The sequence below is a fragment of the Sus scrofa genome, chromosome 16 (assembly GCF_054392235.1).
Source record: "Sus scrofa isolate SSC_HxYL_T2T_F1_AM1 chromosome 16, Sscrofa_HxYL_maternal_Yorkshire_Landrace_v2.0, whole genome shotgun sequence".
NCBI lineage: Eukaryota > Metazoa > Chordata > Mammalia > Artiodactyla > Suidae > Sus > Sus scrofa.
In genome coordinates, this window is record NC_139398.1 from 30,840,111 (window position 1) to 31,993,543 (window position 1,153,433).

Below are 1,153,433 nucleotides of genomic sequence, written 5' to 3' on the forward strand. Positions count from 1 at the left end.
CCTTGGTCTTGATTTTTTTCCTTCCACATGTTTTATTTTGAAACTTTTCAAACCTACAGAAAAGTTGAACAAATAGTGAAAGGGACAGCCTTGTATCCTTCACCTATTAATTCTCAACATTCCGTCTCTCTTTTTAGCTGAACTGTTGTTTGGGTTGAAGTATGTGAAGAAAATCCAGCCTCCCAGAAATACATAGTTGGAAAAGGGAAGATTTTTTGTTTTTTGGTTGTTTTTGCTTTTTAGGGCCTCACCTGGAACATACGGAGGTTCCCAGGCTAGGGGTCTGATTGGAGGTACAGCTGCTGGCCTACACCACAGCCATAGCAATGTGGGATCTGAGCCGCGTCTGTAACCTACACCACAATGCTGTAGCTGAATCCCCAACCCACTGAGCAAGGCCAGGGATCGAACCCACAACCTCATGGTTCCTAGCTGTGTTTGTTAACCACTGAGGCACAATGGGAACTCCCAGGAAGAGTTTTTTTTAATAGTTCAGATAATTGTATATACTTTTTTGGTAATGACCACAAAACTTGACAAGTGGTGGTTTCTTTTTTGGGGGTGGGGGAGAAAACCTGTGGCATGAAGTTCCTGGGCCAGGGATGGAAATCGAGGCACAGCAGTGACCTGGGCTGCTGCAGTGACGACACTGAATCCTTAACCCACTGAGCCACAAGAGAACTCCAAGTGGTAGTTTCTTAAAGGTCTATGTAATTTTTGTTTGAAAGCTTGAATTACACCATTAGCCACAAATGCTGTTAGTTGTTTTCCTTGAAGTGGCAGGTTCGGTTTGTTCATTTTGAGAAATGTCTGCTAATTCCACGAGTCAGAGTAATCATAGTTTGCCATTCATTCTTGTAAGAAAAAATTGTGGGAGGAAACAGTAGTTCAGTTCACAAATCCAGACAGGGGTGCTTTTCCCTGGAGGCATCCATTGAACTCATTGTCCTCAGTGTCTTTTCCCAAGAATAAAGACATTCTTCTACCTAATCTTACTATGATCACAACTTAGAATAATTCAGTAATTTTATCTCATAACCAGTTAATATTTAAATTTCCCCAATTGTTCCCCCAAAAGTTCTTTGATTTTTTCCCTGATGAGGAATCTAATCAAGGTTCATGCCCTTCATTTGGTTAATAGTCTTATTTATTTATTTATTTTTGTCTTTTTGGGGCCATACCCGTGCATATGGAGGTTCCCAGACTAGGGGTCTGTCGCAAGACATGTTTTTCCAGTCTTCTTGATCATCTGTCGCGAGACATGTTTTTCCAGTCTTCTTGCTTGATCATCTACCCATAGCCCCTCCGCATGTGATCTCATCAAAAGAGTAATATAAAAGCGGTGTGGTTTCTTGAGGCGGGGCTCTTGGTTCTAGAGACTTTGAGTGCCCCAGTTCCCACCATTACTGTCTCTGTCTCTGTGTTTTGCTTTGTGTTGGCGTTTTGTTTTGGGTTGGTTTTTTTTCTTAAGAGCCACAGCACCCGTTCTTCAGCCCCATCCTGCTGAGCTGGTCTCGGTAGGGGTCGAATCAGAGCTACAGCTGCTAGCCTAGACCACAGCCACAGCATCACCAGATCCGAGCCACGTCTGCGACCTACACCACAGCTCACGGCATCTCCGGATCCTTAACCCACTGAGTGAGGCTAGGGATCAAACCCGCGTCCCCGTGGGTACCAGTCGGATTCATTACCGCTGAGCCACAACAGGAGCTCCAACACTGACTTTTTTAAAAGGAGTCCAAGCCAGGTGTTTTGAAGGATGTTCTGCGTTCTGGGTGTGTGTTTCCTCGTGGCTCATCCAGGTGAAATGTCTTTTGCTGGAATACTTTGTCGGTGAGCTTCTGTACTTCTTGCCTCACACCATAAGCCCTGCCAGTCCAGGTTGCTTCACTCTATTTGATCACTAGGCTAGTTAAGGTGGAGATTGCCAGATCTCTCCATTCTAAATCAAGATGCCTTTTTCCCTCACCCTTTTTATTCTCTTCTTTGAAAAAGCATGTACGCTTTGGGGACCTAGTGTGGAGAGGAGGAATTGTTCTGATGAATTGGCAGTGGAGATTCCTTGGCCATCTTGGGCTTCTCATGCCACTGGCAATAGGCAGAGAAGGGAGGTTTTTATGAGTTGAATTGACTGATCTTGATTGTCTCAGGGAGACTAGGCTGTGGAGACCGTGTTCAGAAACATGGAGATTTACTGATCTTTTGTATACTCCTTGACCAATTGTCTTCGTGAGTGAAAAACTGTAATGACCCACAGAGAAAAGACTTCCAAGGACTCAGACACTGTAGCAATGACGAGTTTGGACTCCCCATCTAGGAGAGAACCCTGATCCAGCCAAGATGCTGGGAGAGGTTAAAAGGCACAGGGAATGGGCAGTGGGGAAAGGCAGTTACAATGACCAACATAGGCTTCACAGAGGTCAAGAGTGTGGCAAGATGTTTTATGTAACTTAATTGCGTCTTGTCTTCCTCCTTTTTCTCTGAAATGTTGTATGGATAACACCAACATTGGCTAGGAGTTCCCTGGTGGCACAGTGGGTTAAGGATCTGGTGGTGTCACTGCAGTGGCTCAGGTGACTGCTGTGGTGAGGGTTTAATCCCTGGCCCAGGAAGTTTCACATGTTGCAGGTGTGGCCAAACAAACAACAAACAAACACCCCCCCACACACACATATATCAATGTTTTAGGTTTAGCTGGGAATATGAGAAAATTGATACAAACTTACTGTGACATGGTAGTTGATAGAACTTCATGCCCTCCCTGTAATGGCCCAATCTTTCCACCAGATAAAGGACCAGAAAGAAAGCTGAAGTCAAAAAGTCTTGGCTGGTATCTCTGTCTCATCTCTATCTCTATCTCTCTATCGATTGATTGATCTATCAATCTATCCATCTATCTATCTATCATCTACCTACCAGAGTACACACACACACACACACACACACAAACACACACACATGTGCTATTGTCTATCTCTCCAGATCCATCGTACTTGTACTCTGTCCTGCAAGGTTGATATGTATAGATTACATCAGTGGGCTGTGCTCTCTTATTTCTGGTTTGGTTTGGTCCATGGTGAAAGCATTGTGAGATGAGGTTGGGGACCCATCAGGCTGGCTGTGTTTCTTATTACTGCTCCTCCAATGTGAGTTTTTTCTCTTGGGCTCTAGTAACTGCTTCTGTCCCTCATGTTTTGGCTGTGGGTTGGTAACCACTCCTCTAATCCTAGTACAGGGTTACAGGATGGTTATCCTTAGGTTTTCCTAACCTTTACCCACACTTTTGTAAAGAATCTATTTTAATAAACATACTCCTTGAGTTAGCTTGCTTTGAGTATATCTTTTCAAATTGGGAAACTGATAATTGGCAAGTAGAATTACCAGAGAGAACTATTTTGGGGATGAAGAATCTTGTTGCCTGGTCCTCTAGGTTAAAGTCAAAGGAAGATCAAGTAGGTGTGTCTTCAAACCGATGTCTTTGGCTTTTGCAAAACACTTTGTTCATTATTTTTAGGGTGTATGTACCTCTTGTGCTATGTGGCTTCTAAAAACAGACCTTGCAATGACCAGAGAAACCTCCTAAAATCATCAACTAGAGATCATCAATTCAAGAAGGAGGAGTTTTCTAAGTTTGGCCCCCTCATATAATTAGGCAAACTCCTTTCTGCTCCAAGGCTACGTATTCTCTTTGTACCATCTCAATACCAAAGAGAATCACAGCCTACAGGAGGAATGCCAGGGCACTGACAATCCCTAGGGTTACTGCCTGCTGCTGTGCAGGCTAGATTACCAGTGGCCACTGTCCCACTGCACAAACTTTCCTTGACGGAGAAGAGGTTCCCAACACCTTCAGGCCCCCGAGTTGGTTGCCACATGACTCAAGCAAACATGGTCAGAGTAGCACAGGGAGGTGAGGAAGTTCCTGAGTGCTTGGAAGGTGGTGGCCTCGAAGAATGGCCAGAGTGAAGTCCCCAAGGCAGGCATCCAAATCAGATATCAGAATCCCAGTCACAAGTGGCAGACCTGGAAGCCTGGACGTTTATTATATGAGATAATGTCAACTTTTGGCCATAGACAGGTTTTCATTTTCCTTGCTGTCTGCCCCACAGGGGCATGTCTTTTTACAGGGAGTACTGAAAGCTGAGGGCCTTGGCAGTTTACAAAAATGTAGGTGATAAGCAGGAGCCTATAGATATAAAAACTATTTCTACATTTTTTTGGGGGAGTGGGCCTGTACCCATGTACACCACAGCTCATGGCAATGCCAGATCCTTAACCCACTGAGGAGGGCCAGGGATCAAAGCTGCATCCTCATGGATACGAGTCAGATTCATCTCCACTGAGTCAAGACGGGAACTCCCAGAAGCAAATTCTTACCTTGGAACCCAGAGAACTGCAATGATACATCCTGACTTTCCCAGACCTCAGCAACCTATGGATTTAAAGGGACCAAAATTAAAAAAAAATTTTTTTTAAAACTGTCCCTCCCAGATTTTCTGCTTATTTTTTTGCCACCATTTTGTTGTTTTATTGGCGCTGTTGAATATTGGGTTTTAAAGACATTAAAACTAATTCATTTCTGTTGGTATTGGAGAAGAAAGAGTCTGTGGTCTTGCTTTCCTCTGCATCTTTGTTTTTCAACAGCTCTTATTTTTAGCTGTGATAAATGTGGGTGAAATAAATGTACAACATGAAGGAAACAAAACTGGAAACGCATTCTAATCAACGATGAGCATAAGATGTTCATTATTTTGCCAGAAGGTGGTAGCAAAGTTACAATCAGACCTTGAGTGAAAACGTTCCAAGTGTCAACATTCAACAAAAACCAAACCAAATCAAATGAAAACAAAAAACCAAGAATAAGCTGGAAAACAATGAAATATCACTTACTTATTTAATATTTGATTTCTACCTTATAGAACTCAATATCATTAAAAAAACTGTAAAATAAATACAATTCTTAAATTTGATGAAATGAATGATTATTTAAAAATTCTTCAAAAGTCAAAGGCTTTTTTTTTTTTTTTGTCTTTTTTTAGTTGCACCTGAGGCATATGGAAATTCTCAGGCTAGGGGTGTAATCAGAGCTGTAGATGCCAGCCTACACCACAGCTACAGCAACACCAGATCTGAGCCGTACCACATCTGCACCCTACACCAGAGCTCACAGCAAGGCTGACTCCTTAACCTACTGAATTCGAACCCGAATTCTCATGGATACTAGTTGGGTTTGTTGCCATGGAAACTCCTTCAAAGGCTCTTTATCAAACTAAATTTCTACCTTGTCACCCATACGCGCTATGGAATTAAAGAGATTGGGTATGAAAATGAAATTAATGGTAAACCAATAAAATTCATTGCATTCTATACGCTTTCACAATGGTGTGCTATTTGGTGTCAAATTACAATACTGAACACATTCTGCAACAGGAAGATGTTGGGAATGAGATTAAGCTCTAAAATGTTCTCTGTGGAGACTCATAATTAATTTAAGAATAACAATACCTCAACAAATACTTTGTTTTCATGCTCCTATTGTTCTGTACTGTTCAGGCTACTTTTAGCATTCCCTTATCTCCTTTTCCATTGTTACACATCTGATGAAACTTCTAGTTCATTCAATCATTCATTCATTCATTCATTCATTCATTATTCTTTATTGAGTCTACTATGCACCAGGCACTGTTCTAGAGGCTAGAGAAGTCACAGTGACCAGGAAAATAAGGACCCTGCTTTGATGGCACTTACCTTCTAGTGCAGTGCTGCCCAATAGAGATCCTGGGGTAGGGGGGCAGGAAATGTTCTCTGCACCCAGTACAGCAGCTCTTGGCCACAGGAGCCCACTGAACACTTGAAATGTGACTGGTGGCCTCTGTATTGGACAGATGAGTTCTAGTGGGTCAAACAGGCAGCAAGCTAATAAACAAATATGCTGGAGGATTTTGGAAAAGGATAAGCAGTACAAAAAAATTAAACTGGATAATGGGATGGAGACATGGAGAGGAGGGTAACGTTAGTTCCAGGGGTTGAAGAAGGACTTTTATGCAGGACAGCGGAGCTGAGACCTCCTGGGGAAGCCAGCTGTGGGATGGAGCGGAGAGGAAAAAATATTCTACTGGGTGCAAAGGTGCTGGATGGAGGGATAATCTTGTACCCAATAGGAGTCATTACCCCTTCCTCCTCCTGGGCAAACTTTGTTGGCTGGTTGTCTCTAAGGGTTTGCTTACCTTGGATATTTCATATAAATGGAATCACAAAAAATGTAAACTTTTGTCTGGCGTTTTTTACTTAACAAAGTTGTTAAGGTTCCTTCATGTTGTAGTATTTACCAGTACTTTATTCCTTTTTATTGCCAACTAATATTCCATTGTATGGATGTATGCCACACCCTGTTTATTCATTTATAAGCTGATGGGCATTTGGTTCATTTCCACTTGTTGGCTATTATGAATAATGCTGTTAGGGACATTTGTGTGCAGGTTTTTGCATACATGTATTTTCAGTTCCTTGGGCAAATACCTAAGAGAGAAATTATTGGGTCATGTGATAACTCTATGTGTAACATTTTGAGGAAATGCCAAACTTTTCCAAAGTGGCCGAACTATCTTATGTTCATGTCAGCAATGAATGTGGATTCCAATGTTTCCACATGCTAACACTTACCATCTGTCCTTTTTTTTTTTGTCTTTTTTAGGACCACACTCTCGGCATATGGAGGTTCCCAGGCTAGGGGTCGAACTGGAGCTACAGCTGCCGGCCTGTGCCAGAGCCACAGCAACATAGGATCTGAGCCTCATCTGCGACCTACACCACAGCTCACAGCAACGCCGGATCCTTAACCCACTGAGCAAGGCCAGGGATTGAACCCGCTTGGTTCCCAGTTGGATTCGTTTCTGCTGCGCCACAACAAGAATTCCGTGTCTTTTTCATTAGAGTCATCCTAGTGTACTACTGGTTTTAAACAAGGACTAAAACAGAAAATATTGAAATCTAGTCTTTTCAGAGGATAAGTCTATCACCATATGTAACTAGACCTTTAGAATGTTGTGAAACCTAGTCTCTTTTGGCTGTCAATCAACAAACAAGCTCCTACTGAAAGCATGATTACATTCTTCTGTGCTCTAGACCTGGATGCAAGAATCAGTCCCACATGGGGTCTTTCTCTCCTTTTATTCTTTTTGCTGTTGTTGTTCTGACCTTTTAGGGCCACACCTGTGGCATATGGAGGTTCCCAGGCTTAGGGTTGCCCCGGAGCTGTAGCTGCCAGCCTACACTACAGCTCACGGCAACACCTGATCCTTAACCCACTAAGCAAGGCCGGGGATTGAACATTCATCTTCATGGTTACTAGTCAGATTCTTTTCCGCTGAGCCAGGATAGGAATTCCCTCCTTCTATTCTTTATGATTTTTCTTCAGGGCTCACTAATCAGTCATGGGGTTTGGTGAGCAGTTGGGATGAGAAATGCCTCTGACGCTGGTAACTCTTTAACAAAGAAGTCTAGTTGTTAAGAATAAAAATTGGACCAAAGTTTTAGAACATCTGTCTCAAAGGATTACTTTCTTTTTTCCCCCTCTGTCAGGAAAAGCCCTAAGACCAACCCATCCCCTGTTCATAGAAATGTCTCTTGTCCTTTTCTCTCAAGGGTTTGCTTTATTTTCTAAGCTGGTCCAGCTTAGAAATAACTGCGTGTATCAGCACAGTTTGGCCCAGCAAGTGAGAAGGGGCCAATATACCTGCCTGTGCTTCCTCCTCCGCAGTTCTCATCCTCCGAGCAATTCGAAGGCAGGATGGCAAGAAGGGAGGCTCTGAACAGTGGTCACTCTGCCCTGCTCTTAAATCTCCACCCGTAAATGACTTCCTAGTGACTTCCTGTGTGCTGACTCTTGGGAGTAGAAGAGAGAGGTTGAGAGCCTGGGGCCTTTGATCATTGGGCCCTATAACTTCTCTGCTCAGAGGAGGCGACGTCCTTGTGGTGGAGACGCACCTGCAATGTGCACCAGCAATGAAGGCGCCCGCTCTGATACTGAGGGAAACAATAATAGACCAACATTTGCACGTGGGTAACAAAATCTTTCAATCTTATAATCTCACTTGGTCCAGACCAGCATGGTCCAATATGCTATTATTTTAAACAGTCATTAAAAAATTCAAGTTAAAATCAATCTGTGGCCACATTAGCCATATCTCAAGTGCTCGGTGAAGCTACTGGCTGTGGTCCTGGACAGCGCTGGTTCAGACAAGCAGCCTGTGATTTTGGGGGAGGGCATTGTTGTGCTTGCTCGGTCTACTGATCGACATCAGGATGCAGAAAAGCGGCCACAGACTCAAAGGCCTTCAAGAACCAGAAAGGGGAAGAAAGTGAATGCAGAGGGCTGGCAGTGCTACGGAATTGCTGTGGACGGTCAAACTGAAGAATGGATGCCTGATCTAAAGAGCAGCTGCTACTCGGATTTGGCCAGGTGTTGCTAAGTTGAAAATGCAGGCCTGGAGGGCCAGATCTTCTGAGTTATTTTTAGGGGGGGCATTAATAATGAATTTTTAACAATTCAGCACTAGATGAGCCCACAAGTCTCCAGATTTGAAATTCTGCAAGTGGGACTTTTCTGGTGGCTCCATAAGTTAGGAATTGGCGTTGTCACTGCTGTGATGAGGATTACTGCTGTGTCGAAGGTCATTGCCATGACAAGGGTTTGCTCTCTGGCCTGGGAATTTCCACATGCTGTGGGTATGGCAAAAAAAAACAAACAAACTCAAATTCTGTTGGTGGACCATTGCACCTGAAACAGCTTCTGTGAAATCAGCTTCTGTGTAGGAATGTTGACTGTCAGAGGCAAGAACTTGGGTGTGAGCTTCCAGACATGGGCAGACTAAATAAAGGAGATTGTGGTAGGAGGAAAAACAAAAACAAAAACAAAAAACACCCAAGGAGTTCCCTGGTGGCTCAGTAGGTTAAGGATCCAGTGTTGTTAATGCTGTGGCATGGGTTTGATCCTTGGCCTGAGAACTTCTGCGTGCTGTGGGTGTGGCAAAACAAGAACAACACCCCCCTCCCCCGCCCCGCAACAAAAAACCAAGCTGCTCTTTTTTCCCTTTTTTTAAGGGTCGAATTCAGAGAGGTTTCCAGTGTTTGCATAGGCTGACAGAGAACCATGTGGGATCAGTGTCCAATACGAAGGAACCCGAATTAGAGGCAATGGTTTTCCACAATGATCCTAAGTTTTGTGTGTCAACATTTCATCCATAAGGAAAAGAAAAAGAGTTTCTATGCCCCAGGGCAGACAGTTTTAGTTGTCCCCGAAAATCTTCCTTGCAGGACCTCAAAATCATAGTACATGAAGGCATCTCTGTTTCCCTTAACCCACTGAGCCACAAAAGAACAATCAAACATTTCAACGAAAGGAATAGATGAGGGGAAAGTGACTTAGTTTAGTTGTAGAGACCTCACTCATCTTAATGAATGATCATCCTGCTGTTATGTGATAAAAGTTCTTGCAGAGCCAATTCTGCCCATTGTTCTGACTTATGAGGGTTAGAAATAGCTTTTAAACTGTGAAAAGGAGAGAGCAGCAGACAGAAAGTATGTTCTACGAATTCAAAACTGCAAAAAAAATGGCCGTATCTTAAAGTTCCAATCTTTTTAACCATCTGTATTACTAGATTGTATTTTCTATGTGTTTTTGATTCAGATACTTCAAGAAAAGAAATGGTTTATTTGCATTTCAAATTCCTGGGTTATGTCTTAGTTATGACTCAGATGTTCTGCTGATTGTCTTAAGACTGCTGTTTTATAATCTTTTTCTGACACAATGCCAGGAATGTTGAAAAAATAAAAAACACCCACACAGCAGATTGAGAAACTTGAGGCAAACTGAGGCAAACCTCAACCAAATGTGAAAACTAGCAGTTTTCATGAGATATTTCAAATGGCTGGCTGTTTCTCATAGTTCAATATGTAAGCCAACATTTATTGAGTGGCTATTGCAGAACCTCTATTAAGGGCCCTGGGTGTGGGCTGTAAGGATAAATTCAACACTCTCATTCCTGCCCTCAGCAAATCTGAAATTCAGAAATACCGTCATTGATATTTTCAGAAATCAACGAATAATGACTGAGGGTCTTGCATATTCCAGGCAACATGCTAAGCCTTTGATCATCTTTACACGCTGCAGACAGGAACACAGAGCTTACTGAGTCATACTGTAAAAAACCACTAGGGCGTTTACAGACATAAGAATTTGTGTATGGATACAAGAAATGCTGTTAAGCCATCTTTCGATCATGGAATGCCTTTCCCTGGGAAGCCCTGGTGAATGCACCGCCCTTGGTCCAAACCAACAGCAAGTTTGTTGATGCCTCTTTCCCCGGGTGGTCAGTCCTTGGAGAACCTACATTATCCTGTGAAGACATTAAGGTTTTTTTTGTTTTTTTTTTAAGGTTTTTAAGTGAAAATTTTTTTCTAGTATGTCTCTTGGCATCTTCTTTTCTTTCTTTTTTCTTTCTTTCTTTCTTTCTTTCTTTCTTTTCTTTTTTCTTTTTTTAAACTCTTATTTCTGTGAAGACATTAAGTTTTAACAGGTACCTCAGCAAAGAGCAAGACTTGTTCCAAGAGTCAGGGCCTTTGCCTTCTGGACTGGTCTGCTTGGGCTGCTACGGCAAAGTGCGCCACACCGGGGGACTTAAACCACAGAAATTGATTTTTCTTCACTGTTCTGGTTCAGTCCATAACAACTTCTTTTATTTTTCATATCAGATCATGTCATCTAGGAAACAATGGTGTCTGTAAGTAATTGGCCTATACTCCCGATTTTTCTTTTCTTCATTTTTCTTTTTGGCCTCACTTGCAGCATGCAGAAATTCCCGTGCCAGGGATCGGACCCACACCACAGCAGCCACCAAAGCCACTGCAGTAGCAATGCTGGATCCTTAACCCACTGAGCCACAAGAGAACCTCCCTCCCCACCCCCAACTTTGTAACAACAACAAAACTGCACACAATGACCAGATCCCTCAAGGTGAAATTTGGGAAGAGAAATTCCTGGAGAGGAGGAACAGCTGTGTCCTATGGCCCTAAATTCCACTGTCCTGTGTGTGTGTGTGTGTGTGGGGGGGGTCTCTCTTGTGTACTTTGCCAAGGCCTGTACCCTGGTGGGGTAGGAGTGAGAGTGGGGCATATCGTTTCCTCTTTAACAAAACTGGCCTAAACGGAGAAGCGTGACCCTTCCACTCACACCTGAGAGCAGCTGAGCCAAGGTTATGCCACTCGAGAGAGGATTTCCCAAGAGCTAGGACGTGACAAAAGGCAGAGAACAGGAAGCGCACTAGCCCTTTGGCCAGATTATCTCTGTTTAGGGTCCACTGGAGTGAGCTGCCTTGCTGCCTAGCTCCTGGGGGGGTTAAAGGCACCTAACTCTTCAAGTCCAATCCCAAGGGAGAATTCTAAGCTCCTTTATTCTAGCTCCCCTCCTTGCCCTCGGCCCCCACCAAGCTGGTTCCCCCAGCAGTGGTCACCCCTCTGCAGAGGAAGGACGTCTCGAGGCGGAATCCCAACGTGACCCCCACGTCAGGAGGCCCCTCAGCATTTCGTAACAGGGTGACCCTTTGCCGGGAGTTGTCACCCCTGCGTCTCTGTGGATGTGGCTCCGTGGCGAGTCAGCTTTATCTCCCCAGGGCTCCAGGCTAAGCACCACGATGTGCCAGGCACACTTTCCAGACTACATGGCTCAGAGTCAGTGCTCTATCTGGGTTCTAGATGGTCTCTGTTTCACTTCATCTCTTCACTCTTGCCTCATCCCTCCTTCCAAGTGACAGCCATCTCATGTGCCCCATACAGAAGTCAAGAGGGATGAGACCAAATAATTTTATCAGATCCTGCATGGAGAGTTTATTTTTCATAATTACTAAACAACCTTGGACAATATGGAAATTCACTCTAAAGTCCCTATAAGTGCCCCCAGAGTTGCACAGCAATCATGAAAGGACTAAACACAGACATAAGTAGATGTTATACGCATCTAATCTGTGCAACGCTGTTAAAAAAATGCTGTTAAAAAAATGCTGTTTTTCATACATGCATTTTAGCTACCGAGTGAGATTTGATAGGAAAGGTCTAGTAAAGGAGAATTTTAGCAGCAAACAACAAAGGTTTCCTTTGCTTTCCTGAATCAGTTGTTCTCAGCCTTCCGCTATCCCTCTTCAAAGCAGGTCCCTGGGCTGAGGTCTGGGAGATGGTGCTAATTTCCGACTCAGCTCCTGCCTCTTAGTGCACAAGAGTCTTCTTTGAGCATATCCTTGAAGAACTTAAACCCACTTACTCCCTTATGGAAACTTAGAGCACTGTATTGTGCTGTTAGTTGAGACAAATATCCAAAAAGAGTGTGTTTTTTCTGTTTGTTTTTTTATTGGTGGTGGTGGTTGGTTTGTTTAAACAGACAACCATAGAAAAGGTCAGGAAGACAGACTCAATTTTTTTTTTTTTTTGAAAAAGTTTAATTTCCGTGTTTCCAGTTTTGAGTATTTGGGCCTGGTGATAGCTATTAGTGAAACCTTTCCAATGCACTGATGTCCTTGAATTAAAACAAGCTTCTTGCAGTTCCAGCTGTGGCTCAGTTGGTTAAGAATTCGACTAGTACCCATGAGGGTGTGGTTTTGATCCCTGGCCTTGCTTGGTGGGTTAAGGACCTGGTGTTGCTGCGAGCTGTAGTGTAGGTCTCAGACGCGGCTCCAATCTGGCATTGCTGTGGCTGTGGCTGGGGTGTAGCTTGGAAGCTGCAGCTCGGATTGGATTCCTAGCCTGGGAACTTCCATATGCTGCAAGTTTGGCAGGTCATTTTTGTGGCTTGGGCTGCAGCTGTGGCTCAGGTTCGATCCCTGGCCCGGGAACTTTTAAATGCTACGGGCATGGCCAAAGAGCAAACAAACAAACCAGCAAAGAGAAACAAGCTTCTCAATCATTCATACATACAGTAACTATTTCCCAAGGGCAGTGTAGGTAGGTCCTGAGGGACCAGAGTGAGAAGAGGTGCCCTCCTACCCTCCTAGATGAAGAGTCAGACCTATAGTGGGATGAACTGTGCCCTCAAGGAGCCCGCTTCTCTAGTGTGGCCAGCTTTGGCCTTGGCAGGGAGAAGGGTGGAATCAGGTGCAGAGCAGTTTGGAACAATGTGGGTGTTTTAGGACTGGAGATTCTGGTTGATCTACAGCGATACGAAGGAGGATGTGGGGGCAGGGAGACTGCGGCTGCGTGGCTCCTGAGTGCAGCAGGAGATTTCAGAAAGTTATGTAGAAGACCCGATAAAAAGAAGAGATAGGAACTTTCTGATCAAATGTGGTTTTTTCGCAGGAGGATGGGGCAGGGAGAAGAGAAGGAGGGGAGAAAGTTATACATGTATGCATTGAAGCAAAGACAGAAAAGAATCGAATAGGCAAATGGAATTGACTGGAAGGGGAAACCTGGAAGTAAACGCCACTGGAATGAGCCGGTGAACACAGAAAGGCACTAGTCCAGGGCCCAGCAGATTACAACACCTCACCCAGAAGAGATTTAAGGCCTTTGTGATATTAAGAAATGAATTTTTAGTGTCTGTAACATGTAATGCTTTTTTGCTTTTTTGTTTGTTTGCTTTTTAGGGCTGCACTTGTGGCATATGGAGGTACCCAGGCTAGGGGTCAAATCGGAACTGTAGCCTCCAGCCTACACCAGAGCCACAGCAATGCAGGATCCGAGCTGCGTCTGTGACCTACACCACAGCTCACAGTAATGACGGATCCTTAACCCACTGAGCAAGGCCAGGGATCGAACCCTCAACCTCACGGTTCCTAGTCGGATTTGTTTCCACTGCGTAACAGAGGGAACTCCTCCTAATCCTTTTTAGTCTCTGTGATCTCCCTCTGCTGTTAGTTCCTCTCTAGACCACCTATGGGAAGTGCCCCCACTCCCGTAACTTGCCAGCGTCTTCAAAGCAGAGCTGATTGATTGTTTCCTCTATGAGGTGGCAGTGCCTAACTCAGTCAGCAGATGTCACTGTTGAGCAGTTACGGTGTCCACCCCGACGAAGCCTTGGGTCAGAAGCTTCAGGACGGACTCCTTACTTGGTTGGTTCTGTAAGGTCTAAAACCTGTGCATCATATTTGCTCGAGATGGTGGTGTGGCCACCTCTCCATTTCAGATATGACGCTTGAGATGTAATTTGCCCGGGGTCTGTGGATCCCCGCCCTTCCCCAGCCTCCAGCTGCTGCACATTGCCTCATGGCTCAAGAAGCCACCGTTGCCCTTCAAGGCAGATTCAATGGCATTTCAAGGTATCTGACCCTGGCCCATTGCCCTCTGGACTTAGATCTTCAAGTTGTGGCCAAAACCTTCGCTCCGAAGATGGAGATGGGATCAGGTACCGCAAGGTCCGGAGCTCAGGAGCCAGTCTGAATGTGTCCTGTCACTTGATAGCAGAGAGGCACTCTCCATCAGCGACTCAGGACTCCAGGCGCCAGGAAGTAAGTTGAGGTCAGGGAGTTTGTTTTATCTACTGATTTGGAAAAATATTTAGCCTCCCTGGAACAGGGATGTGCATTCCGTATGCCTGAAGCCATGAAATTTGGCAAGTCCCATATCAGATGCCTAAAACTGTTATACAACTCAGTCTAATTTAGATTGTAAAGCTTCCAGAAGGAACCAGGTCTCTCTCTTGGTGCAAAGTCGTCCCCCCACTCCCCGACAAATCTTAGGGCCCAAGATTATCAATTCATAACAATAAAAATGACAACAATAATATATCCCTTGCCCAGATTTGACTTATTGTTCAAGACACACAGCTTTGGATAATCAGAAGCTTGATTTGGCTTAGAGGGAGATGTGAGTACTTGTGCAATAATTTGACCATCATACAAATGGAGACAAAGATACTGACAATGTGAACTGTAGTGAAAACATCTCCTAAGCTAGAGTTTCTTCCACAATTGAATTTGGAACCAGAAATGAAAAGCCATCTTTCTTGCAATTTTTCAAAGAAGAGGTTGTTGTCTGTCTCAGATGATCTTTATTCAAAATTGCCTTGGAGTTCCCGTCGTGGCGCAGTGGTTAACGAATCCAACTAGGAACTATGAGGTTTCGGGTTCGATCCCTGGCCTTGCTCGGTGGGTTAAGAATCTGGCATTGCCGTGAACTGTGGTGTGAGTCGCAGATGCAGCTCGGATTCCGCGTTGCGTGGCTCTGGTGTAGGCTGGAGGCTACAGCTCCGATTAGACCCCTAGCCTGGGAACCTCCATGTGCCGCAGGAGCAGCCCTAGAAAAAGGCAAAAGACAAAAAGAAAAAAAAATTGTCTTAAGATTTAATCCTACGTAATTTTGCATGGTATATACAGATCTGCAAAAGCAAGCACTTACAACCTTGTTCGCTGGGAAAGTAACACTTAAAACAGAAAAGCAAGCTGAAAACCAGAATGTCTATCACTTATCTTCCATGTGCTTAATGGTACTTGTGTGTGTGTATATGTGCATGGAACTGTGGAAAGAACACACATTTTATTTATTTTTTTTATTTAAAAAATTAAAAAATTTTCAGCTTTCAGTATGTGGAAGTTCCTGGGCCAGAGATTGAACCCATGCCACAGCAGCAGCAATGCTGGATCCTTAACCTGCTGAGCCAACAGGGAATTCCAGAACATACGTTTTAGATTTAAATAGATGTGGGTTTAACTTGTCACTCAGCAGTTTTTTCATCTTTATGTTCTTTTCCCCAACACCAAAGTATATTCTGCTAATTTTGTAGAATAGGAAAAAAAAAGATCACGGGAAAGAAAGAAAAAAGGAACAGAAATTAAATGTTTGGGAAATGCTGGGTTAAATAAAGTTCAACTGGCTTTTGAATTGAACTCAGAGACTTTAATATGTGAAAATGTAATGCGACTATCAAAAAGGAGGAGCAATAGATAAATTAAAATGCAGTGATGGAGTCCCTGTCGTGGCTCAGCAGAAACAAATCTGACTAGCATCCATGAAGATGCAGGTTTGATCCCTGGCCTTGCTCAGTGGGTTAAGGATCCTGCATTGCTGTGAGCTGTAGTGTAGGTCACAGACTTGGCTTAGAACCTGCATGGCTGTGGCTGTGGCTGTGGCGTAGGCCAGCAGCTGCAGCTCTGATTTGACCCCTAGCCCAGGAACTTCCATATGCTGCAGGTGTGGCCCTAAAAAGACAAAACAAAACAACGCAAAAAAACCGCAATGACTATCTAAGAGTTGCCCAAGTTTATCTACGAAAACTTTTTTTTCCTAGAGCATTTCACAGAATTCAGGGAAATAATGACTACATTCCTTGGGACTGATTCGGTTGCAAACAGTAGAGACCAAACATCAGCTTAGAAACCCTTGGCTTGGGTAAGCAAATCAAAGGCAGGACAGGGAGGCAGCCTCACGGACAACTGGAGTAGCTTATAATAGTTAACACTTACTGCTCGGTGACCACGTGCCAGACATGGTTCAACATGCTTCACACAGGTCCATTTGTTCTACCTCACAACAGCCCCATGAGTTAAGGACTATTATTATCTCCTTTTTACAAAAGTAGAAACTCAGGTTCAGAGAGGTGGCTTCCCAAGGTTACCTAGGCAGTCTGACTCCACGTCTGCACTTGGGACCAGCCCTTGGACCCACTTTTCATCGTGTGTCTCCAGGGACTTCAGGGCTGTTAAAGTTAATTCTCTTGGTGGGACTCTTGCGTCCTTGAGTCTATTTAATTCCCTTCAGCTCTCAGCAGGAGACTAGCCCCAGCCTGCCTCTTAGCTTGGGCTCCTCCCCCTTCGTGTTCTATTAAAAACTTTCTGCAGAAGGGCTGTGAGTGGCCCCTGGCTTGAGGTTAAGCCTGGGATCTTGGTAGGCAGGTGGGTGGGGCATTCTAATGAGCTCAGCTCACGTGTTACCACTGTGGCCAGGAGAGTGGAGAGCTACAATTAACCGCATCCCCTATATTGATGTGGTCTCAGTAGAGTGATGGGAGAAGTTCTCTGAAAGAGAGAAGGTATGTTTTCTAGAAGAGGCCTGGGACACTGACATTCTGAGCTCTGATGCACCTGGGATCTTTTAGGATCACAAGAGATTCGTATGTAGAGTTGCCCACGTGGTTCCAGGCACCGGAGTAGGTCGTTAATCATTGTGGCTGCTCCTTCCTTGTGGTTGTAGAAGAGAAAGACCCTTCTTTGAATGGGGATGGTAAACTGAGCAGGTAGAAGAACTAGCTGGGAAGTGTGTATCCCGTGAAAGCCTCAGAGATAGAACAAGGTCAGGATCTTAGCGATCAGGCCAGCAGGGGGACAAACGAAGCCACGTCAGAAGTCCAGGCAGCAAGATCCAAATTTGTCACAAAACACAGACAAGCTCAGAGGGAATGGGCCAGGGGATGGCAGGCAACATTCACTCTGAAAGGCACAGGCAGCCCAAAGCAAGGTATGGATATGCCCCCTGGGGCTGCCGAGGTCAGGCAGGCGGAGGTCAGGTGGAGGTCAGGCAGGCAGAGGTCAGGTGTCCTCGGATGTAGAGCAGGGAGACAGAGAACAATGCCTCAGATTCCAAAATCTGGGACCGACCAGGGAGCCAAGTGATTCCAGCGAGAATTCCCTCCTGTTCCTAGAAGGGAAAGTTGGCACAAACAACACGTTGGCTCCCTTCAGCCAGCTATGCCCACCGATTCTGAAGGTCACCATGGACTGCTGGCAGGAATGATTTGTCACATCCCAGGGAGCATGTGGCAGGGGCTTTGTCCTGACCAGCAGTTTTTTTTTTTTTTTCTTTTTTTTTTCTTTTTAGCGCCGTACCTGTGGCACATGGAGGTTCCCAGGCTAGGGGTCGAATCAGAGTGTAGCCTCTGGTCTACACCACAGCCACAGCAATGCCTGGTCCTTAACGCACTGAACGAGGCCAGGGATCAAATCTGCATCCTTATGGATACTAGTTGGCTTCGTTACTGCTGACTCATGATGGGAACTCCACCAACAGTAATTCTAACTAAAACCCTCTCTAGTGTGGTAATTCCAGCATGGACTTGCTTTAGCAGGATAAACCACAATTCCAGAATCCCCCCATCCGCTCCACTGAGGACTTATGCAGCCGACGTTAATTTGCTGTATGGAATGAGATACAGACATATGCTGAGATAAAATTCTTATATCGATTATAGACTGATTTCTTCACTATGATAATATTAAATACAGAATATGAATTTATCCAAGTAATGATATGAGAATCCACCTGGACTAGTTCTACATTTCTGTCTTATACGAAATGCTTCAGGCAAGTTTAAAAGCAACTGCCATTTAGAAATTTAATCCAATCCTCCTGCCTGCTCTTCTCTAGTCACTTGGAACTTTGTACAGTCTTTACTCTGCAAGTATCATGTTGTACTATTTCTCCAGTCTTCCCAAATTACAAGGGTGAGGTTTCTGACACTGTGGGGAAGGAGAATTTATCGTCGAAGAACAAGATTTTAAGCGTTGAGGGAGTGTAGTCAAAAGTGAACATACAATGGTTTTTATGCAACCTTTTGTTTTGTTCCTTAGAGAAGTAAAGGGCTGCTGCCCAGTCATACAGCTCCTCTGTGCAGAATTTCAAATGCACCTCTTTCTCTGGGTGGACATAGCTGTGATTGGCCAGGTGCCCTTGTGCAGTGCACAACCTGCCTGACCATACGTGGCAGCTCTGAGAGGGATTATCCATTGTGTTTTACACATCTTAAAATAGTGGATATGCTACAAAAAATTTAAATGTGCAACCCCTTCCTTGAAAAAATTTTTAGGGTCTCTTTCCTCTGTACTTATAAAATATGCATGCAAATGTGTTTTTGCTGAGACAGCATGTAGAGTTAGAAGCTTTTTTCTTCCTCCACATCTGCATGTTCATTCAACTGGTCTTCCAGTCGGGACTGGTGAGTCATTTCTCCCACTCAACCATGGTTCCAACCATGATGCCCCAGCAGAGCCTGCAGACGGGTGGTGAGGAGCAGGCTCTGCTCAGGGCAGTAATCCATATGTGGCTCAAGCAGCAAAGGAACACAGTAGTGCAATGGTTAGTTTGTTCTGCACATAGAGAGCACCCTTGAGTAGAAATAAAATAATTTGGATGCTGAGCTGTGTCTCCTAAGTATTTTTGCAATTCCCACATGCAGGCTTATCCAGTCAGTTGAAAGGCAGCAGTCCCAGGCAGCTGGAATGTTGAAACTCAGTAAAGCATGGTGCCGGGAGCTTCCCGTGGGTAGAATTTGTAATGGATCTCTCTTTCTCTTTCTTTTTTTTTCTTTTTATGGCCACACCTGCAGCATATGGAGGTTCCCAGGCTAGGGGTTGAATCGGAGCTGCAGCTGCCAGCCTATGCCACAGCCACAGCAATGCAGGACCCGAGCCAAATTTGCAACCTATACCTCATCTCACAGCAACGCTGGATGGATCCTTAACCCACCAAGTGAGGCCAGGAATTGACCCACGTCCTCATGGGTACTGGGTGGATTTGTTACTGCTGAGCCACAATGGGAACTCCACATTGTCATTCCCTTCAAAGGGTTTACCTTAGGAGGGTACACATGTATACTGAGGATGATGGCATTACTATAAAAATCTGTTTCTCAGACTGGGGGTCATGATGTCTGGGATTCCAAGGATATAGTTTCAGATATCCATGAGCTTCCCATTATATAGTTTGTTTCTTTTTTTTTTTTTTGCTTTTTAGGGCTGCACCTGCAGCATATGAAGGTTCCCAGGCTAGAGTCTAATGGGAGCTACAATGCCAGATCTGAGCCGCATCTGCCACCTACACCACAGCTCATGGCAACGCTGGATCCTTAACCCACTGAGCGAGGCCAGGAATCAAATCTGCAGCCTCGTGGTTCCTAGTCGGATTTGTTTCTGCTATGTCATGACAGGAACCCCCGCCATTATATAGTTTAAAAGTTGCATTTATATCTCTAAGGTAATCTCAAAAAATTTCTTTTTTTTTTTTAGGGCTGCAGGTGTGGCGTATGGAAGTTCCCAGCCTAGGGGTCATATCAGAGCTGCAGCAAAGTGGGATCCGAAGTGCATCTGTGACCTACACCACAGCTCATGGCAATGCTGGATCCTTAGCCCACTGAGTGGGGTCAGGAATGGAACATGCATCCTCATGGATATTAGTTGGGTTTGTTTCTGCTGAGCCACAATGAGAACTCCCTCAAAAAATTTAATATCAGCTTGTTACAGACCATCTGAGTGACCAGCTCATAACTGAGGACTGCCAAGAATCTCTACACCTCTATTTGCATTTGTGTTTTCAATTCGTTAACACCAAGTAACCCCGCTCTGATTCTCATGGGTTAATAAGAGAAGAGCACAGATATTTTCACACCAAATGAACGTCAAGTAACGACCTGGCCTTGCTGTCTCAAGGTTTCCCAGTGGATTGAAGGGATAAAAGTATGGGGGAATTGAGTCATCACAAGGCATGCAGTAGCATAGCAATGCTGACCTCCAGAATGCCTGCTGTATAGCCGTCAGGACTATATTCACGTTGGGAGCCATAGCTCAGTTTCAGAAAAAAAAAATCACCTGTCACGCTAAACTTATGTAAGTCATTTGAATTATATTGGTTTGGTCATTTTGTTTGAATTGAAGGTTAAACCTTGTTATGGCTTTATAATTTTACACATGCTATAAATCTGAGGTGTTTTTTTTTTTTACTCCTACTTTTATGTTGGTACACATCTCAGCAACATTGCAGTAAAAAGTAACTTAGGACAATGCTAGATGATCCATGGGAGTGCCTCTTTTAGAATCTTTTATTTATTTATTTAATTAAAAGTGGTCCTTTGGAAAAACAGTGCTCTAAATATTTTGGACTCTGTCTTTAAGATTTGCCTCTCTTGTGCTTTTCTTGGAATCCTTTCAATAGTATAAAGCTTTCTCTCTGACCATGGATGCGTTAAAGTCATTGCAACAAACATTTTGCCTTTGCCTGCCTAGCATCCTCGAGGCCTTCTTTTGGTTACTGTCCCTTTGTTTCCCTCTCTGGAATGCAGTCTTGGTGGAGCTGTCAATCACAGTGCTCCATCCCTCCTCCACCCCCATCCCGAGGTCTAGGGTTGGACAGGGGATCCAACTGAGGTCAGTCAGACACTCCCTGGAATTTGAGGCTTGAAGCAGAGTGACACAAGGACTGAAAATAGTTGAAGCTGATTTATCCCAATGGTGGGGCCCAAAGAAGCTGTCTGTCCCCTGCTGCTACTTCATTCCTTGGTTTTGCCTGGATTCTGATTGTTCCAAGATTTGCTGGTCCACGGTTGCTTAAATGCTGTGGACTAACCTTGCCTTTCAACACATCCCTTTATTTTTGACAAATTTAGCCAGAGTTGGTTTCTGTTATAAGCAACCATTGTTGGAGTTGTAAGAGCGAAATCTAGTAAACAGGAAAATAATATGGCAATGCTATGTGCAGCATTTACTGGTGCTCCCCACCTGACTATTTCTTCCATAAATGCTATTGAAAAAAGCTGTGAGGCCTATTAGCTTTAGCATCAAATAGAGCTGGTTCTTTCCCTTACCAGTTGTGTCACCTTGAGCATGTTAAACTCTCTAAGCCTTGGTTTCCTCAAAGACAAATTGGGGATAATAGCTGTCTATACCACATGGTATTGTTGTGAAGATTAAATGAGACAAGATATATAAACCATATAGTAAACCTTCAAAATATAAGGCTTATTGTTATGATAATTTTGACATGTTTTGGGAGGCCGTCATTGAGCTACATGCTGGGATTGCAAAAATATAAGAAATGAAATCCACTCATTCTCCTTGGAAAAAACACTGACTTTGAAGCAGCACATTGATATTCTACTTCAGGCAGGAAGCAAGGAATTAACTGCCTGGAGGACATGTTTAATTAATAGTCAAATGAGGATGGAGCGAGAAGAGACATTAGCCAAGGAATGATGGGTTAGAGATTTTAGACTGAAAAGTGATATAATGTGATCCAGCCTATGTAAACTGAGGGGAGAGTTGCCATCTGTGTTTTATTTTTGGCATTCTTGCGGGGTTGTTGAACTAAAGGTCAACACACAGAACTTATATTTGTTCACTTTATATTTAGAAAATAGATCCTTGGGAGTTTCCATTGTGGCTCAGTGGTAATGAAACCAACTAACATCCTTGAGGACACAGGTTCAATCCCTGGCCTCCCTCAGTGGGTTAAGGATCTGGAGTTGTCTTGAGCTGGGGTGTAGGTCAGATGTGGCTCGGATCTGGGGTTGCCGTGTCTGTGGTGTAGGCTGGCAGCTGTAGCTCTGATTAGACCCCTTGCTTGGGAACTTCTATATGCCACAGGTGCCACCCTAAAAAGAAAAAAAAAAGAAAAAGAAGAAAGCAGATCCTTAAAGCAGGATTTGGGGGTTGGGTTGTTTATATGTTCAAGAAGCACAGAGATTATGTCCTTGACTGGGGCAAGGAGAGTGTGGGCCACAGGTGATTTGTGGCCTATGGTGGCATCATGACTACTCCCAGTGATCACTGCAAGGCATCAAGGAGTGAAGTGCAGGTTGAGGACAAGGCATGGGCAGATCAAGTTGTCGTGGATTTAATTTCTATAGTGATAGCAGTGTTTGTAAAGACTGTGGAGTCACCTGGCTTCTTCTGAGAACCCTAGATAATATGAGAGACATGAGAAGCTATGAATGTAGACTTACAAATACTCAGGTGTACCTCGGAAAACTAAATATAGAACTACCTTATTATCCAGCAATCCCACTCCTGGGCATGTATTCGGACCAAACTTTCATTCAAAAAGATACATGCACTCCTGTGTTCCTTGCAGCACTATTCACATGGAAACAACCTAAATGTCTGTGGTCAGATGAGTAGATTAAGAAGATATGGTACAAGCACACAATGGACTACAACTCAGCCATAAAAAGAACAAAATAATCCCATTTGCAGCAACATGGTTGGAACTAGAGACTCTCATACTAAGTGAAGTAAGTCAGAAAGAGAAAGACAAATACCATATGATATCACATATCTGGAATCTAATATATGGCACAAATGGATCTATTTACAGAAAAGAAACAAACTCATGGACATGGAGAACAGACTTGTGCTTGCCAAGGGGTAGGGGGAGGGAGTGGGATGGACTGAGAGTTTGGGATAAGTAGATGCAAACTATTGCATTTGAAGGGGATAAGCAATAAGATCCTGCTGTATAGCAGAGAACTATATTTAGGCACTTATGATGGAACATGACGGAAGATAATGTGAGAAAAAGAATGTGTGTGTGTGTGTGTGTGTGTGTGTATGGTTGGGTCACACATGGTTCGGTCACTTTGCTATACAGCAGAAATTGACAGAACATTGTAAATCAACTATGACAAAAAATTTTTTTAAATAATAATTTAAAAAACCTTGTAAAAAGAAAGAAAGAAAGAATACTCAGGGGAACCAGAAAGGCCTCCACACAGCTCTGAAGGACTTCTCCGTCTTTTTTAACTTCAGAGTGGATATAGCTGAGGGGTAAAGGGTGAAGCGTTAACAGCACCCTTAATACAGCACCCAGAAAATACTTAAACCTGCTAGGACACTTACCTTAGGGGACTGGAGTGGGACATGAGCCACGACTTGAAGACATCAGGACAAAGCTGAGAACTTTGAATCTGCAAATTCCCCTGAACTCCCCTGCCAGCAGAGGAAACCTCACCCCTCCTCAAGGGAACAAGCCTTCATCTGCTGAAAGTCCTTAAAATAGAAACATCTGGCGATTGCCTCCCAAACTGATGTCACCACTTATTGCCTGTAGGCCTGTAACAAGAGTTAAAATCCAACTGAGCCCTGGTGGAGAGGCACAAAGGCTGGTCTTGGAAGAGTTGATACATAGTTACAAGATGTCAGGATAGGGCTTGGCAAGAGTCTGTGAAGTGTACATGAGAGTGGATTCTAAAGATGTGAGACCAAACAGGACTGCATTTAAGGCTCTTTTGGCCTGAGTTTTATTTTATTTTATTTTTTGCTTTTGTTTCAGGGCTGCACCCTTGGCACATGGGAGTTCCCAGGCTAGGGGTCAAACTGGAGCTGTAGCTGCCGGCCTATGCCACAGCCACAGCAATGCCAGATCTGGGCCAAGCTTTGACCTCCACCACAGCTCATGGCAACACTGGATCCTTAACCCACTGAGCAAGGCCAGGGATCAAACCCGCATCCTCATGGATCCTAGTCTGGTTCGTTACTGCTGAGTCATGACGGGAACTCCATGGCCTGAGTTTATTAACACTAGAACATTCCTGCAGGATTCCAGATTTCATGTGTCGTCTAGACTCAGCCATGGTGTGGCAGCATGGTGTATGGTTCAATGTGTTTGGACTATATACCTGGTATAGTCCCATGGAATATATATATATGATTATATATAAGATTGATATATCCATGGAACATATATCAATCCCATATACATTTGTTCTCTTGCTGTGACGGTAGAATTTGGGAAATGGTCATTTTGACATCCTATTATAGATGGAATTATGCTAACGGGACTTTGCGGTCAGGAAGTAGAAAATTTCTCTGATGCTTTTCCAAGACACATGCGTATACCCCAGCATGAAGCATAAGCCCTGAGAAAGATTAGGGTTTTGCCATCTTGGTGAATTTCGAGAGTCCAGTGATCTGGGCATTTGGGGATATTCTTTCTACGGTGAGAGACATGTTGCTGCACTTGGCCTTGCTCACCACTATGAATGAGGTACAAAGCTTGGCGCGGCTCTGTGGATTTTGCAGGCACATCCCATTTGGGCAACCCATTGAATGGGGCCTGGAATAAGAAATGGCTCTACAACAGGCCTAGAATGTGACCACAGCTGCTCAGCCCCTGGAGACTTGTGGTCCAGCAGAACTGGCAGCAGGAGAACATGTCTTTGGGAGAGGAAACCCCGGAATAATAAAAACAAAGAATACTTTAATTTTCTCATGTTTATAAAATAATGCAACCTATAGAAGTTTAAAGAATATAAATATGGGAGAAAGAAGCAAATAAATCAACTATAAATTCATAATGCATATCTAAGGTGGGTCCTGTCTTGGTGCATATCCACTGTATCTCCCAGACTTTTTTTTTTTTTAAACATGTGAACACTTTCCTTTTTCTTCAGAAAAGCAGATCACATAAAACACAGAATTTTGTAACATTTTTCATGAAGTATATTGAATATACTCATTGTTCTTCAGCAACATTATTTTAAACACCTGTTTCATGGTTCATTGTATGGCTATCTCATGATTTACTTAGTTTCTTTGCTTTGGATTTTTATATTGTTTTCAACTTCTAGCTGCTCTGATAGGTTTTTCTGATAAACGCATTTTAATTTTTTTTTTTTTTTTTGCTTTTTAGGGCCATACCCGTGAGCATATGGAAGTTCCCAGGCTAGGGGTCTAATTGGAGCTATAGCTGCCAGCCTATGCCACAGCCATAGCAACACCAGATCAGAGCCATGTCGGTGACCTACACCACAGCTCACGGCAATGCCAGATCTCCAACCCACTGAGGGAGGCCAGGGATTGTACTCGCGTCCTTATGGATACTAGCTGAATTTGTTTCCACTGTACCATGATGGGAACTCCCAAACACATTTTAATTTTTATTCTATGAAACTAAACCACAACCCAGAAAAGAAAGAACACTGTCCTCAGGAAAGTAATATATATTTAAATGAAAAAATATTACTATCGAATGAAATATATGCATATACTTAAAAAAATTCTCTTGGAGCATAGTTGACTTACAAAGTTGTTCGTTTCAGGGTTACAGCAAAGTAAATCAGTTGTACATATACACATATTCATTCCTGTTCAGATTCTTTTCCCTTGTTGGTTATTATATAGTATTGAATAGGTTACCCTGTGCTATACAGTAGGTCCTTGTTATCTTTTCATCTGCTAATAGTAGGTTATACACATGTATTTTATTTATTTTTATTTTATTTTTATTTTATTTTTAAATTTAATTTTATTGGAGTATAGTTGATTTACAGTGCTGTATTTATTTCAGGTGTCCGGCAAAGTGAATCAGTCATTATATCCATTCTTTTTTCCCATGTAGGTTATTACAAAACTATTGAGTAGATTTTCCTCTTCTATACAGTAGGTTCCCATTAATCACCTATTTTATCCAGTAGTGTATACATGTTCCCATCTTTCCAAATCTTGCCTCCCCCCAGTGGCTTTATCTATGGTAACCGTAAGATTGGTTTTGAAATCTATGTGTTTGTTTCTATTTTTTAAATAAGTCCTGGAGTTCCTGTCGTGGCACAGTGATTAACTAATCCCACTAGGAACCATGAGGTTGTGGGTTCGATCCCTGGCCTCTCTGGTGTTGCTGTGAGCTGTGGTGTAGGTCATAGATGGGGCTCGGATCCCGCATTGCTGTGGCTGTGGTGCAGGCTGGCGGCTATAGCTCCGACTAGACCCCTCGCCTGGGAACCTCCATATGCCACAGGCATGGCCTTAGAAAAGACCAAAAAAAAAAAAAAAAAAATCCTTTTGTATCATTTTTTTCCCCTTAGATTCTACACATAAGTGATAGCAGAGATATTTGTCTTTCTTTCACTTACTTCACTCAGGCTGATAACTTATGTATTTTACACTGGGGAGGAGGAAGGTAAAACGTCCATCTGTCCTTACAAGAATGTAGCACTTCCTAAACTTCACAGTACTTCTGTGACCTGGCTCATTGGTTCCGTCATCTAGTCCATCAGCATTGATCAAGGTCTGGGACAGAACCACATGTAAAATACACAGATTGTATAAATGTCCTCTTATTTTTTTTTCTCCCACAAGACAATGAATGTCAAAAGGCAGTTCTACTGTGATATTTTGTTTTTTGTTAACTCTGCCCAGGAACAGCTTCCCAGTAGTTGCCTTCTGTATTAATTATGACCTTCATTTTCTGTATTTTATGATGCTTAGACACCTCGGGGAGGCCTTGCCAGATGAGGGGAGAGTGCCCCTCCCAGGGGAGGTGATTCCTAGAGACAGCAAGCAACACACCCGCAAGGCACCCCAACCTCTCCAAAGACCCTGTCCCCAGCCCTCTCCTTTATATGTCACACACAGCAAACCAGAATTTCCCTGCCCTGAAAATCAGGGACCACACAGCTGGAGACCACTCCTACAGCCCATAGTGCTACAAAATTATTCAGTTCTAAGCTTGTTCAAACTTGCCAGCCCTGCCTTGACCTCAGAAACCACAATAAAGGCTCTGGCCACACTCACTCCTTCTCTCCTGCTGCCTCCTGACTGACTGACCTCTGTGTGTCCCCACGTGGCCCTGTGTGGAATGTCATGCTCCCTTCTCTTCAGAAATGTCTCCTTTCAGAGGCAGTTGTCACCTCACCATGTCTGATTAAAACAAATCCTGGGCACATTTTATTTTATTTCATCATATATTTATGTATACATATGTAATACACACACACACATTTACTTCCATGGCATATGGAAGTTTCTGGGCCAGGGATTGAATCCAAGCCATAGCTGTGAGCTAAGGAAGTTTCCAGGCCAGGGACTGAATCCAAGCCACAACTGTGACCTGAGCCACAGCTGTGGCAACACCAGATCCTTTTTTTTTTTTTTTTCTTTTTAGGGCTGCACTCGAGGCATATGGAGTTTCCTAGGCTAGGGGTCAAATCGGAGCTACAGCTGCTGGCCTACACCACGGCCACAGCAATGCAGGATCTGAGCTGCGTCTTCGACCTACACCACAGCTCATGGCAACGCCAGATCCTTAACCCACTGAGCAAGGCCAGGGATTGAACCCACAACCTCGTGGTTCCTAGTCGGATTCGTTTCTTCTGTGCCACGATGGAAACTTCAACACCAGATCCTTTAACCCACTGTGCTGAGCCAGGGATCAAACCCACACCTCTGCAGCGAGCCAAGCCACAGGAGGATTCACTGCACCATGACAGGAACTCCTGAGTTTTTATTTTATTTTATTTTATTTTATTTTTTGCTTTTTAGGACTGTAACTGCAGCACATGGAATTTCCAAGGCTTGGGGTCAAATTGGAGCTGCAGCTGCTGGCCTACACCACAGCCACAGCAACTTGAGATCCGAGCCTCGTCTGTGACCTATATTGCAACAGGCAATGCTGGATCCTTAACCCACTGAGTGAGGCCAGGGATCCAACCTGCATCCTCATGGATACTAGCCAGGTTTGTTACCACTGGGCCACAACGGGAACTCCTCCCTGGGTACATTTTAGAACATCTTTCTCTCCTTAACCATAAGCATTCTAAAGCTGCCTGGGGTCCCAACACTATGCCTATCCTCAGCTCGCTTCCTCATTTATAGCAACGTCCATGCAAACCCTGAGTGTGTCTGAAATTTTAGGATCAACCAAGGCCTGAGGCACTGTACACTTTTGGGCAAAGTTTTTTCCAACATGCAGAATGCCTTTTGGGTATTGCAATTTGTTTTTTATTTTTCTTGTTTTTTAACTGGATCTTTAAGGTTTGTCCTTGTTGAAAAGAAAACAATCTATTGTTTTGCTTCATCATCTTTGAATAGCTGCATGAAACAAGAGGCCTCCTGGATTTTATATGATGAAAATACATCTACAGCTACCCAAATGCAAATTTTATACAATGTAAATTTTCCCCAAAGCCCAGTGACTGGACATGTAAAAGATGTGTCAGCCAAACCTCTGTTTGATCCCTGTAGCTCTGACAGCTTAGAAATAATTTCCTTTGATGGAGTTCCCGTCGTGGCGCAGTGGTTAACGAATCCGACTAGGAACCATGAGGTTGCGGGTTCAATCCCTGGCCTTGCTCAGTGGGTTGAGGATCCGGCGTTGCCGTGAGCTGTGGTGTAGGTCGCAGACATGGCTTGGATCCCAGTGTTGCTGTGGCTCTGGTGTGGGCTGGTGGCTGCGGCCTTGATTAGACCCCTAGCTGGGAACCTCCATATGCCGCTGGAGCGGCCCCAGAAAAGGCAAAAAGGACAAAAATAAAATAAAATAAAATAGAAATAACTTACTTTGAGAAATAGAAGGGCATCTACAATGACACTAGAAAATACAGGAACTTCTAAGAAAATGAGTGATTCCTTAGAAGAGGATAAAGCAAATAGTGATATAAGACAATTAAAAACATTTTTCCTGAAAAATATTTTGTAGATTAAAAAAAAATGACTGACTTGATAAAATGCTGAATTTAGAAAATTAAATACCAAACAATCAACAGCTTATCATCTCTATATACTTCAGGCTCAGAACAAAAAACCCCAAAGTTCTTTTTTGTTGTCGTTGTGGTTTTTTGTTTTGTTTGGTTTTGTTTGTTTTTAGGGCCACACCCATGGCATTTGGAAGTTCCCAGGCTAAGCGTTGAATCAGAGCTACACCACAGCCACAGCAACGCCAGATCCTTAACCCACTGAGGGAGGCCAGGGATCGAAATTGCATCCTTATGGGTCCTAGTCGGGTTCATTAACTGCTGAGCCACAATGGGAACTCCAAAAATCCCCAAAGTTCTTAATGACACAATGTATGATAACACAAAATGATGTGTCCTACTGAGGGGTGATGTGGTTGTGATGCTGTGGTTCTTGGCTTGGCTTCTCTGGTGGCACTGGGCATTCACTTCACTTTCCAGGCTCTGCTTTGTCTGTGAAATGAAAAATGGGGCTGGTTGAATTCTGAAAGTCCAGCATGTTAATAATTTAGTTGTGATTCATTCTATGACCAGTCCAGGTCCATCTTTAGGTGTTAAAATAAAAAACTCCCATTTAGAAAATTTAGAAAACCCTCTTTCCTCTTAATTTATTAGTAGCACCTAACAATTTTGATATATATTGAAAAGTAGATTCATGGACTTACACTTTATAATACATGAAAAAAAGATTAATGGCTAAAATGGAAAACTCTCTCTCTCTCTCTTTTTTTTTTTTTTTTGGTCTTTTGTCTTTTTAGGGCTGCACCCATGGCATATGGAGGTTCCCAGGCTAGGGTCGAATTGGAGCTGTAGTTGCCAGCCACAGTCAGAGCCACAGCAACTCCAGATCCAAGTCGCATCTGTGACCTACACCACAGCTCACAGCAACACCGGATCCTTTTTTTTTTTTTTTAAATTTTTTTATTTTCCCACTGTACAGCAAGGGGGTCAGGTTATCCTTACATATATACATTACAATTACATTTTTTTCCCCCACCCTTTCTTCTGTTGCAACATGAGTATCTAGACAAAGTTCTCAATGCTATTCAGCAGGATCTCCTTGTAAATCTATTCTAAGTTATGCCTGATAAGTCCAAGCTCCCGATCCCTCCCTCTCCCTCCCCCTCCCATCAGGCAGCCACAAGTCTCTTCTCCAAGTCCATGATTTTCTTTTCTGAGGAGATGTTCATTTGTGCTGGGTATTAGATTCCAGTTATAAGTGATATCATATGGTATTTGTTTTTGTCTTTCTGACTCATTTCACTCAGTATGAGATTCTCTAGTTCCATCCATGTTGCTGCAAATGGCATGATGTCATTCTTTTTTATGGCTGAGTAGTATTCCATTGTGTATATATACCACATCTTCCGAATCCAATCCTCTGTCGATGGACATTTGGGTTGTTTCCATGTCCTGGCTATTGTGAATAGTGCTGCAATGAACATGCGGGTGCATGTGTCTCTTTTAAGTAGAGCTTTGTCCGGATAGATGCCCAAGAGTGGGATTGTGGGGCCATATGGAAGTTCTATGTATAGATTTCTCAGGTATCTCCAGACTGTTCTCCATAGTGGCTGTACCAGTTTACATTCCCACCAACAGTGCAGGAGGGTTCCCTTTTCTCCACAGCCCCTCCAGCACTTGTTATTTGGCAACACTGGATCCTTAACCCACTGAGTGAGACCAAGGATCAAACCCAAATCCTGATGGATGCTAGTTGGGTTCGTTAACCACTGAGCCACAATGGAAACTCCTAAAATGGAAAACTCTTTGACAACGATTTTGCAAAGCAAGGAGAGCGGCTGGTGTTCAGCATAGTTGTGGAGTCAGGGAGGCCACCATCTGGGGAGGCAAATGGAGGCTCAGAATTGCTCTCCAGTATGGGAGTGACAGTTGACATGGGTAAATTCAACCCTAGCTCTGGTTGCATCCAATCCCCTTGTTTTGCTTATGGGACACTCCTTAGGAATAAGAACTTTAGACTTAAACAACTGCCCTGTCACATACTACCTGTGCAACCACAGATGAATTATTCCATTTTTTGAAGTTTCATCTTCTCTAAAGTGGAGCTGATGATAATGCTCAGTCTATGACATAATGCATGCAAAGCACTGAGTGCCTTGTTCTTAGTCTATATCTGCCAAGTTGACCCCAAATCTTTTCTCCACTGGAGTCTCTTTGGCTCTGATATGCTGCCTGTGTTCTGGGGGTTCTAGTAGTCACCCTGTCTTCTTCTCACTGGTCTTGTCATGTAAGGAGGCCTTTCAGGGGAGCCCTTAGATTCCATTCATATTTCTCCTGCTCCTGCTGTGTTTCAGCATATCTAGTTTCACTTGATAGTCAGGATCAACCCTTCTAGCCAACTTAGGACCAGTTTAGGACTCACCCCATTGTTTGCTGGCTTAGCCATCGGGTTTGAAGATCCCGAGTAGCCACTGCTAATTGTGAAATCACTACTTCCTGGGTTCAAAGGCAGCAGAAACCAGAGTCACAGGGATGGGAACACAAATTTTGCCAAATCCATGTGGTCAAGGCAAAGTCTAGTTTGCAGGGGCGACGCATAACCTCTGCTTCTGACAGCACAGGCGCTTGGTTTATGAGTCCTTTGAAGAGCAGTGGAGTGGCTGGGAAAGGAAGCTGCTAGACCAGACCATCCTTCCCATGGAATAACCAAGAACCTCCTGCAGGGTAGGAACCTTCTGCTGAGCATTGACGCAGAACACAAATATTCTCACACTCTAGGCCCATTCAAAACGTCTATCAGGAGTTCCCGTTGTGGCGCAGTGGTTAACGAATCCGACTAGGAACCATGAGGTTGCGGGTTCGGTCCCTGCCCTTGCTCAGTGGGTTAACAATCCGGCATTGCCGTGAGCTGTGGTGTAGGTTGCAGACGCGGCTCGGATCCCGAGTTGCTGTGGCTCTGGCGTAGGCCGGTGGCTACAGCTCCGATTCGACCCCTAGCCTGGGAACCTCCATATGCCGCGGGAGCGGCCCGAGAAATAGCAACAACAACAACAACAAGAAAAAAAAGACAAAAAACAAAAACAAAAACAAAACAAAACAAAACAAAAAACGTCTATCAACAACAGACCCTATCCCCAGATTGCTTTGTCTGCAATCTTCTAATCTTTTTCCGGCCAGAACCCTGACCATGGAGCCATTCCATTAGTGGTTTTTTCCCGCATCATGCGAGTTTGGATTAAGTTCAGCTGCATATAACAGAGAAACTCAATACAGTGGCTTAAGCAAGAAAGAAATTTACTGTTTATTACTTAGACTACTTAGAGAAGTCTTGAGCTGGATCATCCAGGGCTCTCACTGCCCATCTTTTTTTTTTTTTTTTTTTTTTTTTTTTTTTGCTTTTTAGGGCTGTACCTGGGGCATATGGAGGTTCCTGGGCTAGGGGTCCAATCGGAGCTGAAGCCGCTAGCCTATACCACAGCCACAGTAACTCAGGATCTGAGCCACGTCTTTGACCTAAACCACAGCTCACGGCAATGCCAGATCCTTAATCCACTGAGTGAGGCCAGGGATCGAACCCACATCCTCATGATATTAGTTGGGTTTGTTACTGCTGAGCTACAGCGAGAACTCCTGCCCATCTTCTTTAGACATGACTCCTCATCTCTTGACCCAAGATAGCTTCTAGAGCTCTAGACATCATGTTTACCTTCTGACTGGAGAAAGGAGGAAGACGAGGGGGAATAGCCAGCTTTGATTTCTTTCATAAAACATTTCTGGAAGTGACACATGATATTGCTGTTTACGCATCATCATTAATCACATGTCCACAGCAAGCAATGTGCCCAGGTAAAATCCCTAAGAATGAAGGGGACAGTGGATCATGGAAGGCAATTAGCAGTCTCTCTCCCTATACATAAATCAAATATTCTTACTCAGGCCATATATCCTTCAAGATAGAGTAGATAGGTAAAATATTTTCTATTGTCCTTCAAGGCCACTTGAGGTGGGAGTGGCAGTGGGGTGGGGGCTCTAACTTCAGAGACTGCTTCTAGCTAGTGCTTATATAATTTGCAGCATTATCTGCAAACCAGGTTTGTTTTTATTTTATTTATTTAGTTTTGTTTTTATTTTTTTACTTTTTAGGGCTGTACCCTTGGCATATGGAAGTTTCCAGCCTAGGGGTCGAATTGGAGCTACAGCTGCCGGCCTACAATACCGCAGCCATAGCCACAGCAATGCCAGATCCCCAACCCACTGGGATCAAACCCACATCCTCATGGATACTAGTTGGATTCGTTTCAGCTGTGCCACAACGAGAACTCCTGTTTTTATTTTTTTCCCTCTTCCTCAATGAACTGGCCAGCACACCGTTCATATGAGGCCAACAATGTAAATTAAGAAGAAGTGCCAGAGTTTCCGTCGTGGCGCAGTGGTTAACAAATCTGACTAGGAACCATGAGGTTGCTCAGTGGGTTAGGGATCCGGTGTTGCTGTGAGCCGTGGTGTGGGTTGCAGATGTGGCTCAGATCCCACGTTGCTGTGGCTCTGGTGAAGGCCGGTGACTACAGCTCCGATTGGACCCCTAGCCTGGGAACCTCCATATGCCGCAGGAGGGGCTTAAGAAAAGGCAAAAAGACAAAAAAAAAAAAAAAAAAAAATAGGAGTGTCAGTATGGAAAGAGCATTATTTATTCAAGGAGCATAAAATCATGCCTCATGAACCTTCAGTATCTATTGGGCCTGAGCTTATACACACCTCTTCTGTTTGATGTGGGAAACTGCCAGCCATAATTGGCTTTATGTTAAGGGGTTAGATACAACTCAGTCCAGGAGGGACAGCTCAGGTCACGTGGTTACTTGGTGGTCCATGGTCAGACACTCTCTCTCCATCAGGGTCCAGCAGGAAGCCAAGGGATGTTTCTCACAAGGAGAATGTTAACTTGCTCCAGCTACAGTGCCAGCGATTGCGCTTCTTCTAATGAAGCTTGTCAAAGGTTCTAAATAGCATCTCCATCTTCCACAGACAATTCAAGGATCTCCTACATCATAATGACAAATAGCAGACTCCTTGCACTTCAGCCTAGACTTATTGGAGAGCTTGCTTATACTTTGGGTCCCACTAGAAGCTAGCCATCTTTCAGACCTGAGTCACTTAGCAAACCCGAACACAGTATACACTGCCTCCAAATTCAAAGAGGCCCAGCAAGTGAAACATATTTTTCTTTCTTAAGGTAGGGAGTACAAGATGCGTAAATTTGTCCTTTATTTCAGAGTGGTGATGCGGTCCTTTATTGTAGAGTATGAATATATGTCTTTTTATGGGCTGTATCTTCACTCTTCACCTAAGCATATATTTAAAAAGGTCAGAATGGTATCTGTGGAGTTCTGGCTGTGGCACAGTGAGAATAGTGACATCTTGGGAGCTCTGGTACTCAGGTTCAATCCCTGGCCCGGCACAGAGGGTTAAGGACCCAGTGTCGCTGCAGCCGTGGTTTAGGTTGCAACTACAGATCAGATCTGACCCCTGGCCTGGGAACTCCATGTGCCAAGGGGTGCCCCACACGCCAAAAAAAAGAAAGAAAAAAAGAATGGTATTTGCCATTTTATATTTCCAGGTAGCCTTAATATGTTACAAAGTACTTGATTGGTGTAATGATCTATGAGCTATTAAGATGGTCAAGGTCACTTCAAAATGAATTGTATTTCACACTCGTGAGTTGAAATACACCTAAGATGCTGTCATAAAAGTATACTGCTTTCCCTGCCAGGTCAAAGAAACCCAGTCTGGGGTTTTTCATTTATTGGGTTAGTACAGGTGTCAACAAATTACATCTTTCTGACTGTTCTTGTAAATCAAATTTTATTGGAGCACAATGATATCCATTCATTTATGGATGGTCTATGGCTGCTTTCATGTTACTGTGGCACAGCTGAGTAGTTGAGACAGATACTCTATGGCCTGCAAAGTCTGAAACATTTACCATCTAGCCCTTTATAGAAAAATTTGTGGAGTTCCTGTTGTGGGTCAGCAGGTTAAGAACCCAACATAGTGCTTGTGGGAATGTGGGTTTGATCCCTGGCCTCTCTCAGTGGGTGAAGGATCCCACATTACTGTGGCTGTGGTGTAGGCCAGCAGCTGCAGTTCTGATTCAACCCCTAGCCTGGGAACTTTCATATGCTGCAGGTGTGGCTGTAAAAAGAAAAAAGAGAGGGAAAAAAACAGAGAAAGAGAAAGAAAGAAAGAAAGAAAGAAAGAAAGAAAGAAAGAAAGAAAGAGAGAAAGAAAGAAAGAAAGAAAGAAAGAGAGAAAGAAAGAAAGAAAGAAAGAAAGAAAGAAAGAAAGAAAGAAAGAAAGAAAGAAAGAAAGAAAGAAAGAAAGAAAGAAAGAAAGAAAGAAAGAAAGAAAGAATTTGTTAACTCCTGGGTTGGAGAAATAACTTGTCAAGTCATTAGTTGTTTCCAGGGGGGCTGTGTGGTTTTCCTGTCTGTTTGGATAACTGCAAATGCTATTGCCACCTGATTGGACATCAGATTTCCACTACCATTTCCCCAAGATTAATCTTTCATTCCAGCCAAACTTGGCATATAAATGAACAGGTGATAGGAATCATCCCCTTTCCTCACGTATGAGAAAATATCTCATGGGAGTTCCTGTCATGGTTCAGTGGGTTAGGAACCGGACTAGTATCCATGAGAATATGGGTTTGATCCCCGGCCTCGCTCAGTGGGTTAAGGATCTGGTGTTGTCGTGAGCTGTGGTGTAGGTCACAGATGCTGCTCGGATCCCACATTGCTGTGGCTGTGGTATAGGCCAGCAGCAGCTCTGATTCAACCCCTAGTCTGGGAACTTCCATATGCCTCAGGTGTGGCCCTAAAAAGAAAAAAAAAAAGAAAAAAAAATTTCCATGATGCCTTCGATCTTGATAATTTCCCAGAAATGTAGAATTGCTTTTGGCTTAAAATTTTGGAAAAGAGGGGAGACCCTAGAGGTTCCACTTGGTTTTGTTTCCTGAAATAGTCCTTATTCCATGAGTTAGGACGCCAAACAAGTATTCTTGAGTTGCTGAGGATATCTATATTTTTGGGAATCATGGACAGTAAGGCAGTCCCATTGGACCTCTGGTGAGGTAGATAAAGTTACTACGTCCTCTTATCCTCTTTTATCTCTACAGTGATTGGCAGATTGTCGTGATAATCTGAGAGCTCTGAAAGTTAAAATGACCCTAGAGTCAGTTTAACTAGAGTTTTTCACAGTCTGGGTATTTCCTTTTCTTCCTAGTGCCTGGCTGTGCTGCTGAAAAGCTAAAGGTCCTTTTGGAAAAGAGTCACCAGAAGAATCACAGTACCCACTTGTGGTGTTACTTCAGATTCCTTCTGAATGGAACCCAGACTTTTCTTATTATATAAAGATGTTTACTTCATATTGGAGTATAGTTGATTTACAATGTTTTTTAATTTCAGGTGGACAGCAAAGTGATTCAGTTATTCATATACATATATCCATCCTTTTTCAGATTCTTTTTTTTTTTTTTCCTATTTCTTGGGCCGCTCCCGCGGCATATGGAGGTTCCCAGGCTGGGGGTCGAATTGGAGCTGTAGTCACCGGCCTACGCCAGAGCCACAGCAATGCTGGGATCCGAGCCGCGTCTGCAACCTACACCACAGCTCACGGCAACGCCGGATTGTTAACCCACTGAGCAAGGGCAGGGACCAAACCTGCAACCTCATGGTTCCTAGTCGGATTTGTTAACCACTGCACTACGACGGGAACTCCCCTTTTTCAGATACTTTTCCCATATAAGTTATTACAGAATATTGACTAGAGTTCCCTGTGCTGTCCTGTAGGTCATTCTTGATTATTTTATATATATTAGTGTGTATGTATATGTCAATCCCAAACTCCTAATTTATCCTGCCCTACTCTTCCCCTTTGGTAACTATAAGTTTGGTTTTGAAATCTGTGAGTTTGTTTTGTAAATAAGTTCATTTGTATCATTTCTTTAGATTCTACATGCAAGTTACATCATGTGACATTCATCCTTCTCTGCCAAACCCAGAATTTTTTTCACAGATTCTATGAGTGGATTCAGAACTGAAAATTGGGCAAATTTTGCTACTCTTAGGACTTGTGTTTTTTTAATTGTTATTTCCCCAATACACTTTTTTTATTCTACTGTACAGCATGGTGACCCAGTTACACATACATGTACACATTCTTTTTTCTCACACTATCATGCTCCATCATAAGTGACTAGACATAGTTGCCAGTGCTGCACAGCAGGATCTCATTGCTAATCCATTCCAAAAGCAATAGTTTGCATCTATTAACACTAAGCTCCGGATCCATCCCACTCCCTCCCCCTCCCCCTTGGCAACCACAAATCTATTCTCCAAGGACTTGTGTTTTTAATTCAAATCATGTAGGAACTTAGCAGTTTAATTTTATCTTTTTACTCTAGGGACCAAATAATAAAAGTCACAAAGTGGATCAGACCTCTTTGATTACAATGATTGCTTTTCTGTCTATAATAGCAGGGATGGAGAAAGGTAAGGTAAGCAAGGTGCCTAGGATACAAATTTAAGGATACACTCACTCTCAGAGTAACACGAGTGCTAAGCCCCTCACTGGTGCAATCTTGGGAGTGAATGTCCCCTTAGATTTTGTGTCCTGTGTGCCTTGAGCCTCACCCTAGTCCTGGGCCTATAGAATAGCAATCATGTGTTTCTACTTACCTCTGATTGTTAAGTACTGCTTCTTGGTCTCCAACATCTCTAACACATGGGAAGAGACCAATTCACTTGCTATTCTTGTTCTGTACTGTGCTTCCCAGATCCCTGCTTTAGGGTCGAGACACTCATTCCACCAGTTGCTGAGAATGTTGGTAGCTGAGGGCTGCCAGATGAGTTGCTCTCCAGGAATTTTGCATTTAGTTGAAGAAAGCCACCTCATGCAAGGTCATGCCTGTCCTAGGGGGCAGTCTTCAAGGTGAAGCTGGACACCTTACTTCACACCAGGGCATTTCAGCTCCAGAACGCTTCATGGGATAGTGTCGCAGCTCAGCTCTTCCATCTGCCTAATTCTCCTGCTTCACCTGCCCCCCACCCCACAGATGTTCATCGTGAGAACATTTACCAATAAATTTCCTGCTTACAAATCTCCTCTGAGAGTGTGTTTCCTAGAGAACCACACCTATTACAGTTGGTGCCAGGAGTGGTCGGAGGAAATGGACCCAAGAGTGAGATTTGGGAGCAGGATCACCTGCTGGCTGACTGGCATTGAGGACAGCATCACTGGTGGCACATGGAACCGTGCTCACCCCTGGCCTAGCGATGCATTCGCTAAAACGTTCACTACTGGATGGCCAAAAGACGTATGAAAAGATGCTCACATCACGAATCTTCAGGGAAATGCAAAACAAAATCACAATGAGACATCACCTCACACTTTGTCAGACTGGCCATCATCAGCAATGACCAATGTTGGCAAGGATGTGGAGAAAAGGGAATTCTTGTGTACTGTCGGTGGGAATGTAAAATTGGTGCAGCCACTGTGGGAAAAAGTAAGGAGGATTCTCGGAAAACTAAAAATGGAACTGCCTTATGAGCCAGCAATTCTACTCCTGGGTATACATCCTCAAAAAAAATTTTTTTTTATGGTCACACCTACAGCACATGGAAATTCCTGGACTAGGGATTGAATCATAGCTGCAGGTACAACCTGCACCACAGCTGTGGCAATGCTGGGCCCTTTAACCCATTGCACTGGTGGGGGATCAAACCTATGCCTCTGCAGCAACATGACTGGCCCCAGTTGAATTTTTAATCCGCTGTGCCAGAGCAGGAATGCCTGTGGACCACTTTCATAGTGGCGGCAAATGGGAGACCAAGTAACAGATGGAGTCCTGACTAGGTCCATCTCACGGTCTCTAGATCCACCAATGAGGAAAGTCTTCAGAAAAACTTTTCTGTATAATAGGAAAGAGCAAAAGGAAAATAAATACCAAATTTCAAGAAGCCACAAACAGCCCAGTTAATGATACAAGCTACTCAACCTACCTTAATATACCAGTTAGGATTAGACTCATATATATTGACCAAAACCTCAAAGAATGGCATAAGAAACACGAATTCATTCACTTTTTTTTTTTTTTTTTTGCTTTTTAGGGCTGTACCTGAGGCATATGGAAGTTCCCTGGCTAGGGATTGAGTCAAATCTGCAGCTGCCAGCCACAGCCGCAGCCACAACAACGCAGGATCCGAGCCTCATTTGTCACATACACCACAGTTCATGGCAAAGCCAGATCCTTAACCGACTGAACAAGGCCAGGGATCAAACCCGCATCCTCATGGGTCCTAGTTGGGATCCATAATGGGTACTCCGAATCCATTCACGCTTGTAAAGAAGTATGCAGGCCTATCATCGAGGATTCAGTGGCTGATTTTTCTACTTTACCATCCTTAGCATGAGGGCTCAATCCTCAAGGTCATTTCATGGTCTAATATGATGGCTGGAACTCTAGTCATCATGCACATATTCTGGGAAGGAAGAAGAGAAAGGACCGAGGGCTTCAGTGGATGCCCTTCCTTCCTTTAAAAAAAGCCTTCCTGGAACTTTTACCCCACTTCCACTTACATTTGATTCACCAGACTTCATCTCACATGGCCATACTTAGTGTCCAGGGAGGCTGATCCATATAGATTTTTGGCAGAGAAGATTCTTGCCTTAAATAAATGGAGTTCTGTTAATAAGGACAAAGAGAAGAAGGAACATTGGAAGGACAGTAGCCCTGTCTGCCGTAGATTGTGTCCATGGCTCAGAAGCCCTATTCAGGAGCTGTCCTGCAGCTTCAAAGAGATGGCAAAAGCCTAAAGCCACATGGCCTGTATTTTGTCTGTACCTTGAGCTTCTCTCCAGAATCCATGGGGAGTGTTCATCTTAGAACCCATCACCTCAGTGCTTCCTCAGTCTCTTGGGCTGAAATTTTTCCCTAGATTTGTTCCTATATGGTTTCAGTTTTGGACCAGCGGTTCATACCTTTTCCCCAGGGGACTCTCAGTAAAACTCACCCTTTTAGGGTAGTAGGTTGTGGAATTGGCCTCTACCTTGGCAGACTCTTATTGTAGTGGCCACCGATGAATCATGCATCTAGTACTCACTCCCCTATGCATTACGCTGCCGCACTGACACTGGGCTTGGTCATACGACATGCGCTGGCCAATGAGACATCAGCAAGTGTCAAGCCAGAGACTTGATGTGTGCTCTTGCAGGGGCCTGCATTCTTGGATCACCTTGAAGAAACCCAGGCTGTCTTGTTGGAGAGGTTGCATGGATGAAAACTAAAACTTTTCTTCCAGCTGGCAGTCCCAGCTAATCTCCAGGCACATGAGTGAGGCCCTCTTGGATTTTCTACCCCCAATAAGCTACCAGGTGACTGTAGCCACTTGAGATAGCGTAGACGAAAAACATCCAGAAGAACCACCCAGCTGAGCTCACTTGCAGAATCAGGAGTAAATAAATGGGTGCTGTTTTAACCCATTACATTTTGAGGTGGTCTTCTATGTAGAAACAGGACATTTGAGACATCGTGGAAATTGCTCCAAGAAGTTACAGCTTGGGTTAGGGTTATGGGTAGGTTATATCCCCTAACCACAAGGATGTAGTTTTAAGAATATACTTTTCAGTAAGCACTTGCTGTTTTTGGCCACTCAGCATACATTTCCCCCTCTCTTGGTAACATTAGCATTTTACTCTGAGCAATCAATTATTCAATTCGTACATGTGATTCCTTTGCCCACAGTGTTTAGACAGGAGGAGGTAGGAGATTTAATTCAGACAATTAAAGGTCAGGTCCAGGACTTCTGTTCAAACTCTTTCTTCATCTAGAAGACAGAGCCTAAAGTTATGAAGGATCTGAGGAAACTGGTTCAGCCTTCCTCACTGGTAATGGAAACACACCAAACAGCCATTAGAAACATACTGAATTTTTACTGTAAAGAAGTTCCTAAAGGAGGAGTTCCTGTTGTGGCGCAGCTGAAACAAATCCAACTAGTATCCATGAGGATGTGGGTTCGATCCCTGGCATCGTTCGGGGTTGAGAATCTGGTGTTGCCAAGAACTCTGGTGTAGGTTGTGGACACAGCTTGGATCTGGTATTGCTGTGACTGTGGTATAGTCCAGCAGTAGCTGGAGCTCTGATTCAGCCTCTAGCCTGGGAACCTCCATATGTTGCAGATGCTGCAGGTGTGGCCCTAAGAACCAAAAAAAAAAAAAAACAAAAACAAAAAAAAACAAAGACATTCCTGAAGGAAACTTTTATGTAGAGCTGGTGCGAGTGTAAATCAATGCTGCCTTTCTGATGTAATCTGGCCATAATAAAAGCAAAACACATATACCTGTGATGCAGCAACACACTCCAGAGAAATGCTCATGTAAGTTCACAAGGGGACACAGAGGAAGATCTTCATTAGAGATCTTCACTGCAGCAGAGATCCAACACAAGTGTGTCAAAAGCTAGGAGAATGAACAAGTAGAAGTGGTGGAATGCTATGCAGCATTCACAAGTAATGAGGTAGGTCAGCAACATGGCAGGCAAGAGATCCCAGCACCTGTCTCTCCAACAAAAACAACAGAACAATAAATAAACAACTACAGGGAATTCCTGTTGTGGCTCAGTGGTAATGAACAAAATGAGTATCCACAAGGATGCAGGTTTTGATGAAACTGGGAGTTCCTGTCCTGGATCAGTGGTGATGAACCCCAACTAGGATCCATGAGGATGCAGGTTCGATCCCTGACCTCGCTCAGTGGGTTAAGGATCCAGTGTTGCTGTGGCTGTGGTGTGGGCTGGCAGCTACACCTCCAATTTGACCCCTAGCCTGGGAACTTCCATGTGCCTTGGCTGAGGCCCTAAAAAGGCAAAAAAAAAAAAAAAAAAAAAAAAAAAGACTGTGTGCTGATGGCATAACAATTAATGAAGAGATCAATGGAATACAATTAAGCCCAGAAATAGTACCACATTTATAATCAACTAATTTTCAGCAAAGCTCCAAAGCAACTTAAGGGAGAAAGAAAAGCCAACAAATGTTATTGGAAGACCAATATATTCATGTGGGGAAAAAAAAAAAAACAGCTGACCTTGACCTTACTTCAACTATACAAAAAAGTTAATTCAAAGTTGATTACAGACATAAACATAAAAGTAAAAAAAAAAAACACACCACAATGAGATAGCACTTCATGCCTGCTAGAATGACACTTACCAAGAAGACAAGCGATAACAGCAAGCATTTGGAGAAAGGAGAACTCATACACTTTTTGGTGGGAACTGGTACATCCATTATGGAAAACAGTGATGGTTCCCCCCAAACCACCCAATTTTGTTGGTCCCAAAATTATGATCCAGCAATGCCACTTCTGTGTGTACATGTGTATGTACAGTGTGTATGTATGTGTGTGTGTACATATATATGTATATAAAAGGAAAGGAAATAAAGTTAGTACCTCAAAGAGATACCTGCACTCCCACGGTCATCACAGCATTACCTGCAGTAGCAAAGATATGAAAACAACCTAAATGTCCTTCAACGGATGAATGAATTATGGAAGTGTGATGTATATGTGCATGTATATATGTATTACAATGAATACACAATGAAATATCATTTAGCCATAAAAAGAAGGAAATCCTACCACTTGTGACAATGTGCATGAAGCTGCAGGGCATTGTGTTATGAAATAAGCCAAACAAAGACAAATACTGTATGCTGTAAGGTAAGATATATAGTATTACTTACACATGGGAGAAAAAAAATCGATTCCATAGAAACAGAGAATAGAATAGTGGTTGTCAGTTTCTGGGGGGAGGCAGGTCGAGGAGATGCTGATCAAAGAGCATAAACTAGGTTATGAGAAGAATAAGTTCTGGAGGAGTTCCCGTCGTGGCGCAGTGGTTAATGAATCCAACTAGGAACCATGAGGTTGCGGGTTTGATCCCTGCCCTTGCTCAGTGGGTTAAGGATCTGGCGTTGCCATGAGTCATGGTGTAGGTCGCAGACATGGCTCAGATCCCGCGTTGCTGTGGCTCTGGCGTAGGCCGGTGGCTACGGCTCCGATTAGACCCCTAGCCTGGGAATCTCCATGTGCTGCAGGAGCGGCCCTAGAAAAGACAAAAGAGACAAAAGAAAAGAAAAAAAAAAAAACCCAATATGTCTATTTAACAATTATTCCTCTATAAAGTTGGAAAAAGAGATTACCAGTTCTAAAAATTAAGCATAATGAAAGGAATGATGTAGATTTTCCACCTAATAGTTAAGATCCATCCTTGATACTCTGTGAAAATTAGATATAGCATCACAAAATTTCTGTATTGGAATAACACATGCACAAGAAACACCCCTTTGCAAGAATATAGACTTAGGTAAGGCATGTATTACAAAGACAGAAAGAGGATCCTATAGATGAAAGGAATATGAAGGGAGAAGTAAAGGGGAGAAGTTGAAATAAGGTAAGAACCTTGCACAGTTTCCTGGTGTCCTAGTGGTTAAGGATAGGCATTGTCACTGCTGTGACTTGGGTTCATTCCCTGGCCTGGGAACTTCTACATGCTATTGGCAAAAACAAACAAACAAACAAAACCTGAGAGTTCCCTTTGTGGCGCAGTGGAAACAAATCCGACTGGGAACCATGAGGTTGCAGGTTCGATCCCTGGCCTCACTCAATGGGTTAAGGACCTGGCATTGCTGTGAGCTGTGGTATAGGTCGCAGATGTGGCTCGGATCCCGAGTTGCTGTGGCTCTGGTGTAGGCCGGCAGCTATAGCTCCGATTCGACCCCTAGCCCGGGAATCTCCATATGCTGCGGGAGCGGCCCAAGAAATGGCAAAACAGACAAAAATAAACAAGCAAACAAATAAATAAATAAATAAAATAATGTGATTCACTAGAACATGAATGACTTGCAATTTGAGACAATCTGTACACTTCCATACATTTGAATGTGAGAAATTGCCCAAGTGGAAAGCCATTTCCATATCCTACCTCCAGAATTCCAAGGGTCCGAAAAGCAACGGGATTCAGGTTAAAATAATTCTCAACTATTTTTCCCAGGCAGTTAGTAGAGAGAAGAACATAAAGGCTGAAAAGGGTATATTTCTGTAGGCTGGATGAAGAGAAAAGAAGAGCATTTCAAGTCAAAGGCGTTGCCAACAATTGAAAAGTAACAATGTTAGCTTGATGAAACAGGTTCCTCCACTAATGTCAGGGCGAAATTTGATGTCACAACATGATCACCAAAAATACGAGAGGGCAAATGTCAAGAATTTTCCTGATGTTTTCCTCGTGGCATTCTATTCTATTTTAGTCTCATGCATCAGCTATCCAAGATTTAATACCTTGTGGAATGTACTTGCTGGAAAGAAATAAAAAACTATATCTCACGACATTGCCCGTGGTAGTAACACAGTTTTTCCTCATGCCCTTTAACTCCTGTTCATAGCATTACAAAATAATTTATTGGGGTTTCTTTGGGGGAGGGGGTACTGCATTTTTCTCTTAGCAAGGAAATAATCAAAAATTAGGTATGAGTGATGAGGTGCTGGTATATCAATGTGTTAAGATCTCTTGAAGTTGGTATTTAGGAGTTTTGGCTTCTTATGTTGGCTGCCTAATCATAAATCCAACATGATGATATCTGAACGCTTAAAATTATTTTAAAAATTATGTATATATGAATACACTTATGAGCTAATTTCTCTTTGAATTATCTTTTTCGTTTCACTTCATTATTTCTCTTCTAAATTCTGCTTTATAGGAAATTTGCGTTCTTTGGATTTATCATTGACAAAATAAAATTTCAAGTGCCTCCTGTATCATTCTTGAAGGAGGGAATGCAGGAGGAAAGAAAACAAAACAAAACCCAGTGCACATGGAGTTTACATTCTAGTTGATTAATCTGAGGTATAAATAGTTCAATACTGTGATGTAATAACGTCAGGAAAACAATTTTTATAAGACGTTCTTGCAGTTTGATATGTTTTTGTCCTGATAATATTTCTCTTAAACATGGCACATTTGACGGTTATAACATGATTGACTATCTTATAGATTTAAATATGACTTGGGTCAAATCATACCCCAGAACAAAAGTGGCTATCTGATACAACAGGTTTAAGCTATGGAATACCACCGTCCTTGGCACACAGTAGGTGTTTTAAAAGATTTGTTGAATTGTACAAGAGCCGTAAGCCCTGGGCCTGACATTTTTATAACCTGGCTATTTAGCATATCAGGACATTCTACTCTTTTCTCATTATTTATGATAATATCCACGACCTATAAATTCAATTCATTCCTCCCAGTAGAGTCCTCCTTGTGCTTCCAAACTATCTGCATTTGCTCCCCTTCATCTTCAAAGTCTTGCTCCTTTGCACAGCCACGTCTATTTTTTCCACTTTTAAAGTCGCTATCTCTCCTTGCTCCCTTTATTTAGCTTGAGTTTCTGGAGGAGGCCTAAAGCTGTGGAGGGCAGCTGTGGGGCAGCAAACATGAGTTCTCATTCTCTTTGCTCCACTACGTAGAGGAAAGAACACCGAACCAGCTCCTGTCTCAAGCTTACCAGGAAATATCTGAATTTGAGAATCCAGGGCCAATATCAAAGTGATTCCAAAGAAGCCACTATTACAAAACATTATTAAAGTCTGTTGTGACCAGGCAATAGATGATTCCAAACGAGGTATGTATATGTCATCTGTGTTTTGAGTTTTGAGTTCATTCTATAATTAATTAATGGAACATTGATCAAACTCGTTACTTGGCATTGAAGGGAATGTAGTAACAAGAGCTTCCTTTTTTTTTCTGTTTTTTTTTGGCCTCGTCCACGGCATATAGAAGTTCCTGGGCCAGGGATCAAATCCTAGCCCCAGCCTTGACTTATGCCACAGGTGTGGCAACGCTGGATCCTTAACCCACTGCTTTGGGCTGGGGATTGAACCCATGCCTCAGCAGCCACCCGAGCCACTTCAGAGACAATGCTGGATCCTTAACCTGCTGCGCCACAGTGGGAACTCCAGAGCTGATGTTTATTAATTTCCTGGTGCATATGAAACAGAGTGTATCTATTTTTTTCTGACCCGGACTTCTACAACATCAGGACAAGGTCATTACTTCCACGTTAGAAAGAGAACCCCGAGGAAAGCAAGGAAGGTGAAGGGCAAAGAGTTGAGATAACCTCAGGGCATGTGGTGAGGCTTCTAAAAGTGTGCTGTTCCTGCTGGACACCACTCTGAGGACTGGGTCCCTACCCAGACAGCTTCTTCATGATCAGAAATATAATTGAGTATGATCATGACCTGAGTGAGGCTGTGGGAACTCAGATGAGAGAGGAGAAGGCTGCTGAGGCTTGGATCTGTTAGCAAAGCCTTAAGGAAAACAGTAGGATCCGAGAGAGTACGATGCAATGGCTGTGCATTTTGCCTTGAGGAAAATTCCCTAAAATTCCATTTTATATTTTTATATACCTCCTCCCTCCTTTTTTGGAATAGTGCAATATACAACTAAATAAACCAATTAAATGTAGAATTGGTATGGATGAAGTTGAGGCACATACACTTTTTTTTTTTTTTTTTTTTTTGTCTTTTTGCTATTTCTTTGGGCCGCTCCTGCGGCATATGGAGGTTCCCAGGCTAGGGGTCGAATTGGAGCTGTAACCACTGGCCTACACCAGAGCCACAGCAACGCGGGATCCGAGCCGCGTCTGCGACCTACACCACAGCTCACGGCAACGCCGGATCCTTAACCCACTGAGCAAGGGCAGGGACCGAACCCGCAATCTCCTGGTTCCTAGTCGGATTCGTTAACCACTGCGCCACGACGGGAACTCCACATACACTTATTTTTGTGAATCTAATGATTTATATTAAATAACTTGTCTGTGAATCAATGGTGAGAACTTTTTTTTTCAATTTTTTTTTATCAGGTCGCATCTGTGGCACTTGGAACTTCCCAGGCTAGGGGTCTATTTGGAACTGCAGCTGCAGGCCTACACCATGGCCACAGCAATGCAGGATCTACAACCTACACTGCAGCTTGTGTTAATGCTGGATCCTTAATCCACTGAGCAAGGCCGGGAATCAAATCCACCTTCTCACGGATAATAGTTGGGTTCCTAACCCACTGAGCTGCAATGGGAACTCTAATGGTGAGGATTCTTTTTTTTAAATTTTATTTTTAAAAATTTTTATACTTTATTTTTTAAGTCAATGGATTTTACATATTTTTAAAAAATATATATAGTTGTATAACCATCATCACAACACAACCTAATTTTATTTTTTTTGAATGTCTTTATAGGCCACCCCTGCGGCATATGGAGGTTCCCAGGCTAGGGGTTGAATTGGAGCTGTAGCTGCTGGCCTATGCCACAGCCACGGCCATGCCAGATCTGAGCCACATCTGTAAACTACACCACAGCTCATGGCAACACCAGATCCTTAACCCACTGAGTGAGGCCAGAGATTGAACCTGAGTCCTCATGGATGCTAGTCAGATTCGTTTCCACTGAGCCACGATGGGAACTCTGTGAGAATTCTTGATGTAGCTCGCAAATCCTAGAAAACCTCAGGCCAACGCTCAGGTTAAATCAGATGAGGTCCACATTTTTTGGGAAGAGTTTCTAATGTCATTTTATCTCAGAACATCTCTGAAGAAATGAAGAGAGACTGAAGTTGATGGAAACCCAAGAGGACAGTAACATGGAGATAAGAAGACCATGCGGAGATAAATCTTCTTGAGCTACATTTTCAAAAGAATCCTTCAAGGCCACATTTAACTGCATTTTCTGATGAAACTGAACTTAAGTTTAAATAGAAAAAAATGTGTAATTGCTATTATTTACAGTGCTGGCAAAAAATCGTAGAGTTGCGCAAAAGAAGAAAAAAGACATCAATGTACAGAGTCTCTGCTAAGGAAAGCTAAAACCTAGAGGCAAGGTTTTAATTTAATTGTTTTGCTGTTCATTGATTTTTCTCCCAAGTGTTGCATGGGTCCTTCTAAAAGATCAGCTCTATGTTAAAAATAAAATCTCAACACTCGTATTGCAGAAATATTCTTGAATTATGTGTAACATTCTTTCATCTTTTCTGCCTCTAGGGGGAAGTGTGTTTTCAACAATTCTGTCCCCAGAAGAGACTTTCTTTGTGGACAACAGGCTTCATAGGATTATTCTTCAATGTGACTTCAGGGCTGGCTTAACAAGGAAGAGGAGTTGAAAGGGTCTTACTTGAGAGATTGCTCCCCGGATTCTGATGGAGGTCATACAGACTATTGCAATTGGTGGAGAAAACTTCCTTCTAATTGCTTTTCTAACACATTTAAAAGAATCACCTGCCAAGGTTCCCTCTATATACAATGTTGTCTTCCCTATTAGCAGAGGAATCACATATAAATACGGTTTCATTTCACAGAACTGGAAAAAAAAACCAGTTGAATATATATTACAGAAAACCTGCTACTTCCTTTTAGTAACAAAGTTAAATATTGATGAAAAGAGTTCTAAATCTTATAAAAAGTCTCTGTAGTATCACATTTAAGGCTAACAGTGCCTTTCATTTGGCTAATTTTATTTTGCAGTATTTCCTTGTACTTTTGTTTTCATTGAGTAATCATAGTCAGAAAGAATGCACTCAGGCAAAAGACTAGCAATCTTTTGAATGTTAGAAAAAAGGAGTTCCCCTTGTGGCTCAGCAGTTAGCAAATCTGACTATCATCCATAAGGATTCAGGTTCGATCCCTGGCCTTGCTCAGTGGGTTAAGGATCCAGTGTTGCCCTGAGCTGTGGTGTAGGTCGAAGACACGGCTCGGATCCCCAGTTGCTATAGACCAGCAGCTACAGCTCTGATTCGACCCCTAGCCTGGGAATCTCCATATGCCGAGAGTGTGGCCCTAAAACACAAAAAGACCCCCCCCCCCAAAAAAAAGTACTTCAATTTCAATGTTTTACAGAATTGAAGGGAACAATATTTAAAAATTGAGTCCAGGGATGCATTTTTCTTTTTTCCTTCTTTCTTGGTTTGATTAATCTCTATGATTATGATGCTGCCAAAATTATGCTATTACCTATTAGTAAGTTTCATACTACCCTGCATATTTTCAAAATAGCTACATATAAAATAAAATCTTGATATAGAGAATGTTACTGTTTAATGAAATTTAGCTCTGTTTCCAGCCCTCTTTTACGTCGTGTAATAAATAGGTGGTACTGCTTTATTTCTAATTCATTTCCCACTTAAAAATATTCTCTGGGGTGAAGACGTATTTAAGTATGCCTTTTATATTCTTTAGCTTAGATTCTTCATGCAGAGTGAAGGGTCTCAGGCTAGGTGACTTCTAAAAAGCCCTAAGATTGGAGAATTCCATGATATTCATGATACTTACACACTTTCAGCTTTCTGGGGAAAATCTAATTTGATGGAAAGTGAACAAACTGGTAACATCCAATGCATGTACTTATATACTTGTCAGGTCTTCCTACACTCTTGTGCCTATTTTCATTTGAAAAACTTCCTTTAGGAGGTTTCTTGTGGTATGGCGAGTTGAGGATCCTGGGTTGTCACTGCAGCAGCTTGGGTGGCTGCTGTGGCATGGATTTGATCCCTGGCCCGGGAACTTTCACATATGTGAGGCCAAAATAAATAAGCAAATAAAAATGAAAGACCTTCTTTAAAGATCTGAATTTCTGTAAAATGAGTAGGTCATGGGGATTTAATGTACAACATAGCGAACATAGCTAATCACACCCTATTGCATATTTGAAAGTTGCTAAGAGCAGATCTTAATATTCTCATCACAAGAAAAATTTTATTTGTAACTATGTATGGTGACACATGTCAACCGGATTGGTTGTGGTGATCATTTCACAATATATACAAATAATGAATCATTGTGTTACATCCCTGAAACTAATATAATATGTCAATTAATACCTTAGTTAAAAAAAATCCTAGTTTCTGCTTAATGGAAAAATGTAAGGGGTGCATTGAACATCCGCAAGAGAGGTAACACTGGCTTTTCTGGTTCTGCTGCCTAGTTTGGGGGCTCTTCCCTTCCACATCTTAGTTTGTGCTCTTGAGTGACAAACTGGAGTGGAGAGCTCTGTTCCAAAGGCCACGGAGAGGCCGTGACACTCACTCAGACGTAAAGGCACTGCCCTGCCTGTGACCCTGGCTGGGCAGCGCTGGGACAGGGAGAGGCTTTCACACCCGATGCCACTGAAACCCCAGACTTTCCCACTAAGCCCGCGCTACACAGTGAGCGGAATCATATCGCTGTTGGCCAGTGTTCCCCAGACACAGGGCATAGCGAGCGGTAATAGTAAACCCTGGTTTCTTCACGTCTCCTGGCAACCAGTTTCGAAATCCATTAAGACCCTTGGAATTCGGGATTTAGCTTGTTGTTCTCTCTCTCTCCCCCTCCCTTCTTCCTAGGAATTCAGGGGGGATTTAGTCGCTGTGAAGCTCTAAATCTCAATTTCCAGTGTGTGGGGGGTACCCGTTTTGGGGGGGAAATAAAATTGTATACAGATGCCTCGTGTGCTACTGGCTAGCAGGTCTAGTAACATGAATGAAGGTTTTCGCTGGAATTATAAGGTCCTACTTGAAGATTCAGGGACCACAGAGCATTATCTGAAATCTAAATGCCCCGAGGATGAAACGTTACTCAGCTACATTTACAGTGTCAGAAAGAGCGATAAGGAGGGTGATGTTAAGAGTGGCGAGCACTGATGCCTGAAGTTGCTACATCTCCGGAAACCCCAATTTACCGTTTCACCGTCACAAATGAGAGCGATGGCTCTTTGAGATCCCGGCGTTAAATAAAGCAAAACAAAACAAAACCCAAAACAAACTCAGCGCCTGGGGAGGTGGCAACCGGGGTAGACGGCGGCTGCAAGTTTCTGCCGAAAGAGGGCGTTGGTCTAAGACTAAGAGAAGTTTATGGACAAGAACGCCCAGTCAAATGAAAGACCATTTTAAAATACTTTCAATTTATTTTAATTCGCGGGACCTAAGTGGTGGAATTCACCCTTCCAAAGTAGCAGGTTCACATTGCAAATGACCTCGGTGAAATGTTAACCAGGTTCAGAGGGTCAAGTTCCTCTAGGTCCTGCCCTGCAGCGCAGCGCACTCCGGCGAGGCTCTTCTGGTCACTGACTTCTTCAAGGCCGTTTCCATCCTCGTCTCCAACACTGCTGTGGCTGGGACCAGTGGCGTGACTGGGTCTCGGACGCAGGACCTTTCTCGGCCTTGGAGAACCTAGAGCACAGGTTCTCGCGAGCCGCGGAAGAAAAGCGGTGGGATTTCCCAGCGCAAGGACTGGAGCGGAGGACGCGACTCCACCCAGGGGCCTTCGGGAAAAAGCTTTCGGAAGAAGGTCTCTTTATGTAGTTACCTGGTTTAGCAAACAAAGCCCAAGGATGCCTTGGAGATGCTTTTCAAGCCTTCTGCCACCTCCAGGAGAAAAAGTGTTCTCTCGCCTTTGGGAGCAACAAGTTTCGCTTTTCTGCTCGAAGCGCGCCAGCGGAGGTGTTCGGTGCGCGGGGAACACTGGGTGCGTGGGGAACGCTGGATGCGCCGCAGCACTTCGGCTCCGGCGCGAACCCGGGCTGCCCAGGGGGAGGAGGCCGGCGGGGGGCGGGGGAGGACGCCGGGGCTAGCAAGGCGTTCCAGGTCCGCGACCTAGACGTCTGCATCGGTGCCTTGGTCCTTGTTCCCTGACCTTGAGCCAGGGGGGCTGGGAAGGTCGACTGCCCGCCCCGAGTCGCTTCGGGAGGGAGTGTGGCTGGAGTGAGAGAGAGGTGAGAGCTTTTTTTTTTTTTTTTTGCAACGAAACCACTAATTTCTAGGACCACCCCATTCCTCTTTTTTATTTTTTTTTTTTGCACGTTATGTGTGTGCCTGCGCGCGTTTCTTTACTTTCAAACACATTTCCATTTTTAAAGGCCGGAGCTGAAGAGAGGGCTGCCGCACGCGGGGCAAGGGAGTGGCGGGGACCCTGGTGGCAGTGTGGAGCGGTGGGGGCTCCTGCTGGTGCAGACGTGGGCGACTGCGGCTTTAAGGAAAAGGCCGAGGTCTGACGGGGAGTGGGAGTTAGGGACAGGGGAGGGGTGGGAAGAGTAGGGGTGCGGGGAGGAGCCCTGATGTAAGAATGTTAATGAGAGGCTCCCCCAGCCCAGCCCCCACCACTCCCCACTCCCACCCTCCCCACCGGTTGGAAATACAAGCCCAGCCTCGGCGCGCCTTGTGTGGTAACACGCTCCGCCGCTGCCACGCTATTTAAACTCGGGTTATGGATCCAGGAACCGGCGCGAATCAATGAGATCAAACGCGAGGGAGATGCACCGTCAATTACAAGCACCTGGACAAGTCTAACTTTTTCTTCTTTTACAAATACGCTTTCAAAAGAAACCTTAGCAACGCCCAAATAAGAAGCCACCTCTAAGCAAAATAGTATATATAAAGGGAGGGCGAATATATATATATATATTTATAAAAAGTATATTTATAAATATAGCTGTATAGGTTTACACCCGGTGAACTTTTTCTTTTCCTTTCTTCTTTTTTCTTTTTTTTAAACGAGTGGCATTGCAAAGGAGGACTCTTCCTCTCTATCTTTTGGCGAGTTAGTGAAGGGGGTATTCTATTTTCTTAGAGCGCCCAAGGGGGCGCAGGGACCTCGGAGAGTAGAGTGGGGAGGAAAGAGGAAGGGTGGGTGGGGGGCAGAGAGCGAGTCCGCAGCGAGGGCAGGCGCTTTCCTGCGGCACGATGCCTTCCCTGCTGGTGCTCACTTTCTCCGCGTGCGTACTGCTCGACTGGGCGTTGCTGGCCGGCTGCACGGGTGGCGGTGTTGGCGGGGGCCCGGGCGGCGGGCGCCGGGAGAGAGAGGCGCTGCCGCCGCAGAAGATCGAGGTGCTGGTGCTGTTGCCCCAGGACGACTCGTACCTGTTTTCCCTGGCCCGGGTGCGGCCGGCCATCGAATATGCACTGCGCAGCGTGGAGGGAAACGGGACCGGGCGGCGGCTTCTGCCACCAGGCACTCGCTTCCAGGTGGCCTACGAAGACTCGGACTGCGGCAACCGCGCACTCTTCAGCCTGGTGGACCGCGTGGCGGCGGCGCGGGGCGCCAAGCCCGACCTCATCCTGGGGCCGGTGTGCGAGTATGCGGCTGCACCGGTAGCCCGGCTTGCGTCCCACTGGGATCTGCCCATGCTGTCAGCCGGGGCACTCGCAGCCGGCTTCCAGCATAAGGACACCGAGTACTCGCACCTCACGCGCGTGGCGCCAGCGTACGCAAAGATGGGAGAGATGATGCTTGCCCTGTTCCGTCACCACCAGTGGAGCCGCGCCGTGCTGGTTTACAGCGACGACAAGCTGGAGCGGAACTGCTTCTTCACCCTCGAGGGGGTCCATGAGGTCTTCCAGGAGGAGGGCTTGCACACGTCCGTCTACAATTTCGATGAGACCAAAGGCTTGGATCTGGACGACATCGTGCGTTACATCCAGGCCAATGAGCGAGGTGAGCAGAAGTGCGCCCCGGGGCCCCCCAGCCCTAACTCAACCACTCTGCTCGGCTCTCCCTACATGCCCCTCCGCGCCTCTGGGACCCCACTACCCTCTACGGCACTGAACACCTGGAGAGGGCGCGTGCACGGAGACTCTCCCTAGTGTGAGCTGTCTGGCTGCAGCGACCTTTGACTATCGCTCAAGGCTGTGGTGGGGTGTACGTAGAGGGTCCTGGGGACATCAAGGAGCCTGGGGGAGGGGGTGTGTGAGCCTGCAGCTCACTAGTGTCTTGGTACGACAGGTGCTGTCAAACCTCTCTGGTTGTTTCTTTTGCGCCGGGCTTGCGGTTTAGGGGCCGGCTCACTACAGGTGCCTTGCTCCAACCAGGGTCTGAAAGCGTGACGAAGCAGAAAAACTTGTTACCCGCTCCTTTTCCGAGGTGCGTCCCCTCCTAGTGAGGAAGTGTAAGCCGATGCTCTACAACCGGCGCGCGGCCAAACGGTCAGCTCCTATCTCCGGGTTTCCCTGGCTGCTGCTTCCACAGATCCCCAGCTTTCTTTTAAAGAGTCATTGCATCTCCTTTCTCATTCCTTCCATGCCCCCCCATCCCCGCGCTAGCCTTTTATGAACGGGCTTCTGTGGTTTCCACCAAAAATACCTCGCAGTGTCTGGACTCAGGCGACCCTCACTTTCCTCCGGGAGGCAGCTAGGCTTGGAGAGCGCGCGCGCTGGAGAAGTGGGGCTGAACCTCTTTTCCACGTGACTCCCCAAGTTTTCTCCGCAGGTATGTGGGGGTTTGAATAAACACCAAACTGGCCAGAGTTCAAGGCTGAGGAGAGTGGCCATGGGTAAAGGGAATGGGAGGAAAAGCAGTGGTCACGGATACATAATCAGGGAAGCGCCAGTGCGGCTCATTTTACTGCGGAGTAGATCAGCGAGAATGCGGTCGTATTCCAACATAGCACAGTCCCCTCCTTACTAATATCAGGTTTGGAGTGCACAGCGCTCGGGGAATCTGGCCTGTGCAGTTGCTTTGCGCTCAAGCTCCTGAATTGCCGGTGATGCAGACCGGCTAAAGCGCTCCAAGACCCCACGCGGGGAGACGCAGGATGAGAGAGGCCGAGCCAGGTGTGGGGCTAGCCCACGACTTGGCACGGCTGGGCACCTGGGCGCTGGCCTTGGGAGACAGTGAAACCGGAGGATGGGGGCCCAGGAACAGGTGAGAGTGGGCAAAGGCGCCGTGGGGGATGGTGCTGCGGCCACCACCCCCCTCTTCCCGATCTGGCTACCTCAAACTTGGAGTGAAAGCACTCTTTAGAGCGAAGAGATGGGGAGTGTCGACAGTGGGGTTGCATGGCCAAGTTTTGAGCTTTCGAACTCCAGGCTGTCTGCGCCGAATTCCTGCCGGCCAAGCAGGCAGGGCGGCCCCCTTCTCCGATTATGAAAAAGGGCACTTGGCACCCAAAGGCTGAGGATTTGTCACGCTGGGCGGAGAAACCCACATCCACTTCTCTCCCATTCCCAGTACCCAGATTACTGCAGACATCGGGCTGCTCTAGTCCTCGGAACCTGATTCCTCAGCACTCTGCCCTCGAGGGCCTGAAGCTAGGAGTCGGAGACTTCCCAGCTCTGGCTGGGGCTGGGGCTGGGGGTGTGTCCCCCTATCGGTGAGATCCGCGGCCAAGGCTTTTGTGCTGCCACTGCCCTGAAGGTCCCAGTGCCTGCGGTGACCCCTGCCCATGCAGCCTGGGATTCAAGGTCTAGGTCAGCCCAGATGAGGGCAGATTGAGGCCACGGGGGTGGGGGTGGGGCTTCAGTCCCACAGGCGGAGCCGGGGGTGGTTTCATCAGAGTCCGGTGGTCCCCAGGGGTTTCAGAGAGCTTGGGCTACAGGCTGTTGCTGCTTCTGATTTTTTAATTCTAGAAGCCTCGTGGATGATCCAAGTCTCTTTTTTATTTCTTCCATGTTTGTATTTAGTGGCGAAAGTTTGCTCAGCTGACCTGTATGTTTTGCAGGTAATAAGGTTATGTTCTTACTCTATATTTCCAACAGTGAGTTGGCAGATGTTCAGAAATATAAAACAAAATAGTTTCTCCCCTAAGCCCTCCTCCCTCCCCGGGATTCCCTACTCTCAGGAGAGAAATTGCTTGAAAACAAAGTTCTTTCTGGGGGTCTTTTAGTTTTACTAATCACCATGATTTCACCATATGCAGCTAATAGGAGTTCAGTACAGGGATTTAGTGGAGTTTGAATTTTCGGAGCTCTTGGCTTGGCTCAGGCATAAACTAGTGAGGTGCTTGGACTGCTCTAAACCTACGTAACCTCAGGCTCCTCAGGTGAAGTGGGGGTAGACGGGGCACCCCATCTTGGGGATGCTGGGAGGATTAAATGAGCTAACTGTATGGGAATGCTCTGAAACACTGTTGAGGCCTACCGAGTGCCCAGCAAACCTGGGTTTTATGATAGTTGTTATAATTATTTTGTATGTGATGATAATCACCTTTACCAGAGGTGAGACCATGCCATGGGGAGAGAACCCAGGGATGAGAAGCAAATGCTCTGGATCTGGCGGCTGCACTCAGCTGCTGCTGGGCCTGCCCAAGCCACTTATCTACCTTCTTGGAGGCTGAATTTCCTCCTTGGTGAAACTGAGGGCAGATGAGAATCAGGCCTCTTCAGACAAGTGTTTGCTGGTTCCATTTTCTGATCACTCAAGTGTAAAAGGGAACTGAGTCTATTTTTGTCTCTGAAAATTCTATATTAAACATCATTGAACTAGAGAGTTTTCCTCCCTCTTTTGGAGATAATCATGTTTTTAGCCCCCCCCCCCCCCGCCACTTTGGACTTAAGTTCATCTTTAAAATCAGATCACAAATGTGTAAATTTTCTAAAGGGTAAACACTGATAATGCCACTAGTTCTAACAATAATATGACTTAAATTTTATTTGGCTGTGTATGTACTATAGAACGAAAGACTGGGGGATGTTCCTCATTCTTCTTAAGGATTTACCCTCAGAGTCAATAATTAAAAATTTTCTTGCTCATGTCTTTAGCCATTAAGATACACACACTTAGCATATATTATTTTTAAAAGTCAGCTACTGCCCTCAATATTCTACATGCAAAGATAAATTTATTTTTAAAAAGATGAGTTTAAAAATAATTTTTTTGAGTTCCCGCCATGGTGCAGTGACTCCAGCAGCTTGGGTTGATGTGGAGGTGCGGGTTTGATCCCTGGTACGGTGCAGTGGGTTAAAGGATTTGATGTTGTCACAGCTGTATTGTAGGTTGCAGCTGTGGCTCAGACTCAATCCCTGGCCCAGGAACTTCCATGTGCCCCTAGTGCGGCCATAAAGAAATAAATATACATACACACACACACACACACACACACACACACACACACACTCGTAGCAATAAAAGCTAGCAGTTATTTTATCTATACATCTCATAAGTTGCAGAACTAGGAATACTGTGCACACATTTTTGTGTGAACTGTAGTTAGCCTCTTGGTTATTAATATGTCAAGAATCTGGGTCCACATAACAACTGTAGAGATAACAGTATTTAATCACTACAAGGGTCATTTATTTTTAGAGTTAGGCTGGGGTAAATGACTGAGTGGTTGATCAGCAGTTTTTCAGAAAAGAACCCATGATAAGTCCAAAATAACTGATACACAGCAGGGAGGAAAAGAAGCATTGTAGGCTGCAGTGTAGAAATTCTGAATGCCTTTGGAGTAGAAGGAGCTTTGTGAACAACAAAAATAAAGGTGCAATCTATTTTGCAAGTGGAATCTGTTGCTATCTAGAGTGGAAACAGGCAGAGAGAAATATATATTTTTAAAAGTAGATTTTATTTTTATGAAAGTTATACAGCTATATAGTTTATCTATCTATCTAGTTTAAAAAGTCAGAAAATAACCCAAATCTTATTAAAAATAAGAGTTTCCAGTCTCTTATTTTCAACTCTGTAGGTATTTGACTTTCTACTTCTAAATAATATTACTTTTTATTTTTTTTTTCAATTTTAGGTCTTATTTCTTGCCATCCTGGGGGAAGATAATGATTGAGTTCTCTTCTACTGCCTCTTAACCACATACTTAAACTTCCTTCCAGTCATCCTTCCAATATGATTGTGTCAAATTTTTTGATTAGTTTAGTGTTCAGTGTCTGTATTATTAGCTACTTTTAAATACTATTTGTAACTGAGCCATGTAGGCTACTACAATGATATTTCTTTATTGTCCTACTTGTTTTGCTTGGGGTTAAAAATAGGTCTGTTTTTGTCTGCTTGCTTTTGTTTTCTATGAACTTATCACTGAATTACCTACCAATTCTCTATTTTAAGCCTCCTGAGTTGCTCCTCTCTGGTGATTTTCTAAACCTGCCGCATATTTGCACATCTGCCACTCGGGGTTCTTTCTTGAACATCCTCCTGCAACTCCATCTCTCTCTCAGGCTAGTTCCTTATGTGTTCCTCTTTCTTGGTTTATGACCTTGTTTTGATGGAGCACATCCTCCAGGAGCTTTCTGGGAAAGGATGGATGAGAGCTAAAGTTTGAGATCTTTTATGATTGAAAATTTCTTCATCCTACCCTTATACATAATTATAGAATTCTAGGTTGGAAATCATTTTTCCTCAAAATTTGAAGGAGTGTCATCTATAGTCCAATATTGCTATTACAAAGCTTGATTTGATTCAGATTCTTGACCTATTGTTTGTTATCTGCTTTTTTTCTTTCTGGAAATTTTTAGTATCTCCCTTTTGCTCCTAATGTCTTAACATTTCATTATGATTTATTTCTGTGCCATTATTTTGCCATGTACTTTAGGGTAATGAAGGGTAAATCTCTTCAGTTCACAAACTCATATCTTTTAGTTCTGGAAAGTTTTCTTAAATTCCATATATCCTCTCATTTTCTCTGTGCTCTCTTTCCAAAATTTGTTTATTTGGATGGTAGACTCCCTGGTTTGAGACTGTCTCTCTCTCTTTTTTTGGCTGCCCCGTGGCATATGGAGTTCCCTGGGCCAGGGATCGGATCTGAGATATAGTTTCGACCTATGCCTACTGCGGTCATGCAGGATCCTTAACCCACTGTGTGGGGGCCGGGGATTGAACCTGCATCCTAGTGCTCCAGAGATGTTGCCAGTTCCATTACACCACAGTGGGAACTCTGAGACTCTGCTCTTCTTATCCCTTTCTCCTATTTACCACCTGTCCTTTTAAAATAATTCCTCTTAGATATTCCTTTGACTACTCCCAAAGTTAAACTATTTTTTTTTTTTTTGACCCGGCCTGTGGCATGTGGAGCTTCCTGGGCCAGGGATTGAACCCATACCACAGCAGTGACCCAAGTCAAAGCAATGACAATGCTGGGTCCTTAACCTGCTGAGCCGCCAGGGAACTCCTCAAAGTTACTACTGAGGTTTAGTTTTAAATTTCTCTTGTCATATTTTCAATTTGCAGCACATGGCATATTTTGCTTTATTTCCAAAGAGTAACATCTCTTTCACTTTCTATGTTTATTTATTTATTTATTTTTGTCTTTTTAGGGCCACACCTGTGGCATATGGAGGTTCCCAGGCTAGGGGTCAAATCGGAGCTGTAGTTGCCAGCCTACACCACAGCCATAGCAATGCCAGATCTGAGCCATGTCTGCAACCTATACCACAGCTCACGGCAACGCTGGATCCTTAACCCACTGAGCAAGGCCAGGGATCGAACCTGCATTCTCATGGATCCTAATCAGGTTTGTTAACCACTGAGCCACAAAGGTAACTCCCATAGGTCCTCTTTTAGAAGCTTAACATTTTGACCAAAAAAGGTAATGTTTATATATTTAAATATACATAAAGAAAGCAGAAATTATCTTAATTGACCTCCACTTAAGCAGCTTGCAGGATTAGCTGATGCTCTCCTTTTCCCTATGAACTTTATTGGCTACTGGTGAACACTGGTGCCTAGTATATTTCTGAGTTTGCCAGCACACTACTCACACTGGTCTCCAAATCTGTTTATGCCAGTTGTCCTTATTATCATAAGTATGTAATTTAATTAGTGATTATGTAAACTGATGAAACATGAGTAAGAAGAGAAAGCTATTTTAGTGAAAACTATTTTAAACCTGCTAAGAGATTGCATAAAGGCAAGTTGCTAAAAATACTTGCTGTTGAATTAGGCATGAATGAAAAAGCCATAAGAGATTAGGGAATGCCCTACAAATTTAGAAGGACTCTACATTCTGACTGCTTGGCCAGTGTCTTTAAGTGCTTGCTCCAACTTAAACTGGTCGATAATGTGCATTGTGGGTTTCTTTATGGAAGAAAAACAATCCCTTGCCCATGACTTGCTCATGAGGTTGGAAGTTAGGATTTCCTTTTGAGAGTTGAACCATATTGTCAACACAAAATAAATGAGCTCTAAAATAATTAAAGTCTGCTCAGATAGGCACAGTGGCGTTTTAGATTACTCTTGGCTCAGTCCAAGCAGGTACTGATATTTAAAGAAAGAATGTGTCCAGGAGTTCCCGTCATGGTGCAGTGGAAACGAGTCCAACTAGGAACCATGAGGTTGTGGGTTTGATCCCTGGCCCCGCTTAGTGGTTTGAGGATCCAGTGTTGCCGTGAGCTGTGGTGTAGGTCACAGACTCGGCTTGGATCTGGCATTGCTGTGGCTCTGGCATAGGCTGGCAGCTACAGCTCCAATTAGACCCCTAGTCTGGGAACCTCCATATGCCACAAGTGTGGCCTTAAAAGGACAAGAGACCAAAAAAAAAAAAAAAAGAGTCCATCAGAAGGGGTTGGTTTTAGTGGTGATGGGGAAAGAGAAAAGGAGATGGGCCAGGACAATAAAAATAGAAAAGAAGTGACAGAGAGGCCAGTGTTGAACGCAACCCATCCAGAACTTGGGGAAGCTTGTGCTCCCGTGTGAGGACACAGCCTGTTCAGGCCTGGACCAGGGGCAGCTCTTAGATGGATGCCTAGGTTTATCAAGGCCTGATGCCTTTGGATGTGTGAATCCTCCAGCTGACCTCCCTGATTCTGATTTCATCCTCAGTAACATCCTACCGTTTATAATTTGGCTCCTCAATTAGCACGCCCAGGTATATGTGGACACAAACATGTTTGCGATCATTTTGGTCCTCAGTGAAATTAATCTTCATTTCCGATTATCTACAAATGTCTGAATTAGATCATTGTGACTTTGTCCACAAGCAGTGACCCTGCTCTTTACGTGCCAACAGAGTCGGGTGCTGTGTCTAGGGGTTTAGAGCCAGGCTCTGGATTATGATCGATTGATGGAAAAATGATGAAGGCTGCCGATGGACCGTCAGCCCACACTTCCTGGAGCCTTCCGAGGATGCCCACTTTTGGAATCCATGCTGTTCAAATTTGGCCAGCCTCAGCCCCTTCCTGGCTGTTTTGTGGGACCCTTTGGCTCTTTTATCACTTAAGGGACTAGAATCAGATTGGAGCTGAAACAAGCATGTAGGTCGTGGTGAGTAATGAGGAGTTTCTTTGAAAGCTTCCTTAGTGAGACATCTTGGAATTTGACTATTTATCTCAATTATATATTTCCAGGCAGAACGACCCCCTACTGCCACAGTTATAGATCTTTATGAGTTTTGCATTGTTTTACAAACTTGTTCTGCAGAGCTCTTGGCCAGTGCCCTGAGCCCTTTCTATCGTAAGAAATGTCAGAGTCATGATCTAACGCTCTGAATTAACCTGTGCAGTAAACGAAATGTCAACAAGCGCCTAGCCCGCCATGCAGGTTGCCAAGGCGGCTTTGGCACAGCCTGAAGTTTGTTCTACATCTTTCAGCACCCACGCTTTTATAAAGAACATACACATCATGCAGGGCTGGCACGCATGATGATAATGTGGTTATGGCACCCAGGCCTGTCCGGGCCTCTCCTTTCCTCTGTGTGGGCAGAAAGACACAACAGACCCTGCCATGGGGGCCAGGGTCTGTCAACAGTGATCAAAATAACTGGATAATGGCCAGTTCCCCACTTTCCTCTAGTCTCTTGTAGGTCTTACAGGACAGGCAGCAATATTCTTGAAGCTGCTTAGAGCCACTGTGACAGTGTGAATGTCAACTGAGAGCGTGTGCGGAGGGGCCTGAAATCTTGGTAACTGTTTCCTATGTGTCTTGAGAGGGCTTGGCAAGAAGGGTTCTACATTCATACAGTGGGAAACCTGTACCACTTGCCGCATCCTCTGATTTGCGAAATGAATGTTCTCCCTAAAGCCATTTGGATTGCTTTTTCAGGAAAATGTGTTTACTATGCTAGTATGAGAAGCAGTTGAGGAGTTCCCGTTGTGGCACAGCAGAAAGGAATCTGACTAGGAACCATGAGGTTGTGGGTTTGATCCCTGGCCTCGCTCAGTGGGTTAAGGATCTGGTGTTGCCGTGAGCCATGGTGTAGGTGACAGATGTGGCTCGGATCTGGTGTTGCTGTGGCTGTGGTGTAGACCAGCAGCTGTAGCTCTGATTAGACCCCTAGTCTAGGAACCTCCATATGCCGAAGGTGCGACCCTTAAAAAAAAAAAAAAAAAAGAGAAGTAGTTGACATGCCTCACTATCTTACGTTGGGCAACAAGTTTGGAAATTTATTTAAAGTATTTAACAAATTTATTTCAAAACTATTTTTGAAATAATTTTGTACTTTTGGGAAAGGTATAAAGTATACTCTTGGAATGTATAAAGCACCTCTGTATAGCCTTTGCCTAGATTTTCACCAGTGGTTAACATTCGACCACATAGGCTTTGTCATTCTAAATCTTTCCTTTATCCCTCCCCCCACCAAATATAGACACATGCGCATATAAACACACAAATGCCACTCTCTTTTAGTGAACTATTTGAGAATAAGTGCAGCCATCAGGCTCTCTTGCCCCTAAAAACTGGTGTGCTTCCTAGGAACAAGAATATTCACTCATAACCACAGTAGTATTATGAAAAGCAAGAACTTTTAACACAAACGCAATGCTATTATCCAATTTACAGACCTTATTCAAATTTCTCCAGTTGCTCAGTAATGCCTTTTTTTTCTTTTTCTTTTTTTTTTTTTTTTTGTCTTTTTGTCTTTTCTAGGGCCGCACCCACGGCATATGAAGGTTCCCAGGCTAGGGGTCTAAATCGGAGCTACAGCTGCCAGCCTACACCACAGCTCACGGCAATGCCGGATCCTAAACCCACTGAGCAAGGCCAGGGATCCACCCGACCCGCGTCCTCATGGTTCCTAGTCGGATTCGTTAACCACTGAGCCATGATGGGAACTCCTCAGTGATGCCTTTTATAGAAAAACTTTTATTATTCTTTTTTAAAAGGTCCAGGATCCAGTCTGGGATCACTCATTTGCATCCAGCTTTCTGTTTCCATTAGTCTAGAACATATCCTCAGGCTGCCTTCGTTTTTCATGCAAGTGACCATTTTAAAGGGCGCAAGCCCACTGTTCTATACACCGTCCCCCAAGCTGGCTTATGTGGTGGCTGCTTCCTTCTGGTTAGATTCAGGTCACCCACTTCGAGGTTTGGGGCTCTTTCTGGGTGTGTTACACCGGGGTGAGCCTGTTCTCGAGGTGGGTGATGTTGGCGTCCACTGCTTGGTTACGGGGAGATCACTAGCTTTCTCCACTGCAAAGTCACTGTTCTTCCCTGTGTGGTTCGTAAGTAATTTATGCGGGGATTCTCGGGGACTTCAGAGGTGCCCTGCTCCTTGCCCGCCGCCCCGTCTGGATTCAGCAGCGCTGTCCCCATGCACAGGGGCATCTCACGGTGCTGTTTGTTCCTCCCCGCAGTGGTGATCATGTGTGCGAGCAGCGACACCATCCGCAGCATCATGCTGGCGGCCCACAGGCACGGGATGACCAGCGGAGACTACGCCTTCTTCAACATTGAGCTCTTCAACAGCTCTTCTTACGGTAACTGCCTCGTTTCCCCCTCCCGCTGCCAGGGTGTCCAAAGGGGGCCGATGAGCTGGGTCCTCTCAAAGATGTGATTTCCATAGAGAGGATTTTAGAGATTTGTGATTCTGAACACTCTTCACTTCTCAGAAATTCTCAAGCTTTTCTTCTCTGAGAACTCAGAACAAAAGATACCGCCCCCCTGTGGTGCCAAGGGACTTGTTTGGGAGAGCGTGGCTCACTCCAGCCCTCCAAATTGCCATAAATCCTGGTCCTGAAGACCGCCCCCCAGTGTGTTTCCAACTGCAGGTTGCCCCCATGATGGACTGTTGGAATAATATTAGTGAGATATGGGCAGAAATTTTAGTAGCATGGAATAGACTTGAACCTGTCAGTGCAATAGAATAGAACATGTCAAGGTATGTTACACATAGCGGAAGTATGGTTTCAGAAAACTTTTTAGTAATATGATTGTATGTTTGCGTGTATATGTTTATGCATGTTATACTTACTTTTTTTTTTGGTCTTTTTTGTCCTTTTTAGGGCCGCACCTGAGGCATATGGAAGTTCCCAAACTAGGGGTCTAATCAGCTGTTGCTGCCGGCCTACACCACAGCCACAGCCACCCTGGATCTGAGCCGCATATGCAACCTACACTACAGCTCATGGCAATGCCGGATCCTTAACCCATTAAGCAAGGCCAGGGATCAAACCTGCAACCTCATGGTTCCTAGTTGGCTTCATTTCTGCTGCGCCACAATGGGAACTCCCTACACTTATGTTTGTGATAGGCCACAATGAAATAAATAAAATAACCATTACGGTAAATTGAGGTAAAAATGTGGGGAAGTTGCTGCTTCCAGCCCCTCCCCCTTCCAGGTTACTGCCTCTTAAGTTTCTCTTATAAAATGTTCAGGAGCCACCAACAGGTATGATTGAAAGCATTTAATTCCTTAAATGCTTATCTGGGGAAGTTCCCAGGGTTCCTGTGATGGAGGGTGTTAAGGAGGTCATCAAGATCACAGGTACAGAACATTTTCCTCCAAATGTGGTTAGGGCTCTCTCTGAAGTCATCAGTCAGGGCTATGGAACAGTTCTTCCGACCCTGCACATTGGCAGTTACGGGGCAGGGTTATTCTTAGCTCCACTCCTCAGTTATTGCAGGTGAGATATGGTTAGATGGGACTGACCCAAACCTTAAAGCATATGCTTCAATTTCCTGCTCTGATAGCCTGCCTTACTTAAGCAATTGATCATTGTGGATAAACGCAATAAAACATACATACTTCTCTTGGGGATAAAGAAATGTTGTTGAAGCAAAAGGAACCTCCACTTCCTGTAGTGGATGCAGTTGGAGATTTGAAGCTTGCAGGATAAATGCCCAATTTTTCCCTCCTTGCTGCCATCATTGTCTTTTCCCTTCTTTTTACACAAGCAGAGTGGCAATTTTGCTTCTTGATGCAAGGTCAGGGTAAAATTACATTATTGGTTACAGTATTGAAATCATTGAGATAATGGTAGAAACTGGTGAAAAATGAAAAACATTTATTTTGAGTTTTGCGAGTTGGCTACAGCAATGCATGTGTGTGCATGTTATAAATGGGCGAGTATAATTCAAATATTAGGTACTGGAATTCCTTTCATTCACAGATAAAGCTTGTATTACTTTTCCCTGCTTATAATTCATGAGTATTACAGAAAATTTGAGAAACATAGAAAATCACGGCGAAGAAAACATTACTGTAATTTCTGCCATCTAGATAAAAGTACGTTGATAATATTCAGATGTATAGCTTGTCTATTTTGTTTAAAATATATTTATGAAAAATATTTTTCTTCTAATATGGCTATATAGTATTTTACAATGCTTATATGTCATCTTTAATTTTTTATTTTTCACTACTTATGTTGTTTCCAGATTTTTGCTGTAAGAGCAATGCTGTATGCATGCATGCACACATACACACACAGTCACATATATATGTGTGTGTAATCTCTAAGACACACTTCTAGAAGTATAATTTCTGCGTCAAATGTTATATGCATTTAAGTTTTGATAGATATTGCCAAGTTGTTTTCTAAAGAGGTTAACTAATTTACACTTTTACAACAGTTTATGACATTGTTTTCCTGTGTTTCTGTCAATCCTGTGTCATATAACTTTTAAAATATTTGATCTTTTTGAGTTTATTTTTTTGTCTGTAAGCAGTGTTTTGCAGTTTTCTTTATGGAATTCTTCACCGTTCCTTTTTTTTTTTTTTTTTTGGCTCTGCATGCAGCACGCAGAAGTTCCTGGGCTAGGGAATGAACCCAAGCCACAGCAGTGACAAAGTGCCAAATCCTTAATCCTTAACCAGGGAACTCCACACTGTTCTTATTGAGTTCATTCTTAGATATGTTATGTTTTCTGGTCGCTGTTATGATCATTATCTTTTCCTATTACATTTTGTAGTTGTAGTTGTTATTCAGAAACAAGAATTCCACATATTAAGTCTTCTGTCCCAATAGTTTTTCTTTTTTTAATTTTTTCTTTTACTTTATAATGATTTTTTTCAATAATTTTAATTTAGAGAATAGTAATTAATTTAATTACTATTCTCAAATAGTAATACATATTGTTCCTCAATTTTGATAGTTAAACATTATATTTTTCTTTTCTTATTGCATTGGTAATAGCCTCCAGAATAGTATAACAGTGGTGATACTTTAATTTCTAATACATTCAGAAGTAGATGTTAAAATACTCTTTTGTTTATTAATTGTGGTTTCAAAAATTGGAAGTGAGTGATGAATGCTATCAAACAGTTTTCCTATACTTTTAATGTATTTCCTAGTATTGAGCCATTATAGTATTCTTGGAATTAAGCATAGTTTATCATGATGATTTTTTTAGATGTATTACTGATTTTAAGTTTTTGGTATTTTATTTAGGATTTTTGAATCTATGTTCAGGAGTAAGTTTGGACAGTTTCATTTAGGTGGTATTGCCAGATTTTAATATTAGATAATATTAGCTTTATACAGTTAATTGGGACATTTTCCATTGCTTTTATGCTCGAGAGCAGTTTATATAACAAAACAATATTCCTTGAGTGGTAGAAACAATTCAACTCTGTATCTGGACTGAACGTCTTTTTAAAGGTAATTTTGGAAAATTAAAAAAATTTTATTTTGAAATAATTTTAGACTTACAGAGAACTTACAAAAGTAACAGAAAGAGTTCATGTATACCTTTTGCTCAGATTCCTCTAATGTTAACAATTTAAATAACCATAGTACAATTATTAGTACAATTATCAAAATAAGAAAATTAACGCAGATATAATACTACTACCTAAACTACAGGCTTTATTTGAAATTTACCACCATTCCTCCTGATGTTCTTTTCTGTTGAAGGAGTCAGTCCATTTAGGTGTATGTCTTCTTAATCTTCTCCAATCTAAGATAGTTCTTCAATCTTTTCTTAGTTATGACCTGACACTTTGGATGAATCTGTTACATTATAGAACACTTTGCAGTTTGGGTTTATCTGGTATTTTCTCATGAGAAGCTCTCAGTTTATATGTTTCTAGCAAGAATGCTACAGAAGCAGGGCTCTGTCCTTCTCATTGCATAGTATCAGTCATATATATATATATATCATTGTTGGTGATTTGGGGACTTTTTAAAACTTATTTTTCTATTGGTTCAGTTTTTCTGCTTCTTGAAAACTTAATTGCATGGAGTTGTGCAGTGTGCTCTGGTGCTGCAAAGCATCCTTGGTGTTTCTGATTATATCCCCTTTCTTTCCCCTTTTACACCCTGGTTGCTTAGATTTTGATTTTGGCCATCAGTCTGCCTGAGAGGCGGTACCATGTACTAGCTCTTGGCAGGTTGACATAACCCTGCCCTCCCCTGCAAGCCTTAGTTTCTTCTAATGATAATAATAGTACTTATCTCATGGCATCAGGCTGAGTAATAAATGATGTGGTATATGTGAGATACATAGAAAACTTCTTGGAATAGGATGAGTGTTCAATAAATCTTAGCTATATTTACTATTACTTTTAGTTTACTTTGGTCATTACAGATGGTACTTTGAAAATCAGTTCCGTTTGTACATTTTTTCTGTGGGATAGTATTGTAGAGTGACTGAGGCCACACATTGTTTTGTTACCAAATTAACCAGCTTTTATCCAGTGTATCCTAAGAACCTGAGTGCATTAGGAATTACATCTGCATGCAAACAACCAAAACCCCCAACTATAGTAATTTAAATAAATAGGTTTATTCTCTCATCTGTAAGAAGTCCAGAGGTGGGTATTCCAGGGCAGGAATGATGGATCCATAACGTCATCAGGGAACAAAGCCTTTTCTCATTTTTTGTTCCCTCAATCCTAGTAAATAGCATCTATCCTCAGGGTTATGAGATAGTGGCTAGAATTCCAGGGGTTCTGTCTTGATTCTGGGCCAGATGGAGGGGGCGGAAGATGAGAGGCAAAAGTATATCCTTTCCGTTGACTTCTGTTTGAAGGGCTTACTGGAAGCCCTACTCATTGACTTTTTTTTTTTTTTTCTTTTTCTTTTTAGGGCTGCACCTGCGGCATATGGAAGTTCCCATGCTAGGGGTTGAATTGGAGCTGTAGCTGCCAGCCTACACCACAGCCACAGCCACACCAGATCTGAGCCGCATCTGCAGCCTACACTATAGCTTAAAGCAACGCCCGATCCTTAACCTACTAAGTGAGGCCAGGGATCGAACCTGCATCCACATAGATGCCAGTAGGTTTGGTAACCCACTGAGCCACAGTGGGAACTCCTCTCACTCACTGACTTTTGCTTCCATATCATTCTACCCCTATTTGGGAGAGGGCCAGGAAATGTGTGCTTTGGTTGGGCTCACTTCTACCCCGAGTCAATTCAGGAATCTGTCACTCAGGAAGATGGGACAATGGAAGTAGGGAGGTGACTGTCCATGTTTGCCACAGACCCTGAAGCACCTTTCCTTCTCAGAGTAGAAGCAGCAAACAGTCTTACAGCAGGCAGAGTGACCTAGACCGAGGCTCTGGTGTCCATCACTCATAAAGGACCTTCTCTGAGATTTTGTACCCTAAGAATCAAATAATCATGAAATGTTCTTCAGCATTCTTTTCTCCCTGTGCTTCCTCATAGCAAACTCTATAGCAGTTCTAAAAAAAGACTCTATTTTAAATCATAATTGAGATTGGATATTTATTTTATTTTATTTGTTTTTTCTAGAGGTGCATACTTTTTTTACTTAGTGTCTTCTGTCTTCTTTAATACCCAGCAGTAGATTATTAGATCACATAATAGTTCCATTTTTAATTTTTTGAGGAACCTCCATACTTTTTCCCATAGAAGTTGTATCAATTTACATTCTTACCAACAGTGTCTTAGGGTTTCCTTTTCTCCACATCCTCATCAACACTTGTTATTTATTATCTTTTTGATAATAGCCATTCTGACAGGTGTGAGGTGACACTGCACTGTGATTTTAATTTGTATTTCCCTGACAGTGATGCTGCACATCTTTTCATATGCCTGTGGGCCGTCTGTATGGCCATTTCTTTTTTTGAAAAAAGTGTCTATTTGGATCCTCTTCCTATTTTTTAATTGGGTTGTTTGTTTTTTGATGATGAATTTTATGAATTCTTTGTTTGTTTTTAATATGAACCCTGTATCAGATATAAATTTTGCAATTATTTTTTCTCCCTTTCAGGAGGTAGCCTTTTTGCTTTGTTGACAGTTTCCTTTGCTGTACAAAGGCTTTTTAGTGTGATGTAATTCCATGTGCTTATTTTGGCTTTTGTTTCCCCTAACAGAGGAGGCATAGCCAAAAAAACATTGCTAAGACAGGTTTTAAATTGTGTCATATGTTTTCTCCTTAGAGTTTTATAGTTTCAGGTCTTACATTTAAGTCTTTAATCCATTTTGAGTCTATGCTCTGTATATGCTATGAAAAAGTGGTCCAACATGATTCTTTTGCATGTGGCTGTACTGTTTTCCCAGCACCATTTATTGAAGATGCTGTGTTTTCCCCACTGGATATTCCTGCTTTCTTTGTCTTAGGTTAATTGACCATGTAAGTGTGTGTTTATTTCTGGGAACTCTATTCTGTTCCACTGACTTATGTATCCATTTTTTTTGTGCCAGTACCATACTGTTTTACTTACTGTAGTAGTATACTTTTTTGAAATTACTCAATAATTTTATTACATTTATAGTTGTACAGCAATCATCACAACCAAATTTTATAGCATTTCCATCCCAAACCCTCAGTGCATCCCCTTACCCCTCAACCTGTCTCATTTGGAAACCATAAGTTTTTCAAAGTCTGTGAGTCAGTATCTGTTCTGCAAAGAAGTTCATTGTGTCCTTTTTTCAGATTCCACATGTAGGTGATAGCATTTGATGCTGGTGTCTCATTGTCTGATGGACTTGACTTAGCATGATAATTTCTAGGTCCATCCATGTTGCTAAAAATGCCGGTATTTCATTCCTTTTAACATTCCATTGTGTATATGTACCACATCTTCTTGATCCACTCCTCTATCAATGGACATTTAGGTTGTTTCCATGTCTTGGCTATTGTATAGAGTGCTGCAATGAACATTGGGGTACATGTGTCTTTTCAAGTCATGGTTTTCTCTGGATAGATGCCCAGGAGTGGGATTACTGGATCAAATGGTAATTCTATGTTTAGTTTTCTGAGGAATCTCCATACTGTTTTCCACAGTGGTTGCACCAATTTACAAGGGTTCCTTTTTCTCTACACCCTCTCTAGCACTTCTTGTTTGTAGACTTTTGGATGATGGCCATTTTGGCTGGTGTAAGGTGGTACCTCAGAGTGGTTTTGATTTGCATTTCTCTAATCATGAGTGATGTTGAACATCTTTTCATGTGTTTTTTGGCCATTTTTATGCCTTCTTTGGAGAATTGTCTGTTTATATCTTCTGCCCATTTTTGGATGGGGTTGTTTGTTTTTTTGGTATGGAGCTACAGAAGGTGTTCATAAATTTTGGAGATTAATCCCTTGTCCGTTGATTCATTTGCAAAGATTTTCTCCCATTCTGTGGGTTGTCTTTTATTTTATTTAGGGTTTCCTTTGCTGTGCAGAAACTTTTCAGTTTAATTAAGTCCCATTAATTTATTTTTGTTTATTACCGTCATTACTCTCAGAGGTGGATCTGAGAAGATGTTGCTGTTGTTTATGTCGGAGAGGGTTTGGCCTATGTTTTCCTCTAAGAGTTTTATAGTATCTGGTCTTATAACTAGGTCTTTAATCCATTGTGAGTTTATTTTTGTGTATGGTGTTAGGGAGTGTTCTAATTTCATTCTTTTCCACGTGGCTGTCCAGTTTTCCCAGCACCATCTATTGAACAGGCTGTCTTTTCTCCATTGTATATTCTTGCCTCCTTTGTCATAGATTAGTCAGCTGTAGATGTGTGGGTTTAATTCCGGACTTTCTATCCTGTTCCACTGATGTATATTTCTGTCTTTGTGCCGGTACCATATGGTTTTGGTGACTCTTACTTTGTAGTATAGTCTGAAGTCTGGGAGCCTGATTCCTCCAGCTCCATTTTTCTTTTTTAGGATGTCTTTGGCTATTCTGGGTCTTTTTGTGCTTCCAAACAAATTTTAAAATATTTTGTTCGAGTTCTGTGAAAAATGTCCTTGGTACTTTGATAGGGACTGCATTGAATCTGTAGATTGCCTTGGGTAGTATAGTCTTTTTAAAATTTTATTTTATGTATTTTTTTAGGGCCACACCCAAGGCACATGGAGGTTCCCAGGCTAGGGTTCAAATCAGAGCTACAGCTACCGGCCTATGCCACAGCCACAGCAATGCCAGATCCGAGCTGCATCTGCGAGCTACACCACAGCTCACGGCAATGCTGGATCCTTAACCCACTGAGTGAGGCCAGGGATTGAACCTCCAACCTCATGGTTTATAGTCAGATTTCATTTCTGCTGCACCACGATGGGAACTCCATAGTATAAACATTTTGATAATATTGACTCTTCCAGTCCAAGAGCATGGTATATCTTTCCATCTGTTTGTGTCATCTTTGATTTCTTTCATCAGTGTCTTATAGTTTTCAGAGTACAGGTCTTTTGTCTCTTTAGGTAGGTTGACTTCTAGGTATTTGATTCTTTTAGATGTGATGATAAATGGGATTGCTTCCTTAATTTCCCTTTCTGATCTTTCATTGTTAGTATATAGAAATGCCATTTATTTCTGTGTATTAATTTTGTATCCTGCAACTTTGCCAAATTCATTGATGAGCTCTAAGTTTTCTGGTAGAGTCTTTAGGATTCTCTAAGTATAGTGTCATGTCATCTGCAAATGGTGATGGTTCTACTTCTTCCTTTCCAATTTGGATTCCTTTTATTTCTTTCTTTTCTTTTCTTTTTTTTTTTTTTGTCTTTTTGCCTTTTCTAGGGCTGCACCCACGGCATATGAAGGTTCCCAGTTCTAGGGGTCTAATTGGAGCTGTAGCCACCAGCCTACACCAGAGCCACAGCAACGCAGGATCCGAGCTGTGTCTGCGACCTATACCATAGCTCATGGCAACGCCGGATCCTTAACCCACTGAGCAAGGCTGGGGATCAAACCTGCAACCTCATGGTTCCTAGTTGGATTTGTTAACCACTGTGCCATGATAGGAACTCCCCTCCTTTTATTTCTTTGACTTCTCTGATTGCTGTGGCTAGGACTTCTAAAACCATGTTGAAGAGTAGTGGTGAGAGCGGACATCCTTGTCTTGTTCCTGATCTTAGTGGGAATTCTTTCAGCTTTTCACCATCGAAAATGATGTTAGCTCTGGGTTTGTCATATATGGCCTTTATTATGTTGAGATAGGTTCCCTCTGTTCCCACTTTCTGAAAGGTTTTTATCAGAAATGGATGTTGGATTTTGTCAAAGGCATTTTCCGCATCTATTGAGAGGATCATATGGTTTTTTCCTTCAGTTTGTTAATGTGGTGTATCACACTGATGGATTTGCAGATATTGAAGAATCCTTGAATCCTTGGGATAAATCCCACTTGATCATGATGTACAATCCTTTCAATGTATTGTTGGATTCGGTTTGCTAGTATTTTGTTGGGGATTTTTGCATCTATGTTCATCAGTGAGATTGGCCTATAATTTTCTTTTTTGTGTGTGGTATCTTTGTCTGTTTTGGTATCAGGGTGATGCTGGCCTCATAGAATGAGTTTAGGAGTGTCCCTTCCTCTGCAATTTTTTGAAATAGTTTCAGAAGGAGAGGTGTTAGCTCCTCTCTAAATGTTTGATAGAATTCACCTGTGAAGCCATCTGGTCCTGGACTTTTGTTTGTTGGAAGTTTTTTGTTTTTGTTGTTATTGTTTTTTATTGTCTTTTTGCCATTTCTTGGGCCGTTCCCACAGCATATAGAGGTTCCCAGGCTAGGGGTCTAATCGGAGCCATAGCTGCCGGCCTACACCACAGCCACAGCAATGCGGGATCCGAGCTGTTTCTAAACCTACACCACAGCTCACGGCAACACCAGATCCTTAACCCACTGAGCAAGGCCAGGGATTGAACCTGCAACCTCATGGTTCCTAGTCGGATTCATTAACCACTAAACCATGACGGGAACTCCCAGTAGTCTCTTAAGATACTTTGTATTTCTGTGATGTCCATTGTTACTTCTCCTTTTTCATTTCTAATTTTATTGATTTGAGTCCTCTCTCTTTTTTGCTTGATAAGGCTGGCTAAGGGTTTATCCATTTTGTTGATCTTTTCAAAGAAGCAGCTTTTCGTTTCTTCGATCCTTTCTGTGGTTTTCTTCATTTCTATTTCATTGATTTATGCTCTGATCTTTATGATTTCTTTCCTTCTACTAACTTTAGGTCTTGTCTGTTCTTCTCTCTCGAGCTGCTTTAGATGTAAAGTTAGCTTGTTTATTTGAGCTTTTTCTTGTTTCCTGAGGTGGGCTTGTATTGCCATAAACTTTCCTCTTAGAACGGCTTTTGCTGCATCCCATAGGTTTTGGAGTGTTGTACCTTTGTTGTCATTTGCTTCTAGGTATTTTTTAATTTCCTCTTTGATTTCTTCAGTGATCCATTGGTTGTTTAGTAGCATGTTGTTTAGTCTCCATATGTTTGTGTTTTTTGCAGTTTTTTTCTTGTCGATGTTCAGTCATACAGCGTTGTGGTCGGAAAAGATGCTTGATATGATTTCAATTTTCTTAATGTTACTGAGGCTTGATTTGTAGCCCAGGATGTGATCAATGTTAGAGAATATTCCATGTGCACTTGAGAAGAATGTGTATTCTGTTGCTTTGGATGGAATGTCCTATAAATATCTATTAAGTCCATCTGGTTTGGTGCTTCATTCAGGGCCTGTGTTTCCTTATTGATTTTCTGTCTGGATGATCTGTCCATTGCTGTAAGTGGGGTGTTAAAGTCCCCCCTATGATTGTGTTATTTTCAATTTCTCCTTTTAAGGTTGTTAGCAATTGCCTTATATATTGCGGTGATCCTATGTTGAGTGCATAGTTATTTAAAATAGTTATATCTTCTTCTTAGATTGATCCTTTGATCATTATGTAGTGTCCTTCCTTGTCTCTTAAAATATTCTTCACTTTAAGGTCTATTTTGTCTGATATGAGTATTGCTACTCCAGCTTTCTTTTGATTCCCATTTGCATGGAGTATTTTCTTCCATCCTCTCACTTTGTTTGTTTGTTTGTTTGTTTGTTTGTTTTGGTCTTTTGTCTTTTTCAGGCCGCACCTGCGGCATGTGGAGGTTCCTAGGCTAGGGATCTAATCAGAACTGTTGCTGCCGGCCACAGCCACAGCAATACTAGATCCAAGCCATGTCTGAGACCTATACCACAGCTCACGGCAATGCTGGATCCTCAACCCACTGAGCAAGGCCAGGGATCGATCCCCCAACCTCATGGTTCCTAGTTGGATTTGTTTCTGCTGCACCATGGCGGGAACTCCCATCCACTCACTTTCAATTTGTATGTGTCCCTAGAAGTGAAGTAGGTCTCTTGAAGACAGCATATGTATGAGTCTTGTTTTTGTATCCATTCAGCCAGTCTCTGTCTTTTGGTTGGGGCCTTTAGTCCATTAACATTTAAGGCAATTATTGATATATATGTTCTTACTGCCATTTTATTAACTGTTTTGGATTTGTTGTTGTTGCTCTTTTTTCTTCCATTCTTCTCTTGTTCTCTCCTCTTCTGGTTTGATGACTATCTTTAGTGTTGTATTTGAGTTGATATTTCTTATTGGTTTGTGTTTTAATTGTAGATTTTTGGTTTGCAGTTATTCTGAAGTTTTGATATAGGAGTCTATATACATATGAGATTGTTTTAAGTTGTTGGTCTCTTAATTGCAAGTGCATCTCCAGTGTCCTGCATCTGTACCCACCTCTTCTCATGATTTATGATTTTGGTGGTATAATTGTGCATGGATGATTTCGTATCTTTACTGTATATATACCTTTACTGGTGAGCCTTGTCATTTGTGGTATTTTTGTTTCTGGTTGTGACCTTTTCTTTTCTGCCTAGAGAAGTTCCTTTAGTATTTGTTGTAAGGCTGGTGTAGTGTTGCTGAATTCTCTCAGCTTTTGCTTATCTGTGAAGGTTTTGATTTCTCCTTCAAATCTGAATGAGAGCCTTGCTGGGTAAAGTAATCTTGGTTGGAGGTTTGTTCCTTTCATCACGTTAAGTATATCATGCCACTCCCTTCTGGCCTACAGAGTTTTTGCTGAAAAATCTGCTGATAACCTTTTTGGAGTTCCCTTGGATGTTATTTGTTTCTTTTCCCTAGCTGCTTTCAATATTTTCTCTTTGTCTTTAATTTTGGTCAGTTTGATTAATATGTGTCTTGGTGTATTCCTCCTTGGGTTTATTTTATATGGTACTCGTTGTGCTTCCTGGATTTGAGTGAGTGGTTCCTTTTCCATGTGAGGGAAGTTTTCAGCTATTATTTCTTGGAATATTTTTTCTGTCCCTTTCTCTCTCTCTTCTCCCTCTAGTACCCCTATAATATGAATGTTGGTGCATTTAACGTTGTCCCAGAGTTCTCTGAGACTCTCTTCATTTGTTTTCAATCTTTTTTCTCTTTTCTATTCTGCATTCGTAATTTCTAATCTGTCCTCCACCTCACTTATTCATTCTTCTTCTGCCTCCTGTATTCTGCTGTTAGCTGCTTCTAGTGAATTTTTTATTTCAGTTATTGTATTTTGCATCTCTTCTTGTTTAAGTTTTATATCCTGTATCTCTTTGCTCAGTGTTTCCTGTAAGTTATCCACCTTTGCCTCCCGTTTATTTCCAATGTCTTGTGTCATCTTCAGCATCAACAGTCTAAAGTCTTTTTCTTGGAGGCTGATAATAGCCTGATCACTTAGCTGATTTTCTGGGGTTTTTCCTTTCTCCCTCATCTGAGTTATAGTTGTCTGTCTTCATTTTTATAGGTTTTTGGTGTGGTGACCATTTTGTAGACAATAGAGTTGTAGCCTCTCTTACTTCTGGTGTCTGCCCCCCTTGTGGCTGAAGTCAGTATGGGGGTTTGCTGTAGGCTTCCTGATGGGAGGGACTGATGCCTGCCCACTGTTAGATCGAGCTGATTCCTATCCCTCTGGTGGGTGGGGTTTGTCTCTGGGTGAGATTAGAGGTGGCTGTGTGCCTGGGGGGTCTTTAGTCAGCCTGTTTATTGATGGGTGGGGCTGTGATCCCACCTGGATTATTGTTTGGCCTGGAGCTTCTCAGTGCTGGTGGGTGGGGCCAGATTTTCCCAAAATGGCCACCTCCAGAGAAACACAGGGTGATGAATATTTGGGAGCACTTTGCCTCCAATGTCCTTCCCCCACAGTGAGCCACAGTCACTCCCTGTTTTCCTAGGAGATCCTCCACGAAGTACAGTCAGATTCCTATGGAGCCTTTGCTTTGCCCTGGGACCCAGTGTACATGAAAGTCCATGTGCACCTTTCAAGAATGGGGTCTCTATTTCCCCAGGTTCCATGGAACTCCTGCACACAAGCCCCACTGGCCTTCGGTGCCAGATGCTCCAGGGGCTCTTTCTCCCAGTGCCAGATCCTCAGGTGTGGGGATTTGATGTGGGGCTCAGAACTCACTCCTGTAGGTGAGTCTCTGTGAACCAGTTAGTTTCCAGTCTGTGGGGCTTCCCACCCAGGAGGTATGGGGTTGTTTATATTGTGTAATCATCCCTCCTACTTCTTGATGTGGCCTCCTCTTTTTCTTCTGGAGTAGAATATCTTTTTGAAAGTTTCCAGTCCATTTGGTTGAAGGTTGCTCAGCATTTGGTTGTAATTTTGTTGTTTATATAAGAGAGGTTGAGCTCCAGTCCTTCTATTCTGCCATCTTAATCCTGCCTCTATTTTATTTTTATCATTATTATTTTTTATTTAATCTCACCTGTAGTGTGTTGAAGTTCCCAGACCAGGGTTTGAATCTGCACCACAGCATTGACCTGAGCCACTGTAGGGACAATGCCAGATCCTTACCCTGCTGTGCCACAGGGGTACTCTGAGATCTTTTTTTTTTTTTTTTCCATTTTTGACTGCTCTGTGGCATGTGGAGTTCCTGGGCCAGGGATCAGATCTGAGCCACACCCTTGACCTAACTGCAGCTGTGGGAACACTGGATCCTTAACCCACTGTGCTGGGCCAGGGAGTCTCAGTGCTCTGAAGACACCACTGATTCTGTTGCACCACAGTGGTAACTCCTGAGATTGGATTTTTAAAAAACTATATTACATATTTTGTTCATATATACTGAGTATTGTCACTATGAGCACTCAAAAAAATTCTCAGGAGTTCCCACTGTGGCTCAGTGGTAACAAACCAAACTAGTATCCATGAGGATTCGGGTTTGATTCCTGGCCCCACTCCATGTGTTAAGGATCCAGCTTTGCCATGAACTTTGGTGTAGGTCAGAAACATGGCTCGAATCTGGCATTGCTGTGGCTGTGACGTAGGCTGGCAGCTGCAGCTCTGATTTGACCCCTAGCCTGAGAACTTCCATATGCTGTGGGTGCCTCTACCCCCCAAAAAAAGAAGACAAAAAAAAGAAATCCTCAGATCTGCCCCATTATGTTGTTATAGGAGTTAAATATATTATGAAAGAATGCAAGTGATGGAAAATAAGATTGAAAGGATAGATTTAAAAAAATCCAGAGTGAAGATGATATATATTGCCCTGAAGAATATTGAATAGCACCTGTTGGCATTTTCATTCACTGGCATTATCTTCTTTCTTTGTATGTAAGTTAGGTGGAAAGTTATTTGAGTAATCGTGTCTGGGAGGTAAGGTTATTATAGCATTTCCCTGACTTCCTAAGAACTCAGAGGACGCTAAATAAGGTAAGGATGGAAGTACTCCAGGGCCATAAATTATTTGACTCTCTAAAAGAAGAAAAATGGCAGAAAAACTGGGGAGGGATTGGATTTATGTTTTGCTCTTAAAGTGATACATGCAGCTTGGGGTAATGAGAAAAGAGGAAGAATTCTCATGTAATATTAACGGTTGTTAAACCACATTTAGACACTTCTTTTTACGATCTTTCTTCCTCTGCTACTTTGTTTTTAACCATTTATTTTGTTTGCTGTTTTAAATTTTGGAACACCCTAAATTCTGATGAAACGAATGTGGAGCTGGCATGGCACCAGTGTTTGGAGGCTGGCTTGTTTATTAATGAAGTGACTCCAGGCCCATTCATCTCTTTGAGCCTCCATTTCCTCCTCTGTAAAATGGGGATTACACTTAAATCTTCCTCATAGAGTTTTTCTGAGGCCTGAAGAGTGAAATGCTACCGGCAGAGCCATTCATAATGGCATCACTCAGTATGTGGTGCTGTTATTACTGATGGGAGGGGCTGGGCCAGCCTAGCTCAAGGCTGGCATGTAACTCCAGGGGTGTTTGGAGAAGGTGGGTGAGGCAAAAGGACCAGTGCTTCTTTTTCACATAGATGGCTGTCAGAGGTCAGAAGCCACAGGACTCTGCTGCCAGAGCAGGTGAACTCTGGGCATCCATTTCTTGGATGTACTCTGTGATGTCTCAGCTCACATTTACCCAAGGCTTGCTGTGTGCTGGGTCCCTGGAAAATACTGAGAGCTACAGGATGACACATTACCCCAGGGCAGGTACCACTAGCTCCCTGGCCACAGGATTGCTGAGAACAGGGCTCCGTGCTGCCATGACATTATTTCCCTCTTTCGCAGATATTCCATACCCTTCTCACTCTACATGCAAGCCTGGGGCTCCATGATGTTTACAATGAAACAAAACAAAGAAAGCAGATTCACTTTTCCTGTTCCTGAAACAGCTGTAAGAATCACCTTCTCTGCCTTGCTTCTCACTAGCTGGCTTCTTTCTCTTCTTCATCCCTTGTTCAGGACCATTGCAAGATTACAAGAGTGGTACCCACCACTGCTGTGAGAGTGCTAGCCTTAAGGTCACCACTGACCTCATCACCCACATCGCCTGCCTTGCTGCACATGCTTCTAAAGCAGTGCTGTCCAGCGGAGCTTTCTGGGAGGCTGGCTGTGTTCTATTCTGTGTCACCCAGTTTGGGAGCCACTGGCCACGTGTGACAATTGTATATTTGAAATGTGGCAAGTGCAACTGAGGAATTGAACATATATTTAATTTTGATTAATTAATTAATTAATTTTTTATCTTTTTAGGTCTACACTCATGGCATGTGCTAGTTCCCAGGCTAGGGGTTGAATCAGAGCTGCAGCTGCCAGCCTATGCCACAGCCACAGCAACGCCAGATCGGAGCTGCATCTGCGACCTACACCACAGCTCACGGCAATGCCAGATCCTTAACCCACTGAGCGAGGCCAGGGATCGAACCTGCATCCTCATGGATACTAGTTGGCTTCATTACTGCTGAGCCACAATGGGAAACTCCTGATTAATTGAAGTTTAAATAGTCACACATGTGGCTAGTAGCTGCTATATGAGTACAAAGTCCTTGCCATGTTGTTTCTGTCCACTTCTTTCCGGAAACCCTGTTTTTCTTAGCTTTGGGGGCACAGCATTCTTCTGGTTTCCTCTTGGCTTCTGTCTCCTCCTACTCCTTCTGCCCACTGAAATCAGCATCCTCCAAGTGCATGCTCACCCTTTGCCCTCTCTTTCGGGGTTCTGGGTATGAGATATGTGACCGACATACAGCCCGCTCTCTAGCCCTCACTTCTCTTTCTGGCTTCAGACCACTCTTTCCAGCCCCCGCCTGGTGCTATCACTTGGATGTTCCGTAATCACACACCTTGAATTGACCGTGACCCTAACGGGAATCGTTGTCATTTCCATGTCCCCCCACCCCCTCCTCCTCCCTCTGACTCTGCTCTTCCCTCTGACAGCCGTTCTCCTTTCCTCTTCGGCATCATCGGTGATGCGCCTCCTCCCTCGTTCACTCCCTAAGTCCCGTGGAGTCTTAAGATGCTGCCTTCACAGACTTCTGCCTTCATGCTCAAGGGCTCGCCCTCTTTTTCTCCTCATAAAAGCAGCTGAAGATCTGCTCCCTTCAGAAAAACATGAAAAGAAAAGAAGACTTGCCTGTGGTTCTAACCCCCCAGAGCCGCGTGTTTAATTTCGGGTGGTGTGACTTCCCCCATTCAACCTCTTATAACCTCTTGCCTGGATTACTGTGGCCGTGAACCCTCCGTGTCTCCCCAGTCTAATCCGCTGCTATTTCCCAAGGCCGGAGTCTGATCATGTCATTCTCCTGTTCCGCTCGTAAATCTCCAGAGGCACCCAGTTGTCTACTGAATTAAATTTGTCCCCACTCAGGGGGCGTCCCGCCAAGCCGACCCAGCTTTCCCAGCGTTCAAGGGCCCCGTGTGGGAGGGGTACTGACCCACCGTGATACAAAAACCCACCAAAGCAGCAGGTCTTAGCATTGGTTATGGTTGTGCCGAGATGCCTATTTAGTTTGGCCTAAGTTTACTAAGCACCATTTAAGAAAAAAATTAAGTGCTTTTGTTTCCATTCTTTTTTTCTAGAAAACAGAACTCCAAAGTCATTGTCTTTTAGATCATGGTAGACAGATTTATTGTACTGGGTTTTACTTCTTTCAAAAAAAATTATTTTTTCCATTTTAGTAACTGAGAGAGATAGTTGCTGTTTGCAACTCAAGTTGTATTTTCTAATTACAGAGCATACCACACTATAGGGGTAAGTGTTGCCTTTCTTGTGCCCCTGGAGAGGACTCTTGCTCGGAGCTGAGAAGCTCTGACCCTCTTTGCCTCAGAAACATCAATCCTGCTGAATCTTGAGACCTCAAGTCAGTTAAAATCGAATCAGTGAAGGAGTTGCCGTTGTGTCTCAGCGGGTTAAGGACCCGACATTGTTTCTGTGAGTATGCGGGTTCGATTCCGGGCCTTGCTTCGTGGGTTAAGGATCTGGTGTTGCTGTGGTGGTGGTGTAGGTAGGCCACAGCTGTAGCTCTGATTTGACCCCTGGCCTGGGAACTTCTATATGCCCAACTTTTCTCACGCAGGTATGGGCATAAGAAAAAAAAAAAAGGAATCAATTTGTATTGATTGTGTGCCTAGAAGAAATGGGTTCCTCCAGGGGTTGAAGGTGTGCTAGATCTTAGAAGTCAGGGTCTTTCCTGACACATGGATTTGGGCCCTTCCCAAAGGCCACGTTGCCTGGGTCTTGAGCACCCGGTGGGGTCTGCCGTGGCCCATGACAGTGACACACAGCTCACTGGCTCTCTGGGCACCTGCATAGTTGTGGCCTCTTTGGTGTTCGGAGGTTTCATGTGGGAGGAGGAGGAAGACTTCATCAAGTTTTGTTGGTGGCCTGAAATTTAATCCTGTGCTCATTGAGAACATCTCTAGCCCTTAATGAATTCTGTCCTCAGCGCCGTCTTATTTATCTTTTAACAGCTCCCTGGCGCATAGTAAGCAATTAGTAAATGGCTGCTATTATTAGGATTATGATTAAACAGAAGCCTCCACAAACAAATTCTTTGTCTCTGCCCTTTCTGTGCTCCAGACCGAGGTTCCCAGCTGCCCGCTGGATGTCATACACATTTGCACCTTTGCCTGTGCCGTGGGCTCTGCCAGGCACGCCTCTCCAACCTCCTCTCCTCTTCTTAAAATCCTATTCACACATTTCGGGCCAGACTGAGGCCACCTCCTGGCATGGAGCATCGCTCGCCGGAGCTGGTTGCCTCGTCCTGTATTCCCTGCGTTATTTCCACCCACCACCGCCCGCCCACGTACTGAGCTAACCGTGACCCTGGACGAACTTCAGTTCTGCGCATCTCTCAATCCCTCTCTTGAAAGTGGTGAAGACTGTTCGAGACATTTGTGATGCCCACTCTGGTGACCGTCGTAGAACCTTGACGGTCCATGTTTGTCTGATTTAGGCTGTGGTAGAAATTCCAGAGCCACTCGCTCTTTACTGAGCCTTTTCTGGAAGAGTAGCACGTGTGCCGTGGCGCTCTGGCTGCACATTCCAGAAGCATCCTTCCTGTTTAACTGCGGGGCTCCTGGTGCCTGCTCGACTGGGGGCTCGGGGCGAACAAATGACCTTGGTGTTAGACTCCAGCCGGCTGAGCTCCTTGTTGTATTCGCAGCGATCTCCAGGAAACAATGATAATTTATAGAATTATTATTACTACGGTCAAATGTTAGAGGTCCCTCTTTCCTTTTGGGGTCCTGCAAGTCACATGTTTTCTCACAAGTGAAATGATAAAGAGAAGAGGAATGATTCCTACCTCTGTAAAAGTGGCTTTTGCTTTTGTGAAAGGCTGTGAAGTACCCAGCTTCACAAGACCTTGGTTTCCTCATCTGTAAAATAGTGAGGATAATTGTACCCACAGTCACGGGCTCTTGTGAGGATTAAATGGGTTTATACATATCAAGTGTTCAATAAATAGGCTTTTATTATTATTATTATATACATATGCCCAATAAATGTTGGCATTTTTTATTTTATTGCTATTGACGCACTGATGAGCTTGTCCAATAAATTTATCTTTATGATGTTGCCAGCACTAGAGGGATTCAGATCACCTAAGCTCCTTTCCAGGCTGAAGAGATCTAATAAGTATTTCAAGAAATGTCAGTAATCTCAAACCTTTTCCTTTTTTCTTTTTGTTTTTCGTCCTTTTAGGGCCGCACCGTGGCACATGGAGATTCCTAGGCTAGGGGTCTAATCGGAGATGTAGACACCAGCCTATGCCAGAGCCACAGCAATGCCAGATCCGAGCCGTGTCTGCAACCTACACCACAGCTCATAGCAACACCGGATCCTCAACCCACTGAGCAAGGCCAGGGATCGAACCTGCAACCTCATGGTTCCTAGTTGGATTTGTTTCCACTGCGCCACCATGGGAACTCTTCAAATCTTTTTCTTTTACCAGCACCAGCTTTATAATAGTTGTGTAAATCTGTTGTAGTCATTTCTGCCCTTAACATCTTACATAAAGTCACATTTATCATAGCACGGTAACATCTTGGTTGACCTGCACAGTTGACTGTAGGTGTTAAAAAATTAAAGTGTCCCTAGAAGGGAATAAAGCTGCTTCATACTCCTGCAGGGCTGTACTTCCTGGGGGCTGACAATTACAGTTACATGGTTTTGATAAGGAATGAACCCAAGAGTGCTTTTCTGTCTGTCTCACATTTCAAAGGAACACATGTCCAGAGGGCTCTCCTCTCCTTTGAGGACCTCGACATTGTCACTTTGTACCCAAGTGCAAAATCGTGACAATGCCTCCTGCCCTGGCTGCCAAAAGAAACATGTGGGGATACATCACAGTTGCAAAGGGAGAATGGCCCCTTTATGGTGACTGGCTTGGAATTATAAATATTTTTACTTCTCCCGTAGGAGATGGCTCATGGAGGAGAGGAGACAAGCACGACTTTGAAGCTAAGCAAGCGTACTCATCCCTCCAAACAATCACTCTACTGAGGACAGTGAAACCTGAGTTTGAGAAGTTTTCCATGGAGGTGAAAAATTCTGTTGAGAAGCAAGGGCTCAGTGAGGAGGATTACGTAAGTGCTTGCTGATGAGCCTAGACCCTCAGCATCCTGAAAACAGTCTTTGAATGAAATCAGACATGATAAAGCATCCTGTTCTGAACCATGCAAAGATTCCTAGGTTCAGGTCTGAATGCCGCGGTTGCTTTCTGTGCTTTTTTTTTTTTTTTTCCTCCTGGCCAGCTTTCCTCCTCCCCCAACCCATATCACCCCACCCTTCAGTTACACTTTTTCAACTGCTGTGGGAAGGGGAGTTGCTTTCCAGGGGTACTGGGGGCCATGCTGAGCAGAGGTCTGGAGAGGTGCATCATCTGTTCTGCCAGGAGCGTGTTGGGGGAGAAGATGGACGAAGAACTGTCAGTTTTGCATGCCCGATATTTCCAAAGCTTGGTGGTAGATGGTATTTTGGATTTTAGAAGGCTCTTCTTTCCTTCCTTTAGCTTTTTAGGGCTAAAGTGTGGCATATGGAAGTTCCAGGCTAGGGGTTGAACTGGAGCTGTAGCCACCGGCCTACACCACAGCCATAGCAACGTGAGATCTGAGCCTGTCTGCAAACCTATAGCACAGCTCACGGCACCACTGGATCCTTAACCCACTGAGCGAGGCCAGGGATTGAACCTGCACTCTCATGTATTACTAATTGGGCTCATAACCTGCTGAGCCGCAAGGGGAATTCTTTCTTTCCTTCCTTCCTTCCTTCCTTCCTTCCTTCCTTTCCTTTCCTTTTCCTTCCTTCCTTCCTTCCTTCTTTCTTTCTTGAAGTATAGTTGATTTACAGTGTTGTGTTAGTTTCAGGTGTATAATAAAGTGATTCACTTACATATTTATATATACATATATCTCTATCAATCTGTCTATTCTTTTTCAGATTCTTTTCTCATGTAGGTTATTACAAAATACTGAGTAGAGTTCCCTGTGCTATGCAGTGGGTCCTTGTTGGTTATCTCTTTTATATAGAGTAGTGTGTATGTGGTATTCCCAAACTCCTCATCTCGAAGGCCCTTTCTTCTGGCAATCTGTCTTGGCTTCATGGCCATTGTGCTTTGCACTCTTGTGGTTGTTTCATTGCCACCTTCTGCTGCAAGCTGTTTCCCATTGAGGTCTTTCAGGGTGTCCCACCCATTGTTACTTGTGCATCTTCCAAGAGCGGACTGGAGTCAGAAGCTTAGGCCAGGCTCAGGATTAAGCAAAGGGACTAACCTGAGAGGTGGCCCTGGAGACAGCTGACCACACCTCTCTTGGTGCCATTGTTTTGCTGCCTCTGGCCCCCTTTGCTGTGTGGCCCATCAAACTTCTGTGTCCCTCCTGCAAGGGCTTTCTCGGAACAGGAGGAGCAGGCTGGTTGGGTAGGCGGGCTGATTTTCCAAACTGTTCACTCCACTGTGTCCTCAACTGGAAAGGAATACCTTCTTTTTTTTTTTTTTTTTGTTGTTGTTGTTGTTGTTGTTGCTATTTCTTGGGCCGCTCCTGCGGCATATGGAGGTTCCCAGGCTAGGGGTCGAATCGGAGCTGTAGCCACCGGCCTACGCCAGAGCCACAGCAACGCTGGATCCGAGCTGTGTCTGCAACCTACACCACAGCTCACGGCAACGCCGGATCGTTAACCCACTGAGCAAGGGCAGGGATCGAACCCGCAACCTCATGGTTCCTAGTCGGATTCGTTAACCACTGCGCCACGACGGGAACTCCAGGAATACCTTCTTAATGACAGATATGTGCCTTGGAAGTCTCTGCCCAAGATAGACGATGACCACCTTCCTACGGGATGGTCACTTCCAAAGCATGTCACTTCCACCCGATTTCTTTAGTTGAAGTACCACAGAGCACAGCCATTGGCTTCAGACATACCGCATTCAGAGCCTGGACGTCGCGCTTTCTCGCTCTGTGATCTGGGGCAAATTACTCAGTCTCCCTCATCCAGATTACACCCCCTGCGGGGAGGATTACCGATGATCTAGCTGAAGTCTTTAGCACTCTCTGGTCAAAAAGTTGGAACTCGGAGTTCCCGTCGTGGCGCAGTGGTTAATGAATCCGACTAGGAACCATGAGGTTGCGGGTTCGGTCCCTGCCCTCGCTCAGTGCGTTAACGATCCGGCGTTGCCGTGAGCTGTGGTGTAGGTCGCAGACGCGGCTCGGATCCCGCGTTGCTGTGGCTCTGGTGTAGGCTGGTGGCTGCAGCTCCGATTCGACCCCTAGCCTGGGAACCTCCATATGCCGCGGGAGCGGCCCAAGAAATAGCAAAAAGACAAAAAAAAAAAAAAAAAAAAGTTGGAACTCAATGAATGGGCACCTCATTTGTACCATCGGTATAAGATTGTACCCGTCTTTATGGGAATTTGCTATCAAATGACATTCAATGGGTCTTATATATCAATGTTTTCAATGCTATATATAATATATACATTATTTAAAATACCTTTGGACTTTCTGAACCAGTGCTGTCTTCTAGATAGATGTGAGCCACCAGTGTAATTAAAAAATTTTTCTAGTAGCCACATTAAAACAAGTTTAAAAACTTCAGGTGAAATTAATTCTAATAATACCTTTTATTTCACTTCCATATAAAAATGTTATCTCCATATTTAATCAATGTAAAAATTACGATCGAGGTTTTACGTTTTTTTTTCCTCGTATGAAGTCTTTGAGGTCAAGTGTGTATTTTCCCCTTCCAGAACATCTCAATTCAGTTCAGGTGCTCAGGTGTGATCTGTGACTAGTGGCTGCCATGCGGGCCAGCATGTCTGAATTATGGAAGAAGTAAGAGTTTCTGCAACAGAGCCCAAGTTTATAGAAACCTATGATAGTAATGTTGTCATCCAAGTCTTTTGCCTCAGGAATATGAAAGGACACAAAGGGCATTGTGAGTCCTTCAGTGGTCCCACCAAAGGTGGCGTCTGTCAGTATTGGCATTCCAGCACACTACCCGGTCAGTCTTCTTGGTCATTGTTTATCCTGTGTTCATGATATTAAATCTTATTTTAATTGTAGTCTAAGCAAAATCTCCCTGGAAGGGATACCTACCACAAAGATCCATCATGCATTCCAAACCAAATATGGCTGCCTTAGAGATTCTTTGTAGTTGCAGACTATGATACAGCTTCTCTTTGATGGTAGGATCATTAAAACAGATATTATGAATAAAGTAAAATGATAATGTGAAGTAGAGATTGGAGTTCATCATAATGACTTAGTCCATCTTTCACTGTTATGTGTGTTTTTGTTGCGCTCTTTTAAGTGCCACTGCAAATGTTTATCGGGCTGATGGAGGCAGGGGAGGGTATCATGGAAGACAGGGGTGTGGGGGCTTGGTGTGGCTGGGCCTTGCAGAGGCCTGACCTTGATCTCCTGCCGCAGGAGATGCTCGAAGCGACTGAGAAGACTTGGTGGTCTTCCTCCTGGGGCTCAGCTCTTTCCTCGATCTTTCTGCTTCTCTTGTTTAGTACTCATGGGTTGTCTCACCTGCTTTCTTAGACCTTCCATTCATGACACCCATCATGAGCTCTTTTGGTCTTTGCTGTGATCTCAAATCTAGCAACTTGGGTGAACTCTCTTTATTACTTCTAAAGTTTTACCATACATTTTCTCAATAATTACAACATGACTCATGGAGAGTAACACGTTTGTTTCTTTTCAATTCTCCTCCTTTTAGGCATGCTGAATTAAGAGCATACCTAATTACATTAAGTCTATGAAATTAAAATCAAGTATAATTAATAAATTAAAAATTTTAATGATACTGGCTAGGATCCCAATATAGTATGAATATAAGTAGTAGTGGTGGGCATTCTTGCCTTGTTCTTAACTTTATTTATTTTTGTTCTTAACTTTAAAGTGAAGAGCGCATAACAGATTTCTTATCTGCTCATATCACCATTGAAGGATGATGTTTACTGTGGGGTTTGGGGTAGGGAGAGTCTTTATTAGATTGTGGAAAGTTCTCATTTATTTATTTTATTTTTTTTTTTTAAATTATTTTTATTTTCCATTATACTGGTTTACAGTGTTCTACTGTACAGCAAAGTGACCCAGTCACACATATATTCTTTTTCTCACATGCTCCATTGTAAGTGACTAGATATAGTTCCCAGTGTTATACAGCAGGATTCCACTGTTTATCTATTCCAAAGGCAATAGTTTGCATCTATTAACCCCAGACTCCCAGTCCATCCCACTCCCTCCCCCTCCCCCTTAGCAACTACAAGTCTGTTCTCCAAGTCCATGAGCTTCTTTTCTGTGGAAAGGTTCATTTGTACCATATATTAGATTCCAGATATAAGTGGTATCATATGGTATTTGTCTTTCTTTTTCTAACTTCATTTAGTATGAGAGTCTCTAGTTCCATCTGTGTTGCTGCAAATGGCATTATTTTGTTCCTTTTTTATGGCTGAGTAGTATTCCATTGTGTATATATGCCACATCTTCTTAATCCATTCATCCATCGCTGGACATGTAGGTTGTTTCCATGTCTTAGCTATTTGTGAATGGTGCTGCAATGAACATATGGGTGCCTGTGTATTTTTCAAGGAATGTTTTGTCTGGATATATGCCTGAGAGTGGGATTGCTGGGTAGTTCTATATTTAGTTTTCTGAGGTACTTCCATACCGTTTTCCATAGTGGTTGTACCAATGATTTATTTTTAATTGTTGGGGAAGTTCTGTTTTTGTAAAATGATACCTTTTATTAGGATAACTGAAAAATAGCATAGAAGACATCAAAATTCACATGATGTAGAATAAGGACAGGATTGGACACAAGTTTTTGTTGTAGGCATTATCAATTTTATGATATCCTTGACTCTATGTCATGTATATTAGTGTCGCATTTGTGATATTAGCATGTGGTTTGCATCCTTGGAAAGCTTGTGATCTTCCAAAAATGCAAACATTTGAAACAAAACATTTTAGTGTCGCATTTGTGATATTAGCATGTGGTTTGCATCCTTGGAAAGCTTGTGATCTTCCAAAAATGCAAACATTTGAAACAAAACATTTTATGAGGTTATACTGAAACATTGGCAGGTTGGAATGACAAAGGTGTCTTTTAATAAAATTATGATTATATATTTTAAACTTATCAAATTTGATATTAATGCGACCTTTTTTCTCCCTTCTTTCCTTCTCTCTCTCTCTCCCTCCTTCCCTCCATCTACAACTCTTGCCTTCTCTCTTTTTTAAAGTGACTTTTTAATTGAGATAAGTGCAGATTTACATGTAGTTTTAAGATGCAAAATGGAGACAGTCCTTGTGTAAATACACTTGCCTATTTTTCCCTTTGCTACATTTTGGAAAATTATTTGTCAGATCACAACCAGGATAATGACACTTATAAAGCGCACTGATTTTATTCAGATTTCATCAATTTCATTTGTACTTAGGTGTATGTGCATGTGTGTCTATTCAGTTCTGTCTAGTTTTATCACCTGTACAGGTTGGGGTGTTTGAATTTTATCAAATGCCTTTTCTACATCTATCAAAATAATCAGGTTTTTTCTTTATTCTCTTATGATGTGGTGAGTTGCATTACTAGGAGTCCCCCCTAAATCCTAGTTTCATTGAGATATAATTGACCTATAACATTGTATAAGTCCACGTACAACACAAGGACTTGATATTTGTATTTATTAAGAAATGATCACCACAATAAGTTTAGTTCACACTCATCATCTCACGTAGTTACAAAATTCTTTTCCCTCTGTGATCAGAACCATAAAAATCTGTTCTTGGAATTCCTGTCGTGGTTCAGCGGTAACGAACCCGACTAGGATCCATGAGAACTCGGGTCTGATCCCTGGCCTCGCTCAGTGGGTTAAGGGTCCGGCATTGCTGTGAGCTGTGGTGTAGGTGGCAGATACAGCTTGGATCTGGCATTGCTGTGGCTGTGGTGTAGGCTGGTAGCTGCAGCTCCGATTCGACCCCTAGCCTGGGAACCTCCATGTGCTGAGGGTGAGGCCCTAAAAAGCAATAAAATAATGTATCATTGTACAAGTATAAATGTCATAAATTCATTGAGTAATATAAAAATAAATAAAATTTCAAAAAAAGTGAAATAAAATAAATCTGTTCACTTAGCAACTTTCAAATATACAGTAAGTATTGTTGACTGTGGTCACTTTGCTGTACTTCGCATCCTCAGAACTTATCTGTCTGATGATTGGAAGTTTGTATCTTTGGACCACCTTCTTTAGGTTTCTAAGTTTAATAATCTCTGCACTCCTGGAATAACCCTGCTCTCTCTATACCAAGTCTTGAACTCCTCTGTCTCCCAGTTGATATCTTGGAGAATGTAATTGTGGTTGAACCTCTACGTGGTTGCCTCGGTGGAGCTTTCCAGGCTGAGTTGTCTTATAGGCTATTGGCAGCCTGTAGATTATTCTCTCTGGGTCAGAAGTTCACTCTTGGGTCACTAAATCTCTCTGATGGTTGGTTGTGGGGGGGGTACATGTGATAGAAAATAGGGTTGCTTAGGGCTGGACTGTCGTTGGTGTTGCAGGTACTGAAATTGTCTGGTTATTAGCATGTGTATCTTAGGAACAGCGTCTCCGCCATTCCTCTAGGTAACATAATAGTGTTTCTATAAACTATCTTTGTCCTTTTACTAGTGAACCTGTGGGAAACCTAATCTATTCTGATGCTTCATGTTTTAATAGAGCCCAGTATATTGGGAGACAGGATAGTCTAGTGGTTAAATGTGCAGGCTTGGGGTTGCACAGACCTGGATCTGCCTCTTACTGGCTTGGTTTGGGTTTTTGTTTTTGTCTTTTTAGGGCCATACCCACAGCATATGAAGGTTTCCAGGCTGGGGGTCGAATTGGAGCTACAGCTACTGGCCTACACCACAGCCACAGCCACAGCCACAGCCAGGAGTTCAGTTTCATTTATACTGTGGGAGGTGGTACTGGGGGGCAGGGTGCTCATGGATTTTTACAGTGGGGGTTTGGAGACCATCCGAGGGGCCATCAGAAATGTAAAGTTAGAAGTGAAGCCCCGCTGGAGAGGCCCTCAAGTATCAGTGGCTCAGACGAGTGCCTGCCAAGTGCCTGTCTAGCCTTCTCTGGTGGTTTTTATTGGGTCGCCCACATGTGCAGTGGCTCTCACTCAGGGTGTCTTAATGGAGCTGTTTGGCCTCTGCCACCCGAATGGTTCCCATTCTAGAGCACTGGCATTTGGTTTTAGAATGCGCTGTGTGGTGGCCAAGCCAAGATTAGTTGCATGCCCTGACTCCTGGTTCAGTGACTTTCTTTTTCCACTACATCAGTCTGACGTTTTTAACAACAATGTGCCCACTCCGGGGGCAAACCCATGACCCGAAGATTAAGTGTCTCAGGCCCTACAAGTGAGCCTGGCAGGCAGCACAGGCAGGAGCACTTCCTTCCTTTCGCTGCACCCTGCCTGCCCAAACACACACTTTTAAGCTATCAGTTTCTCTTTCCTCTTCCACACACTTGACAACGTTTGGCTAGGACTCCATCGCTTCTTCATCTGCAGGGACTTATTTTGCTTTCTTAAATTCTGAAGTGTAAACCATCATTTTCCTAAATCACCCGATGATGATTAAGCACCCCAGGGAGCCTGGCTGTGAGCTTGATCCTGGACCATGTAGCGGTCCCATCTTGGGTGGGATCTTTGTCACCGAAAAAATACTTGGGCAAATATATAAATATTCATGGCCATGGGCTCTGGGAGCCTCCAAGAACTGCATTCCTGTGCCAGCGTGGATATAAAACATTCACATCGGTGTAAAGCACTCTGACACACTGATGGCCCTCACATAAGTGTGGACAGTTTATCTTGTAGCAGACCCGATGTGGCACAAGTGTGCAAATATCTATGTCTCTAGAGAAATGAAATCAAACACAGTAGAGTGGGTTCACTTAGTTCCTTAGTAGGTGGCTCCTTCCAAATCGATCAAGTGTCCGTGACCTCTTTAAGTGGGTGAGGGTTTCTTGACTTAGGGTGCATGAACGCTTTATATTATGTACCAGATTTTGAATGTAACTGCACACGTGTCTATTTCTGGAGAGAGGGACCCACACCATTCATCTTATCTTCTCTGGTGTCAATATCACAAAAAGGTTAGAGTCATTTAGACCAGGATTCGTCAGCGTAGCAGTTGACCAGTTATTGTCGTAAGCCATGCTTGTTCACATGGATCAGGTACAGCATTGCACAAGCAAGGCTGCATTGAAAAATCACCCCTGCCCCCCACAATGGATAAGCAATGAGATCCTACTGTATAGCCCTGGGAACTATATCTAGTCATTTGTGATGGAGGATAATGTGAGAAAAAGAATGTACACATGGGAGTTCCCGTCATGGCGCAGTGGTTAATGAATCCGACCAGGAACCATGAGGTTGTAGGTTCGATCCCTGCCCTTGCTCAGTGGGTTAAGGATCTGGCGTTGCCGTGAGCTGTGGTGTAGTTCGCAGACATGGCTCGGATCCTGCGTTGCTGTGGCTCTGGCGTAGGCCAGCAGCTACAGCTCTGATTAGAGCCCTAGCCTGGGAACCTCCATGCTGCAGGAGGCAAAAATGGCAAAAAGACAAAAAAAAATGGCAAAAAGACAAAAAAAAAAATGGCAAAAAATGGCAAAAAGACAAAAAAAAAAAAAAAGAATGTACACATGTATGTGTGACTGGGTCATCTTGCTGTATGGTAGAAAATTGACAGAAGACTGTAAACCAGCTATAATGGAAAAAATAAAAATCATTATTAAAAAAAAAAAAACAAAAGAAAACCCCCTCCCCCCACCCCCCCACCCCTGCAATAGATAAGCAATGAGATCCTGCTGTATAGCACTGGGAACTCTATCTCATCACTTATGATGGAGCAGGATAAGGTGAGAAAAAAAATGTATACATGTATGTGTGACTGGGTCATCATGCTGTACAGTAGAAAATCGACAGAACACTGCAAACCAGCTCTAATGGAAAAAATAAAAATCATTATTAAAAAAAAGAAAAATCACCTGCCCTGGAAAAAAATGAAAAGACACCTAAATGCTCTAATGTTTATTAATCTTATGTTCTCAAACCATTAGTTTTATGTCTGAGTTGAAAAAGAGACTAATTCATTTACTCATTCCTTCCCTCTGGATGAGGGAATCAGTCCAGTCTTTCGACCTACCAGTGGTTTTAACATGATGTCTTTAAGAGGCGGACTTAAATTTGTCCCCACTACTGTTTCTCGGTTTATATTGAGCCAGTGTTGGAGACATCTTTCCCCTCTGGCAGCCGCTCTGACTTCTCAGGCCTGTAAATCCCACTCTTGGCTTTGCCTCATTCTCCTATTGTGTTTGGCACTTCTGAGACCCATTCACTGGCTGGCCCTTTAACAATTGGCTTTGCCCTTGGGTGAAGCTCACCCTCTTTCCCTGATGTTGTTGTTGTTGAAATCAAAATAAAACATGGCTTTCTAGATCGAATACAATGAAAAAAACCTCAAACTGAATTAATTCACTGTACTGTCAGAGTTAAGGTAAATAGGAGTCTCCCATTCCTGACTCCCATTCTTAGAGGCTATAATCCTTGATGTTTTTATTGGCCTCTCTGTTTTGTGTTATATTTTAAAATAGCTTATTTATATTGATGGTTTTGATATTAAATTTTTTGATATTATTTCTTTTCTTTTCTCTTCTTTTCTTTTTTAGGACTGCACTTGTGGTATATGGAAGTGCCCTGGCTAGGGGTTGAATTGGAGCTACAGCTGCAGGCCTACACCACAGCCATAGCAACACCAGATCCGAGTCATGTCTGTGACCTACACCACAACTTATGGCAATGCCGGATCCTTAACCCATTAAGTGAGGCCAGCGATTGAACCTGCATCCTTATGGATACTAGTTGGATTCTTAACCTGCTGAGTTACAACAGGAAATCCTTGATATTATTTTCTGATTTCCTAAAATGAAAAATGATTTAGCTCCTTTTACGCACTCTTCCTTTACTAATACTTCTTTTTCCTCCCATCTTAATATTTTATGACATAGGTTTTTGTTAAAGGTATAGTCAGAAAATAAAATTTGAAGAAAAGCTGAAAAGAACACAAAGCTTTTACTATTGTGACATACACACACACGTATATAAATATGTATGTATGTACCATTCTATGATTACATTTCCTTTCCTGTGTAGCTTTTTGTTTTTCCTGGAGTTAAGAATCCCCCCAGTTTTTAAATTTCGCTTCCATGTTATTCTCACTATTTCATCCTCCTTCTCTTGGCCAAAAAATTTAGTTAATGATGTTTCTTCTTTTTACCCTTTGTCTTACTCCTCTAGCTTAGAGTAATTGCTTCCTTCAGTATCAACTTTCAGTTCCTACCTGTATTAGGTCCTCTTTTTCTTGGATATCAGATCTCCTTCTTTGTTGAATTTCACTTTAGTTTTGAAGGACAAGGAAGGTATAAAGGGAAAATCTTTTGAGACTTTGCATGAAATCAAACCCATCTTATTTTATTACTCTATTTATTTGATTATTCAGCTGGGTATAAAATTTTAGTTTGAATGTTATTTTCTCTTAAAAGTTTGCTGTCATCTTTCTCTCTTTTTTTGGTGCAGTGTTTGGTGTTACTATTCTGATTATCTTCTTCATGCTATTTTCATTTTCCCTATCTCTAGGAGCCTTTAGTATCTTCTCTGTACTGTTGAATATATCAGTCAGGGTCTAGTCAAGAAAACAGAGTCTGTACCAGGTAATTCAACAGAAGGAATTTAATAGGAAAAAATATGAAATGCCAAATAGAAGAGTAAAGCAAGCCAGAGATTAGCAATAGCAAAAAGCCATTACTGCGTCTAGAACTAGAAGGACCAGAGAAAAGATAGTTTCATCAAGACCCAAGAGTTAGGGCTGCTCCTGTGAGCCAGAAGCATGGAAGAAGCTTAGCCTCTGCCAGAGATGCTACCTAAGGCAAAGAGACAAGGAGAACTGTCCTGGCTTTTCCCTTCTGCATGGCTCTTCCACTAGTGTTTCTTGTTGGCTGAATGAACCAAGAGTCAGCTGATGGAAATGCAGCCTAGAAGAATGATCCTTCTATGATACAGAGCAGAACAAACAGGTGTAGAGAAGGGAATGAATTGGAGGTCAAATAGGCAGACAGTTGGCTCACTGGCATTTGGAAATTTCACAGTGATGTGTTTTGGTGTGTGTCTTTTAAAATCTGTGCTAAACACTTGGCTTGTGGTGAAATTTTTTAAAGTTGATGTCATCTCTCTTCAGTTGAGTCTCTAATTTTCTCTCCTATTTTTCTCAACTCTGCTATTTTCTGAGTGATTGCCACAACTTTACCTTCCAACCTCTCTATTGAATTTTTAATTTTTGCTATCATATTTTAAATTTATAACACTGCTCTCATTCTTTGAGTAATGACTCCTTGGAAAAAAAAAAAGGAAAAAATCCTGATCTTCTGTCTTGGATGCAGTATCTTCTTTCCCTGAGGATACCCTTTCATCAGGACTAGAATATACTTCTTTCACATTTTAACTTATCTAAAATTGGGATTCACTTTATAATTGATGGGCCATCATAGTTTTTTTCTTTATAAAGGCACATAAAACAAACGTGCTTCTTATAATTGCAAGTAGTTCACATTTGTGGAGATTTTTTAAAGTTTTCTTTTACTTCCTGCATTGCTTATTTCTTCCCAGTTCCTTTTACAAATATTAATTTTGAATTCTTTCTCTTTCATATTACAAGCTTTTCTTAAGCTGTTGGTCATCCTTTTCTATTTATATTCAGGTATGATCCATTAAAGACGTCTCCAGAACTTCTGTGTGTGGGGGAACTTGTCTAGTGGTGGACTTTATTGTAGGGTAATAAGGAGTCAAGCTGGCTTTTGCAAAGGGTTGTCCCAAATATGGTTATGTGAGGGTGGTTTCTCTTAGGCTGGTCAGTTTCAGTAATGCTCCAGATACCTCCTCCAGAGTCATAAGGCTGCCTTATATTCTGGGAGCCTAGAGAGGGGAAATCTCACCTTTGGGATTGCAGACTTTTCACTTATACCTCAATTTTCAGTATTCTGCTTCACCCAGTCTCCAGGTGTGCCATGTACCCTCCTGTTTGAATCTTCTTTGTGTTAATATATTCAGACAATAAATCTCCTATCTTCTGCCTGGATGGGGAGGGGCAGTTTCTTCTCTGTGTAAGGTTTGGGGGTGGGGGATCTAACATTGAAATGCTCCTTATACAGATTTTCAACTATATAATCTGGGTATATGGTGTGGTTTTTAATAAGTAAACTAATCCCCACTTATTAAAAACCACACCACATACCCAGAGGTAACCAGTATCTCTAGTTCTAGAGCCTCTGGGCTGGACTTCTTTGCTTCTGGCTGGAGTTCCCTGTCATGGATACTTGGATTTAGATTTCTCAGGTCTATTGAGTCACTTATCTCTTTCCAACTTCCAAAATTGTGTTGACTTGGCTCATCTGCTGTTTCCTTCCTGTACTCTTTCAACTTGTAAATTTACACCTTAAACATTTTATTGTCATGTTAGTGGGTTTTGCAGGGAATGTGTATTTAAATGGCTGTGACATACCAGAGGTCTCTCTGGATTGTCAAATCTCAGTACCATGCAAGTATTCAGAGATGGTGGTGCCATCCTGTTTATTTTGGGGTGGTGGTTGTGGCAGTAGTAATCTTGTTATATTCAAAACTCAAAAGGAAGAGGGAAAGAGAGAGTGTGTGTTTGAGAGCAGGAGTCAGTGTATATTTTTGGTCTGGAATGACCTTGCTCCTTTAGAAATTCTCAGCTGGGGAGTGCCCGTCATGACTCAGAGGTTAACAAACCCAACTAGCATCCATGAGGATACAGGTTCGATCCCTGGCCTTACTCAGTGGGTTAAGGATCCAGTGTTGCTGTGAGCTCTGGTTTAGGCTGCAGATGTGGCTCCCGTGTTGCTGTGGCAGATGCAGCTCCGATCTGGCATTGCTGTGGCTGTGATGTAGGCCAGTGGCTACAGCTCTGATTGGACCTCTAGCCTGGGAACCTCTATATGCCATGGATGTGGCCTTAAAAAGACAAAAGGACAAAAAAAGAAATTCTCAGCCCCTTCTAGGGGCTCCTTATTCTTGACTTATTAACTCAGTGTTTACTCTCTTACCATCACAGATCTGCCTGCCCTCTGTGACTCTTCAAAAGCAATTATACAGAAGCAACATACATGAACAGTAATTCGCAATCACTAAGACAAGGGTTGTTCTTTTACAGATTTGTCATATTGAAGACTTTATGTCCAGAGCTAAACTGTTTCCTCTCATATAGCTCTTATGCCAGTTTCATTTGGAAAAGGACCATTTAGGAGTTCCCGTTGTGGCTCAGTGGTTAATGAATCCGACTAGGAACCATGAGGTTGCAGGTTCGATCCCTGGCCTCGCTCAATGGGTTAAGGATCTGGCGTTGCTGTAGCTGTGGTGTAGGTCGAAGACGAGGCTCGGATCCCATGTTGCTGTGGCTGTGGCGTAGACCAGCGGCTACAGCTCTGATTAGACCCCGAGCCTGGGAACCTCCATATGCTGTTGGAGCAGCCTAAGAAAAGGCAAAAAGACAAAAAAAAAAAAAAGAAAAAAAAAAAAAGAAAAAGAACCGTTTAGAGGAACATCATCCAGGAGTCCTGTTGGCAATATAAGTAGAAGTTTAGGTTTTAAAGTGGATTTTTAAAGAGCTAAGTTGACTCAGATTTAAGGTAAAAAAAAAGGGGGGGTATTTACATAAGAATAACTGGATCTGTTTGTGTCCTGATGAGTTATTTGTAATTTATCACAATGCTGTGTGGTAGCAATTTTATACCCTTTCTAGAATCTGTTAGCACTCTTTTTATTGTAAAACAAAATATCTCAGAAAAAAGTTGAAAATATTTCGCGTTCCCGCTGTGGCACAATGAGCTAGGCATTGTCTCTGGAGCATTGGGGCACAGGTTTGATCCCTGGCCTGGCACAGTGGGTTAAGGATCTGGCATTGCTGCAGCTGTGGCATTGGTCACAACTGCAGCTCAAATCTGATCCCTGGCCTGGGAACTTCCATGTGCCTCAGGGCAGCCAAAAAAGAAAAAAAAGTTGAAAATATTTGAAGACATAAACTTGTATAGAGGGTCCAACATGGGGCTCAGTCACCTTCTTCTTCTTCTTCTTCTTTTTTTTTTTTTTTTTGTCTTTTTAGGGCCGCAGCTGTGGCATATGGAGGGTCCCAGGCTAGGAGTCAAATCAGAGCTACAGCTGCTGGCCTACACCCACAGCCACAGCAATGCCAGATCCGAGCCGTGTGTGTGAACTGCACCACAGCTCACGGCAACGCCGGACCCTTAACCCACTGAGCAAGGCCAGGGATTGAACCCGCAACCTCATGGTTCCCAGTCGCATTCGTTTCCGCTGTGCCACGACAGGAACTCCTCAGTCACCTTCCAGTGCAAGCTTGGGTAGCAGAGACTCTCTCCTCTGACTAGGATCAGCTCCCTAGTAATCTCCTGTGTTGCAGACAGCATCATTCTAGAACCAAAGGCAATCCAGCTGGGCAAGGAACCGTGCAAGAGAAGGCAGAGCTCCTTACCCTGGATTTAGGGTGAGAAAGCCTTTAGGGTGAGAAAGCCTACTGAGGGCTTCCTCTGTTGTAAAACCAGAGATGGGGGGCCACCACTTCAAGGGGCTCTCCCGTTCTCAAGTTTCTGTTATTACATGTGGAAAGTGTTTTTCTGACTTAGTCTTAATTTAGAAGTTGTATTTCATTGTCACTCTCAGGAATGGCATTTACTTACCCTTTAGTGAAAAATCAGTGTTTAACAGTTATCACAAGCTACCCACCCCAGTTTTAGGGGACGTTTTATTACAATAAACTATTCTGCTGCTTGTAATATTACATTATAAAAGTCTCTCAGCAATTTTCATTGCTCCAACTTTAAAACACAGAGGATCAACTTTTCTTCAGCGCCAAACTGGACACAATTTTGCGCTCTGAAACTGTTGTTGTATGCAAAATTCATCTTTGTGTACACAAAGTAAGTAATTGCAATGTTCTGTGTCCAGTTTTCATTTGCAAGGATCCAAGCTGCAAGTGCAGTTCTGCTAACACAAAATTAGAGCCTGTTTTTTTTAGAGCGGATCAGAAGCATTTTTAAAAAAGGGTGTCTGCAATTAATCTCAGAGGTGGCTTTTTGATGTGTCAGAGGGAGGTGTCTTAGATACAGAGAGTGCACTTTTTTTATGAAGCCATGCTGCATCCTTGGTCCATGGGCTTTCAAATTCAGTTTTAGACTTCTTAATGCAACCTCTGTTCCTGACTTGGGGTAGAATTTGGTAAATGCTGTTTTTATTTCTAACCAGGTATTCTGAGCAGAGGGCAATTTTATAACCTTGGGTATTTGCTCGCTTGAGGTTAGCAGGCCACCCATTGCTTGTTTTTTCTCCTTATTTAAAAGTTGAAAATTTCACTAATTAAACAAATATTCTGGCCGTGTCCGATGCACAGCAGCATTGTTAGGGAGGCGGGCTGTGCGCTGGGCATTCTCTTCCGCCCAGGTCTCCCTCTGACACTCATAAAAGAAGTGGGAGCCTGGCGAGCCCGCAGCTTATCTAGCCAAAGTATTTGAACAGGGACAGGGCTTAAGAAAGCATTAGGCCAGGCATTGTATTAGGGCAAAGTCCAAAATGTTAAAAACCAACACTCATTTCCTTCAAGGAGGGGGAAGGTCCAGCAGGAAAGCTTGTCTAACCCAGCTTGTGTTCTGATAGTGGTTTTGCATCAATGCGGTGTGGAGAAGTGATCAGATCGTCAATAAAATCTTGGCAGGGCCCTTCACCCCCTCTTGTATAGTATCATTTAATTGGAACTGTATATTCTTACTGCAGATTTTCAGTTAGCGCTTCAGTAAAACCAATGAAAGAGAAAAAAAAAATGCAACCAATGCAAGCAGTATTTGCCCCACTCTGGCGACAGTGTACACAGGCAGGCTTTTGTGTCTGCAAGAGCTGCATCAGAATAAGAGGACACCCCCCCCCCCCTGCCGCCCTCCACCAACACCTCCTCCCCATGCCCTCACCCCCTTTCTTTAAAGTCAGCCAGGGAATAATTTGTCCAAATGAAAAGGCTCTTTCAGGCACTGGAGGGCTTTGCTAATTGTATTTGAAAGAATAAAAAGCAGACCACAAGTTGGCTTTTAACAACAGGAAAATAATGTGTTCACATGCCAACGTATTAAGAAGATTAGTTTTATTAGGAAAATGTAATCAGGCAGAATAAGGCCTGCAAGAGGAATGGCTTATTTAAAGCTATTCTTTTTTTTTTTTTTTTTTTTTTTTCTAGCTAAAGACGTAATCAGACGGCTTTCAAAACATATTTAAATAAAGATGTACAGAAATCTAAAAAACTACATCACTTTCCTTTTCTTGACATCAAAGGGAAAAGTGCTTTAAAATTGTTTATCCTTTTAGCTTCTAAATAGCTTTTGTTGTGCTAAATTAGAATATTTTAAAAACTTGGGAATCTCCTGAGTAAAGCATTTTTGTTTGATTGTAAATACGTTTCTATTTACTTGCGATTTCCACATGTTGGCAGGTGTGGATTTATTAATTGGAAAAACGTTGTTGGGCTGGTGTTGGAGAAAAGGGAGATCCATGGCACCCAGGAGAAAGGGTTTTTCCAAGCAATCGATTTCATTTTGACCTTTCAAAAGACAATCACTCTGTTTTTATTTTTTTTTTCCACTACGTGTGGTGATGTAATTTCAGTTAGACATTTTGCAATAATGGTGACAATATACTCAAATATGCACGACTAAAATAGCCACGCAATGTGGAAATACATTTCACAATCAAAAGGTCAAGCCCCTTTACTTGTTTTTCTTCCTGTATGGTCACTGAACGGAGTCAAAGGGCATTTATTACATTTGGCCAAACTCTTTATAATGGAAGCACAATCATTCTTTCGTTCTTTTTTTTTTTTTTTTTTTTTGTCTTTTTGCCATTTCTTGGGCTGCTCCCGTGGCACATGGAGGTTCCCAGGCTAGGGGTCGAATCGGATCTGTAGCCGCCAGCCTACGCTAGAGCCACAGCAACGCGGGATCCGAGCTGCATCTGTGACCTACACCCCAGCTCACAGCAACGCCGGATCCTTAACCCACTGAGCAAGGCCAGGGATTGAACCTGCAACCTCATGGTTCCTAGTCAGATTTGTTAACCACTGAGCCACGACGGGAACTCCAATGATCGTTCTTTCTAGGGGAGTCACGTCACTGGACTAGAGACACATTACCGGTTCAACTTGCAGAGAGAACATGATCGGCTCTAACGATCATACCCACTAGCGTAAGCGAAGAAGCATGGGGCAAAAATTATAGGGGGATGAAAGCTCAGATTTCTTTTTCTTCTCTCTCTCTCTCTTTTTTTTTTTTTTTTTTTTTTTTTTTATCTTTTGTCTTTTTAGGGCTGCACCCATGGCACATGGAGGTTCCCAGGCTAGGGGGCGAATCGGAACTGCAGCTGCCAGCCTATGCCACAGCCATGGCAGTGCCAGATAGGAACTGCATCCGTGACCTGCATCATAGCTCACGGCAACACCGGATCCTTAACCCATTGAGTGAGTCCAGGGATCGAACCTGCATTCTCATGGATTGTAGTTGGATTCGTTAATCACTGAGCCACAACAGGAACTCCATCTCAGATTTCTTTATTCTGCCATTCTTCTCCTTCCTTCCAGGGCCTCAGGGCCTCAGGGCCTCAGGGCCTTCAGCATCTTCCTTTCTCCACTTTAGGGGAGAAACGCATTTACACAGAGATGCTGGGAGTACAGCAGATGAGCTTTCCCAGGCTATTTCATTTTACGGAGGAACCTGGGAAAAGAAGGCTTCAGGTAAATCAATCTAAAGGTGGATTTTGCTGTTAGGTGGGGATGAGAGAGACTTCCAAATGCCAGGATTGTGTCTTTCTATAAGCAAGCGCTGCTCGGGAAACCTTTCTTTAGGCAGGCCACCCTGTGGCTGGAGCGGTGTGCTGCTTTCCCAACACGAGCTCCCTTACACGAAGCTTTGCATTTTACTAATAGAATGGCAGAATGAATGACTGCATGACACATCACTTGACAGGAACTGGAAAGGACTGCCAGTGTGTTTGGCCCTCCAGCTTGGAAGATAGGAGGCCGACAGGCCCCTGCCAGCGTCATTGGCTGAGGCACTAACAGAGGATGCTGGTGTTGGATGCTGACAGCAGCTGCAGGGTTTTAAAGTCTTTGGGCAGGGTTCTGATCCAGAAGCCCTGGCCGTTGGTGCTGCCCTCCGTGTGGGTGGAAGAGGCGGAAGAGCCCAAGGTAGTGGTTCAGTAAAGGTTAATTGATGGGCATTCAAACAATCGATGACCCCAGGGCATGCCACCTTGTGTGCCAAAGACTTGAATCTGTGCAGTGGGGAAAACCACACTGAGTTGCTCTTGGAAGTTAAGAAAAATGATTGTAAAGGGGGTTTTAGAAGCTTAAGCGCTGTGAGTGATGGTGTCCAAAGAAAACAGCCCAGCAGCTGAGGGCAGAGCATCTCCGTGGCCCTGCGAGCAGTGTGCAGTAGCAGCTTCCATTGGCATCCTTTTCTGGGGTCCAGCCCCTTGTTAAAAGAGAGGAACTAGAATAACACACTGCTGGGGACTCAACCCCCTTCCTGGTTATGAAATGCGAAAGTGGTTTAAGCTGTAGGACATTCTTTTGGCTTAGTCTTTCTCATCTGATTCTGCCCCGCCCCCCCACCCCACCCAAGTGAACTTGCTTTATTTTGTAAAGTTCTAAAAATCTTGCTCTCATGGCCGTGATTTGGAGGTAGGGAGAAGATGAGCAGAGAACTGGTGTGTGTGTGTGTGTGTGTGTGTGTGTGTGTAATGAACAATTTCATGACTGACCTAAAATTGGGGACCTGTATTATTTCTTTCCTTTTACCCAGTTATCTCCATGTGGGATAATCACTAAATCACTGAAGTCAGCCAGCTATGTTTTTACCCGATCCTAAAGATCTTACAGACACCTCATTTATTAGTAAACAGTCCACTGTCAGATTGGCACCCTAATTTGCCCATTCTTGCCTTACAAATTATATTTATTTCAGTTGGGGCCATTTTCTCTTTTTGGTACTTGGCAGTGACATATGTTTATGGTAACCATATGTCTAAGAACTTCTTGGGCAGAACAGCTCTCAGATATGCCCTCTAGATGCACATGCATTTTTGTTGATCACTTGACCCCATGCATAGAGTTAAGCCTGGGGATTTTTTTTTTTTTTTAAGGGCCGCACCTGAGGCATGTGGCAGGCATATGAATCGGAGCCACGGCTGCCGGGCTACGCCACAGCCACAGCAGTGTGGGATCTGAGCAGCATCTTCGACCTACACCACAGCTCACAGCAATGCTGGACACTTCACCCACTGAGCGAGGCCAGGGATCGAACCCACAACCTCACGGTTCCTAGTTGGATTCGTTTCTGCTGCACCACAACGGGAACTCCCTGCCGGTGGTTGTCGATTGTACCTAACTGAATGCATTACACACTTACCGAGCTCCTCCTTTGGGCAAGGCATTGCGTCCTGTGAGGACAGTTTAGCAGAGCGGCTCTTGAAAGATAGGGAAGAAGAGATGGGTCTAGAAGAGCCTCCTCAGAGAGGCCAACACAGGGCAACCCAGCTTAAAGCTAGGAATAGACTCCTTTAGGGAATATTGAGCAAAATAACCAGGCTTGGATGGGGGAATTCTGCAGAGGAGTAGTTTGGCAAGGTCTCTCTCTCTCTCTCTCTTTTTTTTTTTTGTCTTTTTGCCATTTCTTGGGCCACTCCTGCGGCACATGGAAGTTCCCAAGCGAGGGGTTGAATCGGAGCTGTAGCTGCCGGCCTACACCAGAGCCACAGCAACGTGGGATCCGAGCTGCATCTGTGACCTACACCACAGCTCACAGCAACGCTGGATCATTAACCCACTGAGCAAGGGCAGGGACCGAACCCGCAACCTCATGGTTCCTAGTCGGATTCATTAACCACTGAGCCACGACGGGAACTCCAGCAAGGCTCTCTCTTATGAAGTCTGCCCCTCCCTTGGCTCCCGGGACACCACCGTGTCTAAGTTCTTTCTCTGCCTACGTCGCAGCCCTTCCTGGTCTCCTTTCATGACTCCTCTTTTCCATTCACTCCACAAATATTAGTGTTTCCCAAGTTCTTCCCTTGGCTCCTTTTTCTCTAAACACTTTCTGGGCGGCACATCCACCCACCTGGGTGGGATGTTCAGCTCTTTGTGGATAACACCTAAATTTCTATCTCCAACTCCAGCCTCCGTCTGAGTGGCGGGCCCCCAGTTCCAACTGCCCACTGGTACCTCTGCCTGAATAACACTGTGTCTACCTGCCTCATCCTTTCATTCGGAACTGCCCCATTCCGAGCTCTGCTGGACCACACGTAGTGGGGAAGTCAGGGAGGAGGGATGTTTGACTTCAGTGAATTTGTTCTGTACACAGAAGGAAGGAGAAAGTGAGAGACTGTAGTCAAAGAGAGATTTTCAGGGCTTTTGAAAGTAGAGCAGTTGCAGGTGGTGATAAGATGTAGGGTTTTGCAGGAGTTCCCGTTGTGGCTCGGGGGTTACAAACCTGCCTAGTATCCATGAGGATGTGGGTTTGATCCCTGGCCTTGTTCAGGGGGTTAAGGATCTGGCATTGCTGTGGGCTGTGGTGTAGGTCACAGATGTGGCTCGGATGCCATGTGGCTGTGGCTAGCAGCTGCAGCTCTGATTCAAGTCCTACCCCAGGAACTTCTATAGACTGCAGGTGTGGCCCTAAAAAGATGGAAAAAAAAAATCTAGGGTTTTGCTACTGAAATTCAGGATGGTCCATGAACCAGTGGCATCAGCATCAGCTGAGAGACTGTACAAATGAGTCTTTTGTCCCATCCCTCAGACCGACCGAATCAGAATCCGCAGTTTGAACAAGATTCCCAAGTGAACTTTATGCACATTAAAGCTTTGGTCTAGGGCATGCGTATGAGTGTGAATTGATGAAATTCAGTGGAGATGAAATACATGAAAATAAGGAACCAGGAGGCTACAATGTGGAATGAATGGATAATGCACAGGGGCACTGAAATGATTCAGTACAATTGCAACAATGTGGGCGGAGGGGAAGAATGTGAGCCGACCGCCAACCTCCTCAATGTATTCATTATATCCCGGGAGTGAGGGAGGCTCCCAGCATCAGATTACAATGATATTTGACATAGGATTTTTGACATCTTAGTTCTTTGAGAACTGAGCCTCTGATTAGGAGTTTTTCTTTTAAGTTCAGTGCCTCAACTCTTGGAAAAAATACAGCAGGCTAAATAATGATGAATTGACTTTATGAGCAGTGAGCTTAAACAGATTAAGCCTTTTGTCAACTCACATTTTTTTAAAGCAAGCCTGGAGCTAACTTTAACGATCTGGTATCCAATATCACCCTTTCTCCCTCTCCTTTAATTCTCCTTTCCTGACAGTTAATTAAAAATGTGTTTGCGAGGGCAAACTTCTTCCTTCTTTTCCCTCCTGACATGCAGATAGCAACTTGGAAATCTCACCTATGTTAGAGAACTCATATAGGTGCTCTGTCGTTGGATGCAAGTTGAAAAACAAATCAACACTGATGATGAAGCTGCTGGTTTGGAGTCAGATAACTTGAGTTCCATTCGAAGCTCTGTTCTTACTTCTGTGTGACGTTGAGTGAATCAGGCAACTGTTAAGAGCTTCAGTTTCTCTTTTTAAGGCTGCACCCGCCGCATATAGAAGTTCCCAGGCGAAAGGTTGAATCAGAGCTGCAGCTGCTGGCCTGCACAACAGCCACAGCCACAGCAACATGGGATCTGAGCTACGTCTGAGACCTGTGTTGCAGCTTGAGGCAATGCGGGATCCTTAACCCACTGAGTGAGGCCAGGGATCAAACCTGTGCCCTCGTGGATACTAGTCGGATTCTGAACCTCCTGGGGCACAACAGGAACTCCAAGGACTTCAATTTCTCATTTACACAATATGCTGGACTATAAGAGCTTGAAATTCCCTTCAAGTTGTAAACTTTTGTGACTCTGTAATTTTTTTAGGGTGTAAAGAATGCCTGTGAGGTTAAAATAAGGCATCTCCCAAAGACATGTACCCAGGGATCTCTCCTGTGCTGTGCCCAATATATTTATTTATTAAGCTCAGTGTCATTCTGCCTTTCAGAATTTAGGGACTGCCTCCATGATTCAAAATCATGATACATCTGCATCTAGAACACTCTTCGTGGTTTTGGTAACTTTCTTAAGAGAAAGGAACCTTCCTCACATGAGTAGAGTCTGTTAGCCCTAAATGTTTTTAGAAAGAAATAGAGTATCTTTTCATTGCCCAAGGAAGTCAAACGGTTTTCTTATGAAATAGACTAAAGCGATCAGTCTCTTCAAAACGTTAGGTAGCACGATCCCGACTTGTGAAGAATATGGGGCATTTCTTGAAATTTGAAAACATAACTGAATTCGCAGACTGTAGACCTGCAGGGATGCTTTCGGGAGAGTTTCAAGGGATGACTGTTTTTCCCGGGAGTTAGTCAGCATGTGAAACTCATTACTTGCGTCGTTTCCAAAGGCCGTCTTACCATGGGTTCCAGAATGATTTAGAGCAGTTCATTATGATGGATCCTAAGTGGGATTCCGAGAGTGTTGACCTTCTGGTGTGCTGCCTTATTCTTGAACGTTGATGTTTGAGACCCACGAAAGTCTTTTGAAAATTATTGGTTTAAAAATTGGAAAAAAAAATTCATTCAATGATAGAAAACAAGTGGATTGGACAACACATGAAGGCTGACCTTATTATTATGGATTTTCATCTGTTCTTATAGCACTGACTGTGGAAAGTTTTCCACAATTTTCCAGGCTTGGGATATTCATTTAAGGAATTGATTAATACACTTTTTGTTATGGGAACTTTTAAATATAGACAAAAATAGAAGCTCAGTTTTGTGAAACTCCGTGTCCTTGACACCCATCTTCAATAATTAATCGACTCAGTCTAATTTCATCTATAACCTTTTTCCCCAGCCTTACTCCAAGCTCTGGTAATTTTGAAGAAAGTTTTAAGGCATCCTTATTTCATCTGCATTTTAATATATGTCTAAAAGATAAGTCCCTTGATTATTTTATTTTTTTATCTAATGTTTTTTATTTTTATTTTTTCATTATAGCTGGTTTACAGTGTTCTGTCAATTTCCTGCTGTACAGCATGGTGACCCAGTTACACATACATGTATAGACTCTTTTTTCTCACAAGTCCCTTGATTATTTTACTAAAATAAAATTTATATATAGTGAGATCATAGCTCTTAAGTGTATAACTTGTTCAGCTTTGATAAATGTATGTCCATGCAACTACTGCTTCAGATAAGATACAGGAAATTTGCAAGAGCACATACGGTTCTCTCATCTCCCTTTCTAATCAATGTCCACCCCGTAGGCAACCACTCTTCTTTTGTCCCTTCATCTTTATGGAGGTATACTTGACAAATGAAATTGCATATATTTAAGGTGTACAACATACTAATTTGATGTATGTGTATTGTGAAATGATCACAATAAAGTTAGTTGACACATCTATCACCTCATATAGTTATCTTTTTCATTTTTATTTTCTGGTGGAGAGAACATTTTAAGATTTACTCTCTTAGGAAATCACACATATACAATACGGTATTGTTTTGTTTTGTTTTGTTTTTGGTCTTTTTGCCTTTTCTGTGGCCGCTCTCATGGCATATGGAGGTTCCCAGGCTAGGGCTCAAATGGGAGCCATAGCCACGGGCCTACACCAGAGCCACAGCAACACGGCATCCAAGCCGAGTCTGCAACCTACACCACAGTTCACGGCAATGCCGGATCCTTAACCCATCGAGCAAGGCCAGGTATCTATCGAACCCGCAACTTCATGGTTCCTAGTTGGATTCGTTAACCACTGAGCCACGATGGGAACTCCACAATACAGTATTGTTAACTCTAGTCACCTTGCTGTACATCAGAGCCCCAGAACTTATTCATCTTATAACTGAGACTTTTTACCCTTTTACCAGCATCTTCCCATTTCTCCCACTCCAGTCCCTGGCAACCACCACTCAATTCTCTTTTCCTATGAATTTGACTCTTTTAGATTCCATACAAGTGACATCATATAGTATTTGTCTCTGTATGACTTGTTTTACTTAGCTTAACACCCTCCACATTCAGCCAAGTTGTTGCAAAGAGCAGAATTTCCTTATATTTTTTCATGACTCAAACCTATTTGTCTGTCTGTCTATCTATCTATCTATCATCTATCTATCTCATATTTTCTTTAATCATTCATCTGTCAGTGAATACAGGTTGTTTCTGTATATTAGCTGTTGTGGATAATGCTGCAGTGAACACAGAGTGAGGTTGTCTCTTCCAGGTACTGATTTCAGTTCCTTCAGATACATACCCAGAAGTGGCATTTGTGGATCATATAGTAATTCTATTTTTAGTTTTTTTGTGAAAATTCCATAGTGTTTTCTATAAAGGCTGTATCAATTTAAATGCCCACCAACTGTGCCCAGAGCGTCCCTTTTTCTCTACATCCTCACCAACATTTCTTTTCTCTTTCTCTCTCTCTTTTAATAATACCATCCTAACAAGTGTGAAGTGATATTCATTGCTGTTTTGATTTACCTCTCCCAGATGTTTAGTAATGTTGAGCATGTTTACATATACCCGTTGTCCATCTGCATGTCCTCTTTGGAAAAAATGTCTCTTTGGGTCCTCATTTTGTTAATCAGGTTATTTGTTTTTTTTGCTATTGAGTTAATGAGTTTTTAAAAATGTGTTTTTGATATTAATGCCTTATCAGATAGGAACTTTGCAATTATTTTTTACCATTCTATAGGCTGCCTTTTCATTTTGTTGATGTTCCTTCATTGTGTAGAAGCTATTAATTTATTCACATTTCATCAGACTGTAGTTTATTTACAATGTCCTGTTAGTTTCAGCAGAGTGAATCAGTCACAAGTTTTTTAGTTTGATGTAGTCCCACTTGTTTATTTTTGCTTTTGTGGCTTGTGCTTTCCATGTCATAGCTAAAAAATCATGGCCAAGACCAACATCAAAGAGCCTTCCCCCTGTGTGTTCTTATAATTGTTTTAAGGTTTCTGGTCTTACATTTAAGTTTTTCATCTGTTTTTAGTTAATTTGTATGAGTGGTATGAGATAGGGGTCTAATTTCGTTCTTTTGCTGGTGGATGTCTAGTTCTCCCGGACCATTTATTGAAGAGACTATTCTTTCTCCATTGTGTATTTTTGGCTCCTCATCAAAGATTAGTTGACTGTTTATGTGTGGGTTTATTTCTTTGCCTATGATTCTGTTCTATTAATCTATGTGTCTATTTTTATGCCAGTACCATACTGCTTTGATTACTATAGCTTTATAGTATAGTTTTAAATCAGAAGTGTGATGCCTCCACATTTGTTCTTTCTCAAGATTGCTTTGGTTGTTTGGGTTCTTTTATGGTTCCAAACAAAGTTTTGAATTGTTCTATTTCTGTGAAAAATGCCACTAGAAATTTTATAGGGATTGCATTGAATCTATAAATCACTTTGTGCACTATGGGATATTTTAACAATATTAATTCTTCTAATCTAAGAACATGTGATATCTTTTCCTCTTATTTGTATTTTCTTCAATTTATTTCCATTTATCTTTTACCTCTCTGCGTAAATTTATTCCTACATATTTTATTGTTTTTGCTATAACTGCTCTTATTTCTTTTACCATATATTCATTTTGCTCATTCTTGAATTCATATAGTACATACTAAAAGAGTGGAATCATGCAGTATATTCTCTTGTGTCTGATTTCTTTTACACCATATATTGCTTTTGAGATTTTTGCATGATGTTGCATGTGTTAATATTCATTCTTTTTCTTTTTTTACATTGCTAAATAATATTCTATTGTATAGATATACCACAGTTTGTTATTTGTTCTCCTGCTGATAGACATCTTTCCCCCCAGTTTGGGACTATCATGACTAAAGCTGTAAAGAACGTTCTGGTATAAGTCTTTGCGTGGACATAAGTTTTCATTTCTATTGTGTAAATACCTAGGAATGGAATTTCTGGGTCACAGCATATATGTATGTTCAACTGTATAAGAAACTGCCAAAATGGTATCGTTTTACATTCCCACTGGTAACGTATGGGAGTTAGCTGTCCTTACCTACTCTTGGTGGTGTAAAAATTTTTAATTTTAGCTATTGTGATGGATGTAAAATGATATCTCATTGTGGTTTTAAATTGTATTCCCTGGTGACTAGTGATTTTTGAGCCTCTTTTCCTGTGCTTATTGGCTACTTCATTTTTATGATCTGTCCACTGAGGTATTTTACCCTATTTAAAAATCGAGGTTTTATCTTTTTTAAAAATTGATTTAGTTTTTGTTTAATGCTCTAGATATAAGTTGACTACGTGTATAATGTAATTTTCTCTCTGACTTTCACTTGCTTTTTTCATAGTTTTAATGGTGCTTTTTTGATAAACAGAGTTTTTAATATTGAAGGTGTTTTTACATGTTTAGTGCATTTTAAAATATTCTTCCCTAAGAAAAATTTGCCAGCCCTGAAGACACAAAGATAGTCTCCTGTTTTCATTCAGAGCCTCGTAGTTTTAGCTTTTATATTTAGATTTGTGATATATCTGAAATGAATTTTTGTATATGCTGAGAGGTAGAAATAAATTTAAGGGAGTTCCCGTCATGGCTCAGCGGTTAATGAATCCGACTACATCCATGAGGATGAGGTTTGATCCCTGGCCTCGCTCAGTGGGTTAAGGATCTGGCATTGCCATGAGCTGTGGTATGGGTCTCAGAAGCAGCTCGGATCCTGCATTGCTGTGGCTGTGGTGTAGGTCAGCAGCTGTAGCTCCAATTCATTCCCTAGCCTGGGAACCTCCATATGCTGTGGGTGTGGCCCTAAAAAGCAAAAAAAAAAAAAAAAAAAATTAGTTTTTTCCTGTATTTTTATCAATTTGTCCTGTTACCATATGTTGAAAAAGACTGCTTTTCACATTGCATTGCTCAAATGCCTTGGTTAAAACTCAGGTGACTGTTATAAGTGTGGTTTTAGACTTTTTTCTGTTTTATGCCAGTTTCACATTGTCTTGAATGATTTGGCTTTATAGAAAATCCTGAAATTGGGAAATGTGAGTTCTCTAATTTGTTCCTCTCTGTTCTAGTTTTGCCTACTATATTTGTTTTGCTTATTCTAGTTCTTTCCTTTTTCAATGTAAATTTTAGAATCAGCTTATCAATTTCTACAAAAAAGTTCCTGGGATTTTTGATTTGGATTATATTGAACTGTAGACCAACGTGGAGAAAACTGACATCTTAAATATATTGAGTCTTCCAATCCATGAGCATGATATACCTCTCCAAATAACTAAGTCTTAATTTTTCTCAGTAATGTTTGTAGTTTTCTACATGGCAGTCCTACATATCTTTGATTAAATTTATTGCTAATAATTTTATGTCTTCTGATATAGCCATATAAGCAGAATAAAAAATTAATCTTCCAATTATTTTTTTGTAGTATATACATAAATATAATTGGTGTTTGTATATTGATTTTGTATGGTTTCTGTTCTTTAGATTGGGATATTTATTATTGATCTATCTTTGAAATCACAGACAATCTTTTAAGCCTATCCAGTGAATATTTGTTTTTTCAATATTGTGCTTATCAGTTCTAGAATATCCACTTGCTCTTTATTATAGCTTTCATTCGTTTCCTGAGATTCCCCATTTGATCACTTTTTTGGGCCATTTTCTCTTTGAGTCCTTAAACATACCTTTAAGGTTCTCATCTGCTAATTCCAACATCTGAATCATCTCAGGGAAACTTTCTAGTCACTATCTTTTTCTTGGCTATAAGTCACCTCCTCTGCCTCCGCATGTCTAGTGCTTTTTTGATTTTACCGTGGATATTGGGGATGATACGTTACAGAGATTGTGTTCAGTTATTTTCCTCTGAAGAGTAAATTTGGTTCTGGCAGGCAGTTTTACTGACTGATCACCCTGAACTTTTGGAAACGTTGTTTTATTTTTTTCTTAGGAAGGAGGAAACTGACGCTATTTTGGTTGTCTTTTAGTCTTAGGATGAATCCTTAGTCTCTGGACAGTCTTTACTCCCATGTAGGGTTTACTGGGAAGCCTAAGGTCTTGATAAAGTTCCTCTAACTTGCTGGGATTCAAGCTCCAGCCTTTTCCATGCAGAAGGCAAGAAGGCAGCAGTTCAGATATTCCTCAGCTTCTTTAGCCTTGTAGTTGTTGCTTTTTTTTTTTTTTTTTTTTGCTTTGTAGGGCTGTACCCACAGCATATGGAAGTTCCTAGGCTAGGAGGTGAATCGGAGCTGCAGCTGCTGGCCTACACCACAGCCACAGCAACTTAGCATCTGAGCCATGTCTGTGACCTACACCACAGCTCACGGCAATGTTGGATCCTCAACCCACTGAGTGAGGCCAGGGATCAAACCTGCTTCATCATGGGTACTAGTGGGGTTCATTACCACTGAGCCACAATGGGAACTCCCCCCATTTGTTGCTTTCTGCTGGACTCCTTGGCGTCTCCCCTGTGTCAATGAAGTTTGAGAATTAATTAGGGGCAGCTGAAAATTGTGGAAAAATTTGGGTGCTCCTTCCTCTGTGGGTCGTCGTCTCAGAATTTACTCTCTCATTGTATGTCCTCAGTCCCAGCTTTGAACCACATCCTCTGATCTCTCAAGCCAATAAGTCCGTGACTTTCTGCTTGAGTTCCAGGTGTTCCGTGCTCCTTGGACCAGGTGTACCCTCAGAGGAGAAGCCAGATACATTTAGTTCTTTCGCAGTGCGGTCCCTTCTTGAAAGGGTCAAATAGCCTCCCCCTACTGCTTGCTTTTTGGCACTTTCCAGTGCCTTCAATTCAATATTTAAAAATATATTCATTTAGCATTTTTAATATATTCTTTTAAAAATACTTTGTCCAGAGTGTATACTTTTTTTTTTTTTGAAGTTAAACTGACACAGACTACTCTGCCACCCCTAGGAAGAGTGCAGGCCCTGGCATTCCCATCTTTATCTCCTTCTGCTCTCCCATCTGCTGCAGAAGCCAGAGGACAAGGGGACCCAGCTGATATCTGTGTATGTCAGCCTTCCAGGGCAGAGCTGACTGGAGCAGGGTGGAAGGTGGATCTGGAGGGGGTAACTTGAGAACATCCAGCAAAGCTGAGTAGGAGCATGAGACAAGGCCCTTGGGGAGGGTACTCTAAGCCCAGGGGCTAATGTGTCAAGGTACCTCGTGGCACGCTCAGAGAATCCAAGAGATTTTGTAAGGAGGAGGGCACAGAGTTTTATTTAGGGATGTGGCTAATAATAGAGCGTGTTCTTCACCTCCTGAAGCATTTAGACTTAATGCTCTAGCTGTTGAGAACCCTGGAGGTCACCGGTAGGAAGGGCTGGATGAGGAAGATGCACAAGACTCAGCAGCCAGGGAAGGAGGCGTTTCAGGATGGGAGGAGGGTCCCGGCATAAAGAGGAAGGATGATCCAGAAACATGGAAGCCTGGGGTCAGCATTGTGTGAACAGCACCATATACACTCTGCAGTAGCCATGGAGCCCACTGGACTGTTCGTTGTCACAGCCTTCATACAGAGAAGCACAGTAGGTTAATCACATTTAGCAGATTTCTGTCAAGGCAGGAACATGTGTGGCTCCTTTCAGAAGGACTTCCGTCTAAGGTGTTTATTTTTATTTTTTATTTTTTTTGCCATTTCTTGGGCCGCTCCCGCGGCATATGGAGGTTCCCAGGCTAGGGGTCGAATCGGAGCTGTAGCCACCGGCCTACGCCAGAGCCACAGCAACGCGGGATCCGAGCCGCGTCTGCAACCTACACCACAGCTCACAGCAACGCTGGATCCTTAACCCACTGAGCGAGGCCAGGGATCAAACCCACAACCCCATGGTTCCTAGTCAGATTTGTCAACCACTGCGCCATGACGGGAACTAAAGTGTTTATATTATACAAAAAGTTTTGATACTTAGAGAAATAATATTTAAGAATCTGGAATATTTGCTTGTATGAAACATCTTCCCCCCCCCAACAAGTCTGGGTACATGAAGCTTTGTTACATTTATTAATAATTATTAAGGTTACTATTATTAGCAAGAATCAAGGTCATATAGAATAAAGACCCTCTTAAACCAAAGCCGTCATGTTTCATATTGAGCTCTGGTTAGAAAACATCAAATAGGTAGATCTTTTATTACCACCCTTGGTTGCTGGTGTGTTTGGAGCGCACGGGTCTCTGAGTAGGACCCTCAGCCTTCACGTCCAGCTTGTTTGGATGCTCATTTGGTTTAGTACGCCTTTTAACTCACAGCTGGGGCACGGTCAACTTTATTAATTAATTTATTTTGCTGTCGTGGGCATCATTCCACTTTAATATTTTTGAAACAGTCTCAAACTTAGAGAAATTTCAACACCAAAAAATTTTTTTCCTGAATTACTTCAGAGTTAAGTGACGATTTCAGAGTAAGTGACTAACTTGTTGACTCATCACCTCCCAATATTTTAGTATCTATTTCCTACAAACAAAGCTCTTCTCTCTTATCACCACGATCAGTCATCAAACCCAGGAAGTTAATACTGATATGTGACTATTGTCTACTGTATCCTTGGATTTCAGTTGTTTTGCCATTTGTCTAAGGTCCTTTCCAGCAAAAAGATCCACTTCAGAATCATGTCTTGCATTTAGTTGTCACGTCTTTAGTATCCTTCAGTCTAGAGCAGTTCCTCATCTTTTCCTTGATTTTCATGACCTTGACATATTCAGTTTCTGCCCAGTTGTTTAGTAGAATATCCCTCAATGTCAGTTTGTTGATGTTTCCTCATGCTTATCTTCAGACTACCCCTCTTTGGCAGGAATATCATGGAAATAAAGGTTCAAGGTCAACTTTGGCTGAGTCTGAAATCTGGATTCGCTTGATCTGAGTCATGCTGTGTTAGCTGCTGGTTTAAATATTTGCTTGAGAGATGAGGAGCAATTAGCATGTTGCTTCATGTTCCTTGTCCTCTTTTCTTCTTCCACCTTCTGCTCTCTCAGCCCATCTCCAGGTAGAGGTTCTGTCCTTCTCTGACCTTGAAGTACACTGTCAATCTTAGTCTTCTCTTTTATAGACCCTCGTTGGTTTTTCCAAACTATGTACTCCATTCGTAGAGCTACTCAAAGTACCAGCCAGTTGGAACAGAAACCAGAGCACAGAGCTGCCTTCCAGTATCAGCTGGCTGAACATATGCGCCAGTAGGATAGATGTTTTAACAAGGCAGGCCTGGTTTGGACCCCTACTTTAGAACCTGCCTACCCAACACTTTCTGGCATTTTGATGCCATCCGCTGACTAAGATCTTTCTGTTTAGGATGTTAATCAGAATCTCTTTCATAGGATAATAACAGTTCCCATCTATGCAAATTTGGGAAGGACTAAACACAGTAGAATGTAAATTCTGTTAAGTTCAGCTCTAGAATGTAGAAGATGTTCAATAGAATTTAGCTGCCAGTTGTTACCTGCAAGTAAAGAGAATTGCTTGACTTTGCTCAATCTAGCATTTTGTAAACTTGTTAAACCACAGCAGTACTATTTCTAGAGCCCTCTGTTAACATTTTAAGGAATGCTGCTGCTTATTTTAAGGAATCCAGCTGGGGAAGCTCTGAATTAAGACCTGAACAGAATTCAGCTGCTGACTGTTCACAGTGAGTGAATAAATCAGGGATGCTTGCACTAGGAGTTGGGGTTCTGGATCTTAGCTTAGTCCTTACCGCACCTTGAAACTGCTTGAATAAAAAGGGAGAGGTTTCATTTTAAGACACAAGACAGACGTGAAGAAAGTCATTTTTATACAAAGCCTGGAGTTTGCTCATCTCTTCCTTGCAATCACATCCCAGGTGACTCAGTTCAGGGGGAGCTACCTGAAGCTCAGGACCAGCTTTAAAGGATGTCACCCAGTTGGAGAAATTAGAATTTACATGCTCCTTCTGACTTTGGTCTTTTAGAAGTAATGCAGCCAGAAGTTGTCCTCCTGTGTTCCCTGGTCTCCGTCTCCCTCTGTCTTGGGGCTGCCTCACTGCCCAGCAGAGCGTACAGGGTGCCTGCTGCCTGCCTTTGCCCTTCCCCCTTTGGGCTTTGGTGTCTGTGTTTACTTGACACTGTGCCTGACGGGAACATAGACCCCTGGGATATGAGGTCAGCGAGTGTCCAGAACATTCTGTGGGGGTCAGGTCGCCAAGCTTTCCAGAGCCACATCCGGTCAGGCACTGGTGGGACATCAAGGTCAAGGGCAGATATTGCTCACTTGATCACCTGAAAGCCAGGGATGATTATGTCATTATGTATGAGCATTTCTCAACTAAGCCTTCAAGAGTGTTGGGTGATGAGAAGCATCCATATATGACGTGTGTGCGACACATTCAAATGTATCAGATGACTGAATTCCCTGCCTAAGCATCGGGAGAATTTTTAAAAGTCATTCTCATGTCCTTATGCTCCACACCCACTAATTCCAGGAGTCCCCGTCCACAGCGTTGTCTCCACCCCGCTTCTCCTCACAAGCAGGCTGGGTGGCACTTCTGGCTGAGGTTTGCTGTCTGCCAGCGCTCACACCTGCAGTGTTGTTCCCGTCCTTAAAAGAGCAGCCGGGGGCTGTAGTGGGAGATGCATGTGGGGTCAGAACTTGACTTCATGATCTTCCCAGGACTGCTTTTGTTTAATGATCCATGTTGTGGTAGGTAATGAGAGAGAGAAAAAAAAATATGCTTCTGTTTGCAGGCAGTGACACTTTAGGCTAGGAGATCTGAGTTCATTTAGCAGTCAAGGGCACTGCTATAGGCGCAGACCTGAGCCCAGGATGGAGACAGTCCTTTTGGCAACCTGTGGCCAAACCCCACCCCAAAGAAGTCTGCCAGACGATATGGTGACGATATGGCCATGCACGGGGCTGGACCCCGGCGCTCGCCCAGGCCTGCTGCCTGTTAGGAAGCCACTTGCCCTCTGCATCTCCTCGGAGTTCTCTAGGATAAGGATGAAGACGTTCCATTTCACTTTACACAAGGCTGAAATACGTCAGAAAGTGGCCAAGTGTGAACGGCATGAAGGCAGGCCCCGTACCGAAGAGCAGACGTTGGGGTGTCTGCCAGCTAGAGAACCTCTCTTTTGATGTTGAAAAATTTGTGCTAGCATGTGATTTATGGAAGTTCCTGCTGTTACCCTCAATGGTAGACTTTTAATTTTATGCTTCAAAAGGAAATTGAATGAAAACAGCATCTGTATTTTTAGTGTACAGGGGTCACGTGTAGTGTTCATCAGATGCATAATATCCTTTAGCCTTTGGCCTACCCGTGCAGCATGCCCAGCCTGCTTTCTTCTGCAGTCCGCTCTCTCCCATGGCCTTGGAGGGCAGGACCAAGGTTCCTTTTCAGGTTCTTATTACTAATCATTCAAGATGAAGCTGCCGCCGATTCTGCCCTGATAGGGAGAGGCCGGTCCTGGACCCATCTCTTTTCTTACCTGCCTGTCATCCAACGTTTCCTTTCCTCGGTCTCCCCTTTAACTGAAGTGGGGGTTAAAGGCCATGTCTTTTCAAAAGGCTCTTAAAAAATGCTGCCCAACACCCTCTGCTTTCCTCATTCGCACTGGAAACCACTGGTTTGCAGTAAGGAAGATGGAACGATCTTATGATAGGTTTGCATACACGTGACCACCACAGGCCAAGCCCTGGGACCACCTGGCCTTACGCTTAACTTTTTTTTCTTTCTCTTGCACTTGACTCTGATAACTTGCTCCCACTGGCCTCCATCTGAGGGCTTTCCAGGCGTTCTCAGATATCCAGACGCCCCTGGGAACTAGATGACTGCCGGGTTATTCGCTCTCACTTTACAGAACAGCTGAGGCATGTAGGATTCTCTGCTTACTTGTTTGGAACACAACCATTGAGGAATTCACTGATGCATGTGTCTCCCCAAAGAGAAATGAGAAAGACTCACTGTCACAGTGAAGGGCCATGTCAGGAATGGCAACTCTTTATGCTCAGTTAAAAAAGAACTAGATTTTTTTTTTTAAACTGAAGTATAGTTGATGTACAATATTATATGAGGTTATTGATGTACAGTATATTGGGTCATAATTTTTTTTTAGTGGGTCATGATTTTTAAAAGTTAGGCTTCATCTATGGTGATTATAAAATATGGCCTATATTCCCCACATTCTGCAATATATCTTTTAGTACCTAATACCTAGGTATGTTATTAGGTATGTTTTATACCTAAGAGTTTGGACTTCTTCCTTCCCAACACCTACTCCCCTCCCCTCCCCTCTCCCCACGGGTAACCACTAGTGTGTTCTCTATACGGGGGACTCCACTTTGGAAAAGAACTAGCTTTCTATTTAGCTTTCCCCATGATAGACAATTAAAACGAAACCACACAAACAAACAGACGTGGCTGTGAGGTGCTATTAGAGAGACAGGCCAAAGGCAAGATGGCTTTCTTTGACTTGGAATAGCTGCCCCTGGCCAGCTCCAGAGGCCAGAAGCAAGAGAACTGAGAGGAAATGATGGGAGAGCCTGCGTCCTCATTCTGGCGGGCTGCCCAGACTGAGTGGCAGATGGTGAATGATTTCCACCTTGTTTGAATGAGAGGCACCTGATTGGATACACAGCACAAACCATTACCACCTCGGGGCTCATCCCCCAGGGCGTCCACTTCTCTGCTGCCTTGTGTAGTGTCTGTCTCCGTGCCCGTGTGGAGCGGCCGTGCTCTTTCGTGGAGATTGTAAACTCCTAGGGCTCGTGAACCATATTGTTCTCTCTCTCTTTTTTTTTTTCCCCCATTTCTAGGGCTACTCCCATGGCATATGGAGGTTCCCAGGCTAGGGGTCGAATTGGAGCTGTAGCCAGCTGCATCTGCAACCTACACCACAGCTCACAGCAACGCCGGATCCTTAACCCACTGAGCAAGGGCAGGGACCGAACCTGCAACCTCATGGTTCCTAGTCGGATTCGTTAACCACTGTGCCACGACGGGAACACCAGTATTGTTCTCTTAACTGTGTTTGTTCAGCATGGAGCAGGTGAATGGCTACCTTTAGGAACTGAATAACGACTTAGGGCTAATGACAAAAAAGAGAGGCTTTCTGGCTAGCAATGAGGCTTCACACTAGAAAGAGCCCAGTCAGAAGAGGGAGTCCTGTTTTCTTCCATTAGTAACAACAGCATGATCTGCTGGTCAGGACTCTGAGGTCCAAGTGTTGTTCTGACCAGAAGTGGGGGACAGACCAGAGGACCTTGGTCCTTTCAGCCTGGAGGTCCAGTGGAACGTGTCCCAAAGGCAACTTAATAGTCGGGATTTATTTGTCTCCCTCGCTTTTTTTTTTTTTTAATTTGCACTTCCAATTTCCAGGGTCTGTAATGTGCTAACGGGCTTTCCTCCCATTAAAAAGCACGTGTGGATGTGAGAATGTTCTCCTCGAGAAACGACAGTCTCTGGGGTTTTGCTTCTGGGTTGAGGTCCTATGAGGTAGGTGTTGTGAAGCCTCCCCCGCAGCAGGCTGGGGTGCAAGTGAACGCCGGTGGGGGCCAGCAGCTCTCCTGCTAATTTTGGCAGGAGAGGGAGACACACTCAGCCACTCTGAGAGGAAAGAAGGTACATTTTGTGATTTGCTTGCAAGGGAAGATAAGGCGTGTTTTCAAACCTGAGCATGTGTTCAGAAGCTATCTATTCTCTTCCGCCTTTAAACCTGTTGGGACCAAAGCAATCTGAGTTTCTGTTTTTCAGCCAGATAATTGATCTTCCCATCCTGAATTGTAGAGGGGGAGGCTCAGAGGGCATATCAAGAAAGAAGGGAGGAGAGTTCCCGTCGTGGAGCAGTGGTTATTGAATCTGACTGGGAACCATGAGGTTGCGGGTTCGATCCCTGGCCTTGCTCAGTGGGTTAAGGATCCTGCGTTGCTGTGAGCCGTGGTGTGGGTCGCAGATGAGGCTCGGATCTGGCGTTGCTGTGGCTCTGGCGTAGGCCGGTGCCTATAGCTCTGATTAGACCCCTAGCCTGGGAAACTCCATGTGCCACAGGAGCGGCTCAAGAAAACGCAAAAAGACCAAAAAATAAAGAAAGAAAGAAAGAAAGAAAGAAAAAAAGAAAGGAGGGCAAGGGCCAGATAGGGGGTGGTGCTGGGCACCTGTCCATTACTTTGGGTGGCCAATGGCAGCACGGTGGCCCTGGGTTAGGATTCTGAGAAGGAGGCGGACAGGTGATGTCCAGCAGCTGGTAGCTGACAATCTAAGTAGGGGCTGTCCTTGGCTCCCTAGGAACTGGAAATATAGATGGAACAACCCTCATTACAGGATGCAGGGAGACTGAGGGAGGACGATGCTTTTTAGGTCCTCAAAGTAAGGAATGGATTAGGCCACAGCTTTTCAAAGGCATCTTATGCCTCCCATAATCCACCATTCTGTCTTTCTGCCCTCCGTAGCAGGGGGTGGGGTGGGGTGGGGGGGTTCATACAAATATCAAAGAGAAGATAGATCTTTTGAAAATACGTTTTTTAAAAATTTTTTTTGTTTTTTTGTTTTTTGTCTTTTTGCCTTTTCTGGGGCTGCTCCTGCGGCATATGGAGGTTCCCAGACTAGGGGTCTAATCGGAGCTGTAGCCGCTGGCCTACGCCAGAGCCACAGCAACATCTGCAACCTACACCACAGCTCACGGCAACGCTGGATCCTTAACCCACTGAGCAAGGCCAGGGATCGAACCCACAACCTCATGGTTTCTAGTCGGATTCGTTAACCACTGCGCCATGATGGGAACTCCTGAAAATGTATTTTTTAAATGATGGCCTAAGGACTAAGTTACACAGCTGAAGTCTACTCATTAAAACTCATGAACTCATCAGCATGCATACTTTCTCAGGCCATGATGACTTCATGGCCTAAGTGAAAATTTCATATTTCTTTGGAAAATTCAGTTAGCATGGGCAAATAAGCAGAAAATTATCTTTGACTAGTAGACATTATTTCTACCCCACTCTGCTTTGCCTAAAAAAATAAGGACTCTGAGACTTGAGACTGATGGCTGAGAGCAGGAGCCAGTGTCTACTCTTTGCCTTCACAGTCCTGAGGACCATTTTAGATGTTTTACATGCACTCGTTCATTTAATCCCCAGAACCGCTCTGTGAGATGAGCAGGTGCTAAACTCCCGTTTAGTCGATAAGGAAACTGAAGATTAGAGCGATTACATGACACATCAGGGATAGGGTTAGACTTCAGGTCTAGCAGCTGAGAACTCTCCTGAGAATGGTTCTCTTCCATCCTCTGCCTCGCCCAGTGGAATTGACCAGCTTGGGCTGCACCATCATAGTTGGGTGGAATTAGGGACATGGCGTTATGGAAGAGAACTTGGGATATGAAGGCATGGACAAAGGGCTTCCTTTCCACTAAAGGTAAAATGGGCCAATAAGCTGTTGCAGTAGTACGTAGGTCACTTATTTTCTGAGTACGGCTATTAGGAATTAGAAGCTAAGAAGGACCCCTAGGTTTATAATTCTCTATTTCTAGCAAGTAACAACAAAAGCTAACAGTGAGTGCTGACTTTTGCATGTTTTACATCTATTAATTCACTTAAGCATGACAGTAACCTCTTGAGATAAGGATCACCATTTTCCTGGGGAAAACTGAGACCCAAAAGTGGTGCAGAAACACAGCCAGGATGTGGCAGAGCCAGGGGGCGAGCCCAGGCTCTTTTTTTTTTTTTTTTTTTTTGTCTTTTTGCTGTTTCTTGGGCTGCTCCAGCAGCATATGGAGGTTCCCAGGCTAGGGGTCAAATCGGAGCTGTAGCCTCCAGCCTATACCAGAGCCACAGCAATGTGGGATCTGAGCCGCGTCTGCAACCTACATACACCACAGCTCACGGCAATGCCGGATCGTTAACCCACTGAGCAAAGGCAGGGACCGAACCTGCAACCTCATGGTTCCTAGTCGGATTTGTTAAGCACTGCGCCACGACGGGAACTCCCCCAGGCTCTTTAACCTTTGTTCTAGCCTGCGTCTCAGCACGGGGCTTTGGCAATTCTTAAATATTTGCTTCTGGGAGGCAGATAGGACTTCCTGCCCCTCAGGATGGGATGAGGCCATGAAGAACTGGACGTTGAGCCCTGTCCCCTGTGACTGTGTATTTGAACCAGGTGGCTCTCTTCCTCCAGGGTCTCTTTCTGGGGGGGAGGGGGCGCAGGCATGCCTCTCACCATGCTTCACCGTGGTTATCAGTTCATTCTGCTGCATGGAATTCCATATGTGACCCTTTCTTCTGAACTAAGAAGCCTGGAATTTGGGGGTCCTCATACACACAATTTGTAAGCTGCTAAGCGTTTCAAGGTTGTATCTGCTCGATTCACGTTCAGTGAGCATTACAGTGGATCAAAATGTGGTATCAGAACTTGCCAGATGATGCTTATAGAAGGAAACAAGGCTCAGAAAGATTAAGTGACTTCTCCAATTTCACACGAATCTGTACGTTTCTGCGTGCAAGGGCTATCTTACTGGAGCCAGGACCCCACTGAGATAAATCAACAGCCTGTTTCTGTTCTTGTCCTCGGAGCTTGGCAGGGACCAGAGGGAGGGAGTGGTCAGAGGCGCTGGAAGTAGTCAGAACACAGACTGCGAAGAGAACCTGAGAGATCAGTGCTGTAGACGGGAGGACATAAAGGCCGGGCAGGCAGAGATGGCAGTGCCTGCTCTTTCTGGCACTCAGTTCTCTCCTAGGCACTCAGGAGTATGTGAATGTGAATGAATGGACGCCTGCTGTTCTTCTGGTCATGTCCCACATGCTGAGCGTGGAGAGATCACAGGGGCTGGTGCAGGTGGAGAAGACCTCAGGGGGAGACCGGACTTGAGTGGGCTTGAGGTGAAGAAGATGTGGGGCAGAAGGAGGGCACCTGGGCAGAGGGAACTATGGGCAAGGGCTGATGCCCAGATTACTTAGCCTCGCCTGCACGTACAGTTTTCTAGACTTCTGTATTATCTTGTCTGCTCTCCAAACTCCCAAACGGGGGAAGGGTCTTTCTGACTAAGCCAGTGCCAGGAAAACTGCGGCGTGCTGCTTGTTAGCCATTCTTCGCCACACCTCGCCATGGCTTAGGGGCCTCAGGTCTAACTTGTTAACCATTCTGATTTGCTCCCAGTGTTCCTGAAGGTGAGTCATGTGGTGTTTGGGCTCATCCAAGTGGGCTTTCCTTTCCAGGTGAACATGTTTGTTGAAGGATTCCACGACGCCATCCTCCTCTACGTCCTGGCTTTACATGAAGTGCTCAGAGCTGGCTACAGTAAGAAGGATGGAGGGAAAATCATCCAGCAGACTTGGAACAGAACATTTGAAGGTGAGGTTTCGGTCTGCAAGGCAACAACACTGTGCCGCTGGTCAGAGGGGAAACTGCTTCTTTCCTGGTTCTGTTTTTCTCTCTCAGCACGGTGGGACCTTGTCCTTCTTAGCTGTAAATAAGGATAATAAGTCAAGATCCGCTCACTTCACAGCCTTGTTGTGAAAATTAAATGAGATAAAAGCTTGGGACAGTGCTTGGAAAGAGTCCCACTGAAATGGGAGTTCTTCTGGTGGTTAGAGGACAACTCGTCTTCTCAAAATTAAATGTATCACAAGCCTCCTTCACAGCAAAGAATCTGTTGGTTGAGAGTTCTGTGATCAGGTTTAAAAGAAATAATCTCGGATTACATTCTTCTGTTCACAACTGAGTTTTGAGATGATGAGCAGGTCCATTTGAGGGCTCTGCTTTTATTTTGTTTTTAGAGTGGTGAGTATTAGCTGTTGCTGTCTTAACAGAGAAGTATAAGAACGACGGCAAAAAAAATGGCCCATCATCTCATCACTCAAGCAGTCTCTGTTGACATTTAAAAACTGTACAAGAATGAGACTATTCTTGGCTGGAAAATTTAAACAGTACAAAAATGTGCAAAATGAAAAGTGAAAGTTTTCCTTCCCACCCTGGTCCCCTCTTCCCAATGTAATCGCTGTTAACAATTTCCTATGATTCAGGTGAAAAATATTTTGTGCCTTCTGCCAGCACATATGCATTTGTATATCTTATCTAAAAAATTTACACAAAAGGATCATACCATGAATCCATTCTTCATCCGGGCTTTTTTACTTGTATGTCAAGTAGAAGAATTTTCCATATGAGCACTCATAGATCCAGCACATTTTTAAGGGATAGTTCCATGTTTTTCCACTGTTTTGTTGTACAAGAATTTCTTTAACCAGTCTCCTATTGATGGACACTTTAGTTGTTTATAGTTTTTGCTATTAAGCAAAATGCTATCATGAGTATCCTACGTCTTGATGAATTTTTGTATGTCTAACAGCGAACATTCTTAGTCATGGGATATCTTCACCCAAAGGTATGTTGGTGCCTTTTAAAGTATGTTAAATATTGCCAAATGTCTTTCAGAAAAATCTATATCCATATTCTTGCTAACAGTGTATAGACTGCTGGTTTCCTCTCACCTCACCATCAGTCAAAAAAAAAAAAAAAAAAATGAACATGACACTCAATATGAGAATGACCCAGCTGCTGGAGCCCTGAAGATCAACTTCACAGTCGCTCATTCATTCGTTTATCAAATGATCTTGGGAACTTTCCCATGTGCCAGGCACTGGTCGAGGTGCTGAGGATGCAGCAGTAAACCAGAGACATTGCCTGCAGTCACCTGAGCTTCCATGGGAATGGGGGGACCTGGTGACAAAGGAGTAAACACACTACTTCAGAGGCTATAAACTAAAGGGGGTTAGGCCATAGGATATGACGGGAGCGTGTGGGTGGGACTGCTGATTTAAATAGTGTGGTCGGGGGAAGGTCTCTCTGATGAGTGGCAGTTGAGACCTCAGGGAAGTGGAAGAAATGCTGTAGATGTTTAGGAGAGACTAATCCAGAGGCAGCAGCAAATGCAGAGAGCCTGAGTGTACCCGGCAAGAGAGTGCTGAGCACTCCTGGAAGAGCAAGGGGGCCCGTGTGGCAGCTGTAGCACGTGGGGTGCCGTGGAGCAGAGCCAGAGTCAGAGCAGCAGTGGGCAGCGGGGGCCGGATCCTGTGGGCCTGAAAGCTGCACTGAGGACTTCAGGCTCTGTCCTGAGTGAGGGAAAGCCACCGGAGGGTTTCAAGGGACAGGATCGGTCTTGAGTCTCTAAAAGGAGGCCTTACGGGGGCTCTCTGGAAAAGAAACTGTACATGCTGATGAGTATCATCTGAGAACACTGACCGGGGGTCAGGAAACCTGCATCCTAGCCGGGCTGTGACCTCTGCCCTTTGGGCCTTTGGCCCCAGTGCTGAAGGGGATGGACTAGCTGATGACTGACAAGGGCCCTTTCTCCATCATGCCAGTGCATCCTTTGAGTCCTTTAATGCATTAGGGCCATGCCTATATGTATTTGCCACATCTGTTTGGGGCACATATATATATTTTTTCTTTTTTCACTTGGGACTTGTCCTTGGTTTTTAGAGAGGGTAGGCCAGGTCAGAGGGGTCAGGTTCCATCTAGAACTGTCTGTGTAGCAGCTATGGTGACAATGGCTGGATTTCATTTCTCCTTGATGGCTTTAGTGGATGCCACATCTTACTCAAAACTAGAGTGACAGCTGCTTTAACTTTAGACAGACTGGACAGACTGTAGGATGCAAACAAATAAACCTCCAGATTGTCTTGCTCGGCCTCTGACTGCTTCATCTGCTTCATCTGGAATCCCATGGGATATGTCAGGGGCATATTAGGACAGAGTCCGGTTTCCCAGAAGCTGTGCCCAATACACTGAGAAACAGGCATGTGTGGACACAACCTTGGTAGGCCACATCCCGTTCTTAGCTCTTCCTCACTACATGGTGTGGTCGTTTGTGCTTGGGCTTCTGAGGGAGGTTGCTAAGGGAAGGACAGGTGCCCACAATGGCTGGAACTCCGTTTCGTTTAGCGGCATGGGCGAAATTTTCCCAGAGGCCAACCTTGTGCTTCCATTCAAGGACCAGGTCTACACAGGCAATAGGAAGCGAGTCCAAAAACAATTAACTGTATAGTTCAATCTAAACGTGTAATTTCATTTGTCCAGATGTAAAGATAATTGAAGCCAAGGTGAGTTTTGACCTTGAATTGTTTGCTGAACAACGACCAGTCTGGGGATAGCCCCCTAAAGAACTATAAAAAACCCCCCTAACCTTTCTAAAATTAAAAACAATTTAAATTTCAATGGTCACTGTAAGTGACCATTACGTTGTCAGGGGAAAAATACGCTGGATGTTATTTGCCAGATTTGGATTTTAGTACCGAGAAACCTGTGACCGACGCTCGAGGCTTTCAATAAATGGCCTGGGAAGAAGGTGAGTTTCCTCTCTGTGTGAGAGGTCAGAGGGACAAGGTAAATAGGACTGTGGCTCAGACCTTGAACTCCACTATAGGACAAGAGAAATGAGGGTGGGAAGTCTCATTATTTATGTACAGGAAAATGCTGCTGTTCAGCCTGAAAATCTCACCTCACGTACTGTACTCTTAGGTGAAGTCTCACTTGCTAATCGGCCACCCTGAGGGTTCACACCCCATTTCTTGGCATCTTGGCAGAACTGTCATAGCTTAAAGTGTAATGAGGTCTTGGATTACTAGGGCCACCTTGTCTTATGAAATCCTCTGCGAAACACTGAGCAGAACACATCATCATAAACACCTCTGAAAGGAACAGATGGTTTTGGACAGTATATATGTTTGGATAGTTATATATATATAGTTTATTAAATGTATTAATGAACATTTATTAAATGACATAATAAATGACATTTATTAATTAAAGGTTGTATAGGCTGTCAAGGATAAGCTAGCTTGAGATGTAGACGTATCTTTTGTAACCAGTCCGTGTTAAGACAAAAAAAAAAAAAAAAAAGTCAAGATGAACAGCAGTTCCATTCTGTTTCCGGCAAAGCAGACCAAAGTCTGGAAAAGTCAGTGGGCCTTCAAACCACAACCCAAAGGATGGTGAACCCAAATACTTGCCCTCTCCAAGCCACACTAGAGGATGGAACTTTCCCTTGGGATCCCTTTTCCCAGACATTCGTTTTCCTTCCAGAGAGAACCAAATCAGCAGAAGTGCCAATTTCACTAAAAAGTGAAGCAAGCGAATAATGAGAATAGGGCTGACATATGCCTTCTCTTAGTTAATGAAAATTACCATATAGACAAATTTAACATCAACTAATTATATATGTGTGTATTTGCTTTTATTGATTGGCTGCTGTAAGCCACTGTTCCCAGCCAAAGCAAATTCTGGTCCTTCGCTTGGCACTCAAGTTTCTCTGGCTCTGGCCACCCTGTTCCAGCTGTTCCAACCTTACATCTCATTGCTCCCGTCCAGACACGTGGGCCGCCTCCCCAAAACTTCATTGCCCCTTTGGTTCCTTTCAGCTCACAAGGCTGCCTTTCTGCCCAGAGTCTTCCCACACCTTGTTGGTTGCCTGTCCATAGGCCTCACCCACATTCCTGTAAGAGACCTGCTCTTTTACCCAGTCCTCCTGAAGTCTCCAGCCTCCAAAGAGATGTGCCAGCTCCTTCTCTGAGCGGTGTGGGACTGGTCAGGTGTCCACTCTCAGATTCCAGGCGGAGCGACAGTAGTAAGAACAAAAGAAGAAAAGAACCCACTTCCCTTAAAACCCATGATGAAAGGACTTCACCTCTTTTAGCTCACTTCATCTTTTCCACAGCCTCCTGGCAGGGAACTGCTATGAGGCCTCTTTCACAGCCCTGGAGACTGAGGCGCAGGGGCAAGGTCACAGAGCTAGTAAATGCAAAAGCTGGGATTCAGATGCCAGCTGGCAGAGTCCAGTGCCAACGAGAAGAATCCCTAGTCCAGGCTGCCTCTCTCTCCCGGGCAGACCCTGGGTCCAGTTTCTCTTTGCCACAGCTGCTGCATTAAATTCAGCACTTAGTAATCACCCAGAAGACATCTGGATAAAAAAAAAAAGTGAATTGTTGTATCTATATGAGATGATGGGGGGTAACCATTTCAATACAAATATATGCAAGTCATACCTTTACACTTGAAACTCCTGCAGGGAGGCATGTCAGTTTTATCATGATAAAACTAGAATACAAAACAAACACCAACACCCCTCCCCCAACAATGAATGAATGCACACAGTGGATAAGACCAGCTGTCCTTTAGCTCCTGGCTCCAGGGACCCCTGAGGCAGGCCCTCTGTTCTCCTCTACATTTGGGGAGCCTCTAGGGAAGCACATTCACTCAGTCCTGGAGTGGGTTTTCCTTTGTAACATTGTTTTCATTTTTAATAACATTTTATTTTATTTATTTATTTTTAGGGCCACACTTGTGGCATATGGAAGTTTCCAGGCTAGGAGTCAAATTAGAGCTGCAGCTGCCAGCCTACACCACAGCCACAGCAACCCTGGATCCTGGCCGCATCCGTGACCTATGCTGCAGCTTATGGCAATGCGGGATCCTTCTCCTCACTGAACGAGGCCAGGGATCAAATCTGCATTCTCATGGACACTATGTCAGGTTCTTAACCAGCTGAGCCACAATGGGAACTCCTGTTGTTGTTTTTAAATTAACATAAAACTCTGGGATAAGCATACTGCTTTCAGGATTAGCCTTAATCTTTTTTTTTTTTTTTTTCCTTTAACATATTCCCCAAAGAAGGTCATTTGTTTCTTTTTCTTTTCATTTTCAAATGGAGAAATGTTAAGAATTTAGGAATGCAGACACAGATGAAATTACAATGTCTTTCCAAATGCCAACAAAAATGCTCTGAGTCTGATGAGATTCCCTGTGGCATGAGTTTGTTTAAAAAATCCTGTCAATTCATTTTCTTGTTTTTGTTGGCAGACAGAGGTATTTTAAGTAACTTACTGGCTGGCATTCTCCACATCTCTTCCTCTAGGTATTGCCGGGAAGGTGTCCATAGATGCCAATGGTGACCGGTATGGGGACTTCTCTGTGATTGCTATGACCGACACAGAGGCGGGCACTCAGGAGGTAGGCCTGCGTGACCCCTGTCCGAAGCCGCCCCTCTGCTTATTGAGAGTGCAAGGAATCTATCTGTCCTGGTGTCCAAAGAGCTATCCCCAAAGTGGCCTCCAAATAAAAATGAGCTGAACACTGGGGACTTTCCCAGGAGGGCTTCCTTCTAGTTGAGGGTATTGGGGAAAGGGTTCCATGTTTATCCAAAGTGGGGAAATCCTACCTTTCAAGTAGCCAAGAGTCACACCTTAGTCCTAAGATGTGGGTCAGCATCACTGGATAAGAGACGTAAAGTGAAATTATGTATTTATTCCCACCCTTAAAATTTGAAAAATAATTTTTTTTTTTTTTTTTTTTTTTTTTGGTCTTTTTGCCTTTTCTAGGGCCGCACCCGTGGCATATGGAGGTTCCCAGACTAGGGGTCTAATTGGAGCTGTAGCCGCCGGCCTACGCCAGAGCCACAGCAACGCGGGATCCGAGCCATGTCTGTGACCTACATCACAGCTCATGGTAATGCCAGATCCTCAACCCACTGAGCAAGGCCAGGGATCGAACCGCAACCTCATGGTTCCTAGTCGGATTCATTAACCACTGAGCCATGACAGGAACTCCTAAATTTTTTTTTTTTTTTTTTTTTTTTTTTTTTTGGTTGGAGGTGGTCACAGACTGGACATGCTTTTGATTTCAAAAATCTACTCAATATTCTGTAATAACCTATATGGGAAAAGTATCTGAAAAAGAATGGATATATGTATTTGTAAAACTGATTCATTTTGCTTTACACCTGAAACGAATACAACATTGTAAGTCCAATTAAAAAAAAAAAAGCCACAACATTGTACTCCAGTTGAGAAAAAAAATAGATGACAGAGTTGCAGAATAATATCATGAAGAGAAGAAGAGTGCCCTGGACACAAAGATGAGTCTGACACTGGGGTGCGTGCTTTCTGCTTCAGCTTCCTTGGTGCCAAGGAGGAAATCATGATGTCTTCCTTGCCGACCTCCCGTGATTGGAAGCACCAGATAAATGGAGCTTAAACAAGCATGAATTAACTTTACATGATAAATAGTCAAATGAAGATTATACAAATATGCAGCGTTCCGGGTCCAAGAATGCTCCTTCCTATTTGTTCTCTGATGGCTCTCACCCCCAGCTTGATGCTCCTGTAACACTTCATGTGACGCAGGGGCGTAAGGGATTTGCTGGTTTTCTCTCAGTCCACAGATACTTGGCTTTTGTGGGAACAGCCGAGCCGGGAGGACCTGGCACTTGCTACATTTACTGTGTGAATTTTTGCCTTTTGATGGGCTGGGTCTCACATGTGTTGGGGAAAGGTGGATGGCGGCAGCCTGTTACAGGGAGGGTCTTTGTGAGGCTTCAGGACTGAAAGTGTTAAGTGCTTAGTACATGCCAGTGATGGTTAGTTTGGTGATTACCTAGACTTCTTTTTACTCCAACGTGAAGTAGCCTGTGAGAGCTTGCTGGGCCTCCTTCAGGAGAAAGACGGGAGGGGAAAAGAGAGAGAAAGTGATCCCGAGAGCCTGGCTACGGAGGTCCTTCTAGATCAGGGCTCAGGTAGCTGATGAAAAAGTCGTTTAAACCAGAAACTATGGAGTTCCCGTCGTGGCGCAGTGGTTAACGAATCCGACTAGGAACCATGAGGTTGCGGGTTCAGTCCCTGCCCTTGCTCAGTGGGTTAAGGATCTGGTGTTGCCGTGAGCTGTGGTGTAGGTTGCAGATGCGGCTTGGATCCCGTGTTGCTGTGGCTCTGGCTAGGCTGGCAGCTACAGCTCCGATTAGACCCCTAGCCTGGGAACCTCCATATGCCGCGGGAGCGGCCCAAGAAATGGCAAAAAGACAAAAAAAATAAAATAAATAAACCAGAAACTATGGGTGCACCTTGAACTGAGCCATAAAAGAATACTGATTTATCAGGAGCCACAAGAACTAATGGCAAAGGAGTGCAGCTTAGAAATGGATGTCCAGATGGGACAAATTCATCAGAGAGGAGGGTGTAACCCTTGAAGTCAGGATGGGGAACAGCCTTCCAGCCAGAGGAGGGTGAAATGGGAAGTTGCTAATGATGCTCTTTAATGTTTGAATTATATGCTAAGATAATTGAGTGGTGTGAGGGGGCCCCTGTAACAGGCTTAGCTTGGGTGTGGGATGGATCCTAACCTCACGCTTCTTCAAAGTAACCTGGGCCTGACAAATGGTTGAGGCCGAGCTGCTCTGTGGCAGGTGGGTGGAGCAGCACCCGTTCCCAGAAGCAAGAGAAAAGCCAGGCCTTCTTCTTCTTTTTCTTCTTCTTCTTTTTTTTTTTTCCTTTTTTTGCCATTTCTTGGGCCACTCCCACAGCATATGGAGGTTTCCAGGCTAGGGGCCCAATCGGAGCTGTAGCCGCCAGCCTACACCAGAGCCACAGCAATGCGGGTTCCGAGCCGCATCTGCAACCTACACCACAGCTCATGACAACGCCAGATCCTTAACCCACTGAGCGAGGCCAGGGATCGAACCCACAACCTCATGGTTCCTAGTCGGATTCGTTAACCACTGTACCACGATGGGAACTCCAGGCCTTCTGAGACAACTGCTTTCTGCAAAACCCCATTCCCTGCCACTTGGAGCTGGTTCTCTCTAAATTATGCTCACCTTAAGAGCACCTTTGGTGACTATAATTTTTTTTTAGTCACCTTTCAGTTGGTATATTTGTTTTTGTTTGTTTGTTTGTTGGTGTTTTTTTCCCCTTTTATATAATTTATATATAAATTTATATAATTTATATATAATTTATTATATAAAAAAATTTATATAATTTTTTTTTAGTGACCTTTCAGTTGGTATATTTGTTTTTGTTTGTTTGTTGGTGTTTTTTTCCCCTTTTATATAGGTTATTGGTGACTACTTTGGAAAAGAAGGTCGTTTTGAAATGCGGCCGAATGTCAAATATCCTTGGGGACCTTTAAAGCTGAGAATAGATGAAACCAGAATTGTGGAGCACACAAACAGCTCTCCTTGCAAAGCATGTAAGTTTAGAGCCTTAATTTGCTGTGTGTTTTATCATCTGTAGCATCAGGATAATGCAGTGGTTATTTAGGAGCTGTTCTGAAAGTCTGAATTTCTATTGTCCCCATGGTGTGATGAAACCCATGGGGACAATACACAAACTGGCAACTGCCTTCATTAGAGGCTTCTGGGTCCTTTATTCCTTCCACACTTTTCCAAAACAGTAGAAGGCTTCTCCCTATTTTTACTAAAATCTTTTAGTATTTGAGGCTTACACTTTTAGGGGAAATTAAAACATCAAATACTAGTTAGTGTCACTCACTTACTCATCTCTTGTTTTAAAGTTTGTATTTATTCTCATACCCCTCAGAAGCAAACAATGTCCCTTAAACACCTAAAGATTTACAAATTGGCAAATAAGTATAAAATCTGTTATTTAGGAGCAGCTTGTCATAAATATAGAAGAAAGTGGACATTCTTTTAAGGAGTTTACAAGTGGAAAAATGGTTGGAAACCATTGCTTTAGAAAGGCCTTTTGATAAGCTATTGAGGGAGAGCAAAGTGAGTATTGACCTTTCAGGCCAGTTGGTCACTTGAGGCTGACAGATGTGTGCTCCTTATGTTTTAGGAATAGCCTTCGAACTGAGGCATTTATGTTTGTGCAATAACTGTGGGAAGGAATAAGTCAGAAACGTGTCAAGAACATAGTCTCCGGAGTTACAGGGCCTTGACGTGAAATCCCACTCTTGTCACTTACTAGTTTTGTGACCCGAGGAGTGTTCCTTTATTTCTTTAAGCCTCGGTTTTCCATATGTAAAATGGAAGAAAGGTACCCAATTCTTAGGACAGTTTTGAGGATTCAATATGCCTTCAAAATGCATTAAAGACTGTGGCCTAAACTCTTTCTCCACAAGTTGGCTATTTATCATTTTTATATAATAACTGGGACACTACTGAACTTGATTGTTTCAAATTGTTACTCACATTTTCACAAAGCTATATAAGACATTTGACTTGAAACTCTAACTTTGGTGAGAGAACATCTAAAAACAGAACATTAACCCAATGACTTTTTCACCAAATCTTCCAGCACTTGGAAGTGTCACCACCCATCTGTGAAAATGAGAAGTGCTGGGTCAGTCCCATAGTCTGTGCGGTTGACTCTCTGACTGTAAACTCAGAAGTGCCCGTGTATCCGGGAACTTGTTTCCAGTTTTCCCCGAATCCTTCTTGAATGTGCCTTATTTCCATTGTGCTCACTTTCTTGTAACAGTTTGTTCATCTAGGTCTTCCTTCCTTCCTTATTTTTTGGCCTCCCTGTGGCATATGGAGTTCCTGGGCCAGGGATCAGATCCTGTTTCACCACAGCGGGAACTCCCACCTAGTGCTTTTTTAAATGCTTTTTTTCTCCCCTGTAAAACATAGATGCTGTGACAGTGCAAACAGCGTTCATTTTACTGCTCAACTTTGGCATGGGCACATACATAGTTCATTTTTAAAAAACCATTTATACAGATGGTTTTGCACTTGGTAGAAAACCCCCAAACCAAAAACGGAACCACAACTGTAACCATCACCACCACCAGCTCCACAACAGACAGGATCCCCTAGGAAATATTTCTTAAAATGAAAGGAAAATTGGAAAATTTGCCTCAGGTGGGAAATTAAACACTTTCCAGTGAATGAAAGCTTTCAATGAGTGAAAAGTCAGAATGAGGCATTTCTAACTATTTCTCAAAATGAACTCAGATTATCTATGTTTCTTTTTCAAGCAGGTGGCCTAGAAGAATCAGCAGTGACAGGAATTGTTGTGGGGGCCTTACTAGGAGCTGGCTTGCTAATGGCCTTCTACTTTTTCAGGTTAGGACCACTTTATGAAGTTTTAAAATTCACTCTCCTTAATTGCCTTTGTCACTTCTGACTTGTCCCTATCTTGTTCTTACCCCAAAAAGCATGGCGGTTGAAAGAGCTAAGCCATTCCTTTGGTGTGGCCCTGGCTTGGGGGCCAGTGGGTTAGCGTATTAGGAAGTGGGGGTCAGGGGTTTCTAGTGCCTCCCCCTGTGGGCCACAGAGCCACCCCTATCCTCTGCTCACAAATATTCTGACCTGGATTCCTACCACCCACCACATGCCTAAGTGGAGAGGGAATCTGGACAAAGGGGAAATCAACTTCCCCGTTCTCAGGCTTCCTCCAATTCAGAAAGAGATGCTGGCTTCACCTTCCATAGAGGAGGGAGTGGCTCTGAGCAGCCCATGTTCTCAGGCTGGTCTGTGCTCAGTGGTTGAGAACACACATGCCTGGCTACCACTGTGGTTATGGCTCAAGTCTTGTAAAGTTGTAATATTTATGTGTTCCAGACACTGATAGTTTTGCATCTGGAGGGCTGTCCATTCCTTTGTAATCTTTGGTGGTTGAATTTGTGGCTTCTTCTTAAGTCATTAAGATTTTTCATTTCTGCATGGAAATGTAACTCCGGGTGTCTGTGACTCTTTGTGGGAACAACTGTATTCCTGTACACTGCTGCATCTGATCTTTATCTAGGGCATGTCGTGAGAGTTGGGGAGAGCTTCTGTGGCAAAGTAGACAAGGCTTAACCCACAAAGCGCCCAGGGAAGAAGGGGAAGGCTTGTTCTATGGCATCTGGGAAAGCGGGCCAATTGTCCTCCTTGAATAAGGGCATAATGCCTTGAGGCATACTACTTTAATCTTTGACCAGGGTTTCATATTCTGTCACTTCTCATTTATCAACTCCAGTCCAGATGTCCCTTGAGGGCATTCTTTGTAAGAGAAACCATAGTATTTTGGAGCCAAGTGAGGTTTTATTACTATGTTCACTTTCTCTTTACCCAGGAAGAAATACAGAATAACCATTGAGAGGCGAAACCAGCAAGAAGAGAGTAACATCGGAAAACATCGGGAGTTACGGGAAGATTCCATCAGATCCCATTTTTCGGTGGCTTAAAAGGAAGTCTGTTCTTTTGGCTTGAGATTCTTTAAGGAGATAGATGGGATGAAAGACATCAATGGAACAGAAGGGGCAATCCCGAAGAACTCATTCTTTTAAGCAGTTAGTCATTTCGTTGTTAAATTTCTTTAGCTCAGGAACTATTATTAATCACCATATGCCTCCCAGCCTTTCATCTCATGACAAACAAATATAAGAATATAATGTCACTCTGTTAAATGTTCATACTGTTTTCAAGGGCATATGATTAGACTTATGTTTTGAAAGTCTGATGTCTCCATATCTTGATGGCTTTGGGGGGCATTTCACACAAGGATATAACATGTGTTTTTCTTAAATGAAATGTTTTATAGCTAGAATAAAATAATTTTTGCAAGTAGAATATTCTTAGAAAGAATTTAACCCTAAGAAGAAGAAAATGTGATGAAAAATCTCAAGATTAGAAAGACAGCGTTCCTTTCTCTAGCGCTGGTGGACAGAGCTGAGGTTGAGAACTGCTCTGTCCAGTGTGTATATTCAGGTCCTGACCTCATATCTCAAAAAGGAATTTCCTTCCTGTCTCCTTCAGCATCTCATAAAAGCTACTCTGGAGAGCTGTAACTAATGAGATAAGAGGATTTATGCAAGAAAAGCAAATCTAAAATGTTTCATTTTTTTAAAAATATAAAAAGCCCTATTTCACACTAACGTTTTATTTTTAAGTATTTTAGTCTTATATTTTGCTATTAGAAAATGTGTCTATTTTTTCATTTCAAAGATTAAATTTCACTTATATTTTAAAAGCATAGGTAAAGTGTAAAACAAACCAATAATGATGAAAGATGCCTTTCTTTTTCTCTGTTTTCCTCTTCGCCTTGGCCATAGCCTAATACTAATTGCTGCTTTAACTACAGAGATCTAGAAATGTATTCATAGTATAGAATCTACAGGAGTACATCCATTTACGTGTTTTAAAGGTATTATCTTTGAGATAGATTCTTTCTAGTTCTGGCCAAATGATGAGTATCAAATGATCAAGGATGAAATTTATTAGGATTAAGTCGGGTTTTATAAAGAGACAGCCCTTTTTTTTTAAGAAGAACTTTATGAGTTAGAACTTGAATCACAGAAATGCTAAATTTAATAAATGCATACAAGACATTTTACCAAAATTCACAATGATAATTTTGGTTTAAATAAGGATTCCAAATAGCTATTATAGTCCCTTTCAGTAAACTCCACAGAGCTTTGCAACCGTCCACTAAAAACCCGTGTAATGGGGGCTTGGGTATGGCTATGAGGCGTTTGGACGAGGTTTAATAAGTACTTACTGAATCTCTACTTTGCACCCAGTGCTCTTCACATAGGTTTAAACTCAGGTTGCCGCTGTCATGTATAATTTGTGGAGAAAACAGACAGTGAGGGAAGATTGGGGAGATGCCAGATCAGTGTACCATCTTAAAATGATATTGTGAGGGTCTTTCATTAATAATGCCTGAGCATCTGGAAAATACTTTTAAAAATTATCTTAATGTCTAAAGGACATCTAGAGGAGGAAAATAGAGGAGTTTAAGAAAATAAGGAAATATAGGAATTTGAATGATTCCTTGGTAGTGATGGAGGCTGTGGGTCACACAGGTGGAGGCAGAGTAAGTGAAAGCTGCGTGTCCTGCAAGTTGGAGGAGCTTGCTTTCTGGAGGAGTCTGCCTCCATCACGCCAGTCAAAGTGAACGGATTATTTCTACGTGAGGCACATTCCCCCTCTATTGTTTAAAAATGGAATGTGGGCAGCTGGAGAACATGATAAAACAATGAACTCTGATCAACTGAAGGAGCTAGGCTGTCATTCTCCATGCTGGGTGCAAAGGAAAAAGTGCTAAATTCAAAACAGGACGGAAAAAGAAGGCAAGAAAGGCAAGCTCCAGCAATTCTAATGTAGGAAGAGAGTCTGGGAAGTAAAATCCAGGAAAGCAAACATTTAACATCTCAGGACTCAGAGTGAAAACATCAGTGTGAGGTTTGCCTCCCTCTTATTTTCGTGAGTTGAGAGCTTATTTCACTGTCATTTTAATTTTTCCATATATTTTAGAGATGTTCATTTTCTACTATCTTATGCTTGTAAAAAACATTAAAGTTTTGAACTTATGTGCTTATTACAGGGGAAAAACACTCTACCTGGTTGCATGCAGTCTTTGGGAAGAAACATTTCCAACCTTTTATATAGGGGCCCATTAATTCTTAATATTTTTAAAGCAAATATCTTTTATTTCTACTTTAGGTAGAGGAAGAGTTCTAAACTTAATATTAAATCCCCAGAAAAAAATCTTAAAAATTTAAATTTAGTCTTTTAAAAATGGTAGAGCAAATCCGGAGGTTTTTGATTTGTGGATGCCATTCTCTTCCAATCTTAAAGCGATTCTGAGGTTCTTAAGGTTGACTATTTACATGTCTGTTGTCTATCCTTTCTTCTTTGAAATCATCATATGAGTTACCAAAACTCTACTGAAATTTGAAAACTCCCTTAAGTTGGGAAACCTTTGCTAAAAGAGTAGGTGTTTGGCCCAAGGTTAAGACTTCTTGGGATTTAAGTTTCTAACTGCTGACATCTTCCACAATTAGTCATTCATACTTCACCAGTAGCCACATACCATATAGTAAAAGAAGTAGGACTTTGGCTTTTAAATCATTCTATAAATTATTACCCTGAAGTCCAGAGTGTTCAGATTTCAAAAGGGATTCTTCATCAGTACTTTCTCATCTCGCCAAACATAAGTTGACGCTGATACAGGTCAAAGTGAGTATATACTTTTGGTGTGGGAAATAAATATAGGTTTTATGGTCATCATCATCATCTTCTTAGGTTTTTTTTCTTTTCTGCACTCAGAAATGAAAGCTTTCACCAGGCGATCACTTCTACTGAGGAAGAACTTTGTGTATAGACTGTATGTCTTCCTCCAGGATGACCACAAGCTCTACAAGGAAGTCCCTGTAAACAGTACATTTCTCAGAAGGACCATCAGCTTGTCCTTTCCTGAACCTCAGACATGGTTCCACAGGCTTTAAAGTGGTTCTTTACATTTCAGAAGTTCTACTTAATGGAGGGAGGGGAGAAAGAGATAGAAAGACAATGCCTCTTTTTCTCCTCTTCCTTAAATTCAAAGACTTGGTGCTTTAGAATATCAATCACTTCTCCGTCTGGCTCCTGGAATCATTCACTTATTCAAGGCCCCTGTGCCCTTTGTGCCCCTAACCAACCGCTTTCCTTCTGGTTTTCCCTGATTTGGGGAATGTAAGATTCGCCACTAACCGTGACATTGAGGCCATTGTATAGACCTGATACAGACAAAGACAGGAATTCAGATTAGGTCCAGCACCTCCTTGTGAGGGAGCATAAAGTGGCTGTTTGTGGAAGTCTCTTTCGGAGACCAAATAGAATGTTATGTCACTGGAATTAGGGGAGGGTTTATAAACTGAAAGGAATGCATACCTATGTTTCTTGGGACGTGAAGCATTCAGATCCTGAGTGGATGCTGTCATAATGCCAAACACCAAGCAAAACTAGCAAAATGGTGTTTTGCTAAATTGGTCCCTCAATCTACATTTCCTAGGTTTTGTTTAGTTGTGCCTTGTGGTTCAGTGCTTCGTAAGGAAGCTGAAGATGAGCTGAACTTCTTCTTCAGTGGGAAAAACTAAAACTATCTACAAACATGGAATATGTTTTGGGTGCAGTGTGGAAGCATAGAGAACGAGATGGTGCTGTTGAGAGGGATCTGTTCCTTTTCTGGATCTTTAGAAAGACAGAATAACCCATAATTTCGTTCTTCTGCAAGAAGCACGGGCCACACTCAGCAAGAAGAATCAGGATCAACAACATTTCTCTAAAGAGATGATAAAATATACCCCTATAGTATAACTGCTTATATGTGTGAGGCCAGACTTTCTTCAGGTACTTCAACCAAAATAACATTTCACAATACACAATGCAGAAGCAGATATTAGAATCCAATTGTTTTCTATTAAGTGGGACATTAAAGATATTTGAAAAATTAAAAAAAAATCAAGATCAGGCCCTTCCAAAAGAAACAGAAGAGGGTAGTGTTGCCAGCTGCTGTCATCTTTACCACCCCTTCCTCCCCAGCCCCTGCCCAGTGTCCACTGCAGCTCCAAAGATGCATGAGCATCTTGCTCATGCAGGGCTCAGATGTTTGGGAGCGGATCCTCCATACCTCCTGACAGGGAAAGAAGACAGCATGCTGGCTGGAAGAATGTAGCTGGCTTCTGATCAGAACCTTTACCTAACTTGACCACATGCTGTCTGGGCAGTTCAAGCCTGTGATGTGCATATACTACAGCAAACCTGGCTCTGGTTTTCAGCTTGCCGGTCTCACGCATGTCTCTTGCAGGTATAACTCCCCATAGCTAGGCTCTAGGATTAAAAGGACTTTCAAAAGGTTGTGGATTGGAGTTTGTTTGAATTTCTCATTAACCACTAATATTAATTCATACCAAAGGCAAAGCAATTCTAAACCAGCTGATGCTATTAATGTTCATATTTTAAGCTACTTCAAATACAGGGAGAGGGTTTCAATGGGAGTTGAGTCTCAGAAGTGAAAATCCATATGCTGTAATAATGTATACATATCAGGTGTGGGATGATTCCTAGGCGACATATTTGAACAAGAAGAATTAAGAGCAAAAATGCTGCACTGCTTTGATTCACGTGTTTTAAGACCTCAGTTTCTAGGTGCAAGGAATAAAGGGCCCATTCACCAGTGCAAGTCACAACACAGGCTACCAAAGTAGTTTTTCTTTGCTAGGAGAACAAAGCTGTCATGGCACGTAATAACTGGGCAGAGAAGGTTGAGAAAGAGGAAAATTTGGATTTAGAGACAGGATGTCCTATTTATTATTCACTGCCAAAATCTTAAACTGTTGAGTGTGCTGTGTTTTACAAGGCAGCAATGAGGTACCCTTAACAGCGTGGGGATGCTGTGAGTTTGCAGACCTTTTTGCTGGGGCCCTGAATTCCCTGTGCATGGTGAATAACAATCCAAGAGGACACAGTGCAGACACTGTGGGGGATTTACTTCTGCAGCCCTCGTCTTCTGGGCCATATTACTCATTGATAATTTGCATATAGGTCTACCGAACAATACAGCTACCATGAGTCTGGTAGAAAAAAGTAAAAGCTGCACGAGCTACAGTACAGTTTATTATTCTAATGTAAGTAGAACTATCTGCATATAATGTGATTTAATTTATTGTTTTATGTAGAAAATGAGAATTAATAACTGTGGATATAACCCCTGTTTTGTATAATGTATTTTATTTCTGGTGCAAACTGGTCATTTAAGATATCTACTTTATTTGGTGTTTGGATAGAAATGTGTATGTATTCTTGTAAATGTTTCTGTTAAGCAAGAATGCCACATGCTCACAGTATAACAATGTGTTCTCATTAAAAAAATACATCCCACAGAAACCCTTTCCTGTTTATGATTCAACCAACATAAACTGCACATATCCATAGTCGCTGATGACTTTCTGTTCTTCTAGGATCAGCTGAAGTAAAAGATCAATTAGCAGGTGTGATGAATTGTGCTGTTTGATTGATACCCATGAAAGAACTCAAGAAATTTCTTCCCAGAAAAGGGAAATTTGCAGAAAGAAGGAAAGAATGTATTATTTAAAATGAGAAGTAAACCTTGGATTGTCAGGGGAGGGAAGAAAACTTCAGGAAGGATATTATCCTGAGTCTCTATATCCTGAGAAGCAGAGCTACATGGTGGCCTTGCTGACTGCCATTTGTGTCCCCTGCCCACTCTGCAGAGGTCAGCTTTGTCATCCTGAAGAGCTCCTCAGGTTCTAGTGGACTAAGCAAGGCTAGAGCCTCGAGGTGCTCTGGGTGCCTTTGATTTGTAAAAAGTTGCCTCCCTCTCCGGGAAGTTAGTGGTGATGTATTTTAAGCCCAAGAAATGCATAGTGATTCTCATGATTTTGTGATTGGATCAGGGTGCCCCAGGGCCTGCTGCTGCTGCTGCGGCCACTGCCAGTGAGGGCCCCTGACAATACTGCAATGCCACTCACACTGTGTTTGAGAGGATTCTGCAGCAGGGTGGGAATTGGGGTGGAAATGCGGGGGCGAGGGGATGTGGGTGGGCATGGCAGGAATGAAAGGTGGGGCCAGGAAACCTCCAGGGAACACAGGGTGTCTCAGTCCACTCAGGCTCAGTAACAAAATACTACAGACTGGGAGCTTACATGACAGAAATTTATTCCTCACGGTTCTGGAGGGTTTGGTTCCTGGTGACGGTTTTCCTCCTGGCTGATAGATGGCTGCCTTTTTCCTGTGTCCTCACATGGCCTTTTCTGTGTGTGTATGTGTGTGCATAGAGAGAAAGGGTGGGGGGGGGCTCTCCAGTGTCTCTTCTTACAAGGACACTAATCCTATGATGAGCCCCCTCTTTATAACCTCATTTAACCTTAATTACTTCCTAAGAGGTCCCATCTCAAAATACAGCCACACTAGGGGTTTGGATTTCAACACATGGACTTTAAGGGGCATGTAAACATTCAGTCCACAACCCAGGGTATTTGCAAGACTTTGCCACATCACTTTGGGGACCATGGCCTCCCTGAATCTCTCCGTTCCACATCCTACCCATTTTGAATTTCTTCACGCATGTCCAGCATCCCACAATAGGCCAAAGATCCTCATGACTGTGGCTAGTGTGGGGGGGGGTGTCCCTGGAAGAACCAAATGTCACTGATTTAGGGCCCCTCCCTAACCCTAAATCATGGGCTTCTGATTTGGACTTAAATAGCAGCTACTATTGGGAGAGGTACCAATGGCTGCATGCCTTAAAAAAAAATAGCAATTTAATAAACCATCTGTTAGCATCAAACTAGAATCAAGAGAAACAATTCCTTTTGCAGGCTTTGTGCAACCCTGACCATCATTAGCTGCAGAGGCCCTATCATTCCCATTTCATAGATAAGGCCACTGGAGCCAGGCTCCAGGGGTTAATCGCCCGGCTCTGATCCTTGTGGCTGTGCCACCTGTGTGGCAATGGGCATAGTCACAGGGCCACGCTCATCGGGCTACTGTGAGGACCTCAAAATTAGCACAGAGTGAAGCATTCAATAGAACAATTACCACACTTTCCTACTTCCTCGGACAAGGAGACAAAATCTTCAGTGGGCCATTTTTGAGGACTTTCAAGACAATTTGGCTTGATGACACCCAGTTGTGCCCTCTTAGAGGATGAAATGAGAGACTATGAGGAGAAAGAGGTCCTTTTTATATACACTGTCCTACCCCCACCCACCCACAGGGTCCAGATTAGGGCCAGGAGGGGACAGTAATGGCCACACTGCCTCTGAAGCTCTCAGAGGGTTTGAGCAGTTTCATTCAAATCTGGTTCCCCTCAGAGTGGAGGTGTCTCAGAGGCCACAGGTGTCCCACTTTCTAAGGCCCTAATCTGGACCTTAGGATTGCTCCCTGAGGATTGCTCCCTGACAGCGTCCTCCTGGCAATGCCCACTAGCAGCACCTGCTCCCGCTACGACATGAAGGACCCTCATCGCCTGCAACCCAGGTCTCCCCTGAGAAGGCTCGGATTTCGTCCCATATGCAATAGAGACATTGCATAAGTATGTTGGTGGGTGGGTGGGGATTTCCAGTGTAGACAAATGGGGTTCTTTTTTTTTTTTTTTTTTGTCTTTTGTCTTTTTTGTTGTTGTTGTTGCTATTTCTTGGGCCGCTCCCGCGGCATATGGAGGTTCCCAGGCTAGGGGTTAAATCGGAGCTGTAGCCACCGGCCTACGCCAGAGCCACAGCAACGCGGGATCCGAGCCGTGTCTGCAACCTACACCACAGCTCACGGCAACGCCGGATCGTTAACCCACTGAGCAAGGGCAGGACCGAACCCGCAACCTCATGGTTCCTAGTCGGATTCGTTAACCACTGCACCACGACGGGAACTCCACAAATGGGGTTCTTATTCCACTGCCACTCCAGTGTGCCAAGAGAGACCAGCCATTGCGCAGGCTGGTGCAAAATGACCTCATCAAAGCCATGAAGTTCCTGGTGCTCACAGGGGCTTCTCCTCCACCCCAGGGGCGCCTAGGGGTCCCAGAGACCATGTAAAGACAGAGCATGATTCCAGAAAGCCTGACAAGGCAGAGGGTTGGTGTGGCAGATTGGAGAGGCTGAATTCCAGGCTGGCCACCTCCTCCACATGCTTCTGTGTGGTGGCCAGCGATGGGCACCCTCTGGTGGTGGCGGGGGAACTGAGGGGGTGGGGATGTGGTGGACCGGCACCATAACATGCTTGAGAAGCACCAGCTGTGTGGGAGAGTCTGTGCTCCCCCAGAGGGGGTGTCCTGGGTGCTGCTAAAGGTATTTTGTGCTTTCAGGAAAAAATCCGGCAATAGAACCTGCCACCTGGTGTCTTAGCATATACCCTTGATGATGACTCTCAGCATTTTATTCAGAAGGAAAATGAGGAAGGAGCCAGAGAGCCGGCCCGTCTCAGGTCAATCACGTATGTATGGAGAGCTCGCCACTTGCCAAGACTGCGCTAAGCACCTTAGATGTGCTCATTTATGGAACTGGATATGGTGATCCGGATGTCACCCCTACGAAAATGGTCACCCTCCTTACTAGAGGTGTGTGAACTGAGGCACAGAGAGGCTACGTAACCTGCCCAAGGCCTCCCAGCTACTAAGCGGCAGGGCTGGGGTTTGAAATCAGACTGTGGGCTTTATCAACGACCACACTAAACCAGAATCCCGCAGCTTGTGGTCATGTTCAGTCTCTAATGGTAGATCTCGCGCACTTTTCATCACCTTCCCATCCAATGGGTTCCCATCCACCTCTCCTTCTCCATTTTCACGGTCGCGAAACAAAGCCCTTATCACCTTAAAATTAGCAGGGAGCAGCCTCCTAACTTATGTCTAAGCTCTCCTCTTTTAACTCATTTTTCTCACCACTGCCATGTCAGTCTCCCTGAAATGCTGCTGTGATAATGTTACTCTCTAGTGCAGTAACTTTTGACTCTCATTCCTCAGATTCCATATGCTGTGCCTAGTGTTCACAGCCCTACACTCAGTCTTGCTTTATTACCTTATTACTCACTACTTCTGTCAAATTGTGCTGAAATCGACTTATGCAAACTGATTTACCTGTCCCCACACTTTCCTGCCAGTGACATTTTATTTGTACTCTTCCTCCCACCTGGAAAACCCTTTGCTTTCTTTTTTATTTATTTTTTTCTTTTTAGAGCCATAGGTGTGGCATAGGCAGGTTCCCAGGCTAGGGATGGGATCAGAGCTACAGCTGCCGACCTGTGCCATAGCCACAGCAATGTGGGATCCAAGCCGTGTCTGTACCTACACCATAGCTCATGGCAGTGCCGGATCCTTAACCCACTGAGCGAGGCCAGGGATTGAACCCACGTACTAATGGATACTAGTCGGGTTTGTTACCACTGAGCCTGCAACGGGAATTAATTAATTAATGCATTTATTTATTTTCCCCTTGCTTTCTAATTGGGTGCCTCCTTTATCTATAGGTCACATCCCATCTCCTCTATAAGCTCCCCTCACCCTCACCTCATATGGGTTCTGCCTTATTTTGTGGCATTTATTGTCTCAGGGGTTATGAATGGGTGGTCTGCAGATGTGTTTTATTTGGCCGGCTGGTGTTTATAAAAGAAAAAAAAAAAGGGAATTTGAATGTTTTTGGATGGGCAAATGCTCTCTGGTTTGCCAGACTCTCACATTCCTGATGCTCTTACACCCAGTTTTCTTCACTGATTTACATCAGGCTTTGGGGCTTGCCAACTCTGTGAGTACAGCTACCTGGACAATCTCATGGAGCTTTGTACCATCTCTTCTTTCTTTTCTTCCTTCTCCTTCTCTCTCTCCCTCTCTCTCTCTCGGACTGAATCCTAGCCACATATGCGACCTATGCCACACCTACAGCAACTCTGGATCCTTTCACCCACTGCACTGGGTCTGGGGACAAACCTGTACCTCTGCAGTGACCTGAGCTGCTGCAGTCAGATTCTTAACCCACTGCACCACCGTGAGAACTCCTACGCGATCTCTTATATTGCCACCTTACTTATATTTTCAATGTCATCATTTCCAAGTTGCTGGTCTTCAAAGAATTCCTTGACACTTTAGATTTGTTTCTCTTCCTTTATCATTTCTGTCAAATATTAAATGATTCAAAATAAAGTATTTCCTGCACCAGAGGAATTACTTCTAAAAAGACTGGAGACTCCATGTAGTTTTGTCATGTTAACTTTCATTCCATAATGTGTCTGTTTTGTGAAATTTTCTTAAAATTGGCATTTTTTTTTTTTTTCCTTTTTAGGGCCACACTGCAGCATATGGAAGTTCCAAGCTAGGGGTCAAATTGGAGCTGCAGCTGCCACATACACCATAGCCACAGCAATGCCAGATCCAAGCCATGTCTGCAACCTACACCACAGCCCATTGCAACGCTGGATCCTTAACCCACTGAGCAAGGCCAGGGATCGAAATCACATCTTCATGGATACTAGTCAGGTTTGCCATTGCTGAGCCATAATGGGAACTCCAAAATTGGGATATTCTTAAATGGCCTATAATAAGGAGAACTCTAGAACTTAAATCCCTGCTTTTCTACTTAGTTGTTGTTGGGCCCAGCAAACCATAGGCCTTTCTGTGCCTCAGTTTCCTCCTTTGAACAATCAGGAGAATAATAACTACTTTGTAGGGTTCAGACGGCATCTGCAAAAGCTCAATAATTTATTTGGAGCACAATAAATCATTAGGCAGCCTTACTTAGTACTTCGAGTTCTTGGATGTCTGCTGCCAAGCCTGGCCCCGGAGTTCCCATCGTGGGGCAGTGGAAATGAATCTGACTAGCATCCATGAAGATGCAGGTTCGATCCCTCGCTGGGTGGGTTAATGATCCAGCGTTGCCATGAGCTGTGGTGTAGGTCGCAGATGCGGCTCAGTTCTGGCATTGCCGTGGCTGTGGCATAGGCTGGCAGCTACAGCTCTGATTCAACCCCTTGCCTGGGAACCTCTATGTGCCACAGGTGCGGCCCTAAAAAGACCAAAAAGAAAAATAAAAACAAAAAACTGGGGCCATGGGGTCTTTTTGGCATAGTCCTTGTGATAGATATGCACCCTTCTAATCTCCTCCTCATTTCATAGACGACGTTGAGGTGAAGATGAAGACTGTAAGTGTGAGACAGAGCATCTATGATAGCAGGTGTCTGCGGCACAGACCCTCTGCCCAAGTCTGTTGCCAGTCCTGTATCTCACGCAGTGCCCACCGCAGCCCGAGGAGGCTGGCACAGCGTCACCTCTGAGACAGAGTGCTTAAACATCTTGCCTGGTTCCTCAGCCAGGAAACGACAGAGCCACGGCCCAAAAGTCGGAAACATGGCTCCAGAACCCAAGCTCTCCTCCCTCTGAAATATGCCATAGGTGCACTCAGGGTTGTCCTCATTGGAAGTAGGCCTACGAGACCCTCAAAGACCCATCTTTAATCCTCTGTCACCTCCTACCCTATCACAATCATGATGATCAGAAAAAGACTGAACATTTATAGCAGAATGTAGGACTGGAGCTCAGAGGTTCCCAAGTACCTTCTATAGCCAGGTGTCAATTCAAGGAGTTTTACCAGTTTGTGCTGAAATAAGGAAAATTAGGACAAATGATGGGGAAATGTTCACAAACACAAGTTGATTCAATATTTAAAGCGCTGGCTCTGTTCCTGTGATTCTAACAGTGATTTTGTGTCTGAGTTGTGAAAATACCTTTTCTATTATAATATGGTAGTGATAATAGTAGTGGGTTTTTAATGTCTTTATTAGACAAAATAAAAATTGGCCAATAATGGCTGAAATTTGTGAAATCCACCAGTCTAGAATCATAGTCTGTTGTCTGATGGAACTACACAATGTCAGCTTATTTATTCACTGTAATGTGAGACTATAATTTGTCTTCTGGGCCAGGTTTCCCCCCTTTTTTTGTATCTGAGGAGCTCAGAGATAACTGCTGAGTAAATCCCTGCTGGCTGATTCTTTTAGGGGCCACGCAAAACCCGTATCACAGTCTTCTCTTTGTCCTCCTTTGAGAGATGGCTCATATTCTGACTAACTGAATGATTAACAAGCCATTTTCAAACCCAAACTTTTGGCAGAACAAACACCTCTGACTGAGATATTTCACAGTTTCCCTCCTTCAAAGCTTTCATAGCTGTTTCTCAAAAAGTCTCCAATGTTTAGCTTTTAGCTACTTTACAAGCAGCTTCTAACTGAGACAGATCACTACTCATTAGCTTATTATAATAACAACAATATGGATAGTGACAGTAATTCAACACGACTTTGGAGGCCTCCACGGACTGTGTTCTTCCAAACCATCACACTAGCCCCCCTTTTCCCTCTTACTTTAAGCCTTTTAAAACTTAGATGCTTTGACTTCAGAGAAGAAAGGACAGCCTGATGTCCAAGGCCTACATATCACTGCAGATGCTTCTTTGCATTTTATTCTCATTTCTCCAATCCAAGATCCTGTATCTTCTCATTCAAGTAAGCCATGGCTCAAAGCCGTTCTTAGATTTTATTTAAGAATTAACTGCCATTCTCTGGTTCATCTCTGTCATATAATAGGAACCCACAGGTGGTGTGCTGGAGCTGGCTCCTACTGGCTTGTGAGAACAATTTGTACATTTTCAGGAACTTTGTGAGCTGGTAAGCAAAGCCATCATTAAAAACTAAATCATACAAACATACAATTAATTTTATTAAGGACAAAGGTAATAAATACTCAAACTATCAATTTCTAATTACCACATTTTTCCTACTCTCTATGCATTTGAGGTCATTTACGTTACTTGATCTGTAAGGTATCTGTGCAGAAATACAAAATAAGGATGTGCTTGCTACAGTATTTCTCTTCCTAGCTGCACATTCTGCATCTTCACACCTGTAGCTTGATATGGGCCATGGTACCAGTATTTACACCATGGAAACCAACAAACACTACATGTCACAGCATGTTCCCTTAAGTGTTTACCAGCACACCACTGTCCGCCACACTCCTCTTCCTATTAACTGAACCCAGAACCCAACCCATCAATGCCAATTCTCCTTCACAGATAAGGGAATTGATGTTCTGAGAAGTTAAACGATCTGTTCAAGACCTCACCAGCTGATAAATAGTAAACTCAGATCTTGAGCCCAGGTCTTCAAAAACCTAGTGTTCTTTTTTAGACTAGCAGATGAGACACCTCAGACCCTAGAAGAATGCTGAGTGTGGATGAAACCCCAGCTTAATAACAGCCCTGGAGAGAGTTGTGCCCTAAGGGTTTGCCAACAGATCAAAGATTTTGATTCCTGTAACAGAAATCCTTCAAAGAGGAAAATGTTTTTGTGGCCTCAGCTAATATTCCCAAATTATTGTCTCACAAGAAATCTTCAGTATTTTAGTTAGGTTTGTGTATGCATTGTGAATTGGGGGATGGGAAGCGGAGAATGACACAAAAGGATGAGAATCACTAGGAATCTGTAATTGGGAGCTCTGCTGTTGAATCATTTAGACTCCAGCCCCCAACCCCCTCCTAAACGTACGCACACCATGTGGCACACATGATAAAGTTGGGAACATGATAGAAAATATAGAAAATAAAAATTCAATTCAAAGTAATTGCAATATGGTAGGCTGTCCAAGTAAGAGCTCAGGCCATATCATTTGCATAACACCCTCTTGTGACACTTTTAATATTGTATTTATAATGTAGAAACTATCTAAGCACGCTCATAGCAGAGCACAGAACTTTTTAACAGGTTTCCCCAAGAGTAATGAGTAGAATTTCCTAAACAGAATGAGAAGTCCACCATCAGCCTCCACCTTGGAAATCATTCATGTGAACTACATAAACTCTCAGAGACAGGCCACCATCTTTTTTAAATCTCTGATAGAGCAAGCTGTTTTTAATATGCTTAATTTTACTTCTATAAAATCAATACAACAAATGCATTAACTGATAACAAATTAATTTTCAGGTGATTACCTGCATGGCCCAGCTACTGCCTCAAAGGACTGTGCCCTCATTGCCACACATGCACAGTGCCTCCATGAACATCAGCTATGCTTCCATAATGGCATTTTTCTTTCTTTTGTCTTTTTGCCTTTTCTAGGGCCGCTCCAGCAGCATATAGAGGTTCCCAGGCTAGGGGTCTAATCGGAGCTGTAGCTGCTGGCCTACGCCAGAGCCACAGCAACATGGGATCCAAGCCGTGTCTGCAGCCTACACCACAACTCATGGCAACACCAGATCCTTAACCCACGGAGCAAGGCCAGGGATAGAACCCGCAACCTCATGGTTCCTAGTCGGATTTGTTAACCACTGAGCTGCGACAGGAACTCCCCATAATGGTATTTCTGACTCCATATCCAATTCTCAATATTCATTCTCGACCTCCCACCACCCAAACTTTATCTTCTTTTCTATCTTAGGAACTCGGGCACATTGTTAATGTTTCCGTTGACCAGCACAATATACAGTGTTAAAAGAGTGTTTATCTAGATGCGATGTTAAGCTAAATAAAAAAGAGCCATAGACTTGGGTCTATGGGTATTCAAATTACAATGACCCCCTGAACATTTAAAGTGTGAGTGATCCTTTCTGCCTCACAAATGAGGGACTGTGAATAGGCAAGAAAGACTACATCCAGTGGCCCTCTGGAGGGCTGGGGGCCATTTTGGTGTTCACGTGACTCTCCTCTTTACTATCATTATGTCCAACGGGGATACAGAGAAGCGTAGGAAGCTTACACTGTTAGCTGACCACAGACCTCGAAGAGAGAAGCTCTATCTGGGTAACCCTGACAGATTTTATAACGCTGTTCTCATGGACCACGTAGAAGACACAAAGTCCAAGCATGGCCTGTGTCAATGAAAATCACTAATTCTTTCATTCCATTTGGTAAGGAGGATTCCTGATGTGACCTGGACTTGAGAAGCCCATAGTAACTCGGTTATACTGGTAGGTCCCCCAGGGTGTCATTCTTTAAATCCCATTCGAACATGTACAGGAGACATTCCTGCAGCCTACTTAGGAAACTATTTCTTGAGGAACAGTCATCACATTTCTGAAAAATTATGGTGGCAGCTGATCCAAAATCTTGGCCTTGAACTCCAGCCAATGTTTTCTTGACTCCAAAGTGTCCTGCCAAAACAAAGTAATTGCACAGCTGACAGACCCTCTCTTGTTACCTCTTAGGAATGACCATAATTTACAGCCTGCAATGCCAATGGGGGTCTCCCAGTGAACACACAGCTACTCTGGGTGCATTTCAGTGAGTCATCTCAGGGCTAATAAACTTCTCATATTTACCTTCTCAGGAAAACACGGAATTCCTTGTTTGAGGAGAACGAACATCACCGATAAGGAGCTCTCTTTTCACTCTAACTGTGTGCTCCTTTTTTCCTTCCAAGGTGCCTAATGGTTTCCTGACCTAACGGTTTGGTGCCATTTCCTGAGACCTCCAATTTTTCTCCCAGATGCTGGTAGAAGTGGCCATGACCAAAGTTGTCACTATGGGGACTTGTTAAAGGAAACACATCATATTTGGTTTTAAAAACAGACACAGGCTCTCTCTTTCTAAAAGGGATAATTGTTTAATTTCGCAGAAAGAATATTTTAAACTTGACTGCTTTGTTTTAAGGCAAAGTACGTTCTGGGCTCAGGATCCTCCAGGCTGTAGATTCTAGACTCTAGGAGCCTTGGAGAAGGGCAGGCAGGAAGGATGGAAGACATACCTCTGAACTGCGTGACCCTGGGGGAGACGATGAGGAGCTAAAGCCTCATGTGACTAAATGCCCCAGAGCTGGAGGACTCTGACGGTCTCCACAGATTTTTTTAAAAAATGTACTTAAGAAGCTTCAATGTCCTCTGCTTTCTGATAGAGATAAACGTATCCAGATGAACTCCTGACAAAAGTTCATGTTCTTCCTCAGGATCGGTCAATGGGAAGAAAGGTATGGGCGTTGGTTCTGACTAGAAAGCTAGAAATCACCCAAGGTCACCCAAGAAAGACACCTCGTCATGACATGTCTTCTCTGAAACATTCATCCTCTGTTCCTTTACGGCTGAAACCCAAGTCCTGGTTTCTGTGAACCGGCAAGTTCCCCACTCCCTTTGTACCAGGGCAGTGGCTCTTTGGTGTATGCTTTTACTGCCCTGGTATTCATTTAGTTCCTTACGCATTCTGGGACCCTGGAGAGTTCCATTGAATTTTGTTTTTGTTTTTGTTTTTGTGAGCTCAGGTATGTATTTAAAGACATGAATGTTTATATTTATCCAGTTTTTCTAGCTGGTCTGCAGTGGGCAGTTTCAAGGTAAGTACATCCTTCATACTGCCAGAAATGAAGTCTTTGAAACCTGATGTAAAGGAATGGAAAGAGATCAAATGGATGTCCTTTCTTACCCTTAGTGGAAAGCCAGGCCTTGGTAAAGTCCCGCATCAGGGTCTTCGAGGCGAGTTGAGTTTCTCTACTGGGTGGTCTGTATTACTTCTGGGAGAGGCTTTCCGATAGGGGCTCCTGGGTCTGCTGCCTAGATCACCTGACTGAGTCCTTAAAGCTCTGTTGGTCATAGTTCCCACCTGGGAAAGGGAGGCTCCTCGTCACACCTACGGTCCAGACTGTTGGTCTCTGTTTCTTAGGCTTGGACCCACTGACTGGCCTTTTTTTCAGTTCTTTGTTATCCTGTGGTTTCCTGTGTTATCCTGTGGCCGAATGTTTTGAACTATTGCCTTGATCCAACCTAAAGAACATGCATATCCACCCTTAGATGGCTCACCCAAGCCCCAGGCTTCCCTCCAGGTCCAATCCACTCCTATGTTTTAGCTCGTAGGATGTAGTACTTTCTCTTAGTCTCCCCAGCACAGACTAAGGCAAATTATATGAAGATTCTGTTTTGAAAGTTCAGGAGGTATGGATTCTAAAGACAGAGTGGTATCTATCAAAAGATGTAGACCTATCAAGAGATTCAGAATTGAGGAGACTTAAAGTTAGCAGATGGGAAATCTTGCATAAGCCTCTTCAATCCCTTGGTATCCTGAGGTTATTATCTCAGCTCTATCTTCATTTATATTCTGCAGCCTCAATAGTTACTGGGAAGGACAGACAAGTCCAGACCCCTTAAGACTCTCTGTATTCTTCCCTCTGTTTATCTTTCTGTTATCTGTGAGGAAGCCTCTCAGCCAATCTTTCCTGAAGTTAATGGGCAGTGAAGGAATTGATAATGCCTTTTTTGCTGTGGTGGTGGTGGTAAAAAACACCTAACATAGAATTTACTATTTTAGCCATTTTTAAATAAGTTCAGTAGTCTTAAATATATTTATAGTGTTGTGAAACAGATCTCTAGAACTTTTTTTTTTCTTTTTTCTTTTAAGGGCTATACTTGTGGCATATGTAAATTCCTAGGCTAGGGGTCAAATCGGAGCTGCAGCTGCCGGCTTATGCCACAGCCACAGCAATGCCAGATCTGAGCTACATCTGCAATATACACTGCAGCTTATAGCAACAAGGGATCCTTAACCCATTGAGCAAGGCCAGGGATTGAAACTGCATCCTCATGGATGCTAGTCAGGTTCTTAACCCACTGAGCCACAACAGGAACTCCTCTAGAATTTTTTTTTTTTTTGGTCTTTTTCTGCTATTTCTTGGGCCACTTCCGCGGCATATGAAGGTTCCCAGGCTAGGGGTCGAATCGGAGCCGTAGCCATCAGCCTACGCCAGAGCCACAGCAACGTGGGATCCGAGCCATGTCTGCAACCTACACCACAGCTCACGGCAACGCCGGATCCTTAACCCACTGAGCAAGGGCAGGGACCGAACCCGCAACCTCATGGTTCCTAGTCAGATTCGTTAACCACTTCACCACGATGGGAACACCACTCTAGACCTTTTTTTATCTTACAAATTTGAAACTCTATACCCATGAAACAATTGCCCCTTCCTCATTCCCTTAGCCCCCTAGTAATCACCATTCTCTTTGAAATCCTGCTGTCAATTCTTTTGGAGATATATATATATATATATATATATATATATATATATACACACACACACAGAAAAGTGGAATTGCTGGATCATATGGTAGTTCTTTTTTAATTTTATGAGTAATCTCTGTACTATGTTCCATAGAAGCTGCTTATTTCACATTCTCAACAGTAGGAACAAAGCTTCCAATTTCTCTACATCCTTGCCAACACTTGGTATTTTCTGGTTTTGTGACAGTAGCCATCCTAATAGGTGTGAAATTTTTTATATTTCTTCATAAGATCCTTGGAATTATATATGTTTTGAAAACATCCCACCAGTCAACCTCTAGTTGTTTGGTTCTGCTTTCAATGGTGATGGGGGTCAAATGATCTTCAAAATTCAAAGAAGCTGTGACAAATGAAGAGTTTTCTGATCAAGAGTAGAAAACATCCAGAATGTCCATGTGTGTTTTCCATCCAAAATTATCACTCAGTGTTCACCACCAAATTTCACCTGGAATGTAAGTTTCTGGGCTAGGGGTCAAATTGGAGCTGCAGCTGCAGGCCTATGCATCACCAAATTCCACCTGGGTTCATTACATAAGCTTTATAGAGCTCTCCTTCCAAGCCTTTTGTGTGTTTTCCCAATGATGGAAAGGCCACCTCATCTTGGCTTCTTCTTTTCTTCTGTGAACTCATGCTAGGGTCATTGTGTTGTATCTTTTTATATGCTTGGATAAGACTAGAACTATAGGTATCCATTTCCTCTTAATTTTAAGTCTTGGTCTCTCCTCCAGCTGGTTGGCTCCTTTTGGAGGTCACAAATACTGCCTTGCTATCTTTAGGTAATGACGATAAGCAACAAAGCTTTATTTTTTTATTTTTTATTTTTTTTTTTGCTTTTTAGGGTCACACTCACGGCATACAGAGGTTCCTAGGCTAGGGGTCTAATTGGAGCTACAGCTGCTGACCTACACCACAGCCACAGCAATGCAGGATCTGAGCCATGTCTGCAATCTACACCATACACCACAGCTCACAGCAATGCTAGATCCTTAAACCACTGAGTGAGGCCAGGGATTGAACCTGCAACCTCATGGTTCCTAGTCGGATTCATTTCTGCTGTGCCACCATGGGAACTCCAGCAACAAAGCATTTTTCACTGCAAATGACTTTCTGTTTATCAAATTCTTTTTTGCAGTTGATGTTGGATCAGAACCTAGTGTGTTTAGGTTGGCAAACTGTGTTGCTGTCACCATTGTGCCATTCCAAGGAAGGTATCTCATGGTGCCTTTCTGCTTAGTGTGCTTCTCCCCACAATATGGCTCTAAAATAAGAAATTATACTTATATTCCTTTTTATTTCCTTATCCATCCCTTGAATTACAGTCCTGTACTCATTCACTATAGCAAAGTACAGGGCAAGGGGAGAATTTATGACTCACAATTGATGAATATTTTATCTTATTGGAAGGCAGCCATGCTTGACCGAACACTATTAAACATTTCAGTCCAATACAACTGAAGGCTTCTGACCTTGATACTCACTGTCTGCTGAGGCTTTATAGATAAGTTGGTAGGGGCCTATGACGGTTTTTGGTCATGTGACCAGGGTGGTAGTTCTCAAAAATGTGCACCTTGGTGAAATAACATATCCCATGGGACCTTATCTAATCATACTTGAAAGTTCCTTGTAAAAGTGCCCTCACCACAATTAAAGGACAAAATGAAAACACTTTAAATAACAATTCAAGGAGGGATTGACATGGAAAGAAAATTTTTCTTTCACGATTAACCCATGGTGAACATAAACCAGAAATCTTTAAAAAAATTCAATGGTAGAGAAGAAAGATGAAAGAAAATTGGGTCCTTAAAGATGCTGATGATCCATCTGGAGCCACTATTTTAAGGACCTTGTGTTAAGTGACAACATTATCATTTAGGCTAGTTGAGTGAGGGTTCTGTTATTTGCAGCCAACAGCATCCCAAATCATGAAGCCTTGTGTAGGGTTTGGTCTGTAAATCATAAGCAGTGGGGGGCTGTTGAAGGATCTTAAAGTGTGACATGGTTAGACATGAGTTGATAAAAGAAGATCTAATTTCTGTATGTGGGGATAGGGTTGTGGGGGCTTAAAGATGAATGCAGCAGGTAACTATAAAAGAGGACCAGGACTGAGGGGGAAGATTATGAGGTATCTCTTGGACATGTTGTGTTTTCCCAGTGGAGGTGTCAAGTAGGCAGTGAAATATATGGAACTTAGAGATGAGATCTTGACTAGAGAGATAAATTTAGGAATAACTGCTATTTTTAGCCATTGACATCATGGCTATGGATGAATGGGCCTGAGATAAACATTCGATGAACTTCAATATTTAATGACAGGATAGAAGAGGGTGAGATTTCAAAGGGAATAGAGAATAAGAGGCAATACAGGGGGGTCCAAATACCTTAAAGTCGGTCCACGGATTTCTACTTAAGAACCCATGGAATAGAGGATTGGATTCCATTTCTCAGAATTCTCTTATTTCTGAGATCCTTGACTCTAAGATAAATCTGATACTTATCTCCATATTGTGAAATCAATGACAAATACTGTTGAATATTTTAGAATCCTGTCAATCCCAAATAATCCTTCATTCCTCAAACTCACACTGTGTCCTGCCTGTACTTCTCTTACAGCGCATCTTACCTTGTATTGTGGTTGTGACCACATCTCATTTCTTGCACTAGGACTAGGTATTCTTAGAGGCCAGGAGATATGTCTTACTTCCTTCTCTCTCTCCCCAAACTGATCTCTCTAACTGGCAAGATGTTTTAAACATGGTTGGATACCAATACTTTTTTTTTTGGTGAATGAGTGTTCGGTATGTAATTAAATATACTGAAATTTCTAAAAATATTCTTTTATTGAATTCTTGAATGTGAACTAGCAAGTCTGACTGAACTCAAAGGTAAATAAAAAGGCCATCCTGAGGAGATCTAAGGGTCATGAAACATTTCCCTGAGGTTCTCCATCTGATGGGCATCGGGCTGTCTGTTTAAGGTGGTACGATGACTACTGATCACTGACTTCAAGATTTTTGACTTGGTCTAATTATTAAAATAATGCAGAAGATAAAATAATCCTTACTCTGACCAGGCATTCTTATGCCCCCAGAGTTGATTATTTTCCTATCTCCCATTCTTCCAAATTGGATTCTTCCTCAGTTGAGGAAGAAAGGAATGTTGAATTTGGCCGACACAGGCTTCACTAATGGATTGAGCAGCAGAGACTGGTATAATATATGCAAGACTGTCAATGTCCTTAGTCTTACTATAGTCCAGTTTCATGACTGTGTTTTTAACTGATGTCCATCCAAAATAACACACTGAATGTTCAGCTGAGTTTGTTACAAAATCTAAGAGTTGGCAAAGAATTATTCCATTATTATGGGTCATTTGAATAAAGCACAGAATAGAAGATGAAATGAAACCTACATTTATTTTTATTTTTAATTTTTTTGCATTTAAATTATAGTTGATTTTTATTTTTAATTTTTAATTAAATTTTTTAACCATTAAAAATTATAGTTAATTTACAGTGCTGTGTTTCAGGTATACAGCAAAGTGATTTAGTTATACATATATATGTAGATAGATATGTTTATATATCTATATGTCTATTCTTTTCAGATTCTTTTACATTATGGTTTATTACAAAATATTAAATAGAGTTTCTTGTACTGTAGTAGGTCCTTGGTGGGAACCTACATTTATCGATACCTTCTAATTGCCAGGCTCTTTCATATCGTTATTTTATTAGATACGAGGAATGAAGGTATATCTACATTTCTTTTCCAGTTTTACATATATGTTTCTAAGTAGTTAAGAATTTTGAATATGATTGGATGAATTATATGATCAGTTTAAGATAATAAATTAAATGATTTAAAATCCTAGGTTTTTAAGAAATCTAGATTGGCTCTTCTGCTTTAACACATCTAACAGTCGCTCAAAATTCCGTCTTTCTTAAGCCAGCAACCATTAAGCTACCCTTAAACCCACACTAAGGACTATTTAACACGGGGACAGAAAGCCAGATAGCTCTGATTTTGGTATCAGTAGTGTCTTTGTTGTGGACAGATGTCAGTTTCCAAATTCTTACTACACTGTACAGACTTGTGTACCTCAGGCAACTTTATAGCTCAAACCCCACTCCTTGGGGACTTACAGCAACTTGTAAATCCTTGAGGAATTTTTCAGCAAAGTTCTATTTCTTAGTTTATTCATGGATTAGACTTGTAAGAGTAGATTCATTCTAAGGTCTTAATGAGCAGGGCATTTTTTTTTTCTTCATACTGAAAAGAACACTTGCTTCTCTTTTTCCAGCATTCAGCTTATGATGGTTTTAGAATTTATGTTCTCAGTTATATCCATTGACTTGAAATCTTAGAAAATACTCTCCATGGTTCTTCCCAGAATCCAGTGCTATTCAAAGCCTTTCTTTATGTAGCATTAGAAAATGGAGACCCAAAAAACTATTTCACATGAGTTTGTTGGTCTGGTTTACTTCTAGGAACACTGGCTCTGCTCTTCCGACTAACCAGAAGCCAGGACAGTGGTCTAATAACGAGCAACGACTGTTATTAGGGGTGGAGGACATGAAGAGCATTTCTGCGCAAAGTTTCTCAGATTTGGGCTAAAGGTAAGTTCTTTTTTCTTTCACTGGAAATGATCTGAGCTAGATTAAACACCCCCATCCCCAGATGTCTTCAGAATGAAGTCCATAAAACCAAGATGGGAGGTACTAGTGGTTCCATTGCCCACTTGGCTGGATGTGCCAGCATCACTTCTGTAACTGCCTGGATCATTTCATTTCATTGACTTTTCTGGGGTCTATCAGTGTATGGGCTTCTTAAACTTTCTATTCTAAGCTGTATTTCCTTTTAGCCTTCAATATTTGCTCATTTTTGTTTCATTATTTCCAAACTTCATTATTTTCTGCTTCCCCTCAGTTCAAATTTATTTCAAGGGTATCTTCCTCTTTGTGGGCAGTAGGCATAAAATACTTGAGCTGAAAGTTTCCTTAGAGCTCATCCACTATGATGTTCTCATTTTACAGATGAGAAAAGGAAGCATAGAGAAGGAAAGGAAATTGTTGGTCATAGTTTAATGGGACTTATCTTAGATCCTACCTCTTCTGAGTTCTGAATCAGCCATCTGACTAAAGAGGCAATATAATCTGAAGCAGGGATCAGAACCAAGGCACATATCTAAATGGTTTGTTTACTCACTATAAAACCCTGCATTAGTTTTCTATGCTAACAAACTGCTACAATCATAGTGTCTTACAAAAAATATATATATACATTTACTACATCACTATATATTTACTATATACACTGTATGTTATATATATATACATACACACACATATATACACACACACACCCTATATTTAGTCTGTACTATATGTATCTTACTATTTCTGTGGGTCAAGAATATGGTCAAGGCTTAGCTGGAGTCTCTGGGTTCAGGCTGCAATAATCTAACTATCAGACAGGCTGTGTTTTCATCTGGAGGCCTGACTGTAGAAGTATCCTTTTCCAATTTCTCTCAGGTTGTTGGCAGAATTTACTTACTTATGGCTGTGAGACCAAGAGCCCTAGCTTCCTTCTGGCTGTTGGCTAGAGGCAATCCTCAGCTCCTAGAGGCCACCCTCACCCCCTTGGTAGGTGGGCCTTCTAACATGGCTACTTATCTCTTCAAAGCCAGCAAGAGAGAGTCTCTAGCAAGACAAGGTATAAACCTTAACAATCGAGGAGAGACACTGCATCACCATTGCCATGTTCTACTGGTTAGAAGCAACTCATAAGTAGCACCCAAACTCAAGGGGAGGAGATATACAAGGGCGTGAACACCAGAAGAGGAACACTAGGAGGGGGTCACTTTATGATCTGTCCACTACAACCCCAAACAAATGATCTGCTTGGGCTAACACAGGAATAAACTCCAGGTAAGCAATATTTTCACTGTGGATCACTATCAATTTACAAACATGTTTCTATAGTGTCTCCAAGCTATCCTTTACATCATGCAATAATTTTATCCTTTTTATCAATGACTACATGATCAGTTTTTCAAATTTATGGGTAAATAAGAGCAGAGTGTTAGCAAATAATTTAACACAACTTCATCAGGGGGCTGTGGGAAAGAGAAAGGAGATAGAGTAGGATATGGAGGTCAGATGTTAGGGCTGTTGAGGACCTTCTTCAAAGCCAAAAATTCAAGGGCTGCAGAAATATCCAGATAGATATTTGGAGACCCAGTCATATTGGGATCATATTGGGTCAGTTTCCTTACATGTAGTCTGAAGTAACTTGCAAAACTATGGAATTGATCTCTCAATGGGCTGGGCAGCCATCATGTCCAACATGGTGTATCCCTGAAAGAAAGGCAGCTTGACAGGAGGACCGAATGCACCACTTCTGGGTCCTATAATCTGCATCATTCTCAGAGCCCTGACATTCTCCCCTGCCCCAAGGAGGGCACACGGAGAAGCTGAGAGGGCTTGGACTGAAAACAAAAGTTCTCAGTGGCAATGTTAGACCTTATCTGAGCCCTGTGATCCTGGAAAACAAGCAAAGGATAAGAAATCCTCCATCCTTTGATGTTTTAGGAAAGGGATCAATGCAAAGGACCACCCTTCCTTATAGGACTTAGAAAAGATTTTCTGATGTAGGCTGGTTTACTTACAAGATCAGACACATACTCTCCAAATTCCCATTTTTGCCTCATAAACGATTAGCTGAACTGCTTGTGACAACTGATTAACTGGACCAAAATAACTTGCTGCTCAAACTTTAGTTAGAGTTAGGAATCTTTCCTTCTCTCTTGGCTCTGAACTCAAGCCAGCATACAACCCTTCCTAGGAAAGGGCAGGTCTCAGGGTGCCATATTCGCTGCTCTACTATCCCCTGGCACCACCCTTTCATTCCACTTCCCCACACCTCATTCTTTTTAGCCTTATTTAGTCCTCTTTATAAAAGAAGGACTCTTTCTGCTCAACTCCTGAGGGTCTTGCAGATCTGTGGTCAAGACATTCTCCCTATTACAATAGCCCCTCCTCCTTCTGCAGTAACCCTTCCCCCTTTTGAAACAATCCTTTTGAATAAAGTCTCACCTTACTAAGTCTGGATTTGTTTTTATTTAACAACAGCATATGGTGAGTTTGTGACCCGAGGCAAACAGCCAGGGCTACTGATCCAGCTGTGGGTGCCAGTATAACCCAAGGCTCAGTTGGGGCCGTCCATCTCTCAGGGATGAGACTGGACAAGCTGCTCACTGGTATAGACCATGAGGACCAGAGGATGCCACTTGGATGTGGGGATCCTTTTCTATCATCATGAGGTCTCATGATTCCCTCCTTCAGCCAGCAGATATCTTGGAAAAGAGTGGCTGAAGTGTCCCAAGGGACTGAAAATTTACTCAAAAGAACTGAGTCAGTTTCTTCTAGCTTAAAAGTCTTTTTGAATGAGACATCATTACTGGAAAATTTATTTATTTTTTCCTTGCTACCCGGCAGGGTCTTATGAGGGTGACTAGCTCTGTTACCAAAATTTCACAAAAGCCACATTTTCTTAGTAAAACTGAAAGTAGGTGTGTGCAAATTTGCAACTGGCTACACTAGAATTATGAATCAAATAAAACAAGATGATGTTCCACAGCAGTTAATGTTAAGATCCTGCCTTTGAGTTCAAAAATATGTAAGTACAGGATGGGAATATTTGGTTTAGGAACAACACGGCAGCACTCAGGAAGAAAAAATTAGGGGTTGTATTAGTCAGGAATTTTTTGGTTGCAACTTACAGAAATCCAACTGGAATTAGGCAAAAGGGCAGAAAGGGAATTTATTGGCTCTCAGAATCCAAGAACAACCAGACTGAGGGAAGGAAGGGAGGCTGCAGGGTTTCAGGAATAAGTGGAGCAAGGGACAAGAGAGTCCTAGGGCCCTCTCCATTCCAGTCTGGTCTTCTCTCCGGGTGGCTGGCGCTCTCTCTCGCTCTCGCTCTCTCTCTCTCTCTCTCTCGCTCTCTCTCTCTCTCTCTCTCTCTCTCTCTCTCTCTCTCTCTCTCGGGTTTTCATCTCTCGCTACAGACCATCCTTTTGCACTAGGCAGGGTTATGGGAGTTTCTGGATAAATAACCCTAAGCAGTCCAAGTATAAGCGTGTGGCCAACACTGTTAATATTAAGTCAGTGGCAGGAGGCTGGGTCTAGGAGTATTGGGGGAGGTCATGCTAGAGGAGGTTACAGGACAAACGGAGGACATTTTGAGGGAAGCAAGTAGACTGGTGGGGCAACTCAAACCATTCCAAGCTATTCTTGATGTAGTTATCCCAGGGGCCCCTAAAGACACTGTGCATATTTAGACTGGAGAGAAGAAGGCCCAGGGACATAGAAGTTGTCCTGTTCTTGTAGACTAATACACAGAAGTTTCAGGGTAACAGACGAGTCAAATCAAGACTTCCTCACAATTAAAGCTGTTCCAGATGGATGGGGGTGTATGATGAAGAAGTGAGACACCAATATAAGGCAGTATGGGGTTCATTTACTCACTTCTTCATCCTTTCATTTATTCTATAAATATTTATTCATTAACTTATAGACAACAAGTTCTACAAGGCAACTCATCACTGTGCTACCCACTGGCCCGGTGTAGTAGCACTATGTTAAAACCAGTGGGATGAATGAAGGAATGCATGAATGAGTGAAGGGGTGTGGTCACTGTGCTGGCTACCAGAGACGGCCATGGGATCCTCATGGAACTGACAGTCTAACAACCAAGGCAGCCGATCAAACAGTGATGCCCTGTGAGCAATGCTCTGATGACATATGCACAGTCTGCTTTGAAAGGGTAGAGGAGTGATACCAGCAGAAAGTGCTCCTGGGGCTCAGGGAAGTGCTGGCCCAGATGGAAATGTCATATTGGAGAAGGTGAGCAAGGTGGAGAAGAATGGGAAGAACATTCCCAGAGGGAGGAGGAGTGGTGCAAACGGCAGGAGGTGGGGCCAAATGGGGCCTCCTGCCCCTGGGCTGCTCCTCTGACTGATGGAAGCCCCACTGCAGGCCCCATGGTGCTCTGGTCCTGCCCTTCCCAAGCCACCCCACGGTACAGGCTGGAGAGAAAGTGGGTAGCCAGGGAACTCTGAGCATGCCGAGGAGGCCTTTAGCCTGGTTTCTCCCCACCTGCATATGGGGAGAGCGCAAAGGCTTAGGATCACCAAGGTGCCCTGCTGTCCTTTACCCCCTCCTTCCTTGGAGCATTTGTGTTCTCACTCCCACCTCCTCCCTTATCCAACCCAATCTCCTTTCTCTACTGTGTGATGTGATGAATGCGAGGTGAGTTAATGTAATTGACTCGGTATCATAAAGGTATCCATGATGGACCAGATTTAATCTCTTACCCACACAGTGGTCATTTACATTTTAATAAGAGAGAATACTTTTAGCCAAACAAATGACATCTTCAACAGAAGTGAGAGGGCTTAGAGGATTTGTGATAGGGATTAATTTCTTTATCCCTCACCCTAAGAGGCTTTGTTTTTTTTACATTGTGGATAGTGAATTGGGAAATTAATTTTGTGGGTCACAGCTAGCATTTTAAAAAGAATGAAATAGAATTGAATAGAATGCAATAAAAAAGATGAAAATATCACAGTTCATAGCATGTAGTAAGGGTAAGTTTTACATATATGCACAAAATAGATTTCAGGCAAATCATGTGTGAAAGTGATGTAAAACACATTTTTTTTTTTTTCCTGTGGATTGTATTAAAAAGAAAAGTTTGAAAAATGCTGTCTTAAATTTACCCCCTAGAAATGTACAATTTGATTTTTTCTGAATGAGTTGGCTTTTTTCTTAGAATTGGGACAATCTTGGCCAATGCAGCTTACTTTTGTTCTGGATTCTAAGCAGAGTATTTTGATTTTTTTCCCTATGTCTTATATCAGAGGAGCGGAAGTCTCTCAGTTTTTCCAAGTCCTCAGGAAATGAAACAAAATGAAATACTAACAAGTGTTTCCTGCCTACCTAAGCAAGTGATTTTTGCTTGAGATTTCCCCAGGGACCATCGTAAGAGATGAAAACTTGACTTCAGTGTTTTTAAGTGCCTTTGAGGATTAGAGTCATTAATAAGGCATATCTACCATCTGCAAGAGTAAACATGGATTTTCTGCTGGACTTTTCCATTTGCCAGAGGCCAAAGAGCCAATGGGGCTTGTTTAAATCAAATGAGGTCACTGTTTGAATAATCTTGAGGAAGAAAAGCTAGGCCCACCACTGGTATCACAGAGCATCCCCCTGCTCCCAAAGGCAAAGGCAAGCTGAGCCCTGAGTCTGCGGCTCCAGGCGATGGGAGCAGAAGGAGGCACGGAAGTGTTGTTGTTAATCACTGCTCCATTTTTGTGTAAAAGCACTTGAAAATGATAGTCTGTAGAAACTTTTTTTTTCCCTCAGAAAAGCCTCTTGAGCTCTGAAGAGATACATGGAGAATTCCATTTTACCAAGTCAAGAGGATGACTGAAAATGCCAAATCTATTAGGTTTAACGTGAAACAGACCCCACTGGAAATTCAGAAGGACACACTTTAGAGTTTCTGCTCCAGAGAAACCATTCAGAATTGTAAACTTGTTGTTTATGTGATGTAATTTGCCCAGAGTCTGTGCTACCCAGATGCAAAACAAACAAAACAAAACAAATCCCACAAAAAACCAAAACAAAACCCCCAAACCAAAAAAACCCAACTTGCTCACCCCCATTTCTTTGGCCGAACTGATAATGAGTGATGATCAACAGAATATTCTTTTCCTTGGCTAGACCCCCAGGAGAGAGACTGTGTCCTTCTAGGTGATTTCAAGAGGGTCTTACATTTTCCTGCCCTATGTGTTCCAGGTGGGGTAAAGGCAGAGCGAATGCCTCTGCTACGGTGGGGTTCCCTGTTTTTATGGGTCAGGCTGCCTCCTACCTACACCCTGATCATTAAAAAAGTCAAACTCCAGGAAGCAGTGGGCCAGTGAGCAATTCCTCTGACCTCTCAGGGCCCCCAAACCTATGGCAGTTAGTGGTTACCTTAATAATACAATGTTTCAGGAACTTTAGAACATAGCCTGGGTGCTCCCTCCCTCAAGTTCCACCCTACATTAGACCCAGTGAAATTCAATATACTGGAAGACGTTACCTCTAAGCCTCACCTGTCATCTAAATTCTAGTATAAAAGATTTTTTTGCTTAAAAGGGTGAGGTTGGGGAAGGCTGGGAATATTGAAAGTTACAGCCTGTAACTTGGCCCATGCAATTCAAACAGACGTGTTCTTAGTTTAGTAAATAAACAAGTGTTTATAAAGAAGTAATAAGAGAACAGACTTGTGGTTGCCGAGGGGGAGGGGGAGGGAGTGGGATGGACTGGGAGTTTGGGGTGAGTAGATGCAAACTATTGCATTTGGAGTGGCTAAGCAATGAGATCCTGCTGTAGAGCACAGAGAACTATATCTAGTCACTTGTGATGGAATGTTATGGAGGATAATGTGAGAAGAATATTATATCTACCTATATAATATTCGCATATATATATGAATGGGTCACTTTGCTGTACAGTAGAAACTGATAGAACACTGTCAATCAACTGTAATGGAAAAAATAAAAATCATATAAAAAAAGTTGCTATATGATAGTGAAAATATAGACAATTTCTCATTTTCTTTTCTCTTGTTCACCTGCATTTCCTAATATTCTGTTCATATTGCTTGTACAAAAGTTAACATGAGTGAGAAATAAATTCATGGAAGCACTGAAAAAACAAAGAAGCAGCAATGCGACGACAAGTGGCAAGCCGGGTCCCAGTAAGCACTCTTTCAGGGAGGCAGAAACCATGATGACCGTCAGGAGGGAGGACGGTGCTTCCGAAAGCACTGACTGAGAAACAGCAAACGTAATCCTTTACGTAGAGGGTTACTCTGCAATGGGTGGTCTGTCTCAGATTCTAAGAAAGTTACAGGAATTACATCAAATATGATCCAAGTTTCACTGGCAATGATTTATGGACCAGAGAAGTATGTCTGGATAGACAGTAGAAGAAAATTCAGCAGAAGCTACAAAATGTAAATGAAGTCTGAGAGGCTGGAGGCTTCCACGAATGCCTGTAAGGAATCTTTCCCGAGCAGAATTATTTGGGGAATGTCATTCTGGATTCCTGTTTCCATCATTTGGAGCCTAATGTGTGCATCTCCCCTCTGCAAGAGTTGGGCTTGTGTATATTGAGTGTTTCCCCTGCCTCCACAGCGCTTAGCAGAAAGCAAGTGTTCCATGGATAAAGGTTATAAGGAAGGAAGGAAGGGTGAAAGAGAAGGAAAAGGAAAGGATAAAAGGGAGAAAATGGAAAGAGGGAAAAGGGAGAAAGTAAAAGAAGCAAATCCTATTAGAACATAGACACGAGAATGCAGCCAGAAACAGAGGCAGGATTTGTTTGTCCTGCTTCACCTCAGGCGGCAGCAGGACGGATGTCCGCTTCCTTCTTTGGGGAGCAGGCGGATCTTGTCCATTTGGACTTGGGATATGACCAGGAGTGGGATTCTAGAGTGAGCAGTACCCTCAAGTCCCCAGAAGGGCTGGTCAGATGGAAAGAATTTAAGAGAGGTAAGAGAAAGCAAGAGATAGGTGTTATGTGGGAAAAGAGAGGCACAGCAACTGTTTTTGCTGATTGTGCAAACTGATAGTAGATACGTGAGGTTGGTCCTGCCACAGGGTAGGTGTTCAGTTAAGAGTCTATGGGCGAGGTCTGCTAATGGAAACTGAGGGTGGGCAGAGAAGTAGGTGCTGAAAGATGGAAGTCGTCCAAGTCTCTCCCTGAATCTTCTTTCTGGGGTCCCCATCTCACGGTTGGAGTTGTGCAGACTGTCATGGCTGGAACAGGAGAGAATGGAGTCCCAGCAACCACTTCCTGATGTTCTGAGTTGGAACTTGGAACTTCTATTTTAATTTCAAAAGCTGAGTTGAATGTGGTGATGAGATTTCATGGTACTCCTAGTGCACCGCTGTACTCCAGGCACAAAATGAGTTAAGGAAGCATTCTGGGGGTTGGCTTAGAATCTAACCACAATGTTTCTATGGCAAATTGACTACTAATTTGCCAATAGTCAACTTAGAAATGCCTTTTAGAATCAAAACATATTCACTGAGGGCTAGTTCACTGAACTAGCTATTTCAGATTTTGCACAAAACTCAAATGGCTCGAACTTTTCTGAATTAGGGCCTTCAAAGAAATTAGATTGAATACATCCTATTCCAACAGGCTTGCCCTCATTACAGGTTGGTTTGCCCATAGGGAACGAGGCAATAAAGTCTGATACTCTGGTGGTACTAACACCCTCTGGATGTTTGTAGAAGGAGCAACTGTGGGCCAAGTGAATAAGAAAAGAGGAAGTTCCCGAACCACTTGCAAAGGGTTGAGGCTGAGGAACAGATGTCTCTGGGCTGCCCAGAGTCTGCCACATGGCCCAGCAGTGCTACCGCTGCTGAAACCCCAAGTCTACAACTCAGGGTGGTCTGGAAGTGAAGGATTGCTTTCCTGAGAGTGGTTTCAAGAATGTAGCTCCTCACCTAATAAAAAGAATGTGCAATGATTAGCCCGGTCTAATATTAGCATCTGCAAAATAAAAAGCAATGGGGCCTGCCATGAAAGAGAACAAACTTTGCACGCACCCACTGCCAGGTAAAATCTGTTCTTTTTCAGCCATAAATCTTTCTTGGAAGCCTGAGGAGAATTTCACCTCTGTCAGAAACAGAAACCAAAGAGGAAAAACATGCTGTTTTGGAGAAGAAAGCACCTTGAGTTTAAAGCTCTTGTTCTTTTCTGTCTCTTTTGCTGGTTTCTTTCTAATGGTGCCCTTGACTTGGTTATACCTTGCATTGTTTTCCATAGGATGGGGCAGCAGCGGGAAAAGGTCAGGATGGGCCATTTGCTTCTGGCTTTAGCTTTAGTCAGAGAACTAGTATCTGACATGGAATCTCACTGTTATCCAAGGTATGCCCTTGGTTAAACTTTTTTGAACACCAAACCTTTGATAACTGTGGAGGCTATATTAATAGATTTTATGGTTTTCCTAAACTCAAGAAACCACTAAGTGAGAGGCAAAAGTTGAACTGACTTGTTCATCACACTAGGTTACCAGAGATTCAAATTAGTAGTAGCCACTTTATTTATATTATTTAATTCGTCTTCATAAGGTCCTTTGATGTAGGGCAGTGGTTCTCAAAGTATGGTGTTCACAATATCAGTGTCACCCGAGAACTTGCTAGAAATGCATGTCCTTGGGTCCCACTCCAGACTTACTGGGCCAGCAATCTGTGTTTTAGCAAGTCCTCTGAGTGTTTCAGATGAATACTAAGGTTTGGAAAACACTGATGTAGGAGGAATTATCACCACGGAATTTATTATATACTATCATATATTGGATCTTTGAAGTCCCTTCGAGCTAAAACCTTCAATGTTAAATTCTAGATTTCCCAGGACCTTCAGTACCATGATCACTGAATGTTCTCTATAGATGCTGCATCTCTGAGGAAGTAGTCATCCTGTACTTTCCTTCCTCCTTCTCTCCCTTCTTTCCTTCTCCTTCCTTTTTTTTTTTTTCCCTGTGCTGTGTCACTTTAGGCAATATTCTCTTCCCCTGTACCTATATTTTAGATAGAGCCAACAATCAAGTAGATCTTATCTCACCTATCCTTTGGTAGGCTACTTAACCCAGGCTGGCCAATCAAAGTACTCTGTTCCCTGGACATAGTGATTGGTCCAGAGGTCCTAGCAGAGCCATAGAATCTTTGGGGTGGAGGAGATCGACATGAAGTCTATGAAGAGAGACTCTCCCTATTCCTGACTTTGTGAGCACCAGGAAACCTGGTGCTCCTGGTGCTCACAGGTGAACTTGGAACTTCTGGGAGGTACTTTTGCTCCCATATGGAGACAGCCTGGGAGTGAAGCCAACTCCAAGAAGGCAAAGCCGTTTTGGAGGGAGAGAGGGCTGGGAGCTGATGTCATCTTTTGAATCTAGAGCTTCACCATGCCCTGAAGCCAGAGTCTGCTCTCTCCTTGGACTTCATATTCAATTTAACATTCTCTGTGAATACCTTACTCTTAGATCCTGGGGACACTTACATCAATGTTTTCTTCATTATTACAAAAATAAGAAATACAAATCTTACCTTAGTAGAGCTGTGTCACGTAGAAAGTCAAAGTGCCTGTGATGACCCTCACATGCTTGGAAATCACTATACTCTATGGTTTTATGCATATTCCTTTAGATTTTTCTCTCAATATACTATTGAAGTGGGATGTTGAGAGTTTTCTTGAAGTCTCAGTTTTTCTAGAGGTCCATAAATCGAGTGTAAGACAACAGGTGTGAATGCCTATATTCTAGAATGAGCTTATCAGACTTGCAAAGTGAGTGACCCAGATCTGCTATTATTAAGCTCATGTAAGACGTAATTTATTTATTTTCAAAAATGCTCTAAGTAATGAGGAGACTGACAAGGTTAATAGAGGCACATCTCTGGATAAGATTTTCAGCATGACGGCGATAACCCCCATCCTGTGGTGGGGGCAGAGAACACTCCCTTTCATCCTAAGCCAAGTGGGGGAGGGGCCGTCAAGAAATTTGTGGGATGTGGTACTTGGCACCTCATCATCTCTCATTCTTACTTTCAGGGCAGCAGAGGGAAGAGCAAGACTGAACTCATAATTTGATTTGATTTGACTTGATTTCCTCTCTGACTGTCTGCCAACTGTTTCTAATTTGGAACCGTTGCAAAATGTGAAGTCATTCAGCCGAATGCATCTATTTGGTTTGGGTGACACTTGAGAAACCTTCCTCTGTCACATCCAATCATGCATTTCCCCTTCAAACCCATGACCTTTCTTCTCTACTCTCCTGTCATTGCCCCCATTCTGGGTTATCTCTACTTAGCAGAGCACAAATGGGGTTATCATCGTGTGGAGTGATTTGGTGGGACCAGTTACATGTACAGTGACTTTAGTAACGAGTGCACAGACAGTGGAAGTCTTTGGAGTAATTTCCAGATCTACATTCCAGTTAATGTCAGAACTTTCGGGAACGATAATTATTTTTCTGGCCTCTATATATCTCCCTTTCCATCCTCAGCTTCTTCTCCCTGAATGCAAATGAACTGCACTGTATAAAGTTTTGAATTCTGCCTCTAATATCTCCCCTTACCGACTTCCCTCTTTCCTAAGCATGTATGCTTTAAGTTCTACTCCCTTTTAAGTATTGAAAGACCACTATTTATAACAACCATTTATCAACTTTGAATAAGTACATTTTTTTATTTCTGCCTCATAATATCCCTGTGAGGTATTACCGTCTCCATTTTGAAAAGAGGAAAATGGAGGCTCAGAGAGACTGAATGATTTGCCCTGCAACACACAGCAAGTTAGTAGTGGAAGGAGGACCAAAACACAGATTTTCTTTACAACACTATCACCTAGCTACCTACTCTCTGAAGCCACAGAATTATACTCTATCCACCAGCTTCTGCTCTTTCTCTCTTCTCTTTAATTCCATCATTTCCCTTTACGCTCCCTAGAGTTTCCGGAAACTCTTTCAGAAGTTTCTAGGAGAGGAAGTTATATTTCAAGTAGTCTAACCCTGGTCAGACTGAGGGCTGCTGGCCTACAAAGGAATTTGGTGGCGGGGGGGGGGAATTGCTTCTAGAGTGATCAATCCAACTTGAATATTTGAGACTTCTGTTCAATTAACTTTTCTTCAGAAGTGTTTTCTTTTTTTAAAGGAAAAATGTTTCCCTCTGAACAGAACAGAGTTGAAATTCCCATTTATGGGATGGAGGAGATTTCTTTGAAAAAATAAGAATTTTCTAAAAAACAAGAACTTGAGCAAAAATTAAAAATATGTTGGTAAATTAAGATATTCACTCAAAAAAATCACTGTTTCATTACCACCCTGTATATGTTTATAACATATTTACTTTCCTTTTCCCATATTACTCTTGGCACTAGCATCTTTAACGAAATCTCTGTCCTATGTAATTGTTTTTTCGGTAACCTTTCAGTTAAAAAGAGAAAAAAGGATGACTGAATTAACATTGCTCATTTGGGAGTTCCTGTCCTGGTGCAGCGGAAACGAATTCGACTAGGAACCATGAAGTTGCAGGTTCGATCCTTGGCCTCGCTCAGTGGGTTAAGGATTCGGTGTTGCTGTGAGCTGTGGTGTAGGTGGCAGACACGGCTTGGATCCTGCATTGCTGTGGCTGTGGTGTAGGCTGGCAGCTACACCTCCAATTAGGCCCCTAGCCTGGGAACCTCCATATGCCGTGGGTGCAGCCCTTAAAAAGACAAAAGGCAAAAAAAAAAAAAAAAAAAAAAAAAAAAAATTGCTTGTTTGATATTCTATCATTCAAAAATAGTTGACACTGCAAATAATAGAAATAGAGAATAAAAGATGCCATTTTTACTTGTACATAACTGACTGAAGATGCTAAATGATTTTTACAGCTGATTTCAGAATCTAACTCTTGTCTTTTTTTAAAAAAATACACTTTCAAGTATGTTAGTTTTTATCTTAATCTGTTTAAATATTAGGCTTCCTGGTTTATATGTTCACCAAAAGTGGCTTGGATTAACAATATTTATTCTTGGTTCTTGGGAAAAAAATGACATAACTTCTTAATTTCATATGCCTAAAAACACAAGTTTCAAAACAGCATTTACAGTAAATGTTTACATACATAGCCTCGCTTGACCTTCAAAACAACCCAGTAAAATATTATCATTATTTACAAGGTGAGAAGTCTGAAGGTCAGAAGGCCCTCAGTCTGTAAATATTGATTAAGGTTTACAGGGCCTAAGAGAGGAGGGGTTCAATGGGGCCATTTGGCTGAATCTGCAAGCTTAAGAGGGATGTTCATTTTGGCTACTATTAAGTGGAGATTTTGTCTATGAAAAAAGGGCCCATGCTTGTCTCCGAAGCCAACTTTAACCTACAATTACTCTTCTATCTTTCTCAAAAAGCCACACTGCTGTCATTTCAGAAATTGTGGTGGTCACTTAGGTCCTGGGAGATGGCAAGCTGGTAGAGTTGCCAGATAAAATATAGGATACCCAGTTAAATTTGAACTTTAAATAAACAATGACTCATTTTTAATGTAAGTATATCCCCTGCAATACTGGGACATACTTATAGTAAAAAAATATTCATTGCCTATCAGAAGTTCAATTTTAACTGACTCTCCTGTATTTTCAATTTGCTAAATTTGGCAACCGTATAAGTCAGGGTCCAAGGCAAGAAGCAGTTGGTGGCCTGGTCCAAGCCTTAAAGATGGCGAATCCACTAATAACATCACGCAGGCAGACAAATGAGGAAGTGAGAGTGGGACTTTGTTGCTTGGGTTACTATTCTTAGTTCACGTTCTTGAGTCTCAGTTGCCTCCTTTGCAAAACAGCACATAAAGTCTCTATATCCTTGGGATTGTTGTGAGAATTACATAAAGTAATCTAGCATATATTTCATGATAGGTACTCAGTAAACTTTGTTTTTTTGTTGGTATTTTCACATATTGCCTCCTTTCCCCAGAGAACACAGTGATGATAATCTTTTCAGTTATTCACAACATATCTATCTTTGTCTGTGTCTGTATCTCTATTTACATCTGTATTTATATTCAGAGTTTCTTACTAGCTGGGATACTTACATATAGTAACTGCATTGGTAACTCTCCTTAAAAATATTTTTCTCCATTTGTAGAGTGTTTTGTATTAAGTTGTCTATATTTGTTATTGATGATTTCAACTCTGTTTTATGAAAAGGGAAATATTCACTTTTAAAATATTTGAACATAGACATATTTAACCTCATTATTTTGCTCAGCTTCATCATAATATCTGTAAACTTTTGATGTATAATGTATTATAAACTGATTATATACATGGCTTATTTCCCAAGTTACAAACTATTTTTCATTACATATTAAAGTTTCTGAATTTAGATATTAATTAGGAAATAAATTAGGTAAAAATGCAACTATTGTATGCCCTGAATAGTGCAGGTATTTCAATTTCACAAAATGTCACTCTCTTGTGTGTCTGTGTATATATGTATGTATATGTTTCAGAATTTGTCTCTATCTTTTTTTTTGTCTTTTTTTTTGTTGTTGTTGTTACTGTTGCTATTTCTTGGGCCGCTCCCGCGGCATATGGAGGTTCCCAGGCTAGGGGTTGAATCAGAGCTGTAGCCACCGGCCTACGCCAGAGCCACAGCAACGCGGGATCTGAGCCGCGTCTGCAACCTACACCACAGCTCACGGCAACGCCGGATCGTTAACCCACTGAGCAAGGGCAGGGACTGAACCCGCAACCTCATGGTTCCTGGTTGGATTCGTTCACCACTGCGCCACGACGGGAACTCCTGTCTCTATCTTTTAATTCATGCTTCCTGTATAATTCTACCTGAAACGCATACATCTAGTAATAGCTACACATGAGGGTGAGAGGACAGGCTGAGGGATTCAAGTGTATAAGCTGTTTGAGTCTTCCTGATGCTTTCTGAAATTCTGCTAACGACTATGTACCTGATACTGTGCTAAGCATTGTGGGATCATGTAAAGCTGCATAAAAGCCAAGAGACTTATGATTTGTTTGAGGGTGAAAAGATGGGGAATAAAATATAGATAAAAATAACCACACTGAAAGGAGCAAGTGATAAAGGACTTAGGATGAATACTGATAACAAATGCTATGAGACTAGAGGTGCTTGTTCAATTATAGTAAGTGACAGATCCAACTACTACATTTGACAATGATACTTTGAGGTAAGATAATTTCTCACTGAGATTTAATTTTCCCTTTCCTTTTCTTTTTTCCTCTTTTCTCCTTTTATGCTAGATGCAGACTTGCCCACTAAGATCAAAAGGAAAGGTGACATTTTAAAACAGTGTCTGTTGCATGATATCACAAAATGGCATGCTTTAATTTTTAAAAATTGCAAAATATTTCAGACATACAAAGAGTACATAAAGATAATATTTAATCCAAATGAAAATAACATTAGGCTAACCTTTTTTTCCCCTCAAATTAAATGAACAAAACTGTGACCAGCACACAGTACTCCCCAATGCCAAAGAAGATAGGGTCTATCTGTCCTGTCAGGATTTGCCGGTGGCACTGGAAGTCACCAAACACTTCATCCAAGTAATCTGTCAATGTGCATCCAGAGCCCCAACAATGTTTATACCTTTGTCTAAGTAATCTTGCATCTAAGCAACTAGTTTAAGAGCGCCATACAGGGAAGGGCCAGTTCTACCTACGTAAATGCCTGTGTGCATGTTATCCTCTGTTTATCTAAATCTGTGTTTAGGGAAACTTGTAATTTTTAGCTTCATATCCTTATTTCCTGCATTAGAAGAAAACAGGGCTGGCTCTGTGAGTGGGTGACCAGTGCAGCTATACAGGGTCCCACATTCAGCCAAGGGTTCACGCTTGGGGTTTAATGCTCTGTGGTCACCATCTTGAAACTCTTAATATTATCTCTGAATCTGTGTTTTGTAAGTGAAAGCCAGTGGGACAATGGGGCATGCACAGGGGGCTTGGAGTCTTGATTTACTTGTGCTCCTGTCTCCTATCATTCTCGGCCACCCAATCCCCAGAGACTGCCTAGTTATTGCTGCTGTCTTCTACCTCTGATGAGGGTATAGATGTGGTGGAGAGAGGTGCAGGGTCAGGCATATGCACCCCGCATCATGGGGTGAGGACCCAGACACCTCTGAGGGTCTCCATTCACTCTGAAGTGCTCTGTTACACTCAAGGAAGTGCAACACTAAATAGCTAATAAAAACCACTTTGACAGGCTGACAGAGAGACCACAAAAGAAAGGAAACACCTTTTTTTCTCTGTATTTGTGGACGAGGGGCCCACATTTACATCTTGCTCAGGGCTCCATAAATTATGTAGCTGGCTCTGAAAGCTAGTAGGTGAAATTCAGAGGGCTTAGGGTTCCAGTACAGTTTTACCAAGAAGTTATTCCCAATAAAACCAGACAAAGGCAAACCCCCTCCTCTTAGCTTCAGATCCAGGCTGCAGGAATCCAGCCAGGAAGGGAGAGGATGGACGCACGGCCCACGGCACTCCGGTGGGCAGAGATTATGGCTTTTCCCACACTGGTAAGAAAGACTCTTCAACTTTTGGCCCTGAGAGTTATGCATGCCTGTGTGTGTGTGTGTGTGTGTGTGTGTGTGTGTGTGTGTGTGTTTAGGAGGGAGTGCTTCTTGAGTCACTTTTTGCAATATTTCTTGTGGTTTCCCTTTCTCTTCCATGCAAAGAAATCATCCCATTATTTGAGATGAGATTTGTTTCAGAGCTTTAGTTTTTGTGTGTGAAGATTTTTTTTTTTCAAAGAATTAAAAGAACTGCAGTAGATTCAGCACGCTGGGCAGACCCATTAATCTTGTCTGTAATTGAGTCTGCCATTGGTGAGTAGCCACTTGGGAGGAAATTGCTCACCCATGTGGAGTGAATGAACTCTTTCAGGGCTCTGGGCTCCACAGAGGGCCGTGCAGTGGCCTCCTGCCAGACGGTATCCTCGTGGTGCCTGGCTGGGCTGCAGACTCAGGTTCAGACCAGGGAGCAGTTTGTTCCTCTGGTCCTGCAGATAAGCATCTGTTTGCGCACCCTCTTCCTGGTTCAGAAGGGCTGAGGTCTCTTTTCAGAGGCATTGACATTTAATCAGGAGGGCTTTTGGTGACGGGAATAGGAATATGGGCCCACCAGGAGCTTTGAGTCCTTTTGTTTGACGGAGGGAAGAGCAAAAGCAACAGTAGTTTTATGACGTCAAAGTGAAAGCTGATGAAGCCATTTCTGCTTCCAGTCTATTAATCTCTGGACAATTTGAAGCCAACTGTTTATAAAGAAATGCCAACTCTATTGGCAGTTTCTCCATAATTGTTCTAAAGAATTGGCTTTGCTTTTTCTTTCCTCTAACATATTCCAGATAATGTCTTGTTGCAAGAGAGCTCAAGTAAAATAGTTACCCATCAAAATCAACATTGTGAGATTATCTCTTTTATCCGTCAGAGGCGTTAGAGATAAATAAATTGATAAGGAAGTGGAATTCCTGTGTTTATACTTCCAGATGATTTAACCAAAAGAACATTTAGCTGCCAGTCCTTCCTGTTTTGAAAGAACCGCCTGCTTAGGGGGCCAGTGACTGAATTCACATCTTCAATACTCCGCATAAAATCTTTCAAGAGGAAGGCCTCTCTTCCTTTTGAATGAATTCCATGGCACAAAGCCTTTGTGCTTCTTAGCTATTATTTGGAGTGGCATGGAACCTTGGAGAGGAGAGTCAAGCATTTCCCAATGATATTTTTGATATAGGGAGTATAATAGAACTATAATAAAAAGCTCTGTGTAAAACACACTTAGATTTTCTTGGCCCATCCGTTAGAAAGAACAGAGGATAATGCTCTCTTCTGGAAAGGACTGACCTAAAGGAGAGAGATTTATACTGGGGGCACATGGAAGAGTCCAAGAAGGCAAAATCACTGAGATGACCCCATCATTTAGTCGTGGACAGGACTGTGAAAAATGTTCCCCAAGCACATTGTTCGAAATCTCTCAGCAATAATCAACTTGGATTAGAGTTTTGTGTTGATTTGTTGACCTGTTCCACTTGCCGAAGTCATCTAAGCTTAGTATTTGGAGCAAGTATAATCCTTAAAGGCTTAGTGAGTGAAAGAACGAACAAGAAAGACTCGTTCCTATATGTTAAGAGGTATAGAATGAGGAGGAGCAGTCAGGGCGTGGTGATACCCAGAGCACAGTACTTGATGTGTCCTTAAGGCCTTTGCCTTAAACAAGCCAAGATGAAAACATTCAAGGAGAAAAGGGAAGGGAAGGATGTATTGGCAACATCCTGCATATCTGAAGCAACATTAAACAATGTACAGCTTTTGATAGATGAGCTAGGAATCTGGAGCATGTATGCCCCTGGGAAATCAGCCAAAAACACAGCATGGCTGTATGTTTTAAATCTATAGCAACAGCATGGACAAACTGAGGGTGTTCTCAACTCTGACCCTCACAGGGCTCCTCCCTGGTCAAGGCTGCTTTCCTTTCCCCTGGGTGTTTTCATTACACTCCCTGGAAGAGTGCAAAATGTTCTGCATGGAATTTTATCTTTAAATTTTTGTGGCCAAGGGATCAAACCCTGTGTCCCAGCACTCCCAAGACACTCCCAATCCCACTGTGCCACAGCAGGAAGTCCAAGAATGACTGGATTTTTAAAATATAATCATATAGATTTCACCCTTTAATCTTTAACATATGATATATTTTCTTTTCTTTTTTTCTTTCACTTTTTTTTTTGTTTTTGTTTTTTAGGGCTGCACCTGCGGAATGTGGAGGTTCCAGGACTAGAGGTTGAATTGGAGCTGCAGCTGCCGGCCTACATCACAGCCACAGCAGTGTGGGATCCGAGCTGTGTCTGCGACCTTCACCACAGCTCGGGGCAATGCCGGATCCCTGACCCACTGAGCAAGGCCAGGGGTTGAGCCCGTGTCCTCATGGATACTAGTCAGATTTGTTTCTGCTGTGCTACAAAGTGAACTCCAAGTTGATATATTTTCTGATATTGGACGTCCTTGAACATGGTCATAGGGCATCATTTGTCTAGTGTAACTGGATTCTAATGACCAATATTTTATCTAGATTTTGTCAATCTTGAACCATAAATTACTTTAGTTTCCTTTTGTAACACTATCTTCACTAGAATTTATTAAACATATGTTGGCCTCAAAAAAAAAAAAAAAAAAAGAAAAAAATTCTGTGGCCAGTGAAGAGAGCCTGAGGGAAAGTCTCAGGAAAGAAGGACCCAAGTGAATTGTGTAGTTTCTTCTGCTGCTTCTTCTGCTTCTGCTGCTTCTTTTTTGGCTGTGCCCATAGCATATGGAAGTTTCCAGGCCAGAGACTGAACCCATGCCACAGCAGCAACCCAAGGCACTGCAGGGACAACATGAGATCCTTAATACACTGCGCCACAAGAAAGTCCTGTGGTCTCTTCTTTTTCACAGTGACATACATTTCACACTTCAATGGTCTAAATCAAGCACACTGAACTTGAGGCCTTTTCTCTAACTTGGGGGAAAAAAAATCATGTTTTGACAAACTAACTCTATACAGTTGAGTTAAAATCAAGCCTGTTAACCAGAATTAAAGGCCATAGTCAACCGTGCTTAGTATCTCTGAACTGTCATCTAAATAGACTCTTGAGCAGACATGGTTGTCTAGTGTAATGCTCTTTTCACAGGTCAACCTGACATGACGAGAACATTTTTCAAGGAAAGAAATTCATGTCAGGCATGTCCGCTGTCTCCTTCGCTGCTGTGCTCGAATCTGCCACAGGGCAGGACTATACTTGCACACCTGGTTTACCCAGAAGACCCTTTTGTGTTTGACAGTTGCAACTGTAGAATCCTAAGATCCTTCTGATTCCTCAGAGGCAGATTAAATTGTCTGACTCAGTTTTGCATCACACAGAGAAGAGTGTAATTCGATGGGCTTGGCTAGTGTGGTGAAAGAGCAAAAGCCTGAGAATCAGGAATTCTTCCCTTCTGGGCATCTTAGGTGGGACTGATTTGTACCTATGACATTAAACAGAATGGAGTGGTGGTTTCTCCAGAATGATCAGTTCCTTCTGAGTTTCCACTAGCCTCATCCTGATCCTGCATCCACCCCCTAGGACTGAAGCTGGGTCTGTCTCTGGAGATGAGACACTGTTAAAAGGTAGAGGAGGAAATCAGGTTTACCGTCTGATAGCCTTGACTATGAGACAGGGTAAGCGGCCTGGACTTGGGGTTCACAGATCTGGGTGTAAGTCCTGCTCTTGCCCTTATTTATGAAGTGTGTGTATTGTTGGATTTGAGCAGAGAGCATGCTCAAATCAAGTGATTTGTGGAGAGTTTAATAAAAGGACTATCCAGAAAGCAAGAGCCAAGTTCAAGGAAAACATCGAACAGTGCAGTATTTGGGGCTATTGACATGTTATCACCTCTGGACCAGAAAGGGAGGGGGTGGGGAGCCATGTGTGGAAAGCAGAGGGGCAACTAGAAATGAACTGTGTTTGACTAGAGGGATATGGCTCATTCACTGAGATAAACGCCAAGGGCCTACTCTCTGTTGCCTTTCCCTCTCCTACCAGTGTCTCCCATTGGCTGAGCCCCATGAGAAGCCAGAAGCCCAGGGGAATCACTGCTGCAGGCTGACAGCTTTCCAGGCACAGAGGGCAGAGGAGGAGAGGGTAGAGAAGGGAGGAGAATGGGTCTGGAGTGGCAAACAAAAGATACACAGCACAAGACCCACGAAAAGACTCAAGAGTTCAGGTAATTTGCTCTCACCTGGGGAGTTGGAGCACCACCTAAGCCACTGAATGGGTAAAATACCTAACTTTGTAAACTGCAAATTGAAATATGGTTTAATTGAAAATATTTACTCTTTGTTTCCCAGGGTAGATTTTCATACAATTCAACCCGTTCCCAGATCTAGGAAGAGTGATTCAGTAGCAGGAAATCACTCCCCTGCCGGCTGGCTAATAGCGCATTTTGATTAATTGGGGGCTGGGGGTTGGAAAGGCCAGCTTTCAGACCTATGACCTTGTGGCCAGAAATTTCAGTTCTTCTTCAGGATATACAGAAGCATGTGGCTCATTTTCTTTTGTGAGGGGCCTCAGAATTAGAAGCCACTGGTTTAGCATTATTGGGAAGAAAGGTGCCACTTGATTTATTTGCTCAATATTCGTTAATACTCATCTATGTCATAGCTTTGCTAACGTCTACCATAGCTTTCATCTCCCTCCCAGTGGAAACTGGCAGGATTTCAAATCTTCTGGAGTAAAGAAAATGTTCCCAGACTCAGTATCATTTGTAGGAAAGGAATATATAAAAAGATGAATTTCATTTTAAAAATCAGTAATTTTCATTCAATTGATTTTTTTATTAAAGTTTTAATTCTATTATTTTGTTTGTCTATATGTGTGTGGATATATGACACCTGGAAAGCTGGAGCATTTCAATTTTCTGTGTCCCTTAGCATAGGGCCCTGAGGAACGTATGCTCCTAATGCAGCTTCATCATTTAATTTCCTTTTTTTTTCTTTCTCCTTCTCCCTACCCTTCCCTTGATCTTTCATTCTCTTCTCTCTCTCCCTCCCTCCTTATTTCTCCTACACTTCACACATGAGCTCATTCATTCAAAAGATATTTATTGAATACCTACCAAGTACCAGACACTTTTCTGGGCTTTAGAGATATAGCAGTGAACAAACCAAGAAAATCATCTGCTTATATGCTAGTGTGGGTGACAGACAATAAACAAGATATATAAGTACAACATGCTAGATGCTGGCGATTGCTTGGGAGAAAAATAAATGAAGAAAGGGAAATAAGGGAGCATTGAGCTGCACTTTTTCAAAGACTGATGAAGGAATGGTCCTATTTAACGGTATAGAGAGCACCAAACCAATGTAAAATGAAGTCATACTATGTATTACAGACAGAAACTATTTTGGTTCTCAATTCTTTAACCCACAGACTTCTGACAACTCAGTGAGATTCTCTGAGTTCTGCATTTCTCACCAGAAAGTAACAGAAGTGGAGTGGGTACAGGAAAGCAGAAGTGCTTTTACTATAGGGAAATGAATCCAGGGTGATAAGCAAACATAACACTCAAACTGGTTCTTGGCTCCTCCCTTTCTTTCACAGTCTGTCAGTATAGTCTCACAACTCTGCTGTTAGCATCTATCCAGAATCATCAGATTGCTGCTCCCACCTCCCCTGCTACCACCTTGGTCTGAGTCACCATTAGGTCTCGTTTGGATTATTGCAATAAACAACTAATGGCCTCTCAGCTCCTAACCCTACATGCACCAGCTAGAGTGAGCCTTTAAAAAGTCAGATCTTGGAGTTCTCATCGTGATTCAGAGGAAACTAACCCAGCTAACATCCATAAGGACACGGGTTCAATCCCTGGCCTTGCTCAGTGGGTTAAGCATCCAGTGTTGCTGTGAGCTGTGATGTAGGTCGCAGACCCGGCTGGGATCTGGTGTTGCTGTGGTTGTGGTGTAGGCCGGCAGCTATAGCTCTGATTCAACCTTAGTCTGGGAACTTCCATATGCCAGGAGTTTGGCCCTAAAAAGACAAAAAAAGAAAAAACAAAAATCAGATCTTGTCACTCTTTGGTTCAAATCCTGCACTGGCTCCTAAAGTCTTAGTGGCCTTTGGGGCCCACTCTGACTTTTCTCTCAGCCCCTGTCCTCATTCATTCCCCTCTGACCACAATGACATCTTCATTTCTTCTTCAATGTCAAGAATTTTCTGCTGCTTAGGCCTTTGCTTTATCCTTCCTCTGTCTGAAATGATTACCCCAACTTAGCCTCTTTACTAACTGCCTCAAGTCTTCACTTAGCTCTCTTCCTTCTAACAAGGCCTATGTTGATTCCCGTAATTCAGCCTCTCAACCTCTCCTCTCACCATGTCTACCCTTGACTCTCTTATTTCCATAGTACTCATCACTTTTACAAATCTGATAATACTGTTAAATAATTGACTTATTATGTTTATGTGTCTTGCCACCTCCTAGAAATAACTCCAAGTGGGCAGCCCATTAGCCAGGAACAGTGACTGGTCCTGAGCAGGTGCTCAATAAGTATTTGTTCAGAATCACACACACACTTTCCCTACCTTTTCATTTCTCTAATGCTGTCCTTGGCCTGAACTTCTTTCCCCCACACTCTTTGGTCATATCCTACTATTACACACAAAATATTTGTGTCCACCTGCCAGATGCATATGTTGAAGCCCTATAAGTGTGGCTGTATTTAGAGATGGGGCCTCTAAGGAAGTAGTTAAGGTTAAACAAGCTCATAAGCATCATAATTCCACAGGATTAGTCCTTATAAGAATTGGCAACAGGGAACTTGCTCTCTCTGTTTTTGCTCATGCATCCAGCAAAGGCCATGTGAGTGAGCACACAGTGAGGAAGTTACAAGCCAAGACGACTGCCTTCGCCAGGAACTAAATCAGCTGGCACCTTGAATGTCTAGCTTCCAGATCTGTGAGAAATAAATTCCTGGAGTTCCCGTCATGGCTCAGTGGTTAATGAATCTGACTAGGAACCATGAGGTTGAGGGTTCGATCCCTGGCCTAGCTCAGTGGGTTAAGGATCTGGCGTTGCTGTAGCTGTGGTGTAGGTTGCAGATGCGGCTCGGATCCCCAGTTGCTGTGCCTCTGGTGTAGGCCAGCGGCTACAGCTCCGATAAGACTCCTAGCCTGGGAACCTCCATATGCCACGGGAGTAGCCCTAGAAAAGGCAAAAAGACAAAAATAAATAAATAAATAAATAAATAAATAAATAAATAAATAAATAAATAAATTCCTGTTGTTCAAGCCACCCAGTACCTGGTGCTTTTTTTATGGCAGCCTGAGAAATTAATACATCTACCCATGTGCTTAGACTCACCTGTAATTTCTCCTCCCCAACTGTGCTGGTCCACACAAACACGTATTTTCTGACTTTCAATGGCATTTTTGGATACAGGACAACTTTTAGAGTTTGATTATACTTTACATTGACCTGTTCTCTATTTTTTTGTGTGCGCATATACTCTCCCAACATCAAGTATAAGCTGCTTAATGAGGGCAGAGGCTGAAACAAATAAAAGTGCCAAATTCTTTTTGAGGAAAGCAACTGTCTTATTTATAGAGAGGATTATAAACTTATTTTATTGCCCAAGATCACAAAAATGGTCCTAAAACAGAACTGAACTTAGTTTTTATAAATCCTAGGCTGGGACTCAATTTTTTTTTTTTTTTTTTTTGTCTTTTGCCACTTCTAGGGCCGCTCCCATGGCATATGGAAGTTCCCAGGCTAGGGGTTGAATCGGAACCATAGCCTCCGGCCTACGCCACAGCTACAGCAACACGGGATCCAAGCCTCATCTGTGACCTGCACCAGAGCTCACGGCAACGCCAGATCCTTAACCCACTGAGCGAGGCCAGGGATCGAACCCACAACCTCATGGTTCCTAGTCAGATTCATTAACCACTGTGCCATGACTGGGTACTCTGACAAAATGTAGTTTCTAAGGACACCAAAGCATGTCTTCCTGATACCAAACTAAGGAATAAGGGTCAGGGTGTAAAAATAAAATCCTGGATCTCATCTCATTGCTAAGTTATCTACAACATCATGCACCCACTTCATGCTGTGTGAACAAGTGACAGAATAGAAGTGAAATAATAAGGGAGAACAGGAAACTAAGGAGAGGAACATGAACTATGCATTCATTGATCAAGGGGGCAGGGAACTGAAAGGGATAAGAACATAAACACATTTGGATAATTCCCCTTGTGGAAAAAAATTAAGTGACAACCCGTTGGTAAATCAGATTATGGGAAAGGGGTGGCTACTGTCTCGATTTAACCAGGAACTTGCAGACTGACTAGAGACAGTATACAAATCCATTTCCATATTTTTCATTGCCACAAATATACAAACTATTACCAGCTAAAATAGGGTTTTGAAAATTTCTTTTCCTTTCTTTTCATATCATGTTTGGTGTTTGGGTTCCCAGGTCAGTCTGCAAAAGTCTCTTCAACCCAAATATTTCAATTTTATAGTAAAAACTAGATCAAACTGAAAATAATGCAGTTTACTGCTGGTGGTTATGGAAAAAAAAAGATTTCATTTGAGAAGGGAGAGAAAAGGGATGTGCATTCTTTTAGAAATTCTGAAGGAATTTTGGATATTTTGGATATCTCTCAATCTTTGAATAGTGCTGTTGTTTATTATGTCTATTTTTTACTTGTAGAGGCACAACTTTTGTTTTCTTTGACAGGCACTTGCCTAGGACTACTTTTTCACATATTGAACAAATCAAGCAAAAATGAAGGGAAAAAATAAGAGGAATTTTTATCAGGAAACTGATCAAGAGGAAGCAAAAAAAAAAAAAGTGGTAACAGAAAGCGTGGTTGAATGTTCAAAAGGGAGCATACTTGATGAGTGAGCTGGAGATGTGTGAAAGAAAGGAAAAAGCTACACGTGGATAAGCAGTGCAGGTTGATGGGAAGAGCGATGCTCTGGAATCCAAAGTGACTTGTATCTGCATTCTGAACAAACTGTAATTCTGGTCAAATTAGTCCCTTAATTTCTCAGCGTTAATTTTTTCATCTGTAAAGCAATGAAATATTTGCCTTATAAGGTTGATGTGAAGAAGGAACACTTCCAAACTCATTCTATGAGGCCAACACTACCCTAATGCCAAAACCAGACAAGGGCACTACAAACGAATAAACAAAAAAGAAAATTATAGGCTAGTGTCCTTGATAAACACAGGTGGAAAAATCCTTAACAAAATATTAACAAATGGAATTCAACAATACATCAAAAGCATCATACCCATGATCAAGTAGGATTTATTCCATGGATATAAATATGGTTCAACATCTGCAAATCAATCAAGGTGATAAACCACATTAACAAAACAAAGAATAAAAATGATGACTGTCTCAAAAGATGCAGAAAAAATCTGATAAAACCAACACTTTTGACAAAAATTCTTGATAAAGTAGGTATAGAGGAAACATACCTTGATATAATAAAGTATAGCTGGCAAACTCACATCTAAAATCATACTCAAAGGTGAAAAGCTGAAAACTTTTCATCTAAGATCAGGAGCAAGACAAGGATGTACACTCTGGCCACTTTATTCAGTGTAGCATTGGGAGTCCTAACCATGGCAATCAGACAAGAGAATGACATAAAATGCATACGAATTGGAAAGGGAGAAATAAAACTCACTATGTGCAGGTGACATGATACTATATATAGGAAAACATAAAGACTACACCAAAGAAACTCCTAGACCTAACAGTGCAGTAAAATTGCAGACACAAAATTAATATACAGAAATCTGTTAAATTTTTATACTCCAATAATGAACCTTCAGAAAGAGAAATTAAGAAAAGAATCCTATTAAAGTTGGATAGCTGTATGTAAATCAATGACGTTAGAACACACCTTCAAACCATGCACAAAAATAAACTCAAAATGGCTTAAATATTTAAACATAAGACATGACACCATAAAACTCTTAGAAGGAAGCATGGGCAAAACATTCTTTGACATAAACTGTACCAATGTTTTCTTAGGTTAGTCTCCAAAGGCAATACAAATAAAACCAAAAATAAACAAATGGAAGAGTTCCCTTTGTGGTGCAGCAGAAATGAATCTGACTAGTATCCATAAAGATGTGGGTTCAATCACTGGCTTGCTCAATAGGTTGGGGATTCAGCATTGCCCTGAACTGTGGTGTAGGTCACAGATGCGTCTCAGGTCCCATGTTGCTGTGGCTGTGGCCAGAAGCTGTAGCTCCAATATGACCCCTAGCCTGGAAAATTTCATTTGCCACGGGTGTGCCTCTAAAAAACAAGACAAACAAACCAAAAAAACAACCCCCTGAAAAAAAACGAACAAAAACAAATGGGACCTGATCAAACTTAAAAGTTTTTGCCCAGCAAAGGAAACCATAAAAAAACAAAAAGACAACCTATGGAATGTGAGAAAATATTTGCAAAGATGTGACTGACAAGGGCTTAATCTTCAAAATATACAAACAACTCACAGAACTCTATATAACAACAATGACAAGAAAACAACCCAATAGAAAAATGAATAGAAGACCTATATAGGTATCTCTCCAAAGAGACATACAGATAGCTAAAAAGCACATGAAAACATGTTAAACATCACTAATTATTTGAGAAATGTAAATCAAAACTACAATGAGGTACCACCTTACACTGGTCAGATTAGCTGTCTTTAAAAAGTCTACAAATAACAAATGCTGGAGAGGTATGTAGAAAAGAGAACCTTCCAACACTGTTGGTAGGAATGTAAGTTAGTGCAACCACCTTGGAAAACAGCATGGAGGTTCCTCAGAAAACCAAAATAGAGCCCATATGATCTAGCAGTCTCACACCTGGACATATACCCAGACAAAACAATGATTCAAAGGGATACACACACTCCAGTATTAACTGCAGCACAATTTACAGCAGCCAAGACATGGAAACAACCTAAATGTCCATCGACAGATGAATGGATTAGAAGTTGTGGTACATATATCAATGGGAGAATACTCAGTCATTAAAAAAAAAATGGAATAATGGCATTTGCGGGAACATGAATGCAACTAGAAATGATCACATTAAGTGAAATAAACGCCAAAAGAGAAACACAAATACCATATGATATCACTTTATGTGGAATCTAAAACACGGCACAAATGAACCTATCTACAAAACAGAAACAGACTCACAGACATAGAGAACAGACTTGTGGTTGCCAAGGGCGAGGAGGGGGGGAGAGGAATGGGCTGGAAGTTTAGGAGTAGTAGATGCAAACTATTACATTTAGAATAGATAGACAATGAGGTCATACTGTACAGCACAGGGAACTATATCCAGTGTCCTAGGATAAACAATAATGGAAAGGAATATAAAAAAAAAAGAAAAGAAAAGGAATTCCCATTGTAGCTCAGTGACTAATGAACCCAACTAGTACCCATGAGGATGCAGGTCTAATCCTTGGCCTTGCTCAGTGGGTTAGGATCTGGCATTGCCATGAGCTGTGATGTAGGTCACAGATGTGGCTCAGATCTGGCATTGCTGTGGCTGTGGTGTAGGCCAGCAGCCTCAGCTCTGATTCAACCCCTAGCCTGGGAACTTCCATATGCCATGGGTGTGGCCCTAAAAAGACAAAAAAAAAAAAAAAAAAAAAAAAAAAAAGACATAAAGAATGTATGTATTGTGATGTATTTTGTAACTGATTCACTTTGCTATATAGCAGAAATTGGCATACCATTGTAAATTAACTATGCTTTAATAAGAAATAAATAAGAACAATCCCATTTACTCTTAAAATTGTATCAAAAAGAATAAAATACTTAGGAATAAATTTAACCAAGGAAGCAAAACATGTACTCTGAAAACTATAAGATGTTGATGAAAGAAACTGAAGACAAGACAAATAAATGGTTGTGACTGGAAGACTCAATATTGTTAAAATGTCCATACTACCAAAGCAATCTATAGATTTAACACAATCCCTATCAAAATATCAATGGCATTTTCTACAAAACTAGAATAATCCTGAAATTTGCATATCACAAAAGACCCCAAATAGCTAAAACAATCTTAAGAAAGAAGGAAACAAAGTTAGTATATCATGATCTCTGATTTAAAACCATACCACAAAGCTACAGTAATCAAAACAGTATGGTACTGGCACAAAAAGACACATAGATCAATAGAACGGAATAGAGAGCCCAGTAATAAACCCATATACATATGACCAACTAATTTATGACAAAGGAGGCAAGAATATACAATAGGTAAAAGACAATCTCTTCAGTAAATTGTGCTGGAAGAACTGGATAGCTACATGCAAAGGAATGAATCTGTACTACTTTCTTATATCCAGTACAAAAATAAACTCAAAATGGACTAAATACTTAAATGTAACATCAAAACCATAAAACTCCTACAAGAAAACATAAAAAGTATACTTTTTTTTTTCTTTCTTTTTTTTTTTTTTTTTTGTCTTTTCTAGGCCTGCATACATGGCATATGGAGGTTCCCAGGCCAGGAGTCCAATCGGAGCTGTAGCCTCAGCCTACACCACAGCCATAGCAACTTGGAATCTGAGCCGCATCTGCAACCTACACCACAGCTCATGGCAACACCGGATCCTTAACCCACTGAGCGAGGCCACGGATCGAACCTGCAACCTCATGGTTCCTAGTTGGATTTGTTAACCACTGAGCCATGATGGGAGTTCCAGAAAGTATACCCTTTAGCATCAGTCTTAGCAATATTTTTTTTTGGATCTGTATCCTTAGACAAGGGCAACAAAAGAAAAAATAAATGAATGGGACTACATTGAACTAAAAAGCTTTTGACAGCAAAAGGAAACCATCAATAAAATGAAAAGGAAACCTACTAAGTGGGAGAAGATATTTGCAAATGATGTCTGATAAGGAGTTAATATCCAAAATATATAAAGAACTCATACAATTCGATATCAGAAAACCAAACAATCCAATTTAAAAATGGGCAGGGGACTTAAATTGACATTTTTCCAAAGAAGCTTTACAGATAGTCAACAGACCCATGAAAAGATATTCAACATCACTAATCATTAGGGAAATGCAAATCAAAACCAGAATGAGATGCCACTTCACAGCTGTCAGAATGGCTGTCATCAAAAAGACCATGAATAACATATATTAGGGAGTTCCCGTCGTGGCGCAGTGGTTAACGAATCCGACTAGGAACCATGAGGTTGCGGGTTCGGTCCCTGCCCTTGCTCAGTAGGTTAACGATCCAGCGTTGCCGTGAACTGTGGTGTAGGTTGCAGACGTGGCTCGGATCATGCGTTGCTGTGGCTCTGGTGTAGGCTGGCAGCTACAGCTTCGATTGGACCCCTAGCCTGGGAATCTCCATATGCCACGGGAGCGGCTCAAGAAATAGCAAAAAGACAAAAAAACAAAACAAAACAAAACAAAACAAAACAACATATATTAGTCAGGATATAAAGAAAAGGGAACTCTTATGCGCCAGTGATGGGGATGAGAACTGGTACAAGTATTATGGAAAACAGCATGGAGTTCCCTCAAAAACTTAAAAATACTACTACCATTGATCCAACAATTCTACTTCTGGATATTTATCCAAAGAAAATAACAACACTAATTCAAAAAGATATATGCACCCCAATGTTCACTGCAGTATTATTTACAATTGCCAAGATATGGAAGCAACCTAAGTGCCCATCAATAGATGAAAAGAAGATGTGGTATATATATGCAATGGAGTATTACTCAGACATAAAAAAGAATGAAATCTTGCCATTTGGGATAAGATGGATAGACCTAGAGGGTATTAGGTCAAGTGAAGTAAGTTAGAGAAAGACAAATATCTAATGATTTCACTTATATGTGGAATCTAAGACATCAAAACAAATGAATAAATAAAACAAAATAGAATTAAGCATAGATACAGAGAACAAACTGGTGGTTGCCATAGGGGAGGTAGGAAGGGGGATGGGTAAAATAGGTAAAGGGGATTAAAAGGTAATCTTAATCCAAATTTCCATAAAAAAAAAAAAACTAGCCGAGGGGATGTAGTGTACAGGGAAAACAGCCAATAATCTTTTTATATTACTTACATATTGGATGTTCTTATTATATGGACATATATTAAATATATTTAATAGCTTTGTACGGCAAAAGACGGTAACTAGACTTATTGCAGTGATAATTTTTTAATGTATAAAAATATTGAATCACTATGTTATATAAGTGAAACTAATAATAATATTATATGCCAATTATATTGAATAAAAAACAAACAGGAGTTCCCGTTGTGGCTCAGGGGAACTGCATCTGACTAGCATCCCTGAGGACTCAGTTTCAATCCCTGGCCATGCTCAGTGGGTTAAGGATCTGGCATTGCTGCCGTGGCTGTGGTGTAGGCAGGTTGCTACAGCTCTGATTCCATCCCTTGCCTGGGAACCTCCATAGGCTGTGGGTGTGGCCCTAAAAAGACCAAAACAAAGCAAAACAAACACCCCCCCCCAAAAGAAACAAACAAACAAGTCCCCTTAAAACACATAGTGGTTGAAACTAAGAACAACATGATTGGTGTGAGGATTGAATGAGAGAATGCAGCTGAGGCTGAGAGAAGGGGAATGCACAAAGAGTGTCATTAACAGGAAAGCTGCTGCTGCCCTGAGCCAGCGGGATGGGAGTATGCACAGAGGCAGTAGGGACAGAACATTGGTGGGTTATTGTCTGGAATGCACTGGAGTAGGAAGGTGGCATGGGGGGAGAAGAGTGGAGCAGAGGATGCACATGTTGGGGACTATTCCAATTGCCCACAGTCAAGGGAATAAATGTACAATGGAATGCATTAATGCTATGCTCTGTTCTGCAGCAGAATTTAGCATAGCCTCAATTTTTGTTTTCATTGAGAAAGTAGCACAAAATCTCTGGGGTCTTTATCTGCAAGCACTATTGTGTTGGTTGTGAATGTTAAAATGAATTAGGGTTATAGCTCCAGGGCACCATCTCTGAGAAGTCTTGTGCAGTAGGGGAACAATAGAAGCATTGCTCTGTAAATCACTTTATCTATTTATCATCTCCCCAGGGAACTATCAGAATGCAACCAAGTCGCAATGAGGTTGTAGGAAACTGTAAAGGACCTTTTCACATCTTTCCTGGGGGTAATTTCAATCTTGGCTTTGTGTTCAGTCTGGCCAATTCATAGCCTTGCTATCCCAGGATGACTTTTTCATCTCTCTTTCCCTTTGCCACAGGGATTCTCAGTTGGACTTTTTGTAGGGTGGTAGGCAGAGAGGATATTAGAAGTAGGAGAGAAGATTTTTCAAAACACGCATGCCAACAGCTCATCCAGGTAGGCTTTGATATGGTAACTGGTCCCCCAAAGAGAGAAGCAGCTGATCACATCTAGGCCCAATATTTCCTTTCATAATTTGCAGTCAAATCTCTGAATCAGGTGACTCTTTCTGATACCTGGATCTAAGGAAACCTTCTCTTTGCATTCCTCATCATCTCTCATCTGGTGTGTAATCCAACTCTCTAGAGTCTCAGGGAGCTAGCTACATTCAAGGAAAGATGGGCTTATTGACTAGTTACTTATATTTTCGAGAGATAATTGTAGGTAATTTTGCAAGTATTTTAAAACTTCATTGAAAAAGTGGAGATTCACTCTATGATAAGTTAACCTTCCGATTTTCTGTAGAAGCTAAAATTTGCGGAATGGAGAATTAGCTTGTGACTGGTGTTGTTCCCGAAGGTCAGGTGCTGGTCTGGTCACAGAAAGAATTCAGAAACGAGATGGAAATTGAGAAAGAAAATTGAGGATTTATTTAAATGAGAAATACATCTCTTAAGGAGAGGTGAGCAGAGAGGCGAGCAGCTGCCCCGAGTTTTTTGGCACACCAGTTATATGGGGTATCTAATTTTATGGGCGGGATCTTCACTGGGAAGGTAGGGTTTGAGGGTCATATTCCTTAATTTTTACTCCACCTTCACCTTCCCAAAAGGAAGAGGGGTTTTTGTCCTTATTTAGTTTATCAGAGGTGTCATGGCGTTGGTGTATGATGGGTACTTCTTATCTGCATAGCTAATTTTATTATAACTTTATGCCCCTCATTAGGGCATAATGAGCAACAGGTTACATCAGGACATGGGCGATTCACGCCCTTTTCCACCTGTCTTTGTCTGTGCCCAGGGCACTTATCACCCCAAAAGGCGTGGTTTCCTACCAGTCTGTAGGTTCTTTATCTACCCATGGACCCTTCTGTTTGCATGATGTGTGGTTTCCTGCCATCTGGCCCCAAGCACCCCTTCTCTGCTCGTGCCTAACTTTCTGCCTGCTGTAACAGTGTGACTGGCACTCTTCTGGGAAGGGACCTGAGGGAATGTGCCAGGCTCCGGGAAACTGCGTAGGGTCTAGAGTCATGACGGTCTTCCCACTCACTTTTATGGAGGTCTCACAGACAAGGCGCAGCCTAGATATAATGTTTCCAAGGCAAGAAAAACCCACTGGGGTACTGAATAGAATATTCTAAGAATCTTTTAAATCAACAGCTCTGCCACTTGACCATGAGGAATGTGCCCTCCCCGGGGATGCCTGGAGAAGATGGAATGTGCACCAACAGAGGAGCCTTACCTCATCCTCCTCTAGCCTCTGGGCCCTTGCTCTGCAACGTGAGAGCTGGACCTCCCTGCTTCCTGCGTCTGCACTCTGGGCAAAACTGCTAAGTGGGCTAAGCTTGCCTTCCATTCTATCCATTTCATCTTCCAATGACACTCTACACCCTCATGCTGCCCCCTGGCTGCTCAAAACTTATTCTGGGAAAGGCAGTTTTTTAAAGTTTGCAAACCAATAGATAACCTGTTCACAGATGTTTTATTACAAAAGTCTTTCTGCTTTTTAATTAAAACTAGTAACAAACATTTGCAATTCAGGAGGCAAAATTCCAGATCCCCAGCTTCTCTTAAAAATAAACCAGTAAAGTTCTAGTCTTAATAGACCACTTTTCCTCATGTCATAAAGTTACCCCCTGTACATGGGGTCTGGGTTCTTGAGTTTGCTACAGCCCTCACCCCTTCCCTCTTACTTACTTTTAGTTTTAGTTTTTGTAAGATATTTTAAAAATTATAGTTTATTTACAATGCTGTGCCAGTTTCTACAGTACAGCAAAGTGACCCAGTCATACATACATATAATCCCTTTTTTTATACTGTCTTCCATCTCGGTCTATCCCAAGAGACTGGATATAATTCCTTGTGCTATACAATAGGGACAAATTGCTTATCCATTCTAAATGTAGTTCTATGCATCTACTAACCCCAAACTCCCAGTCCATCCCACTACCTCTTCCCTCCTCCCTGGCAACCGCAAGTCTGTTCTCCATATCTGTGAGTTCGTTTCTGTTTTTTAGATAGGTTCATTTGTGCCATATTTTAGATTCCACATAAAAGTGATATCATGTGGTATCTGTCTTTCTCTTTCTGGCATACTTTACTTAGTATCTCTAAGACAATCTCTAGTTGCATCCATGTTGCTGAAAGTGGCATTATTTCATTCTTTTTTAATGGCTGAGTAGTGTTCCACTGTATAAATGCACCACATCTTCCTAATCTGTTCATATGTCAGTGGCCATTGAGGTTGTTTCCACGTCTTGGCTATTGTGAATAGTTCTGCAGTGAACATAGGGGTGCATGTATCTTTTTGAATTACAGCTTTATCCTCAGTTCTATAACTACAAGGAAATAAATTCTACCAACCTGGGTGAGAATGCAAACAGATTCTTCTTTAGTTAAGCCTCCAAATAAGAATGAAGCCTGCTGATACCTTGATTGCAGTTTTGTGAGACCTTCAGTGTTACTGTCCATCTAGAAACACCAAGATAAACATTAAACAGTTAGAACTAATAAGGGAATATAGTGAGTTACTAGGAGAACAAGTAAAACATAAAAAGCAATATGTACCAGTGATAATCAATTAGAAAATATAATAGAAAAATATCTCATTCATAATAGCAAAAACTCTAAAGTGCCTAGGAATAAGTTGAACAATAAGTGTGCAAGAAAAACTACACTGAAAAAACTGTAGCACTTTATTTAAGAACATGAAAGACGATCTGAAAAAAAGAGCTATATACCATGTTTATGGATGGAATGATTCAATACTGTGAAGTTGCCAGTTTTCTCCAATTAATCAATAAAATCAGTGGGATAATAAAAATCCTCTTAAAAAAGTGTTTATGCTATCCAATAATCTGAGCATCTTTTCAATCTTTTCATGTGCTTATTGATCTTCTATATAACTTCTTTGGAGAAAGGTCTATTCAAGTCCTTTGCCCATCTTTTTCCTTTGTAAGATACACATAACATAAAAATTACCATCTTAACCATTTTAAAGTGAATACTTCTGAGGTACTGAGTACATTGACATTGATGTCATCACCTTCCACTTTAGAACACTTTTCATCTTGAAAAACTGAAACTCTATACCCGTTAAATAATAACTTCCTATTCCTTACTTCCCTCAGCCATAGGCAACCACCATTCCACCTTTTTTTTTTTTTTTTTTTTTTTTTTTGGCTTTTTAGGGCCGCATCTGCAGCATTATGGAGGTTCCCAGGCTAGGGGTTAAATCAGAGCTGGAGCTGCTGGCCTACGCCACAGCCAAAGCAACACCAGATCTGAGCCATGTCTGCAACCTACACCACAGATCATGGCAATGCTGGATCCTTAACCCACTGAGAGAGGCCAGGGATCGAACCTGTATCCTCTTGGATCCTAGTCAGGTTCATTAACCACTGACCCACAGAGGGAACTCCCACATATCTTTAATTTTTTTGAGCAATGTTTTATAGTTTTCAGTATATGTCTTTCACCTCCTTGGTTACGCTTATATTCCCAAGTTTTTTATTCTTTTTGATGATATCGTTAGTGGAGTTGTTTTCTTAGTTTCCTTTTTGGATTATGAGCACTATATTGCAATGCAACAATTTTTTGCCTGTTAATTTTGTATCCTGAAACTTTGCTGTATTTATTGGTTAGTTTATTGTGTGTGTGTGGAATCTTTAGGGTTTTTTTGTGGAATCTTTGGGGTTTTCTACATATATGATCATGTAATCTATGAAGAGAGATAATTTTCCTTCTTCCTTTCCCATTTGGAGGCTTTTTATTTCTTTGTCTTGTCTTATTGCTCTGGCTAGGAATTCTAATACTATATTTAATAGAGGCATCTTTGCCTTGTTCTCTTATAGGAAAAGCTTTTGGTCTTTCTCAATTGAGTATTATACTAGGTGTAGTCATTTCATAAATGGCTCTTATTATGTTGAGCCACATTCCTTCTATTCCTAGTTCGTTATCAGTCTAAAACTTTTGATAATTATATGACATTTGGCATTTTTTTTTTTTTTTGTCTTTTTGCTATTTCTTTGGGCCGCTCCCGCGGCATATGGAGGTTCCCAGGCTAGGGGTCGAATCGGAGCTGTAGCCACCGGCCTATGCCAGAGCCACAGCAACGCAGGATCCGAGCCGCGTCTGCAACCTACACCACAGCTCACGGCAACACCGGATCGTTAACCCACTGAGCAAGGGCAGGGACCGAACCCGCAACCTCATGGTTCCTAGTCGGATTCGTTAACCACTGCGCCACGACGGGAACTCCAACATTTGGCATATTTTAAAGATGAGTTGAGATGCATTTTTGAAGAGACTTTCTGGAGAGCAGTCTTATATTACCTATTTTTTTTTTTTTTAAATAATGACTGCATCCACAGCATATGGAAGATGCTGGGCCAGGGGCTGAATACAAGCCGCAGCTGAGACTCATGCTGCATATGTATATGTAAGTGTATATAGTAAGTATAATGTGTATACTTTATGCCCCAGAAATCAGCATTTACCATAGTAAATGCTCACACAAACGTATACGGGACACTGTAATGTTGTTGTAATAGTCAAAATATTGGCAGCAACCTAAATGGCTATCTGCAGGGGAAGAATCAAAAATAAAAGCAAAAGCATAAACATAAATAAAACCAAATTGGAGCATTTATACTATGAAATATTATACAATTGTTTAAAAGGTAGGAGGCCAATCTCTTTATACCAAGATGTGCAGAGTTCCAAAACATGTTTGAGTGTAAAAACCAAAATGGTTAAAGCCAGTATACATATTGACTAAATTCATGCATAGATATATATATGGACCAAATTTTGCTCAGCTTGAACAGATGTAGCCCCTGCTATCTACGCATTTCCCCCATCTAACTCTCTTAATGGTTATATGGGATAAAGAGGATTACTCTCCCAATTTATCCACCTCATACAAAGTTTCCCTTTTCATAATGCTAAGTTTGGTTTTAAAATTTGTGAGTTTGTTCCATTTTTTTTTTGTTTTTGGTCTTTTGTCTTTTTAGGGCCACAATTGAGGCATATGGAGGTTCCCAGGCTAGGGGTCCATTCGGAGCTGTTGCTGCCAGCCTACACCACAGCCACAGCAACACCTTATCTAAGCTGCATCTGCAACCTACACCACAGCTCACAGCAATGCCGGATACTTTAACCCACTGAGCAAGGCCAGGGATCAAATCTGCAACCTCATGGTTCCCAGTTGGATTCGTTTCTGCTGTGCCATGACGGGAACTCCTGTTTCTGTTTAATAAATAACTTTTTTGTATCATTTTATTAGATTCTACATATATATAAATGACATCGTATGCTTTTTCTCTGTTTGACATTTTATTAGATTCTACATATATAAATGACATCGTATGCTTTGTTTTTCTCTGTTTGACTTCACTTAGTCTGATAATCTCTAGGTCCATCCATGTTGCTACAAATGGCATTATTTCATTCTTTCTTATGGCTAATATTCTATCATGTATACATACCACATCTTCTTTATCCATTCCTCTGTCAATGGACATTTAGGTTGCTTTCATGTCTTGACTATTGTAAACAGTGCTGCAACGAACACTGGGGTGCATATACCTTTCTGAATTACGGTTTTCTCTCGATAGATGCCCAGGAGTGGGATTGCTGCATCAAATGATAGCTCTATTTTCAGTTTTTAAAGGAACCTCCATGCTGTTCTCCATAGTAGTTGTACTAATTTACATTTCCATCAACAGTGTAGGAGGGTTCCCTTTTCTCCACACTCTCTCCAGGATTTATTTTTTGTAGACTTTTTGATGACGGCCATTCTATTACAAGGTGAAACCTTACTGCAGTTTTAATTTACATTTCTCTAATAATTAGTGATGTTGAGCATGATTTTGTATGCTTTTTTGGCCATCTGTATGTCTTTGGAGAAATGTGTATTTAGATCTTCTGCCCATTTTTTGATTGGGTTGTTTGCTTTTTTGGTAGTGAGTTGCATGTGTTGTTTGTATATTTTGGAGATTAATTCCTTGTCAGTTGCTTCACTTGCAAATATTTTCTCCCATTCTGTTTTGTTTATGGTTCCCTTTGCTGTGCCAAAGCTTTTAAGTTTAATTAGGTCCCATTTGTTTATTTTTGTTTTTATTTTCATTAGTCTAGGAGGTGAATCCAAAAAGATACTGCTGCAATTTATATCAAAGTATTCTGCCTATGTTTTCCTCTAAGAGTTTTATAGTGTTCATTCTTACATTTAAGTCTTTAATCCATTTTTAGTTTATTTTTGTATATGGTGTTAGTGTTCTAATTTCACTGTTCTACATGTAGCTGTCCAGTTTTCCCAGCACCACTTATTGAAGAGACTGTCCTTTCTTCACTGTATATTCTTGCCTCCTTTGTTGTAGATTAATTGACCATAGGTATGTGAATTTATTTCTGGGCCTTTTATCCTGTTCCATTGATCTATATTTCTGTTTGGATGCCAGTACCATACTGTTTTGATTGCTGTGGCTTTGTAGTACAGTCTGAAGTCAGGGAACCTGATTCCTCTAGCTCTGATTTTCTTTCTCAGGATTGCTTTGGCTATTCAGGGTCTTTTGCGCTTCTAGAAAAATTAAATTTTTTTTTGTTCTAGTTCTGTAGAAAAATTGGTAATTTGATAGGAATTGCATTGAATTGGTAGATTGCCTTGGGTAGTATAGTCGTTTTGACAATATTGAATCTTCTAATCTGAGAACATGGTATATCTTTCCATCTGCTTGTGTCATCTTTGATTTCTTTTATCAGCATCTTGCAGTTTTCATAGTAACAGTATTACTCTTACTTTATGATGAGAAAACAGCTCAGCAAGGTTAGGTAATTTGCTCAATTTCAAAGAAGTAATCAGAGCTAAATCAGAGCAATCCGTTTTAGGGCACCTAACCATTATAGCATGTTGTGTTTATAAATTACAGAACTGGACTGTAGTCAAATGAGATGATAGAAAAGCCCTATGTGCTTACAAGGCTGTAAGACACCAAGAAGGGTCAGTTAAAAAAAAAAAAAAAAAAAAAAGGTGAGTCTGCCAATGGAAATATCAGAAGTCATCTCATTGTTTGAAAAGATATTTTAACATAGCTTTTTTCCCACAACTTTGTTTTAAATCTGATTCTTTCTCAGTTAAATAAAAATATTTGAGCTTGTGAGCTGAATCGATATCCTTTAATTTGGCCACTAATATGTGAGATGCATGAAGATTTAGGGTTTTCCTGAAAGATACAGTTGATGTAGAAGAGAGCAGATTTTATGAGAACTAAGATCTAGAGTCTGAATCCTTCCCAAAGGAGGGCAATTCCATCTCTTAATAAGATTAAAGTCACCCTGAGAGGTATGGTGAATACTGAAAGAAAAAAATGGTTTTGAAAACATATATATACCCTAGAGATAAGTAATGCCTTTAATGTCAAAAACTAAAAGTATAAAGGGAGATAGCAGAAACATACTTTATGCAGAGATTCAAGAGTTTAACTGACACTTTAGGGTAATAACTGACAGTATTGATAGATGAATCTATCACAAAGTTGATCATTATAAGTAATAATCTTTCTTTGGTCTTTTTGATTTGCTAATCTGGAATTTTAAAATATTAAGTGATGGGAGTTCCCACTGTGGTGTAGTGGGTTAAGAATTCGATTGCAGTAGCTCAGGTATGCTATGGAGGCACAGATTCAACCCCTGGCCAGGTGCAGTGGGTTAAAGGATCAGGTGTTGCTGCAGCTTCGGCATAGGTTGCCCCTGTGGCTTGGATTCAATTTCTGGCCTGGGAACTTTCATATGCTGCAGGTGTGGCCATAAAAAAAAAAAAGAAATATTAAAGGATGGACAGATGATGTAAAAAAGCAACTTCCTTGTGATCTCTTTCAGCCATGAACTCAGACTTCCAAAGGGAACAAAAATGAAAACATGTTACTGGACATTCATAAAGCTCCTATATCCTTCCACTAACTAGTGCAACTCACTGGGAAAAGAAAATACAATTTCTATACTGACCATAAGAAAATATATTAAGAGGTCAGCTGTGAGAAAAATATAAAAATTCATAAAAACTGAAGGAAAAAAAATCCCTTATCTGTAGCAATTACTGCAATGATAACTAGGGTATATAATCCAAATAACAAATTCAATTACTATATCACTAATGAATGGTAATATTAATTTTGAGACAGCCCTTAGGAATAACATAGAAATTCATATCACTATTCATATGATTTCTCTACCTTTCTCTCATTCTTATTTAAAAAACTAAATTTTGAACTTTAAGGATGTATCACTATGGTAGGTATGTGTTCAATATATTCATTTAGTCACTTGTTCAATCTGTAACCCAAGAGATGAAGCTTTCATGCATCAGACACAGGAAGAGGATTTATACTGTTATTGGTCCTTCATATGAGGGCTACTTCTCCTGAAGGTAGGAGAATGTAGAAATGCACATTCTACTTCTTTTAGAAGAACGACATTTGCACCAATCCAGGTTGGCTTTTGATTTAAAGAAAGAGAACTGAGATGGCTTCAGACACTCGTCCAAACCTGTGACGCTAACTTAACAACAAGGAATTTAACATGCTAGATTTAAAATATCCCTGCCCAATACACGAAGGGTTATTAGTGTTTAATACCAGGCAATGGGTATTTAAAAATGCATTATAAAGAAAGCTGGAAAATCCTGTTAAAATTTAACTATCAGTTACATATCCTTTTTAAACCTTGTTATTTACAATTATATTTAACTTGGAACTAACAGATTCCTGACTTTCTCTTCTTAAAAGAAGATGAATGTCTTAACTCTGCTCTCTTTTGTTGGCCAAGTACAGTGACAAAATACCACATAAAGAATCATTGGCTGTCAAAAACCTAAGTGATACCAATTGCAAAGTACTAAGAAATAGAAATTGAGCAATGATGAAGAGTTCTATTGACTTTATCCCTCCAAAATAATTTTACATAAAATCTTTAAACTCAAAATTGGGAAAGAAAAATTGAGATGAGTTCTACCGTGCAAAACTAAAGACCATTACACAGTTTCCTTTAAACATGATCATTCTTTTCTTCAAATACAAGTGTTGAAAATAAATCTGTGTCATATCTAGGCAGGATAGCATCAGAAATTTCAGGACTTGTGTTCTTCATGTTTTTAACTCCTATAACAGCCATATTAATCTAAATTTCCAAGATGCCAATAGCTGGGTTTAAGAGACATCATCACACTGAAAAGGTGGACTCTGTTGTAACCGCTTATTAAAAACAAACCAGGCCAAACTTGTGGTTTAAAAATTGGGACCAGATGATGCTTAATAAGCATGAAATGGTTTCGGTGTTACAAATGAGAACCAGGTGTGGAGAAAAGCGGCTTGGAGCTGAGCACGGCCACCTACAAGCAGGGCTCATCTTCCCAAAGGGTGAGAGTTGGTCATCAATGATATACCTGGCCACTGTCTGGTCTGTCTTGTCGCCCCAACTCACTGTAAAGGAAAAGCCAAAAATTTGAAGAAGCCTGTCTCTAAAATTATGTATGTGTTCTGGAGTTCCCACTGTGGCTTAGCGGTAATGAACCTGACTAGTATTCATGAAGACATGGGTCTGATCCGTGGCCCTGCACAGTTGGCTAAAGGATCTGGCGTTGCCGTGAGTTGTGGTATAGGTCGCAGACGTGGCTCAGATCCTGTGTTGCTGTGGCTATGGTGTAGACCAGCAGCTGCAGCTCCAATTTGACCCCTAGCCTGGGAACTTCCATGCCTTGGATGTGGCCCTAAAAAATAAATAAATAAATGATTAAATTAAATTAAAAAATAAAAAATTATATATGTTCTGAAATCAAACTGCCTACAAGTAGACAGGAAATGAATGCACAGTGGCAGTGCCATTATTAGAGCTTCTGAATAGAATGGCTCCTTCCCTAAGTGCCCAGCCATGAAAGGAACCAAATGATCAGCAAGGTGATTCTGAATTTTCCTTTAACAAACCTTTCTCTTTTAGTGAATGCTGGGGCTGGGGGATGGCAGTGGGGTTGGGAATTGGGTGACCTCTGGCAAGTTCATCTCTCTGGGCCTTGACTGTCTCATCTGTAAAATTGGGGGTGGGGCCTTATGATCTAAGGTCTCTCAGGAACAGGACTCTATGGTGCTATCTTCAAAATATGTCTGTGCTCTTATTTTTTGGCTCAGACTTCAAAGGAGAAGAATAAACAAATCTGTTGCACAAGAAAAAAAAATCAGTTCTGCTGTTTTCCCCTCTATTCATACCAACTCATTAAAGCAGTTTTCTAAGCCAAATCTCTCTCAGTTGTCCTTCAATGGGGGGGGGGGGGGTGTCTATATGAAATAATCCTCACCTGGCTGAGAAAACAGTAGTAGGAGACAGACTGTACTCTCAAGGGGCCAACAATGCTACAACCCAGTGGTTGCCAGTTTTCATCATACACCAGAATCCTCTGAAGGGCTTGTTAAAACACAGATACCTGGGTCGCAGCTTTAGAATTCTGACTCAGTAAGTCTGGGGTGGGGCCCAAGAACTTGCATTTCTAAGGAGCTCCCAGGTCATGCTGATGCTGTTGGTCTGGGACCACACTTTAGGAACCACTGCCATATGAACCTAAAAATACCAGTAGTCTAGGTGAACAAACATGACATTATTATCTAAGAGCCATGGTTATTTCTATTGGATTTTGAAATAGAACACTGTGTTAGGCACCACAGAATGTAGATAACTTAAAATATGGAGATGTCTTTCAAACTAAACCCTGCTGTTTTTCTGTATTTGAGTAGAACTAAATACATACAGAAGAGGCGCCTTCTGGCAAACTCATGGTAATGACATTAAAGTTATATTGGCTGCCATCCCCAACTCTGTTCTCAGGGCAGGTTATATAACTGGTGGGGTTCCTTGTTAAAAATTTATTTAAAATTTCAAGATGGTAACAGCAGAGTAGTAAACCAAATACAGGGTCCTTCTGAGCTCAGGGCTCTGTGTAACTGCATGGATCACACAACCATGAAGCTGGTCCTGCCTATTCTTGTCCTTTGGATTAGGAACACTCGCTTTATAAGTATCAGCTTCTAGGAGTCAGGGTTTAGCAACCACCACTTCCACATAGGATAATTGAGGACATTTGTCAGCAATAACAAAGTTAAGTATCTACTGAATAATTCAGTACATTATGTCATTCAAAGAGAGTTAAGACTCAGATCCTGCCCTACAGAAATTTGTAATTTGATGAAAAAACAGAGTATATATTTAAGGCCCATGAAGGCAAGAAAATACTGGATTTATTTATCACTCCATGCTTAGGACCTAGCACAGTGCTTAAACAAATTAGATGTTGTAATGAATTGAGTGAAAGACAGAATTTCTCTCTAGTGACTGTCTCTGTGGGCTGGGTAACAAGTTAAAGAATGAGAATTCTCATTTCAGCAAGTGGTGCTGGGAAAACTGGGCAGCCGCATGTAAATCAATGAAATTGGGACACACCCTCATACCATGCACAAAAATAAACTCAAAATGGCTTATAGACTTAAATTAAACAAGACACCATCAAACTCCTAGAAGAGAACATAGGCAAAACATTCTCTGACATCAGCCTTACAAGTGTTTTCTCAGGTCAGTCTCCCAAGGCCACAGAAATAAAAGCAAAAATAAACCAATGGGACCCAATTAAACCGACAAGCTTTTTCACAGAAAAGGAAACCATTAAAAAACAAAAAGACAGCTTACAGAATGGGAGAGAATAGTTGCAAATGATGCAACTGAAAACGGCTTAATATCTAAAATATACAAACATGTATTTGTATATAGATATGGGGGAGGGAGAGAGAGAAACAGACAAACATGCTCTCTCATGTCTCTTATAAGGGCACTAACCCCATTATGAAAGCCCCAGCTCAGTGACCTCATCTAACCCTAACTGCCTCCCAAAGGCTCCATCTCCAAATACCATCACATGGGGGAGGATTAGGGCTCAATATATGAATTTTGGGGTATGCACTTTCAGTCTCTAATGATGAGTAAGATATGAACCCTACTTTAAAGGGGTGTTTAGTCTAGATAAGAAACAGATTTTTTCGTATGTTTGTATGTGTGTGTTTGAATCTCTGGTAGAACATATTATATGAAGCTACAGATAAATCACTGAGAATCTAGGTAAGTAATCTCTGTGTTGTGTTGTGCTGGGCTGGGGGAAGGAGATATTGGAAGAATAATCAAGGAGAAGATGTTTCTTACACCAAGTCTTAAAAAGCCTATAAATCTGAACACAAAGAGATTGGGGGAGGGATTCTAGATAGTGGGAACAACACAAACACAGACAGAAATGTTAAATGTTTCTAGTGAATACTGGAAAATTCCATTTGGCTGAATACAGAATGGCTAGTGGCCAGATCCTGGAGTGATCTTAATTTTAGGCTAAGGAGTTAGGATTTTATTGTATCAGCATTGGAGCCATTGACTTTGGGGGTGAGGAGTAATATAATAAAAACTGTGTTATGGGATGATTAATCTGAGTGTAATGCATGCTCTGGAATGGAACATAGAGAGAAGAGAGCCATGAAATTCTTAGAGAGCCTAGCAATACTCTTGGTGAGGATAATAAAATCTTGACCAGTGTAGTGGCAGAGGGAATGAAGGAAAAATCACACAAGGCTTTTGGGGGAGCAGATGGGTAGATTCACTAACTGTTCCATATGAAGGAGCAATGGGAGAGAGCCAAAGGTAATTCTGGAGTTTTAAGCTCAAGTGGTTAGACAGATGCTGGTAACCCAAATATAAGCAGGGCATGTAAGAGCAAGAGCTGGTCTGGAAGCTGGGCTTGTGGGTAAGTTAGGTGGTCATGTTGAATTCTATCATGCACAAGTTGAGTTTGAGGTACCAGAATTACACCCCGGTTGAGCTGAGAAAGATGATTTGAGAGCAGAGGCAGGGCCTCTTCCCTCTTGGGAACCATTCACAGAGTGGCAACATTTGCCGTCTTGGAAGGGAACAGATTTCCCCAAGAGAGACTAGAGAAAGCAGAGAAGACAGGTGAGGGCAGGACAGTCCCAAGCAGGGAGTTCTGTTGTTTAGTGAGGAAAGGAGGATGTGGACCAGGGAAAGACGAATCAGAGCCACCAGAAAGAACCACGATGACACAGATTTTCATTTGTTTTTGCCAAAAGGAGTTTCAAGGAAGATGGGGCAGGTGGTCAACGGTATCAGATGCTACCAAGACATCAAGGAGTCTAAGGATGGAGAAGTGGCCATTGAATTGGGCAATGAGGAAATCACTGGTGACTTTTGAGAGGATTATTAGCAGAGACTGAACTGTAACGCTTACCCGCAGTCCAGGGATATCCTGCTTTAACCACCCCCCCTGCCCTTTTGGGATGCATTCACACAGCAAATCCAGTGCAGACACATGTCCAGTGCATCCACTGATGCACGAGGTGGGCAGACATTTGTACACATTTTATACAACTTTTTTTCTCATCATAGGCAAAAAGGAGACCAGTACTCTTGAATTCAGAGTCTAAAGACTGAATGATGACATTTAAAATTTGAACCAGTAAACATTAAAAATTCTTTCAGTTCCATTCCAATTCAGAAGATCTATACATCTGAAAGAGAGACCTAACTATGAGGCAGAAGCTGCCCTCTAAGTAAGATCCTTGGTTTGAACAATCGCTCAGTGAGCAGCCTCTTTTCTGTGAGCTGTCCTGCAGCCAAACATGTTTTTGAGCTTTGAAAAAAGAAGTGCAAAGACATAAAGGCTGAGGACATACAGGAGGACGAGTGTTTGCCCTGCAAGCATCATCCCGGAGATCTCACTCGTGGACTGGGCAGCCCTGCTACAGGTTGAGAGAATCCTAACCAATGACAGTTGCAAACACAAACAATTGCTGGGCTTTTGGCACAAGGCTTTGTGTTCACACACTGCTGAAAGTGTTCATGGAGCCAAAGGCTGCCAACAGCAGCCTTCACTGGGTGAGATCTGTGCCAGGAGAAAGGGTTGGAGGGCCTTTTACTCATTTGGTAATTACACAGTAATGGGTACTTCGTGTATTTGTAGCAATGGAGAGTGGGAGTGAAAGGCAGGCACTTAGTGCAGTGACAGGTCTGGCGGTGTGGCTGGGCCTCACGGGCACCACCGCAGTCTCTTTGGGGGCAGCCTTTCCGGCCCTGGCCCTGGCTGGCATCAGGTATGAGAAGAAATGAGAGGGCAATCTGGCATTTTCATATTTGTTTATTTTAACCTCTCGGGCCTGCTGAAAACAACTGGAATCTTCTGAGTTGCTGAAAGCACATAGGCTTCTTTGATGGAGCTCTTGGCCCTTGCCACCCTACAGCCAAAGGGGCTCATTGATTGAGTTGTCGGGCGACCATGCCCTCTGTGAATTCAGGTCAGGCCAGAGGCAATGGTTAATAGCTGGCATGTAACTGTCCCTAATGCAATCTTTACTATAGCCTTCAAAGCTCAACATGAAAGCGTATTCCACTGAAATCCAGACTGTAAATTGGGAAATGTTTTGAGTCTGGGCATCTGCTTGTGTTCCTTAGCAAAGGAAATGCTGGGAAAGCAAAGATAAAAGGTAGAGAGGAATGATTCAACACAGCTGGAGAGAATCCAAGTAGATAGCCAAGAACAAGGGTCAAAGGGAAACTCAGGGCCTATTTTTTTAAGGTTTAGTTGTGGATCAGCCTGGGGGAATGGTGGACTGGGAGGACTGGTTCACATCAACTTCCGGCTATTCATGTTACCCTGGTGATGGCACCATGAAATGAGCTGTGGGTCAGCCAGTCTTCACTGGACTGCCTTTTCGCATCTGCTTTTCTTCTAGTGGGAAGGGGCCCTAGGGGCTGGGCTGTTAACTAGTAAGCTCAACATTTAATGTGGCTTTGAGTCCCAGGACCAAGAGAAAGGTTTGTGAGCAGGTCTGCATTCTTCAGTTTCCCAAGTTCTTTGAAACTGAAGAATTCCAGTTGAAGAGCTCATCAGGCTTTTAACAAGTTTATTCTAAATCATATCAGGTTTATCACTACTGGAAAAATTTACTGGCTTGAGCTTGGGGGAAATCCGAGAATTTCAGTTCTCAAAGCCTTGGAAATCCGTATTTATCAACAATTAGCAATGTGACCCAGATCAGACCAAAGTACTTGCCTTTTCTTAATGATAACAAGCTACTTTATACTGATCACCTGTTACCCACCAGGCACTGTGCTAAGTGCTCTACTGGCACTGCCCATGTTTTTCTTCACAATACCCCTATGACAAATCTACTCAGTTCTCTGTAATAACCTATATAAAGAAGCTGAAAAAGAATGGACACATGGGGAGTTCCCATCGTGGCTCAGTGTTAATGAACCTGAATAGCATCCATGAGGCTGTGGGTTTGATCCCTGGCCACGCTCAGTGGGTTAAGGATCTGCGGTGTAGGTCACAGACTTGGCTTGGATCCCACATTGCTGTGGCTGTGGTGTAGGCCAGCAGTTACAGCTCTGATTCGACTCCCAGCCTGGAAACTTCCATATGCTGCAGGTGTGGCCCTAAAAAGATTTAAAAAAAAAATCAAAGAATGGACACATATATAAGTAAAACTGATTCACTTTGCTGTATACCTGAAACTAACGCAATATTGTAAGTCAATTATACTCCAATAAAATTTTTTTTTAAAAAGGTACTTGGTTATCTTTCAGTGCTCTCTTGCCTAGAAATGGTGAGATGTGTGATTTGAGACTCATTTTCCATTCTATAAAATAAGGATTTGGAGTAAAATGATTAAAAAATACTTTTCAATTCTGATATTTCACTGGGTTTTAAGTTTCAGAAAAGTAGAAGCAAGTTATTTCCTGGAAATTGGAAAGAATCAGGCAAGGGAAAAAAAAAAGAGATTTAAATAACTTGAAGCCATTTTCCAAATATAAAATCTACCCTGCTTTCAAAAGCAATTTCTTATACTTCTTTAGTAACTAATAGAGGGCTTTGACATCGTATTACTTTGCTAGGGCTGCTATAACATAATACCACAGACAGGATGGCTTAAACAACAGGAATAAATCTCACAGTTTTAGAGGCTGGGAATCTAAGATCAAGGTGTTGGCAGGTTTGGTTTCTTCAGAGGCCTCTCTCCTTGGCTTGCAGATGGCTGTCTTCCTGTGGTGTCCTCAAGTGACCTTTCCTCTGTGTGTGTTTGCATCCCTGGTACCTTCCAAATGCTCAAATTCCCTCTTCTTATAAGGATAAATTGGATTAGGGACCACCCTAATATCCTTATTTAGACTTCATCGCCCTTTTAAAGGCTTATCTGCAAGTACAGTCACATTTTGAGGTAGCAGGGCTTCAATATATGAATTTTTGGAGGACACAATTCAATCCATAATAGACATAACCAATCACCAGAACAACAATGGGTATCAGCAAGTCAACGGTACTATTGGACTTATAGGTGAGAAAATGGGAACTCAACTAGGTTAACAAGTTGAAAATTATGTAGCCAATAAGTAGCAAGGCTGAGACTAGGATCAGGTTTTCAGACCCAATCCTAGTGGTCTTTGCATAAGACCATACTGCTTCTCCAATATCACTGAGGAGTCTCATTTGATTAAGGAGATGGTTAAAAAAATTTTCCTCCTGTGTATCAAGTGACAAACATCTGGTTATTAAGTGGTCACTTTAGCTTATACTCTAATGAAATTAAACAGTATTTGCTTCCCATAGATAGGAATCACTGTTGCTACAACATCACTACATAATGGCATCAAGAGAGTGATACAGTTCCCTATTTTTCTGAGGTTTATGTTTTTCAAATAGATTTTTAAATGTGTTCTTGAATTTTATGTGAGCATAGAGATACTTTCCCCAAACCATTTTAAGTCTGAATTTTGGATGTTTCATGTAGCCAAATATATAGCCACACTGGTTCTTGGAAGTTCCTATGATGGAAACTAAACTCAAGTAAAAATTTACACCAAAAGAAGTGGTAGGAGGAGAAGAGAAAAATCAACTACATACTGGCTCATTTTCCTCCATAATACAGGTTGTTTGCAGCATGTTATAGACTTTTGGAGTTATAGAACTCCCTTGAGATTTTTTTTTTTCAGAAAAATGCACATAAATATACAAAATTTTGCTGATAATTTCTGGAGGTTCATGGACTCCTAAATCTCACTCATACATACTTTTCTTGACTTGGAAATAACATAAAATCTGGGAGGAGAAAAATGCATACTAATGGAAAGGCAAAAAATCCAAGTTCCAGATCTAGTTCTGCTATTACATTGTGTGACTGTCAACATTTCAGTTTTCAGTTTTTCTCATTCATAAAGGGAATGACTTCTGAGACCATGACTATTAAAACTTGAGTGAAGGTAGATTAAATGTATTTCAAAGCTGAGCCTTGAAATCTCTCTAATAGATGAAGGAAGAAAAAAAACAAAACAAAAAAACCCTCTCAAGTTTTCCCTTAGTTCATGTTCCTAGCAGGAATCAACTATACTGCATCAGTAATATTTAAGCCTAATAGATGGTAACATCCATATAGCTACAAATTCTTAGTGGAAAGTTCTGAATGCCAAGTGTTAATTCTATCCCAACCCCTGCTTATACCATTTAGTTTTCCCTTTGCGAGATGGATAACCATCTCTGAAGTTGAAACTACTGAGGGTATTAAAGGATTTCCTAGAGCTTCTCTTCTTGAACCACAGAAAATTCCTCTTTCCAAATAACCCAGAAAACACCCTCTGAAGCCCATTAAGCACCAAGTGTTCTCTACTGAGTCTGGGCAAACTGACCCACTAAATTGATCCCTATTGCCTCTCTCAAGCTACAAAATAAGTCTTTCTGCCCCTGAGCTACAGAATGTACTTCTTTCACTGATGTGAAATTTGTCTTTGAGTCTCCCAAACCTGATCCTGTTGAATCCTCAGAATCCCTCAAAATAGTGCCAGCATCCACCCATGAATATTTCTCATGTTTTGGATGCTTTGAGTCATATTACATCAGTCTGCCATATCATATCAGTTTAAGCCACTATCTTAAATTGTGATTTGGAAGTATGTTTAATTTGTCAAAAAGTTATATAATTAGAAAGTTCTTAAATTATTCTTCATAAATTAAAAAATATGTGCTATGTTGTATGCTATAAACCAACTTCTATGTAGAGTCTCACTGCATTAGCCTCTGGTTCTTCCACTTCCTTGGGAATGCATATTGTCTGATGCCATAGTTCATGGCTGCTCAAGACTGGCAGGCTGCACGCAACTCCCCTCACCAGTGGAGCTGATGCACACCAAGGTGACACAATTAAATATTCTTTAAATTGATGAACAGGAGGGTGAAAAGACAATTATTAAATGGAATACTTTGAAAAACTTGATGAAAATGTGCTAGTAAGATAAATGCTTTTAATTCAGTATGGTAAAGACAACTTGCAAAACACTGGAAAAGACTATCAAAATACAGAAGAAATCTGTACTCATGTTTCCACCTTAAAGAAGCTAAACCTAAAGCTGAAAGCCTTCCTGCTAAAAATCTGGAACAAGACAAGGATGCCCACTCTCATCACTTTTATTCAACATAGTATTGGAAGCACTAGCCACAGCAATCAGATGAACAAAGGAAATAAAAGGTATCCAAACTGGAAGAGAAGAAGTAAAATGGTCACTGTATGCAGATGACATGATACTATATATAGAAAACCCTATGGACTAAACCCCAAAACTACTCGAACTAATCAACAAATTCAGCAAAGTAGCAGAATATATGATTAACATTCAGAAATGAGTTGCATTTCTGTATACTTACAATGAATGATTAGAAAAGGAATACAAAAATACAATACCTTTTAAAATTGCACCCCCAAAAATCAAATACCTGGGAATAGGTACCTGACCAAGGAAGTGAAAGACTTATATGCTGAGAACTATAAAACATTGATCAAGGAAATTAAAGAGAATTCAAAGAAATGGAAAGATATTCCATGCTCCTGGGTTAGAAAAATTACTATTGTAAAAGTGGCCATACTACCCAAAGAAATCTACAGATTCAATGAAATCCCTATCAAATTACCCATGAAAATTTTCACAGAACAAGAACAAACAATCCAAAAATTTATATGGAACCTCAAAAGACCCAGAATTGCCAAAGTAATCCTGAGGAACAAACACCAAGCAGGAAGCATAACTCTCCCAGACTTCAGGCAATACTACTAAGCCACAGTCATCAAGACAGTATGTTACTGGTACCAAAACCGACAGACAGACAGATGGAACAGAATAGAGAACCCAGAAATAAACCCAGACCCCTACGGTCATAATTAATCTTTGACAAAGGAGGCAAGAGCATAACATGGGAAAAAGACAGTCTTTTCAGCAAGTGTTGCTGGGAAAAGTGGACAGCTGCATGTAAATCAATTAAACTGGAACACGCATTCACACCATGCACAAAAATAAACTCAAAATGGCTTAAAGACTTGAATTAAGACAAGACACCATTAAACTCCTGGAAGAGAACATAAAGGCAAAATGTTCTCTGATATCAACCTTACAAATGTTTTCTCAGGTCAGTCTCTCAGAGCAACAGAAATAAAAGCAAAAATAAGCTGATGGGAATGAATTGAACTGACAAGGTTTTGCACAGCAAAGGAAATCATAAAAAAAAAAAAAAAACTTACAGAATGGAAGAAAATAATTTCAAACGATGTAACCGACAAGGGCTTAATCTCTAAAATATACAAACAACTTACACAATTTAACAGCAAAAAAGTCAACAACCCAATGGAAAAATGGGCAAAAGACCTGAACAGACATTTCTCCAAAGAAAATATACAGATGGCCAACAAGCATATGAAAAAATGCTCAACATCTCTGATTATTAGAGAAATGCAAATTAAAACCACTATGAGGTACCACTTCACACCAGTCAGAATGGCCATCATTAGAAGTCCACAAATAACAAATGCTGGAGGGGGTGGAGAAAAGGGAACTCTCCTGCACTGTAAATTGGTACAATCACTACAGAAAATAGTATGGAGGTACCTTAGAAAACTATACATAGAGCTACCATATGACCCAGCAATCCCACTCTTGGCATATATCCAGACAAAACTTCCCTTGAAAAAGACACATGTACCCACATGTTCACTGCAGCACTATTCACAATAGCTAAGACATGGAAATGACCTGAACATCCATCGACAGAAGAATGGATTAAGAAGATGTGGTACATACACACAATGGAATACTACTCAGCCATAAAAAATAACAAATAAATGCCATTTGCAGCAACATGGATGGAACTAGAGACTATCATACTAAGTGAAGTAAATCAGAAAGAGAAAGACAAATACAATATGGTATCACTTACATTTGGAATCTAATATATGGCACAAATGAACCTTTCCACAGAAAAGAAAATCATGGACTTGGAGAACAGACTTGTGGTTGCCAAGGGAGAGGAGGAGGGTGTGGGATAGACTGGGAATTTGGGGTTGATAGATGCAAACTATTGCCTTTGGAATGGCTAAGCAATGAGATCCTGCTGTATAGCACTGGGAATTACACCTGGTCACTTGTGATGGAGCATGATAATGTGAGAAAAAAGAATGTATATTTGTATGTGTGACTGGGTCACCTTGCTGTATAGTAGAAAATTGACAGAACACTATAAACCAGCTGTAATGGAAAAAAAATCATTAAAATAAAAAAAAGCAGCTAAACCTAGAAACCATAGATGATGTATTAGGAGGATGGTATATGCAGGAAAAATGCATAGGATTTAATTAGGGAATTCATACTTTATATATTCTGGATACTAGACCCTTATAAAAATATATGATATGCAATTTTTTTTTCATTCTGTGCATTGCATTTTTTGCTTTCTGGATAGTGTTCTTTGATGCACATTTCCTAATTTTGATGAAGTTCAACTTATTTTTTCTTTCTTTATACTTTTGGCGTCATATATAAGAAGCCATGGTCAAATCCAAGGTTACGAATATTTACCTCTGTTTTCTTCCAAGAATTTTATGGTTTTAGCTCTCATATTTAGATGTTTGATCCATTTTCAGGTAATGTTTGTATTATTCTGCTCAGACTTCCTTAAAAAATGCTGTAGACTAAGTGAATTAAACAGCAGAAATTTATTTCCTACATTTCTGGATGCTGGGAAGTTCAAGATCAAGATACTGCCATTATTGGTTTTTGGAGAGAAGTCTCCTCCTGGCTTGTAGATGGTTGACTTCTTATTGTGTCCTATTCTAGACCAGCCCTCACACTGCAGAGTGAGGAGTGAAAGCGCTATTTGGTATTTATTCTTATAGGGGCACTAATCTCGCGAGGAAGGTCCTTGACTGCATCTATCACCTTGGGGGTTAAATCGTCAACACATCAATTTTGTGGAGACACAAACATTCAATCTATAGCAATGTTTGTATATGGTTTGAGGGAAGGGGCCAACTACAGTTGCTCCAGTACAATTTATTGAAGAAACTCTTCTTTTTCCTTTGAGGAACCTTGGCATTCCTACTGAAAATCAATTGACTAGAGGGAGTTTTCTGGTGGTTCAGTGGGTTAAGGATGCAATGTTGTCACTGCTGTGGCTTGAGTCAGTGCTATGGAACAGGCATGGCAAAAAAAAAAAAAAAAGAAATCAATTGATTAGAGATATTATTTCTGGACTCTGATTTCTATCCCATTTATCTGTGTCTATTTTTATAACAGTACCACACTACTATATTTATTGTAGTTTTTTTTTTGTTTGTTTGTTTTTTGTATTTTCAGGGCTGCATCTGGGGTATATGTAAGTTCCCAGGCTAGGCGTCAAATTGGTGCTGCAGCTGCCGGCCTGCACCACAGCCACAGCAACATGGGATTCAAGCCACATCTCTGATCCACGCCACAGCTCATGGCAGTGCCGATCCTTAATCCACTGAGTAGGCCAGGGATTGAATCTGCATCCATATGGATACTACTCGGGTTTGTTACCACTGAGCCATGACGGGAACTCCTGTAGCTTTTTTGTATTAAGTTTTGAAATTGGGAAATGTGAGTACTCCAACTTTGTTCTTCTTTTTCAAGATTGTTTGGCTATTCAGAGGCCCTTGCAATTCCATAGGAATTTCAGGATCAGCTTTTTCATTTCTGCAAACAAAGCCAAATGAATTTTTATAGGGGTTGTGTTGCATCTGTAAATTGCCTTGGGGAGTATTGGCATCTTAGCAATGTTAAGTCTTCCAATCATGAACATGAAGTATTTTTCCATTTTTTAAATCTCCTTTAATTTCTTTCAGCAATGTTTTGTCATTTTTAGTGTACAATTCTTACATCTTCCTAAGTTTATTCCTAAATATCGAATTCTTTTTGATGCTATTGTAAATGGATTTTTCCCTTAATTTCCTGCTTTTTTTTGTTTTTCCAGCTTTACTATTAATTTCCTTTTTGGATTGTTCATTGCTAGTGTATAGCAACTCTTACATTAAAAAGGCTTTGGACATATATGAAAAGATTTGTTAATAAACACTTAGTATACTTTAGTTAAAATAAATGTTTAAGGTAAGTAAATACAGTGTTAAATGAGTATTTGCCCTCAATAGATTTTTCAATTAGCCAGTCAATCACCCTAGCTAATCACGTTGAAAAGAGAATTCTATTGCATATTTTAATAATTTACATTTTTATAATACATTTATATATTCCAAAAATATAACCAACACGTTGTTTAGATATATTATTTTGTTACTACTGAGATGAGTTGACAATCAAAATTTAACTAGACTAAATAACTACTCTGCTAAGAACTCACAAAGTGGAGTTCCCGTCGTGGCGCAGTGGTTAACGAATCTGACTAGGAACCATGAGGTTGTGGGTTCGATCCCTGCCCTTGCTCAGTGGGTTAACAATCTGGCGTTGCTGTGAGCTGTGGTGTAGGTTGCAGATCTGGCTCGGATCCCACGTTGCTGTGGCTCTGGCGTAGGCCGGTGGCTACAGCTCCGATTAGACCCCTAGCCTGGGAACCTCCATATGCAGCGAGAGCAGCCCAAGAAATGGCAAAAAGACAAAAAAAAAAAAAAAAAAAAAAGAACTCACAAAGTGAATTGCTGGGGAAGCAGCCTTTATACTGTATCTGTTGCCTTTGATATTCAAAGATACTTTTTAGGTAGTAACTGCAGCCTTCCTATCCTTCCCAGGCTGTGAGAAGTAGCAAATACAAAGGGAAGAAACTCAGGATTTGGGTTCGGGTTCTAACTCTAAACTACACGATCCTGACTAGGTCATTTCATGATTCTGAGCATCAGTTTTTCTCATCTGCCTAATAGGAAAAACAAAAACTGCTCTACAGAGATCTGAGGATTACACAGGCAATCTTTAATGAAAATGTCTCATACATAGAATGCCCTCAGTAAGAAAGGGGTGGTTTTGAGAGATTAACCCAGTTCTTATTATATATTTATTTCTCTTATTTATTCTCTCAAGTCTAACTTTGGGACCAAAAGCCAAGTGTATAAAATGCCTAAGCTGTACATAAAGTATGTGCTGAACAAATCTTGACTTTTACATGATTAAGGAAGGGCCAGGGTTCTTGTTTTTGGCCATGGGACCCAGGAATGTTAACTGGCTTGAACAGAGATGAGGACTCTAGTCTTGGCTCCATTATTACTGCTCTCACAAACTGAGATGACTGACCTTCTAACTATGGCAGAGGTGGAGACTTGATAGGGTTCTGAGACATTTTCCTGTAAGTACATGGCTAATCGGCTCCATCAAAAGCCCTTTGTGCGTTTGATACTTGTGAGGGATTCTTGGATGATTCTAGGTTGGCTCTGCCTGAAATATCTAATAACTGCCATGTTTCTTGTTTACCCACCATCCTCTCCATACTCTCTAGTCTTTTTTTTTAAGGTAGAATTTGTGTGTGTGTGTGGGGGGGGGGGCGGGCATACCTGTGGTGTGCAAAAGTTTCTGGGCCAGGGATTGAACCCTAGACAGGGATCAGACCTGGGCTACAGCAGTGACAACACTGCATCCTTAACTGCTAGGTCACCAGGGAACTCCCTACCCTCTAGTCTTAAGACATAAAACCCAAAAGGGAAGAAGAGGACAAAAAGAAGGCACACTTTATGTCTACTCCATGCATGCAGAACTTCTTGAACAGCTCTGCCACAACATGAGATTTGTTTTTTTGAGTTTTTAAAATAAGAAAAGGTCTTTGAAAAGATCATGTGTGACTGAGGCAAGCTGCTTCAATAAGATGTCTAGGACATGGTTCAGAGAGTGAAAATGTATACCATATGATGTGTGAGCCTTGTTAATAGAAGGAATCTAGGAGTTTTTAACAGATGGTTTGCTAAAGCAGATCTCTTAGATGGAGCCAACATCCCCAGGTAATATTAGCCTAGCCTGTTTGATGAGAGGAATTGGAAATAGCTTAAAGAATGCTATGCCTGGTTGAAGTGGTGTGAGCCAAGAAGGACATTTGAAAGAGATTAGGTCTTTCTAAGCTTATTTGTGTTGCTTGGAATTCCCACTTACAATATGCCTCTGGCAGAAGCATCAAACTGCCATGTAACATAGGTGGAGATTTTCTTTACTGATAGAAACTTTCTAAACAAGTACAATAAATGCGATGAACCTCAAGGGAGTTAGCAAAAATTAAATGCATGTCCTTATAGATAGCTTTGAGAGGAAAATGGGAAAGCTAAGTGCATTTCCCTCTTGGGTGCTGTGTACTTTCTTGAGTGTAAAAATTAAGTTGGAGTCTCCTGGCCTTACTTTTCCTTCTGAAATTCTTCCCAACATCTGGATGGCAGCAGCTTGTGAACAAGATAGCTCCCCTCCTCATCAAACTTAAATAATGAACTCCACTCCCTACTCTGAACAAGAAAACCTGGGCTTTATAAATGTTCATTTCATGATTTATTAACAAGTGGTGACAATACTTTGTGCCTCCTAAAGACTAAAGGTGGGAACAGAAATGGAGAGTAAAGGGAACTCTTTAAGAGAAACTGAAGATCAGAAAGAATGATGATTTAAATTATACTGAGGGAACAAACAGCAGCTGTAAAAAAATGATTTGGGTTGATTGGCAATAACTCACTTTAGAACTTGTTTTCCACTGAAGAATACTTTGGAGGCGTATTAATCTGACTAACCTAGCCTATGTTCTGCTAAATAAGAAACCTCAAATCTCTGTGGTTTACAATACACACGCATGCAATTTTTGTTTCTTGTGCCCAGTGTGTCAATGCAGGTCAGTGGGGGCTTTGCATTACATAGTCACTCAATGACCCAGTCTGAGGATAAGACAGACCCACCATCTTCCCATCTGGGTATCAGCTGGCGCCACCTTCTTGGTTGCTACAACAGGGGAGAGAGAGAATTGCAGGTCTTTCATTGACAAATAAAGGTATGACCAGTGGAATGCAGAAGAAGTGATGGTGTATGACTCCAAAAGCTAGGTCAGAAAAGGCACTGCAGCTTTAGCCTTGCTCTCTTGGACCATTTGCTCTGGAGGAGTGCCATGAAGATACTCAAGCAGCCCAGTGGAGACGTCCACATGGAGAGGAACTGAGGTCCCAGCCAGAGGCCAGCATGGACTTGCCAGAAAACTAAGTGAACTACCTTGAATGTGTTTTGCTGTCCTAGTCAAGCCCTCAAATGACTGCAACCTCATGAGTCCTTCAGCCAGAATCACTCAACCGAGCAGATTCTGAATTTCCTGGCTATAGAAATTGTGAGAAATAATAAAGGGTTATTATTGTTTTGTTTTGTTTTGTTTTTCTTTTTAGGGCCGCATCCACAGCATATGGAAGATCCCGGGCTAGGGGTCAAATCAGAGCTGCAGCTGCTGGCCTATGCCACAGACACAGCAATGCAGGATCCAAGCAAGTCATATCTGTGATCTACACCACAGCTCATGGCAACGCTGGATCCTTAACCCACTGAGCAAGGCCAGGGATCGAACCCACATCCTCATGGATACTGGTCAGGTTCTTAACCCGCTGAGCCACAACGGGAACTCCCATTCTCACCTTTGACTCTTTCCTCTCTGACCTGATATGCTTATCTTAGTGGATTACTGAACGGGTTTTTAGATGTCAGTATGAAGGAAGAGATTCTTTAGTCTCCAGTTTTCATTAGTAGAGTGTCATTCTTCCTGAACTTATTGTTTTTCCCTATGGCCTTGCACACAGCTTGCTATTGAGTGGCCCGGCCTTCTGACCCATTAGGCCACAGAATCAGAAAAAGGCCTTGCCTCTATGTGCGTTTTTCAAATTGTTCCTTATGTTCCTATAACATCTTAATGAAACGATTCTTTTTTTTTTTTTTTTGCACAGAAGCTCTTTTGACCTCTTTTGGGAACCTACTCTAACACTCTGTGGCTCTTGTTCATAAGAACATTCTTTCTCCTAATATCTAGTCTAAACTTTTCCTTCCTTAGCTGAAGGCTTTTTGTCTCCCATTTTTTGAAACTACAAGTGATTCCCTTTCCTCACTGAAGACTAAACTTTATACCTAATGGCTAGAATGTCAAACAAACATTAATCTTGTCTCCTGCCTCTTTACAGATGGAGGAATGCCCAAAAGCAATTTAGCTTTAGACAGCAGAAGTGTTTGTGTAGTGTTCTTTAACCTCTGATTCATCTTCTCAAATCATCTTGGATTAAGCTTTATTTCTCAAAGATGCCAACAGCATAAGAACCTACCTTGAAATTTCATAATCATTTCATATTTCTACATTTCATTTTAAATTATGTCTCTTCCTTACATAAGCTACCCACTGTAAAAAGGATACTTATACATTTGCAAAGGACCATTTATATGCTTCAGCAATACATGTATCAGGTTTGAAATTTTCTCTTCATAGATAGGGCCTACTCTAAGACCACTTAATATGCAAAAAATTCATACTTTCCAAAGAGCTATGTAAGAGGCAATTGTTCACATCCAGGCAAACCTCCCTACTTCCCCTGACTCCAAACACACACACACATGGGCCAGTCACACTGAAATTCCACCTCTGGGAATGTAGCCCTTAGGGAAAACTAGCTCAAAATTTTCATGCAGATCCCCTGAGAGGACACTGGCATTTCTTGAACTCTCTCTTCACATTTTTATTACCCAATGAAGGGGGAAGAAATTTCAATATAAAGAGCTGAAAACGTAAGTGGAACAGATAGAAAGCCCAGAATTAAACCCATGCACCTACAGTCAACTAATCAATGACAAAGAGGCAAGAATATACAATGGAGAAAAGACAGCTTGTTCAATAAGTGATGCTGGTAAAACTGGACAGCCACATGGAAAAGAATGAAATTAGAACACTCCCTAACACCATACATAAAAATAAACTCAAAATGGATTAAAGACCTAGTTATAAGACCAGACACTATAAAACTCTTAGAGGAAAAACAGGCCAAACACTCTGACAAATGACAGCAACATCTTCTCAGATCCACCTCCTAGAGTAATGATAATAAAAACAAAAATAAACAAATGGCACTTAATTAAACTTAAAAGTTTCTGCACAAGAAAGGAAACCCTAAACAAAATGAAAAGACAACCCACAGAATGACAGAAAATCTTTGCAAGTGAATTGACTGACAAGGGATTAATCTCCAAAACCTATAAACACCTCCTACCACTCAATACCAAAAGAAAAAAAAAACAACCCTATCAAAAAATGGGCAGAAGATCTAAACAAACAATTCTCCAAAGAAAACATACAGATGGCCAAAAAACACATGAAAAGATGTTCAACATCACTCATTAGTAGAGAAATGCAAATCAAAACCACTATGAGTTACCATCTTACACTAGCCAGAATGGCCATCATTAAAAAGTCTACAAACAGTAAGTTCTGGGGAGGGTGTGGAGAAAGGGAACCCTATTACACTGTTGGTGGGACTGTAAATTGGTGCAACCACTGTAGAAAACAGTATGGAGATTCCTCAGAAAACTAAAAATAGAACTACCGTTTGATCCAGCAATCCCACTGCTGGGCATCTATCCAGAGAAAACCATGACTCGAAAAGATACATGTACTCCAATGTTCATTGCAGCACTCTATACAATAGCCAAGACATGGAAACAACCTAAATGTTCATCGACAGAGGACTGGATAAAGATGTGGTACATACACACAATGGAGTATTACTCAGCCATTAAAAGGAATGAAATAACAGCATTTGCAGCAACATGAATGGACCTAGAAATTATCATGCTAAGTGAAGTTGGTCAGACAGTGAGACACCAACATCATATGCTATCACTTACATGTGGAATGAAGAAAAGGACAGACTGAACTTCTTTGCAGAACAGATACTGACTCACAGACTTTGAAAAACTTATGGTTTCCAAATGAGGCAGCTTGGGGGGTGGGGGGATGTGCTGGGGCTTTGGGATGGAAATGCTATTTCATTGTGATGACTGTTGTACAACTACAAATGTAATAAAATTCATTGACTAATAAAAATATATATATATAGTATCATGTCGTCTGCCTACAGTAACAATTTTACATATTCTCTTCCTATTTGGATGCCTTTTATTTCTTTCGTTTGTCTGACTGCTGTGGCTAGGTCTTCCAACACTATGCTGAATAGCAATGGTGAGAGTGGGCATCCCTGTCTTGTTTCAGATTTTAGTGGGAAGGCTTTCAATTTTTCTCCATTGAGTATTACATTTGCTGTGGGTTTGTCATAAATGGCTTTGATTATGTTAAGGAATGTTCCCTCTGTACCCACTTTGGTGAGAGTTTTGATCATGAATGGATGTTGACTTTTCAAATGCTTTTTCTGCATCTATTGAGATGATCATATGGTTTTTGAATTTTCTTTTGTTAATGAGGCGTATGACGATTGATTTGCGTTATGTTGAACCATCCTTGTGAACCTGGGATGAATCCCACCTGGTCATGGTGTACGGTCTTTTTGATATGTTGTTGGATTCGGTTGGCTAAAATTTTGTTGAGAATTTTTGCGTCTATATTCATCAAAAATATTGGCCTATAGTTTTCTTTTTTGGTGCTATCTTTTGTCTGGTTTTGGAATTAGGGTGACGGTAGCATCACAGAATGTCTTTGGGAGTGTTCCTTCTTCTTCAACCTTTTGAAAAAGTTTAAGGAGGTTGGGCACCAGTTCTTCTTTGTATGTTTGGTAGAATTCACCTGTGAAGCCATCTGGTCCTAGACTTTTATTTGTAGGGAGTGTTTTTATGGCCAACAAGCACAAGAAAAAATGCTCAACATCACTGATTATTAGAAAAATGCAAATCAAAACTACCATGAGATACCACCTCACACCAGTCAGAATGGCCATCATTAATTAGTCCACAAATAACAAATGCTGGAGGGGGTGTGGAGAAAAGGGAAATCTCCACTGTTGGTGGGAATGTAAGCTGGTACGGCCACTATGGGGAACAGTATCGGAGGTACCTTAGAAAACTATACATAGAACTACCATATGACCCAGCAATCCCACTCTTGGACATATATCCAGACAAAACTTCCCTTGAAAAAGACACATGCACCCACATGTTCACTGCAGCTCTATTCACAACAGCCAAGACATGGAAACGACCCAAATGTCCATTAACAGATGATTGGATTAGGCAGATGTGGTATATATACACAATGGAATACTACTCAGTCATAAAAAGAACAAAATAATGCCATTTGCAGCAACATGGATAGAACTAGAGACTCTCATACTGAGTGAAGTAAGTCAGAAAAAGAAAGGTAAATACCATATGATATTACTCATATCTGGTATCTAATATACAGCACAAATGAACCTTTCCACAGAAAAGAAAATCATGGACTTGGAGAATAGACTTGCAGTTGCCCAGGGAGAGGGGGCGGGACTGGGAGGGACTAGGAGCTTGGGTTTAATGATGCAAACTATTGCTTTTGGAATGGATTAACAATGAGATCCTGCTGTGTAGCACTGAGAACTATGTCTAGATACTTACAACGCAGCACGACAATGGGAGAAAAAATTATGTATACATGTATGTGTAACTGGGTCCCCATGCTGTAAAAAAAAGTGTTTTGGGGGAAATAATAATAAAAAAAATTTAAAAAATAAAATAAAATAAATAAATAAATAAAGAGCTGAAAACAGAATGAGCTAGTATATTGAGGAAGCAGTCATTCAGAGTGGACTAGTTTGCTCTAAAATAGTTAACTGAAATCCTGTTTCTTAGCTAATTGGAATTTAATAGGGGAGGGGATAATGGATCAGAGTGGCATCACCACAGGGGATAGTGATGATGAGCAAAAGAATTTTTGAGTGGGAGAACCGACTACTTTAATAAGAAGCTGTGGACAAAAGGCAGAGGAATTGCATGGAGAGGCATCTGCTCTCCATCCCAAGTTGAGTCTATTGTACCTCCCTTTAATTATATACTGCATGCACTTGAGAAATTTTAGAAACTGTGTTGCAGTTCCTGGTTTGCTTGTCCGTCATACCTAGTGAACTGGAGTAAGGATAGAAAACTGGAGGACATTGGAGGATGCAGGTACTGTGGGAGATGAAATATGGGATGGGGTAGCAGGAGCTTAGAGCCCTGGAGGAATAAAATGAAATAATTTTGTAACACCAGCTGTACAAAGTAAAGCCAAATAAAAATTGAAGACAACTACCTCAATTGGCTGAGAAGATTTTCAATGATGCTGCGGGTAGCCTATCAGAACATGGAGTGTACTGTATGAAGTTTTATGTGTTTAGAAGTAAAGGGATTTCTTCAGATCTTGGGATGAAAACCTCATACAGACAAAAAGGAGCAAAATGGTCTAGATAAGAAAAAGTAAGTTCAAATGTTCTACTGAAAGAAATGGTGCTGCTGCTGCTGCTGCTGGTGATGAGGGTGACAACCAACATGAAACATTTGCTGTCTGTCAGGCCCTGTGTTGACTCATAAATTACTCTTTAATCCTCATAACCATCTTGAGAGATTGGTATTATTATTATTATTCCCACTTTTCAGATTAAAAAAAACAAACAAACCTGAGGGAGTTCCTGTTGTGGCTCAGCAGATTAAAAACCTGGCATAGTGTCCGTGAGGATGTGGGTTCAATCCCTGGCCTTGCTCAGTGGGTTAAGCTGACCCAGCATTGCCACAAGCTGCAGCAAAGGTCACAGATGTGGCTCAGATCTGGTGTTGCTGTGGCTGTGGTATAGGCCTCTGATTCAACCCTTAGCCTGGGAACTTCCATATGCCACAAGTGTGGCCATAAAAAGATGAAAAAAAAAATTCCTGAGGCTTGGAGGATTGGAGTAAATTGTCTAAGGTCACTGAGCTAGGAAACAGAGGAAGCAGAAACTGAACCCTGGCATCCTAACTTGAGGAAAGGACTGAATCCCCATATTCTAGTTAAAATGAGCCTACACAGGTTGGAAAGTCCACCATCAGAACTTGGGGTTTTTTTTTGCTGTTGTTGTTATTGTTGCTGCTCTTAAAGCAATACCAGCAACACTTTTCTAGAAAATATCTTTTTGGACAACATCAAATCTTGTGAAATGGGTGCCCATCGTTACAAACGTATAGATTGCAAGTTATGAACGTTCTCAATGTCTGCTGGCAGCAGCAGGCTGCCACACTGGGACTTTATGTCACTGTCCCCAACTTATCACAATGATCCAAGCTAGTGAATTTCATAATTATGGTGTGTTGCCAGATATAACAATGATACCACTTATTAAAGTTATGGCAGGCAAACACAGATGATTTTGAGGAAGATTTTGAAAACACTGGATGTAGCAGAATATTAACAACTGATTCCTGAGGCCATATTGCCACATGAAACATTTAAGAAAAGCATAATAGCAGGAAATATAACATTCTTGGATCAGGTTTTCAACTGTCATTAAAACAGTTTGGCATTTTCTCATGGACATCTGTCAGAATATTCTCACATAAGATGTTCTTCTATAATGTTGAATAAAATTGAGGGAGGAGTCACAAAATAAGAATTTCAAACAGTTTGGTCATCTAAGTTATTTTATGAAATAATATTTTATATTTTATTTATTGTCTTGGCCAAGTCGGTAATATTAGTTTAAAAATGCTTTGTGTGGAAAATGTGACACCTGTCTTTTAAAACCAGAAGAGCTAGTATTACATTGTTTTTTAGAAAAACCTAGTTTGGTATACACAATTTTAAATTGTGGCATACTTTCCAGTAAGATAGCCTGTTATGAGATCAAGCACTATATACTTGCTACCAGGAATCAAACAATATTTGGCTTATGGCAAGAAAGTAATCTTATATATATATATGTATATATATATATATTTTTTGTCCTTTTGCCATTTCTTGGGCCGCTCCCATGGCATATGGAGGTTCCCAAGCTAGGGGTCAAATCAGAGCTGTAGCTGCCGGCCTACGCCAGAGCCACAGCAACGCGGGATCCAAGCCACATCTGCAACCTACACCACAGCTCACGGCAACGCCGGATCCTTAACCCACTGAGCAAGGGCAGGGATCGAATCCGCAACCTCATGGTTCCTAGTCGGATTCATTCACCACTGAGCCACAAAGGGACTCCAAAAAAGTAATCGTATTTTTAAGGATGGTGGTATAGCCTGGGTTTCTCTGAAAGCAGAGCCTAAGACTAAGGCTTGCAAGCAGGTAGTTTATTTGGGAAGTGGTTCTGGGGAAGGATGGGGAATGAAACAGAGAAGGAGGGAAAGTTCCTTTTGAGAACTTCTGATGAGACTTTTGAAATATATCTCAGACTCTTGCCTAGAACAGGAGTTGGAAAACTATGGCTTCTGCAGCAGATCTGGCTGGCCACCTAGTTTTGTAAATAAAGTTTTATTGGAACAAAGCCATACCATTCATTTATGTATTTTCCATGGCTGCCTTCAGGCTGTGATGGCAGAGTCTAGTAGTTTTGACAGGAACTGTATGGCCTAAAGAGCCTAAATTGTTTTATATCTGGCTCTTTACAGAAAAAGTTTTCCTACTTTTGCCCTAGAGGATGAAGAAGAAAGCATTTATCCATTAGCTTTCCTCCCCAGTGGTCAAAGCCTGCCTGAGTGGAATAAACACCCCCACCCTTCTGAGTAATGGTCACATAAGAAGCTGATTCCCATATGTTGGCATTAGAGAAGCCTCAGTGTGAGAAACAAAAGGTCCACCATATGGTTCAAGGTAAGTCACTATCATATTAAGGCCAGTGGCTGGAGGATGGTTGGAGTAAGAAGCTGGCTGAAAGAATATGAAGTGTGTACAAATGCTGCCTGATATTTAATAAATGGTGGGATAATGGTTTCCTCGTTCATTACAAATTATTTATTGAGCACCTATCATATGTCAGGCTCTCGGAGATGATGGTGAACAAAACTGACAAAATTTTCTGCCCTTATAAAGCTTGCAATCAGGTATAGGAGACTGACAATAAATAATAAGTAAAATGTGTGGTGTGCTAGATAGCAGTAAGGCAAAGAGCTTTCCAGGTAAGAGCAATGGCCCTGAGACAGAAGAATGCTTGGAGTATCTGAGAAACACTGAGGAATGCAGTGCGAGGCAGCTGGAGGAGATGGTGTAGGCCATGGTAAAGAGTAAAAGGACTTGGGCTTTCTCTAGCAGTGAGATGGGAGGCCAGCCATCAGAAGTTTAAATATAAGACAGTACGCTATAAAACTCCTAGAAGAAAACATAGGGAAAAATTCCCTCACATAAATCATAGCAATGTTTCTTAGGTCAGACTCCCAAGGCAACAGAAATAAAAGCAGAAATAAATGGGATGTAATCAAACTTATAAGCTTTTGCATAGCAAAGGAAACCCTAAACAAAAGGACAACCTAAAGAATGAGAGAAAATATTTGTAAATGATGTGACCAACAAAGGATTAATAACTAAAAAGCGCAATAAAAAAATGGGCAGTAGACCTAAGTGGAAATTTTTCCAAAGAAGACATAAAGAAGGCACATGAAAACATGATCAACATTGCTAATTATCAGAGAGGTGAAAATCAAAACTAAAATGAGGTATCACCTCACAACAGTCAGAATGGCCATCATTTAAATGTCTACAAATAATAAATGCTGGAGGGGGTGTGGAGAAAAGGGAACTCTCCTTCACTGTTGGTGGAAATGTAAACAGGTGCAGACATGGTGGAGAACAGCATGGGGATTCCTTAGAAAACTTAAAATAAGGGAGGTCCTGTTGTGGCGCAGTGGAAATGAATCCGACTAGTACCATGAGGATGCAGGTTTGATCCCTGGCCTCGCTCAATGGGTTGGGGATCTGGATTTGCCGTGAGCTGTGATGTAAGTCACAGACGCAGCTTGGATCTCACATTGCTGTGGCTGTGGTGGAGGCCGGCAACTCTGCTCTGATTCTACCCCTAGCCTGGGAACTTCCATATGCTGCAGGTACACACTAAAAAGCAAACAAAACAAAATGAAAAAAAACAAACAAACTTGAAACAGAGCTACCATATGATCCAACAATCCTACTCCTGGGCATAAATCCAGACAAAAGGCTAACTGAAAAGATACATGCACCCCAATGTTCATTGCAGCACTATTCACAATAGCCAAGATACAGAAGCAACCTAAATGTCCTTTGACAGATGAATGGATAAAGAAGATGTGGCTTTATATATACATATAAATACATAAGTATATATGTAAAATAAAATGCTGCTTAGCCATAAAAAAGAATGAAATAGTGCCATTTGCAGCAACATGGATAGATCTAGAGATTATCATACAAAGTGAAGTAAATCAGTCAATGACAAATATAACAATCATTTATATGTGGGATCTAAAATATGATACAAATGAACCTATTTACAAAACAGAAATAGACTCACAAACACAGAAAACAAACTTATGGTAATCAAACGGGAAAGAGGCAGTAGGGGGATAAACTAGGAGTTTGGGATTAACGATGGCTGATTCAGAGTGTTAGCAATGATATGGAGAGACGTGGTCAAATTCTGAGTATATTTTGAAGATAAAGCTGGCAGGATTATCTGATGGATCTGATGAATTGTGTGAGACAGAGAATGGGGTCCATGATGACACAAAGGATTTTAGCCTATGCTACTGGAAGGATAAAGTTCCCATTATTGAGATGGGAAGACTGAAGGAGTTGAAGGTTTGGGAGAAATACCAGAAGCTTGATTTGTGCCAACTAATTTGAGATGTATAGTCTCAAGTAAATGTAAGGTCAAACAAGTGGTTGTATACATGGTTTAGGAGTTTAGGAGAGAGGATGCACTAGCAACATAAATTTGGGAGTCATCAGCATATTTTTATATTTAAAGGCATGAGACTAAGTAGGATAACCAAGGAAATAAATGGAAATATAAAAAAAGACATTCAAGGATTAAGCCTTGAAACACTGATCAATAACTTAGTTATATGTTTATAAAGGCTAATTCAATTTGATGAAAGTCATCTTATGGGCAGCCTAATAGGGAATGCTGATTGGGAGAATACCTATTTCTTAAGAATCCATTAACTTTTATGTAGATTTAGATAGTACACACTAACCAGGTATTTGAACAAATTATTCTCTGGTTTTAGGCCTCTATACATGCATAAGGCTATGATCAGAATTTAGTTCTAACATTGCAAAATAATGAAAAGCTGGGATAAGTTATTAAATTTAGAAGACATTTCTTTGTAGAGGCTGCTTTGTGAATCACAAGGATACACATGTGAAAAAGACTATGTTTGGTGATGACACTGGGCGTATAAAGTGGCACAAATTCAGTAGGATTTAAGAGACTTCATGAAATTCCCTTCAGACCAATTTATGAAGAGTTGTCTTCCTATCATAGGCATTTTAATTTTGAAGATTAAGGCATTTTCTCATTTGGAAGGACATATTTTGGCTCAGCTCAACTACATTTTTAAAAGCAATACATAAGGTGATAAATGCTATTTTCATAATTTGAAATCTGAACTTTAGCATTTTAATTTAGTCCAGTTGTGTGACTTCTTCTATATTTCAGTGTGACTTCTTCCATTTTTGATTCTGTCTTCATCCTTTACAGTTTTTAAGGGACAATCCAGTAGTCCCTCCTTACTTGTGGTTTCAGCTACCCATGGTCAACCATAGTCAGAAAATATTAAATATAAAATTCCAAAAAATATACAACTCACAAGTTTTAAATTGCATGCCATTTGGAGTAGCATGTTAAAAAATCTCACCCTGTCCTCTGCCTTCCCACCTAGGATGTGACTCATCCCTTTGTCCAGTAAGTCCTGCCCATTAGCCATCTCAGTTATCAGATCCACTGTCATGGTGTCACAGTACTTGTGTTCAAGTAACCCTAGTTTTGCTTAATAATGACCCCAAAGTGCAAGAGTGATGCTGGCAATTCAGATATGCCAAAGAGAAGACATAAAGTGCTTCCTTTAAGTGAAAAAGTACAAGTTCTTGATTTAATAAGGAAAGAAAAAAATTGCATGCTAATGTTGCTAAGATCTACAGTAAGAACAAATCTTCTATCCCTGAAATTATGAAGAATAAAAAGGAAATCTGTGCTAGTTTTGTTGTCCCATCTCAAACTGTGAAAGTTATGGCCACAGTGCATGAGAAGTACTTAGTTAACATGGAAAAGACATTAAAAATTAGTACAATAAGAAATTTTAAGAGAGAGAGAAAGATTGGAGTTCCTGCTGTGACATAGTAGGTTAAGAATCTGACTACAGCAGCTCAGGTCACCGTGGAGGCGTCAGTTTGATCCCAGCCTCCATGCAATGGGGTAAAGGATCCAGCATTGCCACAGCTACAGCATAGGCTGCAGCTGTGGCTGGCTCAGATTCAATTCCTGGTCCAGGAACTTTCATATTCTGTGGGTGTGGCCATTGAAAGAAAAAAAAAGAGAGTGAGAGACCACATTTACACAACTTTGCTTATACTGTCACATTTCCTATTTTATTATTAGTTACTTGTTAATCTTTTTTTTTTTTTTTGAATATATATTTTTTTAAGGGCTGCAGTCTCCACGTAGAGGTTTCCAGGCTAGGGGTCCAATCGGAGCTACAGCTGCCAGCTTACGCCACAGCCACAGCAATGCCAAATCTGAGCCACATCTGTGATCTACACCACAGCTCACGGCAACGCCAGATCCTTAGCTCACTGAGCGAGGCCAGGGGTCGAACCTGCCACTTCATGGTTCCTAGTCAGATTCGTTTCTGCTGTGCCACGACGGAAATTCCAGTTACTTGTTAATCTTTTAATGTGCCTATTTATAAATTAAAGTTTGTCACGGATGTGTATGTACAGGAAAAAAACAAAAAAAAGAAGTACTGTACATAGGGTTTGGTACTATCTGTGGTTTCAGGCATCCCCTGGGGTCTTGGGGCATATCTCCCATGGATAGGGGGAGGGGACTATAATCTAAAACTGCAGCCAACTTGTAATCAAAATGGCTTGATATTTTTTCTCAAGTATATTATCTGATTTTTCTCTACGGGTAATGGATGGATTTCAGATCCCTGCATTATTAGCGGCGGTCTGGTAGAGGGGATGGTGGGAATGCAGCAGAGCCAAGAGCTTGGAGGAAAAACTTGGTGTGATGCTGAAGAGTTTTTTACTCACAACAGTAAATCACAGTGAAAAATGCTTAAGAGTCAGAACGTGAGTTCAACTCCAAAGATATTAATCAAGTAGGAAGTGGTCATCTTAAGGGCGGAACAATGCCAAGATAAACGCAGTCACATGAGAAATCAGGAAGTTTAAAGTTACAGCTGTGGTTATGTAAAAGAATGTTCATATTCTTAAAAACGCATACCAAGACATATAGGGGTAAAAGTGTGTGATGGACGCAACTTATTCTCAAATGGTTCAAAAAATACTTTAATATATATATATGCGAACATATATATATATATAGATAGGGAGAAAGGGAGAGAGGGAGAAAGAAGGGAGAGAAACACGCAAATGATAAAGTTAATGGGGCCATTTGTTAACAATAAAGTGACATTTCTTGCAGCTTTTCTGAATGTTTGAAATTATCTCCACATTCAAAGGTGAAAAAAGTATATGAACACATGCACATATACAAGTGCAACCAAAGAGGGAAATGAACTGTGAAGGTAGATGCCTGAGCTATATTCCCCAATTTCATTCTTCCCCATGCTCAACCACCTCAAGAATATCTTTGGCATCTTTCAAAATGACCAAGCTCCTCAAGCGTCCTCTGATGTATTAAAGGATACAGCCTTTCTTTGTCACTCCCTGTTCCTTTCTCTATAGGCCATGACGCCTATGATCTCAGAGAAGACACATCTGGATGACAGAGGTCACCCCTCTGAGGCCACAGAACTCAGCTGCGGAATGTGCTCTTTGTTAAAGTTTTGCTGGGGGACTAGGTCCTAAGTGCTCACACCACCAAACTCCCAGGGTTCTGCTGTGGACCTTTCTGGCCTCACCCTGTGGTGTCTCTGCTAATGGCCCAGAGGGTGGGAGTGGCCCTTCTGCCTCCTCTCTTTAAGTGGCTGCTTCGAATGCTATGTGATGAGTCATCCTGCAGTTTTCTGACAGAGAAAATGTGTGTCAGATTTTAACTTCTCAGGGATTGGTTTCCTAGTACACAGATATTCAAACTATATTTGTTAGTTGACTCATGAATTTGCTTTTAAAGAGGCTGATGAAGTGTAAATATGTTTACATGAAGTGTAATGTCTTGTTCGAAAATTAAAGAATTCAATTCAAGAAAGTAAGCGATGCCATGAAGGCAGTGTGGAACAGGTCGAGGGCACTCAGCAGGCAGACTGCAGGGCCTGTCACACTGCAACATGCCACAGCTCCTGAGGGTGTCTTGCTGAAACGCAGCTTCCAATTAGAAGTCTGAGTGGGCCTTATGACCCAGCAACCTTGGGCATATATCCGGACAAAACTTTCTTTGAAAAAGACACATGCACCTGCATGTTCATTGCAGCACTATTCACAATAGCCAAGACATGAAAACAACCAAAATGTTGATTGACAGACGAATGGATTAAGAAGATGTGAGATATATACACAGATACACACACACACACACACACACACACACACACACACACTATGGAATACTACTCAGCCATAAAAAAGAACAAAATAATGCCATTTGCAGCAACATGGATGGAACTAGAGACTCTCATACTGAGTGAAATATGTCAGAAAGAGAAAGACAAACATCATATGATTTCACTTATATCTGGAATCTAGTATATGGCACAAATGAACTTTTCCATAGAAAAGAAACTCATGGACTTGGAGAACAGTCTTGTGGTTGACAAGGGTGAGGAAGAAGGGGAGGGAGTAGGATAGACTGGGAATTTGGGGTTAATAGATGCAAACTACTGCCTTTGGAATGGATAAGCAATGAGATCCTGCTGTATAGCACCGGGAATTATATCTAGTCACTTGTGATGGAACATGATAGAGGATGATGTGAGGAAAAGAATATATATATATATATATGACTGGGCCACTTTGCTGTACAGTAGAAATGGACAGAACACTGTAAACCAACTATAACGGAAAAAATAAAAATCTTAAAAAAAAAAAAAAAGAAAAGAAGTCTTAGTGGAGCCTGAGCTTCTGTGTTGCTAGTTTGTGGACATTAAGTAGTGGGCTGACATGAGGACCCAGAGGATGGAGGGCTTATGGTGGCCTGGAAAGCTTTAGAGAGAAGAGAGCACTTCAGGTGCAGAGACTGAGCAAAGGCACTGGGGTGGAAATGAGCTTAACTTGTTAGAAGCTACAGAGAAATCATAACGGAGATCTCTCTCCTAAATAGTTTTTGGCTCCTTCTCTTTTTTTTTTTTTTCTCAGATCCCACTAGATAACAAATTGCTGGGGGGGGGGAGGGTTTAAATTCAGTATGTTCAAGGTAAATTAGAGAAGTGATCAATATTTGGTTTTGTGAAACTAAAATCAGAAAGATTGAATATCTATAGATTCAGGTAGGAAAAGAAAGGTCTGGGATCCTTCATGACTATACACTTAATAGGAATTGGCAATGCAGAGTTATGGTTGCTTATTTTAAAAATAAAGTTTGTCACTTATATATATAGCAAACAATTTGTAAAGTGTTCTCATAGCTCTTTAACTGCTATTGGCATCTGGGACCTTCAAGGAAACACAGTAGTAACTCCTTAGTTACAGCTGTAAAAAGATTTACCTTGTGGTTTTCTGTTTCCAATTTCCCCAACCTTATCTACTAATCAGAAAGTAGGGCAAAAGAGATTTTTAGGCAGTTTTCCTATGAGATGACAGGGGCTCTTCACTGGCTCTCCCCAAAGACATTTCTCTCATTCTTGCTCTCTCTTCTCTTTCTTGGCCTCTCACAGTTTTTCTCCCATAAGCTTGGTGCTCCCTTGGGCCTCTTGGGAACACAGGCACAACATGATCAGCCTTTTGCTGGGGTGGAAGGCCCTTTTAGGTACCTTCATATACGGAAGCCCTAGTTCCCAGTACCTCAGAATATGGCTTTATTTAGAGATGGGCTTCAAACTAGTGATTCATTGTTAAATGATGTTAGTAGGCTGGGCCCTATTATAACTGGTGTCCATATAAAAACAGAAAATTTGAACATAGCTACAGGGGGAAGATGATGTGAAGACATAGGGAGAAGATGGCTCTTTACAAGCCAAGGAAGGGGGCCTCCTAATTCTGCCTTTACCTTGATCTTGGACTTCTAGCCTCTAGAACTGTGAGAAAATAAACTTCTGTTCTTTAAGCCACCCATTCTATGGTAGTTTGTGATGAAAGCCCTAGCAAACTACTAAAGCATCATTTCCCCTTCTTTCCTCCCCTTAAGCTGTCAATGAAATCAAGATATAGAACATCTGCCATAAGCAAGATACTGTGCTGGACACAGAGGGAGACAGAAAGACATATAAGATAAAGAGAAATATCAGACATGGTTTTGTTCATAATCCATTCCAGTGAGGGACATAAGCCACACATACATTTTAATATGAATATCTTTCTAATAGCTAACAGTATATGGCCATATTTTCTCAATTCGTTTATTCACTCATCCATTTAACAAATATTTAATGAGTACCAACTTAATTCTAGAGAGGGGATATATAGCTATTTATCATTTGGTGTTTCTGATCACCCAGTAAAGGACTCCTACTCCAGACAACTTTATCACTGTCCAGCTACGTGGACAGGTTTTCTTGCCTAAGCCAGAAAACCGCTTGATGTTTTTTCCTCCCATCCATAAAATTAGGCACTGTACAGAGTAACAGAATGAAGTTAATTTAGGTTTTGGGTCTATACAAGTTTTTGAGAATGATAGAAACTGACCTATGTGTTTGTGGTGACAATCTGCATATGTAGGCTATACATTACCTAATCCTACCATCTTTAAGATGCCTTAAAAAACTGGAGTAGTTCTTAATTTCTGACTGCTCCATCCATAGGCCACATTCCATTATAGTTCCAATACCTTTCCTTTTTTCTTCCTATGCTCACAGATTGCCTTGTTAAGGCAATGCATTACCTTATGCATGCATTAGCAATGGCCCTTCAGGAAGCTGTTTCAACAGACTCAATAATGGGCAGCCAACTGTCCCTCATCTCTTCCTTTACTTCCTATTTTAGGGAGACAAGCTGAATGCTGCCCACAGGGTGAGGCAGAAAGAGCACCAGTGCCACCCCCTGGATACAGGGAGAATGAGGCACCACATAGAAAAGAAAGGTCACTACGCATCCAAGGATGAGCAAGCTCTCCTGCTTGCTTCTTTGCCATTTTGTTTTATTTCCTTTATAATTTGTCTATTTTTCTTCAGTTGCTTTCACCTATCCTACAGAGATGGTTAATGCTTCCCCTATTTCACCCATTACCCCTGGTTTAGGAAAAGATCTAGAGAATGAGGCCCACCTTAAACTAGATGAGGAAGAACACAATAAGGCTACTCTTTCTTTGGCAAACTCATTCAACAGGCTTTATGCCTATGTACAGGTTTATATGTTCTAAATAGAGAGGAAAAGCCTCCTTGTGAGGCTCTTCTTCATGCTGCCCGAGGTTTAATTAAACTCTATCAGATCATTAGCCCTGGAATGAAGCAGATAGATTCAGCAATTTCCTTATTCTGAGAGGAAAGACAACATGCAGCTCAGGTCTTGTCTGCCTTGTGACATGGGAGTTGGGCAGTTCTTCATCAGACAAGGTGCCATTCTGTGTGATGTGGTTCTATAGACTAACTGGGGATTTAGGGCATTCCTTAGAGTGCAAAATGGGAGAGAGACAAAACAAAACAAAACAACAACAACAACAACAACAACAAAAAACCACCTTTCTCAAGTAGACCTTTTTGGCTTTCCTAGAGACTTCTGCCAGATAGTTCAAGTGGTTATCCAGGTCATTACAGATCATCTACCAAGAGCCAGGCACTGTTTTCAGCAAGAGTTTAGAAGCAAAAGAGAAGGAACCAACTCACTTTTCTAAATCAAGGTTATTTTTAATTTTTGCAATTTAGATAATCATTTCTGATGCTGAATATCATTTTTAGTGACCTTTTTTAGGCATCCAGGGACCCCAAGGGTGGCCTGGAGATAACCCAGAGGTTAGAAGTTGTGACAGATGTAGGGTGGACAAGTTTGAGCATGGGGGTCTTACCTATCAATTAGAGGAGCTTTACTTCTATTGGCTTTCTACATTGATATTCTGAAACATATTTATTTTCAAGACAAATTTTCTAAGGGTTATTAAAAGACTAACTATAGAAAATTATGCCTGTTAGAATCAATACCAAGAATGATGGAGATAGTCATCAAAAGCTGTGTGATTGGGAGTCCTGCTGTGGTGCACTGGGTTAAGAATCTGACTGCAGAAGCCTGGGTCGCTGTAGAGGTGCAGGTTTAATCTTTGGCCTGCCCCAGTGGGTTAAAGGATCTGGCATTGCTGCAGCTGTGGCTTGAATTCAGCTGGCATTGCTGGCTGGTCCTGGGAACTTCCATGTGCTGTGGATGCAGCACCAAAGGAAAAAAAAGATTAAAAAAAAAAAAAGGTAAAAAGAAAGTTGTGTGATTGGTCTAATGCTTCAAGCTTTGACAAACCATAGTGATCCATTTTTACCACTGGTCAGTGGTTCATGTACTTGAGTCCTGAATGCCCTAAATATTTTGAGTTTTTATTGGGATGTTTTTGTTTTTATTTTATTTTCTATGCTTTTTTTTTTTTTTTTTTTTTTTAATTCCAGATTGGATTAAGGGTTAACTTCTGTTAGGTTTAAGGTACTTAGATGGAATTTAGTTGTCGCTTCTCTGGAGAAATTATAGCAACATTTGAAATTCAGTACTCTCTTTAACACTCATGTTTTGAAACTTAAAAATAAAAAAAATGAATAAGTGAGCTCTAACTATTTTGATTTTGTCTTAGACTCTCCCTTCTGAACCCCTCCTAACACCTACTACAAGGTTAGTACTGAGTAGATGGTTAGTAAATACTTACTCGGTTGAGCTAAAATTTTTAGACTCTAAAATTGAAGAACGCTGAACCGAAGACTTCTGAAATAATACTATATAAGCCAGAAATATCCACTTTCATAAACCTGTTTAAAGCCTTCCTGATTGTGGGAGGGAGATGGCAGAATTGTGGGGGATCTATGCCTGCCTCCCTCCCTTCCTTTCTCTCTTTTCTCTGTTATTCCATCATGCTTAGAAACCAACGAGCTTTTAGATAAAGACAATCAGGAAGGAAAGATGTGTTTTACCATATATAAAACTTTATTGTAAAAATCTAATACCTGTCAGTGTTGTACTGTCAGAAGAGAGAAATAGATCATTTGGACAGAAGAGAGCCACCAAAAAAGACCCACATAAAGGGACTTCATTTATTCAAAAGACTACACTGCAGAGCACCGAGGAAGGCATACTCTTCACTAACAGTGCTGAGACAAATGGAAGTTAATGTGGAAAAGAAAGAAAATTGATTCTATACTATACTATACACAAAACCCAATGCAGGTGAATTGTAGACATAAATGTGGAAAGCAAAACAATAAAAATTTTAGAAATTAATGTCAGAGAATATTTTCACTGCATTAGAGTAGGAAGAGATTTCTTAAAGAGGATGCAAAAAGCACTAATCATGAAGGGAAAAAGTGCTAAATGTGACTATGTTAAAATAAAAAACTTCTGCTTGCCAGAGAGCTTTAGTAAGGGCATGAAAAGAGTGGCAAAAATATTTTCATCATATATAATCAATGAATATTATTCCAGGGTATGCAACACCACAAACATTAAAAACAAAACAAACAAACAAAAAACAGTAGGCAAGAGATTTGAATATGAATAGGTGCATCACAAAAGGAAAGCCAAATAACTAATAAACATATGAAAAGTTGTTCCGTCTCACTAGTAACCAGGTAAATGCTAATCAAAATTATCATGAGATATACACAAATCAGACTGGTAACTTTTTTTTTTTTTTTTTTTGTCTTTTTAGGGCCATACCTATGGCAAACGGAGGTTCCCAGGCTAAGGGTCGAATCAGAGCTGTGGCCCTGGCCTATGCCACAGCCACAGCCACAGCAACCAAAGGATCCAAGAGGTGTCTGCAACCTACACCATGGCAACGCCTGATCCTTAACCCACTGAGCGAGGCCTGGGATCGAATCTGTGTCCTCATGGCTACTAGTCAAATTTGCTTCCACTGAGCCTCTATGGGAACTCCCAGACTGGCAAAATTTTAAAACTCCATCAATGCCACATTTGGTGAGGGTGTAGATCAATGGAAAATCTCATATACAACTGGTCAGAATGCAAACTGGTAAAACCAATTTGGAAGGCTCTATGCATTATGTACTAAAGTTGAAGATACACACACACATGATGATCCTAGGAGCAAAACTGCTGGGTCATAAAGTATAGGTCCATTTTCAACAGCAATGGATGTATTTCTGCTGAAGACCCACATAAAAAGAATTAATTTATGCAAAAGACAGCACTGCAGAGCACTGGGAAGGCAGAGTCTTTTCACTAACTGTGCTGAGACAAGTTAAAGTGGAAAAGAAAGAAATTTGATTCTATACCATACTACTGGGATGAATGAAAATAAAAGGCCTAGCCTTTATTCACAATAGCTCTAATTTAGAACTGGCAATGTTTCATTTCTTGATCTAGTTGGTAGTTACATATGTGTCTGCTTATAACAATTTACTAAGCTGTACATTTATGTTTTATCCATATTTATGTATCTATAGTATTTTTCACAAGACCAAAAAATAAAATCACTAAAAAACAGTAACAGTTCCAACATCCTGTTTATATTGCCATATATATATGCACAAAGATATAAAATACCTTGTGAAATGTCCTGCTTAAGTCCTGCTTATATTTTTACACATTACCCTGATCTTAGTAATTTTACCAAAAATGGAAATAATTCTTTCCTCAACAAGAATTTTTTTTTTGAGGGGGGGCCACACCCGCAGCAAATGGAGGTTTCCAGGCTAGGGGTCTAATTGGAGCTACAGCAGCCGGCCTTCGCCACAGCCACAGCAACTAGAGATCCGAGCAGCATCTGGGACCTACATCACAGCTCATGGCAATGCAGGATCCTTAACCCACTGAGTAAGGCCAGGGATTGAACTTGCAACCTCATGGTACCTAGTTAAATTTGTTTCCGCTCACCATGATGGGAGCTCCAAGAATTACTCTTAATGAACCACAGAATAGGTCCATGGGAGGCGGTGTATTGTAACATAAAGAACAGGAAAACGGGAGTCAAAAAGCTTAATGACCTTCACAAATCAATTGACTACCTCCCTCTTCTTTTCAGAGACCTTGAAATAGATGATCACTTATATCTTCTCTGGCTCTAAACTTTTTAAGATTCAAAAATCTATGAATAAAGAATCTGCAGACTACTGTGAATTTCTGTTCTAAAAGGTCTCCATTATAGTCAAGTAGTAAGCAACTGGTATAATACAAAAGGGCATCTCAGAGCATACAATTCCGAACTACAGTCAGTGATAGTTAGTTTAAAATTAGAAAATTTATGGCTAGAACATCTAAAATCTTTAAACGAAGTTTGTTGAGCACTGTGAATGTACAGTTCCTTCTGGTATTAAAAGATGGCTTACAAGGAGTTCCCGTTACGGTTCAGCAGTAACAACCCAACTAGTACACATGAGTATGCAGGTTCGATCCCTGGCCTTGCTCAGTGGGTTGAGGAACTGGCGTTGCGGTGAGCTGTGGTATAGATTGCAGATGTGGCTTGGATCTGGGGTTGGTGTGGCTGTGGTATAGGTCAGCAGCTGCAGCTCCGATCCAACCCCTAGCCTGGGAACTTTCATAGGCTGCAGGTGCGGCCATAAGAAAACAAAACAAAACAAAAAAAAGGTGGTTTACAATCACAGAGCTAGTCTACAGAACTAGTCTAAAAGGCATTCTCCTTTTGATTGAGAGCCTCTTAGTACAGTTACTTCTGGAAGCAAGTTGCAGGCACTGAGGTTTATCAACCTATTCTTGGGTCTTGATTCCTAGAAATATTACCTAATGGTCATTATTCATTCACTCATTCAATCTAGGAGTGCCTATCTAACTCCTACATGTTGACTCTGTGGAGAATTCAAAGATGGAGGAAATATCATCCTGCCCTCAAGTTACTCACAATTTGCCTATTATTTTGGAAAAATGTTTCTAATTTTGACTGGGACTTGAAAATATGTTGACAGATTTATTAATTGATATAACAGGAAAATATTTATCATCTGAAAGTGGATAGAGTTATCTGAACACTTCGAAAATAAAGGAGCAACAATTATCAAGCATATTCTGCATTAGAAAGTGGTTCTAGGGGTTACCGTCATGGCGCAGCGGAAACAAATCTGACTAGGAACCACGAGGTTGCGGATTTGATCCCTGGCCTTGCTCAGTGGGTTAAGGATCTGTTGTTGCCATGAGCTGTGGTATAGGTCGCAGATGTGACTTGGATCTGGCATTGCTGGGGCTGTAGTATAGGCCAGCAGCTGCAGCTCTTATTGGACTCCTAGCCTGGGAACCCCCATGTGCTGCAGGTGTGGCCCTAAAAAGACAAAAAAAGAAAGCGGTTCTACTAGTGTCAGAAAATTCTTTGGTTATAATGCTATGTTAGAAAAAGTGAATAAAAATTGACCTTGGAATAGAACATGATGGAAGATAGTATGAGAAAAAGAATGTGTGTGTGCGTATATATATATATATATATATATATATATATATATATATATATGTATGTATGACTGTGTCATTAAACTGTACAGCAGAAATTGACACAACAGTGTAAATCAACTATATTTTAATAAAAAAACTGAGTATGCAGCATAATCTCAACTATGGAACACAACAAAAGAAAAGCACATTTAAATGTGAATGGTGGCTATTTCTGGGATTAAATGTATTTCCATTAAGGTTGTATTTCAGAAAACATATGTATTTATTAAAAAATATACCAATAAGGTAGTTAGTGTAAAACTTTTCATAAATAGTATAAACAACAACAATAACAACAAAACCAAGTCATTATTTACTTGTAAATAATTTTGCTGAGCTGGAGCCCAGAAGAACAGGAATTCACAGCAGCTAGAATCACAGGGCCATACTACAGTTTATTTTTAAGCAATCTGCAGCAGAGAGACTGGAATATCAGAGAATAGAAGGAGAGGAAATGCGACCTTATGTTTGGGGAAGGCTTTTGCTGAAAACAACTTGCCAATTTTTCCAGTAATAATATTGTGTTGCCTGATAATCATAGTGTGTCTGCCAACGGCATTGTTCTCCAGTGACAGTAAGAGATAAAAAGGAGACAGATGTGTGACACGGAGAAATGTGGGGAAACATTTTCCCTGGCAACAGGAAGAACAGGGAATCTTAATCTTACCTCCCTGAGTCCTGAGAGTCTTCCTCATGTCTCTGCAGAGTACCAGGGTTTTAATTTAATTTAATTTTTAACTTTACAGGTGTTTTGATTAGCCTTATTTATTTTATAGTTTTACTGAAGTTTAATTCATATACAACAAAATACACAGTTCTTAGGTATTTGGTTTGATAAGTTTTAACAAGTGTAATGAGATATAGAACAAGAAAGATCCCTTGTGTCCCCTTACCCATCAGTTCCCCAGCCCCCTCCTCAGTCACTTTCTTTTTTTTTTTTTCCCTCACTTTCTGATTGCTGTCACCACAGATTAGGTTTATCAATTAATTATTTTTACCAAATTTAAAACTAATTAATTAGTTTTACCAAAATATACCATAGGTAGTGTAAAATTTTTCAAAAATAGTGTAAACAACAACAACAATAACAAAACAACAAAACCAAGTCAGTATTTACTGACTTACTAAAGTATTTACTGCTTTTGGATCTTAAAAATTCTTGCTCAAACAAGAATCCCAAATATTATCAATCAGACTCTGCATACAAACATGTAAATATCTCACTACTATAGCAACCAAAATTAGCTAAGAGCTGCTTTTTTACTTTTTACTCAGTTTTCCTAGATGGGAACTTCCGACTCTCAAGCTTTCACCACTTTTAGGATGGGGAACACTGACCATCAAATCAGAAGACTTGGATTCCATTCTATGAAATCTACTAACCCCAGTTTTATAGTCTTGCTTATTATTTGCTTCATCTCTGCTCTCTCTAGTTCTTTATTCTTTAAAATAAGTGTAACTCCAATAGCCCCTATATACATAAGTAGTAGGGTTAAGGATTTCTTTCAAGGTCCCTTTGCCTCTGATATATGTAGGAGTGGTGAGCACGTTTGGTCAAGGCGCACTCCTGCATTGGCCCATGCTTGCCCATGCATTGCTGTGGTCACCTGACTCCTAATAGTCACCCCCAAGGTTGCTGTTCTACTTCCTAATGGTCAACTACTGCACCTGATAAGCAGCTTCTCTGGGATACTGCCACAACCCTGTGCCATTTCACCTCAAGTGTAAAGCCAGTACTTTTAATTCCTCCAAAGAACAGCCAAGACAAGGCTGCAATATTTAACAGAATTGTACTGAGATAACAAAAGTTCAACATAGATTACCTTAGAATCAGGACAGACCCAGTTTCTGTGGGAATGAAACTGATATAATTTGGGGGCTGTCTGTAAGAAAAATAATACAAAAATATTTTACTTTGCAAGTTTTAAAAACATGACCATGTATGCACATTGCTAGAGCTTCCTTCCCCTAAGACCTCTGAAGGGGCCCTGCAAAAGATAATTAAGCTTCATTGGCTTCATGGTGAATTCTTAGCTTATAACTGCTCCCATAAGAACCCACATCCAAACTCTGACTACTTGAAGATTCTTGTCAAGCTTCCATGAGATGTGGGCATATCGGAGAATCATTTCTACAGGTTTTCTTTTCTTTCCCAGGATGAATCATAATAGGGAGATATATTTCCTTCAAGGAAATGCCAACTCCCACCTACAAGATGCAGCCTGGCCCACCTGTCATGGACTTGGCAGTCACAACAGTTCATGGCGTATGTATCAAAGCCTGAAGCCTGGAACATAAAAGCCCTCAATGACACCAGGTTTGAGAAATCACTGGCTTAGCCAGTGCACTCCACACCCAGGTCTCATGCATTTCAGTCTGTTGTTGAGGCTGACGTGAGAAAAGAAGGTCAACCTTGTTTGTTCCTCTTGCCGATTAGTCAATTGCCCTTTCCTGTGAGGCAGAGTTTAGTCAAGGATATAGACACATCTTTCAAGAATGGATTATATTTTTCAGCAAAGGGAAACTTAAAACTATCTTAAAAATTGTCTAAATCTTGGAGTTTCTGTTGTGGCGGAGCAGAAATGAACCCAACTAATAACCATGAGGTTGCGAGTTCGATCCCTGGCCTTGCTCAGTGGGTTAAGAATCCAGCATCGCCATGAGTTGTGGTGTAGGTCGAAGATGCCGCTTGGATCTGGCATTGCTGTGGCTGTGGTGTAGGCCAGCAGCTTCAGCTCTGATTCGACCCTTAGCCTGGGAACCTCCATATGCTGCGGGTGTGGCCCTAAAAAGCACACACACAAAAAAATTGTCTAAATCTTTGGTGTTATGGTCTTGTTAATAGACATATTTTACATTATAAGACAAAATGCTTAACATTTCAAATAGACATATTTTACATTATAAGACAAAATGCTTAACATTTCAACCTAACAGTTCCAGAAAACTGTCTATAAAGTACTGCCTTATACCTGCTTGACAAAAACAATCTCTTCCAAAGCTAAAGGAGGACCTTCCCTAAGATAAAATCCATTTTTTCCTGAATGCACTGGCTGTTTTAAATGTCCTAAAAGACAATTCTCTGACTTCAAAAGATCTAAATCACAATCCCCCTAGGGCACCATCACACTTTGTATAAGAACACTACCTACTTCACAAGGTTGTGTGAAGATTAAATTAATCAGTGTCTGCAAAAGTGCTTTGCAACCTTTAAAGACTAATACAGATTATAAACTGTATTCTATTAGAGCCAAAACCCTTTTTGATTAAAATTATCAAACTTTTGGCAATGCTTTATTACTTGTGTAAGTGGACTTAAGAAGGGCAAATTAAAAGCCACAAATGATCCCAAATTAAAACTTCAACCAAATGCCTCACTTTTTAAAAAAATCTACCTAATATACATCATAAAAAATACAGTCAAATATATTGTTATAACTTTGTATAGGGACAGATGGTTATTAGATTTATCATGGTGATCATTTCCTAATGTATGCAAAAGTCCAACTACAATGTAGTACACCTGAAACTAACATAATATTATATGTCAACTTTTTTTTTTTTTTTTGCTTTTTAGAGTCACACCCACAGCATGAAGTTTCCCAGGGTAGGGCTCGAATTGGAGCTGCAGCTACTGGCCTATACCACAGCCACAGCAACTCCAGATCCTAGCTGAGTCTGCAATCTACACCACAGCTCTCAGAAATGCTGGATCTTTAACCCACTGAGCTGGGCCAGGGATCAAACCCTCATGGATACTAGCCGGGTTCATAACCCACTAAGCCACATGGGTACTCCCTCTATGCCAACTATATTTCAATTAAAAAAGACTTAGCGGTTTCAAACAAATAAGTAAAGCAAGACATTTTGACATATAAATATTTTCAAGGTAAATATCTCTTGAAGAAGCAGCTAAGTACATCTAGATAACTCTTGGAATGGTTTCTGCAAAAAAGTCGGGTATAGATTATTAAGACCTCTAAAACCTTATTGGTCTATAATTCTTGCATTAGTCCCCACCCCTACTACAGCATTTGAGGGGGTGTTACTATATTTACTATCTGTTCACAGCATGCAGAGTCCAGCAATTTAAAGACATGCATCTTGTTGCATAACAAACAGCCTTTTCTTTAATTTACTGCTTAGTTCAAGGTCTCTTAAAACCTCAGGCTTTTGTAAGCTATCTTGAATACATTTGCCATATTCTAGTGTGATGGATAACCTTTATACTAAATATTTTTATTTAAATTGACTCTCTCTTTAAAAACTTAATATTTTGGCTTCATTTTAAGTAATAAATACACGAAATCTTAGGTTTGATGTGCCCTTTTTCTATTTTTTCCTGATACATATTAAATAAGTGAACAGTTTATTAAGAATTTTTTTGAAAAAGTTCAGCCAAGAGGCATATAAAGGACCTATCAATCCTATCATTAGTTCATAGACCACAATATGGGCAAAATGGAACTAATTAATTTATGAGAAAGTAGTAGTAGACTATGAACTATCTGTAAAGGAAACTGGAAATTACCACTTACAGCAGACTCTATCCAAACTGACAAAGAACAGAAAAATAGAAGAATCAACAGCCATCATGGGAAATTTCTAATATACCACACTCCATAGTTGATAAAATAAACAGCAAAATTCAGTGGAGCCACAGAAATTTGAAGAACACATTATAAGAAAAATTTGATTTTATGGGCATACAAAACACATGGATCCACAACTGCAAAATATGCATCCTTTCAAAGCACACATGGAACATTTTCAAAAACTCTGACCGTGTACTGGGCCTAAATAATTCTTAACTAATTTCAAAGAAGTCATATAGAACATGTTCCCTGACACAAAGCAATTAAGTAAGAAATCAATGAACAAAGTATATATATTTTTGAAGCACTATTAAAAATGATGGAAAAATCTAAAGAAACTGAAAAGATGGTTTAAACAGAAGAGAATAGTATTTCTCCCTAGACACTGCCAATACTCAGCTGGTATCCACCTGCTGTTTTTGCTTAGCATCTACTCTGATTATTCAGCATATTCTTCCTGACTGCTCAGGGTCTGGGCCAGGCTGGGTGTCAATACTCTGAATATTGCCCCATCTTTACAAATCAACAATAAGAAACAATCTTTTTGGCTTTGGTAGAAAGTTGCATGAAAAAAGCCACTTGGCAAAACGCATGCTTAGAATGATCCTATTTTGTAAAATAAAGCAGTTTGTATATTCCTACAAATAACAGGTAACATTTATTTAACTGTACAAAGTGGGTATCACTTAATCTTCAAAGTATCCTTACAATGTAGGCATTAGAATTACTCCTATTTTGCAAATGGGGAAACTGAAGAGAGGTTTAAGATCTTGGGCAAGGTTACACAGTTAGGAAATAATGGACTGGCAGTCAGACTATATGGCCTCCTGAATGTTTGTTATTAATTTCTGTGGTTGCTTGGAAGGACGGATAGGAAAGTGGACAATGTTCAGCACTGGTAAATTTGACTGCGGGTAGCTGGGGATGGGTTTAGGACAGGAGTGGAGGAGGTAGTGTCCGCTTTTCCCTCTGTCATTCTTTACTTTGTGTACTTTTCAATTATTTAAACTTTATTCTTCAAGGAGTATTTGTAACATTGTAATTTTTTAAAGAGAAAAGTCAACCACAGTGAGAGAGCAGTAATTCAGCCCAGTTCCAACAGTCTGTCCTTGTGGCAGTTGCTGGTGCAAAGAAGTTGACCAGGAAGTAGCTCTGCCCAGTAAGCTAAGGGTTCAGGGACACCCGTGTGGCTTTGTGAAAATGAGGCCCCCACCTGTATTAGAAATGCTTTGTACCTCTTTTAACACCCAATCTGAGGTGCCCCGAAGGCTGAATAAATAGCTCATTTATCCGCAAAGCACCCTGTGAGTTCCCTGGTGTGGTCGGGGAGGGTGTGGAGTTGAGTGATGATAGCCCAAGATTAGCTCTTATGCACACTTCGGGATTCCAGCCCCTGGAGGGAAATCACTTAAGGTCTGTGCACCTCCAATCAGCATCAGCTAAAAGCATCATCTTCATAATAATAATTTCCAGCCTCAAAGGGATACTATTAATTAGCCCACATTTTTTTAAGTGCTTGGGAAGGCCAGATTGCTAAGTACTGAATGAATGGGAAGTTTTACCCAAATGGTCTAGCTGGCCGTTCTGAGGAGGGAGGAGGTTAGGTGACTTGCAGCCAGTCACACGAGGAGGCTGAGAGCAGAAAGGAGAACAGAATGGTCACTGTCCTCGTGCTGAGTGCCCTCCTTTAACCCCACTAGACCACGTTCCCTGCCTCCAGTAATTAGAAATTACTTCAGCACATAAACAGGTACTTTACAATGTTTTCTTTTTACAACGGACAGCACGTGTCTCCTTTCCACTAGGAGAGAGGAACCAGTTTTGGCTTCCCAGTGTCCCCACCTCCTTTAGAGCTCAGCCCCATAGGCAGAGAGAACAGCAGTCGCACAGGAACATCTGCTCTGAACAAGGCCCCCTTCCAGTGGCTGAGGCTGAAAAGGAGCTGATAAAATGGCCTCCTTCAATGGAAATCACTGCTGTGTTTGAAGGACCTTGGGTCTCAGCCACTGGTCACAGTGCCCTCCCCCTCTTCTCTCTCCCATTACTTCTATCAACACGTTTAAGAAAATTCTTCACAGAAAGTCTTATTATTGACATGGATACTCTTGCTCAGAACACCCTTACCATATACTACTCCACACAGGGGTGAGTGATAACAACTCGGTTTGTTTCATCAGCTCCTGGTTTATGGGGCAGTTTATATTGAGGGAGTGGCTGTCCGAGTTGGTCCTGCAGCTGACAGAAATATATGTGTATTGATGTGAGTCCTCTGTACACACCTTCTCACTGCTCTAGTCTGAAGGATCAAGAGTCCCTTGTGACACTACCAAAGGCAAACTGTTGGAACTTTTATGCTTGGATTTCATTTCATAAAACTAGAATGATAATGCACGTTCTCAGTCTCTAAATATCTGACTGGGCAAATGTCCACATTATCACTAGGCAGAATTCTGGACGAACCTCTGCTGCTGCTCTGTCTCACAGTGCTAGAGAGGGCACAGATTTGGAGACTAGTCCCCAGGCAGCTGGCTACATGCCCTGACCCCAAATGTCATCAGCTTATTTCTTGAATGTTTATTTCTCTTGTTTGTAAAATCATGTCCCTCATAGCATCCATGTCATGACTTATATTCATGAATATGTCTAAAATAGAAGCATGATTATAAAGTAGTGGATTATTTCTTTAAACAAATGTTACAGAATGTACTCATCTAAATGTGTGTTGTCCCTTTCAAAGTAATCACTTCTGAAAGTTGTACACACATTCCCAAAATGGTAATATTATGTAACATATTTGAGAAATTCTTCTTTGGAATTGCCTGAGGGATAGTATGCAAAAACAAAGGAAGATAAAATTTTTCTTAGCTTAAATGCAACACATATTGAAAGCTTTGATTTTTGCCTTTTTGTATTGTTTTCTGAATTCTGACTTATAATTCTAAAACCTAGAGATAACCATATTTCTTTCTAGTCTTTTTTTTTTTTTCTCTGAGATGTGGCGTAATGAATAGACTCAGAGGTAATGAATCTTCTTTTTTCTGAGGGTAATTTTAAGCTTTGGAATCTAATTCCATTTCATTTAATTCAGTGAATATTTATTGAGTGACTCTGCATGCAAGGAGCTAAGTGGAAATAAAAAGATCAACAAGATGAGTTCAGATTGACTTTTTAAAGAAGCTATTAAATGGTTCAGAAGGTGACGTCAAACAGAATTACAAAACATATTTTGAACAATTGCGACATCATTGCAACAGGTGTGTAGCGTCCCAAGAGGACACACTGAAGTGGGCAGTACAAATAGTTGTGCAATGTCTGGAATGTTTAAAAAAAATGAACATGGCCCACATGATATGCTGAATAAAACTATTTGGGGCAACCAGGAGCAGCCACCACATTTCAGAACTAGAACCAGCCTAGAAAGGTGAAAAATAGGTAAGGTGACCCTATATCCCAGTTTGCCTGGGATAGTTTTGGTTTACATACGTGGTCTTGATATTATTAGTAACAGTGCCCCCTTTACTCTCTGAGGAACACCGCCTTGGAGGATAAGTTAATGACCACCCCCAAAACAGAGATATTTACTATTTGTGCCTTTCTCTTATATCCTCTAGCCCCAGGGGCAATACTCTATAGTTAGTTTAGTTAGTTGGTTAGGACTGATTTTGGTCCTTCTTTTTCCTTTACCACCATCAATTAAAATTTACACTAGCTAATTTCTTTAAGAAATACAAAGAGCTAACAATATTCAACCTCAACTTTTTAATCAAAAGCAGATTTAAACAATGAGTCACACATAAGGAAAGTCAGTAAGATTGTAGTGAGATGAATACTTTGTGAGAAGGTGAAATTTATATTAAACCCCAAAAGATAATTTAGTCATAGGTCTCATGTGGCAGTTAAGACAGTGGAATTTGGAGCCAGACTGTTCTGAGAGTGAACCCTGGCTCCTCTGCTTACCAACACTACAAACCCGGGGAGTTCTTTACTGGTGCCCCAGTTTCCTCACCAGTAAAATGGAGATAATAACCATACATCTCTAATATAGTGTTTTAAAGATTAAATACTGTCATATCTATTATGTCCAACATACGCACGAGTTCACTCCTGATGAATAGAATGATCATTTACAAAAAAGTTATGAAAAAACTGAAAAATAGCAGTATTATCTATGTATTCAAACATTTAACAAATGGAGTTTGAAGAGCAATAATAAATCAGACACTATTCTAGACACAAAAGGATATCAATAATGAAAAAAAAGATTTCCTATGATTTTGCTGCCTGAAGGGGAGGAAAAATATTAAGTGACTAATCACAACTGAAGTATAATGAGTAGTAGACTAGGAGACATACACTCTCAAGTGGGTCAGGAAAGCCCCCTGCTAAAGCGATACATGGGTCTTAGATGGGACAGTCTATGGAAAGCCCAAGTTTATAAAAGATTTTATACCTCTGTTTTAATAGAGCATATTCTAGTGTAGCTAAACAAAGTCAGATTATTATGGAGATTCTTAATATAATGCTTTCATATACATACACAATCAAATCCTATATAGACGTGGGGTAGTCTCTAATTCAGATTGGAGCCTGAGCTAGGCACTTGTTCATCTGATTTTTCAAACTTAAGGATTCATTCTTAGTATAGAAGCCCAGGCTCCTAGCTTAGTCTGAGAGTATAATCTCTTCTAACTTCTTTCAGCAGCTGAGTTGGGAGAAGTGAAGTTCTGGGTAGGCTATGTAAAAGACAGAGCCTCTCCTTTTCCCAGGCACTCTTCCTTCTTGCCTTGGATCAGCTACATACCCAGACACTTTTAGAATTGCTTTTGGAGTTCCCGTCATGGCTCAGTGGTTAACGAATCCAACTAGGAACCATGAGATTTTGGGTTCGATCCCTGACCTTGCTCAGTGGGTTGGGGATCAGGCATTGTCATGAGCTGTGGTGTAGGTTGCAGACATGGCTCAGAACCCGCGCTGCTGCAGCCCTGGTGTAGGCTGGCGGCTATGGCTCCGACTGGACCCCTAGCCTGGGAACATTCATACGCCGCGGGTGCGGCCCTAGAAAAGACAAAAAAAAAAAAAAAAGGAGAAAAAGAATTGCTCTTGACCAATTAATACACATTTACTTCTTAAGCTGTCCTTTAATCTTTTGCCTTGAGCATTATATTGAGAGTTATTTCCAAAAATAGTCATCCGAAACCCACTTCTTAATTTGCTTTAAGTAACGTTAAGGATTTGGTCCACAAATAACTCCATATCTCTTATGTAAAGCCCCATGTACCACTTTATTTAGAATTTAGTACTAAATACAGCTTTGTCTCTTTTTTAGACACTGATATATTTCCTTTCTGACGGGAATTATAGCTCTGGCTACCAGGGGGTTCATAATTAAATGGGAGGCCCAGTCACAGCAACTACATTGACCCTTATGGCTGGTACATTTCCTTTTCTTTTGGCTCTGGTTTCCTATCTTACAAATTTGTCATCTATTTTGTTAAAAGGCATCCCAATCCTTTGTGATAAAAAGGATGTGTACAAATAATCTAAATATACAATACATTGTTATCACAAATAAATACACATAAATAGGCTAAATACATTCTTGGACATTAAAAAAAAAATCCAATAAGGCATAAATCAATGACCGAGAAAATGAAACTCAATGATCTTTGGTATATGAACGGGAAAGTGAGAGGTTAGAAACCTGCTGAATCTGCCAGTTTGTGCCCCAAACTCAGTGGGACCAGGAAGAGATTTCATAGGTGTGCCCCACAGAGAATCCTGATCTCCACCTATATTTTTGGGAATTTCACTGTCCTAGAAGGAGCTGGGGAAGGTCCAAACATAGGAAGGCTGAACAAGCAGTACTCATTTCCATATACAATGTGTTCTCAGAGCTCACAAGTTAAAAATAGACCTCTGCAAGGCAGAATCCTTAAAGCGTGCTGAATCTTGACTCTGCATACCTTGTACCTTTCATCTGTTTAGATTCTAATAGAAATAAAGTGAACACCCTAAGGGTATGTGAAGCATAGAGATATTTATTAGGGTTTATTAAAAGAGCAGAGGCTCAGTGAATTATTCACGGGGAAGATATAAACTTTTAGGATTAAGGGTCTTCTTGAAGATTGTCTAGGAATTTGTGGAAGGAAGAAAAGAAGGAAGGAGAATCACGTTTGTTAAACACCATGTTCCAGGCCCTATGCTAAATGCTTTTACCTATTTCTTCCTTTCCATGACAGTCTTTAAACTAAGCAATGGTTTCTTGTTAAGAAAGAGGCACCTCTATCTCCCCCATGCTCCCCTTTTTACTGTCATAGTACCATTTGCCTTATTGGAAAATAACTGAATTATTAGGTTTTAAGCATCTGTGGTTCTTAATCTAACTTAAATTAATATTTTATAATAAACTTAAGAAATTAACACTTCTCAATATTAATTAATAGAAATGCTCTTGTGAGGAAATTATTGATAGCTTATTTTTCTTTAAAAAAATCCTTCAACCAGGAGTTCCCGTCGTTGTGCAGTGGTTAACGAATCCGACTAGGAACCATGAGGTTGTGGGTTCGATCCCTGGCCTTGCTCAGTGGGTTAAGGATCCAGCATTGCCGTGAGCTGTGGTATAGGTTGCAGATGAGGCTCGGATCCCGCACTGCTGTGGCTCTGGCATAGGCCAGCGGCTTCAGCTCCAGTTCGATCCCTAGCTTGGGAACCTCCATATGCCGTGGGAGTGTCCCTAGAAAAGGCAAAAAGACAAAAAAAAAAAAAAAAAAAATCCTTCAACCAATCGTAGAGATATTGGCTCTATATTGGCTCTAGCAGATCAAGTTCTGGGGAATGGGTACAGTTTGAAAATGTGAGAAAACAAGAACAAAGATTGGATCCCTTAAACTATCTTTCATCAAAGATGAAATCTGGTTTATGGCAGGAAATTAGCAATCACCATAAGTCACATATTCATGTTAGCTACTCCTCTTTTCTCTCTTGTCCCTTTATTATAAAATCTCTACCTCCTTTTACTTGCCTATCTAATCTATGAGTGTATATATGTATCCATGTATCTACCTATTTATATCATGAATAATTAAACAATGTTTTTCTCTTGAAATTTACTAGGTAGAAAGCTCTTATCAAGGTAAATGATTTTAGACCTCTCTCACTCAGATTTCAAGTGCCATTTCATAGTTGCCTGTTTTCAAAGTTGTGAAAATTTCTTCACAGTGTATGCCAGGCAAATAGACTTCGTATACATAAACACAGGAATTATAAGACCTTAGAAAAAGAAGGGAGCTTAGCTATATTCTTCCTCAAACTTGATTTTTTACAGGTAAAGGAATGCGAAGAAATCAGAAGGGAAACATGAAAAATAATAGCCCTGGGATTCCAGGATTTCTTTCACCATATTATAGCCAAGGATACTATTTTGAGTGTCATTTAGGCAAAAACCCTACATACACTAGTGCTTTTACTTATTTTCTAAGTTGCTCACTATTTTGAAGCTTGAAATATTTTCAGAGCTCATCTAAGTCCAAACCTTCATCTAGAGACAGGGACATTAAGCCCTAGAGAGCTGAAATGTCCAAAGTCACATGGCTAATGAGTGGCAGAGTTAGAACCAGAATCCAGATGTCTTAATTTCTAGGCCAAAACCTCCTTTTCCATTCCTACAAGAGGTACACTGGCTCCATCAAGCAGGAAGACTAATGAAACTGTTTCTAAGTCAAAAATACTGTTAAGAAAAGAATTTGAGCGTTACTTCAACAGCATGAATATATCACTGGGGCCTGTAGCAATTAGGGATTAGCAGAGCTAATTTTACTTATTGTTTATCAGCCCAGGATTAGAGGCTCCTCTTGGAATGTGCAGCTCAGCATTAGCATTGAGCTTTTTGCTTTATACCAGACCTACTTTGGGGCGAGCTAGACCCCAAGATCAAATAACCTTCCTCAAGGTTATGAATTAAGTCATCAGCTCAAACAAATCAGAATTCAAGGTCTTCTTGGTAAACATAGACAAAATGATAAAGCAGAAGGTATTTTTAGTATCTCCTACTTTCCCCTCTGTATCTTCCCTCTCCTTCCATTTTTTCAGCATGCCAGCACCAGGCTACAAGGAACATGGATATATGTCAGAAAGGGAAACCAGGAAGTAAGTCAGGTGTTGGTAGCAGGTCGATAGTAAAAAGTCAAGATATATACATGTGTTTACGGACAGTTTAAAACCTTGAGTCAGAGGCTACCTAGATATCCAGGCGAACAGGTGGGCAAGGCACAGGTGACAAGGTCCAGGGAGATATTTAGGAAACAAAATCCAATAAGAATAACAGAGGCAAACCAAGGTGAACTAGCATAATTAAAAAGCATCGAGAGACTCTTGAAAGTGGTAAAAACCTTTGCTTGAGACTCAGAAGCCACTACATGCTTCCTGTTAGGGCACAAAGAGGGCCTGCTGGTTAATTTATATGTAGAAGCAGGTAATGAATACTCTTGGCTGAGGTAGGGAGTATGTATTGGGGGAAAGGCAGATCCAGGCACAAGACACCCAGTGTCCCCCATTCTTTCATTCACTGAACACATATTTCCTGAGTTCCTACTGTGTGCCAGGTACAGTGCTAGGTTCTTGACATTTAGTGACTAATGTAACAAAGCCCTTGACCTCCTGAGGCTTCCTTCCTTGTACAGACAATAGATGATCAATGAATAAATGTATCATGTAAAATCCAGTATTCATAAGTGCTTTGAAAAAGAGTAGTGGTGATGATGATGGCTCTAGTCTAGATTAGATGGGCAAGGAAGGCTTCCCTGAAGTGTTATTTGAGCTGATACCAGGGCGAAGTGCATAAAAGGCCCCTCTAGTGTCTTTCACCAGGAACCTAATGCTCCTGATCTTTTCCATCTCCTCTGCACTCACATTTCTAACCCACTGTCTATTAGTTATTTTATCTGTTAAAAAGCCTTGCCCTCTGGTCTCTAGGATGACCAACAACTAAACTGACTAGCCCTTCCATTTGATGGCACCCTTCAAACCATCCACTTAGAGTGGTCAGTGCTTTTATTTTCTATAGATCATTAGATGATGATCATAATTATCATAATTATAAAGGGAGTGGGTGACGGGTTCGTCAAAATAAGGATTGAAAGCACTAAGAGGTTGCTGGCATAAAATAAATCCAAGGCAGGCTAAGTTTCTGACTTTTATATTGCTTGCTCAACTGTCATTATTCAGGAAAGAGGAAAAGACCTCTATTAGTTGAGGTCTCACCAGAAAAAAATAAAACAAAACAAAACAAAAAATCCAGAAATCACTCTGAGTATCTACAATGGGGAGCCTAATACAGGGGAGTGGTTACACAGGCAATGGAGAAGTGGAGGGCCAAACCAAGCCATCGTCTGTGAGATGACCCAAAGGTTTGCCATTACCATCCCTCATCTAGAAGAAGGTGGTATTAAACATGTCTTCAGGGCTGAGGTCACCTGGCCAGAGCTGGAATCATGGTGGGCCTGTCTGTTAGAAGGTGGAACCATAAGAAGATGCAGCTGCTGCCAGAGAAACCACCACAGGTTGGGGCCATAGAAGGGGGAGTATCCCCTGATTCTCCCTGTACCTCTTGCCATCTAACTCTCCCAGTGCTTTCCAGCCAGTGACATGGAAGCCAGGGAAGCTAGCCTGCAGGGGTTGTTTCTTCTGCAATACAGAAGGGAAGAGCAGGGGAAAGGTGAGGAATAGATCTGAGGGCTGGTAGGCTCAGGACTGTTAGAAGAACTGTAAAAATGTACTTTAATGTTCTTAGGTAACTACCATAGGCCAGGTGCTATGTTAGGCTCTGTCACAAACATAGTCCCATTTAAGTATCATAAAAGCTTTCTTTAAAGGTAGGCATAATGAGAAAACCCAGGGCAAGAGGGTTTGTGGAATTTGTTTGTGGCCAGACACTAAGTATGGTGAAGTCAGGATTCAAAGCCACCTGTGCCTAATTATTAGCCTTTCACTCTTTCCACTGTATTCTCGACCCCTTAGGAGACTGGTGGGAGGAGGCATCCCTTCCTAACTACTCACTTTTCCTTTTCACCTCTCCTGTGGTACCCAGGTCAATTCCAAGTTACAAAGGCAGAGTCTCTTTACTCCATTCTAAGACCAGAGTACAGGAAAATATAGTATTTGATTCAAGGTGAATCTCATTTCAGATATAATTGTTGAGGTTGGAAAAATGACCATGTTGAATCCATCTTTCTTGAGTAGCTTTAAATACTAAATGCTTTCCTTTTCTGTACTGCGGAAGTGAGCACTGATGCCATGTCCACATTTTCAGAGACTAAGACTGATTTTTAAGGTGGTGCTTGGGGGGTGGGGGGTATGTTTGCTCCAGGGAGTGATGTAAGAGACTAAAAGAGTGAGGGTGGGGCCTTTCTTCCCCAGATCTCAGGTGGAGCTTCTAGGTTGACAGCAAAATCCTCCTTTCATTTATAAATGGACTATGTTTGCTCTGGAAGCATCTGAGAGGATAAATATGGGATCCCACAGAAGCCACAATGTTATTTTTGCAATGTCTTTTCTCACTATAACTTCGAGTCTCTTATTTTCCCCAACCTCTGTTATTTTTTGGGGGAAGTTTGTTTCTCCAATGCGGATGCACGCACACATGTGATTGTGTATATAAACACACACACAGAGCTAGAAATTCTAATTAAGAATCCAAAATGCAAGAGCAGACCCTCTGAATAAGCTTTACCTTGACATAAAGATGTTTATAGCATTATTTTTCCAATTTTTCCCCCTGGATGAGATTATCCTGAGATGTGGTTCAAATGTAGTCAGATTCTATCTTAGAAAAATATGGAACTCTAAAGAACATACAAATTAAATGATGACTGTGTGATAAATATATATTTATTCTTATTCTTAATTATTTTAAAAGACATTTGATAGCAAGTGTCATTTTGGTATTTTTAAGAGGCACACTAATTTTTACTTTGAGAGGTATCAGAATACAATTAATATTGGAGTAAAGAAGCTCAAAATTTAGCCTTAAATTCAACCTTAATAGGCCATGTTCTAGGTACCCTTCAGTGGTAGGGAGCATAATGTCACCCTCTCCCTCAACCTTACTCCACTCCATCCCATCGAAGGTGTCCATATCCTAACTGCTGCAGCCTGTGAATATGTTCAGCTGCATGGCAGAGGGAAATTAAAGTTACAGATAGATTTAAGATTGCTAATAAGCTGACCTTAAAATAGGAAGATTATTTTAGATTACCAGGTGAGCCTGCTCTAATTACAAGGGCCTTTATACGTGGAAGAGGAAGACAGAAGAATCAGTGTCAAGATGATGTGATATGGAGAAGACTCAAATGCCATAACTAGCTTTGAAGATGGAAGGGGCAACAAGCCAAGGAATGAAGGCATGCTCCAGAAGCTGTGAAAGGTAAGCAAGCAGACTCTTTTACTAGAACCTCCAGAAAGAAACACAGCTGTGCTGACTCCTTGATTTTAACTTAGCGAGATCCAGGTTGGATTTCTGACCTGCAAAATTATAATACTTTTTTTTTCCATATGTGGATGTGCCATATGGAAGCTCCCAGGCTAGGCGTCAAATTGGAGCTATAGCTGCTGGCCTACACTTCAGCCACAGCAATGCGGTATCTGAGCCGTGTCTGTGACCTATACCACAGCTCACAGCAATGCCGGATCCCTGATCCACTGAGCCAGGCCAGGGATAGAACCTGCATCCTCATGGATACTAGCTGGATTCATTTCTGCTGCACCAAAATGGGAACTCCCAATAAATTTATGTTTTAAGCCATTAAGTTTATAGTAATTTGTTACAGAATCCATAAAAGTAATATACCCTCTAACTCAGGCAATGCCTGCAGAACACCAACAAAAGAAATTTAAGTAACAATGTCAATGTGTTAGAATAAGCAATACTAGCTGCTATAACGACCACAACAACAAACTCTAAAGAGCCTCATGACTTAATATAATTAAAATATATTACTCAGGAGTTCCCATTGCGGCTCAGTGGGTTAAGAATCTGACTAGAAACCATGAGGATGCAGGTTTGAGCCCTGGCCTCACTCAATGGGTTAAGAATCTGGTGTTGCTGCAAGCTGTGATGTAGGTCACAGATGTGGCTCAGATCTGGTATAACTGTGGCTTTGATGAGGGCTGGCAGCTGCAGTTCCAATTTGACCCCTAGCCTGGGAACTTCTGTAAGCTACATGTTTGGCCATTAAAAATAATAATAATATATACATATATTTCTTAACCCAAAGAATTCAGATGGTTGTTCTGGTATGGTTACCTTCCATTACAGTTGTTCAAGGTTTAATCTTTTTCCATCCTATGGCTTTAGCTCTACCGAAGACCTTGCAATCCTTTCCATTCACTGGTAGATGTGGAAGGATAGTGTGTGGAGGATTGCGTGGAAGGAGTTCATGAGCCTGACCTGGAAAAGGCATATGCTTTCACACATATCCCATTGCCAGAGTCATGTTAATTGGTATACCTCATTGCAAGGGAGGTCAGGAAATGCATTGTAGCTCTGTGTCTTTGAGGTAAAGGAAACCTCTGGAATTTGGCTAACACAGAGCAGTCTCAGGCACAATCAGGCAAGTCTATCTTTTGATAAAGGATAAAAATATAGAGGCAAGCAAAAATAATGAACGGATCCTAACATGAAGTACAGTCCATTAAATAATAGTGAAAAGTACAGTAGATAAGCAGCTACTAGATCTGGTTATATCATACTGTCTGGCTACATCATACAATCTCTGTATGATTTCTGTAAGTCAGTTAATGTCTCTTGGTCTTAGTTTCCTCATCTTAGATATAGAAATAAAAATCTGTCTTGTCTCAGTCTTTCTCTTTCCGTTCAACTTTTGCGAGTTTTCAGGTTTTTGGTCAAGACTAGAAAAGATGTTCTGTAACAGGTTTACTTGTTTGTTTGCATATACATGTCTAGGAAATGTGTTCTGCTATTTTTACTAATTTGCCCAACTTGACTAGTTTAGTTACGAAGGCAGTTTCTTTTCATTAGGTTGAACCATATGATTGAGACACTTTTGTAATTTGCATATGGCCAAGTAACAGCAATTTCATGTAGCAATTTCAGTTTAATACATTACTTTAAAATTACATTTTGGCTCTTTTGTATAATCTAAAAATGGATTAGGAGGCTGTTTGTGATTACTCTAAGTTTTCTATGTTATTTCCATTATAGTATCACATTTATTTTCTTCTTAGAGTATTATAATTTGTAATTTACATGTTTGTTTGTTTATTGAATGTCTCTATTTCTGGAAGACTATAAACTTCATGAAGGCAGACACTTGACTTCATTTATCACTGTATGTTCAACACCTAGTACAGGGTCCTGAATTATAGACTCAGTAACTATTTCTGAAAATGAAAACTGAGTGCCTTCAAAGTTATATCTAATTGAGGTGACAATATCATACAGCTTTTGGACTTCATTGGAAATAAATTTCAATATATATTTCAGATAATATTTCTCAGTTGTTTTACTTTAATTTTTATAAAATCCAGAATTGCTTCCATCTAATTGACTGCTAACTGAAAATACTAGGTCACCTGAATACCACAAGAAAGTAGTGCCTACAGTTGGATGAATGCTTTTCCCTGAATTATTTTGGATAGCTTGAAGACTGTGATTCAATATTAATCTGAGCTGCACATTTGGGAAAGGACATGGAGATCATTTAACTTCTTTTTTTACCCAAACTCACATCTAATGTATACCATATATAAGCCTCCACTGTCATGACTTTCTTCTTCTTTTCCTCCTCTTCTTCCCCCCCCCCCCACTCCTCTTTCTCTTCTTTTTTTTTGGCGGGCGGCGGGGAGCACAAGCATGGCATATGGAAATTCCCAGGCTAGGGGTTGAATTGGAGCTACAGCTGCCATCCTGTGCCACAGCCACAGCAACAGAGGATCTGAGCTGCATCTGTGACCTATAACACAGCTCATAGCAATGGTGGATCCTTAAGCCACTGAGTGAGGCCAGGGATGGAAAATATATCCTCATGGATACTAGTTGGGTTCATAACCACTGAGCCACAATGGGAACTCCCACGACTTTCTTCCTTCTAGTTTAAATCCTTGTGCTTAAGTTTGTTTCTTCTTGTAAGTGAAAATAGTAATGGCTCTCATCTTTTGGGCAAGAATTCTTCAAAGCCCAGAAAACCGTATTTCAATCATTACTAGTCCTCGTTGTCCCATGTTCATGTGATTTTGAGACATTTAAAATTAATCTCTAAAATACCCCCATCTCTGGGCAAGACTGACAGCAAAACAGCAACCTTGATTTTGGTGTGCATGTTAAAACATTGCTCTGACTCAAAGAACTGTAATGTAATTTACTATGAGGGATAAACTCTGTGAAAACACCTCAACAATCAAAATAAAAGATGAAAAGGAAGAGTAGCTTTGGGCCTCAGGGAGAATTAGATCTGATGGCATCTGGTACAACTTGCAGATGTGAACATTTCTAAGGGTAACAACAGGACAAGAATACAGCAGCCCAGAGAAAACTGTACCTGAAAATATTCCTTTTCATTTGGTGCAAATCAATACTGAAAAATATGGAGACATTGGGTGTATTTTTTAATTTAAATCAAGTACGTGCTTCTTTTTATTCCAATGAACAAAAAAGCTCATTGCTTTCATATTAACTAGTGTATTCTCTGGCTGGTGTTGCTACACTGGATGCTGCCACTTGGTATGCAAATGTCAAGAACCAACTAGCCAAAATGAAGAAGAAGGAGACACCCATAAGCCTTACATGACTCAGTAAGGCTTATGATAACATTTATAAGAGAAGACTGTCTGCCAAACTAATTTCACAGCTGGTGATGATAATGTCTTCTACTATTGGATGCAATATCATGTAAACATAAGAGTGTTGGGTTGCAAGGATAAAATCAGGAACATGGAAGTCCTTTTGGAGATGCAGCGGCAGTGGGAATAGAGTGTGGAGCAGCCCTAGTAAAGTGAGGGAGGCAGAAAAATACTGCATTTGTTTGTGAAGAAATGAGCTCCCTTTTATTTTTTTTAGGTCTGTACCCACGGCATATGGAGGTTCCCAGGCTAGGGTCCATTTGGAGCTGTACCCACCCGCCTACACCAGAGCCACAGCAACACCAGATCCGAGCTGTGTCTGCGACCTACACCACAGCTCACAGCAACGCTGGATCCTTAACTCACTGAGTGAGGCCAGCGATCGAACCCACAACCTCATGGTTCCTAGTCAGATTCGTTTCCACCGCGCCATGAAGGGAACTCCAAAATGTATCTTTCTCAAAGCAATTCTTTCCATCTTTTGTGATACTATCCTCTCCTAGGTAGAAAGTTCTCTGACCTAGTCTGTTTTAATCTATGGCTAATCTTCTTCCTCTAGCCCCCTGAGAGGTTCTTCTAGGGCCCCATTCTCACTCCTCTCCCATGGTCTGTTTACATTTTCACTCCTAGAAGGAATCATGTTTTAGTCTCTAATTATTACCCCAAATCTGGACTTGAAAGATATATGTTGTAATAGATTATAGGTTGAATGAATTTCATAGGAATGAGCCACTCCTTTCATCAAGAAGAGAACAAACAGAATATATTGGTAACAATCTACACCTCAGGGCAGATGTTCCCCTATTTTTTATAGATTCTAAATATAAGCATAGTATTCTGTTTACAAGAAAACCTCAGTGTAAGTTATTGATTAACATGCATTCACATGAATTACTGTGAGTAAAACTTTATATAACAGATTATAGGGGATAATTATTAATACTTTAACAAGCTATGTAAGGTCACTAACATTGGGTTGATGAGTGGCAAAGAGAAAGTAGAGTTCTTTAGCTCCCATTTCCATTTCTAGAGTCTGTCTTTTTGTTGTTGTTGTTGTTGTTTTGTTGTTGTTGTCATCTTTTTGGCATTTCTTGGGACGCTCCCACAGCACATGGAAGTTCCCAGGCTAGGGGTCTAATCAGAGCTGTAGCCGCCGGCCTAGACCAGGGCCACAGCAACGTGGGATCCAAGCCGCGTCTGCAACCTACACCACAGCTCATGGCAATGCCAGATCCTTAACCCACTGAGCAAGGCCAGGGATTGAACCCGCACCCTCATAATTCCTAGTCGGATTTGTCAACCACTGAGCCACGATGGGAACTCCTAGAGTCTGTCTTGACTATGGGGCAAGGAAGCCGTGCCTTGTGTTCTCCTACATCAGTAGGCCACTGGCTGAGGGCTCCCTTGCCAGTGTAGGCAGAGGCTCAGAAGCAGGCTAATAGTCCTCCAAAGAAAGCTGTTGGTGTGAGCTTTTGGAAGGAAGAGCAGAGGCCAGAGGAGAGACACAAAGAAATGGTAGGCAAGTACTGGTAGTATCCACTACACCAAGAGATGGAAGTAAGCATATTAATACTATGTCTCATAAAACATAGTATTAATATGCTTACTTCTATCTCTTGAAAATTTCAGTAAAGTTCAAAATAAATTGGTTTCCAGAGTGGCACTACTCTCTACTCAAGACTTAACTTTACCACTGCTTTTAAAGATACGCCATCCCAGACACCTACTGTCAATTAATATTTGACAAAGGAGGCAAAAACATAAAATGGGAAAAAGACAGCTTCTTCAGCAAGTTGTTCTGGGAAAACTGGACAGCTACATGTAAATCAATGAAACTAAAACACACTCTTACACCACCATGCACAAAAATAAACTTAAATGGCTTAAAGACTTAAGCATAAGACATGACACCATAAAACTCCTAGAAGTGAACATAGGCAAAACATTCCCTGACACAGCCCTACAAATGTTTTATTAGGTCATTCTCCCAAGGCAATTAATAAAAAACAAAAATAAACCAATGGGATTTCAGCAAAATTATAATTTTTGCACAGAAAAGGAAACCATAAAAAAAAAAGACAGACAACCTACAGAATAGGAGAAAATAGTTGCAAATGATGCAACTGACAAGGGCTTAATATCCAAAATATACAAACAACTCCTACAACTCAACAAGAAAAAACTGAAACCAAATTGGAAAATGGGCAGAAGATCTAAATAGATATTTCTCCAAAGTAGACCTATGAATGGCCAGTATATATGAAAAGAGGCTCAACATTACTAATTATTAGAGAAATACAAATCAAAACTACAATGAAGTACTACCTCACACCAGTCAGAATGGCCATAATTAATAAATATACAAACTAACAAATGCTGGAGTGAGTGTGGAGGAAAGGGAACCCTCCTACACTGTTGGTGGGAATGTAAATTGGTACAACCACTATGGAAAACAGTATGGAGGTACTTCAGATGACTAAATATAGAAATACCATATGATCCAGCAACCCAACTCCTGGGTATATATCCAGACAAAACTATAATTCAAAAAGATAATGCACCCCTATGTTCACAGCAGCACTATTCACAACAGACAGAACATGGAAATGACCGAAGTGTCCACCAACAGATGAATCGATTAAGACGATGTGGTACATACATACAATGAATACTACTCAGCCATAAAAAGGGTAAAATAGTGCCACTTGCAACATCATGGATGGAACTAGAGATTCTCATATTAAGTGAAGTTAGGTCAGAAAGTGAAAGACAAATACCATATGATATTACTTTTTTTGTGAAATCTAAAATACGGCACAAATGAACCTTTCTGCAAAACCGAAATAGACTCACAGGCATGGAGAACAGACTTGTGGTTGCCAAGCAGGAGGGAGGTGGTAGTGGGATGGACTGGGAGTTTGGGGTTAGTAGATACAAAGATGCAAACTATTAAATTTAGAACGGATAAACAATAAGGACCTACTGTATAGCACAGCAAACTGGATCCACTCTCAGAATAAATCATGAAAGAATACAAGAAAAATAATGTATATATATGTATGACTGTGTCATTTTGCTGAATAGCAGGAATTGGCACAATATTGTAAATAAACTATAATTGAAAAAAAAAAGATACTCCAACTAGACTCCTTTCCCCAACTCCCCCAGCTATATAGCTTGAAGAATTCACTGGGTGACAAGAATGACATTAGAATAGCATACTGAGGCAAAAGCATTGTACCTGAGGGGCAAAGACATTGTACTTGGGGGATGTTTGGCAAGCTTGAGCCAGAAGAGTCCTATTTTTCGTTTTTGCTCACAGAGCACTAAATTCTCAGCATGGCTCCATGAGGCTGGCAGTGATAGTAAGTGATGCCAGATAAATTCTAGAGAAAATATATTTGGATCTAATTTTGTGTAAAAAAGTTAGTAAGAGGTCTGATTGAAAACAAGAGAAATAAGACTTGTAACAAAACTCTAAGACAAGTAAAACTTAAACACCAAAAATACTGACCTTCAAAAAGTACTCTTAGCCCTCCTACACTGTTGGTAGGAATGTAAATTGGGACAGCCACTAAGGAAAACAATATTGAGGTTCCTTAAAAAACTAAACTAGCATTGCCATATGACCCATCGATTAAGATGATGTGGTACATATATACAATGAATACTACTCAGCCATAAAAAGGGTAAAATAGTGCCACTTGCAACATCATGGATGGAACTAGAGATTCTTCTAGGCATATATTTGGAAAAGATGAAAACTCTAATTAGAAAAGACAAATGCACTCTAATGTTCATAGCAGCACTGTTCACAACAGCCAAGACATGGAAACAAACTAAATGTCAATCAACAGAGGAATGGATAAAGAAGATGTGGAATAATATTACCCAGCCATAAAAAAAGGATGAAATAACGCCATTTGCAGTAACATAGACAGACCTAGAAATTATCATACTAAGTGAAGTAAATCAGTCAGACAAATATCACGTATCACTTATATGGGGAATCTAAAAAAATGATACAAATAAACTTACTTACAAAACAGAAACAAACGCAGACATAGAGACAAATTTATGTTTATCAAAGGGGAAATGGGGTGGGAGGGATAAATTAGGAATTTGGGATTAAACGATACACACTACTATATATAATATACAAACAACAAGGACCCACTGTATGGCACAGAAAAGCACATTTAATATTTTGTAAAAGCCTATAAAGGAAAAGAATCTGAAAAAGAATATTTACATATATTATTTATATACATATTATTATATATATAAACTAAATCACTTTGCTCAATACCTGATACATTGTAAATCATAGCACCCTTAGAGTTTCTGTCATGGCTCAGCAGAAACAAATCTGACTAGTATCCATGAGGACACAGGTTTGATCCTTGGCCTCACTCAGTGGGTTGAGGATCCAGCATTACCGTGAGCTGTGGTGTACATCACAGAAGCGTCTTGGATCTTGCATTGCTTTGGCTGTGGTGTAGGCCGGCAGCTATAGATCCAATTTGACTCTTGGCCTGGGAACCACCATAAACCACGAGTGCGGCCCTAAAAAGCTCCCCCCCCCAAATAGCGCTCTTAAGATTTGTCCCTTTGTCCCTTTATTCCAGCATAGTGGCCATCACTCAGCTGCCTACAGGATAATACAATTTTTTTTTTTTGGCTGTGCTAGTAGCATACAGAAATTCCTGGGCCACAGAAGAGACAATGCTGTATCCTTAACACACGAAGCTATACGGGAACTCCATTCAATTCATATTTTTACTTTAAGGTTACACATTGACTTGGACTCAGAAATGTGAAACACAACTTGTAAGCTGTTTTACTTATTAGATTTCCCTCCAAATGACCTTTGTTTACAGAAATTAAAAAAAAAAATCACCCTCAAAGGATGAAGTGTTTCTACCCAGAAGGTGTTATCTACATTTATAAGACATTCTATAGAGGTGCCATCATCTAGATAAACAAGGCCCTAAAGTTGGAATTACTTGGATATTTCATGTGAGTGTGGCTTTTTTACTCACATTATCCAGATAATTTATTGATTTTCTTCTGTAGTGCATTGTGTGTTCTGACTTTGTCATGGTTAGTGTGTTTTGGCAGGTATTCAGTTTTTCCATATTTTGTCATTTAAAAGATAATCATATACGTCATAGAATATAAAGGTCCAAATCCTCTAGAAGCATGACAGAAGCACAAACAAAAAAATCCAAGCTTTTCCAAGGTCCATGCCTTCATGTTTGTGGAAACATAACATTATACCTGGATTGCTGTGGCCTAATAACTAAAATGGGAAACAGGTCAATTGTGGGTCAACTTCACGTTCATGACTATTCCCAGGCTAGGGGTCAAATCAAAGCTACAGCTGCTGGTCTACACCGCAGCCACAGCAACGTGGATCCAAGACACATCTCTGACCTATACCACAGCTCATGGCAATGCTGGATCCTTAAGCCACTGGGCAATGCCAGGGATCGAACCTGTGTCCTCATGGATACTAGTCAGATTGGTTTCTGCTGCACCACAACGGGGACTCCCCGTACAGTAAAATCTATTGCTAGTTGAAGATTTACATTATGTGTTAATGCCATTTTGTGGTATTTGCACAGTCAACACAAGAATACACATAATTTTTTAAATGTTAAAAACAGTTAAACTTTGATGGTGTCTGTTACCTTGATTCATAAAAGAAAAGGGCCAGAAACAAAGAGGCAAAAAAAATAAAAAGATGTGTCACATCACATATGGAGGGTAATTTACTATTTTCTACTGACTTCAAGAAGAGCCATTTTTAAAACCTTCCTAAATGAGGCAGTTCTATTTTATTTTACTTTTTATTTTTTTATAATTTTTTATTTTCCCACTGTAACAGCAAGGGGGTCAGGTTATCCTTACATGTATACATTACAATTACATTTTTTCCCCCACCCTTTCTTCTGTTGCAACATGAGTATCTAGACAAAGTTCTCAATGCTATTCAGCAGGATCTCCTTGTAAATCTATTCTAAGTTGTGTCTGATAAGCCCAAGCTCCCGATCCCTCCCACTCCCTCCCCCTCCCATCAGGCAACCACAAGTCTCTTCTCCAAGTCCATGATTTTCTTTTCTGAAGAGATGTTCATTTATGCTGGATATTAGATTCCAGTTATAAGTGATATCATATGGTATTTGTCTTTGTCTTTCTGGCTCATTTCACTCAGTATGAGATTCTCTAGCTCCATCCATGTTGCTGCAAATGGCATTATGTCATTCTTTTTTACGGCTGAGTAGTATTCCATTGTGTATATACACCACATCTTCCGAATCCAATCCTCTGTCGATGGACATTTAGGTTGTTTCCATGTCCTGGCTATTGTGAATAGGGCTGCAATGAACATGCGGGTGCACGTGTCTCTTTTAAGTAGAGCTTTGTCCGGATAGATGCCCAAGAGTGGGATTGCGGGGTCATATGGAAGTTCTATATATAGATTTCTCAGGTATCTCCAAACTGTTCTCCATAGTGGCTGTACCAGTTGACATTCCCACCAACAGTGCAGGAGGGTTCCCTTTTCTCCACAGCCCCTCCAGCACTTGTTATTTGTGGATTTATTAATGATGGCCATTCTGACTGGTGTGAGGTGGTATCTCATGGTAGTTTTGATTTGCATTTCTCTTATGATCAGCGATGTTGAGCATTTTTTCATGTGTTTGTTGGCCATCTGTATATCTTCTTTGGAGAAATCTCTATTCAGGTCTTTTGCCCATTTTTCCATTGATTGATTGGCTTTTTTTGCTGTTGGGTTGTATAAGTTGCTTGTATATTCCAGAGATTAAGCCCTTGTCGGTTGCATCATTTGAAACTATTTTCTCCCATTCTGTAAGTTGTCTTTTTGTTTTCTTTTTGGTTTCCTTTGCTGTGCAAAAGCTTTTTAGTTTGATGAGGTCCCATGGGTTTATTTTTGCTCTAATTTCTATTGCTTTGGGAGACTGCCCTGAGAAAATATTCATGATGTTGATGTCAGAGAGTGTTTTGCCTATGTACTCTTCTAGGAGTTTGATGGTGTCCTGTCATATATTTAAGTCTTTCAGCCATTTGGAGTTTATTTTTGTGCATGGTGTGAGGGTGTGTTCTAGTTTCATTGCTTTGCATGCAGCTGTCCAGGTTTCCTAGCAATGCTTGCTGAATAGACTTTCCTTTTCCCATTTGATGTTCTTGCCTCCCTTGTCAAAGATTAACTGACCATAGGTGTCAGGGTTTATTTCCGGGTTCTCTATTCTGTTCCATTGGTCTGTCTGTCTGCTTTGATACCAGTACCACACTGTCTTGATGACTGTGGCTTTGTAGTATTTCTTGAAGTCTGGGAGAGTTATGCCTCCTGCTTGGTTTTTGTTTCTCAGGATTGCTTTGGCGATTCTGGGTCTTTTGTGGTTCCACATAAATGTTTGGATTGTTTGTTCTAGTTCTGTGAAAAATGTCATGGGTAATTTGATAGGGATTGCATTGAATCTGTAGATTGCTTTGGGTAGTATGGCCATTTTTATAATATTGATTTTCCCAATCCAGGAACATGGAATATCTTTCCATTTCTTTACATCTTCTTTGATTAAAGTTTTATAGTTCTCGGCATATAGGTCCTTTACCTCTTTGGTCAGGTGTATTCCGAGGTATTTGATTTTGTGAGGTGCAATTTTAAAAGGTATTGTATTTTTGTATTCCTCTTCTAATGTTTCATTGCTGGTATACAGAAGTGCAACTGACTTCTGAATGTTAATCTTATATCCTGCCACTTTGCTGAATTTATTAATCAGTTCAAGGAGTTTTTGGGTTGAGTCCTTAGGGTTTTCTATGTATAGTATCATGTCATCTGCATACAGTGACAGTTTTATCTCTTCTCTTCCTATATGGATGCCTTTTATTTCTTTTGTTTGTCTAATTGCTGTGGCTAGGACTTCGAAAACTATGTTGAATAGCAGTGGTGAGAGTGGGCATCCCTGTCTTGTTCCAGATTTGAGTGAGAAGGCTTTCAGTTTTTCCCCATTATGATATTTGTTGTGGGTTTATCATAAATGTCTTTGATTATATTCAGGAATGTTCCCTCTATACCCACTTTGGCGAGGGTCTTGATCACGAATGGATGTTGGACTTTGTCAAATGCTTTTTCTGCGTCTATTGAGATGATCATATGATTTTTGACTTTTTTTTTTGTTAATGTGGTGTATGATGCTGATTGATTTGCGTATGTTGAACCATCCTTGTGAACCTGGGATGAACCCAACCTGGCCATGGTGTATAATTTTTTTGATATGTTGCTGGATTCGGTTGGCTAAGATTTTGTTGAGAATTTTTGCATCTATATTCATCAATGATATTGGCCGATAGTTTTCTTTTTTGGTGGTATCTCTGTCTGGTTTTGGAATGAGGGTGATGGTGGCCTCATAGAATGTCTTTGGGAGTATTCCTTCTTCTTCAACCTTTTGAAAGAGTTTCAGGAGGATGGGCACCAATTCCTCTTTATATGTTTGATAAAATTCACCTGTGAAGCCATCTGGTCCTGGACTTTTATTTGTAGGGAGTGATTTTATGACCTCTTCAATTTCATTTCTAGTGATCGGTCTGTTCAGTTGGTCTGTTTCTGCTTGATTCAGTTTTGGCAGGCTGTAAGATTCTAGAAAATTGTCCATTTCTTCCAGATTGTCAAACTTGTTGCCGTATAGTTGTTCATAGTATTCTCTTATGGTTTTTTGTATTTCTGCTGTATCCGTTGTGATTTCTCCTTTTTCATTTATAATTTTGGTTATTTGGGTTCTTTCTCTCCTCTTTTTAGTGAGTCTGGCCAGGGGTTTGTCAATTTTGTTCACCTTTTCAAAGAAGCAGCTCTTGGTTTTATTAATTTTCTCTATTGTTTTTTGAGTCTCTATTTTATTGATTTCTTCTTTGATCTTTATAATTTCCTTCCTTCTGCTGACTTTAGGACTTTGTTGTTCTTCTTTTTCTAATTCATTTAGGTGGAGGGTTAAGTTGTCAACTTGGGATCTTTCTTCTTTTTTGAGAAAGGCCTGTATTGCTATAAATTTCCCTCTGAGCACTGCTTTCGCAGCATCCCATAGATTTTGAGAGGTTGTGTCTTCATTATCATTTGTTTCAAGGTAGTTTTTAATTTCCTTCTTGATTTCCTCATTGACCCATTGGTTTTTTAGTAGCATGTTGTTTCGTCTCCATGTAGTAGGTTTTTTCTCTTTCCTTTTCCCATGGTTGGTTTCTAATTTCATGGCATTGTGGTCAGAGAAGATACTTGAGATAATTTCTATGCTCCTAAATTTATTGAGATTCGCTTTGTGTCCCAATATGTGGTCGATTCTTGAGAATGTTCCATGAGCAGTTGAGAAGAATGTGTATTCTGCTTTTTTTGGATGTAGTATCCTGAAGATATCAATTAAGTCTAACTTTTCTATTGTTTCCTTTAGGATCTCTGTTGTTTTATTGGTTTTCTGTCTAGAGCATCTAGTCCATTGATGTGAGGGGGGTATTAAGATCTCCTACTATGACTGTATTCTCATCAATATCTCCCTTTATGTCTGTTAATATTTGATGTATGTATCTGGGTGCTCCTATATTGGGGCATATATGTTGACGATAATAACATCCTCTCCTTGGATGGATCCTTTAATCATTAAATAGTGTCCTTCTTTGTCTTTCTTTATGTCTTTTGTTTTAAAGTCTATTTTGTCTGATATGAGCGTTGCGACTCCTGCGCTTCTGTCATGTCTATTGGCGTGAAATATTTTCCTCCACCCTTTCACTTTCAATCTATATGTATCTTTTGTCCTAAGGTGAGTTTCTTGTAGGCAGCATATTGAAGGTTTTTGCCTTTTTATCCACTCAGCCACTCTGTGTCTTTTGATTGGGGCATTCAGTCCATTGACATTTAAGGTGATAATTGATAGATGATTATTTATTGCCATTTTGAACCTCGTGTTCCAGTTGATTCTATGGTTCTCCATTCTTCCTTTCTTTTTTTTTGTTGGATGGTCTCCTGTTATTATCTGCTTGAGTGTATTTTTTTTTTCATTTTTTGCAAATGCAATATTTGGCTTTGGCTTGTGATTGCACTGTTTTTTAAGTATGCTAACCCCTTCCCATAATTGTGTGTTTTAGCCTGATGGTCCTGTAAGTTCAAACACTTCATTACTATATTAAAATTAAGAACAGAAACATACAAACAAACAAACAAAAAGGGTTATTTACTTCCTAACATCCCTTGCCCACATTTTATGGTTTTGATGACTCTTTTTTATTTTTTTCTTTTTAATTTTATTTTGTTTGAAGCATGTTCATGATTAAATCTGTATGCTGGCTTATTTGAGCCACTGCTCTCTGACCGCGGTTTCCTCAGTCCTAGTTCTTCCTCTTCTTCTTCTTTTTTTTTTCTTTTCTTTTTTCTTCCCTTTCCTTCCTTTCTTTTTGGTTTAGAGAAGCCCTTTCAATATTTCCTTTAACCTGGGTTTTGTGTTGCTGTATTCTTTAAGTTTTTGTTTGTTGGGAAAAATTTTTATTTCCCCTTCTATTTTAAATGATATTCTTGCTGGATAGAGTATTCTAGGTTGCATATTTTTTCCTTTTAGCACTTTAAATATCTCTTGCCATTCCCTCCTGGCCTGTAGTGTTTCTGTAGAGAAATCAGCTGATATTCTTATGGGGGTTCCCTTGTAGGTAACATTCTGCTTTTCTCTTGCTGCCTTTAGGATCCTCTCTTTATCACTAACTTTTGCCATTTTTATTATGATGTGTCTTGGTGTGGGTCTATTTGGGTTCAGTTTGTTTGGGGCCCTCTGTGTTTCTTGTATCTTGAATCCAGTATCCTTTAGATTTGGGAAGTTTCCATCGATAATTTCTTCAAATATATTTTCCATCCCCTTATCTTTTTCTACTCCTTCTGGAATTCCTATTATGTGTAGATTGGCCCGCTTTATATTATCCCATAGGTCTCTTATATTGCTTTCCAGTTTTTTGATTCGGTTTTCTGTCTGCTGACCTGATTGGGTGATTTCCATTATTCTATCTTCCATATCACTGATTCGTTCTTCTGCATTATTCATTCTGGTTTTTACTGCCCTTAGTTCAGTCTGCATCTCTGCAAATGAATGTTCTAGTTTTTCTTGGCTCCTCCTTATATTTTCTAGTTCCTTTCTGAGGGTATCTGCATTACTGTTCATATCTTCTCTTAATTCCTTCAGTATTTTCACTATTTCTCTTTTGAACTCCAGGTCTGTCAGACTGCAGAGATCTGTTTCATTGTTGACTGTTTTAGGTGAGTTCTCCTGTTGGTTTGACTGGGGGTGGTTTCTCAGCTTCTTCATCTTGCTTGTTGTTTTCTTTCTCCTGAGGGAGTTGTACTCTCCATTATCGGGAAGTGTTTGCCTTGTCACTGCCATGGAATATTTCCCAAGGGCTGGCGTTGTTGGTCAATCTTTTTTGAGGCAGTGTGGCTTTTCTGGAGTGTTGATGGGGCTAACAGTGTTTCTTTGAAGCAAAGGAGGACTTCCTGAGGGCAGACAGGACTGGGAGGTCCACACCACGATGGTAGCAGATTTCACTTGGTCATGCAGAGCTTGCTCTGGTGTTTTTAGGCTGTGGGGTTCTTGCAGGGGGTTGGCGGTGTTGGGCAGCTGTTCCTCAGGAGTGTAGCACCCCCTGGGGGCTGGAGCAGCTATCTGAGTCACTGAGAACCTAAGAGGCTCTTCCCTAGGGCAGCCCAACTCAGAAGGACGGCCTGAGAATGTAGGCGGATCTTTTCACAGTCTGGCCAAGCCTGTTGCAGCTTTTCTGGGCTGCAGGGGCTCTTCCAGGGGGCTGGTGGTGCTGAGCAGCTATTCCGCGGGAGTGGGGCACCCCCTGAGGGCTTGGGTGGCTAGCAGGGCCGCTGCCAACCCACGAGGCTCCTCCCCAGGGCAGCCTGACTCAGAAAGACCGTCTGAGATCTTTTCCCGGCTCGGCCAAGCTTGTTGCAGCTTCTCTGGGCTGCAGGGGGTCCAGGCAGTTCTATTTTAAATGAAAATATCTACTCCAGGAGTTCTCTTGTAGTGCCACAGGTTAAGGATCAAGCATTGTTACTGCAGCAGCTTGGGACACTACTATGGTGCAGGTTCCATTCCTGGCCTGGGAATTTGTATATGCCTTGGGCACAGCCAAAAAAAAAAAAAAAAAAAAAAAATCTACTCTAGAGAAGGAGATTCTAAAATTTATTTCATATTTCAATTATAGACAACCAAGAAATAAACTAAGTCACTTATGATATTATCAAAATATATTTTTGCCTTTGTTATTAATGGAATTGATAGTCAGGATTCACTGTCCTCTGAATAAATCTCCTCCTTAAAAAAACATAATTAACTTGTTCTGCGGTTTCCTTATCTCCATGTTTAATAGGTCTGGTACTTCATCTTGACCTTCAGGTGTGATTTTTTCACTCTTTTAACAATTTTTTGATTCTCTCCCAAGCTTTGCTTATCTTAAAATAGACCTGGTTTGAATTAACATTCTCCAAATTGTTGTTAATAAGTAAAGTAGTGATGTTACTTGTCCTTTTCCATTTTCTGGTAGCATTTTCTAGAAGGCTGGCCAGGACTTAGGAAGTATGTTATGTCCATAAGCCAGTGTGAGAAAAATTGGCTAAAGCCACAAACTGAACAACTGTAGTTTCATTAGTACCAAGTCAAATAAAATCAGGTGGCATATGGCTTTGCAGAAACAAGAGGACTTGGAAGAAGAAAGGTGAGGTGGGGGTGAGGGAATGGTCAAAGATAGAATTGTCTGAAGAACCTAAGTGTTTATAGAATAGATATTCAGCTGTTATTTGCTTCCTGGTGGAACTGAGGCTCTGAAAAGTTAACAGGAGACATCAGAGCATGTTTCTGTGCTGATGGAAGTGCTCAAGGATAGAGGGGATAATCCCAGAAGCAGTGACTGAAGGGGTAAGCAGATATGGGATCCAAGTGCAGGGACTGGATTTTGACTCAGCAGTGATAACTAAATTCGTGTCATTTTTCTCTGTCCCCTTTGCTATTTCCCTCAAAAACTACACTATCTGTCTCAGGGACTATTTCATAGCTTCCTAACCTGTCTCTCAAGCTCTAGTCTCTCTGTTCTAAGCCTTCACACTACCACCTATGTTATTAGCCATGGCATCCACTGCTGCCAAAAGGTCCAGTCCCCTCAACATAGCACTTAGGATTTTCAATTATCTGTCTGGTCTTTCTAGCCTTATTTTATATAATACATGTAACCTCACCACATTAGTGGCATGATCAACTGTACCTTTGTCCAAGCATATCTTGTTTTCTTTCCTCCATGTTCTTTCGCATGCCACTGCTTTCACAATCATTTTATTCTTTTACAATCTTTCCCCAATGAAATATTCTTGACCCCCTAGATAAGCTGCAGATGGCATTACAATACATTGTTTCTATCGATAATATATATATAAAATACATAAGACATGACAAGTAGCATGTAACTGGCTTGAAACATTATGTATATAATTACATAGAGACACACATATATGTAATGTTTTACTTTTTCTTGATAGAAGAAATATTAGCAAACTGAAGAAAATTGAGAAATAACCGATAGGAAAGAGAAAGCTATAGCTCATGGAGCAGTCAACATAATGCCTCCACTGTCAGAATATTAGTAAGTTTCTTTCTTTATAAGTTTCTAGTTGAAAGCATGATGCCCAACATTCCACCAGGTTCCTGGCTCAATGTTGAATGGACCAAAAATTACCCCACTAATCAGGTGATTTTGATTTGAACTCACAGGGGACCCAAAGTTCTGTACTCTTGCTGCTTTGACATCATTATTTTAATACAAGAACACATCAGTGTCCACGCTATGGTGCAGGAGGTTAAGGATCCAGCATTGTCTCTGCAGCAGTTTGTGTCACTGCTGAAGTGTGGGTTGAATCCCCAGGCCTAGTTCAGTGGGTTAAGGATCTGGCATTGCCACAGCTGTGGAACAGTTGCATCTGTGACTTAGATTTGGTCCTTAGCCTGGGAATTCCATATGCTATAGGTACAGTCAAAAAAAAAAAAAAAAAAAAAAGAAAAGAAAAAAAAAGGCAAAATCATTTTTGCCCAAAGCAACAACATTAGATCCATGGACTCTGCAAAAGATAAATTTGATCAAAATCTTGAAGGCTTAACTTTCCCATCTTTCTCTATGAAGACATTCTGACTATTGTAGTAGTTTATTGGGGCTGCCATAACAACATACCACAGGCTGGGTGGCTGAAACAACAGACATTTACTTTCTCACAGGTCTGGAGGCTGCAGGTCTGAGATCAAGGTGTCAGCAAGTTTGGTTTCTCCTGAGGCTTTTGTCCTTTGGCTTTTGTCCTTCTTGCTGTGGCCTCACCTGGCCGTCCATCTGTATGCATCTCTGGTGTCTCTCTTCTATAAGGACACCAGTCATAATGGATTAGGGCTCTAACCTTATGGCCTCATTTAATCTTAATTACCTCCTTAAAGGGCCTATCTCCAAATACAGTCATATTTGGGGGCTGTTTGGGCTTCAGCATAGGAATTTTGATGGGATACAATTCAGTCCGTAGCACTTATGAAAACTTATACCTGGCCTCTTTAACATATGACAAAATATACTGATAGAAACATAATTTTTTCCTTTGTCCTGCTAAGGAAGGGGATTTGGAATAAAAATATAAATGCTGCCACGAGTTGGTATGTGTCAAATTGGAAAATTCTGAACCATTTCATATGGCTGAACATTCATGTTGAAATTTTGCTTCAAGTAAAACTGTGAAAACATTTTTTTTAACAAAAGAAATATCAAAGGATCCTAGTTACTTTAACTGAATTTGGTCATGATTCACAATACAAAAGGGAGGCAGTGTCAGCTCTAGCAGTGTGGCAGCCGCAGTCACAGCTTTACCTAGCCAGTTTCCAGTCCATCTAGGAAAATCATTATCTCCCTTCCAAGAGATACTTTTATATTGGGTTTGACATAAAGAGCAAATTCTGATATGTGGAAGGTGTGGACATTTCTAAAAGTCTCAATGTGTTCTCTCCTAAGAACAACAAGCTCTGAATATGGGATCCAGCAGGGCATCTGTTCACATCTCCATTGATTTCTAAAAAGTTTAAAGAAGTGTTCCACTCAAAAGGATTAGTGAATGTACTTTGCTGTCACAATTGTAGGTGTAGGGAAGCAAAGTTATACACTGCTTGTCACTGGGAGGAGAAAACCAGGCAAGAATTCAGATAATAAAGGTTCGCAAAGAGGCCAAGACCAAATCAAACATTCAGCTGATCACACTGCAAAAATTAATTTTACAGAATAGCAGTTGTTTCTTGAACTTGTTGATTTGCTTTGTGAATGCCCTCAAATTGGAGGCTTCATGTTGGAAGAGTCCCAGAGAGATGATATCAGATAGGAACAAATAAGGGCTGGAGCAGTGATCAACTGTTCATCACTGGCCACTCCTCAGTACTTGGAAAAGACTTTATTTCAGAGGCCCTAATATGTTTTGTAGCATTATAGGATTTGCTTGGAGGGTCTACTAAAGGCAATCAAATCAGTGCACTTATAATTGAAGGGATAAAAAGCAGGATCTATTATTATTAGATGCCCCAAAGTTCTTCAAATCTCATTTTGCAGTTACTCTGGAGCTCTTTCCTTCAAAAATATTGCATGAATTAAAAAAATACAAATACATTGAACAATATAAATTTCATCTTGTTTCCCCCCAGCTTTCTTAGGGAGGTGCTAAATGAACAATAAAATGGTTCCCAAGCAGAAACTTGGAAAGAGAGAGAAGAAAAGCCAGGAACCAGGACAACCCAAAGCTAGATAATCACCTAGAAATTAACTGCAGATTATCACAGTGGTCTTTTACAATACTACCTGTAGTATTAGGTTTTTTTTCAGTCACTTCTCAAGTAGCATCACAATGCTAATATTATCATGAGGCACTCTTCAGCAGAAAATTTTCTAAGTAACAGCACTCCTTTATTTTTCTGTTCTTTTTTAAATGGAAAATACACAATCTGTATTTTTCCCTAAAAGGTAAACATGGGATTCACTTACCAGGGTGCTGTCTCTAAAATAACTCTGGCTCAGGGTGTAGACACCATTCTACCCATTGATATCACAATATTCTTTAAGTAGCCATTTTCAGGTATAGAACTGCAGAAGGAGGTAGCAGCCAGGTCACGTGGTGGTTTTAGCTTACCCCCTCTACATGCAATTCCAACTGCCAAAAATAAGTGACTCTTAATGACAGGTTCAATAACAGTGGGTGTGAAAGCACTTATAGGTTTAGCCCAGACCAGGTTTTGCACCAAGAAATTAAATCAGTGAAATGACATTTTATTTTTAACAGAAATTGGGCAGGTAGAAATGACCCACTGTGTTTTATAATTGCACTCAAGACCTGATTCTTCTGTGTGAGCAGGAAGTGAAAGAGGTTGTAGAGACTGTACAATCTGGTGAGTCTTATGAATGTCTCGAGTCAATTTTCTGAAAACCAATAGAGCTTGTATTCCACAAAATTTCACTGTGATATAAAATTAAAGTTATTCATTACTGGCCTCCATAGAACATTGAATCCTCAAGCCAAATGCCCACTGACATCACTATGATGTCAGTGGGCATTTGGCCAAGGAAGGCTACTTAAAACTAGCCCTCTTGCAATGAGTTATAGATGAGGCATTCATCCTACCGTTCTTCATCACAAATATAGCATGAGGAATGGAGTTCAAGTGGAGCAGGAACTATTCGGAATTTGGGCAAGGGTTCACACACTAGTCCTGGACATACCTGGGAGCCATGAACATTTTCCAAGTTGATAACTCCAATTTGAGGAAAGTTCTAGAATCTTCACAGATGATTTAACTCCAAACCTCCTGTTAAATTTCCACTTATCTTTCAAAACTTAGCTCAAGCAGCTCTTCTATAAAGCATTCTTTGTAAAATTTCCTCTTTCCTGCAGCAAGGCAATCTTTCCTTTCTGCATTCACTATGCTCTCTATATAACTCCGTTTGAAAACTCATCCACCAAAAAACTATGTATTTACGTATCTGACTGTGAATTCATAGTGGTCAGAGGTTTTTCTCATATTTTGTACCCCAGGATCTAACACCATGCCATGTGCTTCAGGAGACTAACTGAAATTTGATGCTGATGAATAACAACACAATCAAATTTTCCAGAATATGGAAAATGTGAACATCCTCCTGGATATCTCACCTGAAAATAATTAATGCCAAGAATTCATAATGATTTTATTTATAATTTTTTTTTGCTTTTTTGGGGGGGGCACACTTGTGGCATATGGAAGTTCCCAGGGTTGAATTGGGGCTGCAGCTGCTGGCCCGCACCACAGCTACAGCAACAGAGGATCTGAGGTACATCTGTGACCTACACCACAGCTCATGGCAATGCTGGATTCTTAACCCACTGAGTGAGGCCAGGGATTAAACCTTCATCCTCATGGATACTAATCAGGTTCTTAACCTGCTGAGCCACAATGGGAACTACTCATAATGTTTTTAAACATACCACTGCGATATATCACTATTAAGTATAAGACTAATCCAGAAATTAAGAAAAAGGAGTGTTTCAATCAAGGGAGAACAAGATGAGACATGAAATTGAAAGATGGGGGATGGTGATTCTTTCAAATAGGTATTTTTAATATTTGGGGTAGACCATACTTATCTGGATTTCTCACCTGTTAAAAATTTGGCTAGGGATTATATTAGTATCTGGAAGCAGCTGTCCTCTAAGGAAATCCAGCCATTCTTTCAGTCAGTTAGATCCCTGATCTGGCTACTGAGGCACTGAGAAAGGTTTTATGAGTTCTCCTGGTATAATTTTTAAAAATCACACCTCTAAAACAGGCATATTCCACCTCTGTAACAGGCATAACCATATATCATTTATTATACTATCAGTGAAAGATTGGGTTCATTTCACTAAGTTTAGGTATTGGTTTACATCTCTTTGGCTTAACTGTCCTTTTTGGTATTAAGAGCCACCAGTGAAGAGACAATAAAAAAAGTTCAGAGAAATAAGCAAAAGGGAAGGCAGAATAAGGTGAAAGCACGACGATCACTGTAAAATAAAGTGACTGCCAAGTGTCCGAAAACAAATGTAGAAATTATGAAAAATGTTTCAACAAAAGAAAAGGAAGTAGAACTAACAGTATCTAATTCAGAAAAATGTCATTTATTGCTAGGTTTCTTATTTCATTTCATTAAAATAATAAGTAGGTAGGATCAATTCTATTTTCTTTAACATTTTTCATTTTAAACACTATTTCCTAAATACAGTACACTTTACAATACTGTAAACTCTTAGCCCCTGAATGTATTAAAATAAATTTTATTTAGCATCTCTCATTATAATGTAAACTTTATAAGGCAGGAATCTTGCTCTGTCTTACTGCTCTCTTTCTTATGATTTGAATAGTGTCTGGCACATAGTAGGCACTTGATAAATATTTAATGATGTTATTAAATGTTATTCATCTTAATTTATTACTTCTAATTCATCCTCTACACTACTGCCAAAATAATCTGTCTAGAACACAAACCAGATCATGTCATTACTCTGATTAAACCTTTCAAAGGCTCTTTATCACTCTCAGGTGAAAACTCCTAGGTATGCCACATAAAGCCTTTCATGATCTGGCTCTTGACTCTTCGGCCCGCTCACTTTTAATTAATTAATTAACTAGCTCATTCATTCATTCGACAAATGTTTACTAAGTGCTTACTATGTTCCAGCACATTTTTAGATATTTAGGCCACAACGAGGCCAGCAAAAGCAGATAATTCCCTCACATTTCATTAAACCACTGTTGAAACTAGACAATATTATTATGATTAAAAATGAATGATTTATGGGTCAAAGAAGAGACCACAATGGAAATTAGAACATATTTAGAGCTCAATACCAAAAACTTGGGGGATCCAGAGAAAGTAGCGCTTAAAGGAAAATGTATAGCTTTAAAATGCATATGTAAGGAAAGAAGAAAGGCACTCAGTTTCACCAGTTATCAGGCAAATGAAATCTAAAACCAGTGAGGGAGTTCCCGTCATGGCTCGGTGGTAATGAACCCAAATAGTATCCATGAGGATGCGGGTTTGATCCCTGGCCTTGCTCAGTAGGTTAAGGATCCGGCATTGCTGTGAGCTGTGGTGTAGGTCACAGATGCAGCTCAGATCCTACACTGGCTGTGGCTGTGGTATAGGCTGGCAGCTACAGCTTCGATTAGACCCCTAGTCTGGGAATTTTCAGATGTCACAGGTGCGGCCCTAAAAAGCAATAAAATAAAATAAGACCACAATGAGATACACTTCATACTCACCAGAATATCTAAAATGGAAAACAGGGTAATACCTGATGTTGATGAAGTTAAGGAGCAACTTGAATTCTAACACATTGCTGGTGGAAGTCTGACTTGTTATAACTACTCGGGCAAACCATTTGGCAGTATCCACTCAAACTTGTGGTATAGTCAGTGGCCAAGTGTTCACAAGTGCCCATTTCTTGCTCTCTGCTTTAGCTGGAGCACAATTTAGTCAGGTTTCTCTCCTCCCTGTGGGCCCCTAAACCTTGGCTCACCCCCAAGTTTAAACAAGCACCAAAGCACTAAGGTGCAGAACATCCCTCCTTAACAGCTCATTCTGAAAACTGGCTGACCACAGAGAAAAACATTTCCTGTTGAAGCACCCTGATTTTGCCAACTGCTCACCCCCACCCCCCGTGCCTGCCTCCATCACAAAGTTCCTTTTAATACTTCTTCCATGTAAAAGAAAAGCCTTTTTCTGTTTAATTTTGAGACATGTGTAGATTTCTGAGCTCAGAGCATTGTCTCTATAGCAATAATCTTTTTGGACAAAGTCTTTCCTTATTGAAGTCCAGCTTTGCTTTTCTTTGCTATCATACAATGGAACATTATATAAAATAAGAATAAATGAGCCACAGCTATATGTGACAACTGTGGATGAATCTCACAAATATAAGGTAGAACAAGAAAGCAAGATCTAAATGGCTAAAAACTGTATGATTTCATTTATGTAAAGCTTAAAACAGGAAAAACTAATCTATGTTGTTGGAAGTCAGGGTAGCAGCTCCCTTAAGGGTGATGGTTGCTAGAAGGGGACAAAAAGGAAGCTTCAAAGGCCCCTATAACGTTCCGTTTCTTGACCTGTATCATCATTACATGGAGTGCACTCAGTTTGTAAAGTTTGAACTAGGGATAGATTTATAATTTGGAATGTTTTACTACATGTTTTACTTCAAATAAAAAGTTACTTAAAAATTGAATCATTTAGAATCACAATTTATTTTTCTCAAACTTGTATGCCACGAAGACTAAAGGGCCTTAATGCTTTCTGGCAAGCAAATGAATACATATCACTTATATATGTGACTTAGTAACGGAGTTAAGAGAATTAAATAAGTTATTCCACAGGTAATAAGTGAACTGTCAAGATGCTGGTGTGTTCATTACCACTTAAGGGACTAAATTCAATTTCCTACTAAACAGAGTCTAATATGTAAAATATCTGAAGTAATTAGTTTTTCAATAATCTAGCTTTTTTATCTGCTGTGGAAAAAATGTTAATAGAAGAATATCAGGAGAAATCATCTTATCATTATCAGAAAAAAGGAAGAAAAAAGAAGCCATGATGAGAAAATATGATAATAAATATGTGTACATATTTAAATGAGAACGTCATCCCACCTAGCTGGTTCTCTGGTATTTGTGTTTTATGGTCCCAAAAATGCAAATAACCTCTGGCCTTTAGTTCATTATCTCGTTTAGTAACAAAGAATAAAACCTAGTTTAGTTACATTTCCAAGAGACCTTTCTTAATGGTTTATTCTTCACTAAAGATTCTCATTAAATCATGCTTTGGCTTATAACTTAAGGTTTTAGTCACAATTTTAACCAAGACTTTGCAAAACATATAGGGTTTATAATTTTCCATCCCCATACATTCCAGTAGAAGGATCAGATATAATTAAATAAGTAATTATAAAATTAGAGTTAATTACAAACGATGATAAATGCTACAAAGGAAAAGTATACAAATGCTATCAAAACATAAAACCGGGATTGAATTTGTATATTGAGAAATTATATCTGCTTCAATGGGAAGACTAGATTGTAAAGCGGGGAAAAATGAATGCAGGAAGATGGAATGGGATGCTTCTGCAGTAGCGTAGGCAAGAGATGATAATAACCTAATAACTTACAAAAGAGTTTGATATTGAAGATGAATGGAGTGAAAAAATTTGAGGCATCTGGGAGGTAAAAATCTCTCATCATATCTCACACTATAGCTATGTAAGACTCTCTGCAGGTCTGAGCATATGCCAGCTTTCTCTCACTTTGTATGTGTTTTTCTCCTGGGCCGTCTTTTCTTTAATGTCTCATCTAGCTACATCTCACTCATCCTTCAGAACTCTGCTCTTTCATTCAATTGCATGGCACGAGTTTTTAGTTGACTATTGACTTAAACGCTTCCTTTGAGGAAAGGAAAAAACGCTTCATTTTACATGTGGACTTGAGGGACTAGTTTTTTACCTTAAATTTTGGCATAATACTTCCAGGTACGTGATAAGGTCTTAGTTGCAATCTTTGGGTCTGAGTAGCTAGTATTCCAACTACTCATATTTGCCTCTGGCACTCAGAGTGGAGTCAGACTGGAGAAATAAGAAAGAAGATGACCATCATTGTGGAGAGATTGTAGAATTCCAATCTGTGAAGTTATACACAATATCCTCTTATTATATTTTAAGTGTGAGTAGGATTTGTAGTGATATCACCCTTTTCAATCCTAATATCATTAATTTGAGCCTTATTTGTTCTTGATAAGTCTTGCCCAGAGTTTATAGATTTTTTTTTACCCAGAGACATTAAGGGCTTATTGGATGGCAGATCCTACACAAAGGGACCTGGAGTGACACCCTACCCTGTGTGGTAACAGGAGATAGGATGTGGCAGTAGTCTTTAACCCTAAGGGGAGATGGAAGCCACCTCTTATAGGGGCTTATAGTAGTTTACTAATCTTATTAGTCTCTTCAAAGAATCAATTTTACTTTGTCAATCCCAATAAATGTTAGTTTTCTATTCCATCAGTTTCTGCTCCTTTCTTCACTAGTTCTTCTATTTTTGAGGGATTTAAGTTGCTTTACTTTAACTTCTTGAGATGGATCCTTAGATCATTGATTCTCAGCCTTTATTCTTTATTAATATATGCATTTAAGACTATACATTTACCTTTAAAACATAACGTTAGTTGAATTCCACACATATTTTCATTAAGTCCAAAATATTTTCTAATTTCTATCATAATCTCATCTTTGACTCAGAGGTTATTTAGAAACACATTTTTATTTTCCAAACATACAGGAATTTTCTAGTTGTCTTTTTATTATACATCGATCTGTGGTCTTCCAATATATCCTATGTGATGTCATTCCTCCGAAATTTGTTGAGTTGCTTTATGGTCCAGCAATTTTGAAGAATTTCTATATGTATTTGCAAAGAATGTGTGGTTTGTAGCTGCTGGGTATTCAATTACATACATTTTAACTGGGTTGTTCGAATATTTTTTATCATTTTTTGTCTGCTTGTTCTATCAGTTATGCTGAAGTATTATTAAAATCTAGCATGAATATGCTATTATGAATTTCCTATTATTGTGAATTTTCCTATTCCATAAATTTTTACTTTAGGTGTTTTTAGGCTACATTATTATGTGACACAAATTTGTAATTACTATATCTGTTAAACTATTTTTCCATAATGTTTCTTTTTTTAACTTAAAGTATACATTTTTTCTCAAATTAATATAGTTATATAAGCTTTCAGCACCCCCCAAAACTTGGTAGTTTAAAACAACAAAATTTACTTTTTCTAATAGTTTAAGGAAGTCAGTAATATAGGAGCAGCTTAGTCTCTCATGAGGTTGTAGTTAAGATGTCAAGTGAGGGTATAACTTCATGAGAAGTCTTAATGGGACTGGACAGTCTACTTCCAAGATTGGTCACTCACTTGGTTGTTGGCAGGAGGCCTCTATTTCTTATTGGTTGTTGATAGGAAGCCTTGGTTCTTCTTTACATGGACCTCTCCATAAGGCTGCCTGAGTGTCCTCAGGATATGGAAGCTTGCTTGCCAAAAAGCAAGCAATCTGAGGGAGAGAGGTCAAGGAGGAAGCCACAAAGTATTTTATGATCCAATCTCAGAAGTTACATGCTTTCATTCTGCCAAATTCTACACTTTAGAAATGAATCATTCAGTGCAACCCACTCTCAAGAAGAGGGAAATTAAGCTCTGCCTTTGAAGGAAGAAGCATCAGAGAATTCATGGGCCTATTTTAAAACCACCACATTTAGTATTTGCATGGCATAATTTTTTTTATACTTTTACCTCCAGACTTTACATTTCCTTATATTTTAAGTTTGGCCCATAGGAAGCAGTGTGTGTGTATGTATGTGTATATATGTGTGACAGTATATTGTATGCCACTATCATTCTCTGTCTTTTAATTGAAGCATTTAGTTCATATTTATTTAATGTAATTATTGATATATTTGAGTTTAAATCTCCTGTATTGTTGTTTGATTTCTCTTGGTCCCACCTGTGTGTGCTTCTTTTCTCTCCTTAGTTACCTTTAGATCAAGGTGACTTGAAGCTATGTGAGGACTGGTCTACTTCTGATTCACTATTGTTCCTAAGGAGCTGCCTGTCAGGATCTCTACGGAAAACACTCTGAACTCCAACTTTTTCTCATGTGAGTCAGTTGAAAGTTCTGCTTATTTCGAGGTTCTTCAGTATCCTCTTCCAGAACCAGCACAAATTGGTGGGGTAAGAGTCCCCATAGTGAACTTATTTCTATAATTTTTTTTCTTTTCTGAGATTTTGTTTTGTTTGTTTTGGAAGGTTGGTCTGAATTTAGTTTGCCTTAACTGGAAGTGAGAGAAGTCATTTAATTTTTACACATGGTAGAGGATTACTATTATTCCATTTTACTGGTGAGGAAACTGGTCTCAGACAAGCCACATAAATTGCTCAAGGTTACATTTAGAAAGTGGCAAACTTAGAATTTGAACCTATATCTTTCTGTCTCTAAAAATAAAAACTCATGCTATTTACATTATCTAAAAGCAATTTTGGCTAATATCCCCCAAGTGAAACACACTATAAGAAGACTTATTACTGAAAATCATACTTATACTTCTCATCAACTATAAATGTATGTTGGCAAACTGGAAGTCTTTCTGTTTTATAGCAGCCTTTAATTAATTTTACTATAATACAGTTAGTTTGCATTTCCTAAGTATTTTGATTTACAGTTTTATAGTTCCTTACTGGTACTGACTAGCAATCAGTATTCTATAAAATAATGGGAACTTATCATGAAAATTTTATATAACCCAATAATTGGTTACTTTGAAAGTATAAGTTGAATCTTAATTTTTGAATCTCCTAACTGCTATTTATTCATTCCTTATCCAGAAGTTATTTTAAAGAAATATGGTCTTGCTTCAAATCTCATTTATCATTCATTAAAATTCCACTGTAAACCAAAGAATTCCTTTCTGTAAAGCCATATATCTAGAAAATCCTCCCATATGTTATTTGTCTTTCAGGGATGACATATTTTGGAAGTCTATTTACATCTTTAAATAGTCAAAAATATATATATTATATGATATATATTGTTATCAAGATGATTAAGCTTTAACATATTATTATTTTTTTTTTTTTTTTTTTTTTTTTTTTTAACATATTATTAAATACTGAAGTTCTTCTTCCCTTAACTATAAGACATATGCTTATTTAGAAAAAGAACTTCTCTGCCTATTTTTGATAAGAAACTTGCATATTTCTCTAGCAGAGAAATCAGAATATTTCCACCTGTCTTTGGAGTGATGAGGTTAAATTAAAACAGAAATCAATATTATAGAAATGGTAAAATAGCAAAGGCTAAAAAGAACACATTTCTTCAACAAAATGCACTATGGCCGTATGATTTCAAAAGCAGAGTTTCTGAGATTACTGAAGGGTTTTTGCATCAAGAGCACCCTTGAGGCCATTTGGCTTCTAAATAGACTTGGCTTTTTTCTCATGTATTGGTGCTACCCATGAGAAAAGGAAGTAAGAAAGAGGGGATCTCTTAGGTCAACTGATAGAAACTTTAAAACAACAGAATAAATGGAATCTGATTAAAGGTTTCTAACTGGACAGTTTAATCTTTCCAGGGTAGGGAGATAGACAAGGATTTGGAGTAGGGTCCCAGAGATAACTAAGAATGTATATTTTGCTGTACCTGCATTACATCTACTAGAACCAAAGCTCTGTGCCTGGTAGCTGGAGAGGGAAGATACAGCCTTTGTGGCAATGAAAAGATCTTCACAATAAAGAGAGGATAGAACAGTACCTGGGGTTCATTAAACTCAGTACAACATGTTCTGGATTCATTGGGTGAAGAACATAGGTTGTTACACGTTCTAAAAAGTCAAAATTACATGCTATACTCTTTTTTAATCTTGAAAAAAAATTATATGTAGATACATATTAACTTTTTATTAAAGTATGGTTGATTTACAATGTTCCCTCAATTTCTGCTATATAGCAAAGTGATCCAGTCATACATATATATTCTTTTATTTTTTTTCATACTATCTTTCATGTTCTAACCCAAGAGACTGGACATAGTTCCCTGTGCTGTGCAAAAGGACCCCACTGCTTATCCACTCCAAATGTAATAGTTTGCATCTACCAACTCCAACCTCCCCGTCCGTTGCACTCCCTCCCCTCTCCCCCATGGCAACCACAAGTCTGCTCTCCATATCCATGATCTGTTTCTGTTTTGCAGATAGGATCATTTGTGCCATATTTTAGATTCCACATAAAAGTGATATCATATGATATTTGTCTTTCTCTTTTTGACTTACTTCACTCGGTATGAGAATCTCTAGTTGCATTCATGTTGCTGCAAATGGCATTATTTTTTTCCTTTTTATAGTTCAGTATATTCCATTGCATATATGTACTACATCTTCTTAATCTATTCGTCTGTCACTTAGGTTGTTTCCATGCCTTGGTTATTGTGAATAGTGTTGCAATGAACACAGGGGTGTATGTATTTTTTGAATGAATGTTTTGTACAGATCTTTTTGAATGAATGTCCAGGAATAGGATTGCTGGATCATATCGTAGTTCTATATTTAGTTTTCTGAGGTACCTCCATACTGTTTTCCATAGTGGTTGTACCAATTCACATAGCCACCAACAGTGAGGAAGGGTCCCCTTTTCTCCACATCCTCTCTAGCATTTGTTATTTGTTGACTTGTTAATGATGGGCATTCTGACTGGTGTGAGATGATACCTCATTGTAGTTTTGATCTGCATTTCTCTAATTATTAGTGATGTTGAGCATTTTTTTTCATGTGCCATTGGCTAACCGTATGTCTTCTTTGGAGAAATGTCTATTTAGGTCTTCTGCCCATTTTTCGATTGGGTTGTTTGTTTTTTGTTGTTGAGGTTGTATAAGCTGTTTGTATATTTTGGCGATTAGGCCCTTGTCTACTGCATCATTTGCAAATATTTTCTCCTATTCTATGGGTTGTCTTTTTAATTTTTTAATGGTTTCCTTTGCTATGCAAAAGCTTTTGAATTTAATCAGGTTCCACTGGTTTATTATTGTTTTTATTGAACTTATTCTAGGAGGTGCATCAAATAAGATATTGCTGTGATTTATGTCAGAGAGCATTCTACCTATGTTTTCCTCTAGGAGTTTTACAGTATCTGGCCTTATACTTAGGTCTTTAATCCATTTTGAGTTTATTTTTGTGTATGGTGTTAGAGAGTGTTCTAATTTCATTATTTTACATAGCTGTCCAGTTTTCTCAGTACCACTTAACTGAAGAGACAATCCTTCTTCCACTGTATATTTTTGTCTCTTTTGTTGTAGATTAGTTGACCACAGGTGCTTGGGTTTATTTCTCAGGCTTTCTATCCTGTTCCATTGATCTTTATTTCTGCTTTTGTGCCAGTACCATATTGTTTTGATAACTACAGTTTGTAGTATAGTCTGAAGTCAGAGAGCCTGATTCCACCATTTCCATTTTTCTGTTTCAACATTGCTTTGGCTATCTGGGGTCTTCTGTATTTCCACACAAATTTTAAAATATTTTGTTGTAGTTCTGTGAAGAATGCCCTTGGTAATTTGATAGGAATTGCATTGAATCTGTATGTTTCCCTGAGCAGTACAGTCATTTTGATGATATTGATTCTTGCAATCCAAGAGCATGATATATCTTTACATTTGTTCATGTCATCTTTGATTTCTTTCATCAACATCTTATAATTTTCAGAATATAGTTCTTTTATCTCTTTAGGTAGGTTTATGCCTAAGTATTCTATTTTTTTTTGATGCAATGGTAAATGGGATAGTTTTCCCAATTTCTTTTCCTAATCTTTCATTGTTAGTATATAGAAATGCAATCAATTTCTGTGTAATAATTTTGTATCTTGTAACTTCAACAAACTCATTAATGAGTTCTAACAGTTTTCTGGTAGTATCTTTAGGATTTTCTAGGTTATACTTCAACATAATAAAAGCCATTAGGACAAACCCACAGCTGACATCATGCTCAATGGTGAAAAAGTGAAAGTATTTCCACTAAGATTAGGAACAGTAAACTGTTGGTGGGAATGTAAACTGGTACAACCACTATGGAAAACATTATGGAAGTACCTTGGAAAACTAAATATAGTCTAGTTCTTCTTATGTTGGGCCTGGAAACCAACCAAAAAGGCTTGAGGTTGGGGTGGGGAGAGATGAATGGATGAAAGGGGGCCAGTCCTTCCCCTCCATTGTCCTAGTTTATTCTGTTCCCTTAGGCATCTGCTTCAAATTCTTCATCTTCCAGTAAAATGCAAAATAAAACACAAGTCTACACTACCCCAGAAATGCTTCCCATGCATACCAACTGATCCTTGGGATGAGGCTGTCAACCTTCACTTCCCAGAGAGGCATTAGAGTTTGCTCAAATCCAGGCATACCAAATGAACCATCTAGAAATACTGAACTGCCTATTCCAGAGCCTGGGGCATAGTGAGTATTCAGAAAATGGTGGCTACTGTGGAAGGAAAACTATTAGAATTAGTAGAAATGGGCTTGAATGCCCAGTTTTGTCTTTACTGGCACTGGTACTTTTTCCCATCTGTAATATGGAGGTAAAGATATCTATTTCAAAGAATGTTTTTAAGAATTTAGTCAGCATAGAGCCTGGTACATAGTCAAAACCCAGTAAATATTAATTCCCTTTCACCAACTTCTTCATGTCTTTAATATTCTTAATTCTCCATGGCATTTTACATGTAAAGGTTTTACCATATAACTGCAGAACAATATGGATGTTATTAACAATGAGATAGAAGTAATCTTTAAATAGTAAGAGTCTAACAATCAAATGCTTGCTGACAGAATAATTAAAGTGCCTTTAACAGCAGATTGCTATTCTGCTGTTACTAATGCTATTCATTAATAGTTCTAACCAGAAAACCAAATTAAGTTAGATTCAAAGTAACATATTCGTTTTCTCATGAGAACAGAAGAGAATGATGTGAATAGGAACCTGGAACAGAATCTGAAAAAATAGAACTGCTCACCTGAGCTGATGTATATACCTAGATAAGGTGGGAGCAAAGCAAAGTGCTTTAGAAAAACTAAAAGCCCTCAGTGACCCAGCTTTGACCTGTGCTCATTTCACTAAGTGATCTTCAAGTGAGTCTTTAAGGTTGTGTGACCCAATCCTCTTAGAGACACCGTGTTTTTGAAAACAATTCAACCCACTGAAATCAAAACCTACTGATAAATAAGGTAACTGTCCCTATTACAAAAGGAATATTCTCTTTACAAAACTGTCAAGTTTGTATGGGGCGGTTTCTTAAAGCTTTAAAATACATTTCCAGAAACTCTGCAACTTCTGAGCAACCCAACCCACTGCACCACAGCAGGAACTCCAAATGTGTTATTATTCTGGAAAATTTTACATTATAGGTGAACATTATTTTTAAAAAAGTTCTCTGAGTTATTCAGGGAGATTAATTTTTAAAAAATTTAAGTAAGAGACTTTACTGCAGAGTTCTCACTCCCCTCCTCTCCCCTCTCCCTTCTTGTTTTCCCTTTTAATAACATCTATTTTGTGCTTTTATTTTTTTTTTACTTTTTCCATTATAACTGGTTTACAGTGTTCTGTCAATTTTCTACTGAACAGAAAGGTGGCCCAGTTACACATACTAGTATACATTTTTTTTTCTCACATTATCGTGCTCCATCACAAGTGACCAGACATAGTTCCCAGTGCTATACAGCAGGATCTCATTGCTTATCCATTCCAAAGGCAATAGTTTGCATCTATTAACCCCAAATTCCCAGTCCATTCCACTCCATCCCTCTCCCCCTTGGCAACTGAAAGTCTCTTCTCCAAGTCCATGATTTTCTTTTCTGTGGAAAGGTTCATTTGTGCCATATATTAGATTCCAGATATGTGATATCATATGGTATTTGTCTTTCTCTTTCTGACTTACTTCACTTAGTATGAGAGTCTCTAGTTGCATCCATGTTGCTGCAAATGGCATGATTTTATTCTTTTTATGGCTGAGTAGTATTCCATTGTGTGTATATATACATCTTCTTAATCCATTCTTCTGTCGATGGACATTTAGGTTGTTTCCATGTCTTGGCTATTGGGAATAGTGCTGCAATGAACATGCGGGTGCATGTGTCTTTTTCAAGGGAAGTTTTGTCTGGATATATGCCAAGATTGGGATTGCTGGGTCATATGGTAGTTCTATGTATAGATTTCTAAGGTACCTCCAATACTGTTCTCCATAGTGGCCGTACCAGCTTACATTCCCACCAATAGTGCAGGAGGGTTCCCTTTTCTCTACACCCACTCCAGCATTTGTTATTTGTGGACTTATTAATGATGGCCATTCTGACTGGTGTGAGGTGGTACCTCATAGCAGTTTTGATTTGCATTTTTCTAATAATCAGAGATGTTGAGCATTTTTTCATGTGTTTGTTGGCCATCTGTATATCTTCTTTGGAGAAATGTCTATTAAGGTCTTTTGCCCATTTTTCAATTGGGTTGTTGGCTTTTTTGCTGTTGAATTGTATTAACTGCATATTTATACAATAAATTTCATACATTTTAGAGATTAAGCCCTTGTCAGTTGCATCATTTGAAACTATTTTCCCCCATTCTGTAAGTTGTCTTTTTTTTTTTTTAATGGTTTCCTTTGCTGTGCAAAACCTTGTCAGTTTGATTAGGTCTCATTGGTTTATTTGTGCTTTTATTTCTGTTGCTTTGGGAGATTGATTTGAGAAAACATTTGTAAGGTCGATATCAGAGAATGTTTCACCTATGTTCTCTTCTAAGAGTTTGATGGTGTCTTGTCTTACATTTGTCTTTAAGCCATTTTGAGTTTATTTTTGTGCATGGTGTGAGGGTGTGTTCCAGTTTCATTGACCTATTAATAACATCTTGCATTAGTGTGTTACATTTGTTACAAGTATGAACAAATATTAATATATTACTATTAACTAAAGTTTACAGTTTATAGTAGTTTCACCCTTTGTGCTACACAGTTCTGTAGGTCTTGAAAAATGTATAATGTTGTGTATCCACTATTACCATTTCAGCAGAATAGCTTCACAATTCTAAAATTCCCCTGAGTTCTACCCATTCATTCTTCCCTCCCCTCAACCCTTGACAATCACTAATCTTTTCACTGTCTCGATAGCTTTGCCTTGTCCAATGCCTTAATGGTTTGGGAATCAAACAGCATGTAACTTTTACAGACTGACTTCTTTCATTTAGCATTATGCATTTAAAGTTCCTCCATGACCTTTTATGGTTTGATAGTTAATTTTCTTTCATTTCTGAATAATATTACAGTGTAAGATGTACTACAGTTTGTTCATCCCTTCGTGATTAACCTTAGTTACTTCCAAGTGTTTGCAACTATGAATTATGTTGCTATAAATACTTTTTTTATAGTAAGGTTGTGCATGCACATGTGTTTTCAACACATATGGGTAAATGTTAAGAAGTGAGATTGTTGGGTTATATGGTAAGGTAATGTTTAGTTTTGTAAGAAACTGCTGAGCTGTCTTCCGAACTGGCTGTACAATTTTGTATTCCCACCAGAAGTAAGAGTTCCTGTTGCTCCATATCCTCATGAACACTCAGTGTTCTCAGTGCTTTGAATTTTACTTAATTGATTTGGTGTGTAGTGGTACCTGATTGTTTTAACATGCAATATTCTAACAATATATACTAATGAGCATCTTTTTATAAGCTAACTAGTCATTTGCACATTCTTTGGCAAGTTTTCTGTTCAGATTTTTTACCTATTTTTAAATTTGCTTGTTTATTTATTAAGTTTTAGTGTTCTGTGTATATTTTGGATACCAATCCTTTAATCAGATGTGTGTTTTGCAAAATATTTTCTCCTATCCTGAGACTTGTTTCCTCATCTCTTCACAATGTCTTTAGCTAAGCAGAAGTTTTTATTTTATTTCATTTTATTTTTAAATTTAAACTTTTAAAACTTTTATTTAGATTTTATATTGAAGTATACTTGCTTTATAATGTTGTGTTAGTTTCCGGTGTATAGCAAAGTGATTTAGTTATACACACATATATTCCTTTTCAGATTCTTTTCCCATAAAAGTATAGAATAGTGAATAGAGTTCCCTATGCTATACAGTAGGTCCTTGTTGAGTATCTATTTCATGTATAACTGATATCATTTAATATCTGTCTTTCTCCATTTGACTTACTTCACTTAGTATGATAATCTGTAGATCCATCCATGTTGCTGCAAATTATGTGATTTCATTCTTTTTAATGTCTGAGTAATATTCCATTGTATGTATGTGCCACATCTTCTTTATTCATTCATCTGTCAGTGGAAATTTAGTTGAGAAGCTTTTATATATTTATTTATTTAAAAAGAGAACAGAGATAGATTTATTTATTTATTTGTTTTATTGTAAGGTCTGAAATTAGATTCCTCTTCTTGGATATGGATGTTGAGTTGTTCCTGCATTGTTGTTGAAACAACTATTCTTTTGCCATTGAACTTCCTTTGCTCCTTTGTCAAAGAGCAGTTACCTTCATCTATGTGAATCTATTCCTTGGCTCTGTGTTCTGTTCCATTGACCCATGTGTCTAGGCTTTTGCAAATACCATACTGTCTTGATTATTGTAGTTTTATAATAATCTTGAAGTTGAGTAATGTCAGTCCTCTGATTTTGTTCTTCAATGTTATGATGACTATTCTCAGTCTTTTGTATTTTCAAATAAATTTTAGAGTACGTTTGTCCATATCCACAAAATAACCTGTTGGAATTTTGATTGGGATTGCATTGTATCTACATATCAAGTTGGGAAGAGCTGGCATCTTAATGTTACTGAGTTTTTCTACACATGAATATGGAATATTGCTCCATTTATTTATGCTGTTCATTTTGTCCTTTTCCTCATGTAGATTTTGTACATATTTTGCTAGATTTATAACTATTTTAAGGTGCTAATGTATGTAGTACTTTTTTTTTTTTGGTCTTATTGCCATTTCTTGGGCCACTCCTGCAGCATATGGAGGTTCCCAGGCTAGGGGTCCAATCAGAGCTGTAGCCACCGGCCTATGCCAGAGCCACAGCAACGCAGGATCCGAGCTGCGTCTGCAACCTACACCACAGCTCATGGCAACGCTGGATCATTAACCCACTGAGCAAGGGCAGGAATTGAACCCGCAACCTCATGGTTCCTAGTTGGATTCGTTAACCACTACACCACGAAGGGAACTCCCGTAGTACTGTTTTTAATATTCAATTCCAATTGTTCATTGCTGGTGTACAGGAAAGCACTGGCTTTTGTATATTAACCTGGTATCCTGCAACCTTGCTATAACTGTTAACTAGTTTCAGGGATTTTTGTCCATCTTTGGGATTTTCTACATAGAAAATTGTTTTATCTGTAAACAAGACAGTTTTATTTCTTCCCTTGCAGTATGTATACCTTTAAGTTTCTTTCTTGACTTACTATGTCAGGTAGGAGTGGTAGTAGGAGACATCCTTGCCTTGTTCCTTAGTGGTCTTAGGGGAAGCAGCAGCTAGTTTCTTGCTACTAAATATGATGTTAGGTGTAGGGTTTTTGATATATTTCTTTTCAAGTTGAGGGAAAATGAAATTTTGATAATATGCTTTCAGGCATCAGTGGAAGATGTTTTGGGGGTCAGGCTGACTCTCAAATCATATTTCATAGGGCTTTTGCTACATGAGAGAATGGTGAGGCACTGCAAAAGAAACATCTTTCTTCTCCTGGATAAAATAAAAAAATCTCCCAATCCTTGTTAAAGTTTCTTTTCTTTAGTAAAGATAGATCCACTAGTCCATAGAGTGAGTTTCATGAATTCAACAGAAAAGCATCTACTGAATCCTTTCTAGCACTTTTATGTTTTAGAAATACAAAGATAAGCAGAAAAAAATCCAGTATTTTAAGATCTTAGAGTGGAATGGGGCATTTTTGGAGATGGAGCAGTTTTAAAATTTGGAATAATATACATGTCTACATAAGCCTAAAGTGCAAGGAAGAGTATTTTAGACCTTGAAATAGTGTGTATAATTTTAAAAGAGAGCCCTCCTACACTGCTGGTGGGAATGTAAATTGGTGCAGCCATTAAAACAGTATGGAGATCCCTTAAAAACTAAAAATAGAGTTGCCATATGATCTAGCAATCCCACTCCTGGGCATATATCCAGACAAAACCATCATTCAAAAAGATACATGCACCCCAGTGTTCACTGCAGCACTATTTATAATAGCCAAGATATAGAAGCAACCTAAGTGTTCACTTACTGAAGAATGGGTAAAGAAGATGTGGTATATACTTACAATGGAGTACTACTCAGCCATAAAAAAGAATGAAATAATGCCATTTGCAACAACATGGATGAACATACAAATTATCATACTAAGTGAAGTAAGTCAGAAAGAGAAAGACAAATACCATATGATATCATTTGTATATGGAATCTTAAGTATGACACAGATGAACTTATTTATAAAACAGAAACAGACTGATAAGCATAGAAAACAAACTTAAGTTTACCAAAGGAGAAAAGGGCTGGGGGAGGGATATTAGTGTTAGGAGTTTGAGATTAGCAGATACAAACTATTATATATAAAGTAGGTAAATAAGAAGGTCCTACTGTATAGCACAGGGAACTATACTCAATATCCTGTAATAAACCATAATGGAAAGAATATGAAAAATAATATATGTGTGTGTATACATATTTTTGAATCATTTTGCTGTACACCAGAAACTAACACAGCATTGTAAATCAACTATACTTCAATAAAATATTTTTTTTCTTTTTGGTTACTTTTTAGAAAAGCCTAAGAGGTAATTCATATTTTTATTTGCATCAGATTTGGATGGCTATAATAAATTTGCTGAGCATGTTCTCTTGAATGCAAATTCTTTAGTAAGATTTTAAGTAAAGACTGACTCTTGCTATGAGCACTCTTTTTCAATAAATTGTTGCAATCAGAGAGGTAAAAGACAACCACATCTAGGGAAAAGAAAGATAATGAGATTCTGGAGGCTAGAAAAAAAAAGAGTAACCTAAAATATCCTAACTTATAAAATTGAAAAAAAATAATTTGCCCCATTCAGGCTTGGGAAGCATTCACATGCTTATAGAAATCATTCTCAAAACTATTTTAAAAATGAATTAACCAGAGTCCTTGAGGTCAGATGCTGAACTAAAGATTATTACTTGTAAAAATTTGTTTTATTTGTTTTTTGAGCAAGAAACTACGAATTCCTCACATCTTGAAAACTGTCAGGGGAAATACTCACTGTGAGGGAAAAATGCAGAAAGAAAATATTGGGATGGAGTCTTTCCATAAATTGAATATGTCTTCATTTGTTGAAGTTCATGAGATTTTTCAGAATGAAGGATAAGTTAGAATTGTTTGTTCTAAGAGAAGAGGAGGTGGTAAGATATCCTCAAAATAATTCCATATGTTAACATGTGAGTCCTTGGAAAATTCACAGTATGTCCTATTACCTCAAAAGCAACCCCACTGGGCAATGGTCTATGAGGGCATAAAAGAAATAGATACCGACGGTAGACCTGAAATGTTTATTTTTTAACATGAGACCTAAAGATTAATAGAAACAAACTATGTGTCTGAATATTTTTTTCTCACCAAGGACTAGAAGTGTATAGGTTGGGAGTAGGGGCATGTGTAAACATCATCTACATTCTTTAGAAGAAAAAAATTCCCAAACCATATTGTCGAGGAAAGATAACTAGAAATGGATGTTAGAGAAATAGATCTAGTCTTGAATGTATCAAATATGATCTATATACTTTATACTTTATTTCCCTTGACTTAATTTATGTGTATTTTCTGAGGATTGTTTTCACTGTAGAGCCCAGGAATCATCTGAGTTTAGTAGACAAAGCTGGTAGTGTGGGAAAATCAAGGCAGGGCAGAATGCCACAGCGAAGCAAACTTCACAGATACAGAAGGAGCTCTGAATCTCTGCTGAGGTCCCACTAAATTATTCATCAGACTACTAATCTGCATATGCATGTGAGAAAACTACACAAAGCTGAGGAAAGCACTACCTGAAATGAACAAAGGGAACCATTTCCATATCTTACACTGGAAATAGTTCAAGTCCAAACCAGTCAGAGCATAAAACCTCATAATTCACAAGGAAATGGATAAAGTACTCAGAAGATTGTTGAATCAGTAATGGGGCAAATTTAGCTCTAGAATGACAGCTGTCATGGTGTCATATAACAAAGCTTTAAAGCAAGCCTCAGATACTTGTAGGACACCATCTAGCATACTAACACAAAGAAGGAGAAAAGAGAGAGAAAGAGTATAAAGAATACTTGAGGAAACAACAGCCCCAAACCTCCTAAATGTGATTTTAAAAAGCCCATTAATCTACACACTCAAGAAACTTAATGAACTTCAAATAGGACAAACTCAGTAAGATCCACATCTAGATACATTAGAGTAAAACTGTCAAAAGACAAAGACAAAAGAAATCTTGAAAGCAGCAAATGCAAAATAACGCATCATGTTCAAGGAGTCTTTAAGAGTCTAACAGTTGATTTTTTCAAAAGAAACCATGGAGTCCAGAAGGCAGCAGGATGACATACTGAAAGTAATTAAAAGAAAAAGATAGTCAACAAAGAATTCTGTATCCAGTAATTCTGTACCCTTCAAAAATGAAGAAGAAATTAGGACATCTGCAGATTTAAGAAAGCTGGTAAAACTAATCACTAGAAGACTTGTCATATTAGAAAAACTAGTCTTTTAGTCTTAAATGAAAGGACATTAGACAATGCATCAAATGCACATGATAAAAAAATAAAGTATATAAATAAAGGTAACTATATGGATAAATATAATAATACAAATATACTTTTGTTTATAATTATTTCCTTCTCTATCTGATTTAAAAATACAATCTCATACCCACTCCTGGGCATCTACCCAGAGAAAAGCACGACTCTCAAAGACGCATGTATGCCAATGTTCATTGCAGCACTATTTACAATAGCCAAGACATGGAAACAACCTAAATGTCCATCGACAGAGGAGTGGATCAAGAAGACATGGTACATATACACAATGGAATATGACTCAGCCATTAAAAAGAACGAAATACCAGCATTTTTTGCAACATGGATGGACCTAGAAACTATCATGCTAAGTGAAGTCAGCCATACAATGAGACATCAACATCAAATGCTTTCACTGACATGTGGAATCTGAAAAAAGGACAGACTGAACTTTGCAGAACAGATGCTGACTCACAGACATTGAAAAACTTATGGTGTCCAGAGGAGACAGTTTAGAGGGTGGGGGGATGTGCTTGGGCTGTGGGATGGAAATCCTGTGAAATCAGATTGTTATGATCATTATACAACTACAGATGTGATAAATTCATTTGAGTAATAAAAAAATAAAAAAAATTTAAAAAATATATTAAAAAAATACAATTGCATAAGCAATAGTTTAAAAACTGTACTGCTGGGCTTATAATATATAAAGATTTTGTTTGATTGGCAATAATAGCACAGAAAAGAGGGGAGGTGCCAGAGGTCTTCTAGAGTAATGTTTTTACATACTATTGAAATTAAGTTGGAATTAATCTTAATTAGATTATTTTAAGCTAAGACGTTATTTTTATTCCCTAGGAAACCATTAATAAATAACGTAAAGATACAGTAAAAGGAACAATAGGAAATTAAAATGGTACATTAGAAAATATATACTTGACACAAAAGTATAGCATATACATGTATATATATGTACACACACACACACACGCACACACACACACATATATATATATGTATAAACACTCCATGTATAGTAATGGAGAAAGCGGATAACAAAAAAGACATGCCATACAGAAAACAATAGTGAAATGGCAGATTTAAAACTACCTGATCAGTTACTAAATTAAATGTAAATGGACTACACACTCCAATCAAAGGGGAGAAATTGGTAGAATGGAAAAAAACAGGAGTTCCCGTCGTGGCGCAGTGGTTAACGAATCTGACTAGGAACCATGAGGTTGCGGGTTCGGTCCCTGCCCTTGCTTAGTGGGTTGGGAATCCAGCGTTGCTGTGAGCTGTGGTGTAGGCTGCAGATGCGGCTCAGATCCTGCATTGCTGTGGCTCTGGCGTAGGCCGGTGGCTACAGCTCTGATTCAACCCCTAGCCTGGGAACCTCCATGTGCCGCGGGAGCGGCCCAAGAAATAGCAAAAAAAATTTTAAAAAAAGAAAAAAAAAAGAAAAAAACACATATTCAACTACACAGATATACATAGATATTACAATAGATATGTGTTAGATTCAGAGCCACAAATAGGTTGAAAGTAAAAGGATAAAGATATACCACGCAAACCATAACCCAAAGAGAGTGGGAGTGATTGACTTAATAGTAGCAAATAGACTTTAAGACTAGAATAGACATTAGAGGCAATGAAAGGCATTTAATAATGATGAAAGGGTCAACACATCATGAAGATATAATAAATATAAATATATATTCAGCTTTTAATAGGACCAAAAGTACATGATGCAAAAACTGAAGGAACTCAAGGAGGAAACAGACAATTCAATAAAACAGTTGGAGACTTTAATATCCCACTTTCAAAAGCAGAACGAGGAAGACCATGAACTAGAAAATAAAAGACTTAAACAATAATATAATCCAGTTTGATCTACAGAAGACTCAATATAACTATAGAAGAATATAGATTTTCCTCCAATGTACATGGATAATTTGTCAGAACAGATCTATGTTAGGACGAAAAGCAAACCTTTGTAAATTTGAAAGGATTAAAATAATACTAAATATGTTCTCCAAAAACATGGAATTAGAGATCAATAACAAAGAAATTTGGGAAACTCACAAATATGTAGAAACAACATACAGTGCTAGATAACAAATTGGTGAAAGAAATCACATAGGAAATCAGAAAATACTTTGAGATGAAGAGAATAAAAACATAGCACAACAAAACATACGGTGTGAGGCTAAAGCAGTGCGCAGAAAGAAATTTACCAGCTGTAAATGTCTGCATTAAAAAAATGATTCCAAATAAAAACCTAGTCTTTTACCTTCCCAAACTGGGAAAAGAATCCAAACCTATACCAAAAAAAGGAAATAAAAAGATTAGAGCAAAAATAGAGAATAGAAAAGCATTAGTGGGAGTTCCTGTGGTGGCACAGTGGAAACAAATCTGAGTGGTATCCATGAAGAAGTGGGTTCGATCCCTGGCCTTGCTCAGTGGGTTGGGGATTCAGTGTTGCCATGAGCTGTGGTGTAGGTTGCAGATGTAACTCAGATCCCATGTTACTGTGGCTATGGTGTAGGCTGGCGGCTGTAGATACGATTCGACCCCTAGCCTGGGAACTTCCATATGCTTCAGGTGCGGCCCTAAAAAGGAAAAAAAAAAAAAAAAAAAAAAAAAAAAAAAAAAAGAAAGAAAGAAAAAGAAAAAAGCATTAGTGAAAAATTAGTGAAACTAAAAGGTGCTTTTTCGAGAAGATAACAAAATGAACAAATCCAACTAGACATGCAAAGAAAAAAGAGAAGATTCACATTACTAAAATCAGGACTGACAGAAGGGAAATCACTACTGAAACTACAGAATAAAAACAAATATAAGAAAATGCTATGAATAATTATTTACCAGTAAGTTAGATAACTTAAAGTTCTTAAAAAGATACAAACCACTTGAGTCAGGGAAAAAACAAAGTCTGAAGAGACATAAAACAATGAAAGGGTAAATGAGTTCTTTGAAACTTTCCACAAAGAAAACCCAGACCCAGATGGCTTCACTGACGAATTCTGCCAAACCTTTAATGAAGATTCATTTATTATGAATCTTTTGCAAACTTTTCCCAAAAAATGAGGTCAGTATTCCCTGATTTTAAAACGAGACATATAAGGAAAACTACAAATCATTATCTCTTTTGGTTACAGACACAAAAGTCATCAACAAAATACTCGCAGACCAGATCCAAACATATAAAAAGAATTATCCACCATGACCAAGTGGGACTTATCCCAAGAATGCAAGATTGGTTTAACATTTGAAAATCAACCAATGTAATACACTCTATTAGTAGAATGAAGTACAAAAATCACATGAACATACAAATAGATGCAGAAACAAAAGCCAACTCTTTCTCATCAAGAAATGTTTTTTCAAACTAGGAATAGAAGGGAACTTCCTCAGCCTAGTAAAGGGCACCTAGGAAAAACCTACAGTTAACATCATACTTACTGATGAAAGACAATGGTTTCCTCTTAGATTAGAAAAAATATTTTTGCTTTTGATAAATAATTCAACAATGCATTCAAGCCATGGGAATTAGTCCAGAAAAGGAGATGAAAGTCATCTAGATTTGGAAAGAAGTAAAATTATTTCTATAAGTAGGTGACATAATCTTACATATAGAAAACCCTAAATAATCTATTAAAAACCCTAAAAGTAACAAATGAGTTTAGCAAGGTTGCACGGTACAAAATCTATACACAAAAAAATCAATTATATTTCCATATAATGAGCAATGAGCAACCTGAACATAAAATTTTAAAACCATTTATCAAAATGCTTAGGGAATAAATTCAACAGAAGAAGTGCAAGGGTTGAAACCCTGAAACATACAAAACACTGTCAAAAGTTAAAAAAAAAAATTCCTTTAGTCATCGTTCTCAGTTGATTCAACATCAGACCATTCACACTGGCAAGAAACTTTACGAATGTAAAGAACATGGAAAGGCCTTTAATCAAGGTTCAACTCTTATTTGACATCAGAGAATTCATGCTGGTGAGAAGCCCTATGAATGTAAGGCATGTGGGAAGGCCTTTAGGGTCAGCTCACAACTTAAGCAACATCAGAGGATTCACACTGGAGAGAAACCCTACCAATGTAAAGTATGTGGTAGGGCTTTCAAATGGGTCTCACATCTTACTGTACATTATAGAATTCATACAGGTGAGAAACCATATGAATGTAAGGAATGTGGGAAAGTCTTCAGTCATTGCTCACAACTGATTCAACATCAGGTAATTCATGCTGAGGAAAAACCCTATGAATATAAGGAATGTGGGAGGACTTTAAATCACGATTCACCTACTATTCAACATCAGAGAATGCGTAATAGAGAAACACAAGTAAACTTAATAAATGTAGAAAAGCCTTCCATCAACACTTATCCCCTATTAATCATCAGAGAATTTATGTTAGCAAGCAACCATATGAATGGAAATAATGGGAAGAGTCCATTAGCTTAGGCTAATCACAACTTACTCTTTATATCTTGGGGAAAGACTTAAATAATGTAATGCAAATGAGAATTCCTTCGTTCAGAGCTATCCTTTATCCTGATAAAATTCATACTGAAGAAAAAAAAATTCCAAGTAAATGGAAAGAAATCTCATGTTCATAGAGTGGAGAACATAATTTTGTTAAAATGGTAATATTCTCCAAATATGTCTACTTGTTCTCGTATTGAATGCAATGCCTATCACAATTCCAGCTTCCTTCTTTTCCCCAGAGACAGTGGCAAGATGAACGTAAAATTCATATAGAAATTTAAGGGCCTTAGAATAGTCAAACAATTTTGAGGAGAAAAAAAATGTTGGAAGACTCATAGTTACCAACTTTTTTTGGCCATGCCCACAGCATGTGGAAGTTTATGGGCTAGGGATCAAATCCACACCACAGCAGCGACCCAAGCCACAGCAGTGATAACAGAGGATCCTTAACCCACTGCACAAGAGAATTCCTGCCAACTTTTAACTTAATAAAAAGCTACAATAATCAAGATAGTGTAGTTCTTCTTTTCTTGCACACCCATGGCGTGCAGAAGTCCCCAGGCCAGGGATATTATTATAATGTTTATTATCTCCTAACTGACATATGCATTCAAACTGATCTCAACTAAATCCCTAGTAGGCTTATTTGTAAAAACTCAGACTCTGATTTTGAAATCTATATGGAAACACAAAGGACTTAGAATAACTATCTAACTTTGAAAAGAACAAAATTGAAGGGCTTAATACTATCAGGTTTTATGCTAAGGCTAGTTATTTCAGCGAGTGTTACTGACCTAAAGACAGTCAAAAGATTAATGGAACAGAACAGAGAATTCAGAAATAGACATATATATATATGTATAGCCAATTAATAATACCTACCAAAATTGATGAGGAAATTTAGGAGGAAAGAATGATGTTTTCAACAAATGGTGTTGGATAGCCAAATGCAAAAACCAACCCACCAACCAGCGGGGCAGCCAACCAACCAATCAACTAACAACCTCAGTCCTTATCTCAAGACATGACGAAGAATTAATTTAAAATGGATCATGGTGATGGAAAGCAGATGAATGTTTGCCTACGGGTGTGTGGAGAGGTGGAAAAGAGTGATTACAAAAGGCATAAGAAAACTTTTGGGGTCTATGAACATGTTCGTTATCTTGATTATGGAAACTTAGGTAAAAACATCACATTTCACACTTTCAATATGTGCAGCTTATGTATCACTTTTATCTCAATAAAACTGAAAAATTTCAGTGGAATATTTCTGTGTTCTCTGTTAAAATTCTACAATTCTGGTCTTTCCCATTTTGTTGTGAGACAATGGAAATAATCTCCTACCTGTTTTCCAAGTCTCCAATATCTGTGCACTTTAACCTCTACTTCATCTATCTACATGGCTTTTAGCAAATTCACAACACAAGATCCTTCTGACTTGAAACTTGTTGCCAACAGGTTGCCTCCCTAATTGTTGCTACTCCCCTTCCCACTCTCCCTCAGCTACACCCTAAGGGTGCTGCTCAGAATCATCATCCAAAATGGTTCCTAGCATAGTGCTTCCCAAAGTGGAGACAGAATCCTGGGCCTCCACATCTCTAGAGTAAGAGACATGCCTCCATTTTAGAATGGGTACCATGAACAATGGTAGATGTGAAATGAGTGGTAAGCCAAAACACGGTGTGTTTTGACATCCACGTTTTCTAACATGGGGTGCACTTCTCATTTGTACAAAATCAGGATGTCATTATTTCAGTAAAGTAAGATAGGTTAAGGGACAGTATCTAGAACACAAGTATAAGAGGCAGAAGAGCTCAGTGAAGGGAAAAGGGCTGTAGGACCACCCCGAATAGAAAGAAAGCCTGTCAGCAGATGTTTTCAGAGCATATTCCAATAAACCTCTTCACCTGCCATCTCTCCAGCAATGTATTGCCCACTTGTTTTGTACCAGACATTCTAGACTCTGAGCTTACAAAGATGTATTAGTCATGATTCTTACCCTCAACAAACTTTTGTCATCTTACAGAAGAAATGTACACAAACCAATTCCTTAGGAAAAGTTACAGTTTAATAATTGAAATCTATTATAAACTTTGAGCACCTTTGTTTAATATGTTTAAATGTATATTTAAATGCAATAACATACAGATACTATTCACTGGGCTACTGGTATTTTAATTTCCACTTACTGACTTATCAAAGCTCCAAGGTGAAAAAACCTGAATAAATCCAGATATTGCTATAGTTGCATGAATCAGATATATACTTGGCTAAACATTACAGTCAAAGTTCAAGTGGGCAGAATAGGAATTCATTTAAGATGCAGCACTCACAGAAAGATATGCTAGGCTTTTTGTGTGGGTGGATGATGATTTAAGACCTACTATAAGTGTTTCTTTATTTCTCTTCCTTTCTTTTTGCTTTTTAGGGCCACACCCACAGCATATGGAAGTTCCCCATAAGTTCTGTAAGGTAAGCCCTTACATAAGTGTTGTATCTTACACTGAAAACTCAGATAATGGATAATTTAATTTGAACCAGTTTTTAAGAAAGGTACCAAAATCTACATATGAATAACCAGATCCCTTGTTCTTACTAATAACCTAACTCCAGACAACTCAAACAGGAAACAAGGTCATCAAGTGGAATTCCTACTGAATGAATGTAAATTACTTCTGAAGGAGAGACAAAGAAATGGTGACTTTTTCCAGTGATTGAAGATTGTACTTTGAAAAACTTAGCAAAATAATCAGAAATTTTTACTCCTTTAGGACTACATCTGTGGAATATGGAAGTTCCCAGGCTAGGGACTGAATCTGAGCCCCAGCTGCACCTTCATAGCAACTGCAGCAATGCTGGATCTTTTAACCCACTGCACTGGGTAGGGGATCAAACCTGTGCCTTCACAACAATCCAAGCTGCTGTACTCAGATTCCTAACTCACTGTGCCACAGGGGGATCTCTATAATCAGAAACTTAAAATTAATTTCAACCTCATTTCTTGAATCTTAAAAAAGATTTGGAGTGCTTCTCAGTTACTTTATTAATTCCAGAGCAATAGGAGACAAAAGTTTATAGCATAGAATATTTTGACAGATTTGAAGAGTCCATTCAGGGAGAAACCAATTCACAATTTTAAAATTGCTGAGTTATCTTTTTTCACTGAATAGACTGCCTAGGCCTTAGTTTTGGCATTGTTTATATTCTACCCTAGTTTTCCTATTTTGCAGCAGAGATAACAAGTATAAAAAGGGCTTACAGAATGTCTAACATTAAATGCGCTGCATTAAAACACAAACTTTATCCAAGACATCTAATTCATAGCCTCCTAGAACATAGTGGATCATTAACACTAGTTTAAGAGATCAATTTTATAGACCAACATTAAAAAATGGAAAACAGCAAGAGTGTCATATAGTAAGGTACTATTTTGTGAAATATTTGATTCAGTTGTGCGTGTGTGTGTGTGTGTGTGTGTGTATTGGGTCATGAGGTAAAATGTATTTCTTTTTTTATATTTTCATGTTTATTTGTAGGATTCCACATATAAGTGATTACATGCAGTTTTTTTTTTTTTTTTTTTTTTTTTTTTTTGTCTTTTTTGCCATTTCTCCCGCAGCACATGGAGGTTTCTGGGTTAGGGGTCGAATTGGAGCTGTAGCCACTGGCCTACGCCAGAACCACAGCAACATGGGATCCAAGCTGCGTCTGCAACCTATACCACAGCTCACGGCAACAACGGAACCTTAACCCACTAAGCGACACCAGGGATTGAACTCGCAACCTCATTGTTCCTAGTCAGATTTGTTAACCACTGAGCCATGACAGGAACTCCTACATGCAGTATTTATCTTTCTCTGCCTGATTTATTTCACTAAACATAATACCCTTCAGGTCTATCTATGCTGTTGCAAGTGGCAAAATTTAATTGTTTTTGTAGCTGAGTATTATTTCTCTCTGTGTGTGTGTGTGTATCACATCTTTATCAGATGAAGGACACTTAGGTTGTTTCTGTATCTTGGCTTTTGTAAATAATGTGGCTATGAACATTGGGGAGCATGTATCATTTCACTTTCTTTGGCTTCTACCCAGGAGTGGAACTGCTGGATCACATGACAGTTCTATTTTTATTTTTTGAGGAACCTCCATACTGCTTTGAATTGTCACTACCAATTTATGTTCTCACCAACAGTGTACAAGGGTTCCTTTTCTCCACAACTTCACCAACATATGTAATTTGTGGTCTTTGTGATGATAGCCATTCTGACAGCTATGAGGTGATAACATGCTGTGGGTTTGATTTGCACCACTCTTATTATTAGTGATGTTGAGTATTTTTTCATCTGCCTACTGGCCATTTGCCTGCCTTCATTGGAAAAAATTATATTCAGGTCTTCTGCTACTTTTAAAATTGGGTTATTTGGACTTTTTTTTTTTTTTAAAGATTTTTATTTTTTTCTATTATAGTTGACGTACAATGTTCTGTCAATTTCTGCTGTACAGCAAGGTGACCCAGTCATATACACACACACACACACACGCATGTTCTTTTTCTCACATTATCCTCCATCGTTTTCCATTACAAGTGACTAGATATAGTTCCCTGTGCTACACAGCAGGATCTCATTGCTTATCCACTACAAATGCAATAGTTTGCATCTGCTAACCCAAACTCCCAGTCCATCCCACCACTCCCTCCTCCTCCGGCTTGGCAACCGTGTGTGCGTGTGTGTGTGGTTTTTTTTTTTTTTATTATTTACATATATTGAATTATATGAGTTGTTTATGTATTTTTGATATTAACCCAAGGTCATATCATTTACAAATATTTTCTCCCATTCAGTGCATTGTCTTTTCATTTTGTCAGTGGTTTCCTTTGCTGTGCAAAAGCTTTTAAATTTATTTAGGTCCCATTTATTTATTTTTGCTTTTCTTTTCTTTGCCTAGGGAGACAGATCCAAAAAACATATTGCTATTATTTAATGCCAAACAGTTCTGCCTATGTTTTCTCCTAGGAGTTTTATGGCTTCTGGCCTTAAATTTAGGTCCTAATCCATTTTTAATTTATTTTTGTACATGGTGTGAGAGATTGTTCTAGTTTCATTCTTTTACATGTAGCTATTCAGTTTTGCCAGCATGATTTATTGGAGAGTATATTTTCTCCATTGTATATTATTGCATCCTTTGTCGTAGATTAATTGACCATAAGTGCATGGGTTTATTTCTAGGCTATCTATGTTCCATTGATCTATGTGTCTGTTTTTGTGCCAGTACTATACTGTTTTGATTACTGTAGCTTTGTAATATAGTCTGAAGTCAGGGAGCTTGATACCTCTAGCTCTGCTATTCTTAAGACTATTTTGGCTATTCAGGTTCTTTCGTGTTTCCATACAAATTTTAAAATTATCTGTTCTAGTTCTGTGAAAAATTCCACTGGTATTCTGACAGAGATTGGGTTGAATCTGTAGATTGCCTTAAGCAGTATGGTCATTTTAACAATAATTAATTCTTCTAGGTCATGAATACAGCATATCTTTTGACTAGTTTGTGTCATCTTCAAGTGCTTGCATCAGTGTCTTATAGCTTTCCAAGTACAAGTTTTTAGTCCCTTAGGTAAGTTTAGTTTTAGGTGTTTTATTATTTTTGATATAATTATAAATGAGACTATTTCTCAATTTCTCTAATTTTTCATTGTTAGTGTATAGAAATTCAACAGATTTATATTAGTGAAATAGAATTTAAAATTAGTGTTCATTAATTTTGTGTCCTGTAACTTTACCAAATTCATTAATTCTAGTAGTTTTATGGTGATATCTTGAGGATTTTCCATATACAGTGTCAAGTCATCTGCAAACAGTGACAACTTTACGTCTTTTTTTTTTTTCAATTTTGAATTTATTTTTCTTTTCTGATTGCTGCGGCTAGGACTTTCAATTATATGTCGAATAAAAGTGACAAGAAGTGAGAATCTTTGTCTTATTCTTGATCTTAGAGGAAATACTTTCAGCTTTTGATCAATGAATATGATGTTAGCTATGGGCTTGTCATATATAGTCTTTATTATGTCAAAGAATGTTCCCACAATGTCCACTTTGTGAGAGTTTTTTTTTTTTTTAATCATAAATGGATGCTGAATTTTATCAAAAGCTTTTTCTGCATCTATGGAGATAAACATAGAATTTTCAGTATTTAATTTGTTAATGTGGTGTATCACACTGATTTTTAAATTTAAAAAAAAATTTTTTTTGGTCACCCCACAGCATATAGAGTTCCCTGGCCAGGGGTCAGATTCAAGCCACAGTTGCAACCTATGACACCATTGTGGCAACACCAGATCCTTTAACCCACTGTGCCAGGCTGGGATTGAACCTGAGTCCTGGCACTGCAGAAACACTGCCAATCCTGTTGTACCACAGCAGGAACTCCTGTTGGAAGTTTTCAATTATTAATTCCAGTGCATTACTGGCAATTGGTATTTTAATATTCAGCTGAGTCTTGGGAGATTTACATTTCTAGGAATTTGTTTATTCTATGTTGTCCATTTTATTGGTGTATAGATGTTCACAGCAGTCTCATGATCTTTTATATTTCAGTGTTGTCCTTTTAATTTCTTTCTCATTTCTAATTTTATTGAATTTGGGTTTCTTTTTTTTCTTGATGAATATGCTAAAGGCTTATCAATTTTGTTTATCTTTACAAAGAATGAGCTCTTGGTTTCATGCATATTTAATGTATTTTTAAGTCTCTATTTCATTTACCTCTGCTGTAATCTTTATGATTTCTTCTCTTCTACTAGTTTTGATTTCTAGTCTCATAGCATTGTGGTGGGAAAAGATATTTTGTATAGTTTCAATTTTCTCAAATTTATGAGTCTCATTTTATGGCCTAGTGTGTGATTTACCCTAGAAAATGTTCTTTGTGCACTTGAAAAGAATATGTATTTTACTACTTTGGGATGGAATGTTCTCTATATATTTATAAAGGCCATTTGGTCTAATGTGTCATATAAGGCCAGTTTTTTCTTATTGACTTTTTAGTCTAGATGATTTATTCACTGATGTAAGTAAGGTGTTAAAGTCCCCTACTATTAAATTTTAACAGAAGCCTTGATAATAGAATGTTCTTGGTTGTAGGTTTCCCCCTTTCATCACTTTAAATATATCATGCCACTCTCTTTTGGCCCATAGAATTTCTGCTGAAAAGTCCGCTGATAGCCTAATGGGAGTTCCCTTGTTGGTAATTTTTGCTTTTCCCTTGATGCTTTTAATATTCTCTCTTTATTTTTAATTTTTGTCATTTTAACTACAATTTGTCTTGGTTTGGTCCTCTTTGGATGATATTGTTTGGAACTCTGTACTTTCTTCCCTTGGATGTCTGTTTTATTTCCCAGGTTAGGAAAGTTTTCAGCTATCATGTCTTCAAATCTGTTCTCTATTTGTTTTTCTCTTCTCTTCTGGGACCCCTACAATGCAAATGTTAGTATACTTGATATTGTTCCAGAGGTCTCTCAAATTGTCATCATTTCTTTTTATTCTTTTATCTTTTTATGTTTAGCTTCAGTGATTTCCATTACTTTGACTCCCAGCTCACTGATCCATTCGTTTGCATCACTAAGTCTACTGTTAATTTCTTCTAGTGTATTTTTCACTTCAGTTGTATTTTTCATTTCTGTTTGGTTGTCCTTTATGTATTTTGTAACTCTTTGTTTAAAACTTCTAACTTCTTGTTCTGTTTATCAATTCTTCTAAGTTCTTTGATCATCTTTACAATTATTATTTTGAATCTTTTTTGAGTAAGTACCTACCTCCACTTCACTTAGTTCTTCTAGAGATTTACCTTATTCCTTCCTTTGGAATATGTTCTGCTCTCACTTCATTTTGCCTACCTTTCTTATTTTCTTTCTATATCTGGTAGGTTGGTTACATTTTTTTTTTTTAATCTTGGACAAATGGTCTTCTGTAGGAGAAATCCTATGTGTCCCAGAAGCAAAATACCCTCTGGTCACAAAATCTGTGTTCTAGGGGTGCCCCATATGTGGGCTGTGTGGGTCCTACTGTTTTGGTGGGCTGACTAATGTTGGTGTTCTGGTACAGAGGATGCCAGACACTGATTGGTGGGGCCAGGTCATGAGGCAGCTATCTGCAGAACCATATCCTGTGGTTTGGGCTACAGGGCCTAGGGATCCAAGAGCTGGTGTTGGACTATTGGTAGGTGCAGTTGGTCACTGACACAGCTGGCCATGGGGTCCATGGTGTCCTGAAGCTTGTATTGGCCTGGTGTTGGGCAGGGTTGGGGTCTGACGGATCATGTGGCTATTGCCTACCCACTGGTGGGTACGGCAGCGTCCTAGAGTCTCTGGCTATAGAGCCTTTGGGGTTCTGGGTATAACACCTGTGCCCTAGCATGTAGGGCCAGGTTCTTGGCTCTCTGGAGGACAGGGCTGTGTCCTGGAGCAGATGTGGGTTTAGGCGGTCTTAAAGTATTCTATCTTTTGGTGGGTGGGGCAGTACCCAATAATTAGTTGCTTAGCCTGAGGTGTCCCAGTACTGGTGCCCCAAGCCTGGTGGGTTGGAACAGGGCTGGATCTTGAGGCTAAAAGGCTAGAGAGGGATTCCAAAATGGAGTTTGCCAGCACCATTGTTCATGTGGTAGAATGAATGCCCCAAAATGGTTACTGCTGGTGTGTGTATCCCTAGGGTGAGCTCCAGTTGCCTTCTATCTCTCCAGTGATTCTCCAAGATTAGCAGGTAGGTCTGATCTTGAAAGCTCCTTTCAAATTACTGCTCTGCCCTGGGTCTGGAACATGTGAGATTTGTGTGCATCATTTAAGAGTGGAGTCTGTATTTTCCATAACTCTCTGGGTTTCCCAAAAGTAAGTCCTGCTGGCCTTCAAAGCCAAATGCTCTGGGGGCTTATTTTCCAGGTGCAGGACCCCCTAGGCTGGGAAGCTGATGTGGGGCTCAAATCGCTTGCTACTTGGGAAGAAACTCTGCAATTACAATTTTTCTCCCATTTGTGAGTTTCTCACTTGAGGGTACGAGTCTTGACTATATTGCAACTCAGCCCTTCCTACCTGCCTCGTCATAGTTCCTTCTTTATAGCTTTAGTTGTAAAAGATCTTTTCTGGTACATTCTGGTCTTCTGCAGTAATAGTTTTTCTGTACATAGTTTTAATTTTTATGTGACCATAAGAGGAGATGAGCTTAGGGTCTTTCTACTCTGCCATCTTGGGAACTATCCCTAAAATGTATTTCTTACGTAGGCCTCAGTAAAAAAAAAAAAAAAAAAAAAAAAAAGTTTGAAAAGCACTGTTGCTTTTTGTTCCCAAAGGTATGTATGAAAATGTATATCCTAGTTCAGACCAGGTGCAGCAAACTAATACTTAATGCATAGTTACTGGATACTGTCCAATAAACGGAATTTCTTGAGTGGTGTTCTGGAAGATCTAATGTAAAAGACTTGAGAAATACTTTAACAAGTTATTTCAGAGATATCAATCTGCCATGGCATTCAACATCTTGGTGAAAACTGAAATACTCACCCATAAATTCACAAATATGCAACAGGCAAGAAGGCAATATAGATTATAGTGTGACTAAAATTGTAACTGATTGATTCAGTTTCCATCTTTATCTAAACATACAACAAAGAAACTGCCACAGATAAATGGATACTCTTTTGCAATTTGCTCTCTCATTCCAAACAATGCCAGAATTTCATTAATTTTCCTTAGATTTGCAAGAGCCAGCCATTCCAATCCTTCTGGGTTCACTGTATAAAACATAATGTGCTACTCATGAGTGATAGGAAAGAAAATTAATTATGTATTTGGAATTAATTCCTCTCCCTCTTCCTGCCAACTCGCCTTGACTTGAGGGGAAATAGTAAAGAACTGGAGATATGCAGTGGAACTTGCCTTCAAGGGGATAATTAATTCCTGGTCTTTGATTCCTAAGTTCTTGCCCATAATCAAAGGCAAAGAAAACACTCTTGTGTGCTCTGGGCCCCCACACCTGCTCTACATGCGAGTCATGCTTCTAATTAACTTTTAACATATCCTTTCGCTAGAGTAGGCAGCATGCATGAATTGTTTTCTAAACTTTTCTTTTTCCTTCTCACATTCTTCAAAGTCACTCTAATCATCCCCTCTCCAACATTCAGAACCTTCACATGGCCCACCCTCACTATCTCTGGCATTCTCTTGAACATCCTCTATCACCTGCTCTTATTTACAGCATTGCATTCCCTAGAGACCTTTCCATCTCTCATCAAAACTGACCTGTCCTATGTGTCATTATTCTTTATTCATTATTCATTTTCTACCAGGGGGGTGATAATGAGTGGTATTTGGTTTATAAAACAATAATGATAATTAATGCTCAAATGATCGATGCTATTATTTACTAGTGTTATTATCTACTAGTTCTTCAAAAAGGGGAGCTAAATATGTTCTTATTTCCAGAGCTGGCAGAAAATGTAGCATGCATTTCATGGGGGGGGGGGGTGTAGGGAAGAGCACTGATGCTAGAGGAAAAGTGATTAACCTTGGATATTCCTTCCATTGGGTCCTTAGCCACTCATCTTACCTTGAGCCTCATAAAATTCCCAAGTGACACCTTGATATAGATGAGTCAGAAGTTTTGGATTCTGTCTCTATTTTGTAAGGAGCTTATATGAGTCCCTAATTCCTTTTTACTTTCTCATCTGGTTGAACCATATGATAACACTGTCCCTTCTAGCTATAAATTTCTGTGTTCAAAGTAGTCCCAGGTGGCAAACTTCATCTTCTTAACCCTTCATTTATGTGACTCTGCACTCACTCTCATGCTCTATCTGCAGATACCATGCTGACTGAGGTTTTATTTATTTATTTATTTTGCACTTGAAAGGGGAACTTTGGGGAGTTTCTGTTGTGGCTTAGCAGGTTAAGAACCCAGTGTAGTCTCCGTGAGGATGTGGGTTCAATTCCTGGCCTCGCTCAGAGTGTTAAGAATCTGGTATTGCTGCAAGGTATGGTGAGATCACAAATGTGGCTCAGATCCGGTGCAGCTTTGATCCAATCCCTAGCCTGGGAACTTCCATATGCCACAGGGTGCAGCTGTGAAAAATGAAAAGAAAAAGAAAAGGAAAAAAATAGGGAAGTTGCCCATGAATATGTTTATCATTCATGCTAGTTTGCTGGTTCAATTCTGGTTTATACATTATCCCAATGTAGATAATAATGGCCCTCAGTTATGGCTTCTAAGTGTCCAGTTTGTATGATAAATTGTATGGCTACCTTATGCAGTTGAGCAGAGGCTTGGCTGGTTGACAAATTCTTAAGAATTAAACACTGTTAATTCCAAACTACACACCATGAAATATAAAATAGATAACCAACAAGGACCTACTGTATAGCACAGAGAATAATATTCAGTATCTTGCAATAAATAGGTTATGGAAAAGAATCTGAAAAAAGTATATATATTTATATATAACAGAATCACTTTTCCTGAACCTAACACAACATTGTAAACTAACTACATTTCACATAAAACATTTAAAAAACTGAAAAAGAATTATACACTGGTAGCTATGCTGTCATCATTTTTGTAGTCTGGAAGTCTTCAGAATTGCAGAATTGCTAATAAGGTGATAAATATAAATAAATAACTTTACCAAAGCAGGAGTCTCAGCATATCTATACTAAAGTATATTTTCCATTTGTTTTTGTATAAATTTCCTGAACTGAAATTCAGTTCAAGGTAAATTGACTCCTGTGCTCTGATACAAATTCATTTCATGCTGGAGCCCCTTGAAGCTGAGTTCCTTACTCCTGGGCAAAGCATAGACACATTTTCTACAGCTCTAGTAACCAGTCCTGTCTTGGGACTTATGGTAAGCAATAGGCTTTATTCCTGGAAAGAAGGGGGAAAAAAAGTCTCAAAAAAGTAAATAAATTTGATTTTTCCCTAAGTGTTCTAAAATTAAAATGTAAATTCCTGTCTTGGGAAGAAGGTAGAAGTATCATTTGCTTTCAATGCTAAGGCCCCTGAGACCACAGGTAGGGAGGCAGAGATTAAAATAAAACTTGAACACAGTCTTTTTATCTGTCTGTGCATTTCTATCTTAAAGAGGCCAGTGGAGTCTGGCTGAGTATTTTGAAAACCTGATTATTATTATACCTTGCATGTGGTAGAAACTCACTATTCGCCCAAACACACCAGGCTTCTGCTCACAGTACATTTTTGTTTAATGGAAGTGCAGTCTTATGTTTGCCATATTTCCCTACCCCATGCCCTGACACTTCTAAACAAGGACCCCGAAGTTGCTATTCTAAGGAATGTCTTGCTTTTTTTTTTAAAGAAGCCACTTTGAAAATCAGCCTCTGACAGACCACTAACAAAAACAGACACTTACTCTGGGGTCTTAGGAGTTAGACTTTAATGTAAGTCTGGGAATCAGAACACCTTGATTCAATCCTCACTTGTTGATGTTTAGCCAGGGATATTTGGCAAAGTCAAAGGGACAGGATGCACAGCAGTTAGGAGGATGAACACTGGATGGTACACTCCTGGTTCTGGCATTTACCTTTTCTGTACCTAGGTTTCCTCATCTCTAAAATGGAGATGACCATAGTCTCTGCCTCACAGGGTTGTGTGAGGCATGAAGGAATTATTAAATTATGGCACTTACAGCATCAAGTACCTGAATCTTTCTAGGTGTTCTTTTTTATATCAGCCCTCCCTGGTCCTCCCAGGTAGTAGATAGGGACCCTTCTTCTGGGTGTCTTTTGCACTTGAATCACATTGTTTAGTACTTATTTAAGTGTTTCCTTTTCCTGAAAGGATGTGACCTTGGTAACTACCCCAATGCCTGGCATGTTGTAGTTGCTGAATATATATTTCTTAAACACCCGAATGAATTAATATACAATATAAAAGAATTAGACTAGATAATTCTATAATCCATTTTAGCTTTACTATGCTATGACTCTGACTCAGCACTGTGATTTTAACGGACTACAGAAGCTTTCTGAATCAAAAAGAAAATTAACTTTAAAGAATGAGATAAAAATGGTTCTTACAGTAACTAAAAGACTGACTTGAAGAGAAAGTGTCATCACATCTGAATCACTCCCTGTGTCAGGACTCAGGGGAGGGCAGAGGTAGAGGAGGATATTTCAGCAATAGCACAAATGAGTTAATTCATTCATTAATTAAAAAATGCAGGTAGGCAGGTGTGCATGTAGGAATTCCAATGAAACTACCCAAAAAATACGATGTTTGATTTCACTGGATTCCTTTAGATATTGAAGGGATCAGTTCCACATCTAACGCCTATGAAAAACAGACACTTGGATGAGTTCCATCAAATACAACAAAAGGACCTTGGACTCTTGAATAATGAGATGCTAGTCTTTATGCTGGTAATAAACTTTGAAAATATGAAATAGGAAGAAAGAGGCAGAAAGTAAATAGGAGAGCAAAATCGAGGTCTGAGTATGATCTAAGAATGATTGCTAATTGTCTTCCTACCAAATCACTGCTATATCATTGTCCTTAAAAATCTAAGACAGATGAAGCCTGCTTCCACAGTTAAAGTCAAAGAAGGTATTTAAAGCCACTATGAAGGCCTGGCTGGTTTGTCTAACCTGTAAGTACTAGTGCCTTCTAAATGGCTTCACCTCTTATAAGGAACATCTTGAATTCAATGAACATGTATTGAGTATGGGCTCTGGACAAAGACACATAAGACAGATCTCTACCCATAAAAGATTTTCTTTCTTTCTTTTTTTCTTTTTGCAGCTGCAACTACAACATATGGAAGTTCCCAGGCTAGGGGTAGAAATGGAGCTGCACCCTCCAGCCTTTGTCACAGCCACAGCAACGCCAGATCCTTAACCCACTAAGCAAGGCCACGGAGACTATGTCAGGTTCTTAACTTGCTGAGCCACAATGGGAATTCCCCCCAAAGAGATTTTCTTTCTCTATTTCTTAAGGGGAAAAGAAAAAGGAAAGCTAGAGAAAGTCAATCTGGACAATTAAAATGACAAGATTCCAACACAGGACCAAGAAAGAGCCTGAACAAGATTCAAGGTTGATTTCCTTTAACCATACTGCTTCTCCTGAACTCTTCCTTACTTCCATCATGTTATTAATTCTTAAAGAAGGAAAATGCTATGAAAGAGGGAATTAGAGTAATAGAAGAAGTTATCTGAAATTGTCCATATCCATAAAGTGTGTCCTGGTAATATTCTTTTAATTTGGTTGATTTGTTCAAGGATTTTTGTCCCTTGGGCTACTACTTGGAACATTCTAATTTGGACTCTTTTAAATGCAAGTTTCCATGGGCTGGCAGTAACTCCTAGTGTGCTTCTGACAGAATATGTTAGCGAAAAACATACTATAAAATAATATTAATCTATTTGTAATATTTATATGTTAATACTGTTAACATATTCATAGTATAATATTCTGGCAGAGTATTCCAGCTTGCAAGGGCTACTGTCTTTGAATGACTGGCTGTAGCTTCACTGTAGTAGATTTCCTACAGAAGTTCTGGGGAAAGGGATTCAGTTGGGTAAGAGTCAATCAAAAATGTCTTCACTGTGGCTGGAAAATAAACAAAAATTCAGTATTCAGTATGTAAGATATCCTGAGCCTTTAAAATGTAAAGACAGACATCATGTATATCATAGTTTTGCTATACACATGGTTGTAGATGCAGAATTTGCAATTATCTATGCATATGGATATAGTGACTATGTATTTTTTAAAATCCAATGCTATTGATATATTATCTGGAATGAATTAGATTAACCATAGGGAAAATCAATAGAATAGCTGAAATCAGGTCTGATCCTCATGTCCTGGACAAATGGTTGCCATATGTATGGCATAAAGATGAGATACAGGCTAACTCGCTGGACAGAGCAAGGATCTTCCACCACTGTTCTTTTCCTGGCTGAGATTCCCCTAACCCACTCCTCTCCAATGTTGCACAGATGTGATTCTGAATAAATTACTTTGGCTTTAAAAATTCCATATACCATTCATTCATTCATTCATTTAATCATTCAATAAATGTTTGAGTGCTTTCGTGTGTCAGATATTCATCTAAGCATAAGGATGGTAGCTCTAAAGAAAAACTCCTTGCCTTTGTAGAGTTTAATTTTTGTGGAGGTAGGGATTCAATAACAAGTATCCAATATGTCAGATGGGCTAAATACCCTAGAAAAGAGTCAAGCTGAATAAGGTAGATAGGAAAGGTGGGTAGGGAGTAAGTGGGGTGCAGGAGATGAGGTGGGTTGTTATTTTAAGGGAAGTGAAGAAAGTGAACAGGCAGACATCTGGGAGGAAAGCTTTTTCAGAGGCCAACAGCAGAAGCCAAGAACCTGAGCCAGACCACTTGGTGAGGGTACCTGAAGACAGATTCCTCTGACTGCCAAACCAAGGCAGCTATTGATCTGTCTCATGACAAAGGAAAGGCCCAGAAGAGGAGGACTCCTTTAGGCAGACTTTAGGAGGACTCCTTTAGCTGGGTGGCTGCAGAACTCCCTATCAGTTCAGATGGGATAAATCACATGGCTGAGATTGTGTTCCTGTTCCTTTGTTCCAGATAGTCATAGATGTAGCCACAATGTAAGGAAGAAAGACGACATTTTATGAGGTCCTTTTGTAACGGTGCTTTGGAGCAGGGGCTTTTCAAATATACATAGATTTCAAAAAATATATATTTGAAAACTATGTATATTTTGGCTACAGAACACTTGCTTCAAAGGAACTCTTATGAGAAATCAAAGACTGATAGATTAAAGCAAAGTGGCTTTCTCTGAGGTAGCCTGGGAGCCAGAGCCTCCTGGCTGGACCCTCTTTCTGCCATGTGATTATACTGAAAAGCCCTCTCTGTGAAATACTATTCAGAAATCAGTCATCTAAGCAGGGTGTCATTACCATGCTTAGTAGAGCTCTGGGGTTCTTGGAAAAGGCATCTCAAGCAGCAGTGACTGGGGTTGAGGGGGAAGGAGGCTTAGCAGATGATAAAAGGTTTTCATTTGGACACTTCACCTACCACCTCAGCTGTACCTCAGGCCTTCCTCTGCTTCAGTAAGAATTTAACTTGAAGAAAGGAATAAATGGCTTAAAAACATTTGAAAACCATTAGTCTGGACAGATGGAATAATCATTTGAAAACCGTCATTGGAAAATCCATTAGAGTCCTTACAACCTAATATTTCTTCTCAAACAGGATACTTTGTATTGAGAAGCTTTTCTTTCAGAAGAAACCTTGTGATACAATGCAAAGTTCAGTAGAGGAGTGGGAATCTTAGCTTTGGCATGAATGATACACATCCAAGCCTCTCCTTCCCTAAACCCATCCTTGAATTCTCCCAGTGGTGGTGGGAGGCACAAGTGAATGAAGCAGTGGATGGGAAAGGGCCTTGTGTTAGTTCAGGTCCTCTAAGGAAGGGTTATCTGGACAGGATTCAACCTGTAAGAGATGGGGAAATACTTACGTGAGAAAAAGGGGAGGTAGCTAGGGGTGGGGGGGAGGAGAGCCCTGAAACTGTGATGCAGGTATGACTCCTCTAGTGAAGGAGAAAGGGATGGGAGGCAGGATGGGTAGGAAGAGTCTCAGAGTACACCCCAGTTCTAAGAAAGTTTCTGCTAGCTCACGGGGAGTCTTCAGCCAGGTTGCTCATTAGAGGAGTCCTGCACTATGACAGAAAGGGCCTGCTGTGTCACTCCTGCGGTGTGCAGTCATGGCCTGGGTGTCACACTCCTACAGGGCCTCTCTCAGACACACTCCTACAGTAGGAGATGTGAGGGCCACATGTTTATGGTTGCCACAGTCTTGTACACTATTTCCTGATTTTTTTTTTCCTAGCCAAATTGTAGTCTAAAGCCATAATTACTGAAACTTAGACTAGACAGTAGTGAAATTAAAAGACAAATGAACATAACCAAACCAAAACAAAAAAGGACACATAATGAATTTTTCATAAAACTTACTAAAACAATTGTTCTTTATTCTTAGTTTATGTCCTTCCTTATCTTTTTGGAACATTAAAATATTCTTTTATTTTTAAAGAAATGGAATTAATATTAGACCCGGCACACTTAAAAGTGGGCATTTCTATGTGAGTCCTTACACAACTTATTGGTTAGGTCAAAAAGGCAAGTATTCATAGCTCTAAGAAAACTGTAAGCCATAAAGCACAGTTCAAATTTAAAAAGTTTATTGTTAAGTTTTTTTCCTTCCCCAAAAATAAGAGGGAAATGATCAGTATCAAATATTCACATCCATTGCAGCCTGATGCTAACCAGAGACGGCATCACAGAGACTGGTGTGGAGCGTGTGGACGGCCGTCTCGGGGGCATCTGTCCCAAAGCCTGCCAGATCCAAGCCCTGGCTCCTGCATTATCCTCTGGCTCTCTCCCTGCAGCCAGCTTCTGTTCCCTGCAAATCCCCACTCTGGCTCCAAAGGGGAGAGTCAATGAATATGGAAAAAGAGAATCTCATGAAAACTAGCAAGTCCAGTTCCCTCATGTTACGGATAAAAATGCTTATTCTTCTTTTAGGAGAAGAGAAAAAGTTGACTATTCCTGCAGTGGGGTATGAAATGATCCAGACTGACCTCATTTCTCCCCTTTGTTTTGCATGGAAGATTGTACACTCTGAAACCATGAGGCAGGAGGCAAATGCAGAGAGATGCTTTTGCCACTGGCATAATGCTTGCAAAGGAGAACAATAGCTTGGCTTTACTGGTGCGGCGTTCTTTTACTGAGCTCTTAGTACTGGATCACAGAGAAGTAAAAAATCCACTCAAGGATATATATTATTTTTATATTTCAGGGCAAAGGCAGGCAAACAACAGGTTTTTCTAAGTGCATGGGTACTCAGCAAGCCCAGGCATACTTCTCCTTGAGTAGAAAAATAACATCAAGTAGCCTCTGCTCTTATAAATACACATATATGTATTTTAACATGACAGCACTACCAAGAATTAGTTATTAGCTGGAAGTATCCAGTCAAAGTCAAATAGAATAGAGCCAACCAGCTCCCTTGAATTTATTTAGTCTTTTTTAGACTTTATAATATTAAATTGCTTATGCAAAATTGCTCATAATAAAACAAAATAAAGGATGGCTTGAGGGCATTTTGTCAGACTTTAATCATTGTAGATTAATTCTGTTTTTCAGAAACAAAACACATAGTTTGAGACACCTCCAAGCTCAGCAACACCCGAGCCGGCATGTCAAAAGGAAGATTGGTTTAGGCAGGTAATGTTTTCAGATTACTTGTGGTTGAACAGTTGCCAGACTCTGGTCTTAGCAAATAGAAATTCTGATTTGTGGGGCCAACACTGGTCTCCTGGGAAGGGTGCACTGACAGGTACCATTAACAGGTAAGTTTGCCTAAAGATGAAGAAAATCACCAGGGGAATACTTCTAAGTGTTTACCTACAAAATTTTATTTGGCACTGCCAAGCTGCTAGTCACAAGCAATTTCTGGGCAGGATACTATGCAGTTTTGGATGGTATGGTTTGGATAACACGGGGATTTCTGTTCCTAGTAACTTGGTGAGAAGGGATGGGGCAGCAGAAAGAAATCTAGAAAGCCACATCTCCCAGAGGGTTATTTAAGAATCCATGACTGATAAAGTATAAACTGATCACAGGTTAATGGAACTTATACAAGTAAGTTCCTTAGAAACTTGATTTGAATATGAGCTGTTTTTCTTTACTTCTCAGAGAAGCTGTTGAGTGGAGAGGTTAGGGACAAGTTAAAGTACTCCTGTAATAAAGAAACTAGTTAAGCATTGTAGAACTAGTTATTTGTTACTCAGAGAGTTAGGACAGAAAGAAAATATAAACAAACTAGAGAAAGGTCTAGATCCATGTTGTGAATAATAAAAAAGGTGATGAATATTCAGAGCCATGTCTAAGTTTTTCATCAGGGTACTAAGAACATCAGACCAGGGGGGAGAATAAGATGAGCAAAGGTGAGGCTGTGTAGGAAAAAAAGACACTATAATAAGCATTCTTCCAAATTTTTTTTCAGTATCCAGAGGCACAGGTTCAAGACTGCAAAGACCATTTATTCCATAGAATCTCAGTAATTTTGTTTGTTTTTTTTTTTTGTCTTTTTGCCTTTTCTAGGGCTGCTCCCGCGGCTTATGGAGGTTCCCAGGCCAGGGGTCAAATTGGAGCTATAGCCACCGGCCTACACCAGAGCCACAGCAACGCGGGATCTGAGCTGAGTCTGCAACCTACACCACAGCTCACGGCAACGCGGGATCCTTAACCCACTGAGCAAGGCCAGGGATCGAACTTCATGGTTCCTAGTCGGATTCGTTAGCCACTGAGCCATGAAGGGAACTCCGAATCTCAGTAATTTTTATCCTGAGAGAGGCTGAAGTACAGCATTTCTTTAGCCCATGGATTCTAATCTCCTGGACTGTGCACAGAATGCAGAAGGTGGTGGAGGTATGTGTGTCCTTTGAATTTGGATGAGAACAATTTACAACTTTTCATAACTTCTAACTGAAATTTAACTTTTTCTTAGATTATGAATGGGGGCAATAAACCACAGCAGTATTAATACTTGGGATTTGGCACCAATGGAAATAAAAAAAATTTCGTATCATATTTCAGTAGGTATAGGTATCTTGAATTATCTACATTCATCACATTTCAAAATTGTAGCAGGTAAGAAACCTGTCACTAGATCTTATATTTGATGCATTAATGTCAACACATATTACTATATCACAAATTTGGTTTTTTACTATTATAAACATATTTCAATATCATTTATTCCCTTTGTCATTCTTTTTCTTTTATGCAGTTATGTTTCTCAGACTGTCAAAAGCTTCCATGACACAAACAGATTACAAATTCCTATCTGTGGGAAAAGTAAGGAGGCCTGGGAATCAAGAGGTCTGGACTAGTCATTAATTCATTTTTTGAAAACTTATTTTTTTAAAGAACAGTTTTAGATTTACTGAGAAATTGCAAAGATAGTAAAGAGAATTTGCATGTCCCTGATACTCAGTTGCATCTATAAGTGATTTATTACTACAGCATATATATATTTATAATGAATGAACCAATATTGATACATTGTTATTTACTGAAGTCCATACTTGATTCAGATTCCCTTAGTTTTTACCTAGGCCTTTTTTCTGTTCCAGGATCCTATCTAGGATATATCTAGTCATCATGTCATTTTTCAACCCAACTTATTAAATGTCTTGGTTCTTCACCAAGCAAGTAAATGGTCAGTCGATATATATTGCCTAATTGATTGGTGGCCTACTCTTTCTTCACGGAATGTATTTAAAGACAGATCACATCTGATAGACTGTTTTGTTCAGCAGGCATGAGTTTGTTTTTTTTTTAACTTTAAGGTCTTTTATTATTAGCATTACTGTAGTTACTCTGGTTGATACACAGAACAAAGACTAAGTAAAAACCCATTGTAAGTATTATGTACAATATTTATTAAGTGTTAAATTCACTCTTTCTAAATTTGCTACCAGCAATAATCTGTTTATCAAGATGCCTTGCATTGAGAAATACTTAAGGCCTATATTTAGGGACAATAAGTCCATAATTGACTGTGCAATGAGTTTTATTTTAAAATTTTCTTGGTTTTATTTTAGTTTGATTTGGCTTTTAATATAAATCTGAATTCTTTAAGGCAGAGCAAGCATTCTCCAGTCTGACCAGAGCTTTGCCCTACCTGCATCCTTCTCTGCAAGTCTCTATTATACACTGCCCTACTTTACTCCTTTGCGTCACTGGCCCCAGCGTTCTTTTGAGTTTTCAACCCATTGCATAACCTTCTGTTTTAGAGGTTACTGAATTAAATTCTAAGTTTTATGTTAAATAAATGTCACACATCCAGAGAAGGGTCTTGGAGGGGGCTGGGGTGGATGCAGCTGGGTTAGCAGTTACGTTTATTTTTACTATGTCTTATTTTTCTAACTAGAATATGATTACTTAGGATATAAACCATTTATTTCCCTTTGCATCTATAACACCTTTCCTTCTCTACCCCTACTATCTGCTATGGTTTCTGCTATATACCAGAGGTTCAAAATAAGATATTTGGTACATTGTCCTGTGTATTTTTTAATTTGAAAGAGCAGTTTTAGGTTCACAGAAAAATTGAGCATAAGGTACAGAGATTTCCCATATATTCATTACCCTCACATATGCACAACCTCCCTATCAAAATCTGCTGGCCTTGTTGATTTGTTACAATTGCTGAACCTCCACTGAAACGTCATTATCACTCGAAGTCCACAGTCTACATTACAGTTCATTCACTCTTGGTGTTGTACATTCTGTGTGTTTGGACAAAGGTATATTAACATGTATCCATTGTTATGGTATCATTGAGAATAGTTTCACTGCTAACCCTTGGTAACCACCAAGGCTTTCACTGTATCCAAAGTTTTGCCTTTTATAGAATTTCATAGAGTTGATATTATACATCTGTAGTCTTTTCAGATTGGCTTCTTTCACTTGGTAATATTCATTTACGTTTCCTCCGTGTTTTTTCGTGACTTAACGGCTCATTTCTTTTTGTGCTGAATAATATTCTGTTGTCTATATGTACCATAGTTTATTCATCTACTGAAGGACATTTTGGCTGCTTCCAAATTTTGGAAATTATCAATAAAGCTTCTATAAACATCCTTGTACATGTTTTGTGTAGACATAAGTTTTCAACTCATATAGGTAAATACAAAGGAGCACAATTTCTGGATCATATGGTAAGAGTATATTTAGTTTTGTAAGAAACTGCTAAAATGTCTTCCAAAGAGATTGTACAATTTGTAGTCCTCTACCAGAGCATGAGAGTTCTTGTTGCCCTATATCCTCATCATTATTTGGTACTGCGTTTTGAATTTTGGTGTGTACTGGTATCTCATTGGTTTTCGTTTTCAATTTTCTAATGACATATGATACTGAGCATCCTTTCCTACGCTTATTTGCCATCTGAATATTTTCTGTGGTGAGGTGTCAGTTCAGATCTTTTGCCCATTTTTAAATTACATTGTTTGATTTTTTTTTTATCATTGAGTTCTACATTTTTTTTTTTTTTTGTCTTTTGTCTTTTTGTTGTTGTTGCTATTTCTTGGGCTGCTCCCGCAGCATATGGAGGTTCCCAGGCTAGGGGTCTAATCGGAGATGTAGCCACCGGCCTACGCCAGAGCCACAGCAACACGGGATCCGAGCCGCGTCTGCAACCTACACCACAGCTCACGGCAATGCCGGATCGTTAACCCACTGAGCAAGGGCAGGGACCGAACCCGCAACCTCATGGTTCCTAGTCAGATTCGTTAACCACTGCGCCACAACAGGAACTCCAAGTTCTACATTTTTTTGATTCTATTTTGGATACCAGTCCTTTAGCAGATGTGTTCTTTGCAAATATTTCCTCCCAGTCTGTGGCTTGTCTTCTCATTCTCTTGATAGTATCGTTAACAGAGCAGCTTTTAAGGAAATCTAGCTTCTTATCAATTATTTCTTTCACAGATTTTACTTCCAGTATTGTTTCTAAAAAAGCCACTGCAATATGGAAGGTCACCTAGGTTTTTCTCCTATGTTATCTTCTGGGAGTTTTATAATTTTGCATTTTACATTTAGGTCTGATCCATTTTGAGTTCGTTTTAGTGAAAGGTGTAAGATCTATGTCTAGATTCATTTTTTTTGCATGTGGATATCCAGATGTTCTAGAAGCATCTGAAAAGATACATTTGTCCTACTGCATTGCCTTGTCTTCTTTGCCAAGAGTCAAGATCAGTTGACTATATTTATGTGGTTCTATTTCTAGACTCTCTGCTCTGTTCTACTGATTCATTTGTCTATTCCTTCACCACTACCACACCGTCTTGATTATTGTAGCTTTATAGCAAGTCTTGAAATTGAGTCAGTCTTCTGACTGTGGTTTTCCTTCAGTATTCTCTGTGGGCTAGTCTGGAATCAGTTTGCTGAGATTCACAAAATAACTTGCTGAGATACTGTGTTAAAACTATAGATCAAGCCATGATATAGAAGTGCTTATCAAGCCTTTTCTTGTGTCACATTTGTTGATATCTCATTGACCAAAGCAACTCACAGGTCAACCCCAGAGTCTATGGAGAATACATCAGGATGTAGATACCAAACATATGATTCTTTCAGGGCCATTTGTGAACAATCTACCAAAGTACTGTAATATTATTCCCCTTTATCAGTGACAGAGAGATTTTACTAGATTTGCTTTTCAGATATATAAATTAAGAGTGAGAAATATATCAGTTTTCAGGGTCATTTGGCTCGTTAATAATGGTAACAAACACTCATATAATATTTACCATGGGCTGCACATTATTCTAAGGACTTAGTGTATATCACTCATTTAACCTTCACTACCCAAGGTTAGTACTATTATTCTTTTTCCATGTTGCAAATGAGAAAACAAAGGCATAGAGGTACTAAGCAACATGTCCAAGATAACATGATTAATAGGTGGCATGACCACAATTCAAGCCATATCAGAATCTCAACTTGAGGCCCAATGCTTAAGATTAATGCTGTTCCTGTGTCACCCCCAATCCGTAGATCTGACATTGTATAGTGTGACTCCTAGCCTCTTCTGTGGGCTCCTAGAGTCTTTTTGTTGTCATTGTTGTTGTTGTTGTTGTTTTGAGAGCAATAATAACTAAAGGATAAGATACTAGTACCTACTAAGTAGGCCTCATCACACATTGCAATTTTGGTTCAAGAGTCCATGAATGAGGGAATCCCTGTGTTTTACCCAAATATGATGTATTTTTTTTTCTGTTTTTAGACAGCTTTGTTAATCAAGATTAAATAATAATATTTTCTGAAATGAACAAACCCCAAATCTCAATGCTTGATGAAACCAGGGTTTATTTCTCACTTATAACCCAATGAGGGTCAGTAGTGGGGCTCTGCTCTCTCCATGCCGTGGTCATATTACGTTCAACTTGTGGTTTATTTAGGTTGCCTTAGGGTCATCCAATCAGCAGATGGAGAGAAAACAAATATGGAAAAGTGACCATCTTAATTTCTTCGCTTCTATTCATTCCATGAGTAAGAATTAATTAGTCTAAAATATAAATGGTCTGCTAAATGCAATTTAGTTGTATGCTTGGGAAAATAGATTTGGTGAGTATCTGGACAGTCTCTGCTAAGTAAATTTTTTCAATTTATTTATATGAGGATAAAAATACACTTCATATATAATATGAAGAACTGCTTTTCCTCAGCAGCCTTATAATAAGAACTCAGCTCCCTTAAGGGAATCTATGTTTTAAAGTATTTTGAGTTTGAAATTATGTCTGGATGAGTTTAACAGATTATATAGACTCATGAAAGTGATGAAGAGGGAGGTGTTCCTCTTCCTAATAAGATCCATAAGAACTGCATATGACTTTTTTCACATAACCTTTGAAAGAAATTATAAAACAAGCACGCACCTATCCAGAGTGATCTTCGGTAAAACCATGAGGGAAGTGAAATTGCATAGTGCTTTCTTCCTCTCCCTTTCCTTGTTAGATGACTCCCTCTTCATCCTTCCATTTCTAGGCTGTCGCGAGACATGTTTCTACAATATTTTCTTAGCCTCTTTGCTTCTATTTGTTTATATTTCTATGCTGAAAACTCCATCTTGTCCTGCCTTACTTTACCTCATATTCCTGCTAGAAAAACAGTCACAGTGCTGGTAAATGACTTATGCTTAAGAACAAAGGCCTAAAGGCATAAGTTATTCATGTGGTCAGCTAAATGAGGACATAATGCATTGGTTTAGGCCTGCTGGACCTGTGCAGATTGGCATGCTGTTTGCACAGCATGATATGTCCTCTAAAGAATAAGAAGAAGATGAGCCTCATGGCCACAAGGGGTTTATGAGGGGTTGTTAGCAGGATATGCATTAGCAAGGAGAACCTAGGCAAGCCGGGTTGCTGCAGATAGGCAGAAGCACAATGGTGATTCTCTAGAATGCTATACATAGATAGCTGATGCCAAGCTTCCTCAATGCTAATGATTGTTAAATGCCTAAAGGTCAGAATAAAAGCTTAATCAGCTACCGGCTATGTGATGTTTAAAATAATTTTTTAAAAAAACCTATATCCTGCACCTATAGCCCCCTCCTCACTTGATGTAATCCTAAAGAACACAATAAAAGCAGTGTGGTTTCTTGAGGCAGGGCTCTTGGTCCCTGAGGCCTTGAGTGCCCCGGTTCCCACCTTTAATTAAGATGAATGTCTCAATGTTTTATTTTAACTTTTCCCTTAAGTTTCACAGCACCCATTCTTCAGCCCTCATCTGCTGAGCTGGTCTCGGCACTAGGCGCCAGCACACTCATGCTGGCCATCAAGCACCACTCCCCTTCTTCTCTCTGAATTTACCAGCCTATGTCCTCTTAGAGCTTTGTATGGTGCCTAATTGGAGAAACTATTTCATAGTCAGATATTGACACCTGATTAGCTAAATGCGGTACCTCTTCCAGGAATATCTGCAATTCAACAGGCATTCTTGGCAATATAACACTTAAGAAGAATGAAATCTCTGTCTATTCTGTTGGACTTGGAGGACTTCAGCAAGCCTACAGGGCTTTTTAGTGTGGCTTCCAATTCATACCATAGGCATTTGCCAAGAGGAGATACAAAAGGAGTCTACTCTGACCTTCATAAAGGCTTATAACACTACTTGTAACTGGTGCTGCGGCTGGTAGTTTTCAATATCCTGCTTTTTTAGTAATTCTATTATGATAGTGACTCACTTGTCAGTCATCTTTCAACCCTAGCTATTTCTAACAAGAATCTGAAAAGAAAGGGGAAAGACCTGTAAGCTACTGAAGTAGCTTCTAGCAATACAAACTCAGGCCCTCAGCTCCACTAAAGAGACACTCTGACAAGCAATAAAGGTCAATTTTTATCCTATGTAGAATTTTAATAAGGTGAGTTATTTGATTTCCAACCCCTAAGTATATTGGCGGTAACAAATGAGAGGACATAAAAAAGAGGACTTTTGTAAGTCAGGGATAATTTGGGAACCTTCAGTGACAAATAACATTGATGTAGAAGGAAGAGAAAACAAAACAAAATGAACCAAAAACCAAAATAGGCAGTCTGGAGGCATTTAAGGTGGAGACAATCATCCTAATAAGCTCTTAGAGCAAAACTGCAAAACAGTGCCGTGGAATAATAGCTGTTTAACAACATTCAGAAGAGATGCAGATATGATTAGTAAGCTCTAGTTAAAAAGGCACAGGCTGGAGTTTCTGCTGCAGTGCAGTTTAGAATCCAACTGCTGCAGCAGCTGGGGTCACTGCAGGGGTATAGTTCTCCCCCTGACCTGGGACAGTGGCTTCAAGGATCCAGCATTGCCACTGCTATGGTGTAGGTCACAGCTGTGGCTCAGATTCAGTCCCTGGCCTGGAACTTCCAAATGCCCCAAGCGCACACATTTAAAACAAACAAACATTTTATTTTGTTTGAAGCATGTTCATGATTAAATCTGATTAAATATGCTGGCTTATTTGAGTGACTTCTCTCTGATTGCAGTTTCCTCAGTCCTAGTTCTTCCTCTTCTTCTTCTTCTTTTTTTTTTTTTTCTTTTCTTTTTTCTTCCCTTTCCTTCCTTTCTTTTTGGTTTAGAGAAGCCCTTTCAATATTTCCTTTAACCTGGGTTTTGTGTTGCTGTATTCTTTAAGTTTTTGTTTGTTGGGAAAAATTTTTATTTCCCCTTCTATTTTAAATGATATTCTTGCTGGATAGAGTATTCTAGGTTGCATATTTTTTCCTTTCAGCACTTTAAATATCTCTTGCCATTCCCTCCTGGCCTGTAGTGTTTCTGTAGAGAAATCAGCTGATATTCTTATGGGGGTTCCCTTGTAGGTAACATTCTGTTTTTCTCTTGCTGCCTTTAGGATCCTCTCTTTATCACTAACTTTTGCCATTTTTATTATGATGTGTCTTGGTGTGGGTCTGTTTGGGTTCAGTTTGTTTGGGGCCCTCTGTGCTTCTTGTATCTTGAATCCAGTATCCTTTAGATTTGGGAAGTTTCCAGCAATAATTTCTTCAAATATATTTTAGAGTCATCAAAACCATAAAATGTGGGCAAGGGATGTCAGGAGGTAAGTAACCCTTTTTGTTTATATGTATGTCTCTCTTCTTAATTTTAATATAGTAATGAAGTGTTTGAACTTACAGGACCATCAGGCTAAAACACACAATTATGGGAAGGGGTTAGCATACTTAAAAAACAGGGCAATCACAAGCCAAAACCAAATATTGCATTGGCAAAAAATGAAAAAAAAAACCACTCAAGCAGATAATAACAGGAGACCATCCAACCAAAAAAAAAAAAAAAAAATGGAGAACCATAGAATCAACTGGAACACGAGGTTCAAATGGCAATAAATAATCATCTATCAATTATCACCTTAAATGTCAATGGACTGAATGCCCCAATCAAAAGACACAGAGTGGCTGAGTGGATAAAAAGGCAAAAACCTTCAATATGCTGCCTACAAGAAACTCACCTTAGGACAAAAGATACATATAGATTGAAAGTGAAAGGGTGGGGAAAAATATTTCACGCCAATAGACATGACAGAAAAGCAGGAGTCGCAACGCTCATATCAGACAAAATAGACTTTAAAACAAAAGGCATAAAGAAAGACAAAGAAGGACACTACTTAATGATTAAGGGATCCATCCAAGGAGAGGATGTTACTATTGTCAACATATATGCCCCAAATACAGGAGCACCCAGATACACACAACAAATATTAACAGACATAAAGGGAGATACTGATGAGAATACAATCATAGTAGGAGATCTTAATACCCCCCTCACATCAATGGACTAGATGCTCTAGACAGAAAACCAATAAAACAACAGAGATCCTAAAGGAAACAATAGAAAAGTTAGACTTAATTGATATCTTCAGGATACTACATCCAAAAAAAGCAGAATACACATTCTTCTCAAATGCTCATGGAACATTCTTAAGAATCGACCACATATTGGGACACAAAGCGAATCTCAATAAATTTAGGAGCATAGAAATTATCTCAAGTATCTTCTCTGACCACAATGCCATGAAATTAGAAACCAACCATGGGAAAAGGAAAGAGAAAAAACCTACTACATGGAGACGAAACAACATGCTACTAAAAAACCAATGGGTCAATGAGGAAATCAAGAAGGAAATTAAAAACTACCTTGAAACAAATGATAATGAAGACACAACCTCTCAAAATCTATGGGATGCTGCGAAAGCAGTGCTCAGAGGGAAATTTATAGCAATACAGGCCTTTCTCAAAAAAGAAGATCCCAAGTTGACAACTTAACCCTCCACCTAAATGAATTAGAAAAAGAAGAACAAAAAAGTCCTAAAGTCAGCAGAAGGAAGGAAATTATAAAGATCAAAGAAGAAATCAATAAAATAGAGACTCAAAAAACAATAGAGAAAATTAATAAAACCAAGAGCTGCTTCTTTGAAAAGGTGAACAAAATTGACAAACCCCTGGCCAGACTCACTAAGAGGAGGAGAGAAAGAACCCAAATAACCAAAATTATAAATGAAAAAGGAGAAATCACAACGGATACAGCAGAAATACAAAAAACCATAAGAGAATACTATGAACAACTGTATGGCAACAAGTTTGACAATCTGGAAGAAATGGACAATTTTCTAGAATCTTACAGCTTGCCAAAACTGAATCAAGCAGAAACAGACCAACTGAACAGACCGATCACTAGAAATGAAATTGAAGAGGTCATAAAATCACTCCCTACAAATAAAAGTCCAGGACCAGATGGCTTCACAGGTGAATTTTATCAAACATATAAAGAGGAATTGGTGCCCATCCTCCTGAAACTCTTTCAAAAGGCTGAAGAAGAAGGAATACTCCCAAAGACATTCTATGAGGCCACCATCACCCTCATTCCAAAACCAGACAGAGATACCACCAAAAAAGAAAACTATCGGCCAATATCATTGATGAATATAGATGCAAAAATTCTCAACAAAATCTTAGCCAACCGAATCCAACAACATATCAAAAAAATCATACACCATGACCAGGTTGGGTTCATCCCAGGTTCGCAAGGATGGTTCAACATACGCAAATCAATCAACATCATACACCACATTAACAAAAAAAAAGGTCAAAAATCATATGATCATCTCAATAGACGCAGAAAAAGCATTTGACAAAGCACAACATCCATTCATGATCAAGACCCTCGCCAAAGTGGGTATAGAGGGAACATTCCTGAATATAATCAAAGCCATTTATGAGAAACCCACAGCAAATATAATCCTCAATGGGGAAAAACTGAAAGCCTTCTCACTCAAATCTGGAACAAGACAGGGATGCCCACTCTCACCACTGCTCTTCAACATAGTCCTGGAAGTCCTAGCCACAGCAATTAGACAAACCAAAGAAATAAAAGGCATCCATATAGGAAGAGAAGAGATCAAACTGTCACTGTATGCAGATGATATGATACTATACCTAGAAAACCCTAAGGACTCAACCCCAAAACTCCTTGAACTGATTAATAAATTCAGCAAAGTGGCAGGATATAAGATTAACATTCAGAAGTCAGTTGCATTTCTGTATACCAGCAATGAAACATTAGAAAAGGAATACAAAACTACGATACCTTTTAAAATTGTACCTCACAAAATCAAATACCTTGGAATACACCTGACCAAAGAGGTAAAGGACCTATATGCCGAGAACTATAAAACTTTAATCAAAGAAATCAAAGAAGATGTAAAGAAATGGAAAGATATTCCATGTTCCTGGATTGGAAAAATCAATATTGTGAAAATGGCCATCCTACCCAAAGCAATCTACAGATTCAATGCAATCCCTATCAAATTACCCATGACATTGTTCACAGAACTAGAACAAACAATCCAAACATTTATATGGAACCACAAAACACCCAGAATCGCCAAAGCAATCCTGAGAAACAAAAACCAAGCAGGAGGCATAACTCTCCCAGACTTCAAGAAATACTACAAAGCCACAGTCATCAAAACAGTGTGGTACTGGTATCAATACAGACAGACAGACCAATGGAACAGAATAGAGAATCCGGAAATTAACCCTGACACCTATGGTCAATTAATCTTTGACAAGGGAGGCAGGAACATCAAATGGGAAAAGGAAAGTCTATTCAGCAAGCATTGCTGGGAAACCTGGACAGCTGCATGCAAAGCAATGAAACTAGAACACACCCTCACACCATGCACAAAAATAAACTCCAAATGGCTGAAAGACTTAAATATACGACAGGACACCATCAAACTCCTAGAAGAGTACATAGGCAAAACACTCTCTGACATCAACATCATGAATATTTTCTCAGGTCAGTCTCCCAAAGCAATAGAAATTAGAGCAAAAATAAACCCATGGGACCTCATCAAACTGAAAAGCTTCTGCACAGCAAAGGAAACCAAAAAGAAAACAAAAAGACAACTTACAGAATGGGAGAAAATAGTTTCAAATGATGCAACTGATAAGGGCTTAATCTCTAGAATATACAAGCAACTTATACAACTCAACAGCAAAAAAGCCAATCAATCAATGGAAAAATGGGCAAAAGACCTGAATAGACATTTCTCCAAGGAAGATATACAGATGGCCAACAAACACATGAAAAAATGCTCAACATCGGTGATCATAAGAGAAATGCAAATCAAAACTACCATGAGATACCACCTCACACCAGTCAGAATGGCCATCATTAATAAATCCACAAATAACAAGTGCTGGAGGGGCTGTGGAGAAAAGGGAACCCTCCTGCACTGCTGGTGGGAATGTCAACTGGTACAGCCACTATGGAGAACAGTTTGGAGATACCTGAGAAATCTATACATAGAACTTCCATATGATCCCGCAATCCCACTCTTGGGCATCTATCCGGACAAAGCTCTACTTAAAAGAGACACGTGCACCCGCATGTTCATTGCAGCCCTATTCACAATAGCCAGGACATGGAAACAATCCAAATGTCCATGGACAGATGATTGGATTCAGAAGAGGTGGTATATATACACAATGGAATACTACTCAGCCATAAAAAAGGATGACGTAATGCCATTTGCAGCAACATGGATGGAACTAGAGAATCTCATACTGAGTGAAATGAGCCAGAAAGACAAAGACAAATACCATATGATATCACTTATAACTGGAATCTAATATCCAGCACAAATGAACATCTCCTCAGAAAAGAAAATCATGGACTTGGAGAAGAGACTTGTGGTTGCCTGATGGGAGGGGGAGGGAGTGGGAGGGATCGGGAGCTTGGGCTTATCAGACACAACCTAGAATAGATTTATAAGGAGATCCTGCTGAATAGCATTGAGAACTATGTCTAGATACTCATGTCGAACAGAAGAAAGGGTGGGGGAATAAACTGTAACTGCAATGTATACATGTAAGGATGACCTGACCCCCTTGCTGTACAGTGGGAAAATAATAATAAAAAATAAAACAAACAAACAAAACAAAACAAAAAAACCCAAAAGACAGAGATTTCTACCAAACACACTGAAGTTAAAAAACTGGGGTAGAACGCCAGTATTGGCTGAAAGAAACAGAAATTTTCGGGGAGTGGGTCAAGTGTGAGGTAACATTGAAAAATTGAAGGTGCGGAGCTCTCCATCTATACTCTCTTGGAGAGCCATGAGTCACAGTGTAAAATATGCAACTGTTAATCTGGTCTTTTTGTGTTTTGGCATATTCTCCATTCTTTCTCATGGAGAAAGTATAGTGCAGGGTTGTAAAGAATGTAAGCTAAAGTAAAAATAGTTTTTTCAAAGTATTTTAGCAGTAAAATATGTTATGTTTTTTAACATAACCTATTAAAAAAGATCAAAGACTGTGCTGGTCCAAAGAGTATGACATCAGAAGCCACATGCTATGTGACCACAACTTACTAAAGCCATAGGGATGGAAAAGGCCAACATAAAGAAGCAAACTGAGCCCCACTACAGTGCTTAGCATCAGAAACCTTAAATATTTGCCTTAAAAATGTGATTAAATGATTAGGATTGCATTGAAGGTACAGATTAATTTGGGAGAACTGATGTGTCAATAATACTGATATTTTAATCATAACAACTGGTATTTTAACAATCTTCTGATTCATGAACAAGGTACATTTAGATTTTCTTAAATTTCTCTCAGAAATGTTTTCCAGTTTTCTGCATTAAGGTCTTGTACAATATTGGCCAGATGTCTACTTAGATATTCCATATTTTTATGCATGTGTAAATGGTATTTTTAATTTCAACTTTAAACTTTTACTGCTACATAAAGAACTACAATTAAGTTTTATATATTGATTATATATACTGAAATCTTTCTAAATTAACTTGCTAGTTGTAGTAGTTTTTTTTTTTTTTTCTTTTTTGGTAGAGTCCATTGGATTTTCTACATAGATGATCACATATCTGGGAAAAAAGACAATTTTGTTTCTTTTAATATGGATGGGTTTTTTCTCTCTCAATGCAATGGTCAGATCCTCCAATATAATGCTGAATAGCAAGGGATGGGAATGGATATCTATGTCCTGGTCCTGATTTTAGGGAAAAAATTTAGTCTTTCAACATTAAAGTATGATGCCACCAATAGCTTTTTTTGTAGATGCGCTTGATCGTATTGAAGAAATTCTCTTCGATTCCTAATTAACTGAGTAGTTATTTTTTTAAATCAGGAATGGATATTTTCTTTATTAAATGCTTTTTATGCATCTACTCAGATGAAGCATTTTTTTTTCTTTTTAGTTTTTAATATGTTGAATTACATTAGTTGATGTTTAAATGCTATACTAACTCTGTATTTCTGGGATGAATCCCACTTGGTCATGATTTGATTTGCTAAAAATTGCTAATAATTTTTGTGTCTATGTTCATGAGAGATATTGGTCTGAATATTTATTTTCTTATCATGTCTTATTTGTTTTTGGTATCAGGGCAATTACAGCTTTAGAGAATGATGTGGGAAATATTCCCTCAACATTTTTGGAAGAGTTTGTGTAAAATTGATATTTCTTGCATAAAACTTTAGTATAGTTATCCAGGCTTGGAGTTTTCTTTACATAAAAGTTTAACAATAAATTCAGACAGAGCTATTTGGGATATTTTTTGATAGAGTTTTGATAGTTTGAACTTTCAAAGAATTTGTCTGTTTTCATCTATGGTGTGGTATCTATTGATCTAAAGTTATTCAGAATATTTCCTTACCATTTTAATGTCTGTAGGGTCTATATCTGTGGGGATATCACCTCTCATTCTTTAAATTAGCAATTATGGTTTCTTTTTCTGAGAGTTTTATCAATAATTTGGTCTTCTCAAATAACCAGTTATTAGCTTCATTGACACCCTCTTTTCAAAAATTCATTTTCATTATAATATTTATTATCTCCTTAGTTTGCTCTTTATCTAGTTTCTTAAGATGGAAGCTGAGGCTATAGATTGGAGATCTTTCTTATTTTCTACAATAAGCTGTTAATGCTATGAATTCTCCTCTAATAATATGCTTTAGCAACATTCCATAATCGTGTTTTTTATTTTCATTCAATTCAAAATATTATCTAATTTCCCTTTAGGTTTCATCTTTGAGTCAAATAATAGTGTTATTTAGGTTCTAGATTTTTGTTTGTTAGAGATTTTCCAGATCTTTTTTTTTTTATTGCTTTCTAGTTTATTTCCACTGTCAGAGAACATACTTTGTATGATTTGAATCTTTCTGAATTTGAGACTTGGTTTTATGGCCCAGAACATGGTCTACCTTGGTAAATATTCTGGGTGGACTTGAAAAGAATGCTGTTGTTGAGTACAGTGTTTTAGAATGTCAATTAAGCCAAGGTGGTTGTTAATATTATACAAAGCTATATTTTTGTTGACTTTCTGTCTACTTTATCAATTATTGACAGAACAGTATGAAAAATCTCTATTTGTTAATGTGTCTATTTCCACATGTATTTTGCAGCTCTTTTATTAAACAGATACATGTTTTGAATTGTTGTGTCCTCTTTATTTGACAGCTTTAACGTTATAAAATGATCTTTTTCCAGAAAACTAAATATAGAACTACCATATGACCCAGCAATCCCACTCTTGGGCATATATCCAGACAAAACTTTCTTTGAAAAAGACACATGCACCTGTATGTTTTTTGCAGCACTACTCACAATAGCTAAGACACGGAAACAACCTAAATGTCCATTGACAGATGAATGGATTAAGAAGATGTGGTACATACAATGGAATACTACTCAGCCATAAAAAAGAACAAAAATGCCATTTGCAGAAACACATTTGCAACTAGAGACTCTCATACTAAGTGAAATAAGTCAGAAAGAGAAAAACAAATACCATACAATATCACTTCTATCTGGAATCTAACATAAGGCACAAATGAACCTTTCCACAGAAAAGAAAATCATGGACTTGGAGAACAGACCTATGGTTGTCAAGGGGGAAGAGAAGGGGGGGAGAGTGGGGTGGACTGGGAATCTGGGATTATAGAGATATAAACTACTGCCTTTGGAATGCATAGGCAATGAGATCCTGCAGTACAGCACTGTATAGCTCTAAATCTAGTCACTTATGATGGAGCATGATGGAGGATAATTAGAGAAAAAGAATGAATATGTGTATGTGGAACTGGGTCACTTTTCTGTATAGTAGAAAATTGACAGAACATTGTAAACCAGCTATAATGGAAAAAATAAAAATAATTTAAAGAGAAAAAATGATATTTTTCTGTGGAAATATTCTTTGCTCTAAAATATACTTTATCTGATATAATTATAGCTATTCTAGATTTCTTTTGGCTAGTTTTAGTGTGGTATATCATTTTTAATCCTTTTAACTACTTGTGCCTTTTTTTTTTGTAAGCAGTGTATAGTTGAATATTAATTTAAAAGATCCAATATGAAAATCTTTGCCTTTTAATTAACGGTGTTTTTACTGAATGTTTTTTAATGATTCCATTTTATATCTTTCATTGGCTTATTAAATACAACTCTTTCTTTCATCATATAAGTGGTTGTTTTAGGGTTTATAGTATAAATCTTTAATCTGTCACAGTCTACTTTCGAGTGATATTATCTTCACATAACATTATAAGAATTGTTCTACAGGAGTTCCCGTAGTGGCACAGTGGTTAACGAATCCGACTAGGAACCATGAGGTTGCGGGTTCAGTCCCTGCCCTTGCTCAGTGGGTTAACGATCCGGCGTTGCTGTGAGCTGTGGTGTAGTTTGCAGACGCGGCTCGGATCCTGCGTTGCTGTGGCTCTGGCGTAGGCCGGTGGCTACAGCTCCAATTCAACCCCTAGCCTGGGAACCTCCATATGCCACGGGAGCGGCCCAAGATACAGCAACAACAACAACAACAAAAGACAAAAAGACAAAAGACAAAAAATAAAATAAAATAAAATAAAAGCTGATACTGTTAAAAAAAAAAAAAAGAATTGTTCTACAGTATACTTTCATTTCTATCCTCCTGGCTTTATTTTTGTTATGCATTTATTTATACATATGCATCCAGCAAAACACTGTTATCATTGCATTTAATAAGATATTTAAATAATAAGAAAAATCTTATTAATTGACCAAGTAGTTTATCATGTAGTTACTATGATGCTCTTCACTCATTCCTTTGGGTAGATTAGATTTCTATCTAGTATTATTTTTCTATTATCTCAAGATCTGCTAGTGATGAGTATTTATTCTAAAAGACATTTTTTCTGGGTATAAATTTACAGCCTGACAGTTTTTTTCTTTTAGTACTTTAAAGATGTAGCTGTCTTATGTTGCTTATAATGAGAAATCTGTTATCTGTGTTTCTTTGTACACAACATGTTTACTCTTCTGATTGCCTTTAGGATGTCTCTTTATACCTGGTTTTCTTGCTATTTTAAGCAATTTGATTATGATATGCTTTGGTGAGTTTTCTTCATGTTTCTTGTGTTTAGGACTCAGGAAACTTCTTGAAACTATGGGTTTGTAGGTTTTGCATCACATTTGAATTATTTTTGGACATTATTTCTTCAACTTTATTTTGTATCCCATTCATCTTTCTTTGGAGACTTAAGTTATACATATATTAGGCAGCTTGAACTTCTCCCAAATCCTAATGATGAATTTTTAAAATTAAAAATGATTACTTTCTCCAACATCACCAATTCTATCTACTAAATTGCCAGTCCTAAACAGTGTAATTTTCATCTCAGACACTGTTATTTTCACTTGTATGAATCTGATTTGGGCTCTTTTTATTTCTTTTTATTTTTTTACTTTTTATTTTTTATTTTAAATAATTAACTTTATTTATTTTGGCCTCAGCAGCAGCCTGCAGAAGTTCCCAGGCCAAGGATAAAACCCAAGCCACAGAAGTGACAATGCTGAATCCTTAACTGCTAGGCAACTCCTGGGTTCTTTTTATTTCTTTCCTGTCTCTATTTATTTTTTTTTTCAACATCTGGAGTACAATTATAGTAATAACTTTGTAATTCCCATCTGCTAATTCTAACATTTACGTCAGTATAGGTTGGTTTCAGTTGGTGGATTTTTTTTTTTTTTTTTTTTTTTTTTGTCCTCATTGCAGGGTGTATTTTTCTGCTTCGTTGTATGCTAAGTAATTTTTAATTAGAAACCAACTTAATTGGCCTTATTATTTTACCTTCTTGGGATTTTGATATTTTCGTATTCTTAAGCTTTGTATTTAAGTTGCTTGGCAACAGTTTGATACTTCTGAGTTTGCTTTTAAGAGTTGTTAGGTGGAATCTGAGCAGCATTGTCTAGGGCTAATTTTAAATTTCTTTCCCTTTCCTGAAGCAACTCCATTTTGAGTTATTTCCCATGTCTTGTGAATCATTAGGTTTACCAGTCTGACTAGTGCAAACAGGCACTATTCTGACCTTGTGTAAGTGCTGGGCACTGTACCCTGTAATAGTCTTTCATCATTATTTTCCTGTATGCAGGTGGTTTCCTCATATACATATACTAATCAGTTCTTAGCTAAGTACTTATCTCCAAAGTTATTTCTTTGTGTGGTTCTGTCTTGTCAGTATGAACTCTAGCCTTCTTGGTCTTCTAGACACTTAGCTCTGTCTCCTCAACACAAGGAGTCTGCTACTCCACCTAGATCCCTCCACCTTACACTGAAGATTGTAAAGTCTCTGGGGGTAATAGTGAGGCTTGTTTCATTAGTTTTCCAGAGATCACTGCCCTATGTGACCTGATTTCTGGTGTCTCAAGATTGGTGGTGTCATATATTTTGCTTATTTTCTGTCGGTTGTTGTTGTTATTTCATACAGAAGGGTAAACATAGTTCCCATTACTCAATCTATTCCAGAAGCATAAGTCACTACATTTTAATGTGTCATCTTTATTTTATTATATATTTATAATAAAATAAATATAGAATAAATATACAAAATTATATATTTATCTCTTTTTTTTAATGATTAGTGCTTTTAGTGTCCTATTTAAATAATCTTTGACTCTTTCCAAGATAACAAAGATAATCATTTTTTTCATTTAAAAGGATTTATTTGTTTTACCTTTCTCATTTATATCTGCAATCAATCTGGAATTAATTTTTGTATATGGTGTAAAGTTGGGTCAAGAAACATTTTTTCATATGGATATGTAATCAACCCACACAACTTATTGGAAAGACCATACTTTCTTCACTTCACTGCAGTGTCACCTTTGTTGTAAATCAGGTGAACATACATGTATTTCTTTGTTTATAGACTCTCTGTTCTGTTGTTTATAGACTCTCTGTTCTGTTCCATTTCTCAGGTTGACTACAATTTTACCCATACCATATTTTTACAATTAATACAGTTTATAGTAAGTCTTAATGTATGGTAGTAAGGCCTCTAGTTTTAAAATTTATTGTTTTTAAAGATTTCCTTGTTGATCTGTAAGCCTTTGCATTTACATATGAATTTTAGAGTCACCTTATCAATTTCTGCAAAAAAGTCAACTGTCATGATTTTGAGTGACTTGCACTGAATTGACAGATTAGTTTAGGGGTACATTGACATCTTTACATATTGAATCTTCTCATCCATGAACATGGTATGTCCCTCCACTTATTTATTTAGCTCCTCTTAACTTCTCTCAATAGTGTTTTGCAGTTTTCAGTGTAAAGGCATTGTACATCTTTGGTCTGCTCAATATTTTAAAAGTTGTCCATATTAATAAAAACTATTACCTCATTTTCTCCTTGAATATTTCCTAGGATCTCACAATGGTAAGAAAAAACAGACAGAGATCTGTCCTCACAGAGCAGAAATTCTAGTATTACTAAAACATTTACCATATTCATAGGTTAAGTAGTAATTCTGCATCATTAATTTAGCTCTATAACTCACATTAAATTAATATTTAATTTTATGGATTTTATGAACTTATTTTTGCTTTCACATTTATTTAAGCTTTATCATGTAAAATGAACAGGTTTAATTAACATTATGATATTATCATATTAATTATTCATGTTATTATACTAATTAAAATATTTTAATGTTGGGAATCTATAATAATTTTGTTTTGCAAAATGTCTATATATCAATTAAATTTGAAAAATTGCTTAAGAAAATATTTTTCACCTAATTCATGTTAATTGTCAAACTGAATGTCAAATGTGTAGGTATACAATTGAGGAAAAAATAACCCACAGAACTTTCTAGAAATATCCTCTAAATCTTTGGTCAAAGATTTTAATTTTTGATGTTCTTCCTCAAGGTAGAAGAAAATCTTGCACACCAAAAAAACACCCTTAATAAATGTGAAATATCAGAGGAAACAAACTGACATATCAAAAGACAGAGCATAAGCTCCAAGTCTATCATAGTCCATGAGAAATTTTTTATTAATTTGTATTTAGGCTATTGTTCATACTGGGTTAAAACACTGATGCTATCTTGCTAGTGTTCATTTGAGAAAGAAAAAGTGTACAAATACATGAGCTATTTGTTTTGGACTGAGCACAAACCCAATGGACTTTAAAGAATTTTTGTTGAGGTTTTGTTATTTGTTTTTGTTTTTATGTTTGGCCCAGAAGAATCTCTGGAAAATTATTCTATAAGCACTTAAGCTGAGGTAATTAAAGTGTAAAGTAAGGCAAGGTACAAAGTATACCTACATAAAAAAATATTTGGATGAAAAGTGAAGAACTTAAAATTTATCAGGTTTTTCAAAATAAGTATATTTGACATCATGTAATTTAAATATCCAGATCAACTATCAGTTCCCCTCTTTTCTCCCAGATGTTTGTTATCAGTAACCATGGTAATAATCTCAAATACTAGGCTCTGTGTTTCATAAATATGTGTTGAACTGAAACAGATTTTGCTTGGCTTTGTAAACAACAACAACAGAAAACAAACCAAAATTAGTACTGTTAACTCTTGAGAAAAAGTCATAAGAAAAATAATTTCTATAAAGGTAATAGTCATCTTACTATATAAGCTCATTATGCAAGATCTAAAAATAAGATACACTTGAAATTAGGGGAAGGAGAGGCCCTGATTTTTTTCAAGATGTTATTCCCTAACCAGTGTGTGACTAAGAGGGAAGGTATGTGACTCTTGGGGCATCCCTGCAGGTACAGTGAATGAGCAAATTCTTAGCAGCATTATGACATCACCAAAGACTGTGACTTGGGCCAAGAGCTTGGCAGGAGACTTTGGGAACAGCGGAATCAACAGCAATCAAGACTGGCAAGCTAACACAGGGCCCACCATAAAACTGAAAAGGGAGCTTATTGTACCTCATGCACAGCAGCAGGTTTAACAGAAAAGTAGACGTGTTTATAGTCCCAGATTTACAGCACACCTTATAAACACCTTATTACTTAGAATCCAGTCTGCTGTCCTAGAAACTAAGAATGTGACTTTGTTAGGCAGTAGGATTTGTTGACATAAATGTCTTGACTAAGTTTGCCATTGTGGTTAACCAAAATGCATTTACTCCTGGGAAAGTAAACACAAGCAAACAAAATGCCTCTTATACCACAATACAGTAAGTTTCAAATTGACCAAACTTAATGCTATGACATAAATATGCTTAATGTTTATGGAATTTTTTAGAAACCTTTTGCCATGTTGGGCTTACCATCCTGTACAAGTCTTACTGAATGGGAATGTGTTTTCAGAATTACATGTGCTTAAAGACTTCATCAGAAATATTCAGAAAACTTGACATGAATACCAAGGCTGACCATGCAGCAAATAAAATGGTCTCCTTAGACATTAACGTGGACAATTCAGTTCTGCACCATGTAATAGTTACACACTGAAATGATTAGCAACAATTAAAAATAGAGAACTAATGGAAAATAATGTTGAATAAATATCATAAAACCACATGAAAGTATGTTCAAGGAAGGCGAAGTACCGCTGACACCCACAGAGTTGAGAAAATTCCTGGAGAAGAATGAAAATTCAGACTGATCTTCTGGTGTTTAAGATTGATCTATTTAACAATAGATAAGGCCTCTGATTTTTTTTTTTTTTTTGAAATTACAGGCCCCTAGAACCATGGGAGTATAACCAAATTGACTTAGCAGAATTCCTATATTTTCAGACTTAAAGTCAGCTGTCTCTAATCCTCAACAACCCTATAGTATGAAGTTCTTTACATCAGATACAAATGGGTAGCCATGATTACACAGTTTGGATCTGAAATATCAATTTTTTTGCAACAAAATTCATATCAACAAAGATCTACAGGACATTACTGAGAAGGTGGTATCTGTGTGACTCACAGAATAAAATGTGAACATATATAGTCATCTATTCACCAAATCCTACAAACTAGATCCTACAAATGACGAGGACCTAGACATTTTTCTAACAAATGCAACCTGACTTCATGAGCCACAGCAAAGGAAAATAACCACATGAAGGCATAAAAACATTTTTACGAGTTTAAAACATGAGAGATGTTGCTCTACTGTAGCATATTCAAGAATACTGTGGGTTTGTTGACTTAAGCTCCATGAGTATTCTTCAAATCAAATGCAATTACAGGGCACATTAACAGAAACAGAATGTTCAAAATGAGAAAGTTGATGGTTGCAATCAAGATAGAAATTAGTGTTCACAGTTCTGGACATACAAATTAAAACAAACATGGAAAAACTGAAGCAAACCCAAAGGAAAGAAATTTGAATAAAGAGATCAGTACTATATATTCTCACATTATGAGAAATTGGAAAAAAAATCAGATATGTTTAGTTTGTAAAAAAAACTTGCAGAGGAATATGATCATTGACTCAAATACATTTCATAGAACACAATCTAGCTTTGCTCTAGGTTCAACAAACAGAAACCCACAAAACATAAGAATGAACTTTCTGGATAAATAATTAAAGTTGTCCAAAAATAAGATGGCCTTCCTTGGAAGTGTTGAGAGGATGAATAACCCAATGTTAGTTAGTGTAGAAAGGAATGAAAACTGGAGGGAAGTTGAGTTTGAACTATACAGAGTGGTTTTCAAATGGTTTAGTGGAACCTTAGTATCTGCGCAGAAATAGGAAGACTGAGTAATGCTTTAGGGCTATGCCTCCCTCTACAACCAAAGCATTTTTGATGAAATCTATTTTATATATTGTGTTCTACCCATGATTTCAGTGTATAAAAGGCATGTCCTATTAAAAAAATCTTGTAAACCGTTTGGGAAGATGATTTCTGAAGTCAATTCTGATCCTCTTCTATGATACAGATCTTCTGAAAAGTTCCATCTTTATGGAATGACCCAGTGTCATTTTACTAAGACGAGAGTAGCTCTGTTTAATGAAAATGCTGGTACTCAGAGGGCTCAGAGCATCGTATGTGAAGGAACAGCAATTAGCTTGATGTCTACTGCCAAGAATATGGCTTGAGCAGGAGAGAATAATTCACAACCAGAGAGAAGAGGAAGGTAATATCTAGATAAATCAGAAGAAAAAGCCCACAGTCTAGACATACAGATGGCCAAAAAAAAAAAAAAAAAAAAAAAAAAAACACCATGAAAAGGTGTTCAACATCACTCATTATTAGAGAAAAGCAAATCAAAACTACTATGAGGTACCACCTTTCACCAGCCAGAATGGCCATCATCAAAGAGTCTATAAACAATAAATGCTGGAGAGGGTAAGGAGAAAAGGGAACCCTATTACACTGTTGGTAGAAATGTAAATTGGTACAACCACTGTGGAAACCAGTATGGAGATGCCTCAAAAAACTAAAAACAGAATTACCATTTGATCCAGTAATCACACTCCTGGGCATCTATCCAGAGATAACCATGACTCGAAAAGATACATGCACTCCAATGTTCACTGCAGCACTCTATACAATAGCCAAGACATGGAAACAACCTAAATGCCCATTGACAAGAGGAGTGGATAAAGAAGATGTGGTACATATACACAGTGGAATATTATTCAGCCATTAAGAGGAAAGAAATAATGGCACATGCAGCAACGTGGATGGACCTAGAAATTATCATGAAGTTGGTCAGAGAGTGAGATACCAACGTCATATGCTATCACTTACATGAGGAATCTAAAAAAAGGACACAGTGAACTTCTCTGCATACAGATACTGACACACAGACTTTGAAAAACTTACGGTTTCCAAAGGAGACAGGCTGTGGGTGGAAGGGTGGGCTGGGGATTTGGGACGGAAATGGTATAAAATTGAGTTGTGATGATTGCTGTACAACTATAAATGTAATAAAATTCACTGAGTTAAAAAAAAAAAAGCCTACATTCTAGAGATGTGAGATACTGGAGTCATTTGCAGGACCACAGGAATACTGTTTATAGCAGTGTGAAAGAGGAAACACCTCAGAGTTCCCACTGTGGCTCAGCGGTAATGAACCCGACTAGTATCCATGAGGATGCAGGTCTGATCTCTGGCTTCCCTCAGTGGGTTAAGAGATCCCATGTTGCCTTGAGCTGTGGTGTATGAGTTGCTATGGCTATGGAGAAGGCCAGCAGCTGCAGCTCCAATTTAACCCCTAGCCTGGGAACTTCCATATGCCCGGAGCATGGCCCTAAAAAGTCAAAAAATAAAAATAAAAACAGGAAACACCCTTGGCCTCCAAGGGCCTTCACAATGCTGATACTATTTAAATTGGCTTACATTTCCAGTGGAGCACTACTTTTATGAATTACTTGTAGAAAATGAGTCTCTGAAGACAGGAAAGAAAGAAGGCTGATTTCATTTTTTAGGTATCTTAGCATGTAAAGGCCTCTGGCATAATCCCTGAGAAAGTGTACATCTTTCTTTGGCCATCCATTTCTACAGAAAAGCAGTTGATAATTTAGAAGTATTTTCCCAGACATGATATCATTTTGTCTCTCAACAATGACCTAAGGGATACAGGACATGCATTTTCATTCTCATTTTCCAGATGAGGGGATTGGAGATCAGAAAAAATAAGTGACCAGCCTAGATCATACAGCTTGCTAAGAAGGGAGTGGGATGAAATCTGTCTTGACCCCAAGTTTAAAAGTCTTTTGCAATATCTTTAGCACATGAATTCTTCAACTATGGAGCTCTGATAAAGATCAAAGTGCCCTTAAACTCTGTGTTTTTTTCTTACTATTTCTGGGTCTGATATACAGCTAATTGTGTTTGACACAGCTTGAGCATCAGATATATAAGTGGACCAAAAAACCCCACTTGGATTCAAATAGTAACATCTCTATTAAAAAATCAACAGTCCTCTAGAAATAAACAGGTCTATTTAAAAAACAAAACAAAACAAAATTTAATTCAGTGACTCAGCAAATCATGCCATGATAGCTTTCAGTAATTAATTTTTATTTTTGTTTTTGTTTTCTTAAGTGTCTGTTGTAAGAGACACAGGCAGAAAAACACTAGGCTTTGCGTGCCCTTTTATTTTCATTGCCTCTTCTATCCCTGAAGAATGTCTGGCCTTTGCCAGCCATTTGAATGTCTGGCAGATGGCCCACTCTTGGCAAACTACTTTGAATTGTATCAGCTGAAAAAAAAAAATGTAAAGATCTTATAAGAAGTTAGATTCCCCCACAACTGATGCCCTTGAAGAGGGTTGGGTTTTTCTGACAGTTTAATCTCTAGTTTGAGACTTCAAAGTCCAGAATGCCAGGGTCTTGGATGCAAGGATTATTAATAAAAAGCAAATTCCAGAATGGCTCCTATGGGAAGTGGAGAAAAGGCCACATGGATAGTCATTTCCTTTATACTTGGAATTTTCTTTACTGTTTTCCCTGAGAAGAGAGTAGATGGTGTCTATTATTTGCAGAGCAATCTCCACAAGATCAGTTCTGTTCTCCTGGGTTAGTCTAGCTGAAGATAGGGTTTCTCAAAAGATAGTCGTTGTTCTGTGCTATAACTTGCATAAGAGTTTCATTTTAACCATATATTATACCCTTTCTGTGCAGAATCATAGTGATATGAGAAATCCTACAGTTATGAAATCAATTGTTCTTTGTGTAACCTAGCATTTCTCAAAGATAGTTGACCATTGTGCTGATCCCCTGCTTGCCCTTTCCCTGGTCTCCTACGTGGGCAAGGTGTTTTTTTTTTCTGGCTTCCCTGGAAACCAGCTTCCTACAGTGTTTGGCTAATGTCAGGCTATGGTGGGAGCATGGGAAAAAGGAAAAAGGAGAAACCAGCGCATTCGTCCTCCCCTGCCTCACTGGAATTGCCTGCAGTAGTGGTGGTTCCTTATAGGGCCAGCTCCCTCAGGGCAAGACAGACCCTCAGTGGCTCCAACTTCTAATGGGTTGCCTTAGATCCATCTTTTTCCTTTGCACTAAGGATAGTAAGTGATTCCTGCTATTGCTAATTTGTGAATTACTTTGCAAGTAGTAGGCCAGGTGGAGTTTCAGAAGTGTCCATAACATTCTGCATGCCAGGGTTCACAGAATATGCTGACTCGTTCTGGCAACAGATCACTGGCTGCATAGATGTCAAGATGGTGGGAATATTGTTTTGAACTTTATTTTATTTTTATTTTTTGCCCTTCTAGGGCCATACTCACAGCATATGGGGGTTCCCAGGCTAGGGGTCGAATTGGAGCTGTAGTTGCTGGCCTACACCATAGCCACAGCAATGCCATATCTGAGCTGTGTCTGCAACCTACACCACAGCTCATGGCAACGCCAGATCCTTAACCCAATGAGCAAGGCCAGGGATTGAACCTGCATCCTCATGGATGCTAGTCAGATTCGTTTCCGCTAAGCCATGATGGGAACTCCTGTTTTGAACTTTTTAAATGGCAGAGAGAGAGATTATGGAAATATTCTAGTGATATCTTTGTATCTGGTCCAAAGCTATAAACTATGTAGGTATGTACATATACATACATACATAGATTTTTACAGAGACATTTGAAATTCTCATTTGTAAAACAGATTTATTCACAAATTTTCAAATGCAAACATTCAAATTCAGAGCTACAAGGAAAACAGCCATCTAATTTTCCAAGACTTTAATAACATGAATTTCCTTAATATGAGGGCATTTAGATAAGCTTCTACATTGTAGAATCAAAATAAATAATTACTAATTTGTTCACCAATTTTATAAACGCTCTACCTAAAAGTTTGATAATACAGGTTTTCTATGTCATATATCCCTGAGATGTTCATGTTAAAATATTTAAAAATCTGTAATGGTCATTATAAAATCATTATCTCAGAAAGGGAGAAAAGTAGAAATAGTAAGAGAGAGAGAGTTTAAACAGTATTTAAAAAATCTTAGGTTGGGTATGAAAAAAATACTTTGCGATAGTAGCTTCTGCAATCTTAATAAGGTAAAAATAGGAAGAAAGCTGAATCAGCTAATAGGAAAAATTTCCCGGTAGAAATCCTTTGTGGCTCTGGTTTAAGAAACAGATCTCATGATTATGTATTATCATACATTGTTACTGCATGAGCTTAAGATATTTAAAAAAGTGTTACTTTGGATAGTTTAATTTTCCTTTAACATTGTTTACATTATTATTTTCCTAAGAAGATTCCCTCTTTGTAGACATTCCAGAGGGATACTTCTGTCAAGCCTTTATCTAATGATGTATATTTTATGAGTGGGTCTTGGTCTGAATCCACAAGCTTCTTACAACTTGATATCTTTATGGAGGCAGAGATAAAGAAGTCCACATCAAGGGCTAAAGATCAACAAGGAGGTTAATGGGTGTTACAGAGATGTAATCTTGCTTTATACAGATGGGGTTATATAAATAGTTTTGTTTCTTATTGTAGCCTCAGTGAGCATCATAGAAACACTACTCCAGTTCATAGAAATTCCCACTAGCTTAAGATCGCTTATATTTTAAGGGAATTGCCCCTTTCTTAAGTCTAGATCCAGGAAATCTGAAATGGAGGCTTGGGATTGAATATGCACACTGAGGTATATGGAATGACTGGCCAGTGGGGACATGCTGTATAGCACAGGGAACTTTCCCAAATATTCTGTGACCATCTATGTGGGAAAAGAATCTGAAAGAGAATGGATGTGTGTACATGTATAACTGCATAACTTTTAGAGCAGAAATTATCACCACCTTGTAGATCAACTATGCTTCCATAAAAATTTCAAAATGAAAAAAATATAAAGATCATCAACTCACCAAAAAAAAAAAAAAAAAAAAAGCCAAGGAAGAGATATTTAATCAGAAGACCCAGGATGCTGAAGGTGTCTAGATCTATGATGTACACATGATAGTTATGACGTACTTACGACACCTAAGGGCTCAGGGTCCATGTTTGTGGCAGTGGCAAATGGCAAATGCCTACATAACAGTTATTACGTGCCAGGCACTGTTCCAAACAAGTTAGGTCTCCCACAAGCAGCCAGTGAAACCCCACCGCTTCAAACATCTTTAAAGTCAATACTGCACTACTGGATATTAGCTTTTTATATTTGCAGTATGGTGAAATATCATGAGCTCTGGAGTGAATTTGTTTCCACCATGCACTATTTGAATTCATAAAAATTGACTTCTCTGAGACTCAGTTTCTCTCATCTTGAAACTGAAGAGAATACCCTCTCCCTCTTCCCATGCACAGAGGCCAAGGCAGATCTGAATGGGATGCAGTGATGTCAGAGCCAGAGTTCAGGTTCTCCAAGGAGAAATTTGGTAGGAGGTATCAACCTTTAGTTAGCCAGAAGAACACACAAAGGAGTGCAAGTCACTCTTCTTATGGAAAATAGTTATCAATGTGAGATTTACCACCTGATGATATCCCGGGGCTCATCTGAATCCTGGGAAACTAAAACTACCAATACAGCCCTTGCTTATTGCATAATCATCACACTTGGGTAAGAAAAGTGTTAAAATTCTAAGGTTTGACCACACACATGGACACACAGATACAGAGAGAGAGAAAGAATTTCCTCATTAACATACTTTTGGTGAGATGGAGAAGGCTAAGTAGATTTGCTAGCATGCACATTCCATTCTCTAAGGACAATTTACCCTCGAATGGGGAATTCATAAATTGGGAATATCCTAGAGGACCTTAGGAAAGGGATAAGATAGTCTGGATGAGAGGTCACATTGACTGAGTAACAACTAAATGACTAATTTGCTTTTAGTAATCATTTTGGAACTATTAAAAATACATTCAAATATAAAAATTACTCTCTACCATGACAATTGTATCCTTAGAAGAATTTTTTAACTATATCAATTCCATTGCTTGTCATTTTGTCTGTATTTGCATTCATACCTTAATGGAGACATGTGCAAATACATAAATAAAATGAAATTGAAAAAAATTTCAAACTCATAATGGTGAGTACATTTTGATTAAAAAATAATAAAGGCTTTGACAATCTGGAAGAAATGGACAATTTTCTAGAATCTTACAGCCTGCCAAAACTGAATCAAGAAGAAACAGACCAACTGAACAGACTGATCACTAGAAATGAAATTGAGTATGTCATAAAAACACTCCCTACAAATAAAAGTCCAGGACCAGACGGCTTCACAGGCGAATCCTATCAAACATATAAAGAGGAACTGGTGCCCATCCTCCTGAAACTCTTTCAAAAGGTTGAAGAAGAACGAATACTCCCAAAGACATTCTATGATGCCACCATCACCCTCATTCCAAAACCAGACAAAGATAACATCAAAAAAGAAAACTATCAGCCAATATCTTTGATGAATATAGATGCAAAAACTCCCAACAAAATGTTAGCCAACCTAATCCAACAACATATCAAAAAAATCATACACCATGACCAGGTAGGGTTCATCCCAGGTTCACAAGGATGGTTCAACATACGCAAATCAATCACCATCATACACCACATTAACAAAAGAAAAGTCAAAAATCATATGACCATCTCAATAGACGCAGAAAAAGCATCTGACAAAGTCCAACATCCATTCATGATCAAGACCCTCGCCAAAGTGGGTATAGAGGGAACATTCCTGAATATAATCAAAGCCATTTATGATAAACCCATAGCAAATATAATACTCAATGGGGAAAAACTGAGATGCCTTAGAAATCTATACATAGAACTTCCATATGACCCTGCAATCCCACTCTTGGGCATATACCCAGACAAAACTCTACTTAAAAGAGACACATGCACCTGCATGTTCATTGCAGCACTATTCACAATAGCCAGGTCATGGAAACAACCCATATGTCCACAGACAGATGATTGGATTAGGAAGATGTGGTATAGATACACAATGGAATACTACTCAGCCATAAAAAAGAATGACATAATGCCATTTGCAGCAACATGGATGGAACTAGAGAATCTCATACTGAATGAAATGAGTCAGAAAGACAAATACCATATGATATCACTTATAACTGGAATCTAATATCCAGCACAAATGAACATCTCCGCAGGAAAGAAAATCATGGATTTGGAAAATAGACTTGTGGCTGCCTGATGGGTGAGGGAGGGAGTAGGAGGGATCGGGAGCTTGGGGTTATCAGACACAACTTAGAATAGATTTATAAGGAGATCCTGCTGAGTAGTATTGAGAACTATGTCTAGATACTCCTATTGCAACAGAACAAAGGATGGGGCAAAAAAATGTATACATGTAAGGATAACTTGATCCCCTTGCTGTACAGTGGGGAAAAAAAAATAAAAAAATAAAACAAAGGGACTAAATATCCTGAAAAAAAATTTCCACTAAAAATACACAGAGTGCTAAATGAAATATTTCACACATCTTTTAAATTTATGCCTCATTTAAATTCATAAAGAAAACAGAGTGGACAAGTGATGACAAATGTTCGGTTGTTGAGGGCATTTGACAATCCCTATGCCCAGAAGTGTGGATATGAAGGTTTGCAGACAGGAGGTGAGCAAGATGTGGAGAAGGAACTGAGACCCCAAATTAAAGCTGAGACCTCCCCTGAAGGCCTATACTCTCAAAGTTTACTGTATTATTCTTTACACATTTTTGTATGTCTGGACTATTTTCACTCTATACCTTTTTAAGTTTTAAAAGGAATTAAAACATGGAAACTATATCTTGTCCTTGAGGGTTACATACATTAATTTTCATTTACCTAGTTAAATATTGGAGTGAATTTTTATTTTAACCATTTTAAATATAACAGTTTTGACCTACAATGGTATAATCACCACTAGGTAATTGGTTGTAAATGATGGAAAGTATGACGTGGATAAGCCCGAACACTGGCTATATAAAAGTAATTTCTTCCTAAATTTTGACAGATTTACAGTCTACTCATTCAACCAATACAAGTGGGACACAGGCTATTCTGAGTAACTGAATATCTGTAATGCATTGGTTGAAGCCACTCCCTACTCACTTGAACATCTCTGTTATAAGCTGCTCTTTCTGGTGCTCATCTTCTATAAGTTTCTTTTGGCTATTTCTCATTAGTGAGATAACTCCCCTACCAGTGCAGATGCTCCCCACCTCCCCCACAGAAGTCCAAAGCCTTGTGGACAACTAGATTTTAGCTATATTTGCTCTTCTTGATCTGGCTTTGGTGACAAAGCCAAATAGCAAAACTGGATAAATATTTTCAGATCCAGTGTTTCTTTGGAACATAATCTGAAATAAGTGAGCATGGGCATCAAAATGTTAGCATTCCGAAGGAGAATGAATGTATATTTGTTTTCTCAATACGATTAGCAATACTTATTATATGCCAGGAAAATTCTAAATACTTTATCTTGTTTAATCCTCAAAACATTCCAGAAGAAAGACATAATCATTTTCATTTTATAGATGAGGAAATTGAGGCCCAGAGATAAGTATTTCGCCAATATGTTAAGACACTGACAGAGTTAGTTGTGAAGCCAGGATTTGAACCAAGGCAATTCATCTCCCTAAATACAGAGTTCTAGGCCTTTTATCTTTTCAACCATGAAGGATGATGGCTTTTCCAGGCAGATATATAGGTAGAATGGCTTCTTTCATCTTGGCTAACTTGAAGCATTAAGTACTGGGGAAATACCTAGCTTATATGAAAAGAATCTTTTTGTCCTGGTTTTGATCTAGTTCCCTGGCAGGCTTGTTAAGATTTGTCTTAACATGTACATTTCCCTTGCCAAAGCACACATGGTATGTTTGGACATATGGTATCATTTTTATGACCTTTTAACCTTTACATATTTTACATATTTCATGGTGGGGTTAATTATTTGTGGTGACTAAGATTGGCAGCTAGTTTGATGGGACCATGTCTGGAATCCCTAAGGAATGAGAGGACTGATACTGTGTAGAATATACTTTCAAAGATAAATATATCAATGTAAAGGAGAAATTCTTGATACACATTAATAAACAAAGCCTAGTGATAGCTCATGGCAAATTGCTAAATTTATTCTTAGACCTATCATCATAAATGGTTTTGAGATTAACCTTAGTGCACTTACCTTCTTTTAAAATGGATAACTATTGAGGAATCTAAATTGCTGAGAAAATGATCACTTAACTATTGTTTGTATTTATACGTTCTATAGTTGGGCTGGAGTGGTCCCAAAACTGAACACATGAAGATTGGCTAAAGGAGTCCAACCTTATCGAGCCTTAAAAATATGCCCCAGGTAACTTAATAGTTAAAGATGCTATCTCTAACATCAAAGCTAATTAACTTTAAAGCAGTTTTAACTGCAAAGTGTGAGAGTAAACCAAATTCTTAGCCTTTTAGGAACCCTTTGACAAGGCAGGTAAAATGAAATAAAGTTAGTGAAACACCAAGTGAAGTCAAAATCAGATGTATGCTATCCAAAGACCTTTTACAATGAAAAGTTTATATGATTTATGTATAGTATATGTTTATCATTGCCTCAACTTTTTGGCTTCAACAATGTCAGAGGACATGAGCCTGCCTTTAGAAGTCATGAAAGATTGTAGATTCTAAGGTATAGTTTACTGAGGTTGGAGCCAGTGAACAAGATTATGGCTCTAAACACTGGATACCTGGATGGCTTGATCCCTACTGTGTAAATGGGGAATTTTTTTTCACAAGGAACATTTGGCAATGTCTGGAAATATTTTTGTTGTCACAACCGAGGAAGGGGGTACTACTGGCATCTAATGGGGGTAGAGGCCAGAGATCCTGTAAAATATGTGCCACTGCACAGGAGACCTTCCTCCCACAACAAAGAATTATTCAACCCCAAATGTAGTAGAGTTAAAATTGAGAAACCTCCCCTTGCTGTACAGTGGGAAAAAAAAATAAATTATATAAAAAAATTGAGAAACCTGCTATAAAACAAAGAACACCTAAATTGATTTTTATAGATACAGGCTGCTTTCTGATTGGATCTTAGAAAAATCTCTCATGCTGTGCAGCCAATTAAAAAAGTCAATGTGCCTTCCACAGGCTCCTACCCCACCCCGGCCTGTGGGCAGTCCTTACCAGCACCAGTGCTTTTCCAAGGTAGCTCCTGCTCTGGGGAGCCAGCCCCACATATTCACAACAATTGTGGTCAGGCCTCTCAGCCAACCAGGCCGGGGGTCAGTCCCACCCACCAATGTACCTATAGCAGTTGTGACACAACTAAAACAGGAAGGCATTTGTAGCCCATACACTGGCTCTGGTGACTGGAGCACCTGGCTCTGGTGACTGGGGAGCACCTGGCTCTGGTGACTAGGGGATTTTGCCACTGGGCACCACAGGACACTTTCTATATAGGCCACTCTTTAAAAACTGAGAAATGTGGCTGATACACCTAATAGAAACAAACAGAGAGTTAGGCAAAATAAGGGGACAAAGGAATTATCTTCCAAACAAAAGAACAAGACAATGTGGTGAAAAAGAACTAAACGGCATGGAGATAAGCAATTTACCAGATAAAGAGTTCAAAGTTATAGCCATAAATATGCTCACTGAACTTGGTAGAAGAACAGATGAAGACAGTGATGATTTCAACTAAGAGACAGAAATTATTTTAAAAAGAACCAATCAATGAAGTTCCCGTTGTGGCACAGTGGTTAATGAATCTGACTAGGAACCATGAGGTTGTGGGTTCAATCCCTGGCCTTGCTCAGTGGGTTAAGGATCTGGTGTTGCCATGAACTGTGGTGTAGGTTGCAGATGCGGCTCGGATCCCGCATTGTTGTGGCTCTGGTGTAGGCTGGCAGCTACAGCTCCGATTTGACCCCTAGCCTGGGAACCTCCATATGCTGCAGGAGCAACCCAAGAAATGGCAAAAAAAAAAAAAAAAAAAAGACAAAAAAATAAAAAAGTAAAAATAAAAAGAACCAATCAAAACTGAAGAATATAAAAATTGAAATAAAAAATACACTAACAGGAATCAACAGTAGATTAGGGAATGGAGAAGAACCAATCAGCAATCTAGGAGGCTGGGTAGTGAAAACCGCCTTATCAGAACAAAAAGATAAAAGAATAAAAAAGAATGAGGGTAGTTTAAGGGACTGCTAAAACAACATCAAGCATACAGACATTTGATTTTAGGGATCCTAGTAAAGGAAGAAAGAGAGAAAAAGCAATAGAAAAACCTCTTTGAAGAAATAATGGCCAAAAACTTCCCCAACCTGGTGAAGGAAGCAGACATCCAAGTCCAGGAACACAGAGAGTCCCAAAGTAGATGACCCAAAGAAATAAACACCAAGACACATTATAATTAAAATGCCAAAGTTATAGATAAAGACGGAATCTTAAAAGCAGCAAGAGAAAAACTAGTTATGTACAAGGGAACCTCCATAAGATTAGCTGCTGACTTTTCAGCAAAAACTTTACAGGCCAGAAGGGACTGATACTATATATTCAAGTGCTAAAAGAAAAAATCTCACGACTAGAAATACTTTATCTGCCAAGATTCTCATTCAGATTTGAGGGTCAAATAAAGAGTTTCCTAGATAAGCAAAAGCTAAAGGAGTTCATCACCATTAAATTGGCCTTACAAGAAATATTAAAGAGAATTCTTTAAAAGGAAAATAAAAAGTCATAACTAGGAACAAGAAAATTATGAAAGAAAAAAAAAATCTCACCAATAAAGGCAAATATACACTAAAGGTAGTGGATCAACCACTTATAAAGCTAGTATGAAGGTTAAAAGACAAAAGTAGTAAAAATCATCTTTATCGACAGTAATCAGGTAAACAATGTACAAAATAAAAAGATGTAAAATATGATGCCAAAAACAAAACGTGTGGTAGAAGGGAGTAAAAAACGTAGTGCTTTGGGAATGTGCTTGCACTTAAGCAAGCATCAACTTAAAATAGGCTGCTATATTATAAAGCCTGCTTTAAGTGAATCCCATTGTAACTATAAACCAAAAAATCTATAACAGATATTCAAAAAATAAAAACCAAGAAATACAAACATAGCACTAAAGATAGTCATCAAATCACAAGGAAAAAGAACAAGAAAAGAAATGAACAGAGAACTAAAAAAACCACCAGAAAAAAAACCAAAATATCAGTAAATACATGTCTATCGATAATTTTTTCTTTTCATCTTTTTGTCTTTTCTAGGGCTGCACCCACAGCATATTGAGGTTCCCAGGCCAGGAGTCCAATTGGAGCTGTAGTTGCCAGCCTACGCCACAGCCACAGCAATGTGGGATCTGAGCCACGTCTGCAACCTACACCACAGCTCACAGCAACACCGGATCCTTAACTCACTGAGTGAGGCCAGGGATCAAGCCTGCAACCTCTTGGTTCCTAGTTGGATTTGTTAACCACTGAGCCATGACAGGAACTCCTACCAACAATTACTTTTAAATGTAAGTTAACTAAATGTTCCAATCAAAAGACATTGGGTGTTGAATGGATTATTAAAAAAGACCCATATATATGCTGTCTACAAGAGACTCACTTCAGATGTAAAAACACACAAGCTGAAAGTGAAGTGTTGGAAAAAGTCCATGAAAATGGAAATGAAGAGAAAAACTGGGTAGCAAGACTTAGAGCAGACAAAATGGATTTTAAAACAAAGAATGTAACAAGAAACAAAGAATGTAACAAGAAACAAAGAAGGGGATTTCATAAAGGGATCAATCTAAAAAGATGTAACACTTTTAAATATCTGTGCACTCAACATAGGAGCATGTAAATACGTAAAGCAAATAAAATTAGATATAAAGGGAGCCACTGACAGTAATGCCATAATAGTAGGGGACTTTAATACCTGCAAGCATCATGGATAGATCATCCAGACAGAAAAATCAATTAGGAAACACTGGCCTTAAATGACACATTAGACTAATGGACTTAATAGAAACAGAATATTCCATTCAAAAAGAACAGAAAACACATTGCTTTCAAGTGCAAATGCTAATTTCCCAGTATAGATGACATGTTAGGCCACAAAACAATTCTTAATAAATTTAAGAAGACTGAAATCATATCAAGCATCTTTTCCTACCACAATGGTATGAAACTAGAAATTAAATACAGGAAGAAAACTGGAAAAAAACATGAACATGTGGAGGCTAAACCACATGCTATTAAACGACCAATGGATCATGAAGAAATCAAAGACAAAATCTAAAAAAATACCTCAAGGTAAAGAGAAATGGAAACGTGATGTTCCAAAAGCTATAGGATGCAGCAAAAGTAGTTATAATAGGGCAGTTTATAGTGATACAGGCAAACCTCATGAAATAAGAAAAATCTCAAATAAACAATTTAACTTTATACCTAAAAGAACTAGGAAAAGAACAAACAAAGCCCAAAGTCTATACACTAATAACGAAACTATCATACTACTCATGGCAATCTGCAGATTCAATGCAATCCCTATCAAAATATTAATGGCATTTTTCACACACTAGAACAAATGATCCTAAAATTTGCAAGAAACCACAGAACACTCTAAATAGCCAAAGCAATCTTAGGAAAGAAGAACAAAGCTGGAGGGATGATGATTTCTGATTTTAACCTATGTTACAAAGCTGTAGTAATCAAAACTGTGCTATGGCACTGGCACAAAAACAGACACACAAATCAATGAAACACGAGGAGTCAAGAATATATGGCAAGGAAATGACAGTCTATTCAACAAATTGTACTGGAAAACTGGTCAGCTATATTCAAAAGAATGAAACTGGATCACTTCTTTACACCCATATATAAAAATAAACTCAAAATGGATTAAAGACTTAAAGATATGAAACCACAACATTCTCAGAAAAAAACATAGGCAGAATGCTCCTTGACATCAGTTTTAGCAATGCTTTTCTGGGATCTGTCTCCTCTCAGGTAAGGCCAACAAAAGCAAAAATAAACAAATGGGACTACATCAAACTAAAAAACTTTGTACAGTGAAGGAAACCACAAACAAAATGAAAAGTCAGTCTGCTGAATTGGAGAAGATACTTGCAAATATCAAATAAGGGGTTAATATCCAAAATATAAAAAGAACTCAAGCAACTCAATGTGAAAAAAAAAAATCAGGCTTGAAAAATGCGCAGAAGACTTGACTAGCCATTTTTCCAAGGAAGATATACAAATGGCCAACAGGCACATAAAAAGATATTCAATATCACTAATCACCAGGGAAATGCAAATCAAAGCCACAAGAAGATATCATCTTATACTTGTCAGAATAACCATTATCCAAAAGACAACAAAATGTTGGTAAAGAAAGAGGTAACTTGTGCACTGTTGGTAGGGATGTTAACTGGTGCAGCCACTGAGGAAAACTATATGGAAGTTCCTCAAAGAATTACAAATAGAATTCCATTTCTGGGTATCCAACTATTCCATTTCTGGATATTAACTCAAAGAAAACAAAAGCTCTAATTCAAAAATATATATGCATCCCTATGTTCACTGCAGCATAATTTACAGTAGCCAAGACATGGATGCAACGTAGGTGCCCATGAATAAATGAATAGATAAAGATATGGTATATACATAAAGAGAATGAAGCCTTGCCACTTGTGACAACACTGATGGACATAAAGGTTTTGCTAAGATTTTATTATTCTTAGTGAAAGAAGTCAGACAGAGAAAGACAAATACTATATGATCTCACTTGTATGTGGAATCTTAACAAAACAAAACAAATCAGAAAGAGACTCACAGGTACAGAGAACAAACTGGTGGTCATTAAAGGAGAGTGGGGTGGGGTATCAGGCAAATATGTGAAGGGGATTAAGAGGTACAAATTTCCAGCTATAAAATAAACATATAGGTTAACAGAGATGTAATGTATAGCAAAGGGAATAGAGTCAATAACATTGTAATAACTTTGTATGGTGACAGTTACTAGATCTACCATGGTGATCAGTTCACAGTGTATATAAATGTCAAATCACTCTGTGGTACACCTGAAACTAATACATTGTTTGTCAACTATACTTCAATAAAAAGAGTCAAACTGAATAAGTTCCTGGGACGTAATTTAGTCTCCAGATAGATTAATAACTCTCCTGATATACAAGCTTTAAGTCTTGCTAACTATATTATTAGCCATTCTAGGGGTTAACATTTAATCTATAGAGAAAAACCTTAACTCTTTGTTTTTGGGCAGAAAAGTCTATCCAAGGTGCACCAGAGTGTTGGCTTTGGAGTAAGCTGCCCAGGTTAGAATCTCAGCTTTTCAGTTACTAGTGAAAGACAATGAACAAGTTTTTCCATATTTTTATGTCACAGTTTCCTCATCCGTAATGTAGGGATAATAGTACTTAACTTACATGGTTGTTATGGAATAAATGAATAAATACATTTCATATCTGCTCTAACACTTCATGTAGTGTGACAATAATGAAAGGAAGGCTAAATATAGAATCATAATTACAAGATTCTAATCTAAACTCTTTCCTTAACTAGCTGTTTGACCTTGAACAATTGAGTACAATTTTACATTTGGAGGGACTGATTTAAGGAATCTCTGAAGCACCCTATAGAATTAACACTCTGTAGTTGGAATTATGTTTTCTACAAACCCCTGCTGTAGGTAGGGCCTCCAAACAGAGTGAAAGGGAGAAAAAATATAAGGGGAAACGAAAAAGGGAAAGGATATTAGGAAAGAAGTACAATGAGAAATAGAAGGTAAAAGTATACAGGTTTGATAATCAGACAACTTATATTTTCTATTTTTTTTAAATTGGTTTATGTTACACATTGTGACTGGATCATTTGTTTATGAAAAACAAAACAAAACTGGTTGATATTTTAAAATTAAACATCCAAGAGTCCCCATTGTGGTTCAGTGGGTTAAGGAACTGGCATTATCTGTGGATACAGGCTCAATCCCTGGTCTTGATCAGTGGGTTAAGGACCTAATATTGCTGCAAGCTGTGGTGCGGGTTGAAGATGCAGCTTAGATATGGTGTTCTTGTGGCTGTGGCATAGGCCTCGGCTTCAGCTTTGATTTGACCCTTTGCCTGGGAACTTCCATATGTTGCAGGTGTGGCTGTAGAAAGAAAAAAAAAATTAAACACCAAGAGTATGCTAGGTCCTGGGAATATGACAATGGGCAAACCCTCATAGAATTTACAAACAGCTGTGGAATATGTAAACAGATAGCCACAAAGAGAACATAAGAATCTAACATCATCTGGAGGGTAAGAGGATTCTCTGGAAAAGGGTGGTGGAGATTGGAGCAGAGCGTTCTGAGTAGGGAAAACAGCACTTACAAAGGCCCTGAGATAGGAGAGAGCCTGGGTTTTCAAGAATGGGATGATTTCATGTGTGGTTGCGACCAGGAAGAAAATGAGGGAAGAAAAGATAAGCATACCTTCTAAGGACCAACTAGTGGGTAGAGATGAAAACCATTCCACTTTATCCCCTGTGTCTGCTATAATATGGGATGGCTACATGTAGTCTGACTGACCTTCCCCAACTGACAATCCATCACCCTATAAGAAACCATTACACAAATCCTAGCCTGGTCATCCCCAGAGAATCCCTTCCAGGTCATCTGAGGGCAAAAGAAAACAGCTTGTTTTGACAAGGGGAAATTTCTCAGGAGAGAAAAGAAGTATAGAGGGAATGTTAAATATGGCTCTGTATGTTTTCTTCTTGCCTTCATTCCTGTATCTGTCTCATGTAAAGTGTTCCCCCTTTTCCTTAGATTCTAGACCTTCCTTTCTCAAGAACAACTTTCTCCCTCTCTTTTTTCCTTTTTTCTTTTTCCTCTCCTGGCTCAAGCCACAGTAATGAAAATATAAAACCTGCAGTTTTGGGTAGGTTACCAAAGGAAACAGTTTTACTTAAAATCTTGTTTTTGCCAAAATATTTTCACAGTAGCTGGAGAGCTGTCAAACCACAGTGGCTCTCAGCTGCGTTTCCTTCTAGCATTTCCCCAGGTTCTCCCAGCACAGCACTGAGTAACAGGATATTATTTGAGGAGGAGGAAAAAAAATGCTGCACGAGACAGTTTGTAGATTTAAGAATTATCCTCTGGGTGCTGAAGGCCAGAGATCCAGAGGTGTTCAGCTGCCAAACTCCAGGGCTGTGTGACTGTGTGTCATTCCTAGATGTAGCTTTCAGCAAGGAGACCTGAGGAAACATGCTGGTAATGGTCAATATTTAGACTGTCATTCCAAAGTCCTTAGATTGTTTTCTGCCTTAGTCATGTGACTTTGACCAAAAGAATTTATACTGACAGAAAAAAAAAATTACTAAACACAGCTTGAAATGACATGCATTTTGGCCTTGCAGGTACTGACAGCCCTCCCCTTTCCTTAACCATCTAATTCTAGCTAGCATTTGTGGGGTTTATGTACCAGCAGAATAATTTAACAGTAAGCAATCAGCCTTTATGCTCCTTTATCAACTTTCTTCCAAGACTTTGAAAGAGGTAAAAATTCATTATTTAAGGACTTCTAGAAGCAGAGGCAGTAGTTGACAACAGATTGGGCCTCAGGGTTTAAGTGCTATGATACCAATCTATTTCAACTAGTTCTACTATTACGTTATTAGGGTCCTGGCAAAAAACAAACAAACAAACAAACAAAAAACAAAAACAGATAACATACTCTGGAGCAGTAACAGAATGGAGCTAAATGGAGCAGAGAGGAGTCAGGGAACAATGAGAAGCAGCTGTCACTCCATCACTGTTCAGTCCAGAGGGGTGGGAGAAGGAGTGGTGACCACAGCTGAGTGAACAGGAGAGGTCTGCCTGACATGAACATGAACCAGGGGGTGGGAGGTATCCCCGCCCCCCAACCCCAGCTTTGCCTCTCTTCTCTGCTATCTGGCAAGTGCCTCCCAGTGACCAACCAACAAGAAGCCAGAGGATAAAGAAGCCTGGGTGTTTCTGTCTGAAGTGCCTGGATCTCTTCTCCTCTCTTTATAAACCATTTATGTGATGTCCACCAGGTTTTTATTAGAATTTCTTGAATCTCAAGTCAATGAACTGAATTTCAATTTCTTTCTTTTTTTTTTTTTTTTTTTTTTTTTAATTTTATTTTCCCACTGTACAGCAAGGGGGTCAGGTTATCCTTACATGTATACATTACAATTACAGTTTTTCCCCCACCATTTCTTCTGTTGCAACATGAGTATCTAGACATAGTTCTCAATGCTATTCAGCGGGATCTCCTTGTAAATCTATTCTACATTGTGACTGATAAGCCCAAGCTCCCGATCCCTCCCACTCCCTCCCCCTCCCATCAGGCAACCACAAGTCTCTTCTCCAAGTCCATGATTGATTTTCTTTTCTGAGGAGATGTTCATTTGTGCTGGATATTAGATTCCAGTTATAAGTGATGTCATATGGTATTTGTCTTTGTCTTTCTGGCTCATTTCACTCAGTATGAGATTCTCTAGTTCCATCCATGTTGCTGCAAATGGCATTATGTCATCCTTTTTTATGGCTGAGTAGTATTCCATCGTGTATATATACCACATCTTCCGAATCCAATCCTCTGTCGATGGACATTTGGATTGTTTCCATGTCCTGGCTATTGTGAATAGGGCTGCAATGAACATGCGGGTGCACGTGTCTCTTTTAAGTAGAGCTTTGTCCGGATAGATGCCCAAGAGTGGGATTGCAGGGTCATATGGAAGTTCTATGTATAGATTTCTCAGGTATCTCCAAACTGTTCTCCATAGTGGCTGTACCAGTTGACATTCCCACCAACAGTGCAGGAGGGTTCCCTTTTCTCCACAGCCCCTCCAGCACTTGTTCTTTGTGGATTTATTAATGATGGCCATTCTGACTGGTGTGAGGTGGTATCTCATGGTAGTTTTGATTTGCATTTCTCTTATAATCAGCGATGTTGAGCATTTTTTCATGTGTTTGTTGGCCATCTGTATATCTTCTTTGGAGAAATGTCTATTCAGGTCTTTTGCCCATTTTTCCATTGATTGATTGGTTTTTTTGCTGTTGGGTTGTATAAGTTGTTTATATATTCTAGAGATTAAGCCCTTGTCAGTTGCATCATTTGAAACTATTTTCTCCCATTCTGTAAGTTGTCTTTTTGTTTTCTTTTTGGTTTCCTTTGCTGTGCAAAAGCTTTTCAGTTTGATGAGGTCCCATGGGTTTATTTTTGCTCTAATTTCTATTGCTTTGGGAGACTGACCTGAGAAAATATTCATGATGTTGATGTCAGAGAGTGTTTTGCCTATGTACTCTTCTAGGAGTTTGATGGTGTCCTGTCGTATATTTAAGTCTTTCAGCCATTTGGAGTTTATTTTTGTGCATGGTGTGAGGGTGTGTTCTAGTTTCATTGCTTTGCATGCAGCTGTCCAGGTTTCCCAGCAATGCTTGCTGAATAGACTTTCCTTTTCCCATTTGATGTTCTTGCCTCCCTTGTCAAAGATTAATTGACCAGAGGTGTCAGGGTTAATTTCCAGATTCTCTATTCTGTTCCATTGGTCTGTCTGTCTGTTTTGATACCAGTACCACACTGTTTTGATGACTGTGGCTTTGTAGTATTTCTTGAAGTCTGGGAGAGTGATGCCTCCTGCTTGGTTTTTGTTTCTCAGGATTGCTTTGGCGATTCTGGGTGTTTTGTGGTTCCATATAAATGTTTGGATTGTTTGTTCTAGTTCTGTGAAAAATGTCATGGGTAATTTGATAGGGATTGCATTGAATTTGTAGATTGCTTTGGGTAGGATGGCCATTTTCACAATATTGATTTTTCCAATCCAGGAACATGGAATATCTTTCCATTTTTTTACATCTTCTTTGATTTCTTTGATTAAGGTTTTATAGTTCTCGGCATATAGGTCCTTTACCTCTTTGGTTAGGTGTATTCCGAGGTATTTGATTTTGTGAGGTACAATTTTAAAAGGTATCGTAGTTTTGTATTCCTTTTCTAATGTTTCATTGCTGGTATACAGAAATGCAACTGACTTCTGAATGTTAATCTTATATCCTGCCACTTTGCTGAATTTATTAATCAGTTCAAGGAGTTTTGGGGTTGAGTCCTTAGGGTTTTCTAGGTATAGAATCATGTCATCTGCATACAGTGACAGTTTGATCTCTTCTCTTCCTATATGGATGCCTTTGATTTCTTTTGTTTGTCTAATTGCTGTGGCTAAGACTTCCAAAACTATGTTGAAGAGCAGTGGTGAGAGTGGGCATCCCTGTCTTGTTCCAGATTTGAGTGAGAAGGCTTTCAGCTTTTCCCCATTGAGTATTATATTTGCTGTGGGTTTATCATAAATGGCTTTGATTATATTCAGGAATGTTCCCTCTATACCCACTTTGGCGAGGGTCTTGATCATGAATGGATGTTGAACTTTGTCAAATGCTTTTTCTGCATCTATTGAGATGATCATATGATTTTTGACTTTTTTTTTGTTAATGTGGTGTATGATGTTGATTGATTTGCGTATGTTGAACCATCCTTGTGAACCTGGGATGAACCCAACCTGGTCATGGTGTATAATTTTTTTGATATGTTGTTGGATTCGGTTGGCTAAGATTTTGTTGAGAATTTTTGCATCTATATTCATCAATGATATTGGGCGATAGTTTTCTTTTTTGGTGGTATCTCTGCCTGGTTTTGGAATGAGGGTGATGGTGGCCTCATAGAATGTCTTTGGGAGTTGAATTTCAATTTCTTACTAGATGTCTCCTAACTAAGCACTTGATCACCCTCCAAATTCTGTTTCTCCCGTAATCTTTCCCATCTCAGTTATTACCTCAGTTATTCTCTTAGCAATTACAGGTCAAAAATCTTGGAGATATCCCTAAATCCTTTCTCTCTCTCTCTCTCTCTTTTTTTTTTTCTTCCACCTAACAAGGGTCCTTTTCTTCAGCAAATCTTATTAGCTCTCCTTCATTCAACATCTATTTGAGGAGTTCCCGTCGTGGCGCAGTGGTTAACGAATCCGACTAGGAACCATGAGCTTGCGGGTTCGGTCCCTGCCCTTGCTCAGTGGGTTAACGATCCGGCGTTGCCATGAGCTGTGGTGTAGGTTGCAGACGCGGCTCGGATCCCGCGTTGCTGTGGCTCTGGCGTAGGCCGGTGGCTACAGCTCCGATTCAACCCCTAGCCTGGGAACCTCCATATGCCACGGGAGCGGCCCAAGAAATAGCAACAACAACAACAACAAAAGACAAAAAGACAAAAAAAAAAAAACAACAACAAAAAAAAAAACATCTATTTGGAATCCTACTATTTCTCACTCTTTTCAAACCACCACTACAATCTGAGTCTTAATCGTTGCCTGCCTAGAATATTACCCTAGATACGCTGCTTCCATGCTTGTCCTTTTTAGTTTCAACCCAGAAATAGAAGTGATCCTTCGAAAAACTTAGGTTAGATCATGTCAGACCTCTATACTAAATGTCTAAAAGCCTGCAATTTTACTCAAAGAAGAAGTCAGATCCTTACGATGGGCTATCAGACCTTACAAGAGCTCCCTATCCGTCCTCTTAACTCTCTGGCATCATTTCCTATTATCTTTACCTCTTTTATCTATCCTGTTACCGCGAAACACTTTACCATGCCTAAAACAAACCAGGTACATGTACATCTAAACAGTGTTTACACTTGCCCTTTACTCTGCCTGGTACACTCTTGCTCCAAATGTATGCAGGGCTCAGCTGCAATCTTCACAATTTGTTCAAATGCCACCTTCTCAACAAGGCCTTTCCTGAGTATCTTTTTTTTTTTGGTCTCTGTTTTTTGAGGGCTGCACCCTTGGCATATGGAAGTTCCCAGGCTAGGGGCTGAACTGAAGCTACAGCTGCTAGCCTACACCACAGTCATGGCAACTTGGGATCCAAACTGTGTCTGTGACCTACACCACAGTTTGTGGCAACACCGGATCCTTAACCCACTGAGCAAAGCCCACTGAGCAAAGCCAGGGATTGAACCCACATCCTCATGGATACTAGTCAGGTTTCGTTACTGCTGAGCCACAATGGGAACTCCCCGACTATCTTTTAATAAAATGCAATCTCCTCCCCTTGCACCCTAGCATTCCCAATCCACTTTCCTATTTTATTTTTCTCTGTAGCACCTATGACCATCTGACCTATTTCATATTTTGCTTTTTGTTTATTATCTGCTTTCTGGTTATACCTTCATCCTCATTATAATGAAAGATTTATGAGCCTGATGTACACAGGGCTATGAGGAGACATGAACAATTGTTAAAGGTTTCACTGCATGAAAAAAAAAAATCTACTTTTTGTCTTCCTCAGAGTACTTGACAGAACAGGGATGCATAAATGTTCCCTACCTTGAAGCAGAGAGTTTTAAAGATATTCAGAGTAGCCTAGTGATGAGGGGTTTATGTTTGAAATCAAGGCAACATCTGAGCCCTTTTTATAGAAACAAGTTAGAGGGATCTTAGAGATCTCCTTGGAAACCAGAAGGACCAAAGACAGGCCTCTTTCAAAAAAATATTATCAGTAGATTATTTGAAATCACTCAGGGCCCGAGAACAAAGTATACACTATAACACTGTTGAAATCTAAGCCAGGATCATAGTTTAGAGTTCAAGAACTGTGAGAAAATGAGAAAGGCTTCATAGCAGTTGAGTCATGGGAGGATTCTCTACTTTCTATCTAGTCTTAGTAAATGTTCAGTTGAAGAAAGTCCTGGCTGTGTTTCCCAACCTCATTTTAATGTATTAAAGAATAACAATAAGCTGATGTTTGCTGAATCAATACACAAAGCTTTGTCCAACTTCAGCAGAATGAAAAACCTTAAGAGAAATTAATTATCATTGAGGGTTTTCCTTATGAAAAGAATAGAATATGCATTCACCCAGAAATATGATTTCAGGGGTGGAAGAGGCCCCAAAGTGAAAAAAAATCCTTCCTATAAGCTTGCTGATATGTGAAGTTCCACATTCTACAATCTGACACTTTTACTGAAAGATTTAATCTTGATTAAATGCAAATTTCCTCTGCAGTGAGGTCCCTGTCAGTTATTTATTCCTCAAAGTGAAACAACAATTTGAGAATGGGTTTTGCCCAGGGGCACAGTGGATGGATATGACGATCTTGAGAAATCTGTGATCCAGGAAACAAAGGTTTAAGAAGTTTAGACAACAAACTTCACCTATCTCCTAGTTCCACTTGGATTCAGCATCACTACAACTGTTTCAAAAATTCCTCATCTCCAAGACGACATGTATTTTTGGGTGAGTTGTCATTTCAGAAACCCAGGTCAGTTTTCATATATAGAGACATGGAGTCTGGGATGTACAGGAGAGTGGTGCCCATCAGATGTGTGAATGACACAGTTCTCCTTTCATTCCTTATTCCTTATCTGACCCTCATTTGTGTCTTTATAATAAATTCAGCACAATCGATGAGACCAGAGAAGAAATTGACCAAAATTTGAAATTTCTAAGAGTGACTAAAATCCATTCAGTACCCTCAATGCATTAATGGACTTTAATTACTCGGCCTCTCTTTTTCAATTATCCAAAGTCCCACAATGGAAGATAACTCACAAAAATCTGTGTTGATTATGCTCAACTTCCTAACAGTTCTCCTTCAAGAAACAATGGATTATTTGTTCACCACCAAATACCGAAATATATTAAAGAGGTTATGAAGAAACATGACAGAATAAATGTAGGATTATAGAAGCTTCCTTTCCTGAATTAAACCACTAATGAAAAAAAAAGAAGTAAAATAAACAAATAGAAATAGTGCTCAAACAAGAAAAAATACACAATCATGAATTCTAAATTTTATAAAATATCTCTGAATAATAAATATTTTGAGAATAATTCAAATTTCTCTACCTATCACCTCCCTCTTCCAAATACCGCCCCCCACACACAGAGAGAGAGAGAGAGAGAGAGAGAAAGAGAGAGAAAGTAGAAGCTGTACCATGGAGAAAGGAGTAGACAAAATCCTGAAAAGTCTCTTGATGGCACAAGGAAGAGGACTGATGGTAGTTAAACGAGAAGCTGCAAGAACTAATAAGAGTCATGGATTTATTTTTTCTGGCCCAGAGGAACATGAGAAAAATGCCTCAGGAAGACTTATCCAGAACTGACTGTCTATAGTAAATAAAAGTTTGGCAAAATAAAAGATGAGAATAAAAGGAAAATACCATTCTTCAAACCACTGGATACTTTTCCATAGTAGCTAAAGAACATCACATTGATTGTTGGAAGAACCTCTAAATTTTGAGTATTTCTCCAACATAACCACAACTGGGAGTGAAGGAGAAGAAATGCCTGGGGAACGGTGAGTTAAGCAGTGGTGGTTTTCATATGGCCAAAGATTTAGTGAGACTTAACTGGCAGATTCATTCTAAAATGAGGAAACAATCCAACTCCCTCATGGATCTGGAGGTGCTCCCCAAATAGAGTAAAATTTGGTGAAAGATGTTTAACAAACTTTCAAAGAAGGTGATTAAAGACAATCTATGAATGGAATCAGTACAAATCTCTACCTCTTTTCTCTCACCTTCATCTCACCATTGCCCTCTTCTAGGTAACTAAAAAGCCAAACACAGAGTTTAGCCAAAGATTCAGGGAGATTTACAAGAAATACCAAATAAAGCAGAAAGTTGGCAAGGAGGAAACTGGGAAAAAGAGATGGAGAAGTGGAAAAGATAGAGTAACTACACTGAAATCATACAGAAAAACAAAAGCAAAACAAAAAAAAAAACAAATTTTAAGTGTATGTTTTGCAACATATAAAAATAATTCATTCTGGATGAAGACATCAGTAATCAAAAAAATCTGTGAATTAAATACAATTAAAGAAAAGCTGACATTTTTGAGAGAAGTAATCCTTGGTGACATGATGATAACAAAATAAGGTAAAAATGAGACTGGAGAATGAACCAGAGACAAATAAAATTATTTTAGAACTAGTTATTTGTAAACAGCAAAAGACCACATTGACAAAGAGCTATAGAATATGTTATAGAATGCAGCTGAAATAGACAAAATGATGAAAGGGAATAAAGAGACGCTTTTATGATGAACAGACAAAAGGGACTGATAATATATGGATAAATTAGTGTCCTTGAGGTAGTATACAGAATAGAACAGAAAAAAATTTCAAAGATCAAATGTAAGAAATGAATTTGCCATTTGCAAGTGTAGTGTATTATTCTGGGATCAGCTAATAGAAAATGATCAGCACTGGGACATAGTCTATTGAAACTACTGGACTTAAAGGATTTAAAAAAAAGAATTAAACTTCCAGTTTCAGCACCAACATGTAAAGATCTTGGATTCCATCACTTCTGTCCTTACAGCAATAAGAAAGTTGAACAAACTGCAGAACAGTGACTCTCCTCGGGCCCACTAAAGAATGAGGTGCAGGGAAAACTGCTACCACACACTACATAGATGGGCTTCCGTATAATAAGAGTGCATCAAAGAGCTGTAAGTCACAGACTCTATTTTAAAGGGATTCTTAGGGATACTCAAAAATAGCAAGGGAGACAAATACAAGGAAAACAGAGGAAACTGAAGGCCCTAGAACCTACAACCAGAGAAAACATTAGGCACAGCCCAACTCATAACCAGATTAATAGAAAACCTCACAGGAAGACACATTTACCTCAGTTTCTATCACCTGCTACATCATCTCCAGCTTTCAACAACAACAACAAAAATCACAGGCAAGGAAAAAACAAAAAACAAACAAAAAACCCCCACAACAGTCTGAGGCAAGGAAGTGGTAACTTCTCCAAGAAGACATAATCTTTAACCTGTGTGCACTTAACAGAGTGTAAAATACATGAAGCAAAAACAGATAGAACTCTGAAGAGAAATAGACAAATCTATTTTAGTTGGAGACTTCAACTTTCATTAACTGATATATCAAGCAGGAATTAAATCAGTAAGAATAGAGTTGACCAGAACAGCACTATCAATCAACATCATCTAACTGAAATTTATAGAATTTTCCATCCCAAAACAGTAGAATATACATTCCTCTCAAACTCATATAGAACATTCACCAATTCTAGTCATCCACACACAATTTTAGGACACAAAATAAATCTTAGAAATTAGAAATTGTGCAAAATGTGTTTTTAGGCTGTGGTGGAATTCAACTAGAAATCAGTAATAGAAAGATGGTTTAAATCCACCCCCCACCAAATATTTGAGGATTAAACAGCAAACTTTTAAGTAACATTTGGATCAGGGACAATGTCCCTTGGGAAATTAAAGTTGGAGTAGCTGTATTACCTCTTTATCAACACACACACACATCCTAGTGGTTCTGCTTCTCTGATTGACCCCTGAATATTAAAGAATTTAGCACTGAAAATGGTTCCTTAGGAACATAATCTTAAACATGAGTTCCTAAATTGATACTGGGTTTTCTCAGTTCTTTAATCTTATCAGATTTAAAGGCACTAATGACTCTGTTTCTAGTGGTAAGGTCAACACTGATAGTTGATGACATTCCGTGGTTACTCAAATTACCTCTTGTGGACATCTGTAATAATGTGTTTATTGAAGAGAAGGCTCTGAGTGACAAAATATTTTTCTGACACAACTTCAGTGAAAATAAGAAGTATAACGGAGTTGGTGGGTTGCTCTGAAGTGTGCTAGAGAACTCAGGGAAAGAAAATTATGAAAGCAGGACTTAAAATTCCCAGGTCAAGGTACTGTTTCTATGACTACTCTCAAATAAACTCTTTATCTGCTATAGTTGTGAGGCTGATATTTCTGAAAACAAAACCCCAAATCTAATGCCAAGTGTAGCTAAATTATAAGACAAATTCAATTCTTAATCTCACCAAATCTCACTTGTTTCCTGTGGCTGCGGTGTAGGCCAGCAGCTAAAGCTCCAATTCGACCCCTAGCCTGGGAACTTCCATATGCCGCAGGGTGGCCCTAAAAAGAGAAAAGACAAAAAAAAAAAAAAAAAAAAAAGGTACTGCTTGAGAAGGAATGGGATCCTGAAAATCATGATGGGACAGATGGACAAGATTTCAATAAAGCTGGGAATCCTGAATCTCTACATTCCACCAAACTATCCTTTCCAGTAGAAGCAGCCCTCTTACTCAAGCCACACTGGCTCTGAACTGACACTATTTCTGGAGACCCCAAAACATCAGTGTGGTCCTGTCAGATGACCCATAGAGTTTTGGCTTAGCTCTATTGTACAGTGAGCCCAGTGGGTCCCTGGATTTACTTTGTGGTTTTTTCCCCAAGTTCTAGAATGCATAATGGAAAGGGCACTAGTCATTAGCGGAGTCCCCATAGTGGCTCCTTGACCCATGAAGTGTTATTAAGGTAGAAAAGATGGCGTGTAAGCTCTCGGGACTGCCTCTGTTGAAGAAAATAGTAAACCCAAAGCAATACCACATTCCTGGAAGACTGCACAGATTGGTGCCCACTGTATCTCCCTTTAACTTGAATAGTGGGCCTATGCAGAACAAAATGGATCTTGAGAATGACAAATAATTTATGATTATCATCAACTTAATCAGGTAATGATATCGATTGCATCCAAAAACAAAAAACAAAAAACAAAAAAAACAAAAAAACCTGTGTCATTAGGTAATGCAGAATCATCCAAATTCAGATACCATATGGTTGGCCACTGGTTCTAATCTTACGTTCAGTCCCCATTCTCAAATGGGGTAGACCAAAGCACTCATATTCTGGTTAGGGGGACAGAGAGTGAAGGGCAGGCAGGCAAACCTAAAGATACAGGGAAATACAGTAGCCTCATAAATTCTCACAGGCAAATATTCCCAGATCTGGCTAACAAAAGAGTTACCAAGTATCTAAGCGATCTGGAATCGCTGCTGCTATACTGCAAGTTCCAGCCAGCCACCAGATTCAGAAATTTCTTCAGTATATTTAAGTGAGAGTGGCAACTGGCCTTTAGGACTTGGTATGGATTTGGATTACACAAGTTGACATTAGAATTCCCAACCGACTATTTACATAGCCCCACCTCAGTCATTTCATTAATTACACAATAATATGATCTCACATTATGCACAGTTATTTTTTTTAAACCATTTTGTTGTGCTAAGTCAGAGTTCAACTATAATGCTATGATTCAGGAAAAGTTATTCATGAAATTGGTCTAAAATTAATATTTCTTCTGTATTTAAACAATAACAAACAATATAATGGAAATAAGCCTTTCTCCATTTCAACTACAATAGAGAAAATGCCCAGGAATAAATTTCTTCTGTAAGAAGAAAATTTTAAAACACTTCAATTTTCTTCTTCAATTAATAAAAATATATGCCTTGTAAAAGAAAGAAAAGTCTTAAAACTGTGAAGATGTCAATTCACATAAATTAATCCATAAATACAATTTTTGCTGAGTAAATACTAAATGGCTAGGGAATTATGTTTTATAAGTGGGGTGGGGAGATTTAACAAAGCAATCAAAAACCCAGATATCAATTGTAGCTTCATCAACCTTTGAGATATTATTAAAATTGCCTCAATCTTGGGATCTACATCCCATGACCCTTTTGCTTATTGGCGCTGTATTTTTGAGCAATACCTTTTTTTTTTTCCTAAAGCATATTGATCTTACTTTTATATTTACTTCCTCTTCAGTTTCTATAGTTGAAATCAGTCACATCAAAAATTAGTATATTTAGCAGACTTTAACTAAAATTAGAAGAACAGCACACAGAAGAATTTACACCCCACCAATGTAAATGCTTTCTATTCAATTCCTTGCAGATTGAATTCTCCCTCCCAAAGTCAAAAATCTTCTGTGTTGTACAGGAGGAACCTTCTTTTCTGATGTCCTGGTGCTCTGGAGTGACTCGGTTATCTCCAAGGAAATTTATTAAGACATTTCCTTCAAAGCAATGAATAACTTTTAAATAGAGATTCTGTATATGAAACATCTCACTTTATTATGGACTGTTCAGTTGTTCTGGATGAACACATAGGAAAACCAACACAAATTTGGAAAAATCTGGAAAATTAGGATGACAACCCTAACCTTACCTAGGATAGTAAGATTATGTTACTTAGAACAGAGTAGCACTGGTACAGGGAAAACTCACAGTGAGTTGAGGGAAATGTGAGCATCTAGATATGAAGAATCCACTGGGGCTGATGGTACCATATGAGGGAGTATGGCAGAGACTTCCATACTCCCTCACCTTCTTCCATAGTTTTATCATTTTTAGGTATGCACATCCATGCTCAAAATAAAGAATACTTTCCCTCACATCTTTTGAAAATATGTGATTAAATTTTGGCCAGTGAACTTTAAACTGAGGTGTTATGTGACAGCTTTTGGGAACCTGCCTTAAAAGGTAATTTATCTCTATACCCCTTTCCTACCTTATTCTTTACCCTGTTCATCAGCCTGCTGCTTAGCATACAACAGAAACCAAACTGGACCAAATACCACCGCATTATGACTCCCATTTGTTATGGCCCCAAAGCCCCACAGTTTAGACGTAGAGGATCAATGAGGTCCTCAGTGCTTCCGAGGAATTAATGGAGTGGAGCTGCTTATAAACCCCAGGCTACAGTACTGCAGGAGAAGAAATACACTTTTTTTTTTGGTACGTGTGTAAGCCACTTTTATTTTTAGTATCTAATTCACAGGTAAACCTAATCCTGATACAAGTGGTGACTATGATCAGTGGGTAGGAAAACAGATTATCCAGTGGATGGTTTTGGAGAAACCAATCATGAAAAAAGGCTGAGAAAAAACCCCGCTATTTCACCTCTCAAATCTAAATAAATTCTGGATAAATCAAAGTTTTAAGCATTTAAAAAAAGATAAAATATGAGAAAAAACAGAGAATATTTCATTTCTTGGAATGACATAGACCTTTATAAGATGAGAAAATTAAAATCCATTAGGAAAAATAATAAATTGGAATAAATGTAAAAATTCTGTGGACTTCTGTACAGAAATAAATATATGTACTACACAAATAAAATAAAGAGATAAACAACAAATAGAAAATATTTGCAATATATATGACAAAGGACTAATTTCTTAAATGTACAAGGAAAGATGAGCAACCCAACTAGATAATAAATAAAGGATATGAACAAGTGATCTGTAATAAAATATCTGTAACCATTTGGAAAGTTGTTTAATTTCATTTATAATGAAATAAATGAAAAAAATTAAAGATAGCCCAAAGAGAAAAACACTAAAAATATAAAAATAAAATAAATGGAGCCTCAGTGTCCTGTGGAATACCAGAGGACTATCACAGCTGCAATATGGATCACAGAAGGAGGATCAGAGTGAACTAAAAAAACATTTAAATAAATAATGGCCTCTAATTTGCCACATTTGATAAAAACTATCAGCTTTCAGATCAAAGAATCTCAACAAGTCCCAATCAGGATTAAACACAAAGAAAACCATATGAAAGCAAATAATAAATTGCTGAATATAAGCACTGAAATAAAAAACTTTAAAGCAACTAAAGCAAAAAAAGACATAAAAGGGAATAAAGAGAACATAGAGAGGCACAAAGATAAGAATCCAGAGACTGCTTGCCAGAACTATTTAATCCACAAGAATATGGGAAGATTCTTTTAAGAGTTCAAAGAAAAAAAAAAGTCTATCAGTATAGAATTCTAAATCCAGGCAAAAACATCAATCTCAAATAAACAAAGAATAAAACCTTTTTCAAATGTAAAGAAAAAAGCCGTTCCTGCACAAATTCATTGTCAGAGGAGCTACACTACTTGAAATGTTAAAAAATGTCTTTCAGGTAGAAAGAAAATGATACCAAATAGAAATTTTTATCTACAAAAAGGAGTGAAAATGCCAGAAATAGTACAAATGCGGGCAAAGGTAAGAAAATTTTATTTAGAATTTGAAATTTTCTTTGAAAGATAATTGATTGTTTCAAGCTAAAATTACAACATATTGTGAGGTTTATCGTGTGTGTGTGTGTGTGTGTGTATACATGTGGAAGCAACATGGATGACAACAATAGCAAAAGGGTTGGAAAAATCAAGGTGTACTGTTGTGAGGTTCTTATACATAATGTGGTATAACATTATTTGAAAATAGAGTGTAGGAAGTAAAGAAAAAATCATACTGTAAAGCTTAAAGAAACCACTAGATAACTATCGCATAGGGAACTATATTCAATATTCTATGATAAACCATAATGGAAAAGAATAAGCAAAAGAATAAATATGTTAATTGAGTCACTTTGCTGTACAGAAGAAATTAATACAACATTGTAAATCAACTATATATTTCAACAATTTTTTTTTAAAAAAAGAACCTACAGAGAAAACAATGAGGTCTAGCTAATAAGCCATTAGTAAAACTAAATTCTGTAAAATGTTTAAATCTTTTAAAACTCAGGAAAAGAGAAAAAACTGGAAAAAAGAAAAAGATGGTAGTTTTAAGCCCAACAGCATTGATAATTATTTTAAAATGAAATGGCTTAAATACTCCAAGTAAAAGACAGAGGTTATCAGATGGATAAAACAGCAAGCATTCACTGTATCTGTCTAAAAGTAAATCCCTTCTAACATGAGGTCAGAGATACTTCTAAAGTGACATGACAGAAAAATAGATACCATGAAAAACTGGTAATTAAAAGGAAGTTAGAGTGAGTATGTTAATATTAGGCAATAAACTTCACATAAGATATATTACCAGAGAAAAAGAAGGATATTTCACAAAAATAAAAGTCCAAAAAGGACCAAGAAAAGGTAATAATCATAAATGTATATGTACCACATAAGAGAGCTTCATAATTCATGAGGCAAAAACTAACAAAGTTGAAAGGAGAAATAGACAAATCTATAATTTTAGCTGTAGGTTTCACCTTTCTTTTCTTGGTAATTATTCAAACATACATACATACACAAAATGAGTAAGATCATAAAGATGTGAACAAACTATCAACCAGCTTAACCGATTACATTCTATAGAACAATAATTGTTTTCATGTTTATGTCATACAAATTTTGGACCATGAAACAAATCTCAACAAATTTTAAAAGATGAAATCAAACATAGTCTCTGATCACAAGTTAAGTCAGAAATCAATAATGGAAAGAGTTTTGGAAAAAGAGCATTTTGGGAGGGTCAGCATAGTCACTAAGGCACTTAGTTTAGATAAAACATTCCTACTAATGTGTGAGGTAGATGAAAGGGTAATAAATTAATTTAAGAAGATTTAAAATTGTTTTGAGTAGTTCATAAAATTCCTGATTAGGTACTTTTCCTACATATGTTTATTCACTTCTTTCCATGCGAAAATGAAAGTTCTAATTTAAGGGAGAGATGTGTGTGCCATATAATTTTTACTATTTTGAAAGATTTGGGAATTTGCAGAATTCTATTCAATTTCAGCAGAAAAACAATGTCACTTATGAGAGTTGGGGTTGGGAGGGAATGAGGATGAACTTTTCCTCCTCTGTAAATGACACAGCTTTTATAAAAGGAGAATATTTTAGAAATACCACGCATTACATCTTAGAGCAGCTAACCATTCATATGAACTTTAATACCAAAAGCTGAGATGCTAATATCTTTTGTGGGCTTTACTACATACAAAAACAAGTATTTAGAAACTGAGTCTGAAAAGGTGAAGTTGCAATCATACACACTAACAGAGACAGATATGTCTAAGAAACAGATTAAAATATATTGAATTCATAAAAATTATTCTATCATGTAATTTTTTATGTTTAGACAATAGAAAAATGTTATTAAATTTTTTTGCTTTATTGTATATGAATATGTTATTTCCACCTTGGGGAGCTAGAACTTTGATTTTGGAAATGGTTTTATATTAGAACTATTTTATAGTACTGCCAATTGAAAAAAATTTATTTTTCAATCAATAAATATTTCAAAAATTATAGAATTTATTAATATTAGCAACCCCTTTTACTTTTAAGGGTATCTTGCCTCAAGAGATAAATTTATATAGTCACCCTTGCAATACTCAATATAAGTTAAACTATGCAGGAATGCAGTGGTATAATAATTATTTTTTATGCTTTCAAAAATGAAAGTTAAAAGTATGTAGATTAAAAACTATTATGCTAAAAACATAAATGAGATATAAACTTTAATAACTTTCACCCAAATGTAATCATTCTTCTGAAAGAAATGAGATTCTGATAACAAAAATGCCTGCATTTTCTCAAAATAACATATCTAGTAGATCCTACAGTATCTTATTGTATAACATATCTAAATTACTTCATTCAGGTAGGAATTTTAAACTTATATATGTCTAATATGATCCAGCAATCACATTCCTGGAAATACATCCAGACAAAACTATAATTCAAAAAGATACATGCACCCCTATATTCACAGTAGCACTATTCACAACAGCCAAGACATGGAAACAATGTAAATGTCCATCAACAGATAAATGGATAAAGGAGACAGGTGGTACATATATATAATGGAATATTATTCAGCCATAAAAAGAATGAAATAATGTCATTTGCAGCAACATGGATGGGCTCAGATATTATCATACTGAGTAAAAGTTAGACAAAGAAGTACAAATACCATATGATATCACTTATATGTGGATCTAAAATATGACACAAATGAACCTTTCTACAAAACAGAAACAGACTCAGAGATGTGGAAAACAGACTTATGTCTGCCAAGTGGGAGGGGGTTAGGAAAGCGATGGAGTGGGAGGTTGGGGTTAGCAGAGGTAAGCTATTATACATGGAAGGCACAAACAATAAGGTCCTGCTATATAGCATAGAGAACTATATTCAATGTCCTATGATAAATCATAATGGAAGAGAATATTTAACAAAGAATATAACTGAATCACTTTGCCATATAGCAGAAATTAATACAACATTATAAATCAACTATGCTTCAATAAAAAAGAAAATACATTAAAAGACCCCCAAAACTAAATTTATACATCTGTATTCTGAGGTAAGAATTATGCTATAAAATTCAATAGCTCTAGTTGTGTAACATGGTCAGATCACATTGTTTTTAATACAGAACAAGGGGGACAGACAGTTCATTCTGGGTCCCTCCCAAATCTGTGACTGGAGGCCCAGGGTTATAGGTGGATAAAGGTTTCTTCCTTTTCCATTTTCTCCTGCATTCAATTTCTGTTTATATGCTAATTCCACTTCTTGAGGATCCAAGTCAGTAACTTATAGTTTTAAAGTTATTTTAGGGCTTTCTCCTCTAGCAATGTACAATACTTCTATCCAATTCTGTCCTATGTTTCTTGCTCATTTCAACCTAGTAAAACCCAGGTGAGTTAAAAATAGTTCATAAGTTTAAAAGAAATGAGAGATTCCTTTAGCATTGGAAAAAAACAACATTGTCAATTCTAATGATAGTCTAAACTTGGTATATTGGTTATTTTCCATTCTTCCTCCTCTAATTCCTCAACTTTTTCTGCTTTTCTCTAGGCTGGGAAGCTGACCTCTATGGCATAATCACCCAGGACCCCTTATTTTCTGGCTTGTTTTTGGAATCTGCCAATGAATAGCACCCGTAGGAGGCTGGAGAATGGTTTGGACATTGATTCCTCTTCTTTTCTCCCTGTCTTACTACCGTTCTGGTAGTTGCTGTGCCCTTAAGGCACAGGTGATCTTTTCCTACATTTCCAGTTCTCAGCAACCTATTTTAGTCAAACTGTTGTTCTTCTTCCTTGCCTGTTCAGGCCCCATAGTGACAATGGTTTTCTGCTGTTGACAGTCCTCAGTGTTTCATCATACCTTGGCTAGTGGCCTTGACTCTGCTCATACCTCCATAAACAGTGTCATCCAAAATTTATTCCAACCCTAACTGTAAGGCCTGGTATCACGGCAGTGAATGGCTCTGAATCTAACTTTTAATTCCACACTGCTTCTATATTGCTGTTAGCAGCATGAAGTATTAGTAGTTCAAGGTTTATGGGATCTAGAAGTTTGTTTTGGAATCACCGGCAAGTAAAAATTAAATTACATTTGAAAATGAGCAAAGTATCATGATTTAATTTGCCTCTAGATATATCTATAAACACACACAAAAGAATATTCTTACCCCATATACTACAACACAGCCATTTAGCAGTGAAATAACTCTAAAAAATTTAGCTTGGGAATACTTCTCTCATTGTATCATAAGTAATATTTTAAGCAGAAATTCTGAGTTGCTCCAGTTTCCACTAAATAAAACATTTGAAAGCTACTATCCTGAGAGACATCCAGACTGAACACTCTTCATAAAGCAGACTAGAAAGTTTACCATTGTGCCAGGCCACTCACTCTGCAGAGGTTCCAGTGATGACAAGGCATTTTGCTCTCATCCCTTCACTAGGAAAAAGAGAACATAACCCAGATGTCACTTGGGACTGCCCTGACCTTTACAAAGTGTGTCAAACTCCCAACCTCAGAACCTGGGATGTCCAGTGGCTTCCAAGTGACCTCTGCAAATATCTGACAAACATCTAGCAGATCTTGTGTTTTCATTCCAGAATCCATGGTGGTCAGTTTGATTTAATGTCATGTACAAACATACACAAAACTTTTCTCCATTCCTGCTTTAGCAGGAAACTCAAATGCATCAACTACATTAGGATTTACAGATTTAATGAAAAATTTGAGGATCACTGTGAGGGCATCACACTGAAAAACATCGTGTCACCCTCTCTCTGGCTACATTCCTTTCCCCTCTTGTCTCTCGTCACTGTCCCTCCACTTCTTCTCCCACTTCCTCACTTCTCCTCTTACTCTGCTCTCTCCTCTCCATCTGTCCCTTCCATCAGTACTTACTCACCGCATGTGACCATATCTCTGCCTTTTGTAACAGTACCTGTAATCCATATTGTTACATCCACTGCCTTTTCCTAAGGAAATTCTAGAGTATATGTTTTCTCTTTGATGCACGAGTAATTTATATAAATACAATTACTGGGAAAATGCCCAATTAATTCCTTAGAGAAACCTGAAGGTCTGTGACAAAGAATATGCTTTTAAGAACTTAACCAGAAAATGAAGCTTAATAAAAGTACACTTTGAACTGCTCAACATTTGAAAGGGGCTCGGACATTTAAAATATAAAGTATTTCTAAATATTTTGTGATGGTCAAAAACTGTGAATTAATAAATCTTGGCAGAACCCTTTAGAATAAACCAACATATACTACGTCTTTAAGGAAGACTAGGGACAGCAAAGATGGTACAGTCAGAATTTGCTCTTATGTATCAGATGTCCAGTCATCCCTGGCATAGGGTGAGTTCCCAGTAGAGGTCTGAGATGAAAATTTGTGTACAAAAATTTATTAAGGAATTTCTCCTAGACAACAAAGAAGGAAGAGAAACCAAGCAAGGCTGTGTTTTTTAAGCAAAATCTGTGGAGGGGAGCTTCATTTTAACCCCCCAGCATTAGAATGTGAGTTATGTTCCATTCTGTGAAAATGAGTTTCCCCCTGTCAACTCCCAGACACTTCTGGCTTGGGAGCACAGTGGCTCAACTTGAGGGCAGTCCTCCAAGGAAGAGTTGGAGTGGCAGACTCTTGAAAGCAAAGGTGCGCCAAAGCCAGGGGAAGGGCACTGTGGTAATTTTAAAACATCTCTACAAATTCCCCAACACTGTTCCACAAAAGGAAGCCTAATTCTCTTTCCCTTAAATGTGGACTTGCCCTAAGGTCTCACTTCTAATGAAAAGAATGCAGCAGAGACACTGAGTGAATTATAAGGCTAAGATCAAAAAGAGGTTACACTCTTCTGATTCTGACTCCCTCTCTTGGGATGGTCTTGCCCTTAGAACTCAGACTACACAGAGGTGTCTGCCTCACAGCCCCAACTAAGATCCAAGCCCACAGTCAGCATCGACCACAGACATGTGAATGAGGTCGACTTTTGACCACTCCCTCTTTCAGCCTTCCAGCAGATGCCCCAAACATCATGGGCAGAGGACATTTGGCCCCTGCCATGCCTTGTTCTAACTCCTGACCTGAAGAATCCATGAGCATTATAAACCCTTGTTTTTTGCCATTGGATTGTGAAGTGATTTGTTATAGAGCCACAGCATCTGGAATAGGCATGGAAAATGTAAACACTTCTGTGGGAAGTTTCTGAAGGAATCTGGGTGGAGTACTGGAATCTGTGACATTCCTAATAATATTTTACTGTGAATACCATTCTGCCTCAGATGATTGGACAGACTCATGGGATAGTATGATTTAGAGGAAAGAACACTGGGCAAGGGGTCTCAGGACCTGGGTTCAAATTCTAACTTGGCCACACATATCTGAATCTCCTAGACTCAGTTTTCTTACCAGTAATATAGAGGTAACTATACCTGTCTCACAGGTTGCTTCTGAGGACTGAATAAGGTTAAGATATGAAAAAGTATCTGACACAAACATACTGTGTGTAGAGTCTCAGTGAGTCTATTTTCTCCATAAAATGTGTACCTACTTCATAAAGACCAGTTTTATTTCAGCCAGTTCTTGTTCAGGTGAACAGTTCTCTTGGCTAATAGAGGAGAGGCTCAGATTCTTCTTTGATTTAGGGCTTTTTCTGTGTTCAAAAGTCTTCCTTCCTCAAAGGACACTTGAATAAACTTTTTTCTTTACTAAATAGGTGTTCTGTACAGTTAAGTCTTGAAGAGATTTCTCCTTTTGGGCAGCATTATTATTAAATAATGTGGCATTATCCATTATAGAAACCATCTTGACGATTGGAAGTATTGTCAAAACCATATTTGGTAAACCAGGAATGAAATACATCTTTATTAAGTTATTCAACAATTTTGAAGTTTGCATTTGGAAACATTCACAGAGTTCTTTTTAAGCTATTAATTTCACACCAAGGCAAGGAAGACATGTCTAGACAAATGTTCCTTAAAGGAAGTATCTTAAAATAAAGCCTTTTCTGAAAAGGTTATATACTCTTGTGCCCAAACATTTTACTTTGAACTAAGATATTTGCTTTCTTGAAAGCAAGCTAATGTTCTGTGAATTAACCAGACTTCAGAGAGGTCTGATTTTTACGATAAATATTCAGGGTTGTGAAAAAATAAAAATAAATAAACTATTTTTGTTAACAAAAAGACTCTTCATGGAACATTTTTATGGAGACCTTTTTTAATTTAATGGCATTTACAGGCCTGATGACATAAAAATATTGGGAAAGACCATATTCTGGTCTTAAGTAGAGTCCAATATGAGTATGTTGAAAAATCAAAATAAGAATCTTTACAATTTATGGTGGCATATCATTTGGTTACTGGTAAAATGAACTGCCAAGACCAAGGAATTTAGAAATGTTATTTGGCTTCCTCACAGTGCTGACTTTCTGAATGAGCTGGGTTTGGTCATATCAGTATGATTCAAATTGTTAATGACAAAGTAATTAATTTAACTAAATTCAAGATTGCTGCGAAGCTGATGTACAACTAATTTTTCTCACTTGAGAGAGACTTTCCAGGTAAAAGCACTGGAGTGACGCTCAGGACTGCATCCTGCCTGATTTTTTTGTGTCTTTTCCAGAGCTATCTCTAGAGGAGAAAGAAGTCACCCCTGAGAAAAGAGCTGTCGCAAATCACCTCCACACAAATTCTTATATCATGGCCCAAAAGGTGACCCATGAAGATGTCCCACTGCCATCTCCCCATAAGTGAGATGAATGATGGCTATTAGGAATTCTGAAGTAATGAATAGTTTATGACTTTATAGCTCTGCCAACTCATTCATTCATTCATTCAATGAATATTTATTGAGTGCCTGCTACGTGTCAGGCACAATTCTAAGCACTGGGAGTACAGTGTGAACAAAGCAGATAAAGATCCTTGCCCTTATGAAGTGCATACTACAGGATGGGGAGGCAGGTGATAAGCGTGGGTCTGCTGAGCCCAAGAGCAGAGTCAGGTGGGCCTGTTGAAAGGATGGGGAGGCAGGTGATAAGCAAACAAAAATATATGTAATATATCTGATGTTAAGGATTAGAGAAAAATCTGAGACAGAAAAGTTAGTGTGGAAAGTAGGAATTACTATTTTACATGGGGTGATCTGGGAAAGCTTCACCTATAAAGGTAGCATTTGAGCAGAGACCAGAAGGAGATAAGGAAACAAGCCATTCAGATATTTGGGGAAGAGCAGTCTAAGTACAGGGAGCATCAAATGCAAAACCTCTGAGAGGAGAGTCAGCTTGGCAAATAAAATGCCAAGAAGACTAGCATGGCTAGAGCAGGGGACAAGAGACAGAACAGTAGGAGCAAAGATCAGAGAGGCAGTGGACTAAACTTGGGAGTTAAGTCATGCAGTGAGTTCAAGAATTAAGGGAGTCTTTGAGAAGAAAGAAAACAAGATGTCAAGAATAGAATTTATGGAAACGTCTTCATTTAGCAAGTAGAAAAAGATAAAGAGGTAGTAAAGGATATTAAAAGAAGATGGCGGGGACCCCAGGAGAAAGCATTGCCACTAAGCCTTGGAAAGAAAAATTAATGAAAGAGGGGCTGTTCAACAGTGTAAACTGTTCCATATTTTGCATGAAAACAACAACTGAGTAAAAGCCTTTCAATTTGGAAATGAGGTTATAAGAGATCTTTGAGAGAACAGTTTCTCCTGAGCAATGGCAGTGGATGTCAAGTTGGAAAGTAAGAGTGAGTGGTGAAGAAAAGCAGATGGCACCTGTACACTGCCTTTGGTGCCACCTCCTCCTCCCTTGCTTTCTTCTTTTGATAAATTTAGACACAAATGGGAAAAGGAAGATAGGATGATACTTTGAAAGTACAGAAAGTAGTTGCAAGAAGAGCTGCTGGCTTTCCATCTTTGTGACTATACATGACAGTAAATCCCTGCAGAATTCTAACCCCAATGCTCATAATTTGTTGTACTTAGGGAATGTACCAAAACCTCATGCCAAAGAACTTACTGGAATAAGACGCAATCTCCCTTTTAGGTGGCTCTTAAGATAAAATTAGTTTTTGCTAGAGTTATTTATCCTTCTCCCCCTCCCCCACCCCTGTGCTAATTTGACAGGAAGGTTTAGTTATTCTAGTTCATCTTAGCAAACTTGTTAAGACCGTGGAAGTAGTATTTCAAGCAAGTACTATTAAAATAGATCAATCATAACGAATTTCAGTGAAAAAGATTAATCAGATCTTTTAGGTTTCATTCTACAATGGTTATAAAGATACTTCCCAGGTCTTTTAAAAAAATAATTGCGTTAAAAAATTGGCAAATGTGTGCTAATCTAACTGGCAGGTATTCTAATTTTGTGCTTTGTTCAACTTCGAGGGCTGTGATGACATTCAGTTAAATGTTATATATTAACACTTTCTATGTTGCCTTGGTTAAGTTTTTATACCCTAATTAAATAATGATTACACTGGAAGCAAACCAGATTACTGGATGATTATAAAACATTTCACCCTATGAAGTCAAAGATCAATGTGGTAAACTTCCATGCATGCTCTTCATAATCGACCAAAGAAAGCACATTTATGGCATTACATATAAGGTGTGATTTGCTTTTCTCTCCTTAAACTGGGGAATAAAATGAACATCCAATGATGTTTTTGGCTGGTTGGCCTTCCCGGGATGTGCTGTTAGAATATCTTTGGGTCAGACATATTTTGCCTTCACACAAAAAAATAAGGCTCAGCTTGAAACCCCCATTAGAAAAAAGAAATTTTACAGTAGGAATTAGAACAATACATGATGGTAATTGTCACTGCTTTGCAGACTTAAAGGATTTGTGTTCTTTAAATAAGCTTTAGGATTCTGGATTGAATATACCTTTCCTTTCAAAAATTAACTTCGTTTTACTGGAAGATTCTCATATTTACCCAGGGTTGATACTGATGATGAGTCATGCTCTCCTGGCAGTGTGAAATAACTGCAATGCAATCTCTATACACAATTACAGTACTCTGGTAAGCAAAAAAAAATACTATCTATTGGAAGAAAGCTACTCAGTCCCTCTATAGGAAACAAACATGTTTCCTTAAGGGCCTTAGGTCTCATCTACATAACACTATTTTTCTTCTTCTGCCTACCAAATAGATTTACATGGCTTTTGTTTCTGTGGGTGTTGTGGTAGCTGTGATAATTAACAAGGATGCTAAATTTGTTAAGAACGATTTCCTCTTAATAGGAGGATAAAATAATTTAAAACCATTTATAGCCCTTAATCTTAATTACCCATTTTTACAGCATGTTTTACATGACTATAAATTGATTAAAGAAAGGAAAAAGTTATAGATGCTCTTGTATTTCAACACTCTTTTAAAAAGGTTTTCTTTGTTTTAAAAAGACCATTGCCTAAACATTCTCTACCCTTATTTCAGGTTTTCCCCTAAGTTTGTTTAGAATATGTTGTAGATTCAGCTCTGTGGAGGCTTCAGCTACAAGTACAGATTGGGACAGTGTGGTTAGAAGTGCAGCCAATTGATAATTAAAATGACTTTAATTAGCAAATTTAATGAACAAATTCCCACTTCAAACTCTTGTTTAAAATAATAATTTAAAAGGCAATCAGGGAGTTTCCATCATGGCGGGTGGAAATGAATCCGACTACGAACCATGAGGTTGCAGGTTCCATCCCTGGCCTTGATCAGTGGGTTAAGGATCTGGCATTGTCGTGAGCTGTGGTGTAGGTCACAGATGTGGCTCGGATCTGGTGTTGCAGTGCCTCTGGTGTAGGCTGGCAGCTGTAGCTTCGATTAGATCCCTAGCCTGGGAACCTCCATATGCCACAGGTACGGCCCTAAAAAAAAAAAAAGTTTCCTGGGGCAACAGTGGTGCCATTAAGTCAGAAGGAGGTCTCCTTCTCAAAGCTGTCTTCCATAAACATACTGTGGATAACAAATGTTCTTCTGATCAATCACCTCTCAAAAGAAAGTCACATATTTAGGTTCCCAATTCCAGACATTCTTTCTTCAATGTCTTCTGAGGTTGATTCTGGTACCAAACCAAAAAAGATTGTGGGTTCAAACTACTGGGAAGTAATTAGGCGTTGATGGAGTGTACCGTCTGCTGGCATTATGGAGGATGAGGGCCTTGGAGCTGAGATCTTAGATCCAAAACTCAGTATGGCAGACCACCCACGAGATCAGTCTTCTGACAGACAACCCTCCAGAAAATGCCTACTGCAAGAGACCATAAGCCAAGGAACAAACTAAGCTAAGCATGGTTTCCTTTAAGAGAAAATCCTTCTCTCTGAACACACACACACAGGCACGCACGCACACATGTGCAAACACACACAACCCATATGGATATAAAATCTTTATTTTCTTCAATATCCTGTCTTTAATCACCTCCCAAATATGACCAAACTAACTGGGCTTCAGAAAACCGGCCTCATGCTAGCATCATGGAGAGAGATGTACCATGCTAAGGATGCCAGGATGAGTAAGAAAACATTTTCTGTTCTCAAGAAGCCCAGAGTTTAGCATACACCAACGAAGATACCATTTTTCATTCACTGATAAAGACAATATGTAAATAATCCAAAGTGGAATTAAAATAATCATTGTAATGGAAGTTCAAAGCGGTACAAGACTGAAAGGTAGACAATATATATCTATTTGGCTTTGTCTCCCTTATGAATACAGAATATATAGTTGAACCTTGAAGTATAACAAGGCACTTAAAATGCAATCTTACTAACATACATTTTCTATATGCATATAGTGCCATTCATAAGATACTTTTACTAGCAGACATTACTATTACTACAAAATAATACTTCACATGTGTTGAATGTACCAGTGTATATTAGGCATTTTATTTTTTACTAGGTATTCAAATATTTTCAAATGAATGAATGAAATGCTGGAAACAGAATGCTAACCAAGGAATTAGCCGATTCCAAAGACTGTGCTCTTTTTATCACAACAAGCTACCTTTCTAGATCAGTTGCCTCAACTTTGGCTATACACTGGAATTATCTGGGGAGCCAGAAAAAGTACTCATGCCTGGGTACCACGCTACAAAATTCTCATTTAAGTGGTCTTGGATATAGCCTGGGCATCAGAATTTTTTAAAGCTCCTTGGGTGATTCTAATTTGCGGTAGGGCCGAGAACTATTGCTCTAAATATACTCTTTTGAGATAAAAAACACAAAAGTTTGCGATTGCTAGAGAAGTGCTTCAAGAGTTTAAAAAAGAAACACAGTTTTAGTGCAGTGTTTTAGGATGGATTTAGGCCATCTGTATATAATTAAAAGTTTTTAAACATCAGGGCTTTGTAAATGCAAGAGGCAGGTAGTGAAGTCAGAAGATTCCTTAATATTTAAAAGGACAATACCTCAACCAAAAGGTAGCAATATCTTCAAGCGAGTAGAACGAACATCAACTAATTATAATTACTTTATTTGACTTCCTATATGAAAATGCATTTGACAATTAGGCACAAGGAAGTCTTCCTTCCTTCCTTTTTTTTTTTTTTTTTAAGAATTTTCCAAATGTCTTAAGCAATGCACTTGTCAGATTTGAAAAGTTTCATCTAAATTCCAGGGCTCCTCCATTTGTACCTGAGTTTGATCTAGAAGTTCCCTGCAGACTTATCCATAGTTACTCCCTTTTATCCACTATAGCACGTTTGAATCAAATGTGTAGTAACTCCAGGCTGGTAAATTTATTATCCAACCTACAAAAAAGCCACATGAAAGGAGGGAAAATCTGAGATCTATAATGTGGTCACTGCTAACTCAGCCAAAACTAACTCTTTGATAATTTTATATTCTTAACATCTGCATTTTGCTCAATCGCCAATAGCAGGAGAGGTAATAGAGGAGACAGATGAGAAAAAATGGAGGAAAAACAGCCCTCCAAAAATAGTATAATAAATTATAATAATGTATCTTCATTAATCATATTCAGCTATGGTTTCAATTATTTATTTTTCAGTGGAGGTTTCCGGGTGAATGAGGCAGGCTTTCTTTCAAGCTGCCTTATGATTCTTTAAAAATTGGGATGGAAAAAATTCTCAGGCTTTAGTACTAAGATCCCTAATTGAAGCTGCATTTTTACAGAAGCCAACAAGAGGAAGAAGCAAAGAGGTATCCTAACTTGGAACCTACAAATCCCTTTTAATTGGTGCATGGGATCAGGGCATTGTCTCCCCTCAGCAAATTAACTTAGCTGTTTTTTTCCCCCTCACATTTTAGAAATGATATTTATTCTTGACTCTTACATCTAATTATACTTCGGTGCTAGAAATAGAATCTTCCTGGATCATCTAAATAAGAGTCCTTATATAATGGAGTGAATCATCTTAGTCTAGGATCAGTTCAAATTATCTCTTGTCTTTTCATGATTTTGTGCTAGACCTCAACTTCTAATCACAACACGACTTGAATAGTTTGAAAATGAGCCCTCTCTCCCATGACAGCTGAGGGTGGCCTTTTCTGGAAGCCCACAAAAGATGGAATGTCTGAGATCCTGAAGGTTTCTCTATGGAGTTTTAAGACAGCCCACATTTCCTCAAAGAAGGTGCCAAATTCACCAAACTTTTCATAAGTCTGACCCAAATTGTAGACTGTGTATAGGGCCAATCATCAAGCCAAACTCATCTGGCTCAAATGTACAATTTCATTTGTAAAACAGCCTGCATTTGGCAAAGGGGACAGTAGAGCTGGGCACTGGTATACAACATGTGAGGCCAGAAGCTGGGAACAGGCACAGGTTTAGCAGGAAAGGAGCCTGAACTGGGCCTGGAGCTCCAGAATTGCTAAAGGGAGGAAAGTCAATAGTAAGGGAAGCTAATATATATCTTCACAAAATTGCCTATTTTCTTTAAGTTTGAGAAATCTGGACAAATAATACATAATAAATACAATTTGCACGCCACATACCTCATCACTTTTGTAAACTGAATTCTGTGTCAGGTGGTTGAGGTTGAAAAAAGAAGATATGGCCAAGAGTCTAAATAAAGACATGGCCTCCGAAATTGAACAGCGAGTGTCTCTGTTCAATCTCTGGGTGGGGGCAACATGCAAAAGGGATTCTAGTGAATTGGGACAGATAATAGGTCCAAAAGTTAAAAACAGTGAGACCCTGGAATTCTATCATCACACCAGGTGACTGCATGTTCCCTTCATACTTTGGAAGCAAGAACTTTTTTCTATTTCTACTTAATGAATATGTTCAGTGTTTGTAAAATTCACATTCCTCATGACAATGTCCACAAAAGAAAGCTAGAAGCCCTATACTTTGAAACGTACTTGACACACTCAGGTTAATTCCTTCTCCTCTATTTCCTCCCATAGTCATAGGCTCAATGCAGAGGAAGATAATTTGAGTCAGGAAGCTAAAGAGTAAGGAACAAGTTTTTAAAAATAATGGACTATCAGCCATGTAGGCAGAAAATCAGAAGTTGATAGAAATAATATCATGAGAAATGGTCAGAAACAATAAGCTAAAACACCCTTAAAACTTGGTTAAGACTAAAATCATACATAAGTCAAGTCAGGAAATCAATACATTGCTATATCACGTATTAAAAAAATGAGAGGAGTTCCCGTCGTGGTGCAGTGTAAACGAATCCGACTAGGAACCAGGAAGTTGCGGGTTTGATCCATGTCATTGCTTAGTGAGTTAAGGATCCAGGGTTGCCGTGAGCTGTGGTGTAGGTGACAGATGACGCTCTGATCTAGTGTTGCTGTGGCTGTGGTGTAGGCCAGCAGCAACAGCTCTGATTAGACCCCCTAGCCTGGGAACCTTCATATGCCGCAGGTACGGCCCCAAAAAGACCAAAAAAAAAAAAAAAGAGAGAGAAAGAATAACAATAGTCCTAATCAATGACATACAAGACAATAAAATAGTTTATTTAATAAATACTGTTGAGGCACAATCCCCATCCTTAATGAAATATAAGTCAGTCATACAGTTGGGATTAAAAAGTCAAAATTTCACCAATAGTAGAGATAACAAACAATACAAGCAATAAAAGAAATTCCAAACACAACAAATTATGGTGTAAGAAACAAGTGCTATGACAGTTGGGATAAAGAGATGTATTATTCAGGGAATGGTTGGGAAGATATTATAGAGTTTTAGATTTAAACTTCATTTTCATACTCCAGAAGAAAAAGAGGAGGCCACATCAAGAGGTAGGAGGGGCTATTTCTTGATATAACAACCCCATACCTCCCAGGTGGGAAGCTCCACAGACTGAAAACTAACTGGTTCACAGACACTCACCTACAGGAGTGAGAGTTCTGAGCCCCACATCAAACTCCCACGTGTGGGGATCTGGCACTGGGAGAAAGAGCCCCTGGAGCATCTGACATTGAAGGCCAGTGGGGCTCGCATGCAGGAGCTCCACAGGACGGGGTAAACGGAGACCCCATTCTTAAAAGGCGCACACGGACTTTGATATGCACTGGAGTCCCAGGGCAGAGAGAGGTCTCCATCAGAATTTGGGCCAAACCTGACTGCAGTTCTTGGAGGACATCCTGGGAAAATAGGGGTGAATGTGGCTTGTTGTGAGGGAGGGACATTGAAGGCAAAGTTCTGGAATATTCAGCAGCTGCCTTTCTCTGGAGCTGGCCATTTTGGGAAAATCTGGCTCCACCCATAAGTCAGTGCTGAGAAGCCTCAGGGCAGATAACGATCCAGGTGGGATCACAGCCCTGCCTCTCAGTAAACAGGCTACCTAAAGACCCCTCAGGCACACAGCTGCCTCTAATCCCATCCAGAGACTAAGCCCCACCCAACAGAGGGATTAGAATCAGCTCCACCTACCAGTGGGCAGGCATCAGCCCCTCCCATCAGGAAGCCTACAGTAAGCCCCCCCATACTGACTTGAGCCACAAGGGGAGCAGACACCAGAAGTAAGAGAGGCTACAACTCTATTATCTGTAAAAAGGTCACCACACCAAAAACCTATAAAAATGAAAAGACAGAGAACTATAACTCAGATGAGGGAGAAAGGAAAAACCCCAGAAAATCAGCTAAGCCATGAGGAGGTTCTTAGCCTCCAGGAAAAAGACTTTAGATTGTTGATGCTGAAGATGATGCAAGACATTGGAAATAAACTGGAGGCAAAGATGGATAACTTACAGGAATCACTGAAAAAGAGATACAAGATATAAAACTTAAACAAGAAGAGATGCAAAATACAATAACTGAAATAAAAAACTCAATAGAAGCAGCTAACAGCAGAATACAAGAGGCAGAAGAACGAATAAGTGAGGTGGAGGACAGATTAGTGGAAATTACGGATGCGGAAAAGAAAAGAGAAAAAAGATTGAAAAGAAATGAAGAGAGTCTCAGAGAACTGTGGGACAACGTGAAACGCACAAACATCTGTATTATAGGGTGCCAGAAGGAGAAGAGAGAGAGAAGGGGACAGAAAACATATTCCAAGAGATAATAGCAGAAAACTTCCCTCACATGGGAATGCAACCACTCACTCAAATCCAGGAAGCAAAACGAGTACCATATAAAATAAACCCAAGGTGGAATACACCAAGACACATATTAATCAAACTAACCAAAATTAAAGACAAAGAGAAAATCTTGAAAGCAGCTAGGGAAAAGAAACAAGTAACATACAAGGGAACCCAGTAAGGTTATGGCAGATTTTTCAGCAGAAACTCTGCAGGCCAGAAGGGAGTGGCATGATATCCTTAAGGGTGATGAAAGGAAAAATCCTCCAACCAAGATTACTTTACCCAGCAAGGCTCTCATTCAGATTTGAAGGAGAAATCAAAACCTTCACAGATAAGCAAAAGTTGAGAGAATTCAGCAACACTACACCAGCCTTACAATAAATACTAAAGGAACTTCTCTAGGCAGAAAAGACAAGACAGCAACAGGAAACAAAAATACCAAAAATGACAAGGCTCAGCAGTAAAGGTATATATACAGTAAAGATATGAAATCATCCATGCACGATTATACCATCAAAATCAGAAATCATGAGAAGAGGTGGGTACAAATGCAGGACACTGGAGATGAACGTGCAATTAAGAGAACAACTTAAAACAATCTCATATACATAGAGACTCTTATATCAAAACTTCAGAAAAACTGCAAACCAAAAATCTACAATTGATACACAAACAAGGAATCTCTGGAGAATAAATATATCTCATAGTAAATAAGTGCATAATCCACCATGAAGGGGGTCATTTGACATATTCTTGGAATGCTGAAGTCTTCTTTTTTTTTGTCTTTTTTTTGCCTTTTCTAGGGCCGCTTCCATGGCATATGGAGGTTCCCAGGCTAGGGGTTGAATCAGAGCCATAGCCACCGGCCTACGCCAGAGCCACAGCAACACAGGATCCAAGCCGCGTCTGCAACCTTCACCACAGCTCACAGCAATGCCGGGTCCCTAACCCACTGAGCAAGGCCAGGGATTGAACCTGCAACCTCATGGTTCCTAGTCAGATTCGTTAACCACTGCGCCACAACAGGAACTCCCGGAATGCTGAAGTCTTCTTAGATCTGATTCTGATTTCTTCTCCATCAAAGAATTTATGATCATTATAATTAAATAATGCCACTGTATAATTAAATAATACAGGTCTACAATTGTATTATTAATAACCATTTCTCTCCATGGTACAATGTAAGGTCTATAATGTCTTGTTTATCACCTCACCTACAATGGTGTAATGCCTATATTGAAGAATCAGTAAGATGTAACAAATTGTGAGGACATATTTATATAGTTACACTGTTTTTTCACCAATTTATGCATTTTATATTTTACTTATTTTCAGAGGGTGTATTATTTTTGTTATTCTTACCAGTTAAGTTATTCTTTTCATTATGCTATATAAAATATTTAATGGTATATAAGGCCTTCTTCTGTATAAATTTTAGTTGCATAATATACACAATTTTAATATAATGCTAATTTTTTGAAGAAAAATTGAAATGTAATAGATAATACTAAATAGTAAAGATGAAAGCCATACAAAATGGGATAAAGTATAGAATAAATTTCCTATTTGTCTCAGCATATTTTCCATTCCACTTCTCCAGAGGGAGTCACTTAATCTGTTTCTTAAGATCCATGCTATAATAATCTGTGTGAATGTAATTGTGTTTAAATATATGCATTTTATTTTGTAAAAAATAAAATAAAATTTCACACACAAAAAAATAAAATAAAATAAAATAAAACTTCATTGTCAGAGTTCCTTGATGGTGTAGCACGTTAAGGAACTGGCACTGTCACTGCTGTGGCTTGGGTTTTGATCCCTGGCCCAAGAACTTCCACATGCCACAAGAGCAGCCAAAACAAATAAATAAATAAACTTCACTGTGAAGGATGAGTGAGATTAGATAAGACATAAAGGGGGAAAAGTCATTTGACCACAAGATAATTATACGAGTGGTAAAGGAGTAGTGTAAATTCACATGGAGCATTTTGAAGAATATCAAGTAGATCACTCTGGCTAAAAAAGTAAAAGGTACATGAAGATACACTAAAGAGTGATACTGGAAAGAAATATGGGGAAACAGGTTCTGAAGAACCTAGGCACCATACCAAGGAGTGTGGAAATCATCCTACAGGTGAGCAGAGTCCCTTGGAAGATTTAGAGGGAAGACGTGACATAAACAGAGCATTTTTTTAGGAAAACTAATTTAACAGTAGAGTATAAAGTAGAATAAAGAAAGAAAAACAGGGACCAAACAGAGGACATTATTCAATGAATACTTTTTGAGTGATGTCTCAGTACACGGAATTGTGAAAGATATTACAGATACATACATGAATGAAACATGGTCATTCCCCAGGAAGGTTTTGTAGTCTAATGGAGGAAATATAGCAATGAATTTTAAAAATATACAGTTATTTTAAAAAAATCTATAAAACCACAGTGGAGACAGCACTTTATCTGAGTTTGAAAGATCAACAGATATTCCTTAGGAGAAAGAGTGAGGAAGGCCAATAAATAGTATGAACAATCATCCAGAGATAGAAAGAAAGGGGAGATGGAGGCAATTATGAATTGTTTTTAAAGACTGACGTATATGAAATGTGTTGAAGGGTCAGAGGTGATGACGTTGGAGAAGCAAGTAAAACACGAAATGTGGTAAAGAGTTCAAACTGTATTATAGATAACAGAAACATAGAAAAGAATTTTAAGAAAGGGAGTGACATAATATGATAAGCAATTTAGAAAGATACCTCTTCCATGCAGTGTGAAGGAGCTTAAACAAGAGTACATAAATTGATGGAGGCCAGTTAGAAGATTATTTAAAGAGTTTACTTAAGAGAATAATGAGAGATAAAACTCAGGCAGTCCCATGGGTATTGTAATAAGAGAATGAATTCAATCAGTACCTAGGAGACAGAAAACAGTAGAATTTAGCAACTGAGTGGGTGTGGCTAAAAGAGGGAGATGATGACTTTGAGATTCCTGGCCTGGTGACTGAGTGAATGATGAAGAGGAAGGACAGACAGTCCTGAGCACTGGGGTAGGGAAGTGAAAAGTGAGTTCAATTTGGGACATGTTATGTTTCAGGTATCTGTGAGTCAACCAAGTAAAGAAGAGTCTTAGGTGGTCTACAGTCCAGGAGAGAAGTTTTGACAGGCTCTATGAGTCATCAGCATACAGGTGATCATTGAAACAAGGAATAGATGAGATCATTCATGAAAAGAATAAAGAGTGAGAAGAAAAACTTAATGAGGACTAATCCTAGGGAACACAGGGCCTAAAGGCATAAAGTCAGGAAGAAATGAGAAGAATAGCTTTTTTTAAAAAAAGTCAAGAGAAATATGAGTTAATGAGAACAAGAAGAAAGCGTATAGCGGAAATAACAAATTCTGTAGGAGGAGGTGGGGTTGGGGTGAATCTAGAGTCAAATGCTTGAGGAAATTAAAGTACATGGATGCCCAAGACTGCTCAAAAATGGTCAAAATTTTTGGTTTTTGAAGACTTTGGCAAGAGCAGGTTCAGTGTTGCCATGGAGGCAGTCCCCTTTCTTTAATGAATGGAAATGAAAGAGAGGAAATACCTACTCTTTGGCCTACTCTCTTAGGATACTATTTGGGAAGGAATGGGAAGCGATTATGGGAGGAGATAAAAAGCAGACAGAGATATTTTTATTGTACAGAATTTCTTTACAGATGGGGTAAAAAATCAGTAGAGATACAGTGGCAATAAGGAGTATGTGGTAGAACTAGCCCTAAATAATTAAAGGGAAGCTCTTGTTTTGAGATAGTCTGAGAATTTCATGTAGAAATTTTGGGGGTAGAAAGAGAAGTTAAGGGGGTTCTTACATTAATGAGCTGTGTTTCTCTAAGAAGTAAGGAACCAAGTCATTTCCTAAGAATGAGTGTGGTGTAAGTAAGATAAAAAGTTTGTGAATATAGATCAACCAGTGGAATAGCCAGGGTTAGAAATGGAGGGATAATGAGGTCTTAGGAAAAGGATTTTTTGAATAATACAGTCAAAATGATCTAAGAAAATATAAATTTGTAACAGAACCAAATTATATGTGTTTTCCCCAAACACTTGGCAGTCCGGGCATAGTAGTAAAGAAGGCAGATATTCCGATTGATCCAACTTTGATGACCGATAGAGCATGTAGGATAAAAAGGCAAAGGAATTCAGAATATTGGTAAGAAAGTATAGATGAGATGTACTGTAATGTCTGAATACGCTCAGCTAAGGAATCCCTAGGAGAGTGTCAGAACTGAGAAAGAGAAACAGAGCTAAGCTAAGGTACAAAATCTCTGATCATTTCCGAACTTTTACTCAAAGAACACTTTTTCTCCCATTTCCTATCATTAACCCAACAATTTTGTTTCCATTAATTTATCTGACAAATATTCCTACATATATGCAAAGCATATTCACTGTAACATTGTCTATATTAGCAAAAGACTAGAAAGAGCATGAATTTCCATCAACAGAAATCTGGTAAATGAATTACAGTGCAGTGAAATAATGGAATACTAAGTGGTACTTAAATACAATAAGGCAGTTCTACATGGACTAATATGCAACAACTCTAAGATGTGTTAAGTAAAAACACAAGACGCAAATGAGTGTGTATTATGTGCTACCATTTGTATAAAATTAAAGCAATGTGTGTGTACACACACCCAAGCATACATACACATATGTGCATAGTATCTCTGGAAAGAGACAAGAAAGTTTGGATATGGTAATTGCTTTCAGAGGTAGTACAATATGGCTGAGGGGAGTGGTGAGGAAGAAAGACTTACTCTTATTTTTAATCACATCTATTTTATATTTTTCAAATTTTTATTATATACACATATAGTTACCCTGACAAAAAAGATTTTTAAAATTATCTGCCATCATTATATACTGTTTTTATTAGTAGTGAGGGCTAGTGGGACAACATATTTAATACATCTGTGCTTGCATTTATCTGAGTCCTTCTGAACTAGTTGATTTTTAGTTACATTAAATAAAATGAGATAGTTTAGTATATGCAATATTTTTTATGCCCTATCTACCCAGCAAGACCTTCAGCTGAGGTTCAGAAGATAGGGCTATTTCTGATAACAGTGGCAAGGAGAATGATTCTTCTACTGGCCAGTGCTAAGCTGAAAGAGAATTCTATAGAAATGCACATCTATCTTCTTTAGAGCTTAAGGAATAGAATAAATTTATGCATGTTCAGGTATCACCCTCCTGAAACATAAATATAATATTTTAAGTGACAAACCTTTCTTGCTTATTAAGATTTCCCATGACTTAGAAAGTTTTGTATTTAAACATCTCTGAGGGTATACTTAGTTATGAGAGAATGTATCTTGTAAGTGAAAATTATTAGTACTTTTCTCCATTTATAGCAAGATAAAGACAGTCTTCAGCTGCTATCTGTATAGATAGCACCTACATTTCAGCCTACTTTCTGAAGAGACATAACCAAGATTCTGTAACCCATAGCTTGATAAATAAGTATATACAGAATCCAGAGTCATATTACTTGGTGGGATATCTCAAAAGTTCTATGCAAAGCTGTACGGTATAAGTTGTAAGATAGAGACAACACAAATATACTTTGAGAAATTCTGAAAAAAAAGTACAACTTACCACACAAGCAGCTTTTCTAATGCCCAAGTCTGGTATGTATTCATCACTCCAAACTAACAGCCATTACTGCCAAGGCCCACATTGTTTTCTGGGCTGATTTATATTGTGGTTGGGGTGGGGGTGCAGGGAGGAGAAAAAGAGAGAGAAAACTAGAGAGCAAAAAAGAGACCAAATTTTCATACCAAATATTGGTCACAAGTGTTCTCTTTTCTGGCTCAGATTATTTTGAACCATTTTTAGTAGGATCTATAGCCAGACTAACCCTTAGTGTACCTGTGCTTGGCTGCCAACCCAGACGGTAAGCTATGGGTTCAAGGAGAAACACAAACAGCGCTGCTCTTCCTGTTTATAATGAGTACTCCTGTGCCACTAGAACCTAAGAATCCTACTGACTGGGGTACCATTTCCCCGCTTTTATACCTGAAGAGCTATACATCTTTCCAGGTTTGGTCAGATGTCCTTTCTACAGTGCTTTCCCTGCTTATCCAGGCATCATTCTTTGTGTTACTACAATTCTATGTTTACACAACTATTATAGCACCTAGCACAGAATTGTATGATGATTAATTTATGCCTGTAGCTATAATGATGAATATCTGCTTCATCATTGGACTATGAAGTACCTGAAGGCAGGGGCCTTATCTTTTTATCTTTGAATCCCCACAGATGACAGTGACTTGAGGGGCCACAATCTGTCTCAGCTTCGGTTTCCTCATATGTGATGCAGAAACAATAATTTTAGTCTTGAAGCATTGTTGAAAGGATTAAAAATCATATTTACAAAGTGTTGAGAAATGAAAACCAAGAGGGACTCTCAAGACAAGAAACACTTAGCAATTGTAGTCTACTCTGAGTCATTAGATTTTGTCATGGAGCTTTAGGAGCAGAGAAAGAGAGTCTGCAGAATCAGACATGAAGAGAGAAGCAGGGATGAGAAATGAAGTGAACTCATACATGGGTCTCCCAATAGCTTTCCAAGTTCAAGTCTTCGTGAGGTCTACCTGCATTCTTCACCAAAGGTAGACAGGCTTAAAACATAACATGCTCAAGAAAGAAACATTTTTATTATTTGTTAAGTGGTAAACAGCTTCCAAGAGGAAAACAGAAACAGAAGTAGCAAACTGAAAGGAGCTTATATTAATGATGTGTATGTAACATCTTTTGGATGTTTTGGGATGATCTGTTATGAGTCACTCAAGGTTTCCTTGATATAGTTCACCGAACATAAATCATGCTGGTCCTGTCCACAATCTAGATTGTGCATTATGACTTTCAGTAGTTGATATATAAATATACCCTGATTTTCCAACCAAACCATAGGCTCCTAGAGTTGGGAAATTATATCTTCCTTTCTGTTCCCCATGGACTCTAGCCTACCGTTGACAGTGTTGACACTCAGCAACTTTATCAATATTTGTTAAATGAATTAGTCCAACTTTAATTAAACCCTGACACATGCATGAGATTTTTATATAATACAAACAAGAGGCCAATGAATCAAAGACGGATGTTTAAGCCTCTTAAGCTATATAATCCTTCTGGGTGATTCAAGGCATACTCAAAGTTTCTACCACGACATAGGTACTATGGTATTCATGCCTTTATATCCAAGCCATGCCTAGAGCCTGTACTCCAGAAGCTCATTTTCATTGCCTGCGATAGCTGGACATAATGGCCTGCAGGCATCCTGGTCTTAACATCATCAAATATTAATCTTCAAATAACTCGAATTATCATGTTCTCCTCCAAACTTGCCCCTCTACTTGCCTTCTTGGTCTCAAAATATGGAAACCATCAGTTGCCACTCAGTCTGTCTATCTGGAAAACTGCGGGTCACCCTTGATTTTTAAATTTTCTTCTCTCCCTGCACTTGGCAGGAAGAACAATGTGGCATATGTAAAAGAATTTGGGCTTAAAAATCTGACAGCCCTGGTGGAATCTAAAAAAGGATATAAATAAACTTATTTTCAGAACAGAAAGAGACTCACAGACTTTGAAAACAAACTTATGGTTAGCAAAGGGGCAGTTGGGGGTGAGGAGGGGATGGACTAGGGGTTTGGGATTGGCATATGCACACTGAGGTATATGGAATGATTGGCCAATGGGGACCTGCTCTATAGCACGGAGAACTCTACCCAATCTTCTGTGATAATCTATATGGGAAAAGAATATGAAAAAGAATGGATATATGTATATGTATAACTGAATCACTTTGGTCATACATAAGAAATTATCACAACATTATAAACCAACTATACTTCAATAAAACTTTAAAACATGAAAAAAAAAATCTGACAGGGCTGGATTTTGGTTCTGTCACTTATTAGTTGCATGACCTTGAAAACATTACTGTACTGTGATTCTCATAATCTTTATTCATAAAGTGTGGCTATTACTGTCTATCTTAGAAGAATGTTTAACAGTTAGATATAAAGTATATAAAGTTGTAGACTCCAACCCCCATTTAGTGCCCTGGACACACCTTTATTGTGTTGGAGAGTACAAAATGGTTTATTTTTAAGTCTCCATCAGACTCCAAGTGATTTGAGAAGGGGGTGCTAATACTTCCCTCTGAAACTTCAAGTTGAATGAATAGTAGCATAGTTTTTTCCTAAAAGCTTCAAAACAACATGTCAATATAATAAAAGACATTAGAAACAGTGGTAGAGTAGTTAAGAATCTATCTTATTAGGCTTCATATATATTGCTTGCATATATTATTATATATATGACAACTGTTTTTCAAAAGCATTTCAAAAAAGTAAAGAAGGGAAGAATAAGTTACATTTTTCAGAGTGGCAGGAGACTACAAAATATCTTGATAGACAATCTAAATCAGACAGAAATCCCTTAGGTAATAAAAAAGACGGTTAATATGGAATGTTTGGTCTGGCTAGCTGGGGGACGGGGTGGTGGGGGAAGGCCCAGCCAAGAATTGCATTTCAATGACTCACTGCTCCTACAAAAATGGTGGCTTCTAAGAAATACAATTTAGAAGAAAATACCTATAACAAATGGTGTAGTGCCATATCCAAACTAACATTCACTTAGAAGGGGAAGCCCTTAGTTAATTTCACTTAGAAAACAGAACCTTGAAATCACTGAGAATCTACTTGAAGATCGCAGGAGATTTATGTGCGCTCATTTGTTCATTTATGGGTTCACTCATTCACTCATTCAGCAAATATTTATTAAGAGCTACCTACAAACCAAGGCCGTGACAGATATGGTGGGGGAACAAAGCAAGCATAGTTCCTGTACTCAGGTAGGTTAAATTTAACAGCAAAGACAGACAACTAAATAATAAAAAATGATAACGTGATATATCCTCTACTGAGTGATAGTCTGAAGTGCTGTGGAAGTAGATAGGAAGAGCATTTGACGAATCTGGGGTTAGAAGAAAACACGTTCCTCAGGGTGAAGGACTGGAAAGACGTATCAAGTATGGGAGCAGTTACATGAAAAACCCTGAAGGTGAGAGGTGTTCCAGTGAAAAAAAGCTTAAAAGTTCAAAATGAAACAGCTAGAGTAGGCTGCAGAGAGGATGGAGGTCAGAATATGAAAGGTCTAAATTCTTTTAATGAACCAAATTATATAATTTACATTCAATAAAATGAGTACTTTTAAGGTCAAATGAATTTTGACAAATGTATATAATGTAAATTACATTCCAATCAAGATATATAACATTTTCATCTCTGGGGAAAGGTTAGTGTCCCTTTGCGGTCCCCTCCACTTTGCCCCTTCCCCCCTTTCACTCATGTGAAAATTGCTGTTTTTTTAATTGCTTTTATGAATTGCTTTTGTTTATGCTACAATTTCATACAAATAGAATTTTTTATGAACTCTTTGTTCTTTTACTCAGCATATATCTGTAAGATTTCCCCATGCTGTGTGTATCAGTAGTTTATTCCTTTTTATTGCTGAGTAGAATCTGATATTATGACATACTGTAATATATTTATCTGGTCATTTACTAGAGCCCATCATTATTTGGGTTGTTTCCAGTTTGGGGCCACAATAAATAAAGCAGCTGTGAACATTCAAGTACAAGTCTTTTTATGGACGTAAGTTTTCATTTCCCTGGGTAAATATTTAAGAAAAAAGTTTTGCTATGTCAAATGATAAATATGGTCTACTTTATAGGAAACTGGCAAACTGTTCTCAAAAATGGTCATGCCAGAGTTCCCGTCATGGTGCAACAGAAACGAATCCAACTGGGAACCATGAGGTTGCGGGTTCAATCCCTGGCCTCGCTCAGTGGGTTAAGGATCCAGCATTGCCATGAGCTGTGGTGTAGGATGCAGATGCAGGTCGGATCCTGTGTTGCTGTGGCTATGGCGTAGGCCAGTGGATACAGCTCTGATTGGACCCCTGGCCTGGGAACCTCCATGTGCCATAGGTGCAGCCCTAAAAAGGACAAAAGACACACACACACACAAAGGGTCCTGCCATTTTACACCCTACCATAGATATATGAGTCATTGTTTCTTTCTCCATATCTTTGCCAACAGTTACATTACCAATCCTTTTAACTTTAGTCACCCTATAGGTGGGAAGTGATATTTTATCACCATTTTCATTTGTGCTTCCCTGATGAACAGTAATGTTGAACATCTTTTTACATGATTATTGCCCACCTGTATTTTGTCTTTTATAAAATCTGTTTACTTATTTCAAAAAAAGAGTTGACTGTTTTGTTATTCAGTTGTAAGCGTTCTTTAAATGTTTTTGATTCAAGTATTTTGTCAGTTACACGTGTTACGAATATTTTCTTTTAGTATGTACCTGGTCATTTCATCTTCTTGAGTTTCCCCTTTGAAAAGCAGATAGTTTGAATTTTTGAGGAAGCCCAAATTATCAATATCTTCTTTTATGGTTACTGCTTTTTCCTTCTCCCTATGTTTGCTTTTAGAAAATGTATAGTCTTAATCTTTGCATTTAGGTACAAAATCCACTTTGAATTTATTTTGAATATAGTGTGAGGTAAGAATCAAAGGTCATTTTTAAATTTTTTTTGGCACAAAGAGGTCAGATTCTAATTGTTTCAGCACAATTTATTGAAAAGACTATCATTTTCTCACTGAATAACCTTATAGAAAATCAATTATTTCTATTGACTTTTTTCTTCATTATGTATTATAATTCTTTTTTGATTGAATACTAGATATTCTGGATAATATACTGTAGAGAATTAGGAGTCTGCTATCTTCTTTGCTTTCTATTTATGAACATGTTGTTTTACTGGTTGATTACCTAGAATTTGTGTAGGCCTGATTTTAGGCTTTATTTTTTAATTTTTTAATTTTTTGTCACAGCATTTTATTTTTTTTTAATTTTTTAAAATTTATTTTTTATTGTTATTTCCTCCAATACACTTTTTTTTCCCCCACTGTACAGCAAGGGACCCAGTTACACATACATGTAAACATTCTTTTTTCTCACATTACGATGCTCCATCATAAGTGACTAGACATAGTTCTGTTCACGATTTTAGGCTTTATTAGTGAGGAACTATGGAAGGCCAAAGGTACTCTGCCAGTCCCTCTAACATAGTGGGGCTCACCTTCAAACTCTGTTGCTCTATGGATGTTATTGGAGCTTGGTATTAGGGTTTCTTTGGGAAATTCCATAGTAGGTCTTACTCTAGGACATGATCCTTACTCCTAAGCATGGCCTTTTGGGTGTCTTAGATGAATGCCAAGGGTGCTATAAAGGCTTAGGGAAAATCCCCCTATAAGGCAGGGCTGGAACTTCAAAATATGCTTAACCTCCAATATCTTTGTTCAGCTCTCAACCCTGTAGCAGTGCTAGCTATTAAAACTCTGATGATTTGCCCTGAGAATATACAGCTCACCCTCAGCCATGGACTTGAGGTAGTCTATCACAAAGACTAAGACAGCTCCCTTCTTTCTGAAGCCCCACCTACCATATTCCAACTGCTTTAGGAACCCAGAACTTTGATCTCTGCATCATTAGCTCAGTGGGACCATTGTACTCTTCTTAGACTCTACTTCCCTGCGCCATAGTTAGAAAATTGTTTGAAGGCAGAGAACTGGGTAGTTGCAGAGCTTATTTCCTGAGTTTCCCCCCTCACGGATTACAGGCTTAAACTGACTACTGTTCATTGCCTGAAAAACAGTTGCCTGATTATGTTTTATTCAGATCTAGGGATGTTTATGGCAAGAAGTCTAGCTTTGCACCATTTACTCCATGATACCTGGAAGGTGAAACTCCCTCTCTTTGGTTATTTAAGCAGAGAAGTACAGTGTCATAATTCTACTTTGGAAGGATCAATCTGGCTGCAATGGCAGGTGAATTGGTGGGGAACAAGATTGGGGGTATAAACAACATATGGCAACATCAGTAATACTAGGAAAATTACTTAGTAAATAAATATTTAGTTAGTAGTATATATTAGGTATGATATTAATGCAATCATCACAAATCCTGTAATACAAATACTACTATTACCTCTCTTTTACAGATTGGAAAAATGAGGGACACAAAGGCTAAGCAATTTGACCAGGGTAAGAAGCAGAGCTGGAATTGAACCCAGTTGCCTGAGTCGACAACTTTTAATACCATACAATGAGCCTAAAGAAGTATAAATGAGCAGCCTTCACTTCATGTGCCTGAAGAGGATGCACTTCCCTTTCCAGACATTACTATCAGCAAACATTCTGTTCCAGTGTGAATAGCATAATAATCCAGACATCTTGGGCGATAAGGAAAAAGATTTGAAGCAGAAAAGATTCTCAGCCTACAACAAAGATAAAGGACCTCAAAAAAGACACAAAATCATGAAATAAGTAATTGTCAAACAAATTAGTATACTGTAGAGGAACTTCTGAAGTGCTAAGCCAATGCTAAGGGAAGTGGCAATGATAAGAATAGGAAAGACTGCCTATAAGTTCAAAGAGTAGATCTATTTTTATATGAGTTACATTTGAAAAGTCAGCCGTAGTTCTGAGAGCAACTGCCAGGAAGTCTTTGATGAGAACTTGCCTTATAACCTATGAAAAGTCATTTGCCTCTGAATCAACTTCCCCAGCTATAAAATGGGACTAAAATTATAATAATCAAAGGCATAAATCACTTAATTTTGATTTTTAAAGAAGTCCATGAAGATCTCTGTAAAAACTGATTCTGGTGCACGTGCCGAGAGAGCTGAAATGAATTAGAGAGGAATTAATAAAGCTAGAATATGAAAAAATGATGAAAATTTGTCATTATTGAAGTAATGAATGAAACAAAGTATTTGTTATTATGAAATAACCCCACTTAGGTGTCAGGAACATGGCAGCTGAGGCTAAAATAAGAATCCTTAGAAAGGTTGTGAGCTCAGAACATCTGGGTCTAGGTCAACATGTCATGTGTACCAAGTTATGGATGTCCTTTGAATTTTGGTATTAAACAACCCTTAAGATTGAAATATTCCATTAAAAACTATGTTTTCAAAAAGTGCTGTTTACATTCATCTGTGGAAAATCGTGTCCTGCTGATAACCCAAATGTATGACTTAGATCATCTGCCGCTTCTCCTGACGTGAAAGTGAATGAATGATACAAATGCCACGTATAGCAGTGAGTTTGCTGGGAAGCTGATGCTCTTTACTAATGTTTAACATGGGATAACTGGACTATTCTTCAGGCATATTCTCAAAAGGAGTTCCAGAGGCATTTCTCCTGATAAAGGTGGGTTTACCTGGAGGGATGTTAGAATGAAAAACAGCGCAGGCTACATGAAAAGAGAACAAGATTCACCATGTTTATAAATTTGAACTCTACTCAAGATATAACTGCAATCCAGAAGAAAGAATGTGATAGAAATAGCACAAAATGATGGGAGATTCATCCAGATTCAAACTCTTTTATCTAATTTGACCAAGATATGTGAATTTTTTAATCTTGGTTTATCCATTAAAAAAACTTTAAATGACTGCAGTGGGTTGAGTGTGATCCCCATGTATTCATGTTCTCACTCCCAGGACCTATGAATGTGACCTCATTTGGGAAAAGGGCCTTTGCAGATGTAATTAAGTTGAGGCATGATCCCTTGGGATTCTTTGGGGTGGTCCTAAATCCAACAGGAAGTGTCCTCATTGGAGACACAGAGAGGAGAAATAAACAGGGAGAAGATAAAGCAATGTGAAGGTGACAGTAGATACTGAAATTATTCAACCATAAATCACAGGAATACCTGAGCTACTAGAAGATGGAAGAGGCAAGGAAAAATATTCTTTGAGCCAACCAAGGCCCTTTAGATATCCTGATCAAGGACTGCACTTCACAGCAAAAGAAGTGTGGCAATGGGCCCATGCTTATTGAATTCATTGGTCTTATGATCTTCTCCACTATCCTGAAGCAGCTGATTTGACAGAATGCTGAAATGGCTTTTGGAAGATTCACTTATAGCACAAGCTAAGTGGTAATATCTTCTAGGGCTGGGGTATGGCTCTCCATAGGACTACATATGCTCTGAATCAGCATCCACTAGGATGCCGTTTTTCTCATAGCCAGGATTCATGGCTCCAGGAATTAAGCAGTGATGGGGGAGTAACACCTCTCATTACTACCAATTGTGACCCATTAGCAAAAATTTTGCTTCCTCTTCCCAAGACCTTATACTCTGCTGACCTCGAGGTCTTAGTTCTAAAGGGAGGAAAGCTTCCACCAAGAGATACAACGATTCCACTGAAGTGGAACTTAAGACTGTCATCCAGCCCCTTTGAGCTCCCTAATGTCTGTAAATCAACAGACAAAGAAGGGAGTTACTGTGCTGCCTGGGATGGCTGATCCTGATCACCAAGGAAAAACTGGACAGTGCAGGTAAGGAAGTCTGTGTCTGGAATACAGGTGACCTCTAAGGGGCTGTGCCGTGAGCTGTGGTGTAGGTCGCAGATGCGGCTTGGATCCCGCATTGCTGTGGCTCTGGTGTAGGCTGGCAGCTACAGCTCCGATGAGACCCCTAGCCTGGGAAACTCCATATGCCGTGGGAGCGGCCCAAGAAATGGCAAAAAGACAAAAAAAAAAAAAAAAAAGGGAAATGAATGTTTGAGTTCCTCCGCCAGGTAGTGAACCATTACCAGTTGAGGTGCTTGCTGATGGCAAAGGTAATACAGACAGGACAGTGAAAGAAGTTAGTTATAAATATTAACTACAACCATGTGACCAGTTATGAATTGAGGACAGTAATTGTCATGAGTATTTCCTCACTTTGTTAATGTATCTGTACATAAAATACTGCTTTCTTCTCTCTTATCCCCTTATAAGATGTATTAACTGTCTATCATAGTATTTAAGTATGGTCACCTTCACATGATTGAATTTAAATTAGGTATCAAGGAGAAGAGTAAGGATCACTCAAGGACTTTACCTCCTTTACTGGGGAAGTGGTTTGTGTGTTTTCGGCTGTACACAGGATAGATGTATCATGGCCTTTTGACCTTGTTATTGCCTTTATTTGTAGATTATATGTGGCCTAAGGAGATTTATATGGGTACCAAGTTTATAATGTTTGGATTTTTGATGGTAGATTTTGTATGTCAACTTAACTAGGCTACAGGATACCCAGATATTTGGCTAAACATTCTGGGTGTGTTTGTGATGGTGTTTCTGAATGACAGTACCATTTGGATCAGCAGATTGAATGAAACACTGAATGCCATGATGTGAGCTGGCTAATTATATAATCTCTTGGAAGCCTGGCCAGAAGAAAAGACTGAGTAAAGGAGAATTCAGTCTTGCTCTGCCTGTCTTTGAGCTGGGACCTATGCCTTCTCTTCCTTTTGGACTTGTACTTAGACTAGAATTTACACTTCTGGTGCTTCTCATTATCAGGACTTTGAACTCAGATTGGAACTTACACCACTGGCTCTCTTGGTTTTCAGACCTTTAGATAAGCTCAGTATGACTTTGGTAGTATTCCTGCCAAGAAAGTATGAACTGACACTGGTCCCAAGGAAACAACAGTTGCACCTCAGGGTGAAAAGCATGCCTCACTATTTTAAAACTCTATATCATGAAGATCAGAGAAAAACTGAGAAGTATTTCAGGTTTAAGAGCCTAAAGAGAAATGACAACTAAATGTAGCTCATGATCTGGATGCTGGACTAGAAAACAAAAAGAGACACAAATGTTACAGGTGGTGAAATCTAAATAGGGTCATTGGATTGAATAGCAGTGCTTTAGGACTATTGATTTTTTGGATGTCTGCATTTGGCTATGTAGAAGAGTGTTTTTACATTTGAAATATACGCACTGGAGGATTAATGGGAAGGAGAGAGAACAAATGTGGTAGAATGTTAATGTTTGGAGAACTTGGGTAAGGGACTATGGCTGTTTTTTGTACTATTTTGTAACTTTTCTCCCAGTTTAAAATTATTTTAAAATAAAATATAAAAGAGAAATATATATATTAGAAACATATACTTCCTACCAAAGTTTCCTGATTCATCACCAAATTAATCTATATCCCCATTTACTTTCATCCCCTTTTCCTTATCTCACCACTAAATACTCCATATTTTACCCACAATTTCTATATATGCCTTTCCAGAAAATTCCTAAGATTTATTAAAGCAGAAATAGAAAAAAAGATATAGCCCAATCCTTGGTAAATTGTCTTTATGCATATCTTCCTTTTGTCCCCTTCATAACTTTGAGAGTAGTATCTGAATCTGAACAGGTAAAACATCTGCACCCACTTTCTCATTTTCAAATAGTCACTTAGGCAGATTAAGTATACATACTTAATTCCAAAAGCTCCCAAACACTGGGGACTGAAGAAAGAATGACCAAGTATATCTATAATCACCCTAAGTGAAAAATCATTCCAATATGAAAATACGCCACTGACTCAAGGAACCTAGCTTCAAAAAGCAAGAAGCTAAAATATGGAAAAATATCACATTCTTCTCAGATGCCCCTCTCAAACTGGTGATGTCCAGTGGCATTTGCCATGACCACAAAAAATGTTCCTTCCTTCCAGAAATGCACATTCATTTGATCCTTATGAAACTGTAACTCTCCAATTCAAATCAGAATCCAGACCGTGGGCTTAGGAGACTGTTTTGATAACAACCAAAAAATTCAGAATGTTTTACAGACACCATACTGGGAAGGACCCAGTAAAGGAAATAACTTTACTCAGCAGAAGATCCCCCAGGAGGACACATATTATGATTCAGTCAATACCAGTCAAGAAGGTGGGTGGTAACAAGTGAGGTTCTTTACCCAGAAGCCAATCGTGCTCAGAGGTAATGAAAACAGTTAAAACAGATTAGGGGTTAGACAAATTCACAATTATATTTTGTCACTGGATCATATTCTATCTAAGGCTGTACCAAATATTTTTAATTCCTAATTCCAAAAAAAAAGTAAGAAAGTAAAAGAAGAAAGAGACATTGGCATAGAATATAAAACATTCTTTCTCTAAGCAAATGGTGCACATTTTATTCATATTTTCTCTAACATTTTTACAATTGGGAAAACACCTCAACAAGGCTATAAATATTTGTGTATAGTCTAACCTCTTCAAGTGTTTTCCAATTACCTTGTCTGATGCTTCATAGCATATAATGAGCTAACAGTGACTGTTTGATGAGTCTTTTCTAAAACCAAGTACTAAACCTCCCTCGTGGCTTAGAGTTGAATGGTGCATATATTTCTATCATTAATATAGCATATTACCACAAGACAGAACAAAATGTAAAAAACAAAAATAAACAAACAAAAAACCCTAAACTAAACTAAAAGCACTGGCTTTGCTATCAGTATAGGCCACAGGGAACAGACTGTTAGAATTTCAATCTCAGAAGTAGGATCTCCCATAAACCAGTTACAATAAAAGGTGGTAAGACATTTATATGCCAAGACGTTTCACCCAGAAGCATTCATAAAAATGGCATCAGTCTACTTCTTTTCATTATAGCCAAAAAGTGTTGAATCATTATAGCCAAAAAGTGTTGAATAAACCTAAAAGTGGGGTGTGAGGGTAGAAAAGATAAGAAATGAGGGAGGTTTGTATTTAAGTCATTGTTGAATGACTCAGACAATGACCTGTGGAAGATTTGAATTTTTACTGGCCTTATGTCAGCATATGTAGGTCTTGCTTATCACTCTTGGCGACAGTGGGAACATCTGCTACTTCTGCTGAAAGAAATCTGGATCACCAAGAAAAGTACTATAAAAGCAATCATGATGCTGGCACAGTTGTTGAGACAGATTATAATATCTGGCAGAAACTACAGCATCAGGCAGAAAAACAGGAACACACTGCTAGCTCCCTCCAGCTTTCCAGAGAGAATAGCACTTGTGGAAAAGTGATCTTTACTGGGAGAAGTTCATGTTTGTACGGCCAAGGAAAGAGCATAAAAGTTTAGTCTGAGAATCTCAGTCAGCTAGCCTAACCTAGCCTCACTCACCCGCTACCACACAGTCATCCTTAATAAGGAATCCTAAAAATAGTCATAAACTTTATATATTAATACAAATTATTCAGTGGTACCTGCATCATCATGATTTTTTCTTATAAATTATAGAAGAAATTTCTAGGAGTAATAATCAACTACTCTCCCTACTGCATACCTCTATTCATATTCCTAACATCAGTATCATTAAGAGCATTCAATTTTAGCTCCTGGCTGTGTGCAGTTATAGAGTCAGTTCCTGCCCTTTAGGAGTTTCAAATCTAAAAACATTTTTAAAATGTAAAACAGAATCTATATTGAGAAAACCAACCACAGGAATAAAAAGCAGAATCTACAATCTCTATGAAGCTGTCCTCATGAAGGACCAGAATTTATAATGCCTCTTAAAGAATATGTAGGATTTAAATAGAGGGATAGGAGAGGTAAGGAGGGGAAGTAGGGGATAAATTTTAGATGGGAGGGAACAAAAACATACTGGCAAAAAAGTTAAAGTTTGGGCAATATTGAATTAGAGCTGTTTGATCAGAGCAAGGTTCTCTTAGGTCCGCAACTAAAAGAAATCAAAGCAGAGCACAAGTTTAAGGGTTTGATCTTTATCCTTTGCTGGTGAGTGTCACCAAAGGAGAAATTTCATCAATAATTGAGGAAAACCATGTCATGACAAATTTACCAAGGCTGGTGTAAAAGTAATGACCTTGGGTCACCTTTTTATATGATATAAATAGCAGTAGCTATTTGAAAGTCACATAATCCTCTTTTGTTTTTCAAAACTGGATGTTGATTGAGCTGCCACTTGTGATGAGATCTTCTGGGCATGCCTTTTGAGTCCTCAAATTGGTAATCTCTGAGCAGACATTCCAGACACAAGAAAACCAAAGCAGTCATAAATAGCATCAATTCAATTTGCCTAGGGACCTTTCCTCCAAAATTCTTTAAGTTCTAAAGGGAGCCTGGCTCTTCACAACAGAGCCATAGTAAAACTCACTTAACAAACTGCATGGCTGAGAGGGATAAAATCCTGGAATACATGCATGTATGAACTCTTTATTACCCTCATTATGGTTTGCAGAAGTTAGTGTCATAGACCTAGAAAGGAGGAGGAAGAATATCTCCAACTCATAAGTAGAAACGGAAGGGCTGCCTATGGCAAGTTCTGCTCTCCAGCTCTCTGTAACAACGCCCTAGCTGGGGAATGCGTGCTGTAAACTCTTGGCTGGCATCTCTGACCCAGTGAACCCCTATCTTTGACTTCTGGTTTTCCATATAACCTGATAGACTTATTTTCAGCAAATCATTAAAAAAAAAAAAAAAACAACAACAACAACAACAGTATTACGCCATGCTCTTCAATATTTCTACGATGCCTGGAAAACCAAGTTCAGACATATTAATCAGATGTTTGAGGTCTGACTACTCATTGACCCGCTATTTTCTTTCATTCCATTTCCCTCTGAAATACACAGGATTATCTTCTATCCCTAAATATGTTATACTCCTTCTTACCCAAACATGCTCACTCATGGTAGGTCTCTTTTCTGAAACATCCCTCTGTATAACCTATTCAACTTCCATGAAGCCATATATATATATTAATTCCTTACTGATTTCTGACTTCTAATAGCATTTATAATTCACAAATAATATTCTGGGACTTAATTATGTACTATCTTACACTGTTATTTAATTCTTTTTTGTTAAATTAGATTACAAGCTTCCAGAAGAAAGGAGTTATTTTTGGTAATATCACAATGCCTATCAAAATATAAAATATTATTAGGTGCTAATAAGGACCTATTAAAATGAATTATAATGAACAACCTTTGGTCGTTGGTCTATCACATCAATAGTCAGAAAGACAAAATGTTGTAATGGAACTCTTACAGGCTCTGGAGTTGTAAAGACCAGAGTTCAAAGCCCAGTTCCACAACTTACTAAGGGATATTAAAGTTGTCCTTTCTTTGCTTTAGTTTCCTTAGACGTCAAATGGAGATACCTCCCAAGATTATTATGAGAATTGAATGAGAGAGTCTCATACTCCATTACACAAAGTATTCAATAAATTTTAGCTCTTTACTGAGTACTCATGCAATGTCTAATTATTATAGTCGAGAAGTAAAGAAGACGCAGAGGTGTCATTTTGATAGGCCAGTTGGCTACTCTGGCAGTAACCTGCAAGGTAGAAATTTGATTAAGGAGTCAATACAGTCCTCAGCTCTTCCCACTCAGGAAAGTATATGTTTTAAATAGACCAGAGCACAAAAATACCAATTCATAATATGAATAAGAACAATTTATTAGACCAGAACATGAGTACAAGGTGGTCAGCATATTATTGCCCTGGAAAAACCTATATGAAAACCAAATTATGATCAGTTTTATAAACTCAAATTCAGAACAAGGGAAATAAATAAGTAAGTAAATAATTTATGGTTATAATGGCTGGTGACAATAGGCTATACTACAGCTTCACTACAGAGGTAGCACTTGCCAAGGGGAAGAGAAATTTCAATATACTGGTAACCCATGTTCTACAAAATTTTGAAGAAAAACTGCTAAATTATTACATCTGGACTTGACTAAATTATTACATCTGGACTTGACTTCTTTGGTTTTAGTGCTTGGTAGAAGGCAGCTACCTTTCAAAAAAGTTTAGGCCATTTAATCTCCATTTATATCAACCTTCACCCCAGGTCCATTCTTAACTTTTCTCTTATTGCATTGTGCTCTGAGATACTGATATCTTTAGACTGTACTCTCTAAGTTTCCTTGCTTTATGGGTTTTGCATCCTCCAAAAGATATGCTGAAGTACTAATCCCTGGTGTCTGTGAATGTGACCTGGTTGGACATATGGGCTTTGCAGAGACAATCAAGTTAAGGTGGGGCCCTAATATAATATGATTAGTGTCCTTATAAAAAGAATGCCATATTAAGAGACACACATGCACACAGGATAAATGCCATATAAAGATTGAGATTATGCTGTCATAAACCAAGGGATAATGATATGCTAGGAGACAGGAAGGAATATATCCTTCCCTAGAATCTTCAGAGGCAACATGGTGCAAATAACACCTTGATTTCAGACTTCTGATTTTCAAAATTGTGAGAAAATAAATTTCTGTTGTTCCCCCAGTTTGTGATACTTTGTTATGGTAATCTTATGAAACTAATACAGCAGTACAACAAAGCACCTGGAGCAGTGGCTCAGAGATTTTTCCCAGTGGGAGAGGCAGTGAATGAGAACAAAAAGCTCTGGAACTCTCTGCAAAGGATCTGATTTTATTTGAAACAAAGTATAGAAAACTTCAAATCTAAGGGCACTCTTGAAAACAATGGAGACTTTGGTAATAAACAATTAAGAAGAGGCTGGTAGTTCTATGAAAGCAATAAACTAAACTTTTGACCAACTAGTTTACCAGATAACTAGGGAAAGAGATAGCTAAGAACATTTCTGACTTAGAAAAACCTCAGACTGGTCTCAAAAACAATACATTAAAAGTAATTGGATCTGGCTGTGGAGTAATGTATGCCCTAGGGTACAACTGAAAAAAAAAATTGAGCAATCTGCCGAAATTGTCTAACCTAATACCTGGGTGTGGTATCATATGAGGCAGACAGCTTCAACAATAGAGATTTGAAAAAGAGACAGTCAGAGAGAGTCCTCTAAAGCCACGACCATCCTAGGGTGACTGTGCATTTGCCCATGGCTGTGCCCTCTGAGAATGTCACTGGAAGTTTCAGACCACAAGGTAAATAGATTTCACTAAAATAGTTTTGCCAAGTACCTAAACAAGGAGACAACAACAACCAAAAAACCCCAACAAAACCCATAAAGAATCCCAATAGAAGATGGAGGGGAATAATGTTTTGAGTTGCTGCAATATATAATTATGTTCATCTTAAACAAAAAAATTGAGACATTCAAAGAAACAGGAAACTGCAATCTACACAAAGGAAAAAAGCAGCCAAGAGAAATATCTTATGAGAGGGCCCAGATGTTGGACCTACAAACTCATCAAGACAACCAATATAAATATTTTTCAAGAACTAAAGGAAACCATATTTAGAGAAGTAAAGGAAGTTATGATGACAATATCTTATTAAACAGAGAACATAAAGAAATATAACTTTTACAAAGGAACCAAGTAGAAATACTGTAGTCAAAAGTTCAATGACCCTTATGTGAAATTTCTAGGAAAGGCTCAACATTAGATTTTAATTGGCATATTAAAGAACTGGCAAACTTAAAGATAGGCCAAGAGATATGCAATCTGAGGAACAGAAAGAAAAGAATAAAGAAAAATGAACAGAGCCTCTGATAAATATGTGACACCATTAAGCACACCAACACATGCATTAGGTAGGTACCAATCAATATGATACATTATATTAACAAAATGAAGGATAAAAATCACATGATTAACTCAATTGATGCAGAAAAGGCATTTGACAACATTCAACACCAACTCACAATAAAAACTCTCAACAAAATTGGTATAGTGGGAACATATCTCAACATACTAAAAGCCATTTATGACAAACCCACAGATAACCTCATACTCAAGGGTGAAAAGTTGAAAGCTTTTCCTCTAAGATCAGGAAAAAGGCAAGAAAGCCCACTCTTACCACCTTTATTCAACAAAGTATCAGAAGTCCGAGCCATAGCAAAAAGACAAGAAAAAGAAATGAAAGGCATCAAAATTAGAAAAGGAGAATAGTTACTATTTGCAGATGACATGACACTGTATATAAAAACTCTAATGTCTCCACCAAAAAAAAACCTATTAGAATAAATGAATTCAATACAATTGCAGGATATAAGATTAATACACATAAATCTGTTGCTTTTATACACACTAATAATAAATGTTCAGGGGGAAAAAAGCAAGAAAATAACACCATTTATAATTATATCAAAAAGAATAAAATACCAATGAATAAACTTAAGCAAGGAGATGAAGGAACTGTACTTTGAAAACCCTTAAGACACTGATAATGGAAAATGAAGACAATACAAATAGGTGGAAAGATATCCCATTTTCATGGATTAGAAGAATTAATATTGTTTAAATGTGCTTACTACCCCAAATAATCTACAGATTAAATGAAATCTCTATCAAAATATATATGGATTTTTAACAGAACTAGAACAAATAATCCTAAAATTTATATGGAGTCACAAAAGACCCCAAATAGCCAAAGCAAACTTGAGAAAGAAGAACAAAGGTAGAGGTATCATGCTCCTTGATCTCAGACTACAAAAAGCTATAGTAATCAAAACAGTATGGTAATGGCACAAAAACAGAAATATAGATCAATGGAACAGTATATAAAGCCCAGAAATAAACCCATGCACCAATGTTCAATTAATAGACAACAAAGGAGGTTAGAATATACGATGGAGAAAAGACTCTCCCTTCAATAAATGGTGGTGGGAAAACTGGACAGCTTCATGTAAAAGAATAAAATTAGAACATTCTCTAACACCATATACAAAAATAAATTCAAAATGGATTAAAGACCAAATCTAAGACAAGAAACCATAGAACTCCTATAAGAAAAAATAGGCAGTACACTTTTTGACATAAGTTTTAGCAATATTATTTGGACCTGTTTCCTTGGGCAGGATAAACAAAGGCAAAAATGAACAAATGACTTACTTCACTCACTATGACAGTCTCCAGTTCCATCCATGTTGCTGCAAATGGCATTATTATGTTCTTTTTTATGGCTAAGTAGTATTCCATTGTGTATATATACCACATCTTCCTAATCCAATCGTCTGTTGATGGACATTTGGGTTGTTTCCATGTCTTGGCTATTGTGAATAGTGCTGCAATGAACATGTGGGTGCATATGTCTTTTTCAAGAAAAGTTTTGCCTAGATATATGCCCAAGATTTCTGGGTCATATGGTGTACCATATGATATCACTTATACATGGAATTTAATATATAGCACAAATGAACCTTTCCACAGAAAAGAAAATCATGGACTTGGAGAATAGCCTTGTGGTTGCCAAGAGGGAAGGGAAGGGAATGGGATGGATGGGGAGCTTAGGGTTAATAGATGCAGACTATTGCCTTTGGAATGGATTAGCAATGAGATCCTGCTGTATAGCACTGGGAACTATGCCTAGTCACTTATGATGGAGCATGATAATGTGAGAAAAAAGAATGTATACATGTAAGTGTAACTGAGTCACCTTGCTGTACAGTAGAAAATGGACAGAACACTGTAAACCAGCTATAACAGAAAAAAATTAAAATCATTATATATAAAAAAGAACAAATGAAACCTAATTGAGATTAAAAGCAAATCAAATCCACAATGAGATATCACCCTACACATGGCTATCATCAAAAAGACCACAAATAATGAATGTTGTCAATGATGGGGAGAATAATAAGGAATAATAAGGAATCTTCATGCACTGTTGGTGGGAATGTAAATTAGTCCAGCCATTGTGGAAAATGTTATTGAGGTTCCTCAAGAAACTAAAAATGGAACTAAATTAAGATCCAGAAATTCCACTCCTGGATAGGCATCCAAAGAAAACAAAAACACAAATTCAAAAAGATATCTACACACTCAATGTTCATAGCAGAATTATTTATAACATCCAAGATATGTAAGAAACCTAAATATCCATTGACAGATAAAGAAGATGTGCTGCACATACATATGCTTATATATGTAATGGAATATCACTCAGCCATAAAAAAGAATGAAATTTTGCCATTAACAAGAACATGGATGGCCCCATAGGGTTTTATGCTTAATGAAGTAAATCAGACAGAGAAAGACAGATACTCTATATTTTCACCTACATGTGGAATCTAAAAAATAAAGTAAATGAATGAATAGAATAAAACAGAAATATACTCATAGATACAGAGAACAAACTGGTGGTTACCAGTGGGGAGAGGGGAGAAGAGGGGCAAGATAGGGAAAGGAGATTAAGCAGTACAAACTACTAGGTATAAGATAAATAAGATACAAGGACACAATGTATAGCACATGAAATACAATCAATATTTCATAATATCTTTAAATGGAGTACAGGGGAGAAGGATGATGGTGGACTTAAACGAAAAATAACAGGTGGGAGTGGATTGGGACCTGTGCCCTAGGGAGGGAGCTGAAGGAGAGGAGATACTGCTGCACTTAAGACAGTCCTCTCATCAGTGGGGAGACCAGCTGGGCAGTAAAGGAGCCTCAGATTCTCTCAGGAAAACACAACAGCCAGTCTGTGGCAGGAGGAACAGAATAAGATATACAAAGAGTGTTCATGCAACTACACTGTGCCCCCAAGCCTGAGGTACAAGTATGTAGATAAAGGCAGGGGTGGAGTGCTGGATCATAGGATTTAGAGAATAATCCTGAGGTTAGGATGGCTGCTGGCTATGTGAGACAGCCTGGAAAACTGGGTGAGTGGAGCAGTGCAACTGGGAATCTTCAGAAAGAGGACCCAGCCACCAGAGGCTAAAGGCCATTGTTGGCATGCGAGTGGCAGGGCCACTGTTACAATCTTCTTCTCCACACAGGCTCTTGCCTCTGCAAGCAATAGGGGAGGCTCCCACCTGAGATGGACTGCCTGAGTTGGACTACATCCCCCATTGCAGGCCCATTGCCCGCCCGCACAGAGTAGGCCCCTCAAGTGCCCTGATCTTGACCCTGCCACATCTCCCCACACACACCCATCACCACTCCACCCACTGTGCTGCCTCCAAAGCAGTCACAGGCCACCTGGCCTCCTGTGTGCCAGCTGCCTTGGGAGTAATCACCAGCGTGTTGCTCACACAGAGGTGGAGATGAAAACACAACTGAACCCCAGGAACCTTGCCACTAAGGAGGAAGAGCTGAAACCTCTCTTCCCAGATATGCAAAGTGTAGATTTACGCCTCCATTGCCAACCTTATAAAGTCAGCACTGGCGGATCATTTGAATGATGAGTACTCCTGCAGCTAAAAGCAGTCTGGCTTTAGTAGCTGTGGGCTTTGTGGGTGGTACACATGTGGCTTGGACCATGGCAGAATTTGAGCTGACTCCATAGCTCCCACACTGGGCCCAGCAACACAAGTACTGAAGCTCTGGGTTTTGGCCTTAGTGGATCAGCACTAGCGGCCTGATGAAAACAACACCTGAGAGACACCAGAGCCAATAATCAACATAACCCTGGTTAAAATGGAGCCGAGGGTGGTATGCATAACTGTGTACTTTTTGAGCCCCAACAGTGGTGAAAAGTGACACAAGAGAGCACACTAACAGGTGCACAGCTCCAGTAGATGAACACTCAGTGGCTACTTTCCCAGTGGGAGTGCTGCAATCCCTCCTACTCCACATCACAGATCAAGAACAAATCTCAGAAACAGGTCTGTGGGCTTCTACTCCAAGAACTATGGAGAAGACCCTATCCCTTAGAGGTCTGTAACAACCAGAGAGCAAATAGGAGAACCTGCTCAATATCCTTTGCAGGGTTTGGTCACCACAACATCAGTCACATCTCCTATCAAAGGGATAAAGGCCAGAATGCACTGAGGAAAGAGATGGCAGGTATCCAAGATAAAAATAGCCCTCACACAAAAACAAACAACAAACAAACAAAAACCCAGACAGGCTACCTAAACTCCTACTGAGCTGATAGCCACCTCTGAACACATCCCTTGAAAAAGCCCTGACCACCAGAAGGACAAGACCCAGTTCCACCCACCAGAGTGAAAACATTAGTCCCTCCAACCAGAAAGCCTACACAAGCCCCTAAACCAACATTACTCAGTAGAGGAAATACACACCAAGCAAGAGGAACTAAAACCCTGCTGCTTACAGAAAGAAGATTACAAAAACAGTAAGATAGAAAAAAATGGCATGACAGACAAATATGTTTCAGACAAAAGAACAAGATAAAAACTCACAAAGAAAGATAAGTGAAGAGGAGACAGGCAATCTACTTGGAAAAGAATTCAGAGTAATGATAGTAAGGATGATACAAAATCTCAGAAAAAGAATGGATACACAGATTAAGATGTTACAAGAAATGTTTAACAAAGAGCTTGAAGATTTAAAGAGCAAGCAAACAAAGATGAATAACACAATATCCAAAATAAAACTTTAATTGCAATGTATACATGTAAGGATAACCTAACCCCCTTGCTGTACAGTGGGAAAATTAAAAAAAAAAAAAGAGTTTTCTGGGAAGAGCCATTATAAAAAAAAAAAAAAAAAGAAAAGAAAAAGACACTAGAAGGAATTAACGGCAGAATAGCTGAGCCAGAAGAGTGAATTAGTGAGGTGGAAGGTAGAGTAGTGGAAATCACTGCCAAGGAAAATACTACAGAAAAAGAATGAAAAGAAATGAGGACAGTCTAAGAGATGTCTGGGACAACATAAAATGTACCAACTTTTGCATCATAGGAGTCCCAGAAGGAGAAGGGAGAGAGAAATAGCCTGAGCAAATATTTGAAGAGATTATAGCTGAAAAATTCCCTAATACGGAAAAGGGAACAATCAAGTTAGAAGAAGCACAAAGGGTATCATTCAAGATAAAACCAAGGAGAAAATGTCAAGACATGTATTAATCAAATTGGCAAAAGCTAAATACAAAGAAAAACTATTAAAAACTGTAAGGAAAAGCAACAAATAATATACAAGAGAATCCCCATAAGGATATCAGCTGATTTTTCAGAAGAAACTCTACAGACCAGAAGGGAGTGGAAAGATATGTTTAAATAGATGAAAGGAAAAAAATACTCCACCAAGAATACTCTACCCATGAAGGCTTTCATTCAGATTTGATGGAGAAATCAAAAGCTTTACAGTCAAGCAAAAGCTAAAAGAATTCAGCACCACCAAACCAGCTCTTCAACAAATGTAAAGGAGACTGGAAAAGGTAGATTGGGGAAAAAAAAAAAAGGCCACAACTAGAAACAAGAGAATTACAAATGAGAAACCTCACTAGTAGGGCAAACATAAAATAAAAGTAGGAAATCATCCATAGACAAATGTATCTAAACCAGGAATCATGAGAAAAGGAGAAGATAGTTGCAGAATATTAAAAATGCATTTGTAATTAAGAACCAATAACTTAAAACAATTTTGTATATACATAGAATTTAATATCAAAACCTCATGAGAACGACAAACCAAAAATTGACAATGGACACATTCATAAAAAAGAAAAAGCAAATTCAAATACAACACTAAAAACTAGTTATCAAGGAGTTCCTGTTGTTGCTCAGTAGTAATGAATCCAACTAGTATCTATGAGGATGAAGGTTTGATCCCTGGCCTTGCTCAGTTGGTTAAGGATGTGCATTGCCATGAGCTATGGTGTAGGTCACAGATGCAGCTCAGATTCTGTGTTGCTGTGGCTGTGCCACAGGCCAGAAGCTGCAGCTCTGGTTTGACCCCTAGCCTGGAAACTTCCATATACCCCAGGCCCTAAAAAGCAAAAAAAAAAAAAAAAAAAAATCAAATCACAAGGGAAGAGAGAAAAGGAAGAAGGAAATAAAAATCCCAACAATAAAAATTCTAAAACAATTAAGAAAATGGCAATGAGTATACACATATTGATAATTACCTTGAATATAAATGCATTAAAAGCTCCAATCAAAAGACAACAGACTTGCTGAATGGATACAAAAACAAGACCCATATATATGCTGAAAGAGACTCACTTCAGACCTAGGGACACACAGACTGAAAGTGAGGGGATAGAAAAAGACATTCTATGCAAATGGAAATCAAAAGAAAGATGGAGTAGTAATACTCATATCAGAAAAAAAATAGACTTTAAAATAAAAAATATAGGAGACAAAGAAAGACACTACATAATGATTAAGCAATCAATTCTAGAAGAAGAGATAACAAGTATAAACATATATGCATGCAAAATAGGAGCACATCACTATATAAAGCAACCGCTAACAGCCATAAAAGGAGAAATTGACAATAACACAATAATAGTGGGGGACTTTAACACCTCACATTCAGTAATGGACAGATCATACAAACAGAAAATAAAGAAACAGAGGCCTTAAAAGACACAATAGGCCAGACACATAATTGATATTTATAGAATGTTTTATCCAAAAGTAGTAAAATATACTTTCTTCTCAAATGCACACAAGAAATATTCTCCAGGATAAATCACTTCTTCGGCTACAAATCAAGCCTTAGTAAATTTAAGAAAATTGAATTCACATCAAGCATTTTTCTGACCACAACATTATGAGACTAGAAATCAACCACAAGAAACAAACAAACAAACAAACCAGAAAAACATGTAGGCTAAACAATATGCTACTACATAACCAATGGATCAATGAAGAAATCAAAAAGTACCTAGAGACACATGACAACAAAGACACAATCCAAAACCTATGGGATGCAGCAAAAGCAGTTCTAAGAGGGAAGTTTATAGCAATACAGTATCACCTTAGAAAACAAGAAAAATCCCAAATAAACCACCTAATCTTACACCTAAAGCAATTAGAGAAAAGAACAAACAAAACTGAAAGTTAGTAGGAGAAAAGAAATCATAAAGATCAGAGTAAAATAAATGAGGAAGAGGTGTAGAAAACGTCAAAAAACTAAAAGCTGGTTTAGTTGACAAACCTTTAGCCAGAATCATCAAGAAAAAGAGAGTACTCAAATCAATACTATTAGAAATGAAAAAGGAGAAATTACAACTAAGAGCACAGAAATACAAAAGATCATAAGAGATTATTATGAGCAACTACATGCCAATAAAATGGACAACCTAGGTGTCCCTGTTGCAGTTCAGTGGGTTACAAACTCAACTAGTATCCATAAGGATGCTGATTTGACCCTGGCCTTGCTCAGTGGGTTAAGGATCCAGCATTGTTGCCATGAGCTGTGGTGTGAGTCATAGATGTGGCTTGAATCCTGCATTGTTGTGGCTGTGGTATAGGTCAGCAGCAGAGGCTCCAATTTGACCTGAACCCATAATTTCTGTATGACACAGATGCAGCCCTTAAAAAAAAAAAAAAAAAAAAAGACATCTAGAAATGGGCAAATTCCTAGAAGGTACAGCCTTCCAAGACTGAACCCGGAAGAAGTAGAAATATGACCAAATGGAAGTTCTGAAATTGAATCTGTAATTTAAAAACTTCCAAAAACCAAAAGTCCAGGACCAAATGGTTCACAGGAGAACTCTATCAAACATTTAGAGAAGAGCTAATACTTATCCTTCTGAAACTATTCCAAAAAACTGCAGAGGAAGGAACACTCCCAGGCTCATTTTATGAGGCCACCATCATCTCGATACCAAAACAAGACAAAGATACTCCCTCCCCAAAAAAAAAGAAAAGAAAATTACAGACCAACACCATTGTTGAATACAGACGCAAAAATCCTCAACAAAATATTAGCAAACTGAATCCAACAGTACAATAAAAGGATCATACACCATGATCAAGTGGGATTTATTCCAGGGATGCACGGATGATTCAATATATGCAAATCAATCAATGTTATACACCATATTAACAAACTGATGAATAAAAACCATATGATCATCTCTGGTGTAGAAAAGACTTTTGACAAAATTCAACACCCATTTTTTGATTAAAAAAATATCCTCCAGAAAGTGGGCATAAAGGGGACTATATTAACATAATAAAGGCCATATAAGACAAACACACAGCTAATCATACTCAATGGTGAAAAGTGGAAAGCTTTCCTACTAAGATCATGAACAAGACAAGGATGTCCACTCTCACCACTTTTATTCAACATAGTTCTGGAAGAACTACCCATGGCAATCAGAGAATAAAAAGAAAGAAAAGGAATCCAAACTGGAAAAGAAGTAAAACTTTCGTTGTTTGCAGATTACTTGATACATAGAAAATCCTAAAGATACTACCAGAAAACTACTAGAGCTCATCAATGAATCTGGTAAAGTTGCAGGATACAAAATTAATACACAGAAATCTCTTGCATTTCTATACACTAACAATGAAAGATCAGAAAGAGAAATAAAGGAAACAATCCCATTTACTATCACATCAAAGAGAATAAAATGCCGAGGAATAAATCCACCTAAAGAGACAAAAGACCTCCACTCTGAAAACTATAAGACACTGATGAAGGAAATCGAAGATGACACAAACAGAAAGATACACCATGATCGTGGGATTGGAAGAATCAATATCACCAACAAAATTAACAAAATTCAGTACTCTCTCAGGATAAAACACTCAATAAACTAGGAATATAAAAGAATATCTTTATCATGATAAAGGATACCTATGAGGCACACATAACATATCACACAAAACTAAATGCTTCCCCCACTAAGGTCAGAAACAAGACAAGGATGTCTTCTCCCTCTACATCTAGTCAACATTGTACTGGAGTTCAAAGGACAAATTCAAAACCCTGTGTATGATATGTCTCTCAGTCTAATGTTCAAGCCTCATATCTTTCTACTCCTTAGTGGAAAGAAGCCTTCAGCCACACTGAAGTGCTCATTAACTACAGCATGTTCTATCACAACTCTATGTTTTTACATATCCTGTTCTCTCTGGAAAGTTCTTCATTCCTTTAAGCTTGATGAATTCCTATCCACTCTTAAAAACTCAGTTTAACACTTAACTCTCACCTCTTCATGAGTTGGTATTTCAGGTACAACAAAGCTCTTTTAACTTATCTTCACTTAGTGGACTCATTAACCATGGCTCTTCATCTGCTCCTTGTACCGTGCTGATGTATATTGCCTTCCAGATGCTCCCAGTCAACAGACTGCTCTCTAGTATCCCACATTCTTCTGCTCCCACCAATGGGGACTGGATTATGAACTTACTAAGGACCTGAAGACTTACAAATTTATTCCTTTTCTTTTTTTGGTCTGTCTTTTCCCATTGAATGTAAGCTCCATGTGAATATGAATTTCTCTCTTTTGCTCACTGCTGAATAGCCACTATTTTAACAGTAGTAGCATATGATAAACTCTTAGCAAGTATTTGTTGAAATGATTAAATATGTGAATGAGTAGCAATACTTCTGGCTGTAAAGTACTTGTGTAGGAAAAATGTAATTGACAATAGATTAAAAAATAGGGATTTATTTTCAGCACAAATAAGAAGGTACAGGTAGAGAACTGTACTGATTTAGCAGCTCAATTATGGTGACATTTGGGAAGTCATCTTGGCTGTTACCTCATAGTTGCAAGATGGCTACAGCACCTCAAAGTATCACATCTTCATACCATATGGAAGGCAGGAAAAAATTGGCAAGCAGTGCAAGACAGACCACTTGTATTTCAGCAGGCAGAACTATGTGCTAAGTGAAATGTACCCTAGCTGCTGGACTGACATTACCTGAAATCAAGTTACTGTGCCTAATGTCTGAACACAATCAGAGTTTTTCAGGGGAAAATAGGGAATGCCTTTTGGGATAACATAGGCAACAGGCAGTAGCTGACACAGTATGTAAACAAACAAACAAACAAAAAAACAGTGGGAAAGAAAGTTAAAATTACATATACACCTGCACAGCTGATTATTGGTATTTATAGTATTTATGTTCTATAAAGTTATTAAAAACACTGAATTAGTGAATAATATTGAACCATTGCTCCTATGGGAAATACAAAGTTAAGTTCTTGTGAGCCTCTGGTCACGTTTTCATCAACCAATTGAAATGATACACAATACACAACTTTGTTTTATGTAAATTTCTATTTCACATCTTATTTAATATATGTTGTTGATTGACTAACATTGAACTCATAGCCAACAGCACTGTAACTCATGCCTAAACATGGGTTAATTAACACATGTATTTTCTCCATACAGCCTTCTTGTGCTTAGAAACACTACATAATACTTTAGAATTAGCTTTGAGGCTATTTTAGACAGTAAAACCATCAACAAAAAGCACCAAAATGCAACATAATAATTACTAAACAGACTGTGAAAAGGACACTGTTTGCAGTATGAGAGCTGAAACAAGGAGGCAGAGCAGTACCTTGTTCAGCATCTGCTGGGAAAATGTGCTGTTGGATGGCGAAATTTTTTGCTGCTTTGTGTGTGTCCCCAAATGACTGCGAAAACATTAGGAATTTTGTTCTTTTGGGGGTTACAAATACATTTTAGAAAGTGGGTGAATTCTTTAATATGGAATCCACAAAAATGAGGATTAGGTTATAAATTTTTCTTATTCTCTTTTTTAACCATGTTTATTTTATCAGTGGATTATGGCATTGTCTACCACACCTCCTCCCTTCTTACAATAGTTTGACTACATTTTCTAGCTTTCCTTGGGGTCAGGCATGGTCTTGTGATAGCCATCTTGCCAGGGGAATAGACCTGGAAGCAATAAGTATTGTCTCCAGACATGGCCCATAAACATCTCCCCAGAAGATTTTCCTTTTCTCACTGTCTGGGATGGAGAAAACCCCCAGGGCTGACTCGGGAGTCCTGTGTTGAATTCTCTAGAGTCACAGGGTGGGAGAAACCATTGAAAGGAAACCAGGAAACCATAATCCCTTGATCATCATTTGGAGGTAAACTGATCAATATGAGGGAAAAATAAGTTAAACTGTTGAGATTTGGATATTTATTTGTATAATGCAGCTAGAGCTAGCTTAAGTAATACTGACCAACTACATTCCAATTAGCATACCCTGTCTATGTCTCTACTGTCTAATTCTCTGGGGGATACCTTAATTATTCTGTAGGGTCTGATGAGGATATGATTTTACTGAGCCACCTCTGGTCAGCTTCAAAGGCCAAATAATAAGAAAGACAGCTAAGTTACTGGCTACACAATCAATGTAGTCTTCCATGGAGAGACTCATGATGTTGTTCATTACTATCTATTGCATTAGAAAACTTAGTCCTGGATAATTTTATTAATTCACAAACATTCATTGAACTGGTAGGGACATATGATCATTTCCCTGTCTGCTACATTAAACAAATAATTTGTCCTAAAAGAGAGAGCCTCCAAAGGGAAACTCAAAGATGAGTTCAATAGGTGAAGCTATATTAAATGCATTAAACCCAGGAAGTGAGGGGAAAAGTTACACATAACTGTTTTAACATTTCTGGAATGTCTTTAGCTTCTGGCTTAGTATTCTCTTTCGCTCAATCTCCCCTCTCCTTCAGCTTTCTCTTCACAAGAAGTGTAACTTAAGAATGTGTTGGAAACTAGTATATTAAAATGGCTCCAAAGATATTTTTTCCCCTTCAATGATAGCACTTTGGGGGAAAGAATTAAAGTTATCCTGAAGACTTCCCTCATGGGCATGCTCTTGTACTCGACTAGTTACTAAACTTTTGGTCATGAACTGAGAGGAGCCCCACATCCTGGACAGATTTTCAACTCCTGGGGAAGTTTTTCTTGCATCCACAAACATTTATCAAGAAACTGTTTCAAGTCTCACATTAGGTACTACACCAAGAATTCAAAGATGACAAAGCCTTTATGCTGAGGAACAAGATACCTGAATAACATTAAACAATGCATTAAGAACTATAATAGAGGTATGTACAGAATAAAAATTCTACAAGAAGAAGAATGAAGTTTGGGAAGACTCTACAGTGAAGGAGATCTTGGAGCTGGTCCTTAAAGGGTTTACGGGGTCTTGACATGCAGAGGCAGGGAAAGGGTTCTGGACAGAGGCTGTAATCTATACCACAGCCTCAGAGATAGGAAAAAAATATGTTCAAGCTATAGTGAGGAATTCAGCATTACTGCAGTATAGTAGGAGGAATGAAGGGGAAAACCAGAGATGAAAAAGTAAAAATGATCCAGCCATGAAGGTTTCGTAAACAACTTGTATCAGGGGAAAAATGCAATGTATGATGGCTCACTGCTTTCTGAGGAGGGTGTAGGAAGCAATCAAAGGGTCTTCATTATTTTCCTGAATAAGGTGATGAGTGTGGCTATGTGTGTCTAGAATATCTGTTCCAGATAAAGTTATGGGTACAAAAGAAAGGAAGATTTAGATCTTCATGTTGGAGGGACTGAAAAAAAAGCCTGTTAAGTGGTTACGCAGCTGAAAAAAGAGTAGAAGAGAATGAAAATCGTGATGAGAATTTATTGAGCTGTTTTCCATGTGGCTAATGACCTCTGCTTCTCATGAAATTGTAGGTAACTTCTACATTGTTTGTTACTGTTTTGGTATGACAGGATTATTTCCTAATGGAAGGTGTCTACATGGAAATCACTTATTTATGCTAAATTTGGTGTTGAATCTGTTGGTAACCAGGACCACAGATTTTAAGCAGACAGGTGGTATCACATTGTTTTTTACAGAATTAATAACTCTAGATTAAAGGATGCTAAACCAAGAGATGGTGTAGCAGAGACTATAACTGTTCAGCATAATCAATGTCTCATTTTTCTCCCTGTCCCTACAGCTAAAGATCCATTTTTTAGGCTTTCTTGAATCTAGATGTCACCATATGATTGAGTTCAAACAAACAGAAAGTTGAGCAGAAATGATGAACACCACCCCTAGACAGAGTCTATTAAAAACATATCTTACCCTCTTCCAAACTCTTTTTTTTTCTAGGTGGGCTGGAATGGAGATGTCCCAAAGGACCAAGTTAAAAGATACATGTAAAAAAATAGAAACGCCTCCATCAGCTGGGCCCTTGAAAGACTCTGTGGAAGGGGATCTCGATCTACCTATTTACAATAGTGTAATAATGTGAGCAAGAAGTAAACTTGTTTTGTGCTTAAAACACTATAAATTTTGGGTCAATTTATAATAGCTACTGGGTGACCCTAACTAATGCAGATGGGAAAAAAACAGGATGTTTAAAAACAATCCAGGGAGGTGATATGAAAGCCTAGACTAAAGCAGCAACAATGGAAACAGAAAGAGGCTACAAGTTTTTGACCTAATCATTTCTCACCACTATATATTAGTCAGGTATTACTGCAGTATCAAGTAACAATAACCACCTCCCCCCAACTCAGTGGCTTATAACAACAAACACTTATTTTTTTCTTACTCACAAGTCTAGTCTGTAGATAAGTTGGGGTTTAGCTGATCTCTGTTGGGCTTGGGTGGGTATGGCTTCAAGTTGTCAGGTGGTCCAGGTCTAAATGTTTCATTCTGGGGCCTTCAGTCAACTGGGGAATGTTCTTCTCTGGAAAATGACAGAAGTACAAGAGAGTAAAAAGAAACATGTGATTTCTCATACAGCCTAGCTCAGATCTAGCACTCAATCACTTCTGACCACATTTCACAGTGAGAGCAAGTCACTTGAACAAGCCCAACATCAATGGGACATTAAGTGTAATCCTGTCATAAAGGAAAGCAGGATTCATGGCAAGGAGAAAGAAAACTGTGAACAAAGCATTTCTCCAAAGAAGATATACAGATGGCCAGCAAACACATGAAAAAATGCTCAACATCACTGATTATAAGAGAAATGCAAATCAAAACAACCATGAGATACCACCTCACACCAGTCAGAATGGCCATCATTAAGAAGTCCACAAATAGCAAGTGCTGGAGGGGCTGTGGAGAAAAGGGAATTCGCCTGCACTGCTGGTAGGAATGTAAACTGGTACAGCCACTGTGGAGAACAGTTTGGAGATACCTTAGAAATCTATACATAGAACTTCCATATGACCCTGCAATCCCACTCTTGGGCATCTATCCGGACAAAACTCTCCTTAAAAGAGACACATGCACCCACATGTTCACTGCAGCACTGTTCACAATAGCCAGGACATGGAAACAACCCAAATGTCCATCGACAGAGGATTGGATTCGGAAGAGGTGGTATATATACACAATGGAGTACTACTCAGCCATAAAAAAGGAAGACATAATGCCATTTGCAGCAACATGGATGGAACTAGAGAATCTCATCCTGAGTGAAATGAGCCAGAAAGACAAAGACAAATACCATATGATATCACTTATAACTGGAATCTAATATCCGGCACAAATGAACATCTCCTCAGAAAAGAAAATCATGGACTTGGAGAAGAGACTTGTGGTTGCCTGTTGGGAGGGGGAGGGAGTGGGAGGGATTGGGAGCTTGGGCTTATCAGACACAACTTAGAATAGATTTACAAGGAGATCCTGCTGAATAGCATTGAGAACTATGTCTAGATACTCATGTTGCAACAGAACAAAGGGTGGGGGAAAAATGTAATTGTAATGTATACACGTAAGGATAACTTGATCTCCTTGCTGTACAGTGGGAAAATTAAAAAAAAAAGCATATAAAATACCCCAAAGTATATTTCAAAAATTGTTCTCCTTCGTGAAGCTTTCCACAATTATTCCAATGTACCTTATTCCTTTTACATCTACTGTCAATTATCACATTGCTCTGCATATTTAATGGAACGAGTCTGCTTTATTCTATTTATTTAAATGTTAAGAAGACTGTCATATACCTAGATATAGAAGTATATAGCTAATAATCTAAAGGCAAATACTTTTCTAACATATTCTCAAAGCAAAAATACTCCTCCTTACTTTGTGTGGCTATCCTAGGCAAGGAAGAAAAGGGACAGCTGAGCTCAACAAGAAGTGCATGATGAAGTATAAAGTACACAAATAATAATGTCAGGAGGCATTAAGTAAGTGCTACTCTTAGGAAAGGGATGTTAATATTAGATTAGGTTCACAAAAAAACTATCAGGAGGGTGTTCTGTAACTACACATAAAATGTGTATCTAGAACAGTGAATATAGAACTATGAATTTTGTAATAGAACTATGAATTTTGTAATTTAAGGGCAATAAATTTAGAGTGCGTGTTTGCCAAGGTAGAAGGACAGTGGGAGCTTGAATGGGAAGAAATCTGATTCATGAAGGGGCAAAAGCATGAAGGGGGAATAGTTCAATGCTATTTAATAAATTGGGCTATGATACAGAAGGAACTAGGAAGCCTCACTATCTATACCCAACCCCAAAAACTATAAACGGAATTGTTTGAGAGAGAAAGGCAAGTTCAGTGAGACAGTAATGAGCAGCCTAGATCCAACAGGGCCAATAAAAACAGAGAGGCCCTAATCTGGAACCCACATAGCAAAGTCACATGATCGAGATCCCAGATGAAGATAAAACAGAAGCATATGTCAAGGATTCTTAGAAAAAGTAATCATAAGAGTTTCTTTTAAATACTATATAGGATTTATATATGAGTCTTAATAATATAGGATAGGTATAATACATGTTGTAACACATCAAAACAATTAACTAATTTAAAAAAATCACTTGATTAGCCCTACAAGCAGCTATCTCAATGAATCATTATGACGACTTAAAAAATTCCAAATGCCACAGGAATGTCCAACTACATTACTGACCTTACTCTGAATATTAGTATCAAATGCTTTTTGCTATTTCTTTCAACATGAAATCTACCTGTCTAAAGGATCTAAAGAAGCTGAAAATTAAAATAGCAAGATTAAAATAATTATTTAAAAATTAAATTTTGTGTCAAAATATGGCAGAAATATTACTAAAAGGCAAATCAAATTAGATTATATAATTCCAACACATTCATACTTTTATACTATGGATTCTTTGTATATTATATGTACTTTGTATTCTTTGTATATTAGCCTTAACCTATAAAATCTTTCTATAAATAAAGAAAAAAAACAACAGAAACATGGGTAAAGGTGCTCATAGGCAACTGATGAAAGAAAGAAAATGACCAGTACATATAAGTTTAACCCATTAGTAATGAAAAGAAAACGCTCCTCAAAATGAAATAACATTTTCTTACTTCGTAAAATTAATAAAGACTTTAAAAATAACATTTAAATTTAGTAAGGGTTTAGGGAATCAGGCACAAACTACTTAGGGATAGTTTACATGCATCCTTTTTGTTAGCCAATTTTACTTTAAATAAGTTAGTTTAAGGGGATTTCCCATCGTGGCTCAGTGGTTAACGAATCCTACTAGGAACCATGAGGTTGCAGGTTCTATCCTGGGCCTTGCTCAGTGGGTTAAGGATCCGGCGTTGCCATGAGCTGTGGTGTATGTAGGTCACAGATGCGGCTCGGATCCTGCATAGTGTAGGCTGGCGGCTACAGCTCCGATTCGACCCCTAGCCTGGGAACCGCCATATACCACGGAAGTGGCCCAAGAAATGCCAAAAAGACAAAATAAATAAATAAATAAATAAATAAATAAATAAAATAAGTTAGTTTAAGGAAATAATTTCAAATGAGAACAAAAATTTAGTTATAAGCATGTTAACAATAGTGCTCTTTTTAATAGAAAAAAGAAAAATAACGTGATCAACAGTAGAAAATTGATTAGATAATAAGGTGCATTATATCTATATAATGAATTTTGGATGGGAAGATTCACACCACATTTTTGAAGGGAGTAAACAATTTCAAAACAATATTATAGTATGATTCCCTTTTTAAAAATAATTACCTTTCTCTTAAAAGAGGAATATAAACTAGACTGTTGAAAGTTATGATTTCTAGTAGATTGGACTATAGATAGCTCACATTTTCTTATTTTGTTTATCAAATTTCAAATACCTTATGATTGATTTATATTTTTCTGCCACTAGAAACATACTGAAAGTTATTTTAAATAAAATTTTTCAAAAAGATGTCTAAAAGATAACTTTGTAAATCATTTTGAGCAGTGGAATAAGGGATCTCTAAAAATTACTATCTTAAAAGAACAACACTCATTCAAAAACATAAATACTGGGATGATAAATAAAATTATATTACTTGAGAACCAAAAATTCTACTCAGTTAACTAGCTGATTAAAAGCTGGGTATTGATAATATAAAGTAGTCTTCTCACTGAGGAAAAACAAGCACACTGGCTATGAAGTCAGAAGAAGTAATTCAGAAGGCAGGGGATTCCTAGAAATGTGTTTATATTTAAAATTACATAAATATATTCTCTTGCCTGATTGTGTTTATTAATTTTGGTCCCTGTTATCCATTCCATTTCCAGAAAAAATAGTCTGTCAAAATCAGTCTAGCACTACTGCATTCAAAGGTATAACAAATAATGTTTGCAAATACTGATTATGTCATATATTTATTTGCACCATGCTTTATAAACTATAAAGCACTATTAGATATACTTCATATCCCCCAAAGCAATTTTTATTTCTAAGCCTGGAAGTGTAAAAAAGAACAAAAAAAAGAATAACAATTTCAGCCAGTGCTTAGTTCCAGTATTACAACCATCCAATATTAAAGAAACTGTTTTCTGTAGATAAGACACCTTACAAAGAAATACTTCCTCCTGGACTGATTCTTCTGTTTAAAGTGAAACTTGGCCATCAGTATCACTGCATTTTATTGCAATTACTTTCTTTTCTGTTTTCTCTCCTAAACTATGAGCTCTGTAAGTTTTATTTACGTTCATTTCCTAACATATAGCAGAGTACCTGGTCTATAATAAGTACAAAATCAATGTTTTTTTGAATGCTGATAGAATAATACTTGTTCTACACAAATCAATGTTTTCTATATGTCGATTATATCTCAATAAAACTGGAAAAAATTAATGTTTAGCAATTGTTATTAAATTAATTTAGTAATTAATTGGCATTTTTTCTCTAATGAAGTATGTTCCAAATACTACCTGAGAAATGACAATAGAGCTCAGCAGAAAAGCTGTAGACATGGTAACATTAATAGAATCTCTCTGTTGTTTCACAAGATTTGTTTTTTCCAAGTCTAAGTGTATAGAAAGCTGTTTCAACTCTACAAACTTTGGTCCTTGGTAGATGAATGAATTCTCCTCTGGTAATTGAATTTCAGCTCTGAACATTATATCTCTACAGGTTCATTTGCCAAAATAGACAGTCAATGTTGTTCTCACCAAACTTATAAGCTTCTTTTTTTTTTTAATAATCCATTTCTTGCCTAGGGAAGGCTTACTGAGCAGATGGGCTGCCACATTTCTTTAAGAATTCAAACTTCTTTTGCAATGATGTGAATTTAGAATGATAAGTAACTTCTAATACATTACAAATGTAGAGGCATGATTATCAAGTATAGCTAAGGGAGATCACTTCTCTCCTGCCTCAATTTTATTTTAGTTTAAACTGAAGATGTTGATTCTTTTCCAAGTAAAAATTCTCGAGATATTAGCAATCATCTGGGCTTCAGTTAATGAGTCTCAGATCCTTTCCAAGGATCAATTTTTAATAAAGAAAGAAATTACCAGGCCCTGATTATTCAATCTATGGAAAATATAAAAGGGAAAGCTCACTTTACCAATTTTTCAGGTTTGTCCACAGCAGGTGAATTTCTACAAAGTCAAATAGTAACATTTTAATGTAGGGATCACAGAAGCAGAGTTGGAATTCTTTTAATACGGTTTCTCTGACTGAGAAGGGAGAAAATTAGAACCAAGATGGTGTTACTTTCAGGCAAGACAAGGATAAGTGAAAAGATTCTTAACTCTCTGTGATACTTTAAAATACATAGTAACATTTTAAATCAATTGTAATTGACTTGTTTATCTCTGTTTCACAAAATGAGAGGGATAAATTTTTCTAATTCCTTTGGTAGAAAACTCAGGCACATACCATAATAGTATAGCTTTCTCCATAGAAACAGTTTGCAATTTGAATGAATCCATTGTGGCCAGCTTGCTTCGATGAATATCAGGTGAAAACTTTTAAAACACCCTTGTCCTTCTTTCAGGGGTAAAAGTCCCCCCAAACTAGCTGAAAACATAACTTCAGTCATCTACAAAATGATTTACCTTATTCATATCTTACCTCATATATTCCCAGGGGACAAAGAATTCACTTCCCTAGACAATACCATGAAAAGCTGATTCTTTTCCCTTTAAGAATATATGGTACTTACATCTGATTTAAATATGAATTAAGATTATTAACTAACTGCACAGATTATATAAAATCTATTAGAATGCTTTTGATTTAGAAAATGTACTCTTCTTACTTTCTCTACATACTCTAGCAAGAAGTCTCCTTTTTTAAAAAATCAAATGAATTACGTGCTGTAATAATTCAGTCTTAAAATGGAGTGTGTGATGTTGAAGGACTGCTGCTTTTCTGTTTCGTGCAGACTTGAGCATAAGGAAGAGGATGTCAAATATGATCTTTCCCATGAAGTAGTCTACTGTGGAACATGGCTGTCCTCCAAATTGTTTGGGGCGGGGGGACTAATGAACCAGCATAGAGGGAGGGCTGTTTCCATGGCAACTGAACTATCAGAAAACCCAAAGAACAGAGATTCTTTCTCTAGCTAGTTTACGTAGTTCCATTTTTAACTCCTTGCTACTGGCAGTCAGAATCAACAGGAGCTCAAGCTATCCAAGTAAATGTTTACTTTCCAAAACACCAAGAAATAAATCATGATCCAGTTATTATTTCTTGAAAAGATGATCATTATTCCCTGAGAGAGGAGAAGAAAAAAAGGAGAGATGAGAGAGATGTTTATGAAGTGCTCTGGGTGGAAGCCAATGAATATTAAAGAAGATACAACATGACTCCTCAGTTGTGTTTAACAAACATGTACTGACTGCCAACTATTTAGGGAACACCAAGATGAAAGGAGAGCTGGCCTTGACCTCAAGAAATTCAGAGCCTACCACAGGAGGCCATTAAGTAAAGAGCAAATTCCTAAACACTCCTGTGAAATCTGTAATAGTGATGCAATCAGGGTACTGCAGAGCATTGAAGACAGGCACTACACCTACCTGAGGTGGGGCTGGGAGTTGCCAGAGAGCTGAAGCCTATTCAAGTTTTATTTTGTCTTTTTGTCCTTTTAGGGCCACACCCGCGGCATATGGAGGTTCCCAGGCTAGGGGTCCAACAGAAGCTGTAGCTTCCGGCCTACACCACAGCCACAGTAATGCCAGATCTGAGCCGCATCTGCGACCTACACCACAGCTCATGGTAATGCCAGATCCTTAACCCACTGAGTGAGGCCAGGGAGCGAACCTACAACCTCATGGTTCCCAGTTGGATTTGTTTCCTCTGCGCTATGGCGGGAACTCCCTATTCAAGTTTTAAAAGGTAAGTCAGAGCTGCATAAGTGGTGAGAGTGGAAAGGGCAGTGAAGGGATCAGGATAGATATGGGCAAAGGGGAAGTTAGAACAGTTTGTACAGGAAAGAAGTGTAAGCAGTTAGTTTTTACTGAAGCAGTTAGTTATTACTGTATCAAGTGTAAAAAAATGGCCACACATGAGTTTGGACAGATAAGGAAAGAGCCTGTGACAAAGAGGATCTGTGACTTTGGATTTTTTTCTAGATGAGATGCGATGGAGGGTTCCTATTACCTTTCTTGGTAATGGTAATGGCAATGTAAGAAATGACAGTGATAACTAGAGGTGCCTCTTATCAAGTGTTTCCTATGTAATAGGTATAGAATTAGCACTTTAAATAATATTATCTAATTTAATATTTATCTAAACTGTAAGGTAGATTGAATCATTCTCCCTTGTAACATAAATGTATGACCAACTCACCAACTTGTGAAATCCCATTGGGAGAGCTAAAAATTTGTTTTCCCAAACTCCTTAGGTAGAGGTGGCACACTCTTTATTAAGTCACCGAGAAATAGAGTTCCTAGAGAAGATTTTGCTTTTCTGATAACACACACACACAAAGGAAATGACTATTGCTGCCACTTCCATCTTCTTTGTCCCTTGAGTACAAAGACATGTCTGAGGCTGTTGCAATCACTTGTTACCCTAAGGTAAAAGAATTGAAGAATGATCTAGAGAATAGCAGACAACAAGGACTTGAAGTCACCAAGCTCCTGTGCCAAAATCAGCACCTATTTACCATTGAACTTCTGTATGGGTGAGGAAAATAAGCTCACTGAGTTTTGTTACATACAGCTCTAAGTTCTCCCATTTGATACACCTACTGTATAGAAGAGGAAAATAAGGTTCCAAGTCATTAATGATGTACCCAAGGTCATGCTTTCAGAAAATGGGTAAAGTCAGAATTCCAAATCAAGTCTCACTTTAAAGTTTGGGCTCTTAAATACCTCCATATATCAGTACTTTTTCTTCATTCTTTTGCTTGGAAACGGGCAAAGTAGAAAGTAAATCCATTCCTAGGTGAGAGAAAAAGCATCTTCATGGCAAAGAAAGGGAAAATTAGGAATAAAAAGTCTGAAAACTCACCTGAATAACCCAAACTGGTTTTGGCCTCAATAAAAGGGAAAATGAGACACAACTGAAGAGAAGAATATCTCCTCCACCCCAGAGTACCCACTCTCATATATCCAAAGCTTTCCATCAAGCTTCCCTCCTTCTTTTCTCAATTAAAAATATATGACTGCTTGTAAGGGTACTCTTCTTTTCTGGGAAATAAGAAATTTAATGCGCATGTTGGCAATGTCTTACACTTGCTACAACCTTGACGCTTAACATTATTTATCTACTCAAACATTTACTGAATTCTAATTTTTTTAATAATTATGAAGGAGAAAGAACCTAGAACAATGGTAAAGGAACAGAAAAATTCTGTCACCTCACATTACATATATGTAATTAGACTGTAGCTTGCTGGGCCAACTACTTTGTGCCACGCAAGGAGCTCTAATGCATGAGATACATGCTTAAAACTGATATAAATGAAGTATGGGGTAGTAGTTAAAAGTGAAGGCACTAGTGTCAGGCTGTCTGGATTGGAATCTCAACAACTCATCAATTATCTAACCATGGGAAACTGACTTAATCTCCCTGTCCTTCAGTTGTCACATCTTTAAAATAGGGGAGAAGAATATTTCCTACCTCACAGGATTGTTGGGGTAGGCTAAAGGAGATATGTAATTTAAAGACCTTAGAATTTCCTGATAGATAATTGGCACTCATGAAACATTAGCTAATAAAATTTTATTTGTCTTTGGAATCTTTACCTACCCTTCATTTCATCTTCCAAATCCTTTCCCCCTTCATATATTGGTGCTCAGGTGATTTATCCTTCCCAGCAATCTCCATCAACAAAATTTGCTTTTACAAAGCATTTATAGTAAAATGTATTAAATATATAATACCTCACCTAGGGGCATATTAAATATAAAATGATTCACCTAGGGGCATTTGTACCTTAAATTTCACCTATGATTGCGGAATGAATTGTCTACCAGTATATACCAATAAATAGGAAACTATATTGCTGGGCAGGAAGTATTTTCTAGCATTCTTAAAATCATAACAGGTAAGACAGTTTTCAAATTAGAAGTAATAAAAATCATTATATTAAAAAAAAAACTAGAAGTAAGAAAAGCTCCAGGTTGAGTCATAATTTGAGCCAGCAGAGTATTTCACACTATAATGTAAGAGATTACTATACTATGACATCATATCTGTAACTCCAACATGGCTACCCCACAGTCCAATTTTGTAAGATATGCCTTGCCCTACCTACTCATAGAATTTTCCTTTACTTAATCATTTACCAGAGCAACAAAAAGAAACCCAACGGTCAGCAGCTATGTAGAATGACACCTGCCTTACATTTATAAATTCCAACAACAGCAAAAGGCAGTGTCTTACTCTTTAACAGACTTGGCAAGCAACTGAGCAAATATAGGAATACTTTCACAAGTCTGCCCTGGAATTCCAACATACTTCACTATAAGGAAAACCCTATTCTTCAGAAGAAAGGTGTCCACCACATCTTGAAGGAATAGGCAAACATTTCTTTCTGAACCACTAGGTCAAATTTAATCTATGTATCATTCACAGATGACACACTTTTCATATGGACTGCCAACTGTACTTCAATTTTAGTCTTTTCAGAAATATTGGAAAGAATCCCAAACATATTTTATCAGAAGAGTACATAAAAATTAAATTGAAAAATTAGTCTTCCAAAAAAAAAGAAAAATTAGTCTTCCAAAAGAGAAAAATGTTATTGCATAAATAGCAAAGACTGCCTCTTTTGAAAAAAGAATATAATTATTGCTTAATAAAACCTCAAAACCTTTTCTCTCAGCATTAGGTCTAATGGACATAGCTTGGCTTTGAGGATTCAGCTCCTTTCTAGGTTGGCTGTTTAGCTACAATTTCAAAAGTGGCCTAAATGTCTACTTTAAGGCAATATGAAATACTACAGAGAGGTCATTTAGTTAGAAGAAGAAATAATTCTAAATATTCAATAAAAGAATGACCTTATATGAAAAGAAGATGAACATAGTAATTTAGTAAATTATTGTTCTAGAAAGAATAAGATTTCTGTCTTGAAATCCTCTTGAAAGCCTCAGGACCATGCATTTCTTTGATTATTTTTAAAGTGCATCTAAAGAGTTCTGTATGGTCTACGGGCTAACATCAAAGTCCTACGTGTGGCATATATAAGCCTTCACAGTGCAGTCACTGCTCACCACTCAAGAAACACTTTTCACCATTTATCCTCTTCCTTCTTACATTTCAAACTTCAGTCCTTCATTTACTCAAAAAGGCAATACCTGAGGTTTTTTATTCACGATTTTCCCTCTTCCTACAAGTCTTATCCCCTTCTTGACCATCTGATGAACTTGTACTCTCTCACTTCTCAATTAAAATACTATGTCCTCAAGGTAAAGCCTCCCCCAGGGGATTGGACTACTCTTCCTCCTGAGAGCATATATTCTGTATACTATTTTATTACAATGGTCCTGATATTGCATTGTAATTGTTGTTTCCATGTATGCCTTCCAATTAGACTATAAATAACCCGAGTACAAGGGCCACGTCTCTTTATCTTTACATTGTCTAATACCTGGTATCATATCTCACATACACTGGGGACATAACTTATATTTGTTAAATAAATGAACCTTTAGAGTTTTTATCAAACATTTTTGGGTTATTTTAGATGTTTTTACTAAACACATTTATGAAGAATCATGAAGGATCTGAGATTTTACCCTACTTACGAAGTAATAAGTTCACTCATCAGTCTCACAGGTGCTGGGGAAGAAAACAAGACTCCAGGGCAGAGAAGAGGGATACTTTATACTTATAACAATTGCAATAGCCAGAGTACTAGAATTTTATGCATCCATTTCCCTTGCCTGGAGTCACACAGGGGCAACACAAATGGCTCCAGATAGATAGTCATGTGTTACATTACAGGAGGGAGACTCTCAGGGTGGGAAACCAAATCTTTTATAGCAGAAAGTAAGCATGCCTGCTCTTTGCTCCAGATGCTATTCACTATACAAACATCTTTAGAGAGTTAGTCTGGAACAAAAGTTCTACTTGCAAAATGTGCAGAAATATAAGAAATTCAAGAAGAATTGTCTTCAAGCAACATTCATGAAAAAGAAGGGCATTTGTGGAGAGGTTTTACCTAATCTTACTTAAATATACAGAAGGAACCTCCTACCACATTCCAAGGATATTTTAACTTAAATAAATCCTTTGATTTACATCACTTTTTGCATTTTTCAATAATTACCTTGGATAAGCCTAGAGTCTATCATAACTGTGGCAGAGATATTTACAAGTCACTGAATATCCAAGGGTTCCCCATATTTCCCAGCACTGTTGCCACTACACTATGAGTAGAAATAACCTTTAACACTTCTAAGAAAGAGTAAATAAGAGAGGGCACAAGTTCTCTGTCCTCTCACTTCCTCTGATGTGCAAATTATGGAGGTCCTATACTGAGATACTGAAGTCTGTTGGCCTGGGACTAGGAATGACTGCGTGGATCAGAGCTTCTCTGCTGACCAGTGCTAGACATGCAACCTGATTGAGAAATAAAATTCTACTCTATTAACCCACTAAGATTTCAGGGTTAATTTGTTTTCACATTATAATATAGTGGACCTTGAATAATATAGTAGATCTTTGTCTTATAAGGATACAAGCATTTGAAGAACAAAGACTTTCTTATTTTTATTAATTCTAATAGATTTTCCATTGACAAAATTAAATAAGCTTCCATGGAACTATGAAAATACTGATGAAATATTGATGAAGTCTAATTAACTTATTTAAAAATATAGCCACTTTTTTAGAATCTACCATCAATAGTTGTTAACTCTGTGAAAGTTACTGAAATGCCTAATAAAAATACAAGAGTTCTAATGTAAAATAATGAGCAGTCTGCTTTTCCACTTGACCAACAAAGTACACAGATTAAGGTCTGTGTTCTGATTTGATTTATCAATTTGTCATTCAATTTTTATTCTGTCATTCACACAGACCCTTTCAAAAAAGTAATTATTCTATGTGCTTACAGCATAAGGACCTATGTAAAGTGCTATAAGAAATGTTAAAAGTCAGTGTTTTTTTCTATTTAATGACTGGATGGTTTCTGGAAGGTCTACTTTTCATTCATAAATTCAGAACAGAGATTTTGTCAGGATCCACAAACTTCCCTTAATCCTCTACCTGAAACAAGTGTTTAGAAGCTTCCCACTGTGGGACCACAGAGAAAGCGTCAAATAAAATTGGAAAAACTAGAGTTGAGGGAGGAAAGGAAATAACAATCTCAACACTATTTCCATTGGCTTACAGAAAACTTAAGAATATGATACTCTCAACTTTACAGATGAAGAAACCAAAGCTGAGAGAAGTGTACATATTTTCTCAAAAGCTAACAAGTGGTAGATTGGGATTTCAACTAGCCTGTCTTATCACACACCATCTTCCCTTTTTTTTTTAACTATACTGCCTTTATAAAAAAAGATGTTTGTGATGAATCTGGGAAGATGTTAGCAGAAGAAGCTGAAGGAGCAAAAAGAGGGGAACACAGTATCAGATGGGCATCCTCACATGGGACAGAGTTAAAACATTTTAAGGGATATACAGAATGGATAAGCTTCGAAAGCTAAATCAGCACTATTCTACTGAAGAGTTGAAATGCTTTGCTGGAATGGGTAGAGTATCTTCACTAATCAATGGATAAGTAGTACGAATGAGAAGAGGGGAAAGCATAAAAAATTTTAAGCTGATGTTTATAGATTACTTTACTGGTTCCAATATTTCACTCCAGTTGTACACTCACCATTTGTCATGAGTTCCTCTCACTACTGGGATGGTGTTTTGGATTTGGAATCCTTGACTTTGGATTTGACCAGGTAACCTCCTTTGGCTAACAAAATGAAATGGATATGACAGTGTACTATTTGTAAGCCAGACTTTAAGAGGTATTGGATATTCCTCATTGCCTATTTATGCCTCAGCCATTGCTGTGACAATGAGCCTTGGTTATCCACTGGCTCAAGAAGATGAAAGACAAGTGGAACAGAACTATCCCAGCTGAACCAAGACTATAGCCAACTCCCAGGCAACTTGCTGACAAGAGAAATATTACATGATTGCTGTTTTAAATCACTGAGTTCTGGAATGACTCTTAAGAAACTAATTCTGATTCCACTGTGACAGAAGAAACAAGGAACTTCTGACTTTTAGCTTAAGAGAAGAACTGAGATTTCATCTATCTGTAAAATTTTATGAATATGTATTAGTAATTAAGAGGTCATCAGAATATGCAAAGACAAAGAAAACTATGACCTCAACTTGGAAGGAGTCAGTCACAGCAAGTGAATTTTTTTAAAAATACGGAACGATACTGGAATCAATTGGAAAAGATGCTTATTTTTTGGAGTCCCCATTGTGGCGCAGTGGAAACAAATCCGACTAGGAACCATGAGGTGGTGGATTCAATCCCTGGCCTCGCTCAGTGGGTTAAGGATCCAGCACTGCCATGAGCTGTGGTGTAGGTTACAGACATGGCTCAGATCCCATGTTGCTGTGGCTGTGGTGTAGGCCAGTTGGCTAGAGCTCCGATTAGACCCCTAGCCTGGGAACTCCATATGCCATGGGTGCGGCCCTGAAAAGACAAAAAAAAAAAAAAAAAAAAAAAGAAAAGAAAAGAGAAGATCCTTATTTTTAATAATTTGGCTTTTTAAAGGTAACTTTTCCAAACTTTTAACATATACTCTTAGACACCTGGTCATAATACTTGTGGCTTTTCACTTGAAAAGTTGTTTCTGAGAATGACTGATGTGGAATAAACTGCTTTTTTTTTGTTTTGTTTTGTTTTTTTTAGGGCTGCACCCGAGGCATATGGAGGTTCCCAAGCTAGGGGCTGAATCAGAGCTGCAGTTGCCGGCCTACACCACAGCCACAGCAACGTGGGATCCGAGTCACATCTGCTATCTTGGCAATGCTGGATCCTTAACCCACTAAATGAGGTCAGAGATCAAACCCACATCGTCATGGATACTAATTGGGTTCTCTACTGCTAAACTACAACAGGAACTCTGAGTATATTTAAAGTAGACAATTTTATGAGTTTCAATATATGTGTACATCTGTAATCTGTAAATCCATCATCATAATCAAGATAATGAACATATCCATCATTCCCTAGGGCTTCCTTAAGTCCCTCTGTTTACCCTTAAACCTAAATCCACATAGAACAACTGATGTGCTTTCTTGTCACCACAGAGTGGTTTGTTGCTTTTTCTAGAATGTAATATAAGTGAAACTATACACTGGTTTCCTTTTGGTTCTTTCAATCAGCAATGTTTTTAAAATTCTTCTATGTTGCTCAGAAGTATTCTATTAAATAAATACACCATAATTTGTTTATTTGTTCACCTACTGATGAATACTTGGCTTGTTTCTAGGTTTTGGCGATTGCAAATAAAACTGCTATAAACAAGTCTTTGTGTAGACAAATGCTTTTAGTTCTTTTAGGTAAATGCATAATATTGCAGTGGCTAGATGGTATGGTAGGTATATGTATACATTTTTAAAAAATGCTAGGAAAATAAATCTAAACCACAAAAACATGGCACTTCACACCTAATAGGATACTTATAATTTAATACCCTTTCTTTCCTTCTTTTTCTTTCTTTCTTTCTTTCCTTTTCTTTCCTTTCCTTTTCTTTTCTTCTTTTCTTTTTCTTCCTTTCTTCCTTCCTTTCTTTCTTTCTTTTTTCTTTCTTTCTTTCTTTCTTTCTTTCTTTCTTTCTTTCTTTCTTTCTTTCTCTTCCTTTCTTCTTTCCTTTCTTCCCTCCCTCCCTCCTTTCTCTCTTTCTTTCATTCTTTTTGGGCCACACCTGTGGCATACAGAAGTTCCCAGGCTAGGGGCTGAATCGGAGCTATAGATGCTGGCCTACACCACAACCGCAGCAATACCAGACCTGAGCCACATCTGTTACCTACACTACAGCTTGTGGCAACACTGGATCCTTAACCCATTGAGCAAGGCCAGGGATTGAATCCGCATCCTCATGAATATTAGTTGGGTTCGTTTACACTGAGCCACAACGGGAATACCATGGATATCTATAATTTAAAAATAGAAAATAAGCTATTTCTTTGTTGTCTCATATTAAACTCAAAAGCTTTTGCAGAGCAAAGGAAATCATTAAAAAAAAAAAAAAAAAAGACAACCCACAGAATGGTAGAAAAATCTTTGCAAATGATGCAACCAACAAGGGACTAATCTCTGAAATATGCAAACACCTCATACAATTCAACAACAATAAAAAAAATTTGAAAAGTGGGCAAAAGACCTAAATAGACATTTCTTCAAAGAAAACATATGGATAGCCATGAGGCACATGAAAAGATGCTCAACATCACTAATTATTAGGGAAATGCAAATCACAACTACACTGAAGTACCAACTCACACCAGTCAGATGGCCATTTTTAACAAGTCAACAAATAGTGAATAATGGAGAGGGTGTGAAGAAAAGGTGAGAATGTAAATTGGTATAACCTCTATGGAAAACAGTATGGAGGTTCCTCAGAAAACTAAATATAGAACTACCATATAATCGAGCAATCCCACTCCTGGGCATATATCTGAACAAAACTTTCATTAAAAAGATAAATGCACCCCTCCGTTCACTGTAGCCAAGACATGGAAACAACCTAAATGTCCATCGACAGATGAATGTATTAAGAAGATGTGGTACATATAACAATGGAATACCACTCAGCCACTCAGCCATATAAATTAACAAAATAATGTCATCTGTAGCAATACAGATGCAACTAGAGATTCTCATATAAGTGAAATCAGAAAGAGAAAGACAAATACCATATGATATCACTTACATGTGGAATCTAAAATGTGGCAAAAGTGATCCTATCTACAAAATGGAAACAGACTCACAGACATGGAGAACATACTTGTGACTGCTAAAAGGGAGCGGGGAGGAAGTGTGATGAACGGGGAATTTGGGGTTGGTAGTGCAAACTATTACATTTAGAATGGATAAGCAATGTGGTCCTACTCTACAGCACAGGGAGGTATATACAATCTCTTAGGATAGAACATGATAGAAGACAGTATGAGAAAAAGAATGTGTATATATGTATGACTGGGTTACTATGCTGTACAGCAGAAATTAATGCAATACTCTAAATCAACTATACTCTAATAAAAAATTTAAAAAAAATAAGAAAGGGAAATAAGTTTTGAAGAGGTTACGGAAAGACTGGAACCCTAAAGCATTGGTAGGAATATAAAATCCAATAGCCACTGTGGAAATCGTTTGGTGGTTCATAATAAAGTTAAATATAAAATTATCATATGACTCAGCAAATCTACTTCTAGGAATATTAGCCAAAAGAACTGAAAACTGGTTCTCAAATACTTGTTTACAAATGTTCATAGTAGGACTTAACTATAGCCAAAAGGTGAAAATAACCCAGATGTATATCAGTGGATGAATGGATAAATAAAAATGTGACTACACAGAATGAAATGTTACTCTGTCATAAAAAAGAATGAAGTACTAATGCATGCTACAATGAGCCTCAAAAACATTAAGACATTAGAAACAAAAAGTTACATAGTGTATGAATCCACTTATATAAAATATTCAGAAGTTATAAATCTAGAGATGGAAAGCAAATTAGTGCTAGTTCTAGGAAGTAGAGGGAAGGAGAAACAGGGAATGATTGTTTAATGAAGATAAGGATTTTTTATGTGGTGAAGAAATGCTTTAAAACTAGACAGAAGTGATAGCTGCACAACACTATAATTGTATTAAATACCACTCAAGTGTACTCTTCAAAAGCAATAATACTATGTTTGTGAATTTCACCATTTTTCTGTTCTTCCTGGTTATGTAATTGGAGTCCTAGAAAAAGATGAGTAGGCAGGGTTACAGAAAAAAATATTTGAAGAAATATTCCAGGAAAAACTTCCAAATTTGATGAGAACTGTAAGGCCACAGAAACAAGCTAAACAGAACTCAAGTAGGAAAAAAAAAAAAATAGGACAACATAATCAAGTGGCTTAAAAAGAAAATCTTAAAAACAACCAGGAGTAAAAAGATACTGTATATACTAAAGAACAAAGATGAGACTGACAACAGATTTCACAAGGGAAAAAACAACGCAAGATAGAAGATATTGAAGCAACATCAAAGGTATTATAAGAAAACTTCAGGGAAATATATCTCATTGACAGAGACATTTTTTTTTTAATTTAGCAAATGGAATCCAACAATATATTGAACATTTGATGTATCATAATCAGGTAAGGTTTACCCCAGAAAAGAAAGACTGATTTAGCATTTGAAAATCAGTCAGTGTAATTTAAATGTTAATATTTTAAAAATAAAAATCAGTGGGTTGATGCTATGGCCCAATAGGATTGGCTCAGTCTCTGGAGTGCTGAGACGCAGGTTCAATCCCTGGCCCAGCACAATGGGTTAAGGATCTGGTGTTGCCATAGATAGGTCACAACTAAGGCTCATATCTGATTGCTGGCACATAACACCATATGCTGTGGGATGCAAAAAAAAAAAATATATATATATATATTGTTATCTGAATAGATGAAAAAATTTCACAAATTCCAACATGCACTCCTGATAAAACTTTCAGTAGATTATAAATAGAAAAAAATTTTATGAAGCTAATAAAAGATATACATGAAAGAGCAGGGATTGACATCATATATATATATTCACACACACACACACACACACATATATATATATTCTTTTTTTTTCATACTCTCTTCCATCATGTTCTAACCTGAGATTGGACATAGCTTTATTTAATTCGATGGTTCACAGCAGCCACATTAGATTTTTTTCAAATATTATGAAGTTTAAGCAAGTATTTCTACATTTCCTCTTTCAGAAAGAACATACCTCAGAACCGTAGCTATGAAGTATAAGAGAGTGTTCAGTAATTATTGTTATCTAACTACTTAGCTCTCTAATTTCAGATGCCCATTTTCCTAAGCAGACAGTACTTCCCACTACCTGGGCAGAGCATACATACCATCATCCTCTTGGATACTAACTTGAAACAAGTATCCCATTCCTATATGAAATCACAATATACAATACAATAGGAAATGCAAAATGATAGAATTATAACTGATAAACAGAAGAAATACAAAGGAAGAAGAAATTAACTCAGATGAAGGGAGGCTTCAGAAGGCTATCAATGGAAGGGAAACCCTGAGTAGAAGTCTGAAGGATAGAAGGGAAAGAATTTATTAGAAAGAATCACAGAAACATAAGAGAATCTGCTATGATGGGACCACTGAGAGCCTTTCAGTATTGTGGCAGAACAAAATGGGAGGAGTAGGAAAGAGATTAAAGTTGTACACCATGATGTGGAGTCTTGATACAACCAGGGGAGTAACATGGTCACATTGGCATTTCAGAAAAATTACTCTGGCAGATATGCAGGGGGGAGGAATAATGGCGAATAGAAGATTTATGTGGGAAAAACTGTAATCCAGGAAAAATTAAATGAATTCTTAGATTAAGGGAGCAAGAAGAAGTAAGATGGGACATATTCAGGAGATAATTTTTAAAAATTACCTACTGCATGGTAGGCACTGATTTAAATGCTTAAAATGTTATAAACACACTTCTTGCTTCACCTCATCCTTATGAATTAGGTACAATTTTACAATAAGGAATCTGAAATCATATAAATATGTAGTCAGAATTCAAACAGTGGTACTCTGACTCCATGGTCCATGTTTTTGACCTTAGGAAGCACAATCAACAGACTTTGGGAACTGTTCTGGTGGCTATAGGATCAACAGATATTCTTACCAGCAACTAATAAGTATTAACTAAAAGGTAATAAACGATTAAGAAAGAAAGAAAAATGACTAGATACACCACCAGAATGCCATTCCTTGCATTGATTTCATATATTCCAAATATGAAATTTTCTATAGAAAATGTCCAATCTTGTAGAAATTATGAGTGGTATGACTTCCTTAAAAATTTTTTGAACAAACACAGAGCTAGAATGCCATATGCTGAACTGTAAGCTAATTTTGGATACCCCAGAGAAAAACCCTCCTATACCAGAGAACACAAGTCTGATTCCCATCCCAAAACATACATATACTCATGAACATTCCCTGATGAAAGGGATGAAAAAAATCACCCCCCCCCTTTACTTTCTACTTCTCCTTGTTAGCTCTGACCAACATGCGGTTTCTCTAATTATTAAATAGACCTAACAGTTGGGCTGATTATCCAAGGAAGTGTAGGCTCTTCAGAGACAGGGCTGAAGTTGGCTGACACCATCATCTTACTGGTCCTTTAGTACAAAGGATAGTATTCATTTCTAGCCTCTAGCAACATACTCATAAGCTGGCCCCATAATTAACTAAATAGGCCCCTTCATTTAGGAGTGCCCCAGTCCTGAAGTCTCATTCCTGTCAGAGAGTCATCTCTTCTAGCCTATTTACTGAGAAGAGAAGGACTATTTATAAAAGCAAACTTATCTCTGACGTGAATCATCACATTAACATGGATTTCAAATTAGCATCAGTGGACCATATTCTAGCCTCTCAGCCTCCACTGGCTCTGAAAAGATAGCCAGGCCCATATAGTTTCATTTACATTTTTTCAGGCACTCCATTACCTGCTACAGGCTGGAGAACCCAGCTCATGAGGAGAGCTTCCTTCTGGCTCCCAGATTCCCTCACTGAGCAATATGCTGAGTCAGCTCTAAGGTATATATTTCAAGACAAAAGCCTAAGTACACATGATGAGTGTTTAATAACACAAGAATGCCTCCTTTCTCTAAGTGTATCATGTTGTGCTAGTGTGTGTGGGGCTGGGGGATTATATTCCCAACAAAGGAGTAGAGAACATTCTTCTGTATCTTAATGCTTGTGGATTTAATTCCATCTAGTTAATTAAATATTTATTGACTGTCTCCTAGTTAGTTACCAAATACCGTGCTATACAGTGGTACTACCAAGAAAACTAACATAAGGTTTCTGAGCTTAAGATACTCACCATCTATAGTCCAGCAATTCTACTTCTGGGTATGTGTCTGAAAGAAATGAAATCACCATCTCAAAAACATCTGCAGCCCTATGTTCTTTGCAGAATTATTAAAGTAGCCAAGAAATGGAAACAACCCGAATGCCTATCATTGGATGAACAGCTAAAGAAAATGTGGTATACATATGCATGTGTGTATATATATATGGAATATTATTTGTCCATAAAAAGAAGAAAACCTTGCCATTTGCAAAACATAGGTGGACCTTGACAGTGTTGTTAGGTGAAATAAGCCAGACACAAAAAGACAAATACTGTCTGATCTTATGCGGGAGTCTAAAAAAACTGAAGTCGCAGAAAGTGAGAAGATTTGTGATTGCCAGAGATGGGGTTTGGTGGTGGGTGAAATGGGTTGAAGGTGATCAAAAGGCACAAATTTCCAGTTACAAAATAAGTAAGTTCTGGGATGTAATATACAGCATGGTGGCTATAGTTTCAATACAGTATGGTATATTAGAAAGTTGCTGAGAAAGGATAGAAGCAGGGACAAATCCACTGCAATAGAAGTTAAAACAGAGAATATTGGCCAGATTTGAGTGGGTTGGTACATTTGCTCCTGGGGATGTATAGTGATTTGCATCTGATTACTTATAAAGTCATAAATTAAGAGTGAAAAGGGTGTTGTTGAAGTACTAGGTACAATTTGAATGTTGAATTTAATAAGAAATATGAGATTTTTGTGAAACCCTCTGACCAGTTTCTGTTTCTTGGTGTCTTCAGAACACTCCCTCTTACTGTTAAAAATCAAAGTATGGTCTAATGCAGAAAGTTCTCATAGCTAACAATGGAGATTGTAAAACATTTTTTCTTTATTATCAACTTAATCTATATGTATATTTATACAATTGTACTGTAAAATTATAAGTATTGACATTTAATAAGATTATAAAATCATAAATATTGAATGTGTAGAAGAAATTAGAGATTTTCTACTTAGAGCCCTTTGTTACAGATAAAATAAAGTTAGAGAATTTCTATAATTTGCATAACATAGGTATATAGTGGTTAAAAAAAAACCAGATCACATATATCTTGTCATTCCAATGACATTCCATGCCACCCATGTTTCAGTAACATATGAAATAATTTTCTAGTTGTCATTGAGATAAGACATTACTTTTCTAGACCAAACGGCTGCTGACAGTGTCCACCTTTACATCCGTTATAAATCCAAGACATTCTTTTATAAAGTATTCTCAGGTCCTCTGACTATTTTTAAATTGGGTTGTTTGTTTTTTTGATGTTAGGTTGTGTGAGTTCTTTGTATATTTTGGAGATTAACCCCTTACTGGATATATTATTGATAAATATCTCCTCTCATTCAACAAGTTGGCTTTCCATTTTGTTGATAGTTTCCTTTTCTATGCGAAAGCTTTTCAGTTTGATGCATTCCCACTTGTTTATGTTTGCTTCCATTGCCACTGCTTGAGAAGACAAGTTCAAAAAGTATCGGATATATCACAGGGTATACTATGTTTTATTCTAGAAGTTTATGATTCTGGATTCTATAGTTAAGTATTTAATCCATCTTTAGTTTCTTTTTGTATATGGTTTGAGAAAACAGTCAAATTTAATTTTTTGAATGGGACTGTCCAGTTTTCCCAACACCATTTATTGAAAAGGCTGTCTTTTCCCCACTGTATATTTTTGCTTTCTTTGTCAAGATTAATTGCCCATAGGAGCATCAGTTCATTTCTAGGTTCCTTATTTTGTTCCAGTGATCTGTTTTTGTGCCACTACCATACTGTCTGGGATTACGGTAGCTTTGTAGTACCGTTTGAAATCAGGGAGCATGACACCCCCAGCTTTGGTCTTTTTTCTTAAGATTGTTTTTGGCTATTCAAGGTCTTCTGCGTTTTGATACAAATTTTAGAACTATTCTAGTTCTGTTAAAAAAAAAGTCATTGGTATTTTGATAGAGACTGTATTGAATCAGTAGATTGCTTTGGGAAGAATGGTCATTTTAACAATATTAATTCTTCTAATCCATGAGCCAGTATATCTTTCCAACAGTTTATATCTCCTTCAATTTCTTTTATTAGTGTCTTATACTTTTCTGAGTACAAGTCTTTTACCTCAAGTTTATTCACAGTTATTTTATTCTTTTTGATGCAATTGTAAAAGGGATTATTTTTTTAATTTCTTCCTCTAATAGTTCACTGTTAGTGTATAAAAATGCATATTAGTTTTGTATCCTGAAATCTTTACCAAATTTATTGATGAATTCTAATAGTTTTTGGTGGCATTTTTAGGACTTTCTATGTATGATATGACATCTGCAAACAGTAAAAGATTTATTTCTTCCTTTCCAGTTTGGATTCCTTTTATTTCTTTGCTCATCTGGTTGCTGTGGCTAGGGCTTCCAAAACTATATTAAATAAAAGTGGTGAGAGTGGGCACCCTTGACTTGTTCCTGATCTTAGAGGAAACATTTTTAGCTTTTCACCATTGAGTATGATATTAGCTGTAGTTATAAAAGGCCTTTATTATGTTGAGGTATGTTCACTCTCTACTCTGTTGAGAGTTTTTACCATAAACAAATGTTGACTGTTATCTTATTTTAAGAAATTGCCATACCCATTCCAATCTTTAGCAACCACCACCCTGATCAGTCAGCAGCAATTAACATTAAGGCAAGACCTTCCACCAGCAAAAAGATTATGATTCACTGAAGGCTCAGATGATGATTGGCATTTTTTGGTAATAAAGTATATTTCTAATTAAGGCATGCATATTTTTTGGACATAATGCTATTGAACACTTAATAGACTAAGTATAGTATAAACATAACTTTTATAGGCACTGGAAAACCAAAAATTCTTGTGACTCACTTTATTGCAATATTCTCTTTATTGCAGTGGTCCGGAACCAACCCCATAAAACCTCCAAGATATGCCTGTACTCATTTATGTATTTATATAAGTAAAAACTCATGAATTTAAACACATCAATATTTATTTTAATGCTCAATTTTCTAAGATTTGGCCAGTAGGAGCCCTTAAACTGTTCCTGCACCCTTTTGATATGTGTCTATCACTATTTGAGCTCTCTTTACTTTCTAGCGCACACACACAAAAGATGTTCTAATTTCAATTTGAACTTTTGCTATACTAGCACTGGAACTGGTCATATTTCTAAGGATCCCTGGTTCTTTTTAATGAAAAATGATATTTAGAAACTCGTTTCTTGGTGTTAGGGGTGCTTACCAGTAATACAAGTGCATTGTTTCTAGGTCATCTCAGTGGACACAGATAGACAGTATATAAATACACAGAAACAATCTATACCTATATACTATTTGTATATCTATCATTATATTTAAATCCATGAATTCATACTGATACCTCCAACTCCAATGTAATATCAGAATTTTGTTCTAGTTGTTCTCCTTTACATATCTGTAACATGCTTCTCTGACAATGAAAAACCTGGCTCTCATAATCCGCAATGTATTTATTTATTTGCTCAGAACTAGGATGCACTTTAAATACTTCAGAATTGCTTAACTTGCATATTTCAAATCGTTCTATATTAGGTTTAAAGACCTTCCTCATTCTTTTTACAGCTGCATAAGTACCACAATTTGTCCAATTCTTCCTCTACTTAGGGGCATTTAGGTTGTTTTCAATATTTTGTAGTTACAAAGAAAGCTGTAGTTAGAGTTCCTGTCGTGGCTCAGTGAGTAACAAACCTGACTAGTATCCATGAGGATGCAGGTTCAATCCCTGGCCTTGCTCAGTGGGTTAAGGATTCTGTAGTTCCACGAGCTGTGGTGTAAGTTGCAGACGCAGCTTGGATCCTGTTTTGCTGTGACTCTGGTGTGGGCTGGAGGCCGCAGCTCAGACTGGACCCCTAGCCTGGGAAACTCCCTATGACACAGGTACAGCCCAAAAAGACAAAAAAAAAAAAAAAAAAGAATGCTGTAGTGAATAACCTTGTGCACATCATATATACAGGTGAGTTGTTGGGGGAATACTTTCAGGATAGATTCCTAGAAAAGGTTGTATGGGTTAAAATGTAAATGCATAAATACTTTTGTTAGATCCTGCCATATCCCCTTCTCTAAAAGTTGTACCAGTTTGCAGTATTTGAGGTTGTCCAGTTAGCAATGTTTGAGCGTGTTGCATTGCACATGCCTCCTGAAGAAATGTGTTGTTATACTTTTTAATTTTGCCAACCTGAAAGATGAAAAAGTTATTTTTGTGTAGCTTTAAATTTCTCAATTTATGAGTTTGAATGATTTTTCATTATGGGTGATTTTTTACAACTCTTTTTATGAATTATTCATATATTTTACCCATTTTTATATCACACTTTTGGTGCTTCTTCCCTCTCAATTATTAAGAGTTCTTGATACATTAGGGATATTAGCCCTTTATATGGATATATATATATATACATGTATGTATATATATATATACAGCAAGTATTCTCGGTTTTCCAGTTGTTTGTTGCTGTATGATTTGTCAATTTTTAAAGGTTCCTTCAACTCCTACATACAAAATATACTATCAAGAGCTTATTCTTCTCTATTTAGCTTTACTCTTTCATACTCCCATTTTTATTCATATCATTTCTATACTGTCAGAACATTTTTTAAATTATACTTCCATCCATGTACTCACATTTATTTTAATCTTGGGTTAACAATGAAATATATTACATTGCTGACATTTTCTCTGTCATCTCTTTATTTGAATAAACCCATCCTACCATATATTTCATTTTTCTATTGTCTTAGGAGCTGGATATAAAAATCTTTGGTTCACAATTACTTCATAGTTTTTTTGTTTATTTTCTGACACTGTTGCTCCCTTGCTCTACTATTGTGTTGTTTTGGAGAAGGTGGACTCCAGTTTATTTTCTTCTCCCATTTTATTTGATATTTGAGAGGAAGCCTTGGGAAAAATTTTTCCTAGATCTTGACATCAAAGAGCTTACTAGGATATGTCTCAAAGCTGGTCATTCCAGGTCTATTTTATAAAGTACCCACTGAACCTCTTTCTAATATGTACATTCAGATCTTGAGCACGTTCTTAGATTATAGTTTTAAATATTACTTCTCATTTTTTTTCTTTTTCTGCTTTAAGAACTCTAAATAATATGTATGTTGTTTTCTTCTTTGCATGTTTTCCATTTCAACCACGTTCTCGTTGTTCCTTTTTACTTCTTTGTATGACATTTTATTAGTTTTTGTTTTCCTGCTTCAATGTGGCATAAAATTTTCATTTGAGTCTGTTGTCTCTTAAGAACCATGTAATTTAGTCTTCATCTCTACGATCATTTTCTTCGTTTCCCTTTCTTTCTTTAATTTGTTCAATCTCTAATTTTTACTGCTTGATGTCTATTTTTTGCCTTTAATGTTTCCATATCTACAAATGCTTATTTAGATTCTAAATTTGATTTGGAGCTTTTTACTATATTTTTCTTCTTTGACCAAAATTTCTTCAGATGAAATTATTTTGATTCTGAATTTGTTATTTTATAGTAGAGTTGTATAGATTATTCACTTTTGTCTTTTTCATTTTGTAGATCTATGGTGGCTGACAAAATTTTTAGTTCAATGGTGCCCTCTTCTGTCATTGTAGCAGAGTCCAGGAAGTGGGGTAGGGGGAGGGATTCTATGTCCTCCAGTTTTGGGTTACTTTTTGGATTGCAAGACTCTAAAATTTTCTTGATTCCTTTATACTTCATTTTATACTTCACCCAATCTTCAAAGGTGCCCCTCCCTTCCCTTTTTGACTTCTCCCCCAGAAGCAACACCTTTCAAAGACCACGACCTGAAGCTGTTGGGACTTTTAAATGTCTTTCCTACAGTCAGTACTCTAATCTACCACCACAATTCTCCATTTTCACCTAGGGGTTGAAACTATTTCCTATATGGTAGTGATTTTAAATCTATTTTTGACCAATCGTTAGCTCTCTTCTACTTTTATACCAGCAGTTTTTCCTGTATTGATCACCATGAAGACTTAGAGGAAGAGCATGAGAGAAAGCTCAATTGAATGTGTATATGTGTGTGTGTGTGTGTGTGTGTGTGTGTGTGTGTGTGTGTAAGATAATTTGAAGTTTTGGTGTCGTCTGTCTTCTAGTTATACTTGAAGTGAGGTTCTGTGGGGTTTTATTTGTTCTTTTGTTGTTCTATACTGTATTTGGAAGTGTATGAGGGAAATTAATTGCAACTATTTGTAGTGACCAAAATTATATTTATTCTATTATAAAATTACTTTTAGCTAATCTTTAAATAAGTGATATATTTAATGGTTCAAAATACAGAAAGTATAAAAGGAGTGAGGTTTCCTGCCTACTCACATCTCCTAACTATTCTCTCCATATAATTTAGCCATTATATATCTTTCCAGAAATTTTAATGTAACACATATATAAAGTTTTTTCCACCCATTGTTTTTATATAAATGATAGCCAACTATGCATACTATTTTACAGTTGGATTTTTTTCACTTAGCAATATTTCTTGTAACTCCATTTCATTACATGAAGTAGTCCCATATTTATTAATTTTTACATAGCTTTCCATTCTATGTGTATGTCTTAATACATTTATTCAGTTCCTATTAGTGAAAATTGAATAATTTCACTAAATTAATCTCCACAGAAACTATACTAATACATTCCCACCAGTATGTATGAAAAGGCCTGTTTCCTCAGCACCTCATTAACACAGTGTATTATCTAACATATTTAACACTTTAATTCTTAACAATTCCACAGATGGAAAAAATGGCATTATAGCATAGTTTTATTTTATACTTATAATTGAGTTGAGCATTTTCATATGTCTAGGAACTATCCATCTTTTTTATTTCTGTGAACTGTATTTTCATACCTTATATCCTGATCTGGTATATCTGCAAATAATTATTTGATCATTTCTAATGAATGCAATGCCAGCCCTTTTGACTATAATTACTTTAGAGGCATTATGATTAGATGAGACTAAACATCTGACCTAGGGGAAGGAAATTCATATGCTGAACTAATCCAAGTAGATTTCTTCATGTCAAAATTTGAACTAGACCAAGACTGAGTCACTTAGATGTTCATAAGCCCTTAAGTATCTTGTGGATATAGGATGTTAGTTTCTCTTGGAGCTGGTACCATAATAAGCCAAAGCTATCTGCTAGCTGAAGTTATGAGTGAAAGAAGAAACAGAGAGGGAAATGATAGTCAAGAAGAAAAAAGTGGGAAAGATACTCAATGAGAAATAGAAAAGAGAGATGGTATGAGTCTATGGAAGATGTGAGGGGGAGGCTTAGGTTGCCTCAGTTTTGTGATGGGAATTTTCTTTTTATCAATGTCTCTAAGATGACTTGTCATAGCCTTTCAAAAAAACTTTTTTTTTCTTTGAACTAGTTTATATAGGTTTCCTTTTCTTGATTAAAATACTTTTCCTGGAGTTCCCGTCGTGGCTCAGTGGTTAACGAATCTGACTAGGAACCATGAGGTTGCAGGTTCAATCCCTGGCCTCACTCAGTGGGTTAAGGATTCAGCGTTGCCGTGAGCTATGGTGTAGGTTGCAGACGAGGCTCGGATCCTGCTTTGCTGTGGCTCTGGCATAGGCAGGCAGCTACAGCTCCGATTGGACTCCTAGCCTGGGAACCTTCACATGCCATGGGTGCGGCCCTAGAAAAGGTGCAGCCCTAGAAAAGACCAACATAAATAAATAAATAAAATAAAATAAAAATACTTTCCCTACTACTTAAGACAAGAAAACAGTGACTATCAAATACTGGGATGTACTCACTAGGAAACAATTGTTTTTTATATTATCACACATGTGGGATAAAAATATTCAACTCATGATGTACTTTACTTTTAATGATGTATCTTACATAGTCTTGTATTATAAATTTGTTAACAAGGTAAAAAAAATTGGTTTTATGATAATAAAAAAGATTTTCCTATGGATAACATTAGTTTTGTTCTCTATTGGTTCAAGGGGTACAAGAATGGTCAGTGGATGAAGATATAAAGAATCAGAGCAGCTTGACTGTCTGGCTTATGAAGTGAACTCAGATAATTTTCTTTTTTTTAACTGAAACTATCCCAATATAGTCTGAGCAGCTCCTAGGCAGGGATGCCAGAGAGAGGATACCCGATCAAACTATTGAGCTATTGATTTGAGCTTTTTTTCATGAGAAAAATATTTAAGATTCTGTAAATATGATCTTATCTATTTAATGTTTGCTTATTGAAAAAAATTAGACTCTAAATTAAATATATATATAATAATAAAATCTATTTTGTTATTGGAAGGAACAATTCATACAAAACACCTAGAACCAAATTTCTAGTTAGTGAAAAAGAAGAAACTGGGAACCAGAATCAGCAAACTGATCTGACATGTATGCCCGGGCTTCACTATTGTTGAGAAGGAGGCCTTGTGCTCACAGCTAGGCCATGTACTCCCCATTGGACATAAATAATCTCACACGATACCAACCTCAGACAAGGTCACTCTGAGACCATGATAATGTGAGATGAAATGAGGTCACTTCATAATTTATGTAAGCATAGACAAAATCAAGGTCTCTGTGCCACCCACAAAATATCAAATTTTCCTCTCTCCTGGCTAATACGAGTGATTACTGCTTCTTTACCAATGACAGCTTTATCCACTCTGATGCCTTTCTATGTACTTATTGAGATACTCAATTATGGAACTGTGCCTGCTATCTGACAGCACCCTACCTAGAGCCAACCCCTGCTTTTTAAGACCCTCCCTCAAATGCCCCAAATGCTATAAGCCCAAATGTTTTAATAGATTCTTTTTAATAGCCCTGTATTATTCTACTCAGGCTGCCTTAATAAGATATAGACTGGGTGTCTTAAAACAACAGAAATTTATCTTCTTATGGTTCTGGAGGCTAGAGGTCTGAGATAAGGTGCCAGGTGAGGACTCTTCCTAACTTGTAGGTGGCTGCCTTCTCACAGTGATCTAACTTAGTAACGAAAGAAAGCAAGCTCTCTAGTGTCTCTTCTTATAAGGACGCTAATCTCGTCATGAGTACCCAACCGTTATGATCTTGTCTAGCCCTGATTACATCCCAAAAGATCCCATCTCCAAATACCATCATCTTTGGGAATTAGGACTTCAACAGACAAATTCTGGGATACTCAAACTTTCAATCTATAATACCTTCTTACTGAGATGCCCCCATGATTCCATGACTCCATGGTGTGCATTTTTTCTTAATGTATCCAGTAATGAAACCAACTTGTTCAGCTAAAGGTGTGTTCCTGGTTTTCTTTGGCTAGAAGGCATTTACATTAGAAAATACTGCTTTTTGCAAAATTACTGCCACCTTGTTTCGTTAACTTTAGTGCATTAGGCAGGTGGAATGATCTTAGCAGAAAGTAGATATTCCCTGGGAAAAAACAAATCAGAGTGTTGAGAAAATTGCTTCAATGGCACTTGGAAGAACAACACCCTGATATCTGCATTGTATCTACTTTTCTCCATTTGCATCACATGTACTTCAAGTGCAATGTGATTTTGGAGAATAAAGTTGTCATTTAATTAATAAAACCAACTACTTAATGGAACCACAACTTGCATCAATATATTTCAATCTGTCAACTGCCTGGTTCACACTGACATAATTCAATCTGCTAATATTTGTCTAGAATATTTAGGTTAATGCATTCTCTGTGGTCCTATATTTAGTGACTATTACATCCTTTAAACATATTAACAGTTCTTCAAGTGTTCTAGGGCAATGATAATGAAATGCATAATTCTCAAACCTATAAAAGGATAATTCGAAGATTTTCCTTAAAACTTGTCGGAGTTCCTGTTGTGGTGCAGAGGAAACGAATCTGACTAGGAACCATGAGGTCGTGGGTTCAACCCCTGCCCTCGCTCAGTGGATTAAGGATCTGGCATTACTGTGAGCTGTCGGGTAGGCTGCAGACGCATCTCGGATCTGACGTTGCTACGGCTGTGGTGTAGCCTGGCAGCTACAACTCCAATCTGACCCCTAGCCTGGGAACCTCCATATGCCACAAGTGCGGCTCTAAAAAGCCAAAAAAAAAAAAAAAAAAGCACTTGTCTTGTCTATCATGGGTTTAAAGTACTAACATAATAACGTTAGGCAATCTAAATGAACAAGTCTGAACACAGTCTACCACAAATATTCCTGCCACAAATATTCTGGCCAAATATGCCAGAATTTCAAAAGTATGCCCTCTCCCCCTGGACATTTGTCTCATTCTTGGAAGACAAATGTCTGTAAAAACTGACATCCCTCAGAAGATGCATTTAAAATTGCATAATGACTTATATGCCCAGAATGTCTAACAAGCTAATTTCAAGATTTAGCAATTTACTTTGTTCTGTATAATTGAAGAAATTAGCCTACTTATATGTAGAACAGCCATCGCTCCTATGATTCAATTTTAGAAGAAACAGAGGCTCTGGAGCTACAAACGTCTTTCCCCTTTATTCAAAAATGCGATAAATTATAGAGAAGTATCGTGTTTTTGTATTTTAAAGCTCAAAGCCTTATATCTAATTGCAAACACTGAGCTATAAAGCTTTAAACCGTGTAAAATCCCTACCTAGCAGAATACCATGCAGAAAGTGCGTGCAAATCTGTAAATAATGTAGGAGGGCTAGACAAACTTAATATGCATAAGAATTATGTAACCCCATTAAAATGCATATTCTGATTCATTAGGTTTGTGGTTCTTCCTCTCTAGCAAGCTTCCAGAAGATGCTATGCCATGTTGCTGGTTTGTCACTTACTCTTCTTTCTTTGATAGTAAAGCCCATTGTACAAATCAAAATATTCCTTGGGTATTTCCCTCTTCCTCTCTTCTCATCTATTCCATCCCTTAGTTAAGCTGTTATGCAGTGTAAAGCACAGTTTGGGAACTGAACTACTGTATTTCCTAGAATATGCCAGATATCAAAAACAAAACAAAATAAAACCAATACGGTTTGCATGAAATACAAAGTCAAATGCTTCTCATTAATTTCCTCTGATCATCTCTAAAATCAGAAACAATTTGCCTGACATTTAAAAAAATGATTACCAGAAAAAAGCAACTTTAAAAATGTTGTATAGGGAGTTTTCGTCTTGACGCAGTGGAGACGAGTCCAACTAGGAACCATGAGGTTGCGGGTTCAATCCCTGGCCTCGCTCCGTGGGTTTAGGATCCAACATTGCTGTGAGCTGTGGTGTAGGTCGCAGATGTGCCTCAGATCTGGTGTTGCTGTGGCTGTGGCTGTGGCTGGCAGCAACAGCTCCAATTAGACCCCTATCCTGGGAACCTCCACATGCCGTGGGTGCAGCCCTAAAAAGACAAAAGGCAAAAAAAAAAAAAAAAAAAAAAAAAAAAAAGGTTGTATAACACAAAGATTATGAAATAGTAATCACCCAATCTTTGCCATTATTCATATTACTACTATGTTGCTTTATTCTTTATTAGGAATAAAAAAAATTTAAGTTGTGATCATTTGTAGAACACATTAAAAAAAAAACATCATTCTTATCATTCTTCTCAGGCCAGGACAATGAATATTTGTACTCATTCTTCAATCTAACTCAAGTTTTGAAATCAAGAATGAGTCTTATTAAGGCAAAAGACAACAAACTGTCCATACCTGCATGGAATTCAAAACCTAAATATATGAAAACAATACACTGAATTAAAAGATTATAATTCGGTTATGGTTTGATTAGTCCTTTTTCTCTTTGAATTTTCCAAAGTAACTGAGGGCACTGTTATTATTCTAGACTCACTTCTCAAGTATTTTCAACTAAATTTTACAGTTAAGTTTAGTGAAGACTTTACCAAAATGACATTTTTGTCTGCTACTTTTCCAATTCTAAGGATAATGGTGGGGAGAAGAAGGTATCTTCGAAAGTACTGTACCACAAAATCTGATATTACTTTTAGTTTCAAATATTCTTATTACTTGAAAACTGGCTGTAAAAGCCTTATGTTACCTATGTTTTTCCTTTCATTTATATTAATGTTTTCTCAAGGAAATTCAATTTTATATAACATGTTTTTCTAACTAAAAGAAAGCATGAGTGATTCATAGAACAAATGTTTCTGTTACAAATTCAGTATTTCCTCCCACTACTGGAAGACTAATGGAAAAAAACAAAGAAATATAGCCATTTGTTTTTTATGGTCAGCCTTCCAGTGTTCACCAGGCCTCTCTATCTGTCACCACAAGAACCCCTAGATGAAACAGCATTAAATACACAACACCCATGTTTTAACATCGGTGCTAGGCACATTTTTGCCTTTTATACATTTCTTGATTTATCCACATTATTGGTATCCACCTCTATTTTCCTTCCAGCTTCCATATTTCCTTATCCCTGAGAACTTTACTAAAATATATACTCTCATTATGAATAAGAGAAGTGACTAACAAGTAATCCTGAACAATTACAATAAAACCATTTTAACATGATTATACACTCCTTAAGAATGAACAAAGAGCTATCTCTCTCCTTCCAGCTCACAAGAAGTCTGCATTCCCAGGAAAAGCAGGATGTAGGCATTTCTTATGCCTTCTCCCACCTCTTAGAACTGTTTCTGATGTGTCCCAGGGATTTTGAAAAGTTGTGTTCTTATTCTCGTTTGTCTTAAGATATTTTCTATTTTCCACTTTTATTTATTTACCCATTTTTAGTAGCATGTTGTTTATTCCCCCCACGTATGTGTTTTCCCCATTATTCTGCTTACAAGTGATTTCTAGTTATATACTGATTGGAAAAAAATTTTTTTAATCTTTTTAGGGCTGCACCCAAGGCATATGGAGGTTCCCAGGCTAGTGATGGAATCAGAGCTGTAGCCACTAGCCTAACCCATAGCCACAGCAACACCAGATCATAGCTACATCTGCAAACTACACCACAGCTGAGGGCAACGCCAGCTCCTTAACCCACTGAGCAAGGCCAAGGATCTAACCTGTATCATTGTAATTAATAGTCAGATTTGTTTCTGCTGAGTCAAGACAGGAACCCCAGAAAAAATTCTTGATTTAATCTCTATCCTCTTAAATTTGCTGAGTCTTGTTTTTTAGCCCATGTCATCTATTCTGGAGGCTGTTCCATGTGCACTGGAACAGAATGTGTACTCTGCTGGTTTTGAATGAATTGTCCTGTATATATCAAGTCCAACTGGTCTAACATGTCATTTAATGCCATTATTGACTTATTGATTTATTTTCTGGATGATCTATCCATTGAAATAAGTGGGATATGAAAGTCCCCAATAATATTGCCTATTCCTTCCATTTTGTATGTAATATTTGCCTTGTATATTAGGTGTACCTATAGTAAGTGCATGTATGTTAAAAATGTTATATCCTCTTCTTGTATCAAAGCCTTTATCATTATATAATGCTCATCTTTGTCTTCTGTTATAGACTTTGTCCTTAAGTCTATTCTGTTGGATGTGAGAATTGCTATCCCAGCTTTCTTCTTGTTTCTATTTGCATGAAATGTCTTTTTCCATCACCTCACTTTCATTCTCTGTGTCCTTAGCTCTGAAGTGAGTTTCCTATAAGCAGCATACAGATGGTTCTTGTTTTTATCCAATCTGCCGCTCTAGATCTTTTGATTGGTGCATTTAGTCCATTTATGATTAAACCGATTATTGATAGGTATGTACTTATTACCTTTGTTACTTGTTTTCTGGTGGTATTTGCAGTTCCTTGTTCTTTTCTTCTCCTTTAACTTTCTTCCTCACGGCTTTATGAGTTTTAAGAAAAGACATGCTTATGTTACTTTCTGTCTATTTTTTAGAGTATCTATTATGTGTTTCTATATTTTGGTTACCATGGGATTCATATATGTTGACTGATAACTATATACACCTCTTTTAAACTGATAGTCATTTATGTTCAAACACTGTAAAAGATCTACATTTTTTTCAATCCTCTCCCCTACGTTTTGTGTTGTTGATATCATATTTCACATCTTCATGTTTATCCCTTAACTGTTTACTGCAGCTACTGTTTTTAATTTTTTTTTTTGCCTTTTAATTCTTTATACTAGCTTATTTAAGGGGTTGATCCAAAAACTTTATTATATGTATTTGCCTTTACTTAGTGGGATTTTTCCTTTCCTATAGATTCTTATTTCTTGTTGTAGCCATGACCCTTTAAGATTTCTTTTAGAGTAGGTTAACTATTAATTCACTCTTTTAGTTTTTGCTTGTCTGATAAGTTTTTTATCATTCCATTCTAAATGATAATCTTTCTGGGTAAGGTATCCTAAATTTTAGATTTTTTCCTCTCAACACTTTAAATATTTCATACCATTTCCTTCTGGCCTGCAAAGTTTCTGCAAAGAAATCAGCTGACAGCCTTATGGGATTTTCCTTGAATGTGACTCTTTTTCTCTTGCTGCCTTTAGAATTCTCTTTTTAACTTTAATTTTAGTCATTTTAATTATGAAATATCTTGGTGTGAGTCTTTTTGGTTTCATCCTGTTTGGGACTCTCTGTGATACTTTTACCTGAATATCTGTTTCCTTCTACAGATCTGAAAAGTTTTAAGCCATAATTTCACCAAATACATTTTCAACCTTTTCCTCTCTTCTTCTGAAACCCCTATAATTTGAATGTTGCTACACTTTATGTTGCCTCAGAGGTCCCTTAAACTGTTCTCACTTAAAAAAAAAATTCTAATTGGGTGATTTCCATTATTCTGTCTTCCAGATTACTTACTGTAACAGCTAGTCTGCTGTTCATTCTTTCTAAAGATTTTTTTCATTTCAGTTATTGTACCCTTCAGTTTTGACTAGTTTTTTTTTTTTTTTTTTTCCTTTTATGGTCGCACCTGGAAGCTATTTGGAAGTTCTCAGGCTAGGAGCTGAATTGGAGCTGCAGCTGCAGACCTATACCACTACCAGGGCAAATCCGAGCTGCATCTATGACTTACGCTGAAGCTTGCAGCAATGTGGGATCCTTAACTCTCGGAGTGAGGCCAAGGATCAATCCTGCATTCTCATGGAGACTATGTCAGGTTCTTAACTGCTAAGCCACAATGTAAACTATCTGATTGGGTCTTTTATACGTTTTCTAGTTCCATGTTAAAATTCTTAGTATGTTCATCTATTCTTTTCCCTAGGTCACTTAGCATTCTTATTACTAATACTTTGAACAATTTATCTGATAAATTATTTATCCTTATTATTCATTATTTGTTTTTTCAGGGTTTTCTCTTGCTCTTTTGTTTGAAACAAACTCCTTTATCTTATTTTGCTTCATTTTCTATCTCTATGAAATTAGGTGAAACAGTTACCTATCACAGTCTTAAGGGGCTGTCCTTACGTGGGAATGTCTTTATAAGGCCTGTGTAGCTTTATAGGAGAGCTGGATGTGCAGTAGCTTTGGTAGGAGAGCTGGATGTGCAGTGAGCACAAGTCATGTCTTCCTCCAGAGTGTGCTGTCAGCTATCATCTGCTAAGAGATGGGGACAGAAATGGAGGGGTTCAAGCCAGAGCCAGGTGTGAGCCAAGGCTTCTCCTAGACTCAGTGGCCAGCACTACCCTACTGGGGCTCAGAGTCAGGCACCAAGTTGTTAGAGCAGAAGCCCTGGGGGTCAGGTCTGAGCTAGTTCTGCTTATTCCGTCTAATTGTGCTACCCCCTTACAGCACTGGCAACTTTGCCACAGAGGGGAGAAATGCTGGAGCAAGTGGGACATTAGAAGGTACTTGGTGTGGGCTGGGGGACATGCTGGGGCAGTCATGGTATGGCAGAATTTCAGATTATTATTTTACTCCATGAAAGCCAGTAATGGCTGCCCTTACCCCCTTCAGATGCCATGCTGAGTTTGAGCTATCTCCCCCAAATTGTCCCTCACATTGGGTGCTCCCCCTAGCTCTGACAGCCTTTACCTTAGTGGGAAGCTGTTCTATGGAGCAAGAGGGGTTAGAGTGGGCACATGGCTTGGGATGGGGTCTGAGCTGAGGCAGTCATAGGAAACCAGTCAGAGTCCTGGCAGTTTCTACCTGATTCTTCCATCTTGTTTTAGGAGTAAGCAAACGTGCGCACTATTCGCAAGCAGGGTCTAGGTTTTCTTACAGCCCCTGATTTCAAATTAGCTAAGGGACTCCAGTGTCAGACCCCAAGGTGAGGGTGTCCAATATGTGGTTCAAACTTCTCACTCCCCATGGACGATCTCCCAACCCATGTAATCCCCCTCCTCTTCTGTGTCCCTGCCTAGGAATGTGAGTCCTGACCTGATGGCTTCTCTTCCCTTCCTATCCAATTCCATGTGGATGCTTGTTAAAGCTTTGGTTGTATAAAAGTTTTTCTGCCAGTCTCCAGTTTGTTTTCAGTGAGAACTGCTCCACGTGTGGATACATTTTTATGTGTTCCTGGGTTGAAGGGAGCTCATGTCCTCCCATCTTGATCTCCTCCTCTAGTCTTCCAGGTTTTCACTGTAGTTTTGAGATGCTTCGCCCTTTTGATATTCCAGGCCACTAATTAAGATTTCGATATTTACTTCCTCTCCATCAACTCAATTCCACAGAATTTTAAAACAAAAAAAAAAAAAATGAGCATTTAGTTTAGTGGGGTTTTTTGTTTGTTTTTTGCATGTGCTATTTATTGTATTGACTAGGATTCTTTAGAGACATATCCAGTAGGATTTACACACACACACACACACACACACAATTAGGAGAGTTGATGGTAGAGTTCCAGTCTCAAAGGCCTGCAGGCTTGAGACCCAGGAGGAGCCAAATATTTCAGTTTTAGTCTAAAGGCATTAAAAAGTCGATATTCTGGTTTGACGGCATTCAGGCAGGAGGAATTCTCTCTTATTCAAGGGAGGGGTACCTTTTTTATTCTAGTTAGGCCTTCCACTGATTGGCTGAGGTCCACCCACATAACAGGGGGCAACATACTTTAACTCAGTCTACTGATTTAAATGTTAATCTCATCCAAAAACAACTTCACAGGCACACTCAGAATAATATTTTACCAAGTATCTGGCACCCTATCACTCAGTCAAGTTGACACATGAAATTAACCATCAGAACTCTTATTCAAATCTGCTTTTCTCTTCTTGCAGTTCTGTTAAAAAGATGTTGCCTCTTCTGGCAAAACCTAACAATACATGGGTGAAAATAGAAAATACATATACTGTATTAATCTTAATTAATATCTAAGTTGTGGCTAATTCTTACTTTTTTAAAAAATAATTCCGAGAATCAGGAAATCATCCAAATGCCAAGAAGAAATGTGGTTTTAGTTTAATATCCATCAATTTTCATAATAACTCTGATTCTTCCATTTCATAGTTTCAGTTATTCTTTCTAAGGAACATAGCTATTCTCAATGTTCAGTCCAATACACTAAAATGACCAAACCAATTGTTAAAACTGAAATACAGTCCTATAAATCCTTTTCCAATCTCATAAGTGGAAGGCAAAACTGACCCTTGTAAGCACAGGGTAGGAGAATTCCTGAAGGGGTATTTTCTGACCACCTATTAATTTCTAGGCACTGTATCATTCCTGTTTCACCTTTCTGTGCACACCATTAATTCAATAAGATTCCCTTCTTTGAGGCAACAATAATTGTTCTTTCTGTAAAATGGGGATAAGCATACCAACTTCAAAGGCTTCGGGAGCATTTGTACTGTACAAAATTATTTGTCAACTTGTCTGTCTTGCCTACTAGACTGTGAGTCCTTGAAGTCAGAGGCAGTGTTTAGTTACTTGTGCATAACCAGATTCTAACACAGCAGCAGGCATACAGTTGATTCTTCATGGATAATTCTGAATGAACTGAATAAGCATGAATTATTCAATAGATTAACATATCTGAAATGCTTAGCATGCCTATTCTCTTATTCTTTGACAATACATGAATGGAAACAGAAATAATGTTCTCTTCCAGAAACAATGTTCTTCTAATAATTCTTTTAAATCTCTCCTGTGATCCTCTCCATTTTAAGGGAGACTCCTCGAGATACAAAGCCTCAATCTGGAAGACTCAATTTCAAGCAATAAGAAAGGCCACTGATGGAAAAACTGGCCTTTGCATAAAACTTCAAAACAAACTGTCTTTTCCACAAAGTGAATTCCTAGTGATTTGAATCTAATTCAGAAACTCTACATTCTCAAACAGAAAAATCTTACTCATTCCTGACTTCATGGAAAAAGGGCTTTCTCTCACTACCCAAGGCCTTAGAATGAATGTTCCATTGAGCCTCTCCCAGTATCCATCACAGTTCCAAGAACTGAGGGTTGTTAGTTCGCTCGCTAACATTCAACTGAAATAATAGCATGCTTCCTTCTTTGAAACCATGCAATCAGTCCAAATACACAAGATCTGCCCACTTGGGAAGCCAACCTTATCTAGACAGCAACACTAAAAAAGGTGGAGGAAAGAAAAAAGCTAGTCATAGATTCAGAACAATCATCTGATATTTTTCTTAACTATATTAAAAATGACATGCCTTTCTCTGGCCTTATTCCATCTCTACCCTATAATTTAAAAGCAAGTACAATGGGAAAGAGAAATTAAAGATGAATCAAAACAAATGAGCAGAGAAAACTCCTGATTCCAAGAAGCAAGGAAGGGTACAGTGTAAGCCCAAAGCTTCTCTTAATACGGAAAGAGATTTTTAAACCCTGCTTCTTTGAACTAGTGACTGAGAAAATCAGGTCTGTCCTGATGTATCACAGGACATGGTCTTGGGAATAATTCCTGTCATGGTCTTCACTCACAGCTCACTGACAACAGGGTACTGAAAACTATTTACAGCCAATACTTAACTTAGTCATGCCAGGGAGAGTAGAGTATGAAGAACATTCCACAAATCAACAATACTAAAACTCTTTTAAAATTATGTTAAATATTTGCATTTTCTGTCCTTTCTCTTTTCTATTGGATGCATATATGGTTCATAATAAATACCTACCAGATCTATTAGAACAAATATGCTCAACAACAACAAAAAAATCAAGTATTATAGAATCCCCTACCACATCCAGGTAGTAAGACCTTGAAAAACTGCAAGTTGGTTTTTAAAAAACCATTTTTCCTAGAGTTGTTTCTCTTAAATCTGCTGTTATATTGCTTTTTCCCCCTTAAAGAATCTTTAAACATGGCTCACATATTGAACAAAATCAGGTACCACTTAAAGTGATACATTTACTATGTGAAATCCTCTCAAAATATTTCATGTTGACCTGCATTTCAACTGAGAGAGATTATCAATCTACTTCTAATTTCCCCTGAGATATTAAATGAGAGTTCAATTAGCAAAAGACTGAATCTGTATTTAAATTTATTTACATATATATGGATATTATATTGTGTTTGGACATTTTCGACAAACTTGGAGGGTAAGTCTGGGGTATTTAGGTGGCCTGAATTCACTGAAATTCACCTGAAATTCACTCTCAGACAGAGACAGTTGGTGCTCAGCATTATCCACACTGTTCTCTTACTCCTGGGCTCACAGCTAGAATACGTTTTTGCAGTTTCCAGTGCAGCTAGGTGTAATGTCGTGGCTGACTTCAGATAAACAGAAAGTAAATGAAAGAGATGTGCACCCATCTAAGCCTTGCTTATAAAATCCTACCTCATGTGATTCTCTCACTATTCTCCCATGTACCATCTTAGGAGTCCAAGGAATAAGGAAAGATACAGCCACAAGAGGGAAAGAGTCTGGCTTCTGGAAGTTATGGTACAAATACTTGGCAAACTGCACGAATTTATATGAGCAAGAAGTAAGATTTTATTATCATACGGCACTGAGATTTTGGAGATTGTTAAAGAAACTCAAATTACCAAAACTAAAACAAGTTTGGCTAATTCTTTTCTTTCCTAAAGAGAAGAGTGGTACATAATTTTAAAGAGTTCAATGTGTTATATTCAGAAACTTTTTATTTGAATTCTGCTCTAGTTTTTATAAATCTGAATTCCAAATTTTCATTAGTTCCTCCCCATCTGAATGCCATCCAAGGACAAACAAAACTTAGTTTCATAAGAGTAAGGGTAAATGGTAAGAGGAAAGAGAAGGGAGATGAATCTAAAAATATCCATAAAGGAGATAATTATTTAAAAGCCAATCCAAAGAGACAGACTCTTTCAGGAGCCAATTATAATGATGTCCTTTTTGAAGAACAGTTGGGGTCCCACTGAGAGAAGCACACTCTCGTAATGGCAAAGGAGATTAAGAACCAATGTGAAAAACAGTTGAGCAACCAGAGACAAAGAGTAACTTTTGAAAACACTTATATTCAAGATATAACATGCTATGACTGCTTTTGCAGAGGCAGTGGAAACCGAAGTCCAGCTCAAGGACATCTGACTGCTGATTCAAAGAGAATGTCATAAAAACCTGAAGTCCTCCTCCCCTGAATCACCTATTTGTCTCTCTCTACCCTCAATATCCTCTTTCGTCTTTAGCTGAAGATGGTATTTAAGGTGGGGGCTTTGAACATTTTGTCAAGTTACTCAATTTTCCTGGGTTTCTCCCATTTATACACATTATTCAACTTTTGTTTAATTTTCTCTGCTGCAAAATAATAATAATTAAAATGACATAGACAAAGCAAGAAATGATTTCAAAATAATGGCTCCAAATTAAGTATGCTGAAGAAATTAAAAATCTGTTGAAAGTCTGGATTTTTTTTTTGTCAATCCTTATATCAGAATGATAAACCTCAGATTATACAAAATTCCATTGTTAAATCACGTTAGATCCATTGAAATTTTAAAATAATGTAACAAAATCCAGAACTTAGAGATTTAATAGAACAACTCATAATTGTGTTTTTCAATGGAATGTAATAAAGGAAAAACCTTACTCACTCCTAATGTCTCTGAATCCTTAGAACCATTCCCTACCCCTTCGCTTTCTTCGGTCAGTAGCTCCCAGTGAGCCATGACCTTTAATAACTTACAACATGAAACTGAAGTGCAGATTATTCTGCAATTGAGCTGTTTCCTGCATGGGCCTTTCTTTATGTTTAATGCAGAGACTTTCTCACAGGACCCCCAGATAGTATGGAGACAAAAGTGGCATCTAGAGAAGATTCGCCACAAATACTTACTTACTTAATTTATTTATTTACGTAGTCTTTTTTTTTTTTTTTTAAGGGCCACACTTGTGGCTTATGGAAGTTCCCGGGCTAGGGGTCGAATCAAGAGCTACAGCTGATGGCCTACCCCACAGCCACAGCAATGCCAGATCTGAGCCTCATCTATGTCCTATGCCACAATTCACAGCAACAACGGATCCTTAACCTATTGAGCAAGGCCAGGAATTGAACCCTCATGGATACTAGTCAGGTTCCTTTCTGCTAAGCCACAATGGGAACTAAAGTTACAAATATTTAAATTACTGCAATTATAGAACATTTTAGCAATATTAAAGCCATATTTCATTGATTCTAAAACACATATTTTCCCAAATTATTAACATTTCTAAAATCAGGATCTCTTACAGTAGAGGATACTTTATAATCTCTGTCAGACAGGGACTGGTTGTTATCTAAAAACCTTTTACTGAAATTTTGTCAACTTCACAATTGGCAGATTGAATGTTCATTACTTGGAAGAAAATACTAGAGGTGATACTAGAAAAAAAGAGATAGTGACAATTCTGAATTTAAAAGTGACTCTTAAATGCAAGGATTTTGAAGAATATGATAAATACATATTGTTTACACTCTTTTAATGTGAGTGCCTGAAGGAAATGTTTGAAATATGTGTAAATGAGCCTAAAATAGCAGTTTTATTAAGTATAAAGTCAGAATTCTAAGCAAAACAAAAGAATTATGTCACAGCTTAGAACATTTTTCTTTCTTGGTAGTATACAAGGTGCATCTTCTAGTAAAAGTATCTTTGAATCAGTGAAATCTGAAAAGAGCTACTCCTTCAGTATAATCAACCAGGGTAGCTCACTGGCTAGTACATTTCTGAGTAAAATTTTTAAGGAAGTTTTAAATTCAAATTGAATTTATATATACACGATGTGATTAGAACATAATAAGAGCAAACAATTCTAAAACTGGTATATTATTTTACAATACCAATAAATCTGTCTGTTTTGATTCATTTTAATTTTATGGAAAAAGTATATTACCTAATTTTTGTGTTATGTCATGTATGTATAATCATAAGCAATCAAATTTCAACATGGTCTGCTTGACCGGTGAGCCTTGAAACATAAATAGCTCTAACCTGAAGTTCTCTTGTGGTGCAAAGGACTAAGGATCTTGTGCTGTCATTGCAGCGGGTCGCTGCTGTGGTGTGGGTTCAATCCCTGGCCCAAGAACTTCCACATGCTGTGGGCATGGCCCCAAAAATAAAAATAATAAAAAAAATAAAGAGCTCTAACCTTACAAATTAATTTGCAAAATGGCACTCACTTTCCTGGCTGCAGTTAAAATAGAGAAATTTAACATTCATCTAAATCTTTGAGCAAACAGAACTCAGCACAGAATCATCTTCTTCCATGAATGTCTATAATAGATGCTTGATGAGTTATATTATTACCATATGTAATAAACAGTTGAGGAAACCTTTCATGAAAAAAAATATATAAAAGATAATATTTGATTTTTAGTGGCAAGAATTTGAGATTTTTTTTTTTTAACATCAGGAGTGGTCAGTATATGGAATAAGTAGTTCATGCAAAAACATTTTAATAAGTTTAGGATATTCATAAAATAATCCCATGAATGAGGTACATGTGTTATAGTCACTATTGGGCAAATTAAAAATTCTCTGGCTGTTTTACAAAACCAACTAAAACAAGGTGGGAAATTATGTTTATAACCAAGGGGAAGAATTATCTAAGATTATAAGTCATGTTCAACTTGGAAAAAATGTCAAGCTGCCCTTAAACACCAACTGAAATTAAATATTTTGTCTACACACTATTTTTCTATGATCTGTTTGGAAATAAGCACAGCAACTCTGAGGAAAAACCATACCCTTATTCTACAGTCCGTAATCTATACTAAGTACTTAATAACACTAGTCTTCAAATGTCCTTACTGTCAGTGGTGTATTTCCCTAATCGAACCTCTCTGTTAAATGCTTTATTTTACTCCTCATTCCAGTTCAAAATGTTACCACTGTTTCTCAGAAAAGAGTCTGCAAACTAAAGAAATCTCTTCAGTCAGCTCTCCTCTACTACCCCTAAGTAGAAGAGCTGGGCACCTGATTGGCCAAATAAAACATCCAATATTGCTGAAATTCTATACGGAGTCGGAGATAAAACCATGTTTTTGTATATGTTTCCGTATCTTTCATAGAGGGAGATAATGCATCTAAAAACTACTGAGAAAAAGTTTCCCATCTCTACTCTACAGCATGACACATTTAAACACAGAGACACATTTAAAACTATTTTCAAAAATCATTTTAATAAACAGATCTGTAATTAGTACCTTTGTATTGTCAAGTAATCAGATAAACACAGACAACTATTGCTTTATAATTTTATATATGGCCCAATCTTATTTTTTTCAAATATAAATATTTTCCAAATATAAATTCCTTCCTATCTGTCATTTTACTTAGAATGGAACATAAAAAGAGAGGGTCCATGGAGTTCCCATCATGGTGCAACGGAAACAAATCTGATTAGGAACTCTGAGGTTGCGGGTTTGGTCCCTGGCCTCACTCAGTGGGTTGAGGATCTGGTGTTGCCATGAGCTGTGGTGTAGATCACAGATGAGGCTCGGATCTGGCTTTGCTGTGGCTGCGGTGCAGGCCAGCAGCTGTAGCTCCAATTCGACCGCTAGCCTAGGGACCTCCATGTGCTGCAAGTGCAGCCCTAAGAAAAACAAAAATAAAAAATAAAAAAGAGAGTCCAGGATAAGAGGATGCTCAAATGGCTTCGGTTATAGCTTCAGAACAAAAATAAAAGAAAGTTACTATTGCAAAACATCTATGGAAAACAAAACTTCCCTGAACTGACTCTAAGAAAGAGCCATGAAGAGAAAATTGTGTGTTGCATTAATTACTGTGTTAATAATGAGTAATTTACTAAATACAGAATAGTCCCTTTATAGACACTCTTAAGAGTTCTAAGGAACTCAAAAAGAAAATTGTTACTCTAATTAATTTGTTTAGGACACATTCCTTCTTAATAACTTGGTTATTTCTGCCTACCATGTTTGTGACACACGGCATCACACAGAGCAAAGCACGGAGTAAATTCAGGGTCATTGCATAACTAACCACATTGCTGGACGTCCTTTCAATGAAATGGGTTAAAGGGGAAAATGGTCATGTTTTTAAAGGGTACACTTCACTTCAAGATGATATAACTCAAATTTCAATGAATGAAATATTAATGTGAGATCAGATCTTAAATTTCAAATGAAGAAAGATAAATTCACCCTGAAAACATGCCATCCCAGGGAAAAAATATTTTTTTATTACCCATCCAAATAAGCCATAGTCAAGAATCATAGCAAGGCCTACAAAGCTAAAAAAGGAAAAGAAAAAGGGTGGTGGTGGGGGGGGAGCCTCACAAGACTAAAATTAAATATTTTTGCCTACAAACTATTTTTCTATGATCTGCATGGAAATAAGCATAGCAACTCTGAGAAACAACCACACCTTATTCTACAGTTCATAATCTATACTAAGTATTTAATAATACTCATCTTCAAATGTCCTTACTATCAGTTCTACATGGATTTTCTCCTGAGATTTCTTTTCAGGATAATAAATTCATAAGAATCTGTTTTCTTCTAATAAGAGAGAGCCATGACTTTGGAAACCTTTCCCATCTCCCTCAATATTCAGTGACTCTAAGGCTATTTATTGAATAGAATTATTTTTTTATTCCATAATGCTACCACATCTGCTTTCATTTCTAACATGGTGGTGGATGTTCTGTGTTTAACTCCTCATACAAGAAGGTAAACTTGTATAGATGGTAAATTTATCACAAGAGAGTACCTCCAATGGTAGCTCTCTCAAACCAGGGTGCTTATCTGTAGAGAAGATATTTTTAAGTGGAGAAGCTTCTCAGTACCTTTCAATTTGTACATATGAGGTGGTGTCTACATGATCAGGCAGCTCTCTGCGGAAATACCACAAAAATACATGTACACACGATCTTGCTCTGTACTGTATGACCTGGACTATAAAAATAAGACCTACATGAACTGGAGTGTAATAGCAAAGAAAGAAAATGGCCCAAATGCTTTTCTTGACTTTCTAATTGTGTTTAATGTTAATATCAAAGTCTCTAATAGAATAGAGGTTTTATTTATATAATTTTTTTCTGTATGAGGTTTTTATTCTTGAAAGTAAAAGCTATTGGTAGAACACAAGAGAGAATTCAGAAATAGACTGAAGTACACATGAGAATTTAATATATGACTAGGGTCTCCAGAGAGAAAAATATTGATTATTTAATAAATGATATTAGCATAAATGCCTATCCAATTAAAAGAAAACAAAGGCAGATCCCTAGTTCATATCACTGACAAAAATCCATCTCATATAAATTTAATTTTTAAAAGGAAAATAAAATAAATAATAGAAGAAAAAATAGAGAAATCATTCTAGCCTTGGGGCAGAGGAGACCTTTATAAACAACATAAGAAATTAGGATCATATGATGAATAATCTACTTAAAGATGAAAAATACTGAGGGAAAAGATACCATACCAAAGACATGACTAACATTAGCAGGTTTTCTGTGGTACCATGATATCTTAGTGGTCGGAAGGAAAAAGAAATGAACTGTCTTCTACCCTCATCTTTCCAGGCTAACATTGGCTGAGAAGCAAGTCATCCTGACCTCATTTGTAGCCCATGCTCTATAGGGCTGCACTGCCACTCACAAAGAACAGCAAGGTCATGTCAGGTCTTACTCAAGTTTCAGCTACTTCCATAAAATCCAAGTGTGACAGGCAGAGTAGTGGCCCCCACAAATAGGTCTACATCCTAATCTCTGGAACCTGTGAATAGGTTATCTTACCTAGCAAAAAGAACTTGGCAAATATGATTACATCGGAGTCAAAAAACCAAGATATAATTTACAATCCATATGATTTACCACTTTAAAGTATATAATTCAATGGTTTTTAGTATATTCACAGAGTTGTGCGACTATCACCACAATCATTACTGGATCATTTTCATTATCCCCCCAACCCTTCAAAATTCCATATCCAAAGCAATTACCTCCCATATCCTCCAACTTTTTCAGTCCTTGGAAACCATTAATCTACTTTCTGTTCCTATGGATTTGCCTATACTGGACTTACATATGTGGAATACAATATGTAGTCTTTTTTGACTGCCTTTTGTCACATAGCATAGGGTTTCAACATTCACCCATACTGTTACATGTATTTCATTCCTTTTTATTGCCAAATCATATGCCATTGTTTGGTTATGCCATATTTTATTTATCCATTTATCAGTTGAGGGGCATTTGGAATGTCCCCACTTTATGGCTATAATGACTAATGCTGTTATGAACATTCATGAACAAGTTTTTGTATGGCATGTTCTCATTTCTCTGGAGTGTGACCTAGGTGAAGATTTTCTGGGTCACAAGGTAACTCTATGTTTATGTCAAGCTGCTGCTGCATCATTTTATATTACCACTCACAATTTGTGAGGATTCCAAATCCCCCACATCCTGAACAACACTTGCTATTACCTGTCTTCAGGATTACAGCTAACCTAGTTGGTGTGAAATGGTATCTCATTGTGATTTTGATATGCAATTTTCAAATGGGTAATGATGTTGCACATCTTTCATGTGCTTATTGGCCCATTTATGTATTTTCTTTGGAGTAATGTCTACTTGGATCTTTTGACCATTTTTAATTGGGTTATTTGTCTTTTTATTGTTGAGTGGCAACCTTTTAAAAGTACACTTAATATATCATATATATTATATATAATATATCAATATTACTGGCCCATTTACATATTTTCTTTGGAGTAATATCTATTAAATAATATATTATACATTAAATATGTATTATATATTTGAAAATATATTTAATAATATTAAAATAAAGATATTAAATATCTTTAAATATTTAAAGATATTTAATATATCCCTTGTCAGATACGTGATATTCAAATATTCTCTCCCATTCTGGGTTGTTTTTTCACATTACTGATGGTTCCTTAAATGTTGGTAAAATGTAATTTATCCATTTTTCTTCTGTCATTTGTGATTTTGGTCATATCTAAGGCCTTAATTAACTCTAGGTTGTGAAAATTTACTCCTATTTTTTCCTCAGTTATATAATTTTATCTCTATATTAGGTCTATGATCTACTAGAAATAATTTTTTTTGTATGGTGTAAGCAAGAGTTCAAATTCACTCTTTTGCATATGTAATCCAGTTGTCTTTTGTTGAAAAGACTACTCTTTCTCACTGAATTGTCATGGCACCTTGTTGAAAGTCAAATGACATACATCTATACATTTAAGAAGTGCCTTCAGTGATACATTACTAAGTGAGGAAAACAAGTTACAGAGTAATGTGCATGGTGTGGTCTCTTTTTAATAAAAACTAAGCATAACATTTTATGTATGTGTATATATTTATATTTGTATTTATATGTATGCCTGGGCATGCCTTGCTTGTAGTTTCTCAGAGATGCATTCTTGCATTCCTGAATTTTTTTTACCCTGGCTGTTGTTTCACTCCCTTCAGATGTCCTAAAGTGCCATGATGCTCTGATCATAGTCACTGCAGCCACTGTTTATACAACTGATAGTCATTTCTTCCCAGCTATAGCAATATTTATACTGCCTTTTGCAATGTCAAAGGGCTTCCACTCCTGTCTAAAATCCTGCTACATTTACAATCTGGCCTCGCATACATTTCCTTTTGCATACTCTCTTGCCTACAGCCAGTGGAAAATCTTCATTTTCACAAATTATAAGACACTCTTCTTTAGTACTCTTGCTGTGCTTCTAGCTAAATCACTTGCACGCTTTTTATTAGGTATCACTGGCCTAAGCTTTTCACCTTAACATAAACTAAGAAAGAAATATCATGTTGGGATAAATAAATAGGTTAAAAATTTTAAAAAGGAAAAGACTTGGCTTAGTAGCCATGATGTAAGTCAGAAAAAGCACAAGACAAACACTGATATTTATAAGCCTGAAGCTAGACAGTTACTCTGATGACTATAATGCCTTGATTATGCTCTCTGAATTATACTAGATGACCAACCATAAGAAAAATATATCTATTATGGTTTTTTTCAGTACTGCAAAGTATCTATTTATCTAGGTGCCAAACTACTTTGGGAAATAACCAACTTAATAAACCATTCAAAGGACAATGTATTAGTCTGGAAATATAGACCTTCTTAATAATTAACTAACTCATTTTAACCATTCAGTAAACCATTTACCTCTTTGGCAAATGGTCCTTATAATGCCCACATAACTAACTAACCATCTTTTGGTAAGTCACACACACAATGCCCAACTCTTGTGCATAAACTAAAACTATACATACTGCTGATTCAGTGATACCTATATCCTCTATCATTGAGTATTTCACAGGAAATTAATTGTATTTACAAAGTAATATTCTGCTACCATTAAGTCACATTTCCTCAAAATAACATTGAGAGGTGGTTGTCTACAAGAAAAAAGAGAGAGAGATGCTCAAGTAAATTTCCCCACTCTCTCTCTCTCTCACACACAAACATACACAGAACACATACACATAGACACACAATATTGCATTAGAATTTAGCCTCTAGGATAAAAATTATTCATCATAAAAATCACCAAGTGTCCAATGTTATAGCATACAAAGCTAAAAGAACAAAAACTAAATCTATAAGGAAGATAGTTTCGTCAGTTTACTAATACTAAATACTAATACTAAATACTGCACTTGTCATCAAGTCTCCTAGATTTGTTAGAACAGACATCAACAAAACTGCTTGCTCAGATTCTACCTAAAAATTTGTTGAACATGTATTAGATAACAGGAAACATAAAAGTAAAGATACACTCTCTACTGTCAAGTTTATTTGGGAAACAGACATGCACACACTGAGAACTGGGTCAGAGGGGTGAAAAAGATGATGTGAAACCAAAACGTAGAAGGTGATTTATTCTATGTAGGTAGGGGTACGGCATGGGTGGGGGTGATTTATTCTATATAGGTAGGGGTAAGGCAAAGGCAAGGTCTAGCTGAAATGCTGTCAAAGAATTTAGGCTAGACCTTGCCTTTCCAGATAAGTAAGATTTCATTAGGAGGAAAGTGAAGAAAAGGACATTTCAAATAAAGAGGACAGTAAGGGAAAAAGTAAATTAATATAAATATTTATAATAAATATAAAATTGCAGAGGCTATTTAAAGAATTCTAAGTAGAGAGGCAATATGTAACTTACTTCAAATTTATGCTGGGAAAGATGATACAGCTTATCTGGGAAGTGCTGAATTCATCATTAGAAAAAAGCTGATGTGATGTGATGCATCTCTGACCTGTCCTTATCTACCAGTGGAACTAGAAGATGGCAGAAATGAGACAGGGAGCAAAACCAGAGCAGGAGGCAAACTCTAGATATACCGAGTGCACTGATGGGATCAAGATAACCCAGTGAGTGACCCTAGTAGGAGGCCTGGAGAAGCAATGGAGGGGGGAAAAAAGGACATATAAATTAGAGAAAACAAAATGGAACTTAGAGGTTTAGGGAGGATGGCATACACAGGCCTTTGGCCACTTGTCTTCCTAAAAATAGAAGCATAACCAGAGACATCGGGCAGGATGCCAATGACCCTGAGCTCAGAGTTTAGGGAGCATTCTTCATTTAGAAATGCTTGGAGTCAAGGGTGAATGACTCTATTTTAATGGGAGGCAACATAATTTAGTGTTCAAGAGGTTAGGCTCAGGACATCACTTTTGGTGGACTTTGAACAAGCAACTTAATCTCTATTTACTTTGGGTTCTTCACTTCTAAAATGGGGAAAAAATAGTGTCTACATCAAAGAATAGTTACATTGATTAGACAGTTAATATACCTAAAATATTTGGAACAATCAATATCCAGGCAGAGAAGCCAAACCCTGGGAATCTATATTCAAGTATGCTGAATGTGCTCAAAGATTAAACGGAGGACCATGAAGCAACCCAGAGATTAATAAGTACAAGAAGTCTCTACCACCCGCAGGGCTAGAAAGCAAAGGGAGGAGGTAGTCTGAACAGAGCCTGAGAGCTGGAGCTTTCTAGAAGGAGCTGTAACCATGAAAAAGACTGAGCCACTTTTAGAAATCCTACTAGAAACACAGAGGATATATCCTGGCTCTAGTCCCCCAACCTTCTACCAGTGCCTCTATTTTCTGAAACTTGCTAGAGGTCAGTTAGTAGGGAGTATAGAAAATATAGTTAGCTTGAAAAGGGAAAAGGCAGGAAACAGATCTGATGCCAAGTAGGTAAATGACTGAAAGTTCTCTCAATTAATTTTAGCAGCTATTATTATATTTTATGTTTGATCTGGGATCAGCAATCACTTTGCTCCTTCCACCCAGGAAAAGGTGATTCTGGGCTGATTCTAGACTCTTCTGTGAGAAGCTTCTGTTGAAGCAAGAGAGTTAAGTCAGCTATATTAAGCTTAAGCCTTATAGGACCAAGCAAGTACATATCCAATAGATAATGGAAACTTGAAATGGGACAGGCCCCTTTAGTATGTATTACACTTAAATTATTGTAAGCAATTCCAACTAGAAACACTGTTTAAATCTCCAGAAACATCCCTCAGCCAATGCAGTAAATGTTACACACTCTCCCATTCATCTTGGAAAGATAATTCAGAGAGCCATTCTTAATGTTCCTCAGAAGATCCTGATGGAATCCAGCCACAGTTACCCTTAAAAGTGCTCTCCTTTTGTGACAACTTGGATGGACCTAGAGGATAATATTCTATGTGAAATAAGTCAACAGAGAGAGATAAACACTGTATGGTATCATTTATATGTGGAATCTAAAAAACAAAAGAAATAAACAAATAAAACAGAAATAAAATTATAGATACACAAACAGGTGGTTGTCAGAGAGGAGGTAGGTAAGGAGAGGAAGGAAATAGGTGAGGGGGATTAAGAGGTACAAACTTTCAGTTGGAAAGTAAAGGACTCACAGACATAAAACATACAGTGTGGGGAATAAAGTCTATGTAATATATTTGTATGGTGACATATTATAACTGGATTTATTGTGATGATCATTTTGAAATGTATAGAAATACTGAATCACTGTGTTGTGTACCTGGGACTAATACAGTACTGTAGGCCAATTACACTTTAAAAACAAACTTATAGACAAATAGATCAGTTTTATGGTTAGCAGAGGTGGGGTATGGGAGGGGGAAGTAGATGAAGGCAGTCAAAAGGTACAAACTTCCAATTATAAGATAAATAAGTATTACATTATCACGTAACGTAATGTACATGATAAATATAATCAACACTGCTGCATGTTATATACAAAAGTTGTTAAGAGAGAAAATCCTAGAAGTTCTCATCACAAGGAAAAAAGATTCTTTTTCCTATTTCTTTAATTTTGTTTATGTAAGATGATAGATTTTCAATAAACTTTTTTTTTTTTTTTTTTTTTTTTTTGCTTTTCTAGGGCCGCACTCGTGGCATATGGAGGTTCCCAGGCTAGGGGTCAAATTGGAGCTACAGCTGCCGGCTTACACCACAGCCACAGCAACGCAGGATCTGAGCCAAGTCTGCAACCTACACCATAGCTCATAGCAACACCGGATCCTTAACTCACTGAGAGAGGCAAGGGATCAAACACACAGCCTCGTGGTTCCTAGTTGGATTCTGTTCCTGCTGCGCCACAAGAGGAACTCCAATAAACTTATTTTGGTAATCATTCCATGATGTCTGGAAGTCAAATTATTGTGCTGTACACCTTAAATTTATACAGTGCTGTATGACAATGATATTCCAATAAAACTGAAATAAAAAATAAATTTTCACACTTTTGTGAAAAAAAATTAAACCCCCATATCTTGACATTTCCTCTTTCCCTGTCCCATTCTCTCCATTCTCTCACTCAAGATTCCTGTCCTTACCTCAGGCTTTGATTTGGAGGAACCCAAACTAAGACAGCAGTGTTACATACAAAATCAAAAACAGTATCTTTATCTAATCCAAGGTTTCTCAACCTCAGCACTACTGACATTTTGGGCTGGATAACTCTTCACTGTGAGTGGCTATCCTATGCTTTACAGGATATTTAGCCACATCCTGGCCCTCAAACCACCAGGTGCCCACCATCCCTTCACCCATTTGTGGCAGCCAAAAAATCTCCAAATTGAGAAATAACTGATCTAAATCCTTAAACAGGACAGATGTAGCTAGTCTCCAAGTCTGAACCATACAGCAATGAAAGCAAAAGGACTTACGTTCATTTTGTTTTCAGACATGAGGGAGGTAAAGTAACAAAGAATAAATCAAAATCCAGGAAGAAGCATTTCAATATAGTGACAACATAGACACAGTAATATTTTTATTTTGTTTGCTCACTATGATTAAACTGGATTAACTATTCAGTAATCTATTTGCTAAATTATTAGGATAAGATTCTAACACAGCATAAATTGTCCTTGATGACTTTTACCTCTTCTTACTACTACAGTGTCATCTCTCAACACTGATTCCTGGTTCTCAATCAATAATTTACTGAATGAATGATCCTAAACACAAGCCTGCCTGGCATGAATGTACAGAAGTGCTAGACCCAAAGGCAGAAGAAAAACTCAGTATTCAGAAAACCTCAGTCAACAACTCTCAGCTCCAGATTCCTCATCTCTGAAAGGGGGAAAATACTGCCTATTGCCCAGGATTTCTGTGGGACATCTGAAGAAGTAATTTACAGGAAAGTTTTTGTAGTGTAAAGTGCTATGTATATATGTAGAAGACTGTTAATGATAATAGGTGCAGAACTGTTCATTCTTAAAAACATACACGTTTTTGTCATTTTCCTCCTAGCAGAATAGAAACTACAGATATCTATTTCAACTATGACTGTAAATCAACTGTACCTTATTTTTATTTATTTATTTATTTTTCATCCATTTCTAGGGCTGCTCCCATGGCATATGGAGGTCCCCAGGCTAGAGGTCTAATCAGAGCTATAGCCGCCGGCCTACGCCACAGCCACAGCAACGTGGGATCCGAGCCGTGTCTGCAACCTACACCACAGCTCACGGCAACACCAGAGCTAGGCCAGGGATTGAACCCGCAACCTCATGGTTCCTAGTCGGATTCATTAACCACTGAGCCACGACAGGAACTCCAATCAACTGTACTTTAATAAAAAAAATAAACTACTATTTTCTTCTAGTTTCTAATAGAAGCAACTAATAACAAGACTACATTTCTCCTCAAAAAGAGATGAGATTTAAGAAAACCTAAATGTAATGTTATTCATAAAATAAATACCATCTGCTCTGATTGCCTAACTACCCAGTTAACCTCAGAGTAAGAAACATCACATTAGAAAACTTTAGGAAACATAAAATTTTAATGTATAGTATATTCTGCACTCATTAGACTCCCAAAATGTATAGTATTTATATACTTATGATTCAGTTACCTCATTTGAGATTTTGAGGGGGGTGTCTATAAATATCACTTTCACTGCTATTTGAAATGTTTTTAAAATACGAATTCTGAAAAGAGATGGGTACAGTATTTGTCTATACTCACACATTTAATTTTTAATAATAATTAATAAATATTAACCTAACATAAACATTTTGATTTCTTACTTCTTTCTCCTATTCCAGAGATTTAATTCTACAGGTTCAATAGTCTTTATATTAGCCACTTCATTTGACAAATCATAAATCTTGGTCCCACTAATTCCAGGGCAATTCACCCATGGTCCTCCTGTGTGGCCACAACTCTAGATCCTGCCATCTTCAAGACTTTGATCTCTTGGCCCGTTATAACCTACAAATTGTTTCACACTGTAACCCAGCCTAGAGCTTGGCCTTAGTAATTCTGTAACTAGGTGACCACAAATTCAGAGTTATAGTTTATTCCTGTTGCTTCTACATAATAGTTATAGCCACCTCTTTCATTTTCAGGAAGGTTCTGGTTCAGATAGTAAGTTATATGGTCACACATTACCAAGTGTCTCAAAGGCAGAAATAGTATATGCTCTCTGAAAATACTGCGCCAGAATTTTATAAACAAATCTCTAAACAAATGTTAAGCTATTGTTATCACTTTCTATGCAATATTCTGGTATTAATTTTATCTGTGGAAAAACAGAACAGATTGGAGTTCCCTATTACCTTGGCAGCAGGACGGCTGAGATCAGCTCAAGTAATCTAACATCCTAAGGTGTCGGTTTCTTCACCAGCAGAATGAGTTAAATTATCATTCTGAATTAAATTATTTCTAAAGTCCATTCCAACTGAAAAATAAACCTGCCCTCCATATCCTTCTGTTTCTTACATAGCACCTGTGGAAGTGCATACTCTCTCCAGAGGTATCTGGTTGCCTCCAAATTGCCTGATTCTTCACCTCAACCTTGAAATTTAGTTTAAAGGGAACCCTACATACAGAGGAATCCTGACTACAAAATACCTTACAAGAAGAGCTCTAACTTTAGACTTTGTACACTTTTGCCCTCCTTTCCCTTAAAACTAGACTTATTTTTACTTTTGAGATACTACATGACTCTAAGATTATTCAGATCCAACTCAGTGATGATCAGCCTTATGTGTGCCTTGAATAGCATCCAGCTAAGCCTGCTACATGTTGACTAAGGCATTTTTGACAGGTTAGAGAAAACTTTAACAGGCCATTTGTTCTCCATATGCATTCCCATTTCCTTCTTCTTTGAGTCCTTCTACCATCTCATCACTATTTCTTCTTCAACATGGATTTTCTCTCGTTGGGAAAAACAATTTTATGAATTAAGCCTCACTAATGTATAAAAGACTTAATATTCAACTTTCCCAAAAAGGTTTATATTTTTAGAGAAGGTGAAAAAGAATAAAGTGCTTAGTAAAAAGAGACTTATTGACAGCATGAAGATTATGTTAGCTACAAAAGTTCTTTATATATTACATGTTCTCAGTAAACACCAGTTAATATGTAAGCAAAGACAAAAAGAATGAGTGGAGGTGTTTTAGGCAGAGGAAGGTGAATTTTTCTAAAACAGAAATTCCTCCAGATATATGTGCCCGAATATCTTAAATTAACAATATGTATTACTGAGTCATTTTGCTATACAACAGAAATTGGCACAACATTGTAAATCAACTATACTAAGAAATGGCAATTTTTTAAACTTAAAATGTAGAAATAAAACAAATTTTTTTTTTTTTTTTTTTGCTTTTTAGGGCCACACCTGTGGCATATGGAGGTTCCCAGGTTAGGGGTCTAATTGGAGCTGTAGCTGCTGGCCTGTAACACAGCCACAGCAATGCCAGATCTGAGCTGTGTCTGCGACCTACACCATAGCTCAGGGCAACGCCGGATCTTTAACCCACTGAGCAAGGCCAGGCATCAAACCCGCAACCTCATGGTTCCTAGTCAGACTCATTTCTGCTGCACCACAACGGGAACTCCAGAAATTTTGAAATTTAAAAAAAAGGGCACAATGTGCTCATTCATAGTAACAAATTCTATGCAGCTTTAAGTTTGAGATGTGGGGAAAGGGAAGCTATGGCAGTGGAAGAATATGAGCAGTTTAGAGATAGAACAGGCCCTTCCTATAGAGGGGCATTCAAATCCCAATGTGGAATAAGAGGCTCTGAGATTAACCAAGGAAGAGAGAAAGGATGGCTAGCAGTCAGATCCTAGTGGTGGTGGTGGTGGCGGGGTGGGGATTTGCCCCTCCTTACCCTGCGGTCAGCCTGAATGAAGGGAAGGCTGGGCCATAGAAACATGTTGGAAGGGCATTTCAAGAAGAAGAACAAATGCAGAGTCCCTTAGATGGGAGCTGTTTAGTACATCTGAGCAACAGCACTGGAGTTCACGAGGAGAGAAGTGAGAAAGGGAAAGATACAAAGGTGACCCAGATGGCATAGGGCCTTGCCTAGTGAAGGACCCCTTAGAAACTGATGTTAATATTAGCTCTCTGCAAAAGGGAGAGGTTCGAAATAAAGTAAAACCAAAGGAGGAAAGGAGGTGAGAAGAAAGAGAAAGGAAAAAACCCTAAAACTATAACAAGTAGTTTTGCTTCTGTGTTGTTAATGGATATGCTAATTTAATTTAATTTCAGTAGGAAAGTCCTCTGATCATCTCTCTTACATCCCTCTTTCTCTCTAAACTTAATTTCACTGTCTAACTCCTGATTTCTCTATAGCCATCATTATTTCCAAGCCCCCTGATTGCTTTCCCTCTCCATTCTATCCAGTATCAACACAACTACATTGCTGTCACAGCAATCTTTTCAAGATTCCTATCTCACCATGTTATTCTCATCTTATCTGGGTCTTCCTTTTAAGTTTCCTAACCCAAGAGCCCCACGCTCGATACCAAACTCTCGTCCCCATTCCTGATTTAGCGGTTATTCTCTGAACACACAAGGCACTTTTATCCATACTTGACCTGGAATGCTCCTCCCCATATCTCTTATTCATTCTGCACATCCACTCCAATCACTGTGACTCTATAAACTTTCAACAACATCCCCGTGTGTGTTCCATCCCCATGGAGGGATACATCATTTCCTCCCATATGTTTGCAGGACACTTTAGATACATCATATTGTGGTTCTTAGGACATTTTATCAGAATGTGGTAATCATGACTCTCTTCCTTGGTAGAATTTAAGTTCTTTTAAGATCAGGAACACCATACTCTTCATTTTTATATCTCAGATACTTAGAGTAACAAGTTTTAAAAGGCATTTAAATTCTTGAATTAAAGACTAGAGAGAATAGGAAATGAGTTGAAAATGGGGAAAGTCTCAAAGCAAAATCAGAAAACATGAGAAATCAAGACGGCAAAGAGATTTAAAAAGCCGGCAGAGAGAAAATTCACCAAAAATTAAAGCCAAAACAAAACTTTAGTTATCTTCTCTAATCACTTAATCTCATAAGTGGTAGAATTGGGAATCAAAATGTTCAAGTACCAAATAAGTAGAAGACCTTCAACTCAAGTCTCAATGTTTGGTCCACAACTCTCAGAGAACCACACAAACCACAGATACAAAGTGCCAATAGATCATCCTGCTTACCTGTAGTCTAGGCCTCTCTAACTGAGACGGAAAAAGGCTGAAGCAATTTTAACGCACTATCAAGTTCTTTTCAAATATTCTTATTTTGTTTTCATTTACTTAACTTCTTCCTTCCTTGCATATGTTCTATTACATGTATATTTTAGCATACCACTTCATGGTTTATGAAGCAGTAACCTATCATTTCACCAGATTCTCACAGCAGTCTTTTGAGTCTTTGGTTTCAATTAGTCACATTTCCCTTCACCATTCCACTGCTTCCTATAAAAGTTCACTTAAGATATCAAATAGGCAGTTGAAAATACCTTCTGTGCTTCTGTAGTTTCAGAGAGATGCACTTAATACTGTACATCAAGAGCACTGGGTTCTGATACTGTTCTGCAAAACTTAAGCTGTCGCTTCTCCTTCTACGTCTCCACTTCTGCATCCAGGAATCAGGGAGGCTTGACCAGATCACTGGTTTCCAAATCTGGCTAGGCATCAAAAGTATCCAGAGGACTTGATAAATTCAATCTTCTAGATCCCCCTCCCAGAACATCTCAGAGGATGAGGACGAGAAATCTGTTTTTTTTGTCTGTTTGTTTGTTTTGTTTTGTTTTTGTCTTTTTTTGCCATTTCTTGGGCTGCTCCTGTGGCATATGGAGGTTCCCGGGCTAGGGGTCTAATCGGAGCTGTAGCCACCGGCCTACGCCAGAGCCACATCAATGCAGATCCGAGCTGCATCTGTGACCTACACTACAGCTTACGGCAATGCCGGATCCTTAACCCACTGAGCAAAGCCAGGGAACCCGCAACCTCATGGTTCCTAGTCAGATTCGTTAACCACTGAGCCATGATGGGAACTCTGAGAAATCTGTATTTTAAAAGGTCTCCAGGAGTTCCCTTGTGGTGCAGCAGATTAAGGATCCAGCATTACCACTGCAGTGGCTTGGATCACTGCTATGGTGCAGGTTCAATCTCTGGCCCAGAAATTTCTGCATGCCCTGGGCACAGCCAAAAAAGAAAAAAAAAAAAAAAAAAAGAAAGAAAGAAAGAAAGAAAAAGAAAGCTCTCCAGGTGATTCTGATGAGCAGTCAAGTCTGGAAATCTCTAAGCCAGATGACATCTCAAGTCCCTGCTGGCTCTAAAACTATGAATAATCATGTTTCTCTTTTGTATCCATCTTTTTTTGTGTGTGCAAATCAGTCTTTAGACCCAGACACTGGGTTCCTCTCTGTGGCCTGAAGAAAAAAGACCTAATGATGGTAAAAATAAGTAAAACCTCAAGATTAATAGTTATGACTACATTCTGGGCCAAAAGGACCACATGAGAGCATGGTTTTCTTTATTTTCCAACACTAGGGTTCTTAAGTGAAAGAACTCACATATTTTCCAGAAGAGTCTAACTATTTTAAACAATGTAAGGGTTTATTATTTTTTTTTTTTGTCTGTTAACATTTCTTATTGGACTTTAAAATCCATCTAAAATATTGAAGAAACAATGTCTTGTGCCTTATTTAACAAAATACATTAAGACAATAAAATCAAAACATGTAGTTTTCAGTACTTACTGATGCACAGATGGTGTTAAGAAGAAGACAAGAAAGACAAGGAAAGAAACATATCACTGTTACAAATTTTACAACTTTAGTTTTTTTGTTTTTTTGTTTTTTTTAGTTCAAATATGAATTTTAGAGCTTCTGGAAAATCAAACTAGTAACCCAACTCATAAAAAAAGTAATGTACAAACCACAAAGCTTATTTATTGGTTGATACGGCAAGGGGCACAGCATACCTTAGTCTAAAACTTCAACAACTACCAGGAGTCGAATAAATGCAATTCATTAATTCTAATCTTTATTTCTCTTTAAGTCACTGATTATGTAGTACAGGATTAAGTTTAAGATGAAGTCTTAAAGTCTTTCACTGGAGACTTCTCTCCAGATTTAAGCTGCCCAGTACCTGAGCTAATGAGTGGATTTTACCAATCATAAACTCACTGTTACTAGATCCAGACTGTAGTTCATTATCTTGTCCACAACTATATCATGAAAAGAGTCATATGTCTTTCTAAAATCATGATACTAAATATTCACTTATTTGTTTAACAAGAATTTACTACAAGTTAGACACATATAATGATGACTAATTTGCTTGTTTTGAACATTCTAGAAGAAAAGGCACATAAGCAAAAACTTGACAGTCCAATTAGTACAATAAAAAGTAAAATTTTGTGGGGCATCAGGGGTGGTTTCACGGCAAAAGAGATATATGAACTAAGTCTTGAGATGCAGGCAGAGTTTGCCCTGTAAGCAAAGGAGGAAAACACTTCCAAGCAGAGAAAGTATGGAGTAAAAAGCTGTTGAAGGAGTAGTGGGCGATAAATCAATAAAAAATATTTGAATTCAGCTGATTATATCTCTTACAAACCTCGCTGTTCAAACTTCAAGGCCCTCATACAGGTACCACCAGCCTTTGATTATAGTTTATATAAATGATAACATTTTAGAAAGAAACAGATATCCTTGGAAATGCTAGAATTTATAAAACCAAAAATTATACTGTAACACTAATTTTCTGTTCAGTTTCAACACACACACACTCCAATTTGGTTCTGAATGAATCTGCCACTCCATGGCCAGTGAGTGGCAGGACTCAAAAGCTGGAAGAGCCAAGCATGAGAACATGTTCACTTCCTCACCTTCATACATGCTCAACTAAAATGGCCGAGGCTCTTCTGTTCCAAATTAGAAACATGTAAAAGAACTGAGGTGGAATGCCTGCCTCACCTAGCTGGCTTTATCGGTTTTCCTGATCTCTGTCATGAAAAGTGGCACAAATAGGCCTGGAGGGTTTTAGAAACATAGGACTTGATCAGGCTATGCTTGAACTTGGTTTCTCTGGCCTGCTGCTTTCTTTGATTATCTATTTGTATATATTTTCCATAATCTTTTTTTCTTGCTTCTTAGGGCTGCACCTAAGAAGATATGACACTCCAAAACCTATGGGATGCAGCAAAAGCCATTCTAAGAGGAAAGTTTATAGCAATACAAGCCAATCTCACGAAACAAGGAAAAGCTCAAATAAACAAGCTAACTTTACATCTAAAGCAGCTCGAGAGAGAAGAACAGACAAGACCTAAAGTTAGTAGAAGGAAAGAAATCATAAAGATCAGAACAGAAATCAATGAAATAGAAACAAAGAAAACCATAGAAAAGATCAATGAAACGAAAAGCTGGTTCTTTGAAAAGATCAACAAAATGGATAAACCCTTAGCCAGGCTTATCAAGCAAAAAAGAGAGAGGACTCAAATCAATAAAATGAGAAATGAAAAAGGAGAAGTAACAACGGACATCACAGAAATACAAAGGATCATAAGAGACTACTATATGCAACTCTACGCCTAGAAGAAATGGACAAATTCTTAGAAAAGTACAATCTTCCAAGACTAAACCAAGATGAAATAGAAAAGATGAATGGACCCATCACAAGAACTGAAATTGAAGCTGTGATTAAAAAACTTCCAACAAACAAAAGTCCAGGACCGGATGGCTTCACAGGCGAATTCTATCAAACATTTAGAGAAGAGCTAACACCTATCCTTCTGAAACTATTTCAAAAAATCGCAGCGGAAAGGACACTCCCAAACTCATTCTACGAGGCCACCATCACCCTGATACCAAGACCAGACAAACATACCCCAAAAAAAGAAAACTACAGGCCAATTTCACTGATGAACATCGATGCAAAAATCCTCAACAAAATACTAGCAAACCGCATCCAACAATACATTACAAGGATTGTACATCATGATCAAGTGGGATTTATCCCAGGGATGCAAGGGTTCTTCAATATCTGCAAATCCATCAGTGTGATACACCACATTAACAAACTGAAGAATACAAACAACATGATCCTCTCAATAGATGCAGAAAAAGCCTTTGACAAAATCCAACACCCATTTCTGACCCCATTTCTGATAAAAATCCTTCAGAAAGTGGGCATAACGGGAACCTACCTCAACATAATAAAGGCCATATATGACAAAACCACAGCGAACATCATTCTCAATGGTGAAAAGATGAAAGAATTCCTGCTGAGATCAGGAACAAGACAAGGATGTCCACTCTCGCCACTACTCTTCAACAGAGTTTTGGAAGTCCTAGCCGTGGCAATCAGAGAAGTAAAAGAGATCAAAAAAAGAAAGTAAAAGAGAAGTAAAAGAGATCAAAGGAATCCAGATTGGAAAGGAAGAAGTAAAACTATCACTATTTGCAGACGACATGATACTATACCTAGAGAATCCTAAAGACTTGACCAGAAAACTGTTAGAGCTCATCCACGAATTTGGCAAAGTCGCAGGATACAAAATTAAGACACAGAAATAGACAGCATTTCCATACACTAACAATGAAAGAGCAGACAGAGAAATTAGGGAAGCAATCCTGTTTACCATCGCATCCAAAAGAATCAAATACCTAGGATTAAATCTACCTAAAGAGACAAAAGACCTGTACCCTGAAAACTATAAGACACTGATGAAAGAAATCAAAGACGACACAAATAGATGGAAACACATACCATGCTCTTTGATTGGAAGAGTCAATATCATCAAAATGACTCTACTACCTAAGGCAATCTATAGATTCAATGCAATCCTTGTCGAATTACCAAGGACATTTTTCACAGAACTCGAACAAAATATTTTAAAGTGTATTTGGAAGCACAAAAGACCCAGAATAGCCAAAGACATCCTGAAAAAGAAAAATGGAGCCGGAGGAATCAGGCTCCCAGACTTCAGACTATACTATAAAGCAACATTCGTCAAAACTACATGGTACTGGCACAAAGACAGAAATACAGATCAGTGGAACAGGATAGAAATACCAGAATTAAACCCACACACCTACAGCCAACTAATCTGACAAAGGAGGCAAGAATATACAATGGAGAAAAGACAGCTTGTTCAATAAGTGGTGCTGGGAAAACTGGACAGCCACATGTAAAAAAATGAAATTAGAACACTCCTTAACATCATACATGAAAATAAAATCCAAATGGATTAAAGACCTAAATAAAAGACCAGACACTATAAAACTCTTAAAGGAAAACAGAGGCCAAATACTCTCCGACATAAATGACAGCAACATCTTCTCAGATCCACCTCTTAAGAGTAATGACAGTAAAAATAAAAATAAACAAATGGGACCTAATCAAACTTAAGTTTCTGCACAGCAAAGGAAACCCTAAACAAAACGAAAAGACAACCCACAGAATGGGAGAAAATCTTTGCAAATGAATCAACCAACAAGGGATTAATCTCCAAAATTTATAAACACCTTCTGCAGCTCCATACCAAAAAAACAAACAACCCCATCCAAAAATGCACAGAAGATCTAAACAGACAATTCTCCAAAGAAGACATACAGAGGCCAAGAAACACATGAAAAGATGTTCAACATCACTCATTATTAGAGAAATGCAAATCAAAACCACAATGAGGTACCACCTTACACCAGCCAGAATGGCCATCATCCAAAAGTCTACAAACAAGAAGTGCTGGAGAGGGTGTGGAGAAAAAGGAACACTAGTACACTGTGGGTGGGATTATAAATTGGTGCAACCACTGTGGAAAGCAGTATGGAGATCCCTCAGAAAACTCAAAATAGAACTACCATTTGATCCAGCAATCCCACTCCTGGGCATCTATCCAGAGAAAACCATGACTCACAAAGACACATGTACTCCGATGTTCATTGCAGCACTATTTGCAATAGCCAAGACATGGAAACAACCTAAATGTCCATCGACAGAGGAGTGGATCCAGAAGATGTGGTACATATACACAATGGAATATTACTCAGCCATTAAAAGGAACGAAATACCAGCTTTTTTAGCAACATGGATGGACCTAGAAATTATCATGCTAAGTGAAGTCAGCCATACAATGAGACACCAACATCAAATGCTTTCACTGACATGTGGAATCTGAAAAAAGGACAGATTGAACTTCTTTGCAGAACAGATGCTGACTCACAGATATTGAAAAACTTTTGGTCTCCAGAGGAGACAGTTTGGGGGCTGGGGGGATGTGCTTGGGCTGTGGGATGGAAATCCTGTGAAATCAGATTGTTATGATCATTATATAACTACAGATGTGATAACTTCATTGAATAATAAAAAAAGAAAGAGAAAGGCAAATACCATATGATATCACTTATATCACCTTTCCACAGAAAAGAAAATCATGGACATAGAGAATAGATTTGTGGCTAACAAGGGGGAGGGGGAAGGAGTGGGGTGGGTTGGGGAGCTTGGGGTTAATACACACAAACTTTTGCCTTTGAAATGGATTAGCAATGAGATCCTGCTGTGTAGCACTGGGAACTGTATCTAGTCACTTATGATGGAGCATGATAATGGGAGAAAAAAGAATGTGTACATGTACGTGTAACTGGGTCACCTTGCTGTACAGTAGAAAAAAAAATTCTATTGGGGAAATAACTTTAAAAAATAATAACTAAAATACATTTCAATCTTAGAATTTAGACTGCAAATAACCAAAAGAAATGAGAGCAGAGAAGAATGTGGTTAGCTTCAAAATCTTCCCAAAACAATTTTTGAATTTGGAAACAGAAAAACATTCATATAGAGAGCAGTAGCACACAGTTATTGATCTAATGTCTCATTTAAGAACTATAGTTTCCTGGAGTTCCCATCATGGCTCAGCAGAAACGAATCTGACTAGTATCCATGAGGATGCCTCAATCAGTGGGTTAAGGGTCCAGTGTTGCCATGAGCTGTGATGTGGCTCGGGTTTGGCATGGCTATGGCTGTGACGTAGGCCAGCAGCTACAGCTCCGCTTTGACCCCCTAGCCTGGGAACCTCCATATGCCATGAGTGCAGCCCTAAAAAGACAAAAAATAAAATAAAACTATAGTTTCCTTAGTGATCACATTAAATTGTAAGATTAGTTTTGGTAATAAAACATGTAGAGGGCGGGATGGCAGCCCTAGGCAACAGACTCTGGGGCAAATACACATATAGGCTGTGGGTAGATGGTACCACAGAAAATCCAGTTAATTCATTTTGAGTCTTCAAAATCTGAATGTATCTCTACAACCAAATCTGACTAATATGATTTATACCCACTGAGAAGAGAGCTAAAGCATCTGCCCAACTTTGGTCCACCCTCTGATACATCTGGCTATCATAACTTTTTATATTGACCTTGAAAATTTTGATAGGCTATTGTCCTGAGGAAGGCATTTATAGCAGCATGAAAACTATTTTTTGATGCTGAGTCAATAAACTAAGCATCTGAATAAGCAAAAAAAATTTAAAAAAACAAAAAAAAAAGAAAAGAAAATACTGGACTAAAGGGCTGGGGTAAGAAGCTAACAAGGGAATATAAAACACTCAGGGGCCAAGAAAGCAGAAAGCCACAACTACTCCTAGGCCTGAAGAAGAGAAAACAACAATGTCCAAAGCTGACTGAGAGCTGCCACTGTGAAACAGGAGTTGACTGACAGAATGGCAGACACAGATACTGCCAGAACTATGGCAAATTGAAGTACTGTAAAGCCAGTGAAGAAATACCCAGATCCTTCTCTTTTCTCACCCTACAATCCTCCCATTGACCAAAATAAACTAGAAGCTAGAGAGTAAAGATGCTGGATGGTACAACCAAAAAAAGTTAGGCACATAAATGGGCAGAAGAGGATGGAATGGATCTGGAGGTGGAAAGAAGCAGCATAACCAGCTTCCTGTCTACAAAGCCAATGCCTTTTTCCCTATAGGTGCTGCTCAGACATACCCCCAGATAGATAATGAGTGTTAATTGTAATTATTTGGGAAAAAATAGGAAAGAGACTTCAGTCTTATCGAGATAACATTTCTTCTTTAGGGTAGGCTAAAGCCTCTGCATTTTCTGATAGCTTATGGCTATTCTGGAATTCTTCCTACTTGGACAGAATCTATTCTTTGTAACCTGCCCTCTTTAGTATACAAATACATCTTTATCTCTTCAAAAAAGATGCAACCCCCGGGGGTCATATTATCGAGTTTTTCGTATAACGCGAAGCTCTACAAAGTCCTATTTGGACAAACGACAAAAACAAAAGCTGAAAAAGATAACAGAAGACTGGCTGGGTGCTGCATATGACAAACACCCTCAGAAACAATGTTCATTCTTGCATTGGGCATACAATCTTAGAGTAGTATAAATTTCCTCTGAGGATCCAAAATGAAATGAGACAGAATAAGGTAGTAATTCAGCCTACTTCATACATTACTCAAGAGAAATAATCTTTCTTTAAGACCAGAGTCACAGATCTGGAACCCAACACTCTGAAAGTCACTGGCATCTGCTGCACAATTTCATTCTGTTAATCCTGCTCATCTCTTCCGCTCTGGTCCTCAGGTATCAGAAAATCCCTTAAGTTAAACATAGTCATTTCCAAGTATCAGTACAAAGATAGAGGAAAAGAAGAAAGAGGAAAAAACAAAAAACAAAACCTGCAATTCTATCACCTTAGTATTCATTCAGTTTACCAAACTACTGTCCTCCTTCAGTTAGAGAACTTTAAACTACAAAAGGAAACCACAGGAAATGTTTTTAACATTAAAAAAAAAAAAAAGCAAGTAATTAAAATAGCTTAAGTCTTTGAGAAAAAAACGGAGAAAAGAAAACCTTGGGTTTGAGGAGAAGGATGCAGAAGGAGGCAGTGGGAGGGTGGGAGTGGAGTTGAAGACAAATTTGATTACTTATTTGCTCAGGGTCTGCCCCAGGCCTAGCTGCTCACTCTCCTGGTAGCTCCTTCTGATGCTCTCACCAGGCTTGCTAGCATCTGTGACGGTACTGAACACTAAGCAAACTGTCACCAAGTATTTCACCTTCCCCACAGAGCACTTTGGCTTTTATTTCTTAAAAGAATCAATCCAGCTTTTTTAAGAAAGATTTCCTCTATGCTTAAACTAACTACACTTCCTTCCACTACTTAAACCAAGGCTCAGGCTTATCCACTGTCATTTCCGAATGTTTGTTTTCTTTTTCCCCAGAACAATGAGAACGACAATGAGTTCTGGTTAAAGGGTCCCAACACCTGAAATACTCTGCCAGTTACACTACTTGGCAGACTGGAAAGGAGTAATAAATGCAATCTTTCATTAAAAAGAAAATTCAAAGAAGAAGGATATCAAGAATATCCAATGAAAATAATTTAGTAATTAAATAATTACAACTGGTCAACTTTATAATGACTCAGGAGCAATAATATGACTGGCCTTTTCCGATCTGCTATCAATTAGAGCAGGGTCATGAATCTTAGAATAGAAAAAGGTTTGGTTAATACCCTTAAGACTAATTTGTTTTTGTTTTGTTTTGTTTTCTGAATAATTTGTTTTTAAGTAGACCATAGTATCAAGCAGGGTACTTGGCCATAGGCTGCAGCTGGAGTTCTCAGAGAAAAAGGACTTTTTTCCTGAGCTTTTCCTCTGTTTAGGTCAGATTTTCACTGATGTACATGAAAAACACTGCGTGTTATCAACCCAGATCATTCTCACTGAACTCCTAGGTCAAGGATTTTAACCAAAGATCTTTGTGAAATGGCCGCCATTACATATTTTGATTAAAGATTACTTAGTTTGGTATAGCCAATTTTATCTTGTCATGAGGTTCTTCAAATATCCAACATTTCTTTCCTTTAAGTTCCTCTCCATCTGAAAGGATCTGGCCGTCTCAGGGCTCCAAATGATGATGGCAAGAACTCTCCTAAATAATGTTTTACTATTTATTTTATTTTATTATTTTTTGTCTTTTTAGGGACGCACCTGCAGCATATGTAAGTTCTCAGGCTAGGAGTTGAATCGCAGCCACAGCTGCCAGCCTACGCCACAGCCACAGCAACGTCAGATCTGAGCCATGTCTGCAACCTACACCACAGCTCATGGCAATGCTGGATCCTTAACCCACTGAGTGAGGCCAGGGATTGAACTGCGGCCTCATGAATACTAGTCAGGCTCTTAACCTGTTGAGCCACAATAGGAACTCTTGTTTTACTATTTTAAAAAGTAATGTCACATCACCCCAAATCCTATGCTTACTTATTAGTAACCATCAAAAATGCTTTATGCCTGTATTCATTCAGTAAAAATTTTCATTTTTGTTGTTAGATTTCACTATAAATTGAACAACTCCCAGGTGCCAGGTATTATAGTAGGTACAGTCTTGTGTATTATGTCCTAAATTCCTCACAATAATCCTGAGTAAGTGATATCACCTTCAAGAGAGCTTGCTATGTGACATGGGACAATATCATTAAGATGCAGGTCATGTTCTATACAAATACAACTAAATCCTAATTAGATTTTTAAAAATCCAATCCTTGCCATCATTTAAAAATTTCTTTGCAAGTGTCTTAACCAAATAGTCACAGCTTTTCCTTTGTACCATTTTCTACTCTATTTCTGAAAGCCTGCAGCATCAGTAAGCAAATCCATTCCAGAACACACTTACTCCTGGTGAAAGTCTTATAAAATGCTGCATGATCTTGATCACAAAGAAGACTAAAGGGCATTAGATGATTCAACCCAAATTAATTCCTATAATGAAAGCAACTCAATGTACACAGCCCCCCGATACTGACATGTTTGTCACTTCTACACACAAAGACCCTTTTCACTTTAATGTGTCAGTGTGCTACATTAACTTCAGAAAGTGAGGTGTGTATTTTATCCCTCTTTACAAAGCAAGCAAAGGCTATAAATGAGCCTAAATAGGATATTTGAAGGTTAATGGGAGAGAGATTCGCAAATGCATTTTACAAAAAAAGTGAAAGACAAAAATACAGTATAAAGATACATAACGCTAATGTATTCAAGGCCATGGATGACATTAATTAACAGAGGTTAAAATGACTTGCAGTGGTACCATTACCAGTATCACCCTCAAGATTTTAAATCTTCCTCCAGCCCTCATTCTACAAGGATGAGATCAAACTAGCCACAGTCAAGACTCGGTTTAACTCAACACCATTGCCGAGCAATTTGTATTATTCACCTGGTTGTCTCCTGACATTTGGATGATTATTATTAACTGGACCTCCATCATCTTTTACTTAAGTTAGAAGCTTTTGTTCAGATTTTCAAAACATTTAAGAAAACCCATCCAAGTTAGGTTCTCTTACTTAAAAGAATATCTTCTCATTTTATTACTACATTTTCTTTTCCTCCAAAAGAAGAGACTCTCTAGGCAATGAAGGCTTCTGCTTGCTCTTCAGATCTACACTTTATATCTTCATAGACTTGGCATGTCTCCATGAATCCTTTTAAATGAAGTGCGATTTTTAAACATTTTGGTTCAGACCTGGGGCAGAATATACTCTATTCGCTCATAAAAGAACAAATTAAATTTTAGCCCAGGACACTTGTGGATACAAGGCCTACAGATTTTGGCAATGCCAGCGAGGTATATTCTTCAATGTCTCCTTAAATCTTTCTTAATGTATAAATGACATTTAAAAGCCCCCTTTTCGCTGCATTTGGCAGAGTACCTAAGACCATAACAAGTTGCTTCCCCAGTAAATGTCATTTCCCTTAACCACAGGGCTATAATTCAAAAACTGTAGATTTTTTTAAGAGAAGTGTTAAGAAAAAAAAAACATAGAAGGAAAAAAACCACCCTCTGGGAATGAAGCCTAGGATTTCCCATCTATGAAAAAAAGAGATTTTTTATAGAATATAGGGATTGGCCATAGGCCAGGGGCCTAGCTTATTGCTTTCAAGATGGCTTTCCAACCAACTATACCAAAGGGAGGTGTCCTATGTCTACTCTAGCCATGGCAGCTTGCAAGGAAAGCAAAACAAAAAGAAGACAGGTGGCAAAAGCTTAGTGCAATGCCCTGATTAAATATACATACTTTGGAGCAGAAATCAAGGTTCAAATCCAAGTTCTACTTTGTAACCTTAGGCAAGTTAGTCTACTTCTTTGTACCTCAGTCTTCCAGTAGTAAAATGAAGGAAATAATACATAGGTGTATTAGTTTTCTATTGCTGTATAAGAGATTACCACAAACTTAGCGTTTCTATGGACACGAATGTATGTATGGTCTCATGGTTTCTGTGGATCAGAAGTCAGGCACATTTCAGTGCCTATATATACCATGCTCGGAGTTTCACAAGGCTGAAATCAAAATGTCAGCTAAGTACATCTATATCAGGGGGTCTTGATTAGGCAAAGGTCTGCTTCTAAGGTACTTTGGGTCATTTCTTGGGATTGTATGACTAAGGTTTCACTTTCCTGTTGACTGTAAATCAAGGGGCCATTCTCAGCTTCGAGAGGCTGCCTGCTGTCCCCTGCTTTGTGGCCTTCTCCATAACATGGTAGCCTGCTAGATCAAGGTCAGTGAGAGAATCCCTCTTACAGCTGAATTTCTTCTTTTAGGGTGGTCCCAGTCCCTTTTAAGGGATCACCTGATTGAGTCACCCTAGGATAATCTCCTTTGATTAACTTAGAGCCAACTAATTAGGGGCCTTAATCACATCTACAAAATTCTTTCAACTTTTAAAGTAATCACAGAATGATAGCCTTCATATTTATTAGTTCTCTTCAAACTCAAGTGTCTATGGAGGGATCGTATAGGGCATAGACACAACAGAGCAGGAATTTAAGGGTGCATTTTATTTTTATTTATTGCAGTATAATTGACTTACAATATTTTATTAGTTTAGGTGCACCAAAAAAGGATTTAATATTTTTATAAATTACACAATATATAGTTATTACAAAATAGTAGCTATATTCCCTGTGCTGTACATTTCATTCCTGTGACTTATCTATTTTGTAACTGGAAGTTTGTACGTCTCAATCCCTTTCACCTATTTCACTCCCCGCCCTCTAACTCCCTCCCCTCTGGTGACCACTAGTTTGTTCTCTATAATCATTTGTTTTGTTCTTTAGATTCCATACACAAGTGAAAACATACAGTATTTGTCTTTCTCTGTCTGACTTGTTTCACTAAGCATAATGCCCTCCATGTCCATCCATGTTGCCACAAATGGCAAAATTTCATTCTTTTTTATGGTTGAGAAATATTCCATTGAATAGTGTACATGAGTGTGTGTGTATGTGTGTATACCTCATCTTCTTTATCCATTTATCTGTTGATAGGCATTTAAGTTGCCTTCATCTTGGCTACTGTAAATAATGCTGCAGTGTATATGGGATGCATATATCTTTCCTAATTAGTGTTTCCATTTTCTTTGGATAAATACCCAGAAGTGTAACTGCCAGATACTATGGTAGTTCCCTTTTTAATTTTTTGAGGAACCTCCACAGTTTTCCATAATGGCTGCTTCAATTTACAGTCCTACCAACAGGGTACAAGGTTCCCTTTTCGTCACATCCTCACCAACACTTGTTATTTCTTCTTTATGATAGTCATTCTGACATGTATACGGTGATATCTCATTGTGGCACATTTTAGAATTGTAAGATAAAAAATTTTAAAAAAAGAAGAGGAAAATAATATTGTTATGATAATAGGCATATTATATCTTATTGAACAATAAAAATTTTCTTGTAATTCAAGTATTCAAAATATACAATTTAACAAAATTATATTCCCCTTTTATTGTTTCATTGTAAAACATTAAAACGTAGTATTCATTACAAAAAAAAAGTTTCCAGGACTCCTTGGGAGAATTAACTGAGATAATTTTTAAGATAAATGTAAAACACTCAGTGCCTGCCTAGAGATACGCATTATGTAATTTTTACCATTATTATTCTCCACAGGCTGAATTTCTTAGGAGACACTGGGTCTAAATGACCTATGCAATCATTGTGTTACTCTACTAGAAGGTGGGATTAGATCTAGGTCTCTTTTGATCTGTTCTAGCTTTTCCTCTTCATGTTACATCCCCAGTGGCATTTGACCTAGGATAACCTTCCTGGAAAATGCTTCTCCCTGCAGCTCTTTCCTTTGCTTCTGGCTGCTATTTCAGAACAAACAGTACCTCTTCCTCATCACCTTGAATCAACAGATAACAAACCCTTCTTCACAAGGCCTCTGTGGTAGGTGGGTTCTTCTATCTAGTCCTCAAGGTGAGGGTTGGAGAAAGGAGTCACACACCAAGATGTCCAGGCTGCAGACTTTGTCTGCATAAACCAGTGCAGATGGTACAGTGTTACCTGAGGAGGAGCTGGCCAATTAGAGCCAGGATCATATAGTATTTAGAAGAGGTCTGAGTTTTACAAAGCTGCCTCTCTTCACCAGAGTGTAAATTACAGTTTGAGCCTGTAGGTTGGCTGGTCCTATCAGCTAACCCAAATAAATATACACTCAAATATATATACAAAACTCAATTTGGGGAAGGAAAGTCTTTCTTTCTTTTTTTTTTGTCTTTTTAGGGCCACACTTGTAGCACATGGAGGTTCCCAGGCTAGGGGCCGAATTGGAGCTACAGCTGCCGGCCTATGCCACAGCCGCAGCAACACCAGATCTGAGCCGCGTCTGAGACCTACGCCACAGCTCATGGCAACACTGGGTCCTTAACCCACTAAGAAAGTCCCAGGGACCAAACCCGCAACCTTATGGTTCCTAGTCAGATTCTTTCCACTGTGCCACTTTGGAGAAGGAAATTATTTTGAACTCATATCTAATTAGATTCAGGAGTATATTCTGCATTCTGAAAGCTGGAACACAACTACAATGATGCGCCAGACCTCTCTTTTGTGCACATCTCAGCAGGATGTCTCTAAACAGAAACTTAAAAATAATAATAATAATCACTAACCCCCTGTCACTCAGCTGCTGTCCTCCTCAGGGCCAATGACATGCTGGACAGATACTGCACTGATTCATCATGCCAACCCCTGGAAAGTCTGAGACCACATGGGCATAGAGTTTCCAGGTGTTGACCCTCCATGTCAGCAGTGGTGTAAAGCAAGTATGAGGTGAAAAGGATGTGGAGACATGGGTGGAATTATATCATCCTTATGTCTATATAATAAGAAGTTTTGAAATCATGTGCTACTTAGTATCCTATACCATGTATATTAGTTTACTAGGGCTGCCCTAATGAAGTACCACAGGTTGGGTGGCTTAAAAAATAGAAATTTATTTTCTCATAGTTCTACAGACGAGAAGTCCAGGATCAAGGTGTTTAGATCAAGTCCAAGGTCAAGGTTGGTTTCTTCCGAGGCTTCTCTCCTCTACATGTAAATTGCTATTTCTCTGTGCCTTTTTTTTTTTTTTTTTTTTTGCCTTTTAGTGCTGCACCTGCAGCATATGGAGGTTCTCAGGTTAGGGGTCAAATCGGAGCTACAGCTGCCAGCCTACACCACAGCCACAGCAACGACAGATCCAAGCCACATCTGCAACCTACACCACAGCTCAGGGCAACGCCAGATCCTATAACCCACTGAGCAAGGCCCCGGATCAAACCCACCTCATGGTTCCTAGCTGGATTCGTTTCCACTGCACCACAATGGGAACTCCTTCTCTGTGTCTTTACATGGTCCTAGCTCTGTGTCTGTGTCCCAATCTCCTCTTCTTGTAAGGATACAAGTCGTTTGGATTAAAGCCCACCTCCATGACCTCATTTTACATGAACTGCCTCTTCAAAGACTAAAGTCTCCATATACAATCACATTCTGAGGTAAGAGAACTTAGGACATCCACTCATAAATTTTTTTTAGGCAGGTACACAATTCCACCCATAATACCGTGGACTTATAAGGTGAATCATGTTCCCACTCACTGTTCAAGTGGAGAGATGTGAATGTCACTGTATAGCAAGTGTTAATGCTCAGTCTGCTTACCTTTGGTCAGACTTGACATGAAAGAAACAGAGTTGACAACAAGTGAATGTTTGCTACAGGAGGCAGGTAAAGGTTGAGGCTTTGAAGAGGTAGACTCATTTTAGAATTTAGATAATCAGAACAAAATGCAGATTCAAGGTACTGATCACTTTGTCTATATTGTTCACTGATGAATCTTTACAACCTTGAAGAGTACCTGTCCTTAGTATATATTTAATAAATATGTGTCAAACGAATAAGGGTTGCTGAAAGGAGGCAGGGAAGTAACCAAAAGAGGAGTGCAGTGGTGGCAGAGCCAAGCTACCCTTTTTATAATGACTCCTTCCTCTATAACCCGATGATAATAAAAACAGCACTGTGTTGTAGTACATCTCCCCACTCCCAATAAAATCTGCATGCTTTTGAAACCCAGTTCTGATCTCAGCACCTATGTGGTACATGTAGTAGGAGTTCATTAAACACATATGAAATGAGTTGGAAGTCCTCTGATACAGGAACTGTTTAATGACTATTACAATGGGTGTTTTCCAGTAGCTTAAATAAAAAAAAAAAAAAAAAAAAGAGTTGTTGCTGGAATCTAAACCCTACTCTATTTTTCTATTTTTTCTACTTCTCCACAAACCACATAACAATATCTCGCATACACAGTAAAGCTTTACGTCTACTCCTTTCCTGTTGCTGTTGTCTTTGGTTGAAAATAAAGAATTATAGTTCTTTAGCACTCCTGAACATCCATACTTGTGACTTACATACACCATTACATTACTAAACCATATGACTACAATGTTCATCATAGGAATCTTCTTTACAGCATTCATGAGAAATGAGCAAATATATTTCTGCTCGAACAATCCCAGTGATGGGCAAGTTCCTGCCCTGGAAGCCAACTTATTCCACTCCATTACTGAATTAGTCCAAATATTTGAAAGGCTTTTCCATTCCTTACATTTACATCTATCTCCTATAATATCCCCCAAATGCTCTGATTCCTCCCTTAACCACATGGAAGTCCATCTTTTAACACTCTGTATTTCACATATTTCAAGCTTTGTTTTCTCTAGAGAACCTCTATCTACCCCTTTTCTCAGGTTTTATATCCTACATTTAAAACTGTATGGGTCATGCTGCTGAATAGTCTAGAACAACGAGAACAGAATAATAAAGATTGTAAAATGTTTTGAAGTTAGGAGGAACCAGGAAGATCATCTAATCTAATCAGCATATTTATCATGGGAAAAAGGAGTCCCAGAGAACCCAAATACACACACACACACACACACACACACACACACACACACACACACAAAGTTAGTTCTAAAAAAGTTAGGGCCAGAATTAGAGCATGTGTGGCTAGTTTCCTTGCCAACATGTGGCTTCCAGTATTCAGTGCTTAATGTTTTCAAACTGTATACATTAATTTCTCTCTTACGGTAACTATGTAAAAAAGATAGAACAATTTTTTTGTTTGTTTTTTTGGGGGCTTTTTTTTCTAGGGCCGTTTTCTTGGTATATGGAGGTTCCCAGGCTAGGGGTCTAATCGGAGCTGTAGCTACCAGCCTATGCCAGAGCCACAGCAATACAGGATCCGAGCCATATCTGCAACCTACAACACAGACCACAGCAACGCCGGATCCTTAACCCACTGAGCAAGGCCAGGGATCGAACCTGCAACCTAATGGTTCCTAGTCGGATTCGCTAACCACTGAGCCATGACGGGAATTCCAGAACATGTTTTTAAATTCTATTTAACAGATGAGAGACTAAGGCTCAATGGGTTTTCATAGGTAAAGAGATACCCGAAGAATTGGAAAAAGGATCCAAGTCTTCCAGCCTCCAGTTTAATATTATTTGAATATTTAATACAAAATTAATAACCTTCCACCAAAAATTTAATACGTACTGCATTAGCGAGAGGTTTAGCACAAATAAGATGGTGCACTGAAGAGGACTTAACTGAAAAGAACTGAATGAAGGGACTGTTTACAGAGTAGTATTCTGAGTTAAGGGAACCAAAAAGAGATGGTGAGATATCTAGGGACAAGCAGGAGTGAAAAGTCTCTACTATTTCGAGGTCTGAAGGAGCAAGGGGAAGAAACAGGGTTTCTGGAGCTGCCAAAGTTGGAGGGAGAGTGGCTGGCTCAAAGAAACTGGGGTCTCAGAGGATCAGCATTGCCAGCTGCTGAGAAGCAGGGAGGATGGAGAACTGGGGTGAATTTTTTGGACCTCTTCCTCCTCCTGCCTTTCAGTTTCTTGCTGTTGTCTCTCATTAGCCAAATCTACCCAGAAACCAGAGAACAAGAGAGTTGTCTGGTGCACAAGGAAGAGAAAAAAGGAGGAACTGTGGGTAGAGTAGAGGAAATAATGAATGAGGTTCAGAGTGGAGGGACCTCAACAAGAACAAGAACCTTCAGTCGCGCTCCCTTTATAGCTAGTGGTTAACTACCTACTTGAGGCTTTTAACAGCCTAGGAAAACTTGAAGGGATGGGGAGTATTACAGATCTGAGATCCTAGAATCTTCAAAATGTAACTTTTAAAAGAAAGAAGTGAAAAAAACACATGTACATTTGTTTGTTAATATCACTCTCATCAGAAAGACAAACTGTGCTAAGATGTTTAGTATGTCATTATGAACAAATGAAACCTGTGTCCTCACTGGGCCAAAATTAATGCACCTGCCTCTTTACATTCAACCCAGTCTATAGTTCCCTCCTGGCTTCTTTTCAAAATCTGTTATAAGCACCTCATTGAGCTTGAACCTGTCCGAGAAATCAGTAGACTTTATTTCATTTTAAGTTGTGTCAAATATTCCATGTCGAAGTCACCCTCCCTTGATTCCTCTATCCTTCCGGCTTTATGGAAGTGCCTCTATCCCAGAATATATAAATCATTACTCTAGTTACTGAATATTAGGGTTTTTCAACCTTAGGTCTACTGACACTTTGAGCCAGATAATTCTGTGTCGGGGGAAGGGGTGAGGAACTTGTGTTTAGCGGCATTCCTGACCTCTACCCAGCAGATGCCAGTGGCACTGCCTGAGTTGTGACAAACAAAAATATCTTTATATATTACCAAATGTCCCCTAGAGGGGAAACTGTCCCTGCTTGAGAATCACCACTATATTTGCTGAAAAAAGGAAATTCAAAGCTCTAATTCAGCTGGTTGCACCCAAGCTCCTCAAGCTGTTTTGTACTTGCAACAATCCTAGCTTGCCCAATTAAGTCCAAATAAAATGAGGCAAAGATCATAAAACATTTAAAGGGGGGGAAATTAACTGAACTCCATTTTGTGTTGTCACCAGAAAGAAAAACTCACATCCAGGTGCTTGCTTAACATAAAAAAAAAATTATATATACTAAACCCCACAAACTCTAAATTTGTCTTTATGAGGTGTCAGATTGTGAGCTGACTTTCCCTAGCGACAATCCCTACCAAATGGTATCATGTGGCTTGTAACTCAAATGTTTGATCTGAAGGAGTCAAGGAAGACTGAATCCTCACCAGCATCGAACCAAAGCCTACAGAGCTGAATGAATCACCTGGCTGTGAAGTCTTACACGGATGGACCTGCAGCCCACAGAGAGGAAGTTTGGACCTTCGAGACATTCTTTAGAAGGTGACAGAAGGGGAATGCAGTACAAGGACATTTGTGTTTTCAAAACCCTGTGAAGTTTTTTTTCCCCCAAGGGCATTGTTTTAATTTATCTCTGTGATGCAAGCAATCTTTCTAACCTAAAGTCCTGGAGATAACTTAGTTCCAAAATGTTTTATCTACAAAAGAGTTTAGCTGGACAAAATATCCTTGAATGGCCCTCAGCCATTCCCAAAGGGGAGGGAGAATTTTTTACTTTTGAAGCACCAATCTGAAGATTAGAAAACTGCAGAATACAAGGAACCTTAGAGAAATATTTAGTTCAATATTGTATTTCTCAGATTTTGGCTCATGGAAGAGTCACCTAGCAGTGGAGAGTGTTACAAATGCAGACTGTGGGACCTCACCAGGAAATTCTGATTCAGTAGGGCCAGATGGGCCCAGGGATCTGCATTTCTACAAGCACTTTGAGCCTGATGCAGGTGGGGGTAAACAGACACTATCTAGAAACACTGATCTTGTCAACTCTGTCAGGTTGCAAATGAGTAAACTGAAGCTCAGAGAAGTTATACCAGAAAATTAGAAACAAAACTGACATGAGAACCCAGGTCTCCTGGTTTTGCTGTTCAAAGCTTTCTCAGCTTCACCATGCAATCCACCATAATATGATAAATAACATCATATTTCAAAATACTGTATCATTACACACAAAGGCCATGCCAAGGGTTCAGCCTAGAGGCCTTGCCCTTAGAACTAATGAACTGTTTCTGGACTCAGCACAGCTGCCCTGTGTTTTGCAGCCTATGATCTGCCATCGGCATGAACTCCAGAGGTACAAGGAGGTCATGTAACTGAGCCTATCCCCTCAGGAAGTCCTACTTGTCAGCATATACCCAATTCCAGACAATTTTCTCTTCTCTGGGGTCCAAGCATATACTATGATATCTTCATCTATGATGTACTCCAACTGAATATTTGTAAGGTTTTCACTCAATTAATATCATATCAACCTTTTTTTCCTGCTCATTGGTACACAGTTCACACAAGTGAATCAATGTTGTCCTTCCAGACTCCACTAGAGACATCACAAGTGCCTGCTCAGACACTAACTCCTTGCAAGTAAATGCAAAAAAAAAAAAAAAAAAAAAAAGGGACAAGAGTAGAGTTTTACATTTCAATAGAAACTCTGGTAACTGACACTAGAATGTCATATTTTTTTATTTTTTCAAGTAAAATAAAAATACTACCTCTCACAGACATTTCATAAAAGAAGAGGCATTTAACCCCCATTAACAGAAGGTAATCACATAATTTTTTAGAAAATTGTTCTTTTGGCGTTCCCATCATGGTTCAGTGGTTAGCGAATCCGACTAGGAACCATGAGGTTTTGGGTTCGCTCCCTGGCCTTGCTCAGTGGGTTAAGGATCTGGCGTTGCCATGAGCTGTGGTGTAGGTCGCACTCGCAGCTCGGATCCCGAGTTGCTGTGGCTCTGGCATAGGCCGGTGGCTACAGCTCTGATTAGACCCCTAGCCTGGGAATCTCCATATGCCACAGGTGTGGCCCTAGAGAAAAAAAGACCAAAAACAAAAAAACAAAAAAAAAATTGTTCTTCTGAGAAACTATCATGTCCCACTCCCACTTCACTACAGACAGTAGGAATTTAAGGACAAAATAGCAACAGTCCTTAGACCAACATTTGTGGACCCAGTCTGATACCTGGCCATACTGAATCAATTATCTGATTGGTTATTATCAGAACTCTTGTATAGGTGCCATTCATGCCCAATTTGTTTGTTTAACCAGGTGTGCCGTGGTTGTCTTATCCTAGAACTCAATTTGAGATGGTATTTCCCAGAAAACAAAGCTGCTCTGAGTTTCAGGTAGATCATCATCTTCTTTTTTTTTTCCTTCAAGAAACTAATTTCATTAATGTGTTGTTCTCCTTGTTCCTCTCTTATTGGTGAAGGTATAGAAGGAAAAAATAAACATGAAAAGTGATACTGGCTGCTGGTTAATAGGAACTTTCTACCTAAGAATTCTCACTAAAAAACATTATATATATATATATATATATACACACACACACATACACACAGACTTTGAAAACCATTGATTGGGTCAATATCTTCACAAAACACAGAGAAATAAGATGCTTCCAATTCCTCATTATGTCAGTTTTATTGGAAGTAGAAGAGAAATAATGAAAGATGTTTAATACTGGTTGCTTTTCAAATGTAGAAATTGCTGTTGTCCAAAAGAAGTAAGTGTGGTGAGAAAAGCTGTTTTCAGCTCATAAAGTTGTGGTTATTTTATTTCATATTTTTACAGAGCCCTAAACACAGAGGGTGCTGACAATATTTGAAGTGGGGCCAAGCAAATCAAATTTTAGTCCAAAGCACACAGAGTCCATACACAGACCCAATCAAATACCAAACCAACAACTCAAAATAAACATGGTATAGCTCAGGACTTTTGCAAAGGGAAGGCTGTAGGAGGGGAAGTGGTTTTAGGGTGAAGAAAAGAAGGGATCTCTCTAAAGTATAATAAAATAATAGAAACACTTTCAATAGGCCCTAGAGCCTCAAAATTGAGTTGTTCCAACAGCATTTCCTTTAAGACCACCTTCCACTTCCTCAGCAGAAAAAAATAAGTCTATTACAAGGCAATATATTAGATGTCAAGTGTACACATGTATAACACATCTCGATGTGGATGTGTTGGTCTGGAGACACAGAGCCACTCCATTTTCATCAGTTATTGAATTGAGAGCCTGGAAAATGCCCTAACTTAGAAGTGCAAACAATGCCTTTCTCCTTAAGCAAAAGGAAAAAAAAAAAAAAAAAAAAAAACCTCTAAATGGTGGAGGTTCTTTAAACCTTGTTAATAAATCAACCCAAGAATAGAGTACTGTGTTCACAACATGATCAATCAAAAGCCACACACAAAATGGAAAAAATCTTCCACAGCAGTGCCAGAGGCCTTATCACTATTGCTTCCTGACAGAAAGAGTGGATAAACAAGCTCAGGACAAGGCCAATCAAAGACTGGTTCAGAGACCTTGTTTCTTGTTGCTCTAGGTATCAAAATAGGAAGTAAACAGCTTAGAAACAGTTCTGAGAATTGCCTGGAGGAAGTGCTGCTTCCTCTCCCCGCACTTGCTAAATCTGCTTATCTTCATCCTCTCAGCACAGCCTTTTGCAAGCTGGCTGAGACCCCTTAGCAAAGACCATCTTTTCCCATCTGCCTCTGAGCTAATGCCAACCAGGTGACCCCATATATCCTCTCTCCTCTTCAGTCACCAAAATGTGATAAGGAAATAAGGCATAAACAAGTGCCACAATTTTCATGTGATGGAGCCCCTAAAAAAATGCAGACATCTGGTTCATGGAAATATACACCACTGTGGGAGAAAATGGGCACTAAGTATGGGTAGGTTACAGTACCACCCAAGCAGCATGTCAGCATGACTGAACTACTTCATCAGGTTCCTTAGGAGTAACCAATAAACAGCTCTGGAGCTCATTAACTGGCTAGCCTAGTGTTGGTTCCAACCAAAAAAAAAAACATGTAAGCTTATTTTACGAGGAGACTGGATTTGTGTTACCACCTATTGGTCGATATTTAATACACCATCATCACCGACCCGGCACCTGACACTTATATAAGGCTTTTCATTACATGTATGCCCACAGAAAATTAATGCATCTGGCTGGCCAAGTCTTTCTGGAAGCCAAAGAAAGCTCCTGTATTCACTTGGTTGCCTCTGTTTGACTTTACACATCCTAATTCTAATTCACATAAAGGTGTTCATAAAGTCAGCCCTGGGTCATCTGAGTTTCATCTATTCAGAGATTTTTGATACAAAACATGAATGTATAAATTGGAGGCAATTAATAATTCAAGATTGTCTCAGAGAAAAGGGCTAGCTCCTGGGGATATGTACAGTACCCATCTTGGTTTCTACCTTGGCCTTCAGTTCCTCTACAAAATATTGCCCACTGGATTATCTTTTAAATGATTGAATGCTTTCATACTGCATATGTTTCAAAACCACAGAAAATAACAACATACAATTATGTAGACTTTTATTAGCAAAAGACATAATGTTGAATGTCGTATTTTTTATTCTTTTTCTTACAATCCAATTTAGTTAACAAAATTTACCAAAGGATTGACCTTTCCGATAGAAATGTTGAGACCATCATGGTTTCTTTAGATCTCTTTAAAAAGGCAGAGATGGAAAGAGCATGCATGCTTTTCACAGAGCTCTCACATGACCAGACAGTATCTGAGGTATTACCTTTACAGTGCTGATCATATAAATATTATTTTTCTGTTGTTTTACAGTGAACTAATCACATCTAACATCCTATTAAGGAAGTCATTTTAGTAGGAGCTTTATTTATGGAGAAAATTTCAACCAAAGTATATGAGGAAAATTGCTATTTCGAGAAGAAATACACATGCTAAATGAAGTCTAATGCTGCCCTATGAGGGAACAAGAAAATTCATTTGGACTGAATATTTAATTTCTCATACAACTGTGGAGGATTCAATCTTTCTTCTCCATGTATTGCACTAACAGAAAAATAGAGGAGCCCTCCAGTGGACAAACTCAATATCCCCTTGGAGGAAAACTTAACTGCCTGGGAATCAAATGACTAAGCAAGAATGAGTCTCAGTGAGAACCATCACTGAAGACCTGAGAGATTCAGGCATTCACCTCAGGTCCTTCAAACTACCACAAGTGAGCAGTGACCTTCGATGGAGGAGGAGGAAAAAAGTGACAGCTCACAGGCCAATCCAAAACATAATAAAAATAATTAGTATCAATCCATAAACTACATCTCTGTGTTTCTCTTCTTCAACTTGTTCCCATTCTTTCTCACCACCAATAAAACAAAACCCATTCTTGTCAAGGTCCAACCAAGAAAACAAGAATGTAGGAGTGTGATAAAGGGAATTTTGTTACACAGATTGAAGAAGGACTGAGAAGCAAAACAGGGGACTTTACAAGATAACCCAAGGGTTACTAGAAGAAAGAAGTTGTCACCACCTAAGTTGGAGATCCAAGTATACAACCACAACTAAATAACTAGATTGAGTCATTAATACCTACGCCTAATCACCTAAAAGAATTCATGCAGCCATATTTGTTCATTCCATGTATCACTCCTCCACATCCCTCTCTGGTAAATATGTCATCATTTAATGAGGAAGATGAGTTTGGACAGTGAATAATTTACTGCCCAAATGAAATGATAGTACTTTATCCTCAAGAAACTCAAAAATTCTAATCCATGAAAGCATAAGGATGTTATGGCTCCTTCACTGATGTGTCAACACCAGTGGTCTCTTTCTGAAGCTTTAATAAGAAAAGCTGAGGATACACGAAAATTAACAGATAATTTCATTGATTTCCACTCAGTCAAAATATAGAGCAATAATTTACACATCTTCAACTTTATTTCCAGAGCTTCAGAAGTTCAGATCATCACTGTAAGTTTCTTTCACCTTGGGAAGAAATAATTTCAATCTTTAGATGAACAATGTTGGCCCTCCCTCCAGGCTGGAGCCTGTTATCTAATTTGCTGTAACTCCATACCAAGAGCAATTATCTTGTCTCATTAATAACACAATAGGGCCTATCAACCTTGCAAACATATCAGTCAACACTCAGGTCTGCTAAAGGAGAAGTTGGACAGTCAAGAAGCATTCTAGCATTCAATTTCAATGTGTAAATTAAAAGTGTAATAGATTACTCCATCATAGTGCAATTGAATAGCATGATGTTTACAACTGGATTCCAGTGAATCCAGCTGGGACTTTTGCATGGTCTCCACCCTGGAAAATCAGCTTGAATTCTTGTACTCATGCCAGATTTCAAGAGACATCATAATTAGATCCCAGAAGAACACTGCAGCTGAAGAGGATGTCCCTTGCAGAATGATATGGGGGAAAGGCTAGCCAAAGCAATGTTCACATTCATGCAATTATCCAGTTAATTGCACAAGGTGAATGGAATCAGTATAATTATGGCTAAGGTCATGCTAGGATTAGGCTAGTCCAAAAAAAATAAATAAATAAAGGGTATTTTGAGAAAGAAAACTTAATGCTGTGGCAGACTCTCCATCAACATACCATGTTTCATTTCCTTTTGCAACACTCGAGTGAAAGTTCATTGAAACAAAGGTTTTAGCAGATCTCAAAGCATACTGGGTAAAGCAAACAAGTGCAGGACATGACATATTTTGGCCAGCTGCACTATAGCTCCCACTGGCCCTTACGTGAAAGACTATTATTCATGGATATTCAGTTATAACCATTTGCAGTTCAGTCAAAGAACCTGAGGATTTAAATAAAGGAAAGAGGGGACTTCTGCAGCAAAATTATGAGGCACAGGAAATATTTGGGGGGGGGGGGAAGTTGAGCAAGAAACTCACCTTTACTGTATTTCTCTACAGTGGGGTTTGTGCTAGGTGTTGTTTTATATCTATGTATGTCTGCGTGTTTTTTTTTTCTCATCTGTTACCTTCTTAATTAAAATTTTCAGCTCAACTGAAAAATATTTACTGTGTACCTACTGTGCCAAATCCTGCGATACAGATGACATTTAAGTTAATAGAAATTATTGGCTAATATTAAAATGTGTAACAAATTTTAAATACTAGAAAGAATCAAGTCCATATTCTTGTATACTTATTCATCCTTTCAACATCTTTTACAATAAACAGCATTTCAGCAACTAGGGTGAAAGGAAATTCTAATATTATTTCAGTAGACTTAAAAATAACTTGGACTTTGTTTTGTTAGGTAATAATTTGAAATTCTTTGCTTCATATGGAGATAGCAATCTTAAGATTTAAATTTGCTTTTTCCTTGTATAATTAAACAGTCATTGCATTTCACATAACTATTGTTAAATTTATGTAAATATGTAATAATTCCTGATAAGGCCTTTAGCTTTTGAGGGCAAAAATGCTATAATGTTATGCATAAGACATGATGCTTATGTAAGTGGCATAGTTCTGAATTTTTCAATACAACCCTATAAAATTGAGAATATAGTATTATTTCCACTTTATTGTTTCTATTTGACTAGAGCACAAAGATTAAAATCTCAAGGTGTCGAAGTAATTTGAGAAAAAAACCTAGATTCTAGTCCGAGATTTACTTCTGATTCCTCTGTTAAGGTCAAAACTTACTCTCATGCCACAAAAACAATACTGATGCTTTCGTCTCAGGAATATAGCTGTTCTCTGCTCAATGAATTTTATACTTGATATGAATCTAGTTAAGGTACAGAATTAGACTGCCTTACCTATATCTGATGTAATATCGAATAAAGGGAATAATATTTAGTGTGTGGCTAATGAAACTCTTCCTCATTTTACAGTAACATCAAGGACATGTACACAAGTTACAAGAGACTGAAAACAGTACTTCTTCAAACTCATCCAAACTTTGAAAACTGAGTGTTGCCACGACACCATAACAAACAGGCTGGCTCCAGAATACTGGCTGATGAGTAGTTGTGACAAGAAGCACCAAAGGGTTTATTATTCCTGATTCCTAGAAACAAATATTTTAAAAGCTTACATTTACTTCTAAGCATTTAACACAACAAAGAGGTCACAACTATGCATAGGTGGCTTTAGATAGTACTTGATGTAAAAGGATTAACAAGTTACTATGAGAACTTGCACCCTTACTTTCTCTCAGGGATTTTACTAGGATTTATGTAGCAGTGGGATTTTTGTTTTTAAAGCTACTTAAATCTCCTTCCCCAAATGTGTTCCTAGCCCCTACTCTCCACAATTGCCCAGGCTTAATAATGGACCAATTTAAGTAAAAATGGTTAGATCTAGTATATAAATTCTTACCTCTAAGAGGAGATTGAAAAAAAATGTCAAAATATGAGAACATGCATTACAAAAGTTTAGCAAAGCTTTAAAAGAAAGAATCAGTAGAAGGCAATAATCAATGAAAGGAAAACTCTTTTTAGAAGGTTCTATTATCTGCTTTCTAGGTATTAGCTGACATTTCCAGCTCTAAAGAACATCTCCATCTCTAACCACCATTTAATTAATATTAAACCCGTATTAATCCAGTAATATGGGTTTGTATTCATGTGTCAGTATGGTATAGTAGAGGAAAAGGGCTAAATTAAATTGCCTCGTTCAAGAAAGATCCCAAATTGACAACTTAACCCTCCACCTAAATGAATTAGAAAAAGAAGAACAAAAAAGACCTAAAGTCAGCAGAAGGAAGGAAAGTATAAAGAGCAAAGAAGAAATCAATAAAATAGAGACTCAAAAAACAATAGAGAAAATTAATAAAACCAAGAGCTGGTTCTTTGAAAAGGTAAACAAAATTGAAAAACCCCTGGCTAGACTCACTAAGAAGCGGAGAGAAAGAACCCAAATAAAGAAAATTATAAATGAAAAAGGAGAAATCACAACGGACACAGCAGAAATATAAAAAACCGTAAGAGACTACTATGAACAACTATATGCCAACAAATTTGACAATCTGGAAGAAATGGACGACTTTCTAGAATCTTACAGCCTGCCAAAACTGAATCAAGAAGAAACAGACCAAGTGAACAGACCGATCACTAGAAATGAAATTGAGTATGTCATAAAAACACTCCCTACAAATAAAAGTCCAGGACCAGATGGCTTCACAGGCGAATCCTATCAAACATATAAAGAGGAACTGGTGCCCATCCTCCTTAAACTTTTTCAAAAGGTTGAAGAAGAAGGAACACTCCCAAAGACATTCTATGATGCCACCATCACCCTCATTCCAAAACCAGACAAAGATAACATCAAAAAAGAAAACTATCGCCCAATATCATTGATGAATATAGATGCAAAAATTCTCAACAAAATCTTAGCCAACCGAATCCAACAACATACCAAAAAAATTATACACCATGACCAGGTTGGGTTCATCCCAGGTTCACAAGGATAGTTCAACATATGCAAATCAATCAGCATCATACACCACATTAACAAAAGAAAAGTCAAAAATCATATGACCATCTCAATAGACGCAGAAAAAGCATCTGACAAAGTCCAACATCCATTCATGATCAAGACCCTCGCCAAAGTAGGTATAGAGGGAACATTCCTGAATATAATCAAAGCCATTTATGATAAACCCATAGCAAATATAATACTCAATGGGGAACAACTGAAAGCCTTCTCACTCAAATCTGGAACAAGACAGGGATGCCCACTCTCACCACTGCTATTCAACATAATTTTGGAAGTCCTAGCCACAGCAATTAGACCAAAAAAAAAAAAAAAAAAAAAAAAAAAAAAGAAATAAAAGACGTCCATATAGGAAGAGAAGAGATCAAACTGTCACTGTATGCAGATGACATGATACTATACCTAGAAAACCCTAAGGACTCAACCCAAAAACTACTTGAACTGATTAATAAATTCAGCAAAGTAGCAGGATATAAGATTAACATTCAGAAGTCAGTTGCATTTCTGTATACCAGCAATGAAATATTAGAAAAGGAATACAAAAATACGATACCTTTTAAAATTGCACCTCACAAAATCAAATACCTCGGAATATACCTGACCAAGGAGGTAAAGGACTTACATGCTGAGAACTATAAAACCATAATCAAAGAAATCAAAGAAGATGTAAAGAAATGGAAAGATATTCCATGTTCCTGGATTGGGAAAATCAATATTGTAAAAATGGCCATACTACCCAAAGCAATCTACAGATTCAATGCAATCCCTATTAAATTACCCAGGACATTTTTCACAGAACTAGAACAAACAATCCAAACATTTATATGGAACCACAAGAGACCCAGAATCACCAAAGCAATCCTGAGAAACAAAAACCAAGCATGAGGCATAACTTTCTCAGACTTCAAGAAATATTACAAAGCCACAGTCATCAAAACAGTGTGGTACTGGTATCAAAACAGACAGACAGACCAATGGAACAGAATAGAGAACCCGGAAATAAACCCTGACACCTATGGTCAATTAATCTTTGACATGGGAGGCAAGAACATAAAATGGGAACAAGAAAGTCTATTCAGCAAGCATTGCTGGGAAACCTGGACAGCTGCATGCAAAGCAATGAAACTAGAACACACCCTCACACCACGCACAAAAATAAACTCCAAATGGCTGAAAGACACCATCAAACTCCTAGAAGAGAACACAGGCAAAACAGTCTCTGAAATCAACACCAGGAATATTTTCTCAGGGCAGTCTCCCAAAGCAATAGAAATTAGAGCAAAAATAAACCCATGGGATCTAATCAAACTGAAAAGCTTTTGCACAGCAAAGGAAACCAAAAAGAAAACAAAAAGACACCTTTCAGAATGGGAAAAAATATTTCAAACGATGCAATGGACAAGGGCTTAATCTAGAATATATAAGCAACTTATACAACTCAACAGAATAAAAAGCCAATCAACCAATGGAAAAATGGGCAAAAGACCTGAATAGACTGTTCTCCAAGGAAGATATACAGATGGCCAGCAAACACATGAGAAAATGCTCAACATCACTAATTATAAGAGAAATGCAAATCAAAACTACCATGAGATACCACCTCACACCAGTCAGAATGGCCATCATTAAGAAGTCCACAAATAACAAGTATTGGAGGGGTTGTGGAGAAAAGGGAACCCTCCTGCACTGTTGGTGGGAATGTAAACTGGTACAGCCACTATGGAGAACAGTTTGGAGATACCTTAGAAATCTATACATAGAACTTCCATATGACCCTGCAATCCCACTCTTGGGCATCTATCCAGACAAAACTCTACTTAAAAGAGACACGTGCACCCGCATGTTCATGGCAGAACTATTCACAATAGCCAGGACATGGAAACAACCCAAATGTCCATCGACAGATGATTGGATTCGGAAGATGTGGTATAGATACAGAATGGAATACTACTCAGCCATAAAAAAGAATGACACAATGCCATTTGCAGCAACATGGATGGAACTAGAGAATCTCATACTGAGTGAAATGAGTCAGAAAGACAAAGACAAATACCATATGATACCACTTATAACTGGAATCTAATATCCAGCACAAATGAACATCTCCACAGAAAAGAAAATCATGGACTTGGAGAATAGATTTGTGGCTGCCCGACAGGAGAGGGAGGGAGTAGGAGGGATTGGGAGCTTGGGGTTATCAGATACAACTTAGAATAGATTTACAAGGAGATCCTACTGAGTAGCATTGAGAACTATGTCTAGGTACTCCTATTGCAACAGAACAAAGGGTGGGGAAAAAAATGTATACATGTAAGAGTAACTTGATCCCAATGCTGTACAGTGGAAAAAAAATAAAATAAAATAAAATAAAATAAAATAAAATAAAATAAATTGCCTCTTTCATTTGCTTCTTTTTAAACCACATTTTTAAAAAATTCAAATTTAAGAATTCAGGAAATCTCTCAATAATAAACATATTAAAATTTGTCCATGAAATATATTACTAGTTTTAAGTTTTAAGCAAAGTAAAAATTGCAGGTGTTTCTAATCAGGTGTTTCTTCACTAAGAAATACATTCATTAAAACAGTAAATGAAAGAAGCTGTTATGAAGACCTTTTACACAAGTTAGAACTTGATTTTCTAAATGTTAAATTGTTTAGAAGAGAAATGACAACAATTAAACAGTTGAGATTAATTTGTGAATTACAGCAGATCTAGGAGCAGAGGAGTGATTAGTATATTTTGCAGTGTTTTAGTCATTTCATCTATTCATTCATCAATATTGCTGTTATTACAACTGACCATCAAATACGTGCCAGACTGTTCTAAGTACTTGAGATGCAACAGTAAATTAATTAAGAGTCTCTAATGGAATTTATAAATCTATTTTTTAAAGATAAGTTCCTCTTAAAGACATAGGCAAGAATGATGCAATTCTTACCAATAATCTCTCATGGAAAACCACTCCAAGTGGACTCACAGGCTTTCAGGGTTAAGAGTTTAAAGTATGTCCATCAACAGAAGAATGGATTAAGAAGATGGGGTTTGGAATGGAAATGCTATAAAATTTGGATGTGATGATCACTGTACAACTGTAAACGTAATAAAATTCATTGAGTAATAAAAAAAAGATGTGTTACATATACACATTGGAATACTACTCAGCCATAAAAAGAATGAAATGATGCCATTTGCAGTAACATAGATACAACTAGAGATTCTCATACTAAGTGGAGTAAGAAAGGGAAAGACAAATATCGTATGATATCAAGTATATGTGGAATCTAAAATATGGCACAAGTGAACCTATCTACAAAACAGGAACAGACTCATGGACATAGAGAACAGACTTGTGGTTGCTAGGGAGGGGAAGGGAGTGGTATAGACTGGGAGTTTGGAGTTAGTAGATGCAAACTATTACAGGTAGAATGCACAAGCAATGTGATCCTGCTGTATAGCACAGGGAACTATATCTAGTCACTTGTGATAGAACATGATGGAAGATAATATGAGAAAAAGAATATGTGTATGACTAGGTTACTTTGCTGTACAGCAGAAATTGACACAACATTGTAAATCAACTATACTTTAATTTAAAAAATTTAAAAAATAAAGATAATGTAGTCAATGATTAACACAAAAATCTACAACCTCAAGTTGAAAATCAAGAAGTACAGTTTATATTCTTAGCACTTTCAGAATAAACCTTGATAAAATAATTCATATTTTTTTAGTTTTGGTAATCCTCAAAAGCTAAGAAGAACATACCAACAGAAAGGAACATACCAACAATTACAAAATATTTGGAGAAGAAACAGAAAAACAGCAGAAACATAAATAAAACAGGTTTAAAACACTCTTCCAATTAATCTCACTTTCTTATTTTACTATCTAGTAAGAAGTTAAAATTTTAAAAGCCCTCTTCCCTGGAATGCTAAATGTGCCTTGTCACAAAGACATTTAAAATTATCCACTAGAGGCAAGGTTCCCATGATTTCATTCAGCAGGCAAAAAGGAAAAGAGATAAAATGGCCTTAAAATAAATGTTATAGTTAAAAGGTCAACTGCTTACATTCACTTTTTCCAACTGAAGCATATGTGACAGTCAAGTACACAAATTCACAAGTGCACAGAATGATGATCTGATACGTAAGTATCATACATAGAACAGGTCCATATAGAGAACACCATCAGTATTCTAGCAGGCACTGAAGCCCACTCTGATACTTCCCCTCAAACGTAATTAGCATTCCAAAGATCAACTACTTTGATAAATTTAGAAAGTCCTAGAATAAATATAGATGAACTTGTGGGTCTCAATCCCAGTTTGTTTCTTTGTTTGTTTGTTTTGTCTTTTTGCCTTTTCTAGGGCCGCTTCCCAGGGCATATGGAGGTTCCCAGGATAGGGGTCCAATCGGAGCTGTAGTCACCGGCCTACACCACAACCACAGCAACGCAGGATCCAAGCCGAGCCTGCGACCTACATCACAGCTCATGGCAACACCGGACCCTTAGCCCACTGAGCAAGGCCAGGAACCGAATCCGCAACCTCATGGTTCCTAGTCGGATTTGGTAACCACTGCACCACGACGGGAACTCCCCAATCCCAGTTTTATAATAACTAAAGTGTGAAAAACTCTACTTGACTGCTCCCAAGAAAGAATGAAATAGTGAATTTTATTATTTATTACACTATGCTTAGCATAGTGGCAAGTGAATCAAATTGGTAGAGGAAGACTTCCAAGAAGAGGTGATGTTAAGGGTTGATTTTTTTTAAAGGACACATAACAGTTATCTAGAAACTAGAAGAGGATGACATATTGAAGGGGGATACAAATGAAAGAAGAGAACTCTGTGTGTGTAAAAGCACTGAGGCATGGAATAGCATGAGACATTTGGAAAACCCTGTGGCTAAAGCAAAGGATTCATGTAAAGAAGTAGTGAGAGATAAGCTGCAGAGGTAGGAAAGAGACAGATCATGAGGGTCACGGGTATTAAAATAAAAATTAAACTTTACTCTGGACATTAAAAAGGAAACATAGCCTAAGCATCACTTCATGTATATATATATATACATATATAATATATATATAATTTTATACACATATAAAATACCATATATTATACACATATATATATAATATTATGTATTACTATACTCTCAAGATATACACATCTTAAGAAAGATCACAGTGTGGCGATGGATCAGTTAATGGAGAAGTTGGAGGACTAAAGGGAAAGGAAAGAAGTGATTACAGTAATCTGGACCCAGGGGGAGGGACTGTTAGGGATCTAAATAGCCAGTATCGGGGACACAGAAATGAAGGAACTGACTACAAAGACATAAAGAGGTAAAATCCACAGGTCATACTGACCAATTAGGAAATAGGAAGGTCATATGTGCTGTGTTCTGGCTTGGACAAAGGTGGTACTTCTGCAGTGGAAAAAGGTACACTTTTCATTAAATTTGGAGGGATGATGATGAGTTGAATTTCAGGCTTGGTAAGTTCTATATGCCTACTGGACAAATTGAGAAGTCTAGAAATTATTTGAATAATAATAGCTAAAACTTACTGAATAGCTACCCTAGCTAATGAAGTTCCCTCTAAAGAATCACACTATATAAAATAAGCGGGGATTCAAATTTTATAAATCTGTGTAGGGACCAACAAAGAGGCATTTTTAACAACCCTGTGGCGACTGTCATGTGGGGAGACTACACTTTGAGAAGGACTACCATGCCTGATATCTCGAGAATAAGGATAGGGACATGGGTTGGTTTTTTTCTTTCCAGTTTTGCAAAGTCCCTTTTAAATATAAGGGTCTGGAATTCATTCATATTTGGCAAAGTCTAACTTTCTGTTTCTAAAAACCAAAGGCTAGTGGGAAAGGTCTTTTCAGACACCGAGTGATTTTTACCCAACTGTAGCTTAATGAGATGTCTAAATGAATATGAAACACATGGTTTGAAACATGTGGGGGCATTTTTAAGTAAGGAGAAGAGCACTTTGAAAAACTGGATGGGAAGTTTTAATGAAACCCAAGGCATTACAAGAAGTTTCACAACTCCAAACCGTGACAGTCTCCCCTATTTTCTAAAGGGTATGTTTTCCCTCAAACCATGTGTATTACACTAAGAGAAGCAAGATTAGGTCAAGAACCTCAATTTGATAGGCTGCGGAATGGCTTTTCAAATTTGTTTGGATGAGTATATTTTTGTATAATATATCTCATGTTCTTTTCTAGGTCATAAAGGGCAGACATGAAACTCAAAAAGTTCAGTTAAGGGAATATATATATATAAAACCCTAAACCCTAACCAGTCCACTGAGTTGTTTCTAGATGGCTCAGTGCTGAATAAATCATGACTCCTGATCATTTATTACTACTGCACCTCAGTTTCCTCCACCAGCTTTATATATTAAAACAAGAACAAGCTGGCTCCCCTATCCAAAAAGTCCCTGATGAAAACACGTTCTTCTTACAATAGCAGTGTCTCTGCAAAATTGAAGACAGAAGTTGACTTCTAGGAGTTCCTGTGGTGGCACAGTGGTTAACGAATCCAACTAGGAACCATGAGGTTGCGGGTTTGATCCCTGACCTCGCTCAGTGGGTTAAGGATCCGGCGTTGCCGTGAGCTGTGGTGTAGGTCGTAGATGTGGCTCGGATCCTGCGTTGCTGTGGCTCTGGCATAGGCTGGCAGCTACACCTCCGACTGGACCCCTATCCTGGGAACCTCCATATGCCGCGGGAGCGGCCCAAGAAAATGGCAAAAATACAAAAAAAAAAAAAAAAAAAAAAAGCTGACTTCTAAATTCTAGGAATTGGAGTTCCCGTTGTGGCTCAGTGGGTTAATAACCTGACATAGTTTCTATGAGGATACGGTTTCCATCCCTGACCTTGCTCAGTGGGTTAGGGATCCATAATTGCTGCAAGCTGCAGCACAGGCCAGAGCTACAGCTCCAATTCGACCCCTAGCCCAAGAACTTCCGCATGCTGCACATGAAGCCATTTAAAAAAAAAAAAAAATTCTAGGAATGACCTAGAGGGAATGTTAACAGATGAGACATCTATTTCACTGTTTTTCAATTCAGGCCGGGGGAAAAAAAAAAAAGGACAAATACAAATAATTGAGAAAAAGAAAAATAGATGTATATATTATTGAGCAACAGATACCCTGTTGGTGTGAACAGCTCATACTGCTCTGTTCTGCCATTAAATTATGGGCTTTATAACAGTAGAGATTATGATTTTTATATCCCATAAACATCCTTAATAGTGTTTTATACATGTATGCTTCATTTTATGTAATTTATTTTTCCTGATGAATTTTGTCTAAAATATTTACTTTTTAAAATACACAAAAAGAGGTCCCTACATATGGGGAAGTTTACCTTCTGAAGGGAAAAAAAAAGCAAAACCAAAAAGTACCACCAATACTTCTCTCCTCATTTATCTGATTTGTAAACTTGTCTCAATGTGGATCAGACTTCCTTAAAGTAGGATATCCCATTACTAATGTTTATTAATGCTCATTAAGCATCAAATAGTTATTAATGTCACTTAATGTAAACTGTGAGAGAGGCTAACTTCATCATTTTTATGAGCTATAAATTAGCACCCTTCTCTTATAAAGTCATAAGCCATGACTTTAGTCACAACGGAAGATCAGATAAATCAAGGTGGTTTAATTATGTAAGAATTCATCACTTCTGAAAAAGATGTGACTGTGTCACAACAAGGCTTAAAATTCATCAGTGGCTTCCAGTCACTCACATTAAAATCCAAACTCCTTTATATAAAATGAGATCTCTCTGTGATCACCTCCCTCCTCTGCAGCCTCATCTTCCCCAATTCCCCTATTCAACTTTAGGCTCTCTCTTAACATTGTTCCACTGCAACCTTGATCTGCCTTCAATGTACACAAACTCTCATGACCCCTCTGCTACTATGACCCATCCTTGCCTGGCTAGGCTCAACTAGTTTAACACCTCAACTAGGATGCATTTCCTAATGCTAAATCCTATCTAACTCTACCAGAGTACATCATGTTTTTGATACTTAAGTGCTTATTAACTAATGTTACAATTAAGGGGAGGGTGGAAGGAATAAAGACAAGAAAGGAGAATAGAAGGGAAGGAGGAAAAAGGAGAAAAGGAAGGAAGAGGAAAGGAGAGAGAGAGAGAGAGAGGAAAGGCAGGATGGAAGAAGAAGGGAATGAGGGAGGAGAGAAGAGTAGGGAAGGAAGAAGAGAGGGATATAATATATAGCTTGGATCCTAATGACGGATCTGTCTATATCATGTTTAAGGTGAAGCACATGAGCAAAGTTGATCAGGATACTTCAGATAAATAATATTAAAATCAATAGTCAACTCATACCATGTCACCTAAATGGTGTTGGAAATAAACTAGTTCATACTTACAACATGCCAGACATTCTAAACATTTTAATTCATTTAATCTTTGAAACAACTCTATAACATAGGTATTTTATTAGCTGTATTATACAGAGGGGGAAACTGAGAAACAGGGCAGTTAAGTAATTTTTCAAAGAGGAAACACAGCTACATGGTGGAACTCAGATTTCAGATCCAGGCAGACTAGCTCCAGGGCATATGCTCAAAAATACTGTTGAATGCATTCAGCAAGATCCCTATAAGAAAGAGGTCATCAAACCTTTTATAAGAAAGTAACTTTTATAAAAAATAACTGGCACCCTTGAGTTGAAACTTTTAAATTTAACACTGAGACTACAGTAAGAAGATATGATCATCATCACACCTAAAACAGGGGGTGCTCAGCATCAGCATTTCAGCCTAGTGAGATGAAGGCTCCTGATATAAGTAAGGCACCAAAGAAATACTGTATATTTTGAATATTTAAAATACTGCTTATTTAAAAACTTATTTCATAGCATACAAGTATCCAATAGATTTCACAATTAAAGAGAAAATATATGAGCCTACCATATTTTAACTTTTAATAAAGGCAGAAATATTTGCATCATTTTTCAAGAAAGTATTGATAGTATGTCTCTACTGCAGCACAATTTTTATTAACCGTTAGATCCAGTAATTTCATCTTAAATTTACCCAGTATATTCTTGACTTCAGTTTTTCCACAGATGTGAAATGATCTTTAACAGAGAAACTTATTCACTGCTACTCATCAAAATGGAGGAAATAACAGCTTTATTTATGAATCCCAGTTTAACATCACAGTTCCTAAAGCCAACTTAATTAAATAATATGACTCACTAGAGTTTGGCAACTCATGTGCATAAACGCATGTAGGAAGTATGCTGAGGTTCTGCGGAATCAAGAGTCCAAGCAAATGCCTCTTAATTGATCTGATCATGTCACTGAATTCCATCACATCAGAGCTAGATATTTAGTAAGGACAATGTTGTTGAAGACAACTGATAACGACAGTAAGAAACCAAAAGTTCCCGTGAAAGGAGTCAGGTCTATTAAATATTGCCTCCCTAGGGAAACAGAAGATCTAGAGAGGAAAAAAAAAAAAAAACCCAGATTCTGTTATGGGCTGAATTGTGTCCCCTAACCCCTAAAATTTGTGTGTTGAAATTCTAACCCCCAAAACCTTAGAATGCCATTGTATTTGGCGAGCAGGTCTTTACAGAGGTAATCAAGTCAATAAGAGGTCGAGGGAGCCCTAATCCAGTGTGATTAGTGTCTTTGTAAGAAAGGAAATGTGGAAGTTCCCGTCGTGGCGCAGTGGTTGATGAATCCGACTAGGAACCATGAGGTTGCGGGTTTGATCCCTGGCCTTGGTCAGTGGGTTAAGGATCTGCCGTTGCTGTGAGCTGTGGTGTAGGCTGGTGGCTACAGCTCTGATTCGACCCCTAGCCTGGGAAACTCCATATGCTGTGGGAGCAGCCCAAGAAGTGGCAAAAAAAAAAAAAAAAAAAGAAAAAAAAGAAAGAAAGGAGATGTGGAGAAGACATGCAGATGGCCAAGATATTAGAGAAATGCAAATCAAAACCATGATGAGGTACCACCTTACACCAGCCAGAATGGCCATCATCCAAAAGTCTACAAACAAGAAGTGCTGGAGAGGGTGTGGAGAAAAAGGAACACTAGTACACTGTGGGTGGGATTATAAATTGGTGCAACCACTGTGGAAAGCAGTATGGAGATCCCTCAGAAAACTCAAAATAGAACTACCATTTGATCCAGCAATCCCACTACTGGGCATCTATCCAGAGAAAACCATGACTCACAAAGACACATGTACTCCGATGTTCACTGCAGCACTATTTGCAATAGCCAAGACATGGAAACAACCTAAATGTCCATCGATAGAGGAGTAGATCAAGAAGATGTGGTACATATACACAATGGAATATTACTCAGCCATTAAAAGGAACGAAATACCAGCTTTTTTAGCAACATGGATGGACCTAGAAATTATCATGCTAAATGAAGTCAGCCATACAATGAGACACCAACATCAAATGCTTTCACTGACATGTGGAATCTGAAAAAAGGACAGATTGAACTTCTTTGCAGAACAGATGCTGACTCACAGACAGTGAAAAACTTTTGGTCTCTGGAGGAGACAGTTTGGGGGCTGGGGGGATGTGCTTGGGCTGTGGGATGGAAATCCTGTGAAATTGGATTATGATCATTATATAACTACAGATGTGATAAATTCACTTGAGTAATAAAAAAATGCTTAAAAATAAAAATAAAAAAATAAATTAAAAAAAAGGAGATGTGGAAACAGATGTACAGAGGGAAGACATGTGAAAACATGGGGAAAATAGCCATCTGCAAGGAGAGAGGCACAGAACAGATCCTTCCCTCATAGCCTTCAGAAGTAACCAACCATACCTAAACCTTGGTCTCAGACTTCTAGCCTCCAAAACTATGAGACAAAAACTTCTGTTGTTTAGGTCACCTAATCAGTGGTGTTTCATTATGAAAGCCCTAAGAAACTAATATAGATTTCTCATCAAGTTAAGTTTTTGGTAAAATGTGTATGTGAGGGTAATATAAACAATGCTGATATATTTATTCAATGTTTCTCCCCCAGGGCAAATTCCAGTTAGCCAATAATGTCTAATACATTGGTGAATCGGAAAATCTCTTCAATGAAATCAGAGCCTCCAATACCCAAAAGAAAGAAAGTGAGTCATCACTACTGCCTGTGAATGAAAAATTACTGTTCTGAGAAAACACATGTAAAAAGTGACACCATGCAGATTAAATAGGGAAACACAAGTGCACACAGACAAATGGCATGTTTCCCATATACCAATTTAATTACAATTCTAAGATTATAAATCTTCACTCTTGCCTTTCTCTTGATTTCAGTGTCTCAGCTAGAATTTTTACCATTAAAAATTATTTACTTTTTTCTTATGATTTTATTTAGTGATCCAATTCTAGCATTAAAAAAAAAAACAAACTTGAGAGCCCCATTTATTGTTTTTGCCTGAATAAAAAAAGTGGCTTAATCAAACTAATGGTCTATTATTTCAAGTAATATTTGATCACAAAAGTTCTATTAAAACATCAGCTCATCTAATCTCATGCCCTCTATTCTATCCTTCATTGTGCTACCAAAGGTAGTTTTCTTGAATAACAGTTCTGATTGTTTCCTTTTCAAATCTGAAAACCACCATCAGTCTCTCTCCCTAATCTCACTGTAGCCTATTGGCTGGGAAGCAAAGTCTTAATCTGGCAGAATCTTCAAAGCCTAGACTTAGTTCTGTATTTTCAACTTCTCTCCAGTCATCCCTTATTCCACAACCAGGTACTTATCTGCTAAAACTATCTGGTTATGCTCCATTCTCCAAGCGCTATTTCCGTAACACTCTATGCAGGCCAGCATCTTCACACATTACTTATATGACATGTAATACTGACTTTGACAGATTATAACCACCTTTTGGTCAAAGACCAGGTCTTTCATGTTCCCAAAGGCAGTGGCACAGGGGCGTAATATTTATCCATTTTACTCACCTACTCAGAGGCCTTCACTGAATTCCTAAGACAGCAATTCCCTCTCTCCACCACACCCTCTGTTCCCTAACCCTACTTTACTTTTCTTCTAAGGCCTTACTAACACCAGACATATTACATATTTAACTGTTTGTTAGTATCGATCTCTTCCCATTTGACAGTAAACTCCAAAATCCAGGACTTTGGCCTATTTACTGCTTTCTCCCTAGTGCTAGATATTTGGCACATTACAGACACTCAATAAACTTTTTGTTTTAATAAGTGAATTCATTCAACAAATATTTATTGACAGCTTACTATGTGCCATAAAATATTCTAAAAGCTAGGGATCCAGCAGTTGAAAAATACAAAATCCCTGCTCCCATGGAACTCAATACTTTCTGAAGACAGCAATAAAAAAGAAAACAAAGATCTTATTTTATATAATTTCACTCAGTGATCACAGGTGTTCAATGACTATTTCTGTAATTGAATCAAACTTGCACTGATTTCAGGATTCACACATACTTCGTGAGAAACTTAAATATGCACAGGTATAGCTATGCTTTACCAAAACATAATATACATATTGATTTATTTTTGAAAATACTAAAGTCAATAAGAATAAACCATGTAAAAGAAAGTCATTATGTAATATCCCTTTATTAATGAAAAATTATGTTTTTAAAGATAAAATTTTTGAAGTTCCCATTGTGGCGCAATGGAAATGAATCCGACTAGGAACCATGAGGTTGCAAGTTTGAGGTTGTGAGTGGGTTGAGGATCCAGTGTTGCTGTGAGCTGTGGTGTAGGTCGCAGACCCGGCTCAGATCTGGCATTGCTGTGGCTCTGGCATAGGCCAGTAGTAACAGCTCCAACTGGACCCCTAGCCTGGGATGCTCCATATGCCATGGGTGTGGGCCTAAAAAGGATAAAAGACAAAAAAATAAAATAAAAAAAGATAAAATTTTCAAATATGTTAGATAAAAGAAGCAAAATAAATTTTCATCATAAGTGTAATACAAGTAAGGGGTGTTTTTATGAAGCATAATACATCATAACACTTGCTAGAAAGCAGTTTTAACTAGTAACTTTAACAGAACATTCACAGAAAGGGAGAAAAGTGGGAGATAATTTTCATAATATGATCATCATTGATTAATAAGAATGATATTCCATTAGTGCAAGTGATATTAAGTCTTTGCATGCTTTTTCCTATCTTAGAAAATCCAAGCTTTCCTGTGACACTAAATTGGTACTTGCTATGTCAACCTCTGTGTTTGCTGTTGTTGTGAACTGAAAATCTGGTATTTTATGTGGTCAAAAGGGATTTAACTGTATTTTTATATTACAAAAATGATGTAACTATAATAGGAAGAATTCTATTATAGTTTATTCTATTCACTTGAAGGATTCTACTTTTTTTTTTTTTTTCTTTTCTTTTTACAGCCACACCCTCAGCATAAGTTCTCCGTCTAGGGGTCAAATTGGAGCTGCAGCTGCAGCCTACGCCACAGCCACGGCAACACCAGATCAGAGCCACATGTGCAACCTATGCTGCAGCTTGTGGCAATGCCAGATCCTTGACCCACTGTGTGAGGCCAGAGATCCAACCCTCATTCTCATGGAGACTACGTTGGGTTCTTAACCCTCTGAGCCACAAAGTAGAATCCTAAAGGATCCTACTTCTGATAAGCATGGTCCAGAGGTAAAGGGGCATAAAAAGCCACCTGAAAGCTTGGCTTGCTGTGAATATGGATTAGTGATTCAGATCCAGACCTCATTAATGAGAGGCTGGGTTTCCTTTGGAGAAAGAGCTGTTATCAGGGACTAAACAGAGTATCTCTTGAATGAAATATGAAAGGTGAAAAAATGTAACACCAAAATCAAAATTTAAGCATAGCAGTGTAAACACTGATTTCTGATCATGAAAAGCTAAAATAGAGAGAATCTGTAAATGACGTTTCCAAAATTTCTATAAATTTCACATAATAATGTTGAGTTGATGTTATTACTTTTAGCATTTTAAGATGCCAGGAATTTTACATTTTAATTTTATTTCTACAGAAGAGGGAAAAAAGAGATGCATGGAAAAAATTTTTTAGTGAGTACCATTCCAATAATTAAAGCTTGGCAGATGGATATTACTTCTACTTCCCTCAAACACTGTTACAAGAAAATCAAAGAAGCAGGAAAACAATTTTTAAAGCAATTCAAGGCAATTAATCATTTGAAATACAACTATATCAAGGAAAGCCAGAATATACCAAAATCCATCTGGGATCATAAAAAACCAAATCCCTATTGTTTGCAAATGTCTTCTAAGTCAACAATCTATTTTCTTCCTATAAAAATACAAATAATAAATACATATTTAAGTGTAAGTGGGTAAATATTTTGAGAATCTGTATGCACTACTTATTATTACTTTGATGTGCCCATTGTTTATCTCTTTTTTCATCTCTCCCTACTTCCTTTCTGTTCAGACAGATAGCAGACTCTATCTAAAAAGAGTCAACTGGGATGAGAAGGTGATATGCACAATTACTCTGCTTGTCTCTCACTCTAGTTGCCTTCCATTATTTATTAATGTTATTCCCACTACAAAAGAACTCTTATCCAGTGTGCCATACTGGCTCAGATCCTTCAAAGCTCCCCATCACCAATGCAAACAGCACAGAGGTCCAGAGATTCTGACCCCTGTCGACCAAACCACCATCACCAAAAGATGTATTCACAAACAGGGAATAAATAACAAGGGCTTCACACTCTCTTTTTGCTTGTACTTTCCAACATGACCCGCCATGCCCTCCCCCCTACATAAACCCTCACACACCCCTAGCTAGAATTACAGTTGTTCCTATTTCCATGGGAACAAGTGGATTCAGGGCAGGAAATGCGAATTCTGTTACATGAGAAAAGCAATCATTTCATCCCAATATTTGAGAAATTCCTTTTTCATTCTCCTAAGACTTATACTTCTTTCTTCCTGGCATTTTGTTGTGTGTGTGTATTGGGGGAGGGGTTATGAGAAGGAACTCTGTGTTTTGACCAAAAAAACACCCAAAAAACAAACAAAAAAACCCTAATTCAAAAAGTAATTTAAAAAAATAATAAAAAACAAATTTAAAAATTTTTTTAAATTAAAAAAAAAACAACAAAAAGCAATTTTAAAAACTATGGGAAAAATAGGAAGGAAATAAGGGCTGATGGTCTAAAAATCTAGTCAGTACAAACAAACACTTGGTAAGTAAATGGTTTTAAGCAGCCTCAGTTAACAGAATTCATGTTTGCATTTTGAAAATGAAGGATCCGGGAAATCTAACTTAAACTCACAACACAACAGACTTCAAAAATAAAGGCAAATTTGACTGTTTCTGGGCTAGCACTGTGGAAAATAATATCTTAACACTAGTTTGTAATGGGAAAACAAGAACCAAATAGACTATAAAAATCTGCTGACCTGCAAAATGAACAAGTGACAGTTATGTATAGTCATGGTTGAAGTTTTTTTTTTTTTTTTTTTGTCTTCTTAGGGCTGCACCTGCAGCATATGGAGGTTCCCAGGCTACAGGTCTAATCGGAGCTATAGGCACTGTCCTACACCACAGCCACAGCAATGTCAGATCTGAGCCGCGTCTGCGACCTACACCACAGCTCACGGCAATGCCAGATCCTTAACCCACTGAGCAAGGCTAGGGATAGAACCTGCAACTTCATGGTTCCTAGTCAGATTCGTTTCCGCTGTGCCAAGACGGGAACTCCACAAATTTTTTTTTTAATAAAGACCATTTATTGCAGGGAGCAGAAAACGGAATTTAATTTTATGAGAGGATCATTTAGTCATTTAACAAATAATAAGTAAGCCTCTGCTATGTATTATTCACCAAAACGTCACACAAAATCTACATAGTCAGAGATCTTGTTCTCTGCTAAACCCATATTACTCTTTTGTTTCTTTGGGTTGCCTTCTTTATACATTACTAAATCCTATACAATTCTCATGATATACCTCAAGTCCCACCTCCTTCCCAAAGTATTTCCTGATTATTAGGAAGCACATTCCTTCTCTTTTTACTGACATATACTTGAGGTAACCAATCAACATTCAGTCAGCCATTTCCTCATCAAAGAACTTGCTATTTTATTGGTTATAGAAGGGCACCACTTAATTCTGGTATAACTCCACAGGAACAAAATTTTTTTTTTTTTAAGCAAACTCATAAAGCTTCCTACACTTGTATCTCAGCATTCCTTTAGGTGGTAGTTTATTCTTGCATTTCATATATTACCATATAAATATATTCTCTCATTGAGTTACCTGGAGAGAAAGGAGTGCTTGTGGGAGTTCCCACTGTGGTACAGCAGGTTAAGAATCTGACTTTGTCTCTGCAGTGGTTCAGGTTCCCCTTGAGGTGCAGGTTTGATCCTCAGCCTGGCACAGTGGGTTAAGGATCCCGTGTTGCAGCGGCTGTGGCATAGGTCACAGCTGTGGTTCAGATGCCATCCCTGACCTGGGAACTTCCATATCCTATGGGTGTGCAACAACCACCCACCCAACCACCAAAAAAAAAGAAGTAAAAGGAGTACTTGTGAAATTACACAGTTTCATTTATTAACAGTCACCATATACTCTTATTAAGAAGAAACTTAAAAGGCACTTTTTATTTTAATAAAACAAATGGTAAGTGTTACAAAAAAAAAAAAAAAAAAACTCTTCAATGAGAATGTGTAACAATAGAATCTAACCTAAACTGGACAGTCAAGGAAAGTAGGTAAAAGAGGTTATATACAGTTACCTTCAGCAAGCAGGTCCATTCATTCTCCACTCAAATCTTGAGAGAACTGGCATGTGATACTGATGATTATTTGTTTCTCAAAATTTATCAAAAAATAGACAAAAGAAACAAACACAAGTAAACATGATTACTCCTTACTCCAAATGGTTAATCGCAACTCTCATAATGTCAAGGCTCAGATTTGTCTTAAGAAACACTTAAGTGAATTCTTATTTTTGTTTAGTTTCAGGTGTCTCTTCCAGAATTCTTCTGAGCCATAACTGACTAACTGGCTTTAACAAAGCCAAAGCAAAGATGGGACTATTGTTCCCATTACTTCAAAAGTTTCCTTGTGCAGAGTGCTGAAAAGTTACTATCTCCAGAGAAAACTAATCAGAAGCACAGCTGTTCAATAGGAATGAGAGGTTATGGAAAGCAAGACCTAGGAATGTCAGCAGCCAAAAAAATTATGGATGATTTTCCAATAGAGTACTGCTTGAAAATGAGGCCAAGAACATTTGGTGTACTGGTCAAGTGAATGTCTTGTGTCACTTATGACACAAGATCCCATGATGATGTAACCACAGAGGTGAGAACTTAAGACTGGTTCTTCGTGGAATGTGTTTATCACTGTGAAACTAAGTACTGATAAAACATAGAGCTAGATGTTATTATGTTCGATACCTATCATTTGTAATGAACTGACAGGGCTTAGAGGCTTAACTAAGAGCAAATACGTTAGACTAAAATGTGAAAATTTCAAGCTGACGGACTACATTCCCCATTTTCTTCCCCCCAACTCCAGTCCAAATCAGAGCTTTGTGGCCCACACACAATCGGGCATAATAAGGATGAGCCTGGGAGAATGACCCCCTGGGACCATCTGGCCAAACGCAGCTGCAAAAAACAAGCCTCCCTATCTGGAAAAAGCTGTGATAGACAGAAAATTGGAAGGGATTCCAAGAGAAATGGTGGATTCCTCACCAGGAACACTGGATGCAGGCAGAGCACACAGCGGGGGCCACTCCAACCCAGCGACGGTTTAACAGATTTTTCCAGTGATGACTGATGCAGCTTGTTCCCCCCATTACAATGAGGAAGATGAGCCATTAAAGTCATGAAACTATTTCCATAGATGTACCTCTGTACATTTTTTTTTTGGAAATTAAGATTTTCTCACACAAAATTGGCCCCACACAGCTTGTGTGAATGTCAGCACAACTCAAAGTCTGGAAAGTGGGGAGCAATCAGTTCTGTTGCTTAAATTCAGCCCTGTCCTCAGTTAACATCAGGTCAGCATCAAATGATTTCTAATTTCCTCTCCAAAACAATCATATAAATCCTATAGCTTCTTTTTTTTTTTTTTTTAACAACTTCAAGTAGAAGCAAAAAGTAAAGACCACTGAAAACAAAAATATCGTCATCTCCAGAGCCAAGAGCAAGTGTGAGAAATAGGATACAGGCTCTCCAAAGTTTCCACAGCAAGTCCTAAATATTGATTCCTTATATCGGTGTTTCAAGAAATGAAACCTGATAACAAACACCATTTGCCAAGACAAAGGCATAATTTGTCAAGATTTTGTTTGGCATGGAGAATATGAAGAGAAAATAACACACATGTGGGATAAGTTCTACACAAATGTATTTGAAAATGAACCTCTACTATGCACGAGGGAAAATCTGACTGGAGAGTAGGAGAGCTGAAGTTCTACTAAGTTTACGGTCTGGAAATGAAGTTCTAATGCACAATGATACCTGGGGAAATAAGAATAGACTGGAAAGGAACTAAAGTGAGGAAAGCAAAAAGAAAGTGCCAGGTAAAACTTTCATTCAATATAAGTTTAGAATACCTACACATCAGTTCAATTCAATTCATAACAATGATTGGCCATCTCCTAAGAACTGCTGAGAGTAAAAGTTAAGGAACAAATAGTGTATCTCAAAAAATGAATAATTTGCAGAGAGAAAAACTGTACATTTTATTAGTTAAGATGGTCCTACTCACTCTTCTCTTTAGTATGCTTTTGGTCAAAATGACTTTCTAAAAAAGCAGAATTTGGAGTCAGCAGACCTGGATTCAAATCCTGGCTGAGTGATGTATAAGTCTAAATAGAGATTTCTGCCTTGCCCTGCCTGCAAAATGGGTTGAAATGAGGCGTGTGTAAAAACTGCAAAGCTCACACACTTTGTTGTTCGCAGCTGTATTTCAGCCTAACCACCTAACCTTCCACGCTTTGCATCCCTGTCCAACCTCCAGCTTCCTACCCTTCTCTTTGCCTACTTACTCTCTTGCCTCTTCAGAACTCACAATATAGGTTACCTCAACCAACAGCTTTCCCTGACCCCAACCGCACCCTCAGAAAAAGATCTGTTTTTATGTGCTCCCAGGCCTGATACACACACTAATTATATCAGTTATCACACTACATTTTAATTCTATGTTTCCCACTCATTCTGAGACAACAGGAACGATGTCTAATGCATCTTTGAATCCCACTAGTGGAATTTTCCTCATAGTGGTGATGGATTTATTTTTCTGTTGCCCAGTTTTCTTCATAACCAGTAGTACACAAGTCAGGCTAGGAATAAAGTTTGTGGCCTTAAAAGAGAATAAACAACTGTCTTTAACAGGATTGACTCTTGGCGCTCTCAAGTCATTAGCAATATGTGCTAATCTCAATACAGCCTGAGAGAATACAAAAGTGTGAGAGTCATTATAAACTCATCATAAAAAATGATCATAGGTACCTAAGAGATTGCCTTACTGATCAAAAACATCTCTTTATTTACAACATTGATATTAAGCAATATCAATCTTAGCAAGCCAAAAACCATAAGGAGAGGGATGAGGAGGAAGCTGATGGAAAGGAATCCCCATTCCTCATGTCATGCACAGCTCTCTAACACTATATCACTGAGTGGCTGGTCCCTGTGTAGACCAGGTATTGTCCAAATTGAACTTGTTCCTCATACTTCAGTTTCATCTTTAAAATGTCCTTTTGAGGAGTTCCCATTTGGCTCAGAGAGTTAAGAACCCAACATAGTGTCCATGAGGATGCAGGTTCAATTTCTGGACATGTTCAGTGGGCTAAGGATCTGGCATTGCCTCAGGCTGAGGCGTAGGTCACAGATGTGGCTCAGATCCAGCAATCGTGGCTCCAGTTCGGCCCCTAGCCTTCCACATGCCGCATGTGCAGCCCTAAGAAGGAAAAAAAAAAATGTCCTTTTGAGCAGAAAGGTACTTGTATGAAAACTTTTAATTGGACATAATTTAATTTGCTACTGAGGATAAATAAATCAGATTTTGTCTTCACTCTGTGCTTGAAAGTAGCACAATAAATTGATTATTTGAATGGTTTAAATTTGCTTTATGTTATATAAATAGATTCCTGGAAATTCACTGCCATTAAAATCTACTATATAGATAGTTAAAAATATTTTTTCCTCTTCAATTTTAAATCCAAATACACAATAGAATACTACTTAGCCATAAAAAAGAATGACATAAGGCCATTTGCAGCAACATGGATGGAACCAGAGACTCTCATACTGAATAAAATAAGAGAAAGACAAATACCATATGATATGACTTATAACTGGAATCTAATATACAGCACAAATGAACGTTTCCACAGAAAAGAAAATCATAGACTTGGAGAATAGACTTGTGGCTGCCCAGGGGAAAGGGAGGGAGTGGAAGGAATCGGGAGCTTGGGGTTAATGGATGCAAACTATCGCTCTTGGAATGGATTTACAATGAGATCCTGCTGTGTAGCATTGAGAACTATGTCTAGATACTTACATCAAAGCACAACAATGGGAGGAAAAAGTATGTATACATGTATGTGTAACTTGGTCCCCATGCTGTACAGTGGGAAAAAAAAAATTCAAATACTTCAAATAATGGCATCTGGGTCATTTACAAAGTTACTGACTTTTATATGTTGTGTCTACTTCCTGATCAATAGAATTTTCGTTAGTGAAAAGTGGTTAATACCCAATAATTCATTAAAAGACCACTGGCTTACCTCTTTACAGCTGGGAAAATGGCTTGTTTCCACTTGCTTTCATCTGCTCAGTCAATGAAGAATCTAAGTTAAGTGTTTAAGCAAACAGGGTTTGTTTTGGTTGGCCAGGGCCAGGTTTGGGGTTTTCCAGGATTATTTGAACAAAAGTATAATAACCCTATAATTATTAAATAATAACAACTATTTTATAGAAGTACAAAATAATTCACAGCCATCAGAAAGGATAATAACCATGATATGGTAGTGAGAAAGACAAGGTCGGCATAAAAATCACTACTCTGAATTTTCAATTCTTGGCAATTTGAAGGTTTTTTTACAAGAGTTTTTCAATGTTAAGAGGGTCTTTCAAGGCCATGGTCCTAGGTGTTCTGAGTATAAGAGTAGAAATTTACCATGAAATGGGAGCTGTTGTTAAATATTCAAATAAGTAATGTTCCTGAAATAAAATATCCTGATATACTCATTGGATTTAATTTTTTGCAGACATTGGAAATGGTTTATAAATAGGAAAAATGTGCTAGCTGAATAAGTCAAAATATTGGAAAAATTAGTTTTACCCATCTTTTAAAAAAACAAAGGCTGACTCACTGTTATGAAAGCATCTCTGGTTTGTAGCAAATCATATCCAATTGTTTTGCTTTGGAACAAAAATCAGTATTAGTTGTCATTGCTAAACATTCTATCAGCAGAAAAGCATTTTCACTCTCTGCCCAACTACTACCATCTAGCAAAGTGATGTTGTTTATTATACTGTTTATTCCTTCTTAAAATTCATCTTAATTTTTTCCCAAAATAAAAATAGAAAGTTGGAGGCTCTTTAATAATAGCTCATGGACAAACTGAAGTACAGAGGAGAGGAATAAATCATAAATCAATTCTATGAAAAATAGCTTAAAAATAAAACGTAAAGTTATGGTTATGTAATGTGTTATCACTGTGGAAAGTTGAGGAAAGAGGTCATGGAAACTCTCCATACTATTTTTCTAACTTCTATGTGAATTGAAAAATCACTTTAAAATTAAAAGCTAAAAAAAAAATTATGTTTTTTGCTTATATATGAAAAACCTGAGTAAGCAGACATTATGTCCTTTGTAATTCATCATTCCAAATGTCTGCTAGGACTCAGGTTTAGAGTTTATACATTTAGGATGCTATAATTCCTGTAGTACTTGAACAGAGAAGAGAGTACTACAATGAATAACAGACAAAACAATACCTCTACTTACTTGCCAAACGAAAGACTAAATATAATTGGTACTGACAGAATTATTAGTCATCCTTAGGAATTCCACCAGCAGGATTATTATAGATCAGAAGGAATAATCCCAGTGACAGAGGGAAAAACTTGCATAAAATCTCAGGAATAAAGAATTCTCTTACACGCAGGAAGGATGAAAACTATGGCCGTTTTTCATACATATTTGTATATGAATAAATCTGCCTTCACTAAAATTTTGAACTATGTACAAAATTGAGCAAACCCAAGGTTAACTATATATATATATTAATATTATATATGCTAAATATTATATATATTAAGTATATATATATTTAACCTTTTTTCATCTGGAACAGAAAGAAAATAATAAATATGTTTATCCTAGGAGTTTTAAGTCTTTTTTTCTAAGAAATCTGAAAGTAGCTATTTTTTATTCTTCCTCCTCCTCTACCAGTTCCCTCACTGTTTACAAATGAAAGTAATATACAGCTACCCTGTTCTCTGAGTTCCGTATCTTCTTTTTCTTTTCAATCATTCAGGCCCCTACAGAATATAGACTGCACACTCAAATCAGAATAATTTAGGATAATGTGTTTATAAATAAACTATATACAGGAGTTCCAGTTGTGGCTCAGTGGTAACAAACCCAACTAGTATCCATGAGAATGCGGTTTAGTCCCCGGCCTCAATCTCCGTGGGTTAAGGATCCAGCATTGCCGTGAGCTGTGGTGCAGGTCTCAGATGCGGCTCAGATCCGACATTGCTGTGGCTGTGGCTAGAGGGGCAGCTGCAGCTCTGATGCAACTCCCTAGCCTGAGAACTTCCATATGCTGCAGGTGTGGCCCTAAAAAGACAAGAATAAATAAATAAACTATGTACAAAGGCACAGGAGGGCATGAGGGAGTCATAAGGGAAGATGTAGTTATTAGGTAACTCAGAGCTTTTAACACCAGAGGATCTGATACTACTCCTAGGCACAAAGGAGGATGGTAAGAGGACCACAATCCAGACAGGCAAGTACATCATATCAAATGAAGGAGGGATGCAGCCATCCAAAGCAAAATTTTATGGAGAACAGCCTGAAATATTGCCAAAGCTCCCAACAGCCAAAAGCATCCAGAAGATAAAAGACCAGAGACAACTAATTAGTCCATATCTGTCAAGCCTCCAGGGGTGAGAGCAGGGAGAAGCTAGGCATGAATGGGACGAGACAGATCTGGTGAGACGAATGGAAGCTACTTCCAGCACACATTTGACACCTTATAAGAAGCATGCTAAACCTATTCTTGATTTCCTAACAGTAGAAATAAAGAATAATTTAAATACCCAGAAAAGAAAAAATAATATGGAATTTATGCTTTATTATCCACATGTGGATACTCATACCTATAATCTCAGAAACTATATAAGATAACCTCCAAGTCATTGTTTAATGTGTTTTGGAGAAAACTTTTTAAAATTAGTATAAATAAAGCAAATTAGTGAAGATATGTACACAATCTATTTCAAATCCAAATAAGTAATTTTGAATTACATCTTTTTATTATCCAAGCCATTAAACTTTGACATTGCCATAAATAATCAGGAATTTCCTGAATATACCCTACTTTTAAAAACATCCTTTCTCATCTACCATATCCTAAGGAAGCAGAGGATGGAGAATCAAGCAATGAATTAAAGATCCAAGAATTGAATTCCAAATCATACACCATTCCTATAGAAATGAGGCATGCCAATTAATACTGCTTTTTCCATTTGCAAATACAAATCAGCCTCTCAGAAAAAGACTGGGGAAGACATGATGAGAATCATTTGTTTACTAAATATTTATTATTTAGTAACTGGGCCCATAATGAGAGCCTCCAAATATATTTACTCAGTCAACACATGAATCAGTATGGTCATTTTTTTTTTTTTTCAAAACAACCAAGAGCCATAAATATAGAACTTTCCTGTTGTACCATCTTTGAAATGTTTTGCTTTCTCTCAATATAAAATAAAATAATTCAGTTCACTTCCCTGTCTAGCACTGTGCATCCAAAGGGAGCCTTAATAAATGTATGCTAAATGACTAAAAAGTGGGTTACAGTGGTACTCCTCAAGTCTGAGTTCCTCTAACATTAATAGTTTATGTCCCACAACCAAGGACTTAACAATTAAATGTTTGATGGAATTAAAAACCCACAATCTTGTACCAACTACTTTACTCTGACACCCTATGAATTCAGCCTTACCGTGCTTAAAAAAAATAGGAGGGTGCTGGGAAAAAGATCAAATGCCTGCTGAATGCAGGAAGTCCACACCAGCCTATAAACCAAAAACACATCAAAAGCTGTAACAGAAACTCTGTACAGATGAAAACTAAGAGACTTCATTTTTACTACTATTTAACAAGAAGGGCAATAAAGCCAAAGGGGGTGGGGAGAACACAACTTGTACTCTCTCACCAGGATCTCCTCAAAAATACGTGTGGAAAAGATTGCTAAATGCTGCTAGGCTTGCCTGGGGAGAAAAAAAAAAAAAGTATGTATTTGGATAACTTTTAAAATAGCATTGAACACACAATTATTTCAGAAATCTGGAGAGTTGAATTAACCATGATGGTGGCATCTAACTGGGATCAAGCTTCAAGGAGAACTAAGAAAGGGAATAAAGTCTAAATACACACCTGAAATATCTATATGGACACTTAGGTTTAAAGTGGCCCCAGGAGACCCTAGCTGATATCAACTGATTCCCAGGACTGAGAACTTGGGTGTTAATTAAAAATTCATACTGGAGAGACCCTAGAGGTACGACCATGTCAAATATTTTCAAAATTCCTAACCATAAGGGGATAAAGTTAGAGTGGGAGATGACTGGACTCCCAGGCAAATCAGACAAGTATGTGGCTGCCTATCAGATCAAAATGATTGCCCAAATGAAAAAGATTCTCCACGTCTGGCCAGACTTATCAACTAGAGCCAAAAATTTTACAATCTCATATTATAAGCAGGAAAGACACAGTCCTAAAAAGAAACAGGCAGCATCTAACTACCACCTTCCCCCTGCCCATGATTCTTTGCCCACCAGGTGACAAGTCCATATATGCGGCTGTCTGTATTCGGTGCACAGGTACAGTATACAGCTGGATATTCTGTTGAGAACACATAAAAGACACACACTGGTTCCTCTCAGCAGCAACCTTCCTAAGAGGGATAGAGCTTGGCAAGAAAATCAATGTGAGCTTACTTTTCCATTTTGACATCTCTGTTGTCTTGATAAAGTGAAGTTTGATTAAAATGGACGTCATGGATGGCTATGAATTTTAAAATGATGTAATGAAAGGGCAGCTTGAGAGTGAAATGAGAGAAATTCTAACTCTTCTGGCGTAAAATACTGAAATTGTGAATCAGTTATGCTCATATAACTGTAGGTCTTTTTGAGCATCTGCTGGCAAGATGTCATCCATCCTCCTGTTACCCACCTCCCTAAATTACTTCCCTTTCCCCAACACACAAAGAATAGAGAAGAAAGTCTAGGGCAAATTCCCTTAATACATAGAGGCAGCTCTGACTACATAGGGCAAATAAATATTACTACGCTTCAATTAAAAGAATGAATCTTGAAGCAGATATTAATGAAAATGACATGATTCCAGCTTAAAATTAAGCATGCTTAGTTTAGGAGTTCTCTTGTGGCACAGTGGGTTAAGGATCCAGCATTGTTATTGCAGGAGCTTGGGTTGCTGTTATGGTATGGGTTTGATGCTTGGCCTGGGAACTTACGCATGCCATCAGTGCACCAAAAAAATAAAGAAAAAAGAAATTATTTTTTAAAAATTAAACATGCTTAAATTTCAGTGATAAGCACCATGAGAATGTTAATTCTTTAAGGCCAATTAGCTTAGTTAGTGAAGTCCAAGGAGACTGAAGTCATGGTTTTCAGTACTTTATAAACCAAATCTGGCTTATAAATCAAATCTTGATTCCATGACTATAGACTATACTGGCAATTTCAAAAATTGCACCAAAGATAACTCACCACAATAGAAACCAGTCCAAAAAGACTAGACTTGTGGTCAGAAGTTTTAGGCTATGATTCTAACCTTGGACAAGTCACTTACTTCTTCCAATGCTCAACAGCCTCACCTGCTAAATGAATACTTAAAATATCGAAGTTATAGGACTATTAACAAAGATTGAGTGAGTCATATAATGAAAATACTTGGTAAAGTCTGTTCTACTATCCAATAACTAGTGTAAAAACAATCATTATTGAGGAACCACTTCACTTACCTTTATCTGAGATTAGAATGAAACACAGGACAGCACACATTTGCATAATCTGTCACTCTAATTATACAAGCATTTATTGTGTTAAAGAAAGAATAAAGGAATATTTCTGTATTTTCAAGCAGAAGATTCCTTTGCAAATCAACTTAATTAGCCCAGTGGTTTCCAGGAGGTGCTTCTACAGAAGCCCAGGAATCTCTGAAGGGGCAGCAACTAAGAGCAAAGGGGAAGATAAGCAGACAGAGCCCAATTCTCACCTAACTTTAATCAGGGCATCTCTTGGTATATATAGGGTTTTCAAACTTGCAGTGTTACAACAAACATTCAATTCATCAAGAGTTCCTTTGTGTTATCTCTATACTTGGATCCTGGCTAGTGGATTTCTGCTGGATTCCAGCATTTCTTTGGTGTTTACCTCTCAAACTTTAAGAGGGAATATCACTGATTTTTTTTTAATAATTTTTTTTATTTTCCCACTGTACAGCAAGGGGATCAGGTTATCCTTACATGTATACATTACAATTACATTTTTCCCCCACCCTTTGTTCTGTTGCAACATGAGTATCTAGACAAAGTTCTCAATGCTATTCAGCAGGATCTCCTTGTAAATCTATTCTAAGTTGTGTCTGATAAGCCCAAGCTCCCGATCCCTCCCACTCCCTCCCCCTCCCATCAGGCAGCCACAAGTCTTTTCTCCAAGTCCATGATTTTCTTTTCTGAGGAGATGTTCATTTGTGCTGGATATTAGATTCCAGTTCTAAGTGAATATCACTGATTTTATAATTCATCTAACATCCTAAATCTCAGACACGTCTGAATCTGGTCATAAGAGTAAAAAATAACATAGAAAAAGCATTTGACAAAATCCAACACCCATTTCTGATAAAAACCCTCCAGAAAGTGGGCATTAACGGGAACCTACCTCAACATAATAAAGGCCATATATGACAAAACCACAGCGAACATCATTCTCAATGGTGAAAAGCTGAAAGAATTCCTGCTGAGATCAGGAACAAGACAAGGATGTCCACTCTCGCCACTACTTTTCAACAGAGTTTTGGAAGTCCTAGCCGTGGCAATCAGAGAAGTAAAAGAGATCAAAGGAATCCAGATTGGAAAGGAAGAAGTAAAACTATCACTATTTGCAGACGACATGATACTATACCTAGAGAATCCTAAAGACTTGACCAGAAAACTGTTAGAGCTCATCCACGAATTTGGCAAAGTCGCAGGATACAAAATTAAGACACAGAAATAGACGGCATTTCCATACACTAACAATGAAAGAGCAGACAGAGAAATTAGGGAAGCAATCCTGTTTACCATCGCATCCAAAAGAATCAAATACCTAGGATTAAATCTACCTAAAGAGACAAAAGACCTGTACCCTGAAAACTATAAGACACTGATGAAAGAAACTAAAGATGACACAAACAGATGGAAACACATACCATGCTCTTGGAAGGGAAGAGTCAATATCATCAAAATGATTATACTACCTAAGGCAATCTACAGATTCAATGCAATTCCTGTCAAATTACCAGGGACATTTTTCACAGAACTCAAACAAAATATTTTAAAGTGTGTTTGAAAGCACAAAAGGCCCAGAATAGCCAAAGACATCCTTAAAAAGAAAAATGGAGCTGGAGGAATCAGGATCCCTGACTTCAAACTATACTACAAAGCTACAGTTGTCAAAACCATATGGTACTGGCACAAAGACAGAAATATAGATCAGTGGAACAGGATAGAAAGCCCAGAATTAAACCCACACACCTACAGTCAACTAATCTATGACAAAGGACGCAAGAGTATACAATGGAGAAAAGAGTGGAAAAATAAATACTCTGATGTCTCTAAGGACTTCACTTTGATTCAATGAAATAAATACTCTCTGCTAGGCTCTGGAAACACAAATGGAAGCACTTAACTGTTATTTCCTATTTTTCCAATACCTCCTTTTGTATATGCACAAGTGGGCTGTCTCAGGAGGCTGTGGGAATAGTGGGAAAAGCACTGATTTGGAAGTCAAGCTCAGTCACAGCTCTAGAACCAACTCATGATATAGGGGTTTCTCTGGCATAAGCCCTTAAAATTATCTGTTGCAAGATAATTTTATCCCATACACCATGGAGGATATAACTTATGTAAAGACTTCATAAGCAATCTAGAAACATTTTGGTGATTGGCTTAAAGATTGATTATGATGGCTACAGCTTAGAGTGTTGGAAGCACTCTAAGCTTGTAGAACACAAGACTATATCACTTTCTCATAGATTTGTTAAGAATTATTTTGCTTCTTGAGGAAAAAACAGGCTCCATTTAAAAAAAAAAACAACTATAGGACAGTATCCTGTTAACCACATTTTTCATATAAAAAATAAGGAGGTTATACAGATTTAAGGATACTATTTATTTTTAAACCGATGCACAGGCTTTCGCAAAGAATAAAATTTAGTGTGTAAGCTATATGAAAATATACAGATTTACTTATTTTTCTCAAGGGCACTGAGCCCCAACCCAATGTTAGGATCATTATAAATGAAGATTCTACTTTGCTATGTGCTTTATCTTGACCCTATTTATATTCAGTCTGCTCTTATCATTTTGTTTAGACTTAGAAGTCCTTTGCCTGCGTGTCACTGCCACTGCTTGAAACTTCTTTTTTTAAACACTAACCGATGTCAGAAATTTAAACTTCATCCATTCATTAATCTCTTGGCACTGCATTCTGGGCAGTCAATATCTGGTCATGGTCTTCAGTTTCATAAGATATGCAATATTTGTAATCATGTAAATCTGATCTAAATAACCCAGTCTTGGATATCAACCTAAGGAGGTCATTTGGCTTAAAAAAATACTACTTGAGCTGCAGAACATACACTGGCCCAACACAGCAAACTGACATCACCCTTTACTTATCTCCTCCCCAGTCCCACATGACTTGACTATGGAAGAAAGAAATAAGTAGCATCATCTATGAAGTATTTTGAAGCAGTGACTTTTTACTTCAAAAGAACATTCCTTGCTGCCTATCACTACTCTTTTCTATCTTGTGTTCCTTATGTCATATAGGTATCAGGCTCTTGAGGAATTAAAATTCAGGCTCTTAAAATTCAGGTACTTGAAGACAGGGGAAGGGGTTGGGGGTGGGTGGATCATTTTAGCAGCTCAAGAGTTGAAGAACTGAAGAAACTGAGGCAAGAAAGACATGCTGAAAGAAGACGTGAAAAATTTCCAAAAATCAACACTGCTTATCTCATGATTTTGCCGCATCCTAATATTTATCCCTGCAAAAACTGCAAATTTGTCTTTAGCAAACATTTCAAGAAATAAGCAAAGCGTCCTCAAAAGACAAAAGTTGAAGACATGCCTTATTTTCCCCTATTGACTTGGCAATTTTCTGAGATATTAATGAAAAGTCATTTTATTTGGTCATCTTTGGCACTTTCCTCTAAACTGGGACAACTGATAAGAATTAAGAAAACGTGAATGGTGGTAGTTTGTGTTAATTCTCCTTCATTAAACTCCCATAGTTGATCCATTAATCCAGTGACGTTCCAAATGGCTTAATAGGAGTTCCCGTTGTGGCACAGTGGAAACGAATCCAACTAGGAACCATGACGTCGCAGGTTCAATACCTGGCCTTGCTCAGTGGTTAAGAGTCTGGCATTGCCGTGAGATATGGTGTAGGTCACAGACTCAGCTTGGATCTGATGTTGCTGTGGCTGTGGTGTAAGGCTGGCCACCTATCTCCGATTGGATTCCTAGCCTGGGAAGCTCCATATGCCATGAGTGTGGCCCTGAAAAGCACACACACAAAAAATGGCTTTATAATTTTATTTCCAGGAGTTCCCATTATGGCACAGTGGAAATGAATCTGACTAGCATCCATGAGGATGCAGGTTAGATCCCTGGCCTCATTAAGTGGGTTAAGGATCCGTGTTGCCATGAGCTGTGGTGTAGGTCACGGACACTGATTGGATCCCGCACTGCTGTGGCATAGGGCAGCAGCTGCAGCACTGACTCAACCCCTAGCCTGGGAACTTCCATGTGCAGCAGGTGCACCCCTAAAAAGCAAAAAAAAAAAAAAAAAAAAATTTCATTTCCAAACATTCTGTTTACTGAAGTTGATCTGCCTAAGAATATGCCTATGGTTGTTCTTTCACAATCTCCTCCCTCTTCACAAAAGACAGGTACAACTTTTACCCAGGCACAATCCTACCATGTCATGGTTCATGACCAAAAATGTCAAAACTTCTGGAACACCAAATAAAGAAACTTTTACAACTATCTCCATCAGTACCGAAAAAGTGAATGACAGTGTAACAAAGCCTTTTATAAATCAGGTGGTTTTGAATTCTTTGTTTTCAGTTAAAATTGGAGGACCAAAATCAACTTCTCAGTTGATACACCATCAAAATTAATCTTAATAAAAGTTCACTATTTGAATTTTGGCTTTTATTACATGAAAAAAATGAATAATTGAGTGAATATTACTGTCATATTACCCTAGGTAATATTACTATAACAAACTTCCGCTATTCTCAGCTATTTATCAGCATTTATGCATTTAAAAATAGAAATAAAATTGATGCCAAAACCCATTTCATCCTAGCAACAAATAGTATCCATAGAAACATGAATAGAGAAGAGACCTGCTTTATCTATGTCAGTAGGAGACTGCTTATAAATTCTTGCTTTTTATGTTAATAATTATCAAAATTTGCAATAATTTACTGCTTTGATTGATCCCATTCTAACAATAATTGTAGTGATAATGCAATCCAAGGGAATGTTTCAAAACATTCTTTGTTTTTAAATACCTGGTATCTTATAGTCACAGGAAATTAATTTTTAAAAATTTTATAATAATGAATATGTACCTTTTTAAAGAGGAATATAATAAGTGGTCCATAAAGAACATTAAATGTAAAGCTATTTACATTATGACCTCTGAGAGAAAAACTGTAGTTTTTAGGGAAAAAAAGAATTGTAGTTTTAGGAGAAAAAGAAAGACATAAAATTTCCAACTGTTGAAAAGAGCTTACTCATTATTTTTTTTAAGATCATTACATTTTAATAGTTAATTGCATTTATATGTCATTGGACCCATTTCAAAAAGTGATATAGTAGTTTTATTTTAATATGTCAATATTTCTAATACAATGGTAATTGTATCATTTGCAACTATTTCATTTTTAATAACAATCTGGGACGTCAACCTAAAAAATGTATAAGGATAATTATAGTTTTTCAAAATTCTCTTGGAAGTGAAAGTAATACTGTTCGACATTACTGCATTCACCAGTAGTGGAGTGATTCTGTGGCACAGTGAACAGTTTATAAGCAAGTTTGGGAAGGACAATACACCTTGAAGGCTGAGGAGGCCACTAGAACCATTTGTTCATCTACCATCCAAAATGCCAGCATACACTCAGAAGTCTCAATGGTACCTGAAAGTACTGCAAGTTTTCTTTCAAATACTCAGTTCATATTTTCACTCTGTTATCAAAGGATGAACAGTATTTCATTAAATCTTATGTAATGTTCTTTACATATTTTAATGTTTAAGCAATATCACTATCATTAACAATGTAGCATTTGGAGACATGAGCCCTTTGGGGAACTAGACTCCTTCCAAGACGCAGCTTAGCCATTACCCGCTGAGTAAACGTAGGTAATTCTGGTAAACTCTGCAAATTCAGTCTTTCAGTATAAAAGGAAGAAATTAATATTTTTCTAGGTACTTTTCTGGTTTTTTGGTAAGAAATAATTTTTTTTTTGAGATTATAAAAATCTATGTAAAACAAGTTATTTTCATTATTATTTGATCAAAAATGATTACCAATTGTTTATTAGGCCACTGGCACTATGCTAAACACTATTGGGAAATAAAAATATACTATATAATTTCCAACTTTAAAAAGCTTCCAAATTAGTTAGAGGATATGGGAGTAAGAGGAAGGCTGAAATAGTGAGAATAAAATAACGTAAGACTGAAAGCAATATTGCTGATCTGATGTTCATTTTGCCCATTTTGGTATTCAATAACAGAATATTCTCTGGCTACCACTGGCAAACCCACTGGAAACACATCCCATGCATTTAAGATTTTTTTCTGCCTTTTAGCACAAATATGAACTGTAAGAAAAAGAGAACTAGTTCTCTCACCATCTCAATTTCCCAAACTTAAAGAGACTTAAATATAAGGCAAAGGGTTTTTTTTTTTTTTTTTTCAGTTTAGGTATATATTTGTATATTATTTGGAAGCTTTGGGGGGTTTTTTGAAGAGGAAATTAAATAAAAATGTGACATTGTTTACAGAGGATGTTTTCCTAAAATGAAAAGTTAAATAAAAAACAAAACAATAAAATTTGCTCCACTTATTCATTAAACACATCTTTAATGAAGAGTGGAGAATATGACAGAACAAATTCCCTACCCTTATGGAGCTTACATTCTAGTAGGACAGAGAAGCAATAAATAAACAAAAAATAAGGTAATTCCATTTAAAGAGTGAGTGGGTAGGAGAACAAAGGTTTAGGGGAAGAGTCAATAGGCATACAACACACAGTATGTCCAAAACCTGGAGAGTGAGGCAGTGGGACAGAAGCACAAGGAGAGAACACTGAGAAATGAGGTCCTAGAACAGGCCTGGGCTATAGAAGTAGACCTCTGCAGGCTGAGGCACATAGTTTGACTAAGTGTATTGGGAAGCCACTAGAAGGTTTTAAGCAAGGTGGTACCATTTGGTTTAAGTTTTTATAAGATTATTTTGTCAGATTTGTTGATATCCTGAATGACATGTCTTAAATAAAGAACAGCCTCAACAAAAGAGAAGGATGGGGGAGATGTGAGAGAGAGGCCAGAACAAGGGATGAGACACCAAGAGAAATGGCTCAGAGATAGAATACAAGGTCAGTCCCTGGTGCCATTACAAAAGCAGTCTGCCCTTAGAAACGGATTTTCCTTTCCTTATTCCTTTCTCCTTCTTAATTTAGATTCCCTAGGTAACCACTGCCCTTATCTGCCATCAAGCTCCCATATGGCCCCACTGCTCATACCCAATGTGCCAAATTAATCAACAATTTCTCCTGCAAATCCCATTTTGAAAGAAAAATCATTTTATTCTCTCAGTGAAGTTCACTTCAGCTAGATGTCAGAAAGAAAGCAATCTGATTCTGTTAACACTAAGATAAAAGTCTTCTAACACATTTATTATATATATATATATATATTGTCTTTTTGCCATTTCTTGGGCCGCTCCCGTGGCATATGGAGGTTCCCAGGCTAGGGGTTGAATCGGAGCTGTAGACACCAGCCTACATCAGAGCCACAGCAATGCAGGATCCAAGCCGAGTCTGCAACCTACACCACAGCTCACGGCAATGCTGGATCCTTAACCCACTGAGCAAGGCCAGGGATCGAACCCACAACCTCATGGTTCCTAGTCGGATTTGTTAACCACTGAGCCATGATGGGAACTCCAAGGTCTTCTAATACATTTAAAAAACTTTTACAAACACTTTAAAAAAAAAAAAAACACTTGTAAAAACAAACGAGTAACAATTCAGAAAGTTTATATAGTTACGTAATGAATTTTAGACCATATGGGGAAATGGCAGGAATAGGTAGAAGTATGATAAGGAGCAATTTCTCTATATAATTCACCTCTGTATATTATACTATCCAGCATAGGGCTTGTATAAAGGTATTTAGGAAAGAATAAATTAATACATTTTATATAATGGAGTACATTTTTGCTCTTCTTTCAAAAATAAGATCATTTCTTCTCCCTACGATTGAACATTTCGGTATATTTCTACACCTTTGGTTAGGTAATCCTAACCCTAACCAGAAAACAGTTAACAGAAAATTGTAATTAAAGAAATTAACTACTCTACCAAAAAAAAAGCTATGAACATCTGAGTACCTCACCTAAGGACAGGGTCAACTAATACCACTCCATGCCACTGACAGCTGAGCCTAGTGGCTCAAAACTGTAAATTTGAAATGTGAAGGAAGTTATAATGCTAAAATATTTAAATATATATATATATAAAGAGATAGATAAGGAGAGGGAATTAGACTGAAAAAAAAATTTCAGTACAATGATATCAAATGTGAAAGGCACTGTGTTTGGGTAAAGGAGAGTCAGAGATTCCAAAAAGTCAAAGTTGAAAAGCTGACATTAGAAAAGACAGGACTGGAGAGACTGAGCACTGGAATCCAGCCATGTGGTTAGTTATGTGCACATCTCCCCTAACTACCGCTGACTCAGCACACACTCTATCATAGGGACAGTCACAGCTCCACTCACATCTCACGGTCCAGAGTGAATGTCTGGTAGAAACCTCTCACCTGAGCAATCCAGCTGGTGCAGAATGGGATCAAGAAATATCTACACTGTCTCCTTTACAGCTAGTTTACTAACCTAGTATTGCTAATCTATTGGGTTGCAAACATTGAAAAGATAATTTATTTACAAACCCTCACAGTCTTTATTTGTGCATAGCTTACAGCACTATTTTAGCAACCAAAATATTTGCATAATAGGTATTCTGCAGACAACTTCACTTCATATTTGAATTTTTTTTTTTTTTTTTGTCTTTTTGCCTTTTCTAGGGCCGCTCCTGCGGCATATAGAGGTTCCCAGGCTAGGGGTGGAATTGGAACTGTAGCTGCCAGCCTACGCCAGAGCCACAGCAACACAGGATCCAAGCCGCGTCTGCAACCTACACCACAGCTCGCGGCAATGCCAGATCCTTAACCCACTGAGTGAGGCCAGGGATCGAACCCGCAACCTCATGGTTCCTAGTTGGATTCAATAACCACTGAGCCACGACGGGAACTCCTATATTTGAAATTTTTAAGCCCATGAGCTGCTTAGCTTGGGAAAAATCTGTCTCAGTCTGATAATGCATTCAAATTGAAGTGTAGGCTATTGATTTTAGTCTTTGCTTACAATAAGGGAAAAACTCTGGGGGAAAAAGCCTAGTTCTGTCCACTGGCTGAGTGGTAATAAGTACTCCCCAGAGCTATATTAAATCATCACAGAAAGTCTCCCTGCCAACTGCTTCACACTCTTTTCTTTGGCTTCTGTTCACAGCTTGGATTTGTTCCAGGACACATGGCCTTGTGTCAATCGCTCACCCTACCACTCACTGCAACCTTCCGCATAAATCACTTTCTCTACCTCATCACCATTTCACTTCTCTGTCCCCTGCGGTATACTATTTGCAGGAATGGTCACAAATCCTCCCACCTCAAATGCCTTTTGTGCTGTGGCTTTGCCCTTCTTCCTCTGCTTAAATCTGGGCTGACCCTGTGACCTGCTATGACCAGCAGAATGTAGCAAAAATAATACCATGAGACTTCAAGAGCTAAGCCTTCAGAAGCCTACAGCTTTCATTTTTCTCTCTCCTAGAACCCCAAGACCACCATGCCTTCACACCAAATGGGAGATAAGAGACCATGTAGAGGATAACCAAGGTGCCCCAGCTGCCAGAAGTCCTAGGGAGGACATCTTGGGCCTCCAGCCCCAGTCAAGTCATCAAATTAATATAATCACTGTGATTCCCAGTCAAGACCAGCAGAAGAACCCTTCAGATTCCAATCCAGAGAATTCTGAGAAATAATAAATAGTTTTGGTTTTAAACAACTGTTTGGGGGTGGCTTGTTATACATCAGTAGACAATCAAAAAATCTTTTTTAGCAATCTCCTCAGCAACAGTATTCCAGCATTTTACTTCAATTTTTTATTTAAGAGGGAAGAAAATCTCATCTTTTACCAATATGTCCTATTTTTAAAATCACATAATGGCCGCATTTTATGCCAAATTTTGGTCAGTCCAAAGGTAGGGATCTGGCCTACATGATTAGGAAATTAATCAAATAGCTAGCTGTTAATTTAAAATAGAAAGAAAGCCAGAAAGACAGACAGACTGACAGGAAGAAAGAAAGGAAAAGAAAACACTGAGTTTTTAAAATTTAAGAAAATAGAATATAGGCATTAAAGTAAGGAAACCTAAATTGAAATGGTAGCTCCAGTACTTTTAAGGACTGTATTAATAGGAATTGACAGAAGTTCTTTCTAGTACCTATAAGAATCATCTTTCTAGGATGACAAAATGGAGTTTGGTAGAATTTGGCTGTGAGGATTGCCAGCCTGTCACAGAAAGAGCCCTGAGTCCCGTATTTCCTAGTAATTTTTTTTTCCTTTTCCTCTCTTGGTAGTTTTTCAGCTTCAGAGCTCATGTGTTACCAATATATAGGATAGAAACTAGTTACCATTGTTCTATATACTGTCTGTGAACATCCTATATTGCAAGCAAAATTTAGGAGCATAATGCATATTGTTTTTAATCAGATTCTTAAACAAGATTTTTTTGAAACTGCTCCCCCTCCCAATCTCTCCAAAAGAGAATAAGAATCACTGCTTGGAGACTAAAGGGTCACTTTAAAGCAGTTTTTTAAAAAAACTATTTAAATGCTTCACCTGAAAATCAGTAATTCATTTATTTAGGGAAAATTCATTAATTTTTAAAAGGATAAACCAATATGAAAGAGCATCTTTTACACAAATAAAAGTATATCAATTATGAAACTCAGAACATCTGAAATACTGACGATCTAGACTAATGTTTAAAAATAAATTCTTCAGGGGACTTCCCTTCCAGGAAGGTGGGGTAGATGCACGTTTCCCTATTCCTTACACTAAATACAATAGGAAACCCTGGATATTATAATAAAACAAACATAAGGTGTCTGAAAGGTGAAGAGAAGAAAGCAAATGAAAGAGACACTCAGGATCCATTTAACAACACTTGGGTTAGTTCTCTGCATTTTATTTTTGCCTGGTATATACCAGACTAGAAGGTGAAGGAGTCAGCAACCCAGAAACATTAATGAATAAAACAGACATAAACAGTAAGAACAGTCTGCTTTCTTTAGGCAAAGGTTCAGGAAAGGGGCAGTCTACAAGGGAAAAAATGTTTAGAAAATAAACATAAAATAAGCACCACTGAAGAAACTGACCCCATCCCTATTCTCACCCTCACCTCCATCAGCAAAGAAGCAGAGAGTGATCCTAGGAATCCACTGTCACCAGGCTGTAATAAGGCACCCCAACACTCATCATCATGGTAGTATCAAAGAAGTAAGTAGAAAACGGGGACATTCATCTCTGTTGGGCAGTAATGAGTCCCTGTCTCACATATATATTGACAATGTCATTGGAGACCACATGGAAGCATGAACACATCCTCACTCAGCAGTAATGTGGTACCCTTCTATCTTCCTACTAGAGTGATGTCAAAAGAATCCTAGGGGAGAATAAGGACTTCTGTCACTTTTCAGAAGAAATGAGCCCACTCCCCCTCTCTCTGCGGTTTCAGTGGTGCCAGATAGAGAGCAATAATGAAGCACTTCTACCCTTCCCAGCCAGAAAGATATCAATGGAGACATAGTGGAGAGCTGGAACATCCATTCAAGGAATAACTAGCCATGTGTACCAAGGAACAAGAGTGGGGAAATTGGGTGGAATTTTACCCTCACTTGGGAAAAAGGAGGTGGCATCTCTCCTTCCCTTAGTGTCAGAGAAAGCCATCTCAAACATAAATTCATATAAGATTTAGAGTCTCATAACACAGTACCCCAAACATCTAAGTTCCAACTAACAACTATGCATCACAACAAGAACCAGGAAAATCTGAAATTGGTTTTAAAAAGACAGTTAATACGAAGATGATAGAAATGTCTCAATGAGCATATGCAAATACACTTAAAACAGAATATAAAGTTTAGCAAACAGAAAGTCTCATCAAAGAATAGAAGACATAAATAACCAAATGGAAACTTTAGAACTCAAAAATGCAGTAAATGAAATAAAAAATTCAGTGGATGAGGTCAACATCAGAAGAGGAAAAGAAAGAATCAGTGAACCAGAAGAAATTATGTAGAACAGTAGAAATTACGTAATTTAAAAAACAGTGAGAAAACAGACTGAAAAAGTTAAGAGGCTAAGGACCTCAGGAATTATAACAAAAGATCTAACATTTATGTTCTAGAGTCCTGGAAAAAGTGAAGAAAGAGGGTGGGGTGAGAAAAGAACTTGAAAAAAAATAACATTTGACTGAAAACATCCTAAGTTTGGCAAGAAAATATGTAAACCTACAGATTCAATAAGATTTTACCCAAATAGGATAAACCGAAGGAAATCCGCAACATTGTATATCATAGCCAAATTCTCAACAAAGGAAAATTCCTAAAAGCAGTTAAAAAAAAAAAAAAAAAGAAGCACCTTACCCATAAAGGAAAAATAATTCAAATAATGGTAATGATTGAAACACATGGAGACCAGAAGGAAATGGCACAACATCTTTAAAAAGCTAAAAGAGAGAAAAAAAAACAAATAAATAGTCAACCCTAAATTCTACATCTGGTAAAAATATCTCTCAAAACTTAAGTAGAAATCAAAACATTGTCAGATGGGAGTTCCTGTTGTGGCTCAGTGGTAACGAACCTGACTAGTATCCATGAGGACGTGGGTTTAATCCCTGGCCTTGCTCAGTGGGTTAAGGACCCAGCATTGCTGTGAGCTGTGGCATAGGTCACAGACACAGCTCGGATCCCGTGCTGCTGTGGCGGTGGTGTAGGCCAGCAGCTGTAGCTCCAATTTGACCCCTAGCCTGGGAACATCCATATGCCGCAAGTGTGGCTCTAAAAAAAAAAGAGAAAAAAAAAAAAGTCAGGTGAAGGGAAACTAAGAGAGTCTGTCACCAAGAGACCTACTCTGAAAGGTTTCTAAACAGAAAGGAAACTATAAAAGAAAGAACCTTAAAACATCAGGAAGGAAGACAGGCTAAGGGTAAGCAAAAATATGAATAAGTACAATTACTCTCCTTTTAAGTTTTCTAAATTATGTTTGATGTGTGAAGCAAAAAGTACATTATCCACCGTGATTCTAAATACATGTAAAGGAAATATTTAAGATAATCATTGTGTCAATGAAAGAGGGCAATAAGATGTAAAGGGAGGTAAAGTTTCTCTACTCAAACTGGTAAAATGACAGCACCAGCAGACAGTGATAAGCAAGGTATACAATAAAACATTTAATTTAATTTAAAAAATTCCACAACGGTGAACAAAAATAAATAAATGAACTCTTCCTGTAGAATTACCATGGACTCCTAGCTTACATCTCTTTCTGAGGTACAATCAGTGTCACTATTGACTGATATTCTGTGAAAAGTCCTGAGGTCCATATAATGATAAATAGGCACACTTAGCTAGAGTGAAAATAAGACAGTAATAACACATTTTTTAAAACCTCAGACTAAATTCCGTCTCTTCAACTCTCTTTGAAATTTAAAAATACTGACCTATTTATTTTTTTAATTTTATTATAAGTTGATTTATAATGTTCTGTCAAGGTCAGCTGTACAGCAAAGTGGCCCAGTCATACCAATATATACACTGTTTTTCTCATATTATCTTCCATCATGTTCTATCAGAAGTGATTGGATATAGTTCCCTGTGCTTAAAGCACTTGAGGGCTTTTTTTTTTTTTTTTAAAGAGTCCTAAGTAGGACTTTCCTCGCTTATTTGTTATCATAGCTTATGCCTGGAAACAATAATAGGGACAGAATTCCATTGACAAGTTAAGCCTGCCATTCCAACTCTTCATTGCATGCCAGTTCTACCTCCATACAATGGGCCCAGATTTCAATTCAGTGAAGGAAAAAACAGTTTTGTGGTGAATGTCAAGCTCTGCAATTCCTTGTACTGGGGCTCAGATCTGCCACTGATGAGCTATGGGACCTTGAAAAAGTGACTTAAACCCTCAAAGCTTCTTTCTCTACATTTATAAAATGGGGGCAATGATAGCACCTAATTTATAGGACTATTATGAGTATTAAGTTAATTAATACATGTAAGGCAATATGCATAATTCCTGGAACATATTAAGTTTCCAATTCACTTGTAGCTGCAGCTGAATATTAATCATTAAAACTCAGTTCACTTAGAGATATTTATCATCCTATAACAATGGCTCCCAATTTACAGTTTGGGGGGAAACTACAGAGAAACTGTAGCTAAATCTCTAGGTATATCTAATACTGGCTCTTAACGAAATACATGACGTATTTTACTCATAGAAGTACTCCTATTTTTCAAATATGCATGTTTTTTGTGACTAAAAAATACTAATTCAAGTAAACAATATTACTGAATTTATAGTAGCTTTTTCTCATATTTTCACAGTCAACACATATTATAAAAATAACTATTATTATGCAAAGTTCCTTCAATTTATTTTCTTCATTGTAAAGGTTTCAAACTGGGAAACACTACCTTCAGAATATCAAATTACTATCAGCATCATTTCCTAAAACTATTCACCATCCTATCTCAGAGTTCTGAGAAAAGTGATTTATAGTCATGACATAACACACGACGGGAGAAAAAAAAAAGTTCGTCAAAACCATAAAAAAAAAAATATAAACTACTAAGTATTTAATTTTTATTTTGCCAGGGACAAATTTGATGAAAGGAGAGTAAAAATATGACTACTGGAAGATGCACTACCAGTAAAACTGCTACAGTGTTTCAAGCAGGTTTCTAAAATCTTAGTGACTCCTTGGAATTCACGATTCAAGGAGTAACTAAACACTCAAAGAAAGAAGAACCAAAGAAAGGAGCATTATGTTGGCACAGCATAACTTCCATAATCTTTGTGCAGGCATATCAGGAAGTGGATGAGGCTGAATTCACAAATCTTTCCTGTTTACATTAACAGAGGTAAAGCTAAGGAGGAAGATGGTTCCTTGTTAAGTATATTCTTCTCATATCTTGAAAACTGAAAAAAACATTATACATAATTAATACACAGTTTAGAAGAAAAATTAACTTCTTTGATAGAGAAAAATGACACAAAGAAATGGACAACTTAAATCACAGAGAATTTGATCACACGTGATTCCACAGTTAACCAAAGCACCCTTGCTCTAGAGCTCACTGGTGATAAAGGAACAGGAACCGGTTTAAATATTTCATTCTGCGTATGAGATTCAATTTATTTATTGGTAAATGCAAAGTGATCCTTCAAATGCCCATTTAGTTGTGACACCCCAAGTCAGACCATCCTTCTTCCCTCCCTCCTTTCCTTCCTTCCTTTCTTGTAAACTTAGATGGTCTGACTTGGGGTTTACAAGAAAGGAAGGAAGGAAAGGAGGGAGGGAAGAAGGAAGGAAGGAAAAGTAGCAACCCAGTAGGAAAAACAAGGGATGGGAATCTGGGGACTACTATTTTGGGGGTAAATGTGAACAAATCACTTAACCTCTCGGGTTTCATGTACGTAGTTGTAAAATGTAGAAGTTGGCTTGCTCAGGGGCTGCTAAAATCTATAATTCAACAATCAACAAAGCACATGCTAGTAACTCTGTAGCTCCCTTCCCCTGCTGGAGATGTGGTAAGAATAGTTCTTTCCTGAATTAACAGAACCCTCCCCCCATAATTTTACTCCCTCAGGCTAGGCCTGGCAGCATGCCATCTGGGGCACGAAGAGAGAACTCTGATGAAACTAGGGCAACGGATGACCCCAGGATTCCGAGGCCTTAATTCCTAGAATAGAATGATTCTATCCTCTATTAAAGGATAGCCTTTGGTTTTCTAAAAGACTTCAGGTTTATCTATGATGAGTCTTCTATGAAGAGAGCCAAAGTGTTCCAAAGCAACATAGCTACATTCCTTTTAATCTAAAAGCCATACCTTTTGACAAAAGCTATAGAAGGAAAAAAACAAAACATTCAGCGCCAGCTGTAACTAAATTCAAATGATTAAAACAAATGTTAGAGGTGATGGTGCCATCTAGCTGCTGGAATAGCAAGACATTACTTATCTTTATAAATTATAAAGAAGCAAATATTATGATCATTTTACATAGGCAGTGAAAAATGTAATCTTTCTTTCTTCTGTCATAGCTCCATACATGAGTAAGGAAACAGAGGCACAGAGAGGGCAAACAGTTCTGCCTAAAGTCAGCTAATCACCAGCAGAACTAGGATCAGGGCACAGATTCTTTTGATTCCGAGGCCTTAACTCTTTCCACAGCCTTACCACTGATGAGAAAGAGATTCCCAGGCTTCAAAGCATGGTCCTTCACCAGTTCCTTTCACCAACATCAAATAAATCACTATATTACAAAAAAAAAAAAAAAGTATTCTCCCTATTTTGTACCTGTGGGAAAATTATTCACTAATCAAATCTCTTAAGAACCTATTTCTTTTTTTTTTATAGCCATACCCACAGCATATGGAACTTTCTTAGATAAGAGTTCAATCGGAGCTATAGCTGAGGCCTACACCACAGCCATGGCAATTCCAGATTCTCAACCCACTGAATGAGGCCAGGGATCGAACCTGCATCCTCTTGAGATTATGGCAGGTCTTTAACTGGCTGAGCCACAACAGGAACTCCTCATTTTATATTCTGGGTATCTTTCTATGCTGATACATACAGCTTTAATTCATTTATAATAATAGCAAAATAAGTCAATAATAGAGTTATTAAAATTTTATTTTGATAAAATACACATAAAATTTAACATCTCAACCATTTTTAACTGTACAGTTCAGGATTAAAAATATTCATAATGTTGTGTGAAACCATCACCACAAACTATCCCATAACTCTTTTCTTATAGCAAAACTGAAACCATGTACCCATTAAATAACAATCTCCCAGAGTTCCCATCATGGCTCAATGGTTAATGAACCTGACTAGTATCCATGAGGATGCGGGTTCGATCCCTGGCCTTGCTCAATGGGTTAAGGATCTGGTGTTGCCATGAGCTGTGGTATAGGTCTCAGATCTGGCTTGGATCTGCTGTCACTGTGGCTGTGGTATAGGTCCACAGCCACAGCTCCAAATCAAACCCTAGCCTGGAAACCTCCATGTGCCATGGGTGCAGCCCTAAAAAGACAAGAAAAAAAAGCCTCCCCATTACTTCCCAGTCCCTGTTAACTACAATTCTACTTTCTGTCTCTGTGGTTTCAACTAAGTACCTCATATAAGTGGAATCACAGTATTTTTCTCTTTATGACTAGCTTACTTCACTTAGCTGGTGAAATAATGTCGTCAAGGTTCATCCATATGATAACACATGTCAAATTTTTCTTCCTTGTGAAAGGCTTAATAATACTCCTTTGGATGTATATACCACATTTTGTTTATTCACTCATCTGTTGATGGACACTTGGGTTGCTTCTATATTTTAACCACTGTGAATAAAACTGCTATGAACATGGGTGTACAAGAATCTCTTTGAGACCCTGTTTTAATTCTTTAGTTTATACATCCAGAAATAGAACTGTTGCATCATATGGTAATTCTACTTTTAAGTTTTTGAGGAACTTCCATACTATTTCCTGTACCATTTTACATTCCTACCAACGGTGCACAAGGTTCCAATTTCACCACATCCTCACCAACATTCATTGTTTTCTGTTTTGTTTTGTTTTGTTTTTTTGATAGTAACCATACTGTAGAAGTGAAGTGGTATCTCACTGTAGTTTTAATTTGCATTTCCCTAATTATTAGTAATGTTGAGCATCTTTGTATGTGCTTATCAGACATTTGTATAACTTTTTTGGAGAAATATCTATTCAAGCTCTTTTCTCATTTTTGAATCAGGTTGTCTGTCTGTTGTTGAGTTGTAGGAGGTATATATATAATACATTTTATATATGTATAATTATATATAATTATTTTATATATAAAATATATAATCATATATATTTATAATTACTGTTATCAGATACATGATTTGCAAATATTTTCTCCCATCGTCATGCTTTTTATTTTCTTGATAGTATCTTTCACTGCTTAAATTTTTAAAATTTTTATGAAGTCCAATTTGTCTATTTTGTCTTTCTTTTATTATTGTGCCTCTGGTGTCATAGCCAAGAAATAATTGCCAAATTCAATACTGTACATCTTTTGCCCTGCACACTCTTCTAAGGGTTCTATAATTTTAGATCTTACACTAAAGTCTTTGATCTATTTTGGCTTAATTTTCTTTTTTCTTTTAAAAAATTTTATTAAAGTATAGTTAATCTACAATGTTGTGCCAAATTAATTTTTGAACACGGTGTTAGTTAAGGCTCCAACTTCATTACTTTGCATGTGGAAATCCAGTTGTCTCAGCACCATTTACTGAAAATACCATAATTTCCCCCACTGAATAGCCTAGGAATTCTTGTCAAAAATCATTTGACCCTATATTTGAGGATTTTATCTTTGGGTTCTCTGGTCTATACCATTGGTCTATATGTCTGTCTTTATGCCAATACAACATTGCTTTAATTACCATAGCTTTGCAGTAAGTTTGGAAATCAGTAGTGTGAGTCCTCCAGCTTTTTCTTCTATATCAAGATTATTTTGGCTATGTGGGGTCCCTTGAGATCTCATATGAATTTTATGATCAGTTTTTCTATTTTTAAAAATGCCATTGAGATTTTAAAAGGAATTACACTGAATCTGTAGGTCACTTTGGGTAATACTGACATTTTAACAATATTAAGTCTTCCAATCTATGAACATGGAATGTGTTTTCATTTACTTACATCTTTAATTTCTTTCCAAAATGTTTTGTAGTTTTCATAGCACAGGGTTTTCACCTCCTAGGTTAATTCTTAATTGTTTTATTCTTATTAATATTATTATTAATGGAATTGTTTTTGTAATTTCCTCTTCAGATTGTTCATTGTAGTATATGAAAATGCAGCCTTTTATTATGTTGTATAATAAAGCTATTTTTAAACCATAATAAAGCTATTTTTAAACCATAAATGTATTGATGAGTGTTCATGTTGTTTCTAGGTTATTTTCATGCTTTCCTTTTTTTTTTTTTTTTTTTTTTTTGCTTTTTAGGGCCTCATCCTCGACATATGGAGGTTCCCAGGTTAAGGGTCTAATCAGAGCTACAGCTGCCAGCCTACACCACCGCCACACCAGATCCTTAACCCACTGAGCAAGGCCAGAGATCGAACCCACAACCTCATGGTTCCTCGTCAGATTCATTTCTGCTGCGCCGTGATGGGAACTCCTCTTTCTTTCCTTTTTTATTTTTATTTTACACTATCATAAAGAACATTGCTAGACACATCCCTCTATACATCTATTCTTATGTTCTGGTGTTCTTATTTTTATAAGAGAGAGAACTTACAAGTGGCATTCTAGTCATAGATTTTTTATGTAACAAACTACCATAAATCAGCTCATGAATTTCTAATTTGGGCAGGGCTCCAGCTGAAGCTAGGGTAGCTCAAGTGAGGCTAAAGGATTCATTTTCACAATTCATTCAAATAGCTGGTGAATTGTTTCTGGATGTCAGCTGAGGGTTTAGATATGACTATTAACCAAAAACTTCAATTCCTTTTCACCTAAACTCTCTGTGAACTACTTAGGCTCTGCACAGCATGGAGGCTGGTTCTGAGAGCAAGTTTCCCAGAGACAGGATATAGAAACTGCTAATCTCTTAAAACTAGGTTCTGAAAACTAGCAGTGTTTCTTCAACTATATTCTATTGGCCAAAGAGTCATAGCGGCTACCTCAGTTCAAGGGGACTGGACATAAAACTCACCTCTCAATGGGAGGAGAACCAAAACAATATGCAGCCAGCTTTAATTTGCAAGTAGGATTGGTGAGTGAAAGAATCTTTTCATTTTTAGTATGACTAAATACTGCCATATTCTTTTCCAAAAGGGTTCAATTTATGCATTCAGCAAAAATTTAAGGGTTATTACTCTACAGACATTGTGCTATACATGGAATAAAGCAGTGAACAAAACAAACCTAAAAACTTTGCCCTTATAGAGCTTAATTTTAGTGGCAGTAGATAGATAATCTATCAGTTAATCAATAGTATGCCAGGTGGTGATTAATGCCATGAGAAAAAATAAAGCAGGGGAGGAAAACAGAGAGTAGCTAGGAAAAGAGGGTGAAATTTTAAGTAGGACAGTAAAGGAAGGTTTCAATCTCAATATAATAGAAAGTAGGAAATGAAAGAGGGATCAAGTCTGTGATTTTCAGAGAACAGCAACAAAGCCAGTGTGGTAGAAGGAAAGTGAACATGAAGAAGAATAAATAGTAAAAGCTAAGAGGTAAATGTGGGTGGGTCAGATTTTGTTATGCTAATTCACCCTCCCAGCCCCCAGCCTGCTAGTGATATATCCTACCAGCATATACTTATTGGATATTTGCATATTCTTCTTTGTGAATTGCCCCTCAAGACAAAGTAAAATATTAAAAGACACACTATCAATAGGAATTATTTATAGGAAATTAATCAGTTTTCAGTAGGATACTGAGAGAATAAGATTCAAAGCAAGCTATTTGAAAGAAAACAGCCTGAAATATGCTCCCCAAAGACTTAGGTTGGACATATCAGTGATGGGTAGGAGATGAGATGCCAGCCACTGGACATGGTATTGCAGAAGGGAGAAGAGGTCACAGAACTGAATAGGGATGGCAGGCCCAGGAATGACAAACTTCATCTGCTTCCAAAATTTTTACTAGGATCAACCCTAATAAAAACTTCAACTTTCAAAGTTGAAAATGACTGTTTCTTTTTCTTTTTTTTCTTTCTTTTCTTTTTGTCTTTTGTCTTAGGGCCACACCTGCGGCATACAGAGGTTACCAGGCTAGGGGTCTAATCAGAGCTATAGCTGCCAGCCACAGCCACAGCCATGCCAGATCCAAGCCACATCTGCGACCTACACCACAGCTCATGGCAATGCCAGATCCTTAACCCAATGAGTGAGGCCAGGGATTGAACCCGCAACCTCATGGTTCCTAGTCAGATTGTTTCCGATGTGCCACAATGGGAACTCCCGAAAGTGACTGTTTCAATTAGTTTTCTAATTCTTCAATAATTATTTTTCAGAGCTCCTATATGCCTTCTTTACTCATGGTAAAAATCTTATTCTTCCTACGGTTAAAAAATTTTTACAAAAAAAATTTTTTTTGCTAAAGTCTGTAACTCAGAAAATATCACTTTGGTGAGAAAGTCTATAATAAAAGGTCTAGGACCAAAGCCTTTGTGTACTAGAGTGTGATTCTCAATGAAGTCTAGTGAAAGTATATTAGGAAGTTTCACAGTTTATCCATGGTTTGCCCTCAGGTTTCAGGAAAATAGCATTCACATCTCTTAAGTGGTTGGTTCAACAGTACTTTATTGTTTGGTATATTTGAACTTCTGACATCTTCAGAGCCCTGAAATTGAAGTCAAAATGCTTTAAACAAAACAGCATTTATTCAGCTTACCAAGAGACTTAAATAGCATTTTTCTCCCCAAATAGGAATACTGGGGGTTATTTCCTAGACTCTCTGTTTAGCATATTCTGAATTGCAGCTTGAAGAAGAGCTGCTGACTAAATTATTTTAAAGGGACTTTTCTATCAGTCCTTTATCTGGAGACTTCTTTAAAAATTTTTGTAAATTAAAAGCTTAAGAATTCTTATACCATCTCTCTTGATAATAAAGGAATGAAAAATATATCAGATCTTCCTAAAGAGAGGGCCACTTCCTGGGAATATTATATGCACTCAGAAGCATAATTCACCCTCCTAGACTTTCCAGAGTCTTTTAATAAAATATTTGCCTGGGCTCTAAATGTGAGTCTACAAACTTTAAAACTGAAAAAGTATATCTTTGTAACCATCCTTCCCCATCCTGCAAGCATGTGTACACACGTGTCTAGCAGAGCACTCTATACTTCGTTGAAACTCAACTAATTATTGTCTTTGTCCTATTATCTTTTATCAGCAACCTGGTTATAGATTTAGAAGGTATGTCTATACCTAAGGATGACAAAGCCACATTATAGGATCAAGATAAGGTGAACCATGGGCTAAACTTAATAATATAACATTAAATATGGCTGAATTTAAAACCTGCATTTACATCTAAAAAATCAGCTGTAACTTCTACTTCCCAGTTCTTCATGTAAGGATCTTGAAAGTTGCCATTCCATCCTAACAATAAGTAAAAAGCTGAACAGACTAAAAATCTTTCCAGATCTATAAGAAAGAAGAAAACAAAGGGCAAACTGCTGTCTCCAAGACTGGAGAGACTCACAGAGAGTCACAGCATCTCACAGTTCCTGCAACTATAAACAGTGTCAGGACAGGAAACTCTGAGTTATAACAGACAAATTGCTGGGGGCTTTTGTCAAGTTGACAAATATAAAATAAAGTATATTCATGTATTTTTTTTAAAAAGTGAGGGAGAAACAAAGACTTTATTAGAGAAACAGAAACTGAGGAAATTTGATGCCAGGAGACCTGCTTTATAAGAAATATTTTTAAAAATTTCTTTAGAGAGAAGAAAAATAATATAGGTTAGACACTTGGATATAACATAAAGAGGAGCAATGAAGAAGGAATAAGTGACGATAACATAAAAACTTCTTTCTTTCTTTCTTTTTTTTTTCCTTTTTGGCTGTATCTACAGCATGCGGAAGATTCCAGGCCAGGGACTGGACCTGGCCATAGTGTGACCTGAGCCACAGCAATGAAAACGTCAGATCCTTAATCCACTAAGCTACCAGAGGACTATTTTTTTTTTTTTTTTTTTTTTTGCTTTTCAGGGCTACCCATGGCATATGGAGGTTCCCAGGCTCAGGGTCCAACAGGAGCTACAGCTGCCAGCCTAGACCACAGCCACAACAACATCAGATCCAAGCCATGTCTGTGATCTACACCACAGTTCATAGCAACGCCAGATCCTTAACCCACTAAGTGATGCCAGGGATCAAACCCACAACCTCATGGTTCCTGGTCAGATTCGTTTCCACTGTGCCACAATGGGAACTCCTATTTTTCTTATTTTTAACTGATCTAACAGGTAATAATTTGTTCAAAATAACAGCAACCATGTATTTGACTATGTGTGCTTATGAATATAATAGATATCTATGTGAAATGAATGACAGCAATATATAAGGGATGGGAAAAAGGAATTCAAATTATTTTGTTATTATAAAATATTCACACTACCCATGAAGTAGTATGGTGTTATCTAACTATACTACTTAACTATACTACTATAGTTATAATCATATACTACAAACACTAGGAAAACCACCAAAAAAAAGTAAAAAGTATAACTGATATCCCAAGAACAGAAAATGGAATCACATAAAATACCCAGAACTTAAAAAGGCAGAAAAAGAATGAAAGACAAAAAATGAGAATAAAGAATAAGTGCAGGAGCTCCCATCATGGCGTAGTGGTTAACGAATCTGACTAGGAACCGTGAGGTTGCAGGTTCGATCCCCGGCCTTGCTCAGTGGGTTAAGAATCTGGTGTTGCCATGAGCTGTGGTATAGGTCGCAGACGTGGCTCGGATCCTGCGCTGCTGTGGCTCTGGCGTAGGTTGGCAGCTATAGCTCCGAACGGACCCCTAGCCTGGGAACCTCCATATGCCGTGGGAGTGGCCCAAGAAATGGCAAAAAGACAAAAAAAAAAAAAAAAAAAAAAAAAAAAGAATAAGTGCAAAAAAGAGACAACAGTAATTAATATGGTAAACAATAATCCAGCTTTATCAATAATTACTTTGAATGCCAAGTTCTAAATACCCCAATTAAAAGACAGAGATTGTCAGAGTGGATCAGAAAGTATTACACAACTATGTTGTCAATAAGAAACCCACATTAAAGTCATATAAAATTAAAAGTAAATGGATAAAGAAAAATACACCATGCTAACACTAATCAAAAGAAAGCCGGAAGTTCCCATCGTGGCGCAGTGATTAACGAATCCGACTAGGAACCATGAGGTTGTGGGTTCAATCCCCGGCCTTGCTCAGTGGGTTAAGGATCCGGCGTTGCCATGAGCTGTGGTGTAGGTTGCAGACTAGGCTCAGATCCCGCGTTGCTGTGGCTCTGGTGTAGGCCAGCAGCTACAGGTCTGATTCGACCCCTAGCCTGGGAACCTCCATATGCCGCAGGAGCGACCCAAGAAATGGCAAAAAAAAAAAAAAGACAAAAAAAAAAAAAGAAAGAAAGAAAGAAAAATGTTTTTTAAAAAGAAAGAAAGAAAGAAAGAAAGCTGGAGTAGCTACATTAATTTCAGAGTAGGCTTCAAAGTAAGGAAAGTTATCAGGGATAAACAGAACATTGGATAATAACAATGACATCAAATCTCCAAGACCATATAATAATTACTGATGGGCATGTGCTTAATAACAGAGCATCAAACTACATGAGTAAAAACTATAGAACTGTAAGAAGAAATAGATTAATCTACTATCATAATTGGAAATTTCAACACCACTCAGAAATGGATGGATCCAGCAGGCGGAAAATCAGTAAAAACAGAATTGAACTCAAATGCCATCAATCAACTGGATTTAACTGACATCAATTGACTACTTCATCCAACAAGAGAAAAATATTTTTTTTCTCAAGCTCATATGAAATATTCACCAAGACAGACCACATTCTGAGCCATAAAACACAGCTTAAAACATTTAAAATAATATAAATAATACAGTGACTGCTCTCACACCACAATGGAATTAAACTAGAAATCAATAACTGAAAGATAACTGAAAAATCTTAAAATATGTAGAAATTAAACAACACACTTCTAAAAAACATGAAAAGAAAAAAATCTGAAGAGAAATTAAAGAATATTTTGGGGTTTGGGTTAATTTTTTATTAAAATACAGTTGATTTACAATGTCCCTTCAATTTCTGCTGTACAGCAAAGTGACCCAGTCATAAATATGTACACATTCTTCTTTTTTTCACATTATTTTCCATCATGTTCTAACACAAGAGATTGGACATAGTTCCCTGTGCTGTATAGTAGGACCCCATTCATTGCTTATCCATGCCAAATGTAATATTTTGAACTATGTAAGTGAAAATGAAAATTTTCACAATTATCGAAGTTTGTGGGGTGCAGTGAAAGCAGTGTTTCAGGGGGACTTTTATAGTATTTAATACTCATGTTAGAGAAGACAAAAGATCCAAAATCAATACAATAATAGTCAACCTTAAGAAACTTGAAAAAGAAAATTAAATCCAAAGTAAGCAGAAGAAAAGAAATAAGAATTAGAGAAGAAATCAATGAAACCGAAAACAAAAAATCAATAGAGAACATCAATAAAACCAAAAGCTAGTTTTTAGGAAAAAAAATCAATAAAATCAGTAAACCTCTATTCAGGCTAATAAAAAGAGAGGATACAAATATATCAGAAATTTCTATGAAAATTTAAAGAGTATCAAAGGAATACTCTATGCCCACAAATTTGATAACCTAAATGAAATGAACCAATTCCTTGAAAGACACACTCTGCTAACCCTAACATGAGAAGAGAGAGACAATCTGAATAGGTCTTATAATTATTAAATAAATTGAATGAATAATTAATAAACTTCCAAAACAGAAAGTACTAGGCATAGATAGATTCACTAGTAAACTCTCTCAAACACTTTTTTTTTTTTTTTTGGCCACACCAGTGGCACGGAAGTTCCCAGGCCAGGGATAAAATCCAAGCTGCAGCTGTGACCTATGCCACAGCTGTGGCAACACAGGATCATTAATTTACTGTACCAGAGTGGGAACTCCCCTACCAAACATTCAAGAAACAAATTTTACCAATTCTCTACAACCTCTTGGAGATGATAAAAACAAAGGAAACACTTTTTGACCATTCTGTAAGGCCAGCATTACACTAATACCAAAATAAAATCAGGACAAATAGGATGTTGAAAACTCTCACCTATTCAATTACTGAAGCTTAGAGATCAATGATTCTCAAATTTTGCGGCATAATTAAAATACCTTGGGGAGCTTTCAAGAATTTTGATGCCCAGGCTGCCTTCAATCAGAATCTAAGGGAGTGAGCTTCTAGCAACAATATTTCTCTAACACTTTACAAGTGATACTAATGTAACAGTTTGAAAACCAAGACAGTCGCTACCACTTTCTTCCATTCATCTCCTGTGTCTATCTTCCATCTCTCTCTCTCCCTCCCTTCCTTCCTCCTTTTCTCCCTCCCTCTCTCCCACCTATCCCCTCCCATCTACACTCTTCCTCTTGTTTCCTCCCCTTATTTCTTCCTGTCTTCTTTCTGTCTTTATCTGTCTTCCTTTCTTTTTCTTTCTTCCTGTCTTTCCTTTCTTTTTTTCTTTTCTCTTCATCCTTCTCCCTCTCCTCCATTTCTTTCTTAAGAACTGACCCCTTAAAGTTTTCCTGAAAAACTTTAAAGTAAACCTAATAGGTTCCTGGAGCTTAGGTTTGCTTTAACCTCCCTTTACCTGCTGTCAGTGTGATTTGACTAAAAAGTAAATGTGATCCAGTTGCACGTAACTACTTAAACTACTTCATTGACTATCCACAGTATTCAATATAAAGTTCAAACTCCCTTAAGCACATAAGAATGTTTAAGATCTATATTTCCTTCTCTAGTCTTCTCTCCCATCACTACACCGCATGCTGTTTTCGCTCTTGCCATATTTCACTTAAATATGTCACACTGTATTTCTATGCTTTTGCTATTACTCAGGCTAAATAACTCTTTTCCTTCAAGCCCCAATTTACGCGACCCTTTAAAAAAACAAAATGTCTTTCCCACACTTACTATGTATTCTAAAGCATGTAGTATATACTTTTATTTGATGTGTATCATGCTAAACAATTTTCCCATCACACTGAACTTTTCAAGTTTAGTGTCTAATTCTTATGTCTTCTTAATTTCAATTTTAAGAGTGCAAAAGAAGGACATTCCATTTTGTTACTGAAGACCATCTAGATAAATGACTAGAAACTACAAAAAATGTATTTTTGCTCAATACATAATTAGGACTTTTACAAACTGGATGTTTCCCATGAGGTAGTATGTTTGCTTTCAGTACAACTGTTCAAGCAGAGTTTGAATGTATTTCTTCACCAAATAGAACAGTCATAAAGACTTTTGAAGATTCCTTTCAACTTTAAGGGTTTTTATTTTTAAATGAACATTTAGTAAACATATCATGAAATATTTTTTAGAGGAACTATTCCAAGAGGAATGACGGCTAAAGCAGAAAAAAGTTGGCCATTAAAAAAAATCCTTTATTGCATATCTAATAATGACAGAGGCACCAACATACTTCAAAAAAAAAAAAAAAAGATACACAGCTATTGCAAGCTACTGAAGTTCTATAAATCTGGCAAAATTATGAGACCAAATGGATCAGAGAAAATAAAAAACTGCTATTTATACCAACCTCATATCCTAAACCCTAAAAGCTTTATGCATTGACAATGACTAATTAAGAGGATTAAAATATCATATCAAATCTATTAAATGCTAACTCTTTCACTGCCCAAGAATAGCCATCTCTCCCAATGAAGGAAAACTCAATAAATTATTTCCAGAAAGAGTAGCTCAATCACCCAAGCAACTCCTGGCTGCCACCAGAAAGATCAGAGGAAGTTATTATTAGAAACTTAGGAAAGACATATGAGAAACCACAGCAAAGACCTTGGACATTTAAAAACTCAAATAGTTTCCATCTGAGTTTGAAGTCATCAGCAAATCTGCCCAAACACTGAATACATGGAAAAAAAGATAAATCACATGCAAGATTCATAAATAATAGATACATGGAAAAGAAAAACGTTAGGAAATGAAGATGTAGATATCAAAGAACTAAAGGGGGGCAGGGAGACAGAGGTCATTTTTGGTAGGGAAAATTGCACAGTTTTTTTGTTTTTTTGTTTTTTTTTAGCTATAAATTTCTGTATTTCCCACAAAACTTGAAGAGCTTTCCTAGTAAATAAAGCAAGGAAAATACTTTATTTTACCATAAATATTTATATTTTGAGACACACTCCAAAACCCATAACAAAAGATTTAAAAATAGCCAGACCCTAAAATAAATCTATGTTTAGCTCTTGCCTAAACCTCAGAAAGAACATTTTAAACAAGCAAATGTGGAGACACCCCCCCCAAGAGCCATGAAACATTTGTCAGAGGCCTCCAGGTGAGCCAGTATCTCTCCACATGGTGGCTTTACCTTGCCTTCACTTACCGGGGCTTGCTAACCAAACCCCAGACGCTCTCTTATAGGAAAGCTTCCCCCCTGCCCAAGGTCAAAACTCCCATCTTCTGAGAAGTGTAGCATTCTTGCACATTCACACACATGCATGTGTGCGAACACACACACACACAGTCGATTGTGAAGCCTAGCAGTCTGTTCTCAACAAAAGCTTACAGAACTTAAATTTATGAGTGAACAAATTCACCTGTGGTAAAGGGATATAATCAGCTTCCAGTGCCCTTTCCTAGTAAACAAATTTAAAACTCTCTAGATACAGGGAACTATGTCTAATTATTTATGATGGAGCATGATAATGTGAGAAAATAGAATGTATACATGTATGTGTAACTGGGTCACCATGCTATACAGCAGGGAAAAAAAAAACTGTATTGGGGAAATAACAATTAAAAAAAAAAAAAAAACTCTCCAGAGTTTGTTTGGAATTCACATTAGTGTCCTCTAGCACAGTACAGTTACAATACAACTCCTAGACTGTATCTATTAGCACATCTTTGAAATATATCTTCTGAACTCATTCAAAATAAGAATCATCCACATATATTCTATGTTCTCAAAATTATTCTTGGATTTTCTACCAGCCTATAATCTCAGTTTCCTAAGAAGGTCCATATAACATAAGATAAAGCTAGTGAACCCATAACATCTGCACATGCATGCTTTTTCAAGTTATTTTTCCCCTTGTAAAGATAATGAATTTTCACTAATCCCTCCAAACACTTGCCTCCATCTGGGCTCTTCTTCAGATCAAGAAGAGGACGTTTTAATGTATCTGGCCCTTAATTAAGGTTGTAGTCATGGCTATGAATGTACTTTTCCTCTAACCAATATAACTGACCTTTACAAGGTGTTTAATATTTTTATTAAATGAACATAGAGAGTCCCAAATCTCAGTCCCTTGTACACAGGTAGCAGCATACTAGATAGAAGATTCTCTTTACCTATACTGAGTCTCCTTCTCTCCTATCCCAACCACGCGTACACCTTCATAAACTTCCATCAAAACCAAGGCTACAAGGAAAGATGGGCTAGAAGGAGCACGTGAAATTCTTTTTAGGCTTACAGCCTGGTTTTCATCATCTTCACACAGATTTCTTTTAAGGCCTGGCTGTTTTAAAATCTTTTGTTATGAGATTTGGAGAGTATCTTAAAATGTAAATATTTGTGAAGAAAGCCAAAGTCATAGTTTTACAGTCAAAACTCCTCCCTGGACATTACAAGCTTATTTATTGCAAACAAGTTTCTCCCAGTGTGAGGAAAGAAGCAAAGGCATGAGGTATATCACTAAAATATCTAAGGATAAATAGCCCAGCTCTAATGTTATATTCACAGCCACCAGTGTTGCTACTCAGGGACAATTAATTCTCTTCCTAGCTTACCTTTTTCAAAGCTCTGTAACTCCAAAACTACAATAGGATCTCACACTGGTAGAGGATGAGATGAAAATTAAAAGCAACTGAACTACAACTGAACTCCAGGGCAGCAGCTCCTTTACTCTGTCCGTCTATAAGACATCGTTTAACCACTGCCTTCGGCCACTGCCAAAGCTATTAAGTTAAACTTACACCATCCAGACCACCTTGTTCCCCAAGCAGCTAGTCTGGACAATTGTGTGCTGTTCTGCTTCAGCAACTTCGGCTCCTAACAGAACTTGCTAACCATTAAACTGTTCCTCTAATATCTCTTCAGGGACCAAGTCCAGGCTGCAAACAATGTAGAGCCAGTCTGCTGGAAAGAGCTGTATACAACAGAAGGCAAACTGGCTCAAGGTCAAGAAAAAAGAACAGAAAACAAGGGCTACAAAAGACAGAGGGATTACATTCATGTATCATTTTTGTAGCTCTCTTCAGACTTTGCTCTCAAAATTGTAAAAAAGCATATTTTAAAACCATCCAGTCCATGGTTCCCTTTGGTATTTCATTTAAATCCTAGCTTCACATATTCAAAAACTACAACATGGTTATGAAATGCAAGGTGTGTGTAGCATAAATATTTTTAAAATTACAAATACATTTTAAGAGATCCTAGAGATATGACACAATGAACCATGTGTGTTAAGACAGAAAAATCTCAGAGTTCCCATTGTGGCTCAGTGGTTAAGGAACTTGACTAGCATCCATGAGGATATGGGTTCGATCCCTGGCCTCACTCAGTGGGTTAAAGATCTGGCATTGCCTTGAGCTGTGGTGTAGGTCACAGACGTGGCTCAGATCCTGCGTTGCTGTGGCTGTGGCACAGGCCGGCAGCTGTAGCTCCGATTCAACCCCTAGCCTGGGAACCTCCATATGCTGCCAGTGCTAAAAGACAAAAATACAGAAAAACAAAACAAAACAAAACAAACAAAAAAAAAAAAAACTTTACCATGGAGTATACCAATTAAGTAAATTTTTGACTTATTCTAAGCTAAAGCTAAATACAAAGTGCAATATGCTGGGAAATATTAGAGGCTTTTCCTCATTCCTCAAAAAGATATGGATATAATAATTCTACCCAGCTATAGAACTGAAACTCCAAATATGTAATTATGTTTAAAGAATGGTGGGAGTGAAAAGCTCCAGATATCTGGTAGAAACATCTAGATTATTACCTGAATTTCCATTCTCTTCTTTGCTCTCACTCATCATCTTTTGCCCACCATCATTAAACTCTCTTCTAGAAAGCAGTTATCATGTTTGAGTAGCCCATGGGTGATACAGACTTTTCAGATGTTTTCTCTCAGAGAAGAATTTTCCATTGTGGACCATCTATTTGTTCATCATCCCATAAATGAGTTAATTTTACGTATGTATTTATTTTAAAAGAGTTTGAGTAAGATGTTAATGACAAGGGAATCTGTGTGGGGAGTGTGTGAGAACCCACTGCACTATCTTTGCAAATTTTCTGTAGGTTTAAAATCATTCCAATATAAAAAGTCTATTTAAAAAAAAAGAAAGTGACTTTCTCAGTCAAGCAGACATGGGGTCAAATGCTGGTCCACCCTAACAAGGCTGTGACAAAGGCAGATTATGTTTATTTTCTTTAACTGTTTTTATCTTATTTTGACATCAGGGAATATCAGTATCATAAAATAAATTACAAAACACTGTCTTAGTTTGTTGTGAAACAATTTGTAATAACATAGGTTATTGCAAGCATGCATTACTCAATAACTTTAATTCAATAAAATATTAACGTATGATAATGTAAATTACACACTATAGTAAAGTAGGTTATGAGAGTATATTTAGTGATCTTAATTAACCTCAAGCAAAACTAGAACAACAAGTAGTGACAAAGAATTTTTACTGAGCAGAAAATCCTCATTAGAATTAATAAAGAACACTAGAATTAATATTTTCATTGTCAAACCACTCATTGTTCCATGCAGAAAGACACAGTTTTCCAACCTGCAAGCAGGAGAAGTTGATAGAAGGCAGATGCCGCTTCTCCTAGGGGTTGGCTGACAACACACTCCAGCTTCCACTCCATTTTAATACAGGGGTTTAGTCAGATTATTTCTAAGGTCACTGTAGGCAACAACATTCTACAGCAATGCCTGTGTTTGTTCCCTGGGCTCTTTTTGTCAGAGTCTAAGGTAGCCAGGGCTCTCAACTTCACCTACCTCACATCTTCAGAGCAAGAAGTCATCTCAAGCATTCTCCTTTAGGGACAGGGTGGGTCAACTCAGTAATTAAAGAAAAGCAACAAAGTGAGTCAGACCAATACATGGAACAAAATTTTCTCAATGTTGCAAAATCAGCAGTTTTACGCACTAACTTATTTTAGCTACTATTTGGGAAGATCATGCCCTACTCAATGCCTCCTAATCTTTCAAATCTTAGTTGAGGTATCACTGATTTTTTTGGCCACATCCACAGCAGGTGGAAGCTCCCAGGCCAGGCATCGAAGCCATACCACAGTAGTGATCTGAGCTACCGAAGTAACAAGGCTGGATCCTTAACCTGCTGTGCCACAAGGGAACTTTGAGGCATCACTTTTTAAAGGAAGTTTCCTGGAGTTCCTGTTGCAGCTCAGTGGGTTAAAGACCCAATGTTGTCTCTGTGAGGATGCAAGTTTGATCCCTTGCCTTGCTCAGAGGATTAAAGATCCAGTGTTGCTGCAAGCTGTGGCACAGGTTGCAGATGCAGCTCAGATCTGGTATTGCTGTGGCTGTGACAAAGGGCGCTACAGTTCTGATTTGAACCCTGGGAACTTTCATATGCCGCAGGTGCGGTGGTAAAAAAGAAAAAGAAAAGAAAAGGAAGTCTTCTTAGTCCTCCATGACTAGGTTAAATCCCTCTTACATAAACTTCCATGGTTTAGTACTCTTATATAGATAGCATTTCTCAATCACAGTCACAATTTTACATTTATTTGCATGTCTAATTGATTGATATTTGTCTCTCCCTCTAAGCTCACAAAAGCATATACCATGCCTGTTTTTTTAACCATCATATCACCAGTTATAATTAAATTGAAAATCCTAAAAATCTTTAATCTTTAAAATCATGTTACTTCCTTCTATGTTGAGAAAAACTTCACTATTTTTCTCTGAGAGCAATAAACAAACAATAAAGCAGAGCTAACAATGATGAAGTGACACATGTAAATATCTTAAATGGAGCCTTGGTGTAAAGAATTCCAAGGATTCCAAACTTGGGATCAGACTGCAGGGCCACCATTAACTAGCAATATCCTTGGGCAAGTATTGGCCTGTCAAGGAAGAAGCGAGGCTGATATCCTCCTTCACCTCCTACTCTCTGATCTCTCACTGTGCAAACAGGTCTGGTTAATGCAGCACACAGAGGTTAAAAAGAATGAAGAGAAGAGAGACCACCTAGCACAAGTCCCTTCACAGAATTAGAGAGCTGATGAAATAAGATAACATTCACGAAGGTGCCCAACACAATGCCTGCCTCACAGCAAGCGCTAAGGACACATGAATTCCCATTCCACCATAGCGCGGCAGGGCCTTCATGTCACCAAGAATAAAATGAAGAAGGTGAACTCACAAAGAATTCTATGGTTCCTTCAAACTCCAATTTATACAACTATGCCCCAACTCCTTTACTTTTATAAAACAGAACCCTCATTTCAGAGTTCTTCCTCGTGGCTAAACAATATTCATTTTGCTATTTAAGAACATTTAAGAAACCACCCTCCAAAAGGAGCCCTCTAGACCTAACAGAAAGCTTTTCTTGAGAAATCAAGAGTAGAAAACGAGACTGCAGCAGATTTACAGACAATTCAGCTGTAAAGATATCCCATAAAATTTCTTCCAGTATTCCATCAGGCTGGCCTCTTCCTTAGCAATGGGCTTTGACTTAACTCACGGAAGCTGAACAACACAATGACTGAAACATGCATAGACATGTACCTAGAATAACATGATTGGGTTTATTCTATTCAAATAATTTGAAATCCGAAAACCATAGGGAAGCAGTCAAAATGCTCTTGGGTGGAGGGCAGAAGACACAAAGAGAGAAGGAGCAGGTTTCAACCCGAGCTTTGATCAAAAGAGATTTTTCCCAGTGAAAACCAGATTTTTTTCCTCCTCTGAAGATTTATGCTTAGTTCTTAAACTGTTTTGAACTGTCTCTTGAGACAGGATGTTTGCTCTCATAGTTTACTAGTCAAGCAAGCATGCCCCTTTGCAAATGCTGTTCCCTCTGGGAAATGCTCTTTTCAACACCTCGCCCTGTCACTCCCCAGTAGAGGCACAAATCTATCTGGGGAGACCAAACACCAGGTACCAGAGAGGTCTTTTCTGACCACCTTCTATAAGTGGTAGCTCCACCCAATGACTCTCTCACTGACCTTAATTTTTTTTCCACAGTGCTTACTGACCCAAGACATTTTATATTTTATATATACAATCTGTCTGTATCGTACTATTTAAGTTTCATTAAATCAGGGACTGTGTCTGTTTTGTTCCCTAAGGCCTATACTATAACAAATAATCAAAAAACCATTTGTTCTTAGCTGGAGATAAGCAAAGTACACCAAGGAAGAAGGATTCTGTGCTTTTGGCTGAAGTACACAAAGTATGACTATAAGACAGGTGATCTATTTTAAGCACACACACACAAAAACCTATACATCCAAATGTGTATTGTCCTGTTTAAGGTCTTCAACTTTGGTAGCTATACACATATACTAATTAAGTTGCCCTTACTCAAAATTTGTCAGAGATCTGTTTTACTACAGACATCAGATCAAATTATTTTAAAGAGTCTCAGCTGTAGCAAAAATTCATCCCCTAAAGGTAAATTTTATTTTCTTAAATAACCCAAAATCACTCAGAGTATGGGATGGCAAGTAAAGTGGACAAGCAGCTTGGGTGCTACTAGTTGTAGTCAAACATTAAGGATGACTGTGAAGTAAAAAGAGCTCAATTTTTCAGAAGCTGGATTTGAAAACAATCACCCCCAAAAAAGAGCTACAAACAGTGGCCATAGTGGCCATATCATCAGAATAAGTGCACCATCCTTCAGAGTAATCACTCTAAGGAAAAAAGTGCCATTTTAATGCAAATATTCAAAAATCATCTTATCATACATGAATCTCAGGTTTTCTTCCCTAAAGAGTTAAATGGAAGTTTAAAATAAACAATGTCCATGAACTTAATTACCCCTTAAACTCTTAGAGGACCTATTTTAAAGTATACATCTTTACACTGTGTTTTTGATTTATAGGACATTATTTTCTTTCTCCCTAGAAATCTAAAGCTGTGTCAGGGGACTCATGATTAGGTCCTGCAGTGAGAACTATCAAAGGAAAGTATGTTCAATAAAATAATCTATTGTGTTTATGGAAACTCACAGTTTACACAGGAACTTGTAAAATGAACTAAAAGAAATATCTCGTGACTCCATGACATTTCTGAGAAGCCTCAGTACCTGGTATAAACCAAACCAAAACAGGGCATCTCAGCTGGTCACAAGTACACAACATAGCCTCAGATAGCTTCTGTACACCTTCTTTGAAGAAATAGCTAGTCAGATCTTTTCCCATTTTTCATATGAGTTGTCTTTTTAATTACTGAGTTTTAAGAATTCTTACTTATTCTAGACCCAAATGCTTTATCAAATATATGATTTGCAAATATCTTCTCCCATTTTATCTGTGGGTTGTTTTAACTCTCTTGAATTTATCCTTTAAAGCATAAAAGTTTTTGATTTTGGTAAAGTCCAATTTATCTATTTTTTCTCTCTGTTGATGTTCTGAATATCTAAGAAGGCTTTGCTTAACCCAAGATCATGACGACTTACTCTTTTATTTTCTTCTAAGATTTTTATGGGTTTATAGCTCTTATATCTAGGTCCATTTTGAGTTAATTTTTGTGTATAGGGGTAGGCAGTCCAATTTCATTCTTTTGCATATGCATATTCAGTTTTCATAGCACCATTTTACTGAATTCTGATCCATTAAAGCATTCCTAATGTCCAAATCAGCATCAGACAACACACCAAATACTCAGATATCTGAAAAGTTTGGTAGCCCCCTGGAGCTCCAACAATACAGAAATGGGCTTATACTATAAACGACACATTTTCATTAGAATTGAGGTGAGGCACTTACTGAAAGTAAAGAGTAATAAGCTTTAAACTTCTGTAAAAATGGAATTTGTGGGCTTCTTAGGGTAGCAAAGATGGAATAAGCTGCTAGAGCCTATCTCTCCCAGAGATTACAGCTGAAAACCTTGAACAGGAGTTCCAATAGTGGCTCAGTGGTAAAAAAACCTGATTAGTAACCATGAGGATATGGGTTTGATACTTGGCCTTGCTCAGTGGGTTAAGGATCCAATGTTGCTATGAGCTGTGGGGGAGGCCAGCAGCTGCAGCTCCAATTCAACCCCTAGCCTGTGAACTTCCATATGCTGCAGGTGTGGCCCTAAAAAAGAAAAAAAAAAACAAAAACTTGGACTTAACACAAAAAAGGAAATACATGACAACTCTAAAAAGAAAAAAAAGGAGTTCTTTAAAAAAAAAAAGTCTAGGAACAGAAGTATAAATTTGAAATTTTTATTTTTTTACAGAATAAAATACATACATTTAAACACAATTACATTCACACAGATTCTTATATCATGAATCTTAAGAAACAGATTAAGTGACTCCCTCTGGAGAAGTGGAATGGAAAATATGCTGAGACAAATAGGAAATTTATTCTATACTTTATCCCATTTTGTATGGCTTTCATCCTTACTATTTAGTATTATCTATTAATTTCAGATTCTCTTTAACAATTAGCATTATATTAAAATTGTTATATTAAGCAACTAAAATTTATAAAGAAGGCCTTATATACCATTAAATATTTTATATAGCATAATAAAAAGAATAACTTAACTGGTAAGAATAACGAAAATAATACACCCTCTGAAAATAAGTAAAATATAAAAGGCATAAATTGGTGAAAAAACAGTGTAACTATATAAATATGTCCTCACAATTTGTTACATCTTACTGATTCTTCAATATAGGCATTACACCATTGTAGGTGAGGTGATAAGACATTATAGACCTTACATTGTACCATGGAGAGAAATGGTTATTAATAATACAATTGTAGACCTGTATTATTTAATTATAATTATCATAAATTCTTTGATGGAGAAGAAATCAGAATCAGATCTAAGAAGACTTCAGCATTGCAAGAATGATGTCAAATGACCCCCTTCATGGTGGATTATGCACTTATTTACTATGAGATATATTTATTCTCCAGAGATTCCTTGTTTGTGTATCAATTGCAGATTTTTGGTTTGCAGTTTTTCTGAAGTTTTGATATAAGAGTCTGTATGTATACGAGATTGTTTTAAGTTGTTGTTCTCTTAATTGCAGGTTCATCTCCAGTGTCCTGCATTTGTACCCACCTCTTCTCATGATTTCTGATTTTGGTGGTATAATCGTGCATGGATGATTTCATATCTTTACTGTATATATATCTTTACTGCTGAGCCTTGTCATTTGTGGTATTTTTGTTTCCTGTTGCTGTCTTGTCTTTTCTGCCTAGAGAAGTTCCTTTAGTATTTGTTGTAAGGCTGGTTTAGTGTTGCTGAATTCTCTCAACTTTTGCTTATCTGTGAAGCTTTTGATTTCTCCTTCAAATCTGAATGAGAGCCTTGCTGGGTAAAGTATCTTGGTTGGAGGTTTTTTCCTTTCATCATGTTAAGTATATCATGCCACTCCCTTCTGGCCTGCAGAGTTTCTGCTGAAAAGTCTGCCATAACCTTACTGGGTTCCCTTGTATGTTACTTGTTTCTTTTCCCTAGCTGCTTTCAAGATTTTCTCTTTGTCTTTAATTTTGGTTAGTTTGATTAATACGTGCCTCAGTGTATTCCTCCTTGGGTTTATTTTATATGGTACTTGTTGTGCTTCCTGGATTTGAGTGAGTGGTTCCTTTGCCATGTGAGGAAAGTTTTCTGCTATTATCTCTTGGAATATTTTTTCTGTCCCCTTCTCTCTCTCTTCTCCTTCTGACTCCCCTATAATACAGATGTTGGTGCATTTAATGTTGTCCCAGAGTTCTCTGAGACTCTCTTCATTTCTTTTCAATCTTTTTTCTCTTTTCTGTTCTGCATCCATAATTTCCACTAATCTGTCCAACCTCACTTATTCATTCTTCTGCCTCCTGTATTCTGCTGTTAGCTGCTTCTAGTGAAGTTTTTATTTCCGTTATTGTATTTTGCATCTCTTCTTAAGTTTTATATCTTGTACCTCTTTTTCAGGGATTCCTGTAAGTTATCCATCTTTGCCTCCAGTTTATTTCCAATGTCTTGCATCATCTTCAGCATCAACAATCTAAAGTCTTTTTCCTGGAGGCTAAGAATCTCCTCATGGCTTAGCTGATTTTCTGGGGTTTTTCCTTTCTCCCTCATCTGAGTTATAGTTCTCTGTCTTTTCATTTTTATAGGTTTTTGGTGTGGTGACCTTTTTACAGATAATAGGGTTGTAGCCTCTCTTACTTCTGGTGTCTGCTCCCCTTGTGGCTGAAGTCAGTATGGGGGGGCTTACTGGCTTACTGTAGGCTTCCTGATGGGAGGGGCTGATGCCTGCCCACTGGTGGGTGGGGCTTAATCTCTGGATGGGATTAGAGGCAGCTGTGTGCCTGAGGGGTCTTTAGGTAGCCTGTTTACTGAGAGGCAGGGCTGTGATCCCACCTGGATTGGTTGTCTGCCCTGGGGCTTCTCAGCACTAACTGATGGGTGGGCCAGATTTTCCCAAAATGGCCAGCTCCAGAGAAAGGCAGCTGATGAATATTCCCGAGAACTTTGCCTTCAATGTCCCTCCCTCACAACAAGCCACATTCACCCCTGTTTTCCCAGGATGTCCTCCAAGAACTGCAGTCAGGTTTGGCCCAAATTCTGATGGAGACCTCGCTCTGCCCTGGGACCCAGTGCACATGAATGTCCGTGTGCACCTTTTAAGAATGGGGTCTCTGTTTCCCCCAGTCCTGTGGAGCTCCTGCACACGAGCCCCACTGGCCTTCAATGCCAGATGCTCCAGGAGCTCTTTCTCCTAGTGACAGATCCCAGCATGTGAGGGTTTGATGTGGGGCTCAGAACTCTCACTCCTGTAGGTGAGTGTCTGTGAACCAGTTAGTTTGCAGTCTGTGGAGCTTCCCACCCAGGAGGTATGGGGTTGTTTATATCAAGAAATCGCCCCTCCTATCTCTTGATGTGGCCTCCTCTTTTTCTTCCAGAGTAGGGTATCTTTTTTAAGGTTTCCAGTCCATTTTGGTACAGAGCACTCAGCCTTTAGTTGTGAATTTTGTTGTTTTTAGGAGAGAAGTTGAGCTCCAGCCCTTCTATTCTGCCATCTTAATCCTGTCTCTGAAGTATAAATTTGAAGAATACCCTGTACATGGACTGTGAAGTTCCTATTTTTTATTTTTCTATTTATTTATCTTTCAGATTTAACCTGAAGGAGGCACAAACTGGGGAATGAATTTAACAATGTCACAAGATATAATATAAATATAGAAAACCAATTGTGTTTCTATACACTAGCAATGAATCACTGGAAATTAAAAATAAAACCTAATACGTCATTTTCAATAGCACCAAAAATAACTTAGGTACAATTGCATGCAAATATATTCAGTCTCTGTCTGCTGACAACTACAAAACCCTGATGAAAAAAATTTTTAAAAGACATCAATTAATGTTCATGGATTGAAAGACTCAATATTACTAAAATGTCATTTCTTACCAGATTAATCTATAGTTTCAACCCAATTCCAATCAACATCTCAGAAAGATTTTCTATACATACAGAAAAGCTAAAATTTAAATGGAAAGACAAAGGATTTAGAATAGCCAAAATAATTTTGAAAAAGAAGAACAAAATTGGAAAACTCATACTGATTTCAAGACTTAACTATAAAATTAATCAAGATATTACAGTTTTGCTGAAAAGACAGATACAGATCAATGGAATTGAGAGTCCAGAAAATAGACTTACATAAATATGATCAATTGATTTTTGACAAAGACACAAAAGCAACTCAATGGAGAAATCACAGGTTTTTTTTCTTTTTAAACTAATGTTTCTGAACCAACTGAGTATCATATACAAAAATGAAACTTAACCTAAACTGATTTCTTATACAAAAATTAAATCATAATGGATCATATACCTAAATGTGAAACATAAAACTATTAAACTTTTAGAGGACAACAAAGGAGAAAATCTTTGTAACTTTAAGTTAGCTCTTAGACTTACAAGCTCTTAGATACCAATCCAGAAGCAGAACACATTTCTTTATAATTGATAAATAAGACTTCATCAAAATTTAAAACTTTTACCTTGTAAAATATACTATTAAGATAATGAAAAGATGAGCAACAGATTGGGAAACAATATTTCCAAATCATGTTTCTGACAAAGAACTTATATCTAGAATATATAGAGAACACACAAAACTAAACAATAATAAACAACTTTTACAAATGGCAAGGATATTTGAATAGAAATTTCACCGAAGGAGAAATAGGAATGGCAAATATGAATATGAAAAGATACTCATGACCACTGAACATGAGGGAAATGGAAATTAAGACTGTAAGGAATGTCATTGTTTATTTATTAGCATACCTACATACAATAACAACTGTTGACAAGGATGAAGAACAAATATAACATTGCCATTGGAAATGCAAAATTATACAGATACTTTGGAAAGAGTTTGAACTTTAAAGATATACTCACAAAAGGGTCCAGCAATACCCCTCTTGAATACTTAACAGATGAAATGAAAACCTATGTTCACGTAATAAATTTTTATAGCAGAGATATCAATTATTGCCCCAAAGTGAAAACAATCCAAATGTCTCTCAATTGGTAAATGAATAAACTGTGCAAGTGAGTATTATTCAACAGTAAAAGGGATCAGATTACTTATACACACAGTAACACAGTTAAATCTCAAGTGTATTTTACTAAGCCAGATTTTAAAAGATACACACTCTATAATTCTATTTATATGACATTCTAGGGAAGGCACAACCATAGAGATCGAGAACATATCAGTGGTTTCCAGGAGTTAAGATAAGAGGAGGGCCTAACTGTAAATGGTTAGCATGGGGAGTTTGGGAGGAGATGATGTGACTGCTCTTATCTTGATTGTAGTGGTGTTCATACAATTCCATGCATTCATCAAAACTCGTAGAATACTACACCCCTACCCCAAAAAAGGTAAATTACTATATGTAGATAAAAAATAAATTTGGGCAAGGGTGGGGGAGATTTGTGAAAATGTCTTTTCTGAATATATTCAAGAACAAGAAGGATCATTAGCTGTCTTGAATGTTTTTCACAAATCCAGTGACCTATGGAGCACTTCAATTTAGCTTTTTATGTTGTTTTAAAAGCACTAGTTAATACCAGGGATAGAGCTCTGGTTTTCATTTTATCCATGAAAATAAAGAGGTTGACAAGGCTTTGTGAAAAGCATGTGTTCTTTTGCTCTATCTCAAACAAATCTCAGTGAAACAAAGTAGTTTCCATAGTAATGACACTTATTCAACGCCAAGACAAATAACTATAAAAATGCATAGTTAGACGATTAAGAAAGTGTACATGTCAGATCTAAATGAGACCTCTAGGGAAATGACTGTCCACTTAAAAAAATTCCTTTATTTCTCAAAGAGCAAAGTTAATCTCTTAATCTTGCTTTCATCTTCCCCATGGTGAAATCCTAAAGGCTCTAGCTCTCATCTGTCACTGAAAATATAACAGAGAGATCATTCCAAACCTCTGGTGGAGAAGGGATCCCACTATCTAAGCACTGAATGTGGATGTATGTTTGGGGGTGGGAGGGTGGTATTAAAGATGAATAGTTAATGGGTTAATAAGCACTGCCCTATTTCTCTTCAAGAATTTACAAAAGAGTCACATACTCAAAGGACTTGGCGTTGGAGAGAATCTTAAAACCACTAAATTCAACTTCTTGTATCAGAGATGAAAAAGAGGTGGCCTAGTAAGTGATCATAAAGCTGGGCTGTGGCAGAGCCAGAACTAAAACCCCAATCTTCTGAACCCTAATATTCCAACCAGGGCCAGCCTCATGAGAATAAGACCTCATACTCAGAAGGGTTCCACTCTTGGATTAAGGCTCTGCTGTTCCTGTCTTGAAAGTCTTAGTAATTTTTGAGCAAAGGGCCCCATATTTTCATTTTACACTAGGTCCCACAAATTATGCAGCTGATTCTTTCCCATCCTTCCTTTCTCAAACGTTGTCTCATAGAAAGAAAACTTTATATTCCATCCAACAGAAAGAAGAAAAACTCAAGAGATAAGGAAATTTAAAACAACAACAACAAAAATAGTAACAGGCAACGTTTATAAAGAGAAAAGCTTCCTATGCATTGAAAAGAACATCAACCAGCATTGGACTAGAAAATGGCTTCATAGGAAGGAATGAAGAGACAACCTCACCCAGTTTTACTAGTGCTCAGCTCAAGTTCCTAGGGAATCACTAATAGCAGTGATTAAGCGGGAAGGTGGTGGAGCACATTCAACTAAGTGTATAATTCACTTGAATGTTCTCTTACCGACCACACCTTAACAGACATGGTCTGTCTTCTCATTCGGGAATCACAGGAAACATCTCATAATGTGGAAAAAAGCAGTCTCTAGAATGGAGGCCATCATGAGGTGTTTACACATTGAAATCCACACAGATTATCTGCCATTGAAGAACTGGGGGAGGGGTCTAATTATTAGAAATGTTACACTGGGCAATAATTTTGACCATTACTAGTGTTACTCAGCGATATTTACATCTGATAAGAAGTGAAGATCCTCCAATCATTAATTCCCTCTCACTTTCCCTCAGTAAAAATTACATATTTAGTGAAGCTATATTGGGTAGAAGACTTTGGAGCTTTTAAAACACCAATTTAACTTTAAATCCTAGTGTTACCACTCACAGTGTTATTATTGGCAAGTTATATAAATCCTCTAAGCCTCGATATTTTAATCTATAAAATAATGACCATAAACCTATCCTGTATAACTTGTTAGACATGTTAGCTTGCAAGGATTTCCCTTGCCCAAAGTGTGTTCCACAGAAGACAAGTTCTGGAAAATAGCAAACAAGATCTGTGGATCTAATTAGTTTAGAAAACAAACAGTTAAAACTAATCAAATTGATTTATTTAATGTTCAACTTCTCAAAGTTCTTTTTTCGTTTGTTTTTGTTTTTTAGGGCTGCACCTGCAGCATATGGAAGTTCCCAGGATGCTAGGGTTGAATTAGAGCTGCAGCTGCTGGCCTATGCCACTGCTACAGCAAGTAGGGATCCAAGCCACATCTGCGACCTACACCACAGCTCACAGCAACACTAGAACCTTAACCCACTAGGTGAGGTCAGAGATCAGACCCACATCCTCATGGAAACTAGTCGAATTTGTAACCGGCTGAGCCACGACTGGAACTCTCAAAGTTCTTTATAATAATTTTCTTAGTGAATCACTGAGAAGATACCATGTACAGAATTCTCAAATCAATTTGATCAGGAGAAAACCCCCCGCTTTTTTTTTTTAACTAGCTACATGGGGCACATTTTTGAGAATGCTGAATTAATTAAAGAGGGTAAATAATAAATGTTATTTCCATTTATGTTAGTTTCAATACCTATAAAAATACAAAAATTCTGGAGTTCCTGTCGTGGCTCAGTGGAAACAAATCTGACTAGCATCCATGAGGATTCTGGTTCAATCCCTGGCCTCGCTCGGTGGGTTGAGGATCTGTTGTTGCCATGAGCTGTGGTGTAGGTCACAGACACGGCTCAGAACTGGTGTTGCTGTGGCTGTGGTGTAGGCCAGTGGCTACAGCTTGGATTTGACCCCTAGCCTGGGAACCCCCATATGCCGCGGGTGTGGAACTGTTCTCCTCTTGATAACTGTGTTGCTGTTGTTGTTGGTAGAAGTGTTTTTCTAGAACTTCACCTACCCTTCCTATTTATCATATGCTTATTATTCTACAGATTTAGGGTAAATAGCTATGGTCAAGTCCAAATCCTCAGTTCTAATACCAGCTTTGTTACTAACTGTATGTCTGGGGTTTTTTTTAATCATCTTTCCCAGATCTCTGTAAAATGAATGAAATGTCACTGTTCCAAGCTAAAATAAAACTTTATAATATTCCAGAACTGGACGAGTTGATGAAAAAGACTTCAGAGCTGTCCAGTTTCAGGTCCAGCATAGAAGGGGTCTGGAAGTTATCATGCCTATCCATGTAAGAAGAAAAAGTTGAACAAACTGAAAATCAACAACTTTTCTTAGATTCAAGAGAGCACCAAGATCACAAAACAAACCACTGCCCCACAATTCTGAGAGGCAGACAGGTAGATTCAGAGAATCAAAACTTATTGGAACAGAAACCCAAGAGCAAAAATCTCCATGAGAATAAGTACCAGACTAGGAAATCCAGATTATAAATGATGAATTGCTGAAAACTCAAGTGGACAAGTTTGAGAGTTTAAAATTCCAGGGAGAGCAGTCTAACAGAGACACTTACACATTTGTAAGTATTCCCTCCAGGAGCCCTAGGAGTTTCCCACAGAGATGACTGAAGAAAATCCCCTCATGCTTCCATCAGAGGAGGGGAAAAGTAGTCATTTTGAATCAAGCCTAGAGCACTCAGTTCTTAACAAAATAAACCATTTCACCAGCACCTAACAGACCTAGAGGGAGAGAAAAACTCAGCTCCATTTCCCTCTAGCCTTTGATTGGAGGAAGAGAAATATAGAACTGTAGCCTCTTCTAGTCTTCCTGTCTCACATGTGTTTGTGTGTGCGTGCCTGTGTGCGTGAAGGGGAGGGGGGAACAGAATTATTTTTAAAAGGTAGGTATCAAAGTTGTTTTTAGATTTTACACACAGAGAAAAAGATACCTAGAGCCCTATTCAAATATTTATTCTTTGTAGGTACATTTTATATAAAAGGAAAATGGTTAGGTAGTCTTTTTTAGTCTAGATAGCTAAAGATAAGGGTCTGGTTAAAGGTAGATTTTCAAATGATAGTCAACTGAGACCCAAGCTGACTGGTAAAGTAATTCATTTCCAAAACAAATCTCATTAAAGTTTACCAAAACTTTCGTTCAGGTGCTCTATCAGGAATGTTAATCTTTTCCAAGATAGCAGTTATAAATTACATCACAGAAAAAGTTTCTATTCCAGAACAGTCTTGAACAATTTTTCTTTTACAGTACACAGCATACAGAACTAAAAAGACTGGAAATCACTGCCATAAATGCAGGGCAGTGATTACCTTGAGGACGCAGCGAGAGGACAGTTCTTGAGAAGAAACACATAGGGCTTCCAGAACACTGTTCCTGTTCCCTTGTGCGTTACAAATACATATGTGGCTTTATTTTATCTTATTTATTAAATTTCTTTTCATTAAGCTATTGTTCACTAAACTGTTCTGGATACTTTCTATGTATGTGTTATATTTTACAAATGGAAAGACAGTGATAAATAAAGGGTAGATGAAAATGTGAGGAACAGAGTGATTTGATTTGTATATTTCATACCACATGAGGTATATGTTACATGAGCACCAAACTTTATATGATAGAGCCTTAGTACAAAGCTGGTTTCTCTAGTCCTCCAAAAAGTCTTCACATTCCTCCCCATCCCACAGTGACTATTTCCTCCTCTGCTCTCACACAACTTATTGTTCAGACCTCTCACTGGTAATTAAGTGAATGTACCTCACAACAATTCCTCGACTATTACTCAACCATTCAAAGTGTTATGCTTTGTCTTCCAGTTTATGGCTTGAAACATAGTATTCCCTCGATATACTTTTACATACAAGAAGCAAAAAAGAGTATAAGTGTGAAGCCCATATCAGAATAGGTCATGTTATAGCAATGTTCCAGTATTAATTGTCATCACTTCTAAAACATTTCTCCCAAGTCCAGCTCTGAGTGCTGGACATGAAGTCTCATGCCCCTCTTTCATCAATCAGAAAACTCTCTTACTCTTTCTACAAACCTAAAGACTGGTGGTGATATAATAGCACTTGTTATACAATTAGATGGCAGCTCTTCTAGAAATTAATAAGGACTTTGAAGGCTTAGAAATTGCTGAGCAACTCCTGTGCATAAAAAAGAGGAAAAAAGGCAATACCTTGGGTAGCAGTCCAGTGCAGAGTGAGGACACGATTACCTTACTTGTACTATGCTTGTGAGGGGTGGACTTAATTCAGACCATGAACTGCTTTCCTAATATGAATTTACTTTGCAGTTTCCATTCAAAGCATAAAATTCAATCCTTATTCCAATATTTGTTAAGGGTCGACTATCTGCCCTTATCATTATGCCAAGACTTGAGGATACAATACCTTGAATTTTCTTTTTTATCCCTGCCAAATATATTCTCATTTATTCATAGTCATTATGAAGGCAGAAATAGACAATTCATTAATTAGCAAATAAACCTTCCCTTTGCAACAAAAGCTATGACAGTCAGAATAAAGTGCCAGACCAAGATGCAAATTTTCAAAAGTGGTCAAAAAAAAAAAAGTTGCAAAACTCTGGAATCCCTCACTTGCATCCAGGGCAAAAAAAAAAAAAAAAGGAGGAAATATTTTTCATGGAGGAAATACAGGGCTCAGGAAAAAAAGACTTCCTGAGAGAATGTTGTATTTTTCCTACCTCTTACCCTCCATGGAAAACATGTGAGAGAAGTACTAGCTTCTAAGATAAAGTCTAATGAGAGGGTTTCAAGGACATTACTCAAGGAGAATTTATAAAGATGTCTGTGGAGAAATTTCTTGCCATTCTATGAGTCCACTTCTTTCCAAGAGGGAAGTTCTTGTTTCTTAACTCCATTAAGAGAGACAGATGACAAAGTGACCACTTGGAGAATTTGTGATTAATTTTCAAGGGTTTAATCTCTTAAATATACAAACAACTTACTCAACTGAAAAGCAAAAAAAAGAAAAGAAAAAAGAAAAAAGAAAGAAAGAAAGAGAAGAAAAATGGGCAAAAAACCTGAATAGACATTTCTCCAAAGAAGATATACAGATGGCCAACAAGCACATGAAAAAATACTAAACATCACTAGTTATTAGAGAAATGCAAATCAAAACTACTATGAGTTACCACCTCACATCTGTCAGATCACCATCATTAATAAGTCTACAACTAACAAATGCTGGAAAGGGTATGGAGAAAAGGGTACCCTCCTACACTGCTGGTGGAAATGTAAACTGGTACAACCACTATGGAAAACAATATGGAGGCACCTCAGAAAACTAAATATAGAACTACCATATGATCCAGCAATCCCACTCTTGGGCGTATATCTGAACAAAACTTTCATTGAAAAGATACATGCACATGTATGTTCATTGCAGCACTATTCACAATAGCCAAGACATGGAAAGCTAAATGTCCATTGACAGATGAATAGATTAAGAAGATGCAGTACATATATACAATGGAATACTACTCAGCCATAAAAAAGAACAAATAATGCCATTTGCAGCAACATGGATGGAACTAGAGACTCTCATACTAAGTGACGTAAGTCAGAGAAAGACAAATACCATATGATGTTACTTATATCTGGAATCTAGCACACAACACAGATGAACCTTTCCACAGAAAAGAAACTCATGGACTAGAAGAAGAGACTTGTGGTTGCCAATGGGGAGTGGGATGGACTGGGAATCTGGGTCAGCAGATGCAAACTATTGCATCTGGAGTGCATAAGTAATGAGATCCTGCTGTATACCACAGGGAATTATAGCTAGTCATTTGTGATAATGGGAGAAAAAGAATATATATGTGTATGACTGGGTCACAATGCTGTACAGTAGAAATTGACAGAACACTATAAATCAACTATAACAGAAAAAAAAAATCATTAAAAAAAAAAAAAAGAAACCATTGTCCAGGAGTTCCCATCGTGGCTCAGTGGTTAATGAATCTGACTAGGAACTGTGAGGTTGCAGGTTTGATCCCTGGCCTCGCTCAGTTGGGTTAAGGATCCAGCGTTGCCATGAGCTGTGGTGTAGGTCGCAGACACAGCTCAGATCCAGCATTGCTGTGGCTGTGGTGTAGGCCGGCAGCTGTAGCTCTGATTAGACCCTAGCCTGGGAACCTCCATATGCCCTGGGAGCAGTCCTAGAAAAAGGCAAAAAGACAAAAAAAAAACCTTTGTCCAGTGTAGTTTTAAATCGTAAGCTCTAACAATTTAGCAAATTAGAGAAGTTTAAAAAATACAGAAAATTTTTTTAAAAATTCAAGTACAGAATGTATGTGCGACTGGGTCACCTTGTTGTACAATAGAAAATTGACAGAACACTGTAAACCAGCTATGATGGAAAAAATAAAAATCATTTAAAAAAAAAGAAAAATTCAAGTACAAAATTTTTTTATTATTCTAATGAAGTAACAAACCTTACCTGCACATTAGTGAGAACAAACTGCAAGAATATACAACGTCTTCACTGCAAATTGTTAGCAGTAAATTAGAAAAAGGCTACAATGTCCCCTAGGCACATATTTACCTATACAGTATAGGCCATCATTAAGTGTTTGATGAATGCATAAGCAAGTAAATAAATAAATTAGTGAATGAACAAATAAGCCAAATAACCATCATTCATCTTTGTATTCTCAGTTGCCCAAGAAACACTGACTATTGCTCTTGAATAAGTTATGCTGGATCTCAGTCTCTCTCCAAATGTAGCAAACTCTCTAGTGTTTCTTGTTCTTTGTTTTTTGTTTTCATTTTTGTTTTTGTTTTTTATATTAACACACTGGAGTCCTCTGATGTTCAGAAATAGCCAGATTCCATCCCTTCTGTTCTATTCCTACTGCCACCATCCTCATTCAGTTTTAAATTTGTATCACAGAATCATCTACTTTCACACTACACTCCAATATATCTTCTACACTGTCCCAGATTAAGCTGCCTTTTATATCACTTTGCTTATATCATTCTCTTTCTCAAATGGCTCTTCAGTGCCTATACAAAGTACAGCCTCCCTACTCTGACATTCAAGGATTTTAACAACATGACATCTACCCACAATTCCTCTTTCCTGTCATTCTCAATATATAGTCTCTCAACATTTCCTGTCACTGCTCAACTTATACTTTGGATGCAGCTATTTTTGACACTTCATAATTTCCCAAAACCTATTGCACTTTCCCTTTGTTCATGTCTTTATTCATGCCATTCCTTTTATCCATCAATGTATCCATTCAGCTTCAGCTATGAAAACTCTACCCATTCTTCAGATTTTAGTTCTGATTTTCTTCCTTCAATATCTACTACATGCTTGAGTTGGAGAGAACCCTCCATCCTGTCAACCCCAAAGAAAGCCTCTGAGATCAAAGAACACATTCTTTTTGCATAACTAGAGTCAAATATTATCCAGTACAATGTTTCACTAACTGTGCTCCAAAGAACAATGTCTCATGATTATTCAAAAACAAACAAACAAACAAACAAAAACACAACCAGGAGTTCCCATTGTGGCTCAGCAGTTAGCGAACACCGGCTAGCATCTATGAGGACACAGGTTCAATCCCTGGCCTCGATCAGCAGCTTAAGGATCCGGCATTGCCGAGAGCTGTGGTGTAGGTCACAGACACGGCTCGGATCCCATTGCTGTGGCTGTGGTGCAGGTCGGCAGCAACAGCTCCAACTGGACCCTTAGGCTGAGAACCTCCATATGCTGTGGGTGAGGCCCTAAAAAGACAAAAAAAAAAGAATAAAGTCCTTGGTCAAATAGCGCTAGAAAACCCAACACACCCAATCCTACTCTTGGAGATTCATGGTACATATTAGCATACCAAAGGCTCTGAGAATCCTAGAGTGAAGAAATGTAATTAACTTGGTTTAACCCAGTATTTCCCAAATATATTTGATCAAATTTTCCAGTTTTCACATATCAATAAACTTTCCCAGAGAGCTAAATCTCCACGGAACATAGTCTAGGAAACACTGATCTAATACAAGGCCCTCAAGGGAAGAGATGATGAAATTGAGCCCTACAGAAGTGAGGTAACTGAATAAAGACCATGAGATAGTTTGTAAAAGGGCCAGTAGTACACCCAGTCTCTTGTCTTCCAAACCAATGTTCCTTCACTAGATGACTATGATTAAATTATATTATAGTATGAAATTGTAGGATTTATATTTTATACTTTGCCAAACTTCTTAGACATTGAAATTGTTTTGGCAGTAATTTCCTCTGGGAAGACTATATTAGGAGCATAAAATAAAGTACTTTTAGCCCAATAAAGAATCTCTATGTATACACAAAAAGAAATTAATCAGGGAAGCTAACATGTACATGGTCCCCCAGGATTAGAATCCATATTACCACGCAATATAGGAACCCAAAAGTCTGTAATACTCTATGAACAAGTTGGTCAAGAAAAAAGAAACATTAAGATATCCACAAAATAAAATAAAAACCAAAAATCTAAAATAAAAGAGAAAGACAAATTCAGTATCATACTAAACAAGCACGCACAGGGAGTTCTTTTGTGGCACAGCTGGTGAAGGATCCTGCATTATCACCGAGGCAGTTCGCTGCTGTGGTGCAGGTTCAATTCCTGCCTCAGGAACTCTCAAATGCCACAGACACAGCCAAAACAAACAAACAGACAAACAAACAAGCAGGCACAAGCATTAAATAAATACATGAGGAAATTCTTCCCAGGGTTCACTATACAGTATTTGTTCCTTTATCATAATACAAAAATAAGAGCAAAAGCACATTTTTATCTATTGAGAACTCAGCTAGAGCCTTCATTTATACTGCTGATTACCTATTCAATAGCATCCCCTCCCATTTTATTTTTCCTTCCTATTAGTCAGAGTGGGCAGCCATATGCTCAAGAAAAACGAGCTCCTTCCCCTTTTTTAAAAGATGAACCATGATTGGTCCAAGCCAATCTTGACTATTCTTACTGCATTTGCCAGTAGATTTTAAAGTGAGAATATGACCAATGTATAAGTAAAGTATGCTCCCAATAACAGAGAATGTGGTAGGTTAGGGCCACTTTTTATACTTTCCCATATTCCTATATCTGTGTGCAGTTATAATGAGGCAGTGATGTCTGGAATCATTAAAACCATCTTGATACCATAAGGAATAAGGCTAAGAACAAAAGCTCATCTATTGAGGCTGGAAGAACAGAAGGTTCTCAGAACAGGAAGATGCTCTCCCCTCACACATACTCCTTGTTTTCTCTCTTTTCTTTTCCTTCTATTCCTCCAGGCCATGCACTCTAAATCAACCTCTCCCTGGCTTCTCTCTCTTGGTTTCTGCCTTCACTTCTAGAAACCAATAGTTCTCTACAGTCCACACTGTCAATTCAGTGCAAATATTTAAACATTTATGATCACACATCTGCTATACATACCAACATCCACTACTCTTCAACCTCCCAGGCTGGAGTTCTTTCTCCTTCCCATGCATCAGCACCTTTTGGAAAGCATATTTTAATGAAAGCAACAAAGACAAGTTCCGTTTTACCGAAGGCCACCCTGCCTCCATAACACTCCTTGGCAATAGACTATCCTCAATCTTTTTGTATCCAGTGAAGTGTTGTACAGTTATTAGTGCATGGTACTTCCTTTCTGATCAATTTACCAAAAAGAAATAGGCCTAATTAATCTATTCCAAGAAAAATAAAAAGTTCAAGAAAAAACATTTGCTAGATACAACACTGTAAAATCAAGTATACTTTAATTTTTTTTTTTTTTACTTTTTGCTTTTTCTAGGGCCGCTTCTCACGGCATATGAAGATTCCCAGGCTAGGGGTCTAATCAGAGCTGTAGCCGCTGGCCTACACCAGAGCCACAGCAACACAGGATCTGAGCCACGTCTGTGACCCACACCACAGCTCACAGCAACACCAGATCCTTAACCCACTGAGCAAGGCCAGGGATCGAACCGGCAACCTTATGGTTCCTAGTCGGATTCATTAACCACTGCGCCACAACAGGAACTCTAAGTATACTTTAATTTTTTAAAGATAATTTATTAATTGAAAGGAATTACTTAAATAAAATGACATGAAAATAATAAGTTCTATGGATCCAAGGGTATTTCAACAATGATTTCAGAACTTACATATTGAAAATATGAGGACCCTAATTACAATATCTCCTATCTGTATAGTACTTGTGATTGTAAATCACAGTCTTGTATCTATTACCTCATCTGAGCATTCCTCAGGTGATATATCATTTTTAGGTATAACAAGTTTATACAACGACACTGGTAAACAATATGAGAGACAGCACAGGATTAGTGGTCGCTAGCAAACACATTTTTCAATTATAAATTGATTTGAAGATTATAAAAAAGAAAATGAAAACATAAACTCCCCAGAATGAAATCCAATACATTGGTCAGGCCAGATCCGGGACACTGTTTATTCCTGAATGTTATATTGTGAAAGGGACACTGTCAAAACAATGGATCTCGACAAAGGCAACCAAGATGATGTCTGGAAATTATCTCAAATGAAGAATGAGAGAACTGGGAGTGTTTAGACCATAAAAGAAGAAACTATAGGGACAACATTACAGCCATTTAAATTCAAAGGCTGTCAAGTGAAAAGGTGGCAAGATCCTTATTATGCTTCTGATAGCAGAACTAGTGCCAATGAGAAATTAAAGTGACAAAGTGATCAGCATAAGAACACAGGGAGGGGATTTTCTAATACCATCCCTACAGCCTTTCAGGCTGTTCAACATAAAGAAGAAATTTTCTAAAATCCGAAGTTGTCTAAAATAGACTGAACTACCTGTGAAGCAGAAATATCTAAAGAGTTTCTGATGTCTTTCCTCAGGAATTCTATGAGAGGGATTCTTATACTGGCATAATGAACACTCAATGATTCCATATTCTGAGAGCAGCCCACTCAATTGATTCATGTAATCAATCATCTTATCTTTCAAAGAAATAAGATTAAATACATAATTTGCAAAAGATACGAGTAAACAAATATAATCTAACCTGCAAGTGTTAGATTATAACAGGCACAGAACAGAAATTCAAAAATATATGTGATTTAATGAGTGATGTCACTATTTAAATTTTAGGTAATTCTGACAGGTTTCTAAACATTTTCATACACATTGGCTCTTTAAGCTTTCAGCAACAACCCTATGCGATAGGCTAGGTAGGTTGCTATGGGTTGCTATGCCCATTTTTAACACCTTATTTTATTTCCCTCCCCCAAAAATGTTCTTCAATTAACATTATGGATTTAGGTTCCATTAAAGCTTCTTTAAAAAAAGTCCTAACAACATTTTATGTAAAACCATGACTGAAACTATCACGCCCTTCATACGAGAAACATGATATATTCCTTCTTACTGCAATTAATACCAAGAAAATGTTTGCCTCACCATACAAGGCATACAAGTTTATTCTCCCTTTCCTTCCTTCCTCAGTTCTTTCTTCCTTCTTTCCTTCCTCCCTTTCTCCCTCTTTTCCCCAACGAAACAACGGGGACTCTATAAACAAACATGGTTCCTTTTTTTCCCTCAGCAGTTTCCAGGAAGTTTACTCAATGTTGTGGTTCTAAATTTGATATCCAAAATTCCTAACCTAGAGCTCTCTGACATTATAACAAATAAGGACTTAAGAGAAAAATGTGTAAAATAATGGACTCTTTGATTTAAAGAAAATTACTTGAAATCTTCCTTTTATCTTCCTTTTTTTGTTTGTTTTTTGTTTTGTTTTGTTTTGCTTTTTAAGGCCGCACCTGCATCATATGGAAGTTCCCAGGCTAGGGTTCAAATCTGAGCTACAGGTGAAGGCCTACACCACAGCCACAGCCACAGCAACTCAGGACCCAAGCCATGTCTGCAACCTACACCACAGCTCACAGTATTGCCAGATCCTTAACCCATTCAGCAAGACCAGGGATCAAACTTGCATCCTCTTAGATACTAGTCAGACTCTCTGCTGAGCCACAACAGGAACTCCCCCCCCCCAAAATTACTTGATATCTTGATAGATAAAACATTTAAAAGCATAACTGTTAAGAAAGGAGCTCAGAGCACCACCAACTAAGCCTCACTCAAAAATGCCCCACCTGCAGAGGCCCTAGATCCCTTAGAGTTCCAGTGATAATCATTTGATCCTCATTTGAAAACTACTGCTCTACAGTATTTTTAAAAATTACTTTAGCTACCTTGTTTTGTGCTTTTTTATTGTAAACCACAAGAAAACATTTCAGTTTTAGGCACCTTAAAAACTGTGTGTAGTCTCTTCAGCAAGTGGTGCTGGGAACTATACTTTAATAAAAAAACGGATTTGAAAAAAATTTTGTGTAGGAGCTCCCATTGTGGCTCAGGAGGTTACGAACCTGACAAGTATCCGTGAGGATGCGGGTTTGGTCCCTGGCCCCACTCAGTGAGCTGGCATTGCCGTGAGCTGTGGTGTAGGTCACAGACGCAGCTCGGATCTAGTGTTGCTACAGCTGTGGTGTGTAGGCCTTCACTGTAGCTCTCATTTGACCCCTAGCCTGGGAACTTTCATGTGCTGCAAGTGCGGCCCTAAAAAGCAAATTAAAAAAAAAAAAAATGTGTGTATTTCCATACATGCTTACATATGGCAAAATTAAGACATTAGACAAATAAGTGGAACCACAATTATAACCCATAACTGACTTTAGACTCAAGCAGTACCTAGATTTGAATCTCACCTTATCAGATTTAAGGTTAAGCTCTTAGTTACAATTTATACACATGTTAAAACATTTACAATAATATCTATTTTATAACACTGATTTGAGGAGCAAATGAAATAAAGCATATAAATAACCCTATACAGTATTTGATTCATAATGGGTATTTTTATTGTTTTCATTACTTTTTGACTCCTACCACTTTGGTCCGGCCAATATGATACGCCAAAAGAAAATTTAAATAAAGAAAAAAGAAAGGAAACACTACATGTGAAACCTGGAGACCACAAGGACAACTGACGGGAGTTAGCATGGTATTCATCAATGATGCTGAGAGAAAGGTATAACTATCAAACTTTGCTAACAAAAGAAATTAGCTATCATAAAATGCTGAAAATGAGGCAAAGACTGAAATTAAAATAAGTAATTAATGATTCTGTCACTAAGCCAACCATCAAATCGGCTAAGGGAAAATTTTGACTTTCTTGAGCCATTTTTCTTTCAAGGAAACACATTAAATTGCTTGTATGAAAAGAATTACAACTTCAACAGAGCCACTGGGAAAAACACTGAAGAGCATTTACTGTCCCAGCCCAGCAAGACTGTCCTCCAGCTCCTCTGTCAGACCCCTCCAACGGGAAATCTTTTAAAGCAATGTTTTAGCTCTACCACTGACTTCTCCCTATAAACTAATGTGATATTTGGCATGGAAGGTTGTTTATTTAGGTGTGTGAAGGTTCTGGCTGTTAACTAGGAGAGAAAGTTATTTCTCTACCTCCCAACAGAGACCATCCAAGTATTTCTTTGACAGAGTGAACACTCATTACACACGAAAGGTTGTGCTGGACCAAGCTGCTGCAAAACTAGGTAGGTGGAATTTGTCTCTGACACTTGCTTCCCACCTCTTTTGGCTGTGAGCCCTATTTCCTACCCCTAGTTATCCTTGTACCAAACCCAGGTATCCACTCTGGGCTCTTTTTGCCAGGATTTTGTTATATCTAATTATCAACTGACACCTTTTCTCTCTTTCTCCTATCCTTTCAAGAAGGTTACAAGAGAAAAGTGTTACCAGGAGCATTTAAATTTTAATTGGTAGACTGTTGAAAACACTTTAGAATTTAAAGGAATAAATGCCAGCTGATAGAATAAAACCCATAATGAGTCTGAGAGAGATGTTTATAGGCTCATATAAGTTACTCAATCACCTCATTAAAGTGACCATTCACTCCCCCTGCATTCAAAGCTGACCTGAGAGAGGAGAGTCACTTCCTTAGAGACATCCAGTAGAAGAAAATTATAATACACATATAAATAGGCATAAAACCTATCTATACTATATGTGTATTATCTATCAATACTACATATATAGTAAATACTATTGTTGTGCTGGCTGTCGGCAGCCCAAGGCCGGAGTGTACCAGCTCCAGCAGCTCTTTCACCAGGCGAGAAACCAAGTGAGCACTTGCAGAGTTGGAGAACTCAGGCTTATTACACCAGCAAGCTCAGAGGAGATCGCTCTCTGCTCTCCGGCGTCTGAGCCCCGAAGAAGGGCTTCACAAGGCTTTTATGGGCTACCTCTGCCGGGTCCATGCTTGGCTGGTTGGACCAGAGCGACGTCAGGCAAGGCAGTAGATGCAGAAACAAGTTTACAGAAGCAGATGTGTGGGGGAGGGGTGGTTGGGACAGTTGGCTCGACTTTCCTTAGTCATCATGGCCGGGCTCTCCTTTCTACATTTTTATTGGGACATTTTCTCCTACACTATACATGTATAAATATATGGTATACTTAGTGTAATATATATATTTACATATATAGTACATATAGACATACATAGCATATACACTACATATACAGTAGAGATAGGTAACACATATAATGATATAGCATATACATATAGTATAGACACATATATACTATACACACACATGCACACACGCACACATGCCTAAGTCTTGTAAGTTTTTGAAATATATTTAGGGAATTTATTTTGTAGGTCAAACACTTTTTGCAAATGTTTCCATAGTTATATCTCAGTTGGCTACAGAGTCATTCTGCATTAAGAAAAGATGTTTCTGTATTAACAGGTCATTTCCAAGAATCTTCCAGAATAGAGTAATTAGTCAACAAGGTGACCTCCAGAGAGCAGGTTCTTAAATTCCCATGAATATAGTTCATAAGGCTGAGTTGCCAGAAATAGCAAGTCACAAACTCCATGCCTCCCACCCTTTTCTTTATCCTGACACGGAGGACACCCCACAAGGCACAAACACAGGCCAAACACCCAGGGATGATTTCAACAATGAAAACAAGTTCAAATCATTTAAATCCAGCAAAGTAAATGCCTCAGTGTGGAAAGACATGGAATGATATGGAGAGTTGGAAAGAAAGGAAGCAAAGACAGAATATGAAGAGGAAGGACATATATCAAGCATTAAGAAGACTGGGGCAGGGAGGTGGGAATGGAATTCAAATTCTTCATGTGTAATTATCACAAGAGGGTGACAGTATTTTTTTAAAAAAGCCTTAAAGAAGAGTCTCTCAGGCCAAACATCTGTGGAATTGAAAGAGGAAAAAAAGGTCATATGATTGCCAACATCTCCATTCTGCTCCCCTCCCTCCTCAGCACTAGCAATGAGCAATACATTAAAAAGGTGTCTGGACTGTCAGAAAACGTGATTGATTTTTCTACTCTGCTGTAAAAGTCTGCTACACGCTGGAACAAAAAGCAAATGCTTTCCTCATATCCAGGTCTGGGTGGAACTTCTATATTATTTTAACACCCATCAAGCCTTGTCTCTCCATAGAGACAGAGAAAGCAATCTACAGCTACAAAAAAAGTTTTTTTGTTTTTTTTTTTTTGGCCTTTCATTGTTCCCCTCTCCCTCCAGAACCCACTGGAATCTCACTCAAGACTAGGAAATCTCACAATGGAAAATTAATACAAATGGTCTATCTATTTACAAGACCAAAGTGAGATGAATCAACATGAAAGCCTGGATTATCTGAGAATTGAGCTCTGTAGGATGGAAACAAAGTTGGGTGGAGCTAATTAGTGCAGAATAAATGAGGCTACACTTAGTGTCCCGTTTTTTCATCCATCAAGCTGACAGTTCCAGTCACCAGAATAGAAATGATCATTGCTGAACTAGGACAAGAAAGGCAGAGCTTGGAGCCACATGCCAGAACTGAGGATCAGGTATCTTTTAAATTAGTGTGGACTGCAGATGGTAAAGTGATTACTATTAAGTCGTTATATAATTGCTTACTAAAGGTGAAAGGTCACACTTCAATCTGTAACTTCGCCAGAAATAGACAGTCAGAAAATGTTGTTTATCTTAGAAAAAACAAAAAGACCAGATGGAATATAAACAGCTGTATAATATAAATTCTGAAATCAGATTTTATACTTTACAACTCTATACCATCCTTCAAATCCACTGAATAACTGGTAGTTTCTGAAGAACCTAAGTTTCATATAAAGGATCAATAATAAAATCTAAGCAACATCTCCCAAGAGCTTTTTCAAACATTAAAGTCACTATTTCTAGTTCATAGGGTACAGTTCACAGTTAATTCAATGGTAATTTTTCTATTGTTTTTCTGAATCCCTGAGAGGTCAGGTTGCAGGGGATAAAGAGTGAGGGAGGAGTCATATTGGCTTGCTGTAATTTGGATTATTACTTTACTCTTAGAATGGAAATTGGATTCAAGGAGGCTCTTACCTGGAAATTTTCTGAGGCACGCAAAATTTATGGCAGTGGTACCTTTTCAGTGACTGTTCTGTGTTTTCAGCATCTAAGGAACATCTGGAAGAAATATGAGTTACGGGGGGAAAAACCCTCAAGGGATATGTGTGCTGTATGATCAGAGTGATTATTATGATTTAGGTTTATTTCCACAATGTAATGGCTAGAATTTGTTCTATTAGAGACTATTGTTGCTCTTCCGTATTACATACTGGATAGGTGGCACTTGATCAGGACTCCTGCTACCTCAGTTTTTGTTTTTTTTTTTGTTTGTTTGTGTTTTTTTTTGCTATTTTTTGTTCTGGAGAAAGAAAAAAGAAAGTTATTAACTAACAGGTCTGGAGTAGTTTCATAACTGAAGGAAGAAAAAGTACTCAAAAGGTCAATAAAAAGGTTTTTCTGCTCAATTTTTTAGTCAATAAGAAATACGTTGTTTTGGTTTTTTTTTTAACATGGGAAAAGAATCTGAAAAAGAATGGATATATGTATATGTATAACTGATTCGCTTTGCTGTACATCTAACACAACACTGTAAGTCAACTATACTCCAATAAAAATTTTTTAAAAAGAAATAGTTTGTTTTTTGCTGGTTTTTTTTTTTTTTAACCATCTATGTGGGCAAAAAAGGAGAAGCCAGGAGTATACTGCTCATATTCTGAGAATAATTAACATTTTACTAATTCTAACAAGCCAACATATTATTTTTCCCATTATGAACTTACTAAGGAGAAAACAAACTTTCTCCAACAAGCCTAGGCCAAGGTAACCTCTCTTTCTTCTTAACTTTTGTAATATCTACTATACTACAATGGTCATATAGGACATATTTAAGTCACCATCTCTATCCCATTCACCTATCGAAAATATCACAAGACACATCTGTGACATGGCCACCTCCTGAGTTTCCAAAAAGGAAGGCAAAATACAAGTTTCTCTCTTCTTGGACATCTGAAAATCTCAAGGGGAAAGTTTTTTGTTCTCTGTCCAGCCTCATCCCCACTGGCGTGCTGAGTGCAGAGCACAGGGCTACAATGCTACATCTAACTCTCCTCTTCCTTTCCAAATGCTCCTTCCCTTTGCCATCTCAATGAGCTATTTACGCAGTCAGGAAACAAGATGAGAAACCGGTTTAGTCTGAACGCATCTCCACAAATCATCCCTATCTCACTCCAGATGAGACCTTTCCAATTCAGAAGCTACAAATTTGCCATATGCTGTTTACAACACTAGAGTAGAGGTGACCAAATAAGATATGATTGGCAACAAAACTAGGAATATAAAAAAGAGACCATTAATTAAACTTTACATTTACCACATCACAGATACTTGTGTATTCACTGTCAACTGCAATGCCTTGAACATGGTAAACGCCAAAGAAATGTCCGTGCTTTGTGAGATTAATGAAAGCATTTTAGACACATTTTATATTAAAGCTGATACCAGAGATTTGCAATTATCAATGTTTCCCAGCAAAGAAACAGCAGAGGTACATGAATACTTTCCACAGCCAGGGAAACAGTCCTTTAAATACTTGGGTTTTAACAATGCATACATACATACCACAGTCTAACTTTTATGATAACCAGAAATATTCTACCAAGTAAACTAGTTGACAATTGACTGTCTTATATTTCCAAATTGAATCTCCATTTTCCATCTGTGAATGTAAAACAAAATAAAAAACAGGCCTCCTAGGGACTAAAAAAGGGAATTCTCTCCCTCTATCAGTTCTACTCAAGACAAGCAATCTCTTGGTACCTTCAGTATGTCGATTTCCAATGCTCTAACCCTTCCTTTCTAGTTCCCAAAGTCTAAGAGAGACACTGACACACATGCATGTTATTTGATCAGTTCTTCATATGGGCAGAAAAGTATTCACTAGTTCCCAAAAGATACAAATCAGTTTGTCCTTCATAAATATAAAAATGATTAAAAGCAACAGTGCTTTTATCTAGCCAAAGGGAAATATCTCTCAAAGAGCAATCTCTATCTATGGAACTTGGGTCAACTTTCTAGGTCTAAATGTAGCATCCATAGTAAATGACATTCATTACTGACCCAAGGCCAATAGATAAATGGATGAAAGAAATCAAAGATTTCTTGCCAGCCACATGGTAGACATTCATAAATATATTTTTGTTAATGAATTGTTTTATTTTTAGGTATTCCTTCAGGGTGACATGCTACAGAGGACAGAATTTTTTTCTTTTGAGTTAAAAAAAAAATTCATGAACCAGGAAATTATGGTGCTCTATAAGAAAATCTGCATAGAGAAAATTCTTGAGAATACAAACCCTTTGCTGTTATTTACAAACGTTTTCAGATTTAATCATAAGCAGTGTGGTCTGAAGCTCAGAACATTGTATGAAGCCTTCAATTTTTACTATGCTTTATCATCTTGGTGGATCCTTCTTAAGAGCTACGGATAGGAAGAGTGTAAAAATGAAATGTGTACTAATCTTTGTTACATTTACCTTTAATTAAATCCAAAAATATGCATAATGAATGAAATAAAATACCAATACTCTCAATGAATGACTCATAATAATAAACAGCACATATTTCATTTTCTAGACTGAAAAATTTCTCTCATATATGCACTGCTACTTTTCAAATATATGAAATGTGATTGTGTTTAATAAAATACATGTTCACTAAAAAGCTTTACTCATAATAGTTTTTTCCATTATGGATTTTCTTAACAGATAAAAAAAGTAAAACAAGTGTTATGTATGTATGCATCTGTGCAGGGGTGAGGGGGCAGCATAACATTCTGACATGGTTCTTGTACTGAAAAAGATTCCAAATCATTGCTATGTAATTTGTGGCACTACTTCTGTTGTGTACAATGACATCATGCACATGCTCAGCTATCTGCATGATGATCAACAACTAGCACATGGGAGTTTCAATTGTGGCTCAGCAGATTAAGGACCCAAAAATGTCTCTGTGGGGATGCAGGTCTGATCCCTGGCCTCGCTTAGTGGATTAAGGATCCAGTGTTGCCACAAGCATAGGTTGCAGATGTGCCTGTGGTGTAGGTTGCAGGCTGCAGCTGCAGCTCCAATTTGACCCCTTAGCCCAGCCTGGGAACTTCCATATGCCACAGGTGTGGCTATAAAATTAAAAAAAAAAAAAAAAAAAACGAAAAACTAGCACATGACTACAGTAGCCAACGGAACATGAAAAAGCTTCAACTTCAGCTAATATCAAAACAAACATTTACATTTGTAAGTTCTATTTAGTTCTCTGTTTAAGTATTGTATGAATTATAAGATGCTGCAATTGACTGGTAAAGGAGACTGTGACACAATCACTTCCACTGGAGATTTTAAGAGATTTAATAAGAGAATAAATGAGAGGTTAAATTAGGTGGAGCACTAGGCAGTCATGCCTGGTGATTCTGAATGTGCTAGATTCTGTTTTAAGGTCACTTACAGCCAAAGATTAATAGAAACACAATCACTCCTTATTCTTAATGGACTGTTCAAGTAGTTCCAGAATGGAGAAAATATTGGGGAAAAAAAAATGGTAAGGGCTTCTTTCCACTGAATACCGAAAGCAAGAAAAGCTATCAGAGACCTTCTGAAGAGAAGGTTTATTTATAATGGAGCAAAATTTATCTCAGGAATACAATAGCTTCATGGGCAAGAGTCTGTAGTAGTTGAAAAGCACTAACAAAACAAAATTAAAATTGGATTCTCCATCTTCAAAGCTTGTGTACATATAAAGGTCTACAAATGCTGGGGTGTAGGGAAGGTATGAGAGCCCGAAGGAAATGCTCCCAGGTTTTCCTACTTTAATCCATGTATTTTGCCCAGTTAATCCTTCATAATTCACAAAGATCCCACCAAAACCCATCATACAACAAGCGCTGTAATTGTTACCATCCAAATTCACTGATTCTTTGCCTCATTATGGTTAGGTATAAACCTAGCCCTCTTTGATTAGAGACAGAAGTCACCATGTAAGAAAAAGAGATTAATGCCCACTGGTCAATTTTATCTCCTATAACAGTCGGGAACAATCTTTTGCTATAAACTGGGCTTAGTGGAAATTACACATTACTATAATCAAAAGACTCAAATATAAGACTTAAAAGTCTTAAACAGATGTAAAAAATGAAACATGAGTCATTTCTCTGGCAGTATCTAGAGAAGAGGTTATCCAAACCAGCCAACAGAATGTTTGCTATCTTCCATCAGTACAAAATCAAAGTAATAGTTGTTAATACTATAATCCAACTATAATCCACTAACTTAACAGAGTGATCTGAGCAACAAATGTTCAGAGAAGTCAGAAAAGATAAATAAGAGAGATTAGCATGCTGTTCCCTTGCTAAGAGAGCCGTAAGAAAATATAGTTCGATAATAATAGCTAATATTTATTAAAAGCTTACTATGTTCCAGGCACTAGACTAAACTATCATGCATTATTCCAGTTAATCCTCACACAATAATGTAGGTACCACTATTACCCAAATTTTACAGAAGAGAAACTGAGATTCAAAGAAACCTCGCTCAAGTTCCTGTAACAAAGAAATAGCATAGCTCTGTTTACTTCCAAATCTAGTGCATTTAAGCATTACTCAAAACCGCTTCTACAGGATAGGTGGCTTGTCAGTATTTCTTGTTAGCTGAATTATATGGACTTAAATAGCAACCTCAAGTCCAAGTTAATGCTGTGTTCAGCTTTAAGAGCATAAACAGAATTTGTAAAATGAGACTGAGAAAAAAACTAAGTATAAACCAACAATCTTTCTTTCCTTGGTGTTCCTTATCCCTACATGAAGGTCAAAAAACATGAGTTTTAGATTTCTTTGCCACATATCTTTTGTCAGACTCTTTAGCTGTGATTCTTGCCATCATTATTCTAACTTCATCACTTAACAGACTGTCTGGCATATTGAATGATCTGTCTGAACTGGATTCAAGCCCTGTACACTAGATATTTTGAGCTATCTGAATGCTATCCACCAAGTATTACCATATAGTTAGAGGAAATCAAGTCACCATCAAATCAACTCTTGCATGATATTGCTTCTTTTCCAGATTTCTTATTTAACATACATAATAACATGACATGGTGTGCATCTTGAATCAGCAAGGATAATCTCAGCTATGTCTCCCTCTTAACAAAGAGGGAAAGGAAAAACAAAGATGAGTTGCCTCCCTAACTTTCATTTTCCCATTTCCCTGAAGCTGAAATTGAATCCTTAATCCACCTAGGAGGTAAACATCAAGTTTGCCATTGAACTAAAGATTGTTCCATGATGCTATTATACCCTCGACAGAGCCCTGCTGCAGTCAGCTTCTGCTAATGCATATTAAGCAACAGTTTAACTTTCTGGTTGCTCACATTATAACACAGGTTCATTATTTTCTGCCCTATTTAAAAAGATAGGAAAAAACCTTAGAACATATAATCTGGGAAGGTTCATGTATTTGAAGACTGGTGCCAGGATACAAGAGTAACTTGATTAAGAAAAAATAAGTTTAAACCAACAAATTTATCCACATGTAAACACAGAAAATAGGGAACCACGTGCTCCTTTCCAGCTACCTGTGCAGGTGACAGTGAGCAGGAGGGAGGGGGTGGTGGAAATACTAAAAGTACATGTTTCTACTAATGTAAATAGTGTTTATTACCCTATTCATAAACCTTTAAAGACAGTTGTTAGCACTGGCCACTCAATCAGGTTCTAGCCAGAGCCTGGCAAGAGAATAATTCTAACAGTTAATAAAATACACGGTGAGAACAGGATATGAATTTATGCCTCCTGAGAATTACTGTATTCACAAATGACCATTTCAGCACAGCAGTTTTGGCCACATCTCAGGAAAGAAAGCACATGAAACTAGTTTGAAATAGGAAGAAAGGCAATATGCCACATTCTCGATAACTGACAGACATTGTGTCCTTTCTTGGGAAGGCAGAAGGACCCTGAAAATACAGATTTGCTAAGAGTGCCAGTAAGTAATGTAGAAATGAGAGAGCAAAAAAATTGAGAGAGAAAAAACCTCTTGCAGTTTTAGGCTGTCACATAAAATACATCAACAGGCCCAAAAGAACAATATGGATGAGAAAATGTTCATCATAAGTGAGAAAAATCACACACTCTTTCCTTTCCTTTCGAGAGTCCCTGGAGGTGAAATGGATGTCAAGTACCACAAGCTTTTATCACAGTGCATTTAATTCTGGACAGATTCTGTCAGGCATAATCCCGAAGAACTCATAAAATCCAGGGCTATTTACTAAAAAGGTGAAAATAGCAAATGTTTCTGATAATCCTAGCAATCAGGATTAAAAAATACAGAATTGCTACTACCTTATATCTTGGAAAACTAAAAGCAGTGCACCTGACAAGCACGGCCTAGCCCCCAAAGTGAGCTCTTGCTCAGTCAACTGGTGACATAGACTGAATTCCACTGTCAGCTCAACACTGTGCCACAAAAACTAGAGAAGCAATTACATGCATTCTACATGGTCTTCATCCTTAAAGAGCTGGATGCACGTACACTAATGCATGTAAAACAATTTGGTAGCAAAGCAAGATCTAATAATTAAGTCTCAAAAGAAGCAGTGCAGAATAAGGAGGGTGACATTTCAAAGGAAGCTGATTAAGGCCTGGGGGTCAGGACAAGTCTGACTGAAATAAAGAGAACAAAAATAGTAGCTAAAACCAATTAAACATTTATTGGCTAGCAAGCCCCATTCTGAGCATATCTGTATTAATACATTTCAACTTCACAATAACACCTTAGGGATACAGTTATTCTGCATATGAAGAAACTGAAACGCATAAATGTTAAGAACTGAATCACAGTTTTACTTTTGTCATAACTCATTTGAGTGAGTCTGTTTCGGAATCTCTTCAATTCTATTCGTCTATTTGTCTATACTTGTGCCAGTATCACACTGTTGTAATTATTATTAACTTTGTTCAAATTTACATACCTAAAAATCATCAAAGCCTGGATTCAAAAATAAAGATAGCTGAGTTCTAGAATATCCTCTCTGAATTATCTGTTATTTAGCATTTGAGGAAAGGGAGAATTTGAAAAGAAAAAGGAATAAAGAGAGAAGGCCTTATGAACAGAGCATACTTTTCTAGGATCAATCTGCCTGCCTCCTTTCACTTCTACAGTCATTGCTTGTAACTTTTAGCCAGATTCTTTCTACTCTGGCCATCTGAGAAATACAAAATCATCTATAAGTCTTACCAGCAATTTTAGTTTTCAGAATTTTTCCTCGAGTTCCCATGGTGGTTTAGTGGTAACAAATCCAACTAGTATCCACAAGGATGCGAGTTTGCTCCCTGGCCCCACTAAGTGGATTAAGGATCCAGCGTTGCTGCGAGCTGTGGTAAAGGCTGCAGACGGCTCTGATATGTGCCTGTGGTGTAGGTAGGCAGCTGTAGCTATAATTCAACCCCTAGCCTGGGAACTTCCCTATGTCGAAGTGTGGCCCTAAAAAGCAAAAACAAATAAATAAATTAATTAAATAATATATATATATATATATTTCTTCATCACTAGTAAGCACAAAATCAGATTTAAAAAACTCTTCCTGTGTTCTTTGTTTTTACTTACATCTTGAAGGAAAAGACCAAGACATTTTAAGACCCTCTGAGTCCACAAAAGGAAAACTTTGCCACTCACACACACAAAAAAAAGAGTCCTTAAAGCTTTTCTAAGAGAGTTGAACCTTTGGGACTGAGATGCAATTGATAAACTGGCAAGAAAGTGGTTTACAACGCTGGGGCTAGAGGAATAGACTTGCAGTTTCTCATGTTACCTTTCACAGTCAGGATCTCTGTTGCTTGCAGCTATATCCTGAACGAGCATTAAGGTCTGCAGAAGAGTGTAGATCTGAGTATGTAAAGGAAGATTCCAGGAGGAGAACCATAGTGAGAAAGAAAAATAAGGAAAAGAAGGTCCCATGCCTTTTCCTCTTGCAGCCATCAAATCCTGACACTTGGCAGTCTTAACCTGGACAACATACTGGATGAGGCAGAAAGCTACCTACCTACGAGCAGTGGGCTAGGACTGGGAAGGGTTATTGATGTAGGTTCATACTGTGGAGTCCCAGAAAGAATCAGGAACTAGATGCATCAAGTATCACTAAACATGGGAAAATACTGGTAAAGGATTCTAAAAAAAGTTGTTCTACCATGCAGAGCCAGGAAACTGTCTCTACCCCAACCCAGCATAAACCTGAATATTGATTCTTATAAACAGATTGAAATTGAAGTGCTACAGGCTCAGAGACATCAGGCACAGCTGAAGGCAGCAGTTCCATACTATAAACAGTAGCTAAAGTAAGTCTACTACTGCCAAGTTCTTGCTCATAATGCTAAAATCTAGGTTATATCACTAGGGCTAGAGATTAGAGAGTTCTCCTTTGGGGCAACAAACCACTCCAAAGGAAAGGTCCAGCTAAGGTCCTCATACTGCTAAGGGTCAAAGAAAAAGCTACTGAAAAAATGGTCAGGACCTTGCCTGATCATTCTGCAATAAAGTATATTTTGACAAGCCCACTCTACATCTGCCAAACTTTTTATTAGAGTATTTCAGTAAAGTATGAATGGACAGCCAAATATCTTACAGCACAGAAAAAAAGCTTATATGAACAACAAAAATGAACTTGGAAAAAAAGGGAAACGAAGAGGGCAGCACAGAGATTTGAAGACAGAAAAAGGTGAAAGTGAATAGATAAAGGATAGAAGGAAAAGCTCCAACATACACCCAAAAGGAGTTGCAGAAATACAAAGAATAGAGAATGAAGAAGAGACAGCACATGGGCAGCACCAAGAGAGTTTGTAACTACAAATTCCAGGCTCCGTGCCATACCTACTGTACTAGAATCCCCATTGTTGGAACCAAAGCATCCACATGGTTCTACAGCTTTATAGCTGGTTCTGGGGAACAATAAGGATTAAAAATTACTGCTTAGGGAGTTCCTGTTGTGGCTCAGTGGTAATGACCCTGACTAAGATTCATGAGGACGTAGGTTCAATCCCTGGCCTCACTCAGTGGGTTAAGGATCTAGCGTTACCGTGAAGTGTGGTATAGGTCACAGACATGGCTCAGATCCTGTGTTGCCGTGCCAACAGGTGAAGCTCCAATCTGATCCCTTGCCTAGGAACTTCCATATGCCATGGATGAGGCCATTAAAAGAAAAAAGAAAAAAGAAAAAAATTACTGCTTAAAACTATGTCATTAATTCCCCGCTGGACCTTCTGAGAGAGAATGAGCACTGAACTAGGAGTTAAGAATCTCAGAAGGAAGAAAAAAAAAGAATCTCAGAATGAAATCCCACTCTCAACCACACACTGGCCACATGGCCTTAGAGGTCCCCGTTAATCCTCTGAGCTTTAGTTTCCTCACCCGTGAAGTTCAGGAAACAATACTCCTCATGTCTCACAAGTTTAGGATGAACAAACATCCACTCACGATGCCATGGGCACTGGATTAAATGCGTAATGTACAATCTCCTTGGAATTTCACAACAGCTCTTTGAGACAGTGCCATTATCAGTCTTATTTTAAAAATGAAGACATGGATACATAATGCTTTCATTTTTCTTTTTTTTTTTTAGAGCCACACCTGCAGCATATGGAAGTTCCCAGGCTAGGGGTCGACTCAGAGCTACAGCTGCCAGCCTACACCACAGTGAGGCCAGGGATCAAACCCGCATCCTCATGGATACTAGCCAGGTTCATTATCACTGAGCCACAAAGAGAACTCAAACATAATGCTTTAACTAGCTTTCATTTGTGGGAATTCTCATTGTTTAGCAGGTTACAAACTGGACTAGAATCCATAAGGATGTGGGTTCATCTCTGGCCTCACTCAGTGGGTTAAGGATCCAGCATTGCCATGAGCTGTGTGAGCTGTGGAGCTGCTCGTAGAGACAGCTTGTATCCCTCATGGCCGTGACGGTCGTGTAGGCTGGCAACTGCAGCTCCAATTTGACCCCTAGCCTGGGAACTTCCTTATGGAGCAGGTACTGCTCTAAAAAGCAAAAATAAATAAATAAATAAATAAATAAATATTTCATTTGAAAGTTACTGATATTAAATTACCTGAACTACTCTGTCTAGCAGTTCACTTGTACATATGTGTATCTATACCAAGTGAGAAATTCAAATATCTTAATACTTTCCTCCATACTAAAAATTAGGCTAATCTAATAAAATTTAGCACAGTAACCTCAAGTTTTCTAAGGAAAATTAAGATTAGCCTAAAGAAATACGTCTGTAAAAAAACATAAACCCCTCCCCCAAAAAACTGAAAACATGCCCCCACATCACTTTAACACCAATTAGTCAAGGGAGTGCTAATAAAAACGTGGGACCCCATGTGTAAAATGCCCTTTGAGGACTGTTCTAAAGGAAAAATAGCCTGAACACTTATGGAAATGTTTGCCCGGTTTAGTAATAAATGTCTGCAACACTGGAGTGTTTGCCAGCATAAGTCTCCTCACACAATGGCTGCGTGAGCAGTTTTTTAACTGACTTAACAATCAAACTGGCACTAGGGAAAAGCAATAAACATAAACTGAATTCTCAATAATATGTTTTCAGGCAAAGTGCTACATGACTACTTGCAGATTTGATTGCTATGATTCATAAATTCCAAAGGTCTCATGTTTCTCTGTATCACAATGTAGTTGGGTTTCACTAGTCCCTGTGGAGAAGTAAAGAATTAATTGCTTAGGAACAAAGCCATCAGCTTGATCCCAATGAAAAAGAGAGACAAGTTGGCATCTAAGCAGAACAGGTAAGAAAGAGCTGGACGCAAGCCTGCTATCTATGTGAAGAAATATGCCTTTATCAATAGGTTTCTGCAGCAGAGCATGAATAACAGAATATGCAAACAGAATTGCAAAACAGAACATGCATATGATATGACTGGTCACATTTTAACTTAATGCAGGACTTTTAAAGCCAATTACTTCCAAAAGACTCATGGGTATAACAATACTTTTGGTCAATGCCAGGGTAAAATGAGTCATAAAAAGCACAAATTTCAATGCCAGCAAATGCCATTGTTTCTGAAGCTCATCTCCTCCTCCCCCGCAAAAAAAAAAAGGTTTAGGTGAGATTTCTTTGAGCTTTCTGTGGCCTAATGAAAAGGTCAAGTTAATACGATTATCTGAGCCTCACTCTAGATAACGGTCAAAGAAAAACTAAAAAGCCTTCAAAGTGAGGAAAAATGTTAAGAAGGGGCATTACACATGAGTTGGCCCATGGCTCCCAAATCTGAAGTGTTCACGGAGCAAGAGAAGCAGTTGTTCAAAGACCAATTGAACATTTGGATGCTGAAGTATGATGTGTTTTACCATGCACATGACCAGTAATGACAGCTACAGAAGTCATCAGAAAACTTGACTCTAGAACATTTGAGTGTGAGGAAAGTAAATAAATGGAGGAATATTAAAATCATTAAAATTTTTGACTTGACCCTGAATCCTAAAGTAACTCTAGAGAAACAGATAATAAAGAAATTAATTAATTCATTCATTCATTAAAAGCCTTTACTAAATACCACATTAGTCTGAGTCAAACAAAATCCAAATAAAGGATTAATAAGTGACAGTGTCCATGTTCTGGGTATATACTCTGTACCAAGCTCTTTATGAGCATTAGCTCATTTAATTTAATCCTCTCCAGCAACATTATTAACCCCATATTACAGAGGCACATATTTAGGCTAGGAGAGATCAAGTAACTAAACTGCCAAGGTCATAAAGCTTATAAGGAAGGAATTAGAATACAGGTCAGTCTGACTCCAACTTGGTCATTTAATGACCCCTGCAAGATGTTTTAATTTATTTTATTTTGCAAAAACATTTTTTCAAAGACCAACCATCAGTCTAAAAACTTCCAAATAAGATTCAAATAGCCTCCTAACTGAATGAAACAGAAATTCAGTCAACAACATAAGAATAAAATTCAACCAGAGACAACATGGGATCATAATCAACAACAAGCATGTTCAATTAGAACCTCTCGCAGAGCTAGAAACCAAACCCTACAGTCTATGCTATTTCTGGACAGTTCTAATCACTAAGTTTTCAATACTGAGTCGAAACCCTCCTCCTTTTTAACATCCATCCTTAAGTCCCATTTTACCTTCTGTTATTAAGCATAGAAATAGGCTGAATCCCTCCTCTACATTCTTAGAGGCGGCTAGGATGTCACTTCTCTATCTTCTCTTACCTAGATAAAACAGCAGTCAGTTTCTTCAACCATTCCTCACATCAGAGTTTTTGTGAACCATGACCTTCCTGTTTTTATCGAGACTCATTTCTCTTTAAGAATATCCTTCTCCAAGTATGATACCAAATCTGAATAGATACTTCTGAAATGGTCTAACCACTAGAGTGTATAGTGGAACTATTAGGGATCAATTTTGCTATGGACATTATAATTCCAAGCAGAAATCATCTTAGCTTTTTTGGCTGGCATGTAACACAATTGGTTCATTCTTATTGAGCTCTGTGTCTGTTATGCACACACCCTCATTCTAGGCAAGTTAATTCGAGGTCCTAAATATAAGATTCTCTATTTATCTCAGTGCAGTTTTTTTCCTTATAAAACTTAATTAAACCCTAAACTCTCAAGATTGGTTTGTGTTACTTCCAAGCCAAAGTTGGATGCAGATGTTAGACCCTACAGAGTTGTTTTTTCTCCTTCTGCTACTTTGACAATCGATGTTCCAGATGGCGGCTGCTCTGTCAACCTAGGTCCCAGAGTGAGGACAATTGTGTTGCATAACAAAGCCCTCTGTTAACCTATGGTGGACAAGTAATGGGAACAATAAATACTCTTTTGTTGTTTTAAGCCATTTGGGTTTTGGCATAGCTTATTTCTACAATCTGGTCTTCCCTGGTGAATAAAAGACATCAAGTTTTGTAAAGCGGCAGCTGACTCCATAGGTACCAGATACTGGTTTCAGCAGACCATCTCTTTTACATAATTTGAAAAGCTAAAATACAAAGACTTCGTCCTTCACTCAGCGTTATTAGGAAAAACTTCAGAACTATTGCCCTATCTGTAAAGTTTGCCACCACCATGTCTATATGTACACACACTCCTTATTCTCAGGTTCTTTTTTCCCTTCAAAAACAGAACGCTATTTTTGAAGGGAAAAAAGAACAGGGAACCAGTTTTAAACAAGAGAACTGGTTTTAAAGTCCAAAGATTCTTCCACTCTTGGACTGGTATGGTGACTCCCAAGATGGATGCATGCAGTTCTTGTCCAAAGGACCACAATTATAGCATCATGCGGACATCCAAATATTCAGCTTAATTGCATGTGTGATATTCTTTTGTTTTCAAAACACCATCACCACACAAAAGAACCCTGTGTTGTCTTCTCTGGTGGGTGGTTAGGGCAGGATTACATTATTGAAAAAGGGAGGCAAATATTCAAATAAAAATTACAGATGGACTTTCTAATATGTGGCAGGAGGAATCCGACCTTTAACCAAACAGCTAGTCTGGGAAGACACTGGAAATTTAATAACTTTCAGAAGTCACAAGACAGTGTCCAGTGCCTAATTCCTGCTGCCATCACCACCATGCCCAAGAGAAAGGCCGAAGGGGATGCTAAAGGAGGCAAAGCCAAGGTGAAGGCCGAACCACAGAGAAGATCTGCAAGGTTATCTGCTAAACCTGCTCTTTCAAAGACAGAGCCCAAGCCCAAAAAGATCCCTGAAAAGAAGTGAGAGAAAGTACCCAAAGGGAAAAAAAAGGAAAACTGATACTGGCAAGGATGGGAATAACCCTGCAGAAAATGGAGATGTCAAAACGGAGCAGGCAGTGGAAGCTGAAGATGCTAGAGATGCAAACTGAAGTGTGTGCATTTTTGATAACTGTGTACTTCTGGTGACTATACAGTTTGAAGTACTATTTTTATCAAGTTTTATAAAAATGAAGAATTTTGTTTTACTTTTTTTTTTTTTTTCTGTCTTTTGTCTTTTTGTTGTTGTTGTTGTTGTTGTTGCTATTTCTTCGGCCGCTCCCCCGGCATGTGGAGGTTCCCAGGCTAGGGGTTGAATCGGAGCTGTAGCCACCGGCCTACTCCAGAGCCACAGCAACACGGGATCCGAGCCGCGTCTGCAACCTACACCACAGCTCACGGCAACGCTGGATCCTTAACCCACTGAGCAAGGGCAGGGACCAAACCCGCAACCTCATGGTTCCTAGTCGGATTCGTTAACCACTGCGCCACAACGGGAACTCCCTGTTTTACTTTTTTTTTAAAGCATGTTGTCAGCACACAGAACATTTCATTGTTGGCTTTGGAGAAAGGCACATGTTGCTAACTGAATGTCTCTGAAGCTGGACTGATATAGGGAAAAAACAAAACAAAACCACATTTCCCATCTAGTTTTGAGAGATTTCCTCTTGGTTCCCAGGAAGGAGGGATTCCTTGATGTTGGCACATATTAGCCACCTTTGCAAAAACACCTTGCAGTGTGAAAAAGCTAAATTTAGTTTTTATGTTTGCTTGTCCCTCTCCACTTTGAGCATGGACTTGACTCCCTTTAACCCAGAGACCTGTTGGGTCTCTGGTAACCAAAAAAATGGTTACCAGAATGTCAAGCAATCTGGACCTTCCAGTGTCACCACTGAGATGGCATCTCTCAAAAAGACCAGTGGTTCCTTTTTTAGATTGTGGATCTTCAGATTGATAATTCTGCCATTTTCATTTTCATTCCCTGAAAGTCAAGGTTAGCTCGTGAAAAGTTGTTAAACAACAAGCTAACCCTAACCCTAAATGTGAAATGTCAACCCATACTCTTTTTTTTTTTTTTTTTTTTTGTCTTTTGTCTTTTTGTTGTTGTTGCTATTTCTTGGGCCGCTCCCACGGCATATGGAGGTTCCCAGGCTAGGGGTTGAATCCGAGCTGTAGCCACCGGCCTACGCCAGAGCCACAGGAACGCGGGATCAGAGCCGCGTCTGCAACCTACACCTCACAGCAACGCCAGATCCTTAACCCACTGAGCAAGGGCAGGGACCGAACCCGCAACCTCATGGTTCCTAGTCAGATTCGTTAACCACTGCGCCACGACGGGAACTCCCTCAACCCTCACTCTTAAATTCTTCCTGTTCGGAGCACCACATGAGGACTTCATTGGGTTTTACAATGGCTTTCTGATTTCTGGCAGTCCATTGAAAAAGGGAGTCTGAAAGTTACTGTATACTGTTAATGACTATCTGCCCATGTCCTGCCTGAAATACCATGATTGTTTATGAAAACTTTATTATTTTAATAAAACTGGATATGGTTTGGCTTAGAAAAAAAATTGTATGGAACCCCAAAACACCCCAAATAGCCCAAGCAATCTTGATAAAGAAGAACAAAGCTGGAAGCATCACACTTCCTGATTTCAAACTACACTACAAAGTTATAGTGACCAAAACAATATGGTACTGGCATAAAAACAGACATATCGATCAATGGAACAGAATAGAGAGCCCAGAAATAAACTCATGCATATATAAGCAATTAATTTATGACAAAGGAACTAAAACTATACAATGGAGAAAAGACAGTCTTTTTAATAAATACTCTTGGGAAAACTGGACAGCCAGCAAACAAATGAAACTGGACTACTATCTTGCAGCACAGCAAAAATCAACTCAAAATGGATTAAAGACTTGAATGTAAGACATGAAACATAAAATGCCTAAGAGAAAACATAGGGGGTAAGCTCCTTGTCATTGGTCTTGGCAATGATTTTTTGGATTTGACACCAAATGCACAGAGAACAAGAACAAAGCAAAAATAAGAAAGTGAGACTACTAAGCTTCTGCAAAGTAAAAAAAAAAAAAAAAATCAACGAAATGAAAATTCAACCTATGAAATGGGAGAAAATATCTGCAAATCATATATGTGATTAGGGCTTACTATCCAAAATATATAAAGAACTCATATAACAATATAAAAAAATCCACTTAAAAATGGGTATAGACATTTTTCCAAAAGAAAATATACATATGGTACATGAAAGGTGTTCAACATCACTATTTATCAAGGAAATTCAAGTCAAAATTATAATGAGATATCACTCACACCTTTTAGGATGGTTATTATCAAAAAGACAATAGATGACAAGTGCTGGCAGGGACATGGAGAAAAGGAAACTCCTGTGTACTCTTGGAAAGACTGTAAATTTGTACAGCCACTAGGGAAAACAGTATGAAGGTTCCTCAAAAAATTAAAAGTAGAACTACTATATGACCCAGCAATCCTTCTTCTAGGTATATATCCAGAAATGAAAACAGGATCTCAAAGAGATATCTGCACTCTTACATTTATTGCAGCATTATTCACAATAGCTGAGATATGGAAACAACCTAAGTGTCTGTCCATCAATGGATAAATAGGTAAAGAATATGTTTTATATATATATATATATATATATATATATATATATATATATATATATAGTATTGCACTGTGTGTGTGTGTGTGTGTGCGCGTGCACGCGCGCGTGTGTATACAATTCACCCATGAGGAAGAAGGAAATCCTGCGATTAGTGACAACATAGATGGACCCTGAGGGCATTATGCTAAGTGAAATAAGCCAGACAGAGAAAGACAAATACAGCATGGTATCACTTATTTATGAAATCTTTAAAAAAGCTAAGTCAAACTCATAGAAAATCAGTTGCCAGGGCCTTGGAGTGGGTGAAATAAGAGAGGTTGATAAAAGGTACAAACTTCTAGCTATAAAATGAATAAAGTCTGGGAATTCAGTGTAAGACATGGTGACTAGAGTTGATAACACTGCACTGTACAATTAAAATTTGCTAAGAGTAAAATTTAAATGTTCACCAAAAAATAAAATATCAACATGTGAGGTGGTGGATGTGTAATTAACTCAATGGTAGGAATTTTTTCACAATGTTATGTATATCAAATCATGACTATATACACTTCAAATATTTTATAATTTTATGTCAATTATACCTCAGTAAAGCTGAAATAAAAAATAAAAGTCAAAACACAAAAATCCAAACTTTTAAAACAATTAGTTTAATATTTACTCCGCCAAAAAGTACTTGCATACTGACCCCCTCCAAAGAATTCTGAATACTTTTATGTGTTAAGAACAGATTACTAAAGTAAAAGGAAAATAACAAGAAGCAACTTGGCAAAGTTACTAGCTCAGGATCAAACTGCCCAGGTTCCTTTCTAGTTTACACCAATGATTCTTACTTAATGTTTTATGAGATGAAGATTTACTAAGAAATGTGATAGACACTATGAACCAGGAAAATATACACATATATACAAACTTTTATAAGAATTTTACAGAAAATAGTAAGAGTTGCATGCAGTATTAAAATAAATAAAAACCAAATGAGACCTAGAATTTTATTATTAGTTGGATAGAAATTTTCAGCTTAGGAGTTCCCGTCGTGGCGTAGTGGTTAACGAATCCGACTAGGAACCATAAGGTTGTGGCTACAGCTCCGATTAGACCCCTAGCCTGGGAACCTCCATATGCCGTGGAAGCGACCCAAAGAAATAGCAAAAAAAAGACAAAAAAAGAAAGAAATTTTCAGCTTAAAATAGGGGCATCTCATAGGGACAATTTAATAAAATGGCAAGTAGAATCCTAAGAAAGGCCATAAAATCAACAAATCATGTGTGTAAAATACTGCACACATAATTTTTTTTAATAGAAAAAAATCCTTCCTAGCTGGAATCAATAGATAATTATCTCTTAGGTATCGATGGCATATTAGGGACATATAATGTATAACTCTTGTTCATTCCTCTACCAACAGGGATTGCTAACTGTTCCCCCAATATCTATTCTTCCCTTTGTGAAGAATCACTGATATCTGCCTGGTCTTAAAGCACTTAGAATAAGGACTATGTTTCCCAGCCTTACTTGAAGCGAAGCTCTGACCAACCAGATATAAGCATAAGTAAACTGCTACTTTTGAGAGGTGCCCTTAAAGAAGGAAGCTTTCCCTTCCTTGCCCTACTTCCTTCCCACTGCTACAAAGTGGGACACTATGGATGTGGCTCCTGCATTCATCCTGGACTAGGTGATAACCATGAAAATGAAAGATTCACTTGGAAGACCAGCAAAATAGAAGGAGGCCATGTCTCAAACATCATGGAGCATTGTGTCAGCCCTGAAGCCTTACATCCAATTGATACATGAGAGAGAAAGAAACTTCCTTCTTGCTTAAGCAACTATTAGTTTGGGTATTTACTCACTCATAGCACAAGATAATCTTCCTCAAAGAGCTGATAGTGCCACTGAGTATGAAAATTAGGCTATGTGAAACAGTGAGTAAAAGAATACACTCAACCGGTGCAAAATTAAAAGCCATCTGAGTTCTAGTTGGACGATTAGAACTAGATGTATTCAATTGGGAATACAGCTTTCACATGGGATGTATTCTCCCATAGGACCACTGCCTTCATGTTCTCCCCTCCTTCCAATCCCAGGAGAAGCAAGATGCTTCCTTCAGCCCCTCCCCTGTGTTGCCTACATAGAAAAGGCAAAATCCATGTAGTTGGGGGTAGCCAGTGAACAAGCTAAAGACAAAGTCTGAGACCCAGAGAGCAGGACAGTATCATCAACCAGCATCAGTGAAAACAGACCAGGGGTGTCTCCAGATATAAAGAAAGTTTGCCTGCTGAGAAACACTTAATTCTAGGTGTTTAAATTAAGAATTGTCTTTCTATAGTAAATATCAGTTAGTTTCAACTTTATATTTTTGGACTAAACTTCTTAAGCTATCTGCACTATTTTCAAAAACTAAATGGAAATATGCTATAAGAAAAAAACAATGCACAAATTAACTAAAAGAGTAAATTTCTTTGCTTTTAACTGTACTGATATCGATTCAACATGCTAATTCTAGTTATACTAACCAGACCCTCTGACTAACAGTTACATATGCTTTATTTATTCAATAGGAAAATGACTTCTTTATAATAAATGCATTCTGGTTTGTATTTCTGTTTAGGTTTTGAGTTTTTAGGAAAATTATTTTATTTATTTATTTTTTTTTTTGTCTTTTTGCCATTTCTTGGGCCGCTCCTGCAGCATATGGAGGTTCCCAGGCTAGGGGTCTAATCGGAGCTGTAGCCGCCGGCCTACGCCAGAGCCACAGGAACGCGGGATCAGAGCCGCGTCTGCAACCTACACCACAGCTCACGGCAACGCCGGATCGCTAACCCACTGAGCAAGGGCAGGGACCGAACCTGCAACCTCATGGTTCCTAGTCGGATTCGTTAACCACTGCGCCATGACGGGAACTCCAGGAAAATTATTTTAAAAGCAAGGGAAAAGAGCTTTAATCAATTAAAAGAAACCTAAGGGATGCAGCAACCAAATGCAATGTGTAGGCTTTGACGCTTGATTCAACTATTGATTTAACTGTTAATTGAGGCAATACAAGAAATGTGTATATTGACTGGGTGTTAAATGATCAAAGGAATATCATTAATTTTGTTAGACTGATAGCATTGTAACTATAAGGAAAAAAAATCTTTAAAAAATAATGAACTATTTACCTATGAATTTATATGATGTCTAGGGATTTGCTTTAGACTACTCTAGCCAAAATAAAATGGGAATAGGGAGGATGGGTAAACCAAGATTATCAAAATACTGATAATTATTGAAGTTGGATAATGTATACATGGAGCCCATTACACTATTCTCACTAATTCTATGTTTTCAGTGTTTGAAATTTCCCTAATAAGAAAAATAGCTTTAAAATATGCTTTTTGGAGTTCCCATCGTGGCGCAGCAAAAATGAATCCAACTAGGAATCATCAGGTTGCAGGTTCGATCCCTGGCCTCAATGGTTAAGGATCCAGCATTGCCATGAGCTTTGGCATAGGGCACAGACGCGGCTCAGATCTGGCATTGCTGTGGCACTGGTGTGGGCTGGCAGCTGTAGCTCCAATTAGACCCCTAGCCTAGGAACCTCCATATGCCGCAGGTGCAGTCCTAAAAAGCAAAAAAAATTAAAAATAAAATATGTTTTAATCATAACATTCATGGGAAAATGATTTAAAAAGAGACTCTTGTGAAAAATATTCGAAACTGCTCTCTAGATCATTTGGAGTGAGAATGTAAATCAGGAAATCGAAGAAGAGAGATGTGGAATGGTAAGAGATTTCATCAAGGAAGTGAAACTGGAAACCAGAACTTAAGAAATTATAACTTAAAACAAGATATATATGATTAAGAATAAGATAAGGAGGATTTTGATTAGGAGAGAAATTTACTTTTTTTTTACTTAGAAGAGTGTATTCTCTATTTCTATCATAGCAAAAGAGAAATCTCTTTTTAGAAATCCAAAATGTTGATTAAGAGAGATTTTGTCTAATGAAGATAGGAATAATATCAACCCCAAGATCATTGTGTAGGAAACCAAAATAGTTCATTTTTGTGGAAAATTAATAATAAAAGTATCAATAATATTAACAATAATAAAGCAACGAGCAGCAATTGAGTGTTTACGACTTGCCAGGTACTATGCGAAGCACTTTATGAACATTTCTCATTTACGCCTCAGAGCAGTCTTCGGAAGAATCTTAATAGCTGGGCTATTATTGGCATCCAATCCCTATCAATTTCATATTTAAAGAAACTGAGCTCAAAAAGACAAAAGTAACTGCCGAATGTCACTTGCTAGTAAAAGTCAGAGCTGAAACTTTAAGTTAACCTAATCCCCAGGCCCTTAGACATCTTATTATTCTGCTTCTTCATGACATTGTAAATTCCTCTACATACAAGTGAAATATAAGAGATATCTGATGCTGTGATTTCTGGCATTGGCGATTCCCTGTTGTTGCCTGGAGTATTGAGGGATGATCTAAAAAAGAACTTCAGAGAATTCCTCAGGGAAAAGCGTACAAACAAGGCAAGTACACAGTCTAAGAACTGAGGTACTGTACCTCAGCCAAGTGCCCATCTAAGAGGGAGAAAAAAGGAAAGGGAATCATACATCTCTCACACATCCACAGGTAATGAATGAAATACCAAAAACACCAGCTAAAGAAAAACTGAGAAGTAGTAGGGTGGAAATGGATTCTAACAGCAGGATGTGGTGCCCTGGCGCAAGTGTGTGTGTGCGCGCGCGTGCCCTGGCGCAAGTGTGTGTGTGTGTGTGTGTGTGTGTGTGTTAGGGACTTGGTACACATGAATAAGAAGCACCACCTTGACGCTGGAAGACCTGAGCGCCTATGTCCCCATTTCTGCTACTAACCTGCTGCATAATCTTTTGGCAAGTCACTTCACCTCTCAGGGCTTCAGATTCCTTATTTGTAATGAGCTGGGGCTATAACAGAAGAATTTTATAACATTTCTAGCTGCAGAATTCTTTAATGTATCAAGTGATACATCAAAAAAAAAAAAAAAACTACTGTGAGAGAGTGTCAAGGGGACCACTTCTCATGCCCCATTATAACAGAGCATGTTAAGATGCTTCTCAGCTTAAACATTTCATAATTATAACTGAACTCCCTACACCCTGAGGAGGCAGAGTCCTAGTGAGCAGCTGCACAAGAGGATCCCTTGGCCCCCTATGGCTGCCCTCCTTTATCAGTGAGCCTCTTCCTAAAGCAAATAAGCAAAGAAAGAAATCCCACAGAAACAGAGGCCGATGTGAGGACTCAAGAGAGCCAACAGAATGAATACGCAACTCCATCCAGGCAAACTAAAACACACTCCAAGGAAGAGATAAGGTTTATGTAAAGGAAACCAGCACAATCACTTAAAAGAATTTCAACATTAAACCACTCAAGCCAGGCTGCCTGGCCACTGGAAGGCTGCAAAATATCCAAGGTCAGCCCTGAAAGACCTCACAAAGACCCAAGCCTTGATTTTCCTCTTTTGTTTCTCACTGCCCTGGGGTCATGCTTTTTCAGGTCCAGATGTGTGGGAAGTGGTAGTGCACTGTACACAGCACACGTTTCTCCTGGCACTGAGTCCTACAGAACTTCAGCACTTTGGGAAATGGGATAATAGCGGGGGTGACTACAATTTAATAAATCTGGAATTTTACACATATCAGAACAAAGTAGCCAACTCAGAGGGCCATCATATGAAAATGCGACACCCTATACTTTTGAACTTTAAATGAACAAATGTCAATTTTTTCCTTTTTTTAAAATTACTCAATGAATTGTATTACATTTATAGTTGTACAATGATCATCATGACCCGATTTTATAGCATTTCCATCCCAAACCCCTAGCCCATCTCCCTAACCCCCAACCTGTCTCCTTTTTCAGACAACTTTGAATTTCAAATAGACAACAGTAATTGTTTAGAGTAAGTTTGCCCCAAATATTATACACTTTTTAAAAAAAATATTTGTTAGGGAGTTCCCGTCGTGGCTCAGTGGTTAACAAATCCAACTAGGAACCCTCGAGGTTGAGGGTTTGATCCCTGGCCTTGCTCAGTGGGTTAAGGATCCAGCATTGCCATGAGCTGTGGTGTAGCATCACAGACACAGCTAGGATCCCACATTGCTATGGCTGTGGTATAGGCCAGCAGCTACAGCTCCAATTAAACCCCTAGCCTGGGAATCTCCATATGCCGCAGGAGTGGCCTCAGAAAAGGCAAAAAGACAAAAAAAAAAATTTGTTATTTATCTGAAATTCAAATTTAACTGAGCATCAATGTCGTTCTTTTTTCTGAAATGTGGCAACCCTATCCCTCAAGTTGAAAACATTCTAGCAATAGTTCCAATGCCCAAATCCCTTTTAAAAAAATTCTTCCTTGGGAATGGCTCTTACAGGACACAGAACATTCCTTCCAAGAGCCTCTATAGGCTGAAAGAGGCTAAAGTTAAAGTTTTAGCCTCAGAGGCTGGCTTAAATTTCTGAAAATTGCCAAGTATTATTCATAAATGAATGAGAATGATCAAGCAAGGCGACTCTATCTCAGGCGAAAACATGAGGTATGTTTCAATGTTAATGAAACTAGTTGTTAGTGAGTCATTATTCTTATTAACTCCCTACTGCCCATAGAATAAATTCTCAATTTTGAAATACTGCATCTAAAGTATCTAGCCAAACCTATCTCTCCAGCCTCTGTTTTCACCCTTGTCTGGGGCTAATGTAAAGGCTACATGTCAATGGATCCTTTCACAGTACTTCCATCTTGTTGCCTCCATCTTGCCCTACTTGAAAGATGCTTAGTCTTTCAAAACTCAACTCAAGTGTTACTTTTCCAGGAGTTCCCATCGTGGCTCAGTGGTTAACAAATCCGACTAGGAACCACGAGGTTGCGGGTTCGATCCCTACCCTTGCTCAGTGGGTTAAGGATCTGGCGTTGCCGTGAGCTGTGGTGTAGGTTGCAGACGCGGCTCGGATCCTGCGTTGCTGTGGCTCTGGCGTAGGCCGGTGGCTACAGATCCGATTTGACCCCTAGCCTGGGAACCTCCATATGCCATGGGAGCAGCCCAAGAAATGGCAAAAAGACAAAAAAAAAAAAAAGTTAACTTTTCCAAAAGCCACCGTACATCCTTTTTGAAATATGTAAAGGAAAGGTGAATGGAAAGATGAACTAATAAAACTTCTCCTTAAAATGTCTTGCCTCTATTCTCAATCCCCAAGCAGGGGTTAAACACATGGGCTTTGGAGTCAGGCAAACACAAAATCCAATTCTCTTACTGAGTAGATACGCAATTTGGAGCAAGAAGTTTAACATCAGTATACTGGAATCCCCTTACTTGTAAAGCTGGGGTAATACAGCCCATCCCATATAGGGTTGTGGGGATGATTAAATAAAATAAGGTATAAACTGCACTTAGCATAGTGCCTAATTCCCAGTAAACATTTGATAAGTTGTAGTTATTAGTCTCATTCCTTTCTTTGTATCCTCTCAGTAAACTCACATCACAGAACTCAAACCACCTTACTGCATTTAACTATTTACATAGCTCCCAGAAAAGAATCACATCTTACTTTCTTTTTTTGTTTGTGTTGCTGTTGTTATTTTAGATCATCAGTTTCTATCACAGTTCCTGGGGGTATAAAAGAACAAAACAATGAAAAGGTAGGGATCTAATATTTACTGATCCTAACTATATAACTATGTGCCAGGCACTGTGAAAGATACCCTCATATACTACTTAACCCTCAGTACAAGACTCACAAAATGGATAAAAGTGTATCTACTTAAAAGATGTAGAAACAAAATCCTAAAAGCTAAGTGCAAAGGTAGCCAATGATGTGAGCAGCCTCCAGGCCTGTCTGATAGAAATAACCTGGCACAGACCCAACCACAGAGATTCATCTCTCTAACCTTCCATTTCCAGCTTTTCCCAAGGCCTGAGAAAGTAACCACATTTGTAGAAAGGGACAGAAAGTTTTCACTGAGCAGTGGATAAATTAAGGATTGTTATAAGGAGCAAGGGGAAGCACAAATGGAGATCTTCGGGCAAATATAGCATGAGATGGGGAAGGCTATCTTGCACCAGTCATCTTGATTTCTTTTTTCTTTTTCCTCCCTTCAAAACTGTTTCACATATGATTTAATAAATCATTGTTTTTAAGGTAATATTTGATAACATCAAATATAAACAAATCATTCTCCTTTAAAATAAATCTGACACTGTAAATGGCAAAATCTTCTTTGCCCATCTTTCTGATTCTGGCTCCTCCCTGATTTCTCCAAGGTAACTATTGTTGGATTATGTATGTGCCCTTTCAGGCACTGAAGAATGCATTTACATACAAAAATATATAGCCACATAAAATATATAAGGTTCTATGTTTAATTAATGAATAATTCTTACTATGCATACACAGACACACATTTACATACAAACAAAAAAACCCTCTGATTTACCCATTTCCTATTCTATGTAGGAAATCTCTAACCCCAAAAATAGGTCTTTCCAGATTTTAGGACCCACTAAAGAGAATGGACTTCTGAAAAGCTATTTTGGCAAGGTACACTTTTTCAAAAATGTATCTGGCATCAAGAATGTGTACTTTCTCCAAGATGATTTGGGAATCATTATTTCAGAGATTTCTTGACAAAGAAATTAAGCTAATTTATTGGTTAGTATTGGTAAGGTCTACTTAAAACTGGATTTTAAGAGAGAAGTTGTAAAAGAAAGTCAAAATAAGGACTGGAATCATAATCAAGGAGTTCCCATCATGGTGCAGTGGTTAACGAATCCGACTAGGAACCATGACATTGCGGGTTTGGTCCGTGACCTTGCTCAGTGGGTTAAGGATCTGAGTCACAGATGCGGCTCAGATCTGGCATTGCTGTGGCTGTGGTGTGAGCCAGCATCTGTAGCTCCAATTAGACCCCTAACCTGGGAACCTCCACATGCTGAGGGTGTGGCCCTAGAAAAGGCAAAAAGACCAAAAAAAAAAAAAAAAAAAAAAGGAATCATAATTAAGAACTCAAGAACTAACCACATTAAAAAAAATAGTAGTAACATTCAACCCAAACATCTGCAGAGTATTGAAAGTACCTCCATGGATACAGCCCCCGAAACAGAGTTTGAAAACACTTGACTGGCTATATATAGGCCTTTCTTAGTACTGTAATTCTATAATTCTAGTTACTCATAAAAACAGGGTCTTCATAATGAAACCAGACTGTGAAGAAGAAGGGCTTGATTTTGTGATTGTCCATTCAATCTCAGAAATATAGGCCAATAAGCCTCAGTCAAATCAGAGCCACTTTGGACCTTGAAGAGTTCTTCCCTGCAATGCAAACAATCTCGTGTTGTTGTTTTCCCTTCCTGAACCAAAAAAAAGTATACATAGACATATTTTTCAAGTGTCAATTTCCTCGTTGAGACCATGTCCCTGTCATAAATAGAAGTGTTCTGCTGAAAGTTATTCATAGCCATTTCCTTCAGTCATGATATATTCTATTTCTGGTAAGAACAAGGAAATCTACTAGCCTCTTCCTGGCAACCCCCTGCTACTCACAAAAGAAAGTGACCTATACAGAATACAAGGTAACAGGATAGGTGAAAGACCTGGGAAATGGGAAGAAACTGGGGTGATTTTACTTTATTCTCCTGCAACCCCACCATCCTTTTTTTTTTTTTTTTTTTTCTTTTTCCGTATGAGAAACAAAGTAGAAAGATTCCCCCATGGAATATTACTCAGCCATAAAATAATTAAATTTTGCTATTTGCAACAATTTAGATGGATCTAGAGAATAGTATGCTAGGCAAAACAGTCAAACATAAAAAGACAAAATACCATATGATCTCACTTATACGTGGAATCTGAAAAACAAAACAAATAAGCAAACCAAAAATGAAAACAGACTCACAGGCACAGAGAACAAATGGGTAGTTGCCAGAGAGAAGGGAGTTGGGGAAGGCAAAATAGGTGACAGGAGTTAAGAGATACAAATCTCCAGGTATAAAATAAATAAGCCACAAGGATATAATATACAACATAAGCATGGTCAAAACTACTGTAATAATTTTGTCAGGGAAACAGAAATGAATAAATAAATAAAAGCGTATGTTCAAAGATAAACAGCAAAGCTAAAGCTAGAAGTAGGCCTCTTAATTCCTGGCCCAATGTGACTTCAATTTCAAGTGTGAACTGTAACAACACAAGGCATTAATGTAAGAGGGAAAAGAGAGGAGATATTAGAATTGCTGGCCTTGTCTGGAGAAAATAAGGAGAAAAACACAGACTAACACAAGACAGATGCATCAGGGAAGGCTATGTGTGTGAAGTAGGATTAATGTGATTCTGTTACTAATGCTCTGACTCATCCACACTGGTGGCGTCTGCCCCTCTCTGTCACGACATCTCAGGAAATTTGACAGAAAGAATTCTTTGGCATGTAGTGGACTCCAAGCATAAACACTGTCACCCCAGCTTGTCCTCCAAGCCCTCTAATTCTGCTTTTTCATTCCATTTCTTAACTTCTTTCCAATCCCCCAGGAATAAATTCTGAGCCAAGTGACCTTACTTTCCCTAATGGCAAAAGCTTTGTGACCAAGAGTAGTAGAACAGAGCCCCGGGCATTCTGTAAGATACGGTGAGTGTTTAGCGGTTGAAATAAAAGTCTATTGTGCCTTATTCTTCCCTCCAGATCTTATCAACTTGGAAAATAATGCCCTTCACGCAATGGCAAAGAAAAGTACAATGTAGTCTTTGATCTGTCCTTCAGTGTTTATATGTGAGCCATTTGGCACCAAGTAAGCAGACAGGGGTTTTGTTAAGCGGGGGAAAAAGTTGTCACTTTCACACAATGCATCTGAACTGGGTGATGTGATGTCACTACTGTCTTAAGGTAGAACTACCCACTAAGGCGTTCTAAACTGCTCCTGCTTTTATTGGCTTCGATCGCCCGTGGTTGAATTGCACGTAGCCTGAGTGACTCAGTATTTTGCTGACGTATACAATCCTCATGACCTACAAGGCACCAGCTTTGAGGACTGGAAGTTTCCTTAAAGATTCAGGGGTTTCAGTGAGAGGTGGAGGGGGGCAGGAGCCATTGTGAGGAGTGGTCCATTTACAAAGCAGGTCTGCTAGAGCTTATGACCTGAATTTTTCTTATGAATCTTAACATGCAATTGAAATTTAATTCTTCTCTGACCTACTTCATCTCTAATGGCTCCTTTCCTGGTGGCTATGCTTGCCTAACAACAAAAGCTCCAGGGAGAGACTTTATCATGACACTAGGCCCTAACAGATAATAACTGCATACTTCTTGCAGAGTAATTACCATTTCTTGAGCATCTACCATGTACCAGATCTTGGATTCTTACAATAGTCCTATGAGACGGACATTATAATCTTCACTCTACAAATAAGAAAAACAGGGATACCCAAGGAGATAGTGGCAGAGATGGTTTGATCTCAAATCTAGCTAAAAATCCCAGATATTTTTCATTAATCTACACTTCCCATAATAAGAAAACTTTTGTACTTTTGATTACCTATATAACTCTCAAACATCAGTAATTCCTTTCTATCAAATTAAAATGTTTAAAGATAACTTTTAGCATTATTTGTCCTAGGAATTCTTTTAGAAAGGCAAGAAATGGAACTGTCCCAATGACCAATGAGTGAGTATTTTATAATTGTCCTGCCAGGTCCATTTCCTCCACTGTCCACTCAGCTTTGGGCCCTGGAAAGTAGACTTGATAGACCACATCATTTAGTTCCCTGCCTACTGGCTTTCAGTTGGGTTTACCCAACTGGGTAAATGGCATGGAAGGTACTGGATGGAGGTAAAAGGAGGGAAGAGAGTATTGCTGATAAGGTGTTTCTTGTTCTTAATTGTGATCATTCTGCACCACTGGACACTGGAGAGGTCCTTCAGGTTGACTGGGTTTGTCTACAATGGCCACAGCTCCTATCCTGCAATTTTCTTCTAGAATCACAGCTATTCTCTCAGGGGCAAAACTGCTCCCTTCCTTGCCCAGTTTTAGGGATACTAACTTCTCCTCACTGTTGTTAGCACCAAGATGCTTCACTATTCCTTGTTTCTCTCCCTTACATTTATTTACATCTGTGCAAAGAGTTTCTAAATTAAACTTTCCTCAATTCCTCCATTTGAGAATCTAATTTATTTCCTACAACAATTCAGACTGATACAACCTGAGCTCTAAAATTTCCTTGATGCTTTGGATCACTGGGCAAATATAAGATGCTTTTTCATGGATACCTTTATACATTGATTACACATAGATTTATTGAGCATCAATAGTGTGCCAGGCACTGGGTTTACAATGGTAACTGATGTGACCTCTCCTACAGCAGAAAATATAGCAGAGTAGATAAACTAAACATATTATCACATCAACTAGTGGAAAACTACAATTGTGCCATGTTCAGCTTTGAAGGAGAAGTATATGGCCTGATGAAGACAAATGATAGGGAGATCAGAAAAGGTTTACATGAAAAAGGACAACTCGAATAGATATCCACAAGACAAATAAGTGTTTACTGGGTACAGAAGAAAAGAAAGATCATTCCAGACTTAAGCTGATAGCTGTTAAAGGCCAGTGTGGCTGGAAAAGAGAAAGCAGGAGGGTGCTTGAGGCAAAATAAAGCTGAACAGGCTTTGTAGGCCATACTGAAAACTTGTCTTTATCCTCCAATTAAAGTGTGGAGATTAGATTGGAAGGCCAGAGTGGAGTGTCACAGACCAGACAGGAGTCATATTACAGTAGACAAAGTGAGACGTGATCTCAGTGATAAACAAATGGAGAGAAATTGATAGCGCTGCCCCTCCCTGGGAGATTTCAGTTCTTGGTCCCTTATTTATATTAATACAACTGTCTGAAGGTAAGGACTTTCTCAATAAATGGGAAAATGCTGCCTTCTCATTGTGGGATGAGAGTCAAGAAACATTGTCCTGGGTCTAAGAAAAAGGATGAAACTCCGTAATGCAGCCTACACACAGACTCAGAATAGAAAAACTGTCCTCAATGACTTCCTGCCTTCCCCTCCAACAATCCTCACTGCTTAGAAACTCCATGAGAAGGAGACTACGGAGATCTGGGAGACCCAGACCAGAGGTTCCCTTTTCAGCTCTTCTATTAACTGTGCAGACCATGAAATTAATTCTCTGATCTTTACATTTAAATAAAGAATATGTATTTCATCAAGTAGTTATAAGGATTAAATTAGGTAATGTATGTATATAAGGAGGAAAACTTCAAGTAAATGTAATATACAACATATTAGAAGGTCTTAGGTATGGCATATTTCAAGGTTGATTGATTAAGCAGCTTAACTTCTTTTTCTGATTTTCTCTTCTGTCACCTTTGAGGTATTAACTCTTGGGCTGGCTCCCTTCATGTTTATAAGTGAAAAGTATTACATTTAAAGGAAGAAACATCTAGGGATAGAAAGGAGAATTTTTTTCACCATTGTCTACTTAAATGTGAGAAACCTTTACCAAACAGCAACAGACTTTTATCTCATTAACTAGAACTAGAATTCCTGCTCCCAAAGGCAGGAATTTTGGTCTGTTTGGCTTACATTCCCCAACATTCAAAATAGTAGTTAGGACTCAATAGCTATTTGTTATTTAAATGTACTGCATGCCTAACTGTAACCCAACCACTAGTAAGTCATAGCAGTACTGGCATTTTTGTATAAAAAACAAAATAACAACAATTTTAGGCTTTAGAGACCACATACAATCTGTACAGCATGTTCTTCTTTCAACCCTATAAAAATGTAAAAATTATTTCATGCGTCTTCCAAAAACAGACCTGGGACTGGATGGCTTGCAGACCATGGTTTGCTGAGCCCTGGCTTAGCTTAATCATGCAGGGTGAACTGGATGGAACCAAGCACCATGATTAGTAGAATATATGCAACACTCAGTAGGGTCCTCGACATGTAAAAAGCACTCAATAAATAGTTCCTGCCATTGTTTCTTGATGATGCTATCATTTTCCTTATTCTTGTTATGCTAGGACAGGTAGGCTCTAGAGATCTCTGCTCTGTGGTAAACCTGCCATGGGGAGCTGAGTATCCTTAACCAAAGATACAGAAAACAATAAGCTAAGGGTCAAAAACCAAGATTCACAAATTTAGTAGAGGATGTGATAGGTATATTGTGGTAGAAGAAATGAGTTCTATTCCAACATTAGAAAATTCAAAGTTAAAAATGTAAAATAAGCTCTTTTACCACCTCAGAGTCTTGAACAGGCAGCTAGTCTCACCAAGGTAAAACCCTATGCATTATTTTCCGTACAAGAGAATTTTTTCCCCAGAGGCCATTGCTGTGACATTTTTTAAAAATTACCCTTAAGGTTTATAGCTGATTGTCATCTTCATTGTTTTATATGATCTCATTTTCAAAAGCAGCCTATTGAAGTGAGGAAGACTGTTATCATTACTGATATTAAATTAGTCATTGTTGATATTAAAAATATTTCACAACCAATATGGTTTGGAACCAACCACAGCCCCTGAAATGAAGTGGATCCTTAATGCCCCTCTGCTGAGCCCCTCATTAAACTCTTTTGCTGCTGATCATGGGGAGTGAGGGGGGGATCTTAAAGGTGGGGGATCAGATGGGGTGGCTAGCCATCAAATAGTACAGAATAATTTCAGTATTTTAATAATCAGGATGGGTGTACCAATGTGTACCAGGTGATTATGAGCCCTGCCTACTTTTGCCAAACAGAAGAAAAAAAAAAAAAAAAAAAAAAAAAAGAAGTGGCTTTTCTAGGACTCTAAACCCAGTAAATGGCAGAGCATGGATTCAAAATCACTCTTAAATCCTCTACTGTTTTCTCTCTGCCACCCACTTTCTTCACTTGTGTGTTCTTTTTCACCTCCTATGGACTACCCAGTCACTGACCCAGACCAGAGAAAAAAATACCAAATTTGGAGACAGATTTATGTTCAAGTCCTCCTTCTACTATTTATTAATCATGAGATCTTGGGCAATTCACATGATCTTACAAGACTGTTTCTTCACTGGGAAAATCAGGGTAATCATGTCTGCATAGCAAGGCTGCTGAAGGAAAGCTCTGTAAAATATTAAGTGCTATTCGGATGTAGATGAGTGGCAGTTTTCATCTTAAAAATCAGAATGTTGGAACTGGAATTCTTCTTCCAGATGAGAAAATTGACTCCTGAGAGATTAAATTACTTGCCCAAGGTCACACAGTTAGTGCTAATAGAGCCAAGGCTGATTTCAAAGCTCTTGAATTCCAATTCAGGGCTTTCAGCTGGGCAGTCTCCAAACTCACATCACATGCTACCTATAAGGATGGAAATATAAATGATCTTAACTTACAGTCTCAGCTCTGTTGGCTGGCCTTTGTCGTCAGCTCCTCCTAAGTCTGCAGGAAGAGAGAAGGCTGCTTCTGACCCAGTATACACCTTCTGTAACTCTAGGCACACCGAGGCAATTGCTAGGTCATTCCAGCAGCTCTGGGTCTGGAATAGCAGAAAATAGTGTTAATGACACTATTTCTACTATAGATACAGCAAGCAAAAGATAGCACAGCTGGGGACAGTGCCTATCCCTCCAACTTTCATCTGCCATAAGCCAAAGGGGTCACATTTGCTGGTGTGACAAGACAAATGAGAAAGGAAAAATTATTCTCAGCCTAGAAGATTTAGGGTAGATTGCCTCAAAAAAGACAACCTTCACTGAAAAGCAGTAGAAAATTGAATGATACAGATATTTCCCATTCCTAAAACTCTAGGTAAGCTGATTAAAGCAACACAGTTTTGTGATATAAATCTGAATTGGGAGTCGAATAATTTTTTAATTCATAAACCCAGTCTTCCACTTACTAGCTGGTAGCTACTTGCACTGCCCCTAAAATGCCTGTCTTCCAAGCACATGAGAGGGCTACATTTCCTAGCTTGCCTACAGTTGGGTAAAGTCACATGACTAATCTTCACCAACACATTTTGAGAAAAGGTATGCATGTCACTCCACAGGCCAAGTTTATTGCTGGTGTGACACTCTCTAAAGATATTTGTTCTTCTGGTACAGTAATATTTGTAATGGTTGCATCTCTGTGGCCTGAATCCCTAAGGACAATGAGCAGGGCCTTCCTGCTGACTCAGTATGAACATGTGAGACAAACAAAAAATAAACCTTTATGTTTCAGGTCACTGAAACATAAAGGCTGTTTATTATCCAGCATAATCTAGCCTATCCAAGTTGGTATGTTAGCCACATGATTTTGAATAAGTTACTTAGCCTCTCTGAGCATGAATTTCTGGTGTTTAAAATAAGGATACACACCTTTTCAGGGCTGGGAGGATTACAACAGTTCATGTAAAGTACCTCACAGCTTCTAGCACATAGGTGGTCCTCAAGCAATGTCAGCTATTTCTATTATTAAAACAGTCAGGGAGAAAAGCCAGGTATAATCAAGGTATCCTTAAGCAAACATGTAGTTCACAGACTCTTCTCAGCCAGTCACCTAAGCCTAGGGCTTTGGCAGCCAAGTCAGCCAGTTAGAGGGGGGCCCCTGAATGCCTCCAGTCACTCATTCATCTCCACTCACTCATTCATTACCTTTTTTATAAATATACAGTGAGTACGTATAATACTCACTGGAAATACAGCAGAATATCAAGTCCCAGTTCTCATGGACTTTGCCTATACCATCTCATGCATTTGAATGTCTAGTTATCAATCAGGTTGCCTAACTATATCCTCAGAAAGAATAAGAAACCTGGGAGTTCCTGTTGTGGCTCAGCAGAAATGAAATCTGACTAGTAACCATGAGGTTTTGGGTTCAATCCCTGACCTTGCTCAGTGGGTTAAGGATCCTGCGTTGCTGTGGCTGTGGCAGAGGCCAGCAGCTATAGATCCGATTCGACCCCTAGCCTGGGAATCTCCATATGCCGTGGATGTGGCCCTAAAAAGCAAAAAAAATTAAAAAAATAAAATAAAAAAAAAGAAACCTGGAATTTGATTCTTTGCATTTTAGGGATTTTTTTTTTTTAATTCCTAGGCAGTATTTTCACATATATTAACAAGTTTAATCCTCACTACACTTTTACAAACAGAATACTAAACAAAACTGTCCAATACCAAATTCTGTGTACTAATGGGTTAAATTTCAGAAAGTTCTTATTTCACAACTCCATGTGTGGACAGAGACCTAAGCATACATCTAATGTAGACACTTTTGCCTCATTAGTGTAGTCTGTATCCATGTAAGGAGTATCTGCCCTCCCAAATCTTTTATTGGAGTAAATGTCCTAGGAATCCAGGCCACACCCAGTCCCTCACCAACAGTTCAGGATTTCATCTAAGCTCATGCCTTGAAAATCCGATATATCAAGGATCAGTAAAAATATCATTTCTTTTATGAAATCTTCTTTGATCATGCTATCAAAAGTAATCTCCCATCATCCTTTGTGCATATCTTCATCTGGTACCTACTGTATTCTGAAGTCATTTTTAGAGGGCACTGAAAACAACCAGATTAAAATGTTCCCAGATATCATACAGAGAAAAGATAGAAAATAAAATAAAAAATACAGATAAGGCAAATTATGGAAGCCACAGACTAAAAAGTTAGATTTTCCTCTATAGGCAAGGGCAGCTGCTGGGAAACTTGTAGTATTTACAAAATAGAAATATAGTCATATCGTCACTTCTGCTATTAAAGGGGGAGGAAATGGATTAGAAATCTGGATTTGAACAATGTGAAATGATAATCTATAAAGTTATTTTTGTCTGTGAGATGTTCTTAGATCTACAATTTGACTAGATTTGCTTCAAATCTGATAAACAAGCTGCAGCTGAACACCTGAATCCTAACACTTGAGAAATTGTCTCTGCAATCCCATCATCTGTGAAATCTTGTAGGAATTCTCCTTGATCACTACTTTAGTACAAAACAGCCTCCACTTCCCCCAGAAGATCAGAGAAATCTGAAATAGACATGCTCTTTTCTACAAAGTGAAAAAGTTGATGGGCATTCCCTTCTTTTCTCAGTGGTTAAGGAACCTGACTGGGCTCCATGAGGATGCAGTTGGACTCCCGGCCTTGCTCAGTGGGTTAAGGATCTGGCATTGCCGTGAGCTGTGGTGTAGGTCCCAGACGCAGCTCAGATTCCACGTTGCTCTGGCTGTGGTGTAGGCCGACAGCTGTAGCTCCGATTCAACCCCTAGCCTGGGAACTTCCATATGCCACTGGTCCGGCCCTAAAAAGGAAGGAAAAAAAAAAAAAAAAAAAACAACTTGAATTAACCAAATACAGATTGGCTTTGGGAAGTGAGTTTGTATTAACATTACAAAGGCTAAGAGACCCTGGGTTCCTTCAGTTGATAAACCCATCATTCATGGCAACAACTAACACGTTATACCTTTTCCTAATTAGTGTGTGAAATTCTGAGGTGTTTTCACTTACGTGTGTGTAAGACACAGACTGCTCTGCATGAATGGAACCTTAACTGGTCACAAAAAGCCTGTCGGCATCTCCTCAATGCTGTCATAAGGGCTCCTGGCCACCAGCACTGACTCCAACTCACCACCTGGGCTTGGCTGGAACTGTTTCATACTCCATCTCACTGGAAGCATGTCCTGACAGTAGCGGTTGCCCCAGACCAACTCGCTGCCACTAATCTGGCCAAATCTTCGCGGAGCTGAACCTCTCTCTCAACAGCTGCCATTTTGGTTCCCCCCGCCCCCCGCCGCGCGCTCGTTCCAAGAGCCACTTCCGGTCCGCTGAGCCTGGCAAAGGTCTCTCTGGCTCTCAGTCTTCCAGAGCCTCTCGATGGTACATCCGCCGGACTGCATGTTACCCCTTCTCCACTGCTTCTGATTCCTCCCAACGACTCTTAATTATCTACTGCAAGCAAAGCACCAGCCTTAGCCAAACTGCATTTTTCACGTTCAAAAATGGATTATTACACCACAAAAGATTGAAAGCTATCTACCCATTCACATACTTTTAAGTTGTCCTCTAAAATTTTTCATCTAAAATGTAAATATAAATAATTTAAATAATTGCAAAGGGTGATATTTCCAGTGTATTATGAACAACAGCATTTAAAAACAAAATTAGGATTTCCTGCTGTGGCACGACAGGATTGGTGGTGTCTCTGAAGTGCCAAGGACTGAGGTTCCAACCCCAACCCCCATACAATGGATTAAAGGATCTACCTGTTGCCACAGCTATGGTATAGGTCCACACTGTTGCGCAACTGAGGCTGGGATCTGATCCCTGTCCTGGGAACTCCATATGCCACTGAGGCGGCCAAAAAAGAAAAAAAAAATATCTTTGTAAATTTGCCAAATGAAATCTAAATACTACAGTGGGAGTTACCATCCTGGCTCAGCGGAAAGGAAACTGACTGGCATCCATGAGGACACAGGTTCCATCCCTGGCCTCACTCAGTGGGTTAAGGATCCAGCCTTGCCGTCATCTGTGGTGTAGGTCGCAGGTGTAGCTCAGATCCAGCATTGCTGTGGCTGCGGTGTAGGTCAGTGGCTTCAGCTCTGATTCAGCCCCTAACCTGGGAACCTCCATCTGCCTCGGGTGTGGACCTAAAAAAAAAAAAAAAAAGACAAAAAATAAAAAATAAATACTGATTTAACACCTATCTATTTGAAAATAGGTAAACAAACATTTTAACGTACATTGTTTACATTGTTGCTTTTTTGTCATTAGAGAATGCTCCCATAGAATTTATCATTATGCTTTATTGATTGTCTATACTTCTCTCTAACAAAAATGTTATTTGAAATATGCATTTATGATTTTAATTTCCTACATCCATAATTCTCTCATGTTTATAATTTCTTCTAGATTGAATTAGGCATTAAAATTATTAGTAGTACACAACTGTTCAAAACAACATCAATATGTTACAAAGTTTGATAAATATTCAACAAAGTAAAATTTTACTGGACATATATCTTTTAATAATATATAAACACTATATCCGTAACACTATATAAACACTAATGGATATAAACACTATATCCGTTAACACAATGTGTTAAATATGTACATACCTCACAGGAAATGTAGGACTGAAGTTGCAATATGAAGCCCATCAGAGCTATGACAGCTTTTAATACAATGTGAAAGGCAGTACCAACTTCCTTGCTTTCTACCAAAGTGCTTCAGCCAAGAGATTGGAAAACCTTCCAAATTGGGCCTAAGCTTCCCTTTCTAGATTTTTCTTTCACAATCTCCTTTAAAAAAATGCTCTCCTCTGCCAAAACACATTTTTCTAATTTCTGCTTTTTGTTTTATATGAGATACCCTTTGCCCAAACAACATAGTATAGCAAGATTAGGAGATGGCGGAAGGTATGCTTTTCTTTTGCTAAGTGATAGAAAAATGGTGTGATTTATTTATCTTGGCTGCGCCCACAGCACAAGAAAATTCTTGGGGTAGGGATTGAACCTGCATCACTGCAGTGACAATGCCAGATCCTTAAACCATTGAGCCACCAGGGAACTCCGGAAAGGTGGTTTTAAAAGGGAAGTTCAGGAGTTCCCGTCGTGGCTCAGTGGTTAACGAATCCGACTAGGAACCATGAGGTTGCGGGTTCGATCCCTACCCTTGCTCAGTGGGTTAACAATTCGGCGTTGCGGTGAGCTGTGGTATAGGTTGCAGACGCGGCTCGGATCCCGTGTTGCTGTGGCTCTGGCGTAGGCCGGCGGCTACAGCTCCGATTCGACCCCTAGCCTGGGAACCTCCATATGCCGTGGGAGCGGCCCAAGAAATAGCTAAAAACACACACACAAAAAAAAATAATAAAAAAAAATAAAATAAAAGGAAAGTTCAGGAAGCAAAACTAGAATGACATCTGCCTCAGGCTGATCAATTTTTTTTAAGTAAATGTGTAACTTTAGGATGGAGAAACAAATTCCATTAAGTCTCTCTTGCCCTTTGAAGAGTTTCTGTGCACCCTAGGGGTACAAGTAATCCAGTTTGCAGAGAGCTATCTAAAGAAGGTAGATATTCAGGTTTCAAATGGCTCAAATTATGGGAATTTCCTGGATGCAAAGTACAAAATAAACAGAAAATAGAAATAAGCATTTACTTAGCCTAGATTATGTGTCAGCCACTGGGCTAGGTGACCTCATGTAAGTGAATTCAGTTCTCACATTAACTCTGATAGAAAGATGGAGATGTATGAACTTCCTCCACAACATGGACATGCAAATTTTTTTTTTTTTTTTTTTTTTGTCTTTTTGCCTTTTCTAGGGCCACTCCCATGGCCTATGGAGGTTCCCAGGCTAGGAGTCTAATTGGAGCTGTAGCCACCGGCCTACACCACAGCTCATGGCAACGCCGGATCCTTAACCCACTGAGCAAGGCCAGGGATCGAACCTGCAACCTCATGGTTCTTAGTTGGATTCGTTAACCACTGCGCCACGATGGGAACTCCTATCACATTCTTTTAAAATTTTAAAATCAAATTTGGTTCAGCCCACCTGAGATGGCAAAAAATCAGCCACCACTTGATTGCCTCTTGACTCTCCACAGCAATCCCTGACTTTCAAACAAAGCTTTGGGTGGAGTGGCCTTGGCTAATCTACAAAGAAACCTAATTCCCTTAAGAGCCAGAGAACACAGGACACAAAAACCTGGATACAGAAATCGAGACATATGTCAGGGAAAAGGAAATTTACCTTTCAACCTTCCCACCTTTCTATAACTTTGAAACAAAGCAAGATAAAAGGTACATCTCAGTAAAAACTTCCAGTGGCATAATTACACTTATCCTTATTTTAGAAGTGAGAGAACTTAAAAGTCAAGGACTTTAAGCAAGTTGCCTAAAGCAAATAGATAACAAGGAATGGCTGTGACTTCAAATGGCTTTTCAGTGCGTATTGTCGCTAGACCTGTAATTGGTAGGCTGACACCTTGGTGGGATTTGCTGCTGGAAAACAGGCTATAAATGAGATTTTTGTGTGTCAAGCACCATTCACTTTCTTGCTTCCTTAATTGACACCTGTGCTTTTGCTTGTCAGGAAGTCCCTTGAGCTCACCAGGGTCATTCCACTAGAAAACTTACAGCCAACTGGCATATTTATTGGCATCTTTCATGGCAGTCCCTTTGCCAGCCTACAGGGAGATTACTGGGAGATTTTGGTCTGTTGTGCTTCCACCAAACAGAGGCTATAGAAGAGTAGCTATCCAAAATCTGGCATACAGATGATGAAACCAAGAATTAATTGATGTATCCATTTCTTTAAGCCCCAAATCCAGTCATTTCCTTTTTGATCCTGTCAGCATTCACACACTGCAGAAAGCACAATGAACAACTACCAGGTGCCCAGAGTCTCCATAGTCTGGCTCTGAGATGTCCTTTGATCATCTTCTCCCTCTCCAAACCCCTAACAAAAGATCATTTGCCTTTCTACCCTCCACTTGAGCTTAGGGTGCATTCCTCAGATAACAGTTCAGGTTCAGTGTTGAGCCAACACTTGGCTTGACTGTCTTCTAATGAGCCCCTCACCATGAGCAGAGGGAAATACTCTAAAGCCACAGAAGACAGTCTTTTTAAGATGTAAGATCTTCAATACATAGTTCATGAGAGAAAATTTCATCAGTGACTTCCTTTTTATTATTTCAATTCAAAATGTATTTTTGAACCATTTTTATCTGCTAGACGCCCTAAGATATATAAAAATAAAATACCTGCAATAGAGTTGGGAGTCTAAAATATATAAGAGGAACAACTGAATTTCTTAATAGCAGAGACAGAGTTTTCACTCTGCATGTAATCCTGGGACCTGGCCTCATGTGTGATACTCAGCAAGGGCTTAATGAATGTGAACTGAATTGAATCAAAGTAAATCAAAGTCAGTCAAATATAAAGAGATGAATGGAACCAAGAAATAAAAGATAGGCTGTTGACCAAGTTAGAGAGGAAGGGGTGAGCCTGGTCTTGAGGGACAGGTAGGTGCCCCACAGACCCATGTGCAAAGCAAATGTTTACTATTGTATATCAGTGAGGTTTTGTGGTTATTTATTATGCAGTATTGTTGCAGCAACAGATAACTGAATCTACCACTTACCAGTTCTGTAACCCTCAACTATAAAGTAGAGATGTAAAGGAACTTACTTCAAGAATTGGATGAGCATTGGTGTTCCCATCATGGCACAGTGGAAATGAATCCAACTAGTATCCATGAGGATGAGGGTTCAGTCCCTGGCCTTGCCCAGTGGGTTAAGGATCCAGTGTTGCTGTGAACTGTGGTGTAGGTTGCAGACACAGCTGGGATCTAATGTGGCTGTGGCTGTGGCATAGGCCGGCAGCTGTAGCTCCAATTCAACCCCTGGCCTGGGAACTTCAATATGCTGCAGGTGCAGCACTAAAAAGCAAAAAAAAAAAAAAAAAAGAAGAAGAAGAAGAAGAAGAATTGAATGAACGTTGAGACAATATGCATGAAGTTCTTAACACCGTGTTTGGCACATAGCCTGTACTCCAAAAGAGTTTAGCAGTATTTGGAGAGCAAGAAAGTAAAAGTGAAAATGAAAGAGAGAGAGCGGGAGAGGGAGAGGGAGTTGGGGGAGAGAGTAAGGCGAGAGAGAGAAAGGAGAAGAGAGAAGGAAGGTGGGGAGAGAGGATGAATTACTACTACTACCCCCATCATCCTGACTCAGGAGGCATTACTGATTTTTAACTCAAATGGCAAAGCATAGCCAAGATCAAGTTTAAATATTCAAATAAAACTTTTGCTGAAGGTTCTCAGATCACCAAAGGAAAATAGAGTATTATGAGGCAAGATAATCTACCTTCCAGAATATCTCCAGCTGTGTCTTCCAAAATATCTTCCATGGGAGTGTCTCTTTGTGTGCCCCTTCTGACTCCAGATAAAAGTAAAAATCTTTCCTTGCCCTTTGGTAAGGCCCTCAAATGCATCTCAAAATCAGGACTCACAAAGACACAGACTTATAAGAAGCAGGTGTTGTCACTCTAAGAGCTGCATCCCTTAAATTAAGAGAATCTGGAGTCCCCGTCGTGGCTCAGTGGTCATGAACCCAACTAGTATCCATGAGGACGCAGGTTCAATCCTTGGCCTCACTCAGTGGGTTAAGGATCTGGCGTTGCAGTGGGCTGTGGTGTAGGCTGCAGACACAGCTTGGATCCTCTGTCCACTACATCTTTTACCTGCCATGGCAGGCCTGTCTCTCTCTACTATTTCCACTGTTCAAATTCCAACTGGTACTTCAAGGCATTCTAATATGGCCTCTTCTCTGAACTTTTTTCTGTTATCCCAGTCCAACTCCTGTAGGCATTTGTTCATAGAATAATCACATAGAAAAGGGGGGAAATAAACTTTTGACAATCAGAATCTCAGCTACACACTCATCTGCAGTATAACCTTGGGCAATTTGCTTACTCCATCTGAGCCTCAATTTCCTTATCTAAAAATAGAGATGGTAATAGCACCTACCTTGAACAATGGTAATGCTGTCTATTAAAGCACTTAGTATAGCCTGGTATATAGTAGATATTACTATTGTTGAAATAATCATTTTGTAGTATGTGATAGAACTAGCACATCCATAGTGAAATATTATTTTATTATGATTCAATCATTTTATATTCTATCTTTTTTACATTTCCTCTAAGGATTCTTAATTTACACTGAGGACCTCTTTTGCATTTAGTCACTTACCCATTTTATCTCTCAAGTGAGATTAAAAATTCTTGACTGCACCTAATCCAAACCATCTTATCTGTGGAGAGCAGAGAAATTTGAGGTTTTCACAGTGTTAGTGCTATTTTCTCCTCGGGTCAGGAATTGCTAACCTCCCTACTAATGAAAACAATACCACCCTTGAATGCAAGTCCAGCTGTGCTGCTTAGCAGGAGGAACTGGACTCTTGGAAGGACACGTGGTCTCTTTTGCCCTTAGCAACCAAGAAAAATCTAAACTGATGTATCAAATCTCCAGCATTCCCTAGGCAGGCCAGACACACAGACAGCCTGGAGAGGGACTGTCTTTAAATGAATTATAACTAAGTAAACAAGATCGCCTTCCTGAATTAATAAATATAGAAAACTCCAGACAGCCTGGGTGCCTAGGTTCTGGGCAGAAATTGATTTAGGATTTTTTTTTTTTTCTCAATGAGTCATAATTGCCATGTTCCTAACACCTGTCACTAGAAAAGACAAAATCAGTATAATCACCAGAGCAGTCGCCTCAGGAATACATTCTTTTAGTGATTTAGTTGGAGGAAGTTCAAGAATGCAAGTGATGGGTTAGTTTCAAATGTGGAGTGACTGGAGTTGCCCTAAGAGCTGAGCTCTCTGAATTTAAGGGAGATGATGGAGGAATGAGTAGCATTATGAACAACGACAGAAATTCAAGTTATTAAAGATTCATTCAGAGAGGGGTAAAATCAGTGCTGATAATAATCTTTCTAGTCTGCATGAAAATATGAAAAAAAAAATATATTAGATTCCCCAACCAAGAAATTAGTAATGAGTTGCCCTGATAAAAAGTTAAGAACTGATGATCTAAAAACCACGGGTCTGGGAGTTCCCGTCGTGGCGCAGTGGTTAACGAATCCGACTAAGAACCATGAGGTTGCGGGTTCGGTCCCTGCCCTGGCTCAGTGGGTTAACGATCCGGCGTTGCCATGAGCTGTGGTGTAGGTTGCAGACGCGGCTCCGATCCCGCGTTGCTGTGGCTCTGGCGTAGGCCGGTGGCTACAGCTCCAATTCGACCCCTAGCCTGGGAACCTCCATATGCGGTGGGAGCGGCCCAAGAAATAGCAAAAAAAAAAAAGACAAAAATAAATAAATAAATAAATAAATAAAATAAAAAATAAAAACCACAGATCTGATTATACTTACCTTTTAAAATAAAACCAGATGAAAAGATGACTAAGCAGGTCTTTAGATGGTAGAGTGGAATTTACAGTTGATAGTATACTGTTGACAATATTATTTTCTTGTTGCCCAAGTTATTAAATTCCTTAAAGGTCCTATATGCTATCTAGATGAAATTAAAACCACAAACCAGTGTAGTCATCTTGTTCCTAGACCACCAACTTTGAAAATTCTGCTGCTAATGGTCAATTTCCTTGAAATCATTTTAACAAATCAAATTATAATAAAGACATCCCAGTTTCGATGTTTAACCTCTGACTGTTTTCAAGCCCTACCCATCCTACTTCCTCTTTTTACCCCACATATGAACAAGTCATAACAAGGCACACACACTCTCTCCTTGGGTACAAATAGAATAGTCAAACACCCAAATATTGGCCAGAGATAACACTTATCCCAGCCCCACGTCCTAACTCCAATAAAAAGCAGTTACTTGTCTCTCCTTTCATATATATATACACGCACACAAATATATACACACACACACAATTGATTCTTAATTTTCCAAGGCAATTTAATGAGGAAAAGGATTTCTTTTCAACAAATCATGCTGAAATAACTGATAATCAAAAAAGGAAAAAGAAACATCTCAACTTCTATGTTCTCCAGTATACAAAAATTAAATTGAAATGGAGCACAGAACCAAATACAGTTTTAGTAAGAGCTAAAACTATGAAATTTCCAGAAAAAATCAAGAGGAAAATCTTAGTGACTTTAGTTAAGCAAAGTTTTCTTAAACTGGATATGAAAGGCATGAAGTATTTTAAAATTGAAAAATTGAATATTATCAGAATATAACACTTTTGCTCTTCCAAAGACACTGTTAAGAAAATGAAAAGGCAAGGAGTTCCTGTGGTGGCTCAGCAGGTTATGAACTCAAATAGTATTCATGAGGATGTGGGTTTGATCCCTGGCCCTGCTCAGTGGGTTAAGGATTTGGTGTGGCCATAAACTGTGGTGTAGGTCACAGATGAAGCTCAGATCCCACATTGCTGTGGCTGTGCTATAGGCTGGCAGCTGCAGCTCTGATTCGACCCCTAGCCTGGGAACTTCCATATGTCACAGGTGCGACCCTAAAAAGCAAATAAAAAAACAGCAAGCCACAGGCTATTATATGAAAATATTTGTAACATATATCCAATGAAGGATATGTGTTTATCCAACATATATTTTTAAAAACAACAACAACAAAAAGAGTAAAAATTTTGAACAGACACTTCACCAAAGGAGATATATGGATGGCAAAAGAGTCTCAGCATCATTAGTCATCAGGGAAATACAAATTAAAATTAGAATTGAATACTGCCACTTAATAATTTCTAAAATAAAAAAGACTGATAATGCCCAAGGGGTGGCAAGTATGTGGGGTAACTGGAATGCTCATAAATTTGGATTTCTTTAAGAGTTAAGCATATATTTACCACATGACTGAGCAATTAAGATTCTAAATATTTACTCAAAAAAAAATGAAAATGAATGCTTACACAATAACTTGTGCTCATATATTCACAGCACATTTCATCATAATAGCCAAAAATTGGGATAAAAAACAAATAATCATCAGATGGTAAATGGAATAAACATACTGTGATATACTCATGCAATATAATACTATTCAATAATAGGAAGAAACAGAATACCCATAAATACACAGCATGGATATGAATCTCTAAAGCATGCTAAGTAACAGAAGTCAGACCATAAAACCAAACAAACTGTATACTATATGACCTCATTTATATGAAATTCTAGAAAAGGCAGAACAATAGTTAAGGAAAGCAAGTCAGTGAGAAATAGGGAGGGGGGTAGATACAAATGGACACAAAGCAACTTTTTGAGGTGATACTAATGTTCTATATCATGGCTAGGATGGTTGTTACATAACTGTGCATATTTGTCAGATTTCAGCAAATCATGCATTTCATTCTAGTCTAAAAACCTGTTCTAAGCAGAAACCTTTGATGGATTGAGAGGATTATCCAAAATGGTATTTATTGCATTTTTAAAGAAATAGCAAAAACTTGGGAATAATGTCCAGTTGTAAGAAATTTAATTAAATCAATCATGGTATATCTATAAGATGGATTTCTTTGAAGCTATTAAAAAATGATGTTGGCCCAATGTTCATGGTAGAACTATTTATAATGGTTAAGACAAGGAAGCAATCTAAATGTCCATCAACAGATGAATGGATAAAGAAAATGTGAGATATACATTACACACACACACACACACACACACACACACACACACACACACACACATTGGAATACTACTCAGCCATAAAAAGAATGAAATAATGCCATTTGCAGCAACATAGGTGGACCTAGAGATTATCATACTAAGTGAAGTAAATCAGACTGAGAAAGCCAAATAAGATATCACTTGTTTGTGCTCTAAAGTATGATACAAATGAACTTATTTACAAAATAGAAACAGATTCACAGACATAGAAAACAAACTTATGGTTACTGAAGGGGAAAGAAGGTGGAGGAGAAATAAATTAGGTGTTTGGAATTAACAGATACAAACTACTATATATAAAATAACCAAGATCCTACTGTATAGGACAGTGAGCTATAGTCAATATCCTGCAATAAACCATAATGGAAAAAAATATGAAAAAGAAAAAAATATATATGCAAAACTGAATCAGAGTTCCCGTTGTGGCACAGCAGAAACAAATCCGACTAGGAAGCATGAGGTTGCGGGTTCAATCCCTGGCCTTGCTCAGTGGGTTAAGGATCCGGTGTTGCCATGAGCTGTGGTGTAGGTCGCAGACGCAGTTCGGATCTGGCGTTGCTGTGGCTGTGGCGTAGGCCAGTGGCTACAGCTCCGATTCAACCCCATAGCCTGGGAACCTCCATATGCCACGACTGGGGCCCTAAAAAGGACAAAAGACAAAAAACAAAAACAAACAAACAAAAAACTGAGACATTTTGGTGTATACCAGAAACTAATACAAAAGTGCAAATCAACTACACCTCAATAAAAAATAAAAATAGGAGTTCCCGTCGTGGCGCAGTGGTTAACGAATCCGACTAGGAACCATGAGGTTGCAGGTTCGATCCCTGCCCTTGCTCAGTGGGTTAACGATCCGGCGTTGCCGTGAGCTGTGGTGTAGGTTGCAGATGCGGCTCGGATTCTGAGTTGCTGTGGCTCTGGTGTAGGCCGGTGGCTACAGCTCCGATTCGACCCCTAGCCTGGGAACCTCCATATGCCGCGGGAGCGGCCCAAGAAATAGCAACAATAACAACAACAGCAAAAAAGACAAAAGACAAAAAAAAAAATAAATAAATAAAAAAGAAAAAATAAAAAAATAAAAAAAAAATAAATAAAAATAAATGAGAGTGTTGTTGAATATTTAGGGACACAAATATATGTGGCTACTTTTAGGTAGATAACAAAGAAGTATACCCAAAGTCTATTTTATTATCCATTTATATGACTGTTACATGGTTGTACAAGCATGTGGATATATATGAGTATGTACATATATTTATATCTCTATGTATTATTAGAAAGTCACAAAACATATATTAACTGTTTTATCATTTTGTTTATATTTTAAGTGTCTGATATGAAGGAAGAGAAAAAACAAAAATCACTATTAAAAAACAGACAAACTCACATCTTGCCTTTAAAAGACTTACAGTCTAGGCGTTTCCATCTTGGCTAAGCAAGTTAAGGACCCAACATTGTCTTCATGTGGATGGGAGGGTTCAATCCCTGGCCTTGCTTGGTGGGTTAAGGATCTGGCTTTGCCAGAAACTGCAGGGTAGATTGCAGATGTGGTGCAGATCTGGGGTTGCTATGGCTGTGGTGTAGGCCTGCAGCTGCAGCTCTGATTTGACCTCTAGCCCAGGAACTTCCACATGCTGCAGGTTGTAGCAGTAAGAAGAAAAAAAATTTAAAAAGATTTACAGTCTAGATAGAGAAAGAGACATATAAATAGCATACTGCATTGTAGAATGAAATAAGCATCCATGGAAGGTGAGGGAAAACTGGTTGGGTGAAGTATACTTTCTAACCAAAGCTGGAACCACTGCTCTCTCCAGCATCCAGACCATAACCACGAGGTTCTGTGGTTCTGAACCACTGAACCTACAATTCTTTTGCCCATGGTGACTTCCTCTCAGGGGGTCCATAATTCCTGACTGCATTCTATTCTCCCAGCCCAGTGCATCAGAAAAAAAAATGCTGATATTTGAACTTTAGTTATGAGCTGAGTTCGAGTTCCCTCCTAAAGTCAAGGATATACTTGGACTCTTGCTGTGGTCTCCTTGAACTGGTCAAAGAGAGTTTCTAGAGGTCCTCTGGAAACTCCATAATAAAGGATGACCTGCTTGGGGGTAAGAGTACCCCTAAAAGGCATTTTATGCTCCAATGCCCTGCACACAGTAGGTGCTTAGTAATATTTGCTCATTGTTTAGTGGTTATGTTGAGAAAAGAAGCACAGGCTCAGGATTGTTTTGGCTGGTTTTTGCCCCGGCTTAATCTGGGAGGACTTCCGCAAGGAGCTGGAATTCTTTGATTTAAAGCCATGTTGTTGGCACACTGCCTCCACCTTTGCTGCGCTCTTAGTTTGGGGTAGTTCCAAGATAGAAATGTTTCCTGTTGGCCTCTATGATGCTTTCCATCTCACCACTTGGGATATTTGTAGGCTAAATACATTTCCAGTGTTTTCTACCAGACTTTTCTGTGGTGCTAAGCAGGGCTGAGCAAGTCAAGCAATGAACAGCTTAGTCCAAGTTCTTCAACTCTTTCCCAATATTCTGGATTCCCTAAAACCCAGTCTATTCCTAACTGGCAGTTCTGTCTTTCATTTGTCAACCTCGGTGGGTTTTCAACAACACTGAATCCCTGTTGCAGATCAGGTTATGTTCTACTCCATCCAAACTCGACTTTGCCAGGACCATCTACTGATTCTAATTAGAAGCCTCCAAAGCCTTGTGTTAAGGAAAGGATAGCAGAGAATCCCACTTGACACTTAGACAAACTAAAAGTGGAAAAACTCCAGTGTGGATAGAGACTGTGCGGTATAATAAAATCCAGGTTGCTGTTTCCATCATGGCTCAGTGGAAACGAATCTGACTAGGAACCCTGAGGTTGCAGGTTCAATCCCTGGCCTCGCTCAGTGGGTTAAGGATCCGGCCTTGCCATGAGCTGTGGTGTAGGTCACAGACACGGCTCAGATGCCACATTGCTGTGGCTGTGGTGTAGGCCAGTGGCTACAGCTCCGATTCAACCCCTAGTCTGGGAACTTCCATATACCATGGGTGCAGCCCTAAAAAAATAAAATAAAATCCAGGTCATCTTTATTTATGGTAGAGGAAAACGAATGCTGTGTTAAGAGTGAGATGCTGAGTCCAAGATCTACTTTCGTGGTCTGATTGATTAAGGAAGATCGCTTAAACCTTGGGGCCTCAGTTTCCCCCGTTCTTGTCTGGGGGAGAGGGTTTCTGTTATTTTCATCATGAAGTTTCCTTTAATTCTAGTATTCTGCGATTTTATAATGTTCCCTTACAGATGCCTGAGGGAGGCAGTCATTTGACAAAATGCTTCCACAGCCCCTCCCCTTGTCTCCTTGCTTGTCAGTTTGTGCAACAACAATAAATAACCCATCAGTTGCAAGAAAAGTATGTATTGGATTAAGCTGGTGTGTCTGCTCTCTGCCTTCTGGAAAGGAAAGAGGAAGATTTGATGTTGTCAGAATGGGCTCCACATTTCCACCTAGGGACTCCTCAAATCCAGATGGGCCCCACTGCCAAATATTATTATGAAACAATTATTTACAATTAACAAAGCACCACTTTCAAAACTAAAAGAGTTATTTTGTTTTAGAAAGAAAGCAAAGTATAATCCCAAAGATTAGATCCCTTAATCTGGAAATAGATAAAACAAAAACATAAAAAAGGCCTGAAACCTGCTTTTCATACACTGTTCCTGTTTAATAGCAGGCAAGGAAAAGGCTAAGTGGAGCAGCCAGTCTTCATGTTAATACGGAGCTAAACCAGATTCCTGGTTTATAATGGAGGAAATAGACATGAAAGACTTGTGCAATCCTACATAGCACCCAAAAGCATTGAGGCCTTTCTTTGCTCAACCCTGGTCTCCATATCAACCCATTCCTTGGGCTGGGGCTTTGTGATGGCCCATGAGATCGGTTACGTATGAGATGCAGCATAATTCCTGTCATGTGAGAATTCCCTTCCCCTTCCGCAACTGCGCTGTTAAAGATACCCAAAGGTCTGCCTTTCTCCACATTCGCTCAGCTCCAGGAGAGCAGGATAGCGTTTTCCAGAATGTGTCCTATGGAACTCTAACCTGACAAATAAATGCAGTGATACATGTACTAATAAATTTGAGATGGGCTGCATAATCTCTCCTTCTCTTGGGGTTCACTTAGACTAGTAAAGGCTCTTAAAAGTTTTCACACACAATAAATGGTAGTTTTGTTATTGGCCAGGAAGAGCAAAAACTACTGGGCCAAAAGAGCACTTCATTTCTCTGTAAAGATTGTCCATATTTCTTGATCTCAAACTTCCTCCCTGACTTATCTCCTCTAACCACTCCACCCACTGGGAAGCACCTCTCCTTTGTTAGATCTTTGTTTGCATCTGTCTCAGAAACTTTTAATTTCTTTTTTATATTATAGATATTTACAGATAGGTCTTAGCTGTTCTAATTGCCTGTACCCTGCAAAAGAGCAGACTCCTCCTTCTTCAGTCTTTACCATAGGAGACCTTGAACAAGAGATCAATCTAGACAAATTTGATTGAATGGATCAACCAGTCTAGGAACTAACATCTTCTAAATAGCTATACTATCATTGGCAAATAACAACAGAATGTACATAAACAGCAGGAGTAACAGAATTAAATTAAGAAGACATCTTAGAGATGACCTACCTGCTCCCCTCTTTTTTTTATATGAGAACAAGAAGGCCCAGAAGAGTCAGAAACATGTTATGATAGATAACGAAGGATATCTACCTAGTAAATGAAGTTGGGCTTCATTTAGTCAAGTCAAAAATGTCTTGAGTCCCACTCAGTAATATGGGGCAATGCTAAATAATAGCTAACTGCTAAATAATACAGGGCAGATTTCAGTGCTGGAGGACAGCAGAGTGAAAGAACACTTGATAATTGCTGCAATAGTTAGAGAAGGCAGCAAAAAGAGGAGGGACTCAGGCCAGGCCCTGAAAATTACAGGTGGCTTCAGGGAAGGGCCAGTGGTATCTTTCCCATGGCCTTGGTGCCAAGCTGGGAATGACAGAAGAGAAGATAGAGAGGCAAGAAAGCATCTGATACGAGCCAGGAACGGCATTCATGCAGGGAAAAAATTAAAATCAGATTTGGGATTGTTTTCAAAATCATTCTAAGGAACCCCAGATTACCTTCTTTTCTGGGGACTGCCCCAATTTTGTCCTTCATTCTTCAACTGTTAACAACCTACTGGCCCAGAAAGGATCCTTGGGAGCAGCTGTGGTAGAGGTGGAAGGTGTCCCCAAGTTTACAAACACCTTTGGAGCTGCCCTGTCACAAAATGCACCTTTTTTTTTTTTTTTTTTTTTTTTTTTTTTTTTTTTTTTGTCTTTTTGCCATTTCTGGGGCTGCTCCCAAGGCATATGGAAGTTCCCAGGCTAGGGGTCGAATCGGAGCTGTAGCCACCGGCCTACGCCACAGCCACAGCAACTCGGGATCCAAGCCGCTTCTTCGACCTACACCACAGCTCATGGCAATACCGGATCCTTAACCCACTGAGCAAGGTCAGGGATCGAACTCGCCACCTCATGGTTCCTAGTCGGATTCGTTACCACTGCGCCATGCCAGGAACTCGTGAAAATGAATCATTTTTATAATTCAAATTATGAACTCAAAAAATTCTCACACACTAAAGCACTAGCAACAAAAACAATCATTGCGCTTTTAAAACTGAAACTTTCATCATTTTCTCTTTAGTATTTGATCTTGAATATTAAAATGGACTTGACTCCTTTTGTCTTGAACAAGCTAAATTTTTCCCTCTATGAAGGAGTGAGCCTGGCATCAGTGAAAGGATTATGTAAATCATAAGAAAAGTGAATCTGATCACAAGTTTTAAAAAGTTGAACTAAACCAGTACCAATAAACAAACAAACAAACCTAAAACATGAACATTTCAACAAAACCTGAAAAAGATCCTGTAGGAAAGAAGAGAGGGAAGTCAGTTTCTCAGGAAGATTACTGGGAGAAAAGAAAGAGCGAGAGAAATGCCATACTTCACACTTTCAGTCCATTAAGAATGCAAGTGATCCATCTAATGTGTGTGCACCTGCATACATGTGAAAAGTGAGAGAGAGAGGGAGGGAGGGAGAGAGCTGGATTCCAGGATAAAGGAGGGGCATTGATTTTAGAAAGAAACAATGAAAAAGGTAGCTGGTTTAGCTCAGGTTCCAAAAAAAGAAAAATGCAGAAAAGCAAATACAGCTCCAACACAGTCTTAACTACCACCACTGTCCAGTGAAAACCTAGAGAAGTTAGGTGGTATCATCTTTCCCCAACGTTCTTGGGCAAAACAGGCCTCCAAGACATTGAGGTGGTTTTGCCCACTGTTCAAGCCTTCTGAACGTATTGGTTGAGTACCAACTACATAATTCCTTTTCTCTCTCAACCAAATTTCACTTATGTGAAAAAAATTGGAGAGGAGAAATAAGGACATAAATCCAGAAAAGACATCACCATGGCTGTTTCAGATATTATTCCCATCCTTATGTCTGAGTCCAGTGAAGAGGGGACTACAGGCAAAAGAGAAGCTGAAGGAAATGTTTTTTAAGGGACTCCACGAGGTGTGGGGACCTGCTCAGTAATGTTTGGGATGATAAAGTGTAACACAGAGCAAGGAAGTAGGTCCTTCCCTACCTACACCTTTGTGAGAAGCATCCCTCCAGTACCATGAGAATTTGGGGAAGCATAGAGAGACGGCACTATTAGTGGGTCAACAGCATCCTCAGAAAGAGTACTAGCTGCTGGGATACTGTTGGGACATGTCTCTCAAGGAGACTCTGTACTTAATGAACACTCTGATTAATGCTTATTGAACAGGCTCTGTGCCAGCCATTCTTTCTAGATCTGAGGATGTTGCAGAAGAAAGCTATAAGAGGAATAGAACAGTGCATGAGAAATTATTTGAGCTCATTTGATATATCCTCCTAAAGACTCCCAAAGATAACTGTGGTGAAGTGGAGCTGGAGGGCTGAAGCTGGAGGCTAGAACTATGCCTATGGGGACATAATCCAGTTAAATTTCAGTTCTTGTTCTTACTGTGACCCATTGGTATATGCACACTGGTGTACACGCACTGTGTATCCATGTACGGATAAGGGCTGGAAGGAAATTCTATAGCAAAATGGTAACAGTTGTTATTTATGGGCAGTAGGATTATGAATATTTTATATAATTCCCATACTATTATCTCTTTTCCATATGTTCTAGGGTAAATATATATATATATGTATATATATATATATATAACAGAAAAAATATATATAACAGAATAAGAATTCCTTGGTAGGGGAGAAGGTAATGTCATTCTGACATTAATTTAATGTGCTTTGTATAGCATGGTTCTCTAAGGGAAACTCTGACCATGCTGTAAATTTAGAAGTGTATTTCACAATAAACTTATCAAAACAAAAGGTTAAATCAAATGTCCTGCTAAACATTACAGATAAAAGAACTAACAAATTCTCTGCTGCTGATTCATAATTAACATTTAATCTTATTGTGCCTTTTACTCTTTCTAGCACATAAATTTTACTAGAAAGAAAAAAGAAGAGAGGAATTACCTCACTCTGTGAACAATCATAAAAATAAGCTTTGTAATTTCCTGAAGATCAGTTCCACATCAATAAGTAGATAATGCATTGAACTCTCCAGACAATTCAAGAGTTTAAATATCATGTTTGCCCTGGTGTCTCTATAAAGAGATGAAATGGTTTACATGTGTGGTTTATTCCTCATCCTGTTGCTTTAAACATGGTAGTTCTAATTCACTTGTAATGAGTTCCCCTTGAAACGTCTGTCCTTCAAAAGTTAAATGTTATCTCTAACGTAACCATGTACTTTAATGTTTTATATATATAAACGTTTTATTCTCCTGTAGGATTTTAATTCAATCTAGTATCTGATACATTTGGTATCCTTTTGTTAGAAAAAAAAAAAAGCAGCGAGAAATTTTATCTAGTTTTTCACCCTTCAGATCTAATTGTATTAAAAAGATTAATTTTTCCTAAAAACAATACAATGAGACCTTATGCCAACACAAGCAACATGTCTGTGCAAGGATTAAAGAAATGAATAAGAAATAAAGATATGCAGCAAGCTTGGAAAAGCCAGGCTTGGGTTGGGCATAGAAATGAGGGATCAGCATGGGGACCCCAAAATGTGGAGATTCCTGGAAGTGGGAGACTCTGGAAAGAGAGGTGGTGGTACTAATGAAGAGTGTTGTCCCCAAAAGGGTCACTAATTACTGCTTGATGATGTTAGTGGCAGCTACACACTCTAATCACTACTCCCAGAAAATAAATTATAAATGCTGATTTGGTTGAATCAAACCTTCAACAGAGTTTATCTAGGAGTTCCCTGGTGGTCCAGTGGTTAGGATTTGGTGATTTCACTGCCATGGCCCAGGTTCAATTCCTGGTCTGGGAACTAGGATTCCATATCAAGCCCCCGCATGCTGTGGCCCAAAAGCAAAGCAAACAAACAAACAAAAAACAACAAAAAACAGAGTTTATCCAAGAAGACCTTCAGAAAATTGCTAAGGATGTTTACTGTCCACAAAATGTTCATGACTCCAATACAAAACCAGGGCAAGCTCACCAAGCTTCAGAAACCAGAATGTTTCCATCATAAACAAAGGACACTCCAGGTTTCCTAGCTATGGAAACATACATACGTGGTGGATATGTATGTATACTTTGTCCTGGAAGATCTTGGGGTCTGTTTGTGCCCTGCAGATCTGACTGGTTAAGAGGTAACCTTTGAAGTGAGGAAGTTCCTCTTCCTAGGTCAGGGCCATTGGAAATCTTTGATGCTTTATGAAACTTTCTTTGAGCCGATGTTTCCTTTCAGAGGCCCTCTGATAAGAAGTCCTGGGAAATCTAAAAGAAGAGTTGCAAAAGGCACCACAGATCACAGCCAATATATGGAAAGTCTTGACAGTTTGTTTTTTTCTTTTCTTTTCTTTTCTTTTTTTTTTTTTTTTTTTTTTTTTTTTTTGTCTTTTTGCCTTTTCTAGGGCCGCTCCTGCGGCATATGGAGGTTTCCAGGCTAGGGGTCGAATCAGAGCTGTAGCCACTGGCCTATGTCAGAGCCACAGCAAGGCAGGATCTGAGTCACGTCTACAACCTACACCACTGCTCACAGCAATGCCAGATCCTTAACCCACTGAGCAAGGGCAGGAATCGAACCCGCAGCCTCATGGTTGCTAGTTGGATTCGTTAACCATTGCGCCACGATGGGAACTCCCATTTTTTTCTGCTGCATTGAAAATGTGGGAACTCTCCACTCAATACTTTTCTGTTTTCTTTCTTTCTTTCTCTCTCTTTTTTTTTTTCCTTTTTGCTTTTTAGGGCTGCATCCACAACACATGGAAGTTCCCAGGCTAGGGATCGAATGGGAGCTACAGCTGCTAGCCTATATCACAGCCACAGCACCTAGGTATCCAAGCCAAGGCTGTGACCTACACCACAGCTCACAGCAATGCCAGATCCCCAACCCACTGAGCGAGGCCAGGGATTGAACCCACATCCTCATGGATACCAGTTGGGTTCGTTTCCATTGCACCACAAGGGAAACTCAAATACTCTCCTATTTTCTTATTCAGTCCCAGCCAGGCCAGGCAGAACCAGTTGGAAGACATGAGGTATTGAGGAGCGCTGCCCTCCCTGAGGGAGATAAACCAACTTGGATTCTCAATATACTTCTAAGTCTTGCCAAATGAACTGTTCTGCCTGAGCAACAATTCAACAACCTTACTGTAAAAATGCATACACTTTTCACACATTACAAACACTATACAGCTAAAGACCCAAGCCCTTCAGTGACTGTCAACTCACACAATGCTGAATTACAATTCGCTGTCTCTATCATCTTTGCTAAGTCTTTCTTATTGTTTCCATTTCTTTTCTTTTTTCTCTTAAGGGGGAAAATAGAAAAAAAAATTGCTTCAGGTTTTTCCCACTTAAAATGAGGAACTCAGGTCTAAGTAAACAGTACATCTTAACAATTCTCTTGATTTCAAAGGAGAAAAGCAAGTGAAAAAATTATTAGATACATTTAGAGAGAGGAATCCTTCCCCGTAAGCTAAAATATGAGTGAAACAAGTAATCATATATCTGGAAAAAAATGATTTTGATCCCTATTACCAAGCTAAATTATAAGAATCATCTGGAAAATATATTCTGCGGCAAAATATTCTATGGAACTCATCAGTTGAAGTTATTAGGATTTGGGTCACATTTTCTCATCCACAAAGCTAGGGATTAGCAATTCCCTTATGGAAAGCTCTGGTAGGTAATTAAGTCTGTCAAAAGAAAAAAGTAAGAGAGGCTGAGGCAGGTAGACTCTGCAGATGCCAGCACTCAGTAGATGCCAGCATTCAGCTCTGCCATTTACTAGCTATATGTGTTCCTGTGTAAGTGAATTAACCTCTCTGAGCTTTGGCTTCCTCATCCATAAATTGATGACAATAATAGTACCTTTCTCATTAGGTGTGTATGTAAACCAGTTGACACTGTGCCTGGCCCATAACAAGTAGGCAAGCAGGCACTGAACCTGGGTTGGCAAATTATGTACTGCAGGCCACTGGTTTTTATAAATAAAGTTTTACTGGAATACAGCCACACTCATCATTTACATACTGGCTATAGCTGCTTTCTAGTTACAACAGAATTGAATAGTTGCAACAGAGACCATGTGATCTATAAAGGTGAAAATATTTACTACATGGACCTTTCCAGAAAGACTTACCCAATTCTTGAATCAACAATAAAAAATTACTACGATAGCTCAATTTTTTCTTTTCTTTTCTTTTCTTTCTTTCTCTATTGATATAGAGAGGAACTGACTTAGAGAAGTACAGCAATTTAGTTAAAAATCACCCAGCAAGGTGGAACAGGGCTTCTACCATATATTCTTTCCTAAGCTTATCGAACTTTGAATGAGGTTATTTTTCCACGAAGCATCTTTAGCTTCCCGTAACACAGCTGCTATTTTTTCAACTGACTTTCAATTCAAATTGAACTTATTAAAACCAAACATTGTCATTTAGGGCTCTGAAGATGATTAAAAGTTGTACTTAACTTAGTTCCTCTCAATAGCCCTGCTCCCAAAATATTCTTTTTTTAATATTTTAGTTTATTTTTTATTTTTAGATTTTAATTTTTTATTTTTTATTGTTATTTCCCCAATACAATTTTTTTTCTACTGTACAGCATGGTGACCCAGTTACACATAGATGCATACATTTTTTTTCTCACATTATCATGCTCCATCATAAGTGACTAGACATAGTTCTCAGTGCTACACAGCCCAAAATATTCTTGATTAAAATTTGTCTCAGATATCCCTCCACTGTGCCTATCTCTCTCTGGGCTCAGTTTGCTTTGAAGTCGGTGAGCACAGAAAAATCCCCAGCAAGGAGCATCCCCGGCTGGAGACCTGATCTCTGAAAGTAAGTTCAACAAAAGCCTCAGGGTCCCCCAAGTTATCATTAAGCCCATAGGTTTAAAATTGAGGAGTGCAGACAAATTGGCAGTTACAAATTAGTTTTCCAGAAAGATGGTTCAACTGAAAAAGTGTTTTACTTCCATAACACCCTGGCTCACTTACTGCTAAGCTATAAAGAGACACTTTTACAAAGTGAATTTGATGTGTAGCTTTGTTCTCTTCACTTGCATCCCCAGCACACCCTTGCTATTAAAATTAAAAGTAAAATTTGAGCTAAAGCTTTAAAAAGGGAAAACACGTGCAAGTAACTCAAGAGAGAAGAGGTGAATGAAGCAGGATTTCCGTGGGTTTATCTCTGAGGTTGAAGAAAGACAACATCAGAACACACATAAATGGTTTTACCCAGGCTATTGTGTTGCCTGCCCTTCCGCTATGTAACCCTTACAAAGCTACTTTGTTAAAAACAAGAAACTTTTCAAAATGAAATTATTTTCTCATCCAGATGTTATGCTGGTTTATTTGCAGAGATACAATGTTCTTCTCCGATCTAAAGATGAACTTCTAAACTATACCAAGAGCCATACAGAATGAAAGAACTTCATGAATTCAAAAATTATGCTTTAGAAAGGTTTAGAGTTGATGAAAAATAATGATTAGATTTGAACCATTGGAGGCTTTCACTCTTAATTACTTTGATACTTTAACATTTGATTCAATTTAAGATAAGTTTATTTTCTCTTTCCTAAATGGCTCTAGGATTGAGAGAGAAAGTCACAGACTTGAGGCAGAATTTTACAGGCAAGTTACAAAAGCCTGACAGTTTACAATGGGAATGTGACACCATCTTAACATAACAACAAACAGGTTGTTATGACCAGCAAGTACCACAATAATGAAATCAAAGTAGGTGGGAAATAATTTTTTTTTCCAGTAACATACAAGAGAGTGCAAAATTTCCACAGTGCAGTAAAGCACATTTGCTGGTTACAGACTGGGAATAACCAGTATTTCCACACTGAAGAAATCTAGAAATTCAATCAGTACATGCTGGAAAGATGCAAACACAGGAATCTCCAATTTGTCTTGCTTCCTCATTGAAACCAACTGGAATCTTCTTACAACCAACAACTTCCAATTGTAAATATAAATTAATCACGAGGATTAAAAAAGGAGGATAAAAAGACTGAAGCCTGACCATACAAAATAGGAAAAACAGAACATCCCAGTTGTCCAAAAATAAAACTGAAAATAGCTTAAGAAAGGTGCTATACGGGTCCTGGTGTTCGTTCATGTTAGAATTGAGCAGGAAAAAAAAAAAAAAAAAAAAAGAGTTGGCCCCTTAGATTCACGTGCTCCATCCCAGTTGGAGAGCCATAGTTTTACGGGCAGTCACGATGGGCCACATCCCAGTACCAGTTCAGTGTGTTCCCATTTTCTGGTTCCTGGCAGAATCTCTCTGATCATTTCTTATCTTCTGGTAAGAAAATCAGTCCTGCAACTTCACATCACAGAGACCTTAACCCATGGCCCACCCTCCTTTTCGTTCTTTTTATTTTTTATTTTATTTTATATTATTGTCTTTTTTAAGGCTGTACCCACAGCATATGGAGGTTCCCAAGCTAGGAGTCAAATCAGAGCTATAGCTGCTGGCCTACACCACAGCCACAGCAAAGCAGGATCCAAGCTTCATCGGCGACCTACACTTCAGCTCACAGCAATGCCGGATCCTTAACCCACTGAGCGAGGCCAGGGATCGAACCGTGTCCTCATGGATACTAGTCAGGTTCCTTAACTGCTGAGCCACGGCAGGAACTCCCTGTTCCTCTGTCTTTTTAATTCTGAGCTCTTCCATTTTCTCAGTTCATCTCCTCACAGAGAGCTTTCCTTTGGAGGGTGTGTGCATTCACTTTTCCTTACTGTCACCATCTTAATAGCTTATGATTATACAGCATTTGCCATACTCTTTCAAACATCCCTAGCACCCTGTGAAGTAGTATTTTTGGTTTCAATTTATTCAGTAAATGAGGCCAGTATTAACAGACTCACTATTTATTTACATGATCCATTCCTAGCTCCATCCTGAAAAAGAGATTTATTATAATTTCTACTTTATAAGCATTACATAAATGAGTTTCTCACATAAGAAAAATTATTCCTTTTGGATACCAAAGCCTCACTTTAAACCATTTTATAAGACGTCCTCCTCAAAAAGATTATATCACAAAGGATAGTGAATGTAATTTTACCCTGAAGATCTAAAGTTGTCATTGTAAACATATGTTACTTTATAATTATGTAATATAGTTTTGTTTCTTTGAGTCTAGCAGTTTTCCCTTTTATTCTTTTCAGGCTGTCTGCTATCACTTTTTATTTTAGTGGGCCTGCCTCTGACAGTCCCACTTCTGTCTCAAATACCCTGGGGTCATCTAAACGAAGAATTAGACAACTACGTTTATTAAAAACAGTCTGTTAGATAAGATTCAAGGTATCTTACAATAGAAATTACTGTTAATACATCTGATGCAGAGATCTTTAAAAAGCTATTTCACTTTCCGAAAAAGCCCTTTTTGACTTTCTATCCAGGACCACGTTAAGAAAGGAAAACCTGAGGTTTCTAAAATCTAACCTTCATATAAGCCATGTGTTTCTGAACTTTGATTTCCTTTTCCATTCACATTTACCCAGTTTCTTATATCCTCCTATGACTTACCTGCCAACAGGTCTTGAGGCAGAGCAGGCATCTATAAATAATATTACATTTTGACCCAGTATGATATTAAATCACAACAACTTGAACAACTGGCTCCAGACCCCCTAATTTACTTTGAAAATAGCCCAGGAAGAAAAAGAAAAAAAGTGATCAAAGTTGGTAACTGATGCAAAGCCATCCTTTCCGAGCATTACTTATTTTAAAGAGAGGAAACTCCTCTGGAATAGAAGTCAAGAAATCTGGTTCTAATGCTAAGTAGCTATGTGATCTTAGCTAAATCATTTGAGCTATCTATTCCAAATAGTCTATTTTTTAAAATTAACTGACATGATTGAGCAGTATGAATTTTAAGGTCCCATTTAGCTTCCCAAATATCCTGGCATTTAAAATGGGGGGTGGGGGGGGGGGCCTGAGAAGCAAAATCAGTGAAGTAGATGAGTGACATCTAGTGGCTTCTCAGTTTATGTACACCCCGACTAGACAACTGTTCCAATAGAGCCACCATGGGATTACTACAATCTTATACAGGCAAATATATAGAATTTTAAAAGAGAAATCTAGAGGGCCCTCTAGTTCAACATCCTTATTTTACACTTGTGATAACAGAACCAACAGTGGTCATATCCTTCCTTAATTAAGGCCCCAGAGCTAGAGATTACCCAAAGTCTATTGACTCCAAATCCAGTGTGTTTGTCTTCCGCATTTTTATATTCCCCACAAATGCCAAAAAAGGCAAGAAATAATACCATAAAAGACAAAAAAGGATTTTATTCCTTTATGCAGGATTATATCAACAAAAAAAATTAATCAGTTGCTCTAATAAAGAAATGGGAAATGTTATTAGAGTCAAATTGAGGATTATAACCCAGAACAGCATTTCAGAAAGCTCCAAAAACTATTTCGTCTATTAGAGGTCAAAGGATAGTTATTTGGGTTTTTAAGACAGGGGACTGTACATTAAATGATGTAGATAGTTTGCGAAATCCAGATCTGCAAGTACAGAGTGGTGGATCGTCGTGACCATTTAAAAGATCAAGAAGGAGGGAGTTCCCTTCGTGGCTCAGGCAGTTAAGAATCCAACTAGTATCTGTGAGGATGTGGGTTCAATCCCTGGCCTTACTCAGTGGGTTAAGGACCTGGCATTGCCATGAGTTGTATTGTAGGTCACAGATGTGGCTCAGATCCCGAGTTGCTGTGGCTGTGGTGTGCTGCACCTGCGGCCATAAAAAACAAAATTAATTAATTAATTAAATGACAAAATAAAAGATCAAGAAGGAATGTTATCTTTCAAGGAGTTATTGGTGCTAGGAGAAAGTTGCTCTTTATGGTTGAGCAGGTATTTCTGTCCACAGGGAGGTTTAGTTGATGCATAATACATACACAATGCACAGCAGAGGAGAAAGAGGAGAACCAAAGGGCAGAGAAAAATTTTTACATTAAAATTTTCCTTGACTTGTCTTAGAATGCAAATATTTATTTCACAATCATTATCATTGTACCTAATAATCATTATCACACTGTTTTATAATGGTTGCTTATTTGTTTAAATTTCCCCATTAGTCATGAGTTTCATGAGACTAAGAATCCTACGTCTCATTCATTTTTGTAGCCCCAGCACTTAGAGTTATATTGAGCTTATCACTGATGCTAAAATATATCTGTATATTTGCTATCTATTTATCATCTATTTATCTGCCTCCCCATCAAACAAGGATTGATAACATGTTGTCAGTGTGAGCTTTTTAAAATGTATTAGAGTGTGAAATTTCTATAAAACAAAAATGTAATTGTGTATCAATGGGTGGCCAAAGGGAAGACAAAATTATTGGACTGTTTTTTTTTCCCCCCACCTTTCTATCAGAAAACCACTTCTCTCCATTCTGCATCCCTCGGGTGGGAGTGATCCCCCAGCCCCAGGGGTAATTCAGCCCCAGAAGTTCATGGCACAGGCTTGGCCATCCCAGTTTGTCTCCCCCATTTTTCTGGGTGTGACTGTGAGGGTGTTTCCAGATAAGAATAACATTTGAATGAGTAGACTAAAGCAGATTGTTCCTCCCTAGTGGAAAGGGGCCTCATCTAATCAAGTGAAGATCTGAATAGAGTTTAAAACACTGTGTAAGAGGAAACTCCTGCCTGATTATTCAAGGAGGGGATTGGTCTCTTCCTGCCTTCAAAGTCAAACCAAAAAATCAGCTCTTCTTGGGTGTCAAGTCTACTGGATTCCATTCTAGAACTTAAGAGCATTGGCTCTTCTGGGTCTCTGACTTGATTCTGGAACTTCTCAGATCAAGAATTGGATGAGCCAATTCCTTATAGTGAATTTCTGTCTTTCTCTCCTTCTCTCTCACGTGTGTGTGTGTGTGTGTGTGTGTGTGTATGAAACAAAAACTGAAAATATACTTTTAGTCATAATCACAAGTCACCATAATTTCATCACTAAATAGGAAATATTCAGAGAAAATATGGATGTGTACAGATTTGTTTGGAGAAAAATTATCTGACCAAACAATTCAGTTGGAAAACCAGGTGGTCCTTTAGCAACAAGCGTTCAAGGTCCATATTTTAAGAGGAACCTCCCAGTGATTGCCCTGATACACATTTTTCCTTCTGATTTGATGATGCCCAAAACTTGCACAGGTGGAACTTCATCCTCTTAGACCAGGGCTCTCAGCTGTGAATGATACTGCCCCAACACGACATGGGAATGCCTGGAGACATTTTTGGTTATCACAACTAGGAGAAGGGTGCTACTGCCATCTAATAGGTTGAAGCTAGGGATTTAGCTTAGCAGGCTATAGAACAACCCCCTACAACAAAGAATATTTGGGCCTCAAATGTCAACAGTGCTGAGTTTGAGAAAATCCTGGTTTAGCCAGCTTTTGGTATCTGAGTGAGGTAACAAACCAAAGTCAAGCAGTCATTTATGTAATGAAAATGAATTCAAGGCCTTTCCCAGAAGCTAGTTTTCACAGAGACAAGTGGGTGGAGAAGAGTGAGGTTCCAGAGTACATTCAGAGAATGGCAGAGATACCAAAGAAATGAGAAGGGGAATGGGAGTTCCTGTCGTGGCTCGGTGGTAACAAACCCGACTGGTATCTGTGAAAACTCGGGTTCTCTCCCTGGCCCCTCTCAGTGGGTTAAGCATCTGGTGTTGTCTTGAGCTGTGGTGTAGTTTGCAGATGCAGCTTGGATCTGGCATTGCTGTGGCTGTGGTGCAGGGTGGCAGCTGCAGCTCTGATTTGAGCCCTAGCCTGGGAACTTCCATTGGCCATGAGTGTGGACTAAAAAGGAAAAAAAAAATTTAGAAGAGAAGGAAATCAAAAACAAAAGCACAATTTTATAAGTTTATAACTTACTTTGGAGGAAAGCATGCCCCTTTGGAGGTGAGGTTCAGACCTCCAAAAGCTACTCAAATATTTCTAGTAAGCAAAGATACAGATTAGTGTATTTGTTGAACAACGGCTCTTGTTTGTAAAATAATTCATTGTTTTTCCCCTGGCAAAATTAAGCAGAAAATGAAAAGATTTAAAGAAAGTAAAGAAACAATGTCCAAGCTATGTCTCTAGACTAGTGCTTCTAAGCCCTGAGCACCAAGCCCTGAAACTTCCGCCACCCCCAAAGAAGACACTGCAGAAACCATTTTTTAAAACTGGGCAATCAGTTCAACTTCAAGCTTAAAGGTTATCAGGACCCTGGCAGGAAGAGCTGGCACCTGTAAATTGGGTAATTTGAAAAAAATCAAAGGTGTGGGCATAATGTAGGGAAAGCACAGGAGATAGTTCATGACTTAAGACTAGTAATCATACATCCCTCACTCATGAAGGGGCTATGGGAGGGAGCATTTCTCTAACCACTGCATTCAGAGAGCTGTTCAGGGAAGACAGCTTAATAGGGCTGTCCTATTTGGTCAAAAGATACATCCTGCCCAGGAAGACCCTACAAGGAAGGAACTGGGGGCATCAATACACTCATCTCACGCTCCTCAGTCCTTCTGACCTCCTGCTGTTACTTCCCATGGCTTAAATCCAAGGGGCATTGAGAAGGCAAGATGGCTGGATGAAGGCCAGTGTCTTGGTCCCGTCAGGCTGCCATAGAAGCATACTGTACATTGGGTTCCTTATAAACAACAGAAATTTTATTTCTCACAGTGCTAGAAGCTGAGAAGTCCAAGATTAACGCATCAGCAGATTCAGTGCCTGGTGAGCGCATGCTTCCTGGTTCAGAGATGGCTGTCTTCATTCTGCATCCTCACAGGACACATGGAGCCTCTCTGGATCCTCCTGCATGAGGACACTGGGCTCATCCATGAGGCCTCCAGCCTCAAGACCTAATAACACTCCAAAGGTCTCACCTCCTAATTCCATCACATTGGGGGTTAGGGTTTCAACATATGAATTTTAAGGGATCACAAATATTCAGTCTAGGGAGTTCCTGTTGTGGGACAGTGGAAACAAATCTGACTAGTATCCATGAGGATGAAGGTTCGATCCCTGGCTCCACTTAGTAGGTCAGGGATCTGGTGTTACTGTGGCGATGGTGCAGGCTGGCAGCTGCAGCTCCAATTTGACCCCTAGCCTGGGAACTTCCATATGCTGTGTGTGCAGCCCTAAAAAGCAAAAGACAAAAACCAAAAACCATTCAGTCTATAATAGTCAGCCTCCAAATCAGACCCAGGGTAGGGAGCAGATCTTGGGGAAAAATTGGAAACTGTTATAGCATTCTGACCTTCAGCATGCATTCTTGTCCTTAATTCAAATGAAAACGTGTCATCAACACATATCAACTATTTTATTCTTGTTGATATCCATTCATTCATGTTTCTTCCTGAAAACTTAATATTAGCTAGCATCAATATTCCTCATATAATGGAGAGAGGTAGAAAGAAGGAGGAAGAGAAACAATTAAATAATATTTAGCATAACTGCTACGACCCCTATGCCAATAGCTATTTACTGGCCTGAAGCTGATAATCATAGCTGTCTTTTTCCCCCACTCAATTCGAGTTCCCTTTACCTTCTAATAGCATCACAGCTGGCTTTTTTAGCCAGTTCATAAGTAAATGGGACCAGATCTTCCTGCCTCTACTACAATACATTCTCTCTCTCTCTCTCTCTCTCTCTTTTTAGGGCTATACCCACAGCATATGGAGGTTCCCAGGCTAGGGGTTCAATCGGAGCTATAGCTGCCGGCCTACACCACAGCCACAGCAACATGGCATCCCAGCCACATCCATGACCTACACCACAGCTCATGGCAACACTAGATCCTTAACCCACTGAGCAAGGCCAGGGATCGAACCTGTGTCCTCATGGATGCTAGTCGGGTTTGCTAACCACTGAGCTATGATGGGAACTCCAGAACTTATTTATTCTTGAACAAAAACTTTCCAAGAAGTTCCCATTGTGGTTCAGTGGGTTAAGAATCTGATGGTGTCTCTGTGAGGATGTGGGTTCCATCTCTGGTATTGCTCACTGGGTTAAGGATATGGCACTGCTGCAAGCTATAGCTTTGATTCGACCCCTGCCCTGGGAAATTCCATGTGCCGCAGTTGTGGCCATTAAAACAAACAAACAAACAAACAAACAAAACTTTCTGGAACAATTAACCAATAAACACATGGTAAACACATACTTTGCATTAAACCCATAGTAAAGATGCATTGTCTAATACAGTGACATATAAAAAATGTTTCTGTCTCCAATTATTAATTTTTTAAGTAACATGGAAATGACATTCTTAAAAATGAAAATTAAAAATGATAAAAAATACAGATACTAAGATTAACATAACAAAAGGAATGCCTACATATGCTTTCATTAGATAGCTCGTAATTGCCAGGAAATAACCTAAGGTTGAGGTGATGCGGTTTGGAAGAGTGGAAGAAACAGATTTGGGAGACAAATAGGCCTATGTCCACTCCTAGCCCTGCTTTTACTAAGTCTCTAGCTCTGGCCAAATGATTCAACCTCCCTAAATCTGTTTCCTCAATGATGAGGTGCCATGCAGAATAACTAAATAATTAATTAAATAAGTTGTTCAAAAGTAGCAGTTGTTATTGAGATGATATTTCCACCTGAAATACAGATGTTTCAATGCAAGGTACCTAGGCTGCAGCCCCCTGAGATGTAAATGACCATCTTACAGACAGAGGGTCCCTGAATGGTGAGGAACTGGGGAAGTGGTGTTCCTTGAGCTCCACTTTGAGATAATAGAAGCAGATCACAGAGCAGGAAAGGACCCAGAAAACACTGGTCGAAGGATGGAGGCTACTAGAAAACTGCAAAATTAATCAAGTCTCTCTGTTTGCTCTGCCATTCCTCCCATCTACTCTCTGCAAAGGCAAATGCAAATACTTAAAATAAGAAAGACCATGCACTTCATTTCAGGGACAGACTAGAAGAGAGCAGGTGGGAAGAATCTCATCTCAATACATCTTAGAGGAAGAAAAAGCTCTGGAAAGAAAGTAGCTCTGCCACCATACGGGAAAAGGGAAGCAGGCTGAATCCTATCAGTCTGCACAGAAAAGGGGAGAGGTGAGAAATGGTGAACATGTGGCCCTTGATCACCATAAGGCATATTAAGGTCCCCAACATTTGATTAATTTCCAAGGGAAGCATATATCCAACACATGCTCTAGATACAAATGGTATCTGTGAGTTTGCTAAGGTTTTATGCTGGGCATTAAGAGACGGCAAGATTTAGACGAATCTGAAGGGGTGAGTGCATGACCAAATGAGCAAAGGCCAGGATACAAAAAACACTCCTGGGCTACATCTGTTTCACTGGAATTTATGAGGGCAGAGAAGAAACATAAACTAGAAAGTGACTAGGGTCTAAACTGTGACGGCCTCTTAAAGACCATCTCTGCACTAGGCAGTGAAAAAACACTGTAACATTCTCGGCAAAGAGGAGATATAATAAAAGTGAAGATTGATTCAGGTGGATTTTTTTTTTTTTTTTTTTTTTTTTTTTTTTTTTTGCTATTTCTTGGGCCGCTTCTGCGGCATATGGAGGTTCCCAGGCTAGGGGTCTAATTGGAGCTGTAGCCGCCAGCCTACGCCAGAGCCACAGCAACTCGGGATCCGAGCCGCATCTGCAACCTACACCACAGCTCACGGCAACGCCGGATCCTTAACCCACTGAGCAAGGGCAGGGACCGAACCCACAACCTCATGGTTCCTAGTCAGATTCGTTAACCACTGTGCCACGACAGGAACTCCGGGTGGATTTTTTTAGGGTTGTTCCTAATGAGTCTAGAGAGTAATTAGCCAGAACATTCATTTCCCCAAACATAATTAACTCTTAAAGCCCTTTGGAGTTTGCAAAGTACTTTTCATACATTTACTTTCATTTTATTCTCCCTACAAACTCCAGAATCATGTGTTATTCTTAGCCTCATTTTACAGCTGAGGAACAGAAAGATATCAGACCGGGTCCAACCAGGAAACATGGCCAACTCAAAATTAGTGTAACTTAAAAGAGTGTTTATTTACAGTGGGTTTTAAGAGGATGAGGAGGTGTAGTGAGTCAGGAACCTGTGGCCAGAAGAAATGGGAAATCTGCAACCACTCCTTGGTCAGGAGGGGTGAGGAGAGCCAGTATTTACTGAAACCTAGAAGAAAAGAATCGTGTGCTGGAGTTCCTGTTGTGGCTCAGTGGGTTATGAACCTGACTAGTATTCATGAGGATATGGTTCAATCCCTGGTCTCACTCCGGGGGTTAAGGATCTGGCATTGCCATGAGCTGTGGTGTAGGTCACAGACAAGGCTCAGATCCTGTGTGGCTGTGGCTGGCAGCTGCAGCTCTGATTTGACCCCTAGCCTGGGATCATACTTCTATATGCTGCAGGTGCAGCCCTAAAAAAAAAAAAAAAAAATTGTGTGGAGAGGATTGCCATCAGATGAGCAGTGACCTTGGGTAGTGAATCATCAACATCTCATGGCACCCTCCTCCCAGAACAGAGCCAGGGGAATAAATACCCTGCTTTTATTCTGAGCCTTCCCATCTCCTGTTAAGAGTCCCATTGGCTGGAAGCTACTGGAAGCCAATGGCACAGGAGTCCATCAGTACAGGTCATAACTTTCCCCCCTCAACATCCTCTCTAGTCTTTCATCCACGTAAAAAGTTTACGACGCAAGGGACACATGAGGTCCCTTAAGGTTGTTCATCATTTTGGAGTGATGTTGACTCAAACATATTCCTTCATGGAGCCTAAAATGTTAGCCACCCATGGTGTCCTTCATATGTGATAGAAGGAAAAGTTGGAGGAAGGGAAAAAAATAAGAAAGAAGTGCTATAAACACAACTGCTACTGTCCACATTTCTTTCTGATCGCAAGGGCTGAGGACCGGCTTCGTGGGTATAGGATCAGTGAGGCAATAGGGATCCCTGAAATTAGAAGGGCCCCACATTTGGTTAATACTCTGCTGTTGCTGTATTGAAATTCTTGATAGCATTTGGGAAAGGAGCCCCACATTTTTATTTTACTCGGCTCTGCAAATGATGTAGCCAGTCCTGTGTAGCTCCCTTCTTCTAGCAGCTATTCACGTTACCTTTAGCCTCTGTGAGGACCTGGCTAGATAGGGTTCTTTACTTAGTGGGATCGCCCTAACCTTCCTTCCTTGTCTTCGTTGAATTGTCAGCATTTCCCAACAATCAGAACATTAGGCAAGGAAGTGCTAAAAAAAAATGACTCAGTGAATCTTGTTAGGTTCCTGACAAAATCCTCCTTTACCTAGCAGAAACCCATTTGTCCCCTAGTAATCAAGATCAATTATTCTGGCCAGAAAATCACCTCTCAGTTCTGCCTGTAGGTGCAGCAGTATGTGGAGCCCAAAGTGTCCAGGGGGCAGTCCCAATTCATCTGTCCCATGGCCACACTCCCTGGCTGAAGCATTCTTCCCTTAGGGACTCGGACTTTCAAAATAATCCAGCCCAAGGTTGTGAGACCCAAAAGCAAACATTCTCCAAATGAGTTATTAAAGGCTAACAATGAGGAAGCCTTTCCATTGCCTCTGAACCCACGAACTGTACATCTAGAAGGAAGAGCCCCCACATGTATTATCACAGATTTATGACAACATACCCAGTGGTATGCTGGTAAATGTCTAAGAACCAGCTCTCTGGAGAAAACGATAAGCCCTGATTTGTAGGATCTGCCAGTTTCTGAGGTGTAAATACTCCCACCATGGCCAGTTTCAAGCTACCAATGTCTGAACTCTGAATTGGATAAGCTAGGAAGGGTACAGCATCTTACCATACTGATAGAATAGATACGAGTGACCTCAAAAGCATAGGTAATTGTTGAATATAGTAAAATATTTAGGAAGTGGTAAGTTTTGATATTTATTAACATGTTTGATACATTTGAACACAATTTATATTTTAAAAATATAACATTTAATCGTAAGTTTATAAATAATTTTATATAATTTAAATATTATATATGTGACAAAACATAAAATTATCTCAGAATAAAAATTTGCATGAATTTTATTTCAAAATAGCTTCAGATTAACAGAAGGGTTGGTAAGTTCGAGTCCCCGTGTACTCCTGACCCTGTTTTCTCTAATGACCAGGGTACATTGAGGAAAGCTAAGAAATTAACATTAGGGCTATACTATAAACTATGACTTCAAATGTATCACTTTTCCACTACTCTACTTTTTTTTTTTTGTTCCAGGATCCCATCCAGGATACTACATTGCATTTAAACTGATTTAATTTTTAACCACGGCTGTGTTTAACAATTGACTTGCAAAATTCCTGAGCAGCTTCATAGCCTTTTATATTGTGACCTGCTGATTTTACAGTAGTTGTAGTCGGTATGGAAGTGGAACAGGCCAGGCATCTGTCTTATAAGTAGGATGTGTAGCCTGAGAAATTGGCTGCTTCAGCTTTTCCTAGCACTAAACATTAGGCTGGGATGTTCTGTTAAGTATGGTGAGAAGGAATAATGTTTGCTATTTTTAGCCAGTGTGCAGGATATTCAAGTACAAAGGCAGCTAAGGCACACAAGGGCTACAGAGCCCTGCTGTAGGTAATCTCAGGATTAGTTCTAGTTTTAGGACTAGGTCTAGGGACCCAAAACTAGATCAGTTGTCCCCAGTTCCACTCCTTTTTTCATGGCTTTTGTACTGTATTTTAGGAAAAAAGCCTGGAGGGAGTAACTATTTTGACTTTTGTGGTTTGTCCAGAGGTTTCGCCAGCCATGTGATCTTAAGTAGGCTCTTGAGAGTTTAAAAAAATTAAAAAAAATTGGTTCATGTTATTGATATCAAGACCAGGATATGAGCCTTTATTATAAAGAGAATATGTTCTTTTTTTTTTTTTTTTTTTTTTTTTTTTTTTGTCTTTTTGCCTCTTTTTGTCTGTTGTTGTTGTTGTTGCTGTTGTTGCTATTTCTTGGGCCGCTCCCGCGGCATATGGAGGTTCCCAGGCTAGGGGTTGAATCGGAGCTGTAGCCACCGGCCTACGCCAGAGCCACAGCAACGCGGGATCCAAGCCGCGTCTGCGACCTACACCACAGCTCACGGCAACGCCGGATCGTTAACCCACTGAGCAAGGGCAGGGACCGAACCCGCGACCTCATGGTTCCTAGTCAGATTCGTTAACCCCTGCGCCACGACGGGAACTCCAAGAATATGTTCTTTAGGGGGATAAGGCAGAGAAATAATGCAGTTAAATTACTGCAAACTGTAAGGTGAAGAAGGTAATTACTTTTTTTTTTTTTTTGGTCTTTGTAGGGCTGCACCTGCAGCACATGGAAGTTCCCAGGCTAGGGGTTGAATTGGAGCTGCAGCTGCCGGCCTACGCCACAGCCACAGCAACTCAGGATCCAAGCCATGTCTGTGACCTACACCACAGCTCATGGCAATACAGGATCCTTAACTTACATGAGTGAGGACAGGGATCGACACACATCCTCATGGATACCGGTCGGGTTTGTTTCCACTGAGCTGCAATGGGAACTCTAAGGTAATTAAAATTTTTAAAAGACCTATGTCTAAAATCTCAGTCTCTGGGAAGCAGAAACTCTTAGGAGATCCAAGAGGAAGGAGAGTAACTTGAAAAATATGCTTTTGGTTTAGTGTTAGAAATAAGCAGGATTACACTGAAAGTAAAATAGCAGAAGACAGACTGAGCTGCAGGAAGAGAGATGCTTCCTTAAGAAAAAAATTATTATGGTAGAGGCAAGAGAGGAAAAAGTGTACCTTTAAGGAAAGGCTAGACAGGTAGAAAATGGGGTAACCTCAAAAGGTTAAAAGAAGTAAAGTGTTCGTCAAAAAAGCAGCAGAAAATGGGGGATGTGCTAGGTGTTATTAGGTCAGAACAGTAAGTTAATATCCACTGAAATGAAATCTAACAGGTGCGAAGGAAACCCACCATACAAACTGGAATAACTCATATAAGAAACCAGGATCAAATACCACAGAGTCCCCTCTTCAAGGTGTGGACAGATTTTCTATCTTGGAACCACATACTAAAGGTTGACACTGTCATTCAAAATGCCCATGGCACATTTCAACAGTTTTGAAAAGTACACCAGAAACATTGGTATAAAATACTCAGTGTTAGAGATCAATTTTCCGGTTGACACAGTTATAATGCTTGTGGCCTGAGTGAACATTGTCTTCTAAATCTGCATCAGTATTAGCTTCTGTGCTGTGGTCTATAGCAAAAATGTATTTTGTATGCCCTGAATGTGCATGATGATTGGTATAATTTTCAACAGCATTTACAATGTTTACCATCTTTTTCAGGTACAATACAATTTGTAGGATGAACTGCAAAAAAAATCAGAAGGAAAAAATTCCTATCAGTAGGGACCAAATGCCTGACAGCTCTAAGGATTTCAGACTAAAACACAAGCCAAGATTCATTTATGAAAGCATTAAATCACTCATTACAACCAACACCTTATAAGGGAAGTGTCACATTTTCCGAAGTGCATTCCATGGGGGTTTTTTGGTTTGTTTTTTGTTTTTGATTGCTTTTTTTTAGCTGCTTACTCAACATGTGGAAGTTCCCAGGCCAGGAAAAGAACCTACACCACAGCAGCAACCTAAGCCACAGCAGTGAGAGTGCCAGATCCTTAACCTGCTGCACCGCCAGGAAACTTCCATGGAACTAGTTTTGTCAGCTGTTGTTAGAAGTGAAGCAACCCTGCATCCCCACCCCACCAAAAACCCTCTTTGCCCCTTTTTAAGTGCAACAGCACCCAAAGTTCTTGATAGTAACTGAAAATACTGCTAAATGAATCCCAAACACGTTTTGCCTTAGATATAACACTAGTAGCACCTGTCATGCTCAGCATCTCCTTCAGAAGGTGCCCACAGTCCATGAGGAAAGACACTCATCCTGGCAGCAGGAGGGTGAGACCGCATGACAGGTCCCCCAGCTATTACTCATAACAGCAGGGGAGGCACCAGACCTAAGGAACAACCAACCCGTCCATAAATTAGCCTGTGACTTATGATGACATGGCTTGGTAAGTAGATAATTATTCTTATTTTCCTCCTTGATCATTTGAACCAAGACATATGGAATAAATTGGCCAGCTGGTAATAGGAAGAAGAGTAAAAAATAAGACTGACTCTTGCTACTAGTAGAGTACTAGAATGCAAAGCCACAACTTCCTGCTACTACAGATTACCTTGATTCTGATCAACCATCAAGCTGCCGTCTTTGCAGCCTCCTGTAAGGCCTAATTGTCAAATTTCCTGCAATCCACCTGCTAGCTACACAGATGAGATTCCTGTTTGCCTTTCTACTTCAAGTCGTTTTAGAATAAACGCCCTATGTGTCAGAATCACCAAATAAGTCTCTTCCTTGCAACCAAAAGACCATCCCTACTCATTCTCACTGTAATCAGATTCACTCTTACCTGGCTATGTTCCAGATGAATGTTTTTCTAAGATGTACTAACACCAAAGCAGAACTTCCCAGACATATCTTCCATCATTATACATCCTTTGCATGTCCTTTTAAAAAAATGTTCCTGGAGTTCCCGTCGTGGCGCAGTGGTTAACGAATCCGACTAGGAACCATGAGGTTGCGGGTTCGGTCCCTGCCCTTGCTCAGTGGGTTAACGATCCGGCGTTGCCGTGAGCTGTGGTGTAGGTTGCAGACGCGGCTCGGATCCTGCGTTGCTGTGGCTCTGGCGTAGGCCGGTGGCTCCAGCTCCGATTAGACCCCTAGCCTGGGAACCTCCATATGCCGCGGGAGCGGCCCTAGAAATAGCAAAAAGACAAAAAAAAAATAAATAAATAAAAAAATAAAAAAATGTTCCTACATGAGGAATAACAGATTATTATAGATCTTGACTCTTCCTCTAATTCATATTTCTAAAAAGTTGATTATGTGCAATCTCCTATTATTTGTAACACTTTTGTAGCATAGCTCTTAATTTTTCCACTTCTCAAAGAGGAGCTGTTGAGAACCTGCTGTCCTAAAAAGTTCGTAGGCATAACATAGGTTTGTCTGTCAACATTTTTTTTGTTCTCGTTCATAAACACACACACAGACACCAAAAAAAGTTTGCATAACATTATTTTGTGCTCTGGATTTTAGATGTGTTCAAAGTTCCCATCATTGCTTGGCCCAAAGTATGCATATGATGAAGGAACTCCTTCCCAACACCAGAGGGCACTGTGCCACCAGGATACTGCCAACAACTGATTTTTTTTTTTTTTTTTTTTTTAAAGGGGGGTGGGGATGGGGCAGCTGCTTCTAATTCCTGCCCACTTTGAACACTTCAGGAAAGCCTTTTGCTTTTTCTTCCACCATTCTTAGGCCAGGACTGATTCTGAGGTTAAATGAGAACAAAGGGTTAAGAAAAGCTGCTAAAGATCAAGTTTCACAGTAGTAAGAACAATCTGTCATTATTAGCCTATATTCTGCCTATATTTTGCTTCTAACAAATTCAGTGACCTTGATCTTTCTGGTCCTGGTTATTCTTTTTCAAAATTAAGATGCAATTCTGAAAACCTGTCTAAAGAGCATAATTAACTTGTTTTGCATAGAAGGTAAGATCCTATTGATTCCTACTCTAAGTATGGAAAGTCAGATTGGTTTATTTAAGCCTATAAAATTGCGCATAACTCTTGGAACTTCTTAAACACCCACAAAGTACTACCAATAATCTACTCTTATTAACAAAGTTAGTTTTTCAAGCAAGGATTATCTCAACACGCATTAATTCCCTCAACACGTATTGAATGTTAACTGTATGCCAGGCTTATATCTGCTAGATGCTGGCAAAAATACACAAGTTGTGCTTTAGAGAAGCTTTCAATCAGTAACTTTATAATCGTAAAACTGAACTGATAGGTGCTATAAAGACAGCTGCAGGAAGATCTAACAGGGAGACTTGCTCCATTCAGTAAGGGTCAAGAAATGGTTCCCCTAAGACAACAATTCTTGAGAGCTAACATAGGTGCAAAGTAGGCAAAAAGCATGTGGAGCAGGAAGAGATAAGGATGGGGAGAATAAACTCTGCAGGTACAAAAAAAACCTGTGGGAGCACACCTGAGAAACAGTAAGATCACTCGTTCACTGCATGGTGAAGTGAAAAAGTTGGGCAGTCAGAGGCCTTCAAAGCTTTGGCTATTTTTATACTGAAAGTCCCTTGAAGAAGAGTTTTAAGCAAGAGGTTGTCATGATCATATTTGTATTGTATTCTGGTGCCATGTGAAAAATGAATGCAGAAAGTCGGGTCAGGAGGCTATTGGTTATTGATCTTCACGGAAGGACGACCCTGAAGGTGTCAAGTTGTCAAGGACTGATATTTATAAAGTAAAATCTATAAAACCTGGTGATGGAGTAAGTTGGTGATGGTCATAAACTATAGACGAACTCACTGCACTTCTGATTTCAAATTAGTAACGGTTTTCAATTGGCTGGTAAAATAAATGAAAGTAGACCAGGAGATTCGAAACACTGAGACCTCTACGGGAGAATCCGTGGAGTCGGAGTGGTTATTTCCTTAATTGAAAGTTTCACTGCATGTTCAATGCTTTCTGATGCAATATAGGTAGGCGGTGACATGTACTAATGAACTTCCGAGCAAAGGCGCTCGTTCCTGGATCACCAAGGCCTGGGTCTTGGGAATCCTGAATTGCAGTGAGGAGGGTTCACTCGATTCACTGCCACAGACTTGGGATCCCTGAGAAGTCTCCAGAACTCAGCAGTCAGGCCAGGTCAGGCGACGCCGAAGCTGCAGGGAACGCTGGCCACTCTTCCGGAGTCCGGCCCCAGCGGCAGGGATGATATTCAGGTGGCCGAGACTTCCCGGAAACTTAAACTTAGCTCCTCTCTCTCGCTACGGTGGCCGAAAAGGCCCTAGAATAATAGGTCGAGTCACCGAGTCACCCAGAAGAAGGCGCAGGCGCACTGCGGACTTCTAGGATCTGGGAAAAGCCGGGTACCCTGGGAAAAGCAGGCCTGCGGGTTTAACGTCTGCAGTTTCTTCTCCTGCCCCTGCCTCACTCTGATTTCTTAGAAGGACTATAGCCCGACAAGCTTTTTCATTGGTTTAGAGAAAGGAGGGCCCGCCATTCCCCCTTGTCGATTGGCTGCCGCTTCTCCCGTCAAGTTAGGAGGCGGAGTTTGGGCGCTTTCCTATTGCATCAGCTGGCACGAGTGGCGCAAGCAGAGGATTTCCGGGCGTTCAAGCCCAATTCTATCTGTCGTCCACTCTCCTGTGCAGCCTATCGTTTTGGATTTTTTTTTTTTTTTCTTTGGGGTGATTTGCCGATGTCTGAGGAGAAAGCCCACAGTCCTTCAGGAAAGATGGGAGGCGAGGAGAAGCCGGTGAGTGGGCAGAGTAGAGCCTGGAGGTTGGGCTGGGCTCTCCCGGTACCCACGTTGCTTTACCGGGGAGCCAGGGGTGGAGGAAGTGGCCCCGGTCGTGTAGGGGGTGCGGTGTAGGGGGGTGGAGGAGTCCGAGAGGGGCAATGGAGCTCCTGAGTAAGTCAGGGCCTCCTTTGGCGAGGAAACTCAAATTCATACAGTAGAGCGAGGCCTTGCAGGTCTTTTCAGGGTCCATTCTCTTTTGTATATGAAGAAACTGAGATCTTGAGTGTCTTGCTTTGAGTCACACAACTAACTAGAAGCCGAAGACAGAATTAGAGTCTAGGGCTCCGGACAGACTCCTAGACTCCTGTCTTTCGCTCACCATAGTTGGGAAGAATGTTGCAGGGCCTCGTTTAATTCTAAAACCGCGTAGGGGTAAGATCCCCAGTTTAAGGAAGGGAAAGCCTAGTCACCGAGACCTGGTCCAACTTGCTCAAGCTTTGGGTGGTTTATAATAAGTGATGGAGGCTGGGTGACCGCAGCTGACAAACTCTAGAGAAGTTACACACTTCCCTGCTTGGTGCTGGAGGCAATACTTAGCCCATTCGCAAAAGCTCAACATTTCAGCTCTGAACTTTCCCTTTAGTATCAGGAACATCCTCAGTCTGTTCTGTGTACCATTTTAATGTCCCTGGGCTGTTCTACTTAACGGCTGTGCACACATGGGGAATTATCTACTTTCTTTCAGCCACTATTCTCATTTGTAAAATGGAGAGGTATTTTGAAGACATAAAAGCCTTGGTGTTAATTCTCTCCTTTTCCATTACTTCTGTTCTTTTAGCAAATACCCATAGGATCAAAATCAAAAACATTTAATCAGGAAAATAGAATTATTTAATTATCTTTCCATTTTAAATTTTCACTGACAGACCTGCAATTAATTTTTCCCCTTCTTTTTACCTGATATGGCTAATCCTATAGTATTTTTTTTAATTTTTTTTTTTTTTTTTTGTCTTTTTAGGGCTGCACCCGCAGCACATGGAGGTTCCCAGGCTAGGGGTATAATCAGAGCTGTACCTGCCGGCCCCTGCCACAGCCACAGCCATGCCAGATCCAAGCCACCCCTGCAGCCTACACCACAGCTTGCAGGCAACGTAGGATCCTTAACCCACTGAGCGAGGCCAGGGATCGAACCTGCAACCTCATGGTTCCTAATCGGATTCTGGGTTTCTGTTGCACCACAGTGGGAACTCCACTAATCCTATAGTATAGAGAAGGCATGTAGGTGTTCTTATATTCCTGTCGGTTAGTGCTTTGCCTGATTAGAATTGGTTTAAGATGTGTTTATTGTTCAGCTGTTGGCTATACTAAATCTTAAAAGTTTATTAAATCCTGAATCCCAGAGTGGGGAAAGTATTAGCGTGAAATTTATAGTCACATTTTAAAATTTTATTTTTGAAATTACACAAATCATGTTTTGTTAAATTGAAAGGAACAACCAATATGTCCACAAGTGACACATGGGTAAATATAAATATAAATAGGAATATTATATGACAATAAAAAGGAATGAAATGCTGATACATGTAACACAGATCATCCTGAAATCATTGTACTAAGTGAAAGCTCACACAAAAAATGTGGTCACAAAAGACCACGTATTGAATGATTCCATTTATATGAAATACCTAGAATAGTCAAAGCTATAGGGACAGAAAGATTAGTGGTTGCCAAGTGCTGGGGAGAGGGAGAAACTGAGAATGACGGCTAATGGGTTCAGGGTTTCCTTTTGGAGTGATGAAATTGAAAACAGTGATAGTTGGGCAAATGTTAATATACTAAAAATCATTGAATTATATAGCTTATGTGGATGAATTATATAGTATAGGAATATATCTTAAGACTTTTTAAAAAGTTCAAAAGTTAAAAACATACAGAAGTTCTCTTGTGGCTCAGCAAGTTAAGGATCTGGTATTGTCACTACAGTGGCTTGTGCAAAAAAAAACAAAAACAAAAAACAAAAAAAACAACAAAAAAAATAACCAGGGAGTTCCTGTCATGGCGCAGCGGAAACGAATCCCACTAGGAACCGTGAGGTTTCGGATTTGATCCCTGGCCTCGTTCAGTGTGTTAAGGATCCGGTGTTGCTCTGAGCTGTGGTATAGGTCGCAGATGTGGCTCGGATCTGGTGCTGCTGTGACTGGTGTAGGCTGGCAGCTGTAGCTTTGATTTGACCCTTAGCCTGGGAACCTTCACATGCCGCTAGTGTGGCCCTAAAAAAGCAAAAAAAAAAAAAAAAAAAAAACCCAAAAAACCATATACAAAACTAAAGTCCCTCCTTTATATCCCCAGTTCTGCCCTCAAAACTCCTTCACTGCTGATGACCACATTTCCCCCTTAGAGTTGACCACTGTCATCATCTGGATGAGCATCTTTTTTTCCTGCCACTTGTAGATTTTGTGAACCTGGAAAAAAATCATCTTTTTCTGTTTTAATCTCATCTATAAAATGGAAATAATAATACCCACCTTATAATATTTCCATGAGAATCAGATGTGATTGTGGAGGAACACTGTAAATTGTAAAACTTTATGTAATGAAATTGTCTTTATGATGTTCGTATCTGAACAGTCACAGGGAGGTAATTCTAATGAGATACTCTGCAGCATCTCGTAATGTGATTCAGGGTTTCTCCACCTGAACATTCTTGACATTGTGGACTGCATAATTCTTTTTTTTTTTTTTTTTTTTTTGTCTTTTTGCTAATTCTTTGGGCCGCTCCCGCGGCATATGGAGGTTCCCAGGCTAGGCGTCTAATCGGAGCTGTAGCCACCAGCCTACGCCAGAGCCACAGCAACACGGGATCCGAGCCGCGTCTGCAACCTACACCACAGCTCAGAGCAACGCCGGATCCTTAACCCACTGAGCAAGGGCAGGGACCGAACCCACAACCTCATGCTTCCTAGTCGGATTCGTTAACCACTGCGCCACGACGGGAACTCCTGCATAATTCTTTGTTGTGGGAAGCTGTCCTGTGCATTATTGGATGGTTAGCAACATCCCTGGTCTCTACACACTATATGCCGACTGTATCCTTCCCCCCCCCCCCCCCCGCCCATTTCGATAACCAAAAAGGTTTCCAGGCATTGCCAAATGTCCGCTGGGGCGCAAAATTGCTGTGGTTAAGAACCGCTGGTGAGACCAACTCTGCCATTGGTTGCTTTTTTTTAAGGGGCCTCACCTGTGACATATGGAAGTTCCTAGGCTAGGGGTCTAATCGGAGCTGTTGCTGCCGGCTGCGCCACAGCCACAGCCACAGCCACTCCAGATCTGAGCCGCCTCTGCGACTTATACCGCAGCTTATGGCAAAGCTAGATCCTTAACCCACTGCGTGAGGCCGGGGATCAAACCTGCATCCTCATGGATACTAGTAGGGTTCTTAAACCGCTGAGCCACGATGGGAACTCCCTCGGTTGTTTTTTGCACAAGACTTCCTATCTTAAAATTTTCCGTGACTTCATGGACTTCTGATGAAAGTCCATATTCCTTCTGGTAGCTTTTAGTGCTTGCTTCTGTCTGCGCCCTAGTCTGTCTGACGTTATTTCCTTAAAAGTTTAGTCATTTTCTCTCCCCCTGACAAACACTTCTGACAATAAGTTTCTATGTATACCTAGAATGAATTTCCTCCATTCTCAAAATCCAGACTGTTAAAATCTTCTCAGTCCTTTAAAGCGGTAACGCTTACTTTTGTCCTCGGTTATTTGATGTCTGATCAGAGTGCTGTAGCTGTGTTCCTTTCTCCTCCAGGAGTTTCTCACACCTGTATTGCCTTAGTTTCCCCCAGAGAGATTAAGTTTGCACATGGCAGGGATTGCGTCTTGTGTTTGCTTCTTCCACAGGGTTTAACAAAATAATGTGAGCACAGGGAATCTGGGTAGTGCTTATGAAATGGATAGATATACATTGCATTAGATTGCATTCAAAATACTGAATGGCATGCTACTTGTAACTGTATATTTAGTATATGTACATTTAAAACTGAAGCAAGAGTCATGAGAACAGGCAAAAATGAATGAAATTTGAGGACTGGAACATTAGGAGGTAACTCGTCTACTTTTTTAAGGACTTGTCATCATTCTAAGTTGTTAACTTGTCTTTGACAGTAGTTTAATTTTCTAGTCATTGAAAATCAGGTTTCTACTTTTCAAAAATATGAGTGCTAAATTAACATTCTCATAACTTCTGGGGCAGCATGGATGGGTGTCAAATTCAATTAAATATAAAACCTTCGTGTCTTTTTTGCTTATTTAGGTGAGTGCCGGTGAGGAAAAGCGAAAGGAAGGAGGCAAGAAGAAGAACAAAGAAGGATCTGGGGATGGAGGTCGAGCAGAGGTAAATGTCTTCAGGGGCTTTGTCTTCAGAGATTGATGGGTGTCGGGAGCTGTCTCAGACTCATCCTGTGTAAGATGCTAATGGTTTTCTGTGGGGTCATAAAATGGCATAAGTTTGAGAAATCAGGAAGAAGAATTAGGAAAATCTGAAAGGAGAAGAAAGACTTGCAATTACTTGTTACTAAAAAAGGAAAACGAAGTATGATTGTAAAATCATCTGTGGGATTAGATCTGAAAACCAGAAAACAAAAGTTGGCAAAAAGCAGGCTATGGTAGTCAGTTGCTAGACTGGTTGCTAGCTGTCTGACCATTTCATTCAATGAGATGTTAAGAGACTCTGTGTTTGAGTTTATACCGAATACAACAGAAACCAAAAAAGCCCAGTTCCTTGACCTCATTCCCACTGTCTCCCCTGGACCTGCCACTAGGGTTTGGTTTTAAGCTAGGGCACATCTCCTTGATGCCTCTCAAGTGCAGAGAAAACAGCTTTTAGTTTGCCAGGCTCACACTAAAAGGAACTGGTATTCCTGAAGTTAGTCCGTAACCGACCTGGTTTCTGGGTGTTCTGCTTTGGGAGGCAGTTGTGCTTGTCTTCTCACTTTGTTCTTGAAGTTGAACTGCATGAGCTATGCTTCACTTTCTGGGCTTCTCATCATGACAGTTTTATTAGAGACTCTTTAGAAAGCTACCAGTATGCAGAAGAACAAAGGAATAGGCTTTTAAGAACTATACTGTGACATAGTAAACTTTAAAGAGCTGTTTTTATAAATGTTGCATTGCTAAATTTATAGTGCATCCATTTACTTTAGGAGAAGTTTGTGGTTGATCAGGAACCACTGTGTTGCTTAGAGCCCCGCATAACCATTTCTGTTATGTTTTGTCCATTATTTCCCACTGTAATTGTACAGGGAATTGATTGTGAATTTCAAAATTTGCAGATGAATGGAAAAATGTGTATGTTCCCTAATTTCTTTTTTTTTTTTAAATCTTTCAGTACGAGTAGTACATGCTGTTCTGTTAAAGCTCAAGAAGTAACCTGAAAATAGGAAACAAAGGGTTGTCTGAATAGAGAATTGCATATGTGACGTGTTTGATGATACATGTTTTAAATGATCTGTCTGGAAAAAAAATGTACAGTGAATTGTCCAAGACCTTCACTCTTCCATCATTTATGTCCTTGTCTTGTTCCCCTTCTAAGGCAGCAGGCAGGTCTTATTCCTCCCTGTATCTCCAGGGCCAGGAACAGAGTAGCTGCTCAGTGCATGTGGAATAAGTTAAGTTTGACACTAAGTTCTTCTCATCAGGAAGTGTCTGATGGATGCAGAGATAAACTGCAGTTAAGATACAGAGGGTTGTGTGGTGGGTAGGACGGTACTATTGATGCTTCTGAGTTGGTAGAACCAGGTAATGTGCATGGGCCTGAGGGCTTCAGAGCGTGGTTGTAGAATGACAGACTGAGCTTTTAATTTACTGATGCCTCACCATGGAGGATTATGGACCCCATGGCAATTTAAAAAAAAAGCTCCTGAAGAGCACCTGAATGACTAAAGAAAAGGGAGGACTGCCATAGGGGGTAATTATAAAGAGATTAAGGCTCTTCCATTTAAAAAATTAAAAGCCAATTTTTAAAAATGGTTGAAATGAGTGGGAAATTTTGTGTAAGGGGATAAAAGTGCTACTTCATATAAGATAGATTTATAGTTCTAAGAAGTTATATTCAACCAGGCTAAAAACAAATACTTTTAATTTGTAGCTATTCTTTTTTTTTTTTTTTTAACTGCTTCTAAGGGAAATATTAACCTTTGAGGTTGAAATAATAGATAACCATAATTATCAGAAACCCTAGTACCCAAGCTGGGCAAATATGGGCTGAGTCCATATGGCATAGTTGATTTTATTTTCTGTTGTCCCAGGTCATTTTCTGAAGGATTGCATACTAGCTTGTATTCCTTTCAGATTAAGTGTGTTATGTTGATATATGTTATTGTACATTTTTTTTTTTTTTTTTTTTTTTTGCTTTTTAGGGCCTCACCTGTGGCATATGGAGGTTCCCAGGCTAGGGGTCTAATCAGAGCTACAGCTGCCGGCCTATACCACAGCCACGCCAGATCCGAGCCGCACCTGTGACCTACACCCCACTCACGTCAATACCAGATCCTTCACCCACTGAGCAAGGCCAGGGATCGAACCCGCAACCTAATGGTTCCTAGTCAGATTCGTTTCCGCTACACCATGCCAGGAACTCCTATTTGTACAATTTTGGATAGCATTATCAAAATTGAGTAAGTGTTAAAGTGTATGTTTGTTATTATAGCTGATTGATTAAAGCCATGTGAGATAGAAACCCATGGTAAAATCAGACCATTGCTTTGCTTTTATATGCAGCTGTTAATATCCATGTTATTCTCAATTGAAAAACATAAATGGTGTAGCCAATTAGTGGTTTGACTATTTTGCCACCACAGGCTCCCTGCCTTCCTTTTGAAATGTTTTAAAGACCTGGAGTTTCTGACAGTAGAAGTCAGATCTTTGATTATTGTCTTGTTTTTTCTTTCTTTCTTTGCCGGACTTTCAGGAATCTGGGTGGGTGTTTTATATAAAATACTTTGGTTAATTTTGTCCACTCTGGGCAGTAGTGTTGTGTTGTTTTCTTATATTTGCTAATTAAATGTCCCTGGAAAAGATGGTGATCCTGGCTTCTTTAAATTCACTGATTCCTTTCCTTGAATGGGAGACCTTAAGTCAAATAAAGTTTATTAGTTAGTAATTGCAGGTGAAGATATGGGAACCATAAGTGGACCAGCTGCACAGTCCATCCCCTTGTTGAACAAGATTGAAACAAAATGGAAAAACCAGCTAGTTGTTTTTATTTCCAGTATTGTTTATAGTTGCACTTAGAAGATTATTTAGTTAGAAAAGACCTTAAGAGAATACCTTAAAGAAAAAAAATCACTTTATGCAAATAATAATAAAATATAGTAGTTGTCCATCCAGGATGTTGACAGACCAGATGTGCGTTATGTTATTTCTATTTTTCTATTTTTTAAGCCGTCAATCATTCTAAGAAGAGAGCATTTAATTCCTTCTTTTGCCTTCCTTTAGGACTAGATAAGGTAATTGGTAATTTCTGGCATTCCATGTGCCATATCGAATGTGTACTTAGGGATTTTGTATTGTTTATTTTTACTGTTTCTTTTGTTTTTCTAAATGGAAAGCAAGTGTTTAATATTTCTTTATTTGTTGTCTTGTAGTTGAATCCTTGGCCTGAATATATTAACACCCGTCTTGAGATGTATAATAAACTAAAAGCAGAACATGATTCCATTCTGGCAGAAAAGGCAGAGAAAGACAGCAAGCCAATTAAAGTCACCCTGCCCGATGGTAAACAGGTTGATGCAGAGTCTTGGAAAACTACACCCTATCAAATTGCTTGTGGAATTAGGTAAAAGCTGCACCTGTCTTGATTGTCTGTTCTTTGTAACTAAACTTATTTTTTTATCTTGCCAAGTTTTACCCTCATATTATTTTTATGTTCCTCTTCAGTGTTTTTAATGTTTAATTTACTTTATTTGGGATTTTTAAAGAATGATGTGGAACTTTATAGTTAAGCTTCAAAGTTAATGTCTGCAAGAGTCAATTTTGGTCTTATTTGACAAAGGGTTTTATAGTATGAGTTCTACTTTGATCATAAAATGTCACATAGCCAAGTAAAGAGTGTTTCACCTATTTTGACTAAAAAGTCTCAGTTTTAAAGTTAAAAATGAAGCTAGCTCATCTCACATGGAAAAGTTAGAAACTAATATATGGCACATAAATAATATACAATTTTTATAAATCTAATGTTAAAACTTTTATTGGTTTGGGAAGAAGTTTTTTCAGGTAACCAAGAATTAGATGCATAGAGTTCGCATCGCTGCACAGTGGAAACGAATCCGACTAGGAACCATGAGGTTGCAGGTTCGATCCCTAGCCTCGCTCAGTGGGTTAAGGATCCGGCATTGCTGTGAGCTGTGGTGTAGGTAGAAGCAACAGCTCCTACTGGACCCCTAGCCTGGGAACCTCCATATGTTGCAGGTGCAGCCCTAAAAAGACAAAAAATAAAAAAGAATTAGATGCATACTTCGTAATATAGTAAATGATTTCCTAATTTGGTGTGATTGAGATGAATAGGTAAGTTTATCAAGAAATGATAAAGTTGGGAGCATAAATTGACACATAATATCTTCCATCAAGTCAGAGCCTTTTTTTTGTACAGCTCAAGAGCAAAGAATCATTCTTATGTTTTTAAATGATTTGAAAAAATAAGATGATGAAGAATATGCAACCTGCAGACTAAAATACTTATATGGCCCTTTTTAAAGTTTTACATTATCTTAACACACTTGAGGAGCTGAGTGTAGAATCCTTCCAGAATTAATTAATTTCTTTCTTTCTTTCTTTCTTTCTTTCTTTCTTTCTTTCTTTCTTTCTTTCTCCCTTTCTTTCTCCCTTTCTTTCTTTCTCCCTTTCTTTCTCTCTTTCCTTCTTTCTCTCTTTTCTTCTCTCTCTCTCTCTCTCTCTCTCTTTCTTTCTCTCTTTCTCTCTCTCTCTCTCTTTCTTTCTTTCTGGCATTCCCAGGCCAGGGATCAGATCTGAGCTATGCGACCCATGCTGCAACTATGGCAACACTGGATCCTTTAACCCACTGTGCTGGGCTGGGGATCGAACCAGCATCCTAGTGATGCAGAAATGCCACCAATCCTGTTGCACCACAGCGAGAACTCCCCTTCCAGATTTTTATGTAGTTTCATCCATACCTGACTTGACAGTATTTTCAGTGACTTGCCATTATCAAGCCTTCTCAAACATTCACCTTGGTTTTCACAGAAACCACAGTTCCCTTGTTGAATTACTTTTCTGTTTCTATTAATTTATAATAATTGAGCTAAAACAAATGAAACCACCACATGAACTGTCAAAAATAGGTAATTATCATCAATTTTATATTGTTGAGCCAAAGACATAACAAGTACACGAACAAATTTGGCAACCATCACAGGTGATTCTTGGTAAAAGCCATCTTGTGGGAGTAGGCCCACCAGCCACGTGTTCAGTATAGCCTGGACCTCTTACAAAGGGAATGTTTTAGTAAACTTGTCGGGTACTTCTACTTAAAGTACTTCTACCTTACTCCAAAGATCAAGTCTCTTTCTTTTTTTTAGTCTTTTTTAAAGGGTCGCACACACAGCACATGGAGGTTCCCAGGCTAGGGGTTGAATCGGAGCTACAGCTGCCGTCCTACACTATAGCCACAGCAATGCGGGACTCTTAACCCACTCACTGAGTGAGGCCAGAGATCCAACCTGTGCCCTCATGGATGCTAGTCAGATTGATTTCTGCTGAGCTACAAAGGAAACTCCAAGAAAGTTTCTCTGTGGGATCAAAAGTAACTGGATAGTAAAATATCAGTTCAGCCTTTCAGCTGAGAGAGTATTTTAAAGGTTAGGCTGATTTAAGAGGAGATTGTAGCTGTCAGGATGAAAACCCAGGCTCCTGCTAGTCCAGGAACTTTTCTACATGCTACAATATTGTTCTCCACATTATGCTGTGATTTATCAAGTGGCCAACAGGAAAATAATTTTTTCTCTTTTTTTGAATGAATACTTTTATTTAAGTGTAATTGTCATATTAGTTTGAAAATATTTGGGGGGAAACTGCAAAATTCTGAATTGAATGAAATAAGACATTGATGAACTTTAGGTCTGGAGTTCAGTCACTGATCTGGAAGTGAGGGTGCTTTACAACATTTTTATAAAAAACCGCAGTAACTTCTTTTTCTATGAAAAAGTATAACATGAATAATGGACTATTTAAAAAGTTCAAATGATTCCTGATAAATATAAAAAGAAAGAAAAAGTGTGTGGGGGGGACCTCCTCCCTAAACGTTTAAAGGTTTTTCTTTGAAGTTTTGTTCTGAATCTCAAATGATTTTTATTTTTCCATTATAGCTGATTTGCAGTGTTCTACTATACAACAAGGTGACCCAGTCATACATACATATATACATTCTTTTTCTCACGTTATCATGCTCCATCTTAGCAACTAGATATAGTTCCTAGTGCTATACAGCAGGATCTCATTGCTTATCCATTCTAAAGGCAATAGTTTGCATCTATTAACCCCAAATTCCCAGTCCATCCCACCTCCTCCCCAACCCCCTTGGCAACCACAAGTCCATTCTCCATGTCCATGATTTTCTTTCCTGTGGAAAGGTTCTTTTTTTTTTTTTTTTTTGCCTTTTCTAGGGCCACTCCCATGGCATATGGAGGTTCCCAGGGTAGGGGTCCAATTGGAGCTGTAGCCGCTGGCCTACACCAGAGCCACAGCAACACGGGATCCAAGCCGCGTCTGCAACCTACACCACAGCTCACGGCAACGCCAGATCCTTAACTCACTGAGCAAGGCCAGGGATCGAACCTGCAACCTTGTGGTTCCTAGTTGGATTCCTTAACCACTGCGCCACCATGGGAACTCCTGGAAAGGTTCTTTTGTGCCGTATGTTAGATTTCAGATATAAGTGATACCATATGGTATTTGTCTTTCTCTTTCTGACTGACTTCACTTAGTATGAGAGTCTCTGGTTCCATCCATGTTGTTGCAAATGGCGTGATTTTGTTGTTTTTTTATGGCTGAGTAGTATTCCATTATGTATGTATACCACATCTTAATCCAATCATCTCTTGATGGACATTTAGGCTGTTTCCATGTCTTGACTAATGAATAGTGCTGCAGTGAACATATGCGTGCATGTGTCTTTTTCAAGGAAAGTTTTGTCTGGATATATGCCCAAGAGTGGGATTGCTGGGTCATATGGTAGTTCTATATTTCGTTTTCTAAGGTACCTCCATACTATTTTCCATAGTGGTTGTACCAATTTACATTGCCACCAGCAATGTAGGAGGGTTCCCTTTTCTCCACACCCTCTCCAGCATTTGTTATTTTTGGACTTACTAATGATGGCCATTCTGACTGGTGTGAGGTAGTACCTCATAGTAGTTTTGATTTGCATTTCTGTAATAATCAAGAGATATTGAGCATTTTTTTCATGTGCTTGTTGGCCTTCTGTATGTCTTCTTTGGTAAAATGTCTATTCAGGTCTTTTGCTCATTTTTCTATTGGGTTATTGGCTTTTGTCCTGAATCTTAAAGTATAGATGATTTTACCCCTTCCTTGGAAAATTGAAATGATTCAGTATGGTCTATATGTAATTACATTTTCAAAATAACTCCATTATTAGCATCTCAGCATACCTTTTGGACTCTAAGATAAAAGTTATTTTCTTTCCAAAGAACATAGGGAATATTAATCACCTTTTCATCAATTTTTTAATCTTTTGACAGTTGTTTTATATGATAAATATACTTCCCTCTAACTTCCCTCTATCAAATCCATGTGTGTTTTGTCAAATGTAGATATATTATTCACTTTATTGTATCCATTTGATCTCAGGAGGAAAGGAAGCATTGGATGTAATCTATGTGAAATTTAGGAAATTTAGTGGGAGCACTGAAAATGGGATAGGAATTTATTGTTGTTCTTCTGTTGTGATCCTTCAGTGGGTAAAAGTTGTATACACTTGGTTGCTTAAACAGAGCAAGGAGCAAACCACCCCACACAGCAAGTCTGGCTAGACAAAGCCTTCTGGTAGTAGATTTATTTAAGACTCACAGTGTGAGGCCATACACTTTCTCTTCATAGTGTAGGCTGTTGTCTGCTTTTGTTGAGTTGGCTAGACTATCACAGACTATCATTTCTCTAACTACACATTTGGGTCTAGAATCTAATTAATCTTACCCAGTTCTGCTCTAGCCACACAGCTTCCTGAACCTTTCCCTAACTTGCATCTCTGCTGGCATCCATACCTATCCCACATTTGGAGTGCCTCTCTTCTTTCCTTTTCTTCCTGTCTAAATCTTTTACTCCTTCAGCCCCTCATTATTTTTAAAGCCTGTCCAGACTATTCTGATCTTTGCTACTTCCCCTCCTTGGCACCCCTGTAATGTGTACCCTTGGTGTGGTCTGACGTCTCAGCACTTGAGGGGAGTCATATCTTGCACTATACACTATGTAGATAGATGACTTTTTTAATCCATATTACAAAATGTTTTACTAAATAGTACTTATTTCACCCTATATATTTGCTGTAGATAATATCATCTTAGTCATTTGCAGGATTCTGAGTATAGCATTGTCTCTCAAAGGAAAGATCTGTTACAGATTTCAAGCAGGTTATTTATTTTTAAAAGTAGTTGTTTTTTTTTTATAATGATTTTTATTTTTTTCCATTATAGCTGATTTACAGTGTTTTGTCAGTGTTCTACTGCAAAGCAAGGTGATCCAGTCACATATACATATATACATTCTTTTTTCTCCCATTGTCATGCTCCATCTCAAGTGACTAGATACAGTTCCCAGTGCTGTACAGCAGGATCTCATTGCTTATCCATTCCAAAGGCAATAGTTTGCATCTGTTAAACCCAAATTCCGAGTCCATCCCACTTCCTCCTCCTCCCCCTCCCCCTTGGCAACCACAAGTCTGTTTTCCATGTCCATGATTTTCTTTTCTGTGGAAAGGTTCATTTGTGTCATATATTAGATTCAAGACATAAGTGAAATCATATGGTATTTGTCTTTCTCTTTCTGACTTATTTCACTTAGTATGAGAGTCTCTAGTTTCATCCAAGTTGCTGCAAATGGCATGATTTTGTTCTTTTTTGGCTATTATTCCATCTTCTTAATCCAATCATCTGTCAATGGACATTTAGGTTGTTTCCATGTCTTGGCTATTGTGAATAAAAGCAGGTTATTTAGAAATCAAACACACACACTCCCCCCTTTTCCTTTGGAGTTTAAACAGGCTTGACTTTGAGGAAAACTTACATGGAAAAATTTAAAGATGAATCAAACCTCTGGAAATTGGAGTTCCTGTTGTGGCTCAGCAGTAACAAACCCAACTAGTATCCATGAGGACTCAGGTTTGATCCCTGGCCTCGCTCAGTAGGTTAAGGATCCTGCATTGCTGTGAGCTGTGGTGTAGGTTGCAGATCCAGCTCAGATCCCACATTGCTGTGGCTGTGATGTAGGCTGGCAACTGTGGCTTCAATTCAACCCTAGCCTGGGAACTTAAATATGCTGTGGGTGCAGCCCTAAAAACCAAAAAAAAAAAAAAAAAAAGACAGAAAAACCCACTGAGAAATGTTATTATTTGTTTAACACAGTTTCCATGTCTGCTTAAATAGGAAGTATTAAATGTCAAATAATAGTGTTCTGAATTTTCAGATTCTTCCACTTATATTCTTAGGTACTTTCTTTGAACTTTGTTGCTTTATCCATTTAATTTCAGAAAGGTAAATATACATCTTTGTATAATAAACAGATATTTTTCAGAGATATTGCAGGTTCAAGTCCAGACTGTCATATTAAAGCAAGTTTTGCAGTAAAGCAAGTACATGAATCTTATGGTTTTGTAGTGCATGTAAAAGTTGTTTACACTGTACTGTAGTCTTAAAAGTGTGAAAAACTCTATGTGTAAAAAAGTACATATCTTTAGTAGAAAAATACTTTATTGCTAAAAAAGTGCTAACCATCATCTCAACCTTCAGCAAGTCATAGTAGTAACATCAAAGATCACTTATCACAGGTCACCATGTAATAATAATGAAAAAGTGGAATTCTCTGGTGGTGTAGTGGGTCAAGGATCCCACATTGTCACTGCAGCACTAGGGTTGCTGTTGTGGGTGGGTTCAATCCCTGGCCTGGGAACTTTCACATTCCGTAGGCATGGCAAGAAAAGAAGGAAAAAGAAAAAGTTTAAAGTATGAGAATTAACAAAATGTGACACAGAGACACGAATATTAGCAAGTGCTGTTGGAAAAACCACAAACCTTCAATTTGTAAAAACAAAACAAAATAACAAAAAATGCCCAGAGTATCTGCCAGGTGCAATAAAACGAGTTATGCCTGTAATGTTTGTTTTCCTGTTCTTGTTCTCAAATTAACTGTTGTGCTACAGAAGATTCTGTCTTAGATTCTTATGTTTTTATACATGTGTGTATCTTTTTTAAGTCAAGGCCTGGCTGACAACACTGTTGTTGCTAAAGTGAATAAAGTTGTCTGGGATCTAGACCGTCCTCTGGAGGAAGATTGTACCTTGGAGCTTCTCAAGTTTGAGGATGAGGAAGCTCAAGCGGTAAGTTTTTATTCAGAGTCATATGTGCAGTCTTTTCCAGCTTATTACTAAAGCCAGTGGATGGCCAAGGTTTATTGAAGTCTCATTATCATATTAGAAATCTTCATTTCATCTTTCATTTAGGGAATGTAATAAAAGTGCTTATCTTATAAAATTAAGAGGTGAGCTTAATTAAATTTGTTTTTATTCTAGATTGTTCAGTGGGGAAAATGTTCTGGGAATTTTATTAAAAATTGATTAAGCAAGTAAAAATTACTTTCTGCAGTTTCAGTCAATACTTCATCAAGATGTGTATATTTAACAAATAAATTTGAACATGATTTAAAATTCTCTTCCTGGAGTTCCTGTCATGGCTCAGTGGTTAACGATTCTGACTAGGAACCATGAGGTTGCAGGTTTGATTCCTGGCCTTGCTCAGTGGGTTAAGGATGTGGTGTTGCCGTGAGCTGTGGTGTAGGTTGCAGACGCGGCTCGGATCTGGCATAGGCTGGTGGCTACAGCTCCGATTCGACCCCTAGCCTGGGAACCTTCTTATGCTGTGGGTGCAGCCCTAGAAAAGACAGAAAGACCAAAAAAATAAAAAATAAAAAAAATAAAATTCTCTTCCCATTGGACAGTTGATTTCCATATTTTTTTTAGCTGAAAATGCAGATCTACTGAAAACACTGTAAAAATCAGTCTGCCTTTGATGGCAAAGTTTTCTCCTTCTTTCCCCATGATGGAGTACCAAATAAGAAGAAATAAAATATTTTGTTTGGAGTTCCCGTCATGGCACAGTGGTTAATGAATCCGACTAGGAACCATGAGGTTGCAGGTTCGGTCCTTGCGCTTGCTCAGTGGGTTAAGGATCCGGCGTTGCCGTGAGCTGTGGTGTAGGTTGCAGACGTGGCTCAGATCTTGCGTTGCTGTGGCTCTGGCGTAGGCCGGTGGCTACAGCTCTGATTAGACCCCTAGCCTGGGAACCTCCATATGCCGTGGGAGCGGCCCAAGAAATAGCAAAAAGACAAAAAAAAAAAATATTTTGTTTTAGTGACAGTGTTTTACTTATGTGTCAATCAATGGTTTTCAAATGTATTGTGGAGGCCTTAAGTTTTTTATGAGAATTTAATTTTATTTATCTTTTTTTTTATGGAAGTGTAGTTGATTCACAATATTAGTTTCAGGTTACAGTTTTTATGAGAGTTTTAAAAATCATTTTGGTACCTTACTAATAAATCTTAAAAACATTACTTTGGGCATAATTTAACTCATCTGAATTACCACCTTAGTTGTTTGGGGTCAGTAAGAGAAAAGCAGATATAACTCTTAAGTGATGTTCCACAGCCTAGTAAAGGTGAGAGCATAGCACTTGGGATTGACTCCAAAGACGCCGGGCCATTGAATTAATAAGATAGTGACATAGAGAGTGGTGATTGTTTCCATCCCATTTAATAAATGATGCTCATTTGAATTTAATTAGTTTGAAAACAGCTAAATCAGATTTAGCTGATCTACATATCTAAGGTATAAATAATATTTAGTAGTTAGAAGCTTTCGGTTTATTTATTTTTCCACAACCTCAACATGTGGAAGTTCCCTAGCCAGGGATCAAACTTTTGCCACAGCAGCGACCTGAGCTACTACTGCAGTGACAGTGCCAGATCCTTAACCCTCTGAGCCATAGGAGAACTCCAAGAATTCTTTTAAATTATTTTGGCTCTGAATAGAATCATACTGTAGTTTATAGATTTGTAAATTTAGATTTTCATGTCTTAAGTTTATAATAAACTTTGTATATCTTTCAAAACAAATTAATTTACAATGTGTATGCCTACACTCAAACCGTCCCATTTTTCTTTGAATTTTTAGGTATATTGGCACTCAAGTGCTCACATAATGGGTGAAGCCATGGAAAGAGTCTATGGTGGGTGTTTATGTTACGGTCCACCAATAGAAAATGGATTCTATTACGACATGTACCTTGAAGAAGGGTAAGTTACATAATTGGATAAAGAAAAATAAAATCTGAATTATTTTGGGCCCATACATTATGCTTTTTTTTTCTTCTCCTTCTTCTTCTTCTTATGGCCACACCCATGGCGTGTGTAAGTTCCAGCCTAGAGACTGAATCGAATTTACAGCTGCTGGCCTATGCCACAGCCACAGCAATGGGGGATCCAAGCCACATCTGTGATCTACACCACAGCTTGTGGCAGATCCCCGACCCACTGAGCAAGGCAAGGGATCGAACCCGCATCCTAATGGATACTAGTCAGATTCGTTTCCACTGTGCCACAGAGGGAGTGCCCACCCTACATTATTTTGAAAGAGTTTTCAGTAAAGGAGGAATGATATAAAGCTCATTGCTTCATAATTACCAAATCCTCCCACTAACAAAACTTGAAGTATTGCGGTAATTCATGAAGTAGAAGCTTTAATGAGAACTGTCTTCAGGATCAGTGGAGGGGACCCCTAAGCTCTGCTGGGAAATAAAATGAAGCTTGGACCGCTCCTTTCCTTTAAACGTGTTTTTAGAGTTGCAGGGTTTGCTAGTGGGAGTGGTCTTCATGATGACCAAAGCAGAAGCTATTGAAAATATAAAATGTCGGAATAATTTATAAAAAATGTCTATTTTACAATTCCTAATATATGCTGCAAGGCTCTAATTTTTTTCTAATTAAGCCCTTTAAGTATTCTAAAGAAACAATCCCTCAAGCTGTGAGGAGAATGGAATAGAAAGCAATTAATTATATTTTCTTCTTCAGGGGTGTGTCCAGCAATGATTTCTCTTCGTTGGAGGCTTTATGTAAGAAAATCATTAAAGAAAAACAAGCTTTTGAAAGACTAGAAATTAAGAAGGAAACATTATTGGAAATGTTTAAGGTAAATTGACCTGTGACATAGTGCCCTAAGTTGATGTCTATCCTGTTCATTAGCAAAATTTAACAAGGTTTTTTTTTTTTCTCGTTTGTCTTTTCTAGGACCATACCCGCGGCATATGGAGATTCCCAGGCTAGGGGTCGAATCGGAGCTGTAGCCTCCGGCCTATGCCAGAGCCACAGCAACACTGGATTCGAGCCGTGTCTGTGACCTACACCACAGCTCACGGCAACACTGGATCCTTAACCCACTGAGCGAGGCCAGGGATAGAACCTGCAACCTCATGGTTCCTTGTCGGATTTGTTTCCACTGCGCCACGACAGGAACTCCTAACAAGGTTTTTGAAACATGAAATACATTTATATTCACACAATGCTTAGATATGATGTACTTTGAATTATAGTTTAGTGATATATATATAGTGTTTAGAAATATAAAGGATGGTTATGTTAAAAAATAATTTTTCCTATTTTCAGTACAACAAGTTCAAATGCAGAATATTGAACGAAAAAGTGAATACTCCAACTACCACAGTCTATAGGTGAGAATATCAAGTGTCATTAAATACCACTGGTATATATGCCATTTTAGGTCTTTGTTAAGATTCCTGTCATTTTATCTCTAGGTGTGGCCCCTTGATAGACCTCTGCCGGGGTCCTCACGTCAGACACACTGGCAAAATTAAGACTTTGAAAATACACAAAGTAAGCAATGTAACTTTGATCTAATTCTTAAAATAAGTGAGATGTTTAAACATTTGAATATTATCTCATGGTTATTCCTTTTTCAGAATTCCTCCACGTACTGGGAAGGCAAGGCAGATATGGAGACTCTCCAGAGGATTTATGGCATTTCCTTCCCAGATCCTAAAATGTTGAAAGAATGGGAGAAGTTCCAGGAGGAAGCTAAAAACCGAGATCATAGGAAAATTGGGAGGGTATGTTTACAAAGAATAATGATGTGTCTAGACTGAGTTTTCTTCATTTCATTGGAAATTTAATTGTATTAGATATTAGGAATTTATTTTTGAAGAGATGCTATAGCTTTCAAGTAATTATTGTGCTCTCTTGTAAAAGCTGTTAATTACTCATTGTCCACATGATCTTTCTAGAGTGTGTTCAGTACCATACAGAAACTCATTGTAGTTATTCCTTTTATTGAGAATAATTGCTGAAGACCTACATTTTTTTTTTTTTTTTTTTTTTGCAAAAGAAGTATAGCAGTGTTGCATAGAACCGGGAGATAATTTAGAAATCACCTCATCTCACTGCCTTACTCTAAAGCTGTGGAAACTTAAGTCCCAGGAAGATTCATCTGCTTTTTGCCCAGTATGACACAGCATGTCACTCATGGATTCTGTGGTGTCATCTTCGTTGTCCCTCTACCCCTGAATGTTCTCTAAACTGGAAGTTAGGTTTGGTAAAACTATTTCTAAGAGTGTATTCACTCTGTACCAGGTGTCAGGTTATAGCTGTTGGTTATGAAGCTTGAGAAGGAGGCAGCATCAACTGGTCCCTCCCTAAGGACTTGGACATTTGGGGAAATGGGTGGTGGGCAAGGAGGTAGGAGGGTGTGTCTGTTTCTTCACCATGACCCAAAGTTAGCCAAACTCTTCATCTTTTTTTTTTTTTTTTTTTTTTAAGGGCCGCACCTGCAGCATATGCAAGTTTTCCCAGGCTAGGGGTCTAATCAGGCTACAGCTGCCAGCCCACATCATAGCCACAGCAATACCAGATCTGAGCAGCGTCTGTGACCTACACCGCAGCTCACGGCATTGCCAGATCCTTAACCCACTGAGCAAGGCCAGGGATTGAACCCACATCCGCATGGATTCTTGTTGGGTTCATTTCCACTGAGCCACAACAGGAACTCCAACTTCTTCATCTTCTACTTTATTACCAGTGTCTTTTTCCTAGTCTCCTTTCTGCTGCTCATACTTTTGAAAAAAGTAAGAAGGGAGGGTGGGAGGGAAGGAAGGAACACTCAGATTTTGGAGCTTTGAGGAATTAACATTCTGAGAGCCCCCACTGTGCATGGTAGAAGAGAACTAAGACACCTGCCCCATAGTTGTCTTGGATAAACCTGACTGGGTTCAGGAATGTAACAGGCAGAGAATATACTTTGCTACATTGTAAAGCACCTGCAATTTTATACCATTAATTTGCACACCAGAAATGTCTTCAGGTTTTCTTTGAGAATGGTACCATTTAAAAATGAAGCATCATGACCATATTCTGAACTAAAGAACCTTGAAGTTTATGCTGATATTATATACATATAAAATTTTCTTTTGCCTTTGTTTTACTCAGGACCAAGAACTATATTTCTTCCATGAACTCAGCCCTGGAAGTTGCTTTTTCCTGCCTAAAGGAGCATACATTTATAATACACTCATTGACTTCATCAGGGTAAACCAAATTTTTAATTTCTTCTGTAGATTTAAGACATAAGCTGATTTTGTTACATAAGGTCTGCCAAAAGGGAAGATAATCTTGTGTTTGAAAAGAAACATTTCAAAGAATAAATGAAAATGGACATGGGAGGTCTCATAAAATTTTTAAAAAATTCTCTTGTCCTAACACATGATTTTGTCCATCTACATGGGTGTGTACGCATGAGACACGCTGGTGAACTTGAAGTGGGGCCTGTAACCCTTTACATAGGAGCTCTATGGCTTTCTGACCATTCGTAGTAAAGGTTAAAAAAAAAAAAAAAAACACTCTCTGAGACCCCTTTCTGATCCATTTCCCTCCTTTCCTAAAAGAAACAACTATTTGAAGTTAACATGAATGGGTCATTTCTGTCCATGTTATTTTTACATCTACCCCAGAAATATTTGCCTTAAAGCATTTATGTGTTTGTGTGCTTCAGACTTAACATAGATGAAGTCTCATTGTCTGTCAGTCTGCACTGTGGTTTTCGTTGTAGGTATATACAGTTCCAGCTTGTTTTCACTTATTATGTATTAGTCTGTCATATAACCCCCACAACAGGTCTTTTTCTTTATTGTACTTTCCAGTATTACTGGATTGTGCTGCAGTCGCCTCCTCATGTGTGTGTGCAGGAGCTTCCTCTTTGGCATATATCCCTCCAGTTGGAACTTCTAGGTTATAAGATGTGCATCTTGAACTATACTAGATAATAATTGCCCTTTGATTTTTACTTCCCTACATATGTATGGTGTTTGTTTTCCAACAGAGCGAATATAGGAAACGAGGATTCCAGGAGGTAGTCACCCCAAACATCTACAACAGCCGACTCTGGGTGACCTCGGGCCACTGGCAGCACTACAGCGATAACATGTTCTCCTTTGAGGTGGAGAAGGAGCTCTTTGCTCTGAAACCCATGAACTGCCCAGGACACTGGTATTCAGCATTTTTGAGTTGCTATTAAAGATTTTCTTGCCATCAGTCCTAGATTGTTTCTCCCTCCTTTAAAGTATTTTGTTAAAAACAAATTATATAATCAGAAGAGTATTTATTATTGTTATTTCCCCAATATTTATTTTTTCTCACACTATCATGCTCCATCGTAAGTGACTAGACATAGTTCCCAGTGCTGCACAGCAGGATCTCACTGCTAATCCATTCAGAACAGTATTTAAATGCATCATCACTGTGGTCTGGTAAGGTCCTCTGTGCCCAGCTAGATCCTCAGATCTGAGGTCATTCAAGAACGGCACTGGGATAATAACAGTGAACAGGCGAATACAGAACAAGGGAGACTGAATGTGGGGCAGAGCAGATACATATATAATTTTTTTTAAGAAACGTGTATGATAACCTCCTAATGAATTCACATCCTTGGAAAAGTTTGCCTTGCTTGAGGCAGCTCACTGTGTATTCTTGAAAGCTGGGTGAAGGGCATCCTGCAGGAAGAGCTGTGGCTGTAGGTGCTGCTCCCAGTAGCAAGGCCTCGAGGGGAGAGTGGGTGAGACACAGGAGTTTCCACCAGGGAACTGGCTCGTAGGTCATGGAACCCAGTTCAGGTTCATCTGAGTTCTCCCAGATTCTTCCACGTTTCTGAAGCACCTTTAGACTAACATGGAACGGAAGCACTTTTGGGAGCAGTGCGAAAGTACAGACTTTGGTCTCCAGTGTTACAAATGATTTGTATATAGCTAAGATTTTCTTTAAAATATGAACTTCAAAGGCAGTTCTCAAATTAATAGAATATTGAACACAAGGCTAGGACTCCAGACTTAGGGGAATATAGTTTATTTATGTATTTATGGATGGTTGTATTAAAATTGATTTGCTGCTTTATTCATGCAAGTGCTTGCATTGTTGTACAAAGCCCAGACTTTGAGAAGTGTTGCTCGTATGAACAACTAGAACCAGATTTTTTTGACAGCCTTTCTTATAATAATAGAGACGCAGTTTTATTATGAGGTTAATTATCAGTGGATGTTACTTTTTTCCTCAGCCTTATGTTTGATCATCGGCCAAGATCCTGGCGAGAATTGCCTCTGCGAATAGCTGATTTTGGGGTGCTTCATAGGAATGAGCTGTCCGGAGCACTCACAGGACTCACGCGGGTGCGAAGGTTCCAGCAGGATGATGCTCACATATTCTGTGCCATGGAGCAGGTATGCAACTCTGGGATAAAACATTTTGAAAGAACCATCAAGAAAAATCAAAGAAAATTTAACCACTGTGTCCTTTATTTTTATTTTTTAATTTAAAGATTGAGGATGAAATAAAAGGTTGTTTGGATTTTCTGCGTACAGTATATAGCATATTTGGATTTTCTTTTAAATTGAACCTGTCTACTCGCCCAGAAAAATTCCTTGGAGATATTGAAGTATGGAATCAAGCTGAGAAAGTAAGTGGTGTTTTCAGCGTGCTTCAATATTATTTGAAATTGGCCAGCTCCATGATGTAAGAAAGCCAAGCCTCTTTAAACAGATGAAAGCTGAAGAAAATTGGAAATGGGTTTCTTGGTTTGTATAAGCTAGTTTTTTTCTCTGGGATTTTGTATTTTAGAAATGGTTGAATGTTTTTTCAGTCATCAAGCTGTAACTTTTAAAGGAGTTTGTTTATGAGTATGTCTAGGTAGACAAAATTATAAAGCAATGAATTGTGACCCATGAAAGCAGTTAGGGTATTTTAAGTCTCAAATTTGGCTGGAATAAGTTTGTAGGTGAACAAAAATTTAAAAGTTGTTTTGCTTTATCTTTAGCAACTGGAAAATAGTCTGAATGAGTTTGGTGAAAAGTGGGAGTTAAATCCTGGAGATGGAGCTTTCTATGGTCCAAAGGTCAGTACTGAAGTTTGAGTAATGTGACTTTCATTTTGGGGTGAAGATGAGATTACTTTAAAATAAGTTTAAAAGAAAGAAAAGAGAAAGAAAATCAGCCCTAATACAACTCAATCTTTGCTTCTTAGATTGACATACAGATTAAAGATGCCATTGGTCGCTACCACCAGTGTGCAACAATCCAGTTGGATTTTCAGTTGCCCATCAGATTTAACCTTACTTTTGTGAGGTGAGTTTCTACTCTCTGCTCTGAATATTGTTCGTTAAGGACATGTACAGGAACATATATGCCTATAAATGGAGTAAAACAAATTCTATTTTTGTTCTAGCCCTGATGGCGATGATAAGAAAAGGCCAGTGATTATCCATAGAGCTATCTTGGGATCAGTGGAAAGAATGATTGCTATTCTCACTGAAAACTATGGAGGCAAATGGTAATTTTTGTCATTTTTTTTTTTTTTCTGCTCTTATCGGCCCATGTAAAGCAACTCTAAGAAATGCCTACTTTCTAATTTGGTTTTACGATTGAAAGGAAGAATGGTTTTTGTTGGTCACTTCTAACTAATGACAAGTGTTCACTAAAAAGGAAGCACAATCTAAACCCAAACTTTTTGGCTCTAAGAATATTTGTTATGAGTAATTATTATTTTAGCACTTGATTTGTTTGAAATCAATGATTACATAATGATTTCTAATTAGCAGTTATTCACTAAGAAGCTTATTTATTTTGGTTGTTTTTCAGGTGACTTTGGGGATTTACAAAACTTTGTTTTTGTCTGAGTAAACAAGAACCTTGCTCAGTGTTGCTGATCATAATAAGCAAATAGTTTGGACCCTTTAGAAGCCAAGTTTTATTTAATTGAAAGTACACACTCCAAACTGAGCAATGTTTTTGTGTCTTATTTCTAGGAGCTTATGTTCCTGCCAGCCACATATGAGCACATGACTTCGTTTTATTTTCTAAGCAGCTTTGTCTGGGCTCACATTGGGCAATTGAAAACAGCACATGGTTATAAAACACCCATTTTGTAGAGCCTGCCATATATCGTGGCATAATTTCTGCAAAATGTTGTAAATCTGTTTTATATTCCTCACTGCAGTCATTTCAGTTTTGTTTGTAATTTGATGAGTTCAGATATTAAGGAGAGTTTGTTACCTTGTAAATGAAATAAGCTGATCTCTTTTTAGTTATATTTCACAAAATCAAATCAAATACGGGCAACATTCTCCATGTACCATCTAGAGAACAGGGGGTCTTCAGCTAATTGCTCTAGCAAATCTGTAGTAGGTGGGGGCAAGTCCACTGTTTGGGTAGAATTTAGTACCTACTCTAGCTTTTCCTCTAATGTAAGGAAACAACTGAAAATAAAGGAGTGATTGATCAAGAGAAATGCTGGCCTGATGTCTGCAGTATGGGGAGGGTTTGACTCCTGAGTACATGAAAGGGAGTCAACTTTTTTTTTTCTTTTTCTTTTTACGGACCCACGTGTAGCATATGGAGGTTCCCTGGCTACGGGTTGAATCAGAACTACAATTGCTGGCCTACACCATAGCAATAGCAACACGGGATCCAAGCTGCATCTGTGATCTTCACAGGCAACTCCAGATCCTTAACCCACTGATTGAGGCCAGGGATCAAACCCGCATCCTCACAGAGGCTGTGTCAGGTTCTTTACCTGCTGAGCCATAACAGGAACTCCATCAACTTTTAGTAAGTAGTAAAAACACACTCATTTTTACCACGTACCATCACCAGTTACTATTGGTTGCAATTTGTTGAATCCTGCAAAATGGATAAACTGGAGGGCCTGGTCTTTGTTCCCCATGAAGAATAAGTAATAATATCACTTGAACAGAATAACTTTTTGAGTAAAAGAGCTTGACACTAAGTGTGTTTCTTTCTCAGTGTTAAGCCCAGTTTATGATATTCTGTTACCTGGAATGTTGCATTGTGGGGTGTAGTCCCTGCCTCCTGTTTGTTTTGCCATCTATTTACCAAGACAGACCTTACACAGATTTTCCAGGTTTAGAGTTAGTTTTCTGCTCCTCAATCTCCTTTTAGTTCTTACTGGATATTGAAAATAAAAAGGCTGAGTTTTTTAAAGTGGACCTTGTGGAGTTCCCATTGTGGTTCAGCAGAAACGAACTCAGCTAATATCCATGGGGAAATGTGTTCAATCCCTGACCTCACTCAGTGGGTTAAGGATCCGGTGTTGCCTTGAGTTGTGGCGTAGGCCAGCAGCCCGGCAGCTATAGCTCCATTTCAACCCCTAGCCTGGGGCCATATGCAACCGGTGTGGCCCTGAAAAGCAAAATAAATAAATAAATAAACAGTATGTAGCCCTTGCATGTTTTGTGAATAGGTTCTGAAGAGTAGACTAAGAAATGTGCCATCCTTGCTTAGGAAAGTGCCCAAACCCACAGTAAATATTTTTAATTGCTTCTAAAGGCCCTTCTGGCTGTCTCCTCGCCAAGTAATGGTAGTTCCAGTGGGACCAACATGTGATGAATATGCCCAAAAGGTAAACTTTAAGTACGACTTTTCTTTAAATTTAGTAAATGTCATTTGGCTTTTTAAATCTCATAAGCTGTATCTATTCTTGGTCAATTAAGCTGCTTGTGATATAGAGAAATGTTACTATTATCAGTCTCTGGTAAGCCTGAGAAGATCATTTTACCTCTTTAATGATTTTTATATAGTTCCATGGTCAGAAGACTTAATTTAAAAGTGTTTTGTACACACATGTATATTTTAGTGTTTAGTGTTAGCAAATAGCAAATGCCTTAGTATGATATGTAAATTCAAATGTATAATGAAATTTAAGCCAAAACCACCATGTTTCCAGATTGTCAGAATCAATTGCACTTGGGTCTCAACTGCCTCTTTAGGAAATAAGTGAACATGGAGTTCCCGTTGTGACACTGTGGAAATGAACCATGAGGTTGCAGGTTCGATCCTCGCTCAGTGGGTTGAGGATCCGGTGTTGCCGTGAGCTGTGGTGTAGATCGCAGACGCCGCTCTGATCTGGCGTCGCTGTGACTCTGGAGTAGGCCGGCAGCAACAGCTCCGATTCAACCCCCGACCTGGGAACCTCCATGTGCCACGGGTGCGGCCCTAAAAAGACAAAAAAACAAACAAAAAGAAATAAGTGAACATTAAACAGCTGATAAGCAAACCATTCATGGTGTTCTGTATTCCTATTACTGCACAGGGTAGTTTTAGTTAGAAATGATGAGAATTCAGTTATTCAGTCCATGGTTGATGGATTGTGTTTAATCGTATTACGATTATGAAAGCTGATGCAATAGGAAAAAGGTCTGTCTTAACTCATTTCTCAACTGGAGATAATAGGACTGACTTTCTGTTTTTTCTTCTGAGGGTGGGGTGGATTTTTGGTTAGGTTGAGTGCAGGGGGGTGGGCACTGCTGTTGATACTTAAGGCCTAAACACCACAGGTTGTAAACAGCCTGCAGGTGCTAGGCTACTTCCCCAGCTGCGGAATAGCTCCAGTCACATTCCCCAGGGCTCATGTTAAGGAAAAAACACAAGTGCTTTGTTTGTTAACATAGGTTACAATTGAGAGAGTAGTCTTATCCTGGCCTCCTAATAAACAAATAAGAACCCCTGTGAAATTTGCGTACTTATAAAATCCCAGCAGGTCATTGGTTAATGATCACTAATGCATAACAACCTATGAGTGAAATAAAAGCAGTTTTTTCAGATCTTTTTGTCATACGAGTGGTAATTGGTTGTCAGGTAGATGGAAAATTTAGTCTAGTTTCTAGTTTATTCACATTTTATCTCTCAAGAGCAAAATAAATCGTTTTGTAGTTCCAAGTCACAAATTAATATATGCTTCACTGTACCTGTTACCATCCCTTTTTAAAGTTTGCATGACTTTCCAAATTGCATGTTAAGTAAAAGCATTTAAGATCAAAATATAATTCTCATATTAGATCTGAAAAATCCTGTCTCTGTCTAAACAGGTACAGCAGCAATTCCACGATGCTAAATTCATGGTGGACATCGATCTGGATCCAGGCTGTACATTAAACAAGAAGATTAGAAATGCACAGTTAGCACAGTACAACTTCATCCTAGGTAAGAAAGGAAACTCACCAAAGGAAATCTGCCAAACCTTAGGGAAACTTGAAATCTTGAGACTTATGCTTGAGAGAATTGTGGTCATCAGTAGTTCCTTCTAGACCTGATTCTAGACCTTCTCAAACTACATGTTCGTTCTTTTGCTGTAATAATGCATTATTTTGGTTTGAAAAAGAATAATCTTGAAAGGTTGTCTGTAAATCTTCTAATTGGCTGAATTAGGCGACTCAGTAAGCACAGCAGTTTTAGTCATGGCGAAAGGGTGGGTTGGGGTTTTTTGTTGTTTTGTTTTTCAGTGAATAGATTTGGTCACCTGTATGTTTTGATGAAGCAGAGGCTAAAGAATGGGTTTCTGTTTGAATGTTCGATAAGAATCCTTTCACACAACAGAGCTCTGTGGTTTTTGGTTTAGTTGTTGGTGAGAAAGAGAAAAGCAGCGGCACTGTGAATATCCGCACCAGAGATAATAAGGTGCATGGAGAACGCACTATTTCTGAAACCGTCGGGCGGCTGGAGCAGCTCAGGCAGTCCCGCAGCAAACAGGCAGAAGAAGAATTTTAAGGAACACCTTGGCCCAGATTGGCTCCGTGGAAAAAGATGAATATGTTTCCATAACAATAACTTTGTGCTCTGGAAAACATCAGTGTATAATGACTTTGGAATAGTTTGGCAGAGTCTGCAGAGATGACTGCAGGATCAACCTTTTTTTGACCTAGACAGATTTTAGACAATATATATTTGAAGGAGGTAATTAAAAGTGACACAGTAAAATGATTTTATTCATTAAGTTTCTAGGTACTGGAAATAAACCATGAGGCATGCTCTAAAGTAATGGGGAAGAATGTTCTTATAAATTTAATGCAGCTGAAATAAAATTTTTTCAAATTTGATTAACATACAAGAAAGATTAGAATTGGGTTATAATGTAAAAATAAAAATTTTAATCACTGATTTCACCTGCTCTATCCCTTGGGTCTATACAGACCTACCTGAAACAAATTGTGTTATTCAATATGTATCTTTTGTGTTTTATAACACAGATGATGTAAGTTGGGTGGAGGGGTAAAATCTAGAGTGTATGCTGTTCTCAAACTGGGGTACGAACCAGGCACCTGCTTCGCAGTCATAGGATGACATCTTGTAGGAATGTCATTTAACTTTTTTGTAGATACACATCTTTTATTTTATTTATTTTTTTAACAATGAGACATATACAGCTTTATTTCATTGTCGTAAGAAGTCGTACTCCGGCAGAGGGACACATTTCCTGTCTCAGCAGAAAGCGAATGCTACGCCTGAAAAGCTCCTTCTTAAGATTGGACTCTGTAACCCTGAGCTGACATCCTGATGCCCTCAAAGCTGGGCCCTTGCTGTGTGGCAGCTGCTTTCACCCTCCTCCTGGTGACCCTCGCTGGGCGGCTGTGACCCCCTCAAATAGCAGTGACTAAACAATTTCACCTGGGCAGGCTGCACTTACACATGGCCCTTCTCCTCTCCCAAAAAGGAGTTTACAGGATTAACTTTCTGAGAACTGGGTTCTGTCTGAATTTCATATAGCCTCTATTAAGTCTGCTGAAATCAAGGCTATACTTAATAGTATCAAATTGTGTTAATGTCGGTCCCTCACTCTCCAGCCATTTTCTTATCATACATAATTTTCAGGCCACACCACTCCCTTTTTGGGCGATTGACTGGAGAGTTTCTCCTGGGAGATGCTTCTTGCAGATGTGTGGTATGTGGTGTCAGACACTGCAGAAACATCCGTTTTACTCTGACAGAACAGAGACCTGGAATTTTTTTCCACCTTTCTTTGCTAAGACAATCCAATCAGGTCACACTTCACTCCTTGGGAAGAACTCCAGGGTGCGTCAGAACCCCATCATTCATGGGCTTCTAGGGGAACATCTCCCTCCCTTTTATCTGTAGGACAGCATGTGTGAATTCATGCAAACGGGAGAAGGTGGCTGGACATCCAGCCTGCTTCTTTCTCTAGGTAACAGGCTCCCTTCTATCGGTCACAATCAGTCAACAGTCAAAACAGCAATTACGATCTTCCATGTTCCTCAGAGCTGCCTTCTCCTGAAGTTGCTTTGCACATCTTGTTGACCAATTTGGAATTGAGAAGAGAATGGAGTGGCCTACCTAACCTAGAAATCTGTTCTACATGTTTCCCCTAAAAACAGCACTGAAGATGCAAAAGATGAGGTCCCCCCCCCCTTTTTTTGCTCTACAAGAAAGCATGTACACACTAACACAGACACGCATGCTCATACACATACGTCAGGATCAAAGAACGTAGTTGGGAAAGCACAGGGAAAAGCTGGCCAGAGAAGATACGGCCATCTGATCAGCTAAAGATGTGGAATGTTACAGTGATGGCATGGAAGTGGTTCTTGGTACATACAAAAAGGGGGGTGGCCAGGCAGAGGGGATGATAAATCCAGGATATCAGAGAGAGTCAGTGGCCATGGAGGAGTTAAAGATACATTCCAGTTGGCTGGAGGAAATGTTATATTATGGAGTGGTCATTTGAAGGAGGATGGACTTGCATGGTCCAGTGGAGGAACATCTGCTTAGCAGGACACCTCCATGGTCTGGTGTCTGTCTAGAACATCAGGGGACTCAGAAGTTTCTTGAGTTCCATCTAACTGATTGCTGCTGACAGATGGACTGAAGGCACTTTCTCCAGAGCCGATGCTGCTCGTGGTTGAGTGGGTTTGTGATCAGGTGAGCCAGGTCATGCTGGCAGATGGGATGTAGCCCACTCCCTGCAAAAAGTACTTAAAGGCCTCGGTGAGCTTCCCTGGGCTGAACTACTTGGGGTAGTCCACCACAGTCTGCCGTCTTTAGCAAGGTTGTATTTACAGGATCCAGGTGAGAACTGCATTCAACCACAGCCTCAACTCCAGGTGAATTGTCACCTACCACCAATAAAGTAGAACAGTTTAATGTTTTTGATTTGTTACCATTTTGTCCCAGGAGGGTCTTCAATCTCCAAGTCTTTGTATCTGTTATAAGAACTCAGAAAGAGCTATAGGTTTTCTTGGTTGATATCTTGGGCAATATGCAGTCTGTAGGTTTGAATCAGGTTCAGGTTGGCTTGCAATTCTTCTTGCCCAAAGTGATGAGCCAAAATAATGTCCACAACATTGGTTGTCAATCCTGAGAGTTTGGAAGCTGCCCAGTCAATCCAGCCTTTAGCACAAGGGTCAACATTAACGAGCACGAGACCTTCCACAAGCTTTGGGTGATTGAGAGCAAATCTGCTGAGGATGTAAGCTCCAACTCCAACCCCAGTGATGCTTTTGGAATTTAAGTGGGTGAGAACAGAAGGTAGCATTTGGGCCCGCTCATCCATTGTGGGGTACTGGTACCCAGTTGGGAAAGAGGGTGCACCTTCCTTCTGGTCTGGGGCATCCACATGACAGACAGCAAAGTGCTGGGTGATTTCTTGCATATCCTCAAAGTTAAAGAATGCATTGAAACAGGATTTATGATTGAGGCCAATGTATGGTATATCCAATAAATGGTCTGTTTCCCTTTGGTAAGCCTCTTATAGTGACATGGACCATCCATGAGTTGTTTCTATATCATGTTCCTTGGATTTTATTCTCACCCTTTCTCAAATGATCTCCTTCTAAGTAAATTATATCAAATTTTGTTTTTGTTTTTGTCTTTTCGCTATTTCTTTGGGCCGCTCCCGCGGCATATGGAGGTTCTCAGGCTAGGGGTTGAATCGGAGCTGTAGCTGCCGGCCTGCGCCACAGCCACAGCAACACGGGATCTGAGCCTCATCTGTGACCTACACCACAGCTCACGGCAACGCCGGATCCTTAACCCACTGAGCAAGGGCAGGGACTGAACCCACAACCTCATGGTTCCTAGTTGGATTCGTTAACCACTGCGCCACGACGGGAACTCCAATTATATCAAATATTAACAGCAATCCAGTTCAACTGGTTCAACCTGACAGTCAAAGTCCTGGAAGTTTCGTGTACCATTCTTATCATTTAGAAGTAGTTTGATCTCTGTGAGTTGAACATCCTGAAATTCATCCATGAGGACAAATGAATCAGTAACTCTGAGGCTCCAGCAGCTGCTGTCAGTGCAGCAGCCCCGGCAGTGCAAGTTGGGCGGGAGAGGCTCTGCAGGTACCCATCTTTGAAAACAAAGCCAACCATGAAGATAATTTAGAGTAGATTTGCACAAAGTGTTAGGAAGAAGGATGAGTCTTAAATATATATTTCACAGATACACAGAACAAATTAGTGGTTACCAGTGGGGAGAGGGGAGAGTGGAAGGGCAAGATGGGGGAGGGGATGAAGGGGTGCAAATTGATACATTGTAAAATATAGCTAATATTCTGTAATAAATATAAATGGAGTAAACCTTTAAAAACTGAAACACTACCCTGTATACTTGTAACATAAAGTATTGTACATCAACTGTACTTCAATTAAAAAAGAAAAATACATATTTATGGTAGACTGTTCTGGGCTACATAATCCCTTATATAAATTCCCTATTCTCTCATAAGGGATAATTTATGATTTTTTTCCTTAACCATTGAATTTTTTTAAGAGAATTGCAAAATTAGAAATTTTTTATGTGGATACATATTAATTCCTCTTTTTTCTTTCTTTCTTTTTTTTTTTTTTTTCTTGTCTTTTTGCCATTTCTAGGGTCGCTCCTGTGGCATATGGATGTTCCCAGGCTAGGGATCGAATCAGAGCTGTAGCCGCGGCCTACGCCAGAACCACAGCAATGCGGGATCCGAGCCGCGTCTACAACCTACACCACAGCTCACGGCAACACCAGATCCTTAACCCACTGAGCAAGGCCAGGGATCGAACCTGCAACCTCATGGTTCCTAGTCAGATTCATTAACCGCTGAACCATGACGGGAACTCCTCTTACTTTTTTTGAAGAGGCAACATCTTGTCAGTTCGCCAATAGCTCCAGGAGCTTGTTTGCTAGGGTCACTTCAAAGCAAAGCCAATTTGCATAGATTAATCCTTGCTTTAATAAAAGAGATAAAATCTTTAATCACAGGGATCTTTTTTTCTAAACTTCATAATTAAGCCTTACTGTGACTGTCTTAAGACAGCCTTTGACAGGTTTGTAATTAACTTTATACTTATCTTGAGGGAAAGTAATTTTATATTTGAATAAGAACTTTGCATTCTCAAGTCATGACATCAAAATTTCTGATTCATTTTAAAACAGTGTATTTGACTTTTCTTTAAAAGTATCTGAGTTTGGATTTGTCTTCAGTTAAAAAAAAAAAAACTATTGCAGAACTCTTTTAAGTCATTTTCATTATAATGTCCAAAAACCAACTATGATTTAGCTAGAATTTATTTCAGTATCTATTTTACATTTAAAGCAACAAACGACCTATCCAATATGTCGATAATTTTCTTGAAATATTTAAAGAAGCTTTGTGAATCCTACAAAACTTAAGATATAAAAGTATAAGCAAGACATCTGTAGGCAGGACCAGAAATCAAAGGCTCCTCTTTGTAACTGACAGCTCAGTTGAATCCTCACTGCAGTGGAAGCATTAGGGGTCCACCCTCTTTTCCCATCAAAGCTCTTCTGTCTAGTCTGGTAGGTTTTCTTTTCCTTCTCTTTCCTGGAGAGCAGACTTCTGTTTATTATTGTACCCCTCCGATCTCTTCTGGGCATGTATCTTGAAGAATCGGCGGAACCAAATCACTAAGACTTTATTGAACACCTAGTCTTTAAGAACTATATGATCTTGGTAATAAACTAGACAGGAACGATGTGAGAACAATGACAGCAGGTGTCAACAATGATATCTGCAAAGGCAGATTTGGTGAAGTAAAATAGGCACCAAAAATAAAGTGGGTACCAAAATGTGTAAAATAGGCATCAGAACTAAAATCTGGCTAAACCAAAACCTGTGAGACAAGGTCAGGAGTACGGAGCAGGCAGGTTAAGGCAACTTAAGCAAGTTAAGGTTAAGGCAAGTGAGAGGGCAAAGTCCCAGAATGGTGGGCTGAGGTCACACCTGAACCCCAATGACTTTATGCATCCCCTTGCTTCACCCCCTCACCTTTACCGCATCCACAGACACCTGCCTCACTTCAAGCCCCTGCACAGTGACTGCTAGACAGTGTTCTCAAACTGCAGTAGGCATATAAGTCCCCAGGAGATGGCGTGAAAATGTCCTCATTCTGTAGTTCTGGATTTTGAGGTCCTGCATCTAACAACCTTGATGCTGAGAAAGCACACCGAGAGGAGAAGATTTTCATTGCCTCCTCTGACTAGCCTTACCCTCTCTGCCTTAAAAAAAAGAAAAAAAGTCAAATAGTAGCAAAAAGTTCTATAAGGAAACCAGCCTTTTGTATTTTGAACCCTTATCTGATATCCCAGGCAAGGCTTTAGCCCCGCTGCTGTAGGCCTCGTTCCTGTTTCTAAATACCTTTACTCTTAGTTCATCCCTTTATTTTTTTGGCCACACCTGAGGCATGAGGAAGTTTCAGGGCCAGGGATTGGACCCAAGCCACAACAGTGACAACACTGTATCCTTAAACTGCTGTGCCACCAAGGCAACGCCCAATATGAATTTTTAGAATTCTAAAAATTCTAAAAGTGATGAATACATCACTTTCAGAACGCTCTTTTGTCTTATTGTTTCAAAAAAGATGCAGATTTTAACTCATACCCTTAATTTCCTACTTCCATCCTAATATATCTCAACTTTTTGTTAAATCCATATTAGGTGTTATTGTAACTACGTCCATAAATATTATGCTCTAATAAGTCAAATCATAGTCTATGATTACATTTTTTCAGTACAACTTTTTTTTGGCCTTAATAATTATCTCTTTCTTTTACAATGTTTTCTTAGACTTTGAACAGCTCTGTTTTATAGCTTTCATTACAGTTTTCCCAAAAGTCAGTTTTCCCTCCAGCTTTATTGAGGTATTATTGCCATATATATATGTGTGTGTATATATATGTATATATATATATATAGTAAGTTCAAGATGTACAATGTGTGTGATTTGATACTTATAAATGTGCAAAATGATTTATTACAGTAAGGGTTAGTTAACATCTGCATTCCTTCTAATTACCATCCATAAGTCAAATCTGACAATTCACGAGCTCCATTTGTCTTCCAGGACGAGTCTTCTAGAAACCTCCAGCATCCCACTGCAGTGTTGGCTTCTGGCAGCCCTCACCTGGGTCAGCTCCCACCTCCCCTCCGTATCTGGTCCTCTTCCATGGATTCCATATCTTCCTTTCTCTCAGTTCCCTGCTTCATGTTGGTAGACAGGATTTTCAGCTGCTTTTCGAAGAAGAATGTGTGGGGTTAGGTACAGAATCCTTGGTTGAACATACATTTTTTTCTCAAACTTTGGAAGACATTGCTCTCATTTTCTTCTGCCTTCAAGTATTTCTCTGAGGAATCCGTTCCTCTTCCTAGTGCTTTGTGTGTTACCTGCCACACACACAAACAAAAACATCTCTGAAAGGTTTAGACCTCTTTTCATTAGTCTTATTGTTCTGAAATTTCATGATGGCATTAGGTCTTTTCACTTCCATCATGGTGTGCAGGTTTTTCATGCTAGAGATCGGGGATCTGCAGTTCTGAGAAATGCTTTTTTTGTGTTGTGTTTGATGGTTTCCTCCTTTACCTCTGTTCCTAATGGGCCTTCTAGTTACTAGTCAGAACTGTTTCCCCTGCACCACGATGGGAACTCCCCTTTGCAGGCATTCAAATTTGAACTTTCTTGTCTTTGCTGCATCATATGCCAATGCCCCATTTCTCTTCTTATATAAAAGCTGGATTCGCCTCTTGGCGGATGTCAAGCCAAAAGCCACAACCAAGCCAAAGATCTGCAGAAGGAAGGGTGTATTACTTGCAGCAAGTAAGGAGAACACTGGGGATCTTTCCCAAAGCAGTGTCTTCCCTGAACAGCAAAATTGGGGGAGTTTTAAGCTAAGAGTACATGCATGGTCATGAAGGAGCTTGAGCAGAGGAAAATTCAGCATAGAATGGGGGTGGGTGGGGGGGCAGAGGTTGACAGAGTCCAAGCTTTAGTTGATTGAAGTCACGAGGGTCAGAAATGGTCAACATCATCATTCCTTAGGCTCCAGGTATCTGGTCGTTGGAGTGCTCCAGGGGGGCTTTACGTTCTGCAAAACAACTCAAGAAAGTGCTTCAGGCTAATCTTTATCATTGAAACAGAGCTGGGAGTGTTTACAACTGATTCATTATCTTTGCCACTGTCACGTCTCTTGCCTGATAACAGTTGTTTGTTCCTGCATTCTTTTGTTCATTGAAGATCTTTAATTCCTGAGACCTGTTCAAGGACAAGCATTGCGGCCAGGCTTAGATCACAAAGTAACCTAGGCCAGCATAGCTCCGCTTATGTCAAGAAAGCCATGCCTGGTTCTCTTTCTCCAGGAACTGCCTACCTATCATCTTACACTTCCATCTTCAGATGTGGTGGTTTAGGGTTACCGACATTTGGTATGTCAGACTGGCTAATTGCCTATCCAAGTTCTTGCTGCTGCTTCCAGTTCATGATCTACAACCTCAGCTGCACAACAGTCTATCCCCATGTAAAGTTTCTTGACCCAGTCTCTCAGTAACTATCACTACTTTCTTCAAATCAGCTACATCTCTTTCAGATTTTTCTTAGAGTCTATAGAAAATACATAACTATAATTTTCAAATCTCACGTCACACTTCAGGCTACTAACTTTTTTCCTACTTCATTAAATTTAGAAACCTAGGAGTTCCCATCATGGCGCAGTGGTTAATGAATCCGACTAGGAAGCATGAGGTTGCAGGTTCGACCTGTGGCCTTGCTCAGTGGGTTAAGGATCCGGCGTTGCCGTGAGCTGTGGTGTAGGTCGCAGATGCGGCTCGGATCCTGCGTTGCTGTGGCTGTGGCGTAGGCCAGCAGCTACAGCTCCGATTCGACCCCTAGCCTGGGAACCTCCATATGCCGTGGGAGCGGCCCAAGAAATGCCAAAAAAGACCAAAAAAAAAAAAAAAAAAATTTAGAAACCTAGGCAGATGCTTCCTTCCTTCCTTCCTTCCTTCCTTCCTTCCAGTGAATGAAGTCTTCCTCCTCTAAGGCCAACTGTTCTACTGGAACCCTTGGTCTTGTGGAAGAAAGTGAGGCTTAGAGGCAAATGTATGCACTTTAGAGACAGTTGGGTTAATATCTTAATTTTGTCACTTACCAGTTGTATAACCTTAGGCAAATTCTTTTAATTTCTATGAGTCTCTTTTCTTATCCATAAAATGTAGATAATGCCTTTTTCATGGAAATGTTATGAGGAGTCAATGAATTTCATATGTAGTGTAAAAAATAACACTATTCTCATCTGCTCTAGTACTTTGCTCCAACAGCTATCCCTCTATATTAGCAACTTCTCCCCTAATTGCCTTCAACTACTAAACCTAAAAGCACCATCTTTTTAATTTTACCGTATTCTGTGTCCTTATGTGTTCTGACTTCGGCTCCCTCTACATTATGCAAATGGTACTTGCCAAAGACCAAAGGTGCCCTGTATTGCATTTAACAACTCTCTCTCAAGGAATTCATGTGCTCAGGGCAGGGGAAATCCATGGGCTCCACCTTTAGAACTGGTGCCATATTAGGCAATGAGCAAGATGGACAAGATCCCTGCCCTCGTGGAGTTTATAGTCTAGCAAGAGAAGAGGACATCAGCTACTTATGGTTCTGAAGCATATTGTGAAGGAAGATGCATTGGAATGCTAGAAGCACATAGAGTCTGCAGTCATGGGGGGCAGATCACGAATGTAGGAGTGAAGGAAATGAGGGGCTCTGGAGAATGAGAGGGAGAAATTGATAGGAGGTGTCAAGTGCAAATGAAAAATTAATCAGAGTAGCTAAGAAGGAAATGGAAATTTTTATTAGAGCCAAAGTGGAGGATTATAATCCAGGAAGAGCATCTCAGAAAGCTCGGAGGACTGTTCTGCCTATTAGAAGGCAAGGCACAGTTGTATAAGTTTTTTCGAGACAGAGGGTTATACATTAAGTGATGTGTTATTGACAGTTTACAGAATCCAGATCTAAGTGCCTCATGACCCCTTTCAAGATCAAGAAGGAATGTTCTCTTTTAAGGAGCTTGCTAGAAGAATGTTGCTCTTTATGGTTGAGCAGGTATTCCTGCTGATGGGGGAGGTTTGGTGGACGCTTAATGTGGATACAGGGAGAGAGGAGGCCAAGGGGCAGAGAAAACTTTTATATTTGAATTTGTCTTGTCTCACCATAAAACATGAATTTTATTTAATACAAGAAAGAGGTGACTGGATTGGGAGGGAGATGGGATGCAGGGAGTAGTGGAGAGTAAGAGACGGGGTTGCTGTGGAATTGAGAGTAGAATGACTGACAGACTGTACCATCCTAGGAGGTATAGATACTTGTATTTAGATTCACAATGGCCTCTGTGAAGTGACATTTATATGTTGACTTTGAAAATATGAAGTCATGTGCTTTCTATATGCTCTTGAAGATAATCAACCTGGGAGAGACTGGGGTAAGCCAGTTTCTTCAAGGTATGACTTCTTGGAGTTTTCAATATCTCAAAGTTCATTATGAATCTCCAATAATGCCGGAACTTCTTTAATCAAAGGGGCCTCTCTTCTGGCTGCTAGTGTAATGGATTTACATCCAGAAAGCGTGCTCTATGAATATGCATGGCTATTTTACCTGTAGGCAGCAGAGGGCGATCTTGCCCTCCTTATGCAAGTGGACATACATTTGACAAGGTTGAGATAAAATCAGCTAAAATAACCTTAGCTCATTGCCCCTTCTGTACAAAGACAGAAGCAAATTCTTTCACACAGCTTCAGAACACTTCTCTCTTGATAAAACACGAGGCAGAGGATACTTGCTTCCTTGACTAGTTGGTTCACAAAGTGATGGACACAAGTGGCTCTTTCACCTACTAGATAACTTGTCCCCTTAGTCGGGGAGTGGGGAGTGAAGACAGCTGAGGAGAGGGACCTGGGGGCTGAATCTAAATAGGAGCAGAGAATTAACATCCCTTCCTAGCAACTGTTTGGTTCCTATTCCTATTCTGAGATAGTCTGGCCCCTGAGAATGCCCACATAGGTAAGAGAGAATGCCCACATGTGGATTTTGGCTGCAAAGATCAAAGCTTCAGCCTAGGTCTGTTCTCTGAAATATAAGTAGGATGCTGATTTTTTTCTGTAGCCACAGTTTTCAAAAGTGTCTGCTGCTTGGAACCTTAATTGTCTGCAATTGGCTGTATAAACACAGGCCCAAGGTCCTGGTTTATGTGATCTGGAATGAATACATTCAGTACACCAAGTCTCAGCACCTGCTCATGCACTGATGGGAGAAACGGCATGTATGTGATAAAATCTCCATCTGTGGCTGATCCTGGGCAATATGTAAGCTGGACATGGGCAGAGGGTAGCCACTGAAGGGCAAGGCTAGGGATCTGGGCTCCAAATTCCAACTAGAAGTGGTCCAATCCCTTCCCCTCTGTGGGCTTCAGTTTCATTTCCTGCATTAAAATGAGGTGGAATTGAGTTTTATGTTAAACATACAGAAGGAATACTTTTTACTACCAATATGCTTGTGTTTAAAAAAAAAAACTCAGCAAAGTCGATATGATATTTCAGTTAAAGATTAAATATTTGTAGATGGCAGGATGGACCATTACTGTCCTCTCTCAAGAGTCTTAGTAGAGGAGTTCCCACTGTGGCACAATAGGATAGGTGGTGTCTCTGGGGCGCTGGGACTCAGGTTCAACCCCTGGCCAGGCATGATGAGTTAAAGGGTCTGGCATTGCCACACCTGCGGCTTAGATCGAAACTGTGGTTTGGATGTGATCACGGCCTGGGAACTCCATATGCTGCGGGGAGGCCAAAAAGGAAGAGAAGAAAAGAAAAGATTCTTAGTAGAAAACAACAGCACTGGCTCTAGTTCAAGTGGAGAGGAGTTCATTAAAAGATACTAGGTGCTTCACAGAACCTCTGGGAGGGGATTGGGGTCCGACATGGAAACTGTAAGAAGGAACAGCCCCAGAGGGCAGTGCCAGACAGAATCTGGGTGGAGTCCTTTCAGAAGCTTCCCGATAGCACACAGGCAGCTCACTGCTCCTGCTCTGGGAAGGGCTCTGCCCTCGCATCTCCACCAGGGCTGCCTAGTAAAGCTGGGCATCTCTCTGCCATCATCCATTCTCCTCTCTTGATCAGCTGGATTCTTGGGGTGCCTGCCTCCTTCTTCCCAGGGAAAATCTTGCTCCTTAGGCTTGAGTTTCAAGGGAGGTTGGTGGAAGGCTTTGCCTCTGGAAGGTAATAACATACACGAGGGCGTAATTGCCCAGATGTAGAAACAGAACTCAAAAATACCGGGTTTCCAAAAAGTATAGCAAATGTCTGTGTCACCTGTGATTTTATCATCCTTTAGGCAGAAATCCAAGAAACCAAGATGCAATGCATCATTAATACATTTGGTTTGCGTGTGAGTTCCCAGAGATCATGGGCCCAGAGAACCACCCTATGTTAATTTTCCATCACAGTTCTTTTCATAATAGTTATTTTAAAAAATCAATTCTGGGAAGTGAAAGTTGTTCCTGTGTTCACAGCTCTGGAAAATGATACGTTAAATGAGTCACTGAATATTAATTCAATGTGCAGCTCTGTGGAAAGGTGTGTTGAATAAGCTATCCTAAAGAGAGTTTGGGGTGGCAAAAGAGTAGTCGCGCAGAGGGCTCAGTCAGTTCTTTATTGTTTGTTTTCCAAAGGTTGGCCCTTCTAACACATTTCAAAATCAGCCAGGATCCTTGTTAAAATCTTTGGCTACTCCCTGCCTTATTGAATTGATATCTGGAAAATATAGTCTGGAATACCTGATAGTTCTAATGGTGTGAAAGCAATATACATTCAGTAGAAACAGCATTTTGAATTTGGAATGTTGATCCTTTCTGGGACCAGCGAGATATCCCACAAGATCCTCTCTCCTGATGCCGGGCAGCCACGGCATCACCACGTGATCACACAGGCAAACAACTACGCTTACAACGGTCTATTCTCACTTTCAGGACAGTATTCAATAAGTTACATGAGATAGTCAACACTGTATTATAAAATACCCTTTGTGGAAGTTCCTGTTGTGGCTGAGCAGTAACGAGCCTGACCAGTATCCATAAGGATGCGGGTTCGATCCCTGGCCTCGCTCAGTGGGTTCAGGATCCCACGTTGCTGTGAGCTGTGGTGTCGGTCACAGACATGGCTTGGATTCCGAATTCCTGTGGCTGTGGCATAGGCCCGCAGCTATAGCTCTGATTCGACCCCTAGCCTGGGAACTTCCATATGCCTCAAATGCAGCCCTAAAGAGCAATAAAATAAAAATAGGCTTTGTGTTTGATGGTTTTGCCCAATTGTAGGCTAATGTATGTGTTCTGAGCACCTTTAAGGTAGGCTGAGCTAAGTTATTTTTGGTAGGTTAGGTGTATGAAAGGAATTTTCAACTTATGATATTTTCAACTTACAATAGGTTTATTGGGATGTAACCCCATGGTCAAGGAAGATCTGTATAGTTTCACAAGTTCCTTAAGTGATTCCTTCCATATACCAAAGCTTAAGAACTACGGCTTTATGTGGAAAATAGGGGTATCATGAGGGAGCAAGCGAGTTTAAAAGTTTAAAGTTTATTAATTAATACAGCAGGGTCTCATTTATACTCTATTATTTATTCTAGTCTCTGTTGATTTGGAGTAACAGCTGCTACTTGCACAGGAGTCCGCCGATTCTGAAGTGACAGTGCTTTACTTTTCTCTGTATATTTGGATTTCTCATGTCTAACATTTCCTATGAGTCATTAGCCCACATTTTTTCTAAGCCAATTTTCACAATCAGGGCACAGCTTCTTACCTAAGCTTCTAAATCATTGCCTTTGATAGCAGAACTGGAAATAGGGCTTGTTCCCCACCTGCTGGGCTTTAGCCTCTGATTGGCAATTATTTTTTGAAATGTAGAAGTCATCCTCCTTCAAGGGAAAATAGTCCATCCAATTTTCCCATTAGCTAAGCTTCTGAAGCCAGTATTTCCTAAACGTAATGTGCATCAGAAAAATCTTGAAGTTTTTGAGGTCTGCAAGGCCTCTGACTCTCTGGGGTGAGGTCTGCACACTGGGCCCTCACCCCAGTGGGCGCTGTCGCAGGGACCACCCTTTAAACTGCTTGGACTGCCCCAGCTCCCCACGTGGTTATCCTCTGTCATAATCACCAGGAGGATAGCTGAACTGTGTAAGAAGTTCTATCGGGAGTTCCCATCGTGGCACAGCAGAAACGAATCCAACTGGGAACCATGAGGTTGCAGGTTTGATCCTTGGCCTCGCTCAGTGGGTTAAGGATCTGGCATTGCTGTGAGCTGTGGTGTAGATCACTGATGCGGCTCAGATCTGGTGTTGCTGTGGCTGTGGTATAGACCAGCAGCTATAGCTCCATCCCCTAGCTTGGGAACTTCCATATGCCATGGGTGCGGCCCTAAAAAGGAAAAAAAAAAAAAAAAGAAATCCTATTGAGTGCGTCTCGGGCTCATGAAGAATGCAGACAAGTTGGGATGATCAAACTGCTGCACTATGTGGACTGAAATTCCAGGGCTGTGCCCCTGTGTTGGCTGTACCTGCAGAGACACTGTAGTGACCTGTGAAGCCCATGGAGCCCTCTCTTCCACGGCCAGCTGTTCACCATCTTTTTTCACTTGTGGGCTGTGCCTCCCCAGGGCAGTGACCAACTTTTACACAGGGCTTGAGGACTTGAATACTTTTGCTTATTCCTTATAGCAACCCTATGAGGAAGGCCTTATTGTTATCAGCTCCATTTAAACATGAAATGTCAGGAGTTCCCTTCGTGGCTCAGCAGTTAATCAACCGACTAGTATATATGAAGATGAGGGTTCGATTCCTGGCCTCACTCAGTGGCTTAAGGATCTGGTGCTGCCGAGAGCCGTGTTTTAAGTCGCAGACACAGCTTGGATCCCGAGTTGCTGTGGCTGTGGCAGAGGCCGGCAGCTATAGCTCTGATTCAACCCCCCCCCCCACCCTGCACCCCCGCAGCCTGGGAACTTCCATATGTCAAGGGTGCAGCCCTGAAAATCAGAAGAAAAAAACAAACAAACAAACAAAAGCCAAACCCTGAAATGTCAAAGAGGTTGGCTTGCCCAAGATCATGCCCTGAAAACTGTGAGCAGCCTCCAGTGGGGATGGATAAACTCATGCCTGGTTCTCAGGGAGCCTTGGCACATGGCTCTGAGCTCACTTGCTGGCAACAAAGCTCAGGTGAGAGCCACTGAGTTGCCCTGAGCGAGCCAGAGGAGCCTCTCCTTAGCTGGGATAAGACCCGGCCTGGGGTTTCCTCCTGAGCCCTTCTAGTTACGCCCTCTCAGGTGTGGGACCTTTGGAAGTAACCCTTCTCTTCCCAGAGGCAGGTCATAGGCTCTGAAAACCCTCAAGATTCATTCTTCCCCCAAGCCCTGATTTGGGTTTAAATAGAGCCTTTTCAGCCTCCAGCTATATCAGCCTCTGCAAGATATACCATTTCAAAACCCTGCAGAAATGGAAACCCCAGATGGCACATGGCAGGTAAGAGGTAGGCACACACTAGACTTGCCAGCAGTGAGCTCAGCTGTGTGGTGGCTGTTACGTTAGTGGTGCAGGTGGTAGCTATGAAACAGAGCAAAGGGCATGAGTAAGGATAGGGAAGGGACCCTTCTAGGGCCCAACCTCAGAACAGGAAAGAACTAATTCTAGGTATGCTCTGGACGGAATCAGAAAGAACACGGAACCCCACACAGCAGCATTTGGGTAAGCCTTCTCTCCCTTCCTTTCTTCCTTTTTTTCCTGAATAATTTTGTCCAAATATCACTAGGCAGGACTGAGCAAAATAGGCCCTATTGTGGGGGAAGGAGTAGGACCAGAGCAGGGCGTCAGAGCCTACCTGGGCTGAGGGAGACACCTGTGTGGGTGAATGAATGGCAGGCCCTGCAGGGTGCGAGTCTGAGCAGGGTGAAGAGGGCATCCATGTAGGGTGGAGGTGGTGGCCCAGAACAGGAAGCAGAGCACAGTGAGGTGAGGAGAGGTCCGTGGGAGGTGAGGGGAGGTGGAGATGAGAAATGGGAGATGATCCAACAAGTGAATTTTTGGAGAATAGTGGGAGTCAGGTTTCTCACTGTCCAAAAAGGAGTTACACATGTGGAGGGCAACTAAAATTAGTCTATGATACTGGGTTGGAATTATGTGAACCCATGATTTTCAGTCTATGTAGATATGTATAAAAATAAACATAAGGCAGAGTTCCCATTGTGGCTCAGCAAGTTAAAAACCTGAATAGCATCCGTGAGGCCTGGCCTCGCTCCCTGGCCTTGCTCAGTGGGTTAAGGATCCAGCGTTGCAAAGAGCTGCGGCGTAGGTCAAAGATGTGGTTCAGATCTGACGTTGCTGAGGCTGTGGCACAGGCCAGCAGCTGCAACTCCAATTTGACCCCTAGCCTGGGAAGGTCCCTATGCTGCAGGTGCTGCCCTAAAAAGACAAAAGTAAATAAAGATAAGAATGTTTGTGTGTACATACCCACACTCACACAGACACCACCTCAAACCAATGAACCAAGTTAACATGAGTAGCAATGGATGCGACACTTTCAAATCATTTGCCCTCAACAGGATGCAATGGGAATATATCACTTCTGTGATCCTCCTGCCAAAAAATCATGACCTGAATCTAATTTTGAAAAAGTATCAGACTCAAAAAAAAAAAAAAAAAAAAAAGGGAGCTCCCATCATGGCTCAGTGGTTAACGAATCTGACTAGGAACCATGAGGTTTCGGGTTCGGTCCCTGCCCTTGCTCAGTGGGTTAAGGATCCGGCGTTGCCATGAGCTGTGGTTTAGGTCGCAGACGCGGCTCGGATCCCGCGTTGCTGTGGCTCTGGCGTAGGCCGGTGGCCACAGCTCCGATTCGACCCCTAGCCTGGGAACCTCCATATGCCGAGGGAGCGGCCCTAGAAAAGGCAAAGGAAAAAAAAAAAAAGAAAAAAAAAAGTATCAGACAAATCCAAATTCAGAGACAGTCTATAAAACAACTGGCCTGTCATCTTGAAATGTGTCAAGACCCTAAAAGTCAAAGAAAGACTGAGGAAGTTGTCCAGAGAGAAGGAGAATATGGTAACGAGATGCAACCTGTGATGTGGCATTTGATCTTTTGTCTATAAAGGATGTTACTGGAATAACTGGTGGAACCTGAATCGTGTCTGTGGTTTGGCGGCTGGATGGATACCAATCTTGATTTCCTGACTTTGATGGTTGTTTTGCGGTTATGTAGGAGGAAGTCCTTGTTCATGGAAAATATACTGAAGTATTCAGGAGCAATGGTGTCAGCAACCTGCTCTCAGAGGGTTTAGAAAGAATACTTCTTTGCACTATTCTTGGAACTTTTCTGTAAGTTTGAAATTATTTCCAAAAAACTATTAAAAATGTATTTCTTTAAAATCACTTTTGGGATTTAAGTTACTTTTACCTTTTTTTTTTTTTTTCTCATTGAGGTATAATTACATGCTGAAAATTCAGCTTTGGGGGTTGTATCATTCAGCGAGTTTTGACAAACATATACAGTCATGTAACCACTACATACATATAGAAACCTTAACTGGATACCTCTGACTTAAAACTATTCATTAGTTGGGCTTTTAGAAATGCCCTCATTTATCTTACAGGAATAAATATTAAACATTTTATTATACCCCCTTTTCAAATATTGAGCTCTGTAACATGCAATACTCAAATATGTTTGACTTTTTTAAAAAATGATTTTTTATTTTTTCCACCATAGCTGGTTTACAGTGTTCTGTCAATTTTTACTGCATAGCAAGGTGACCCAGTCATACTACATTCTTTTTCTCACATTATCATGCTCCATCCTAAGTGACTAGATATAGTCCCCAGTGCTACACAGCAGGATCTCATTGCTTATCCGTTCCAAAGGCAATAGTTTGCATCTATTAACCCCAAATTCCCAGTCCCTTAGCAGTGAAACAAGCCAAGGGACATGGACAGAGATCTGCCCTTTCCTGGAGAGAAGGCTCCCCTCTCCTGTCCCTTCCCCATTAACACTGAATGAGCGCCTGGTGGGCGGAGAACCGTGCCTCTGCCAGGAAAAGCTTCATTAGCAGCTGGGAGAAGCCCGACCCACCTACCCCATCATCTCCCCAGCTGTCACCGACACCTTCCTGGAGATGTCATGCTTCCCACGGCCTCAAAATACACCTACATGCTCCACTCTGGGCTGCAGGCAATTAGCTTCCCCTGTTCTCCAGTGGGCTCATGGGCCTGAAGTGCAGACAGACACTTGCTCAGACACGGCAGAGACAAGCGCTGCGTGCTGGGGCTCAGCCCACCCGAGAGCTTGGGAAGAGGGAGTCCGAAATGAATCACTGAGCACGAGATTCATTGATTTTTCTCTTAAATCATTCTCTAGCTTTCCCAGATGTTCTGAAGCAAGACAGAAAAATTCAACTCGGCACAATTCAGAGGTGCAAGGAAAGGGAGATTATTTTCTCTGTAACTGGAACTTTCTCCTGAGCCCTCTCCTATGGGATACTGGGTGGAAATTAATTGCATCGCCAATCCTTTCTAAAGTGCAGTTCCTTAAATGGGGTTTAGTTTGTATTAGTTAAAAATGTTCAATCCTTCATATAGCTTCTCTTCCTGTCTTTTTTTAAATTAAGACTGTGTTTGATTTTGCAAAATGTAGCTTATTTGACCTTGTGGCTTTGCTGGGAAGTTGGAGTCCCCAGGGAATCCCCAGAGACCTTGCACTACCCACTAAATCTCCTGACTTCTGGATGATGTTTCTTTCCTGCTGAGTAGCTAAGTAACTTGCTGGCCCTGAATGCCAATGTCTGGGTGGTTATAAATGAGGGTTGTTTTTGTTCCCTAGGCAGTGCACTCAAATGCTTTCTGGTTGATCCCATTTCTTCTCAGCTTCTGATGGCACCATGAACAACTGAGGACAAGCTGAGATACCCATCTGTTGCCAGTTTCTGCTTTTTGACCTTCCAGATTTTCTGCAGGATCCCTTTGGCCCAATTAAGACAACTAACTCCTTCTGGCAATTTCCTCCAGGCAGACAGGAAGCTACTTCCAGTACTGGCCTCCAGTGGACTGGACCATGGACCTGGGATGCTGAATCTCTCTCTGTCTAAGAGTCTTCATCTATAAATGAAAATGGCAATAACTAATGTTAATTGAACACTTACTATATTTGGCACATTTTATTGTGCTTTACGGTAATACCAGGTAGTTTCTAAGTCAGTGCTCCTCAAATTCTCTAGACAAATGACTAGTTTTTTCTTTAATGTCCAACTTGACACAAATCAGTGTTTTTGCAAAATACAGTAAAAGTGAGTTAATAGAAAATTACATAGCAAAAAAGAAAAAAACTATAAAATTTGTACATATTCTCCATTAATTGAAAGTTTAAGTGACTAATACCTTGTTATTTCACAACTGTAATCTCACAGAAAGTTGTGAATAAAATAGTGACTCCTCACTTTTTTTTTGCTTTTTAGGGCCACACCCAAGGTATATGGAGGTTCCCAGGCTGGGGAGCTAATCGTAATTGGAGCTACAGCTGCTGGAGCCACAGCCACAGCCATAGCCACATCAGATCTGAGCCGAGTCTGCGACCTACACCACAGCTCATGGCAACGCCGGATCCTTAACCCACTGAGCGAGGCTAGGGATCGAACCTGAAAACTCATGGTTATTAGTCGGATTCGTTTCTGCTATGCCACAATGGGAACTCCAGGTGACTCCTCATATTAAGTGCCTTTATGCACACTTTGAATAAATTCTGTGTATGTCAGTATTTAGTTTGTAATGTGACAAATGAGCTTTCTTTTTGCTTTATAAGTTCATTGATCGAAGTTTCTCTACTTAATTATACTTTCATATTGATCTAGTTGCAGGCTAGTAGCAAAAAATTTGTGGATGGCATTGGTCTATAAAATACACTTTTTTCTTTTAAGAATTTTTAAAAATTGAAGTACAGTTGATTTACAATGTGTTAGTTTCAGGTATACAGTGATTCATTTATATACACACACACACACACATTCCTTTTCAAATTCTTTTCCCATATAAGTTATTACAAAATATTACGTATAGTTCCCTGCACAGTAGGTCCTTAATAGTTATCTATTTTCTCCATAGGAATGTGTTTATACTAATGCCAAACTCCTAATTTATCCCTTCCCCTTCCCCTTTGGTAACCCTAAGTTTGTTTTCTGTGTCTATTTCTGTTTTGTAAATATGTTCATTTGTATTTCTCTTTTTTTTTTAAGATTCCACATATAACTGATATCATGATATTTGTCTTTGTCTGGCTTACAGCACTTAGTATGATAATCTCTAGGTCCATCCATGTTGCTACAACTGGCATTATTTCATTCTTTTTTATGGCTGAGTAGTATCCCAATGTTTATCTGTATATAAATATATAACGTGTGTGTGTGTATGTATATACATATCTTCATCCACGCATCTGTCAATGGACATTCATGTCTTGGTTATTGTAAATAGTGCTGCCATGAACATTGGGATGCATGTATCTTTCTGAATTATAGTTTTCTCTGGATATATACTCAGGAATAGGATTGTAGGATCATATGGTAACTTTACTTTTAGTTTTTTAAGGAACTTCCATACTGATGTCCATAGTGGCTGTACCAATTTACATTCCTACCAGGTGTAGGAGGGTTTCCATAAGACGAACTTTGAATAGCACTCTTTCACATGTTTTTACATGCATGAACTAATTTAATCCTCATAATAAGTCAGTATTATTATCATACAGCTAGTGAAGGCACTTCATAAATATCAGAATTTGGGGACCCAGTTTCTGAGACTCCAAGTCCCCTATTCATACCATGTTGTGGAGGGGATGGAAGAATCTGCCAGGTAGATTTGTCCTGGGTCTTAGAGACCTGGGGTGGAGTGAGATAACGATCAGTAGGCTGTGGAAACCAGCAAATGAATGAGGTAGGTAAGGCCATGGGGTGGAATTAGAATGGGCTGGGGTGGTCTGTGTCCTCTAAGACCAATGAAAGAAAAGGGAAAAAATCAAAGAACTTGTGGTGGGGTGCCAGCCCCTGGTCCTAGGGGTGTGGGGAGGCACAGGACTGGAGAGGCCCCTGTCCTTCAATGTTGATTATACTATTCAACCAAGATAAGGAGTAAAGTTTTCGAAGGATTGGCATTTGTTCTGTAAACCAAACAGCTGGTAGGGACAGTTGATTGTAGATAGTAGAACAATCAGGCTAATTAACCAAGTGCAGTTGAAAGAGATACTTGACCCAGCTCTCCATCCTGTTGCATTTGTCGTTTACAAGGGAGGCTTGGCTCCTAGTAATTCTATAGTTTTAGAATAGAAGTTCTAGAAAGTTCTTCCTTTTAAAGTAAAATGCTTTTAATACTTTATCTTATTCTTGCAATTTAAAGAAGACCTTAAGGATTTGGGGAAATTCTTCTCCATGAAAAAAACAGATAAAGAGGTAGAGGTGTATTTCCTGAATTGTCTTATCAAAAGGAGTCTGGGTTAGAGACAGGTGATATGCTTCAAGCTGTTCATGCCAGTGCAGGGAGGTAGAAAGAAACCAAGAGACGCCAAGGATAGGGTGTGTGTGTTTCCCCCCTCGAAGTGGCAGTTCTCTGACTTCCTACCCAATAAACTCTGATCCAGCCTGACTCCATAGAGAGGGGGAAGTGACTGTGGGTTGGTAGTAAGTAATGGGACTATTGCGTTTACGGTAGACTTTCAACTTATTAGGTGTAGACTTGAGTGGGGGTGAGGTTTGGGAACTGGGGTACAGGTGTCCATCTGAAGTACTGCACCCACAGTTTCTCCTCCTCTGCTCCCTGGACAGGCCTTTCTCCAAAACCTAATATCCTGGAGTTCCATTTGACAGCCCCCCATCCCCATTTCCAAACTACAGAAAAAAAGAACACAACACTTCAGCCTAAAACACAGTAAGATCACGTTATTCATTTACTTAAATCCCTTTCATGACCCTCTATCCTTAGGCTAAAGAGAAAACTCCTCACAAATGGTGACAAGGCCCATTGTAATCTCCCTCTTTATGGTACGCAAAATAATGGCCCCCCAAAGTTGCCTATGTTCTATTCCCAGAGCAACCTGTGACTGTGTTAGGTGACATGGCAGAGGGATGTTAAGATTGCAGATGAGGAGTTCCTGTCATGGCACAGTGGTTAATGAATCTGACTAGCAACCATGAGGTTGCAGTTTCGATCCCTGGCCTTGGGTTAAGGATCTGGCAATGCCGTGAGCTGTGGTGTAGGTTGCAGACGCAGTTTGGATCCCACATTGCTGTGGCTCTGGCATAGGCCGATAGCTACAGCTACTATTAGACCACTAGCCTAGGAACCTCCATATGCCATTGGAGTGGTCCCAGAAAAGGCAAAAAAAAAAAAAAAAAAAAAAATTGCAGATGAAATTAAGGTTGCTCATCAGCAGACATTAAGATAAGGAGCGCTGCCTAGGTTACCCAGCTGGGTCCAATAGAATCACAGGGTCATTCAAAGTTGAAGAAGGAGACAGAAAAGGAGAGTCAGAGGGTTGGGATGGGAGAAGAACTTGGCCAGCTGGTGCTGGTTTTGAAGATAGGAAAGAGGACCATGAGCCATTGCGTGTTGGAAGCCTCTAAATACCAGGAGAGGCAAGGAAGTAAGTTCTCTGCTGGAGCCTCCAGAAGAAACTCTGCCAATACCTTGATTTTAAACCCAGTGAGACCTCTGTTGGACTTCTAGCCTCCAGAACTGTAAGAGGATACATTTTTGTTGTTTTAAGCCGCCGTGCTCATGGTAGATTGTTTGAGGATTTAAGCTCAACTTCTAAACAAGAAAGCTAGCAGTTTCTCTTTTTTCTTTCTCTTTTTTTAACATTATCACCAGTTCCAGGTCTTTCTCAATGCATGTTTTAAATGAGAGAAACATCCTATAGCCTGTTCTTTCTAGTACTAGGGGGTAGGGAGAATGATTTTGAAAATTATTCAAGATTATGAATGTGAAAGAATCTATTCCAGAATGCCTGTTAGACCCAGCAGACCCTGGGGGCAAAGAGTGGTTCTGTCCACTTAAATGAACTTACTCTCTTGCTCTCTGGAATTGTAAGTCCTGGATATGTGTCCTGGTTTGAAATGCCTCGTGTAGCTGGACTGTGGTCAGCACTGCTGCAGAGAAGCCCAGCTGAAAATGATGAGGCTCAAAGGAATGGAGATGCGTTCTTATAACAGGCTTTGAAACAGCTTTTTGCTGACAGCTGCAGAAAGGTTTTCAACATGGTGGCAGGACCAGAAAGCATCACTGGCAGATGCTGTCAATCATCTTCCCATTTTGATGCCCCCAAATAGATTGCCTCTCCCAAAACAAGAGTTCAGAGTTCAACGGTGCGCTTTCTTCCCTGTCCTACTGCCCCCAGTTGGCCCCTCAGGGCTGTGCAACCTCAACCTTTTTGTAGCTGAATCTCCTATTTTCTCAAAAGAAAGCCAGAACCATACAGAACTCCCTAATGGAGATCTTAGAGGATAGCTGTTTGTAGTACCAAGGAAACAAGCACAGAGGCCAGGGTTATATGCAATGAGAGTGATGAGAATGATGGTTTTATGTAATTCACTGAGTCATGGTCTTAGTCACAGTTGTCATGTGCTTCTCTGTTTATGTGAGTTTTGACTATTTCAGTAGCAACGTAGATGGAGTGTTAGGACTTCATCAGCGGCTCATCTGCTCATTTACTCCGTAATCACTTACAAGCATGCACTACATGCTAAGCAGCATGGGGCCACAGGAGAGGACAAAGACCCCTGCACTCACAGAATTTATTTTCTAGTTGGGGAGGTGGGGTCAATACTAAACAGAATTAAGACAGTCGCTATGAGAAAAATAAGGCAAGAAAGGGGCTAGAGCATTCCTAGGAGTAAGAATAGGCAGGGAGGCCTCGCTGAGAAGATGAGACTTGAATGAAGATCAGAGGATGTGAAGGAGGAAATTATGCATCTATCTGGGGGAAGAGCCTTCCAGGCAGGTGGGGGGTGGGGGAGCCAACTGGGGGCAGTAGGACAGGGAAGAAATCATGTCATATCGATTCATCAGAGAATTGTTAATATCACTCCCTGCCCTGCTCTCTATGCAGTAGGGCCAACCACTGTCTGGTCAAACTTTTCCAGTCTGGGTCAATCTCTGTTCCTTAGCTTCCAAAATCTTATGTGTTCACCTGCTTCCCAATGTCTCAAATATTAGATTTAACCATATGAAATTGCCAAAAGGCAACCATTTTTGACCCATGGAAATGGGAGTTTCATATGGTTCAACCTAATACATTTAGAAAGCTGTAATGAAAAGTAAATGTAAAATGCAGGCACGCCCCCTGGAGTTCCCATTGTGGCTCAGTGGGTTAAGGACCTGACACTGTCTCTGTGAGATTGAGGGGTTGATCCCTGGACATGCTCAGTGGGTTAAGGATCCAGCGTTGCTGCAAGCTGTGGTGTAGGTTGTATATGCAACTTAGAGCCTACGTTGCTATGGCATAGGCCAGCAGCTGCAACTCTGATTTCACCCCTTGCCTGGGAACTTCCATATGCCACAGGTGCAGCTGTTTAAAAAAAGAAATGCAAGCACCCCAGGAGTGACTTGGGGGAAGCATTTGATGGATGTTAATACTTTTCCTTTCATCCTTTCCTCTGAGAAATTCTTGGTGACTTCACTTCTTCCACAAAAATGTGCAGGGAGCTGGTAGTTGAGCCTTTTCTATAAGCCCACATTAATTATTGTTGCCTTGACTTTTTTCACCAGTTTTCCCTCCTGTCCCCTTAAAGTTTATGTTAGAGACCTGCCGGGGCCAGCTCAGCAGGATGGGGCTGAAGAACGGGTGCTGCGGAACTTAAGGAAAAATAGTTAACATAAAACAAGACACAGAGACATTTATCTTAAGTAAAGGTGGGAGCCAGGGACTCAAGTTCTCAGGGACCAAGAGCGCCGGGGAACTCCAGATCTCAGGGACCAAGAGCACTCTGCCTCAAGAAACCACACTGCTTTTATTGTGAGATCCAGTGAGGAGTGGCTATGGGTGGATGATACAGGGTTTGTTTAGAAAGCCACTTAGGTGGTAAAGGGTTAAGCTCTTACTCTGACCTCTAGGCACATAACAGTTCTTAAACTTAAGTCACTTATGCCTTTAGGTCTTTGCTCTTAAGCTTAAGTCATTTACCAGCACTGTGACTGTTTCTCCAAGAAGGAAGATGGGATAAAGTAAGACAAGAAGATGGGAGAAAGTAAAGAAGGACAAGATGGAGTTTTCAAGGAAACATGTCTTGCAACAGAGACCCACCTATTCCCTGGGTGGTTGGCCATGGGGGGCCCATATACACACCTACCCACGGGGCGCATGGTCTTACCTACATCTCAATACAATTGGCTATGAGTTGAACAAAACTGCAGGGAGGCAACCTTCCATGTAGCCACACAGCTGCTTTGTCTCATGTCTAAATTTTTCTCACTCTGGCCCCTACCAGCTGGGAGTGCTGAGCAAAAAGATGGTGCACAAGAGCTGGTGAGAAGACCTGCCAGTGGATGCTGAACTTCCTCAAGGCTTTGGGTCTGGTCTGAGGGACGCTTCAGGACCATTATACACATGCCCCGAGGCTAACCTCTTCAGGGAGGGCTTCATGTTTAGACTTGCTCTTTACCCCAAAGGCAGGTGTGTGTGTGTGTACACCTATTTATATAAGCATTCAAAATTTATCATAGGGAGTTCCTGTTGTGGCTCAGCGGTAACAAATCCAACTAGTATCCTTGAGGACACAGGTTCAATCCCTGGCCTTGCTCAGTGGGTTAAGGATCTGGCATGGCTGTGGCGTAGGCTGGCAGCTGCAGCTCCAATACAATCCCTAGGCTGGGAACTGCCACATGCCGCATGTGCAGCCCTAAAAAGCAAAAAAAATCTTTTTTCATAACGTTGTTTTGACATTCCTTCATTTAAAATATATTTTGGGGGAGTTCCCGTCATGGCGCAGTGGTTAACGAATCCGACTAGGAACCATGAGGTTGCGGGTTCGGTCCCTGGCCTTGCTCAGTGGGTTAACGATCCGGCGTTGCCGTGAGCTGTGGTGTAGGTTGCAGATGCGGCTCGGATCCCGCGTTGCTGTGGCTCTGGTGTAGGCCAGTGGCTACAGCTCTGATTCAACCCCTAGCCTGGGAACCTCCATATGCCGCGGGAGCGGCCCAAGAAATAGCAACAACAACAACCAACAACAGACAAAAGACAAAAAAGACAAAAAAAAAAATATATATATATTTTGGGGAGTTCCCATCGTGGCTCAGCAGTTAACGAACCCAACTAGGATCCATGAGGATATGGGTTCAATCACTGGCCTTGCTCAATTGGTTAAGGATCTGGCATTGAAGTGAGCTGTGGTGTAGGTAGCAGATGTGGCTCGGATCTGGTGTTGCTGTTGCTGTGGTGTAGGCCAGCAGCTGTAGCTCAGATTCGACCCTTAGCCTGGGAATTTCCATATGCTGCAGGTGCACTCCTAAAAAGACAAAAAAAAAAAAAAAAAAAAAAAAAGCTCTAGAGCAAATCATTTAAAAAATACATTGGATGGCATTCCTGTCATGGCGCGGTGGTTAATGAATCCATCCAACTAGGAACCATGAGGTTGCAAGTTTGATCCCTGGCCTTTCTCAGTGGGTTAAGGATCTGGTGTTGCTGTGAGCTGTGGTGTAGGTTGCAGATATGGCTTGGATCCCGCGTTGCTGTGGCATAGGCTGGCAGCTACAGCTCTGATTAGACCCTCTAGCCTGAGAACCTCCATATGTCATGGGAGCGGCCCTAGAAAAGGCAAAAAGACAAAAAAAAAATTGGAATCCTTAAAAATAGAAGTGACCTAGCCTTCTTTAAGACTTCTGGGAAGGCCTAGGTCAATTTCCCTGACAAGGTCAAGAAATTGAAAAAACAGAGAGCTTCTCTGTGACTCTGGGACCATCTCTATCAGCATCACCTACAGACTGAGGCATACTCCTGTCTACTGAGGCAGAATCACTGGGACCTGGCCAAAGAGCCTGCATTTGAAAAAAGTTCCCACATGTAACTTCTGCAAACTCAAGATGGAAAGCACAGGGCCGGGGAGTTGGAGGGATCATTAGCCACTGGATTTCCCTACGAAAGGGGTAGGTCTGAGGATGGGAAGGAAGAGCAAGACCTTGATGCATCTGGGCAGTGACCAGTGGCGACGGAGATGAGTAGAAAAGGGATGTTGGGTGGGTGGCATGACTCTCAAGGAGGAAGTATTTTCCATGGGTGGCTGAGTGATGAGGGGTGTGGATCTCAGGCCCACCATCTTTTCCAGGCTCTTCCCCAGGCAGCATCTTGTTGAAGCTGCACAGCTGTGCTGGGAGGTCCTATGGGTAGACCAAGTGACATCAAAACCACCTTACAAAGAGGAAAGGGGTAACAAATGTGCTCTCCTGTCCTCTTCTTGAGCTCTCTCCTTGGTATCCCATTTCTGGTAATTCCCGCTGGACACAGGTGATGGCAAACTCCAAATGGTTCTGCCATTATTTCAATCCTCAAATCTGTACACCATGCGTGATGATGACTTGACAAGGAGTTCCTGGTCATTTCGCTTCCTAGCGTGAAATGTGGGAGCTGTTTGTGAGCTATTAACAATTTATTAATAACTCAGGATGACCTCTAATCAGGAGAAGAATTAGCTGCTTTGTCAAGTGCAGAGGAAGGATAATTGGTGTATTTGAAAGAGGCCTTGCCCACAGAACCCCTCTGTCCTCTTCTTTTGCTTCTGCGTCTCCTGCGAGTCACATCCTCAGCAGTGGGCAGAGCCAGTAGGCAGGACAGGAGACCCTGGGGTGGGCGGGGAGCACCTGTCAAATTGGAACAAGCCAAGACACCCTGGCCCTAGTCCACTGCTCCCAGTCTGGCCAGTCACAGATGTGACTTAGCTTGTCTTCCTGGGTGGTATGGACTTTGGAAACCTAGATTGCCAGGCTGGAGTGATTTGGCAGACTGCCAGCCTTGTTGAGGCATGGTTTGCCACTTGTTCAGCTATCCCATTGGGCAAGAGACTCATGGGTCTTATGGTTCCCTTTTCTCAAGAGTCTCTGCTTACAGGTGTGCAGGTCCCAGGAATTACAGTGGAGCGAGCAGCATTGCCCCTACACCTGGGCAATAGGGACCCCCAGACCCTCTTGCTTTAGATGGGTGTGTCTCAAACACTTCTGCCTTTGTGATCTAGTGAGAATGTTTTTTTTATAAGTTTGAAACCAATTAAGAAAACAAGAGGCTTTCCTGTCATGGTTCAGTGGTAACAAGCCAACTAGTACCCACAAGGATGTGATTTCAATCCCCGGCCTCTCTCAGTGGGTTAAGGATCCTGCGTGAACTGTGGTGTAGGTTGCAGATCCTGTGTTGGCTGTGGCTGTGGTGTAGGCCAGCAGCTACAGCTCCATTCGACCCCTAGCCTGGGAACTTTGGTATACCACAGGTGTGGCTCTAAAAAGCAAAGGAAAAAAAAGAACAATCTGGAAGGAATACTGAGGTTTTTTTTTCAGACACCAACTATGTTATTCCAACATCACCTCCCCAATTCTTCAACCCCAACTGGATGGCCTGCAATTTAATTCAGTTTGGACACTATCTGGAATTAGCACAGAACTTACAAGTTAAGGCCTCAGCCCCACGGTAATGTCCCCACTTCAGATGCTGTAAATGGGGTCTGCAGGCACCTGCACTTCTGCTCAGTTGACATCAAATTCAAGGTTTCCCACAACTCTTCAGTTTCCATAATCACCAGAATGACTTGCAGAACTCAGGAAAGCACTTACAATTACAGGTTTACTCTAAAGGAGATAAGGCAGGAACAGCCAAATAGAAGAGATGTATAGGGCGGGCGAGGTATGGGAGCTGCACAGAGCTGCCATGCCCTCTCCAGGGGCGCCACCCTCCCAGGGCTTTCATGTGCTTACCAACCCAGGAGCTCTCTCTGAATCTCCTTTATTTAAGAGTTTTGTTTGTTTTGTTGTGTTTTTGGCCATGCCCAAGGTTTGTGGAAGTTCTGGGCCAGGGATCAAACCTGTGCCACAGCTGTGGCAATGCTGGATCCTTAACCCACTGAACCATTAGGGAATGTCCTCAAGAGTTTTTATAGGACCTTCTTCATGTAGGTGTGATTGATTAAATCATTGGCCATTGGTGATTGAACTCTATCTCCAGCTCTTCTCTCCTTCCAGGAGGCAGCTGGGGCTGAAAGGTCCAACCCTGTAATTTTGCTTGAGCACCACCACACCCCTTCTGTAGCTACCTGGGGGCCTTAGCTTGATTCTTCTCATTAGCATTAACTAGGGTGGGGTTCAAAGATCCTCTTTATGAATAACAAAAGATATCCTGTTACTTAGGAAATTCCACATTTAGGTGCTCTGTGCCAGGAACCAGATATAAAGACTAAATCTGCATCTAAAAAAAAATTTTTTTTTTAATAATGCAGATATATACACTGGGTTCCCCAGGCCAGATAATAGTCTAAGAGCTGATCTTCAGTTTAGAAACTGATTTTTTTTTTTTTTCCTGATTTAGGGGTATCGATTTCCACTAACCTAACTCACAGGAAATTGATGTATAAACCAGAATGTCAATTTACTAAGTTTCCAGTATTTTACCAGTTGATGATGACAGTTGTATACAGCAGTGAATAATTTTTTTCTTTTGGAAAGTGGTAGAAAACCATACATATATTTTCCTGACCAGTTCTAGGCACTATGAAGAACAACTACTGCTTTTCTCATGTTTCTCTCTCAAGAGATTGACTTGTCATTTTGGGCCTTACCCGGCTTTCACAGATTGGCATAGCTACGCTGGATTTCCAATTCCAATAATTACTGCTTTGGGTAGGGAAATGGCCACAGATTTTGTCAGGGTTCCATGAACTCAAACCAAAATTTAGATACGAGTAAGTCTTTTGCCAGTTAGAAGTGCATAAGCTAAAGTAGGAAAAACTTTTCTTTCAAACCTTTTTTTCCATGAGACATTGGTGACTACTATTCCTTCTTTGCAAGGAAAGTTAGCAGAAGCCAAAACAAATGAACAGGGAGCAAAAACACATGTTAGAGATGATCCTTCTGCTTCACGCAGATAGTGTGTGCATGATTTTTATAGCAAGTATACATTGAACTGATGAACATTCCTAAGCCTATTAAGTCAAAATAAGTAGGTTCAGGATTGCTTGGCTAAATCACAGTTCAAATGTTGGAATTAAATATGAATATTAAATGCTGTTCCTCTAGGAGACCATGGCTGCCAGCATCTTATCTCTCTGACCACCTCTGATAGTGTATACACTGCAGCAACTTCTATGGATGGCTGATCCTGTCCTTACTAGTGATAGGAAAAAAAGTATATGACACTGTTGTGTTCCCTTTCCTCTACCCCACCCTAAACAAATGGCCTTTGAAGAGCACTTGTGTGCCCTGCATCCTCTTGGTCCTTTGCCCTCTAAGAAGAATCCTGTCATTGACCAGCCCTTTCCTAGGTTTTATGTTACCAAGTGAGAGGAGTGGTTCAGTAGAGAAGTTGGATGAATAGGGAAGGGCTGGGGCTTCCTGACCTGTCTTCTTCCTATGGGAAGAATTAAGGTTTGAGAACATTTGCCTCTCTGAATGTGGGACAACCAGAAAGGAGAAGAAGGAATTGTTTTTATTTATTTTTTAATTTTATTATTATTATTTTTATCTTTTTGCCATTTCTTGGGCCACTCCCTCGGCATATGGCAGTTCCCAGGCTAGGGGTCGAATCGGAGCTGTAGCCACCAGCCTACGCCAGAGCCACAGCAATGCAGGACCTGAGCTGAGTCTACAACCTATACCACAGCTCACGGCAACGCCAGATCCTTAACCCACTGAACGAGGCCAGGGATCGAACCTGCAACCTAGTGGGATTCATTAACCACTGAGCCACGATGGGAACTCCATGAATTGTTTTTAAACATAACTGTAGGTTTTAAGTTGCACCCCTTCATGCTCCTGGGAGAGGCTAGCAGAATTTGAAATTCCTTTTAGTGATGGGTCTCTATTCCTTTGAATGAGAAACTAAGCTGAGATGGGGTTTTTCAGATGATTTTTCTCCCTTTCCAAGCTGTGATGGATGGTTATTCTGACCCCCCATGTACTAACTATTCTGCTTGGTGGTATCTTTCGAATCATTCCTTTTACTGTATTTGCTTTTGAATTTCTCTTTTTAGATGTTTGGGTTAGTTCTCTGCTGGATGGCAAACTTCTGGAGGGTGAAGACTTGTCTTAATGCTGCTTGGAATCAACCAGAGCTTAAAGCACAGAATTAGTTGCATAATAGGGTGTCAATAAATCCTTAGTGAACAAGCGAATGAATGCAGGACTTGGGGAATTATGCTAACACTGAGTTTCCACTGTTTCACCTATAGTCTTCCATGTTAGGAGGACAGCTTTCATTCATCTAAGACCCTGGACTGTGTCACGCCACACTGGACATGGCCCAGAGGGGTCATCTGCCATATAACTTGCTAAGAGCCCCAGAGGATCCTTCTTGGTTTATTTGGCAGAGTAGGTATTTTCTCCTCCTACCTACTTGGGACCTCAGAGGTCATGAACAATAGCCTAATAAATGCATCTTGAGGGAAGCTGGCCTTTGGAATTGTTATAAGATGTATTAATGTGAGCCTAGGGATACTGTGGCACAGATGACTAGTCAGCAAGGTTTCAGTTTGGTGATCATCTTGGGAGGAAAAAAAAATTCCAACAACAGAGGCCCACAGCTGTACTCCCTTCACTTCCAATCTCCTTGCTCCAAATAATTCGGTTTAAATTGCTCCCTAGGTAAGAAGGAGAGAAGAAACGTTTGTCAGTCTGTATCTTCCTTCCTCACCTTCTGAGGTTCAGAGGTGTTGAGTTACCCATGTCCCAACAGCCAGACAAATGAAGAAGAGTTTGTTTTTTTTATTTTTATTTTTTTAAGTGCTGCAAGTGAGGCATATGGAGGTTCCCAGGCTAGGGGTTGAATCAGATCTATAGCTGCCAGCCTACGCCACAGCAACGTGGATCTGAGCCACATCTGTGACCTATGCCACGGCTCACCGCAATACCGGATCCTTAACCCACTGAGCGAGGCCAGGGATTGGCCCCTCGTCCTTGTAGATACCATTTGGGTTCATTTCCACTGAACCACAAGGGGAACTCCGAAGAAAGTTTTAAAAAATGTTCTGCTCTTAGTGGATCACAGAGGCAGTAATAGGCAACTAGCTCCCCAGTAATACATAACTAATCCATTCTCAATGCACGTGGGCCAAGGAGAGCTAATTTAATCTCATCCTTCATTAGCTCATCCATTGTCTGAAATCAAAACCCAGTGTAAGACAATCAGCTGAGAACAAATTGCCATTTTGTGCAGCTGTGGGTTGAAGCTGGTTCCCTGCAGCTCCACCCATTGGACTCCATTTGCTATTATTTCCATTGCTTATTCCTGTTTACTAGATGTTCGGCACCACTGCTGGCTCCCACTGTCATTTCTCCTCACAAGGGGCTTTCTTTCCTGTTGGGACTGGGTGTTCCTTTTTTTTTTTTTTCTTTTTAGGGCAGCACCTGCGGCATATGGAGGTTCCCAGGCTAGGGGTCGAATTGGAGCTATAGCCACCAGCCTAAGACACAGCCGTGCCAGATTCGAGCTGCATCTACAACCTACACCACAGCTCATGGCAATGCTGGATCCATAACCTGCTGAGCAAGGCCAGGGATAGAACCCACATCTTCATGGATACTAGTTGGGTTCATTACCACTGAATCACAACGGGAACTCCCTGGGTGCTCTTTTGAAATGAGAAATGCCAGCTCTGTGCTTTGTCAGGGGAGCAAAGTTTCTCTCTTCTTGAAAACCAACCACCAGGACCAGCCCACAGGTGACTAGGTCCTGGTTTGTGACCGAGGCCTTAAAGATGACCCCAGCCATGTGGAACTAAGAAGTTTAGTCACAGGTATTTGAGAGGAGGCAGAACTAAGAGAGGTTTGGAGAAGGGAGGCAGTTAGGAGACCAGGAGAACCATCTTCCTCTTCCTGAAAGATGCCTAGTGTCAATCTCCAGAGCTGCACTGTGAAGACGCTGTGAGGGGATAGACATGCAAGCTTGTCAGCCTGGCGCCTGGGATCTGAGAAAATGCAGGCCCCAGGGCTGGGCTTTCAGTCCCTAAATGCCTCCTACCTGTGGGTTGCTAATATTTCATTCTTTGGAGTCCAGAGAATGGTTGTTTCTGTAAGTATTGATCATTTCTGCAGTTAATATTTTGCAACTGGGGTGAGCCTGAGATACAGAACCCCCAGTGCTCAGAATGGCCAGGCCTGGTCCTTGCTGGCTGCTCGTGGCCTCCTCAGTTTCCTGCAGTGGGCAGTGCATATATGATCATCTTTATAGTTTCTAAATCTGACGAGGCTGGCAAATGCTCTCTGACCAAGTCTTCTCCTGACAGATATGAGTCACACAAAGGGACTTAATCTCAAGGAAGCAGGTTCCACTTCTGAAATTTGAGGCATTGAATTTGTGATCACGAGACTTTCAAAGGGGCTCAGAGATCAGGCAGAACATCTGGAAAACTAAAGGCCAGAATCCAGGGGGTATCCAGAGAAATAAGCATGACTGACCAAAAGGAAAAATGGAGTTTGAGACCAAGCCATTTGGACTCAAACCTGTGACACCGGTGACCACACTGGGCTCTGGCCCAGTAAAGGCCAGACTCTGAGAGCAGGTAGATCCGGGCCTGCAGAAGAACCACACAGGCACTCTAACTTCCAACAGAAAACACCAGATCTGATAAAGAGGCAGTACATTCGAAGCTGTTGTCCACCACTTTCTTTTCTATATAACATCAGACACTGCCCTCGTGATCCTATTCAGCATCCTTCAGTCTCTAACCTAGCCTTGCTCAACCAGTGACCTTAGTTGAGATTCCCCCAAAGCAGAGCCCGAGACAAGGGCTCAGGGAGTTTACCTGGGAAGTAATCTCAGGAAAGAGGTGAGGAAGTAGAAGGGGTGAGATGGAAACAGAGGAAAAGCCATCCTCGGGATGTTACAGAAATTGTCACAGTGGTCATCTGGGGCTCACCAATGCCAGGATTGCTGCAAAGCATGCAGAATCCTCTAGATTTGCACCCCTGGTGGAGAGGATGGGGTCAGAACATTTACTACTTTATTCTCCATTGGTTGAGAGTTGCCTCCAGTCCTCTTAACTCCCCTGAACTTCAGAGTTGTACATACATGAGGGTACTCTGGAGCAGAAGGCAGACCATGAATGGCACAAGTTTGCAGCAAGATGACCCTGGGCTCATACAGAACTGAAGTGGGACCTTGAGAATGTGACCTGGGCATTGAGCAAGGCTAGGTTAGAGCATCAGTTCTCAAACTGAGTGATGCCCAATACCAGCTGCATCAGCACCACTTGGGAACTTATTAGAAATGCAAATTCTTGATTCTGAATTAGCAATTCTGGGAGTGGAGCCCAACGGTGCTCCATATGTCTCTTTCTAGTTCCTCCCCAGCCTCAGCCAACCCCTAGAGGCAACCACTGTCCTGAAATTTTTTCCCACTGTCAACTGGTGTTGCCTGCTTTCAATTTTTATTTTAAAGAATCATTTAGTAGATATGCTTTAGGGCAAAGCTTCTTGCAACTCAGCATAAACTTTTGAGGTTCTGCAGGTTGTTACTTGTATCTATGGTTCATTCCATTTTTTTTTTTTATCTTTTCTAGGGCCACACCTGCGACAGATGGAGGTTCCCAGGCTAGGGGGTCGAATCGGAACTGTTGGCTGCTGGCCTACGCCAGAGCCACAACAATGTAGGATCTGAGCCGCATCTGCACCCTACACCATAGCTAATGGCAATGCTGGATCTTTAACCCACTGAGTGAGGCCAGGGATTGAACCCACAACCTCATGGTTCCTAGTCAGATTTGTCAACCACTGAGCCATGACGGGAACTCCAGTTCATTCTTTTTCATTGCTGAGTAGTATTCCTTTGTGTAATTATATTACAGTTCATTTATTCATTCTGCTTTGGGACATTAGATTGTTTCCAGTGTTTTGACTATTTTGAATAAAGCTATATGAGAGTTCTTGTGCAAGCTTCTTGGAGTGGTACCTGTACTTCTTGCAAGTTAATGATAATAGAATGCAACATGAATACTTTACCACATAACCCTTGTGGTCATATAATGCATGTTCTGGGGTGATTAACCCAATGTTTTCTCAAACTTGAGCACCTCACAGCTGCCTTGTTCTTAGGACACCAGACAGCACTATACTTGGAGGCCATTTTAAGGAGCAAAATCACCATTAAAAAGCACAAAAATATAGAGTTTCCTTTGTGGCTCAGTGGTTAATGAACCCAGCTAGGATCCCTGAGGATGTGGGTTTGATCCCTAACCTTGCTCAGTGGGGTAAGGATCCAGCATTGATGTGAGCTGTGGTGTAGGTCACAGATGCGGCTGGGATTCCATGTTGCTGTGGTGTAGGCTGGCGGCTGTCGCTCTGATTCGACCCCTAGCCTGTTAAATTTCCCCATGCCACAAGTGCGGCCCTAAAAATAAATAAATAAAGGCACTACAATCTGAAAAACAGCACAAAATAGACTGTGAAACATACATGTGCTGACTCACATTTTTTTTGGAGCTGTGCACTTGTCCTAGAGCTGTGCTAGTATTGATTTTGGAGTTTAAAAAATTCATTTTAACAAATGGCTTTTGCAAATGTAGAATCTGCAGGTAATGATGTTTTGTATATAAAGCTTGGAACTTGGTGCATGTGGTGGTCTTAAGTCCATTATTTGGCACTTTTTCCTTTTAGAGGTAGGTCACTGTACTCTCTGCTCGAATATGGGGAAGGGACCCCAACATTGTGAGCTCAATTCCAATTTGTATAGAGGTGACTGGACATTTTACAGGGAGAGTGGGTGGGGGGGGGGAAGGAATGAGAAGGGGCTCAAGAGAAGAAAGTGAAAAATTAGTAAAGTCAGGTGAAAGGATAGATTTGTGTTGATGTGATTAGGTCATCTCTGTCTGCTTAATGGCCTTTCTCAAAGTTAGGCTTCTACCCACCCCCTCTCCGCCCCAGATATTGAGAGACACGTGCTTTCTCCTTATCAATGATGACTTTTCCAAGGAATGGCTTTTAGGTCCTTGACAAAGATACTTCCAGGTTATAAACGATACATCACAGGTCAAAGGGACAGAGAAAGGATTTACAACAGTAAGATTTTAATCAATGCCTGAAGAAAAGGGCACTGGGGCCTATCCAGTGTTGGCTGGAACAGATGCTTAGTTCTTTTGGCAGCTTGAACTTTTCCAGACAGAAATTCAGCAGAGGCTGGGTCACCCCAGGGACGTGGCCTTCAGCTGCTGGAACCCAGGCTAGAGTTTGGTCAAGCCTCTTAGCACAGGAGTTTGGATGGAGTCACTCTTGCCAAGCTTTTGTAGTTCTCAACATCATGGAGCACAGCCAAGCCATCCCTCTGTGTGAAACCTGAATCCCCGGCCTCCAGAATCTGCGATAAAGCAGTGGTGGTTCACATACACTCAATTTGGGGGGACTTGGGCTGCAGCACTAGCTCCTGGAATATCACAGTTTACCTCATCTGGTAAGAGTGGCCCTATAGATTTCTGCCTCTGATCAGCAGAAATAAACCAGCCCAGCCATCAAAATGCCTTGAATGGCTTGCACACTCCATCCTCAGTCCTGGTCTAAAGAACACTTAGCAGTTGGCTGCCATGGGTTGAAACCAGAAGAGTACCACTGTTTTTGATGGGCATCCTGACCATGATTAGCCCCAGGAAGGGGTGGGGGGAAGGGAAAGCAAGTCAGCAGCCATCAAACTATGATTGACTATGCCAGGAAAAAATGGATTAGCAAATACAGAGGCTTTGCTCAGGGGATTGCAGTGAGGAACTGTGTAGAAGGGGTGAGGCGGGTAGGAGTAGGGGCAGAGGGTGATGTCCAGTGGGATTTTCACAGTGACCAGATTGTAGAAAGTCATGCCATCACAGAATATCAGAGCAGACCTGACTTTCAAGGGCACTGAATCCAGCCTCAAGCATTTCCACCAAAGAATCCCCAAGGCAAGAGAGAGGCCCAGAGGTTTGGTTGAAGTGGCCCCCATGATTGAGGGCATGCCCTTGAAATTTCCTCTTTTAGAAATTATCCACCATACTCCATAATACACATTTTTTAAAATGCTTCCTTTCTCCAAAACTTGCATCAAATTGATGATTTGGAAGGTGCATTACATGACCCTTGTGGTTTTAACATTCCTTGGATGACTCGGACTTGGCCCAGCACCCTTGTTTCATAAGTATAGTCTTCTATACATCCACTGGTTTGACTTTACCAGGCATCCTGTCCATGTCAGGCATGGCATTAAGAACTGGGTGGATGATGAAGATAAGAAGTGATTCTTGACATCAGGGAGCTGATCATACATTGGGGAGACACAAATGTCAGTGAATGACTGCTCAAGACTTGTCTGAAGTCCATAACTTGGTGGTAGCAGAACTGAGATTAGCAATCATTTCTTCTGCCCTCACTTTAGTCCACTTGTTTCCCACCATCCTGCCTCTCTTTCAAGCACTGGAAAGACCTCATAAAGAAAATAAGCATCAGACATTAATAAAGTGGAAACACTGGGCTCTGAGTTTTGGCCCCTGGATCCTGCATGAAAGGGTATTTTCTAGGGCACATCATGTTCCTCAGTACTATTAGTTAGGGAGAGTTGTTTGAATGTTTCAGATGTCTATAATTAATTGATTACTAGCTATGATGATTAGTTTAGCCCTGTGTGTGTGTTGTGAATGGATTACCAAGTTCAGCTTCCATCTCTCAGTTGCTAAAAGACCTTCATGTGTTCCTGCAGGGTTCCTTATCTTGGTATCAACATGTTTTTATTGATCGCATGCTATGTGCTAGGCTGTGGGCTATGGGTCCAGGAATAGAAATATCAAACAAGATTTTCCTTCCCCAAAGGGCCCAGTCTAGAGGAGCATCATGTAGGCAAAAATATTGTTAGAAGAGCCCTTGCTAGCCTGGGGTTAAGAATACAGTGTTAGTGATGGTTGAGTAGTTTTTTCTTTGTTTGTTTGTTTTCCTGGTTGTGTTCTTATCTGCTTTGAGGGAATTCTAGTCCCTGTGAATTCTTCCCTAACAGTTCTGGGAGCAATGAAAGAATGTTTCCTGTGGACGAGTTCTCTTAATGTCTTTCTTGGCTCACTGACTTCCTGTCCTGACACGGCTTGCTGTGATGTGTCCCACTTGCTCTAGCAAAGGGGAAGCCATGCAGTGATGGTGCCATAGCTCTCATCTGGGCAGAAGAACCCCCAGATAACAGCTGCCTGATGTCAAGCTCCAGCAGGATTGTGCTGCCTGTTCAAGACTCCCTTAGGAATTACCATGACCCTAGGTACCATAGCCCATCAGGGCAGAGGCTGCAGGCACCATCAGTGAGGACTCCTAGTCCTGACCATACCCCATGAAACAAGCTGGCCGTGAGCTAGCCTGTATCACTAAAAGGACTGGAGCCAGTCCAGTGAGGGAGTGGGCAGTGCTTGATAGAGGAGTGAGCTCAGAAGGCAGGGCTGCTTTCTCATTAACTTTTTTTCCCCACTTTTTTTATTATTAAATCTTATTGGGGGTTTAGTTGATTTATATTTAGTGTTAGTTTCTAGTATACATCAAAGTGAATCCTTTAATCACTTCCTTTTCACACTCTTTTTCCATAGAGGTTGGAAGAGAATATTGAGCAGAGTACTTTTTGTGCTACACAATAGGTTCTTGTTAGTTCTCTATTTTATATATAGCAATACATATATGTTAATCCCAAGCTCCTAATTTATCCCTTCCACCCACGTTTCTCCCTTGGTGATCGTAAGTTTGATTTCAAGATCTGTGAGTCTGTTTTTCTGTAAATAAGTTCATTTATATGGTTTTAAAATTATGTTCCACACATAAGTGATATTAAGATATTTGTCTTTCTCTGACTTGACTTAGTATGATAATTTTTAGGTCCATCCATGAAATAATGGCATTATTTCATTCTTTTTATTAGTTTATTTACCATGTTGTGTCAATTTCTGCTGTACAGCATAGTGATCCAGTCATACACAGAGACACATACACACATATCATTCTTTTTCTCATACTATCTTCCATCATGTCCTATCCAAGTGATTGGACATAGTTCCCTGTGCTGTACAGTAGGACCCCATTGCTTACTCATTCTAAATGTAGTAGTTTGCATCTACCAACCCCACACTCCCTGTTCATTCCACTTCTGCCCCAAACTCCCCTTGGAAACCACAACACTGCTCTCTATGTCCGTGATCTGATTGTTTTGTGGATAGGATCATTTGTGCCATATTTTAGATTCCACATATAAATGCTATCATATAGTATTTGTATTTCTCTTTCTAACTTAACTTCACTTAGTATGAGAATCTCTAGTTGTATCCATGTTGCTGCAAATGGCATTATTTTGCCCTTTTTATGGCTGAGTAATATTCTATTGTGCACATTTACCACTTCTTTATTCCCCTGTTGATGAACATTTAGGTTGATTCCATCAAACTTTACAATAGTTCTTGGTTATTATAAATATTTCTGCAATAAACATTGAAGTACATGCATATTTTTGAATTATGTATAATTTGCTATGGATATGTGCCCAGGAGTGGGATTGCTGGATCATGTAGTAGTTTTATACTTAGTTATTTAAGAAAGTACCATACTAGTCTCACTAGTGGTTGTACCAATTTACATTCCCAACAGCAGTGAAGGAGGGGCCCCTTTTCTTTACACTCTCTCCAGATGTATTGTTTGTAGACTTTTGATGATGGTCATTCTGACCTGTGTGAGGTGGTACCTAACTGAAGTTTTGCTTCACATTTCTCTAATAATTAGTGATGTAGAACATCTTTTCATGTGCTTTTTGGCTTTATATCTGTCTTCTTTGGAAAAAATGTCTATTTAGATCTGCTCATTTTTGATTGGGTTGTTTGTTTTTTGATATTGAGCTGTATGAGATGCTTGTATATTTCAGAGATTAATCCCTGTCAGTTGCCTCATTTGCAAATATTTTCTCCTATCCTGTGGGTTTTCTTTTCATTTTGTTTATGGTTTCCTTTACTATGCAAAATCCCTTAAGTTTAATTAGGTCCCATTTATTTATTGTTTTTATTTTCATTTCTCTAAGAGGTGGGTACAAAAAGATACTGCTGTGATTTATGCCAAAGAATGGTCTGCTTATGTTTTCCTCAAAGAGTTTTATCGTATCTGGCCTTATATTTGGGTCTTTAATTCCTTTTTGAGTTTATTTTTGTGTATGGTATTAAAAATGTTCTAATTCTATTCACTTACATGTAGCTGTCCACTTATTAAAGAGACTGTCTCTTCTCTATTGTATATTCTTGCCTCCTTTGTCATAGGTTAGTTGAAACTCATTAACTTTTTTTTTAAAGATTTTTATTTTTTCTATTACCATTGATTTACAATGTTCTGTCAATTTCTGCTGTATGGCAAAGTGACCCAGTCTCTCTCTCTCTCTCACACCACATTCTTTTTCTCACATTATTCTTGATCATGTTCCATCACAAGTGACTAGAGGTAATTCCCTGTGCTATACAGCAGGATCTCATTGCTTATCTACTCCAAATGCAATAGTTAGCATCTACTAACCCCAAACTCCTAGTCTACCCCACTCCCTCTCCCTCTTGCTCCCCCTTGGCAACCACAAGTCTGTTCTCCAAGTTCATGAGTTTGTTTCTTTTCTATAGACAGGTTCATTTGTGCCATATATTAAATTCCATGGGCAGTGAAGACATGGATGGAACCTCCATTCTTCAGGACTGGACCTGTAGGTCTGTCTCAAGTTCATTCATCTCAGTATGACAGATCGAGCTGCTAGGATAGGAACAACAGCTACTGTGCATTTTGCTGTCAAAGAAAGCATATATTTAGGTGAGGATGTATAAACACTCACTCTCCAGGAGGCTAGAATGGGCCATGATGTCTCCTCTGCTAAGGAGTCTGCTTTTTCTTCTCCAACTTTTTTTTTTTTTTTTTTTTGTTAAATCTGGTTCCATGGATGCTATGTCCAGGGGTCTCAGTTTCTGGAATTTGTTGAAAATAAAATAAAGCCATTTTTTTTCTTTCTTTCTTTTTCTCTTTTAGCTTTTTCTAGGGCTGCTCTGGCGGCATAAGGAGTTTCCCAGGCTAGGGATCAAATTGGAGCTGTAGCCACCAGCCTACACCACAGCCACAGCAATGCAGGATCCGAGCTATATCTGCAACCTACATCACAGTTCACGGCAATGCCGGATCCTTAACCCTCTGAGCAAGGCCAGGTACCAAACCGGCAACCTCATGGTTCCTAGTCAGATTCATTAACCACTGCACCACGACGGGAACTCCAAGCTAGTTGTTTCTTAAAAAAAAAAAAAAAAAATCCAGCTATAAGTGATACTATATGTGTTTGTCTTTCTCTTTCTTCATTTGTACCATATATTAAATTCCAGATATAAGTGATATCATGTGGTTTTTGTCTTTCTCTTTCTGACTGACTTCATTCAGTATGAGAGTCTCTAGTTCCATCAATGTTGCTGCAAATGGCATTATTTTGTTCTTTTTATGGCTGAATAGTAGTCCATTGTACATATATACCACATCTTCTTAATCCATTCAGCTGTTGATGGACATTTAGGTTGCTTCCATGTCTTGGCTATTGTGAATAGTGCTGCAGTGAACATATGGGTGCATGTAACTATTTCAATGAAAGTTTTTTCTGAATGTATACCCAGGAGTGGGATTGCTGGGTCATATGGAAGTTCTATATTTACTTTTCTCAGGTACCTCCACACTGTTTTCCATAGTGGTTGTACCAATATACATTCCCACCAATAGTGAAGGAGGCCACCCTTTTCTTCACACTCTGTCCAGCATTTATTTGTTGACTTATTAATTATGGCCATTCTAACAGGTGTGAGGTGATACCTCAATGTAGTTTTGATTTGCATTTCTCGAATAATTAGTGATGTTGAGCATTTTTTCATGTGCCTATGGGCCATCTGTATATCTTCTTTGGAAAAATGTTTACTTAGGTCTTCTGCCCATTTTGCAATTGGGTTGTTGGTTTTTTTTGCTGTAGAATTGTATAAGTTCATATATCTTAAGAGATTAAGCCCTTGTCAGTTGCATTGTTTGGAACTATTTTCTTCCATTCTGTAGGTTGTTTTTTTGGTTGTTGTCTTATGGTTTCCTTTGCTGTGCAAAAGCTCATAAATTTGATTAGGTCCCATTGACTTATTTTTGTTTTTATTTCTGTTGCCTTGGGAGACTGACCTAAGAAAAGGTTTGTGCAGTTGGTGTCAGGGAATGTATTGCCTATATTCTCTTCTAGCAGTTTTATGGTATCTTGTCTTATGTTTAAGTCTTTAAGCCATTTTGAGTTTATTTTTGTGCCTGGTGTGAGGGTGTGTTCTAGTTTCATAGATTTACATGCAGCTGTCCAGTTTTCCTAGCACCATTTGCTGAAAAGACTTTTCCCCATTTTATATTCTTTCTTCCTTTGTTGAAGATTAATTGACTGTAGATGTCTGGGTTTATTTCTGGGTTCTCTATTCTGTTCCATTGGTTTGTATGCCTGTTTTTGCACCAATATCACACTGTCTTGATTACTATAACTTTGTAATATTGTCTAATGTCTGGGAGAGTTATGCTTCCATCTTGGTTTTTTCCCCCTCAGGATTGCTTTGACAATTTTGGGTCTTTATGGCTCCATGTAAATTTTTGGACTGTTTGTTCAAGTTCTGTGAAAAATATCATGGGTAATTTGATAGGTATTTGCTTTGGGTAGTATGGCCATTTTAACAATATTAGTTCTTCCAATCCAAGATCATGGAATATCTTACCATTTCTTTGAATCCTCTTTAATTTCTTTGATTAATGTTTTAGAGTTCTCAGCATATAAGTCTTTCACCTCCTTAGTCATGTTTATTCCTAGGTATTTAATTCCTAGGTGTGATTTTAAAAGGTATTGTATTTTTATATTCATTTTCTAAAATTTCATTGTTAGTAGTATATAGAAATGCAACCAATTTCTGAATGTTAATCTTGTATCCTGATAGTGTGCTGAATTCATTGATCAGTTTGGGTAGTTTTTGTGTGGAGTCCTTCAAATTTTCTATATATGGAATTTTGTCCTCTGCATACAGTGACAATTTTACCTCTCTCTTCCAATTTGGATACCTTTTCTTTTATTTGTCTGATTGCTGTGGCCAGGACTTCCAATACTATGTTGAATAACAGTGGTGAGAGTGGGCATCCTTGTCTTGTTCCAGATTTTAGTGGGAAGGCTTTCAGCTTTTCTCCATTGAGTATTTTATTGGATGTGGATTTGTCATAAATGGTTTTTATTATTTGAAGATCTGTTCCCTCTATACCCACTTTTGTTGAGTTTTTTTGCTATTTCTTTGGGCCGCTCCCACGGCATATGGAGGTTCCCAGGCTAGGGGTTGAATCGGAGCTGTAGCCACTGGCCTACGCCAGAGCCACAGCAACGGGGGATCCGAGCCGCGTCTGCAACCTATACCACAGCTCACGGCAACGCCGGATCATTAACCCACTGAGCAAGGGCAGGGACCGAACCCGCAACCTCATGGTTCCTAGTCGGATTTGTTAACCACTGCGTCACGACGGGAACTCCTGTTGAGTTTTTTAATCATGAATGGATATTAGATTTTGTCAAATGCTTTCTCTGCATCTATGGAGATTATCATGTGGTTTTTGACTTCTCTTTTGTTACTGTGGTGTATGATGTTGATTGATTTGCATATGTTGAACTAGCTTTAGGAACCTGGGATGAATCTCACTTGGTCGTGTTGTATGGTCTTTTTTATATGTTGTTGGATTTGGTTGGCTAAAATTTTGTTGAGAACTTTTGTGTCTATATTCATTAAAGAAATTGGCCTATAATTTTCTTTTTTGGTAAAATCTTTGTCTGGTTTTTGTATTAGTGTGATGATGGCTTCATAGAAAGTCTTTTGGATTATTCCTTCTTCAACCTTTTGGAAAAGTTTAAGAAGAATGGGTATAAATTCTTCTTTGTATGTTTGGTATAATTCACTGTGAAGCTATCTAGTCCTGGACTTTGTTTGTAGGAACTGTTTTTTTTTATTACCTATACAACTTCATTTCTAGTGATCAGTCTGTTCAATTGATCTGTTTCTTCTTGATTGAGTTTTGGTGGGCTGTAAGTCTCTAGAAAGTTGTCCATTTCTCTAGGTTGTCAAATTGGTTGGCATAAAATTGTTCATAGTATTCTCTTATTTTTTTTTTTTGTATTCTGCAGTATCCATTGAGATTTTTCCTTTTTCATTTCTTATTTATTTGAGTTCTTTCTCTCCTTAGTCTGGCTAGAGGTTTGTCAATTTTGTCAACCCTTTCAAAGAACCAGCTCTTTTTTTTTTTTTTTTTTGTCTTTTATCTTACTAGGGCCACACCCAGAGCATATGGAGGTTCCCATGCTAGGGGTCGAATTGGAGGTGTTGCTGCCAGCCTATGCCAGAGCCACAGCAAGTGCCAGATTTGAGCCACATCTGTGACCTACACCACAGCTCAAGGCAACACCAGATCCCTAACCCACTGAGTGAGGCCAGGGATCAAATCTGCAACCTCATGGTTCCTAGTCAGATTCGTTTCTGCTGCACCACAATGGGAACTCCAACCAGCTCTTGGTTTTATTGATTTTTTTCTTTTGAATCTCTAACTTATTGAGTTCCTCTCTGATCTTAATAATTTCCTTCCTTCTGCTCAATTTAGGTTTTGTTTTTTGTTCTTTTTCTAATTCTTTTAGGTGGTGGGTTAAGTTGTTGATTTGAGATCTTTCTTCTTTTGAGAAAGGCCTGTATTGCCATGAACTTCCCTCTAAGAACTGCTTTTGCAGCATCCCATAGATTTTGAATGGCTGTGTTTTCATTATCATTTGTCTTGGTATTTTTTTTTTTAATGCTATCTTTGTTTTTGTTTTTAACATTTTTTTAAAATTTTCCCACTGTACAGCAAGGGGGTCAGGTTATCCTTAGATGTATACATTACAATTACATTTTTTCCCCCACCCTTTCTTCTGCTGCAACATGAGTATCTAGACAAAGTTCTCAATGCTATTCAGCAGGATCTCCTTGTAAATCTATTCTAAGTTGTGTCTGATAAGCCCAAGCTCCTGATCCCTCCCACTCCCTCCCCCTCCCTTCAGGCAGCCACAAGTCTCTTCTCCAAGTCCATGGTTTTCTTTTCTGATGAGATGTTCATTTGTGCTGGATATTAGATTCCAGTTATAAGTGATATCATATGGTATTTGTCTTTGTCTTTCTGACTCATTTCACTCAGGATGAGATTCTCTAGTTCCATCCATGTTGCTGCAAATGGCATTATGTCATTCTTTTTTATGCCTGAGTAGTATTCCATTGTGTATATATACTATTTCTTCCGAATCCAATCATCCAACCCAATGGACATTTGGGTTGTTTCCATGTCCTGGCTATTGTGAATAGTGCTGCAATGAACATGCGGATGCATGTGTCTGTTTTAAGAAGAGTTTTGTCCGGATAGATGCCCAAGAGTGGGATTGCGGGGACATATGGAAGTTCTATGTATAGATTTCTAAGGTATCTCCAAACTGTTCTCCATAGTGGCTGTACCAGTTGACATTCCCACCAACAGTGCAGGAGGGTTCCCTTTTTTCCACACCCCCTCCAGCACTTGTTCTTTGTGGACTTCTTAATGATGGCCATTCTGACTGGTGTGAGGTGATATCTCATGGTAGTTTTGATTTGCATTTCTCTTATAACCAGCGATGTTGAGCATTTTCTCATGTGTTTGCTGGCCATCTGTATATCTTCTTTGGAGAACAGTCTATTCAGGTCTTTTGCCCATTTTTCCATTGATTGATTGGCTTTTTTGCTGTTGGGTTGTATAAGTTGTTTATATATTCTAGAGATTAAGCCCTTGTCGGTTGCATCATTTGAAACGATTTTCTCCCATTCTGTAAGTTGTCTTTTTGTTTTCTTTTGGGTTTTCTTTGCTGTGCAAAAGCTTTTCAGTTTGATGAGGTCCCATGGGTTTATTTTTGCTCTAATTTCTATTGCTTTGGGAGACTGACCTGAGAAAATATTCATGATGTTGATGTCAGAGAGTGTTTTGCCTATGTACTCTTCTAGGAGTTTGATGGTGTCCTGTGGTATATTTAAGTCTTTCAGCCATTTTGAGTTTATTTTTGTGCATGGTGTGAGGGTGTGTTCTAGTTTCATTGCTTTATATGCAGCTGTCCAGGTTCCCCAGCAATGCTTGCTGAATAGACTTTCTTTTTCCCATTTGATGTTCTTGCCTCCCTTGTCAAAGATTAATTGACCATAGGTGTCAGGGTTAATTTCCGGATTCTCTATTCTGTTCCATTGGTCTGTCTGTCTGTTTTGATACCAGTACCACACTGTCTTGATGACTGTGGCTTTGTAGTATTTCTTGAAGTCTGGGAGAGTTATGCCTCCTGCTTGGTTTTTGTTTCTCAGGATTGCTTTGGCGATTCTGGGTCTTTTGTGGTTCCATATAAATGTTTGGATTGTTTGTTCTAGTTCTGTGAAAAATGTCATGGGTAATTTGATAGGGATTTCATTGAATCTGTAGATTGCTTTGGGTAGTGTGGCCATTTTTACAATATTGATTTTCCCAATCCAGGAACATGGAATACCTTTTCATTTCTTTACATCTTCTTTGATGTCTTTGATTAAAGTTTTATAGTTCTCGGCATATAGGTCCTTTACCTCCTTGGTCAGGTGTATTCCGAGGTATTTGATTTTGTGAGGTACAATTTTAAAAGGTATCGTATTTTTGTATTCCTTTTCTAATGTTTCATTGCTGGTATACAGAAATGCAACTGACTTCTGAATGTTAATCTTATATCCTGCTACTTTGCTGAATTTATTAATCAGGTCAAGGTGTTTTGGGGTTGAGTCCTTAGGGTTTTCTATGTATAGTATCATGTCATCTGCATACAGTGACAGTTTTATCTCTTCTCTTCCTATATGGATGCCTTTGATTTCTTTTGTTTGTCTAATTGCTGTGGCTAGGACTTCCAAAACGATGTTGAAGAGCAGTGGTGAGAGTGGGCATCCCTGTCTTGTTCCAGATTTGAGTGAGAAGGCTTTCAGTTTTTCTCCATTGAGGATTATATTTGCTGTGGGTTTGTCATAAATGGCTGTGATTATGTTCGGGAATGTTCCCTCTATACCCACTTTGGCGAGGGTCTTGATCATGAATGGATGTTGGACTTTGTCAAATGCTTTTTCTGCGTCTATTGAGATGATCATATGATTTTTGACTTTTCTTTTGTTAATGTAGTGTATGATGCTGATTGATTTGCATATGTTGAACCATCCTTGTGAACCTGGGATGAACCCAACCTGGTCATGGTGTATAATTTTTTTGATATGTTGTTGGATTCGGTTGGCTAAGATTTTGTTGAGAATTTTTGCATCTATATTCATCAATGATATTGGCCGATAGTTTTCTTTTTTGGTGGTATCTCTGTCTGGTTTTGGAATGAGGGTGATGGTGGCCTCATAGAATGTCTTTGGGAGTATTCCTTCTTCTTCAACCTTTTGAAAGAGTTTAAGGAGGATGGGCACCAATTCCTCTTTATATGTTTGATAGAATTCACCTGTGAAGCCATCTGGTCCTGGACTTTTATTTGTAGGGAGTGTTTTTATGACCTCTTCAATTTCATTTCTAGTGATCGGTCTGTTCAGTTGGTCTGTTTCTTCTTGATTCAGTTTTGGCAGGCTGTAAGATTCTAGAAAATTGTCCATTTCTTCCAGATTGTCAAACTTGTTGCCGTATAGTTGTTCATAGTATTCTCTTATGGTTTTTTGTATTTCTGCTGTATCCATTGTGATTTCTCCTTTTTCATTTCTAATTTTGGTTATTTGGGTTCTTTCTCTCCTCTTTTTAGTGAGTCTAGCCAGGAGTTTGTCAATTTTGTTCACCTTTTCAAAGAACCAGCTCTTGGTTTTATTAATTTTCTCTATTGTTTTTTGAGTCTCTATTTTATTGATTTCTTCTTTGATCTTTATACTTTCCTTCCTTCTGCTGACTTTAGGACTTTTTTGTTCTTCTTTTTCTAATTCGTTTAGGTGGAGGGTTAAGTTGTCCATTTGGGATCTTTCTTCTTTTTTGAGAAAGGCCTGTATTGCTATAAATTTCCCTCTGAGCACTGCTTTCGCAGCATCCCATAGATTTTGAGAGGTTGTGTCTTCATTATCATTTGTTTCAAGGTAGTTTTTAATTTCCTTTTTGATTTCCTCATTGACCCATTGGTTTTTTAGTAGCATGTTGTTTAGTCTGCATGAAGTAGGTTTTTTCTCTTTCCTTTTCCCATGGTTGGTTTCTAATTTCATGGCATTGTGGTCAGAGAAGATACTTGAGATAATTTCTATGCTCCTAAATTTATTGAGATTCGCTTTGTGTCCCAATATGTGGTCGATTCTTGAGAATGTTCCATGAGCATTTGAGAAGAATGTGTATTCTGCTTTTTTTGGATGTAGTGTCCTGAAGATATCAATTAAGTCTAACTTTTCTATTGTTTCCTTTAGGATCTCTGTTGCTTTATTGGTTTTCTGTCTAGAGGATCTGTCCATTGATGTGAGGGGGGTATTAAGATCTCCTACTATGATTGTATTTTCATCAGTATCTCCCTTTATGTCTGTTAATATTTGTTGTATGTATCTGGGTGCTCCTATATTTGGGGCATATATGTTGATGATAGTAACATCCTCTCCTTGGATGGATCCCTTAATCATTAAATAGTGTCCTTCTTTGTCTTTATGTCTTTTGTTTTAAAGTCTATTTTGTCTGATATGAGCGTTGCGACTCCTGCTTTTCTGTCATGTCTATTGGTGTGAAGTATTTTCCCCCACCCTTTCACTTTCAATCTATATGTATCTTTTGTCCTAAGGTGAGTTTCTTGTAGGCAGCATATTGAAGGTTTTTGCCTTTTTATCCACTCAGCCACTCTGTGTCTTTTGATTGGGGCATTCAGTCCATTGACATTTAAGGTGATAATTGATAGATGATTATTTATTGCCATTTTGAACCTCGTGTTCCAGTTGATTCTATGGTTCTCCATTCTTCCTTTCTTTTTTTTTTTGTTGGATGGTCTCCTGTTATTATCTGCTTGAGTGTATTTTTTTTTTCATTTTCTGCAAATGCAATATTTGGTTTTGGCTTGTGGTTGCACTGTTTTTTAAGTATGCTAACCCCTTCCCATAATTGTGTGTTTTAGCCTGATGGTCCTGTAAGTTCAAACACTTCATTACTATATTAAAATTAAGAACAGAAACATACAAACAAACAAACAAAAAGGGTTATTTACTTCCTAACATATCTTGCCCACATTTTATGGTTTTGATGACTCTTTTTTATTTTTTTCTTTTTAATTTTATTTTGTTTGAAGCATGTTCATGATTAAATCTGTATGCTGGCTTATTTGAGTGACTGCTCTCTGATTGCGGTTTCCTCAGTCCTAGTTCTTCCTCTTCTTCTTCTTTTTTTTTTTTTCTTTTTTCTTCCCTTTCCTTCCTTTCTTTTTGGTTTAGAGAAGCCCTTTCAATATTTCCTTTAACCTGGGTTTTGTGTTGCTGTATTCTTTAAGTTTTTGTTTGTTGGGAAAAATTTTTATTTCCCCTTCTATTTTAAATGATATTCTTGCTGGATAGAGTATTCTAGGTTGCATATTTTTTCCTTTGAGCACTTTAAATATCTCTTGCCATTCCCTCCTGGCCTGTAGTGTTTCTGTAGAGAAATCAGCTGATATTCTTATGGGGGTTCCCTTGTAGGTAACATTCTGTTTTTCTCTTGCTGCCTTTAGGATCCTCTCTTTATCACTAACTTTTGCCATTTTTATTATGATGTGTCTTGGTGTGGGTCTGTTTGGGTTCAGTTTGTTTGGGGCCCTCTGTGCTCCTTGTATCTTGAACCCAGTATCCTTTAGATTTGGGAAGTTTCCATTGATAATTTCTTCAAATATATTTTCCATCCCCTTATCTTTTTCTACTCCTTCTGGAATTCCTATTATGTGTAGATTGGCCCGCTTTATATTATCCCATAGGTCTCTTATATTGCTTTCCAGTTTTTTGATTCGGTTTTCTGTCTGCTGACCGGGATTGGGTGATTTCCATTATTCTATCTTCCATATCACTGATTCGTTCTTCTGCATTATTCATTCTGGTTTTTACTGCCCTTAGTTCAGTTTGCATCTCTGCAAATGAATGTTCTAGTTTTTCTTGGCTCCTCCTTATATTTTCTAGTTCCTTTCTGAGGGTATCTGCATTACTGTTCATATCTTCTCTTAATTCCTTCAGTATTTTCACTATTTCTCTTTTGAACTCCAGGTCTGTCTGACTGCAGAGATCTGTTTCATTGTTGGCTGTTTTAGGTGAGTTCTCCTGTTGGTTTGACTGGGGGTGGTTTCTCAGCTTCTTCATCTTGCTTGTTGTTTTCTTTCTCCCGAGGGAGTTGTGCTGTCCGTTATCGGGCAGTGTTTGCCTTGTCACTGCCATGGAATATTTCCTGAGGGCTGGCGTTGTTGGTCAATCTTTTTTGAGGCAGTGTGGCTTTTCTGGAGTGTTGATGGGGCTAACAGTGTTTCTTTGAAGCAAAGGAGGACTTCCTGAGGGCAGACAGGACTGGGAGGTCCACCCCACGATGGTAGCAGATTTCACTTGGTCATGCAGAGCTTGCTCTGGTGTTTTTAGGCTGTGGGGTTCTTGCAGGGGGTTGGCGGTGTTGGGCAGCTGTTCCTCAGGAGTGCATCACCCCCTGGGGGCTGGAGCAGCTATCTGGGTCACTGAGAACCTAAGAGGCTCTTCCCTAGGGCAGCCCAACTCAGAAGGACAGCCTGAGAATGTAGGCGGATCTTTTCACAGTCCGGCCGAGCTTGTTGCAACTTTTCTGGGCTGCAGGGGTTCTTCCAGGGGCTGGTGGTGCTGAGCAGCTATTCTGCGGGAGTGGGGCACCCCCTGGGGGCTTGGGAGGGTAGCAGGGCCACTGGAAACCCAAGAGGCTCCTCTGCAGGGCAGCCCGACTCAGAAAAACCATCTGAGATCTTTTCCCGACTCGGCCAGGCTTTTTGCAGCTTTTGTGGGCTGCAGGGGGTCCTGCCTGGAGCTGGCAGTCCTATGCAGCTGATCCACTAGGGCACCCCCTGGGGGCTTGGCCGGGTAGCAGGGCTGTTGGAAACCCAAGAGGCTCCTCCCCGGGGCAGACCGACTCAGAAAAACTGTCTGAGATCTTTTCCCGACTCGGCCAGGCTTGTTGCAGCTTTTCTGGGCTGCAGGGGGTCCTGCCTGGAGCTGGCAGTCCTATGCATCTGATCCACTAGGGCACCCCCTGGGGGCTTGGCCGGGTAGCAGCGCTGTTGGAAACCCAAGAGGCTCCTCCCCGGGGCAACCCGCCTCAGAAAAACCGTCCGAGAATTAGGCTGATCTATTCACGGCCTGGCTAAGCTTGTTCTAGCTTTTCTGGGCTGCAGGCCTTTTCTCGGTGGCTGGTGGTGTTTGGTGCTACTCTGTGGAAATGTAGCCCCTCCAAAGGGCAAGCAGGCCTGTGCAGGGACAGCCCCTGTGGTGGTAGGCTTTAGGCAATTGTTGAGGCCAGCCCTCCTGGATGGCAGGCAGCCCCAGGTCCAGTGAGAGCATAGGGTATGGTGGGGATGGGGGGAGGGGATGCACTGGGAAGCACAGCTTTCTGCTAGCTAGCGGGCCTGTAAGCTTGCTGTGGCGTGGGGGGTATTCTATGGGGACCCACCCCTTCTTCTCTCCCCTCCCCAGCAGGGGCGCAGACCAGGCTCTTCTCCCAGGTTCCCTCTGATGCGGCTTTCCACTTCCCTGCCCCTAGAGTATTGCTCACTTCCTCTGCGACAGCTTTGTTTTCTAGTCTCCCAGGCAGTCTCTGCCCCATCAAATGGTTTCTAGACCTCCCAAGCAGTTTCCTCTCCGCCCCGCCCCCCCAGTCCAGAGACTAACCTCTGGAGCCGAGGTCTCGGTGCCCAGCCCCCACCCCGGCGTCTCAATTTTTGGTGACTGTGCCCGTAGTTCACATGGTCCGTTGGGTTCTTGATCGGTTTTTCCGTACTCCAACTTACTGCTACACTCTTCTCTGCATCTGGAGATTCCTCCAGTTTGTTTGATCTTTCCCCCGTGTAGGTGACTTTCCAGGGTGCGGGATCCCTTTCTCCTCCGCAGTTCCCTTTCGGGAGCGCCCGTCCCGCTCGGATTCACCTTCTTTCACTCTCCTCTTTTCTCCCGTTCTGCCCAGTAATGTCACGAACTTCTTGCCGTTATTGCAGTTTAGGTTTCTCTGCCAGCGATTGGTTGCTATTCTGTGCGAGTCATTTATTCTGTAGATGTGTTTTTTTTTGTGTGTTTGTGGGAGAGGGCAAGCGTATCCCCCTACTCCTCCGCCATCTTTTCCTCTCTGTCTTGGTATTTTTTAATTTCTCTTTTGATTTCCTCATTGACTGACTGGCTTTTGAGTAGCATGTTGTTTCATCTTCATGCAGTCAGCTTTTTCTCATTTCTTTTCCTGTGATTGATTTCTAGTTTAATGCCATTGTGGTCAGAGAAGATATTTGAAATAATTTCTATACTCTTTGTTTAGGTTAGTTTTGTGCCCCAGTATGTGGTCAATCCTTGAGAATGTTCCATGTGCACTTGAAAAGAATGTATATTCTGAATTTTTTTAGGGTGTAATGTCCTAAAAATGTCAATTAAGTCTAACTTTTCTATTGTGTCATTTAGGATCTCTGTTGCCTTATTGGTTTTCTGTCTAGAGGATCCGTCCATTGATGTGAGTGTATGTTAAAGTCTCCTACTATTATTGTATTTCCATCAATTTCTCCTTTTATGTCTGTTAGATTTGTTGTAGGTATATGGGTGCTTCTATATTTGTGGCGTATATGTTGATGATTGTAATATCCTCTTCTCGAATGGATCCTTTTATCATAAAATAAAGTTTATTTATTTATTTATTTATTTTTCTTTTTTCCATTTTTTTTTACTACTCAAGTGAATTTATCACATCTGTAGTTGTATAATGATCATAACAATCTGATTTCACAGGATTTCCATCCCACAGCCCAAGCACATCCCCCCACCCCCCAAACTGTCTCCTCCAGAGACCATACGTTTTTCAATGTCTGTGAGTCAGCATCTGTTCTGTAGAGAAGTTCATTGTGTCCTTTTTTCAGATTCCACATGTCAGTGAAAGCATTTGATGTTGGTGTCTCATTGTATGGCTGACTTCATTTAGCATGATAATTTCTAGGTCCATCCATGTTGCTAAAAAAGCTGGTATTTCATTCTTTTTGTTGGCTGAGTCATATTCCATTATGTATATGTACCACATCTTCTGGATCCACTCCTCTGTCCATGGACATTTAGGTTGTTTCCATGTCTTGACTATTGTAAATAGTGCTGCAATGAACATTGGAGTACATGTGTCTTTGTGAGTCATAGTTTTCTCTGGATAGATGCCCAGGAGTGGGATTGCTGGATCAAATGGTAGTTGTATTTTTAGTTTTCTGAGGAATCTCCATACTGCTTTCCACAGTGGTTGCACCAATTTACAATCCCACCCACAGTGTACTAGTGTTCCTTTTTCTCCACACCCTCTCCAGCACTTCTTGTTTGTAGACTTTTGGATGATGGCCACTCTGGCTGGTGTAAGGTGGTACCTCATTGTGGTTTTGATTTGCATTTCTCTAATAATGAGTGACGGTGAACATCTTTTCATGTGTTTTTTGGCCATCTGTATGTCTTCTTTGGAGAATTGTCTGTTTAGATCTTCTGCCAATTTTTGGATGGGGTTGTTTGTTTTTTTGGTATGGAGCTGCAGAAGGTGTTTATAAACTTTGGAGATTAATCCCTTGTTGGTTGATTCATTTGCAAAGATTTTCTCCCATTCTGTGGGTTGTCTTTTTGTTTTGTTTAGGGTTTCCTTTGCTGTGCAGAAACTTTTCAGTTTGATTAAGTCCCATTTGTTTATTTTTGTTTTTACTGTCATTACTCTTAAGAGGTGGATCTGAGAAGATGTTGCTGTCATTTATGTCAGAGAGTGTTTGGCCTCTGTTTTCCTCTAAGAGTTTTATAGTGTCTGGTCTTTTATTTAGGTCTTTAATCCATTTGGATTTTATTTTCATGTATGATGTTAAGGAGTGTTCTAATTTCATTTTTTTACATGTGGCTGTCCAGTTTTCCCAGCACCACTTATTGAACAAGCTGTCTTTTCCCCATTGTATAGTCTTGCCTCCTTTGTCATAGATTAGTTGGATGTAGGTGTGTGGGTTTAATTCTGGGCTTTCTGTCCTGTTCCACTGACCTCTATTTCTGTCTTTGTGCCAGTTCCATGCAGTTTTGATGACTGTTGCTTTGTAGTATAGTCTGAAGTCTGGGAGCCTGCTTCCTCCAGCTCCATTTTTCTTTTTCAGGATGTCTTTGGTTATTATGGGTCTTTTGTGCTTCCAAACAAACTTTAAAATATTTTGTTTGAGTTCTGTGAAAAATGTCCTTGGTAATTCGACAGGAATTGCATTGAATCTGTAGATTGCCTTAGGTAGTAGGGTCATTTTGATAATATTAACTCTTCCAATCCATGAGCATGGTATATCTTTCCATCTATTTGTGTCGTCTTTGATTTCTTTCATCAGTGGCTTGTAGTTTTCAGAGTATAGGTCTTTTGTTTCTTTAGGTAGGTTTACTCCTAGGTATTTTATTCTCTTGGATGCGATGGTAAACGGGATTGCTTCCCTAATTTCTCTTTGTGCTCTTTCATTGTTAGTGTATAGAAATGCCGTTGATTTCTGTGTATTAATTTTGTATCCTGCGACTTTGCCAAATTCGTGGATGAGCTCTAACAGTTTTCTGGTAGAGTTTTTAGGATTCTTTAGGTATAGTACCATGTAATCTTCTTCCTATTCAATTTGGATTCATTTTATCACTTTTCCCTCTCTGATTGCTGTGGCTAGGACTTCCAACACTATGTTGAATAGTAGTAGTGAGAGTGGACATCCTTGTCTTGTTCCTGATCTCAGCAGGAATTCTTTCAGCTTTTCACCATTGAGAATGATGTTCACTGTGGGTTTGTCATATATGGCCTTTATTATGTTGAGGTAGGTTCCCATTATGCCCACTTTCTGGAGGGATTTTATCAGAAATGGGTTTTGGATTTTGTCAAAGGCTTTTTCTACGTCTACTGAGAGGATCATATGGTTTTTATTCTTCAGTTTGTTAATGTGGTGTATCGCACAGATAGATTTGCGGATATTGAAGAACGCTTGCATCCCTGGGATAAATCCCACTTGATCATGATGTACAATCCTTGTAATGTATTGTTGGATGCGGTTTGCTAGTATTTTGTTGAGGATTTTTGCATCGATGTTCATCAGTGAAATTGGCCTGTAGTTTTCTTTTTTGTGTGTGGTATCTTTGTCCTGTTTTGATATCAGGGTGATGGTGGCCTCATAGAATGAGTTGGGGAGTATCCCTTCCTCTGCATTTTTTGAAATAGTTTCAGAAGGATAGGTGTTAGCTCTTCTCTAAATGTTTGATAGAATTCGCCTGTGAAGCCATCTTGTCTTGGTCTTTTGTTTGTTGGAAGTTTCTTAATCACAGTTTCAATTTCAGTTCTTGTGATGGGTTCATTCATCTTTTCTATTTCATCTTGGTTTAGTCTTGGAAGATTGTACTTTTCTAAGAATTTTTCCATTTCTTCTAGGTTTTCCATTTTATTGGCATATAGTTGCTTATAGTAGTCTTTTATGATCCTTTGTATTTCTGTGATGTCCGTTGTTACTTTTCCTTTTCCATTTCTAATTTTATTGATTTGAGTCCTCTCTTTTTTGCTTGATAAGCCTGGCTAGGGGTTTATCAATTTTGTTGCTCTTTTCAAAGAACCAGCTTTTCATTTCATTGATCTTTTCTATGGTTTTCTTTGTTACTATGTCATTGATTTCTTCTCTGATCTTTATGATTCCTTTCCTTCTACTAACTTTAGGTCTTGTCTGTTCTTCTCTCTCGAGCTGCTTTGGATGTAATGTTAACTTGTTTATTTGGGCTTTTCCTTGTTTCGTGAGGTTGGCTTGTATTGCTATAAACTTTCCTCTTAGAATGGCTTTTGCTGCATCCCATAGGTTTTGGAGTGTTGTATCTTCATTGTCATTTGCTTCAAGGTATTTTTTAATTTCCTCTTTGATTTATTGAGTGATCCATTGGTTGTTTAGTAGCATGTTGTTCAGTCTCCATGTGTTTGTGTTTTTTGCAGTTTTTTTTCTTGTTGTTGATTTCCAGTCGTATAGCACTGTGGTCGGAAAACATGCTTTATATGATTTCAATTTTCTTAAAGTTACTGAGGTTGGATTTGTAGCCCAGGATATGGTCAATCTTAGAGAATGTTCCATGTGCACTTGAGAAGAATGTGTATTCTGTTGCTTTTGGATGAAATGTCCTGTAAATATCTATTAAGTCCATCTGGTTTAATGCTTCATTCAGGGCCTATGTTTCCTTCTTGATTTTCTGTCTGGTTGATCTGTCCATTGCTTTAAGTTGGGTGTAATGTCCCCCACTGTGATTGTGTTATTGTCAATTTGTCCTTTTAAGGTTGTTAGCAGTTGCCTTATATATTGTGGTGAACCTGTGTTGGGTGTGTAGATATTTTAAATTGTTATATCATCTTCTTGGATTGATCCTTCGATCATTATGTAATGTCCTTCTTTGTCCGTTAAAATATTCTTCATTTTAAAGTCTATTATGTCTGATATGAGTATTGCTACTCCAGCTTTCTTTTGATTCCCGTTTGCATGAAATATTTTCTTCCATCCTCTCACTTTGAATTTGTATGTGTCCCTAGAAGTGAAGTGTGTCTCTTGAAGACAGGATATATATGAGTCTTGTTTTTGTATTCAGCCAGTCTATGTCTTTTGGCTGGGGCGTTTAGTCCATTCACATTTAAGGTAATTATTGATATGTATGTTCTTATTTCCATTTTAGTAATTGCTTTGGATTTGTTTTTTGCTGCTCTTTTTCCTTTCCTTCTTCTCTTGTTCTTTTCTGCCTATAGAAGTTCCTTGAGTATTTGTTGTAAGGCTGGTTTAGTGTTGCTGAATTCTCTCAGCTTTTTCTTATCTGTGAAGCTTTTGATTTCTCCTTCAAATCTGAACGAGAGCTTTGCTGGGTAGAGTAATCTTGGTTGGAGGTTTTTTCCTTTCATCACGTTGAGTATATCATGCCACTCCCTTCTGGCCTGCAGAGTTTCAGCTGAAAAATCTGCCAATAGCCTTATCGGGGTTCCCTTGTATGTTATTTGTTTCTTTTCCCTAGCTGCTTTCAAGATTTTCTCTTTGTCTTTAATTTTGGTCAGTTTGATTAGTATGTGTCTCTGGGTGTTCCTCCTTGGTTTTATTTTATATGGTAGTCGTTGTGCTTCCTGGATTTGAGTGAGTGGTTCCTTCCCCATGTTAGGGAAGTTTTTGGCTATTAACCTCTTGGAATATTTTTTCTGTCTCTTTCTCTTCTCCTTCTGACACCCCTATAATATGGATGTTGGTGTGTTTCACATTGTCCCAGAGTTCTGAGACTCTCTTCATTTGTTTTCAATCTTTTTTCTCTTTTCTGTTCTGCATCCATAATTTCCACTAATCTGTCCTCCACCTTGCTTATTCGTTCTTCTGCCTCCTGTGTTGTGCTGTTACCTGCTTCTAGTGAATTTTTTATTTCAGTGATTGTATTTTGCATCTCTTCTTGTTTAAGTTTTATATCTTGTATCTCTTTGGTCAGTGATTCCTGTAAGTTATCCATCTTTGCCTCCAGTTTATTTCCAATGTCTTGCGTCATCCTCAGCATCAATAGTCTAAAGTCTTTTTCCTGGAGGCTGAGAATCTCCTCATGGCTTAGCTGTTTTTCTGGGGTTTTTCCTTTCTCCCTCATCTGAGTTATAGTTCTGTCTTTTCATTTTTATAGGTTTTTGTTGTGGTGACCTTCTTACAGATAATAGGGTTGTAGCCTCTCTTACCTCTGATGTCTGCCCCCCTGTGGATGAAGTCAGTATGGGGGCTTGGTGTAGGCTTCCTGATGGGAGGGGCTGGTGCCTGCCCCCTGGTAGGAGGAGCCAATTCTAATCCCTCTGTTGGGTGGGGCTTTTTCTCTGGATGGAATTAGAGGCAGCTATGTGCCTGAGGGGTCTTTAGGCCGCCTGTTTGCTAAGTGGTGGGGCTGTGATCCCACCTGGATCATTGTTTGCCCTGGGGCTTCTCAGTGCTGACTGATGGTTGGGACCAGATTTTCCCAAAATGGCCAGCTCCAGAGAAAGGCACGCTGATGAATATTCCCAAGAGCTTTGCTTCCAATGTCCTTCCCTTACAACAAGCCACATTCACCCCTGTTTTCCCAGGATGTCCTCCAAGAACTGCAGTCAGATTTGACCCAGATTTCCTTGGAGACTTTGCTTTGCCCTGGGACTCAGTGCACGTGAAAATCTGTGGGCATCTTTTAAGAATGGGGTCTCCGTTGCCCCCAGTCCCGTGGAGCTCTTGCGCACAAGCCCCACTGGCCTTCAATGCCAGATGCTCTGGGGCTCTTTCTCCTAGTGCCAGATCCCCACACGTGAGAGTTTGATGTGTGGCTCAGAACTCTCACTCCTGTAGGTAAGTCTCCCTCTGTGAACCAGTTAGTTTTCAGTCTGTGGATCTTCCCACCCGGGAGATATGGGGTTGTTTATATTGTGAAATCGCCCCTGCTACCTCTTGATGTGGCCTCCTCTTTTTCTTCTGGAGTAGGGTATCTTTTTTAAGGTTTCTGGTCCATTTTGGTGCAGAGTGCTCAGTCTTTAGTTGTGAATTTTGTTGTTTTTAGGAGAGAGGTTGAGCTCCAGTCCTTCTATTCCGCTATCTTAATCTAAATAAAATTTAAATAGTGTCCTTCTTTTTCTTTCTTTATGGCCTTCATTTTAAAGTCTATTTTGTTTGATATCAGTATTGTAGCTGCTGCTTTCCTGTATCTTATTAAATGAATTTTATTTTTTCCATTATAGTTGGTTTACAATGTTCTGTCAATTTCTCCTGTACAGCAAAGTGACCCAATCAAATATGTATATGTATATATGTATATATATATATACTTTTTCTCACATTATCCTTCATTATGTTCCATCACGAGTGACTAGATATAGTTCTTTGTGCTATACAGTAGGATCTCAAAAATGATGTTTAGATGCTATGAAGTAGGTGGCAATGCCTTAAACGTGTGTTGTTAGGACCAATGCTTCTTCTATCCTTATCCAGGGGAGTGCTAACCTCCTTTCCTTTCATACAACACTCCTGTCTTTTCCATTCGCATAAAACATCTTTTCTTTTTTTAAAGAAAAACAGATTATTTTTTACTCAATGAATTTCATTACATTTATAGTTGTACAACTATCATCACAACCCAGTTTTATAGCATTTCCTTCCCACACCCCCAACTTGTCTCCTTTGAAACCATAAGTTTCTCAAAGTGAAATATCTTTTCCCATCTCCTCACTTTCAATCTATATGTGTTCTTTGCCCTAAGGTGAGTTGCTTGTAGACAGTATATTGTAGGCTCTTGCTGTTTTATCCAACTGCTGCTCTATGTCTTTTGATTGGGGCATTCAGTCCATTGACATTTAAGGTAATTATTGATAAATATGTATTTATTGCCATTTTAAGCCTTGTTTTCCAGTTGATTCTATATCTCTCCTTTCTTCCTTTCCTTTTTTTGGTTGGATGATTTCCTTTTATTTTTGCTTGTGTCCTCTCCTTTTTAATTTTTGTGGATGTAATGTTTGGTTTTGATTTGTGGTTGCCCTGTTTTTCAGATATGTTGACTCCTTCCTGTATCTGCTTGCTTTAGTCTGATAGTCATACAGGCTCAAACACATTCCTAAAAAAATAGTCTAGATTTTCTTACTTTCCTTCCCCACATTTTATGGTTTTGGTGTTCTTTTTAAACATCTTCATGTCTGTCTTTTTGATGTTCCTTGTGTTTATCATCTCTTTTACAATATTTTTTTTTTTTTTTTTTTTTTTACTTTTAGATCTGTATACTGGCTTATTTGATTGCTTTCCAATTGCGATTTCCTACACCCTATTTATTTTTACTTTTTTACTTAGAGGAGCCCTTTCAGCATTGCTTTTATTTCTTTTTTAATTATTTTTTTAATTTTAAATTAAAAAAATTTTTTTTTTGCTTTTTTAGGGCCACATCTGTGGCATATGGAGGTTCCCAGGCTAGGGGTCGAATTGAAGCTACAGCTGCCAGCCTAGGCCAGAGCCACAGCAATGCCAGATCCAAGCTACATCTGTGACCTACACCATAGCTCATGGCAACACCAGATCCTTAACCCACTGAGTGAGGCCAGGGATCAAACCTGCAACCTCATGTTTCCTAGTCGGATTTGTTTCCACTGTGCCATGACAGGAACTCCCAGTGCTGCTTTTAGAATCGGTTTACTATTGCTGTACTCTTTTTAGTTTTTGTTTGTTGGAGAAATTGTTTATTTCTCCTTAGACTTAAATGATATCCTTGCTGGATAGAGTATTCTAGGCTGCAAAGATGTTTTAGATCTTTGAATATATCTTGCCACTTTTTTCTGGCCTGTAGTGTTTCTGTAGAGAAATTGGCTTATAGACTTATAATTGTACAACTTGTAATTATGTAAGGGGGTTCCCTTATATTTTTTAAGTCTTTGTTTTTCTCTTGCTGTCTTTATATATTTTTTTTAATTTTTGCCATTTTTATTAGAATATGTCTTGGTGTGGGCCTGTTTAGGTTCAACTTGTTTGGGCCCTCTGTGCTTCCTGTATCTTGGTATCTTTTTCCTTTAGATTTGGAAAGTTTTTGGCCATAATTTCTTCAATTATATTTTCAATCCCCTTTTCTTTTTCTTCTTCTTCTGGAATCCCTATTATGTATAGGTTTGCCTGCTTTATGTTATCCCATAGATATTTTATATTGCTATCATGTATTTTCATTTGGTTTTCTGTCTGCTGTTCTGATTGGATGATTTCCACTATTCCATCTTCCAAGTCTTTAATTCATTCCTCTACATTATTCATTCTGCTCTTCAGGGACTTCAACCTTGCTTGTGTCTCTGCAAATGAATTTTATATTTTTTCTATGTTTCTTCTTATATTTTCTAGTTCCTTTCTAAAGTAATCTGCATTACTGTTCACATCTACTCTTAATTCCTCCATATTTGCTCTTAATTCCTTCAGTATTTTCCCTATGTCCTTTTGGAACTCTGTGTTAGACTGCAAAGGTCTGTTTCGTTGTTCCTTCAGGGGAATTCTCCTGTTCTTTTAACTGGGAATGTTCCTGAGCGTCTTCATTTTTCTTATACTTTTCTTATTCTGTGATCTTAGGGAAAACAACTACTCTAGTCTTGGAGGGCTATTTATATGTATGAGTGTCCCTGGGTATTTTGTGAGAGCTTACTTTTTATTTTTAGGGTGCTGTGCATGCTTCCAGGGAGATGGAGGCAATGGGCAGGGCTAGTAGCTAGTGCCTGGTTGCTGGGCCCTTGACAGTGGCAAGGACCTGCAGGAAGGTGGTGCAGGCTTCTCCTAGTTGCAGGGCCCTGGAAAGTGACAGTGATCAGGCAGGTGTAGGTGGTGCCAGGAGTCTTTGGCAGGGGCAGCTGCAGGGTGTGTGCATTCCCAGGCAAGTGAGAGCCACAATGGATGGTGCTTGGTTGCAGTGCCCTCTTCTTTGCTGCTCTCTGAAGTGACTGGGGTCAAAGGTGGTGCCTGCTCATAGACCCCTAGTGGTGGTTGGCCATGCCCACCTCTGGTGTCTGAGATGCCTGCTGTGGCTTGGCCCCTGCCACCTGTAAACCATGCAAGAGGCACTGTGGCCCACCCCCTGCTGCCCTTAGCCCACACAAGAGGTGCCCAGCCACTCGTAGCCTGCCCAAGTGGTGCTTCGCTACCTCTAGCCTGCACCAGAGGTGCCCTGCCCTCTGAGAGTCTGTGCATGCTCAGGGAAAGATATTCCTAAGGTGGTCTGACCCTCCTCTTGCCCTCCCCAACAATGGCGGCTTGCTTCTCCTGCCGGCTCAGACTTTTTCCCAGTTTACCTCAGCTGTGGTGCTCTGCTCCCAGCCCATGGCTCATTGTTCCCTAGCCCCTCAGGCTGTCTCCACACAGCCAACCCTAGTCATCTCCATGGAACTGACCTCTAGAGCCTGAGTCTCAGCAGGCAGTAGTACAGATGGTCTTTGCCATTTTCACTTTGCTTTGCCCTCCTCAGTCCAGCTGCTGCACTTTTCTTCAAGACTTTGAGGTTCCCTCTGTCTCGGCTGATCTCCCTGTTGGTTAGGTGGCTTCCCAAGGTGTGGGTTCCTTCCCTCTTTAGCGGTTCGTTCTCAGGAGTGCTAGTCCCATCCTGATTCGTTCTCTCCCTTTTTATCCTTTTGTTCTACCCAGTTATGTGGATGGTTTCTTGTTCTTTTTGGAAGACCTTTTAAGATCTTCTTCTTCAGAAGAACTTTTAAGGTCTTCTGCCAGTGTTCAGTAGATGTTCTGTGCAAATTGTTCTACATGTAGATGGATTTTTTTTGATGTGTTTGTGGGAGAATATGAATGCCATATCTTACTCCTCCACCATCTTGATCTTTCATTGAGATTCATGTACTTCTGCGCCTGGCTTTTACAGTACTTCTTCCAAGACTGCTGTTGGGGAATGTTTAATGGCCATGGAGACATCTATTAACTGTTTAATGGGTTGAATGGTTCATTTCTCCTGCTCTCCCTCTTCTCCACTACATCCCTCTTGAACCTGAAACCTGGAGGTAAAGGGAGGATAGGAAAGCCCTTTTCCATTTGCCTGTAAAATATGCTCTCCATCCAGCTTCATCATTAGTAAAGCTGCTATTTTGATTTTGCTGATGAGGTCTCTTTTGTTTCATTAGAGGAGAATTATTCCAAACCCCCAGTATATTACTTTTCCATTTTACCTACTTTTGGTTTATTTCCCCTGGCTCTAGGGTTGAACATGTGAGGCCCCAGCAGCTGATTAAAGACTCTTTTGGAGCTATGCTCTCTACCCTCTTTCCCCTGTGATGTTAAGGTGATTTTGCCAAGCTAGTGAGCTTTGAACTCTGATGTGTGTGTGTGTATTTTCTTCTTTGGAATTTTTCTGACCCACCTCATCTATTCTTCTGTGAGATATGAGTGTTAAAATGAGCTCAGTTTTGCTTAATCCAGAAACCCTGCTACTCACTCCAGGGTGTGATGACTGTTCTAGTACAGTTTTTCAGCTTAGAAATATTGACATTTGAGCCACATAATTCTTTTTTTTTTTTTTTTGTCTTTTGTTGTTGCTATTTCTTGGGCCGCTCCCGCGGCATATGGAGGTTCCCAGGCCAGGGGTCAAATCGGAGCTGTAGCCACCGGCCTACGCCAGAGCCACAGGAACGCGGGATCCGAGCCGCGTCTGCAACCTACACCACAGCCCACGGCAACGCCGGATCGTCAACCCACTGAGCAAGGGCAGGGACCGAACCCGCAACCTCATGGTTCCTAGTCGGATTCGTTAACCACTGCGCCACGACGGGAACTCCGAGCCACATAATTCTATGTTGTCTAAAGGCACTGTCCTGTAGGAAGTTTAGCATCATCTTTGGCCTCTGCTCACCAGATGCCAGTAGCACCCTCCTCCCCAAAGTTGTGAAAACCAAAAATGTCTCAGTCATTGTAAAAAGTCTCTTGGGGCCAATATCATCCTGTATTAGGAATCACTCTTCTAGAGGAAAATGTTCACAGTGAAGAAGGAACAAAGAAGTGCCTCTGTCTTTCTAGCAGCTTCCTTCTCAGGGGAACAGAATTTGAGCTGAGACTTATAGGATAAGAGTTGCTTAGTGGTCATGAGTTTTCAAAGTACAAGATGGAGGTGTTTGTGGCCCTCTGTGATATCATCTTGACAAAAACCAGATTCCTACCCCCCATGCATGCTTGCATTCTGTGGGTCACTTGTGGATGTTTCACTCTTCCCTGCCTCAGTGCTTTCACTCATTCTGCATGAGGGGATTCCATGTCACACATGTCCAAATTCTCCAACCGCTGTTTATACTTACTGTGCTGTGCATTGCTTTTGGAAAAGGATTAGATTTCCAAAGCAAATTCCTCTTCATAATTAGAACCACTTTCTCTCCAGCATTATGTCTATACTTTGAATGGATTGAGGGACGAGGTTATGCTGTGAGCTGCAAGTCTGAATACACTGGATCTGGGATTGTGGAGGATTTTAGGCATCGCTTCAGATCATCATGTGGTGGATTGCGTCTGTTGTTGAATAGTCTAGTCATTCATGAGGGCGAAGTATACCTCACTTGGGATGTGACTCATCTAGTGATATACTGATCTAGGGGGTAGGGGAGGAAGGAATTGACAGCATCCTCTTCCAGGATGCTAAATTCTGGGGTTACTCTGGTGGGTGGTGGGAGTCTCGCAGGAGGAAATATCACATCACATGGAAATATCAGTGAGTTTGGCCATTTATTGATGCCATGCAATGGCAGGCTATAGTTACAGTCTGGTTTTAAATACTAAGGTACCCACCAAGGTACCCCTTAATGAGGCTGGGCCTGGCAAAATAGCACAGAGGTGCATACAAGGCAATGGATGAGGCCATGTACCACATAAAACCATTTGGGAGGAGTGATAGGTAGAATTGTGCTTCCACAACCATGGTTGTTTGCTTGTTTGTTTTTAATGACATAACTTAAAATAATACTAATGGTATTTGAACTAGCAATACAAAAAAAAAAGAATAGCGTTAAATACATTAGCTAAGTTGTAGCACCAGACAGTTCATGTTATGTGGCTGCTCTCTTGAAAGTGAAGGGCTGTGCACTGATTCACTGTCCCAGGGCTTGATCCTAGAGTCAGAAGGGAGAAGAGCTAAGACCTATAGTCTCTAGGGTAGGAATGTGTAGATTTCAGAATTTGGAGGATTTTAACCAACTGATTGGGAAATTATGATCTAAAACAATATAAATCCCTCAAATTGTGTTCCAGAAATAAGACAAAGGTTATCAGAAACATTCACTAAGTATCTGAAAGCATCACATTAGGAATGACTCCACACCAAGCAGAGACCTGGGGAAGGAGATTGGACGGAGGTGTGCTCCTATTGAAGAAAACTCAACATTAAAACAAGTCATTCCTACAAAGAGGCAGTTGCTTGTATCACAAGAGGATTTCCTGTTTTATAAACGTATTCACTATCTGATCCCTTGAAATGTTGTTTCCCCACAGTGTGGGGAAGAATTAAATTAACTCACACCTTTTCAGGGTAGAGCTAACAGCCACTGTGAAAGGCAATGCAAACCAAACTGGGTTTGAGAACTTTGATGTATTTAAGCACCAGGCCCCGTGGCAGCCCTCTGTGGTTCATGGTAGATGTGTATCCAGTGTTTCTTGTTTCATTTCTCATTTGTTCAAGATGGGAGGAAAGGAGGCCACGGAGGAGATAAGCCAACTATGCTGCTTCATATTGGCCCCTGTGAGCACCAAAAAACATGGTGAGACACCATCTAGGTTCTTGCCTTTCAGAGTCTCCCTGTTCATCTGAGGCCCCTCTCTTTAGGTTGAAAAGGGACCTGTCAGGGCCACAACCATGTCTGATGACTCCAATAGTAAGTGCTGTCTTTACCCTGGGGTCCAGAATGATAGATGTCATACAACTGTGTCACGACACATTCTCAATACAGGAAGTAAATGTCCATGATATAGGATTAGAGGCCACTATTCTGAGAACCTAGAGGAAGGCTGGAATGAAGCACCTGGCCAGATCCTCCCTGCATTTCCACCATCTTTGCCACGTGGATCATAAGCAACATTTTGTGTATTGGGAAATCTGGCCAAGTTTAGTTTGCTGAGGTCAGTAGGAATCTGGATTTGTTCCTGAGTTTTGTAAGACCGGTCATATCCAGGTCTCTGATGACATGTGTGATCTAAGATAGCATTAAGTTAAATCCATCCAGCTTACCAAATTAATCCCCTGAAAGCCTATATTACACTTCAGGGATAGTCTTTGCAAATTGCCCCATGAGAAGAAAATCGGCTTCCCTTCCACTCACATTACTGACAATTTAAGCATCTTCTCTCCAAAATTCTTATTTCACCAGAGCTGGTCATCAGTCAGCAATGTTCAAAGACCAAATATAAGAACCTAATTATCTAGAAATAAATTTCCTGGTTTTGATAAACATTTCTACTTTCCTCCTACTTCTGGTCTACCTCAAATTTCATCCCAACCCCACTGTTTTATTTCCCCCCAGGAATTTATCAGAATAATACACAGTAATGGCTTGGGGGAAAAATGCATAATATACAAATTTTAAGCTTCTAGTGTCCAGGCAATAGGAGCAGCGTTGGCCAGCAACACCATTACATTTAACAGAAGAGGCATATGGACTTGCCCACTTGTACATCTACCTCTATGTTTATATTAGTTCTGCCACCATCTGGATATTAGCACCATATTTCAATAGCACCATTCTGCTGAACGGAGAGATAATGCAAGGGGGAGGTGGGACACGGCTCTAGGGTGAATATTCGCTGTACCTCTGTGTGAGTCTGAAGACATGCTGCCCATTACACAAACCCCACACCTGCCTTCCCTTCTGTCAAGAGCTGGTCCTGAGGGCTTCTTGCTGTGGAGGCCCTGCCCCCCCCTCATTTTCCAGGTTCAGTTCATGTAACTACCTCCCTTTAGAAACCAGGAAACTTGTCTTGAATTTGAGACCACAGCCTCCTCTGATTCCTGATGGGTGATGGGAACATCCAGAATAAGCATTTACTTTCTTGGATTCCCTGACTCACCTGTTTCCCTCAAAGAAACAGATCCTCAAAAAAGGACTATTGGGTCAGCGTTACCTCACTTTTGAAAAGTTTTTTTTTCTCTTGAGACTAGACGTTTATACTAAGTTTTTGCATACTTAACACAAAGTTTTTGTATACTTAATGCAATTTACCTGGATCTTGGACGTATTTTAAACTAGAGCTCCACTTTCCAACCCGAAGGTAGGTAGGGGGTGGCCTGCAGCCACAGAGCAGGCTACAGAAGTTGTTGTGCACATTAAACCCCCGGAGGTGAAAAGATGGGCACCCTGTGTGTTGATGACTCAGGCAGAGAATATGCTAGAGAAGGGAAAGTCAGACCGGAAGAGTCCTTTGCTCCCTGCAAAGGAATGGCCATTTGCCAGGGAAGTGGGATGAGTAAAGGCCCACATTCTTATTGATTTCTGTTAATTTTGCTTTTTAAGAGTTTTCATAGAAATTATCCTTAAGTCAGAAAGGTCTTCTGGAGGAGATAAACCAACGATGCTGCTTCATGTTGGCCCCCCGTGAGCACCAAAAACATGGTGAGACACCATCCAGGGTCTTGCCTTCAGAGTCTCCCTATTATGCTGAGGCCCCTCTCTTACGGCTAAATAAAGAAGGGACCTGTCAGGGCCACAACCCTGTCTGATGACTCCAACAGCAAGTTCCTTAGGTTTACTAAATCCTACAGTTCCTCGCATTTTCTCTCTTCTTAGGGTCTCCAGGTAGACAAGGGAGTCTTAACAGTCCAGGTACAGAGTCCACAGGGATTAGGGAGAGACTGGGGGTGTGGCCAGCACTTTTTCTTTCAGCTCCAGTTGAACACTGGTTGAAGAGAGTAGCCCCCTGCCTGATGAATCCAGAGACTGTTCCTCAAAGCTTGCCCATGACATTTTAAACAGCAACTCTCGCAGGTAGGGAGGGAGATTTAAAAAAAAAAAAAAAAGATTTCATCAAGGTAAATTAAGGAGACTGTTTGTTCCCTAGATAAAGGTGGCTGTTTCCTGCTACTCTTGAGGTAGTCTGGGGAAAATCTGGTCTCTCTGTTTTTACCTTTAAGGGAGGAAAAAAAAACATCATTTCACTGACTTGCCTAACTTGGCACCTTTCCCAGGAGCTGATCCTGGGAGATGCCCGATTCTCCTGCACCCCTTCCCTGCGCATCAGGGAGCAGCGAGTATTTCCCATGCCTCCTCTGAAGGACATTCTGTGGCTAAAGAAACACAGAGGGTTTAGTTTTGTTATGAGCCCAAGTTGAACCTGAAACACAGAGTAAAACCTCAATGGAGTGATCCCTGGGGCTAGAATGTGTCATGGTCAGCAGACAGCTGCAGTCTATGGTGGATGGTGGCTTCCTTCTGGACTTAGGGGGCGTTGGGCTTTTGGAGCGACTGTCGTTTTCTTGGCCTTTGGGTGTGGGCCACGTGTGTCTGGGAACAAGAGACGCAGCACTGAACCCTCACGGTGGGCATGGAACATTTCTTCATGGTTTTTAGTGTCTGGCAGAAACTGGCTGATAAGTTGTCCTTGGTACAAGGTAAATCTGTGGGAGGAGAAAAAAGAAAACAAAGCTTATCCTTTTTATAAGTGAATGAACACAACTTCTCTTAATGGAAGTCTTTTTTTTTTTTTTTTATTTTTCTTTTTACAGCTGCACCTGTGGCATAAGGAAGTTCCCAGGCTAGGGATCGAATTGGTTGCGAGCCTACAACCACAGCCGCACCAGATCTGAGCTGCAACGGTGACCTACAAAGTGGCTTGCAGCAGTGCCAGATCCTTAACCCACCGAGCAAGGCCAGGGATTGAACCTGTATCCTCATGGACACGATGTCGAGTTCTTAGCTCACTCAGCCACAATGTGAACTCCCTTTTAATGGAAGACTTTATATGTCTACTGAGAAAGGCTCCATAACAATTCATAATAATAGTTGACATCCATCGACATGCACTCCTTGGTAGCAATGTTTTACATTCCCACCCTTGCCATGGCCGCTTGGGGGTGAATACTGCCCCCTCCTGGCCTTTGGGTTCAGCTCTCTGGTTTGCTTTGGACCATCGGAGGTTAGTAGACATGATGGCCGCAGGGCCTTGGAATGTGCAGGAGGATGGGTCTGCCCTCATGTGCTTTGACTGTCATCATTAGAAGAATCTGGCTCATGCCATCCTGGACCAAGGATGATGAGAGATACATGGAGCAGACCTGGCCCAACCCTACCCACAGCTTGCAGCCAAGGCCAACCAGAGCCAAGCTTGGTTGGCTGAATTTAGCTGACCCAGAGATGCCAAGCAAAAAATTCACGCTGGTAGTTATAAAGCCCTGTATTTGGAGGTGTTTTGCTCTGTAGGATTGTTATGCAATAGTTGAATGTGATGTTTTATATGCATCGCTTCATTTTAATCTTCCCAGCAGTAACTCTCAGGTAAACACAACTGTTCTTTCTCTTTTACAAACAGAAATGTTAAGCATACACACAAGTTAAGAACGTGCATAGGGCTGCCCAGCTGATCAGTGGCACAGTCAGATCTGAATGGTTTTGACTCTAAAATCCCAGGTTTCATCGATCAGACCATTCAGAACACCAAGTAAACCCCACTGACTACCCAACCAACACTTCCTGAGCAGAGGATACAGATACATAAAATGTGGTCACTGCCCTCCAGAAATGGACCATAAAGATGAAGCCATAAGACATAGACAAATAATTCCCAGAGTAAGTACATAGTGACTTGGGTTCTAAGCTTTGTTCTACTCTAACTCTGGGGAACTAAGTCCCTTGATTATGCTGACACTTCTTCCTCCTACAGAAGCAGGCATTAGAGCTTTCTTCAGGGCCCATCCTCGCATATTCTGCGGGTGATTCCCAGACTGCACTGGCCCGTGTCCCCCTGGTCTGGAAGGAATTCAGGAAAGGCCCGAAGAACAGATTAACAGGGAAATTGTTTCGAACTTTGCTTGAGTGCCTCTCAGAGCTCTGGCTGATTTTCTTTCTTTTTTTCCCAGCAAAGATTTGAATAATTCTAAAGAAAAGCCTTTTTCACAAACAGGCCGCTGTCCTTTGTAAATAAAACTGTGAGGGAAAGTAGAAATGGAGAAAACATTCCCTTTACCCAAATCTGTGACAGTATTTTTGCCTCTCTGTGCATTTTTTCACTTTCAGGTCACAAAGGCCAAAAAAAAAAAAAAAAAGGCTTTTTATTGCCTCAGAATTTATCATTCCCTTGACGGTGCCTTGGCTTTTCATGAAGAAATAAACATCTTCTATGCACAGCCAGACTTCCATTTGGTTTACAAGTTTTAAGAGCGCTTGGGGATAGGTGACATATAAGGCTCCTAGAATCTCAAACCTCTTTATTGCTGATTCCTCTCTTATTGAGGCCTCTTCTTAAACCTATTGTAGAAATCAGTGTCCCCTAGTTCCACAGGAAACTTCTGTACATGATCTGATATTTTAGAAAGGGTATAAATTTCCACCAAGTATCCCTCCTGTGGAATAGGAATCTGAGCTCTTCGTCTCCCAGGTTCCCACCAGAGCAGCAGGTGTCCTCACTGGGGTCTGGGCCACGCATCACGTAGGCTGCTGTTCAGAACAAGGCAAGGATTCCTTCCTCTGGGCTTGGGAGCAAGGTCCAGAATGGAAGCCTAGGTGTCACAGGGCTGCTCTATTTCTCAGCCAGCCTCTCCTAAAGCCCTTGTGGATGGTGGATGGAGAAGGTGCATCTGGGGTGGCTCTTTCCCCCCTCCCCCAGTCTCCCTGGCCTGAGTGTGTGAGTGCTCTGGGGCTACTTGAAGAAAGGAAGACAGAGGAAGCATGAAAGCTTAGCCTCCCGTCCTTCAAAGCTGCTTTTGGCCAGGTTGGACCACATGGATCCTTTGTGTTCCAATCTCCAAACTTGTTATTGTAACATTTGCTCATACTGTGAGCCTTCTCTGCTAAAGGCTAAAGTGTGACCTTGTGCAAAGGTATCTGCTAGTATAAAAAGTCCCCCAAAGTCTTTTACCCTGTTGTGGGTTGAACCGTGTCCTCCAAAGTTTAGATGTTTCCCCCTCGCCCCAAGTCGAAGCCCAACCATGGGTACCTGTGGATGTGAACTTACTTGAAAATATTTCTTTGCAGATGTAATAATAATTAAAGATGTGGGCATACTGGAGTGGAGTGAGCCCTTACTTCAGCATGACTGTGTCCTTTTAAAAAGAGAAAGATACAGTAAAGAGAAGGCCATGTGAAGACACAGACACCCAGAGGAAGATGCCATGTGATGATGGAGGCAGAGACTGAAGTGAATGCAGCTATAAGCCAAGGAAAGCTGGTAATTATCGGAGTTCCTGTTGTAGCGCAGTGGTTAATGAATCTGACTAGGAACCATGAGGTTGCGGGTTTGATCCCTGGCCTTGCTCAGTGGGTTAGGGATCCGGCGTTGCCGTGAGCTGTGGTGTAGGTTGCAGATGTGGCTTGGATCCCGCATTGCTGTGGCTCTGGCGTAGGCCGGTGGCTACAGCTCTGATTAGACCCCTAGCCTGGGAACCTCCATATGCTGCAGGTAGTGGCCCTAGAAAAGGCAAAAAAAGAAAAAAAAAAAAGCTGTTAACTGTCAGGAGCTAAAAGAGAAAGCAGTGCCCTACCAAGAACCTTGATTTTTGGACTTCTTGCCTCCAGAACTGTGAGAGAATAGATTTCTGTTGTTTTAAGTTTTTGGTAGTTTGCTATATAGCCCTAGGAAAGTAATGCATCACCATTCCCATGACAATAATAAAAATTAGATAACTATTAAGCACTTATCATATACTAGGCAATGTGTTTGATATATATATACCTATATATATATAATTTCACTTGATCCTCACAGAAATTTACTTACAGGTATATCTAGTCTTCTCCTTTTAAAACTGAGGTTCCAGAGAGGCTTAGTAACTGGCCCAGCATCACACAGCTGCCATGTAGACAGTGGCACTGAAATTTGAATGTTACCTCAGTGCCTCTAAAGCTCTGCCACCAAGGGAATGAATCTCTTGTGCTGGTGATGGGGAAGTAGGGGAGTCATGTGGACAGGTCTTCCCTGACCAGAACATCTGCATTCGTTCAACCCAGAATCCCACTTGTCATGTTAGGTCAATACCTACATGATCTAAAGAGGCTCAGTCAAGCCTGATGTCCCTGTCTGACTTGGGAACCATGAGATCATGAGCCCTGCTTTTCAATGGCCCTCAGAACCCTGGGAGCAGTTGAGTCCTGGGGTCCTCCTGTTTGAAAGTGGGGAAGTGGAAGGAAGAGTGGAGGTTAGCAGTGACCTACATTGGGAGCCTGTATTCCAGGCCTATGTTTAGCAGCTCATTTAGACAATGACTGTGAGCCCAACATCATGGCAGGGCTTAATTGCACTTTACTATTGTGAAATAATGAAGGCTGGCTGTGTTCTTCAGCCAGCTGGATCCCAGCCAGAACACACACAATGCTTGTAATTTGGGGTAACTTGGAGAGGACATCCTAATTTGCCTGTTCCTGTTCAACAGTTAAAGGGACAGTTATAAGCTGGTTCCCTTGCTATCAGCAATGCCTAGGTTGAAGGATAATATTTTGCCCATAAAAGCTGAAAAATAATTTCAACATTGTTGGCAAATACAGTTTCCATAAGACTTTGGGTTCCTTGAGGACAGCAGACTGTCATGCTCATTTCTGTATCCTCAGGTCTCAGGCGAAGTGCAAAAAACTATCTTGTGATCATTATTTGCTGAATAAGAAGGAATGAATAAAGTTGTTCACCTGGAAGAATATCTTTCAGTAGGAAGTCTGCTGGGGGTGGCCAAGATGGAATAGGAACACCCTGAACTCACCTCTTCCCACTGGGACACCAGTAACAACTATTTCCAGAGCAACTAACTATTGGTGAGAAAGGAAGACTGGCAGAAAAGATCTTCTAAAACTAAAGATATAAAGAAGAAACCATGATGAGACAGCTAGGATGGATAGTGCTATGGTATAATCAAGACCTTGGCCCCTGGGTCAGTGAACCACAAATGGGAGATATATATATTTTGTCGTTTTAGGGCTGCACCCACAGCATATGGAAGTTCCCAGGCTAGGGGTCGAACTGGAGCTGCAGTTGCCAACCTATGCCACAGCCACACAAGATCTGAGTCGCATCTGTGACCAAAACACAGCTCATGGAAATGCTGGATCCTTAACCCACAGAGCAAGGCCAGAGATTGAACCCATGTGCTCATGGATACTAGTCGGGTTTGTTACTGCTGAGCCACAATGGGAACTCTGGGAGCATAATTGTAATTGCAGAAGTTCTCCATAAGTGGGGGATCTGAACCCCACATCTGGCTCTCCAGCCCAGGGGTCCTGCACTGGGAAGATGAGCCACTAACATGTGGCTCTAAGGCCAATAGAGTTTAATTTCAGGAGAGCCAGAGGGCTGTGGAAAATAGAGACTCCACTCATAAAGAGTGCACACAAAATTTCATAGGCTTTGGGGCTCAGGGGCCCAGGGCAGAAACAATAAGTTGAAAGGATCCTGGGTAAGACTCACTCACTGATCTTGTAGAGTCTCTGGGAGTGGCAGGAGGCAAATGGAGCTTACCCTAGGGACATAGGCACTGGAAAGCACTAATTGGGAAACTGCCTTCTGGCACTAGGACCTGGCTCCAACAACCAGTCTGTCAGCACCAGTACTGGGATGCCTTGGCTTCTAGACCAAGCAACTAGCCAGGTGGAGACACAGCCCCACCCATTAGCAGGCCTTCTGCCTTAAGATCCCCAGAGCTACTCTGGCACCTGGTCCTGTCCACCAGAGGGTGCAGAACCCAGGCTTGTACACCAGTGTGCTGGCACTAGCCCCAGGGCCCCGTAGCCAGAGATTCCAGGTCCAAGTCTACCTACCAGTAGGCAGGCACCAACCCCCCAACAACCAGCAGGTTGACACACCAGTTACAGGACCCTCAGGGCCCTGTAGCCAGAAGTCCCAGGACCAGGTTTCACCCACCAGTGGGTGGATAACAGTCTAAGTCTACTGCAGCCTTGTAGCCTGCCATGTCCAGAACTCCTGGGTGCTGGCTATCAGCAGGCCAACATCTGCTCTGAAACGCCTTGGAACCCTCAGCCAGAAGCCCCAGGATCTGGCTCCCACCTACATACCAATGGGTTAACACCATTTCCAGGACCCCAAAAGCCCTGAAACAAGAGACTTTGTAACCTGGCTCTACCGACCAGCAGGCTGACACATCTCCAAGACATTTTGGATCACTCACCAGAAGGCTGGGACCAGCTTTGGGACACCCTAGACTTCACAGCCAGCCATGTCAGAACCTAGCCCTGCAATCATCCTCTCCAGAACCCAGCTCTGCCTACAAGTATGCCAGCACTACTCAGGGAAACCCTAGGACTCTGCAAGCAGCCATTTCACATCCTGGCCACACTAGCTGGCAGCCAACAGCCTCCACACAAGGCAAAACCTCACAAGAACCTAAAAGGAAGCCAGCCACACCTACCAGACTGCCCACACAACCCATCACAACAGAAGGATCCATGCAGCCAATGTAGGGGGCACACCTTGAGCGTAGAGCTCTAGTAGACAGAGGGGAGTAAGCTGTTGGGACATAATAGGATGTCTCCTACAAAATTCCACTTCTCTGAGGTTGGAAAATATAATAGTAAACTCACCAAATACATAGAAATAAAAATTGCAAAATGAGGCAACTGAGGAAAGAAGGAATAAGATAAAACTCCTGAAGAATTGTGTGAAGATAGGCAACCTATTCAATGAATAGTTTGAAGTAATGATTGTAAAGATGCTAACAGAACTTGGGAGAAGAATGAATGAACAGTGAGAATATTAAAAAATCAAACAGAGCTGAAGAATAGAAAAAGTGGGAAAAAAAAGGAATCAATAGTAGATTAGATGATACAGAGGAATGGCTCAGTGAGCTAGAAGACAGAGTAATGGAAATTAAGTTCAACAACAACAAAAAATGTTTAAAAATGAGGACAGGTGAGAGGCCCCTGTGATACAACATCAAGTGTACTAACATTCACATTATAGGGATCCCAGGAGGAGAAGAGAGAAAAGGGCAGAGAACAGATTTGATGATGTAATAGCTAAATCTGCCCTAACCTGGGAAAGGAAACATTCAGATCTAAGGAGGACAGAGTCCAAAACAGGGCCAGCTCAAAGATGATCACACTGAAATACAAAGTAATTAAAATGGCAAAAATTAAAGATAAACAAAAAAATCAGTGAGGGAAAAGCAATGAAGTACAAGAGAAACTCCCATAAGGCTATCATCTGACTCTTCAGGAGAAACTCTGAAGACCAGAAGGGCACAATAAATTAAAAGTGTTGAAAAAGGAAAATCTAAAAACCAATAATCCTCTACCTGGCAAAGCTTTCATTTAGATATGATGGAGAGATCAAAAGTTTTATAGATAAGCATAAAGCTCAAAGAATTCAGCACCACCAAACCAGTTTTATAATACATGCTAAAAGGACTTATCCAAGTGAAAAAGAAAATGCCTCAATTAGAAACATGAAAATTAGGAAAAATCTAAGTGGTGAATAAATCAAGCATGTGTAAATCTACTACAAAGATTAAAAGGCAAAAGCAAAAATCACCTCTATTCACAATAAGCAGATAAGGGATACACAAAAAGATATAAAATACAATGTCAAAAACAGTAAACTTGGGCGAGGGAATTAAAAATGCAGGGTTGTAAAAATGCATTTGAACTCAGATCGGCAACCTAAAATAATTACACATATATAGGGCTATATACAAACCTCACGGTAACCACAAACCAAAAAATCTGTAATAGACATATGTATACACACACAAAGAGAAAGGGATCCAAACATAACACTAAAGAGGTTCATTTAAAAGTAACAAAAAAACCACACAAAAACTCCCAAACTATTAACAAAATGGTAATAAGTACATTCCAATCAATAATTATACTTTAAATGAACTAAAGCTCCAATCAAAAGACATAGTAACTGAATTTAATACAAAAATAGGACCTGTATATATGCCGTCTACAAGAAACTCATTTCAGATCTAAAACCACAGACTGAAAGTGGGAGGATGGAAAAAGAAATAGAGACATAAACAGAAATGAAAAGAAAGCCATGGTATCAATAAATATATCAGGTAAAATAGACCTTAAAATATTGTAAGAAACAAAGAAGGATGTTATATAATAATCAAGAAATCAATCCAAGAAGATATAACAAAGGCAAATATATTTACCTGACACAGGAACACCTAAATATATAAAGCAAATATTAAAAGACAGTAACTCAATAATAGTTTGGGACTTTAATGTCTTACTTGTATAATGGACAGATCATTCATATAGTACATCAATGAAGAAACACTGGCCTTCAATGATACATTAAACCAAATGGATTTGTGTGTGTTTAATTCCCATCCCAAAGCAGACAATAGCACATTCTTCCAGGTGCACAGGGAACTTTCCTATAGGATAGAGTAGGCCACAAAACAAGTCTCAATAAATTTAAGAAAGAAGAAATCACATCAATCATCTTTTCTAAACGCAATGCCTGAGACTAGAAATTAACTACAAGAAAAAACTCCAAAAAACAAACATGTGGAGAACTAAATAACATTCTACTAAACAACCAATGGATCACTGAAGAAGTGAAAGAAAAAATTAAAAAATACCTATAAGCAAATGAAAACAAAAACACAATGTTCCAAAATCTATGGGATATGACCAAATCAATTCTAAGACAGAAATTTATAGCCTTACAAACCTCCCTCAGGAAACAAACATCTCAAGCAAAACAACCTAAAGGAACTAGAAAAAGAGATAAAACCTAAAATTGAAAGAAATCATAAAGATCAGTAGAAATAAATGTAAAAGAGACTAATAGAAAACACAGAATCAGAAGTGAAGTTATAACTGATTTCACAAAGGATCATAAGAGATTATGTGAACAATTACATAACAATGAAATGAATAACGTAGAGGAAATGGACACATTTCTAGAAATGCATAATCTTCTAAGACTAAGAAAGAAATAGAAAATATGAGCAGACTGATTACCAGTAATGAAATAATCAGTAATTCAAAAAAAAAATTCCAACAAAAGTCCAGGATCAGAGGGCTTACTAGGTGAATTTTTCTAAACATTTAGAGAAGAGTTACATTTATGCTTCTCAAACAATTTCAAAAAAATTGAAGAGGAATAAACACTTATTCTAAAACGAATCCAAGATATAACAAGGTATTGCCCTGATACCAAAACTAGATAGGGATATCACAAAAAAGAAAACTACATATCAATATCATTAATGGACATAAATGTAAAAATCCTCAACAAAATATTAGCAGACCTAATTCAACAACACATTCAATGGATCATACACCATAATCAATAGGGATTTATCCAAGGGCTACAAGGACAATTCAGTATTGACAAATAAATCAATGTGATACATACCACATTAACAAATTGAAGAATAAAAACCATATAACTGTAAATAATGCCAAAAAAGATTTTTATAAAATTCAACACGTATGATAAAAACTTTCAACATTTATGATAAAAACTTTCAACAAAGTGGGTATAAAGGGAACACACCTAAATACAATAAAGGCTATATATATATATATATATATATACTGTTACCTAACATATTCAGTGATGAAAAGCTGAGGGCATTTCTTCTAACATCAGGAAAAATACAAGAAGGCTACTTTTGCCACTTTTATTCAAATAGTATTGGAATTCTAGCCCCAACAATCAGACAAGAAAAATAAAAGCAATCTAAATTGGAAAAGAAGTAAAACTTCCGTTTGCAAATGACATGATACCATACACAGAAAATCCTAAAGATGCCACAAAAGTTCTAGAGCTCATCAATGAGTCAGTAAAGTTGCAAGATACAAAATTAATATACAGAAATCTGCTGGATTTCTACATGCTAACAATGAACTATCAGTGAAACTGAGGGAACAATCCCATTTACAACCACATAAAAAAGAATAAAATACCAAGGAATAAATCTGAGGAGGAAAAATACCTGTACTCAAACTATAAGACACTGATAAAAGAAACTGAAGATGCCACAAACAACTAGAAAGATAGCCTGTGTTCATGAATTGGAAGAAATAAAATTGTTAAAATTACTACCCAAGGAAATCTACAGATTCAGTGCAATCCCTATAAAAATGCCAATGACATTTTTCACAGAGCTAGAACAAATAATTCCAAAATTGTAATGGAAACACAGAAGACCTCAGGTAGCCAGAACAACCTTGAGAAAGAAGAACAAAGCTGTGGTATTATGTACCCTGATTTTCAACTATACAACAAAGATATAATAATGTAAACGATGTAGTACTGGCACAAAAACAGATACAATGGTCAATGGACTAGAACAGAGAACCCAGAAATGAACCCATGTTTCTATTGGCAAATAATCTATGACAAAAAAGTGAAGAACAACAAATCATGTTGGAAAATCTGAACAGCTACATGCAAAAGAATCAATTTGGACTCTCTCACATCACGCAATGCACAAAAATAAATAAAAAATGGCTTAAATACTTAACTATAAGACTGGAAACCATAAAACTTCTTGAAGAAAACATAGCTCTTTGATGGTCTTAGTAATATATATATCTATATATATAGATATATAGATAGATAAGAGGTCTTATCAAGCAAGAGAAACAAAAGCAAAAATAAAAAATGGGACTACATCAGACTAAAAAGCTTTTGCACAGTGAAGAAAAATATCAACAAAACATAAAAGCTGCCTACTGAATGGGAGAAGTTATTTGCAAATAATATATTTGACAAGAGTTAACATACAAAATATGTGAAGAATATACAAAGAATTCATACAACTCAACATCAAAAAACACACATCCTGGAGTTCCTGCTATGGTGCAGTGTGTTAAGAATCCAACTGCAGCAGCTCAGGCTGCTGCAAAGGTGTAGGTTCCATCCCTGGCCTGGCACAGTGAGTTAAAGGATCCAGCATTGCTGCAGCTGTGGTGGAAGTTGCAACTGTGGCTTGGATTCAATCCCTGGCCCAGGAACTTCCATATGCCATGGGTGTGGCCATAAAATAAAAACAAAAAAACTGTATGACCTGATTAAAAAATGGGCAGAAGATCTGAGTGGAAATGTCACCAAAGGAAGTATATAGAGGGCCAACAGGCGTATGAAAAGATGCTCAACATCACTTATCATCAGGGAAAGGCAAATAAAACCATAATATCACCTCACACCTATCAGAATGGCTAGCATCAAGAAGACATGATGATCTAAAACCTGTGAGATTCAGCAAAATCAGTTCTAAGAAGTTTACAGCAATACAATGTACCTCAGGAAACAAGAAAAATATCAAACCAGCTTTCTACCTAAAGCAACAAGAGAAAGAAGAACAAGCAAAACCCAAAGGTAATAGAAGAAAAGAAATCAAGAAGACCAGAGCAGAAATAAATGAAATAGAGATGAAAACAATAGAAAAGACCAATGAAACTAAATATGGTTCTTTGAAGAATCAACAAAATTGGTAAACCTTTAAACCAGAATCATCAAGAAAAAAGGGAGAAGGCTCAAATCAATAAAATTAGAAATGAACAAGGAGGGAGTTCCTGTTGTGGCTCAGAGGAAATGAACCCAACTAGTATCCATGAGGATGCAGGTTCAATCCTGGGCCTCACTCAGTGGGTTAATGATATGGCATTGCTGCGAGTTGCAGTGTAGGTGGCAGACATGGCTCAGATCTGGCATGGCTGTGGGGCAGCTTGGCAGCTGTAGCTCCAATTTGACCCCTAGCCTGGGAATTTCCATTATGCCACAGATGCAGCCCGAAATTAAAAAAAAAAAAAGAAATGAAAAAAGTTATACTGACACTACACAAATACTAAGGATCATAAGAGATTACAATAAGCAACTACATGCCAATAACCTGGGTAACTTGGAAGAAATGGACAAATTCTTATAAAGGAACAACCTTCCAAGACTGAACTGGAAAGAAAAAGAAAATGTGAACAGACAAAATCACAAGTACTAAAATTGAAACTGTGGTTAAAAAACTTCTAAAAACCTAGATGACCAGATGGCTTCACAGGTGAATTCTATCAAACATTTAGAGAAGAGTTAAGACCTATCCATCTGAAATGCTTCCAAAAAATTGCAGAGGAAGGAACACTCTCAAGCTCATTCTATGAGGCCAGCATCACCCTGATAACAAAACCAGACAAAGATACCACAAAAAATAAAATTATAGGCCAATATCATTGATGAACATAGACATAAAAATTCTCAACAAAACATTAGCAAACATAATCTAGCAATACATTAAAAAATATCATATACTATGATCAAGTGGGATTTATCCCAGAGATGCAAAGACTTGTCAACATCTGCAAATTACACAGCATGATATACCACATTAACAAACTGAAGAATAAAAATCATATAGTCATATCAAGAGATGCAGAAAATGCTTTTGACAAAATTCAACACATATTTATGATAAAATCTCTCCAGAAAGTGGGAATAGAGGGAACCTACCTCAACATAATAAAGGCCATACATGACAAGTCCACAGCTAACAACATTCTCAGTGGTGAAAAGCTGAAAGCATTTCTGTTAAGATCAGAAATAAGACAAGGGTTTCCACTATCACCACTTTTCTTCAACATAGTTTTGGAAGTCCTAGCCATGGCAGTTGGAGAAGAAAAATAAAAGGAATCCAAATTGGAAAAGAAAAAGTAAAACTGTAACTGTTTGGAAATGACATGACACTATACATAGAAAATCCTAAAGATGCTACCAGAAAACTACTAGAGCTCATCAATAAATTTAACAAAGTTTCAGGATATAAAATTAATACACAGAAATCACTTGTATTCCTATACACTAACAAAGCAATTTCAAAAATTGGAAGATGGAACAGAATAGAGAATCTGGTAAACCCTGACACCTATGGTCAATTAATCTTTGACAAGGGAGGCAAGAACATAAAATGGGAAAAATAAAGTCTATTCAGCAAGCATTGCTGGGAAACCTGGACAGCTGCATGCAAAGCAATGAAACTAGAACACACCCTCACACCATGCACAAAAATAAACTCCAAATGGCTGAAAGACTTAAATATACCATAGGACACCATCAAACTCCTAGAAGAAAACATAGGCAAAACACTCTCTGAAATCAACATCATGAATATTTTCTCAGGTCAGTCTCCCAAAGCAATAGAAATAAGAGCAAAAATAAACCCATGGGACCTCATCAAACTGAAAAGCTTTTGCACAGCAAAGGAAACCCAAAAGAAAACAAAAAGACAACTTACAGAATGGGAGAAAATAGTTTCAAATGAAGCAACAGACAAGGGCTTAATCTCTAGAATATATAAACAACTTATACAACGCAACAGCAAAAAAGCCAATCAATCAATGGAAAAATGGGCAAAAGACCTGAATAGACTGTTCTCCAAAGAAGATATACAGATGGCCAGCAATCACATGAGAAAATGCTCAACATCGCTGATTATAAGAGAAATGCAAATCAAAACAACCATGAGATAGCACCTCACACCAGTCAGAATGGCCATCATTAATAAGTCCACAAATAACAAGTGCTGGAGGGGCTGTGGAGAAAAGGGAACCCTCCTGCACTGTTGGTGGGAATGTCAACTGGTACAGCCACTATGGAGAACAGTTTGGAGATACATTAGAAATCTATACATAGAACTTCCGTGTGACCCTGCAATCCCACTCTTGGGCATCTATCCGGACAAAACTCTTCTTAAAACAGACACATGCACCTGCATGTTCATTGCAGCACTATTCACAATAGCCAGGACATGGAAACAAGCCAAATGTCCATTGACAGATGATTGGATTCGGAAGAGGTGGTATATATACACAATGGAATACTACTCAGCCATAAAAAAGAATGACGTAATGCCATTTGCAGCAACATGGATGGAACTAGAGAATCTCATCCTGAGTGAAATGAGCCAGAAAGACAAAGACAAATACCATATGATATCACTTATAACTGGAATTTAATATCCAGCACAAATGAACATCTCCATAGAAATGAAAATCATGGACTTGGAAAATAGACTTGTGGCTGCCTGATGGGAGGGGGAGGGAGTGGGAGGGATCGGGAGCTTGGGCTTATCAGACACAACCTAGAATAGATATACAAGGAGATCCTGCTGAGTAGCATTGAGAACTATGTCTAGATACTCATATTGCAACAGAACAAAGGGTGGGGGAAAAAATGTATACATGTAAGGATAACTTGATCCCCTTGCTGTACAGTGGGGAAAAAATAAATTATTGAAAAAAATTGGAAGAGAAATTAAGGAAACAATCCTATTTACCATGGCATCAAAAAGAATAAAATACCCAGGAATAAGCCTGCCTAAAGGGGCAAAAGACTGAAAAGTATAAGATGCTGATGAAAATAATCAATGATGTGAATAGATGGAAAGATATACCATATTTTTGGATTGAAACAATCTATTCTGTCAAAATGAATATACTATACAAGGCAATCTACAGATTCCAATGCAATCCCTACCAAAGTACCAAAATACCAATGGTATTTTTCAAAGAACTAGAACAAAAAAAAAAAAATCGGAAACACAAAAGACCCCCAATAGCCAACGTAATCTTGAAAAAGAAAAGATGGAGCCAGGGGAATTAGGCTCCCTAACTTAAGACTACACCACAGAGAGAAAAGGGAACTCTCCTGCACTGTTGGTGGGAATGTCAACTGGTACAGCCACTATGGAGAACAGTTTGGAGATACATTAGAAATCTATACATAGAACTTCCATATGACCCCGCAATCCCACTCTTGGGCATCTATCCGGACAAAACTCTTCTTAAAACAGACACATGCACCTGCATGTTCATTGCAGCACTATTCACAATAGCCAGGACATGGAAACAACCCAAATGTCCATTGACAGATGATTGGATTCGGAAGAGGTGGTATATATACACAATGGAATACTACTCAGCCATAAAAAAGAATGACATAATGCCACTTGCAGCAACATGGATGGAACTAGAGACTCTCATCCTGAGTGAAATGAGCCAGAAAGACAAAGACAAATACCATATGATATCACTTATAACTGGAATCTAATATCTAGCACAAATGAACATCTCCTTAGAAAAGAAAATCATGGACTTGGAGAAGAGACTTGTGGCTGCCTGATGGGAGGGGGAGGGAGTGGGAGGGATCGGGAGCTTGGGCTTATCAGACACAACTTAGAATAGATATACAAGGAGATCCTGCTGAATAGCATTGAGAACTTTGTCTAGATACTCATGTTGCAACAGAACAAAGGGTGGGGAAAAAATGTAACTGTAATGTATACATGTAAGGATAACTTGATCCCCTTGCTGTACAGTGAGAAAAAAAAAAAAAAAGAAATGCTTTGCACATAAGTATATGGAAGAATTATCCAGATTACTGCTATCATTAAAATGCAAATTAAAAAAAGTAAATATGATTGCTATGTTATCATACCTAATAAAGTTAACACCAATTCCTTAAAAAAAAAAAAAGACTACACCACAGAGCTATGGTAATCAAGACGGCATGGTACTGAAACAAAGATCAGTGGAACAGGATTGAAAGCCCAGGAATAAACTCAGGCACTTATGGTCAATCTGTGTTAAAAGAGGAAAGCATATACAATGGAGAAAAGACAGTCTTCAATAAGTGATCTTGGTGAAACTTGACAGCTACATGTAAAAGAATGAAAGCAGAATATTCTCTTATGCACTCCAAAAACTTTAAAAGAATTAAAACCTAAACATAGGGGCAGATACTATAAAATTCTTAGAGGAAAATATAGGCAGAACACTCTCTGACATAAACTACAGAAATATCTTCTCAGATCCACTTCCTAGAGTAATGAACATAAAAACAAAAATTGAAAAGACAACCTACAGAGTGGGAGAAAACATTTACAAATGGAGTGATGGGTAAGGGATTAGCCTCTAAAGTATAGAAATATCTCATGCAGCTCAATATCAAAGAAACCCAAAAAACCCAATCAAAAAATGGTCAGAAGATCTACATAGACATTTCTCCAAAGTAGATGTCAACACACACACACATGAAAATATGCTAAAAAAAAGATGCTCAGTATCACTAATATTTAGAGAAATGTAAATCAAAACTACTATGAGGTACCACTTTATGCCAGCCAGAATGGCCAAGATCAAAAAGTCTACAAACAATAAACGCTGGAGAGGGTGTGGAAAAAGACCCCTCTTACACTGTTGGGGAAAATGTACATTGGTGCAACCACTATGGAAAACACCATGGAGGTTCCTCAAAAAACTAAAAATATAACTATCAATGACCCAGCAATCCCACTCCTGGGCATATGAGAAAACCATAATTTGAAGAGATACATACATGCACCCCAATGTTCACCACAGTAATATTTACAATAGTCAAGACATGGAAGCAACCTAAATGTCCATCGACAGAAGAATGGGTCAATAAAATGTAGTACATATATAAAATGTAGTACATATATACAATGGACTATTACTCAGTCCTAAAGAAGATGAAATAAAGCCATTTGCAGCAACACAGATGGACCTAGAAATTATCATACTAAGTGAAGTTAGACAGTGAAAGACAAACATCATATGATATCACTTATATGCAAAATCTAGGAAGAGGATACAAATTAACTTACTTTCAGAACAGAAACAGACTTATAGACTTTGAAGAACTTGTGGTTCCCAAAGGGGACAGATTGGTGGGGAAGGGATAGACTGGCCATTTGTAACTGGCATATACACACTGTGGTATATGGAATGATTGGCCAGTGGGGACCTGCTGTATAGCACAGAGAACTCTACCCAATATTCTGTGATAATCTATGTGAGAAATCTGAAAAAGAATGAATGTGTGTACATGTATAACTGAATCACTTTGTTGTACAGCAGAAATGATCATAACAGTGTAAATCAATTATACTTCAATAAAACTTAAAAAAAAAATAAAAAAATAACCCATAACCCTAGGTGTGGTCAACTAAGACTATGTTTCTGCTTCAATTATATAAAAACCAAAAACATAAAAGGATTTTACCCCTCAGCATTTTAAAAACGTGGTGTTGTAGAATACGATGAGATGGCATAAAAGGGAGAGTCTCAAACTGATCCCTTGGTCTAGAATAGGATGCGTCTCGAACTTTAATGTACATCCACATCACTTGGGGGTCTTGTTTAAATGCAAATTCTGATTTAGCAGGTCTGGGGTGAGGTCTGAGATCCTGCATTTATAACAAGCCCCCAGGTGATGCCAATGCAGCTGTCCAGGGACCACATGTTGAGTAGCAAGAGTCTGGAAGGCTAAAACTGAATACTTCTGAAAATGAACCCTTTGGAGTTTGAAGAAAGGTCAATGAGAGCCACCCTCAGATGCAGGTTGGACAGAATGATGTTGCACATGATCATTACACCTGAAGCACTCCCCCCTCAGTGCACTGAGGGTTCGGAATTTCCAACCCACATCTCTCTCCTGCCCTCTGCACCTGTGTAAAAACCAATCACAGGACACGCCTACCTAAATGATTCAGAGGCTTCCCAACACAACTCATTACCTTTCCTCATTCCCAAACCCACTCCTGGGCTCCTTCTCAGTGAATGGTAGTCTCATCTACTCAGTTGCCCAAGTTGGAAATTTGGGCTTTGTTCTCCCTCCTCTTTCCCCAGCACAGCATCCTGCCATATCTCTTATATAGCTCCTAAATCCACTCATTTCTATCTGCATTTCTGCTGTCTTAGTTCATGCCACATACATCTCCTGCTTGGGGTGTAGCTGCTGTTTCCTAACTGGTCTCTTCCTTTATCTTCCATATTACAGCCCACATGACTTTTTGTCCTTTTAGGGCCACACCCGTGGCATATGGAGGTTCCCAGGCTAGGAGTTGAATGGGAGATATAGCTACCAGCCTACACCACAGGCATAGCAACGCCAGATCTGAGCCGCGTCTATACCTACATCACGCTCACAGCAACGCTGGATCCTCAACCCACTGAGTGAGGCCAGGGATCCAACTCACATCCTCTTGGATCCTAGCTGAGTTCGTTAACCACTGAGCCATGATGGGAGCTCCCACTGACTTTCTTATCTTCACTCCCCCGTTTGGAATACTTTAGTGGCCCCCTTCTGCCCCAGGGATAAAGTCCAAGCTCATCAGCGTGTTTTATGAGGCTCTCTGTCCACTAGTGCTAGTTACACCTCTAGCTCTTCTGTTTCCTAACTCTCCCTGAACTTTGTACTTGAATCACACTCATGTGCCATGACATCATTGTCTTCCTTATTGTTGCAGACACTGAAAGCTGCTCCTGGAACCCCCTGCCTGTCCTCTCTACTCATCTTTCACTTCCTCTGGGAGGCTTCCCCACTCTCCCCAGTTTACGTTGGACTCCCTTCCCAGGTACTCTCATAACATCCGTACTGCCCTAATTAGTGTCTCACTGGTTGGTGGTTTTGTTCCCTGTTTGCCGTTATATTTAACACATAGTAAGTGCCCTACAATTATTTGTTAAATAAAACATGATTTGTAAATAAACACCCCGTAGGGAAACTCTTCACAGGATTTTAACGCTAAAGGTAGTCTCTGCTGAGTGCCAGCCCTCAGTGCTGGGAAGGAGGAGAGGAACAGATGAACAGACCACAGGCTGCACTCTCTCTCATCTTTAAGAATCTTTGGGAAAAGACCACCAATGGTTAGAGAGCCTTAGATACCTGCAAATTCACTCTCTGGGTTTAGCTGTTGGCCAATGGCTGAAAGGAGTGGGTGCATGAATGCTCAACTCACTGTCCTCAAGAGCAGACAGCTCTGAAATGGCACTTTCACCTGGATCGTCCCAGTGGGACTAGGTGGAAGCTAGGACTGTGGCTAAGACGGCAGCCTGGCTGTGCTTCCTCCCTCTTCCGTCTTGCTTCCCTCTCCCTTAGTGGTTCTTACCTGGGAGCCCTCCTTAATGAATCCCTTGCACACAAGTTTGTGCCTCAGAATCCGTTTCTGTGGAAGCTGACCTAAGACAGCAGTGCTAGATTGATAGGAAGGGCCATTGCATACTTGACTCGGTTCCTGAGAAAGGCTGGAACATTTCCCAGAAATCTTTGAAAAAATAGAAGTGAGTCTCATCTGTGTGGGATGAAATGTGAATGTGCTTTGAGATATGAAAGTGGCTGAGATAATCCCTCAAGGAATTAGTGTCAAACTTCACCAAATCAGACAGATGGCCCCAGGGGAGCTCGCTGGCCTCTTCCGCATTTAAAATTCTCAACTCATTCAAGGGGACTAAAACTATACAGAAATCCAGACGTGCAGGACAGCTTATTTACAAATAGCTCCGTCCCCCTTGAGCAAAGCCATTTACCTACCAGCATTCTTTCTGCAGGCCTGCTGGTTGCATTTTTGCATTTCTAAGGGTCTGGGTTCGTGATCACACAGGCATCCATCCTGGCCTTCGGTTTTATTCTCTGAGGCAACACAATGGACCATCCTCTTCTGAAAGCCACCTCCACAGGACGCAGTGCACTGGAAGAGAGGGGGGTGTGGAGAAGGTCAGAATTCTCCCCCAGGCTCACCAGGGCACTCCAGCAGAACTGCTTGAAGCCCACTGCAGGCAAGTGGGGGAAAGCCTCACTTATCTGAATGAAGTTTTTTGAAGGCGTCATAGAATAGAATAAAAGCACTCATAATTTGGAGATGAGAATTTAGGAAGAGTTTATCTTACAGATGGGGTGAATTGAATTTGGCTTAATTTACTATTGGGTTTCCCAAAAAACTTTGGACAGAGGCTTTAGTGCAAGCAAAATAGAAAAAAGTTTTTTTCATATCTGGGCTCTGGTGCTTCAGCAATCTGGTTTTTTCTGAACTAGTTTTGACCATTTTCAGTACACAGTTCGGTGCCTTAGACACATTCATATTGTTCTGCAATCATTAATTACCATCATCCATCTCTAGGACTTTTTCATCTTCTCAGGTTCTGTACCCATGAAATAAGAATACCTCATTGGGCACCCCCCGACCCACCCTGCCCCAGCCCCTGGCAACCACCATTCTCTTTTTGGTCTCTATGAATTTGACTACTTGAGGTTCTTCATATACATGAAATCTTACATTTGTCCTTTGGTGACTGGCTTATTTCAACGATACAATGTTTTCAAGTTTCCTCCACGTTACAATCTGTGTCAGAATTTCCTTTTTAAGGCGGGATAATATTCCATTGTAGGTAGTACATTTTCTTTACCCATTGATCTGTTGATAGACCCTTGGATTGCTTCCACCTTTTGGCTATTGTGAACCACATATACTCTTATGATTTAGATTCTCTCTCATGTTTTACTACTTTTAGCCTCATATAATCAAAAATCTCCCAGTTCCCTCTTGCTTTGTCCTGCATGGCAAGTAGCTGAGTGCTAAACACAGCCTGACATTCTGTAAATAATCACTGATTGATCGGCCATTAAAGAGTGCTGCATGGCAAATTCTGGAGAAACAATATTCCATTTGCCATTTGAAATATTACTGGTCCCCAAGATAAGTAAAGGAAAAAATACCCACAGTGAGACACCATTGAAACCAGAAAGCTGCTAGCAAACTCTGCTTTCCACAAAACTCCATCATGGGATAAGAGGAGAAACATCAACATTTTCTTAACATCCACTGCTTTTATTTTATTCAACTCTTTATAAAGCCTAGAGCAAGGCCATCATCATGGAACTTCATGTTTGTTTTATAAAATCAGAGATTACAGAGTTCCCTTTGTGGCTCAGTGGTAAACAAACCTGACTAGTATCCATGAGGATGTGGGTTTGATCCCTGGCCTTGCCTAGTGGGTTGAAGATCTGGCATTGCCGTGAGCTGTGGTGTAGGTCGCAGACACAGCTTGGATCTGGTGTTGCTGTGGCTGTGGCATAGGCCAGCAGCTACGGCTCCGATTTGACCCCTGGCCTGGGGGGCCACATGTGCTGTGAGTGCGGCCCTAAAAAGATAAAAGACAGAAAAAAATCAGAGATTACTCTGACTAAACCTAAAGGTAATTTTATTCAATGAATTCACATCAAATTCTCCATGGGCATGAACAGAAAAAAAAAAAAAAAACCAAGAAAATAACTTATTCAACTGATGCTGAATAAATCAATGTGCGCGACAGAGGGTAGAGGAAGACTAAGGGAAATTAATCAAGGCAGAATATGATAACGGGTACTGGGTACTGGACCAGAATTCAGGAGACTTGGGCTTTTTCATTCATTGCATACTGTCCTGGAACTCACTCGACCTCTCTCTTCCTCTGTAAAATAAGCTTGTTAGATAAAGAACAAATGATTTCCTTTCCAACTTTCTGCTTCTAAGGATCTGATGGAACAAAGCTGGGCTGGTCCTGAGTGCTGAGGTCATGCAGGCCCTCTTGGGCAGGGCAAATTAAGACAGGGGACTAATTCCAAGCCAAGCGCAAAAATGAGCACACACGTAACTGCCCATGCGTTTATTAGCTAACTTATGGTTTAGAAGGTGCATGCATTTGTGTTGTATTTAATTGGAGGATTAGGTAGGAAGCACGGGTACTGATTTGGGTTTTGTTAACTTGTGAGTTTGGGGTTTTAGCAGGTACCTCTTCTAATGCTTAGTTCCACTTCCTCGTATCCAATAAAAATAAAGGATCTTTGTTCAGAACTGAGCACCCCAGATAGGGATGGAGCTTAGCTCCGAGGCTGCTGAATAACTGAATTGCTCACACCCTATACTGACCCCTGCATTATCCTTATTCAGTCCTGGATGCTTTCTTTGTCCAATAAGAACACAGAGCTTCTCTTCAGCTTAAACTGGTCTGTTTGGGAAAAGGTGACTCTCAGGTTTCAGCAATCAGTGAAGAACTCTCTGTGAGAAGCTATAGAACAAATACATGAAGACTGGAATCTGTTATTGCTACCACTCAACTAACACAGATCAACTGGAGACACTGCTTGATGATTAATAACTGATACAAACTAATGCAAGCATCTTAACTGAATAATTTTCTTGCACGTCATGTATGTTCAGCACTGTAAGCAGATAGGAAATATTGAGTTCAATTCTTGTAACAACCATGTAAAAATAAGATTTGTTTTCTGGTCTTACTGATGTAGAAACACATTCCTCTTCCCTAACTTTTCTTTTTTTATTATAGCATTTAATGAAGGCCGTGGAGACTCATGTTCTCCAGATATGGACAATTTTTCTTGTATTAATTCTTTGACAATTTCCTCACTTCTGTTTCGTCTCTGTTCTCCTTTTCTGAAATATTATTCCAACATTGTACCTCCTGGCCTGATCCTCCAATCTCCTTATCTTTTATCTCACTTTGTCTTCCCCTTTTCCTGAGAGATTTCTTCATCTTATTTTCACAATCTTCTATTTAAACTTTCATTTTTGCCATTCTAAAAATCTTCTAAGTTCTTCTCATATGCTTTTAATATAGCTTTAATGAGAAGCTACCACATGGGTATAACCTCATTTCTCTAATGAGCCTGATTATATATTATGAGGAGGAGTTCATTTGTTTCTTTCATAGTCTCTATTCCTTGGAGTTCCTTTGGTTCTGTTTTGTTATTTTGCCCTTGGTGTGATAGGGTTTTCTTAAATGTCCAGAAGTCCTAGGCTCCTTATGCGTAGTTAATATGAGGCACTGATGAGCTGATTGGAAGTTCTTTGGGTGGCAGTTATTGAGACATGGCTTTAAGGTGATCAGCAAGAGGTCGCATGTGGTTTTTTTCCTCTTGAGGCTTAACTGGTCCCCTGCCTTTGGGTAGCTCAGTGGGAGAGGGGGACATCACACTATTTACTGTATTTACATCACTTAGCCACTGGTGATATGGTCACTTAACCACTGACCAATTGTGCCTGACTCCAAGGTCTATCTTGCTCCTTCTCCAGAGAGAAGACTTCTAGACTATGGTTGGGAAATAGGAAAGGTTCTAAAGATCCAACTGCTTCTCTTAGAAACTTTCAATCAACTCCTATTTTCCTTTACCCTCACCTCTGCCTTCAGAGATACTTGGAATATTTTTGCTATAGATAATGTTAAGCTTTCTCTGGCATGTTAAATCAATTATAAATTTGGCTATCTGCTCCTATCTCCCAAAATTTTATTGACCCCCTCCCTTTGCTGTTTCCTGTCTTCTTTGTCTTTGTGGGTTTGTGACACTTTTAGTTTTTTCTCTCTCCTGCTATTTAATGGAAATGGCAAATGTGTATGTTCAATCCATTCATATGTCTTACTTAAACACTATGTAACTTGTCCTTTTTACTTAATAATAGATCATGGAGGTCAAGGGCAAGGCCAAACGCTGGTGGGTGGAACCACCTCCAATACCCCCCATTCTGCGATATGCACAATTGATGAAATCTTAATATATGGCTCTTCCAAGGAAGCTTTCATTCATGCCCCCCTTCAAGAGACCATTACTTCTAACTCCCTCTAAGGAAATTCTGAACTTCTGCTGTTGGAAATTTTCACATCTCAGAAATATAGGTCTTGGAGTTCCTTCCCTGGCTCAGCAGTTAATGAACTCAACTAGGATCCGTGAGGTTGCAGGTTTGATCCCTGGCCTCGTTCAGTGGGTTAAGGATCCAGCATTGCCATGAGCTGTAGTGCAGGTCACAGATATGGCTCAGATCTGATGTTGCTATGGCTGTGGCGTAGGTGGGCAGCTGTAGCTCAGATTCAACCCCTAGCCTGGGAACTTCCATATGCCATGGGTGTGGCCCTAAAAAAAGTAAAAGAAATATAGGTCTACCTCATTCTTAAAAAAGATGTACTATAATAAATTAGTAAAATTAACCAGTTCCTCCTTCAATAGATATTCAAATTATTTTCCGAATTTCTATTATGGCAACATGGCAATGAACATTCTTTACAGTCATCTAGGATTACATCTACTGGGATATTTGTGGGTTAAATTATTTTTTTGCTTTTTAGGACAGCACCCATGGCACATGGAAGTTCCCAGGCCAGGGGTTGAACTGAAGCTACAGCTGCCAGCCCATGCCACAGCCATAGCAATTTGGTATCTGAGCCGCATCTGCAACCCACACCACAGCTCACTGCAATGCTGGATACCCCACCCACTGAGCAAGGCCAGGGACTGAACCCACATCCCAACGGACACCAGTCAGACTCATTTCTGCTGCACAACAGGAACTCTGTGGGTTAAATTATTAAGGGTAGAATTATTGTGTCAGATAGTCTATGTATTTTAAGTTTCTCATTGATATTAACACTTTCTATTCCAACTTCATGTAGTAATTATAACTGAAGAAATGCACTAGAAATCTGGCTAAAGACCAGTCACACAAAATTTCACAACTTAAAACCTCTGTGCTACCTAAATGTCAAAATGGGGAGCAGCCTGTATTTTTCCAGGAACATGGGGGTGTTTTTGACAATTTCTTCTTTTCAATTTTTACCCTAAGAGCTTTATATGCTTCACACATCATTACTATTGTCATATTTGCTAGGATATCACCATCATTCTTGCCAGAAAGAAAATTGCATTATCCAACTTTCCTTTACAACAAATAAGGTACTAAAGCCTCAAGAAATTGACATTGAGACCTAAAAAAGTTATCTGTAGTTTTTAATCTATGGGATTTTGTACCCTGAATGGGCCCAAATTTATAGTATTTTCATGGAAGTTCACATTGTATCAAATTTTGCTTTCTAATGGTCACATTTGATTTGATTAGTGAAGCTTATAATTGTTATACAGGGCTCCAGGGTATTTGTGAAGAGCCTAATTCTGAAATACATCTTTATTTGTTGAGTATAATTTTTCAGGTTGTGGGGAAAATTGGTTTTGCAATAACTGAATTTCTAATAAATAGGAAATAAATTAAATTTCTAAGGGAGAGACTATAAGATGCCTAAATATAAATTATCTTCATATGGAAAATGACACAACTGTGTAACCTTTTCTATTGTTCACATGTCCCATGGGGTAGCGTGAAAGCTAGGTACTGGCCCTGGCAGAGAGCTTAGTAGGCTGTGTAACCAGAAGCTTGCCTGGATACCAGACTCTCCCTTGGAAATTCATCATGAATCAGAATAGATGCCCATGAAAACAGGGCAATAGAAAATGCTATGGATCTTGTCTAAGAGAATGGTTGATGTCATTCTTCGTTGTCTACTAGTCATTTTTTTAAGCTATAAAGTAATAAAATACGTATTTTTTATTTGTTGCAGGCTAACTGATTAATACACAATGTTGTTTTAGCAATAGTGAGTCATCTTGCTCCACCTAGATTTGAGTGGGATAATGCCCAGAGACTAATACAACCTTGAGTTAGATGCACCAGCAGGGGCCTTTTTCAAGAGTACATGACAGCATCCCAATTGATCAGCGCTATGCAGGTACAACTACACTGCTATAACAATGACAATTATTTAGAACACAGCAACCTAAAAATATCTGAGGACATTATGTTTGGCAAAATGCTGCACTGCTTGTGCTACAATTATAATCATTAAAATACACTTCCACAAGAACAAGTTACTTTTAAAAATATTAATAGTCGAGTGGTTAGTGTATCAGAACCTCTTGGCTCTCCTAGCTGTTGGCTGTTGATGGGCCCCAGGTGAGGGAGTAACCAACTTCCTGGAAGTACAACCCGTCAGCCTGCACTTCATGCCCATGTTGTATGCCTCTCACCTCCTGTCTTTGGACCTTCTCGCTGCCAATGAAACGTGAGATACAGCGAGACCTTCCCACACATGAATAACCCAAGACAAGGCAGGATACCAGCCATCTAAGGGGAGTCCTTCTACCTAACCCTGGGAATGAGGAGGCAGTAGATAATCTCTCTTTCTGCCTCTGGATGAACTCCTTGAAGAGGCAGTAGTTCAACAGCTTTTAAAAGACCTTCTTTAGATGGAGTTTCCACTGTGGTGCAGTGGGTTAAGGATCTGGCATTGCTGCAGCTGTGGTGTAGGTTGTAGATGCAGCTTGGATTTGATCCCTGGCCTGGAAACTTCCATATGCTGCGGTTGCAGCCAAAGAAGGAAAAAGAAGACCTTTCCAGAGCAAAGCATTCACTTGTTCCTGACACCAATAAGCAGTCAGTTAGGAAAAGTGGTCAGCCTCATTGTTTGTCACCTTTTGTACCTGATGTCCCATCTTCCCCGCCTCCTTCCTTTTTTCTATTGCTCTTGCTTCCCTGGTGTGGTAATTCCTTATAAAGTATCAGATTTCACCTCAAGACTTTTTTTTTAGAGAACCTAGGATAAAACAAGTCAGAATGATGGCAAATCTGGCTATGGGAGAATTTCCTTATTTTTAATGTCTCTGATGGTCTTATTTCTACAGTAAGTAAACTCTGTAAGAATCATCAATCTTTCTCTCATTTACAATTTAATTATTTTATTTGTTTTTCCATCAAACATACTGGCCATCCTGCAAACTGATGATCTGCCAGTTGACAAGAGATCTGAAATTCACTAAATCATGCTAAGCCTCAAGCTTCAGGGCATATGCAACTTCTGTTTGCTCTAGAAAAAGCCAGATAATTGAAGATGTTAGGGTTCCCAATCATTTTTCCCTAGGCTTTGTGCCTCTGGGCTAGTTTTTGGTATTTGATCTTTTCTCTTCTGCAGGTATTTGATCTTTTTCTCTTCTGAACTCAGGGCAGTTAACACTGACCACCATGTCAGCTATGGGTCAGCTTTTAGTACACTTAGAGGTATGAGAAAACAGAGGAGTGAAATATAGAACTAAAATATATGGAAACACACTTTGAATCAATGGACACATTAAACATTTAGAGGGATTAGATATGACTTTTAAAATCAAAAGAAAAAACAAATGATATTTTTTAAAAAAAAAAGACTAAAATAAACAGAAGAGACAACAACTGATTCTTACCAGGCCCCAGTGCCCAGTGACCCAGTGACAGCACAGGTGTCCATTGCAGGGGGCGGTGGACTTGGGCCTTTTCATCCAGTCACAGTGGCCCCCTGGACATGTCACTCTTCTCTCCTGAACTCCGCCTCCACAGGACCTGGAACACTGGCCCACAACAGGGACAAGGTCAGGTAAAAATGGTGTCATTTTCAGGTATAAAGAAATAAATATTTTTTTTTTTTTCTCAGAGATGATCGTTTTCTTCAACCCACTTACCAAGGCCAGGGATTGAACCCCTGTCTTCATGGATACTAGTCTGATTCTTTACCGCCAAACTATGACAGGAACTCCACCCCCCCAATTATTTAACAATGTTTTTTTTTAGTTCAGAAATAAGAAATTGGGTTCTCATCTTGGTGCAGCAGAAATGAATCGACTAGAAACCATGAGTTTGTGGGTTTGATACCTGGCCTTGCTCAGTGGGTTGAGGATCCTGCATTGCCATGAGCTGTGGTGTAGGTCAAAGATGTGCTTGGATCTGGTGTTGCTGTGGCTCTGGTGCAGGTTTGCAGCTGTAGCTCTGATTCGACCCCTAGCCTGGGAGCCTCCATATGCTGTGGGTGCAGCCTTAAAAAGCACACACACACACAAATTTTATGTATATATAATATATATAAAAATTCAGGGTTCAGGAGACATAAAAATTCAGGGTTATTAAAATGAATCTGAACTTAACAGACAATTTAAAATATATATATAAAACATATTTAACCTCATGGTAATCACAAAACAAAACTATAATAGATAAATAATACACCAACAGAAAGGAATCCAAACACAGCAAATATAGTCATCAAATCAGAAGAGAAAAGAAAAAAATAAAGAACTACCAAACAACTGGAAAATAATTGATAAAATGGCGATAAGTACATACCTTTCAATAGTTACTTTGAAGTAAAGAGATGGAAAAAGGTATTCCATGCAAATAGAAATGAAAGAAAGCCATGGAGCAATTCCTATATCAGACAATATTTTGTCTATTGATCTTAAAGATTCTAAGAAGAGATGAAGGGAGTTCCCTAGTGACTCAGGATCTGTGGGTTAAGGATCTGTGTGGTCATTGCTGTGGTGCAGGTTTCATCACTGGCCCAGGAACTTCCACATGCTATGGGTGCAGCAAAAAAAAAAAAAAAACCCACCCAACCAACTAAACAAAAACCCAAGAGACAAAGAAGAATATTGTGTAATTATAAATGGATCAATTCAGCAAGAAGATATAATAATTGTAAATATATTCATCCAACACAGGAGCACCTAAATCCATAAAGCCAATATTAACAAAAATGTGAGATATTGCTATTAACACAGTAGTATTAGGGGACATTAACACCCACTGACATCAATGGACAGATCATCCAGACAGAAAAATAACATTGGCTTTAAATGTTACCTTAGATCAAATGTAGTTAATAGATATACATAGAACTTTCCACCCAAATGCAACAGAATAAAGATTCTTTCCAAGTGCACATGGAATTTGAAATAGAGTCATATACTAGTTCACCAAACAAGTTTTGCTACATTTAAGACTGAAATCACATTGAGTATCTTTTCCACCACAATGGTATGAGACTAGAAATCAACTACAAAAAATATTTATATATATATATATAATTTTATATCTCCCCAAAACATAAACATGTGGAGTCTAAATAAACTATGTGGTACTGAAGAAAATGAGGAAATTAAAAAAAAATACCTGGATATGAATGGAAATGGAACACACTGATCCAAAACTATGAGATTCAGCAAAAGCAATTCTAGAAGGGAAGTTTATAGCAATACAAACTTACCTCAAGAAACAAAAGTTTCAAATGAATAACCTAACCTACACCTAAGAAACTTGAAAAAGAACAAAACCAAAAGTTAGAAGAAATAATAAAGAATAGAGCAAAAATAAATGAAATAGAGATTTAAAAAGCAATAGAAAATATCAATGAGACTAAGAGCTGGGCCTTTGAAAAGATAAACAATATTGATAAACTTTCAGCCACTCATCAAGAAAAGAAGAGAGAGGGCTCAAATAAATAAATTCAGAAATGAAAGAGAAGTTACAACTGCTAGCACAGAATTACAAGGGATCATAAGGGATTACCATGAACAATTACATGCCAATATATTAGACAACCTAGACAAAATGGATAAATTCCTAGAAATGTACCAATACTCAAGACTGAATCAGGAAGATACAGAAAATTATGAACTCTGTTAGACTATCAATAAAGAAACTGAATCATTAATTAAAAAAAAACTCCCAACAAAAGTCCAGGATCAGATGGTCTCACAGGTGAATTCATCACATGTAAACTATTTAAAGAAAAGTTAATACTTATCCTCCTCAAAGTATTCCAAAAAACTGAAGAAGAAGGAACACTTCTAAACTTGTTCTGCAAGGGCTGATACCAAAACCAGACAAGGACACCATAAAAAAAAAAAAAAAAAACCCACAAAATTACAGGTCAATATCACTGAAGAACATAGCTTCAAAAATCTTCAACAAAATATTAGTGAACCGAATCCAACAATACATTAAAAGGATCATAACCATGTTCAAGTAGCATTTATCCCAGGGATAAAAGGATTGTTTCTGGATCCACAAATCAATCAATGTGATACACCACATTAACAAACTGAAGTAAAATAATCATGGTCATTTAAATAGATGCAGAAAAGGTTTTGATTGAATTCAATAACAGTAATTCTCAACAAAGTGGGTACAGGGAACATACCTCAACATAAAAAAGGCCATATGTAAAATGCTATAGCCGACATCACACTCAACATTAAAAAGCTGAATGCTTTTAATCAGGAATAAGACGAGGATTCTCACTCTTGTCACTTTTATTCAACCAGATTAAAAAATGCGCAGTGGATCTGAACAGAAATTTTTCTAAAGAAGACATACAGATGGCCAACAGGCACATGAAAAGATGCTCAGTATCACTAATCATCAGGACACTGCAAATCAAAACCACAAAGAGATGTCACCTCACACCTGTCAGAATGGCTAGCATCAAGAAGACAACAAATAACAAATGTTGGCTAGAATGTGGAACTGTTGGTGGGAATCTAAACTGGTACAGCCACTATGGAAACCAGCATAGAGATTACTCTGAAAAATAAAAATAGAACTGACATATGATCCAGCAATTTCACTCTTGGGTATTTACTGAAGAAAATACTAATTCAGAGAGATAATATGTACCTCAATGTTCATTACAGCTTTATTTACAACAGTAAGATATGGAAGCAACCTAAGTGTCCATTGATAGATGAGTATATAAAGAAGATGTGTGTACATATGCACACATAATGGAATACTACTCAGCCACAAAAAAACGAAATCTTGCCACCTCCAACAGCATGGATGGATCTAGAAGTAAAATAAGTCAGACAAAGACAAATACCGCATAATCTCACTTATACATGGAATCTCACACAAAAAGTGGTGTTTGCCAGAAGAGAGGGGTGTGGGGTAGGGGGTGATAGATGAAGGAGATTAAGGTACAAAGCTCCAGATATATAATAAATATATCATGTGAATATACGATATAATGAATATAATCAATAATATTGAAATAATACAGGGACAGATAGTTACTAGACTTGTCAGGATGTACATTTCATAATGTATCAAAGCATCATAGAGTATATCTGAAACTAACATAATACTGGATGCCAACTCTATTTCAGTTTTTAAAAAAAGTTATTTAACACCTGAATTTAGGGTGGGTTATTAGGAACAAATAAAACAAATCACTACCACCACAAAAAAATTAAACCTTTTATCCTGCTGCGGTACATACCTTGCTAGTACCTTTGCTATGCTTGTAATGGGTCAAACGGTGTTCTCCCAAAATTTATATATTGAAGTCCTAACTTCCAGTACCTCAGATGTGATGTACTTAGAGATGGAGTCTTTTAACAGGTAATTAAGGTACAATTAGATCATTAGGGTGGGTCCTAACCCCATCTGAATATCCTCCTTATAGGAAGGGGAGATTAGCACACAGGCCAAAGAGCATGTGAAGATGCGGGGAGAGGATGGTCATCCATAAACCAAGGCGAGAAGCCTCGGAAGAAACCAGTCTGGCCAACACCTTGATCTCAGACTTTCAGCCTCAAGAACTGTGATGAAATATGGAGTTCCCTTCGTGGCTCAGTGGGTGAAGAACCCAACCAGTATCCATAAGGATGCAGGTTTGATCCCTAGCCTTGCTCAGTGGGTTAAGGATCCAGTGTTGCCATGAGCTGTGGTGAAGGTCACAGACATGGCTCAGATCTGGCACTGCTGTGGCTGTGGTGTAGGCTGGCACCATAGTTCTGATTGGACCCCTAGCCCGAGAACATCTGTGTGCCACAGATGTGGCCCTAAGAAGAAGAGAAAACAAAACAAAACAAAAAAGAATGGTGACCAAATAAAATTTTGTTGTTTAAGCAAAAACAAACAAAAAAACCAACCAAACAAAAACAGTGGTAAAACAAGAATTAAAGGATTAAATTAAAATAAGAATTCAAGAATCGAAGGATTGACAAAGGAAATTCTGAGGATAAAGAGGAAGGGAAAAAAATCAGAAGATGCTAAATAGTTCAATTATGTCAAACAGAAGGAATCTTGGTTAAAAACCTAAATGAGCTGTCATTCCATTATCTGCATTTAACCTTCTGGTACAGGTATCTGGAAACTAAAATGTAAAAGGTAGATGTTTTTATTCTGATTGGCTCTGACAGCTCAAACAGAAAGCAAACTTCCGTGATACAATTTTGTTCATCTCCTATTAAAACACGGAATTCAGCCGTCCTTCCCTACTACGTAAAACTTTGGAAGTAAATTTGCCCATATTTGGAAGAGTGGAATTTGATGGGTTTTCTAAGGAGCTGATGCACTAGCTGTAATGCTCACGAAGTAAACTCGAGATGACAAGTTGGACAACTGGACTAAAATATGTCCAGTTTTTGCTCACTAGAAAAATTCTGCAAGATCTACTGGCTCATTTTCCTGCATTTTCTAGGAGGAAATTAAATAATTTACCATGAATCTTTGAAAAATATTTTTGAGTACTCTGAAAAGTACTTTGAAAGATCTTAATTATGACATGGTAACAACAAAACAGTTATTGCCAATGCCATGCCTATCACATCAGGCACTATGTGTGTGGTGGTAACCATAGAAAACAGGGAAATTATATAAAATTAATCTTTTCTGCTCAATGAAAGGGCTTATTTCACAATATTCCAACTTTGAGAGTCAACGTAGATCTTTGCCCACTCATTTGCTGTTTTTAACCCTACATGAGAGAGAAACCCCACATGTGGGATCCCGTTGCATACCTATATGTGTGCATATTAAGTCCACGGCCACCTGGTCAAGTAATCTCCTGGAAAGGGTGGGCAAAGACTGTATAAACTGGTAGTTCTCAAAGTGGGGTTCCCCAGAGTAGCAACTTCAGCATCTTCTGTGTCCTTGTTAGAAATGCAAAATTTCAGGCCCTACGCTATACCTCTGAACTGGACATTGCAGGGGTGGGGTGCACAACAAACCCTCTGGGTAATGCTGAAGTTTGAGAACCAGGGGAGACATTCCCACAGCTGAAAAGCATTTCCCTGCAAGTAGTGTGGGCTGGCTGACATTCACAGACAGGCCCAGAACACTCCCAAGAAGGCAGCCTTTTGATAGTATGTAAAGACGGAGCAGCATCAGGATGGCTCAGGGCAAGTACCTAAAGATGCCCCGTCCCTAAATAGTGCCTCAACATTTCCAGGGAAAGGTTAACCGACTTTAGCAATTTCCCTCTTCACTGCTCCCCCAGAGGGAAGTCTTCCAATTTTGTGATTTGCTCAGTACAAAGCAATTTACAAAGGAGGGTGATGGGAGGCCTCCAGGGAACAGACTCATGACTGGGGCTCCCGGAAGCTACTGAGAGGGCATTAACAATTCATCTTTTTCATAGGCAGAAAGCAGATACGACTGCTCATCTTGGAACTGGCAAATGCCATTTCTCTGACAAGGAGATCGAAGCTTCTCTGCACATTTCAGGATTCTGGAAGCGGTCACCAGGCTCAGCAAATGCGGAGAGCTTGGAGGCCGAAGTCCAGAGCGTGGGAGTAGCAGGCACTTTATGTCCTCAAGAGCCGGACAGGGGAAGGAGGAGGAAGAGGGGATAGTTGGTGGCTGCTGCCTCCAGAAAAGACCAGGTGTTGGCCCAGAGCCTTAGGTATCGGCGTGGGTGCTTGACCTGGTAGATGGTAAGAAGGTGGAGGGGCCTCAGTCTCCCAGAGTTGGACACTAACTCTTATCCTAAGCTTGTGGTTCTGTATCTTCCCTTCCCCCACACATGGTAACTTTCCCCCCAAATAGTTATTGACTCACCCTTTCTCCTAAGTTCACTCTTTGTTTCACATCTATCGGGCTAAGTTCTACAGTAGAAAGAGTACAGGCATCAGGGTCAGCCTTATACTTGAATTATATTATATATTATATTAATGCTCCACCATTTATATTCTAGTTGTGACCTCATGTAAGTTTCTTCTCCTCTAAGTCTCAATTTCTTCACCTATAAAATGGAATTAATAAGGCCTACTATTCAGGTTGTTGTGAGAATTGAAACAAGAGGTCCTACTATACAGCACAGGGAACTATATCCAATCACTTGTGACAGAACAATAACTTGTGGAAGATGATATGAGAAAAAGAATGTGTGTGTGTGTATATATATATATATGCTGCATGCATGACTGGATCACTTTGCTGTATAGCAGAGACTAACAGAACATTGTAAATCAACTAAAGTTTAAATTAAAAAATGCTGTAAAAAAGCTTGAGTAAAAAAAAAACAAACCCACAAACAAGTATTATAGGTAAAATGTCTGGTGCATTCAAAATATGCTGGGTTCTTTTTTATCTTTTTCTTTCTACCATGCATAGATATAATTATAAGTATTTTTTTTTTTTTTTAGCTATTAAGGCATTCACCTGTTCATAGAGGAAATCATTATACTTCACCAAAGAGCAGCCACTTGTTTTCATATACTGAAGGACAAAGGACAAAGGGGCAACAGAGCCTAGGCCGTCACAAAATACGACAGATAACACACAAACACCTCTTTTTTTTTTTGTCTTTTTGCCTTTTCTTGAGCCGCTCCCACGGCACATGGAGGCTCCCAGGCTAGGGGTCCAGTCGGAGCTGTAGCCACTGGCCTACGCCAGAGCCACAGCAATGTGGGATCCGAGCTGTGTCTGCAACCCACACCATAGCCCGCGGCAATGCTGGATCCCTAACCCAAGGGCAGGGGTCAAACCTGCAACCCCTTGGCTCCCAGCCAGATTTGTTAATCACTGCGCCACGACAGGAATTCCACAAACACCTCTTTTTGCAAACTTTTTTTTTGGCCCAGCAAGTTCCCAGGCCAGGGATTGAATCTGCATCATAGCAGTGACAATGCCTGATTCTTATCCGCTAGGCTACCAGGGAACTCTGCACCAATACTTCTTTTTATTTGTATAAACAAAGATCTGGGCATTTAACTGAGAGGTGGAACTCGGAAATTACACTGTGTGTGCAAAGAATCTGACCATTACCCCCAGCCTGACTGCAGAAGCCTGGGAGGGGCACTTGAGGCTTTCCAAAATGCCTCTCATTCCCCTGTACATTCACTGGGAGACTAGGCTGTAATAAAACAATCATAGTTTATTTATTTGCTTTTTAGGGCATACTCTCGTCACATGGAGCTTCCCAGGCTAGCGGGCGAACTGGAGCTACAGCTGCTGGCCTGCGCCACAGCCACATCAATGCAGGATCTCAGTTACATCTGTGACCTACACCACAGCAAAGCCAGATCCCTGACCCACTGAGCGAGGCCAGGGATAGAACCCGCATCCTCATGGATATGAGTTGGATTCCTTTCTGCTGTGCCAGAACAGTTATAATTGAAACTACACGACACGGTCTTCAGGTTGTTGGACCTGTCCAGTGGAAGCCAGGTGCTGGCGTGATGCACAGGTGGTCTTCCCCGATTTCTGGACTCACAAAGTAAGCAGAGATTCACGTTTACTGGGTTGAATGGGTGGTGTAGTAGGGACCGTACCTGGCTCCATGGCTCCACCTGCCACTCCTCACAAGGATCTGGGTTACAGCTCATGCTCACTGGAGGAGGAATGCCGGCCAGGAACTGGCAGTGAAATGGCCTCAGGCTCCGGTGATCTCGGTTGTCCACACACTGAATCTCTCGGATCTGGAAGCCCCCGCTGCAGTTTCTGGAGCACTGGATGGAAAGAGAGAGAAAAGGGGACACGTGAGTCCTTGGCATCAGGCCGCCCATGCCCCGATCCCCAGGGGTTTTACAAAGCATCAGGACGTTCCACGCTTCTGGTTGTGAAGAGGAGCTAGTTTACTGTCTTTGCACACTTGCTATAGAGAGGGAGTCTCACAAGCAGTTCCCCAAGACGGGGTCCCCGTGTCAGAACGCCGTGTCAGAAAAGTGTGAGAACTGGCTGGAAAGTCCATTTCTGTCCCTCACTCATTTCGAATCCTTGGGCAAGTTGCAAAAACGTCCTGAGCCTCAGCTGTCATATCTATAAGCTGGGACCATAAGTGTTACCTACAGGGCTGCAGTGAAGATGACAGATGCTGGGGTGGGCTTGAGGTGATGCTGGCGCTGCATCCCTCTCAGTGGGTGGTCCCTTCCTTTGATGCCTGGATTCATTCGAAGCAAACCAACTGCCCTTGGGGAGCGCTCTGCCAAGGCACACCCACCTCTCCCTCAGAATCCTGCAGAAAGCCCTTTTTCTCCCTGACACCCAAGGCAGGGTAGGTTACTCTTTTTCAAAGGAAGGGCCTGTGCAAGGAAAATAAACTGAATAGCTTGCCCTGTGGTTTGATTCAGGGAGTGGGCAAAACCTGCCCTTGTCCCCACTCCCAGGCTTCCCCCTATGCGCCATCGCCCACCAGGTTTCTTCCTAGAGCCATCAGCACCTGCCTTCTTCACGGAGGGTTTTCTCAGCACATGCTCGTTGCAAGCTCTTGCAGAGGCCCTCCTTGCACCTCTCTCCCCCACACCCCTCCTCCCTCAGGCCCACACCTAGAGCAGCAGCCCCTCCATCCAGTAAAGGGCAACACTCCTCCTGCAGGCTGTTGCTTTCCTTAAGATCATGATAAACATGGACAGGCCCAGGTCACCTAAAACCAGAGTTTATGTGGCATATTCTGGAATACTTAGGTTTATTCTCCAACTTCTTGGATTTTGGATTCCATCCCCCATCTAGGGAGATTTTATCCAATCATAACTTGAGCTGCCAAGACTTAGTCCACAGTCTGTAAACAATACTAGTGCCGTCAGTTTCTCTTCATCTCATCTTGCCTCTGCAACCTAGTCTCTCATGGCCACACTTAGGTGGGGACCATGAGGTAGGTGGCATGGAGGCTGACCCCTGTGGTTCTCAGCCACTCTCCCTCAGATTCTCTGGGGGTTAATTATATATCCTGAATCTTCCTCCCTCCACCTTTCACATTACCCACCATTGTACGTCCGTTAGGCTTCACTTAAATGTCACCTCCTCCATGAGGTCTTCATTGAATACCTCCCTTCTTCAAAGGATACCTATCTCTCTGTTATATATCTAAGATCCTTCTATGCTTCCACCACAGGAACCTGAATCTGAAACAACTTTTATTTATTCTCTCCATCCTTTCCAGTAGATTCTGTCATGCAACTGGAACCCAACCTGTCCCTGTCACCATGGTGCCTTGAACATCTAGCAGGGGGCCAGGCCCAGCAAAGTGCTCCAAATAGGCCTGCTGAATGAGTGTATCAATTCTGAGAAAAGGACCACTGGGGATAAAGATATCTGTGGCCACCTTGGTGACAGAGAGCATCTTCCTTCACCCTCTCAATCCTTCCATCAAAGATTTCATTGCAGTCGTGGCTGAGAAAATGCACCACCACCAAAGTGTGCCTATTAATGGCCTCCTTGCTATGTAGTAAAAGATTCTGCACTCTTTCTGGCTATGGTGGAATAGTCATCATTGTAGGGTTGTGGATAGTGAAAGAAAATTCCTCAAAACCTTTCAGTAGAGGTTACCTCCCCAATGACTGATCCTGCTTTTCCTGCCACTTGGCGGATTGCACAAGTCAACTGACTTCAAACCTTGGGCTGCAACAGAAGATGTGGGTCCATGTAACAAGGGGGCAGATGGATGTTTCGTACTTCTATAAATCAAGTGTGTTAAGTCTCTCAGGAGGAAGCAACATTTGCCAGACATCTTCCAAAAACAAATAAAAAATTTCACTTGCCTGCCGCACTGTAAGTACTTAGAGAAAAAAAGTTAACTGCCCACTTGCAACCAGCCACAGAACAAATGAGGAAGCGTGCTAATAATTTCCACACAAAGCTGCCATTTGTCTGACAAACAGTCTTCCAGGAAATACCCCAGGGTTAAAATTAGAGGGTTCTTTATTATTATAAGGACCTTACAAGACCTAAGTGTAAAATGGGGTTTTGTTTTTCGTTTGTTACTACAATTGCTATTCCTCGATTTTTCGAATTAGATTAATCCTTTGTCTAAGAGTGTATTCACATTCAATGGCGAATGAGGTTTATTAACATGGTGAAATACAGAAAAGAAAATCATGGACCTGGAGAATAGACTTGTGGCTGCCAAGGAAGAAGGGGAGGGAGTGGAGTGGTTGGGGAGCTTGGGGTTAACAGATACAAACCATTGCCTTTGGAATGGATTAGCAATGAGATCCTGCTGTGTAGCACTTGGAACTATGTCTAGTCACTTATGATGGAGTCTGATAATGTGAGAAAATAGAATGTATATATGTATGTGTAACTGAGTCACCATGCTCTACGGTAGAAAAAAAAATTGTATTGGGGAAATAATTTTTAAAATTTATAAAAAAATTAATATGGTGAAATAAATAATAAGGGGAGACACTAAATCTGTGACTTTTCTATTCCATTATCAGAAGGGCCTCTGATGCAGTGAGCAAGAGGGAAGTGGCAGAATATTAAGTCACTCCACTCCAAAACCTGTTTTGCCTTTGTGTGCCGAATGCCAATTATTATGTTCATTTTCTTATTGCCCTGAAGGAGGGTCATTTGTAGTCATGTTTTCCTAACCTGAAGCCTGGGGACCAGACTGAGAATATGAGCTGGGTTAATAGGAAAAGAAAGCCTCGCTAATGCCCAGTGGTGAGCAAACAGGCCTGACCATTTTTCCAGTTCCCACACCAGTTTGTTTAAATGATGTAATCAGCCCACTGGCTTGAGTTAGAATGAAAAAATCCTCCTATCTCACAGGAGCCACTGGCAGAGAGAAGATGCAATCACAACCATTTCTTCCTTAGGTTGGATGTATGGAGTCATCCTGATATACGTTTCATGTAGGACTCCAATGGGATGTTCAAATGAGCATAGCGAAATTAACCTGCATGGCCTTGGGAGGTCAGTAGATGGCATTCAAGTATGACCCTGACACCAAGTGGCTACACGACTTCACCTTGCTAAGCCTTAACGTCGTCTAAGTGTCTGGGATCACTGGACCTATATTCTGCTCCCTTGCTTTCTAAGTACTAAATCAGATATGGAAATAATTCTTTGGCTGCTCCTTTCCTTACCCTAAACAGATTCATAGGACCCTTCGGTCCCCAAACTCTGTCTTGAACAGCACCAAAATCCATCTGTCCCCCCGCCCCCGCCCCATCCCCCTTTCAGTGCCTCCCTGTTATTTGGCACGTAACTATGTTCCAGCTTCTGTATCCCAATCCAGCAGGGGAAAAAAAAATCGCATAACAAGCTGAAGTCATAAAGATTATCTGTTATAAGTTGTTCATGATATTGTGAGGGGTCAAAGGAAGAGGTAGTGGATTTCATCTGAAGCGCACAGGGAAGGCTTGAACAGAGGAGCCAAAGCTTGAGCCAAATCATGTAAGAAGAGCAAATGCTCACTTGACTGGCACAAGGGGGTGGGGAACATTCAAAGAGGAGAGTGTGGCTTATACAGGCGCAGTGCTGTGAAGCAACAAGGGCTGTTCAGGAACATGTCCATCAGAAAGCTAGAGCAGAGGTGGGGTGTTCAAAGAGACGGGCAGGGGCCATGATGGCGACCTCAAGGTCTGGACATCAGTCCTCAACTAGAGTGCTCTTGGGTTCCTGCTTTCTGTGGTCCTAAGGCTTCAATTTAATTGCGGTTCTTTTCTCTTCTTAGGGATCCCTTAATCTAAAACACTCAGGACTGCCAAGAAAGGGTGACACACAACCAATAATATCAAGAGAAAATAAATGGAGGGGTTTTGAGTTGTATTATCCACCTTCTAGCTGGTCAATTTTTGCTTTCTGGGCACAAAAGCTCCCCTATAATATACACTTTTCTATTTTCACTTTTACATGTTGGGCTTCAATGTATGTTTCTGGGAACAAGTTATGTATGAAAGTCAGGGACTGTCTCTATTTAGCAAAACAGGGGCTCTTTCCTATTTAATTCATTTGTAAAAATTCAGATCTAAATAAATGTAGCACCGAATACTATGAAACTCAAAGCCTTAAGAAAAGGCTGCCTCTTACTTTTATTTTCCAGCAAAGCCTCAGACAATAAAGTCAGCTACTGCTAAGAGAAAATTGCAATAGTGTCTAGGTGGGAAGACAGATTATTCCAAGAAAATGGAAAAATCTTTGACTTATTTCAGAAATAATCAAGATCTGTTAGACTTAACTATGAAAAGTTATTATCATTCTAAGAAAGATAATAAAGAGGTTGTCAAATCACCAGTTTACAAAACTGTAGGAGGTACAGGCAAAATGTTCAATCCAGAAGTGCCTGGGGCCCTGATGATGCATAGCTCTGGTGTCAAAACTAACTGAAGGTTTTTCAAGCTCATTTTGTCACTTACTGTATTTCCTTCAGCACAAAAGTCACTTTTTTTCTTATGCAAACTGTAATGTTCTGAAATTAGCATGTGTCTTACAACTACTATACACATTTATTGTTCAGTGTTTCCTTTCTTTCTGAAAATCTATAAATTGATGACCCATCCCCCAGCTGATGGTTTCTGAGAACTGAGAGTATTGGAACCAACTGACCATGTGTTAGTGGTTTAAACCCTCCAAGCCTTCATTTCTCCAGTGGGAATTAGAAAGAAAGCCTTTGGTTGGGGAAAAATAAAATTGTTTACCTAAACCTGTGCAGTGTCAGACACGTGGTGGTATTTAGAGAGTGCCAGGGCCCAGGGTAGGTCAAGTCCTCCCAAGTTCATGGATGCTTGAAGCACCTTGTCTTCCTAGTCCCGAGGAGGGGAGACCAGATGGACTGACAGGTCTTACTCCATCTGTCCACAGGCCCCCCTGCCCCTTGTCCAGGAAGCCAGAAGTTGCACCTGAGAACTAGTCCTAAGCTTCCCCCAGAGCTCAGAGTCTGCCCAAGTCTTCCTTTGAACAGCCTTTCACCATTTACAAAGTTGTTTCACACACACTCTCTTTTGATCTGCACAAATTTACGAGGTTAGTAGAAGCAATAGGATCCACTTTATTTCTCAGAGGTGAGAAAACTAAAGTTCCTAAGAGACTGGGAGAAAGGACCAGTGTCCTCTGCTGGTGACAGAGTGGGGCTGCCAAGCTAGATGTGTCTGATCCCAGGCCCAGTGCTGCCTCCAGGATTCAATTCTGTAGAGCTATACTTTCTCAAGTACACCTGTGGGATAAACCTGGCCCTGAACTTGTTTCAGACAGATGAATGCAGGCAGAAGACGCAAGCCACTCCAAAAAACGCCTTTTGGACTTTGCATGGGGAGAGACCCAAATGTACTGGCTCATTGTATGGTCACATAGATGAGAGAATGTCCATGGCAGTTGTGTGAGGGTTCCACTAAGGAGATGAGTGGTGCTGGGGACACCTGAAGAGCAGGAACGAGCTGCAATTCAGACAGCCTGTCAGTGGTGGGGAATTGCTGGTGAGTAGCCAGGGGTCTTAGGTGTGATACCTGTGGGTTCAGATGAGGCTGCTGCTTACCCTTAGTTCAAGAATTGGACTATTTCTGGATCTGACGAGAATTAAAATATTTCTGGATCTGGAGTGGAGACTGGGGGATAATGCAGAAAGGTTCAAGGTCAAATTAGAATTCTTCTCTCTGAGAAAGTATTTGTGAAAAGACAAACCATCAAGTTGGCAGAATCTAAACTCTCTGGGTATTTAATCATAAAACAAGGGTCTACGTTTCTACTCTTGGTTTGGGAGGTTTGCCTCTGAGCAAGTGTTTTTTGTTTTGTTTTGTTTTGTTTTTGTCTTTCTGTCTTTTCTAGGGCCACACCCTTGGCATGTGGAGGTTCCTAGGCTAGGGGTCTAATGGGAGCTGTAGCCACAGGCCTATGCCAGAGCCACAGGAACGCCAGATCTGAGCTGCATCTGCGACCTACACCACAGCTCATGGCAACACCGGATCGAACCTGCAACCTCATGGTTCCTATTCAGATTTGTTAACTACTGAGCCATGATGGGAACTCCCTGCCTCTGAATATGTTTACGAGTCCTGATAGAATAGTGAAACTAAGAAGGCCTTCAAATCTTTCCTAGCGCCTGACTGGGACTTCAGACACCCATATGACCTGATTAATAATATGGTAGTCAAAGAGCTATAATCAGTCAGTTGCCAAAATTTAAGGTAAAATTTAAATCAACATCCCTAGGAAAAATGGAAGTCGTGTATTCAGCATCCCTAATGATAGTCAAAAAGAACAAAAGTCAGGGTAATTGACTAGCAGTAGTTAAATAGAGTCTTTGACATAAGGTTTATCTGCTATTCTGAGAAAGGGGACATTTCCCATGGGTAACTTTGAGGATGCAAGTTTAGTTGCGGTGGTTACCACATTCTGGCAGAACTTGGTGATATGTCAGAGGCAGCTTCTGCAAGACCACTGGGAGTGCTGCAGGGGTGAGTAAATATATCTGCAAGCCTCCCGGCCATGAGAGAGAGGAGACCCAAAGACCGATGGGAAGAGAGAAGCTGGCAGAGCAGGGCTTTCCTCAGGAGGTCTGACCCCAGAGAAGGGCTTCTGGATCTTCCATTCAACATTTTACACCAGCTAGAATTCCTAGAGTTTTACACTGGAGTGACACTTTGGAGTGTGAGCTATTTCACACATCACCTTTTTATGAGCCACGTAACTTCCAAGGAAAGGATTAGTCCCAGGGATAGCAAAGTGCAACTTGGGGACCTGGTCAACATTTGGCAAGGTCAGGGACAGAAATGTGCCTTGGGATTTTTCTGGATACGGAAACCAATTTGTAGCCAGGCATTTAATCCTTGTTGGATCTTGGGTCTGTTAGGAGTTGAATGAGGAAGAAAAAAGACCCAGCATTCATTCCTAAGAGAAAACCAGTATGAAGACAGAAAAAGGGAGGTTGGCAGTTATCAAAGAAATGTGAAATAATTTGCTCAGGGAGTAGCATGGCTTTCCTTCTCTTGTCAAAGATCAGAGCCTTTCTTTGGGAAAAGGGGCCTGACACCAATAAACAACATTCCACGCTTCAGTCTGCCAGGCAAGTCTGCTAGGAGAAGCCGAGATGTCCAGTAGACGCCTCACGGTCCTGCTTCTCTGGGGACACAAGATCTTCTCTAGGTGAGGGTGCTAACATCTAGAGGGGACGCCAGCCTCCCCAAACTTCTAGGTAGCTCTTTCTCCTTCTGAGTCAAGGTCATCAAGGGAAACTGGCTCCCCAGACAGAAGACAGGGGCTGGCAGGGTATCTTGCTTGGCAAGCATGTGGAGGCACAGTTCACACCTCTGTACCCCACCTGCCACGTGGCTCTTAACCCCACCACTGACCAGTATCCCACAGCCTGGGTGCATTTGTATCCCACAGGGGCTAGCTCAGTCCTATCCAGGGCGATGAACAGGTAAGGCCTGACTGGTGCCCAGAAGAACCAGGTCTGACAAATCCTAAAACCCGATAAAGACTTTCACGAGGGATTATGCAGGTAGCCCAGTAAAACCAGTAACCACAGCTACATTAGCAAAGGCAAGAAAATCGGACTTCCAAAAGATCAATCTAGGGAATATACTTTCAAAGACCAAATTTTTCTTCATGTTTCAGCTTTCTTTTCATTTTAGGTCTAGCAGATTCACTGCTGTACTTGCTTTGCAAGCAGCTGCTGAACCATGACTTAATTATACATGTGCTAATGTGTGATGATTAATTATAAGGCTAAATTTAAGCAATTGAGAAATAATGTTGCCTGCCGGACAAGCAGTTAATGACACGAATTTACCTTTTTTTCCTCCGTTTATCTGGCAAGGGAGGACAGGCAGATAAAAACACGTGGGCTGGTGAAAACTGTGCTTGTTCTGAAGCTATTGTGTAACTGGAGTAGGCGCATGGTAATGCCTGGGACTTACTCATCCATCCGTTTATCAAAGAAAAAGGCAGAAGGGAGGCAGAAAGGGAGGAGGGAAAACTAATGGAACAAATGCTCATGTTAAGTCCCGCGTGTGTCCAGCCTCACCCCCACCCCCGAACACTGCTGAGGCTCAGCAATTACCTTGCTCCAGTTTCCCACTTTCCAGCCGGCACAGGGACGGAGGTGGCACTTCTTGGCCGGGTCAGGTCTCTGGATGGCTGCGCAGTCGGAGTCTACGTGGGTGCTGCATTCCACGCTCCGCCAGTAGGCCCCCAGCCCGCACGTGGTGGAGCACTGCCAGGGTGCGGGGAGGAGAGAGAAGACAAGAGGCTCAGGGCCCTGTTCTCAGACACACCCCAGGGTCAGGAAGCCTCAGTCTGGGCTCCTCGCTAGAAGTACCTGCGGAGCTTTTAAAACGTACCAGCGCTGGGGATCCTGCCCAAACAAATTCACCTGGAGGGCCTGTGGGGAGTGCTCAGGCCTGAGTACCAACACACAAAATTCCCAGGTGATTCTACTAAGCAGTTGGGACGGAGAATCCCTTTCTATGTGGGAAGAAAACCCAGTGCAAAAGGAAATTTGCGCCCTTTTGAAAAGCATCCTGGCGCGAAGGCCTGGGGCAGCAGGGTGTGCTGCAGGCGCACAGCCGCAATTCACACCAACCCTGTTGAGAGTGGGCGAGCGGGCATCAGACCCCTGCATCTGCCCCTTAGCTCATATCGGAGCCTCCTATCCATGTAACACCCAATGATGTTATCTCACTCATTCCTCTCTGTGACCAACCACTGGTGTAGACTGGTATTGGTACAGTGTAGACAAACAGGATTGGAGAGCTGGATTGCCCAAGGGGGAAGACTAGGATTTCCTGCCTCCCAAAGGAGGCATGCTATCTGTTACAGCTGTGCTTCTCAAACTTGAGTGTCCTCAGGGATCACCTGGATACCCTGCTAAAGGCAGATTTGGATTCAGTTGGCCTGGGGTAGGGCTGGAGCGTCTGCATTTTAATGACTCCCAGGTGATGCTGAAGCTGTTGGTCCTCAGTCTGCACTTGGAATGAGAAAGATGTCACCACATGATACTTTCCACCACTTGATCCACTGGTGGTGAATAAATTGATCAACTTTTGCCATATGTACAGCCCATTCCTCATGAGATGTTTTCATTTATTTAAACATCTAATCCTTAAATAGCTCAGGCTTAACATGGCATCACTTTGCAAACTACATAAACTTCCTTCCATAATTTCTTCCATTCAGCATGCCTAATTCTTCTATATGCTTATTCTTTTTAGATTCCCTCTCCCTACCCATCTTCAGAAGGAGGGGCTGTGACTGGACATGTAAAACACAGATCTGGCCTCAATAAAAAAAATAATGTAAGTTCCATCTGTGACATTTTGCAAAGTTTCTTTTGATGAGTTGTGAACAAAAACCAGCCTTACATTTCTCTTGCTACATTTTCATCCTTCATGTAATTTCATGTTTCACTTTGTGCAAGTTCTTGTGTTATAAGACATACATAAATAACATAACAGAGTTCCTAAGTAGATAAATTTATGATAGACTCACAGAAAGAGAAGAGTAGAAAAAAGCTTGGTCAACATTTTTTTCCCCAAATGATCCATTTATAGAGGCAAATTCTCCTTCTCCTTAAAAGTACTTTAGGATTTGGTTTGACTCTCAAGTTCCTAGCCTTTTCTCCTCTGTCTGACAGGTACCTTCCTGCATTTTCAATAAGCTCTGAGACTCGGGGTACAATTATAATTCTTCAGTTGCCTCATTGTGCCATCTTTTATGGTTTCCTAACTTCTCTGGCATGTAAAACTGGTGATAACATAGGACCTCATTTATTAAGTGGCAATGAGAACAAGAGAGGTAACTCATGCACAAAAGGACTGCTCTACAAATGTTACCTATTAAGCAGAGCACACCTGCAAAGTCAGCATTATTCATCCCACTTCCCAGATTTCTGGGCCCCAGAGAGGTTTGAAGTCATGCTCACACAGACAGTACAATGGGTAATTTCACATCAGGACATGGAGAAAACCATGGTGCCTGCCCCAAATCCGGGAAAGGAGCTTGGAGACCAAATTCCCAGGTAAGTGATGACCCTGGTACATCCCAAGTGATGTCTATAGCTCTTTGGACCATATTTATGTTGTAAATAAACCCATGTCTTTGGGGCTTTGCATCTAGTTCTGTTCGATTCAGACATTGTGAGTAGACACTTGTTTAATTCCTTTTTTGACAGTTTCTATTTAGGCAGCAAATAAGAGTTCAAAGGTAAAGCTGACAGGAAGGTGTCGATGGAATACAGTAAGAAAATGGGATTCCCCTGTGCCTCCTATTTGTTTTAAACTGGGAGTGAGGGATGAAAGAAGAAAGGAGGACTCCAAGGACGCCGAGGGACAACTTCACTTTGTCCTGAAGCCTTCACCCTTGTTACAGCTAGTGAGTCTGTGACAATGGATTTATCAGGTCAAGGGGCAGTTTGGGGGTGTTCAGAACTGGAACAGATGTGCAGGGCTACATCAGAATCATGTGAAAACTGCCATGAAGGGCTGTGGAAAATCATGCTGTCACTTCCATTTACACGACTGCATAGCATACATTTAACTGACTGGCCCGGGGAGCTGTCTGAGTGATGAGGCAATTTGATGAGAGGTGATTTTCTGTCAAAATGAGAGCCACACCCACGCACACTGTGAAACACCTGTGTTTTCTGTCTCTTAAATAGATATCAAAGCAAATACTTACTGAGGGCTTCCTATGTGCCTGACATTCTTCTACACTATCATTCCTTTCGCCTCATGACAATCTTATGAATGAGGCATTGTCATCATCCTCATTCTTTTTCGTTTTTAAAAGTTTTATTTAAATAGGGTTGATTTATCATGCTGTGATAATTTCTACTGTACAACAAAGTGACTCAGTTATACATGTACACACATGCATTCTTTTTCAGATTCTTTTCCCACATAGATGGTCACAGAATATTGGGTAGAGCTTCCTATGCTATATAGCAGGTTTCCAGTGGCCAATCATTCCACATCCCACAGTGTGCATATGCCAATCCCAAACCCCCGGTCCATCCCTGTCCCCTCCACCTGTCCCCTTTGGTAACCATAAGTTGGTTTTCAAAGTTTGTGAGTCCGTTTCATCATCCTCATTTTAAAGATGAGGAAACAGGTGCAGTGAGGACATGTAATCAGTAAGTGATTGAGCAGATCTTCAAACCCAGAACGTCTGCTTTCAAGCTTTGTCAATTTCCAGTGTTAGCTTGTTTTTTTAATATCTGTTCTTTAATGTATGCAGTCACAAGGAGTTAGAGGAACATGCAGTATACACTGGGGGACACTAATGGCCCTTCAACACATGACAGACGGTGGGAGGACATGGTGAGAGAGAGTTCAGATTAAATGCTAAGGAACTTCTGAAATTATGTCCAATGTCAAGGATCAGGAGAGGCTTTATGGAAGACATTCAAAGCTTGATATGGAAACAAACACGCAGGATTCGAAAGGACAGTGGAGAAGGAGAAGGAGAAGGAAATTCTAGGCGAGGAAACAGTATAAACAAAGGCAGTGGACTGGGAGGAGCAGTAAGTTTGGAGGAAACTGAGCAGTTTAGATTTGTGGAAGCTTGTGATAGATGAAGGCACAGGAAATAGCATGTTGAAAGCTGGATTTTGCAAGGTGTGAGGGCTGTTGGATATTAGTGTGGATTTGATCTGATAACATGATGAAGAGACATGAACAATTTGTGATCAGGAATCTGGAATGATTAGAAACTTCCTTTTGGAAGAGTAATACGATAGTCTTTCACTTCTTGTGCTGATGTGTGGAAAGCATTGGGGAGGAGAGAGATTGGAAGCGCCCAGACCAGCAAAGACAAGGGCAGGTGTCCTAATAAGAGTAATAACCTAGGGTCTTCTATTCTCAACTATTGGGACATCTTTGACATTTGGATGGGACAGCTCTTCCTCATAAGGGACTTCCCTCAGGGTCATAGGGTCCTCATTATCTTTGGCTCTCAGACACTAAATGCTGTAGCAGCCTCCTCCCCATCACTGTAACAAACAAAAGCATCCCTGCTCTTTTCTAGATGCCTCCTACCATTAGATTGGAAACCAATGGACTAAACCAACTGGAAGTAAAGAGGGGAGGATGAGATGAGATGATGAGATGAGAAGGTGCAGATTTGAAAAAGTGCTAGGACTTTTCTAGTAGGATGAAGGAAGATGGATACCAATGATGATCCTAAGGTTCCTAAGATGTAGTCCCTGAGAGGCCAGTGAGGCCACCCTAGGGAGGGGTAAGCCTAAAGAAACAACTGGATAGGACAAAAACCAGCGAACAGTGGGAAACTCAAAACCCAATGTTTTTATTCTGAATCCTGATCCTCTCTGACAATTCTGTGTATTAAACATTTTGTCACAAAAGATGCATAAAAAGAGTGAGTACTAAGTCCTGTCATGGAGGGAACTCTTGCCAAATGTGGAACTCTGTTCTTATAGTAGTCTCATAGATTTAAAAACTTCTTCAATCTAGGCCAGTTCTCCTTTTCCATCAAAACTGCCTAGAATTAATACCTCTCAATGGCTCCACCATGGTTGCCAAACTTTTGGTGAGCTATGATGTATTCAATAAGAGTTTATTTCTGTCAAAGTCAAATGATAAAATATGAGACAATTAATTCTTTGTATCTTGATCTACTATACTCAAAATGCGTCAATGAACCTCTAAGTTCAAACAATCATCAGGGTTGGTAGGTACTTTTATTTTGGTTTTGTTTATTTGGAATATAGTAACTTCTCACTAAATCAATTAATAGTTCTCAATTAAGTAACATATATTAAATATACTCAGGAAAAAAGCATTAAAACATTTATATAAGTGGATGGGAAAGGAAACTAATTTCTGGGTGATCCTAAAGTTACTTTTTTTTTTTTTTTTTTTTGTCTTTTTGCCTTTTCCAGGGCCGCTTCCTGCAGCATATGGTTTATAAATTAAATATACAGGCACTCCTATGTTCATTGCAGTACCATTCACAAGCCACTATTTATTCCATTAACAGGTGAATGGATTAAGAAGATGTGGTACATATATACAATGGAATACTGCTCAGCCTTAAAAAAGAATGCACCTAGAGGTTATCATACTAGGTAAGTCAGGAAGAGAAAGACAAATACCATATGATATCACTCGTATATGGAATCTAAAATATGGCACAAATGAGCCTACCTAAAAAACAGAAACAGACTCACAGACATAGAGGACAGAGCTGTGGTTGCCAAGGGGAAGGGGGAGGGAGTGAGATGGATTGGGAGTTTGGGATTAGTAGATGCAAAGTATTATATTTAGAATGCATAAGCAATGAGGTCCTACTCTATAGCACAGGGAACTATATCCAGTCTCATGGTATAGACCATGATGGAAGATCATATAAGAAGAAGAATGTGGGAGTTCCTGTCATGGTACAGCAGAAACAAATCTGCCTAGGAACCATAAGGTTGCGGGTTCGAGCCCTGGCCTCGCTCAGTGGGTTAAGGATCTGGCATTGCTGTGAGCTGTGGTGTAGGTCACAGATGCGGCTCGGATCTGGCATTTCTGTGGCTGTGGCATAGGCTGGTGGCTACGGCTCCGATTGGACTCCTAGCTTGGGAACCTCCATATGCCGCAGGTGCGGCCCTAAAAAGGACAAAAGACAAAAAAGAAGAAAAAGAATGTGTATATACATATGACTGGGTCACTTTGCTGTACAGCAGAAATTGAGACAACATTGTAAATCCACTATATTTTAATAAAAATAAATAAAATGTAAAAAAATTAAATATATTGTTATTTTGATAATAACTGCTAATACTTCTTTTTAGCATGGGAGATGAGTCATGCATTGTCTTAAAAAATGGTGAATGATTCGAACATGTGATTATTTTGCCACAAAGTCCTCTTATGAGTTATCAGACTATTTTTAACTAGTTCATGTACTGTGCATTTCAAATTCAAATGGGTGAGAAATGATGTTAATGCTTCAAAGGATATAACTAGTTCTAGAAATGGAGAAGCAATACCTAGCTAAAATCCTAAAGCTTGAAAACTGGGACCAACATTTTGTCATTATGTTTATTTTCTTATTCCTCTATCTTCTAATCCTTTTCATGAGCCAGAATGAATATATTTTTTTTATACAAGCAAACACTGAGTCCAAAAAGAAAAGAAATCATTGCAGCAATAAGTTATAGACGTCTTTAAGAGAATTTTGGCTTAGATTTCCACACCAGGTGTGATTACTTGACAGGCTTAAACCAGAGTATCAACATTGGTCTTCTGAACGAAGTGTGAACTCAGACCCTTCCAGGCAGCCATCCCTCATCATAGGGTCACTACAGTTTGTGGCTGGAAGGGACATGAGGAGGGGAGATGACCTACCTTAGCTCCACTGTTCTGTAGGCAAAAAGCAGGCTCAGAGAGATAGACTGAATTCTCCACTCAACAGCCGGCTGACCCAGGCCTCCTGGTTTAGTTCAAAGATCCTTTCACTATATCTCACTACATTTGTTCTCCTTCCTTGGAGATTTTTTTTTTTTTTCATTTTTGGAGTTAAGAAGGTAAACAGGGAGGTGAGGGCATGGACCCGATTGCTCCCCCCCTTTATTTTGCATTAGATTGTATTTTATACAAATCCGTCTCGAAATCTGCACAGGAATGCAACACCCCTCGTTAATTTCCATATAGACGTAAGAAACGGAACTCTTACCTCACTCCAGTTTCCAACAATCCAGTGCGCAGGGCTTCGGCCCATCGAGAGCTGCTTGTAATCCGATGCATTCAGCAAAAACCCCTCAGCGATCAGGCTTGTTGCATCTTCCTCCGTCAGACCTGGCCCGGAACTCTGTGTCAGATTCACGCTGCTCGGCAATTCTAGGGGGTGATGGTTGATGGACTTTTCCGAGTATGCTGGCTGGTGGTCTTCTCCCAGAGGGGGTGGAGTGTTCGCTGGCTTTTCAGCGACCATCCCCTCGGTGCTGGGGGCACTATTCTTGAGCGTGGCGGGCCTTTGGCTGGGCAGCAGTCCTTCTGACACTGTGCTGAAGGGTGGCCACAAGGATGCTCCCTTAAGATAAGGTGTTGGCAGAGGTCCAAGCGGCATGTCAGTACTCCTTTCCACTGGAGCATCATTTCCAGGTGCTCTGATCTTCGTCCATGTCACGGAGCCGTTTTGGTTTTTGTCCTCAGGTTGTTCGCCGTCTTCCCCTGAGCCGCTGTGAATCTCTATTTCCGGCTCTTTGGTCAAGGGCTTGTAAAATGGAGTCACCCCCCAGGTCACAGGGTTGCTGGAAGGTGACAAATCGGAACCACTCATTGTTGTGGCTGAAAGGTCTCCCTCTGAGGGAGGCCCGGTGTCTGGATTGGACACATTTGCTTCATTTGGCTGGAGACTCAAAGACCAGGAAGTAAGGATGGGCTGGGAAGTACTTCCCATGGAAATGATGTCATGAGAGTCCGGTTCAGTTTGGGTTGAACGGTTCTGCCATTGGTTCCCATCTAGATCCCCTTTGGAGGCTGTGGTAGGACCAGGGCTGCTGGTGGCCAGAGCACTTGTGCTCATAGACCCAGGTACAGTGGGCGCCGTAGTCAGCATCCCGGGACCGGGTGTAGTCAGAGGGAGGGGCTTGAAGGGGTCAGATGTTGGTAGCTTTTTCCCCGGGGATATTGTGCCTTTGTTGGGTTTCAGAATTCTCCGGCTGGACGGGCACTGCTGAAGGCCACACAGAGCTCGGCTGTTGGGCTTCCTTGTCACGTCGCAAGGCTCATGATGGTTCTTGGCACATGTGACACTGCGAATCCGCACTCCACCACCACAGGAAACAGAACACTGGAAAAGAAAGATGGTTGTTAGTCCAGAGGGAAAGACATGTTGGTTCTCATGCTAAGGTTACAGCAAATCAGAGCACCCAATGGAAGCTGAACTATGCAGCTAAAACTGTTTTCTTCTACTGTTAGATTCAGTTTCTGGGCAATTTAGTTTCTCATGAAAATATGTGTCTCCTGGAGAGCAGCTGAGGTTCAAAGCCAACCATTTACCCTTCACAAACTGAAAATGCAAACCATGACATAGTAAAATTGAAGTCTCCTTGAGCTATGAATGTTGGACAGTGGATCCACAAAGAGTGTAATGATTTAAAGAAATCACCTCATCTTTTAAAGAGATAATATTTTGATGCTTTTAAATTAATGTGAATTTTTTTTTACACCTTTTGTCTTTTTTGTGTGAATTTATTTTTATTTATTTATTTATTTTGCTTATTAGGGCCACACCTGCGGTATATGGAGGTTCCCAGGCTAGGGGTCGAATCAAAGCTACAGCTGTCAGCCTACACCACAGTCACAGCAACGCAGGATCCGAGCTGCCTCTGCGACCTACACACAGCTCACAGCAATGCTGGATCCTTAACCCACTGAGCGAGGCCAGGAATTGAACCTGCAACCTTATGATTCCTAGTAGGATTCATTTCTGCTGCGCTATGACAGGAACTCCTAATGTGAAATATTTATATATTCTCTGGAATATATTAATTATAACGAGACCTTCCCTTTATATATTTAGGAACTATCCATTATAACTCACATAGCCTCACCAGGCACCATAAGCTCCGTTTTCTGTGTCAGGTAGACTCAGATTAAAAGCTGGACAATCACTATACTCACACATGTACCAGGACCTTTTCTGAAATTTAAAGGCAAATAGTTAATTAAAGGTGGGAGATAAATACCCTTTTCAAAGAGTTCTGTTAAGTTCTGTAGCATGGTGCTGAAAGTTACATGGGGGCTGTGGCAGGGGCCCCTCTGCAATGGCCCCTCCACGTTCTGCAGGGCATGCAAAGCACCAGCAGGTGCCTTTGGGGGAAGTCCGAACAGGACAGCCCTTCCTCAGCATTCATGGTAAAGAATATTTATTTCATTAGTCTCAGCAGCTGCAAACCATGCATAGTTGCTCTATAACACTAAATTTCTAGATGGATTTTGAAAAATCCATATTCTTAACAAACTGGTCTACTTTTAGCTTTTGGTTCCAATGATATTTTAAGTTATCCACTGAGATAGTTGGTTCTTGAACATGGACTGTCCAGGAGTCTGTACGGGTTGTTTCACATTTTTCTGTCTTGTATGTCTTATCCCACAGTAGGTTTCTTGAAGATGGGGACTATACCATGCTTCCTGGATTTCCAAGGGCTTCACAGCCACTATTCTGTGTGATCCCCTGTGGATATCAGCCCTGTGATACTGATAGGGGTGTGAGGTTCCCATGGCTGGAATTATTATTCCATCTTCCACAAGGGAAGAAACTGAGACATAGGAACCTGCTTGAAAGTCTTCTAGTCAGTGGCAGGGTGAGAATTAAATTTATTTCATGCCCCCAACAGAGCCTAGCACAATACAATGGACAAGTAACTTCATTTATTCACAATGGACAATTCCATTACTGACTTGACCAAACTTTTCGATTTCTGAAAAGTTACCCAAAGGCAGAACTGTTTCTTAGCCATAACCGAATTCCAGGAGAGTTCTTGAGACACAATGATTACTTACTATATATATTTTTATGTGACTCACCTGGAAAAAAAAATAGGAAATGGGAAAATTCTCCCTGTGATCTTATGCATTTTTTTAAGCTTGAGTTTCTTGCTTTCTTGAGTTCTATTTTCAATTTCCTCTGTGTGGGAAAACAAACTCCCCCTTTATTTTGTTCCCATCCAACATAATCACTTGTGATATATGATAGCTCTGTGAAACGGGCACCTTTGAAAAGCAGGAGGCCCTTGTGAGCACAGGAGACCATGCAGCTCAGAGAATGCAGATCTGGGTTCAACCAGTAATGGTGTGAGTTTAAGACATCAACGGAACATCCAAATGCTCAGCTCTAAGCCTGAACTTCCAAGTCTGTTCTGATATAATACTAATCTGTGGTGAGAACAGTGCTTCACAGACCAAGAAATGCACACTCGCTTCCAACCAAATGGCGACTACCAACTACAGCTCTCAGAGCCCACTGGGGAGAAAATCATCTCTTCTGGCACCTTCCGTGACTCGCTTCACTTTCGAGCCTGGAAAGGGCAGGCTGGGGGTGTTTATTTTCTGGGTTTACCACAATATTTCTGTTCTTCTCGTGTATGAAGATACTTTTCTGCTCCATCCATTTTATTCATGCTGAGTCACTTTTCCACTTGTTACATTCTAACCTGAACCTTTTGGGCTTTTAAATCTTCACTTTGTAAAAGTGTTCAATCTAACTGAAAAAAATCCTCCACTATGTCTGAACATATTTCTACACTGGCTGCCCTGCTGGCTCTGTTTCAAGAGCTAATTCGTAAATGAGGACCCTGCTCGCGCTAATACCTGCTATTCTCAAGCAGAGGTGCACCCCTCTTTGGGGTTTCTTTCCAAGAAATGTCAGAGTAGATATATGTAGCTCAGAGTAAGAACCTCTTTGATTTTTCTTTTCTTTCTCTTCATTCTCTCTCTCTCTCTCTTTTTTTTTTTTTTTTTTTTTTTGGTCTTTTTGCCATTTCTTGGGCCATACCCGCGGCATATGGAGGTTCCCAGGCTAGGGGTCCAATCGGAGCTGTAGCCACTGGCCTACGCCAGAGCCACAGCAACGCGGGATCCGAGCCATGTTTGCAACCTACACCACAGCTCACGGCAACACCGGATCCTTAACCCACTGAGTGAGGCCAGGGATCGAACCTGCAACCTCATGGTTCCTAGTCAGATTCGTTAACCACTGAGCCACGACAGGAACTCTTCTTTTGTTTGTTTTGATTTGCAATGCCTCTAATACCTATAGATTTTATGGTACACCTTCACAAGTATTTTTAAAAATCCCAACATATATAAGTGTATGCCTTTCATCTCATGTTGAATTATGAAGGAAAAGAGCTATAAAACCTGTAAGAAATAGCTTAAAGCCTCACTATGCCATTAACAACTCCATGCATGATGTAGGGACTAAGCCTCAGCTTCCTCATCTAGAAATTGAAAGTAATACCTTTCAAAGCTGCTGTGAATAATATATAAGACAACACCCTAAACATCATGCAAAATATGCAGAAGACAATTGGGAAATGGAAGCTATTATTACCACTATTATAATAATGAGGCTGATAATAATGATGGACATAATAACAAAAGGCAGGGGGCCCCAATTTCTACATCCTTGTAAAGCACAGAGTGACACACAGACCCATGTTAGGGGAGGCTGTGAGGTGAGCAGCAGTGTGAGTGAAGCAGTTGTAGACACAAGTCTAAAAGACAGGCAGTGGAGAACCATATACCCCATTGGCTTATTGCTGGATTTACTTTTTAGATTCAGATTTCCTAGGGCTAAGAGATGAATATACATTTTTATTTTTAATTTACAAATTACAAATACTAAATAATCCAATTCGCTATGAACTCCTTCAGCCTAAAGGAATCAAGCAGGAGTGGAGTTCCTGCTGTGGCTCAGTTCTAATGAAACCGACTAGTATCCATGACTAGTATCTTGGGTTCAATCCCTGGCCTCGCTCAGTGAGTTAAAGATCCGGCATTGATGTGAGCTGTGGTGCAGGTCGCAGATGTGGCTTGGATCTGGTGTTGCTGTGGCTGTGGTGTAGGCTGACAGCTGTAGCTCTGATTTGAGCCCTAGCCTGGGAACTTCCATAGTCCATGGATTCAGCCGTAAAAAGACCAAAAAAAAAAAAAAAAAAATCAGGAGTAAATAATAGCCATCTAGGTGGTTGTTTAATTAAAATACATTAGATTTTATCTTTTAAAAGATTATTCTGGAACAGAAATGCCGAGGTGGCAGCCCAAGGGCTAAATGTGGCCCACTGGCATGTATTCTTTGGTCTGCACAACCTTAAAACAAATGAGCAAACAAACAAAAAGACAAATTAGTGGCCAACACTGAAAAATGAGCAGGTTTCATATTAAAACTCCAGATTTTCAGATTCTCTTGAAAAAGCAGATGATCTGCAGTATTGGCCCCATTCCCAAATGGCAACTCAAGACTTAATGGATCCCTGGGTCTGGGAGAGTTTATATATTTATACGTTTTCCACCTACCATCCATCCCCCTCTGCTTTCCTCTGCCTTCTTCCCCCAGGGGACACAGAATCTTTCCAATAACCCATGGATGCCCTCCCTTTGCCTGGGGCATATTGTGCCCAGTGAGACAGTGTGCCCTGCCCATCAAGTACATTGGGGCTAAAAACTCAATTGCCTTTTCTCACCTGCACAGCAGAACAAGCAGTGCTGTTTTGTATTCAGCCCCCGCTCCTTCTAGTACATCTTCCGACTGTGTTTACTGCCTTAGGAGCTGTCAAGCCCTTCAGACGAGATAAATGCAGGACACAACACCACACTTGGAACTCATCTCAACTAGTAGTTTCAGGATTCTCAAAACCCATTTCTGCTATGATTATCTTCTGTCCTTACCATATAATTCTGAACTCTGTACCAGGCAAACAGCTCATCCACCTATTAATATCCTCTCTGGGAGTTATCCTGCCCTCACTTGCCATCACTCCTAGATTAAGGCCTCTGTGGAGAGCCCCCTGAGAAAGAGGTCCGCTGCTAAGTTAGTCCACTCCACCCGCCTGAGGTGCGCGGTGGGGGAGAGGGCTCACCACCGGCTCAGAGCTGTAGTGCGGAGAGAGAGTTTATTCAGAAACACAGTTGGGGTTTTATCAGAGAGAGTGTGGGCTAAGGGGATGAGGAGAGAAACAGCTAATGCTTTGGGCATAAAAACATTTCATGCATAGTCTCAGGAATTTATAAACGAATGACTGGCCCTCATACTAAAACCATTTTGAAAGTAAGCCAAAACCCTTAGGTACTTGTTGTCTAGGCTGAATTGTGTCTCCTCCAAAAATGATAAATCAGAGTCCTAACCCCCTACTCGCCCTCTTCCCTCGGACCTCAGATGTAGTTTTCTTTGGAGATGGGGTCTTTACAGAGATCAAGTTAAATGAGGTCATGAGGTTGGCCTTTATCCAATTTGACTATTGTCCTTATAATAAGGGGGAAATCTGGACACGGAGACATACATAAAGACACAACACTGCTTGAAGATGAAAGCAGATCAAGGTGATGCACCTGCAAGCCAAGAAACACCAAAGATTGTGAGCAAACCACCAGAGGTCAGGAGAAAAGCATGGAAAAGGGTCTCCCTCACAGCCCTCAGAGAGGACCTCAAGAGTGACCTTGAACTTGCACTTCTAGTTACAAAAGTGGTGAGACAATATACTTCTGTTGTTTCGAACACCCCGTTTTTTAGTCCTTTGTTATGGCAGCCCTAGCAAATGAACATAGTACTTTAGATTTAAAAAAAAAAGATCAAACATGATGAAGAGATTGAGCATGGCCCCAAACTGGTTTTCTGTGAGTAGCTGTGTCAGACAAGAGTTCACACATGCGTTCTCCAGGATACCTGGCAAAGCCCAAGCTGCTGTGTCTGGGCAGGACTGAGATGTTGGCACTTGCGGAAGTCCTATGCCAAGAGAGCAGGTGGTCGAGGCTAAAACATCAGGGGGTCCCTGGACCTTAAGTGAAACTGGGGAGTGCTGAGGGTAAGCGACTCAGCCATGTCTCCTGGCCTTCTGTGCCCTGTGTCCCTTCAGTCTGCAGGAACTCCTGAGGGTCTGCACAAGAGTTTTATTTGCGTGTTCATTTCGCTCTTCATTGAGCAACAAGTAAGTAAGCCATTGGCACTTGTTGCAGTGCCTTTTGTGTGAAGGGCCAGGAGAGCTTCTTTGTAAAACATGCAGTCTACCTGGTCACTTGTGCAAGCCAATACCCAAGTGGACAACTTTGCACTTAATAGCAAGGCTATTTTCAGTAGCTAGGCTTATTCATCGTTTTGTTCATTTGTTTGTTTGTGTGCTTTTGTTAGGCCTGGAAAAGGCTGATTAAAGATCTCTGCTGACCCCAGGCCTGTCTGCTCTGGTGGCTCTACTCCATGGCCCATCAGATATGTCAAAAAACAACTCTAGTCTCAAGTGAAACATTATCTTTTTCTATAAAAAAATGATTTGAAAAGCTTTTTATTCCTTTGCTTTTGAAAATATTTGGTGAGGGCAACTCATTTAATGTATGAGCAGCTTTGATTTCTCCACAATCATTATGCAGAGTCTGGAATTCCAGTGAGATGTGAAAAGCTGATCTATAAATTGTTTCCAAACATAATACATTTTTTATGAATACTGAGAGCTGTCATCATGTTAAATTTTCCAGATGTTTGAGATGCTTTATGCCACAGTGTTCAGAGTAAAATCTTGGTTGCCTGCATTCAAATCCTGAGTCCATCACTTTGGAGGCTGTGCAAACTTGGACAAGTTTCTAAATATCTCAATGCCTCAGTTTCTTCACTAGTAAAATGTGACTAATAAGGCCATTGTGAGATATCATGTAATATCTACTAAGGTGTTTAAAACACATACTAAATGTTCAGTGATTATTTGCTCTTAAGACGTAATTAAATATTGATTTCTGATTTTGCAGTGTGCTTTGCTTTATTGGAACAATACATTAGTGCTTTTCTTTTTTGTTTTTTTTTCCAGGTCTCAAACAGTTTCGTAGGCCCATGAAAAATTTGCAGGCTCTAAGCCCTAAGCTTACAGTGCTCCATGTATTGGATGGCCCTGAGTGCAGGGAGAGAGCTGGATGAAAATGCAGGGGCTACAATTCTGTAAAGGCACATGGGTGCCATTGATCAGACAGGGCTGGCAAAATCAGAGTAACGTGGAAAATGGACACTCGTCGTCTTCTTCTTCTTCTTTTTTTTTTTTTTTTTTTTTTTTGCTTTTTAGGGCCGCACTTGTGGCATATGGAAGTTCCCAGGCCAGGGGTTGAATCAGAGCTATAGCTGCTGGCCTATACCACCGCCACAGCAACGCGGGACCTGAGCCATGTCTGCACCACAGTTCACAGCAATGCCAGATCCCTGACTCACAGAGTGAAGCCAGGGATCAAACCCGCACCCTAAGGGATACTAGATTCGTTTCTGCTTCTCCACAAGGGGAAATCTGACCCTTGTCTTCTTGCTTGATTATAAAGTTGCTATTTAGTGAATGACTACTATTTGCTAGGCACCATACAAAGGGCTCACATGGATTATCATTAAGCCTTACCATAACCATGTCTTTCTAAATGAGAAGAGGATGAGAGAGGTTTAACACTGGCTCAGTTAGGGCTTGGCAGGGCTGGAAAACCTAGAAAAATTACTATCCCACTAAAGCTATTGATCTAACTGCTGAGAGATACAGGGGAATTAATGAACTAAAATCAACCTCATGGAGTTATTTAAAGGGTGAAATGAGACACCTATATAGTGTGGAAAGCACTCAACAAATGATGGATGATATTCTCATTATTTCCATGTATTCACTTCACTAATAAATGATTATATGTACAGCATTTCCTATGTGCTGGGCACTGTTCTTGTTAAGAATTTTGGGAATATTAGCTCATTTAATCCTCATAACTTCCCTAGAATCTAAGTACTATAGTTATTCTCATTTTAGGAATGGAGAAAACAAGTCATAGAAAACTAAAAAGTAACCATGGAGGGATTAGAGTCACATATCCATTAAGTAGCAGAGCCAGGATTTCAACCCAGAGGGCCATGCTCTTCACCACTAGGCTGGCTGCCTCTCAGAAGGCATGTCACTGAAGTGATGCAACTACTGGGAGCCACAGAAACTTGGATAATTGTCTCCGTTTACAACAGAGTCCCACTCCTTTACCCTCCAAGCCCAGAAAGTAGGTTGGGCCAAACAAAGGGTCTTGGTGGAGCCTGAGATTAGGGGTGTGAGTCAGACGTCCAGAGCATGAACTTAGAAGGGAAGGGGCTGGTCACAGGACAGCTGTCCTTGGGGGGCAGCCTCTGGCTATCACCAGCAAGGGAGAGACCTCCTCCTTCTGACTCCTGCTGGGTCAGGGATGAATGATCCAGCCTGGCAAAGCTAAGCCCACCCTCCCCCCACTGCCTGGGTTGGCAGAGTTGCTTAACAGGGAAGGACAGCTCATGGATTTGCTTCTTCTCCTCCTTCTCACCTTGGACAACTCAGGGAGGACCACTCTACAGGATTCTAGGAGCCTCATGGTTCTTGGGTCTTTTGACCCACACCCAGTTACATTACAGCTTTACACTCATCCAGGGTGACCCAGATGGCCCAGTGCAGACCAAGTGATTGGGTATGGTGGGAACACTACTTTTCATTAATTAATGTTGATCTCAAGACAAAATATAGACCATAAATATTATGAGCAGCAAGAATCACTACATCATCTCATAAAAAGGTATCCTGGCATGTTAGTAGAATGTCAAAGACATTCAACATATTTCAGCGGATGTCATTAGAGGGCTAACGTATATAGACCTGAGCAAGACAGCAGAGGAAAGAAAGGAAGACCCATTTGATGAGTATTCTGATGCTGATCAACTAAAAGCACTTCTGAAACCCTCCCTTGAAGGAAGACAGTGGGTCTGCCTTTCTGTTCAGCTCTGTCAAGTGAACACTAGAAACTGGATTCTATGTCTGCTGTCAATATAATATTCGGTGGCCTCTATTTGGAACAACAGACTCAAGTACTTGTCAGATCATGCAAACTGTTCTCACCCTTGTTAAGGCACATCATTTTGCTCCTCATAAACATGAGCACAACAAAAAGAACTCTTCAGCTAAATATGTAATTGCATTCCTTTGAAAAAGCATGAAGATTCTGGCCATTAGTAAATTCTACATGACAAGAATTATTAACTGCTTTAGATGCAGCCAACACACTTTTGGTAAACAGATTTAATGGTCCAGTCACAATACCCCATTCAGGCTTATTTTGACAACACTGTAATTTACTGCAATCGAGGTTGGCAGTAGACTAATAGGTCAGGCCAGCTACAGGCTATGATTGCAACTTCCCAGGAATAGCAGGGGGAATATTCTGGCCTATTTCTGATGTGTGCACATACATCAGTGCAATATCGGTAACACGCCTGTATTAATTTGCAGCTATGTTTTCTTTACATGTATACCTTTGTCTTTTCCTTTTTTTGGTCCCAGCTCTTCCATTTGATAAATTCTTACAATATAGAGGCCATACTTTCCATTTCTTTTTTATTTCACCCCGATGTTCAAGAGCATATTCCGTTTAGAATTAGAAGCTAAATAAACCTAAACTGTGACCATGAGCTAATGAAATCGTTTTGGAAGTAAGGTTATCAAAATGGCTATATTCAAATGAGTGTTTCCTGCTTTCAAATAGTTATCTTCAGAGATGGTACCTTTGCCTACAAAAAATTCAAAATCTTCTTTAGATAATACTTTCAGAGTACCTTTAGAAGCTATAAAAAGCAATAGCATATATTTAGAATCAAATACCACTCTAAACACAAAGGTTTTATCCAAATGGACCAAATTATCCTTTTATCCATCAGACTTAATTCTAATCAACTTTCTGTGGCATTCTCCTGAGTCAAAGATTTTCCATTTCTCCAAAGGTGAGTCTAAGAGGGATTCCTAAGATATCCTGGTCAATGGTTGCATTGCCGTGGAATCCATGTGGCTTCCCAAGGGAGCTCATAAGAAGTCGGCAACTGCCTATAAATTCTGGCCTGTTGGTTTTAAAAAATAATTTATTTTCTAGTAATTTCTTAGGTCATTTATTTTCTAGTAATTTCTTAGGTCATTGACTGAAACACACATGAAAGACCAGAGCAAGGCCCCTGAAGACTCCAGCACCCTTGGAGATATGACGTTCTACTTCCACTACAGACTCTGGAAGAATAAGATGGTCCCAGGGCCTGTGCGACCCAAAGAAAATTATAGCTTGGAAGTCTGTCATGACCCTCTAGCCCATGGATTTTTAATTATACTCAGAAAATTAGATCAGATTAATTTGGGGGAAATGCAGCACTATTTGAATTTATATGGCTAATAATAGCACTTGTCCTAAACCCGAATAGATGGATGGTTTGAGGGGCTTGGCAAAATGGCAAGTACACTGCATATCTTTCCTCTGTTAGAGTGACCTTCCTCTGGTTTTAGCATAAAACATAACTACCAGTAAATGTTTGACAAACCAGTTCTTGGGGTGGGTGGGGCAGCTTGATTTGCTACCAATGGTTTAATAATGGGCCAACAGAAATCCTGAGGATTTTTCAATTAGCCATCATGAGTCTGAGGGAGCAACATCCAGCTCATTCCTGGCAGGTATCTGACCACTGGACAAGTGAGAGGAAGGCCGTGTAAGAAAGGAAAATAGACATAATGCCATTTGCAGCAACATGGATGGAACTAGAGACTCTCATACTGAGTGAAATGAGCCAGAAAGACAAAGACAAATACCATATGATATCACTTATAACTGGAATCTAATATCCAGCACAAATGAACATCTCCTCAGAAAAGAAAATCATGGACTTGGAGAAGAGACTTGCGGCTGCCTGATGGGAGGGGGAGGGAGTGGGAGGGATCGGGAGCTTGGGCTTATCAGACACAACCTAGAATAGATTTACAAGGAGATCCTGCTGAATGGCATTGAGAACTATGTCTAGATACTGATGTTGCAACAGAAGAAAGGGTGGGGAAAAAATGTAATTGTAATGTATACATGTAAGGATAACCTGACCCCCTTGCTGTACAGTGGGAAAATAAAAAAATAAAAAAATAAAAAAAAGAAAGGAAAATAGGCAAGACATGGGAAATGCAGGGCATAAGCCAGAGGTGATAAGTACCGGCCACTGTGCAATTTTGCCTTGGGTCGCTTTGCAGTGGTAAATGAAGACAAGTGGGTTGGGGGCTGATAAAGCATGAATAATTGCCACTTTCCCTTTGACCCTGCGCTCACCTCACTCCAGTTGCCCACCGTCCAGTCTGATGGACACAGAATGTCTCTGTTGCAGGAAATGAGGGTCTTGGGCTTCAGCAGGTGCTGGCAGTCCGTAGCCGGGAGGGCCTGCTCATCTGAGCCCATGGTCTGGATGCACAGCACTGTTCGCTTCTTCTCTCCGTGGGGCCCACATGTCGCCGAGCACGCTTCCCACTCCCCGGCCCACCACCTGCAGACACACGTAGACATGGAGACAAGATCACCCAGAGGAGAGATGATGCTCAGTCCAACCAGGTGCACGGGGACAGCCAGGAGGGCGTGGAAGGTACTCCAGCCCAGGAGAGGGCCTTCTGGCTTATTCAGTCATACCCGAGGCCCCAGCAGAGCACTTGGCATAAGCAGATGCTAACTAAGGATGTCTTTCAATGGGAAGAAAAAAAGCCCTCTCTTTTCAGTCAAGAAAACTGAGGTCCAGTTTTCTGTTATACAGTCCCAAGCGAGCTAAAGCCTTACTCTCCACATCTCTTAAACAGAAGTGATAATATCAATTTTTTTTTTTTTGGTCTTTTGTGGGCTGCATCCACAGCATATGGAGGTTCCCAGGCTAGGGGTCCAATCAGAGCTACAGCTGCCAGCCTATGCTATAGCCACAGCAATGCAGGATCCGAGCTGTGTCTGTGACCTATACCATAGATCACGGCAATGCCAGATCCTTAACCCACTGAGTGAGGCGAGGGATCAAACCCGCAACCACATGGTTCCTAGTCAGATTCACTAACCACTGTGCCATGATGGGAACTCCAATGTCAATGTTAAAGGAAATTAAATGAAATATCAGTTTATGCACAGTCCATGGTATAGCGCCTGACATAATATGAACTCAGTCACCTGTAATTATTGCTGTTTTGGCTATTGCTATTGAGTAAGAGAATCCAATTAGAAGCTGGATCTCCTGGCTCCTAATTGAGTGTTTTTCTATTTCAATGTGAAGCAGATACTTAAAAACTTACCAACTTTCAGTCATTTAGGAGATGATCAGTCAGGTGCATTGTCTTCATTTCCCTCCCTCCCCCATCTCCTTCAGTCTATCTGTTAATATCCTCACTGGTCCCTTTAATAAGAAAGGAGTAGACAGAGTTCCCATCGTGGCGCAGAGGAAACAAACCCGACTAGGAACCATGAGGTTGCGGGTTCCATCCCTGGCCTTGCTCAGTGGGTTAAGGATCTGGCATTGCTGTGGCTGTGGCTTAGGCCGGCAGCTACGGCTCTGATTGGACCCCTAGCCTGGGAACCTCCATATGCCACGGGTGCAGCCCTAAAAAAGACAAAAGACAAAAAAAAAAAAAAAAAAAAAAAAAGGAAGGAGTAGAAAAACAAATGTATTAAATAATTTCCTTTTTTGGAAGCTATTCTTAATAAGTTGAATGGTTGAAACTGTTGGCTAAATTAACACTCTGCATTCTCCATGGGAAAAGGAAGATGTGTGCTCTTTTTCTACCCCATTATCATGGATTGACTCAATATTCTAGGATGTGGGAGAAGTCCCTATTGTGGCTCAGTGGAAACAACCCGACTAGTGTCCATGAGGACACCTGTTAGATGCCTGGCCTCGCTCAGTGGGTTAAGGATCCAGCGTTGCTGTGGCTCTAGTGTAGGCTGGCAGCTGTAGCTCCAATTTGACTCCTAGCCTGGGAACCTCCATATGCCACCAGTACAACCCTAAAAAGGCCAAAAAAAAAAAAAAGATTCTAGGATGTGGGCCCACTGTTTATACAAAGTTGCTTTTGAAAGTAGCAAGGAGCCCTCTTCAGAGCCGTCTCTTTTATTCCTTCTCCGTCATTGTGTAAATCTTCCTCAACACCAAACACAGGACAGGTGTCTGGACACGTGTTCAACAGTTCCATGATTGCTTATTCACCCCTCTGTGCAGGAATAAAATGGAATAGATTTGTTTTTCATGGGAAATTCCTTCATGCCTGACCTTAAGGAAGCCTTCTGACCTTGAGATAATACCGACTTTTAAAGAAGATAAAATTTTGTATCCTTACTTACATTTATAAAATATTGGACTTATTTGGGTAGAACTTCTTTGATTCTCATACTTTTAACATCTAGTTTAAAATATTAGAAGAAAGCTCTTCCTCAATTCTATTATACTCTTCGGTTCATAAGTCATTAGAATTATTTATTCTTCAGTATAAAACATCTGGCCATCCTGTGTGGATAAAGAGCTAATATTGGAACCATATGCTGTGATGCCAAATAAATGCCCACTGTACTAATCCAATTACTCTGTCTTATCTCTGAAATTTCTAAGGGAGGCCAGACACACTAACAAGTCTATCAAATGCCATTTGGGAAGGACCTTAATGAGAGCTGACGGAAGGTCTAAGCTATCTAATTACTGGCTACAAGGCTTTCAGCTATGTCACCACAAAGTGATAATGGACTTCCTTGTTTCTCTCCCTGAAATTTCCTCCACTGTCCCCTGCAAACATCTTGCATATGTCTGTCCCTAGTTTAAAGTGAAACCCATACCCTCATTTCCCTGCAAAGGTCTTCCAGGGCCAGGACTCAGAAGCTATTGCCAAATTGTTCTTATTCTTATTCTTTTCAGTGTCTTATCCATCTTATTCTTATTCTTTTCAGTGTCTGTATAATCCCACTCTTCTAGGAAATTTATAAAAAGAATACTGTTTTATATTTATATTTATAGGAGATTTGTAACAGAAGACTGTTAATATGCTCTGACTGGTAAGAAGGATGAAATAACATGCAAAGAACTCAGCAAACCAAAGGCCCAGCCCACACGTTTATCTACCTTCTGGTTTCATCAGCACAGAATCAACAACAACCTAACCTGACCTTTTCTACTTTTGCCATTGATTCTCCTCTTGCCTGAATGTCCATGACACCGGTCATACCTAACATACAATTGGATTATTGATCATGCATTGTCTTGTATTGCTCTTTAATCCCTATACATTAGTCAGTCTTAGCATCCCAGTTATTGTGTAAAAGTCCTAAGGACTGGGGCTCTATCAGTGATTCTCGTATCATAACCTGGGATCTTTAAAAAGATATTAGTATTCAGGCCCTATTGCTATATTGGTTGGGAGAATCTCTTGGGGGTGAGTAGGGCCAAGGCATTAGTGTTTTTTAAAAGCTCTTTGACGGCTTTCATGTGAAGTCAGGATTAGAAACCACTGGCAGTGTGATACCAAATAAACGGATTTGATTGCTTATCTTTACATTTTTCTACAAAGAATGAACACTATTGTTTTAGTATGAATTATGTACAATATAGAAGTGTGTGTGTGTGTGTGTGTGTGTGTGTGTTTCAAGACCCTTGAAGAGCCTGTAGTTGTCCTGGAAAAGTATGGACACCCTCTGACATCAAGTAGAAGGAGCTGTATCTATCTTCTACCCAGTCCCATACCAACCAGTGCTTGCTCAGGAAGCTCTGACGGACAATAAACCAATAAAGCACAGAAATAAACTCAAATCCTCATTATTCAGAAAGCTCAAAGTCCTAATGTGAATTTGTTAAACTCTTGTTCAGAATGGTAATTTCCTTAAAAATATCAATTATTATAATTACTATCTTTGTGTTAATCTTTCCTCTAATAGTATTTAGGAACATTCCAAAATCCAATTCAATTGACACTCCAGATTCCAAAATAACAACCCTTATTTCAAGGCAGACATTATTGCTTCTTTGTATCCATGATCTGACCAAATTCTGTTGGCCCCTCCTCATTTTCTCCAGCTTTCTTGTTGTTCCCTGTGCACTAGGTTCTCCTTCCTCTCCTCTCTCATGGACTTCTCCCAGGCTCAGTACCCCATTCCTTTCATTTAGATCGATGGTTCTCAACCAAAGGAGATTCCTATAGCCACCTCCCCAGGGGACATTTGGGAATGTCTGAAGACATTTTCGGTTGTCACAAATGAGGTTGGAGGTGTGCTCTTGGGGTCTAGCGGGTAGAAAACAAGCATACTGCGAAATATTCTACAATGTGTAGGACACCCCCCACAACCCCCAGCAAGAATTACCCAGCCCAAGTGGCTCCAGTGTTGAGGGTGAGGAACCTGGCTTTAAATCATGAGCCATTCTTTTTGCACTGAAACCTACATGCAGCTGCCAGGGTGGAAAGAACTACTACTGGACTTTACGGAGCACTTTGGATATGCTGGCATCTTCACAGCTATAGCCCAGCAGAGCTTTGCTTTGCTATAAATCAAAGTTCAGAGAGAAGTCAATATGGAGAAGAGACTCAAATGACCTCTTTCTGGAGTCAGATAAACTTTCAATTCCAAAGAGTTTCTTTCTGGACAGGCCAAGCAAGACAAATGCTGTGCAAGACTTTGATCCTGAAAGCCACAGACCATGTAACATGTATTTCTTATGTTTAGATTACCAGATGGTTTTATTAAATCTTTTTTAAAAATCTGTCTTATGCATTCCTTTGGGAAAGAACACAGAATGTCCAAATTGGATGTAGAGACAAATGATTACTGAAGGACAATAGTCCAGAAATAAAAATGATTAAATCTTGCCTATGAAATCATTTTAGAAGGGGGAAATGACAGCTCTGAATGATGGGTGTGAACTTTTCAGATAGCATGAAAATTAGGTGACAGAGGAGAAAGATGTTGCAACTTGAAATTCATATCCAAGGAAACTACTGGACTAAGCTTTCAAAACCAAATAACAGCAATGAAACAATTAAAGTTCATTATTTATTCTTTTAAAAAGCAATTAACTTAATTTCCTTTCTTTAATTCCCTTGTGAATTTGCATGCATGATTTAGCTTTGCAGGTAGAAATTTCTGCTTGTTTATAACATTTTCATTGTGTCTTGCTGTGTGAGAAATATTTTAAATTTGGAGATTCTAGTTTTAGCATCAGAACCTGTTCATCCTGAGATCCTGGGCAGCAGCATGGTGTACTAGCATCTGCACAGAATTCTCAGCAGACAGATCTAGGCTCAAATTTAGATGCTACTACTTATAGCTAAATGCCTTGGGAAAAATTTTGTGAAGACTCTAGGGTCCTTATCTGTACAATGGCATGAAAATATCTACTAGTCAGGGTTGCTAACATGAATAAATGACTTGGCAATATGGATAGGGCTTGACACACACTGGGTTCTCAACTGAGAAATTGTGCTCCTTGGTATTTAGCCAAAGGAACTTAAAACTTCATGTTTGCACAAAAACCTGCATATGAATGTTTCAGCAGCTTTATCCATAGTTGCCAAAGCTTGGAAGCAACCAAGATGTGCTTCTGAAGGTGAATGGCTAAATTATGGTTCATCCAGACAATGGAATACTATTCACTAAATGGAATATTATTCATTAAAAAGAAATGAGCTGTCAAGGCATAAAAAGACATGGAGAAAACTTAAATGCCAATTATTAAGTAAAAGAAGGCAATCTGAAAAAGCTATATACTATATGATTCCTACTATATGACATTCTGGAAAAGGCACACCATGAAAAGAGTAAAAAGATCAGTGGTTGACAAAGGAGAGAAAGAGAGATAAATAGCCAAAGCACAGAGGATTATTAGGGCAGTGAAAATACTCTGTATGAAATATAATGATGGGTATATGCCATCACATATTTGTCAAAACCCATAGAATATACAACACCAAGAGTGAGAACCCTATGGTAAACTATGGACTTTGGGTGATTGTGATGTGTCAGTGTAGGTTCATCAAGAAAAAAGTAAATAAATAAAGCAAAAGAAAAAGAGTGGGTTCTTAAAAATTGCTAGTTTCCTCTTTACTTCTGTATCCTGGGGCACAGCGTCCCATTTCTCTGAACTCACATCTCCTTATAGGCCATCTGGGTACAGTATCCACCTCTACTCCCTAATGTTACCATGCCTATTTTAGGAAGCTGGTATGCAATCATAAATAAGAAGAACTTCTGTAAATTATCCATTATGTTAGAATAGTTCATGGAATTCTATTCAGCTAATCATATCCTACCTTAGAATGCATTTTCAAAACTTGTACGTGTTACAATGTATGTGCTATATGTGTTATGTGTTGTGTTTACTGAACATTTTCAGGAGTCAAAATCTCTGACGGAGTTAGAAAGCTTGATCTATTTCAACAAAAATAATCTACATCATAGAAGCACCATAGGTGAACTTGCTGGTTGTTACTGTTGACAAAGATTTTAGTCCAGATGCACTAAATAAACAAATACAGATTAAGGGAAAGGAAAATATACACAACATGAAGACATATTTATATATATGTATATATATATATATTTATTTATTTTCTTTCTTTCTTTCTTCCTTCCTTCCTTCCCTCCTTCCTTCCTTCCCTCCTTTCTTTCTTTCTTTCTTTCTTTCTTTCTTTCTTTCTTTCTTTCTTTCTTTCTTTCTTTCTTTCCTTCCTTCCTTCCTTCCTTCCTTCCTTCCTTTTATAGCTGCACCTGCTGCATATGGAATCTCCTGGGCTAGGGGCTGAATCGGAACTTCAGCTGCAAGCCTACAGCACAGCCACAGCAATGCCAGATCTGAGCTGCATCTGCTACCTACACCACAGCTTCCAGCAATGTTGGATCCTTAACCCACTGAGTGAGGCCAGGGATGGGACCCGCAGCCTCACAGACATTATGTCAGGTTCTTAAAGTGCTGAGCCACAATGGGAACTCCAGAACAAATAAATATTAAAAATGAAATTTCAATAAAATCAGCTTGCTGGGATCAAGTAACCCCCTAAATACAGGGACCATACATTTTAAACATAAATGTATGTATGTATGTATACATGTAAACGTGTGTATGTGACCTTGGGCATAAAAACAAAAACAAGGGCAGACGTTTTACTTTCAAGTTAAAAAGAATACTGTTGGGATCATTAATATCCCTCTCCGAAGGCTGTGCCTTTAGTTTGAGGTCTGAACTAGGTAAGTTGATCTGCTAATTTTGTTGATGTTTAAGGACCACAAGCTGGAGAAAAGGCATTAGTCATGTACAGAAACTCAAGAAATTCAGACCTTGGAAAACAGATAGTAGACAGAGGAAAATCAAAACAAACATGCTACCAAATGACAAAGATTTAAGAAGACTTGTCAAATTGCATATGCTTTGCTTTTCTTCCTTAAGTATAATCTTCAAATTGTTTAGAGGGAGTTGGAGGAAATTATGTTTCCAACACAACAGCAGAAACCGGGAATAGGATGGACTGTTTTCCTCCCTTGAAGTGCAAGGATGTAGAACGGCAGAAGCAGCAGCTGCAAAAATGAGCATCAGCTCACCAGGAAAACCTGGGCACTGCTGACTGGGCGAGCACAGGGACTGCTCGCTAGCCCAGTTCTTGTTTGCGGCCATCAGCACTTCCATTCTAACTGCCAGTATTTTGTGGCAGATTTCATGAGAGGGGGCAGTGTCATTGCTCCATTTCAAAATTTTGCTCTGAATCAACAAACTACATCCGTGCACTCAACTTAGACAGCATTCCAGGAAAAAAAACCCAGAGTCCCATTTACCTTGTTCTAATAATGCTGCTCTTAGAATTGAATGATAAAGACATGTTGACTAAGCCCCAAGCACCCAAGGACTATGGACAGTGATGGGGAGGCAGGGTGCTAGGCAAGACTTCCAGACACCTGACTGCTGGTCCCAGCCCTGACAGCAACCACTCCCTCTTGCACACGTGAATGTATCTCAGTAGCCCTCCTGGCTGTAAGCTTCCTTGGGAAGTGACATATTTGTGCTGCTCCAAAGGACCGTTTCCCATGCCCTAATCACTTGCTGTCCCAAGCTGTGGTGCTTCTACGACCTGATGGAGAGGTGGCCTCTGCCCGTCCCTTGCTTTTATATGACACTTGCCTTAATTGGTGTGCTGCACTTATTCATTTCCTAGAACCGCTGTAATAATCACCACAAACTCGTGGCTGCAAGCAACACAAATCGAGTTTCTTATAGTTCTTGAGGCCAGACAGCCAAGGCAGCAATCCTGGGATGAAGTCAAGGTGTCAGCAGGGTTGCCCTCCCTTCAGAGGCTCTGGGCAAGACCCATTCCTTGCCTCCTCAGTTTGTGGTGGCTGCCAGCATTCCCTGGCTTGTGACCTGTCACGCCAATCTTAAAGGCTGGTGTCTTCGAACCTCTTTCTGCTCCACCTTCGTATTGTTTATCGTGTGTGTGAGTGTGTGTGTGTGTGAAATGTCTCTCTGCCTCTTCTACAAGGGCATGTGGTGGAATTTAGAGCCCAAGTGGATAATCTAGGATAACCCCCTCATTTCAAAACCCTTTAACTTAACCACACCTGTACAGACCCCTTTTCCAAATAAGCTAACAATTGAAAGCTCCAGGCTGTGGATATCCTGGGAGCTTGTTTATTTATTTACCTACTTATTTAGGGCTGCACACTCAGCATATGGAGGTTCCCAGGCTAGGGGTCCAATTGGAGCTAGAGCTGCTGGGCTAAGCCACAGCCGTAGCAATGCTGGATCCTTAAGCCACTGAGTGAGGCCGGGTATCCAACCTGCCTCCTCATGGATGCTAGTCAGATTTGTTAACCACTGAGCCACGGCAGGAACTCCCCTGGGGGCTTGTTTTTAGCCTACCACAGGATCACTGTCAGTGCCAAATTTCCAAGCCCCAGAGCTCAGCCTGTGTCACTAAAAACGCCTCTATCAAGGCTGTTCCTCCGTGTCACCAGCCTTCAGCCTCAGCTCATCTTCTGTCCTCCAGCCTCTGGATTCTTGCCTTAGTATCTTTCTCCTTCTAGCACTAGTTGTATTTTATTGTGGGGTCACCTCCACCTGGAAAGTTCTGGTAATTAGAGTGCAGAAGTAGTTAAGATAACCACGCTTATGGGAACTGAATTTCGAAAGTAGTGAAGCCAAGAATTTAGCTACAGTGGAATGAGAAAATGTTTGATATAGATGGATGTCTCTTCTAAAACAGAGGGCTGTCACCAAATCCACAGGTTCCTTTGACTGTGTTGCTCTTAGGTACACAGTGCATATCCCTAGCTCTGCCTTGGCCTCAGCAGGGGAGTGTCTACATCAAACTCCTTTGCTGCCCACCACACGTAGCACAGGGCTCGCTTTGCTGTAACCTCACCCTGAATAAGGGGGGAAGTGCACACCTCTCTTTGAGGGCCTTGCTCATATCAATCTGCTGCAGGCTAAGAGCTACCAGCCTAAAACTCAAGGCTGGTAGCTCCCCAGGTACCCAGAACAGGTACCAGGCCAAAGGCACATCTTTTTGTTATAGCACAAAATCACAGTGCTCAATAAATGCTAACTGCTGTATGCTTATTATCACCATCATATCTCTCCTGGGAAATAAAAAATGCTTAACAACGATTTGCTGGTAATATTAAGGCCCAAGCAAACTAACGAAAACACCCACAAACTATGAACCTGAACTCTAGGGATGAAATTAGATGTTTGAAAACTAGGTTCATTGAAAAACTTTTAAAATTAGATTTAGGAAAATTAGATTTAGGAGATAAATAACCACTTTTTAAGAAGGTTATTTAGATTTAGGAAATAAATAACCACTTTTTAAGAAGGCAGCCACTCCCAGAGAGGGTGGCTTTGAAAAGTGAGGTGAGAATCCTGGGCACGTGCGTAGTGGCTCTTATCCAGTGAGGGCAAAAGGAAGTTACTGGTAGAGTGACATTGACTTTGAGGGAGGGTAAGTATGGTGGAGAGCAGTCAGGATGAGAAAGGGTCTTCTTCCCTGAGAAGGGTTTAGAGAAACCACAATTACACAAGAAACCTAGTGGGGCCTAGTGCTCCCCTCACGTCCCTAGTTCTCCCAGTGCAAGAGTCCCGGGGCAGAGCTATAGCAAGGTGATGTGGCACCTCTGTCCTGCCTCCGTGGCGGTGGGTCCAGCTCTGGACCTCACAGCCCACCGCCCACCTGGAAGAAACCCCAGAACCAGATGGAGAATCAACCTAGGACGCTGAGCTGAGAACATCCTGGCCTCTGGGATCTCCCTACTGGGGCCCAGGAGAGGCTGACATTTGCCTTAACTGACTTGCCTCGTCTCTTTGACCAAATTCTTTGGCCTTTATTCCATTCTTCTAGCTCTGCTTTTGAATTCAGCCCGTCACTTGCTAGATTTATGACGCCAACCAGCCCCCTCTTGTTAAACTAAATCTTTTTAGTGTATCTTCTTGGAATGGATGCTTGGTGGAACCAGCAGCCAAAATATACCCTTGTTTAAGGTGACTTGAGAATAAAGACACTCCCCCAAATTCATTCTTTCTCTCCTTCCCTCTCTCTTTCCTCTGTCTCCCCCCCCCCCACTTCTTCCTCTTTTTTTAAACATAAACTCCTCACAATAATGTCCGCACTACCTTCTAGAATCCCAATTTTTTCCTTTTGGCTTCTTAGGGCATCTGTGACCTACACCACAGCTCGTGGCGACACTGGATCCTTAACCCACTGAACAAGGCCAGGGATCAAATCTGCATCCTTACGGATACTAGTCGGGTTCATAACCCACTGAGCCACAAGGGGAACTCCCTAGTGTCCCAATATTTTGAACCACTATGATTAGGAGCAAATGAATATCTCTATAACAGTGGTTCTCAACCAAGGGTGATTTTGCCACCAGTAGATATTTGGCAGTTTGGAGACTTTTATGGTTGTTATAACCTGGATGGAGAAGATGGAATGTAACAAATGTCTAAAAAGATACAGGCCAGAGATGCTGTTAGACATCCTAGGGTACACAGGACAGCCTCCCACAGCAAAGAATTAGCCAGCCCCAAATGTCAGCGGTCCTGAGGTTAGAAAGCCTGGCCTGTAAATCCACGCTTCCAGGCAGCCCTAAGTACAAATGGGCACTGCAGTCTGAAGCTGACACCACGCTGTCTAAGAAGCTCCTGTGTGTGGCACTGGTAAAGTGCTCCTGGGAAAGCCAAACCCATTCTCCAAAGAACTTCTGGGTGATTGCCATACCATTCTCTTCAACGGTGCTTTGGAACTTACATCTTATCAAATAAATAAACACAGAACACACGCGCTTTGTGAGAAATACCACTCTCTGGGGAGAAAATGTCCCCACGCACAGCTTGCCACAGGTTCCAACCGCATAGCCACCGAAACCCGTGACAGCTTTCCTCTGTGTATCCCAGTAACAAAGCCACACAGCCTTCCCCATCACAGCCCTGGATTACTGTTCAATCAGGTACCACATAGTCAGGCACATAGAGCTCCAGCTGTCACCACTGGTTACCTGGGTGGACAATCCTTTTCATAGCACTTCTTCTGTCTCCCATTGGGCTGTGTTTCTGGGTCACAGAATGTAGCTTTCACCATCCCGTGACCCTTCTTCACGCAATGGGCAGTCTGACGGCGGATGCCTGTGGTAGAAAGGTTCACACATATTAAATCCTGAGCCCACAGTGTCCAGTGAGGCCCCTGGTCATGCCTGTAGTGGATGAGAACATTGTCCATAAGGTATTTGCTTTTTTTTTTATTAACATAGAGTTGATTTACAATGTTGTGCCAATTTCTGCTGTAGAGCAAAGTGACTCAGCCATACTTATAAACATTCTTTTTTTAAAATAGGTGTTTTTTTTTTAAAGTAGGGATGGGTGGGACCTCTTATTATCCAGACCCATGCTGTAGCAGGCAGTGAGTGGAAGGAAGAGATCTTGCTTAGGAAGGTCTACAGGTAATATAGGTAGATTTATATATAGTCTCACATATAGATTACAATCTACTTGTGGAGATAAGACTAACACATATATGCCAAATAAAAAACAAAGTGAGATTTAACGGTGAAAGCAGCTATCATTGCCAGATGTTATGTCACAATCACACATTATTAGTTTAATAAAGGAATAAAGGAGCTGGGAGCTTCACAGTAGTTGGGGGTTTGCAAGCTCTGAAAGATGGGAATAAAAGTCAAAATAATGGTGTGAAGTTTGAGAGGCTATATTTTGTAAAGCAGAGGGTTTTAGAAGTTCCCTAGTGGCCTAGTAGTTAAGGATTCGACGTTGTCACTGCTGTGGCTCAGGTTCGATCCCTGGCCTTGGAACCTTCCACAATCTGCGGACATGGCCAAAAAAAAAAAAAAAAGGGAGAGAGTTTTGATGGCAGGGATTGATAACACTGCTGCCTTCTAAAACTAGGTTGGTAAGGTGAGTAAGAGAAGCACGTCAAAGTAGCAAACAAAGCACCTAAGCACCTCTGAGGGCTGGATTTGACTTTGGATATATAATAATAGTTAACACATGGAGTGCGTGCCTTGCCCAGGGCTCTGTTCAAAATGGTATGTGTGGGAGTTCCCGTCGTGGCGCAGTGGTTAATGAATCTGACTAGGAACCATGAGGTCGTGGGTTCAATCCCTGGCCTTGCTCAGTGGATTGGGGATCCGGCATTGCCGTGAGCTGTGGTGTAGGTTGCAGACCTGGCTTGGATCCCGCATTGCTGTGAGTGGCGTAGGCTGGCAGCTACAGCTCTGATTGGACCCCTAGCCTGGGAACCTTCATATGCCACGGGAGTGGCCCTAGAAAAGGCAAAAAGACAAAAAACAAAAACAAACAAAACAAAAAAACCTCCAAATTGCATGTGTGCATGTGCATGTGTGTATGTGTGACTACATATACATATATATCCCAGACAAATATACATACATATATATATTGTAACATTATTGTATTGTATATAATGTAGTACTTGTTATCTACTAGGATATATAATAACTGAAACCTCACAACGACCCACTGAGGTCAATGCTATCATTATTGCTATTAGACAGATGAGGAAACGGAGGCACAGTGAAGTCACATAGGTTGAGAAAGGAAAAGAAAGGACCATGGCTTTGCTAACTAGGACATTGTTAGCAAGAGAAGGAGGAGGAGCAGCCAGAACATCCTGGAGTGAGAGGTGCAGGGCAGTGAGGCAGAGAGCCACCAGCTCTCCTTAGAGGGCTCATGCTTCCATGCGGAACTCGGAATGCTGGGTGAGAAGACTGAAGATGGAGGCCCTGGGGATGGAGCAATCAGCCTGCACAGAGATGGGCACCCTGAGCTCTCAGGGCATCCAGCCTCGAGTGGGCTCACTGGTGAAGTGCGGAATTGGAAAGGCCATCAGTGCACCAATAAGCTGGTCACCTCCTCGCTTTAGCACCTGTGACCTGGAGGGCTGCCCCACAACCACGTGACTGGCGGGACCCAAACTGGGGCAGCTCCCCTACCACCCACCACCTCACCCTCCCTCATGTGGACTTGTTCTGGCCCAGGCTCCCAGGCTAGCTTGCATACTCAGACACCAGAGATTGCATCTCGCCATTTCAACATGTTGGGGGAGGGGGGTTGCAAAACAAGGGAAAGCTTCAAAATGAATCGACGATATTTTATTGTTAAATCAATGCTATTTTATTCTTTATGCAGATACAGGTAATCTTTCAACCACTCAGGCTTTCTGAACTGATAGACTACATGTTCTTCTTTTGTCATATAAATATAGCACTACCAACAGCTGGAAGTAACATTATAAAAGGAACTTCCATGGCACAATGAGTGAGTCATTGTCTGGAAAGACACAAACTCCTGTAGAGAAGTCTTAGGCAATTTGGGCGCAGTAGAGACTGTAATAGCTGAAGCCAGAATGTATTTGCCATTGTGGAACAGAAAAAAGAAAAAGCTTAGCCACTTAGAAGTTTCATTAAAACTTTGGGTAGTCTGGCAAATCCTTGATGTCAAAACATAAAGGGAAACAGTCCGGTGACTCTCAGAGGTTGGAAACACCCCCCCAAAGTCTTGTTTCTGGGTGTGAATAGCAAAGATAAGTATGCCCAGTGCTTCCAAGTTCAGAAGTAATAGAAAGGCATAGAACATTACATATAATCCTGCCACAAAGTTAATAGCATTTCATGGGTCAACTTGCTGGCCCAGCAGCCAGATGAACAGATATATGGGCCAGGCAGATACTGCCCAGGGCATAGGGGAAAATTAATAACAATGTGTCAGTGTTTCTTTGTTGGAATGAAAGGTCATTGTGACCATTGATCTTTTATTTTAGTTCTTGAGTTCTCACCTGAAAGATACAAAGATAAGCACAACCTTCCAGTGAAGGACCCCAACCCAGTAGATTGACTCCCTCCTGCCCCTGCCCCGCCACCACTCCCATTACAGGTGCATGATACCTGGCTAGGTTCTCCTAATGCTATGATGGTGCTTGTGTGTTCCGAGAGAGACATTTATGACCAGCCACCTATCTATACTTCAAGACAGAAATAGCAACAGGCACAAGGCAAATAACTGGAATTTGTCTTCTGTGAACATGTTAAATAATGTATAAACCTCAATTTGTACATGATGTACCCTAAGTCCTAAGTACTTAATGCGTGTTAGGTCTTTGAGAAAGCCCCTTTGTAACCCGCTCACTAATCACAGGGCATTAACTTCTTGCACAACTGTTTCCTGCATGTGGTGAGGTTAAGGTTGGCTTTACAATCTGCGACCAGGGAGTAGGGCAAATCCAATTCATCCAGTGCTCATACTCCAATAATGTAACCTTCTTATTGCAAACAACGGAACTCTCATTTATACACTTCATTTTTTTCCCTAGCTCGAAAGGACATTGACACTGATGTCATTAACTATAAATATAAATTGGATATCAATTAATGAGGTTTGACTTCATTATTGTCCAATGCTGAAACCCACACCTCTCACAACATTGGTAAGCCTCAAAGCCAATATTTTTTCCTTCCTGAATTCCCAATGAACTGATAACAGACATTGAGTGTCATGACCAAAAAGAAATTATGTAAGAAAGAGGTAAGAAATGCTCAAACAAGAGATGTTTATTGGGATCAGGTAGAACAAGAGGGTGTTCTACAAAGGATCCAATTAAAAATTTTATCATAATTAAGAAGTACTCACTAATATGTGGAATCTAATAAAGATGATACAAAATAACGTATTCACAAAACAGAAAAAGACTCAAATATTTTGAAACTAAACTTATGGTTACCAAAGGGGAAACACAGGGGGGGAGGGATACATTAAAAGGTTGGGATTAACACATACATATTACTGTATATAAAGCAGATAAATAACAGGGATGTACTGTATAGAACAGTGAAACCTACTCAATACTCTGTAATAACCTATGTGGGAAAAGAATCTGAAAAAAAATAGATATGAGTAAGTATATGTATAAGTGATTCACTTTGCTGTATGTTAACATAATATTTTAAGTCAACTATGCTCCAATAAAATAAACAAAGAGAAGTACTCCTTCCTGCTTCTCACTCCTCTTCTACAGCCACTATGTACAAACCAGGCAAAGCACACACTGCGACATCTCACAAAACACACGGGTTAACAACAGAAGTAGGCAGTCAGCATTTTGCAGGGCATGTCAAGCAAAAAAAACCTTCTTAGAAACCAAGTGAGCCAGAAAGACAAAGACAAATACCATATGATATCACTTATAACTGGAATCTAATATCCAGCACAAATGAACATCTCCTCAGAAAAGAAAATCATGGACTTGGAGAAGAGACTTGTGGCTGCCTGATGGGAGGGGGAGGGAGTGGGAGGGATCGGGAGCTTGGGCTTATCAGACACAACTTAGAATAGATTTACAAGGAGATCCTGCTGAATAGCATTGAGAACTTTGTCTAGACACTCATGTTGCAACAGAAGAAAGGGTGGGGGAAAAACTGTAATTGTAATGTATACATGTAAGGATAACCTGACCCCCTTGCTGTACAGTGGGAAAATAAAAAAAAAAAGACAAACAAACAAACAAACAAACAAACAAACAAAAGAAACCAAGTGAGAAATCCCCAGCAAGTGCATTCTTAGAGAACAAAACTAAGGGCCTGGGGTTCAGGGAGGGGCTAATCTCTGTAGGTGGTAAAACTGGGATGGGAGTAAGAAGACCAGTAGAATAATATTCAGCCACCTTGGAACGATTTCTGGTTAAGGTTCCACATGTACGGACTTTGGAAGTTGCACTCTGTTGTAATAAGTAAAAAGCTGAAAAGACAAAAATCAACAGTTATTACTGGATATAAGAGAGGGGAGGGTACAGGGCAAACTGATGCTCTCAAGACAGGAGAGACAGGTGGGGGAGCAGAGGGAGTCACAACCTCCTAACTTCCTGGAGCAGAGACTATGGGAGCTTGAATTTCACCAACTTAATGTCAGATCCCAATCCACAGATCCAGCTTACCCAAAAGACACCAAGCAGGATAAATGCCCCCAAACTAGACCTAGGCATGTCATTTTCAAATTACAGAAAATCAAAGACAAAGAAAAAAAGTCCTGAAAGAAACCAAAGAGAAAAAACACCTTAGCAAAAGAGGCACAAAGACAGAATTGCATGTGACTTCCGAGAAATCACATGAGCAAGAAAGAAGGGAGCAAAATATCTAAAGTGTTGAGAGAAAAAACTCACCAAGCTAGAATCCCACACCCAGGAAATTATCCTTCAAAAATGAGGGAGAAACACTTTCTCAGACACACAAAGATTGCAGGAATTTGTTACCAGTAGACCTGTTGGGAAGGAAATGTTGAAAGAAAGGAGGAAAATACTAAAAATCAGAAACTTGGATCTATATAAAGAAAGAAAAAGCATCAAAGAAGCAATAAATTAAGGTTAAAAAACTTTCATTTTTTTTTTTTATTCTGAGTTGATCTGACAGAGAACAATTTGTTCAAAATAATAATAACAACAGGAGTTCCCACTGTGGCTCAGTGGAAATGAATCCGACTAGTATCCCTGAGGACATGGGTTTGATCCCTGGCCTCACTCAGTGGGTTAAGGATCCGGTGTTGCCATGAGCTGTGGTGTAGGTCACGGATGTGGCTCAGATCTGTCGTTGCTGTGGCTGTGGTGTAGGCCAGCAGCTGCAGCCCTGATCTGACTCTTAGCCTGGAAACTTCCATATGCCATGAGTGTGGTCCTAAAAAGCAAGCAATAATAATAATACCAACAATGTGTTCAATTATTTTGAGTAGGATGCTTATATACACAGGACGCCTACATATATATGTGCTTATGTACATTTATATATAAAATGAAATGAATGACAGCAATGATCCAAGAGGAGAGGCAGGAACTAGGACTGTTTTGTTATCATAAGGTATTCATCCTACCTATGAAGTAGTCTAGTATCATTTGAAAATAGACTTGGATTAGCTTTAAAAATATATTGCAAACTCTAGGGCAGTCACTAAAAAAAAAGTATATTAGCTTCTCTGGCTAAAATAGTTCATTAGTGAAGTACAGCTGGATCTCTACTGTGTATTAACTGTAGTTTCTCTTACATATTTATGCATATGGTAAACTACATAATCCTCATTCCACAGCAGATGTGTAAGTCCATCTCAATAAATCCTCTTACTATTTTTATGAAATTCTACCTATTGAAAAAACCCTCCAGATACTGTTAGCGATCAATATTTGGGCTTGGTTGACCCTACTTGACAATCACAGTGGACAAAGTCAGATGATTAGCACCAAGTTGAGTGCAATTTAAAAAAAAATCAAAGTCTCTAAGTCTGACCTTCTATCTTCTAAACACCACCACACAGTCACACATTAGGATCAGCGTGAAATACGTGTCTGTTTATTATTCTAGCCCTTTATCAAGGATATGTGGATGAATCTCAAGTGTAGGTGGTTATTTTGAGCCTTAGTAGGAATAGTGTCACAGAGACCCTGTAAGAACTACTTTCCGGGAACCTACGTATCTTTGCTCCATGTATTTATTTCCAGTGAAAATGATCTAGTTTCTAAGGCAGCTTAGAACAATTTGAGCAATCTCCAGGGTCTTCACATGGACTTTGAAGTTTTCAATATTTGCCTTTTCCTTCCAGAACATGATGTTCCTTAAACAAAGGGCAATGACTACACTCCAGAGAGAATTCAGCCAAGTGGGGGTGATGTCCAAAGTGGGGCAGGAGAAAGTGGCCTCCCTTTTGTGCAGGCCATTGTTGTACTTCTAGACTCGAAAACAAAGCATGAGGGAGTTTCTGACGTGGCTCAGTGGTTAACAAATCCGACTAGGAACCATGAGGTTGTGGGTTCGATCCCTGGCCTTGCTCAGTGAGTTAAGGATCTGGTGTTGCTGTGGGCTGTGGTGTAGGTTGCAGATGCATCTCGGATCTGATGTTGCTGTGGCTGTGGTGTAGGCCAGCAGCTACAGCTCCTATTGGACCCCTTGCCTGGAAACCTCCATATGCTGAGGGTGCAGCCCTAGAAAAGACAAAAAAAAAGACAAAAAAAGAAAATGAAAGAAAGAAACCAAAGCGTGAGGAGACCACAGAGCACACAACTGGCAAAGGTCACATTCAGAAGTGATGTCCCATTGTCTCACAATATGCATTGCTCTAAGTTTTACAGGACACAGGGGACTTTGGGTTGGACTGCATTACAACTGACAGGTTTCTGCAGTATTAGGATTGTAATGGGGCAAAACTATGGCTTTTACATGTTTATGAAAGTGATCTTAACTTTTTGCCAAAACATTTTTTGTTTAGCAAGGACTCCTGAAGCTTCCTATTGAGACCAGCATCCAAGTCAAGCCATTTCTGCAGCTGGTTCTTCACTAATCCATTGGTTAAACTTTCATAGTTTGATGGGTGACTCAGTACATTTTCTTCAATAGGCTTCTTGTAATGAATGGTAGCACTTGTTAGTTCATTCCCTTGCAACTTTTTGTGGGGGACAGCTAGTCTTAAACTCCCCCAGAGTCACCCAAAGTCATGCCCCGTGGATAAGGCAGGAGTGAAAGCAAATATGGTAGACAGGACAGAAGGAAGTATACAAGTGGGAAGTGAGGCCTGTTGCTGGGTGCTGGGGTCCTTGGGGGAGACTTGGGGTTCTCTTTACCTTTGAAATGCAGGCTGTGGGAAATAACTGGGTAGTCTCTTTTTTTTTTTTTTTTTTTTTTTTGTCTTTTTGCCATTTCTTAGGCTGCTCCTGCGGCATATGGAGATTCCTAGGCTAGGGATCGAATCGGAGCTGTAGCCACCGGCCTACACCACAGCCATAGCAATGTGGGATCCGAGCCGCATCTGCAACCTACACCACAGCTCACGGCAACACCGGATCCTTAACTCACTGAGCAAGGCCAGAAATCGAATCCGCAACCTCATGGTTCCTAGTCAGATTCGTTAACCACTGAGCCACGATGGGAACTCCAAGTGGGCTGTCTTTGATGACAGTTGGCTAAATTTATAATAATCTCTTGCCAATCTGTCACATGGATTTCTGCTCTCGATCAAAGATAATAAAAAAATTTTTTTTTTGGTCTTTATTTGTCTTTTTAGGGCCTCACCCGGGGCATATGGAGGTTCCCAGGCTAGGGGTCCAATCAGAGCTGTAGCTGATGGTCTATGCCACAGCCACAGCAATGCCAAATCTGAGTTTCATCTGCAACCTACACCACAGCTCATGGCAACACCAGATCCTTAACCCACTGAGCGAGGCCAGGGATCAAACCCATAACCTCTTGGTTCGTAGTCGGGTTCATTAACCACTAAGCCACAACGGGAACTCCTGATAAAAAATTTTAAATAGCCAAACTAAGGAAATACCATCGTAGCGAATTTATGTTAAAGGAGTTCTTTGCTCCAAATGCACAACAGTGATATATAAAATATCAATATATAAAAGATATTAAGTTGTAAAATATATCAAAAGAGAACATGGAAAAGTCACAATACTCCAATATAGGTAAACATCTCAGTAAAAGGATAAGCAGACCTGAAGTCCAGGTCTGGAAGGGTCTTGGTCAGAAGCTGTTGGTGGGTGGTGGCCATGTGCTCAGCTTCAGAGAAGTCTGTGGGCTTTAATTCCTTCACCAAAGATGGAAAGGAGACCACCCTCGCCTTGTTGCCACAAACTTTTTAGAGCCTTAACTCTTGATGAATTTCAGACCTAGGAAAGTGGCAAAGGAAGGACACAGCTTCTCACCCAGAAGCTCAGCCAAGCTGCTTGCTGGTTCCGTGATGATTCCTAACGTAGCTTCAGTGTCACCAGGAGGTGGCAATTCTAAACCACCTTGATAAGTCCTGTTCTGAAATGAGATCTCATGGTGAGGTCAGGAAAAAAAAACAAAAAACAAAAAAAAACTGCAAAAACTAGAAAGAGTGAGGTGCATTAAGAGAGAAGGGAAGGAAGGGACAGTAACGAGAAAAAGAAACTAAAAAGAAATCACACTCAGATTAAGCCTGTAAATTATAATCTGAGATCCATAAAGAAATACAATGCCAAGAAAGACAACACCATAATTACAACAGGAATTCACTCTGGATAAAGTAAATTTGATAGGACAGTGCTATGTACTGAAGGTTTGTACCCCCTTAAAATTCATATATTAAAGCCCTAATCCCCATTGCCATGGTATTTGGAGGTGGGACATTGGGAACGTCATTAGGTCACGAGGGTTAGGTCCTCATGACAGAACTAAGGCCCTTATAAACAGAAAAAGGGACATGAGAGGGTTTCTCTTCTCTTCTATGTAAGGCTCCAGTGAGAAGATGGCCATTGACAAGCCAGTAAGAAGTCTTACTAAGAAATGAATCTGTCAGCACCTTGATCTTGGACTTCCCAGCCTCCAGAAAAGTGAGAAATAAATGTTTGTTGTTTAAACTCTCCAATCTATGGTATTTTGTTATGGCAGCCTGGATAAGGACAGGGAGTCTGACACACATTTTAAAATAAGCATGACGAGGAGTTCCCGTCATGGCACAGCTGAAATGAAGCAGACTAGGAACCATGGGGTGGCAGGTTTGATCCCTGGCCTCGATCAGTGAGTTAAGGATCTGGCTTTGCTGTGAACTGTGATGTAGGTCACAGACGCAGCTCGGCTCTGGCATTGCTGTGGCTGCAGTGTGGGCCGGCAGCTATAACTCCAATTGGACCCCTAGCCTGGGAACCTCCATGTACCATGGGTGTGGCCCTGAAAAAAAAAAAAAAAGTTACCTGAGCTCCTGTGGTTGTTCAGTGGTAATGAACCTGACTAGGATCTGTGAAGATGTGGATTCAATCCCTGGCCTTGCTCAGTGGGTTGAGGATCTGGAGTTGCCCTGAGCTGTGGTGCAGGTCATAGACACAGCTCAGATCTGGCATTGCTGTGGCTGTGGTGTAGGCCAGCAGCTACAGTCCTGATTTGACCCCTAGCCTGGGAACTTCCACTGCTGTGGGTGCAGCCCTAAAAAGTAAATAAATAAGCAAACAAAGAAATAAAAAATAAAATAAGCATGTTACTGCCTTTGGGCATATTCACTCAGAAATCTCATAGGCACTTTAACTGAACATGTATAATCATAACCTTTTCTCGAGATCTGGTTCTTGTCACACGTGTCCTGTTTCAGTGAGTGTGCCACCATTTAAGCCAGTTATGCAGGGGAGTGCCCTGGGTGGTACCCTTCAACCTTCCCTCATGCTCAAACCACTCTCCACCTACAGATAAGGTGTAGGTAGGTGAGTCCAGTCTAGTCCACCTCCTAAGTATCTCCACACTTGGATAATGTGCCACCTTAATTTTAGTTCAAGCCACTGTTATTACTTCCCTAGACCACGCCCAAGATCTTCATTCTCTTTTCCTTCTCTCTAGTGTTGCCTCCACACTCTAAAATATGGACCCCAGTTAACTCTGGAGAAAAAGGAACGGGAGGGCTGTGCAGGTGTACTCGTGCAATTGCTCTTTCTGTAAAAATGAAGATCACAACAGACACGACATAAGAGGAAGACCTGCTGATGGACAGGAGTTTGCTCTTGCTTTCTCCATTTTGCTGGGACGTGTGAAGTATTTTCCAGTGAAAGAGAGTAAAACTGAAAGAACACAGGAAGAAAATAAAACAAAATAGGGAACGAATGTTGCTACGGTTTGTAACGCTTTTACTATGGGAATCAATTTGATTAGTAAGTTTCTTAACATTAGCATATTTTTACTCTTTGAAACTTGAAATTCCATCTATAAATTAGCACTAATGAGATCATTTTTTACATGGGCCCAGAGATGTTCATTAGGGGATGATGATCAGTGAGGAATTCGTGAAAGGAAGTTTGTTTTGTCTTGCTAGTGAAATATAATATATCCACAAGAATGACAGATATGAAGATGGAATAACCCAAGGAAAAGCACCCGTGTTATGATGTTAAGGGAAGGCATATGTGTGTGTATGTACATAAATACAGCCACATGCACACACCATACACACCTCTGAATAGAAAAAAGAATATTGAAAGGCAATAGAGCCAAGTACTGAAGTGCACGTGTATTAGGGGAGTGACTTTCTCTGTTTTTAATTTTTCAGTGGCATATTTAACTTTTTTACATTTAGAAAGTTTTAACTTAAAGAAAATTGAAATGCTTCACTGAATGATTCAGTGTTTCGGGCCGTCTTCCACCTTTGTATCTAGCAGTGAATGTCCTATGTGCATATTAGCAGTTAATTCTCTGTGTCTGAGAGGATGAAGCTAAATAGGCTTTCTTCTCTGCCAGAATTAAGAGCACTCACTGCCACTCAAACAGTCAGTGTGGCTGAAATTCAGGTGAGCACATGGACACTATGATAGCACCTGGTAAGGTTTAATAACCAGAAAGACGTTTGCCCATGTCGACAGAGGTGCTGTAGAAGGACCAGGCTGTATGAAAATCAAATGCCTGATTCACATTTGGTGAGGCCGTCTCATTTCCTCGCTAACTGCAGATGCAACTTCATGATCACTGCACAGATAGGCCATTTATATTGCACTTAGCATGCTCTGCAATATTGCATAAGTAATGCAAAGGGTTCAGCCCACGTTGAAATAGATGTAAGTGGGTGGAGGTTCTCCCTTTTCTCTGAGGCCCTGCCCAGCCAGGACTGGCTGAGTTCCACTTTGTGGTGTCCTGGGACAAATGATTTAAACTCAGAGCTTAAACCTGTGCCCTGTTGCCAAAAAAAGAATAAAAGGTCTGCGAAATTGAAAAAGTATTTGTTAACTACAATCTCGATGACTTCATTTTCCTCACAACTGCTCCTCAGGGAAATATTTTTCATCATCTTAGTCTCTGCTTAAATTGCTTTTGCTTCTCAGTGAGCCCAGCTCCTCCCAGATGCCTGTCCGTGGTCAGACCATCTGGCAACTCTGGAGGCAGCAGTGGCCATAGCAGGGCTGACTCTCACCAGTGCCACTTAAGGCAGTGCTGCCGGACTGCACCTCTGACCTGGACAGATTGCCAGAGGTTTAGGACTTTCAAAATGTCACATGTGGCATTCCCATTGTGGCACCAAGGAAACAAATCTGACTAGAAACTATCATGAGATTGCAGGTTCCATCCCTGGCCTCACTCAGTGGGTTAAGGATCTGGTGTTGCCGTGAGCTGTGGTGTAGGTCGCAGATGCGGCTCAGATCTGGCATTGCTGTGGCTGTGGTGTAGGCTGGCAGCTGTAGCTCTGATTAGACCCCTAGCCTGGGAATCTCTGTATGCCGTGGGTATAGCCCTAAAAAGTCAAAAAAAAAAAAAAAAAGTCATGTTTTGAAATGAACATGTGATTCCTGCAATTTCTGAAAGTTAGTTCTTGGCTTTCTAGACTGAAGGAAGGAAAGAAAGAAATTAGTAATAGAAAAATAGTTTACAGGGCTGATGGCCTGTGATTCAAGGTGTGTCCCTGGACCTCCTGGAGTGGGGTGGGTAGAAGAAGCCAGTGAGCACGTGACACGGGGACAAAGGACACGAGAGGGCAGGCTGTGGAGCGGGAGGCCGTGTTCTCCTGACTCCTTCATTTCTTAAACTTGGATTCCCTTTGCTACATTGCTGACTCTGCCACTTCAGCCTGAGGTTGCCCTAGCTCTATAGGCAGGAGTTACATTAGAGGCAGAAAGTTTCCAAACAGACTTAGACAGGATCCAAAAGGAAAAAGAGAGGCAGAGGCTTTCTCACTGGCTACTACTATTAAAGCCCCCAGCTGAGTGAAGAGCCCATGCACCTGACAGCCCCTGAGCCCTGCCCTCCCAGGCCTCAGAAAAGTTCATCTGGCCCTGTAGCCGAGAGAGTCCTGCTGTACAAATGTCCCTGTGCTCCTTTCCAGCTCCCAGACTCTCTTTGCAGCTGGACTGTGCCCCTGGGGCTAAGGCTAACCAATGAAACATGAGCAGAAGTGGTTTGTGACGGTCCCGCTGTATAGCACAGGGAACTAAATCTGACCTCTTGGGGCAAAACATGATGGAAGATAACATAAATATATGGCACAAATGAACCTTTCCACAGAAAAGAAAATCATGGACTTGGAGAAGAGACCTGTGGTTGCCAAGGGGGAGGGGGAGGGAATGTGATGGACTGAGAGCTTGGGATTAATAGATGCAGACTCTTGCCTTTGGAATGGATAAGTAATGAGATCCTGCTGTGTAGCACTGGGAACTATGTCTAGTCACTTATGATGGAGCATGACAATGGGAGAAAAAGAATGTATACATGTTATGTGTGACTGTGTTACCATGCTGCATAGTAGAAAATTGACAGAACACTGTAAACCAGCCATAATGGAAAAAATAAAAATCATTATATATAAAAAAAAGGAATGTGTGTTTGTATTTTTTTATATATAGTGATTTTTTTATGTATAATGATTTTATGTATACACACACACACAAAACTGGGTCACTGCTGTACAGCAGAAATTGGCACAACATTGTAAATCAACTGTACTTTAACAAAAAAAATGCTAAAAAAAAAGAAGTGGTTTGTGTCACTCTAGGTACCAAGGCCATTATTAAGGGGCCATCTGCCTCTTCAATTTCTCCCTTCCCCATGGGGCAAGCTAGAAGCCAGGCCTTTCAGATGCCTTAGCCACAAAATGAAGCAGGGCCACCTAACTGCATCAGACTTAGAATGGGTTAAAAATAAACCTTCATTGTGTTTCTGAGACATTGGTTTCTTTGTTACCATAGCAGAACTTCTCTCATCCTGACATACTTGACAGTAAGGAATCCCTCCAACACTTGATTTTATGAGAGAAAACTATTCTTGTAGATACAGAAAAACTTGGTACATTGGAGACAGAGGAAGAATACTGGGTTAGGAATTAGGAGAGCTGGTTATGGTCTGGTCTTGGCCATGATTTAAAGGATGCCTCTGGTAGGCTGTTTGACTTTTACAAACCGGAGCACTTAAAAAAATTTTTTTTTCAATTTTATTTATTAAAGTATAGTTGACTACACTGCTGTACCAATTTCTTCTGTACAGCAAAGCAGAGCACTTTTAAACCTTTCTGTTTTGCTTTTCAGAAAGACATAACCCTTTCTGCACACAAAGACTTTCAGGAAAGACAGTATGTAAAGCTGATAAAAGAAAAAATACCTCTTTCTTTTGACCATGACCAATGCACTTACTCCCCACAGAGACCTCTGGACCATTTTTGTGGGACCCTGCAGACCCAGAGGCGAGAGTGCCAACTGCTGGCTCAGATGCCTGCACGGCCTGCTCTGCAGCTGACATGGGATCCTAGAGAGACAGTTGTTTCTCACCTGTCCCACATGTCACACTGCACTCCGTCCAGCGGCCATACTGCCAGGAGTACACCAGCTTCTCCACATCATTGTCAAGGCCATCTTTCCGGATTGTGTACTCATACTTGATGCCGGGGTTAGTCACCTGGAATAGGAGCTAAAGGACAAGAGAGGGGTCATGTCAAACTCTATCATGACTTTGTACTGCAAACCACAGTCATAAAAATATTGCACAATGTCTACCACCTGAAAGTAGTCATGGAGGCATGCACTGAAACTAACACCATTAAATAAATCTCTCTCTACCGCTATCTCTAATTCCACCTGGATGGCTTCATATATCTTTATCTATATCTAATCTGCTCCACTCTATTATTTCTGGACTGAATGCCCATGAGAATTCATGAGAGATCTAATCACTCTGTCGCTCTGAGGGAATGACCAGAGTGTCCTTTCCAACAATGGGTTGGTAGGCCACCTTGTTCCCTTGTGTGTTTGCTAACTGTAGTCAATTACTTAATCTGTTTGCACCTTGTTTTCTGCATCTACAAAGTGAGGACAACAAGAACATGACTAATAGGGTTGTTTGCTGAGAGGTGAGCAAACACACGTAATGTGACTGGATTTGAGTAGATCAGTGCCTGGCATGTCATTAGTGCTGTTGCTTTTGTTGTGTTGCCTTATGCTGCCCTTCTCTCACTCTCAAGCTGATTAGTTCCTTTAAAGGATATAGTTCTGGGACTGAAACGGTCATGGGTGTTAACCAAGGCATAAAATTAGAGACGGGATTTGGGACCTGCCCCTCACTTCCCTCTCCTGCAGGCAGTCTACTTACCACATGTTTGAACCGGATTCATCTTACACTTAAGAGGTTGTGGATGGATTGCTCTGTGGGATTGGGGGTCCCCATATATAAAACCTTTCCCAGGTAGGCAGGTAAGATGTAAGGTCTCCTGGCATTTATGGGTCATAACCCTCAAGCCTTGACCTCCAGCTTCCGTGAATCCTCTGATCTCTGGTTGTGAAGTGGTGTCCTTCTAACTTCTGAATATGGTTAGATGTGACCATCTTTTGGGCCAGCCATCATCTCCAACCTGCCTGGCCTCTGTTGGTATAATTACCTGACTCCTTTTCTGTAATTCTTTGCCAGGATGACAGACAAATCACTTGTGCCTATGAAAAGCACATTCTACATCTTAACCCCTCTCACCTCTAAGAGTTCTACAAAGTCAAACCCTTTGCCTGAAGACAAGTACATTGATAACATGTAAAAGAACCACACCAGTTCATCACCAATGCTAGATGGAAAGTCAAGCCTGGCTGAAATAGACTTACAGAATCATTTTATACCAGAGGAACACTCATCCTCAAATAAACAGCCTGTGTTGACCATACTGGAAACTGAACTCAATGGGTGGTTTTGGGGCCCCTGGCATTTCATCATGAGAGTTTCAGTAACTTTAGGCAATAAAGGATTAGCAACACAAATGAATATCTCACTTCCCTCCCTGTTCCTTGCTAAGAGAAGGTTTGCAGATTCTTAATGAATATCCTCTAGCAAATACTTTGGAAAAGACAACGAGGAAGATCTAACTAAGGCACACATCATCACTTCTGCATTACCTGGATCCACACTGACTCATTGGTGGGACCTGTGGCCATCAGTTTTTCCAGGTCTCCTTTCCTGTCATATTGAAAGATGGTCCCTGCCAGCTTGTAGTTCCCATTCCACTGGATAATAAATCCTCCATTGAGGTAATATTTTTCAGGGTCTTCACTCCTGATGGCCAGAAAGTTTCCAGCTCCCTCAACTTCCATTACCCGTATGTCCCTGGCTCCTTTGGGAATCAGCCCAATGTCAACATAACCTAAGGAGAGAAGATACGATGATGAAAGAGGCACACCAGCATAGCCAAACACCACCTGCTGCTGACTCACCATCCATCCTCTTCCCAACATCCCCATTGCTTAGTGACATTGCCTTCCTGCTGGGTGGTTACTGGGACTGGTAGATGCACTAATTATGGGGACTTTTAAGGAGCTTGGCCATGAGTAGAAATCTAGGAGCTTTGTGAGAGGAGAGGTAAAATAAATGCAGATTGGACCCTGAAGCTTTTGTAGTTGATCCATCATTTATTTTTCCGTTGACGCTTCAAAATATTACAGCCAGCTTTCCATTAGCATTTCTGCTCCCCCACTTGCTGCTACTATTGGATTAATCTCCCTGAGCATTGCAGTGGGGACATCCTTTGGCACATCTTCCTTGCCTGAAAATTAAAGACAGACTCTTAGAAGTAATTAATCATCAGTTCATTAACAGCATTCTGGAGGGAGGGAATCTTGAACTGATTGCTGCCTGGCACTCTGAACACAGCTTATGATGAGAAACTCAGCTCTGAGTACAGTTTTTTATAACTAGACAATCATATTCATTAGACTCTTTTTTTCTTTTTTTTTTTTTGTCTTTTTGCCTTTTTAGGGCCAAACCCGCAGCATATGGAGGTTCCCAGGCGAGGGGTCCAATCGGAGCTGTAGCCATCGGCCTGCACCACAGCCACAGCAACGCCAGATCCAAGCTGCATCTTTGACTTACACCACAGCTCACGGCAACACCAGATCCTTAAACCACTGAGCGAGGTCAGGGATTGGACCCTCATCCTCATGGATGCTAGCTGGGTTCATTAATCGCTGAGCCACGATAGGAACTCCGATTTTTTTCTTATGTTTTGATTGAATATGAACTTATGTTTTATTCTCATGTGAAAACATTCTGAAAAAGCAGAGAGGACATCCACTTAAGGACCGTGGTCAGGTCTTGAGACCATGGTCTTATCCTTGCTTGTTGGCTGTTCTTGTAGGAGAGATACTGGGGAGAAGAAGAATGAACACATAATGGTTTCCTTTCTTTGCCAGACTCTAGGTTAAGCCCTTTGTGCATTCATTCTATTTGTGATGAATAAATCTTAAAAACCACCATTTCTTAGCTATGTTAGAGCAAAAAGACTTTGAGGGAGTTCCCTGGTGGCTTAGTAGGTTAAATATCCAGCATTGTCACTACTATGGTATAGGTTAGGTCCCTGGCCTGGGAACTTTCACATGCCATGGGTGTAGCCAAACAATAAAAAAAAATTAAAAGGGAGTTCCTGGTGTGCCTGGGTTAAGAATCCAATGCTGTCTCGGTGAGGATGTGGGTTTGATCCCTGGCTTCGCCTGGTGGGTTAAGGATCCCATATTGCCACAAGTTGCGGCATACGTCACAGATGAGACTCTTCTGGTGTTGCTGTGGCTGTGGTGGTGTAGCTGCAGCTCTGATTCACCCCCTAGCCTGAGAACTTCCATATGCTGCAGCTGTGGCCATAAAATAAATAAATAAATAGCATTAAAGTTTAAAAAAATTGGAGTTCCCATCATGGCTCAGTGGTTAACAAATCTGATTAGGAACCATGAGGTCACGGGTTCGATCCCTGGCCTTGCTCAGTGGGTTAAGGATCCAGCGTTGCTGTGAGCTGTGGTGTAGGTTGCAGATGCAGCTGGCATCCTGTGTTGCTGTGGCTCTGGCATAGGCCGGTGGCTACAGCTCTGATTAGACCTTGGAACCTCCATATGCCACGGGAGCAGCCCTAGAAAAGGCAAAAAGACCAAAAAAAAAAAAAAAAAAAAAAAACTCTAAAAAATTTTTGAAAAGAATGGAAAACCTTTGGAGGTAGCATTGGGAGAGGAACACTGGGGTGTGGGAGACAGACACTTGAGTTCTAGCTTCTGCATGCCCACAAGCGAGCTCCGTGAGGTATGTGAATCTATTTAACTTCTTTGAACATCATTTGCACAATGAAGGAGTTTGAGTGTGAGGACATCTGACGCCCCTCCCAGCTCTGATAATTGATTATCTTGCCCTTTTCTGAGCTTCACTTTGTTCCTTTACCTTTTCCCTACCAAATTTGATTTTAAGACTCTGATCCTCCTGATAATTTCCCACTGGAGGTATGTTAGGTTTTTTTTGATGAACAAGCAAACCCTCATCTCTATCACCATAGCGTGGGGTCCTGAGAGTTCAAACCTAGGGCTGGCCAGTGGGACTGATGCATTCAGGAGTCATGTGCTGGATACAACCTCAGCTCTCTTTTTCAAACTGGCAGCTCCCATCCAAAGGAAGCAAAATGAAGGCTTGAAGTACTTGATTAAATTCCTTAGATCCTCGCATACTTGCCTGAGACAGTTGATTAAAACTACTGATTGATAACTAGCTCAGGGAAAATTTATTTTTTCTTTTCTATTAATATTATCATTATTATTTTTTTAGGGCCACACCCGAGGCATATGGAAGTTCCCAGGCTAGGGGTTGAATAGGAGCTGGAGCCACCAGCCTACACCACAGCCACGGCAACACCAGATCCGAGCTGTGTCTGTGACCTATACCACAGCTCACGGCAATGCCAGATATTTAACCCACTGAGTAGGGTCAGAGAACCAGCTTACATCCTCATGGACACTAGCTGAGTTCACAACCCACTGAGCCACCACAGGAACTCCCTCTAGGAAAATATTTGTCACAAGTAAATTGAGGCAAATGCAAATGTTTAAAATGCCTCTGGAGCCTTGCTTTCTGCAGCCATCATCTGATCTAGGATGCTGCATGCCTTCTCACAGCAGAGCTCACGCGGGAAAGCCAGCTGGCATTAAAGAGTGTGGCAACCACCTTATCCATTGTTTAAAAACAAACAAGGAGTTCCCGTCGTGGCGCAGTGGTTAACAAATCCAACTAGGAACCATGAGGTTGCGGGTTCGATCCCTGGCCTTGCTCAGTGGGTTAAGGATCCAGCGTTGCTGTGAGCTGTGGTGTAGGTCGCAGACGCGGCTTGGATCCCTCATTGCTATGGGTCTGGCGTAGGCCGGTGGCTACAGCTCCGATTCGACCCCTAGCCTGGGAACCTCCATATGCCGCGGGAGCGGCCCAAGAAATAGCAAAAAGACAAAACAAACAAACAAAAAAAAAAACCAACGCAAAACCTGGATAGAGAAAAAAATAAAAGATTTTTTTGTTTTTGCTCTATCTTCCACTTAGAGAAAAATCCAAAATTAAAAATATTTATCATGGACAGATTCTGCCAAATAGAAAGAGGTGGCAGGGGGCGTCCATCACATTTAAAATAAAAACTTTCAGTGAATATAAGTTCTGCTTTAGGAGTTCCCATCATGGCTCAGTGGTTAGCGAACCTGACTAGCATCCATGAGGATGCGGGTTCGAGCCCTGGCCTTGTTCAGTGGGTTAAGGATCCTGTGTTGCCACGAACTGTGGTGTAGGTTGCAGATGCGGCTCGGATCCCGAGTTGCTGTGGCTGGTGAGTATAGTTCCGATTGGACCCTTGGCCTGGGAACCTTCGTATGCCCCAAGTGCGGCCCTAAAAAGACATATATATGTGTGTGTGTGTGTGCTGCTTTGAAATAGTTTGTAGACAGAAGATGTCAACTGAGGCAGATTTAGCCATGAGCAAAGCAATAACATATTTGTAATATGTATTTGCAAAAGAAGACCTAGGAGGAAGCCAATGGATAAGGTTATAATGTTTGGAGTTAAAAAGTTAAAAAGTTAAAAAGTCCACCAGACTCCACTGCACATGACAAAATGGCCCACAATAGAGAGGAGCACAAAACAAAGAAGTACAGGTTTCCATTTCCCTCCATCCAGAGTCCTATGTCCCAAAGATAATTACATCAGCAGTTTCTTGGATTCTTTTCCGAAACTTTTCTCCACATGTACACATACTCATACTTTTTAAACAAATGAAATCATATTATATGAACTATTCTAACTACTGCTTTTAAAATTTTTGTTTGTTTGTTTTAGTGCTGCACCCGTGGCATATGGAAGTACCTGGAGCCACAGCCACCAGGTGACAGCACAGCCACAGCAACGCTGGATCTGAGCTGCATCTGTGACCTACACCGCAGCTCATGGTGACGCCGGATCCTTAACCCACTAAGCGAGGCCAGGTATTGAACCTGCATCCTCAGGGATACTCAGCAGGTTCGCTGAGCCACAACAAGAACTCCATAATCTACCTTTCATATCTTCCCATACTTTCTGAGCATTTCAACAACCTGCAAAAGTGACACAGACCCACTTATTTAACCAATCTGCTGTGAATGGACATTTAGGTGGAAGGGAATGGCTATCAATCTCTTTGTCTATAAAATGAGGAAACTGGCTTCCCACGAGGAAGAAATCTACACCACACCACACAGCTATGTGTGTACACACACACACACACACATACATATGTATATATACATGTACAATATATACATAAACATATGCATACACCCATAGCCAGCGTTTGCTAATCAACCCATAATACAGTGTCTTTAATGAAAAAAAAAGTGATTGGTAGAACAGAGAGGAAAAACATCCTCTTGAGTGTTTCATCCTCATGGGTCTTCTTTACAGAAATGAGAATCATATTAAAAAGTGGTAGAGGTGGAGGGTTATTGAGATCGTCATTCTATGTCAAGGGAAGATTTTTAGGGTTGGTAAGAATATCTTCAAAGTATTAAGAATGGTGAATATATAATCATTCAGCAAGTCCTTTCCTCCCATCGTCCCCAGTAAACATTAGCCTTTTGCACCAGTACTGGGAGAAGTTGGAAGATACAATCTTGACTTCAAAGAAGAAGTCTCTAAGTGTATGAAGATCACCTGGAGAAACCATCCCATCTCTAAGTCTTGAACACCTTGAGGTAAAAGAATATTCAGGGCCTTTGAAGGTGGGGTAGAAGACTGGCCCCACTTCTGAAGACATATCATAAGAGAGACAATGAATTATTGGTACTACTGTGCATCTCATCCAACTGTTCTAAAAAAAGGACTTACCCACTGGCATATTTGGTTTCCAGTCTGTCACTTCAAATAAAAATATGCTTATAAAGAGGTCATACTAATAACCCAGGCAATTTATCTACAACTACCAGCTTGTCTTTTTCAAATATTTGTGCTGTCAGTTTGTGGCAAGCCAGACAATCTTCGCTGCGGGGGACCATGTCATGGTTTTTGTAAGGAGGCTCCTGGGAAAGGCAGCTTCATCCTCTGATGCCTGGCTCGACAGCAATGACATGCTGGGGTCTGGTTCAGATCCAAACCTGCCTCGAACCTGCTCACAGATCACAGTGGGGAAGAGCTACGTACACATATATTCACCAGGCAGCTCTTTTGAGAAGTCAAACTGCTCTGGATGTGGAGCTTGAGCCTCAATGATGTCAAAAGAGGGTTGTAAGGGGCCTGGAATCTTGGAACACGCTATGAACAACCACAGTCCTCTTGCTAGAAACCAGGAGAAGCATAGCAGAGGGAGCAGACACTGACAGGGGCTTCCTGACCTGAAATGCTTCCAGGACAAAGGTCACAACCCTGAGCCCTGGAGGTCTTTAGCCTTAATAGGCAAAGTGTCCAGGCATTCTTCCTATCCCTTCCAACTCAAGGTTTCCTAGAAAACATGATATAGGAGAGTGCAACTAAGGTGGTGTTTTGATAAATATAGTTTCAAGAAAGCCAGGTCCTTTCTTACTAGCTTTTGCCTCTGATTCTTTCTCCAGAATTTTTTTTTTTTTTTTTTTTTGTCTTTTTGCCTTTTCTAGGGCTGCTCCCGTGGCATATGGAGGTTCCCAGGCTAGAGGTCTAATCGGAGCTATTGCTGTGGGCCTACACCACAGCCACGGCAACGCTGGATCTTTAACCCACTGAGCAAAGCCAGGGATCAAACCTACCACCTCATGGTTCCTAGTCGGATTCGTTAACCACCAAGCCATGATGGGAACTCCTGGAATGTTTTCTTATATGATTCATACCCTCTCTATGTGAACCTCCTTCATCCAGGCCCTCACCTCCTGAATCTGGGTTAATGTTTTTGTTCCCGGCACTGGGCTCTCCTATTTCAGGCAAGTGTGCGTGTCGCTAGCCTCCTTATGTCATTCACCCCTCTAAAATCACAGAACAGTCCCTATTCTCTCTTAAATCAACAGCAAAGGAATTGAACCTTGTGGTACAGCCTAGGAGCAGCAACCTTAAGTCATAAAGCCATATCATTTCTTCCTAAAAGTGCCTCTAGTCCCACTGCCCAGACTGTCATAGACTCTACACCCACACTGGGGCCACAGGGCACCGCCCCCACACCCCCCTCGCCTGACCTGTGCTGTGAGTGTTCATAATAGGTTCCATTCATTAATGATCATCTTCATTTTGTCACCGAGCTGAGGGGGACCCGGGCAAAAGTCCAGACTATGCCTCATTATGGGATTAAGATGGTAATTTTAGCATAACATGGAATTGTTATCCATTCCTAACTGCATACGAATTTAATCTTTTGACCATAATAAGCAGTGTCAGGGTCTAAGGAGCTACAGTTGGAAGAACTAAGCACATAAACATGCAGAATCAACAAGTATATGGGATCCAGGTGGTTGGGTACACACATAATTCCAGACAGTGGCTAATTTTACTCCAGTCTAAGAATTTCCTAAGCTAAAGATATGGATACAGGCAGCAAGAGTTTATAGGACAGGGACATTCTGAGTCCTTCCTCTGCTTTCTAGATTGTAGAGGTTTTTTCCAACATGTTGAATTGCGAAAATGAAATTGTATGTGAGGTATATCAGAAAGAGGAAAGTGAATTAAGCATTGTGCCGAAAGAGTTAAAATAAGTATTATGTACATCAGATCTACTCAATAGATATGCAAATGTATTACATAAAATCTAAAATTGAAGGTGAATTTTATATGGTTTTAACTGTTCTAGTTCCACAAAAAGATTTAATTTAATTTAATTCAATTCATTAATTTATTTATTTATTTATTTTTGTCCTTTTGCCTTTTCTAGGGATCCTCCCTCGGCATATGGAGGTTCCCAGGCTAGGGGTCGAATCAGAGCTATAGCCACTGGCTTACACTACAGCCACAGCAATGTGGGATCCGAGCTGCGTCTGTGACCTGCACCATAGCTCATGACCCACTGAGCGAGGCCAGGGGTCGGAGCTGCAACCTCAAGGTTCCCAATCGGATTCGTTAACCACTGCACCATGACAGGAACTCCTACAAAAAGATTTTAAATGAAAGTTGAGCACTTTCTGGTTATGCTTGAATAAAGGAGGTAGGAATCAAGGCTGGTGGTTCGGGCACTCAGTTAAGTGACACTGTTAGCCATAGGGGAGGTCCGGGGTGCTCAGAGAATGTGGTCCTTTGTTCCCAGCCAAGAAGGCCAGTGTGAGCAGGACAAGCACTTGGTTTAGTCAAAGGGCTTGGCATTAGTAAAACCTAGAGAAGCCAATTAAGGTCAGAGGCGTCTGGAGTGGTGGTTTTGGGAAGTCAATGGATTACGTCCAAGAAGCTAGAAAAACATCAGGAAAGAGCTAGCTAATATTAAGACGAAGGTAGGGGAGTAATATAGAATCTAGGAGATTAGTCAGCAGGAAACAAACCAAGCTGAGGAACTGGACAATGAAGGCTCAATGTTCTAGACCAAATACAGTGATCTGCAGGAGTTTGGGATGAAGGTCAAGGCCTTGGGCAATAAGCCTAGGGTGCCCTTGGAAGAATGCAGCATAATACTCTACAAACTTCCTTGTGCAATAGGCCCCTGATGTAATTTCTGCGGAAGAGCCAAATGTCACAGTGAGGCCCTGGACTTGTAACCTGGATAGTGTGAGGAAGCAGCAGTGAGAAGCATCGCCATCTTATTCATTATTCTATAACCCATGCCAAGTGCACAATAGATGCTCAATTAAAGTTTCTCAAGGAATAGAATAAATGAAAGAATGAATAAATTGAACGAGGCAGTTCTTTTTTTTTTTTTTTTTTTCCTTTTTGTCTTTTGTCTTTTCTAGGGCCTCACCCCCATGGCATATGGAGGTTCCCAGGGTAGGGGTCTAATCCGAGCTGTAGCCGCCAGCCTAGGCCAAAGCCACAGCAACGTGGGATCTGAGCCGCATCTGCGACCTACACCACAGCTCACGGCAATGCCAGATCCTTAACCCACTGAGCAAGGCCAGGGATCAAACCCGCAACCTCATGGTTCCTAGATGGATTCATTTCCACTGCGCCATGACGGGAACTCCTGAACCAGGCAGTTCTTGATGTCTGTACTTGGTACATTTCCTCTGAGCCTAAGTTCTTCAAATTCCAGACACTTCCAATCACAGTCACCATGCGCTATACTTAATGCCAATTCTTTTCTCTTTCTCCAAGATAGGAAATAGAAGCTATGATGGAGGGTCTAAAAGAAGGTGGGCCTTTCGTTTCCCAAGTGTGGCATTACTTAAAGGGCAAGATACCACCATCTAGTACATGGCAACAAATCTACTAAAGAGAGTTCTTCTCCCTGGAGAAAGATGAAAACTTAGCTGTTGGAAGATCTCAAGGATGCTATGGATAAAGACACCTTCTCCTGAATAGTCTGCCCAACTTTGACACTTAGATATCAACAAACTCAAGATCAGCCCTGGGGCTAGAGACAGGGGAAAGACAAAAAGTACCACGTTGGAAGGGGCTGCAGAAATTGAGACCTGGAGAGGTAATTTCCCAAGGTCAATGGTAATCTAGACCAGTACCTGGTCTCTTGCCTCTGAGTGTACTTCAATTCCACATCATCCTCTCTCTTAGAAACACAAAAACTAAAGAAAAGGCTTGATTAGTATTTCATGCCTCCACAGTCAAGGGCAGCAGCAGCCAGAGAGGAGGAGGTGCTGGGTTTGAGCACCATGGGTATATCTAACACAGACTTTTTCACCTACATTTCTATTTAAAAAAAAAAAAAAAGTCATTAGCCAAAGTAAAATAGGAAGGGGAAAGAAGAATACAGACAGAAGCCATGGATCAGTCTGGCCATGCAAGATTTGAGGATTTTTTGAATCCTCTGAGTGACTGATCATGGTTTTTTTATTTTTTGTTTTTTGTTTTTTTTTTTGTCTTTAGGGCCGCACCCATGGCATATGGAGGTTCCCAGGCTAGGGGTCAAATCGGAGCTACAGCTGCTGGCCTACACCACAGCTCATGGCAACGCCAGATCCTTAACCCACTGAGCAAGGCCAGGGATAGAACCCACATCCTCATGGATATTAATCAGGTTCCTTAACCACTGAGCCATGACCAGAACTCCTGATTCTTGTGATTTCCTGGTTGCAGAGATAATTTTGCTACAAGAGCTAGTCTGTACCTGTTGCCCAAGTTCATTGTTTTTTGGTGTTGCCTTATGATTTACATCCCTCAGGAAAGAAGACACTGGATTTTCTTTTAAGGTCATCATTAAGAGCAGTGATAACAAGGCTCTGGATATATATATATATATATATATATATATATATATATATATATATATATTTTTTTTTTTTTTTTTGGCTTTTTGCCATTTCTTGGGCTGCTCCTGTGGCATATGGAGGTTCCCAGGCTAGGGGTCCAATCAGAGATGTAGCCGCCGGCCTACCCCACAGCCACAGTAATGCCAGGTCTGAGCCTAGTCTGCGACCTACACCATAGCTCAAGGCAACGCTGGATCCTTAACCCACTGAGCAAGGCCAGGGATCAGATCCGCAATCTCATGGTTCCCAGTTGGATTTGTTTCTGCTGCGCCACGACGGGAACTCTGGAGGTTTCTCTTTTGACTTTGACCTTTGCATTAGTCATCCTGTCCACTGCAATCTAACTCCATTTCACAAATTTTTGCATCACCTTTTGGCCTCATTCACATGTGGGTGGGGATGGGGGCAGCTAGGGTCTTTACAATGTGTCTAGCTTTACCAGGCATGTAGAAAAAGTGGCATCTGGCCAGTGCCAGTGGGTATGTAGAGGCCAGACCCCTAGTTGGGTGCCACAGAGCCCAGAGTGGGCACTCTGGTTTTCCCCCTGTGCTGGGGGTGGCAGTGCCAGAGGGCTTTGAGGAGGTTCCCAGGCCAGGGGTCTAATCAAATCTGTTGCCGCTGGCCTACGTTCCAGCCACGGCAATGCCAGATCCAAGCTGCGTCTACGACCTACACCACAGCTCACGCAACACCGGATCTTTAACCCACTGAGTGAGGCCAGGGATTGAACCCACAACCTTATGGTTCCTAGTCAGATTTATTTCTACTGCGCCATGATGGAAAATCCCCCTCGGTGATCATTCTAAAGGGCAGGACAAGCATTTCACTTTATGATTCTAACATATTTATCTTACTGATTCAATACTCAAAGATCAAAAAATGGGGAGAGAGATTAAACAAATTGGGGTTATCCACTGTCATGGGGTCTAGGGAAAAACAGGTCATTTAATGACCACACCTGTTACTCCTGGGCACACTTAGTAACTTCTGCCCAGGGTGTTAAGCATCTCTAGAAAGGAGGTATTGCTTTGCTAGGATCCAGGAAAAGTATCCCGCTGTAGCTGATCTCCCCCCTTAGGGTGCCCCCAGCCCCAGCACAGGGATTCTGCCCCCATCCCCTTAGGCTCTACATGGGTCATGCAGCCTGGCCCCCCTACTCTCAGCACCTGCATCCTTAGCAATCCAGAGAATTAACAACCTGACCCGCTTATCTCCCCAAAATAGCTTCAAGCAATGACCCGTGAGAGGTATGTATATATATTATCTCAACTCGTCCCTCCTGGGCAGGAAAATGTCTATCCTGGCTCCCACATAATGTAGCTGGCCTGATGGTATTCCCTTCCCTGGCTTCCTTCCCTTGCCGGATCCACTTCTGCAGTGCCCTACAGCTGTTTCCCCAGATTCTCCATCCTCCAAAAAAACTATTGCTCCTTGACTTCTTGTCTCAGGGTATTTCTAGGGGGAAGGGGCTAAACTAAGATACTTGGAGATGCCTTCATCATCTCCAGGGCTCACTTAGCCTCCGCCAAGACCCCTTCCCCGGCAAATCATGGCTGGTGCCTAGGGACCACGGAACTGTCCTAACTGAAGACAGTCTGCAAGGTCATGGCTGATTTGGGGTGAGAATGGGCTCTCCATTTTCCACGGATTATCAGCAGCCCAAAGCTGCACAAGGAAGAAACCTCCCAAAGGTAACCATGGGGAAGGAATAGCGGCAGTCGGGGGAGGTAGGAGAAGCCACCTGGAGAGGCTTAAGGTACCCTTGGGTGTGACCCTCCTCTTACAGGGAGGAACTGGGAATAAGAGCAAATTGAAGCAACCCTGCCTTGGCCCACCTTTGGCCCTGAAGCTGCACCCAGATTCTTCTGCCTTTAAATCCACTGCTGGTTTCTCTGCCCTCAGGTACGGAACCTGCCCTTAGGTCTGCTCCTTCTCTCAGGTGGCTTTTCTCCGCTTCTGTCTCCCAGTTCTCAGCCCATTCTAACACCACTCTCCTGGATCCTCTCCCAGGAATCACACTTCTAAACCTGGTCCTGGGAGCAGCCTCGAGGCCATCTTCGACTTCCTAGTGCGATGCAATTGCTTAGCAATCGCTCCTGCTCCTAAAACTGCCAAGGGGCCCTTCCTCTTTGTAGGAAAGGCTATATGCATTTTGAATTCTGTGCAAGCCACCATCTGCTTAAAAAAATAGCTCTCCATGTTGGTCTTCATTCTCAGTCCCCTGCCACTTCAATTATGTATTTGTTTATTACCTGATCCTTCTTTCTGCTTAAACATCTTCTTCACGGTCTGGCAGGCTGAGCCGTCCCCCAGGCACACACCACAGCGATCCTCCGTGGCGTTGGAATCGATCTCATAGTCACAGCCGACCATCTGCACGGAAGAGAGGGTGAGCGTGAATGACATGCATGGAGGATGCCACACCTGCCTGGGCCTTTGACCCCTCCTTTCTCCCTTAGCGCCAGATGAGATCAGGGCTGGAGGCAGAGAGAAGATCACGTTTCCTTTTCTTGGTGGTGGCCAGAGGGATGCCCAAAGCATCCACGGATGGCAAAGGAAATATTTGCTTAGAGGGGAAAAAAGTATACACTGCACGGGGCTGCAATTTCCCTGGAGTGAGAGGCAGAATGGAACACTTTTCCAAACACATATAACAGCGAAAAGATCTTAGAATGGGAATCGGGGGAGCAGTAAATCCCTTCCGGATGTGCAAACGTCGCTCCACTTCTTCTCAGTGAGATTCCTAAGGATGAGGTAACACCCCCACCTCTACTTGGGTGTGCACTCCCTTTGCATTCCTCACTGGGTGGTCTCTCTGGTTCCTGCCTGAGCTGCCAGCCAAGGGGGACATTTGGCTCAGGCTGAGACACTCTAGTCAAATGAGGCATGAGACCTCTGACCTGCAGACCCAGCTTCAGACCCTTTGGAGCCACCAATGACCCCAGCCCCCACCACACATCACACTAAGCCGAAGCCCAGCCATTCTGACCTCCTTCCCTCCAGCTGCAGAGGAAGAACTCATCATTCCCCTCTGAGCCAAGACCAACCTTACCCCTGGGCTCTGGACCCCATCCCGTCTCAGGGTTCTGTCTGTTGGTCCTCCTGAATTATCACCCTCCCCCTCCACTGGTCCCTTCTCCTCAACCCATCAACAGAGCCACATCCTTATCATCCAATTCCCATTCTGGAAAGAGAGAGCCATTCAGCTTGGGGTGTTTGGTCACAGCACATAGCAAAGAATCATGACACTCAGACTGAAAGTCATGAAGCACGTGAACTTCCACAGAAGCTGTCACTAGCTCTCTTCTATGGCCTATATTTCTTAACCATGTTTCAGTAGCAGGAGAAAAAGGGAAAGCTCTGCCATATTCTATTAGTCAGATTTTTCTTTTCTTTCTTTTTTCTTTTTAGGGCTCGCACCTGTGGCACATGGAAGTTCCCAGGCTAAGGGTCGAACTGGAGCTGCAGCTACTGGCCTAAGCCACAGCCACAGCAACTAGGGATCTGAGCCGCATCTGTGACCTGGGCCGCAGTTTGTGACAATGCTGGATGCTTAACCCACTGAGTGAGGCAAGGGATTGAACCTACATCCTCATGGACAGTACATCAGGTTCCTAACCCACTGAGCCAAAAGGGGAACTCCAGATTTTTTTCTATTTGGGAAGAAAAATTACGCCCAGGTAGTTTTTTCTCTCTCTCCAAGATACTTCCTTTTGTTATTGTAATGCAACTTCAAATCAACTGAAAGGAGGAATTTGGCTCTTTAAATACACCCTTCCTTCACCAGCTAAATAGAGAATTAATGCCCATGGGCAGAAAACAGTGCCATTCTTCAGGTTAACTATCTCTGATTTCTTTTAGATCCAGAGACGGTGCTACTTGACCCAGTTGGAAAAATAAAATACTAAGAGTTTTAAAAAATCTTAATCATGCCAATTACTGTGGAAAGAAAGAGTCTGGATGTGTGCCTTCAATGGTTATAAGTAAAATGCCAACCCTTCACAAATGATATGTTCATGTCAAGCTTGAGCAGCCTCTAATAAGTGACCTTTGCAAATGCTATCCCAGGGACTTTCATCCCTTCACTGATTTGGAATGAGCCCAGGAAACTTAATCTGAGACATACTCATTTTAAAGTGCTTTTAAAAATCTCTACTAGGATGGGATGGGTTTAAAAATGTGAAGAAAAAAAGGAAAGAAAGCCAGAGAAACAAATATCTTGAGCCCATCATTTTTTGATTTTTTTTTCTCAGTAATATTTGCCAGTATCCCTGGGCAGGGGGGACTGGGGTGGGATGGGGGGAGGAAATCCACTCCCCATCAAGCTGGCCCACGAGAGTAAGTGGTTCTTGTGGAGACTCATCCCTCTGCTTCTCCATCAACTGCATGCGGGACAGTCAACACTGACGTGAGTATGTGACCGGAGGCCGAGGAAGGCAGAAGCCCATCCCTTACTACGCATCACATGTAGGGCTCTCGAGGGAAACGAGGGGACATCCCTCTCCTCACCCACATCCTGTGCTCTGGCAACAGGGCCACAGCAATACTGTCATCCTGCTGTCAGCGGGATCAGAGATGACACTGCGGCTGCCACCAAAGGAGGACAATGACTCTGCCATGGCTTCCCTCTGATGTGACCCTTAGGATGCCAGACCACCTCCCCAACAGGCTGCATTTTTTTTTTTTTAAAGAAAATCCCTTTAATTTTCCATCATATTTCTCTACGAAAACATCTTTCTGGTGGGTAGAGCTGATATATAAAGTACTGCACATATTTAATTTCACAATTTGATGTGTTTGGACCCGAGTACCTACAAAGCCATCACCACAATCAAGGCAACAGACATATTCGTCTCCTCCAAAATTCTTTGGGTGTGTGTGGTAAGAACACTTACCATGAGATCTACCCTCTTTAGACATGTTTAAGTGCATAATACGGTGTTGTTAACCACAGACACTACGCTGTACAGCAGAGCTCGACAACTTACTCATCTTGCCCAAGTCACGCTTCATTCTCATTGAACAGAACTTTCTGTGTGTTCCCTTGGCAGCCACCAGGCTCTTTGCTGCCTCTATGAGTTGGACCACTTTAGATTCTCATATAAATGGAATGATGGAGCATTTGTCCTTCTGTGACTGGCTTGTTTCACTCAAGCTAATGTCCTCCAGGCTCATCTGTGCTGTCAAATGGCAGGATTTCCTTCTTTTTTTTAAAGCTGAATAATATTCCATGGTATGTATATACCACATTTTCTTTATCCATTCACACACTGATGAACATTTGGGTTGGTTCCATATCTCGGCTATTGCAAATAATGCTGCAATGAACATGGGATTTCAGAAGTGTCTTCAAGATCCTGATTTCATTCCTTTGGATATATATCCAGAAATGGGATTGCTGGGTCGCATGGTAAAAATTAAATTGTAATTTAAATTAAATGTTACTTTAACTAAAAATGAAATATTTTTTATTTTTTTATTTTAAGCGAGAATTGCAAGCATTTTTAATATTTATTTATTTATTTATTTATTTTGCTTTTTAGGACTACACCCGAGGCACATAGAGGTTCCCAGGCTAGGGGTCGAATCAGAGTTACAGCTGCTGGCCTATACCACAGCCACTTCAACTCAGGATCAGAGCCACATCTGTGACCTACACCACAGCTCACAGCAATGTCAGATCCTTAATCCACTGAGCAAGGCCAGGGATCGAACCTGCAACCTCATGGTTCCTACTCGGATTCGTTTCTGCTGCGCCATGACAGGAACTCCAAGATATTTTTAATGTCTTGAGGAACCTCCACACTGTCTCCCATAGTGACTGCGCCATTGTACATTCCCACCAACAGCACACAAGGGTTCCAATTCCTCCACATCCACACTGAAACTGGCTGTCTTTGTCTTTTGATAATAGCCACCCTAACAGGTATGAGGTGCTATCTTGTGAGTTTCATTAGCATTTCTCTGATGTTTAATGATGTTGAGCACCTTTCATTTACCTGTTGGTCATTGGTATATCTTCTTTGGAGAAATGCCTAGTCAAGTCTTTTGCTCATTTTTTCATCAAGTTATTTGTTTTTCTGCTATTGAGTTGTGGGTGTCTCTCATACATTTTTTGATATTAACTACTCATCATACATATGGTTTGCAAATATTTTCTCCCATCTTAGGTTGCCTCTTTATTCTAATGACTCTTCCAGAAGTGTATCATCAATTCTTGACCCTGTCGCTTGGACTGAAGAGCATCCTATCTTGAGCATTACTTAGAGAAATAAGGTCCCCGTCTTTCACCAGGCTTTTAGCCCTACATGAGTGAGTAAGTAATATGTATTCTCACAAATGCTCATTTTTTTCCTTATCAGTTAACACTGTTTTATTTACTAAATTCTCAAGTAACTGAGGACTGAAATACCAACGAGTACCATGACCTAATCCACTGAGAATGTCATCATTTCTTTCTATAGTCCCTTGGCAAAGGTAAAGAGTGGAAGAATGTCTAGTTCCAAGATGAGATTCATTCCCAGCGCATAAAACTTTAGTGCGAAGAGAGGGCCAGTTATGCTTAACTGAGAACAGGTAAGTGATTTTGTCCTTTAATAAATGGGACAGCTGCTTATTATTAATGCTTTGAGGGCCAAGAGCGAGGATCTGGCATTCTCGAGAGAGATCTGGCCCAGAGAAATTGATTTGAGGTTGCTCAGCAAATCACTGAGGTGGCCAAAATGGCCTCGAGAGAAAACAAAGAGGGTTCAGGGCAGTTTCTGAGAGCAATGAGAAGGGGAGCTAACTTAGGACGATCGTCAGGTAAGATTAAGGACTCAGGTGGGACTGAAGACACTGACCTTCTCAGGGCATAAATTCACAAAATGGAATTCTTAAGAAGTGTACATAGGAGTTCCCGTCGTGGCGCAGTGGTTAACGAATCCGACTAGGAACCATGAGGTTGCGGGTTCGATCCCTGCCCTTGCTCAGTGGGTTAACGATCCGGCGTTGCCGTGAGCTGTGGTGTAGGTTGCAGACGCGGCTCGGATCCTGCGTTGCTGTGGCTCTGGCGTAGGCCGGTGGCTACAGCTCTGATTCGACCCCTAGCCTGGGAACCTCCATATGCCGCGGGAGCGGCCCAAGAAATAGCAACAACAACAACAACAACAAAAGGCAAAAAGACAAAAGACAAAAAAAATAAAAAAAAAAAAAAAAAAAAAAAAAAAAAAAAAAAAAGAAGTGTACATAGACTGATTGTAAGAGCAAAACATCTTGGTTGGGTTGGTCAGGATCAGGGTCCTGGGTAAGAGGTTGATGGAAGGCGGAGTGGAAAAGTCTAGGGGACAGCTAATGTGATAGTTCAGGGCATCTTGGCTCTTCGGGAAGGAAACGAAGGCAAAGCTATGCTGACTGGCAGAAAAGGGAAGAGAAAAGGAACGAAAATCAAAGATCTGGTTTCTCTTTCCAAGAAAAAGGGGTGAGAGAGGTGGAATGTTGGCAGCCTGTCTTAAAACTGCAGGGCTGGGAAAGTTGGAAGAAGAGTGGAATATCTGCTCATATATTTAAAAGCTTATTCCACGTCATACCTGTTATTAAAAATAGGTGTATCCTGGAGTTCCTATCGTGGCACAGCAGAAATGAATCCGACTAAGAACCATGAGGTTGCAGGTTCGATCCCTGCCCTCGCTCAGTGGGTTAAGGATCCAGCATTGCCGTGAGCTGTGGTGTAGGTCACAGATGTGGCTACGATCCAGCGTTACTATGCCTCTGGCATAGGCTGGTGGCTACAGCTCTGATTTGACCCCTAGTCTGGGAACCTCCATGGATGCAGCCCTAAAAAAGATAAAAAGATAAAAAAAGGGGGTGCATCCTAAAAAGTCATGGTTTAAACTTGTATCTATGATAAATAAACTTAGGAGTTCATTACAAGTTAAACAAACAAACAAAAAAACAAAAGAACAAGATGAGGGACAGAGTTACTTCCTATAACAATTCAGTTCTGATCAAAGTTTGATGAATTCCCTTGACAACAGAATCTGCAAGTCCTGCAAGTCTAACATGCCCAAATGTTGGCAAATATCATAATTTCAAAACAGACAGCAAATATATGATTATAAGCAAAAATAATGAATATTTATATGAATATAAGCGAACATTTTCCTATCCACAGAGAAGATGAATTAGACACTGCATGTATTATTTCTTCTGATGACGTAACTTTTTATTTCAATAGATGTTCAATTCCCTTTGAAAAAAACCTGGTGAATGAATACGAGGACTAGCAAAAGCTGAAAATATCTACAACCTAGCTGTTTAAAAGATAAATTGTATTTGGCTATTAAGGTAAATTTGATTTGGCACAACTTCTCAGCTTAAAAACTTAGTTCAGTGTGGTATAGACAGAAAGTGAGTTATTACAGCTCCTAAAAGGCTTTGATTATTGCTTTAATTACTGGTTTCCAGAAAGAGGAAGGCAAGCTGAGAGAATCTGGCTTATTATATTAAGTTGATTTAATTGGTTTCAAGAGAGGCACCCAGGATCCCTTCTCTTTTGTTCAAAAGACCTGAGTTTTCCATCATAAGCTAAAGATAGTGTCTCTGTGCATGCAAATGTATTTAGATCTAAAAGACAATTTTAGCCTCACTTTCATTTCTTGATAACCAAAGTTCTCAGCCCTGGCAGCATATGGCCATCACATGAGGAGTTCTAAAAATAGCAATGCCCAGGCCCCAAATCACAGAGATTCTGAATTAATAAGGTAGAGATAGAGCCAGAAGTCAGTAGATTTTAAAATAGGCAGCCAGGCCTGAGAACTGCTGCATTAGATGGCAATGGGGCTACTTGGGGCTAAATTAGCTAAATAAACTTTTTTCCACTCTAGGGAACAGATCTAACCTGAAATATATGAATTATTTTGGGCTCTCTGTAGCCACAGTGGTAATTAGTCTGTCAGGAAGAGAATTCTGCCTGGGCTCTTTCCGACTTAGAGTCTGATTACAGCTTGCTGTTAGCTCACTCACTCAGTCCTGGGAATCACCTTGTGGCCTCCTGTACTTTGGCCAATACTGGTAAGTCCATCAGCCACGGCAAGGTGATAAATTCTCCTTCCCAGGGTGCTAAACATTTATGGGCAGGAGCTTTTCATGGTGATAGTTTGGGCCAGTGGAAAAAATAATGCTAATTATTTATAAAAGCAAACAAAATATATTAGGAGTATTGTGTGACAGGGGCTGTGTTAAGGGCTTAACATATATGAGTTTATTTAATCTTTTTGACAACTCCCACAAAGAAGATTTGTTAACATCCCAATTTTATGGAGGAAAACTGAACCTTAGAAAGATGTATGGGTTATACAGCTAGTAAGTAATGGTATTTGGTTCACAGTCTATAGCCCAAGCACTTACAAATTATGCTTTACTAATAGTTAATTGAGTATTTATATAGTTTTTCTTCCATTGAGTAACAACACCTCTTTATACTGGGATTTATGCCTGGGGGTTGGATCACAAAACTTGTTCATCAGCTCTTTGCAAAATAAACTATAAACAACGGGGAGAAATTCTTCAATGGTTGTATATGTCAAAGCATTACAAAATCAGACCTACGTCGTTTACATGAAGGCAGGGTTTCTTAATGGAGTCGATGTGAAAAAAGTTCCATAGAAATCAGAAGACCGCGTTTGTAATTACCTGTTATGCCATCTCTCTTCTAAAGATCATGCCGGTGATTAATCGAGATTTAAATGTCAAACTGTTTTAAGAAAAACACTACACAATGATTAATTTCAGTTTTTCCTCCAACCGATCTACTCTGTTGGCAAGTGACCCACGAATAATTCAATGCCGCTGAAATAATCTAAATTGCCTTTTCCTAATAATTCCTCCTTTAATTTGGTTCTCCTTCCTTTCAACCCAGTCCCATGCCTAAAATAATATCACAGAGCATATCAACAGATCAAGAAATGAAGACATCAGCAGGAGGGAAACAATTCAGTTCCAAATTGTGACTTTGATGCATACCAAAAAGCCTTGCCTCACAGACACAATAAAAAAAAAAAAAAAAAAAAAAAAAAAAAAAACAGACCATATGCAAATACCATGAAAGCAAAAGGTGAGAAGGTCTGACTTCCCAAATTAATAAAAATCATGATTTTATAAAGTTGTAGATTAAGGAAACATACCCAATACCTTACATATGCCATTAATACAGACATTTCTGCTGTTGCCGCCTTCATAGCAAGGGGTACCATCAATGACAGCATCCAGCATTTTCTCGGAAAACTGGCCATCTATTGGTCGGCAGTAGAGCTCACAAGGATGTGCTGGAGTGAAAAAGAGACAAATCTTTGCAAGCTAGCTTTTTAGCTCAGTACCTCTCCCCTAGGATTTTGTACCTATGACTCCCCGCTCCCCACCCCCCGCCCCAAACATTGTTCATCTGGAGCAAAAGATGGCATTCCCATCTTTTACCTTTCTGTGACACAATGCAGACTTTTTTTTTTTTCTTTTAAAGAACTTTGCAACAAATTAAATTGGGGAGATTACTTTAAAAGTCTATGCCTTTTGTTATATATGATGACAACAATCAATTGTTGAACTACATTTATAAAAATAAGGCACTGAGCATCTGAGGTTAACCTAGAAAATAAGTAATAGCACCCAGTGATGCAGGACTCTGGACCAGCACCATGCCAGCCCATTGTTTGCAGCAGAGGAAGCAGACTTCCGGGAAAGACCCTCCCACGGGACCAGCTCATTACGAATGCCACTGCTACTATTGTAAACCCACCCCCCCAAGAAATATTCTCCCTTATCCTCCCCAAGTCCATGAAGTCCTTGGACACAGATTTATAATTGCATAGGAACAAATGATCTCCTTTTTTGCCAAAGAAGCCAACCCGCTTATCACAGAGGTCCAACCCATCACGCTGGGTCCTGAATTCAATCCATTTTAAGGTTTAATTTTCTGTTTCCTTGTGGATGAGGATAGGGTGATCTTCCCATAGAATTGCTGTAAAGACTTACTTAATACAATGTGTTATCTATACATAGGTACTTAGAATAAGCAGCAAGACAGAGAACTTTTAACACATAAATTGCCTTAAAAGTTTTAATAAGTAATACATGTATATGATAGGAGGAATTCAAATAATAATTTTCTTTTGAATGATATGTCTTGTTTTCTTGAAGTGAAAAATTTGAGAATGTCTTCTTCAGAAAAGTCCTTTGGGGATCCCTTCTGAACCCGTTTACTGGGGAAAGGGCTGTTAGCTTCATGACCAGCTGAGGGCTCTATGGGACCAACCATAATGCCATTTGCCATGGACCCACCTCTATGTGGATGGGCACCAAATGCAAGGCCAGAGTGAGCAGCTCTAGGGAAGGCTGCTCTAGGATGCAATGATCCATGTGGTAAAGAAATTAAAAGTTTATTTGGGGAAGGGCTGTTAGTTTTGTTACAACTGGGAGTTTCCTTTGTGGTGCAGGGGAAATGAATCTGACTAGAATCCACGAAGATGCAGGTTCGATCCCTGGTCTCGCTCAGTGGGTCAGGATCTGGCATTGACATGAGCTGTGATGTAGGTTGCAGATGCGCCTGGGATCTCATGTTGCTGTGGCTGAAGTATAGGCTGGCGGCTATAGCTCCGATTCAATCCCTAGCCTGGGAATCTCCATATGCTGCGGGTGCAGCCCTAAAAAGTAAAAAAAAAAAAAAAAAAAAAAAAAAAGGAAAAGAAAAAGAAAGAAATTAAAAGTATACAACTTACATAAATTTAACTAAGAGCAAAAGCTCAAATCTGGGACTCTGGTGGAACTTAAGACAGAGTTTCAAAAGCATCTGTTCAAAGCTTAAAGGAGAAAGGTAAAAACAAATAAAGAATATCAACTGAGAGTTCCTACCCTGGCATAGTAGGTTAAGAATCTGACTGCAGCGGCTCAGGTCACTGCAGAAGTGTGGGTTCAATCCCTGGACTGGTGCACTGGATTTAAGGATGTTGCTGCCCAACAGGTCACGGCTGTTGCTCCGATTCAATCCCTGGCCCCATAACTTCCCTATGCCTCAGGTGTGGCCATAAAATTAAGAAAGAGACAAAAAAAAAATATCAACTGATTTTATATGAAGTGCAGTAGGCAAGTTGTCTGAGAGAATGAACAAAGTCAAAATGAGTTGGTGAGATCACTCCACCAGGTGCCAATGGAAGAGGGCCAGAAGACTCCAGAGACGGGCCATGACTCTGAATTATTATAAATCTTCATTCCTGGCAACACAATTAGCTCTGTCACTGCCTAACTTGGAACAAAAGTGCTTAGGAGCTGCCCGGGAGCAATTCTGCTCTCTGAGACATGAGAACATCCATCCAGGTGCACTGGGGCCAGGGAATCATTTCGTGAGACCTCAGGCTGTCAGGTAGAAGGATGGAGGCCAGGGGAACATTTTTAAACAAGACTTTGGTTTGAGCTTTAGAATTGAGATGTGAGACTTTGTATTTGGACACATAAAACAAAAAGAAGCAGCAGCCCTGGATAATTCTGGAGCTTTTCTAAAGGAAGGATCTATTCTAGCCTGCTGGGGAGGGCTGGGACGACAGCTGCCTAGGGTGCAAAATTTAACAAAGCACTCACTCTCAGGGCTGTAAAAATGGCTCCTTGCAGCAAGTAAACCTCCCAACCAAAGGCAAACCTGGCACTGAAGTCCAGAACAGAGAAGTTCCAATGTTTGTCTTAGTTTTACTTCCTCTGCACTTGTGTTGTTTGACTCAGTCCCTAAAGAATAAAACTACCCAGAGACGTTTGCTAGTTCTACTTATTGAATGAGTAAAAGGGAATTGTGCTTGTCAAAATAATAGCCAGTGCATTACTCGACCATTATTCCCCAGATCTTCTTGTGCTTTGCAGTGGTTGTCTTATCTCACAGCAATCACAGCCACCCTATGATGTTAGTTTTTTTACTATCCCTTTTTAACAGAGAAAATTTAGGCACAGAAAGATTAAGTTTTCCAAGATCTCCATAGGATGAGTGGCAGAGCACAAACTGATGGTTTAATGTAGAGCTCACACTATTAACCCCTAACCTACAGGCACAGAATTATTCTTTCACACACACAAAAAAATGTCTTCGATGAGATCTTTAAAGTAACCACTCTTTGTGTTATTAGGCAAGGATTTATTCACGGGTCATATCTGAGAAGCCAATTTAGTAGAATATCTACTGGACTCCATTCTAATTTTCTTCCGCAAGGCTTAACTATGGCAAGAATCACCAGCCTCTGGAGCCATTTACTCCAACAGAGAACAGATGTAACGTTCTAGCTTATGACAGTGTAGTATTACCTTGAGAAAGTTACTTAACTTTTCTGTGGCTTAGTTTCCTCATCTAAAAAATGGGTATGATAATAATCCCTACTGTGCAGGGAAATTGTGAGGATGAGGACAGAGATTGCAGATCAAGCACTCAGCGTGGCACCTGGTATACAGTAGGTGCCTGACAAATGACAGCTGTTCTGGTGGTTGATTTCACCTCCTCATCCTGAACTCCTGCTTTCTAAAGGTCCCTGCGGTTGTCCCATATGCTGTGCTTCTATCATTCCAATCTTCTCTCAGAGCCGTCCGAAGACACATGGTTTGTAATGCTGGCTCGATTCTCTTTCCCACAAATCTTTCCCCAAATACCCTCTTCTTCAGATTATCCCATTATGCCATTTCTAATCAATTCTGCACTGATTTCATGCTTTGTTTTACTGCTTTCTAAACAATTGCTGTTTTGTTGGTTTAACATCTATATCCAGCTATGTCAGTAGTAGGTGGTTCCATGACCTTTTCTGAGATGTGGACCTGGCACAAAGCTCAGTGCCTACTGGGGTCCCCACAGCCCTATGCTTCCAAGACTATGGATTTTATAAGCTCCTCCACAAAACTGCAATGTCCTCAAGGTCACCGCAGTCATGTCATGTGTATTGACCAGCTACTACTGGCTGGCACCATGGGAGAAGCAGGGGTCAGAACACATGCTGTGATGGAGTTCCCGTCATGGCTCAGTGGTTAATGAACCCGACTAGCATTCACAAGGACGTGGGTTTGATCCCTGGCCTCGCTCAGTGGGTTAAGCATCCAGCATTGCTGTGAGCTGTGGTATAGGTTGCCGATGCAGCTCAGATCCCCCGCTGCTGTGGCTGTGGTGGAGGCCAGTGGCTAGAGCTCCAATTCGACCCCATATGGGAACTTTCATATGCTGTGGGTTCAGCCCTGAAAAAAAAAAACAAAAAAAATCACACCAGCTGTGAGAACTGAAAAGCACAGAAGGGGCAGAAATAAGCACAGCCTGGGGGATTTTCTACACAAACTTTGGAGTTAGATTCATAGGGGTTCAAATCCCAGCCCTGACTCTTACATCTTTCCCAGGGCCATCTTGGTCTCTGCACACAGGGGATTGTCGGAGAATAACATGTTAGACTCTGAGAAGGCATCTGGTATAGAGCAGTTGTTTCAGTGTGGTAGTTATCACCATTAACCTTTCCCAGTGAATACGAGCAGATCATTACACCCAGAAAAGACCTTTAACCCATGTTTACTAGTTAACAGAGATGGCAGTGACCAACACCGTTAGGGAGAAACTTCTGGACCAAAGGGCAAAGAGTTCAACTTGATCTCAACTCATCATAGAAATGAACCTTGACCTTAGTGACAGAGGTCAAGGGTGTTCCTTGCATCAATGAACTGTTTATCAGGAGTAAATGGACCAATCAATTAAGACGCATTTACCTAATGGAAGGCTATGCAGTCCCCGAGAGGAATGAGGTAAACCCTCATGCCATGGTGTTCTGCTCAATGAGTCAAGAAGTTGCAGTATGGGAGTTCCCGTCGTGGCGCAGTGCTTAACAAATCTGACTAGGAACCATGAGGTTGCGGGTTCGGTCCCTGCCCTCGCTCAGTGGGTTAACGATCCGGCGTTGCCGTGAGCTGTGGTGCAGGTTGCAGATGCGGCTTGGATCCCACGTTGCTGTGGCTCTGGCGTAGGCTGGTGGCTACAGCTCCGATTCGACCCCTAGCTTGGGAACCTCCATATGCCGCGGGAGCGGCCCAAGAAATAGCAACAACAAAAGACAAAAAAAAAAAAAAAAAAAGAAGTTGCAGTATGAGTTGCAGTATGAGAAAAAGAATATATATATACATACATATATATATGTATGACTGGGTCACTGCTGTACAGAAGAAATGTATACAACATTGTAAGTCAACTATATTTTAACAAGAAAAAAGAAGGAAGGAAGGAGGGAAGATAAAAAGAAAGAAAGAATAAAGAAAGAAAAGAAAGAGAGAGAGAAAGAAAGAAAAGAAAGAAAGAAGGAGTTGCAGAATCAACAAAGTATGATCCCATTCATGTGCAAATGGGACTCTGCTGGTCACAATGCTTGCCTTTGAGGAGTAAGTTAAGTGTGCTGGGCTAAAAATTTATTTTTATTTCATTCTATTATGTACACTTGCTTTTTTATAAGAAGCATATATTCCTTTTATAAATAATGTCTTGGTCCTGAAACGAGAAAACCAGAAAGGTCTCCTTTCCCCTGTGGTAATCAGAACACATCTGATGAGATGAAGCCCTAATTTTGAGATTTCTCTTCATCTTTCTTCTGTGATGCTGGATTTGTACGTCCTTCACAGTTAGACAGGCTAACTGAGGTCCACTGCAGTTAAGAAACTCAGATTTCTATGGATTATACATACAATGCTCTATGGCGTCTTAGGAATAGGTAGTGAATATTCCTTGTGCAATAGCAATAGTGGCACACAGACCCTGTGCTCTGACTCCTGGTGCCTGCACACCCAGGACTATAGGTGTGTCCAAGGCCAGAAAGAACCCTGTGCTCGAAAGCAGCCATTGCGAACTGAAGGGCTGGGGCTACTGAAGCAGTTTACAAGGCTGCCTGAAGTCCTGCTTCCCTGCCCTCTCCTCCAGCCTCTGTCTCTCATGGGGCTCTGGGTGTGTCATTGGGTGAGCCTGTGACTCAGGGCTCTGCACCAAGAGGAAGGAGGAGCAACAGAGGGTCTCCATCCTCAAAAGGTCCTGACCACCATATTGGAGAGCCTCTGCCCTGGTACCAACCCCAATGATTCCACAATATCCACAGAGTTGAGTGTTTTAGCACCTCCGGTATAAGCATCTTCCCTGACACATCCCTTTGTCAGGCTCATGTGATTTTTTTTCTCTAGCTTTTCAATCCTTTATGTTTCAGCTAAAGGAAAACTAAAACTAACTGACGGGTGCAACTCTCACCCTCATGCTGTCTGTAATCCTCTCAAAGGAAGCTTAGGTAACTGAATGAATTCACTGAATCAAAGGCTGCATTTTCAATTCTGCTGGAATAGGGCAGCATTTTTGGATAATGATCTTAACTGATCGAAAGAAGCAAAAGCTAAAATGTGCTAAGAAGGATACCAATTATTGCTTAGGTCAAGGAAAAGTTTTGAAGCATTTCATGTTTTGTGAGTAGACTGCAATTTTAGTTTCACCATTTAAAGAAAGAACTTCAGCCTGTGAACCTTCTACTGTGACACAATGGGATCACCCACATCTCTGGAGCGCTGGCACACAGGTTCAATACCCGGCGCAGTGGGTCAAGGGTCTGTCATTGCTGCACTGTAGCATAGGTCACAACTGCAGCTACGATCTGATCCCTGGCCCAGGAACTCCACATGCCACAGGGCGGCCAAAAAAAGAAAAACAAAACAAAAACACTCTAGTTTCTAAAATCCATTTATGGGTAGGGCCCCATGGATCTGAGTCCTGTGCAGGCACCCAGGGCCTCACACTTGGTTAATGCTCTGTTGTCACTGTCTTAAAACTTAATAATTTTACATTTGAACTTGTGTCTTGTAAGTGAAGTCCCATGGGACGGTGGAGCACCTGCATGAACAGAAGAGATCTGTGATGTGCATGCGAGCAGTTCCTTGACAGATTCTAAGAAATACTAAAGCTTGAGCAAAAGGCGTAACTTAAAATGGTGTATTGTTTTAACAAGTAATATTTATTAAAAAAAAAAAAAACGAAAAAGAAGCTCAGTTTAAAGACTAGGCTCAGCTCAGCTTGAGAGGAAACAAAGCAAAAACAAAGCCCTCACCAAAACTCCAACCAAAAATCAGTCAAGTAATTACCAAAATTCTGTACCTTTGGTCTAAAATGGTATACTTTTAACTTTCTGGTAAGGTAATATTACAATCTCCAAATATATCAAAATACATATTATTTAAAAATAAGAAATTAAATATATTCTACGATAACCACAGAAAGGTATGAAAAACAGGAATAGAATTAATTGCTAAAAATGAATTAAATGGGAGTTCCCGTCGTGGCGCAGTGGTTAATGAATTCGACTAGAAACCATGAGGTTGCGGGTTTGATCCCTGCCCTTGCTCAGTGGGTTAATGATCTGGCGTTGCCATGAGCTGTGGTGTAGGTTGCAGACGCGGCTCGGATCCCGCGTTGCTGTGGCTCTGGCATAGGCTGGTGGCTACAGCTCAGATTAGACCCCTAGCCTGGGAACCTCCATATGCCGCGGGAGTGGCCCCAAAAATGCCAAAAAGACAAAAAAAAAAAAAAAAATTAAAGGGAGTTCCCATCGTGGTGCAGCAGAAGCAAATCTGACTAGGAACCATGAGGTTATGGGTTTGATCCTTGGCCTTGCTCAGTGGGTTAAGGATCTGGCGTTGCCATGAGCTGTGGTGTAGGTGGCAGATGTGGCTCCCATCTGGCGTTGCTTTGGCTGTGGCGTAGGCCGGCAGCTATAGCTCTGATTAGACTCCTAGCCTGGGAACCTCCATATGCTGTGGGTGTGGCCCTAAAAAGACCAAAAAAAAAAAAAAAAAGGACAAAAATAAAAATGAATTAAACCCACTTTGTCGAAGTTTTACACAAGGCTAAATGTAGTAATGTTTGCTATTTACTGTATGTTTATGTCGTTTTAGTTAAAATGGTTAAGAACAGTGACACTAAATTTGGAATTGCAATTTAAATTGTTTATGAAAGGTAATAATTTTGTCATAACACTTAAAAAAATCAATTTTCAAAGGCAAGATAGATAAGTTTAATTAACCTAGCCTTCATCATAATATGATAAGTCATTGAGGCTCTTTTCCCACCAGACCTTCCTGGCCATAAAATCATCTATTTTTAAAAAACATGATAATCATCTTAGGTAAAATTCAAAATTTAATGCATTGTTCATAAGGTAATGGGCTCATCCCAGTCTCTGTTTTAGTGGTTAATATTTAGGCTGTAGAGTCAGGCCTGGGCTAACTTTTGGTACTATTATATAGTCTGAGTTTAAGAAGTTATTTAAATCTCTAAATCTATTGGAATATCCATAAGAACTAGGTCAAAAACTTAAATTTCCATATAAAGTTTTCTTGTGGAGATAGAGAAATGCATATAAAGTGTTGAGTTGCACCTGTACAGAGCAAATACTGACATAAGTTTATTACTAGTAATGGGTTTTGCTGCAAGTAGCAAACAAAAAATGCTGCTTCCTTGTAAATGACAGGAGTTTATTTTTTATCTCAGCATGGATGCGATTAGAAAGCCAACTGGACCCCAGGCACCCAAAGGGGGAGGGTGAAAGGCAGGAAGGCAGGTGGCTGAGGGCGGCTGGGTCAGTGCCAATTAAAATCCCTCCCTCCCAGAAGCCTGACCCAGTGGGGCTGCCATCTTTATCCCTTTGGTCAGAATTGGGGTGCCCAGGAATACAGGTTAGTGAGTCTTCTAGTTTTCCCGCTGGGAGCCGTTTGTGAAGGTCTGCCTGCTGACAAAGTCCAGGAGACTGAGGACCCCAGACTGCACAGCATGTCTGGGAAAGTGATGGTCCTGCTTCTTCTTCTCTGCTTGCTTATGCTGTTAATAAAAACTGCAAGAGCTGGGAAATTGCTGTCAAATAAAGTTCCCCAAAAAAAGACCCCAGGGAGGGTAAACGTCAGGGCTTAGTGTTTACCCACAGGTTCCTACTATTCCTACTATTCCCCCTTGTTCTATGATTATCATTCACTTCTGAGTTTCCTTCCTTGTTTCTATACAGACCCTATCAGACTGTTACTGTTTAACTTGTGGAAAACCCTGGAGACAAAAGGGAGGCTTGAGGCACAGGTCTCTCCATGCTCCAGCAGGTAGCTCTTTTCTTTGCTAGGGACTAATTGATGAATAGGGTAGATATTGGGCTTTAGTTATAGAAAAACTTGTGCAGTTTGCATCAGGTAATTGTATACAGGTCAGGAAATTACCTACTTTCAGTCAATTGCATATTGCTATGCCAGGCCTACTGGCCCAACCCTAAGAAGTGTCAATGCTGTGGTTTCTAGTTTTATAAGAATAAAAATAACCTTTGATATATATGGTTAACCTTTAGTAGAATACAGTTTGGTCTTAGGTTTTAGACACATAGAAATACTTTTAATTATAAAGTTAATAGGTTCATGCTTTTGCTACAAAGTTAGATCATTAACATGAATAAATTTAATTCTGAAAAGTCAAGTGGAAAGTACAAAAAAGAACATTGTTTGTGTTCCCAAATGTACCTGGTCATGTGCTGGGTCATAAGGTAACATCTGATGGAGTGGAAAGTTAAAAAATATCACCAGATGTATATAACGCATGACGTGTGCCAAAGGTAAGTAAAAATTGTGTATAAGCATGGTTGATTCCATTAATAAACGAGCAGTCCAGCTCTCTGAAAAAGAGACAAAGAGGCTGTCTCCGTGTTCTTGCTGCCGACACCGTCCATCCCTGCAGGAACATCCCTGGCTGCTGGAGCTGGACTCCTGCATTTTCCCTCTTCTATTTTAGAGGAAAGTCAGGGGGGAGCGGGCCTGAATGGCTTTGGAGTATCTGCAAACGTCCTTATTATTCCATTATTTTCCCTCTTAAAGTCACAGAGGATTCGTCTGTGAAATGAAAGTTTTCTGGCTTAAAGATCTCCCAGGTTTCTCTCCACAACGACCTTCTGTTTAAAGGCCGTTTATCTAAACCCCAAGTATTCTCATAATAAACTCTATGCATACCACCCAGGTCCCCTCAGGTGTCCAGGCCCTGGGAATGCTGCCAGTGTTGGGCCTCAATGGTCACCTTGGCCTTAGAGAGCATCCTTAACCAAGGATACTCACATCTTCCTGGGGAAGACCACAACCAATGTCCAGTCCATGCCGGGCTTAAGTACCGGCTTCCCCACTTCATCTGTGGCAGCTCTGAAGGTCCTTCCAGCTGCAGAGCTCCCCGTAGGGTCGGAAAAGACCTCTACTGAAACCACACTGAAGCCAGCTTTAGCCCCCTGCCCAATCCCTCTTCCTTCCCTCTCCTCCTGCACCGGTTGAACTTCCTGCATCTAGTGTCTGTCTCAGAGTCTGTTCCTAGGGAACGCAACTGTAACAGTTCCTTAAAGATGCTCCTGAAGGACCCTCCACATTTGCTGGAAGTCTCACAAGCATTAAGCATCGACAGGGCTGAAATATTTAGAAGCAACAACAACAAAAAAATCAGCTGAAGTGAAGGGTTAATTGGGTGTTCTGAGACCAAAAAAATATCTAAAACGGAAGAGAGCATCTAGGACAGTGATGGTATCAAGACCAGGATTTGGTCATTTCCTAATAGAAGGTGCAAGATATAAACACATTTCTATTAACAGTGGCTACCCAAGTCCCTGGGAATCCACATAAGGTGGTATAAATATCTCAGCTTCTTAAACAAACAGACTTTATGCTTCAATTCCAGCTCCATTATACAAGACACTATATCCTTGAGTAAGTTCCTGTCCTCCCAGGTGCTAAGTTCCTTTGTCTCTGAAGGATGGGGATGGGAGTAAGTGAGAAAATACATAGCCACAGCTCTTCACACTGGTGCTTCTGTGAATGTGAGCAAGTGGAGTTTGGATATTTTTTTTTCTGCCCAGGAGTGCTGGTAAAGAAAATGCTGATATTGGAAAGTGAGGTGACCTAGATTAGTACTTTTCAAACCCTTTAAGCAGAAGAATTATTTTTCTTTTTTCAAACAAGATTTTGCAAATAAAGCAAGGTAAAATCAGGCTTTTAATAAGCATAAATTTTGTAAGTTCAAGTATATTGTGGTTAAAAATTAGTCAATGGGATCCAAGGAGAATACTAAGATGAACAGAAAATTTTGAAATCAAGCTATGGGCAGCAGGTACAGACATATTGGCTCCACCACCTGTTTTTTACTATGGTTTTGTTGTTGTTGTTGTTGTTGTTGTTGTTGCACAGTATAACAAAATCTGGACTCATGCAAATATCTGCAAATGAAAACAGTTTAGAACAGTTTGACCTGCAATCTCAGGATATTTCTCAGTTAAATTGTATTGATGGGAAACTTTTATGCTAAGGCCTGCAGAAAACCTTATGTATAACGTTATGTTTATGCATTGGTGGCTTTTGATATGGTAAAACCTGATATATAGTATTTTTGGGTGTAAGCATTGTTCTTTAGTACACTTTAAAAACAGCTTAAATTATTTTTTGGAAAATGAAATTAGATTCAAACATTTTTGGAGGCCTGGGATCCCACGGAACAGTATGAAAACCACAAGGTTTGATGGAGTTTGATGGAGAAATTCCAAATATTTGAATCTAGGATCCTTCTGTCATTGGCTACTTGGCAAATCTACCAAAGGCCACTTACTAAGACACTTAACACTGTCCCCTGAATGGATGGGACATTGTGCTGTACCTTTGGTTCATCCTCTGGTGGCTTCTGAGGGAAGCTTGGGGGGGGGCGGTGTAAAGTACTCAATGCCTGGCACAGGTTAAGTGCTCCATACATAGTTGTGGACATGAATGTCACATTGTCATCACCAGGGGTGCCCACCAACAAAGCAAAGAGCAACTCTGTAGGATGGAGTTTGATGGGGGAAAAACATCTGTGTGTTGGTCAAGGAGGCAGCAACTTGGGTTAGCAGGTAAGTCACTATACTCAAACGATAGCAAAAGAGCTTGTAAGAAAACTACTGGATGGAGGATGGAGGCTTACAGCGCAGGCAGACAGGAGTTAAGCAGATGGCACTCAGCCTAATTCCCTCACATTTGAGGTTTATATAGCTTCAGTATCAGTAACAGAGGCACAGCAACCACTCCAACGCAAGAGAAATCTGTGTCTATTTTTGTAACTCTCATTTCTTTAACACCTATCGTGATGCTGTGCAAAAAGTAGGCACATGATACATGCTTGCAAATCAGTGAAAAGCCAGACTGAACCAAATCTTTTTATTCTAAATCCAGCTATTTGAATTGTCAGAGGGTAGCAGACACAAAGCCAACCTTGAATCTAGCATGAGTGGGGACCCCCAAACTAAGCAACCATCACAACATGGGGGCAGCTATGCCATTTTAGTTCTGAAAGGGTGCTTATTCAGGGTCTGTAGTACTACTGACTCAACTAGTTCCAACAAAATAGAATGTCCAAAATATAGATATAAGTAATATTAACTAGATATAATTTTCATCACTATGTGAATTTTTTTTTTTTGGCATACACAGAAGTATATATATATATAAGTTTTCCTGTATTCAAGTGCTTGGATCAGGAAGTGAAATTCCACCAAAACCCAAATGACTCCCTCCGCTAGAACATGAATGATGCTAAACAATGGGGAACAAGGAAGAGATGTTGCCCATGACAACCAACAGCCATCAGGGTGTTTTGGAGACACAAAGTGGGAAAAACACCAGAGAGTCTTTCTTTCAAAAGCAATTGACTATATCATTTTTCTAACAGTCCAAACATGTAATTTTCATTTATTGGCTGACTTCTATGAGTCCTCTTGTGTTCTATCACACTGGATTTCAAAAACTGAAAAATCACAAATGAGGGTTACTTTTTACTACTTTGTCTCCAGTATCTTTAACTCAGAAAAATCTTTTCTTTCATTCTGTATTCGAATAACAACAAATAGCACAGATACCTTATTTATTTAGTTATTTAGTTATTTAGTTCGTTAGTTATTTGCCACACTTGTGGCATGTGTTAAGCTTCTAGGTTGGGGATTGAATCTGGACCACATCAGCGACCTGAATTAAGGTGGATCCTTAACCTACTGTGACATAAGAGAACTCAATCACAGATACTTCCTAATGCTAATCTATAGCTAACAGTTAATGATTTGCCCTCATTTTCAGGAGAAAGTGTGTCCCTGGTGCTGATTCAGGGGAAGCACTGCCAAGGCTGCGGTTCCATTCTCCAACTCTATTATGCCCCCATCCCCTGATGTGCATCCATTTGTTGCTTGATTTTACTTTTCACCCTTTTAATACTGTCCTACACATACAAAATGTTGATTTCTGGCCCCGAGCTGGTTCTCACTCACTTCTGATGAAGTTTCACATCTCATTCATTTTCTACCGTCTTGTCTTTCCCCGTGCTTCTCTCCTCTCACTTGGAATTGCTGACTCTATTTTCAATGGCTTCCCCCTTCCCTTCTTCCAGTAGAAGGTCTACTCATACTTAAGAATTATCAACTACTTCCTTGGAAGCCTTCTTTGAAATGAGTCCAAACCCACAGCATCCTTCTTTTCTGAATTTCTGCTAGAATTACATTCCGCTCCACACGCTCAACACTCACTTTCATCACTGATTCATTCCTGAATTCCTACAAGCACCACTTATTGCTTAGTTGCACCTCAGCTGTTGTGAAGTAAATGTCATGTTTGATAAACTTCACTTTTATCTGCCACAAGGCTCAGCACAGAGCCTTCAACACTTACTGATCAACTTAACTAGGTCAGTGTCTCCACCTCCTAAAATATAAAACTCCTGGTGGTACGATTCTCTTTTTGCTGCACTTTGCAGGACATCACAGATACTCTGGCCTATCAATGCTTTCTGCTAGTGTCAGTGGCCCTGGATCTGGAACATCCTGTTACAGCTCCTTACCTGGATTAAAAACTGGAAACCAGCGGTAGAATTCATTCTTATAGGGGACGGTGTCAAACTCACTGCACTGCATCTGCCGAAATGTTGGTGTATCCGGGCGACAGGGGTGGACGTTGCACAGGCGATAGCGTTTTCTCTCTCCAGTGCAGTACTTCCCTCCAAACTTTGGTCTACGCATAAAACACACAGGCTGTATTTCAATTTCCTTAAAGGCCAGCACCTTCCTTTAAAAACTTTCTGGCATCTGACCATACCCTTTCCTTGCCAAAACACATCTTTTGAATAAATTCTTCAAATTTCACACTTTGTTGTTGTTGTTTCCACAAACATTCAGTCCCAAGTGTATAGTTGCCTATTTTGAAATAGTTTGACCCCTTCCTTTGACCACACAATCCATCAGTTGTCTGGGCATGAGTTGTGTCTTTATATTTATTTCCACTTCTTCATTCCCACAATCACCAAACTAGTTCACCCTTTATCTCTTTTCCTGTCTCCCTTCTTTTTCCTCATTTGACCTACTGTACACATGACTCCCTGACTAATTTTTATGACTTCCTTAATTGTCTTGGTTTCCTGTTAAAAAACCTTTAATGGTACCCAATGGCCAAAGAACCAAGCCCAGCCTCTTGAGCTTGGCATTCAAGGCCCTCATGATCCTGACTTATCTCACCTAAACAACTTTTCTTCCCATATTCCCTTCACTTGCATATCGCCACAGTACTACAAGCTCACATTTACTATTTTTCTTTTTCTGTGCCTCCAGATAGATTTCTCTTCTCTTAAGTCTCTAAACATCTACTTACTGCCCATGCTTTAAGGACCAAATAAATGCTATATCATCTCCATCATGAATCCTTCCAGAATTACTGCCAGAAGTAATCTCTTTCTCTTAAATGACACTTCATTATCCTACTATAAGCACTTCCTGCATGTATCACTCCCAAAGATAATTCTTTGACCAAGGCAGTTCACAGTCATTGACTCCATGTAAGAAGTACTAAGAATTGTCCTTGATAGTTGAGGTTTTGCTGGTTTCCTATTGGTGAGGATGCAGTGACATGCTCTGACTTGGCACCTTTTCCATTCATTTCCATCCAAGAGCCCTTTGGGATTTCTCTAGGGATACAGTCTTAGGGTTAGTTGGTCATACACTAACATGAATCATAGAATGGAATCTGTGACCATGTTTCCATTGTCATTGTTCTCAATGAACTTAAGCAAACCAGCTATTGAGATCAGACATGGTCACTCACCTAAGGACACTCTGAAAAACTGTGGCCTCTAAGAAAGGAGTTAGGACCATGTTCTCCCTGAAGTGAAATGATATCCCTTTTCTGATAATCATGGGTCACTGGCCATCCTCCCAGGAAAGCTATGGCAGCGACTGATACACAACACGGCCAGTGGGTGCCAGAGCAAATATCCTTTATTTCCTAATCTCTAAAATGGAAATTACTCTTCTGATCACATGGAAACAAACCATAAAATAAGGATTTTCTGTGAAAATATTCTATAAGTAATTTCTGGTTTTGAATTTTTGAAGTCATGGGACACTTGCATTTAAACCAAAGGATAAGATTTTAAAACAATTTTGTCCCAAATCCTCAAATGTATACTTACTCTATGTACAGGAAATGAAAAAGATATAATAATAACTACATTTACTAATAATTTTATGTAGTAGATATTGTGTTAAACTCTTCATAGATATTAACTTATTAATCCTTATGAGAAATTATATATATATACACACATAGTTTATATACATATATATAGTTTATATTGCATATATATGTATACATGCACATATGGAATATATTTATTAATAAAAAAGAGAAGTAAAATTTGGAACTGAGATACTGAGGGAATTGTAATCTTATTTATCACTTGGCCTTTAAAAGATATAACCCCTTCCCTTCAATGCTGACTAACGTAAATCTAGGTAAAAGAAGCTTAATACATTTCCTACTACAGGAGTCATCACATGCATACTTTCATTATACTTGGGAGCTAGTGTACCAGGAAATAATGAAATTAAGAATGTGATATATGTATTTTGAAATCAAGGAAACATAAATTTAATTTATATATAATATTACACAAACTTAAAATATGGACAAATTAAGCAATCTGATTAAAAAATTGAAAGTCACTTGTGAAATAATGTCTGTGGAATACTTAATGGCTAATATGGAACTCTGAGGTTTACAAAATCCTTATCCAAGACATTAGAAATAATTATCCTCAAAAAATGTGCCCAGTTATTTGATTAGTTACCTAAGGGAAGAAAAATATTTTTATAGAATTATACATTCATTGTGATGAAAAGAAAGCTATAAGCTCATCAGTGCTAACTAATCCCCACTGATAGAATGGGGTTATTGAGAAGGATTTAACTGCATAATCTCCTAGAGGTTTTCAGATAGATTGTACTTAAAAATTTTTGCTTATTTCTCCAAATGATGGAATCAGCTTACTCATCCAAGTTCCAATAAGAATCCAGCACCAAGCAAAAAAGAACTGCTTTTTTTTGTCATGCTCTGTGACTCTTCTTCTAGCTCCCTTTGTCTTTGAGGAACCCACTTAGTTTCCCTAACTAGGCTTGGGGTCACTGACGTCATGCCATCCATGACTGGTCTCCCAGTGTTCAAGGAAGGAAGAGAAACATCTTTGGCTGGACTTACTCCGGGTTGTTACAGAGCCTCTCTGCACTCTGGGCTCCAGCCCCACAGGTCCTGGTACAGTGGGACCAAGGTGACCAGCGGCCCCAGCCTCCGGGAATGCTCTCTGGTTTCTTGCCTACTGTGATACACTTGCCAGCCATGCACCACTGGAAAGGGAAGAGGCAGGAGATGCATGTGTCAAGAAGGTTCCAACAGCAAGCTGAGTCAGCAACCCTAGCAGTCCAAACCTAGTCCTCCCTGAGCAAGCAGGCCTCCTACACTCACACAATAGATATTACAAACAAAGAGAGCCTCATAAAAGAATTTCTGAGAGTGTTGGGTTTTAAAAATAGAGGATTTCATAAATTAAAGATAAATTTACAGTGCCTAGTTGCAGTGAATGCAGGAGTGCTACTTAAAGTGCGACTGACTGGATTACATGCCAGAATGCACATCAACACACCACTTCCTTCACTGGAAAGGTCTTACTATGAAAAGCATATCAGCTGACTATGCTTAGTTGTTCAGTAACGTAACTGATTTACTTTCCGGTACAAGCTTGTTAGCTTGTTGCTGACCATAATAAACATTTTGCAGACTGGCACTGTGATAACACATCTTTATAGCCTCTATGGGTATTGAATGTTTGCAACAAATAACTCATCCTCCCGCAAAAAGTCCACTCAAAAAAACACAAAACACAAGTTGTTAAGATGTTGACGTTCTTCTAATATTAAGTCAAATTTCTGCTTTCCTGTAACTCTGCCTATTATTTCCAGTTCTGGTGGTTCAGGAAAAAATCTGCTCTCTCCCTCTTCAAAAGAATGCTTCAATAACTATCAATTTAGGACAGCAAACATACAAAAAGGGAAACTAGACAGGCAAGTTTGTTGTTAGGAATGGCCACATTTATTGGAGGATTGGGTATGTTTCTTCTTCCGGCCTCCTCTTCCTCATTTCTGATCACTGTGTATTTTGATCAAGTTCTAGAATCTTCATGATGGATCATGCCACACCCAAGCTGCAATAAAAATGTCCACTAAACACCTAAATCCTAGGCCCACAACAAACCCAAATGGTCTTGTTGAGCAGCTCATGTCACCCAGTTCCCAGGCAGTCTGTAGGATATCTAACCTCTCTGAGTTCTTGAGTATCTGGTTTTCCTGTTTAGTAAGGTGGGCAGGACTTAAGAAATACAGTCAGATCAGATGATGAGAAAGAAGATAACAAGTGGTCTAAATTTGGCATCTTTGGAAAGAAGATGCCACTGGCTTGTCCTTCCCAGTCTCCAATATGGAGGGGAAAAAAAAGGTGAAAATGAAGGTTAATAATAAGCTTGGCAGAAGTTACTGCCCACAGACTCCACAGAAGTTCATCAGGGAAAGACAGACTAGATGTTTTACAAGTCAGGTGTGGAATGGGGCCACTCTTCTTAACTACTTGTTTCCAGTGAAGGCTCAAAAGGAGTGGAAGTGGAATCCTTCTCTTTGGCAGGACTCACTGTGTGATGATCTCCATTCACCCAGAGGTAGCTGCTCTCCAGCACCTTCTCCCAGGCTCTTCCCAACAACACTAAGCCCACCACCTGCCACCTTCCTTCCTCAGCCTGACACATCACTGACACATCACCTTCTTCTCACCACATCGTGTCCCATCTGCAGCAGCGTCCAGCTTGGAGCGACAAAAGCCTTTCACTGAGCACCATAGTGTCTGGCAAACATTCTGGAAAGACAAATATGGAACCGTACTTTTTTGTATTTGCAGAACTTGCACAAAAACATATCTATGGTTATGGTGAAATATTCACACACTCACCCACATACCCACAATAAATGCTGCTGTTGTGGTGAGAAAGAGCCATGGGAAGTAATCACTCAAGAAATCTCAGTTCACACTTAACTTGCAGTTTGTCTCAGTCATAAAAGTGGTCTGTAGTCCATACTGAGCAGTGTAAGGATGGGAGATAAGACGTACTTCCCAAGAGTTGCATTTCTACATGGGTGGCCCAATACCCAGTACTCCTTTGGCAAGACAACTTCTGACACTAGGCATCAAAGACAAATCCAGACTGCTTATAAACAACAGGGTAGTTAACTTGAGCCTGCTCACTGAGGAAAGGGAAACCATTCCATCTAGAAAAATCTCAGAGTTCCCGTCGTGGTGCAGTGGTTAACAAATCTGACTAGGAACCATGAGGTTGCAGGTTCGATCCCTGGCCTTGCTCAGTGGGTTGAGGATCCAGCGTTGCCATGAGCTGTGGTGTAGGTCACAGACATGCTCAGATCTGGTGTTGCTGTGGCTGTGGCGTAGGCCCTAAATTGGGAACCTCCAGATGCTTCAGGTGCAGCCCTAGAAAAGGCAAAAAAAAAAAAAAAAAGAAAGAAAGAAAAATCTCAGCTTATTTACTTATTACTCAAAGTAGCTAGTTTGTTTTAGCTGCCAGGGAGTGAACTGGATATTCTTTCTCATTTTGCCTTCTGCAGTAGGAACAAGGGAAGGTTGACAAAGTTCTTACCTGTCATCTGAAATGGCTCAGCTGCTTCCATTCTCCTTTTAATCTTTCTTCTATCTATGCATCTTCCAACATTCCAACTACTTATTGTACTCTAGATTCAATACGTTCTTTCATCATAGGATTTCATATCTTTAAACTATTTTAGAAATTTCTTAATATTTATCTCTTTAAATCTTGCCTCTCCTTGATTACTTCTATTCTCTTTTGCAACTCATAATTGTTGTTGATGGGCCTTCCTAGTCTGTCCTTCATGATTTGACTTTACTTTCATATTTTTGGGTTCTTAATTTTCTTTTATATAAAAAGGCCTAGCTTTCTATCAGGAAAAGGCCAGCCTCTGCTCTATCACACAACTCTGAGAAACACTCAAGTAGGATGAGAAGTAACTTTCTCAGCTTTAAACTTCAACTGATTGATTTTCTCTTCAGCTGTGTCAAGTTTGCTATTATTACATCCACTGAATTTAAAGTCAATGATATTTTTCATTTCTAGAGGCTGTACATCTATATCTACTTTACATATATCCTATAGTGCCTTTTTTCTTTTTCTCATAAACAACTCTTCTTTTATGCATCTAATTTATTATCCCTATCTAAAAAAATTCAATTACCCACAGCTCTTTAAGATTTATTGTCTCTCCTCACTTAGCTAAAGGTTTCTTCAGATAAGGCTATAACCCTAAAGGGCTACCCCCTGAGGGAACGGGTGAACTGAAAGAAACCTTAGGACACACCCAGGAAACTTGTCTGTTTAGACTTTAGAATGAGTGATGAAATGTCGTCCCTGAGAGTTTGTGTCCATACTGGTCCTGATGCCACTCATGCAGTTCGTCAAACAACATCCAACCAGGGATGGCCATGAAAGTTCTCTTTGAAGGACTGTGCCAGCCTTTTAAGCCCTAAATAATAGCCTGACCTAAAGTTTCATAACCAAGAGGTCACAATAACTGCAAATACAGACAAAAGGAAAATAATACATAATAAGTGAGAGTCAGAAGAAATCCCAAATAGGAGAAACAGACCCATTCAGACTCAAGACATTGGAATTGTCCATTATAATTTGCAACTATAAGTTGAAAAATAAATATGCCACATATGATTAAACAAATAAAAGATCATACTGAGAGTCAGAATTAGGAACAAGAGATCACAAAAAAAAAAAATCAGAGAAGATTTAGAAAATAGTCAAAAGGCTTTGTTTTAAGTGAAATAATAGTATAAGTGTTATTAAAAAGTCAATAGACAGGTTAAACAAAGGGCTGGACACATCTGAAAAGAGAACATATGAGTTGGAAGACAAAGAGAAAGAAATTACACAAGACACAGTGATATAAAGAGATGAAAAATACGAAGGAGAGATTCTAGGATACTTAAGATTAGTGATAAAGTGGAACATACACATGCTTAGAATTCTAGCTTAGAGAGTAGAGGGTTAAAATAATATTTAAGAGATAAGGTAAAAGAGTAAGAGAGAAGATGAATCCTGAAGCTCCTTTTAAGCCATTTTAGAGAATTTGAATTCTATTGTAAAGGAATGGGGAGGCTATCAAGTATTCTAAGAGGAAAGGTACACAATCAGATTTCCTTCATAAAGGTCATGTGTGTGGGGAATGGACCAGAGTTGAGGGGAGGTGATCAAAGTCCTAGAAAGGAGACCAATCAGGGGACCAGTGAAATTGTTGAGGAACTGGTGGATTTTAGAGATATTTAGGAGGCAGAATGGGCATAACCAATTAGTTAACCAGTTAGAATCAAGGGTGAGGGATGTTCACAATAACTTTATCTCTCTGGTGTCTTGCTTGTTCTATCTGAGCAGTTACTTCCTCTTCAAAGCTCTTTTTATATGTTTCTTTCTGTACTTATCTCACTGTATTGAAATTTCTCTGTCTGCCTCCCCCAACAGAGCATGAGTTCCTCAAAGTCAGAGAATTTATCTTATTCATTTCTAGGGGTTCATCCTTTTCACTCTATTCAGTACAAAGCACAGACTCTGGCAGGGGTCAACAAGACTTGCTTTGTCCATGTTTATGTGTTGTTAACACTGATACTTTCACACCCAAAGGGATGAATTCAGAGAGTAGGGAAGATCCAGATCACAAAGGGATGCCATGCAAAGGAGTGGGGACCTTATCCTGCGGTCAGTGACAACCCTAAGAGCAGAGCTGAGCCACAGTTAGGTGGCTTTCATTGAAATAAATTGAGCAACAATGTGAATGGGAGAAAGGTTAGTTAGGAGGTAATTACCATAGTAAGGAGAGGTAATAGAGACTGAATCAAGATGTAGTTGTGGGAATGAAGATGACAGGACAGAGCCACAAATTCCCTGAGGTTAAATGTCAGGGCTTGACTTATCATTTCAATGCTGAAAATAGGAAGAAGAATGAATTAGAAATGAATCTTATTCCTCCCATGGGATCTGATGGTGCTCTTCAACCAGAGGGAAAATTTAGGAGCAACGTTAGGGATTATGTTGGTTGCTATGGCGTCTGCAGGTGTGAATCATTGTGATTCTTGAAAAATCACTATAGAATTTTCTTCACTACCAACCAGTTGCAAAGGATACCAAGGAGATGGGTCAAGGAATATAAATGACCCCAACTTCAATCTTTCTGCGCTACAGACATCTCGCCATGAACGGAAAGTTTCCATTTCTGGATCTTCAGATTTCGAAATATTTCCCTGGCCCTTGCTTTAGCATGCTGGATCTCAAGCCTGCACACACCCACCAGAGGCACCAAGATACCCAACACTTACCTCTACTTCCTGGCAGAAGGTGGCATTGGGGCCATACTGCAGCTGGCATTGGTGGTGAACATCATAGATCACTCCAGGGGCGATGACTTTGGACTTCAAGCCTTTCTTTTTGGGAATGTCATCAAGACAGAACCCCCAGCCTCGGCTGAAAACAAATGAATAGAAATGAGAGCGGTTGCTTCTGATTTCTTCCTAAATGAAAGCTCTAGTCTTTCCTTCAAGAGAAACTTCTATTCCTCTAGTTTACTCTAACCTCCAAGACAACTTTGTTTTTATCAGCCCAATGTGACAGTTGTCTAAAAGGAAATGCAAATCGCATTCCCCATCATTGTTCAGACATAATCTAGGAAATACAAGCAGTGGTAAAATGAAAAAATCACCTTACCCCCAGTGGGGTATAGAGACTACTTCTGACTTGTCCTGGTTGTTCTTGCTGGTCCTCAGGAGGTAAGTCACAATGGGATCATAAAGAGCCCCCTTAAGACAGGAGCAAGCCAAAGGGCAGGGTGGGATGGGGATGGGGAGACAGAATCACAGGCTGAGGCTGGAGGCAGAGCCCACCTAGATCTCAGGGTCAGAAAGCAGAAGTGAAACCCACTCCTATTATTAGCACCCTGATACTATGACCTGTGAGAGGAACTGCCACTTTTCAAGCCTCAGGGAAAACGCAAATGACTTCCAGTTTACCGACACCCAAGGGAGGCTGTCCTGAGACGTGTGTCACTTACTCCAGGAAGCGAGTGATGTATTCCTTGCTGCACTTGGACCACGTCAGGGGGGCGGGATTGTACTGGAGCTGGCGGGACATGATGTACGGGTGCCTGCCCACCGGCTCACAGTCATTTTCCTTCCCATCGTGCTGGATGCCAAAGCTGCGGGAAGACACAAAGCACAAGAACATCAAGGAGACAGGTGTGAAACAGGGAGAAAACTGGAGTTTCTCCAAGGTGAAAGTAACCCGCAGAGAGCCACCTCTGGACAGAAAGCATCTGATTACAAAGTGGGACTTTGAAGTTGGAGGGGGATAGCTAATTCTCAACTAAAAAGCACAGGAAACATTTTAGGCATGACTTTGATTCAAATATACAACCCTGGGAGTCGAGTGGCTAATTCAAAAACTTCCGTTTGGGAGAAAGCTAAAAGCTTTCACGTTGGCACTGCCTTTCTATGAGTCCAGAGTCAGGAGGGCAAATCTTGCTTCCAGCTGCCTTTCTCCTGCTACAGAACCACAGCACAAAAGAAGAAAACCTTCCTTCTTCCTTTTCATCATAATTTAAGAGAAAGCATGAAAGGGGAAGCCTAAGGGAAGCTTTGTCAAAGGCTGCAAGCTTAGAGGGAATGGATTGCTTTCTGGAAGTGTTATGAGTCCTCCAAGATGAGAGATACTGGGGAGAATTTGAGAGTCCAATGATTAAGAGCAGGGTGTCTGAAGACAGATGATTTAGATTTGAATTCCAGTTCTGCCACTTAATGATCTGTGAGTTATTGAAACTTGTGCAGCTTCACTGAGTAGAATGGAGTTGTCATCATAGTTCTGGGAGTAGATTTGAATGGAATATAGTTTGAAAATCACTTAGCAAGGTGCCTGGCATATATTTATATTTTTTTTTTCTGGCATAAATGACAGAAAATTTTAATTGCAGTTTTTATCATTGCCTAGCTTATTTTCCTTTTCTAGGTAAGGAAGGTGAGAGTTTGAGATTTGTCAAAAGTCACAGAGCTGCTTTGTGGCAAAACTAGATCTTCCGCAGACCTTTTGTCCATGTCTCGCTTGGTCTGTTCCCTGACCTCCCACTGCCAGGGATGACCAGATAAAACAGCCTTGAAAGGCGCTGGAGAGCTTAACTGACCTCCACAGCAAGGGGATGCCTGGGAAAGAGGCAAGCTGACAAGCGTCTGGTTATAAGCCAAGTCTCTGGGATCACCCCTAAGATGCCTTCCAAGGTCCCCCCAAGAATGCTCTCCACTGGCGACTGCTTATCGGACACTTACAAGCTAGAGATGTCGGCTCAACTCTCCAAATCTGAACACAGGAAAGTATGACCTTTTACTCTGCTAGTGAAATTCAAGCCTTCTGATAAGGAAGCTCATATCCAACTTTAATAAAATCTCCTGATCAACATTAGCAACCCTTGCAGAAAACAGTCCTTAGGGGATTTGGAGATTATTTTGTATTACTTTTAACATGTTAAGATGTTATGAACTTAGGGAGTTCCCATCGTGATGCAGCGGAATCAAATCTGACTGGTATCCATGAAGATGTGGGTTTGATCCCTGGCCTCACTCAGTGGATTGGGGATCCAGCATTGCTATGAGCTGTGGCGTATGTCAGAGATGCAGCTGGGATCCTGAGTGGCTGGGGCTATGGTGTAGGCCAGCAGCTGCAGCTCCAATTCTACCCCTAGCCTGGGAATTTCCATATGCCATGGGTGCAGCCCTAAAAAGAAAAAAATAAATAAATTTTAAAAAGAGATGTTATTAAAGATTCTGATCACTTTCCTGAATATAAAACTCACAAAAGAGTTAGAGAATCAGTCTACAAGGTTCTCACCACACAACCACAAAGAATTTAATCCAATGACTTTTTTTTTTCCAAGTGGGCCTCCCCAGGCTGTTGCAGTCTAGTCCCACCCAGTTTCATGAAGTATTCCACAAGTTCATCTGTTCAACAATTAGGAAAAATCCTAAACAAACATGGGTCTAAAAATCTCCATGAATAATAGTTTTCCCAGCACTGGCTATTCCAATAAAATAAGCCATATGGCTGGATCCTATATTCAGGGTGGCTTCAAACCTACACTCTAAATACATCGGTTCTCCCAAAGCTCATTTTGTTCCATCTAAACTTTTTTTTTTTTTTTTTTGGCTTTTGTCTTTTGAGTCCCGCACTCGGGGCATATGGAGGTTCCCAGACTAGGGGTCCAATTGGAGCTGTCACCGCTGGCCTATGCCAGAGCCACAGCAACGCCAGATCCGAGCCTCGTCTGCGACCTACACCACAGCTCATGGCAACACAGGATCCTTAACCCACTGAGTGAGACCAGGGATCGAACCCGCAACCTCATGGTTCCTAGTTAGATTCGTTTCCGCTGTGCCACAACGGGAACACCTAAATTTTTTAATTCACTGAAGCATTTCCCCCTCCAGCTTTATCACTCCTCTGTGCTCCCATCTAATGAGAGGAAAGGAGGGCTATGAATCAAATGTCCTGCTGCACATGTCTACTTTCTCTAAAAGGGGAAGCACTTCTGTCACATGGGGTCAGTAGGTCAATGAATAATGAGGGACAAGGAAAGCACAAGAGGTCAGAGGGATGGAAGGCTTGTTTCCAGGAAGCTACTTTCCAGCAAGTAGGATGAGGTCGAAGAGCAGTTTGGAGTAAGGAGCCCACTACAGTCTGAAACAACTCACTGGGCTGTTGGGTTAGCCTGCTTTCCTATACCTTTGTTTTACAGTCCTGTTAGATGGGCTTGTGAAGTTATAGACACGGAATAGCAAACTATGCAATTGCCTGCTAAGTGCTAAGTAATTGGTAGGATATTCCTTGCCTTTTACCATTCATTTTGTGGTGGAGAAGAACCAGCAGAGAACAAGAACCGTGAAAGCATGTACATGAGCTTTTTTAACTCATTCAGGAAATATCAGTTTTGTACATGTGACAAATAAATCTCCATGGATGAAATGAACAAAATATCACAATCCAGAAAATTGGGGAATATTGGGTAGATATTGCATTTCAAGTGTTCATCTCTATTGCGATAATTTTGTTCCTTGAAAAGATGCTAGGTCTCAGAGAGAGTTTTTTTTTTTTTAATTTTTTGCTGGAATTCCAAGTTCATTTTTGGTAATTTACCTAATAAGGGATGACAGCTTTGGTATGGATAATCCAGGCATCTCATAAGTGGAATTTCAAAATGTTTTTTTTCTCAAAATAAAAATGAAATTATTTATTTAGGCCATAGTACAAGTTAGTTCACTTTCTATTTTGCATCCTACACAATCAGTGATGAAACAAGTGTTTTTATCTTTTAGGGCCGCCCCTGATGCATAATGGAGGTTCCCAGGCTAGGGGTTGAATCAGAGCTGTAGCCACGGGCCTACACCACAGCTCATGGCAATGCCAGATCCTTAACCCACCGAGCGAGGCCAGGGATCAAACCCACATCCTCGTGGATGCTAGTTGGGTTCATTAACCGCTGAGCCATGATGGGAACTCCAATGATGAAACAAGTTTTAAAAAACAATGGAGTATCTTTGTTATTAAACTATAATGCGTATCTTCTTAGGTTAGTGGCTTGTATTTTCCTTTTTTGGGCAGCTGCAGGCAGTTTCATTGATCTGCCCAGTGTTTCTCAGTTTGATCCACAGCTAGTTAGAGCTATACACCTAAAGAAAGAACTAAATATCTCCAAAGCATCTTTTGCTATGAGCAAAAGGATGCTCCTAAAGTCTTCTCTTAGGTTTTGTACACTATCAAAGCTTTTTCCTATCACTGAAACTCAAGCTTATATGTCTTGCTTCAACTTTGTCTTTTTTTTTTGGGGGGCTGCACCCATGGTATGCAGAGTTCCCAGGCCAGGGGTCAAACCCATGCCACAGCAGTGACAATGCTGAATCCTTAATTTTTAGGCCACTATGGACCTCCCAATTTTGCCTTTTCATCAGCAACCCTAAACTATTTTTTTTTTTTTTGCCATTTAAAAGATGATGTTTTATTTAGGTCATTTGTTTGTGAACTAACGCCTTCTTTTAAAAATTAAACTTTTAATGTATTGTATATTAACATATTATTACATAATTATAGATTCAGTTGCCAGTTGTAAGATATAATACAAAGCGGTCTCATGTACCCTTTACCCACTTTCCCCTCATGGCAGCATCTTGCAAAACTATAATTCAATATCACAACTAGGATACTGATATTGATACAGTCAAGACATAGAACATTTTCAGCATCACAAGGATCCCTCATGTTGTACTTTATAGCCACAGCCACTTCCTCTCTCCTCCCTTTCCTCCTTAGATCCTCAGGAGGGTCTTTTTCTATAACTTGTTATTTCAATAATACTATGTAAGTGAGATCTCACAGGATGTAAACTCTGGGGATTGGCTGTTTCACTGAGTATAACTGTTCAAAGAGTCATCAAAGTCATTGCATGTATCAACAGCTGGTTGCTTTTTTCTGGCTGAGTAGTATTCCATGGGACAGATCGATCACAGTTCACTTAACTCTGTTGAGTTGAAACAACCTGTAGATTGTTTCTGATTTTTACTATTAAGATTAAACGTCTATAAAATTCATGTATAGGATTTTGTACGAACATAAATCTTCATTTTTTCCAAGATAAATATCCAGGAATACAACTGCTGGATCATATGGTAGTTTTATTATTGCTTTACTTTTTAAAACTGCCAAACGATTTCCCATAGAGCTTGAACCATTTCACATCCTCACCAACAACTTATGAATGATTCAGGTCCTCTCATCCTTGGCAACATTTGGTAACATCACTGCTTCTGTTTGTTTGTTGTTTGATTTTGTTTTTTTAGTCATTCTGATGGATATGTAGTGCTATCTCATCATGGTTTTGATTTGCATTGCCCCAATAGCTGTTGGATATCTTTTTGAGTGCCTATTTGCCATTTGTAATCCTTTCTGGTGAAATATCTCTTCATATCTTTTGCCATTTTATATTATTTGTTTTTTTTACTATTGAGTGTTGAATGTTTATATATTTTAAAAAAGGAGTCCTATTGGATATATGAAGTATTTGCTTCCTAGGATTGCCATAAAAACCACCATAAGCTTGGTGGTTTAAAATAATAGAAATTTTTTTGCTCACAGGCCTCGAGGGTAGAAGTCTAAAATCAAGGTGTCAGCAGCACTATGTACCTCTCTCTCCAGGGAAGAATCTCTGATCTTTCTTTTAGCTTCTTGTGACTCCAGGTTTTTCTGACTCATGGCAGCAACTCTTAACCTCTTCCTCCCGCTTCACATCCTCTTCTGTCCTTTGTGATGCTCTCTGTCCAAATATCCCTCTCCGGCCATTAGGTTTAGGGTCCGCCTCAAATCTAGGGTGATTTCATCTCAAAAGTCTTAACCAATTACATCTGCAAAGACCCTGTTTCCAAAGGAAGTTACATTCTGAGGTTTTGGGTGATTTGAACTGTGGGGAGAGGAGCACTGTTCCACCCATTTCTCTCGGGCTGTTGCTTCCTCTTCATCCTCTTAAATCAAAACTTTTACATTTTCATGAGTCCAATTTTTAAATTGTTTCTTTTATGGGTTGTTCTTTTGGCATCAAGGTTAAAAATTATTTCCCAGCTCTACACACTGAAAATTTTCTTCTATTTATTTTCTAAAGGTTTTCTCACTTTCTGTTTTTTATTTATGTTTGTGTTCCATTGTGAGATAATTTTCACATATGGTGTGAGACTTAGGTAGATGTTCTTTCCTTATATTTTTCTATTTTTGTCTCCAGTACCATTTGTGGAGCAGGCTGTCTTTCCTCCATTGAATTGCTTCTGTACCTTTATTTAAAAAAAAAAAATCAGTTGGGCATGTTTGTTTGGGACTATTTCTGCATTCTCTGTTCTGTTTCATTGATCTAGCTATTTACCCCTCTACTCAAACCACACAGTCTTTATTACTGCAGCAGTATAAACCTTGAAATATTATAGGCGATTCTCCTACTTTATTATTCTTTTTCAAATTGTTTTCCTTATTCTAGTTCCTTTGGCTTTCCATATACATTTTAGAAATTTTTTTTTTCTATACCTCAAAAAATCCTGCTGGAATTTTGATAGAAATATCAAATATCAAGTTAAATCTGTGTGTGTATTCAAGCAGAATTACATCTTTATTTAGTCTTCCAATTCATGAACACAGTTTGTCTATTTGTTTTGATCTCTTATTCCTTCCTCAGGGATATGCAGTTTTCAGCATACAAATCCTGACCAGGTTTTGTTAGTACAACATGTAATACTCATATGTAAATATTTCACATTTCTGAGTGATTGTGAAAGGTATTGAATTTTTAATTTCAGTGTTCATTGTTAGTCTATAGAGATACGATTGATATTATATGTTTATATTGAATCTTGTAAGTTTATTAGTACTAACGTGTGTGTGTGTGTGGGTGTGTGCAGATTCCTTGGGTGTATTCTACATATGTAATTATGTTATCTGAAATTAAGGCTGATTTTACACTACATTTCCAATTTGTCTATGTGCTTCTTATTTCCTCTTCTTGCCTTATTACACACACTAAAACTGTAATTATTTTTTCTGTTCCTCAGACATGTTTATTTCCACAGTCCTATCTTCAAGTTTGCTAATCCTTCTTCTGTCTGCACAAATTTGCCATTTAAAAAAAATTTTTCACTTTAGTGATTGTACTTTTTAACTCCCAAACTTCTTTTTGTTTTTTTGTTTGTTTGTTTGCATTCTCTCTCTTTATTGAAATTTACGTTTAATTCATACATCATTTTCTTGAATTTCTCCACATATTTCTTTAAGCATCTTTAAGGCAGTTGTTTTAAAGTCTTTGTCTAGAATATCTGCCATCAGATCCTTTTCAGGAAAAATTTCTTTTGATTTATTTTTCTTTGAAAGAGCCATGCTTTACTTTTTTTTTTTATGTATTATGATTTTTGTGCGTGTGTGTGGAAAACCAGACATTTGAATCTAATAATGTGGTAACTCTGGAAATCAGATTCTTCCCCTTCCTTATGGTTTGCTGTCTGTTATTGTTTTTGTTTTATTAGGCCATTTCTATGCCAGAGAGCAACCTAAGGTGTAAACTTAAGGTCTTCTCAGGTCTCTTCTGATCCTTTCCTTAGACATATGTGATAACGTTCTATTTTTCCAGTTTTACAATTGTTTTTGAAAGTCCTAGTCTTTATTGTATGGCTCCCAAAAGGGAAAAAAGAAAAATAAAGAGGGGGAGAAATGGGCATGGGCCCTTTAAATCCTGAAGTCACTTCAGTCAAAGGGGGAAGGGCTTGTTACAACGAGGGGAGGTGCAACGACAATGCTGCCCACCTCTCCCTGCACCTCTGTGATCAGAAAGAGCCATCAGCCATCAGAGCACAGATAACTGATATTTAGAAGACACATATCAAAACATCAAATTTCATTCAAATAATGACCCATTTCTAGTCTGTTAAATAATCCACCAATTAAATCTACAACTCTGTTTACAGGTATTTAGGAAAATTGTGCTTAAGAAATGTTACCAATAGGTTTTCAACTTTATGGGAGAAATTCCAAAGTCTGGAACGAGAATCATACTTGCCCTTGGCTTTTTTTTTTTTTTTTTTTTTTTTACTTAGGTGGCCTTCTTCACAAAGGCGACATGTTATTATAACGATAATGCTAATAACTGCTTAGAAAACTGGGGAAGCATTGATTTGGTAGAAACTTCTCAGCACATCTCTGAGTCTCTTTCAGGCTGAATTGAGGATATAAAGGATCTATTTTGCGAACACAAGTAGTGAGCATTTGAAAATGTCTTTTATCAAGCAAGTCTTCTCCACTTTCTTTTATTTTTCTTTCTTTTTTTGCTTTTTAGGGGTGCACCCATGGCATATGGAAGTTCCCAGGCTAAGGGCTGAATCTAAGCTGCAGCTGCCAGCTTGAATTAATCAACTGAGTTGAAGCTTATTGTCTTGCCTCTCTTCTCCTCATTCTAATTCAGAGAATTGTGGTGGCTTCTTTAATTCTGTGATGTAGATGGTACAAGTGGTCAGGGCAGAGAAGACAGTAGAATCTTGGCTGTGTGAGATTCCCTACTTTACAGATGAGGATGCAGGGATTGATTCTCCTGACACCCTGTTTAAGGTGCCCTCCATCTCCTCTGCTGATAATGATGCATGAACGTGGGGATAAGATCTTGTTTCCCTGGCTCTTTACCTGTGTCCAAGCTCATGCGCAATTGTGAAAGCCAAGGGGAGTCCAGAATCTTCATTAATGTTACAACTCCGGTGAGGCTGGCACATTCCTGACAGGTGGGATAGACCCAGCGTCTCACAAGGGCGATTGACACCAGCACAGATGTCTTTTCTGAAAGCAGAGAACAGAGATGAGTAGGTACCCAAAGACACATCTGAAAAAAAATCCTCCTGGAAAAAAATCTGCTTATTAATTCACATTCGATATGGTCTGTAAAGCGTGATTAAAATTGCTTTAGGAGTTCCCTGGTGGCTCAGGCAGTTAAAGATCTGGTGTTGTCACTGCAGTGGAGTGGTTTCAAACCCTGACCCAGGAACTTCTGGGTGCTGCAGGTGCAGCCAATAAATAGATAAGTAGATAAATAATAAATTGTAAAAGTTTACGTGAATTAGGGAGCAATTTTGAATTCACTAGGATTATTCCGATTTTGCCACTTGATTATCGAATCCCATTAACACCTAAAAAATGCAGGAAAATATGGCAAATGTTTTGAGTTGTTTTGCTCTTAATCTCAGGAGACCAAATTGTATTATTTGACCCCAAGAGAAGGATTTGATTGCAAATTAAAGTTAATTTGAACTTTTAAATAAAGAAGGGACAGCCAGATGTGGCTGAAGTTTTTAAATATGAAATGCCTTTTTGGTTACTGAGGTGCAGCTCAAAACTCATCTGAGAACTTTCACTCACTCAGGAGAAAGATCCAGAGATCAAATTAATGCTCTCTCCAGTCCCACTGCACTAAGTGTACTGCAGAGGGGAGGGGATGGGGGCACAAAGACTCCCAGGATCTCACAAAATACTAGTTACATCTTTTAAATAAAAAATGTGTTCCCAGATCCTTGTAAGGATCATTTCAGTTACTAACAAGAGTTTTGAAGAGTCACTAATTGGTCGTATGGTTTTCTTTAGTTCAAGGAGAGGTCTTTGCCAAGAATGACTAGCACAACTGCCAACAGGGTTCTGAGCTTTAGTTGGTTGCAGATCTTCAGCTCATGGGGTTTGTGTGGGCACCATTTCTGGTAACAAATGGTGTGCTTTTTGTGTCCATTGGGCCATGGAAAAGGTCCAGGCTCTGGGAACTCCTGTGAGTTCTCCATTTTCCAGGAGACAAGGGCTGAGATAATGGGAGAGGAGAAAGCAGCTTTCATCCTAGAGCATGCGCAGCAGACATAAATCCCCATCCCTCCTTGTGGTGGAGGTTGCTGGATAGTTCTGTTGGAGAGCTATGTTGGATCATGTAACACAATCACTCTAAATGATTTCTGAGTCAGTAGGAGTACTGACCAAACACTTTGCTTTTTTTAACATTTTTTTCAATTACCCAATGAATTTTATTACGTTTATAGGTGTACAACAATTACCACAACCAAATTTTATAGCATTTCCATCCCAAACCCTCTCCTACTGCTAGATTTACTTTTTAATATCTCATTTAAAAAAAAAAAACAACCCAAAAGAAAACAGTCAAGGTTTGCATGGAGCTGCTGGGAAAAGATGAATGATGCTCTTGGCTCATCTACCAGCCTTCACATTCTGATAAAGCAGAAAGTTGGGTCCCTTGACTAACTGTTCATTGAGTGCCTATTAAGTATCCGGCACTAAAGAAGAAAAAAGGGAATCACAAAAGGATTGTAAAATATGGTTCTTGGAGGCAAGGAACTTAAATTTCCCAAAGGAGATAAGCCCCACCTCCACGATGCACTGGGCATAGTATTGGAGACAACACGTCTTGGCATGCAGCCCCATCTCTTTGGTGCTCACGCCAAATTCACTTCTACTAAGTGTACCTCTGTAGAGAACTCTTGGGAAGGGGATGTCAGCATAGTCCTTGAGGCGTTAGCACAGTCTTACACCTCCCTCTTTCCTGAGCCTACCTATTTGGTCTACCTATTCAGACCAGAAGTTCTCAACAGGGGTGGATTTTGCTCCCCACATCCTCCTAGAAAACATCTGGCAATGTCTGGAGACAGTTTTGGTTGTCACAACTTGGAGGAGGGTGCCACTGGCATCACATGGATAGAGGCCAGGGATACTGTTAAATGCACTGCAAGGCACAGGACAGCCGCTTACAGCAAAGAATTAGCCAACCCAAAACATTAATAGTGTTGATGTTGAGGAATCCTGCTTCAAAACTTGAAATACTTTCTACAGTCTAGGAGCTGGTGAGCTTTAAACTAGAGCCCAATTCTAAGGAAAAAAAATCATAATAATAAAAAAAGAGAACAGATCCTTCATATTCTTATTGGGTAATATTTAAGAGTATGGATATTGGGGGTCCAACTAGCTAGAATTCAGTCCTAGCTGTCCTTGTTAAAAGTGGTGAGATTTGGGGTAGGTGATATAACTAAGCCTCAGTTTCTCCATCTGTAAAATAGGAATGATTGATAGGCGTGAACTATGAGCGTTGCTGTGGGGAGTCAATGGAACAATGACCTTTCTAACAGATGTGGCGCAGGGCCAGGCCAGTGTCAAATACTCCCCAAATGCCAGCTATCATGAACTCACTCATGTCTCCAAGCGAGACTGAGAGGAAAAATTATTTCTGCTTTCGGGAAAAGAAGAGTCAGAGCTGAGACACAGCTGCCAGGTGGTGAATGCTGGTCCTGGAGTCCCAGGTTCTTCCCTATAGCCAGGTCATACCTAGACCGAAGTCTTCCCTGGGTCCCTTGCCTGAGTCCTCATGTTTCCTGGCTTTCTGCTGGCTCCTTAAGGCCTCTGTGCTTACATTCTACACCCACACCTACCTATTCCCCAGGGGAGCTATGGTCAGCTCAGGTGTTATAACTCCTAATGAACTGAATGCAATAGATTTATGCCACAGACTTATTTTGGAACATGTTTGCATTCAACCAAATTTTTGATACTATTGCTCAAAAGAGTGATTCTGATGATTGGAATTTCCGGTCGGGGTAAAGCAGACGTTTAGATAGGGTAGGGGCTGATTATCATCACTTATAGGCATCTTAGGCACTGGGAAAATCCTTTCAAAGTGACAGATGATGAGCCGAGATGTTCAGGGCACCCTGTCTTCCATGGGGACCACACACACACACACACACACACACACACACACACACACACACCATATGCCCCCGGGCCTTCCCTTGCCTGAAGTTCTCTGTGGCTGGAGGGCCAGGCCAAAGGGCTGCTTTCATCATACATTCCTGGATTTCAGGATGTCTCTGAATCTGCATAGGGCTGCCCAGTGAGAACTTACTTTCCCCTATAAATGTAAGAACTTCAATTGTCTAAATAAAATAGTGTCTGTTATGTAGTAGGTGTTCCATAAATATTTATCAAATCAGTGAGTAAACAGTCTTCCAAGAGCCTGGGTTGATCAGGGACTTCACTAGCTCTTCACAGCTATGCATCTTAGAAGGTCTGATGGTTCCTATTAGCACCAGGGTCAATCTGTTGTCAGAATAAAACAGTATTTTCATGAGGACACAAGGGAGGAGGATGCCAGCCAATCATACCGCCTATTCAGGGGAGGACCTTCTCCCTTTTTTCTTCTTTGGTATCAGCCAGAGATGGATTACAAGGAGGGCTGATTTCTGTAGAGATAGTTGCAGGTCTCCAAACTGGAGGAAATTTAATTTAAAAAAATAAAATGAAAGGATGAAAAATCCCATGGTTAAGAATCACAGAAATCGAGAGTTCCCATTGTGGCTCAGCAGTAACAAATCCGACTAGTTTCCATGAGGATGCAGATTCGATCCCTGGCCTTGCTCAGTGGGTTAAGGATCTGGTGTTGCGGTGAGCTGTGGGGTAGGTCATAGACGCAGCTCAGATCTTGCAGTGCTGTGGCTGTGGTGTAGGCCGGTGGCTACAGCTCTGATTCGACCCCTAGCCTGGGAACTTCCACATGCTATGGGTGCAGCCCTAAAAAGGCTTTTTTCTTTGTTTATTGTTCAAAACAATCAAAAGAATCACAGAAATCTTTAATGAGGATCTGCAAACAAGCTTCCTGTTTACAGAGCTGCCCCAAGAAGAGAATTTGAAAGATGAAACCATCCCTGGGACAGGAGAAAGGCATGTGTTTTGCCAGCAGAGATGGTTTATTAACGTGAAGAGTCATGCCCATTTAGCAAGTTTGCTGGCTGCTCGCTTACTGGTATGAGAGTCAGGAGCTGCATTTTAAAATGACTAAGAGCAGCAAAGAGTAGAAGAATCTCATGGGTTTGAACACCCGGCAACCCTTTCACCTGCCAGCCCTCCCTGCCTGCAGCCCTGGCTTGTACGTAGTCTCTGGAGTACCTGGTGAGGAGGACGGCCACATCATGATGGGCAGGGTTGAGGTCACTCTTGGGATTGATGCTCTTCTGCCACTTACAAAAGCTGGACAGTGTCTTGTCTGCATGGTGAACTATTTTCAATCCTTGCTGGAGAAGGAAGAGGGAGAGATTGGCATGGGTGAGTTTGCTGTGGTTGGGCCCACTCACATTAGTCCCCAGAAGCAGCCAAGTGAGATGAGCTCTGGGTGGGGGCGCCAGACATCCTGCAGGAATTTGGGGAGGCCAACTTACTCCTCTGGGCCAACCCACTTTAAATACGATCATTCTCATGATGCCACCCAGAAGAATATAAAAGGGCAAACTGCAAGAATTACAGAAATTATCACCAGGACAAGTAGCCCTTGAAGAAAAATTAAAAATATTATTAGCAATGGCCAACAGCTATTTGAAGTCCTATTTCTAATGGTTCTCCGCTTCCCAAGCCAATACAATTCCAAAGAGGCATTTTTTTTTTTTTTTGTCTTTTTGTTATTTCTTGAGCCGCTCCTGGGGCATATGGAGGTTCCCAGGCTAGGGGTCTAATCGCAGCTGTAGCTGCTAGCCTACACCAGAGCCACAGCAATGCAGGATCTGAGCCATGTCTGCGACCTACACCACAGCTCACGGCAACGCTGGATCCTTAACCCACTGAGCAAGGCCAGGGATCAAACCCGCAACCTCATGGTTCCTAGTTGGACTCATTAACCACTGAGCCATGACAGGAACTCCAAAGAGGCATTTTTAATTCTAATGCATAATGAAGAAATTTTCAACAAAAGGATTTTTCCTTTCACGAGGTATCCTGCAAGGAGCACTGGATGTTTCCATGCCCATGTTTCCATCTTGGTTTGACATTGGTGGGCGAGAGGAAGAGGGTGACATAATCTTTCCAGGCTTCTCACCAGGTGGGATAATTGACTGTCTGACAACAATAAGGAGGCTGGGGAAGATGCCTCCAGCCTGTAATTTCAAGGGCTCCTGAGTCATACCGATCTGGCCCACAGTTGCTACTGGAGATGGGAGGAGAGGGCTTCCTCCAAATTAAATGGATGAACACTTGTCAAATGGCAGGGGGAGAAAAAAGGGATCATCAGCCCTAAAGGGACTCCAGTTTCATTTGAATTTCTAAAGTAGAAATAGCTTTCCCTTGCCCTGTTTATTTGGAGTTTCTATAAAGAGCCATCCTTCATACACGGTGGATTCTAAGTGGAGAATGACTACCCCTGCTGGCCCACTCTCATCTATCAGCCCGAGAACTTCAGGAAAGTCTCTACATCAAATTTTGAGCTTGTTTCTCTATATTTTGCATTTTGATAACATCCACATTTAAATCAGACAAGGTCTGAGGGGCTTCAGTTGCCCACTGGAGGTCCTCCTAGGTCCCCCCACCATGCGAATTGACTACCACAGATCACGTTCCTTTCATGAAAACACAGAAAGGTAGCTCATGGCTCATGAAAACTCACTGAACTCCTTAGAGTAAAGAATTTTATTCTTAAATAAAAGTAGCAGATTCATTATTTAAAAATCCTCATCATGGGAGTTCCCATTGTGGCTCAGCAGTAACGAACCTGCATCCTTGAGGATGCAGGTTCAATTCCTGGCCTCACTCAGTGGGTTAAGGATCTGGCATTGCTGTGAGCTGTGGTATAGGTTGCAGATGCAGCTCAGATCCCATGTTGCTGCAGCTGTGGCATAGGCCGTCAGCTGCAACTCTGATTAGATCGCTAGCCTGTGAACTGGGAACTTTTATATGCTGCAAATGTGGCCCTAAAAGGCAAAATAAAATAAATAAAATAAAATAAAATAAAAATCCTCATCATTATATCATCTATTATATGATATATGGTGGAAGAAGAGTTTTGGGGAACTATACTATTCAACTAATCAAACTATAGTTAGCACAGTCACCCTACTGAAACAACCAGTCCATGCACACCATAAAGAACTGGTCTGGTGGTGTGAATCATAAATGGAAAGGAAGAAAACAGAAGGAAATAAAAAGGGTAGGGGTAGAGGAAAGAAGGAAGGAAAAGGAGAAAAGGAAGGAAGGAAACCTTTCTTGATCATTTACTATGTGCCAGATACTTTCACATATATTCTCTTGTTTAATTTAATTGCAAATTCTCAGCATTATTTGTAAAGCATGCATTGTTAGTTTCATTTTACAGTAAGAAGAAATTAAATACCCCAAGAAGTGAAGAACCAGCTGAAAGTCACTCAGGTGAGTTGCTGAATCAAAGACTGAGAACAGGGGGCTCCTAGGTGAAGCTGTGGTTCTAACTGGTGACCAGCCTCATCAGTTGGTACCTTATTTCTCGCTCTTTCATGGGAAGGTAGGTCATCAAACAACACATCAACTACGATTATATTGCTTTGAGGTCTGTTTTTAACGCTACATTCATTTGTTTGGGGGTGAAAGAATATTCATTAATTTAAAAACAATGGCTATGGAATGATAGAAACAATGCAGCTGATAAGGGCTTAATCTCTAAAATATACAAACAACTTATACAACTCAACATCAAGAAAAACCAACAACCCAACTGAAAAATGGGCAAAAGAACTGAATAGACATTTCTCCAAAGAAGACATACAGATGGCCAACAAGCACATGAAAAAAATGCTCAACATCACTGATTATTAGAGAAGTGCAAATCAAGACTACTATGAAGTACCACCTCACACCAGTCAGAATAGCCATCATTAACAAGGCAACAAATAACAAATGCTGGAGAGGGTGTAGAGAAAAGGGAACCCTCCTGCACTGTTGATGGGAAGGTAAATTGGTACAACCTCTAAGGAAAACAGTATGGAGGTACCTCAGAAAACTAAATATAGAACTACCATATCACCCAGCAATCTCACTCTTGGGCATATATCTAGACAAAACTTTCCTTGAAAAAGACACATGCACCCACATGTTCACTGCAGCACTACTCACAATAGCCAAGACATGGAAACAACCTAAATGTCCATTGACAAATGAATAGATTAAGACGATGTGGTATATATACACAATGGAATACTACTCAGCCATAAAAAAGAACAAAATTATGCCATTTGCAGCAACTTGGATGGAACCAAAGACTCTCATACTAAGTGAAATAAGCCAGAAAGAGAAAGACAAATACCACATGATATCACTTGTATCTGGAATCTAATATATGGCACAAATGAACCTTTCCACAAAAAAGAAACTCATGGACATGGAGAACTGAACTGTGGTTGCCAAGGGGGCAGGGGAGGGAATGTCACAGATTGGGAGTTTGGGGTTAAAAGATGCATTTGGTTAACTACAGCATTTGAATTGGATAAGCAATGAGATCCTGCTGGAAAGCACTGGGAACTATATCTAGTCACTTGTGATGGAACATGATGGAGGATAATGTGAAAAAAAGAATATGTGTGTGTGTGTGTGTGTGTGTGTGTATATGTATGACTGGGTCACTTTGCTGTACAGTAGAACTTGACAGAACACTGTAAATCAACTATAATGGAAAAAATAAAAATCATAATGAAAGATTTTAAAAATAAAAAGAATGATATTTTGCATCATTCCAAAGAAAACAAAATGAAAGTGTTATTTTTTTAGATTTCTAACAAAACATGTACTCTGTATCTGGAAAATTACGAAATGCTGAGGAAAGACATGAGCCTTGATCTAAACTTCACATTATACAATAATTATCTCAAGATGGATCATAGACTGAAAGGTAAAATGTAAAACAATAAAAATTTTAGAAAAAAAAATCATAGGAGAAAATCTTGAGTGGTGAGGGCTAGGCAAAGTGTTCAGAGACTGGATACTAAAAAGAGGATCCAGAAAAGGAAAAATTGTAAACCTGGACTTCATCAAAATGAAAAGCTTTTGCTCTGAGAGAAACCTTGTGAAGAGAATGAAAAGATGGGCTACAGAGTGGGAGGAAGTATTCGTAAGCCACAGAGCTGTCAAAAGACTTCCGCGTACAAAATATAAGGATTTCTCAAAGCTCAGTAATAAAAGAATAATTAGAAAACAGGCAAAAAACATGAAGAGACATTTCACTGACGAGGACATACAGGTGGCGGTTAAGCACAATGAAAAGGTATTCAACCTCATTAGCCATCAGAGAATTGCAAATTAAAGCCACAATGAGATACCACCACATGCTTAGCAAAATGACTAAAATTTTTAAAAGTGAGAGCACTCAAACAATGGTAAAGATGTGGTAAAACTGGGCCACGTGTATCCTGCTGGTAAGAATGTAAAATAGGAGGTGAGAATTTCCAGGAAAATCTACTCAGTAGTTTGTAATAACCTATATGGGGAAAAAGAATGGATATATTTATATGCACTGATCTACTTCGCTGTACACAGGAAACAAATACAACATTGTAAAATCAACTATACTTTTTTTTTTTTTGTCTTTTTAGGGCTGTACCTATGGCATATGGGAAGTTCCCAGGTTAGGAGTCCTATCAGAGCTGCAGCTTCCAGCCTGCGCCACAGTCACAGCAACACTGGATCCATTGAGCGAGGCCAGGGATCAAACCCACATCCTCTGGGATACTAGTCGGGTTCGTTACCACTAAGCCATGCTGGGAACTCCTAAAGTCAACTATACTTACAGAACAAAATTTGAAAAAAAGAATGTACAATGGTCCAGCCACTATGGAAAACAGCAGCTTCTTAAAAAACTAAATATACAACCACCATAGGACCCAGTAAGTGCATTCCTGGACACTTGTCCCAGAGGAATGAAGACTTATGCTCGTACAAAATCCTGTGGTGGAATGTTTACAGCCGCTTCATGCATGATAGCAAAAGACTGGGAACAGTCCACATGTCCCTCGGTGAGTGCCCGGTTAAATAAACTGGTCTGTACCATGGAAGTTGACTCAGGACTAAAAAGGAACAAACTCTCAAGACCCACAGCTTGGATGGATCTCAAGGGAATTAGGCTGAAGGAAAGAAATGCAATCTCAAGAGGTTACGCAGTGCACGATTCCATTTATATAACATTCCCGATAGGACGAATTATAGCGGATGGCGAGCAGGGCTTTCCAGGAGTGAGGTGGGTGGGTAGAAGGGAGGTACAAAAGGGGGGCCTGAGCGATTTTTGTAAGGGAACTGCTCTGTGCTTTAGGGAAGGTCATAGAGATCTGCACATGTTAAAACTGCATGAAACTAAATATAAACACACACACACACACTCCAACTAGTGCTTGTACAGCTGGTGAACTCAGAATAGGGCAGATGGCTTGTATGAATATCAATGTATGGGTTCTAATATTGTACTAGAGTGGTGCAAGATGTCATCACGGAGGGAAACTGGATGAGGGATATAAGGGATTTTCATACTATTTCTGCCTGTGATCCTACAGTCACCTCAAAAAAAATTCTTTTTGGAGTTCCCGTAGCGGTGCAGTGGTTAATGAATCCGACTAGGAACCATGAGGTTGCGGCTTTGATCCCTGGCCTTGCTCAGTGGGTTAAGGATCTGGCGTTGCCGTGAGCTATGGTGTAGGTCGAAGATTCGGCTTGGATCCCGAGTTGCTGTGGCTCTGGTGTAGGCCGGCAGCTACAGCTCCGATTAGACCCCTAGCCTGGGAACCTCCATATGCCACGGGAGTGGCCCAAGAAATGGCAAAAAAAGACAGAAAAAAATTTCTTTTTAATATCTTAAAAATAATAGATGGTCTGGATCAAGTTTGGAGGGTTGCCACAGAGGTCTTATAAACCACTTCTCGGTGGGTGCCTATGTGGGTTACTTACTAATTAGTTATCCATGAGATCCCACAGTTTTGAATCAAAGGGCATGTATAATTTTTCACATGGGTTACAGGGTAGGAAAAGGCCACACACCACACACTCACACACCTATTTAAACAGCCCTGGATATAAAAGCTTGTTAAGAGGCGAGGTGGCCACACAGGCAGAAGCAGATGGAGCCCATCTGGGATGTTCCCCTTTGGCTCACGGTCCCTGGTGGGGCCACGCAGCTCAAGGCAGGATAGCGCCAGATTAGAAAAACTCCACTTTTTGCTTCGATATTGTCCTTTTCAACATTGACTGGACTCACTATTTTGGAAGAACTTACATAACCAATCTGCATGTGTCTGTGTGAGGAGAAGTGAATGTTTACAAACATCCCCTCTCCCTGATTTCTGAGCCAAATTCAGTGTCAGCAAGGACACAGCTTTATCGCCACGCAGAAAGAAGTCATTTCCCAGATGTTGCAGCAGAAAACTCTGCCTCCAATTTTTCCATCATGACTATGAGCCTAATTCCCTGAACAACATTAGGAATTATAAATCCAGTTCTCTCATTTAGACAGTGAGGAAATAGCGGCCAGAGAGGACTGTACATCAGCCAAGTCACAGCAGGCTTTGGCAGAGCAGGGTTGTGATGCCAGGTTTCCAGCTGCTAGTCCAAGACTGGTGGTTTCCAAACTATTGAAGTCTTCTCTAAACTTTTTGCTTTGAACAATTGGAAAGATTTAGTATTTTGCCTACCAATCATTATTGCTTATCTATCTCCCCCTTCTCACCCCCCAAACAGACACAGGCAGAGACCCTGTACTTCCGAGATCTCCAGCTCCCCATCCTCCTCTTACTCTCTGACTATTTCTCGGGCTCTTTTATGGGCCCTTCTTCCTCTGCCCTCCTTCTGGTTCATTGCTTAGCTCACTCCCAATCACAGTTACATTTCGGGCCATCACCTATGTGCTATTAACGCTCAAGTCTGTATCTCATTCCAAAGCTTTCTTGGAGTTCAAACTCATGCACCCAAATCTCTTGATGGACACCCCCTTCTAGATGGCATGAGGTACCCCCAACCCAGCATCCCTGAAATCCTTTCTCTCCATGGTAACCTGTTGTTCTTTCTGGATCCTCTTTGTTACAGGAACCACCACCAACCCAATGTCCTCCTATTGGGCTCTTCTCTCTCCTTCTTCATCATCCCAATGTGTCATCATGTGCTGCTACCTTGACCTCCTTCCTCTCCATCTTTACCCCCAACTGCCCTCGCTCAAACCTTCATCATTTGAAGCTTGGATTGATTCTTGCAGTGTCTCTTAGCTGTTCTCCTTCTTTCTTCTCTTTAAATCCAGCCTTCTTGCCATTGCCAGGTCAATCTAGCTGACACCCAAGTCTGGCCATATCACCATGAAAGACTTCAGACCCTCCCAAGTCTAGCCTCCAGGAAGTCTTCCCTTCATTGCAAACCTCACAGTTTATGTTCCAGCAACATTCAAACGGCTCATATTATCATTTCCCTTCCCCCTACACACATTATTTGTCTCTTTGCTTTCGTCAGGCTGCTTCCTCTACCTAGAATGCCCCCCCTCTCCTCTCTCTTGCCCTTTAACTTACTGGACATCCATTAATTCTTTAAGACTCTCTCGGGGCATTTCCAGGAAGTCTTCCTGCCCCCAGCCTGGAGTAGTTTCCTACAAATCTATCTTGTGTACCCTGGCTCATAGCCCTTGCTGCACTAGGTTAAGATATTTAAATTGCAGGCTTGTTTCCTCCTTAGTTCCTCCAGAGCAAGGACTGCTGTTTATTCCTCTCCTTATCTCAGGCCCTGCACACAGCCTGGCATTCACAGGATACTGACCAAGCAGACAATGCTCATCACCTCTCAAGGAATGGAGAGAGAAGGTGACGAATGTTTCCATTAAGCCAGACAAAAGTGCAGATTCTGTGCTGGAGAAGTTTTTTTGTTTTTTTGCTTGGGTGGTTGGTTTTTTTTTTTGGCCGTACCTATGGCATATGGAGGTTCCTAGGCTAAAGGTCAAATTGGAGCTATAGCTGCTGGCCTATACCACAGCCACAGCAATGTGGGATTGGAGCTGCATCTGTGACCTACACAACAGCTCACGGCAACACCGGATCCTTAACCTACTGAGCAAGGGCAGGGATCGAACCTGCGTCCTCATAGATGCTAATCAGGTTTGTTTCCACTGAGCCATGACAGGAACTCTTTTGTGTGTGTGTGTTTGTGTGTGGGAGAAGTTTTGCAGTCAATCCATTAATGAGTCAAGATCTGACTAGAGAAAAGGAAGGTTAAGAGGCCAGAAATTTAAGGATGAAGCAGAAAATAATCATTCTGGTGCCTGTAATCACAACTGTCAGGAGACAATTTTACAGGGGTCTCTTATCTTCACCTCTTTTGGGTTTTTTGCTGTTTTTTTCCTTGTAGTTGATTTCTAGTCTTATAGCATTATGGTTGGAGACAATGCATGGGATAATTTCAACTTTTAAAAATTTACCTAAGCTTGCTCTGTGGCCCAAGATGTGATCTATCCTGGAGAATATTCCCTGCGCACTTGAGAAGAATGTATATTCTGCTGCTTTGGAGTGGAATCTTCTAACAATATCAGTTAAATCTAGCTGGTCCAGGGAGTCATTGAAGGCCTGTGTTTCCTTGCTGTTCTCTGTCTGGGTGCTCTCTCCCTTGATGTCCTTGATGTAAGTGGGGTATTAAAGTCCCCCACTATTATTGTGTTGCTGATTGTCACCTCTTCTGAACAAAGGCCCTGACAGCTTTTGTATTTTTTCAAGGATGTCGTAGAGCAAACAGCCTTGGCATCAAGGGATAGTGTCTCCCTCCAGGAAAGAAGTAAAGATAATGGCTCCCTCTGGGGCAACATTTGACAAGTTTCTTACAACCCCCTTTAAAGGATTAGCGTTTCCTTATCTCAGGGCTTCTGAGCTGTGATAAAGCCCACTGTGTACACAGCACTCACCCGGGCTGCCTGCGGCACCCTAGGGGACAAGAAGGACAGATACAAACATGAAGGTCATATGATACGTGTGCTGGGAGTCATAATATCCTTTGTCTCTGACCCACAAGTCTTATGTCTTCTCCCATCACTGCATCCATGAAGGTAGGGCAGGATACACTGCAAGAGGAGAGAAGTCTAAGACCCTCCAGGGTTCTCGACAGGAATGAGGAGGAGGATGGAGAACAGGTGATGGAGCAACGCTGTCAAGGTGGAACCATCTAAATATATGGGCCAGGGCTGCATGGTTGTTGAAATGTTCCAGCATCAGGATGAGGGGGAAGGAGGGAAACAGGCAAAGGAGCTGCTTGTAAAGAGATGTTAACAGAGGGGATTCTTGGAGTTTCCGTCATGGCTCAGTGGTTAACGAATCTGACTGGGAACCATGAGGTTGTGGGTTCGATCCCTGGCCTTGCTCAGTGGGTTAAGGATCTGGCGTTACCATGAGCTGTGGTGTAGGTTGCTGACGAGGCTCGGATCCCGCATTGCTGTGGCAGCTACAGCTCTGATTAGACCCCAGCCTGGGAACCTCCATATGTCATATGCTGCTCCAGCCCAAGAAAAACGGCAAAAAAAGCCAAAAACAAACAAAGAAACAAACAAAAACAGAGGGGATCTTAACATGCCAATGTTTTTATAAGAGCAATTCTGGAACAACCTGGGGGATAGCCATGGATGAGTGATGCAATAAAATTTATATTTAAGGCAGGACAAGAACAAAGCAAACATTAAATTCTCTCCCTGTGTTTGCCCGGGCCTCTGTGCCCCTCCCTAATGAGCAGTGCACGCATCTGCATAATGCCTTAACCAGAGCTCCCCAGAACGGGAGTGCCTGCCCAACTGTGAAGATTCGTTTTGTCTTTCCTCTGATGCTAGTAACGTGGCTTCTTAAAAGAACAGCATCCTTTCCCAGCTCTGTAGGGGACGTGGGGCCTTACTGCTCACTTTGTACCTGCTTGCCTAGATTCTGGATCCTTGGTGAACTTGTTGTAACATCAGTTTGTCATTTTGATATACGATCAAAAGGGAATGCTTGTCTCGAAAAATGTATATGATTGTGCCTCCAGCTTCTAACAGGCAGGACAGTTCTCAGAGCTTTCTGAGTGTCTGCTTTCTGGGTCATAATCCTCAGTTTGGCTCAAATAAAATTCCCTTTTTTCCCCTCTTAACTTGATAGGTAATTGAATTTTCATCAATAAGAAAAAAAAAGTTAGGGCCTGAAGTCTATCCCCAAATCTTGCTTTGCTTTTTTCCTTATTGCCTTTGTCAGTTCGTCTTAGAGCCAAAGCAAGTGCAATTAACCGAGCTGCTGGTCATTTGTAACTGGGTACGTTGCCCCTGTGTTGAATTCTACAATATAGGGCATTTAACACAAGGTCAGTGACAGCTCACTACTTTTCTGCTAGATGCTGTGACTCTTCCAGGAAGTTTTAATTGAGCTCAACTTTTTTCAGCTCCCTCAGCCTCTTTATCTCAAAGTCTCATAAGAGGTCAAGTTCAAGAAACATTCACTTGGTTTCTTGAATGCAGCTGATCATGGGTGTCTTGGTGAGCATCATTAGCTTTGTGTCAATACTACACAGCCCTACATATACGCAAGATACAAAGGAGCTTCCCAGAGATCATGCTGGTTACGCCATGAATAAGGAGAAACTTGTACTAAACATTTCCTATAAAGCATCCTCATCATTATGTGAGCTTGTCAAAACAAAGCCCTATCCACATGAATTTTTCCTATTTCCTCTATAAACAGAAATAGATTTTGCTTTTTGTTCTGTCATCATTTTGTCTCACATCATTTTCTCCAGTGAGTCCAATTCACATCCCACATTCTCTTTCCTATTTATTTCTATTCATTTGAGTATGTGACCTGATTGGACAGGGAGGTGACCTAGAGGAAATCAGCCACGGCTCACAGAAATGGTCCCAAGTGGGAGAGAGAAAATGATTTTTCAAGAACATGGCTTTCATTGTAAATTGTTCTCTTTGTAAATTCTCTCTTCATAATGAAAAAAAAAAAAACCATGTATTGATTTCCTTGAGAATTTGTGATTCAATGCAAATCTGATCATGCTCTGCTTGCCAGGCTTAGGTTCCTGGAAGAATGAGAAGAGGCAGAGATGAGAAAAGTGGTAAAAAGTTTAATCGGAAAACTTTCCGTGTGTCAAGGAATAGCCCATCTGACTATCAGAGGAAGAGACTCTGGATTTTATTTTTAAAGTGATGAATATCTGGAGTTCCTGTCATGGCGCGGCAGAAACGAATCCAACTAGGAACCATGAGGTTGCAGGTTCCATCCCTGGCCTCGCTCAGTGGGTCAAGGATCCAGCATTGCCATGAGCTGTGGTGTAGGTTACAGATGTGGCTTGGATCTGGCATTGCTGTGGCTGTGGTGCAGGCCGGCAGCTGCAGCTCCGATTAGACCCCTGGCCTGGGAACCTCCATATGCTGTGGGTACGGCCTTAAAAAGACAAAAAGACAAATAAATAAATAAAGCGATGAGTGTCCAAGTTCATTGCCAATATTGTTGACATTTCTCTTGAAAAAGCAGCAGTTCTATAAGTTATTACAGACCCACAAATCACCCTGGGCTCAGAGGAACTCACCAGCCTGAATCTCCAAATTTAATAAGGCTTTTAACTCCAGAGTCTCATAGAAGTGAACCTATAACGGAATCACTCCAAGACCAAGAGAAATTTTCTGTGAAAAGAGTCACCTCCTTCCTGTCTGTCAGCCTTACTGCCACCTCTTCCAGCCAGCCTGACACCCTCGGGCTCCGGCCCTCCATGGCACAGTGACCTGGGGCCCACCTGGTTGGCTTCATCCCAACTTACTCCCATCCCAGTTTTGCCTCTATCCTGTTCTTAAAAGAAGTTTCCCACTTCTTATGATCCTAATCTTGTCTTTTACATTTTTTATTTTCCATCAAGGACTTTGGTACAGTTTCCTCATTCATGAAATGAGTATAAATAGTAACAAGTTTCTGGAGTTCCCGTCGTGGCTCAGTGGTTAACGAATCTGACTAGGAACCATGAGGCTGCAGGTTTGATCCCTGGTCTTGCTCATTGGGTTAAGGATCTGGCATTGCCATGAGCTGTGGTGTGGGTCACAGACAAGGCTTGGATCTTGCATTGCTGTGGCTCTGATTAGACCCCTAGCCTGGGAACCTCTATATGCCATGGGAGTGGCCCTAGAAAAAAAAAATGCAAAAAGACAAAAAAAAAAATAGTAACAAGTTTCCAAGGTTGTTGTGGAACCTAAATGATGACAATGACAATGATAAGAATAAGAAAGATCCTGACAAGTGACATGGATGGAGTAGCTTCTACAAGCCGGATACTATGCTACAACCTGAATTAACATGTTTGATTCTCACAGCAAACCTAGGAAGTAAATACTCTTTACCAAATGAAGAAGTGGAGGCACGAAAAAGTTAAATAACCTGCTGAAGTTTATATGGCTAGAAAGAGGGGGGAGAACTATAAATCAGTGCTCGCCACAATGTCAACTCCTTACAAGAGGAGGAGGGAAAGGGGCAATGGGATCCCTAACCCCTGGCCCCAAAGTGGAGCAGGGAAGCCACCAAATGAATTGGTCTAGAGAAATGGAAATGGGAGGAGGCCAAGTTTGTGTCTAAATCCTGGAGGGAGCATAGAAGTTCAAAGGACAAAATTTGGGTCATAAAGTGAAAATAAGAACTTAACTCAGGGCTGCATGGAGACAGGATAGGAGTGAGAGCAAGTCAGTTAATCTCTAAAGCAACTCTGATTTCTTGACCCCCAATGTCTTAATATTCTTGACAAGTCTTTGCAGCTTATGGTTATGTGCACCTGAGTTTCCATTGGTCTGAAATATGACCTTTTACTCTTTGAGATGCCTTTAGGATGCTCCAAAGCAAGTATCAGACTACCTTAATTTATTCTCAATATGTGATGAAAATCCACAATGGTTTTTACATGGTGGTAACCAACAAAGAGAAACTATTGTATGTATGTAGATTAACCACCAAGTATCTTGAACCCACAACAGAAAATGAAGTCCAAAATGGTGTGAGTTGTTGGGTATGATTTAGAATAAGAAAGATGAGAATTATAGAAAGTCACTGATGCTAGGAATTCCAATGAATGGATAAAGAAAATGTGGTACATATATACAATGGAATTTTACTCAGCCATAAAAATGAATGGAATAATGCCATTTGCAGTAACATGGATGGACCTAAAGATTATCATACTGAGTGAAGTAAGTCTGACAGAGAAAGACAAACACCATGCAATATTACTTATATGTGGAATCTAAGATATCACACAAATGAACTTATCTACAAAACAGGAAGAGACTCACAGACATAGAAAACAGACTTGTGGTTGCCAAGGGGGAGGATGTGAGAGAGGGAAGGATTGAGAGTTTGGAATTAGCAGATGCAAACTTGTATACAAATGATGGATAAACAACAAGATCATACTGTACAGCACAGGGACTTATATTCACGATCCTACGATAAACCAAAAAGGAAACAAATATGAAAAGGAATGTATACATATATAATTGAGTCGCTTTGCTATGCAGCAGAAATTAACACAACACTGTAAATCAATTATACTTCAATAATTTTTTTAAAAAGAAATCAGATGAGTGGTTGGCAGGAGCTGGCGGGGAGAAGAAAGTGAGTAGTTGCTTGATGGATAGGGATTTCCTTTGGGATGATGTTCTGAAACTAGCAGTGATGGCTGCAAAACACTGTAAATGCTACTGGGTTGTATATTGCAAAATGACAAATTTTACAGTTTACATACGCACACACACACACACACACACACACACACACACACATATTTATGACAATAAAAGAATTAAGAAAAAAATTAAGGGACCTCTCATTGTGGCACAGGGGAAATGAATCCGACTAGTATCCGGGAGGATGTGGGTTTGATCCCTGGCCTTGCCCAGTGGGTCAGTGATCCAGCATTGTCATGAGCTGTGGTATAGGTTGCAGACACAGCTCAGATCTTGAGCTGCTGTGGCTGTGGTGTAGGCCAGCAGCTGTAACTCTGATTCGACCCCTAGCCTGGGAACTTCCATATGCCATGGGTGTGGCCCTAAAAAGGAAAAAAAAAAAAAGAAAGAAAGAGAGAAAGAAAGAAAGAATCAAGTCTTTGATGGATGAGACCTACTTCAGTGTCTCCATCTAATGCCACTTCCCACAGAGCCCCAGGGCCATCTCTTTAATGCCTTTCTCTCCATTTCAACCCTCGGTTTGGAATCATCCAGAGGCTTCCACAGGATTAGATCCAAATCCCTTCATGGGGCCACAGGTTTGTCATAACTTGGCCATGGCTGACCCCTGACTGCTGGCCTCACTCCTTAACTCCTTCTCTTATCTGTTATGTACCAGTAGGGCTATATGGTGAGCAGCAGCAGACCCAGCTTCTGCCCTTAAGTCTTATATACTAACAGAAGAAAGGGCGCCAGGCGAAGAGATGTAAGGTTACAACTGGGATATATATGAGTTTACGAAGGAGAAACACACAGTGTTGTGGGGCATATGTAATAGAATATTACTGGGCATGGACATCAAAGAAGACTTGCCCAGCAAAGTGACACCGGAGCTGAGATCTGGGGATTAAAGTGTTAACTAAGTGAAGACAAGAAGGAAGACAGTCCAGGCAACAACAAGACCAGTGGCAGGAGGAAGCATGATGAATAGACGACTATCACTCTAGTCCAAGAGCACGGGGGTGTGGTAAGAGATGAGAGAGGGAATCAAGACAACACTGGATTGCTTTAAACCAGGAATGGGGTTCAGAAAGGGGCGTCAGGACAGCAGAGATGATCAGACTATCGTTCTGAGATCTTCTTGGCTGTAATAAGACAACAAGATTGAAAGGAATCTAAGCAAACCAGAAAGTATATACAAGAAAAGCTTAGGAAGAGATATCCTAGATTAAAGTGATATAAATGGAGCTGATCAGAGAAAACTGGCAGTACCTGATGATGGCGTGGATATGGGTGAAGTGGAGAGAAGGAGGCCTTCTGGGTCTTTGGTGCCTACAACTGGAAGGATACTGATGTCATGCACAGAGATAGGCAACACTGGAACAAGAGCGGGGGTGAGTGGAGGTAGGCAGATTTTAATTGGCTGTGAGGCTCAGCCCCTCATAGGTAAAGTGCTAGTTTAAGCACTAAAGCTTTTGTCCTTATTTCCAGGTCCTTCTACCTCCATGTCCTTCCTCACTGTTAATTTCTTCTCCTCTAAAACCCAGCTTAGATATCCAAGTATCCTGCCTTATCCCAGGTACTCTTTGGCTTTTTTTCATACTGATGGAAATTTCTACTTGCAATGTTCTATTTTGTGCCTTTGTGCCCAAGACCCTAAGCTCCCCAGAATCAGGAGATAGGCCTTAGATTCATTTTTGTACCCTCAGTGGCTAGCACGGCATCTCACATACAGTTGATGGACCGTGACTTGAGTCTCATTTAAAGATGAAGAAAAAGGCAGGATGGAGCAATGATGTGATTTTCGCAGAGTTCCCTGCATGATGATGACAAAGTTAGGACTAGAACTCAGGTCTCTTTGCCCAAGAGCAGTCACCTCCCAACACCTCACACTGTGTTTTCTGCCTGTGGCTGCCACCCTGATGTTAATTAAGGGCTGGAATCATTGCTGTTTGTTGTTGTTGGGGCTGCTCATTCATCAACGATGTGAAGAATCACTTGAGTCATTATCTGGGAATCAAGAAAATGAGAACTGTGAATTGCAGCTCTCCAAAGAGCTAGCAATCCTGTTGTCAAGTTATGAACCTTGTACCACTTGGAGATTTTATAGAAGCTTAAATGAGGAAGATATTTGACAAGTGAAGGAAGGAAGCAATGGCTTTTTTTTTTCTTTTCTTTTCTTTCTGCAGCACATCATTTTTGTCTCGTTGCACTTCCAAAATGAGAATGGGAAGAAAAAAAAACAACATAATTGTGATGGGGTCAGAGAGGTAATGGCCAATCAAGTTCTTTCAAAGGATTCCACTGGCAGCAAGACTTTGGTGGCACTGTTTCCTGGGAACAGAGAGTTGCAGAATTATAAAAGGCTCATTCCACAGAAGCTGCAGTGTGAGCTCCTATTAGTGCCGCTGTTGGGACTGCAGAAGGTAAAGGATTCGCCTTCCCACAGCCAGAAGAACCTTCCTTATTTCCCCTCTGTGGGTAAGCATGCACCGATGCTAGGCCATTACGCAATAATGAAAATTTGTCCTCCAAGGTATCAAAGTATAATTTCCAAAAAGTTCAAAACATAATTCTCATACAAACATATAGTGAGCACATGTTCAAGATAGATTTAACACACTAATAAGGAGACAGGCAAGATGGCAAAGCTGGTTCAAAGACAGATGTGTGAAACTGATGCAACTAGAGTCGGTAAAAAAAGAATGCTAAATTAAATACAAAATTATGTAATATTCCACAGACCAATAAAACCATAATCTTTGGAGTTATCGTCTCTGCTGGATACAAATTATTTCCAAATTTACAAATTATTTCCATCTCTGTTGGACAAAACCCATTTGTACATTATGAGTTTTCTGCATGTTAACACCTAACTTTACCACAGCAAGGCCCTAACCAATGGTAAAAAATAATCATAGTTATGTTCCCCACAGAGTTAGGTAGGTCATGTTAGATACTGAGATGACACGGAGTTTTTGCTTTGCCTGGTTTCTAAGCTCTAAATGTTCTTAACAAAAGGTTCTTGGGAAGGGATACCCAAAGTCTTGAATGACTAGAGGAAGTGGGGGTGGTAGGGGAGAGAAGAAAGAAAAGGGATCCAGGCTCCAGAAATCATTGTTTTAAAATCTTCTTTGTGGAGGCTTCTGCTCCGAAAACAATAAACCCTGCCTTGAGCCTTTTGGCCTCCGGGCTCTTGTTGATGGAGATTTGAATGATGCCTTTCTTCACTTATCTCAGCCCCTGGTAAAGGGCTATAAATTGCAAAGTCATTTCATCAGGTTGGCTGGTTCACTCCTTCATTAAATTTCACTCTGTTTATTCATTTATTCATTCATTCATGCCCAAGCACTGTGTTAGGTGCTGGAGATGAAGCCGAGAATAAAGAATTTAGTTTGTGCACTCATAGGATTCACATTCTGATGGTGGCTGAGCTAAACAAAAAAAGAGTAAACAAATGCACATAATATTAATGAAATGTGAGAGCAGTATTAGTGAAGTAAGAACAGTAAGTGGGACCAGCTTGATAAGTAGGTTGGTCGTTGAGACCTCTCTGAGGAGGTGGCATTTAAACAAAAGCCTGAGAGGTGACAAGGTGCCCACCATGAGCAGAGACAGGGGAAGAGTGTTTCAGGCATTGAGAACCTCAAATGCACAGGCCAAGAGGCTGACAAGTGTCTCATGTGTTCTTGAACCTATCTGAAGGCCAGTGCAAATGCAGAGTGACATCAGGAAAAATGGGAGGGTGGATGGAGGTCTGATCATGAAAGTCTCTGCAGGACATAATAAGAAATGTTGACATTGTCCTAAAAAACATAAATCTATTAGTTTTGTGCAGTGGTGTAACTCATTTGTACTTAAAACTGCCATTCTAACTGCTACATAGAGACTGGATTATGGTTAGGGGTCAGGGCATGAAATAGGAAGAACATTTGGGATTTCGCCAAGGTGATTCAGGAAGGGTACCATGAGGCTGAAACCAACACAATGACTGTGGAGGTGCTTAACAGTGGGTGATTTTGTGATGTATTTTTGAAGGTAGGAGCACTGTAGGGATTCCTGTGGAATGTGGAAGATAAGAAAAGAAGGAAACAAGAAAGACTTCCAGGCTTATGCAACAGTGCAGAATAGCACTATTTACTGAGATGGTTGTGATGGAGGCTTGGGGAATGGCAGGAGGAAGAACTGAGATGATTTGGGCAGGGAGTGACCAATAATTCCATTACTCAGTTTCCAAGTTCGAGTGGACTAAGACACATCCAACATGTCAAGCAAGCAACTGGACAGGAGTCTGGAGCTTAAGTAGGAGGTCTGGGCTTGAGATATCAATTGAGTCTCAGCATACAGATGTTCTGTAAGTCTCTGAAGATAGACGAAATCCCCAAGTAAAAATGCAGAGAGACGAGTGGGCCCAGACCTGAGAGACATGTATTACTGTGCAGGAGATAAATAAACAGTATAAAAGGTTCCATATTTCCATGTCCCTCCTAACGTTTACTGAAACCAGCCAGCCATAACATGATTTAGTCTATTTCCATTCTGGAATATTCTTAGTCACTGTGGTCCATCTGATTTTCGAGTTACTGGAGACGAAAACAGATGGTTCCAAGAACATACATACATCTTGGAAATGTTCTCCATCTCCCACTTGCCATCACTGAATTCCCAAGAAAATAACACAGATGCACTTCTAAACATCTGTCTGGTACCTTCTTTCTTATCCCTCAAGAGATCTTCGAAGAAAAGAGGTAGGAATTATGAGGATCCAGGTCAGAAGAGAATTTATTCCTTACCTCTTCTTCTTCCAGTAGAATGAGCCGGACCACGACAATGTGAATCGCGTTGCCAATGCTTGGGTTATGGAACAACCCAGTGACCTAGAGTTGGAAATGGAAACCATTAGCCTCATGTGAACAGATAACAGATGAGCGCTGGTGGAGAGAAAAAAAAACAGAACCGTAATGCACTTCAAATTATTCCTTATCTTATAGGTCAGGAAGTTTTGGTAGAGTGCAAAGAAGAGTTGGATATGCCCGTGTGGGAAAGCAGAAAACATCAATAATGGAAAGCAAACATCATCAAAAGAGAAGCTTAAAATCAGGGGTCATTAACTTTATTCCAATTCTAGCTCCAACTACCTTGAAGAAATCATGTTCTAGTCCTTTGCCTCAGTTTATTCATTTGCGAACGAGCATAAATCAGTGAGGGGGAAAAATCATACTAAAATGACAGAGTCACTTGATAAATAACTCGTAGAAAATATTCATGATAAATTATAAGTTTTCACAGGATATATGTTTTTAGGAGAAAGACTAGTTTGTCCTGAATTTCCATTCTTAATTATTTAGGCAGGGAATATATTTATGAGGACCAATATATTTTAAAATAGGATTACATCTGTATTAATTTTTATTAATAAAATGAATATGACCACAAGTGATTACATAAAATATATTTTAAAATATAAATACACTTACAGATATAATATTTATACACATATATAAACAATATAAAATGCATACATAGAAATGTATTTATAAATATAAATAAATATTTAATATATACGTGAAAAGGACCCCAAAAAAGTCTTTTCTTTCTTATTCTGGGGTGGAGGACATCTGACAGTAGTTATTCACAGCTGCCCCTGTCCCCACACGGTCTGCCATACCATGTTCATGATGGTGAGGATGTAGGATTCCACATTCTCGCTGCCGTGGTACTCAATCATCTTTGTGTCAGCCACCACCAGCGTCTCCACCCACCTCTCCTTGCTGATGGAACGCCGAGAAAGGCTTCTGCTTGGCGAGCTGCTCCTCTCCCACTTCTCCCGCTGTAGCTCTTGCTTCTGGGAGGTGCCAAGACTGTCTAAACATTGACCAGAAGATAGTGGGTTTATTCCCCCTCTCTCTCCCACATGACTGACTTCTGTTTATGAAGATGCAAGGCTGTAAGCTTATGTTTAATGATGAGTGAATGCAATGCTCTGATCTGTATCACTGAAATGGAAGGAGAGGTCAATTTAAATGAATATGACTATGATAAGTGAAGGAGGTGCAAAAGTACTGCTTTAAAACAACCATTACCTATTTCATTAAATAGGTCCCTCATTATTATAAAGATATTATAATCAAGAATGGGAACTCTCTCTTTCTTCTCCTTCTTTTCCTCCTCTAAATTACTCAGTGTTAACTGAATGCAAGGCAGAGTACCAGGTTTAAAATGCCAAGTTGTTTACCCTCGTGGACACCTGAGGTACACTTCCATCTCCATTTTGCACATGTGGAACCTGATGCCCAAAGAGCCTGGTTGAATAACTCCCTCAAAGTCACACAGCCCAGAAGATCCAGGATTTTCTGTCTTACAATCATGCATTTTCATATATACCACACTGTGTTCCACAGAGTAAACATGTATCAAAGTGTGGAACAGGAAAGCTGGAAAAGTTGCATGTGGTTCAGGACAGCCTACTTCAAGAAGGTGTAAATACAGCTAGAAAACATCAAGAGAAGGAAGGCCAGTAAAATTCTCAAGATGACTAATAGGTTTCAGTATGGAAAATATTTAATACATGAGGATCATAGTTTGGAAGGCAAAACCCAAAGGAGAGGCTATAGAATCATCAAGAGAATTGGAATCATTCTCAAACCCCCAGAAGTTTGAGAAGAACCTCCTTGAAACTTGAAAGAGGTCTATTTAAAAGCAAAATAAGAATAAGGTGCTACTTTACACATTGGGAAGCTTAACCCAAGCAGTGGTCAAGTTGAAAAGGAGTCAATGGCCCAGAATGGCTTATAGAGTTGACATAAAATGAATTTTACCTAAAGAGTAAGTAAGGAAAGAAGGCTTCCTGGGCTGATGGAGAAGCAGAATCTCAGTCTTTGAAGATTTCTATCAGGAAGATGGCCACACACCTCCTACCTTCTCTCAGCAGCAGCCCGGACCCCTGAGCTTACATTTATTCAAATTTGTCCAAAGTCTCATAGCTAATAAGCAGCAGATGAGCATTTGAAATGAGTTAGCCTGAATCTCATTTAGATTGATGGCTTGGAGCTGGGGGTGGGATTCCTGGGCATCGTGTGCTTGGAAAGAGGAAGAAGAATGTCTTAAGTCTGATAGGGTCTAGATGGCTTGTCCACTGCTGACAACTATTCACTCCTCACCCCTTTGGGCCTGGCATGAACCACTTCCTCAATGAGGCATTTGCAGGTCCCAGGATCATGGGCAAATGTTCTCATCACCCCCAACCCCATCCCCATATAATGAGAAACAGAACTAAACTCTTACTTTAACATTTAATCATGGAACAAACCCTTTCTTCAAACAAAAACTGTACAACAAGATGCAACGAGCAAGGAAAAGAAAGTGGCTGTGATCACTGGGATATGGCAGATGGCCCTGAGGGGGTTTCCACAGGGCATAGCTTTAAACCACCAGATGACACCATCTCTCTGGGACCTTTCAACCCTGGTGTTGTCTGAGTTGAACAAACATACCTTTCCATTAACCACACAATTGTCAGCAGTTTGCTGCTATCACCCACTTGCAACCAGATCCCCTCCTTGGCAGAACACCGTGAGCCTTTCCCAACAGAGCTGAATGTCAGTGTGTGGGCCATATCCTTTAGGGACAATGGCTGACCTGCCAGAGGTGACTATCTCTTCAGGCTGGCTTTGGGTAGATTGGAAACGCCTCGGCTAGGAAGCTCATTTTAATTAAGAAGAAGTTTACTTCATTCACTTGGGAACCAAAAAGATTTTTGCACTTAGGTAATGGACTAACCATCTCTCAAAACTGGCCACTCTATTAAAGTGAAAACAGCTGTCCTTTTTCAAACAAGTGAGGCTACATGAATCTAAGTTATAGATGGCAAAAGCCATCTTGAATTACACCCCAGGTTTAGGGGTGACAAAAAGGAGAAGCACCTGAACAAATGAAAATGAAATATGCTCTCCAAGGGCTGACTGGTCTTGCTTTACGAACCCCTCACTTCATTCAGTACCTGCCAAAAAAAAAAAAGAAAAAAAAAAAGAAAGAAAGAAAAAGAAAATGAAAATGAAAGAAAAGAAAGGCAATGACAGACCATTTTGGAAATGTGAAACTTCCCCAAATAAAAACATAATTAAATCAAGTAAAAATAAAAGGGAGGCTTTAAGATCTCGTTCAGGAGTCAATCAGAAGAGAATTTATAAAACAACTTAATCCATTGTTATTTTAAATTATCAATGTCACTCATTACTAATACTTGGAACACTAAGGAATTCCACTGGTTTGAGATCTAACTCCACACTCTTTCTTTCCCTTCCTCATCTTCTGAGAGAAATGTTCTGATGCATTTCTTATAATGAAGACCAGATGTGGAGGAGGCAGCTGGGGGCAGAAGGAAGACCAAGAAAAACTGAAGAATCAGCAAAGTGGATAATGAGCCCCAGCATGCTTAAGCATTGATAGAATTCTGATGGCACATTTTCCTCAGCTTCTTGACTGAGGGATTTGGTGAATAACTCCGGGACCTTCACACTTCACCCAGGGCACTGTGAGAGGCTTCTGATAGGCTCTAAGTCCTCAGTGGTGAGCTCTCCTTTTCTGAAGGTATCATAAAGAATTTACTCCTGCACAGTTAACCTTTTCATGTATGGTAGGGAATTCTACCAGCCTATTAAAAATGAACTATGTTGTGAATCTCCAGGTGTGGAATTTGGTACCCTGTTTCCCAAGCTTTCTTGACCTTGCAACTCATTGTTTTCAGAGCTCTTATTAATACCTAGCGTTCCATGGCACATCACTTGGAAAATACAGCCTTAAGGAAGACAAGCTCAAGGAGGATTAGATTAAATGACTGTTAAAGCCTCTTCAAATGACAAGAATCTGCCATTCTAAGATTATCTGCATAAAAGTAAAGAAAAAAACTCCTTGTCCAGGAGCTACAGAGTGAGAACAGAAACCCAGGTTTCTCTAAGTAGCTTATGCTTTCCTCTTCGTTCTTTTTTTTTTTTTTTCAAGGCTGCACCTGCAGCATATGGAAGTTCCCCAGGCTAGGGGTTGAATTGGAGCTGCAGCTGCTGGCATATACCACGGCCATGGCAACACCAGATCTGAGCTGCATCTGTGACCTCTGCTGCAACTTGCAGCAATTCTAGATCTTTAACCCACTGAGTGAAGCCTGGGATTGAACCTGCCTCCTCACAGAGACAACATTAGGTCCTTAACCCACTCAATTACAATGGGAACTCTATCTTCTTAGGTCTTAATGAAAGTTTATGTGCTGATGGGCCAGAAAGACCTATTACATAAGTAGAGCCACTGAGGCAGTGGGAGAGGGGGTCTCCTGGAGAATGGAGCTCTCTTCCATCTGTAGGGATATGGGTGATGGACCAGCATGGGGCCACCTTACCATTTGCCTAGGGCTGGTCCTGACCTTCTAAGGAAAGGCCCACTCTGGAACTCCGTATCTACCCCCTACACTGTCTGGCAGTACTTTTAAAGATTTCTTCTTCCTTTCCAATTTGGATTCCTTTTATTTCTTTTACTTCTCTGATTGCCGTGGCTAGGACTTGCAGAACTATGTTGAAAAGTAGTGGCGAGAGCGGACATCCTTGTCTTGTTCCTGATCTCAGCGGGAATTCTTTCAGCTTTTCACCATTGAGAATGATGTTCGCTGTGGGCTTGTCATATATGGCCTTTATTACGTTGAGGTAGGTTCCCACTATGCCCACTTTCTGAAGAGTTTTTATCAGAAATGGGTGTTGGATTTTGTCAAAGGCTTTTTCTGTGTCTATTGAAAGGATCATATGGTTTTTATTCTTCAGTTTGTTAATGTGGTGTATCACACTGATGGATTTGTGGATATTGAAGAACGCTTGCATCCCTGGGATAAATCCCACTTGATCATGATGTACAATCCTTTTAATGTATTGTTGGATGCGGTTTGCTAGTATTTTGTTGAGGATTTTTGCATCTATGTTCATCAGTGAAAATGGCCTGTAGCCAGCATTTTTAGCAACATGGATGGACCTAGAAATTATCATGCTAAAGTGAAGTCAGCCATACAATGAGACACCAACATCAAATGCTTTCACTGATATGTGGAATCGAAAAAAGGACAGACTGAAATTCTTTGCAGAACAGATGCTGACTCACAGACATTGAAAAACGTATGGCCTCCAGAGGAGACAGTTTAGGGGGTGGGGGAATGTGCTTGGGTTATGGGATGGAAATCCTGTGAAATTGGACTGTTATGATCGTTATACAACTACAGATGTGATAAATTCATGTGAGTAATAAAAAAAAAAAGATTGCTGAGTTCTCCAAGTGTAGTATGTGTTCAATAAATATGGTACAGACTACCTAACAGGCTTTTCTTAATGCTCAGATGTATCTACAGACATAGAAGGAAGAGTGAATCAGTGATATCCAAACACATGGAAGTCACTCTAAGGTGGTGGGTGATCTAAGGTGGGTACCTTCCACCTGTCCCTTCTCTGTTGTTTGTATCAGGTCCTTAAAACTACCGTATCAAATACCATATCATGCCTAACGCAATTTGTGCCTGCCTTTATGATGACTGTGTCAGACCCCCAGATGTCCCAATATTTGTTCTTCCTCCTTGACTTTTTGCTGGTCACACGGCCTTAGAATAAAGACTAAATGTTCCAGCCTCCCTCGTGACTAAATTCTGACTAGCGGAACACCAAGGGAAGTGCTACAAGTAACTTGTAGAACTTAACGGGAAATAATAGGTACTTTTCTTCTTTCTCCTTCCTGGTCTGAATGTAGATGGTCTAGACAAGGAAGTAGAAGCCAGATGTCAAAGAAGATAGAACAACGAGCAAGAAGACAGACAATAGGAGTCCAAGTTCCTGATGCTAATGGAGCACTACACCAGCCTTGGACATTGGAGCTCCAAATTTCATTGATGTAAGTAATAAATAAAAGTCCGTTTTTCAACTAGAATGGAAGAGGGTTGTTTGTCTGTTTTGTTCACTCCTTTATTCCCAGCACCTGGAATAGTTCCTTGCACTCAATAATGATATCTTAGGTAAATCTATTTGGAGTTTTCTGTTGTGCATAAACATGCTGAATGATATGATGATTTAACCATCCCCTCTGTATCTATAAGCACGATCTCTTCTTATTCATAACCCTCAGGGGGTGAGGATGCTTCCATCTCCAACTGGTAGCATTTGATCCAAACCATCAGCTCATTAAGTTGATTAAACATAAATAAACAGTGAATTCTCTTTTAGTAGCTTTCCTCCGTCATTAGCAGGAATAAGACTGATCCACCCAATGGCTTCTAGAAACAGTATGTTCATAAAGGCTATATGCCCACTCTCTTTCTAGAGAAAATCCCATGGATCCTATGTACACTCTTATTAAGAGATCTGAAGGTACCAAGGTTTCATGGAAACGAGAAGAAAACGCTGTACATGGTTGGGAATCTCAATTCGTATGCACTTTTAAATTTAGCAAGAAACTTCTGGGTGATACCTATTGGATTGTCCATTTATTAACACTCTATCCATTGGCATCAAAGGCTCAGCATATTAATTAGAAACCCAACAGTCAGCTACTTTTGCTGCTGCTACCCTTCAGATCACACAGGACTGCCCAATATTTCAACAACTTGACCCCAGGGCTTAAATAGGTCTAAGCTCTTCTTAGATCCCCAGAATCCCTGAGTAAAAAATATTAACTAGGCAAGACAGCAATAATCAAGCTGAAAGTCATGAATAAAGAAGTGTTTGAGCACACTAATCAGAGAAACAGATCACAGAGACCTTGGGAAGCCATATGCCCCCTTCTGAGCACACAGCTACAGAACCATTCCTGCCTGATGCAATAAATTTTACTATATTTATATCTAGTCATTTTCACATAAGTACAGGCATATAACATACACACATATGGACATTGTTTGCACTTCTTTCCCTCTACTTAATGTTTAATTTTACACCAATATAACCTCTTGCATAATAATTTATTATAATATTTATATTCATTCAGGTTTCAAAATGTGTTTTTCTCCTCGCCTAGTACATGGTCCTCCTTCACCCAGACCTAGGCCAAAATAAGTTCATTTCCTTACAATTTTCCTGTGCAGGGTGTTTTTTATTGGTTGGTTTGGTTTGATTTCTAATACAACCCTTCACTGAGAATGACACTTTTTCAAAGTTTTGGCTTTGTGCATGGGTCTCCCTCTAGCTCTCCATCTTCTATGAGCTCAGCAACTTGTCCTCAGGACCTGATATGTGGGCTCTTAAAATCCAGGGTTCAGGAGTTCCCATTGTGGCTCATCAGTTTAAGAACATGACATGGTGTCTGTGAGGATGCAGGTTACAATCCCCGGCCTTACTCCATGGGTTAAGGATTTGGGGTTGCCTCAAGCTGTGGCATAGGTCACAGGTGAAGCTTGGATCTGGCATTGCTATAGCTGTAGCATAGGCCTGCAGCTGCAGCTGTCATTTGACCCCTAGCCTGGGAACTTCCATGTGTGGCAGGTGCAGCTATAAAAAGAAAAAAAGAAAATCCAAAGTTCGGAGCTCCAGGGAAGTCACTGTATTCGGCATTTGGTTAACATCTGGTATATTTGGTCTTATCATTCCTCTCTTCCTTCCTTCTTCCTTCTCTCCCTCCCTTCCTTCCTCCTTCCCTCCCTCTCTCTCTCTTTTCTTTCTTTTTTTTCCCTCTGAGAACTTTGATCATACTCACGTTCACTCCACTATTTGCATTTAAAGAACTATTTTTTTCAAAGCTCTTTAGCCAGAATTTTTCAGTTTCCCATACTAGAGGTGGAGACTAAGGACTTCTTCTCTCCAATATTTTTTGTGTGTCACCTCTCATGGTAAAATTCAGCGGCACCAGTGTATTTACCTACAAAAATATTTTTTAAATAAACTATTTAAAAAGCATAAAGCATAGAGTTTCCCAGTGTGTTATAAGAACCTGTTTATAAAGCATAGAGTTTCCCAGTGTGTTATAAGAACCTGTTTATAAAGCATAGAGTTTCCCAGTGTGTTATAAGAACCTGTTATAAAGCATAGAGTTTCCCAGTGTGTTATAAGAACCTGTTTTCTAAATACTCCAAAGTCACTGAATATATCATGTTTTTCTTAGCGCTCTGGGATATCACAGACCAGAAAGAGTAACTTGGGGCAGGGAGAACTCAGGAGATATCAATTATAATCCTTGGGGACATTATATCAGCTGCAGTCATGGATCACTGTGCTCTTGTGACAAGTGCCAAACAGAGACTCTGCAGTTTGCTTTTTTCTAGTAAAAGTCAGCCTGATATTATTTTTGTTATGAATCAAAGGCAGGGTTTTATCTCATCTATTTTATCTATTATCAAATGCAGCACATATAGTGGATTTGCCATTGTTAATTCCTTTTTTTTTTTTTTTTGTCTTTTTAGGGCTGCACTTGTGGCATAGGGAAGTTCCCAGGCTAGGGGTCCAATCAGAGCTGTCAGCTGCCAGCCTAAACCACAGCCATAGCGACTTGAGATCCAAGCCAAGTCTGCGACCTACACCACAGCTCACGACAATGATGGATCCTTAACTCACTGAGTGGGGCCAGGTATCAAACCCACATCCTCATGGATATAGTTGGATTCATTACCACTGAGCCACAATGGGAACTCCAGCCATTGATAATTCTACTCAAACGTCTGTATTTCATTTAATTTTCTTCTTCCTGAGTCAGCCTGCTGTTTTGGACAACATCACCCTGAGAGGGAAGACTTTTTTTCCAAGAGAGAACTGGATCAGTGTCCCAGTCATCTGTGTAACTCAAGACTCAGCCTACCCACAAATAAAACCAAGCACCTTCGGTCAACTAATCTGTGACAAAGAACATACAGTATCTTCAATAAGTCGTGCTGGGAAAACTGGACAGCTACATGCAAAAGAATGAAACTAGGACATTCTCTAACACCATAAACAAAAACAAACTCAAAATGGATTAAAGACCTAAATGTAAGGCCAGATACTATAAAACTCCTAAAGGAAAACATAGGCAGAATGGCCTTTGACATAAATCACAGCAACATCTTATTGGATCCACCTCCTAAAATAATGACAATAAAAACAAAAATAAATCAGGGGGACCTAATTAAACTCAAAAGCTTTTGCACAGCAAAAGAAGCCATTAAAAAAAAAAAAGACAACCCACAGAATAGGAGAAAATTTTTGTAAACTGCAACCAACAAGGGTCAAATCTCCAAAATATACAAACAGTTCTTATAACTCAGCAACAAAAAACCAACCCAATCGAAAAATGGGCAAAATATATAAATAGACATTTATCCAAAGAGACATATGGATGGTCAACAGGCACAGGAAAAAATGCTCAATGTCACTAATTATTAGAGAAATGAAAATCAAAACTACAATGAGGTACCACCTCACACAGGTCAGAAAGGCCATCATTAACAAGCCAACAAATAACAAATGCTAAAGAGGGTTTAGAGTAAAGGGTACTTTCCTTCACAGTTGGTGGGAATATAAATTGGTAAAACCACTATGGAAAACAGTTTGGAGGTGCCTCAGAAAACTATAGAACTACTATGTGATATAGCAATCCCACTCCTGGGCATTTATCCAGATAAAACTGTAATTCAAAAAGATACATGCATCCCAATGTTCACTGAAGCACTACTCGCAATAGCCAAGACATGGAAACAACCTAAATGTCCATTGATGGATGAATGGACTAAGAAGTTGCAGTATATATACACAATGGAATACTACTCAGCCATAAAAAAAGAATGAGATAATGCCGTCTGCAGCAACATGAATGCAACTAGAGATTCTCATACTAAGTAAAGTAAGTCAGAAGGAGAAAGACAAATACCATATGAAATCATTTATATGTGGAACCAAAATATGGCACAAATGAACTTCTCTACAAAACAGAAATGGACTCACAGACATAGAGAACAGACTTGTGGTTGCCAAAGGGGAGGAGGGAGAAAGTGGGATGGACTGGGAGTTTGGGGTTGGTAGATGAGAACTATTACATTCAGAATAGATAAGCAATGAGGTCCTACTGTAGAGCATAGGGAACTATAACCAATCTCTTGGGGAAGAACATGATGGAAGATAGTATAAAAAAAGTGACCCATGTATGATTGGGTCACTATGCTATACAGCAGAAATTGACACAACACTGTAAATCAACTATATTCTAATAAAAATAAATAAAAAAAGACTCAGCCTAGAGCCAGGCATCTTTTAATACATAATAAATATTTGCTGAATGAATATATGGATTCATTTACTTAATAATGATTCGTAGGGGTGGGTGATGTACAGAGCAATAAATGAAACAAAATAATAGTATTCAGGTTCTAATGAATCTAATTTGAATCTAATTTGATTAATTATTTATTAATCAGCACAAACCCCTTTGGATTTTTTGCTTGTTTGTTTTCTGTTTTTTGTCTTTTGGACCACGCCCACAGAATGCAGAAGTTCCCCAGGCCAGGGATGAAACTGATGCCACAGCAGTAACCAGAGCCACTGCAATGACAATGTCAGACCTTCGCTTAACCCGCTGAGCCACCGGGAAACTCCAAACATGAGCCCTTTTGGGCCTGAATTTGGGATAGTAACAAAAGAAAGTACTATTCTAGAAAAGCTGCAAGCAGATAAACCATCCAAAGGGCTTGTTTGGGCTCCATGGGATTCATTAATTTGTAAATGCTAAGCCGGTCTTAAATAACTACCTGAAGACGAATGCTACATCCAGGGTGACAGGACACTGGTTCCTTCAAGGGCCTGATGACAGCTTCCTAAGTCATCCTGGCCTCCCTACACAGGGCAAGAAGCTGAAACAATCTGGATAGTCAGGGATCAACTCTGGTTCTTTTGTTTCCACACATTGTGATCTCTAATTGAACACCAACTTTTCCCCACACTTAGTAATATTAAAGATTTGTAGAATGAAAATGGAGGTACTATATTTATTGAAAAAAATCCATGTCTAAGTGGACTCATGCAGTCCATCTGACTGTTTTTGAGGTTACTGGTTACTGCTGGTTACTGTTGGTTACTGTTTCTGGTTGCACAAGGGCAGTGCAGCCTTCTTAGTCAAGGGTCAACTGAATTTCAAATGCTGACAGTGTTAATGGGCCAAAGAGGAGCAACAATCTAGTAAGTTGTAGCAGGAGTGTCCTGAAAGTCACTCACAGAACTAGAGCCCATCCATTTAGGGCCAGGGCTACAAACCAAGACACCCAAGGCCACCAGCTATTTATTGGTCAGGGGCTGCTTCTGATGGGAAACCTGGATCCCACAAATACTGAACTCATCCTTCCCTAACTTTCCTTGAGGGCCCTTCATTCGTTCAAGGAACATGTCATCCAACTTTGCTTCCCAAACACACTGCTATTCTGGAGTGAAGTCCCACCTCACTCTAAGGGACAAGGGAATCCACAAAAAATAACAAGGCATTCCTATTTCAGCTCTGAAATGTCTTGGAAGCTCATTAGAGAAAGTGAGGTTGTGGGTAATTTTTCCTTTTATTCACTCTATTGTATTTTCTTTTCTTTCTTTTTTCTTTTTGGCTACATTCACAATATGCAGACGTTCCTGAGCTAGGGATCAAAGCTGCTGTCACAGCAGCAACCTGAGGCACAGCAGTGACAATACTGGATCCTTAACCCACTGAGCCACCAGGAACTCCCTCTATTGTATTTTCTATATTACATTTACAGTTAGAAAGAGAAATTTTTAAAATATGGTGAAGACCCTTTTATTTTCTGCACTGCAATTTTATAATTTAATAGTCACATTTTTCTGAGTTTCTTCTCTAATTCTCCTGTTAATGTCTGTTCTTTTAATTGAGTAACCAAAGGCTATTCTCCTCAATCATTGAAAACGCTCCCTTAGCAATAGCATTCACATAATAATCACCCATGTAATTACTGAGAAACAGAAATCTACCCAATTTGTCTATTCATTCATTTCCTGGTTCTCCAAAGGTAGAGAAATAGACCTGAGGAAAATGCAAAATCAAGGAAGAAAAAGGGAATTCTCCCCTCTAAGTAATAAGCCAGCCATTCTTCCATGAAGGTCTGTGGCTGGGAAAGCACTTGGAAGCTATGAGCCAGCATTTCCATTAAGGAAGTAGATATAAGAGGTATAATGAGGGACATTGAACTTAGCCAGATACATACACTTCTTGGGGCCAGTGGAAAGAACACTATGGTCCAGAGAAGCAGGGGACAATACAGAGCCACCAGCCACACGCTCAAGCAATACACAGCCACCAGCCACCAGCTCAAGCACGTAAAATGCGCCCAGCCGAAACTGAAATGTGCTATAAATATAAAATACACTCTGGATTTCAAAGAGTTAGTAGGGGAAAAAAAGATCATAAACTATCACGTTAATGATTTACATTGGTTACATGTGGAAATAGTAACATTCTGGACACCGTAGGCTAAGGAAATTATTAAAATTAATTTCACTTGTTTCTTTTTATTTTTCTCTCTTTTTTTCCCCCCAGGTTGCTAGGACGTTGTGAATTATATATGTTACTTGTGTTTGTGGCTCACATTATGTTTTTATTTCATAGCACTTGTTCAGAGCTCAAGGTATGTAGACATTGGGTCTTTCTTTTTTTTTTTTTTTTTTGATATTGGGTCTTTTAATTATTGCTTTTGTCTAAAGCCTGACTCATGAATTGCAATAAGGAAGGAATAAATTAGAATATGGGATGAGTGTCAACATGATACTAGCCAGGTACCAGGGTCACAATAAGTGTTATTTTGATTTCCTCAGTCTTATTTGCAACTAGAGATATGATGTTCATAATAGGTCAAAACTGTAGCTTCTCTCGTTTTCAGTGAAGGCTTTTTTAAATTAATTCCACTGGTTGGGGAAAGCCGTGACTTTAGCCAGCCTGGCTGCCTCATCTCTGCCCTCACTTTGTAAAATATCTTAGTTCCTCACCCACTAAAGCAAAGTGACAAGGAAGTAGCACTCAGAAGCAAATAATTTTTACCTATTTTTTCTTTTTTTTTTTTGAGGGCTGTACCTGCAGCATACAAAAGTTCCCAGGCTAGGGGTCAAATCAGAGCTACAGCTGCCAGCCTGCCACAGCCACAGCAATTGCATCTGCAGCCTACACCACATCTCACAGCAAAGCTGGATCCTTAACCCACTGAGCAGGGCCAGGGATCAAACCCGCATCCTCATGGATACTAGTAGAGTTTGTTATTGATGAGCTACGACAGGAACTCCCTACCTATTATTTTTCTATCATCTTTTTTTTTTTTTCTTGAGAGAGAGGTAAATTCTAGCACTGAGATTTATTTTTAAAAGCACCTTCCCGTCCACAGACATATGAATAAACAAAATTCAGTATATATGTACGATGGACAATTATTCAGCCTTAAAACAGGAAGGGGATTCTGGCACAAGCCACGATATGAATCAAACTTGAAGATGTTATACTAAGTGAAATAGATGGTCCCAAGAGGACAAACACTGTCTGGTTCTTCTTACATGAGGTGCTTAGTCAAAGTCATAGAGACAGAAAATAGAATAGTGGTTGCCAAGGGCTGGCGGGGAGGGAAATTATGAGGAGTTATTGTTTAATAGGTACAGAGTTTCATTTTGACAAGATGAAAAAAAGTTTGGGAGATCCACAGATGGTGGTGATGGTTGTGCAACAATGAACTTATTAAGGCCACTGAAATGTACACTTAAAGTAGTGAAAATGGTACATTTTCTGTGATATGCATTTTACACAATGTAAAAAATAAACTAAAAGAAAAAATAACTTCCACGGTAGATGGTGAGTGTTGACATGAACCCAGATCCACCCAATCGCCTAAATTTTCTATTGCAACATCCATAAATCCTCATGGTGACCTTTGGGTCCTAAGACACTCAGTCACTAGTCATAGTTGCATGATTGCTGAAGTGCTTATTAGGGCATTAACATTTCAACAAGTGCGGTTGTCAAAGTAAGTCTTTTCTAAATAAACTTCAGTTAACATTTTAATTAGCCAGAAATTCCACTTTGCCAAACACTCCAGCGGAATGAGGTTTGACAAGAACATCAGTGAAAACTTCTTTCCCTGGACCTTTGACTGCAGCCTGGCAGGTCCTGCCCTTTGTGACTTTGTCCCTTGTCCTGGGCCTATAATCCACCCATCACCATTGACAAGCCAGTCTTGGCTTAATCTTTGTCTCTGCCCACTTCTGCCCTCTTGAGGCTACTGGAGTTTCCTAGGCAGCTGTTTTTGGTTTAATGTTGTCAATATAAGACACTGTTGCCTGCAAATCCACCTGCCTTTTAGGACTGTATATATCAAAGCATCTAAATTTTGTTCTCTAATCCTCCACCCAAATCTTTGTTTGTTTGCCCCCAAAGAGAGCTCTCTCAACATACATCTACCCCCATATAACCTCTCTGAGATGCCACTTTGGGCCTGTTGGCTTTCAAGATAGGAGCTCTCCAATTTTCTCTTCTCAAAAATGGGATAGTAAATTCAACGTACTTCAACTGGGCTATTTCATCAGGCATAAGGTATCGTCATATATTCAGAACCTGCCAAGCCTGCACTAGCCTCTCTGATGAAAGTGAACTTAGAAACTCTCATTGTCTTAACCTCAAGAGGTTCTAATTTATTGTTGAAGAGAAAAACACTGTCTGCCAGAAACATGATCATATATGTAACAAAGGCTTCAATGTCAGTAAGAATGATGATAGGCATTTAGGGGGAAAAGAGATGAAAGAAAGCTGGGTTCAGGAGCACCTGCCATCTTCCAAGTCACCATGCCAGGCCCTGAAAGTACAGAATGGTTTCAATCAACCTCACTCGATCTCTGTAGAGTCAGCAGATAGAACAGACTTACTTCTCCTGGTGTTAAGTAGGTCTTTCTGGGTGGGTTGAGTGTCACTGGACGGAGGAGACAGGAGAGAAGATGGGTAAGCAGGAAGAACACAACTGCGGAGAGAAGGATCCCTCTTGCTGCCTTTTTGAGAAGTCAGAATGGCCTGGATAATTCCAAACTGCTTAATCCTCAACTGTTTGCATTTGCCAAGTGATCAGAGGGCATCTGCTCGCCTTCATGTTATGCTTTGCTTATTACATTGAGCTTGTATTTCTGAACCTACCCACACTGGGATGGTGGAAGGAATCCAGGGATCCTGCAAAAAGGCTGCAGATGGAAGCTGGACAGGGATTCTAATTTTGTTGCAAAGATTCCACAAAGTGGACATTTCCCACCTCCATAAATAAGCGGTAACTTGTCACAGTTCCTGGTGCGTGAATTTGAAAACTGAATAATGCCAACTAGAGAAGCTTAAAGAATTCAAATGGAATGAGTGAAATTTGTGGATCCCAATAAGAGCATATACCTTTACACAATCACAGTTGCTTTTCTTAACAACCTGGGAGTAGGAGAGGGGTATGTCTAACCCCATTTTCTGGATAGCCTGATTGCATTTTAATTTATTTTTCATTTTTATTTATTTACTTATTTTTTAGGGCTGCACTCATGGCATATATGGAAGTTCCCAGGCTAGGGGTCAAATTGGAGCCACAGCCACTGGCCTATACCACAGCCACAGCAACTCCAGATCTGAGCTGCATCTGCGACCTACACAGCAGTTCATGGCAATGATGGATCCTTACCCATTGGACGAGGCCAGGGATCAAACCTGCATACTCATGGATACTAGTCAGGTTCATTACCACTGAGCTATAATGGCAACTTCTCAGTTGCATTTTTAAAAGTTTAACTTAAAAGCACACACACAGAGATCAATGGCACAGAATAGAGGACCCAGAAATAGACGCACATGAACATGCCTAACTGATTTTTGTCAAAGGCGCAAAACAACTCAATGGAGGCGATACTGGAGCAATTGGACATCCATCGGAAAAAAAAATCCAAAAAACTTAACTTAATCCCTACTTTGCATGTAAAAATTAATTCAAAATTCTATGAAGGAATGGACTTAATAAAATGTAAAACTACAACATTATTAGAAAAAACAGGAGAAAATCTTTGGGATCCAGGAGTAGGCAGAGAGTTCTTAGACCATCACTAAAAGGAAAAAGAGATAAATTGGACCCCATCAAAATTGAAAACTTTTGTTCTGCAAAAGCCAGTGTAAAGTACAGAGCGTCACTTTGGGGTGAGTAAAATGTTCTAAAGGTGACTGTTGTGGCAATGGTTGAACCACTCTGTGCCTTTACTAAAAGCCATTGCATTGTACACGTCAAATGGGTGAATTATAGTTTGTGAATTGTGTCTCAACAAAGATGTCATTTTCGTAAGCCTCTGTGAAGAAGAGAAAAGACAAGCTACAGACTAAAAGAAAAACCACATACCTAACAAAGACTAGCACCAAGAATAGATAAAGAACTCTCAAAACTCAACAGTAATCCCCCCAAAAAAGAATCAAATTAAAGAGCAAAAGATAGGAACAAACATTTCACTGAAGAAAATAAATAGATGTCCAAAAATCACATGAAAAGATGTTCAACATCATTACCTATCAGAAGATGCAAATCAAAACCACAGTGTCACTACGTACCTATCAGAATGGCTAAAATTAAAAACAGGGACAATATCACTATTTGATATTGGATGTAAAGCAATTGGATCACTCATACTCTGCTGGTGGGAATGGAAAAGGATACATAACTGCTCTGGAAAATAGTTTGACAGTTTCTTATAAAATGTTGCACACAGTTAACTATGACCCTGCAATTGCAGTCTCGGGCATTTATCCTACAGAAATGATGAGCTACATTCACCCCAAAACCAATAACTAGATATGTGCCAGCTGTCTTTCAACAGGTGGATGGTTAAACAAATTATGGTGCATTGATACCACAAATACTACTCATCATTGAAAAGGAACAAACTATTGATACACACAACCGCTTGGATGAATGTCTAGGGAGTTATATTGAGTGAAAAAGACCAATCCCAAAAGGTTACATACTATATGATTCCATTTATATAACACTTTGAAATGAAAAAAATTGTAGAACATTTTAGAACAGCTTAGTGGTTGCCAGAGCTTATGAATGGGGGATGGGGAACATGAGAGGGAGCTTAGTGTGGTTATAAAAGAACAATAAGCAGAATCCTCCTGGGGATGGAACTATTCAATATTCAGACTATCAGTGGAGTCATAAAACTACACATGTGATAAAGTTGTGTAGAACTACTTTTATATACACACAAACACATACACATGGGCACAAGTGGAAGTAGGGAAATAGGAATAAGATCAGTATATCACGACAACATCATTACTCTGATTGTAACATTGTTCTATCATTTTTCGAGATGTTACCATTGGCGGACACTGGATGAAGGGTACAAGGATCTCTTTTCATTATATTTAACAACTATGTGTGAATCTACAATTATCTCAATACATTTCTATTAAAATAAATGAAATTATTTGTCTGAGCTCATACAGTAGCAAAAACTAAAACCTAAATCTCCCAATTGCTGGTCTGCAGTTAGTGGCTCACTGCTACTCCTCTGGCTCACACAGCCCTTCTGGGCTTCCAATCTGTGTGTGCTTCCTGCTTGAGTGGACTTAGCACCGAGGAGAGCAATTGCTGAGCAATGGGAGCTGGGGGGTGGCTGGGCAGGGAAAGTACCCATAATAATGATAGTCTGCATGATACAATCCCAGGTATGGGGAATCAGAGATGTGTGCACAAAGAAATAAAAACAAATAAGATGAAAGTAAATCAAATACAATCAGCCTAAAAGAGGCCTAGCTAGGCTGTCCCCTGCTAGTGGAATTTCTCCAGGTTCTGCTTCCCAACATCCCACCACTCTTAGAACCTCCATCCTTTTCTGGTTTCCCTGGTGATGCCAAGCTATTGCTCTCTTCCAAAATCTGTTCTTTCTTTCCTACTAGCTGGGCCTGTGACTGCCTGGCTACTCCTTTTATTAAGCGTGACCCAATGTGAGCTTCATCGGTGGCCACTATGGAGCATGCAGATGGTGTTCACTTCTTGCTCTTGAGCTTCTCTTGAAATGGCAATGGCAACCCCCATGCCATCCCAGTGTAGCCCCTGGGAGCATGTCTGGATCAGTAAGAAGTTATCCACATCTGGATGTCTGGAATTACTGGGAAGCTCTCCTTGGATTTATGTGTTCAAAATACAGAATCAAAACTATACAAAATTTAAAAAAGGCTCCAAGGTTCTCAGATTGCCATACAAGGCAGGAGATAACCTCCAGCCTTGACCTTCCAAATAAACATATTTAGAACTGGCAACTGGGACAATGGAACTCTAGTCCCTGGTTCCATTGCCAACTGGAGACTTCACGTGTGGGGATAAAATTTGCAGCCATAAATCATATAACCATCAGCACAGTACCTTTCCCAAAGTCTTAAATGGCCTTAAACCATTTGAAATGAAGATGGAAAATACCCAAAAACATCCCTGTCATTTTCCTTTTTCAGGTTTCCTATTAATGTCGACTTAAAGGAGAGTGACAACCACCAACAGCAACCTTTAAAGGATTTTGGAATGCATGCACTAGATCAAATGGATTTTCTGGGTATTCACAGATGGCTAAAAGCAGATTAAAGCCTCCCATAACCCATCTCACAGAAGGAGTGTTACTAACATGACACAATGATTGTATTCATGGAACCTTAACAAGTGCAAAGTTCAATCTGATATAAAACTGGGGCAGCACTCTTCCCTTCGACATTTTTTTTCAAGAGAAAGAAAATTGGCCAAATGATAAAGGCATTGATATCAATCATTTACGTACAGCAACTTTCAGCATTTATTCTAGAATCAGTCCAACTTTACTACAGCATATGCTTTCTTTTGATACAGCATCACATGGCACTGATGGTGATCATGAGTGGGTGAAGATCTATCCACACCTTCTCAACCATCAAAGAAATCCTTGTGTCCCTCTTTCCCTCTTTTTCCTGGTGAATACTTTCTTTTCTTTTCCTTTCCTTTGCTTTCCTTTCCTTTGCTTTCCTTTCCTTTGCTTTCCTTTCCTTTCCTTTCCTTTGCTTTCCTTTCCTTTCCTTTCCTTTGCTTTCCTTTCCTTTCCTTTCCTTTCCTTTCCTTTCCTTTTCCTTCTCTCTTTCTTTCTTTGCTTTTTAGGGCCCAACCTATGGCATATGGAGGTTCCCAGGCTATGGGCTGAATCAGAGCTGCAGCTTCCAGCCTAAGCCACAGCTACAGCAATGCAAGATCTGCATGCAACCTACACCAAAGCTCGCAGCAACGCTGGATCCTTTAACCCACTCAGTGAGGCCAGGGATCGAACCTGAGTCCTCATGGATACTAGTTGTGTTCATTAACACTGAGCCACAATGGGAACTCCATCCTGGTGAATACTTCCTATCACCATTTATATTTTTTTGTTTTTTTGTCCACACCCGCAGCATGCAGAAGTTCCCCAGTCAGGGATCAAACCCGCACCAAAGCAATGACCCAAACTTCTACAGTGATAATTCCAGATCCTTAACTCACTTTGCCACAAGAGAACTCCTCACCTACTCGGTTTCTATTTTTTTTAATTTTTATTTTTTTTTACTCAAATGAATTTATCACATCTGTAGTTGTGATAAACATTGGGGATGTGCAGTGACATCGACAACAATATAAGTCAAACAGAAGGTGCAGTTTCCCTGAACTCTTCAACAGCTAATGGTTCTAGATAAAGAAGAGTCTAGTGTACAATGGGCTCCAAGTGAGCCAACTCATTCAATATAAAAACAGTGCTAGAGTTCCCTGGAGGCTCAGTGGGTTAAGGATCTGGCATTGTCACTGCAGTGGCTCAGATCACTGTAATGGTGTGGGGTCAATCCCTGGTGCCAGGAACTTCCAAGTGCATGTGAGTGACAACTGGCACTGATTCTATTTTTTTGTTTTTTATTTTATTCTTTTATGGCCTCACCCACGGCATGTGGAAGTTCCCAGGCTAGGGGTTGAATCAGAGCTATGGCTGCTGGCCTATACCACAGCCACAGCAATGCAGGATCCAAACCGTGTTTGAAATCTACACCATAGCTCACAGCAACACTTGATCCTTAAGACACTGAGCGAGGCCAGGAATTGAACCTGCATCCTCATGGATGCTAGTCAGGTTCATTAACCACTGAGCCACGACGGGAACTCCCTGATTCTATTTTTTTAACCTAGGTCACCACAAACTCTCCTGGGTGAGAACTGTATTCTTTTATGAACTATTTCTTCTGAATCACAGTCTCCCTAGGACTTTCTCATGGTACTCTTGAGATTTGGAGAACTTGGTGATGTTGGTTCGGTAGAACCAATGAGCTGAAATCTGCAGTTTTCTCAACAATGTTGGCAAGTGACAAGTTTTCACCTGCACAAGAAGGCTAATGACAGCCTCTACTTCAGGGCTGGGTCTAGCACAGAACCTTATATGTAGTAAACCCTAAATGAATGGTAACACCTGCTTCCGAGAATCCCATAACTACCCCAATCTGCCTTTCTCCTGTCTACCTAATTCTCTAGTCTGTTCCTCACTCTCTGAACTCCATCCCCATTTGCCTTATCTTGACGTCTTGAATGCGTCCTGCTCTTTCCCACCCTAAGGCCTTTCTAGATAATGTTTGTTCTGCCAGGAATGTTCTATTCTTCCTCCTTCAGCTCACTGGCTCCCGGTCTTCCTTTTGATCTCAGCACAAATGTCCCTTCCTGATTTGGAGTTTGGGATTAGCAGATACAAACTGGTATAAGATGGATAAACTTATAGCATGGGGAATTATCAATAGCCCATAATAAAGAATAATGCTGTATAGCACAGGAAATTCTCCCCAGTGTTCTATGATGATCTGTACTGGCAAAGAATCTGAAAAAGAATGGATGTGTATATATGTATAGCTGAGTTACTTTGTTGTACAGCAGAAATTGCCACAACATTGTACATCTACCATGCTTCAACAAAACTTTAAAATAAAAAAAGAATAATGGAAAAGAATATGTATGTATATACTTTATATACATATATGTATATAACTGAACCACTTTGCTGGGCAGCAGAAAGTAAGCACCATTGTAAATCAACTATACTTCAGTAAAAATGTTTTAAAAACATATCCCTTCCTCTCTAACTAAAATATATTCCCTATAAATGAGCTCTCATCTCACTGCGTGATACCTTTTGGAGCACTTATCACACTTGCAATTTTATATTTACTCAAGTGTTTTTTCCTTTCACAACAATCTTTACCACTAGACTCTAAGTGCTTTTGAAGGCAGGGCCTGTGAAGGCAGTAACTGCATCTTCTTTGTTGCTTTTTAAACTTTTAAATTTAGAAATAACTTCAGATATATAAAACATCTGCAAAAATAGTACAAAGAGTTACCATATAGCCTTCTCCCACCTTCCCCCGAATATTAACTTCTTACCTGACCAGGGTACAACTGTCAAAGCCAGGAAATTAACACTGACATACAATACAGTACTGTTACCCTACAGACCTTATCAAATTTTGCCACGTTCTTCATCTCTTGCAGGCTCTGATACAGAATCCCACACTGCCTTGAGTTGTCATGTTTCCTTCGTGTCCTCAAATCTGGCTCAGTCTTCAGGTTTTGTCTTTGACAACCATGACACTTTTGAAGAGACCCGGCTACTCATTTTGTACAATAATAACCTTCGATATGGGCTTGTCTAATTTTTTCAGTATTAAATCAGATGATGCATTTTGGACAAAAACATCACAAGCACGATGATGTCATGCCCTTTTCAGTGCATCATATCAAGAGTTACATCAACATATCTCACTACTGATGATGCGAATTTCATCACCTGACTGGGTGGTATCTGCCAGATTTCTCTGCTGTAAAGTTGCTATTTGTCTCGTACTAATTAATAGGTATTTATAGGGAGATACATTGCAATTATAAAAATATCTTCTTTCTCATCATACTCTCACCCACTAATATTAGCAAACACTGGTGATTTTTGACTGCAGCAATCATTGCTCTGACAAACAGTGATTTTCTACTGCCATCATTCCATCTATATTTAGAATTTCAATGTAAGGATAAGCTTGTTTCTTCACCACCATTTTAAAAAACTATTAATTTATAAAAATTTGGACTTAGGAAATTTATTCTATGGGTTATAATCTAATACTATCATCACTTATTTTGTTGCTCAAATTGTCCCAACTTTGGCTACTGGGAGTTTTTTCAAGTTGGCCCTGTGTACTTTCAACATGTCCAACATTTTCAACTACCATCTTGTTTTCTGGCACCATAAGATGGTCCAAATTCATCTTGTATTTTCCCTGCCCTAGACATGGAATCAATCACTTCACCAACAAATGCAAGTTCTTTTATTAGAGAATGGTATTAGAAACCAAGATCTGGGAGTTCCCGTCGTGGCTCAGTGGTTAACAAATCTGACTAGGAACCATGAGGTTGCGGGTTTGATCCCTGCCCTTGCTCAATGGGTTAATGATCTGGTGTTGCCGTGAGCTGTGGTGTAGGTCCCAGACATGGCTCGGATCCCGCGTTGCTGTGGCTCTGGCGTAGGCCGGTGACTACAGCTTCGATTAGACCCCTAGCCTGAGAACCTCCATATGCCGTGGGAGTGGCCCTAGAAAAAGGCAAAAAGACAAAACAAAAACAAAAACAAAAAACAAAAACCAAGATCTGAGTGCTAGACATTCTTGTTGCTTCTGGGGTGTCACTGCTTCTAGGCCCTCTCATCACAAAGAGCTGGGAAACATACGTATGTACTCATACGCAGCACACATCGATATCATCTTCTACATCTATTTGTCTGTCTATCATTCCATCTGTCCACCCATCCTTCTATCTCTTAAAAACCATGAGTCCTGAAGTTCTCACTATGGCACAAGTTAAGGATCAAGCATTGTCTCTGCAGTAACTCAGGTCACTGCTAGGCATGGGTTTGATCCCTGGCCTGGTGCAGCTGGTTAAGGATCTGGTGTTGCCACAGTGGTGGCTTAGGTTGCAGCTGCAGCTCGAATTCGAGCCTGGGCCTGGGAACTTCCATATGCCACAGGTGCAGCTGAAAAAACAAAACAAAACAAACAAGGAAAAAAATCCCCAAAACAAAAAAAACCTATGAGTCCATGCTAATATCTCGGAGTATCTAACTTCATAGGATTTATTTTAGCACTACTCCTTTTTGTTAGTTTGTTTGTAACTTCTTTCTCCGCCATTGGGAAATCTGATTTTCATTATCTACCATATATATACTTATTTGCTCAGTCCTCCAATACATATAAACCAGTTTCAGAATTGCTAACCATATCCCTGTGGAATGTGAAAAACAAATTTACTAACTAAGTGCTGTATTTGTGTATTTCATCTTGGTCTCTAGCCTCTCTCACAGTCAAAACACTGTTTTCCCACGATAGGTTAGTTCTTTTCTTCCCCATCCACTTCACTGCGGTTATGTTATTCATTTATAACAGAGTTGGGATCATTTGCCACTGCTTACATTCCATTTTGATTCCCCTCCACATCCTAGCTGATTTTAGTTCTTTCTCCTTTTGAAAATGTGAATTCTTACCTGAGTTTTAAAAGTCAGAACTATACCCAAAGGCACACTCAGAGAGAAAACATGAGAGAGACATCAAGGACACAGCCAAAGGTATGGATACAGAAAGAGATCAAAACTTGGCATCATAAGTGTAATCAGTCCAACATGAAGATAATAAACATAAATGAAACAAATATTTTCTGAAAAAATATAACAGAAAGAGCAATCCATACAAACCAAGCATCTTGTATTCTGATCCTAGCCATGTGACACTGGGAGAGTTTCTTAAACTCTCTGAGGTTAATTGCTCATCTCTGAAATGGGATTAAAATGGTGTTTCCTGTCACTTCCCAGGGTTATTATGGTAATCCAAGGATAAGATAGGTATAACCATTCAATGAGATTCTGTATACATATTAGGAATTAGTAACTGGTATTACTTCAGAATTATCCTTAAAGCTTTGCATTAACAACAACAACCAAAAAAACTCTAAAGTCTCAAGCAGCCTGTTGAATCATCGCTCAGATCAACTTTCTACTTTTCCACTCAGATCTACACACCGACCATCATCCTAAAGAGAGCCAGAGAGTCTGCATGCAGAAATGATCCTGAATCCAGTTGCTGCTACAGGAGCATGGACTCAAGAAGCCAAGGGTATAGATTGGATCCCAGCATGAACCATTCCTGAGTCTCACTGTGCCTCCTTTTTGTAATCCCCAATCACCAAGTCTTCCCTCCACCCCCTCCCATTGAAACAAACATTCACTAAACACCTACTACGAGCTGTCACTGTACTAGGAGTTGAGGGGGTGGCAGTGAACAATACTGATGTGGTCTCTGGCCTCATGGAGTTTAGAGTCTGATGGTGAAGAATCACTATAAATAAGTGAGACAATCAAACCGATTTAAAGGTTGTAATACGTACCGGGAAAGACACAAGTAGGCTGCTGGGATAAACAGCAGTGTGGGGGAAGAATGTATTTAGATAGAGTGATCAGGAAAAAAACACTTCAAGAGAGTGACATTTAAGCTGAGACTTAGATGATGAGAAGCCCACAGGTAGACATAGAGGGAGAAGATTCCAGACACAGGAAAAAGCAATTCCTATGAAAGAAACTAGAAACTATCCAAAAGACTAGCTGGGACATGGTGAATGGGGGGCAAGCGGCATGAGAGAGAACCCTGGAGAGACAGGATAGGCAGGGCCAGATGATACATGGCCTTGAGGGCAACCAAGGAAGCACCTTGGACATGATGTGGTCATTTCTGCCTCTTTTCTTGTGTACTGAAGATGCCATCTTTGACCCCCACCATTTTCAAATGCCATGTTCTGCCCACTAAGCTGGCTTCCTCCATTGCCAGCCAGATAATGCCCTCTACATCCAAATCAGAGTCTGGGGAGTAACTGACTCACCCTACTCAGTTTTTTTTTTTTGTCTTTTTGCCATTTCTTGGGCCGCTCCCGAGGCATATGGAGGTTCCCAAGGTAGGGGTCTAATCAGAGCTGTAGCTGCCAGCCTACACCAGAGCCACAGCAACACGGGATCTGAGCCGAGTCTGCAACCTACACCACAGCTCACAGCAACACCGGATCCTTAACCCACTGAGCAAGGCCAGGGATCGAACCCGCAACCTCATGGTTGCTAGTCAGATTCGTTAACCACTGAGCCATAACGGGAACTCCTCACCCTACTCAAATTATTCCCAGGAGCCTGAACCTTCTTTCCCAGCCACCCCCCTCCCTCCCATCCAAATTAACATGGAACTTCCCATGGCACTTTGTTACTAGCTCCCCCCAGGGGTGACAACCATTGGTAACCTGCCCCATTGTTAGATATCAGACTATTTTTACAGCTGACTTAACTCTCTGTGCTTCCTTTTCAATGATTATTCAGAAACGCATATGACCTACTTTGGATCCACAAGTGGCTCAGAAATTCTAAATTAAAACTCTTGCTGAGCTTAGCTGCCACAGACCAGGAATCTGTGCTACACCAACAGACTTTGGTGGCCTTCCAAATACACTGCATGCTCAAGCCCCGCTCTCTATTATCAGAATGGAATTGTGTCCACAGATACACAAAGAGAAGCAAAATGTAAAATTAATACCAATAGTCGTAAACATTATCATTGCCTCCCTTACTGCTCTTCTTGAAAATGTCTACAAAGTTAGAATGGCAGTATGTATTATCTTTTCAAATTGAGAGATACAAACACTACTTAAACACAGAGACCACAACAGCCCCTGGAGAGATAGTATGACCTTGATCTTGAGGACACATGCAGAATAGAGATCAGCATCCTAATCTAGTTCCGAGCATAGAGTGATGTTTACATGCAGAGGTTCAAAGCCAAATTAGCACTGCTTCTTAGGAACTCCTGAGTGACTCTGGCTACTTTACTTGAATTCTCTCTGCATCAGTTTCCTCATCTGTAAATTGGGAACACGTCAGAATTCAACCTACAGAATTATTACAGGCATTAATGAAGTGATGCATAAACCACCTAAAACAGTAGCTAGCACACTGTAAACATTTAATAAATGCTATCTGTTACTATTAAGAATTGAGTCGGAGTTCCTGTCGTGGCACAGTGGTTAACGAATCCGACTAGGAACCATGAGGTTTCGGGTTCGATCCCTGGCCTTGCTCAGGATCCAGCATTGCTGTGAGCTGTGGTGTAGGTTGCAGATGTGGCTCAGATCCCTTGTTGCTGTGGCTGTGGCATAGGCCGGAGGCTACAGCTCCGGTTTGATCCCTAGCCTGGGAACCTCCATATGCCATGGGCATGGCCCTCAAAAACAAAAGACAAAAAAAAAAAAAAAAATTGAGTCAATAAATAAAAACTAGCTGGAAAACCTAAAAAGACTCTCAATTAACAGCAAATTAAGCTTTGGATGATGGGAGCAATTTTCAAATGCACACATTGCCCCAGATAGCTAAAAAGTTTTCAAATGCTCTTTAGAGATAAGCTTCAACTAGAGATCGTGGTAAAAACTTAGGGATGGAAAAGAATTGCAGAGAGGAGGGAAAGCAGGTTGCAAAAAGAAAGTCATAAAATCCTTTGCGGTAGAATTGCCTCTTGCAGGGGCAGGATGAGTTTACAGCACTAAGCTGCATGGACTCAGGTGAGTGTGAGGAGTGTGAGTGCAAAGATACCAGAGATGAGAGGGGTGCCAGAGGTGGGGAGAAAATCAATGAGGCTTGACAAGGTAAACGACAAAGACAAAGCCACGGCCAAGATAACTGCAGTTAGGTGAGAGGCTGTGATTATTCATTTAATAAATTAGGAAAGATGAACGAATTTGGCCTTTCAACTTAAACCTCACTCCTCTGGAGTCTACTGAGTCGCTCTTGTACAAAGCAATGGATCCAGATGAGATAAGCTAAGACAGTGTCTTCCTGCTGGGCCCTGGGGCTTTGGCTCATTCAACCTAACATCTGGTCCTTAAGATCACACACTTGCCTGTAGATCACTGGCTGGGTCATGGCCTGGACCCAACAGGAATTCAGGTCAACGCCGAACAGGATCTGGCTAGACTCATGCAGCTTAGCCCCATTTTAACATAAATTTGGTAGGAATTCACATCTTGATTTTTAAACAAATACAAGTGAAATACCCCAAATTCCACATGAGATCGGTATCTGTGGAAAGTCTATAATCTGGGGCCTTAGGGCTCTGAATGGATGTTTCTGAAACTAAGGAGATGCTTCCCACCCAGTGCTCAGAGTTTGATTCACAGTGTGAAATGCAACAAAGAGAACAATCAGTATTATCCAAAGAGCCAATCAGTGGCTATACTTATACTCCTCAGCACATATTGTTTTATCAAGGTTTCTTGTATACAGATGTGTCCAGTCAGCAGCAGCAGGGAGTTCTATTAGCTCATTGCTGAGGAAATCAAGTTCCAGGGAAGCAAAAACAGAACACAGTAAACACAAACCACCAACACACAAAATAAGGTCATTATCAGTTCTCACATGAGCTTTTTGAAAATACAGATTAAAGCTAGAATGACTTTTTCCTGCTCAGTCTAAAACACTTTTGATCCTCAAAACTACAGAGCTATCACAAAGAGAAGTTTAGAAACGTATCGAGTATGGGAGTTGGTACATATATACATATACATTGATACAAATATGGAGTTTGATAACATATATATACACATATTGGTATATATGTATATATACATAATTTATTTCACAAAAGAATTAATGTGCCTCCCAAATGCAGACACTATGACCAGAGAGCTTAAAGTAGAAGTCAGCAAGTGAGAAAGAAAAATACGAGGAGGAAGATAAAATGAATGGAAAATGATGAGACTAATTGAAAACCAGTTCTTATCATCTGTCTCCCCTTACTTTGCTTGGTCCACAAACTTGGCTTCAGTTCTAGCCATTACTGAGAAAAGGGAAACGTGATTAGATACGCAAGTTTCACTGTTTATCTGAAAAAAACCCACTGGTCAATAGAAGCAAGACTATTGCAGAGACCGGAAAAAAGAAAAACATTAAGTGATTCTGCTCATTATCATTCAGAGAGAGAGTCTGAAAGATGGAGTTTGACATTGATCTCCTTTCCAGATGAGAGCCTGGGCAACTTGGTGGACGCCTGTCTGTGTGGTAGAGACTAGAAGTCTAGGTGTAGACTTTTTTTTTTTAGGGCCGCACCTGTGGCTTATGGAGGTTCCCAGGGTAGGGGTTGAATTGGAGCTCTAGTGGCTGGCCTACACCACAGCCATGGCAATGCCAGATCCTTAACCCACTAAGCGAGGCCAGGGATCAAACTCTCACCTCATAGTTCCTAGTCAGATTCATTTCTGCTGTGCCACAATGGGAACTTCCTGGGTGTGGACTTTGACTGTGTTTGTTTGTATCTGAACATCTGTTTAAGCAATTGCCCACAGCAGTTTATAGGTTAAGTCTGAAGGATGGGAAAATCTTCTCTAAAAAAAAAAAAAAAAAAAAGTAAATAGGAGTTCCCACTGTGGCACAATGGGTTAAGGATCCAGCATTGCCACAGCTGTGGCAAAGGTTGCAGCTGTGACTTGGATTCAATCTCTGGCCCAGAACTTCCTCATGCCATGGGTGTGGCCAAAAAAATGAGAGTAATTATGCATTCTCAGGGTGTGTTGATTTGCAAGGGTTCTTTTCTCTTCTTTCCTTCCCTTTTCTCTCTCTCTCTCTCTCTTTTTTTTTTTTTTTTTTTGCTTTTTAGGGTCACACCTGCAGCATATGGAAGTTCCCAGGTCAGGGGTCAAATTGGAGCTACAGCTGCCAGCCTACATCACAGCCACAGCAATGCAGAATCCGAGCCGTGTCTGCGGCCTATACCACAGCTCACGACAATGCCAGATCCTTAACCCACTAAGCGAGGCAAGGAATGGAACCCGCAACTTCATGGTTGCTAGTTGGATTCTTTTCTGCTACATCAGGTCGGGAATTCCTTTTTTTTTTTTTTTTTTTCTTAAACTCCAGACAGGAGTTGGTTGGCTGGTTGGTTGGCTTGAATATGTATCTGTGTCTGCATCTGCATTTGACCAAGCTGTAGAACTAAAACTACAAGCTCCTGGTACATGTATGTGTAAAAAAGGTGTGTGTAGCATACTGAGTTACTTGTGTTCATGTACTTTGCTAGTCTGTAAGGAAGCTTCTGTATGAGAGGGCTGGTGCTTAAATAGTACCTCCCAGTTTACACTATGAGATAAAAATTAATTACTTTAGTTAAAAGTGTAAATAAGATAAGTGGTTAAGACTATGCTGAAAACAACATGCCAGATGAATAGGTCTATATGTAGGCAAGATAATGGGCTGCATTCTGGTTTACTAATGAACAAGGAAAGTAATTCTATCTTTTAGTAAAATATCTGGTTGTGTTAGAATGTGAAAAAAGATGGCAAGCCAGAATCTGCATGGGAACAGGATGCAGAGGGTTCAAAGAAAATGAAATTTTATTTGCCTTAGATTATAAAACCTGCAAATTTAAGACTGAAAAGAGGAAATGTGTTTAAAATGTTGACCAAGCTAGTTCCATTTTTGTTTAAAAACACTCAAATTCTTTACTGTCAGAGATTACCTTAATGCAAAATTAGAATGTGGTATCCTTTTCCTTAAAATGATAAATCAGTCTTGGAGTTTTTGGTCTGCTCTTAACAAGAGAAAGTTAAATTTCTTCTTTATCATTTGTGTATTTTGTCCAGATAATAGAGATTCTGCTTCACCCCAGAATATTTTTTGTGCTTTGTGCTAACTCTGTATAGCCTTGATTTTGAAAAAACAAAGAACAGAGTGCTGAAAGAGCTAAAGTTCCTTACAATCATGCTATTTTAACATATTTATTTTAAAATGTTGGATTATTGTTCCGGTAAGTAGGTAGTGAAGCAGAGCCATTCACTGCTGTTTGGCACTTAGCCTTCTGTTTGAATAAAGTATCTGCTGTCTTTTAATAGTTTGTTTTGATGTTACCTTTTTGTTTTATTTAATTATTTATTTGTCTTTTCGCCTTTTCTATGGCCGCTCCTGCGGCATATGGAGGTTCCCAGGCTAGGGGTCCAATCGGAGCTGTAGCCACTGGCCTACGCCAGAGCCACAGCAACTCGGGATCTGAGCCGCGTCTGCAACCTACACCACAGCTCACAACAACGCTGGATCCCTTAACCCACTGAGCGAGGCCAGGGATGGAACCCACAACCTCATGGTTCCTAGTCGAATTCATTTCCACTGTGCCACGATGGGAACTCCAGTCCTAAATTCTTCACAAACTTTCCAGGCCAAAGCTAATTGTTCTCTGACTGCTGTATTGCTTGGCTATGGATTTGCTGGTTGTACAACACAAGTGGTTGTGTGTGTTACACATGCCGCTCCTCTGAGAAGGAAGCAGGCAAAGAACACAAGAAACACAGTGAGACTAGCCCTTTGTGTGATCAAAAATAATCTTAGAAGACTGCTTATGACCACACAAGGGCCATTAAGAAAAATTATCCAAAACTTGGAAGAAAATCAAAAAGATAGCTGAGGGAGTTGACTAAGAAGCCCACCCAAGGTTCATTGGACTCTAGGCTCGAGGATAGAGCTTTGTTTGACTTACTGTTGATAAGGGCCTAGGCATTTTACAGCTATGTAAAGACAGATGTTCGCTTGTAGAAAACTTGTAAACTACAAATGCTTTTTGTCCAGTAGACAAGATAACCCTAAAGGGTATGGTTTATTGCCCTGCAGGAAATGAACCAGTTGCCTATCAAACTTAGCAATTTTACTGCAGTTTCTTCTCTACTGCAGTGTTCTTTTTTGTTCTTCCTTCACAGGCTATATGCATGTTAGTTTCTCGTGTCCTCCTGTGAATCAACTTTGTCATCTTGCTGGTTCTCTCATTATGGCCGTGGTTAAAACTTTGTACATGCTCATTGTAATTTCTATCAGAATGTGCATTTTTATTCATTGAAAATTATATTTTGATATGAACACAGGATCAGAGTACAGCCACTAACAAAATAAATTTAAAATAACAAATAATTTCCTTCCAATGATGAGTCATCATGACAAGCATCCATCTCAAATTCAGAGCATGTCTCCAAAATTCCCCTGGAAATCTCCTCCCCTGGTCCAAACCCTAGGGTTTAAGATTCTTCTCCATTTTTACTTTCTTCCTGATTCTACATTATAAAAGCTCCCAAATAACTGGCTAATAGGACTAATCCCGACTCAGAGGATAGGGTGTGAGTCACTGAGCTTGCCAAAACAGAATCCTTATTTGATTGGTTTGGGGAGCAAAAAAAATATAAGAACATGCATACAACTTTGGTCCCATCATGTTAAAGAAACTCTATGGATTCAGAGGCTAGAAAGTTGGGTGTAAGTGGAGACTGATTAAGAAAGAAATTCCATATTTTTTGGCTTTTTTTGGTGCAGGTCACATGAAAGGGGCTATTGATCAGGGAAGGCTGCAAAGAAAGGTTGTGCTATGTCCTGACATCATGGGATTGGCATGGCTTATATTTCTTGCTGAATGCTTGCCAGATGAGCCAGGAAGAAGAAAGAAACACCCATTTTATTCTAATCACTATGTTCATCAAATAGTTAAAAAACTGAGGCTCATGCAGGCAACATTTTTCAAGAGAAGACAAAATTTGCCACTTTCTTTTAGTACCATCTTGCCTATCTTTTCAGGCAGAAAAGCTCAGTTGTTTCAAGTAAACTGCCTTTCTATGCATCCAAATTTCAGCTCGTCTTGTGAATGAAACTGAGAGCAGAATTTCCATCTTGTCAATGGAATAGTTAAGTGCATTGAAGAAAAGGAAGCAATTATTATTAACAATAATAGCCCTAAACTAATAATAATGGCTCTGTGCCAGATCCTATTAGAAGTACTTTGGGAGTTCCCATCATGGCGCAGTGGTTAACGAATCCGACTAGGAACCATGAGGTTGTGGGTTCAATCCCTGGCCTTGCTCAGTGGGTTAAGGATCCGGCATTGCCGTGAGCTGTGGTGTAGGTTGCAGACGCAGCTTGGATCCCGCGTTGCTGTGGCTCTGGCATAGGCCGGTGGCTACAGCTCGGATTGGACCCCTAGCCTGGGAACCTCCATATGCCGAGGGAGCGGCCCAAAGAAATGGCAAAAAAAAAAAAAAGTACTTTGCATATATCAAGTCATTTAATATATATAATAAATCTGTGAGATGAGTACAAATTTTATCCCTGTCTTACAGATGACATAAGCTCCTTACTAGATGTCACACAGACAGTAAGGGGTAGAGTAAAGATTTAAACACAATCAGGCGCCTCGGCTGCACTGTCTCATAAATACCTCCACCAATACAAATACCCTGTATTAAGTAAAAGACCTTGATCCCTATGAATAACTTATGGTCCTAATCTTGATATCATTATCATTATACAGGTGTGCCTCAACTTACCCAATTTGTCTACTTCAGAAATTATTATCAGGAGTTCCCGTTGTGGCTCAGAGTTAACGAACCCGACTAGTATCCATGAGGATCAGGGTTTGATCCCTGGCCTCGCTCAGTGGGTTGAGGATCCAATGTTGCTGTGAGCTGTGGTAAAGGCTGCAGATATGGCTCAGAGCCTGAGTTGCTGTGGCTGTGGTGTAGGCTGATGGCTACAGCTCCGATTCAACCCCTAGCCTATGAACTTTCACATGCTGAGGATGTGGCCCTAAAAAGACAAAAAAAGAAGTTATTATGAAAACTGTACATAAGCCAAATCCATAAATGAGAGCTTAACAGTTCTTCCAATTAATTTGGGTTTTCATTTTATTAGGTAAGAAGGTAGAAAGGTAGGAGGGTAAGTGGGTTGCGTGGATGGAGAAAGTGGATAAATAAGTCATTCAAGGGAGTTCTAGTCATGGCTCAGTGGTTAACGAATCCGACTAGGAACCATGAGGATTCGGGTTCGGTCCCTGGCCTTGCTCAGTGGGTTAAGGATCCAGCGTTGCTGTGAGCTGTGGTGTAGGTTGCAGACATGGCTGGGATCCCTCGTTGCTGTGGCTCTGGTGTAGGCTGGCAGCTGATTAGACCCCTAGCCTAGGAACCTCCATATGCCGTGGGTGCAGCCCTAGAAAAGGCAAAAAGATCAAAAAAAAAAAAAGCCATTAAAAAATGTGCAAAATACAAGCCATAGAGAAGGAAAAGATAGATACCAAGGAAAAGATAGATGCCAAGGAAATGCAAAATGAGTTGTGAAAAAAGGGCTCTAAAAAGAAGCCAAGAGGAATTCACCTTTGTGGCAGGTTTTAAAAGAGCTGATAAGAAAAAGAGACACTTGGGTAAACTGTGGATTGAGTGAAAAATAATGCAACCTGTCAGGACCACAACCTGGTAATATTTCTAAAACTCTTAAATGTACTTACCCTTTGACCAAGCAATTTCATTTCTCAAAATTTAGCTACAAAATAGTTGTATACATGATTAACTTGCTCTTCTGACCAGGGAGTCATAAGATGCTCAGGTGGCTCGACTGTCCAATGAACATTTATTAAGTCCAGTGGTTTCACAGCCCCGTCAACTAAGAATCTTAAGGGGGTTCATCATCCCAAGTGGCATTTGAAATCCCTTCAGGCTAAGTATCTTACCATAGGACAAATTCTCCTTAACTCTTAACCACTGGCTTTTGTCACATTTACTTACTGGAACTTGAATTAATTTATGAGTAGAAGGCAGCATGGAAGGCAGAAATTTTACTAGTTTGCTTAAAAGTGGAGAAGTTCTTATGATAGATGAAAGCTATATTTTTTTTAAAGTCTTTCGCCCAAAATCCAATTAAACATGGCTAGTTATTGAAAGATAGAAGCTAAAGAAAAATACTTGGAGAGAGGAAGAGGAAGAAGGGAGGAGTCAAAGTAGTCATTTCTATGCACTTTCAATATTTAAATGCTACTTGGTGGTTTATTTGTATGGTGACCTTATCCATCTGTATTCACAACTTCAAACTCTTTATTACATATGTTTGCCAAACATTCCACAAGAAAATATGCCGCTTATAAAAACATCCAAACGAACAGCCACATTGGAAGCCACCCAGAGACTTCGAAATTTGTGATCATCTCTTATCCGATTGGACAATGGGGTTAAGATGAATTCTTTGGTGAGAATGAAAGAATTTCTGGCATCAATGTATCAAGCTTTTTAAATAGGCTCTTTATAGCTCTCCTTCCCTCAAAAAAAAAAAGAAAAAAAAAAGTGATTGCCAATTCCAAAAAGTGGCTTGATTTTTCAACCCCTGTACGTGTTTTTTCTGGATTCAGAATAGGCATTCCAAGACCTTCCACCCTTCTTGTTATAAATAGGTCATAGAGATTGTCCTTTGATGGCAATCATCAAGAACAGATGCTCAACAGGATTCTCAACAGCCAAAGAAAAACCAGAATAAAAACATCTGATCCATGTTTATATCACTAGGGACTTGATAGCTCCAAGGATGAATCTCACAGTCAGACAGAGCAGCTGAGGTGAGCAGTTATGATAGACGCTTCTCCTTTAAAAAAAAAGGCTAAGTTGCCTATTGGAAGTAGGATTGTATGTTTCATGTTAGAGATGCCTTATTCCACATGCAGTGGAACGCATGTGACCCTAGGATCTAGGGAGACAAAAGTTGAATAGAGAGGAAATGGACCCCCATATGATAAATTGATACAACCATTTTATAAAACTGCCAGTATCAACGAAAGCTCAATATATGCATATCCTATGATCCAGCAATTCCAATCCAATGTGTGTGTGTGTGTGTGTGTGTCTTCAATGTACACACATATACAACCTCCCCAAAATGCGCACATGTGTTTGCCAAGGCATATGCTAAGCATTCATAGCAACACTAGTCAAAAGGGCCAAATGGAAACTGCCAAATGCCCATCAATAGTATTCACATGATGGGATCCTCTATAGCAAAGAATGATTGCCAACCACATTCAACATTATGGATGCATCTCATCAATGTAATGTCAAGGGGAAAAGCCTGGTACCCAGAACACACACTGAATCATTCTATTTATATGAAGTACGAAAAGGTAGAAGATAGAGGAATGGGGGTTGGGACAGGAGGGCTTCTGGAGAGCTGGTCAAATTCTGTCTCTGGATCTAGTTGTCAGTTACATGAGTATGTTCAGTTTGTGAAAATTTATAGACTGTGTCCTTGTGATATGTGCACTAATATTGGAGAAAATTCCATATCCGGTCAATCAACTGGAATAGCGTTCTGATCAGGAGGCAGGATGAATCATGAGAAGGGGTGGTTTTCCCTTTTCCCTTCTCTACAGCTCCAAGGGGGCTGTTGCAAAGGGCTCCAAGGTCTCTCAGTAGGGGAGAGTTCCTTTCCCCTAAATCTGGATTTCCACCCATCAGAGACTAAGTGCTGGTATTTTAAAGGCTTCCAGCTTGGTAGTGACAGAGAAGGGGCAGGAGACAGTAGAGCCAATGTTCAACCCAGCCCTTCCTATTGATGCCAGAGTAAATATTTTATTTCTGCATCCAGCCTGAGTTGGATTTAGCTCAGTTTTCCTGGGTCTATTCCATGGCCTCCCCCTTTTGCCACCTGCATCTTCCTTTGTTTGCTTTCAAGCAGAAGCCCTTGCTGAGAGTGAAAAGCAGCAGCTCAGCCTTGAGTCTTACTCAATAAGGCTGCTCTTCTCTCAATAGTCCTCTGAGCCTCCGAAAAGCTCATCTCAAAGGCTGTGGTCTCTGCTCACAGGGACCTGATGCTGAGATTCCTTTAAATAAACAAGCAGCAGAATGAGTGTGTGAAGACCTTTCATTCTGATGGCGATGTGACAAGGTTTCCCCCTCATCCCGGCTTCAATAAATCTTTCCCTTGTAACTTATGATAAAAGCACTTTTGTGGTCACAATATTTCCTGCGGCAAGAATAAGAAACTGCAGTTTAACCAGCACTGCAGCCACAGTTCCATCAAACTCAGAAGATACCTATATTATATATTTCAACTGAATGAAATACCAGTATAACCAAAATAGCAACATGGTCCACAAGTAACTATTTGCCATGAGAATAAAGCAAAGAAGTGACATAGATTTTTTTTTGACAAATGGACAAATAATAAAACCATTATCACTACTGACCCTATGTTGTGTTACTTGTGCGTTTGGTGATGGGGGTAAACAGCTGTATTATTCTTACCAATGTTCCAAGTTTTGGATATATTGCATCCTAATGTTTTAGAGATATTAACAAGCTCGAATGCTTAGAAACACACTATGAGGTAGAAACTTCTACTATCTCCATCTTCCAAATGAAGAATGAGTGAGGCTCAGAGAGACGAACTGATCAGTGTGAAGTCTCAGGGTAGCTAAGCGGTGGAACTGGGATGTGAAACCAAGCAGACTGACCGCCTCTCCAAAGAAACCTGGATCTTCCTAGTCTTGTCTTATCTTTTCTCTTCTCTTCTTTTTTCCTTTTATGGCTGCACCTGCAGCATATGGAAGTTCCCAGGCTATGGGCTGAGCTGGAGCTACAGCTGAGGGCTACACCACAGGCACAGCAATGCCAGATCTGAGCTGCATCTGCAGCTTGTGGTGACACCGAATCCTTAATCCACCAAGCAAGGCCAGGGATCGAAGACACATCCTCTCAGAAATGAGTTGGGTTCTAAACCCACTGAGCCACAACGGCAACTCCTCTTCCTAATGTTTTCCTAAACCAAGTATCAAAATGAGTTTGAGTCCTTTAAGTGGATTTTATTTTTTAATTTTTAATTTTTTAATTTTATGGTGGCACCATGGCGTATGGAAGTTGCCGGGCCGGGACTGAATCCAAGCCAGAAGTACAGCAACACCAGCTCTTAATGTACTACGCCGTGCTGGGGATTGAACCCGTGTCTCTGCAGTGACCCCAGCCTCTGCAGTTGGATTCTTAACCCACTGTGCCACAGCAGAAACTCCCTTTAAGTGGCTTCTAGCTATACAGGTATGAGGACTGTTGTTAGCTGGATGGATGAAACAAATAGAGCGGGGCAACTACACTATGAACCAGAATTCGTCAGGAGTGGTTCTGGAAGCAGGTGAGTCAAGGCAGGCAATGAGGGATCTCTAAGTCAGGATGATGGGCCTGGCAGTGACCAGCAGAGTGTGACAACGCTGAAGCAGCAAACTGACCTCCTGGAGGCAGGGCAGGTTGTGAGCAAGAGGGAAGTGCCAGTAGGCAGCCTCGAGGCCAGGTCACAGATACCAGAGAGAAGCCAGGGGGTGTGGGGAGGAGGAGGGGCAAGGAGACAGGGAGCACACATCACATGATGCAAACCTGGGTCATCTAAACACCCTGCTCTGTTCCTGTCCCCTTAGTGTGGGCAGATGCCTCCCCTCCCCTTTTTACTGTCATTTGTCACAGTAACCCCAGGTTTTGTATCCAGGCTCCATTGATCCTTGCAGTCACTGTCTATAAACTACTCCCTTATTCAACCTTTTGTGTAAGAGGAAGAGAAATAATCCCATCTCTTTCTGTTTGCTAACACTTTATTTACACTTTTTTTTTTTTTTTTTTGTCTTTTTAGGGCCACACCCATGGCCTATGGAGGTTCCCAGGCTAGTGGTCTAATCAGAGCTGTAGCCGCCAGCCACAGCCACAGCCACAACCATGTGGGATCCGAGCCTCATCTGCGACCTACACCACAGTTCACGGCAACGCCAGATCCTTAACCCACCGATGGAGGCCAGGGATTGAACCTGCAACCTCATGGTTCCTAGTCAGATTCATTAACCACTGAACCACAATGGGAACTCCTATTTATGCTTTTAATTCTATTTTTCTCACTAAGATCTTATGGTCGTCCTGCTACCTCCTATACTTCAATGTCTTATCTATCTGTCCCTGTCTCTCTGCCTCCAAAGTGCATAGATCTCTGATCCTTCAGAAGCCTGGCTCATCATGCCCCCTCCCCTTTCCTGTCTCTTTTCCTGAAGGGGTGACAGTGGGACAGGAGCCCTAATCATCAATCGGATCTGGGTTCACATGCTGGCCACACCAATTCCAGCCTGCGTGGCACTGGTCAGGGGGCTTATCCTCACTGCTCTTGAAGTGTCCGCTTTGGAGACTGGGGGAGAAAAACAGCAGAAGATGGAACATGTGTGCACCCCCAAATCCTGATGTTTCCTGGGCTCCCCTATGTGTCACAGCCTCCCTTGCAGGCTGGTTGGGGACAATGGCCTGTGCACGGATGTGATCTCTGTTTTCAGCTGCCCTGTAGTTCAGAGACAGGGAGCCACCCCCTCCCTCTCTTCCTCCAGAGCCCTACACAGACCCCATGTTTCTAGTAGAAGAGATGGAAGACTCGGGAAGGCTGCCAGACCCCTTCAGATGTGCTACGAGGTAGGCGAACACCTTTAATGGGTGCTACTGAAACCTTGGGGTGACTTGAGGCTTGGCGCAGCATCCCTTCCCTGTCTGCCCCAGGGCCATGGTACAAGGTAGGGCTGGTCCCCTTCTGGGCTATGAACCAACCATGTGACAGGGACCAAGTTGCACCATCCCTCTGGATGCCTGCGTGCTCTTTTCAAAGTGGAAATGTTTATGTAGGTCTGGCTTTTGAACACCTTTCAAAACATAAAGCTCTTTCTTTCAGTGAAATCTGATGTAGAGAACCAAAATTGAGAAGGGGGCAGGGGCAGGGAGGCATGACAACCACCCTTTGGTCCCCAGAACTGAGGCCCACATAATCCCCTTTATGTCTTTATGCTAAACAGGATTACAAACAGACATACTTTTTCTGTTCCTATCTTAAACAATTTCGAGACCAAGCAGGAATACAGCACTCTAGCTGCGTGTCCTGGACATTCCTTTTCTGCTGGGTGTGACTATGAGTCATGACTCACAGCCTGCTTTTCAAGATCCATTTCAAGACACTTGCCTGGCTGAGCCCACCGATCTCAAGCTACTATGTCACAAACGCTTCTGAATCCCAACCATTTCCTCCCTTACAAGACCTGCCTTGAAGTCACCCACTGCAGGCCCCCAAATCCTAGCAGTGCTCTTCCCTGCTGTGTGATGCCTTTACCCCAGCACGTCTCATCAATCTAGCTTTCCCTGCCCAACAAGCATTTGGTGGTTTTCGAAAGTGGACGATTAGCAACCCTGAAATAGCCCCTAATAGAATTTGGCAGAAACACTAGTTTTTATTTTTATTTTTAATGATTTTTATTTTTTCCATCATAGCTGGTTTACAGTGTTCTGACAATTTTCTACAGTGCAGCAAGGTGACCCAGTCGTATATACATATGTACATTTTTTTCTCACGTCATCATGCTCCATCATAAGTGACTAGATATAGTTCCCCGTGCTATACAGCAGGATCTCACTGCTTATCCATTGCAAAGGCAAGAGTTTGCATCGAAGCACTAGTTTTTAAAAACCACTGAGCTGGATGATCCTTAAGCCCCGCTAGCCTTAACATTCTGCTTTCAATTCCAGTCCTCTAGACACAGCTTCTCTTTATCTGATCACATGAGACCAAACATTAGGGGAAGGCATTTAGCACAAGAGGCAGCCCTTCTTTCCCTGCCACATATCTCATCCAGCCCTAGAGAGTGATATTTGCATTGCCCGGAACTCTCCCCCTTTATAATAGCAAACTCTGTTGCCATCCCTGAGCTTGGAACTCTGAAATATTTAAAGCTCTGTATGAATAAACTTGCCAAATTAGGGGAGGGAGGAAAAGGGGGCTGGGAAGAAGCATCTGCACATAGATTACGTCAATCAAAAGACAGAATCAGGAGCTGGGCACCAAGTAGAGCCCCTCAGGGAAATAGGCACAGGTACCATAGCTGTGAATGACCTTGCCAGAGGGGTCAGCGAGGAAACCCTTACTTTGTGGAGTTTGCAATTACAGCTATAACCTCAGCTTGAAGACACTTTAGGAATTTCCATCTCCAAGTCAACTTGGAGGACCAGCAGCACCAGCACTGCCTGGGAACACAGAAATGCAAATTCTTGGGCTCTACTCAAGACCTACTGAACCAGAAATTTGAGGGAGGCTGCCCAGAGATCCATGTTTTAACAAGCCTTCCAGGGGATTCGGATACAAGCTCAAGTTCAAGAACTACTGCCATCTTAGAAAACACATCCTCAACTCTTTAATTTACAGATGATGAAGCAAAGTGGAGGCCCAGAGAGGCTGAACCACTTGCTACAGACCACACAGTCATTAGCACCAAGGCCAGGCCAAGAACCCAGGCCTTCTGCACCCTGCTCTAGGTCACCTTCCACAGCACAGCCTGAGCAATGGCCACCCAACAGTGTACAGAGGTCAGCAGAAAAGTCTACAAGCAAGAGGGTTGAGGCAACAATGTGATCAGAAAGGGGCATATCCAGGGGACTAAACTTACAGCCCCCTCTCCTTGGCATGTACACTGATTTCTCTCACATTGGAGGCTTATTTGAGGAGGTCTGGGTGGAGTGGTGTGGGCATGGGCTCCTAAAGTCATTCAGGGGCTGAGCTCCAAGTCTCTGGCCAGGTGACCAACTAGAAATCATCAATTTGTGTTCAGTCCCTTCCTAAAATGCATCCCTTGTGCTTGTCTGGTTCTCTGCACTTTATGAAGTGCCTCCACTCGCTGGAGCCACATGAATCCACCCTGGGGAAGGCCACATCCAGAAACCCTCTGCAAGGCAGCACGTCCTTCACGTGGCTCCTGGCCAGCTGCCCTCTTCTCCTTCTGGCTCCAGAGGAAGCTCCGGGCTCTAATCAAGGCAGAGCTCATACCCCTTGAACAAGGGCTCCTCCCCTGCTCTCCATCCCCTGGAGGGGTGTTTCCACCTCACCTGCTGGAGAACCATGGGTCAGGACGCCCTGACCCTGGAAGTCTGCTCAAGGTCAGGTCCGGCCTGGAGGTCTGGCCTGGGATGACACGTCCATGTACGTGTCCCTGCATTTCCAAAGGAACCGTCAGCCATCCCGGAGCAGGCCAGGGAGGCTTAGGCCTCCTTTCTTTCTCCTTGGAGGCACCGCACAGCTTTGCAGCTGCCTCTCTAGAGAAAGGGCAGTTTTCTGACTGTGAGCTGCTCTGTTTTGAAGACAGAACTATTCTAGTGTTAGCTTTCCAGATAGTGTCCTGAGGGCTCAGTTTCTTGGGGTTTTCCATTTTGCAGACTTCCCAAGACCTTTGATTCCTAGAGATACATGACTGTTAGCCCAGGACTTATTCCAGGGGGCTCCTGGCTCTCTCCAAGCCCACTCCCCTTATCATCTGTTTGGTCCCACAAGCCTTCTTTCAAGTTCTTAAATAAACTAAGCTGTCTATGTACGAGGCCTTTGTGCATTTTTTATTTATTCATTTATTTTTGCTTTTTATGGCCACGCCCATGGCATTAGGAAGTTCCCAGGCTAGGGGTCAAATAGGAGCCACAGCCGCTGGCCTTTGTCATGGCCATAGCAACATGGGATCCCAGCTGCATTTGTGACCTACATCACAGCTCACAGCAACACCGGATCCTTAACCCACTGAGGGAGGCCAGGGATCGAACCTGCATCCTCATGGATACTAGTGGGGATCGTTACCACTGAGCCACAAGGGAACTCCCCTGTGGGCTCCCTGAGGGCATGCTGCCTGTTCTCAACCATAGCCTCTACAACGCAAGCACTCAATGCATATCCACAGGCTGGTTGAAAATACAAAGGCTAAAACATCTCATATTTTCCAAAGAAAAAAATGAATTTAGCAAAAATTGACTCAAAGTTCCAGGGTGTCCCTGAAATGCTCAGGTGGCAGTTCAATGAGTCTTGGATATCATGTCTCCAGCTCAGGGCAGCCTGAGACCAGCCCCTCCCCCAGAACGAAGTCCTATTCTTTGTAGGCTGCTGGATTCCCAGAGTCTGGAAGCATTTATTCTACTGGCCATGTCTACTGAAATAATATATTTCAGTTGAAAACCCATAGACTATAAAAGAAAGGGAGGAGGACGGACAGAGCCAAAGCACTGACAAGAAAGGGCCCTATAGGAGTTCTGTGGTGGCTTAGCGGTGAAGGATTCTGAGCCTTGTCACTGCTGTGGCTTGGGGTTGATGCGGGTAGGGGAAGGGGGGGGAGAGCCAGGTTCCCCCCTGCCAGGTGCTGTCTGCTGTGGAGGAGATGCTCACTTCAGGCCCCCAGAGGGCAGGGGGACCCCTACCTGTGACAGTCAGCCACAGACTGAAGCAGACAGCCCCTTTGCTGCCACAGGGTTGCAGACTAGACTCATAAGCTCTAGTCTCATAAGTTCTGCCTGGTGGTCCTCACATGCTCTCAGAATGTGGTCCAACCACCAGCATTTGGTGGGGTCAGCCTGCCCCTGGAGCCTCTCTGCTGAGGCCATTTGTCCTTTAAGTCTCGTTTCTCCATAGTGCAGGAAGGTCAGTGTCCCTGCCAGCGGGGACTCAGGCCTCAGGCTGACACAGGTTTTCCCACAAAACCTGTTATCATCCCAGGCTGGGAAAGGCCACCAGCCCCTGAAGAGCTTGGACTGCGTGTAGCACAGGGCAGGCCAGTTAGAACAGGGATGGAGAGAGAGAATTTCTAGAATCAGATGACCAAACAGGTATGACTGGAAAAGACATATAAACGCTCAGCTGTGATGATCTCTTTTATAAAGCATCGCATTACAAAGTAACACATATCACTTGGATATACATATGCGTATCCTACATGTGTACATGTGTCTGCCTAGGAAATGAATGCACCTGAAATATGAAATGTTAATATTAGTTCTGTGTGATAAGAGTATACTGATATTGTATATTCTTTATACTTTGTATGAAGTTTCCAAATGTTAGAGGCTGCATACACGGCTTACACAATCAGAAAACGAGTTTAATGGGCTAATAATTTCCAGCTCACTGAGCATACAGGCAGATATGTTATCCAGTGGGATCAGGCTCTAAAGCACCCTAAAGAACCAATCAGAAGCACCGCCCAAATGAACATTTGGGATTTTGACAGCTGGCAGGTCAGGCAGGTCCTGCTTGCTAGCATGTGGCCAAGTTCCCCAGAGTTTGCTTCCAAATGAAAGGAAGAGACACCAGCAAGGGTGAGACCCAGAGTACCTAGTTTCAGGCAGTAGAGAAAGAGGGTTAGAAACCCTTGCGTGTATTATAAATCACTGGTACAGAGTATATGCAGCTTTTTAATTAGTACTTATTAAATTCCCAATTTTTCTAAATACTGATAGTTAAGGATGTGTCTATGGGCAAACGTTCAATTCTGGAACTCCAAGCAAAAGTCAGAGAATAGAAGGCTCCCTGATGCTCTTAACTACGTCCTTCACCACCCACCCAGGGTTAGAAGAGACACCCTCCTGGCATAGGGTCAACCTGAATCTTTCCGTGTGAAATGGGATTATGCACGGCTTATGCCAAGAGTTGCAAAATCAGCCTGTTGGTGACATCCTGTGAATATCGAAATTGCACAAGGCCACAAGATGGCATTGTTATGCTACCATAGTCCGATGGTTTTGTGTGTGTGTGTGTGTGTGTGTGTGTGTGTGTGTGTGTGTGTGTGTGTGTGTGTGTTAAGAGTTAATCCTCTTTAGAAGGTAGATGGACAGAAAGGAGGGAGGTGGGAAGGACCACAGAATTTCTTTTCTCCATCTCCTTCTCTATATTGCATCCTGTTCTTGCACTCGTTCCTATATATGGTTAAATAGAGTTTAAATGTCTATTTTTATTTATTTTTATTTTTATTTTCATTGCTTTTTAGGGCTTCACCTGCAGCATATGGAGGTTCCCAGGCTAGGGGTGTAATTGGAGCTATAGCCGCCGACCTACACCACAGCCACAGCAATGCGGGATCCGAGCTGCATCTGTGACCTACACCACAGCTCATGGCAACACTGGACCCTTAACCCCCTGAGTGAGGCCAGGAATCAAACCTGCAACCTCATGGTTCCTAGTCAGATTTTTTAACCACTGAGCCATGACAGCAACTCCCTTATTTTTATTTTTCACCTAGAATTTTAATTCATTATCTTATTCTCTAAAGGGAGGGATAAAAATCTATAATTTTATTATTTTTAACAAGAGGAAAATATACTAAAATCAATCAGTAGTCTTCCAAAGACAGGTTCCCACCACTGATTTACAGGAAGCAAATGTCAAAAGACAGAAAGGTCCCTCTCCCACCTAATTACACAGCAAGGATTCTTTCACTGGGAGCCCCTACTTCATATAGTGTTTTCCACACCGGTATGATATCATTAACCCCACTGATAGGTTTTAAAACATTTTAAGACTGTGACTATGAAAGACAGGCACCTCTGCATATTCCTATAACTTTGCTCATTTAGGATAATCTAATTATTTTCCTAAGGCCCTTCAGCAATGAGGAAGTCTCTTCCTTAGCTGAGAGAGTGGAAGAATGGGGAAGAATGATTAATAGCTTAGGAGTTAGGATGCCCTGGATATAAATCCCAGCTCCACACTGACTATTGGAAGGAAGATCTCTGTTCTGTCTTGGTTTTCTTATCTTTAAATAGGGACACTTAAAATGCGTGTGTTATCGTGATAATTAAATACATGACGTTGGTATAGTCTTTAACTTAATCTCATACACAAAACAAATGGCAATTTATTTTTAATTACTGTTATTATGAATTACCAGTTTCCCTTCTGCGTGTTATCTTCTATAGTGCAGCGAGTACTGAAGACAACAAGCATATACACACAGAAGCCCCTGTTGCCTTTTCATCCAATCCTAAGCTTCATTCAGATACAGTCAGATATGACCTTTATCTAATGCCTTGAAAAGTTATGCATGATCATGAGGCAAGACAGCCAGGGGAGGGAGAAGCATGGTATCCAGCTCCAAAGGAGGGGCCAATAATGACCCCTAGGATCAGGGGTCAAGTCCTAAGAGATCAGATAAGGCAGAAAAGAGCAAGCACCTTCTCAAGGACTACGCTGGCAGATCCAGAATTGAGGCTGTGGAGTGACAGGAATTAAATGCTCTGTTCTAAGAGACAGGCTGTCTAGGAGAGAGATGCTAGAAGCCTGCAGAGGGCTACAGATGACCCTGACCGAGGAATGTTAAGATTACATCTTACTAGACAGTATGCAACTATGAACAAGACTATAAATTCTTCCATGAATACACAGGAGTTATCGGATATTTAGGATTTTAAAACTCTATCCTTATGGTCAATATCAGAGAATTTTTTCTTCAGCAAAAAGGTATAAAATTCTGTTCCAGCCCTGACCGGTTGTGGCTAGAGCTGCAACTGCACTGAGAAATATTCTAGGGCTGCGTCTAAGCTGAGCAAGATAGGATGTTGTAACAGATTAGTGATGTTTGCCCAGACACCAGGAGTCAGAAGCAGCAACGCATGTGCCATATTCCTACCATCTTTCTTCTCATTCCAAATCCAATCAGGAGCCATGAAAAAAGTCTGGGGGGGGGGGGGACTGATGGATACTTATCTGATACTAGAATGGGAAAGAACTTTAAGCATAAAAGTGTTGGAGACCACTGAACTGCTGAATTCTGCAGAAGGCAACTATCTGCCCACGCAGAGTTCTAAAGTACAGGGTGTCCTTCAAAGACAAGATAAGGGAGTTGTGCATAAACCATGCTATTCTATAAGCAACTGCACTATGCCCTAGAGGTAGGCACCAGTGCTAATGGTTTCCTTTGTTATTCACTAAGAGGGAGCTTTGTCATTGGCTATGCCTGATTTTACTCACTTCCCCTACATACATCCCCTTCCTGAATAAAAGGCCTGTGGGCTAAAGCCTAGGCGCCTTTGTTCCGTGAACAGAGTGCCTCCTGGTCCCCCACTTTCTAAAGATAAGAGTCTTGTGTTTTGTTCTCCTGCGCCATCCCTCTTCCAGGGTCTCCTGTTGCCCTGCAGCGCTGGACGCAGCATAAAAGGAATGGAAGAAACTGGGGGAAAAAAATCCAGCAAAAATCTAAAATATCTAGATATCAAAAATATTAAAAATTTAAAAAGCAGAAAAAGTATTTTTTCACAAATAGGACAAAGTTATTACATATTTATATATGAAGCTCTTTTATGAATTATTAAGAAAAATGCTAATGACCCAAAGGAGAAAACAACAAAAGAACATGGAGAGATAGTTCTTAAGGAAGAATTTTAAATGACTCAAAAACTTCAATTACAAATGTGCATACTCATATTCAAAGAAATGATAGAGTACCCATGAGATAGCGTATCTTGGACATAAAATTAGAAAAGATTAAAAACTATACTTTACTCAATGCTGATAAGAATTTAAGTAGGTACTTTTATATGTTATTTTAGGAATATAAATTGCCATTTTTTTCTTTCTTTTTTTTTAGGGCCACACCCACAGCATATGGGAGTTCCTAGGCTAGGGGTTGAATGGGAGCTATAGCTGCCAGACTACACCACAGCTATAGCCGCGGCCACAACCACGGGATCCAAGCCACATCTGTGACCTACACCACAGCTCACAGCAACGTGAGATCCGTAATCCACCAAGTAAGGCCAGGGATCAAACCCTCATCCTCATGGACCCTAGTTGGGATTGTTAAGCACTAAGCCACGAAAGGAACTCCCTAAATTGGTTTTTTGAGATTACTTGTAAATAATTTCTAGTGATACATTTATAGGAATCTAACCTAAGGTAATATTCTTAAATGATTACAAAATGTACAGTACAAGAATAATAATCATACAGTTTTATTATAACAATATTTTGGAAAAAGATCTATCTGTCCAAACTAAGAGGACAGTAAAGAAAATCTGATCTAATAGGAGTTTTAAGCAATTCTTACAATTGTTTTGAAAGGTTTTGTATGTTCCAACTGTGTGTTTCATTATATTTTTATCCAATATTAAATTAAAATATATTGCCATGTCATATTATAGAAAATAAATAAAATATCTATAAGTAGTTGTTATTTTTTGGTTGTATGATTACGACTAATTTTTATTTTCCTCATTTTTATTAGTCTATATTTTCCCAGGGAAAAATAATTTATATTTATGATTTCTTTTAAATTAGAAAAAAAATTTAATTCCATCTGATTAAAAATGCCACATGAACATTTTTTTCCAAGCAAAGTAATCACAGGAAAGAGTCGACGGGCCCGAACAAGTTCTATAGTCAAACGGACCTTGGTCACTTTTAACAATGTTGAGTTTGGGCAAACACTTAACCTCTCTGAGCCTCAGCTTCCTTGTCTGTAAAATGGGGCTGATAATGGTGCCTACGCATAAGGTAGCTGTGAGTCTTACTTAGTAAGAGACCCTCTCAAGCGGTCAGTACTGCTCTTGGCCCCTAGGAGGTACTGAAACACTGATCATTAGCTGTTCTGAGGGAAGCTGACCATCAGCTTTGGATGGATTGGTCTCAGCCAGTGAAACTGGCTGTGGCACCCCTGGGTCCTTCCACTGCACATGTGTGTCAGCATGGCCGTGCTTTGTGCAGTTCCAGCTGGCTTTGTGGTTGGCCTCAAGGACCTATGTGAGCTGGAGTTTCCTGAGAATCGCCACTGATGCCATTGCATAAACCATCCTTCCATGTGTAGCCAAGGAGACTCCTCAGCGAGACACAGCTCCTACCAGCCCCTGTAAGAGAGGCTAATATTTACTGCGCTCTTCATCCTCTCCAACTCACACAGACACTTAGCTGTGTGCATTTTATAGAGGAAGACAACCAGGCTCAGAGAGCTTCAGAAACTTGTCTGAGATCACAAAGCGGCTCAGTGCCAAGATTTCACATTCACGGCCATGTGATGTCAGAGCTTGGACTCTCTAGTCACCATCAGCACACACACACACACACACACACACACATACACACACTCACACTCAACTCTTAGCATCAGGCTGCCTCTGAGGACAGCTAAGCAGTGCTCAAACCATCAGGGCCAGTGAAGAAGCCCGTTTTCCTCTCCTGGCAACTGGAGACCAATGCCCCTCTCTCTTTCAAGTGAAGTGGCCATCACTCTGTCACTCTTGGTGCTCTGGAGTGAAAGTTGCTTCCTCTGACAAAGAGAGATCCCCCTCAGACTCTGCCTGAGCTGCTGGAAGTACTTCTGGGTCAGAGGGGAGGCCACAGCCCTGCAAAATCAGTGCTCAGGAATTACAGCAGAGGACAGAGATCCAAAGCCCTTGAAGAAGCAGCGACATCAGCCGGAAACCTCAGCTGACCAAGAAAACTTGCTGTTTCTCTTGACTTGAACCAGCTCGAGACTTTGTCGCCATATGGTTTTGAGTAATCACAAATTATAAAAATGATAACAACACCAGCTGCTAACACATATCACACATTCAGTTCACTTTGCTAAAACATGTACAGCTTTTAAAATTTCTTTCAACAAACTAATGCCCTGAGAGTGATTTTTATGAGCCCAATTTCCTGATAGTGATTCATGATGAAAGCATCCATGCTTATGTACGGGGTGGGTGAGGAAGTGGGACCCTGCTCCAGAGAATGGGAACCCCCAGAGGCCCGATGGGAAGGGCGCTTGTGCCAAAAATGGAAGAAGGCTGAGAGGGCACATCCTTGGACAAAAGAGCAGCTGGAGTATCTGCTCAGGGCTGGAGACATGCCCAGAGCCTGGCTGGAGGAGGACCTACAGGCAGCCTGACGTGGTCTGGAGTCTTCAGCATCCAGTTTCTAGACTGGCACCTGCTTTCCTCCAGGGCATGCCTTGCTACTAGGGACCTTGATGAGTTCTATAATCTCAGGTCTCTGGTAGGTTCTCTTGTTTTTTAACTGTCCTAAGACCTAATAAAATGTTTTCTTTAATAATAATAAATTTGAGGTGTTCCCATTGTGGCTCAGTGGTTAACGAATCTTACTAGGAACCATGAGGTTGCGGGTTTGATCCCTGGCCTCGCTCAGTGGGTTAAGGATCTGGCGTTGCCGTGAGCTGTGGTGTAGGTCGCAGCCATGGATCGGATCCCGAGTTGTTGTGGCTGTGCTGTAGGCCAGTGGCTACAGCTCCAATTAGACCCCTAGCCTGGGAACCTCCATATACCACGGGCATGGCCCCCCAAAAAAAAGACAAAAAAAATAATAATAATACATTTGAAAGAACATACATCGAGCATTTACTTTAATATATTGTGCATGCTTAGCTCTTTTAATCCTTACAACAACCCGTCCTGATGAAGGAAACCCAGGCACACCGAGCTGGAGTAATTTGCCCCAGGTCCTCTTTTTTAAGGAATAAATCGATGAACTCATGAATGAAGGCACTAACAGTCTCTCCCAGTGGTTCCCAAAGCTTTAGCCTGCATCACAGTCATCCAAGGACCAGTTAAAACACAGATGCTAGGTCCTACCCTCAGAGTTTCTAATTCAGTAAATCTGGGGTGAGGCCTGAGGATCTGAACTTCCAGCCAGTTCCCAGATGATGCTGATAGTGGTCCAGGGACCACACTTAAGAACCAGTGGCCTGGACAAGGAGCTAGCAAACTTTTTCATGAAAAGGCCAGTAAGCAATGTTCCAGGCTTTGAGAATCAAGGGGCAAAATCAAGGATAGCATATAAGTATCATTTTATATGTAACCATTTAAAAATGTAAAATCTATTCTTAGCTTCCAGGTCAAATGTGGCCTGTGGTCTAGACCCGACACTAATTCCTGGTCTTGGTCCCTCCAGGCCCCACCCCACACCTGCTCCCTTGATCTTCTGAAGGTCGCAGCTGCCTGATGTCCTCGTCAGGAGAGTGCACCTTAGCTTCCAGTGGCTGAGAGGCCAGCAGGTGTCCAGCGCAGGCCACACGCTGGCAGTGATGGTGGTAGCAATGTCGCTAAGGACAGAAATCCTGTTCAGCCGCTGATCCTAAACCTCGGGCACCCAGGGGCACCCTAGTCACGGTGGACTCGAAATGCACCATGTTGGTGCTAGAAACTGATCATTTGTTTACTTTTTCCAAGGCCAGATAACATGAAAAATTCCTCTGTTTAGTACTGTTGTTTGGGGGGGAATAGAGGATTTCTTGCAGGTTTTTTAAGAAACAGTAATGGTGATAATAAAAACATCCAAATTAAGGTAATCTGCTTTGAAAGCATATCACTCAGTGCATATTTTAGATAACCCCAAAGTGGAAAATCTGGCACTCATTTTCGCATGTTAATCAGGAGTTATCCATGTTCTGAATTTTTGTGCTCATGGGCTTCCAATTTTTTTTTTTTTTTTGAGCAACCACTTTTGTCCTTGGCGATTAGAAATGGAAAGAAAACAAAAGCCTCCTGCAGAGAACAGCCTCTTCATTTTCTCCTTGGGAAGTTCACAAAGTGGGTGGTGTGGAAAAGACACTCCAATAATGATGCTTGGCCACCGGTGGGCTTTCCAATGATAACCTTGAGAGGCTCTTCACTCCCACCTATCAGAGATGGGTAAACAATTCCTGAACTCACTCCAGTGCGAGAGAATATGACCCAGAGAAGGTTTTTTTGGCTGAGATCTGCTGAGGAAAAACAAAGCAAGCAGTACTGCTTTTTGTGACACACCTGGAGGCTTCTGCAGAATGGATAAATTCTGCTTCAAAGGTCTCCAGCAAGGACTGGATGGGCTGCAGCATCTTCCCCACAGTTTAGTTTGGGTGCAGTCCTACCTGCTCTCTCACTGGAAAAGCATCCTGCATCACACTCCAGGGGATGGACCCAAAACACCGATGCCACCCCCAGCTGCCGAGGCATGCTCCTTGACCTCCCAAAAAAGGGTGAGATGAAGGTATTGACAGAGAGGAAATAGGAGAGTGTGCTTACTTTTCAGTGGTGCTTGTTCTTTTTTTAAAATTTTTATCTTTTTAGAACAGCACCCAAGGCATATGGAGGTTCCCAGGCTAGGGGTCGAATTGGAGCTGCAACTGCCTGCCTACATCACAGCCACAGCAACACCAGATCCAAGACACAGCTTGTGACTTATGCCTCAGCTCTTGGCAATGCTGGATCCTTAACCCACTGAGTGAGGCCACGGATCGAATGCAGATACTAGCAGGGTTCTTAACCCGCTGAGCCACAGTGGGAAATCCCAGTGGTGTTTGTTCTTGGCGTTCACCGTCTTTTGCAAACAGGAACCTACTGTTGTGAAGCAGCGTGAGCTCATGAAAAGAGCCCTGTAAGATCAGAGGCACTGGCTCTCCAGGATAACTTTCTCACAGGTGGTGACTCTCAGAAAAATGTTGGCCATTCCCCTTCCTTACTTAAGGTTCACAGTCCCTTATGCAAAGCCTCTAGGGGCAGATGTGTGTTAGAACTCAGGGTTTTCCACACTTATAAATGTAGTTTGAAAGTAGAATGGTGGTTGCCAGGGGCCAGAGATGGAGGAAATAGTTTTTTTTTGTTGTTGTTTTTTTTTTCCGCTTTTCAGGGCTGTTCCTGAGGCATATGGAGATTGCCAGGCTAGGGGTCGAATTGGTGCTGTAGCCGCCGGCCTATGCCAGAGCCACAGCAACATAGGATCCGAGCCGAGTCTGTAACCTACACCACAGCTCATGGCAACGCCGGATCCTTAACCCACTGAGCAAGGCCAGGAATGGAACCCGAAACCTCAAGGTTCCTAGTTGGATTCGTTAACCACTGAGCCATGATGGGAACTCCCGGGAGGTGTTGTTTAATGGCAGTAGCGTTTCTGTTCTGCAAGATGGAAAGGGTTCTAGAGATTGGTGGCACAACCGCACAAATGAACATAACAGTACTGAACTGTGTGCTTCCAAATGGTTAGAGATGTTAGAGTTAATGTTGTTTCGTGTTTATTTTTTTTTTTTTTTGTATTTTGCCACAATCTTAAACAAAAGTAATTTGGATCCAATACTTTGTAAATCATTACAGACATCCCCAGCAGGGTCTACAGTAGTAGCCTGAAGTCAAACACACGGACGCTTTGGCAACTAAAAGCACAACCAGTCTCACTAACTAGGATGAATTGAAATATCCAAGGAGTTCCCGTTGTGGCTCAGCAGAAATGAATCCGACTAGGAACCATGAGGTTGTGGGTTCGATCCCTGTCCTTGCTCAGTGGGTTAAGGATCCGGCATTGCCGTGAGCTGTGGTGTAGGTTGCAGACGTGGCTCGGATCTGTCACAAGTGTGGCTGTGGCTGGTGGCTACAGCTCCAATTAGACCCCTAGCCTGGCAATCTCCATATGCCACGGGTGCAGCCCTAAAAAGACAAAAAGACAAAAAAAAAAAAAATCATCCAGCTTCACACCAGTTCAGGTCACATTTGCCACAAAATAAGTTGCCAAACATTCACAAGAATATATTTGGTTTTTCAGCAGCCTCTGGAATTTGGAATTGCAGCTCAGGAACTTGAGCCTGTAGCTCCCACCGACCCCACCCTACCCCACCTCAGGATGAAATGTTCATGATCACAGCTTACAGATGAGAAAATAGAAACAGGACGTAACAGGAGCAGGAAAGTAGCCAGTTGCCAAAGGTCAGTCAGCTTGTGGAAATTCAAACTTGCCTGGTTCTACTGTTGAGGATTTCCTTTGACCCCAAACTAACGTGGACACAGACAGAGTCAACAAAAGGATGGGATCCTAAAAAAGTCCCTTGAAACTCAAAGAAAGACCCCCAGAGAATCAATCCCATTGTGGTGCTAGTGGAAAGAGGGCAAGACGGAGCCATTGGGGTTTTGACATTGACCTCTCCCCTCAGGCCATGACTCTCGCTCTCACCACCCTGACTCATGTCACTCTTGAAGCCAAAATCCTGAGCAGGACAAACCACTGCCCTGTCCCTGGGGACCGTCCTTTGGTTTTGTTTCTCAGGCCTGATGAACCAAATACCTCCATGCATGAGCTCTCCTCCCCTTCTCTCCAATGCTAATCGCCTGTTTCCTCGTGGGATTGTTCCCCAGAAACAGAAGGCATGCATATTAAAAGTGTCTTGGCTTCTCTCAACCCCAAACAGCTCCTGAGTATTTCTAGGAAAAACGAGGCCCAGAGAGATCTGCAGCCTGATAGAACTAAGGAGAAAAGGCTGGCTCTCATTGCACGTGGCAGAGGTCAGCTCCGGCCCGTGGCTGGGGACGATTCCGAGTTACAGATATTGTATCAACTACTCTTCGCTGCAGCCCTGCGCAGACAGTGGACCGTCTTCTGCACATCAAGTGGGCACCACGGGAATCACTACGGGGTGGTCTTGGCATTGGGACGCTGACCTGGGCGAGGAAGGAGGGTCCTCAGTATCTCCGTGCTCACTGATCCCATGGCAGAAAGCACTAAAGGGCCCAAGTTTGGGGCTCTAGAGAAGCTGAGGAGCAGGGCTGACCGGACCAAAGGTTTTTGGGGGGGTGGAGTTGGGGGTGGTGGCTTCACGGATCACGAACCCTCGGCCCCTTTCTGACGCCCTCAGAGGTGCGGCCTCCGTGCTAGGCGGCCACTGGCAGGGTTGACACGGGCACAGCTCTTTGCAGGACTTCTCAGCAAGGGAAGATTTCCTCTGTGCAGCTTGGATGCCACCTTTGCAGTTAAATTAAACAAAGAATCCTTTGTTGACTGAGGGAACACGCTGGGCTTGCCGCGTGGAATATTTAACAAGAATGGAAAGAACGTCCATAAAACCCTGAGTCATCACAGCTGAGCAAAAATGTGTGATGGGTGTGTTTAAACACACCTTACCCATACCACACACACACCACTCAGGCTGAATGTAGTTAAAACATTCTGTCCTAAACTTAGGGACCACTGTACCTGACGTTACTTCAACATATATGGAGTGTTCTTAAATAAGCACCACATTTCAAGAGGTGTGTGTGTGTGTGTGTCTGTGTGTCTGTCTGTGTGTGTGTGCATTTGTATATGATGGAGCCATGCCTGGCTAAGTAGACCTTCTAATCTTGTTATAACGTCATATCCTCACCTCTCTCCTTTCCCAGAGATTAAGGATCTTGGATCCAGCCTCAGTCTCTGGACTGCTACTCCTTGCCTCTGATGTGCTGACTCTGATGATGAACCAGACACCTCCACCAGCTCTGAGTTAGTGACCCTCAGGTTAGTGAGCCTGAGGTTCTGCAGCCCCAGCTTAAGGCCCCAGAAATGCCAGGTCAGCGGGTAGGGTCGAGGGAGGGAGAAGAGGCCTGTGCTTTTCAATTTCTGGTGTGTCAGTCTGGAATGGGGCAAGCCTGCCAAGGGGGCAGAAAGCTGGAAGGAGAGAGCACTTGGGAGCCAGGCCCCAGGGATACTGGAGAGATGGGTCAAGAGCTTCACTGCTTCAGTGCGAGACACCAGTGAGTACAAAACCCTCCTGCCATGTGAAACCACGCTGGTGTGAATGAAGAGTGTCAGCACTGCTTTGTTTCTAGATACTGCAGGATGGAAACAGAAACAGACTCACATCACATGAGCGTTCAAAGAATCTGCTAAGATCTTCTAACCCCTTCTCTTAGGGATGCGGAAACAGAGGCGGGGGTTCCTATGACTCATGCACGTGGGAGAACAACAGAGGTGACACAGAATGTGGTTCTCCCTATTTCTAGTCCGTTTGTCTTTAAATTCTACTGCAAAAAGAGAAAACTGTAAAACTCATTTGCTCTATATGAATGAACCTAAAGTCATGCTTCAGGATCGTTGCTCTCGGTCTCCGGCTAATGATACTGTGATCTCAGGCGTATCATTAATAGGTGTTAGAGTCACTTTCATTTTTTGCAAGCAAAGCAATTCTAAGGCCAGGGCAGCTACATAATTTGCAGAGTGCAGAGGCCAGGTGCAGAAGTGTCAATTTCCTCCCCAGGGCCCACCAGCAGACGGGCAGCCTCCAAGGAACTGCAAACACCACACAGATATGCTCAGTACCTGAAAGGGAGGTGGATGAGCAGTGCACCTCCGAGCCACCTGCCAGCTTGGAATAGGGACGACCACCCTGTCACCTCACCTCAAGACACTGTGGGGCAGGCTCCACCCCAAACTTCCCAAGTATGTGTTCCTGTTGGAGGGCAGAGAGCAGCCATGGAACACAGGACGACTCCCCCTAAACCTGGTGCAACGTAGTCACTGCCCAGGCAGAGTCACGATGGAAGTGGCATCAGAGTGCAAAGCAGGAGGCCAGGAAGAAAGTGGCCAAGAACCTACTTTGGGAAGGCAGGGAGGTGGCCAGAGTCAAGAATCCGTAAGAGCAGAGGCTCCAGGCCCGCAGCACATGTTCCATCATTCCATCAGACTTAACACTTACATGGCCCATGTTCAAAGACAAAACCATTAACAATTTCAAGATGGCAGGCCTCTTCCGAGTATGGCCTTGTGAGATTGTGCGGATGGCACACGATCAAGCCAGCCCTGACCAAACCTTATTGTTGTGTGTGCAGCTTCCTGTTGCTCAGACAGCATAACCAACTGTTTGCAGCCTGAAAAAAATGAGAGGATCGCTGGGCAGGTAGCCTAACAAATAGATGCTGCGTTAACCTGTAAGGCCACCAGAGCAAAGTGCCACAGGCTGAGTAGCTTAAAGGCCGAAATTAATATCCTGGAGGCTTGAAGTCCAAGACCAAGCCTCCAGGATGTTAACAGTCCAGGATATTCTAGTCCAAGACCAAGGTATTATCAGGGTTGGTGTCTTCTGAGGCCTCTCTCTTTGGCTTGCAGAGAGATGTCTCCTCCCTGCGTCTTCCCTTGGTCTTTGCTCTGGGTCTGTCTTGGTCCAAATTTCCTGTTTTTCCTCATATGGGATTAGAGCCCAGTGGAATGACCTTACTTTAATTTAATTAGTCTTTCAAGATTCTATCTCCAAATACAGTCCGATTCTGAGGCACCAAGGGTTAGAACTTCAACGCAGGAGCTTGTGGCAGCAGGGGATGGGGGTGTGGGGTGGCCACAATTCAATCAATAACAGACACCATTCCTCAAATGCTGGCTCTTCTGTAGGAGGGATCTCAGGGAAAATGGGTCTAGGAGTCCGTATCCAGCCTGTGGCTTCTCTCCGGGAGGCCTTCTCTAACCCTCCTGCTTACATCAAGTTCCTCTTGTAGACACTTTTACAGCCCCAATGCTCACACATCCTATTTTTATAATTTTTAACTTATCTTCCCACTGGATTATACATCCAGGAGGACAGAGTCCAACCTGGAGTGTCCAGAGCTGTGTCCTTTAGTAGTTGGCCCACGGGAAGCACCAAATTAAAATTTTCTGATAGAAGGAAGGTCGATTGACAACCCATAAGCCAATGTACATAAAATTCTGGAATCTTCTAATCTTTGGCTTATTGACCCAGAAAATACCCTGGGGGAAAACCGCTTCTTGGGCCTTCAGAGGAGACAATTTAGAACATAAAGTGCACTGATCATTTCCTCACATATTTCATTTCAAATCTAATAAGTAAACTTCCTTTCCCATAAAGAAATATGTTTGTGGTTTTTTTTTTATGAGACTTCCAGCTGCTGCACAGAAACGAGACTGTGTGGGGGTGTGAATGTTTGCTTTCCCCCAACACTGGTATTAATCAAGTTGTGGACAAATACATAATTAACATCAATTGCTGCCAAAAGACCACATTTGCCTTGCCTTGGAGACTCAGAGTGCTCCTGGAATGCTTAGACCCCCCAGCCCAGGTAGGATGCACAAATAGCTCGCACCTGAAGGACACCAGTGACAATACACATCATTCACTCATTCAACGGACAGATTTCTTTTTGTTTTTTTGTTTTGTTTTGTTTTTTGGTTTTTTTTAGGGCCACACCTGCAGCATATGGAGGTTCCCAGGCTAAGGGTTGAATCGGAGCTGTAGCTGCCGGCCTACACCACAGCTATAGCAACACCAGAGCCAAGCCACGTCTACAGACTACACCGCAGCTCATGGCAACACCAGATCCTTAACCCAATGAGTTTGGCCAGGGATTGAACCTCCGTCCTCATGGATACTAGTCAGATTCATTTCCCCTGAGCCACAATGGGAACGCCATCAATGGACAGATATTTATCAAACAATTATTATGTATCAGACACTGGCCTTGGTACTTAGGATACAAGTGTTTCTGACACCTAGGATACAAAGATGAGTCTAGGTGTGGGAAAAGAATACAAGTTCAACAGAATAATCACCAGTGAAGCTATGAATCATTCATTTATTTACTCACTTATTCAATATTTACCAGGTGCTTTCTGTGGCCGGCTCTGTCCAAGGCAGTGGGGATAAGGACAAAAGTAAGGAAGCGTTTACCCTCATGGAGCTTACATTCTAGTCCAAGAGAGATAGATAACAAACCAATAAACAACTAAATAGATAAAATAACGCCAGATGATGACAAGTGCTGAGAAGAGAAATAAAGCAGGATAAATGGTTTACAAAGTGAGAGAGAAAAGTATCCTCCTGAGCAGTCAAGGAAGCATTTTTTGGACTGAGTGAACTTGAGCAGAGACCTGAAGAGCATGAGAGAATGATCCATGAAAAAATCTGGGGGAAGAGTGTTCCAGGCATAGGGAATAGTAAATGCAAAGGCCCTGGGGTGAGCCTACATCAAGACATGCCTAGGAGGCAGGGAAGGAGGAGGAGAGTGATAGGAAGGAAGGTGCAAGACAACCAGGCCCACATCAAGATGCAGAGTGAGCTCAGGAAAGGGGCATGTCAGTCCTCCTAGGGTAGTGCAGGAGGGGGATGGGGCCCTGACAAGGAAGCAGCATTTGAAAGGAGACTGAAAGGATGCCAGAAATTAGCCATGTGGACCAGCTGAGAAATTGTCTTTCCACTCCCTGCAGGAAGCTGAAAACCAAGCGTGCTGTCAGTTCAGAGACCAGCGCTGGGTATGCTAGTGTGGCTGTAGATGAGTGACCTGGTCCTCTCTGACCTGCTCATCTTCCAAGCTGTCTGCTCTTCTTCACCTCTACTGAGAGTGCACACCTGCTCCAGGCCACCTGAGGCCTCTCTCAGGCCTCCATCTCTACCCTCCTGCCCGGATCCCCATTGTGTCCACCATCACATCCCCACTTCTAGAATAGAACTTGCGCCTGGCACAAGTGGGGGCTTGTTGAGTAAACAAATGCTACTTGCTTTCTCTTACTTATCTATTCATCCATCCATCTTCTTTTTTCCAAAAAAAGAAAAACGTATTCAAAGTAGCTGTTTTCAACTACAAATTCAGGTCATAGCTCCCAACCATTCCCACGTCTTTGTCTTGGATATTCCTCTTCAACAGCAAGGTATCCAAGTTTCACTAAATTCCTCCAGGAAAGTGTGAGTATTCGCAAGGGTTAAACTGGCTCCATAGTGGGTATTCTCAAGGGTTAAACTGGCTCCATAGAAGTAAAGTCTAAGTATCCAGTAAGCTGCCAAATGCGGCACAGATGGTCAGCACTTGGAAGTTTAACATTTTTGAGTTGCTGCTCTGGCCAGGCTCTCTGCCAGATCTCAGAGACACACCTGTGAGTAAGCAGACATGATTCCTGTCCTTGCTGAGCTTCTTGTCCAGAGAAGGACATAGACTGATATCATTATAGGATAAAGCCTGTGGCAGGGAAGTGGCTGGTGATAATGATCACAATAGAGGCACCTAATGCAGGCGGAGGAGCAGTCTAGAAGCTTTTCGAAAGGAAGCTATGTGTGAGTCCTAAAGATAAATGGAAATGAGTCAGTCGAGCTTTGGCGAGAACTTGTTTCAGAAGAAGGAACCTAGGCATTCCCGTTGTGGCTCAGTGCATTAAGAACCTGACGAGGACCCATGAGGATGTGGGCTTTGATTCCTGGCCTCGTTCAGTGGGTTAAGAATCTAGCATTGTCATAGCTAGAGTATAGGTCACAGATGCAGCTTGGATCCAGTATTGCTGTGGCTGTGGTGTAGGCCAGTAGCTGCAGCTCTGATTCAACTCCTAGCCTGGGAATTTTCATATGCTGCAGTCTTGGCTATACAGAAAAAAAGAGAGGAGGAGGAATCTAATTGCAAGAGCTGGAAACAATGAAAAGTAAAGCTTTTTTTGAGGAATACACACTAGTTTGGGATGGCACAGGCTCTATTTGGAGTGATAAGACATGAAACCAGAGAAGAAGGCAGAAGTCACACAGAGAAGGAGATCCTACTGGGTCCTTATTCTGAGAGTACATGGGCAGGCTTTGGGCATGGGAGAGTGATGATCTGATTGAGGTTTTAAAACGGTTCTCTGACTTTTTTTTTTTTTTTTTTGTCTTTTTGCCGTTTCTTGGGCCGCTCCCACAGCATATGGAGGTTCCCAGGCTAGGGGTTGAATCGGAGCTGGAGCCACCGGCCTACGCCAGAGCCACAGCAACTCGGGATCCGAGCCACATCTGCAACCTACACCACAGCTCACGGCAACGCTGGATCATCAACCCACTGAGCAAGGCCAGGGATCAAACCCGCAACCCCATGGTTCCTAGTCGGATTCGTTAACCACTGAGCCATGACGGGAACTCCGATTCTCTGACTTCTAATGGGAGAGGTGAAGGGCGGGGAGACTTTGCAGTCATCCAAATGAGATGGTGAAGATAGACATGTTTAGAAAACTACGTAGGTGGCAGCAATGACAGGACTTGGTAATGTGGGTTGACTGAAGACACGAATAAAAGAAGAAAAACCACACCAGGAGTTTGTTTGCCACACAGAGCTTTGAAGCTAGAGATTGAGTCATTCATTTGCTTAGAGTCAGCGTCATTGTCCCGTGAGGGACACTACTGGTTGCAATGGTGACCAGAGCAGAGGAGGATGGAGCCACGAGGCGGCTCTCAGTCTCTACAGCAGCAGAAGGAAGCTGGAGGTTGGTCAGAATAGAAGAAGCCTCCCCCTGTCCCCACATAGGGCACATAGAAGCACAAAGATGACCAAAGGCAACGCTAGGAGCTACTCTTCATCCAGATCCTCCTACCTGCCTGTATAGAGTCATGGGAAGTGAAGTAGAGCTTAATGGCTAACATCCCACATAACACTTCTTCAGAATTAGGACTTTCTGCCCTGCAAGAGAATCAGCTTTTGGTTGAAACTGATCCTTTGTTCACATGTATCCAATCCCCTTCCCAGCCTAGCATGACTCCCCAGTGGTCTCTTGACGTTCCAGATTTGACCCAAACTTCACTGTGTTCCTGGCCACTCTGATAGCATGTACTGAGCACAGAGAATCCTGGAGGAGGGAAAATGAGCAGATGCCAGTTTCCTGGGGAAGCTGTTTGCTGCCTGGGGAGTGGAAATGTTTACAGCTGAAATGAGTCAAAAAATTGTCAAGTTGAGAGTCCCTGTCATGGGCTCAGCAGTAACGAACCTGACTAGTATCCATCCTGGTCTCGTTCAGTGGGTTAAAGATCTGGTGTTGCCATGAGCTGTGGTATAGGTTGCAGACACAGCTCAGATCTTGAGCTGCTGTGGCTGTGGTGTAGGCCTGCAGCTGTAGCTCTGATTTGACCTGTAGCCTGGGAACTTCCATATGCCACAGATGTAGGCCTAAAAAGACAAAAAACAACAACAAACAAAACAAAACCCCAAAAAAGTCAAGTGCTGAGAAGATGCTGAGAAGCAATTATTGTGGTGAGGTCTGGCTAATGAATAAAGGCTTTTGATGGTCTAAATGAGTATCTCATTACTACCAGGCAAGTGTGCTGAAGTGCTGGTTTTCTGGGTTCCTATAGTCTTAGACTTGGATTTTACGAAGCAAACAAAACTAATTGGGTTACCCTTTTTAGTCTTCCCATACATTCACACATGAAGTACTTCCCCAAATTCTCTCTGTTTTCTCATTCCTCTCATTGGAAAAATCCTGAAGCACTTTGCCAATCCTCTCAGAAGTTCTGAAAACAGGTCATCAAAAGTAACATGCCACTTCATAGAAAAAAATTAAAAGTAACAATAATTACACTGTTAATGACCTCATAGCAAAGCAAAGTATGGATCACTGTGGAGTCACTATAATCATAAAGCAATCAGGTAATCAAGAAACTCATGGTGAGTCTCAGGCAGGTTGTAGCAAGAAAGTTTGCTGTTAGTCAAGGAAAACTAACAGCACATTTTAGACTTGCTGCGGAGAATGGTGGTTGCATAGAATCTTCGACTCACTGAATTTCCATTAAATCAGAACAAAACTATAAACACTATCCCTCCCCCCTCCACTCTATATTAGATTACTGATCTGATATGCTATTGTTAATGTCATTACAATATTTAACATTTGTGCATGCCACTTAAAAAGCAACTCAAAAATTTCCAAATGACTTAGGTTGAGAAATCCACCCAAGACTTCAATATGGTGGACTAGATATTCTGAAAAATGCCCCAAGTATTAAGCTATTTAAAAAGCTTACAGTATTAAAGAAGGGAGTAAATCTTCAGAGGTCAAAAGTTAAAAAAAAAAGAATAATAAAAGACAAGGCAGCAGAAATTCAGAGAGAGAAGTAAAAGATGCAGTGTAAATGATGTTTTCTATGTGTCATATCAGCAAGGCTACAGTCCCAGTTATTCAAACACTAATCTGGGTGTTTCTGGGAAGGCATTTTATAGATGTAATTAAAACCCTAATCAGTTGACTTTAAGTAAAGTCTACTCTTGATAATTTGGTAGGCCTGATTCCATCAGTTGGAAGATCTTAAAAGCAGAGCTAAGATTTCCCAGATGAAGAAATCCTGCTGGTGGACAGCTGCTTTAGCCCATGCCTGAAGAGTGCAGCCTTCATGAAAGCTTGCCCACTGATTTTGGTTTTGCCTAGCCAGTCCCCATGATCACGTGAACCAATTTCTTGCAATAAATCTTTCAATATACATTTCCTACTAGTTCTGTTTCTCTGGCTAAACCCTGATTGATGCATAGAGCTAGCTGCTGAGCTGGGGCCCCTGCTGCTTCCTACTTCTGCTCTGGAGAAAAGAGGCAAGCTTAGGACCCATCTAGGTGAAAAGTCAGATCAGGATCCACTAAGTGAAAAAGTGAACCAGAAAGCCAAGAAACAAGTAAGCCTGAACCTGGCTCTCTGGGCTTCAACTCTGGGTACAGGGCAGAAAACTGTTCATGGAGAATCTACAGCCGCAAGCCATAGATTTGGATGCAACCACAATGGGATATGTGTAACTTGGACATTAAACATAGAGAGATACCACTTCGTATTCACCAGACTGGCAAAATGTACCAGTGAGAAATCAAGTATTAGAAGACTGGAAACTATTACACTCACTGCCCTTGAACAACTTGGGAAAGCAATTTTGCATCATCTGGAAACATCAGAGATGTACATACACTATGAGATATTGATTTCATTCCATTCCTAGGTATATACCCTGGTAAACTCTATGAATCTGTGTTCTGAAAAACATGTACAAAAAAGGTCTCTGCAACATAATGGATCATAGCCCCAAACTGGCAGCATAGGAGACAAGTCCAAGTGGAAGAGTCATATAATAGAGTCGCCTTATTTTCTCCCTACAGCGGAGAAAATGAATAAATTATAGCCACATGTCTGGGCACAAACATAATGTGGTGGATAAAAAGCCCAGCACATGTATTAAGATTCTGTTTCCTTTCATGGTCTTACCACACATTATAAAGATAAAGCCTGGACCAGATCCCTACTTATCCACATCCTATATCCAGGCTGTCAGCTCTTCAGACCCAGATGTATCTCCTACTCACAACTGTAGCCACAGAACCCGAGAGAACACCAGATGTAAGAAGATACCCAACAGACATCTGAATGAATAAATAAATTTTGCTGAATGAATAAATCAATTTTGAACACAAAAATGCATGCCAGGGTTAAGGATCCAGTGTTGCCTTAAACTGCATATGTAGGTCACAGACATGGCTGGGATCTAGCATTGCTGTGGCTGTGAAGTAGGCATGGCTGCAGCTCTGATTCAGCCCCTAGCCTGGGAATCTCCATACACCATGGGTGAGGCCCTAAAGCAAACAAACAAAAAGCAAAATAAAACAAAACAAAACAAAAACACATACCAGGAACCAAAGCCTGTGTTTCTAGCCTAGAATACTAATGCATGAAATCCCAAATCCTGACTCTACCTGCCTGCACCCCTTTCTGCCACAGATGACCCTATAGCTGCTGTCATCTGACCTGTTTGACTCCCCTTCCCCAGCTTCCAAAACCCGTAGTTCCCCCAGACACTCCAAACTAAGAGTCATTGAAGTCCCAGTGTGATACGTCCCCTCCAAAACACCTAAGAGGAAAGAGCTGGTCAATGTCAATAAACTGAGGTTTTGAAATTTACCCTAGACTTAATTTAGGCAAACTGTATTTTCCATGGATTCCAGAAAGTTGGAGAAAACAAGAACTTTGACAGGGTACAGCCAATACAGGTTCAGAACTGCAAACAAAACTGGTTAAGAAATATTAGTTCAAATTGGTCAAATCCATAACAAAAATAGCATCACATTAAAATCCTAAAAAAAAAAAAAAGGAGTTAATTACATTGGACCATATTGATAAGAGGCTAATTGTGAAATTCCTGGGCACCTTTCTATGTGGGAAATAAACATACGTGAAGGACACATTTTAGGAGAAGTAATTGATACACTTTCCGTTCTGAAGCACTAGAGTACTTTTAAAGTACATCTTGTTTCTCAATACCAATGGTGTTCCTAGTTTGAACACTGCAAAGACAGAATGCTTTCCACAAGGAATAGTGATCTTTCTTGATATAATCACAGGAGTTCAATCTCACTGCACCAAGTGCCCTAAGTAGGACGTGTACCTTAATGTTGGCTAATGACATGGCTAGTGTCAGTTAATTCTGTCTGGGTAACACGGTACAAGAACACTGCAATTACCTGGTTCAGCAAGACCAAGCACATTTCAATATACCAAGATCTTAAAATTCAAAATATCAAGTATATTTTAGGAATAATCACAAGCACATTAGCTTATTCTGCAATCTTGAGCTATCACTGAAGTATTCAATCATGCTTATTGTCTTAGGATGGTCGTAAACCATGGACACCTCCTCAATATCTCAAAAATGCACACTTCTTTTCCCTTTCTATCAACATTATATGGACTAGTTTTACCTGTGTGGCTACAAGTCCCTCTTCATTTCATTTCAATCATTTATTGCATTTTTTAACATTGCACCTAACACTATGTTACATACTATTTGGGGAAGGAGTTCATGCTCTAATGAGGCTTTTCAGAGAGTTGATGAAACAAGATTTATATGCAAGAGAGGCTTAAAGAATAAACATGAGAGAGTATAAAGCTCAAGATATAATAGAATCTTAACTCATGAGCTTGGCTATATTCTGGACACCAATGGCCTTGATCTCTTTTGAAAATTCACTCCCTCCATCAGGTACAACGGTGCCTGATGTTTCCTACAGTTTGACAAAAATAAATACTTGATACAAGAAAGGAACCAAGACTTCCGCTACACTTTAAGGATGATCAGTTTGCCCTGCTTTTCTTTGGTGAAAGAAAGGGGCTGCATGAGGCGCTCTCAAAGATTCTTCCAACAAAGCTCTTCCCTTCTGACATTCTGGGGTTTTATGCAAGTGTAAGAGAGTATCTCTCATGGAGAAATTCAAAATGCAAGATGGGATTAATCAGAGAAGGTTTCATAGCAGTGGTAGGTCTCAAGGTTGACCTAGAAGCACAATGATGAGCTGACATGACAAGCCCTTTAATTGTGGCATTGTGTGTGACCTGATGGGGGGCATGGCATTGGTAAACCTCATTCTTTTCCCATTCATCTCTTCTGCCTCTGTGATGAAAAACATGACATTTTCAACTCACTATTACTCAACCCTACGTCAATAAGAGAGTTGTAAAGGGGAGAAGATGTGTGAGGTGGGTGGATGAAGATTCCCTAACCCACTTCACAGAGCAGTCACACCTACAGGAGCAATTATCCAGACAAAGTCACTCGCTGCCCTTGTAACTCCCTCTGCCATACTGATGACCTCGTGATCTAAAAAATATCAAATTCAGCAGTTCCCGTTGTGGTGCAGTAGAAACAAATCTGACTTAGTATCCTGAGCATGTGGGTTTGATCCCTGGTCTTACTCAGTGGGTCAGGGATCCAGTGTTGCCATGACCTGTGGTGTAGGTCGCAGATGCGGCTTGGATCCCACGCTGCTGGGGCTGTGGCGGAGGCTGGCAACTGTAGCTCCGATTTGACCCCTAGCCTGGAAACTTCCATATACCACAAGTGTGGCCATAAAAAAAACAAACAAACAAAAAATCAAATTACACATATAAAATGTCATCCATCATCCAAGGCATAATAGGAATTAGACCAGTATTCATGTGATTGGATTGGTGACAGAGTCTTAAGAATTCACACTAAGATTAAATTATCTGGATTGGTACCCCCGTCAAACCAACCAGATGATGTGTCTCTTCTTTTGGCGCCTTCTGAAAGGAGATTTAGACAATGTTATCTAATTTAGGTGGGAGCTATAATAGCTTGTCAAAGTTATGGAACTTAAGCAGCTTTTGTGTACACTTTTGTGTACAGAAATATTACAGACTCGAAAGTTTCTTATCACTTATATCCTCTGCTGAGATTACAGAAGAAACTCCCAGGAAAGTTATCATCTATCCTTGGGGTCTGAGATAAATCACTTTTCTGTAGAGAAATCACTTATTCCCTTGTCCTTTCTTTCTTCTCATTGCAAAACTCACGTTCTGAGTCCTCTGAAACCCTTATCAGAGTGAATGTAAGTCAGAAAGAGAAAGACAAAGACCATATGACATCACTTATATCTGGAATCTAATATATGGCACAAATGAACCTTTCCACAGAAAAGAAAATCATGGACTTGGAGAATAGACTTGTGATTGCCAAGGAGGAGGGGGAGGGAGTGGGTGGAGGGGGAACTTGGGGTTAATAGATGCAAACTATTGCCTTAGGAATGGATTAGCAATGAGATCCTGCTGTGTGTAGCACTGGGAACTATGTCTGGTCACTTCTGATGGAGCCTGATAATGTGAGAAAATAGAATGTATACATGTATGTGTAACTGGGTCACCATGCTGTATAGTAGAAAATTGACAGAACACTGTAAACCGGCTATAATGGAAAAAATAAAAATCATTAAAAAAAAAAAAAAGAATCCACCTTCCGCCTCTATTTTCCCTTTGAAATCCATGGTTTCCAAATCCTTAAGACATATAAATAATATTATGGATTTATTTTGTTAACGATCCCCCAGCCTACTATTTTTTTTTTCCTCTAAAGAATGGAGAAACTGAACAATATTTTTGTAATTCCCAATTTCCAGTTGCCCTTAATGCATATCTCCCACACATTAAAGAGAACATGGGAACAGCAAGGAAATAAATTGGGCCAGTTTATCTTTGAAAACTACCTGCAACTCTTTAGTCCAAGGCAGAGAGGAGCAAATCAGATCATTCCCAGGGCACAGAGACAGAGAACATACTGTCTAGAGGACTGCAAACAAAACACAGCCCAAAGAACCTTAGCCGAATTCATCATCTGATAACGTGCAGGTATTTTTTTCAGTTTATCTTCATGTGTCATTATCAGCATCATCAAAAATTTAAATCTGCCTCCCATATGCAAATATGACAAGCTGTCTAGTAATAGTCCACACTCATGTATTATAACATTGTTTTGTACAGCAGAAATTATCGCAATCTTGTAAACAAACTATACATCAATAAAACTTTAAAAAATGAAAAAAAAAAAAAAACCACCGCCAACACTGAAAATCATAGTCCATAGTCTAGACTATCTTCATCTAAGGATTCAGAAGAGGCTTTTTAAAACAATAACAACAACAATAATTCGCCGTTATGAATACCATGTGAATACCATCAATTAAGGCAGCAAGGATATGGGGGACACCTTTTTCCCTTCCCATTAATCATACAGAGACTTGCAACCTGCAGAATGGGAGAAAATAGTTGCAAATGATGCAACTGACAAGGGCTTAATCTCCGAAATATACAAACAACTTACACAACTCAACAACAAAAAACCCAAACAACCCAATTGAAAAATAGGCAGAAGACCTAAATAGACACTTCTCCAAAGAAGACATAGGGATGACCAACAGGCACAGGAAAAAATGTTCAACATGACTAATTATTAGAGAAATGCAAAAACTACAGTGAGGCTCCAGCTCACACTGATCAGAGTGGCCATCATTAAGTTTACAAATAACAAATGCTGGAGAGGGTGTGGAGAAAAGAGAACCCTCCTGCTCTGTTGGTGGGAATGTAAATTGGTACAACTATGGAAAACAGTATAGAGGTACCTCAGAAAACTGAATATAGAACTACCATATGATCTGGTAATCCCCTCCTAGGCATATATCCAGACAATACTAGAATTCAAAAAAATACATGCACCCCTATGTTCATTTTCACAGTATTCACAATAGCCAAGACATAGAAACAACCTAAATGTCCATTGACAGAAGAATGGATTAAGACGATGTGGGACATATACACAATAGAATACTACTCAGCCATAAAAAAGAACAAAATAATGCCATTTGCAGCAACATGGAAGAAACTAGAGATCCTCATACTAAGTGAAGTAAGTCAGAAAGAGAAAGACAAATACCATATGATATCACTTATAAGGGGAATCTAAAATATGGCACAAATGAACCTATCATCAGAACAGAAACAGATTCATGGATGTAGAGAACAGACTTGTGGTTGCCAAGCGGGAGGGGAGGGAGCGGGATGGATTGAACGTTTGGGGTTAGTAGATGAAAACTATTATATTTAGAATGTATAAGTAATGAGGTCCTGCTGCATAGCATAGGGAACTATATCAAATCGCTTGTGATAGAACACAATAGAAGATAATATGAGGAAAAGAATGTGTGTGTGTGTGTGTGTGTATAACTGGGTCACTTTTCTGTACAGAAGAAATTGACAGAACATTCTAAATCAACTATAATAATTTTTTTAAAAAAGAATACAGAGACTTGAGTACAAATAAATGAAATGATTTATACAAAGGTATCTAATTTCTGGCCACAGAATGGAGAGGAGATAACAGATTTGAATAAGAACAGGTCTCCACTGTAAAAAAACAAAAAACAAAAAAGAAACAAACAAAAAAAACCAATAATAGAACAAACTCCTCCACCCAGTGAGAAGATTAAGTCACAATACCGTTTAATCCACAGGCTGGCTGCTCCATTTCTGGGGTGCCCCGCCTCTGCCTCCTGTACATGACGTGTGGGTGGTACTCTCCCTCGGCCAGTGGATGCTTTTTGACAGGCTCAATGAAAAAGTCTCCATGTGGCAGATGGAAAAATCCGGTCTGTAAATAATGCAATACAAAGGTTTATCTGAGTCAATTCTTTAGGTAAAGAAAAGTAGTAAAGAGAAATTTATATGGATTTTGATGATCCCTGAAACTCTTTTAAGACCAGTGCTTTCATAGTCTGCCATTTGATCTCACAGAAGAGCTACACATTAATAATTTAGAGAAATATCTTAATAGCCATAGTTATTGGGTGTTTTAGAGTCATGTCCCCCTTTGAGACGCTAATGAAAAAAAGTGTACATATACAGGTATCTCAAAAGGTAGTATACCATCCTGCAGGTTCATGGATTCCCTCCACTGCCAAAACCCATTGCTAGATATCTATGAATCTTAAATTAGGAACCAGTTCTTTCCAGCTGCCCTGTTTTGGAGCTGGTACTTATAACCTGTATTTCATTGACAACTTTTGGGAAATTTTACCTGTATGTGGGTAGCCCAGCTAAACACTTGACTTGACGTGTCTAATGCCACTCTGCTCTCAAATGCAGAAATACATCGCTAAGTCCCTGATCTGAGACTGAGTTCCCAGAAGTCTAAAGAGGGCGCTCTCATTTCCCAGATCTGGGAATTGGCCATAAAGAGGGAGAATGCTGAGCAATGAGCAAGGCGTTTTGGGTGTCAGGTCTGGAGGGGTAGAGCTCACAGCTCTGTTTTCTGTTTGGGAACATTTCTTAATGCCCATTTGAGATATTTAGAAACTGCTTTGCCAGGGACCTCCTAGGATGGACTTCACTCTCAGAATCTGAATTCTATATTGATGAACAAAAGGGCTTGCCCTAGACACCCTGCTTGTGGCATCACATCAAGGCAACCAAGAGCTCAGACTCTGAAATTAAACTGGGTTCACATCCCAGCTTCTCTCCTTATCTGCTCTGTAGTTTGGGACAAATGACTTGCCCAGTCTGAGCTTTTTCAACTGAAAAATGGGGATAATCAAAGGTTCCTGTGACAATCTGAGCTAATGTAAGAAAAGTTCTGAGAAAAGGGTGTGGCTCACAGCCTTCTCTGACATTGGACTCTTCCCCCATCTCAGATTCTACATCTTTTCACTGTCTCGGTATCTCTAGAGTCCACATGGCAGTTCAGTGAATATGAACTTTGCAAAAATAAACCTGGAAACCTTGAGGTTAGGAAAACTGTGAATGGTCCTAGAGTTCAAGCCTCCTCACCACTTCTCAGCAAGCCTGGCGGCTCTGCTCCAAGGACAGGTCTGAAGACTGGCTGAGGGGCCCCCTGCCGTCAGGAGGCAGAAGGGGCTCCACGAAGGAGACGCTGTTAGACAGCTCATGACTTGAGGGTCTTTCCAAAATGTGTGCTTTATTGTACCAGTAATATAACCAGACCTAAACATACATCTCACAGTTGCCTTTCTATTTTGATTGCCGATCTTAAAATAACTTTAATAACAAGTAGAACAGAAAAAAAAAGGAACACTTCCTTGAAAGTCATAAGAATAGCTGTGTGACCTTGAATAGGTCGCCCAATCTGTAAAAAGGGGTGAGGCTTACCACCTTGTAGGGCTGTTAAGAGAAGCAGATGAGCAGAAGCTTAATCAAGGGCCTTGCAAACTGCTTTACAAAGACTGAGTGGTAATATTTTAACTACCACCTCCAACAATGGTTGCATCTGACTTCAGATTTGCTGGCATTTCTTAGAAGACATGACATTTCTCTCAGCATCCTTCCTTGAAGAAAAACCTCTGGGACAGGAGGCACTGACAAAGTCCAGACTGCAATAAAATAGCTGAAAACGGACTTGTGCAGGGCTGAGGCCGGGTTCCATTTCTACTCTGAGAAAAAGACCAGGGACACAAGGAGAACATGGGCCTGTTGCTAATGAAGCTCAGTTGTTCCATGGAAATGAAGTAGAAGGAGAGGACTCCTCCAGAATGGCTGGCATGGGGTCCCTTTCTGCAACTGTCACCAACCTAACACTGCTGTCTTTGAAGAAAAAATAATTTATAATAATATCAACAAGAAGGATATATTGGTATTTCTCTAGCCTCAAATTTTGGACCCAGTGGTCAGAAGAAACAGATGGGGCTCCATTTGAGAACTGGGCTCCAGTTGAGAACCTAATAACTACTTTATGGGCAATTAGAATGAAAGCGCCTGAAAGCCAAACAAGCGTTTTCTTTCCCTTTCTTTCTCTCTTTCTTTCTTTCTTTCTTTCTTTTTCTTTCTTTCTTTCTTTCTTTCTTTCTTTCTTTCTTTCTTTCTTTCTTTCTTTCTTTCTTTCTTTCTTTCTTTCTTTCTTCTTTCTTTCTTTCTTTCTTTCTCCCTCTTTCTTTCTTCCTCCCTCTTTCTTTCTTCCTCCCTCTTTCTTTCTTCCTCCCTTTTTCCTTCTTTCTTTCTTTCTTTCTCCCTCTTTCTTTCTTCCTCCCTTTTTCTTTCTTTTCTTTTCTTTCTCTCTCTTCTTTCTTTCTCCCTCTTTCTTTCTTCCTCCCTTCCTTTTTCTTTCTTTTCTTTTTTTCTTTTTCACTTCCTTTCTTGCTCTTCCTTCTTTCCTTCCTTCCCTCCTTCCTTCTCTTTCTTTTCTTTTTTCTTTCTTGGCTGCACCCACTGCATGCAGAAGTTCCTGGGCCAGGGATCAGACACATGCCATAGCAGTGACAATGCCAAATCCTTAACTGCTAGGCCACCAGGGAACCTCCAAGCAAGCACTGAATTCCTGCACAAGGCCAGCTTTGCCAGCGTGCATCTGGAAATCACCTTTGTGGCCTAAATAGTTCTCAGAAGCTGGGCAGAGACCTAGGAGAGCTGGGTGACTCTCCAGTGGGAGGGGAAGAAGACTGTCTGGTCAATGCAAGTGGGGCTGCTGTCCCCAGGACCCCAAGTGTGTCATGGAGGAGGGCCTGAAGAGGTGTCCACTGATTCGGGCAGAGTAAGGTGGGATTTCCCAGCTGAGCTCTGCACCTCCTCTCTCCCCCAGCATAGAAACACAGAGCTCTGTACCCTGGCACCAAGGGGCCACAGTTCACAGGGCTTTTCCCAGCTATCCAGAGCCAGGTCACGGTGGGAAATCATATACTGAGTCCTTTCCATCGGAAGAAAGGATGGGCTACAGGCTTTCCCTGAAGCTAAGGACCCAAGAGACCACCTTCTTCTGCTGCCAGCTCTGGATGTTGTGGGAAGTAACATAATGTCTTTTCTATCAAAGGAAATCTGGGTTACTCCATTTTGCTTTGGTTTCCAGCCGAATGCCCCTGCGACCTCCTTCCTGTTTACCTCTTTTCCCAGCAACAATTTGTTTCAATTAGCCAACCAGGAAGGATGTGTGCCCTGATCTGACCAATGGGAAGGGGACAGGTACATCACGTGCGTTAGGGATAAATGGGGGAGGGTCCTTTGTTTGGCGCCTGCGCTTTTTGGAGCACCTGCGCCCTTCTGCAGAAGTAAAGAGCCTTGTCGAGATTTATCCTTGTCCATGTCTCTCTTTCTGACACTGGCGACCCGAGCCAGAGTTATTTTAATTTCCAACAATGTGAACCAGAGCTCTTCATTCCGGTCTTCTCCACAAACTGTTCACCTCATATGTTTGAAGAAGAATGAGAACGGACTTGAGGAAAAAGTATCCAGTTCATGCGGGACTTGAACAGATTCCCAGGAGAACCAGGGCAGGATGAACTCCAGGCAGGAGCTCAAAGAAGACAAATTTGCACTTTTATCTCCGTCACTGAATCTTTGTCCTCTCAATATCTAGTAGCCAGTATCCCAGCACACTGCAAACTGGCCTTTGGAAATAAACGCACCTTCTTGTTTTAACTAAGTTATAAATATCAGTGAACACTTCCCGAGGCGCTCTTCTAAGATTTGCTTTAAATAAACTTTATTTTGGAGTTCCTATCGTAGCTCAGTTGTTAACGAATCCAACTAGGAACCATGAGGTCGAGGGTTCGATCCCTGGCCTTGCTCAGTGGGTTAAGGATCTGGCATTGCCATGAGCTGTGGTGTAGGTCACAGACGAAGCTCGGATTCCACGTTGCTGTGGCTCTGGCATAGGCCGTCGGCTACAGCTCCAATTGGACCCCTAGCTTGGGAACCTCCATATGCCATGGGAGTGGCCCTAGAAAAGGCAAAAAGACAAAAAAACAAACAAACAAACAAAAAAAAACCACTTTCTTTTGAAGCATGATAAACATACAGAAAGATGTACAAGTCTTAACTGTAAAGTCCCATAAATCTTTCACTGAGGGAACGCCTAAATGCAGAAATAGAAGATTCCAGCAGTCAAGAAGAAACTTCCTGTCCCTTCCCAGTCAATACCATTCCCAAGAGTAACCATTATTCTGATTTCTCACACTAATGTATTTGTTTTAAACCTGTGAACTGGAAATTGGCACTTGCCATCTGCCTCTACATGGATTAAATCATGAGCCATGGCAGCTGCTGACCCACCCTCAGAGCAGAGCTCAGGGTGGAGACCAGGAGGAGTGAGGCCCTCTGAGCTTGGGGAAAACTGGCAGAGCAGGTCTTCAGATAGTTAGGTATTTTTAGGAGATTTTATAAGCCCAATTCTTGCATCTCCTGGTATTTAGAAAAGCACCATAATCCTTCATGTTGCCTGAGGTCTGCTCTTCTTACCTAGCAGTAACCTTCACCAGAGCAGCAGCAAACTTCTCTAAAAATATGTGCAAGGCTGCTGGTGAGCCCTGAGGGAACTCTGGAAGGAAACAAAGAATTCCTGCCAATAGAGTGCAGCCACTCCTAACAGTGCGCCCTGAGGAATCTCAGGCTGTGAAAACACAGGATTCTGGCCCCTGAAGGCTGAGGTGCATATCAAAGGAATGATTTCAGTGAGTCAGACCTGGCATCTTCCCATAGAAAAGTGCTAAATTCCTTAATTTGAGAAATCTGGGAGTTCCCATCTTGGTGCAGTGGTTAACAAATCTGACTAGAAACCAGGAGGTTTCAGGTTCGATCCTTGGCCTTGCTCAGTGGCTTAAGGATCCGGTGTTGCCATGAGCTGTGGTGTAGGTCACAGACGCGGTTTGGATTCTGAGTTGCTGTGACTCCGGTGTAGGCCGGCAGCTACAGCTCTGATTAGACCCCTAGCCTGGGAACCTCCATATGCCATAGGAAGTGTCCCTAGAAAAAGGAAAAAAAAAAGGAAAGAAAGAAAAGAAATCTGGTTTTCTGTTATTAGCAATCATCTTTTATTCCTATTACCTGCCCTTTCTTGCAAAACCTCCCATCCATCCCATCCTAACCCCCGACCCCTGCTTTCTTGGAGCAGGTTTCTCAGGGTTACTTGAGATGCTGCCTCTTGGGCTTAAGTCCTCATTTTGCCTCAAATAAAAATGAGCTCTCAAATTTTAGGTTGTGCATTATTTTAAGTTGACACTCCTATCCTTAATTTTTTACAGAAAGCATTATTATTATTACCATTATTATTATTATTATTATTATTATTATTATTATTATTATTGTCTTTTTAGGGCCGCACCCTCAGCATATGGAGGTTCCCAGGCTAGGGGTCAAATTGTAGCTGCTAGTCTACATCACAGCCACCATAATGCCAGATCTGAGCCTCATCTGTGACCTACCCCACAGTTCAAGGCAATGCCAGATCCTTAACCCAGTGAGCGGGGCCAAGGATGGAACCTGTGTCCTCATGAATCTGTTGGAGAATGGCTTGGACCATCAGTGTCAGAAAATGAGACACATGAACACGGGGAGATCTCGACAAGTTTCTTTACTTTTGCAGAAGGGCACGGGTACTCAAAAAACACGTGCAAAGAAGAAAATACCCTCCCTATTTGTCCCTAACACAGGTGGTGTACTGTCCCCTTCCCATTGTCAGGTCAGGGCGCACATTCTTCCTGGTTGGCTAATTGAAACAAAGAGTTGCTGGGAGAAGAGGGAAAGAGAAGGGGGTCGCAGGAGGGCATCTCAAACCAGAGCAAAATGGAGTAATCAAGTTTCCTTTGATAGAAAAGACATTGTGGGAGTTCCCGTCGTGGTGCAGTGGTTAACGAATCCGACTAGGAACCATGAGGTTTCGGGTTCAATCCCTGGCCTTGCTCAGTGGGTTAAGGATCTGGCATTGCTGTGAGCTGTGGTGCAGGTCACAGACGTGGCTCAGATCCTGAGTTGCTGTGACTGTGGTGGAGCCCGGCAGCTATGGCTCCGATTGGACCCCTAGCCTGGACCTTCATATGCCGAGGGTGTGGCCCTAGAAAAGACCAAAAAAAGACAAAAAAAAAAAAAGACATTATGTTACTTTCCATGGATACTAGTCAGATTGGATTCGCTGAGCCATGACGAGAAATCCTATAGGAAGCATTATTTAATACAAAAAAAAAAATAATAATAATGTTCACTAATTTGTTTGCAGTGTTCCAGACCGGCCATGGAAAGAATTTAATCCAGGGGAATTTCTCAAGGCCGGTTCAATCAGACTCTTCAGACTGCTTCCTAGTCCACAGGCGAGCCCAGCAGGTGGGGATGAGACAAAGGGCTGGGCTGCCTTGGTGTGAGTCACTTGGCATTGAACCTCTACTGCTCTCTGCTAAGGAAGGGAGGGGAGGGGACCTTCATGGCCTCTTTAAGACCAATTTATTTTTCCTAGTCTCCCACTGAAAATAGTTGCCCACGACCTCTGCTCTTCCTCCCACCAAAATGTTGGTCATCTTGATGTATTTCATGTACTTGCTGTTATACTTCAGTTAGGACAGTGATCTGGGGTCCAACGGGAAATCATCAGCATCTTACATGGAATTTGTGAGTTGACTTTAGAACCACAAAGCCCAGAGACCTTGAAGAGTCATGGAGCCTACAGGTTTTACCACAGGTGAAAACGGCAGACTGAAAAGTAAAAACGATGGCATTGTAGAAGACATAGGAGGAAATTATCAAGTCCATTCTAGTACTCGGGTTTCTGTGTTATAGGGTTCAAGGGGACGAAATTCACAGAGTACTGTGAGTGGCGCCCCCTGGAGTTGTACGGTGGAACAGAGCCACCAAAACTCATCAACCTGTCCTGGAAAGAAATTCCTTTTCAGAAGTTCCCGTCGTGGCGCAGTGGTTAACGAATCTGACTAGGAACCATGAGGTTGCGGGTTCGGTCCCTGCCCTTGCTCAGTGGGTTAACGATCCGGCATTGCCGTGAGCTGTGGTGTAGGTCGCAGACGCGGCTCGGATCCCGCGTTGCTGTGGCTCTGGCGTAGGCCGGTGGCTACAGTTCTGATTGGACCCCTAGCCTGGGAACCTCCATATGCCGCGGGAGCGGCCCAAGAAATAGCAACAACAACAAAGACAAAAGACAAAAAAAAAAAAAAAGAAATTCCTTTTCATTTGAAAAGTTAAAAACGTATCAGAACAATTTGTTTCTTCTTACAGTGGTGAAGGTAACGTGATCAATATACTCTGAAATCAAGAACAGGAGAAAATTGATAGGGGAGAAAGAGGTATCCAAGATCCTCAATTACAGTGTATGGATCATTAGGAAAGACACAACTTGTTTCCCACTATATACACAGGAAAGAAGATAAAAATAGACCCCCCTGTATCACCCTTGTTTATTATCAACATGCTCCTATCACATGGCCAGCCCCGTGCTAAGAGCCTTAAGAGGGACAGTGACCCCTGCCCTTGAGGTTTACAACCCAGCCAGGAAGACAAGACTGGTATCTGTAAAATAGCAGAAAAGGGAACAGCAAAGTCCTAGCGTGTTGTGTTTAAAAAAAGGTACAGTGCTCACACGTCCTAAGAGGCTGGCCCATGACCTCTGATGGCACTGGGCCTAGAGTTCGGACCCTGAATCCTATTAGCCCAGATCCTTCCCCACCACACACAGTATCCTTGAGGAAGTGGGGGGAGGTACCTCTGTAGGTGCTGCAGGTTCCAGTGCTGTGGTCCAGGAGAGACAAGGGCCAGTGAGGACAGATGGTTTTAGAGGGCAAGGACATAAGATTGAACTTTTATAATCTCTAATACACTTGGCCCAGTCCTAAAGCCATGACAGCCTCCCAGCATTATTGACTTTTTTTTTTTTTTTTTTTTTTTTGCTGGTTTTGTGGTAGAGGCCCTCCCAGGACAAAAGGAAGGCGGCATGGCACAACCAGTATCTGTGCTGGTTGGCACATGTGTAACTCTGTGGCAACAAGACATAATCAGTATCCATGTGCGCATGTGCAACTATGTAACATGGATCATCCAATCAGAATTCACAGAATGTATGTTACCTTATAAGGGGGACAAAGGAACCAAAATGTTAAGGGGAAACTAGTGGAGGTATACAAGGCAACGCCTCGCTGGGTTTGGGGCTCAGCCTTTGGATATGAATCCGCTGAGCAGGGGCCAGCACAAATAAACATTGCTTCCTGGAAATAAGCCTTGTGTCCCGTCTCTCTGTACGAGAATCCTGCAACAGTGTGGAAGAAGCACACAACTTTTATCATTTAATACACAACCAGGACCCTAAGTCAGACGTCAAGGGATTATAGAAGCCTCATAATATAGAGATGAGACCACTGGGTAGATGCCCCCAGGAATATGCCACCCTCTGCTGTGATGCTGAGAGCTCTCTGACTGGCCCCCCCATGGAGCCAAAGGGGAGCATGACTGGTGATGCCATCAATTCACAAAGATTGTGCATATTAGTCTTGGCAGCCCTAGAAACGCATGTGATTTGAGAAAATGAAGCTCAAGCCCAGCTTTGTTCCATCCTCCTGGTAGCTACCAGGTGCTAGGCAAATATTGTAACAATACAGATCTGGTCCATACCACCAAGAAACAGTGCTGTCGAATAGGACTTCCTGCGATGATATGCCCCATTTGATTCAACAGCCACTAGCCACATGCGTCTATGGAGCACTTGAGAGATGGCTAATGTAACAGAGGAACTGAATTTTTGACTTCATTTAACTTCAATAATCATCTTTAAACAGCCACAGGTGGTTAATGGCTCCCCTACTGGACTGCGTACTTCTAGACAGTGGCTGACTAGTGAAAGAGAGATCCGTACGCATATGCATCATACAGGGACGAGCATATGCATCATACAGGGGTGAGCACTGTAATCAAGGGCAAATGTGAAGACTTGCCTTAAAAAATAAACAAACTGCAAAGATGGGACATTTCGCTATAATAGGAGCCGGCTTGGAAACGCCAATGGAAAGCACACAGACTTGGGAGAACTGAAAGAGGCAACTAGGTATAAAAATGTAACATTTACCAAAATTAAGATGAATCATTGAGAACAAATTTGGCAGGACAAGGGCTGTGAGAGGGAGCTGCCACTGTCCTGAGGCTGGAACAGAAAGGTAATGGATGTTCCAGGAAGCGCCCGGGGCTGGGGCTGGAATCACACAGAAGTGAAAGCCAAGCTCCCCTTCTCGAAGGAGCCGTCCCCTTGAGTGGCCTAGGCTATCCACATACATGTCCTCATACCTCTGTGATGCTCTTTGAAGGAACCTGCCCAAACCTTACTATACACAAGACTGTAGCCCACTCACTGGCTGGAAGTTCAGAGTCTATGTAGTAGAAAAAAAGGACCCCTTCATTGGGAAAAAAAAAAAAAAAGCCTGATAAAATGGATTCAAAAATATATATAAGATCCAAAAGTTATGAGAGGGGTTAGTTGAAAAAGCATGAGCATTAGTCAGTGTGTTAAGTCCTAGTTTTCTCATCAGTAAAATGGGGCAAATTCTATAATTTGCAGGTTGTAACTCTTAGAGACAGTGTATGTAGCATGCCTAGCAGAAGAGGCTTTATCATAGCATCATCCACAGTGAACACAATATAAAGTGGGGACTGAAAGCAAGTATGCTCACATTCAGCTGTTGGGTTCATCTCTTAGCTGCAAGTAACTTAAGTTCTCTGGACTTCAAGGTCCTCGTCTGAGAAATACGAATAGTGGGAGTAACTTGTTAACTAATTTATTAAAAGTCGTCATGTTAAAAAAAAAAAAGTTGTCATGTTTATTCAATGCTTTAGTGTAAAGTGTTTGGATGGGTGTAAGCACATAGTATGCACGGAATAAGTGTTAGCTATTAGCTGTTACAATAGTCTAAGGAACATTCCCGCCACACCACACCACCCCACCCCACCCCAGATCCCTGATGTGACAGTTAATTTTATACGTCAACATGACAGGTTAGGATGGCCAGATTAAACATTATTTCTGGGTGTGTTTGTGAGGGTGCTTCTGGGTGTCATTAGCATTTTTTTTCCTTCTTAGGGCCACACCTGCAGCATATGGAAGTTTCCAGGCTAGGGGTAGAATTAGAGCTGCAGCTGCCAGCCTACACCACAGCCACAGCAACACCAGATCCAAGCCACACTTGTGAACTACACTGAGGCTTGTGGCAATGCTGGATCCTTAACCCACTGAGCCACAATAGAAACTCCCTCATTAGCATTTCAATCCATGCACTCAGTAAACTACAGTCCCTAACAAGGGGGGCATCATACAATTTCTCGAGGGCCAGATCTTCTCCAGCCTCAGACTGAGATTTACACCATCCGCTCCCCAGGTTGTTAAGCCTTCGCACTTGGACCAAATTACACCATGGCTACCCTGGTTCTCCAGCTTGCAGCTGGCAGATCTCCTCAGCCTCCATAATCCTGTGGGTCAATTCTTCATAATAAATACATTAACTAGGGGAGAAGCAGTGGTGACTAGATTACACTGAGCCGTCTGGAAAAATCGGAGAGGAGGCAGAATAATAGATTTCTTTCTTGCCTTGTGAGAGTCTAAGAGCTGGAAGTGATGGTATCAGCCCTCCAATCAAACCTCACACCCACCACAGTCATCTCTTCAGCATGGGAGGCTGGTTTTCAGGGCATCTCTCAGGAAGAATCAAGCCAAATTCCCCAACTTGGATTTCTTCAAATGAATCAAGCTGAAATCATCAATAGACTTAGTTCCCAAGCCTCTAGGTCAACCATGGATGCGAGTCCTGCCCTCCTCCTGCTACTGGAAATGGATTTTACAGCACAGTTCATGTTTCTCTAGTCAAAAGCCAGACTGCGGAGACAGGGCTGAGTTCAGCCCTCAATTCCAGCACTAACTAGCAGCACTAACTAGTACTAGCCAAGCAATTTGGTTTCTCTGAGCCCAGTCTCCTCATCTGTAAAGTGACAATGACAGTATATTCTTTGCTGAGGACTGATAAGAACAGAATAAAGTGATACACAAAAATGACCCCAAACCATGCCCGGCCTTGCTCTCTCCTTGAACTCCCCCAAGATCATGCTGCTTGGACTCTCTTCCCTGTGACTCTATCAATCATTTCCTCACCTTTTTTTTTTTTTTTTTTCCTTTGGTCTTTTTTTTTAGGGCTGCACCTGTGGCATATGGAGGTTCCCAGGCTAGGGGTCTAATCAGAGCTGTAGCCACTGGCCACAGCCACAGCCATGCCGGATCCAAGCTGAGTCTTCGACCTACACCATAGCTCACAGCAACGCCAGATCCTTAACCCACTGAGCAAGGCCAGGGATCGAACCTGCAACCTCATGGTTCCTAGTTGGATTCATTTCTGCTCTCCATGATGGGAACGTCAATCATCTCCTCATCTTGCAGTATGGTTAACATAGTTCTTTATTTCTGGAAGGGCTCAGGTTGGGGTTCCAGAAGAAAACCTTTTGCTCCCACAAGGGTAGAGAAGTTGTCCCTTAATTATCTTTGTTTCTTACTTAATAGTACTTAGAGCTGAGTGCATTTGTTAAATTGTAATTCCCAGGAGCTGCTGCCACAGATGCACTATTTTTCTTATGGAAGATAAATAGATAGACAGATAGACAGATAGATAGGCAGACAGACAGACATAGATAGGACAGCCATTCAGCCCATTAAAGTGGATTTTTGGAAATTAAAAATGTAACCACCAAAGAGAATGAGGCATTAGATGAGCCACTTGTCTCTAATTTTAGCATGCAAAAGAACCACATGGGAAGCTTATTAAAAATGCATATACCTGGGAGCCTTGCCCAGAGATACTGATCAGTAAGTCTAATGTGATACCCAGGAACCTGCATTTTAGCAAACATTTTCAGGTTTTTGATATACTTTGATATGATGATATACTTTTCATCATACTTTGAAAAACACTACACTATTCCATTAGGTACTGCTTGATTGTTTTAACTTCTCCCACTGTTAAGTTAGCGTTAACCCTAAGAGTAAGGGGAAATTCTTGTAATGACCCTAATTAAGCACTTAATTTATCTCAGGCACAGGATGTTTAGACCATAATGACTATTGATCGAGATTTGTGAAGAATATTCCCTTGAACCTGAGGTTCGCAGAGAATGCCCATAACATCTTGGCAGATAAGGGTACTTAAAAGATGCCAAAAAACAAAGTTTAAACCATTCGAGGAAGTAGTTGAATAAATGTTTTGGATTGGAAATGTGAAATAAATATGAAATCATTTCAGCTCAAGAAGAAAGCGTGCAGTCTGAAAGAAACTAGCCTCACACAAATGCTGAAGAACCCTAGCAAACCCACTACTCTTGAAGATTAAAAAAAGGAATCTGCATGGAGTTCCCATCATGGCGCAGTGGAAACAAATTCTACTAGGAACCAAGAGATTGTGGGTTCGATCCCTGGCCTTGCTCAGTGGGTAAGGGATCTGGCGTTGCTGTGAGCTGTGACGTAGGCCAGCAGCAGTAGCCTCGATTTGACCCCTAGCCTGGGAACCTCCATATGCTACAGGTGGGGCCCTAAAAAGCAAAAAAAAAAAAAAGTAATCTTCATTACATCTCAAAACATGGGTTGCTAAATAACCTAACAGAATCAAGGAACCCCAGCTAAGAGAGGTAGCAACCAAATGCTCATCAGAACTTCTCTCTCACACTGTTTTCAGGGACAGCTGGGAGCCTCGTAGATGACAGTTCTTAGGTGGGGCCTCAGACGTGACTTGCTAGGAGCCACCAGAACTCTAATCAGATTACAATCTAGAAGGCTGATCCCTCCCCCAACAATGGGCTATCTTGGAGACCAGTTAAGCTTAAACAGTCAATTGTCATGGGATGTTCCTTTACAACTTCCCTCTACCCCCTACCCCAAACCATTAACCACATTCCTAAGGAGAGTGCTTCCCCAACCCTTGAATACTGACTTAGCTCAAGAACAAAGCTGTGCTAAAAATAGAAACCACCCCTTTTCCTGTATAACTAATTGCTCCCTATGTGGCCGGGAGCCCAAGTTCTCTCTCAGTGCTCCTGGCCAGTCTGTTGGCCAATAAAACTCACTTGAAGTCTCAGTGCTCAGGTCTCCTGCCTCTTCTTTGATTTTCCACTCTAACAGCAGTGTCTTATAAAATGGTCTTTCTAGTCCCGTCAGACACTTAAGGTCATTTCTGACTCCTTCTCCCAATAAATTTCTATCAGAACAATTTTTTTTTGTTTCTCAAAGTTTCTCTATGTCTTTGCTGGTTTTGTTTGTTTGCTTGTTTGTTTTGTTTTGTTTTTTGTCTAAGCAGCAATCCATATTTGTCTAGAAAATGAGACCAGACAAATGAGAATTCCAACTAAAAGGAAGGAGAAAACAACTGCTAGCATAGGGGCCCAGCATGTTATTAGGGAGGGCACATGAAAGCACTTTCTCCCATGGGGAACAGAAAACCCATTTGGTGGATTTCGCCTAGACACAGCACTATTTTTCCAAGACACAGCACTATTTTTCCAAGACGCCCTAGCAGCCCATCATTCTCCAACCAGAAACCATCCTCCACTGTAAGAATGCAAAGCTGTTGCAAAGCTGTCCCTGCTTCTCCCACTGTGATGGGTGACAATGCCTGATAGGGAGAGTTCCTACCCCTGGTGGGAAGAGCACAGCAGCCTGCCAAGCTGTTGCCATGGCCACCAGTAAACAGAGCATTTCACGGATGTTTACCAATGGCTTAGGGCCAAAGGCAGAGCCACCTCTGCTGGCTTAGTGATGGGAGTTGGTGTGCCGTGAGAGAATTTGATAGCATGTTAACTTCACTAAGTGCTACAGCAGAGAAAGGGTAAAAAACATGAAGAGGAGCTCTGTGTGAGATGCTTCAGACATGAATGTGAGCACTGATAAACATTCCTATCTTCATTACATGTCTAAACAAAAAGTTAAAGAAAGATTTGCCTTCCCTAGGGCTCTTTCACTAAAGAGTAAGTCCACTCTCTCCCCACTTTCCATGCCCCACTAAAGTCACAATGATAGTGGAACAAATTTATTTTGGTTATTTGTAATCCCCCTCAACCCATATAAAAAGAAACAGTCTGGGTAACTATAGTAATTTTCAGCCAAGGGCAAAAAAAATCTTCCTAGCAGTAGAACAGACTTTCAATCCTTTAAGACAACATTAAAGTGAAAGGAGGAAGGGAAAGAGCAATTGAGCAAGTCCTAAATAACTGTGTTTAAGAAAGAAGATTTTGGCAGTCCCAGAAATAATCAAGATGTAGACACAGTGGCACCTGGAGATGGAGAGGCTAGAAAGGAAAAAACAAAAATACCCATAAAAGAAGATGCACCAGCTGGCGGCCAAAGTGATGTGCAAAAAGAAAAGGAGGGATTTTTGCTTGGAGCATCAGAGGAAATGTACAAGGTAAACTTTTTTTACCTATGAAACCTTCAGTAACATAAACACTGCTCTCTAATGCTTCGGGTTTTGTGTGTGTGTGTGTGTGTGTGTGTGTGTGTATGTGTCCTTCAAAGAGGACACACGGAGAAAGAGAGTCATTGAAGCAATACATACGAGGAAGCTCATTTTCTCTTTAAGTAGAGGATAAAGTCATCTCCTTAAGGCAAGTAGAAAAGGCATCTGGGAAACTGCTCTGAGGAACAGGAGAAGGCAGCCACCTTGTATGGAGCCCAGGTAGAGCCACAGCTGAGATTAAGAACCACTGAAAAGCAAGTCCAAAGAAATGACAAAGAAGGCAAATACAAAGAGGTGGTCCAAAAGGGGAATATTAAAGTTTACGCATTCAGAGTTTGTAACAAAAGCCTAGTGTGGTAGATGATTATGCTCCCCCCCCCCCCCCCAAAGATGCCTACATCCTAATTCCTAGGAACTGTGGATAGATTACTTTACAGGAAGATGTACCTGAGTTAAGGATCCTAATATAAAGCGGTTGTTGACTCCATGAAATCAGGAGAGCCCTATAAGAGGGAGGCAAGAGGCTCAGGATGAGCAGTAGGAGAGGAAATGACAGAAGAAAGACTGTAATGTGGTAAGAAAGGAGTCACAGGCCAAGGGACACAGGCAGCCTCTAATAATTGAAAAAGGGAAAAAAACAGATTCTCCCCTGAAGCCTCCGGAAGGAAAGTGAACCTAGTGACACAAATTAAGCATGCCCTCCAGAACTGTAAGAAAGTAAATTTGTGTTGTTTTAAGCCATTGCATTCATAGTAAATTTTTATGGGCAATGTTAGGAAACTCATATCCCTAGGGAGTGATCAGGGCACTAGGTCACCAAAGTGAGCCCAATCAAAGAAGTTTAGGGAAGGGAAGTCGAGAAGATTAAAGGTCCATGAGGTTAAGGAGAGCCCCTTGACCCACAGTTAAAAATACATTTCACATTGTAACTCCAGGATATAACCAAACAAACATGTCAGGAGGCAATGCTTCCCTCTTTTCCTAAGCAGGAGGCATTTTGATACATTCCACTCTTGTGCAATTCAGTTTAAATTCTACTTCTAACACACTCAGTTGACTTAATATCCATGTAATGGGTTACAACCTGCAAATCCAAAAACACAGGGATAACAGTGAGGAGAGCTTGGACTTTGTTGCTAAATCTGCCTTTTTAAAAAATTTTTTTAGGGCTGCACATGGGGCACATGGAAGTTTCCAGGCTAGGGGTCGAATCAGAGCTGTTGCCGGCCTATAACACAGCCAGGGCAATGCCAGATCCGAGCTACATCTGTGACCCAAGCAATAGCTTGTGGCAACGCCAGATCCTTAACCCACTGAGTGATGCCAGAGATCAAATCTGCATCCTCATGGATACTAGTCGGATTCATTACCACTGAGCCATAATGGGAACCCCTAATGCTAAGTCTGGATCTGAGTTCTTATCCTAATTCTACGCTTTCTTCCTATGTGCCCTTGGTCAAAGTGGTTGCTGTTCATTTGAGAAAAGAGGCCTGCCTACTTGATAAAGCTGTTAAGAAGAATAAACGAGGAGTTCCCGTCGTGATGCAGTGGTTAATGAATCCGACTAGGAACCATGAGGTTGCGAGTTCGATCCCTGCCCCTGCTCAGTGGGTTAAAGATCCGGCGTTGCCGTGAGCTGTGGTGTAGGTCGCAGACGCAGCTTGGATCCCGCGTTGCTGTGGTTCTGGCATAGGCTGGCAGCTACAGCTCTGATTAGACCCCTAGCCTGGGGACCTCCATATGCCGTGGGAATGGTCCAAGAAATGGCAAAAAGACAAAAAAAAAAAGAAGAAGAAGAAGAAGAAACGAGCTACTGTGAGAAAGCATCTTTCACAGTGGCAAGCATGTAGCATTAATTCAAAAACAGTGGCTCTTATAAAATCAGAAAATCTTATCCCAAGACTCTTCAAAGGTCAGTTTTTCAGCAGACACTGAAAAACATTGCTTCCTCAACCCAACTCATGATATGCACTTCTAATGATGAGAGACTATTTCTTTTTCTTCTTCTTTTTGTTTAAATTGTAATTTCCCCAATTTTCTACTGTACAGTATGGTGACCCATTTACACATACATATACACATTCTATTTTCTCCCATTATCAGGCTCCATCATAAGTGACCAGGCACAGTTCCCAGCGCTACACAGCAGGATCTCATTGCTAATCCATTCCAAAGGCAATAGTTTGCATCTATTAACCCCCAAGCTCCACTCCCTCTCCCTCGGCAACCACAAGTCTATTCTTCAAGTCCGTGATTTTCTTTTCTGTGGAAAGGTTTATTTGTGCCATATATTGAGGTATCCACTAAACTCCATTAGTAGAAATCTCTTCCCTTTACGGTGTTAAAAATCTGTGTCTCTATAACTCCCACTTATCATTTTAGTTCTGCCTTGTGGAGCTACACTAGAATATGTCCCATACCTTTTCTGCATACTTTGTACTTCAGTATATTGGATAACAAGACCTCTCTTTTTGGCCTAAATATTTCCATTTCTTTCAACCATTTTTCTTTTTCTATTGTGCTAATCCTTCACTGGTCTGATTAATCTCCCCAGAACCATTCTACACATTAGCACTGTCTCCCTAAAAATGACACCAGAATTGAGCATTGAGAGCCCAGCACTCTGATGCCATCAACTTTGGGAGAAATGAAATAGTGAGAAAAATATATATATTTTTTCCTTCACAGTAATCTAATTCTTCAGGAAAAAAAACAGGTGAGTCAAAAATTTGGTCTAGTAAGGATTTCTTTCTTTTACCAGAGTTTAACAAAATGATCTCTTTTCTCCGTGGTGCTACATGGGGTCCAGGACATGGATGTCAGAACTGGGGAAAACACAGAGTGATAACCCTGAAGACAGACTGTCTCAGCTCTCCCTGAAGTTTAATGATTTTTTTTTTCCTTCAACAAGGCCCTGAATTGACCCAATATCTTCATTGGAGTGGGATTTCCCTGCCAATCTGGCCATTCTCTCCGCATCTAAGTGGAGATGATCAGTACGTAGTTCATGGCAGTGCTGTTTTGGATATGAACGGACTGTGTCAAAACGAGCCCTCTAAAAAACAAAACAAAATAAAACAAAATGGAGTTCCCGCCGTGGCGCAGTGGTTAACGAATCCGACTAGGAACCATGAGGTTGCGGGTTCGGTCCCTGCCCTTGCTCAGTGGGTTAAAGGATCCGGCATTGCCGTGAGCTGTGGTGTAGTTTGCAGATGTGGCTCGGATCCTGCGTTGCTGTGGCTCTGGCGTAGGCTGGTGGCTACAGCTCCGATTGGACCCCTAGCCTGGGAACCTCCATATGCTACAGGAGTGGCCCAAGAAATGTCAAAAAGACAAAAAAAAAAAAAAAAAAAAAAAACAAAACTAGCCCTCTGCAAACGGTTCCAAATCTCTCTGCAAAATGGGAAGGCAGTGTCTAGGTAAATGCAAGGAAAAGGTTGGTCTAAGAGTACATGAGTTTTTTTTTTCCTTTTCCAATGTTCCATTTAAAAATTTTTCAAAAGTACAAAAAACTCAAAGAAGAGTGTAGTAAGGAGTTCCCATCGTGGCGCAGTGGATAACAAATCCGACTAGGAACCATGAGGTTAAGGGTTCGATCCTTGGCCTCGCTCAGTGGGTTAAGGATCCCGCATTGCCATGAGCTGTGGTGTAGGTGGCAGACATGGCTCGGATCCCATGTTGCTGTGGCTGTGGCGTAGGCTGGCTGCTACAGCTCCGATTAGACCCCTAGCCTGGGAACCTCCATCTGTCGAGGGAAGCAGCCCAAGAAATGGTAAAAAGACAAAAAAAAAAAAAAAAAAAAAAAAAAAAAGAAGGGTATAATAAACATCCATACGGCCCGACCTGAATTGAAAAAACATTAATATTCTGCCACCTTTGAAATAGACATGCTGTGCTAGTTGAAGGTAATTCACAGACCTCATGGTAATTCAGCCTTAAATACTTCAGCAAGCCTGTCCTAAGAAGCAGGCACTCTCCTATATTACCACAGTTTCATTACCTCACCTAAGAATTAGTAATAATTCCACATTATCTCACTTTCATTCCATGTTCAAATTTCCCCAATTGGCCCCCCCAAATATCTTTTAGAGCTATTCATTATTTCTCTCTTTGTAGTCTAGAACTAATCAAGTTTGATACATTTGGTTGTTTTATAATAAATTATTATTTAAAAATAATCTCATATGTACCTCAAGCACATGGTTTAAAAAGTGGAATATTTCTTAAAAACCTATTATGAAAAATAATAATCTTTTGTTTTACCCTTCCCATTCCCTAGAGGTAATGACTATTGACTTTGTAAAATCTTATTCTAGAAGTTATCTTCATTTTCTCAATAACATGCTGTTATGTTTTAAAATCAGTTTTAGACATCAACTGAAGTCCTGTGCCTGATATTGCTCCTTTCCACAATCTCTATGCCATTTTCCCAGTATCATTACTTTCATCATACCAATACAGATGAGTGTAATTACATTTCTAAAACACCATAAAGGCAAACCTGAAACTCAGGCAGTAGATACTGGTACACCTGACTGGCTAGTATCTACTCTAATAGGTTAGTCTCGAAGCCATACAGGGTACTAGTATTTCCTTTTCTTGTATAGCATTTTGTTTTTCTTGGAATTTCTACTTATATATTTCTTTTCTTATTGCATAGTCTTCCTTATTATAATCCACTGTCTTTAAACCCCCAATATATCAGGTACTCTTCTATAGAGTCCCTTTTTTTCTTGGAGACACCCTTAAAACTCTCACTTCACTGGCTCACAGACCAGTCCTGTTATCCTACCCTTGACAGCACCTCTAGGTTAGAGCCACTGATTTCGGGCTCCCACATCTATATGTTGTTTTCTGGAACCCGTTTCTAAAATTAAGAGGTTTTTCTGAATCTCATTCCTTCTGGTTGGCCCCTAACTCTCTCTCAAAGTTCAGGATCTTCTCTTTACCCAGGCTATTTGGAAATTTCAAGATTGTATGTCTTTGAGTGAGTGTTCTCTCATCTATCATACTGCATACTCAATGGACCTTCTCACTCTAGATACTCATTTTTCTTTTTTTTTTTTTTTTTTGTCTTTTGTCTTTTGTCTTTTTGTTGTTGTTGTTGCTATTTCTTGGGCCGCTCCTGCGGCATATGGAGGTTCCCAGGCTAGGGGTCTAATCGGAGCTGGAGCCACCGGCCTACGCCAGAGCCACAGCAACGTGGGATCCGAGCCGCGTCTGCAACCTACACCACAGCTCACGGTAACGCCGGATCGTTAACCCACTGAGCAAGGCCAGGGACCGAACCTGCAACCTCATGGTTCCTAGTCGGATTCGTTAACCACTGCGCCACAACGGGAACTCCTAGATACTCATTTTTCTAGCCCTTCAATTATAAAAAAAAAAAAAAATCCTTGGATGTTTGACCTTCTGGATTGTTCCTCTATTTTCCTTATTTTGTTCACTCATCTTTTCCAATTCTTAGTCTTCTTTACCTACTTTTTGGGCAATTCTCTTAGCTTTACTTTCCAAGATTTCTGTGGATTTCTAATAAATTTCATCAATCTTTTTTTTTTTTTTTTTTCCAGAGATCTCATCCTTGGCCTCTAGTTGTTCCTTTTACAGTATCCTATTCTTATTTTTTGGACACAATATATCCTAGAATAATTCTAAGGACACTAAAGATTTTGAGGTTTGCTTGTTTGTTGAATTCCTTTCTGCTTTCTGCATTATCTGATTTCTCCAAAGTGACTGTTTCCTGTTTCTTTGGAAGTTTTCCTAAAATGCCTTAACTTGCTTGCTTATCCATCCCTATTTTTGAGGGGGATGCTGAAAAGCTGGTGAGGTGCCCTGTGTTTGCATGAAGACTTTGACTGGTCAAGTGGGGATCAAGACTGGTCAAGACCTGCTCTTCGTGGCTGGAGGATTGCCTAAGTGCCAGAATGTAATAATCATTTTTCATTTTCCATTTAATTCCTCCAGAGAAGAAAACTCTATTCTACAGCTTAGAGGATAGACACACCTGCCTGTAGTAATTCTGCCTGAAGTAGTAGAAGCTGACAGCCCTTCTGTTTCAGCCCCATGCTGCCATTCTCCATCATATCCAGCACCTCTCGGTCCCTAAACACTCTGAGGTTCCTGAGTCAAATCAGTATTCTTCCTGTCTGCATCCTACCCATGGTGCACTCTGAGGTGGGGCTCACTTGGCCATGGAACATTGGTTATTATTTGTTACTTTCCACTTCTAGAATTTTGTCTAAATCTCACCTCCTAAGGTAGCTCCTCTCTTATCCTCTGTCACTGTTAGGGAAGAAAGGAAACCTATTGTTCCATCTGTCATCTTAAACACTTTATGAAGGTTCCAGGAACAATTAAAAATAACTAGATTAATATAACCTATTTTAATAGATTTAAATAAACAGTGAGTTCAACCTTCACACTAAAGAGATCATAACATGAAATTCATCCCTCCCTCCCTCCCTCCCTCCCTTCCTTCCTTCCCTCCTTTCTCTCTCTCTCTCTCTCTCTCTCTCTCTCTCTTTAGGGCTGTACCTGCGGCATATGGAAGTTCCCAGGCTAGGGGTCAAATTGGACCTACAGCTGCTGGCCTACACCACAGCCACAGTAATGCAGGATCTGAGCCATGTCTGCAACCCACACCACAGCTCATGGCAACACCGGATCAAGACTAGAGATTGAACCCACATCCTCATGGATACTAGTGGGATTCGTTTCTGCTGCACCACAATGGGAACCCCAGAAATTCATCCTTTTCTTAAGCCCAGAAAAATATCTACTTTTGTTTTAATTCACCTCTTAAAATTGTTTATACCCTCAAATAATCCATAATTTAGAAATGATAAATGGTAAAAAAAACCACATTAAAAATCCCTAACAATAAAATAATTATACACTAAAATAACATAGCATTCCTGTCAAAATCTATACAGCACCAAAAAAATGTACTCAATTCTGGAAAGTATGTGGTGTGTGTTACAGAACTTTCTAAAGCACCTGAATGACAGGTGGAATTTACCCACCATTTACGACCTTCGCAGTGACCTTAACCTTGATGAGGGTGATGTTCTTGAAGATGAATTGGCCTGATGAAATGTCAGCCTCCCTGACACTTAATTCATGACCTCTCAAATTACTAATGAATAGGAATTATTAAGCAAAGCACAAAGGTATAATCAAGAATTTCTGATCACAGCAAAAACCCCCAGATAAGGGTTATTTTCTCTTTTGTACTTTTTCTATAATTCCCAAATTTGCTACATTTGAGATATTTATATAATATACATATAAATGTGTGTATATGCATATATATAAAACATACACATACATATATATATATGCATTGACATATATTTCTCTTATAAACAAAACAATTTTTCTGCAGATTTTACCAGTGGTTATCTCTATGTGATAAGCTTATTTTATAAAATTGAAAACATAAATTTCTTCCTCTGTAAAGAAGAATTATAAGAAGCTTAGGTAAATATTCTTCACTCCAGGCAGTGGAACTTAACTCCTTCCACCCTAACCCTGCCTTTAGTGTGGCCTGGGTTTGGTGACTTGGTTCCATAGAGTGGGGTATGGAAAGGGAAGGGAAAAAAAAGGAACTTTACAATGGAGAAACATGGCAGATGCTACCCCAGCCAGGCGATCAAAGATAGCATCCTTAGTCATAAAATAGATCGACAGAATATGCCCTTGATATGAGGTTAAGAGAAGGGCACTTTATCTCTGCTGTGGTCTTCCCTACTTAAAGTGTGTAGCTTGGCTAATAGGAATGTACCAAGACTGGTTCTTTGTTGTGACAAATATGCCATAATCTTGTTAGATGGTAACAAGAAGGGAAACTGGGTTTCAGGTTACACAAGAACTATAGGTACTACCTTTGCAACTTTTTCAGAATTTAAAACTACTCTAATATAAAAGAGTATCCGGAGTTCCCGTCGTGGCGCAGTGGTTAACGAATCCAACTAGGAACCATAAGGTTGCGGGTTCGGTCCCTGGCCTTGCTCAGTGGGTTAAGGATCCAGCGTTGCCGTGAGCTGTGGTGTAGGTTGCAGACACGGCTCGGATCCTGCGTTGCTGTGGCTTTGGCATAGGCTGGTGGCTATGGCTCCGATTCGACCCCTAGCCTGGGAACCTCCATATGCCGCGGGAGCGGCCCAAGAAATAGCAAAAAAAATAAAATAAAAGAGTATCCTTTTAAAAATTGCAAATAACTGTGTTAAAATTGATGGAAGGAGAATCATGATCAAACCTCGGGCAAATAAAAAATTTTTTCCACCATAAAATTGTGCAATGTCTCTGTCAGTATGGCCCCGCATTATAATATCATAGTCAGACAGATGGACCCTCACACTTCAGAGGAAAGGAAGGAGGATGACCTCTGCCTTTTGGGACAATATGCATTGACAGCCTCAGAAATGCACAGGTTTTTTGTTTGTTTGTTTGCTTGTTTTCTTTTTCAGCTACATTCTCAGCATATGAAAGTTTCTGGACCAGGTATCAAATCCTAGCCACAGCTGCAACCTATGCCACAGCTGTGGCAATGCCAGATCCTTAACCCTTTGCACCAGGCCAGGGATTGAACCGGTGCCAATGTGGAGACAACACTGGATCTTTAACCTGTTGCACCACTGTAGGAACTCCTCAGATATGCACACTTTCAACCCCAAGCCCCACTTGTTAAAGTATTTCCTAAATAACTGCTTCAAATAATGAAAACAGTTTGTACACAAAGATATCCATCACTGCAATATTTATATTGATGAATAGTAGGAAAGAACCTTAAATGGCCAGCAACAGAAGTCTGGGAAATAAATTGTGTAGCATCTACTAATGGGACTTTTCACAGCAAATAAAGAATGTGTTAGGTTTTTAATGATCTCAAAAAATGCTCCTTATATGAGATTAAATGAAATAATCCCAAATTTTACATTCAGCATGATTCCAATTACATAGCAATATAGAGAAAATACAGTGAAAAAATACATCCTTTTGTCAATCACAGTCATTCCTGACTAGCTAGATAATAGTTATTTCCTCTTTTATATTTTTGCTGAAAATTCTGAATTTGCCACATTGGATATATATTTCTTTTATGGTAAAAATAAGGTGATCTTCAAAACATATGCTAGTGCTTTTCTTCATGTGATTAAATTACACATAATTTTTATTTTGCTCTTTGAGCCTTTCTGAATTTTTCTAATTTCCATATTAGCATGTGATAATGCTAGATAATGTGATGATTTTTTAGAATGTAAAAAAATGCTTTATTATACTTCTATAAATGCAAAGGTTTGAGTGGTTACGTACGCATGTGTTAGCTAAGGGAAAAATTGTGAAGATACTGAGTGATACATGGAGCGTGATGTTTGGGAATATTTAATTAGGAAGTATGATTTTGACTGAAGTGCTTTTATTTATTTGTTTGTTTATTTTTACAATGATCATCACAATCCAATTTTATAGGATTTCCCTCCAACAACCCCAGCGCTTCCCCCCCACCCCCCAAACTATCTCCTTTGGAAACCATAAATTTTTCAAAGTCTGTGAGTCAGTATCTGTTCTGCAAAGAAGTTCATTGTTTTTAGCAACATGAAGTGCTTTTAAAACACATCTGTTCCTGGTATCAGTCATCAGTTTGTCCAGTTACATTGCTAATTACAGGTCCACACGTGAGCGGCTGAGCACAGGGAAGAGGGGGATAGGATTGCAGAGCGTGGAAGGGAAGGAAAACAGAGAAGAAAGGACAAATACCCTGGAAAAGAAGAGAAGGGAAAAGAATCACAGAATAAAAGGGGCAAAGTAGAGTGGGAAGGAAGGAAAGAAGAAAAGAAAGGAAGAGCAAAAGACGTACTGTACTCAAATCTAGGAAGTAGGACGATGGAAATTACATGAAGTAAACTCACTAAAAAGCAATCATCATACAGCAGGAGATGTTCTTAATCAATAGACAAACCCACAGGGTTAGATCAGGCACCTACTTTGTTTAAAAATGTTTCATAGCTGTGAGAAAATGTCCCAGGAAGGCAACCATTCACACGCATGCCAGTCAATATACGAGAGCACTATATGACATGAGACATGGAGGTGGCCCCATGTTATCCCTGGAGTGGGGTGTCCTGCCCACTGACGTTGCTCCAGGCTGCTCCTTCCCCCTCCACCTTCTTTCTCAGTTTCACTTGCTTGCTTCACAGCAAAAGAGGAAGAAGGGCAGATAATTTGTGAAAAGCAAAACTCTAAAGCTGGAAGGGTGATTTTGAAGTCAACTGCTAGCCATAGAGAAATAATAATAATAATAATAACAATAATAATAATAGTAATAATAATAATAAGCTTTATGGGACTCTGAGTGATCAAACCCAAGATTTCAAAAGTCCTTCTGAACCACCAAGAAAGGGAAATTCTTACTGACTATTTTCTGTGTTTGACTTGCTAAGATATTAGTTTTCTATCCTATTTAAATGATGCAGTAGAATTGTACTTTGCCCGCTTTGTACATTTTGGTATACTGAAAATGCGAAATGCAGTTACTGGACAGAATACATTCATGTTTGTTTATGGTTTAATATTATTATTGCAACTAATTTAAAAGGTTTTTTTTTTTTTTTTTTTTTAATGTCTATGTGTTTTTCTTTTTCTCTTTCTTTTTCTGGCTGAACCCACAGCATATGGAAGTTCCCAGGCCAGGGACTGAATCTGATCTGCAGCTGTGACCTACACCAGGCAGGGGATTGAATCCATGCCTCCGCAGTGACCAGAGCTGCTGCAGTCAGATTCTGAATTCACTAGGCTGCAACAGAAACTCGTAATGTCTGTGCCTTTTATTTTATAGCATATTGTGGGGTCTAGCTATAATTTATTTGGTTTAAAGATTTCTAATGGCAAATTAGAATCCCACTTATTGCCACATTCAGGAACATTTAGTGGCATAATAAGAAGATATCCAGGAGTTCCCATCGTGGTGCAGTGGTTAACGAATCCGACTAGGAACCATGAGGTTGCGGGTTCGATCCCTGCCCTTGCTCAGTGGGTTAACGATCCGGTGTTGCCGTGAGCTGTGGTGTAGGTTGCAGACGCGGCTCGGATCCCGCGTTGCTGTGGCTCTGGCGTAGGCCAGTGGCTACAGCTCCGATTTGACCCCTAGCCGGGGAACCTCCATATGCCGCGGGAGCGGCCCAAGAAATAAGCAACAATAACAACAACAACAATAACAAAAAAAAAAAAGACAAAAGACAAAAAAAAAAAAAAAAGAAGATATCCAAGTTGCTATATACTAAAATGCACATTGTTTTTAACAAACAGTGTATGTGTGGGAGGCAAAATAATGCCCCCCCAAAAGATGGCCATGTCCTAATTCCCAGAACCTATGAAGATGCAGATTACATGGCAAAGGGGAATTAAGAATACAGATGGAATTAAAGTAGCCCATCAACTGACCTTGAGTCTGGGAAATGAGCCTGGATTACCTAGGTGGGTCTGAATTCAAAGGATTGTTTTAAGTTGAAGAGGGAGGCAGACCTAGAGAGATGGCAGTGTGAAAAAGACTTGGCCCAATGTGACTGGCTTTGAAGATGGGGAAATGGAACCATAAGCCATGGAATGAAAGTGACCTGTAGAAGCTGGGGAGGCAAGAATCTGGTTTACCCTCAAGTCTCCAGAAGGAATGCAGCCCAGCTGTCACCTTGATTTTGGCTCATTGGGACCCACTTCAAACTACTGACCTCCAGAACTGTAAGACAAGAAATCTGTGTTGCTCTAGACCACACAGCCTGTGGCAATTTGTTAAAGCAGCAACAGGAAACAAATACAATATGATTGCATACATCAAGTGCAAAAGGATAGACTGCCATCTGGAAAGGAGGTTCCAGTTCTAAATGAAAGATTGCCTAAACTTCGATGGAAGCTAATACCTAACCCTAGGATTGAGGGAAAGGCCCAACTTTGCTCCCTGGAAATTCTAGCTGCTTAGTCCAGACTAAAAGCACTTGCAAGAACTTAAAATGAGGCTACTGTATTCAGCTCCAGTCAATTACTGTGACAGGGGTTCATCTCAGCCCCCAGAGCTTTTACCAAATCAGCATAAAGAATATGTCAAGCGTGTTAAGGCTGAAGACACAATTCTCTTTTTACTAGGAAGAAAATTAGAAATAGCATTAAGATAGTTAGTTGTCTTTCTAGATATCTTAACGTGATTTGGAACTCTGAGGTGGAATGCAAGGGGTGAAAAGGAATGACTTCAAGGAAGCTGGTCTGACAATGAGGAGATGCAGTTTTACCCTGGTATGTGACCTTATGCACTCATGGAATCTCTGAGATCTCAGGTTTTGCAAAAGAAAGATGAAAATTATAATAATACTTGCCCTGCCTTTTTTCCGTGGGTAGAGTGAAAGGCAAACAAAGCTATATATATGAATCTGCAAGTTCATATATGAAGCTGTATCATTTTTAGCTTAATAATCATAATCATTTGTTTCGCTGCAAATAACAACTATGCTTTAGTAACAGATGTCTTTCACAAAAACTCATGCCTGGGGGTGGTGGGTGGGGTTGGTTTTTTTTGTTTTTGTTTTTGTTTTTGTTTTTTAAGTAATGTGACAGTTCCTCTGACAAAGTCTCATCTATGGAAAGCATGAGCTCATGGTTTTAAACATGTCTTCATTCCAAAGACTCCAAAAAGACCTTCCCAGAACAGGCTGTTAAACCTCAAGGGCATTAAGAAGGAAATGGCCTTTATGCACTGGGTCCTGATTGTTCCCAACTATGAGGGGAGTATAGGAAAATCTGAAATCTGTAGGGAGCAAGAGAGCCCATTCAGATCAAGTTTTAACCTTCCTGGAGCCTACTGGGAAATTGTGGGAACATTGCTGGATCCTTACTCACTATTTTTTAATTTGTAACTTGTACATTGTTTGGGAGAAGGAGGAGCTTTCAGCTGCTTGTGATTTAGCTTCTCCCAGGACATATTAGAAACTCTAAATAAGCTCAGCTTTCATTGATTACATGCCCATAGCTTTTCTGAGGTTTTGTGGCAATGTAAATGTTGTATAAAATGTTTCTCAAACCTGTCTAAAATACTCATTCCAAAAAAAAAAAAAAAAAATGCAAGGGTTTAAGCAAAGAGCCAATTGTGCATTAGGCCCAGGCAAGATGATTGAAATAATGTTATTTCAGTGTCCCTGCCCCCAAACTGTGCCCTAATCCCCTTTCCCCAGACATGTGTACACTTCTCATGTCTTCTTCTAGAATGTCCTTCCCTGACCATGCAAACAAGTTATAGACAGGTCCCACCCCAGCATTCCCTATCCACTGGACTTCCCTTCTTTTCCTTCAAAACACGAACAACATACTATGGATAGTATGTTGGATACATTTATCAGTTTAATCTTGTCTAATGTCACTCTCCACATGGGAATTCAGCTCTGTGGTGGAAGGAGTTTTGTCTATTTTATTCAATCTTCTATCTTCATTACTTGGAATACAGCCCAATACATGGTAGGTAGGTATTCAATATTTATCTGTTCAGTGATGAATGTTGAATAATTGATGCCTAAAATCCATAATTAGATCTTTATTCCTTAAGGTAAATAAGGAATCTTTTTCCTGAAATATAATTAAAATGACTTTGGAAGAAGTATCCTAATGAGATTTATTTCCAGGAGCTCAACCAAATCCCACAGGAAACATCCGAGAAAAACCCCCTGTGCTTCCATCAGGGGAAGGGCAAAAGGAATCATTCTGACATATGCCACTCTGTTTTTCTTAACAAGACCTTCTCTCAGAGAGACAGAAAACCAGAGCCTAACCTGCCAGGTATTGTTGGAACCTAATTGACCCCGGGGTAGGGGAATATCCAACTCGTAATCAGCTCTAGCCTTCCACAAGGCAGAAAGGAAATACTCAACTCCAGCCCACTTTAGTCATCCTGTCCCACCGAAGGGGGAAGGAAAAAAACCTGGAAAACATTTGTGAGATTTACCATCCAGAAGCAGAGGCTCACTAAACACGGAAACACCTAAGCGTTAGACTACAGAACACTGCCCCTCCTCCTGCATTTCACCACCACAGTCCTCAGGGCCCATTTACTGCAGTTCCTTTTACCTGGTACATAATGTCCACATACTGAGAAAAAAAATCACTCCTCCAAAATATAACTACACAAGGAAATGGATATGTCGATTAACTTAACTGCAGTAATCATTTCACTGTGTAAAACAAAATACCACATTGTATACCTTCAATATATACAATTCTTACTTTTAAAAATATCACAAGGCATACCAGAAGTCAAAAAACACCATTTAGGAGTTCCCATCATGGCTCAGCGGAAATGAATCTGACTGGTATCCATGAGGACGCAGGTTCAATCCCCGGCCTTGCTCAGTGGGTTATGGATCCGGAGTTGCCATGATCTGATCTCTGGCACAGGTCGCACATGAGCCTGGATCCCGCGTTGCTGTGGCTGTGGCGTAGGCTGGCAGCTGCACCTCCGATTTGACCCCTAGCCTAGGAATCTCCATATGCTTCAATTGCGGCTCTAAAAGGACTAAAACAAAACAAAACAAAACCAAAAAAACCTACCATTTAAAGAGACAGAGTAAGCATCACATCCAGACATGGCAGAGATGTTGGAATTATCAGAGTGAGAATTTTAAACAGCCATGATTAATATCCTAGGAGCTCCAATTCATAACGAGGACAGGATGCAAAGCTAGATAGGCAATGTAAGCAGAGAGATGGAAATTTTAAGACAGAACCAAAATATTGCTAAAGATAAAAACACTAGCAGAAGTGAAGAATGACTTCAACGGACTTATTAGAAGATTGGATATGGCTGGGGAAAGAATTTCAAGCCCGAGGATGTATCAACAGAAAGCTCTAAAACTGAAAATCAAAGAGAACAAGACTGAAAAGAAGAAATCTAGAATATCCAAGGACAATTACCAAAGGTGTAACATACACATAATGGGAATGTCAGAAGGAGAAAAAAAGAAAAAGGAACAGAAGAAATATTTGAAACAATAATGTCTGAGAATTTCCCCAAAGTAATATTGGACAGCAAACCACAGATTCAGGAAGCTCAGAGAACAACATGCAAAATAAACGCCAAAAAAAACCTCCAAAACAACAAAAAAACAACCCCCCCAAAACCCTACACCTTGGTATATCAAAAAACACTTGATAGACTATCTGTAGAAAAAAATCTACAAGGAGTTCCCGTTGTGGCTCAGTAGTAACAAACCTGACTAGTATCCGTAAGGACACGGGTTCGATCCCTGACCTTGCTCAATAGGTTAAGGATCTGGTGTTGCCATGACCTATGGTGTAGGTCACAAACACAGCTGGGATCCCACATTGCTGTGGCTCTGGTGTAGGCCAGAAGCTGTAGCTCCTATTGGACCCTTAGCCTGGGAACTTTCATATGCTATGGGTGTGGCTCTAAAAAAAAAAATCTTCAGTTAACATCATACTTAATGGGTATGAATAATAGATTAATAAAGCAAAACAGAGAACCCAGAAACAGACTCACATAAATATAGTTAACCAATTTTTTTTTTTTTTTTTTTTTTTGGTCTTTTCGCCTTTTCTAGGTCCACTCACGCGGCATGTGGAGATTCCCAGGCTAGGGGTCTAATCGGAGCTGTAGCCACCAGCCTACACCAGAGCCACAGCAACTCGGGATCCGAGCCACGTCTGCGGCCTACACCACAGCTCATGGCAACGCCGGATTGTTAACCCACTGAGCAAGGCCAGGGATCAAACCCACAACGTCATGGTTCTTAGTCGGATTCATTAACCACGGAGCCACGACGGGAACTCCGTAGTTAACCAATCTTTAACAAAGAAACAAAGGGATTCTTTTCAGTAAATGGGTGAGAAATTTAAAGCTTTCCCACCAGGATTAGGTATAAGGCAAATATATCTTCTCTCACCATTCCCTTTTAACATTCTACTAGAAGGTCTAGCTAATGCAAAAAAACCCCAAAAAACAAAAAGCAAAAAACAAAGGAAGGAAGGAAGGAAGGAAGAAAGAAAGAGAGAGAGAGAGAGAGAGAAAGAGAGAGAGAGAGAAAGAAAGAAAGAAAGAAAGAAAGAAAGAAAGAAAGAAAGAAAGAAAGAAAGAAAGAAAGAAAGAAAAAGAAAGAAAGAGAGAGAGAAAGAAAGAGACAAAGAAAGAAAGAAATACAGATTTAGGGAAGAAATAAAACTATCCTTGTTTGCAAATGACATAATCATTTATGTAAACCATAATAATAACAAAAAACCTTTCTCTTCATTTTGTTGTGGGCCTCTTACTGATCTTTAAAAAATAAAATTGAAAAAAAAAAGGCACAGAAGAGTTCTGTGGATGGATGCATTTTATTCACAATATGAATGTACTTAATGCCACAGAAATTTCACATGTAAAAATGGTTAAGACAGTACATTTTATTATGTGTATCTTTCCACAATAAAAAAAAAATCTGCAAAAAAGATAAAAGGAATATGCATTGTCCTTAAAATGATAACACTGCCAAATACAATATGTTGCAGAGTAGATAGCTTTTGTGGTCTGCTTCAGTAAGTCAATTCTGTGTGGTTTTAATTTTAGACTCTCAGCAGCCATCTCCTTGCACAAGAGATACCATAATCCATCTAGACCAGAAGTAGCAAAAACCTGGTCCACATGTTCCCACCTGCTTCACCTTGTGACCTGTGTTCACAGCAGACACGGCTGCTCACTCTCCACACCTTCTATTCGCCTTACAGACCCTCTCAACAGTGTCACAGGCATCCTCTATCAATTAATCAAATTTGACAATGTGAGATGAAACTTATTTGTGACCACGGTGATCGCAACATAATTCCTCCTAAGGTGTCCTATTACTCATTTGGAAAACATATAGGAGGTCAAGAGATTTAGCAAAAATAATAAAAATATTCTAGGCAAAGAGAAGAGACAGTTCCCGTATGTGCTTGCATACATATGCAATAAAGCACATGCATGTGAATGAAAAATGAGATCCTCTTCTCGCCACAGTTCTTGGAAAAGAGCCACTACTCTGTGTTTCACCCCTCAGCATAATGAGAGTTCTGTCTTAAAGGCAGGTCTGCACTATTCTTAAGAATTGAGCTAGCACTGGATACGTTTCCACTGGCTTCGATTTATGTTGAGCACCAACTCTTTGAAGTGCATTAAGATAAGCCCCACCATATGGGATGTGTATATAAATAAGCCTGTACTCTGCCTTCTAGATACAGACATGAATAACTCTAATACAATGTGGGCAGTGAGAAGGAACAGATCCCACACTGTGGAGGTAGTAATGAGAAAGCAATCAATTCCATCTGGGAAGGGGTCATAGAGGAGGTGTCTGTGATCTGGGCCTTTGAGAATGAGTAGTACTTTACAGTTTGGGAACAGAATCTTTTAGGCAGCTGAAAAGACTTTGCACAAAGCCCAGACATGGAAGGTAAAAGGCATAGCTAGGATTCCAGACTGAATAAGCTGTTATCGATTGAATCTTCTGTTCCAATTCTTTGTCCTTTGGGAACAGCTTTTGCTGCTTATCTTTTTGGTCAATGACATTTCAGCCTCTACAGCTCATCCTTTTTTGAGTTGGGGCTCAAATGCTGTAACTCTTTGGCCAACTTTCCAATAATCAGTCTACTTAACACTTCAGAAAGGTCATGTTCTTGATATCTGGGTTGGAGCTTAGTAGAAGGCAGGCAGAGAAGTTTTCACAGCTTTAAGGACCATGCTCCTTTTAGCTTCCATTCTTCTCACTTAGGGAGTTTAAAGTGAGAACTGGCTGCTGATGGGTGAACCATGGTCTTTATACAAAGGAGAGCCTTCTGCCAAAAGTTGATGGCTGGTGTGTGCTCTAGATGTGCATGCGTGTCATTGACAGAGCCTCCTTCATGGCGTATTAGAGCTCCAGCACTGTGGCCGTCAGGATGACAAACTAGGGTCTATTCTCCATGTGAATTCTTAGTCACTGGACTCAGAATTACTCCCCTCGTAGGAGGAGCACGGACCTAATTATATGCATAAAATATCAGTTCTCTTTGTCTACTCTACACCTTATACCCTGCTTAACCCCAAGTAGGTGCTTGCTTTCTAGAAGCTAGCACAGCACCACACACCCTGGGCTACTGAAAAAAAAATAGCTTTCTTAGGATGTTGACGATGACTGACTCCTTTGGAGATGCATACATAACTTTAAATCCTTTCTATTGAAGGAGGAAAATAGGGTTGAGTTGGCCCTTAATCAAGAGAAACATTGTTAAGAAGCAGCTGACCATCAAGCATTGCCCTAAGAAAGCTGGAGTGGCTTCCTCTGAATCCACCACATTGGATTTTTGTTTAACTTCACACTAACCGGGTCTGAGATCATCATTGGCATCTACTCGATCAAGATGCATTTATGTGTCTTAGGCAGCAGCTTCTTCAGAGCCCCGAGAATACATCACTGAACCAAGTACATATTCTTGCCCTTGTGAAGTACAATGTGTCATGAAAAATACAGAGAACTAAACAAGCAATTGATATATATTGTAATAAAATTTAGATAAAGAAAATGTGGGATTCTATAATAGCACATCAGAAGCTAAGGGTTCCAGGAAAGGCTCCCCAGAGAAACTGACATTTAAGCTAATTTGGCACCAAATAACAGGTTTTGAGGTTGCCTGGATGTGCGGGAATTATGCTAGTTTTTTTCTCAACATGACTATACATAATGTTATGAATAATGATCAAAAACTTGGAAATAATGCAAAAGGGTGACAGTATGTCCTTGTGATTTCACATTGGCACGCTGTCAAACAGACCCACTAAAAGGTTGTCTAATTCTCTAAAAGAATGTACTCTTATTTGAGTTATTTTTACCTTTGATAAGAGTCCAGACTCTGTGAAGTTTGAATTAATTTGTAGAAGACTGAAGAGCTGAAAATGATTTTTCTCCAATAGAAATGTAAACGGGTCCTTGTCCGGTAAAGAAGAGAACCCTGAAAGTTAATCTTTATTGCCTTGTTTAACATTAACCCACTTTGTATCGGGCTTGACCGACTTATCCCAGCTTAACCGTCTTATCTTCTCTTTCATCATTAACTCTTACATGTGTTCTTCTCTTACCAGGTTTAGTATGGTGCTTGTGCTCTCTTTAATGAATTAACTAAACCTTTAAATTAAATCAAATTAATTAAACACACAAATAAATATATATGAAAATCATGTTTTTCACTTTTTGAAAATGACAGTGAAAAAATCACCTATGGGAGGGAAGGCAAAGTGATAGGACACAGGATAGGTATAGACAAATTAATCATATTTCTCTACTAGAAACAAACAATCCAAGAAGGAAACTAAGCAATTCTATTCCTTGTATCATCAAAAAGAATCAAATAATTACAAATCAACTTTTAATTAGTTGTGCAAATTTATACCCTGAAACCTATGAAACACCACTATATCACTGAGATAAATTAAGTATTTCTAAATAGTTGGAAAACATGCAAGGTTCAAGGGCTGAAGACACAGTTTGGGGAATCCCAAACTGATCTGCAGATTCAATACAATCTCTATCAAAATTTCAGGAGTTCCCATCACGGCACAGCAGAAACGAATCCAACTAGGAACCATGAGGTTGCAGGTTAGATCCCTGGTCTCGCTCAGTGGGTTAAGGATCCAGTGTTGCCTTGAGCTGTGGTGTAGGTCACAGACTCGGCTCAGATCTAGCATTGCTGTGGCTCTGGTGTAGGCCAGCAGCTGTAGCTCCGATTGGATCCCCAGCCTGGGAACCTCCATATGCCACGGGTGCAGCCCTAAAAAAAGACAAAAGACAGGAGTTCCCGTCGTGGCGCAGTGGTTAACGAATCCGACTAGGAACCATGAGGTTGCGGGTTCGGTCCCTGGCCTTGCTCAGTGGGTTAACGATCCGGCGTTGCCGTGAGCTGTGGTGTAGGTTGCAGACGCGGCTCAGATCCGTGTTGCTGTGGCTCTGGCGTAGGCCAGTGGCTACAGCTCCGATTCAACCCCTAGCCTGGGAACCTCCATATGCCGTGGGAGTGGCCCAAAGAAATAGCAAAAAAAGACAAAAAAAAAAAAAAAAAAGACAAAAGACAAAATAAAATTTCAGGTGGCTTATTTTGGAGAAATTATTGAGATTATCCTAAAATTTATATTGAAATGAAAATACCTAGACTAGCCAAAACAACTTTTATAAAAAAGAACAAAGGTGGAAATCAACAACCTAATTCCAAAAATTACTGCAGAACTACACTAACCAAGACAGTGTGTGGGGTATTGGTGTCAGGAAAAATAACCAGAAGAATGGAAGAGAATAGAGAGCTGAGAGATCAACCCATACTCTAAGATCAATTAATTTCTAATGAGGTTACTAAGGCAATTTAATGGGGACAGGACAGGGAAAATGGTCAAGGAATAGGGCTGAGACAGCTGGATATCCACATGGAAAAGAATGGAAGTGGACACCTACCTCATCATCCACCCCACTAAACTCAAAATGGATCATAGACCTAAACATAATGGTGAAAACCATGAATACTACGAGGAGAAAAATCACTGAGACCTTGAATTAGGTAAAACATTTACTTATATATGACATCAAAAGCACAACTCATAAGGGAAAAAACTGATAAAACTGAACTTCACCAAAATTAAAAATTTTATCTTCAAAAGATCTTTTAGGAAATGAAAAAGCATGACACACAGGGAGAAAATATATGCAAAATATATATCTGATAAAAGAGTTCTACACAGTATATGTATATACATATACAGGTATACATATACTACACATAAGACTATACATATACACACATCCTTACAACCTGATAAGAAGACAACTCAATTACAAAATGGACAAAAGATCTGAATAGTCACTTCAATAAAAATATGAATTCCTGCCATCTGAAGCAACATGGATAGAACTACAGATTCCCATACTAAGTGAAGCAAGTCAGAAAGACAAAATCCATATGATATCACTTATATGTGGAATCTAAAATATGGCACAAAAGAACTTTTATGAAACAGAAACAGACTCACAGACATAGAGAACAGACTTGTGGTTGCCAAGGGGAAGGAGGATGGAGGAGAATAGAGTGAGAGTCTGGGGTTAGCAGATGCAAACTATTATACAGAGACTGGATTAACAACAATATCCCATCGTATAGCCCAAGGAGCTTTATTCGATACTCTGTGACAAACCATCATGGAAAAGAATATTAAGGATATTAAAAAAGAATATATATGTATAAGTGAATCACTTGCTATACAGCAGACATTAATATAACACTATAAATCAACTATATTTCAATTAAAAATAAACGTTTATTAAATAAAGATACAAGTTTCTGCTAAGCTCATGAAAAGATGTTTCACATAATTAATCATTAGGGAAACATATTAAAACCATCATTAGAAGTTCCCATTGTGGTTTAGCAGATTTAGAATCCTACTGGTAGCCATGAGGATGTGGGTTCCAATCCCCGGCCTCGCTCAGTGGGTTAAGGGTCCAGCGTTGCTGCAAGCTGCTGCCTAGGTCACAGATGCAGCTTGGATCTGGCATTGCTGTGGTTGTGGTGTAGGCCAGCAGCTGCAGCTCCAATTTGACCCCTAGCCTGGGAACTTCCATATGCCATAGGCGCAGCCTTAAGGAGAAAAAAAAAAAAAAAATCAAAAACATGATTACACGTCACTGCACACTCATTTGAATGATTACAATTTTTTTTTCTTTTTGCCTTTTCTAGGGCCACTTCCCGCAGCATATGGAGGTTCCCAGGCTAGCGGTCCAATCAGAGCTACAGCTGCCAGCCTACGCCAGAGCCACAGCAACACGGGATCTGAACCATGCCTGTGACCTACACCACAGCTCACAGCAACGCCGGATCCTTAACCCACTGAGCAAGGCCAGGGATCGAACCCGCAACCTCATGGTTCCTAGTTGGATTCATTAACCACTGTGCCACAATGGGAACTCCTTGAATGATTACAATTTAAAGGACTAGCAACACCAAGTGTTGGTTAGGATTTGGCGAAACCAAAACCCTCATACATTGCTTGTGAAAATGTAAAATGTTACAATTATCTTGGAAAACACTTTGGCAGTTCCTCAAAAGACTAAGCATATAGTTTTCATATAACCACACAATTCCACTCCTAGGTATCTACTCAAAAGAAATCAAAGCATGTTTTCACACAAGGACTTGTATGCAAATATTTACAGCAGCATTATTCACAAGAGCTCAAAACTGGAAACAATCCAAACGTCCATCAGCTGGTGAATAGAAAAATCAATTATGATTTTCAATATGATTATTAATTTTCAATATAAATTATTGATTTTATACAATGAAATATCATTCAGCAATAAAAAGAATAAACTACTTATAAGTTCATAATGCAACAACACGGATGAACCTCAAAGACATTATGCTAAATGAAAAAAGCCAGACACAAAAGACTATATATCTTGTGTGATTCCACCATATAAAATTTCTTTAAAATGCAAATCTTAAAGAGAACAGTATTTACCTGGGGCTGGGCTGGGAATGGGAACTGACTGCAAATGGGCATGAAGGAACTTTCTGGGGTGATAGGAGTATTCTAAAAGTGTATTATGGTGATGATTCCACAACTGCATAAATTGAATAAATAATCTTTGAACGGTACACTTAACAGCAGGTGAATTTTATGGCATATAGGTCGTACCTCACTAAGGCTACTGAAAAATATTCCCTACAAAATGATTTCCTTTTTAGGGGGGCTAGTGGTTCTCCAATGGGAATAGGGAGGTGGGGGTCAGAAAAGAAGACAGGAAAAAGCGGCACACTAGGATTATCTAAGAAGTTTTCTTTTTAATACACATCCATTTGTTCCTCCCTACAGTATAATAACCAGAAACCAAAGAATGCTATCTATAATGGGAATATTATCTGTTACAAAGTTTCCAAATACATTAAACATGTACCCCTGAGAATCTCCTCTTGACCAGACTGGGTCCCAGAAATCCATGTTTTCAATAAGCAAAACTGGTGATTTTGTGATGAGACAAGTTTAAGAAACTCTGCCTATGTTCTAGGGTGCTAGGACCCTTCAGCGTGGCGGCAGGGCACAGAGGGTATGTACTACGCTGGGAAGACCTATTTTCCTTTTTTTCTTTTTTTTTGTCTTTTTGTCTTTTTTTAGGGCCACACCAACAGCACATAGAGGTTCCCAGGCTAGGGGTCTCATTGGAGCTGTAGCCGCCGGCCTATGCCACAGCCACAGCGGCGCCAGATCTGAGCTGTGTCTGTGACCTACACCACAGCTCACAGCAGTGCCAGATCCTTAACCCATGGAGCAAGGCCAGGGATCGAACCCGCAACCTCATGGTTCCTAGTCAGATTTGTTTCCTGCTGCGCCACAACGGGAACTCCTGGGAAGATCTATTTTCTGACCCTCTTTTAATCACATCTACCCAGTCCACCTCCAGTGCCAGACACCAGGAACAGCAAATATTGACCGGATCCTAATGAATTAAACCAATAATTAAGACTCTCAATTCCTCCACCTTTGGTGAGGAGTCTGGTCCACTGAAAGGAATTCCTCTGAGCTTAAAACCAAAAGGGCCGATCACTTTGTTATAATTATGACCTAAACATACTCACGACTCATGCTACATGAGATAATGGGCTACAATGTGTGCCCAGCTGTGATCCTCTAGGTTGAAAAGTGCTCTAGATCTTGCCAGTTCAGTGATTAATAAAACTGTGAGACTATCTTTCCCCTTTTTAAAAAAAAGTAATGTCCTTTCCTCTGAAGTACTTTCTCCTTCCTGAGTCAGCAGAAGTTTCCCATTCTTAGAAGAAGGTAGGAAACATAAAACACATACACAGCATTTGCAGTCACCTCCTTTTGTTTTATTTTACTGACTGTCAAGTTTGCCCCCAAAATCAAGCTGCTAAAGTCAAAGGTTCCTATTGTTTTTAGAAGAAGGCAGCTTTGTAGGCAAGAGAACATGGAGACTTCAACAAAATCGAAGTGCTAACTATTGAAGGGTCACTGCCAGCTCTGTGCCCGTCATAAGGTCCCTGCTTACAATCCCTATTGTCATTCAGCATGTGGACAAAACCGCAGGTGTTCCCATGAGGGTGGGTTCATGATGAAAGCATGTTTCTTTTTTTTTTTCCTTATCTTTTTGCCATTTCTTGGGCCGCTCTTGTGGCATATGGAGATTCCCAGGCTAGGGGTATAATCAGAGCTGTAGCCACCGGCCGACGCCAGAGCCACAGCAACGCGGGATCCGAGCTGAGAGTGCGACCTACACCACAGCTCATGGCAACGCCAGATCCTTAACCCACTGAGCAAGGCCAGGGAGCGAACCCAAAACCTCATGGTTCGTAGTCGGATTCGTTAGCCACTGAGCCATGACGGGGACTCTGAAAGCATGTTTCTTGAGAGAAGAAAGCAATTGCAGGCGCTATAATTACCACATAGAGAAGGGTACTTTGGTGGTGACATGAGTCATCAGAACCAGGAATTGAAAGACATCCAGTTAACAGTACTCCCTGTACTGCGGTCCACCCGTAAGAAGCCCTGTCTGTAGGTTCCCACCCCAGCTGCCTACTTCCAACCCCCACCCCCATGTCCTGGTCTCTGGGGGCCCCTCAGGCAATACCACTTCTAGGAATTGTTATGACATCACTGCATGGGACTACTGAAGCGTCTCCCATATAGAAAAAGGAATGATTTTTTTTCCCAACATTTTCAGAGGAGCAGGCTAGGAAACAGGGCTGCTTTCTTCTTACTCCTCTGCACGGATTAAACAGACACCGAGCACCTCCCAGACATGAGGGAGGGCTCCCGTGCGAGACAAGTGACACAAACGGAACACAGTCCCTGCCCAAGGAGCCCCCAGCCTCACTCCCTGGGAGGCAACAGGCCACTCTTAGTCACCTTCAACTGAGATCAGATGATTTCATAAGGATGCCAATTCATTCCAGAGCAGTTGGGCCCCCATCCCTGCCTTGATCACTGGCTAGTGGTTGCGGAGTCTGCCCAGGCTCCTGCACTGCAATCTGTTCTAGGATACGGACCCCTGCCCATGGTTGGCTCCTTCTGAACAGCCAGCAGTGGTTCCTGGCACATAGCAGACCTCGGACTACTGTTCCTCCTCTAACTGAAACAAACAAGCAGCTTTGGGAGAGGCCTGGATCTCTCTCTCTCCCCCATATATATATATATATATATATATATATATATATATATATATATATATATATGGAGATATATACATTCATACACAAATATGTATATATATACACACACATATGTATATATACACATATAATATATTTACCTAGTCAATATATAAAATACATAGGATTTATTTTACTGACTGTAAAAAATACATGAAATATTTTATATATTTTATTTTAATAACATATATTTCCCTATCCAATAAATGAGTACATATCCAAGGTGATACATGTAATTACATTTGATAACGACTCACTGGAATCTTATAAAAATGTACCAAGAAGGAAGGAAAAGGGTGAGAAAGAAAGAGGAAAAGGAGGGAGGGAAGAAAAGAAAGACTAAGAAAATACACCAGGTGGAGGTACACAGAGGAAACACATGCTGTCTTTCTCTTGATAGTTCCCGGCGTTTGCTTTTCCAGGGACTCCAGCCAAGCTGGTGGGGAAAGAAAAGGGCGAGAGAGAGGAGGAGAAAACCCAGAAGCGGGTGCCCCAGGCAGCGATTTTGAATTTGAATTCCTTCCGGTGTGAGCGGATCCTTGGAGAAAGAGAGGGGGCTATTTAAGAGGAGGAACTGACCCTCCTCATAAGCACACCTAGTCCACAAAACCCCCACTTAATGTCTGGAGAACACCGTCGAGTTTCTAAGGCACGTTCACGTCCATACACATCCTCCCTCGTGGCCCTAAGCTCTCTGCGAGGGGCAGGGCATCACCACCCTCTGCACAGACGCGGCAACTGAGTCTCCTCCAGGTCCTGCGACTGTCCGTACAGCGCTCTCCACTCCCAGGAGCCTGGGAGCTCCCTCCCGGCTGGGCTCTCAGAGCGAAGTCCCAGGCTCCAGCAGTCACTGTGATTCAGGGTGGAGAAACCTGACTCAAGCAGAGAGGGACTCTCGGGATGCAGGGATCCTGTAAACCAATGGGGGTTTCGCCCGGTGAGTAATGCTCCGGATCGTGGGAACATGGAAGCTCTGGGAGGTGGGGGACCCCCCTGTGACTTCCCCACCGGGCTGGGCGACCACACACTCTCAGCCAAGGGACTGACAGCTGCCGGGTCTCGAGCCCAGGGCCGCCAATCCCCAGAGAACAAGCTGCGGCCCCACGTGGGCGTCGTGAAATGCGGACAAGGACACATCTGTCATCCAAACACCAGCAGGCGCACCCAGGCATCCGGTCCCCCAGGCTGTGAGTGGGCCACACCCGGGGACAGGGGGCAGCGTGGCAGCCCGCGCTCCCCAGGGCAGGCTGCCAAGCAGCAGGTTCTCCAGAGCCATGGAGAAATCCACCCAAGGGAAACTTCCGTGGCTTCCCCCACAGCCCTCGGGCAGGAAAGCAGAAAGTAATGAGCAGCCCACCGAGGAGAGAGGCCAGGGGAGCCCGGGCAGCCGCATTCCGGAAGCTTTGAGAAAACGTAATGAAGGAACGTGTGGGCAACAGAGACATTTTGCAAGTCACACACAGACAGGGCTCCTGCCCCCTGTCGCTGCCATTTCAGAGCGATGGCTTGCTTTCCTCTAATATGAAATTACTTTGATGTTCCTGATCAATTGACAAACTCAGGGGAAAAGAGGTTTCCCGTGGGTGCTCTCAAATCAGCTCTAGGAGGGTAAGGTCTGCTGGGCTCTGCAGCTTCCTGCCTCTAACTGGATGCCTCAGTCCTGCCACCTCGCACCCTCTCTTGGGCTGAGAACAGGTTCCTGCTGGTCGTTGAAGGATTTTTAAGCAAATCCATGTCTCACACGAGGTATCCCTAACATCTACCTGGCTCTCCCACATTTAGTGATGCAAACATTGATCAGAGGGTTCCCAGGTGACCCCCTCCATTGCAAAGGGTGAGATCAGGCTCTCACAATGAACCAAGCCCAGATCTGAAAGCCTTCCAGGAGATGGAAGACAACCTCAGGCCTAAGCTCTGCCCCTGCTGCCTCACCCCACGGGATCACAGCTTCTCACATGCAGGCAGCACAGCCAGCCCCTAACACCTGGCTCTCAGCGAGAACTAGCTTTCTGGTAGCTCTTGAGTTGAAATAGCCCATAGGATGACAGGAGTTTTTCTGTTTTGTTTTGTTTTTTTGTTTGTTTTTACTTACTATTCTTTGTCTTTTGAGGGCCGCACCCGTGGCATATGGAGGTTCAGGCTAGGGGTCTAATTGGAGCTGTAGCTGCTGGCCTATGCCAGAGCCACAGCAACACAGGATCCAAGTCGCATCCGCGACCTACACCACAGCTCATGGCAACACCAGATCCTTAACCCACTGAGCGAGGCCAAGGATCCAACCCACAACCTCATGGTTCCTAGTCAGATTCATTTCTGCTGCACCACAACGGGAACTCTAGGATGATCGGAGTTTTAATATCTTAAACTACCCAAAGAAGAGGGCCTGGACAGCATGGAGCATCGGAAAGTTTGAGATCCTGACATTTCACACACCCTGTAATCCTGGGTGAGCCGCTTAAACTCTGAATCTCCAACTATAAAGTAAGGAAGTTGAATCTCAGTCTCTTCCTGATCTAAATTACTTTTTTGAAAAAACACATTTTATTAATTCTTTACATAGAATTAATGTGAAGAAGGGGGCCTTGCTGTGTCTAGGCCCCTCAAAAAAAAAAAGAAAATTTAAAAAAAGGAGGACTAAATGAGCAAAGGACCAAGAGGAGTGTTGTAGGCAATCAGATTTTTATCTTCTGAGAACAAGAACTCTGTGTGTCTGTGGAGTGACTGTACAGTGGCAGCTGAGCCACTTCAGCAGAAATTCTCCAGAGAAAACAGCCACAAACACCTGTTGCTTTGGTTTCTGAAATTTCTCATTCAGTTGTACAGTGCATCTGTGGTTCTCTGAGATCCTCCAGATGGCCTTCTAAACCTTCCGGTAAGTCCCCCCCCCACCCCCTTTTTTTCCTGGCTTAGGATAAACATGTTCGTTTCTGTGGTTTGCTATAAAAAGAATCTTTACTGATCTATGGCCCATCTTCCAAGGCCCAGGTCAGATTCCAGAGCTCCTTGAAGACTCTTAGGCTACATGCACCATAGTGATAGCTCTCTGTCCATATATTACCAGGCCAGTTACCTGTGCATCTCACAACATCTGAGGTATTCACACCTAACCTTAATTCCCACGTGCTTCCACACTTTATTAGTCCACTAGATGGGGAACAAAGCGGTCCTATAGAGTGAATCCCCTTGAATCAGGAATGTGCATTTCATGTAGTTGGCACCCATCCTCCACTCAGGCTCCATTCTCAAAAGAGGTTAGATGAACTATTTACAATAGCCAAGACATGGAAGCAACCTAAGTGTCCATCAACAGAAGAATGGATAAAGAAGATTTAGCATATTTATATAATGGGATTTTATTCAGCCCTAAAGAGAATGAAATTAAGCCATTTGCAGCAACATGGATGGGTCTATTGGATTATCATACTAAGTGAAGTAAGCCAGACAAAGATAATATGCTATCACTTATCTGTGGAATCTAAAAAAAGATACAATCAAACTTATATATGAAATAGAAATAGACCCAAAGACATAGAAAAAAATCTTATAGTTGTCAAAGGGGAAAGGGGTGGGGAGGGATAAATTAGAAATTTGGGATTAACATACACACTACACATCTACAAAATAGATAACCAACAAGGGCCTACTGTATAGCTAGGGAAGTACCCTCAATATTTTGTAATAATCTAGAAGGAAAAAGAATCTGAAAAAAAAAAAAAAAAAAAAAAAAAGACTGGTTCCAAAGTCAGCCTCTCCAGGCAGCCTTCCAGGATTGAGCCTGTGCCCTCTTCCCAGGGCACTGTCTAAGCACCAAGCACAACTACAGACTCTGGGCCAATCCACCCTCACTTAGGCTATGCCCTCTTCTGTGCCACTTCAGATCATCTGGGCTTCACCTGTCTCGGGACTTTGGCCACTTGTTCCAGCCCCTGCCACCACTCTGGAATGTGATCAAGTCCAGACAGCACCCCAAACCCCTTCATATTCTTCTCACCTCCTGTTTGAGACTTCTCTGTAGACTCTGAGGTGAGAGATACCACAGCACCCACTGTTAACACCCAACCAGGCAGACCCTGGAAGTGCAGGGGAATAAGATCTCATTGGGAGCTCTTTGAACAAAGGGAGATGGAACCAGCAAATCCATTTGTTTCCCTGTCTGTCCCTAAACAGACTGTCCTGAGAAGACGGCGTCTGTATTGTTTCCCAGAAGCAGCCATCAGTCACACTTGATACCAAGGAGTTCCCAGGTTGACAGGACCCTCCTTCCTTTCCTGCCTCATCCCGTTGCCCCCACTGCTGCCCCTGAACAAGGGAGTGGCACGGAAGCCTTGGTCTCAAGCTCTCCTTTCTGAAGGACTCAGGTGAACACCACTTTCCTGTATCTCTATTGGGTTATTCTTGGTGTTCCACCTCACCCCCCAAACTAAAAAGTTCAGGCGGGCAGAGGTCAAGTGTTCAGATTCCTTGATACCTCTCCAAATTACATACTTGTATTCCTGTGCTCTCTGCCCTCACAGACAGGCAGCAAATAGCGTATAAAAGCCACAGCAGTTGGAGTTCCCATCGTGGCTCAGTGGTTAACAAATCTGACTAAGAACCATGAGGTTGCGGGTTTGATCCCTGGCCTTGCTCGGTAGTTTAAGGATCTGGCGTTGCCATGAGCTGTGGTGTAGGTCACAGACGCGGCTCGGATCCCATGTTGCTGTGGCTCTGGCGTAGGCTGGCAGCTACAGCTCCTATTCAACCCCTAGCCTGGGAACCTCCATATGCCATTGGAGCGGCCCTAGAAAAGGCAAAAAAACAAAAAACAAACAAACAAACAAAAAAGCCACAGCAGCCATGACAGACCTTCCCTCTCCCAGACTCCTCTGCAGAATTGCCCAGGAAGGACCAGGCAGGCTGGGTCTGGAGACTGGTTGCCCCATGCATTGATCCTGGCTCTAGCTCTCACTCTTTCTCTGGATTTTTGCAAGATTTAAATGACAACCTGTGAAGAGGTCCTCCCACGTTGTCTGATGTGTGCTCAATCCTTCCATGTCCCCTTGCATCTTATCTACTCCTTGGTCTCAAAACGCATACACCAAGACTCTCCAGGTCAGAGGGTCCACTAAGTCCATCCTGTGGTCTCCTGATTGGTCCTCACCCCTACTTGCCCCACCTCAGTCTACTATTGTCAGGGTAGGTGAAACATAAGATGTATCATTTCATTGCACTCCTCAATCGCCCCCCAACAGCTCCCCAGCTCCCTCAGAGTCAAGGCAAGGCCCCGACAATGGCTACAAGGCCCTAGGTAATCTCTGCCACTATCCCCTGCTACTCAGCACCCCACTTACTCAATCCCAAAGATGTGGTCTCTTTTCTATGCCTTCAATACCAGGCACACTTCTGCCATAGGGCCTTTGTGAATAATGTTCCTTCAATCAATGGAACCCTTTTTCCAGATACGTTCATGGCTTGCTCCCTTATCTCCTTCTCTCCATGGTTCTGGACTCAAGATCATCTTCTTATGGAGGACTTCTGGCCCTCCTACCCACACTCCATCATCCCTATAACTTGCTGTGCTGCTCTCCTTGGTACTGATCACCATCAAACAAAGCAGCTATTTCTTTGTCATGTTTATTTCCTGGCTATCTTCTTCAACACAGAAGCTCTAGGAGAATATGAATTCTTATGTTGGTTCATTACTATCTCTCAAACACTGCTTGCCACTTAGCAGGTGCTCAATAAATCTTTGTTGAACAAATCCCTCTTTTCTTCCATTATAACTACACATATATCTCTAATGTGTCTAAAATGAAGAATAATCTTATTTCTATGTCCACTCCCACAGAAAGAGAATCTATTCAAAATTGTAAAAGGAAAATGTCAAATGTTCTTACATGTTTTAATTAGGAATTAAAGTTGTAGAGAATACATTTTTTCATTTCTTAAGAACAATCTTCAGAGTAGTTTAAAATCCTGAGAAATTTGATGAACATCCAGCAACAGATGTTTTAGGAAGTTAGGTTTCTTAAAATATGGATGGACTACACATTGATATAAGCGGAAAGCTAAGTAATTGCACTTTTTAAAACAGAATTTGAGATTTTTCAAAGTGAGAGGCCAGATTGGGTTATTTTGCCTATGTTTTTCTTGTTTGTTTAATATATTTCCTCAGGAAGCTCCATATGATATCCCTATATTTAATTTGATATCCACAACCTAAATTCTTCTTACATTTTTATTCTGGGATTTCTAGATAATATTCTGTTTGTCAAAAGGACCCTCTTCTAAATGAATCTCAAAGTCTGGTATAGTAGCAAGATGGTACCAGCAATAATTAGTTATTGCATGATCCCAGGCTCTAAAATAATATAGAAGTCATAGATACATTCTTGACCTCTTAGAACAATGGAAAGAAAAGACACATGTAAAACCTGAACAACACCCATCATCATCAAGCACTAATTATTATGTCAGTGTTAATATGGGACAGAATCAGCACTGCAGACCTCTTAGGGGGGTGCAATCCAGGAGCTTTGAAAGAAGGACAGAATTTTAAAAAGACACTAGGACAGGGGAATAGGAAACAAAAGGAACCATTGGATTGAAAACCCAAAGAAAGAAATGGCAGAGAAAAATATCTGGGCTTGATTGGAGCAGAAGGGGCGGTGGGAAAGAGTGAAAGATTAGTGGGGGAAGAAAAGGTGGAGGCTAATACCTAATCAGCCTTGGCTGTCTTAAATAAACTCAATATTCATAATTAGGAGGAAAGGTTGACCAGATGACCCTTCAGCCAAGGACAGTGATTCTGTAGTTCAATGTGTAATGCATTTTCTTTCCTTCTGCACATACCTCTCCTTGAGGAGCCATGACTGGTACATGAAACAGGAGGAGGACAAAAAAAAAAAAAAAATACAGCGTGTAAACAATCTCAGAACATAGCACAGACTTGGACAGTTTCAAGAAGGACAGGTATGTGTTTTTAGAAGAGTCAAGGAAGAATTCCTGGGGGAGAAGAGACTTGGCTCTCTTCAAGTGCTCTCATTACATATGAAGAGTGCCATTGAGGGAACTCAAGCAAGCAAGACAGGGCTGGCCTGGTCAAGGAGGCTAAGTCCAGAAAGACGATGATTCCTTTGGCTCCAGCCTGGTACATGAGCTGATTCTCATCATGCTGTACTGTCTTCTCAATGCACAGCACAATCAAGTAAATCAAATACATAACTTCCCCTGGATTGGAGTCAGAGGTGCAGGCAGGGATTGGTATGCCCACCGCCTAAGTGAGCCTCCACACTCTGTCTTCCTTTGGACCCACCGCTGTGGGTGGCACATCAGCAGCAGAACAGGCAACAGCTGCTGTAACAGATGTTATGGAGGCTGTCTCAGCAGCCTCCGGTTTGGCAGGCATCTGAGGCTCACACCTGAATATTTTCCTCAGAGTCTGCAAGGGGCCAACTTCCCAGAAGCTAAGGGGACGAGCAAAAAGGCAGTGCCCTTTCCAACTCTATGAATCACGCATTGTGCTGTCACCTGTCATAAATGCAGCTCCAGAAGCAACTTCATTGGCTTTTGGAACTAGTCTTCAAAGGATCACTCGATGGTGTCATTTTCCTCCCAGAGACACTGATATTTACATCTTGTTTTGAGTAATTACAGAGTTCTAAATGTTTTTCAAAAAGACACTTGAAAAGATTGTTACTTTCAGGCAGATGATCCCAAGAACAGACTTTCACGAACAGCGAAGTCTGGGTTTTATTTGGAAACTCCAATGGCATAGCAGAGGAAAGCTGGGAAGAATTTTCTCTAGATTTCCAGCCCTAAAATAAGTACCATAGGACCTATGGACTGAAAGTTTCAAGCAAATCCGGTCTGTAAGCATTTGCCCTGGCACTAAGTGTGCTGACAGTGGCACTGCCCTAGCAGTAAAGAGAAGGGAATCATTCGGTTGGCAAGCTCAGAGGTTTGAAATGTCTCAGTATGTTATAATACACCAACTCTAATATAACATTTTATGGGAACAAAATGAAAAATGTGTCGCTCTCATTGAATGCTCTATGGAGCAGTACACTAAAATACACAAGAGGAATCTGAGAAAGACTACAGAAACAAACAAGCAAACAAATCACAGATCTCCAGAGCCCCTAAATCATGTGAAATGAATACATAATTTATTCTTTTGTCTTTTTAGGGCCGCACCCTTGGCACATGGAGGTTCGCAGGCTAGGGAACTAATCAGAGCTACAGCCCCCGGGCCTATGCCACAGCCACAGCAATGCAGGATCAAGCAGCATCTGCAATCTACACCACAGCTCAGGGCAATGCGGGATACTTAACCCACTCAGCAAGGCCAGAGATGGAATCCCTGTCCTCATGGATATTAGTCAGGTTCATTAACCACTGAGCTATGACGGGAACTCCGAATAAATAATTTAATATGGGGGAAAAAAATCTACTCACAGAACTGAAATGAGGAAGCATTCTATCTTAAAAAGTTTGATAAGTGTCATCCAAAAGCAAATTTGGGAACAAAATGAAAGAGGACTCCAGGAAAGAAGCTTTGCAGAGAAGCAGCCATGGACCAGCTCCTATAGTCCCCTGCAGGGATGCTGGGATGGGGGGCGGGATCCAGCAGGGACACACAGCGCTTCTGTCAGAGCCCCTCCCTCCCACAATCAGTAAGAGCTGCTGCAGCCCAAATGCTGAGGACTCTGAAATCTGCCACCTTCCCCCATCGGCTGAAGAAAAGGCTGAAAAGAATAAAGGGACCAAGTACCTTAGGCGAACTGCCTCAGCAGCAATTATGTGCTGAAGTAAGCTGAGGAACAAACAGCCCAGCATCAAATACTTGGAAATTCTCCCCGGAGAGCCCTACTGTACAGAGTCCCGCTGGTCCCTCCGTGACAATACGTAGAACTTTTCTGGGCATATGGAGAACTGCTAAGATTCACAATGTATTCCCCACTGCTGGTGAGAGAGAAAAACTTGCACAAATGCTGAGATACATGCACCGTGGTGTAGGCTACAGCATTATTTGTATTGTCTAAATGTCCCATCGATAAAGAGGTCAACAGGACAACAGATTTCCGTACACACCCACAGCGGATACACCACATAGCAGCTGCAAAGAGCGCGCCATGAGGGCAAGGCCGCCAGGTCCATCTTATTCACTCCTGCCCCCAGCTGATGGCCTGGTGTGCAGTAAACACTGGAGAGAAGACTCAGAGAATGGAATGAACACATTACTGTGCAAACCTTGGAACAGCTGAGACATATACTGACATGGAAAGATGTCAAGATTGACTGCTGCATGAAAACCATCAAATTATACAACTGTACGACTCCCTTTTTACTGTTAGTGATAGATGTACATTTATTTCTTTATGGCTTCCATTTTTTAATTTTAAAATTATGTATGTTCAGATAGATATGTAGTATTTATATACACCTGTAGTAACTGGGTTGTTCACTGAGGTCCACCCTCCTCTCTTTCCAGACGCGTGGAAAGCTGAATTTCTTGGCCCCCTTGTAGTCAGGTAGGGTCATACGTCTAGTTAAGGCCAAAGAGTTGCCAGCACAACTGCAGTGTAGGCTGCAGCTGTGGCTCAGATTCAATTCCTAGCCTGGGACTTCCATAGGCCGTGGGTGTCGCCATTAAAAATAAATGAATAATACAAGAGTTGTGAGCATAAGTGACACATGTCACTTATGTCACATGTCACTTCCATGCCAGGGAATTTATATGCCAGCATATGTCTCAGAGTTCTCTTCCCCCTCCCAAGTTTATCTCTCAAAGTACATGTTAAGATCAAGCCTCTGGGCATTTGGATCTTGGAGTGACTCTGATGAACAGAGTCCCTAGTTAATACACCATAACATAAGAGTGAGAAATATTTTTAAATTTTGCTGTGTTCACCTAGGTTTGGTGTTGTTTATTATCCCAATATAAATTAACCCATTTTTGACAACTATAAAACAAACATACACACACACACATATAAATGCCTATACATGCATGCATACATATATGTATATTTACGAATACATATGTGCAAATATCAACATGCATAAAAATTTGGAAGAATAACAATCAGATAAGAGTTTTATTTATGAAGGCAAGATTAGGGAGAGGGGCTTTCGTTATCTATTTTACGCAATTCTTTCTTTAAAATAAATATAAATTTTACACCAAACATAATCACTGCTGTAATTAGTAATTTTGTCCTTTTTTTTTTTTTTTTTGGTCCTTTTAGGGCTGCACTTTTGGCATGTGGAGGTTCCCAGGCTAGGGGTCCAGTTAGAGCTGCAGCCGCTGGCCTACACCACAGGCACAGCAGTGCAGGATCCGAGACGTGTCTGCGACCTACACCACAGCTCACTGCAACACTAGATCCTTAACCTGCTGAGCGAGGCCAGGGATCAAACCCACGTCCTCATGGATGCTAGTCAGGTTCACTAACCGCTGAGCCACAGTGGGAACTCCTATAATTAGTAATTTTGTTTTTTGTTTTTGTTTTTTGGTTTTTTTGTCTTTTTGGTTTTTTTGTTTGTTTTTGTCTTTTTGCCTTTTCTAGGGCTGCTCCCGTGGCATATGGAGATTCCCAGGCTAGGGGTCTAATTGAAGCCATAGCTTCCAGTCTACACCACAGCCACAGCAACATGGGATCCGAGCCACATCTGCAAACTACACCACAGCTCACGGCAACGCCGGATCCTTAACCCACTGAGCAAGGCCAGGGATCAAACCTGCAACCTCATGGTTCCTAGTCAGATTCGTTAACCACTGTGCCATGACGGGAACTCCATGTAATTAGTAATTTTGATTGCTACCTGCTCTTGACTTGCCCATGTGTAAGGCCCAGTCAGTCAACATGCAGTCTTAAACTGTAGCTCTCTTTCAATTTCTGATGCCTCCATCTCCTGGTATCAGGCAGCTTTAGGATCCCTGGAAATCTATAACCTAACTGAGTAGGTTAGAATGGGAGAAGTTTTCTCCCTGGACCATTCTAGGAAAAGTGAGATCTAAGAAGCCCGTCTTTCCCTCGTTCAGCTTTCTTCTCTGTACCCTTTCTCTTCTTTGCTCTTTCCTCGCTCTTCTCCTCTGCCTACAATCCCTACTTCCAAGCTATCCAAATACTCCGTGCTTCTCCTCCAGCCCCATCTAAACCATCACTGGCTCCTTCCTCTAAGTCATTGAGTCTAATGACATCAGAGTCACCTGGGGATCCTTTAAACATCCCAGCATCAGCAGCACCCCAACCAAGTGAATCTGAATTCCTGGTGGTGGGATGGAAGTGCCAGCAGCTTTCCAAGCTCCCCAGGTGATTCTAACATGCAACCAAGGTTGAGAACCGGCTTGCAGAAAGGAGCTGATGGAGAACCACTGCTTGAAACTGCAAACGGCTTGAACTGCTTTGTGACTCACCCCTCCTAGGAGGAAGCCTATTTTAAGAGAGAACAAAACCCTAAGCTAAAAGGCTAACACCAAACAGAACCTCCCCAATGTCCCCAGAAACCCAAGGCTGTCTCTCCCATTTCTCTATGAAGAATAGGGAAAGGGAAAAATGGGAAGAACTTTAAGATCAATTATTATTTCATAATATTTGTCCAACAGTAAAGAGCCATCTCAATGAGCCAAACTTTGCCTACTACAAACTGGATCCTTTTTACCACACATCAAGTTATGTCAATTTGAAATTGTAATTGTTAATATCAGGAGTGCTACCTGCCACCCCAGTTCTATAACAAAGGTGCAATGCAAAGAGCAATTTCTTCTACTTTTTTTTTTTTTTTTTTAGAACCACACTCATGGCATATAGAGGTTCCCAGGCTAGGAGTCGAATCGGAGCTACAGCTTCTGGCCTATGCCACAGCCACAGCAACGCCAGATCCGGGCCATGTCTGTGACCTATGTCACAGCGCATGGCAATGCTGGATCCTTAACCTGCTGAGCAAGGCCAGAGGTTGAACCTGCAACCTCATGCTTCCTAGTCGCATTCGTTTACTGCTGCACCACGATGCGAACTCTGCAAAGAGCAATTTCAAAAGCCCACCCAAAGTCCAAATCTCAGTCACATCTTCCTTTTATTTAAAAGGTTAAAACTGGGGGATGGGCGAAATGGTCGAAGGAGGTCAGAAGGTATAAACTTCCAGCTATAATATAAATAAGTCGTGAGGATATAATGAACAGCAATGGTGACTAGAGTTAATAATATCCTATTGCATATTTGAGGGTTGGTAAGAGAGTGGATTTCAAACGTCCTCATCACAAGAAAAACTTTTTTTTGTAGCTATGTATGACAGATGTTAACTAGACTTACTGTGGTGATCATTTTGCAATATGTGCAAATATCGCATCATTATATTGTACACCTGAAAATAATGTTTTATGTAAATTACATCTCATTAAAAATAAGTAAAAGAGCAAAATTATGTGATTTCAAATGAGAGCTGTGTGGATTTAACTGCCTTTGGGAATGGAAGCCTGGATCATGGATGAATTTTGTGACTATTGATGGCTAGGGCGTCCTTCAAAGCAGCCCGACCTCTTATAGCCATTACAGGATCAAATCACATCCAAAATGAAAAGCAAAGAATTCATAGATGATGGGATTGAAAAGAATCTGAGAAACCTTCTTCTATAAAAAAAATCTCTAAATGTTCAGGCATGGGAAGGTAATATTTTGATAACAAGAGATTTAACAAGCAATCCTTTGGCTTTTAATGTATCAACAAATTTAGATGCCTTGCCTTATACAGACACAGTACAAGTTGCTAGACAAAGAAAACTTACCCTTCGCTTCATACTCTTAAGAGTGGTCAAGGATCTGTAATCTCCCTGGCCAAGCCTGCTGAGGAAGGCCCCTGCTCTGCAAAACTCAAGGCAATGCCGTTTGTGTTGTAGTCTATTTAAACGCTTGCTCCTGGAAACTCACACACCTGTTAGGGGGATCCTCCTAAGACCCTCCACCTGTTTGGTAAGCCATCACCTCACAGAGCTATAATCAAAAAACAGGTAATAATAAGTGCTGGCAAAGATATGGAGAAAAGGGAAACCTCCGACACTGTTGGTGGAAATGTAAATTGGTATAGCCACTATGGAAAGCAGTATGGAGGTTCCTCAAGAAATTAAAAATGGAACATATGATCCTGCAATCCCACTTCGGGTATATATATATACAAAGGAAACAAAGTCACTATCTCAAAGACATGTTTTTAATCTTATGTTGACTTATAATCCTATGCAACATTATTCACAATAGCCAAGGTATGAAAATGACTTGTGTCCATCCATGGATGAATATAAAGAAAAAATGGTGTATATATAAAACACACACAATGAAATATTATCTGGTCTTAAAAAAGAGAACTTCTGACACTTGAGACAATATAGATGAACCTAGAAGGCATTATGCTACTTGAAATATGCCAGACCTCCCACAAAAAAATAAAAACAAAAACTACATGGTATTTATCACGTATATGTGGAAACTTAAGGGGAAAAAAAGTTGAAGTCATAAAAATAGTAGAAAAGTGTTTTCCAGGAGCTGAGAAGTGGAAGATATAGGAGGAGGTTTCTAAAAGGATACAACTTTCTGGGTAAGGAATTCAGCATTGTTGCTGCTGTGGCTTGGGTCACTGCTGTGGCCCAGGTTCAATTCCTGGCCCCAAAACTTTCACATGCCATGGGTACGGCCAAAAAATAGATGACAAAAGTCTGGGAGTGTAATATATAACATGGTGACTACAGTTGATAACACTGCATTGTATACCTGAAATTTGTTAAAAAAAGAGTAGAACTTAAATGTTCTCACTTTAAAAAAATATCTATTCTTTTTTTAAATTTTATTGGAGTATAGTGGACTTGCAAAGTTGTGTTAGTTTCAGGTATACAGCAAAGTTAATCAGTTGTACATAAACATATATCTGTTCCTTCACAGATTCTTTTCCCATATAGTTTATTACACAGTATTGAGCAAATTTCCCTGTGCTATACAGTAGCCCTTTATTACTTATTTATTTTATATATGCTCATGTGTATATGTCAATCCCAACCCCCTAATGTATCCCTTCTCCCCCCCATGTTTCCCCCTTGGTAACCATAAGTTTGGTTTTGAAATCTTTGAGTTTGTTTCTTTCTTGTAAGTTCTTTTGTATCATTTTTAATTAGATTCCACATATCAGTGATCTCATATGATATTTGTCTTTCTCTAACTTCACTTAGTATGATAATCTCTAGGTCCATTCATGTTGCTGCAATTGGCATTATTTCATTCTTTTTATGGCTGAGTAATATTCCATTGCATATATACACCACATCTTCTTTATCCAATCCTCTGCTAATGTACATTTAGTTTGCTTCCATCAATGGACAGACCATCCAAACAGAAAACCAATAAAGAAACACAGGCCTTAAATAACATATTAGGCCAGATAGACTTAATTGCTACTTATAGAACATTCCACACAAAAGCAGAATACACATTCTTCTCAAAGGTAGGCAGTGCAAATCAATAAAATTAGAAACAAAAAAATGAGAAATTACAACTAAAACCATAGAAATACAAAGGATCATAAGAGACTTCCTCAAGCAACTATATGTCAATAAAATGGACAATATAGAATAAATGGACAAATTCTTAGAAAGGTACAACTTTCCAAGATGGAACCAAGAAGGAATAGAAAATATGACTAGGCCAATCACAGGTACTGAAATTGAAAATGTGATTTTAGGAGTTCCCGTCATGGCTCAGTAGTTAACAAATTGACTAGGAACCATGAGGTTGCGGGTTCAATCTCTGGCCTTGCTCAGTGGGTTAAGGATCTAGCATTGCTGTGAGCTGTGGTGTAGGTTGCAGATGCAGCTCGGATGCCGAGTTGCTGTGGCTGTGGTGTAGGCTGACGGCTACAGCTCTGATTAGACACCTAGCCTGGGAACCTCCACATGCTGCAGAAGTGGCCCTAGAAATAGCAGAAAGGCAAAAAAAATTTTTTTAAATAAAGAAAATGTGATTTTAAAACTTCCAAAAAATGTAAGTCCTGGACCAGATGGTTTCATGGGCAAATTCTATCAGTGGTTTTTTTGTTTGTTTGGTTGATGGTCGGGTGTTTTGTTTTTTTTTTTTTTGTATTTTGTCCTTTTAGGGCCTCATACGTAGCATATGGAGGTTCCCAGGCTAGGGATCTAATTGGAGTTGTAGTCGATGGCCTACGCCACAGCCACAGCAATGCCAGATCCGAGCCACATCTGCAACCTACACTGCAGCTCATGGCAACGCCGGATCCTTAACCCACTGAGTGAGGCCAGGGATTGAACCCTCAACCTCTTGGTTCCTGCTCAGATTTGTTTCCACTGTGCCACAACAGGAACTCCTTTTTTTTTTAAGTACAGAAGGTAATGGACATGTTAATTAATTACTGCGGGAACCCTTTTACAATGTTTACTTATGTCAGATCATGACATTATACACTTTAAATATCTTACAGTTTTGTCAACTAAACCTTAATAAAACTGGGAAAAAAAAAACCCATCTTCTGGACTTGCAAGAAGTAGAGGTTAGTAAACACTGGGATTAAAAGAGTTATGAACAGCATATATAACTGCTCACACTCTGATGAGCCTTCTCTCTTTAATAAGACCCCCCCCCCTTACAGTCAGTGTGAAATAGGGTCTCATGGGAGAAAGACCCAGGGGAACAGAGCTACACTGAACCTTAGCTGACATGGCTGAGTCAGTGTGAGCTGGATTATCATGACAGTACAGACGATGATGGGGATGGGGTTCCCCAAAAGAGAAATTCAGCACATTCTGAACCACTCTGGACTATGGAGGCATTCTTTGTAAAATGGGAATAATACCTGGTTTACCGATTTACTATCCATTCATCAGACACAATCATTCTGCACCTAACTTATTTAAATACTGACTCAATTCTTTGACACTCACTAATCTCATCATCCGTAAAATGAAGATAATACTCCATTGGCTAGGTTGTCAAGAGGATTAAATAGAAAACTGTGGTAAACCACCTAGTCCAATGCTGCCATATAGTATATGTTTAGTTGATGTATTTCTTGTCTGTTTCTTTGCTGGTCAAAGGATTGAGTAGACCTCTGAAAGCAAGACTATGAAGGTTGGTAAAAGAGTCTATGTCTGGTCAACTGCCTTGGATCCAATGAAAGACAGGAAGGCATCTCAGAATGCACCCCTTTTATAAGCTCCATGGACCATCTTCCCCTCAACCCAGATAGAGGGGAACTGGGGTGAGGTCATTGGATGAAGGAACAGCAGGGAGCAGAAGGTCAGAGTAGGTTCTGGGACTAGATGGATGTGGGACTAACATTCTTAACAATGCCCTTGGTACCAGTCTGTGACCTCCTATGAGGGTCCAGGCAGCACAAGCTGTGCCAACCAGGCACTGGAGCTAAAGGAGATACCAATACAATACAAGAGTTGATAACTTCAGAAAAAAGTTAAGGGCCTGTTCTAGTTTTCACTCATTCAGTAGTCTTACACCACACACATACACACACTTCAATTTGGTGAGTGGCTCGTCACTTAGTATGTGACAAAAGAATCATGGCAGCATTAAGCTAAAGGCACTGAACTATCCTTGCAGGACTAGCCGCAGGGAGAAGGTCAAGGGTGGTGAGGAAGCTTAACACACAATCCCTGCCCTAAGAGCTGAGTCTCCAGATGCACATGAGACTAAGGACATGAGGAAGAAACAAACAACAACAACAACGAAAAAACCCCAGGACTGGAAAACTTGACCTGAGAGGACCATTCAGAAACTGAGTCATTGCAGATGTGTGGGTTTTCCAAAAAGCTCAGTCTATGCAAACTGTGGCTATGACCCATTGGACTCGCTCACAACGTTGTGAATTTTGACCATATTCCTGAGCCTGTCTCCTACAATTCTCACAGTCTGAAGGTTTTTCCTAGAAATAAGCAACCAGTGTGGTTTTACAACAACCATCTTTGGGGTTGTCACTAAGGCATCTTATAGCCAATCCAAAAGCACTTTTTTTTTTTTTTTTTGGTCTTTCTAGGGCCGCACCCGCAGCATATGGAGGTTCCCAGGCTAGGGGTCCAGTCAGAGCTGTAGCCACTGGCCTATGCCAGAGCCATAGCAACGTGGGATCCAAGCCGCGTCTGCAACCTACACCGCAGCTCACGGCAATGCCGGATGCTTAACCCACTGAGCGAGGCCAGGGATCGAACCCACAACCTCAGGGTTCCTAGTCGGATTCATTTCCACTTGGCCACGATGGGAACTCCCAAAAAGTACTTTTTAAGCACTACCTCATACTGGCTTGCACCAGACTGAGGTCTGTAGAAGATACAAATTAAGGAGCAGTCCCAATCTCTTCCTGCAAGAAGCTTACTTTCAGTAGGTGCCGTAGCCCCACTGGTGAGACCTTCTGTACATGCTTGTGAGAACCATTCGATAATTAGCCATTTTGTGGGCTGGGTGTTCAACAGAGAAGTGGTTGCTTGAATAATGGGCCTCCAAAAGATATCATGTCCTAATTCCTAGAGCCTGTGAATGCTAATTTATACGACGAAAAAGCCCAAACAATAAAACCACTTTGCGGATGTGTTAAGGGCTTTGAAATGGGAGAATTATTCAGGGGGACCCTAAATTCAGTCTCTCTCTCTCACACACACACACACACCCCACATACACAGCACAAACACACACACAGGTGAGGGTACAGAAGGAGATTTGATACTCAGGAGAGGAGAAGGCAACACGACCACGAAGGCAGAAATTGGAGCGATGTCACCACAAGCTGAGCAATGTCAGCGGCCACCAGAAGCTAGAAGATACAAGGATCAGATTACCGCCCAGAGCCCCCAGAGTAAGCATGGTCCTGCTGACACTTTGATTTCAGCCCAGCGAAACTGACGTTGGATGACTGGCCTCAAAAACTGAAAGCAAATTTTTGTGGACCTAAGCCCCCAAACGTGTGGGACTATGTGATGGCAGCCACAGGAAATTCACAGGGTGGGCGACTTGCAATCAGATTTGGTAGAGCAGTTATACCACAGAAGCTGGCAAGGTTAGAAATTAGGGTCTTCAGTTTCAGAGAGCTGTTGCATGCTCACTTACATTATAAGGGGGTAGTTCAGCCTAGATACACAAACTGGAGCACATGCTTCCTGGCATGAGAAGACGTAATGCACTGTGATGTCATGTCATGTCGTATCATGTTGTGTCATGTACTTAGAAAATACACTTCACTTATGACCAGCTTCCTTACTCTGAGTCTTCCATGAACAGATGTCATCTGTCCTTACCCAGATCTCTTTATTTTTCTTTGTGGTTTCCTTCCTGAAAAAAAGAAGAACCTCAAACTAACTCATTCATTTCAGAAACATTTACTAAGCACCTGCTATGTACCAGAAACAGTGCTGAAGGTACAAAGATGAGCAAAGTCTGATGCTTTGTCAGTGTCATTGAGGAGGGGATATTTCTTTGTGACATCAGATAGCTAAGTGACCCAAAAATGCCTGTGTGGGGTAGAGGTCAAAGGGGACAGCTCTGGTGTTCCCATTTCTGTGGTTTTCCATCTTTCTGATGCCAGTGCCAAAGCACTGAGATAGTTTGTCACTGGGGAGCGGACCTCTCAGCAGGAGATGTTATCCCAGACTAATCAAAGAGCTTTCTGAAAGGGGCTCCGTTGGAAAGGCTGTTGTTTCTCTGTTGAATATATGGCCAAGCCACTATCTCCCAGCACAATAGAACAGGGCCAAGTGCAAAACTGGACCCAAATCACAGGCAGGTCGCATTTGTCAAACAAGAGGACTCCACCACGGTGTCACTGGAGGCAGTGCTCATCACCACAGACGCCTCTGCTCCACCGATGCTATGGTAACGGCAATGTGCAAACCACGGCTCAATGGCCACCTGGGTCCCCGTTCTCTGCATCTTCTCCCATTGCTCCTCCTAAATGTCCTCACCAACTCCTCTGCTTAGAGTCTGATGAAGACTTCAGGCACCTTCCTCTGGTGGCATCTGAAACTGACATCCAGGGGTAGCTAAGAAAAATAAGCTAGGCTTCCCTTTCTGAGACATCACATTTCTGAATCCCCTCACCCCAATAAACCCTTTGGGCATTCCTTCAAGCCTTAGATGTTGGCAAGGGCCAGGCAGAGGGCCTATCCCAAGACTTGTTTTTTATGAGAGGGGTAATAAAATTGCTATTATTGAGCCACTTGCACAGGGTAATAAATGTACTCCACCAGGTGTAGGACCTATTGGCAGCAAGTTATGTCTATTCCTTTAAGAAGTGCTTATTGAGGGATTCTATATGCCAGGGACTGAACTGGGTGCCAGAGATTTAACACAGTTAAAAAGCAACCTCTGCCCTCAGAAGGAGCCTTTCCCAGAATTAGTGTCACTGATATTCTGAAATAAAGCTATCTGGCACAGTGCAGTCCCAGGGAGGTGGTGGGCAGGTACTTTTTGGGGGGCCGGGAAGGGCTCCCTATGATCACCAGTATAGATTCAGGGAAGACAGAGGCATTAATGGTGTTGCTTTGGAATCTCCCCAAATTCCCCATAAAAAAACAGACCAAGCTCAAAACCCACATACAAAATGACAACAAAACCCTAAAGAGAGAGGTGGAGACAAACAACTGGCAGCCTCAGAACCATTATGGACATAAACCCCACCAATGGGAAGCTGACACTTAGAGAGACATTTAAGGACATGTTCCATGCCACCTATAGCAATAAGTGCTGTCACAGGGAAGAGGTCAAAGGTGATCACAAAAGTTCACTCTTAGCATGTGGAAGGTTGTGATGCACTGGCCTGAGCCATTCCAGCACCCCATCTTTCTTAGGATGCCATCAAGACATGATAAGAAGAAGTACCTGCAGCCACGATCTTGTTCTCCAATGGCACCCCAGCGTGCAAAGACCTCCATGGCTCATGGGTGGTGCAGTGCGGAATGAGACAATGTACGGGAAGAAGATAGAAGCCCAGCTGTCACCTACCAGCTGGACATCCTTTACCAAATACCTTTAACGTCTCTAAGCCTTAACTGCTCATTAAATATGGAGGCAGATAGAAGAGGTACTTCATGGGGCCATTGTAAGGACCGAATGATGGTTCATTAAAATCTGATGTATCTTCATAGAAGCAAGAGAAGTCATGAATACTAGTTGACGAGGTTGAAGGAAAGACATCTTCATAGATACTTAAGAAAAGTATAGGTAACCATGCACTAAAAGTCATAAAGTTAATATACATCCATGATTAGTAAATAATTAGCCTCTGTTTTTTAAACCATATAAATCACAATTCTCAGATCATTATGTTAGGAGAACAAGAATGCTTCTGAATTCTATTAATCCTTATTTTGATCAAGGGTCATACATTCAATAAATCCTTGGATTATGAAAGGATTTATTTAGACTATTGGTGAACTTAATATATGTTAATTAATAAAACTGAATGCCTTGGAGTTCCCACTGTGGCACAATGGGATTGACAGTGTCTTGGGAGCACTGGGATGCAGGTTCGATCCCTAGCCCAGCACAGTGGGTTAAGAAGCTGGTGCTGCCCCAGCCTCAGTTTAGGCTGAGATTACGGCTCAGATCTGATCCTTGGCCTGGGAACTCCATATGCCTCGGGGCAGCCAAACAGAAAAAAAAAAGGAAAAGAAAAGAAAAACACAAACTGAATGGCTTTAACATTTTTTTAAGTGTTTGGAAGTCTCTGTGTAATAAAAACTGCTCCAAAGTGCACACTATTTTCATTCATAGCCTGTGTTAGATTAGGTTACTCAAACATGGGAGTTCCCATTGTGGTACAGTGGAAATTAATCTGACTAGTATCCATGAGGACACAGGTTCAATCCCTGGCCTCACTCAGTGGGTTAAGGATCCAGCATTGCCGTGAGCTGTGGTGTAGGTTGCAGACATGGCTTGGATTCCATGTTGCTGTAGCTGTGGTGTAGGCTGACAGCTGTAGCTCCAATTCAACCCCTAGCCTGGGAACCTCTATGTGCCGTGGGTGCAGCCCTAAAAAGCAAAAACAAAACAACAACAACAACAAAAACCCAACCAAAATAAAAAGTATATTTTCTCCCTCTTCCTCCATCTCTCTGCTCTTTGACTTTGGACTGGCCCACGTGACCTATTTTGGTAAAAGGGATGTAAGTAGACCTGGTGCAACCAAATGTGTGAACTAAGCTTGCACAGTGGTGCTCAGGCCACTTCTGCACCTCTGCTGTTGCTCTGGAAAGAGCTTCTCCCACTAGCTGCTGCACACACCACCACCACCCCCCCCCCCGCCCCCGCTCGCCCCGCCTCCACCCAGCCCTAGAAGGGTCACATACAGAGCAGAGCTGAGCTCACTCTGCATGGGAGCCACAGCCAGCACAGTCCCAGCTGACGTGCAAATGGATGTGGGCAACAATAAAGGATTGTTTGGGGAGTTTCTGTCGAGACTCAGCGGTGATGAACCCAACTAGGATCCATGAGGATGCAGGTTCGATCCTTGGCTCTGCTCAGTGGGTTAAGGATCCTGCATCACTGTGGCTGTGGTGCAGGCTGGCAGCTGCAGCTCCAATTTGACCCTACCCTGGAAACTTCCATATGCTGCAGGTGTGGCCCTAAAAGAACAACCAAAAAAAAGGATTGTTGTGTTACACCTGAATTTTCGCTTTCTTCTTCAGACTGAGAGGTCCTGGGAAATTGGCAGCATGCTAAGAACCATTTTGAGAAAACATTTGTAGTGTAATTCATAAGCGAAAAGAAAACTGTTTTGGCCAAAAGGAGAAACTGACCTAAGGCAGTGGGTGGGAAGGGGTGGTATCAGAATCATTTGGAAATTTCAAAGTACACATACCTGACCTGCTCAACATCCCCACTCCTCCCAATCCTGTGAGCTTTACTCCAGTCCTGTGAATAAGGAGGGGAGGGGACAGAATACTACAATTTGACAAGTCATATTAAGAACACACAATAGGAGTTCCCATCATGGTGCAGCAGAAACGAATCTGACTAGGAACCATGAGGTTGCTGGTTCGATCCCTGGCCTCCCTCAGTGGGTTACGGATCTGGTGCTGCTGTGAGCTGTGGTGTAGGTCACAGACACAGCTCAGATCTGGCATGGTTGTGGCTGTGGTGTAGACCGGCAGCTACAGCTCTGATTAGACCCCTAGCCTGGGAACCTCCATATGCCGCGGGTGCAGCCCTAAAAAGACAAAAAAAAAGAACACACAATAGAGAAATATTTGTAAGTCAATGAGAATCAGCAGAGCAAAGATGAAGTTCATACTTATCACAGGGCACTTTGTCTCCTTAACCACACAAACAAAACTAGGGCCAGTATCATAAGAGCAAGTATTACAAAGTCTGGAACTTACAGTAGGATATTTCAGTCTAGTCAGTGTCACACTGTGTATGCACCAATTAGATTAAGTTTAAATGCTAAGACTGGCCAAGCTAACAAAGGTGCTTGATGTGCAGCCCAGGGGCGGTCAGCTAGCATCAAATTAAAAAGAGCCACACTCTCTGAGGGGCTCCCACTAATCTGACTCTTTGGGTCATCATCAATAGCCTATACCTTATTAATTAGCACTATATATAAAAAATCATTGCTGAAACATGGGTCTTGTTAATTAGCATAATGGATATTAGGATGCAATCTCACTGAAGAAATGAAAGATGCTGAAATGGTATAAACTGCTAAGATAGATGAGCAACACACTCTGTTCTTACATGAACAAAGTATAAGAATCCAGGACGATCAGAAACATGCACAGAGCACGTAGAACTTAATCCTCAGACCCACAACCAGTGATGGATTAAGAGGATCACAGATGACACAACATCTTGCCTTGGACTGTGGCCATGTCTTCCTGTAAGGAGCAGCTTCATACAGAGAAGGGGCAGAGCACCTAAGAGGAGAGAGAGCTTACAGAACTGATCTGTGCACCATTTTGTGCCTGCCTTGTTAATTACTGTTTGTCTAATAAATGTCTGCATGTTTGACAGAAAAAAAGAAGTTATAATATCTGTGCTATAAAAGAAAAAAAAAGCCATTTCCAATTTAGAAAAAAATTATAAAACACTTAAAAATAAATTAAATATAATTACATTGAATTAGAGCCTAATGCAGTCTAAAGAGTAAATAAGTACAGATGGCTAAAATTTGATATTTTTTTTAAACAATTCTAAAGAAGATGATGAAATATTAAAAGAATTAATGCTTTAGAGTCATATCATTCCTGGTTCTTCCATCCAGAAGCAATAGAGCCACTGTGAACTTCAGCTCTCTCATTTGTAATACACAGCTCAAATATATCTTTTGCGTGTGTGCATGCACGTGCGCGCTTTTCAGGGCCACACCCACAGCATATGGAGGTTCCCAGGCTAAGGGTCTAACCAAAGCTACAGCTGCCAGCCCACACTAGAGTCACAGCAATGCCAGATCTGAGTCGCATCTGCGACCTACCCCCCAGCTCACAGCAACACCAGATCCTTAACCCAATGAGCAAGGTCAGGGATCGAACCTGCAACCTCATGGTTCCTAGTTGGATTCAGTTCCACTGTGCCATGACGGGAACTCTTGTAATACACAGCTTATATATATCTTAAAGGTGTGTTGGATTAAATGGAATAACACATTACAAATAATTAGAGTACTAGTACTTAGAGTAGAAGATCTTAAACATAGGAAGAAGCATTGTGCATTTTTAAAAAGTGTTAGTTCCCTCTCTCCCTTCACCCCCAATATATAAAAGTCACTGAAGAACCTAGAAATGTACAATCAACCCTATGCTGATTCCTCCTCATCTGCTGATTCAATCAATCACAGACTGAAATTTCAGTAGATAACAAGGGCCTTCTGTACCCTTTCTTTAAGGGACTTGAGCATGCTTGGATTTTTTAAAATTCCCTGTGGATATCGAGGGACAACTCCATTCAGTATATACACAAAGATGTAATTAACGGAAGCACAGCCTCTTAAGGATATCAAGGCCACTCATGCTGGCAGCCTCGCTAAGTCCTTTCTTAATACTGGCCTGTGGAATGAAGTGATGCTGGCTAGTTTCAGCCGAAAGTGGCTGCGACATTTTAATGTCCTTACAGGGAAAAGTTAAGACATCAACAACCTCCTACCACCCTTTTACTTTTAAAAAACTTAAGTTGAGGAATCCCAGGTTGAGTCAAGTGATGGAGTTGGTGCTAAAACCTCCTTCTTTCAAATGATGCAACTGACAAGGGCTTAATCTCTAGAATATATAAGCAACTTATACAACTCAACAGCAAAAAAACCAATCAATCAATGGAAAAATGGGCAAAAGACCTGAATAGACATTTCTCCAAAGAAGATATACAGATGGCCAGCAAACACATGAAAAAATGCTCAACATCGCTGGTTATAAGAGAAATGCAAATCAAAACTACCATGAGATACCACCTCACACCAGTCAGAATGACCATTATTAATAAATCCACAAAGAACAAGTGCTGGAGGGGCTGTGGAGAAAAGGGAACCCTCCTGCACTGCTGGTGGGAATGTAAACTGGTACAGCCACTATGGAGAACAGTTTGGAGATACCTGAGAAATCTATACATAGAACTTCCATATGTCCCCGCAATCCCACTCTTGGGCATCTATCCGGACAAAGCTCTACTTAAAAGAGACACGTGCACCCGCATGTTCATTGCAGCACTATTCACAATAGCCAGGACATGGAAACAACCCAAATGTCCATCGACAGAGGATTGGATTCGGAAGAGGTGGTATATATACACAATGGAATACTACTCAGCCATAAAAAAGGATGACATAATGCCATTTGCAGCAACATGGATGGAACTAGAGAATCTCATCCTGAGTGAAATGAGCCAGAAAGACAAAGACAAATACCATATGATATCACTTATAACTGGAATCTAATATCCAGCACAAATGAACATCTCCTCAGAAAAGAAAATCATGGACTTGGAGAAGAGACTTGTGGCTGCCTGATGGGAGGGGGAGGGAGGGGGAGGGAGTGGGAGGGATCGGGAGCTTGGGCTTATCAGACACAACCTAGAATAGATTTACAAGGAGATCCTGCTGAATAGCATTGAGAACTATGTCTAGATACTCATGTTGCAACAGAAGAAAGGGTGGGGAAAAAAACTGTAATTGCAATGTATACATCTAAGGATAACCTGACCCCCTTGCTGTACAGTGGGAAAATAAAATAAAAAAATAAATAAATAAAAAATAAAACCTCCTTCTCCATGATTCCTGCCAAGAAAACATGTCAGGCTCTGTTTGAGACTTTTTGATGGGCAAAAATACATTACTGAGGCAAAAACCCAGAGGAATTTTTCACCTTGTGGCCATTTAAAAAAAAAACAATATTTCTTAATGTAGAATATGGATTCTAAATCCTCCAAATGTGCTAGTAACTATAGAATTCATGGAAGAAAATTTACAAATTTTTAAAAAATGTTTTTAAGTGAATATTCTCATGTTATAGATTTCCAACGTATCCCATTTAATTGGATCATACTCCTACAGGAATAGGCACCCTAGGTGACCTTGGGCAAGTTATATTTCTATGTGACTTGGTGCTTCTCTTCCTATGATGGGAGCTGATAGGCTTTGCTGACAGGCCATACTGTGGAAAGAATGTTGCCTGGAATCTGGTAACCTGGGCTCAGGTCCTAGTCCATGCCTGAATTCCATCTGTATCATTTAAAAAGATGTGACTTTGGTCAGTGCTCAATTCCTCTTAGCCTTAAGTCTTAATATGCAATAAAAGAAGAAGCTGATGCAGATTGTTCCTAATATTTTTTCCTCTACACATACTGGATAAGAATAAATTGGTTGCAAATAGCGACATGCTAATGCTGGTCAATTCAATCTGATAAACATTGCTTATGATGGATGGCTCTCTTTGAATCCCACATCATCTTCTTTTCTTTTATTTTTTGTCTCTTGTCTTTTTAGGGCTGCACGCACAGCATATGGAGTTTCCCAGGCTAGGGGCTGAATCAGAGTTACAGCTGCCTACACCACAACCACAGCAACGCTAGATCCGAGCCACATTTGCAACCTACACCACAGCTCATGGCAACACCGGATCCTTAGCCTACTGAGCAAGGCCAGGGATCAAACCCTCAGCCTCATGGTGCTAGTCAGATTTGTTTCCACTGAGCCACGACAGGAACTCCCACATCATTTTCTTTTCTTTTTTTTATTACTCAATGAATTTATTACATTTGTAGTTGTACAATGACCATCCCAATCCGATTTTATAGGATTTCCATCCCACAGCCCCAGTGCATCCTCCCACTCCCTAAACTGTCTCCTGTGGAGACTGTAAGTTTTTCAAAGTCTGTGAGTCAGCATCTGTTCTGCAAAGGAGTTCAATCTGTCCTTTTTTCAGATTCCACATGTCAGTGAAAGCATTTGATGTTGGTGTCTCATTGTGTGGCTGACTTCACTTAGCATGATAATTTCTAGGTCCACCCATGTTGCTAAAAATGCCGGTATTTCTTTCCTTTGATGGCTGAGTAATATTCCACTGTGTATATGTACCACATCTTCTGGATCCACTCCTCTGTCGATGGACATTTAGGTTGTTTCCATGTCTTGGCTATTGAAAAGAGTGCTGCAATGAACATCGGAGTACACGTGTTCTATTCGCCCATACCCTGGTGCATATTTACTGATCTTTCACTTGATATCAGTAATTTACGGCCCATTTTGGGAGTGGTTCCATATTTCTGGGTGAATTAAACCTATCATCATTTTAATAATTGCATTAGATTTAAATCCAAGGAATCCATAAAGATGCCAACGGATGCTGACAATGATAACAATAATTACATCAGCAATACTATGCCAGATTTTAATTTAATGTTTATAATGTGTCCATCTCCATAGTAAGGAATGTACATCTATCACCTCGTTTTGTTCTTACAGGTACCCAGTGATAAAGGTTCCACCATCATCCCCATTTAATTTTCTTTCATTTTTTAAAGTTTTATGAAGTAGAGTTGAAATACAGTGTTGTGATCATTTCTGCTGCACAACAAGGTGATTCAGTTATACATGTACACATATCCATTCTCTTTCAGATTCTTTTCCCACACAGATTATGACAGAATATGCTTTACGGCAGGTTCCTGCTGGCCAATCATTCCACGTACCTGGGTGTGCATATGCCGGTCCCAAACCCCAAGTCCATCCCTCCCCCTCCACCTGTCCCCTTCGGTCACCATAAGTTTTTCAAAGTCTGTGAGTCTGTTTCTACTCTAAAGACAAATTCATTTACATCCTTTTTTTAGATTCCACATATAATATCATATGATGTTTGTCTTTTACTGTCTAACTTGCCTTAGTATGATAATTGTTTTATCGATGAGGAAAATAAAGGTTGCAGAAGAGCTAGATCATTTAACGAGAGTCACACAGCTAGTAAGAGATGGAGCTAGAAGTTGAAGCTAACTGTGTTTGACTGTGGAGCCATGCTACTGTCTCTCTTTGTTTTCCTGTGGATCTTAGATGTTTTCTAGTGAGCAAAGATAAAATGTCTACTGTTAGGTCACTTCCTTCTTATGAACTTTAGTTTTCTTACCTGTAAAATGATTATCTCAGGTAGAAAGAGACAAAAAGCAGCAAGGAAAAAAAAAAAAAAACCCAAGGACAGAAGAGACGGTGGAAGAAACTCTGGAGGAGATAAAAGTCCAACATTGATGAAATAGAAAGAGAAGGGAGAAAAATGGTGAGAGACACAAAGGGACCAGAGGGAAAAGGGCCTTATAAGCTGTGAGAAGATTGTATTCTGAGGTCATGGAAAGATAGTAATGGGTTTTAAACAGGGAACGACATGAACAGATGTACATTTTCAAAATACGCAGAGGCAGTAAGTGGACAATGCATTCCAAGGGTTAGAGGGCAGGCAGGAAGCAATCTCGAATCTGCAGTCATTGTGTAGCGGACGGCACTGGGAAGAGGGTAACAGGATGGATGACAGTGATGGGGTAGAATCAACAGGATGTGATGAGTCATTGGCTGTGGCAGATAACAGAGGAAGGAGTCGGGAGGACAGGCAGGATTCTGGCTGTGCCACTGGCTGATATTGGTGCCATTGACTGAGACAGGGACACTGTCAGAGAAAGGGTTGGAAAGAACAATGAATTCAGTTTTGAACGAACTGAGTTTGTCTAACATCCACATGGAGATTATCCATAAACAAGCACTTGGAGCTCAAAACAAAGATCTGAGGCCAAAAAAAAAAGAGAAATTTACAAGTTGTTTTATATGGGTCGAAATGAGGAAAGATGAGATAAATACAGACCATGGCATAAAAAATGAAATGAAAGCTATGGAACTAAGCTCTGAGAAAGAGCAAAGCCAGTAGGAGAGAAGGAGGGAGAGAAGGGGTGGGGGGAGTGATCTGAGAACTAGGGAGCAAATTAGGAGGTGTCAAGTCCTTCGAAAGCAAGGGGAGAGCCTTGAGGAGACAGGCACAGCTGACAGCATCAAATGCTGTTGAGAGTTCAAGCACGTTAAGCCCTGAAGTGTGTCCATTTAGTTCAACAGTCTAGGAGGCCCTGGTGGCCTTGACAAAAGCAGTTTTGATAAGAGGGGCAGGTATGGAAGGCAGAGGGCAGTGGTTGATGAGGGGTTGCATTTGGGAAGAGGGTAGCAGGCTTCTTTGTTCATGCAGGAAGTTTTCCTACAGAAGAGAGAGAAGAGATTGAAATGCGGGAATTTTTTCATCAGTATCATGCATGGTAATTAGGGCATGCTTAAATGTCCAGGGCCAATGAGATAGTGATAGAGCTAGTAGGAGAGATAGCAAGGTGGAGTGCAGGACGGAGAGGTGATAACCGATTCTACAGAGTACCCAAGGAAGTGAGGATAAGAGGATCCAGAGCTCAGGAAGAGGCAAGCATGAACTTTATATAGGACGAAGGACTCTTCTTCTGGTGTAACCAGAGGAATTAAAAAAACATATATCTTCACATACACTAGTGTGACTTGTTGTGATGGCTCTGGGGGAGTTTGGGGTTGGTAGATGCAAACTATAATATTTAGAATGAAGAAGCCATGAGGTCCTACTGTACAGCACAGGAAACTATATCCAATCTCTTGGGATAGAACATGATGGAAGATAGTATAAGAGGAATTTTATATATATAGGAAATTTATACATACATATATATATATATATATATATATGGACGACTGGATCGCTGTGCTATACAGCAGAAATTGGCACAGCATTGTAACTCAACTATGCTTTAATAAAAAATTAAAGAATAAAAAGCCTGACCTCAGGGCACATACGATATCAAATAGATCAGTATCTCTGAGGTGGGAAACAAGCATCAGTGATTTATAAATGACAACAACCCAAGAGATTCTAATGTGCAGTCAAGTTTGAGAACCAGTTATTGAGAACAATTATGTGATTTCATATGTACGTGATTTAATAGTAAATGAATATTTCATATTCATTAAGAACAAATTATATATGGTGATAACCAAAAAGAACTTTAGAGAGCCTTCAATTTTATCTTTTTCGAATCAGAGCATACCAGAGAATTTATAAAGGAAATAGAATAGAAAACATCTGAGAGTACTGCCAATAATAACATGAGTCTGAGAAACATTTGTTTAATTGTGTAGGTTCATATGAATGAACTGGGTCAAAACACAAAATGTATTTCTGATTGTGGGTCAGGATCAAAAACGTTTGAAAAGCAGGGATTTAAATAACCCCCTTTCACAGATAAGAAAATTGAGGATCAGATAGATTAAAAGGCTTCTCTAAAGTCAACACACACATGTGTGTGTGCTGGTTTCCCCTTCTCAGCAGGAGTGTAACCACCCCAAGAGTAAGGATTATGTCTTCAGTTCTTTAGGTTTACCCACATTGGCCAATTTCTTTGTTTCCTATATCCTTCTTTCCTATAGTTCAATTTCCTCTTACGGAAGTAATTTTTTGGCAAGGTTCTTCTTCTTCTATGTTTGAAAATCTACTTGCTTTGGTCTCATTTTGAACGATAATTTAGCTCAAGGATTCACAAACTGTAACAAGCGTATAAAACACCCGGGGACCTTGTGCAATTACTGACTATGATTCAGTAGGTCTGGGGTGGATTCTGCGTTTCTCGCTTGCTCCCAAGTGATTCTGGTGCTGCTGGCCCTTGGATCACACTTTGAGTAGCAAGGGGTTTAGCAGATTCTGAATTCAATGTTAACAATTATTTCCCCCCAGTGCTCTGAAGATACTGTATTGTCCTCTGACCTCCACTGAGCTCATGGGAAATTGTTTATCCATTCTATACATGTATTTAAGAAAACTCTCTCTCCCTTTAGTGACTTTAAATTTTTTTCTCTTAGTCTTTGGAATGTTCAAGTTGAGTTATGATGCATCTGACTTATGTTTGTTTATCCTACTTGAGACTTGAAATGCTTCTTCGATCTGAGTCTCTTGGCAACTGGAAAATTATCAGTCATTGCTCCTTGCAATATGGATCTTACATTCTAACAGAAGGAGATACACAATCAGCATCAAACATAAATAAGTAAAATGGTAACTTGAGATGTGAAAGGTGCTATGGTAAAAAGAAATAGATACTATTTGTGCATGGGGAAGTGCAGTTTCAAATATGATGGTCAGGATCGGCCCCGTAAAGAATATGACATTTTAATGAAGACATAAAGGTTGTCAATGGAAAGAGTATTCCAGGCAAAGAGAAAATTCAATACAAATCCTCTAGCTTTTAAATTAGTTGGGGCCTGGAGTTTCTGTAGTGGCGCAGTGGTTAATGAATCCGACTAGGAACCATGAGGTTTCAGGTTTGATCCCTGGCCTTGCTCAGTGGGTTAAGGATCCAGCGTTGCCTTGAGCTGTGGTGTAGGTCGCAGATGCAGCTCGGATCCTGCATTGCTGTGGCTCTGGTGTAGGCCAGCAGCTACAGCTCCGATTAGACCCCTAGCCTGGGAACCTCCATATGCTGCTGGAGTGGCCCTAGAAAAGGCAAAAAGACAAAAAAAAAAAAAAAAAAAAAAAAAAAAAACTTGGGGCCTGGAAGTGAGGGAGTATATAAGAAGACATTTCAATCCTCAGGGAGTTTAAATTTAATTCAGAAACTCAGATTAAAAGCACTGAAGATAGTGATGCACAGAAAAATGCTAAGTGCTGTTTAAGAAAGAATGCTTAGAGCAGCAGCTAGAGTGGAACCACACATGTGACCCTCACAGTGCAAAGCGTTCCTTGAAACCCCCACCCAAGCATTCTGCATTTTATTTATTTTTTATTTTTTATTCTTTTCTGAGGTAGTATCCTGAAATCTCTCCAAAATTCTCAGAGTGCTGAAGATACGTTAATCCCTTTTCATCCCCCAGATAAGCTGTTATTTTATTCTTTAACCACATCATAATTTTTGTATATATGTGTGACTTTATGTTTTTTTGTAGGTGGTAGTTTTTAGACACCATTCGCAGAAATGTAACACATATAAAGAGTATAATCATCATAGCACAACTCGTGAACTTTACATGTGTAGGAAAAGAAAATGCCCCAAAGCTCAAGAGTTTACCCTGTGGCTCCTATAATCATAATGGTTGATTTCTCCATGTGATTATAGGGTTAACAAGGGATAATTCCACTCAAGGGTAACCCATCTTGATTCCCCAGATCACAGGAATTTTGCCTGCTTTTTTTTGAAATTTAAATGGAATAATCATGCGTATGGCATCTTTTATTCAGCATTTTGTCTGTGATAATCAGTTTGTTGTACAGAGCTGTGAAACTACCACTGAATTTTCACTACCCATTTCATTGACTGAGAAAGCATGTTCAAGTTCCTCATGATTGTAAATTGGTCCATTTGTCCTATTAGTACTTTCAGTTTTGTTTTATTTACTTTATCTATCTCTCTATCTATTTATTTATTTTGCTTCTTTAGGGCCACACCCACAGCATACAGACGTTACCGGGCTAGAGGTCAAATTGGAGCTGTAGCTGCTGGCCTATGCTACAGCCATAGCAACGCCAGATCCCCAACCCACTGAGCAAGGCCAGGAATGGAACCGCATCCTCATGGATCCTAGTCGGATTCATTTCTGCTGCGCTACAATGGGAACTCGCTTTGTTTTATATATTTAAAATTGCTACTTTGTAAATACAAATTCAGATTATTGATAGCTCTATGGTAACATTTCATCTTTATTCTTGTGAATGTCTACTTCATGCTTCTTACTTTATTAACCCTTAATGAATGTAGATACATTAGCATATACTTTTTGTCCCCTTTTTTTATTTAAAGTATAGTTGATGTACCATGTTGTGCCAATTTCTGTCAAACAGAAAAGTGACTCAGTCATATCTATATATAGATATAGATATTTATGTATTATTTATTTTTTGATATTATTTTCCATCATGACCTACCGAAGGAGATTGGATACGATTCCCTGTGCTACACAGTAAGATTTGTTGTTTATCCATTCTAAATGTAATAGTTTGCATTTCCTAACCCCTAACTCCCAGTATTTTAATTTCTAGAGAATTGGCTCAGTAGAAGGTTCATCTGGTAGCAGAAAAAATGATTTAAAATCAGTCTGTAAAAATAAAAATCCACTAATGAAGTCTATGTCCCTTAAGATTTGTGTGATATGTTCCTCTTAGATTGCGTACCCCGAAAATTTCCATGTCCCTGTAACCAAATATTGAGCATGTTTTAATGGGCAATAACAGCCACTTTTCATTTTCTTTCCTGCTTTCAGAATGATGAAAACCAAATGTTTCAATCACAGTAAATGTACTAGCTAAATTTTTTGGCTCATTGCACCACCACCCCCCGCCCCCGACATGTGCCATTTATCTTTTATGTTTACGCCACTGGTCCTCTTAAACTAAGCTATTTCAAATCTATTTGCAAAGTTGGAAGGAAAGAGTAGAAAGATGTAAGTGAAATAATCTTTAGAAATTTGGACCCGATTCTTAACATAAATCCCATGGAATATCTGAGACCACGAAGAGGTGTGTGGGCACCAGCAAAGCAAGGAATACAACATCACGATCTAGGATCTTTGCTCTGAAATGAAGGGATTTGGTCCCAAAAGGATCTGCCTTTCTCCTGCTCCACTTCCAGTTTCCGGAACTGAATCTAGCCAGGACTGTCCTTACTTGACCCCCCAAGAGTCCTTGGGGACCACGGGTTTGCTCTCTCTCAGCCAGGCTCTGTCATTTTTATGTCCACACATTCCTCACCACCCTCATTTTGCTTCATAACGAAATTAACTCCGGGTCACTCCCTCTGCTCCTTGGCTGGACTTTCTCCAATATCTCATCTGCCTTTTAGGTACAGCTCTTTGCTGTAGGGGAAGATGTGTTATGGTGAAAAGAACACTGGCCGTGGAGCCAGCTCCTTGAAGACCAACATACACGTCTTGAGCCTGCAACTTTCTAGCACCATGACCTTGTTTTCTAAGCCTCGGTACCTTCTCTCAACAAACGATAAACTTGGAGCTAAGAGCATTTGTTCTGCCAATTCACAGGGTAAAATCAAACTCAGTAACAGAATGCAAAAGCACTCTGAAACCAGGACGATCAAAACTAGAGCTTCCCAAGCTTTAAATTGCTTCAAAATCCCCCAGGGAGTTTGAATGAAGAGGAAGGATGAATAATATGCATAACAAATAAGGAAAATATATAATTTTTTAGAAGGTGAGCAGTACAAAGGTGCAATTCAAAGCATAGCAGGGGAGGGCAAGGGACGGGTATTTTAATGAGGGTGGTCAGAGTGAGTCTCATAAGAAGGTTGTGTCTGATAAAAGATTTAAAAGAGCAAAGAGCCAGGCAGCTTTCTTGGGGGGAATTAGATCAGGAAGAGGAAATGGGAAGGGCAAAGGCCCTCTTGGGAAGGTGTCCAGGCTGTGTTCAAGGAACATCAAGAAAACCAGAGTGGCTAGAGGTGAAAGGATGCAAGAAGAACAGAAAGGAAATGGGACCATACCCTCTGGACACTGTCAGCTGTGTTAAAGACTCTGGTTTCTACGCGCAGTGTGAGATGGGAACCACTGGGCAAGTGCCAAAAAAGTGTCTTGGGTTTTGAGTGGATCATCTGGCTGTGATTCTGAGAACAACATATAGCAAGTGGGAGGAAGCTGAGAGACCAGTTAGGAGGCTGTAATGGCAATAATCCAGGTAAGCAAATAAGGTGTCCTGGACCAAGATGGTTCCCATGGAGGAGGAGAAAGGGGTTGAAGCTAGACCTCTGCTAAACAGCCAAGCAGATCTGCAGATGAATTGGAGGTGTGAGAGGGAGAGTGAAGTCAGAGATGATTCAAAGGCTAGGGGAGCCATTAGCTCAGATGCGATTGTGAGTAGGGCAGGTTTGAGTGAGAGGATGAGCGGTTCAGTTTTAGACAAGATCTTTAGCTCAAGCAAACATACCAAAAAATGCACACACTGAATGGACCAGCTTAATGAATCTGTAACAAAGAACAAACCAGGGTAATCACCAAGGTAAAAAAAAAAAAAAAAAAAAAAAGAGTATTTTTGCCAACACAGACAATTTCATCATATCCCTTCTAGTCACCACTCTCCTCAAAGGTAACTGTTTTTCTGACGTCCATCACTGTAGATTAATTTCACCTGATTTCCATATGAAACAAATAAAAGAATAAGAAGTCTTGTGCCTGGTCTTTGTCATTCAATGTTAACTTTCTGAGAAACATCCACATTGTTAAGTACAGCAATGGTTCGTCTTTTTCATGGTTGTATATTATTCCATCGTTTGAGTACACCATAATTTACATATTCTTTCATTGTTGATGGATATTAGGTTTGTCTCTATTTTGAGGCTATTACTGATACTGCTGCTGTGAGTATTCTTATACTACATATCTTTTGTTGCACATATATATGCATTTCTCTTGGGTACATATCCATATGTACATATACATGCTGCTTCCACTCATTTAGAACCCTGCCGCCATGCTAGGAGGAAGCCCAAGGAGCTGCACAGAAAGCTTCACATGGAGGAGAATTAACAACAATCTCAGCTCAACTCCCAAGGGACAGCCAGCACTAACTTATAGGCCAACACTTACAGCACAACTTACAGGCACTAACTTAGAGTACTAATTACAGATCATGCCAAAGAAATTTCTTTTTCTATTTTAAGCCACATCTGTGGTATGTGGACGTTCTGGGGCCAGAAGCTGAATCCAAGCCACAGCCACCCCTGCTGTAGCCACACTGGATCTTTGGACCCACTGTGCTGGGTAGGGGATTGAACCTGCACCTTGGCAGTGACCAGAGCTGCTACAGTCAACTTCTTAACCCAGTCCAAACAAATTTCTAATGTTATATATTAAGTTCCTGCCAGCAATATTTCAGAGTTTATACTGCTCTACATGCCTACTAATGGCTGTACAATCAAGCATACTTGTCTTTTCATTTTAGCCATCCTAATTAGCGTGTAGTGGTATCTTGTAACTCCAACTTGTATTTCTCTGATAATGAATGTTATTGAGCACATTGTCATGCATATTGGTAATCTACATATCCCTTTTGAACAAAGGACTTGTTCAAGTCTTCTCAAAATCCTTTTTTTTTTTTTTTGCCATGCTCATGGAATGCAGATGTTCCAGGGCCAGAGATCAAACCTGCACCACAGCTGCAACGCGAGCCACAGCAGTGACAATGCTGGATCCTTAACCCTCTGCACCATCAAGGGAACTCTTGCCAATCTTTTAATTAGATCTTTGCAGTGGATTAAAGATGGTAAAAATTCATTGTAACCATTCTCACACACAATGAGAGATGGACTGTACTTCTCTAACCCCTTGAATCTTCACTGGGTTCCTGATGACTTGATCAATAGAATATAGCAGAAATGATGCAGTGCCAGTTCTGGGCCCAGCCTTGAAAAAGGCTGATGGATAATATGTTTGCTCACTTGGAACCCAGCCACCATTCTGTGAGAAAGCTCAAGAAGCCATGCAGAAAAGCCTATATGGAAGAGAATTAAAGTCCCTGGCAAACAGCCCCTGCTGAAATCCCAAGTGACAGCCAGAAACAGTTTGCAAGCCTAGGAGTGATCTATGTTGCAAGTGGATCTTCCAGCCCCAATCAGTTGATGCAACATGGAACAGAGACATGTTTTTAACCACTGAACTCTGTCTGAATTGCAAAATTGTAAGTAAAGGATTATTTTATTAAGCCATTAATATTTTAGATTTGTTACACAGCAGATAAGAACTAAAATTACTTTCTATGTATTCTTATTAATTTTTAGGAAATTGTTACATGTGTTGCATATGAATATTATGTTGTATGTACATTCTGCAAATATCTTTTTCCAGTCTGTGGCTTGCTCTTTCCTTCTCTCAATGATGTCTTTTGATGAATAGAAGTTCTTAATTACAATGAAGTTCAATTTATCAACTGTTTCCTTTATCTCAGTGCTTTTAGTGTTCTATTAAAGGAATCCTTCCTTCTCCTAACACTATGAATATATGCTCTTGTCTGGAAGCTTGATGGTTTTTCCTTTCATCTTAAAACCTAAGGTTCATGTGGAACTGACTTTTGTTATAGTATGAGATATGGGTTGAGATTCATGTTTTTCCTTATAGATATCAACTTCACCAGCACCAATTGTTGAAAGGATCATTGTTTTCCTCTACTGCAGTATCATTTGTGTCCTAAATGAAGCTGTGTCCTAAATGAACTGCCTAAATGGTAGTTCATTTCTGGACTCTCTCTTCTGTTCCATATGGACAAGATAAATTTAAGTCTTCAGTTAAATCACCAAGCGGAGAGATCAATTAAGCAGTTAGATATAGAAGTCTGAAATTCAAGGAAGAGGTGCACAATGGAGATATAAATTGGTGGGATCATACATGCATAGGTTGTTTTTAACTTAAATACATGAAACTGCATAAAATCAGGAAATAGAAGGGAGTAGGTGTAAGGTCCAAGAACTGCACCTTAGGACACTCCAACATTAAGAGCCTGGGAAAAAAGGTGAAGAACCAGCAAAATGGAGACGGAAGTAGAAAGAAAAGCAAAGTGAGGAAAGTTCTTCTGGGAGAGCAGAACTATCAACTCTGGCAATGATGATAAGTCAAGAAAGTCATGGCTGAGAATTTACCATTGGCTCCATCAATATGGCACTATTGTTACTGACCAGGGGAACTGACAAGACACTCCTTGAAAGGAGGAGTGATAGAGGCAAACTCCTTGAAAGACTTCAGGATAGAATGGGAAATAAGTAACTAGAGACAGTGAGTTTTGTTTTAAATTCTGCAAAAAGAAGTTCTGTTGTCAATGAGGAACAGAGAAATGGGTTGCTAACTGAAAGTGTTGGGTGAAGAGAGAGGATTTTTTGTTTGTTTGTGATTGTTCTTAAATATGGGAGAAATAACAGCAAGATGGTGTGATGAAAGGGAAATTAATGATGCAGAAAAGATAATTTGCCGTTACATATCAATTATTTTTGGAAACCAGCATCTCTCTGCTTGTGTGGTCTCATGGAACTGGGGAGATTAGAACTCAGGTCAGGGAAGTTCTTGAGGATCAAAGGGAAACTTAGATGGGGCATTAAAATCAAAGACCTTGCACAAAGACAGGGGCAGACATCCTGGGGGCCGATCAAATGAAGGACAGGAGAAGGGATGATGCTGAAAGGTAGGCAAGATAAGCTTTACCCAGATGACAAATGTTTCTAGGACGTATCCTAATTCCAGTCTCTTCTAAGTATACAGAAAGGATACTTATAATAAAACTCTTATGATATTACTAAAGACTCCGCTTTCTTCTCTTTCCTTTTATAGTTGCTATGAACCAGTACCTGTCACTTCATATAACAACAGTATTTAAAGAGACAAATACCCAGTACCTTCTCATGGATCCTCCTCAACTCAATTTTTAAACTCATCACCGATTTGCCATGCTTTAAGTAATAAGTAGTGTGCTACTATGGAAACACCATGAGCATCCAAGTCCAGGGTCTGGTCTGGTTCTACCCCTTGTGACTCTGAGCAAGTCAGTGGACCCCCCTGGGTTTTAATATCCTGAAGTGAAAAACAGACACTACCTCTACAGTCCATTTCTGTCTTCCATTTTCCTCATCTTCGGAATTATATTCTACTTGCCTCTCTGACATTTTAACCTAAAGTATCCAATCAAAATATGACTATTAAACACATGTGCCTAGTGCTCTGTTAAGAGGTGAGGTACAATAGGTAAATACAAAATACAGGCTAATAGGAAGATTCCAATAAGAATTTTAAAAAAAAAGTAGAAAGGAAGGATGAGGCAAGTACAGAATTTTCTGAGAGCACTTCGGGTGAGGATGAAGAATTGAACAGCAGATGAGGAGTGCGTGGCCTACTCTGAATTAGATTTCAATTTAGTTGCCTATTTTTGCATCTCTGCCCCCAGATACCTATAACTCTAGCCCCTTATGTACTGGTCACTGTCTATACTGAAACTTTTCCATCCCGAACATTCTCTAATTCCTAAGTCTTTCAGATGGGAGGTAAAGTTTCTGAGCAACACAACATTGCTAATTATTAGAGAAATGCAAATCAAAACTATAATGAAGTATCTCCTCACATTGGTTGGAATGGCTACCATTAAAAAGTCTACAAATAATGGAGCTCCCATCATGGCTCAGTGGTTAACGAATCTGACTAGTAACCATGAGGCTGTGGGTTCGATCTCTGGCCTCGCTCAGTGGGTTAAGGATCTGGCATTGCCATGAGCTGTGGTGTAGGTTGCAGACATGGCTAGGATCCTCCGTTGCTGTGGCTGTGGCATAGGCCAGCAGCTACAGCTCCAATTTGACCCCTAGCCTGGGAACATCTATGTGCTGCAGTTGCAGCCCTAAAAAAGACAAAAAGACAAGAAAAAAAAGTCTACGAATAGCAAATGCTGGACGGGATGTGGAGAAAAGGAACCCTCCTATACTGTTGGTGGGAATGTAAATTGGTGCAGCCACTACAGAAAATAGTATGGAGGTTCCTCAAAAAGCTAAAAATAGTTACCATATGATCCAGCAATCCCACTCCTGGGCATATATCTAGACAAAACTATAATTCAAAAAGATATATGCACCTTTGTGTTCATAGCAGCACTATTCACAATAGCCAAGACATGGAAACAACTTAAATGTCCATCAAAGTTGTGATATATATATATATGAAATATTAACCATAAACAGGAATGAAACAATGCCATTTGCAGCAACATGGATGGACCTAGAGATTATCATACTAAGTGAGGTCAGAAAGAGAAAGACACTATATGATATCACTTGTATATGAAATCTAAAACATGATACAAATGAACCTATCTATAAAACAGAAACAGACTCACAGACGTAGAAAACAGATTTATGGTTGCCAAGGGGAAGTGGCAGACCTAAAAAAGACAAAACAGAACAAAACAAAAAGACGTGAAATATGATGTTAAAAACAGTAACTATGGGAGAAGGCGAGCAAAAATGCAGGATTTTTGAAATGCATTTGAAATTAAGAAATAAGCAATTTAAAATAATCATATAGGAGTTCCCGTCGTGGCGCAGTGGTTAACGAATCCGACTAGGAACCATGAAGTTGCGGGTTTGGTCCCTGCCCTTGCTCAGTGGGTTAACGATCCGGCGTTGCCGTGAGCTGTGGTGTAGGTTGCAGATGCGGCTCGGATCCTGTGTTGCTGTGGCTCTGGCATAGGCCGGTGGCTGCAGCTCTGATTAGACCCCTAGCCTGGGAACCTCCATATGCCGCGGAAGCGGCCCAAAGAAATAGCAAAAAAATAAATAAATAAATAAATAAATAAAATAATCATATATATATATATATATATATATATATATATATATATATATATATAAACCTTATGGTAACCACAAACCAAAAACCTATGATAGATACATAAACAAAAAGGAAAAGAAATCCAGACAATGCTAAATAGTCACTGAATCATAAGGGATGAAAACAAAAGAAGAAAGGAACAAAAAAGAACTACAGGAATTCCTGTTGTAGCTCAGTGGGTTAAGAATCTGACTAGTACCCATGAGGATTCAGGTTTGATCCTTGGCCTCATCAGCATGAGCTCCCCTGAGGGCTGCCATTTTGGAAAAATTTGGTCCCACCAATCAGAACTGAGAAGCCCCATCCATCAGGGCTGAGAAGCCCCAGACCAAACAACAAACAGGGTAGGAGTACAGCTCCACACATCAGTAAACAGGCTGCCTACAGTCCTCCTAGGCACACAGCTGCCTCTAATCACACCCAGAAATAAAGCCTCACCCAGCAGAGTGACAAGACTCGGCTCCACCTACCAATCCCTTCCACCAGGAAGCCTGTCACAAGCCCCTGTAGCCTGCAAAAAGGAGATCACACAAAAAGGTATACAAAATGAAAAGTCAGAGAAATATGAGCCAGATAAAGGAAAAAGACAAAACCCCAGAAGAACAGCTAAGTGAAGTGGAGATAGAAAACCTACCTGAAAAAGACTTTAGAGTAATGCTGGTAAAGATGATCCAAGATCTCAGAAACAAACTAGAGAAAAAGATCAATAAATTAGAAGAAACGTTTAAAAAAGGAGTAGATTTAAAGATTCAACAAGCAAAGATGAACAACACAATAACCAAAATAAAAAATTCACTAGAAGGAAACAATAGCATAATACAGGAAGCAGAAGAACATAAAAGTGAGGGGAAAGATGGGCTGGTGGAAATTACTGACATGGAACAGAATAAAGAAAAAAGAATGAAAAGAATTGAGGACAGTCTCAGAGAACTTTGGGACAACTTTAAAACAAAGATATCACAAAAAAGTAAATTCCAGTCCAATATCACTGATGAACAAAGATGCAAAAATACTCAACAAAATATTAGCAAATCTTATCTAGCAGTACATTAAAAGGATCATATATCATGATCAAGTGGGATTTATCCCAGGAATGTTAGGATGGTTCAACATCCACAAATCAATATGATACATCGTGTAAACAAATCAAAGAATAAAAACCATATGATCATCTCAACAGACACAGATAAAGCTTTTGATAAAATTCAACATCCATTTACAATAAAAACTGCATAAAGTGGATGTAGAGGGAACCTACCTCAACATAATAAAGGACATATATGATAAGCTCACAACTAACATCAACTCAACAGTGAAAACCTGAATGCATGTCCCCTAAGATCAGGAGCAAGTCAAGGATGCTCACTTTTGCCACTTTTATGCATCAAAGTCCTTAGTTACAGCCATCAGACAAGAAAAATAAATAAAAGGAATCCAAATTGGAAAAGAAGAAATAAAACTGTCACTATTTGCAGAGGAAATGATACTATACACAGAAAATCCTAAAAATGCCACCAGTTGCTGTGGCTCTGGCGTAGGCCGGTGGCCACAGCTCTAATTCGACCCCTAGCCTGGGAATCTCCATATGCCGCGGGAGCGGCCCAAAGAAATAGCAAAAAGACAAAAAAAAAAAAAAAAAATGTCACCAAAAAAATTATTGGAGCTCATTAATGAATTTGGCAAACATTGAAGGATACAAAACCAATATACAGAAATTTGTTGCACTGCTATACTCTAACAATGAACTATCAGAACAAGAAATTAAGGGAACGATCTCTTTTACAATCACATCGAAAAGAATAAAATACCTAGGAACAAACCTTACTAAGAAGCTATTGTTTTCTATGCTCAGAAAATTGTAAGATACTGATGAAAGAAACTGAAGATGACACAAACAGATTGAAAGCATTCATGGATTGGAAGAATTATTATTGATAAAATGACTGTACTACCCAAGGCAATCTATGGATCCAATGCAATCTCTATTAAAATGCCAATGGCATTTTTCTTTACAGAACACGAGCAAATAATTTTAAAATTTGTATGGAAACACAAAAGAACCCAACTAGCCAAAAGGGTCTGAGAAAGAGGAACAGAACTAGAGGTATAATGCTCCCTAACTTCAGAGTATACTACAAAGTTACAGTAATCAAAACAGCATGGTACTGTCACAAAAACAGACACATAGGTCAATGGAATAAAGAGCCCAGAAACAAAACCCACATATTTATGGTCAATTATTCTATAACAAAGGCAGGAAGAAAATACAATGAAGCAAAGACAGTCTCTTCAATAAGTAGTGCTGGTTCTTTCATCTAAAAGAATGAATTTAGAACATTTTCTCACACCATATATAAAAATACACTCAAAATGAATTAAAGACCAAAACATAAGGCCAGAAATCATAAATCTCCTAGTAGAAAACATAGGCATAATAGTCCTTGACATAAATCATAGCAACATTTTTTGTCTTCTAAGGAAACAAAAACAAAAATTAAATTTAAAATATTTTCCAGAGCAAAGGAAAACAACGAAATGTTAAGACAACCTACCAAATTGGAGAAAATATTTGTAAATGATATAATTGTTAAGAGGTTAATATCCAAAATTTATAAACAGCCCATACAACTCAATATCAAAAAACAACTTGATTTAAATATGGGCAAAAGACTTGAATAGACATTTTGTCAAAGAAGACATACAGATGGCCAATAGACACATGAAAAGATGCTTAACATTGCTGATGATTAGAGAAATGAAAATGGAAACCACAGTGAGACATCACCTCACACCTGTCAGAATGGCTGTCATCAAAAGGACCAGAAAAAATAAACATTGGCAAGGATGTGGAGAAAAGGGAACACTTGTGCACTGTCAGTGGGAATGTAAGTTGGTGGAGCCACTGTGGAAAGCATATGAAATTTCCTCGAAAAAACTGAAAGTAGAACTACATATGATCTAGCAATTCCACTCCTGGGTATGTACCCGAAGAAAGCAAAACACTAATCCAAAAGATACACATACCTCAATGTTCACAGCATCTTTTTTTTTTTTCACAAATGCCAAGACATGGACGTAACCTAAGTGTCCATAATGAATGGATAAAGAAGATTGTGTGTATGTGTGCCTGTGTGTACACACACACACACACACAATGGAATACTACTAAGCCATAAAAATGAATTTTTGCCATTTGCAACAACATGGATGGACCTGGAGGGTATTATGCTTAGGGAAATAAGTCAAACAAAGACAAATACTTTATGTTATCACTTATAAGTGAAATCTAAAGAATATAACAAATGAATGGATATAACAAAAGGAAACAGACTTATAAAGAACAAACTAGTGGTTACTAGCAGAGAGAGTGAAGGGGAGGAGCAAGTTAGGGTAGGAAAGAAAGCTATGTATCAAAGAAGCAACAAAGAAGTACAAACTATCATGTGTAAAATAGGCAAGCTGCAAGGACATATTGTACAGCACAGAGAACATAGCCCATTTTCTTGTAACTATAAATGGAGTACCATCTATACAAGTTTGAACCAGTATGTTGTACACCTGAGGCAAATATACTATTGGAAATAATTATACCTCAATTTTTAAAAACCTTAAAATAATAAATAAATAAATAAATAAATTTAAAAAATGAGGGGAAAAAAGAAAAGATTTCTGCACCTCTATGCTCACTGTAGCATTTTTTGCAATAGCCAATATATGGAAACAACCTAAGTGTCCATCAATGGATGAATGGATAAAGAAGTTGTTGTATATAAATATAATAGAATATTATTTGGCCATAAAAAATAGAATTCCTACCATTTGTGACAAAATAGATGAATCTTAAGGCATTATGTTCAATGAAATATGTCAATAGAAAAAAAAAAACAAATACCGTGTGATATCATTTATAGCCAGAATATACCACTGTCACCTCTCTTCAGCAATTATCAATTCATGGACAATCTTACTTAATCTATACGCCACACACATCCCCCACCCCATGCCCTGGATTATTTTGTGGCAAATCTCTGACACCAGATGATTTAATCAGTAAATTCTTTAGTATGCATCGCCAAAAATACATATTCATTTAAACATATATATATATATATATAACTACACTATTATTGTGCCTAAAGAAATGGACTATAGAAATTCCCTTGTAGCACAACAAGTTAAGGATCCAGTGTTGTTACTGCAGTGGCTCGAGTTGCTGTTGTAGCTTGAGTTCCATCCCTGGCCCAGGAACTTCCGCATGCTGCGGGCACAGCCAAAAAACAAGGAAGGAAGGAAGGAGAAAGAAAGAAAGAAAGAAAGGAAAGAAGGAAGGAGGGAAAGAAAGAGAGAGAGAAAGAAAGAAAAAGAAAGGAAGGAAGGAAGGAAAGAGAGAGAGAGAGAGAGAAAGAAAGAAAGAAAGAAAGAGAGAGAGAGAGAGAGAGAAAGAAAGAAAGAAAGAAAGGGAAAGGAAGGAAGGAGGGAGGAAAGGAGGGAAAGAAAGAGAAAGAGAAAGAAAGAGAGAAAGAAAGAGACTGTAATGCTTTAATTGTATCAGATATTCCTGATTGTCTCGCTATTTTTCCAAAGATACAACTTTTTCTCCCCCTTCCTTTTTTTTCATTTAATGTTATGTCATTCAAACCATTCCATAGTACTACATGGAAATATTTAAGCGAGCCTTTGCATATAATAAAGCTTGAGGCTTTTCTTCATGAAAAGAAAGCTGTACTAGCAAGACAAGGATTTACTTGTCCTTAAGATAAAGCTCCGCTCAGAAGAATCAGAGAGACTGAAATACTTCCCACAGTAAGCACTGAGGGGCCATCCTCAAAATGATGTCATCAGTAATGTAACTCCTATTCTTGACCTGGATGGGCAGGGCAGAGGGGCAGAAAAGAGAAGAGGAGGGAGCACAGAAAGAAGTATTCTCATGGAAGTAAGAGTTGACCAGCTGGGATGGGGAAAGGAAGAGTCACCATTCTCTGGCTGCCATTTTGTGTTTGTGATTATCTAGTGGTAATGTCATTTCCTTTCTGTTAGTGGATTGCACTACAGGCCCCTGGAGATGCTGTGGGCCATAGTGGCCTGCTATTTACTCAAGCATCTCTGGCATTGACTAACTTTGACCTTGGGGAAATCCTTTTATTTTTCTGGGTCTCAAGTGTATCATCTATAAATTTTGAGACCAGGTGATATAATCTCAGACATATTTTCAAATGCTAACATGCTATGTTTTCTTTTTCCAAAAAAAATTGAAATTGCCAGAATTATTTGTGATAGTTACAAAATAAAATTAAAAAAAAAAAAAAACAAAAAACAGGACTTCACTCTGCAGGAGAAACTTCACTCTTTGAAACAAGAGGAGTAGATTTAAACATAGAGCAGATTCCTAACAACTGTCTAGCTATTATCGTGCTGAAATAGATTGAAAGAGACACATGGATTGTTCATGTCTAAGAATGCTTTATGTGTGGCCTGTCTGGGACCTCTTAGAAAATGGCTTTATCCAAAGCTTTAAAAATATGTTCAGTAGGTCATGCTCGGCTTTTGTACAAGATCTGAGGACAACTGCAAACCAGTTAATGGGTAAAAGAGATATTAAACTGTTCTGCAGCCAGCAGCAATAAAGTCAGTCTCAGCTGAGAGGAAATTTCAGTTTAACCTTGAGACTGGGTTTTTTAAAATCACTGAACTGTAAAATTTTATTGCAACAGTATAAAGGAAATTTGGAAAAAATAGATTAGGAAAATAATATCAGGCAATTATCATACCAATAATGACCACTGATGACATTCTTAAAGCTTTACTAGTATCTATGATTTTTATAATTTAAAATTTTGACTCATGTATTGTTTTTCACATTTAACAACATTATAAAATCATTACCATCAAATAACCAGCCAAGATACAGAGAAGGCTACATAATTTTCCATTATATGAGGATAGTGATTGAGCATTTTCCTATTGTTGGGCATTTTGTTTGTTTCCAATTTACATTTTTTGTTATTATGACCAATGTTTTTGTAAATATCCTGATAGTTGAACTTTGAAGGATATATTTGAAATAAAACCCTCAAAATGGAATCGTTAGGACGTAAGTCATACAAATTTTTATTTTGATGTCTTTGAACACACTGCCCTCTGAACCCTTGTGCCATAATCCATCGCAAGCAGCAGTGATGGGTATGCCCTCTCACTTACCACCGTCAACACTCATTAACTTTGAAGTAATTGAAATCTGATAGGCACTAAATATACTTTATTTAAATTTTTAAATAAAAAAAGACTCATTCCTCATGGCTTAGCTACTCCAAGCCATATTTTCATCACATCCATCAAAGTGCTTCCTTCCTTTCTCTAGCTCTGAGCTTGCTCTGTAGCTCCTCATTCCCCAACTTCACCCCTTCCAAAGCTCGACTGAAGAGTTTTCAATATAGTAATGGGTCTCTGCCAAGCAAGTCACTGATCACTAAATTCCTGCTCTTCATTTAGAATTGCCGAATTTGTGATTTTCTCAAACGTCTTCTCTCTGTCTAGACTAAGTAACAAGTGTTTCTCCAAATGTGGTTGATAAGATTTAGGAGTCCTCAAATCATGTTCTGTTTTGTTTTTACAAATGTGTCTTTATGACATTACTTATAAACAAGTATTGTGGGTTTTTTTTTGTTTGTTTGTTTGTTTTTTTTTTTTTTTTTTTTTTTGTCTTTTTGCTATTTCTTGGGCCGCTCCTGCGGCATATGGAGGTTCCCAGGCTAGAGGTCCAATCGGAGCCGTGGCCACCGGCCTACACCAGAGCCACAGCAATGCAGGATCCGAGCCGCGTCTGCAACCTACACCACAGCTCACGGCAATGCCGGATCGTTAACCCACTGAGCAAGGGCAGGGACCGAACCCGCAACCTCATGGTTCCTAGTCGGATTCGTTAACCACTTTGCCACGACGGGAACTCCGTATTGTGGGTTTTTTTAGTCCCTAGTCCCCTCTCTATTCTTGGAATCTACACATATCATCATGGACTATTCCATCTTCTGCAATTGCAGACCTCCAATAAGTCTCTTTCATGGCACACTGGGGAAATGACTTAAACTCGGATTACCTTCATTTTAATGCCTGGAAAACAAAAATCCACATGATGCTCCATTTAGAGGGTGGTGTCTAAACCTGCCCTCTTACAAATGGCAAACCTTGTTGTGGGGACAAACAACTACCAGCTGGAACAACTGGAACACAGAAGCAACTGCTCTGGGAGGTAGACTTGAGCCCAAGCTTAGGTTGTGTGATCTTAGTCACTATTTCTCTGGACCTCAGTTTTCCTCAATGAAAAATGAGGGATTTGGGTTGTATCCCCCACAAGACCTCTTTCATCTCTATAGCCTTCTCCAAAAGTCCCTAAGTTCATGATGAAAAGGGAATTTATAGACATCAGTAATTAAGAAATGTCCCTGCATGGCAATCAAACTCAATCAAGGAAAATACAAAGTCCTCCTTCGGACAGCCCATAATATTTACCACACTAGCTACTGTGGCACTTAATTATATTCAGTTTACACTTTTTCTCCCCAGGTAGCCAGCTCCATTGACCTCAGGGGCCAAAGTGGTAATATAACTGAGTGAAGCCTGCTGGCTTTTATCCCTCATACTTAGATATGGGAATGGTCTTCACTTTCACAGATAATTATGCTTCCTCCCATTTTCCTGATACATAGATACATTGGTCAACATTTTGTTTCCCTTTCTTTTTTTATACAGTTATACATGAGAAAAACAATATCACTCAACAGTTAGAAGACAAAGGAACAAACACAATGCTAAATGGTGGCTGCCCATCTCAGACTTGGTGTCAGATGAAATAGAGGACCAGGTGGGGGCTGCAGTGAATGCATCCAGGTGTGGAAAGAGGAAGCTTCAGCCCCCATCGACTCTGGCCTCACTGACATACAGGCCTATTATTGGAGGATCTTCTGTTTTGTTTTGTTTTGTTTTTTTGTGTTTCCCCCAGAAACAGGAACTTCATATTTTCAGACGGATATTTTACCTGCTGGCTCTATGCAAGCCAAATAAAATATGGTCTATGTCTTTGTGCAGTCAGTTTGGGACTAACCTTACCAAAAAAAAAAAAAAATTAGAAGGAGTCATATGATGAGACAAAGGTCTCATGTTAGGATCAAAAAGTGAGAGGGAATTGGAGCAGCAAGGGAGAAGTAGGAAGTAAACCGACTTCTAACGTTTGAAATTATTAAAGGTCCCAAAGTATATGGTGGCCATGGGCCAACTCACCCACAGAAGACAACTTCTCTCTTCTAAATAACAATAGGTAATACAGACCAGAACAAAGATATATTAATGACTATATTCTAGATAGTGCACTGGGTCTTTATGTGGTTAATTTCACTTAAACCTCAAGTTCAAACAGCTTCAAGTGTCTGACCCAGGACACAAACCCAAGACCATGCTCTTAACATCTATGTTCCACCCCATGAAGCCATTTGCCAGAGGAAGGGAGCAAGGTAGGATGACTTGGGAGCTTGTGGCAGCTCCACTGAAGAGTTATGGGTCTCAACAGTTCTTGAAGGCAGCCTTCCTTCTATGGTAAAGACCATTTGTCAGTTCTTTTCAGCAGAGGAAATGGCCCCCAAATTTATACTTTTGCAAGCTTCAATGAGGCAATTCTAGTCCCCATAAAAATAAAAAACAAATGAACAAGAAGAACATAAATATACCTAAAAAATAAAGTCCCCCATTCTAAGTCAGTCTTCATCTAGAGCAGAGGTAAAGCAGGAGAGCACCCTGCTGGTTGCCTAAAAAGTGAAGCTCGTCAGTTAGCTCTTGTTAAAGTAATTAAACAAGGGGGCTGCTAGATGAGGGGGCTTGAATGCCACGGTGGTCCATGTAAGCACACAAAAATGTAAGCCTGGAAATTCCTCAAGGCTATGACATTAAAACCTAAGGACAACCAATCCAAATCAGCCAACTATGCTTAAAGCTACAGCCAATCAAGTAATTTCTTTTCTTCGCTTCTTGCTGTCTCTCTGTGAGTCTTTCCCTTGGTTACTGTCACTAGAGCATTGCTACTCACTTCTGGTTTGGCACTGCTTGAGTCCACCGATTTTTGCTCAAATAAACTTTTCCAAAACTTTGTAGGCAGAACTTTGTCATTTTGACTCAGATTTTCTTTGTCTCCATAATACTTTTGATTCATATTCTCTTTTCATCTTTTTATTGAAATATAGTTGATATACAATATTATGTTAGTTTCATGTGTATATAATACATAGTGATTTGACATTTGCATGAAATTGATCACCATAGTAAGTCTAGTCACCATCTATCCCCATACAAAGTTATGACAATATTGCTGGCCACACTCCTCATGCTGTATGTTACATGTCTGTGACTTACCGATTATCTACCTGGAGGTTTGTGACTCTTAATCCCCTTCACCTATTTCCCTCAACCCCCCACCTCCTCTCTTCTTGCAATCACCCATTTGTTCTCCATCGCTATAAATCTGTTCTTGTTTGTTTCAAATTCTTCTAAATTGTAATATGCCTCGGCTTATCTTTTAACCCTCTGAAGAATGGCTGTCTAGGGACAGGCCATCAGTTCAGGAATACAAACGTGGAAAAAAGGTCCTCTGATGGTATTTGTGGCTGCACCTGCCTAGCTGTTCACCAATCCCATTTCCTCTTTCTGGCCACACAGGACAGCCTCACTTCCCGGCATCCCTTGCTCTGTAAATTACATGGTCATGGCTAGGATGACACTTCCTGATCTGACCCCTAAAAATCTCCTGGGAGATCATCAGCTCACACCTTGATAGCTTTTCAGTAGGCAGGAAGGAAAGGGCTTCAACATGTCAAAGCCACATTCCTGAGTCGCCCTGGAAGGGGAACCATTTCTTGGAGAAAAGCCATCTAGAAGAGATGCTGACCCCGACTGGGCTCTGATATGAATAAGAAACAAAACTTATTGTGATTAGCCACTAAGATTTGGGAGCCATGTGAGTTGTAGGATTTTTTTAGGGTTACCTATATTTCCTAATAAAAGTCCCAAGAAAACTGTGGGCCCAAATTCTTCAGGGAGGGAAACTGGGCTTTATATCCTTTCACTGGTTAGAAGTTTAGCCAGTGGCCAAACTTGATGACTTTCAATCAACAGAGCAATGAATGCAGCAGAAGCTTCTGCCAAGAGGGAAGTTTGTACATCCAGGACTTGAGTTTCAAATGCCACCCAAAACCAAAAGGTGTTTTTAAAAAAGCACACAACAAATAACAAGTGCCAGAGGGATTGTGGAGAAAAGGGAACCCTCCTGCACTGTTGGTGGGAATGGAAACTGGTACAGCCACTATGGAGAACAGTTTGGAGATACCTGAGAAACCTGAACATAGAACTTCCATATGACCCTGCAATCCCACTCTTGGGCATATATCCGGACAGAACACTTCTTAAAAGAGACACATACACCCGCATGTTCATTGCAGCACTATTCACAATAGCCAGGACATGGAAACAACCCAAATGTCCACAGACAGATGATTGGATTAAGAAGATGTGGTATATATACACAATGGAATACTACTCAGCCATAAAAAGGAATGACAATGCCATTTGCAGCAACATGGATGGAACTAGAGACTCTCATACTGAGTGAAATGAGTCAGAAAGACAAAGACAAATACCATCTGATATCACTTATAACTGGAATCCAATATCCAGAACAAATGAACATCTCCACAGAAAAGAAAATCATGGACTTGGAGAATAGACTTGTGGCTGCCCGATGGGAGAGGAAGGGAGTGGGAGGGATAGGGAGTTTGGGATTATCAGATACAACTTAGAATAGATTTACAAGAAGATCCAGCTAAGTAGCATTGAGAACTTTGTCTAGATACTCATATTGCAACAGAACAAAGGGTGGGGGAAAAAATGTATACATGTAAGAGTTACTTGATCCCCATGCTGTACAGCAGGAAAAAAAAATAATAATAATAATTAAAAAAAAAAAAGTACGCAAGGGGAGTTCCTGTTGTGGCTCAGCAGAAACAAATCCAATTAGTATCCTTGGGGATGTGGGTTCGATCCTTGCAGATGCAGCTGGGTTCTGGTGTTGCTATGGCTGTGGCATATACTGGCAGCTATAGCTCCAATTCGACCCCTAGCCTGGGAACTTCCATATGCCATAGGTGTGGCCCTAAAAAAAAAAAAAAAAAAAAAAAAAAAAAGGGATAATCCACTGCAGCAGCTCAGGTCAGTGCAGAAGCATGGGTTTAATCCCTGGCCTCACATAGTGAGTTAATGGATCTGGTGTTGCTGCAGTTGTGGCTCAGATTCAATCCCTGGTTGGGGAACTCCTACATGCCACAGGCATGGCCCTAAAAATTTTTTAAATAAATTAAAAAATAAAGCATACAAGGATCTTAACTAGTTGCATAAAATTATTTGATCAAGACATAGTGCTCTAAAATTTTTATGCAATCAGACTGTTTTGGTTTTGGCAAGAAACCAATGAGCTGATTTCCAATGAATAATTCTAAAATGTATAGGTTTTGCTTTAGCAAATTATGATTGAAAAAGAAGTAATAATTGACCATAGGAAAACTCTTTAAAAATGGGAGGAAAAAGGTGGACCAAACTGCAAGTAATTCTTCCCCATTACGAGTCTTTGCTCCACTCTTGTGTAGAAAATCACTGGTAGCACTTCCATTGAGCAGGTCCTCAGTTTTGAAACCTGAAGTTCAAAGTCTGATTCTAGTTTGAGGTGTGCTTTGAACTAGAGTCAGGCTTGGTCTAGAGAATGACATTAAGCCAGGTCATGTCTGCAAACTGGATTTAGGAAATGCCACATTGGAACAGATCCCTCCTTGGCCACAGCTGAACAGGTTGGACATATCGCTTGACCCAATTATTTGACTTCAGTTAGGGCTGAAGTGTTGTTGTTGTTGTTGTTTTTTGTTTGTTTGTTTGTTTGTTTGTTTTAAAAAAACCTCCTCCCTTAAAAGAAGGAAAGTAAAAATATCTGATATTTTCACCTATGTACTCCTAGATGATCTGCTGGTGATAAGAAAGACATTTCCAAGGGAAGTCAAGAAATGAATTGGTTTTTCTACTTCTCCTCTTCTAAAAGTTTTTATTCAATTTGTGCCTCTTGATAAGGCCCACAATCACGTGCTCCGAAAAGAAGAGCTTTCCTTCCTGAGCTATGGAATTGGAACTTTTTTTTTTAATGGCAGTCTACTTGCTGGGGCAAAGATTCACTGCTCAACTAACTCATTCATTTTTTTTAAACTGTTAATGGAAAAAGCCATGATAACAGTATGAGCTGGTTTGGGGAGATTATACACATAGGTTTGAACAACAGGGTATGGATAGTTCAATTCGTACCTCAATATATATGTGTGTATGTGTGTGTGTGTGTGTGTGTGTGTGTGTGTGTGTGTGTGTGTGTGTGTGTGTGTGTGTGTGTGTGTATGCCTTAGAGTCTAACTGTTTGAAAACATATATAAAAATATTCCTGATGAAATGTGTACCACTGCACATTATTTGATTAATCATGTAACAATAACAAACTAAATTGATAATAATAAGTGTGATTTGTAATGAAAATGCAATTGTAAACTGGTTAGAAGCTTCTGTCCCCACACTGAGAACTGCAGCCACCCACGTGCTTGGAGAGCAGCGGGCCCCCTGCTATGTTGCCAAGCATTACAGGGCAAGTGGGTTTCTTAGTAGAATACCAAATTAGAGTCCATAATAAGCTCCAGTAATGCACTAATTTTAGTTTATGAATACTAAAACTTAATAACCCTTAATAACACACATGATTGGTTGCTATTAAATAGTTCTCAATTATCCACAAAAATTAAAGTCAATGGAATTGTATGCACTATTCCCTTCATAAAGACCTGGACCTTTCTGAGCCCATTAGGAGGCTATTGAAGCTGACAAGTGGGTCTAGGGCAGCGCTTTCAGAATCAGCCCTGATGAAACCCCCTCAACCCTGACCATCATCCACCAGGATCAGGTCTCAGGACCTAGGAGCAGGGGAAAGCCAGTCTTATTTACATTGAAGAAATGGATGAAAGGTAAAGCTAGAACTTTGTATCTGCAGCTCAGGAAGATCTATTTCCTAGTCAATCTACAATAATAGGACATAAGACCTGAATGTTTTCTCACTTAATTATTTCTTTAGAAGTAGTCAGGAGAATTGATAGTTCAATGAATAAGAGCTGATTTCTGAAGTCACAATGGAAAAACTCATCCTAGGTTTCCCCACTTCTTACCTGTGTGAAATCAGATAAATTAGTTACCTTCTCTAGGCTTTAGTTCCCTCATCCATAACATGGGGATAATACTAATTATAGTCTCTACAGATAGGGTCCTTATGATTATTAAGTAATATAATTGGAGGGCTGGCAAACTCTGGTCCATGGGCCAAACGCAACCTACCTGTTTCTGTAAACAATGTTTTTATCAGATCACAGTCACATGCATTCATTTATGTACTGCCTATAGCTGTTTTCAGATGGTGACGGGACAACTGAGAAGCTATGACAGAGACTGCATGGCTCCTAAAGACTGAAATGTTTGCTTTCCAGCCTTTTACCCCCCAAAAATGTGCTCTCCTCCAATATAATCTGCATACCTCATTTTGCACCACTCCTGGCATATAAACATTTAGCTATTGTTTTATGTTTAGGCTTGCGCATTCTGTTACAAAAATTAACTTGTGAATTGTAAGGAGATATGAAACAGAAGACAACAGTCAAAAATGAAAACTAGGTTCCAGCACCAGGTCCTCAAAACACTTGACTTCAAGGAAAAGTCACCCAGATATATAAACAGAAAAAAAATATGGTTAAAAACAGAGCTACTCTGACTGAAGTCATGGGGGGAGGGCTGGAAAAATACTATATCATACACACAAAACTGTGTAGATGCTCCTTAAAACCTATAGAAATTAACTGAAAATACCAAAGTCCAAAGTCTAAATGCCAGAGGGCTTTTTCTTTGATTTGCATGTGCACCTATTATTCTAGAAAGGCACAAAAGCAATTAGTAGCAACAGCATAAGATAACTAAATTTCTCCTAGAATACATGGTGATAAATCAATGAATCCTTAAATCACTCCAGATACACATATAAAATCTTTTCCTTACCTCAGATTTCCTACTCTATGCATTTCCAGAGGGACTACTTTTCAGAACAAGAGATGGGCAGATGTGACATTGGCTTGACAACTCTTAAGCATGGACTTGGAGGAAACCTTGACATCTCACACAGGATCTTTCTTCTGCATGGTCAGGAGGCTGCATTTCTAACGCCAAGCAAGCAAGCAAGCAAGCACTAGAAGAAGATGATGCAGAAGAAGTCTGGGCTCCCAGAGGCCAGGAAAACAGCCTCAGGCTAGGAGGACCTGGAAAATGTTACTGAAAAGCTATTCTTCAAAGAGAGCTGTGAACAATACCAAGTCCTTCTTGGGGGAATACACCTGCTAAATTTGGCAGGCTGTTGGGAACGGATAAGGCAGCCTGACAAAGTCAAGTCACTCACAAGAACACGGTGTTTCTGTAATGTTTGGAATACAGACTTCAGCTCAATAAGCTTACACTGGCCTCCTGTAGAGCAGGACTGCACACAGCTCATGACTGAGTCCCTCATGGTACATTCAAAGATCTATTTACTCCCAAACCAGGCCAAGATTTAAGATGAAGATGAGGTCTTTGTAGGCTAGGAATATTAAATGAACAAACTAATGAACAAACGAATGTAACCAGGAGATCAAAGACTCTGAAAGGAAAAACATCTGATCCCAAGGTCATGTAGTAAGTAGATGTTGAAAATGGTTCCAGTTCCTGTTCAGAGCTTCTCCCATTTATTCAATAGTATATTAATCCAAGTGCTGCTGTAAAAGGATTTGGATGACATCATAATTAAGGTCCCAAATCAGTCAAGCTAAAAATATGGAGATTACCAGAGTGGCCATGATCTTATCACATGAGCCCTTTGAAAATGGTTTTTTTCTGGCTTGTCACAGGGGAAATCAGAGATGGAAGCATGAGAGGATCTGATATGTCATTGCTTCTGGAAGACAAGAAGGAGGCCATGTGGTGAGGAATCTAAGTAGCTTATAAGAGCCAGCAGTGTCCCTGGTTTACAGCCAGCAAGTACCTCAGTCCTTCAACCATAAGGAACTGAGCTTAGAGACAGACTTTTCCCCAGAGCCTCTAGACAACTCAACCCACTTAATACCTTGATTTCAGCCTTCTGCTGCTCTCAGCAGAGAACCCAGCCATGCTGTGCCAAATTTCTCCCCTACAGAACTCTGAGCTAATAAATAGGTGTTGTTCCAAAGTCACTAAGTTTGTGAAAATTTGTGTTTTAGTAATAGAAAACCAATGCCTCAGCAAATTTCCTTTTGAGCCTCACGACCCTTCCCTCATAGGCAAACTGCTCTGTGATTGACATGTATCCTTGAATTGGTATAGGTCCCTGGAAAAATACATGTTCTTATTTTGTGTATGTAGCTATGTAGTTTAGTTTTTATCAACAGTATTATGCCATGTGTGCCATGTTATTTATTAATTTTTTTTAACTCAGATCTATCTTGTTAAGATCTATCAATTTTGCTATGGCTATATCTAGTGAGTTCCTTCTAATGACTGCAAAATATGTCTTCCAAAATATGTACCTCCTATACTTTTATTAATGAATTCTTCTAAGTTGGGCTTCAATTCTCTGCTACCAAAACCAGCACTATGAGAAGCACCCCCATAGCTGTTTCTTCACCATCCCGTCTAAGAATCTCTCAAGAGTATATACCCAGGAATAGGATGAATAGCTCAGAGGACATATGATAGTTGATTTACCTATGAGCTGTTAGATCACTCTCTCAAATGTTACACCAGGCTACTCCCCTAACAGTGCAAATGTTCCTGTTTTCTGTCTCTTCCAAGATTTGACGTTACCAAGTTCCTGATTTTTGTCAGTCTCCCAGGTATAAAGTGTTATCTAGTTCTTTTAATCTGCATTTCTCTGAATCAATAAAGTTGTTATTTCATATATATCTTAACCATTTAGATTTCCCCTTTTACAAATTTCCTGCTCAGATACTTTGCCAATGTTTTTATTTTGTTTCCCATCTTTTTCTAGATTTGATTTGCTCTTGAATCTAGAAATTGATTTCTACGAAGTTCTTATATCTGTTGGACACGAGATTCTTCTGGTATCTCCCAATGTAATATTTTTTTCTGTTAACTCAGAAACCCTCAATTTTATATAACCACGCCCATCAATGTTTTGCTTTATAACTTGTACTTTAGTGGAATCTTTATTAAGAAAAATTTCCCACTATTGGAGTTCCCATGGTGGCTCAGCGGAAACAAATCTGATGAGTATCCATAAGGATGCAGGTTTGCTCCCTGGCCTCACTCAGTGGGTTAAGGATCCGGTGTTGCCATGAGCTGTGGTGTAGGTTGTAGATGTGGCTCAGATCCAGCTTTGCAGTGGCTGTGGTGTAGGCTGGCAGCTATAGCTCCGATTTGACCCCTAGCCTGGGAACCTCCATATGCCATGGGTTTGGCCCTAAAAAGACAAAAAAAAAAAAAAAAGAAAAAAGAAAAAAAAGAAAGAAAAAGAAAGAAATACTTTCCACTGTTAAATACTAAAATAGTACCCAGTATTTTCTTCTCTTGGCTCCATATTTTTTCCCTTTCACATTTCAGTCCTTCATCCACCTACAGTCCAGATTTGTACAAGACTCTCTAGCTTTAGTATTCTCCATATTGTAAGCCATTTCTCTTAACACCCCCTGCTCAACAATCCACCCTGGGTAGAAGTTAGGTGAGAAATACACAGGAGGGAGGGGCTGGAAAGTGAAAGTCATCCCACCATCCTCTGGAGGAGGGCTTGATGCAGTCAGTGACTCAAGTTGCTGGTGGTGGGACGAGGTCAAGGGAAGGGTCTGTCTCAGTAGATACCATCCTGAACATCCTCTGTGGCCCACGTTATGATTACCTCTGATGTATCTGCACCTATTGTAAACCAGAGTTCCCTCCCACTTAGCGGTGGCAGAGGAAGGGTCCTGCTGACCTACAGCACGTAAGCCTTGGCCACATCAGCAGCTGGCATTACCCATGCAGCTCTGCATGTGCTTCTTTCCACCACATGCCCATTCCATCTTCAAATCTTTTTCATCGCAGGGGAGTTCCCTCTGTGGCTCAATGGTTAACGAATCCGACTAGGAACCATGAGGTTGCGGGTTCGGTCCCCGGCCTTTCTCAGTGGGTTAAGGATCTGGCATTGCCGTGAGCTGTGGTGTAGGTTGCAGACGCGGCTCGGATCCCACGGTGCTGTGGCTCTGGTGTAGGCCAGCGGCTACAGCTCTGATTCGACCCCTAGCCTGGGAACCTCCATATGTGGCTGGAGCGGCCCAAGAAATGGCAAAAAGACAGAAAAAAAAAAATCTTTTTCATCACAAAATCCATGAGGATCTAAAGAGAGAAAACAAATGGCATTGTTTCTTAGGCCACGGATGGGCGAAGAATCCATGAAGAGGTCTTCAGTGAGCTGCGCCTCCCCAAGCAGGCCCTCCCTGAATGCAACAAGAGGGAAGACTCTCAGGCCAACTGCAGGCCTTGGTCTCAGAGATCAGGTAACCTAACTTGCCTTCACCAGACACATCTTCCATCATCTACTTTAAGCTCACCGCACTCGCTCTCTCTCTATTTTTTTACTAAATTATAGTTGATTTACTCTCTTGTGTTGATTTCTGCTGTATGACATAGTGACCCAGTCATACACATATATACATTCTTTTTCTCATACTATCTTCCATCTATTCCAGGAGACTGGATACATTTCCCTGTGCTATACAGTAGGACCTCATTGCTTGTCCATTTTAAATGGAATAGTTTGCATCTACCAACCCCAAACTCCCAGTCCATCCCTCTTCCTTCCCACACATTTGTTCTCTACTATTTTCTTTTAAAGCTAAGCTTTGTGGGAAAGTCTTCCATTCCTCGCCTCTTCTCACTCAGCCAGGGCCTCCCCTCCCCACCTTTCCAAAGAGCACACAACAGACTTTCTGCTACATCCATTTCCCTCAACTTCTAATGCTGCCCGGAAGTTCAGAAGTGATTTCCCAGGAACTGTATGGGAAGAGGATCTGACCCCTGGCCTTCGAGCTGCCCCTGCCTTCTTTAACCCCCTTGGGCCTTAATTATTAGTTCCTCCCAGGACTTCTATGTTCCCTTGAATCACTCCCTGGAAAGAGTTCCCTACCCAGCTATGAGCAGATTCCGCTGTGCTCATCAACCATGGTCAGCAGGAACCATACCTCCAGCCTCCCTGTCAGCCAGCTCTCTTCAGTTCTCAAGGAATTCAGCCTTGCTTTAGTGAGGAATCCATTTGCCACCAGTGATGGAAAGCCCGGGTCCCTTTCGAGGAGGGCCAACAGCCTCAAGCCTCCTCAGTGGCACTCAGAGAGCCCTTCCCATTACCTTCTTGGTCAGCCTCTACCTCTGACCCCATAAAATGTTAGCATCCTAAGTTCTGACAGATGAAGGAAGGTGGGTGGGACATCCCAGACTAGCAAGAGGCCAGGGTCACTGAATATAAATTGAAATCAGGAAGCAAATGCAGCAGCCATTTCTGGCCGTCCTATGGAAAAGGGGCTTTGATGGATTAGAGGAGAAGAAAGGGTAGGACATTTTGGGGGTGAAGGTGAAGGATCTATGAAGAAGGTAGACCTGAGTTAAACTGCCCTTCCAGGGCTCATGAGAGGACAGAAGAGAGGAGCCATGCAAAGAGATGAGTGGCAACAAGGGTTAAGACAAATGGAATACAATTTTTTTTTTCTTTTTAGGGCCACAGGTACAGCATATGGAGGTTCCCAGGCTAAGAGTTGGACTGGAGCCATAGTTGCTGGCCTATGCCACAGCCACAGCCACAGCCATAGCAACTCAAGAACTGAGCTGTGTCTGCGAGCTACCCTGCAGCTCATGGCAACGGCGGATCCTTAACCCACTGAGCAGCATCAGGGATTAAACCCACATCCTCATAGATACCTGTCAGTTTCATTACCGCTGAGCCACAAGAGGAACTCCATGGAATGCAAATTTGTTCTATATCACAATTTGACAAAGGTCCAGCCTAGTTACATGATTGTATTTATTTTCAAATGAGAAGATAATCAGAAAACGGTCAGCCCACCAAGAAAGCAGCTGGCTAATACAGCAAAAATAAAAAAAAAAATCTAGGAGTAGGGAGTCCACAACTTTAAAGCCATTTGTTAAAGAAGTCTGCCTTTTTGTCGGCTTCTCAAAAAGCAAAAAAAAAAAAAGGCTACACTATAACTGTTGACAGTTGCTGATTTGATGCCTCTGGTTTTGATTTCATTCCATTTTCAAAATGAGTTCCATAATAGCCAAGCTACAATACACTCTTGCCTTACGCCTTATGAAGTACACACACACACCTCCGAATACACCCAGAATCAGAATGGAAAAAAATAATTGCAATAATAATAGGAGAAAACAATAGATAATATTTATGATGCTCAAGATACTCCTTTAAGCACGTTTAACTCGGTGAGTCCACACCCTATAAAATAACTACTATTTATATCCCCCTGTATCAAGGCAGAGAGAGATGGAATAGCTCATCTAAGATCATACAGTGAGAAGGGGACAGAGTGGAATTCCAGTCCACACAATCAGCTTCATAATCCATCACTAAAATCAATCTACTACAATGCCTCTTTGAAAGTGGTGATCTATCTGGCCGGCAAAAATAAACAGTGCCCTTATAAGTCAAGGTTCCCTGTGAAAGATTCCTCACTAATTGGCCCCAACAGCAGTCTACCTACTAAAGGCAAAGATTCTGTTTGATTTTACTGCATCTTAAATAACCAACAGCAAGAGGCACATCATCACTTCCAATCGAAGGGCCCTGTTTCCATCCTCTGATTGGTCCTCGCCCTGGATGACGCATCACCCCTCAAAACCACAGGAGAGACAGCACTTCCAAGCCAAAAGCTTGCTCAATCTGCATTTACTGTCCTGCTTAATTAGTGACAGAAAGATAGGTGCAAATTAAGCTGGCTCTCTCATTAGCTTCTTTCTATTCTACTTTCCCATTTACTAGCCTGCCGACCTTCACAGGAATCAAACTCCCAGGCCATGGCAAATAAATAGCTTTCCAAGATGAAAACTCCAGGCAGCAGACATGGTCACAGAAGCCCTGCCCCAAAGCCAAGGCCACTGCGGGAGCTAGAAGTAGTCAGGTCCTCTCAAGTACCTCCTGACACCCAGGGAGAGACCTGCCAGGAATGAGAAGAAAAGGAGTACTCCCCATCAGGAGAGCAGGGGTCACAGGATCCCTGACAGGGGAGCTGGTACCTACCATAGTTCCTCCCCTTCTGAAGAACACAGCAATTTCCATGGGTTTCAGGTGCCCAGTTCAGGTGAAAACCAACGCCAGCATTTGTGACCTGCTGCTCAATTTATCTGGCAAGTTTCAAATGGAAGAAGGGGAAACCGTATCTGCCATGTTCTTTCTAAAAGCAAGATCTGGAAGTCTATGCCAGGGTGGGTAGATTGGCATTTAGAGTCATTAAATGGGAAATGGGATCTTTTGTTCATTTCTAAGTTGTACCACTGAGCTTCATCAAAATCTGCCTGGAAGCTTTCCATGCCTCAGTTTCGTCATTGGCACTACACGAGGTTCCTCCTACCTAATGACGTGTTTTTCACAGAGAGTGACCTATTAAATAAATGAATTTTTTTTTCCTTTTTTGGCCAGCACATGGAGTTCCAGGCGAGGGGTCATATGCTAGCTATAGTTATGACCTATGCCACTGCTATGACAACACCAGATCCTTTAACCCACTGTGCCAAGCTGGGGATTGAACCTGTGTCCCAGTGCTCCAGAGACACCATTGATCCCATGTGCCACAGTGGGAACTCCTTAATGAACATTTTGTGAGAAAAAAAGAAAAAAAAAACCTTATGGGCATGGATGTGTATATTATATATACGCCTGTTTAAAATGACAGCCTGAAAACCAAAAATAATCATTGTGGTTGGAATTTTCACAAACATCAAATGCAATTTATTTTCCCCATTTCAATTGTGTTCCATTCAACTGATAAGCAGGCAAAAGTGCTACGTTTTAAAAACTTTACAACACACATAAGGTATACAGTTTCTCCACTCCGTAGGGTACCAGCTCAGAAAGAAATTTCCACTCAGCCCTGGAGGGATGGTGGTGACTTCCTGCGGCATATTTTGATTGTGGGGACAATGATACAGTGTGTCTGCTTCTTTGGAATGACCATTTACAAAATGTGGAAAGTAACATAATGTCTTTTCTATCAAAGGAAATCTTGGTTACTCCATTTAGCTCAGGTTTCTGCTGAAACATCTTCCTGCAACCCACCCTGCTTCTCTCTTTTCCCAGTAACAATTTGTTTCAAATTAGCCAATCGGGAAGAATGTGCTCCCTGACCTGACCAATGGGAAGGGGACAGGTACATCACCTGCGTTAGGGATAAATAGGGGAGGGTCCTTTGTTCGGCGCGTGCGCTTTTTGGAGCACCAGCGCCCTTCTGTAGAAGTAAAGAGCCTTGTCGAGATCTCCCCGTGTTCATGTGTCTTAGTTTTCGACACTGATGATCCGAGCCATGTCCCCAACAAAAAGAGATGGATTTCCCTTTCTTTAAATATGACCCGCACTTTGCCTCCATTTATATCCATATAAATAAAGTTCACTCCATCTGATTCTCATGTGCATCAGAGACAACCGTGGGAGGCAGAGACCAGACTAAAAATCAGCTTGACAAAGTGAAGAGGATGACTACTTGCTTGTTTCTCCATCTTTTGAAGAATCTTTTTTTTTTTTTTAAGCTTCCATCAATACTGTCTTCTTACTAGCTCAGAGTTCCAGAACATACTTGTTTCTCTCTAATCAGGGCTCTTCCAGGAGTACGAGAGCTATGAATAAGTCACCATGAATAAAAGTAAAAGATGCCCCATCACTTTATAAAGACACACAGGAATTAGTGTAAAACGCTAAGGGTGAATAACTAAGCTGGGGGTTTAATGGGGGAGGAGAGGAAATAAAATTTCTGTTTGAAAAAATACGTTCTTTCAAAAAGTTTCAAGGAGTTCCTATTACAGTTCAGCTAGTTAAGGACCCACACCGTCTCCATGAGGATGCAGGTTCTGTCCCTGGCTTCGCTCAGTGGGTGAAGGATCTGGCATTGCTACAAACTGCAATGTAAGTCGCAGATGCGGCTCTGATCTGGTATTGCCTTGGCTGTGGTGCAGGCCGGCAACTGCAGCTGCAATTCAACCCACAGCCTGAGAACTTCATATGCCACAGGTGTGGCCCTAAAAAGAAAAAAAAAATGAAGTTCCAAGTATACCCAGGCCATGTAGCAATACTTGCTATTTTAGTTCCTAAGTTGCTACACGAATTGGCCTCGCTGGACTTAAGCTCAAAAGTGGTGGGATGAGGGGCATATTTCTTTTTTTTCTCTTTAGTATTTTTACGAATGTTTTAAATACTCTACAATAAGATGTGTTGGTTTTATATTTAGAAAAAAAAACAACAGAGATTATTTTTAAAACACGTTTTTAGCATTCTTGAGAAAAAGAAAGACTTTCCTGCAAAGCCACCTCCTTAACAATGAGCTAAGTGCCAGGTATGTGTCAGGAATGACTTATTTCTCACTCAGGAACCCACAGCCGTCTGTGAACCCCCTGGCTCGCATCCCAGGGCCTGGCCTTCATAAATTCCGCTGGAGGAGTCAGAAGGGCAAAGCCCATCAGCCAAAGTCAGATCAGCCCCTCTTAACTACACACACACACACACACACACACACACACACACACACACACACACAGAGTTTCACCCAAGTTCCCTGGGCAGATAGGAATTTAGGACAGATGTCACCAGTTCCTTGGAGGATTAGGACACTGTGTCCCAACTGTGCAACACACACTGCTGTTGGCCAAGAATGCAGCTTTCAAATGCCTGCTTAAAAATACATATTCAGGGCACAAGTAAAAGGCAATGCCTTACTAATACACAGAAAGACCAGACTGATTCCAACCCACCTAAAGTTCTTGGGAACAGTCAAGTCCCAGGTGGCGCTTGGGGGCAAGAAAAAAGCAGACAGATCATCTACCCAAGGAGCAACACCAGCCACAGCAATGTCAGTGGAACAGAAATAAATAAAGCTCCCCACCTCCTCAGCATTCTCTGTAACTCAGGATGGCACACAATTTTTTTTTCAACTACTGTCACTTTCATTTTCAGGACAACCTGTTTTCCCCAAACAAAGGAAAATGAGTCTCAGAGAAGTTACTCTTCCAAGCTGAACGGTTACTAAGCAGCTGAGCCAGGATCTCAAGCCTGTCTCCAGAGCCCCCAGGCACAGGCACACAGGACCACACATCCCACCCACGAAGGCAGGTCCCCAGTGGGATCCACAGTGAATATTGGTTGAATAACAAAAGACCATTAGCCTGACGCACCTCCCAATTAGCCTGGTTTACTGAGAACCCACAGTGCCAGGTAAGGATCTGTCTTAAGTATTATTCCTAGCTTTACCCTCCTTCTGCAAATTCAGTATTATTATTAGATTTGAGATAAGAATGGAGATAAGGCTTGGAGAAATTAAATCTGGACAACATTCTCAGGATTGAAAAACACACAGCAGTGTAAGATTTTCTCCCTGCTTGTATAGAATTTATGATCAAATTGAGGAAACTATCCATTCATTTATCTATCATCTACCATCTATCTATCCATCTCTCTGTCTGTCTAGCTATCTGTCATCTATGTAGCCAGTTATGCTGAGATTCAAATGCAAGGTACGTGCTGCAGAAGCTCAGTACAGATGTAAATGGCCCTTGTCGTGTTTGTGCTTTCTTGAACTCTATATCCTCCCTCTGTTAAGTTATCACAAAGCATTCCTCCAACTGAGAAAGCCAGGTGAATATGAGCACAGAATCTGGAGTCCACTTGGCCACGCCTGCTGTGGTCTGGTTGGGCAGAGGGAGAAGGCTATTCCGCCGCCACAAGAAGACCCCCCCCCCAGCCTGGAGGAGCAGGTGGTGCCAATCTGACATGGCTCAAAAGCACTTGGGCAGCCCCTCCACCCCTGGAAAATGTCCCTCCCTTAAGCCCTGACATTTTCCAATGGGTGATTCACTCCCTGTGTTGGGGTCAGCCTTCTCCAAATATCCACTTTGAAAAGGCAGATACCCACATGGGGAGGCTCATGAAATTTCTGAGAGGGGAGGATAAAAGGCCAATCAGGGAGGCTGGAAACAAATCCACTCAACAAATCTTTGGGAGTTCTCATTGTGGTTCAGTGGGTTAAGAACCCGACTAGTATCCATGAGGACTCGGGTTCCATCCCTGGACCTGCTCAGTGGGTTAAGGATCTGGCGTCGCCTTGAGGTGCAGCATGGGTCGCAGTTGTGGCTGGCACCTGGCTTTGCTGTGGCTGTGGCATAGGCTGGTGGCCACAGCTTCAATTCAGCCCCTAGCCTGGGAACTTCCCATGTGCCACAGGAGAGGCCCTAAAAAGAAAAAGAAATCTTCAATTTTCACTAGATATTAAAGATGTAACAGAGAACATAAGTGAACAAGACATAGAACCCTCTGGTCTTGGGGGGAACATCCATTCTAGTGGGGGGTGGGGGGCAGACCATGGATTTAAGGCAATGAAGAAACATAAATTACATTTTGTGCTGGAAAGAAAGCAACACAGAAATAAGTGGCAGACAATAAGGTAGGGCAGAAGGTAGGGCAGAAGGTGGGGCAGTGCTCGGCTGACTCTCAAGTGGAGAAATGAAGGGGGGTGGGAGGGAACCAGATGCAGGTAAAGAATGTTCATGCAGACAGGTCTGGGGTGGGGTTGTGGGAGAGAGCTTGAGGCACCCCCACAACATCCAAGGTAGGCGGGGTGCCGGAGCCCTGAGGAGCAGCGTGCGCAAGGGGCCAACCAGCGCCTGCAGACAGTCATGCCCAGTCTCTGCAGCAGCCAGAATTTTGGCCCAAGAACAGTGGGAAAGCACTGGAGGGGCTGAGGTGCAGCACACAAAACCCAACTGATGTTTTTATAAGGTCGCTCTAGCAGTTCTGCCAAGAATGAATCATACAGAGGTCATGAGACCAGGTAGGGCTGAGGGATGGGGGACCGAGGGGCGGGGCTAGAGTGAGCGTGGACACGAGAGAAGAGAAGGGCTTGAACTATGCTTTGGAGTCAGAATCCACAGGGCTAAGAACAGACCAGCTGTGGTGATGGACAGGGCGAGGGGAGATCACGGTTCCCCTGTATTAGGCCAAATACGTATTATGAGAAGGTCATCAGAAGAGCTCTGTTCACCACACCCACACAAATAAACAAATTCCTCTGACACCTGACCACTTGGGTGCACCAGGAAATGCTTGAAAAGCATCCATTTCTTGTAGGAATCTGACCCTGTAGGGCAAGGACTGCCTTTGATTCCAGATGAATGGGATTCCCGGGCTCAGGTACGAGCACGTCCTGCTACTTTCCAGCATCTGCATGGCTTTCCTGCTTGGTGTTCCTTGGAGGGTATTGTTATGGTGTGAAAGAAAATTTGAAAGAATGTGTGGAATATGATAATAACACAGCGAAGGAGACAGATCCAGGACAGTGACTGCCTGGATTCAATCACTGTGCGGCCAGCACACCCTTCCTGTGATCAGAAAACAGCTAAGAAATAATTATGGAAATAAACCTCACTTAAAAGCTTTTACCAGAGAAAAACAGATTTCCTACTGAGCAAGGCCTGCCTTTCAGAAAACTTACCTTTAAGAAGCTTAGAAGTTGTACACCACAGAGAGTATGAAATAAAAACTATCATTTACTAAAAACATTGAAACGTCCCAGTTAAATTAGATCAGCATTTGTGGTTCAGCTTAATATCTCTCTCATTTTTTTTTAAAGTAAGAACTATCCTGAAGCAGCACATGGCGTTTTAATTACTCTCCACAGCATCCCTGCAGAAACGCTTACATAGAAATTTCCCGCAATGCCTCATGAGGACTCGCATGTGTGTCTAGACTTCCAAGATGAGTAAAGACTACACACATTTAGAAAGGATGAAGCAATGGGATCATCTTTCAAGAGTCTACAAAGCTAGAGAAAAAAAGAATCGATTATATATATATATTATATTATATGATTATATACATACCATATTGTATGATTATACATATATCAATTATATATATTATATATATGATTAATTTTGCTGTACACCTGAAACTAATGCAACATTGTAAATCAGCTATATGCCAATACATCTTTTTTGAATGTCTAAAAAAACTAAAGATGCTCAATCACAAGAATCATGTCAATTACATAATTGCTTAGACCCCACTTGCCAAATTCGATGGAGTCAAAGGATAAAAAAGAAAAAAAAAACGTAAATAGAAAATGACAGTATTAGAGGAGAAGATGAGAAAAGAAAAGGGAAGCAGAATGCAGACAGAGAGAACTGTAGAGAGCAAAGGGATCAGAGGAGGAGAAGCAAGTGGGGAGAGGAGCGTTGGGGGAAGAAAGGTGGGGAAGATGGTGAGGGAGAGGAGGGCCGGGGAGGGACGAAGGGCCGGAAGTGTGAAGCAGGAAACATGAGAGAGGAGGAGCTGACCACAGACTGCGGAAAGTCATGTCCAAAGAGATGTGTCCCCAAGCCAGACAACTGCCTACAGCGCTTGGAAAGGAAAGCAGGGTTAGAATGACTTCCTCTTCTTCTGACTGCAAAACAACCACACCCAGGACTCACCAGCTCTGACATTAGTCTGAGATGCTAGCCCAGCTCTGAGCCCAACCTCTCTGGTTTGCAGTTCCTTCATCTATTAAGAGAAGCTCCTATAACAGGTCTTTTCAAACTGGACTCTTCTGTGATTAACCAGTGCTGAGATTGAGAACCACAGAAACAGGTGCTTCTTCCATCTCCTCTTGATGTCTGCCCTTTAGAAAGTTCCTTAACTGATGTGTGTCTCCGTTTCCTTTTCTATAGATGGGAGGTGATAATAATATCTATCATGTAGGGGTCTAGTAAATACTGAATAAGTCATGGAGTTCCTGCTGTGGCACAACAGGACCAGTGGCATCTTGGGAACGCTGGGTCACAGGTTCAATTCCCGGCCCAGCACAGTGGGTTAAAGACCCAGCCAGCCATTGCTGCAGCTTGGGTTGCAACTGCAGATCAGATCTGATTCCTGGCCTGGGAACTCCATATGGCACGGGGCAACCAAAAAAGAAAAAAAAAAAAAAAAAAAAAAAGACTGAGTAAGTCAGAACAGAACCTGGTAAGATGTGTGAGCTATTGGTTAGCAGAGATTTTCTATTCCAAATTTCAAGTATCTGCTGATCTCTACAGGGAGAGGGGTGGGCTATGTTTTAGATGAGAATTTTGCTGCATGCTCTTGTTAGAGGTGTCACAGTCGCACTTGGCAGGTGCTAAGCCCACGTCTACACATCACTGAGTCACACTGGCAAGGTGCTTCCCTTTCTTCAGAGGAGCCCAAGCCAGTCTCCCTGATGTGTGATTGGCACCCTTGCCTGGGAAGGAACAAGAGAACAGAGGTCTGAGCTCCATGCAGAGGGAAGCACACCAGATAGGGGGTATCTGTGCTTGGTTGCCACTGAGGTCAAGCTTCGCACCTCCCAGGTTTGACTATCTGGCCACTTCAAACCTCCTGCTAAGACTGTGTCCTCCCACCCCTATCTCTACCATTTTGCACATTCAAAAAGATATAGGGAGTTCTTTACTGAAACACAAGCAGTAAAAACTAATAATTTAGTCCTGCTCCCTTGCTTTGGACCATCCTTTTGTGTTCATCATAAATAAACCATGGTATTTTGCTTGGTACTTTCATGCAGTGGAAAGAAGAAAACTCCCCTGTGTTTTAATCGAGCTGAACAAAGGGACTGGCTGTGAGGGAGAGAGATACGACAAAATAAAGATGGCTTGGGCATTAAAGAATTCAAAGCTAGTTTCCTAAATGTGCTTTGATGAAAAGATTCTTTTCTAAGCAAACCCTCAGTTCCCCATTCACTGACCTTCCTGGATGGATCCTAAGAGGGCTCCCTTTGCAGAAAGATGCCAAACCTTGATAAAGAAATACATGCCCTGGAGGGGGTACCTTTAATGTATTTCCTCTAAAGCATTATGTAAGCAGCGTGATCCAGGTCTGAGACTCAAAAGATTAGCACAGCCTGTTTTATTCCTTTTATTTCTTCACCTCCCCCTCCTCTTCTAAGGGCTTAATTGAAGACGTAGCAATACGCAGGCTGTAGGTTCACTGCAGTGTTCAAATTCCCCTCCCCTCACCAGCTGTGAACTGGCAGGGTCCCCCCTACCCTGCCCACTTCGCCTCGATTCCTTCACCCCCCACCCCCCTTGAACGGCCCATGGGTTACGGCAATGTTTTCAGAACTCAGGATTGGGAACCCAACAGCCTGGGTTTAATCATCGCTCAGCTGCTGACAAGACGCCGCAACTTGAGCAAACTTAACTTCTCCGGGCCCCCGTTTCTTCCTCTGAAGAGTAGAGATTGCAAGAATACCACCTCACGGATGTGTGCTTAAGGTTAAATGAAATACAGGGGAGAAGCACTTCCAATAGTGCCTGACACACACAGTCAGGTAAGGATGGAAGCTAATCATACTCCTCGTAGCAGTAATGACAGCCGCTCTCTGCCCAAGACCCCAGGAACGCAGCAGCCGTACTGCAGCCCTGGTCCTCTGCCACACTGAGACCCAGGATCCCCAAAGCCAACCGGCAGGGGTAGGAACGCTCTTCAGCCTGAGGGATCAGCCTCTGTTCAGTGAGTGATCCAGCCAGGGTATCAGCCTCAGGCCCCCAGCTACCAAGGCCTGTGGTGGAAAGCAGAGGTTCATGAGGCTAGAAACGTCCATGTCTGCTCAGCCAAGCTGTCCCGATGCCCAGTCCTGTCATCCATGTTCACCCAGTCTTTGTGGCTGGCGTTCAGCACAGTCTCTTGGCTGATACACCAGCACCAGATTTTCACCTGGGACTCCAGGCTACAAAGCCAGGCCCTGATATCCTCAGCCCTTAGCAGTTCTGATCAGGGTTCAGAGACTCTGGCACTGCTGGAGCTCCCTTCACGTCTGTCCCCCAGCCTCACCCTTCTCTGTGTTTTTCTGTCTTCACTTCCATCTCCCCTGTGTTAGCAGAAGGGATCTAGACACTGGGGTCAGGCACCACCCCACTGCCACCAACCATGGGAGCCTGGCTGCACCTCAGGCCCTTGTCCCGAACATGCTCTGCTTGTCCCTGGACATCCTCACACCTCAGCTGTGCCCTGTGGGCATGGAGCTGCACATCGCCTCTGAGAAGCAGCAGCTGGCCTGTCCCGAGGGCGCCACACTGGCTGCCTGCCTCCCAGAGCACACCCAGAGGGCACCGTGTCTGTGGGCTAGAGCCAAACGTGGAGAAGGGAAGCCGGCCACCTTCTTGAGCTCCCTTCCCACAAGCCCCTCACCTACCAGGCCAAGCAGCTCATTGCCCTTGAGACCGAAGTAAAGATGCAGCAGGCTGTGGCCTTGGCCCAGGTGAGTAGACAGTGTCCCTTAGGGGCCAAGGATCCCTGGGAGCTGGCGCTGCAGAGAGAGGGTCACAGCCTCCCACCCTACAGTCAGGAGCAGCAGCTGAAGCGCATTCTATAGAAGGGGCCCCAGAGGAGCCACCTGAGAGGGACTTTTCCCGTTATGTCATGGTGTCGTGTCATTGTGCAGGTGTCAGGAGGAAAGCAGCAGCTATGAGTACAGAGCATGTCGCCCTGAGACCTACGCCGCTGATCACTGATCACTGCTGATCTCAGCAGATGGGCGCACCTGCACTGCCAAGACATCAGGTTCAGTTTCAATAAGGGCATCTCAGAGGCTCTGCGATGCAACCTGTATATCAGCCACCTGCTGCAGCCTGGCCCCAGGTCAGATGCCCCCAGGTCCGCACCATATACTCCAGTCCATGCCCGAAACTTTTGATCCATGCCTGACACTGATGATCCATCCCAGGTCCATGCCCAACAGGCTGGCAGTATTTTCTCTCTGCTAGAAAATGTACAAAAGCACAGGCATCCTCAAAAAGTCATTAGAAAAATCACACCTTTAAAAGGTAAAAAAAAAAAAAAAAGTAAAAATTTAAAATTCCCTGCTAAGGCAAAGTTGTCCTCTCACTGAGCCCTGAGTCTTGGCCCCCCGTACTTCCTCAGGCTCCAAGTTTCATCAGCTGTCCCCTTTCTGTACGGTTGACTTCTTGCTCCCCGTGGCTTCTCTCAATCTCTTCCAACTTCCAAAAAGAAAAAAATCAGTGCACATGTAACCCTTTGTTTGTCTCTATCCACTGACCTGCATTTTCTTGCCTTCCAAAAGAGTTGCCTACGGTCGGAGCTTAATTTCCTCCTATTCAATCTTCTGTGTGATACACTGCGGTTTCTGCCCTTCCTGCTCACCATGACAATCCAGACCCTGACACCTCTTCATTTTCCTCTCACCCCACCCCTTCTCTGACTCCAGGATCTCCTTACACACCTAGACAGCCAGGTGAACAGAATTAACAAAATCCACGCATCAGATAAGCCTCAGTCATGCTTATCTCTCAGCAATGCTTCTTAATCTCCAGAGCAAAAGGATTATGATTTTACTTTGTTAGGCTATCTGGGGATATCAGCCCAATGGGAAATAGAACAGGTTCATTTGTAAATCACAACAGGGAGAAAATATTGGGTAATCCTGTGCACAGAAGTGAAATGTGTTCTCCCGGGGTCTTTCCAATCTCCATCTCCCCTTACTGATTCCCATTCTTCCTTTCTAATGCTTGCGTACATTTAAGGGTGCTTTGCTTAGGGATGTATTTCAAGTTATACAACTGAATCAATAGTCGAATAGAATTCACTTTGGGGATGGCTCCACCACAGGTAAACTTAGAGGGTTGCTCCTGTTCACAAAGGGCGGGTTAACAAAAGTATGCCTCCATCTCATAAAAGCTTTTCAGAGCAAAAGGAGTTTCAAACAGGAGTTGTCCACACTGCAATTTTTAAACAGGCCTTTCACACTGAAACTAGCATAACATGCATTTAATATCCAGAGTGCTTCAAAAAGAACTACTGAGAAAACTCCAAGGGTGGCTGAAAAAACAAGAAAATAGGAAGCAGGCATGGTGCCAGGCACTGGGACAGTTAAGCCCAGTCACTGTTGGTACAGAGGCCCTGCAGATGACACATGTAAGGACAGAAGATCCCAAGATACCAGGATGGTGGACATAACACCAACACCTAGGGTAACAGTGAGGTGTGAATGCTAAGGATGGAAGCAAAGGCAACAACAGTGACCCAAGGCGCAGCCACACTTGGTGGACACAAAAGAAATACCAAGGAAGGACTGGGAATCTGTCACCAACCCTGCATGGGGTCACCTGAATGAGAACGGTATTGGTGATCAGCCAGATGAATACGGTCAAACTACAGATAAGGTCCCCTTCCCTCTGCCTGCTCTCTCTCTCCTCTCCTCTTCCTGAACAATTCAGTTCTACAGCCCTTAATCAGGGCAGAGTAAAGTAAGCATCTGCAGGGATGGGTAAGAAGGTTGGAGGTACAGGGAGAACTGAGGTGGGCAGAGCAGAATGTCAGTGTCGGGCAGAGTGAGGAAGATACCCATGCAGGGGGCGGTGCATGACGCAGAGCAATGGGACTCGGAACCCAAACCAAGCAAGAAAGGCATCCGTGTTGATGGCGAAGTGGTACAGTGCTGGGTTTCAGAGCCTGAGCAACATGAGGCGACAACCCCATGGGGAGACAGCCCAGCTAAGGAATCAAAGCCCAGTGGGCTGGCGTGAGGGTCAGAGCCCAAGAAGGATGAGCAAGGCACCACACAGGGCATCTGGGGGTAGCCAGGAGGGAAGGGAGGAGGCCAGTTGAGTGAGAAGGGCATGCACACAGGAGAGGAGGTGGCCATGGCAGGGACAACAATGGAGACTGGCTATAAATAAGGGGGGTTGAGCCAATGAGTAAGCATGCTAAGAGTAATGGCAGTCAGTTTTGTCATCGTCAGAGAACACATTTTTTCCAAATTTGCAAAGGCAGAAAATCAGAGTGAAATCTCTGCTGATGGAATTGAATGCATTGGTCTAAATTCATAATCTTCTATATGTAGAGAGAGCTATGCTAATAACTGTAGCTATGACTGTGTGTTTGGATTTACACCCACATATGCATGTGGACACACATATTCCAATGAGTGGGCCTGGAACAGCATCACCCAATAGCAGCAAGCACATCTGGTGCCCAGATCTTTGCTTCTACGTGCCCGTCTTCAGGAGAGGGGGAGAAAGTTCCCTGAAGAAATGACTCATTCTGGGCCTGGGAAAGTACAAGATAAGCCTAGAACATCTTTCTGGACCCGAAAACAACAGAGTGCTCAGAGGGTGACACCACAAGCCAAGAGGACAGAGAAGTCAGACTGAAGGACTCCCACTGGCCACATTGAGATCATCGAACATCACAACAAATAATGATATAGTAGTGGGCACACAGTTCATACTAATACAAATAAATGAATGGATGAAGTGAAAGTCTATGAGAAAGACAATGTTTACAGAATTTCCAAATCTTTTCTACCTAAATGTTTATTAATTGGAAAGAGTAACAAAACTAACTTTCTCTCTGCTCTCCAGTCACAACGCCTTCCTGTACCTAATTCCTCCAAGAGGCTTCCTTTGCTCCCTTCTGCTTCAGGGCCTGTTCCAGAAATGTTCTCTGCCCAGCCTTTTCTCCTATTTGTCCTTCAAACTCAGATCAAAAATTATCTCCTCAGGAGTTCCCGTCGTGGCGCAGTGGTTAACGAATCCGACTAGGAACCATGAGGTTACGGGTTCGGTCCCTGCCCTTGTTCAGTGGGTTAACGATCCGGCGTTGCCGTGAGCTGTGGTGTAGGTTGCAGACGCAGCTCAGATCCTGCGTTGCTGTGGCTCTGGCGTAGGCCAGTGGCTACAGCTCCAATTCAACCCCTAGCCTGGGAACCTCCATATGCCGCGGGAGCAGCCCAAGAAATAGCAAAAACAACAACAAAAAAATTATCTCCTCAAAATAAGCCCAAATCCCAGACCTCAATGGGTCCCTCTTTTATAGGCTGCTATGGCATTCATAGCACTTTTCAACATCCCAGTGAAATGTCTGCAGTTAGTTATCCAATATCTAATACCAAGAGCAAGGTGCAAAAACATCATTCTTTTATTGTGGACATTTATTCATCGTAGCAGGAAAATGCTGATATCTGCACTTCGGCATATAAGCATTCACTGTGGAACGTTCCCAAGATGGACATGGACAAAAGGCAGAGAGGACCTAGAGAGAACAGTCTAGGGGCCCTTGATTTTACTGAGCTGTCAGAGCCATCTCCTTGAAGCAAGCTACAGTCACAGGCTTTAAAAGCAGATCTTCTGGCTCCAAGATCAGAGCTTGGCCCTACTATGCCACAAGGATCCTGCTCTGCTCTGGAAATCCCACCATGCCTAATTTACATACAAATGTTCTCTACAGAGACATGGAGATTTTAAAAGGCTAAAGTAAGACCTTCCTTCCTCTCTAAGGCTGACAGATAGTTTCTACGTACTCTTCAGCCTGTAAAGGAAGACTAGAAAAGGCCAACAGGTATATGAACAGTTCTTCAACATCATTAATCATCAGGGAAATGCAAATCAAAGTCACAATGAAATACCACCTCATCCTGGAAAAGCGGAACCCGTACACACCATTGGTGGGAAGGTGAAATGGTGCCACCACTTTGGGAAACAGTATGGAGATGCCTCAGAAAATTAAAACTATACCTCCTGTATGATCCAGTGATCCCATTTCTAGGGAGATGTCCAAAAGAACTGAAATCAGGATCTCAAAGAGATATCTCCACCCCCATATTCACTGCAGCACTAGTCACAAAAATGAAAACATGGAGATAACCCAAATGTTCCCTGATGGACAGACAGATAAAGAAAATGTGATACAGACTCTCTCTCTCTCTCTCTCTCTCTCTCTCTCTCTCTCTCTCTCTCTCTCACTCTCTCTCTCACACACACACACACACACACACACACACACACACCACTGAAGAGTGTTCAGCCTTTCAAAAGAAGGAAATCCTACCATTTGGATAACAGGGATGGAGCTGGCATGGTAAAGGATGGGTCTTCAGTGCTGGTAAGTACCTTGGCCACACACTGGTCACAGTGTCAGAGGTCCTGAGCTCAATGCAATCTTGGAAATTGTTCAGCCTTCATTTCACCAACAAGGAAGCTGGGACCTTGAAGTGTTAAGGGACGTTCCTCAGAACTCCCAAGAGTCAGGAGCAGTCACACATAAAGTGCAGGTTTCTCAAGTCCAAGTCCAAAACTTTTTTTTTTTATTACATGTATAGGTGGACAACAAATCCAATACTTTTGATTCACAAAACATTCTTCGTAGACCTAAATCAGTGGACTAGGCTAGAGATTGAATTAAAAGGGAAGAAAAGCTCACTTATGCAAACTTGCATCTCTTTATTAAAGCAGTGGAATTGAAACAAAATTAACTGGTAAAAGAATGAATCCTCGGAGTTCCCACTGTGGCACAGAGGAAGTGAATCTGACTAGTATCCATGAGGATGCAGGTTCGATCCCTGGCCTCACTCAATGAGGCATTGCTGTGACCTGTGGTGCAGGTCATAGATGGGGCTCAGATCTGGCATTGCGGTGGCTGAGGTGTAGGCCGGCAGCTATAGCTCCCATTCGACCTCTAGCCTGGGAATTTCCAAATGCCACAAGTGCAGCCCTAAAAAGAAAAGAGGGAATCTTCTCCGGAGGAAGGATGAAAAGCATTTAGCAGTAGATTGGAAATCCTTTGCTGTTCATTTGTCAATGCCAATGCTATCCCAGCCTTCCAGAGAGCAAAGAATACCCGGTCAGAAGGGAAACTGGAGAGCGACTCCCCTCCATCCCCCAAGTTCAGACTGCACTCTGCTCAGGGCAACAAATGATGGTCAAGGATGTTCTACATCTTCAACTGTCACTGTCACTGTCACTGGGATGTCACCCATTTCTTCGGAACCATAGCTTCAGATAAAGTCCCCTTTCTGTGGACATATTCTATATTAGCTCTCTCTCTCTCCCTCCCCGACTCCTAATACACACACACACACACACACACACACACACACACACACACGTGGTCTGCTCCTCTACCTGCAATAAATACCAATTTATCTGGAAACTCTGCTACGAGCAACTCATTGCCAATGTTATTTCCCTATCAAGCTATGTAAAGATTGGAAAAGAGGTAAGAAAATTATATAAATTATATGAGATAAATAACTTACATTATACAAGTCACATGAGTTAAATATACACATATTTTCTGGCCACATCCATGGCACATGGAAGTTCCCAGGCCAGGGATCCAACTCGCACCACAACAGCAATTGTCTGGCAGTGACAAGGCCAGATCCTTAACCTGCTGCACCACAGAAGAGCTCCAAGTTAAATATATGTTTTAAAAATTACATTTAGTATAAACATATATTATAAAGTATATAAATTATTTTATAATAGAGTTCAATACATATGTTTTATAAGTAAAATAAGCCTTATTTAACTAACCACTCAACCTCATGTGTTCCTTCTGCAGATGTGCTTTAAAAAATTGTAAAAATATCTAACATGAAGCAAGAACAAGAAAGAGAAAAGAAAGCCAAAGAGAAAGGCCAGAAAACCCACTGAGATAAGCTGAGAATATTGGAGGGTTGGAAAGAGAGAAGTTCAGCTGCAAACTTAAAAAAAAAAAAAAAAACTTGCTAGCAGAAAGTTTGGAAGGAAAGCAATGATATCTGATGACCCAGTCAGAGCCTGGAAGCAGTTCATTTTTAAATTGTGTGACTCATTCCATGGGGCCAAAGCAGAAATCAAGTGAGGGAAAAATTTCCAGAGAAAAATCTGTCTGTAAACAAGGTGGCGGGTGGTCAGGGAAGGGGGAGCTGGTGGCGGGGGGTGGGGGGGAGGGAGTCAGTGACACCAAATGGGACCATTTAGTATAAAATTTTGCAACTGATAAATCTGCTTCTCAGAATAGCCTGCTGTCCTCCCGGCCAATTTCACTTGCAGAACCATGATGGAACTGCAGTGAGAAGGTGCTATCTGGAAGTGAGAGAGGCTGGGTCTGGAAGGAAGTACCGGCCCAAGAACATGAGTCTTCTGAAATGAACTCCTGGATTACTTTAAGGAGGAAAATCAGCAAACCCAACAACATACACCACTGGGAAAGCGCGGAAGGTTGTGGTTTCGTTTAACATGTTTGTTTAGAGGAAGATGCTCGGTGTTTGACTATTGAAAAGCCTTAAAAGCAAATAACCAGGAGTTCCCACTGTGGCTGAGCAGGTTAAGTACCTGATATAGCTTCTGTAAGGATGCTGGCTGACTCCCTGGACTCACTCAGTAGATTCAGGAGCTGACATTGTCGCAAGCTGCAGTGTAGCTCACAGATACAGCTTGGATCTGGCGTGGCTGTGGTGTAGGCTGACAGCTGTGCCTCCAAGTCAGCCCCTGGCCTTGGAATGTCCGTATGCCAAAGGTGGGGCTGTAAAAAGAAAGAAAAAAAAAATACCCAGGTATAATCAATGAAGAGGGTAAACAGGACAGCTGTGGTAATAAATGGTTATGTACAAGCGGCAAGAGAGACGTATGCACACTTTCTCTAAGGTTCCGATGCATTTAGTCAAGGATACAGAATATTGTGGAAGTTAGGGGGCCCAGCCCAGGAGCAGAGGCCCTGTCTCCTGTCCCCATGATCAATGGGGTGCAATGCTCTCAGCAGCCCTCTCTGCAGGGACAGTGTCCTCCAAGAGCTGAGAAGGGAGCTCAATTCTCGCTTTGCCTTTTATACCTAGACTTTCATGAATATTCTGGAAAACTTCACACTTATATAATCTCTTAAGGGACTATTTATAAACATCATGGTCTCCGCATTCTTAGCCCAAACTTAGCATCACCAAAGCTCCATCCCTTTGGGAAGGGAAGGAACGACTAAACCGTGTCGGTTGTTATTGCCTCACCCAGGCTTCTGGGGTCCAGCAAGCTTGTCTTTTCTCAACAGCTTAGATGAAGACACAGAAACAAAGGATTCCTGCTTTGCACACACACTAGAGAGAACGAGAGCACCTGAAAACCACACCAGAAGTTGTCCCAGTAAGAGCCGTCCATGTAAAGGACATGGGATCTAAGAGAACAAAACACTGCAGAGGACAGAAGAACAGCAGCAAAGGATGGCAAGGGGTGGCTCTGTCCCCCACAACCCATCTCATTGGACTCCCAAGGTCCCAGGTATCTTTTCAGTCTTTTACTGAATCACATTAAGATTCTTCTTCCACCCATTCACTCACCAACACCGATTAGAACAGCAGCTCCTCACTCCCACCACTTCTACACAGCTTTAGGCATCTGAGCAACAATTTACCAAAAGGAGGCAATATGTATAAGACTAAACTCAAATAGAATTAGTGGAGTTCCCGTTGTGGCGCAGCGGAAACGAATCCCACTAGGAACCGTGAGGTTGCAGGTTCGATCCCTGCCCTTGCTCAGTGGGTTAAGGATCCAGCGTTGCCGTGAGCTGTGGTGTGGGTTGCAGACTTGACTCGGATCCTGCATTGCTGTGACTGTGGTGTAGGCCGGCAGCTGTGGCTCCGAATGGATCCCTATCCTTGGAACTTCCATATGCTGCAGGTGCAGCCCTATAAAGGAAGAAGACCAAAAAAGAAAAAAAAAAAAAATTAGAATTAGTGTCTCTGGGTTTGATGGGCCAATGCTTGTCACGTTCTAATGCACACACAAATCCCACAGGGATCTTGTTAAAAATTGAGGGTCTAATTCAGCAGATTGTGGATAGGATCTGAGAATCTGCATGTCTAATAAGCTCCCAGGTGATGTTCATTCAGCTGGTCCATGGGCCACACAATTAGCCACAAGGACCTGGTCAAACAAGAGGTGCAAAGAGGGAAAGGATCCCATCCAAGGTCCCACTGTTCGTAAGGACTGAACTAGGACTTGAGCTCAGCTCCTCTGACTCCCACATCCAGTGGGGCTGCTCCATATGAAAAAATATGCTGTCTCCACCAACCTGGCTCTGTCTCTCTGACATGGACTGTCCAGTTTAGAATAAATATTCTGTGATAGCCTATATGGAAAAGAATCTGAAAAAGAATGGATTATATATATGTATAACTGAATCACTTGGCTATGCAGCAGAAATTAATACAACATTGCAAATAACTATAGTTCCATAGCGTTTTTAAAAATGAAAAGAAGGGAGTTCCCATCATGGCGCAGTGGTTAACGAATCCGACTAGGAACCATGAGGTTGCGGGTTTGATCCCTGCCCTTGCTCAGTGGGTTAATGATCCGGCGTTGCTGTGAGCTGTAGTGCAGGTCGCAGACACAGCTCAGAACCCAAGTTGCTATGGCTCTGGCGTAGGCTGGCAGCTACAGCTCCAATTAGACCCCTAGCCTGGGAACCTCCATATGCCGTGGGAGCAGCCCAAGAAATGGCAAAAAGACCAAAAAAAAAAAAAAAAAAGAAAGAAAGAAAGAAAAAGAAAAGAAATAAATTAATCAGCCACATCCCAACAGTTAAGTAAAACATTTTTTTTTCAATTACAAAATCTAAAACCCCAGCCTCCTGCTTTCTCAATTTTCAAAGTCTTTATTAATATCTGTTAGTCAGTGAAGACATTTTTGAAAGGAATTAGATCTTTCTGAAAACTAATATTTAAGCTCCCTGGACCTATGCTGGATCAAAAGAGAGAGAGAGAGAAATATTAACATGTGAACATCTAGTGGGAAACGTTGGTCACCTCTTCTTCAGTCTCTGTAATGAAAACAGAAATGAGATTCACAGTGGGAGTTTCCTGGTGGCTCAGCGGGTTAAGGTTCTGGTGTCATCACTGCTGTGGCTCTGGTTCCAGCTGTGGTACAGGTTTGATACTTGGCCTTGGGTGTGGCCCAAAAAAAAAAAAAAAAAAAGTGAGACTCCAAGTGTAGTCTCCAGAGAAGAGAGGAGTAGCATGTCTCTGCTGCACGTATGCAGACCCGTAAGGCAACTCACTAACCTGATAATAAACAGAACATCTGGTCTCTCCCTTTCCATAGCAGCTGAGGGTCCTTCTTCTCCTGCACCATCCCTGGACCATAAGCAAGTTCTCTGCTTCAAGATCAGTGCTTTCTGAACAACTGGTTCTTCAGTTTCCTCTCTACCCGCTCCCACTCCATCAAGCTGGGAACTCACAAAATGAACCTGATGAATTGAAAAGTAAGCAGAAAGACGAAAAAGGAGAGACGGGGGAAGAAAATGCCAGGCCTACGTGCCTGTAGCGCAAAGTGCTGACGGTAAGGAGAGGACTCTCCCGCCAGCCAGCCTGGGACCCTGTTCCAAAGCCTCATGTCTGGGTAAGCATGGGTCTTACCAGACAGCCCCAAAGGTCAAGGGTAGCAGAGAATTCCTCAGCCTGGGGGCAGAAGGAGGGGATACACAGAGGATTTCTTTCCCTCCCCTTGGCAAGGAACAACAAACTCTGACACACAGACATCCGGCCCCGCGAGTGAGCATTTTCTGCAAATGAGCCACCAAGTTCCACATGAGGACGCAAGGCAAGAAGCCACATGAGAAAGTTTTCCCACACAGCTCTGCCAGCGGGTTTCATTCTTCAGCCACAACCCCCCAGGCTTCTGCCAGAGTTCAAGAACAAGAGGGCAGAAACAGATGCAAATGTATGGACAAGGAACCAGCAGGACATTCCGCCTGGGCCAAGAAATCAACGGCACTCACGGGCAGAATGTGGTATAAGGCACACTGCTCTCTCAATAGAGGTGCCATCATAATGCGACAGCTTAGATGAAGACACGGAAACAAGAGATTCCTGCTTTGCACGCACACCAGAGAGATGAGACAAAGAGCCTGAGAACCACACCGGAAGTTGTCCTGGTAAACGCTCTGCATGCCAAGGACACAGACTCTAAGAGAACAAAACACTGCAGAGGGGAGTTCCCGTCATGGCGCAGTGGTTAACGAATCCGACTAGGAACCATGAGGTTGCGGGTTCGGTCCCTGCCATTGCTCAGTGGGTTAATGATCCGGCGTTGCCGTGAGCTGTGGTGTAGGTTGCAGACACGGCTCGGATCCCGCATTGCTGTGGCCCTGGAGTAGGCCAGTGGCTACAGCTCCGATTCGACCTCTAGCCTGGGAACCTCCATATGCAGCAGGAGCGGCCCAAAGAAATAGCAAAAAAAAAGACAAAAAACAAACAAACAAACAAACAAAAAAACACTGCAGAGGACAGAAGAGCAGCAAGGGATGGCAAGGGGTGGCTCTGACCCCCACAACCCATCTCATTGGACTTCCAAGGTCCCAGGTATCTTTTCAGTCTTTTTCTAAATCACATTCCTGGAGGCAGAAAGGAAATGGATGTGGCTAAAAGGACAAGGTGAGTGATTGCTGTCATCGCTGTGATGGTAACGCTGGGCATCTTGACCATATCAAGATCAGAATCCTGTCTGTGATATTCCACAGTCATTTCATAAGATGTTACCATTGGCCAGGAAGTGGGTAAAGGATACATGGCACCTCTTTGCATTGGTTCTTACAACAGCACGTGACTCTACAACTATCTCAAAACGTTTAACTTAAAGAAAACCAAAAATAACACCTTTCCAAAATTCCATCCTCTAGTTAAGCTCAAAATAAGACAAGAAATCTCAATATGCCCAAAGGGAAAGAGAATTGACTGGGAGTTGAAGCTTAATAATAATAACCCCACTACTCAGATTAGGTACTGGATTCAATTCCCCAGCAGAGGATGGAATTGAGGCTGAGGTTTGGGACAGAGTGAAGACTCATATTCATTTTAATCAAGACTGAGCTGAATGCCTAACTGTGAACAAAAATTTAAACTATTTCTTTACTGACGCAAGCATACCATCCACATAGCGGGTGTCTAGCCCATGCCCTTGGTGGAAACGGGGAACCCCATGAAGAAGAGCACCCCAATCCTGTATCACACGTAAGTGTAGAAGCTAACACTTTGCACTGTCCTCCCAGTCCAGAAACCTAAACTGAAATATCACCAACAAACTAGTCTGCAACAAATCCTGGGGCACCCTTGGCAACAGCAAATCCAAAAACACCAGGGTTCTCACAGGTAGCAACTCCCAATGAGGATGAATCCGAGTCTTACTGATGAAAGAATACAGTTTCTCCATCAAAGAACATAAAGCAAATCAACTGAATGGTTCAAAAGAAACCAATTCCATAACTTCAGAAGCAAATCAACTGAATGGTTCAAAAGAAACCAATTCCATAAAATTATAAAAGTGTTGGGGGGTACAGTGTTGATGGTGAAGATGGTGGACATGAAATAACTGGTGGAGGGAAAGTTGCTGAGCTGGGGACATGGGCTGACTTGGTCTGAACACAGCCTCCAAGAGGACGGGCACCAGAGTCATTGCAAGGACACTGACTGTAGGAAGGAGGTCATCCCACATCTCGTCATGGGTGATGCTTCTTGGGTCTTCAGTTTGCAACCATCTGAGTCTTTTCCAAGGGAGATGAAATGAACCTCAAGTCATGGACAACTCCAAGAGAACACAGCCTCCAGCATTCCGAGGACCACATCTGAAGCGAGAATACGCCATCCCTGAGCCATAGGAAGGAGGAGCAGATGTCTTGCGCCATATAAGAGGGTTTCCTGCCTCAGAAAGCCTCCCCAAATGCTCCCTCTGTCCCTAGGAGGGGTGGGAGGCTTGGAGCCAACATATCCTAAGCCCTCCATCCTGTGAATTTGAGTGTGGGCTCATCCCTGGGTGAAAGGAAAGATAAATAACCTAGGGGTCCGAAGAAATCAGACACAAGTCCAACCACTCCCTTTGAACTAGAACCACTCCAGGTGAACACTGCAAATTATTGCACATGAGCAAATGAACTTAAAGCCCACCCACTTGTGTGCTCACAGAAAGAAAGTCCTTTGACTTTTAGTGGGTTTTTTTTTTTCTGGCCGTTAATATTTTATTTTTTTAAGGTTTTATTGAAGTATAGTTAATTTACAATGTTGTGGTAAATTCTGCTGTATTTTTTTTTCGTCTCTTTGTCTTTTTAGTGCCGCACCCATGGCATATGGAGGTTCCTAGACTAGGGGTCCAATTGGAGCTGTAGCCACTGGTCTAAGCCAGAGTCACAGCTACTTGGGATCCAAGCCATGTCTGCAACCTACACCACAGCTCACAGCAATGCCAGATCCTTAACCCACTGAGCAAGGCCAGGGATTGAACCCGCATCCTTGTGGATGTTAGTCAGATTCATTAACTGCTGAGCCACAACGAGAACGCCTTCTGCTGTACTTTCAGTGCCCTTTTTAATAGCCATTCAATAATTGTCCAATTATGTGTGAAAGGCTCCAAAATAATGCCAGTGGATTGATTCTTCTGGAAAAATCGTTCAATGATTTGGATCTAAAAATTTCCCATCATCTTGGCCACCACATAAGTCTATTTGCTCACATGTGCTTCTTTGTGCTCCTGAGCTTAGTATGAATCTGAAAGCTGAATCTGAAAATGCCCACATGGTGGTTCTTGCAGCAACCTGGGGCCATTAGAAGTGCAAAGCTTGGCGTTCCTGTCTTGGTGCAGCAGAAACGAATCCCACCAGGAACCATGAGGTCGAGGGTTCAATCCCTGGCCTTGCTCAGTGGGTTAAGGATCCGGCGTTGCCATGAGCTGTGGTGTAGGTCACAGGTGCAGCTCAGATCCTGCATAGGCCGGTGGCTACGGCTCCGATTCGACCTCTAGTCTAGGAATCTGCATATGCCATGGGAGTGGCCCTAGAAAAGACAAAAAAAAAAAAAAAAAAAAAAAGAAAAGGAAAGAAATAAAGAAATGCAAAGCTCTCAGTAGCCTGTTCCCAAGCCGGGAATAATGCTAAACAGTATGTAGTGTCCCTTAGAGAAAACAAGAAGGAAGGGGGGAACAATTGAGGGGAATGGTTCTCAACCCTCTATCACCTGGGAGAGCAGCTACTTTAGAACAATATTGGAATACTGGCTAACACTGCTAATTAACAGTCACTCACAATAATCCAGTGGTTGGCAATATCTACTGCACGTCAGAATCTCCCAGGGAGCTTTTAAAAATACTAATGTCTGGGCTCCACCCTCCCTCTGACCAGTTAAATCAGAGCATCTGGAGGTGGGACTTTTTTAGAGCTCCTTAGTTATTTACTGCATGGCACATGGAACTATATTTAATATCTTGTAATAACCTATAAAGGAAAATAAAATATATATGTATGTGTATGTGTAAACACATGCACGTGTGTGCATATTTTATACATATAAAGTACATATGTGTGTAAATATACTGAGTCACTTTGCTATACACCTGAAACTAACACAGTATTTTAAATCAACTAGGAGTTCCCATCCTGGCTCAGTGGTTAACGATCCTTACTAGTATCCATGAGGACACGGGTTCCATCCCTGGCCTTGCTCAGTGGGTTAAGGATCTGGCATTGCTGTGAGCTATGGTGTAGATCACAGATGCAGCTCACATCTGGTGTTGCTGTGGCTCTGGCATAGGCCAGCTGGCAGCTTATAGCTCCAATTCAGTCCCTAGCCTGGGAACCTCCACATGCCATGAGTGCAGCCCTAAAAAGACAAAAGTAATAATAATAATAATAATAAAATGAAATAAAATAAATCAACTATACTTCAATTTAAAAAAAAACTCTTTAGTTGATCCTAATGTTTAGTCAGGGTTAAGAATGACAGCCTCACATACATGGAAGAAAATGCTAATTTGAAAACATACATGCACCTCGATATTCATAATGGCACTATTTACAGTAATCTAAACATCTGGGAGTTCCTGTCATGGCGCAGCAGAAATGAATCCAACTAGGAACCATGAGGTTGCGGGTTCGATCCCTGGCCTCTCTCAGTGGGTTAAGGATCCAGCATTGTCGTGAGCTGTGGTGTAGGTCGCACACGAAGCTTGGATCTGGCATTGCTGTGGCTCTGACATAGGCCAGCAGCAGCAGCTCTGATTAGACCCCTAGCCTGGAAACCTCCATATGCCACAGGTGTGGCCCTAAAGAGACAAAAAAAATTAAGAAATACCAAATAAATAAACATCTATCTAGCTGTCTAGCTATCTATCCATCCATATACATATATATGATGTGTGTGTGTATATACACACACACACATGTGACATAAATAAGGATATGGCTATATATCCATATACATATCATGTATACATATGATGGAATATTACTCGGTCATAAATACTCAGCCATAAAAAGAGAATTAAATAACGTTATTGGTAGCAACATGGATGGACCTAAAGATTATCAGACTAAGGGATACAAGTCAGACAAAGATGAATATCATGATATCACTTACATATGGAATCTTAAAAATAGTACAAATGGAGCTTATTTTCAACAGAAACAGAGTCACAGACATAGAAAACAACGTTATGGTCATCAAAAAGGAAAGTAGGGGAAAGGGATAACTGGGGAGCATGAGATGAACAGATACACACTACCAAATATAAAATAGATCAATAATAAGGTCCTACTGTATAGCACAGGGAACTATATTCCAAATCTTATAATAAGCTTGTAATAAAAGAATCTGAAAAAGCATACATACCTATGTATAACTGACTCACTTTGCTGTACACGAGTCACTAACACAACACTGCAAATCTTCAATTAAAAAGAAGAAAAAGAATGACTGCCCTAAGTCCAGGGCATCTTAGCCCTTAGTGAACATCAGAATCTCCGGAAGAGCTCATTAAAATAAAGGTTTCAAATAAGCAGATAACAGAGACCAGAAGTAGACTCATGGTCCCCAAGGAGTAGGGGAGATGGTACGACTGGAGAATGACTGTGAAGGGGCTTTCTCTGGGGGCTAAGGAGAATGCTCCAAAATTGATTGTGGTGATGGCTGCACAACTCTGTGAGTGTATTTAAAGCCACGGGATGGTACACTTTAAGTGGGTGAATTGTATGTATGTGAATTATATCTCAACAAAGCTGTTAAAGTGCCCTCACATAGGCTTCTGCCCACCTCCAAAGATTCTGTTGCCCTGGGTCTGAGTGGAGCCCACGAATAGGCTTTTTTAATGAGCTTCCAGGTGCCATTGATGCTAGGAGGTCACAGACCACACTGTTGCAGGCGATGGCAAAGCAATGGCGTTTCACCCTCCTGGGATGTTAGGAGCATGATGCCTTATGAACAGTTAATGGTTAAGGACTCCACGTGGCTTCTCACACCAGTGTTCTCTGGAGCCGTGTGGCCTCTGCATGTTTGTCGTGTGGATCACTTCACTCCTATGTGCCCGTCCTTCTAGAACAAGGGCTCTTTCTTCTGTTACCCTGGTGGTAGAGGATCAGGTGACACTGATGCTTCCAGGGTTGTCTCATGGAAATGAGAGCAGGGATAGCAAAGGCAGAGTGTGGTGTGAACCCAGAGCAGGAGCAAGCCCAGAGGATGGAGCCAGGTGACATCCCCAGGAGAAACTGAGCATTGTTATGAGGCCCAAGGGGGAAGACGGAAAGAATAGAGCGTCGTTTTTTATTTTGTGTCATTTATGATTCATTTGGGGGAAATGATAAATAGCTACATATGAAAATCTAGATTTACCAAAAAAAAAAAAAAAAAAAAAAAAAAAAAGGCAAAGCAAGACCTTCTACGTATAGTACAAAATGATTCAGCCCTAGAGGTCCTTCAGAAAATTGATCTTTCTTGGTACCTTTAAACTGACGTACAATGTTTTGTATTAATTTTCCCACAGCATTCTAGCAAAGCCAAACTAGATGGGTATAGGATAAACAGAATCTTAAATCATGGAGGGCAGAAATTGCAGCACACTGGCCGTAAGGACAGGAGAATTCAAAATGAGCGCCTCCTGTAGGAATGTGAACGCCATTGCGGGTGTGCCCAGCAAACCAGTGCTGGCACAGGTGCCAAGGCCAGTACCCTATGCTACGCTCTGCCATAACTGCCCCCTGGACTCCAGAACTCTCCACCTGAAGTCACTCCCAGAGCACATTCAGGTCCTGCTGGGGCCTGCCTCCCAATCCAGCACGACAAAAACCTCCATGTAATCCCTGAGCATGTTTGCCATGCAGCTGCCGGTGGGGCTGTCACTGTTGTCACTGCTAGAAGTAAGGGGGAACCATGGGACCACTTTTTTTCTTTAATACAAGTTTAAATTTTGAGAAATCAGCTTGGTCACAGTTGAAAGACTCGGGATCAAAATTAACAACATGCAAGATAGTCAATATCTCCAGGCTTCATCAGCTACTCAAACATAACCAACGTGGCGGGGGACAATGTACAGACACCTCATAATAAGTCACACATTCCGTAGCCTGGCATATTGAAAACATAAATAATGATAATAGCAGCCAACATTCATTGCATGTCTAGTATTTACTAAATACTCTTCTATTATTTATATATATATTTATACATGAATTCATTTAATTATCACAATATTCTATTACATACAAGGGTCAGCAAACTTTTTCTGCAAAGGCCAGATAGTAATTATTTGGGGCCTCACGGCCCCATCTGATCCTTATCCTGACTATTCGGTTCTGCTGCTGTGGTTCAAAAGCAGCCATAGACAATGTAAACACATCTGTGTTTCAATAAATCTTTATTTATAAAAGTAAGAAGTGGTCCAGATCGGGCCAGTGGGCCACAATTTGCTAAACTCTGCTTTCTGAGTTGGGTCCTATCAAACTCTTCATTTTACAGGGGAGAAAACAGAGGCACAAAGGGATCACCTGACAGCCCAAGGTCCCACATGAAGTCTAATTATAAACTCACCACGGTTAACTCTTAGACCACGGCAGCTGCTGCCATCACCACCACTACTAGTAAGCCTCTCACTCAGTCCAAATCCAAGTTCCCTTAATTCAAAAGGGGCTGGCTAGCCCATCAGTCATCAGGCCCCTCAGAGCTGCCTTGGAGGCCGAAGACCCACTCAAACCCCCCACCCCTTCCCCTGATATTCCTGGTTGAAGTTTCCCTGTTCTGGGCCCTCTGGGTCCTTATTCTCAATACCTCCCAGATTGACTGACTCTCAATTTTATATGTTTTTCCCCCCAGCTCATTTGGACACTCAGAGCAGGCACATCACAAGAGCTCAATTCATGTGTGATGAATTTGTCTTTGAACCGGCTGGCAGGGGGTGTGCAGGCCACAACAGTCAGGGACTGAGGGCAGAGAAGAAAGTGACTCACCAGTCCATGGCAGGCGCTGAGGGCTGCAGTCCCAACTCTGGTGCCCTGCTGCAGAACTGTGCCCCTGAGATGGCAGGGGGGGCCCGATGAAGCCACCATCTTCACATGGGAGAGGTTCCCATATCGCCTCTCCACGATGTAGCTTTTGGAAAGTAACTCCTGATTGACAGTTAAGTTAAAAAACAGGTCCTTCTCCTCATGGGGGATTCTATAGTACACCTGGTCCTCTGAGCCACCCAAATCTCTCTTCCTCCTGCTGCTGGTGACAGGATGGTGCAAGGCATAGGATAGAAAATGCCCACTTGCATCGACTCGGACAGGGGCCACCACATGGTACTCTGGCAGAGACTTGATGAAATGCTCTGGGGAAAAAAAAAAAAAAAAAAAAAAAAAAAACATGAAATAAGACTAAGGGATGCCTGCTGAGTCTGTAGCAAGACAAACACACTCCTGGTTGGAACCTAGTTGTAGCTGGTTGATTGCAAAATCCCACTGTTGACTTGAAGTTTCGCTTTTGTTTTTGTTTTTCTTTTCCTTTTCTTTTTGCCTTTTCTAGGGCTGCTGCCACGGCATATGGAGGTTCCCAGCCTATGGGTCTAATCAGAGCTGCTGCTGCTGGCCTACGCCAGAGCCACAGCAACACGGGATCTGAGCCACATCTGCAAACTACACTGCAGCTCATGGCAACGCCGGATCGTTAACCCACTGAGCAAGGGCAGGGACCGAACCCGCAACCTCATGGTTCCTAGTCGGATTTGTTAACCGCTGAGCCACGACGGGAACTCCTGTTGACTTGAAGTTTAAAGATCCTTTCCACCATGCAAACGCCATCAATACCAAATTCCCTGAACAACTCAGATTGAGCCGGGGCTCTCTCATAGACCGTCTGAGCTGACACTAAGGCATAGCTCTGGATGTCAGATGTTTCACCAGAGACAAATTAAGATGAGAATTAATTCATGAGGAATATTGTTGGAAAGGGGCAAGGTCAGTATGACGAACAGAATATCTCGGGGCAAAGTTCATTAAGACACATCACAGAGCTTCACTGTTTATTATAAGGAGCATAAGTGCCTCTGGAATTTCCAGTTAAGTTGGAGGAAAATTGCAAAAGCACAGTGAACCTACCACGTACCCTCTGACAAACTTCGCATGATTAAAGTATAAGTGTTCTGTAATGTAGCAACAAGTGCTTAAAAAAACTTGGGTATTCCTTTTTCTTTTTCTTTTTTTTTTTAACCACAGCATTAGAGATTCCCAGGCTGGAGATCAAACCTGTACCACAGCAGTGACAATGCCTAATCCTCAGAGAAATTCTCCTTTTTCACTTTTAAAAATACACAAAATAAAATGGTAAGGGAACATATTAGGATCAAAGGCATGGGGTCAAAATACAAAAATTTCCATTTTAAAAACATAAGACAGGGAGCGCCCATTGTGGTTCAGAGGTTAACGAATCCAACCAGTATCCATAAGCATGTGGATTCAAGCCCTGGCCTCTTTTAGTGGGTTAAGGATCCAGCATTGCCATGGGCTGCGTGGTGTAGGTCGCAGACATGGCTCAGATCGTGCATTGCTGTAGCGGTTGTGTGTAGGCCAGCAGCTGTAGCTCTGATTCTACCCCTAGCCTGGGAACTTCCATATGCTGTGGGTGCAGCCCTAAATAAATAAATAAACATAAACATAAAAATGTAAGACAGTAGTAACAGAATCTACAGTAATCAAAACAGTGTGATATTGGCAAAAACAAAACAAAACAAAACAAAACAAAACAAAACAAAACCCGACATATGGATCAATGGAATAGACTAGAGAGCTCAGAAATAAACCCTCACACCTATGGTCAATTAACCTTCAATAAAGGAGGCAAGAATATACAATGGGGAAAACACAGTCTCTTCAGTAAGTGGTGTTGGGAAAGCTGGATAGCCACAAGTAACTCAACGAAGTTAGGACACTCCTTCACACTGCACACAAAAATAAAACTCAAAATGGCCCAAAGACAGAAATATAAAACATGACACCATAAAACTCCTAGAAGAGAACCAAAGCAAAACATCCTCTGATATAAATTGCAGCAATTTTTTTCTTAGGTCAGTCTCCCAAGGCAATAGGAATGAAAACAAAAATAAACAAATTGGACCTAATTGCATTATAAGGTTTTGCACAGCAAAAGAAACCTTTTACAAAATGAAAAGACAACCTACAGCCTGGAAGAAAATATTTGTAAACAATACGAATGACAAGGGCTTAATTTCCAAAACATAGAAATAGGTCATACGACTCAACAATAAAACAAACATCCCAAACAAAAAATGGTCAGGAAACGGAATAGATATTTCTCCAAAGACATACAGAAGGCCAACAGGCACATGAAAAGATGCTCGACATTGCTATTAGTAAAATGCAAACCAAAACTACTATGAGGTACCACTTCACTCTAGTCGGAATGGCCATCATCAAAAAGTCTACAAATAATAAATCTGGAGAAGGTGTAGATAAAAGAGAACCCTCCTATACTGTTGGTGGGAATGTAAATTGGTAGTAGCCACTATGGAGAACAGAATAGAGGTTCTTTAAAAAATAGAACAACTCTCATCTTTTCCAGATATATCCAAAAAGATATAGGCACCCCAATGGTCATAGCATCACCATTTACAATAGCCAAGACGTGGAAGCAACTTAAGTGTCCATCGACAGATGAATGGATAAAGGAGATGTTATATTTATATATATGTTACATATATACATATATATTAAAGTATTACTCAGCCGTAAACAAGAATAAAACAATGTCATCTGCAGTAACATGGATGGACTTAGAAATGATCATACTAAGTGAAGTAAGAGAAAGACAAATATTACATGATACCACTTATATGTGGAAACTAAAACAGTACAAATGAACTTATATACAAAACAGAAATATACTCATGGACATATAAAACCACCTTCTGATTACCAAAGCTGAAGAGCAGGAAGGATAAACTGGGAATATAGGATTAACAAATGCACTCTACCATATATAAAATAAATAAACAACAAGACCTTACTGTACCTATATATTCAGTATCTTGCAATCAACTGTAATGGAAAAAAAGTCAAAAAATACCTAAATATATGCATATGTAAAACCAAATCACTTTACTCTTGAAACAAATACAATATATTAAATCAACTATCATTCAATTTAAAAAATGTAAGACAGGCACATTTTTTCCTTCCCTCCGCACACAAGATAGCGTACACCTTTTGACTTTCTCAAATTTATTTTTTGTTTGTTTGTTTGTTTTGTTTTGCTTTTTAGGGCCGCCGTCACAGCATATGGATGTTCCCAGGCTAGGGGTTGAATTTGAGCTACAGCTGCCGGCTTGCACCAGAGCCACAGCAACGTGGGATCTGAGCCACGTCTGCAAACTACATCACAGCTCAGGGCAACACCAGATCCTTAACCCACTGAACGAGGCCAGGAATTGAACCCACAACCTCATGGTTCCTAGTGGGATTCATTTCTGCTGCGCCCCAACGGGAACTCCGACTTTCTCAAATTTAAACCCCCACCACTGTGTCCTCACTGTCCTATTTGAGAATAACAGGGAATCTAACTATTAGGGAGTGGTCAAGTCATCAGGCTCCTGATTACAGGCTGCTTAAAGCAAACCATCAACCACATAGTAAAATAAACCCATCTTTTGCTTCAGGCCAAAAAAAGGGAGCTGATGGGGTGGGAGGAAGGGAGGGAAGGAAGGAAGGAAAGAAGAAAACAAAGAATAGGTGAAGAAGAGAGAGAGAAAGGGAAAAAAATTCTATCTGCCACCTCCCAGCGGTGCCCTTTGCCCTTTGTAACTTGTGCTACTTTGTTCAAACTACTTGCCCAACTACAATGGTTTCTGCACTTGCTGTCAAAATCCTATTTATTCCAGCTTATGTTTTAAAGTCCCAACTCAAATCCTCCCTAATGCCCCTGGCTGCAGTACCCTCTTCCTCCTCTGGACCCCCATGTCCTTACTTTCTGTAGCCTCCAGTACAGCCTAATTTTACAAAGCCTTTTGTTTATTATATTATTTATTCCCAAACCATTTGGAGACCAGAATCTTGCATCTTACACATTCCAGGTGCCCAATTCATATGTGTGGATGTAGCAGCGAATGTGTCTGTAGCTGGCTAATCAAAAGAACTGGACTTGACAGATTGCAAATTATCAAAGAGGTTTTTTTTTTCCCCCAGACAACTGCCTTGAAACAACATTTGTCATTCATCTGTGCCCTGGGTGAAATATGGGAAGGCAACATCAAAAAACCAAACAATGGATTAAAAAATGGACAGAAGACCTGAACAGAAATCTTTCCAAAGAAGACATAAAGGTGGCCAACAGTATGTTGGTGAAAAGATGATGAAAAGAAGTGAAAAGATGCTCAACATCACTAACCACCAGGGAAACACAAATCGAAACCACAATGAGATATCACCTCACACCTGTCAGAATGGCTGTATCAAAGACAAGAAATAACAAGTATTGGTGAGGATGTGGAGAAAAGGAAACCCTCATGCACTGTGGGTGGGAATGTAAGTTGGTACAGACCCTATGGAAAACTGTATGAGATTCCTCAAAATCTAAAAATAGAACTACCACATTATCCAGGAATTCCACTTCTAGGTATTTTTCCAAAGAAAACAAAAGCTCTAATTCAAAAAGATAGAGGCACCCCTATGGTCAGAGTAGCATTAAATACAACAACAGCCAAGACATGAAGCAACCTAAATACTCATCAGTAGATGAACGGATAAGGAAGATGTGGCATGCATATACAATGGAATATTACTTGGCCATAAAAAGAATGAATTCTTGCCATTTGTGACAACCCGGATAGACCTAGAAGGTATTACACTAAGTGAACAAAGTCAGACAGAGGAAGAAAAATACCATATGATCTCACTTACATGTGGAATCTGAAAAAGAAAACAAATGAACAAAAAGAACAAAACAGAACAAACTCAGAGATACAGAGGACAAACAGGTGGTTGTCCGAGGAGAAGGAGGCAAGGAGATGAGTGAAATAGGTGAGGGTGATTAAGAGGTACAAACTTCCAGTTACCAAATAAATGTGTCACAGGGATAAAATGCACAGCATAGGAAATCTAAGCAATGATAGTGTAATATCTTTGTATGGTGACAGATGGTAACTAGACTTAACATGGTGAGCATTTCGAATTGTATAAAAATACTGAATTGCTATGTTGTGCATCTGGAACTAACAGAGTGTAGTGGATCAGTTATACTTCAATAAAAGAAAGAAAGAGCGAGATGGGACAGAGCACAGTTTTCACTCTTAGGTTCTAACAAATGGTCTCAATTTTTAGGAATAAAGAGTCCAGACTCATTGCTTCTAGCTGCAGCAGCATTTAGGAGCAGCAGAGCACAGAGCAACACAAGCCAACCTTGAAAACAAAGCTCAGTGAAAAATAAGAAACGAAACAAGTTAATACAGAGCCATTTACATTAATGGAAAATACACACAAAAACAATGATACAAAGTCCACCAGAACATACACCAACCAAAAAAAGAAAAAAAGAAAAACATATGGAACCCATTAAAAATGGTTTTCTATGCAGAGGAATAGGAGTGAGGAATGGGGACCAAAAATGCATAAGTAAATACGACAAGAAAGGTGTTTTGCACAAATTAATAATGCTAGTATACCAGGAACTAGGAGTCAAATGGACTCGGGCCTCTGTACTGTCCACTCTGCAAGGAATATCTGGACCCAGTTAGTCTCAGAGCTTTACCGCCCTTCCAAGGTCAGACCTCAGGGAGGAAGGCCCAGGTTGGGTGGGACCGGCTGGAGTCAGTTCCTCTAGTATTTTCCTCATGTTGCTCTTCTCTCCTACAACTTGCAGTGATGTCTCCGGCTCCTCCAGGGTTGGAAGAGTGAAGAGCAGTTATGGGCAGAAAAAGTCTTCCTCAACTGAGTACAGCCATGATCTTGCAATGGTAGCCCCTGTGTGTGGTCCTGTCCAGATACTGAGTCCTCTCAGAAGAAGCTGTTTTGACCCTTAAAGACCTGTCTCTGAAGATACATCTCAAAGAATTAGACATAATTTATGAAAGCATTAAAGGAAAGACTAACTTCCCTAAGCCCACACTATAAACAGTAGAAAGTAGAAAAGGATGAAATATAAAAGAGCAAATACATATGCAGCTTTTTTTTCTCTCTCTCTCTTTTTAGGGCCACACCCATGGCATATGGAAGTTCCCAGGCTAGGGGTCTAATCGGAGCTGTAGCCGCCGGCCTACACCACAGCCACAGCAATGCAAGATCCAAGCTGCAACTGCAGCCTACACAACAGCTCAGAGCAACACTGGATCCTCAACCCCCTGAGGCCAGGGATCAAACCCACATCCTCATTGATAATAGTCATGCTTGTTACTGCTGAGCCACAACAGGAACTCCACATGTACAGCTTTTGACCCAGTTGGTTTCAATCAGAGGCGTTTTTGAGCGAGCCAACATAAATGACTGTAAAATGATATAATGATAATAATCGCAGTAACCATTTAATGAACACTTGCTATCATACTTCTCATTTAGGAGTTCCTGTTGTGGCTCAGCAGGTTAAGAAGCTGACATAGTTAGTGTCCGTGAGGATTTGGGTTCAGTCCTTGGCCTTGCTCAGTGGGTTAAGGATCCAGCATTGCCACAAGCTGCAGCATAGGTCACAGATGCAGCTTGGATCCCAAGTTGCTGTGACTGTGGCGTAGGCCGGCAGCTGCAGCTCTGATTTGACCCCTAGCTAGGGAACTTGCATATGTCACAGGTGCGGCCCTAAAAAGACCAAAAAAAAAAAAAATCCCCTTTTAATACGCACAACAACCCTGTGACACAGATTTAGCTACTATCCCCATTTCATATGTAAAGAAACCGAATCTGAGAGAGCTCACAGAGCCAATATGCAATGTTACTTGGATAAAAGTCTTGTGCTTATTTCAAAATCCTATTCACAGCCACTGTACTTTGTGTACAAAAGCCATTGCACTTGGCAGAGGCTATAACAGAGCAGAGGTAATAGCACTGCCCCTGGGGGTGGTGATTGACAAGAAGAGAACTGCTTGACCTAAGAGAGTTCAATTCGCTCAGCAATAAATGGAGAAAATAATTGCCTCTTTATAGAGGAGTAATGGGAGATAAGGCCAGTTTCTTTATAGGGAGGAGTAATGGGAGATAAGGCCAGTTTCACCTGTTGATTTTACTGCAAAGAAGGCAGCTAAGCCACATCTACCAATAGGTGTAGATGGAAATAGGAGGCCACTTACAGAGTGGGGTTTACATGGGTGGCCCAACTGTACTTGCCTCATCTATACAATGGGCACAAGACTAATAGTATCCCCTTCCTAGAATGGTTGTGAGAAGTCAGTGTATTAACATGTGTAGCAGATTTAGAACAGTGTTTGACAGATAACACTGTCTAAACACTGGCTACTTATCATTCCTATTAAAGATAGAAACTTGGCTACTAGGGACCTCTGTAGCCTTAAATACATGTGACCTCCAAGCAGGGATGAGAAGAAGCCTGCACGGACCTTGCTTCCTCTCAGTTTAGAAGATGAGCTAGCTAACATCCCGGCCAATAGAAAGCAGATCTCAGAGGAGATAGGACAGGGCTGGAAAAATATGAAATCAGGAAGCGGAGTTCTCATCATGGATCAGTGGGTTAAGAACTTGACATAGTGGCCATGAGGACTTGGGTTCAATCCCTGGCCTCGTTTAGTGGGTTAAGGACCTGGTGTTGCTGTAAGCTGGGGCATAGGTCGCAGATGCAGCTCGGATCCAGTGCTGCTGTGGCTGTGGTGCAGGCCGGCAGCTACAGCTCTGATTTGACCCCTAGCCTGGGAACTTCTGTATGCTGCAGATGTGGCCATTAAAAAAAAAAAAAAAAAAAACAAAAAACCACTAAGTTTTACCATTTCTAAGGTTGAACACAGCATTAAGGGTATGCCAACTTTGTCTTGTCTAATCCTCACAGTTACCTGGGATATTATTAATGTGGCCCTCATCTTAGACTTTGTTCCCTGCTCCATAAAAAGACAATAAAGAGCGGTGGAGATCCGTGCTGGGGCAATCTGGCTAACCTTTGTCCTCACTACCACTGGGCGGCAGAAGCGTGGGGTGTCACCAAGGCTGTGGATGGGGCTGAGACACACCACGTAATCACAGCACAATGTGCACTAGAGTTGGTGGATGAAAAGCATAAGCCACAACTACTTTGATTTGCCTTTAAAATTCTATTTGAAACCCTAGGCCACCAGTTTAGATGATACTTCATGAGAAACTCTGAAGGAAGCTTGTTGTCATAAGCACTGTTGAAAATACAAACCATGGAGTTCCTGTCTTGGCACAGCGGAAACGAATCCAACTAGGAACCATGAGGTTGCAGGGTCCATCCCTGGCCTCGCTCAGTGGGTTAAGGATCTGGCGTTGCCGTGAGCTGTGGTGTAGGTTGCAGACGAGGCTCAGATTGGACCCCTGGTTGGCTGTGGTGTAGGCCGGCAGCTATGGCTCCGATTGGACCCCTGGCCTGGGGACCTCCATATGCCATGGTGCATCTCTAAAAAGCAAAACAAAACAAACAAACAAACAAAAAATACAAACCATGGAGTGACCTTTTACCTTCTGCCTAGAAAGAAAGCAGAGAGGTGAGAAACTGTTTACCTCCCAGATTTTGTAGAGTGTAGGTTAAATCTATACTTATTCTTGATATTTATATCTATTTTGGAAGGCAATTGAGTCTCTAAGACTCCTTCCTACAAGGGCAATGAAATTCCTGTAATGGTAGGAAGTGTATTTCCATAATATACTTTTTGTCTTTTTCTTTTTTTTTTTAGGGCTGCACCTGAGGCATATGGAGGTTCCCATGCTAGGGGTCAAATTGGAGCTACAGCTGCCAGCCTACACCACAGCCACAGCAAAGCGGAATCCTTAACCCACTGAGCAAGGCCAGGGATTGAACCCACATCCTCATGGACCCTAGTTGGCTTCATTAATCACTGAGCCATGAAGGGAACTCCCTCAACTGCATTTTTAATATAGAAAATGACATACCTCAAAAGGTTGTGAAAAATCATATTGATTCAGAACTTTTTTTTTTTTTTTGTCTTTTTGCCTTTTCTAGGGCCGCTCCCACAGCATATGGAGGTTCCCAGGCTAGGGGTCTAATCAGAGCTGTAGCCACCTGCCTATGCCAGAGCCACAGCAACGCCATATCCGAGCCGCATCTGCAACCTACACCAGAGCTCACAGCAATGCCGGATTGTTAACCCACTGAGCAAGGTCAGGGATCGAACCCGGAACATCATGGTTCCTAGTCGGATTCGTTAACCACTGTGCCACGACAGGAACTCCTGATTCAAAACTTTGACTCAAAAGTTCTTCAGTCTAAAATCCCATCTCAGCCCCTCTCTCAGACCTGGAGTGAATCTTAATAGTCATGGAGGTTCTGAATTTGTCTCAGACTCCAGGATCCTGTGCAACTCCTTTCATGCTGCTGGTAGAGTGGCTGATAGTAGGTATTCAATAAATGCTTCTCAACTGATAAACTGACCCTCGAGGCCTCCCATTCCTGATCTGCAAAAATAAGAAGGATGGCAGAGATGATATCTGAAGTATTCTGCAAGTTTCATTGTTCAGAATTTGGGTACAATTCAAAAATGTTGTCAGGATGGAAATGGAATTCTAGGAAGATTGGTTAATTGTGAGGCAGCAGGCAGGTCATGTGGAGGCAAAGAACGAAATAATGCCATTTGCAGCAACATGGATGGACCTAGAGATTCTCATACTGAGGGAAGTAAATCAGAAAAAGAAAAATACCACATGATATCACTTCTATGTAGAATCTAAGATGTGACACAAATCAACTTATCTACAAAACAGAAACAGACTCGCAGACATAGAGAAGACTCTTGTGGTGGCCATGGGGGACGAAGATGGGGGAGAGATGGATGGAGAGTTTGGGACTAGTAGATGCAAACTATTATACATAGAATGGATAAGCAACAAGGTCCTACTGTGTAGCACAGGGAACTATATTCAATACCCTGTGATGAACCACAATGGAAAATAATTTGAGAAAGAATGTGTGTGTGTGTTTATATACATATATAAGTGAATCACTTTGTGGTACAGCAGAAATTAATGCATTGTAAATCAACAATACCTCAATAAATTTTTTTTTTAAAAAATGTCCTCTAACCAGCTTGCCCTCATCCTCGTTCTCTCACTTCTCTCTCCTCCTCTCTCTCTCAATTCCACATGGAAATCTGCTCAGAAATTTCTCCTTTGCACCAAATGAGGGTTCCTTGTAAGTCCACTGGTGAGTTGAGAACAAACATTTTGATGAAAAGTCTTTTAAATCTGAAATATTTTCTCTGGTTCAATATTATGTATTTATTTCTTTTCAGTTATTACAAAATGATAGCTATATTTCCCTTGCTGTACACTATATCCTTGTAGCTTATTTATTTTATACATAATAGTCTGCATCTCTTAGCCCTTGACCCTTATCCTATCCCTACCACCTACTCTCTCCATTGATAACCATTGTTCATTCTCTACATTTGTTGAGTCTGTATCTCTTTTGTTATATTCATTTGTTTGTTTTATTTTTTAGATTCCACGTGTAAGTAATAACATAGAGTGTTTGCCTTTGTCTGGCTTATTTCACTAGGCATAATACACTCTAGGTCCATCCACGTTATTGCAAATGGCAGAATTTCATTCTTTTTTATGGCTGTGTAGTATTCCATTGTATGTCTATATCATATCTTCTTTATCCATTCACCTATTGATGGACACTTAGGTCGCTTCCATACCTTGGCTGCTATAAATAGTGCTGCTATGAATATTGAGGGATGTGCATTTTTTTTTGAATTAGTGTTTTCATTTTCTTCCACTATATTCCCAGGAGTGGAATTCCTGAATCCTATGGTAGTTCTATTTTTGGTTTTTTGAAGAAACTCCATTTCCTTAGTGGCTGTACCAATTTACGTTCCCACCAATAGTGTAGGAGGGTTCCTTTTTCTCCACATCCTCATCAACATTTATTGACTCTTTGATGATAGCCATTCTGACAAGTGTGGGGTGATATCTTATTGTGGTTTTGATTTGCATTTCTCTGACAAATAGTGATGTCAAGCATCTTTTCATGTGCCTGTGGGCCATCTCTATATTTTCTTTGTAAAAATGTCTATTCAGGCCTTCTGCCCATTTTTTTATTGAGTTCTTTGTTTTTTTGATATTGAGTTGTATGAGCTGTTTATATATGTATTTTGGATCTTAATCCCTTATCAGTTATATCATTTTCAAATATTTTCTGCCATTTAGTAGACTGTCTTTTTATTTTGTAAATGGTTTCTTTTGCTGTGCAAAAGCCCTTAAGTTTAATCAGGTCCCATTTGTTTACTTTTGCTTTTGTTTCTTTTGCCTTAGGAGACAGATCCAAAAAAGCACTTCTGGGAGTTCCCATTGTGGTGCAGCAGAAACAAATCTGACTAGGAACCATGAGGCTGCGGGTTCAATCCCTGGTCTCACTCAGTGGGTTTCGGATCTGTCATTGCCATGAGCTGTGGTATAGGTCACAGACGTGGCTCGGATCTGGTGTTGCTGTGGTTGTGGCATAGGCTGGCAGCTACAGCTCTAGTTAGACCCCTAGCCTGGGAACCTCCATATGCCCCAGGTGTGGCCCTAAAACGCCAAAAAAAAAAGTACTTCCATGACTTATATCAAAAAGTGTTCTGCCTATGTTCTCTTCTAGAAGTTTAATAGTTTCAAGTTTTATGTTTAGATCTTTAATTAAAATCCGAATTTATTAATTTTTTGGAAATTATTTTTAAAACCTAAATATCAGGGGTTTCCCGGTGGCTCAGCAGCTAGGTGGCTCAGATTAAGGATCCAGTGTTGTCCATGCCGTGGCTCTGGTTACTACTGTAGTGTGGGCTCCATCCCTGGCCAGGAATTTCTATATGCCACAGGCACAACCAAAAAATAAAAATAAAAAATAAATTTAAAAAAAAAACCTAAATAATTGTGCATCGCTAATAAGCTCAGAGCACCGTACACCTGTTTTCCACTATCAACTCCTCTTGGCCATAAAGGTGACCAGGGAAGACAACCATCTCTCACTTTCCAGAGAAAGCCAGTCCCAGTGGAGTCTGCTCCACACTGAGCTGAATACATTTACAAAGATGTGGAGCAAGCAGCGCTGAAAACCAATCCAGGAGAATGTGTGTCTTTGAACCAAATCATCTCCAAATGCCCTGGGAAGTGCTCGCAGGCTTTGTTTGTGCTGCCTGCCGGCAGAAGAGAGACTTTTCACAAAAGGGCTGTTTTTCAAAGAACAACAAACGCTGCTATTTCGAACTTGGGGGTGGGAGATCATATCTGGACCGTTTACACAAGTGAGTGCTGGCTGATTGACATCTCACCCTAGTGTTTGTGGGCTCTGGCTTCCAAGGAAAGCAAAGGGACCTGCTTTGAGTGGCTCTGGAAGTCAGCAGCATTTGAGCTCTCCAGCAGTATCTGAACTTTGTAAAGTAGGCAGAAATCCTCCACAGCGTCAGGCGGGAGATGCCTGCCACCCAAGTGGTCTTGGGGTCAGGAAGCTGTGGAAGCTTCCCAAAACTTGAGCGTGGTCAGCAGGCACAGGAGTTAATGGATGCTAACCTCGTGCTGTGTGTGTGTGTGTGTGTGTGTGTGTGTGTGTGTGTGTGTGTGTGTGTTGTCCCGATTGTCGCTCTAGGACAATGCTGCTGGATGGTAAGAAGGCAGCCTCTGGACTCAGGCTACCTGGGTTTAAAACCTCACTCCACCATAACTAAGCCCACAAACTCCCCAAGCTTTGGGTTCTTCAGGTGTAAAGCAGAGATGGCAACAATGGTCCCTGAACCCCAGGAGGCTGTTGACAGTGGTCAAGACGATAGCACATGAGTGCCTTAGCCACGCGGGCCATGTCTGCTGCCATGACGGTATTTTCCCAGAAGCCCAATGAATTCCCCAACAAACAGGAAAGTGTCTGACCCTTGCAAGTCCAATAAAAAAGCAAAGGCAACAGTATCATTCTGCTCAGGGTGTTGGGTTTTAAAAGATACCTAATAATAACAGTAATAATAATAAAACAAATGGTCCATCCCAACTCCTCCCCTGCTTTCTACAGCATTACAAGTTTTATGAAATTCAGAAAGAGAAGCAGCAGAACAGAGAAAGGTGAGCCCCTTCGGAAGGGAATTTTCTCCAAAAGAACTGTTATTTTTACAACACAGCCCTAAATCTTTCCAGGAAACCAAAACACAGCCAAGCTCACTCAGCAGGGGGGCGGAATCACATTTCCCCTCCCCTCTGCCAGCAGTTTCAAACTAACTAGAAACATGGCAATAACTGCCAGTGGCCGGTTGCAAATTAAAAAACAAAAAAAAAAAAAAGAAAAAAAAATTTCATGCGTTCACAATCTGAAAAATAGGGGCGGAAACAGTGCAGCATTCAGAGGAGACAAAGCGGGGAGGCGGGCTGGGGGGGTGGCTACTAGCTACCTCTAGAGCCTTCTCTGCAGCATCCTTAGTGTAAAAAGATCAGGATCCTTGCCTTTCAGGAAGAGGTAAGGAATCAACCCTTTAAGCACTGAATTCCGAGAAGCCCCCGCTTTACCCAACTCCCAGCCCAAATTTCCTCGCAACTCAGCCAAACGGCCTTTCGGAGTGCAGCCAAGTGGGGGAAGGGAAAGGGGAGCAACCAACTTTTCAGGCGTCTTACCACTGCGGTTTTTAGAGCAAATCTGGAAAAGCCACTAACCTTGCTTCCTGTCCGGGAAGCGCAGCGGGCCCGGCTGCGGTGGTCGCTCAGAGCAAAGGACCCCCAAGTTCAGGAGCTGAGCCATAACGAAGAGCTTTGCAAGCCAGCTCCTCTGGACACATGGCATGATTCAGTTGTTGGGGAGAAGAAACGTCAACAAGTTTTAGCTCTCAGCTCAAGAAATCAAGTCCTCGCCTGTGGCCGGGCAGGAAGATGCCGGGGTGCATGGTCCAGGAGTGCGAAGGGAGAGACTGCAAGGCTGCCCACGCCCTCCCTTGGCTTTTTTTAAGCAGAAAGGGGCTCGTTACCTTTCTGTTCCCTCCCTCCTCCTGAAAGGGGAGTGATTCAGCTGACAACGTCTGCTTTCCGCCGGGTGCGGGAGGGCGCAGCCCACTCTGGATCCCACCCCTCTGCCTTGGGCGCCTGGCCTCGCAGCCGGCCCCGCGCATCTTCCTCCGGGACTCCCACCCCCTCCTCCGCTCCGCCGGCCCCGCCCAGAGCCAAGCCGGCCGGCCAAATAGGGGAGCCCCGGGGAGAGTCGCCCTGGGCGGGCCTCCGAGTGAGAGGCCCCCAGGCCAACTCCTGATACCGGCGGAAAATGCTGAGCGCAGAGATGGGACCGCGGGGGACCCCACTCCCTGACCTCCTCAGCTCAATGCTGCCCCCTTCCTGGCCTTTCTCCTCCCAGTTCCCCAACTTTTCCCACCAAGACTCAGCTGGTTCGACTTCTCTGCGATTCGTTTCCAGGGCCGGCTTCCGTTTGAAAAAAGTTAACAGGCAGTGTTTCTCTTTCCCAAGTAGAGACAGATGGTCTGGGCTAATCTACTAGGTCGACCCTGCACAAGTCCCTTCATCTGCACCACGAGGTGAGGGGACCCAGTGACCAGGAGCCGCTTTAAGTCTGTGGACTCCCCGGCACTTTACTAAGCCCGAAGGGTAACCAGGAGAGAAAAGGAAGTAAGTCAGCCGGAGATGGTAGCTCTCCACTTTCCTGGCACAAGCTGCCCATGGAAGCGGAAACCATTCAGAGGCTCAAGCTTTACATCGCTGAGAGAATGCCCCAAACCAGGGGGCTTGCCAGGCATCCAGAGAGATTCCTGGGATGATCCCGCCAAGATTTTGCACCTCTGGGCTGAAACCAGCTAACTTATTCCACTCAGGAGGAATCTGGCCCCATACTGGTTCTCCATGGCTTCCAGCCGCCTGGATGTGTTCAGCAAGAGACTGAAGATGCCAGTTCATCCAACCTTGCTCAGGGCCAGGGAAGCCAAGTCCAAGCAGTGACCCAAGTGCAAGATGGTGCTCACAGGCCTGGGGCAGGCAGTTTGAAGAACTTCAGACTGGATATATACACACCATGACATTTCAAGGGGTAGGTATAAGATTCCTGTTATTGCCATTACAAATTCCCACAAATCTGATGGCTTAAAACAACACAGGTTTAGTGTATTACAGTTCTGGAGGTCGGAAGTCTGCGATGGGTCTCATTGGGCTAAAACCTAGGTGTTAGCACAGCTGCATTCCTTTCTAGAGCCTATTTGCTTGCCTTTTCCAGCTTCTAGAGGCTGCCCACTTCCCTTGGCTCATGGCCCGCTTCCCCCATTTTCAAAGCCGGTAACAGCCAGCTGAGTCTCTTTAAGTTGCATCAGCCTGACACTCTCTCTTTTTTCTCACTTCTCTATTTATAAGGACCCTTGTGATGACATTGGACCCATCTAGATCATCCAGGTTAATCTCTTTCTCTTCTGATCAGCTGATTAGCAACGTTAATTCCATCTACAGCCTTTATCCCCCTTGCTATACAATATTGCCATGTAACATGTTCTGTTATGCTATTATAGGCCAGTCAAAGAAGGGCTGTGAGCATCTTTTCCTGTTGCATAAACATCAGGTAAGAAGAGCACAACTTAAGTCCAAAGGAGAGTCAGGTAAGACAGGCGTATCTAGTGAAATGGCATGAAGGTCCAACGGAAAGGCAATTGCAAGGGCATTAAAGAAACACTTTGAGGAGATCCCATTATGGTGCAGTGAAAATGAATCTGACTAGGAACCATGAGGTTGCAGGTGGAATCCATGGCCTCGATCAGAGCGTAAAGGATCAGGCATTGCCGTGAGCTGTGGTGTAGGACGGTGGCTGTGGCTCTGATCTGACTCCTAGCCTGGGAACCTCCACGTGCCTCAGGTGTGGCCCAAAAAGACAAAAGACAAAAAAAAAAAAAAAAAAAAAAACACACCACTTTGAGCTAACTGTGTCTCTTTCCCTTTGTTCATCTTCCCCTTCCTCTCCTGTTTGCCTTCTCCTCTTTCTCTTCTTCCTCTTTCTGCTTCTTCTTCTCCTTTTAACAGCAAGCAGGGTTTCACCTGAAGAGCGAGATTACATCTGGCTTCCAGTCCCTGGAGAAAAGCTATGTCTCTCAGGCAGGAACCGAAAGAACTCTGGGAACTACCGAGTCCCAACAATATCAGGGGGGATCCGCAGAATTCTCTGGCCTCACGGCTTCTCATTCTCTTCAATAAATGGGCATTCCCCTTACCCTCGCTCTTCCACCTACTCTCAGGACCACAACCAGGAATGTCTGTCATCCAGAAGGCACCTAAGACTGAAATATTAAAATTATAAAATCTCCCCAAAACTTCATGTTCCGCCTACCTTATCAGCCTAGTAAGGACTCCCCATCTTTTGATCTCTTCATCCTTCATTGTCCCGTAAGCTATAAGCACCTCTTTGGCTTTACCTCCCTTTCTGCCCAATCATATCCCTATGATCTATCTCTTTATTTATTTATTTTTTGTCTTTTTGGCATTTCTTGGGCCACTCCCGCAGCATATGGAGACTCCCAGGCTAGGAGTCGAATCGGAGCTGCAGCCACCAGCCTACGCCAGAGCCACAGCAACGCTGGATCCAAGCCACACCTGCAACCTACACCACAGCTCACGGCAACGCCGGATCCTTAACCCACTGAGCAAGGCCAGGGATCAAACCCGCAACCTCATGGTTCCTAGTTGGATTCGTTAACCACTGCGCCACGACGGGAACTCCGATCTATCTCTTTAAATTGTCTCTGACCAGTGTCTTCAACCTCTCACCTTCCTCATCAAACTCTAACCTTGTTATACCCCAACTCCTGACTTTCTCTGCTTTTTTTTCCCAAATGCTATTGAAGAGACTCACATAGTTGCACCTACTGAGCAACTACTAATTCATGTCTCCAACTTCAGCAAGTTTTCAACATGATTTAACACAAATATACATCCTGCTCTATGCCAAGACTGAGTTTCTCATACTCTTTACAGAATTCACAAAATTTCTCCAAAGCCTGAGCCTCTACTTCATGGTAAAGGAAAAAGTTAATCCTCCTCACTGGTCCTCTGCTCAATGGGAAAATGAAACAAATCCTCTTGGTGACCAAGGTCGGTTGCAACAACAAAAAAGCAACAACAAAGTCACAAAAATACCTTTCCTGATGTGTCCATTGTGGAAAGCAGAGCTATGAAGCACTGCACAGTCTCCAGAATATCTCCTGGCTAATGCAGCTACGCTCCCATTGAAGTGAGACTACAAACACATGTAAAATCCAAGCATTGAATAATAGGTAGGGACAGCAAACATTTATCACACACTGACCATTTACTAGACTTTGTGCCAACACTGTAGTTATTACTTTAATTACAAAAACTTATTAGATAGGTACTATTATTATCCTTGGCTTGTAGATGAGAAAAGAGACACTGAAAGTTTACATAACCTGCCAAGGATCACATCGCTATGAAGTGGAAAACCAGGATAAAACAGTGAAGGTCAGAGAAATGCCAAGACTTAACCACATCACTAAGTAGGGTCAAATATATATCTGTCTTACTTAAGACCCATTGCAATGTCTTCAGAGGGGACAGACTCAGAATATTCACAAACAGACATCGTCATCGTGTCTCAGGTAGGGGTATAGTTCATATGGCAAAGTATTTGCCATGTGAAAATTCAAATCGAGGCAAAAGATCTAAAATGCCTCCCAAAGAGCTCCTTCTGTATCATAAGCAAATAAGGCATATGAAAGTTCATACCTTCCTAACAAATCCATAGAAGCCCAAGGGATGGCTGAAGTTCAAGGAAAATTAGCTCAAAGCATTTTTCAGAGCTGTCATTAAACTGGAAAAACAACTGAAACTGACATTGGCCAAAAAACCCAACCCTGACTTGACCCCAAGAATCACAGTGAATATGCTGAAGAGACTGGCCATCTGTTAATCCGTACCTTGATACCACAACCGCCACCTCATAATGAAAATCATGGTATCATATTTCATAGTTTACAAGGTTATTTCAGGTCAAAGGATGGAAGAGAGAAGTCTTCCTCCAAGGTTTTCAAGTGTAGTTCCACCTTAACTCTGCTTGGAAGTCAAAAAGTATGGTCTTTAAAAATCATACATTTTAGTATCATTGTTACATGTACTATTTTCTTTTAAACCTCTCTGCAGTCCTTGAAAGAAGATGGGGGTGGTATATGTAACCCTTGGGAGTATCAGCTCACTTTTATTCTTCCATCCAAATTGTATTCAATGTACAGTTGGACCGTTAATCAGCACTGCCCACTCTGTACATCCCGAGCATCCAGAGAGTTTGCCTTCTTGGCTCAGTTTAAAGATCTTGGAATCTATTCATTTCAGATTTTGTAAAGCTACCTGGCTTTGTATTAAGGTGGTACTATATTAGTCCATTCTTCTGACTTCGCAATTAATAAATTTGATTAAAGAAACAATGTCATGTCAATGCCCCTTTGAAAGGCATGCCTGAGAAGGTTATGGATCCCTGATTTATGAAATATACTATTGACTGAAAAAAAAACAAAGCACATCTCAGGAAACATGTAGCATTTGGATCAAAATGTTGCAAAAACTGAAACCAACACCAGTTTGTAATCCTCTTAAGCCCAGTCAAAATGGTATGTTACATGGGTTTACCAGGGTTGACAGAAGGAGAGTCATAAGAGAGAGCCAGGGTGGGAGTGTGACAGGGGGGCAGGGAGTACCTGCTGGAGGGTGTCAGAGCCTCAGCAATGTATAAAGGGCATCTGTGTAAGACAACCGCTCAGCGTGTGGTGTCAGAGCCAGAGCAGAGTGAGAAGGGCATCCACCTAAGAGAGGATGTCCCAGCAGGGTGTTGAAATACTGACAGGGTAAGGAGAGCCGGGATAATGGTGACAACTGAGCAGTGATTAGAGATTGGTTACATAGAGGGGGGATTGATCAAATGAGTTAACACAGCAAGGATAGTAGGAATCAAGTTTCTCACTGCCAGTGAGGTACCAGTAAGAAAAAAGGGAGAGGGGCAGGGGGATGTGCTTGGGCTATGGGTTGGAAATCCTGTGAAATCAGATTGTTATGATCATTATACAACTACAGATGTGATAAATTCACTTGAGTCATTTTAAAAAATTAAATAAATAAAACAAAATGAAATAAATAAAAAAATTAAAAGAAAAAAGGGAAAAGTAGCATGAACCGTGTGATGTCGCAATGTTACTGAAGGTATTGGTGAGAACCCACACTGTTGATGTATATAGAGATGCATATAGAAATAAAGGTATAAATGTGCATAAGTATACACACATACATATCCCTAGACTTGTCCTTTTGAGGTTGCTAGAACAACACCTCAAAAGCAATGAACACCTTTGCACCCAGATCTCGGATTCTAAATACCACTCTCCTCTAAAACAAACTAGGAATCCTTAAAGAAATGACTAATTCTGGAACTAGGGCTTAGAGAAAATAGAAGATGAGCCTGAAACCTCTTATTGCTCAAAAAACAGACAAACAAAAACCAAAAAAGCCAACAACAACAAGGAAAGCCTCAAAGAAAGATGAGAACATGTCAAAAGGAGAGAGGAGCTGGTAGGAAGAGCTCCCAGTAGCCAAATCTAGGAAAGTTTAAGCACAAATACATGACAGTAACACATTATTAGGCATATAATAAAATAAGAACCATGAATCCCATACTGATACAAAGAGATAAATTAATAGTAAAGTTGGGGAGGAATGAGAACTTTATATAATTTTAAAGTGCCACCTCCCAAATATTTATTAAGTCCTCAAAAGAGTATTTTAGAGTGCAGAAGCCTAGCAGCTATCATCTTAATCAACTTAACAAAGTACACAGAATCAATAATATTATATGGAAAATCAAAACAGTGCACTACCATGGAGTTCCCGTCGTGGCGCAGTGGTTCACAAATCCAACTAGGAACCATGAGATTGCGGGTTTGATCCCTGGTCTTGCTCAGTGGGTTAAGGATCTGGTGCTGCTGTGAGCTGTGGTGTAGGTCACAGACGAGGCTCGGATCCTGCATTGCTGTGGCTCTGGCATAGGCCAGCGGCTATGGCTCTGATTCAACCCCTAGCCTGGGAACCTCCATATGCTGTGGGAGCAGCCCAAGAAATGGCAAAAAGACAAAAAACAAAACAAAACAAAAAAAAAACAGAAACAAAAAGAAAACTGTGCACAACCTGATAGGCTTCAGTGAGAGGAACATCATCGCTTCAGTGAAATCTCTGGAAAGATACATCGCCTGAATCTAACAGACAAACTGAACCTGAGGGACAGTCTACAAAATAGCTGACTTTTTATCTTGGAAAGGCCATGAACATCAAAGGAAAACTGAAACACTATTCTAGATTGAAGGAGACCAAAGAGATATGACACCTAAATGCAACACATGATTCTGAATAGGATCCTTTTGTTACAAAAGACATTGTTAGAACAATTAGTGAAACTTAAAAGGGGACAGGGGCTTGGGTGGTAGTATTGTTTCCCTTAACTTTCTGATTGTGATCATGGTGGTTTTATAGAACATCCTTGTTTGTTAGAGGTACCCTTTAAAGTACTTGAAGGTTGGAGTTCCCGTTGTGGCGCAGTGGTTAACGAATCCGACTAAGAACCATGAGGTTGTGGGTTCGATCCCTGGCCTCGCTCAGTGGGTTAAGGATCCAGCGTTGCCGTGAGCTGTGGTGTAGGTCGCAGATGCAGCTCGGATCCCGCGTTGCTGTGGCTGTGGTGTAGGCCTGTGGCTACAGCTCCAGTTCAACCCCTACCTGGGAACCTCCATATGCCGTGAGTGCAGCCCTAGAAAAGACAAAATAAATAAATACATAAAGTACTTGAAGGTGATGGGGCCCCCTAGTTGGCAACTTACCCTTAGACAATTTGTAACACAAAACATTCTCTTTTTAAAACATCACTTCCAACTTCTCTGTAAGTTTGAGATTGTTGCTAAATTAAAACTATCAAATGTAATGGTCTGTTCTCAGTCTTGAAAATTATTTACCCTTTGGTAGAGATGCTGCAGAATTGGAAATTAGAGACGCCTAATAAGGAGAAGTTAGTATCCAGATAAATGCCCGTGTATGGTGGTTTTCTGAGCACCCAGGCTGACAACCACCAATGTTCCCATTATCAGACTGGTCCTACATTGATCCTGAACCACATGGGCACCAGTTCCTTCTGTCATTCTGCCTTAAAGATTAAGTCTGAATTAAAGAAGAGTGGCTTATTATTCCCAAGGAGAGGAAGACATTCAGGATGGCATATGTTGGGAAACTTTTGAGTGCGACTACCTAAACAAAAAAAAGGATATTGCATTTAATCACTCAACAAATATTTACTGATTGTCTACTATGTCTAGGCATTGAGAAATAGCATTGAATAAAATAGTCAGAGACTCTTTCCTCATGCTTGCATAAGTCCTAGTTTGGGGGTATGGGGTGCAGGGAAAAAGGAAATCAACAAGTAAATATGTGCTATGTAAGACAGCTGTCAGAGCAGTAGAGAACCACAGGCAGGCTAAGGGAGTGACTGAGAGAAGTAGGTTCCTGGTTTATATAAAGGCGCCTCTCTATTAAGATGCCATTAGCAGTCTCTCTGCTAAGAGAACTTTAGCAGAAACCTGAAAAAAATAAGAATCTGAGACAGAGAGATATTTGGGAGAAGAATTATCCAGCCAAGGAAATAGCAACAGCAAAGATCCTCAACTGGGAAGAAATACGCTTGGAGAACATGGAAAATGAAGGCGTGTGGAGTGGCTGGGGTGTGTAGGCAAGGGCGGTGTGGTGGTGAAGGAGAAGAGGGAAAGGCATGAAGGTCCCTAATGGGGACTTTGAATTTTCACCCTGAGCAAATAAAGAAGCCACTGGAGGGTTTTGAATAGAGGGGTACCTTAGGATTTATAGGGCTCTCTTTGGTTGCTGAGTTGAGAACAGCTGGAAAGAGGGAAAGTTAGGAGGTCACTGAATTAATTCTGATAAGAGATAAGAGTGGATCACATCAGCTGGTAGCAAAAACATGGTGAGGACTGCTCAGATTCTGGGTGTATTTTGAAGGTAGCACCAACAACAGTTTCTAACGAATTGGATGTAAGGTAAAGCGAAAAAGAACTCAGGGATGATTACAGGTTTAGAACGACCAATAATTGAGATGAGGAAGATGGACGTTAGAATAGATTGAGTAGGGATGGCGAAGCCAGAAGTTCAGTTGGAAACATGTTAGGGTGTTTCTTACAGACATGTGAAGGAAATGCCAAGAAGGCCATTGGATATACAAGTCGGGAGTTCAGAGGGAGGTTCAGATTAGAGGTGCCAACAAGATAAGGAGGGAATCAAGAGAGGGTGGAATCTTGGAAATCAAGACACCGCAGTGATTCACTAGCTCCAACTGGAGGTGAGGATGGGAGAGGAGTCCTGGATTTACACACTCACCTACGCGGAAGGAAAAAATGGAAGAGAGAGATCAAAGATTGAGTTTGTTCAGTTAAGAAAGAATAACTCCACCCACTAATACATGCAGGTCAATCAACGTTCTTGAAATCAAATTAGAAATTCTGTCATGGAAAATGGGATCAGGAGGGAATGGACATACTGAGGAATGTCCACAACCCTGGTTTACCCCCCTCTTTATATTCTCTTGCCTGCTGAGCTCAACCAGAGCCTGTGAGTAGCCTGGGCTGGGGTCTTGCTCCTCAGAGGAGAGCTGCCGAGCGTCAGGAGGCCTACCCTGGTCCCAGAGGGTCACTCCCCTGATATCGACCACTGTGATGCTGATCTCTGTTCTTTGATAGCCTCCTGGGATCGCCGAGAGCAGAACATCCCCCCAAAACCAATAATAAATGAAATTAGTTCAGGTAACAATAAGGATATACCATAATGGTACCCACTCTTTTTTTTTTTTCCTTTGTAGAGATATACTTGATGTACAATAAACTGAACGTGTTTAAATTGTGCAGTTTTTGGAGTTCCTGTTGTGGCTCAGTGGGATAAAAAACCTGACTAGTATTCATGAGGATGCAGATTCGATCCATGGCCTCGCTCAGTGGGTTAAGGATCTCGCATTGCCCCCTGCTGTGGCGTTAGTGGCAGACACAGCTTGGCTCTCGCAGTGCTGTGTCTGTGGTGTGGGCCAGCAGCTGCAGCTTCCGATTTGACCACTAGTCTGGGAACTTCCATATGCCAAGGGTGTGGCCCTAAAAAGAAAAGACATACATACATACATACATAAATAGTACAATTTAAATGTTTGCATACATACTTGTGAAGCCATCACGATACACTTTGCAGTACATATGTGTGTACCTGCACGTGTGTGGGTGTCAAACCAGAAGTGTTCTCTTGCTTCTTTGTAATCCCTTCCTTCTGTCCCTATTTGCATCACCCCCAACCACAGGCAGCCAGTGTCCTGCTTTCCATCACTGGAGATTACTTAGCATTTTCTAAAATTTGACATAAACGGAATCACAGAGTATGTGCTCCCTTTTACCTGTGTTCACGCACTCCACATAACTTTTTTGTATGCTTTCTGTGCCAGTACCATGCAGGTGTTATTTCTGCATAGTATTCCATGCTATGGACCCACGACAACTGGTCTAGTCTTCCACCTTGTTATTAATTTATCTGCTAACCAATGGAAAAATGATGGAGAGAAAGCTTGGTCACAGACACCTAAGCCTAAAATCAAGCAGATTCGTGCCTACCACTAGCTCATATTAAAGATCTTTCTTTAATATGAAAGGAGGGCCCCTCATGGCTCTAACCCTTTCATTTCCAAGGATGGTTTATGTTTCTCCTCAGGATAAAGTGACACACATCCAAATAATGAAACATCAACTTTGAAGTTGATCCTAGATTAAGATAAGAGATCTCTTGATGGTGTCATGAAGGGTTTTGACATAGCTCGCCCACACTGCCAGACCCAGGGGAGACTATCTCCACAGCCACGAGATGAATCTTGGCAGCACTGAGATGCCCCAGAGCTCAGGAAGCAGGGCTGTGCTCTTGTGAGGCCTGGGACACAGCTAGCCCAGGACCAGATGCTCTGCTAACACTTTTATCTGCCTTGGCCGTGCTCTCCAGATGGTGCTGCCAGGATCGCCCCCTTGGCAATGAGAAGACCTCCTTTGTTGCTTCATAGCTTCTCTGATGGTTGCTGACTGACTCTACTCGTGACCTGTTTTGCTGTCTTGCTAAATCTGCACCAAGTCTCCTGAGAGGGCCCCAAGAGCCAAGGGTGGTATTGGTTCCGTCGCTGCTTCCCGCAGTAAAGCGGAGGCAGCTGAGATCAGATAAGGTGCTGTGATTCATCTTTTGAAGGGCAGAGAGGCGCTATGGAGAGATGGATGGAGACTTTGAAATCCAATGTGAGAAAATTCGGTACACAGGCTATTTCATTGACTACATGGATTGGTATGTAAGGCAGACAGAAGCCTCTGAAAGACTTGGAGAAAGAGATGGTGCTGTCACGCAATGAATGAGAAAGTGGCAAGCCAGCTGCCGTTCATGCAGTGAGATTCAAGGTAATGAATCTTAGGATTTGTTATGATGGATTTTTCCATTTGGTACAGGGACTATGTTTTATTAATTTCCCTCAAAGATAAAAATGGTAAATGAATATTTGATCAGAGGATGGATGTGTAGGTGGGTGACATACTAGGGAAGATTCTGAGAAGTGACTTGCCTTGAGGTCCACGGAAACACCCCTCTATTAAAGAGTTGGCTTCCTCTCCAAAATCCCACCAAACCTTGGGAAATAGATTCTGGTATCAGTATTAGACCATCTTCTCCTCTCTTTGCCCTCAGGAAGAAATACTCTCCTTTGCATATTGCTAAAAGCAAACGTAACCATTGAACTTGCCGTTCACTGCAGCAAGGGAAGTTAGTTAAGGCTGACACTTGTTACCACACAAACACTATGTGTACATCAGCAGAAGGTGGGGTATCGGCCACCTCTCAGGGGACAGTGGCAGAGCCTGGGCATCCTCTCCTCTCTGTCATTCCTGCACGGGGTCCTGGCTCCAGCATCTGATCTTGGCACATAGGCAGAAAAGAAGAACCCATGGCTGGCACTCCACTGATGAGGATTTGGAAAGTGAAACCAAAATCCCAGGCCCACAGGCATTTCTTCTGGAGAGAAGGGGATACAATGTAATTTACTTCAAAATATTTTCTATCAATAATATTGCTATGTGTTACTTTTAACTTAGAAAAATGATATGAACTTTGAGAAGGGTTAGGTAATATTTAATCCCAAATTCACAATACAAGTCAGCAATTAAAAGAACTGCTATTTAGCACAGGGAACTCTACCAGATGTTCTATGATAACTTACATGGGGAAAGAATCTGCAAAAGAATGGATGTGAATATATAGATATATATATATATAACTGAATCACTTTATCATATGGCAGAAATTATCACAACATTGTAAATCAACTATACTTCAATAAAATTTTAAAAAAATGAAAAAAGTACTTTAGCTGTCTTTATCTCTCACAAATGCCAGATTTTTTTTTTGAGTAGAACACTAAAGATATGTAGCTTGAAAGATATTGTAGTGATACTTCCAACTTTATACAAACAGAATGTAATATCTAGCAAGAGGGATTTCCAGTTTCAACCTTACTGGAGTAACAAAAATGCATTTTCCCCTCTCAGTGTAAACAACTAAAACTATAGGGGGCCAAGTATGTGAAGCAATGGGTTCAGACACTGCAACAAGCAGCATAGGAAAACAATCACTAAGAGGCAAACAAGTGCTGTGAGAGCCCTGTAATTACCCAGATTACTGCCTCGAGAGGGTTTTCAGGCTGCAGCGCAGGGAGGGGGACCCCAAACAGCTTAATGGTCTCTCTGATTTGAGGACACAGTTAAGAATTTGACCAAGTCACTTTGATGTCCAGCAGAAATTGGCACAACATTGTAAATCAACTATACTTTTTTTTTTAAAGCACTTGCCACAAAGAAAAAAACGACAAAGGAATTTGAGGAAGCCACAGTAGCTAAAAGTTTGCAGGCAGACTGTGGAAGAGAAGAAACCTACACAGAGAAGAGAGAGCTGCGTAAAGAGAGAGGTTCAGAGAAGTTCCTGTCAGGATTCCGCATGTTAAGAACCCAACTAGTATCCATGAGGATTCGGGTTCAATCCCTGGCCATGCTCAGTGGGTTAAGGATCTAATCCAGCATTGCTTTGAGCTGTGGTGTAGTCACAGATGCAGCTCGGATTTGACATTGCTGTGTCATGGCATAGACCAGCAGCTGCAGCTCCGATTAGACCCCTAGCCTGGGAACCTCCATATGCCACAGGTGCAGCCCTAAAAAGACCAAAAAAAAAAAAAAGAGAGAGAGAGAGAGAGTTTCAGAACTTTGTAGAGGATTCCAAAGGATTGCAAGCTTTTAAAGAGCACTGCTCAGCCCATGCAGGGGAATAAATGATCTGAACAAAGGAGAAAAAATTTTAAAAAGAAAACCCTGGAAAGGTTCAGGTGGAATGACTCCAATGATTACATAGGGCCAGGAAGAGTTTGCTTTCCCACCAGGCAAATTAGAAAAAACCTTATAGTACACAGGACTTCAGGAGGATGTGGCCTCCATTGTAGGGCAAAATTAGACCTGGAATATATGTTGTCCTGGTCTCACTTAACAAAACTTAAAGGCTGGCCTCCTAGATTTAACATATACACATTACTATATATAGAATAGGTAACCAACAAGGACCTACTTTATAGCACAGGAAACTCCACTTAATATTTTGAAATAACCTATAAGGGAAAAGAATCTGAAAAAGGATGTATGTAACTGAATCACTTTGCTATACACCTTAAACTAACACAACATTGTAAATCAACTACACATCAATTAAAAAAAATTTTTTAATAAAAAAGCTCAAATAAGACCCAAAGTTAAAAAAAAATAAAACAAAATAAAAAATGTTTAAAAAGCATGCCAAACTGCTCAAGTAACTTAAATGTATCCCAAACCAAATGCAAGACTATTTAAAGAATACAAAAAATATCAAACACTCTATAAGGTAAAATTAACCTTGTTGGATATGTGTCATCCAACTTAAAAAAAAAATGACCAGGCTTACAAAAAAGCAGGAAAACAAAGTTCAAAATGAAGAGAAAAGTCAATCAAATGAAGCCCACCCAGAAGTGATGAGAGAAATAGTAGATGGGGATTTTTTTAAAGTAATAATAATAATTACATATTGTAGGTTAAGAAGGTAGAAGAGAGCATGAGCATATTGAGGAGAGATTTTTTAAAGACCCAAATCAAACTTCTTGGGGAGGTAAAATTAAAAAAAAAAAAATGTCTGAGACGAAAATAAGAAGACTGGAAAATAGACAAAATAAGAGCACTGCATCGGGGAGCTGTGAAACAGCTTTAAGTAGCCTAATATACATGTAACTGAAATTCACAAAATGTTTGAAAGGACAAAAAAAGTGCTTGAAGAAATAATGGCTAAAAATTTACCAAATTTCATGAAGACCATAAACTCATATACCCAAGAAGTTCAGTAAATCCCAAGCACAAAAAAACCAAAACAAACAAAGAAAAACAGAAAACTGCTCCAAGAACACAGCTTGATCCCATTACCCAAAACCAGAGATAAATAGACAATCTTAATAGCGGTTAAAAAAATATATATATATTACATGCAGAAAATAGACTGAAGCAAATTTGCACTGGAAAAAAAAAAAAAGTAACCTAGAAGACAAGCAAAATCATTGAAGTACTGAAAGGAAAAAAATCGATCTAGTAATCTATAACCAGCAAAATCTTTCCCAAAAAAGGTGAAATGAAGCCTGTTTTTCAGACACAAAATTCAAACAGGAATATACCCACATATAAATTATTAATTGATATTTAGAAATATTGGAGTTCTCGTCGTGGCGCAGTGGTTAACGAATCTGACTAGGAACCATGAGGTTGCGGGTTCGGTCCTGCCCTTGCTCAGTGGGTTAACGATCCGGCGTTGCCGTGAGCTGTGGTGTAGGTTGCAGACGCGGCTCGGATCCCGCGTTGCTGTGGCTCTGGCGTAGGCCGGTGGCTACAGCTCCGATTCAACCCCTAGCCTGGGAACCTCCATATGCCGCGGGAGCGGCCCAAGAAATAGCAACAATAACAACAACAACAACAACAACAACAAAAAAAAAAAAAAAAAAAAAAAAGAAATACTGCCAAGTCAATTCAGTGGGGAAATACTCATTTCAGTAAACGGTGCTAGAACAACTGGATAACTGCATGAAAAAAATTAATCTTGACTCTGAACTCACACCATAAACAAAAATTAACTTAAAAGAGATCATATTTCTCTTTCAAGCCAAATTTAAGAGCTAAATATACAGAATTTTAGAGGAAAACTTGGGAGAAGTTCTCAGTGAACTTGGGTTTGGCAAAGATCTCTTAAATACAACTCCAAAACACAAGAAAGAAAGGAAGAAAGAGAGAAAGAAAGGAAGGAAGGAAGAGAAAGAAAGAAAGAAGAAAGGAAGCATAAAGAAGGAAGGAAGGAAGTTGGCTTTCATCAAAATTAAAAACTTCTAATTTCCAAAAGACACTGTGATGAAGATAAAAAGGTAAGTCATGGACAAGAAGAAAATATTAGCAAAACATATATCTGAAAAATGGCATGTCTCTTGAGTATATAAAGATCTCTTACAACTCAGTAAGAAAGATACAAAACAACAAATAAAAATAGGAAAAATATTTGAATGGACACCTCACAAAAAAAGATAGCTGGAATTCCCGTCGTGGTGCAGTGGTTGACGAATCTGACTAGGAACCATGAGGTCTCGGGTTCGATCCCTGGCATTCCTCAGCAGGTCAAGGATCTGGCATTGCAGTGAGTTGTGGTGTAGGTCACAGATGCGGTTTGGATCTGGTGTTGCTGTGGCTGTGGAGTAGGCTGACAGCTACAGCTCCTATTAGATCCCTAGCCTGGGAACCTCCATATGCTGCAGGTGCAATCCTAAAAAGACCAAAAAAAAAGACAAAGATAGCTAATAAGCACATGAAAAGATTATTAACATCATTTGTCATTAGGGAAATGCAAGTTAAAACTGCAGGATACAGTAGAATGATTGAAATTTAGAAGACTAACCATACTAACGCTGGCATATTCAGATAGAAGTACTGAAACTCTCACACACTGATGGTGGGAATGTAAACTTGTATAACTACTCTGGAAAACAGCTTTCTAGTTTCTTAAAAAGTTAAGTATACACCTAACACATGATCCAGACATTCTACTTTGGTATTTACCAAGAGAAATGAAAGCATATGTCTGCACAAATATATATACATGAATGTTTATAGCAGTTCCACTTGTAATCACTGAAAACTGGCAACAATCCATATCTATCTACATCTGAATGGATTTAAAAATTGTAGTAGATCTGTGTTGCAGAATAATACTCAGTAATAAAAAAGGAGCAAATTCCACTTAGCAACATGGATAAACTTCAAAATAATTGTACTGGGAGTTTCCACCATGACTCAGGGATAATGACCCCAATTAGTATCCATGAGGAGGCAGGCTTCATCCCTGGCCTTGCTCAGTGGGTTAAGGATCTGGCGTTGCCATGACCTGTGGTGTAGGTGGCAGACACGGCTCCGATCTGGCATTGCTGTGGCTGTGGCATAGGCTGGCAGCTGTAGCTCTAATTTAACCCCTAGCCTGGGAACTTCCATATGCCTCAGGTGCAGCCCTAAAAAGACAAAAAAAGAAAAATAAAAAATATAATTGTGCTGAATGAAAGAAAATCAGACCAAATCAATATAAAAACATAGTGTACGATTGACATAAAATTCTAGGAAAGGCAAACTCATATATTGTAATAGAAAGCAAATCAGAATGAGTAAATATGAAAGAAAAGCAAATCACCATAGTGAAAGGAAACTTGGGCATGATGGACTCAAATTTTATATTTTAAGTATGTGCAACTAATTTTATGTCAATTATATCACAATTTTACACGTTTTGGAATCTAGTTAGTAGTCACTCTTTATAAATGACATCACTGTCCGGACTGATGAATATACTTAGGTCTAGTCTCTGATGATTCTTACGGTTTGACTTCACTACTCATTCGCTGTATCCAGCTGATAAAACGTTATTGCATCTTCCTTGGGGGAGCACTTTATGCTAGATGCTGGCTGGATTCATTGAGCCTACAGAATGGATAGTATGAGTCTTTTGGTTTTTTTACAAGTAAACGCCTATGGCAGAATGTGAAATAGAATGTGCTTCTCTGAAACCTAGCAAAGAGGTGATGGGGTGACTATTGATTTTAGCAAAAAAACACCCTAAAATCTATATAGGAAAAGTCAGCCCAAGTTAGTTTGCAGTGATAGGAGTGAGGAGAGCATAGGGGGTGATATTCAAAAGCATTCCTCAATGACTCTGTAATTGTTAGACCTCTAAGTGATGGTAAAAGCAAAGAAAAGAACAGAAATGTCCATTCTCAACTGGGAGAACCTAGGATTGGTTGTTCCCATTCCATTCCAGACTGAGTTACTAGCAAGCCTGGAAGACAACAGATTGTTAAAATAACCTAGGTCATCCTCAAAAAAAACATTAGGGCATCCGGGGCAATGATTTTCAGCCTTGGCTGCACACGAGAATAACCTGGGAAACTTTGCAAAAATAACATTTGGATCTCACTCCAGACCTATTTAATCAGAATTCCTAGTGGGAGGAACCCAGGGATTGGAAAGTTTTAAGCTCCTCAAGAGATTCTATGACAGCATCAATAGGTCATTCTGCCACGGAAATTTACTGTTCCTTTTTTTTTTTCTCTCTCTCTCTGACAGACATTCATTACCGTAGAAGGGAAAAACAGTCAGTTCCCATACCATCCCTCTTCCCCTCCTGTCACATCCTTGTTGTCTTGTTATCTACGCTCTCTTTAGGGGAAAGAGTGGCTAACAGCTTTTTTAAAACATGCTTCAGAGTAGGAGATGGGAGAGCTATTTCTTTATTTTAGGACAGTGGTTCTCAAATCTGAGTGCATCAAAATCACCTGGAGGACTTGTTGACCCCTAGACGGCTTGGCCTCATCCCCACCATTTCTGGTTCAGTAGGTATCAGGTGGGGCCTGAGAACTTCTATGTCTAAGTTCTCAGGTAATGTTGATGCTGTTGGCTGGCATCTCGTTTTGAGAACCACTATTTTAGAAGGCATGGGGTGATCAGGTTGCGTTTTTTTCCAGCAGTGAAGGAAATGGTGTTTCAATGACTAAGGAAGGATGAGCTCAACCCCAAAGATGGTGACCCGTAGGAACTGGGATAGGAGGAAGGTTGAGATTTCAGAAGGGGTTCAGAGCCTGCCTCAATGCAGCATCTCAGGACAAAGGTGACGATGTGGATGCTCCTGGCTTTAGCACCACATCCAACAGAGGATGGAGCCCAGCATGAAAACAGCCAGTGGAGGTGCCCCCAAATGTTAGCCCCCCAGATCCAGAGAGGGCACCACAGCAGCAATGTCCACAGAGCATGAGGAACATCTGCTTTGTTCACCAGACTGCTTGAGTCCTGCAGAATAACCCCAGCAAAGGGCAGGAAGTCACCAAAGTTGACCCATCTTGATTTCCCTCCAATTTACAGGAGCTTTAAGCCAGGTTTACCTTGATTTAGGAAAATAACCAAAAGTGACATTTTTTTGCCCTTGGAAGGCTGTGAAATGATCCAGACTTGTTTTAATATCTTCTGGTGAAACAAATCCCCAGTAACCATTTGACTGAGAATCATATTGTTTCCTTGACTTGAGAGGCCCCCCCCCGAGGGCAAAGCTCAGGGGGAGTATTGTTTTCGGTGCATTGAGAATGGCAATTGCCAAGTTGTGAGTGTGTGGAACGTGCAGAGGAAGACTAGAGAAGTATTTGAAACAGAGTTGACATATTACTACCGGGTACTCCAACTGGGATTTGCTATCTTATTGTTGCATGAATACTAGTGGTCTGTAAAGAAATGGAATGAATGACTCATTCATGGGTTCGAGCCCCATATATTTTTCCAGGCACTATGCTACAAAGATGGATTAGACACAGGCTATAGTTCTCAAGGGGTTTTCAGCTTAGAGGAAAGATGGTTTATTTTGTGTCTGAGACAGTAGTAAGCATTGTAATCAATGTTTATACAGTCCTATGAGAGCACAGGAAGAGTGACTAATTCTCTCTAGGAAATACTGGGAGTAACAAAATCCTTCAAAGGGGAAAGAATGTGTGACTTGAACCTTAACAAACTATTAGTAGGTCACCAGTCAGACAACAGGGGTAAGAGAGTGGTGCCCATTGAGGCAAAGAGGGCTTGGTGGGCAAAGAAATGGAGAGGGAGATTGCTTATCAGGATATGGGGAGAGGAGTTCCCATCGTTGGCTCAGTGGTTAACGAATCCAACTAGGAACCATGAGGTTTCGGGTTCGATCCCTGGCCTCTCTCAGTGGGTTAAGGATCCGGCATTGCTGTGAGCTGTGGTATAGGTCAAAGACACAGCTCAGATCCCGTGTTGCTGTGGTTCTGGCGTAGGCTGGCAGCTACAGCTCCTATTAGACCCCTAGCCTGGGAACCTCCATATGCCATGGGTGTGGCCCTAGAAGAAACACAAAAAGACCAAAAAACAAACAAACAAGCAAAAATATGGGGAGTGACTTGTGTGCTAAGGTCAGTGCAACTCAGCAACTGGTAGGGAGGTTGGAGCTTGTGGGGAGAAGCCGACAAGAGTGGTAAAACAGTAGGTGGGGCCACTTTGCAAAGACCCTATATTCAGCTTCAGGTGTATGAGCAAGTATAACAGTAATGGTTTTTAAAAACGTTTATATACTTCCATACCTACTGGCTAACCTCTGTCCCAGGTCTCTGAGTAATCCCACCTGAAGCTGCTCTGGTCCTCTCTTAAGACCCCTCCCCCTATCTCTGTAAGATCCAGCAACTAGAAGGTTAATTCCCTCTTTAGCAGGGCTCTGCACATATCTCTGCTCTTTTCTCTAATATTTCCATACTTCTTTCTTTGAAACTAATTTTTCTACCTCTAGTATCTTGAGTTAGAAGTTTAGATCACTGATGTTTAACCTGTCTGATTTTTAAAGACGTGCACTTAAAAGCTATAAATTTCCCTTTAAGCACCGCTTTAATTGCATCCCACAAAACCTTATGTTTTATTATGATTTACTTCAAATAGTTTGCAATTTTATCATTTATTTTATAACTTTATAATGCTTGTTCTTTCATCATGGGTTGTTCAAAGTGCTGCTTAATTTTGGAAACATTTGAGGACTTCTAGTTAGCATTCTTTCCCTGATTTCTAGCCTGAGTCCATTGAGCTCAAAATTCCACGTTTGGCATCATTTTAATCATTCAAAATTTGTTGAAACTTGATTTTAGTCCAGCACATGGCCTATTTTGGTGAATGGTCTACACCTACTTGAAGAAAGTGTGTACTTTCTAGTTGGTGAGAATAGAGTGTGGAACTTACCATTAGGATGTGTCTCTTCTGGGGTTTTGACTGAAAGCCTGGGCTATTTACCTATTCCCCTCCACTTACCTGAACATCAGTCTCTGTTGCCTGAGCACAGTGTTGCTGTTGAACTATCTGCTCAGCTGAGTTGCCTTCAACTCCTGTTTTCTGCTGGATATCGTGACCACCTGCTCTGCTGTGAGGCTCAGCCTTTAATATGGTCCCATTGATCCCTGCTTCCTGGTA

The 1,153,433-nt window shown here is 40.3% G+C and overlaps 3 protein-coding genes, 7 long non-coding RNA genes, 1 other non-coding gene and 2 pseudogenes across 39 annotated transcripts; 5 read left to right on the forward strand and 8 right to left on the reverse strand.

Annotated features, from left to right (window-relative positions):
- Positions 1-267: 267 nt before the first annotated feature.
- Positions 268-23,657, reverse strand: LOC146395486 (uncharacterized). The gene is made up of 3 exons (XR_014831125.1): positions 23,577-23,657; positions 5,749-5,872; positions 268-4,432 (listed from the first exon to the last, which is right to left on the reverse strand). It is a non-coding gene; the product is annotated as an uncharacterized LOC146395486 (long non-coding RNA).
- A 27,470-nt stretch (positions 23,658-51,127) lies between these two features.
- NPR3 (natriuretic peptide receptor 3) lies at positions 51,128-140,111 on the forward strand. Of its 14 annotated transcripts, none has more exons than XM_085002043.1 (9): positions 51,292-51,987; positions 53,525-53,705; positions 63,502-63,624; positions 83,455-83,621; positions 122,902-123,037; positions 128,598-128,692; positions 131,569-131,704; positions 133,457-133,544; positions 134,536-140,111. In XM_085002043.1, exons 3-9 carry the CDS (start codon positions 63,510-63,512, stop codon positions 134,645-134,647), a joined length of 849 nt encoding a protein of 282 aa, XP_084858169.1. In that variant the 5' UTR covers positions 51,292-51,987; positions 53,525-53,705; positions 63,502-63,509; the 3' UTR covers positions 134,648-140,111. The 14 variants fall into 14 exon arrangements, 12 of the variants coding, with proteins under 12 accessions (XP_084858168.1, XP_084858172.1, XP_084858171.1 ...); XM_085002047.1 differs by having other exon boundaries at positions 51,853-51,987; positions 133,460-133,544; XM_085002042.1 differs by lacking the exon at positions 53,525-53,705 and having other exon boundaries at positions 51,128-51,987.
- LOC146395487 (uncharacterized) lies at positions 71,999-78,023 on the forward strand. The gene is made up of 2 exons (XR_014831124.1): positions 71,999-72,088; positions 73,039-78,023. It is a non-coding gene; the product is annotated as an uncharacterized LOC146395487 (long non-coding RNA).
- LOC146395488 (uncharacterized) lies at positions 114,016-119,811 on the reverse strand. The gene is made up of 2 exons (XR_014831126.1): positions 119,711-119,811; positions 114,016-118,505 (listed from the first exon to the last, which is right to left on the reverse strand). It is a non-coding gene; the product is annotated as an uncharacterized LOC146395488 (long non-coding RNA).
- Positions 123,446-627,433, reverse strand: LOC102162488 (uncharacterized). Of its 10 annotated transcripts, XR_014831121.1 has the most exons (7): positions 627,273-627,433; positions 624,062-624,204; positions 422,131-422,264; positions 238,276-238,335; positions 191,671-191,778; positions 128,901-128,952; positions 126,407-127,643 (listed from the first exon to the last, which is right to left on the reverse strand). It is a non-coding gene; the product is annotated as an uncharacterized LOC102162488 (long non-coding RNA). The 10 variants fall into 10 exon arrangements; XR_014831118.1 differs by lacking the exon at positions 238,276-238,335; XR_014831115.1 differs by lacking the exon at positions 128,901-128,952.
- LOC110257332 (non-histone chromosomal protein HMG-17 pseudogene) lies at positions 605,870-606,172 on the forward strand (annotated as a pseudogene).
- Positions 627,434-651,794: 24,361 nt separating the features above from the next.
- LOC146395489 (uncharacterized) lies at positions 651,795-666,321 on the reverse strand. The gene is made up of 2 exons (XR_014831129.1): positions 665,568-666,321; positions 651,795-652,252 (listed from the first exon to the last, which is right to left on the reverse strand). It is a non-coding gene; the product is annotated as an uncharacterized LOC146395489 (long non-coding RNA).
- A 332-nt stretch (positions 666,322-666,653) lies between these two features.
- On the forward strand, positions 666,654-694,626 carry TARS1 (threonyl-tRNA synthetase 1). Its single transcript, XM_021076644.2, has 19 exons — positions 666,654-666,851; positions 671,145-671,225; positions 674,476-674,666; positions 681,329-681,452; positions 683,301-683,422; positions 684,197-684,314; positions 684,788-684,852; positions 684,937-685,015; positions 685,102-685,248; positions 686,621-686,719; positions 687,510-687,676; positions 688,737-688,899; positions 688,998-689,135; positions 689,493-689,570; positions 689,699-689,799; positions 689,900-690,004; positions 692,020-692,092; positions 693,558-693,672; positions 694,088-694,626. Exons 1-19 carry the CDS (start codon positions 666,795-666,797, stop codon positions 694,234-694,236), a joined length of 2,172 nt encoding a protein of 723 aa, XP_020932303.2. The 5' UTR covers positions 666,654-666,794; the 3' UTR covers positions 694,237-694,626.
- Positions 694,627-696,177: 1,551 nt separating this feature from the next.
- LOC100738904 (protein NDRG3-like) lies at positions 696,178-697,740 on the reverse strand (annotated as a pseudogene). Its single transcript, XR_014831128.1, has 2 exons — positions 697,642-697,740; positions 696,178-697,273 (listed from the first exon to the last, which is right to left on the reverse strand). The product of XR_014831128.1 is annotated as a protein NDRG3-like (transcript).
- Positions 697,741-716,464: 18,724 nt separating this feature from the next.
- Positions 716,465-768,494, forward strand: LOC146395490 (uncharacterized). The gene is made up of 3 exons (XR_014831170.1): positions 716,465-716,554; positions 764,904-765,096; positions 766,473-768,494. It is a non-coding gene; the product is annotated as an uncharacterized LOC146395490 (long non-coding RNA).
- Positions 753,139-753,259, reverse strand: LOC146395491 (U6atac minor spliceosomal RNA). The gene has a single exon (XR_014831639.1). It is a non-coding gene; the product is annotated as a U6atac minor spliceosomal RNA (small nuclear RNA).
- ADAMTS12 (ADAM metallopeptidase with thrombospondin type 1 motif 12) lies at positions 758,439-1,133,763 on the reverse strand. 6 transcript variants are annotated; one of them, XM_085002056.1, is made up of 24 exons: positions 1,133,721-1,133,763; positions 1,119,577-1,119,938; positions 992,353-992,503; positions 925,056-925,252; positions 924,181-924,264; positions 905,884-906,008; positions 901,588-901,737; positions 893,402-893,545; positions 892,674-892,818; positions 889,035-889,127; positions 887,427-887,572; positions 884,743-884,912; positions 871,014-871,147; positions 863,096-863,216; positions 851,127-851,371; positions 849,522-849,660; positions 835,267-835,393; positions 824,059-824,269; positions 811,928-813,046; positions 805,311-805,463; positions 796,864-797,040; positions 788,740-788,883; positions 781,219-781,375; positions 758,439-762,331 (listed from the first exon to the last, which is right to left on the reverse strand). In XM_085002056.1, exons 2-24 carry the CDS (start codon positions 1,119,673-1,119,675, stop codon positions 762,153-762,155), a joined length of 4,410 nt encoding a protein of 1,469 aa, XP_084858182.1. In that variant the 5' UTR covers positions 1,119,676-1,119,938; positions 1,133,721-1,133,763; the 3' UTR covers positions 758,439-762,152. The 6 variants fall into 6 exon arrangements, with proteins under 6 accessions (XP_084858182.1, XP_084858185.1, XP_020932639.2 ...); XM_085002059.1 differs by having other exon boundaries at positions 871,007-871,147; XM_021076980.2 differs by having other exon boundaries at positions 1,133,413-1,133,763.
- Positions 974,514-980,033, reverse strand: LOC146395492 (uncharacterized). Its single transcript, XR_014831178.1, has 3 exons — positions 979,844-980,033; positions 976,487-979,801; positions 974,514-975,737 (listed from the first exon to the last, which is right to left on the reverse strand). It is a non-coding gene; the product is annotated as an uncharacterized LOC146395492 (long non-coding RNA).
- Positions 1,133,764-1,153,433: the final 19,670 nt, after the last annotated feature.

Bases quoted from the DNA above. Each gene is read 5' to 3' on its own strand.
- NPR3 (XM_021077059.2), top strand. From the start codon at position 52,955: ATGCCTTCCCTGCTGGTGCTCACTTTCTCCGCGTGCGTACTGCTCGAC. The intron at 53,706-63,501 runs GTGAGCAGAAGT...TCCTCCCCGCAG, and splicing joins CATCCAGGCCAATGAGCGAG to TGGTGATCATGTGTGCGAGC. The intron at 133,545-134,535 runs GTTAGGACCACT...CTCTTTACCCAG, and splicing joins ATGGCCTTCTACTTTTTCAG to GAAGAAATACAGAATAACCA.
- TARS1 (XM_021076644.2), top strand. From the start codon at position 666,795: ATGTCTGAGGAGAAAGCCCACAGTCCTTCAGGAAAGATGGGAGGCGAG. The intron at 683,423-684,196 runs GTAAGTTACATA...TTTCTTCTTCAG, and splicing joins GACATGTACCTTGAAGAAGG to GGGTGTGTCCAGCAATGATT. The intron at 690,005-692,019 runs GTAATTTTTGTC...TTGCTTCTAAAG, and splicing joins GAAAACTATGGAGGCAAATG to GCCCTTCTGGCTGTCTCCTC.
- ADAMTS12 (XM_021076980.2), bottom strand. From the start codon at position 1,133,539: ATGCCATGTGTCCAGAGGAGCTGGCTTGCAAAGCTCTTCGTTATGGCT. The intron at 884,913-887,426 runs GTAAGTCCAGCC...TTTTATGCGTAG, and splicing joins AGGCTCTGTAACAACCCGGA to ACCAAAGTTTGGAGGGAAGT. The intron at 835,394-849,521 runs GTGAGAAACAAC...TTTCTACCACAG, and splicing joins CAGTGTGACATGTGGGACAG to GCATCCGCCGTCAGACTGCC.